Source organism: Plectrocnemia conspersa, unplaced genomic scaffold (genome assembly GCF_051122295.1).
Source record: "Plectrocnemia conspersa isolate PC_06_02 unplaced genomic scaffold, ASM5112229v1 ptg000007l, whole genome shotgun sequence".
In the NCBI taxonomy this organism is placed as follows: domain Eukaryota; kingdom Metazoa; phylum Arthropoda; class Insecta; order Trichoptera; family Polycentropodidae; genus Plectrocnemia; species Plectrocnemia conspersa.
The window spans coordinates 6,148,063-7,050,210 of NW_028277171.1; the positions used below are offsets into that span (position 1 = coordinate 6,148,063).

Sequence of the window (902,148 nt, forward strand, 5' to 3'; positions counted from 1 at the left end):
GAAGATTTACACAACCCGACTATAACGCAATAAACAAAATAACCAGGATAATCGTCTCCGGGTTTACATAAACTGAAATCTCATTGATTGCCCTAAAAGGGAGTATCGTTCCGGTACTTATTTTTCTAGAGCTACACCATTCACTACACTCCAAAATGCTTACGGTCATTGCGCCCCAAAGAGCAATATTTAACAGAAAAAGCACGTTTACAATTAAACCGGTATTAACATATGTGTGTCTGGTGTCGAGTAACACCAGTAACATTAATTTTACTAACAATGAAGTACATCTGTTCTCTTTTTGCACCGGGGCTACGTTCCAGAGAGTACCATCTAAAAAAAGACGACGATGGGTTCCGGTATGATTTGTTAGAGGATCTATTAAAATTTATTTAAACTTAATTAGGTAATCAAAAACGGCATATTTTAAAACATCATAATGTACAACGCAATAAACAAAGTAACCAGTGAAGTCGTCTCTGGGTTGACATAAACTGAACTTTCATTGATCACCCAAAAGAGGAGTAGCGTTTTTGTATTTCTTTTTTTAGAACTACACCAATGGTTCTATTGATTAAAATCACATCACAATTTATTATTATTAGCTATTTATTATACATAACAATATTTTCATAAGATATATTCATAATAAATTAATAAAAAGACATGGTTTTCGATTTAATTAATTTTTATATTAACATATTTTTTTTTATATATTTATACAGTATGGTTATTTGAAAATAAACATTTTTAGTTTTTTGTAGAAAAATATTTTTTTGGACAGAAAATATTGAAAAAATATATCGTGAGAACATGCTAACCCCTAATATCAAATATCGTTGATTACTAAAAATCAAACTCAAATTTAAATATAAACATAAAATGCCCAAGCACCTCTTACCTTAGGTTATCAAACTTTAATCGCAAACCCGAAACGTTTGAACACATATAAACTAACATTCGCCAAATTATTTTAGTACGACTGATATTTACAAAATTATTTTGTGATATAATGAGTTCCTATATTTTCTATATGACTTCTTCTATTAATGTTTTTACATTTTAGTATTTCTTTGATAAACTTAAAATTTATATAGCCTAAAAAAGTAATTTATTTACTAAAATAATATATTTCTATCCTAAAATTATGCTTATATTTAATTCGTCAGCATTGTTTTTTAACTCAATATTTTATGTTTTGATTGTGCCAATATATAATTAAATGGCTTTTAAAATTTTTGAGGTACTCTCATTTGTCGTTGCAAAATTTTGCTAATCTTTGGTCTAAAAGAATGTTATATTACTAACACATTTTTACTAAGCGAGTTTATTTGAATGAATTTGTTTTTAGATAACTGGTAAAATTAGTTAAAAGGGGAAAACTGAATATGTTTTTAATAGATAAAATTAAATTAATATATTTATTATTCTCTAAACTAAATTACTTATTAGCTGGCTTACAACAGTAACGCTACCGCTGAGAGAGCGCTCAAAACAATAAGTTAAACTCAGACTTTGTAATAAATTTATATTGTAGTTGTTATTGTTTTAAATATATTTTATATAATATTTTGCGTATGCGGTCGCTCGGTGTATTTTTCGCACTGGCAATCTGTTTTGTGCTAACGGCGAGCGCCGTCGCCGGTCAGGTCGTCAGTCCGTTGTGGCAACCCCGGCGCGGGGTGCGGGCTGCGGGCGTGGACGGCAGAATGGCGGCCGCGGCGTATGCCCTCGCGCCAGATCAGGAGACGGTTAGTCGCCATCGTCCGTAGCGACCAAACTTATTTCGCGTTCGACGGTGTTATTGGTCGCGCTAACTTCCGGTGTTTCCGCCGACGGCTGACCGCCGCGATTCGTCGGCGGAAGCGCCGGATCCGCTCCGTAGACTTCCGTCGCGCACTCGGTTCCCTTTGTCTTTATTCAAACCCAAGATAGGGTTTCTGCTCTTTTCCTTTCATCAGACGACTTGTGATGTGTCATTCGATAGACGATGAACGACGAACGACGAATGATGAACGGTGGATAAGATATGATGGACGGGGTTGCGTGTGGGAAAAATAAATAAATAAACTTTTTTTGTATGCAACACTTTTATTTGAAATGTCCATTTTGAAAAGGAATTTGTTGTCGAATATCACTGAAGAAATACGATTCATTTTTAAAGTTTACTCTGCCGTTTTATTGTAGATTTTATTAATTCAAACTATTAAAACAATAATATCACGTAACCTACAAGAGTTGACAATCTGAAAAATATGTATTTCACTTATAACTAGAAGCGAATTTTAAACCAAAAATTTTCTTATTGTATAAAAGCTCTAAAACGTTTATTCCTAACTGGACTTATTACACTGGAACATTATTTAGTTTAAAAACTTACGTAGTTATTATGTCTTGTTTTGGACAATATTTTTTCATATTTATTTTTAAGTTCTAATATACAAACCCAATTTTAAATAATTTTCAATTATAATACAATCTTTTCAATTAAATTAAATTACCTAAAAATGTTGAAATTTAATCATTTTGTATGTCATATATTGAAACTTGTTTCATTGGCAAAGGTTATGTTTACAATACAGAAATATCAGTCCGCAATATATCTTGTTCAAATAGATTAAAACCTCAGACAAAGGTCATATTTACAATCCATTTCACGATTCGATCTATCATTCATGAAATAAAGATAAATATCGTTTGTAATAAAATCGACTATTACTAAATACACATGTATTAATATAAGCGTTAATCTTTTCAGGCAACGAAAGTATTTTTGGAGAAAGTAAACTCCCGACGCAGTTCGGCATCAGGATGTCAAGCGAATCCGATCGACTGGGCGACAGCCGTTCGTTTTTTACTAGCCCGTAAATTCGATATAGCCAGAGCTGCCGCTCTTTTTGAGCAGCATGAGCTCACTAGATATCGGGAAGGCCTTTTACACTTTGATCCGACGTCCGATCCGCTGCGCTCAGAATTGTCAACGGGAAAATTCACCATTTTGGTTAATAAAAATCTTGAACAAACATACAATATATCCACGAAATCCATTATAATTATATAAATATTGTTTTATTTCAGCCTAGCAGAGATGCTACAGGAGCTGCTATTGCAGTTTTCACAGCAAATTTGCATTCTCCACAATCTTCCACCCATCAAACTACTCTTCAGGTTGCTATTTCTACCACCTAAAATAATATTTCTTTAAAATTATAAAAAAATCTTAACAATTTTTTTTTTTAGGGTATTGTATACCAATTAGATGTAGCTCTACAATCTTTAGATACACAGAGAGCAGGACTGGTTTTTATATATGATATGTCAGATTCTAAATATTCAAATTTCGATTTCGATTTGTCGCAAAAAATTCTAATGCTGCTGAAGGTAAGATTTTACTTTTAATATTTTATTTTATATATACTCCTTTGGTACAGTTTAAAATATTTGCACGTGTGCAGTCATATCTTGTTATCAGTGAATAAATCAACATGTCACGATAACTGAATTTAAGATGACTGTCCTGAGTGACAAATAGACGTCAGATACTTCAAGGTTTAATTTTATCTAAATGAATTGCTTTGTCACAAACTATTCCATTAGTAAACAAAAACAAAATAAATATTAACCCATACTGAATTTGCAATTCGCTTGAATTCATAAAACTATTTTATTTACTGATATTTTGTATTTATCCATCTTCAAATATTTAACATTTATTTAAAAAATACAATACACCTAAATATTTTTTTTCAAAAAACCAATAAATTGGCTTCCTGTTTGTGTTACTCCAACTAAAACAAATTATTTGGCTTTTCGTCAGTGCTTTTTTGTTTACTAGAAAATCCAAAAATTATTTTTTCTTTTACATTTTTGTATTCCTCGGGTGATGAAAAAACACAAATGCAAAGATGGAAAATTTTGATAAAAATGTCAGTTACTTGGCTCTGCCTTGGAACAGCGAGTTTGTGGTACATTCCGAATATTGTAGTCATTACATTATTTAAAAATCATTATTGCGATTATAACAAAAAACTATCCAGCGATGAGTTTCTTTATTTGATCTCAAAGCAGATATTGTTCCAGAAAAAGAATTTGTTTATGATTTTCAGTTTACGTTTTGAGCTAATTTTAATTTAATAATCACTAATTTGGCAACATTTCAATAGTCTTAGAAATCATAACACGCCTGTTGTTTTTATTATTTTGACCAAATCCATTAAATGCAAATGTTAAAACTACTTTTTACATCAATATTGTTTTGTTTAACATTTATAATATTAGATTAAGTTATGGTTATGCTGTTTTTTCTATGGGAATAGTAACATTGAAAGATAACAAACCGTCAATATGGTTATCCGCAATCGTAATCAGTTGACAGCTAACCGTAAGTGTATGTCAATATCAGCTGATTCCACCTTTAATAATTTATTTCATTTTAAAATTCATATGCTTTATGTAATTCACGTAGCGGTAATAATAATTTCGAATCAGTTAATATTGTATTTATAAATATAATATATGTATGATAAAATCTGATAGGCCTTTATTAAACGCGAGTTACCCGGAGACAGCGTGACCTATTTGAAAGTTAATCAAATGGGGATAGAGGTCTCAATGTCGTTTAATTGGATCAATCTTTTATGCATTGAATTTTATTGTCATGCCCTAATTTAAATCAGTGATGTATATAAGTAAAATTGCATATGTCTATAGCAGAAGAAAATGCAATTACGCAAACTCTTGTTTAAAAACACAGCCGAGATTGATACTTAATTGAAAGAATTCGACAAGCTATCAATAAATCACAGTGTTCCAAGAAGACGTTGCTGTTTCTTTTTAACTCTTTAGTTACGGCACCGTTTACATTGGTATAGATATGTTTTAGAACTATTTTGTGTGTCGAAAAAAATAATGATTTTTATCATTAGATTTAGACACAGTGATTTTTCTTTTTTGCATATAATATTAAATGCAATATATCTCTGTATTCAAAGGGTTTTTAGAAAAAAATGTAGTAATATTATATTTTTATAAATGAATGAAAGAATTCTTATTTTATGATCAAATATTCCAAAAATAGTATGAACGATTGTTGAAAAAAATATCACATTCCAAAAAAACTATTTATTCAAATTTATTACAGATTTTTTTTGTAGAATTCTTAATGAACTAGTGTTTTTCAACTTTTCTATTATGTCAACGAGATCAGTGCTAGTGATTATTATATCATTTTAATTCTGACCAATCATCTCATTGATGAAAAATTCAAATCCAGCTGGGTTTGTGCATATATGTTCTAAACTGCAAATGTAATAAAATAAAATTAAGTTCATTCAACCACTGCAGTGTGTAATTTTTGGATATTTTACTTTTAACTGCCATTTTCCACAAAAAATAACAAGAGACATTCACGTGTATTTCTTGCAGTGAGTGTATTTTTATAGATTAAATTCACAACAGTTTTGAAATTCGACGTACAATTTTTGCGTACTGCATCACATAGTCTCCGTGTCGTCTTCAAAGATAGTCTGATAGTTGGTAGAGAAAGATGGCTGTTTTCCTGGATTTCTAAGGGTCATCTCGGTCGATAATTTGGCTTAATTCTCGTTTATTCCAAGTTGGAAGCGAAGTGGTAGATGTGTCTTTTTTAGAAACAGATTATTTGTTATTGTTTGATAAAAATCTGGTTAAACTATATGTGTACGATTATAAAAAAAAATATGGTAGAATTGGCAATGATGTAATCTCTAATCTCGGATGTATATATCAATCAGCGGTGATACACAACAGCCGTATACTTTGTATTTGACACCGACTGTATCCTTTCCACTAGTGCTTTTAAATAGATGTTCGCTTAGGACGTGTTTGTATAATGCTGATGAGAAAATATCATTGTACAAATAAATAACACAGTTTTATAGAATTTTAGCAAGTCCTTTCGACAAATTTCATCGCAACTTTCAAGGGTGGTCCCGACGCAAATGTTTAACTAACGCTTTTTTTCATTAAATAAAGTGTAAAGGATATAGGCCGCGTAGTGTATACAATTGCCTTTTTACTGAATAAAAAAAATAACTTCTATTGGTTCAACATATGCCGAAACATACAAATTTGCGCACTACACCGCTATTTAAACATTCACACTTTCTTTTATCAGATTATTAGTAAAATATTATACTTTTTATTGATATGTAATTGGCTTACCATAAAGTTAATTTTAGACGATAGAGTACGCTCGGGATAAGAATGCCGGTTTGTTATTGTGTGCGTGACATGTATATGAGAGGGAGAAGCGATGTAGCGTGTACTTCGTTGTCTCGCTTTCTCTTTTAATGACAGTCGCTGATTCGTCAACGCTGGTATTCGTCATTAAAGTGCAGCGTGTCACAGAAGTTCGATCTTCTCTAGTGATTTATTTTAAATAATTTTGTGTTGATATTGGTTTAAAACCCAGATATGCCCACTGTCCCATGGGTAGGTCACTAAACTCGTGCCACTGGTTTTTATTTATAAATGAAATTTTAAGAGAACAAAATTTCTTGGACATATCTAGGTTAATTGATATCAAGACTTCAAATATACACTGTAAGTTATTCGTTCTCTTACCCGTGGATTAAAATATTTTAATTATTTTTCCATTAATCCGTATGTTGTTGGTTTTTTCACACTATTCTCTGTAAGGCTTAAAAAAGTTATTATTCTTATCGTTGCGCCAATGATAATTTTTTAATTTATTCAATGGATTCTAATAATTTAATAGAGTTGCCGAGCCATTAAACAATCTGCGAATAATTTCTTTCCCCATTTTATATCTTTTTGCTTTTGAAGAATAGCTAAAGACTTCATTATTTTTTTGACTAGTGAAAGATTTTGAATTTTGCAAATATTTAATTAATGACATCAATGTCTGGTTTCTTCGATTATATAATATATTTTTAATTGTCCGTTGAAATTTCCAACTTAGCTCAGATGTACGTATGTTAAATAAACATATATTTTCTTTTAAAATAAAAAAATTAAATATTCTGAGCGAAATTGTTTTGAGCCACACAGTTCACGCACACAATAACAAACCGGAATCCTTATCCCGAGCGTACTCTACAAGTGTAACATGGAGGCAGTAGAATATGTTTTGTTTTCTTTGAGCGCTTGATTTAGTGCAGGGGTCCACATTCAGTTTTAGTTTTATTTACCAGACCGCATGGGGTTTTAACCAGAGTCGATCGCGATTTTTTATTACTATTTTTAACTAAATAAATCCAGGATTTTCCCGTTAAAAGCCACTAATTTTGCTCAAAAAATTAGTCGCGAAGCAAACATTTCCCTTCTTTTCAAAATCTGCTAATTTTGCTCAAAACAATACGCCGCGAATTGAAAATTTTTCCCTCAATAACCATTAATTTTGCACAAGAAAAATTAACCACTAATTTATATTTTTTTAGTTGACTTTTTAATCCAGCGACATAATTTTCACTCTTACGAAAATCCTCAAAAATTCATATTGTAAGTCTTTAATAATTCTAATAAAGGGTTGTCTTTTGTGTTTGCCAACTAATTGCAGATACATATTTACAACACGTAAAATGATATACATTTTCTTCATTATATGCTTCTTCAACAAACGTATTTACGATTCAAAAGCCTTTAATTCAGAATACATATCAACCAGTAATTATCTTCATACTGCAGCGCCAAATTAAAATATGTTGTAATATCTGCTATGTTTGCCAGTTTGATAATCCATTCTTTGTGCGAAAATTGTGAGATAGAATTTTTATGCTCCGTCATGAAAATATCGATTTCTAAATTTAAAAAATCTTGTTAAAAGTGCATCTCTACTTAACCATCTAACAGCTGATTAATAAATAAAATTAGCTCCGATTCTATTTCTTGTAAAGTTGTACAATATATTTTTAATAAAATATAGATGTGATTTATAAAATACATTTAATTTTTATGTTTATAAAAAAATATATAAGTAATTTGTAAATGGGCCGCAGGTTGCCGACCCCTGCTCTAGTGTGTAACATATATTTACCACCGGTTGTTTGTACGTCGGTTTGGCTCTCTTCCTTGCCCAAAACCGCAAACGATTCATCACTCGTCATTGTTCGCGACTCTGCGCGCCCACCGACGTTTGTTACGCGCGCACCGCCGGCGGAAGTGTTGGAAGCCCCTGGCCTTTGTGAGCGCGCGCGGTGAATCACCCGCCGATCCTTGGCAACGCGCAAAGTCGTCCGAGCGCCGCAGAAGACGACCGTTTTCCCGTCCGTACTCAGTCGGCCGCGCTTTCCTCTGCGAGAGGTACTTGCTCTGATGTACCGCGCCGCGACGCCGAATCGCCTCTTTGGCGACGAACCGCTCGACTCGACGCCTTCGTATTTCGCTCCGCGAAGGCCGAATCGGTCCAATAAAAATATATCGATCGCGATTACGCATCTTGGCCGTTTCGGAAGTGGCTCTCTATTATTATGCACGGCGCGTGCCCGCCGTGTCGTCGTCGTCGTCGTTGCCGTTTCTTTTTGCGTCACAATTTTGGCAGATTTCGCCGAAGTGTTTTCGACCGATTCGCCGAACCTTTGGCAGCGCGTCCGCCGATTCCGGATAATGTTCGCACTTTTCGAGCGATCGATACGGAAATAAATATACAGGTTGCTGTTATCGCTATCGCGGTGTTGCGATTTGGAACGTTGCGCAAACGTCAGGTTGACAGGTAGCGTGACGTCACCGTCGCTCGCTTTCCGCGCAGTTTCGGCGGTGCAGCTGTGCAGAAATGCTTCTCATTCTTAAATACTGGATCATATAATAATTTTAATATTATAGCACTGTATGCGGGAGAAGATAATCTTCGTTTCGGGTCTCTCATTGGTTAAAATCGGGAGACGAGGATGAACCTTTTATTTACTGCGATGTTATTTTTATTATGAAGTGGTTTTGAATTAATCCCTATTATTTGCTTTCTAAGCCATCTGAAACGGTTACTTTTCAAATTATATCTATTCGAATGTGAATTCCCTCTGATTTGGAATCTGACTATTCAATAGTCAAAGAATAAATTGATTTGATGATCAATATATTATTTGGAGTATAAGTTATTTTTATGAATTTTAAATTAGCTGTCAACTCCGTGCGTAATCACGACTGTATCGACCCGCATACGATGTGTTAATAAAACGTGTTTGTAGCGAGATATTTTAAGTTTTCATTAAAAATAAAAAGTCGCAGCTCATTTAGCCGCCTAGCGAGAAATTCTAATATTTTTGTGAAAAGCTGATAATTGAATAAAAATAATTGCCGAATACATTAGTTTGAAAAGTGACATTTACTTTTTTCACAATAACTTGATCTTCTGTTTAACGTTTGACATATATTGTCATAGTAAAAATGCGAAGACATTGTGATTAAATTTTTTTAATTATGAAACATATTCGTCAGTGAGATTAGGCATATCTAAGAAAACTGAATCTGATGATCGATAGGAATTATAATATGATCGCGAAACTTGACACGTAATAAAGTTATGATATGCATTTTTTGCGGCCTACAGCGATTGTAAGTTGCTAATTATTTAAATAATACATTTAATATAAATAGATATGCATTGGTAATGAATGAAAGTACATACTAACATAACAGATACTGCACAATTAATAACATTTATTCGAGGCGTTGACAGTGACTTTAATGCTTATAAAAATGGCTATTTTATGTAGCTTAAAGGGCACTACAACCGAATGGATGAAAAAAACATTTTACGTGTTGTATCTGCGTTATTGGAACTATTGAAAATTTGCAATGTGAATTTTCGATAATATTTAAGAATTTTCCTAAAAACTAAATTGAAATAAAAAAAATAGCAGTGGGAACGCGGTCGTTGCCGAGCGCCGACACGATTTTATTGCTTTTGACGTGAATTTTTGAATTCTGAGAAGTGATAATTGTTTTTGCGCCCTTCTATTGACCAAAATTCGGTTTGAATTCACTTTGAGCAACACTCTCATATCAAAAGTCCGTAGTAATATCGGTAAAGATAGCTATCAAATTTTTAAAACTGTAATATCCAAGTGCAGACAAACTATGGAGCAATATGCAAAACGCGACGTATGACTATACTTTTTCTTCAGCTTATTTTCCCATGAGAATTTGTTATTTGGACTTAACATGATGAAAGTTCTCAGATCATAATTAGTTTTAGAACTTTCATTATTTATCTCAAGTTGTGTTTGGTTAATTCATGTAGGTTAGGTTTGGGTTTGAACAGCAAATGGATGCGTTTCACAACTGTCAAATTAAGTTTTATTGACATATTAGAGCAGCATATGAATTCAATAGCGCCTAATAGTTAAATTATATTTTCGATAGTAGAAATATATGTACATCTACTGGTTAAAATATATTTGGACTTCACTAATGAAATATATAATTTTACTGAAAAATACATATCCACTGTAACATTTATACATCGCAGGTAAATAAGCATGTAAATGTATATATATTACTACATATGGAAAAGTTAAAATCATATAATTTTACTGGCACCAGCCAGATAAATTATATTTTCCCCGAGTGTATATATATCGGGGAAAATGTATTCCGATATGATTTCACTGAAATGATATTTTTTTTAGATATTCTCGGGATAGATTCGATACTTTTTTTTTAGATTTTTTTTGAGAGACAACCCCGTGAATTTTTGAATTCAGAATCGACAATTCAGCCTTTTCTAGCTTTTTTTAATATTTCGATTTCATTAAGATTCATAGTATTTAAATGCATTTCTCTGACCAAATTCAAGAGGGGGAAAATGCCCCTACTTTTGCCCCTCCCCCCCCCCAATACTCATTTAGTTTACTCTTTTATATATAATTTTTAATGTTTTATTTGTTCTTAAGAATTTTTGTATTTTTAAATATACCCTTATATATAATATACACTCCCTATGTTACGGTGGGTCTTTCAAAAATAGTTTTCTACGGGGTTACCGGATCAAAAGTAAACTAAAAATTGTAAATGAGTGGTTTTAAAAATTTTTTTATTTCGTAGCTAATTTTATTATGATAAATTGGCGGTTTTTTTTAAATTGTGCAAAATTAATAGTTATCAAGCTTTTTTTTACTTTGCGACTAAAAGTACACACTTTATAAGGTAAAAATCACTCAATGAAATTTTATGATTTTATCTTGTAATAAACTGAAATAAATTGTTATGAATCCATATCCTTTTAAAAACTTGCGGCTCGGTAAATAAAACTAAAAACTGATTGTGGCCCACGACTGAAAAGGTTGCCCATCACTGTTATAGATTATTTTGTTTGCGTAAACAAAGTTTCAATATTTTTTTAGATTCGTCGAAATCTGGAAGGCGTCAAATTTCGGTGGAGAGTTAGTTAGATCAGGGTTAAACTCAAATATAGGTACATATTTCATATGGCTGAAAATCATGTCGTTCTATTGTCGATTTTTACTAATAATTTATGTATTTATGCAGTTGACTTGAGAGCTAAATATAAAACGAACGCGGGTGGTTTGAGCCCGATCATTTTCGTGAAAAGCGGCCCACCAACACACAAGTGTCGGTAACATTTAATCTAATTCTAAATCATAAAATATAGGTAAAAAAACATCGCCCATTGAACACTAGTTACAATTGTAACGAATGCCATTCGGCCCATAACGGTCTCTGTCCCAAGGCTTTCTAGGCGCGCGCATGAACAGTATGCAAATAAATCAAATTAAAAAATGCACTTAAATCTTATTTTTTTCTGTAGTAAGACGATTGACTTATTTAACCATGTAACCATTATTTTATTGTGAAATAAAAAATCTTATTTGATGCTTATGTACGTAATTTATTGTTATTCAGTGTTTGTCAAACACTAGGTAGACCAGAGCGCGACAAATATAATATAAATTTGACGAACTTGATATAAGTCGAAATATGAATAGCATTATGTGTATAACACGTGTAGGCCGAGCTTAATAGTGCATCGTTATGTTCTATAAAAATAAAGCCATCGCTTCTATTTATTTTTGTCGTGCTAGTTGATAAGTACTGTGAAGGTAAAAGCAGCTACACGATATTTTTACTGTGCTAGTATAAAAAATTCAATAATAATTTACTATCCAGATTACCAATAGATGCGTTTCAAGAAAAGAGTCGTGTCGCTCCAGATTTGCATGTTTGCTCACAAACTAACTACCCACTGATTTATTTATAGCTGCAAAGTAAAGCAGTGAGGTTGATAGAGAGCAATATTTTAATTTAAAAAGTTGATACCTAGTATATATGTATGTGTTAAAAGAATTTCATTATCGTCCCTATAGTGATTCTCAAAGTCAATTAATAGACGATATTCTGATGTATCTTATCATTCGATAGGTAATTGAATAGATACATTATTATAGATATTGAGCTTTAGCGTGCCGGAGCGCGACCTTCGAAGATGACAGTTCTGCGGCCTTTTCCGCGCCAGCGATTCGTACGACCTCGCCGCCGCGATCATTGTGTCCCATCGTAGCGTCTTAGTACTACAATTAGTGCGAAATAATAGACACAAAAATATGAACCAGATTCCGCATCTCGGGTGACCCAGTGCAACGCGCACGTCCGACCTCTTCGAAAGCGGGTCCTTACCTAACCGGGTCGCCGTAGCGGCACCGAGCGGATCGATGCGAGATAGGTCAGTCGCGCTACGTCGTAGCTGGCAAATTTTCCTGCAGCGCCTTCGCGCGTGCGTCATCGGGGCTACAGCACCTTCAGTCAATCGGGTCCATAAATTTCTCTCTGCTCGGTTACACGTTTATTAAAAAATCGATCCCATGCTATATCGTGTTATCAACCGAGCTTATATCGTTTCTATTCAATCTTTACATGTAACTAAGATGACATCACCGTATCCACACTACCATATTTAAGCATCGCTTAGATTCCAATCGATCGTCTCAAATTAGCCGAGGTGATTGATCGGATTTCTAGTGTTTATTAATAGCATGCATGCACTTCGAGATGAGTTTTTTTTGTTGTGCATGTAAAGTGTTCTAAGACACAATGCACAGCTGTAGCCAATTGAAAGTTTCATAGGCAATGTTTCACGAATTCTATTATTAAAATGTATTCTTTCATTAAAACTTGTTCTATTGTATTTTTTATGATCAAGTGCATCTGTGGATATTTTAACTTTTAAAGCCTCCACAGTTGCACGTTAGCTTCGATTATGTAAAGACAAACCCAAAATCATGGACAGTTCTAAACAAATGTCGATCACGGTAAAATCTAAAATAATAGCATATCTCGAAGAAAATTTTCAATTCTAGAGATATAGCGAAGAGTGGGGTTTAGTGGTTCTGTTATTCTTAAATTTATTAAAAAAATATTGTGAAACAGGAATTTTAGAGAGGGTGTAAGGGGGTGGTCATAAGCGTATGGCGTCTGCTCGAGAAGACCGCAGAATAAAAATGTAAAGGAAAAAATTAATTTAATTATAATAATTTAATTAAACAAATGTGATCCTACTTCAGTTATCGAACTTTTATGTATTTCATTAATTATGAAAAATAATATCAATTAAATGGCCGCCTCTGGACCTTTTGCTTACCATACGCCAAGAGGTGGAAATATGCATCAGAAAAAAAATCTGAAAAATCAGTATCAACTAAATTATTCGCTGTCCGTAGTCTCTGCTTCAGGAACAAGAATTATGAGTGGATTTGTTTTCTTTAATCGTAGTATTTCTTATTTTTCGAATTTTTCAACTTTTTTATTTGTTAAAATCGGATTTCGAAGTTGTCGATAGATTTTCAGTAGACTCCCCACGGTCCTGGTGTTGACGAAGAGTTCGTGCACGCAGACACAGACCGAAGTGCGAAATAAAACATTTCATCAAAGAATAGTGTTAAAAAAATGTCTACCACAAGGTTGTGATTGTCCAAGATGTAGAGTGAGGCTGGTTATATAAACAAGTTGTTGTTGACATCCAGGGGCTCCAAACATTTTATACTACTAATTATAAAAAAATAAAAACTGATATAACAAAACCATTTTGCGTGTACTTATGTGTTCTTTTATTTTAAAAGGAACAGTATTTGCATATAAATAAAATCATTTTACCAAGGAAGGGGGGGGGGCAAAAGTGAAGACAGCGGTCATTTTTTAATATTTCCATTTCATTAAGATTCATAGTATTTGATAGAATGACATGTATTTTTTGGCCAAATTCAAGAGGGTCAAAAGCAATAAAATCGTGCCGCCGCAGTGGAAACGCTCGGTTATCTAGCGTTCGTATTAAGACTTTTTAAAACAATATTACGACTAATAATAAGTGAGAATCGAATGAAGCGCATCTAAACCGAATTTTGACCAAGCGCAAAAATAATTATCAGTTCTCAGAAGTCAAAAATTCACGTCAGAAGCAATAAAATCGTGTCAACGCCGTCGCAGTGGGAACGCTAGTTACCGAGCGTTGACTCGATTTTATTGCTTTTGACGTGAATTTTTGACTTCTGAGAAGTGATAATTGTTTTTGCGTCCTCCTATTGACCAAAATTCGATTTAAATATAGTTTGACCAATACTCTCATATCAGAAATCTATACTTAGTTTTAGAACTTTCATTAGGTTAGGTTTGGGTTTGAACAGCAAATGGACGTTTCGCAACTGTCAAATTGAGCTTCATAGACATTTTAGCGCAGTATATTAGCGCCAATCAGTTAAATACTATTTTAGATAGAATAAATATATATTTACTGGTGAAAATGTATTTGAACATCACAACTGAAAATATAACTTCACTGAAAAATACACATTCTATATGGAAAAGTTGAAATCATATCATTTTACTAGTACCTGCTAGATAAATTATACTTTTACTGTTCTCAAAAATTAAGTTGCCGTTGAAGGGAAACCGTTTTGACACCATTGTTGACATCCTAAAGGGTTCGATCGAGGCATGTCCGGAAAATTTATTCGAAAGATATTTCGATTTTTTTATGATTGTCTCCAGCGCTGTATTGACTCAGAGGGGGAGGGGTGTATATTGAATAAATTAATTTACTATTGCAGAGTAAAATTTGAGACAGACGGTGCATATCTACCGGTGAAAATGTATTCCGATGTGATTTCACTGAAATGACATATTTTTGGTATAGATTGAGACTGTTCTTTATAGATGGACAACCAGAAAATTTATGGTTTAGAATCAGGGACGTGATTTCAGCGTTTTCAGGAGGGGGGGGGAGCGAAAATTTGTCCGATCATAGTATTTTATTACTTATATGACATGCCTTTTTCTTACCAAATTCAAGCGGTGGAGGGGGAAATGCCTTCACTTGCCCCCCCCCCCAAATTACGTCCTCGGTGCATTTTAGAATAACTATTGTCGGCTCCCGATGTTTTGTATTTTTTTTTATTATTTAAAATGTATCTAATGCAATTTTGATATGCCAAATTAATTTTAAAAATATATTATATATATTATAATAATATTAATTTCTTATCTTTACCGATATAGAATGAAGCACACAGGCATCATCGGTTTTTAACGATAATTTTATAAATGACGCATATATGCGTCAATGGCTTTTAACATTTTTTTTACAAATAACGTATAGTGCTATATAACATCAGCATGTAAAGTGACACCGATACGTAGCAGATTTTTATACCATTAATTCCAAGACTTCTGGTGTCACAATTTGGTCATAAGTGTTGTTGTTATCTCTTGTGACGCATTGGGTTAGTTCATGTCATGTTACAACGGAAGATTTGCAATAAAATAATTGAGTAATTTTCGTATTTGCGCCTCCGTTGAGCATCGCTACGAAGCATATCGGTTCGACGCGAAGTTGCCGTCGCGCTTCTACGGTCGCGGTAATAGAAAACGCAGTCGTAGTCGTCGGCGTAGCGGCCGCGGATTTCCCTCTGCGGCTTTCCGCGCGTGCGCTTTCGGCGTCGCCAGGGCCGCCGCACCTTGGGCCCGCCGCGGCATCGATCGGCCGCGACCCGAGCGCCGCGCGACCTCGACCGCTATTTATAAAAGGTTGCCGGCGCTCCTCCTTCGCGCGCGACTCGCGACACATAACCTCGCGCTGCTCGTTTACGTAATCGCGCGCGCGCCGCGTCCCCACCTCTCGACGGTAGCGCGCGGCAGCTGGCGCGCGGCAGGTGCGCCCCTCACCTGGCGGCTCGCGAGGGGTCGCGCTATCGATTTTCGTTCCCCCTTCAGTCTTCGGTGCGCTTCTTCCAGGGCGGGTATCCGGCCAAGCTGAAGAAGGTGCTGATCGTCACAGCGCCCCTGTGGTTCAAGGCGCCGTTCAAGATCCTGCGCCTCTTCGTCAAGGAGAAGCTCAGGGAGAGAGTGTTCACGGTGAGCGTGCCACAGTTGCCGTCGCACGTGCCTCGGTCATCTTTGCCCTCCGGTCTAGGAGGACCCCTGCGGATCGATCATGCTGCTTGGTAATTATACTGTGCTAATTACATAATTGCAGCTCATTTACAAACAATATACTACGTCCTTTCTACCTTCTACTATTTGTTTTCTTAAAAACAATCAATCTTTACAGCACGTTACATCACTAAAATAAAAACTAAGGAATGCATTTTCAAAGCATGGTATTCTTAGGTGCATAATAGCGTTTTGGTATATATTCGAGTTCTAAATGTCACTAATTAAATATGTTAAGGAAGGTGACGCATGATTGCAAATACTAGATAAGATAGTAAATGACATAGCTTTGATATATCTATGATAACTTTCATCTACAATCATGTGTAACGTTATTATTATAAGTGCTGGCCGATTTGACTTCAATATTTTAATATAAGTTGCCAGTCCGACTCAGGAGCTACTAGAAGTAGAAGTCCTAGTAACTTATTTTTTTACATAAGTAGCAGTATGGGAACATAAGCTAATGCTTTTGAAATCAATTTCAAATTGATTGAATCTCAGTATAGATATTAGCAAAAACCTTTCGGTATGATCGGCGGATGTGATCTCCTTTTTATCTCAAAATCATTGAGAATGTATATAGTTTGGAAAAATAACCATAGACATTTACAAGCTAAAATTAGTATTGACTATACAATAAGTATGTTTATAAAGTTATAGGAATTTTATTCTGCTATTAAATCGGCATGCGTCTGCAAACAAGTTTTGATACGCTCGTTGTTGATTAGGGACATGGATCATTTAGATTGCTATATATAATTTTTAACATAGTTTATTAAGAGCAATCATTTTCTTATGGAATGAGCTCACAAATCATTCAGCATTTTGTAGGCTGTTGAATCGAAAAGTACCGATTGACCGATTTTTTTACGGACTATATAAGCGCAGCAATTAATCAAATACTGCTGTTCACAAAGAATATATCGCTGCTGCAAATAAAAAAATAACATTTGTCTGTGACTGATGACTAATCTGGAAACAAAGATTGGTAACGTCCAGAAGAAAGTTCGTTTAAGCCTATGCCATGCCTTCCATCGGGAAAGTGATTCTTGTGGATTATCTTTCAATAAAGGCTACAATAAAAAACAAATACTATTGATCAAGAAGTAACTAGCAAAGCTGTACGCTCAAACTTACTCGACTTAAATGCAATTTCTTTTACATCCATGTTCGCTTCATTTAGCGCCTATTGCCACCTATTCGGATAAATAAATGAGTAGCTCTTTGAGGAAAAGTGCATAGCTCTTAATTATAGATATATTGATTTTGAATTAATATAAATAAATTTTAAAATTACTGTAGCTTTGTATACATCCCTCATACTTTAATGAATTTTGTTTGTTAGAAAAGCTTTGATCATAACAATAATTTCGTCCTTAATTCCAGGTTGTTATACTGCTTCAAATCGTTAACCGACTGCAATGGAACAATCGGTGATTCTCCCGTGCGCGACGTCGCTGATCGTTTTCCGCCGACGTCCGATGCGGTTCGTTTGGCAAACGGCAACGTCGTCAAAAGCAAGATTATTATGAATTTGGACGACGAGAGTCCCAACCTGGCCAACGGTAACGACGCTAAGATGCACATAATCGGTCGCGGCGATTCCAAACGCGAGAGAAAAAACAACAACGATTCCGATCTAGACGACGACAAGTTGAACGCGGACGGAAGCTCCGGCGACGAAGACGACTCCAAGTTATCTCGTGAGTGTTTGACTGTGATGAGTGAAATTAAACGAAGGTTCGACAGTGATGATAATGACGTGTCATCGTTTGCAGCAAACAATCACATGTTGTGGTGTCCATACGCGACCAAGCGGGGCGAAGCCGACTTTTCCGACGACGACAGTCTGGCGGCTGGGGACGGAGCGCTAACTCCGATCGCCTTCTATGAGAAGGTCAATCGCCTGGGGCGAGACGGCTTGATCGGGGAGTATAACGACATCAGAAATTGTCCTCCCGATGGAACGTTCGTGCATGCTAGGTTTGTTTTATTATTATTATTATTATTATATATGTGACTTATATCAATCTCAGACGTGTTTAATTATCTAAAAGCATTGTTTAAATGTAAAATGCGTATTTCCAAAACAACTGTGTATCTCTAATCTTAGCTGTAGATGAAAAGATCTAGAAGCTAGAAAAATAGATGTTTAATTTGATTTAACTCGACATTCATTACTTGTTCCATCAAGTAAAAATCAAAGGATTAAGAATCTCTTAGTTCAGTTTTTAATAAATGTGCCGTGTCTACAAATTTTACACTTATAGATAATGGTTTTAAGTAATTATAATGTAAATGCTCTGGGGCTTAAGAAAAAAATGTCCACAGTTCGTTCGCATGAGATGAAAAAAATCAGATCAGAATAGAATATGGCAATTTTCAAGATTTGTCAAACCATAAAAATTTAAGGGATGTGATTTTTTGATTAGTAATATTATGTATGTACGTAATGATAATTAAAATTACTAGAACAGAAATTCATTAGCTTATAATTTTAATTGAAACCTAATTTAAGTACATACATAATGGCTTAAAAAACAAGCAGAACTTATGTCAATGAATTTAAAAGTTGATGAAATCATTTTCTCGGTTCGAGAAGTGATGTCAGTTGAAGCGCATTTATTTTATTGAATCGACTAAATGATAGCATGAAAAAGAAGCTGCTAGCTGTATCCAAGTGGATTATCACATCGCAAACTAACTCAATGTTGGTAGCCCTGTTCTGCTGCTGAGGAATTTAGGTCCGACGAAACTGCAATGAACAAATTGTTTTTTCGAATCTCCTCAAATTTATGTCGCAATTTCAAGAGTGGATCATTTTTGTATTCATCCCACTTAGAATATAACATAGACGTCTGAAATTGATTGTAGTAAAATATTTATTTCAGTAAAATAATTTATTTATGATGTTTTCAGCGATAAATGTAATTTTCCAAAAAATCGTTATAACGACGTTCTGTGCTACGATCATTCGCGCGTTTGCTTGACGAGATTGGACGAAAAAGACTCATATAGCGATTACATCAATGCTAATTTCGTCGATGGATATAAAGAGAAAAATGCATTCATATCAACTCAAGGTTTGTCTCAATTTCGTTTATTTTTAAAATTTCGTAATATAACCTTTTTTGCTTGTATTATTTCAGGACCTTTGCCTAACACGTTTGCCGATTTTTGGCGAATGGTTTGGGAAGTAAATTCTATGATAATTGTAATGACTACGCGAACAATTGAGCAGGGTAGGCCGAAATGCGGCCAATATTGGCAGACGGAACCAGGCCAACAGTGTCAATATGGAAACTTTAATATTTTGACTGAATCAGTAGAAGCCAATTCCGATTATGTTGTAACCGAGCTTGTATTGACCAATTTGCAGGTGTGTATTGAGATTTGTTTAATGATGGATTAATAAGTGTACAGTTTCATTGAGATTGATTATCATTTACAGACTAACAAGTCGCGGCAAGTGTCCCATTGGCAGTTTATCAGTTGGCCCGATTATGGAGTTCCAGGTAGCGCTGGAGCCGTACTGCGATTTATAGCCAACGTGCGTGCCAGGCAAGCCCAGGATCTGTTAGAACGTGACTGCAGGCATTGTAGGCCTCCCATCGTCGTTCACTGCTCTGCTGGCATTGGCCGAACTGGTAATAAAACATTTGTATTTTTTGACAAGGTTCCAATATTATCGATATGTAATAATATGACCAATGAGTTGACCCTCATCCATAAAAATATGAAGCCACTAGGAAAGATAAATATTAGTATTGGAGCATAGTTGCAATAAACGAATTTCTTCTGAAATCTCTGGGTTCTACAAAATTCTTACAAGCAGCTTAAAATAGTGTTTGCTTTTAGCATTTGTATTCCTTATTATATTATACAAATATGTGAAATATCTTTTGAATTTTTTTTTTATCACAAGAGAATCAGTTGCAATTGACGGAATTTATAATCAGCTTAAAATAGAACACCCGATTTGGTCATTAAATTCGTAATATTGTGAAGTAAATTATTATCTATTTCATAATCAAAACGAAGTACGGTACTTGACTTTGAGTATATCGTAGAATGACCCTTAACGTAGAACGGCAATCGATTGATTGGTGACAATGTATCAATTTAAAGTTCATAATAACACTCACTCTTTTTCTTGATGCCACATGGGGGGTCACTTACCTGTGAATCCTGACTAATATTTTATTTTTGGGATTTAAATTGATCCTAGAAAAAAATAATTAATCCCATCTATTGTATTAAGTGCTACACTAGAGTGATAAAATAATTTGTTTGGCTTTGGCTTCATTATTTTTCAAGCTGAAGACTGCTGCTGCTTTTCTCAGATTGCACCCCTTGTGTGAATTTTTAAATTTAATTTTTTGCTGGGCAATATTGAACCCTTTGTGCATTTTAGTCTGACATATTTTACACGGATTCCTAATGCCTTCAGACACTAGAGTATTATCTCTATTCACATGTCTCTTTGATGTCGATAAATAAGTGATGAAATTTCATATTGTATTTATACACTTTCCAAGCTTTGTCTAATAATGTGTGTGCAGTGGCGTAGCTATGGGGGGAGGGGCGGAGGGGGCGGGCCGCCCCGGGCGGCACTTGCTTGGGGGTGGCATATTCGCGATGGAATCGTCTAGTGTGGTTCTTAACCCTGAATAAACTAAAATTTATGTAAATCTATGAATACCAAGAGCTTAACAATAATCAATTTATTATTTTAATAAATGTTGATTTTATGACCCTGCAAAAAATTGTATGGGGGGGGGGGTGGCAATTTTAAGGATTGCTCCGGGCGGCACATACCCTAGCTACGCCACTGTGTGTGTGTAATTTTGATGAATCTGTTTGGCCAGAAAACATGATTCTCACTCGTTATCTCATTGTATCTTATGTTATATAGTACAATTGAGAAGACTGGTAATAAACCCAATCAGATATATTTTCAATGTGATTTGGGGCAGGTACATCATTGTCACTCTAGAAAAAGGTGAAATAACATCCCTGATTCTAAACCAAAAATTTTAGGGTTGTCCCTCAAAGAAAATCTAGAAAAACAGTTGAATCTATCCTGAAAATAATTTTAAAAATGCCAATTCAGCGAAATCATATTGGAATTCATTTCACTGGTAGATTTATCTGGTGAAGGTGTTGGTAAAATCATATGATTTCAACTTTTATATGTATACAGGCGGCCCTCGACTTTCGCACAATTCGCTATTTCGCACATTTAAAAAAAAAAACATTTTTTTAAATTTTTTTTTTTTTTTAAAAAACGTTCTGATAGCGGTGAATCTTTTGCTTCAATCGGACGTTCGTATGATACAAACAGGTCTGCGATATGTTCAATTTTGCAAAATAAAAATATAATTAAAGAATACGCTCAAAGTTGTGGAAAATAAAGATATATTTCCACAATATTTAATGATATGTTTCCAAAAACACAGAAAATAAACGGATGAAATGGAAAATCTTTGTCATCGTAGATCGATGACCAACATCAAAAAGATGTCCTTCTGAGTATTTCAATTATTCAAGCAAAAGCTCTTAGTTTTCACAAAGATTGGAAGGATAGATTAAAAAAATATTTTAACACGGTTTTTCAAGCAAGTAACGGTTGGTTTTACAATTTTAAAATGAGGTATTCTTCTCATAATATTAAATTTACTGGAGAATCGGCTGATGCGGATAAAGATGCTGCAAAAGAATTTATTTCCTAATTATCCAAAATGATTGAAGATGTAGAATATTCCTCTAGCCAAATATTTAATGTAGTTGAGACAGGTTTATTTTGGAAAACTATTTAACAATTAAAAATATGAATGAAGCCTTCACGCACCTTGACAAATTTTTAAATATTATGGAAGATTGTGATCCCAATGGAGAACACATATCTCAAGTGCATGGGGTGATCAATAAAAATATAGCATGTTATAAAATACTATATGAAGAAAAGAAAAAGAATAGTGGATTACAGTTAACTCTTGATAACTTTTCAAAGGAAGCACCCGCAAACCCCACTTAAACGGCTCTTAAACATCTTATATTTACTTGATAAATAAATATTTTTTAAAATACACACAATTTCAATTTTTTTTACTTTCCTCGACTTTGGTACATTCAACATTCGCACACATTTTCAGGAACAAATTATGTGCGAAAGTCGAGGGCCGCCTGTATTAACATACTTATCATTATTTATTTACATGCGATGTATAAATGTTACAGTGAATGTGTATTTTTCAGTGAAGTTATATTTTCACTACTGAAATCAAAATTAATTTTCACCAGTAGATTTATAATAGCAAAAATATCATTTATTTGATGTGCACTAATATGCTGCTCTAAAATATCTTTGAAACTCAATTTAACAGTTGCGAAACGTCCATTTGCCGTTCAAACCCAAACCTAACCTAGTGATAGCTCTGACACTAATTATAGTTTTAGATCTTTTATTAGGTCAAGTCCAAAATATTTCTCTCAGGGGGAAATAAGCAGGAAAAAAAGTACCAACAGACGTCGCATCTTGCATATAGCTCCATAGTTTATCTGCATTTCGATATTATACTATGCTTTAAAAATATGATAGCTATCCTTACCGATATAACTTCTGAGATAAGAGTGTTAGTCAAAGTATATTCAAACTGAATTTTTTTCAATAGGAGGGCACAAAAACAATTATCACTTCTCAGAAGTAAAAAATTCACGTCAAAAGCAATAAAATCGTGTCAGCGCCGAACGAGTGTTCTCACTGACGACATTGACACGATTTTATTGTTTTTGACGTGGATTTTTGCCTTCTGAGTAGGGATAATTGTTTTTTGCGCTCTCCTATTGGTCAAAATTCGGTTTAGATATGCTTCGCTCACTGTAAATCGTAATATAAAAGTAACACTTGACCGACTGTAGTTTTTTCGGGACACGGTCAATTGGGCGACGGCGATTGGGCGACGGTCAAATGGGCGATTCAAAATGGGCGACGGACAAATGGGCGATGGTCTTTTGGGCGACGGTCTTTTGGGCGATACAATAATAATGCATTACAAATAAATGTGATGCAAATCATGATCTTATAATTAATTAAATAATTAACATAATTTAATATATATTAAAAAAAAAAATATATATATATATATATATATATATATATATATATATATATATATATATATATATATATATATATATATATATATATATATATATATATATATATATATATATATATATATATATATATATATATATATATATATATATATATATATATATATATATATATATATATATATATATATATATATATATATATATATATATATATATATATATATATATATATATATATATATATATATATATATATATATATATATATATATATATATATATATATATATATATATATATATATATATATATATATATATATATATATATATATATATATATATATATATATATATATATATATATATATATATATATATATATATATATATATATATATATATATATATATATATATATATATATATATATATATATATATATATATATATATATATATATATATATATATATATATATATATATATATATATATATATATATATATATATATATATATATATATATATATATATATATATATATATATATATATATGTATATTATATATATACGTACATACGAAAATATAAGTAATATTTTTTAGAATATAATTAAAAGATGAAAACATTATTTGGTCTAAACAAAATATAATATACCTACATAAGATATAGTATGTATATATTTACTTATCATTTGTGCTTATTTAATCATAAAATATCACTTAAACAGTGATTTTTTTATTCAAGAATTTAAGAGAATTACCCGATATCATAAAACACACGGCTTAAGTCGGTAATTTTATTATAAGTATACTACCTGATAAATGTTTATAGTGGGCCCTTACGCGAATTTTTTTTATGTTTTGAGCCTTGGAAACTACTCTGAGAACAAACCTTTGGAATTTCCAAGAATCGCATATTTTATAGTTATCTATTTTAAATTAGATAGGATAGTTATATATAAATATAAAAACACATAACTAACGCTGATAAGTGTTAATCGTGGATTTTGCCCTTTACGCGATTTTTGTATGTTTTGAGACTTATAAATTACTGTGAGAACAATCTTTTGGAATTTCCAAAAATTGCATATTTTACCGTTATCTATTTTAAACTGAATAGGGTAGTTATATATAAATATAATAACCTAGAACTAGCGCTGATAAATGTTTATCGTGGGTTTTGCCCTTAACGCGAATTTTTTTTATGTTTTACGCCTTGGAAATTAGTGTGAGAATAAACTTTGGGAATTCACAAAAATCGCATATTTTACAGTTATCTATTTAAAACTAGATAGGTTAGTTATATATAAATATAAAAACCCATAACTAGCGCTCAGCATACTTTTGAATTTTGACTGAAAATGTTCGCAAAAAGTTTCGTTGCGTCTTTGAAAATTATTTTTGTCGTGGTTTTAAAACACTTTGTCACAGTGTCATTGTGTTTTTGGTAAAAAATTCAGTACAGCAAGAAAATAAGTATGTATCTTTTTATTCAAATGTGGGTTATATTTTATGTGCTATTTATAGATAATTGGTTTTTATAGATCATTGTTAAGAACGACTTATTTGAGTTACCACAGTTTATATTCTTCATAAATGGATAATTCAGGCATAATAAGTCAAAAAGACAAGGAAAAATATCTTTGGAATGGATATCTTTATAAAAAGAATAGACCAAAGATTTTTTATAAAAGTTTTGAGGTAAAATAGAAAAAATATCATAGAATATTTACATGGTATTGCATATAATTATAATATGAGTTAATAATTTGAAAATAAAATTGTTTTTAGCATTTAATATACTTTTTCGTTTTAATGTATATTTTATTAATATTTATAATAAAGCAAAGCGTGCAAGTTTTTTCTGTCGCCCATATGACCGTCGCCCAAATAACCATCGCCCAATTGACCGTCGCCCAATTGACCGGAATCGCCCATTTGTCCGTCGCCCAATTGTCGCGTACCGGTTTTTTCGCCGCGTGATGTGCAGAGATATAACAAAAATAGATGATAATTTTTGAATTAAAAAACAAAAAATTATCAAATGTTTTAAATTGTTTTAGTACATATGTTAAAATTATTTTATCAGTGGGTCACATAAGATCAAAATTAAAATCATGAAATTTGTTTTATTCTACTTTGTTTTATTTCTAGTTTAAAAAAATATTTTCAAAGAAACTAAAAATATCTTAAACTCATTATAAATAAAATAAAAGAATATATGCTGGTGTTGAGCATTAGTTGATGAAATGCGTTGATTTTGTTTCCATGAAAAATTTGGTTAGAACACTAAGGGGCACCACCAAACTATGTAAATTATCATATATAAAATTATATTTCAGTCTCCCATTGGTTAAAATTTTGCTGTTTATAGCTTTGTCACGTTTTAAGACTAATTATGGATCCTTAAAAAATAATTTACGATCAAATTATACTAGCAACTCATGTTTAACCCAGATATGCCCACTGTCCTATGGGTAGGACACTAAAATCGTGCCACTGTTTTTTACAATTGTGACGTTTTTATTACTTTTACATGAGTCAAAACGTGAATGAACTCATTAAAAGGGTTTAGTAATAACTCCTAAACAATAAAAACCGGAATATTGTTAAGTCTAGTGTTGTTTGTCGTCTGGTGAAGCTGTGCGGTTTTTTTTAAATTTGAAAATAGCAAAATTTCTTGGGCATATCTGGGTTAAACAAAGAGCTCTTTGGTCCCTCACATGGAAAGTCTGTGGCAGCAATAAAAGTAATTATCCATTGAAATATTTTCTTTCCTAAAGTATAAACATTGATTTATGGCAGCACAAAACGCTTTAGTTTTTGTAGATAGATACTACCAAACCCATCATTAAACATCAGAAGTCGTAAAAGGTAGTCACTACCTGTCCCGTGGATTACCAGCAGCAGACAAAGCCAGTAGATATTACTCAACCCGTTGGTGGAGTGTTAATATGAACTCTAGATAACCCAAGCGTTTCCACTGTGATGACACGATTTTATAGCTTTTGATGTGGATTTTAAATGAACCTCATTGGGAGAAGGGGGGTGGACTTTGCCCTCACTTGACTATCCAGAAAAATATATGTTATTTATTGAAATACTATGAATCCTAATGAAATCGAAATATTAAAAAAAAGACCACTGACTAGCCAACTTCTGCTCCCCACCCTGGAAATAACTGATTTGAGGCATACGACGATTTGCCGATCATATTTATGATAATCTTTTGAGACATTCTCAAAACAAATCAACCCTTTGTGTGCATGCATCAGCTAAATCATGCGTGATCAAGATAGTGAGTGATTATAAATTAATGTAAATAAAAACAAGTCACTGATAAAATGTAATCTGAACCGAGATTCTGACCCCAAATTAGAAATGAGATCCCATCATCAATAAGTCACAAATTATTTTACATGGTGAGCCAAAATTAGATGTAAATTGTACGTATAAGGGTTCAGTTTTTCAGTACAAAATCACTGATTCTGGGGCTTACGAACTATGAAGCTCTACAACTTGTTGGTCGACGAGAGATTAATATTCTCGTTGACCGACCTAGAGTAACATTAAAATACAATTGGAACATTGTTAAACGAAATAATATTGATTCTTTCAATTCCTTCGACTAATCTTCTTGTTTCATTTCAGGAACCTTCTGCGCTTTAGACATTTCGATATCGAGGTTAGAGGACACGGGTCTAATAGATGTCAAAGGAACTGTGGAAAAAATTAGGTCTCAAAGAGCGCATTCTATACAAATGCCCGATCAGTATATCTTCTGTCATCTGGCCTTGATAGAGTACGCCTTCACGCAGGGACATCTTCCGTCTGCTTGTTTAGTAGGCTTTAGTGATAAGGACGACGATTCAGACTGAACAGTAAATAGAGTAATATATTTTTTTTAAATACTAAGTGATCTTTTTTAATAACCATTAATTAAATATATATATATATATACACATACGTATGTGTATGCCGGATGGTCCATAAGTTGTTTTGATATTTGAAAAACTAATGACTTTTTACTATAAAATAAATTTAATTTTGTAGCTCTCACTACTAATAATACGCATACAAGACCAGTGATATTTGGTTGGATATTGTCAGTTACATCACCAGTGATTTCTAACGACCATGCTCAAAACACTAGTAAAGAAATTTTATATGCCCTTCTTTTGTTCCAAGTTAAAGTTTTTTTGTTAAATTATTTTCGTCAACCACATGCATGTGCTTTGGATGTTCTGTTTGTGAGACTGCGACATAAATTCGAAATTGAAAGAAGCATTCATCGATTAAATCTTGCCACAAGAAGTGACCTATTTACTGTCATGGTGAAGGCAAGGCGAAACGATAATCAAGATGGCTTGAAGCAAAAATGTAATTTTGGGAATAAACATTCTTTATGATGATCTAACCTTGAGGGTTGGTTTGTGCTTTGGTGATCCACTTGGATTTATGATATTTAAAAATTCAACATAATATATATCGTGGGTACTTGAATAATTGTTCTATTGAATAAGAAAGATTTTAATTATTTAAATGTCAAAGCATCTTCTGGACCATTCTGTATATAAAAGAAAAAATTAGCTCTCTTAGAAAATATCTGTCCATTATATAATTTATTTTTGCAAATATTTAATGATATAGTAATATAATTTTTATTTTTAGCACAATTTTACTTGTTTTCTATCTGTTGTTTATTCTGCGATTTATATATTTATATAACTGTAAGATTTTTTGTATTTTGTTATATTTATGTATCTTGGAAACTGTGTTGAAGAATCTTTTTTAATATATGCATATTAATTTATTTCACATAGCGTTTAATGAGTCACCTGTTGAGTGTTTTCGAATCAAAAGTTCCTCTATTCTATGTGGTATATATGACGTACGCTTCTGTAATAACCTTACCCCGTTCGCGAATACGCATACAGTCATAGTGAATTGTGTTAATAATATTATTTATATAAATATGATATGTACCTTTTTATCAACATGATCCGCGCTCGATGTCAGTATAAATGTTTGCTGTGTTTCATTGTCGAAAAGTATCTATTTAGCTTCTGTACGCTTAGAAAATGTTTTGTCATTATACTCCGACGTGTGTATTTAATATATTGAGTGTAACGAGAGTCGACCCTCGCATGCTTCAACTTTGAATATTATACAATTACCTCCATGTATGTTTATAAACGAGGTTCAAATAAAAAAGTAAAGGCAATTATTATCAAATGTTACAATAGAACCAGTGCCTCATATGAAATAATATCGAGAATGATCGATTTGAATATACTTTTGCCTTTACTTTTTTCTTGTATATCCTCGTACAATTGTTATTATAAATTATATAATAGTAAATTATAATCCGATATTGTAACAGTTTATAAAAAGAAGTTAATCCATTTTCAAAACTAGTACCATTTGAGCTTCCGGCTTACGATTCGCAAAGTTGTATTTGCTGATAATAGGTTGAGTATTAAGTCGTCGCATTTTACTGGCCGAAAATTGATATTGTGGAAGAGTTTTAAAATTAGGTGTAAAGGTCCTAGAAAGAAATCTTACGCAAATAATAAGTACCGGTGGATCATTCAATTGCCGAATAAATGCTATGACTTATTACTCGACCCAATATTTGAGACTTTGTCCAAGTTACACTTTCAAGATTTGCCATGGTGTTTGATGTTATCGTTTTGAAGAATTCGCATTGTTTCCATTCACAGATTTATTTTTCACTTTGTTTTTGCTCGGTTGAGAATCTGCACATTGCGAAAGATATTTATTTTTATAATATTTATGAAAGATGTGTATAGATAATCAAACTTTACGAAAGAATATGATTTAGCATTGTGTATTCGGTAAAATTTCATATATTTATATACGTACATATATTTTAAATCTGTTAACGTTTGCTATTTAATAAAATTATTCAATATACAAAGACTATGTGAAGAATGCAATTTTTTTTAATATGCACCAGTTTTGCCCGTGTATTTTTCAACTGTGTTTTGTCATGTGTGTTTTATTTATTTTAAATTTATTGCTTCTTCATAGATATTTTTGATATGCGTAAAATTTTAACCTTTCCAGTCAAAGGTCAAACACTTGATTGATTTTTATCGTGTTCATAATTAAAAATACCATATGTCTATTTTATCGTGTTTAAAAAGATATCATTGTACGAGTGCACGAGTAAGGAGTGATCGTTGAAAGAAATTCACTATCGTTCTTCCACTATTTTTTGCAAACTGTATACATTATAAATATACTGAAAGTGCATTAATTTCGATTTATTATTGCGTGTTGTGTATTATTATCATAAATAAATTTGTGAAGTGAAATGAATGCTATAAAATAATAACCTGAATATTTATAGTCATTGACGTTCGATTAAGAAAATTAAATTATTACTTATAATGTTTATACAAGTGTTTTAAACTCTAGTTAAGAATTTTTATACATGAACTTACTATTAAGTAGTCAAATTAAAAAAACGAAAAAATGGAAAGAATACCGTATTAATATTTATGCACATCGTCGATATTTTTTCCTTTATTTAATATCAAGTGACCATATAATTATTAATGAAATAGTGAATCTTGAACAAATTGTAAAATAAATTTTTATTAACAACTATGTGATTTTTTATTATTAACAAAAAGAAACAATTTAAACGTTTTGAAATGAAACTATTTCTTACAAAGATAAGATGTAATATAACATGTTTATTCTCAGCTGTATCTTTTTTTTGTAAAACCAATACATTGACTTTCGTCGGGTTAATCCAACTACAGGCGGCCCTCGACTTTCGCACATAATTGGTTCATGAAATGTGTGCGAATGTTGAATGTACGAAAGTCGAGGGAAGTAAAAAAAATTGAAATTGTGTGTATTTTAAAATATTTATTTATCAAGTAAATATAAGGTATTTAAGAGGCGTTTAAGTGGGGTTTGCGGGTGTTTCCTTTGAAAAGTTATCAAGAGTTAACTGTTTATCACTATTCTTTTTCTTTTCTTCATATAGTATTTTATAACATGCTATGTTTTTATTGATCGCCCCACGCACTTGAGATATGCGTTCTCCATTGGGATCACAATCTTCCATAATATTTAAAAATTTGTCAAGGTGCGTGAAGGCTTCATTCATATTTTTCATTGTTAGAGTTTTCCAAAATAAACCTGTCTCATCTACATTAAATATTTGGCTAGAGGAATATTCTACATCTTCAATAATTTTGGATAATTAGGAAATAAATTCTTTTGCAGCATCTTTATCCGCATCAGCCGATTCTCCAGTAAATTTAATATTATGAAAAGAATACCTCATTTTAAAATTGTAAAACCAACCGCTACTTGCTTGAAAAACCGTGTTAAAATATTTTTTTTAATCTATCCTTCCAATCTTTGTGCAAACTAAGAGCTTTTGCTTGAATAATTGAAATATTCAGAGGGACATCTTTTTGATGTTGGTCATCGATCTACGATGAAAAAGATTTTCCATTTCATCCATGTTTTTTTTGCTGTGTTTTTTTGGAAATACCATTAAAGATTGTGGAAATATATCTTTATTTTCCACAATTTTGAATGTATTCTTTAATTATATTTTTATTTTGCAAAATTAAACATATCGTAGACCTGTTTGTATCATACGAACGTTTGATTGAAGCAAAAGATTCACCGCTATCAAAACGTTTTTTAAAAAAAATTAAATTTAAGAAAATTTTTTTTTTAAATGTGCGAAATAGCGAATTGTGCGAAAGTCGAGGACCGCCTGTAATGTGTCGGTAACGAAAAATATTAAGAATTTTATATCAAAAATTTAATCCAAAACTATATCAAAAAATAAATTAAATATAAAAATATAATTGTCGAACGACAAATTTGAATTGATGAACTCGTATAAATGTTGATTTTGTCCAGTAAATTGTAGTTTAACATTGACAGCATCTCTGATACAGCTATAATATAGTGTCACCGAACATTTGTGGAATTTGAATAGAATTTTTCGCTAGACTTATTCATAGAAAAAACTCAGTTTTTAATTAATATTTTTTAATTGAAATAATTGGATATATATTATAATACATTCTTTTAAATTAATTATATTATATATTTATCATATATACACAAGTTCCGTTTAATGTGTTATTTATACAATAACATTAACAAACAAATTAAACATGTATAAGGTATTTGACAAACACTCTTGATTATGATGTATGAAAGTCTTGATCTTATTTAGGGTTTATAAATAAAATATAACGCAGAGAGCGAATTAGGGACGGCACAAAATAGTATCATAATATATCAAATTTAATAAATGGATTCAAAATAAAAAATTAAATCATCCAACAACGGTAGCGTCGACTATTTAGTCAAATCTGTAAAATATATAACTTATAAATATATTGCAACACTGAGCGCATACTATCACATAAATGCATAAATTAACATTTCATAGAGAAATTCAAATTAACAATCGATTTTTATTTTTATATATATCAAATTATTACATAACAGGACGTTGCTAAAATACTGATATATATATATTACAACGTGAATTTAAACATTTTTATATGTGTGATAGCGACAAATAAATATATATCACTATAGTTTAATTAACAAATTATTTAAGTCACTTCTGTATATTTTAAATAAATTAAAAATTCACTATAATGTATATATTTCTATACATATTATGTACGCCAACACATACACATAGTATATATTTAAATAATTTCACTCACAGATCTATACTGAGTATCTGCTATAAATATATTTAATTTAATAATTTCACTTCATATCGATCGATTCTCGAAATGGCATCAAATTTATCAAAGTTTATTTTGTAACTATCAAAGCTTAGGTGCGAAGATTAATTAAACAAAACGTTTGATAAATATCTAAATTATATATACTTTAAATGCAAAATTTTATTCAAAAAAATTCAGATCTAATTAATATACGTTTCAACTTATGTGCAAATGCTGAGTTTGGCGAATACAAAGGATAGCTAAAACACTCGGATCCTTTGATCTATTTTAGTTTTATTTCACCCTTTAACCTAAATATATTTATGTATTCAATAGTTTTAAAAAAAGCTCATCATTATGTTAATACAGTTTTTAGATGTATTTTTTATATATTTATTTTTAGTGATTAATTAAAATAATTCCAAAAAAATGTAGATTGATATGTCGTTGGCTATAAACTGAGAAATAACAGCAGTGAAATAACTAAACTCTTCTTATGAATACAACGTTTCTCATCGTCGCCAAATAACTACAATATTATATAATTTGAAATTTTCTATAACATTTAAAATATCTACTAATTACATATAAATTTAACTATACACAATTATGAAATCAAAGCGATGCTAAGTCGCAAGAAAAATCTGATTAAAAAATAAAGGTAATAAAGAAGATGGAATGTGGATTGCAAGTAATAATAGTGAATAGTAAAATTTTAAATAATATAATACAAACTAGGAAATAAGTTAAATCACAATAAGAGTATACACATAATATATATGCTTGCTGTCAAAATTATATTAAAAAATCAAGAAGGATCTGTCAATGCATTTTGACAAACGACGGCTTTTGTTCGTAGTTTTAAGGTTGGTCTCTCGTTCAAATCTTGAGTTAAACATTTACTATTATTCACCGGTGTCTACCCAGTTTGCCTCTTCCGCTATCCTATCCAGGCAGTCTGACAAATATTGAAACTAGAACACATTTAACACAAATAGGGTAAAATCTGCTCTGTGAAATTTAGTTTTGGAGTGATCTCAATTAAATAAATACTTACATAGGGGGTGAAAATGTTTAGACAGCGAGCCGGACGATCCGGTCGTTGACAGTGCAATCTCAAAGTTCCGGCTGTAAGGTCAGTTTCCCAGCGCCTCAACGTGTTCAGGGGGAAATCGACGACTTGAGACTCCAAACAGCCGTCAGCTCGGCAAGCATGCAACGCCAGAGAATCGTATCCTAAAGAAGAACATATATATAAAATAGATCCAATATGTTGCACAATCCTCTTTAAATAAAAATATGACTCACCGACAATGGGCATAACCTTTCCTTCTTTACGAGAATCCGTCTGACAATGTGGAAAGTGAACGCGGCCGTAGCCCGGCAGTGTGTGAGCTAGCGCGAGGTATTCACTACAGCGGGAGAGGTCCTGCAACGCTTTGAGCTGGTAGAGTCGTTCGCCGGCGACGCAGTTTCCTCGGTTCACTTCTTCCACAGCCTATGATGTAATACATACAATGACTCACAAATCTATCAATTAATCTAAATTGAATTTAATGCGTAATATATTGATATTTATTCATATAATTGCTCATGACTGAATACTGGTTCCTGTGGCTGGAATTAAGTTCTTATAAAAGACAACCATCTTATCTTTTATTTAACCATACTTAAATAAATAGCATTAAGTATCTTTGATAGTGACAAGTGTTCTGGGATTAAGATTATTTTGGGTCAGTTTTGTTACACAATATTTACATAGATCAGAAAGAGTACACAAATATCATATAAGTATACATAATGTAAACAGCAGTATTATTCAACCATAAAAAAACACAGGTGCTATTTAACAGGGAATTATTTTGAGAGATATGTGCATTAAAATAAATACTTTGTTCCATAAAACGAATTGTTTGTGTAAGGTAAATCTTTGGTTTTTTTTCTACTATAAGCAAAGGCTGGTCAGTGTTTTTACAGATACAGAGGAATATTATCGTGTTGGCAAGTGGCAACAATCGGTGGAATTTGCTAGGTGGATTACAAGTGCTCCATTACAGAGTTGTCAAATCTCCAGCTATTTAAACTACGACCGTTACGTAAAGCCTTTATATAAAGTAACAGACAATAACAAATCTGTTTCCACCCTCCCAAATCATCGCATTAGTCCAAACGTCGAGAGTAAGCAAAACAAAAAATCTTCCATATCTCGATCAGTCTATATATATATGTGTACATTAGACACTTTTATCATGATATTTCAATTGAACCTTCCAGCAATTTATCTGAACTCGCACAAGTGAAGTTATGCTGAACATAGAACAAAACCTAGAAGATCGAGGAAACAGTAGTTCAGCTTTGAAGTCCGAAATCCAGAGTTCAACCCGATCTAGATGCAGACAAGGCTATGAGAACATCATGTATCTATAGTAATTACGCAACGTAAATTCAAAAATTGTTGCGAATTTAGTAATAATTTATAATATACATAACTTTTCTTTCAATGTAAAATTTAATGGGGGGGGGGGGGGGAGGTTGCTTCATATATTTTCTCCATGGTCCTATAGTGCAACTGAGCATAATTTGGATTGGATGATATTCAATATGTTGCTTCCAGAATATGCAAATCGTTTTTTTATTTCATAATATTATTTAGCAAATCTAGTAGTCGATTCCAGAATATATCTAAATAATCTTATAGTCAAATGGATAATATGGAATGCAAAAAATGGTAAACTTTCCACTAAACTTTTTAATTTTTTATATTCCAACCGCTCAGTAACTCAATTTCAATGAATGGTGATTCAGATGGCCATTAATATTTTAAAACATTTTCAAAAACTTTGCAGTCAATTATTTCTAAACACGCATTATATATATTTTCACAGGGTCCTAAAGTGCAACTGAGAAAAAGTTGGAACAGACATTACCGTCAGCTTTGGCTTTACGTTTAATTTTATTTGAGTGTACTGCATTTTTATTTTAAATATTAAAACGCATATACTAGTATAATAGATATCCATTAAAAAATTATAAATACCACTGATTAAACTGTGTGAGCAATACAAGGCTAAATAATGGGAGTTTATTTATGAATACTGTATTGAAATCGAAGCTCTTTCAGACAGCCATAAATCAGATAGTGCGTCATAAAAAGTAATTAGGCAAAATTTGATTTTATTTTATATACGTATGTATAAATATTACTACATACAGAGAATTTATACACTATTATGTTGATTTATGTGATAAATTAACAACAATACTGATTGCTTCAAAAACATAACATAATGAATCATTACTATATCATGTTTATCAAATATTTGATAATTATGTAAGATACTTACATTTTTGGGTGATTTAATGTGACGTCATCATTGAATGAAGAATAGGATATATTTTTAATGTGGTGTAAGGTATTTGTTTCAGAGGAAATTAATATTTTTTAATATGTACTACATCGATATTTAAATAATATGCCCAAAAGAATTGGCAGCTAAAGGGTTAATAGAAGCAAAACAGTCATCCATAATCATAGTTTCCAGTCAATATATTTATATTATTACCAGCCCGAAACTATAGGTTTATCATTAAAGTATTTATATATCTTCATATTAAAACAAATAAGCCCATGATTTGATAACTACCAATACTAATATGCTTATAAATAACATTTTCATACCTGCCAAAACACAAACGTAACAGCCAAAGGATCCTTCCAGATAATTTCAGACTCAATCTTCAGATTAAATAACCATTTTCTGATGGTCAAACAGCTACTAGATGCCGTAGAATAATTTTGTATGTACAAAGCGTGCGGGCATTCTTCAGGCTGTAGTTTCCTCTCTACAATAAAATTACAATTGTAACCGAATCAACCACAACTCGCCCACCCAGAAAATATCTATAGCTCACCAAAGTTGTATTCGACAATTTCAAATAGATAGAAGTACTTGGCGACGTTCTTCGACAGACCGACTTTTTCGACGACGGCTCGGTATACGTCGTCGGCGCTAGTGGACTTCTTCACCGAAACAGTGACCACTTCCTTGTCGGGTAATAATATTTTCAGATCGACTGGCGACGCGTTGAGGGAGTCTTCGGCGTCGGTAAGGAACTCTTGAATGGCGTCAGATTCGGCGATCACTCGAACTGCGCAAACCTGAATTGTCGATTGTAAATTATAAATAAAATTAAAACAGATAAATTGACATTGAATATAAAAAAAAACATACTTTTTCTAGATACTGTTCTAGCCCTCGCCGCCTTGCGTCCAACTGCTGCTCGCTTAAAGCGAACGGCCATTTACCAGGTAGTTTTGGAAAAGTGAAACCTGTATTTATAGAAAAGGCATGATAAATTCTTAAATTAACATTAAAATAACTTTTAGATCCAAGTAGTATATACTATATAATTAACAATGTACAAGAAGATTATAAAAAATAATGACAGATGAAATCATCATGTAATTTATAATCGTATAGTAAGTTATATAATGTTTGAGTGTAAAATTGTTGTATAATGCTTGTGTGTACTTTAAAATGAATATATATTCACTCACCGACAAATTCTTTTCTCAATTGAGCATGCAAGTTGGCGAACTCTCTATATCTCCGGGAGCACAAGTGCCGTCCAGCCATGTATATATTGAAAGCGACATATTTCTGTCCGGCTCGTTCTATGCATTGGTAGTCCGGAACTGAGATGGGCAGTGATCTTTTTTCGCTGTAATCGACGTAACTGTAGCCTGGTCCATCATCGCAAGGTTCCAAACGTTCCGCTTCCTAGTGACAAAGATAACATTCAACAAAATGATAAATAACATTGGTAAACGAGGACATTAAAGCTTATCAGCAATGGAACGTTAATATGACTGTTGCTGCTTTGATAACGCGGATTCAAATAAACTGCTTTAAGTATAATATATTATCACTTTCTAATAACTATGTTTCCCTATTAAATAATTAATTATATAAAATATCTTGAAAGATTTTTTAAACTTCGTAATTTTTATTTGCATTGGATCTGAATTCCATAAAAATCACTTAGTCATTGTTCACTTTGTAATTGCTTCCATTAGGGGTTGCAGTATTAACAATAATATTTAATTTTACTCATTTCTATTCCGCAAAATAATAATCTAAATAACTTTCCGCCAAGGATACCATATTATGTGTGCTATTCCATCTATTCAGATAATCCAAAACTAATCTTTTAATATTAACATCTTTACATTTCAACAGAAGAGATGGAATTCGCTACTTTTTTACTTATTCCCTAGCATCAAATATGAATTCATTTAAATTGGCGTTTTTAATAGTGTTTAATTGCTGGTTTTACAGCACATCTAAACCCGATAAGATTATTAAAAGCAAAGTTATTATCGAAAAATAAGTGATCCCTAGTTTTATTTTAAATTTCAATAACTGAATATTTGTATTCTATTTCGGTTTTAAATAAGTTCATATTGGCTCCATTGTCTGTAGTAATGGAATAAATTTTAAGTTTAAGTTTTTCAATAATGGTTTTAACCTTCGCAAGACCGAGCAAAGGTTATTTCTACTTCGTATTATTTCAACCATTTTTTAAATATTAATAATGCCTACCTGATATTTATTGTAATCTATAAAGATATCTCAATTAATGGAACGCGATCAAAATAATTAAAATATGTTAAAAAATAATAATGATATCGAAGTTTTGAGATTATAAATAACTTGTATTTACTTTGATTTTTATTACGTTTCGGTATTTATCTTTGATAATTAATTTTAATTTGTATCTTGATTCGAGTATAAAATATAATATTATAAAAAAATTGTATTATTTTGCATGGTAATATTAAATTTATTTTTAAATATTCTATTTATTTATTTTCATGTAAATAACAACAAAAAATAATTAATAATTATTGGTATACAATTCGCGTAATTTTTCTATACATATTGGAAATGTTGTTGAGTTCTGAATTGTTATGACAGGATGTGAGTCAGACGATGTGTTAGCGATTTAGGTGTTTTTTTAAGTGCATACTAACTTTTGTTTACTTCATATTACCAAGTTAAAACACATGGCGAATGACGAACAATTAAAAAAATATTGGTCGAGGTGGAAGGGGTTAAAAAGGAGTCGGAGTCGGTCGATTTTTACAACTCCAACTCGGCTTAAAAGCTCCGACTTCAACTCCACAGCCCTGGTTTCAATAATGATGAAATTGAATACTTATTGTAAATATTTCGTTGCAACTTGACAGGATGCGTTAAAACTATTAAGTGGCGAGACACAAACAATTATTACAATTTATAATTATTCATCACAATATTTATCCGTTAGATTAGAAAAATGTTGAAATACCTAATCTGGGATAATTATATAATAATAATAACGTAGGGCAAATTTATTCTAAAAAATATTTATTAATTTTAATTATATATTATAAAATTAAATATTTTTCATTAAAAATAAACGTTTTGAAACTGCCTCGTACCGAAACAGAAGCCTTACAATTTCTGAAAGAAGCTGTTTTGTTGTGTTCATGGGAGTGATGACTCTTGCCGCTTTTTTGCACCTAACCTATTGTATTTATGTAGCAATACAACAAAAGTGGCAGAGAATGAGTGTTGGTCAGAGTTAGTCACTATACAGTGAATACCCCCATTAATAACTGTCTGCAACGAATCTACTTAAAAATGTAATTTATAATTGAATAACATGAAAGTTTAATAGTAAATATAGATCTGTCGATAGATGAAGGTATGTCAAAACATTGCATTCATTTTAACGTGTCATTAAAAATATTGAAATTTCCGGTATTACTTTTGTCAATCTCAGTCAATAGAAATACTCGTTTGTTATTAGATTATACTGGACGGAAGGTACTATGGAGACATACAAGTTAAAGTATTAGGGATATATTTACCTGCGGAGTGACGGAGATGACGGTGAGCGCCAGACAGTCTCCGCCCGACTTGATCAGATCTACGACCTGTTTGTGGGTGGCGCCCTCTACGTTGACTCCGTTGACTTGGAGGATACGGTCGCCGGTGCGCAGGCCGGCCCGGTCGGCGGCCCCGCGGGGCAGCACCGCCGAAACGTGCTGCAAGGGCGCGTATAGCACGCCGGCTATGGAGCGCAGTTGTCCCCCTTCGGACACCTGACCGCGAACGTTGAACCCAAACCCTGTTTCCGATTTCCGCACGTGCACGACGCGCGGGGCTCCGCCCTCCGACATTTCGACGACGGCCCCAGCCCCGCGCACTGGCAACACTGAGTCCTACTGACGTTTACGCTACGCACAGGCTACAAGAGTTTCTGCGCATGCGCGACGCGCATCTGTCGGCGAAACGCGCAACTCGACTCACTCCAAGTGCGCATGCGCCGCCGTCGCTTTTATTCAAACAACGCAATCAATTGCTTATGAATGAATTTCGACTACTGGTTTATTACGTGCTAGCCATGTCAGCAAAAGGCTAAATAAAAAAAACAAATAGTATAGTTGCACAAAAATTAAATACATATTGATTTAAATTACTAATCTATTACTCAAAAGACTTAATAATCAAATGCTTTATGGCTAATGACCCAAGGTCTCACCAGACATTCGTTGCAAAAATGACGTGCGGGTGCAATTTAACAACGTTTTTTTTTTTAAAAAAATACAAAGACATAAACGTTTTAAAATACTTTGTGATCTCGATAACTATATAAAAGTGTTGCAAGGATGTTCAAAAGTAGACGAAAAGTAATATATTCGGTAAGTGCCCAAATAAAGGTGATCTAACTTTAGTTTCCAAACTTTTTTTAAAAAAAGACAAATTTAAAGACACATCCTGAGAGGAACTTCACCACACAAGCACCGCACCTTAGAGGGATCAACCTCCGCAATACTGTCGCTGCCACACCAACCAGAAATCTAAGGACACCATCACTACGCCGGCTTCTTCACTATTGCTCGGAGAAAACATCTTACCCATCATAGTCTGTCGCAATATGTAATATAATCTAATCAAATTCTCAGTAATTTCACCGGCATATATACACTTTAATAAAATATCAATACATCAACTTTTGAGACGAACCTCGTATCATCATTCAAAATTTACAAAGTTCTCTTTACTACACGAGCAATTAAATCTCAAATTTGACAGTTTATTTTTATTTGGCAACAGGTTTGTCGTTCAGAATGAATTTAGAAATCACGCACAAGAACAATTATTTCAAACAATGAAAGAGAGAGGTTTCACACGACAAAAGGCTTAACGACAAAAATGAACCAACGAATCGCGCAGAACACAGTAATGCACAATAACCACAAACCTAAAAAAGTCATTAATAATCACATATTACCGCACCATAAAGACTCAACATTTGTAATAAGAGGCAATATTTTTGACCTCGCGTCGAATGCCATTGTTGTTCAGAATTCCCGGTTGGCGATCACCATAATAAGCCATCTGGAGTCCGTTTTTCCTCTGATGGGCGTCAACTATTGCGTAGCTAATTACATCTCTGCTCTTTCTAAGTAAAATAACAATTTATAAAAAAGTTTTGCGATATTTTGATTAAGGAAAATTATACATTTTATACATAAGAGTGATATCAAATTGTTGATCCTGGTCTGTGATAACTCTTTCCGGTGCCCCAAATCTCGCAACCTAACGTTCACACTATGTAGAATGAAATTATATCACTCTGCATTTTCAGGTAAATTTTATTATTAAATAAAATGTAAGGGAGTCTACGTACTTCCGCTTTATTAATAAATCCTCAAGAAAAATAGCCATACTAAAATACTTAGGAATTTAAAGACACGAACAAAAAACAGCACTCTCGAAAACTATTGTTGTAAATATATATATATATTTCATATATATCGAAAATTATAGTATTGTGCTGTCAAGAAACAGTTTTTGACATTGTTCCGTTCGACAAAGTTATTTTTATTCAGTCGCCTAAAAGGACGATAAAGCCACTACAATATATGCAATTTTGGATGGCCAAACTGGAGAAATACTTACGCTTACTTTTAGATAGGCGGAATTTTATCATATGGCTCAACTGATTTAAATGAGCGTTTTCCCAATTCGACTAAGCTGTTCGGAGAAAATATATAAAGGGGTTCGTAAGAACGACTACATACTCACATTTCAACGGGTATCAATACCTCCTTTCAAATTTTTAAAAAAAGCTCATCTTCTCCAGATCCAAATAACAGATATAATATAAATTAACTTAAAAAAAGCAGCAGCTTAATGTAACTTCACATTAAGTTTTCGTAAAAAAAATCCAAAATGTTCATGCTCTGTGGCCAATGGATTCTTGATGTAGGAATTAAAAATGCAGCCAAAAATATATTAGTCTTGTTGATTAATCAAATGTACTTTTATGTATAGTTTCTTATTTCACTATATAATTCTCATATTTGAGTAAAATTTACATAAATGCCTGACTTGACAATAGTACTCAGTAGCTTGCCATATAATTTAAATCTTAAAAGTAGTCCATATCTAAAATTAATTTGCTGGCTTAGTAAAATTATTATTATTGTCTATACCTCCATTAAATCGGACAGCAATTTTAAGTACTTTTTATTGATGCAAAAAAATTATCATTAATAGAAAGTTTATTTCAAGTTCCTTTACAATCATAATCAATTCATTAAATATAAATTTTTATTAATAGAAAGCATCCATTTTAATGACTTTATTTTTGATAAAAATTACAATGTGATATATAGACACATATATTCGATATCATTTAACACACATATAAATACATTATTATTAATATAAGCATTGAATACAAGTAAAGCTCCAACGTTTGGTCCTGCATAATATTGTATGCATTATAAAACCCTTGCATTTTGCAAATTTTGGAATCACATAATTTGGAATTAGAAAAAATATCATTACATAAAAATAATTATTAACACAGCATGTATTAAAAAATATTATTTATACTGATTAATCGTGATACAAAAATACTCATTCTGTCTCTCGGGTGCATCTACAATCCGATTAACGATTCAACCTTTATCGTACAATAAAACGTAATACATTCACAAATATAATTGACAATGTAAACAGTGATTATATTTTAAAGTAAATGCGTACAAAATGAGTTCATAAAAACGCTTCAGAAAATTCTAAAAATAATCTAAGAAACAAACTCAGACTTTTGATGTTTGTCTTCTTTTTTATACTTCTTATTCTTGTCGTGTTTTAAGTTGAAATTCTTTTCAACGTCCGCATACTTCTTGCCTTTGCGAGCTTCGCCAAAATACTTATTTTTTCTCTCTTGCCATTCGCGACTTTCAAATTTTCGGTTTTTCTTGTGTTTCGCATCTTTTTCATTGCGGATCTTCAAATTATCATCGAAACTATATTTACTATCTTTCATAGTGTTTTTATTATTGGCCTTCGAAAGATTTCCTTTTGGAGCCGATGAATATTTACCGTTATTTTTGAAGAATTTCTTACGACTGCCTTCCAATTGATCTTTGTAAGTTTTGGGACCGATGAACGAGTTATGAACTGTACTCTCGATCGATCGTTTCTTCCGCAATAGTGTTTCGTCTTCGTCGTCGATTTGAACATCTTCAATACTGTCGTCTAAAATCGTAGATTTTTCATTTGCCGTTAAAAAGTCATATTCAACGGGACTCTTATTTTCACTGTTTTGGATACACTGGCAGTTATTACTTTCCAGAATCTGCATAGCATTTTTTATAACACTTTTGTAGTGATTGTCTTCAGAATCTTCAAGGTTGTTTTGTAATTTATCAATTCCAAGAGTGGAATGGACCAACTCCAATTTTTTTATCTGCAACTTGAGAACAAAGTTTTCGTACTCTAATTTATCCGTGTTATAGAGGAACTCGGTCAACGAGCGCGTCATCTCTGTCGAGCAATTGTCCATGGTGCCCCACACGTGACCGATGGCTAAGCAACCCGTCACAATGAGCGCGCCAAACAAAATCATGTTCAGCATGCGGCTCACTTTATTGTTCCTCTTGTGAATGTACGATCTAACTTTGGTGCCGGAAGTGATGTATTCGTCGTTCAACTCTTCTCCTTTCAAGCCATAGGAATAGAAGTCAAAGTCACCGAGAGAAGGGTTCTTCTTGAGTGTCGGCTGAGCTTCGGGCGAGCCTTGTTGTGTTTCTTGAGCTTTAGGCGGCTCTTGTTGCTGCTCCGATTCGATAGTTATGTTTGTTTGTTCGTCGCTCTCCGTCGTATCGCTTTCTTCATCGGTGATTACCATAATGCCGTCGGCGTCCAAGTCGTCGTCTTGCCTTTGCTCTTTGCTGAAAATAAACAAGCAACAATATAGCACTCGACACTGCAAATGTTTGACATTAAAAATATACATTTTTGGAACTGTTAAGAATGCGTGACCAAAATAAATTCCTTTGTGTACTAAAATAAAATGTTATTGTTGTTAACTAGCATCATAATCTACAGCAAATTAAACATTAATAAAGTTGTCTAAATAAATAGATTTGCCAAGTTAACTAATAAATAACGCGAAATAATTTATAAATAACCTATAAGTTAATTTATATAAATACAATTGAAAAGTTTGAGCAAAATGGTTCTATTTATAAATATATTATATAAAGAGATGATTATTGGAGTGACATCGTCATATTTTTATCATTGTATGAGGGTGCACAGTTTTATTTATTTTTTAATCTAAATCCATATACTCAGTTAGTTTGTTTCGCTGAGAAATATTAAAATAAAATTATGTAGATAGATTCATAAGCTAAACTTAGAAATGTGATTTTTATTGTTTTTAGTTTTTAATATTTTTTTGAAAGGCAATGTTGAATAGCTTTAAAAACAAACAAAAGTTCAGTAGCCCTATAATACTGATTTAGATTCACCAAAACTGGGCAATGGGAAGCAGTTTTTGACTAGCACATATCAAAGCAAGAATGTTTTTATTTTGAAAATCACATTGATTTTTAGTGATTGGCTTTTTTATGTTGAGTGACTTCAATTCCGTATCAATAAATAAGTAACAATAACAGTCGCTTAATATGATAACGAATTAACTTGGTGAATGGATGCTTCTCTCGTGGTCAATTTGAAATCTCAATATCCTTAACGGGCATCCAAAACAATTTCGTTTTCTAAATGTCTCACTACTAAATAAATATAGTGATTTAACTGTATAAAAATGATTTTTAAAATTAGTTTATTTTAATTTTGTGCAATGCTATAAACACTTCTTCAAAAATAGATAAAAAACCATTCCAGAGGAGTCAGACTGTAAATTTACATACATACAATTTGCTTTTATAAACGAAAGTTGGAACGTTTCCATTGTTGGTTGCTACCGTCCTTATTATATTTTTATAAACTTATACTGTAACTCATTTTAATATTTAAAACCCCAACTATATTTTTATTTCTTCAGTAATTTTATTCTAGACGTTTAGATTTGAGCCCAGTTATCTAATCTTTCGGATCAGATTCAAAGGACTTGCTAATATAAACATTTATGATTTACATAAACATCAAATAAACATATCTCTTGCTCCATGAGCAATATCAAAACATAGACGCTCATAATCCATCCCGCACAAGAAGATAGCATCATGATGTCATTGAGTAATAATAATCTAGAGGCACTGAGTAACTCCTCGTTATATTCTACACATTTATTTTTAATAAAATTAATGTCATGTTTTTATATTATTTAAAAATTGCTCATAAGAAATTTTTCTCATTAAGAAATGTTAATCCCCATTTGTGCAACATTTTAAATTGTCTCTTATATTTTCACTAGCTTTTGAATTTGGCTTTGACTGTATTTTATTTTTATTTACATTGTGTCTTGATGAATTTTTTTTGATAAAAAGATATAAGTATATGAAAAAAGCTATATACACAAATTGAATGGTTAAATATGTCTGTAAATAACAAGGGTGCTTTGTGAATAAACCCTTGAGAGAAATCGTCAGATTAGAACATCCAAGAGTCTGAAGTAATCAATGACTTTACAGACTTTCAAAAACCATAAGCAATTATCACCATACCCAGAGCTTCTATAACCGTTTTTACCACTAAGCAATATATTGTACTCGTCAATAATTGGTTGATTTAATTCGGGATTTAAACAGCCACAATGGTATAGTTTATAGAGGGTCAACCATGAAACATACATATTCTTTATTAAAAAAAAACTTAAAGGGGGGAGGCTGAGTTAAAATGAGTGTTTAAAAAAGCCTTTTTCTATATTGGTCTGTGCTTACGTGGGAGAACGTATAAAAGGCTCGGCAACTGCCTATTTCAACGACTCTTTAGCGTCTATTCTATATCGAGCTCGACAGGCAGCTACAACTTTTACTTTTTGATTGACAATGAGTTTTCTGCATTCAACACCGTCGCCCGATACTGACACCTGAATTATATCTGTGTATGGGCATACAGTTAAAATATATTTTATATATATATATGAAATATAATTTGTATATTTATAATAAATAATTATGTTATAAAATGTAAAATTTATTCATTTATATGTATCATTATAAGTATGTTTAATTTGAGTCCAAATGAAGAATTTTTTGTTTGTTAAATAAAGCTTTCGAAGAATAAAATTTTCTGAACATATCTGGATTAAATACTAACAATGAGATATGGGAATTTTTAAAGAACAATCTTTGAGTTGGCAAACATATTCATTTAAAGCAGTGCGAACATATTCTTTTTATATCTGCAGCCCGGCGAAAATGGGAAAAATGTTTCGCGGACCGACATCAACCCAAAATAAAAACCAATGTTAAATAGAATATTACCAGGTTGAAGACCACTGATTTAAAGCATATTATAAATACTTGATATCTTGTAAGTGCAAATTTTTTTAATTTTTTAAATATATTCGATCCGATAAATTAAGATAATGATACTTGAATCAATCTTTAATTAACTTTTAGATACTATAGAAGAAATAGTCAATATACAAAACTCTTAAATAAATTACACGCGTGGAGGGATTAAAGTATTATGCAGATGTTTTTTAAAAGTGACTCTTATCTATCTGTAATAAAAATAAAAAGTATTTAAATTGCAGAAGTTAAGTTAAAGCGAACGCTTATAATGCATCCATTGAAGAGACGCCATTGTACGAAGTTCCCGAATGTAATTACTAAGTGTTGTTTATTTTTAGAAAAGGGCAGAAAATACCTCTGAAACGCAATGGCGCCTTTGTCTTCGCCGTCCTCGCGGTGAGAGTTGTTCATGACCAGAGTCCAGGTGTCCTTGTCGCCGAACTTCTCCATGTGTTCATCCAAGCTCATCCTTTCGCGGAGAAGCGCCGGCGAAGAATGGAACCAGAGTTGCTTATTTACACAGCAACAACAAAGCGAAGTTGTCACCCGCACGCCCGATTTTATCGGTGCTGCCAGTGACAAAAATACAAATCGGCTCTTAGGGTTCTTTTTAATATGAACTGACAACGTAATTTACAATATATAATATATCTGTTTCTCTATTTTTGCTGTTTGTTTCCCTCCCTTTCTCCTTAAATCAATTTTATTTTTTTTCAAAAAAATCTCTGCTAGTTGCTTTTATCACTCGGTTTTACAATTTTAAGAGCTAATTAAAAGTCTTTCAATTTCAGGGCCACTGAGAGAAAAATCGGGCCCCGGTGCTTATTATTGCCGCATAAATATAATATTTAAGCGTTTTTTGTATAAACGAAAACGAAAAACAAAAATGTAATTGAAACCATTTCATATTTTTTCTCTGTGACTTAGGTGACTTACATAAATTATGTCACAATTGAGGAGGGGGGGGGGGGTCTACGAAATTGTGACAGTATGAAACAAAAAGAAGTTTAGCTCAATGAAATATTGTGACAAATGAGAAGGGGAGGGAGAGTAAAAAAACTTCATGAAAAACCTGTGACATCATTTATTGAAGCCAACCTATGGAGAATTGTAAAGTCATAAACGAATAGGTAAAGAAACGGAGATCCGATTCACGGAAACTTAGATTCTGCAATAAATCAGTGTATACCTCTTTGTCTTAATATTTATTTTATTTTTATAAAAATTAAAAATATATCAATCGATATGATCCGGGCCTTGATGATTTATATCGGCTGATTTATACCCCCTTTCTCGTCGGGCATGGATACATTAATAAATGACGTTGATGACAATATACAATTGGAGTTAATTGATCTTTAGGTTAATTGGAGCTAATTCTCTTCTCATGGCAACTCTGGCGGGCTCACACGCCGGTGCGGGCGACAACAAAGATGAGCTTACTATTATTAACAAATTCAAATTACTTTTAGGGTAGATGCAGAATATATCATATAGGTTTACTATTTTTCGGTGAAGATCGAAGCTTAAGTGGTGCTTACAGCTAAAACCCGAATCTAATCCCCAGTTTCAAGTGATTATCTTGGGCTGACGTGTAGACTTTTATTTAAAACATATCCGCATGAAAGGGAACTTTTTGTTTGGGAACCGCTGTTACTTATTTTAAGTCATCCAATAAGGGTTGATGTACAATAAATTGCTACGGTGCGGTTGAATGTGATCTTTCGTTGCTTTGTATCACAAATTTATAATTAAATTTAAAATTGTCAGGACCTACCGGTTAGGAACCCGAGTAATTGCCTAATGAAAGGTGCTCCTGATATTGTATATCTTCAAAACAAAAGCATGTTTTTGATTAATCAATAATACGCATTAAGCTATAGATATGATCTAAAATATCTTACATCTTGGAAAATCCAAATGAGCGGAAATGTAATATTTATTTAGATAAAAGACTTAATAGATGCGGTAGTATGAGATAATGTTTTATATTCTCAGATTGTATCGTATTTTATAAATTATCATTTGATCTATATAATATGTACATACATATGCACTTAAAATTAAAATAAGAACAACTAAGGTTACACGAATCTATGATATTTTTAATTTAATTTAATTTAATAACGTTAATGTAAATAAATATATTACACAGTTACAGTTAAAATCTATGAGTAGAACGTCAATACTGAAGTTTGATTTCCTCTGACGAGCAAGAACGGTGGCATATCTTTAGTCAAAATTTCCAACCATGCCATATACAGAGGAGCAGAAACAGTGCCCTTTCTTGGCATTGGAAGTGACATCACAATCATCGAAGATTCTCTAGAATTCTCTAAAAGCAGTTCCCTTAATCTCAGTTGACGATTGGTCTTCTCTTGCAAAGTCAACAGTTCAGTTTCTGGAATACAGCATTCTGAAAAATAAAAAGATTATTACCGAGAGAAAAACAGTCAATACCGGTATGTCAATAATTGCCCGAAAAGATACCGCTCTCATAATTCACTATGTTTATTGATTAGCAAAACCAAATTATTCGAATACCCGAACTAATGTTTTGATATAATAAGCATTTGAATTGCAAATTATTTTAATTTCACGCTTTCATTACTTATAAAAATTATATTTACAAATATGTCTGAATGGAGATAAAAATGTAGAAAGAATTTCGTGTATGCAATAGCTGGTTTTGTTTTCACTTCGCCAGCCACCCCTATCATAAAAAAGGGGCCGGCAGGGCTACTGGGAACTGCTAGGTACCGTTAGACTTGCTTGAGATAAAGCAAATGTATTCCTTTTATATTGACATGTCGCGCATATCGTATTAAAATATCGATCTAAAAAATTAAAAAATATTTTCGGTAATACCGGTATTTCATTTTGTAATACCGGTAGTACCAAATGTTGCACTGTTTTATATATCCGGTATTGTGCTATAGTTGCAACGCTTGTACTATACTACAAACATGTATATTGTTATACAAAAATATGGGTAAAATAAAAAAATAGACATTTAGAAGAGTAATAAATGGACCGATGAAAGTGTAGGAGACCTTCAACCATTCAAATTAAACCCATTGAGGAGATCTGCAGATAGTCACTAACATCATAAAAAAATATTTAGAAACTGTTTAATTACCTGATGATGCTGCATAAGATTCTTTAAATCCTGATATTAAATTTTCAAACATTCGAGTCGTATCTTCTTTAGGTTTTTCTGTTATGTCTTGAACCATAGTCAAGCTTGAATAATCTATACGGAACTTAGAAAGTAAGTTTGCCATGCTGTGAACATATTTAATGGTTATAAAATATGTAGTAAAATCGATAAAGAAACAATAAATAGGTATACGTACTTTCGTTCTTCCATCTCCATCTCGTTCTTCCGGTTGGTCAAAGCAAATATTCTAAGCTTACACCCTGACCAATTGCTTCTGGTCGATATGATATACGGAAGTAGCATTGTTAGACCACCGTCGTCGTACAACCACCACACGTCGATCATTCCTTTCTTTTGCTTATTCTGGAAAATGCTCATTCTGTCCAAAACTTCTTTGGATAGTTGCACTCCGTTGCGAGACTGATAGATGATTTGCTTCTGCAACGCTTTTTTCTTTGGCTTCAATTCGTTCATAGTGAAGCTCTTCGCAGACGTAGCTAAAATTTAACTCAATCATAACTCTGATTTATACAAATTCATATATACAAAATACTTACGTGTAGGCGTCGATGAGTATGTCAGAGACATTTCATTTTGTGACGTGTGTGATATGTCGAGATTCGAATCTGCGTGCATCATTTGACTAGTGTTGACTCTATTGCTTATTGTTAGATCTCCAGTTGAAGTTCCACTAGTTAATGCACCGGCAGGAGTTGCAACGTCATCGTCTCCCATGACTTTGGAAAAGTCGAGTCCTCCGTGGAGTCTCAATATCACAACTGCCAATCTGCTATCGAACGCGTTACTAAAAAGGCACAATATGTTATAGTACATCCAGTTTAGTGTTAAGTTGAGTAAATAATTATTCTTACTGCAAAACATTGAAATATGCGTTAAGTTCCTCAGGATGACAACTTCTCCAGTCTTGTTTGAAACCCATCATCAACACATTTGGTGACATTTTCCCGATACCAGAAGCTTGCAACAATGCTCTAGCCCCACTCTCGAATCCAAACCCATCAATGGCTGAGATGAAAGCTTTGATTTTTCTTTGGATGAGCCATTCGTTGGACATTTTATAGTTCAGCGCCTTCTTGCGATGTGACACTTTTATCTATGAATGGATTAAATTAAGAACTCGGTTTTATAATCGTATCGTATCGCATAACATTACAATTAAAAAACTTATTTTAGCAAAGCAAGGTTCGTCTCTCCATTTATCGTTTAACATTTCCCTCGTATTATTAACCGCATAAATCATGTAGGAATGTACGCGTTTTTAAATTGTACAGACTGTTATACAAACGACAAAATTCCGTCTCTTAACGGCAGGTACTTACAAATTCCATTGCTGCCCGATTTAAGCAAATCAGGACGAAAGCCCCGATTAAAACAGCCTAAATAGCACAATAAGATATTTAAAAGATTAAAACAGATTTCAATACCGTCCCAAATTACACAAACATTTTCAAAGAATGTGGTTAATCTCCTCCCAATTCCCCGGGCATGATGTATAGATTATATTATCTTAATATTTTTAAATAAATGCTAAAATAATTTAATCTAAGGTTATGGAGGAAGGGGTGTATATTATTTAATATTTGTTATTGTATGTATCCGAAGACTACTTACTTGTGATATGTCCCCAGCGATCAAGAGCGAATTGTGCTTCGTGATGAGATTCGCGAGATCCAATAGTGGAGGTCTAGCTTGTACTTTTCCCGAAAGAACCAAAATCTGTGGACGATAGTTCTTTACGTGCTCGGTAGTGCTGGTTATTCTATAAACCGATATCAAAGCTGATTTATAGGTTTGTGCTTGCGTGGATGATCCCCAATTTACGTCTAAAAAAACGTTTATTAATCATACTATAATATATGTAACATTAACTTGGAATTAATCATTGCTTACCTGGTTTTCTGTAAACCACAATCAAGTATAGAGCGAATATGATGATAAACGTAATCAAAGATGTTGTCCAGTCGATCAAGAACATAATAACGACACAAAGAACAAATCCAGCCAAACTCAGCCATACATTATAGAACTAAAATAAAAAATGTCTTTAGATATGCTTAAAAGAAAAGATAATGAATTCAATAATTATGTATAGTTACTCTGAATGTAGGTCTCCATCCAAGAGGTTTGATCAAAGCAGCGTGAAATGTACAAAAGTTGATAAGTGCATAAGATGCTAGATAGAAGTTGGAAATCAGTGGAGCGATAACGTTGAGTTCAGCTGGAAAAAAGTATGGTTAATTTATTTATTAAAGGCTTGGTACATCCTTTTCTTATTTTTTTGTCACTTTGTTCCAAAACTGTATTATAAAAAAATGCTAAGCACCTCTTGAATGAGGTCGCTGATTACTTATAAGTACTCTAACGCGTTATAAAAATGGTTTAATAGTCTCAAAGGAAGCGCTATGAAAAGCCAAGAGCAAAAAGGACGTCAAGTTTGGTCGAATGTCAAGGTTCTCCATACTTTTAATATATTTGACAGTAAATGTGTCCAACTTTAAGTAATATATTATATGTATACCAATCAGCAAGAAGACCACTGCCACTATTAAAGTCAGAACGTATCCTCTGTACGGCTCTCCATGTTTGCCGTATCCTTTGGAGAAGAATATGAGTCCGGGGTATATCTTGTCAATTCCTAGTGCTTGTATTAATCTTGGCACTGATAGAAGATTGGTTAGAGCTGTACTTAAAGTTGCAGCGAAGCATCCAGCGTATATGAAAGGACCCCACGAAGACATCAATTGCATGACCTTTAAAGAAAAACCAATTCAAAGTCAAATATAAATGTGGAGATAATTGAGTTAATACTTACACTGTAGCTGTTATGCAATCCGTATTGGCAGTTTGGAGCGCAGCTTGAAATAGTTCCATTGATCAAGTCCGTCACGTTTCCAGAAGCGTCTCTTAAAGCTGCTCCACCGGCGAATACCACGAAAAGGGCATAGCTAAACATGGAGAGTATCAAAGCAAGCATTGTCCCTTTGGGAATCGAAGATGCTGGATCCTATGAAAATACATTGGAATTAATTACATTAGATTTAGTTGAAGCTGCTTTGAAACATACCTTCAAATCTCCTGATATGTTTGCGCCTGCTTGTATTCCAGTCACGGAAGGGAAGAATATGGAGAATACTGAGAAAAATGTTTGATTTACTTTTTCGCTATAGCGATAATTGGGTCCCCAATTTTGAGCAAAAACATCAACTGAAAAGTGGCATATTATGCGTAAGACGATTTAATTTACAGAACAAGATGATAAAAAGAAGGAAAATTACGGTCAAATCCAGAGAAACCCTTTGCTCTTTGCTCGTCATCCAACGGCCCAATTCCAGTACCCACCAAGAAGTCTATTATAGCACCAACGATTATGGCTATCAAGAAGTTCTAAAATTAAGTTTAAAATTTATGCAACTCTAGCCATAAAAAACTGGTCAGCTAATGTAAATAAATATAAGTTTAACTTACTTGTGCTTTGCTCTCCCATTCCATACCAACAGCACAAATAAGTATCATCACTACAATAGCAACCGATCCTATTATTCTGACGTCATTGTTACCACCGTCGATGATCTTTATGTCATATTGACTCAATAGGTCATTGAGAGAATTGCAGAAACCTATGGTGTTCATACTAGCAGCGACTGCATTGGCAAATGCAAAGACGACTCCAACAGAAGCTCCAAATTCAGGCCCCAATGATCGAGATATAATGTAATATATACCGCCTGTGGAATATAATAGTTAAATACTATATATGTAGATTTATAAGATATATCAAGAATAAACATTACCTCCTTTGACTTCTCCATTTGTGCTGATGGCAGATAGTGATAGTGTAGTGATGATGCAGACGACGGCAGATATGGCAATGATGACCAAAGTTAGACCTATACCTGATTGCGCCACGACCCAAGATAGACGCAAAAAGAGCATCACTCCCCAAATGTTGAGAAGACATGGTATCAGTACACCCTACAAATAATATAATATTTATCTAAATATGCTTTGAAAGCATAATACAAGTATATACATATATGTTCATAATCCTACCTGAATCCATCCTAATTTGATTCCTACGTGTTCATGTGCAGCATCACCAGCTTTTAGATCAACTTCCACAGTTTCATCCTGAAATTAAAATTATCTTTGATTTTATCCGTGTAATATTATTTCCTTGTGATCGTGAAATACGATTTTAAGATACGAGTAAGTTATCGTATCGTATAGATATAGATATGTAATCTTCATAAACAACAATAAATTTCACTTTAAATTACGTCACTGGCAACCTTATATTAGATTAATAGTTTTATGTTGATATTGATTGAGAAATCTACGCATTAGTGAGACTGATAAAATACCTTATATTATTGTTTTATTATTTGTGTAGTACTAAGAATTTCTTATCTGAAGCTGCTTGGAAAAGCAATCAATTAATTTTGTAAAAGTGTAAAAAGGAAAATGCTTTATTCATTATTACAACGTCAAGTAATTATTTACCGATTATCTGTGTAAATATAAATATTATTAATTTTTTTCTATTTTTTTTTAGGTATTTATAATTTAATCTTGTTACCGACCGTTCCCACTGCAACGGCACCGACACGAATTTATTGCTTTTGACGTGGATTTTTGACTTCTAAGAAGTGATCATTGTTTTTGCGCCCTCCTATTAACCAAAATTCGGTTTGAATATACTTTGGCCAAGACTCTTATATCAGAAGTCCGTAATAATATTTGTAAGGATAGCTTTCATATTTTTAAAACAGTGTATCATTTGAACTTTCATTAGGTTGGGTTTGGGTTTGAACAAAAAATGAAATATAGTACATACATCTATTTGTGAAAATGTATTTGGACTTCACTAGTTAAATATAACTTTATAGAAAAATACACATTCATTAACATTTCTACATCGTATGTAAATAAATACTGATAATATGTATGTAAATGTATATATTACTACGTAAGGAAAAGTTCAAATCATATAATTTTACTGGCACCTGCCAGATAAATTATAATTTCATTAGTAAAAATATATATCTACCGAGGTAAATGTATTTTGATATGATTTTTTGCGGAGAAAATGCTCCCACCTGCCTCGCCCCCCCCCTCCCCTGTGTGCGGTCCATAGTGTATTTTTATTTTTGGTTTCGGCCTAGTTAACCATTTTGGTTGGACACCACTGGCTTAAACGGTGTTATTTTTTAAATTTCGCTGCACTCGGAAGCCAGTTTGGTAAATGCATACAGTTTAAGAAAATTGTGGCGTTGAGAGTAACATTATTGGTATGCATCAAATGATTGGCTAAGAAGTCAAAGAACCGTTAATAATAAATTTATGTTATTTTTATACACGACTTTGACAATCTTTTATTTATTTATTTAAATTAAATTAAGACCATCGTAACCCACCGTAACAGGTTACCCCAATGCGGCACGATGGTCGAAAACAATAATTGTATTCTTTCAATGCACAAAAAATGTATATGTATAAAATAATACACATAAAGAAGCAAACAAAAAAAGCATAAAATATCAAAATTAAATGATACGAACCGGACCAGCTCCTCGTAGCTGACATTAAACAAATCATTGTGCAATGCCAGCGTATTAAGGAGCCGGATGGTGACAGCCATAGGCGAGTCGGAAAGTGCTGATGTCTTAGCCCTAACGAATATCAAAAAAGACGATCTCAAAGACGTTCTGGAATCCAAAACTGGAATTCCTCGGGAATATGTCAGAGATTGTCGACAGCACCCTTCAGTAAAATATATTTTTTAAAGAAATGCTTAGCGATATACAACTTTCTGCGCTAATCGTATCCCAACGCTCCTAAAAGAAAAGCGCTGGACATAAGAACGAATGATAACCAAATATCCTTTTATAAAGGTATCTTAAAAATCATGGTTTTAAGCTGAGCTAAGCTTATTTACTCTGTTTTGTTGCTCATAGATGTCTATATTATATAAAAATGACTTATAATTATATGTGTGCTTATATATGTTTTTATTATATTATGTATTATGAATAAATTATATTTTCAGTGTATAGTAAATTTCGGTTAGTTTATAATTCTCTCTGTAGTATAAATTATTATCTATGAAAGTATATGCATATATATTAAAGTCTTTAAATATAAAAATAAATAATCGCTATATTGTTTCAGCGATTTGCTATTGGAAAATATTATTAACTAATGTCTAACGCAAAATATAAATCCATTAAATATATCGGTTTTATAAATACAAAAAAAAATATAGAACCAATGAACGATAAAAATACTTTTAGAAATCGTATGAAAAATTACCATTATTTATCAAAATGGTAAGTCAATACCGCAAATTGAAAAGTCAATGGATATTGTTCAATAAAAAAAATAAAAATCAAGAACGATTTTCTGCAATTTATTTGCACAACTTAACGGCCTAATAGTTGGAGTTTTCTAAGAATGGTTTTTATCGTTTTTTTATAATAAATTGACCATTCAGCAATAAAAAAGTAAGTATTTTACTGTTAAAACCGTGAATAAAAAACACTTATTTATCATAAATATATGTATATTATGTTATGTAAGTTTAGCGTTCTAAATCTGAAGTGCTGTTTGATTTATCAAGTTATATAGTATTATGACAATCGCTTTATGCAATAATTTAAGTCTTAGGATTTCCTCGGCAACAAGAGTTTCACTTGTGATAATCAGTATATCGTGCTTAAACCAAAATCATTGAAAAGTGTTAATGTAATACACTTTAGTTTCACACAACAATGACAAAATGTCAAAACGTATTAGTAAAAACGAGGTCAAAAAATAAAAATTCCGATAGTGTCCTTATTGATAAGTACTATAAAATTACGATTAAATTGTCTAGAATCTAATATTTTTATATAATTTGTTTTATTTTATTAACTGACCTTAAATTATGTACAATTTGGTGTTAATTAACAAGTTCTTTTCTGAGCAAATATTTGTTCAGCGTTTTGTATAATTCACACAATGGTAATAATATCAAAAAAAATGGCATGAATTTGATAATAGGAAAAATGTGCCGAGGTAAGATTACGATTTTTTTTCAATATAATATAATTGTTTAAATGAGATTAAAATACAAAGTCTTATTTATTTATACGGTACACATATTAGCTATTTTTAGAGCTGCTAATTAGTTATATTGGTAGATGAACTGCGAAACAGTTAAATTGAAAACATATATTTAAAGAATATATTTAAACTTAAGGTGATATATTTATATATTTATCAATATTGTAGTATATTTATGTATCTAGACATACATCCATATATGGGTTTGCTTGTATATATTTAAATATGACATACATACATATATATTTTTAAATAAAATCGTAAACATTAACCTGTTTTTCATTAGAAAACAATTTTAAAATTTGTCATTTATTCCACTAAGAAAATGCGCTTATCGTAAATAATGTAATCGTATAGCTTTTTATTTAAATATTTTAAACAAATAAGCAATTAATTTAAAAATAAATAAAAGTATCATCACGCTTCGTTTATGTGGCGTGATGATGTTACTCTCAACCATCAGAAAAATATATATTATAATAATTAGACGGTATTTAAACATATATAATAATATTTTTTTTTAAATATTATTTTGATGCTAAAACTTACATTAAGCTTATCGAAAAAATGAATTATCTTGTCTCACCTATTCTTAAACGTAGATTCCTATTTTAGATTATACACGGTAAAAAGTGTATATATATTATATTTTTCCATTAATATATATTCGAACTATTTATTGTCGTATATTTTTATTGATAATTAAATTGAAATTTTAACGCGTAAAAAATAATAATGGAAAATTTATAAAATATAAATAAAGTATTTATATAAAAATAATATATGTGTTCATTAAAAATATTAACTAATGCCTGATCAGTGAACTGATTTTATTTTATTAATAAAAATACAATAGTTTATCGCGTTTTTTTATGTCAATCACTCTTTCTAACGTTTCGAATACCGATTTAGGATTGGGAGTCAATTGTAATGTTTCAAAGCAATGATTTATATTAGGTTGATATATGTTATTTTTGTGCATCTATGTAGATACATTTTTATATTTAATTAATATACATATATATTTGTAAGTATTTTAAATAATCACTGCAAGTTTTTAATTATAGCTTATGATTTAGTAGTATTAAAATTAATAATTTGCGGATTTTAAAAAATGTGTGGTTTTAATGGGTTTTTATGTTCTTTAACTCTGAGAATTTCTACACTAAACATATACTTTATTTCAATTACTACAGGAAATATGTTTTATTCCTTGGGATTCGTTGGAAAATTCTTACACTATTACCAAAAAAAATATAAAGAAAATACCCATTAAAGAGCAAATGTGTAAATAACATTTGTTTTATAACTAAGCTAAATTTTAGCAAAACATAAAAAAAACTTTTAACCAAGAAATTTTTGTATATATAATATGTTAGAGTGAATGTGTATTACTAATAAAAATATATTTTTAGCCAGCTCAATAAGAGCGCCAAAAAATAAAAAAGGCGTAACATTTCTTTCAAAAATTTTCAAACATTTTAAAAATTTATATTTTAAAATAACCTTTACATTTATTTAAGCTTATAAATGCTATAATACACCTATCTTTCTTTTCTTGTACTTATTATAAATTATTTTCGACAACATGTCAATTGCACTGAGATACTAAAAACGGCATTTTTATTCATGTTTAAAACTGTAAAATATATTTTATTTTATATTTAAATAAATATAGATAATAATTTTACGTTAATTAAAAAGAGATTGCACTAAAATTTAATGTTAAAAGGTTAAATTTTATTTGTAGCTCCCACTCAATAATAGTCTCATGGTAACCTTATATTTTACTCTCTACTTCTCGCTTTTCTATGCACACTTTGGTGAGCTACTATTATATTCTTTGTTCTGTGGTTACCATACAGCTGTTTTCGCCGCTGCTTTTTAGCGTTTATTTACTATTTTAGGTCTTAAGTGCGTACATTTGATAAATAATTATAATACAATAAACAATAAATACATTTTAAAATGCTTGCATTTAATTTGAATTACTACAAATTTTAAAATTATTTGCGAAAGATAATTGCTGGTAAAGTAGTATTAACGTATGATATTTGAATGTATATAAGTTCATGTTTTAAATGTAATGTATTGATTATATATCGAGGGGGAACAATTTAGTTTTTGCCCGGGGGCGTTAAAATTTATGTTTTTAGTATGGAAAATTTCATTTATCTGACAGGTACTAAGGAAATTATATTCTACTATAAATTTAAAAGGCGTAAAACATGTAAAAAAGTGATATAAACTGAAGTCTTTAACTGACAGTTGTGAACGCCACTTGTTAAATCCTGCACGCCACATGCAAATTTTGTGTCAAAAGTAGTTGTAGGGCGACACATACATATGTTAAGGCCAAAATACTTAAAGCCAAACCTAACCTTAACGAATTAATCAACCCCAATTTTATCTAATGATACTTCTAAAACTAACTTTATATTTTAAGCATTCGTTTGCTCAAGTTGAGTTTAGTTTGAACAGCAAATGGAATATCTCCATATTCTTTGAATAAGAGAGATGACGGAAGTATCTGAATATCAATCATAGCTAAATAAAAGTCAAATACACAAGTATTCATCTACTCCTTGATATTTCTTCTTTATCTAGTTACAAAAAGAACTGCGTGAATATAAATGTCTATGAAATACTTTCTCGAAATGTTCTTTCTATCATATTTAACTCAATGGTCAAAGTACTGTAAACAGTCCATCTAGTCATAATTGCTCTACGTCTAACACCTCGTGATTATTTGTTACTACACACGTTACACATCACACATTTCAATAAATTTGCATCTAGAGCGGCCGTCAACACGATCAATCGCCTTTTATATCTTTTTACGTCATTTAATGCACATTTTTATGTTCTCGCCATCAGGTTAATTGTTTTGCGGCCCGTCACGCCACAAATCTGCTAAACAAACATCTCAGCTCGGCGAGGTTCTAATAGAATTTCGATCGAACCGGATAGCACCGCTGAAAAGCGCCGATTCTCATATCCGCCAATCGACAACGATTTAAACAAGATATCTCTTGAGCTCAACGATATAGTCCGATGGCAATGTCTAGATCACTATGGCCATTGACGAGCTTAAAGATTTGTAGAACATGAAACCTCACTAAACAAAAAAATCTGATTCAACAGACACGGAAGCACTTGTGCACATAAGAAGAACCGACCTACAAATTTAACGTGTGTTTCTAACAAATTATAAAAGTGTAATTTATAAGTACGTTAGAGTTAGCAAAACTGGGCAAAAGTGTTATATGTATATGAATAAGTTTATTATATGAAAATATAACAACATACATAAACGTGAATTATAGTAATAAGTGTAGTTAAATGTAATGAACATTTATCAGTAAGTTGAATAATAATGCCTGACCAGATTATCTAGACTAAAAATGTAGTTGCAATGAACAATAAAATAGTGTTTATTTCTTCACTTTACATTTTTGATATTAATACTATCTATTAATTTTAAATTTTGACTTTCAGAAAGCCAAAGAAATTTTTATTTTTTCTCTCACGGAGGATGGAGATATGAACACTGATATACAATATAATTTTTCTTGGGAAACGGATAGATTTACTGATTCCCAGTTGCTTTTTACGCAAAGTTTATTGACGGAATATATTGAAAAAGAAAGCATATGTGCAATATACTATTTGCGTTAACACAGTCAGCAGTATATAATAGAGTGTTTGATAACATTAAATGTTTTAAATTTAAAATAAGTACGAAATTTCATTTGAATTATTCCTGCTGCTGAAATGACTCATTTAGCTGATGTTGACGTGGGCTTTATTATCAACAATGGGTTGTAGCAGTTACAACCCAGTACGCTTAAAAGCATATTACGATTATAAATTATTTTAGACAGACTAAAATTAAACATTATTCGTATTGATTTATGAGATTATGAGTCATTTTCAAAATATCGGCAACTACAAAGTGTTTTTTCAATAATTTGACACATCATTTTTTGAACACATAATTTGACTAACACTTTCTGAATAATTTAACAAATATACAAATAACAGTATTTGAGTCTCTAATTTATCTTATTTGCGTAAAACATTGTTCAAGATGATCCTTCACTTATTATTATTTAGCTTAATCGAATTATATTTTTTAAGTCTCTCATTTTTATTTATAAAATCTATAATTGCAAGCCTAAAACGGTTTCTTATTCGTGATGGTAAAGATAATAAATCATATTTGTTATTTTTTGCCTTTCATACCAAAAAACTTTTACTACTAATACAATGTGATTCTTGAATTTAGTTACAAGTGTTATAATTAATTACATTGGCGCAGCATCAAAATTTTTCAATAAATATTTTCTAAACTTAAATGAGGACACTTTAAAAGTATACCATTCGAAAAATCTTGTAAATAATATTATATATAAACATATTACGTGAATGTGTCAAGAAGTATTGATCAATATTAGATCTAATAAATAAAGTACTATCGAATTTTCAAAGCATAATCATTATTAGTAATTAAATTAAACATTTTTAAATAGAGACTTTGTAGCTAACTCTGCGAATAAACGTAGCAAACTTTGCTATGTAAATATATGCACTGAATTTACTACATTTTATTTTTACTATTTTATATTAGATATAGTACTCTTCAAAAAATATGAAGCTATATTACTTGGGACGAAATATGAAAAAGTTTAAATAGTACTTTTCTATTGCACTCGACAGTCATTATAGGTAGTTATAATTATAATGACAGTTTCATAACGTACAGGTAATAGCATGTCTCACAATTAGTTCCCAAATAAACCACGAAATTATGGTTAATTTTTGAAACATAAATTATTTAAAAAAATATATATATATATTTATATTAAGCATATGGTAACATTACGATGGACTCACCTTTTCCTGGACATCGTCATGCAGCTCTCCGAGACTCGGCCTCTTCAGAGCCCTCTTTGAGATACGGTAGTTATCCAGACGGGGCAGAGCCTCCCTGGTCAGCTGAGCCAAAGATTTTTTTCTAGCTCCCCCGACCTCCACTTGGGACCTCCGCCGATCGTTGTCTACCGGTGGATCCACCTTGGACACGTTGAAACGGCCGTCCATGGCGCGAGGCTCTCTGAATTTGGAAATAGGTAAGTGAGATTTTTATCAATAATTTGACGTCAACGATAAATTAACGAGATGTATTTAAATCGATAAGATTACAGCTACAAAATAAATATATCGTCTTATCGTATATTCGTAACCTAATAGATGTAACCTGAATTACAGGCAACAACTTGCACAGCTTTAATTTTTGTAAAGCCCCTATAATTTATTTCGTCATTCTAATATATCCTATACTATTATCTTTACAAGCTTACCGTGCATCTGGAAATTTTCAATATGCTTTTTCCCTTTGGAATATTTTGTCCACACGTATTAGACATTTTTTTTTACTGGCACCCACTGGCATGTATATAAAATCTATACATTTTTCTCAAGTTATTTAAAATTAATAATGTTATAAATAAAACGCATTTTAAATATTTCATTTGATATATAAATACCTTTATATAATATAATAAAAGAATAAATGAATAAAACAATTATTTTAAATAAAAAACTCACATATTCTAATACGATTAATATTATTATAATTTTTTAAATTAATTGCAATTAAATTATATTAAATTTCAATAAAAAATAACTAAATAAATTGGTAATTATAATTAAAAAAATAAAAAAAAATATATAATATAATTTAACTTCTAAAGTTAATTCTGCAAAAAAATCTATTCCATATATATAAACATAGAAAAATAGCTATTTTTATTATTTTATTTACCAGTCATTTCATTATGTAAATAAATATATTCATTCAAAATGATAAGACTATATATTTATAAGTAAAGTACACATTTTTGAGAGCTGTATATATGTACATATATTACTTTAGTATGTACATATATACTTCATTTACTGACCATAAGTATAAACGCGATTCATTCGACAACTATACGACTCTTATTTTTGTATTTTAAAATAATATATTTTTAGACTCTAGCAAAAAGAGAATTTTCTAAATTGATAACTAATGCTGATAGATCAAAGTAAAAGAGGAGAAAAACTGGTTCACTCCACCCTCATTCATGGGTACGATTTAATGAGCGTGAAAATAACGAGGTTTATGTTGCTAGAGTAGGAGCTATAGAAAAAAGTGCTCTGAAAGTATTGGAAGTTGTTACTTTGGCAGTGTTCGATATATCGTCTATGCTCCACGCTCGTTACCGAGCGTTCCCACTGCAATGGCACCAACACGATTTTATTGCTTTTGACGTTAATTTTTGACTTCTGAAAAGTGATAATTGTTTTTGTGCTCTCCTATTGACCAAAATTTGGTTTGAATATACTTTGACCCATTTTCTCATATCAGAAGTCCGTATTATTATCAGTAAGAATAGCTATATTGTTTTTGAAACATTGTGTAATTAAACCTATGCAGATAAATTAAGAAGTAATATGCGAGATGCGACGTCTGTCGGTACTTCTTCTTCCGCTGATTTCCCCCTGAGAGAAATATTTTGGACTGGCCTATAATTAGTTTTAGAACTTTGATTAGTTTTTAGTTTGAACAGCAAATGTACGTTTCGTAAATGTCAAATTCAGTTTCATAGACATTTTAAAGCAGCATATAATTTTACTAACGTCTATCAGTTAAATTATATTTTCACTAGTAGAAATATATATCTATTGGTAAAAGTGTACTTGCACTTCACTATTAAAAATACAACATTTATAGATCGCATAAGTATGTACATGTATATAATATATTACTTCGTATGTAAAAGTTATTAAATTATATTTTCACTAGTAAAAATATATATTTAACGGAAAAAATGTATTCCGATATGATTTCACTGAAATGACATATTCAAAAAAATATTTTCGGGAAAGATTTGAGATTTTTTTTTTAGATTTTATTTTAGAGATAACCAGAGAATTTCTGGTTTAGAATCAGGGAAGATATTTCAGTTTTTTCTAGGGGGGGAGGGACAAAAGTTTGACAGTCAATTATAGTTATTTTTAATACTTAGATTTCATTAAAATTCATAGGCATGCATTTTTCTGACCAAATTCAAGGGGAGGGGGCAAATACTCTCCCCCCCCCCTCCACTTCAAATGATGTCGCTGAGTATTGATGGTCTCCCGTTTTCACTATCTATGTTGGAAACGAAAATAGACAAAAGACTGACTGGCTTAGAAGCTGATTCGGATACTGACCGGCTTACCAAAGTGTTTAGCTCCTAAAAGGTAAAATAATACATGCTATTTTAACAGGGAGACCCCAAAGTATTATTGAAAATTATTATAATTTTTGACAAAAAATAAATATGTATTTATATATATATAATTATAATATATCTATGAAGTGCATATATAAAGTTTTTTTCTGGATCGACCATACTATGTAAATGCACCAACAGGTTTTGTTCTATACCTGCTTTAATTATATTTCAAAATATATACAAAAATGCAGATGACACGCTTGCTAGAAGCAACTAAAAACCAGTACAATATATAAAATTAAATAATATTAGTAATTAAATATATATGACAAAAAAAATGAAATGGTGTACTATCGTCCCCCTCTTCGTCTAGGCTGGGTTAAAGCGGTACAGGATAATAAATTTTCTACTATTCAATGGAATTTGTATAGTAGCGTATTTAAGAATTTTTCTACTGCATTAAAATACTGTTTTTAACTGATTTTCGCATATATTTCGTTTCAGCAGGTAATCAAAATCTGCGATTAAAATAAAAACATTGTTATCATGTAAAATAGATTATCCATAAAGTATGTCAATAGTATAAATAATATCTAGATAATAATGATTTTATTAATACAGTATTAATAAAATTGGGATCACCTGTGATCGTTGCAACAAAATATATTTTTATTAATTTGTCCTCAACAGTTACAGGATTACTACATTAATCTTTTAAAAAAGTATAAAGAAAGGTGAAAATAAATACTTTTCACCAATCGAACTAAGATTGACTTCGAAACACGTAGGTTGTTTACGCGCCGATTTATTATAATAACTGGCAGGTTTAATTTGACAAACTGTATTCGTCGTGACTTGACGCTTAAACTCAAATTGTTAGTTCAAACGAAAATATAAATTGCACGTTTAAAATTAAAACCATAAATGAGACATTTAAACACCTGACAGAATTCATTCGCATACTATTGCCAGATACATATTTACATATGTTGTCCAGTAAAATATCGATATTAATTGTCTTAATTACATTCAAGGCGATTTCCCGGTTTTGTGAAAAACAACTGCAAGACCGTTTTAGTCAAATAAGGTAAATTAGGTAAACTTAAGCTAATAGGTTAATATCAAAAGTTTTCATAATTGCTCAATCAAACAAATCACACAATTAAATAAGTTTGACGTTTCGATGTTGAGCGACAAAACTATAATGTAAATTAAAATCACGGAAAGAATGAATATTGACTCAATAAACGATCGATTATTATCTAGTATATGTATATAATAAATTTATATACTTACAATAATTCCCATTAAAAATAATTGTATTACATTTATTAATGCAATATTATATAGATTATTTAGAATAAACATTAATTATAGTAAGAATATTGCTTAGCTTTTATTATGTCTGAAATCTTAAATTCCTATCTAAAGTATTATTTTCTGATATACATACCTTTGACGTTAAGTGTGATTCACAACTATATACTTCATATACATACATATATATTGACTTTTTAAAACTTAAAACATACTTTTTACATTTTAAGCTCTGTATTTGATTTTAAAATTGCCACAAACAATTACAGTAATAATTTTTGCTAGCTTTAAATCAATGTTAAAAATACATTGTATTTATTTTAGCTACTATTATAAAAACGAATCTTTTACAAATTAATTGAGTTACATAGTATGTTAGGTATGTAAGATAATAATAAAATATGGCAAAAAATTATCAATAAATAATTTAATTTACATAAATGACAATAATGTTGTTCACATGAATAACTCGATTTATATGTAGAATTATTGTTTCTTTAATTTTGGTATTTGAGGTCGTTGCAAAAATAATATTTTTTATATAAAATTATATTGCTAAAATCATTTTTTGTTAGTATATATGTATATGTATATATATATTTCTAAAATTTGTAGGACTACGTGTAATGGTTGGTTATTATGTATGATATATTTTCGTTAATTGGTGATGGATTTAAAATCAATATAAAACCTATTTCTTACATAATTTATCAAATTAAAAAAAAATATTATTTATAAATTAAGGATCGGCTTGTTGTTGTTAAATACATACAAGAAATTCTCTATGAGCTGATATAGTTTTATCGATTAGCTGATCGATTTTAAGTAATCATCACGATATTTATCCGCGAGATTAAGAAATATTATGAAAACTTAATTTATGATGATCGATCGGAGTTCTAATTATAACTATTTCCGATCTCCCAGAAATATCTTTTTTTAAATTTCCGTCGAACTTTAAAAAGAGTAAATTAAAAAATATTTTCATATGGAATTTGAACCCAGTTTTCAGGTTAATAGTTAAATATTTATACCACCCGTCTATCAAAATTATGTTCAATTCGTAACGGATATAATTTTTGCAATATAGTCTATAAAAAAATCTTGGCAAAAGATGAAAGACAATAAAAAATATTTAAAAGTAAAGATTAGTCGCAATAAATTTTAATTTAATTCAGTAAGATATAATATATGGTTTTCTTTTAAATGTAATAAACTTCCAATTTGATCTAAGGAAATTTTGAAACTGTAACTTTGGTAAAAGATAAGTCAGAAAATAAAAAAAATATAAAAGCCTAATATACTGAGTGAAAATAATAAACTTAATTATATAATAAAAACTTTTAATTTATATTTAAGCTCTCGAGATAAAATTAATTTTCGTAAATGCACTTTGTGTATAGAGATAATTTTATGGTGCGGTTTTCTATAAAAAAATATTTGGTTACGATTTTCAAGATCTGAGAATAATATTTAAATACACAAATAAATTATATATCACAGGAAATTCCAAAATGCCTTATTTCTTTATTAAGAATTGTATATAAAACACCAAAAGATCTCAGTACATACATTTCAAATATGAATATCTTAATTTTAGGTCTAAGGTTTTCTATAAAAAAATATTCTGTCATGATTTTTAAGATCTGGGAATATTCTTTGAATACTCAATTATGTATTACAAGAAATTCTAATATGCCTTATTTATCTATTCAACATCAAAAAACTTATATATATATCTTAAAATAAATAATACATTTTTTAAATATGATTGAAGCAAATTCCCTAAAATATGTACTATTGATTTTGATGATTTTTAAAGTACTGTTACATCAATATATTATTATGTTTTTAGTTATTTACATGTGTTTTAATTGAAAAAATAATTAACAATGCTGTAAAAAATATATATTTTAATCAACGAAAATAATCAAAAAATAAAAACTTTTTCCCTTTACTTTTATTTATTAAATTCCTCTAATATATTTATAAATATAAATATATTAAAGAAATTTTAAAATCATATAATTCACTTTATCAACAAATATTAAAATGTGTGAAACGTCAGAAAGATTAGTCATATTCCGACTAACCAACCAATCATCGTTTCGAACGTTTAGCGTTAATTTACCTTAACAATATAATGTATAATAGACGTTTGATTAGAAAACGACAATTAGTAGATAACACGTGTTAACAAATGGCTAAATTGCGATTCTCGAACTATACAATAAAAATAGTTTTTTATCGTTCCTTTGATGGTTATTGATTTTATAGTAGCTATTTATTTTATTCAAGAAGCAGTTATTGTCATACGATACAATTCTCATCTATTCACTATTTGCTTACCTTAATGTGTAAAAAATCCCAAAATTGAATGCGAGTCGATGTGCGTTCTCTTCGAATGACGAGACCTCGAATGGACCTCTGAACGTTTGCGTCGCTCTAATAAGCGTTCATCCCTGGACACCTCTCTTCTTGGTCGACAATGTAACTCTCAAATTGTCAAGTGAAAATTAGTTAACTAACTCGCGGTTATGCCTGAAAGCCCTCAAACTGTTTTTGCGATGTAATTATTTTCAAAATAAAGCAAGTTATATGTTTATCGAACGGCATTTTATACATGCATTTTCCGATTCAACGTTCGACTTCAAGGTGCTACCATAGTCAACTGAAAAAAACTATATTGTTGTGCATATGTCAATAGATAAGAAAACTCGTATATAGTAATAGAGGTGAAATATCAAGTAAATGCATTCGTTATAGTGCACTTAAATATTTTAAATAATACGATTGCTGTAATGATACGTAATACAATTGACAAACATACACTCAATTTTTAATTGAGATAATATTAATTATTGTACAAGCAAATAATATTTTTAATTTACAATTAAACACAGAGCATTTTGTTAAAGCGAACAGTAAAAAATTTGCAAATAAGTTAAAAAAAATATATTTTAAATTCATAATTACATACGCTTGCTTGTGCATCTACAAATGCACTTATTTTTAAACGGCACTACATTAAAACATGTTGCGTAATGGTCTAATAAGATCTATAGTACACAATAACAAAGAGTCAGATTCCACCCTGAATCATTAACATTCATCAGATAATCGAGGACTGGAAGGGATGTTGGACTTTTTCTATTTTCTCAATGGTAGATAAATATTATAGGCCAGCACAATGCCGTAGATCCTTTAGTGACATATCAAGAACTTCATCCAGAACCAAGGCTCTGGCAACACAATGTTTCTGAGCAAATATTACATGTGAGCATTAAAAATTTATTAAACATATCTACTCATAATATTTACCTGATGATTAATCGTGTTTTATTTGCTGCTCAGTGTTGCCATATAGTAAATTTATTTACTGCACGTAACATTTTTTATAATAAAGTTTTTTTATTGTTTGTGTTTGATCTCCAATTTTATCTGAAACTGCTGTAACACAATACATATGGTAGGCAACTAAATTTAAAAAATTGAATATAATTTAAAAATACTTTTATTTATTTCACAGGCGTTATTATCCTTTTGCCTGATATTCATATTTCGAGTAATTTAATTGTTTTTAAAATAAACATATCACTATATTTGGGGTTCTAAGTTTAAAACAAGTGATAATGTAATGTTGCATTCTCATAGAAATAGTCTCTTAATCCTCACATATCAATCTGTTTATCATTTTTAGAAAAAATAATTTCAATAATATAAAAAGTCATTTCTGATAAAATAAATAATTTAAAAAAAACACTAGCACGGGTGAATCTATTAATTTTTTCATTGAATTCCTTAAAGTGATAAAAAATTCGGCAATTTCTCGCTTTTGACATGTGGCAACACTGATTCGCGAAGTTTGTATGCGAGCATCGTGACGAAAATAAAAACCAACCTATAAAACCCAAATCTTATATTTCATTTTTTTTACTTTTCTCCAGAGACAGCAATATCTTTTTTTCACATATTTTGGCGACGGGATGATGACGGGTGGCAATTAGACACAGATTGAGCCGCTGCAGTAATGTTTTATTGAATTTTAATGGTTGTTTACACCCGGAAGAACAAGACTGTCACGCCAGTGCTACTCAAATGCCGCCATGTTTTGGCCATAACAAATCTAGGCTCTCACACATATTTTTTAATATGACCACCCTAAATCTCATAAGACGCTCAGAAAATGGTTGACGGCAAAATTGGGTTAATATGCTTTTCGGAATATCAAGCGATATTTGAAATATCATTTTCTAAAACAGTTTACCTTTTTCCATTGTATTCTAAGCCGGTACTAATTAAAGCAGCAAAAAGAGATTTTCTAACATTAACTAATTACATCTAAAATCCTATAAATATACAGTTTTATAAACATTTAGAATATTGTCATGTAATGTAGAGCATGAAAGAATTATTTATGGAAAACGCATTTTTACTTTCTCCCCCTTTATTTTTTCATTTTTTTATGATTTTAGCTAGAAAAGATGGAGGTTCTGTTTTCCCTGTTTTATTTTGCATATTCTTGAATATCTTGAAACATACACAAAATTATTTCATATGATAAATGAAATGTGGCTATTACTTGATCCAGAAATATAATATAAATGTTGATTATCAAATTGCAATCTATCAAGCTTTTCGTACGGTGTTTCCACAAGCTAACAATTTTCTTTTTTCATACTTTGATTACTTACGCTCTTTAACCTATGTAGCTTTGGCAATCGTAGCCAAGAATAGTAGAATAACAACTTTATTTAGAGACTGCATTTTCACGCTGTTAGCACAATAGTCAAAACTTAACTGATCATTTTTTTTAAACTTATTACTTTTTTTTAAGCTACACGTGTTTATCGGTTTTCATACACATACAAAAAAATAATATTTTGGTGCAGGTGTTTTTAGCTGTTAATCTATGTGATAATCAAATGTGTACAAGTATTAACGATTCTCAAATTGCGAATATTACACAGAACAGGGAATTAACTAAAACGGCCGTTCCGTACAAATATGCATATAAAAATTAAAGCCGTTTGGAGCGCCAATTTGACCCAGGCGTCGAAAGCTTGAACTATTACTCGACAGGACCGTACTCGTATCATCAAACACATACATTTTTTTAAGAAAAAATATTTTAAATATGGTTTTTGTCATTATTGTAATTATTTTAAAATCAAAATATACAAATGTAGCTTACATAATAAATAACATTGAATTCCGAATTATGGATTTTAATACCATATTGACAATTTGGTACAAACAAATACGGATAATATCTTCTTATGGGTGTATTAAACCTCCCTTATTTTTTAAGTCGATTAATGAAGAACTAAGAAAACTATTGTTTTTACAAAATAAAACATCACAGCAAGTTTTACATTACATATATTATTTTAACTATTGATTTTTAAGATTTTTGCGAAGCACTAAGTAGCTATGTTTTAGGTAGATTTTTATTTAAGTATAAAGTTTCAGTAAAACCAGTTTTCAACCACTTGCAAAATTAATTTAGAATGCATTCTAACGACCATTTTAAACAAATGAAAATAAATACCGACTCGTCTCGAAAGTAAGGTCTAACAACGAAAGAGAGATCTTGCGAATACACAATTGCGCTATTAATTGTTAATATTTACCGGATCATATCCTGAGATTTTTATCACTCGTAATCGCCTATAAGTACCGGAAAAACTACACTTTTGTGTTAAAATAATGCGCGATAGACGATGCGTTCTACCCTGCGCAAAATTTTTCTTCCCCTTTGTTAACGATCAGCAAAAGTGTGTCCAAGAAGCGATGCAATTGGCCTGTCAACATCCTCATCTTCTATTCGTTTGAGCTGTTTCAAACCAACAATATAATATACGTGACACTTAGTCGCAGAGAGGCAGTCGGGCCGGCAGAGAGAGAAAGAAAGAGACAAATGGAGAAAGACTCTTCAGTGCAATGAACACCGAAATATTTATTTTTATAACCGGGTGTGACACATATGAAAATCCTTGAAATGAGCATTGCCGCTTCAAAAAGAACAAGCGAGACAACGAATATTCTTACGCGCGTGTATTGCTTCTTTCTCGGATACATCTGTATACGTAGACAATGAATTCATAAAATTACACAGTACGATTTTTGACGTATCAGTTACACCAAACTGTCTTTGGATTCGGTACTCTCGCAATCTTTAATAGTGATTTTTCAAAAATTGAAAGAGAACTACCAATCTTCTTCTACAATCAGTGGCGTAGCTGTGTCGGGGCGAGGGGGGCGGGCCGCCCCGGGCGGCACTTGCTTGGGGGCTGCATATTTGCGATGGGATCGTCTAGTGTGGTACTTAACCCTAAATGCACTAAAATATATATCCACGAATAGCAAGAGCTTAATAATAACCAATTAATTATTTTAAGAAATGCTGATTTTATGACCATGCAAAAATGTATAGGAGGGGGGGGGCAATTTTAAGGATCGCCCCGGGCACCACATACCCTAGCTACGCCACTGTCTACAATGTAGAAGAAGATTGGTTGTTCATTTTCACTTTTTAATGATGTAGAATCTATATAATTAGAAAGTGATAGTATTATTGGAATGAAACCAAGGAAAACTGATTTTCAAGTATATTTTTTTAAATGTAAGTAATTGTATTTTAAAATATGTATATTTTCTGTAAATATATTTTCTATGCATGAAAATTTATATTTATTATATGTATGTAATTTGTATCAGTATATAACAAAACTATTTTATTATTTTTTGAAATGTTTTTAATTGCATTTTTTAAATAATATATCATATGTGTAAAATTTTTATCGATCTCTTCTAAACCATCCAAAGTATGCAGATACGCTGCAGTTTCCCGATAATAACCGTAATTGCAACGCAGGTAGAAACAAAAACAGCACACAGTCGTATTTTCGTGCGACGCATACGACTTTATTCTTGTGACTCGGCTCTAGCACGCGCGAATGTATGTGTGTAAAAATTGGGTAGTGAGACGTTCACTGCTCCAAGAGCTCAAAAGAGTCACGGCACGATATTCACAAGACACGACCGATTACAGACGACAATTATTCCGACTCCACCTAATACTCCTACTGAGATATATTTAGATATATGTAGATATATTTCCATATATTTTTGCTATTTTATACATATATTTTGAGACGCAATAACAAAGTATTATATTTAGGGTGGTACGTTAAGTAGGGTATTATACAACTTGAATATCAACCCTGAAACAAGTTATTGCCGTTTTATTATCATCTTGTAGAGTAAACTTGAGCTCAACGCCGATCTGAAACGTGAAATAATTGATAATTAATTTTCAGCGCATAATAATTAATTTGTTAATGTAAATATACTTTTATAAAATATTACCTTTGGAAAGCCAGAAATGGGCAGCACAAAATGGTATACCAAAATTTCGTCTTTGTCTATTGGACAAGAACCGTTAGTAAGTTGTTTGCAGCCATCCTCAAACAATGGAAAAGGTATTATTTGCCCGACAACTTTCAGCTCTACTTTTGGAGTAAGTTTTGTGCTATAATTAACTGTAAAATAAATATTTTTAAAATAGTAAGTTAGAGATAGAAATTATAAAAAATCTATGTATTTAACACGAAGTACAATGAAATTTTTGCCACGAAAATAAATAGTATTTCATAGATTGTTATTGTATGATGAAATATAGCATTGACTTTACGAATATGCCTTGTTAATGACAAATGGTTTAAAGAGTATATTTTTTTATTATTTAATCGTTATCTTTTTGTTTGCCTTACGTTAAAACCAGTGAGCCAATTTAGTAATATTTAAGTCGACATCGGATTACTAAAGCTACCCTTGTGCATCATGAGGTCGAAGTTCCAAAGTTACAAATCAGTTGCGTGGCCTGGTGGGCAAAAAATTAAGCATTTGCCGACCGACCAGTGACACAAAACATATCGCTCTTGATCGGTCAATATCGCAGTTTTTAATAATTTTCAAACTGTTTAAGAATCTAATGTCTCAAATGTAGTCGTAAAATATAATAAAACTATAAATACTAGCAAAAATTCTCCGTTTTTATTATGAAAACTGTTCTGAAATGCTGCAATTCAAATTTGTCACTCAACACACAAAAGTATATGCATGTATATCAAAAACCCTTTTAAGCGAATTGTAGTGGAAACACAACGCAAGGAAAACTCCATAAATATAAAAATAAAAATCTGTTGCCGTTTATTGAATAGTATAAATTATTCAGATAAATACTTACGAACATGAAAAGTTATATCCATTATGGCGCTAGTGCCTAAGGGCAGTTGACAAGGTGGTTTTAAACATCCTTCGATAGCAACGAATAATGGTTTTGCAATATTATCACCTGAAAACAGTAACATTAATATAAAAAAATTATTAAACATATCGATCATTTAGCTAAATGAAATTTAGCTGAGTAAATTGCAAATATTTGCAATTTACTCAGTATTTTAGTGTAAAATAATTATTGACAGATTTTCAACGATTATTTTTACAAATATATTTTTTTTATTTATTTTAATTTTACTAAAATATGTTTTAAAATTTATAGTCTAAAACATTTACATACTTTGCTATTGAAGCGATTAAGTTTTAATAAAATATCCAAAAACTAATTAACACATTTTGTAAATTGATTTTTTTCTTACATTCTTTAACTTCTGTAGCTTTGGCAATCGTAGCCAAGAATAGTAGAAGAACGATTTTATTTAGACACTGCATTTTGACGCTGTTGTTCTAACAGTCAATACTTTACTGGTTCATTTTATTTTTTACTTATCGTTTTTATATCATCTACACGTGTTTATCTGTTTTCATACACATACAAAAAATAAGATTTTTGTGCAGGTGTTTTTAGCTGCTTATCTATATGATATTCAAATGTGTAACAAATATTAACGATTCTTAAATTGCGTTTTCTAGGAATTACTTCGTTTATATATTTTAAGTACATTTTTATTTTAGTACAAAGGTTCAGTATAAATCAAATGCTTGTGTATTATATCTGTATTTTATAAAATATACTTTAATCGATTAGCATCTAAAACTAAGCGTTCCTTTCAAATTTATTACTAGTTTTTAAATCAACATGTATGTATTTATTTGCTCTATTCAATTTTTATTTTAATAATAAATGTACTGTGGAGGTTTTATACACCAGTACAAGTAATTTAGAGTTCATTCTAACAGCAATTTAAAACAAATAAAAATAATTACTAACTCGTCTGGAAAATAAGGCATAACAATTGAAAAGAGATATAGGGACCAAACAGTTACGTTAATAATTGTTATTGTATTAAGGACCACCTTGAAACGTTAATTACTTGTAAATGTCCATAAGTGCAATGCGTTCTACCACACGCAAAAAATATTATTGTTCTCTAATCATTTGTTAATGATCACCGAAAGTGGCCATCTGGAAGGTCGTTTTTAAGGCGTAAACACATTCTGAGAGTGTGTCCAAGAAGTGATGCAACTAGTCCGCCAACATCGTCTTATAATCTGTATCGAACCAGCAATATAAAATATGTGCCACTTTGAAAAAATGGGCAGATTGGCAGACGGCAGGCAGAGAGAGAGAGAGGTAGACGGAGAAAGGCGTTTCAGAGAATCAACTCCAATGAATCACAGCACGAAGCGCATCAACGGCAGACCTTCATCCGTTTTTTTTGCAGAAATATTTTTACCGCGCTTTATATATTTTATTTTAAAACATATTTTTTGGCATTTTTAAAAAGTATAAACAGTATTTTATAAAAAAATAAAATGTATTAATAATAAAAAAGACAATATTTTCGAAAGTCTGGTTAAAATTTGTAATTTTAGTGCTTCTACAATTACTCTCAAATGTTGATTCCAAAAGTGCCTTTGTTAAATTCCTGTCTTCTAAGGTGAATTATGTAAGATCCGGCACCCCGACAAAGCCGCGCAGGACAATCCCGCGCCGACTAAGCCGCGCCGTCATAGCCGCGCAAAGTCAAAACAAAATTCATTTTATAACATGGTTTTTATTTATTAATAATTACAAATACATATAGGAAAAGGGAGGCGTCTCGCTACCGCTCACGCCAACTTTCACTGTAGAACCAAACAACCTAACCTATTTTAATGATATTGTATTGGTTTATTTTCATTTCGGTATATTTTGTAACTGTCCAGCATCATCCAATCTATGACTAACTGTTCAAAAAGCGAATCACTAGTGATAGAGCTGTCCATAAAACAAAATAATTAGAATTAAAAAAATCATTTTCTTTCATTTTATTCAGTTTTATAATTTTGATTTGCGCGGCAATGTAGGCGCGGCTTTATCGTCGCGGCAATGTCGGGGTTGTATTGCGCGGGATTGTCTTGCGCGGCTATGTCGGGGCGGCTTAGTCGGCGCGGGATTGTCCGGCGCGGCTTTGTCGGGTCCCCGTAAGATCCCCATATATAATAGTTCTTCATTAAATTACTATGTACTACATTTTTTTCTTTCGTTATATTATTATTTTTCCTTCATATAATGTACATAGTATATGTACAATATGTAAATGTTTAGAGTGCGACAACGAAAAGTTAGAACTGTAATCTTCATCAGTTTTATTTTTTATTGGGTCACAATGTATACAAATATATTATACCAAAAGAAAGACAATTTATATATTTTTTTAAATACATTTTAACATTTTGTATATAAGCATTGCAAAATATTTGATGAAGTGGATAATGTAATTATAAATCGAGGGTTTTCATTTTTTAATAATAAACAACATCATTTCAGTTTTAGTGAATAAAAATAAAATTATAAATAATGGCAAAAAACTATGATTTTTTTACGTAATAATCAATGAAAAATATTTAGGCAGCTGTGATGATTAGAGCCTGAATTCCAAGAAACTAAATATTTATATACTATTATACAGACATTTATTTTACATATGTATTTAATGCAATAAAAATGATTTACAAATACTTATTATTTCTCAGATATAGGATTTTATGATCTAAATTAACGAATGTTTTTAAATAAATGTGTCAATTTTCAAGTTGAACCATTTGATAACGCTAAAAATGCATTTATTCTGAGACGCAGTAGCAAAATATTAAATTTGAGATGGTTGGTTAAGTAGGGTATTATACGACTTCAATATCAACTTTGAAACAAGTTATTGCTTTTTTCTTATCATCTTGTAATGTAAACTTGACTTCAACGCCGATCTGAAACGTGTAATAAATGATAATTAATTTTCAGCGCATAATACTAAATTTATTAATGCAGTTATACTTATATAAAATATTACCTTTGGAAAGTTAGAAATGGGCAGCTTAAAATGATAAACTAAAATTTCGTCTTTGACTATTGGACAATAACCGTTAGTAAGTTGTTTGCAGCCATCCTCAAACAATGGATAAGGTACTGATAAACCGTTAACTTTTGCTGTTACTTTTGGAGTAAGTTTTGAGCTATAGCTAGCTGTAAATTTAATATGAACATAGTTACATAGAAATAAAAATTATAAAATTGGTATATAAATAACATAAATTAAAATCAGATTATTGCCGTGAAAGTAAATAGTATTTCATAAGTTGTACCTGTATAATGAAATATAGCGTTGACTTTACGAACATGTCCTCTTAATGACAAATGTTTTAAAGAGTATATTTTTTATTTAATCGTTATCTCTTTGTTTGCCTTACGTTAAAACCAGTGAGCCAATTTCGTAATATTTAAGTCGACTTCGAATCATTAAAGCTACCCTTGTGCATCATGAGGTCGACGCTCCAAAGTTGGAAATCAGTTGCGTGGACTGGTGGGCAAAAAATTAAGCATTTGCCGACCGACCAGTAACACAAAACATATCGCTCTTGATCGGTCAATATCACTGTTTTTAATAATTTTCAAGCTGTTTAAGAATCTAATCTCTCAAATGTAGTCGTAAAATAAAATAAAACTATAAATACTAGCAAAAATTCTCCGATTTTATTATGAAAACTGTTCTGAAATGCAGCAAGTCAAACGTGTCACTCAACACAAAAAAGCATATGCATGTGTATCAAAAAACATTTTAAGCGAATTGTAGTGGAAACACAACGCAAGAAAAGCTTCATAAATATAAAAATAAAAATCTGTTGCCGTTTATTGAATAGTATAAATCAGGGTTTCCCAAACTTTTTCAGCGACGGAACACTTGGCAAATCCGAAAATTTTGACGGAACACTTAACTTATTTTTTAGGCTGGGTAATTCATAATAAAATAAAACATGTTATTAAAGAAATGTTATTAAATTTATTTAATAAACATAAAAATACAAATAAATAAAACTCCTAATGACTGATGATTTTGGGTTCTTAAATAACATTTTTTTTATATCAGGCACAATTTTGGTTAGTTGTATTTTCATATCTGCCGTGGCGTGGAGTCTATTTCTGTATTTTGTTTTTGTTGCAATATACTTAAAAAATCCCACTTCGCATAAATACGTCGTGGAAAACGGAAGTAGAAAAACCAGAGCTTGTTTTGACACCTTGGGGAACTCTTCAGTCAGACTCGCCCAGAAATCATTTAATGGCTGATATTTTTGTTTCAAATCAGAGTCATTAATTAAATTCTCATAATCCCTTAAGCCCACTGGTTTTACTGTCACGGAAAATGGATTCCGAACCCAGGAATCGTCCTTACTAGTTTTCGGAAAATATTCCGAAAGAGGTATTTTCAAGTAATATAGGTGTTCTAAAAATACTTGTGAAACTTTTTTATCTACTTGAAAATTCAATTAATTTAAACATTCATATCCAAGACAGGAAAACAATCAAAATTATTAGATTCAACCGATAAAATCTGAAATTGTAATTTTTTATCAAAAGATTCAATTTTATCTCTCATATTAAAAATTGTAATACTTTTTTCTTGTAATTATAAGTTAACATCATTTCACTTTGTAAAAATATCCACCAGATATGCAGATGTATCAACCAGGAAGGATTTGTTAAAAAAATTATAAAATGATGTTGCAAATTATTTTGTGCTTTCAAGAAGACTAATAATTCATTTCGAAGTTCATAAAGTCTTAATAGTACTTTTCCTCTGGATAGCCATCTCACTTTAAGAAGCACTAATATCGTGTGATTAATTATCAAAAAAAATATTGTTTAAATAGGATAAAATTTTAAAGTTAAAAAAAAACAACACCGACTTATGAAACTTTTCCCTCCAGATTTTATACACATCAATGTTGAATATTTAACACATATTTTCAAGCTTTTTTATCAGATTTATGAACAATTTTTATGTATTAGCAAGACTAACAATTTTTTTAATCTACTCTAAATTTTTGTGAAATATCTATTTAGGCTCCGCGGAACACCTATTTTGGATCCGCGGAACACCAGTGTTCCGCGGAACATAGTTTGGGAAACCATGGTATAAATTATTCAGATAAATACTTACGAACATGAAAAGTTATATCCATTATGGCGCTAGTGCCTAAGGGCAGTTGACAAGGTGGTTTTAAACATCCTTCGACAGCAACGAATAAAGGTTTTGCAATATTATCACCTGAAAACAGTAGCATTAATAAAAAAAGAATACATATCGATTCCTTTATTTTAAGTGTACTGGTTAAAGCTAAAAGAAATATCAATCGATTTAATCTGTTCATCATATTTATAGATTTGTTTTATCTGAGTATTGTAAACCGTTGTTATACATTGAATCTGTTAAATTTTAGCGAGAAATTATAATAAAAAATGATTTCGTTTATGTGTAATTTACTCATTATTTCAATTTAAAATAATTATTTACATATTTTTAACGATTATTTTGACAAATATAAGCACTTTTATTTATTTTAAATTTATATATGTATGTTTTACAATTTATTTTCTAAAAGAATTACATAGTTTGATATTGAAGTGATTACATTTTAATAAATTATCCAAAATCTGGTTAGCTAATTTTGTAGGTTGATCAAAAGCTTTTCTTACATTCTTTAACTTCTGTAGCTTTGGCAATCGTAGCCAAGAATAGCAGAAGAACAATTTTATTTAGACACTGCATTTTCACGTTGTTGTTCTTACAGTCAAGCCTTTACTAGTTAATTTTATTTTTCACTTATTGTTTTTTATATCAGCTACACGTGTTTATCTGTTTTCATACACATACATTTTTGTGCAGGTGTTTTAGCTGCTTATCTATATGATAATCAAATGTTTAACAAATATTAACGATTCTCAAATTTCGTATACTAGAAATTCAGTATTAGCGCTTGTATATAATATAAATATAATTTTATATGAAAATTTAATGTATTTTATAAGATATTTTTTATTCGATTAGTGTATAAAACTAAGCGTTTCTTTAAAATTTATTATTAGTTTTTAAATGAACATGCACATATTTATTTGCTCTAATCAATTTTTATTTTTCAATTGCAAGCTGCTGGTATGTGGTAGATAAAGACTATTGTCTGATAGCAATTCTATTTTTTTATGTGTCATTTTTATAAAAATAATCTATACTTAATGACTTTTATCAGTATAGATACGATTTATTCTACCATACAATTATTATCTTTCAAAAATTAGTAACCTTTAAAATGGATTAGTGTATTATAATAATTACGTTTAATTTCATTATATTAATTTATAAAAGTTTTTGTTATAAAATGTATTCTAACATGTAAATATTTTTCAAAAATTACTTTAATTAATTGTATTAAATGGATTTTCATTGAAAATTGCTCAAAAATATGGTGTTACGTGTTAATTTGTGTTTACACGTGAAAAGTTAATATTTAATACACAACCGAATTAAAAAAAAAATGAACGTGGAGATCGACAAGGCTATCTGACGTCATTGGATAGAGTTTGTATAGTTTTAGAGAGTTTTTATATATTCTCTGTTCTGTGTTGTTGACATTTGACGATGTGGTCGGTAAACGCGCTGTTAAGGCCGTCGGTTGGCAGCAGTGGATGCGGGGTAGGGTGCGCGGTGTGCACTGCCGATGGTCGAGATGGGCGCCGGCGTCGAGTTGCGCCTCGACCGCGTTTGTCGCGTGTGCCTGCAGGAGAAGAAGGACATGCGCCCGCTCTTCCAGCAGCTGGTGGCCGACATGCTCATGGCGTGCGCCGCGGTTCAGGTCTCCGCCCGCTTTGTTTACCTACCGTTTGACACCTATATTGAAAACACACCTCGCATATCGAACGTGATCAATTACAAAACAAAGTTACATTTATGGGGGCCAATATAGATTTGTTATGGCCAAAACTGGTCGGCGCAGAAATAGCGGTGTTGTGACGGCTCCCTCTCTTCCGGCAAGCTTGTAAGGGTTCGGACGCGTGCCGTCGCGCGTCCGCCCCATTTTTGTAATGTAATCACCGTCAATCTTCAATAAATATTACTGCAGCGGCTCAATCTGTGTCTCATTGCCACCCGCCATCATCACAGCTCCTAAACTGGTAACCTGCGACGTGATCCTGAGCACGTACATGGAGTCAGATTCAAAATGGCAGACACAGACGCCGCTGCAGTACAAAAGCCGAGCCGCTGCTGAGCTGTTTGCTGCCATCCCGCCGGTGCTTCCCTGGACCCGGACTCGAGCTGGCGGACCACCAAGACGATGGGCCTGCGCCCCCGACCATGTGCCGCCATCGTCAGCCACCGTCGCCACTGACAGACGCCGCCACCGACCACGTGACCCAGGAAGCACCCGGCGCCGCCACGCGCCTTCAGCGGGAAGCCACCGAAGTGCTGCCGTAGACCAGGCTCGAGTGGACCACGCGTGACCCGTCACGCACCCGTAGGGCTACGCCCCCGCGACTCCGAGCTCGAACCACATGTTCGGGGCCCGTCACGCGCGCGCCCTGTGTAGCTGCACCGACGCACCACAGGGCCCCGAAAGGTGCTCCCGGACATGCCCGTTCTTCTCGCGCCCCCTGGAGCCCTACGCGCCGCCCGGGTCTACGCGTGTTCCACTCGGCTTGGAGCGAAGCACGCCGCGCGTCACTGGAGGCCGCGCCGCCACACCATACGTCACGACTTTGCTACTTTTGCGCCGCCAGCATTTAATCAACAGCAGCGCCAAGGCCCCCATACCTCCCCCTGGTTATAGTTCGCAATTGTAAATTGCTAGGGCCGGAGCCGTATGGGGGCCAATATAGATTTGTTATGGCCAAAACTGGTCGGCGCAGAAATAGCGGTGTTGTGACGGCTCCCTCTCTTCCGGCAAGCTTGTAAGGGTTCGGACGCGTGCCGTCGCGCGTCCGCCCCATTCTAACCATGTAAACACCGTTAACCGTTAAATAAATATTACTGCAGCGGCTCAATCTGTGTCTCATTGCCACCCGCCATCATCACCACCCCTAAACATTGTTACATTGTTCAAAATAAAAATACAATTTATCTATTTAAATTCAATTATCACTTTAAACCATATTTTGAAAACACTATACACAACATATTGAAAATTCATACTAATTTATATTTGGAATAACAGCAACTTTTCAGCATTTCACTTTAATAAATTATTATACGTTCAATAAATCATTGCTCCATAATATAAATAAAACAATATAAATATTAATATAATCACATTTCTTGCAAATAAATTTTCCGATATTTTGTCTTTTAAGTGAACAATGAAATTTTAGTTTATGTGAACTTTTTTTCTTGTTGTTTCGAGTTATAATTGGGTTGGACAGTGTGCTGTTAACTTTTAACTGTCAAATTTTAACAGTCGTGGAAAATCATACCACTACACCGCTCTTTATTTTCATTTAATTTTAGTGTTCAGCTATTGTGAAGATTGCTTTTTGTTCTTGTTAATAATACACTTTTTTGTTGCACGTTATAATACGGTCGAGAAATGTATTGTTTTCGTTGCTTAAGAGAAATTTTGCAATTTTTTCAATGACACGCGTGTACTCCAGAAAGCAACTCAAGACACATGGCATGAGCAGTGGAAGAGGTTTCAGATGTAGGTCAGGTGCTAGAAGTGGGAGTAAATGTTTGTACATCGCCTCGCTACACGTGTGGAACCAAATATGTATGGTTTGGAGTATCAAAAATATGTTTTTCTCAACCACGTAAATCTAGGGATTCTATCTATTGTATATATCGAGTTATTTATATCAGTGGTCTTCAACCTGGTGGTCCGCAGACCGGCGCCGGTCCATGCAAACTTTCACGCGATTCGGGAAATTCCCTACTGATGCGACACAGCCTTGGTAGTTTTTTTAACTTCATGTTTGTGTGAAAAGACTGTTTCATCTATGTCAGCCATGTATTTTTCCCATTTTCGCCGGGCCGCAGATGTAAAAAGGTTGAAGAGCACTGATTTATATCATTCTTTACTATTAAATGTAACACATATTTAATTCATTGACTATAAATTGTCATTATTTTTTCTCTAACGAAATATTTTTTTTTGGTGTTTCACCATGACTTAAAAATATAATTTAGGTATTGAATGAAGTATATTCAAATCGAATTTTGGTCAATAGAAGAGCGCAAAAAACAATTATAACTTTTCAGAAGTCAAAAATCAACGTCAAAAGCAATAAAATTGTGCATTCGCAGTTCGCTCGATACCGAGCGTTCCCACTTTTGACTTCCGACAAGTGATAATTGTTTTTTGCAATAGGCTATCATCACCATTGTAGTGTGGTTGATCAAGCATTCCCACTACGACGGCACGATTTTAGTACTTTTAATATAGATTATTTAAAAAAATAATTCATGCAAGGCGGTTGCCTTCCTCGGCTTGCCCTAACGCCGGGCCTGTCGAGATCATTAGCAATCAAGTAGATGTAATGAAAATGCTTTTGATACAATTCTTAAGAAATGGATAGGTTTGGGTTTTCCCATAATTATTTTTAATTTTTTCAATCATACTTTTCATATCATTAAATATGTTAATCCGCAGGTTCATATCGATTAATTAGGCCAAAGAAGTCCACCCCTTTGGCACGCCCCTGGTGTAGAAACTAATTTCTTGTGCGAGTTCTATTTTGTTATCATGAGAGTATAAGTCATATCATCGTCAATATATTTAATGTGGACTACACAAGTTGTATAATTACATTGCCATATCAGGAATTCCTCAAAGTTCTAATCTCGGCTCATTAATGTTTTTTCTATTTGTTAATGCTATTAATCAATTTAAACAACAATCCTTGTTAGCTCATTGATGATGTCATAATGCTCCAATATGAAAACTTTCTGTGTGTCAGTGCATCAGTGGTTTAAAACATTTTTTTATGAATTTTAGTTAATTGTGTAAAATAGGCATGGATATGTGACTAGGCAGGCTTATGAATTTCATTTACTGCACTTTATAATTCAGTTAAGATTTTTATAATATGAAAACTTGAAACAAATTACATAAAAAAAATTACATTATATATACGAAAAAAAAAATTAAAAGCCTAACAAATAACATTAAAGAACAAAAAAAATTTAAAATTATAAGCTACAAAAAAAAGGTAAACCTTACAAATCACATAACAAAATAAAAAACTAACAAAAACATTTTACAAAAAAAATTATTTGCAATATTTTAAATATTCTGTTAACCACGTACTTACAAAATTTTCTTGCACAGACCCACCTTTTCCTATGCAGCGGTATAAAAATATGTAGCCTTTGTAAAACATTAAAAATATTCGTACAAATTTAATTTTTAACAAAAAAATTTCTTTGATAAATTTGATGATTTTTTAGATAAGAATTTACAAAATACAAATTTCCGGGTTAACTCGGGCATGACCGGGAAGGGGTTAACCGTTTTTGTGCCGCAGTGTGTATTATATATCTATCAAAGCTGCGTATTTTTAGATTTAAAAAAAATGGTCATAAACATCCGGAAAATACGTGTTGACCCTCTTCACATCCCTAAAACGCCTCAATGTCGTAATATTCTTGATATTTATTTTATTTGCTAACGAAATATTATGTATGAACGTAGTGAAATTTCATAAAAAGTCAGGAAATGTGTCAACTGTCCACTAAAAAAAAAGTTAAAGATATAACTGTGATTTTTCATGTTTATAGTCATTCTCTGCTTCATCTTTATTCACATTCAGAATTTAATTTAAAAAAGTAAAAAGGGATTAAAAGAGGAGAAAAGGATAAAAATAGATAAATGTTTTTGACAATCATTGAATAAAAATGAATTATTAAAAAACATGAAAAGTCTGGAAATGTTTCAGATATAATTATATTATAGTTTTTCTGCAGTTAATTTCATATACATATTCATACATTATTTATTACAATTTGCCGAAGTACAAATAGTGGCTACAGACTCGTTTATAATAATGTCCACCAAATTTAATCAATTTGATGGATCCGCCGGTAAATTTCTTGCAGAAAATTTAATTTTTGAAAAGACTCCTTCAATTTGATTCATCATTGGTAGAAAAGTTAGAGTATGCTTTGTGTGTTCAATAAGCTCACACACTTCCTAGGTATGGTGAATGCTTGCGCTGTCAAAAACTAACCATACTTTTTAGAGGATTTTTTCTGTTAAAATCTGCAATAATCTTTCAAAAAGTCGCAAAAACTATTTTAATTAACCGAGGAGTGCACAATTGTTTAATTTGAAATGAAAAAACTGTAAAATATAAGAGTTTTAAATCATTTTTGATATTATGCAGAACACGTTTTCCTAATATTTTACAGATCTTCATTCAGCCATGCGTCTACACCACCCATGCCATTATTTCACTCATCGTTTTCACTGTCCGTTATCATTATGAAGGGTTAAAATAAATTTAATAATTTTCCAAAAATAATAGTAAAACCTTTTCAATCGAGACTATGATTGAAATAATATAATAATTTATGCAACCACCAAATGTTCTTTATTACTGCTTAAAATAAATCACAAGGTCAAAAATGCATCTTGCTCACACGCTCGCGCGATTAAGTAGGATAGAAAGAGATAGCAAACAAACTTTAGTTCCATGAGTATGCACATAAAGTATCACAATAAAGTATGTAAATAAATAATGTATAATTTTTTTCATAAATAAATAAAAGTGGTAGCATTTCTCGCTAGGATTTTGAAAAACATTGTAGCAGTCAAAAGGGTTAAACATGCATATGCATTGTACTGAAGCAGCAGGTATATCATTTCCCCACAAGTCTTATCTTAGATTAAGCATTTCTATTGTCTATTTGTAAAGGTGTAACATTCTACAAGCGGCTTAACATTCCAAACATTTTTGCTGGCTTCTATTATTAGGAAAAGCGGAAAGTAATTATAATTTTTTTTTCACATACAAAAAAATGTATTAAAAAAAATATATTTACAAGTTTAATCAGTAAAATAATTTCCATTGTTTTCTATTACTTTTCTCCAACGATCAGGCAGATTTTTAATCCCTTTCTTATAGAACTCTGCAGGTTTTTCGTTAAAGAATGATTCTATATGATTTTCGATATTGTTAAATGAATTAAAATTTTTATTTTTAAGGGAATGCTGTAAAGATCTGAAAAGATGGTAGTCAGAGGGTGCGATATCGGGGGAATATGGGGGATGCTGTAAAACTTCAAAATCAAGCTCCCTGATTTTTTCCTGCGTGATCCGTGCCGCGTGTGGTCTGGCATTGTCGTGCTGCAAAATTCGCCTTTGATTGTTGACCAAAACTGAACGTTTTTTCAACAGCTCCGCTTTCATTCTGACTAATTGACCACAATATACTTCTGCGGTAATTGTTTGACCAGGTTTTAATAACTCGTAATGGATGACGCCGATCATGTCCCACCAAACACAAAGAAGGACCTTTTTTAAGGTCAATGAGGGTTTAGGGGTAGGTATGGGTACTTCGCTTTTAGAAAGCCATTGATTTTTTTTCTTTGGATTGTTGTATAGGACCCACTTCTCATCGCTTGTAACGATCCTTCTCAGAAATGATGCCGTTTCGTGCCTAGACAATAGCGACGAACATATGGTAATTCGCTGCTCAATGGCCGTTTGTGAAAGTTCGTACGGAACCCAAATTCCTTGCCTCTGTTTTTTTCCAATGCGCTTGAGATGGTCTTTAACGGTCGTCCAAGGGTAGCCAAGCTCCTCTGACAATTCTTTGATGGTTTTTCGGGGATCCGCTTCCACTGCTGATTTTAACACGTCATCGTCTAATTTTGTAGGTCTACCCGATTTAGGGGCGTTTTTCAACCCCCTATCACCACTTTTAAATTTTCTAAACCACCTGTGACCTTTTTGAAGATGCAATACGTCTCCATAAATTTCACAGATGATCTGAGTGGCTTCTTTTGCTTTCTTTCCTTGATCGAACAAAAATAGCATATAATAACGCAAATGGGTCTCCTCGATTTCTGGCCTTGACATTTTTTTCTATAGGGTAAAAAAAAACCTTCTGAGTATTAACAAAAGTAGACTAACAGAGCTACAAAATAAGATCAAATCTTACGTGCTAACTCGACGACAGCCGGCGGCAAACTAATTTCAAAATCGTCCCTTTAAAAATTATCATTACTTTCCGCTTTACCTAATATAATAACCGAGGTATTTACAATCATTTTATAAAAATAATCTTTGTAATATTTACAGATCTCCGACTCAGATGGTCTCCCAACTCAGCTCTGCCTACAATGCGTACATCAAGTATCTCGGTGCTACTCTTTCAAACAAAAGGTCGAACAATCCGACGCTCAATTGCGTACATACATAGAACAAAATTCCGATAAGGTAACAATTTGTTATCAACTCTTAAAACATACATCAACTTGAATATAAATGTATATATCAACGATGTTATAAATATTTTCAGGCTAAAACAACAGAGGTTGAAGTAGAAAAGCCACTAGAAAACCACGAAATTAAGTTTCAATACACCTTAGATAGTTGTAAGTGTTATATGTGCATATAATCTATATGTACTAATTCGATTTGAATTTTTGTTTATTGAAAATTATTTCAGCACAAACCCAAGATCAAAACGACAATGTATCAAGATCGACTGTAGTAGAAACATTTTTTATAACTTCAGAGCCAACGGGTGATCCCAATGTAACTGCTACTAGTAATACCACTACTACAACTACTGCACCGGTTAGTTTATTTTAGCTTTTCTAAAGTTGAGGGTCTATTTCTCTTCTTTTTCCCTGAGCGTTCTTCTCCAACACGTTTTTAATATGTTTTATTCAGTTTTGAATGTTTATTTCCAGCAAGAAGTGGAGATTTCAACACAAGATCCTCCCATCGAAGTTGACAAATCTGATACAAATAACACAGAATCTAAAGAAGATGGAACTAACGAAGACTTGGCAGTGGAAAACTATTTAGGTGAATAAATTGTATTACATAAAAAATTGCGATGAAAATTTATCTTAAGATTTAATACTTATTTTTATTATTTATTTATTAGAACTCGCTACCTTTCAAGCTACCGTGTCTGTGAATCCCGGTAGACACATTTGTAATTTATGTCATAGAGAATTCAAACACGCCCGATGGTTAAAAATGCACATGCGCATGCATTCAAACTGGATCAAGGTATGCTAAGCCATCACAGATCTTGGTTTTATTCAAGATTCGATCTAATCAAATTTTTTTAAATAGGAAAATTGCAAGAAACCTCCGATGTGTAACATTTGTCAACGAACGTTCAAAGGCCCCGGAATGTTGAAATTGCATATGAAAACTCACGAGGAACGACCTCAACGTCCGCCTACCTGTACTATATGCCAAAGTGTCTTCAAAACCAAAACTATTTTATACCGCCACCGACAGACGCATTTCGAAGTAAGCACATTTTTTTTTGTTTTGATGCAAATTTATTCAACCATTTCTGGAAAAACTGTTATTGTATAATTTTTGATACTGTCAGTATCGAATGAGAAAGAGCTCGATTGATTCAAAAACAGACGGTGGTAGAGTAGTTAATGGTAGAAGTTCACATAGTCAGCTCGAATGTCTTGAATATGTTTCGGAGTCGAGTGCTTATGTAAATGAATTCAGGTCTTTCATACATTTCCTTGGACGTATCAGAGAAAAGGCTTATTTAGACCAAAGGCCATATTGTTTAACCCCGCATATTAACACATTGAATACTGTGTGAACAAATTTGAGCGTTTTGTCATTTCAACTTCGTATAACAAAAACTCGCGTAACATATTTATTTAGTGCTTTATCAAAAGATGTTACTAATATTATATTAACACTTAACCGGCGGGTCGTTCTTTTCCCGCATGATCTGTAAAAATGGGTTGTTTAGCGAGAACTTTACGCAACACAGATATATAACAAAAATATATGATAACTTTTGAATTAAACGGAATTAAAAAACAAAAATTTATCAAATGTTCTGCATTGTATTGGTTCATATGTTAAAATTATTTTATCAATGGTTTTCAATCTGTGGGTTGCATAAAATAATAATTGATATCATAAAATTTGCTTTATTTTACTTTATTATATCTCTAGTTTAAAAATATATAATAGTTAATTATGTAAATAAAATGAACTATATGAATTATCATATGTAAATTATATTTCGGTCTTCCATGGGCTAAATTTGTTATGCCAAGCTTTGTCACAATACATCATGACACAGACTATTGTATCAAGCATCTGCTGCATCTCCACAGCAATCCTAGGCAGACCATTTTTTATTAATTCCAGATGATCGATGAATATGTATTTGGTCATAAAATGAGAAATTTTCTCTTTTTAAACCGTTACCTGATGTTTCTGAATTTAAAAAATATCAAAATAGATCTAAACTATTTAAAAAACATCTTAAAAAAATGTTCAAAGCTTTAAAAAAATTAATAGTTAATATTCCAAAAGTGAATAGGTGTCAATCCACAGGTTTCATACTGAATATCTAACATATTGTATCTGTTATAGGAAAAAACACACCGGTGCACGATATGCGACAGAAGTTTTATCAGTAATTACGCATTAAAAGCCCATTACGCCCGTCACAGAGGAGAGAAGCCTCACACTTGTGCCACTTGCGGCAAATCATTCTATAACACTACAGATCTGAAGGTAAGATACTCATCATTGTGTAATAAAGATATTTGATTTACAGTATAAACATTTATGTTTAAAGGTACATATTCGACTGCACACCGGAGAAAAACCATTAACTTGCGGAGAATGCGGTAAGACGTTCCGAAGACACTCAACTCTCTGTCAACACATCAAAAAGCATAAAGGAATCCGCGATCATGTGTGTCCTGTTTGTAACAAGGCATTCTTTGAGGTCTCTAAGCTGACGGCTCATATGAGAGTCCATACTGGTAGTTACGCTTTAAATAAATTATAATCGTTTCTTATTTAAAATTAAACGGCGTTTGACAGGAGAGAAACCGTTTGAATGCAGCTATTGCGTGCGTCGTTTCGCACAACAGTCTGCGTTAATATACCATCAAAGGACTCACACGGGGGAGAAGCCGTATCCTTGCAAATTGTGCGACGCTCGGTTCACAACGTCTTCTGCTCGGAAAAATCATTTAGCCGTTCACACCGGAATAAAAAAGTATTATTTGTCATTTAGTTAAATGATGTATGACTTTGTTGACGATTGATTGGTTGTAGGTATCCTTGTACGATATGCAATAAGGGATGCACAAATCGTTCCGAGCTTCGAATACATATGACGAAACACACTGGTGAGAAATTGTTTCCATGCAACGAATGCGATCAGCGCTTCTCGACGGCGTCATATTTGGCTGTTCATAAGAGGAATCATAGTGGAGAAAATAAAAAATTATTAGTTTGCTCTGTTTGTTCCAAAGGTATATTATTATTATCAATACATAGTTTATATTTAGTTAATTTTAAGTAGAAAAGTAAAGTTTTCGTGTTTCAAATTGTTGAAAATTTACAGTATATTTTTTTAATACTTTTCTAATACAGTATATTTTTTTAATACTTAATACGAGTCTAACGATTGTAATTTTGTTTGCACAAAAATAAGTAAAACCAGGAGTGTACTTCATTGCAATAATGATTTCATTGATTTGTTATTTAAAAATAAAAAAAAATTTGACAACACTCAAACATAATTAGACTTTTATGTTTAGTTGCGATCGACTATGATATATCGTACCTATTAAAATAATTTTAACTGAGTGAGCTCTGAATTATAATTTTTAAAAGTAAAAAAAGTTTAAAATTTTTTTTTAAATCACTAAAAACTTCCTATTTAATAAAAATGTTCTTGCTATTACAGAGTAATTCTGAAGATAAGATAGTAGAACTAAGAATTAACAAAGTCTAATTTTTTAATTTATTGTTTTTAAAAGTTTTTAGTAAAATTAATTGTGATAGATTATAATAAATGGTTTACATGAAATATATTTATAGTTGAGATTTTTGCTTTAATATAACAATTATGATTATTTTTAAAACAGAAACACTAAATATTTTTTTATGTAATACAATCAATTATAAAAATGAAAATAATTTTATTTTTAGTATTTTATCAACAAAAAAGTGTTGAAAATTTTCTGGCATTAAAAAAATTAGAAATTATTGAAATAAACATAAACTTTGTCTTGCTTTTTGTGCAGAAATTGTCATGCTATTTTAAATTAATTAAAGCTGAAGATCGTAAAAAGGAGATCTTTATGTACAAAAATATCTGCCACCTGTCTTTGAATTTACAATCTTTCGTGTCACTTTTGTCAGTTGCAATTCCTGATAGTACTTCTCTCCACGTGAACTTTCTCCTGGAATACTTAGCATGTATTAAAAATTAGATATGACAAATTTTATTGGATATTTTTAGCTTATTCAGACTCCGCATCGTACAAAAGACACATTCGAACTCATTCGGCTGCCGAAAACGAAGCCAGTCAAGCAAACTCGAACAGCATGAGAGACGTGAACATAAAAATAGAAAAGGCTCCGGTATCCGGCGCTAAAAACTACGCTTGCACGCTATGTTCGAAATCGTATACGCAAGGCCAAAACTTGAAGAAGCACATGATAACACATGGAGTACTGAACACGGTAATTTTCATTATTAAGTTATTTGAAAGTAAAATTTATGAAAAAAAATATTTTAGACAATGCTCCAGGTGTCCTGAGCATTGTCTAAGATTAATAATGCTTTAAATTGTACATTTTTATCATTACGAAATTGCTTAACTGCCGGCACGAAATGAAAAGTGAACCAATCTTTAAATATTAACCCTTTCTGCTCGTAAGGTGCGTGAGACGCACCAGTGCTTGGCTCTGTATTACTCGTAGGGTGCGTTAGTCGCACCATTTCAATTAATAAAATATAAAGTCGATTTTTGGGTATTTCCTGTGCATGTTTTGAATGGCGTTTGTTGCAGACAAGAGTTTCAAGAAGCATATCTTATCAAAAAAATATCATTTTTACTTGAATCAAGCTGGGGAGAGCTCATTTATCGCGATAAGTCGGGGTTTTTTGATGACTAAATTTAAATGCAGATGTGCCGTAGATTTCTCCCGAAGGCAATGGTTGGCGATCGTCCTTTGGTAGACACGCGTCAGTGACGTTTTTATTGCCTATTGGGTTTTCGACAGTCTTGGGTGTCCATAATTTGTGTCTAAGTAAGACTATAGTAATTAATAAATTTGTTTTAATTACTTATTTTTTAATTTTTTTAAATTTTATTGTGAAATTATTTAAAAAAAAATATCAGTGCTATCGCTGAATTTAGTGATTGTAATGATAATATGTTTTGTAATGATAGTGATGGGGAGGATTTCATGTTTGATTTTTCATCTTCCAATGATGATATTAAAGAAAGTAACGTCGAAATTAGGCCTGTTGCCTTGAATCGAAGATGGAATACAGGCAATTAAAACAATAGCGAGGAAGAAACGCTACCTCAAACAAATCGCATCACATCAGAAAATTGGAAAATAATAACTAGTAATGACAAAGTACCTTATAAATAGCAATATTTCCACCAAGTGATAAATGTACTGGGCCCCAAGTTCCCGCAAACTGTACAACCTATTGATTATTTTTAATTGTTTTACACTGATGAGTTGGTATACTAATAGAAATTGGGGATTTACGAAAAATTAATAAATAAAATTTTTCCATATTTGTTTCTTTATATAATAAATCAACATCCCACATATTATTAAACGTAGTGCCCTTTTTCGTGCATCACTTTGTTTATTTTTATATAAAAATACGCTATTTAAGCATTATTAGCTCGAATATATAAAATCACAAACAAATATGTACCATAAAGCTACTGAAAAGCTAAAGTTTTGTCTATTTTTAATTAAGAAATATATAAAATAATATGACATTAACTGCAACGTTTCATTTGACCTTTTATGGGACGTATTTTAGTTTTTAAAAATATACCTAACATCAGTTTATATAAACATAGATATACCTTGTGGGTTTTTTAATTGTTGTAAAACGGTACAATTTTGTACTTCTGCAAGCGATGTCAGCTTTCTTCGTTCGCAGGTCTAAAACTGAGCGGCATGTCTTTGTTATTTGTGTTAATTTATTTATTTATGGTTAAAACATTTTTTGGTCCCATAAATATTTTAAAATGGGTAGTCGCCTTATTGTGTTAATTTATTGTTATGGATTATCAACCAATGGTACTTTGAAGTACAAAAAAAATTAAAATGTAAATTAGAGAAATGCAAGTATTTGTTCTGATTTCTTCGTTTTTAGTATTAGTTTATTAATATTTATGCTTTACATATATAATTTTAATTTTTAAAAAGAATTTAACATTTTTCATTTTTCTCGAGCTGGCGACATACCTAGTACGAAAACGATTACGAGTGCAAAGGGTTAATACAATAAGCTAGGCTTTTTTATTTGATTTCCAAATGACTGGAAGCAATTCTTTTCCTTTCAATGCTCTGGGAATTTCTGCTTGATAAACATTGGCTTAAATTTTAAATCACCAGCTAAGTTTCCACTAAGAACAATGTCAATCGGTTTTAGAAGGTTTATGTCCAGGGGCAATTGATTCTTCCTTCGATTAAAATGTACGCTTAGGCATTTTTTTCTAAAATAAACCCATCTCATTTACATTGAATATTTGGCTAGGAGAATATTTTCCATCTATAATAATTTTTGACAATAAGGAAATAAATTCTTTTTCAGCATCTTTATCTACGTCACCCGATTTTCCAGTGAATTTAATATTATGTAAAGAATACCTTATTTTAAATTTGTTGAACCAACTATTACTTGCTTGAAACACCGTGTTAGAATCTTGAGTCTTCCAATCTTCATTCAAACTAAGTCTTATGATTACTATGCAATGTCTTTTGGAAACAATCTTTAAAGATATATTCCCACAATTTATAACATATTCCTTAATTTTATTATTGTTTTTCAAAATTAACATATGCATGGAAGCGAACAATTTTTGCATTATCGACAAAATGATTTTTCAAAAATGTGCGAAATAGTGAATTGTGCAAAATCAAGGACCACTTCTATTACTGTGGACTTATAATATGAAAGTATTGGGCAATGTATAATCAAACCGAATTTTTGTCAATAGGAGGGCGCAAAAACAATTATCACTTCTCAGAAGTCAAAAATTCACATCAAAAGCAATAAAATCGTGCCATTGCCATCGCAGTAGGAACGCTCTGTAACGAGCGTTCCCGCTGTGTCTTGTATAAACAATTAACTATATTAACTAAATAAATAAATAATAATCTACAAGACAATCTGATCGTTTTTAATGTTTTAATAAATTTCTAGATTCCGGTGGAAGGTGTTAGTTCACCGAATATCCAGCAACAGATAAGACAGTCTCAACAGTCTCAGACTCAACAAGTACAGACTCAACAAGTGCAGACTCAACAAGTACAGACTCAACAAGTACAGCAGCAACAGCAGCAGCAGCAACAATCGCAACAGATCGCTCAGCAACAGCAGCATCACCACCAGCATCAGATAGTACAGCAACCGCAGCAGCTACAAGTTCAGACTATACAGATACACCCACAGCATGTTTCCGCACATCACGGTCAACCGATACAGATACACGTACGTTTTATTGCCTTAAAGATGCATCATTATGAATAAATTATATTTATTTAACTGATCTGCTTAGACTGTTGGGGTTCATCAAGTGCAACAGCAGCAGGTGCATGTTTCTTCGTCAGGTTGTCAGCCGGTCCAAATACCAAATATTGTCCAGGTATACTCACACTTCAAAATTATTTGATTATTATACACAGTACCCGGTCTAATTGGAATATAAATATTATACTTTTATATCCCACAAAATATCTACAAGGGATGCTGGGATATGATTCCCTTGAGTCGCATTGACGAGTATACTTGGGAAGACTGGAAGAATTTCGTTTTTGTGTGCCACTTAATTACCAGCGCTTGGGTTCTAGAGTATTATTTGAAGTATTAGATAACTCCCCGTTAAGTACAGCTTTTTTCTTCTTTTTCTAAGCATTTTTCTGTGTAAGGTTTACTTAGGTTTTTTATGGTGCAAGAACTTAAAACTGTTATGCCCTGAATATGTATTTAAATAATTAAAAGAGACTTCCTCCACGCGCCTCTATTGATTAGGTCTACTTTTTTATAGCAATCACGTTATTGCTTTTCATCTATCTATTATTTCGAACACTGTCAATAAAAGGGTTCGAAATTCTTGTACGCTTTCCGTTATTTTTACATTTAAAAGTTTTCCAATGGCCGATTTATTTTGGGAGCCTTGTCAGTTAATGTTATGTTTTTCAAAGATATATATAATATTAAGGTCTTCAATATTGATTTTTTTTGAGATCTTTCAACATTTTTTTTATATAAGAATATTTAAACATGCATATTTTCTTATATAGTGTTTTATTGTTTGTTCAGGTTCCTCCAGACACATCATGTTTGGGTCAACAGATCACCATGAGTCAAATTCACGATCAGACGGAGAGGTTACAATTTCAAAACTATCCCCTCCAAGCGGTCACAAACGTGTTGAGCGTTCCTCAAGGGCAGCCCGCGTATTACATCGTCGTCAACAACTCGAGTATAAAGAAAGATCCGCTCAGCACGGAGGGCGAAATGTAAACTAGTGCTTTATTACAAATTAATTCTAAAACTCATCTCGTATCCGACATAGATCTGATTAGAGTATTAGTCGTAAATATACAACGGAAATAAATTCACGCAAAGTCAATTTGGCAAATCATATAAATTATAATGTATGTGCAAGTTTATTGTTATTAAATATTTAAGTAGCTATGAGTTTTCGGTTATTTTGTGTCTACGCATGTACATAATATATGTAATTTTTATATATTTTAATAGCAAAAGTATTCCTTTTTCGACTATATGTGTATATTTGAATTAATATTAAATAATTTATTTAATACTAATGGTTAAATAGTAAGACTTTTCATAATAAAGCAATAATGTTCTAAATATACATATAAATGCACAATCAACTGTTTTCCATTGCTAACATATACTTCAAATGAATATTCTAAAATGACTGATGCTATATTTTACATTATTATATTATATTAACAATATATACACTACATAGCTGTGATAGATATATCGGTGATATTTAAAGCTCCTTCGATTGATTTTTACAAATGTTTAAATAAAAATGCACATTTTTGTTGCTTAGACTATCGTATTGTGTATTACTACATATATATATTTCATTTTGTATATTTGAATATTGTTTATAATAGATATACTTATATTTATCATTTGTAAAGAGCAGATTTTTTGCCTTAAATCAATGATGTCCCAAATCTCTTTTGTCTTTATTAGATGTTATATAACAATCTGGTTAATTATTCGTCCATAAAACTGAAAGACCATATAAACATGTTGTAACGTTGTAAGTAACAAATGTCAGAATTCATAATAAAAAATAGTTGAATTGAAATAATACTCTTTTTGTTACTGTGTTTTTTTTTCATAAGATTTCATAAATGCCCTGATTCTGCATTTATACAAATAGCGAATATATTGCTGCTTGTTATCGGTTTATTGTACAAAATGTGTATTGGCAATATTAAATGAAGAAGAACTGTAGAACCTTGCAGTTATGAAAATTAAATGGCTCTGATCTTGATCGAATAGTGATCAAGCTCGAGAGTGATTGGTGGTAAGTAAATTCGTCATGGTCATCAAATGCTGGATGATGTCACATCCAGGCCTGCCGAGAGGCGGGGGGGGGGGAGAGGACAAATTCCTGGGGCCCTACTCTCGAAAAAATCATAGCAAGAATATAGTTACAAAAAAAATAAAAATCGACCTCAAATAATGAATCTAAGCTAAAGTACAGCTGTTTGAGATGTATGTACTGATGTATTTCAGATATAAGTTTCTTCAGTCCTTTTTATTTATACAATAAATAAAAGGTGCGGAACATTGCCTTCAATTGCACCCACTTTATAGGTAGTACTTTCACAATAAACATTATTATTCAAAGGGACAGATGGTAGTTTTTGACGCGGTTCCGATTGTGTTAAAACTTTATTGTAAATTATTATTGACATTATTGCTTTTGAACGTTTAAAAATATTATGCCTGCACTACACTCTCTGGAAGTCCGGACGGCGGCCGTGAATGACGTCTGGAATCAATTTACGCAAAATCTTAGTCGGCTTTTGCAAAATGCCATAAGGCATAAAAATGATACTTCAGAATACGAACACCACATCTGTGACTATCCTAGAATTTGTCGCCATCGATTCTAAATAAGAATTCGTTATGGTGTGACATTTATATAAACCGATCTAGGAAAATACATAAGGATATTCGAAACGATTTTTTTTAACAAAATCAAGTACCACTAATATTTTTTAATTATTTAATTTTATATGAAAAAAAATATAATAACGATATCTGTTAGAAGAATATACTATCAAAAATATAATTAATCCCTTTTGGTGCCCTAAAATATTCAATGACGTCAGTAAGAGTCTGTTGAAATCCCCGATAAGCTTGTGGTATTATAACTTGACTACGTGACCACAATGCAGCGCTCAACATGCGTGTTTACCATAGGATGCCTACGCGCATACTGAAATTGAACCAAGTTACTCGTTCTATCTCAGTTTGTGAAACACCATATCATTATCTCTCTCACTTTCGTCACTTAGCACGCGAGAGAGCGAAAGCGCTCTTAAGAGCAGCTCCGACTTCGGTCCCTTTGACTCGGAAATAACGCCAACAATGTTTATTACCCCCACTTTACCTCCCGTTCTCGGTAACCTCGGACAACTTCCAAGAGATTTTAGAGCGGGCAGAACCGAAGTAACCCACTATATTCTCCGTCCTTGGCCAACCTTGGCAAACTTCCAGAGAGTGTAGTGCAGGCATTAGTCATGAGAGAAAATATTCAAGAATTTAAATAAGTAACAGTAAATTTAGGTATTCGATCTGAATTTTCAGATCGAATACCTAAGGAAGAACTACTATTTATTACATATATTTTTTATTTATCAAAATATAAATGATTACCCCAGTTGTTTTATTGTGTGTCAACATAAAAAACCAGCTGTGCTGTACCTTTTTTCATCTATGTTTTTATTAATTAATTAGCTGAATAGTTCAACAAGTTCCTTAACCATGATATGTTTTTATGCAGTAATGATTTAAACAGTAATATATTATCACAGTTTGAGAAATTTGTTTACTCTAATGTGTACTATTTCAATAATGAATCAGTAAGTAAATATAAGAACTTAACACACAAATATTGATATTATATTTCGCTTTTGATAAAAAAAGAAGCATTATTGTTCCGAGTGTATATTCTGAACATTTTTTTTGTGTATGTATCAAAGATTGACATAATCAGATTTTAATATTAAATTACAGTTTCAATGAAACAAAGTGACATAACAACGCAAAATGATAACTCATATCTATCATAAAAAATGAGACTATTATTGATTAGCTCAAAATAAGCATCAAAGTATGAATATGTTGAGTTTGTCATTTAGCTGCCATGGCAACTTGACCAACACAAACATGATGAACTAGATTTTTATTCTGCAGCACAGTCCTTGTCACGTTTTAACGGTGACCAGTAGTGGAGTGAAAAATACATGTACTTATTTACACTTTACATAATATTTCATAAGTTTGCAATATACTTATTAATAAATTATTCTCTGTGAAAGATGGCACTATGAAGAAACGACAAAATGATACCGATGCTCAGCTTCCGTTTTATATATCATCACATAAATATAAAACAAGCTCTGAAATAATTACTGAAGCTAGAGCTGGAATATGTCAAGGTTATATTTATACATAATTTTTATTAAACATTCTTCTACCTCATCTGATTTTTTGCCAAATGGACTTGATTTGGTTGTGTATCCCTCATTTATGACAATATATCACACACCTAAAATAATTTATTGAATAAAAAATCAACAAAAGAAGATAATTTTTCTATATACTCTTCATAGACGTCGTTACAATTTTTTTACAGTATGGGGCCAAGTATTGTTATTAAGCAATATAATATATATACTTACAAGTCCATGTCTCTGATTCAATTTCAGGTTTTAGATGATTCTCGAGATTAGATATATTGTTCTGGTAAGTGTTTTTTCTAGGCATGTGCCCCAAAATTACCCGAAAGAGAGTCAGCATAATCTTTCTTGGAGATGATTGTTTATGGAATTTATAGTACCATTCCTTGCTCGCTCTCATAGTTACCAGTTGATACTGATGCACCTAGGTTTCATTTCTAGTATCCACATTGAAGACACTTTGTGGAACGGCAAGCACTAATACTAATGGTACTTTCTAGATTATTGTACAGTTGCCGGAGTGACAGACATGCATCACCATACTGAACCTTTATTCATCGATGAATTTCATTGGGTTTCAACTCTATAAAGCTCAAAAAACGAATAACAGAGTGCTGCTCCTCATTGGCGCAAGTTGCAAGTGCGACAGCGATTGAAACATACTGTTGAACCTTTGTGTTTTTACTTTCTACTTGATTCGCACTCTACAAACTATATGCAAAACAGCTGCCAATTTACAAGACAACAGAGCAGTGTTTTGAATTTTTATAGCTTTCAGATATTCACTTTCTGTTCTGAGGTTAAAACTCGGCTAACAACCAAGGAACAGAGTGAGAATGCAGAGATGCTTTGTCTATTTCATTTGCGCACATTACAAAAGCAATTTCTACGCCTACAGTTATGAGTATCGTGTCTAATCCGTTTTATGAAGTTGATTCTCTATGCTGTCTAAGATGTAGTGAATTCTTCTCAACGGCATTGATTCGTCACTGTTTCAAATCCATAAAGGAATATAGAGAAAATTCATAGTCTAGAATTCAGTTTCATCTTAAGTATTATTATATTCTATTCCAGCTTATTCATTTTCCTTTAACAAAACTTCTTTACTCTAGTTAAAATTGTGGCTCAAGTATCATTTGAGCTTTTTATTACGTATGAAGTATGACTATGCTTCTATTGTGTAATTATTATTATTTTTTATATTATACATAGGTAGTGTTGTATTTATTTTATAATTATTTTTTATTGAATTGTAGGAAACATGAACGATAGCTTAAATGTTATTGGCGGTTCAGGAGTGCCTCGTGCATTGGGGACTCAACGACCTTTCACTCCTCGTGAAAGACAACGGACGCTATTTGGAAAATTAGGAAGATCCAGTAGACCACCAAGCGCTGTAAAGTAAGTATTCAATAAATAAAATATATTATACTCAATAATAATCGAATCAATCAGTTTGAAGTATCTACAACATCAGAGCAACGAGTCTATAAGGAATTCGGTGATTGGCAGCAAGAAACCGCAAGGAAGTTCAAGTTTTGATGATCGTACTTTGGACAACATTGATGAAAAACCAGAGTTATCATCTGGTCGAAAGAAGAAAGAGGATTTATATTTAAAGGTCAAGAGTTTGAATGTAGAATTGGATCAAGATGTGGAGAATCAGTTCAATTCCGGATCGAAATTAAAGTTGCCGTCGTTGAATGGTCTTCCTAAGCCTCTGCATCACAGAAAGAACGGAAATCAACGTTCGTCAATCTTCCTTCAAAGCTGTAAGTTCAAGTTCAATATAAGAAACACTAAAAAATTTTAAAATGTGGTTTTAAAGTTTTTTAGTAAAATTATGATTTCTTGTTGTAGCAAATATTTAAAAAATATATTACATACATTAACATTATTTTCATTAACCAGTATCTGAAGATAAAGAAGATCAGCATGCTCCTCATAATTTATTCTACACTTCAGTTATATCAAAGTCCTCAGAGTTGACATCCAGAGACGACGAAGATGTAATCTCAGGCCAAAACAATACAATCTCTTTGGATGTTTTCAATAAAAGGAGACTATTTGGTGATTTTCAATCAAAAAGCGAAGATCCGAACGAATTGTTCTATCGCTCTGAAGACGATTTATCAAAGAACGATGATCAAGATTGTATGAAATAATAATATGAATTTTGTTACATCAATTTGTATAAAACTGTTTTTATTATCATTAAAAATTGTCAATAATAAAATTTCAGATGTGACAAATACAAATACTCTATCGGTTGCTGTACAAATTCCTCCACCGAAAGCCGTTAAACCTGATCGTCTGAACCGGGATTCTTTGCAATTCAAGAAGACTATCAAATCTCCGTCTATTTGTAACTTGTTAGACAATTTATCAAATAAAGATTCTCAGTTGTTAACCGAAGAGGATATCATAGAAATGATGTCCATACTTTATAACGAACTGGAAAAAGAAATACCATGGCAGAATATCAACGGAGACGAAAAAGCTACAATACTGAAAGTTCTTTATAAATATGTGGAAAATTCCAACGAACGACTGCTGATAGCAATGGCTCGTATAATTCTTGCTGTGAGGAATATTTTTTATATTTTCAGAACAAATATATTAGTTCAGGTGTTTATAAATAAATTTAATATTTCAGTTACGAGTCACAGGAAGCAATCTCTCTGGCGTGTGCAAATTAATATTTAAAGTATCTCGTAACGCTAAGAATGATCACTTATTCTTAAATGATAACTTATTAGGTATGTATTTTGATTTAGATTTAGTCAAGAAGGAAAGTTTTTGAAAATATAGTTTTAAAATGGTTTGATAATTACTTAAAAAAGAGAAAGCAAAAAATTTAAATAAATTATACTTATTCCAAAGAGAAAATAACATTTCACGGTATACCACAGGGGTCCACATTAGGACCACTGTTGTTTATAATATATATTATTGATATAATTAATAATATAGAAAAATGTAAAATACATCTTACATTTAAAATTGGTTAAAAATAATGTATTTTAAACTACATTTATGTTTATTTATTACAAAGATATATTAGATAATAATATAAAAATGGTTATATATAACTATTACAGAAATTGTTAATAATATAAAATATTTAGGAGTACTTGTAGATAAAAAAAATAATTTTAAGGAAAATTATTAATTTTCAGAACTATTTATAATCGGACTGGGGAGAGCAGAACCATTGAACGACGCTGAATGTCTGATTTACGGATACGGAGCGCTCAAATTTTTAGGAATGAATTCTATCATATTGGAAAAGATGCGACCACTCGGTATTCTACAGTTAATGACACTTCATTTAAAGATGTTTAACGAAGCTGTAATACATATAATTATGGTAATATCATACAAGAGCTGCAGTTGGAGGCTCTCAGTATTATTTGTTTATAGAGATCGGAAAACCTACGAGCAGTCGGTGAACAAGGATGCCACTGTCTTTATCAATTAACCGGAGCCCTTCGTAACATGGCCGGTGGTGATGCAATTTGGAACGGTATTCCGATTGATCACTCTTCGGGCGAATCTTCACCATGTAACGCTCTGTTGGATTTTGTTACTGAGGGAACGTTAACAGAGCTCTGCAAGACTATTAGTCTATTCATTGATGACTTAGACGTGGAGACTAATGCGTCAAGAACTTTGAGGTACATAATAATTATTATTACAATCTTAGGGAAATTTTTACATTACGTATTTGTTTCAGTGTTTTATCTGCTGATTATGAATGCTGTGCTAATTTGTGCGAGCAAAATGGAATATTGCAATCGATTGTGAAGTTGTTACAAACTTATGCGGAAAAACCACCTTTAATTGTTCGTCTCAATTACATATTGGGTAATATGGTGGCTTGCAACAACGAAATAAGATTGGACGTTAGTATTATTTATACAATAATCATTTAGATCTGTGTGTAACGCTTGTAGTTAGTTGCTAATGAAATTATAATTTATTTTATTATGCTAGATTTATATCTCATCTTCTGAATTATTAATGAACTATTTCAAATGCTGAAATATTTTGTAAATTCCTGATGTATAGTATTAAACTAAAGATTACTATGTGTTCCAATATTAATACTTTTGCTTTATATAAAACCAACCTACCCAAAAGTACAGGAGTCACTGATATTGATATATATTTAAAACAAGATTGCTGCTAATTTGTTGATCGTTTTTAGTTGTATAATGAACCAGGAGCAATAAATGCTTTGATGAAAGTGTTGGATACTTATCTAAAGCAAAGCTGGCCTTGTAGAAAAATGGAGAGTGCGGAGAATATTATTATAGGGAGTGATTTAGACGGATCGAATGGCTCCGACGAAGATGTGATGGTTAAAGTGAGTGAAGCGGTATTCGAGAGTCAATATCAATTATGTTTGATATAAAATTAATGTAATTTTAGACGATAAGAGTCATCGCAAACATGTGCATGAATCCTACAGTAGGTACCAGAGTGATTGAAGGCGATGGTTACGGTGAACGCATTCTTTCGTGGATTTTGTCAAGCTTGAGACAGTATGCTCCTACGGACAGCGTGGAATTAACAGTGAGCACTTTGGCCGCGTTGAATAACATTTCTTACTATCATATTGGAGAGCAAGTCACAACGACAGCATTCAGCGGATTACAAATTCATTTCTGTGAAGGTGAGTTGAATCGATTATACATAAACACAATGAGACACGATAAAAGAGTGCTATGTCTTATATTTTTAGCGTTGTGTCGACTTTTATCACGCAATGTAAGCCCTTGGGTTACGGAAGCTATTCGAGTTTTGGGGAATATGTCACGCAATAAATTAACGAGAGATTATATCGTCGAAACTGGCGCTCTGACGAATATTGTTAAATTGACTGAAAGCGGTTCGTTTGCTTCGTAAATATTTATGAACAACGGATTTGTTTATGTATAATTTCATTTTCAGATGATGTTGAAGCTTCTTTGGCTGCGGCAGGTGTTTTGGTAAATATGGCGGCCGATGAGAATGCTCGACAGCTGTGGATGAACGCGGGAGGTATAAAAGAAGCCACTAATGCTTTGCAAAACGCAGCAGAAAATCACCATTGGCAAGTGGCACATTTGCTGTGTCAAGCTCTTTGGAACGCCACACCTTTACCAAATTCAGATGTATCTGTTTTAACCCCATTATTACTGGATATATTAGGTAATTGTAGATTATAATAGTTAAATTCAGCGGTATCACAGCTTTATTTTTCAAAATTTTCTAATTGTATTTTTCTTATTAGCACTTTCTTTATGAGAAAAAAAAATTGTAGACCTTCCTTGAACATCCTTTGTAGAGTTGTGTGTACTATTTTAACTTTGTTAAGAGACAATGAAATATTTTCCTAAATCAAACCAATAATAAGAAAGTGGTAGTAATTCTAATTGCAGATCTACTAAAATTTCATTTGATACATGGACTGTTTATTGTTTTGTGTTCTCATACTGCAGTAAATGTTTAGCGTATACCTTTTGCCAACTCTTACTTAAAGTTTAACGTAGTGATCCACATAGTAATTGTTACATATGAGGCCACTAGAAGCAAAATGAGCAATCTCTATATTTCGTAATTTTATAGTACGGCGCATTTCCTGATTTGAGTATTTTTTCAACTAATACACAATTAATTATTTTTTGTGTTATTATTCTGACTAATATTTAGTGATCCACAAAGTATCGTGTAGAATCCATGAGCAGTTATTTTTCAAAATTATAGTTTAAAGGTTGGAGACTGCTCTTTTTGATACAAACCTATAAGGATATTGCCCGTTTTGTTACAAGATTTCCATTGAAGGTCATTCGCGCAGTTCACCTAAATCAGGGGTCGTAAAATTCGGGTAAATAAAAACTTAAGCAAAAAAGAAAAACTTATTCGCATACATGAGACCACATCAGCCTTTAAAAAACTATTTTATATCAATCAGTAATAGTTGTTTTATTTAATAAGATTTAAATTGAAGAAAGATCATTTACGTTTCATTTTGTTACGTTTATATTTTAAATTTTTACTTTTAGATGAACAACAAGTCTTTGGAAATATCGACGCAATCAATACATCATTTTTAGATGTTCATTCGACCAATGGAAAGTCATTAATGAACGATTATACTATGACACATCTAGCATGGGAGGAATTTGCAGCAGTTGCAGTCAATCTTCTCGATAAGATTGATCCGGAAATTGATTATTCATATGACGACGAAAATATCGAGAGTATGTTTTTGACGAAATCGCCAGTAAATGCCGATCTTATACCGATTTAATACGTAGAACACAAAAATGTATTAGAAAATTATAGAAAGTAAATAAAATTATTTAATAAAACATGTTTTTTTAGTTAAACTCAAATTTATTAATTGTATTTTGCAATATTAGAGTGCCATTTTTGCTTTTCTTGTACTCAAAAGTCTTTTGCTTCCTTTTACTCTTCCAATGTTTCAATTCTTCTTTACTACTTACATACTCGGGTGAGAGTACTGCCATCTTTACTCGATCTTTTTCCCTGATCTGATCCTCATCAATATTCCGTTTCTTTATCTTCTTCCTAGGCTTTTGTATATAGTTTTCCTCTATAAGTTCATGATCAATATAATTTTCTGAATCAGCAAATAGTTTTATACCGCCCTCTATTTCAGAAACTTCTAGACGCTGTTTTTGCTCGATAAATTCTATCTGGCTGTTTATTATTTTGGAAACTTTATCACCGACTCTCTTTTGCATATCCGCACTAACGCGTATATCCGTATGCTTTTCTTCATTTTCTAAATAACGGTTGGATTTTTTTGGTTTTTCAACTTCTTTAACTAAAACATAAAAAGTATATAATAAAGCTATCTATATAATAATAAATAAAGTATATTATAATTATTTACCGCTATTTTTATTATATAAATTATTGCTAAATAAGGTAGTATCAATAGCTTCCTTTATTAGAACGTCACATTCATCTTCTGATGAATCGTTAGCCATACTATCAATATTTTGATTAACTTAACTTAACCTCATCGAGCTCCGCCTGTCAATTATAATGTTGCCATATCTAAAGTATAATTTAAAAATTAATCACTACATAATAATTTTATTTGCTTATTATTAAATTTTAGTCCCAAAAGATTTTCTCCAAAATCAGTAACACTTAAAAAAATCTGGTTTGAAAACCATAGTATGAAATTTACCCCATTTATTAAGATCATCGTAACCTAGCAGGTTACCCCAATGCGCCACGATGGTTGAAAATAGTAATTGTATTATTTTAATACACAAAAAATATATAATTAAAATAATACATATGAAGAAGTTATTAAATGATAAGAACCGGACCAGCTCCTCGTGCTGATATTAAACAGGTCAATGTACAATGTGATCAAATTAAGGAGACGAATGGCGAGTCATAGACGAGTCGACAAGTGCAGAAGTCCTAGCCCTAACGGTCATCAAAAGATGACGCGATTGTAATTCTCGAAGACGTTCTGGAACCCAAAACATGAATTTCTCGAGAATAGCTAGATTTTCGACAGCACGTTTTAGAAGTTTGAAGAAATGCTCAGCGATATACAACTTTCTGCGAGAACTCAGCGAATCGTATTCTAACGCACCTAAAAGAAAGGCGCTGGGATATAAGAACGGATAATAATCAAATATCCTGTGGCGGTGTTCTGACAGTTCCCAGTGCTGCCACACCACCGCTCAACTTATGAAACAGATGGTTTTTAACAACTGGAACTGAGGACGCGAATAACTGTCGGATCGCAAAGTGAAAGGCGTTCCTTATAACAAAGCTGAACATCTTGGAAGATTTATCACAGACGTCGTGTATGTGCAAAGAGAACCTCGACTTGCTCTCAAAAGTGATTCCAAGATCTTTAGTGAAAGTTTCTCTAGTCAAAATGTTCCCACCGAGATTTTAGGAATAAACTGACGTGCGAAAAAGATCGGGCAAGAATGGCATTTTCCAACATTAAAGGGCAGACGGTTAACGGAAGCCCATCTCCATAGTCTAAATCACTCTGTAGAACAAGGAATCCGCAATAGATCGAATGCATTTCTATAATTTTAAATTATCTACATACAGAAGAAAACTTGAAGTTGTAACTGCCTTATTTATGGCATTAATAAATAACATAAAGAGCATAGAGAGCCCAGGTTGGACCCTTGAGGAACCCCCGAGTGGTGAAATATTCTTTCGACAATTGGCTGCCATAGGTTACAAACTGTCAGCAATCGCTCAAATAACTCGAGAATAACCGAGTAAAATCATTCGAGCAACCGAGTTTCAACAATTTTTTAATAATAATCCACGTCAAACCTTACCGAAGGTTTTCTTTAAATCTGTATATACGACGTCTACCTGAATTCTCACATTGAAAGATTTTGTCACCGTTTTAGTGAAAGACAGAAGGTTAGTAACAGTGGAACGGGTGGCAATAAGACACAGATTGAGCCGCTGCAGTAGTATTTTATTGAAAGCTTACAATTTAGTTACATGTTTAACGATATGAGTGATCGGCGGACGTTTTCTTCGTTTCTTACTTATTGAATTTTTCAATTTTTTAAAAATAAAATATGCGTAGCCTTATTTTGCCGTATAGTGTAGAAATTTAGGATTTTTTTAATGTATTGCAATTTTACTTGAAACGATTTGAAACTGCAAGCATTACGGGTGCAAAAATATTTTTTTACTGATATTTATCTTTAAATTTTAAAAGTAAATTGTTATATAATTTACGTAATTTAGAAACAAAATATTTTTTACTCTGGTAACATTGTAGTACAAAATGTCAAATTGACAGCTCGTGCGTCAATTATGTCACTGATTAAATTTAATTCGAGACTTATAAAATATGCCTTCAAAAATTACAGAAAACTATCTGATATATCATATGTTCCCAAATATACCCCTGTCAGTGGTGAAGATTGCCAAACTTTGACGAGATACATTTTAGATCATGAAAAAATTGTAGTAATAACAGGAGCTGGTGTTTCAACCGAATCGGGTATTTATATTTATATAAAGATGGCCCGAATATGATAAAATAGTAATACAACGATAGCTTTCAGGAATTCCTGACTACCGCTCGAAAGACGTTGGATTATACGCTAGAACTAACCATAAGCCTGTACAATACAACGAGTTTTTGAAATCGAGCCAAATTAGGCAGAGATATTGGGCTAGAAATTTTATCGGCTGGACAAGATTTTCTGAGTGCAAACCAAATATTGTTCACAAATCACTAGCTCATTTAGAAGAGGTATGTAATATGTTATAAATTAACTTACCGTGAATAAATGATTTGATTTTAATTCGAGGTTGGTAAAATCTCATGCATCATAACCCAAAACGTCGATCGTCTTCATAGTAAAGCTGGTTCAAAAAACGTTATAGAACTTCACGGGACGTCTTATAGAGTGATTTGTCTGAATTGTGACAATCTGATACCAAGACATATCTTTCAAGAAACTTTGGTCGATTTAAATCCTGGTATTAGATTTGAAACGAAAATGATTCGTCCCGATGGCGACGTTGAAATATCAGAGGTATTTATTTATTGAATAAAATATTTTATAAATTATATTTATATTTATTTTTATGTTAGGATCAAATTCAGCACTTTATTGTTCCTGCTTGTGATAAATGTCAAGGAATATTAAAGCCGGATATAATATTCTTTGGTGACAATGTTCCTAAGAATAGGGTGAAACAAGTTCAAGATGAAGTTTCTAAGTCCGATTCGTTATTAGTGCTCGGTTCTAGCTTATCTACGTTTTCGGGTTATCGAATTATTTTACAAGCTAAAGATGAAAATAAACAAATAGCTATAGTGAATATCGGACAGACGAGAGCCGATGAAGATACCGATATTAAAATATCAACTAAATGTGGTGATATTTTATCAAGAGTAATGAAATTATTGAAACTATACAACTAACGTTTGTAAATAAGCATATTAGATCATTCTCCCTTAAAAGGCCGTACCGAGATTTGGAAACCATTATTAAAAATGTAAAAGTGCTTTCTGGTATATCGATTAAATTTAGATAATTATTATTTTTGTAGAATGTTTTAAAATCATTATCTTTACCATAAATTAATCGTGAACAGTTATTCCTTGATAACGTATTATTTTTTATAAAAAGCATAAAAAGGGCAATATATTATAATAAGCATTAAAAAATTAATTTTGTGTAAGTTTCTTTTATATAAAAATATATAATTATTTTTAACGAATTGACAAAATAAATACATGTGTACTGTAATTTTTTGCAAGTCTTCAAATAATTATATGTATATATGCCGGTACATTAAAATAACACTGAAAGTTGAGGTTACGATTTCATAATTGTTAAAAAAAAATACAATAACAGTCAATTAGAAAGACGTACATGGGTAACCATTGCTTATATTATATTTGTACATAATTGTTAAGTCAAATAAAAGGATGAATGTGGTCCTCGCTTTTATTTCAAAACTCAGTTTCAATAACTTAATCATATAAATTGCTACTAAACTAAAATCGAAGAACAAATTTTGAATCATAAATAAGTTTACACGATAAATAAAAAGAATCATACAATTTGTTCTTGGTAGTACTTTAACAAATACCAGTGTTGATTAAAATTATTTATGATTGGACGAAGGACGTTAAAGAAACATATGTATGCGTCACGATTATCACGAGTCAACTTTTTTATATTATATATAGAATGATATCTCATTCTGCGTTCAAAAAATTTATAAAACCTCACTCACATCGTTGTTTTAGATGCTTTGGATTCAAGCAACGAGAATAATATTGCCGGACGATTTCAAAGCACTTTTGTATACGTCTATTTTGATGAAAAATATACCAAAGCGTAAAAAGAAATGTAAACGATACGTATCAACACAATCTCACAAGTATTCATAATCACCGTGTATAAAAATACTAAACGGCTGCACTTTTATTAGCTTAACACGTTATTTCGGTAATATTATAAAAAGTAGTCGGCTTGAGGCTTCTTCGATGGAATGTTTCTGGATTCTTGAGGAGCGGCTTCGAATATGGTGAAATTCCTCGAAAGGTTTTCGTTCAATTCCAATATAGCCGCAACGTTTCCGCATCTGAAAAGATGAATATTATTTTATAAATGTTAAATTCATACGTTAACAAAGATGCAATATTTACCTATAGCAGTAGTTGGGAGCGGACCACACAGTTAACACAGTCTCGTCGAAGTGCCATTTATAGCCTTCCATTACCAACTGATGGGCGCGGCAAATCATATCTATATCATTCGCTTGGTTAAACTGAGCCACAACGTCTGAACCGAAAAGAAAACCAGCACCTCTAGGAGAAACTCCCCAACCCATCGTATCTGCAATTTTAAAGTTGTATTACGTACAGATAAATATTTTTAAGACATTATCGGCACTGTTAAGATGCATAATTATTTTTTCTTCATGAAACCTTATATTTTTTATACTAATTTTCAGCAAAATTATTTTGTTGAAATATTAAAAAACAGTTTTAATTACTATGATTACAATATACTATGATACATTGTATATTTTAAGATCTACAACTAAGTTTTAATAGATTTTATAACTACAAAAAGACTTGTATTAATCATTTCTCATACTGTAGTAATATGGTCTACTGTAGCTAATTTTTTAATAAATAATATTTTTGTTATAATCGTTTTTATCACTTTATAGTTAATTGTGTCACAGTATCATTTCCATAATTTTTTTTCTATCTCGTTTCCTAATTGTTCAAATTTTATATCTCGCTGTCAGACATAACATAATAATTGATATTATGTATTTCCATTATAAATTTATTTTTGATTTGTTTTGCATACATTGAAAAATATTAATGGATCTCAAGGACTTGCTTTAAAAGTTATAGCAATTTTGTATTGTCAAAGACTTTTGCACAGTACTATACATAGTATGTACCACGCATCACAACATACTATAACAAAACTTTACATGCTAAAAAACAGCAATTTAAAATAAATGTATACAAATACACATCATAGAGAAATTAATTTTTTATAATTTAAGGCAATAAAGCTCAGCTTTTGAATGAATTTAATATATACTATAACGTCACATTCTACTATAATCAATCACAAAAATGTAGTTAAAATGATTTTTCAATTTTTTGTCAAAGCGTATGTTGAAGAAACATGAAAATTAATTTCATCTATGTGGCAAAAAAGTGCACAATTGTTATAAAATAAGTAACGAACCTTCAGGATCGCTCCATAGCAAATCGCACATGGGTCCATCATGCGGCACTTCTTGTTTTCTGTCAATTGTCCTAATTTGATCAAGTGTGTGAATGGAGGGGCTGAGGCCACCGTGCACGCAAAATATTTTACCGTCAATTATCGCCGAAAGCGATAAATAATCAAATATTTCAGTACAGTATCTGTAAAAATATGTCAGTGTATTACATATGTGGAATATCTTGCCGAGATTTATTTAATAATGTAAGATAGCACTCTTCGGCGGTCGCATTAACTGGTTGTCCGAGCAGCGTTAATAGGCAAGTCAATATTATCTACATTTATGAAACTGAATAAATGATAAAGTAAGCATATTCATTTGAATCGATACCCGTTTATATTCAAAATTCATTGCAAGTCTTACATGTATATATATATATTTATCCCTCGATTTACATAGTTGAAGAAACATATTTTTAAAAAATACTTCAAATTAAATATATTCATAGGTTAATGATTTACTCCCATTTCTTGCACTTGACCTAAGGCTGGAACCTCTCCCACTGGCCATGCAGCATGTAATGAGTTACTTTTTGGAGTGCATGCGTGTCGCTAAAGATTTTGCTCATTTACTTTATGATTTAAAGAAATGTTAAAAAATACACATGAATACTATTTGATCGTTTTATTACAAATTTTGTGCTAAGCGTCGATTTACACTATATTTTCAGGAATGTATCTACTGCGTAAATCGTGGGATAAGCGTAGTTTGTCTCAGGAACGAAACACTACAACGATAGTAATTTTTTACAGAACATTCTGCAGAGAATTTCTAGGTAAATGCAAACAAAAACCACCCTTACAGACTTATATAAAGATAAAGTGACTCCGTTGGGCCAGATATTTATTCAATGTGTACTACTCGAAGCCTGCAAAGTGGTTAACTTTTAATGAGCCTGAGGTTTTTTCTTCCCCAGAATGTAATTATATACATATTTGAATATTAGATCATTCCACAAGTTATGAACACGTGCATTTATAATGCGTTGTGCAAATAAGAAAATGTCAAGTATATATATATATATATATAATTTTATATTGCAATGTCACGAGCATCTATATCACCTACAAGTGTTGGCAGTTTAAAGTAAGTGAAGAATAGGTTAGGATATTACTGGGAACAAAACATGGACATTCAGGTGCATAAGCTAGTGCATATTTTATTTAATATAATTAAACAAAGCCTATCACTGACCTCCAAACGGTGATGGAACTGTATTTTCGTAAGCATTCATCGTAAAAACCGTAAACTTGGGTGATTTGCCTCGATTCGTGGTTGCCGCGAATCAATGTGATGCGATCAGGATATCGAACCTAAATAAATAATCAATATTTAAAACTACATAAACAATGTGAATCGTTTAATTTCAAATAATTATATCACCTTTAATGCTAAGAGTAATAAAAATGTTTCTACGGAGTAAAATCCTCGGTCTACAAAATCTCCCATGAAGAGATAGTTAGTCTCGGGAACGTCGCCGCCTACTTTGAATAATTCTTTAAGGTCATAAAATTGACCGTGGATGTCGCCGCATACCTGTAAAAGTCAGTTTCAGATTAAGCTCGGGTAAAATGAGTAATATGGTGATGCTATCGAATGTTATAGTTTACTGTGACGGGCGAATCCACACGCTGCACGTTGCTCTCCTCGACTAATATCTCCCTCGCTTTCGTGCATAGCGCTTTCACTTCGGCTTCTTTTATAATCTCGCACCTCTTCAACTGTTCAATCTGGCGGTCCAAATCGCTGTTACTAGACATTTTTCCACTGCGCTGATACAGCTAGAGATATCTGTTAACATAAAATAAATTATCAATAGTTGTGAAAGCGCGTGCTGGATTTGTGTACATCAGTTTAAACATGACATATATGACAGCAGTAGTTTTCCCATTGGGTACAAAATGACAAACTTGTGTATTAAAAAATGTTGACAAACATTTCTCAAGTTTTTACTTGAAATAGGTATAAAACTAAAGGAGAGCGTAATTTAATTTATTTTATCCTAATATTGCTATGTATTTTTTTTATTGTTATATTTTTATTAAACTCTTCTAGACCTTTTCTGTTATGTTCAATAAGTAATACTCTGATTTCTGCAAATAATAGATTATAAAACATAATATGAATAAAGATAGTGGTTATGAAATGTATAGTAGCGATAAAGAGTTTTACGTTTATATTGGAATGTATTTGTTAGAGATTACTGATTATTGTTAAAATATTGGGCATTGTGGTTAATTTAAAACTTGAAGAAATTATTCATCAGCAGTGAATAATTGTTCTCATATTTTTAAAAAATATAATTAGTTAAATACATATTAAATGAAAATTAGGCAGTGAAATTCAGGAGACAACCGATAATATGTAACTTCCTGTGTGTTGTTCAGCTCTTTACATCCAAAAGTCAAATGAGATTTAAGTTAGTATTTTTTTTGTATATTCACCACTTGGATGCATTAATACATAAAGTAGTAAATCTACCTTTACTTTGGATTTTGGGTTGAGTTTCAATTTTAATCACTAAGTGATCCTAAAAACTTGTTGGAAAACATGAAATAATGCATCGAAAAAAGGTGTGAAATTGTCGTCTCAAGATTGAACGGAGTATATTTGTTTACAAAATATAGTTGTTCACAGTTCGTCGCATATTCTAACTTGAATTTACCAACTTTGGTGTAATTTTTGTGCACATTTTAGACGTAAGTACATAAAAAATAAGTATATTTATACTTATTCTTATAATCGTTTCTTTTTAAATTTTAGTTTTAGTCCAAAATGTTTGTAGCAGATTGCGAGTGACTAGGAAATATTGATAAGGGAATCAGAGAATGATAGTGATTTTTCAGAATTACTTGACGATGATATTGATTCGGAAAACGACGATGTCGTTTTATTGAGAATTTGAATTTGATATAAATATAATATATAAAATCCAGCACCCGCCCCTCCAAGGTTTCTATACAGCAATACAGCTGGTGTAAATTTGCAGTTTGATGATGATACAGAGGCAACAATTTTACACAATATTGAATATTTTTGGAATACGGAAATCCTGGACTTGATTATGACCGAGACTAACCGATATACAGTTCAGTGCCCGAGTTATAGAATTTTGCAAAGAAGATTACGAAAACATGTAATGCAAGGTATTATCAGTAAGCCCATACGCGAATTTTATTCAAACACTGATAATTCAACATACAATGCCAAAACTCATCCAAATCTAATCTAAATAAAAAGTTTTCTTCTGCAATTACACATGAGAGAGATGTGACAATGGCTATATTTGGTAACTTACATTTTATACAGGAATAAAAAATTGTACAATAATCAAATTTTGTGCAAAAAGATATCATTTAGAAAAGAGGAAAAAGAATATCTTTTTCAGAGATAAACCATTCTACGTTTGTAAAAAGATGAGACGTTGCAATATAAGTCATCTTATTCGTTTCATTTCTGTGTTACTTAGAACAAATTTTAGGTTTTCATTAGTCATCAAATATAAAGTATGAATCATAGGAGCTTCATAGCTTCGATCATAACCTGCAATAACAAATAAAATGTTGTAACAACGATAGCAAATATCGGTTCGGGACGTTAATATAAGCCGATGGAACATTATTTTGTGCAACAAAATGCGTCGAGCGTTTTTTGTAATGTAGAATACGAACCGATAGGGTAAGTGTAAAAGGGGCGATCGGGGATGGCGACGGTCGGACTTTTTCACTTCTGCAGTCGCGTGAACTTCATGGCGATCTAGTTTGGACCGATAGGTTCGAACCGAAGGCGGCACGACAGCGAAAAGCAGGCCCGAACAAGCGAGACGACCGCGAAGGGACGACGCTGCCCGCCGCTCTCGGTCGTAACGTCTCGCGTCGCGGCCATCGCCGAAACCGTTGTACAAATATTAAACTTTAATTCATATTACAATACAATAATTCAATGTAATTAATAATATTGAAATTGTACAATAAATCAAATTGTTAATCACTTTTGAGGTGGTTTGTATTTTTTTATTCGTTCATTATGGCCAAAACTTATTTGCGAGTCTTGTGAGTCTTGGCCGCAGTGGCGTAGCTATGGCGGGCCGCCCCGGCATATTCGCGATGGGATCGTCTAGTGTGGTTCTTAACCCTGAATGCACTAAAACATATATAAATCCACGAATAACAAGAGCTTAATAATAACCAATTTATTATTTTAAGAAATGCTGACTTTATGACCCTGAAAAAAATGTATGGGGGGGGGGCTGCAATTTTAAGGATCGCCCTGGGTGGCCCATACCCTAGCTACGCCACTGCTTGGCCGCAGCAAAAATTATCTTTTAAGGCTGATTTACACATTCGAGGCTGAAAGTCACTGGATGCCAGCGACTAGTACCGTGTAAACGCTTAACGCCAGTCACTGGAGAAGCCAGTGCGGCACTGGCATGCCAGCAGCTGGCAGCGCCAGCAGAACAAATATTTTTGTTTTGCTGGCACGCCAGCTTCCCCTTCCACCCCACTACGCGAGTGTTGTTACGTACTACCGTACTGGCGCAAGGTGAGTAGCGCTTTTTCGCAACAATAATTCTTTCAATTGCTGACACTGTGTAAACGGTAAGGCACCAGTGGACTGGAATGCCAGTGACCCGCCAGCAACTGACAGCGTGTAAATCAGCCTTTACTCATTTCAATCTTTTGCTTACCCATGCCAGTCATTCACATCCATAAATTAGCGAGGATTCCATCCAGCTATCTATGCTTTGATCTTCCTATACTCCGCTCTCCATCTGGCTGCGTCAATGTCAGCCGTTTAATTGGGGCCGCGTCGTCCATGCAAGAAAAATGTCAAACCCATTTAAAACGTTTGAATTTAATTATATATTTTGTTTTCTGTGTCTTGACCTTCAATCCCATTTCTAATACATACTGGTTGCAGGTCAGTAACTGCTTTCATATCGGCTTGCTTGCACCGGGCTATGATGTTATTATCGTCTGTATACGCAAGAATTTAAACTGACCTGGTATAAATGGTCCCATATAGGTATATTTTCGAGTCCCGAACCACCTTTTCGAGAGCGATGTTGAAGAGCGAACAAGAAAGTGCGTCTCCCTGTCTCAGTCCATTGTTAGTATTGAATACTTCCGAGATATAATTTTGTTTTCGGAATCTGCACTATACCTAGTTTATCGTGAGTTTCGTGAGCCTGGTGAGGTTACCCGGGATGGAAAATTCTGCTATTTTCTCGCAAAGCTTTTCTATATTTACCGTGCTACAAGCCATCAAATCCACAAAGATGAGATGTTTTTATGTTGTACTCGTATATCACTCGTTGAGCGTTCCCTTTAGCGAAGCTACATTGGTAATTCTCTATTACGAAATTGGAATATAGGATATTCCTCTTATACACTATTTTTGAGAGTATTTTTTATCCCAAATTTAAAAAGGGGATCTCTGTGTAGCTTAAATATTTAATGAGATCACCTTTTATGTGGATTGGATTGGATCGTTTAATATATTCCTGCTATCATTTCGGCAACAGGTTACTTGTATCTAATAGCTTTTCCTCGATATAGTTATGTGATTGGTAGAATAGTCTACTCTCATTTATGTTATTTAATATTTCTAATTGTTCGAACTGTTCTTTTTCAAAAATCTTCTTTTTACTTTTATGAACTAGCTTTTTTCTCTTCTTTTTGCGCGATATTCTTCTCATAGCATTATCGAACAGTTTCTTTGTTGCATATTTTGATATACTTGCTTTTTATTCATGGTTACTTATTAGCACTCTTGATCATATCATTCTGATATTTTTTGTGGTTCAAATGTCCCAAATTGATTTTCTGCTGCTTTGTGCATAGCACCTCTGAGTTTTATCCGAGTGGAATTGATATCTAAAGTCACTGATAGAATTGATATCTAAATCTGATACATACTTGTTTCTTTTTTGTCTAAGATTTTTAGGTTTTTTGTATTATATTTATGACATTTTCAATTGTTCGCTTTTTGGGTGCTTGAGACTGAGAAATTTATTATCACTGATACATTGATTAATATGAAAGAGTCCCAGAAAATAGCCGTGCTTCAAAAAATATTAGAAAAAATGTCACATAAGATAAATATATTTTTTTGTACTTTGTGCTTTTTCATACTTTGAATAAAATTTTAATTTTAATTAAAAATATTATTTTAAGCAAATTGAAAAAAAATGATGTCTAATTACATAAAAAGAAATGGTAATTTTTTAATCAAATACATATTTTTACCATCATAATACCTAAGCAATTGTACATATTGACAAAAATATGTTAATTCGTATGTGTGTATACATATTCTTATTTAGGGCCTAGTTTTTATCTTATGTGAGATTATGAATACAAAATTATTTTCAATTGTTTGTAAATCATATTTAATGTTGTAATTGTTAATATAAAATTATTATTATTTTTTGTTTCATATATTTTTTAATAAATTATTTATTTTTGTTAGATCTTTTTTATTCATGTAAAAAAATTGGAATAAGTCTTCAGGAACGCATTTTCTCCGTAAAGCGAGAGATAAAAGAGTATTTGTGTGCTGTATATTTTTCGGCATCGCCACCCTGATATTTCGGAAGTGTCGGCGCGGCGGCCTAAACAGCGTCGAATCCGGGTATGCCTCGCGCTCGCTGACAGCCGAGGTACGAGCGGTGTCGGTGTTTGATATCTGTTCGCCGGTTTTAGCCGCTTGAATTCGCTGCTTCTTCGAGTGCTACCGTTACTCACCATGGGCAACGTTCACACCGTCGGCCCCAACGAGGCTCTCGTCGTTTCAGGTTTGTGTGATTGTGACGCCATGCGTCAGTCGCAGGAGGAGACGCCCGGATCGAATTACTAATTGACTTTGTAATTCGGCCGGGCGCCGTTCGCCGCTCGCTCGACTCATTGTATCGTTATTCCGCCTCTGACCTTATTTTGCTTTTGTTTCAGGTACGCCCCTATATATATATAACATGCTACAGCATCGTCTCATCTCATCTGCCAACGATGAGGTTTGTAAATCAGTGTCGTTTGTGTGGCATGTTTATTTCTTATTTTTTGTTTTTCTTTTCTTTTTGTATCTATAGCCAATAAACTTACCATTGATTTAATTTACCATATCATTTTTATTGCACCCCTTAATACACGCATATTCCAAAAAAAATCTATTACAAACTGGAATCAACGTAATTATCATAGTAAATAAAGCAATTTAATTCTTTACTTTCATAGGGAAACCAAAAACATTTCGAAACCTTTATTCCCTCAACAATTGTTAATAATGAATATATCTTACATTTCATACCACAAAAAATGTAAGACTGACGCCTGAAAAAATTGTCATTTTTTGGTATTTATCGTGTTGCTTTTTGTCTTAGCACCCATAAATTATTCTGAATTGACAAACCAATTTAGTGTTTCTATAGAAATCTTTCTAAAATTCTGTCCTCGTATTTTTACAATAATTTTAATTTTTGAATTGTAACAAGATGGCCGGTCACACCAGCTAATGAGCTTAATCGATATATTTTACAGTGTATATTTTTTAGGAAAGTTTTATAAAAAAATGATTGAAACAACTCAAAAAAGTGTTAATTATAAATACTGCTGAGTGAACGATTAATTTCGATGCATTTCATTCAGGTCGGTCAAAAGCTACTTTTCCATTCGAAAATTATATAACTTTTTGTAATTTTTGTTATATATTTTATTTATTGCATGATATTATTTTTACTTATACATGAAAAATAATAAAATGTAAATGAGCCCCAAAAATGGGGGGGGGGGGGAGGAATGTTAGCTAGTAAGTGGTCGTTTTTTTTTAATATTTCCATTTCATTAACCCTTTGGATGTGTTAATCAAAAATAATATTTAATTGTTATTTTTTGAAAAATGCAGATTTTACCTTGATACTGTATTTAAATATTCTGATTTTTTAATTAATATTTATTTAAAATGATATTTTATGTTTATTCACAAAAAAGTATTTTCTTGAAAAGCATTTTTTACTGATTTTTGCCTAAAGAGATAAAAAATCAATTGGGCGACTTTAGTCGGTTTCCGCGTTCAAAGGATTAAGATTGATTCATTAAATGATATGCATTATTCTGTTGAATTCAAGTGAGAGTAAATGCCGCCTCGGCCCCACCCCAAATGACAAATGACCTTGCTTAAAATCCACGTCAAAAGCAATAAAATCGTACCGTCGCCGTAACAGTGGACACTCGGTTATCTAGCGTTAATATTAAGACTTTCATTACAATATTACGACTTACAATGAGTAAAAATCGAATGACGCATATCTAAACCGAATAGACGCTCGTTATCGAGCGTTCCCACTGGGACGGCGCCGATACGATTTTATTGCTTTTGACGTGAATTTTTGACTTCTGAGAAGTGAGTTTTTGCACTGTCCTATTGACCAAAATTAGATTTTAATACACTTTGCTCTTATAGTAGAAGTCCGTAGTAAATTGGTAAGAATAGTTTAATTATTTTTTTTTATAACGTAGTGTAATATCCAAGTGCAGATAAACTATAAAGCAATATGCGAGATGTGACGTCTGTCTGTACTTCCTCTTCCGCGTATTTCTCCCTGAAAGATGAGTTGGCTCAGATTATATTTTAACTTGACCTAATAAAAGCTCTAAAACTATTTAGTTTTAGGACTTTCATTATGTAAGGTTTTGGGTTGAACAGCAAAAGGACGTTTCGCAACTGTCAAATTGAGTTTCATAGACATTTTAGAGTGGCATATATTTTCATTAGCGCCTATTAGTTAAATTATATTTTCGCTAGTAGAAATGTATTTGGACTTTACTAGTAAAAATAAAGCTTTGCTAAAAAATTCATTGTATGTAAATAAAGTTATAATCATATGATTTTACTTGACTCGACAAAATTATTCGATTTTCAGGAAAAGTGTTTCAAAATTTACATAATAATAAAACATCCACATCTTGACCTGGATAAATAATAGGCGCAAGCGTCTCTTTGCATAGTTATTTTTATATACATATATTAAAAAGTTATACTAGTTATGAGATGATTTCGTTCCATTTTTTAAATATATTTTTTATACAGAATATATGTTGCAAGATTCCAAAATATTAAGGGCGAACTCAACAAGGATTATTTTTTTTAAATATACAATAAAATCTCTAATCTCGAAGAATAACAGTTCATATAAAAATATCTCATAAGCGGTAGTACTCGAGTAATACGGCAAACCATGAATGCCGTCACTATAGCGGAATTCGTAGAGTTAAAAATAAAAGGCAAAAATTCGATTTCCGATACTCACATTCTGGTGATTAGACTTGATAAGCTTAGATTGCCCTTAATATTTTAGAACATCTATAATATTTCTAGTCGATTATCTCAAAACTTGCATTTAGCAAGTTCGCTCTTAATATTCTGAACACTAAAACAGTATTCAGAATATTAAGAACGAAACAGAATTAATGCCATAAATGCGTGCCGGTCTTGAGGAAAAACTGAGTTGTTTTTATATTTTATCCGTAAGATAATGCGCATCTAAAAATTGTCTTGGAACGGGAAAGCGCTATCTATGTAGCAATAATCCTTAAAAACTATAAATTATCCATTTCTTAACCCACGTAACTAAATGCTTTGAAAAATTCGCATTAGAATAACCCGTGTTAGTTGGTGCGGCACCCATATTTAAACACTTTTCAGATCGCCAAAAAATGTCGATATATCTTTCAAGTCTCACTGGTATTGCATTAACAGTGTGGTCATTTAGCTCTTGATCTGGCACGAAGTTTGATAAACAACTTTTTGCGAATTCGTTTGGTAGATATTACATATTCGCTAGTACAAAATTGTGCCGAATATTTGGTTGATTCACTCGATTGGAATTTGTGCATGAAGGCGTTAAAACATGCCTAATGAACAATTAATGGATGTTTCAAAACCTAGAGATTTTTTTTTGTTAAGCAATAGTGTAAAAACGGCACTTCCCGGGAATATTGTAGAACTATTTTTATCGAATAAGAAGAGTATCTATATATACATATAGTATATTTGACCTGCACATACATACATATATTTTTTCTACAAGCTTTTAAATTTGTAATTATACTCATATTGAGACACAGTTTATTTAAATCGAATAAGTTTTCGTAGCACATTTCTTACTTTTTATAGAACATGATATTAAAATTATAATCATTATTAATAATTTAAAATAATGACTATTTTTATACTTATCTACTGTTCAGGGACGTAGATAGGCGAATATTTCTACAATTTGTTGATATGATTTTCAATTACTAAATAGAAACTATAGCCGTCATTCTGCGATTATGAGATATCCTATTAGTTATTGTTTATATAATATTATATTGTATTATTCTGCGATTATGAGATATTTATTAGTTATGTTTAGATTATATGTTTCATATAATATCAGATATAGCCAAACCCAAGAATTGTTTTCCTTGTCTTTGTTGAAAACATTAAATTTTGATACACAAGTTGTTGGACATAACATTATTTGTATATCACAAATGGCAACTTTTTCATATAAAACTCCCATAAATTAATGTTTTTAAGTTGTGACAGTCTTCTTCCAAGCTTACGTTATTATATATGTACATTTTTTTTAATTTTTGTTTATTACATAATTAAATAATACATTTTTATAAACATATATATTTACATTTCATTGGTTGCTGGTTAATTACCATTATCACAATTTACGATTGATTAGCTAAATTAAGAGGAATTACAAAAATAAGAATAATAAAAGAACATAAAATACGTTAAGTTTAGGTCAAAGTACAAAAACACCTTTAACAAAAAAAAAAAAATTATAAATTATAAATATATATTTTTAATATAAAACTCGTGGACCTGGTGCTGTTAAATTAATAGATAAAATTTATGCGTCAGAGCAAGATGTGCTTTGGCATTTTGTGTTTATATTTAAATTTGAGTTTGTTTTTGTCGTAATCACCGATTCTTGAGATTAACGGGTTAGTATGATTTCGCGGTATTTTTTTATAATAATTATTAGTATGGTAGTGAACATGTTCTTTAATAGTTGGAATTAAATATTTATTATGAAGTTTTTTGAGGTTAGTATAAAAAGGTGTATTATAAATTATTTTTATAGCTTTATTTTGAACAACTTGTAGTTTAGAAAAGTTAGTATTACACGTATTACTCCACACTGGGCACGCGTAAGTCATTGCCGGTCTGATTAATTGCTTATATAATAGAATTTTATTTTTAGTAGTTAGCGCACTTTTTCGATTAAAAATTGGTATTAACGCCGCAATGGCTGAGAGCCCTTTAGATTTAAGTTCGGTTATATGTTTATTAAATTTAAGCTTGGAGTCCAGGTGAATTCCGAGGTATTTAACGCTCGCCTTCCATTCTATACACTTTTCCTGCTCGCTTATAATAGTCGGGGGCAAAGGTTGTCTTCGAGTTGTATATATATATATATGTACATGTTCTTCGCTATATGGACCGCCATCGACTAAATCGTAATACATTTTTGTATCATCTATTAAAATCAATTAATGTTTGCGGCTCGCGTCCACTTAATTGTATTTAGGCTCGTATTTTTCTGGTCAGAATTTTAATACGGTTGTGGTCATAATTTATATTAAAATATAAGCGACCAGAATAAATATTAGATAGTCAAAAATTTATATTAATTAGTCGGAATTCATATTAAATGGTTACAATTTAAATTGGACTGGTCAGAATTTATATTAAATGGTAACAATTATTTTGACAGATGGTCAGAAGATGTTTATTCAGTCAGTATTTTATTTATTACAATTCATTGGTCAATATTTATAAAGAATAGCCAGTATTTATAGTAAATTATCTGTATTTTCAACATAATAATACATGGTCATTATCAAGGTGTTTTAGAGCCAACTTGTTTGATTGGGTTCGCAACATTGTCAAATATCAACACATCAATCCAAGCGTGCTCTCTCGTTATTCCCGCTTCGTTCGTCGCTCTGAATACCTTCATGTCCTACATACAATTAAATAGATTCGTTGCACGGGGTGTTCAATTTATGACCAACGCTTGCACATAACCTATCCAACAGGGTTGGTGCGAGCGAGATATTTTAAGATATTTTTAAAATTAATAATTTATTCCCCATTTATGTTTATAAATGTTATAATATTTTTTAGTTCACATGATCGTCCTATATTTTAATTCTGATCATATTGTTATTAAGATCGTATGCTATTTTTATTCTAACCATCTGATATTTATCATGACCCTGAAAATTATATTTATGTGCTAATAAAATTCTGATCGAGATTTAATTTGTATTCTGACCCAACATTGATTTAAATTCTGACCATTTTTTTTGCCATCGTATTATAGTAAAAGATAACGCCACTGCCAGTCAACATTTTTCGCTTTTAATTTGTATCCGCTAGTCAATTTAAAAAAAATGTTTGTCAAATTTTTATGTTATTGACGGGTATATTTGATTCCAGGCGAAAGTTGTGAAAACGCTATGTTCGCGCTTATATACTTTTTGGACTTAAGGGAAAGGTATTCGCTATTTCCTACTCTCTACCGGTTGGCCAATGCGATGCATTGGGTCAGAACTAGAACATAGTATTGCTTGTTCCTTTCCTTGTAATAATTCAACGGTCATAATTCAAACAGCTGGATATTTGGCAACACTGTCATTGGACACTTTTAATTCGGGTACCAGAAAAAATAATCTAAGTACAGACTTTGCCAGCACTTGAATGGATAGTGCATTTCTTTGTATTAGATAATACATTTGAAAAGCATTTATTTGCAAGTAGGCCTAATCCGCATAAAATATCTGATCAACACGTAAGCTTGTATGACACCGACATGAATAATCAACTTGTTCATAGTAAGTCGTAAATACTGATAGTAACGATTTTTATTACGCTCTTAGGAAGTAAGTTTAGGTCCCGACAATGTTTTTAAAAACAAGAAAATATATATTGTTTTATGTATTCATTCAAATATACTAATAGATAGATGAAAACAACTAACTTTTTGGGACCAGTGTCAGTAGATTTTTACATATACTTATATATAATATTGAAGAGCTTGACAGGTTTTATGATATTACTAGATTAAATACAAATTATATAGACAAAATCTTTATAAAATGCGATTTTCTAACAATAAAATATGTGCGTGAAAAGACGTTCTTGATTTCTAATTCCTCATATATGATTATACATATAATACATACCTATTTTTAAACGAAGTTTATTAATATTAGATCTAGACTGCTTTAATTTTAGTCTGATGTAAACAACTCAGTCATGAGTGAAATTATTGCTTATTTTATCTGGCAAGATCGTCCTTGAATAATTAAATAAATTCTTAAGTATTAATAATAAAAAAATCCCCAATTGAGTTTAATTGCTTCTTATTACAAATTATCCTATTCTTTATTCAACGTCATAATCACACTATATTTCAATGTCGTTACATTTCATGGCTTGTCTCAATATAATGATGATAATGACCATCGCGCATTATGTGAAACAGTAATGATTCTATACATCAAGGGCTCCCAATCTTTTCGAGGTTGGGAGCTACTTTTTATCTTAATTTTAATGGCGATCGATTTCTAACAAGAATCTTATTAGAATTTTTGTTGTTGCTTTTTTAGTTTTTCCGAGCTAAAAATATCCATTTATAAAAGCAAACTATCATTAAATATCTGCAATTACAAAATAATTTTAATGTATTTGTAATTTGTTATAAATTCGGGAAAGGAAAAAGAAATAAAAAAACCTTTTTATTAACTCCAATATATTTTATAAATATATAGCTAATGAGATATTTGACACAGTAAATCATTAGCAATCTTCAAATAATTCGGCTTTAAATATGAATATATTTATGGATTCAGTACTTTCCATGAAAGAAGATTTCAGTGGTGTCAACGTAACGTCATTTTGCAATTCAATCAACTATTATTCAAAATTCCTCAGATCATTGAAAAAATCATTGCTTTGAATATTATTTTTATTCATGTGATGATAAGAAACTGAAATTTTTATTAAGCTCATGAAAATCAGTAACCCTTTTGTTAAATTGCTTATATGTTACTTGTAGTAAATTGATGTACTCATCGTAAATATAAGAATTTAATTCACCAATCTCATTTTTCTCACCAGTCTTTTCTTCGTAGTTTTGATATCCATAGTAAATTTAAAAAAAATACTATCCTTTCTCTCAATTAAAATCGTTATCATTTCAGGCAATAACATTTAATTTTTAAACTGCTAATAATATTTATTTTAATTATTACATATAAACAATATCAGAAAATAAATCAGGGTAATAATAGAACAGACGGTGATAAAGATCTTATACCAGTCGTTGGAATTTCATTTTGGATGACAACGAGAGTGATTGTTGATTGCTTTATACTTGTTGCGTTTTTTCTGAATTAATTGTTCTTCTAAATGTTATACATTTTTCGGTACTCTTCCGTTTTATGTCAGCCACTTGTGAAGAGTACCAATTTTTCCTTTGTATAATAAATAAATATGGAAATAAAAAAGTCTCGTTTGTTTAAAAGTAAAATAAAAATAATATATTGACTAACATCCTTTTTATTTATCGCAATAAAAGGTAATATAAGTACAGTATTTACGAAAATATCTCAGGTAAAAATGTAAATATATTATATGTATGTATGTGTATAAATATAAAAGTTATTGAGTTTTGCTTCCTTGCCTAAGCTGAGATATGCAAATGTAAAATATGTGAGCACTTAATATATTTCCATTATTTATTGCAAAAAATTGTATGAGCTAGTAATTTATATTAATTTTTTTCCGTAACAACTTCTTGACATAATTTTTGTTGATTTTGTACATCCAATTTTGTATTTTCTAATCCCCGAGTACACGCTCCTATACCGTGTTGTCGGGGATTCTACAGTTTATCACTGGAACACGTACTGTGGATTAGCAATGTCGAAGAAAGTGTGCTGTAATAAAACCGATGTTTAAAGTTTTTAAGAAGTCGAATCTAGCAAAATAAATTTAGCCTACGACTGGTATATTATTTTTTTCATCCATGGTTGTAAATTTAAATAAATCATTTTTCAAAAGATTTTGCTTTGGGATTATATTTTCGGAATCCTTGCTATACATTAATAAAATGCCTAAGAATTTACATAATTTATACAGTGTATACATTTTTGCTCTGTTATAAGCTATAACCAAAATTCTCACATACAGCTTAGTAAATATTATATTAGTTCTACAATATTAAGGCATTGTAAGAAACTATTAGTAAATGTTTGCTAATTTATTGAATTTGATCTAAAAACATTACTATGTAGGAAATAAACTATTTATAATGAATATAAATAGTTTATTGAATTGCGAGGTTTTTGATTATTATACGATATATAAACTACATATCCAGCTTAAATGATTTAATTTACAGATTAGCAATGGAATTTTATTTACTTAAGCAATTTTATATTTTATCTTTACCGTGATTCATCACATTATTATGTTATCTAGATTTAGATTATCCGTAATCATGCTATCTAAATATAATAATGTATCACATCAATGTTTGCTTTATTATATCTGATATTTTTTCTGCTATCATGATAGTTGGAGCATTCGTATGAGCTCCTAAAGCTATCGGAATGACACTTGCATCCACTACACGCAATCCTTTTACGCCGTAAACTCTACACTCTGCATCTACTACTGCATCTGGATCAGAACGAGGACCCATTTTGCACGTCCCCATATGGTGATGAATGGTCGTTCCTAAATTTTTAACAGCACACTTCCAATAATCGTCAGATCCGAAGGCATGAGTTTTGCAATTGGGATGCGATTTGGAATATAAAGTAGTATTGAATTTTTCAAATGCTCTTGCATTTCCCACTTTGATGGCATACTTGATACCTGCCACCATGGTTTCTAAATCATCATCATTGGAAAAGTAATTCAAATATATTTTCGGATGAGCGTATGGGTTTTTACTATTGAGTTCTAACCATCCTTTGGATTTCGGACGCAACAGCATAGGAAATATGGTCCAGCCCTGTTTTCCTACGACATCTCTGTAGGCATCGTTAAAGAATTGATCCGAAATTTTCATTCCCCGACGCACGGCGCCACTGACGTCAGATGTAATTGCCCCGGCGCCCAATATTAATTCTACGTCTGCCTCTTCTGCGTTATTTGCTTTTATATAGGCCAGACCCTCTATTCCGCCCGCTATAGTCAAAGGACCTTTCCCATTAGCGAACCATCCGATTGCATTATTTATGCTAAGTATATCGAACTCGTCCAAAGCCACACCGCTGCCGTTAATCAAAAACGTGAGACCCACGAATATGGGATGGTCGTACATGGTCCTTCCTACGTTTAGATCCTGTACTAATTTTATACTGAATTTTTCCAAATGTTCCCTGGGACCAATGCCAGATAGCATCAAAAGCTGAGGCGATCCAAAAGCTCCCGCCGACAAAATGATTTCCTTTTTCGCTCTAACGATATAACTCAATCTGTTGCGCGTGTATTCGACAGACTGAGCTATTTTCGTTTCTCGACTAATGTTTATTTTTGTAACCCTACTATGTGGAAAAACGCGGAGGTTTGTTCTGTTTTTAAATGGTCGTAAAAATGCTCTAGCCGCGCTGTGTCTCCTTCCGCGTTTAGTGTTTGCTTGCAAATATCCAAAACCTCTTTGATGTCCATCGTTGTAGTCCTCCGCTACACCGTCTCCTAACTCCCTGCCAGCTTGGAGGAAAGCATCCACTAAAGGCGTTCTGGAAAAATGTACAAATATTAGGGGTATCGAAAGAAAGGACGTTTTTATAATGAATAACTTCAGTTGTGACTTATTTATCGTTCGGGTCGCATGAATTTCTTTCGGTAGTGTTTGGATTAACATCTGGAGAGTGCGTTACGAACATAACAACAAAAAAACACTACAAGTTTAAATGAAAGATTTCGTTCCGAGTAAGGTGTTTTTACGCACTTGTATGCTGTATGAATTTCACAGAAAAAAATCGGCAATCACACGAACCAAATGCATTTGTGCCGTCTATAGTTATAGTTCAGTTTTACTGGATCGTCAATAATTTAAAAATGGTTCAAAAGATTTAATTCTGAAAATTTTTGTTTGGAACACAAGTCTAGAAGTGGAACACTAAAAATCCGCATGATGATGCCCGCATATCTGCAGAAATTGTAGACAATACAGAGATGTCGATTCAGGTGTTAACAGACAAGACAGGATATTCATGGTCTAGTATTTAAAAAAGCTTAAAAATATTGAAAAGACGTGGAAACAAGGCGTGTGGGCTTCACACGTACTAAGCGACGAGAACAAGGCGACGCGCCTGCCTCATACGGCGAGAATCACACAAAATAATGCTCTCGGATGGAAAAATGTTGCTCACCCTCCATATTATTCCAATATAGAACCATCAGATTATTGTTTATTTAAATCTTTACAGCATAATTTAGACGGTAAAAAATTTAATAATGTTAGTGAAATAAAATTTTTTGTATCTGTCGATGTAGATTATTTTGTAGAATAATATTGTAAAATAAATTTGTTATTGGAAAAATACTTTTCATTAAAAAAAACCGTCCTTTTTTGGGTAACTCTAATATAATTTTTTCACAGTGTATTTTCTAAGCGCCGTACTTACCTATACGCAACGTCCTCGATGTTCATGAGTCCTTTCCTTCCGTGGTTAGGAGAAGTCCTCAGATCTTTCAGATTAGCATTCTCTGACTTGATGAAATATGGCAAGACTTCATCATATGACCTAATATATATATACACTAGTATTAGCATTCAATTTATATTATTAAACGATTAGAATTAGGACTCACCATCCTGAATTTCCAGCAGCTGCTATGTTATTCCAATCTGTTATACTTCCACGCGTATACATCATGTAATTAATGACACTAGACCCTCCAATAGCTCTCCCTTTGGGACAGGCACACCTCTTGTCCTCCATCGCTAATTAGATAGACGTAAACGTTATTCATATACCATACATATATAATAATTAATATAATTACCTTCGCAAAACCCATATTGTTTCTCGGCTCTATAACCCCAATTATATTTTCCGTGTTGGAGGTAAGCTGCAGATAAAGGTATATCAGAGAGGAGAGACTCTTCGCCGCCAGCTTCTAAAAGTAGCACAGTCCACTCTTTCACTTCGCTTAACCTACTCGCCAAGACGCTACCTGCTGAACCAGCGCCAATTATGATAAAATCGTACTCTTCTTGTATGGGTATTCCGTCCGAGCCTTTAATGGATTGATAAATGTTCGCTGTTTTTCGAAAAACTGATAAAATAGGCGATACTGTGCAATGCGGTATAATACATAATAACCAAACAAGTTTAAAAAATATGAATGAAACCATGTCCTGAAAATTAATAAAATTACATTAGAACACGTTTGTCCAACAGTAAATCTCGGACGTACTAGTTTTTACATTTTTATATTATTATTAATATAGTACAGCATATTCTAGGCCAGCGATCGGCTAACTCAATAAAAAAGGCATGGGAGGTTCTTTCAAGGTTTAATTCACTAGCGGAATCTCTTGACCATTTCAAATATCTTAAACATTGAAACTTTTAAATCGATATTAACTAAAGAAAACTGTTGTTTTACTAAAATGTCAAGAGTCAATTCAATTTTCCCCTTTTGTGCGAAATTTATCTAATTATCTCTATGTTATATATGTAACAGCTTTGGCTATAAATAATATTATGATGAAAAAACACTTTGTAATTGCCGAAATTCCGTAAATTACTCATATTTCCGAGATAATATTGTGCAGTTGTGGACTTCCTCAATAGCTGGTTTCGAATTTTTCATCTCTTTTAAATAAATACAAATAATGTTTAATTTTTTAGTCTGTTTAAAGTTATCTATTATGGTAGTACTTTTTAGCATACCGAGTTCTAGTATTTACGGCATCAGGTATAATAAAAATTGAACTTTAAACTTAACAAAGGTTTGAAACACTCAATACCTTTACGAATATAATCAAATATTTAAATTACTGGTTCTAACTATTCGATATTCGAATAGTTGAAAAAAACAAATATTCGGAAACTCCGGAATATTACCGTTCAATTAAATAACATGCCGCTAAATACAGTAAAGCAGTAGTGTTATCTTAAATATTTTTAGAATATATTGTGCCATTCATATATTTACAACCTAAAAAAAATTATAACGCTTATCGCAAATATAAAACGTTTGATTAACGAACTCACATTCACTAAATGAAAATGTAATATTAAAAAAAAAAACAGATTGCATTAAAAAATACAATTTAATCAGTCCATTTGGTTGATGTAATTACTTTTTTATAAGTATAAAAGATAGTTACTTTATGGTTTCTAACCCTAAGGGGTGTGACTTCGCAGTCAGAAAGACGCCGGAAACTGATATTAATGTATTGTATAATATTACATATATTGGAACAAACTATGGTGGGCGAGTATTGTTTTTCTCCAAGCGCTGGTGGAGAAGCTGGCGGAGGGATGATGTCTAGTGGATGGTCCTCTGTGGTCTCGTAGTCGATGTATGTCTCGTAGTCTGGCGATGTTCCTCCCTTTGTAGCACGTTCCTGTCTCGCCGTCTGCCATTCGTCCATTGGATACCGTCCTTAAGTACCATAGATATAGAAAACTAGCGAATCATAACCATGCAGCGACCATTCAGCCAATTGATGCACTCGTTTATTTGACTAATGAAATATGTCCACGCCTCTAGAAAGTGACATTTGGTTGATAAACATCCTTCAGAGGTCGAATGGTGCAACAGGAATATTGCTACATTACGGTGGTTTTTGTCGTCCGGTGATGTATTGTTTCCGTACCCGTTACGCAACAAAGAAATATCTTTTCTCTGCATCGGAGGGTAATTATGACGTGTTATTTATTTGTTACCCTTTTTTTCCCTTGGACATAACGAGAGCTATTGTGGTGATCCGTTCAGCTACAGTCTTTTGTCACATACATCCTTACAATTACCTTGGTTACGGTGATTTAGTGCGCGAGTTTCAAGAAGAACCCTCACATTACAATAAATTATATTGTGACTATCAAATAGTATCTATTTGGAATTTCGTTAATTACATTTACACCCCATCAACGCTCAAGAGTTTAATAATACCTCGTAATTTGTTTTAAATATAATAGCAATATTTGAAAAATTATCCAAAAATAGTTTTTTAATTACGCTTATTTGATCAAAATTATCTAATCTCTGTTAAGTAAATATTTTATTCATAGTGTAATTTTTGTAAAAAATGTTTATTTAGCCGTGCAGCACGAATTTTATGTACTTTATTTTTGAACTGTATATTTTAAGCAATGGAGAAGTATTTGGCAGTAATAACGCAACGAATAATTTGATAAAAGCAGACTATCGGTAGCTCGCGTATTGACCGTTGGCGACCACTGTCATAGATTACGTAATAAATGCGGATATTTTTTACTGTAGTAATTCTCCTTGATTACACTCGTTTATTACTGAGTGGTGCTGGACGAAAATGTGCCTTATGTATTACTGATTCCTATAATTTTGGCACAGTTGCCAACAGTTAGAAATTAAACTTTCAGATGTAAAAAATGTTACCTTGATTTTTTTATTCAGCTAACACATGATGGATATTTGTATGATAAACATAGATCACAAAAGGTCGAATTAAAACCTTAGTAACTGTTTTTTTTATGTATATATTTACTTCTATAATAAAATGTTTTCCGCATATTTTATCAGGTTACTAGCTTTTATTATCCCAGTTCTAAGTTTAATTATTTTCATCTGATAAAACATACCTCTTGGAGATTTAAAGGTGAATACAAGGTAGGCATTTAACTCTCAAATCAAGTCCTAACATTAAGCAGTTTGAATTGGGAATTATAGTCTAAAAGTTAAATTGCTAGAAATCACTTTCAAATGTACCAGTCAATTCATTGCCAAATGTTCAAATACGTTCCACTGCACAATTTTGGTTGGTACAAATTTTTCAGCAGCATAATAGGCATGGCGTAGCTAGGGTATGTGCCGCCCAGGATGATCCTTAAAATTGCCGCCCGCCCCCCATACATTTTTTTTCAGGGTCATTAAATCAGCATTTCTTAAAATAATAAATTGGTTATTATTAAGATCTTGTTATTCGTGAATTTATATATGTTTTAGTGCATAGACGATCCCATCGCGAATATGCCGCCCCCAAGCAAGTGCCTCCTGGGGCGGCCCGCCCCCTCCGCCCCACCAGGGTTAGTTTAAGCTATGATAATTTACTTGGATTTTAATGAACGCACTACTAAAAAATATTATTAAAAACAAAATAACAAAGTCGTGTATTCGGAGAGTTTATGACTGAATCTACTGTACTATATTGTTATATATTATATTCTTTGCTTTGTGAGATCATCGCCCTTTGTACGAGTTTTGATCCAGCATGACTATTTTTAGACTGATTACCCCTTTTCTAACTTCTAATTAGCCTAATTATATAAATATGGGAATCTTCTTTGTTCGTCAGAATTCCGACAAATAACTTTAAACCATACGATCAGTCGTCTGACCGATAAATACCGATTTTCATTGAGTACCCGAGAATATATAACAATATAATTAAAATAATTACAATATTTAATTTATTCAATATTTTTCTCTACGTGGTCAACTTAAAAAAAACACTTACTCTATTATTCCATTACATTAACCATTCTACCCATTTTACTGAATAAATTAGTACTCTTTTTAAGTGTATTTTAAATCAATATTATTATAACAATTACAATACATTATATAAATTTATGATTTTTTTCTTCGCCCCCCAAAATTGTTTTTGTATTTTTCCGCAATATTAATCTATACATGTATATGTACTACGTAGTCCTTGGATTAGTGCCAACAATTTGTTTGAATACCAAATATGTACTGTGTACATACACATGTATATAATATGTAAAACATGCAAAAATGTTGCCGTGCGACAAGAATATATTTAATTATATATTTCAGTACATTTAAATTACAGCGTGTTCTATTTTTATATACATATAATGATATTTGTATCTATAAGCAATCATTACAGCTCTATTTTGATACACATAACTTTTAACGCACTTGTTGAATGACGCCTCTGTTATCGATTTTTGTTCGGACTAAATACATATTTAATAATATGTATAAGCGCAAGGTGCGAGTCGATCGATAAAAGTGAAACTTAATGAGATTTTGTTTTAAAAGCAGAACACACGAGTGACACGTCATAATGGCGCCAGTATGACAGTTTTCAGTTAAATTTTTGTATTGAAAACATGATATGCTTATTTCGTATAAACAGCTTGGCTCTTGAAGAAGTGCTGATTTGCGCAATGTTTACAACTATACAATACAATCTATTTTTTTTAAATAATTACAGACGTAGAATCAGAACATAAGTATGTACTCTTATCCCTCGATTCATGCGGTATTCGTGTTAAAACATTTTTTTAAATACTCCATATTTAAAAAAATCAATTCAAACATATTTTGCACCACACGTGTAGCGCTGCGATGTACAAACGCATATTTTAACGGCTTATTCCTACTTATTGCACTTTATCTACATCTTGAACTTTTCCCGCTGCCTATGCAGTGTGTCTTGAGTTGCCTTTTGGAGTACACACGCGTCGCTGAAGATTTTACTTTATGCGTTAAAAAGTACACGTGAATACTATTTGTTCGTTTAATTAAAAATTTCGTTCTATGCCTCAATTCACGACATATTCACTGAAACGCATTTATCGTGCAATTGCTGGATGAGTATATATACGGAATAGCATAGTCCTTAATGTCTCGGACTAGTAACGCTGAGATTGCGGGTTCGAGCCCCAGCAGCGGGACTCAAATTTTTATTTATAGAAAATGCGCTATTATTAAAAAAAAACAGCTGCAGTGACTTATATTGTTTATAATTGTATAGCGAATAATAATTTATAATTAATAATATATATGTCACTGATTCAGTCTGGTGGTTAATATCTACTTGTATGGATTCATTATATCTGATTGACTTACTCAGTTGGTACATATTTGCCCGTTGTAACGCACTGGGCTTACGCCTGTCAGGTTACAACAGAAGATTTAATCAAAATCAAAATATAGAAACTGTCAATTTAATATAGTTGTGCTACTATATAGATATTTTTATAACCTTATATTTTACTCAATGATACAATCAATAGGTCTGCTTTCGATAGGTTATTGTCTTAAAACCAGCAGTTAATTAATTATTAGTATTTATTCAGTTACCAAAGTTAGTTAGGATTTTAATGGTTGTTCGGTCCATGACACACATGTTAGATCACCAGAATTTATAAATATTAGATCTACACATATATCAACAAACTATCAGACTAAGAATGCAACAATATATTCGAGCTGTGTTTTTAAATTAATAAATAATTCATCGTTTTTAAATTTCAAATAAAAAAATCTTGTTGTTAATCTATTGATGCAATATAACAGGCGTTATTTTGAAGTTTCACAGTAAACATGTTTTAATTAATTGTTTACTATTTATTATATAATTTCAATAATTATAATCCAAATTCTAATAATGAATTTGCGCTTCAAACTTAACTTTTTTAGGTTGTTTTAAAATTTTGATGTCAATATAATTATAAGAAATCGATTTTGTGTATATTTTTAGTAGCACTTATAAATAAATTATATTTATTTGAAATGTTGCATTCAATTTATAAATACTTTTGTGTATTTTATTTTGAAGATTTTTGTATAAACGCTAGATGTTAGTAAAATAAATAATCTTATCTCCATTCACAAGTTTTTATTAAAATCACAATAAAAAACACATTACATAGTCATCATCATTTTTACCATTGCGTAACGTGTACTGTATAAGCTATAAATAAATAATAATAAATTGCAAAATTCATAAAATAAAATAAATGAATTTATATATTTTCTACAGCCAAAACCATCTCACAGTCATTTTCGAAATTATTAAAGAATTCTCGAATATATTTCTATGTTCGAAGATAGATGTCTCTGTTATAATTATTGTATTTTTTCTTGTGAGATCTATGTATATACTATTTTTTCTTTTAATTTTAAACATTTTTCTTCAATGTATTTTAAATATTTATATTTTAGCATAGTTTTGAACCATTTATAAAAATTGTGCTTAGTATCAAGTCATAACATTTAAATCTAAACTGAAACCTCAATTTCAATCTGATTTGTGATAATGTTTTGAACACATAATATCAAGCACTTCAAATATATTTTATTGTATAATATTTCAATAACCTATTTCGTTGGTTCGTTCGTAAATTGCAACCAAAATTGTACATTCACAATAAATATTAGTAACGAAATTTAATACGAATCATAAATACTAATATCACAATACAGACAGTTCTCTTCTTGATATCATGGCAATACTCAATATTTGACATCTTTCCTTATGAAAAACCCAATTTTTTACGCGAATCGTCAACAATTTGAATTAATCAGAAAACAATATTAAACTTTTCATCTTGGTTTTTTTCTCCTATAGATTGTTAATAATAATTTAATTTCCTATTTTTTTTAAACGATACTGTACGTACATTTGTTGTAGCTGATCGTTTTTGTTCAAAGTTCGACGTAAATTGTTGATTAATTTATTTACAATTTACCCCAATCTTCTTTTATCATATCGGCACCCTTTTCAGCGATCATGTACGTCGGCGCATTTGTGTGTGCCGCTGGGATCTCGGGCATGATGCTCGCGTCTATCACTCTCAAGCCTTTTACTCCATGAACTTTCAACCTGGAATCGACGACGCTAGTAGCGTCTTCTTTGGGTCCCATTTTGCAAGTACCAGACGCGTGATAAATCGTGAACGTGAAATGTTTAGCATGACATGCCCAATAGGAATCTGAACCAAAGCCAAGATGGGCGCACCCAGGTATCGGTACACTGTACAATTTCGATCCCATTTTTTTCAGGGTACTTTGCTCGGCGATTTTGATCGCTTCCTTTATTGCCGTCACCATTGTCGCAACATCGTATTTGTGCGCAAAGTAATTGGGGTATATCGACGGATGCGTTAACGGGTCGGCGTTTTTCAACATTACTCTGCCCTTCGACTTCGGCCGCAGAAGCATAGGAAACACCATGAAGGACTGCTGGTCGCCGAGTTCGGAGTAGACCTTCTCGTAAAGATCCGATCTGAATCCGAAGTTGCTTTTGAACGCAGAGTCTCCGTTCATAGAACCTCCTACGAACAGCAACTCGATGTCGGGCCATCCGTCGTCGTCCTGGGGGTTCTCCGTATCCGCGAAAACGACAGCTTCGCAACCTCCGGGTATCGACAAAGGACCATTGTGATAATTTAACCAATCGTATATCATCTCGTTGTTAGCAAAAATTTCGTCCAATGTCAGCGAAAAATTCTGTCGATTCAACGTAAACGATAACCCACCGGCCGCAATGTGATCCATCAGATTATAACCAACCCTTAAATCTTTGATCACGTTAATTCCTAGATCTCTCAAGTGCTTCTTAGGTCCGATGCCCGATAGCATTAGCAACTGTGGAGAATTTACAGCGCCGGCCGATACGATCACTTCTTTTCTCGCCATAATTCTGTACGTTTTATTGTCTCGTAAAAATTCGACACCGATAATTTTACTGCCTTCGTTGAGCAACTTGGTGACCATGCTTCTCTTAACCACGTGAAGGTTCTGTCGATTTTTGATCGGATGGAGATACGCTCTACTGGCACTGTGCCTCGTTCCGTTGCTCAAAGACACTTGAAGGAAGTCGACGCCAGTTGCCCGTTTTCCGTTCATATCCCTGATTTTATAACCCATCTCTCGAGCCGAGTTAACCCATGCCTGTGCCGTTTTCGTCCTATAAGGTATATAAGACACGTCCAGATACCCATTCTGGCTATGATAATCGACATCGTTATACTTATCGATTCTGAAATTTTCTACTTTTTTAAAATACGGCAGAATGTCTCTCCAACTCCAACCCTTGTTACCCATCTTCTCCCATAGATCGTAATCGTTTCTATGTCCTCTAGTGTAGATCATGTAGTTGAGGACGCTCGAACCGCCCATCACTTTACCCCTAGGCCAGTTGCACTGGTTGTTGTTGAAGCCTACGCAGGCGCGCTTAGAAGGCATCGTCTTGTATTCCCAGTCAGCGGGTGAATGTTGCAGAAAATGAGCGGCGAGTGGTATATCCATCAGGAAATTTTCCCTGTTTCCCGCCTCTATCAGCAGCACTTTCCATCCCTCGATTTCAGTGAGCCTGTTTGCTAGCGTGCACCCTGCAGTACCGGCTCCCACGATTATGAAGTCGTAGCGCTTCAGAATGTCACTCCTGTCTATCGGCTCATCTACTATCTGTCTAGCTCCATCCCGCAGAAACGTTATTACGGATTCTATCATTGTCTCAGTCCTACTGCACTCAGTCCTTTGCAGAGACTGAACCAGCAAGATGAAGGCTATCGTCTGTATCCAGCGAAAACCTTCCATGGCTGCCTCTGTTGACCTGCATAAATAAAACATACATTAAAACGATTGCATTATTATTATAAAGTGTGTGTCACATGTACCAACTTTTAACCCTTAGCTTCTACAGAAGTCATCAAGAAAATCGCCAACACTTATTGGACACATAGAGGTCCTATAAATCTTTGAGCCTAATATGTGGTTATTTATTATATGACGTGAATAGGTGCCCCCAACATAAATATTAACACAAATATCAGTCGCAGTGAATGGATTAAATTCCTTCACATGCAAATGCGTTATTATAAACAAGTTTAAACGCTCTGAATTATTCAGCAGCATAATAGGGCTACCAACCTTAAGGGTAACTTTGCGCTGTGTAATATAATTTCAACTAAAAAATTACCTCTGCAATTCAAACTGATATTTATATTGTATTTGTAAATTTATGTATAAAAAACAAATCAGTACATATTGGTTTTTGGGTATGTCAGTAGTTCAAATTAATATAGTAATTTTAAATTGCAACGTACTCTATTGAGTTTGAGTCCGGACTATGTATAAATATTATACTATTATGAATACATATTTATCAAAATAACGTTAAAAGTAAAGATTTCCTAATAACGATTTATGTGAAAGTCTTGATAACAGTTTTAATACAGAAGTGCAGATAGTTTTAATACAGTCATAGCAAATAAAAAGGAGACGAAAGTCTAAAACAAAATGACCTATGATTAAATCATGGAATTCTTATGGGTATGAAGAATTTACAGGGTTTACATTTATACTGTGTTCAGAAAGTTAAACTCTGTTCAAATACAATAGGCGACATTTAACAAAGTCTTTATATTTTTGCAGTGGTTCTAGTGGGTCTTTTATTTATTTTTTTAAGTTCTCAATTCCCAGGATTCACATTTCAAAAACCAGGACGAGAAAATGTCAGTGATGTTTTATGTTCTTTCTTATAAAAACAAAGTCAAGCTTCAAATTTTAATGATGCCTATCCAAATCCTCTGTAGAATGTACAAAAATTAAAAAAAAAATTTAATCTTAAAAATAGTTCAACTCCGATGTAAAAAGAATTAATTTCATTATACCAAATGTTGACGTTATATGAAACGAAACGGATCTCATATATACTAGGTGTGTCACATTTTTGCAAAAAATTATACAAATTATGAAATTAAATTACAAATCTGCGAATCAAACGGATCGGTGATTATTGCGCAAACGAAAATAGCGCACAGCGAAAATTCGTCAATATATGTGTATTTAGCTATCGCCACGAGAAAATACGCACATGCATAATAGTAGTAAAGCCAAAAGCCATAATATTATTAAAGGCGCCGTCGCATTGGGAACGCTCATACTGCGACGGCGACGGCACGATTTTATTGCTTATGACGTGGATTTTTGACTTTTGTGAAGGAATAATTGCTTTTTGCGCTCTTTGCGTTTAGATGTAGTACTTTATTCGATTCTCACTCGTAATACTGATATAAAAAGTTTTAATATCGAGCGTTTTCACCGCGAAGGCACGATTTTATTGCTTTTGATCTGGACTGAAATTTTATTATATGGCAACAATGAGCAGTAAAGAAAACACCACTAATTATCAGATAAATATTATGAGTATATATTTTTAATGCTTAATTGAAATATTTTGCATAAAATATGTCGATACGGTGGCTATTTTTCATATTTATTTGTAGCGTAGAAAGGGTTATTCTTGCCTATTATTATTTATTCAAAAAAATATTTTATAATGTTAAAAATATATATAAAAAGCCATTTTTGTCATGAGGCCCGGAATCATCGTTTTCCCAGGGCAAGGGTTCGCTCTCGGCGGCCCTGTAAAATAAAATGTGTTTATATCACAGATGTCAATATGATTTCAATTTGATAATATCATGTTTTGAAATATTAATAATTTACATTGGTATGTATGTATGTTCAAAATTTTCGCTGTGTGGAACTTTCGTGTGCGCAATTTTCGTTTGCGCAATAATCCGGTCACCAAATCAAACACAATTCGACAAAAAATTTTAAGCCAGGTTTAATGTTTAAATTTTTTTTATTATTGCTACAAAATATTTGTATTTTGTTATTATTTTTTTCAATAAAAATACTTGAAATTTTCTATTCCCGGGATTACCTGGGATTCTACGAATTTTCAATTCCGATTCCCGGGAACAGCACCCACTATTGTTTACCGATACTAATCGACACACTGTAGATTTTTACATATACAATGATGATAAATATAATTATTCTTAATTGTTAAAGTTTTTTCATAAATAAAAAATAACAATTATGTGGATTCTAATAATTTTAAATATTATATATTATTTCATAATATGAGTCATGACAATAATATCGATTGTAAGTACGTGTCTTGACTTGTAATGTAAATTATAGGGATGTAACACAAATATTGCCACCTTTGTGCTCTACTGACTGTGATTTCTGAATCAAATAGTTTAAAATCTTTTTTTGTATTCTAATAGAAACAAGAGTTAAAAATTAAAATTTAGTTACTTTGAAGGACATATTTTATTAACTCTTTTATTAGAATGCATTTTATTGCATGTGGTTTTAGGTAAAAAAATATTTAATTAAATTATAATACATAAAGGTATTTATTTCTCGTGTATAAATAAATATAAAATTAGCACATGATCCATAAGGTAATACATATAATACACTAATACTACATTTAAAAATATACGACATACATATATGTATGTATATTAATATGTTACTTTACTTGTAACTGCTTTAATAATCATTCATGTTTCTGGCTAACCCTGTATTACCATAGTAACCAATGTGATTCGCATTGAATATGTAAATATATGTATGTACGTGTATTTGATCATTTTTCTACGTTGATATTATCTTTATCCTTTATATTATTAATTTTGTGCAATATTTAGAATGCGGATTTTACTAGGCTTAAAAATCATGAATTTCTTCATAGAATATTTGCCATTTTGTGTGTTTATGTTGACATTTTATGAGTATAATATATAAATGTTAATTCGATTAGCATAACCATAGTTATGTTATATAATGTGTGACAGGTTTTTTTTATTTGAATCGTATGTTAATAAATGTTACAGTACAGGATTTTTGTAATTCAGAATTTAATAATATTAAAAATAACATTTTGCAATATTTTTGTATTTATAACCTTGCAAGTTTCATTATATGTTTTTTTATCGATCAATGATGTATTCGTAACTAGGAAATAGATACGGAACTTAATTATGGCCGTGAATTTAAATTGATGTTACGTTATCGTAATAGGTACATTTTTGCTTATTTTTAATTATTTAGTGCTAAGATAAGAGGTGTTTGCCTCGGAAATGGATTAAAAAAAATATTCTGCTTGCCCGCGTGTGAGAAAGGAAAGGCTTTTATGAACAAAAAATAATAGACATACAGGTTTTAGTTTTAGCCTGGTTTACACTAATTAAACATGTCAATATGCCACTTTTTGGTCATCCTTAACCTGGAAAATATAAATCGAGCTTATGGTGCGCGTTAGTTTTATCCAGCATGTGATATTGTGACCTCTGCGGTACGATATCACGTCTCAAAGCCCGTTTAAAGATATTACGAAATCATTATCAAAAAGTCGTTGACAATGAACCTTGTTTTGAAATTTCTTATTTTTTTAATTAAATAAGCATTTGCGCGTATGTGCGCTCGTTGTAATTTTCGTCAAAATGTTACGATACGATGACGAAATTAGAGCTTGAGACCGTTTAATCGGCGTTTTATTTAAATTTATGATCGCAAAAATGTAAACCTTCTAAGAATCGGAGCTTACTGAATTTTGTATAAAATAATGTTTTCATAGCTTTGACTGCAAGTAGTGATTCCACCCCTATTTTGGAACAATAAGTGCCATAACATTTATTCAAAATTTGAACCATAAACCGATTTCTTCCGTCTTCGCATCGCTGCCGTGATATTTTGTAAACGTTTATTTTATGGTAGTTTCGAAAATGAAATATCAAGTTGCAAATCTTTGATCTCTAGAAATTTAACATATAATTATGATTTTACAAAAAAAAAGTATTTTTATGTTCCTTTTTATGTAACAATATTTTTTGTTAAATATAATTCTCACTGCATATACATAATATAACCTTATAATACTTTTAGTACACAAAAAAGCAGTATAATATTGAATAAATTACTCTGCCTGTGCAATTAATTAAAACCTTAAAAAAATAATTAATAAATTCAATTCTAAATAAATATAATTTTACCTCATCAGTATTACATATAAATTTCTCTTTCACAAGTTTTTAATTATTTTTCAATATTTTTTAATTAAGAATGTTGTAATAACTGCCAATTATATAAAAGTAAACATTATTTATTGTAGTGTCTTTTTTGTATCTCCTCTAACATTGATTAGGATTTAGAAGTATCGCATTTAAATATGTTCAAGTAATACCTATTAATATATAATGTTTCTATGTCATAATTTGCATTAATATCATTAGGTTATTGCGTTTAATTATTACATTATAATTTAAAATATATTACGCCAATTCGATTTGCATACATGGACGTTTTGTATACGGAAGCAATTGGTACTAAAGTTAACCAATTTTTAAATTATGGCTTTTTTAAATCCAATGACGTCGAAATTTGCGATAAAATTTAAATAAATATTTATAGCATAAAATGCTCAATCTGTTTCAATTCTAAATACTGTTAAATAAAAAATGTGTTATGAAGAACAATCTGTTATTTATTATGATGATGAGCAAAAAATGCAATTAATATTAATCTTTAATATATACATATGTATGTTTATAATAATATATTCCTAGGAAAAACACCGCTGGCATAATTGTTTGCTTCTGTTCTGTTCATATATCATATAATAATTTATTTTTAATACTCGCGGAATACACAAAAACTTAAGAAAAAGATTTTTAATCTTGATTCGTTGTTAACGATATTAGGATCAGATTCATCTTATGATTCACAAGCAATTAAAAAACATTACTAGGATCAATCGATCGTCGATTGTTGTTTTTTTTTAATGTAACAATTAACATAATTGCTGTAATATTGTCGGGCATGACCGAGCTCATAATTGAACGCCTAGACCTTATAGTCTAATTGTTGGTTATGTAGCTATTTGCATCTAGGACGCGTCTTTGTGCATGCACGTGAAATTATTATTAATTTGAAACGTTTGACAATCGCTGGCTTTGCCGTCGGCGCCCTTGACAGCGTTCCATTTTTCAGCGATTTTTAATCTGCGCCGATTACATTACACGTTAATTGAACGCACATAATTAAAAAGGAAAAAATCGGTGGCACGCTTATCGAATTTTTGCATAAAATCATTATCGACATGAGCTTTTACCGAGTAAAGCTCGCACCTAATTTTTGGCAAAACTTTCGGAATAGAAAATTAGCTTACTGCGATTAAAAAATGCCGAATTAGAAAATTATTATTGCAATATTAGTTTCGAAAGGACTTTTTGTTGAAATTTTTTAAGTCTGTTTTTGCATTGTATATAAATGTAAATGCACGCGGATTCTATTGATTGTATCATATGTAAAATATACTATCTTGTTATTTTAGAAAATATACTAAAAAGCTCAAGGTTCAATTGAACATTTTTGTTATAATGCACGTAGGCATTGAACGATTTTTAATCATATATATTTTTTTTAATTGGGAGATGCTAGTTTAACCTTGTTGTTTTTGTAATAAAAAAAATTTTATGATGTTATTTATAGTTTTAAAAATAAATACCTTTATAATTCAATTAGAGTAGGCGAGTAACTTATATTTTATAATCAGAAAAAAAGTTTAGCAATAAAATAAAAATTATTTAAAATCTGGTATATGTAAAAAAGCTAAAATATTATGTATTTTATCCAAGCAACGTGCTCTTCCTAAATTATTTAATAAATTATTATATTTACAATTAAGGTTATCATTACTTACGTTTAATGTTTGTTCTTGAATAAAAACACTGATTTTGATAAACTTCACATCGATTATTTTAAATCGTTCATTCCACAATAATCACTGAATATACCATACATATATTATGTTAACTGTGCCGAACTAAAATCTATCAAGATACAATGTGTCATTCACGAATACGCGCTGCGTCTGACGCGCCCGCGCTCGGTGGTTCGACTCTGTGTGACCGAGTCATCCCTGATTTCAGCCTTTATAAATGTGCTGCCGATCAACCTTCAAAACGCTTCACTTTGCTAAGGTCTAGGTCCGTCCATTTCAAAACCGGCGATACGTGAGAGTAGGCGCGGATAAGGGAGCGATCGCTCAATCTGGTTTTGCCGGTTCGCTTAAAAAAATTTTTTCGCATCCACGCTCAGCAAATTTGTCCGGTTTAGGTGGATGATATGAAATAATTAGCCATTAGTATACAAATTCCTGAACCGATATGAATATTTTCAGTTAGATATGTAAATATGTTGTGTTATGCATAAAATTGTTATTTTGCATTTTTCCAAAGCAAATTGGAGGATATTTTATTCTTATGACGTGATCCTTACAGCGTAGTAGTGGTGAATATATTCAATATAGATGTTCAATGTATATTTTATTATAATAAAGTTTTAAATACTATCTTGATAGTCGAATAACGTAAGTCTATTCGAGGAATGCTTTAAAAAGTACTCTTTAGTATTCAGTGCAGTCTATTGTTGTAGTGATCTATACTTTGTGTGGAAATTATAGGCACTATAATATGTATACACGATCGCAACTTCAGATGCAAATATGTTTACATGATATGTTTCTCCAATGTCCATCGATTGCTAAATTGTATGTATTTCACCGATAAAAGATCTTAAAATTACCGTATTAATTAATTTTTAATGTAATTATAAAAATTATACAAATTTTTTACTCTTCAATTTTTTAATTTAATTATTTATTTCAATGTCATTTACAAAAATGAATATAAAAAATAATACAAAAACACTTCTGTTATTGATTTTTAATTTAAAATTATCACATTTATATTCAAATAATGTCTATGTAAATTTTAACTATTCATCATTATTCAAAAACTGTTTTGCCTCACGAATAAAATCTTATTTTTTACTTTTGCGGATTATCTTAGGAATTGTAATTATAAGCCAAAAAATCTGTTTGCTGAAGCAGCAAAAACTCTCTTACAGTGAACACGGGTGTCGGGTAAAACTTCACAGATTGTCAACGCAACTATTTTCAGCTCAAAACGTCATTTGCATCACGAGTTCTAGAGATTTTAAATATGAGCTATGAAGCTTTAAAAGTACACCCATATCTCGATTTACGCGGTAAAAAAAAACATTTTTTAAATATATATTGCAATTGTATGTATTCGACGTTTATGAGTTCAATGACATACCCACCCCTCCACTTATTAATTCCAATAATGGAGTTTATTAACTGCATTGAGAGAAGGATTTGCCAACATTAACGAGTTATTCGTTGACTAAGAAATAGACGAGAAATTATTAATTACTATGCTAACTGAAACCAATCAATCGTATCATAAATATTATATCAGTGTTATTGATGATTCTGATGAATCAAATTAATTAACTTTGTAAAATAAGTTCTACAACTGGCCAATAAATTAGTAAATTCGGTTTTTACTATGGCATCCAAATACACAACCAACTTTATTACACGGTTCTCGTGTATTTTTATAAAGGAACCGGGTACCCGGTTTGGTTCCGGGTAAATATGTCTGCACTACACTCTCTGGAAGTTGGCCAAGGTTGGCCAAGGACGGAGAATATAGTGGGTTACTTCGATCGAGTCCGATTCTGCCCGCTCTAAAATCTCTCGGAAGTTGTCCGAGGTTACCGAGAACGGGAGGTAAAGTGGGGGTAATTCAGTCGACTTGGCCAGCTTCGAGCGCTTCCGAACATTGTCGGCAAAAGGACCGAAGTCGGAGCTGCTCTTTCGAGTGCGAGCGGTGAGATACTTCCCCTGTCGCTCTCTCGCGTGTTAAGTGACGAGAGTGAGAGAGATAATGATATGGTGTTTCGCAAACTGAGATAGAACGAGTAACTCGCTTCAATTTCAGTATGCGCGTAGGCGTTCTATGGTTAACACGCATGACGAGCTCTGCATCGTGGTCACGTGGTCAAGTAATAATACCACAAGCTTATCGGGGACTTCAACAGACTCTTACTGACGTCTTTGAATATTTTAAGGCACCTAAAGGAATTAATTATATTTTTGATAGTATATTCTTCCAACAGATATCGTTATTATATTTTTTTTCATATAAAATTAAATAATTAAAAAATAATTAGTGGTACTTGATTTTGTTAAAAAAATCCTTTCAAATATTCTTGTGTATTTTCCTAGATCGGTTTATATAAATGTCACACCATAACGAATTCTTATTTAGAATCGATGCCGACATATTCTAGGATAGTCACAGATGTGTTGTTCGTATTCTGAAGTATCATTTTTATGTCTTATGGCATTTTGCAAAAGCCGACAAATATTTTGCGTAAATTGAATATTTACGACCGAAAAGTTTTCACTGATATTGTATTGGTGAGTGCCCACACAAACTTTTATAATTATTAGTAGCGTAATTTTAATAATATGACAATTTAAAAATTGCGATTATTTGGCACATTTTTCGATCGCGCGCAAATATACAGAAGCCGCCGTCCTGACGTCATTCACGGCTGCCGTCCGGACGTAGGTCTCGGCCGACTTTAGTTGTAACTTCCAGAGAGTGTAGGGCAGGCATTATATAGTGACCCGGAGTTCAAATTTACAAATATTGGATTCTTGGATTATCTTGGATTTTTAATTGTACCTTGAATTTTATACTATGTATACAGCTGTGATTTTAACGGACTTTTTGGAAGCACCGAATATCGTTGCCCGGAAAGGTTTAACTAATCTGTAAATCGGTTTTGCAAAATAGAAAAAAAATGTGTTGTTAAATATCAGCGAGGTTTAAAAATCAGTTTCGCGCAGTATAATTAAATTACACTGGTCAACACAATTTTAAGTTAATTTGCATAGTTTTATCATATAGTACTTGCCATACTATGAAACAATTGTTACAGAACTTTGTAAAATATTTAAAAAACCTGACCTCTAGCACAAAAAATCAAAATTTGTCGACCAGTGTTATCAAGGATTTAAAAAAAAACAACCTAAAAATTAGTAATATTTTATTTCATTAGAGTAAATCCAGAAGAATCTGCTGCTAGATATTACTGATAATAAAGATTTTGAACCAATTCTAAGGAAACAACAGTATAGATTAGAATACAACAGCAACAAAGAGGAATATTAATTATTTTTCCGTCTTAAATTATAAATTGTAGGGTGTATATTGTTATTGTAATCTCGTAATATCGTATATCAATACATTTTTTGTATTGATATACGAGAATGTACATTATGTATATGTATAATTGTATGTGTTCGCTTTACGTGATTTTTCGTAACTTATCTTCTAAATTTGTATGGAGTTATAAATCTTGATTTATCTATCTTCCATTTTTGTATGTGTTCTATGCCTCGATTTACACAAAATTTTGTGGAACCTATCTACCGCGTAAATTGAGGTTTGATCGTACTAGTACTATTATATAAACCCTTATCTCTACAATAATAATTTTGTCTTATGCTTAGATATTTTTAAATTTTATCGTTAAATACTTACCGGTCACATATAATTTTCTAGCTTGCATACAATTATTTAGTTTTAATATTTCTCCAATCTACCATTTCTAATTTTAAAGCTATTTTTTAATTCAGGCGTGGTGCTCGAGAGACGTCTTTTTGACCGCAATCCCTAGAAGCCGTGTCAACAGATGACCTGCGGCCCCTCTGATACTGCGCCTACCGCTGGCTAGCAGCATAATTAATTCTGTTTCTTATTATATGTACATACGCATATTTATTTTTTAAATAAAATCTGACCATTATGAAAGAAAGCATAAATGTTTTTGGTTGCTGTGATTGCCGATTTTTTTTGCCACACACAAGTGAGTAAAAACACCTTACTCGGTACGAAATTTTCCATTGAAACTTGCGGTGTTTTTTTGTTATTATGTTCGTAACGCACTCTCAAGATGTTAATTCAAACACTACCGAAAGAAAGACATGCTACCCAAACGACAAATAAGTCACAACTGACCGTTAAAGTTGTCCTTTCTTTTGGGTTTCCCTAATATATATGTATATTTGTTTATTATCACAATTTGGCTTAGACATTAGTAAATATTTTCATATAATCCAACATTTTGCTACTTTAGATATTACTTTTCTTGTATTGGAGTGAGTCATTATCATAATGAACAAATTAAGCAAAGTTATTTATTTTTTAATCGAATTCAACTGTATAAGTAATTTCCAAGTTTATGTTGGCACATTATAATAATACGTATTTAGTTTGGTTGTTGTTTCGGTTTCCGTAATTCTTTTAAATAAAATTTTATTATTCTAGGTATGCAAGATATTTATTCATGTGTGCAATTTCAATCACACCCTCAATTCTGCCTGTTTACGAATCCAGTTTTAAGTGGCAATGAACTAATATGTATTTCATACGGATTCAAGGGACACGCCATAAAAATCAGAATTCCTTCATGTCAAAAAAAGTTTTCATCCCGCTCAAGAACGTGGAATTAGGGTTTGCAATATCGGTAATACTAGTATTAGGGCAAAAATCTGTATTACAAAATAAAATACTTGTAGTACTGGAAAAATATTTATTTTAAAATGTTTACCTAGACTTATTGTTCCTAACCTTACCAGTATTGATTTTTTTCTCAGTAATATCGGTATTACTGCAATCCCTACGTAGAAATGATTGTTTCTCTTATGGATGGATACCAGAGTTCATACAACTTTTTACAAAATAATAATAAAAGGCTTTAACTTTCAATGCCAACAAGAATTTCAGGGTTCTGATTATTTTTTTTTGCATAAATAAGTGTACGTGTATACGTTTTAATAAAACAGCAACGTTGCAAATAAGCCACGATCGATTTCACGTTTTAAAAGTTTCGAAAACTTTTTAATAATGGTGCTTAATTTTACGTACTTGAAGTTCTGTTTTTCGTTGCAATTCATAATTTCCCGATATTGGCCTTTTTATTATAACTGTGATCACGTAATAAAATGATGACTACTCTCCTCGCTTTCTCGATATCAATTTGCGAACGGCCTTAACTGGACATTGTCGCTCGGTCTGCATAATGAACACAGTTTGACCTATTTATCGAAAAGGAAAATTTGGTAACCTGTTCTCCGAAATTACACGTCTCGGTTAGTGTATCCTTGTGATAGTGATGAATAGTATACGAGCGAAAAATCTTAATTTCATTTCGGTCTTAGCTGCATGTGCGATTTTCCTCAGCTTTATTATGTTTATATAGTTGAGTTGAAAATATAAGGGAAGAATAGATGAGAGTTTTTATTTTGATGTATAATAATGCCCTTACAATACCTGTTGACATTGATGAGTCGAAGATTCATAGAATAACAAGTCATTGACGTCATCATAAAAATGTAATTACTTATAATTTAACCAAAAAAATCTTAGGTCTATGACTCTGATATTAAATGTACTTTTCGCTGTTTGGATCATAATTGAGAGGGTAGAATTGACCTTGCGAATATAATTTGGCATTAACACCATTAAATTAATTGGTTTGTTTTTATTTTTCCGCCGTAATGACATTTTATATCACACTATGTAAACGATTAAAAATTCCAAGAATAACCGATTAAAAAATGATTGCAATTATAAGTAATAACCGAAAATGATTGCGATCGTCATTGAGAGCTTTAATAAGCATGATTGTGATTGAGTCATTTTTGCCAAAGTGGCTTAGTATGCATATAGGTATTTTAAAGTTTCGAAACAGCAATGATTAGTTAGCAATTTCCTCAAACCCTGTTGTGGAAAAACCGAACATTTTTCAGATGATTCAGTGTATTCTAGGTTAATGTATGTTTCTAAATAATTTTTAGTAATTTAATACAAACGTGCATTATTCTTGGCAAGTATTGCACGAATTTTTTACATTATTTCCTTATAACTATATTATTTTGCTAATTATTACGATTGTTATGCACTTAGTTGTATCTATCATATATTTTTTTAGTCACGTTTTATTTATCATTGTTTAATCAAACTGTATGAATAATATACATATACAATTTTTAAGTGTGCATAAAAGAGAAACAATTTATATTTATGTACTATTATAATATTTACAAATATTTTTTTTTATTTTCAGGTAATAACACGGCGTAAATAAAAAAATCAATCAAAGTTCAGTAAGTAAAGTAAGTTTATTATCATATGAACATTTTGACTAATACACGATGATTTATTTTATTATAATATATTTACAAATCATCTATGACACAATTCGTATAACACTAAAAACTACACTCACTATATAGTCCTTCGTCTTTCATACGATTTTAATTGCAACCAATCTTCTTTGATTAAGTCCGCACCCTTTTCACCGATCATCACCACTGGTGCGTTCGTGTTTCCACTCACGATCGTGGGCATTATACTAGCGTCTATCACTCTTAGTCCCTGTATTCCGTACACCCTCAATCGAGGGTCTACCACGGCTTCAGTATCCCAAGAAGGACCCATTTTAGCGGTTCCCACCGGATGGTAAATGGTCATCGATATAGTTCTCATGTGGCACTCAAAATAAGCGTCTGATAAAAATTGATACATTTTACAATTAGGCATGGGCTTCATGTATAGTCTTGAACCGAATTGCTTAAATGAAGAAGCATCTGCAACTTGCAATGCTATTTTGGCACCTTCTACTAACGTTGCGACGTCGAATGGGTTTTCAAAGTATCTTGGATTGATTACTGGCTTACTGTAAGGATTTGAAGATCTCAGTTTAATGTATCCTCTGGTCTTTGGACGCAGAAGAAGCGGCATTATTGTCCAAGCGTCTTTGTTCGTAATGGGCTTCCAAACGTCATTATACACTTCGTCTGATAATCCTAAAACTTTTCTGACTCTGACTCCAGCGTCGGAGCTGTAAGCCGCGGGCGCCATGTGAAATTGCACATCAGGCCAAAGTCCAGATTTATTGGCGTATTTAGTGTTGATGAACGCCAAACCTTCGACACCTCCCAAAGTAGTCATGGGACCTCTTTCTCTGACGACGTATTGCATCGTAACAGGAAAAGCTTGTAGCCTATCCTGAACGATAGCCACAGGCTTATCTACTAGGAAGGTCAATCCACCCATGGCGACGTGATCTTGAAGGTTTTCGCCAACTGGAGCATTTTTCAATATCGGAATGCCCATTTCCATCAAGTGATTCTTGGGTCCGATTCCAGAAAGCATCATCAATGTGGGTGAGTTCACAGCGCCGGCTGATAGAATGACTTCTCTCTTGGCTAAAACGGTTCTTTTTTGCCCGTTTTTGATGAATTCAACACCGTAAGCTCTACGAGTTAGAGGGTTGATCAGAATTCTGCGTGCGAAAGAGTTTAAACTTATGTGAATGTTTTTACGCTTGCGCACCGGTCTCAAAAACGCCTTCGCCGTGCTGCATCTGGACCCTCTTCTTATGGTCCCTTGAGCTATCATAAAACCGGTCTGATACTCTCCGTTTATGTCTCTGTTTTCATATCCGATCTCAGTTCCAGCTTGCACGAACGCGGCCACTAAAGGTGACCTCCAAGGAGCTTCTTGAACCGTCATATAGCCTCCCTTTCCGTGATATTTAGTACCGGTCAAGTAAGGATTTCTGTTGTCTTCGGACTTTTTAAAGTAGTGCAGCACGCTCTCGTAACCCCAACCGGGGTTCCCGAACGACTCCCATTGGTCATAGTCGTTTCTGTTGCCCCTCACGTAAAGCATGTAGTTGAGCACGCTAGAGCCGCCGAGGACCTTGCCTCTGGGCCAATTACATCTGCCGTTCTTCATACCCAAACACGCCATACCAGTAGGTTCCGTCTTGTACTGGTAATCAATTTTGGACAACTGCAGATACGACGCTAACGAAGGCACGTCAGATATTTCATTTTCGTCTGGCCCTGGAATTATTAATATATTGGTATTTTTAGAGAATGTATTTTATTTTAAATTTATGATACCCACCTGCTTCCAAAAGCAGCACATTCCACGAAGGGATTTCGCTCAATCTGCTTGCAATGACGCTTCCGGCTGATCCGCCGCCCACCACTATAAAGTCGTACTCAGTGACAGGATTAACGTCCAATACCCTTCCTTCCGGATCGTGACTTTCGTAATTGCTATAAGTTAAAGCTCCTAAAAGTAAAGGTACCACCCACAGACTCGTGATTCCTATTGTCTTGAGCGCGGTAGACGCCAACAGTATTACTCCCATTATAATATAATTTTACACTAAACGTTCGATCCTAGACTATCTTTGGTAACAATGTCGGGTGGTTCCGGTCTTCTTTGTCTCGTACTGCACTGACGCTTGTATCTTCGCCTGACCATCCTACGCAGGCCGAAATCCTAGCCCAGCGGCGATGTCCACTCATTCGTTCAGAGCTTTCTGAAATAAATAAAGAAAATGGCATGAAAATATTCTGCGTCAATGGAATACATTAACGTCACACAAGGTCGTAAATATTGTTTTTGATTTATTGCTGTTTTTTCGCTTTGGGTATGTATAATAATGAACTTTCTAACTGTTTTTCGTACGTGACGCGCGTTTTCTTTCGCATCGGTAACATTATTTCAGGACGTTCGCATATTGTGCTTGTTTACATCGGCTTCGATTATGGTGTTGTCATGTTCACGTTATTTTTGACATCGTTCGTTGCTAAATGTCGCATGTGAAACTCATCAGTTTTGATGCATTATTTATCGTATTCAAAAGCGTGTTATTCGTGTTCATTACGTTACAAAAATGTACTACGCGTGTGCTAGACGTGAGAGATGTATCGAGTCGGTGCTTTAACGTGTCGACCTTGATATGTGCTTTTACGTAATTTTGATTAACGATATTGGTGAGAAATTTATGTTTTTTTATTTATTTATGAATTATATATTAATATAACCACAGTTGCTACTTTGTCTGTCTCGTTCGCAATGACGTGTAATTTGTGTACATATGCACGTATCAAAGAGAGTTAAAAAATAATAAAGAAACAAGTCATTATTGTATCGCCAAATAGTACAAACATATTTTTTGTTGTATATATTTAAAAAATATATTTGTATTAAATTATGACTCATCATATAAAATAAGTTTATATAATACTTCTTTTTTAACAAAGAGCCTATCGTTTAAATATGGATTGGTTTATTATTCTGTTTTTCTTTATGTCACGTAGGATAAAATTTAATATATTTTCAAAGACGTTCAAATTTAATTATGCGATAATCACGATATGAAATGCCTTATGTGAAAATCACGATAATTTCAACTGCGTTATTGGTTTTTAATTATTAAGTCTCGTTTTTACAAGCTCGTTCCTTTTTCGAGGCAAAAAAGTCGATCTAGATGTCCAAGCAAATAGCTAATGGGTGCGATTAAACAGGGGATTATTTTAAGAATTGTTTGTGCATTTATTTATGATAAATTTTCGGATGTTTTCTTTATAAAAGAGAGTTATTCATGGGGTGTTCACTGTTCTGACCAATGCTTGCTCACCTAATCTGTCCAACAGTAATGTATAAACAATTATTTTTTATTGGGGGCACCCAGTAGAATGTTTTTTTAATGAAAAAATATTTTACAATATTATTCTACATAATAATATTCATAGACAGATACAATCTTGTTCCATCGATCAGGCAAGTTTTTAATCCCACATCTGTAAAAACTGAGTTAAAATATTCAAAAAGAAAAATTTTCATTTCACCAACATTATTAAATTTTTTACCATCTAAATTATGCTGTAAAGATTTAAATAAATGATAATCTGATGATGTTACACCGGGAGAATATGAAGAGTGAGCAATAGTTTTCCATCCGAGAGCGCAATGCCAATTGCCGGTTGCCGATTTTTTTCTGTGAAATTCATACTGCAAGTGCGTAAAAACACCTTATTCGGAACGAAATCTTCCATTAACTCTTGCGGTGTTTTTTTTTGTTGTTATGTTAGTAACGCACTCTCTAGTAGATGTTAATACAAACACCACCGAAAGAAAGACATGCAATTTGAACGACAAATACGTCACAACTAGGGATTCCAATCCCGGGATCCCGGATCCCGGAATCCCGGGATCCCGAACGATTTTCAATACCCGATGAGTCCCGGGATTATAAAACATAATCCCGAATTTTTCGGATTGATTGATTTATCAATCACAATCGAATTATTATTGACAAAATCGTTATATTTCGTGTAGAAACCTGCACGAGTTGCACGTGTCATCTGTGAATCTTTGAGGCTGTAAGTCTGAACGTGCTTTTTCAGCAGCAGGCTGCTTAGGAACCAAAATCAGATCAAGGCTAAATGATTAAACACTTGATGCTTTGATGTTACTTCGTGAGTTTTATTAAAAATAATGTTTTCCATTAATTGTGTCTATGAATATACATATGTCCATACATTGTCAAAAGTTCATTTTTTATCTTCTCAAATAAATATATAAGACCTTCCTATTTTTATTTTTATTATATTATTGTCTATTTTAAGCCCAAGACTAAAATTATATGTACTTTATACATTGTACGTTATAAAAAACAGATGTAAAATATATTGTATTATTCATTTTAAATTATTTTTATCGATAAAATAACATGAAAATTATCCCGGGATTGGTCCCGGGATCCCGGGATCGACTAATTGCAATACCGAAATCCCGGGATCAATATTTTGGCCCGGGATTGGAATCCCTAGTCACAACTGACCGTTAAAGTTTGTCAGTATAAAAACGTCCTTTCTTTTGGGTAGCCCTAATATATTGCTCATTTAAATTGTCCTCATAGCTTATTATTAATAATTTTAATAACTTTAAATTTATTAAATATGGACTAATGGACTAATGCCAATTGTACAATATCTTAAAAATTATCTTGTTTTTATGGAAAAAAATTAGTATTGATGCATTGTTGAAATAAACTAAAAGTGTCTTTCACAATTAGGTATTGAATTGAATTTCAAGATTTGGAAGATTACATCTCGTTTAATAATTGTGTAAAATGATAAATGTATATTTATTATTTACATATAAAAAATATATTTGTAATTTTAATTTTTCATCTAATGATCAAATAAGGCGTATAAAAAGTTGATTTTTTAATAATTAAAAAAAAGTAATTCTGTGGAAAATTGTTACTCTTTAGAGTAAGATTGTTCACCAATCTAGCAGTGAAAATAGCAGGGCTTTGGAGTCGAAGTCATAAAAAATGGAACGACTCAGACTCATTCTTGATTTCATAAATATTATTTTTAAATGTATCGCACACAAATAAAAAATATATTTTCAATATAAAAAATAATTATAAATTTTGAAAAAATCTTAGAAGCCCGAGTTGATTGTTTTAGTGATTTAAAAAAATCGTTGTCATTATTTTTATTGCTATCAATTTTATACGCTGGCAAAAGAGGTTGATTTTAATAATATTGCTGAAGTCTGAGTCAGATCATAAGAAAAACGTGTTTTTGATTTAATTAAAAAGCCTAATTTTATATTAAAATAAGGTTGAATTACTGCTTTCGTTCCTATTGCGTGAGAATAAAATCACAAAAAAAATAATTTATAAAAATATTCTTAATACGTAGTTTCTATTAAATAAATTGTCAATGTGAATAAAATATTTAAATGAATTATAGCTACTCATTCCCTCTTTCTACTATAAAAATGTTTAAAACTTCGCGTCAAATTAATTTTTGACGTTTTCCCTAAATACACAGAATATAAGCAAAACATATTAACTTTACTCGCTACGCGGTGAAAAAAAACTATTTGCTTTAAAAAAACTAGCAGTTTAATAAGAAGTTGGTTATCTCTGTTCTTTACACAAGCAAAATTTTCATGCACATCACTTTCTTTTCTGACAGATCAGTAAATTTATTTTTTAGACAATCTGCAATGTTTCTTTTTGTAAAATATTTTCTTTATAACTATTTGTTATTTTGCAGATGTAATAATTTTATAGCAAATATATATAAAGCATTAATAACCAATTTTTACCCTAGAGTGAAATTAGCTAATTTACACTTAATGCTAACGATATCATTACTCAGATACGCCAAAAGTTCCACGAGACCAAATTCATCTACCATTCTATCGCAAAGAATTATTTCTCGCATATTTTTGGTATTAGATATTGTTGAAGCACCTGACATCTGAGCAAGTGTCATATAATGATCAAATATGTCAATCAGTCTGTCTGTGCACTTGCGTGTGTATACATCACAAACGTCTGTCTCGTTTATATCAAAACTACTCGATCTATTTTCAGTATGATGTAGAAAAATCTGAAGTAGATTATTTTGGTAGAAATCCAGCCAGAACTACTCGAACTTATTGTATTATATACATAAGTATGTATATGTTTACGCTGACGTATTTCAATCGTGCGTAGAAAGACTTAATTAAGAAAATACACTTTCAAGGGCGATTGGTTTCGAGCTTTAACGGTCACGCTGAAAAGCATCCAAACAATGGAGATTTTTTTAATACAATGTAACCATGACCGCCGATATAAATATTTTGCGTTAACGATATTCACGTGGCGTACGTGAGTGATCGCTCGCGCCTTTTCTTCCTCGGAGCACGTGGCCACTAATAGTACGTATGTACTACGGTGAAAGCTTTTCGGTTCAACGTCTGTATATGTGTGCTACATTCGACGATCGTGTTGTTATTATTACCTCATCGTTGATGCATTTCACCGACACGAAATTTCTCCGGACAGCGAATTGCGTAATACAATTTACGGATTGGGTGCGACCATACCGAGAGTCGCGAATAATGAAGGCCGTGGGCGATTTGTTCCATATATGGCACGTAGCATATTTTATATGCTTACGGTTATGCACCATATTATCGATTTCTACCCATACTACTCTGGTTGTTCTAAGAATGTATCACTAGCCGCACACAGTAACGTCTTTCATACATTCTAGTAATTAATTCATTTTCGTCTCATACAATGCATTTTAAAATTATACTTGGTTATATTTATTTTTTCGATATTTATTTTTAAATAGTGTGTGCTACTATAATTACTTTAAATATTTGCCAATTTGAAAAAATTTATTTATAAATGAATAAAATCTTATACATTTAAAAAATAAATGTTTTACCACACCCCAAAAATTGACCAGAATTAATGCATTATTTATTATGTACCTATAAATCAGATTACTAAATCTTAGAAAAAAAATATAAAAACAGCTCTTACAAAAATACATTATATTAATAAAAATACTAAATCCCAGAGTAATTTTATATATTGTTTTTGATAAAAATATAATTTAAATTTATAATCTAGAACCAAATACTATAGTATACCAAATAGTATTTTATCAAAATTGTTAACGATGTATTAAATATAAAATTTATTAATTTAACTGTAATTTATTCTACGATATTGTTTGTATTTATTATATAATATTATAAGTTTGATAAGTTACGGCCATAATTTACAAAATACAACAATAATATTTTCGAGCATTTTGCTAGTGATTTAAATATTAACATATTTTTATTTTAAATGTTACTATTTTTACATATATAAAATTGTTAATTTAATTTAAGCTACTTAGTTCAAATGCTTTCACACTATAATAGATACTTGAAATATTTTCATAATAATGAATATTAAATAAAACGGTACATTTGGAGAGAGAATTAATCTAACTGGTTTTTACAATAACCGTCGTTACAGGTTGTAGGCGAAAGTTGATTTTTCATCATCGCTTTTCTTCGTTCTTTTACCGAGACAAAATATTTGACCTTTATTCAAACTCGAATAATAGACAAGTCCAATGTCCAACTGTCTAGTCGGTAAAATGTGTATTAACATACTGTGTGGTCGTTTAATATTTATGTAAATCGCGACTTTCCATTGGATTTTCTTTTGCGAGAGATAATAAAATTTAAACGAGCAATTAGGTACCCTAGTAGGCGAATACATAAATATGTTCTTGTAATTATTTAATTAAACCATAGACAAAGTAATATCTTGTTGAGTTTTAGTGTATATATTATTAATATTTATATTTTATTTTAATAATGATATTATGATTAATTTCAAATATATTATATCATAGGTTGTTTATTATTATAATGATTTAAGCATTGCTAATATCAATTTTATGGGAAGAACATAAACATATTTGCAGTATTCAGTAACTATATGTTTTGGATATGTGAAAATGGTATGAGAAAAGTAGCAATATTGTAAGTGATGACAGTCATTGTATATTGATATTAACTCACAGTGGCGTAAGTAGAATATGTGCCGCCTGGGGCGATCCTTAAAACTGCCCTCCCCCTCCATACATTTTTGCAGGGTAATAAAATCAGCATTTCTTAAAATAATTAATTGGTTATTGTTAAGCTCGTGCTATTCGTAGACGATCCCATCGCGAATATGCCGCCCCCAAGTAAGTGCCGCCCGGGGCGGTCCGCCCCCTTATAGCTACGCCACTGCTCTAATATAATAATTTAAATATGCATGTTTAATAAACTTTAGGTTTTCTTGTTTACCGTTCGTCGATGTCTATTTAGATGCGCGACGAATTAAGCTCGCGGATGTTCGCGTTTTTGTACATATTGTTGTTGTTATTAATTAATACCTCTCTAGTGTTTCCGTTTCAATTAAAATAATTAAATAAATCGTTAATGTGTATTAAGCACGGAAAATGGTACGAATGTGCTCAAATTATGATGTATTTAAAAGCATGGCGAAATGAGCTAGATACTGTTTGTACCATTTTATGATAATATTAAATATAGATTTCAACACACAACCTTATTTCGAATATAAATTTATTTTAATTTGCCCTTGTCCGATTTTCATAAATTCCGATCGGTTGGATGGCGCTACAAACAATGATGTTTATATGCGTTTTGCTCGAATCTTATTATATTTAACCTCAAACCCTAGATTTGAAAAATACATAAGTTTCACTATATATTCTGAAATCTGAACTTAACTCTAAATTACAGTAAAACCTATAAATACATTTTTTTCTGTATTATTAAATATTAACAGTCGCGAAAAAATGTATTCAATCATAAAACATTGTTAATGTCACTTTAAAAAAAACTAAACATTAATTAAAGATTAGACAGGTGTACTAAAAATAGATCTGTTTTTTAACAATAGGATGCTTAATATTTTCAAAAGAAATAATGTTTACTCAAATGCAATTTTTGCAGGGATCAGAATAAGTAAAAATCGTTAGGCGTCAAATCTTAATATTCACTAAATGAAGTATTTTTAAAATTAATGCCTTATTCCAATTGTCTGATTACTCATTTATACTAAACGATACTTATTATTTCGTTCGATTTTAGATGTTTGTAATACATTTTATTTAAATGTCTCCAATGTTCATATTTTCTAGTGATTTGATTAAACCACACAAAAACGACACACTATTCATGACGACACATATATTTTATGCTCCTATAAAAGTTAAAATCATATAGATAGATCTATCTATTGGTCTTAACAAATGTTTTTTATGCTACGTTTTTTCGCAATGAAAGAAAATAAACTCAAATTAAAATGGATTTACAAATCGCTAGATTGCCAAAATACGGCAAAATCATTCAGATTAGTGAATTTTTTTATGCAACATTGTTATACACGGCCCACTTCTCATCACTTGTGACAAGGCGATCTAGATTTGGTTCCCAATTATGTTTGACACCGGACGATTCGCAGCTTACCAATAAAATTTGTGGCAAAAATCACGTGGCACCTAAATCATGAACTTTGAAACTATTTATGTAAGTGTATTTGATTGATACATTTAAAAATTTTGAAGTCTACTTAGTCACTAGGATCTGGTCCGCCATACATTCCATATATTTTTAGTCGCGGTAGTTGCATTACTTCCTTTTTAATTTTTTTAATATGACATGCAATATTAAATATACATTTATGGTTAGGGATAGCGACAAGAAGCTGACGAGCAAAACATAATATACATAATTTATATACCACAAATCGACAATTGTTTACCCATTAACTTAATAGATTTAGATAAGGAACTGAACACTTTAATAAATTGTACTTACACAGAGTGTACGTGAATATATGCTAATCGTTTTTATGCCAATGATGAAATAATATACGATAACCAATTACGCTTTACTCTCATTCCGGTGTGCGTGGTTGCGTCAAACTTTCACCCAATTCGCAACGATATACCATCATGTCAGTCGATATTGAGTAACGATAGCGATTGCGCAACCTCTTTCTTATGCCTCATCGATGACTAGATATTTTTCCGGTGCGTATGTGACGATTTGCGTGCTAACGCACATCTAGTGTGCAGTTCACGTTGCGCAATCTGGCCTTTTGTATTGTATATGGGTTTGTGAGCTCTGCGCTCACTTTCCCGGTCACTGTGTTAAAACGGAGGCTGCTTTCTTCGGCGAATTTCCGGCTAGCGGACCGACGAGTTGCGCAACCAAGATGCAACTTCCTCTCTGCGCGAGTCGCAGAACAGGTCTAGCATAGCTAGATCGCAAAATTTTGCTAAATCAAAACAAATAAGAATCTAATGTACTTTTAGTTTCCTCAAAGTTTTCAACCTAACCTAATTATTCACTAAAAGTTATGCTTAAAAACATGTAAATTAATTCCCTATCTTTGAACTACTACCACGACGACGATAGGCGGCACGCACAAGCACTTATTCACCACAATGAGATAGATCGCATATACCTAACGACTTGTAGATAAATAGATTAGAAGTAAAAAAGTTATTACACAATAGTTTTAATTATTAAAAAATTACGAAAATTATTTCGTATGAGCAGTTTGAGAATTTGCATTTGAACGATCTTTATGTAAAAAAAAACTAGCATAAGTAAGTTCGTATGTTCTGAGTAAAGCATCGATTATATTAACTTAATATTGGAGACTAGGTAAAAGCCATGATCATGATTTTATTTTAATTTATAATTCAAGCTAAGAAATATTTTTTTAATTTTTCCGTGAGACTATTTTTAAAGTAAATATTTTTGCCAATAGAACACAAGGCTATTCTATCTTATTTTTCATGTTCTAAACACGTAATTTCGAAATATGTTAAAGCATCGTGAAAATATGTAAAATGGCGTGCTTTCACTTTAACACCCGAAAAGTTGATTTACGATGTTTTTGTGACCAACATTATATTTATTGGCGGATCGTTGGTTATATAATTATCGTTCACGGAAGTTAATGGCAAGGACAAATCACGATCGCTCATCTATTACATAATCGCTATTAATTATCTCAAATGAATATATTATGGTAATATGACTCGTTTGATTTACCTTAGTTATCGCTCTTATGATAATATCCATTTCTTTTATGTTTTTTTGTTGTAAATTTAAACAAACACTGAATTTGTCACTCTAGCACAGTTCACATCTGAAATCACACACTAGGTTAAGATTTTTGGTGATAAAAAAAAATGGGGATCGCCGTACTATTTTTTTGTATAATATGTACCAAACGCACGGTTTACTTTCACTCTGAATGTCGCTTTCAAACTGAACTCCCAGCTCGGTGAGCACCTGTATTTAACATTTCTGCACCTATACACAGGTGGGGTGAGAGCTTTGTGTACAAACTTTCAAATGTGCCTATTTTTTATACCAAATGTTTGTTTATACACCGCGCGGCTAAACCTTTCAAAGATGGAGATGTACTAGATGTCACTGTAAATCATCTTGGATCATATTGGTCGCAAAGTACTTAACATTTATTATTAATGTTGTTGAAAGTTATGTTAATCATTATTTTTTTAATTTGTTGATAGTTTGTTAAATTAATATGGTTTCTGATACAGATGCTAAAAGTATGCGATATTCTGTCATCTCTATGATTGTTATGTTATGCTTATAAAATTAATTGTTTGCATATATAATATGTTATAATATTGTTTATAGCAGTACTATAAATATATTTTATGTACAAGATTTAATATATAAAATGTAATTTATTATATCAAATTTGTGGTGGCCATCCAGATAAGGGGTGACTTATCGATTAATGAGTCACGGCCAACATTAACATCTAAAAAATTAAATGTAACACTAGTCGTACACGGCAATGATTCTCATAGTTGCATTATAAAACTGGCTGTATAATTTTATTACGAACTTAAAATGACTTGTAGTCCGAATCATTAAAATGATATCAATGTTTTCATCAGAGGCATTAACTTAATAGTTAGAGCAAAGTCGATTTTATAGAAGAAAATTATAAGATAAATACATAAATGCCTTATTTTCACTTATTGCTTGCAAGTATGTATGTACAAAATGTAACTAGTATTTAATCGTGACAGTATATGTTTATCAATAATTACAGGACTGTGATCTTAATGATCAATTTTTATTATTAATATGTATGATTAATAAACAGGTTGATGTATGCTAAATAAAATATTTACGGATATATACATTATTACATACCTATGTATTTTTATAGCTGACCAAATAAATTTATTTATTTTAAAAAAGTAGTGCTAAAAATAATTTATAAGGGTTCATTTATTTTTTGTTACCAAACACATGTCCTGTTTATGAAATACAAGTTGAAAAGCCATAAATGTTAATTATTAGTGGTAATTTTTTTTTTTAGTTTTTTAATAGACATGGCTCAAGATGATTGCTGGGTTTCGCAAAATTATCCGTGTGAACAAATGCACAATGCAATTTTCTGTATGCATTTCGAAATTAAATCGCGACTATTGTTCGTGAAGTTGTGTATTTTTTTATCCCAAATCGCCGGTATTGCATTACTTATGCTACTACTAACAGTAACACACACCTTTCATCCTTCGAATCCACTTGCTATTATTAAGACGAAACCGTAATGCGAACATTTAGAGTTTAATCGATTCTTTAAACGTTAACTTTCTAAACGAATGCTCATTACTTTCGTCGCGATGCACAGACAAAGGCCGAATAAAGGTCTTTTTGTGGTGAAAAAAATCAAATAATTTTTAATGCCGGTGAAAGCGACCTTTATACGTTTGCAAATGTCGCAGAGAACATTTTGAACTATCCCTCTATGTACATACATACTGAAGCACGTGCTTTTGATATCGTTTCTGATTCGCCTGTTATGATGACTCGACTGTGCAATAATGAAAGTGCTATACTCTTTGTTGCGTAAGCTTGTGCATGAAATACGCTTTTTTATTTTTAATAAATAAAAAAAGTTTTACTCAGGTGTGCTGTCATTGACAACAATTTACAATGCCTTTCAAACGAGGAAGTTTTATCGTCAAGCGATAATTAACCGTCGTCTGCGGTATGATTAAATCACTTAATGTCGGAATTTCTCTAAAAAATACTTATTTTCTAATAAAACTGTTAAAATTATACTTTTAGGCTTTAAAGAAGCATCATCTATCTCTTATATCTAACTATTATACACGCATAAAAACTACTGAAATTATTGATGTCGGTTAAAGTTGCTTGATACAAATATAATTAATTAATCATTCTCTAGTTTGTGATAATTCAATCCTGAACTATTATTTTTTTAAATTTTAATCATATTTTTGTACGAGATATGATCTATATCATACTAAAATGCGGGCGATCATAAATAGCTTCGCGGTCGACTGGTCGTTCGCGATTGACACACTAGCGACTCATGTGTTATTTTAAATAAATCACATGGAAAACAGATTAATCAAATATTTAAAACCAGCAAGTAAATAACATTTCTAACCTAAATTATTATTAAAAGCTGATTTTTGTCACAATGTAGAATTCTTAAGCACCCTGTATATGTTCGCTAGCAAAATCCAATGTGTCAATATTTTTCAAAATAGCGACAAGTTTAAAAACTTAAACACTTGTAACTCAGTAGGTTTAAATTTTAACGAAAATATCTCTATTTATGAAACGTTTAGAAGCCTAAACTTCATCTAAATAAAATATAAAAAAAATAGTTTTTTGCTTCAAAACAAGCGATGTCTCAGATCAATCGGACCCCCATACGAGCTATTTTGAGACTTGCAGAAAAGTTAACGCTCTTCATTGCTTGGTTTTGAATATTTAGAACTCAATTTTTAGTATCGTATAGAACTATTGAGCACCCCCTATACATTCTGTATGAAAAAATAATATAATTTTTTTTACATAATGGCGGCCAATGTAAAAATTAAAAGTGTCATAACTTCGCGAAATCAAATCCTACTGAAAAATGTCGTATGCAAAAGGTGTTCAGAAGCATTTAAAATTTTTTTTTTATTTTTGTCTTAAAAACAAGTTTTATGGTAAATTGACTGGGCCCCCATCATAAAAATCATAAAAACTGATTCGCTACCACAGTTAATATACACAAATGCTTTATCATATATTTAAAAAATGTGTTTATATTGCTCGTAAACATGTAGATAAAATTAGCAGATATTTGCATTAACATATCTCACGTTTATGATTTATATGAGTACAGTATTTATATGTAGATAATTTAATGAATCCGCTTAATGCTATAATAATATAATATATTTATGTGTATTGTTTATAATTTTCACATTATTACTATATTAAATTCCTCTATGTTTTTGTAAAAGATTTCTAATGAGCGAATTAATTAATTATTATCATTTATGTCAATAATAAGTATTATTGCATATAATGAATTTGATTGCAGAACATATAATTGTATATTTATGTTTGATTTTAAAGCATGTATAATGCATTAGTTCTATGTTTTTTTTAAAGATAGAGACTTGTATGTTTCATTGTCAATATCGCGTAATGATTTTTTAAGTATCGTCATTACTGCAGTGTAGTGTACGATAATATCGATCTTTCCTCAACTACCAAAAAAACGAAAAAAATAATAATGAGTGGCGTTGTTAGTTTTATGGAAGGTCGTTCCACCTTATGCTGTGAGTTGTGATGAAATCGCTACTTTCGTTATGTTAACCAAAGTAGATTAAGTCCAAATTAACGTGTAAAAAGTAATAGTACGAACAACACATTCGTTATAGTGACACTGTATCATGAATATGTAAATTTATTACAAATTCATGCTCGAGAACTTACATTTATATAATTCAGTTTTACACTTTTATGTAAATGCTTATGAATTATTTATTGTAAAATAATTAAAATCTATAAACTACATAAATCTAAAATAATTATTATCATTTATAAATAATACATATATGTATTTTAAATGATACGATATAAATCTTTCCTATTTATAAAACAAACAATGTAGAATATAGTATGTAGACGATTAAAGTGTAAAATTTTGTAATATTAGTTCTTGAGATATTTCGTATATTAATTTTACTGTGCTTTTTAATTTGGGCCAGAAAGTAAATTAAATTGCATTTGTTAAAAGTCTAGTAAAAACCTCATCATTTTTATATTGACTCGATCTTGATGCGTCATTTAATTTATTAGAATCTGTACCCAATTATATTTTGTAGATATCTTATTCAGGAACATATCAATAAATTTACATAGTATTTTTTTTTTTATAATCTTTAAATAGTGTTATATGTTTATCAAATTCAATAAAACCATGACTGCGTATTTATGTTATTCCTTTCATATAAAATATCTCAAAGATTAGCTGTTTAAGGAATCCGAAAAAGTCTTTTTTATATCTTAAAAAAACATCGATCATAATGCGTATTGATAGAGCTTGTATTCAGAGTTAAGGTATTGGTCTTGATTTAACGGGTATTTTTTACTAGAAGCGTTAGGATACAATTCATTGCATTCTTGGTGTAGCGTCTCCTCAACGAACCACTTTTTAATGTTGCTAAAGGGTGCTGTCGGCAACCCGCAAATGCTCGGCGACTTTCAGTTGCAAGTTTAAAGTGCCATAGAGAGTCGTGATCGTGTCCCTTATTCTTACCGTTGCGGTCAGGACGTCAGCGCTCGAGAACGCTCCGCTTGCCAAACACAAATATGTTTCGGCTATTGAGACCGAAGGGATGTGACTTTGAATGCTGATTATTAATTATTAGATATTTTTACAATTTACCCAAATGAGTTGTAAATATTGTCGTAGACTGAGTGCTAGTGGGGAAGTGATGTCCTTGGGATGATCCGCAGGTTTCTCGTGTTTCGTCTGGTTGTCTGCCGTTTCAAATCGCGTGTTCTTCTGCTCTCGATGTGTGTGCTTGTCTCTGATTCTCTCGTCTTGAATTGCAAGATCATCTGTTGATGCGACAAAATGTTAGATTTTTTATATTCTTGATTAGAGACGTCTATGATGAATTACAGAAATGCAGAAATTGCTTGGCTAATTGTATCGCTTGTATATTCGACAAGCGAAATATATTTGTACCTTTAATAGGTAAAATTTTCAATATGAATACATTTTAAAGATCGATAATGCAAAGGGGTATATCACAATGGTGGTTATTACGATATTAGACACATTGTCTTTTGTGACATTTATGTACAAAATGGTAGTCTTTCGAGTCATACGTTACGCAATTGTGTTATTAAATAATATTCTCTTGTTAGTTAGACCTTTTTGTACAAACGAGTTGTTATTTTCTTTTCTTACGTTCGAAAGTGTCGTTTAAATGACCTTGGCGTTAACTGCACAACTGGCGGACCCTCACATATTTATACATTCCAAAGGTCAATAATGCAAAGGGATATATTACAATGGTGGTTATTACGCTGTGGATGCACTGTCTATTGTACCATTTTGTACAAAAGGGTAGTTTTTATAGTCATAACAAGCGCTTAACGAGCGTTAAAGTGTATTTTAAATGACCTTGGCGTGAACTGCGCAATTGGTGGACCCTCACATATTTTCGGCGATAGCTATTAAAAACTTTAAAATATATGTGGGATAGTGCTCATCTATTTTAGGTGTTCGCTATAACTTTTTTTTATTTATTTTTTAAATGTTTAATTTTATAATTACTGTGAGTGCAACGGCTATTACGATATATTGTAAAAACTTCATGATGGTCAGATTTGTAGTAAAAAATAATAAATTATAATAAATTTCCAAAGTACAGTTTCAAAATGATTTATAATTTGTAACGTATCGGAAAATTTCGTTTTTCCGATACGTTATATCTACTCAATATGCTAACCGACTACAATACAGGTATTAGATTCATGATAAAGGTTGAAAATAAAAATATACATTTTCTAAATTTCGTACATAATTTCTCTGGCGAAAAACACGCGTCATACAAGTCACGCATAGATGACATTTTAGCCATTCATAACAGCTTGCAAATTACATATAATCAATCACGAGTTCTATTTTTGTCAAAACTCATTAATTTATGGTTTTATTATGTTTCTTTATAAAGCTCAACTGACTATTGCTTAGATTAAAAAAATTAAATAATTGCAATTGAAATATGTACCTCTGTTCTTGGTCGGAAAATGGTCGAAAATGTCACGAATGATTTTACTATAGTAATACGTTTGCTACAGCAGCCGTTAAAGACCAGTATTTGTATCAATTTATCAATGAAGTTACTTTGCTAGGCGATATATTTATAAAAAACTTAATGAATTTGTAACCTTGATAAACATGTATTTTGCATCCTAGAATGATCGAATCTGAATATTTAACGTTTTTAATGACGTTGTTTGTTTTTGATGAATTTGTTTTCATGTCTCGTAATCATATAGATAATCTATTATATATTTTGAGACATTAATGTTTTTCCAGAATACCAACATAAAAAGCACAAATAAAATTTGTACAAGTGTGTGTGTGAGATATGTCTAATTAAAATATAAAAATCTTACGTCTCAGGTTTTAATTGATATAAAAAATAAAGCCGTCTTGTAGTTTAAAAGTTTATTATGCCAAATAGTTGTTATGCATATTAAAAATATATTTAGAGAAACTTGTTGAAATCTCAGTGTGCTATTTTCAAGTTTTATTCTATAGTCTTGAATTAATTCATTGATATGACTCAACATATTAATCGAGGTATTGACAACCATTATATATTACCGAAGACCAGTGCTCCTGGTTTCACAGAAGAGTAATATTAAGAAGCTTTATTTTAACCACCAACAACATGTCTGATATAATAAACATAAAAACGACTTTTTCTACTAATTATGTATACTTTTATGGAGAGTTTTCAATTCGCATATTAATATCATGCATAAATTACACTAACGATTGAATTTGCAAATAATAAAAAAAATTTGCAATTAATTAGCAAACCAAAACACATACTACATTATCATATATATTGTTTATTTTCAATTTTAACAAAATATAAATACAAAATCATGATTAAATAGTATCTTAGTAAGATGATTGGCATTCATATTTCCTTTAATTTTTGGTGAGTAACTAATCGAGCTTCCTAATATTAGTTAATTTTAAATATTTGAATATCGAATAGTTAACGATGAATTGTTCGAATATAATCATGTAATTTTTAGATGTAAATTTTCTTAAAAAGAACTAGAAAAATTTGCGAAACCAACCAAGTTCAAAAAAACGTCACTCAAGTGGTATTAGTAAATCTTGAAGTTTTAATTCATTGTAGGTTTTGTAAGACTGATCGATTCATTTTTATTTTTTTTTCACAAGGCAAATGTTTAAGTTCTTTTTTTCTCAATATATTCTCACATAATTTAATATTGTGTAATATATTTGAGTTTCTCTCTGATGTTCTAAGAAAGGCAAAACTCTGCTGTCATCTTCAAGTTTCAGTCACTCACTTTCAGTGGAAAGCTTAAAGTACTAATAAAACTTGTAAATATCGACACAAAAATATATCACAGCATCACAAATAATAGAAAAAACGTAGGCATCGACATAATAGATATTAAAAGATAATGAATTAACAGCTAATTTCAAAAGTTTCTGAATGCTTTAGAAACTAGCTATGGATACGAAGTCGTGGTAAAATATTTGAATGATTTGAGAAATTAAATAAAGTGTTCATGGACACAAGAAAACCTGAACTTGATTTTGAAAATGAGAACTGGTTGGCTGATTTAGCATTTTTAGTGGATACTGCTTATTTAAATGACCTGAACATGCGCCTCCAAGGTGAAAATCAACTAATAAATATAAATACAAACAGTGACGGCATTCGAAATTAAACTGATGTTTATCAATTTCAGTTAACCTTTACCGGACAAAAACTTTTTTCTTATTGAATCGACTGCGGTCCAATTTATTTAATTACAAAAATAATGCTTATTATTATTTATAAATTTCCACTACTTGAAAAAAATCATCCAAGAATTCAATGACATAAGAAAGAATGTTCGCTCTGTAATTCACACAACACCAATGATTCTCAACATATTTTTGATCGCGCGCTTGTTGTTTTTTTTATTAATTTAAAAATATGTAGGTAAAAGTAAAAACAAAAATTTCTTTACCAGCACTAGTAAAAAAAACAGGCTCAGTATTTTTATTAAAAATTATTATAAATTGAGTTACATTTTAGTCATAAATAAATATTATTTTTTTGTTGGACGATGCGGCCCAAGATATCTAAAAGATTGGACATACATGCTTAAATGTATAATGCATATAATCTTATATATTTTTGCATAGATTTTTTCATTCGTTTAGATGGTTTATGGTAAATACTGAGAATTTAACAATATTTTATGAACCTTTTTAAAAGGTCATGCGCAGAAACTAACCGACCGGATTTTTGAATTAATTATTTTATTCACAACCGTTTGATATTCAGGAATGCTGAATTTTTATAGAAGGTTAGATACTTAAGTTTATTCTCACAATTATTACCGTCGATTATTGGTTTTATTGCGCGAAATAACATACATAATCAGTTTATTAGTATCCACAATGCCTGCGTTTCGTGTCCGTTTAAGTACATAATATATTTACTTCCGACATAATTACTTATATTATTTTTTTCAACCGAATTCAAATGAATCCGTTACGTGTCAAGGTCACGGCGCGTACATTGCGCAATCTTGAATATCGCATGCGATTTCTTTGTGTCGGTTACTTCCACTTTGTTATGCGAATGCGGAACTCGGCCGGTTACGCTCGGACGATCACCGGTCAGAAATCGAAAGTTTTTACTCTGCGAGAGGAAGAGTGGTAAAAGCAAAAAACATTCGCGGCACACAGACGCCTATCTTTTCGCCATATTACTCAATAGAACGTAATGCAGAAAACGTAACGCACAAAAAGCTCGCGAGACACGCGATTCGGTCCAAATAACTGAATAATGACTCGATTCCGATTTGCATCGGACGTTTTGTTTATGGGGCGCTTAATTAAAAGTAGGACTTGGTTGATTAATCATTTATGAAAAAAATGTTTAAACAAATGCCTTCGATTAATAGATTAAAATGGGGTGAAAATATTTACTTAATTTTAAACCGAGATTCTGATGTACCTCATAGTAGTTGTTTTGTAGCTCAGTGTAGTTCGATGTTAACGAATCGTTACAAGCCTTCTAAAATTCTTAAAAAATATTATTATGTACTCATTTTGACTGTTTACCTCTGAGGGTCAGTTATCTTATATATAATTGTTCTAGGACATCGCTTCCGGACGCGCTCGCTTTGTTACTACGTTCGATTTGTTACTCCGTAAATCGTATCGCTCTATATGAACGGTTTATAATAATAATACACGTAAACAAAGGAAATATATTTAATTATAATTAATAAAAACAAAAATTGAGTTTAATCGATTAATTTCCGTGCCCCCGGTATTGTATTCTTTTGTTTTTGATCGGAGACCAATGAAAAATCAGCATTTAAATATAAAACAAGATGGCCGGCGGCAACGTGTCAGTTGTTTATAAAAATAGTTTTCATTATTTTTTCATGTTCTGAAAAATAATTAAAATTAATATTGTATAAACAATAATTAATAACATTACGAAACATTATATTCTTATATATAATTGACGCAAGATGTTAGTCGTAAGGATATGACTTTCTCGACTGCACTTCTCAAATTTTGTTGAATAAAAAAATGTTTGTAATCCAGTAAAGTATTGCAGTTATCTTTATTAGATTAATATTGATCACCAGACTAGCAGTGAAAATAGCAGGGCTGTGAAGATCGATTCACTTATTTTTAACGTTGTCGCACACAAATAAAAAATATATTTTCAATATGAAAAATAATTATAAATTTTGAAAAAAATCTTAGAATCCCGAGTTGATTGTTTTTAGTCATTTAAAAAAATCGTTGTCATTATTTTTATTGCTATCAATTTTATACGCTGGCAAAAAAGGTTGATTTTAATGAAATTGCTGAAGTCTGAGTCGGTGCATAAGAAAAACACGGAGTCAGGGTCGTCGGTATATTTTGAAAATACTGTAAATGTTTTTATTTAATTGGAGATATTAATTTTATATTAAAATAAGGTTGGAATACTGTTCTCGTTGCTATTGCGTGAGAATTAAATCTCAAAAAAATGTCATTTATAAAAATATTCTTTATAGTTTATATTAAATTGTAGCTACTCATTCCCTCTTTCTACTACAGGCGGCCCTCGACTTTCGCACATAATTGGTTTCTGAAAATGTGTGCGAATGTTGAATGTACGAAAGTCGAGGAAAGTAAAAAAAATTGAAATTGTGTGTATTTTAAAATATTTATTTATCAAGTAAATATGAGATGTTTAAGAGGCGTTTAAGTGGGGTTTGCGGGTGTTTCCTTTGAAAAGTTATCAAGAGTTAACTGTTTTCCACTATTCATTTTCTTTTCTTCATATAGTATTTTATAACATGCTATGTTTTTATTGATCGCCCCACGCACTTGAGATATGCGTTCTCCATTGGGATCACAATCTTCCATAATATTTAAAAATTTGTCAAGGTGCGTGAAGGCTTCATTCATATTTTTCAATGTTAAAGAGTTTTCCAAAATAAACCTGTCTCATCTACATTAAATATTTGGCTAGAGGAATATTCTACATCTTTAATAGTTTTGGATAATTAGGAAATAAATTATTTTGCAGCATCTTTATCCGCATCAGCCGATTCTCCAGTATATTTAATATTATGAAAAGAATACCTCATTTTAAAATTGTAAAACCAACCGTTACTTGCTTGAAAAACTGTGTTAAAATATTTTTTAATCTATCCTTCCAATCTTTGTGCAAACTAAGAGCTTTTGCTTGAATAATTGAAATACTCAGAGGGACATCTTTTTGATGTTGGTCATCGATCTACGATGACAAAGATTTTCCATTTCATCCGTGTTTTTTTGGAAACATATCATTAAAGATTGTGGAAATATATCTTTATTTTCCACAATTTTGAACGTATTCTTTAATTATATTTTTATTTTGCAAAATTGAACATATCGTAGACTTGTTTGTATCATACTATATTTTGTACGGGAAAATATTTAAGAATCTTCACAATTTTTCTAATGCCGTTTATCGCTTGTAATTCGTAGAAATTAAATTTTATATAATATAAAATGCTTTATATATTTTTTTAATTTCTCGCGATAAAATGTGCCTTTAGTGATAAAGTGTTGTAAGCAAATAATATACAAGTAGGTAAAAGTCATAAGAAAATGGTATACAATTGCATACATAATTTAAATTCATAAAGCCCAATATCGTGTCAAAAAAATTCATTCCAAGAGTGTCTAAATAACATATCTACTTTGCGGAGTTTTAATTATACATTGTGAAAATTGATTAAGTAGCACATTTTTTTGGGTGTTTTTTCATTATCAAACAGATAAATTAATAATTGTATTTTATTTATATACATAACATGCCAAAGGAAATAGTATTTTTTTAAATTTTTAAATTAAAAGTAATAGAGTATATATAATAGTTAGTTAAAACATCAGTTTAAATAAACTTTATTAGGACATATCGAGTGATTTATGCTATTATTTTGTCTCATTCTTTTGCGCATTATTGCTTCGTAGAATTTTAACTTCCATATATTTTATAACTTTTTATTACCAAATTGAAAAAATACAAAATAGAATTTTTAAAATATGTATGGAGACTATGCTAGCGGCATAAATCAAGAGTTTGTAAATATAGGGGACTTTTTGTTTTGCAATTTTCATTAGCATTATAACTTTAATATATCTTATGTAAATTTTAAAATAACTAAAAGAACAACTTTTTTGTTAGCTTATGATTTCTTGTAGCTAACCGACAATATATTTTTTTATTAAAAAATTAATTTGTATTTTGTTTAATTATATGTATATTTTAATGTGTATATCTTTTAAATTTTTTGTTATTTACAGCCGCTTCCGCTTATAGAACCTTTGATTTCCCCAGATGATTTTTCATTAAATTTTTTCCGCTCAGATAAGCTTACTGTATGAATTTTTAACAGGCATTATAGAAATAGCAATGTCTTTGAAAATAATTAATGTATTTAGTCAATGTCAGTGTAATAAGAAGATAGTGTTGGTTGTAATAAACATCAGAAGAGACATTCCGGAACTTAAGATTGGAATTCCTCCAGAAGGGTTGGATTGTCAACAGCACTTTTCAGTAGTTGAAAGAAATTATTAGCAACATACAACTATCTGCGAGAACTCAGCGAATCGTATCCTAACGCTAAAATATGTAAGAACGATTAAAACCAAATATCATTTTATAATGGAAGAACCTTTTCCACTAAAAGGTAGTATTTGGTTATTCAGGGATTTAAAATTATAGATCTAGATTCAATAATGATACGAATTAAGGTGTCATAGAGGACGCGAATAACTGACGGATCGTCAAAGTGAAAGGCGTTCCTCATAACAAAGTCGAGCATCTTAGAATATTTATCGCAGACGTCGTTTACGTGTAGAGAAAACCTCCACTTGCTCTCAAAAATGATTTCGAGATCTTTTGTGAAAGTTTCTCTATCCAAAATGTTCCCTACGAAATCGTAAGAATAATCTGATAATGCGAACGTGATCGAGAAAATGACACAGAATAACAGTCGACGGAAGCCTATCTTCATATAGAATCTAAATCACTCTAAAGAGGAGTCCACAATGGATCGAATGAAGTTGAACGATTTTAAATCATCTGCATACAGAAGAAAACTTGAATTTATTACTGGCGTATTTGTCATTAATAAATAACGCGAAGAGCAGAGGGCCCAGAACCCACGAAGGTGTGAAATACTCTATCTGCACTGCGATTAGTCTATAGTTCTTTATGCACAATTTGCCACTCTTTTTATGGATATGGGTGACTTTTGTGTATTTCCTGTTCTTTGGAAAATATGACGTCTTAAGAATCAGATCAAAAATTCGTTTTAGAGAAATAGCAAGATTGATTTCGCAACCTTTCAAAATTAAATCGGGAACAAATTCAGGCTCAGAACAAAATCGTGTACTGACAATCGAATAATTAGTTTACTGATTAATATATATTTAGAATTAAAAATTTATTAACTCATTGGCATCCTTAACTCTTAGAGGTCGAACAACGTTATTGGTTTTTTCTTTGCGGTCTGACGACAAGGGTATACGACAAACCAAAACTTAACCTTTAATTGCAATTTCGTAATAATAATCGATCCAAATCTTGTAATTTTATTCAGTATTTTACTCACGCGAATCTTTAACAATATACGTTTATAAAAAAAGCTTATTATTTATTCACCATTCTACCCGAAAATGGTAAACAAACTATATGTTTGCGTGGAAACCTATATCTTAGTTTTAAACATTAATGCAAACATTCTGCAGTTTGACAGTTTAGGGCACGGGATCACAGATGTGTACTCTTTTATTTTATTGCCATTTTCCATAGCAATATTTTATCTTTTATGTGGAACTTGCTTTATCGTCTTTCCCAATATGTAAGTGTGAGCAAATATATGTATTTTAATATGTAAATTAAATTGAATAATTGACCATCGTGAGAATAAATAATATATAATATTTGTTGTAGTTCAGAAGAAAAATAATATAGTAAGAACCAGAAAAATGTATTTAAATAATAAAAATGCAGCTCTATCTTGCTCTTTTATATTACCAGATAATACAGAAGTTAAATTGTAAAGAACTATTGTATACATAATAAAAAAATTATAGTGAAACTTTTCGCCATTGTAACTCTCAGTCTGAATACAAATGATATTTTTACGAAGTTCATTGATCAGTGGTATTTTAATACACGATAGATTGAAGGTTAATAAAAGGATTAACCTTCAGGTAACATTTCGCATATCCATCTTTATTGCGTAAGTGTGGTAGCTTTTTATGCGATGTTTCTGTGTACATTGTTCATTTTACAACGTTGCAAAAAATACTTTTTTTCAATTCGCTTTTTGGTCACGTCGATTGAAAATGATCATTCGCTGAGTGCTTTATTGAGTTAACTATAAAAACAAATTAATTTATATGCTTCGTCATTGTATGTAGTTACGTGCTATATACATTGATTTTGATTTAACAAGTGATTTATATGGATATTCTACACGACCACAAAGGTCATCGACAAGTAATATAATAATCGTTCGTGTATAAGTGATTTTAACTGACGATTTGGTTTTTACTATTTTATATGACGCGCCTGTCGTGTTCTGCGATTATTATATTTGTATCATTGTATTTTACTACAATATATAATTTCGATGAACAACAATTGCTTTAATTGATTAACTTGACAGTTTAATGAGTGTATATATTTAAATCACAAACCATTTGTTATGTAAATCTATATACATATAATCCATTGCTTCTTAACCAAGTCAATGAGTATATAAAAATAATTAACATTCTAATTATTTATCGTTTTTTTTTTAATAATATTATAGATATAATATGATGGCATGGCCTTTATTTTTTTGTTGAATAGTTATTACCGATAGATATATAAGGATGAATTTAAAAAATGCGGAAAATATTTTCTTAAAAAACAACCTTGTTATAAGACATTAAAAAATTCAAAATATTTATTATATGCTAGTATGACCTCTTTGAAAAAACATTGTGATACAAACAAGTAACTAACTGTTTGCAGAAGCCTCTATAAATGTGTATTAATTGTTACTGTTTTTACCTTCACATTTAATTTTACAAAATACTTTATATTATGTGAGGCTTTGTTATCTAATTGGCTATTGATGTTACTCACAATGTGCTCAATCTTTATGTTAACTGCTGTCGCCAAAATACTGATATGTTAAAATAAATCTATTTTTCCGGAAACATTTCTTCGGCTTTAAATTCGGTTTAATACTTTTTATTATGTATTTCTGTAATTTGTGAATATTGGTTTGGTAATGACGACGTTTATTGTATTGATCATCGCACAATGAATATAACGCTTTGTCATCTAATTTGATAAACAAATAATTAATACTCCACTCTGCTTTAAAATAATAATTGGCATTCAAAGTCCACTAGTTACTTATTTTTTGCCTTTGATAGTGACACGGTGAATATCCATGGGTAATAAAATGATAACGAAATATAACATAAAGCGTTATGCCTACACTACACTCTCTGGAAATTCGGGATTACTTCGGTCGAGTTCAGTTCTGCCCGCTCTAAAATCTCTCGGAAGTTGTCCGAGGTTACCGAGGACGGGAGGTAAAGTGGGGGTAATTCAGTCGACTTGGCCAGCTTCGAGCGCTTCCGAACATTGTCGGCAAACGGACCGAAGTCAAAGGATACGAAGTCGGAGCTGATCTTTCGAGCGCGAGCGGTGAGATACTTCCCCTTTCGCTGAGTGACGAGAGTGAGAGAGATAATGATAAGGTGTTTCGCAAACTGAGATAGAACGAGTAACGCGGTTCAATTTCAGTATGCGCGTAGGCGTCTTATGGTCAACACGTATGTCGAGCGCTGTATCGTGATCACGTGGTCAAGTTATAATACCACATGCTTATTGGGGACTTCAACAGACTCTTACTGACATCTTTGAATATTTTAAGGCACCAAAAGGAATTAATTATATTTTTGATAATATATTTTTTTAACAGATATCGTTATTATTTTTTTTCATATAAAATTAAATAATTAAAAAATAATTAGTGGTACTTGATTTTGTCAAAAAAATCGTTTCGAATATCCTTATGTATTTTCCTAGATCGGTTTATATAAATGTCACACCATAACGAATTCTTATTTAGAATCGATGGTGACAAATTCTAGGATAGTCACAGATGTTGTGTTCGTATTCTGAAGTATAATTTTTATGCTTTATGGCATTTTGACAAAGATTTTGCGTAAATTGAATATTTACGACTGAAAAGTTTTCATTGATATTGTATTGGTGAGTGCCCACACAAATTTTTATAATTATCAGTAGCGTAATTTTAATAATATGACAATTTAAAAATTGTGATTATTTGGCACATTTTTCGATCGCGCGCAAATATGCCAGCTGTACGTGACTGCAGCCGCCGTCATTCACGGCCGCCATCCGGACGGCATATGAAATTTGTGGCAGTGTGGCCGCTACTCGGAAGTTGGCGACCTCGGCCGACTTCAGTTAAACTTCGGTTCGGACAACTTCCAGAGAGTCTAGTGCAAGCATTACACTTGGCACTAAAGACGCTGTCGAATTATAATTGCGTAACTTCACAATGAAATGCGATACAATATGTTTTAGTTTGCGGGGAAGATTTAAATAGGTAGCAGGCCGGATTTGTCTCACAGAGAGTCGCGATTACGTCCCTTCAGGAAGTCAGCGCTCGATAATGCTCCACTGACACGAATCATCTAGCTTCTCAAACACAATAATGTTTTCAAAATTAAATACGATAGCTATTAGAAGATGGAACAATTTATGTGTGCGCCACAATAATTTTAAAAATATTTATTGGTATAACCCAACATTTCGTACAATATATATGAGTGAATGTTTAGTATATGTGTATGAAATATTAATTTAAACTTTTTTGTATAAAGACTAGCATGACGTATTGGGAAAACCTGTCAAGTTAATATGATCAGATTAGTAATACGTAAATACGTACATTGTAGAACTCGAAGTTTTTTTTATTGTTAGGAATTAGGTTGATCGAATAATAATATTATTAAATGCGTTGCATGTAGCACGGCTAATTTATTATTAAATATGGCTTTTAATTGCTTGCTTCGTTTTTAATCGGTAGCTTCAACAAGATTATGATTAAATAGTACCAGTTCTATCGAAGCCATCGATCTGCAATTATTTACTAGAAATTATTAGTGCTTTTTTTTATAAAAAAACAAATAAAAATAAATGATTGAATATTTAATATCTATTCATATATAAAGAGCACAACGAAGCTATGTATATTAATTTATACAACGTATCATACCTGTATTATGTATAAACACATACGATTGTATTATTCTATTATCATTCTTAAATAACAGAAAAATTGCAAAGCGTAACACAATTCCGTATCATAATAAATTATTATCATCAGTATTTATTCTTATGTCTTTTTCTCATTCCCACTGCTGTAATACTTTCTCCGTGATTCGTAACGTATGAAATTTTCGCATTCGAAGGAATGCTATTTTTTTAAACTATTATGTATCTCGTTTTTTGCTTGAAGGCTGATTTTTTCATTCGAATTGCGGTCGCTTCGATCTTTCGTCTTTCATCTTAAACTTTCTCTTTTCGCCATAATCTAAATTTATTACGATCTGACAATTAAGTTGTTTCACTGTGGTTCTAAACGAAATTCTCGCAATTTTCAAGGTGTGTTATTATTTTTGGATTCCGTTCACAGATAAGTAGTTTTTACGAGCAATTGCGTAAAATTGTCTCGATCTTTATTGTGTTTTTTTCCTTTGTGATACTGATGATTAATTACCTATATAAAACGTTTTACATAAAAAAATGCTTTAAATAATCTATCTAAACTATCTCTCACTCGTATGGTAGTCGTTTATATCTCTGCATTCTTCCGTTACGAAACGTTTGGTCAAACGGTCCGAACATTTTTGGTAAACGTTAGAAATCAATCTCGAACTTTCATCTCGTGTATAATCAAAATGTTTGCAGATCTTGTAACGTGATCCATTCGAAATTCTTAACATTGAACTTCTGCGTTTGCTTAATCATTCTCAAAGTAAGATTTATCTTTAGACAAAATTTATACTGACAGAGAGAAATAAGGAAACGAATTAATAATAATGTAATAACTTGTTTTTGTGGAGAATCAATAAATATCAGAAGTGCATATAATAAATATTTAAATTTTAGACTAGCAAAACAAGTATAAAACATGCTTATTTAAATATTGGGTGTTCGTGCTTTATTTTTCTTTTGTATCAAAGACTTATAGTTTAGACATTAAAGATTTGTTCAATCTTGGCTTTCCTTCAGGTTAATGGTTTTGAATTTTGATGAGGATGGTGCACGGAAGAGACGAGACAATGTCTTGCACTGAGTAACTTTATTATGACATTAACATTTGCGGCTTTGAACCGACGCTTTTTCCGCAAAGGAAGTCTACGGTTTGAAAGGTACTCATTGGAAAAGTCACGTAGTGTATTTTCTTTTCTCATCGTAACGCAGGAAAGTAAACACAGTGTTTACATAGACGGTTGTACGAATTAGAAAAGAAAAATCTTGCACAATCGATATGTGAATTTAATCATATTTACGTGCGTTTTTCATATAATTCATAATGAAATTCTCTATCCTTTGGCTCTTTATTCAAGATACTCAAGTTATTTTTTTTTACAAAGACAAAGCTTTATTTTATATACATATGTATGTATGTATATACAAGAAAGCTTTGAAAGTAGTCGAATTTGTATAATCTGATAGCAATGGTTATGCTCTGTAATATATAATATTAATAGCACATTCCTTAGTGTCGGTACTATTAATCTCATACATTGTTTTCGCTTTAGCATTCTTAGGTAGTAAATTTACACTACAGATTCATTAGTTTTACGACGCTTTTAACAGGTTTTGCACGACTAATTATATGTCTAAAAAATACCCTTAATATTGTGAGATAAAAACTATACAATTTAAGTGTACTTTTTCTGATACATTATTTATAACTAATAAGCGAAAACAGTATTCACGGAAAAAACAATACATTTTGCACACACTTAATATGTTTTTCAGGTGCAATTGCAACAGGTCAACAGGCAACAGTTGTTCATAGCAAAACCTATTATTAGTATTAGTTATTATCGTTAAGTAATATGATAATATTTATTTTTTTGTTATTTAAATTTGAATAATTGTTTTTTTTCAATTTTAGTTTTGTTAAAAAATAGGTATTATTAGTAATGTTTTTTTGCTTTAATTACATTATTTATTATCTTAGGTAAAATATTAAAATACATATTATGGCACGTTTTATAATTTTTCTGAAAGTAAATATTTATTATTTTTAAGTTGGTTAAATAACAATATTTTATATTGCCATCTATGTGTTTGTGCTTACAGTTTCAGTAAGTATTTTATTTATTAATACTCATAATCTTATATTTATTTTATATTAATATTAAAAATTTACTGTATCATATTAACTTATTATTATTTATTATATGTTTAGATATATTATTTGATTGTGTAATTTTATTTATTTTAAAGCAATATTATTGTATTAAAATATTTTTTTTTAAATCAAGATATATTTTTTAATGTTCATTTTATATTAAAATAATATATTTTATTTAATTACAAATTTAATTAATATTTAATAAGAAAATGTATAAAATTATTTTACTCTTTTGGTTTGATACTTGGATATTAAAATTCATTTTTATTTTAATGTTTTATATTTGTATTTTATTTTAATTGTAATTAAACCGCTTATTTATTTACATTGTTGCATAATATAATATATAGAATCAGCTAATTATATTAGCTGCGTTTATTGATTATATTTTATTATATACAATATTTTATAAAACATGTATGAATTAAATATTGTTATGAACATGGGTGATAAATTAATAATAATATTGTAAAAAAATCTTATTATTTTTTCATTTAAATCAAAACACATAAATATTTATACAAAAAACTTATACAATAAATATAATACTTTTTTTTAAATATTATTAGTAAAAATATGATAATAATATATTTATTTACATATTAAAAAATCTTGAGAGTTGTATCTAATTTAGGAATCTATTTCTACACTCTGACTGTTTTGCGTCATAACCAATCTTCTTTGATCATGTCGCTCGCCTTCTCTCCGATCATAATAACCGGAGCGTTCGGATTGCCGCTTATTATTGTCGGCATTATGCTAGCATCCACCACCCGCAAATTACTAACTCCGTACACTTTTAGTCTTGGATCGACCACGGCGTCTGTGTCCTCCGAAGGACCCATTTTACACGTTCCCGAAGGGTGGTATATGGTAAACGTAAAATGTCTCATACTACACTCCCAGTATTCGTCACTGAACAAAGTCAAATGTTTGCATCCCGGCATCGGAATGGTTAACGGCCTAGAGCCGTAACGCTGAAATGCTGAAGTGTTCGAAATTGACATCGCTATATTGATACCTTCTATTAACACTTGAACGTCTTCTTTATACGCGAAGTAATTCGGCTCAATGATGGGGTAATGTAGAGGGTTTTTACTTTTGAGTCTCACCCATCCAGTGCTCCTCGGTCTCAAGAGTAGCGGTAAAATAGTCCATGTTTCAGAATTCAACAACGGTTTATACACAGTGTTAAACACAGAGTCTCTTAAATTAACAATTTTTCTAATGTGATCACCGCCGTCTGAATTCACTGAACTAGGTCCGAAATGAAACTGAACATCAGGCCAAAGACCTGACTTTGGCGCATATTTCGAGTTGACGAAAGCGAGACCTTCTATTCCCGGCGTTGTCATCGGTCCTCTTTCGTTGATGATGTATTCTAAAGCGACGGATGCGCTTTGAAACCTCTTCTTGGTAAAACTGATCGGATCGTTTATGATGAACGTCAAACCGCCGAGGCCTACGTGGTCTTGCAAGTTGTGACCTACTTTTAAATCTGCGACGACCGGTATTCCGAGGTCTGAAAGGTGATCGGCCGGTCCGACGCCGCTGAGCATCAGCAGCTGTGGGCTGTTGATGGAACCTGCCGAGAGTATCACTTCTTTCTTGGCTCTCACTCGATATTTTCTTCCGTTGCGGATGAACTCGACTCCGTAGGCTCTCTTGTTATTGTTGATCATTATTTTTGTCACCTGAGAGTTTATAGCCACGTGTAAGTTTTTCCTCAGCCTGACCGGTCTCAAGAATGCCTTCGCTGTGCTGCATCTACTTCCTCTTCTGATAGTAGCCTGCGTTAACATAAACCCAGTTTGTATCTCGCCGTTTATGTCTCTGTTCTCATATCCTAGTTCTTCGCCTGCTTTTAAAAAAGCGATCGATAAGGGACTCCGCCACGGCGCTTCTTGGACTGTCAAATAACCACCGCTGCCGTGATATGGTGTATTTGCTAAGTAAGGGTTTCTGTTGTCTTCCGATTTGATGAAGTAAGGCAAAATTTTATCGTATGACCATCCAGGGTTTCCCAAGGTTTCCCAGAGATCGTAATCGTTCTTGTTGCCTCTCACGTATATCATCGCGTTTAAAACGCTACAACCTCCAAGAACTTTTCCTCTCGGCCAGTTACACCTATCTCCCGTCATCGCTTGGCAATAACCTCTATCTCTTGGGGGCAAGGTTTGATATTTCCAATCGATTTCGGAAAGCTGCGTGTAACCGGCCAGCGCCGGGATATCCGATATCTCGTTCTCGTGACCGCCCGCTTCTAGTAATAATACTGTCCAGTTGCTTATTTCTGAAAGTCTCGAAGCCACTACAGCGCCAGCTGACCCGCCTCCGACTACGATAAAATCGTAATACGGCAATATCTGAAGCAAAAATACATCTCACATTAAAATCATAGTTTTGTAATCAATTTGATTTAAAAATGCATACTCACATTGTTAGCTTCAATAGGATGCGATTCTGGATCTATTGATTGGTATCTAAAATACGTAATTCCAACGGCTAACAAGGGTAGTAATGATATGACAGTCATCGGCGATGGCGCCAATCCTCCGAGAGCTAATGAACCTAGTAATGCTGGTGCCATTTTGATCACTTTATTATAATAAATTACAAAGTACACTTATATACACACGGTAAATTCCTATTGTATGTACAATTAGCTCGGTAACATTTTACATTAAACTAAACTTGCAAACATCATATCCAATGTTCAATGTCTTTTTGCGTGTTCTTTTCACTTAATATTTTCGGAGTATAGTTTCTGATTCCCGATCTTTTAAGCATGGGTTCGGGTAAAGGCGGCGCTCCGCTGTTGCTCTTGTTAGACTCGTCTTCTTTCTCCAGATACGACTTGATCGACAAATGTTTCTCCAAGTATATGGCCGTATCTTTATCGGCGTTTAATATCTTCAGCTTGTGCAGGTTGTTCTTGTTGATCTTCAGCGGTTTGTAGATGTCGTTGTTGTTGACGTCCCTGTAGTGTGCGTTGGTGTAGATGGGCAGGTGTTGCGAACCGGAGAGGGTAGAAGCCGACGATTTGGTCCTCGTGGTAGAACTGACGTAGCCGCTGGAATATGCCGTACTCTTGGACAGTGACGGATCCGGAAAGGCTGACGTGCTAGATTCTCTGTGACGAGTGTGAGGTGCTCGAGGGGCACCTCTTTTCTGACGCTCTCTGCTAGAAGTCGTCGAATGCTCTTGGCCCATTTCAGAAGGACTTCAGGCAGCCGAGCTGCTTGGTTACCTAGTCTGAAAGTAAAAACGAAAAAATTAACGTTTTTATAACATGAGTTGCACAACGAAAGTGATTGGAACACGTCGTTGATTTCTATGTTATCTAAAGTCGGTAATAATATATATCGAGTCCGTCGAGAAAAAACTTGAATTGTGTCCCATCAAAGTGGAATGTTGTATTGCTGCATTTAGATATCATTCTATTCCTGTTTGTTTAATATATATATATATATCATAACAACACTTTTTGTTAGATATTAAAGATTGAAAATTGAGTGTTTATTTCCATTTATAAATTTCTCTCGCTGATTCTAAAAGCGTTACGTACCATTAAAAAAATGCGAATTCTATTAGAAAGGTGTAAATTTCAATGATTAATTAAATATATTTGATCTCCATAATTTCACATTTCACCTAATCTTAAATTTGCATAGTATAGAATGAACTATATTTACTTTACTATTAAAATAAGGTCATTGCGACCTCAACGCGTCATAATCGCCGAGTTGTACATATTATGCAAAATATGTCACAAATTTTCAACGTTCACAGGTTATATAATATTTGAACGAAAGAAACTATGTATGTCGTGACCTTCGTTAGATATGTTTGCTTAGATATTTGTTAATGAAAAACATGTGAATGATGTACTTTGGTTTCTAACATTGCATGGAAATGATTTTTACTTATCTAATATGTATATTGTGTTAGTCGAAATAGTGACGCCATAAAGTTACAGTGAAAACAGTTATTAAGATTTGTTTATGGTTCTAAATTATATAATCGATGCCGGCGGATATATTCTAGACAGGTCTTCATTTACTAAGGATTTAGATGTGACTTTCGAAGAACGTTGGAAATTTAGCCTTATAGCAGATCATTAAAAATGCACGGTTTTATCTTAAGAAATGCGCACTTCTTCAGGAAGTATTGCGCACTCTTTATGATGCTCTAGTCTGCAGCATACTAGAAACTAGCTATATTATTTGGTTTCCAGGCGTAATGAGTCAATGTAATAAATTGAAGCTAGAAAAAGTACAGCATAAATTCCTTTGATATTAATACTTGAAGAAATACGGGTATTATCCGTTTTTGTTTCCCAGTGCTTTTATTTTAGGAGCACTGGAATACGTTTCTTTGTCTTGCATACGTGTTTATATAATTAAACACTTCTGGAAATTGCTCAAAGGCATCGTAGACAACCCTTCGGTGCTCGAGTAGCTCCAAATGTGGGCTTCGAAAGATGGTTATAGTTCTCGATCGCGTCCACTGTTCTTAACTGTAAAGTCTAGAACTGGAGCACTTGCCAACTCTTCTATGGAAAGGCCGTTCGTCTGCTCGATACTGTGCGTCGAGATATTGACATTTTCTCGTGCACATATGGGGTTTTGGTTTATGTCTGTTATTTTATCTGCGTATTGTTCGTATATGAATTTGTATGTATTTTATAATTGAAATATTTTTCATACTTTTGCCAGTCGTGACGCATTAGGTTAACCTGTCAGGTCACGATGTTCATAATTTTAATAAATAAAATATAAAATGAATGATCTGTATTTATATTAAATGGTCGGTATTTTAAAAAGTATTTGGATGATTTTGGACTAATTTAATGATTAGTAACGTTGTCGTTGTTTTCAAACTTAATGTTTTGTTAAATAAAAACATTGTTTAAATTATATTATCAAAAAAGTGATATTTATTTGCATTACTTTAGATCATATTCACTTTGATAAAAAACAATTTGCACTAATAACAAATATATTGCACGAAAAATAATTTATACCACTATAATGCACACAAATATAAAAAATATTGACAGTTGCGAAACGTTCATTTACTGTTCAAACCAAAACTGACCAATTATATATTATAGTCTAGTAAAAATAGTAAATATGATGCAATCGTGTGAACAAATTTAATAAGCAAAACATAACTGCCCCCCCCTCCGCTTAGATTTACGGTCGTTCAAGATATTTTTTAATGTGTCAGAATAACATTTGAAATCGTTTGAAAAGTTGTGAATACATTGATTGAAACGTGAGTTTCCGACATTGGTCATATTTATTTATTTCTTCGGTACTGCATAAATTTTGTGTATCTTTAGAGGTGAAAAAATATTTAAAAATTAACAAATAGTAAATTTACTGTATGGTTTTAAAACAAATAAACAAATAATATATAGTCAAAAACATTGAAAAAAGTGACGACGATTGAGTAAATTGTTTATGTTTGCATTTACTTTCATCATTAGTCCCAAGAAGAGTGTACTTTTTCAAGACTATAATATGTCACAATTGCTTCTCGCAATAACTTATCTAATCATTAGATATATAATTATTTGTTTTAATTAAATTATTCTGTATTTTTTTAAATATATTTTTCTTAAAACATTAATTTGATTTAAATAAATCGTCGAGAAACGATGGATTGTCGACACCACCTTTATTTTTTTCATATGTGCTTCTTTTAATTCACGTTACGGCAAGAAAGCCATGAATTTATCACAATATTCCTAGCGAAAAGGCATTAGATTAGAATATAAAGTAGTACTTCGATCCAAAAAAATATTCCGGAACGATGATTACCGTAGCAGACATACTGATGGCGTCAATTAAAAGTAAATAATAATAGATAATAGAATAGATGCATTAGACTAAACATAATTTATTACTTTAAAAATACCCCTGATTAAAATATTTATAAAAGTGAAAGTTGAAACTTGATTTTAATCAGTAAATAATTATTAAACATAACTAAGTTAAATACTTATGTTGTGAAAAACATCTATCAGTATTCTCCAATATGATATTTTTACAGTTGTGATATAAAAGAGCATTCAACCGCAATATGATCTATATTTTTTCTGCACAATGCAATAAATAATTATTATAGAGACCAATAACATTGTGAAATTTGATGCTTGTTATTAAAAAATGTATGTCAACGTCCATATTGTTTAATGCACATATCAGAGTATACGTTAATATTCGTGTGCGAAAAACTGTGTCGCAAGTCGATAACTACTCAGGTATGCGGTCGCCAGACGTAACATCATATTATACTATTGCAGCATCGAATAATGTATCATTTGCGAGATACGATAACCTCGTTTTTGCCACACCACCAACCAATAAGAGTTATGTATTGGTTGATCCGCCGAAAATCCGCTCACTTTACGCATTGTATAATAAGCTGAGAGAGCTTTACGAGAGCTTTCACTCTCGATGTATATACTCATTGCATTATGTCTGACTACGCTTAGCTTCTCTTATGTTAATTTTTCGCATCACTCGTCTTGCGTAATGTTGAGCGTTAGTCGGCAATTTACTGCGAATCGCCATTACATAAACGAGTGAGTGCATTTTGTGTCAAGGAAAGGCGAATTTGCGCTCATGCGTCTGATCGCTTCCGTTGTCGAGTTTCACCGGGTTTCGTATGCGAAGGTGGTCAGGTTTGCTATAAAATATTGCTATATGGGAGACGCGTGAATAATGAAAATTGCAAGAGGTGGGCATAAAGAAAGTCTTGGGCGCGACAAATGTAGAACGAATTTTTTTTAACATCATGACTATTGTTGCTTATATGTAAATTATGTGTGTGTGTGCCTCATCAAAACTATTGGGAGTCATTAATGATGTATGGACTTATTCAGCGACATTGGAATGTTGATTGGATTGAAATATATGTATATGCACGCACCTGTGTACATACATATATATCTAAATTACGGTGAAATTAAAGAGAAACAGTCGTAAATACGATGAATTATCTATAACGCACATATAATTTTTTTATGAGGAGTGGTCGAAAAAAGCGGGGACTGTGGTATAGATTAAAAATATTAAAAAAGCAATATATTCGGTAGTTGTAACACATTTTAATCAATTGTTGGGGTAAAGAAAGTTGAGTTATACATTTATAAGTTCAGGGGATTATTTAGCAGCGAAAATTTTTTTAAATATTTGTGCATTTATTTCAAATAAATTGCACAGCAAATTTGGTTGCACAGCACAAAACTATTGCCAAATGATTCCAGAAAAAGAGAGAAATTGATTCGATTTTGAACAGGTGTATTGATTGTTTTAGCATAACTGTTGTACAAGGCGTAATGGATCCTGAGTGTTTACATAATTTCTATTCATCTTTTTAATTAAATTTATAGTTGAGAAACCATTTTTAATACGATAATGTCAATTGCATTTCAAGTGCAATTTCAAATGGCTCCGGTAATTTTTTTCTATTGATTCAAAAAGAGCTAGAAAAAGTTGAACTTTAAAATATGTTTTCACTTTTGATTAATAGCCAAGCCACAAAGATTTTTCTTATAAGTGTATGTTTGTATGAAATATTGCGATTTATATCGCCTCTTCAGTATTTTATATTACTGTATTTATTTATGTTTTATTACATATATTTTATTTAAATCATCCGTTGTAAGTTACAACGGATGATGCGCCTGGTATGTTACAACTTGTAACATAAGACGCAAGCTCAATGCAAGTCAATCATATATAATAGATATATATTAAATACCTGCATTTTACTAAAGAAAAGTATATTCAATTACGGTAAATTTTTTATCAGCGTTTGCTATGCTACGAACCGCATAAAAAATAAACAAAATGTTTATGAGAAATTTATTTATTTTTGCTTTTGAAGAATAACTACAAAACAATATTTTTTTATATAACCACTTAACATGCGGGTGTTTTTTTGCAGTGTTCCAAAAAAATCATATTTTTTTATTAGAAATTATAATAGTAAATAATTATATATACATTGGAATAAGAATTTATATAATAAATCTTCCGTTGCAACGGGACAGACGTTAGCCCAATGCGTTACAACGCGATAAACACAATCAAAACTATTAAGTAAGCAGTGAAACACTTGACTGAAATCAAAGTCTCTAAATCAGTGACATATATTTCATTAATTATAAACAATTATAGCTTATAATTTTATATTAAATTATTATCACGATAATCATCCGCGAGCTTAGGAAAATCTAGGAAAACCTTTTAAAAATTATAGTTATATCACTAATTATTTGATTACGATATAAATTGTAAATCACTAGGGTCCATATAGGATTTGAATAAAGTTCTTTCAAGTCTCCGATTCGCCGATTTATGTGATATAATTCAGTAAAATATGCACGAGCAATAAAAACCTTTGTTTAAAATTCAATTTACATTGTATTAGTATAGAGCTCTATCGATAATTAATTTTAACTTATACAGTAAATATAGGATATATATTAAATTAATTCTTAAATTTTTATCAGACTATGAGAAGAACAAAATTACATTCGATTTTAAACAAAAATAGTAATTGATTATGTTATTTTATCTATGTTCCATAATATTAGGGGTTCCCAAAAGTAATGAAGTTCTTATGGATAAAATTCAGATAGCATTTTACAGTATTTTTGATTTTTTTTTGTATAATATTATTTTCATCGGTTTATAATATTTGTTTGTTTTAGAAATAAAATTGTCTAAAAGAGACAATTTCACTTCTACTTAATTATTTTTTTTTCTTTGAAAAATTTGAGGGACCAAGTCCGGTGAATATGGAAGCTGCAATAAAATTTCATAACCAAGATTGCTGCTTTTATCCTGTGTTGCTATGTTACAGAATATTTTACTATACACTTCTGTCATCACTGTTTTACCTTGATTAAAAACATTAAAATAAACATTCCTTCGAAATCCAACCATACACAAAGAAAAGCATTTTTAGGTGCAATCTGGATTTAGGGATTGGAATTGCCCTTTTCAGAACATCTTTGGGTACCACTAATATGCTTTGAAACTCTGATTTGTGCTTAAGGATTTTTCTTTGCATTCATAGAAAAGTAACTGTCTAGTTAATTGGTAGAAAGAAAGTGTATATAAATATAAAAATATTATATGTCTGATACGTTGTACAATGTATATCATTGAGCAATATGGATTTAATTAAAAAGTATGTATGAAGGTGATGTGTAAATTATTTCATCAATGATGAAGAAGCATGTGTGTTGCGATATAATTGCATATTTGGACAGTCTAGGAATTTTCTGATCATCAAATACACATTACACTCGGTGCTCGATAACGCCATAAGGCAATCAATCGAATGATAAAGCTCAAAGTAGTTTTTATTGGACGTAAAGACGCGGTTACGAAACTGCTTCTGAATTAATTCACTTTTATGGCTATGATAACGTCGCCCATTTCAGTTTTTCTTTCAAATTACTCTAAATCGTGCCCTTGCCCTTTGGCGGGCTTTCACTCTCCGCCGCTGCGATGAAGTGAAATTATTATTGTTACACAAAACGTGGCGAAGCTTTTGCAATCGCCTGATGATCTACGGCGTACGTGCTGGCGGTCATGATCCCAAAGCGGAAAACGCGTGCAACGTGTCGATCATAGTTGCATGTAATAGCATTTTGTCTAATTGCGATGGCTCATCTCTCAGGGTTCGACGAACCGGGAAACTTATTCCATCCTTTTGCTCTCAGTTATCGATCCTAGGTTAATCGACGATCCACTAATGTATCTTTGAGTGGACCAAACAAGATTTGTTCGACAGGAAATGAGTGGATGCTTGAAAATAAATTTACCGGCAAAATAATTTACGTGTATTATGCTAAAAGTTTTCGATATATTATATCCACTCTAAAAATAACTTATTTGCTTTAAAAATAAAGTATATCAATCATCACTGACTAACAACTTCAAACACCAGAGTGCTTTCGTTAGAAACACAAACATAGCTTATACTTATTGACTCGCCCTTGTACGTATGACAAATGTTTCATTATGTATTTGGATAAACTACAGTTGGCTCCAAAATATGAATACTATTCTAAATAATGTCTTCTTGTGAACTTTTATCGTAAATACTATAAAAAAGTTTAATTCAATATATGTCTATCGAAGTCTGGTTTTAAGGCCATATTTTAAGTTATAAATGAAAGCTCGTTAAATGTAAGCAATTTGCATTGATACATATTTAACGGGGCTCATGAGAAATCAAACACTCTCTTTCGTTGTAGTAAATTTTTTTACTGTTAGTCGCAGTGCTTTTACTCCAAATATCATTAAACGCTGGAATACATTTCAGTAATGGCTTTTTTTACAGTACCAGTTACATGTTAAATCTTACAAAGGCATTACGACAAATTAAAGTTTGCTAGTATTTGTTTAAACTAATGGTATGGCTAGAACTATCCGTGGGTTGTTAAGTACGAAAGTAATTATATATGTGCATACATATAGTATATAGTTAAAAAATAATTGTCAACTTCAACGCCATAACAATTATGCAAAAAGTTCAAAGATAACCTAATAATCGACTGTATCCGTAGACCTTCAAATATTGCTGTTTGTTCGTTTAACGAAACTGAGCAAATACGTGAATATTTGGTTATTAGAATTTTCTGTCCGTTCCTTATCGGCGTGTTTGCTTGACATGCTTGACTTTCCTAATTCTTTTTTTAAAGCTAATCGTTGTACAACCCGTAGGTAAGTGTTAATTGTTGTGCTCACACTTGCATAACTTGTCTACACTTAGAGCTCTGCAGGACGACATACAGCACAGTGTTTTCTTCTCCATAAATATTCGGTAACATTGTGTTACGCAACAAAGATGCCTCTCGTGATGATGGCATGGATTGCTTTTGCCGAAATGACTGAGTCGTGATCTTGGAGCGTCGTTAAATCATTTCACTCTCAGCTTCCTGACTATTTTGCCACCAGATTATAATCCAATAAAACAGTCTAGACTAATTTTAACCGAGGAATTCTCGAATGATTGATGTTACGTAAATAATTCTCGATAATGCCATGTCTAGTGTGGAATGGACGACAGGTGATTGATGAATGCACTTCTCAAATTAAGACCGTATGATGATATCTGACCTCTTGGTGAAGCGAGAGTACGCCGGAAAGATGGGTTTCATCACCTACCGCCCCCATTTTTTTAAATGTTTCTCAATATATATTTCATATTATATGTTACTTAAAATGTGCAGTTTCCGCATTGTTCATACAGCGTGCGCCAGTGTGCGTGTTCTTTTTTCTTAGTTTTATTATTTATGATGGTAAGTGATCGTTAAAAAAGTATGAATGGTCAACGATTCTATTCGCATTGAATTTATCGTCGGAAGAACTTTCGATTTGGTTGAGTCATAAATAACGCTTTTAACCTAACGTCGTGTGCGATTAACCCGTCTTGGATTACGTGACGGGCGATTTGTTGAGCTAAGTGCGCTTTTGCGGCGAAAGGTTATACGCCTTATTAGTTCAAAATCGATACTAATCTTCTGAATATAATTTTGAACGTTCAGCAGTATCTTATGAGGCTTATCTGAAAATATTAGGATAAAATTTTCTGTTGAATATGAGCCAGATAGATTTACTGAAATTATGTGAATATCACGAATCGCGTTACATTGACATTGACAGTGACTAACCGCATACCTCTAGTTGCCTATAATTTTGAAGCTGATTTTATCGAATCATTCTTAACGCTTTATCTAATAGTTAACATTTATGCCAAGTTGTTTTTTTTGTGATTGTCGAGGGTCACCAATGCACTGTAATTGCTTTCATGGAAACGACAGAACTGCGGCCTTACAACACTCCATGGGTTAACGATAGAAAAATACGTTTTTTTAAATAAGTTTATATTTTAATTCAGAATAAACGATTTTATTAGCTACACTAAAATGTCTTCGTATCTTCTCCATGTTTTATAGACAAAATACTTGTTTTCCTCTCTCATTAAAACTTGATAATTCTTTTGGGCTGATGATAATATGTCTGCGATGTTAAATTGCTATAAATTTTAATAGCTTAATATGCGGAAGATAAAAAGCCAATAAATTGCAGGTCAAAACTTTTGACTATAACAAAAAACAAAAAAAATGTTTACAAAGCGACATGGGTTTGAACTACAAAAACAGGATATACATATATTTTTTTAAATTTTCGTTGTAACATGACAGGCGTTAGCCCAATGTATTACAGCGGGTTTTTACGTATACATCATTTTAATCCGAATATTTAAATATCGAATAAACTCTGTTTTTTAAACTATTTATTATTCGAATATTTGTTCATATTTGTAGTGGAATATTAATTTTTTTTATAAAAATCGAGTAACTGTAAAACACGGTATTTGTATATTTTAACAACGCATGTAGTCCATTTTACGATTTACCGCTATCTACAGCCTAATTGTGCCCCTTTTTGCGAAAGAAAAAACACGTTTTAATTGCCGAAATTATATAAATTACTCATATTTCCGAGTAAATACTGTGCATTTTCTTAATGTATTATATTTTTTTTTATCTTTTTTAAATTAATATGAATAATGTTTAAAAGTCGGAAGTATTTTTTATATTCATATTTTTGGTTTAACAGTTTGTAGTCTTTTCAGCAGAATAAATAATTACAATAAAACGTTGTTTAAATTTAAAGCCTGAAACACTAAATGCTCTATTATTTATTAACAGCTTACCGCCCGGGATGTTTTTGCCGAACTTTGCTTGGTGGCCGGGCGATTTCGCAGAATAATGACAAACGATTATTTTTCTTAGTAAATTCCCTAAAACTTATAAACCAATTAAGATATTTTACTAAAATTTAATATCCTTATGATTTTTCGCATAAATATATTGAGATTTTTCGCATAAATATACCTTTTGAAAATCAATCTATTAGAGTAATTCGGGAATTACACACATTTTATAATCGAAGGAATGCAGTACATTTAGTCTCTTCTGAATTATCGACCGAAACGTATCGCAAAAATTGCTCTTTCCTCAGTGATCTTTAGTGATTGTGATTTTAATTTAAAAAAAATATTTTCAATCACCACAAAATGGACGAAGAAGATGTCAAAAATATAAAATTAAAGCACCTACAGATGAAACATGGCAGAAAAGTATTATCCAAATTTGGAAAACAAATAAGAAAAGAGGTTTCAAAAATATATCTACTTTTCATAACAGCCAGATGAGACACGGGAAAAAACCAGAACGACCGGCTTACAATATATAAGCCTCAATCTATAAATATATGAAGTGTTGATCACGCCGATCAATACATAGTTACCTAATATTTAAAAAATAACAACGGAATAAACAAACAAATGTTTTTTTATTAATTTTAATGCGCATTGTTTTATTCGTTCAGTGTCTATCGAAATTTGAATCGTAACAGCAAAATTAAATTCAAAGATTTTCTTTTGAGTAAGGCTAAAGGATGGATGCAGAATTCAGTAGAATCTATCGATTCTGAAGACATTTCACCAGTTTCTACCACATCTTACCGTGCTAAAAAAATATTTAAATAAATAAAAAAGTGTAAATAATAAAAATAAATGGTGATATAGTGTGGTTTATAAGTGTAATGGTGAAAATAAATGTGTCCGTGACAGTTGTAAGCAGAAAAAGGACGTCGAAAAATTTGGTGAGTGCAAATTACTATATTATATTATAAACGGATATTTTTCATAAATCGTTTACACAAAAAATATAGAAGTATTTTAACATACATATTATTAAATAATAAACAACTAATTTGTAAATATTGCAACCATTTTCAATTTACACAAAATATTAGGAATGGAAAATACATATTTATTCGTTCAAGATTTTATTCCTCAGAGATTCTTTTAAGTGCAATAATACTTTTTTTCAATTATTTTACAATAAATTAATACGGCGATAATTTACCCGAATTGTAGCTTTTTTCTCATGATTTTTTAATTTATTAATCTTTGCGGTTTTCTAAATGGTGAGGAAATTTCAAAATTACGAACATCGGGAAAAATGTTTTTTGGAAGTTCCTTGATTACTGTGTTATTTAATTTATCTACATATAGCGTAACGATTTTACTTTTTAATTTTACAATAACATACAGAATTTTAGATTGAAAAACTTTGTTAATTGATGTTTCGATTTTATGTTTACCTAGCCAGACATTTTGACCCTAAAATTTATTTCTGTTAGAAGTTTAACATAAAATATTTTTTTTTTTATATAGAATAAATAATTATTGCTCATATATTGCATAAAAAATTCTTTTTACAAAAATTTTAAGTAAAATGTAATTTATTTTTCTTTTGATAGTACGTAGAAATAGTATACTAGCATCTTTGATTATCATATAGAGACAAACTTAGTAGTACCCCAGTATTTTTTTAAAGAAAGAAAACGCGGACTCGTATACGAGTCCGCGGGCGTTAAGCTGTTAATGTGAATGTCTCGATTGAGTGAAAACAATAGTTGTATTAAAAACCTGACCAGTGTGATGCGTATTAAAAACATAACCAGTTTAAGAGAGTACACCTGCAAAATATCCTTTTCTTTTCCGTATACATGCCTAGATAATGGTAGAACTATCGTAGCTCGTTATGCTATTATTGTGATTAATTCCTAAAAAAATGTTTATATATCTTTTTCGAAAGGTAAAATAGAAAACACCTACATTGAAATCCACTTATTTCTATTGCTAAAAAATAATTCAAGAAAAAATGTTTATTTTAAGGGTTGTAAATATATGTGGTATAACTAAAGAATTCTATGTATCAATCTGTTATTTTTCTCTATGACCTATTAAGATCTTGATATGAATGTCTGATTTACATCCGCTCTATGATCATTATGGTGGCGATTTACCTCGGTCCAAAAGTAGCGAAGAAGCGGCAGCAATAGCTCGCAGACTTAATTGGGCTCCGGCTGAGAAAGTTATTCGGACGCATTGATTTCACCTTTCCCCGAAAGCCGCCGCTTCAATTAATTCATAACGCATCGCACAAAGGTGTGCTGCTCGCCGGTGGACACTCTGATATCCACAATGTCCATTCGGAGAAATTCGACAAAGACAAACGGCGCCTAGATATGGGCGCCAAGGCGGCTTTCTCTGCCAGGACGAAAATTCCTCATCTTTTGTGTCGAGTGGCGTTTTCTATTTGTACGGAAGCCGTCGTCGCGAATTATTCCAAATGCATCGCCTCGGATTGGTACAGCAAACATATTTGTAAAAGTAAACGCGCGATTGAGTGTCGTTTAACAGTTTAGCTCACGCGATATGTTTAATTATGATGTTTTTTTTATATTACGTACATGACACCCTCGATTTCGAAAGAAAGCGAACAAAACAAAGCGTTTAAGGTATTGAAATAGCGCGTGACACAGTATGACCTTTAATGATAGAACAACCGATTATGGGATAACGCTTAATAACCGCCCACTGTATTCTCAAAGTCTTGAGTGAGCGTAAAAAGTCTATTGCTTGATATGTACACTCTTATCGTTAAGAATGATGACATTTTCGGTTTAAATATCAATGGAGATTATTTTAATTTAACAGATATCTTGAACGACAATTTTTATTTTAATATATTATAAAGGGTGTTTTTTTTTATTTATTTTTCGAATTAACAACACTTTTTCCAGCGACAGCCAATTTGACATCTGATAGCTGATTTGTGCTCAGTTTGGTTTGCCATTTCATCATGAATAGACTTGAGCCAGAACAACGCTTGCAAATTGTGCAATTTTTTTTCGAAAATCGTGGTTCAGTTCGAAAAACTTAACGTGCGCTATGTCCATTTTACGATCGACATAAACGTTCATCGTTCATCAAATAACCATGAATCGCTTTCGTACCACGCGTACTCTTATTGATAATACGCATCCGCAGAGACGTCGTACAATGCGCACCGAAGAAGTTGTTTCTGATGTGAAGCGTAGTATTGAGGAGGACCCGAATGAGTGCACAGCAATTGAAGCTGTGTCCATCAACTTTGTGAATAAAATTCACAAGCCACTATTGAGACGCCGTTACATCCACAAAAAATCATTGTTTAGTGTGCTTTCATTGGTCCATATTTTTTCAAAAATTATACCGGACAGAACCTTACAGTCAATGGAAAGGCTATCGATCCATGATTACCAACTTTTTTGTTCCCCAATTGAATGGCATTAATGTGGAAGAGCTTTGTTTTCAACAAGAAAGCGCAACATGGCACACGGCGCGCGCCACAATTTATTGAAGGAAACAGTCAATGAGCGCATAATTTCGCGTAATGGACATGTGAATTGCCCTAAAAAATCGTGTGATTTAATACCTCTGGATTATTTTCTGTGAGGATATTTGAAGTCGCTAGTCTATGCCGATAAACCAAAGACAATGGACGACTTGGAAGCCAACATTCGCCGCGTTATTTTCTGCTCGAAAAACTGGTGGAAAATTCCAGATTGCGCTTTATTCGAACCCATATACCGTGGATCATATAACACTAGTGGCATAAAAGTATCTTTCCATTAAACCCTAATAATATTTTATTTAATTTTAAAGTTCAATAACCCTAAACATTATGTATAAAAAACGACTTTCACAGCAACAGATTTTTTACAGAACTTGACCATTGGGTCATTTTTAATCCGCCATTGTAACCATAACATTTTAATATAAAATGTATTTATTGTAAATTTTTCGTTACAATATGACAGGTGTAGCCCAATGTGTTACAACGGGGTGAACATAATCAATAACTACTAAGTGAGACACCAGACTAAAAGCTGTAAATCAGACGTTTAGTTTATCAAATATAAACTATTATTATAGCTTACATTTAATATATGTCACGTTGCACGATCTAACTTGGTTTTGTTTTTATTATTCATCAGTCAGATAAGGAAAATCTAATCTGTGATGATCGACTGGAATTATTGTATTAATCAATTATAATGACATATTCCGATATCACAGAAACGATAGGAATGAATGAATGGTCCATATGGAGTTGTCATGAGAAGTCATTCAAAACAAAGAGATAAATATAATATATATAATTTAAGAACGCTGTTATAATCATACTGACAAATACAAATAATTAAACTTAAATTTAAATATAGAAATATAAATCTTCAATAAAATTTCCAAATAAAATATTGTGTTATAAGCACGAATTTTAGGTCTCTAGTTAAAGAAATTAAACCTTATAACATAAGATAATAACTATTTTCTCTTAGTATTAATTACCTCTTGTAAAATAGAAAATTGTTATAAACAAGAAACTTGTCTTTATAATAGGTATATATTTTTCTGTATTGTTTGTAATAAACTTATTCATCAACGATTAATTATATATAATATAATAATTGCACTAGGAAAAAATTCTTACCTAATCTAAATAATATAGTACAACAATTATGTTTATGGCACGGCAAATGCGTTGACTCAGCGTGTGTTCCCGAGCGTGTGTGTACATATATATACGCTATAAAAATAATATAAATTAACCAAAAGTTTAATTTTTATTTTTAGTTGAAAACGTTATTTATTCATGATATATAAATAAACTAAACTGTGCAAAATATTGTTGTATTTTATAAAATTGTACTTGATTCGTTGCCCATACTCATATTATTATGCGCCCGATTCATGATAATAGTTAGTTACTGAAGGAACGTAATTTATAATTTATCATCAAAAAATACTTGTATGTTATGCCAAAGACTGGTCATTAAATTCCAGACTTCATATGTAGCAATACATTTATAAAATTATTTAAAAATTATAGATTATTCAAATGGAATTTTAATTATGGTAACTTGCTTAAAGAGCTGGCGATAGTGCATTGATACAAGTGACAAAAATACATTTTAAGATTTTTTCTTCAAATTTAATTCATTGTCAAGCCGTAAGTAAATTTTATGGTTTAGTTTTAACGCACTGTTTTATGTTTTATTTTTTAGAGGCGTGCGAGTATTTTTATTTGAATGCCTGGATTTATCGCGATTGAGACTTCGTGATCATGACAGGTACATTACTGTCGAAATATTGAAAAAAATGCTTATGATAACTATATGTTAAAGTATAATTTACTCAATGTTATTTTTTATTATCTATTTCTATATAAAACGTGTTATCTCACTTATAATCTGTCCTTGAATTTGGCATACATTTGATAAAATGATAACGCAATATACGCTAATAGTTTTGTAAATCAATTATCGATTGAAAAATATTTTGTTACGTGATTCGCACGTTTTAAAATTTAATAATGTGCTATGAGAAGTGAGAGGCGGAACAAAGCATCGCCGTTGCAAACCATATATTGTTAAATGCTATTGCGGATATGAAAATATCGATGGATCGAGTTCGCCGCTTTACCGAGAGTCGGCATCGCCATAAGAGATGCGAGCTTTTTTCAGATAATCAGACAGGTACTACGCGAGAGTTGTCACATACACTAGAATGTGTCATAACATCATAATAACATAACAACCTACGCGTTGTTGCATTATATGCACCGGCGTTATGTAACTTAGTTGATTATGGAAAAGCGTACGAAATTAATTTCCGCAGATTCGCGCGCGAGCCTAAGTATACCGAAAAAATCGTCACTTTCCATTTTGGCAGTCAAGTTTAAGGCTAGCGAAAATTGTCGTTATCTAACAACACTTCGCGGTTGTTATAAACGCCATTCATACAAAGAGCTCATGCAATATTCATGATGCGTTGTATTGTTCGATTATGCATTATGTACCATTTTTTGTGTAAGTGTAAGAACTCTGAGATAAACGAGAGCATTACAACATTATTCGTTCGATTATGGTCATGCATTGAAAATCTGCGGAAACAACTAAATAACACTTTCACGTCGCCGCGGATAACCGATACTTATTCGTGTAAGATTGTCACTCGATCGTGACAAATAATACGCGCTTTCGTTATATGTATTATATTAAATTAATAAAATTATTAAACCATTACCTCGCTAGGTATCCGATCGTTCGCCATTTTGTATAGAATCATTTTAGCACTTCACTTGGTCGATACACTGAACTTATTGTCGCTTCGGGGTGTCACTTGTTATATTTTTTTTTACAATTTTCGCTATGGACGGTCGAACGTAAACTGCCGCCGTTGGCACCGAACGTCGAATACTTTTACCAGCTGGTATTACCAGTGTTGCACTGTTCACAAGTAACTTTCGTTTTCGCTTGACAGACACTGCCGACCGAGAGGGGGCAAAATAATTCAAAGGCGGGTCGCGCGAAAGAGAGAGGTGGAATATTATGGTGGTGGGTGCGAGGGAAAAGCGTCGGTTTTTCTTATCGCGCCCATGTCTAGGAAACCATTGTGCTATGGATGTAGGATGGGGAACGTCGCCTCTGCCTTCGAGCTTTGGCGATAATGTGGCGATGTCGCAGAAATTCGAGTATGCGCCGATAAGAGGGGGCAGACCTTATCGTTAGGTTAAATCGGGTTGTGCTATATACAATTTCGCGACGCGTTTCATATCGATCTGAGCCGTTTTAGAGACGATTACCTACAGCGTTGAAGGAAAATAATAAAAAAAAACGATTAAATGTGTCATTAAAACATAATTATTCGTTTGCTCTAAATTTCAGGGTGAGAACTCATTCTTAAGTTTTTCGCTTTTGTGGCGAATATGGTGTCAAATACAGTGAAATCTCTTTGTAACGAATACCGTAATAACAAAATTCCCAGTATAGCGAATCTTCAATTGATCCCCGAAAAACTTTCATACAAAATGTTTTCATTGTACGAAGACTGATCTCAGTGTAACGAAATATTTTAATCCGAATTTCGTTACAACTTGTACAATATGTCTCTGAATTCAGTTTGTCTTTGACTTGGCGTATGCCGGATGCAACATTCAAGGTGTTTCGCCGACCCTCAAACATTTTTTAACAAGTTTTATTGTTTTGATTACAGTATCCTTAAAAATGGACAAAAAACGATCTGTCAATCTTGTAAGAGGTTATTTTGATGCTGTAGTAATATGGTAATCAAAAATGATGAAATAAAATTTGCTTCGCTATACTGAGATTTCACTGTCCAAGACATAAAACATGATATATTGCCTTTATTTTTAAGAAGTGAATTTAAATCATGCATCTTGTTTTTTTTAAACACAAAATAAATAGTCCAATGTAATCCTCAAACGTGTTTTTTTCTTCATTATAATTTGCTTATCAACATTATTAAAATAAATTAATAATATAGGGTAAATTGTCAGTGTACGTTATATTTAGTATGTTTAGTAGTGGAATATTTTGAACTTTTTTCTATTGCACTAATTCTGGAATTTTTTTCAGCCATTGTACCACTACATATCTATATCCCGTAAAATTTATTTACTTAACATGAACTTATTTATAACAGCCAAGTCCATAGCAGTCCCATACAAACGGTGAAATACTTCCCCTTTCGCTCTCTCGCTTGTTAAGTGACGAGAGTGAGAGTGATAATGATATGGTGTTTCACCAACTGAGATAGAACCAGTAATACGGTTCAATTTCAGTATGTGCGTAGGCGTCGTATGGTTAACACGCATGTCGAGCGCTGCATCGTGGTCACGTGGTCAAGTTATAATACCACATGCTTATCGGGGACTTCAACAGACTCTTACTCACATCTTTGAATATTTTAGGGCACAAAAAGGGATTAATTATATTTTTGATAGTATATTCTTCTAACAGATATCGTTATTATATTTTTTTTTTATATAAAATTAAATAATTAAAAACTAATTAGTGGTACTTGCTTTTGTTAAAAAAAATCGTTTCGAATATCCTTATGTATTTTCCTAGATCGGTTTATATACATATCACACCATAACGAATTCTTATTTAGGATTGTCACAGATGTGGTGTTTGTATTCTGAAGTATCATTTTTATGCCTTATGGCATTTTGCAAAAGCTGACAAAGATTTTGCGTAAATTTAATATTTACATTGCATTGGTGAGTGCCAACATAAACTTTTATAATTATCAGTAGCGTAATTTTAATAATATGACAATTGAAAAATTACGATTATTTGGCACATTTTTCGATCGCGCGCAAATATGCCAGCTGTACGTGAAAGAAGCCGCCGTCCGAACGTCATTCACGGCCGCCGTCCGGACAGCATATGAAATTTGCGACAGTGGTCGCTTACTCGAAGTCGTAGATCTCGGCCGACTGCAGTTATAACTTCGGTTCGGGCAACTTCCAGAGAGTGTAGTGCAGGCATTAGATTATAGTGACTTTCTAGTGTTACTAGCTGTTTTATGGGTCAACTCGGTCGACACTCAGCGTGGCTCTGCTTATTGAAAATTCGATTAAACTCTCGTTTTATCTAAGTGAAGTCAGGAGCGAAATGGTAGAAGTGTTGGACTTATAAACGCGAATTTAGTACACTTTGTTCGCTAATATACCCTTCCTATTTCAAACGTCTGACCAATGCGATGATTCGGACGGAAAAGACTATAGTAGAACCTTTGATTGCGAGCATAATTTGTTCTAGAAACGTGCTTGTAATCCAAAACACTCGAAAATATCGAAGCGATTAGTTCCACTAATCAAAAATATTCATATAAAAATAAATAATACAAAATACTATTTTCATTATAAAGGAGACGAGAGAGGAAAATCACTTCTATATGTTAATTTAATGAAATCTTTGTATTTTTGTCCTTATCTACTGGTCATTCACTATCTACCATGAACCTTCATTTATCAATAAATTATAATAGTTACGATATTTAAATTTGCGACTATGTTATTACTTAAAAGATAATATAAAAAAAGGCTGATTATTCTTATAGAAACATATTGTACATATGTACATCAATAGACTTTCTTAAATACTGAAATAAACGGTTTCCATGATATAGGTGTTTAATATATATTGTTACGTTTTTTGTGTCAAGTATTTATTTTTCCTGGTTACTAAATATTTAAATTACACTGCAATGCATAATCGCCAAACGCTGTGAATGTGAATATTGCGCAATAATTGTTTAATTGTTTCATATTGAAAAATCTCCATCTCTGCTATGTTGTTGTTATTTTTACCCAACACTCATTGTCGTCTCGTTAATTAAATTATGCAACAGACACACAATCGGTTGCACACGTGAATGTCACAAGCGCCAACGAAACACGATCGTCGTGTCTCAATTGCCGGAAAATAACTCGCTATCGCAAAATATGTTATTTCACACGCCGCCGATCGATCAGTTTCGTTTCTTTCGACTTTCGAGCTAATACTGTTATTTTCTCTGGAAAATCTCACATATTAACGCCGCGAAATTGCAGGCTTTATGACAGACGGTATCAGTCTTAGCGACGATCGTAAATTAAGTGTCAGCCGTCTTATCGAGACCAGATTCGTCATTTTATCTAAGCACTTAACCCGTCTTCTACCTCTTGCTTATCCAGTTGCATGTCAATGATTCTCAATTGTTACATTATTAATATGTTTAATACTGATATTAAAAAAATGTATTTTAGAATTGATATTTCAAAGATTTATTTTTGTGATTTGGCAATATTACGAAAATATTGTTATCAAACATGATGTTCGCCTTCGTAAATCTTATGCAATTGTCATTTTTTTGCCTGTCGGGAATTTTTATAATGATTTTTGCGTCCTTTAAGAACGGTGGATATAAAATCCATTTGTAATTTCGACTTAAATTAATGGATTTACTAATTGCAAAATATGATTTGCTGCTTAAATGTCTGTCTAAACAAAGAGAGAGTTTTCTTTTCAATATACTGCCGGAAGTTCTTCATCTTTTGGGTTCTCTTCTTCCTTGTATCCTGCCTTAGATAATGTGCAATGTTTGGAGATGAGGCATCTTTTTACCGAAGTAAAAATTTTGTCTTATTTGTTTCGATCTTCTCAATCTTTCTTCATCCTTGCGTGAACATATTTTTAATACACAGCTCATTAAATTTATATCTTTCACACTGATAAAAAGCTTTGTATTATATTATGGAAATATGTGTTATTTTCAGAAAGGTTATAAATAAAGATGGAATTAATGATATTTATTCGTTGTAAATCGTTATCTGTAACATAACGAGCTCCAGCCCAATGCGTTACAACAGGGTTGAAATCAAAATATAACAATGTTAAGCTTTTATTTATATTATAAAGGCTTATGAATTATTTTAAAGCTAAAACAATTGATATATAAAAATATAATTTGTAGAATGAATATATTTGTTAAAATAATTGACTAAATATGACGATCAAAATTAAAGCGGCTGTTTTTCTCTAGACTTTAAATGGATCGTCCGAGTCAATTCGGTGTAGGCTCCGCTGTATACGAGTTTATTGCCAAAATTTATTGTATTCCAAATCGGTATATGATTTTTAATATTTTTGTTTATCGTGAAAATATGAAGAGATAACAAATTATATTTTTCCAATTCTAGGTGAAAGTTTTAGCTGTTTTAATGCGTATTTATCGTGTATTGCATAAATCCTACAACGATTGTATGGATCTATGTTGTGGGTCACGATAAAATATATTTAATAACGGAGCGTGGTCCATTGGGCTATATTTTTTTGAGCAAGGCCGCTAAAACGCTGCTTTTAAAATAAATAATTGCAAGGCGACGATTATGGATGTTCCTCTCATATTATACAGCTACAGTTAAATTATTATTAAACACTGCGTTCGTTCAAGTAAAACGCCGACAAAGCATTCAAATCGATTTGTTTAGTTCTTGGTAAACGTGCTGTATTTCCACAACACATTAAATATTGATTTTAGTCGTCTTAAGCACGGTAAATTCAATGTCAGTGACCAGCCACGCTCTGGAGTGCCACGTAAAAATAAATTTAGAATTAATTCACTATTTGCATAATATGATAAAAACTTATAACGTTTATTGGATAGAATGTTTTATTATTAATATCAGTATACGTTTTTTAAATACTCTTTGCGAATCACTGATCTATGTATATATTGACGGTGGTAGTAAACCGGCTGTGCTTTTAATGGGTTAGGCCGGTTAAGAAACGTGCTTCATTAATTAAATTTGTGTATTAGTGGTTGTTACAATATTATTGTAGATCGAGCGTTGATCTTAGAAATCGATGCATTTGATACGAAGAGTTCAAAATTTTAACATATATTTTACTATGCAAATCATATATATTTTTACTTTAATTTCAAAACACTTGTCATTAATATTCATAAGATACATTCTGCTTTTACTATATTACATACTTAAAATGGATTATTACATAATTTGGAACTTTTGGTCGAGTTAACGAATAAAGTTACATACAAATATTTATAGAAGCTGTTATCGTATATCGAAACCTTATAAATTAACATTAATTTAAAATACTATTTAGGTTATTGAAAACTATTTTACGCCATTGCGACGATAGTTCGCTTTAGTGAAAGGAATAGCCTCTTGCCACTTTGCAGTATTAAAATTATTCTAACTTAGGTATAACTATTCTAAGATGCAGTAAAACAACTCACATAACAAACTTAATTTTAGATTACTTGAAATTAGAAAACGAAATGCATCAGCAGCTGTTATATAAATACTAATTGCAATCTCACAACATATGACCGTTGAGCTCATTATAGCAAACAATTTACCATAGAGAGTGATAAACTTTACAGTAACAAAAGACAACGAAAGTTTTTACCGTTAGACGCAATAAAATCGATGCGGTTGAATTTTCCATTATTTTTCCCATTTTAACCGCACACGACGCATCCTCAGTGACTTTAATCTAAGCGCGAAAAGCGTATTTTACGGTCGTAACGTTTTCACGACCGCGCTTTTACCGCGGCTATTAGCAGTGAGCGGTTAACTCTTAAATAACTTATGAGTGTGTATGCATACCGAGAGGTTTTTCAATGAAGCCGGCGCGGCGGATGAATATTCATGTAGTGCTCGCCATGCATATAACTATAACCCTGATGGATTGTGTGTGCATAGTTTGAGTGCGACCTTGCACTTTTGAAAAGATGTGTGTAGATTATGTGAGAATGGGGCGGCAATTAGTTTCGAAAACGCTAGGTAGTTTATCATAATAAACGAGCACTTGACCGACCTTCGTTTTGAAGCGACATGAGACATGGACGTAAGGTTATAATCAATCAACAGTCTTCAAAACATGGAAATAATATGAATAAATTATCGTGTACTAACTATATTCTTGGTTATCTTTCTCACATGTATTGAGTGCGATCTTGTCATTTTTAGGAACACTTCCTTCCAAAAAAAAACAATCTTGCTAAAGGGTTACTTCCCGTTCTGCAACATGTCTACTTTCCATGATAAAAAGAGAGTAGAGGTCTAGAAATATAACTGCAATTTGTAATGATAACATATTCTGTCATTATCTTATTATCGATTAGGCGTCTATATGAACACTAAACATGTGTTACATCTCAATGTTTTTGATTGAAATCTTTGGATCATTTCGATGCTGAATTTGCTTCTGTACTTTGAATTTCAAAAGCATATATTGGCTTTAAATTAATTTGGTTCAGTTTTGTTTCCTATTTTTTTTACATTTTACTAAGTATTATATATATCCCATATATAAATGTACGTTTTTTTGCCTGCACTACACTCTGGAAGTTGGCCAAGGCTGGCCAGGGACGGAGAATATAGTGGCTTACTTCGCTCGAGTTCGGTTCTGCCCGCTCTAAAATCTCTCGGAGGTTGTCCGATGTTATCGAGAACGGGATATAAAGTGAGTCGACTGGGCAGCTTCGAGCGATTCTGAACATTGTCGGCAAACGAACCGAAGTCGGAGCTGCTCTTTCGAGCGCAAGCTGTGATATACTTCCCCTTATAGATATAATATGATGGCATGGCCTTTATTTTTTTGTTGAATAGTTATTACCGATAGATATATAAGGATGCATTTAAAAAATGCGGAAAATATTTTCTTTAAAAACAACCTTGTTATAAGACATTTAAAAATTCAAAATATTTATTATATGCTAGTATGACCTTTTTGAAAAAACATTGTGATGCAAACCAGTAACTAACTGTTTGCAGAAGCCTCTATAAATGTGTATTTATTGTTACTGTTTTTACCTTCACCTTTAATTTTACAAAATACTTTATATTATGTGAGGCTTTTTTATCTAATTGGCTATTGATGTTACTCACAATGTGCTCAATCTTTATGTTAACTGCTGTCGCCAAAATACTGATATGTTAAAATAAATATATTTTTCCGGAAACATTTCTTCGGCTTTATGTATTTATGTATTTTTTTTTATATATTTCTGTAAGTTGTGAATATTGGTTTGGTAATGATGACGTATATTGTATTGATCATCGCACAATGAAAATAACGCTTTGTCATCTAATTTGATAAACAAATAATTAATACTCCACTCTGCTTTAAAATAATAATTGGCATTCAAAGTCCACTAGTTACTTATTTTTTGCCTTTGATAGTGACACGATGAATATCCATGGGTAATAGAATGATAACGAAATATAACATAAAGCGTTATGCCTACACTACACTCTGGAAATTCGGGATTACTTCGGTCAAGTTCGGTTCTGCCCGCTCTAAAACCTCTCGGAAGTTGTCCGAGGCTACCGAGAACGGGAGGTAAAGTGGGGGTAATTCAGTCGACTTGGTCAGCTTCGAACGCTTCCGAACATTGTCGGCAAACGGACCGAAGTCGGAGCTGCGCTTTCGAGCGCGAGCGGTGAGATATTTCCCCTTTCGCTCTCTCGCGTGTTAAGTGACGAGAGTGAGAGAGTTAATGATATGGTGTTTCGCAAACTGAGATAGAACGAGTAACTCACTTCAATTGCGCGTAGGCGTCCCATGGTCAACATGCATATCGAGCGCTGCATCGTAGTCACGTAGTCAAGTTATAATACCACATGCTTATCGGGGAATTCAACAGACTTACTGACATCTTTGAATATTTTAGGGCACCAAAAGGGATTAATTATATTTTTGATAGTATATTCTTCTAACAGATATCGTTATAATATTTTTTTCATATAAAATTAAATAATTAAAAAATAATTAGTGGTACTTGATTTTGTTAAAAAAAAACGTTTCGAATATCCATATGTATTTTCCTAGATCGGTTTATATAAATGTCACACCATAACGAATTCTTGTTTAGAATCGATGGCGTCAAATTCTAGGATAGTCACAGATGTGGTGTTCGTATTCTGAAGTATCATTTTTATGCCTTATGGCATTTTGCAAAAGCCGACAAAAAATTTTGCGTAAATTGAATATTTACGACCGAAAAGTTTTCACTGATATTGTATTGGTGAGTGCCCACACAAACTTTTATAATTATCAGTAGTGTAATTTTAATAAAATGACAATTTAAAAATTGCAATTATTTGGCACATTTTTCGATCCCGCGCAAATATACGAGCTGTACGTGACAGCAGCCGCCGTGCGGACGTCATTCGCGGCCGCCGTCTGGACGGCATATGAAATTTGTGGCAGTGTGGTCGTTACTTCGGTTCGGACAACTTCCAGAGAGTGTAGTCAAGCATTACATATCAATGTTTTTGATTGAAAGCTTTGGATGATTTCTATGCTGGATTTGTTTCTGTACTTTGAATTTCAAATGCATATATTGGCTTTAAATTAATTTGGTTCAGTTTTGGTAATCAGCAAAATTTGTTTCATGAAATTTGCAGCACCTTGATTTTTTTTCTGTTCTGTTCTTTGACTCTGTTGAACCAAGTATATGAGGTGTATGACATATTAAATGTGAACTTTTAATTGTGAGGTAGTAAAATATTGCCCAAATAAGACGTCTCGTTCACCTGTCGTGAATTTATGTGTCGTTTACCAAAAGTCAAATAATGCAGGTGCTCGAATGAGTAGCAAGTGAATGATCCAAATTATAGTATGAAGTTGCGAAGTGTAGGATATGGGCCGTAGAGTTATCTTTAGGGGTGGGCAGCTATAGTGGCCCAGTGGCCATAACTAATCATATTGCTTCTCGGTAGTAATGAGTTGTTTTACGTCTACTTGTTTTTTTTAATGTGTATTGTCTCAAAAATAGAGAGCTTGGTATATGATGATTTTCAAAGCAATTTCATTTATCATTTTTAATAAGCCACCAAAAAATAGCTCAACTAAAATATGTTTACATTTCAAAATCAATTTTTAATCAATCAATCAAAATCGATTATTTTAGGTTAAAATTTCATATGAGCTCTACTAATTTAAAATTTCTATCGTGTCTGGAAGATCAGAATCTGTGATATTATATAATTATAATTCCTATCATCACATGTAAGGTTTTCCTGTTTTGTTTATATTATATATAACGGAAAGAAATTGTAATATTTAATTAAAATCGAAAAGGCTGTGCATGCATGTATGGGTATAAATAATTATTTAATGATTAACTAAATTCTGCTCATATCTACACATGTAATGAGCGATCTTTGAAACCATAAACTAGCATTCCATCTGTGTTCCAAAAATATATATTATGATATCTATGAGTCACAAAATAATATGTTTATGGTCAAATCAAGGTATAATAAATGATGTTTTCCTGTTATGAAAGTTTATTTTGCTTGTGCGTCGTAATTAGAGAAACTGGTTGCGTACCGAAATCAATATTCGCATTTATAATTTATTGGAATAAACCAATTTTTTATATATAAGTTTAAACTTACTCATTTTAATAAAAAGTATGTACTTTCTATGACGGTTTTACCAAGCATTTATTTTGCTTCACTACTAAAAAAACCGCTTCTTGTACAATAAATTGTTCATTTAAGCAGGTTTTGAGAAAAATTTTTGTTATTAGATTAAATTGTCATTTCTTAATTAAAATAACATACGTTTTTAGTTTGTACATAAATAGTGTTTAATTTGATAGTGGCTCATATAAATGATATACAATAGTAGTAAAAGAGATTTTGAATTTTAAAAAATCAGTAACAGGAATGTACTACCTACCTACGTACTAAAATAGTAAACCTCTACCGTTTGTGTTTTAACATGCACTCAAAGATACATAGAAATAATTGAGATGTTTTCAGTGATAGTCATAAGGAGCTGTATGTTTTAAAATCAATTAATAACCAAGTAAATGTGATATTGAGTGTGCGTATAAAAGGACAGATAATAGGATGACATTTACTTTAAAAAAATATTTTCTTTTTGATATTGTGCTCAACTCTGTAATTATTCTGATTGACTGGCAAATATTCAATTATACAAATAAATATAGTAAAATCGACAATGCTACGTTGATCTATTAGGGAAAATTCATGATTTATTACATTGAAATTCTGCGTACATGCAACGTTACCTCTTATGCAAACTGTACGTGTGTTTTCGAGATTCGAACACCGAGTGAAAACACGGTAATGACATTGAACGATTTCTTACGAGCGACTTGATCGTCGTTCTCGGAGGATAAGTATAATCAGCGATTTCCTTCGTCGACTGTTTAAAAAAATAATTACAATTTCGTCAAAAAAATAAATACTTTCTTATGAATTTAAGTTTAAAGGTCACGATAATTGATATGTGAAAATCGACAGTGAAATCGAGAGTACCGGCTTTTTCTGGTAATTATTATGTTTTCGATATGCGTAAGACTAATTGATGCGTGTACTAATTGCATATGATAAAAAAACAGTTACATTGGTGAATTGGTAATCTCTTAATTGTTATACAACAGCGCGCAATTACGACGAGCGCGTAATAAAACTTTCATCGTTTGCTCGAGTGAGTTATTCAGTTGTTGCCGTTTTGTTTGTTGTATGTCTATTATTTTTTCCACTAGAGATGTGCAAATTACAGCGCAGTTAATTAGGGAAACAAGTGTTGAAATCAAATGTGTATGTATAACGTTTCTGAATTATTTTAAACTATTTGTTAGTAATTGTTTAATCATTTAACTTATTATTTAAGGGTTGAATAAAAGTAATAAATTTATAATAATATTAAGACATAACATAAGAGGCAGTGCAATGAGAAATTTATGTGTATAAATATTTCTGGATTATTTTTACTCTTACCTTGTTCTTCACTGTAGCTTGATTGGTAGATTTTTATATTTACAAACATACCACTCGATTGAAACGTCAGTTATATTCGCAAATTGTAATCTCACGTTTATTGCGTGATTAAGTGCGTTTTGATGCTTCACGGTCGGTTTGCATGCGATATGTCTTGATTAAAATTCAACACTAGTCACAGTTTTTTTGTATATGCAGTTACTCTTAGTTATCTTTTTAATTTAGTTTTATGATAAAAATGTGTTATGGTCTGAATAAAATTTAGAAAGTCATGTCAGAATATATTTGCAAAATATTGAAATGAACTATGTAATATAAAATAACTATCAAATAAAAATTGGCGTTATACAAAGCAGCATTGTAGGACCGACCATGTATTTAAAATACACTTTATATTCCCAGTACAGAGGACTAAGAAGAAATGCTAAGAATTATAGTCAATGAAACCAAATCATCTCAAATACTCGCCACTAAGAGATGAAACTACCCGTAAATTTAAACAACGAAGGAACAAAATTTCATTCCACAAAGTTATTCCACGTCACTGCCACGTCCCAGTTTTAGGAATGCGTAACGAGATTATTTATTATTAAAAATTAGCTAGGAAACCCACTAAAACTACTGCTTAACCGTGGGGTATTATTGAATCAATAATTGATAACTGAGAGTACACTGTATACGTTCGATATCACAAAAAACTTTTTTTATCCACTAATTCACATTATATTATATTAAACACTACGATGGCAGTAAACGGTAGTGTTGTGCACTCCGCGCGTCTAGCGTTACTGGGTTAAATCCGAGCCTTGTGTGTGTATGTGTGTCCGTAACTAACTCGATCGACAATTACAATGAAAGTGTTGGCCGGTTCACGTTCGCTTTTATTTTATTCAATTTTACATTTTCCGCTGGCCATACGGGATGAGCTCTCTGAGAGCGACGAAAGTGGGGAAACGCACGGCGAATAGAGATCCCTACCACGGCCGCCGAGAGTTCTGGACCTCGGCCACTTTAACTTTCGTCTTCTTCTGTGAACTTGAATCTTAAGCACTAGCCATATTTGAGTCCGACGTGGATGTTGCGAACTATGATGCAAGCGTTGTTGTTATTGGTTGTAAATTTCGCCTCGATGCTATATCTGTTTGTAATTTTATGGCGTCGTTTGTGTTAAAAGCGATGCCATTTCGATAAAGCATACCATAATTTAATACGATAATATTATAATTTTATGTGTATTTTAAAGTAATATAACTTAAAACTTAAGTTTAACATGGTTTTACATACACAAAATTTAATTAACACTAGAAACTGCGCGTGCGCGGTATCGCCGTACATGTACGGTGGCTGATCTTTCACTGTTTTGGGGTAATTATATATTTACATATATTACTAAAAAAATAAAAAATATATATGTTTGTGTAACAATCTTTTTGTGACAATGACCATAGTATTGGCTTTATTGGAAAGATAATTTTATGCCATTAGTGTTTAAATATGATTTCGGGCATATTGCGACCGCGTTGCTCGAATAAAGCGCAATTTGGAAGTCCAATTTCCGAACACTTTTTCGAACAGCTGGGGCTGTATATCGGCAATAACGCGGCGAATGTTGGCTTCCAAGTCTAGCGTCACATGATATTAGTCCAATTCACTGGTCCATTACGCGAAATTATGCGCTTATGAATGTTTCTTTGAATTAATTGATTGTGGTGTGCGCTGTGTCATGTTGCGCCGTCTTGTTGAAACCAAAGTTCTTCCACATTAATGCCATTCAATTAAGAAACAAAAAAGTCAGTAATCATGGATCTATAGTACTCAGCATTGACTGTAACGTTCCACCAGCCCATAAAGCACACCAAAAGGTGAATTATTGTGGATGTAACGGTGTCTCAATTATTTTCACTCCAAAAGAGCCTCATTACTGAACAAAATTTTGTATTGAAAATGAGGATCATCCTCAATTACAAATTCTTGAAGATTTCCGATATTTATATAAAAAAAAACCGTTAGTTATTTATTTATTTTATTAATTTATTTAGCTTAATAGCTAATCTTTACATCTAACAAATTTAGTAAACATATATAAAAATATATAAAAAATATATAACAGAAATAAAAAATAAAAATATACAATAATAAAGTCTTTATATTATAATTTATTTCTATATGTACGAAGGTGTTTTTTTATTCCATTTATGAAACCCGTTATATTTTTGCTGTTTCGGATTTCTCTTGGAAGACTATTATATAAATCAAAACCTCCGTACATAATTCCCCTAGCCGTACTCGTTTTCTTATACTTAATTATCTTTAAATTTTCTTTATTTCTAGTATTATATTTATGTACATCTTTATTTCCTATTAAATACTTATTAAAATATTTTGGTAACATATTATTTTCTAACTTATATATAAATACTAAAACATTCATACTCAATATTTCTTGAACATTCAACCATTCTAATCTATCAATCATACTTTTACAATTAGTTAATCTATTTTTATTTAAGATTACTCTCATTGCCCTATTTTGTAATTTTTGCAACATTTGTTTATCTAATTTATTTAACATATTTAATAGTGTTGCACAATAATTAAAATGGGGCAATATTATACTATTGTAAATTATTTTTTTGGATTTTTACTTAATATATTTCTTAATCTAGATAATAAACCTATTTTTCTACTAATTTTTTTTAATATGTAATTACAATGTTCTTTAAAATTTAATTTTGTATCAACAATTACTCCTAAATATTTTATATTATCCACTATTTCTATACTAGAGTTATTTATTACTATTTTGGTACTATTATCTAACACATTTTTATAATTAATAAACATACATTTAGTTTTATTCTCATTTAATTTAAGTACATTATTCTTTAACCATATTTCTAATATACTTAATTCATTATTTAAATTATTTACAATTTCTTTAATGTTATCACCTATGCAATACATTAATGTGTCATCCGCAAATAGATGAATTTTACATTTTTTCACGTTATTAACTATATCATTAATATACAAAACAAATAACAATGGTCCCAATTTAGACCCTTGTGGTACTCTATAAGACACTAATTTCTCTTCAGAATATACATTATTTATTTTAACTTTTTGTTTTCTTTTATATAAGTAATTATTAAACCATCTTAAAACTATATCACTTATACCTATACTCTCCAATTTCTTTAACATTATTTTTCTGTCTATTGTTTCGAAGGCTCTCTTGAAATCCAAGAAAACTGCTCCAATGATTTTGTTTGTATCTTTAGCCAACAGCCAATCATTTATCACTACTTGTAATGCAGTTTCAGTCGAATGCTTTTCTCTGAATCCCGATTGTTGTTCACATATTATGTTTTGAGAAGTAATAAATTCCTTTAATTGTTTGATTACTACTTTTTCTATTATTTTTTCTATACACGGTAGCATGTTGATTGGTCTCATTTCTTCAACTTTTTTACTATTTTTTATTTTAGGTATAGGTACAATAGTAGCAATCTTTAAATTTTCAGGCATTTCTCCTAAGGAGAGTGCTTTATTTATTAAATAATTTAATTTAGTTCCTATTATTTCCCATGTTTCTTTAATTATATTTATATCTAGTTCATCAGTACTAGTTCCTTTTTTAAATTTACATATTATGTTATGAATTTCATCTAATGATACTGATTTAAATTGACTAAATTTTACAATTATTGCTTTATTATTATATTGTACTAAATTACTAATCCTTGGTATTGAATTCACAATTTCTTCTATGCTCTCAATGTAATATGTATTCATTTTTTCTGCTATTATATATGGATCTTGATATATATTTCCATTAATTTCCATTTTTATTATGTCGTTTTGCTGAGTTGGACATATATTCATATATAGACATATATTCTTCATAAAAATAAGATACAAGTATATAGAAAAGTATACTGTATACAACGTTTAGGATGTTGAGTGACGGATAGCTAGGTTCCGAGTATTGTAGTCGAATGTACGTGAATACAAAAAGGGATGTGGATAAAGAAGAACCGTTCACTTTTGAGGTATGCATATAAAAACGAAGAACATATTATTACATTTAATTATAATTAAAAATAAGCACTATGATGCCACTCTCACCCTCTTGGCAACCCTGCTCACATATACAAACATATTTTGGAATATTATAATAGTACTTCTTACACGATCATTCCGTTCTACATATTAAGGATTATATATGATTGTAATAAAGAGTTGCCTCACGTCACATGTCTGGAATCCAGAGTTTAGCCCTCGTCTAATACGATTGAATTCTTCGGGCACAAACACGGCTACTAGGATTTCGAGTGTATATAAACATGATTATACAAACCATACATGGACGTGACTAAAATGTTACACAAATATCGCTTATATATAACTATACAAAATAAATTCCATTGACACTTAAGTTGAATGTTATTGTTTATAACGTCTATATTTTTGTCCTTCATTTCAAAACCCTTATTGTGTTTTTGCTTTCTCTATTGTGTTGACAGTTCTCTGAAAAGATTTAAAATAATAAAGCCGTATGATGCCAAGCAATTGAAGTAAGTGCAACAACTTGTGCGTGTTGTGATGCAATTAAATAATGCAATACCTTCGCATAAAACTTGTTAGACCTATATTAATCATTTAGAAATACTGCTTTTTCTTTAATTAAGTATATTATTACAAAAACTTAAAAATACGAACAATTTTTGTATTTGTTAATTATATTAACGCGCAATACATTTTGTGATGTATAATTCAAAATATCTGACATCACAAATATGTTTTTTGCACAATTTTCTGGGTCTTAATTTATTTGTTGAATTATCTAACTTTAATATTAATAACAGTTTAAAACTTTAATAAGCATAAGTAAAAGCAACTTACGATCATTAACTCGATACGTTATACCACAATTATATTGTATATTTTAATTTATGTTCTAGTAATAAACTACACTCGCAAACATTTTGTTATCACGTAATGTAATCGCGTTAAGATTTATGTTTTGGCTTTTGCTAAATTATTGAGTTGACGTTAGTGTTAATTTATTTGTCTTCGTTTCTCAGATTTGAACTGAAGCTAATTACCGTTACTGGAAGCTTTCCGCTTTAATTATACATTACTAATACGAGGAAACCTGATTGTCAATTTTGCGGTAAGAAAGCAACGCCGTTTAATTTGCAGTATGAAACAAGCGTTTTGTGCAACATTGTTGCTCATGGAAGAAGTGAAAACTGCCATTGAAACGTAAAATCATAATCTCGATAATTCATTTGGAATCTTCTCGTCGTTATATTGGCAATAATACCGGCGACATTAAATTTCACCATTATAGCAATAATGACACTATTCTTTCATTATTTGCATAATTAATGGCAAAAGTGTTTAATGGCTCAATGTGAAGTGTAATATAATGCTACTGCAGTGTGAGTTATTCATGTTAGTCGATTTTTTACGTCAGGCGTAATAAATCAAAATAATTAAAAAATATAAAATTACATTCACTCATCATTTTAATACTTTTTTGTACATAGGCGTACATGTGTATGAATGTACGTACATGCGTTTACTTTTATGATAATGCGTTTTTTACGTACATATTGTTTAGAAACGATTTTCTCGTAGTGCGGTTGCAACATAAATGTCTTAATACTTTTAAATTACGTTGTTTGAATTTTTGTATTGTACCTATGTGATTTTTAAGTATTTCTTAAGGTATTATTTAATTTGTTTGGTTTGTGTTATAGCAACAGTTGCAGCTTAATCACTAGAAATTTATTTAAATTCAAAATTCATTATGCATTAGTTTACAAAATCACATACTTATATTCAATGTACCATAAGAAATATGAAGAATATGTGTATCTGAAAATCGTGTAAAATTCAGATTGCTCTTATGAGTACCTGTCCTTCCATTGGTTGAATTATGTGCGAGATCACAAATGACAAATATTTTACAGAGTTTTTCTTTGACTATGCCGCACCTTATTTTAGTTCCATTTCAAATGCAAGATAAAAGGTATGAAAAATAATGAATAAAATACGTAAAAATTATTTAGAATAGACCATTATATTCAGTTGACCTTTTTATTTGAAAAAGTTGAATATCTTTAATGTATCTGTCTTTATTTAATCAATGATATAATTTCCATAATTAAATATATGCTCTCCTTCCTATTAGTAAATTTAATATTCTCATCACTCTCATATAAGAATTTAAATTGTTACCATTAATATGGAATAAATGTGCTTGGAGTATGGAGTATAATGTGAAAATTTATTTTTGTGTAATAAATGATATGTGGTCTGGGGTTATCGTGGTGGAAAAATATTCACTTTTTTTGCCATTTAAAAATATACGCTTTTCAATCAATGCCAGGTTCAAATAATTCAATTGTTAACTGTACTTATCAGCATTTATTCAAATATATACCACACACAAACCCTTCAATTACCATTATGGGTTAGAAAAGGGTGCTGTTTTAGTAGTTGATCAGTGTCATTTACATGAAATATTATTATTCACAACCCTCTTATGTTAAAATGCGATTCGTTTTTTTCGAGCTACGATATACGCACGTATAAATTATTATTTAACATATGATGCGGCACCCAAACGTTGATTGGTTAATATTAATTCCTTCTGGGATGTATTTTTTTCATTTTGCTGAGGTTCTGCAGCATATAAAGCGAACCCCGGGCCTTGGAAAAATAATGATTCTGGGCCCCATGACAAAAAAGCATTTTATGTATTTTTTACCTTCGTAATATAATTTTTGTGTACTAGTTATTTAAAAGGCTGTGTGGTCGTTTTTTTTAATATTTCTATTTCTTGGTCTCTATTAAGAATCTACGTCAAAAGCAATACAATCCTGCAGTGCAAACGCTCGGTTATTAAGCGTTTATATTAATACCTTTTATAACAAAATTACGGCTTACAATAAGTGAGAATCGAATGAAGCATATCTAAACCGAATTTTGACCAATAGGAGGGCGCAAAAAATAATCATCCCTTCTCAGAAGTAAAAAATTCACGTCAAAAGCAATAAAATCGGGCCGTCGCAGTGGGAATGCTCGTTACCGAGCGTTCCCACTGCGACGGCGCCGTATAGCATCTGTTTTATTTTTGTTAAAATGATATTTGAGCCTGCATAAACGATGTTATTTATTGTCAGTAAATTTACTGCACACGAGGAATATATATGTACAGGCGGCCCTCGACTTTCGCACATAATTGGTTCCTGAAAATGTGTGCTAATGTTGAATGTACGAAAGTCGAGGGAAGTAAAAAAATTGAAATTGTGTGTATTTTAAAATATGTATTTATCAAGTTAATATAATATGTTTAAGAGGCGTTTAAGTGGGGTTTGCGGGCGTTTCCTTTGAAAAGTTATCAAGAGTTAACTGTTTTCCACTATTCTTTTTCTTTTCTTCATATAGTATTTTATAACATGCTATGTTTTTATTGATCGCCCCACGCACTTGAGATATGCGTTCTTCATTGGGATCACAATCTTCCATAATATTTAAAAATTTGTCAAGGTGCGTGAAGGCTTCATTCATATTTTTCATTGTTAAAGAGTTTTCCAAAATAAACCTGTCTCATCTACATTAAATATTTGTCTAGAGGAATATTCCACATCTTCAATAATTTTGGATAATTAGGAAATAAATTCTTTTGCAGCATCTTGATCCGCATCAGCCGATTCTCCAGTAAATTTAATATTATGAAAAGAATACCTCATTTTAAAATTGTAAAACCAACCGTTACTTGCTTGAAAAACCGTGTTAAAATATTTTTTTAATCTATCCTTCCAATCTGTGTGCAAATTAAGAGCTTTTGTTTGAATAGTTGAAATACTCAGAGGGACATCTTTTTGGTGTTGGTCATCGATCTACGATGACAAAGATTTTCCATTTCATCCATGTTTTAAGTTTTTGCTGTGTTTTTTTTGGAAACATATCATTAAAGATTGTGGAAATATATCTTTATTTTCCACAATTTTGAACGAATTCTTTAATTATATTTTTATTTTGCAAAATTTAACATACCGTAGACCTGTTTGTATCATACGAACGTCCGATTGAAGCAAAAGATTCACCGTTATCAGAACGTTTTTTAAAAAAAAAATTAAAAAAAATTGTTTTTTTTAAATGTGCGAAATAGCGAATTGTGTGAAAGTCGAGGGCCGTCTGTATGTATATAAATGACAATTCAGGAAATCGTATATTTTTATATATAAGCTATCTTGACTTAAAATCACGAGAAATCTATCCGAGATGAAAGCGCTTTCTTCATAACATGTGCCGTTGTATCGTCATCGTAACAACGACGTTCGTTTGAACCGTTGAACTTATACGATTTTAATTAATTAACGGCGTTTTCTAAAATATTTATAATTGCTCACACTTTACGATCGATCGTCAAATCGTTTATTAGTAAATTTAACGAGCGTTTTCAGCAAAATTAACTAGTGTATACATATATAATATAGTACGACCTTTCATCATACGCAAGTCAGCGACAGTCGTAATCCGCAACACAGTTGTTATATTGCAGTCGTTAAACGACCGTTAAAAGTCTCAACGCGTTTTCTATTCGGTTAGTGACCAGTCGCGTGCCTGTAACCGATGACTTTTACCTTCTAGACCGGTCGATGTAATGCACCGTATGTTCAATAAATACGCACCTATTTATTTACATGTAAATATTTCAATATGCATACGTTGAGCTTGGTCACGGTTAAGCTCGGTCTGGGTCACCGTAAATCTCTCGTCTAGGTGGATATTATAAATCTCAGGCAGTGTTATGCGCCTTTCTACAACGCATAGAATAATATAATCCCGAGATCAGAGATAGTCAGTAGAACGTTTTCGATTATGTAAAGCCCGCAATATATTCACGTTAATTGCCGTGCTACTGTTATTGTCCATGGTGTTCGATTATGTATATGTTTATTTTATGCTAAGCTATAAAATTGTCCAATTACTTTAGTCGATATTAATGAATACAACTTTTTTTATGTATAAATTAAATTTTAAATTTAAATTTTGTTGTGAGTCAAATCAACAAAAAATATTGCGAAAGTCAATCTCAGGCCAAGCTCTTAAAAGTAATAGTTAATAATATTAAGCTGCGCACTTTTTTCTGAATTCGGCGATTTTTCATTATCTGGATCATATTATAATATTGTATTCCTTAATTTACTTTAATGTAAAAATATTAATATTGAAATAATATTTACAACAGCAAAAATTATAATATTTTTTTTCATCAACAAATTAATTAATCAGTGCTTTGAAGAATAAATTTGTCATAGACGGTCATTAACTATTTGATAAACGGTCAGTAAAGCTCCGATTGCGGCTATTATCCGTCATAGCGACAATGCAAAACTAATTTATTTTTCCATACAATATTATGGAAGGATTTATGTGATTTTTGTGTAAAAATTATTTATTTATTCGATTTTTAGTCATTTAATTTCTTGTTTTAAAAACTAATTTATTTTTCCATACAATATTATGTGACTTTTGAGTAAAAATTATTTATTTCTTGTTTTGTAACTTTGTTGTTTTTCCTTGTAAAAATTTGATTAAAATATAATAATTCATAAACTAATTTAGAAATTAGTAATATTTATTATTAAAAACAAATCTTTTATTAATGATAATTTACCAACAATTTAATAATGTGAACTTTCTAATTCCTAAGCTTTAAAATACTGACTATTTATTTAATTTACTGCCTATCAATGAACACTATTGACGATTTAATTAAATTACTGACCAATAAATATAAGGGTACATACAACTCTGGGTTTCAAGTTCTCATAGTCTGACTAGTAAGATCCTCCAAATCATTATTAATAAGTTTATTTTCTGTATGAACTTTGAGATTCATTTTTTGACAAAGCTATAAGATTAATTTTGTAATGTCAGAAAGAGCAATTATTTTTTGAAATTTTATCGAGCTTTTACATATTATGTACACACATACATATGAGTATAATACTCTGAGGTTGCGGGTTCGAGCCCCGGGAGCAGCAATCAAATTTAAAAAAATGCGCTATTATATAAATATAAATAAATATCTAGTCGCTACTGGACGCGCTCATTTTAAAATTAAACATTCATTGCTCAATTTTATGTTCTAAATCGTATCGTTTTGTATGAACGATGTATTTAATAATACACGTAAACAAAGGAAATATATTTAATTATAATAATAATAAAAATAAAAATTTAATTTGCTTGTTTGATTTTCGAGCCCTCGGTAATAAATTCTATTGTTTCGACCAATGAAAAATAAGCATTCAAATGTAAAACAAGATGGACGACAGTTTTCAATAATTTTGCTACGCGACAATATTTGTTATGTGCGTTATTCGATTTGACTGAATTGCAAATTAACTAAGTGGGTTATAGTGTGTAAGGATTATAATAATACGTTGATTAAACTATATAAATAATCATAAAAATCGCAGTGAAATCTCCAAATTTTGAGTTCCGAGGGCTTCGAGGCCGAAAAGTGAGTTTTTCCTTTTACAATACATACAAATTATCATTGTTTCTGATTTAATGCACACATTCGTTAGATTTGACTGAATATAATCACTCGAATTGCAAATATTGGATTGAGGTCAATGTCGATCAAACCATATAATTGCTAATATCAAAAAAACGTATTTTTTTATCTATCGATATTTGGGGATACTATCTTTCAATGATTGTGATGCAGTCATTGCGTAGAAATCTTATTACTCGCTAATGGCTTCTAAAAAATACTTATAAACAATAAAAAAATAATTAAAATCTTAACACAGTGATATGACAGTAATTTGGCGTGGGTGCAAATATTTGAATTTTTAAATACATTTAATAATTAGTGATAATGTTTATAGGTTTTTATTATATCTGATTGACTTACACAGTTGATACGGACTTACCCGGTTGTAACGCATTGGGCTTTCGCCTGTCAGATTGCAACGGAAGATTTAATAAAAAGTAAATAAAATAAATAAATAATACAACAACAATATTATTTTACTTGGATTTAAATAAATTCGGGTATTGGTTGTATAAACCAATAATGTCTTTTGTAATGTATTGCTTCCTTTGATGATTTTAGTTTATTTTAAATACAATTTCTGCCCAATAAAATCATTAAATGCCATTAAAACTGACATATTATGAACACTCGAGCATCACATTTTCATAAATTTTGAAAAATATTTGTATTTTTGCCTTTTTTATGCACCATGCATGACTTGCAATAAAGGTTTGGTTATAATTGTTATGCTAGTTTGTAAAACAAAAACACGCAAACACTATCACGAACCTACATAAATGCTCAAGACAAAGGCGCTAAAATATTTTATATATGTACATATTTTCTAATTTAACATCTGTATATAATACACGATAACAAAAGTATAGTGATGATAAAATAATAAAAACAATTCCTATGTTTTTAATTTTAAGCTGTTCGTTAGTGTTGTAATGAGTATTGTAAAAAATATTATTATTTAGTATAATTATTTATATATTTAATTAGGTGCTAAACAGAGTTGTGCTGTGCGAATCGACATAAATACGCTTTTGTCATGAGCATTTATGTCGGTTTGCGATTTTGTATGCGTGCTTTTGTCCGTTCAGTTTTGCGCTTTTGAAGAGACAAAACTGTTACAAACAATCAAATCAAATTTATTTTTGCTTCATTTCGTGGATATGATTATTTTTTGCTATTATTAAATAATCTATTTAAAAATTGTGAACAATATAAAAAAACAAATGTCGTGAAATACCTGTATAAGTATGACGCTTTAGATTCACCTAGACTTTACGGTTAAAATAACAATTCCCATATTAATGATTCTGCTCTGCCAGTGATAAAAGAACATTATTCTTTATGATCGTTCTCTGCATGCACAGAAAATATTGATTTAATAGGAAACTAATTAGTGCAGTGGTTTCCTGTAGCCGTTTACTGCGGATTTGTTGATCGAATAGACAGTAAGAGAATGTGTAAATAATATTTTTTATACAAAGCCTCATTCACATTGCAATTATTTTATTTAAAAATATTATAATTGCTATATAATTATATTGAGCAAAAAGTTGTTACAATTAAAGTATTTTATTTAGTAGTGACCGTACTTTTAATTAACACCGCAATTTATTTTTCGATTTCACAACCGATGGGAATCGAACCGAAAACTTCTTGTATATTTAACAAGCGTATTTACCGACCCTTATAAATGATATAATATATAAATTGTATCCTTTTAAGCTATATATCAATATGTGATATACATACTTTTAAATAAATGATTAAATTCGTGTACGAATTTTTTTTATGTACGGCTTGATATCATACTTCATGATAACCTTACACGATCGATCAAATTGCCACCACTTAGGAATGACATTATCCCCTCTTTATATCGTCATTATTATTTTTACCTTTTTGTTATTTGTATTCATTATTTTTGCTCCTATATTATCATGTTTATGGTTTAGTTCTTTTCTGTAGCGATGAAGGAATGGCTGATAAACTTTTTGTTGAAAATAACTTCATCGTTAGAAGTGAAATTAAATGTTAATGAATGACACTCTGTAACGACTTTACACGTTCAATTGATGACAATCTGATCCGAGTTGAATCGTAGCGATAAAGTACACTGGAAGGGAAGTATTTTATAATAAAAAAAAACATAGTTAGGTTTTAACAATTATCGAACTCTTTGTCGGTGTTTCGTAAGAACACACAGATATTTTCTAACTAAGCGTATCTGTTACGAAATCTATTAAGCCGATTAGAGAACAAGTAAAAAAATAGAAATTACACGCACGTTTCCAACAATTAAACGGTCAATATCGATCGATCGCCGGGTTCCTTCACCCGGTTTTACGTAACGCGCATTTTCGGGTTCGAATTCGGGCGTGTAACAAACAACACTATACATCTCCATCGATCGATACGTCGATATTATTATAATATACTGTTGTTGCTATTCGCTTTGATACTTTCACTGTCGGAACGGAACGAGAAGCCGGATAATATAATAAAAAAACAACAAAGCCGTAGTTTACGACCTCCAAGGTCGTCAAATTAGGATTTCTCCGATGATTTTGCGAACAGGTGAAAACGCGAAAATCGACGGCCTCGCCTTTTCGTCGTGTTTTCGACTAATGCCCACATGTCATTGTTCTCGGACCTCGTTTCGAAAATTGTCATCATTATGGCGACTATTGTTTGTTTTTGGTTGGCTCCAATCTGCATTAATGACATTGGCCGTGAAGGCTCGTTAACCTGTTGTGCGTCAATCGATTCGGTGAAAGCGAGTCCGTTTTTATTGTCTCAATCGATTGGCTCTGTTTTTGAAAAATATATCTTAGTTGCTAATGAGATTTTTCATTATAACTGTTATTATAATTACCAAAGGCCGCGTTTTGTATTGTGTTGCATATATCCGAGAGGACTTTCTCTAATGCGTCATTATTATTTATGAACGATTGTTAGTGTGCTATTATTTATTATTGGCTTTGTGTGCGTATTTAATTTAGGACGGAGTAGTTTCAAATGTAACGTTTTCAGTTATTTCCATCACGATTCATATTTTATGGGAAATTATATTGAATGGATACTACAGGTTCGTAGCTACAAGGCGTAATGTTTAATATTAAGCCGCCGGTCTTTAATTATAGACTATTATTTTACATCATCTATACTTTGAAATGTATCTTGAGCATTTTGCTTTGTATGAATTATATAACGCGATGATAAAGGTGAGCAAGAATGACATAAAAAGTTTCATTTATGCGATCGGAGACAATTCTTATTCATGAAATGCAGCGACTCAGTATCACGATGGACAGTGAAAGTATTATTTAAAAAATATATATAATATTAACATCTGACATTGCTTTCACTCTATATTTGAAATGTCGCATAGTTTGATAGTCAGAAAATTGTAATATTCGAGTTATAATAAGAGCGACTAAACAACAATATTATTAGTTCTTGCTCTCTTTTCTAAATGGTACAATCTCATACTCAACGGTGATATGCCATGATCGTTTGGCTCATTAACAGTGCATGCATAATTATTCAATTAACGAATTATGATATGTAACGTACACAAGTTTTGTTGTACATTACGTTAAATAGTATATTTTTTCATAAAACACAATTGATCAAAAAATGTAAAAAATGAAGAAAACATATTAGATTGGCATTTTCTTTTGTAACAATCGTGCATTGTTTCCAATCGTGATGCACTTTGCCAGTGTCATATTGAAGAAGTGCGGCGATCAGTGAAAGTTGCTTCAAGTGACTATCTATATCTCAAGAGTAACTTTTGCTATCCGCTCACTCAAAATGTGAGAAAGATGAAAAATAGCATACGGTGGCGAATTACGTGGCGCTTCGCACGAACTTCACGTTTCGTGAATAACGTGCCAATTTTGAAAAGTCACGCGATGTGCGAATACATACACAAAGTTGCTTAAAAATATTTACCCTTTTTATTTGCAACGAATTATCTGAAAGTTATTTCGACTGCGGTTGCGCTTGGGAAATGTCGACGTTGAGAAATTTGCTAAAAAGCGAAATTTTTCAAGGTTGTTTCATATTTTTTTGTACATAAAGAACAAATTGTATTAGTGGAAAGTTGCCCGGGTGACATTTTTTCTTGTGAGTTTCATTTATATGTTGTTGAATACTATCAGTTAATCCAATTAGCCGATGACTCATGATGCATTTGTGTTGTGACAACTAAGTGATTCATACGTTTGTACAAAATATTAGAAATCATTACATTTTTTATACGTGCCCAAAAAGTTTATGTACTATTTTTTTACATTTTTTTTACCATCGTAGCTACGTATAAATGAAAAGAAAAACTAATGGATGCTACGGTGTTTTTAAAAATTGCCGTAAGGACGCCGGTGTCGGCTTACGAATGACGACATGAATGTCGCTAGGACGCGGGTGTCCGTTTCTAGTTTTGTAAAATTATTAAATATTTTTTTCTATACTTTTTGTGTATTTACTTGTATAGACTGGATTTAATTAGTTCACACAAAAAAATGAAAATTTTCAAAAAAATATTCATAAAATCTTCTATATATGCCAAAAAAAATGCTTGGCTATTCATTCAAAAACTGTTTCATGCTGTTGTCATAACGTTGCTAACGGTGTAAAAAGTTCATAAATTTTCGGGCATCATGAATCAACACCGTTCGTTTTAGCGACAAACAACGATATATCGTTGTTTAGCATCCAAATGGTTAAGGTAATATTTATCTAAAATCTCTTACTGAAAATCAGGCAGTATCAATTTAAAATTACATGAAAACCTAATTGTTTTTAAATAATGGTAGAACAGGATTTTTATGCGTTATGTTCTGCATCGTTTTTTATCAATAGCAGCTCTTGAATTTTTCAAAGACGCACCGTAATCACCACTTTTCTGGATGTCAGTAGCGTGGTTTTCTGAAGAGTCTTAACCTTTAACCATATGCACAATTAATTTAGATGTCATTTTAACGACATTTCTAACAAAAAAAAAAAAAATACCAACTCGATGGTATTTCTCTTTTGTCCAACAATGGACGAGAGATCTTGGGACTAAATAATTGTTAATATTTCGCAAACCATATGTTATCAGTCCAAAAATGTTAAGCACTCGTAAGCACCCATACGTATAGAAAAAAACTACACTTAGTTTGAAAAGGATGCGCTACCTTGCGCAAAAAAGTATTTTTTAGCCCTTTGATAACGATCGCCGATAGTGACATCAGACGTAATCACATCTCGTGAGTGTGTTCAAGTGATGCAATTGGCGCACCGACATCCTCATGTGATACGCCAGAGCTATCTCGAACCAGTATTCGGTCGAAACGAGTTGCATAATTTAAATCAATTTTCTTTGTAACCTCAGAAAAAGTAAAAAAAATGAAAGTTATAAAACTAATTATAGTTTTAGAACTTTTATTAGGGTAAGTCCGAAATATTTCTCTAAGGGAAAAATAAGCGGAAGAAGAAGTACAGACAGATGTTGCATCTCGCATATTGCAACATAGTTTGTCTGCACTTTGATGTTACAGTATGTTTTAAAAATATGATAGTTATTCTTACTGATATTACTATAAACTTTTGATATAAAAGGGCTGATTAAAGTATATTCAAACTGAAGTTTGGTCAATAAAAGGGTGCAAAAAAATATCAATTCTCAGAAGTAAAAAATTCACGTCAAAAGCAACAAAATCGTGTCGGCGCCGTCGCAGTGGGAACGCTCGGTAACGATAATATACTTTTACCAGACTACAACACTGTCACTTCTACAAACATTTTGAAACACTGAAACATATTCTGTAGATCTGAAACACTATTTTTTTCCTAATTTATGTTTTTAGGAATCGATTTGCGATTTTTCTTGATTTTTCAATCGTGTTATTAAAAACAGATTCATGCGCTTGTTTTTATTATTTTAAAATCATATATACAATTATCCTAATTAACATAAATAAAATTTGAACCAGTATCTTACTATAATATACCCTATCACCGACAACGACGTGCGGCGGTACGGACATATGTAAATATACGATTTTATTGTATTATTGTTACTGATATATTTTTTCACAGTACTTAAAGTTATTTTTACTTCTCATAACCGGTTTGTTAAGTTTTACTTACAATTTTTGTGTTTACATGCCATCGTGAAACTCAACAATCTCTAAAATCACTATACACACACAAATAAAATAAATGTGCAGCGCAATAGAATGACGCGATTAACAATAGGGAACCCTTCAAAATCCTATTATCTTTGAGAAAACGAGGTTATTCGTAAGTGAAAGGATATTGTTTTCGATGTAGAGAAGTTTAAAAAGTCAAATTCTTAATCGCTCACGGTTATATTTTATCGGCAATCGTTAATTAAAAACCTTCGCCATTATCGTTGGTTACCTGTTTGGTAAACACGTTAATAAAATAATACGATTATGTGTTTAGAAAGATTTTAGTATCATTTAATTATACTATTTTATATATTTATTATGTGTTAGAACGCTGCATTTTCTCTTTTGATGTTTGAACGTTTTTTTTCTGCAACGATTAAATTTGCACTTTTTGTGATGCAACAAGGATGCAAATAGAAATCGTTTATATAAGAGGATAAGGTGAAATTTTAAATTGCACTATAATATATTTTCTAATATATATTTTTATTTTTGTTACAGGTATTTGTCGCTGTATTTTGACATACGGTACCTCCGGAGAGCTTTTCGTTTTCTCCTCGTTTCTGATCCAGATGTCGTCGCACATCAAGCAACGGTGAAGTACACATTATTTAATTTTTTTTATCGCGATAATCGCTATCATATATCTACTCACTACACAAAAGCTTTATCGCCGCTCTTCAAAACATTGTGCAATCCGCTAATTATTCCGTAACACTCCGCGATTTCGGCGCGCAAAACAACTGGACTGTTGGCAATTAGCGCCGTTTTGTAACTCGAGTGCATTATTCGGTAACTGCCTAGCGAATTGCTTTCACTTTGATTAATATGTTTTTTTTTAATCTGTCTAATTGTATCACACGCGTATAAAATTCAACGATTAATTTCGCTTAATCTTCAACGCTTCAATGTTTTGATTTCTCGAGTGATGTTTTGTTTAAGGTTTACGCTTGAGCCCTTTTCGTTCGTTTTGTAATCGCTCATAGAAGCGCACTTGACCGTGGATTGTTTTTAACGTTGTGTGTCAAGTGTACGTGTTTACAAGAGTGAATAATTGCTTTTTGATTTTCCGTGAAGGGCGAAGTACGATGGGTGTTGACCCTTTTCACTCTCGTTTCTTATTCTCAGAGCTGTTTCATTGTTGTCTTATGACGAAACGTTTAAAAACGATACTTGTTTAAAGTGAGTACACATATTGATGAAATATGCTCATAATTTATATATAATATGTAAATTATAAAATTTATATTTATATTATTTTTATTTATCATAGATTTTCTTAGGTAATTATTAAATAAAATCCGCCATCTATTAATGAGCGTATTTATTATTTATTTTTATGAGAATGTATTTATATGTAGCGCCATCTTTCTATTATTAAATTAACGTTAAATTGGTTTAGAACAATAATATTATAATATTTTTTTGAATTTTTAGTCTTTCCATTTGTAAGTAATTTTTTTATATATTTAATTTAATATTTAGGATAATTAGTTAAATATTTACGTTTATTTGTCATCAATAATTATTATTTGAATTATTTAAATTATTAGAAAATGTCAATAAACACTTTAATAATTTTATAAATAAAATTAAAAGTTGATATAATATAAAAGATTATTTCTATCTGCTCAAATACAAATTAACCTTGATGATAATATAAACACTAATATGACTCAAATATGACTCAAGTTAATATATATTTTATTTTCACCAAATTAAATTAGAAGTAGTCATAAGATATACAAACAAATTATAAAATAACTTAGCGCCTGGTACAGATCAATTAAGTCTATTTGCTTCTATCTTAACAAAATTATTCGTTAAATGTTTAAAAAATGAAATATATCCCAATTACTTAAAAATTGCCAAAATAACTCTTTTGTTCAAAGCTGATAAGTGGATCACAAATAAATATCGCCCTTTATCTATTTTACCAATTCTAACAAAAACAAATTTAATAAATTATAACCAATAGAATAAATACATTTTTACATACGGAATAGCGTAGTCTAATGTCTCAAACTAGTAACTCTGAGGTTGCGGGTTCGAAACCCGGCAACGGCACTCGAATTTTTATTTATGAAAAATGTGCTATTATAAAATAATCAGCAATAGTTGCAGTGAGATCTATTGATTATAAATTATATTGCACCTAATAATTTATTATTATTAATATAGATATCACCGATTCCCAGATGTTTAAGTCTGGTGGTATACTTACTTGTAGATATACATTATATCTGATTGACTTACTCAGTTGGTACAGATTTACCCCGTTGTAACGCATTGGTCTTACGCCTGTCAGGTTACAACGGAAAATTTAATAAAAAAATTTATCACATTTTCTGAAACAAATTTACATTTGTAGTGTAACTTTGCAGCCAGTAAGACGCATGTAGAAACTAGTGAGAGTATTCTTGGATTATATTACATATTGCGATAGACTATGATGGGCGAGCTCGTTATTTTCCGAGAGTCGGATGATGTTCTTGGAAGTTTCTTAGAGTTCTGATTGGCGTGGCAGCGACAATGTAGCAGAAGTTGATCCCTCTCTGTTGTGGTGCTCGCACGGTGGAGCTCCTCTCAAGATGTGAGCGTCCATCACCGTATGTTATCTGCAGGCGGGCGAGCGTCTGCTAGTCTCTTCGAGTGTCGGTGTTTTCCTTCTCCTCATTGGAGACGAGCCTTAAGTATTCAGGGCTGCAAAGCTTGCTGATTAATCACAATCCTGCAGCGATAGCCAGTCGTTACACTCGTTTCTTAGAACAACTAAATATGCATACGCCTTTAGAAAGTGACATTTGCTTGATGGACATCACCGAGGTCGAATTGTGCAACGGGAAGGTTGTGGCCTTCCAGTTATATATTGTTTCCCGTGACCGTTTCTTAACAAAGAAAAATTTATTTTATTCTACTTTTAGATAAAAATTAAAATTTTTATTAACATACTATTTTTTTACTTCTATAATTATACTATTAAAATATGAACTAATAATGATAATTAAAAATATGCTAGAGAGAGCTACATATTATAATTATTTAATTAGATCTGCTGATGTTTAACACATCCCTCAGCATTTTCTGTGAAGTTTGGCACAAATTCTTCGAATTATTTTGCATTTATAACATTTTTTTAATGAATTCATGCAACTTTAATCAAGTTAATAAATAATTCACATATCATATCATTCTATAATTGTTATTTTGGTTTTCCATTTTGTTTGCTTCTTATTTTTTTATTTGTTCCTTTAAAGTTTAATAATAAATATTTTTAGTGTACTTATTATACTTTTCTAAATGTATACCTATTATATTTATAATTGTAATGTATCAAATTAGAATGAAGCTTAACTTAACTAAATAAATTCTTATAAAAAATTACTTACATATATGGATATTAAATAAAAGACTGATCTTTGTTTATATTTTATTTTATTGCCTAAAATAAATAATAGTTTATCCAGGCTTTAAATAAAACGTCAACATACTCATAGTTACGTATTTGGTTTGATTAGTTTCCCCTTATAAAATATATTTTTTAAATAAAAATAATATTGCATTATTTTCCTAAACAAATCGTTTGAATCTTTTTAATGCGGTATGTTCATTCCATACATTTGTATGTACATATTTACTTACAAGCTAAATTACTAGTAATTTATTATAATATATAATACATATATACATTTACATATATGCATGACCACCAATTGTTTCATAATAATGGTCAGTTAGCACTTAATTATGTACACTACGTTATTATTTATCAGTCGACGATATTTTTTAAATATGCTCTGTAAATGTCCCTTGCATCCGAGTACTCTTCTTTAAATTCGCTCACGGTTGAATTGTAGTCGGTCATTCTTCTCCTTCGCTTTTTGGCACTTTTATTCCACAATTCCTTCACCAAATCAGCGCCTTTTTCGCCGATCATTATCACAGGCGCGTTTATGTTTCCGCTCGTGATTGTAGGCATTATACTGGCATCTATCACTCGCAGTCCTTGAATTCCATACACTCTCAATTGAGGATCTACGACCGCCATGGGATCCGAAGACGGACCCATTTTCGCCGATCCAGACATGTGATAAATTGTCATGGTGTATTGCCTGATTGCGCAATCCCAGTATTCGTCGGTGAAGTGCGGCAGATGTTTGCAATTCGGTAGCGGCTTACTGTGGAATCGCGCTCCTAATCTTTTCATCGCGGCTGTTTCACCCACTGCGAGAGCAGCTTTCACTCCTTCTCTAAGAACGCCCACATCATCAGGATGCGTCAGGTAGTTGTGATATAACAAAGGATACCGCAGCGGATTTTTCGACTTCAACTTCATGTAACCTCTGCTCTTTGGCCTGAGCATCATGGGGAAGATTCCAAACACGTCTTTGTAGTTAATCTCTTTGAACACTTCATCGTAGAAATCGTCCGCTAACCCGTGTGCCTTTTTCACCTGACTGCCTCCGTCGGAACTGGTCGAAGCAGACGTCATCATGAACTCGATGTCCGGCCAGTCGTCTGACTGATTAGCGTACTTGGTAGAAATGAACCCTGCCACTTCTAATCCGATGCTGGACGTCAGCGGTCCGTTTTCTAAAACGGCATACCTCAAAGCTGTGTTGATATTTACCAAACGGCTCATAATCAGACTTACCGGATGATCTATCAAAAACACCAAACCACCCACAGCGATGTGATCTTGTATATTCTGTCCCACACCAGGAGCGTCGCGGATAACGTCGATGCCAAGGTCTTGCAAGTGGTCTTTGGGACCCACACCCGAGACCATCAGCAATTGTGGACTGCTAATAGCTCCAGCGGATAAAATCACTTCTCTCCTAGCGTACACTACTTGTTTTACGCCATCTCTGATGAATTCCACTCCGTATGCCCTCTTCGTACTTTTGTCTATCAAAACCTTGGTTACGTGAGAGAAGAGCGAGATGTGTAAGTTGGTTCTCAATCTGATCGGACGGAGGAAAGCTTTAGAAGTCGAAACCCGAGAACCTCTCCTAATGTTGAATTGATAGAAAGCAAATCCAGTCTGCTGTGCGCCGTTTACATCTACAATGTCGTATCCCATTTCTTGAGCCGCTTGGAGAAACGCGAGACCGATGGGTGTGTTGTAAGGAGAGTCTTGCACAGTCAAGTATCCACCTGAAAATAACGACACAATCATTAATCCCATACTATGTTTGAAACATGTTTATAATGAATAAACAATGTAATCGCCCTATTAATAACACATATAAATGATAGTTGAAAACGTTGCAATATTGGAAATATTTTAATCATAAACACTTTCATCAATAAGGCATTCTCATAAAATTAATTGATTCAATAAAGTAGTATAATAAAAATGGAAAAGTATTAATAGATTCGACAAAAAAAAGACACCATTATTTTTTCTGATACTGTTTTAAGACATGTGTGACATTTTACACTACACATGTAATTATAACACAAACTTATAAGTACACATTCGCTTTGCAACAGGTTTTTTATTTTGTTTAAAGCGAATCTTTTTATTTGAGTGTTGTATTATTTAATTGCTTCTTTGCATAAAACATACGGTTTTTACAACTTTCCGTTTTGATTTATTGTTTCTCGAAAATTTAAATAATTTTAATATATTATCATAATATTTAATTGTGAATACATATTACTTTAAGTAATGAATAATATTGGCATTTTTATATAATAATTATTGTCCAATGTTAGAACAGATAATTTTTTTAATGAGAATGCTGATTTTTATTACATTCTTAAAAACCCATATAATAATTAAGATAGCGTGCAAAAAACGCATCTCTTCTCGAAATCATAAAAATTTAAGATATACTCGTAATCTTCAGTTGAATTACTTTTTATTACTCATTTATGTAGTTGAGCGATTAAATAGTCGATCGACTCAGATTTCGTGGTGAAAATATGTATAAAAATTATGCCGCTGAATCTTTCGCAATTGAGCTTGAAAAATATGATATTATGGTATTGCTCACTCAAAACAAAAACGGACGATGTAATTGGCACAGGCCCGTTTCTAGTATTTTGAAAAATTTTCACTAAGAAGCGAATTGTTCGCTCAGCAAGACAATGTAATTGACCATAATCTTCCTGTAAATTTCGATGCACAGTTCGTACAGAATTAGTTATTTCTGTAGAACAACTGAACAATTTTATTGCGTTAAGCTGTGATGTAAATGTGTTGTAAACATTTGACACTTTGAATACGCGTGCTTATTGACAGCTGTCTGATTTTCAGTGCTGTTAACATAGGCAACTCGAATTGGATCAATCTGTATCTAGAGACTATATTCGAATATTTGAATACCGAATATATTTTCGCCCTTAAAAATATTCCTCGACATTAATAATCAAAAGCCACGACGAATTACACCATCACGAACTTGTTAAATAGATGATTAATTTTATGCCTTTAAATTCTAAAATGACCAAAATATTTATATGTAAATATTATATTTATAGTATTTTCTCGAGGATATATATTGTTCAATAATATATTTTTTTTAAATAAAATTAGTTGAGAAATCATTGTATCGTAAGACAGTCATACAGAAAGTAGTTTTCTTTAATTTAAATTGAGATTATATTGAGTGATTTTTTACCTGTTTTGTGATATTTCGTCTTGGCTAAGTACGGATTCCTTTGGTCCTCTGATTTCATAAAGTACTTCAAGGCTTCGTCCGAGCCCCATCCCGGGTTTCCAAACGCCTCCCATTGATCGAAGTCCCTTTTGTTGCCTCTTATGTAGAGCATGGTGTTCAACACGCTTGACCCTCCCAGAACTTTCCCTCTCGTCCAACAGCACCTCTGGTCCACCATGGCCTGGCACGCTGTCTTCTGCGGTTGGGTTCTGTAAGAGACATAGATGACACTGTAGCAATATAATATACAAAATACTACCGCCGTTATCTAACGCGACAGGGACGCTGTACAAAATATACGGGCGCAATCTAATGTAAATCGTCGAACCGTTGCCCACGCAAACGAAACTTTCTTGTAAATCGATTTCATTCTTTCGATATCTTGAATATGTGAAACTTTATTATGTCTATATTTATTTTATTATTATTATAAAACACACGCGTCTCTATCGATTTTATGGTTTTATCGATGCGCGTTGAGCAATTTTTATTATTGCTTTTGAGTGACTTTTTATTGTGCGATTGCTTTATTTATTTTTAACGAGATATTCGCCAGTGCTTAGGCAATCGCTATCAAAAAGCACTGAGCGTTTTATTTGACGCTATTGGAACAAAAGACTTTAATGCGCGAGCAGTCTCGAAACTCGCACTTGACATTGCCTTTTCGTTTTATTTATTTTGTGTCAAGGTTATGGCTATGTTATATGATTACATGAGAATGCATGTTTTTTACACAAACTAGCAATGTTTATTTTGAGTGCTTATGAATTTAAGTAGTCTAAATAAACAAGATTTGTATTGCAAATATAATATAATACAGCTGTGGCCAATTGAAAGTTTCATAGACAATATTTCACGAATTCCATTAAAAAATATGTATACTTTCCTTAAAACTTGTTATATTGTATTTTTTATGATCAAGTGCATCTGCGGTAATAATTTGAAAGATATTTTAACTTATAAAGAATCCTCAGTTGTACGTTAGCCTCTGTTATGTATAAAAAAACCCAAAATTATGGAGAGATCTAAACAAATCGATCACGGTAAAATCTAAAATAATAGCATATCTCGAAGAAATGGTTTTAATTCTAGGAGTTTAGTGGTTCAGTTATTCGAAAATGTATTAAAAAATATCGCGAAACAGGAATTCTAGAGTGGGTGCAAGGAGGTGGTCGGAAGCGTATGACGTTTTCTCGAGAAGACCACAGAAAAAAAATATCGATTCAAAACTGCTGCTGAAATACAAATAGAATTGCAATATACTTCAAACTCGAATATTTCGAGACGAACAGTGAATAGATGTTTGGTTGAAGCTATCCAGCTTAAAGCGCGAAACCCAGCAAAAAAAAAACACTAGTTACTGAGAAAATAAAAAAGAATCGCCTTGAATGGCCAAAAGCTCATTGCCATTGAACCGTCTAAAATTGGAGAAAAGTGTCTTTCTCCGTCGAATCCAAATTTAAGAAAGCCGTAGAAAAAGTGAAAAACTTGATCCCTTATGTATTAATCGATTCATCAAGCACTAGCCCTATGTGATTCTCTAGGGATGCATGACAGCTTATGGATTATGCTCTGTAACTCTCGTCCAGGACACCATGAAGGCAAAAGTATATAAATTAGTTGTATAAATCGACTTTATTTCAACCCTTGAAGAACTTTACCAACTGAACCCATTTTGCATGACGATGAGCCATGCCATCGAGCTCGTTCTGTGAGTCCAGTTATAGTTTTTACATTCAAATTTTCACTAAATTAATCCTCTATCTATAGATTACACAATTCAAAAAGATAATGGTTATCAAACCATCAACATAGCCAGGAAACAGCCCCGACCTTAACCCAATTGAAAATTTACGGGCATAGAACAAAAAAAGGGTCGCGCGCACGTGTTGAGTTAAAGGCTCGCCATTATGCACATGGGACGACGAAAAAAATGCACCTTTCCCAGAATTGATGCAATTATACCTTCCTAATATTACAATACTTGTATTTTTTAACAGTATTAACGGAAAATGAAAGTTAACAATTATAATTATATATTATAAATTCAATTAAAAATGCATCAAAATTGTTAAAATAATCAAAATACGTATAAGAACCGCCATGCCAACTTTCAATTGGCCACAGCTGTATATACAATATATAGCGATTAGTACTACGAATCAACAATGTTCCCTTAAAATAATTAGTGATTCGACTCTTAGTTAACTACTTTACTTCCCGGATTGTTTATTTATCAAAGCTCTATAGCTAAAGATGGAAATGACGTTGTGAACTGTGAAAATTTTATGATGCCATAGCTGCTTTGGAAAATAGATTATATAAATTTATTAGGTTAGGTTTAAATTATAAATACCCGTTAATATATGTTTGTATATAAATATACAGTTACGAAATATTCATATCACACAAATCAGTCGTAATCTTATTCACATCTACATTCGTGTTTCGCGCTCATCTTTCACGCCGCAGCGCTAACGATTGCATTCCAGTAAGATTGAGATATGACATTATATCTACAGTTTTGTATCAGATTTTACAGATAACAGCTAAAGCACGTTATTCGTGCTCGCTTTTCTTTTGTGTCATCTGATGGAAACCGCCCATGTTTCATAATCAAAATTTTGTAATAACTCCACCTCGCGATGTTTTTGTATACGATTTCGAAAAAGTTGAATTAATGCCTATATTTTATAATAAATACGCACCTGTATTTCCAATCAAGCTTGCTTTTGTGTAAATACAATGACAGCAAAGGGACGTCAGATATCTCAGTCTCATGTCCTCCGGCTTCCAACAATAGCACTTTATATCCTTGCACTTCACTCAACCTATTGGCCATCACTGATCCGGCGGAGCCTCCGCCCACCACTACGAAGTCGTACTCTTCCCATAGTTGCTTTTGGTTGAAAGGCCTGTTCTCTGGATCGAACAGGTCGTATTGGTAGAAGGCTAGAGCTGCCAGGAGCACTGGCACAATCGCCAATTTCGCCAATCCCGCTATTCCAAGAGCGGACTTTATGGCGCCGCCCAACAGCGCGAGCACAGCCATTTTTAACTAATTCGAATTAAGTTTAAAAGTCTTTATGTACACTCTCTCATTAGCTAACAACGTCAACACAGTCGGCGCTGATCTGTAAATATAATGCAAAATCTAAAGACACGTTTCTTCTGATGCAACATCCTGGAGAATTGTTACTCACGTTGCTTATGTCATATCCTGACCGCATCTTTGACCGTCTTGGCAAAGTGTCTGAACCTCGAGGTGCTAGTCATGTCCGTCCATATTGCTGCGACGTGGTTGAGCCTCTGCGATACCACCGTCGGTATCATCTCTTTATAATAGCGATTTTTCTGACTTGCTCAAAGTCGACGTCGTGATACCGTTCAGTGAGCTTGCGGTCATTACGCGCGAATGGCTGTTTTTGCACCTGAAACGATACATTTGAGTTGTTAATTAAGATTTTTTGTTGTCATGCATGCAATTTGGATTATTATATAATGATGCAATTCACTCGATAAATGCATATAGAAAGATAATCGACTTAAAATTTTGAGAATATTAAGGGCCAACTAAACGCCACCGTCAAGGTCGGGTTATTAAGTGATCGCGTTGCATTTTGGAACTGCATTTAATACTACCTAGTAATGTTTTGTCATTGTCATAGTAAAATTATAATCAAGGCTCATTTATTTTTTAAGCCTTCAAGAATATATTCTTGAATCGACTTTTTACTGTGTAGTTCTTAGATAAATATGAAAATAACACTTTTCTGCCCCTGATATTCTCAACGCCTCATATGAGTTTATTTGTAAAACTAATTATGTCTAGGATATGTAAGAAACATTTAAAGCAATAAAGTTTTCTAAGCCTTTGACCATTCTTCCATATATACTCGTTTATAAAGCTCATTTTCGTTTACATATCAGGAATGTTAAACAAACAAATAGTTTAATGACTGCATTTTAGTTAATAACACACTTATTATAAAAAATGCGTATACTTATATGCTATTATTTATAATTTGTATAGCCAAATTTAAAATAGTAGCTTAGCTTAGTTTTTTAAGTATCAGAATAATTTAATTTTCACATTAAAACATATCTAGATATTTTTCGATATATTTGTTTTGACAATTTGATTTATGGATTCAATTAAGACATTGTTTATTTTTTATGATATGTTTGTTACAGTTGACAAACGTTTTATAAAAGTTATAAATTTATTAGTTGCTTTTTAGATTTTAGACGTTGCACGGTTGACAACGAAATATTTTCAATAGCACTATTTTTCAAATTCCTGTTGCTGTAATATTTCTTATACTATATTATTTTATGCTGATCTTGTTTTTTTGAAGATATCTTTGGTCTTCCTGGATGATTTATATCAAGATTTAGTCCTGTACTTTGAAATTTTTTAATCGCTTTTAAAATTTCTTGAGCAATGTGACGTTGAGTTTTGCTCTCCATATGAAGAGTTATGATTGAAGCTCTTTTTTCAAATGTCAGATTATTTTTCCACCCCATTATAGCAAGTAAATTTAAACTTGAATGTCAGCAAAAGCAATGCGTGTAAAAGGTCCAATAGTTTGAATGAAACTAAATTAAAACCGAATTATGGCTTTTACTAGTTTTAAATGCATGTCAATAAATGTGCAGAGAAAAAAATTAAACCAGTCGTTATTAAACCTTCCCTGACAAGTAATTAACATATGAACCGCTTTAGTAATGCTTGTCCGCATTTACGACTCTCTTTAATTTCGGAATTAAATTTCATAAAAAGTCACGAAATGAGTCAATTGTCTAATAAAAAATGAAGTTGAATATTTAATTACGATTTTTTTATTTGTATATAGTTATTCCTTTATGCATCTATATTTACCTTCGAAATTAAAAAAAAAAAAATATCTATTTTAAAAATTAAAAGTCTGCCTCCTTCTGCAAATTCCTATCCCCTTTTTATTGCATGATGAGGGCATGATACTGCACACTTATAATTGCGTTGGTATTTTTTGTCCTCATACTTCGTCGGAAAATGCTAGCCTATCAATATTCGACTTTTAGTTGGGTCCTTTATCTTTCTTCCTCTTCTGATAATAGTTTTTTTTTTATAAATTCTAAAATTGTAAACAGTGTAATTCGAGGCACACCAATACTCTTCGACTTCAGAATTAAACTGAATGCTAACTATATAATATATTATTTATATTCAAACATATATTACACATGTGGAATTCATTGGAATGACAGATCTTTAACTAAAAAAATTGGGTCATTCCCCCAGAGCTCTTGTGATGTACAAAAAAAAAACATGTGTTCTGATTCTTGGTAATAAAAGTAATTAAATGAGGGTAGAAAGCCATTGAAACATAACATCATAAAAACATCATTATACATCTTATTCATCGTAAAAATATATGTGTTAAATTTGAGACAAAGACCTGCTTTATAATATTCCGATATATACGCTCCTCGCACTTAAGAGATGCGTTTTTTCTTGACTGTGAGATATATCCGCTTCTCGCACTTACGGGACATGCGATGTGAAGCGGATTTATCCGCTCCTCGCACGTAAAGGGTTAAAATAAGAAATAGCGATTAAAAAAATGTTATAAAATATTATTATAGTAAATAATAATAATAGTTTATTCTTTAATTTAGTATATATATTTGCATTATTTAAAATAAATAAGGGTGAAATCGTGACTTGAACAACATTGCATTTTTTACCGGCAGTGTACATAGTGTGTTATGACAATTCGATTCAGGGATTTAATTAAAACATTGTTTATTTTTTTTCATGCTATGTTCGTTAGTTGAAAAACATAGTTAACCTGAGTAGGTGTTTGAAGTAGATTTTATTAAATAAAAATGATTTTGTTTTGTAGCTATATGTTTTAATTTCTAAAATATAGTGTAGGACTGCATGTATAATATTATTTTTTAAATGTGATTCAACTTAGTTGTATGAAATATGGCAACCAAATGTGAATTTGTAATGAATAATCGAGGTATGTGTGGTTAAAACTAAATAGACAATTTATATCATAATATTTGAATCACGTAGCACATGTGATTTAACGAAGCTAATCACCCATCAGTGACGTGTTTGCAATCATTTGTATTTGTAACAAAAAACGTTATGCAATAAAATAATACATGAATTCTCGATGGTAATTTTCACACAATTCAGATTTATATAACATGTATTTAAAAAAAATATATATTGGTTTATTATATTCAGTATTCAATAAGTCATTAAAAATAACGACAGTGAATGCGCCCTAAAGCTCCGTTACAATAGAATATTCAAATCTAGATAATACAACGATTGCTACTAATGCATATAATTATCAGGCACTCGTTACATAAGAGTAAAATAAACCGCGATATTATAAAGGGTCGCCAGAATCGTGCTCTTGGGTAATCGTAACAAACAGACACCGCAATGAATCAGATTTGGAAATATAGATAAAAGAAATGCCTTTTTATTATGATGCATCACAATGCGGATGAGAAACGACGCCCTTTTTTAGTCACAACAATGGGATAGTAATTATTACAATATGAAAATATAATATAATAGAAAACCGATGCAATTACACGCATCTGCGTGTGATACAATTAAGATTTATTGTATATGATGGCTACAGAGCTGAAATTGCATTATTACCTCACCGTAACCTGTTCGGTGCCGGTTAAATTACATAGTGTTTTACGTCGTTAAATAATATTATTAGTATAATCAAAGTTTTCATATTGGCTCCTATCATTAAGTTAAGTTTATGTAGTAAGTGTTGCTCTGGGTCAGGGCTAGAGGGGAGATGAGTAGACGTCTAGACTACGAGTCGTAAAACGGAGATCGGGCTTACCTTGATTTTAACCGCAAATACCAGATTGAAAACCACACTAACTATTATACGTTTCGATGATGAATGTCATTTAGTTTCATTTTACTGCTTTTCAATTTCAATTTTACTCCTTTAATTTTCGTTTATTATGTACCGCTGAAAAACATCAGAGACTAGTCCAGTGTTTCAATTCACATTATTTTTTTATAAATATACGGTAAAATTTTATTCTACTGTGTAAAATGAACTTTGGATTTATAGTTTATGATTATAACATATATTATATCATATTTTCTTACAGTCAATGTTCAATGAGTAGATCTTTGGACTTATCGAGATGGCAACAATAGTATCGAGAGTACATAATAAGTTGTCTATATATATATTGTATGTATATTACCCATGGAAACACAATTTATAATAATACAAAATTGAATCAAAAGTAGTACATACACATAATAAAAAATATTTGTGTGTTCTCTGATGCCCAGTTTCATATTGTAATTTTGCGTGTCATTGAGGATTATTGTGACTGTGAATGTTTCGAAGAGGATGATTCACGGTAATTCTTCTCAACTTCCAAGTTTAAGTTGAAGTTGACCGCGGAATGTTTCAATTTTTTGCTGTATTCTATTATTGATAAACTTATAGACACGATATAAATAAATTATTATACCTTTGAGATAGTTCCAACTTGGGTGAATATCAATATTATAGTGTCTTGACGGACCGTATGATACGGAATGCTATGCAGCAAATTACAATCAATAGGGTCAATTATATTTAAATAACTTCATGGTTTAATTTGCAATACAATTTTGAAATCGACTGATACTTCATTAAATTGAAGCTTAAAAAACTGATATTGCGTATATACGGAACCGCAAACGACATTCACTTTTTAAAATTATACACCTAGAGTCCATCTAGACTTTTTCCGCTCTTGCCACATCCAGGTGAATCAATCACTCGCATTTGATACACCCATGACTCTCTCTCTTTCTCCCATTCATAGTTTCAGTCGCATCTAACCCCTTCCCGTCCGGCTGCCGGTCACCGCGATTACTATTACCGATCGCGATTGCGTCGGTGTGATTGATCGATCGAGTCGGCTCTCGGATCGGATTTCGGAGATAGCCGATGTGGAGGAATTCCTCGGGTTGTTGGTAGATTTTGGTCGTACATTACGGGCCGACCTTTCGTAAATTAACCGGTCGACGGCGGTTAATGTGTTTGTTTTATCTGTTAACGCGCCGCTCGTAATTTACGACAATTAGCCGGCGAGGAGGGTTTGATTTTAATTAGCGGACGCCATTTGTCAGGTTGTTGAAGTAGAAAAAATACAGTCGCATCGTTGGCGTAGCTTTTGAGCCGCGATGAGACTAAATTAACTGATTATATCTATGTCGTCAAATATTTGCCATTATTTTAATATTTACAAATAATAACGTATCACAGATCTTTCCCGGATATTTTTTGAAACATGCCTGTAATTAGAGATTGTCTGTCATTTTTAAACAAAAATAAATAAAATGATAAATGAGGTGTGCCATAACGAAAACGTGGCACAGGGGTTGTGTCACCGGATAGTAACTGCTGTCGGAAACATAGTCCGAGCCGTGACACACATGTTGTGTCATCGGCCTGTATTGTGGATTTGAACCAAGATTAGTTTTTATTTTATTCACAAACTAAAATAGGTCATCGATCTATAGAAGCTATAAAATATAGAATAATCTGGCATTGAAAATTGCAATGATAGGGAATTTTTATTAAGTTTAGAATCAAAATTTTGGGGGAAATGAAGATACTTAGGATGGAATACTTCAAAATTTAACAAATAACTTTATTAAATCTTCTCATAGATCTTAAAACAAGTTGGAATTTCATGACTCAGATTATGTAAGCACAAGTAAAACTTTAATTATTTTTGATGTATATTTTTTGAATTTTTAAACGTATTGATATTCTCAGTTCTCACAGTGAAAATAGCTATCGAAGTACTAAGTCGTAAATATGTGACAATGATCTCTGATGAAGTAATTGTTAACATTTTAATAACAATGTTATATAAAATAAATTCTCAACTTCAGTGATAATGTTTTAAAAGCTTAATTTTTTAAATAAAGAATATATAAATACAATTTTTTTCAAATCAATCTAATAGATTTTTAAGCAATGCTTTATTCATTAATCATATGATGAAAAGTTCATTAAAAAAAGATTTTTCTTAGGAGATATATAATGCAATTTCGTAGAAAACATTACTACGAAAAACAATAAAAAACTACAAGGGAAGAATTCCACATAAATAGTTTTGATGAAAGCATTTATTATTAAATGCAAAATTAATTTTCGACAATTTAAAAAAATATATAGGTATATTGGTTTCTAATTGCTTTCTAAACTGGATTTTTTTGATATGATATATGGGAAGGATGTACATTTATAGGCAATTTTTTTTGTAATTTCTCTATAGATCCTCACTAATTTTACCGAAAGTTCATCATAACGTAAACTAAATGATTTGCGACGATCCTCGCCAAATCTATTCGAGTGCGAAATTAAAAAATCGACCTTGCCGTTGAAATCAATTTTGACCCACTTTTGCTAGTTTCGGCATTGATCATCGTGATTGGTTTTTTTACTGTTTCATATCGCGCCACTAATCTACCATCGACGTCCTTGGCGACAAATTCTTTCAATTTAGGCAATCGATCGAAGTTCATAAAAGTGTGCCACCTAAAAAAATACAAGCTTAATTCGAAAGAATCTTTATCGATTGTCACTTCAAACGTAGTTTTCACTTTCTCGCGTGCGTTTACACAATTCAAAGGTAAACTCTATTTTTTTTATTTTTTTTTTATAAATTATAATAATATTAATACACTCACAATAAGGTGGATATTTGAATAATGTGTCACATTGACAACAAATTCGCCACGATTGAGTTGCGTAACGTTTAGTTCCGTTACGCACGTTCGATCTTTGAAAGTGAATCAAATACACGTATTTGGCATTATCCCATTAACCATATAATGTATATATTCATGTACAGTTGTACAAAACACATACATTTAAATACATTACATGGCCCTAAAAGCGTATGTTTAGAATATAACCTTTTCATATATAGTTACGCTATTATTTAAAATAATCGAGCTTAAAATGTGATTTGTAGATTAGACTCAACAATTATTTAAACTATAGATCTCTTTAATTGCCATAATACAGTTTGTTTCAGATGACACATTTATTTTAGTTCAAAGCTGATTTTCAACAAAATATTTTAAGTTCGTTTTCTAATCAGTTTACCTGCTATACATTTAGATATAAGACGTTGAGAATATCAAGGGCGAGATAATTTACTATGTAGTTAATTAACTGTCTTAACATATTAATGGAAAACTAAACTTCTGATTTTGAGTTCATCTAAGATACGTTTTAGTAAGCTTAATATTTTGAATATCTATAAGAATCATGTAATCCCCTTGTTATATTTTTTGCTAAAATTCGCGCGTTGCGAATGGTGTCTATTTTCCACAAAAGACTTTTAGATACGCTTGACCACGCTTATATTAGATAACAGTGACTACTTCGAAAATTTAGAAATTATATTCTAAATAGTATGTAACTATGAGTTTTACTTTCCAGTGACTATGAATTTTGTCCAGCATCAATAGTATATATATAAAATAAATTTGAGTGTTTTGCTATTCGATAGTTTGGATTATTTCTCTTTTCTAATTCTAATCTTCCAGTGGGAAGAATAGACCCATACATGTCCACTGTGAGACTAGGCACGCAGCGAGTGTTAATTAATAGTTTATCGCGCACGAAATCACACATCGATAAATTGATCACGCGTCAGAGAGAAGTGAAAATAAAGCCCGGGTAATTATCGATTGGTTATGAGTTACAATAAGCCATAATTCGTGGGGGCCAACGCGGCAGCGTGTGATATTAAATTTAATCGACGCAATCGAATAGTTTATTCGATATGATTACGATCGTATTTGAAGTAAAATGCACTATAACAGCATCAGTCACGTAACGATAATTTTATAATTCACCTTTGCACACCAAAGTGTAATACATCAATCCAAAAATGTGTTTTAAAACGTGACCCACCTGGATGGGCTAATTCACTTTTGGTAGTTGCTCGATATTACGATTGTGTAATTAATGTAATGTGTTTACATGATCGACAATAAAAACATGTGGAACATATCGTTGCGTTGCATAAATAAACGCCTCCTCAAAAAAAACGACTAAATTAGAACGCTTGTATTATATGGATATGATGACTCAATAATTGTAATATATTATTCATAAGGCTTTTGCGAGTTTCACAACTGAAACCGAAAACTGGACAATCCTGATTGCTAATTATATAAAACCAAAAAATAAATATGCAGTGAGATATATCTGATTTTTCATTATTAATTATTTGAGTGAATATTCTGAAATCTAGAAATATAAAAAAATAAAAAAATGTCCGGTAAATTGCACTTTTCTAATCGTCTGCCATATTTTCAGTCATATTCTTTGGGTTTTGAGGCTGAAGGAGTGTGACTTTTCAGCCAAATAAACGCCGGAAAAACTGACTACATTTTATTTTATAAACATATAAATTAAAACATATTTAAAGAAATCTAGACGCCACTATCAAGCGGTGGAATTGTAATGACGCTTCTTTGAAATCGGAGTCTTTATGACGTGTCGAGTTGAATTATTGTCGGCTGTGTTTTCGTGATGCTATCTGGACGGTTCGCTAATGTCTTTCGCATAAATGCATCTGAGACCGAGTTTAACATATTTTATAATGCTGGTTAGTTATTTACGAACTGTCTTAAGAGAAACATCTAGATAGCCACTCCGGCGATCGGTAATTTAAGAGTAGAATAACAAAAGTAATGTGCGCAGCATTGTCTAGCGCGCGTACTTTTCTACAGATGTGCTCTTATATTAAGTGGTCCGTTCAATATTTCTAATTATTAACACAATTGTTTGGTCACGAGATCTCACTTCCATTATTGTGTGAATATATGTACTCTGTGTCGCACATTGTAGCTTATTCAAATGATCTATAAATTATAACAAATTGTGCAGCTGGTTGAAACCCCAACAGTACAATGTTGTTTATTTTTACACTGTCGATGTGGTTAAAATAATTTTGATGGATTTGCAGTCCTAACTTTACTTTTTTACAAATTTTAGTTGTAATCGGATATGAACAAGAAAAGCCCGTTGATTGATTGATTCTTATAATAAAGATAAAGTTTTATTAATAGAGAAAAAAATCATACCATAATGAATTTCTCAGTAAATATTTCGTTATCCGATAAAAATTGCACTTCACCTTGGATTTTTAATCTTATGTTGTTCTGTTAACTTTTACCGAGACCCTTTTAAATATATTATCACTGATTGCTTGAAATTGACTATCTTTCAGCAGAGGTGGAAAATTCCGAGCACAATATCTGAAGAATATTAAAGACAAAAGCATTTTTCATCTGAAGTTCTTGACCCTATGTATACCTTTATTTTTACCAGTCATATCATATGTTTGGTCGCGACAATTTAAACTATAGTGTTAAATTTTTTTTTAATTTACGAAGTGTAAAGAATAACTATCAAAACATTTGTACGTAATATAATCTAAATGGATCCTTGTTCCTTATTAAGTTTATCATTTTTACCCCAAGTAATGGTATTTTTTCCATTGTTTTTCATACGCCTTAAATATCCAGACATTCTAACATTTTTCTCTCAATAAAACGTTATTTTGTTTTGCCAAAAACTATTCTTCAAAGCACGTAAAGCTTTTTTTTAGCGTTTTTTTGGCGTTCTTAGATTTTAAATACAGTAACCAGTTTCGAATGATTAATGTACAATTTATTAGTGATCTTGCTAAGAATAAATCTTAATTAATTTCGTCGACGGGAAAATCAAATATTTGTTTTTTTTATTTAATTTTTTTTAGCAAGAAACTTTCTCATACTGTAAAAAATTCACCGGCAAATTTCTAGTAATCTTGAAGACGAAAAGATAGCAAAAAAATGTTTACATGATAACTGTACAATAATTCCCATTCCGAGAGCTTCTCAAGTTGTCTTCATATATTTATATTCTTGCCTGTAGAAGCAGAACCATTATGGTTTTCAGAATTGTTAATTTTAGATGCAGGTTATTGAGAAGTTTTTATTATCTTTTTTATTATTATTCATATTATAATATATTATTATTTGTGTCTGTGTAAGCAATACAATTCATAGTAAAATACAAAGGTAAATGTTTGAGTAAGCATTTTCGATCATTTGTTACTGATTTTTTATATTTTTAATACATTGTAATATCGCTATGCATTTTTACAATGATGAACACTAACAAGCTCGTGTTCAATTACCCGGAAGCGAACCTCTACATGCCGTCATATCAAGCGGTGTCCGCGCTGTCGCTCATATTTGATACGTTTTCAATTTAGGACAAAATTGTGTCGTCACAATCTCGAGTGACGCAACACAGAAGGACACGTTTGGAATTCTATACGATGCTCTTTCGTCTGTTGTCTGCCCTCTGGCTAACCCCGCATTGTGACTCAAGTTTTCACTCCGTCGGTCATGACTCTGTGGATCGGTCAGATTCCGTCGGAGGCGAAAGCGAGGAGGATGTTTGTATTCAATGCGCCCCATTGTTGCGCGCTGTTGTTTCGGTTACTGTAATATGCGTTACGTCAATTTACGTAATTGCAGCACCTACCAATGAATTTCCTCCGCCACATGTCTGGAAGCCTTAAATAATCATTCAACTACACAACATATATTAATTTTGTGTGTAAGTTGCGACCATCATGTATAGATACACAATTAAATTGTACAATATGTGACAATAAAGTCATCATAACGAATAGATTGCGTTTAAGACTAGCGATATGACGCTATAATTTCCTCTCCGGCGCAATTTACTGTTATAATGAAACATGTTCATTAAAAAAAAACAGTCGAAAACAGAGAAAAACTGAACCAAATTTACCACCGATCGTTACTTAATGATTGTGTGCAAACATTCGTGGCAAGCGATCTTATAAATCTTTGGTTATTTGAACTTCTCCCATTTCTTTGATCATATAAAACTGAAGGTCGGAACAGCGTAGTCCGTACGGTATTGTCTGTAAAATTGGAGGCGGCGGGCTCGACACATTGCAACAGACTCGAATTTGTAATTATAAAAATGCGTTATTATTAAATTCCAACCCCAACTAATAAGTGACATCTATTGATTATAAATTATATAAGTCTTTGACTATTGACCTGAAAGACCTGGGTTCGAATCCCGTACGGACCTTAGCGTCTGGGAGATCGTAATTCATGATTACTTTAAAAATATAATTCCGATCGATCCTCACAGATTAGGTTTATCTCACGGATGAATATCGTGATGATTACTTAAAATCGAGCCAGGTCGTACATATCTGGTATTGAAAATTCTCTAATAATGAGCTAATACAGCTCATAGAATCTTATATGTATTAAAAAAATAATAATAATTCACAAAATAATTTATAATTAATCACTGATTTCTAGACTTTTGGTCTGCTGGTTTTAATATATACTTATTTGTAGGCAATCATAATGTCTGATTGACTTACCATGTTTGTACAGATTTACCCAGTTGTAACGCATTGGGCTAATGTCTGTCAAATTACAGTGAAATATTAAAAAATATAATAAAATCTGAAGCGCGTCTCAGATAAATTACTTTCCACATCACATCACTTCGAAGCTCTTTATCGTGTTTGATCTGTGCTTTATTGCTTTTGAAATTCGATGAAAACAATAAAATATTGTACACGTTAATAGAACCAGTAAAAAATAATATATCCTGGCTCTAATTATCAATGTCAGGACTGCTCAGAAATGGTTAAATACATTTATAATTTAATATTCAGTAACAATAACATATTTTATTATTGAACGAATTTATTGAAAAAAATATATCTCATTTTATAGGGGATGAAATGTGCATTAGAATTTTAATGTAAAGGTTAACAAACATTTACATACATGAATGACTCATGCGCGATATCGTTTAAAGCGTGTTATATACACTTTATTTATTATATACTTAATGGTCAGTCATTCAGTACGTTAACCGGTATTTTAACTAGTAATTCGAACCAGACTACTTTGATTACTTTCGTCAAACAAATTCGAGTTTTGTAACTAGCGTATGCAACCGTACTTATTTATAAAATGATAATAAAAAATATATCACAAACATGTGTGGAAAATGCGTTGAGTGAATGTGGTTTTAAGTATGTGATAATCGAGTTGGAAATTTTGGGTCAATACATATTTTAGTAGGGTCATAATAATCGGCGTTGTAATGATCAAATAAATCATGTTATATAAGTTTAATGCTTTAACGCCGGACTCTTTGCAAATATTTAACTAATTTGTAATATAATTGTATTTTACCTTATGTAATTTAATTAATATTCAGTATTATCACTTTCAGCACCTTTGACCTTTACGAACAACCTGTGATTATATCGCGGAACATACTATTATCATTATAAAATCATCTGTTTAGAAAGTTCGCAAAATGAAGCTGGTAAACACGGGCAAATTACACATTATGCATAATTTATCTATTGTTTTTGAAAAGCGTTTTTTATTGTTTTATATTCGTGCTTGTTAGATTATAGATTATAGACAATTATCAGCGTTACTTTTCATTGCAAATTTGTTGCTTATAAACTTGTCTTAACTTGTTCCTTTATTTGTAAGTATGTCTTTAAGGAATTCATTGTAATAATTAAAAGTACTCAAACGTTACGCTTCATAGACTTTCACCTTCAGATTTTTTTGATACTGAAAAAAATGATCGGTCCGGTGATTCGGCGTTGGCCAATGCCGATAAAAAAGTATATTCAAAACTTTGTAATTATATAATCGAAATGTTCAAATTGTGCAACGAACGAATCGACCTAGAACTTAAATGTTAAATTTTATCCGTGTTGTAATGGGTTGATCATATGTGCATCAATCACGATATTAACTTATTACATGCGACAAGAAGACGTTTTTCACTTTCGTTTATATTAATAAGCGTAATGTGTTTATGCAGTCGTTTATTAGTTCCTCCTTTTTAAGTGTGATTGTTTTGTGCTAATCGTTTCTATGAAGCGTGATATATTCCTGTATCGTTTTTGTTCGTAGTGAAATTCTTCCACTTTCGCAATATATATTATATTTAATTGATTGGAAGAAAGTTGCGGATGGAATTGCTCGAACCAAAGAACGTTGGAAAATTATAGTAATTGAATAAATAAACAGTGAGCATTAGTTATTAGCAACTAATACACGAATCTAGTGTTCAAGCGGTTTTTTACGTCTAAAAGATTATATAGGGTCTATACACAAATTACAAAATCACTTTACCAAATTTGTCTTTTAGAAAAGTCATTGTAAAGTATTATCTTAATTATCATCCAATAATCCAGAGCAAATAGAGCACTTGAACAAGCAAAATTGCATCGAAATGTAATTTATGCATATGTATGGGCTGAAGTAGATCATTATTAGAGCTTTTATACATAATATGTATAATACTATCTAGCTCACAATATTCATCCGTAAGATTAGGAAAATCTGGGAAAACCTGATCTGTAGAATTATAAATATAAAATAATAACAAATACCGATCTTCCAGACAAAGTTACAAAGATGGGAATCGATCTGGTATTTTGTGCTGCTTTTTGAAATGATATTCTAACTTATGAAGTTACAACAAAACTTCACATCAATTTTCTAACATCTAAAATTTATAATATTTCATAGAAATACGTAGTATATATTAGTATTCTACTATTTTTAGTAGGAAAAATTCGTTGCAATGAATATTATTGCAATTTAATAATAATAAAAATATTTACTCCTTTATATTTTATTTTATTTTTAGCGTGTAAATATGTTTTAACTGCAGGTTCTTGCAAAAGATTATTTTCAAAATTTAAACATATTGTAGTTGGACTTAGAATAATCAATGCCGCTAGGAAGCATTTATGCTTACGTCATTAGAAAATTGCATATTAATGAGACGATAAAATTAAGCAACTTTGAATGAAATGAGCAAAAAAGTAATATACTGAAATGTATGTCAAGTTGCTTTTTACTCGGCATTATACAAGCGCGTCTAAAGCTTTGCAAAAGGACCTAAACAATTGATACAGTCGGTGCCAATACAAATTCGAAGGGTCGGAGGAATGTAACTGAATACATTATTGCCAAATCATCGCTGTTACGCAAATAAACCTATAATTATTTAAGTAAACAATCACAACTAATCTGTTTCCGCCCTCCGAATCATCGTATTAGCCAGATTGAGAGGCCTTTCGTAAAAAAATTCAGTTTCATTAAAAACATCCAGTTAGAACTTCGTTTCTGACTTGAAACGAACGAGAGCTTAGATGAACATTCAATAAGCGGAGCTACGCCGAGTATCGACTGATACAACCCGTAAAGACCGAGAAACATGAAACTTTACGCTTTCATATATATTTTATGAACTAAGAATCGAATGATTTTTTTTTAAATATTATATTTCTTTTATATAGTAAAAAAAATACATTTAATACTATTTTTAATGAAACATTTTTATTTTCAATGACTATATGAGTTACATATAAGACAGTATTTCACTGAGGATGCGATATATGGGTTAATCGGATAATATAATATATAAACTTTACTATTTTTATTATGATTATACATATAATATATTTCAACGGATATTGCTTGAACCAACGATTTTTCAAAAGCATACTGTGAAACGTGTAACACTGTATTATATTATATAGAATAGATTGATTCTCACTTTGCTGTTTATTTGCGCATCATACATACATGGCAGATTATGCAACACTATTGTTTAGAAAGTTTATATTATAATGATATGTATTTAGTTGGAATATATGTATATTATAATAGTGTTATGGAAGCAAAAATATATTCAATAAAAGGTTCATTTATATATTTTGATATTATTGAAGTGTGCAATATTATAATATTACACAAAATATTGTCAATATACTATTGTTTATAAATACCCAATAATTAATTTACGTGTGAATTCTGTTCATTTTATTAAATATGGAATTTCATACACGCTCTTATTAAAATTGTCGTGAAACAATACTTTAGCGTGCAGTAGCGGCCCTGTGATATTATTGCCCAATCAAGTCAAATTTGTCACGCCTCAATAGTGTAAAAGGTTGAGAAGAAGTTCTCTCGGTCTATCGACACCTGAAACAATTTAACTGCAGTTTCGAAACGTTGATAGTTGGTACAACCATGTTGTCCAATCTACGTGGACATTTAATTTGTTTGTTTGATTTGGGAAGCTGAGATCAAACTGACCGCCTGTGTTAAAAGAGCTTTTTATTTATTATTATTACAAGTAGTGCTATACGTATATGCGGACATAATGGGCATGATGTGCTTTTCTTCTTAGTGACGCAATGGATTTTTAAACGTTTGTTAATAATAGAGCCCTTTTGATGGGATGTGTCGTAACTTTGGCGGTAGTATAATTTTTAGGACAATTTAACGTTAATAAATGTGGTTAACTTTAATCGACCGTCAGTTTATGCGTATGAAGAAAATATTTTCATTTAACTTACAAACTTAATTCCTGTGGAATGATTTATTTAGTTTGAGTAAATGTTTTTTTTTTATAATAAATCATTTAAAATTAATTTGTTTATGTCATTAACTCATTATATTGTGTCGCATTCTTAGCTTTGATCGATGACTTTAATGATGACTTTCTTTTTGTTTGAATGGTTTAGTTCAACTTCTTTTATATTGCATTGTTTTAAAAACTAGTGTGCGAGAATGGCAAGCGTTAACTATTATTTTACAACAAAGTTTTGTTATCATGTGCTCTAAATCATTTAGATAATAAATGCATTCTTGCTATAAAAAATATTTTTTTTATCGATGACCGATTATATTACCGCATATTTATTAAGAATATCATTTGAGAGATTTTATTGTATACAATTTTATAGCTCTGTATATAGTTAAACTGCTAAAGACGATTGTCTTCGTTGTAAGCAAGTAAAAAAATGTCCAAAATTTGCAGCATTAAAATTAAGTCATATATTTAATTATATAAATTAAAGAACCATCGCTTTGGTATTAAATTCAAGTTATTAATTACCAAATATTCCAAAAAACATATTACAATGAATGCAAAAAATGCATGATTTTGTTTATCTTTTGAGGTTCGCTATAATAGCACGATGTGCGCCTTAACAAACTATGGAAAGATTCATTAGGCTGTTTTTTAGGCTCAGTTGGAGATGGACTGTGATATGAACAATCCGTTCGAAATAAATAACTGTATTTTTTATTTGTCTGTGTTCCTTATTATTATTATTTATTTGCATTCAAACATACTTTTTTGGGCTCCTATACATTATGGTGTCGAAAAGATTTGCTGGTTCAAAGTGAAACATAATGCAGGCCGCTAGAAAAATAGGATTTAGGAAGGGTTCTGTTAGTGAGAGAACTGGAAAACGTTGGTTGATGAGCCCCGTGAAAGACCTATACTATATTTGCGTTAACACAGTCAGTTCGAGGGCTATTCATTTCATCATTATTCATAATTGAGAAAGAGATTATTACTATTAGCTCTAAAGCACACGATACGGATATACGTTCGATATAATTATCATTACTCCTGTGTATGTTTTGAACAAATTTATAGAAATTAAAATCGTTACTATGACTAATGATGAGTATATCAAACGTATATCCGTATCGTATGCTTTAGAGATAATAGCAGGGACGTAAACCTAAACTTGTCATCTCTTTCTAAATTATGAATAATGATGAAATAGATAGCTCTTGAACTGACTGTGTTAACGCAAATATAGTATATATCTGATGGTATCAGATGTTTCATGACATCTGTATGCCATAGGAATGGTAAAACAATAGACAAATGGGTACCGCACGAAATTAGCAAAAGGCAAAAACAGCTACCTTTCGAAGTCTTTATTAGTTCTCAAAGACAAGAAATGGATTCTCAACGATAACCAGAAACAAAAAGCTCGAAAACAGAGTTTGCACCAAAAAAATATGGTGAATTATTCATCGATCGTTTCTTAAACCAGGTGTGACTGTTACATTGCATATCGTATTCTGGGGAAATTAAAATCGTGCATATAAAATTAATTATTATATAAAACATCCGATGTTAGTAAAGAGACCTGGAGCGATATTGCTCCATGATAAACTTCACTAATTACTGTTATAAAATTAAATGAATTTTTCCCTTCCCTCTTATTTTCTTACAATTTATCACGTTAATAATTATTTCTTCAAAATATTGATGCGATAATATAAAAATCTTTGACGACTTTACAGCCTCTAAAAATAAAGATTTTTGTAAATATGGATTCATTCATCATTTTTGTAAATGGTGACTGAATTAAAATGAATAAAACTGTAGTTAAAAAATATAATGTTTCAAACATTACTAAATAAATCGGCCACTTCACATCTTGTCACACAAGTGTAAAGGAACAGATTTTTGACTAGATGTTTGCAGCGGTTCTTTGACACGTTGTACTGATATGAACAGCAACAGGGTTGTTTGAGGTGGCATCAAAGAGTCGTGGATCAAATAGGAAATTCCGATACCTGATTACAATTGCCCAGTCAAACGGTTCAATCATTATCACGATTTTATACGAGTAGTAAATAATTGCACATAACTTTGATAAACGCATTAAACTGCAACAAGGTCACTGCCACCAAACACTTGCACTTTCTATTCGATTCGCGCGCCTACTCACCGCTTTTCCGTTCCATGGCCGTTCAAGTCTCGGTTAAGAGTTTCCTCCGACGCGATAACGATGACCGGTCGGAATACGTACAAAAAGAAGCTCTAGCGAGCGAGTGGTGCTCGACGCGCGCACACTTGACAGCGACTGGCTCCTTTCAGGCCGGTCTGAGCGCCCAAGTCGTCAACGTTTACCTCTTTCACAAGAAAGCGAGTCTCTTTCCACCGCGGACCGGCGAGGCTGACTGTCTTGCACCTCCAGGCATCGTACGAGTACGTACGGTCGACATGGTGTACGTGATCGTTGGAAAGTAGTATTGTACGTTTGCGAAACTATGCGCCGAATCAATCGGTGAGGTATGTGCGCAAGTCGATGCAACGATTTTCTTTCAGCGTTCTTGAAAGGAAATTCCGTATTTGTTTGCATTCCTACACTTCTTATTTAAGCGCTGTCTCCTATTCGAAGATTGGTGCTGACTAGTACGATATATGTATGTATGTGCATATATCTTCAAATGATTGACATCGTTTATTAGAGATAGTTTAAAAATAAGTCATTTTCCGTGTCTGGATCCGCGTACATTAGATAGTTTCACGCCTTCCAAATGTTTTGGAAATTGTTCATATACATATAATAATCAGCTACCTGAGCAGTTCATCTATATGACAAATGCTTATATGTAACTGTTAGATATACAATTTTTTTGATGTTAGCTGTTTGGATACAACAGGATCTGTCTCTTCATCAAATGCCGGTTCTGCTTGCAACTGAATGAGTTCCTAATATGAAAGGGGTTCCCTATCAGCTTTAAGTAGATCAAGCACATCACGTTCGTTCAAACCTTCAAAGCCGAGATCATGTGCTAGATCCAAAATGTTTTGCCTAATTTCAGGAAGGCAATTAACTTCTGCATCAGTACTTTTTACACATTCTGGCCATATTTTTTTCCAAACATGGTTCATTGTTGTTAATTTTAATTCCTTCTATGATTCACTGATGCTGTCAATAGCATCCTTGATGTTATAGTTTTTCCAAAATGTTTTAATTGAAGATTTACCATCGGTTTCCCTTATAAGTTGTCGGAAAGTTCGGCGTAGGTAATATGCCTTAAAAGTGGCTATTGCACCCTGATCCATTGGTTGGATCAGAGCTGTTGTATTTTTCGGAAGGTACTCAATCATGACATCTTCAAATAGTTCGGAATAATTAGTAGGATGCCCTGGTGCATTATCCAAAATTAGCAAAGCCTTGTTGCTTAAGTTATTGTCTCGCAAATATTTTTTCACTTCTGTACAAAAGTGATTTTTGAACCAATCCTCAAAAGAAGCTTTAGTCATCCAAGCTTTCTTGTTGGATCTCCAAATGACGGGTAATTGATTTTTATTTAGTCCTTTAAGTGGCCTTGGATTTTCGGACAAATATATTAAAAGTGGTTTTAGCTTAAAATCACCAGGCGCAGATTTTTCGGTTTTTGAAATCTACGTGCGATCAGGCATTCGCTTCCAATAAAGCCCTGTTTCGTCTACGTTAAACACTTGTTCAGGTTTATAACCACCTCTTTCAATAATTCCCTTTAAAATGTTGGGATATTCCTTAGATGCGGCCTCATCGGCGCTAGCTGCTTCGCCTTTCATTTTCAAATTATGCAAATTAAATATATTTTTAAATTTAAAAAAATCGACATCGAAAAAACGTTTTTTTGCCGTTATAGCGAAACATTTTAGGCCGTAAATCGAAAACGTGCCTTAATTGAAGAGGACCGTTATAGCGAAATGCCGTACAAAGAGCGGCCGTAAAGCGAGGTATGGGTGTATTCAAAATACTCTTGAATTAAATAAAATTTAATTAAAAACATTTCTGTCCATCTACCGCTGCCATACAGAATGGTTTTGTATTAGGAGCGTAGAACTGTGAGGCGATCGCTCACAACTAGGGATTCCAATCCCGGGCCAAAATTTTGATCCCGGGATTTCGGTATTGCAATTAGTCGATCCCGGGATCCCGGGACCAGTCCCGGGATAATTTTCATGTTATTTTATCGACAAAAATAATTTAAAATGAATAATACAATATATTTTTACATCTGTTTTAATACAATATATTTATACATTTTTACAATGTGTAAAGTACGTATAATTTTAGTCTTGAGCTTAAAATAGAAAATAATATAATAAAAATAAAAAAGGGAAGGTCTTATATATTTATTTGAGAAGAAAAAAATGAACTTTTGACAATGTATGCACATACCTATGTACATTCATAGACACAATTAATTGAAAACATTATTTTGAATAAAACTCACGAAGTAACATCATAGCATCAAGTGTTTTATCATTTAGCCTTGATCTGATTTTGGTTCCTAAGCAGCCTGCTGCTGAAAAAGCACGATCAGACTCACAGCCTCAAGTTTGTACAGACTCACAGCCTCAAGTTTGTACTCTCGCGCAAGTTTGTACACGAAATATAACGATGTTGTCAATAATAATTCGATTGTGCTTGATAAATCAACCAATCCGAAAAATTCGGGATTATGTTTAATAATCCCGGGACTCATCGGGTATTGAAAATCGTTCGGGATCCCGGGATCCCGGGATTGGAATCCCTACTCACAACATATTGCTCGTAAGCTTTAGCCGTTTTTAATTTATTCAAAAACATCTTTGATTTATTTACTTTTTTCTCTAGGATTTCACCGAATTATTTAGGGCTATTTTTATAACAAATTTCATCTACTATATATAATTAAAACATCAACAGTCATCGTGTTTTAATATTAGGTCACATTCCACATTAATGACAAAAAAATGTTCCTTAAATTAAACAATTTCTAAAAGTTATTATATTGTTAATTATTAATATCCGTCGACTTATGACGGTCGCATGCTTATTCAAAAATAAAAATATTCCTCCCCATCCGCCATACAGCGTGGTTCTGTATTAGGAGCGCAGAATTGTAAGGAGATCGAGCTCACTATATAATTTATTATATGAATTGCTTAATTTCTGTTGAAAATATTCTTGATTTTCAACTTATTTTCTCAAAGATTTCACCGAAATGATGAGAGGTATTTTTTAGAATAAGTTTAGTGCATTATTAAAACTGCAATTTCTAAAATTTATTATATTGTTAATTGATTATCAATATCCGTCGACTTATGAAGGTCGCTAGCCATTGTAGTGCTTATCAGATCAATAGTTTTTTAAAGTATTCAAAATTCATTTGAAGTTATTTTAATAAAATTTAATTAGAAATATTCCTCCCCATCTGCAATACAGAAAAGTTCTGTATTAGGTGCTCAGAGTTGTAAGGCTAATTGTAGGTAATTTCAATATTAAAATCAATATTAAAAATCCTCTTAAAGCTATTTTAATAAAATATTCCTCCACATCTGCCATACAGAATGGTTCTGTATTAGAAGCGCAGAGTTGTGAGGCGATCGCGCTCGCAATATATTACGGGTTGCAATGACCGCATTTAATTTTTATTTTCTCTACTTTTTTTCTTTATGATTTCACCGAAACGATGGTGGCTATTTTTAGAACAAGTTTCATGTATATAATTAAACTACTACAGTTATCATCGTGTTTTCAAATTTCGTTACATCCTAAATTAATGACAAAAAAATGTCCCATAATTCAAACATATTCAAATTTATTTTTTTCGTCGCTGTTATTGTAGTGCTTATCAGTTCAATAGTTTAGAAAAGCATTCAAAATCATCTTAATTTAATAAATTTGATTAAAAATGTTCTTCCCCATCTGCCGCTGCCATACAGAATGGTTCTGTATTGGGAGCGCAGAGCGTGAGGCGGTCGCTCACAATATATTATGCGTTTTCTGACAGTTTTTAATTTCTATTAACATTTTAGATTTCTTTACTCTCTAGAATCTCACTGAACTCAGAGCTATTTTTAGAGTAAGTTTCATGTATATATACGTATACAAAAAATACGGCAGTTATCAGTAAACAATTTCTAAAAGTTTATTATATTGATAAAAACCAATATCTGTCGATTTATGAAAGTCGCTAATCCCGAATCAATAGTTTTGAGATAGTAGTCAAAAGTAGTCAAAATCTGCCGCTGCCATACAGAATGGTTCTGTATTAGGAGTGCAGGACTGTGAGGTGATCGTGTACGCAATTCATCACGTGTTTGCTGTGACCGCTTAAGCCGCTTTTTTATGCAATTGCTATTGCGACCGACTCACTTTTCTGGGCTTCTAATACAAAACCATTCTGTATGGCAGATGGGGAGGAATATTTTAAATTACATTTTATTAAAATAGCTTCAAGAGGATTTTGAATATAGATAACACAACAATAAGTTTTAAGAACACAAATCAATTAGGTTAATGATTTTTTAAGGGAGTTTGTGTTGGAAGAAGATAAATTCAATACTATTGTAAATTATGTATTGATAATGTTCTTAATTTGCTGAATCTATTCATTTTAAATAAAGCAATAACAGCACCCATCTAGTGGATATTATGATTCATTTTCCTCAAAAGTGACCAAAAAGTTTTTGCTAAAGTTGTCGATTTAATTATTAGTGTTTAATTCATAAAAAAAGTTGCACAATCTTTTTAATAATAAAATAGTAAAAGTTTATATTTTTTAATATATTATATATGCAATGTAGTTTGAGAAATATTTTTTTATTTAGAACAATACAATTTAAGTAAATAGATATATTTATATATATAATATATATAATAGGTATGTTTTAATATTATTTCCATAATAGCTAATTTGCAGGTAATTTATAATCTGTTTATAAAAATAAGTAGTATGATCTTCTAGACTAAGTTTTTTTATCAAATTGTCTACTTACGCTCTTTTCTAATAGGTCATTGAACAAAATGAAGGAGTTATTTAAAGACTCATTGCAGTGCTACTATCACTGACAATGAAGATCTTTTGATACATTTTTAATGAATACTTGTTATTTTAAAGTTGTAAGGTTTTTTATAACTTGTTGGAGTTAAAATAATTTTAAAGCCAAAAGTGTAAAAAATTTACATTTGAAACTATCTAATGCGGTGAAGAATCGGGGTATGAACATCAATCGGTATGAATTGCTCGATTCAGCATTTAAGTAACTTATTTACTTATTATTAATGCGTTTATATTTGATACCGAGTAATTAAAATTCCAACATTTCCATACATTAATTATTATTATTGTAAATCTAGTGCTGTAACATAAGAGGCGCGAGCCCAAGGCGTTAACAGCGCGTGTGTCACAATACGCAGACAGTTAATCATTATATTATACATCTCTATTGGAAATATAAATTTTATCAACTGAATCGTTTATAGTATAGTTTATTTTTTTAAATTTGTATTTTTATTAATAGCCTAAATTTTAAAATAGTAAAATGTAATTCTGCTGCAATAATTAAATCTGTTTTTTTTAAGGAATATTCACGAGTAATTAAATTAAACATCGTTTGCAGTCGGATTATATGAAAAATCATGCATTTTGTATTTTATTTGTGGAATGCAAGATTATTTTTTTATTTTATAAGACTATTTATATACAGTAATATAATTTCCACTATGTAGCTGTTACGTTTAATGTAACAGTTACACAGTTACATCTGTCGAAAACGTCAGATTATAAACTGACGTAATGTGAGAGTTGGTGTGTAATAAAAATATTTTGTATTTTTACACATATTATACAACCAATAATTAACGCAAAACAATTTTAATGAAATACCCATTTTAAAAAGTTAATAGTATATAAATATATGGAGTTATATTAATATTATGTGTCCAGAATAATAAGGGCAGACATGTGTCAATATTTTTTCAAACTCAAAGAGTAGCATAGTCTACACACCAACTCTCAAATTACGTCAGTTCATAATCTCCAGTTTTCTACAGACATAATGTAATTATTATGCTTCGTGCGAATCATTTTTATCATATATCTATAACTGAGTTTTTTCGAAAGCATTTGAATGTATGCAAAGACAGAACACATACGTGGAGTAATTTAGTATTTATTAATGTGACGTTCCATTGTTTTGTCACTGATGTCACATGTCATTTAATACTGGATAATTAGAAACATACGTTCCGGTCTTAAAAACATAAATAAATATTAATTTTAATATTTTAATTTTAAAGAAAAAAGAACAATGGTTGTTATCAATAAAAACTCAATATGTTATTCTTAATTATAACCAATAACTTTTTTATGCCTTTATGAAGAAATTTTTTATGGAATATACATTATTTCCTTATGGTATTGATGTCAAAAATAATTTGCATCGTTAATTTAGAAAATTATTCATTTTTTTTTAAACAATGAACAAATAAATTAAAGAAACGACATTTACGTAATGTGTATTGCAATTTTTAGGGTCGTTTTTCTTTTATTTTTTATTGTTACTTAAGCAACTAATAAATTGCATAACTTGGCCCTTTTCTCATCGTCTCATGAATTATATAATAATGACTGTCGCGCGGAAATGAAAGTTACTTTGATCGACATATGCACTCCACGAAAAGTCCATCGTACAGATGCTGCATGTCTTTTTCCGCTTTCGTCTGATGAAAACTCAAAGGGCAGATGGCGTTAAAGAAAAACCAGTTTTTATTAAAATTATACAATTTGCTAAGGGCCCGACGGGTCGGTAGTTTCAAAAGTCGACCCCGATCGCTTAGATTAATGAATAGCGTTTTACTTACTTAACTATGCGGTAGGTGCAATGCAGCAGTTGCGAAACTTTTTCTTCCGCGCCGCAACCTTATGTGTTAACCTTGATATCATGTTCGGTGTTGTTATTGAGACGCAAACTTGCGCTTTTGTTGCTATTGCGTGTCGATTCTATTAATGCATAATTTAACGGTGCGTTTAACGCCTATCACTCGGCGGTCAAAGCGGGAAAGTCGAAGCATCGCTAAAAACTTTTATTATTACCTAACCGGTTTCGTGAGTTAAAAATGTTTATTTTTTATTGTGAACCATATAAGAGGTGGCGAAAAAAAATGAAATTTTGCTTACGTAAAAGATTATTGTAACTCATCATCACTAGCATGGTTTTCAAAAGGTTAAAATATTTGTTTTTCATGTTTTATTATGATATGGATTTTTTTCATCAACGCGTGCCTAATGCGCCTAATTATATTCTGATCGATCGATTTACATTTAAACGAAAGGAAGCCAGTAAGTTTGAAAAGCAAGTGCGTCAAATCATTCATAGTGTAAATAAATTCCGATCGATCATTACAGATTAGGTATCACTAGATTTCCTTATTCTCACAGGTGAATATCATAATGATAAATTAAAATCGAGGTAGGTCGTACATATTGGGTTTAAAAAATCTATAATGAGCTACTTCAGCTAATGATAAATATCCTATTTAAGGTTTCTAACCCTAGGGGGCGTGATTTTGCAGCTAGAAAGACGCCGTTTTAAATTGGTACTCATGTATAATATATTATTACATATATTGCGACAAACTATGGTGGGCGAGTATTGTTTTTCTCCGAGCGCTGGAGGAGAAGCTGGCGGAGGTATGATGTACAGTGAATGGTCCAATGAGGTCTCGTAATCTGGCGATTCCTCTTGCTGTTCGCCGATGTCGGTTCCTTTCTCGCTGCTGTTCTGTTATTTTTATTATATTTTCATAGCTAATGAAAACTCTGGCGAATCATAACCATGCAGCGACCATTCAGCTAATTGTTGCACTTATATATTCGATCAACGAAACATATCTACGGCTCTAGAAAGTGACATTTGCTTGATGGACATCTTTTGCAGGTCGAATTGTGCAACGGGATAATGTGACTTTACGGTGCTTTTTGTCGCCTGTTAATGCAACAAAGAAATATGTTTTCTATGCATCAGAAGCTAATTCCAACGTATTATTTAAATGTTACCCATTTTCCTGAACGTAACGAGGGCTTTTGTGTGGTCCGTTCAGTTACACTCTTGTCACGTTCAACCTAAGTGCGCGAGTTTCAATAAGAACCCCAACACATATAAGCATAAAAAAATTTAAATACCTATTGAAAAGCAAATATTGTTATTAAAATAATATATTTTTAATATATTAATATCCAATAAAAATATATATTGTTACTCAAGCCATATGTATAGAAACTTTTCAGTATGTTAATACAAATCTTACCTAGATTTTAAATGATAGATTTTAGAATTAATAAAATATATTTATTTATTTGCCAATTTTAGTTTATTAATTTAAAGTACATACGTATCTTCAAGAGCTGCTCTATTATTTTAAATTATATAATCATGCCTTAAACACTAAAAAGTATGATATGTTATAACATAAGTTGTGGTATATGGTTTAATTTTCATGGCCGCCATAAATCGAACGAGAATATGTCGATCGGTCTCTTTTGTACAATTACGTTGGGAAATTACGGTATAGGCTAATAAAATCGTTTACAACTTGTGCGACCGGTAATACTACCCTATGTTTATTTATTTATTTATTAACAAAAAAACACACACACGGAAACACTGTAATAATTTACTTTCACTGTTCGAATTGAAATTCGCAATAACAATGATTACCATTGCACGTATACTCTAGCCTTCAATATCTAAATGTTTTTTGTAATACTACTACGTTATATAATTATGATATTTACCGCTAATTTAATGTGTATCAACTCATCGGTAATACAACAATAATTGTTATAATAAGAATTCGCGATACTTTCACCTTGTTTGTCAGCGGTTCTCAATGTGTTTTACCGATGCGCTCGCTCAATATTTTTTAATACATAATACATATTATTGTGGTGAAATATATGAGAGATTCTGCAAAACCCATTTTAACACCTTTTTGAATCATAGATACATTTTTTTTATCTTGCTTATAATAAAATAATATTTAATCCGGCCTAGTGTACCTATTGGAGATGTAATGAAATCTAATAATTAACGAGCTTGTAGTAGCCCAATCCGAAGGAAGGGATTTTTTGCGATTCGTCCTCGCTCTAGTAATACATATAAAACATGTCGTTTTTGAATTTCGTGTCTGCCTGTGGAATGCGATTGGAATTAATTTCAGAAAATTTATAGCATCGAAATCAAAGCTAAAGTAGTACTTAAATTATTTATAAAAAACGTTACGTTATTTTTATTATTGTGTTATAAATACATCTACCGTCTTTTTCCGAAAATAAGACACTGTCTTACTTTCTTTTTTGGTCCAAAATACGTGCTAGGGCTTATTTTCGGGGGAGGGCAAAAGTAAAAGTATTTATATATTTTTATTTAATATTTATTTATTTTACACAGAATACAGAAATTTAAATTTATTCAATTACAGTCATGTCATCTTCTTCTGGAACATCGTCATAAATGATCAAATTCTGAATTCTGTTCTGATTTTCCTCCAAATTCATTTCCTGTTGAATCATTGGTCCGAATCTCTCATGTCTTGCAATATAGCTATCGTTAAATGAATACTTCTTATCTAAGTAGAGCAAACTTTTGAATATCAGCCCTGCGCACAACCAAAGCCATTGCTCTCCTGTCGGCAATCCATTCCCAGATGCATTCTTCCAACTCAGAAAATAACGGCTGCCGACCTGATCCAACTCTGCGTTTTTTCTCATTTCCTTGGCCCACCAGTTGACACAGGTTATCGTAGTCTGCACGCCATTTGCGAACCATACGGAGGTCCAGCATCTTCTCTTTACAGAAGGTTACAAGATTTCCACCCCTGGAGTCTTCCATTTTAAGGTGACCAGATTATTGCGCACATGAAAATTTCACACAGCAAAACTTCTGAGCGTTGATAATCGTTTGATTGTCAAATATATTTTACTTTTAATTCCAACTGTACGTTCTTCTCTATTTTTAAGTAAAAAATTAAGAAATGTATTTGTATCATAACAATGTAAAATATTTTAAATTAAAATCATAATGCAATCTGTGATATAACCAGACTTTATTTTATAGGTTTATTGATGTCTTCTTAAATATATGTATATATTAATCATATATGATTGGAATTTTTTCGGTTTGAAATTTTCGCTGTGCGCAATTTTCGTTTGCGCAATAATCACCTTATATTTTAGAACAGCACATTTTCTAGTTAAATATATGCTATCTTAATAACACAACTTTTTGTCTGTGCTAACCATTATCGCGGCTCGTTTTACTTAAAACCGTTAGGTATCGGGTCAACTGACTTTTTCTTATGTGACGTTTTAATAAATATGTGCTCTTTTTATGTTTACCTAAAAATAAGATTCTAAAAATATATACCCTTTTAAATGTATCTAATTAATTTGAATTATTTACAAAATTACAAGATTACGTGTATCTTTAATATTAATAAAACATTTACATTCAAACATTTATTGTACATGCAAATGTATATATATATATATATCAAACAATGTATTGTACATACATACATATATACATATGTATGTATATGTATCAAACAACGTTTGCTAAAATCGAGTGCAAACCCCATAAATATACCATAGCTCATGCGTATTATGGCGAAATCAATATTAAAGTGAGACTATATAGTGAATATGTGAGTATTCGCATAAATTCGGATTCGCTCTCTTTACAGGTGGTCGATCAACAATCGATTACGTTTTAGCATCGCCAAGTGTCATGTTGTCACATTTTCCCTTGCCTTTTAATTATTTTACAGTTTATGCTGAAGTGTTTTTGTCGATAATTTGGGAGTGACATTCGAGCAGGAATGAAGATTTTTATCCACATCGCCATAGTTTTCGATACAGTGTCATAGATACTCGGCTTCGTTATACGGAGCGCGTGCACTTCAATAATTTATTGCGATTCGCATTCTGTACGATACGCTAGCTCGTAGCGTCCTCGAATATGCCTCCATTTTATGGAATCAGAATGAAGCGAAGTATTCATTCTTGTTGGAGAGAATTCAAAGAAAAATTCTGAGATATCTCTACAAGAGGGAGTACTTATGTATATCCTAATGCAGAGGTCCCTAAACTTTTTTGTCTCGTAGACCACTTGCCATGTTTTTCGGTTTTAGGTAGACCCCCTGCTTGGTTGATATTGATTTTTTGCAAATTCATCGACTTCAAATGTGTTTTTGACAGCTGGTATCGTGCTACTCACTTTGAAAGATTTCTACTATCTGTGTATGTGGATTATTTCATTCATTGAAAGCCAAAAATAAAGTCACCCACATTTACATCAGATGTAAATGTGGGTGTGGGATCCCCAATTTTATTTTTCACTGACATGGACCCCTTGCAGGTCGTCGTCGACCCCTAGGGGTCGATATAGACCACTTTGAGAATCACGGTGGTATATCATTATGTGCAGGTTTTTACAAGTTCAAAATGTATTGCGACCACAAAGCGAATACCTACATCCTACAACTTACACAATTTTATAAACATATATAATACATTTTTTACTTCATAGGTACTTTTATAAATAATGTATATGTCTTTATTTTATAAGATTATAATGTAAGTAGATAGGTACTATCAGTGGTTGTTGAGATCCACTTCAGTGGACCCCCATTTTTATTTCATGGACCCCCAAATTTTTTTTCGCTGACGTAGACCCCTTGCAGGTTATCATAGACCCCTGGGGGTCGATATAGACCACTTTGGGAATCACTGTCCTAATGCCTTTCTGATAGGAGCGTTGGGATACAATTCATTGCATTTTTGCCGTATCGTATATTCAATGAAGCACAAGTGCTAAAGGAAAGTGTCGGTAACTGATATATACATACATATGTATGTTTTAATTTTTATTGGATATAAAATACAATACATAGGAATAAATGTATTTTTTTACGTTTGCACGACTTTGTCGGCGCAACAATGTCGTGCACGTTTATGTCGGCGCGGCATTGTCTTGCGCGGTTTTGTCAGGGTGCCATTGTAGGTATTGAAGTTACGCTTCCACAGGGTCGCGTCGCGGTGGTGTAACATTTCTTACGTACGTATTTTTTTATAAGTTTATAAAACGTTTTTGACGGTGCCGCTGTTCTATACATTAAAATAAAATTTAAAAAATCGTCACTTAACTAATTGTTAACGCATCGCACTGGTGGTCTCATGTCTTAATTGTGCTACAATACTGAAATGCACTGGTAGTATAAAACAATGCTCAATTAAAATCGTTCTCGAATTTTTTTATTTACAAATACTGGATTAACTAGAATACCCACAAATCATCTAATACATAAAAAAAGTCGTTATTTTGTATACAAAAAATATCTTTCTTCATACCTTTAAATGCTAAGTTAAATAGTATATATCATAGCTTTATGAACCGATTAAGTAGTAATATTTACAATATATTTTCATGTTTTATAGTTAAAATGCTGTGAGAATTACATGCGTGATTGCTTCAGTGATTTTCCAACTAAAAAGACACCCCAAAGTTCATTCGAATGAAAAATCTTGTTATATATTTAGAAACATGTATTCATCTGCTTCTATTACACAACTTCTATTCAACATTCGCACGATAAACATTTTTGTATGACAGATCAAATAACGCATGAGAAAAGCATCGAGGAAAATTATTATTAACACAGCACAATTGCGTTTTTTTATGTAACTGTTGGAGAAACCTCGGTTGTGGATGATCGATGATTTGTTTGACGCTTAACGGACGATCGACTTTGTTGCGTTAACATCATAATGCTTTACGAGCTCAAAATGCTTAATAACACGTTATAAAATTATATTTGCTACGTATATTATCGATTGTTTTAGAGGTGAATGTTTATGATCTGTCACATTTTTGTCTAGTTTCATTCATTCATTCCGGGGTTGCCACATCGCCCGTATCACTATTTTTTATCGTCGGGCGATAAAGATTACAGTTCAATCATAGTCCGATTGACGATCGGTCGTAATTTTTAAACGCATCGAAAGCTCACTATATGAACATTTACGATGTCCTTATGCAATGAACCATTCCCTTAACGTTACTTTAACATTGTATTATTATTTGAAAGAGTTTTCTGTCGAAGCTGTATAGGCAACACTTAGGATTTTTTATTAGCTTAAAATTATGCTAAAATATTTCGTAAATGCTATAAAAGAAACACTATGTGGTTGTGAAGAGTTGAGGTGAAAGCGCCTTTTGACTTAAGTGAATAAAAAACCATTGTGTAATCTTGTAAAAATCGATTACTTGAACAGTGTTATTAATAGTAAATATTTTGTTATAATATACTATTATTATTATTATCCTACCGCTGTAATAATGAAACAGACGTTAGCCTAAATTGTTACAGCATCTATATTATTTCTTAATATACTTTTTTATTTATTTTTACTATACGTATATTCTTAGTAAAATCATTAAATATGAAACTCTATAATCTAAAAACAAATATTTTTACGCGTCACTAAACACGTACGCCAAAATTTGTGAAACAACTGTGAATTTTCATCACGGTCATGTCTCAAATACCAAGTGCTGGTACACAATGACACCTTTTCCTGTAAAAGTCGCGTTTACTGCAGTTTTGACTTTCCGCGTATTGAGCGTCAATTAACCGGTCAGTTAGTAGATAAATGCAAGGAAATCTTTACACAATTGATTAGTTTAATGCATGTGTATTTTTTCGTGTCCATTTGCAATATACATTAAACGATTAAATACGGACATTTGACCGCATTTACTTGCAATTCTTCCTTTCCCTTTCTAGCTTCTTTCTTCATTAAACCAGTTTTGCGTAAGTTGACGTAATTTTCGCACAAAATACGTGCCCTGACACGCGTTCCGTTGTTGTTAAAAAAATTCCATTCTCATGTACACATATATTATTTCAAATAATAAGTCAAATATTTACTAATTAATTTAATTTACTATTTTACATTATATAAACATTAAAACATATATTTGTATAGTAAAATATTGCATCGTTACAACGCCATCTGTCGATACTTTTTAAAATAATTTTCCATCGATCCACAATATAATAGTATAATTTTTAGTAGATTTATAGCTAAAATAATAATAATTAATAAATTAAAAATATGTAAAAATACTTTAATTATTTAAAGTTACAAACCTCATTTCTATAGTTAGCCTTGGGCATTTGTTCCCCTACAGGCGATTTTTCATTCCAGTCTTCTTTTATCATATCTGCTCCTTTTTCGCCTATCATTATGGTGGGCACGTTAGTATTTCCTCTAACCACATTTGGCATTATACTTGCGTCTATAACTCGGAGACCTTTTAAACCATGCACCCTCAGTCTATGATCTACCACAGCTTTATTATCACTAGAAGGTCCCATCTTAGTGGTTCCCGCTGGGTGGTACAATGTCGTTGTTAAACCCTTGATCACACAGTACCAATAATCATCCGATCTGAATTGCAGACTTTCGCACTCCTCGGGACTAAAATCGATAATTTCCATGTTCATTCCTTTCAGCGATTCGTCTAACTTTTCAACAAATCTGATACCTCGTAGGACAGTGTCTATATCGGAGCTGTCTTCGAAATAGTTAGCATATATTAATGGCGCTTCTATCGGATTTTTGCTCTTCAGAAGAATCTTTCCCGATGATTTCGGCCTCAGAAGAGTGACGTAAATTTGAAGCAGATCATTTTCCTTATTAAAGTTTCTCATTTTTTGTGATACGTATTCGTTGAAGTTCATTCCCGACGTAACGCCTTGTATAAAAAGACTGCCATTTTTAGGATAATGAAAGTGGACTAATTGAATATCGGGAATTTGAGAGCTCCTGTCTAACGTGTTGATAAATCCAGAAAGATCGATCGTTCCCAGTCCCGACAGTGGTCCATCGTTTGCTAGTATGTATTTGAGTATCATTTCGAATGCCTTCTCTGGAGAGACTTCTTCTTCGCTTCCTTTGAATGTCACTGGTGTTACTGCATGATCTTGCAAATTCTCTCCAACTGCCAAATCAAGAATCGGTTCAATTCCGACGCTTTTTAGATGCCCCTTGGGACCGATTCCAGATAGCATTAACAATTGCGGTGAATTGACAGCACCAGCCGATACTATTACTTCCTTTTTAGTTAAAAACGATACCTCTTTATTTTTATGTATTAAGTTAACACCAATAGCTTTCATATTGCTCGAATCTATAAGGATTTCCGTAACCTGCGCATTGTATAGGACGTGCAAATTTTTTCTGTCCTTCACTGGAGCCAGAAACGATTTCGCTGCGCTTGTTCTTCTGCCTTTATGCAAGGTTCCGTGTAATATACCGACTCCTATCTGGCTTTCTCCGTTAATGTCTATCGAAGTATTGTAACCCAATTTCTTCCAAGACTCCATTAGAGCGTTTTTCAACTCTACATCATCAGTATAATAGTTACCGACTTTTAAAGGACCTTCGAAACCATGATACTTTTTAAGCTTTTCGTCCCGGACGATGCGATCGTCGTGTAGGTTCTCGCTCTTTTTAAAATACTCCAACACGTTCTCGTATCCCCATCCGAGATTTCCCATTCTTTCCCATTCGTTATAATCTTCCTTATTTCCTCTCACGTAAAGCATACCGTTAATGGCACTGCAACCTCCCAGTACTTTACCCCTCGGCCAACTGCAACGACCTTCCTTCATGCCTTGACAACAGTTTTTATTATTTTCAGATTTATATTGCCAATCTGCTTCTGTTTTTTGTACTTTAAAAAACATTGATGGAACCTAAATAAATGAAAAATAATTAATTGAAATATAATATTATAAATGTTACTCATTTACTTCTGTGTCTGCAGTTGGAAATCCTCCAGCCTCTATCAATAAAACATTCCAGTTCTCAATTTCAGAGAGTCTATTGGCAACTACGGATCCTGCCGATCCAGAGCCAACCACAATAAAATCATATTCCATGACTGAAAAATAATATAAGCATATGTATATATTTATCAGGCGCGTACGGTGATATACTTTCCCTTTCGCTCGCTCGCGTGCTAAGTGACCCTTATCTCTCACTCACTCTTGTCACTTAACACGCAAGCGAGCGAAAAGGAAAGTAACGCGCTTGATATTTAGTATAGATAGACGAATATTACATATACGTCTTAATAGAAATAGTGTTGAAATCGGTAAATTTACCGCTAAATTCTTAATATATTTGATTTCTAAATCACCTGATAAGTAATGTAATTAAGAAATATGTTGGAGGTCAAATCTTATTATGTAAATATGCACTAATTATATTGTTACCATTATTGTTTAATCCGTTTGCTCCTATATCGACTGGCCATTGACTAGGATCCGATAGGGCGCAAAACATTCCAAGAATTGTGTTTATAAAAATATTAGTCAAAGATAGGGAAGCCCCTCCAGCGGAGGGACACATTTGTTGTATTATATTCTCCATTCTGAAAAATATAAATTCATGATTAATCATTATATTATTATTTTATACTATATCCATTATGCTTAGGGTAACCATATTTACCAGGACTTTTTTTCAGAAAGTACAATTCTTGTGTACAAAGAAAAAATAATGAAACATGAAGATTAAAAAAAATAGTTATAACGCCGTAGGCCTATAATTATAAAAATGGGACGAATAGTAATACGGGACTGAGTAGTGAAATGCAGTGAGAGTCCCGTATATACGGGACGTATGGCAATCCTAATTATCCTATATTATTTTTAATTCAGGACGTCACTATTCTATCACTCGACAATCCCAAATTCCATAACGATTCTCTACAACCAATTACCAAATTGTAACAACCTCTAAACGCACTTTTTTTAACCTTGGAATGCATAAAACAATGTTCCCATTCCCTAGAAAAAGACCTATCTATATATGCTGCTCTTTCTTTTTAAACCTGTTTAAAACTTGCTCACGATATGTTACTTTATTATCCTGTTTTATAATAACCAAACAGATTTAAATAATAATAATAAAAAATAGTAAAATATGTATTTATCTTATACATATATATAAAAAGTGCCCAATTCACAGTAGAACATCTGGAAAGTACTGAATCTGTAATATACATATATGTATATTTAAATTTTTGTATGGAATGTTATAGTTCAAAGATGTTTTGTGTAAGTTTAGGTAATCATACTCACGTTTTTTTGCGCCACTGGCCAGTTTGACTTGTTTGCTCGAAATTTATTTACGCATGAACCGTCTCGTGCCTCGATTACGACCGAACTGACTTTAGTTGTGTTCGTGTTGTGTTGAGTTGATCTGCTCAAGAGTGCATCGGTCTCCAAAGTGTGTTCCGTGGAACCCTTGCTATGCGCGACTAAATATTTGTTAGTATTTCTTTAAAATAAAAATTAATTTTATAAACACTTTTTGTATGTGACCAGGCTGAAAATGTTGACGCCTTTTTCGACAGAATGACCTTTTAAATCGCTCTGATTTTTCTAATCTCTCCACTTTTTAACCTTACCTCGACCGTTAGGCCGTTTATTTATCGTCAAAGATAATTTTGTCACCAATTTGATATATTATTTAATATTTGCCAGATAAACAAATATTACGAACCGATAGGCGCTAATGAAATTATATGTTGCTCTAAAATGTCTATGAAACTCAAAATTTTGGGAAAATATTTTAATGATTTCTATATGTGCAATTATGCTCTATCATAATTTATCTTTATTTTTATTATTATATTTGAAATAATTTTTTTTTATAATCAACGAGATGGGACCCAAAAGTAACAAGAATCGGTCTGTGGAGAGGAGGGACGTTAGGCGAACGAGTTCTGGGTGGTGGGGTGTAGTAATATGAGTCAGTATGCTGTGAGCTCGTAGCATTTTCTTACCAAAACAACTTTTTGCTGAAAAAAACCTGAGATGGCTGACGCTCGAGACCAACGCGCGGCGTTATATTTTCTTTTCTGTTGTGATAAACGACCGCAGAAACCCTTGTAATGCTTCAATTAGTTTACAAGGATGATGTTATGAGTAAAACCCTGTAACTTATTTCTGTTCACTCAACCTTTTGAGTGAACAGAAATATGTACCTTTACATGAAAGCAAAACGTTTTGGGAGGTAAAACAAAAATCGCTGGAGAGAATGAAAGACATCCCATTATGTGAGTTCCAAAACTGTTTTTAATAATAGAAAAAACGTTTAGACAAGTGCATCAAAATTTGATATAAAAATATTGCAAATTAAAAAGTTATAAAGAAAGTCTCGTTATTTTTAAGTCCCCTTCATATATACTGAAAAACAGTAAAAACAATTTTGATTTGAAATTCTCAGAAAGACATTTATAAATAATCTAATTTAAAAAAATATATACTTATTGTTGTTATCGGAGGTCAAATTTATTCTAAAAAAAAATATTTATTCATTTGTTTATACACTTTATTTACTTAGATACAATTATATTTTCGTTAAAAATGAACGAGTTCAAACTGAGTTGTACCGAAAAAGAAGCTGCACCAACCTGTTTTGTTGTGCTCACTGGGGTTTACTAACGCTCGCTCGCTGCCGCTCGTTTACACCAAACCCGTTTTAAATCTTAAGACGTATATACGTACAATATTTCTGTGAGTAAATTTTATGTATGACTTTTGAGTGCACCGCAAATGATAAAAACAACTTGTTATTATCATTGGGGAAGGGGGGGAGCATTTCCCAACCTTTAAATTTGCATGTCATTTTTTGAATTTTAATAAAACCTAAATATTAAAAATACGACCACTGACTGGATAATTTTTGCCTCTTTCCTTATCTAATTTCAGTGAAATCATATTAAAATACATTTTTACCGATAGCTATACTATATATTTTTACCAGTAAAAATATAATTTATGTAGCAGGTGCTAGTAAAAATATATTATTTCAACTTTTCCATACGTAGTGATATATATATTTACATACTTATTTATTTATAAGCGGTGTATTTTGTATGTATTTTTCGGTGAAGTTATATTTTCACTAGTGAAGTCCAAATACATTTTTAACATTAGATATATATATTTCTATTAGCGAAAATATAATATAACTGATTGAAATTATATGTTGCTCTATGAAACTCAATTTGACAGTTGCAAAGCATACATTTGATGTTCAAACCCATATTCTCGCATATTGCTCCATAGCACTTTGATATTACTTACCTAGCTATCCTTACCGATATTACTACGGACGGTCAAAGAGTATTCAAACCGAATTTTGGTCAATAGGAGGGCGCAAAAACAATTATCACTTCTCAGAAGTCAAAAATTCACGTCAAAAGCAATAAAATCGCGACGGCGACGGCACGATTTTATTGCTTTTGACGTGGATTTTTGACTTCTGCGAAGGGATATTTGTTTTTCGCGCTCTCCTATTGGTCAAAATTCGGGCTAGATATGCTTCATATGATTTTCACTTTTTTTAAGTCGTAATATTTTTATAAAAAGTCAACACTAGATAGCCGAGCGTTTCTACTGCTACGGCACGATTTTATTGCTTTTGAAGTCAATACTAAACAGGGACGTCATTTGGGAGGGGGGCATTTGGGAGGTGTTCAATAAGTCAACTGCATTTGAATAATTTATGGATGATGTTTATCGAAAATGACGCCGTTCAAACGTTAGATTATGAATGTATTGTCGATCAATTCTCTAAATTTAATGCGAGAAAAGTTCTTCTTAGGTCTAAATTTTTACACGTTGTGTTATTGTTATTGAATTCCGTATTTTTTGTTGAATAAATAATTAATGTAATGTATAATAATAACGAGATATTTGTGATTAGCAGAAATTAGACATAGAGACAATTTTTTTATGTACTTAAATCTAAATCTCTAATAAATTTTGTGGCGCTTTTTTGTCATTCAAAAAAAAGGACTTCCAAACTTATGTTGCGCCTGGAATCTCCCAAGCGCCTAAGTGCAATAGCGTATATTATTCTTGACAGTTCTCGAGAACGAAAGATGTTTTCGGCGATAGCAACGAGGAGCTGGAACTATTTATATTATTTGTAAAATTACATGACACCTACAGAGTATTTGATCATGTATTCTGTAACATTAGACTTATTTATAGTTATATTAAAGTTTATTTTAGCGTTAATGATTATCTACGAATATATCTAGCTATAGATTACCGCAAAAAATAATTATTAGACATTCGGTAAAATTTTTATTTTATTATCATTATGTTTAAAAAGTTTAATTAACAATATAGCGTATTACTACAAAATTAAAATGATAGGTTAATTTATAGCTTACAGCGTTTTGAGTTAAGAGTGTAAAATACGCATGTCACATATACTTACAAAAATGGAAAGTTTAGAAAACTGCATTAAATGATTAAAAACGATCAAACCAGTTTCTTATTAGTTAACTCAACATTTTCACAAAACACATACTCTTACACCCATATCATTTTATGTAAAAAAATATTATTTAAAAATAAAACCACTCATATATTTACTAATTAATTTAATTAATTATTTAACATTTATATAAATATTATATATTTGTATAATAAAACATTATTTATTTACAACGCCATCTGTTGAAACTCGTCGAAACAGCTTACCATCGATTTACAAAATAATATAATTATTTAGTAAATTCATAGCTATAACAATAATATAATATTTAGTAAATTCATATCTATAACAATAATATGTATTAAGTTATAATTTAATTATTCAATGTTACAAACCTCATTTTTATCATCAAAGCTTAGCATTTGTGAGTCTGCATTCCAGTCTTCTTTAATCATATCAGCTCCTTTTTCTCCTATCATGATGGTAGGCGCGTTAGTATTGCCTCTAACCACGTGTGGCATTATACTAGCATCTATAACCCGGAGACCTTTCAAACCGTGCACCCTCAGTCTAGGATCGACCACAGCTTTTTTGTCACTAGAAGGTCCCATCTTAGCAGTGCCCACTGGATGGTACAAAGTCGTAGTTAGACCCCTGATCACGCAGTACCAATACTCATCCGACTTGAATTTCAGACTTTCACACTCCTCTGGACTAAAATCGGCAATTTCCATATTCGAGCCTTTCAGCAATTCGCCTATTTTTTCCACAAATCTGATACCTCTCAGTGTTGTTTCCATATCAGAGCTGTCTTCGAAATAGTTAGTGTATATCAAAGGCGCATCTGTCGGATTTTTGCTCTTCAAAAGAATCTTCCCGGATGATTCCGGCCTCAGAAGAGTGACGAAAAATTGAACCAAAGCACTTTCCTTGTTGAGTGTAGCCATTTTTTTAGCTACGTATTCGTTGAAGTTCATTCCCGACATAATACCGGGTGCGAGCAGGGCATCTCTCTTGGGATAGTGTAAATGTAAGAATTGAATATCGGGAACTTGTGAGCTCTTGTCCAAAGTGTTGATAAATCCAGATAGTTCGGTTGCTCCTAATCCCGACAGCGGTCCATCGTTTGTAAGCATGTATTTGAGTAAAATTTCAAATACCATTTCTGGGGGAACTTCTATTGAGCTTCCTTTATTAAGCGTATACGTCACTGGTGTAACTGCGTGATCTTTTAAATTTTCTCCTACTGCCAAATCAAGAAGCGGTTCAATACCGACGCTTTTTAGATGCTCCTTTGGACCAATTCCAGATAACATTAACAATTGTGGCGAATTGACCGCTCCAGCCGATAGTATTACTTCCTTTTTGCTTAAGAACGCTACTTCTTTATTTTCATGCATCAAGTTAACTCCAATAGCTTTCATATTGCTTGGGTCTATTAGGATTTTCGTAACTTGCGCGTTGTACAAGACGTGCAAATTTTTTCTGTCCTTCACTGAAGCCAGGAACGATTTCGCTGCGCTTGTTCTTCTGCCTTCGTGCAAGGTTCCGTGTATTACACCGATTCCGATCTGGCTTTCTCCATTGACGTCTATCGAAGTTTTGTAACCCATTTCCTTCCAAGACTCCATTATTGCTTTTTCCAACTCTACATCGTCAGAATAATAGCTACCGACTTTTAAAGGACCTTCGAAACCGTGATACTTTTTAAGATTTTCGTCCTGGGCGATGCGATCGTCGTAAAGATGCTCGCTCTTTTTAAAATACTCCAAAACGTTCTGGTATCCCCATCCGAGATTTCCCATTCTCTCCCATTCGTTATAATCTTCTTTGTTGCCTCTCACGTAAAGCATAGCGTTAATGGCACTGCATCCTCCGAGCACTTTACCCCTAGGCCAACTGCAACGACCTTCCTTCATGCCTTGGCAACTATTTTCATTTTTTTCAGGCTTATATTGCCAATCTGCTTCGGTGTTTTGAACGTTAAAGAACATCGAAGGAATCTATATAATAAAAATAATAATGTAATTAAAATATATTATTAGAAATGCGCATTTTACTCTATACTTCTGTATCTGCCGTTGGATATCCTCCAGCTTCTATCAACAATACATTCCAATTCTTAATTTCTGTGAGCCTGCTAGCCACCGCAGCTCCTGCCGACCCCGAACCAATTACAATAAAATCATACTCCCTAACAACTGAAAAATAATACAAGAAATGTCACTCGAAACAAACATAATTAAGTTCAAAATATCTAAATATTACTACCATTATTTAATCCGTTTTCTCCTATGTCGACTGGCCACTGACTAGGATCCGATAGGGTGCAAAACATTCCAAGAATTGTATTTATAACTATGCCAACCAGAGATAGAGACGCTCCTCCAGCAGATGGACACATTTGTTGTATTATGCTCTCCATTCTGAAAAATAGTAGTAAATGACTAATAAAATTGTTCTGGTATGTACATATGTAAGTTAAATAATTTATAAAAAATATATATCTATTTATAATGTGCTGATAAATATATTATTAATCTGTTATTTGATCACTGTTTTACGTAATCATTATTTTATTTTATCTTGCTGTCTTAATATAATCAATAAACAGTGTATATAAGCGATAATATTGTAAATATATAAGTATAAAAAATATGTTACATAATAGTGATTTTCCTTGAATCGCTTAAGTTGTTTTAGTTCTCCTTCAACAAAATGATTTAATTATGTTTTTTAGAATTGTATTATTATTGTTATAATAACACATTATAAAAAAATAGCATTACATATCTGAACTCATCATTTTTTAGATTTTTTACAAATCATAGATATTTTTTAATTTGCAAAAGCAAAGATAATAATTATGTCCGAACAAATTCAAGTAATCATACTTACTTTGGGTTTTTTCGGTACTGGCCCAAGTTTGGTTTGTTTATTAGAAACTTATTTGTGAACTACCTCGTACCTCGATTACTACCGAACTGACAGTGATGGAAGGTTGAAGACATTCTATAAACAGCGCTGTGTTTATCTGTCTCTCAGCTAGGGTTCACAAAACAATTAAAAATACTAGCCAGGGTTGCCAGTTGTTCTGGTCGAAATTCCACTAAATCTTCATTTAAAATTTTCATATGAAAAATGTTTTCTTTTATGAAATATTTTTATGAATACACATAACAAACTTGCCCATATTGATAGATTTTCTGTGCTGAATTTTCGTTATCACTAACTGGTTAATGGAACATCAAGTCAATGAGTCAATCCCGCATGAACCCTAATTTGTATCGTATCTGGAAATTTAAAATAATGTTCATCACAGATTATGTTTATCTAACTTCTCTTACTGTTGAATCCTATATTATATATAATTGTCCTAATCTTATGTAATAAAAACACAGTAACATAACGTTCTCACTGCGCGACAAATTTATTAGTTTTTGATAAAAAGGTAGAATATTAAAATATCTGTTTTTTAAATGCATGTACTAGTCGTGCTTATTAACATTTTTATAATTTTGTATTAACGTAACTACTTATTTATTAAAAAAATAAATAAAAGGCTATCGGTGTTTATTTAACATTACTAATATTTACGGTGAAGGTTTTAACACGAATCTTAACATTTTCGATATACAATTCAGTGTTAAGGGTCAAGAAAATATTATATTACATAAACATAAAATACAGGCTTGACCATAATAATGGGGCAGTTCAATAAATGTGTTTTATCTTAAAAAATCGTAAAAATATAAATAAAAAACCGATCGAGGTTGTTTAAAGTGTTTATTTAAAGCTTATTTTTATTATTTAGTAGGCCCGCCCATGGGTTTTATTACAGCTACAACCTCTTTTGGCATAATATAAATTAATGACTGTGGATGGAGACAATTTTCTCCATTCCATCAGAAATTTTTCTCGCAGCTCAATATTGAATTTGCAATTGTGTTGGGCAACCTTTGTTTTAATTTTGCTCATAAATGCTGTATAGAATTTAAGTCTGGTGATTGTGCAGGCCATTCTAAAAGCGTCAAACTTTTTTTCGTGAAATATGACACCGGAGCGTTGTCTTGCTGGAATCGGATGGTAGCGTGATCTGTGCTTATAAATATTTTCCTGTAAAAATTCATTAAAGTGGATTCCAACATTAAAATATAAATGTCACTATTCATACTACCATCGCAAGTGTACAGGTTTCCTACCTCTGCTGCTGTCATACAACCCTAGACCATAACACTTCCGCCACAATATTTGACTTTGAGTACTACGCAATCAGCTACACCAAGTGTCTCAAAAACATAAAAATATATTGAAAAAGTATGTTTATCTTAAAAAAATATTGCTTAAGAAATTTTATAACAAATTAAGTCTCAAATATTTATTTATATCTACCAATATTAGTTTAAAATTACCTCTAAGTTGGATTCATCGGACCAAATGACTTCTCCCTTTTGTGACAAAACTGAGACATCCTCACCTGCACACCATCATCGCAATACACGTCACGCCGTAATCGTCTATAGTCAACATTGTAATTATAACTTAATAAACAATCTTATAGGATTCACCAAAGCGTCTCATTGGCTGCGAGGTCAACCACCCCTAGGGCTACGCCCCCGTAAACTAGTTGATTAAAAAACTCATATCCTCTTAATTACTGCGGCTCAGTAAATAAAACTAAATACTGAATGTGGCCCATGATTAAAACTTGTAACCGAAAGTCACCGAACATTACCGGATTGTCGACACCGCCCCTAAGCAATTTTAAAAAGTACTTTATAATATAGAGTTTAAATGTAGTGTGATAAAATTAATTTTGTGTTTTTTAAATAGCGTGGATAAATAATGTTTTTTTTTTGTAAACATAATTCAGTTCTATATTTTAGTTATATACATGCATACATATGTATAGTAAACCCCCCAATAGCACGGTAAATTGGGGCGTGCCATTTGGGTGCGTGTAGCTGGGGGACTAGAAAATACTTTTTTTGCAATACGTACGTATGAATCAGGCGCGTGTTGTGAGATATCTTTCCTAAAGTAACGGGCGTCCAAATAGCACGTCCCCAATTTACCGTGTTATTGGGGGGTCTACCTTTTATTATTTTTTGTCTTTTTATTTCCGTATTAATATTTTTAATATTGTTTTGATTCTTATTAGATTTTAAAATGTACTTGTGTTAAAAAATTGTTCTTTATTTAAAAATTAAAATCAAATACTAAAACGTACATATGCTTAGATAGAATCTTTATTAATATATTATTAATTAATTACGATTAAATAACTCTTTATAAATATAATATGTATTAAATGGAAGACTTCGTTTAACAATATTTATAAAAGCAAAACTTACTTTATACTGTAAATAAATCATAAAAGTCAACAAATGGTTTTAATAAATCTTTACAATACATAAATTTATAAATATGTATTTACACATTTTGTACATAGTAGAACTAATATTTTTTTTTATTATAGTAGATTTTTATTTCCGTTCGGTGTTCGGATGTAGTGACCTCGGTTTGTTGTATAAAGTTTTGATCTTTGCTTGTTAAATATATCTCATTCTACAATTCGGTCTCCATTCAAAACAGACCAATCCTCTTTAATCATATCGGATCCTTTTTCTCCAATCATGATCGTCGGAGCATTTGTGTTACCGCTGGTTATTTCTGGCATGATACTGGCGTCTATAACCCGTAAACCTTTGACACCGTGAACCTTTAGTCTGGCGTCTACCACAGCTGTTTGATCTGTCACTTTACCCATTTTCACAGTTCCTACAGGATGATATAGTGTGTAAGTTGTGTGCTTAGATAAACACTTCCAATAATCGCGACTTCTAAACATATACATATCGCATTGAGGTAGTTCGATTTGATCCAATTTAAAATGCTTTTTCTGGAACGCGTTCGTTTTCTCTAACTTCATAACTTCATTTATACCCTTCAGCAACGTCTCGCGATCTTTTTCGTTTTCAAAATATTTTAAATCTATCACGGGAGCTTCTTCCGGGTTGGTCGTATTCAAAAGGATCTTACCTCTAGACTTTGGCTTAAGCAAAACTACTAACGTATCGATCAAGTCTTTCTTCGCATATAGCTTTTGATAACTTTCAAGTAATTGAACGCTAAACTTAGATAAGCCGCCTATTCCTTTCGATTTAGGATCACTTAAGAAATTAAACATCAGTTGAATGTCGGGATCACCGGTACGGTCAAGATTTGTATTAATGAATGCATTTATATCGGGCACGTAAGATAGTAGTCCTTTCCGGAATTGTAAAAAATCGTTCACTACTGTTGGAAGATTGAAAGTTAGTCTCTTATCGCCGGCTCCAGTAAAATACACGGAAGTGATGTGATGATCTTGTAGATTTTCTCCTACGGGTAAATCAGCTATAACTTCAATGCTCATTTCGACCAAGTGTTTCTGTGGACCTATTCCAGATAACATCAGCAGTTGAGGGGAGTTGACAGCCCCTGATGATAGTATGACCTCTTTCGTCGTTCTGATTTTTCTAATCTCTCCGTTTTTCAACTTGACCTCGACACCGTTTGCCGTTTTGCTATCGTCAAAGATAATCCTCGTCGCTAAAGCATCTTTGATAACGTGGAGATTCGACCTGTCTTTGGCCGGTTGCAAAAACGCTTTGGCGCTCGAGTGCCTTATGCCATCCTTCAGCGTACCCTGTATCCTAAAAATTCCGACCTTATCATCCGCATTGACATCATCGTAATAGTTGTAGTTGAGTTCTTTTCCGGCATTCTTGATTATTTTAGCATATGGATGGTTGAACCTGTACTTGTCTATGTTCATATAACCACCTTCGCCGTGATATGCAGACGTTATTGACTGCTTGATCTTTCTGTCTACTAAGTTTTCACTTTTTTTGAAGTATCTTAAAACGCTGCTATAACCCCAACCGGGATTGCCTGCAGCTTCCCAATCGTCGAAGTCCTTTCTAGTCCCTCGCACGTAGAGCATAGCATTTATAGCGCCCGATCCACCCAAAGCTTTACCCCTGGGGTAGAAACATTTTTTGTCCTGCATGCCCTGGAACAGATTTGGATCCGGTTTGGCATTATAAAACCAATCCATCTGTGTGCCCACAATTTTCGGGAACAATCCTGGGATCTGTAAAACAACATAATCGAATCAATATTTTTCATTTCGTTGCCAAGTAAAATCGAACCGTTACGACAACTCGAAGGTCAGATTTCCTTTACTTCCAATTTGAAATACATATATGAGTCATGCCAATTATTGTTGTAATACATTATAATCGGTTTAATTAACATTTACAATGATTCCATATATAGTAAGTCAAATATTTTTTTTATGAATTCCAACTGATAATGCTGCTTTAATTTACTGAAGTACACTTCAGTACTTGATGAATTTTAAAATCATTTGGTAATTTATTATAATTCATAGGTCAAAGTCAGCATATTAAATTAAGTTTATGCACGTATTACATAGAGTATTTTTTATTATTATCATTATTATACATATTTAGAGCACCGTCATGTTAGGATTATGTTTTTATCAGCCTTTAGAACTATCAGTCTTTCGATTATGTTATTATTCATTACACCTGGTTGCTAAATTGGTCAAGTATAAAAAATCACTTTACGTAACTTGTTGCTTAAATAACATCATGTGCACAGCTGTAATTTAGTTAAAAAAAAACGATTCAAAACAAGTTATAGTGCGGACTTAGATTTTAGTAAATTTTAAAGATTTGTAGCTGAGTGATGTGATTTTTACAGCCAGTTTAATGCCCAAAAATATGATTATAAAATATATAATTTTCCGCAAACGTCCGTTAGGAGTTCGTTGATTGATAGCCAGTGATTGGTTAGAAGATTAGACCGGATGTCACATATTTAAAAGAAATGTATTTGATTGAATATGAGATGAGGCTAATTAAGAGCAAATTGTATTATAATCTAACTCCACCTCTGAATCATCATTTGTGAAATATTGTTTTAATGCCCCGCGTTAAGCGACCGTCCAATAATTGCAAACAATGCTTATTCGATGTAATAAATAATAGTTTTTTTTATTGACGAGTTTTAAATATTATGAAAAAAGGGTTAAATTATGTTTTCTTTTTCGTAAGTCTGCGTGGCTATTGTGCAATTCTGGGTTCTTTGTCAATTTCAAATACTAAAGAAAACCACCGTTATTTTGCAAGAGTTATATTATTATTAATTGCTTATACTATACGTACACTGTAAAGAAATATTTATCTGTCACATATTCGCAAGAATATTATTTTAAAATCTAAGTTAGTTTTTTCTTATAATTTCGACAGTTAATTTTTGAATATATGCTAGTTGAACAAAACTGAGTTGATTTAAAGCATGACTGTTATTTATGCCTTCCTAATAAAACTATGCAGTTTATGAAGTGAATAATTTACTAGAAAAACGTGAATGTGACGTTCTGTTTCATTGTCAACACTTGAAGACACTTCATTTTGATTTAAAAATTAATTTGAACTTTAAACTTTACTCTTGAAATATATTAACAAAAAGGATCGTATCTGTGTTGGCTTAACTGGCCGATCTTTTTACCATATAAATATGTTCATACAAATTCGCAAAATCGTCATTATGATTATAAGTTTTCATTACTAAGCTTTTAATAAATCTTTACAATAAATAAATTGATAAATATGTATTTACACATTTTGTACATAGTTGAACTAGTATTTTTTTTTATTATAGTAGATTTTCATTTGCGTTCAGTGTTCGGATGTAGTGACCTCGGTTTGTTGTATAAAGTTTTGACCTTTGCTTGTTAAATATATCTCATTCTACAATTCGGTCTTAATATTCAAAACAGACCAATCCTCTTTGATCATATCGGATCCTTTTTCTCCAATCATGATCGTCGGAGCATTTGTGTTACCGCTGGTTATTTCTGGCATGATACTGGCGTCTATAACCCGTAAACCTTTGACACCGTGAACCTTTAGTCTGGTGTCTACCACAGCTGTTTGATCTGTCACTTTACCCATTTTCACAGTTCCTACAGGATGATATAGTGTGTAAGTTGTGTGCTTAGATAAACACTTCCAATAATCGCGACTTCTAAACATATACATATCGCATTGAGGTAGTTCGATTTGATCCAATTTAAACTGCTTTTTCTGGAACGCGTTCGTTTTTTCTAACTTCATAACTTCATTTATACCCTTCAGCAACGTCTCGCGATCTTCTTCGTTTTTAAAATAGTTTAAATCTATCACGGGAGCATCTTCCGGGTTGGTCGTATTCAAAAGGATCTTACCTCTAGACTTTGGCTTAAGCAAAACTACTAACGTATCGATCAAGTCTTTCTCCGCATATAGCTTTTGATAACTTTCAAGTAATTGAACGCTAAACTTAGATAAGCCGCCCATTCCTTTCGATTTTGGATCACTTAAGAAATGAAACATCAGTTGTATGTCGGGATTACCGGTACGGTCAAGATTCGTATTGATGAATCCATTTATGTCGGGTACGTAAGATAGTAGTCCTTTCCGGAATTGTAAAAAATCGTTCACGATTGTTGGAAGATTGAAAGTTAGTCTCTCATCGCCGGCTCCAGTAAAATACACGGAAGTGGTGTGGTGATCTTGTAGATTTTCTCCTACGGGTAAATCAGCTATAACTTCAATGCCCATTTCGACCAAGTGTTTCTTTGGACCTATTCCAGATAACATCAGCAGTTGAGGGGAGTTGACAGCGCCTGCTGATAGTATGACCTCTTTCGTCGTTCTGATTTTTCTAATCTCTCCGTTTTTCAACTTGACCTCAACACCGTTTGCCGTTTGGCTGTCGTCAAAGATAATCCTCGTCGCTAAAGCATCTTTGATAACGTGGAGATTCGACCTGTCTTTGGCCGGTTGCAAAAACGCTTTGGCGCTCGAGTGCCTTATGCCATCCTTCAGCGTACCCTGTATCCTAAAAATTCCGACCTTATCATCCGCATTGACATCATCGTAATAGTTGTAGTTGAGTTCTTTTCCGGCATTCTTGATTATTTTAGCATATGGATGGTTGAACCTGTACTTGTCTATGTTCATATAACCACCTTCGCCGTGATATGCAGACGTTATTGACTGCTTGATCTTTCTGTCTACTAAGTTTTCACTTTTTTTGAAGTATCTTAAAACGCTGCTATAACCCCAACCGGGATTGCCTGCAGCTTCCCAATCGTCGAAGTCCTTTCTAGTCCCTCGCACGTAGAGCATAGCATTTATAGCGCCCGATCCACCCAAAGCTTTACCCCTGGGGTAGAAACATTTTTTGTCCTGCATGCCCTGGAACAGATTTGGATCCGGTTTGGCATTATAAAACCAATCCATCTGTGTGCCCACAATTTTCGGGAACAATCCTGGGATCTGTAAAACAACATAATCGAATCAATATTTTTCATTTCGTTGCCAAGTAAAATCGAACCGTTACGACAACTCGAAGGTCAGATTGCCTTTACTTCCATTTTGAAATACATATATGAGTCATGCCAATTATTGTTGTGATACATTATAATCGTTTTAATTAACATTTACAATGATTCCATAAATAGTAAGTCAAATATTTTTTTTATGAATTCCAACTGATAATGCTGCTTTAATTTACTGAAGTACACTTCAGTACTTGATGAATTTTAAAATCATTTGGTAATTTATTATAATTCATAGGTCAAAGTCAGCATTAAGTTTAAAGGAACAAACGTTAGTGGTTTTGATTGTTCAAATATGTGTTATCATGTGTGTTGTTGATAAATTATGTATTTGCTTTATATTTATGTATTGTATTAAATAATTCGTTATCTGTGATGCTACTTGTCACTAATCTAACTAGGTATTCAGTTGCTGTTTACATTAGTAAAATAATATGTCCTTAACATATACTTATTTTTCTTTTATTAAGGTTCTTATTGTGCATCACTTAAACATAGACCATTGATAATAATACAAAATATTGAATATGTTTTGTATTCTGAAATAAAATATGTGGTAGTGTTCTAGAAAACTATTATTAGAAAGCAGCGCGATACGGGCAATAGATATATAATCGTCAAATACTAGGTTAAATTCAACGTTGTAATGCTATTTTTAAAAATCTTTCAAAAACAATGTTTTGATTTGATTATGCGACACAAATTGATAACATTTTGAATTTAATAACGCGGACTGATAATGGATTAATCAACCTGATTTACATCATTTTTAAACGTTATACGTGTTTGTATGCACATATTACATAGAGTATTTTTTATTATTATCAATATTATACATATTTAGAGCACCGTCATGTTAGGATTATGTTTTTATCAGCCTTTAGATCTATCGAGTCTTTCGATTATGTTACTATTCATTACACCTTGTTGCTAAATTGGTAAAATATAAAAAATCACATTACGTAACTTGTTGCTTAAATAACATCATGTGCACAGCTGTAATTTAGTTAAAAAACGATTCAAAACAAGTTATAGTGCGAACTTAGATTTTAATAAATTTTCAAGATTTGTAGCTGAGTGATGTGATTTTTACAGCCAGTTTAATGCCCAAAAATATTATTATAAAATATATGATTTTCCACAAACGTACGTTAGGAGTCTGTTGATTGATAGCCAGTGATTGGTTAGATGATTAGACCGGATGTCACATATTTAAAAAAATGTATTTTATTGAATAGGAGATGAGGCTAATTGAGAGAAAATTGTATTATAATCTAACTCCATCATTTGTGAAATCTTGTTTTAAGGCTCCGCGTTAAGCGACTGTCCAATAATTGCAAACAATGCTTATTCGATGTAGTAAATAATAGTTTTTTTATTGACGTGTTTTAAATATTATGAAAAAAAGGGTTAAATTATGTTTTGTTTTTCGAAAGTCTGCGTGGTTATTGTGCAATTCTGGGTTCTCTCTAAAATTTTAATGATAAGAAAAACTTCTGTCATTTTGCAAGAGTTATATTATTATTAATCCCTTAAAACAATAACGACATACAAAAAAAGCCAACAAACTTTAATTCATTTTTAAATATTTTTTTTTTTTGAATAGTTTAATACAAATTAAAACATATCTATCTTTAATTAAATTTAAAGTTTTAGTTTATAACCAATTTTAAACTTTAAACAAAACTTTATAAAATACAAAAACAAATAATGTTTTAAAGTTTAATTATATCTGCTAATTAACTTGAGATCTTAAGCTATTATTACGATTGCTGTCGAAGATTTTTTTTTAAATAAAGCAAAATTCACTTTTTATTACACATATTCAAAATAATTATTTTTATACTACGCGTGCTAAGAGAGAAGAAGTGAGCGTGCGGAACGCATGTAACGTACGCCCTTATCTCTCACTCACTCTCATCACTTAACACACGAGCGAGCGAAATAGAATATATCTAACCTTACGCGCCTGGCGGCAGTAACCCGGGGAAAGCAATACTCCAGAAAATGGAAATAGAGCGGCTTTGAAGATCGAGACAATAAAACAATTCTAAAAAAATACTGACATATACATAGTTTTTTCGGTTTTGCAAAAAACAAAAAAGCCGACATTTTTACCATATGAATATGTTCATTCAAATTCGCAAAATCGCCATTATTGTAAGTTTTCATTGTTAAGTAACTAGCATTTTTGAAAACTTCCTAATGTTAAAGTAAGAGGCTGCAAAAAATAAAAATTTTATTAAAAATATATATGTGCAAACACTTGAAAATATTACATAACTTATTTTAAAGTTATTTCTATATTAATGAGATGAAATCTGAACCACATATACTGACTAAGCGCGTGCGGTGAGAAACTTTACCTTTCGCTCGCTCGCGTTTTAAGTGACGAGAGTGAGTGAGAGATAAGGGCATGCGGTCCGCATTCTCTTATCTCTCACTCACTCTCATTACTTAACACGCGAGCAAGCGAAAGTACCGGGGCCTGAAACTGACATAATCAATGATGATCTTAGTTGAATACATTTACTATAATTTATTGCCATATTTGTGTTATGATTGGGAAATAGATCTTAAAAAACAGAATCGAAATTATAAGAGAAAATGACAAATATATTGAAGAGTATAAGCAGTTCTGATTCTGAGCTGTATAAAAATATTGAATTTCCGGTTTAGTTGATTGTGAATTGAAATGGTTACAGATTTTTTAACTAAAAAAACAACAAACAAACAATTCATCGTGGAGATTTATTGCTACTGCTGATATAAACAGTGCCTAATATTAACAAATGTTGATTTGATTGGCGTTAATTACTAATAATATTGAAAAAACTAGTGTGTCTAAAAACTAATCATTTCGACGTATCAATTTGCTTTTTCTCTTATAATTATTTTGTGTAACTTCAAATAGTGCTAGATTTTAGAAGCAGTTAATTTAATTTAACATTAATTAAATAGCTGTATAATTTTAGTTCTAATCTACCTTTTTAAAATTGTATCAATATTTTTTTTAAATTAAAAAAATAAAGCATTCACATACAATTTATTATTAGTTATGATATACTTTTTTCTATAAAAGAGACATCTATAAGAATACTTGATTCTTCTCAAATATAATATAATTTTTAAATATATAAGGTACTGCAGCCTTTTTCACTTTAAAACTCCACTTCATACACTATTGATTACTTAATTTAATTTTGTAATTTTTGCACGTTCTCGCGAAATACACAATTATGGCATTAGACATTTATGATTATATTACTTTAAATTGTGAAAGATTCCACGTACTTCACTATCAGTCGACGGGTCATTTCCAGCTTCCACTAAAAGCACCTTCCAATTTTCAATTTCTGACAATCGACTAGCCACCACCGATCCAGCCGATCCCGAGCCCACCACTATGAAATCATAGTCCGGAAATCCTATTGATAATATAACCGCATTGATAAGTTAGGTGTGTTAATCATTGCATATTTAAAGGTGCATACTTACCATTTTGCAGCAGCTCGTCAGTTCTGTCTTGTGGCCAATTTGTGTCTTTGAGGGCACAATTCGCCAACATGAGCATTTGTATACTCGCAGTCAGTAAATTTCCTAACGGGCCGGTCGTTTCACAAGAAACGTTCATTTTGCTGCAGTATTAAAAAAAATACTACACTGTACAACTTTGCGTTTTATTGTATGTGAGACGATTTAGAGAAAGACTCACGATTTTATCTCGATTCTCTGGCGCTATTTTTATTCACTGTTTACCACAAACATGTATTTAATTTGTTTATATAACGTTTAAAGGCAGCGACATATTTATTTGGAGATCAAAATGAAAAATAACAGTCTGCAACAGTGTGATAAGTACATTATTGTTGCAACTTTGCTTTAATTGATATTCAATACTGTACTATATATACCAATGATCCTATTTACTTTTTAACTAATCTATTTTTGATTGCTAATAAGTAATGTAAGACATGACTTATGCACCATATACTATTATATATGAAATCCGTCGTAACGTCTCAGTGAATTAAACTCGACTGTGGTCATTATTTGATTAACATATAAAAATAGAATCAAACGGTCGTATTTGTACAGAGAAGGTTATCGTATTCATTGACTTTGTAAACTGATAAAAATCATGCTGCTCTTACTTGCATAATATATTTTATAATTGTATCCTTTGATTGCATTATATATTCAGAAACCGACTGTACTTTAATACAATATTTTATAATGCTTGTAAAAACAAGCAATGTTAATATTTTAAATCAACAGTCATTCACTATCACTTTATCCAAAAACATATAAAGTGAACTTGTTTTAGTTAAAAATATATTTTACATGAAGAAACCACATTAAAAAATATGTATCTAAAACCATGCATATACTATATGTATATATGAAGTCAGACACCGGTAAATGCGATTATAATAAAAATGTTTTAAAAAATATTTCATCTAATATCGGGCAGATTTAATACGTTTTTCAATAAAACTTCCTATATATGTTATTAAAATGGAACAAACCTGATTCTACAAAAGAACAGTTCATTCAAAGCAGTTAACACTGAACGCAATTCACCGACTAGGTGGTAACACAGACTAGTAGTTGTTTTATAACATAAATTGATAGGAGAAAATATTTAATAAATTTTGCCTTTTTAACGTTTACAGTAAAGATATCTAATGAAATGTCTATTCTATTCACATATTTTATAAATAATGGCAGCTTATGTAATAAATATGGTAATTAATTCTAAACTATGATATTTTAAGTGTCATATAAAAATATTATATAACATCATATTTTATAAAAAAAATACATCAAAACTTCTCTGTTTATAAATCATTTGCTCTACAGTATCTATAACCATATAAAATTGACATTCAGCAGTGCTTATTTGTTTTATAATTACCTAAAATGAACTTAGTTATGAATATAGAGTTTCTATATGATCGTTATTTTCAACTATTCAAATATGTTTTCGTGTACTATGCTATTAAGTTATAAAAAAGTGAATAATGTAGTTTAAATAATGAACTTAGGTTCATACACTCAATTTTATGTTTTATAAAAAAGCAATAAATGTATCAAGACACTTTGAATTAATAAAACTAGGTGAAACAGTTACTGTAAAAGTGTGTTGTCAACAATTATAGGGCTAAACCTAAGAAAAAGAATAATTTTAGTTAACCAAAAATGAGTAATTTTTTACTATGATAACGCACGAATGCGATAAACTGTATCCGACAGTCTTTGCTCCTTTAAATTATCATATTGTATGTTTTATGATTATCATAAGTGTACTCCTTAAGAGATACAAATTTTAAAGTTTGAGAGTCCTAGTGGGCATACACCTGCGTGATGGGCATTGTCCAAGGTCGTATACTGCAACGGGAATCTTGTGGATCCGGTGATTTATTATATCCGTAACCGTTTCGCGACAAAGAAATATTCTTTCAATGACGAAGAATATTTACAGTAAGAACACTTTTAATTTTTCTGGTCGTAACGAGGACTTTTGTGTGTGGTCTATCTTTTACGCTATTGTCTTGCTTCCTTGTTGTTGAATGCTCATTTTGGTCACAGTAAATTAACGCGAGGTTTTAAGAATAAGACCCCACAAAATGTAGACAATCGCCTAATTAGCTACTTCAATTCAAAACCAGCAAGTTTTACAAAAAGAGCATTAAAAAATAATAGGAAAAAATAGTTAATATCGACGAAAATTATGCTGGTTTTCTTTCCAGTAAAAAATAATTCAAACTTTCAATCAGCATAAATTTTCATTTTAATTATTTTCGTTGCCGAAAAGACTACAATTCGGTATGGTCAAAATCTATTACTTTAATACTCGACGTACTGCACAATATCAACACGGAAATATGAATAATTTCTGGAATTTCGGCAATTACAGTGTGTCTTTTCTACATTATTTTGTTTATTGACTATTAGTTGATATGGTCATGCATGTTAAAAATAACGTAACTGTGAGAAGATTTATTCCGGAAAACAAAGGGTACAATTGATAAATGTACATAAGGAAAAAAATATTTATTAAAAAAATCAATTGTTGAATTTTTAACATCAACCTGAATTCAATCTAATGAATCAATATTTTTACTTCGTGAAAAAGCGCAAAAAAACGACAATCTCGAGTTCGTCCTTAGTATTTTTACACTTATCGAAAACTATTTTTAACTAAATCCGTTCAAAAGTATCTTTATAGAACATAATAGTAGTGACATATAATATAATAAAATTATCCTGCCTAAATGGCATATTTTCATTACTACATAGTTTTACGTTACTTTTATGAAATTTGCCATTCATTTTCATAAAGGCCACCACCAAAAAGTCTCAATCAATTTTTATTTATCATTTAATTGACCGTTTTTACGTCAACTAGTTAAAAATGTAAATAAAAATGCAACGGATATTTTTAAAAACTGATAAAAAGTTTTTTACAAAGTAAAAACACTGATTTGTTTTATTTCAAATTTATTGCTACATTGAACTCCGTAGTTAAAAATTTAAAAATCTAAATGTTTATCTTAATTATTTTTTATATGGTATTAAAAATATTTTTTGGTCCGGAATAATCAGTGTCTGGAAAATTTCAGCACCAAAAATATCATTATTAAACTTTTTTTAAAAGAATATCATTAACAAACACCTTCAGTTAATGTTTATGTCATTGCTTGTTCTCGTATCAAGTCACAGATGTACATATATAGAGGATTTTTTTTGTATATCCGTATGGTTGGACAAAAAACATCCGTTGTATATTAGTCACAACTATGGATGTTTTTTGTCCAATAATAACTGCAAAACACGATCTCATCTGAAGTTAGATATGAATGAGTGTTTAATGACATTGTTGCATAACAAAACCGATTCGTGTATTATATTATATATAGCATTAGTAGAATTTTAGAAATTAATTGTATTAATGTTGTTGATATTATGTCAATAGTACACATACAATTAGAGATACCAGACAGCTTTCAATTAGAGTTAAATAAACGTTAAAGAGCTTTAAAGAAATTGCGAAAATTTAATTAAATAACAAACAGTAATGTGGTTTTTATTTATTTTAAAACCCTGTATACATTTTTAATCATATTAATAATGCGTAAATATATTTTTTTTATAATAATTTCAATATATATTAATTTTAATATTATGTATACTTAATATGTATAACATACAAACATGCACTGATACTTTTAGTTTTAGTCATTGATTGATTCACTACTAACTCTTAATACTCTTTAGGCTTTAATTAAAATATTTGGATTATTGATCATCGCATTATTATCATGCATTTTATAATTGTTGATTTGTTTCTAGCTCCTCAAAATTTTGATTAAATATATTATGTGGTTCCCGATTATGATTAACCAATTCTAGTTGTTGGGGATGCGCTTCGTTGTTGTGATACGTCATCGTGTAAGTCCCTTTCGTGTTTTCTAAGGGATGTTTTTCCATGTGTACGGACGGCACTACGAATTTCAATCCTCCTATCCAGTCTTCCTTGATGTAATCTGATGCCTTTTCGGCTATCATTATAGTAGGTGCGTTCGTATTTCCACTCACAATGAGCGGCATTATGCTGGCGTCTACTACTCGTAGTCCTTGAACTCCGTACACCTATAACAACAATGTTTTTAATCACTGCGTAAATTATGTAATTATACCGGAAATTTCCATACCTGTAATCTAGGATTAACTACCGCGTTCTTATCGTAATATGGTCCCATTTTGCAAGTTCCCACAGGGTGGTATATGGTCAGGGTGTGGTGCCGAGCATGGCACATCAAATGTTCGTCGGATAAAAATGTATAGTCCTCGCAGCCGGGAGTTTTTCTATGAAGCAATCTGGTTTTTAACTTACGCATCACCGGAGTCTGCGAGAACGCATGTCCAACTTTAGCTCCTTCTATCTGTATTGTAAAAATATATACATATGTTTTGCATTTTAGATGTTAAATTTAATAATGATCTTACCAAAACTTTTATATCGTCAGGATGATCGAAGTAGTTCGGATAAATAAGTGGTTTCCTCTGAGGGTCGTTGCTGTATAAAGCGATGTACCCTCTGCTCTTGGGGCGAAGTAACAGCGGCATTATCTGATATGACGGTTTATATAAGACGTTTTCGTATAGTTTGGCGTACGTATCGTCTTTGAGTCTCATGTCTCTCTTACTGAAGAGTCCTCCGTCCGTGTTATCAGCGAACGCTCCCACAAACAGCTGTATGTCTGGATAATCGTCCGAGTAATTCGCGTACTTCGTATTCACGAAACCCATCAATTCGCATTCAGGTAAATTGTACAGAGGCCCCTCATGGTGCTTTGCGAATCGATGTATTGCATCTTGGTTGAAGACGTTTCCTATATTCAAACCTAAATTTTTACCATACCCTGCTTCGTAAAAATAAGGATTGCCTCCCATGGCTACGTGGTCTTGCATGTTTTGTCCAACCCCCGGAAGGTGAACTATCGTTTTGATATGTTTTTCTTCGAGATGCTTGTAATCGCCTATTCCGGACAACATCAACAGTTGTGGACTTTGAATGGCGCCAGCCGATAGGATTATTTCTTTCGAAGCGAATACTTCACGAGCAACGCCATCTTTGCTGTATCTGACTCCGTATGCATGCTTTGTGTATTCGTCTATTAGTATTTTTTCTACGTAAGAATGCAAGCTCACGTGGAGATTTTTTCTCTTTGAAGCTGGCCTTAAAAACGCTTTTGCCGTACTACATCTCAGTCCATTTCTGAGCGTACCGTGCGGAACGAAGAAACCAGTTTGATATTTTCCGTTTATATCGGTTATATCGTATCCTAGCTCTACAGCTGCTTTCATGAAATGTTTCCAAATCGGCTGTCTGTATCTGTAATGCTCGACCGACAAATACCCGCCGGTGCCGTGGTACGGATCATATTTGTACTCGGGTATCCTCATGTCTTCTGACTTCTTAAAATACGGCAGCACATGCTCATAGCTCCATCCCGGATTACCCAGCTCTTCCCAATAGTCGTAATCCTTCTTGTTTCCTCTCACGTATAGCATGGCGTTGATGGCGCTCGAACCTCCCAGAGATTTCCCCCTGGGCCAGTTGCAAATTCCATCCTTCATTGCCTGACAAAATCTCGTATCGGGCACAGTGGTGAACTTCCAATCTACCTGCGAAAGCATCAGTCCGGGCAGCATCATCGGCACATCTCCCAAAGTGTGCTCGTCTCCTCCTGCTTCTAGGAGCAACACTTTCCAGTCTGGGTTTTCAGATAGTCTGCTGGCCATCACAGCTCCAGCGGATCCACCGCCGATCACTATAAAGTCGTAGACAGGAAGGAGATACTTAGCGTCTTGTACTCTATGCTTCGAATCTACGATGTCTGGTCTGTGATCCATAATAGCGTAATGTAACGCCATTAAAAATCCGAATCCAGGCAATAGAGATAACATTATCCTGGCGCTGGACAATAATCCAGGAAGATACACTTGATAATCCATCTTATAATATTTAATTAAACACTGCTCCCGGGGATAGTTGACCGACCACTGAACACAATGCACTAATGTTGCAATGACATATTATAAAGTACCGCTATGATTTAGCAATAGACAATGTAAAAATAATTCATTCAAAAAACATTCGACAGCAGATAATTAACGATCACAATCTGTGCAACTTTACATTTTTAGGGTTGTTGTTACATTGCGTACGAATTCTATGAAGCTATTAAATTATGCAAACAACAAGGCAGCGATAAAACGCAATAAATAAATTGTTATGTACGTTATATTTATTATTAAAATAAAAACCAGTTATTAATTATTATTATTATTATCATAGCAATAACTGCTAATTAAATGGTAAAATTATTCATTGATTTCCTGTACCACTATATTTAGAATTCCTATATATTTTTTTAATGTTTTATCAACTATAACTTTTAGTCAGGTTTAGAACCATTAAAAAAGATGTCGTTCGTCTTTGTATGTCATGTTTTAAAAATATAATAAATATATTTATTTACTAGCATATTTTCAATTTTATTATAAAATAAAATATATATATGATTAATAATACAAGACATAGAAAGAGCATTCGACACTCTGGTTCGACGGCTTAATCTACAAATAATTTAAATACAAAGACCCCAATATTAATACGCCCACGAAAATTCTGAATATAGGTGATTGCTTGAGTGTCAAATATATTTTACTTTTAATTCAGTAAAAATTTGTGTTATTATAGGAAATGTAAATGTATCATACCAATGTAAATTACTAATATAATAACTTAATAAGGTTAGGTTTGGGTTTGAACAGCAAATGGACGTTTCGCAATTGTCAAATTGAGCTTCATAGACATTTTAGAGTAGCAGTTAAATTATATTTTCGCTAGTAGAAATATATATCTACTGGTGAAAATATATTTTTACCAAAAAATACACATTCACTGTAACATCTATACATCGGATGTAAATAAATAAAGATCAGTACTATGTAAATATATATATTACTACATAAAGAAAAGTTGAAATCATATATTTGTATAATACTAGCACCTGCCAGATAATTTATATTTCGACTGGTAAAAATACTGGTGAAAATGTATTCCGATATGATTTTACTGAAATGACATGAAAAACGATGAAACATTCAAGAATAAATAAAGTCAACAATAATTTGCAAACAAATTTTAACACAATCGGAGCCGCGTCAAAAAACCATAATCTGTCCCTTTGAATAATAATGTTTATTGTGAAAGTACTACCTAGAAAGTATGTGCTTTTGAAGGCAATGTTCCGCTTTTTTTATTTTTTGTATGTATAAAAAAGGCTGAAGGTACTGAACCTGAAATACATCAGTACATACATCTCAAACATCTGTAGTTTAGTTCAGATTCATTATTTGAGGTCGGTTTTTACTTTTTTCGTACTTATATTCTTGCTATGATATTTTCCAGAGGCCGGCCCTGAGAATTTGTCTTCTCCCCCCCTTCTCACGGCAGGCTTGCCTCTACCACTTATAAGATAACAATGAAAGCGGATAAAATGGAGGTCGAGCGAGATTACTAAATTTACTAAATATATCGCGGAAGTCTAGTCCAAAAGGCCTTATGCCAGTGCGTTCCTAAAAACATATTAAACAGAAAAAGTGTATTATGAAGGAAAAAATGTTTTACTATATAAACCGCTAAATATATCGATAATAACACACGCTTGCTAGGTGTGGAGTAACACTTATATTTTTTTTATTAACTCAATCATTTAAAATAAATAATAATATACCTTTCTATGGTAAACTTTAAAAATCACCATAGTAGATTTTTAATACCATTGATTAAATGTCATAATATAGACCATATAAATCCACCAATTCCCATAATTGTTAAGACCAAACTTAAATTTAAGTATACACATCAAATGCCTGAACACATTTTGCTTTAGAGTCATAAAGTCCTTCCATAAGTTATAGTTATAAATAGGCTTAATCTTAATAATTTAAATAATGCATTAGTGTATATTTATTTTATTTTTTACCTGAACGTTTTTGTATTTTTCTGTGATTTATCTTATTATTCATAGTTTTATTTTTGTTCTTGTTAACTAGATAAGGGTTATAAACTAACAACTTAAATTATATATTTTCATGTTTTCTTATATTTGTAAAAAAAAATATAATAATAATAATATATTTATTTCTTGTACTTAAAAATAAAAATAGTTCATATGTACAATAATTACAAAATACACTTATTTGTGAAAAGTTTTTTATATACTATTCACACAAAACTAATTTAAAATAAATAGTTATAACATAAATAATCACATGTTTTATATATTTAAAAATACAGTCTGTCGCTTTCAATTTAATGTTACACTCTTAATACTGATGTATAGAATCATTATTTTTTTCATAGGTATGTTATTTAAACGATGTAAATCACATTGCCTACTTATACAATTGAACTACTATTTAGTTCACTGCATTTGGTTACCCAACCAAAATTCCTTTATCATATCGCTGGCTTTCTCCGCTACCATCATCACCGGTGCATTTGTATTTCCGCTTACTAAATTCGGCATGATACTCGCGTCTATCACCCTCAAACCCCTGATCCCATAAACTCTCAGCTGCGGATCCACCACCGCTCCTTTGTCCCAATAAGGACCCATTTTACACGTTCCTACTGGATGGTAAACGGTAGCCGAATATTGCCTAATCATGCATTCGTAATGAGCATCAGTAAATTGCTGAAACTGCATACACGGTGGAAACAAGTGTGTCGACATCTGTGAGCTAAATCTCTGCATGGCTTTGGTTCTGGACAGAGCCACGGCTATTTTAGCACCTTCCCTGAGCGTATGCAAATCCCTTTCATCTTGGAAGTAGTTCGGATATATATAGGGATAATCGAACGGATTCTTGCTTCGCAATTTTATGTTACCTTTACTCTTCGGTCGCAACAGCATGGGCAGAATACTCCAAGAATCCATGTTGTTGATTGGGCGAAATACGGCGTTATAAAATTTATCCGTCAGTCCATGAGCTTTTTTTACTTGGTTACCGCCGTCTGAATTTGTCGATCCAGATATGAAATGAAACTCTACATCGGGAAAGTCGTCGGAAGCGTTAGCGTATTTCGTGTTTACAAATGCAAGACCTTCCACTCCTCCTAATATAGTCAAAGGACCTTCTCCGAACACTGCGTATTGCATGAGCGTAGTCATGGTGTGCATTCTATTCTCCACTATGGCTACGGGCTGATTTATCATGAACGTCAAACCGCCGAGAGCTATGTGATCTTGTAGATTCTCTCCGACTTGCAAATCTTGTATCAGCGGTATTCCATGCTTGGCTAACTCCGCTTTAGGTCCTATACCGGAGAGCATGAGCAGTTGGGGCGAGTTGACCGAGCCGCCGGATACCAGCACTTCTTTCCTGGCTTTTATTCTGTGAACCAGTTTGTCTCTGACGAATTCCACACCGTACGCCACCTTAGTAACGGGATCTATCAGTACCTTAGTGGCGAACGCGTTCATAGCCACGTGAAGGTTCTTCCTGAGGCGCGCCGGTCTAATGAAGGCTTTGGCGCTAGAGCACCGACTCCCCCTTCTCGTAGTGCCTTGGGCAACCATGAATCCCGTCTGCTTCTCGCCGTTGATGTCTCTATTTTCATAGCCCATTTCAACACCGGCCTGTACAAAAGCAGCCGCTAAAGGCGTGTGGAATGGCGCTTCTCCAATCGACAAATAACCATTTTGGGAATGATACGGAGTCTCGGTCAAATAAGGATTGCGGTTATCTTCAGACTTTTTGAAATAGTACAAAGCTTCTTTAGAACCCCAACCCGGATTTCCCTGCGCTTCCCAGATATCGTAATCTTTATGATTTCCTCTCAAATACAGCATGTAATTCAACACTGAAGAACCACCCAACACTTTTCCTCTGGGCCAATTACATCTTCCACCTTCCATAGCTAAAAAGATATTAATTTATAATTTAAAAACATATTTTATAATTATACATGTTATTCATAATACATACCTAAGCATGCAGTGCCTTGAGGCTCAGTCTTATACTTCCAATCGAGCTTACTTAATTGCAGATAAGCAGCTAATAATGGCACGTCGCTTATTTCAGTTTCATCGCCCCCTGCCTCCAAAAGTAAAACGTTCCAGTCTTCGATTTCAGTTAATCTATTCGCCAAAACTGCGCCTAAAAAATAATACATGCTTGTGTTACACATGTGAAAACCATATTTTTAATATTAATACATACCTGCAGAACCGGCTCCTATGACTATAAAATCATATTCAGTCAGCATGTCATCCATCTCGATGTCTGCGACCCTCGATTCTGGGTCCATTATCTCGTACTGGAAGAAAGCTATGGCAGCCACTAGCATAGGTATGAACCATGCCACTTGAGTTGTCGCACTAGCAGCAGCACCCCCCAAAGCCGTCGCCGCACCCACAATTGCACTCATCTTTCAGCTTTCTTTTTACAATTGTTAGACTAACATCCCTCAAACTGAGCCAATCTGCAATCAACATGTTTCTGTTATGTCTCTTCGCTAATTTGAGAATTTTCTATGCGTTCTTAGAAAAGAAAAGTAGAGTCACGCACGTGGCGAAACCATATGGTAATATTTGCGTTTTGTAAGCGAATAATTCAGACGGACGTGCCAGCGTTGTAGATTTATTTATTGTTTTGTCTTACATAATTTTGGATGTGTTCCGTGACAAATGTTAATGTTTGTAAAGTGTATACATAAATATATCATAATATAGAACATAACATAAACCATAAAGTGACGATTTCTATAAAAAAAAAATATATATAGACATATTTTTGAAGAAGCTTTGCGGTGGCATTAGTGAGCTATTCCAAAATTTTACACCGTTTTAACAGTCACTTTGAAATCTATCCATTTCGTCATTATTCATAAGTGAAAATAAGATTTTTTTGCTCTAAAGTACAAGATGCGGATATACGTTCGATATACTTATCATTACTCCTTTATATTTTTTTAAATATTTTTTATGTTGAAATAGTTAAAGTTATAAGCTATCAAAATCAATCATTATCATTTACGTGTGTATAGCGATAACAATTTTAAGACGTCCGTGCGTTGCGAGTGTCGGAATAATAATGAAGTAATTGGAACGTATATGACAACTTTGCTCGGCGTAAGCGGACCAATAAAATACGAGATGAGCCTTAAAGTGACTCTGTTAAATGAAACGAAGTATAGAACACATTTTTATTAAACAAAGTATAGTAGACGATTTGTATTTAGACATTGCAAATGTCAAAATACAAATCGTTCTGAGGTAAAATCTCCAATTAAAAATGAAATAATCTTGTTTTTTTTTGCTCGCCTGTTACTTATTCCAGGCTCATATTAACCCTTTGCTACCTAGCTTTTTGGGATCACTATTAAAATGTAAAAAAAATAGGTGATGTACCTCCTGAAACAAATACCCTACAGCCCATTAAATATGTATCTGATTCTCTCCCTAATGATGTCGTCTAATCCAGAAGTTATTGTCAAAGTAGCAAAAGCTGACATGTAAGATTTCAGCAACCAAATGGTTAGTTTTGATTATTTTTCACTGATCACTTATTTACGTTACACAGTGTTCTGCGGGATATATTTTGCGAATCCCTACTCTATACAATGCCTCCTCAAAATCTTTTAGTTTTATGTATATTTGCTGTCGATAGAATTATAATGTATTCACAATAAGTAATTAAATTCAGAAAGTGTTTATAATTACTGAATGAGGAGAAGTTAAATGAGCAATAATTAAATTATTTTTCCATTAAAATAATTATTTGTGCATTACTGTTAGACAGCGAGTATTGATCAGAACAGTGAACACCCCATGAATAACTCTTCGAAGATTTATCTTACTTAAATGCACAACGAATTAACTATATGGAACAAGGTATTAATTTAAATGCACATATATCTTAAAATAATTAACACTAAAAACCGATCAAATCTAAAAACAGTTGTGTGTTATTTCTCTGTAAATTACACAACGCATGTATTCATTTTTGCTTTAATGTACCGCTGCATTTACTATATTCCATGTGTGCTCTTTTATATTTTGCAGAATATGTTTATGTAAATTATAATAATCATGGCCATAATAACAAATAGTCGAAAAAAATTAATGTAATGCCTGCACTACACTCTCTGGAAGTTGTCCGAACCGAAGTTACAACTGAAGTCGGCCAAGATCTACGACTTCGAGTAAGCAACCACACTGTCGCTAATTTCATATGCCGTCCGGACGGCGGCCGCGAGTGACGTCCGAACAGCGGCATCTGTCACATACAGCCGGCATATTTGCGCGCGATCGAAAAAAGTTCCAAATAATCTCAATTTTTAAATTGTCATATTATTAAAATTACGCTACTGATAATTATAAAAGTTTGTGTGGGCACTCACCAATACAATATCAATGAAAACTTTTCGGTCATAAATATTCAATTTACGCAAAATCTTTGTCGGCTTTTGCAAAATGCCATAAGGCATAAAAATGATACTTCAGAATACGAATACCACATCTGTGTAGCAAATCACTTTAAAAAAATCAAAGATAAACATTATTTGTATTGACTTAAAAGCTGCATAATATGAACTAGAAAATATGGGTAATTTTTGGAACTTCGGCAATTACAAAGTGTTTTTTCTACTATTTTTTGTTATGGCCATGACTTTTAAATTACATACAAATATTTATCAAAACAAAAAAGAGCACACATATAATATAGTAAATGCAGCGGTACGTTAAAGAAAAAATGACTACCTGCGTTTTGTAATTCGCAATTTTAAAAATATCAAATAAACGTTAATGAAAATAAATAGTAATACACATTCACTGTAACATATGCACTTTTATAATATATTTATTTTAATTTGAAGAAACTGTTTCTTAAATCACTGTTAAAATATCGAACAACAAGGTTTAATTGTGATGACTTAACCGGACTTTATTATAATAACATAAATAGATATAATAAAAATGTTTTTATTTCATATTGAAATCAAGTTTAAGTCTTACTAATAAAACATACGTTAAATATTTTAGTTAGATATTCATCGATATTATTATACTAGATGTTAGTATTGAAAGTCAAGTTGCAAATACCTGAAAACCGTGACCTTTAGTTTTAAAGCTGCTTGCTCCAATGATGTCCAGACGCTTCTGTTCAATAACTGTCTGAACCGTAATGAAAAGCAAAATTGTTTGGTAACTGTTTTTCGGTGGGGCTAACGCTGTGTAACGAATTTAGACTAATTATACGCGCGTTAAGTCTTGTCACGTATTTTGTATCGTAACGTTTTCATCGAAGGGCACGGTGACATGTAATATTGAAGCTATATGAGACCGATTGCATTTTGATGAAAATTTTTGCATCATATTGCAGAAATATTCATTTATATCAAGTCATTGTATTTGTGTTCAGGCAATAGATAAGACGTATGAGCTTAAGTACTGGGTGTCGCACTAGCAATGAATTTAAAATTGAAACAATAAATTAGACTGCTTTCAAATTATATTATAAAATAATAAATGTTGTTTTTGTCAAACTTATTCATTATTGATTTACATAATTAACTGTGTCAATTGGAAATTAATCACTAATTTAATTTGCAAAAAATCAATCACGAGCCGCCAATGATCTATCTTCATATTCAAGTCGCGCCGATTCGCGATGGACACTTTCTATTATGAGACGTTAGGGTCAGCACGTTAAGCTATATAATAATAAGAAAATAAAATAAACTACCTAGAATGTAACATAAACAGGTCATTGTTCCCAAGGCGCGCTTCCAATTATAGTAATTGTCTGAAAAACACGCTCTTAAAAAGCAGCGACCTACGGTCTAACCTCATCGCGTGTGGCTCTGGGATGCATCTCAATCATAAATACTGGGTGTGTATGGAGTGGATGTTCTTCTAGAAGAGCGTACGTGACTCGTACATCGTACTTTGGAAATTTCTCCATGCTCGATGGCCGATGAGTGTTCGATGAAGCTCAAAGTCACAATACCTTTTTCAGATTGTTAAAGCGAAGTATGCGTATGTATTGCGCAAGTAATAAGAAACGAACGAAGTTATGAAGAAATTAATATGATATTTTCAGGTTCACTTGAAATAAATATGCTGTAAAAGCGTCTCAAAAATTTATAAAAAGATATAAGTGAGACTGATAAATTTAGTTTTTTATGTTGTTTCTGTAAAGTTTTAACATTAGATATATAAAAAAATACTGATTATAATAAAAATTTTAGTTTGATAAAAATTAAATTATTCTACAAATTTTCTTTATTGGTTTCTGATGATGTTTACGTTTATATAGTTTTTTTCGGGCTTCTAGTATTGCAAATTAAAACGCGATTTAATGTACCAGCAAGTGAAAAAACCTGTTATTCGCTTTATAACTCTCTATCCGTCGTTTTAGCAAAGTATACCGTAAATGCTTTCTTATACATTTATTTATAATGTTAAAAATCTTGTATATGTATTGTGAAGCGATTGTACAATTTTATTGATTTAAATTTTTGTCACTTGATGTTTTGTTTACATAACATAAACACATGGTGTACGTATATATAAGCTTATACAAAAGGGTTATTTATGTTATACAAATCATTTTAATTTTTATCGTTATTTTTTTCTTGTTTTCTTATCTCACATTGATGATTAAAAATCGATCGTGGTTCACGATCATCGCATATTGTTTTTGCTCGCGGGCTTAGTGAAATTCTAACAAAATAACAACTTTCAACATAGTATAACTTTCGCCGGTAACCTATGAGACATTCTATGTATATTATCCTTGATGATCGTCTTGATTCCGTTATATAAGATTAAAAAAAGATCGTCGAGGCTTACTCAGCGCGTTCGATTATGCATGCGAAAGTTCCGTTATTAACAAAGAATATGTGTAGTGCGTATCTTATACGGTTAAAAACATTGTTAAATGAATACAAAAAAATAATTGAATAAATTCAAATGCAAATAGAAAAACCTAAACTCATACATTGATATATTATAGACAAATGAACGAGAAATTAAAAAACAATATGTATTTTTATTTATTTTAATATGCTTTGTTTTGTTTATCCTGTTTCAAAATTATAGACTAATAAAGTGTTCGTCTTTCAAATGAAAGTGGTCGTGTGTGAAAGTGTTAAGTAATTATAGTGTGTGGTTTTGCACGTGTCAGAAAATTAATAAAAAATTAATATAGGTACTGAAACAACTTACAGTTTTCCCTTGCTCCGTATCAAAGTCGGCTTATCCGAAAGCTTTTCGCGCTTTTCCGCAATTTATATACCGGTAAGGTTGAACACGCAGCACTGACGTTTCTTGTCGGTCGTCCCTGAAAGACTGACGCCCAAGTCTTCTCACTTGCCTTGGCTGACATAGTTTTGTCGGGCCTTGACCGTCGATCGGTGTTTTCACTCGGGTGTAAGTCTTTCTCTCTCTCTTACAACACCGCTATGTCTCTCAATGACGCTTCCCAATCGTCCAAAAATCGAGGAAAAATCAGTCAAATTCCAAATCGATCGGGGTCGAGAGAATTGCGCGTGTCGTCGACTCGTTGCGGTAGTCTAATTGTGTCTTTTGTTTATTTTTTAGGAGGATGCTGCGGATCAATGAAAAAACGAACGATCGTCGGAGGATGGGCTTGGGCTTGGTGGCTAGTCACCGATGTTCAGCGACTCTCTTTAGAGGTTAGTTTAACAATCGATATGATTAAATCACTCTATAAAATAATATGTAATATATCAATAGGTCATGACTCTGAATCCGATGTGCGATGGCGTCGAGACCGCTCAGGGTGTACCTCTAACTGTGACAGGAGTGGCGCAGTGCAAAATCATGAAGGCTGATGAACTGCTGGGTACTGCCTCCGAACAATTCCTCGGAAAGAGCGTCAAAGAGATCAAGATGACGATCCTCCAGACCCTCGAAGGACACCTGAGAGCTATCCTCGGTGAGTACAATAGAATATTTTTATTTTTATTGCATTTACCGATTTATAAAGTATTATATATACTATAGTCGAAACAAATTAGCTCTATCGTTATCTGAAAATAAGTATAAAAATAAGCACAAACCTTGTTTTCTCATAGTTTTTTGTGACATATTCATAACTTTGTTTTTGTTATCAATTAAGATTATTAAGTTTACATTGTGCTTATATGAAGTAGGTCATCTGGTGACATGCTTTTTTTTATTTATATCTAAAAGTAATGAAAATGTGCTAAATACAGTATCGAAAAAATATACGCAAAGAAGTAAAAATCATTTGATCTAAAAAAATAAATAAATGATTAGAATATATTATATAAGACCACTACTCTTATTCGTTTCAGACGAAAAAATGTTTACCTTAATATTTTAGAAAAATAATTAATACAAAATTCAACTCCATAAAAATATTATTTTAACAAAAATAGTCACGAATAAAAATTTCACTATGGTTTAAATACTTGATAGAAAAACTTTTAATAGTGCTCATAGATGTCTCTTAGACTTAATTATTATATTCCTTTTAAACACATTATATGTAAGCAGTATAAAACACACTACTTTTTGTAAATTTATATTTATTAAACATAAATACATATTTTAACTATTTTTATATTTTTTAAGATATCACTTTTTTACCTTTAAAAGCTACAAATAATATACATGCTTCATACATATATACTATCAAAGTTTACATCCTTTTATTTTACCGTCTTCGTTGTTTTTGTTATTTTTAATTAAATTCAAAATTCAAAACATATCAATGCTTCGATATTATATTTTTTTTTGTATATGCAGTTGAGATAATTTCTAAAAGTCTTCAAGATTGAAATATATTTTAAATACTATCCAAGGGCGAAGCCCCAGAGTTTGCTGTGGGAGCCTTCTATGCAAGCCTGACAAGCCAAGGGCGAAGCCCCGGCGTCGATCCCGAGTCACTGCCTAACTCGAATCCATTATTTGGCATTTAGCAGAAGGAAGGGGTTTCACATAATCAAAACTTACAACTGCATGTTGCTCATTAGAAGCAGATTTGGAATTCATTATAGGTACTCAATAATTACAAAATTTTAATTCACTATAAATTATTTCTATTAATGCAAAAAAAAAATGTTAATCGGAATTTTTGCAAAATTATATTATTGTTTCTCTATTTAATTTTACTGCTGCTATAATAGTGTTATATTTTTACATATATTATAAAATATAGTTTACATGGAATAAATCTTAAGCTTTACAGTCATTGATATTTTAATAATAATATTTTGTTTGAATGTTATATGTATATGCGATTACATTCTGAAATTCTGGTGTGCTTGTTATAAATTAAACTTATCTCTTTGTATTTGTACTTTCTTTGAAACCAACACAATTTCTTCAAAAGTTATGTTGGAATTTTCGGCTTTACTGATTCTAATAACTGATAACGGATATATCAAAATAAATATACCTGTAATTTTGATTTCAATTAATTGTTCAAGATATAAAATAGAGTGATTAAAATCACATTGCCTGTATATATGTATGTGTCTTGATTTACAAAGTTAATTACAGGAATATAACGTAAATATTGACATATCAAAATGAACTGCTTGAACGCGTTAATAATATTTAAATTTTAGATTTAGATGTTCGTATTATGTTACGTAGTTGTGAAACATAACCTCGGGAGTTATTTAGATATTGTTTTCTGTAAATTTATACTTTCCAGTATTTTTAGTCAAATTAATTAGCTTATTTTTTAATGGTGTAATTTTTAGATTAGCAAATAAAACTATCTGCTGGTATTTATTATGCCTGTACTACACTCTCTGGAAGTTGGCCAAGGTTGGCCAAGGACGGAGAATATAGTGGGTTACTTCGGTCGAGTTCTGCCCGCTCTAAAATCTCTCGGAGGTTGTCCGAGGTTACCGAGAACGGGAGGTAAAGTGAATCGACTGGGCAGCTTCGAGCGCTTCCGAACATTGTCGGCAAACGAACCGAAGTCGGAGCTGCTCTTTCGAGCGCGAGCTGTGATATACTTCCCCTTTCGCTCTCTCGCGTGTTAAGTGACGAAAGTGAGAGAGATAATGATATGGTTTTTCGCAAACAGATAGAACGAGTAACTTGGTTCAATTTCAGTATGCGCGTAGGCGTTCTATAGTCAACACGCATGTCGAGCGCTGCATTGTAGTCACGTGGTCAAGTTATAATACCACATGCTTATCGGGGACTTCAACAGACTCTTACTGACATCTTTGAATATTTTAGGGCATCAAAAGGGATTAATTATATTTTTGATAGTATATTCTTCTAACAGATATCGTTATTATATATTTTTTTCATATCAAATTAAATAATTAAAAAATAATTATTGCTACTTGATTTTGTTAAAAAAAATCGTTTCGAATATCCTTATGTATTTTCCTAGATCGGTTTATAAAAATGTCACACCATAACGAATTCTTATTAAGAATCGATAGTGATAAATTCTAGGATAGTCACAAATGTGGTGTTCGTATTCTGAAGTATCATTTTTATGCCTTATGGCATTTTGCAAAAGCCGACAAAGATTTTGCATAAATTGAATATTTACGACCGAAATTTTTCACTGATATTGTATTGGTGAGTGCCCACACAAACTTAATTAAATGACAATTTAAAAATTGCGATTATTTGGTACATTTTTCGATTGCGCGCAAATATGCCAGCTGTACGTGACAGAAGCCGCTGTCCGGACGTCATTCACGACCGCGGTCCGGACGCATATGAAATTTGTGGCAGTGTGGTCGCTTACTCGAAGTCGTAGGTCTCGGTCGACTTCAGTTGTAACTTCGGTTCGGACAACTTCCAGAGAGTGTAGTGCAGGCATTAGGGTTTGTTTGTAGATCTTTTGCTGTTCATAATTTGAGTGAATGATTTTACAATTAGTTTTTATAATAATCCCAATCGAGCAGTAGATAAATTCAAAATAAAATAAAATTACAGAAAAATAGTTTGACACTAGAATAATCGCTGCAAATTCGACCAAAAACTTAACAGTAATGTTTTCTCGTACAAAAAAATAAATATGGCGAAAAGAATTTCTGTTTAAATATCAATCAAACATAGTTTAATGTGTTAAAGTTAAAATATAACTTAAATTGTATGTATATAAAACTCAATTTGCTGTTTAAATCCAAACATAACATTAACGAATTAAACAAACCCATCTGGACTTAAAGAATTGTAGTTAGTTTCAGAACTGTCTTTGAGGCAAGTTGGGTTTGGTTAATTCGTTCAGGTTATGTTTGGGTTTGAACGTCGAATTGATGTTTCGCAATTGTTATAGTGAAGTTATATTTTCATTTTGGCATTAACAGGTGATGTTATGTTTTGTAACAAAAGTCGCTTTTTACACGTTTCTTACCTGTCAAAAACAGTTTAAAGCAGCAAATAATTTAACTAGCACCTGACAGATAAATTATATTTTCACTGATAGAAATACTACTGGTGAAAATGTATTCAGATATGATTTCACTGAAATTCTATTGAAAATTTGTTTTCACTGGTAATACACACATCAATATTAATAATAAAGTGATTCTTATTATATATAATTTTATTATAAACTCCGAATAAAAAACTCTTTTATCATACGATATATACACATTAATAATTTAAAAAGTAAATAAAATAAACACCAATGTCAATCACTTCCAATGTTTAAAAAATACTTGCCATGATTCATTATTTTTTTCCAAACAACGTAAACTTTTATTATCGCCTGGTCTTTCAAGTAATTTCAAAGCAAAAAGTTAAGTGTCTTAAAATCGAGCGAAGGTCAGTTTGAATATCACGAAATTATTCAATCTTAAAAAATGCTTTATATTTAATATGCATTGCCTTTTATATGATATGATTCAGCTTTTATATATCAAGTTTAAGATTTTTTCAGCATTTGATATATCTAGCTAGCGATTATTTCCTTGTTTGTACTATTTTTGATTTCATGAATTTCTTATCTGGATATAACGCATAATATCAGTTTTTTAGTTGCTTTTAAAATCAACACGATATTGCTTTAAAACTTTTTTAATGGCGTCCATTATAGAAATATCATTAGGCGATGATAATATACATTTCCAACGTCCTCCCCTTTGTTTGCTTTCCAAAGTCGACCGCTCGTTTCTAACGATTATAATACGCCTTCAGCGTTCTTGCTACCGTTTCAGAATTACCCACATGTATAAACGCATGTACTTCTGGACGACCTTACCACATACGTCCGGAAGTGGCGATAATTCTTACCTTTTCCACGACGAAGGCCTTTCCTTTCTGCCACTTGCACAAGCCGACCATTGTCTTTGCCGATGGACAATGTTTTTTTCGAACCCTATTCAATTATCGCATCGTCGAAGGGGCGTCGAACCGACCTCGGTTCGGCCGAACGTTTTCGGTTCATTCGCATTTCGACCTCGGTTCGCTCTGGTTCGATATACGATCGCCATTTTCAACACCACCGGAGCAAATGTCCTCAAACATTTTTTCATACTTGAATCATATCCAGTCGATCGGATGTGTGCGTATGTTTTATGATGTTTTTGAGATGTTATTATCAAGGAGCTTGTAAACTGTAGTTTGATTTATCGGCTTTGTTGATTCTTCTACTTCCTATACGTCATTATTTTTGGATGCATATTATGATTGTACTAAATATGGCACGCGCTGAGAAATTCAATGGGGCAATAACTATTTCCGTAAAGCTACTTTATATCCGCAGTGATTGGTAAATCATACGTGCGACGTTCGTTTTGCGTTTTGATTTTAGATGATACTGTGCCTTATCGATGCTTGATTTAAACATAATTTAATACATTAATATTATATAATAAAAATAATTAGAATATTTAAAATAAGAAGGATTTTACATAAAAACAATTATAATATATATAGTGATATATGTATTATTTATTAACTTAAATTTATTTGATTAAAATTGCATGAATTTATTAAAAAAATATTTTTTAATTTCCATGCAACTACACCCATACCTCGCTTTACGGCCTAGATACGTTCCACGAAACTTGGCCGCTAAGCGAAAAGCCGTATAACGAATCAATTATTCTAATACAAATTCATACAAATTCAATATGATCGGTTCCATATTTGTTAAAAATGTAACATAGTTTATCATTTAAAATGAATTTTATCTTTATATTTCATTTAAATCAAAAATACATACATAACAAGTACATACATTTGTACATAAAATAATAACAGACTCCAAAAACCAACAATAATCCATAAACAAAAATGAAACAACTTCATGTTACATAAAGTATGTGTATGAATACATACATAATTTTTTTTAAAATGGCTTTAATCTGAAGACGATAAAGAAATGGTAACCTTCAGATCACTGTCGTTCTCGTTTTTCGCTGGTAAGGATGGGCCTGGCTTAAAAAAATTGCCCAACGATGTTTGTCTTGCCTTTTTGGCTCTTTCAGTGATTAATAACAGCTAATGGCTGAGTTAATTCCTCGAAAAACTTTAGCACTACGTTCGACGTCAGGATCGTTTTCAAGGAAGATGTGTATTCCTTGTTCGAAATAGGAAAAAGCCTTTGACAATTTTTTTGATGTTAGCTGTTTGAATACAACAGGCTCTGTCTCTTCATCAAATGCCGGTTCTGCTTGCAATTGAATGAATTCCTTATATGAAATGGTTCCCTATCAGCTTCAAGTAGATCAAGCACATCACGTTCGTTCAAACCTTTAAAGCCGAGATCATGTGCTAGATCCAAAATGTTTTGCCTAATTTCAGGAAGGCAATTAACTTCCGCATCAGTACTTTTTACATATTCTGGCCATATTTTTTTCCAAACATGGTTCATTGTTGTTATTTTAATTCCTTCCATGATTCACTGATGCTGTCAACAGCATCCTTGATGTTATAGTTTTTCCAAAATGTTTTAATTGAAGATTTACCATCGGTTTCCCTTATAAGTTGTCGGAAAGTTCGGCGTAGGTAATATGCCTTAAAAGTGGCTATTGCACCCTGATCCATTGGTTGGATCAGAGCTGTTGTATTTTTCGGAAGGTACTCAATCATGACATCTTCAGATAGTTCGGATAAATTAGTAGGATGCCCTGGTACATTATCCAAAATTAGCCAAGTCTTGTTGCTTAAGTTATTGTCTCGCAAATATTTTTTCACTTCTGTGCAAAAGTGATTTTTGAACCAATCCTCTAAAGTAGCTTTAGTCATCCAAGCTTTCTTGTTGGATCTCCATATGACGGGTAATTGATTTTTATTTAGTCCTTTAAGAGGCCTTGGATTTTCGGACAAATATATTAAAAGTGGTTTTAGCTTAAAATCACCCGCGGCATTTGCACCAAGTAGCAAAGTTAATCGTTCTTTAGACACCTTATAACCAGGCGCAGATTTTTCGGTTTTTGAAATGTACGTGCAATCAGGCATTCGCTTTCAATAAAGCCCTGTTTCGTCTACGTTAAACACTTGTTCAGGTTTATGACCCCTCTTTCAAAAATTCCCTTTAAAATGTTGGGATATTCCTTAGATGCGGCCTCATCGGCGCTAGCTGCTTCACCTTTCATTTTAAAATTATGCAAATTAAATCTATTTTTTAAATTTTTTTTAAAAATCGACATCGAAAAAAAGTTTTTTTTGCCGTTATAGCGAAACATTTTAGGCCGTATATCGAAAACGTGCCTTAATTGAAGAGGGCCGTTATAGCGAAAGGCCGTATAAAGAGCGGCCGTATAGCGAGGTATGGGTGTATTCCTAGTTGATTTTGGTAAAGCGTTAAATGTTTTAAATGCAATAGATTTTCACAGAAAATGTTTGAGGGATGTGTAAATCATCAGCATATCTAATTTCATAATAGCTATGTAGCTCTTTTATAAATTTATATTTATTTCTCTATAAGTGGTTATTTTATGACTTTTAAGCATTGAAAATATATATATATATATATATATATATATATATATATATATATATATATATATATATATATATATAATTATATATGATATTTGGCCATCGCAAGGTGAATGGTTAAGGTTTTTTATGAAGACGTTTTGATACAATGTCGTAATTAATAAGGTATTATATATTGACAATAAAATGTCAATCTTTAAAACCTAATACATGTATAGATGTGTAAATGCACGTTTTTGCTATGTCAATATAAATAATATTTCTGTTTAATTTGTTCAATAATCATGATTTTTTACTGCTATTTAAATAAAGAGCAAAGATAATTTGAAGAGTATTTAAATAATATGCAGCAAAAATAAATGTAATATGTATTTAGTTTTAGTTAAAAATGCTTAATTTATACATATATGTTGATTAAATGTTCAACGGTATACCTGATAAATGGAAAAATAATGTGATGTAGCGATGATATTTTAAATTTTTTTAATACCACTATAATTCAAATTTTGTGTACCTTAACCCAGATATGAAATTGTTACAGTATATAATATACTCAATGTACATGGTGTCCATAAAGTTTCAATATATTTTTGTAAAATACAAGCAAGTATATGACCACAGTGTCTAAGAACGTAAATTAATACAAAGCAAAAGTGTGGCAATAACTTTTTTGGATCGATTCGAGGGTTTATTCTTGGAAAATGAGATCCGCTTACCTATTAAAATTGATGACAAAAATTTGAATATTGACCAATCGAATGTCCATAACATCCTTCACTCTCTCTGGACTCTACACCTAGCAATTATTATTTATTTTTATGTAAAAAATCTGTAGAAGAATGTAAAACATCCCTAGATAAGTTTATGCCTAAAACCTAAATATGTTTATAAGAATGGGATTAATAAAGTAACTAATAAGATATAATGTGAATTATAATTGATTAAATTCATAATTCCACATTTAAAATAATTAAATGTTTTATTATTAAAAAAGAGCAACTACTTTTGTAACAACTCAATATATTCACAGCGGAAAAACCAGTCTCTTAAATGTATCAAGTTGAGGCATATGTATTTTGATTCCACTTTGATCTATGAAGAGCCAAGACACGTTGCAATTCAAAATAATTTTTAACTTTTGATTAACAGACAGTTCTCGCTGGTTATCTTCACAAACAACATTGACAGGCAGCTTTTTCTTCAATGTTATAAATGGATTTTAAAAAAATATCCGAGAAGTGGGGGCAGGATAAAGAACGTTTTCTAATCATAGTCGTATAAATTTTATACGTTCTTTGTCTGTAAATTGTTTGATTTTCATTATGAATAAATGGATTAGACTATTTTCCGAGGTGTTGTTACGTATCGCTCTTATCTATTGGAATGTTTGTAATAATCGTCAGCGTCAATTACTATTGTCTACGCTTTGACAGGTGCTATTTTGTCGTGAGTCATAAAGGGGATTCCTCGAGATTAACCACCATACGAACAACTTTCGTCTCATTGGCCGTGTTCTAATTTCATGATATTCTAACCAGCATTTGTGGACCAAGGCGATCTCGCGAGACTCGGCATTCGCCCGCCTCCCAGGTGATTCATTGTCTGTCGTTTTTTTCATCTGGAAAGGACTTTTCGCGGATGACGCAATCGATCTCGACACGTAGTTCTTCGATCTTCCTATCGTACCTCAAGATAGTGATTTCAATATATATAATAATAAGGGTACATGTTTTTAAAATTATTATTGAAACGATAATAAGCCAAATACCTTTCATTCCACAAAATATCAACATGTTTGTATACGAAGAATTTTTAAATTTGTTTACGACATCCAGTTCGCATTCCAGAAATTATTTTGCGCCCTTTATTTTTTAATCATTCTTTAAAATAATCTAGCTTTTAAGAAATATACAGTTCTATCTTTGCTTCGATAGATTGCTTACATAACCGTGACATTGAACATGGAGCATGAAGATTACTAGTTCAGTCAAGGTTGCATCGATTTTGGAATCGTCCCTAATTCAGTTTTTCTTTTTGGCTGCAATAGTCGTGGTTTTAAATTTTATGAAATTGGTAGATTGCCAGTGTCGCATCTCGTATTTTTGACATATCTTGGTCAAGCGAAATTTAGAGCTTTATAAACAGTATCTCAGGGATTTTGTTGTAATTAACTGAATAAAAATACTTTTAATAATACTTCGCGAATGAATTCTTTCGATATTAAAAATACAATTATGGCAAAACTTATGAATAACTAGTTCATTATTTATTTAATTGCAGTAGTTAAAGAATTTCTAGAATATTGCTGACATTCTGACCTCAGTGCGAGATTATACTGTAACTAGGGCTCTCAATACTGATATCTCAGTATTTCTACAAAATTTGCAATATCGAAATACCAGTAATTTGGTATTAATAATTAATTTAAAATCTACATGGGATGCATTTATATAATATTCAAAGAACGGTGGATGTATAATCCATAATAAATTTGAATCTACTTGATGATAATAAAAATGTATCGTGCTGTGCTCAAAAAGTAAATATAAACGCGATAATATGATGACATTGAGCTGTTATCTGAAAGTTGATTGATAGTTGTAAACCATACGTTAAATCGTCTTTATAGAAACTTAGATGTAGCCTACAGACATTTGACTGAAATTAGTCAGTAAATTAATTACATATATTTTATTTATTATTAAGTATTATTACAACTTACAATCACTGTGTGTATTATCATTCGTAAGATGAGGAAGATCTGTGATAATCGATCGGAATTATAATTATATATCACTGGTCTATTTTTTTTATTATTTTTCTTCTTTGGTCTGACTTTTCAGCCAGTTAGATGACGAAAGAGCTGTTTGATACAGTTTATTGCACAATGATATATACTTTATACCGATATATGTAAAATACAAGTGATGATGATGAATTATATATTAGTATATGACACTTTATCAATATATTGCTTCTTCGATGACGCTTTATCGATTGGGAGAGAAAAAAATGTATAACCAATCGAGTTATTGTTTTGCTCCGCCTACAGTGCATCCCTAAGTGAAAACGTAATTTGCAATGTGGCTATTTTTAGGCGACCGTCCGATAATTACAAAGGATATGTACAACAAAAAATGCGAGGCCATGTATATTTTTTCTAGACTTTTGTCTCAAAGCTTATGTAAAATTTATGTTGTGTTTCTATTGTGCGATAATTTTTGTTGGAACTTCCCACAATTTTAAACATTTAAGTAAAGTTCATATATATTTTTATTATTTGCTTAAAGTATTGAGCAATATCGATATAACAATAACTAAAAATATACTATTTAAAATATATTAATATTGTGGTAATAATACAATTATGTAATACATTCTGAAAAAATTCCAAATCACATTAAAGGGACCCTATATTTATATTTTTCAACGTACCCGTTGAAAAATCAACAGAAGATATACAAAAATATTATTAATATATTTTATTTTGTATATTACTTATTAAAAGTAATACTGGTGCATTTCATGAAAACACACTTTTTAAAATCTGTCTTATCGTTCATGCCGCGTGGAAATAATTTTGTTGTATTTTATAAAATTAGATAATATAAAATACACATATGTTACTTACGCTCACCTGGGTTTCATATATACATACATACATTCGATTTAAAGCAGATTTCATGTATGTATGTACATATTATATATAGATTTGTATCCGGAAAGGGATAATATATTATATTATAGTATGTATGTATGCAACTTCGTAAAGTGATGCTTCAACACTGATTTTTATTTTCAAGGAAAGTGAATAAAAAATATTTGATAAATATTTCTTCAGTTTTCTATAATTGTATTACACAAAATATGTAGATTAAATCGGCCTTCATATCACGGCCAAAATTCAGACCTTTGTTCCTGTCACATCCACTCATAATTAATGCACGAGATGAAGTAAAATATTACTATTGTAAGCACGCATCGTAAGTAAACAAAAACTTATATTTTTGTCAATACGAATAATAAGAGCAAATACATTACCTATTCATCAATAAGAGTTGCTCTTCCGGAACTTAAACTATTCACTTCCACATATTTCGCAAACAATGTATCGTATACTAATTTATGGTCACATATTTTCAGTTCAACGATGTGTTTGAATGACTCTAATGAATAGTTATCAAAATATGCGATTCGAAAAATTGAAAGAAAGAAATACAGTGAATAACTAAACAAAGGTGGTGACACACTTTGCTAATTAGTTTTAAAATGTTTTAGTCACCTCGCTGTTCTAGTTAATTGATCGATTCCCAACGCGTTTCAGCGTTTGTTCAGTTGGTTTCGGTTATTAAAAATTAGCTCGAATACTATTAAAGAGCTCTTACGCCAATATGCTTTAAATTCTGAACGAGTTAAATACAAATTATCATTAACTATGATTGTCAACAATAAACAAATTAATTGAAACGAGTCCATTTCATAACAACCTAAATAAACTGTCTCTTCCGTGTTGACGTTCTATCCTAAGACTTCGCTAACATATTGATATTGCCAAGGAAGTCAAAATATGGTCATCCATAATTAGAATTTGACTCAAGACTTCCGAGGATAAGTTATATATATATATATATATAAATTTTCCGATTTGTTTATCTGGCGAATTATTCGAGAATAAATAAATATCATTCGTTCAGTTTAGGCTTAGGAATTAAAAGCTTATGGAACATCAATAATTGCTTAGGCTTTAGTAAAATACTATAAAATAAAATTTAAATGTAAATGAGACTTAATTATAAGAATTTGTTCCTAGCTCCAATATTTTATTAGAGTTAATCATTAATGATTGGTTAAATTGCTGTTAATGAATAACTACTATTGTCCTTATGCCCTTGAAATGCTGTAGTGTTATCGTATGTATTGTAAGTAACGCTTCGTGTACATGATTATATAATAAAAATGTTTATTGCTTAATTAGCTATTATAAAAGCACGAATAGCAGTAAGTCGTAGAATTTACAATAACAACAAACATGGATTTTTTACAGTAATATTCAGTGTCATTTGCCACTTTTGTTGATTTGTCGCACAATCAGTTTATTGATGGTGTTGATCTCAAACAATTTATTCTTTGTTGACCAATTTTCATGTGCGCACGCAGATTACATATTATATAGGGTAAAATAGAGACACTTGAACCTGTAGTATCTATGTATTATAATATATACACATGACATATCTTAGAACAGTTAAATAACTGTCAAAATGGCTAATAAAAAAAATAATTAAACTTTATACTATCCTACTATTAGATACAATGAATAAATTTGGGATAAAACATACACAACAAAAAATAGAATATCTTACGAAAGAGTTATTTTTATTTAAATATACGTGGTTTACTTAAATGAAAAATTTATATGTGATTAGATAATACCGGATACCTCTAGAAAAGCATTGTCATGTTGCAACATTCACGTCGTTCTAAATCGATTACAGGTCTAATGTGATTATTGATAAGATCTGCGTAAGTCAAGTTACAAGTAATGCTACAATTGCATCACTAGTAAGACTTATGCATTATTTTACATGTATTGCTGCAAAATTACCTCTTGTTCATCCAGCAGTTTGTTGTGTGCCAGAACAGATCTCACGCCGTATCTTTCTAATCCACTAGTACATTTTCTAGAGTGACAGACATGCATAACCAAACTGAACTCGATAATTTTCAAAGTTTTCACCCTTCCACTACTTTAAAAATACTGCTGAGTCTGTGTTGTATACCTGATTTATACTGCAACTCCTCATGCTGCCAATTTACAAAATACTAGAGTTTTTAATTTTTATAACACTTTATTGCCATATAATTATATTATCTCAGACGCTTTCTCATTTGGTCTGGACAGAATTATTGACCAAAATTGGGTTTGAAATATCAGAAGTCTATCGGTAAGGATTGCTATCATATTATTAAAACATACTGTAATGTTCAAGTGCAAACAAATCGTGGAACAATATAGGAGATGTGACGTTTGTTTGTACTTTTTTCCGCTTATTTCTCCCTGAGAGAAATATTTCGGACTTGACCTAATGAAAGTTTTAAAATTATAATTAGTTTTATAACTTTCACTAGATTAGGTTTGGGTTTGAACAGCAAATGAACGTTTCCCAACTGTAAAATTGAGTTTTATAAATATTTTAGTACAGCATATAATTTCACTGTAATTATATTTTTGCTAGTAGAAAAAATTATCTACTGGTGAAAATGTATTTGGATTTTTAAAGTACAAAATATAGCTTTACTAAAAAATATACATTCACTACATCGCATGTAAATAAATAATAAGTATGTAAATGTATATATTACTACATATGGAAAAGTTGGAATCATGTACTTTTACTAGCACCAGATAAATTATATTTTTACTGGTTAAAATATATATCTACCGGTGAAAATGTATTTCGATATGATTTTACTGAAATGACATATTTAAAAAATATTTTCAGGATAGGTTCTAGACTTGTTTTTTTTAGATGATTTGAAAAATTCTGGTTTAGAATCAGGGTCGTAATTTCAGTTTTTACTAGGGTTGGAGCAAACGTTGGCTACTTAGTGGTTATTTTATATTTAGATTTCATTAAAATTCATAGTATTTCATTAAATGACATGCATTTTTTTGATCAAATTCAAGGAAGGGCAAATGCCCCCACTTGCCTCCCACCTAAATGCATCCTCCCCCTCTCCAAATACCGTCTCTGTAGTTAGTCAGACATAATGTCTTAGTGGTTATAAGTTGACATATTTTTTGTCAGTCAGTAATAATGAGAACTTTCAAACGTTTGATATATAAGGTCTGGTATGCTTTTTCTGCTAGTTGGCGTGACAATTGGTCCTCAAAAATAGCTCAGCACTCCTTCAGAATTAAAGATTTTATTGAAAAATCTAACATTTAGCTTTTAGAATCCAGTATCACATATTCTTTGTGTGAAATCATTTTTTTAGTACGCTTAATTTTAATTAATTTGATGTAACTGTGTAAGTTAATCAAGTAAATAACCTTTCAGTTTTTGTTCTCAAAAGGTTATAACTCAGCTAAAATAGACCCCTGAAAATCTGATTTAATTTTTGTAAGCATATATTATTTACCCCATATATATATACATACATGCTGCAATCCGGAGGTTGAGTTGAAATTCCAGGTCTTGAAAATCAGGAAGTTTTCGCTGGAGTATTGATAGACTGTAATCTGTCGTAGTGTGCCACACCTTTATATTGCTAGTTCGAGATAGCTCTGGCGTATCGCATATAAGGATGTTGGCGTGCCAATTGCATCGCTTCTTGGACATTCCCACGAAATAAGTTTACGAATTAAAAGTGCAACTTCCAGACGGTAAAAATAAATTGTTTTGAAATGAACGCACTGTCTATCGCGTATCATTTCATAACAATCATTATTTTTTCCGGGTACGCGACGGGTGTGCTAATAGGTGGTCCATAAAGTATTTTGTCCCGAGGTCTCTTCGCGATCTCTCTCCCATTATGACGAGTGGGTATTTATTTGTATTTGTTCGAAATGGTCACTAGAATGCCCTCTAAATTAATAGTACAGTTGATTAAAACCCCCCACACACCTATCAATACTAGATGGCCACCTAAAAATAATAGTATATTCTCCCCCAGTTCCCCTCAGATCAAGAGCGTAGCAATTGGTCACATCAATAAGCTAATCGTCACTTGTTGAACGTCAGGTTGGTTGATCTTCGGTCGCGACGTCATTTGTGGGCTTGTTTGTTCTGCCTCCATAGCTTGTGACGTCAAAGCCAGTTTGCCCAGATTCGTACAGCACACTTATCAAACACATAATAGCGTAATGATGTAAATAACAAAATAATGCTTGTTTGGGGGAATGCGAATCATATGACGTCAACGCTGCCGTAGTTCATATATTGCGAAATTCCGAATCGACTCATTTGCGATTTCGCAGATCGTAAATCCGCATTTGGCCACAGTTGCAATTTCATCACATTAATTACGTGCACAATGATTGAGTATAATATTTGGCAATACAGCATAGTATTTTCATTTTTCTGCTGCTAATATCTATATTTTTTCATATGCTTCCATTATGGTGTGGTTGAATATGCAATGACTGGATTATGTAACGTGGCTCTTAAAAGTATGCATGTATAATCAACATCTTCATTATTAAATAAAAAATAGCCGTATTAAAAAATTGTTGTTATCCAAAATGCTTTAATGCTTAGACAGCAAGATGTCGAAGAATCAGTCTATACATCATATGTTCCAATGGGGTATTTCATGATTAATATATAACAAGTGGTCTTATATGTAAAAAAAACACTAAGGAATGTTTATCCGTTTTGTTGATTATTTGACCATCTTGTTGATAAACAGTTTGTTATTGTTAGTATCATAACGTTATAGCGTGAAGTCGTCACGTTTAAAAAGGATTACGAAAACGGCAATACGACATCAAAGATAACCTCATCGAGATGAACGATTTAATCTAACATCGGTGTATACTAGTGACGCAAGTTTCTATTTAGATAAAACATACTTATCGGTTTGTTTAGAATGCTGTGATATGCTAACATTTTTATTTATAACTGAACGTGGTGGTAGATATACGTAAGGAAAATGCGTTAATAAATGAATGGTTGCGTCCTCGTAGTATTGTGGAATTTGAAGGAAAATATCTACATATGTTTAAAAAAAATATTGTTTCTGCGGTTGGTTATTTATACAATGGTTTGTGTTTATATTTTCTGTTAATTAATGTGAAGCGGTCAAGTCATAGATTGTCGCTTCAATATATAGTTTTCACATTAGCTTATTTTTATACAAATAAATTATCAAGCCGTGCAGTAGGGATTTTTTTTTTTAAATGAACCAGTTAATGCAAATGAACTAGTCTTGTATCTCATATACACAAATGATATATCAGCAACCAAAAGCGTAATAATGGCTTCCATTTAAGAGAGCTTTCGAAACAATAGACATAAGTATAATGTTAAAGACATTAGAGCTTATAAGTATAAGTAAAATAGTTTGATAATTATTTAAAAAATATGTTATATTAAATTATGCTTATTCCAAAGAGAAAATAATATCTCACGGTGTACCACAGCGGTCCAAATTAGGACAATTGTTGTTTATAATATATATCAATGATATAATTAATCATATAGAAAAAAGGTAAAATACATATTTTTTCAAATGACACTTTAATTTATTGCTTACGTGACAATGTTAAGGAAATTGTAGATAAATAACGAATTAAGTATAATAGAAAGATAGTTAAAAAATAATGTACTAAATGTATGTTTATTTATTATAAAGATATGTTAGACAATAATATAAAAATAGTTGATAATATAAAATAACTCTATTGTAGAAATAGTTGATAATATAAAATATTTAGGAGTAATTTTAGATAAAAAATAAATTTAAGGAACATTGTAATTACATAATCAAAAAAAATAGAAAAATATGTATATTATCTAGGATGAGAAATATGTCAAGTACAAACACAAAAAATAATCTACTATAGTATTATATTGCTCCACTTCAATTATTGTGCAACAATATTATGTATGCTTAATAAATTAGACAAGACGATGCTGCAAAAATTAGAAAATATGGCAATGAGAGTAGTTTTGAATAAAAATAGATTTACTAGTTGTAGTGGTATGATTGAAAGATTTAAATGGTTGGATGTTATTGTCTGCCGATTCCCATGCGTAATTTATTTTTATTGCAGCGGGTTCTTAGATCACCAAATCAAAGATAAAACCGCCGGCCGGTTAGAGTAATATAAAATTCAAATACTTTCGATCTTCTGAGAAAGTATGCATATTTTCAAACATCTGGCACAAACACTTTGAAAGGTATCTTTTATTATTTAAGCAAAAATAAGGCAAGTTCGAGTGTTAAAATTTTTTAAACATTTTTTGTCATTCTCAGACCACTATTAAAACCTTCCGAGAAATAGGCATGAACCCGCCTTTACTTATGCAACGTTATAAAAAGGCCAGTGGTTGTAAACCTTTTTTAAATATTTGTACGAATTTAATTTTATATACTAAAAAATGCTTTATAAAATTTCTCGAGAAATGAGAATTCTTTATTTGACATTTTTCTCGAGAAATTTTCGAGAAATAATTCTTAATAAGAAACACTAGTTGACTTTACCAATATGTGAAATAATGTGACCTGAGAACTTTTCAATATTGCACCCGATGTGTGGCAAGTTGCGCCGTCTTGATGGAATCACATGTCTTCCTCATCAATAGCTTCGATTTCGTGATAAACATAATCGGTTATCATGCGCCTATAGTGCTCACCATTGACTGTTGCAATCCGACATTAAAAAAGTAAGGTCTAATGACGCCGCCTGGCCATAATGCGCACCGAACAGTAAATTTTTGGCCATTTAATGGTCTCTCGTGAATCTCACAAGGATTTTTCTTGCCCTATATTCGCCAATTTTGCTTATTAACATACCCAGAGAGGTGGAAATGTGCCTCATCAGAAAAGATTTTCTTTGAAAAGTCAGCATCAACTTCCTGCTTTTTTAACACCCAATCCGCGTAAATTCTTCGCTGTCCAGTCTTGGCTAAATAAGTAGCATATAAATTCTATAAAAGATACAAGAAACGTTAATTCACTTGCATCAGAGATGATGACAACCAGTGAGACTGGGGCTCGAAAAGGGGCTGAATTTATCAATGGATGATTCGGACCACAAGACGACGACAGCTGTAATGACTATTGGACCGACGTAAATAGTTAAAAAAATTTTGCTTCTTGTGTCGCATTTTTTTATAACAATTATGAACCTTTTTGGTTCCTGTACATACCAGATTTATAAAACCTGTACCAAAAACCTACACCGTGTACATGCTGAAGACATGATTTAATTTTAATAAATGAAATAAAATTAATCTAAATATAATTTCACTTTGGAAACCGCCAATCTTTCTATTACATCTTGGATTTTGCACAACCGCTTTGGGTATAACCAAGAAAACCTTTACAAGAAGAGTGTATTCCGCGAAGCACAGACGGGGAAAACCACCTGATCGGGGATAAACTAAGGCTTCTCGGCGCAACCAGCTGATCGAAATGCCGCGTGACGTATTCCGGTTTCGACGAACCAGTAAAATTCGAACCTTGGACCTCTGGTGGGAGTCGCGCCACCGATAAAACCAACTCTCCGACCCATCACGGCCATAGTTCTTTGCGAACGGACAAACGCGATCGACGCGCTCACCGCTAACTTTCACCAATACCGTTATTACCGAAGAAAAACGCAATCGAAGATACTGCACTTTCGCTCTCGATATCAAAAACTCACTCTCGTGCTTTCCGAACCGCCATGTCGTTCTTGTGGATGGGAGCCATAAACCTGGGACTGACCGTCGGTGCTACCTTCGTCGTTGTCAAGAGGTGAGAGTGCTGTCAATCAAAGACACAAGAAGTCGTATCTTGAGATGTTCCTATCTCCAAATAAAAATATTGAATAGTATACGATATACAGTATAATATTATATATCTATCTATCTATGACCTAAATGCGCAACCTCCGAACGTCTCGGATTCTAGCGCTTATTTCACTTGACCTTAATTTATACTTTTCTTTCGTGGCGGCGCTGCTGCATTTCGCGTGCAGTCTTTTCAGTTCCGGATATGGATTTCGTGCAGAGAAATGTGGAACTTTGCGCTGAATGTCACGGTTAAAATGTTTGACGATAACATGTGCTGACTTTTTGCAATAATATTGTGCAAATATACGAGATAACTCTTAATCCTAAAGTACATAAAACTTCAGTCAAATATTTTTTCATCTTAGCATTCTAAGCTATCTTTTTCATATATTTTATTAAAATATTTACATTATTTAATCAAAGTGTATAGTGACAATATATGTATACTATTCATGGTCGTGTAATGAAATAAAATAATCTAAAATATTTTTTTCATTTTTATTATTAATTTATTTAGCTAATTGTTTATACACTAAACAAATTTAATCACAAAATACGTATAAAATATAATATAAACATAAACTGAATATAATTCCCCTGGCCGTACTCGTTTTTGTATACCTTACTATCCTTAAATTGTGTTTATTTCTTATTTATTATTAAATACTTTAAAAATACTCTGGTAGCATATTATTTTTTTTTATTTTCAATTACTCCTAAATATTTTATAATATCAAATATTTATATAATAGAGTTATTTATAATTATTATCTAACATATCTGTATAACTAATAAACATACATTTACTTGTATTCTCATTTAGTGTAAGTATATTATTTTGAACCATATTTCTATTAAATGTAATTCATTATTTAAAAACTAACTCAATTTAAATTAATTAAATGATTAAAGAGTAACATAGTAAAAAATCGATTCCAGAATATAACTCTAATTAATATATGATCTTTTACTGCGATTAAAATGTGCAATATATATAATTTGAAACATTAATAAAAAATAGAAAACTTTTACAAAGATTTTCCATACTTTACCAATTCATTGGTTATTTATGATCATATATGAGTTTAGTTATTTGTTACTATTCCAAAACACTTGAATAACTTAGTAGTCAAATACATCGAAAAGTCCAATGTTTTCTAATTATGTTTTTAAAACTTGCTCTAAATAAATTTCATGCGACTTTCTCCATCTAATTGTATAGTTTTTTTTTTATTACAATAATCAAGATTCCAGTCGTGAAAATATCTGTGTTACGCAATAACGCAGTTAAATGATGCAATATATTAATTAATTTATATTAGTTATAGATAAATAATTTATAGCTTTCCTGGCTTGAAAATAATATGTTTATGAATCATGTTATTGAAATCAATAACTGTGAAGAATGGAAAAAATGGTAATTATATATACAGAAAATTTTTATTTTAATCATTGTCCATGTAATTCATTAGAGCGTGAGCCCTAAAACTTTCATTTTGTATCATCATCATCATCATTTTTGTGACAAGCAATTAAGAGTAGAAACTTTTTAACGATGTTAAACATGATTAAGGTTTTTTATTTTCATTCGTTATGTGAATTGATTATAATAAAACAACTAATTTTTTAATTCTTGAAAAATACATTTAATGTAAAAATAATATTACATACAGTTAAACTCGGCTATATATTTAATTAAATCAATTACTGCAGAAAATCATAAAGAATATGATTTATAAAATAATAATAAAATATAATTAAAAAGAAGTAACTCTTTTTTGACCATGCTATGCGATGATAAATGAACTTAATTATATTTTATTCGTTTAACTTCTGATCGAAAGGTCAATTGTTGAAATTAGTAATTTTGTGGTCCATTGCGGTTGAATCTTAAATAATTTACATAGTTTAAATTTGTGCTTATTCGCGCGACACTTCCTTGTGCACAATTAAATTACAGCATGATGCCAAGGTTGTACAATAACCGCATACTTCATACACAAGACTAATTCAGTTACAGTTACGTGTCTACACTCGAACGAACCTATATAGATCGCGTTAAAATTGTTTAGTTACGGTCTGAACTTTGAAATTGTGCGCGATGGATGTTTATATTAAATTTTTACTATCTTGTTAATATAAGATAACGCGTCACGTTCGCCAAAATTGCAAAATGTTATCATAGTCACAATAAAAAATAATCGCCATTGCAGATGTAATGCAGTGTATTTAAATCTATATTAAAATCTGGATGTGTTTTATCGTGACATTCTAACATGAGCTACGTTGCAATATATGCCATTCCTCTGGGAATGATGTTGGGAATTACTGTGTTTAATATTAAAAGGTTTTATGGGATGTTGTTGGATTATGTTGTTGAGAATGATTTTAATAATGCTTTATTTTGATTGTTACAGGAACGCTTACAGTAGAAGAGGTGTACAGGGATCGAGACCAGTTCGCGGCGCTAGTGCGCGAAGTGGCAGCACCAGACGTGGGCCGCATGGGAATCGAGATCCTCTCGTTCACTATCAAGGACGTGGTTGATGAGGTTCAGTATTTGACGTCGTTGGGTAAGGCTCAGACGGCCAACGTGAAAAGAGACGCCGACACCGGTGTCGCTGAAGCCAACAGGGACGCTGGTATCCGAGTGAGTACACTTCCTTATTATATACTGATCGATAACGTTCAATTGCAAATTAATGCTAATACATTGTGTTACAATTCAGGAAGCCGAATGCGAAAAAGCAGCTATGGACGTGAAATATTCGACCGACACCAAGATCGAGGACAACTCTAGAATGTTCAAGCTGCAAAAGGCTCATTTCGATCAGGAGATCAATACGGCGGTTAGCTAAATTTCCATCTTAAACGCACACCTATGTGAGATCTGTTATTTAGTGTCACGCTTGATTATTATAGAAAGCCGAAGCTCAGATGGCTTACGAACTGCAGGCCGCTAAGATTCGACAACGCATCCGAAACGAAGAAATTCAGATTGAAATTGTGGAGAGACGCAAGCGCATCGAAGTTGAGCAGCAAGAAGTCCAACGTCGCACCGCTGAACTCACCGCCACCGTCCGTCTGCCGGCCGAGGCCGAAGCTTACAGGGTGCACTGCATAGCTGATGGCAAAAAGTATGTATCAAATTAAATGTTATCGGTAGATAACGAATGAACGTGGTCTAATGTTTTTAATTATTTTAGAACTCAAACGATTAAGGCAGCTCAAGCCAACACCGAAAAGGTCAAACTCCTCGGTACCGCCGAAGCCGAAGCTATTGTTGCCGTTGGAAACGCTGAAGCTGAAAGAATGATGATGAAGGCCGAAGTTTATAAGAAGTACGGTCAAGCCGCTACTGTTTCCATGATTCTCGAAGCACTACCCAAGGTCAGTTTATTTAATACTTATAAGACTAACTATACTCTGGTTGTTATAATAATAAATTACTAGTCGCACACAGTTAGTACGTTCTTTATCTGTAAATACATTGCTTTTAACGCCATAATTACTCATATCCATTTAGTTTTGGGAACAGAGTGTATGTGTCAAGCGATCACAATAATGTATTTTACAAATCTTTCCCTTTTGTTGTTTTATATTTATAAGAATCACCGTAAACTTAATATTTTAGCCTATTCTTGTATTATAACCAAATACCACAATAACTTTTCGGAAGTTTTCTTAATACTTTACGAATAGTTTATCGTTTACTATTCTGATAACAAAGTTCTTGGAAAAAAAATCTGGAAGATTTTTCTCAGACGTTTATGAGTAAAGAGAACCTCCACTTGTTCTTAAAAGTTATTCCGAGTTCTTTAGTGAAAGTATCTCTAGCCAAAACGTTCTTACTGAGATTGTGGAAATATTTTGATGGTGAAAATATATAATATAACATTTTTCGACACTAAAATCTCCACAAAGAATCTAAATCACTGTAGAGAAATATAGTCCGCAACAGATAGAATTCATTTAAATAGTTTTAAATTATCGGCATACAAAAGAAAACTGGAATTTGTAACTACCGTATTTATGTTATTAATAAAGAACATGAAATCAGGTTGGACTCTTGAACTTCCGAAGGGGTAAAATATTCTTTTGACAATCGGCCGTTAGAGGTTACGACCTGTTAATCGAGTTAGATCATCTGAGCAAATTTAGTTTTAATTTTTTACTGATAACTCATGACAAATTGTCGAAGGCTTTATCTAAATCAATATATGCAATGTCTACTTGTATTCCTGCATCAAGATATTTCGTCACTATTATGGAGGAAGACCGTGCAACGAGTTATATAAAAACCATGCTATTGATCCGGCAAAACTTATTGAAAGTGATTGAAAATGTAACACTGGATAATTTTTTTGAATAATTTATGCAGAGCTGAAAAATTTAGTTTTTTTATAAATTTGGTTATTTCCAAAAATCAAAAGTACGCTAATGAATAAAAGTATGTCATCTGTGTGACGTTTTATAAGCGATACCATTGTAGTCGCTTCCCGATGATGACAATGGATACGTATAACAATACTATTCGGTGCAGAAGATACTGAATATGGATAACTGTAGTCCATTCCATAGTATATGTATATGTATTATAAATATATCTGAAAATTCTTTTTTCTGCAATAGCCCACCTTAAGTTTGTGGGGGGGGGGGGCATAGCATAAAAATTTGATATCATATCATTAATGATCTTTGTTCAACACTTTAAGATTTCTGTTTAATTATATTTTTTCAAGTGCCATAAGGCGGCTTCCATAAACAATATCACTGATTTTTGTGAATTTTTACCGCTAACCCCCCCCCCCCCTAAACCAGTGACATATTTTTTGGAAGCTGACTAACTGATCTTTAAAATTTTCAATATAAAAATATTATATTTCACTAAAAATATTTCTATATGTATGTGTCTACATAAGTATGTTTTGTATGTGTGCTCTAAATCAGGTCTTTTTATAATGGTGTACTGTGGATATTAGTAATATGTGGGGGTCCCAAATATTAAAAAAAGTTACATTTTAAAGCGACGTTTTTTTTATGTACTCTCCATTATTTTTTATGTTACTATTTATAGTTTTTCTATGTTCAATCAGATGACACTTGTTTATTTTTAATTACAGATTGCTGCTGAAGTATCGGCACCATTGGCCAAGATTGACGAGATCGTCATAATCGGCAGCGGACCAACCGACGGAGCAGCCGCTGAAATCACCAAGCTCGTTGGACAGCTGCCGCCGGCTATCAGCGCCCTTACCGGCGTCGACGTCACCAAAGTGCTGAGCAAAATACCCGGAGCTAGACTCAGCCACTCTTCGCCGCCCCCAATGGCCGCCGCTAAGTCGTAAAAGACTCGCGTGTGACCATTCGAACCGATTCCCAAGAATCCAAATGCTTGAATCTGCTCAGATTTTCAGCGCCTTGCGAACAATTTGCGAATAAGTTACTGTTATCATTTCTATTATATTATTTTTGCAAGGCGCTCTTATGGCGTGATCAAATATGTACTTCTGTAATGTGTGTAAAATTAACCTTGATGTTAATTTTAACGTTCACTGTTCCGCCCTCCTTTGACCTGACAAATTTGATTTGTGACAATGATTGAGGTGGAATAAATTTATTACGAAGCTGTTGTTTTGCCAGTAATTTAATGTGTCATATTTGAGATGTTACCATTTTCTCAGTTTTAAATATTTTAAGCTCAAACATTTTCATTTTAGTGCACAATGGAAGATTATATGGATAATATATATTTTTGGATTCAATAGTATTTTTCTATGCGCGTAGCTTTCTAAAGTAAATTTTATATTTTTCTCATTTTATTCCATAACAATCATTGTAAAGTATATGAATGTTAAAGAAAATGATATATTTACTACGTATAGTAATCTCTTATTTTGTCACATTAGTATATGACGAGGCCTTCTGAAAGAAAAATACAGATAAGGTTTTTTTCGTTTGTTGAACATATTATGTTTTTTAATAATTTTATTTTGAATTCTTAATAATATGACGATCAATATTTTTGTTGTTAATTTTAAATAATGTGTAATTAACGTGTTTTTTTTTATTTTATTTCATTTCTAAGCATTTTCGATTCATAGTTATAAAACAATGTGTCCTTCTAAATTGATTATAGATTATAAAGAAGAAAATGTGTAGCGAAAATTTAGCGATTAAACATTGAAATTGATTCTAACACAAAATACAATTTATTATACATAAATATATTTTCTAAATAAATATTAACACGTACATGTATATTATTAAAAAATATTATTTCATAAGTGTTAATACGTATATGAAAAAAATGCTTCTTTTTATTACTTTTTAAACTATACTATATGATAAGCTTTGTTAGAAGCAATGTGTTCATCATGTACAAGTACATTTTATTTTTTTATTTTTATTCTTCTCGCAACAAATAATACTCTAATATAATTCCAAATGATACTTATGCGTAAACGCATCTTTTATTTTATATTTTATTTTTTTAATAATTAATACACACCGTAATGATATGACTTGTTTTAATTTACTAACAGTTCGACAATATACTAACTATTTCGCCGAATAGCTTTGCGGGCTACATTCAATCTCTCCGCCTTTTACTCTTTAAATTTAAACGAGCAACCAAACAGGGTCGCTGAATCTCTCTGGGTTTATATATATGTATATATATATATATATACATATATATATACATATATATATATATATATATATATATATATATATATATATATATATATATATATATATATATATATATATATATAAATTATATAAATCACCGTTATGTGTACGTAAATAAATGCACATTTGAATAGGTGTTATCGATTTTGTGAGTCGCGTTAAATAGGTGTTGGATTGACTCCTTTGTTTGTGATTCCCTCTCAGTGTTTTTACCTTGAAACTACGTTAAACTAAGCAAAACCTCCGTTATTTAATGTGTAATAATAATGTTCACACTTCCAGTTTGTGTGCGTGATGTTAATACGCCGTTCACTCCCATAGCCTTTAAGATAATTATGATTGTTTCGACAAGTAATGAATGATTAAAAATAATAATTCAGGTTAAGATGCAATTGGTTCATGATTGTATTATTTTTCAGTAATTAAAGTACTTATTTGTTAATTTATATGATAAGAGAAAGTGTCTTTGATTCTTATACCATTAAGAGATATCAAAGATAATGATTCACATTTGACTAAAAATATAAGACACCTTCCCATATACATAGATTAAAAATATTAAATGTTGTATTTATTTTTAATTTATGGTAATGCAAACAACATATTATTTATTAATTATTTTTAACGGTCAACTGTAGATGTCTCATTGTTGATCAAAACAATCATAATTTTTCATGATATTTTGACCCATGGTCCGATTAGGTGTTTAAGTTATATGAATTACAATAAATATATTTATTGCATTTCAACTCTCAAAGGGTTCGATGTAAGATATCGTTTAATAAATTACCTTTTGTATGTTCTGTAACGGCGACTTTAACTGTATGTTGTAGTGTGTGTAATCCGAGTTTGTACAATGTATTTTTAAAGTAAATAAATTAAAAACTTTAATGGATCAAGAAATATACAAATGTGTTCAATTAGACGAAAATATGAAACTTTTTAGATTATTGAAAATCGCCTGGGACTGTATATCTATTATTGTAATACTAAGTTGTGTGAGCAGCTTTCAATGTACATGTAAAAAAAAAAAAAAAAGATAATTTTTTTTATGTATTAAATTAAAAATATTAGCAAAAATATTTATTAAAAAAAATACTCTACACCTTTAACGTGTTATATAAATATACCCAGTTTTACTTATTGTATTTTTTTATTATATCCATTTATGAATAATTATATGCATTTGAAAATCACAAGTTTTTTATAAGTAACAATCCTGTGTGTTAGTCGTTGCATATTGAATATGATGTGATTAATTCGACATGATTAAAAAATTAAGAAAAAGATGCTACAAGACTTTCTATGCATAAACAAACCAATATTATTTATAAACAAAAGAATCGAGCGAAAATTTTTTTGCCATTGCAAACTTGAACTGTAAAAAAGCGAATTTTAAATGATACACATAAGAAAATTTTTTTGCAAGATAATTATTTTTTTAAATCAGTCAAAGTCATCAGTAAATATTTGCGTCTTGAAACAACAAACACAAATAACTTCACAAAAATTTTCGACGCACGCCTGTTTTTGAGATAAGCGTTAAACAATAGTAATATCTATCAACGAATAAATTCTACGAATTCGGTCATAATAAACACACCACAAACATTCTATTCACAAATGTTTTTCGAAAGCATTTAAAAGTCTTTTTTGGAATGAGTTTGAAACAGGTAGTTCTTACCCTCGGTAGCCAGGAGAGTGGATATGAAATGCTTCAGTTACAGTCACTCTTTGAGATGACACAGGTAGTTCTTACCCTCGGTAGCCAGGAGAGTGGATATGAAATGCTTCAGTTACAGTCACTCTTTGAGATGACACAGGCTGCCCAATGTGAACATAAACGGCAAGTCTTGGAGCATATGTTGTGGAAGTGCAACTACTGAACGAGAGCTGGCTGCCCAGGACCTTAGACTCTTTTGTGTCTTTAGTTTTCAGTCCAAAGAAACACCTGTTGTCAATTTTGACGCTGACATTGTTTTGCATTAATCTTAGATTAAAAAACTTCCCCTGATTATACCCAAATAACCATGCAGCATTAAAGCTCTTCAAAGTTGATTAGGTAATAGTGGATCCTACTTCATAGATTACTTTTTTGCTATCTCAGAATGTAGGCTATGTCACATTTTTATTATTAATGTGCAGTAACAATATTAATATAACAAAACCTTATACACTTAAAAAGCCTAAATGTTTATATGTATAAATCGGACAAAGCTGTTTTCCGAATAAACAAAACCATGAACAGCTAACTACTTATATTTTCCATGTTTGCGACAACTGTTTCCATGATTTCGTAATGTTTCAATATCGACTATTATAACGAAATAAATATAATATATATATACATACATGTTGATAAAATAAGTGGAAGGTCATAATTAATCAAATGTACGCGTTTAAAAATGACTCGAATATACAGAAAGGTGACCTATACAAATATAATTTTTCATCCAAAAAATCAGTATAATAAAAACACTATTAATTAAACAAAAATATCAATCCAATAAATACTTGAAGAACGCTATATTTAACTGTTATATTTAATACCGTTCATGCTAAATGAAGAAGACTTAGAAGTTGTTCCTAAAAAATATATTAACTTATTTAGAAAAATATTAATATCATTAAATGCAAAGGATATGCCCTAGTTACTGGAAAAGTTCTTAAAAATCGTTTTGTTAAATTATTTTTTAATGCTGTACTTAGACTGTGATGTTTTATCTTAGTGGAAGATAGCTCAAATAATTATCACATATACATTTAGAACACCTTCAAAAATGCTATATTTTAGCAACCAAGAAGAACGAACATTAATCTATATAATACATTTCGGTGTTCGACAAGGCAGCGTCGTGAAATCAACACCATATTTAATATACACTGCTGATTTTTCCACTATCAAAAACACCACATTGGTATAATTTATAAATAATACAATATGATTTTATAGTTATGCTAAAATATCAGCAGGAGAGCCTAAACAATTTCTAGAACAATATCTATACTATTTACAGTATATATAGTTTAAACTTTTAAGGAACTTCATATTAATTTTTAACTAAAATTTGAGTCATTTTATTATAACTGTGAAATAAAATTTAATTATAGGCATTAAAAGTATTATGTTTACTTATTTATTATGTATATATGAATTAGTACCATGTATAATATAATACATTTTAATCGTTCACGATGACTTGTAAAATTATAATATAATGGTTACATTAGCTATTTATTTTCTATTGACGGCAAAAAACTTTTAATCTTATCATATACATATATGATAACATATTCCATGACATATTCAACGACATTATTACCTATTGTTTTTTTTTACATGATTTTGCTTTATAAATCATGTACAAATTCCTATTGTGGGATTGTATTCAAAATCTGATTAATACTTTTATTATTATTATTATGTCTTGTTGTTATACAAATAATGCGTAAGTACTGAGGGAATGCAATCGAAATGAATGATGAAATACGTGTATGTATCATATATAACAATGAAAAACTAAATTATATTTTATTAAAAAAAAGAGCTACGCACGGGTGTTGATTATATAATTATACGGCCGCGGTGAAAGGGTTAAGAGCATTCTCTAATTATTATTGAGTACAATATTTAACTAGTAATTGTGAACGAAGAATGGGAACACTAATATTTTTTAATATGATGTCAACTGTGGCGATTGCAAAAAAAGGAAATGCTGTATGACATTTTCAGACAACGCACTCTAAATTTGAAACAGAATACCCAAGAAATACTGAAATACGTAAAACATAAATTGAAGATATAAAAGTTAATTTATCGTTGCAGCAAAACATGTTTATTAAAGCTATTAATAAACTGCTTGGAGTAACCATTGCATCTTTGAGTGGTAAATATTAATGAAAAAAAAATACTTTTTTAACAAATAAAGAATGCTAAATAAACAAAAAATATTATTTACTATTTATTTTATTGGTAGATTGCGATGAATTTTTTATAGGAAGAAGTAGATCACCACTACTAAAAGGTTGGGCAGCCCTGTCATTGACTATTGAACACACCGACTATGGAACACAATCTGCAAAAAAGTTTGAAATGGTATGAATAAAATAAATTATAAAGCATTCGTATTGTATAATCTTGTGATATCAGAGATTTTGTGGTAAATGTAAATGTTTGTTACTCTCAGAAATAATATTGAATTATTTTTTCAATATACAATTTTGCCGACGGGAAGTGACGGGTGGCAATTAGACACAGATTGAGCCACTGCAATAGTATTTTTATTAAATTGTATTACAGTTTATATGGTGCAAGGGCGTGCGAGCCCGCCAGAGTTTGCCAGTCGAAAGGAAGTCACCAGAGTGCAGCCGAGTTTTGGTCATAATGAAATCTAAATAAATAAGTTTATAAATAGCCCCCCCCCCCCCATACAATCATGATTATTAAATTATCCTCATTATTTGATAAAATGAATTATTATTTAGTCACTAGTGAGTATTATTAAATATGCAATTAGTGTGTTTTTTAATTAATTCCTAAATGTAATTATTAACTATTTGCGTGCAATTAAACTATAAATACAGTATCACTTGAATCAAATTCAAGTCTAGACTGTTCTTGGCATTAATCCATGACTAAAATTTTGCGAGAGAAATTTATTATATAATCAAGTCACTGGAAAAGAATTTCACTGCCATTGTATCATAAATAATATCTACAAGGAAAATATATGCATAACTCAATTGCAAATACAGACTTTATTATTTAATCATAATCATATTTTATTACTCAGTACAACCATTAAAAACATTTTATTTAATTAACTAATAGATCGTTGAACATGTATTTTAAAAACAAGTTTTTTACCCCTGTAAGTCGATGTTTATATATAGAAATAACTCGGTTATAATGCTGTCAGTTGATTTTTGTTGTCACTCAAGCTTCATTGTCCATTGTTGCGTATCAATATAATTCTAAAAATGAACGCTGCTTGTTTCTTAGTGTTGATATCATTGTTTTCTTGTTCTGAGAGTAAATTATTGGTGAGTGATTAATTAATTAATTACAAACAATATTTAAATTATCTTTTTATGTATAATACATATGTATATAATGTATAAATTAGTCTTTAGATTCTCCTACGTACAAAGCGGCCGTTGTTGAATATCACCAACAAAGAAATGGAACACTACGAGAAATAGTACAACACGCTTTAGAAGAGTATGTAGATTACATCTCTAAAGCATCCAAAGAGGTTTACTTTTAATATACATTCCAGGTCAGTCCATAAATTCGTGCGTATTTACACAATACAATATATAAATACTTTCCTGAAAATTTAGATAAAGCTTTATCTGTATGTACTGTTGAATCTGACAACTCTCGTAGAAGCTGAGGCAGAACTGGCGGTGGATGTTTTTCTACCTTGTGATTTGTTCTTCGATGTAAGCATGTAAGGGATAACTAACGCAGGATTGGATTGTTTTGTTCTAGTGATTAACAATAATAAAAGGAGAAATACTATATTATAACCTCGAAAACGACAAGCCAATACTAGCATGTGTAAGGCGGGTTCAGCGCGTTCTAGGAACCCGGCCTCGCGTTTAAAAAGCCCCGTGGTTCACAACGACTTTTTAACTCGCTTCGAGCGGTTGAATAATGCGAAATGAAAAAAAATTGTTTCGTCATCACAGCTGGGATTCCCCATTACCTACAGCAGCTACAAATTTTTACTATTATTATTATTTTATTAATTTATTTAGCTAATATAGCTCATTTTTACACTAAACATATATATTATACACATGAATAGAAAAAAAGACTAAATAATATATTGTAATTTATTTCTTAATGCACGAAGGTGTTTCTTTATTCTATTTAGGAAACCCGCTACATTTTTATTTATGTAGATTATCCTAGGAATATTATTATACAAATTCACACTTCCGTACATTAATCCTTTGGCCATACTCGTATTTTTATACCTAACTATCCTTAAATTGTTTCTATTTCTAGTATTAATTATCTATGTACATCTTTATTTTTTATTAAATACTTATTAAAATACTCAGGTAACATATTTTCTAACTTATATATAAATACTAAAATATTCATCTGCAATATTTCTTGAACATTTAACCATTCCAATCTATCAATCATACTTCTACAACTAGTAAATCTATTTTTATTTAAAACTACTCTCATTGGCAATTTTTTGTAATTTTTGCAACATAATTTAATATAATTGATTAAACATGTCTAATGTTGTTGCACAATAATTAAATTGGGGCAATATAATACTATTGTATTTTTTTGTGTTTATACTTAACATATTTTTCTACTATTTTTTGTAATATGTAATTACAATGTTCCTTTAAGTTTAATATTTTATCTACAATTACTCATAAATATTTAATATTACCAATTATCTCTATATTAGAATTATCTATTAAAATTTTTATATTAATATCTAATATATTTTTATAATTAATAAACATATATTTAGTTTTATTCTCATTTAGTATAAGTATTACATTATTTTTTAACCATATTTATATTATACTTAATTCATTATTTAAATTATTTAGAACTTCTTTAACATTATCACCTATAATTAAAGGCAAAATGATGCCTGTAAATGAAAAAAATACAATTGATGAATTAACAGGCTGCATTAAATTACCAACCGATTTATCATACACTTAAACGAAAAATTGATTCAATACGTATTTCAAAATATCACACATTACAAGTCAATAATGGTTAAGTGTACGTGCAATATTAGCTGCAAAAACATGTATATATATGTTATTAACATCATCATTCAACATGTGTTATCAGGTGAAACATATACTTATAAATCAGTAGATACTGTTATGAATCAAGATGAAGCAGTAAATTATCCAACTGAATACTTGAATTCAGTTGATTTAGCTGGATTGTCACTACACGTCATAAATTTGAAGTTTGGTGTTCCTATCATTTTTCTTAGAAAGGTTGATCCACCCCGTATTTGCAATTATACCAGATTGGCAGTCAATAAACTTTAACTGGCAAATTGAAAGGAAAATATGTGCTGCTATCACGCATACCAATAATTCCAATTCAAACGATTGCAATTTTCAATTAAACTGGCTTTTGTAATAACGATAAACAAATCACAAGGTCAATCATAACAAGTATGTGGATTGAATTTAGAGAATCCATGTTTTTCTCATAGTCAATTATGTGTTGCATGCTCCCGTGTAGGAAAATCAAGCGATTTGTTTGTATATGCGCGAAATGGAATCACCAAAAACATCATATATCCCAGAGCATTGCAATGATCTTGAAGGTAAATAATTCATTAATTAAAATAAAATTATATCATTATGTATTTACATGCGATGTGTAAATTTTAAAGTGAATGTGTATTTTTGAGTGAAGTTATATTTTCACTAGTGAAGTCCAAACACATTTTCACCAGTAGATACATATTATATTTATATCAGCGGAAGAAAAAGTACAGACAGCCGTCGTATCTCGCATATTGTTCTGTTCCACAGTGTTTTTTAAAGTATAATTAATAAATAAATGGGAGATCGCAAAAAGCAATTATCGATTTTACTGCTATTGACGGGAATTTTTGACTTCTAAAAAGTGATAATTGTTTTTGCGTCAAAGCCCTATTGACCAAAATTTGGTTTGAATATACTTTGATCAGAAGTGCATATAGGTAATAATATTGTGACGGCGTTTTGACAGTTCCCAGTGTTGCCACACCGCCGCTCAACTGGAGAAGAGGGTGTTTTTAACAACTGGCAATACACACAAGGGTTAGCACCAGGTTCACAATTATAATCATTTTGATAAACAGTACACTAGAGTAAGACCTGATGCACGCATTTTTTTCTAATCTACAGATAATAATTAATCATTATACACGTATTACAATATACACCAGAAATGAGTTAATCAAAACGACATAAATCTATAAATAAATATACAGAAATGCTATTGTAACATTCGACACTCCGTTACGACACCTTGCAGACTGAGCTGATGTTTTACGCCACTCAGATAACATTTATTAAAATAATACAGAGTTTTTAAAAACATGCACGCATTTATGAACTGATATAATTATAGCGTCTATAACTTACAATTTATTATATTTTTTATTTGTTATTTTAGTCGGTGGATATTATAGTGTTTCCCGAAGCAACGCTTAATCGAGTTTGGGATGATTTACCCAACGAATTTATAACTAAAGTGCCTTCCGAAAACGATCATGTCATTCCATGCAATGAAAACACAGCAAACAACGAGGATATTAATGTAAGCTATTATACAATAGTATGTTTTAGTGTAGTTTTGTTGATCAACACAAAAGCAGATTATATTTAACAATTTATAGAATTTTTTCAAGCATATTTTTAATATTTATTTTGCTTTCTTGATATCATTTACAGTTGAAAATTTTGTCATACTATCAACTCAGAGATTCATTAGTAATATTTTCCGCAGTTTAATTTAGCAGTAATACTAATTATTCGACCCTCCCGCATGAACACAATTCCTAAGGCGGAATCATTTATTTATCGTTGACAAACTTTACACATTTACAATCATTCCGTTATTTTCTAATGTACTTATGGACTTAACAATATAAAAATTTACAATATTTTTATGAGTACGAAAATCACCGTGAGTATATTAGTATATAAAGATTAAGTATTTTTTTTGTTCTTAGGTTATTTTACGAGTATAATACTCAATTTAAACCAATTCGATTTACAAAAAGAATTTGCTTAATGTATTCTTACAGGTTTTAAAAGAACTATCGTGCGCTGCCAGGGATGGAGAAATCTATGTCGTTGTAAATGTAGCCGAATACATTGATTGCAAAGAAACCGAAAGAACTGATTGTAATAAAGACAATAAGATGCAATTTAATACAAACGTGGTGTTTGATAGAAATGGAAAAATAATATCAGTGTAAGTTATTTTATTATTATGCATAAACAAAGATTATTTTTACGATTATATAATATCAATCTTATGTGTTTAGATATCGAAAGATACATTTGTACGGAGAAGAAGGTTACACGGAATCGTTGGATAAAGCGTTGGGAATATTTGATACAGATTTCCATGTAAAGTTTGGACACATGATCTGTTTTGATATTTTATATCAAGAGCCGACTTTGCAGTTAATCGAACGGGAAAAGATTCAAAATTTCGCATATCCAACGATGTGGTTTTCAGAAATCCCAGCTCTATCAGGTAAGTGTTTAGTTATGAAATGATTTACAATGTAACTTTTATTAATTACAAATTTATCATTAAGCTGTGCAAGTTCAGCAATCTTTGGCGTACACATATAATGTCAACTTATTGGCAGCTAATGCTAACAATCCGGTTGTAGGAAGTTATGGTTAGTTTCCTATTTTTATGTTTTTTCATACTTTATTATAAAAAAAATTGATGTGTTTTTTAGGTAGCGGAATATTTTTGGGCAAAAAAGGAGCAGCTACACTAATAATAACAGCTGGAAATAAAACAACTATGCGAATAGCAGATGTACCCAAATCGCCAGATAGTATCACATCATATTTTCCGCCTAAAAACACAGAAATTATAGATCCTAATCAACAAGATCATATTGCGACACTTATGGAAAACATGACAATTCACACTTCAGCTTTGATAAATGAAAATGAGACTGTGCAAAAACACAAATTAACGTTTGGAGACAGCGAGTGCGAATTTGAACTGGAATTAAATCCAAATTTTGATTCAGAAAAGGTATGTAACAGAAAAAGTATATTATTAGTTACCAAGCTTAATAAACTGACATCGAACAGGCAGACAATATTTGGTTCTCCTATTCTTAAATAAAGGGTTTACGTGTATCTGCAATACAAAACAAACATCTGTTTGCTAAAGCAGCAAAATCTGGCGTCATGAAATTTACACAGCTTATTATGTCTGAAATGCTTGGGTCAAAGCAACTATTTTTAACTTGCATTGTAAGTTTTGGAATTTTTAGCTGTCAAAGTCAAGACACCATTTTGAATTTTATAATATTCCAATCTCTGGCAGCATCAGGTAATAGTGATGTATAAATACAAATACTTATATAAATCGCGATATTTAAAAGTACACAATATTGATGATAAGCCATGTATGTTTATCTTACACTTTTCAGTTTGATTTTATCCGAAACAAATTTACATTTTGAAAGTATTAGTTTCGTGTAATTTTTCTGTGACTAGGATATTAATAAGGTGTTAAAAATGATCTTGAAATTCGGCTTCACTTACTTCTGTTTGAATTAATGTAAAAGTTTCACAGTTTCTTGTACTATATGTTATTTCACTTAAAACTCGATTATTATTTGCTCCAATTAATCTTTATGAGACAGATTTCTCTACCATATATGCCACTACCAGTTTCTAATTGCATTTTTTCTAATGTATGCAATAATAAGTTAAAGCAAGTTAAAAAAATACAATATATGTACATATCTATTTTGTGTGTACCTTGCGGTCGCACGTTGATCTTATAGGATACATAATTGTTGATGTTGTGACGACCGTTTGCCACGCCATCGAAAATAACATCACTTTTCAGAGCCTTGACAAGAATTGTTTATCAAAAAACAGTAGAAAGTATACCTTGTCGAAAGAAATTTTAGTATAATTTCACTTCTCTGATTGATTTTTGGTTCCGAGAAATCATCTCTTCCAACAGACACCATGTGTATCATTGGATTTTTCACTACGCCTCAGCCAATCTCGAAAGTGTAATAAATTATAATTATTTTTCGCAATCGCATATGATTTGTGTAATTATAATAGATATGTTGTTGTTATTTGCATCACATTGTCTCTTGAATTCTTGGATTTTTCGTGGCTGGACCAATTTTAACATGCATTAAGACATGCAGTGTCCGAGAAAGCGGCTGCTTTCTTGATTTTTTAAGTTACGGTCGATATTCGGCGTAGTTTCGCTAGGTGTCAATTCAGATCACTTCCATGTCGAAAACAAAGTAGTAAAAAGTAATTTTCGGACTACTTCGTTCAAGATGGAAAACGTGTATTCAGAAAAGAAGTGTACACTATGTTCGCGCTTATAGCCTACCCTATCCTACCCTCTACCATCTGGCCAATGCGACGACTTGGGGTGGGAAAAGTCTACGTAATATTTTTTTTACAAACAGCTAGCGATTTGGCAACGATGTTATGGGGTACTTATATTCTGATACCAGTAAACCACATCCCACCGATTTAAAAAATATTTTTTTAATAGAAAATCATGTTTCACTTTTTTCTCTCCTTTTTACTAATACTGAAAATTTTTTACCCACTTCACGATAAAGTCTGAGTAGAATTACTATATATTACTTCATACTTTTAATGTTTTCGAGTGCAGCAATATCGCAGATGAGTTTCAGTTTGTTACAGCTTCGTTCGTCACTGTTACAGAAACTATCAAGTGAATTAGCATTATGTAAATAGTTCTTAAGGCAAATGCTCTTGATATGTCTCATTATTCAATTTGACTCTGCTCTGTTAAATTATTCTAATCTTTTATATTTTATATGTGTGTGCAAATGCGCACTGTCACCGCTTTACCATTCGCCCATCATACAATTTACGTTTATTGAGTAACTTCTCCCTTCCTGATTTTTCTTCTTGACGTATTATCGGGTTGAAGAACCAACAAAACCACTTGAGATTGGTTTTAATCATTTTATATCTGGCTTTTATAAAACATAATACGTAGGTTCAATACCCCCGCATCCGCACGTTAAGGAGATTAGTGGTATAAAACCGAGCGGAAGTTTTCCACTCGGATAGGTCCAAGCATCTCTTGGCCATTACGACATTTTTATTCCGTCTCCAAAAAAGATAGTGATGCCGGAGACCATCAGTAGCTAAATCGCGATGGTCTACCCGTCCAGGTCGTATCTCGTGATGACCTAGGAAGGAGGCCTGACCTAGCGTCTGTATGCGCAGTATGCAGGCGCGAAAGCCAGGCTAGGTAATATCCGGTCGCTCATGGGCCGAAACTCATGAGCCTGATGCGACCGCGGAAGGAGGGCGTGGGCCCAAGGACCTTCCACGACATTTTTACAGGAAAACAGATTTTAAGTGTATATATATCCAATCTAACGTTAGTTTTATATAAATTAGGTAATATATTAAAGTTAAATTCAAACTGTTTCCTTTACAGTGCCGCTGTCGACACAATAACCAAACAGCTGATACAGTTCTAAATGTACTCGCTCAAAACACGGCCATTTTTTAATCTTTGACCTAAATTAGCAGAACACTCTTCAAATGCTATATTATAATATTGGGATACATTTCTTCTAATGAAAAAATGTTCTATTGTATTTAGTTTATGTATTTCATTCATATTTATTTGATAAAATTGCAATTTGTTAATTTAATAAAATATTTGTAACTTAAAAATATAGAATATTTAAATAATAAGAGTGCAAGTATGTTTATGTCACTTGACAATATTAGACTGAAATCGGAAACAGAATTCATTTAACACTTAATCAACGGGTCATTTTTAGCCGCGTGATTTTCGCATAGCACAGAGTTACTTCAACAAAATTATTTTATCAGTGGCTTGCTTCTTACATAAATATTCATTTTCGGTCATCTGCACTTTTAAAATCAGAAGAGGCGAGAATAATACCAGTATAAGATATGTTTTATTGCTTTTCTTCGCGCTTGAATAAAATTTCCGGTGACATTTTACAATCTCTATGTATAAATCACACAAAGTAATAATTATATTTCCATACCAACAAAACTACATCGTCAAGCGAGTAACTGTCATACTCCTAATCCTAGTCGTCAAATATGAAAACCAGTTTGTCAGCTTTTTAATGCTATATGTATCTTTTTGCATACTTGTAATAGCAGTCATAATTAAATAATAAATAAAATAAAACATAATTAACGTGTTTGAAAATACTTTTCAGACTGGTACGAAGCATTACGTTTATAGAGCAGTGATGTTTAATGGAGTTCGATCTTTCAGCTACGTTACAGGAGGTTTTATAGAATGTGTGATTGTTGCATGTACAACCACAGATTTATCATCGTGCGGTTTGAGGTAATATTATATATTATATTAACAACACACCCTAATATTAATATCCTAATGAAAAAACATTAATTTTACAGATTCGACAAGTATAAAGATATTAAACCGACTGTTGAAATATCAAAAATCACAATCAAAGCGACAGCTCCAAAGCCAGTCTTTAACACTACACTGAACTGCCACAATATAGTTTATCATCCGATTTCCCTTCTGTACAATTTAGCGCCTCTAGACGTTGATCATTTCGATTATCAAATTGAAGATCTTAATGAAGAGCGAGTAAAAATTCAAACATCAATGATTAAACCACAGTCAGAACTATTGGCGTTTGGAATCTTTGGTAGAACGTTCAACAAAGACAACATGCCGTTGACAAATTCAACTAGTAACACGTTCTCAACAACAAATTATTATGTAATTATTTTATGTTCTATGGTTTGCATTTTGTTTATAAAATCATACTAAATTATTTGTTGTAAATATTATTATTTTTGTATATTTCTCATTGTATAAATTTACATTAGCATGAAGCATGAATCATAAACATGAATCGAAGGAATGGTATATTACATATATAATACAAAAACAAACAAAATGAATCCTACATATAATAATACAAATTTAATCAATATAAAACAGGAAACACATAAGAACATTACTCGGACTCGGAAAGTTTTAAAAAAGAAAATAAGCCCATTCAAAGCACTTGGATTGGCTCGGCGCAAGTCAATACATGTTGAGGAAGACTAAGAATTAAACCCAATCAGGCCTATACTACGCTAAAGTCGAGTTTTGTTAATATAAAATTATTGCTGTGAATTGTTATTTTGTAAGCTTTTAGTTTTATTTTCTTATTAAATATGTAAAGAATATTGAATTGTTTTATTACAATATGCAACTGTGACACTTATCCAAGCGTGCTTTCACTTCAGTAAACCGCACGGACTTAGTTAGGCCCAACCTCCTACCTGGGCTGTCTGCGGTTAGATAAACCGGCTCGAAACCATTAAATAAGAGATATCAGTGTTGGGAGAAAGAATGAAAGTATGTACGAACTTTGTAACATAGATTTTGTGGATCAATATTCCTCAGCAGCCTTATAATGCTAACAAGTGATAGGTTATGCTGTGATAATCCACAATGGTAATTTAAAAACATATCTGAATAATCTTGTCATTTTAATGTGTACATATTTACATATTTAAATTAACTGATAAATCGTTGATATTGATTCTACGATTATTTAAAAAATAAGTTTATTACCCCTGTAAGTCCAAGTTTATATATAGAAGTAATTTGATAGTATTGCTGTCAGTTGATTTTTGTTGTCATAGAAGCTTCTTTGTTCGTTGTTGCGTATCAATATGATAATTCAAAAAACAAACGCTGTTTATTTCTTAGTGTTGATATCATTGTTTTCTTGTTCTGAGAGTAAATTATTGGTGAGTGATTAATTGATTAAAAATTAATTTTGAACAATGTTTAAGTTATATTTTTACGTAGTATATAATGCATTAGTATGTATGTATGTATATATCAGGTTGTTCTATAAGTCTGCTTTTTTAAGTGCGGGTTAAATGAGTTAAAAATTAAAACGTGTAATACTTTTAGTAAATTACATATTCTCTTTTTTTTTCTACAATTATTTTGAACATGTTAATCAATATTTTTATATCTGACTTAAAAAAAATATATTTTTGGTAGCTACAAATTATTTAATGTCGTTTTTGTAAAAATTTTCACCTAAAGACTGTTACAGAGATTTAAATATATGATATTCGTTTAGAGCAATGTCTTAAGGAATACGGTGAGTGAGAAAAGAATTCCAAAGAAAATCCATTGATTTTTTCTATCGGCTTCTTGGATACATAAGGGCAAACGCTGTCTTGGTGTAAAATTCTTTAATTCATAAGGAAAGGTTTTTATTATGATTTGAGTAGCTATTAAACGAATTAGCTGAGCATACTATGTGTCTGTCGTAATTGTCTGCTTATTACATTATCTTATTGGGGTATAATCCTGTTCTCGGGGTTGGAATTGGGGGTTGATTGGCATCTAACTACTGCTTTTTACGTCGCGTCGTGTTTCATCTTTAATAACAATTTCACTCAAAAATAAGTATTTTCGTTTTAGAATCATATTTTATTGGCATATTGAAATTCGCTGTGCGAGTTTTGTTAAAAAATTAAAACTGCTTTTATCTTTTTAAATATCTGAACTGATGTAAACGACACGTTGAGCTTTTGTGCTAGTGTTATAAATATACAGATAATGTTATCACTTAAATATCCTTTTATATATATTATTATATTATTGTTTATGTTATCGTAGGATATTTCTCAATTTTTATGTAACCGTATAAATAGGCCCGACCCACTGGTAAGAAGGAGAATCAGAGTGGGATTTGTGAACGGAGGCCGAACGCTAGACGTTGCTTCGACTGTAAATAATTAATTCAAATATTTATTAGAGACAACAAATGAAAAAAATAAAATAATTACAATAAGTGAATTAGAACATTATTTTTGCTCCTTTATGACACTAGTTCTGTATTATTAATCTTGGACCTACTTTGATGGCAGCCCTAATATCCTCACTAACAACTCTCCATTACGTAGATATTCAATAGCAAAATTCCTGGAACGAAATTTTTAGAACCACATTTGACATTTTTTAAATTTAATGGCATCCCTAACCATTACATATGTTTTTTTACTGCTATGACCTAAGTGAAACTCATAAAGCATAGTATAGCTAAACTGAGAGTATTTATCTCCATTTCGATTGTTAATTTAAGGTTGAAAATATCTAAACAAAAAATATATCGTTACTTAAAAGCATCATTGATACAAATACTGTTAAAAAACAGTAAAATTATCGTTATTTTATAAAAATTTACAGATTTTTAAATGTAAGATAAAAAACGCTAATGGAACAACATGGTATATGAATGTATTACTATATTAACATTGTTAAATACAAACATAATTATCTTTATTATTATAATTGTTTTTAGTCATTAGATTCTCCTACATACAAAGCGGCCGTTGTTGAATATCACCAACAAAGAAATGGAACAGTACGAGAAACAGTACAACATGCTTTAGATGAGTATGTAGATTATATCGCTAAGGCATCCAAAAAGGTTTACTTTTAATATATGTACATTGCAAGTCAGTCCATAAATTCGTACGTATTTAGACCATATTATCTTATTTTCTGAAGTAACGCGTTGGTATAAATAGGTACGTTCATAAATATTTAGCTTGGTAGATTAGGCTCAATCATTAATCTGACAACACGTTTGTATAAGCTGAGCCAAAACTGACGGTAAATCAGGTTACATAAAGGACATTAGCAGACGAGAGCAATGATATGCTTTTAAATTTCAGCCTTGTTATTGGTTCCTCGATGTACGGGATACGTCGACGTAGGGCTGTAGAACTTTGTTTTGGTGATCTGGTGTTTGGTGTTCACAATAGTGAAAGGGTAAATAATATATTAAAATAGACAGACCAATACTGTCCTGTGTATCTCTCCACAAACCGGTTCTGCATTTGAAGGCGACCGACTGATCACAAAAAATACTTGATTTTTTTTCTTCAAATTTTTTTTTTCTTAAGAAAATAACAAGAAATATCTATTTTTTTCTTTGTTCACAGTATATCATAACAACTTACTTTTTTGAACTGATATTAAAAACATGGTCTTGATCCACTGTTGTAAAAATGTGTGGCAAGGTCAAAGTTCGCATGAACTTTGATTATGTACAGTAGGATGTAATAAAGAGTTTTTATTGTTGCTTAAAAGTGATTACATCAAAAATTAGATAAATTGTATGACATTGAACTCAAAGACACATATTCTTAGTTAGCATTTGTAAGGAAAATAAAGAGTATTTTTTTAGAAGTTTGATTTCCAATTGACAACACTTTTCTAGCGACAGCCATTTCACTATGAATAGACTTACGCCAGAAGAACGCTGGCAAATTGTGTAAATTAATTTCGAAAATCGTGGTTCAGTTCACGAAACTTACCGTATGCTACGTTTATTTTACGGTCGACATAAACGTCCATCTGAGCAAGATATTCGAATAACCATGGATCGTTTTCGCACCACTCATACTCTAATTGGTAATACGCGTCCCCAGAGACGTCGTATATAATTTTTTAACCATTTATTTTGTTTATCTATTTTGCAAAGAAAAATAATTAATGTATTTACATATTAGGTAATCCCGGAATTAATGTCGTTTTTTATTAAAACTCAAACTTATTTTTTTTTTCAATTATTTAATATTTTTTTAATACAAAGTAATTTCTAGTGTTATCTACGACTCTTTGCCATCTTGTTACTAGATCTAAAATTCCTTATTCATAAAAGGCTTTTGGTTTAGATTCGAAGAACTCCGAAAGACCCGATTTCAGTTTTTGTCGAATTGTCGAATTTTTTGTTCCCTAATTGCGTTTCTAAAAAGCGAAATAAGTGAAAGTTGCTCGGTACCAAGTCCAGAGAATAGGGTGGATGCAATAAAACATCCCAGCTAAGGTCCTGGATTTTTTTACGGGTAATATCGGCAACATGCGGCTGGGCGTTATCATGTTGAAGAATGACATTACTTTTATTCACAAGAGCAGGTCTAATTTTTTGTAACGTCGTATTTAATTTGTCCATCTGTTCACAATAGAGGGCTGCAGTAACAGTTTGCCCTTGTTTTAAAACATCATAATAAATTACACCTTTCGAATCCCACCACACACACAATAATGCTTTCCGAGGATGTAGTCCTGGTTTTGGTGTTGGAATTGGGGTTTGACCTCGATTTAACCATTGTTTCTATTTTTTTATATCATGATAAAGAACCCATTTTTCGTCTCTGGTGATAAAGTCATGGAGAAACGGGGTAAAATGTTGCTTTTCTTGCAGTATTTTGCATGTGTTGAGGCGTTGAGCTTTGTTGCGTCGGTGAGCGCGTGAGGAACCGAGATACCTTATTTTTTAACTTTTCGCAGTTTCTCAAGATAACGATGGGTGTTCGACCGTGATGTGCCGACTTTCTTCGATAATTCATCAATGGTCATAATCGGATTTGCTTCGATTTCCGCCTTTAGAGCTGGACTATCCACTAGACTGGGCCGTCCACTTCGAAGCTCGTCCTTCAAATCGAGATTGCCCGTTGGAAATTTTTTGAACCCACTTTGGCACTTTCTTTTGTCCAGTATATCATCGTAAATGTCATAAATGCATTCTGTTGCTTCTGTCGCAGTTTTTTTTGAATGAAACGAAAACAGCATACAGTTTCTTAAATGTGTTTCCGAAGGACACGTCTCTGCCATTGTTTGTAAATGGGGTAGAAAAGTTTTTTTTGTTTAAAAGAAAGGCAAAGGATCACAGAAAAGAAAAAAATTACAACGCACGTATTCACTGCTCATCGGACCCAAAAATACTAAGCCAAAGTTGCCTATTAAAAAAACGACATTAATTCCGGGATTACCTAATATATTCTCAAATATAAAACATACTTTTTTTTGCATTTCATTATCTATTTCTGAATATTTTACCATGAATACTATATTTATAAGGAGCGAAATTATTATTTTTTGCATAATTTAATACAAATACATATTTATTAGCATACGAAATATCTTAATTTTTCGAGGACGAATTGCTTTGTAAAAAAACAAAAACCGATTTTTTTTCGGTCGGTTATTTAGAAGCCCTATACCCTACTATTTCACAATTATCTCAGATAACATTGAATAAAATAATACAAAGCTTAAAAATATACGTACGCATTTATGAACTGGCTTAATTATAGTATACATAAGCAACAATGTATGTAGTACATATTTTATTTTTTATTTTAGATGGTGGATATTATAGTGTTTCCTGAAGCAACGCTTAATAGAATTTGGGACGGTACTTCACATGATTTTAAAACTAAAGTGCCTTCCGAAAAAGATCATGTCATTCCGTGCAATGAAAACACATTAAACAGAGAGGATATTAATGTAAGCTAATGTAAAATATTATAATATAGTTTTGTTGATCAATAGAGAAGCAGATTTTTTTCAGCGATAATAATTTATTAAAGAATATTTTTAATATTTATTTTGCTCTTTTGATATAAATTACAGCAGCAAACTATGTTTATCGTACTATGAACTATCAACTTACAGATTCATTAGTAACATTTACAATTGTGCCGAGAAATCTTCTTGCTTAAAATGCATTGGATTTAAGACTTTACTTCGTTTCATTTAACAGAGTCACTTTGAGGCATATCTTGTACTTCACAACGGCATTTCATTGGTCCGCTTGCGCCGGGTAAAGTTGTCATATACGTTCCAACTATTTCATTGTTATTCCGACACTCGCAGCGCACGGACGTCTTCAAATTATTATCGCTATACATACGTGAATAATAACGATTGATAATTTATTGATTTTGATAGCTTATAACTTTTACTATTTCAACATAAACAAATTTAGTAACTAATTTGTTTAAAGTATAGAAAGGAATAATATAAGTATGTACAGTGAACGTATATCAGCATCTTGTACTTTAGAGCAAATTGGTGGGGCGTACACCCAAAGTTGTCATCTCTTTTTCACTTATGAATAATGATAAAATGAATCGACTTAAAGTGACTCTGTTTGAAGAAACGTAGTATAGTGAATATTTTTCAGAAGGAATTTATCAGAGTTGATATAAAAGTAATAATCATATGACTCTCGCGCATGAACACAATTCCTACCCCTACTACTGACATACAACCTTACCCCCCCCTTATTGTTTGCGTTAAATAAGCCACTGAATCGATGAGAACAAATCTTATCAATCTAGATTATGTCAAAAAGCCTACATTCATTTAAGTGAATTAAGTGGAAAGTGAACAACACTCCTCTTTTTCTCATCCATACTGATCTTTACCAATCACAGGCCTAATGAGCGTGAATAGACTTATATTTATAAAAAAAAACTTGTTTTGTTAAGAATAATAATTTATCTAGCAAAGCTAACGCTTTGTTTTTCTATCAAACTTATTAAAAATAAATAAACGGAATGTGTACGAATTCTGTACGTTGAAATCTAAATTGCCGAATGTTTATTAAGATGGCAAAATTCCTTAATTATTAATGGAGGTTTTTCAATGTTGCGGCTGCACTCCGGAATTCATTATAAAATGTACTCTAAGTTGGGCAATTTTTTATAACAAACTCTGTACATTTACAATCTTTCCGTTATTCTGATTTATGTGATTTTAATTAATCTTTCCAACGAACTTAGTATATTTTGTAAGATGAAGTATTTTTGGAAGTGCAATACTCAATTTAAATAAATTCGATCGATAAAAATTACTTGCCTAATATATTCTTACAGATATTAAAAGAACTATCGTGCGCTGCCAGGGACGAACAAATTTATGTCGTTGTAAATGTTGCCGAATACATTGATTGTAACGAAACCGTACACACTAATTGTAATAAAGATAACGAGCTTTATTTTAATACAAACGTCGTGTTTGATAGAAAAGGAGAAATAATATCAGTGTAAGTAATTTTAAAACATGAACAAAGTTTATTTTTAAGATTATATAATATCTGTTTAGGTATCGAAAGATACATTTGTTCGGAGAAAAAGATTACACTGAATCGTTGGATAAAGCTTTGGGAATTTTTGATACAGATTTCAATGTAAAGTTTGGACACATGATCTGTTTTGATATTTTATATCAAGAGCCGACTTTGCAGTTAATCGAACGGGAAAAGATTAAAAATTTCGCATATCCAACGATGTGGTTTTCAGAAATCCCAGCTTTATCTGGTAAGTGTTTAGTTATGAAATAATTTACGATGATACTTTGCTTTATTACTAATTTATCTTTAAGCTGTGCAAGTTCAGCAAACTTTGGCGTACACGCATAATGTCAATTTATTGGCAGCTAATGCTAACAATCCGGTTGTAGGAAGTTATGGTTAGTTTTTCTATTTTTATGTACTTATTTCAGACTTTTTTAAATAATTTTGATGTGGATTTTAGGTAGCGGAATATATTTAGGCAAAAGAGGAGCAGCTACACTAATAATAACCGCGGAAAAGAAAACAACTATGCGAATAGTAGACGTACCTAAATCCCCAGATAGTATCACGCCATATTTTCCGAGTAAAATCATGGACGATATAGATCCTAATCAACAAGATGGTATAAATACACTTGCGGAAAACATGGCAATTCACGTTTCAGCGGTGATATATGAGAATGCAACTGTGCAAAAGCACACATTAACGTTTGAAAACAGCGAGTGCGTATTTGAACTCCAATTAAATCCTAATTTCGATTCAAAAAAGGTATGTACATATATAAAAAAAATGTATTTGTGATTCCCAACATCCCAAACTTATTAAACTGACGTTGAACTAGTGGAAAATAATTGACGTGTAGTTTCAAAACGAAAAAAACTGTTCATTGTCATGAACATCTCGGACAGAACCGGGTAGTAGAATAGTAATGTATAAATACAAATACTAATATAAATCACTGTATACAAAGAATACAACATTAATTATAAAGCGCTGCCTATTCCTACCACACGTTCCACTTTGATTTTATCTGAAACCCATTTATCTTTTGAAAGTATTAATTTAGCAACTGTAGGAAGCTAGTAAGTGTGCGCTGTTACTTCCTTATCACTCGCTTACCGTACACGCTTGATTGTATATAACCACTCCTCTCACAATTTTTTTCTTGAGACCATGACCCTTGTGGTAAGACCGTCTTATCGGGATGAAGGACCAGCGAAAACATTAGAGGTTGATTTGAATAAATTTATTTCCATTTTCTACAAAACATTATATGTAGGCTCAATAACCCACGTCAACACATTAAAGAAACCAACGGTTTAAGAGCAGGCGGAATTAATTAATTATTTAATTTAATTAATGAAATATTAAATATAATGTTTGATTAATAAAAGCTTTTTTTTTTAAAAAAGTTGGATTACCCTTTACAAATATGTATCATACTACATATTTGTGTAATGACAAAATTTGAAGTACTATAGTATTTTAAATTTTGTCATAAGAAACTGTTAGTAGTAAAAAATAATTACAGAATTACTATGGATAAATTATAACTCATTGAACTAAATCCACTGATTTTTGTAAATTAAAACATAATCAAAAAACTTTTCATCAGACCGGTACGAAGCATTACGTTTATAGAGCAGTTATGTTTAATGGTGTTCGATCTTTCCGCTACGTTACAGGAGGTTTTATGGAATGTGCGATTGTTGCATGTACAACCACAGATTTATCATCGTGCGGTTTGAGGTAATATCATATATTGACAACACATCCTTACATATATCATAATGAAAAAATTCTTAAATTTTACAGATTCCACAAATATAAAGATATTAAGCCGACCATTGAAATATCAAAAATCTCAATCATAGCGACAGCTCCAAAGCCAGTCTTTAACACTACTCTGAACTGCCACAATATAGTTTATCATCCGATTTCCCTTCTGTACAATTTAGCGCCTCTAGACGTAGATCAATTTGATTATCAAATTGAAGATCTTGATGATACTGAGGAAGTAAAAATTCAAACGTCAATGATCAAACCACAGTCGGAACTATTAGCGTTTGGAATCTTTGGTAGAACGTTCAACAAAGACAACATGCCATTGACAAATTCAACTATCAACTCATTCTCAACATCAATATATTATGTAAATATTTTATGTTTTATGGTTTGCATTTGGTTTTTATAAAATCACACTAAATTCATTATTATATTTGTATATATTATTATTTTTGTATATTTCTCATTGTATATTTACATAAAAGCATGAAGCATGAATCATATACATGAATTAAAGGAATGGTATAGTTAATATAGAATATAAGACAAAATGAATCTTATATAATAAAAATAATTCAATATTAAACAGGAACAAGGTCTAAACACGACTCCGACACGCATTAGGACTATTAAAAAGAGAGTAAGCCCATTCAAATCACTCAGATTGGCTCGACGCAAATCAACATAGGTGGTTCAGGAAAGCTTAGAATTGAATTTGACCAGGCCTATACTACGCTAATGTTAGGATTTGTTAATATAAAAGTATTGTTGTTAAATGTAATTTTATTAATTCGCAGTTATATTTCCTAATAAATATGTGAATAATATGAACTGTTTTATTACAATTTATGAGTAAAAAAATATAAACCATAGAGAGTAATTGCATGAGATTCAACCTATACGCAACTGTTTTCCTTAACCAATCTTAGAACCCTATGAAGACTGGGCTACGCCCGACCTCCTACTTTTTTGTTAGAGGGGAAATCTTCAAAGTGAAGAATCAGAACAGTGAACATCCCATGAATAACTTTCTGCAACGAATCTAAAGTTGATGATAGAAAAACTCTAAAATATTGGAAAAAGTAATATTCAACATTTTCCCCAGTATGATCCTAAATGCTTATATCATTTATGAAATAAACGTGGGTAGTAAATATATGCAAGGTTTTTAATTTACATAAAGTATAATTGAAAAAATATGAGGAGGGATGGTTACAAATAAAATATTAACCACCTATTCCAACTACAAATGCTACCCCAAGAGAATTAAGAGGGTTGGAAAAATTACCTTGTCGTAATATGAGAAGATGTATTGTATGCAGTTCCTAAAATGAAGAACCTATAAAAAGATCTAGCTTAATTTGTGTGTACATGAAATATGTGTAGGCCAGCACAAATGTAAAGAAGAGGTAAAAAAACTTTATTTTTTTTATAACGTAAATATTACCTTTTTATTTACCAAAAACTTTTTTGCATATGCAGCTACTAACATCTAAGAAATGATAAGAAAAAATGTTATGTGTAAAGGAAAAATGTAAAATTTAATGTTCAACTTGTTTTTATTTATTATTGAAAGCCATATATTATTTTTTAATATACTAAAAAATATTTTAAGGTTTTTCCATATACATACGTTTAGCAACTGTTATATTTTTGTTATAGTGTATAAAAATTTTACGATTGCTTCTCATTTAAAAAGATGTTGATTTTTTTATATTCCTTTTTTTTAGTTAAAAAAAGATGTTGATTTTTTTGAAAATTGTTGGCAATTCTTATATAATATGAAAAAATGTGTGGCACTATTATTATATTGTTTCTCATGACCGTTTCATAACAAAAAAATATTTATTCAATGCACCGGAGAGTCCTTGTGTGTTATTTATGAGAGAACCCTTTAGTTCTAGTCGTAACAAGAACCTTTGTGTAATCGCACGCGAGTTTCAAGAATAACGTCATTTACAAACGAGATCCTGTATGGTCCTACATCATTTCTGTCTCAATCGTATAAAGTTTATGATTCCTCAGTTTCTTTTTGCTCGTATTAATACTGCAGTTTCTCCTTTAAAAAATTGAATTTTTAAAAATGTGCGAAATAGCGAATTGTGCAAAAATAGAATGTGGGAAAATTGAGGGTCGCCTGTATTTTAAACTAGACCTGTAGATCGAAGGCGTATTTTGATTTTAAGCTAAATTCTACACCCAAAAGTAAAACATATTTGTATTTATGTAAATAGTTTCGAAAATGGTTCTTTTTTGGTTTACTTCACACGTGCCGCCATAGTTGGCCACACAAGCAGGGATCTGTCCGAGACAGGTGTACGGCGGACAAATCCGATCGTGTGTGGTGTGAAAAAACACAGATGTGGCTGTCCGCTGCCCGCGCTCAAACGAACGGATCGGAGAGTGCGTGCGAAAACGACTTTTACGCATGCGACAAATTTCTTAATTATCAAGTGCTCCTATATGTGTACAAGCCCCGCTTTTGGCCCGAATAAAATCGACCAGTACCATTACTTTTTTTCACGTTAGCTTTCAATTTATATTTTTAATCAATATTTAAAATAAAATTGTAAAATTCAATTATTATAGAAATAATTTGCCATTGAAAGGGTTAACGTGCTATTATATACAATATTGGTTGGATACTTAGCTGTATTTTTTATTAAAAATATAATATACTTAATACCTAATACGGATTATTAAATACTCTTAACAAATATAAAAATGTGATCTGAAATGAATATGCAAGTAAAATAATATATTTACCACAAAAATAATTATTTCAATTTATCACTAAATATAGATTTTGTACTAAATGATATACATCAATGTTATTTATACAACATAAACTATTATATAATTGCAGTAACTATTTTGATAATGGTTTTATACTTGGCTAAATTGAATAACTAATGTTTGTACATATATTATATAAGATTATAGTTGTCTATTTTGTTTTATATAAAACATAATTTATTGTTCTAAGACAACATAATAGAATTTGTGGATTATAAATTGTCTTTATAAAATACTTCACAATAGCAGTTTTTAAATAATACCCATATTAATTAGTGTGTTATCTAATTAACACTGGATGTAAATAAGATCTTCAGCAGAAAAGGCAATGTTTCACATAGATAGAAAATACCAATAGTAAAATCACTAGATATTATAACACATTTGAGTCGCAAAATACGTACATAAAAGGACCGTATCTAAACCACAATATCATTTGAACCGAAATAAAAGGCATTTCGCTATGAATATAAATAAACATTCAATGATTCATAAGCTTTTGAGGAAATAATTTTGAATGAAAAGTACAAGCAACATTTTACAGAAAATATGGTATAGTGAGTGAAACTTTATTTTTTTAAAATCAAATTGAATTATTCGAAGAATCAGCTTCATTTTGTATTGTTGAAAAAAAAATCATTGCATATTTAAAATTTAAAAATGTTTTCATATGACAAACATTATTTATACTCACTACTACAATAGTTTATTAATATAATCGTATATGTTAAATGTTTATAACACAATAATTGTAAATAATATATGAAAGTTTAACATACTTATATGTATATTATCTTTATGAATGAAATAGAGGCCAACGTGAATTTGCTATCAACCTGTTTCTTAATCGCATACAATTTTCGTTACGTGGCCAAATATATTGCACATTAAAAAGTATCAAAATATGATTTTGAAAAGATTCATACTGCATCGGAAAATGTCTATTGTACATATATGTAAGAAAACAAACTTTTGTACATTAAAATATTCAATATTTTCGGAGTGAAACTCTCATAAAAAAGTATAATGATTCACATTTATTTCTTAAAAACAGATTATACACAGAATGAAAAAATATAAGGTCATAATTGATAACATATTCATAGCTAGAATTAACTTGATTTTATTTACAATTAAATTTTTCCACTCAAAATTGTTTGATTACGATTATTAATTGTCTATAAAAATAAAATTGATAACCATTGTGAAAGAAAACACTAGTTTTGTATGAAAAACTGTTTGCGAATAATAAACATTATTGAATAAATTAATATTTAATGTGTCTTTTCACAGAATCCAGTCTAAACCAGATTGTTAAAAAAACGCATTAACAATTTGAACCGGTTCAATGTGGTTAATGTTTTTTTGTGTAAATAATATTTACCCTATGGCAATGTTGATAAAATTGAATATATTAAAAACGATTTCTGCTTCAAACATTAATTATCGATATTTTAATAATGTAGGTCATTGCATCATATTTTTTTATGTAGGTATAAAATCTTAAATGTTTGTAAATAAGGTTTGAGTCATATATGGCAAATATTTAAATTGATAAAATGTGATGAATATGTTATAAGCAAATTACAACTCTGTTTTTTAAGTATGAATTCAAGAATAGATTACACAAAAATATGATATGATAATATTATAATTATAGATAAAGCTTTAACTCATAAATAAATTATATTATATAAACTCTTGAAAGTAACGATTAAAAAATAATCTGTTATTGTATTTTTATTAAGTTATTTATTTACACAAAATTTGATTTTTTTATGTATGTAATCTACACGTTTATTTGGATATATCCTTGGATTTAATAGATCTTTATTATACAATGAAATAAATTTAAATTAAAATATAATTATATTCCATAATCTGAAATATGTACATGCAAACGAATAATATGTAGAATTGTATAATAAAAAGTTAAATTAAGTATAATTATTAATACCGAAAATTTTAAGGTTTTTTTAATAATTAGTTTATGTTAAAGTTTTAATTATTTTCTTTTAAAAAAACTAATCATTACAGAGTAAAAACAATCATACGAACCTTAAGGTTTTTTAATTTGGTAGATCGGAATTAGTGATTATTACATCACAGATTAGGTTTACCTACAGGTGTTTATTCAGCCGCGCAATGAGAAAGTGTTCACTTAAAAATACTTCTTATTTTTAACTATTTCGTAGCCTGTAGTTTATTTACATATATAAAATAAATATTTATACAAAATTTATATTTTAAAAGCGTATTTATTTGTTTATTATACAATAAACATTAAAGGGTTTCAATTGATCCCATATTTAAAATTAAATTAAACTCCTTCAATAAAGATGAAATGCTTAATAAAATCTTAAATAAAACATCATATAACACAACCATAAACTATGTTTTTTATTGAATTAGTTTTATCTGTTAGCTTTTGACGGTTTGTTCCTGACATTGCAATATAAAACTGAACACGAGAGAAGCATTCATCTCTAAACAAAAATTTTGTAACAATATGCGACTGTCATAGTATATTTTTACGGCACAGCTAATTAATATATAGTAGATTAGGCATTCAAGCTAATTAAAACGAAAAACGATTCTGGTAATGAACACATTTTCGCTTTTAAATCACTGCTACTGTATTCATACAAAACTCAGAAATCATAATTGTTAACTCGCTAAGAATAACTTAGAGATTTCGAATATTTTTGTAAACCGATAATAATATATAACAGACGTCATTACTTATGGCTACTACGCGATTAGTTATGTCACCTGATTTTACACTACAAAAGCATGTGTTGTACAACTAACATAAAAATCTTGTTTAACCCTTTCACCGCAGATGGCTTCTATAGGTGTCAACAAGAAAATCGCGAGCACTTATTTGGCACCCAAAGGTGGCATAAACCTTTGAGTAAATTTATTAAATAATTATAATACAATAAACAATTATTGTAGTTATTTTGATTTACTATAAATTTTAAAATTATTCGCATAATTTAATTTATGGTAAATTGGTGTATGATATTTAAATATATATGAGCTCATGCTTTAAATGTAATGTGATGATAATATGGGGGGAACAACTTAGTTTTTGCCTGGGGCGCTAAATAAGCTAGGGCTGGCCATGACCTTAATTTGCAGAACAATAATAACTACATTCGTAGTAGGCTTTTTATAGTAAAACATATGAACTGAAAGATAAATGTTGAGAATTATAATATAAATTATTTACTTTCAATTTTGCTACATTGAATCAATGAGTAGCAAAATAAGCATTACAAGGACATGATTTACTGTTCCGTTCTGGCAAATAAGTTTTTAAAGTGATTAGATCATATTGTGTCACATGTTGTTAAAAGGTTTATTAATGACTCAATTTGATCATATTTTAAAGAATTTAGATTAAATACCTAGATTTTTTTATATTGTAAATCAATAAATAAGTATTGCACTTTCTAAATCGATAGTTAATTAAAAACAAGTCTAGACGGTTATCATGTTGGTTTATGCTTTATGGTATTTTATGACTAATATTTTGGTACACAAGCAATTTATTATTTTATGGTGCAATTTTAATTTCAATTTATCAGATTTAAGCAGAGACATTAGTAAAGAGAAATTTCCTACTGCTATTTATGTCATAGATAATATAAGGAAAATACAAACATACAAAAGAAAAGAAACCCATAACATAGTTTATCTTGTGCTCGTAGTAAAACTATACAGTTTTTATTATTCTGTTATCAATGTATAATATTAAAATGAATATTTGTGTGAGCTTATTTACCTTCTTAAGTCGTTTTTAGTTAGAGACAAATTTAAAAAATTGTATCATATATTGTTTATATGCTCAATCTAATTCTGGTAATATATTTAATAAACTATAATATAAAAACAGTTCATATATATTATAATATAATTAATAATACAAGATATAATATAATATCGTTTTCAAAGCATTCGGTGAAAAGATGATTTTTCACAGTGGCAACACCGAAACAAATGTTCTACAAAACTTTGATCAGAGATAGAAAGTAAACATTCAGTTATAGTCTGCGCTCTCGCTCGGGTCACATCTAAACAGAATAGTACTCGAATACAAATCTTACAATTACCGGATTGTTTTCGTTTTTATTTTATTTATTTATGTGGTTCGTTTGGTTCTAAGTATTTAAAATGCCGCCAGTTTCTATTTCGGAAGAGGTATATTTGTTATTCTTACACTTTCTTAAGTTTACTAACAAAATATCTTGTGTTTAATAATTGCATAATACGTACATTTTGACATATGTCAATTCTAGGCGCCAAACCGCTCACTCCGCCTAGCACTAATTGGCCAAAGCAGCTTCGCCGCTGAGCTATTTAAATTGCTGACCAAAGATGGACACCAAATTGTTGGAGTGTTTACGGTGCCAGACAAAGGCAACAGAGAGGATCCTCTTGGTATGAACACTATATTAATTATTTAATAATAACATTAAACCGAAAAATCTTATTTAAAAATATTTTATCTCTCCCCTTATAGCAACCGTTGCGAGTCTAAATGGAGTGCCGGTCTTCAAGATTAAAGCCTGGCGAAGCAAAGGAGTGGCAATTGAAAACATCGTGAATCAATATAAATCGGTTAGTGTTTTTATTTGATTGTAACTAGTTAATTTCGAAATAATTATTGCTATATTTTTAAGAATAAAATATCACAATATATAAAATTATGTCAGCTCTCTCCATTGATATTAAACTATGGATAAATTAAGAACAATGAGACAAATATACGTATGAAGCGTTAAGAATATTAAGGACAAAATATAAATACACGAGTTTTGAAAATCACAAATTTTATGTTAATTTTTTTTTGTATTTTGGCCAATATTACATATACATCTAGCATAGTGAAACTATAATTCAATATTGCTTTTTTTTATAATATAAACCTATTCCTAAAAAGATTTTAATTTAAATTTGAACAATATTATTATGAAATAATAAATATATAAAATAACCAACCTAAAATTCCGGATGTTTCATATGTTATATTTTTTATATAAATCGATTTTACTTTCGTATTTATAATTAAAATTCCCCATTTAAAATTAAATAATTATAAATAATACCCACATTTTACTAATGTATTTAATACAAAATACATTTTTTAGCTGGAATTATATATGTATATGTATATTTTACATTATACATTCTAATCATAATTCTTTAACTTAAACTTTTGTTTGGATAATAATCTAATTATTAATAATAAGAATTGAGTGAACATATGAGAATTAGGTAGAATCTACAATGTAATAAATATTTTTGATGATAGATATTAAAATGTATAAACATATTATGGGAGTAGTAGATTGCTTTAGATATGGAATATTGGCCAAAATTCAAAAAGTTCTAACATAAAATTTGTGATTTTCCATACCTTTGTGTTAATTGAGTTCGTCCTTTATAGCTATGTTTTTTGTTGTATAAAATCCTAATAGTATGGTAGAAATAATACATTATTATTTTATATGTATTAACTTTTTTATATACTTTACTGTCAAAACATATATTTTATTAAAATTTAAGCTGCAATTACAATTTAAAAATTGTAGTTTTCTTATTGTTCTTACAATATAGCATGATGGCAAAAAGGGGGGAGGGGGGAGTTGTACGATGAACTATGTTTTTAGGTAAAATTATTTTAACTGCAAAATATCCGTATTTTAAATTTAAAATTGAAAAATACAGAAGTGTTGGAAAACAATTATCCAAGTAAAAAAATCCTCTGTTGTATACAGTAATCATCGATTTTTTTATTAATTCAATTTATTATATTTTTATATGAATAATTCCATTTATAAAAAGTAAAAAATAAATAAAAATACTTTTATTTATTTTTAATGAATAAAATTTATTTATTTCTCAATGAAATGTGACATTGTAACACATTGATTTAAAAAAGGTTTACCTAAAAAAAATTTACCTAAAATAAATCAGCCTCAAGAATTTTAATATTTTTGTACAAAAAATACATACATTTACGAATTCAGCAATAGAATACACTTGACTCGATGACCAGCAAGTGTTGCTAAATAAATATTCCAGGAAGACAGATTAATTTTAATATTCTTCACCCATTTTTTAACTTTTTTGTAACACAATCAAATATAATTTCACTATTAATTAATACAATAATGCTACTGTTGTAGTTTTCGTATAACGGCTTCACGAGTTCACTACTAATTCCAAAATGCATTCTGTTTATATGACTACTTAAGGCGACATGATGGAATGCGCTCAATTGATTTGGGTTCTAGAGATGTACCTTTTATATCCATCTTTTGCGACTTTTTCGTATTTTTTGAATAATTTCTGCTCCTGATTTTATGAGATTTCTTTACCCGTTAACACAATATTTTATATCTGTATTTGACTTCAATCAATGACACCCATTGTTCTTTGTTCGAGTTAATTTTAACTTTGTAACATATATATTTTTACGAGTTGTGATTTTGCAGAACCGAATAGCTGATTATTTAATTAATTAGTACATCTAGTCAATTATATAAATACTGTTTTTTTGCATATTTATAGCTAATATTTTTTCACAAAATGATACAGAAAAATTAAAAACTATAAATGAACTATAGATTGCGAGTATAATAAATCACTATGTGATATTTATTACAAAACTCAGCATTATAAAATATAATTGGTATTTGTAAAAAAATAAGAAAGCAATTTGCCATGTGTTATGTAATTTAATTCCCATATATCATGCTATTATCTTTTTGTTTTTCTACATGATTGGTTTATCTTATTTTTTTAAAAATATTATCGTTTTTAATAATGGTAAATTTCTCAATCTCAAACCAGTGTCATGAGAATACTGATATAAAAGTTGGAAGGTTAAATTGATATATAAAAATTTGACCACCGAGCAAAACAACATTATCGTTATTTGTGTATTCTATTTTTATTTTATATATGAATCATTAGAATCATTAAAATTATGAATAATAGATGGAAGTGAAATGTGTTTAAACTGCATTTTTTATCAATTCCCCAAATACTTTCTACATTTTCGCCAGCAATTTTAACATAATTTCTATGTAAAATTAACATCAGAAAATTCTGTCATAGCCAACATAAATAGAAAGAGGCAGTATTTTTAATAAAAAGTTTTACTTTCTTGAAATAAAAAATATGTCTTAAGTGTTAAAAAATTATCAGGTCGACGCTGAACTCAATGTGTTGCCGTTTTGTACACAATTTATTCCGATGGAAGTTATAAATTATCCGGCATACAAGAGCATATGCTATCATCCGTCACTGTTGCCGAGGCATAGAGGTGCTTCATCAATATCATGGTTGATAAAATTTACTATTTGTTTATTTAATAAATTTATTTTTATGTTGAAATAATATTTTTATGCTATATTTTAGGACACTAATCGAAGGAGACACTGTTGGCGGCTTAAGTGTTTTTTGGGCCGATGATGGATTAGACACTGGTCCAATTTTGCTTCAAAAATCTTGTCCTGTATATTTTGATGACACTGTTGATACACTATATAACAGATTTTTATATCCAGAAGGTATTTTTGTCAAATTTTTTATTTCATGTAACATTAAAATAAAAATAACATTGTTTTAAGGCATAAAAGCATTATCACAATCGGTCAACATGATTGCCAATGGCAATGCTCCAGAAATACCGCAAACTGAAGAAGGTGCTACTTATGACGTTGCTTTGTTCAAACCTGAAACACATTTAGTAATAATATTTAATATTAACGAGTGGTGGTTTATAATTAATTTATTAAGCTCCACCAAAATTTATTATGCAATTATGTTCTTGTGTTAGCATATGTTTTTTTGTTTAGATTGATTGGTCTAAAGGCGGAATAGATCTACATAATTTTATTCGTGGAATGGATTCATCTCCTGGCGCTACAGCTCGTATTCGTTTACCCTCACAGAACGAAGAGGATTTCACTGATGTAAAATTATTCGGTTCTTCTATTTGGAAGATTAGTATACCTGTGGGAGAAACATTAAATTTTATCGGATTGAAAAAGTCTGCAATTGTCCATGATGACGGTTTATTAATAACAGCCAATGATGGTGTTATGGTAAATATATTAGAGCTGTTTAAAAGGTTCCTCTGATATATTATAACAAAAGACAAAACCTTATTTTTTAGAAAAAAGGTTATGATAATTTTCTCGAAAAATTTGCTGATTTTTGAAATTAGGTTTGAAGGTGTTAAAATAATCCATAGCGTTTCTTTCATGTTTATCATCATCATCGCAAATAAATAAATATTTACTATTTAAATTCATAAGCAAAATCTCAGTAGATATTATCACTTTCACTATCGTAAGTTTCTTGCTTATATTCATTAACAGAAATATTATTTTAATAATAACGCAAATGTTTTTTTTGTCAGATGAGTTATCATCGTCAGTCATATTATAATTGTAAAATAATAACTTTTCCTCATCACTACTATTGATTTTATAATTTTCTTTATTAGCACAGTTGGCTGTAGTTAAAAACAGCTATTAATTAAATTAAAGAAAATATATACGTTAATTTAAAAACAAAACTTTTTAGATTAAGAACCATAGATAACAATTTACACGTCTGGGGTTTAACAAAAGACGGGTATTTGCCGAGCGGTTGGCACAGACTGATCAAGAAATTGTTTCCAAAATCCATCGATGGATCAACATATTTTATGACGAATTTTAGTAATTTGATAATTCCAGGTATAATGGTTGGGAGTTACCTAATCTTTTTACTGTAATATATTAATAGATGTAACTATAATAAATACTGAAAATTTTATCATCAAGTTACTCAAAAATTTAAATTTTTGGACTGTAATGGTAAAATCATTTTGGGCAAGACATACATGCCTTTAGATTTTTAAGGGTTAAGGCTAATTGTTTTCAGAAATCTGAGTAGCGATTATATGTTTATTCGCTCTACAATTCTTGGTAGTTCCGAAATAACGATTTCTCTCGTTTATTTGTTTGCTAAAGTATCTATGTTCGATTGTAACTTTCTACCGAACAATTATGTAGGAACACCTACAGAATAAATAATAAAAAAAATTATGGCAAATAAAAACTTATAAAAATATACATATGCAACACTTTTAAAAGTGTCTTACTATTATAGTTAAGTCTGGTTTTCCAATTACAGGAGCTTTTCTAACAGCAATAGTACATAATTGAATATAATTACTGAACAATATTGTAATTTTAATGTATTTATAGATTAATATTCAAAGGATGAAAGTCAACGGTAAAATGATGCCCGCTAAAAACTTTTATAAAGGATCTGCATCCAGCGTCGAAATTCAATTCACTTTTGAAGAAATTTCGGTAGTTAATAGCATTAAAAATATTTGGAATGCTATTTTAAGGATAGATATAGACGAAGAAACGGACTTTTTCTTTTGTGGCGGCGGCTCAATGGACGTAGTCAGATTAGTCGAGGAAATTAGAGAAGAACTGACCTTAGAATTACAAAACGAAGACTTATTCATGAACACAACATTCGGCGAATTTACTAAATGTGCTGTATTAAAATCCAGAGGAGGATCTCAAAACAACGAGATAGTTTACGATGCGTGCGAAATGAACATAAACAAAATGAACGTTAAATTCCCAACTCAGCTGTTCATCGACGGAAAGTTTGTAAACTCAGATAATGGAAAAACGCTGACAATAATAAATCCCTCAGATGAGATGGAAATTTGTAAAGTTCAGAGCGCATCGGCTAATGATGTAAATCGTGCGATGCGTGCTGCTAAAATTGCTTTCGAAGAAGGAGAATGGTCGAAAATTAGCGCTCGAGAACGAGGACAGATTATGTTTAGATTAGCTGATCTTATGGAACAGCATAAAGAAGAATTGGCCACTATTGAATCGATCGATTCCGGAGCTGTTTATACGCTGGCTCTGAAGACTCATGTCGGTATGTCGATTGATACGTGGAGATATTTTGCTGGATGGGCTGATAAGATTCAAGGGTCTACGATACCGATTAATCACGCTCGTCCAAATAGAAATTTCTCTTTTACCCGAAAAGAACCGATCGGAGTTTGTGGTATCATAACTCCATGGAATTATCCGTTGATGATGCTCTCGTGGAAAATGGCAGCGTGCTTAGCTGCTGGAAATACTGTTGTAATGAAACCTGCTCAGGTAAGAATATTGAATCTTGTTTATATCAATCAGATATTTTAAAGTAATAATTGTATAGGTTTCGCCTTTGACTGCACTTAAATTTGCTGAATTGACTGTAAAAGCTGGTTTTCCATCTGGAGTTGTAAACATTCTACCAGGAAGTGGTTCAGTTTGCGGACAAGCTATAGCTGATCATCCGTTTTGCAGAAAGTTAGGATTCACCGGCAGTACTGAAATTGGTAATACTATTAATTATTATTTTATTGAATAAACAATTCATGATGTTCAATTCAATTAATGACTTATTTATCATGAACTATGAAGCATCTCAATGTGTTTTATTGAAATCTTTAGGTTATTTCGATGTTTTGTTTTTTTGGACATTTCCATCTACTTTTACATAAACTTTGAGAATAATAATTTCCTTTCATGCTACAGGTCAAGTCATTATGAAATCATGTGCACAGTCAAACATGAAAAAGGTATCACTAGAACTTGGAGGAAAATCTCCCTTAGTGATATTTGAAGATTGTGATCTTGACAAAGCTGTTCGAGTTGTAAGTTCATCGAAACATACTTTAGTACTAATAAATAAAATGCAATCTATTAATATCACTATCAATTTTAAGGGTATGGCGTCTGTGTTCTTTAACAAAGGAGAAAATTGCATTGCAGCTGGCCGTCTATTCGTCGAAACGACTATTCATGACGAATTCATCAGAAGAGTAAAAGAAGAAACGAAAAAAATAGTCATCGGTGATCCCTTGAATAGAAGCACAGCCCACGGTCCTCAAAATCACAAGGCTCATTTAGAAAAGTTATTAGAGGTGTGAATCTATTCTATATTAAATTTATTAATCGGTGCCTAATTGTAATGAATATTCCAGTATGTAGAAATTGGTCTTAAAGAAGGTGCAAAATTAGAAATGGGCGGAAAGAGAGTTAACCGAAAAGGATTTTTCTTTGAACCGACAATATTCTCTGGAGTGGAAGATCACATGTTCATTGCCAAGGAAGAATCTTTTGGACCGATTATGATCATATCCAAATTTGATGGATCGTATGTTTGCTTTATGTCTAATTAAAACATTTGTGATTTTGTATTAATAAAAATAAATTGTTTCACAGAGATTTCGATAGAGTAGTAAAAAGAGCCAATAATACAGAGTTTGGTTTAGCTAGTGGAGTATTCACGAAAGATATATCCAAAGCCATGAATTTTGCTGAGAAAATTGATGCTGGTACTGTTTTTGTGAATACTTATAACAAAACAGATGTGGCAGCTCCGTTTGGTGGATTTAAACAATCTGGGTTTGGAAAAGACTTAGGTATGCTTGTGAAATATATGTTTTCTTTTCAAAATAGTTCACAATAATAATTATCCTATTTTTTCAGGTCAAGATGCATTAAATGAATATTTGAAGACGAAATGTGTAACATTAGAATATTAATTATTAAAAAGTTGATGTTTTATTTACAACATAATATGTAATATATACATATAATTTTAATGTGTGAATGCCAATCTATATTTTTATTATCGCTTATTGATTAATTGACTATAATTTTCTCAATCTCAAAGAAAAATGAAATGTATTGTCAGACAAATTTTTTCGCTGTAATTTTAATGTTTATAAACGAAAATGTATAATAAATATAATTTGCTAAATTTACCAATATATTTGGTAGTAAAATAAACTTATAGTGATATAATAAACCAAAAGTTTATGTTCTAGTGATATTTCTATATTTTTCTTAAAGATTTATGAATATTTTTTGTATTTTAAAGTAATAAAATTAATATATAATATATAGATTTATAACGGGAATTTTACAACGAGTTAGAATGCCAGTCAAAACCAACATTATTATGGCTAGATTATATTCCAAGCATTTTAATAGAACAACTTAGCCTATTTTTACATATTTTTTTAATGACTTTTAGCTACCAAACCAATGTGTTTTTTAAATGCTATCGTTTTGAAAAAAACGATATAGACATTTTCTATGTAATTATAATACAAGTTCATTGTTCTTAATATTTGAAACATGGCAAACGGCTGAGGCTAATTAGCAGCGTCTTGTGACGCCAGAGCCATAGTCTGATAATCGTAGCGACTAGTTGTGGAGCTGCGATTTCTCTCGATGATAATTATTGTGTAAATAAACGTGTTTTAAGCTAAACTTTGACTTTCACTGGTCCTTCGAAACCCCGCTAAACGACTCTCTTAAGAGTGCAATGCCATTGGTAAACAAGAAGAAAGGCAACTTCTCAAGGGGATAAGTTAAAACATTCGTATTAACTAGAATTTTAACTCTCATAATAGAGTAATATTTAAAAAAACTTGACCGAATATATTTTTTGTAGAAAAGGGGTATTATTAAAAAATATGGAAATTAATGGGCGCTTCGAAACTTTTTTATATAGCACTATATCCCTTTCTTTCATTATTTAACTAATATAGCTAATTTTGTATGTACTAAGCAAATATAATCAAAATATACATATAAAATACATTATAAACATAAACAGAATATAAAAAAAATTTTGCTCTTATAATTTATTTCTAAATGCACGAAGGCGTTTCTATATTACATTGAGGAAGCCCACTACATTTTTATTTGTGCGAATTGTCCTAAAATAGTATTATAAATCTATTTTTATACTATTTTTTTATGTAATTACAATCTTCCTTAAATTTTATTTTTTATCTATAATTACTCCTAAATATTTAATAATGTTGTCTTTAACTATTTTCATGTTATTATTAAGCATGTCCTTATAATTAATAAACATACATTAAATTATCTACAACTTCCTAATTTAGACACATGTGATACACCGTGATATATTTCTTTTTCTTTGCAATAAGCATAATTTATTATAACTTTTTTTTAACTTATATTAGAATATAACAAACTAAACTAGGAGACGACTCGTTGCATTGCGACACAGTGGGATAAAACGACTCTTTACGAAAAATTAAAGTAAAATATATTTTATTTTATATTTTATATTAGGTAGAAATAGTATACTACCATCTCGCATTATAATATAGAGGTAAACTGTATTGTATCATAGTGTATTTTTAATAAAAGAAGACGTATGACGCAGGACGCATGGGTGAGTCCTCGGCCACTACAGAAGGTTCTCTCAGGACTCGTGGGTGAGTCCTCGGTCGTTAAGCTGTTAATACACCATTTTAAAAGTATTTCACTTACACATATATTCTTTAATTTATTTAACATTATACTTCTGTCTATTGTTTCAAAAGCTCTCTTAAAATTCAAGTAAGCTGCTCCAATAATTTTATTCGTATTCTTAATTACCAAACAATCATTTATCATTACTTGTAATGCAGCTCAAAATTGACAGTTATAAAATATTCATTTGCTGTTGAAACCCAAACCTAGCATAAACGAATATAATAATGATATAATGGTTAATTTGTTTAGGTTAGGTTTGGGTTTGAACGCCATAGAAAACGCAGTGGAGAGTAACAATTGGTTGTTTTTGAGCGTGGCACAATGCTAACTAGCAAGTATCCAATTAATTTATTTAAAAATGCATATTTTATAAGAGTAATGTCGATAATATGAATATTTTTGTGCAATTTTATCAATTTATATAAAAAATATCATGGTCGTATTTTTTAAGGTTAAGCCCGAAAAGTGTCATTTGACGTTTGTCGAACTAAATACGTTCATTCGCGTCAACATGTCGAAAAAAGTTCCTTTGAGGGACGTATCTCCAATATTACAGCACATAAGAGCGCTTCTCTTAGGCGTATGTTACCATATGCGTTTATGACGTTCTTTTCGAGTGTTATGTAATTTTAACGATAAGGTTATGTTGTTGAATTTTCTCGCAGGGATGGCGTCGAACTGCGTTTCGTTATGAAGAAAATCAATCTGCGCGAACTCAGCCGCAACCAGTTCTTCCCGAGGGACCGGCCCATAAGTAATATTTTGAAAATCAATGATACTTTATTCTGGTTCATTTATTTTGTTTATTTTTAACGACGAATGTAGGTTGGCGGCCAATTATTACTATGCTAGAGATGGTAGGCGAGAGGTAAAACCACCGATTGATATAGGCACTCTTAGCTTGGAAGCGTCTGGCAAGAAAGGGTATGTTTAATTTATTAATCACTATATCATATTTCTGTCTCTCTCCAACGCTTGAAAGTTGGAATAGTAACATTAAACCTTGCAGATAATTGATGTATCTGTTTTCACTACAGCTTTCATCATAATCCTATATAATTAAAGTGAACAGAAGTATTTTCTCCTTTAACAATTTTTTTAACTCTCGTAGCAATTTCTCCAACAAAAGAATTCGGAGATGGCCTTTGAAAAAATATCATTTTAGCCCCCGCAACAATCTGTCCTCGGACAAAATATTCCGTGATGACCTTTTTTTTAGGTTCAATAACAATTTGTCTTTGTTCATCAACAAAAAATCCGAAATGACCTTTTTATTTTTAGTGTTCTTGATATTTTCAAAATTAAAATTACTGAAATGGAAAATCTCATATATTTAATGTTTATAACTTGTGTTATATTTATCTCTGGTCAATTTAAGTGGTTGGTCCATTAACTTATTATTCAAAATATATGTTTAAAAAATTATATTACTTTCCTCTAAAGCAAATATACTACAGCCTATTAAAAATGTATCAGATTGTTTTTTCTACGATAATGTTAAATCCGGAAATTCTCGCCAGTCGATATATTGGATTTCAGTTTTAAGTATAATATATGAGAGCCAAAAGTAACATGTTTGCCATCATGACCTTATTGTATGATTCTATATTTTTAATTATCATTTTTTTTACAGAGAAGCAGCAAAAGTGGGTCAAAGGCATATAACTCCTGGTCAAGTATTCCAGTGGGATAAACATTATTAAACGCTTAGTGATTTTCTTATTCAAATCTTTTATTTAACTTTAATAGCAAATAGTTTTATTAAATATGTGTACATAATAAATTTCGTTGCAAGTTGAAACAATGTTTTTTTAATTATAAAGTTAACATGTATAAAAAAATACTCAAAAACTCTTATCAGTCTCGTATGAGCTAAAAATAAATTATTCTAATAATCTCTCTTTGATCCAATCAAGAAATTGTGCAACATCCGTAAACACGACGTAGTGATATGGATCGCAACGATATTCATACTGCTTTGCGACTCCTATAGACACTAAACCTCTTAATCGCCATATAGGCGAATAGCTGTTTTCGTTATCTGGAAATACCATTCCGCCGCCTGAATCTCCATTGCAAACGGACGTACCTACAAATAATTGTAAAGCAAATTAATAATTTATTATTATTATGTTATTCTTTCAAGATGTACCATTTTCATATCCGGCACAGTACGACTGCTCTGAAGTAAAGTGCGTATAAAATTCTTTAAAAGACCAAAGACACGTCGACTGCTTAACGACTGGCATTTTAACTAATGTTAGATCTTCCGTCACTCGTCCGTCTTCATCGAATCCCCATCCGACTACCTAAAAACCACATTTAATAATAAAACCAAACATGGAATTGTTCAAACGACTCTTTGAATACTCACAGTTCCTTCCCTGTCTATAATATTCGACAGATCAGTTTCGGTATCTTTCCAAAGGCACACAGGACGTACATGCAGTGTATAATCACTCGGCTTAGTAAACTTCAATACTGCCAAATCAGCGTAGAAGTTTGAAGAGTTGTATTGAGGATGTGTAAAGATTCTTCGCACCAGCATTATTTGAACGGAATCCGTCGATCTTCGTAGATTATATTTTCCCAAATATACCGTAAGCGTTTGAGGATTGACTTTACGGGAAGTGCTTTTTCTGGTTACGCAATGCGCTGCGGTTATCACGTGTGATGTGGAGATTAAAGATCCGCCGCATATATATTTGCTGTCTACGGTCTATAAAATAAAGTTGTTCATATACATCTTATAAAAATAAAAAGAATATGTTTCATACCTGAGTCTGATAGATAGCAACGTGCCACGGCCACTGACCTCCTGATGTCGCTATACCGCCAACAATGAGCGGTGTTGGTTGAGCAGCGACAACTCCACATTTCTATAACATTTTTAAATAATATAACTATAAAATTATTCAGAAAATTGAATTGTCAAGTATATTATATTTACTTCTTCATAGTTATCGTTGATCGGCAAAGGAGTTGGACTTATCTTTGCATTTGTCGGCAATCCAAAATCACTCTCATAATAATCATTGTTTTTGCTGTCATCCTTATTAGAATCTGAGCTACAAATCAAGTAATACGGTAATGTATAATATAACGAACATGTCTCAAGTAATTTACTCACTCGGTATAGTCGTCATCTCTTCTGTCGAATGTAAATCTTTTAGTAGTCGGTTTACGCGTAGTGCTAGTCTGTCTATCGTTGAAATTGTTTGGACGGCTATAAATATCTCGAATGATCGGTCTCACTCTTCCGTCTGAATTTGAAGGACTGAAAAACGATTTATTAAAAATTATCTTGTTTGAATCTACATAAAATACAATACATACTTTGAATAGTCGTAATTTGAAGTCTGCGTTTCTCTATTGCTCTGAGACAGATAGATACGTTTCGTTGTTGATTCAAAATCTGCAGTCGAATACTGCGTATTAGCATCTTGTGAAGTTCGCCTATCGTTTTTGTGCTGACTTTAATGTTTAAAAATCATTAAAAGTGTTATCTTAATATCACAATATATTTTAATGACTCACTTATTATTAGTTGATGTATCACGATTTGGAGTTTGATTAGATACGTGAGTATTTCTGTTTTGATTGTTTGTTTGAAAATTGGGCTGTTCTCGACTGAAATATTATGAAAAATAGTGTAAAATAAAATATGAATATATTGAACAATTATAAAAAAAATAAATAATATACTTGCTTATTTTCACTGCTGACGTCGGTGTTGGTATTGTAGTTTATAAACGAAGTTTCTCTATTTCTTGTCTCACTACTAGACGGTTTGCTTTGAGTTCGATAATTGTTTGTGTTATTAATGTGTGCTTCAACTTCTCTACTTCAATAATAAATTAAAAAAATTAGATACAACCATATAAATGTACATGTTACAGTTAAAATGCTAAATTTTTATAAAGTATGCAATGCCTAGACAAAGTATGAACTAACTATGAGCTTAAGTTAAAGCTTACAATTTAAATTTTGTGTATTGTTTTACTAGATAATGTATGCTTTAGGTCAGTGATTCCCAAACTTTTTTGGCCCACGACACAGTAAAAGAAATCAAGAATTTTCGCGACACACCTGTTTACACCAACGTATGAATTTCTAAGAAATGACGAAAAAATTGAATCAGAAATCAAATTTATTTTTCAAAATAACTCTTATTATCAATATAAATTAATTTTTAAAACACAAAAAGATATTCTTTATCAATAAGTTGGATGTGCTTGCTTCCGTGAGCAAATCAATTCGAATCGTGGTTCAAAATTTGATAAGCATGTACGCATTTCATCATCGATTCTCAGTAGCCTTTCTCTTTTTTTTGACAGAATTTCAGTCAATGCTGAAAATCCAAACTAGCATAGCATAAGAAAATGGTAAAAGGATTTTAACTGCTCTTAAGCTTATCAAAGGATGTGATTTCTGTGAGGAAAGCCAAAATTGATCTAACTTCAGTTCGTTAAATTTCGATTTCAAAAAATATCGTTGCGCAAATCAATCAGCTGCTCCTCCTCATCACTTGTTAAATTGGTTGTTTTATTGTTTGCGAATGGATTTATTATCCACTCATATTCGTCGAGAGAGAGTGATGGAAAGTAATGCTGGAAAGCTTTTTGCAGTTCAGTGAGAGAAGCGAGAATTTGTGGGATTCGTTGACGGTTGGAAAGAAATCGAAATCCCGTTTCAAGATCTTGGCCTTCCACATTGCTAGTTTTCCATCAAACGATTTCAATTTTGATATTGTTGTGATGATATTCTCGACTGGTCCTTGCAGACTTGAATTGAGGGCGTTTAATTTGTCGAACAAATCCGAAAGAAATTGAACTTTCAACCACCAAATCACGTCATGGATATCAAATTCAAATCTGTGTTCTGCAACCTCAAGAAACGAAATAACTTCAACTCTGAGATGCACAAGCCGTTTCAAAACTTTTCCTTTCGACAGCCATCGAACTTCCGTATGGAAGAGCAGACATTTGTATTCGGAATCCATCGCATCGCATAGTTGACTGAAAATTCGGGACTGAAGTGGACGAATTAACAACCTGGACGACTTGATTCAAAACAATTTGAAGATCTTGAGGCAAGGACTTTGATACGAGCGCTTCTCTATGAATTATACAGTGAACATCAATTATATTCAAATTTTTTTGACGTGCCAGAGTTACAAATCCTCTTCTTTTTCCCAACATTGATGAGCATCCATCGGTGCAGATACTCACGCAGTTATTCCTATTTAATTTGAACAGCTCTACGTTTTCATCCACTAACTCAAACATATCTTGTCCTCTCATCGTACCTTTCAAATCTTTGCAAAATAGAAATTCGTTGACAAATCTATTCTCTCTGATGTACCGAATAAAGGCGAGGACTTGAGCTTTTCCACTGATGTCAGTTGATTCATCCACTTGAAGAGACCAAAGTTTGTCAGATATTTCGAAATCCTCTCGAATTTGGTTTTGCAAGTCTGCTGACAAGTCTTCGATTCTCCGCGATATTGTGTTATTAGAAAATGTAACAGATTTGAGTTTAGCTGCAGCTTCAGCTCCAAGCATGGTTTCTACAACTATCGCCAGTGCTGGGGCGATGACTTTTTCGGCTGTTGTGTGAGCTTTTTTATGCTATGCGAGCAAATGTGCAACTTTGTAACTGACAATGAGTCCTTTTTCCGGAAGCTTGATGAACGATGGCAACTTTTTTGATTGCCTGGTTTTTTGAGCCTCTAGATTTTCAAAGTAACTTCGCGGTTTATGCTTGAAAGAGTGATGATTCAATTCTAAATGTCTCTTAAGTTTGCTTGGGACAAGACTCATTGGATAACTTTGCGTTGCAAATCAAACAAAACGTAATGTCACCAGCTTCAGACTCTTGTCTTATAAAACCGAATTCAATGTAACTTTCGTGACACTTTTTTTAAATTTAAATATTTTTTGAAAATCTCGCGACACACTTTGGAATCTCTCGCGGCACACTTGTGTGTCGCAGCACATAGTTTGGGAATCACTGCTTTAGGTAGTGAGTGTGTGAACTCTCCAACGTAAGCTAGTTACATCGTCAACGAACAACCTAATCGCGAGCGACAAATCGTAGAGTCAGAATAGGGATCACTCCATGAATAACTCTATGCAACGAATCTACTTAAAAGGAGTCAAGATTTACCTTACACAAATAGTTAAAAATACCTTTTAATATATAAATAATTTAATTTTGAATACTTTGGCAAACACAGAATAGTGAGAGTATACAATACCTAGTTACATTGTTCATAAATTATTTTATGTATACTGTAACTAAAGTGATTTGACAGTGCACACATTGACTAAGCAAAGTATGCAATTTTTAAATTTGCATATTGCTACATACATGAGAGGCGTTGAAAAAATTAGGACAGACTCAATAATGTATTATTTTTTATTTAATAAAAATATTCTTTAAAGAGTAACACAGTTAAAAGTCGATTATATAATTAATTTCTAAATAATGTTGCATTGCAGATCTCTCATATTCTCACCACTCTTTCACCCAACTGTGAGGATTGTGGTGACTAGACCTATGTATTTACCCTAGACGGTTTGGAACAGGGATGTTATTTGAAGGGCGGGGGCAAGTAGGGCTTTGCCATGAAATGCATGAAATATTATGAATCTTAAATTTAATGAAATACTATAAATATTTAAAAAAAACGACAACTAATTAGCCAACTTTTGCCTCCCCCCCCCCCCGATAAAAGCTGAAATTATTTCCCTGATTCTAAACCACAAAATTCTCGGATTATCCCTAAAAAAAATCTAAAAAATATAGTCTCGTATCTATTCCAAAAATATTTTTTAAGATATGTTATTTCAGTGAAATCATATCGGAATGCGTAGGGTTAAAAAATATTTCCTATATAATTATGAAGAATTATATTACAATAAATTAAAGTAATTAAAAAATAAGAGTGTAAATAATTAATTTGTATCTATGCGTAATTAAATAAATAATTTTCATAAATTTATAAATAAAATGTAGGGGGCCTATTTATATATATATTTATTTATGTTTATTATGGTCAAAACTTGGCAGCACTCAGGTTAATGAGGGAGATTTATTTTGACTTTGACAAAGAGACTGAATAAGTTTTTTGTAGTCTTCACAGATGGTAGCATATTGTCTTTTTTGCTTATAAAAAAATATGGAATATACTTACTTATTTTCTTTGCTGACGTCATTATTGGTGTTGGTGTTGTAAGTGTTTGTAAACGAATTAGAAGTTTCTCTATTTCTTGTATCACTGCTAGATGGATTGCTCTGAGTTCTATAGTTGTTTGTGTTATTATTGTGTGATTCATCTTCCCTATTTTAAAATAAAATAAATATTAAATATTCATAAAAATTCATATATGCACATATCAAACAGGTCAGTCCAAAATTTTGAGTATTATAAGCAGTGACGTAGCTAAGGTATGTGCCGCCCGGGGCAATCCTTAAAATTGCCGCCCCCCCATACATTTTTTACAGGGTCATAAAATCAGCATTTCTTAAAATAATAAATTGATTAGTGTTAAGCTCTTGGTATTCGTAGATTTACATAAATTTAAGTTTATTCAGGGTTAAGAACTACACTAGACGATTCCATCGCGAATATGCCGCCCCCAAGCAAGTTCCGCCTGGGGCGGCCCGCCCCCTCTGCCCCACCATAACTACGCCACTGATTATAAGACAATATTTCAAAGATTTGATGCCCATAGCTTCAATTGTAACATTTTCAGATATTGTTTCGCTTCTCTAATATACTTTACCTCCATCAGGAGATGATAATATTATTCAAGCTTAGAAAGTGAATTTCTTCACAAATTTTTTCAGCCGTTTTGTGACTGCATTGTAACTTGTGGTGAAAAATTGCCACTATTAAGAGGTAGTCAATGTATGACTATTTAAAAAAAATACTACAGCGTGAGGGTGCAGTTTACTCTGTAGTAAGAATAAGTAAAGATATATGCTGTTGATTAACATTTGAAGTAAATGTAAAGATGAAAACGGCAGATAAGAAGACAAACAATTTCTTGGAATATATACATATTGTTCTAAAATTTCTTAAATATGCACACAAATCTTTGGACTCACATAATAATTACACACTAACCTAGTTATTCTGGGTGTTACTATATCGTGAACCCTTTTGTTTGTATTATCATTGTAATTGTTGCTATTTTTTTGATTGTTCAACGATAAAGCTTCAACGTGTGACGTCATTGTGGTCGGATAGCGTCCATTATTTCGCTGGTTTGAAGTTCTTCTAACGGGCGTTGAAGACGTGCTTATTTGAGTGGTCGCTTCGGTGTTTGTAGAAGAGCATATTTGCTGACCGTTAAGCCTTATGTACTTTACTCTCGGTGTAGAATATAAAGGATTATATTTGACAAAGAATCTGACGGACGTGGACGAGAAAGGGTTTATCACATGTCTCTTATTCTCAATCTTGAAATGCATGTTGTTCGTTGTTGAAACATCTCCTATCCAGTTCTACAAAAAAATAAAAAATATAAATAAACGCTCAAACTTTTAGCTGCCAAGTTCTCAAACATTACCCCAATTGATTCTGCTTCTCCGTCCAATATAATATCTATCCAAAATCCATACAAAGTCACTTGACTGCTTATCAATATCGTTCCGTACCACTTTCCATATTCGGACGTGGAAGCCTCATAGTTAAAGATTTGAGGACACGGAGATTCGATATTGTCGATTTGAGAATTTACATTGCATACGCATAGTATTCCAATAAGTATGCATATTGATTTATAATTATTCATTATGGATCTGTAAACAATATATTAATCACTCATTGTGTGGAATGTCATATTGATATTACGTTTTTTGCTTTCCATGAACGTTGAAATGAATACGTTAATATAACACTTCATAACTGTATTTCTGAGAATGTCGGTAAAATGCGGTGATGTCTTAAAACATCCTGGTTGCTTAATGGCTAGATTAATTAATTATTTGTACACACTGCTGTGATTAGCATTTCCTTTTATTTATGAAATATTACTTGACTAGTGTTTTAATTTACTCGGAGAAGATATGATTGAGGTAATTACAATATTTATTATGGATAATGTTCTATAGGTGTGATTTACATAGATGCCTATGTCATGCGATCATTTTTTTATATATCACTATTTCTTTATAAAGGAGTTTCTAAAGTAACTTTAATATTATTATAATATGCTCAGTGTAAATCTAATTATTGTAAGATATGTAAAAATACGAATAAGGGGTTTCACTGGTCCTTCGATGTCAAGGTAAAATGGTTTTCTCACGAGGGTCAAGGTCGCACGCGAACGAGACGACACTTCGATAGAAGTAGCCAAAATAAGCACAAGTAACCCCATTAATTATTAATATTCATAATTAATAAAGATGATCCAATTTCGGTTTCCAAGCTTTTTAAAAATCAAATGTTCGATTAATTAAACAAAATTAATTTTTTTTTTTTTTTAAAAAGATCGGATTATATTTTACATATAAATATTAAAAAAATACAAATAAAGGATATCTTCGGAATTTTTTATAAACTTAACATTTGATTATAAAAAAATTCGGAAACTCAAGTTGGATCACCTTATTTCGAAGGTATGCGGCTTGCTTATGATCGCCAGAGTTGAAAGTGTTACAGTGAACGTGTATTATTAGTGAAGTTATATTTTCACTACTATAAATATAATTTTACTAACTCAGAAGGTTAAAATGTTTCAAACAAATAATTTACAATATCACTGCTTAGTATCAGTAAAACTACATTGGCATTCAATTGAAATTATATTGATATTTGTCTTTACACAAACGAGTAACACGGTTCGCACTTTTAAAAAATATTTTCGTGTGGTTTTGAAACAGATTTTACATATAAAGGTAGTTTGTGAAAATATAACTGCCACTCTTATGAACACAGATTTATAAAATTTACTAATAGAGTGCCTAATAAGGTTTCGGAACTGCGGGGATCAATACAGATATTAACCCTGGAGCTACACTGGCAACACCGGGGTTGAGCGACAGCGAGGGACTCGGATCATTGAGAAGAAGATAAGAAGTAACAATATTATGATTTACAATAAGTAAGAATCGAATGAAGCATATCTAAACCGAATTTTGACCAATAGAAGAACGCAAAAAACAATTATCACTTCTCAGAAGTCAAAAATTCACGTCAAAAGCAATAAAATCATGTCGGCGCCGACACGATTTTATTGCTTTTGACGTGAATTTTTTACTTCTGAGAAGTGATAATTGTTTTTGCGCCCTCCTATTGATCAAAATTAGGTTTGAATACACTTTGACCAATACTCGTAATATCGGTAAGGATGGCTATCATATTTTTAAAACAGCATAATATCGAAGTGTAAATAAACCATGGAGCAATATGCGATATGCGACTTTTGGCTGTACTTCTTCCGCTTATTTTCCACTGAGACTTGGCCTAATGAAAGGTCTAAAACTATAATTAGTTTTAGAACTTTCATTATGGTAGCTGGGTTTACTTAATTCGTGTAATTTAACTTTCGATTTAAATAGAAAATGAACGTTTCGCAACTGTCAAATTGCGCTTCATATATATTTTAAAGCAACATATAATTTCAAAAGCGACTATCAATTAAAATCTATTTTCGCTAGTAGAAATATATATCTACTGGCAATTATATTATACATCCTATAAGTGTGTAAATGTATATATTACTACGTATGTAAAAGTTGAAATCATATAATTTTACTAGCACCAGCCAGATAAATTATATTTTCACTAGTAAAAATATTTAATCTACCAGTGAAAATGTATTTCGAAATGATTTCACTTAAATGACACATTTTATAAAATAAGGATAACCTGAGAATTTATGGTATAGAATCAGGGACGTCATTTCTGATTATTTCAGGGGGGGGGGGGAAGTTCAAAAGTTAGCCAATGAGTTTTCGTTTATTTTAATATTTCGTTAAGATTAATAGTATTTCATTAAATGACATGCATTTTTCTGCCCAAATTAAAGGATGGGGGGGGACTTACCCCTCACTGTCATACATACAATATGAATATTTCGCAATTTTAAAATATAAAATTGTTTCACAAAGACAGTAGATGGACAGATTTTCCTAATGAAAATTGGCAATGTAAAATAAAATACCATACAACATATTATTTTTTTTAATTAAAGCTTTATTAGATTTACTACTTACGATTTTAAAAAGTTGGTAAAAAAAGTTTTTTATCAAATTTTAATAGTAGGATTTGTATTTTAGTGCAAGAGGACATATATGTTTTCATAATTTAGCAATATGGTTACGTCCTTGCGCGATATAAAGAGCATAAATGTAAGTTGTTTTTAATAGTTTTATTTGGGATAAAAAAAATAATGACTATTTATATTAATAGTTTTGATGCTTTTTTCAAAATAAAATATATTAGAAACAAAACTCGTCTTTCACAAATTTAGATTTAAAGCTACCAATAGCCATTTCATCGAGCTTAATCGACTTTAGGTTAAATTTCAACAGTTTTTCGAAATAACAGATTTCCACACAACGCAATAGTGGCATTATGCATCGCGATACGCATTACGCTTCACATAAAAATGCATAAATAATAAAGGAAATACGCACCAATGTCATAGGTTTATCGTATATATTGCAGATCGAACCTTGAATTTTCTCCTCTGGGAAATTGTCTTTTCTCCAAGACAAGAGGAAGGGCCTCCGAATCGAAAATTTTTCCGACGGATATGAGCGGCGATCGGATCTAGAGTAGAATCGTAGGTCAATTACGTGATAAGGGGGTAATTATAATGCACAAACACAAAACACGCACTCACGACGGCGATCTATGACGAACTCAGATCAAGCAGTACTCAAACACGCGACCAGTTCGACCCTGGCGGTAAGTATTGGTTGGTACGCGGGTTTTCCCTCTCCTACTAAATCTCAAAAAGGCGGAAAAGCCCTGTGATGCACTAGTTGCCCACTCAATGGAAGGGATAGGGCGAAAATATGTTTAAATATTAAGCTGAAAGCTTAACAAAAATGTGATCATATTTTGAAAATATCAAAGGACTCTAAAAATAAAAAGGTCATTATTGCTGCGGGAGCTATAAAAAAAGGCCGTTTCAAAAATTGTTGTTCTAAATATTAGAAAGACAAGTTAGGAAGACAATTGCCGCGAGGGCTAAAAAAAAGTTCAGTTCGAAAATTTAGAGCTCAATAAAAAGCTCTTGGTAATTTTTATTCAAGAAGGACAAAGGAGGAAATCTGGTCACCTCAGTTATAGTATAACAAGAAATGTTATAACGAACACAGCGTATGACTCATCAACAGCGGCTTATTCATTAGTATTATATAAAATCATTTGAAACGTTACACAAAACCTGATTAAACGTTATTGTACACATTTCATCATTAGCCTGGTTTAGACTTGTGCGGAATTATTTTTAAAGACTGCCAATTCAATATTAAAAAATGTACAGGAATATTAATGCTAGATATAGAAAAAGCATTCGACACTGCAAACGGTGATACTTTATAAGTTAGGCCGTCATGCCACAGCATGACGACTTAACCTAAACATTATCTAAATATAAACCACTAATTATCTTATACACATAATACTTTCATATCCGAAAAATCGAAGCTATGTTGTATTGCTAAATAATAAATATTGCCAATAAGCACTATCGATACCGCGTAAAATTTTAGTTGGAGTTCCGTAGGGTAGTCTGCTGGGGCCATTCCTCCTCATTATATATACTAATGACATTCATATTTAAAAAAATACTAACCAAAGCCGTAATAACCAGTTCTTATGGTCTTAAACCAATTAAGTTACTAAAATCTTTACACAACTATAATAATGAAAAATTAAAATAAACCATGACAAAACTTAAGCAATTATATTTTCAACGCACAAACGTTCCTTGCCTTTACATGATAGAACTACATTAAATGGAGAGTGAGTATCAAATACCTAGATATATATCTGGATTTCAAGCTTAAATTCACTAAACATTTTTCGCAACTCAGGTTCAAAGGGTTCTCCGCCATTGCGGCCACAAAACCGGTTATAACACACTTGCCCGGTGTGGAGTAGCACTAGTGATTCATTTTAGTTGCTTCAGGTCTACAGTTAAGTAAATAATTATAAATGTCATTAGCCTAATGATTTAAAAAAATATGTATTTTTAATTTTACTTTGTAAAAGGGTCATGTATTTTTCCTTAATTATTTTTTTTAAAAAGCACAAATTTAAGTACATCTTCGACTTTTTCTTATCAATCGAACATTTGATGTATTTCATTAATAATGAAATAATATAAATTTCTGGCGGTAATATATTTGATTTCGTGGCAAAAATAGTCGATTATCATGCGCCTATAGTGCTTACCATTGACTGTTACAGTCCGATTATAATCGTTTTTAAAAAAGTAAGGCCCAATGACGCCACCTGACCACAATGCGTACCAAACAATTACTTTTTGGTCATGTAATGGTCTTTTGTGAATCACATGAGAATTTTCCTAGTCCCATATGCGGCAACTATGCTTATTAAGATATCCAAAGAAGCGAAAATGTGCCTCATTAGAGAAACTTTTTGCTGCTGTAACACGCAATCTGCGTAAATTATTAGCTGTTCATTTTCTTATGTTATCTGAATTTTATACGGGTGTAGGTGCGAGTGCAGAAACAAAAGGCGTCAAAGGGAGCCGTAATAAACGTCCAAAAGTTGCGAACGCCGACAAAAAGTATTTGAGAAAAAAGGAAGATAAAATTAAAGCCTCAATTTAAAGAATAAAATTAACAAATGTTTCTACCCGAAACGTTAAAAATTGTATATCTATATATTTATTGTAGAACTTCTGTTGAAACATGACAAGCGTTATCCCAATGCGTTACAACGGGGTAAACACAATCAGCAACTACTAATTAGTGGTACATCAGACTCGAACCAGTGATTATATAAATCAGTGACACCTATTTTATTAATTATAAACTATTATTACAGTTTATAATTCATATATGCCACGATCATATAATTATTCATCACAATAGTCATCCGTGAGATTAGAAAAATCTAAGAAAACCTAATCTATACTATACTATATATTGTGTTAGTATATAAAATAAATCTTTTTTTAAATTTATGTACTCGAAAATAATTTGGTATGATTTACTTTTATGATAACGCTATTTAAAATGTTTTAAAACCCAAAAATAAACCATGTTATTGATATAGAAACAGTTGTAAGTATATTAAAAAGTATAAACAAATACAAAAAAAATATTATGCGGTAATTTTGTTATAAAAAATAAAAGTTATGTTACTTACTTACTCTTAGAAGTGGCGCTTAAGCCTCCATCAGGGTCAAATTTACTTGATCCTCTCTAGCAGTCACAGTTTTACGAGCAGCCATAGGCAATTATTCTTTCTTCATTCTGGTTATATTGCCTATCCACTTTAAGCCTTTTGTGTCCTATGTATAATATAATATATAATATCCTCGCACATATTAATATTTTAATTTTATTTATATCATTTCAATATGGTTTGGATATCTTTCTATTCTATGGGATATTTAGATTCTTTTGAAGTTTAAATATGCATTTCCACGAAAAAACTGAGAAGTTTCCTTGGATAATCTGCATTTCTAATATAGGTATATGAAAAGTAAATGTCACTTGATGACCCTCGAGCATCGCTTTTATTACAACAGTGCTTTTCAAACAAGGGGCCGCGAATTATTTCAGTATTTGAAAAAATACTAATATTTAAAAAATTCTCTTTTAATTTTAATGATGAAAAATATGTTTTATAACATAATTGGCATATTTATTAACAAAAGATAGACATTTTTATTTTTAGAGAAATGATCGGTATTTGAATTCTCAATACTAAACTTCATTCTTAAGTTTTTTTACAACTATCAGTTTCAATTAAAGGTGTTGTACATTGCAGTCATACCGATTTTACTATCTAAAAATATGATTGTATTATTTGTAATTAAAAATTGATTTGGAATTTAATAAAGGGCTTACAGAAAATTGTATTATATATAAGAATTCTCAAAAATAGCAACGGTAATCATAATTCCTTTTACTATACCAAACATTATTTTTGTATCATTTTTAATAATAAAAAATCGTACCATTGAATCTAGCCATGTGAATAAGTATACATTATTTTTTTTTGCGATATGAAAAAAATTGAGAAGTACTGAATTACACAACAAATTATGAAATACATGCGCTTTTTTAATCAATAAAGAATATCAAAACGTTTACTTGGGCAGTGGTCCAAGTGGCTCAAATCCAGAATCAATATTAGTACATAATAAAACATACATAATAAGTAAATGTTGTTGAATGCGTACTATGCGTCACATATAAATCCATAACTTTAATGATTCTTTAGATCTGATTCGCAATGACACTAAAATTGGTCTAACTAAAGAGGATTGAATTTAAAGTGAAATAAACAGTGTTAAAAAGAAGGTATACAGGCAGCAATATTCAATGAAACTCTTCAATTATAAATAAATTATGCACACGCATATTTTATTGATGGTAAGTAATTACATCAATGTCCTAGAATGTGGTAACTTACATTATCAATTTATTGTTTTGCTAAGTTGAGCATAGCTCTCATGATCACGATACATTCGACTAAATATAATAAAGGATTTTGAGGTAAAGTATAACAAAAAAAATAAAAATAATAAAATTTAATACAATACACACATATGTACACAACTCATTAAATAAAAAAATAATATAATAGGGCATGCATTTTTTCATACCCTATTTTTAACATTTCTTTAATCGCTGATGAATAATGAAAAAAAAAACATACAATCAATATTTTTTGATTTCAATTTGTCTCGTGATAAAAATAAAAGAAAATGATACAGATCTTTTGTAAAATTAAAATGATTATGTTGGTCGGAAAAGAATGGCAGATTTTCATCAGTTCATTCATAGGACTAAAAATTTAAGTTGAACTAAAAAATCGGTCATTGCTTTCCAAACAATTCAGACTATATAAATAGATTTTAAGTCAGTTCACTCAACAACATTTACATGTAATGTTTGTTCGATAGAAAGCATGTCTTTCATGCATTTGATGTAGCGCCACCGTTTGGCAAAAAGTCACACATGAAACCTAATTATATATATAGTATATAAAATGACACCGTCAAATGCTTAAGAAAAAAAAACATTTGCTATTAAATGCATATTTCAAAAGAAACTTAGGAACTAGTATATTGTAAGACAACATAAAGTAGTAGTTCGGAGGGTCTATCACATTTTGTTATAACCCCTGGGCTTTCTAGCAAAATTTCCCCTGTTGTCTGGCCGATTCTTCGGTATAAAGCTTCGATCGTAATTGGGATTCATTGGAGAAACATCTACGGGCGGTCCGAAAGCATATTGAGGCGCAGAATACGGACGGTTATAGGGCCAGTGACCTAACATAGCGAATAAAAAAAAAACTATATTTATGAACACTAGCGATAAATACAGTCATACCCCATAACTAGACCTAAAATACTGATATCAAGAAGTAATAAATACCATAAAAAAATTGCCTAGTATAAAAAAAAACACTAAAAAAAAACAAAAAAAATGATAATCACAACTTCTTTCTGAAAATGACGCTTAAAGGGTGTGACTGTATACTATAAATATATATAGATTAAATAAAAAACTAATAGCATTGCAGCCTTATTATAAGGCCTGATAACCATTAAAAAAATAATAAATACGCGCAAACAATAAATAACATAAAAATATCCAATTTTTAACTGCCATTATTTTTATTGAAACGGTGTCTATTATTACCAAACATATCGTTTCCCTTTGGCCTAGCTCTTCTATCTTGTCCGTTCATAAATTGAGGAGGAGGAGGAGCTCCGCATCCCATCATGAGATTGTAGTTTCTTTGGTGGATGCAGTCTTCTCGGATCACGCACGGACACATACCGAAATTTCCATACGGTGGATTACCTAATAAAAATAAAAAAAATAAAAAATGAAGCAGAAACAGAGCAACTTAAAAAAAACACTGGGAAATTGTGCTAACTCTACATTTAAAAAATTGTTAGGATTGTAGTTGAAAATATTTATTTCTCAAAGCAAACAAATCCAAACATCAATAGTTTTGTGATTCTCGTCACGTATTGATTTTGAACAAAAATGAATCGCTATATATACACACACAGGACAGTCATAAAAACTATATTTTTGCCCGTCCTGCATACATACATATATACACATATTTAATAAAATATTCATAATAATTCTGAAAGAACTGTTAGATTACAATAATATATATATATATATATATTTATATATATCGTTACAAAATATAACAACGTTAAACTCTAAGTGAATACACAATTTTCAAGGCTAAATAATTTATTTTATTTCAAGTTATTTCTATGCTGCGGTTTTATATGGAATTAATAAAATATAATTTGAGAAAAATAAAATAATATCTCTATTGTATCACAGCCTCGTTAAAGGAATTTAAGAAAGATCCACCACTTAATAAACATATAATCAACTTAATTCTGAACCCAATATTTTGTACATGTAAACAGAGACAATCCTTAAGTCGGAACTCGAATTTAGCTACTATAAATTATTTCACATAGTCGTGTAGAAAATAATTTAAAAAAATCCTGCATAATGCAATTATATTGAATCGCTTCATGTAATTAAAAATATTAAAATAAATATTTATCTCAACCTCAGTCTATTTGATCAAAAATTATTTTGGATAGTCAAACGATAAAAATTATCCTGAAAATGGCAGCACTGTTACATATAATTTGAAGAGTGGCGGTATCGCAGTAAAGTAGCGCTCTGTCGTTCATTTTTTAAATGACAGTAAGGTGATGCACGTCTATCACTGCAGCAAGTGTATGAGTGGACTAAAAAGTTCCGAAACAGTGTGAGTTCTATAGCACTCTTGTCGACCAGGTCAGGTACATTAAATAGGTACAACATTGTCCATTGCAGAAGTTTAAGGCATCATTAAGGAAAATCTCTGAATATAGGTGAATGAAATAAACTCACTTCTACACCGCATCATCCATGATGTTCTGCAATGTGGGAACTGTATTAGCTTAGTTCAGAATTGAAAGAACAACTTGATCGTAGATAATAAACAGTGCGAGTTCTATTGCACTATTCCTAAGCAGTGACACAGATAATCTTGGTTCATTTACATCACCCATGAACGAGTTTTATGTATACATATGTCTTTTTAGGCCTTTCAAAAAATTACGCGATAATAAATATTTAACTCATACATATACAAATGAATTAATAAAAAAAATAGTCACATTGGGTTAGAACTTGGTCGATAACATGTTTAATTCAGAACAACTTCGGAGCTATGTTAAGGGTTAAGGGATTTATATCTATTGAAAAATGTTCATAGTTTATAAATATCAAATTACGAACAGTCTTAAATTGTCTCACAGTAACTCATAAACGTTGAACATAAAAGGTGAGTTAAAGGTTAATCGTTGTTAAAAACCGCATATTATATTAAAATGCAGTGTATCGTATAATACAGGATTAAATTATCACTAATAAAAAAAAGAGAGCTGCAATATGAGCGAATAAAGTCGTTGCAAAGTAAAAACGAGGAACTATTGATCGTCATCATTATCAATTATTATTGAATGCACATGAAACCGACAGCCTTAGAAAAATATTTGTATTATATATTATTACAATCATTGTACATAGCACACTATATAAGTCCTTTCAACTACAAACACACTCAAATTTGTTTTTATTTTTTTGACACTATAAGGACACCTTAATATTTTGAACAATTGACTTTAGATTATTAAATGTAATATTTGCTTTTCAGTTTTATATTTATATATGTATATAATATATATAATAATAATATTATGCGTAAATACATCGTTAGATGGAACTCTTTTACTCATATACATATATCAATCGATCAAGGTAAGAAATTTGCGTATCTATCTTTCATCCCTTACTTATCAATTGGACTTGAATTTGCGATACTCGTTCTATACAATATACATATAAATATATTCAATGTCGATGTATTACATATCCACTAAAAGGCCACATACACTTTACAATTGCGATAGGCCTAACAGCTATCACGGTGTGTATGAGTATATACGTATCAATCTATACAAATCGATTGATAAACTTAAACCGAAAAAATTGCACCACTCGGAACTGACTAAAAAGAGTTAAACTCGCTCACTGATCGAAATATTCAAACGCACAAAATAGTTATATAATTATACGTTATAATAAATTAGCTAATTACACATTACACTGTATGATCGCCGATGTAAAACAAATTTGTTTTATTAAATATGTATATAAGACTTGCAGAATTTACATGAATTGAGCAACGTTGTTATCACTATGCAATCATCTGATCTGAGTCCGAATATTCGTAGAAGATTAAAGTTTCGCTTAACAAACGTTTTAACAATAGCGTAGGTTTTAAAAGTAAGATTATTAGCTAAACGTTAAGATTAGGGGTTGTAGCTAACGATGGACGATAACTACCTCGAAACGATTACATATATTCAATATTAAATATATCGTGAAAATAATTTGGATTCGTATGTTTGATAAAATTAGCGATGATTTATTTTAAACTTTATAAGATCGAAACAAGCTTATTGTCGTAAATCTTCAAGCTTGATGCCGAAAAACGCAATCAAACAACTTCTACAACAATGCGTCTCGTAGAAGATGTTTAAAAACATTTTTAAACGTCGAATAATCCAAAAAAGTAACGATACAAATCGAATATATAATATAAATATGTGTTATATAAAACAGCGATTATTTTTAACAATTTTTTCAACAGGTTTTTTTGTAAGCTTATTAGGGAATTGTTTAATAAGTATTTTTTTAGCATTTTTCTCTTTATTAAATCACAGATCAATCTCTTTGTATAATATTAAGTGTAAAACACAGAGCGATTGTAGAAGGATAAAAATAATATAACATAGTTCAGTGGTTAGAAATGCTTAAATAAATATAACAGTATAGTAAATACACACACGCATACACATTACACTTTTTTATTAACTTGTTCCGTTGTTAAACATTAGAGTATTTTAACCGTCGTACGAATGGAAGACAGTAGTTGGCTAAAACAGTTGACATTATCTTGGTATGTTTTATTTACATTGAAGAAATAATTAGCTAAATCGGTTTTTGCGATGTTTACGCCAATTTCGATGCTGTTATGTCATCATATATACACATTTCGAATGACATCACGCAATGCTAAGATAAAAGCTTGGTCTCATCGACTAAACAACGCACACATCTATAGTTAATGAAATACAAATCATAAATAAATTCGATATTAGATATATAAAAAACGTTCACGTGGAGATTGTATCTTAAAAAGACAAGGTGACTTTTGTGCTCGTTAATTAGTTTAAGTGTTACAAAATTCTGTTCAACTGTATAACCATTTTTATTAATATTTATATTATAAACCCGTATAATTTTCATAATTTCCAGTCTAGTATAAGGACAATCTACTGCTATCATTTAATATGCATTTCACTAAAATACGTATATATATATATATATATCATATATACACTTTATATATACATGTAATATAATTACCGTAATAATGCTTGTGTCTGTGTGTGTGTAATATACGCGTGTATGTGTTTGTACAATTTCGCCTTACGCCTCCTGCCCCTCGAACAATAAACGACCTCTCAATATTTTAACAAATTACACTTTTGTTCTATGCTATGTTCAATCAACGTCGAAAGTTTGAGCCTAAATAAAAATATACATACATACGGACATTCTGCATCTATTATCATACTAAATAATTAAGACACTTTTCAGCGGGTACAGGCCGACCTCTGTAGATGTTGTAGTTGTTGGGAAACATGTACCGCGATCAGAAGTGTTGGTAGAGCGGGGCGCGACGGTAATATCGACTACTGCTGCCCGGTAGCGAGTAGTAGTTGTTGCCGAGTCCAACGGTAGACATGTTTTCGTGACTGAACCCCATGTGATAATGCTGAGGCGGGTTGTAATGTCCTAACGTGTTTTTTTTAAATATGGTAACGATTCCAGATAAGCAAAATTCAAAAGAAATTATTCGGATTAATCACACAATCGATTATAAATACATACTATGTAGATACCTAGTCCTGTCATAGATGCTGTCATTTTACAGGTATATTCCTTATGTAATCTAACACTGGGTCGAACGGGTGAGGTGATAAATACTTAAATATAAAAATCGAGATGGTTATGTATTAAGCTTTACACTAATTTATTAATGGGAATGATTTTGAATTATTTAATTATATATTAGCAAATAAATTAATTAAAAGCTAACCTATTCGATAATTAGTCATGTATATAAAAATAAACTTTATAGTCAACCTAACCTAGCTATCCAGTGTAACTAATATATTCATATTAGATACAGTATAATAAAACAATTATATATAAAATAAGTTTTCATTGTTTAAAACTTTACAGGCTGCTTACACACTTGTGTCATTTATAAAACATCATTAAGAGCCACCGACTCACTTATGCGTCATCACTACATTGAAACATTTAGTTATTAGAATGCCAATAATAGTTAAAGCCATGTTATACAATAAGGGTAGTTTTTATTAATGAAAAAGCATTTAAACTTTTTTCAAAAATATTTTTTATGATTGTATTTATTGATAAATGTGTATTTAATCTTTCATATATTGTTTTTTTTTATATAATTTATTCAATTTATATTAACCCTTTGATTAGTGAGTTATTTTTTCAGGATACACATTGTGAGAGTGAATTAATTTTTACGTTTTTTTTTAAATTTGTTTAGTTTAATTTTACCGTGTTATTGGGGGTCTTCTGTATATATTGATGAAGCAAATTCAGTGGTTCTCAACATTTTATTTGAGCCTAATTTATTTACATTTATCAACTAAGGGGTATGACTATTTTATTTACTTAAATATTAGAGTAAATTTTGATTTATTGATAAATTAAATTCAGTGGTTCTCAACATTTTATTGTATTTTTTTTATTTACGCCTTATTTTTATCAACTTATGATTATTTTATTTACGCCCTATTTTTATCAAATTAGGATTATTTTATTCACGCATATATTAAAGTAAATGTTGCTTTATCGATAAAAACAATTGAGTGGTTCTCAACATTTTATTGTAAGTTTTTTATTTGTCGTAATTTTGTCAATTTATAAATATTTCATTTGAGTGTATATTAGATTAAGTAATGCTTAAATTTTTTATGTGGCTATGATTAGATAATATACATATATTATACGTATTTCTCACTAAAAACGATAAATATATGTTATGGCAAAATAAATAAATAATTAATCGAAATTAGACATTTACTAAAAGATATGAATAAAATAATAGTACACGCGTTTTATTCCCAATTTTTACGATTTTTTCTCGTCACTAAATACAAATAATATTTTTATTATACTATTGATAATGATACCTGTCGTCGGAATAATAATACATAAATCAAATTTACAAACATAAAATAATAAAAAAACTGAGTAAAATAGTCGCGGACGGGTATGCGCAGCGATACTCGATCTGGATCCATTGAATGTCGCCTCATGCGTGCAACCATGCTGCTTAAAGGGTTGAGAATAAAAAAAAAATAGTTTTGTCTAAAACTTTTGACCGGTAGTGTATTTATGTATTATTTATATTAATTTAGTTAATATATGAATGATGTCATCAAAGATAGACCCTTTTTCTAGTTTTTGTTCCTTAATCCTTTCATCACGGCTGATATTTTAGCGCGCCATTTTGAATTTTTTTAATATTACCTATTAGTGCCGTATTAAAAAAATATTATGGTTCAATAAATTCAAGGGATTTACAGCTTTAAATTATATTATTAGGCTCAAAAGTTTATGGCATCTTTGGGTGCCCAATGAGCACTGGCGATTTTCTTGATAACTTCTATAGAAGCCATCCGCAGTGAAAGGGTTAATCATAAAAGTTTTGTCTCGTCAAATTGTTACACATATGAAGGAATTTTATGCCAGTGTTTAATTGAAAAATATTAATATGATTTTTAATTAAAAAAAACGGCAGCTATTCATGCAGCCTGTATAGTGTTAATTTTACCGGTGAACATTTTTCTGTTATAACAGTGAATATTAATCTATATTGCTGGTCAAGAATTTGTTTGTTTTTATATCGTCTACTCAAGATACATTTTTTAGATTTCTTGAAATATTGGTAGTAAGAAAATAAGTATAAACATAAATTTTGAGATTTACCAATGATGAGGACTATTTCAGCTAAACATTGCAGCATTTTTAGGAAGTTCTTTCAGAATTCTTCCAGTAATTTGTCAAATATTTTTTTATTTAAAATCACTGCTAAATAAAATAATACAAATATATTTACTATGTATTAGTTATATGTATATAGTTCTAAATGATCATAAGGGAAGCATTCATATCTCAAGTATATTCCTTTCCCATTGATGACTTTTTTATGGCCATATACATACATGGGAGATGGACAAACAGAAGAGCAAAATTGAAGATTAAATTATAGAAAAATATTCAAATTCACATAAAAAACAGGCCATAAAATTATTCGTGATTAATTACATATAGTTTTAGTAACATTTAGTGAGGTATTTGAATTTTAAAAATTTTGAGAAAAACCTCACAGGTAGCATACATTGATTATGTTTTGACAGTAGTGTTTATGACAGGACTAAATATATAACACACAAAAAGAGCTAAAATAAGTGTAGTATAAATAAGTAATAAACGGCATATCTAACCTCTATTATGATTGTGATTCGCGTTTTGGTTCCATCCCGTAAACACAGCCGCTTTTAATTTTCCGTGCTCTTCCGCCACTTTGACGCTGAGTGGTTTTTTTCCACCTTCGGGAATCACATTGTTTAATGCGCTAATTGCTTCTTGAGCTTCTTCTCTTCTGTCAAATCTATAAATTTAATTACGATTGTGATTAGTGATACTTAATAAAAAGTAACGAAACATGAATATAAATATCAAATCACCTAACAAACGCGACCCCCCTGCATATTCCCATTTTGTCTCTCAATATGTTTTTCTGAACGATTCGTCCATATTTACCAAAAATTACTTCTAATTGATATTCTGTGATCTCATGAGGAAGATTGGATACGTATAGGTTTGTGCCCTTGATAGCGTCACTGGAAGGCCTCGCAAATGATACCTAAAATTAAAAACAACGTTGAATTTAATATCGAAATTAAGCTTATTCTTACACTTATTACAACTTGCCTTCAATCTTTTATTCTGAACAGCGAAGCCATCTCTTCCGCCTATTGCTGTTAAGGCGTCTTCTTCTCTAACATATTTTACAAAGCCGAATCCGTAACTATATCCGGACTGAATGAGATAAATTAATTATTAAACACACGTTCGAATTATAAGCACAAATATAATTTAAAAAATACCTTATAATCTCTCATTACTCTACAGCTCTCCAAAGGGCCGAACGGGGAGAATAACGAATAGAGATCCTTATCAGTCATGTTTTGCGGTAAATAGTTTACAATGAGGTTGTTGCGCGGCGAGTTGTCCGCGTTCATCATGTTATCGCCCCCGTCAAACGATGCCCCTGCTAGCCCGCTGCTGCTGCCGTAAAAATTATCAGGTCCCGACATACTGTAAAACTTGCCACTCGGAGCGCTACCTCGACGATTGAAATTGTAGTTGGGTTGCTGAAAGAGTAAACGAGACAAATGTATTTTCCATCAATGGCAAAATTAAGATCTAGCGGTTGTAAACTCACGGAAAAGTAATCGTAGGCCGATGTCGAAAATCGGTGATCCAAACTGTTACTGTAACAGTCGCGAGCGTTGGAAGAAAAATTTCAATAGATTAATATCAAGCTTTACTGCCTGAAAAAATAAATGCTAATGTTGAACGAAACTGAAAATAATGCTGTAAATGAAAATTAAAAGTACATTACATAAATCAGACTGTATACGGAGTGGCATAAAAGTCGTAACAATTAAATTTTCTCTTGTTAACCTGAAAAATATATGATTAAATATTTATGAATTATTCGAATATTGTTGTATTTTTTAAAACCAGACAATGAAAATAACTGGTTAATAAATTCAGCATATAAAATATGTATCATTTAACACATGAATATTTTCATGCGTTATACATGGTGTTTATTATATTAATTGTACCATCAAAGTAGCGATTTTTTTTAAAACTAATATGCCACTCTGTATAAATATTTATGTATATATACAGAAAGTGATTCGTAGTTTTCTGTGACTATGACGAGGGACGAACATTTTATGTGCAGTGTTCCGATAAGAATACGGTGCAGACCGTGAATATTTATTTTTGTAAGGTTGTCATCGAAATTAGTTACGGTGCATTTGATACCAATCTAAGAATACATTTTACCATCTTACCATCAAAAAAAGGAGCCGACATTCATCAGTCTGCCGTATTACACTCAAGTATTTATAGCACCGATGAAGTTCAAAAACTGCACAGAATATTGCAAAAAATCATATTTTTTTCATCACCATATTTCGAAGTGTGTTGAACTAAAATATGAGATTAATTAAAAATATGGCGTTTGAAATTTATTTTATACACTTAGTGTGATTTAGGTTAGAAGTCATAATTTGTGTCATTATAAAATATACAAAATATATCTACTAATGAGATTATCACACACTTTTAGGCAGTGAATTTGCAATATAAAGAAACACGCATCGACAACTAGAAAGGTAATATTTCGAACATAATACAATAATATAGATAAACAAACTGACGATTTTCATATCATATAGAAAAAACTTGTTTTGGCAATATCGTCTTGTAGCAATTTAATAAGGCTTGTATCTTTCAGGTCAGAATTTATATTAAAAGGTCAGAATAAATACTAGATGGTCAGAATTTACATTGAACGGTAACAATTATTTTGACAATGGTCAGAATTATTTTTTTCAGTTGACAATAGTGTTATTGTATATTGTTATTGCTGTAACACTGAAAATTGGCACAACTGGTCGATCTGTCATTTGCATGTCGGCAGTTTATCATTATCAAGGTGTTTTAGGGCCAACTTATTCAGTTAGGCTCGCAACATTGTCAGATGTCAACACAATACACCAAGCGTGCTCTCTGTCGTTATCCCCGCTTCGTTTATCGCTCTGAATACCATCGTATCCTACATACAATTAAATAGATTCTTTGAGTTATTAATGGGGTGTTCACTATTTTGTCCAATATTTTATAAGATATTAATAAAATAAATAATTTATTGCTCATTTATATTTATATATGTATTTTTTAATATTTTTTTGATTCACAGGATCATCTTATATTTTTATTCTGACTGTATGCTATTTTTACTCTAACTATTTGATATTTATTCTGACCCTGAATAATATAATTTTTTAAAAGATTCGATTTTTATTCTGACCCAAAGTAGATTTAAATTTCTACCATTTAATAATATACATACGATATATGTAAAATTATTTCGTATAGTTAAGTAAAAATGCATTCTATCCCCTTTGATGTTCAGAACGTACATATATCAAAATAATAACGAGCACCGCTGGTTGGGAGGATTGTGATATATATCAATAAGTGGTAAGCTTATATCTAATCTCTGATTTGTGAATAATCAACCCTATTGGCAAATAGTGAGAGATAACACTGATGAAATAGATTAATGGTACGGGATTAATTACTCAAATTAAAGTGCATCTATTTTTTATTACATAAACAGAATATTTTTCAAAAGTTGTTCAAAAAACCGATATTATTTTCTTCTCTATTTTTAGGTAAATAATAAATATACAACAGAATTTTTTTTAGAACGTCAATTCGTAAAAACACGATTTTTTTATAATATAATATAATAATAAAATTGAGCAATAGAAATAAGGATTCATAATATATAATTCCATCTTTGCCGGATTGTTTTAAATTCTGAGAAATAAAACAAAATAATGATTAGAATAAATAAATTAGTAAACGCAAAGGAAAACCTAAAACAAAAAACATCTAATGGGTGTAACGCCAAAAGAAAACCCGCACAAGTACGGAACTCGTCCTTAAGCGGTTAAGGATAAATTCTGGGAATAAACTAAAAAGTCTCCCACTTGCTGGTTTTTGTGATAGTGTTCAAGAAATTCAGTGGATTTAAAAATGATAACGTTACGTCAATTCTGGCAAGATTAATCAACGATGCAATAAACAACGTAAATGTAGAAAATCTGATCTAATATTATGAATCTGAAGTGTTGGGACCACCGTTGATTGTTGTGACAAAATTTGTAAAACTAATTGCTATATTAGGATTTTTTCATCAGCGATTTATGAACAATCACATCAAAAGCATAGTTGAAAATCAATTGAAATATATTATTTCAATAATTATTAGATAATAAAAAATGGCCTAGTTTCAGCCCCAAATTATCGCATTGGCCAGACGATCGAGAACTGTAACCAAAGATAAAAACATATTTGTCCAACTGATTTTGTTCGCTCCTTCTAATAAACGTGTTCACGTTGCTTGTAAATCACTAGAACAAATTAGGTATTTCCTAGGAATTACGTTCGCTGATGAACTGACGAAAATTTACCTAATATTTATAAGTAGCACTACACATATTGCTAATTTCACTGCTATGGATTGTGTGGCATATTATCTTTCAGCTAGCGTTACGTGAAGCAAGATAATATTGACTAGATTATAAACACAATGTCAAGATGTAACAGTAGAATTTTGTCTGAAAAATAATCTATGGCTGGATTTAGTAAAACACATTTTTAAAAAGCAACTGTTACTATTTGGATCAAAGATTTAACACCAAATGTAATCAGAGGACATTAAACATGAAATACAATCATTGACTTGTATATAAATGCAGTCATCAAATACCGAATAGTTAATTTAATTATGATTTACGAGAGAATATTGCTATTGCTAGCTTTTGTACTCTTATAATAAAAATGTTTATAATATCTTTGGCAAATTGCATATAAATAATAAATAGATGACAGTTGAATTAATCCGAGATGTTCGGTTTTGCTTTTTAGAACTGTCATTTAAGTGTTACCAGTAAAAATAAGTATTTGAATTATGAATCGAACTGCTTAAGAATACTATCGTTTTGGCCAAATGCATATTCATTGCGCATAAGTAAATTGAAAATAAAATGGCCGAAAAAAAGATGACCGTGGCCAAATGAAAATATGGCCGTTTCGGCCGAGCGCTTGGAAAGTAACATTTGAAAAAGGTGTCGATTTATGAATGAAATTTTTTTTCTTATATGATTCCGATCGTCTGGGTGGCGATTTATTATTTTCGGTTACGATTCTCGAACGTTTCGGAGCAGGGTGTATCTGTATGCGGAAGTGGCGCAATACCTGAAATCGCGCCGCCTGCGTCCAAAGTCGTCCATGTTGAGCGCACGTCGACGGAAGGAGGAAGATCGTCCGCTAGCAGACGAGCTCCGCACGCCCCGCACGCGGCTCGAGCTCGCCCCGCACCGCGCCGATCACCTTGACGTCTGTACGCGGGTTCGCGAACGCGCGGTGTTGCCACTGCTCAAAATCTCTGACGCACGCTTTAATTTTCAAACCGTATTTTAATTAGTGATAGACAAAATTGTGAATATTTGAGGGAAAATACAGGGAATTTATATGTAAAAATATTGTTTTTTTTAGCGGCTAGAAAATGATAAAACAATATTATAGATCATTTAGTTCAGCATGGAACAGAATACGCAAATTTCAACGTATTTTAAACATAAAAGTTTTTATAAAAATATTTGTTTAAAATCTATCTATATAATACAATACATTAACACAAATCAAAATGCATATATGTAAATTAACAACAGTGCAATTAAAAACTTAGTAAAATATATTTTAATCAATTTACAAAGGTTATTGTATAAATTGTGGCTGTGGCTGTAATTACCCAATTTAACCTAAAGCCCAACATAACGATGTTGACAGTATTCCCACTAAGCGAAACAATTTACATTCAATCAGGTGTTGCAATATTTGTATCCAAAAATGTGTATCAGTTTTTTGTATTTTTTTAATCTCCAAATTTTTCAATTTTCTCATCGCCGTTTATTCCCATCCAAGGAAACGGGGTTTCTTCCGCCGGCACACCCCTAACTTTAATTAATACTAATCATTCAATTGCGTTGATATAGACGTAAATATAATTTTAACATAAAGTGAATATTTATTTACAGTTATTTTTATTATTTTAATCGATGTGTTGCTATTTTTTAATAAAATTTCGATAAATATTTATTTATTAATTAGTCAATGCATCCTGCAAATAAAATATTAGCTTATAACTAAATATACAAATATACGTGTTTAACTTAAAAATTTAAGAGTTTTAGCTCTACTTTCAAAATCATACCCTTATTGTAAAAGCTGATTTTAAGGTGGCTGAACTATAATGACAAAGGATAACTCTAACATAAGTGCTTTTCAAGACGAGCTTCGAAGCTTATAAATAAAAGGGCTTAAAGAGTTTTCAAAAGTGTGGCTATTGTGCAATTATGTGTGTTCTGTTAAAAAAATTATTGTCGTTCTCAGATTTTTTATGGTTATTATTAAAATCCCTTCAAAAGCAATAAAAATGCAGTTACAAAGTATTTTTAGGCGTTTTTTTAAACGTGTGTCGAAAATTGGATTCTTTACGGCAACATAAAGTGGTATGCACAATTTAAAATTTTAAATCATTTTGCGAAACCGAAATTACAATAAAATAAAATTATCGCACTCGGTATAATACACTACAATCTTCTGAATATTAACGACGTTACTATCAAGAATTATAACGTCTAGTTTCCGTACTAGTCAATCGAAAAGGTCCAATTCTATTGCACGACAATGTGTTACAACACCAGCACGATTAATCGTAAAAGTATCATTACTTTCATCCAATGCAATTGCAATTGAATGACACATTCCCGAATCAATCTTACAGGGTGGGGCAGCAACCAAGCTGCTGCAAGCAATGCAATCCAGAATTTATTTATTTTTTAACATATTCAGTATTAATTTTAATGGTTATTACATTTTATCTAAAAACGAATTTCTATATATTTTCTATCATCCTTATAGTTTAGTAACCGTTTCATAGATAACATTTCTGAGTACTTCAGGATATTGTTCATAAAGTTCGCCTATCAAATTTGTTCCATAACTCTTTTGATCTTTAACGTTTCTTTTTCTATTTTGTCACATTTAATCTGTTTATAACGACATTGCTAAATTATCAAGATGGGAATGAGTTTCAGAAAATAGAAATTATGAATTGATGCGGGCATATTTAACACAGCCTTGCTACGAGTGCGGCTTGCTACTGATTAGCCATGTTCTCCTTGCTAGGGTTTTCAACCATATATTTTTAGTTTGTAAATTGATTGAAATGATGATACTGTAAGTAAAAAATGAACAAATAAAAATACAACAAACATTCTCAAAAATATCACTTTAATTATTCACTTTAACAAAATGGTTAATGAATTATATAAAAAAATATAATTAATTAAAAAACGTAGGCAGTAATCATTTTAGTTTCATATTTAATATTGTTAATTATCGAACGATTTTCTAAAATAAATCGAGTTTTTCCTCAAATTGCACATAAACTACTTTCGTTTACTTGCTGTAATAGCGAAAGTATCTAGAGGTCGCATAATTTCTCTTTAGGTTGCAGTTGACGAGAGCGTCGCCCAGGGTGCCGTCGGGGCAGGTGCAGACGGCGATGTGGCGACGAGGGGTGCATTCGGCACCGGCGCCGCATTGACCTCTGCAGGGGTTTATACAAGCGTACCCTATGCACGCTTTGTGCTGAGGACACTCTTCGTCGTATTCGCATTCGCCCTAGATACGCAGAAAAAAAACACCGCATTAGCGACTCCGTAACTTTGGCCAGATTTTAACTGGGTCACGCTCGATATCCCCATAAAAATGAATATCAGCACCACAAAGGACTAAATATTGTTATAATTATTACTATTATTTAAAATACATATGTAGATTGTTAAAATGTTTATCTTAGAATTCAGGCAGTTGATAATTAAAAAATGGGTTCAACAATTATACTATATAATGCTATCTTAGGTAAAAAATACCTAGTACAAAAGGTATGGTGTTGTAAAATATCGACGCATCATCACTAGGAGACCCCAAAATCACCCACAGACAAAATGTATCCCTCTCTATACATATATATTATGCGCTTAGTGTTATCTTCCCTAGTAGTTAAGAGTAATTCCATATAAATATAAGACAACCTATAGTACAGGTTGATCCAATTCGTGCTTTCTATGTTGGCAGCACTGTAAATCAGATAGCTGTCAAGAATCACGCGTGTTCAAAGAGTCAAATGTTAGTTTGAAGTCCTTACAGAAAAATGAACATTGAATTTTTTTTTAACTAAATCGAATTGACCGTTTCACAATTTCATGGATGTATTTATTTTTCGAGATCCATTGCGTTTGATTGGTTGTTCTATTTTTACAAAGTTTCTAATTTGGATAATTAATTAGATTTTTCGAAAGGTTGTCTTATATTTTTTTATGTTTTGAACGAAACTTGATTATATTGCTGATTTTAAGTAAAATCCATAGGACAAGTTTATTCTATTCTGTGGTTAAACCATTCATAAACACAGAATAATAAAAATGGACTTAAATTATATGAAGAAAGGCAAACTCAACACGCAACGCGAGATCTCCCATATTTCCACAAATTGATAACCCGATTTTAATAGTAACAATAACGGTCGCTAGATACATGCGTTTACTTTTCTCTTAATCTCAAACACTTTATAGTCGATTATCTTGGAGCATCCTAGGTTATTTTCAACTGTACTTTTATACCTTTGCGCAGCTCGTCAGAGCATTTCCAAAATGTCCAGGCAGGCAAGTGCACACTGGTCGCTCCCTGTTATTGTTGTCGAATCCTGGCTGGCACCTAGCATTCGCTCCGCACGGATTGGGATCGCAAAGGTCTCCTAAATATACACAAGCGTCAGTAGAATACTAACAGTAATCATTAAAAAAGGCACAAACTGAAATAAATTACGTTTCTCGAAAGGTCTGCATCTCACGAATGGATCTCCAGTCATATTTCTAGGACAGGAGCACACCGGTGTGGCGCCTCTCAGTTCACAATTGGCCAAGACTCCGCAGGATCCTACGCAAGGATCCAAGCACTTGTTGCTCTGGCAAGATGGCTTGTGCCTGGGACAATCGGCACTGGTGACGCATTCAGCTGTGCATGCCCTGTAAGCATCTCCAAAGTATCCCTACAATTGGAAAATCGTCAAACAAAGATTTGTGATTGAAAGCTACGATTTTTGGTACCTTGATACACTTGCATGATATGACGTGACTCCTGACCACTTCGCACTCGGCGTTCAAGCCACATGCCGTGCAAGGGTTGACGCATTTAAAATTTTGGCACTGTTGCTGATGATTGCAATCGTCGTTCGTATCGCATTCGTGTCTACATCCTGATATGGGGTTTCCCTGAAAATTTCAAAAAAATTATATGAAGTGATTTGCTGCATTGACTATTAAAACTTTGAAACATAATATGGCAATAAGTTTAAATAATGTACAAAATGGTGTACGACAAGGATTACTAATTTATGCCAAATCCACGAAAGGCTCTCCTATAGATAAAGAACGCTCGAAAGATATTTCAGTTATTTAGACAATTTAGGTCTGACCAAATCAAAGTCTTTAATGACGCGCACAGAGAAGATTATCAATGTAAAAAAGTGTTTTATACAAATAATAAATAGTAAGAATAATACTTGATAAGACGGAAGACAAGTGCACGTTGGTACTTCATTGATTACATCACATTTGGTATTTGGTCCGCATGGTGATGGGTGACAAGCCTCATCTGAAAAAATGTTTCTGCATTAGTATCATAATAATAATTAATTGGTAATATAAATTATTAAATTATATCACCTGGATTCATGTATCTGCAACTAATGAAAGGATTTCCAGTGTGACGAGTAGGACACGAACATACTGGAATATGGTTCTTAACCTGTAATGGAATATAATTAGTCACATGTTTTCACTGAATTAGAGAATTTTAATTTAAAATTAATACATCATTTTTTGAACTATTGCCATTATATTTCGATTTTCGATGCCCAATTTAATATATTTTTTTCCTAAAAATTAGAAAAAAAAATATATATATATTATCTATAAAAGTCTAGATGGTTATATACGTGGGTATGCGTCAGACACGTATGCTGCGTTCCTCAACCCACGTGTCATTGATACGCAATTCAGATCGATGCGTCAGAGCCAACGCATTCGCCAGTTTCTCAAACTGTGTGAATAATATGTATATGCAAACTATATATTTTTGCAAAAGAAATGCTACATTATAGACAAGAAGCGATTAACCTGTTAACTTTAATAGTTCTATGACTAAGTTCATAACCTAGCATGATACCACTAAGGTATCGTGCTAATAAATATCCGATAAAAACGAAATATAACGCAACAAATATAATACACAGTAGATAATATATAATTTTATTATTTGGTACTAACATCGCATTGCGCATTGGTTCCGCATAATCCTTCGCAAGGATTAACGCATTTGTTATTTGTGCAGGCTAGATGTGGTCTGCAATCGCTATGATCTAATAAAATATATTATTATAATAAATGTTGTTATTACATAGAAGTGAAAATTATATTAGATAGATATACAAACCTGTGCATTCGACTTTCTTGCAGACGCCCAAAGGATCTCCTTCGTGTCCTGAAAGACAGGAGCAAACAGGACGATCTCCACTTACAGTACATTGGGCATTTACTCCACAAGTGTTTCCAGAACAAGCTGCGCTATATCCAGTGTAGGATAAACCTATGAAATAATCAATAATATTAAAAAAATATTATTATATAACATTCAGACGTGAGTAGGATGAGCAATGTTAATGATGGATACATCGAATATAAAATAGAACCTTAGCATATCTAAAAAAAACATAGTGGGCGACATGGCGATAGGTCAAAATTTAAATGAGGTAATTTATATGTATTTTTTCTACATTTTATTTGGGAATATAATATTAATATTAAATTATGTATGCTATTAAATCGAAATACATAAATTCTTCAGACGACTGCAGTCTAGTTCGAGTTCATTATTTAAATACGGAAATTTATGTAATTATTAGATAATTACCTTTGATTTGACATTGGGATTACCTTGTATTGTGGGTGGCAGGAGAACCAAAATGGGAATCACCCACAGAACCACGCCTTTCAGGGCCATCTATAACAAACAGATAATCATTGATAAATCATCTCGAGTCAATAGATTTATATCATAACGATGCTGTAGTGTAGATATACATAGATATATTGATTAAAAATAATTAATACATTTCCTAATATATTAATAATGATGTGAGTTATATTTAACAAATATGTATACTTATAAGGCATTCCAAATCTAATATTAGCATTTCATTTTTAGTATAAAATGCATAAGTTAATTTAAATCACACTGATAAGATTATATGCAAAATATATGAGCAAATAATTATGAATTATATTATTTAGTATTATTAGGTTATAAATTGTCTGCCAGTAATTTATATCTTTAATTGCGATTTTCCAGACATGATAGTAGTTAAAAGATACTATGTGTTAGTCATTGACTATAATCATTGATACATCATGCTGATTAATAATTTCTATATAATAAGAAGAAAGTGGTTATTATAACTTATTTTATAAATTTAAAAAAAAATTGCCTTAATGCTGATTGTATTAATATTCATTAATTTAGATTCCTGACTTTTTATTAAGTACAATTCTAGTGAAATAACAATAAAAATAGTTATCAACAAAGTATGTTTTTAAATTAAGCTGAAATGTGTTTTATCATATAACCTATCGTTATCATATAACCTATCACATTAACATACATAACGTACGAGTAATATTCGGAATATATAAAATACATGAAAAAATAAAAGCAGATTTATTAGGCCTCAGTCACAGCAATGTTGTGTTTGAGTATGTGATTAACACGGCCTTGCCAATTTTTTAATGCCTACCAAATGCAGTTTTTTTTTCTGCACGTAATTAGTTCTAAAATTCATTGCTCTTTATGGCAATGACGTTATGAAAAATAAACTATAGTATCGCAAATTTAAAATGGCAATAAATTACGATTTAACATTATACGATTAATACGATTAACAAATCTATGGTTTTCATAAACAATGTTAAGTAGTTTTCAGAACTTTTTTGTAAAAAAAACAGTTACCGAAGTATTTAACCATTGACATTTCTGCGCGCGTTGGGTGTCGCATAAGATTAATGTGACGCTAGAAGCAATTCCCATGGTAAATAGATACATTGAGGCTCATTAACAATATGTTGAAACATTAATCATAAAAATTTAATGTCTTTCAAATATTTTTTGGACTTACCTTTGGGAAAAGGATATAAATAAAATAGGATCTGATTACTTTTTAACTATATAAAAGTTATGTTAACTCTTTAAATAATAAGTAATTTATATCGTTTCATTCTAAAATTATTTTTATCTGTTACACACTTATCTTTTAGACGCTAGTGACATTGCACCATAAAATTGATATTGAGAAAAGCGTGCATTTAATAAGTTAAGTCCTGACATATAGAGTGATTTGATGTGAAAAAGATTCTGTTGTGATTAGTCATGGTAGCAAATGTAATATTTTATAAGTAATTACCGTCCTCCCATATCTATTTACTATATTTGTCTTCTGAGAAATTCTAATAAAGATAAGGTACAAGTAGTTAATTTAACAATAAATGTGTATAGCGAATCGTCATTGAAGATTCTTAGGAAAAATAATTAAAGATAGTTTAATCTATATTATTTACTGTAATTTTCATATTAGTTTTTAACATCACATTTTACTGCGAATTTTTAGTTAACGCAACTTTTTTTATTAAATAATAATGCTATGTAGATAGATTCAAAGTCATAAAATATTCATTATTTTTTTTCGATATTTTTAGGCTCATTTCCTACAAAAGATAATACTTGCTCCAATCTATGTCGATGAAAGCAATTTATTGATTCAATAAATAATGCTACTTCCAGCACGTTTATTTCACTTAATTGATAATATATTGCACAAAGAAGATACTAGTTAGTTGTAATTCTTAATATTCCTTTTAAATCAATGTGCACAACACAAATTATGCTGCTGAAGAATTAGTTCATTAAAACTGTGCAATGAAAAGCCATTGTTGTGATTGCATTTTTTATTCACTTTATGACCGATCATGGTCATTGCGACCAATGAACAGCACTGAAGATTCTGCAACACTTCCATTTGTCATGATCAAGGCTACTAACGCCTCCGACGTTGATTTAATTGAAGGATAAAGTTTTGAGCCACATGTGATTAAGGTGTTGATCCTGACTGGCATTTGAAGTCAAATGTATGTTTATTCTAAGAATCTTTTTCAATGCAAGTCACTTATTAAATGAATGCTTGACTCAATATCAATTTTATGGTGCAATGTCACTAACGTAATGCATAAATATAATTGTGGAATGAAATGATATAAATATTTGAAGAGCTAACATAACTTTTATATAGTTAAAAAGTGGTCAGATCCTATTTTATTTATGTATATCCTATTTCTGCATATAGAGCTACAACCTCGCAATATCCAGTGGGTAGTAAATGGCACAAAGGACATCTAACACACTTAACCATAAACGTATTGTTCGCTTTGCCTACTTGATTTTTCACATAATATATCGTCATTTAATGCAAATCTCGAATGATACTAATAATTCTTTGCGAATGTTGGCGGAAAATTGCTTAGCTTTTGATTTAATTCGCAATGTCATCATAGTCAGATCGTAAATTTGAATATGTATGATTTTATTTTAGGATGACATAATATATTATATAGGATTAAAAAACGAAAGTTCATTGTTGTTTTGTCTCGAAAGATTTGCTTTGGGTCAACGCCTACATACAAGGTTATTCGCTTAATTTATGTATAGATAATTCATCTTGTACATGACCTACGGCGAATAGTTTATATTATGTATGTAAAAAACTAAGTATCATAGAGCACTTCCTATTAAACGTAATTTATTTTAGCGATAAATTGTGCGTGATCTCAATGTAGACATGTTCAGTGAATAGGTTCAGTTTTAAAATATACGGAGTATGACAAAGAAACTTTGGCTTCCTATTTTAATGAGGACTGATCTAATATAGCATTTTTTAGAACAGGTATATAAACATAATCATTGTCTTTGAAACGCTAAATCCAATATTTGCAATTGTTTCAAGACACGGTATAAATTTGTAACGAATGCAGAGTCGAATCGCTCCGTCATGTCATATGACGTTTCGAATACTTTAATGGCAATACTATGTTTTCAGATCAAATAAAAATAATACCAAAACTTAATACGCCTATTTTACATGTATTAATAAAATGTTACAGTACTTTATTCTTTTAAAAAAAAATCCATATCTTAGATATTATGGGAAAATCCAATCTAAAAAGCAATTAAGACATAATTATAACAATACGTTTTAGGAAGTACATATATAATATTTAAACGCCTACTATACAATAAACGTGATACTATTTATATAATATAATAATGTAAATTGTTTCATAATAGTTTCATAACATTTTGAAAGGATTAAATAAAAGATATTTATGATACAAGCACTCCAATAATTTTATCTAATAATTGTGATTTCTGCTGTTAATTACTTATCGCTTATTAGAAAATGATAATAGTAAAAAAAATTGTTATAAAAAAATTAGTAACCCTTAGCAATTAAAAATAACTTAAATTTAAAATTAGTTAATTGTTATTTATATATTTATATTAATTTAAAACTATATTTTAATCTATTTATTTTTTTATTCATATGTGCATAAGTGAAAATTATTGAATTTTAGATATATAGTAATTATATGTATTGAATCTATATATAACAATACAGTATGTTTTTTTTATAAAATACAACATTATTAGAATAGTTTGTAGATACTTATTAATAATTATATATTGTCATAACACATATGTATACAATAATATTCATAGTAAAACTTTAGTTTAAATATTATTTTTAATTTTACTGTTAATTAAATTTTATAGCGATAGTAAATATTTATATATATTCGAGTAGCTTATACATATTGAGGAGTAGAGCAATACTTAAATATAATTGTGCATTATTTTTTTTAAATCAACTAATTTTGCGGTTACAATTGATACATTCAAATTATGCATACAATTAATTTTTTAAAGGACAGATTAGAAAAATAAGAAGCACAGTAAAAGAAAAATAACTATAGTATAATGATATGATATATGTATGTATTTTTATTGACTTAATTTAATTTAAAGTTACATAAAAAATTTTTTTAATTCATAGTAATTATTCCGAGTAACAAAAAATATATAATATTCATTGATAAACTTTTGTTAATTAATACCACGTTTATTTACATACTGTTGATCATTTAAAAGATACGATACTATACTACGTTACATATACATACATTAAATAAGTGGAAGACTATTAAGCATATCATTTAAAAAATATTAGCTTAAAATTAATAAGAGATACGTTAAAAAAAAGTTATAATAACCTTGATTATATGTATTTGAAGAAGACAACCGTCGAAGTCAAGTTAAAGATGGATACTGAGTAGAGTTTTCTTTCGTCGTTCTTTAAAGGCAGCAACGTATTAAAACGCCTACGGAATTTTAAAATGATTCCTTTTCGTCGTTACTCTATAGTTTATATATTATATTATATGATGTAAATGTAATATCATATATAATATTTTTTTAAATAATTATTGTTTATTAGGCAACGAAAACTTATAGTTAAAAAATGTAATGGGATCACTTACGTAAAAATCAAAATAGGTCCTAGAATCAAGATAATCTTATGTTGTATACGTATGTATATTATATTATATAACATAGTTTGATATAGTAACCATTATTGATTAATATAAAAGGCAATTGCTTATATATAATAAAAAAAAAAACATATGCGAGTTAAAGCAGTTTTTAAAAATAAATAATAAGGTAAATATATTTTAGAGACCTTTGACATTTACCTCTTCTCCGTAGGCGAGAAGTAAATATATTTAAACAAAATGTATATTGGAAGTTGAAGGACATCATTAGTAATTTTCGTGTTCCCATGGCCAATTACAATTACTACATTATATTCAGGTAAATCCTAAACTTCCTGATGAATTTCATGAGCAAGCATAAATTGGATTTTTAAGAAATTAAGACTTTGATTTGTCAACGGTTTGCTTAATATTTTATCTTCAATAAACAACTGCATCAGGATTATCAGTATTTTACGTTTCTTCTGATTAAAAAAATTATAACTTGCTTTAGATGAAAAATTATAACAATTCATATGAAAAGTCAAAAAGTGGATTTAAACAGACACATTTTTGACCATATAATATTTCTGAATTATTTCGTTTGAACGCAAATAGCTGAATATTTGTGTTAAGATAATTATTCATCCAAAACATAATCTTAATTTTAAAAAATCATAAAAAATATTTTTTTTTAAGAAAAATCAGAAAAACCTACATAAAAAGCTGAAAGTTAGTCGAATTGTTTTTTTAAGAAAGATTACTTAGGCTGTTTATATGTTTTAGGCTCAAAACAAAGCCCTCTGAAATCTGATTTTTTTAAAATTTAAAATAGTCTGTTTTAGATAGAAAGATTTTTGAGGTCTTTACAGATGTTTTAAAACCAAAACCCATGTAAAAATCTATAATTTGAGTGCTGATTTTTAATTTTAAAAATGATAGCATTTTTAATGTCCTTATTTTGAGATTTTTGATCTATTTTTAAATTTTTATAAGGTCTCATATAATAATCAGAAATCTTCAATTTGTATGATTTTACTTCTAAGGCTTTAAATTTACAAAAAATTAAAAACAGAATTTTTCCATTCTTTGTTTTAAGCTGCTCTTTTTTTTAAAATATTTTTCAGATTTGCTCTTTTATATTTTTTCTAAAATTTCCAGTTTGTTTTAGATGAAACATCAGAAAAATAAAGTTTTTTTTTGTATTTTTCAGATATTTTGAAGTCAAAAACTAAATTTTCAGTTTTTTATGAGACCTCAAAAATCTTCTCTTTTCTGATTTTTCTTTTACAACTTTCTTAAAATTTCTGAAATAGCATAAAAAGAGCGTATTTTCGAGGTTTTTATTACGATCTACTCTTTTATTAGTCTGTTTTAGGTCAAAAACCTAGACAAAGTGGATTTATAAGGTGCAGATGTTTTAACGCCATAAACTAATATAAAAAGTTAGATGAAAAATCAAAGTCTAAAGCTTTCAGCTTTTAATATGATTTTCAGAAATCTATAGAAGACTAGATGAAAAATAAAATAAACTAATATAATAAAAAAACATAAATTTTTAGTCTTTTATATTATTTTTAACCATACATAATAGTGCAACGTATTGAGTTAGAGCACTATGTAATATCTTGGTACATGTAATTTTGTACCTCATTCGAAATTACGATGATATTATATTTATTCATAACTTTATTTACTTGACCTGAACTAAAAAAATTGGTCTTCTTATAATTGTGTATGAGTGTTTGTTTTGTATTGATCACAGCGGCCATGTTCTTCAATTTATTATATAAAGAGACACAACGTCTCACAAGTGGAATCTGAACCATTCAATACATATGAAGGTCTTTGGTATTTATTTTTATTAAAATTATAAAGCTACAAGTTAATCATAATATGCACTTTTACTGGTCTGCCAAAAAGGGAATACACGTGTTTGCTACTTTGTTACTCATTTGTATGAGATAAAAATTAATCAAAAAATGCTAGTAAATAGTTTTTATTTTATTTTATCATAATTCCAAATGGCGCATGATGTTTATATTTACTCTTAAGATTCCGGAAATGTTGTTTACGTTGACAGTTTATACACCGGTGGTAAATTATAATCAATATCAACAAACCGCATTTTGCCAATATGCCATTTTAATAAACATGGTTACATCATTGTGTTTCTCGACGAAATCGCACTTGGTTCGATGCCATCTGTTGAGTGTATTTATAATTTCTGCATCATTCATAAACAAATATCAGGTAAAACGCAATGTTTTGTATGAAAAATTGATACGCAATATTAGTATTGCAAAATATTTACTTACACAGCAGATCTCCGCATTTGGCCATTTTAAGATTTTAAACATAAGTAACATTTATTTATATATACAAATTTGAAAAGAATAATAATCATCAAAATAGTAAATAAACATTAATTTTTAATAGTGCAATAAATTAGTATTTTATTTTATAAATAGACATTTATTCGTTTACTATTTTACTAGCCTCGCAGCTAAATCTCAAAAAGAAGCATTCCTTTGTTGTTTGCATTTAAACGCGAGTCAGGTCAACAATAAATATATTTTTTACAAGAATTAGTTGCGCAGGAAAATACATTTTAGCGTCATAGCACTAGTTTATTGCATACGAATCAGAGTGTGGTGAGTTTTAAAGCATGTGCGTAATCAAATATGAAGAAGCTTTTAAAATTTTTGCATATTTGTATACGCACTCTTGTACAATTTAGTTATGAGTAAACCATCACCAAAAATTATATACTTGTTTGTGGGAGGGGAAGTAAATATGTTTATAGAAGGCGAGAGAAAATTTATATAGATGACCTTTAATATTGATATTAAAATGTTTCATAAAATAATGATGCAAATTACAATGATGCTTGCTTGTTTTTAACCGACTGTTTTTAAGCCAGCCGCAGTTATTGCAGGGAAAGTTTTGGGCATATTCGTTTACATTTTTTAAAAAGATAAGTCATGACAAACGTATTTGATTAAATACAAAAGTTTATGATTAATAAATGTTTTTTATCTTTGTCATAACAAAAACAATGTCTTATCTCAGTGTATTATTTCAATTATTATGGCATAGTAACAAAGTTGGAGTAAATTTATACTGAGCATATTTGACAGAGAAGAAAGTGGTTGGCAATTAATAAAAAAAATCTTTTAAATAACATTTTTTGCATTATAATATATTTATTTGTGTTAATTTTTTATTTTTCATATTAACCTTAAATAAAAAGCAGTTGCTTTGGTCGGTAATCGTTTGGCGCGAGTTCAACTAAACTATCGTTTGTCGTTGAATGCGAAATGGTAGTGTCGTTGAGTAAGTTATGTTTGAGCTCACACATATTCCCTATGTTTTTTCCTACTCTCGATAGTTTAGCCAATACGATGCCTCGGGGGCGGAAACATACTGTTATTGTCTGTTGACGCTAGATGCGCATGCCTTGCGTGTTCGCGAACGCCGATTTTCGGCGGGGCGTACAGGCAGCTGAATCTGGCGTTTGGTGACGGTCGATCCCAACCGTTGTTAAGCTTTGAGCGGTATCGCCATAAATGTACGGTGGTCGATCTTTCACTGTTTTGAGGTACCCTAAACAGTAAATCTTTACATATATAACTAAAGAAATATATTTATATAATATATTTTTAAAATTTGATTTAATATAATATTTTTTATAGAAAATAATGCCAATAAATAGTACGAAATCTATGAACATAATTAAAAATATTTTATATTAATTTTATAAAAAATATTGAGAGCCTCTGAATTAATATAAAAAAATCTACAAAGTCGAATAATATATTAAAAATATGTAAAATAATTTAAGGGAATTTAATAATAGAGAAGTTTTAAAAAAAATAATAAAACAAACTAATGCAAAAAAATAATAAAATAAACCAAAGCAATAAAATGTATATTTTTCCCTATAATTTACTAATAATGCAATATTAAATAAAAAAACCACAGAAATAATTATAGAAAAATACATAAAATTGACAAATGTGTATATATTATATATATACATTAACTCACCACTCAAAGGGTTAAGAAGGTAGTCGAAATACACCAATCTCATACAATTAAATATTCAATAACGGCCATGATTCAAACAGCTGTAGGTTTAGCAACGCTATGTCACTGTCACTTGTAATTCGGGTACCTGCTAAGCAACAACGTCGGCATTCTTTTGTATAGACACAGCCTTTGTTGAATGTCCATTTTAAAGGTTCATTTGCAAATGGTCCTAATCCACCCAAATAGAGGATCGGCAGGCGCGCTCGTAAAAAGCCGACGAAAACCAAAAGCTTCTTTTTTTAGCAAGTTATATCGAAAAATAAAGCCTCACGCTCTCCATACATGTAATAAATTATTCATATTTTTTCGCAGACAGTCATATGTGATATTTATGATGCAGAGTCGTATTCGTTAATAAATTTAAAATATTTTCTTAGTCTTATTATGTTTAATATCAGGGTAGCTCTTGATATTTATCGAATATTGATTATTATTAATCGATCGATTTACAAGTTGTGAACAATGATCGATATATTTACAATCGAAGTAAGAGTTTGTATAGCAAACTATTTACATGCCCAAATTTTGTGATATGTTGCTGAAATTATCGTTTTATATTTTATCCTTAAATTAGGATTTTTAATAAGATTTTATTATCACAAATATTATGAATTTTTAATTCATCAGATAACCGCTGCATTAGATTGAATGTTAGAAATAGAGAGATAACTATGTAATTTAAATAAAAGAATGAAAATAAGATATATACATAGTGTAATAATCATAAACGATTTATAAACGAGTCAATTATTAGCTGATAAGTTTGTGACTATAAGATAAGCTGATAAAATCTAAAAATATACATTTATTTATTTAAATTAAGACCATCGTGACCAAACAGGTTACCACAATGCGTCACGATGGTCAAAAATAAGACTTAATATTAATAACACACAAAAAATTATGCATAGTAAGATAAAAATGATACATAATACGAAAGAAAAAACTATAGTAATTAAATTATTTAAATATTAATTAGAGAAATGAAATAGTGAAAACGGTGCTCCCACAGATTATATGGACGCACAGCCACTGGTAAGTATATCTTTGTATTAATGTTTATAAAAATTATATTGATTATTTTATACAATTGTTTAGCACTGTTGACAAACATACAAATAGTTCTACGCACATGTATTCGATTATTGGCGTTTGATTTGAATTCGAATTTTGTAAAAATAGACTAGTGGCGAGATGGGCGCGGTCGTATGACGTTGCCATGACGACGTACAATGACGTACGGGGATCAACAAACAAATTTTTCGCGACGAATGTATTTTTGCCAAATACCAATTATGTTTACAATGCTACCGGGTTCATTGAAAAATAAGCGTTCGGGAATGCAAAGTCGCACTTGCACTGTTTATGCTAAAGTTTAGAGATGAGAAACGTTTTATTATATAAGAAATTAAAATAAAGTCATATAAAATAAATATTTTTTTGTTGTAATTTAAATTTGATTTGAAATATTTTTCACATATAATATGTATAAACATATGTAGGGTATTATCGACTTGTATAATGAAATTAAATAGTATGCGGTATTGATGTTGAATAATTTAGATTACAATATGTTCACCTTCAAACAGTGCGATAGAATCGAGTCGCACTTTTGATATTGGCAATGATTTATTTACTTTGGTTATTGCCATCTAATGAATTGACACTGACTAAGAACTTGAACTTGAACTAAATGTCTGAGAATTTGCGCCACGACACACCCATTTTTGCCTATAGATAATTTTAATGTTTATGTATTTGATTAAATACACGTTATTAATTAAACTCTGCAGAAAGATTTTTATTAAAATAATAATTGTGCATTAGATATATACTTGTTTCAATATAATAGTAACAAAGATAATTCTTCGCGGTATAATTTTCTTTCAAACAGCAAACCTAATTTGCTTATAATATTGTTAATAAATGTTTGTTCTAAATATATCACTAAAGGTATTCTTTCATCGAATAAGGTTAATTAAATAATTATTATAAGGCTTATTAAATAATTATTCTTCATTTGGCGATAAACGGGTATATGTACATGCCACATATCCGATGAAAGGGGATGGTTTTGTGATTTGTCCACGAAGTCCTAATCGTAGCCGGAGACCTGAATGTAAAGATGTGACTTCAAAAACTGTGTGTCAGTTGTAAACTGTGTTCTAAAGGAGGAATAGAGTGTTGTAACTCTTATATATGTTTGATTTTCAGCAGCTTCGAAAAATTACTAGTAGATTACTACCAACTAATAAAGGCAAATAAGAAATTTATATTCTCCGCCACACCCCTGGGACCATAACTGTTTTGCGAACGTTTTCTATAACTTTGTATGCAATTCTACTTTTACGATAATTATTATTAAGGTTTGTTTGTTTTAATGGCTCAGTGGCAATCATATTGTTTGTCAGTAATAATAAGTCATTCCACGCGTCACTATGACGAATGTCTATTTTGCCTTTTCTCGTGTTTGGCATGACAATGCGTATTGTTATGACTGTGTAAAGGGTCAAAAAATCTTGTTCGTTAATAGCAGCTGTGCCTTTTCCCGAGGGTTTCATTTATATATTAGTGGATAGATTATTATATGACGAATTGCTAAGAGTCGGTGTCGACAATTTGTATGTTTGTAAACTTTCTGTAAGCCATCCAGCTTCTCAACGAACTATCCAGACACGATAATGTGCACAAGATTCTAAAATTATAATAAAATACTAATTACATATCAATTAAAAATTTAAAAAATAATAAAATATCTTTTGTATACAGAAACATAGCAAATTCTTGCGTGCATATAACGTCTAAGAATTTAGATGTGCACAATATGTATAAAATAATTTAATAAATGATAATAAGTAAATAAAAAATTAGCAAAAGAAGCTCTCGTTTCTGATCGAAAAAAGGTTTAGAGCAGCTGACATTGCGCGCGGTTCAAAATAGAGTGGCGTGACACTGCGTTGTTGTGGTGCGGCTCTCAAAGTGTTCGCGTGCGAGCCCCCCCTGCTCACGTACGCGACCGCCCCCGCGTAGCGCGCGCCTCACCTTGACGGTAGCGCTATCAGTCCGTGTTTACACGTCGGGCTTCACGTACGCCGTCCTCCATATAAGAGGCGTCAGGGCGGATTTACCCCCAAGTACCGCCATGAGCGCTAGCAAGTTGGACGCCGTTTACAGAAGCATCCTCATCACCAAGTTTTTCACCAAGGGCTGGGGGAAGCCCGACAATCTACGCAGGTACGTTTTAGGTTATGCTCCATCTTGGCACCGAAGACGGCCATGTACGCAATTGGTTACGGCCGATTATAACTCTTGGTGATATCAGTTACTTTTTTTACACCTAACCTCTGGAACATCCCTATTTTTAAATTTATATTCATGTTTGACATTTCACAAATCACCCATACAATGGTAGAGTTGCAGAATTACAGAAATTATCTAATATAAATATCTTTACTTTTTTTAATTGTCCGATTGGTTTCCAACAAGTTTCAATTGCAAATAATTATTAATTAACACAAATTTAAACTAATAACAGCATATTCATTAAGTTTACTGTGAGGAAAAAATATATTTATGTGAATCTAATTCACTTATAAGAGAATAAGAGGTTGAAAATGTTTGCTCCACAATAGTTTTTTAATTTTTTCGATTATGTGTATTTTTTATGATGCTGTTTGTGTTCTCAAACAAATTTGGTTGCTACGCATTTTATGCCCTTAAACATCAATCAAAATTGCTTTCAATGGACCATATGAGATACCAACATTTTCAGCAACCTTCCTAATAGTGATTCAGCGATTACTAAGCATAACATCCTTATTTTTTTCATATTTCCATCAGTAGTCGATTTGATAAAATGCTTATGTTTAATGTCTTCACAGCTCTTTTGGAAACGTCTGTACCATTCATAAACACATCATTTTGACAGTGTCTTCGCCAAAAACATATTTCAGCAAAATTTGATAACGCATATCTTGCCTTCAAAATTGATAGTTTGTAGAATTGTGCGTTAATACATTAGGATTCATACAACCATTTGCTTGACATCCTACTTTTTGTATCGCTTTTGTTATACACTTAATACATTGTCTACAATGGGTGGTAAAATTTTAATCTTAAAAAGTTTTGCGCTGCTGTATACTCATTATGTGGTGTGATAGATGATATTTAGCAAATACACAAAATTGTGTCGAAATTGTTAATTCATTCTCCCCTTTTTGTAATATTTATATATATAATATAAAGGCAAAATGGTCGAAAATACCACACTTGTTAGGGACGTCATTTTAGCTTTTTCTAAGAGGGGGGGGGGGGCAAATTTGCCATCGCAGTGAAACCTCTCAGCTATCTAGCGTTCATATCTAGACTTTTTATAACAATATTATGACTTACAATAAGTAAGTAAAGCATGTCTAAACCGAATTTTGATCAATAGGAGAATAATAATAGTAATAGAAATAAATATAGAAATAACCGTGCCGTCACTGTCACGATTTTATTACTTTTGACGTGAATCCTTGACTTCTGAGAAGTGATAATTGTTTTTGCGCCCTTTTGGCCAAAATTCAGTTTGAATATATTTTGACCGATACTCTCATATCAAAGTCTGTAGTAATATCAGTCTGTAGTAATATCATATTTTTAAAACATGTGTAATATCCAAGTGCAGACAAACCATGGAGCAATATGCGAGATGCGGCTTCTGTCTGTACATCTTTTTACGCATATTTTTACCGTAGAGATAAGTTGGCTTAGTTTGTATTTTAGACTTGACCTAATAAAAGTTTTAAAATTTTCATTCGCAACTGTCAAATTGAGTTCATATACATTTTAGAGCAGCAAATAATTTTACTAGTGCCTATCAATTAAATTATATTGTCGTTAGTAGTAATATATATCTACAGGTGAAAATATATTTGGACTTCACTAGTGAAAATACAATTACTGAAATATATCACATTCATTTTAACATTTATACATACATCGCATGTAAATAAATAATGTTAAGTATGTACATGTATATATTACTATGAATAAAAAAGTTGAAATCATATAATTTTACTAGCACCTACCAGATAAATTATATTTTCACTAGTAAAAATATATATCTACCCGTGAAAATGTATTCCGATATGATTTCACTGAAATGTCATTTTTAAAAAAATACTTTCGCGATAAATTCGAGACTGTTCTTTAGATTTTCTTTGAGGGATAACCCGAGAATTTTTTTTAACTTATTACTCAAGCTAAAATATTAGAATTATTATTTAAATAAAAATGTTAATATTTTTTGGCTTGTAACCACTTTTATGAAAATGACTGGGGAGGATTTCTTAAATTATTTTTTGACCACAAAGCATTAGTTTCTTAAATTAAAAGAATTTGTGATATTTTTAAAAAGTCTTCAGAACTATGTAAAACAAAAAAGAGGAAAGAGCTAAGTGTAATCTCTATTGCCAAATGCGATGGAATATCTTAGAAATCACAATCGAAAAGATTTTAACATAAAAAGAGTATATTATTTTAAATTTAAATGATTTTCGTGCTTCTCCCTCGTGGATCCTAATATCGTGGAACTTTGTAAAGCAGTGGTACTAGTACGCCTAGCGACCAAGGTCTTGGGACATTGAGATGCAAATTTATTAAAAAGTGTATATTTCTTGAAAAATGTAAATTAACTGATAAATTTAAAAAGTGAGATCAATTCTAAGTTAATAAATACTATAAAGTCGATAGTGCGTAATAGGCCTAAAATCCTTCCTTTATTTTTATCAGGGCTCTGAAAACTTTGCAACTCCATTATTGAATATACAATATATAATACTTATGACATTGTTAATATACTCGATACTAACTGGATGCAAATAGCTTATTACAGCACTATGCTAATCAACTAACAATTGATGTGTTATCATTATCAGTCTTTTTTAACATTAAAATATCACACTATATTTATTTATCAGCATCACTGACCATTTAGTGTAATATTTATACAGTGCTTATGTAATGTACTCATTCGGTATTTGCCGCTTGCTATTTTGCATGTGGTTATTAAGAATATCGTCAGTATTCACTATATACTTTTTTGTGCAATGATATTTTAAACAGAATTAAGTGTTGTAAAATAAGGAGAGACACATAATTGTATATCTTGTATTTCAGGATATTTGAGTTTAGAAAGGTCTTATCGAATAGGGAAGAATGTTACAAATTGATACCGGCAGATTATCCTGTCACAATTACAAAGGCAAGCTTTGCTTTTTATCGTTTGATTTGCAATACTAATGTGAATGTAATGATTAATTGCGATTTTTCGATGGCGATTTATAGGAGGAGAAACACAAAGACTTTCATTTTTTGGAAGGGCATTTTTTGACACCATTGGAGACTTATTTGCCAGGAGTGGTGCCACCATGCGCTCAAAAAGCGCATTTTCAAGTAAGTAACTACATATTAAGGAAAAGTTTATTATTATAATATAATGATTTTTGTGAAATAATTTAAAAAATATTAATTATATGAATTATAATAATTTTAGGTGGTTATGCCGACTTCGTGGGCTCAATCCGACTACAAACCAATGTGTGTTCATCTTGCCGGAACCGGTGATCATGTGAGACTATATTAATTACAGGTCGGCAAACTTTTCAGCCTCGTGAGCAGAATTAACTATTTGTATTGAGCCAAGTTACGAAGTTGCAAGAGAATGGCCGAACCTCGATAAAAAATGATTTAAATTTCCTAAGTAAATAATAAAACTCGTGTCTCTTTACAATTTCAGTATTTTTGGAGAAGAAGAAATTTGATGGCTAAGCCACTGCTGAAAGATGCAGGAATCGGTGCAATTATATTAGAAAATCCATTTTATGGGTTGAGGAAACCTCAGGATCAAGTGTAAGTGTAGTGAATTTGTGTGCTTATAAGAGGTATGGCGATTTAATTTCCAGATTGGCCTAATGAATAGTACTAAAAAAATATCGAAAACATTTGATAAAGGTGTCTTTTAAGCTAAAATGATTTTAATTATGCAATTAGATTTTCCTTAATATCATACCTTTTGAAAGAAGGAAACACTTTTATGAAAAATGATTCTCTTGATCTTTTAATTTTGGTGTAATTCTATGTGACTCCAGTGATGCAGTGTCAATCTGAGAATTAAATTGCCTTATCATATATATGTAGAGAATTTCTTGCGTGTAGTCCGATTCGCCAATTATAAACTAATTCATTTCAATTATGAAATGGATAGCAACGTACTTCATTGCACAGATTTCATAACTAATTTGGGTGTTTTAGTAATTAATTGGCTTTCACACCCTGCTTCACCCATGTATTGTTCTCAGTTATGTTAAATCTTTAAACATTTGACCATAAACAATGTTTTTATGAGAACATTAAATTGATCATGAAAGGATCATTCATCTCTCAAATCAATTTCTGTTGAATGGAGTGACTGTGATTTATTTATTGTCTGAGCTTAAGAACTAAATAACTTTTACGTGCATTACTTTCTCAAATGAGTAAAATAAACGTTCTACATTGATTTTCAAAAAATCACAATGATAGTTTAAAAAAAATTGTAAAATTATAAAATATTGTTATACAGACGGTCATCGTTGCATAACGTATCTGATATATTCGTTATGGGAGGATGTTTGATCCTTGAAACTATGGTCTTACTTCACTGGTGCGAGAGAAATGGACTTGGACCCTTAGGAGTGACGGGTCTTTCTATGGGTGGACACGTTAGTCAATTGGCTTATTGTCAAATTATCATTTATAAGTGTTTTGTTTATATTTTTCTCATTACAGATGGCTTCTTTAGCAGCTACAAACTGGCCGAAGCCTTTGGTATTGGTGCCGTGTTTATCTTGGTCTACAGCTTCAGCTGTATTTACGACTGTAAATATAATTTTATATACTTAGATTATAATATTCTAGGTAATTTATATTTAGATTTACTTTAGGGTGTCATGTCACAATCGATCAATTGGGAGTTGCTAGAAACGCAGTTCTTCTCAGACGGAGAGTACAGAGATAAGCTCGCAAAAATGGTGACGATAGTCGACGAGGCCTTCCTCGCCGGTAGAAAGTTTGCCCAGCGCTTCTCCGGAGCTCCATCGAACTCTTCCTTCGTTGACTTTCACACTGTAAACTTACCGACGATCTTAAATAACAATGAGCATTATAACAAATTTGACATTACCAATCCGAACAGTGTTTCTAGTTGTCAGGGTTTCGAGCCTGAAAAACATCAAAAGTATTGCATAATTGACAAAGACAACAGATCTGATCTTATGCTGAATAGTATGACGACGTTGAGCGATCTTAAAAAGGACTTTTACATTAGTGCGGGTTTATATAATAAGATAACGTCCAAGCAGAAATTTGAACTGAACCATACCGAGATCGGCGAGCTGAACGAGTTGGCTTTTAAATCTGTGAACAATAAGTTGAGTAAGCCGAAGATCGGCAGCAAGACGAAGAAAGTGAAAGTTGATCAGTGCCAACCGAACGATACTGTCAAGAGTGTTGTGTTGTGGAGTGATACTAACAAACAATGCGAAGTGGTGAAGAGTGACTGTAAAAATGAATTAGTCGAAGTTAAGAATGAAAATAATGGCAGTAATGATAAAAATGCTTTTAACAGCATTACAAAGAATCTACTGTCAAGTATACCATTTTTGATGAAGTCTAAAGAAGATTCAAGTCTGCAATTGAGGAAAAGGGAAGCCCTTCAGTTCATGAGGGGCGTTATGGATGAATGCACGCATTTAGGAAACTTCACCGTTCCTTTTGATACATCTCTAATCATTGGTAATTTTTTATTTAAAAATTTATTGTTTTAATGCTTTGGTTTTATTTTACTATGTATTTTTTTTATAGCCGTTTGTGCAAAACATGATGCTTACGTGCCAAGAGGTAACAGCGGGGCCTTGGAAGATTTATGGCCAGGAGCTGAAATACGCTACATTGACGCTGGTCATGTGTCTGCTTATGTGTTGCATCAAAGTCACTTTAGGTATGATTGATTCGTATGAGTCATGTAGAAAGTTTTTTGATATAGACAAATTAATCAGAATTCAATCAAAAATTGGGTTTGCACAAAATAATCTAAATTTTTTTTTCTAATAAATAAGAATATCACGGCCATAATCAACGTCTGAAGTAATTTTATTGCTCACTAATGCTTCACTACAATGCACCGGCTCACACCACAGCACCTGTGTATTTTTTTTGTTTCTAATTTGTGTCATTCTTATTTACCACATATGACCTCAGCAATTTCTTTCTGCTTCCTAAAGTGAAAAAAACATGTTATAAAACTGATTGTATTTGTTAATCAAATATATCTAAAGAATTTCAGCATTACATATATACATTTATTTGTAGGTTGGATATAAACATTACTTATTTTGATGCTTGTTTCAGATCCTGCATAATAGAAGCATTCGAGAAGTCGAAGAAAAAGTGGCAAGAACATCAAAACAAATAAAACCAAAAACTGTATTACTATATTATAGTTACCTAAAGAATGTTGGTTATTATAGGCTGTGTGTGCTTTGACACAAATACACACAAATGCAATATTAATTGTATTCTGCATTTGTAATCATGTGTTTGTATTAGATATAAACATATTATTTGGTCTGTTAAATTAAATTGGTTCAAACCTATCAGTTGTATACAAAGATTTATTAAATCTAGGAAATGTGATATAAATGTTTAGACAATAATATACTCTATAGAAATGAAATTTTATAGAAAATCATATCTTTAGTTATGATAAAGGGATATTATATGGAGTGCTGGACCAGTGTTAATAAAATGTGAATGTCAATCTGCTCAACGTCCTTCAAACATACAAATCGACCTAACGAGCACAATCTTATGGTAGTTGTAAATGTAGATAGGCACAATATAAAATATTCGCAGTAATATTTTAATACATCAGTTGTACAAGTTATGTTAATGTAAATTAATAGTCAGAAGTGCTTGTAAATAAGTCATTGTTGTGATAAGTTATAGATTTAAAGAAGTTGATTTTTGATGAATTTTATATAAATTGAACTTGATTGTTAACCGGCAGTTCAAATCAATATTTTTTTTAAAGTTTTTTTCTACTTCAAAGATAGTTATATTAATGCTTGTTCCTTCGTTAATTGTTGCCAATAGTGTAGACATGTAATATAATCTAATTATAAATGTACTTTTAAACTGCCATTTTATATTTTTGTACACTATGTGTAATAATATTTATGTAAAGAAAAATATGTGATATTGATAAATTAACAATTTAAAAAGTAATATGTATTATATTTTTAATTATACTTAGTTGGATTTCTTCTTAAATGTTATACTTTGACATTGAATAACAAACGTTAACTACTGTCTTATTATATTTATTTCAGTGTGTTTTCTAAAGATAAACGATTCGGATAAATTTGTGATATTTTATAAGGAAATTATTTATATCAAAATAATTTCATTGCTGAATTATATATTGTACGCTTTAAGAGTGGCTTTGTGAGCTAAATTCATTCAATGATTTGCAATCAGACAAACACATTAAGCAATATGTTAAATTTCGGTTTAATTGTTAATAAATGATTATTAAAAATGTTTATTTTTAATTTTACTATGTTTTCTATACTCGCCTTTTAATGAAGCTGATAATCTTTGTTTATCTAGATAACAGTCAATAAAAAGTCGATATTATATTCATACTTATTAAACTAAATAAACTCTTGGGCAAATAAATATGTCATGTTTCAGAATGTTTTTAAGTTGGCTCTCCAGAACCAAAGCATCGAGTTTACAACAATTTACCTCTGATTATTTGGCTTTGAAAACACTTTGATTAAAGTTGTTTTTGAGTTATATTATTATTTGTATATCTACATAAATAAAGGTAATCGAGCCGAGAATCTACAGCTTGGCCAAATAAACAATATAAAAATACTACTAAATTTTTTTTTGTCATAATCAATATGAATGAACGCTTTCAAACATTTTTACATTTTGTGTAAGGTCTTTTATATTATGAACGTCGGTGATTGTTTGATTGTCAGATATATTCTACTTTTAATTTCAGCTGCTTTATATATATTTTTGAGTAAAAAATTGTGTAGTCAAAGGAAATGTAAGTAAAAAATTATTATAATATATGTTTCTCCCCCAGAGAAGTCAGCGTTTTTTTCTTCATGTGACATTAATCAACGTGGGATGATCCGAAGGATCGATTAAACACTTGAGATGGTTATACTGGTTGTATTTTATTCATACTTAATATTATACGCATGCTCACCACCTCATCCGTGCAGTATGGAAGTCAGTGGTATAAGAACTACCGAGTGATTGTTTTTCGCTCGGCTTAGGCCAAGCAACTCTTGGCCATGACGGCGTTTGTAACGGGCGTGATCCAAATAAATCAGAATAATATGTTTGTGTATATATGACATTAAAATAAGAAGTAAAATAATTCTTCGCGCACAAAAAAATATCTGATACTAGTATACAATAAAAGAAGAAATTATACACTTAACTATACTATACTACCCCAATTTCGAAGAAACCAGACATAATCGAGAATGACGTCACGGGACAATAGCTCCCTTCCGCTATTCACCTCAGAGGAGCTGATCGCTGCAGCAAAGAGGCTCAGTGTGAGAAAGGCTTCGGGTCCGGACTGCGTGACCAACGCCATTGTTAGCAGAATAGTCGCAAAGGATCCGGAGCTGCTACTCGCGATCTACAACACGTGCCTAAACGAAGGCACGTTTTCTAGGACGTGGAAGAGGCAGAAACTCGTGCGTATCGCTCCCCTGTGCATGCTGGACGAAACTGGCAAACTCCTCGAGGTTTTGCAGACGCTGTCTGAAAGGCAGCGTGGTTTCATAAAAGCCATTGACAGAGCCGTTACGAGGGTTAGAGAAGCGTGGATAGGCAGCATCAAAGCTTGCAGCCACGCTGTGCGTATAGCTCTCAACGTCCAAAACGCATTCAACTCGGCTAACTGGCAACTAACACTGAAGGCGTTGAAGGACAAGAAAACTCCAGCATTCCTGATGAGGCTCGTCGAGAGCTACTTCATGGACAGGCTGCTGGTGTAAGAGAACGGAGAAGACAAGCGCCTCCGTCGAGTGACGGCGGGCGTTCCACAGGCGTTGGTGCTCGGACCATCGCTCTGGCACGCGATGTACGACGAGCTGCCATGAGTGGCCATGCCGGACGGCGTCAAATTCATCGCTTTCGCGGATGACGTCGTGATGATGGCTACCGGTAAGACGAGCTTGCAGCTTAAGCAGGTCTGGATGGATCACGCTGGGCTAGTGGTGTCTTTCGAAGATTTCCTCTCCTCACAAAAAACTACCGCAATTGTTGTTCAAACCAAAACCTAACCTAAACGAATATAATGGTATAATGGCTAATTTGTTTAAGTTAGGTTTTAGTATAAAGATAATGCATTTAGAAACGCTAGAATTTTGTGGTCCCACTGCATGCGCGCACGCACACATTCACACCGGTAGAGTGGCACGCAATAGGGTATAAAATCAGTGGTTTTTGAGCGTTGCGCCCAGCTAATTATTGTGCATGTTGTATAGGACTTCTAAGGTTTGCTAATATAATTGGACTTGACATAATTGCGTTGATTTCTGCTTCAACGCCTTTTATCTACTGATTCTTTTGCACTTGTCGGGACTATGCATAAACGTTGCGACGAAATTAGTTGTGAATGACTCACTAAAAGGGTACTGAATCATATCCGTAAAACACTCCGATTAGAAATTTACTTTGTTTTCTCGTTCAGAACTTTCACTTCGCTTTCAACTTGGAATAAACGATAATTCAACTGAACTTAAATTAAATAAAACTACGCCGAATCGATCATGATGACTTTTAGAAAACAAAGGAAAGCATCCCCTTTTATGTGTTATCGTGTGTACACTGTGCATTTCAATTCAAAAATATTCACAATATAAATTATATTTATTTGCAATATAAATAATTTCCAAAAATCATATGAATATTTATACATTCAAAATTTATAAAACATTTTTTCCACAAATACATAGAATATTTATAACATGTGTATTTTATTACAAATCATAAAATATATCATATAAACAGAGATGATATTCAACTAATACTTACAAAGTTTTCTGTATTTTTAATTAAATATGTTTTTAAATACAAATTTACATTCAAAATTTATGGTTCGTCTGTTTTGCTCTTAAACTCACGTTCTTAATCTTGCACTCTGCGCTCGTAATCTCACGTATTGTTTTTTTAGTGTAGCTCACAACTCATTATTTAACTTGATTATTTTTATTTATTGTTATCTTATTCGTTCATAATTTATTGGCAATTGATTTAATAGGAAAGTCTATACCTACAATAATATGACTATATTCCTGTTACAAGGACTTCAAAGTATGCTACGAATTTGTAAAGTACAATAGATTTTCTAGTATTATTATATACATGAGATGCAAATAAATAGTTATACGTGAAATATATAATTGTCTATAATACTTTGTTGAATATTTTGAATATCACCACTGCATATACAAATATAATATATAATTTAATCATATATACCATATTTCAGAGAACATAAAAAATGTTTAATTAAAATATGTATTTACAAATAACACATTAATTCCTAATTACATACATACATGTATAGATACATCAGTTATTTTAAATAGAGTGACAATTGACTCAATCAAAACCGTTATAATGTGTTAAACTTATATATTATACATTAGCAAATAAAGTTATAAAATCGTCACATTTAGGTAACATTTATAATCCCCCTACCCTAAATATATATTATATATTGTTATGTACTTATACACTATTTATATGTAAGCTCAATGGGTTTGTTTACAAAAATTTACATTGAATTTATATATTTATCTACAAAAATACCTAAAAATTAAACACGTTCATACACATAAACACATATATGAAATATATTGTGTATATCAATTTGTCTTTGGTTTATAAACGATATGGTTTTAATACCACAGTTTTATTTTACAAAAAAAGACGAGCTTGATAACGTCGCCTATATAATATAATATTTAATAAATAAATTTATAAATGATCTCCACATTAATAGCTTAACACGAAATATATAAATATATGTATATAATATCATATTTGGAAAATTATCGAATTCAGGGCTCAATGAATTCGAGAAGTACACTGTGCGACTGTATAAGATATCCAAATATGTCATCTATCTTACATATATACATATACATATATAAAATACATAATTGGATGTCTTATATATTATTTAATATAATAATAAAATCGCACATGTACACTTATGTAATTTTCGAAATATGATATGAATATTTTTTAATAAATTTATAAAAGGCTCTATATTAGTATTATAAATAACAAAATATTACACACCAATTATAACGAAATTTAGTCACATAATTGTGTAAGCAATAGTGCTAAACGTTAACAAATAAATATATTATATATAATGATAATAACACCTATTAAACATTTGTATATATGTGCAACGCAATTTTAATTTAAAATTATTTAGTTATGTAATAAAAAAATTCAATATACCATTATATGTATGTAACTAGAGTGGCACATAAGTTATACCTATTTAGCTTGATCAATCTCTCAATAATGAATTTGTTTCTTGGATGTTTTGATTTAATAAGTTCAAAAGTTGGGATCTTCTTTAATATTCAATAAATATATATTTGGCCGCATTCTATAGACATTTTTAAATGCTGATTTTCTTTGAATTTATATTTATATTAATACAGAAACTTGTGATAAATCAATGGGTTGAGATTAGATATTTTTATGGACTGTCAGATTGAGATATTTTAAGTTGTATCATATTTCTAATTGGTTACCGCATCTTTTGCAATTATATATTATCTAAAAATTTAATTAACTGTTTTAATTTCTTTTGTATCGTTGAGAGTTCACGAGATATCAGCATTCGATGTTTAGTGCTATAAATACATAGAATTTATTGACGTGAGAAATCTAAAATAGAATAGTACAATCAGCGGTTGAAGCCAGTGAAGTATCTATTGTAGAGCAAGAATAAACAATGACTAAATAATTGATATATTGAATATTAATAGAAACTAATTGCGGCTCGTGAAAAAATAAATGATCCAAAATTTTATGTTGTGGTTCATTCAATTCAGTATTTGCTAATTTTCGAATCGTCAAATGGCGTAACCATAGGAAATGAAAAACATTAACACTTACATCTCAGGGTTTATACAAAAGCAAGTAGTGTATATTTCTGATCCTAGAAATCTAAATAAATATTACTACTATTTTTTTTTATACGAGTATTACCATTAAAATATTATAGTAAACATAAATTTCAATTCTAACTACTGTAAAAACCAAAACACATCTATCTAAAATGCTTCTGGGAAAAAAGAAGTAAGTAAATATTAACATTTTATTGATTTTATGCTGTTCTTGATTTATATATTAGGGATATTTGGAAAGTATAAATGCGTCGTTTTTACTAATTTTCCAGATCTAGTTGCGTTTATTTTTCATCCCACTAAATACGAGTTTCATTCAGTGATCCATTTATTATATTTGGAAGAGAAATTTCTACAAAATCGCACTTAAAACATAAAAAATCACTTTTAAACTCATTAAAAAATTAAAAAAAAAATAGTTTACCAGGCGTTGTTTTGAAGTTTGTTAACCTTTATAAGCAATGAAATATCAAAAATTGTTGCTTTGAAACTTCTGTAATTATTATTGTGTATTATGTTGTATTATGTCTATGTTAAATTTTTTTTGATAAATATAATATCAGTTAAAATAAAATATTTTTTTGACTTGGCTCTACTTTACAAATATCTCTTGTATAAATATGTTTCGAACTGAATTTATTATTAATGATTGTTTTTATTTTAATTAAATTAAAACGTCGCTAAAGTTATATATGCAAAATAACTGCGCTACGGCAGAAATCTATCGCGAGTGCTGCGGTGTGAGTCGGTGCATTATCATGGTGAAGCAGCTGCCGTTTTAAATCAGTTGTCCATACTAAAATTTATATTGAAAAGTCATATTCAAAATAGAATATTTATAAATAAGCAAATGTGCTTCATTATTTTATAAGACACACAGTAAAATATCCGGCAAAGCTCTATGCGCTATTATAATATACAAAAGGCCACTATTTAATTTTTATATGAGGTTCAATGATTTGTAATAGGTATAACGTATTTGTGCACACTCTATACTTTTTATATAGACTCTGTCGGACTTTCAGAGCGCTATATAAAATCCGCTTTGAGAGTTTTGTATGGTTATTTTTATTTATAAAAAAGTTGATTCGTCTACCGAATAATTTTATTATAGTATGGTCTCGTTAGTGCATGTTCTCGGACCATTCACCAGCGAGTAACGACTGGAGCCGCCATTTTTCCTCGTCGTGACGGCACCTCTCACGAACAGTTCTTTGAACGTTTCCCTAAACTGTCTGGACATGCCGCAGTAAATCGCGAAGTTAATCGGGTACGAAACGATAATAAAGAAGTTTGTGACTATCACGAGCATATTGGCTATGCTGTAGTCGAGTATTTCCTTGATCAAACTGGAGAACACGTGCAAGAGGGTAACAACGGCCACAGGTATCTCCACAAGGAGGAACACTGTCACCACGACTATTAACATGAGCGTCGTGCAGTTTGAATCTCTCAACTTTTTGCATTCGGACTTGCGGTTCTCCTTGAATAATTTCCTCCGTTTTAGCTGAGCTTCTCTCATGGCTTTGAAGAGTAGCACATTCAGGACCACTAGCGACACGCACGGTATCAGGTGGACGAAGATGACCCTGAACATGAAGTAGGTGGTGTAGTATATGTTCGGTGTGAGGTAGTATTTGACCCAGTCGGCGGTCTGAGGCTGGCACACATCTTCCCATCTTCCGTTCCAATAGACGGTAGTCGGTTCGTAGACCCTGTCGAAGAATCGAGTTGACTGGTGTAGGAATGCCATCAGACCGATGTAAATGAGGCACTTGTTGACTCTGGGCATTGTACACCTGAAAAAATAAGATATATATTAATCAAAAATAATGTTTTTTATAATCATAATAAGGACCTTACACGATATTTTAGGATTTATACGTACTCAGTGCAAGATATAATCTGAAATCTACAACTGAATTCAGATTATTAATAACCTTTTAACTTAATTATAATTATTATATTCTTCCTCGCATACATCTGTAAACAATGTAAACAATGCATTCACAAAAAGAATGCCGATGCACTATTGCAGTACGAATTTTTAATGTATCAGTTAACAGTAATCTGTCCTTGGATTCGGTACTCTCACAATTTATCATAGTGACTTATAAAAATTGAAAATTAACTACCAATCTCCTTCTTATACATCATTAGAAGGTGATAGTCTTGATGGAACAAAACCGAAGAAAACTGACCAAAGGAGGTTTGTTTGTTATATAATTTTATTTTATTTTCAAGCTAAATATAAAAAATATGACAATTAGGAAACGGCACAATGGCAACTTTGTCCAGCGAAAATTTTGTGCAAATTTATTGATTTTATTGATGTTTACTAGTCCTGGAATACATAGGTATCGTAGATCCCGGGATAAATTCCTTATTCTGGACGAGTCGCCTAATTTTGTCGCAATAATTATGGGTAACCAATTGTCGGTTCTTCACTATCGTGAGGTACCGTAGCTAACAAGTGTACGAACACCGGAACCTCAACTTTTGGGTTTTAAATATTATTTTTGATTTGTTTTGATTTTTTAGATTTAGTTTTTAAATTTAATTATTAAATAGGATTTTAAAACCATTGTGTAGCTGTGACTATATAGTATAAATGTGATGAGATTGCACGCGGCGACTGAGAGATATGCGGTTGTTCCTAGTGCATTTTTACTGTTATCGCGTTACTGCGTGAAGTTCTGCACTACATAAATATTTATTTAAGTATTGCTTAATATGGTTCCATCTATGAAAAAGTACTTTTTTTAACTCATTTGTAGAAGCGCTGGACTATATAAGCCAGAACATTGCTGTAGTAAATCACTTCATTCAGAAACTTCAGTCATACAGATCTACCACTTCATTTATGACTCAGAATAAACGATTGTTTAGCTGAACTCACATCAAGCGGAGCTACGCCGAATCGACCGAGACGACACATAGCACAATAAAGCAGCCGCTTTTCACGTTGACCGTCCGATCAGACCACACTAAATTAGTTAACTGAATACCAAGTATTTAACTTGACATTTGAAATAATTTCTAAGAAACTACGTAATGCGAGAACAGAAACGTAAATATATTTTCATTATCGCATAAATTAAGTATTATATAGTTATAAAATAGACAAACAAAGTCATAAATTAGGACTGCTTAAAGTCGTAGCAAATCGTTAGAAATCTAATGGATTCTGGAAATAAACACATTTTCGCATTTGAATTTGCCAACTGAATATCAAATAAAAATAAGCCATAATTAATAATTTTCGTTGAATGTCTTTACCACTATTCCTATGGTTCATAATAAGACTTCCAACCTTTGGAATTAGATTGTGCTTATATAAATTACTTAGCTGGCCAATTAGTCTATTGTGTTAAATTAACGTGGTGCAACTCGCATCATGTCTTAAATAGAAAAAAAATATTTAATTTACTTTTACATTGTATTTAAATACTTATTTACATTTCGTTTAAAAAACATCGTAAAAAAATAATATATCGAGTATGATAAAGCGTTAGACTAAGTAAATGTTGTATCGTAAGATATAAGTGATGAGGTATTTAACGCAATTGTTTTTTTTTTTAACTTGAGTCTACATATTATGATGATAGAAAGGGCACAAGAAGTGACATAATGCGTCATACTTTATCGCTCTTTTCACAAGCTGCGTTGGTTTCTGAAAAGCACTCATGAAATAGTATTAATCATCGCACTCTCGCTGACATATTGTCATTAGATATTCTGAAAAACTCCATTTATTTGGACGACGTGTGCGCTCTAGTCGATATTATGGACATATTTCATTTTCTAGTAGACGGAGGTCCTTGCGAAAATGGACCTTTGGGAGATCTTAAAGTGACTTTTTCTATTTTTGCGTGATGAGGGTGAGCAGCGGTAATTGCCGTGAAAAGTCATTGTCTTTCAGGTATTTTATTATTGCTAGTATCGTACGTGTTAAAATGACAAATATATTTACCAATAAGAATATAATTTATTATTCAGACGTTGATCAAATCAGAAATTAATAATATTATCAAATATATTTATAAGCTGCTCAAAAATATTGTTGTATTTCACGAACAAGAACTACTGTTTTAAAACCGCTAAATAGATTATGATACGTAGGAATATTATTGTTGTATCTTATAAAATCAGACCGGATGCTATTATATTTAAAATCTCTTATGAGGAAAATAAATATATGTAAAAAATATACAACACTAAGAAATATTTTTTTATTGCTATTTAATCAACTACGAATTGATATTTTTAAACTTATTTTCCTATATATTCATATTTTAGGAATTTAAGGACGAAGGGGTGCGACTTTGTAGGCAAATAGGTGGTAACAATAGGTAAGCAAATATAACAGCTGGTAAACAATTATAAAATATTGTATGTATAGATAAATGCCTATATCATTTGGTGGAGTTGAAATAGGAGGACTTGAAAGCCAGGGAATCTTCGCTGGCGGGTAGAGTTGTATTATTATCAGCTGTGATTTTGGTGGAGCAGGTGGGGCTTGTCGTAAAGTGCTCTCATATTGCTCTCTGAACGATAAATGCGGTCTCATGGTTTGCCTCTTTTTGTCTTTGCTGTTGTGAATCTATGGCGTCTTCTAGTCTGTATTCTACGCCTCTTATCACATCTCTGCTGCTATGACTTTGTGGCGTTTCCCTTCCGCGTCTGTCACCACATTTCTGCCTCTGTGACCATGTGTCACATATTTTATAATACTTGTTTGAGGCAGTTCTGGCGAATCGCAGATTAGAATGTTTGCTAACCAATTGCATCGCTTCTTGGACACACCCACTCCGGCGATCAGTTAGCAAAGGGTAAAATAACAATAATATAATGCGCAGGGTGAAATTTATTGCTTTACAGCGCTCGTCTTTTCCAAATAAAGAGTAGTTTTTTGGCGGTACTTTGCTTGATACATTATATATAATTGGTCACGTAATTTCTCTTCCACTGTTGTGAATATACGGTGTGTACTTACAAGACGTTTGGGCTTTCTTTCGTTTGTGACCTCTGAATTAAAATATATTGTACAGGTGGTTAATACTCCTACAATACTATGAATGGTATGACTATAAATATACCGACCCTTATGAGCCAAAATTGCTTCCGATGCATACCCCTATTTCATAGTTTTATGTTTCGAACATATCTCTAGTTTCCTTTGTCATGCAGTATTTTCATACTTTACGGCAAAGCTGTCCAATTTTAAATATATTAGATAGGATTAAAAATGTTCGTAATTATTTTTGGGAAATAGTACAGTTTTATTTTGAATTTAGTGAATCATATGAATATAAGAATATATATAATATATTTGTTTTTTAGAGAATCAAATGAATATATTAATATATTCATTTGATTCATTAAAAACCAAAAATAATTAGTTAATATAGAAATTCTCTCCACGCTGTGATGGGCAGGCCTGCTTTACAATATCATTGTCTGAAAAATAAATCAAAGCAGTAAAACGTTGAGTATCACTGTTTTCTGAAATTTATTATAAATGCAATATAAAATAATAATAAATAAATAACAACAGAAATATTTATGAAAAAATATGTTAAATTAACTCACTCCCTTGTGTATACTAATAAATAATGTGTATAAACTCACTACTAAAGGTTAAGCTCTAAACACGTTTCGGGGGTGTGTCCAAGAAGCGACACAATTGCCATGCCAACATTCTTATTTGAGATGCGCCAGAACTGTCTCAAACTAGCGATATAAAATATGTGATATTTCGTTTGCAGACGCACACAGAGAAGCACAGCATAATCACAAGGACATATCACGACAGATCTCAGCCGACAATAATTCACTCGACATTCCAGCATTCTGCAACTCACAAGACCTGCTATTTCGACTCCATTACCGGATAGTGACAACTACATTTTTATTTATATGTATGATATTTTATATATGATTAATAAATTCATAGATTCCAGCGTCTATTTTGGATACAAAGTCATATCATTTTTGGCCTCTAAGCTCAAACTTTGTTTATAGTTCTATATACTGACATTTGTACTTGTCGATTTAGCGATTTGTGCACATCTATCTAATGACATATTTAAAATATCAATGACTGACTATCTAATGCATCATTTTTTATTTATATCCACTGTCTGGACTTCCAGCAATAATATTATGTTATTGACACATATGGGTCACGTCTTTTATTGTCACACCATACAATGAACTGATTGTAGCGCAGAGACTCGAGGTTAAAATATTTACATTTATTTCTATATAGTATATGTATATACATAACATTTTCAGCCTCAGGTGCTATATTTACAACCGAGCAAATATTTCTCAAAAAAATATATTTTTATTACTTTTATAAATAATAAATAATTGGTTTGATACTTATACCTCTAACGGTTAAATGAACTATCTCGTTATATTGCTGCCCATTATTAGCTATAATTCCATAAAATAGACTAAACATAATGGCGCCATACATCACATTTAACTAGGACGTTTTAATAAGATTTTATTAAAAGGGATGCCTTTGAATAGGAAAAATACCATTATTGTGCAAAAGTTATTAAATTACGCGAAAACTAAGTTCGACTTTTCTTTCCGACATTTATGATGATTCAATTATTAACTCGACAATTAAACTTCGAGATAATTTCGTTATGGTGAACTTTCAGCGCCCATTATTGGTGATAAATTTTTTAAGTACAATTTGTGGAAAGAATTAATATTTTATATTACAAAGATTTTTTGAATAACCCATAAAATACCAAGGGTTTAAAATATATATACGTATATAATGCGTTAAACCATGTTGTAGAATATTTAATTTTTTTAATTGTGTATTAAATATTATTTTTAATGTCTGCGGATAATCGAATTTAAAGTAAAACAAAGATAATATAAATTAATTTGCGTGGTTTGGTATACACGTTAATTAAAGGTCAAATTATTAATTATAAATTATTATTATATTCGTTACTTCGTCCGTATAAAATTTATACAATAATTTATAGAACGATTGTGTTGTGATTTTGCGTCGTAGAATTTTCAAATGGTCTCAATAGTCGACCTAACTCTTAGCTGTTTGAAGGTGACGGTTGAACTAGAGCAAAATCTGACCATAGAAATGAAAAGGCAGCTTGTATTGGATCGCAGATGTATATTTTTGTGAGCTTCACTGGAAACGTAGTTCCTGAGAATGGAAGTACCTATGCTGAGGTGATGTTTTGACTAATATTTAAAAAAAATTTCGCAAGAGAGAGATGGGGTTTATATCGGTCGGTGAATATATTCCATTTTCTCTTGCACGGATCGCTTGTACGTGTGCGAGCGATATACACAAGTGCGTGTGACTGAGTGAGAAAGCTAGGGCAAGGTGCCTCACGCTCTGATTCGCTCTGACGCACGCATCAGACGGCGTTTCAACCGTGCGTCAGTATTTGTTTGCCTGTCGTCGGAAGATTTATGTCAAAGCGCAGAATATTCCTGCGCTTCTTAATTATTTTTCGACTTAGCAAATATATATTTAATATTTTTACTGCGTTAAATAATTTAAATATGAACTAATTTTAGTTTAAATAATATTAAATATAATGATTTCGATGAATCGGATCTCGAATTTGAAGGTGTAACGAAGACGTGATTGAATTTATTATTATTATTATTATTCAAATTTTCATTATTCATAGTTCATATCAAATACGTCAGATTCGTCGAAGTGTATTGAAAGCACGGAACATCCGTATAATGTAAGTATGATATACAAATTTTGTTATGCTAAAATTATATGAAAGTTCTAATCATGAGCATGCATGAAATGTGACTTTTAAAAATGTAATTGTAATTTTCAAGTGATTTTTTTATTATTATGTCTGTAAAAAAACAACAAATAGGTTAACATACGTGTTTTATTTTGTGGTGTTATTCAGATTCATTCCAGTGCGTCTTATTAAAATTCTAAGATATTTTTAAAAAAATTTTCACGCTTTCATTCAGAGCAGTTTCTGGAAAATTAAAGTCGTTACCGACATGCAGCAACAAATTACTTTCTTTATTATAGTTGCGAAATTTATTTCTCAGCAGAAAGGAGTATTCTGCAATATCTTAATCTCTCGGTTATATTATACAAATGCGCGAACGAAGCACATGCGCTTTCAAACATTTTAATTTTGCATTCATCGAAATAAACAATTTATCTCGGCTTGAAATTTTATTTAGATTGGAATCTCTCCGGAAACTCAATTAATAAACATAGCAGCATCCGACGCGGAATGAATGCATTTTGTATTATACCATTCTACACTTACTTAAGCAAATAAACAAATATAGATACACAGAAATAATTTCTTTTCAACTTTGATTGTATATTTTTGACTTCAACACTAGTTTATTTAATAATTATAGATTTAGTTGCTGATATAAAATATTAATGCTTACATATTACAAACAAGTTATATATGATCTATTTATACCACCATCTTCAGTCACAATGTTCGATAAATATGACTTCACAAAATTTAATATAGCTAGATTAACGATTTTTTAAATGTTTATAAGACATAAAATTACAAGTTATTCTCTTTAAAGGTGGGAAGGAAAATGGTAGTTCCAACGTTTTTTCTCGAATGTTCGCAGTACTGAAAGTTATTTTCTATTCTTCAGTTACAATTTGTAGGATGTTTCGTAATGACCATTTAACTTACATTTCAATTTGAAAAGAGGTATAAGTACTTATTTTGAGCTAGGCAGTGAGATTTAAAAGCGCTTTTAGGCGCGGATGCGTTGTCGTGGTGTAGCCAAATTAAAAATATATTTTAAGATATCTTTGTAAAAGTTTATCGATTGTCTGCGTTGTAGGTACAATATTTATTTGTTTAATTCAACTCCTATCAAATAAATAATTAAATCATAATAATCGTGGGCCTTCCCCAACTATATCATTTTATAATAATTAACTTTTCTTATCCAGGTTTAAAATCATTTAAAAGTATACATAATTGATCATATACTGAGATCAGGAATGAAAACTAATTTTGTTCTGGAATCTGGAGATTAACAAAAATAATAATATTGTTTTAAAATATATTTAAAAATAGACAATAATCACAATTTTGAGCGGCCAATCGCTGAAAGCGTGAAACTGTATTCATGCGCATACTGTGCGTTAACACAATACCTACTATTATACAAAGCCAGATAGCTCAAGCGTGACGTCATCAGAGAAAGAAATAAATTTATTTTTAGTAGCGTATACTATTTTTTTAATAGATAAAAATGTTATATCTATGCTTTATATAAAAAACTAATACAGCTTATATATAATTTAAAAATATAATTAATGTTTTCAAGGTTTATACATATATGTATATCATAATAAAGGTTTACAATTATAAAATATTTTGATAACATAAATTAAAACAGTAAAATAATGTTTAAAATTTATTATTTTGTATATAGCAGCAGTAAAAAAATTGTTTTGCCATTGTGAAAAATACACATATGCATTCTTTCGAAGTACTATAAGTTCAGTGATTATTGTATTTTTACTGATTTCTCCCTTTATTTTTAAAGTTTATTGCGATGTAATGCTCATTGTTAGACATTTTGCCCTACCACTTGTGACGTCACACTAGATTGAAGCTAAGTTGTTGGACTTTATAAAGATGGTATTGGTTAACAGCGAGTATACACCAAAGTTAACTATTTCAATACAATGTCGATATTTAAGACGCATTTGCATACAATATATAATTTTTTCTACTTGTAAAATTCATAAACATAATATAGAGCTAAAAATTATTTAAAAAAACTATGCTATTTCTAATAAATATGCGAAGAAAAAAAAAATAAAAATAATAAAAATATATTAATATTGTATTTTAAATCAAGTCGTCTTATTATAATTAAATGTATGTTACAAGAGTTTAATAAAAACAACCTTGTTAAGGGGTGGTTATGGGTTGCGATATTCATCAATGAGGAAACGACGAAGATGACACATTTACCAGTATATCTTTTGTATGTAAGTTGTTTGGCATTTTACTTGTTAGTATCGGTTGACATAGGTATAAGATTATTCAGCTCATATTGTATTGTACATTTTAGCACTGTGATTGACGTCATGGTAACCACACGAAGGGATTTTTTGCTAAAGCTTAACACGTTTCGAATCGGATTTGACCCGAAGTTATCGGAAACGATCCTTTGAAGCGACGATTCCCGACAGGTAAGAGCTGGATTACTCCGACGCGGCGCTGGGGTTTACTACCCGTCGGATAAAATATGGGGACAAAGGACTCCCTGGGAAATATCATAAACAACGAACCGGTTTAATAATATTTCACCACCAACGAACGAGCAAAAACTACACAACTTAACGGCACAGATTCGCCGAAACACACCCCAAAGTTCAATTCATCCCTTTTATTTTTTTAATGTATAAAAAAGGCTGAAGGAACTTATACCTGAAATACATCTCAAACAACCGTAGTTTAGTTCAGATTCATTATTTACGGTCGGTTTTTACTTTTTTTATGAATATATTTTTGTTATTTTTCTCCAGAGTCGGGCCCCTGGAATTTGTCACTTTTTTCCCTCCCTCTTGGCAGGCCTGATCAGCGTTATCCACAATACATTAGCGCCTGTAAGAATGCTCATCTTTATATTAAATTAGCGTCTCCGAATAAAAAAAAAATCAGCTGCAGATTTCACTATTATATAAATATGTTAGAGCATCGACTTAAATACAAAACATTATATAATAATTCTGCTTGATAGAACATTGGAAGAATTGAGTCATCCGAACTTTAATTTTGCTCTTAAACCTTGCGAGAGAAGTTTTAGCAAGTTCAAATTAATTAAAATCGACTATCGGACAAAGACGATACTCCAAACTTTCTATAATTTCGATTATATATAATGCCGTTAAGGATATTAATTATGATGTTGTAATACGAGAAAATTTGATGAAATTAGAGCCTTTAACGCAATTAAAATATTTATTCATGTAAACAGTCTTATATTAGTATACATATTTTTTGTGTATACAAAAATATTTATAAAGAATTGTTTTATTATTAATTTTGCCATAAAAAAAGAAAGCTATGGTATTGATTTTTCTATGTTTCAAACCACACATATTATTTTTATTTATTTAATTCAAATCTTGCTTTAATTTTGGGACACTCTTTATATTATATATACAATACAATAAGATTGGTATGTTAAATATTATAACAAGGTTGATTTAGATTTTCACTTATATATAATTTTATGATTTACATATTTTATTAAGATTTACTTATATATACATATTTCATATGTAGATGGTTCTTAAATTTTATATTTTTGTTGTGAATTTTGAGTTTTTATTAATAAAATCACTACAAAAAATGATTAGGAACGAGCAATCATAGTTGTGAAAAAAATACTATGAACTATCAGTCATTTTTTTCGTCGATGTAAACAAACAACATTGCGTATCCGAGCGAACGAATCTATCTTTCCATTAATAGTTGCAAAGTATTTGAAACATGTTCAAAGTGTACAACTACACCAAAAATTCTCAGATTACACCTTTCATAGAATGACGACGTTGCCAATTTTTTTACTAATTTAGAATCTATCTACCTAGGCCGTCATATAAGCTAACGAATTTAATAAGACATGTAGTTGTGATAAAATAATGTTTGCAGATTGTTATTTTGTTGTTAACGGCACATTTCTTGCAATTTAATAAAGTTTAAAAGCAATTAAACACAATGCCTTTCAAAAATTAAGTTGTATTGAATAGAAAAAAGCTTTACTTTTTTCAACAAAAAAATAGTCTTCAGTATTTTTTTCATGAAACGCTATTTTGCTGTATATTTTGCCTTTTAATGCAAATATATTATGATTTTTTTAAATTGTATTAATTTAATAATCAATAGCCGTGTGTTTGGACACCAAAGCTTTAAAGCATGACTACCAGTGGTTCCTTGTCTGAGTATTAAAGTTATAAAGAGATATCATTGAAGGTTATTCTTTTTCAAATAATATTCACGATTTAAAAGCGTTATATAAGATAATGCGTTGTCGTGGTGTAGCTCTGTTTTTAAGGTTGTTCTAAAAAATATTTCAAGAATGTCGTAATTTTTTTATTCATTTACCATTATTTACTGTGCGGTTTTCGATTTGTCTCCATTTGCTTCGTTCTTACAAAATCCTGATAAATTTCCAATCGTTTGTTTTTTTGCTCCACAGATAAGTTCTTAGGCGCCAGTTTTGGATATGCAAAACGTTTGTTAAATCCTTTGAATTGCAAATGAATTGCGCTTTTATCTAAGCCCGTTTGTTATGTCATCATGACTTTACGTCACACATTTTGAGGTTCGTTTTTCATTTTCTCTACCCCCTTTGAATATTTTAAGCTAGCTAAAAACATATGTATCGATAGAGCAGCATCTCTAGCAATTAACGAGGTTGTCGAAAATTTTTATTTTCTTTGTAACGTATTATTTATTTTAAGTGATCAAATTTTAAATTAAACAAGTTCTTAATAATTTAATTCTAAAATTACTAAAATAAAGTGTACATTTACAAATGTTTAAATAAAAAAATATCCCCTAATGTTCATATACAATATGAACAATGCTCTTATGAGTTTTCAGTTAAGGGGATTTCTAATATAAAAGACCATTCAAAGTGTATAAAGCATATACCGAGTTAGATTTTTCTTTTAGTTTTAATAAATTAAATCATTAATACATATACAGTTTCTTCTTATAGACATTAACGAGAGAATACGCTCTATAACAGTACTTTAATAGTTGATGTGAATATAATTATATATTTAGTGACATCATTTTGTATAAGTATTAAATATTGTATTTTTAGGTCATTATACTTTAATACTAGAATCTTTCTTTTCTTTTGATTGTTTTAAAAATCGATTGGGTGTTAGAAAGGCATGATATTTTTGTTCTATTGTTCTTTGAGTGGCAATCCACAAACTTTTATGTCACACTTCTGCGCGGAATGCACTCAAAAGATGTGGAAAATATTCAGAATTTATAACGCTTTTAAGCGAAATTGTACGGAAAAAATGTTTTTCACGAAACAACAAAGGTCGGACGCTTTCTAGCATAGGAAATGTGTGTTGTTTCAGAAAAAAAGTATTTGTGTGTTGATTTCGAAACAAAGGTGCACATTGTTTACCTAACGCTCGGAGATAGAACGGGAAGGAATTATCTTCCACCTTTCAAAGGAGATAATATTGGTGCAATAAAAGACGGCCATTACGTATATAAAACTTAATCACGCCACTATTCCTGAAATGACAAAAGCAAAAGCGATTCTAAGATAAAAAGCAAGACAGAAGGAAAAACTTTGCGGAGCAACGAACTGTCAAGTGGGACTGTTGGCGTTTTTCAACTCCCCCTAGCATTAATTGCTATGGCTCATAATAATACAGTCTTTATCTAACTTAGTCACGAGAGAATACATTTAAGGAAAAATACGTATACAGTGTAAGATAAGAAACATTATCAAAAAAATTAAAACAACAAAAGTGTAAATAGTAGTTTTTATTGATGAGTTAGTGAATCATTATAAATAACATAAAATATAGTAAATCGGATGTATAGCAAGTCTTTGAGGGTAGCATATGCGATATATTAAAAATACTATTTATCGGACAATTACATATATAAAGGTCGAATGAATTCTGAAGGATTTAGGCACAAAGTTACAAATTAATCGCCTGGAAACGATACGGTAACTCGTTATCAAACAAAAATTCGACATATACGTAAGTAATAAATTATTAATCATTTAGACTGAAACTAATTATTAAAAATAAAAATTTAAATGATATTTAAGCTAGTGATTTTAATTTAAAGGATGTTAATGAATGCCTCAAAACTATTTTGCGAATTAGGAAAAATATGTTCAAATATATTATAATCAATTACTGGTGAGAGTATTGATTTCAGAGTTCCATTTATCAACACAATAAACTAGTGGTTTAGTCGATATTTAATACTTAGGCACTTTTAGGCGAGAGCTATGAGGGCTGGAAAAAAATATGTGAGATGGAACTAATATATTTTAGGAGTACATCATGACTGTTTTTATACTTATTTTTTAAATATTAATTATTGTTTGTATAATGGCCATCATGAATTGGGAAATTTATCAAGTCATGATGGTCAGATTTATAATAAAAATAAAATAAAATTGTCACCCCTTTTGTCATTCAAAGGCGATAACGATGTTTCTCGGAATCACTTTAAAGATCGTGATTAGACCTTTCTAAGAAATTTAGTAATCTTATTGAAAGTTGATCTTGCGCTGTTGAAAGCGCTGATTATGCTTATGCTGTAAGTATAAAAATCGGTACAAAAAACGTCGTACTATGTATAATAAAAATACATTTTTTTAATAATAATTAAAAAGTAAATAATAATTTAAAATATACAAAAATTATATTAATAAATAATTATTTCAGCTGCTTTTATGACACCATAGTTCAATAGCATGGGAATAAAATATATTTATAAAACTCTTAATAATAAGCTTTTATAAATTTCTTAACAAGATTTTAAGCACTACTTTTACAGTTAGCAATGTCGTATCTTTTCTACTTAAAGTTAATTTTAACAGGCTTATGATATAGCTAATAATATTTTAGCGAAATCACAAAGTTATTTAATCTTAATTATCCTTCTTGTTTTAAAATTAATAAATATTATTTTTAATGTACTTATTTTTAGAGATTAAATTTGGTTTTAATTTAATTCTACATGGATGAAATTATCCGACTTACATGTAAAATTATACACCATTTAATTTTTATTATTATTAATAATAATTTTTGGTACAAAGTTTTACACTTCTTTAAATAGAGAAAACGCAACACATCTTTAAAGTTCCTTTTAACTATAATTTCTATAATTTAATAATGTTTGCATTCTTCTGCTTTGTAATTTTTAATATATATTTACACTTAAAATAAAATAGTTACTAATATTATTACTAATAATTTATATATTATTTAAGTTTGCTAAATATACTAATTTCTATAAAATTATCGAATAATAATAATTTTAATATGAAATATATAATTCTTTTAAAAGGATTTTAACGGTTTGAATATTCATTTTATATTATGATTTCGAGTGGGTATTTGCGTCAATTTTTTTTAACTGTGTTTTAAATATTTTAGCCCTTTGTATGTAATCATAAAGTTTATTTAAATTTTCGGTACTCACTCAACTCAGCTTTCGTTATTAAAATTTATATTTTTGGAATGTCAGATTGCTGACAGTGTATAAAATGAACAAAGCTTTCACGCATTTTAAACAGTTTATAAGCTCAATAGATGAAGTATTCCAATTCAAAGAGAAGTTATTTATGAGTGGCCGTCACAAGGTTTATAGACTCTCATTGTTGGGAATTTTCCTATAATTGTGTTAAACGATATTTTATTAATAGACAAATGTATTTTTCTATATTCATAAAAAAATTATATACACGTAATAAAAATGACTTGAATTAAGATTGAAATGTTTACTTGATCCATGTTACGGTATTCATGAATTTTTTGTAATATTTTACTCTCAGGAGACGCAATCAATGGAAAAAGTTTCACTCTTTGTTGTGAGTTTACTTAAAGTTTGTATTCAAGTCGTACGAATATAACACAAGAAAATCTTAGGATATTGTGTAAAATAATATTTTACGTGATGTTTGCGTATTGGCTGCTTATGTGCACAGTTATCAATCATCTGGAAAATATTACTTTTTTTGATGTTAAAAATATTTGCTGAAGCATAATATATGTACATATATAATGTAATATTGTAAATTCGGATGTAAAATTAGATTTGCTTCAATTATTTTCAATCAATAATACCGAATTTATGACATATTGGAGTCGTTGTTGTGAAAATTATTCAATATTGCAGACTTATTTCATTATTATATCCTTTGCTAAACCAAAAATATGTATAGCTTCGTTATTGCTTCGAAAATGATATTTAAAGATGAAAATGTGTCTTCTACGTCTCATTCGAATATTTCGACAGTCAAAATTAAAAATGAATTCTTTTCTGTATGGAGCGTTTATTTATTATCAAATTCTTTCGCGTGACTTACGACAATATAAAGCAATTTTGTTTTATGGTAAGAGTGAATAATAATATTAAGGATAATAAGCAAATTGAGGTAAAAATAATCAGATTGGAATACAAATGATTATTTAATAGAATATAAATAGGTATACTTATTTAACATTTTAAGGATTAAGTGATAGGTTAATAGGTGTTTTTGAATCTCAAGAATTATAAAAACTATTTTAACCATGGGAGTAACATTATTTAAAAAATAAATAATAAAAATGTACTTTATTGCGTTTAATTGTAGGCGAATAAGATAAAACTACAAGGGATATAATAAAGTAATTCATATTTAAATAATGTTTATTTTTTTATTAATATATATGATAAATAAAGTGTGTAGTATTTAGTATCAAATTTTCTGCCTCTAAGCTAATTGTTAAGACCAAGTTGTATGCATGATTGTTAAGGACAAGAAAGCAAGTTAACATCCAACGAACGCGAGGTTGGCAGCACTGCTTTTGATTTCGCTGTACTTGAAACAACTCTAAGAATATTTAAGAAGTCAGCAGAATCTAAATGTTTAACGCCACCTACAAAGCCTCTGAGGATCTTTCACTGACATCATCCCTCCGCCAGAATCTCCACCACTGTTCGGATAAAACATCACGCCATTTATCGTCTATCGCAATAATAAATATAATCTAATAAAATTCTCACTAGTTTCCACCTGCGTTTTACTGACTCACTGTGTTACCAAATCTTAAAGTAATAATTATTAAATAATGTGGTAATGGTTTTACGGTTATAAATAACGAATATTATTTTGTTAAAATCAATTTAGTTTTAATATGTCTGATTTATTTTATGTTGTTATAAATAATATAGTGGAAATGTAAATTTCAGAAATTACATTATGATTGCTCAGAGTTTACCAAGTTTCAAAGATTGTCAGTAGTTTAACGTTGGCATTAAATATGGCACAAAGAAGGTAAACAAGTCTATATCGAGTCGCAAACTTTTCACCGCAATTATTCAGAATTATTGCAGCGGTTTTAAGGATTCAGCCACCGCGTCAGATATAATTCAATACAGTTCCACGTAAAAACATTTTATTGCTCAAAGGACGACGGACTAGAATCCTGTAATTACATCCGTGCTTTATGGACCAAGTTTTGAAGAATGGTCGTAGTTTTGTGGGCGAGGTAAAGCAGTATTCTGATCGCAGAGGCACAACTTTGAAAGCTGAGAAAAGAAATACTAGGACTTGATAAAGTTAATATTGGCATTTTATACATGTTAGCTTTAAAAATAGAACGATACTTCAAACTTCGTCTTTCTTTCTTTTAAAATATATATTTATCAAAATACTACATAACTAAATTATTCTCTAACGTATATTATATATAAAAAATAATACACTCACAATCCATCATTCCCTAACATATATCTACTCAAATTTATCTTTCATGCTTATTTTACTTGTATATTTATTTAACCAGAAAATGCTCTCATATCTAAATTATTATATTATCTTATGCTAATATGTTTTTATTCCTTACTAGTGTATAGTTTTATCATCTTAATTATTTCCTAACGTTTTCGTTTGAAATACATTTATTATTTATCAGTATTTAAAATAATTTTTAATAAAACATTGTATGTTATTTATACTTGTATAATATATCAATACCATGTAAATAATATTAATTCTAGTTTTATATAAAAATATGTTTTTTCCTATCTATTTTTTCAACCTTTTGATTAACAAAATTCGATATATCGGGTTTTTTACTTTGCCGAAAATTTCCGGATTCGACGCTATTCTTAAAAAAATATTCGGATACATATTTATTAGACTTCGGAGTATTTTCTTTAGACAAAAATAAGATTTTTTTTCTGAATAAATCTTTATTAATTCTAATTGCAAAATAATTTTATAGTTAGGCGAGAAGATATATTCCTATACTGAGCTTGAGAAAATTTAATTGTATTGGGACATTTAAACTACTCTATACCAGATTATGAAAAAAACCTAAACGTCACATTTACAGATGATACTGCAATAGTAGCTGTTGGTGATAATAACATAGAATCAATCACAAACCAAATAAAAATATCTTCAACATTTATAATATATACCAGCGTACCTAAATAGACAAATCAATTATTTCTTTAATCAGGCAAAGTATCTGGGAATGACACTTGATGCTAAATTACACTGTAAGAAATACGTTAAAAAAGGAGATAAATTTAGTATACAATTCAGAAAATTGTATTGGCTAATAAAAAGAAACTCATCGCTTTCAATCCAAAACAAGATAATGCTATATAAACAGGTCCTAAATCTTGTATGTACCCACAGTATCTAGCTCAGGGGATGTACCAAGCCGTCAAATCAAGAGTTTATACAAAGTTTCAGTATAATGTACTTCTGTGTGCTGTTAACGCACAATGGTACTTATGAAACGTTGATCTCCATCGAGACCTTTGGCAAAGACTGAAGGATCACGTCAACGCTGAGGCTTTCATCTCTTTAACATAGAAGATCTAATCGTAGTTATGCTAAGCCAAATTGCACATGTATCTCAGATTTAAAAAAAAATAATAAGCTAATTTGTATAATAATTTGCTAATAACAATATTGCAGTGTTACATAAAAACACTGCTTCAATAAAATTTTTTTTTTCTTGTTCAATGGCGTTCATGCAGTTCAGTTGCATCACCAATTGTAGAACCATATCAGAATACAAGATGTATTTTTTTGATCCTCTTGTATACAAACAAATATTATATAATTAACAATTTCAGAGGGCGTTGAGTAAAACTTTGCTCTTTCCAAATATCATCTGACCTTTTAGTTAGATTACAGTTGTACATATTTCCTTTGACCGCATACTTATATAATATAATTTCCATGTGTAATGTTATTACTGTGTTTATGACAAGTTTTAAGCGTATTATGGGATTATCGTATACAAAAGTATATATCACGATTCCTGTATTTTTCAATACAAAGAATGTAACAAATATTTAAAAATGTATTTTTTAATTTACTATTAAGATAGTGTTATGCTGCGTAGCGATAAAAATAATCACACAATGCATTCTAGATTATATATTTAAAAGTATACTATATTATCTGAAATTTTTCTATAAATACAATGATTATTTATATCAAAATTTGATATAAATATAGGAAGATAAAACACAATAAATGAGTTTTCTTATCTTTCGTGGGCCTTATGTTGCATAGCTATGATCTAATAAAACGATGTCTAGCCCGAGGCTCGCGGGCCGCATACGGCCCAGTCACTGTTTTTGTGCGGTTCACTTTACACACGGCACAAAATAAATATTCAAAGAAAGATAAGGCCACAGTGAAATCATATGAAAGAATGCCGCCTGTGGAGATGAAGTGAATTATCAGGAGCGTGCATTTTTTCGTTCAGATGAAAGGCAAAGCTTCATGTTTAATTTATCGTGACTACTACAATATTAAAGTCATACAATTTAAGAAGATATTATGAACAGAAATATGATGATTGAGGATGGAATGTGAAATTATAGATACTTAAGCTAAGTCTGTCTGCAGAACAAAAATTATTTCATAAACTAATAATTTAATCGAACGCCATCGTCAATGGAAGATCACATATTTTTGGGGAAAAAATTATAAAAAAATTGAAGTTTTTTCACTGGCTTTGAATGAAACAACATATGTTAAGGACTCAACCTGCCATTTTTTCGAGGCGTGGATAGTGAAATGAACGTGGCTAAATAATTTCTCAATGTTATGAGTTTGAATAAAAACTACCGGAAAAAATATAATAGAAGCTATCATAAAATGCATGCATGACCATAGACTGCAATTGGCGCAGCTTTAATGATCGGAAAGAAGATTAGAGCTGATAAATTAATTCTTGAGTATGAAGTTACTATAACAGAAAACTTCGGAGCTTCTCATGCATTGTTTTTTTCGCATTGAAAAATTCAATATTTTTTTGTCATTACAATGTTGTGGAATCAGTGTCAACAAATTTGCAGATAAAGTTATTAGACCTTTATTCATTAGGCCTGCCGAGAGGAGACAAATTCTCCTTGAGAGGTCCGACTCTGGAAAAAGTCATAGCAAGAATAAATGTATAAAAGAGTAAAAACCGACGTCAAATAATGAATCTAAACTAAACTACAGTTGTTTGAGATGTATGTACCAATGTATTTTAGGTATAAGTTCCTTCAGCCCTTTTTATACATATAAGAAACAAAAGGAGCGGAACATTGCCTTCAAAAGTAGTACTTTCACAATAAACATTTTTATTCAAAGGGACAGATTGTGGTAATTTAAACGCGGCTCCGTGTGTGTTAAAATTTGTTTGAACATTATTGTTGGCCCACAGTGTATTTTTATAGTAGGTTTTGGTCCGTAAATCATTTCGGTTGGACACCACTGATCTATTATATAACTAAATATTGAAAAATGGTTGTTATTTTATTAGTGATATAAACAATCTTATATTTACAAAATCATCTCCCGTATGGTCTAGTGGCTAGGATACCTGGCTTTCACCCAGGAGGCTCGGGTTCGATTCCCGGTACGGGAAAAATCTTTTTATTGAGATTATTAATATATTATGTATTATATTACAAATATTAAATATCGATGGTTTAAATTATTAAGTTATATAACTAGCAACTTCACATAAGAAACAAACCACTGTCTGGTTTATTTTTAATTTATTGAAACGAAATAACTGTAAGTTTATCTGGTCCTTCATTTCCTAATCGTTTCACAATCATTTTTTTATCAGTTCATCAACGTAATCTGCTATTTTGTTAGATCCACCAACAAAACAATGATAATGGAATTTCCATATTTTTTGAGATGCTTTTTATGAAAAGTTGCTATTTTCAAAATGTGAGGTTTTTGTAGCTTATGCATCAAAATGGTAGACGCGAGGTTAAATCATGCTTCTCTTCAGTATCTCCCGTATGGTCTAGTGGCTAGGATACCTGGCTCTCACCCAGGAGGCTCGGGTTCGATTCCCGGTACGGGAAGTATCTTTTTGTTTAAAAATGACATATTTATTAAATATTGTTAGCCATGAAAGTAGATTGTCTATCTAAATTACTGTCAACTTTATAACTCTCTGGCTTAAATTTAATTCCTATATTAAGATCTAGTTTCAAGATATTTATCTGATTTTTTCTATGACATATTCTTTTCGCAATATAATATGATCGAGAAATAGATAATCTGTTACGCAGAAAAATCACAAAAGAAACTTGGCAACGGCGATTTATTTTTCAGTTCGTGCGGCACTCAAATGAAAAGCTTTTTAAATAATTCAGAACTGTTGAATAGCTTATGGTTTACTTTAATCTTTTTTAATTTGTACAATATGTAGTAGTAATGAATAAGATACAATTTTTTTTTGTCAACTTGTTAAGAAAATTATGACTTCTTAACAGTATGAGCATTTAAAAAAAAGATATATTTAACATTTATAAAAATATAAGTAAAAAATATTTTTCTATTCGCATTCTGAAAAGCGTTTCTTAAAAAAAAGCAAAACTACTTAATTTAGGCATTATGTAAAACGATGCAGAAAAAATCGGAAGCTTGCACAAAAGTAAGGTGTAAGTAATCTAAGAGTTCTGGACTAAAAAAAAAACTCTGCAAATGAGTGCCACATGAACTGAAAAAAAACAAAAGTTTATTTTGAGATTTTTCCACGAAACGGATAAAATATTTCTCGACCTTGCAGTATTGTAAATAGATCAGGAAATAAAAGGTCGGATAAATAACTACATTTTAATATTAAAATACAGAAAAGACAAATAAATCAGTGATTTTTCTTTTCTGCGAAGTCGATAGTTTTATAAATATATTTTTTACACTTATGAACAATAATGTTATTATTATACATGAAATTTAAACAAAAAGATATTTCCCGTACCGGGAATCGAACCCGAGCCTCCTGGGTGAGAGCCAGGTATCCTAGCCACTAGACCATGCGGGAGATATTGGGAAAAGTATGATTTAACTTCACTTCTACTATTTTAATACATATGTTACAAATTCTTCACACTTCGAATATAGCAATTCAATTCCTAAAAGAGCGCCTCAAGAAAATATGACAATTCCACTGTCACCTTAATTGTTTAAAAAGAACTCCATTATTTTGTAAGCAAATCTAAAATATTACGTTGATGAACTGATAAAAAAAAAATCTGTGAAACGATTGGGTAATGGAGAAGAACCAGTTAAATATAGACGTAACTATTATTTCATTTCAATGAATTAAAAATAAACCACTTGTTTGAACTTCATGTAAAGTAGGCAGATATAGAGCTTGAAAATTTACACACAAGAGTGTCGACTTTTTTTTTTATTTAAATTAAATTATAATGTATGTAAACAATTTAAATAAAAAGATATTTCCCGTACCGGGAATCGAACCCGAGCCTCCTGGGTGAAAGCCAGGTATCCTAGCCACTAGACCATACGGGAGATAATGTGATAAATATAAGATTATGTATGTGAGAACTAAAATAACAACAGTGATTTTAACATACATTTGATCATGGCTATTCAACACAAGGCCAACGAAATAATTTTAGATTGTTATATTATTTTTTTTAAGACCCATTGCTATAATATTTTATTGCAAAAACACTAAATAAATGGACGATATTTGACAATGTTTTCTGGTGCCACCTGTAGAACTTTCTAAATATCTGTACTGTACTTTTAATTTAAGATCCGGTTATCGGATTATCCAAGGTTAGAACGTTGGACAGTTTTGCATTAAAAAATACAATATTTATTAAAAAAAAAAGATTTCCCGTACCGGGAATCGAACCCGAGCCTCCTGGGTGAAAGCCAGGTATCCTAGCCACTAGACCATACGGGATTTATTTTTAAGATGCATTTCAAGAGATAAGTTTTAACTAATTATACAATATATTAAAATAACTCGGTATCGCGTGATTCATTGATTAGTCATGATCTTATAAGGTCACGAGAATTCAGCACACGAAATAAAAAAGATAAGATACGCAGTTAAAATATTATTTATCATGTGTGTTGATAGTAAAAACACAATCGATACTAACTAACCTAATAGATACTAACAGTCATATATTATGATAATACATAAAACATTGTTAAACAGTAGTCAAAGTAGGTGTTTTAGTAAGGTGACGAGACGTCCTCCCTTGTCCTTATTTGTTTTCCTTTGTCCTCCTTGACGTAATGGCAGAGAAATCGTAAATAAATTTTAATACGCGGACGCCATTGCTATAATGCTATCATTGTATAAAGTGTCAGAAATCAAGGCCTTAGCGGTCATTACAGAATCAGAGGTATTAAAGCACGTTGCGATCGAGCGTTTAATTTTATAAAATACAAAAGAAACTATTAATTAATATTAAATTCTGTAGCTAGGTCAAGTTTGACGTGAAGTGTGTATTCTAAATGTTCCAGTCAAAAGCGAAGTAGTAGAAGAGTCTAACTTGTGAAAATTTCACATGGAATATTCAGATTCGTGTGTGAGAATAGGTGCTTGTCTTTTTCCTACTCTTGACCGTCTAGCCAATGCGACGTTTTAGGGGGGAGAACAGACAATGTTGTTGTCCGTTACATTACTCATAAAAATGCGTGAAAAATTAATTTATTATACATATTGTGTAAGCAAATTTAATTCGATTCTTATTAAGGTAAGAAATACTACCGCTCTTAATATGGCTCACTAAATAAAAATAAAAAAAGAATGAAAAGGTTGCCGACCTATGTAATAGCGCTTTTCAAAGTCAGGGTTCCCAGAAAAATATAATCAGCTCCAAGCGTTACGAAAGCCGCGGGAGGTTAATAACCACTAGTATAGTACAAACTCAATATACAAACAGCGAAAGGTTCAAATATTGAACAAGTGGCGTTAAAAATACATAAATAAATTACGTAAATTTAGAGTTGCTTAAAATAAATAGTTCAAATATGTACTGCACAACTACGAAATTTATTATAGTTATTAATATCATCAATAAGTGTCTCATCTTTTACTACATGCTCTGAATACAGCTATAAATTTAGCGAATTTCATTATTTATAAAATTGAAGCAGTTGTAAACTATTTAAAAATACTCGTGTAAATTATGTGAATTAAAAATAAAAATCAACATTTTCCTATGTAAGAAACATTAGTCAATGTTGTTGCAAATACAAAGGTAGGCGCTGTTTAAAATGATGTGATGTACTTGGACATTTACGTTGATGTAAAGCGAATTATTATTTAATATTTAGAAGATAATAACGAATATTGGCCATGACATCAATAGCAAGAAAGGCGAAGGCCCTACCTTAACTCTGAAGGGTACATAAAAGCGAAAACAGCGTACTAAACTCATTTATATCTGAAACTTGCAATCAGAACTTGACTTTTCCACCACTTTAGCTCTGACTTGAAACAAACAAGTTTAGCCTAATACGTACCAAGCGGAGCTACGACAAATATTCACCGAGAAAGCAGCCGTTTTCCACTTCCGTAGGATCAGGTTAAACTAACCAGTCACCGGAATTAAAGAGTTCAAACAAATCTTCCAGACTACGTGATGAAATGCGTTGAAAATAAAGACGTAAATATACTAATGTTTGTACAAATTGTAGGAAAATTAAAAATTTAAACTGATCAAAATAAATATTTATTTTGAAAACGCTGTTCTTTTATCACTTAAACGCCAGCGACTCACCAGTGCGTCCCTTGATGATTATTTTTTTAAACAAATTCATTTTTTAAAATAATTTTATAAATTATTAAAATTTTTTTTTTATTAATTATTAAACATTATTGTACTAACTTTATTATTTAGTAAACCAAGTATTTTATTTTTATTTAAAGAAAGAGATATAGACGCGCGAAGAGAAATAACTGGTGACTCACTAAAAAGTCGCTGGCGTTTAAAGGGTTAATATATATCTTAATAATTTGAATCACCTACTCGATTCGTCGCTTACTTCTGAAATTTCGCAAAAAAATTAATCATGATATAAATGAAGAAAATTAATCTTTAATAAAATTTTTGCAGGACATTTTTTCCTTTCATTTAATATTAAAGTAGCGTAGATCATGATTTAATACTGAGGCAAGCATAAAAAATGCTTGAAGGGTCAAAAGCTAGGCACTACTCAATAAAACTAAAACTCGGTTTAATTGAGTATAACATTTATGTATTTTCTGGTTTTGGAGTCAAAGGTGTTTATTTTGTAAACACAAAGATTGTAGTTATTTATTAAATAGGTTACGCAACAATTAATAAATGTCCGTGGGTGTCTTCAACGCGGGTTGAACTCTGAATTTCAGACGTCAAGCTGAACTAGTGGTTGCGAAGAGAGAAGCGGCGGTTTATGCAATTTTCACTGCTTTGAATGTAAGTCGGTCTCTTCTTGGTTAAAGTCCAAGTTGAGGGTTTTTTGAAGATCCTCGAACTCCGAAACGGATGTTAAAGTGTCAATGCTAGTAAAAGTGTATCTGAAAAATTCTCAGAGGAGTCCTCACACGAAGTGTCTGAGGAAAAGTGAATTTTGGTTGCCCGCGTTTTCGTATTTATATCCATGGAAGATTTTTTTGTCTGCTTTTTTTCGATGGGACGATCAATTAGAGAAGGGTGACAAATCTTTTTATGCTATGTCAATATCATTGTTAAAACCAAAGCGGACTTTGGCAATAAAACATATATAATTATGACAAGCAAATGCAATTACGTATGGCTCTGTAAGAACTGAGTAATTGCATAGCAGAGATCTTTGTATGCAACCAAAATTTCTTGATCGTACCATCGTGAATTGACTTTTTTCTAACACAATGATCGAAACTACTAAAGATATATGATGTCATGTTTTTGGAAGATATTTTTTGAGTGAGACCATCGAGTCATATCGCTAATGCAGACTTCATACTTTGATCTCAGACTCCTGAACTAGCTTGCCTCTCAAAATCCAACAGATCTATTAAGCTTTTTCATTATAGTTTTATATAAAGACAATAAAATACATATGTGAGTACCTACAAATACCCCAATACCATTGCATAACATATGAAGAAAAACCTATCTATATTTAATTCTTTAAAAAAGCCTTCCCACGTGCGAAATTCGGTTCAAGAGAGATTTCTTTATACGCGTGTAGAGAAAATACTTTAGTGCGCATTCGAGTGGTAACTCACTTAGGCGCTCCACTGGTAAGTGCATTTGCATATTAAATAAAAATTGCGACCACAGTATTGTTCGTTTTCACGTGCTGAAGCTATAAATTACAAGTTTGAGGCTGTACATAAGAACGAACGAAAGTGGGGCACGGCCAATACGAGATCGCCGAGTGCACACAGTGAATAACCTTTCGAGGGGTACATTTCACCATTGCTTTTGCACTGCACGTGAAATCCGCGGATTAAGCATTTCTCGATTCGCAAACGTAGAATTCGAACATTTGTATGTATATTTTATTGTTTGCGTCAATATCGACGAGGCAAATTATTTTCGAATGGTTCGACTCTTTGTACATTTTAGTTCGATATAATCCTCGGTATTGTCAAATAAAACTGTACACGAAAATTGTACTTTTTTACAAAGGTAAAATATCTATTTAACACTTTATTTTTCACACGAATGCTTTATAAATTATTTTTTCATAAATTGTTTTTTTGTGGTAACACTTTTGCTTTCCAAAAACAATTAAAAACATAATTTATCATAACGATAAATTTTGGATATACATTCGGGTTATGCAGAATTGACACTATTACAACAAATGTAAATATGTATTTTTAATATTTTAATTACGCAAGGTAAAATACATGAACTTTTCAAGACAAGATTAAATTACAAAAAACAAATAATTTTATGATGGCATAAGCAAAATATGTATGTTTAGTGTGTGTAGAGTACGCTCGGGATAAGGATTCCGGTTTGTTATTGTGTGCGTGAACTGTGTGGCTCAAAACAATTTCGCTCAGAATATTTAATTTTTTTATTTTAAAAGAAAATATATGTTTATTTAACATACATAGATCTGAGCTAAGTTGGAAATTTCAACGGACAATTAAAAATATATCATATAATCGAAGAAAGCAGACATTGATGTCATTAATTAAATATTTGCAAAATTCAAAATCTTTCACTAGGCAAAAAAATAATGAAGTCTTTAGCTATTCTTCAAAAGCAAAAAGATATAAAATGGGGAAAAAAAAATTCGCAGATTGTTTAATGGCTCGACGACTCTATTAAATCATTAAAATTCATTGAATAAATTAAAAAATTATCATTGGCGCAACGATAAGAATAATAACTTTTTTAAGCCTTACAGAGAATAGTGTAAAAAAACCAACAACGTACGGATTAATGGAAAAATAATTAAAATATGTTAATCCACGGGTAAGAGAACGAATAACTTACAGTGTATATTTGAAGCCTTGATATCAATTAACCCAGAAATGCCCAAGAAATTTTGTTCTCTTAAAATTTCATTTATAAATAAAAAACAGAGGCACGAGTTTAGTGACCTACCCATGGGACAGTGGGCATATCTGGATTAAACCAATATAAACACAAAATTATTTAAAATAAATCACTAGAGAAGATCGAACTTCTGTGCCACACTGCACTTTAATGACGAATACCAGCGTTGACGAATCAGCGACTGTCCTTAAAAAAGAAAGCGAGACAACGAAGTACACGCTACATCGCTTCTCCCTCTCATATAGATGTACACGCACACAATAACAAACCGGCATCCTTATCCCGAGCGTACTCTACTTGAGTATTGTACAAAGTAATAGTGCAGTAATAGGATTTTTAACAATATGAATATTTTATTAATTATTAAAATATTCGTTTATACTATTTTGAATGAGATTTTAAAAAAATCTTAAAATGCAGCAAATTGTATACTTGAGTCGTTTTTTCTCAATATACCCGAATGACTAGTTTCACTGAAAAATTCATGATTTTTTTGTGAAAACGCGTCTTCTCAACAATAAAAAAATGCGTTTACGCCTTCGAAAAACATTTGTGAAAAAAATATTTATCGGTTGTGTCTACTATGACCGAAATTCGCAGAGTTAATTCGGTGAACGAAACAAAATGTTGGAAAGGCCCATCCTTTATTATCGTTTAACGCTTATCTCAAAAGCAGGTGTGCGTCACAAATTTTTGTTAAGTTTTAAGTTATATATATTTGTTGTTATAAGACGCAAAGATGTTATTTAAATCAGTTTAAAAATATGATCGCGGTTAATTTATTTCTAGTCATTTAATTTATATGAAACGCCGATACAGATCCGATTTTTTTGTATATCAAATCGTTTCAAGCATTATAAGCTATTGTATATACAATAAATTCGATAAAATCATGTTTTTAAAATTTTGCTAAATTAATTCAATCGCAGCTAATTTTAATTCTGGTGATTTAAAAAAGCTGAAATGACGTTCCTGGTCAAAAAGTATATGATATTAAATCAAGAAGTTTCATTTTCACTGATCAATAATTTACACAACATTGTATTATGCACATTTTATAAAAATCATCAAGTATAACGACTATTAAAGTGATTAAAGAATATTTTACAGCTAAATAATTTTTTTTTCAACAATTGGTTTAATAAATTAATATCGATAAAAATAGTTCTGAAACTACGAATAATTGAGAGCACGAAGTACAATCCCTAATTAAAATATCGATTATTTAGTTTAAAAAATTGATTTAAGCTTTATAGAAAAATCAGATAACTAATTATGGAAACAATTTCCTTACACTTTAATCAATTATTTAGCAAGAAGATTTGTTTTTGTTGTTATTGTAACAGGAATAATTAATATTATATTATAATATAAAACATAAATAGAATCCTTTACTAACATCAAAAGCGGAGATTAATTCTAAAAAGTTACGCTTGTCTGTATGGTGTTATTTATTAAAAAAAATCAAACAATAAATGGAAATATCTGTTAAAATTTTTTTGTTAATGACTAAAATATACACAGGTTTATTGTCATTTGCAGCGCATTAATGCTGCTATTAATATTTCATTCAAACAACGCTTTTGTACAGTTACAATAGAGCTTAAATGCGGTTTTTTATTCACTCTTATAGAAAAATACAAAACGGGTTTACTTACGCCTTTGTAATATTACATACATATAAGCTATATACCAATTCACACAATTTAATTACATGTACTTATATTTAATAATTTTATTTTATTAAAATTAAAATTTTCACATCATAAAATTGAGTAAAATTATGTAAAGATATTTTAAAAACGGAAACCAATGAAATTTATACAAATATGTGTATTGTAGTGACCAACAAACATGTTGTATAATACATTGTTTGTATATAATATATTGATTTTTCGACCGAGGTGGATATCGATTCTGCTGATATATTAAAGATAGATTGATTGTCAAAAAATCTTTGTTTAAATTAATGAGAGGCGTTGTTTCACAAAGGTTGGGTCGCAGAAAACATCGATCCTTGGTCAGGACGCGCCTGTCGGCGTCGGCGTATTAATTTTCTCTCAGATCGAAAGTCTTACGCTTTGGTCAGTGGACCGATACCGGAAAAGTTACGTCTATATTGGCGTAATAAATACGTACGGTCATAGGTTCAGAGCGGATATTAGCTAGCTAGGTCAGTGCGCAGTGTGGCACAATTACAATTGTCTCTGTTGTAGGGTTTACGTTTCGTTAACTTAGGATTGAATTTCTCTCACAATTTTGTGGGTTAAAAATAAAAAAATAAATGTGAGAAATGTATCATAGATTCCGCAACATACTGCAGCTTACGATGATTGTGAGGAATATTATAAACAGGCGACAAGAATTCTGATTCTCGTTAGTCAGCCTCTAGGGTGTCTACAAGTGGATTTCACTAAGAAATGCCGATTCTAATAATAAATAACTTATGAGTTTAAAAACTTATTAGACGTATTTATATTTTATACGTATTGTTATTTATTTGTAGTAGATACGAATGTAAAAATTATTTAAAAAAAATATGTTAAGCCATTTTTTATTACTTGTACCTTGATTTTAAGGTGAATATTTTGGTATTGTATATAAGCTATCTAGGATTATTTTGGCTTAAATATAAATTTATTAAAAATTAAAGATCATATTTACCAAGTTCTTGCAACTGGAGCGTGGCAAACGTAGATGTACCTTTGAACCGCCAGTGCCAAAGTTAGCCATATACTAGCCGTGTGAAACATGGCCGGAATGACCTGAAATAATACATAAAAAAATAATATTATACAAAGTTCTCGAACTGTAATACTAAGGATTTCAATTTATATCCGGTTTGATGGTAAAACTTTACCCCTCTGTGTAACTTTTGGTGTCTGGTTTTCGCGCGAACTTCTGACAGTCGTTTTGTTCGATGGCTCATTAAAGCACGATTTTTTTACCCAGGATATTATTTTTTTATTAGTGTCACTCGAATGTCGTCATAAAAGTAAACTTATATTCACCAAGCATTTGATTTTACTTATCAAAGCAAGAATTTTGCTCATTACATAGTATATATTTATATTCAAATTTGCTTCGAGATTGACGTAAATATAATTAGAAATGTATATGACGTTAAAAGATTATTGACATTTTATTAATAAAAACAGTTATAAATTATTAATATTAAACTCAGTTTTACCGGTAATGCTTAGAAATTTCTGTGAGATGATTTCACAAAGCGTAATTAACTAGATGAAGCTGAATTGCGATTTCAGTGCAGGTCGTGCAACTATGCATTGTATCTTATACAATACACATACATACATAAACTTAAGATAATAGGTACAAATATGATTTTGAGGATGTCTCCTCTCGACCGTAAGTTGTTGGACTTTGATAGCAAAGTGGTCGTTGGAATAATGCCAAGTATAATACATGGTATTTAAGAGCATTATTACGATAATATTGAAGCGATTTCTAAGAGTGGCACTTGTAGATATTTTCCTTGAATACATTTCTTCAAAAGAAATGTCTTTCTCGCAAAATTTTCTAAAAAAAAATAAGCGTGAATATAATTACAAATAACACAACTTCTGGATGTGAATCATTTAATGGTCGTGACTTTCGCACACTTCCTGCAATTATTTTTAATGTTATGGTTCCCTTTTGGAATATAATGTATTTTTCGGGTCGTTGAATTAGATGGCGCTTCATTTATTGTCAAAAGATGCGAACACGAATACAGAGTGGTCAAAATATGTCTGTTAACACCGAAACTTAATGATGGTAATATATTTCAACTGCTAACAGCGGTAATTTAGATTATATATGATAAAGCGCGGACTTAAATATTTTTCTTGCACAATAATATAAATATAATATTTGTACACAACAACATAGCAGGAATAAGAGTAAATAAATTGTTTATTACTGTACCACAGTATGTAAAAGAGAATTTAAAAAAATCTAATATATTAATTCTATATTAATTAATAGATTTCTTAATATAATAAGTGCTTTAAGTAAATATAGGTTTTTGCATTGCTTTTTTGTAAAAAAAAGGTGCTGAAACTCACAACATGCTAATATTTTATTTAAAAAATCATATATTCAGTTCATAATATAAAATATTATTAATTCTAAATATATAAATTAAAATTTTGATTGAATTCTAAAAATATATATTTATTATTAACTCTAAAAATTTGTCCAATTCTCGTCTGACAAATTTTCTTGTTGTATCTGTGGCTGAATAACCACAAAGTACGTACTGGAATTGAAAAATCGACATTTTCCTTAAAACATTTAATGTATTATAATTAAAAATTATTCATAAATAAATATAAATCTTTATAAGTATGTGTGAAAAAAATATATAATGCAAATGTTTGCAACGATTTTTGACAAAATCGGGTTTCAGTCAATTTTTACGAATTTCCGTTTAGACTGCCTCCGGAAATTAGAAAGAAAATGTTTTCCTTATGCCAGAAGTTCTCGATTCTTCTTATGTGGGTAATTTTTTTTGTCGGTAAAGTATCTCTCATTGTATTGCACGTTTCATGTTTTTTTTGTCAAAAATACATAAGTTTGAATAACATAATTGATATGATGTACGATATCCAATTTCAATTTAATCATAATCGAATGTTGAAATTCAATTAAGCTCATATGCGGATTCCGCTATGACTCGAAATTGACGCCTTCACTGGATAAGGAGTTTGGTCAAGTAATTGGATCTACTGCAAATTTAATTAACATTTGGAGTGATGTGGTCTACGAGATTATTCAAGTAACATAGATATTATTTTCTTTTATAATATAAACGGCAAATGTTTACTACTTCTGAGTTTGAGTATTGAGTTTGATTTAGAATTAAAAGATAAATTAAAAGGGTAGCTCGTCATTTTAATAACAAATAAAGAGCTGACTCAAAAAACATATGTATCAATATTTAATAATGTACAAGAGTTTTTCTTTAGATATAAATATAATTTGTGTTCTAACTATATTTTGTCTAGCAGTATAGGATATTATTATTATAAATTGTATGTCAAATTAAGCTTACAATTGGTTGCAAAAGCTCATTGATATAATTATCAAACGCGATAAAAAAAGCCAGTGGAAAAAAGCATAATAAGCCTGTAGCAACACAAAAGAGATATTAAAGGCACTCAATATACCATTGACTGTTTGATGGGATAAGTCGCCCACAATTCATTTTATCGCTTTCATACCTTGTTGACGTCTCATTTTTTCGATACACGAGAGTAATACATAAATTTTGTGAATGTTTTGAGCATTCAGTAATTTGCTAATGTAAATATGTATATGTACTTTAATTTATAGTCAATAAATATCACTGCACAACTGTTGTCGGTTTATAATAAAAGCGCATTTTTATTTGTTTGCTGCTGTGGCTTGAGCCCGCAGCTTCTGGGTTACCAGTTTAGACCTAACAGACTACTCTATTCTGATCTTATACCTTTATCCTTATCTCCAAAATGTAGGTTTATATAACCCATATTATAGTTTTTGTGCTGGGAACATAAAATAAAATAAAAATTTTAGTCACGGTGAGATAAGAGCAGTGGCGTACGGTAGGTGTTAATATTGGGTGTGCTATAAAAAAAAAAAAAAACGTACATTTTTTCATTTTTATTAGCCGAGGTTTTGGCATGCCTAAACTGCCTTACAGCTTTTTCCCATATATAAATAAATAAATAAACATCAAACCTAATCTAAAATATTATTATATAAAAATATCAAATTTCCAATAAACATAAAATTATAATTATTTATATATAAAATCTAATCTTCTTTCTTTAATCATAAATTTTTCTATCACGCTGTCATAAAAAGTGCTCTTCTTTTTAATGTCCATAAGGATCCCTTTTTCTATTGAAATCAAGCTAAGGCCACATAGCCTTTCTTGGCCTTGGGTACTTCGATAACAATTATTAATTCGCTTCAGAGCAGAAAATGAACGTTCTGCTGAAGCAGTACTGCTTGGAAGAGTTAATATTAGTTTGCCTAATTTATCTATTTCCTGAAAACCTGACTCAAGACTATTTGTGTTCATAAATTGTACAAGCTCATGAACAGATTTCTCTGCAAATTCAGGCAAATGATAAAGAACAGCAAGCTCATTTTTTAAACTTATATAATCAAATAATGTTCCATAGAAGTGTTGCAGTTTGGTAATTAATTCATTTGGAAATTTTCCTTTATATTGCTCATATTTTTCTTTCCCCAGAAGGTGAAAATATTCCAATTTGGACATTGAAGAAAAACGGTATTCAATTTGCTTACATATATTATCAACTATTGTATTAAATAGTTGGCTAAACGCGTGCTTTTCTTCAACAAGCAAATCATTACTCAGTCTTGGATAATTTTTTTCCGTTACATAAGAATCCCATAATGTTTCATAATTATTTTCCTGTTCATGTCTGAGTTGTTGCAAAATTTCGGTAACTTTCTTACAGTAATATAATATGTCAAAAGATTTGTATTGTAAAATGTTGTATAACACATCAGTTTTTCCAAAAAGGTTTGAAAATATGTGGAGAAGTTTTCTTGTTTCAAAATCTTCCAAAAAGCTAAGAAAACCTCGTGCTTTTATTACAGTGTCGGGGTCCCATAGTTCACAATTTTTCACGACGTCTCGAAAAAAGTCCGTAAATTCATTTCTGTATTTTTGCACTGTGTTACTTAACCGTGATGTGTAATTCCATCTTGTAGGTGTAACAGAAGGAAGTCTTCTACCTACAAACTCTTGTAAAGCATTTATTCGTTCGGAAGATTTCGAAAAGAATGCAGACAATCCATTTAAAATTTGAAAGAATGATTTGCACACTTTTATATTGGAAAGACCTTGTTGTAATGTTAAATTCAACATATGAGCATAGCAGTGTGTAAAAATGGCGAATGGATAAACTTCGAGTACTTTGGCTTGCAAACCATAAATAAATTGGGAAGAGGTGGACGTGGTTTGCCAATTTTGATTATCTTCAATTTAATTTCATAACTTCTTTTTGAAAATGGATTATTCAAAATATCTTCAACAGTATTCTTTATCATTATTGGGGTAAATAAAAAAATATAATCTAGAATAGAAAATTAAATATTGATCATATGTAAATAAGATAATAAACTATTTTACGGCAAAATATAAAAAATGAGTGACCTGTTATTGTGATATAATGTAATAAAAAAGTAGCGACGGACGCAAGAGTTTTTGAAGTACGCGCACCAAATTCGAGACCAATTTTACTACTGAGCGCTGCCAGGCGACAGATCGACTTCAGCCGTTAAATCTCGGAACAATTTACTTTAGTCAGCCGCCGCACTCAAGGTCGGCGCGCTACATGTGTAATACATAGCGTGTCGGTCACGCGGAAACTTTCAGAGCGAATGACAAATACCAATGCATACTATACACTGCATATTAAAATTTTATAATTTTGCATACTACTGTATGCAAAATGATGTCGCTTTATGCCCTAAATTTTTTAAATTTCTAAATTTATATTTTAGATGGTTTTGCGGGTGTGCGCCGCACACCTAGCACACCCTGAATATACGCCCCTGGATAAGAGGTGACTCATGACAGCCATTATACAAACGATATTTATATAACTAAACAAGTTAAAAATAAAATAAATAAAAACAGTTACAGTGAACACCTAAAATAGGTGAGCACCATCCCACATATTTTTTCGAAAAATTCTTGTGTTTGGAAACTCATTGAAAAATTAAAGGTTTCCACGGAAGGTTGAGTTTCCTTCCGTGGCTCGAGCCTGTGGCCTCAAAGTTACTAGTCTGAGACGTTACAGACTTCGCTATTTTGACCCGTATAATTTATTATGAGAACGGACGACTTATTAGATCGAGAGGTCTGATTGTCTCCTGAAGAAGACGAAGTGAAAATGCTGTCAGCTTGGATTATGCGTAACGCTTAAAGTCGACAAATAGTATTTTAAAACAGAGAAAGAAAAAAATAATATCTGCGCAACCAATGGCAGGCACAAAGTTTTATTAATATTATTTTTATGCTTTTGAGAAAAAATATATTTGAAGCATATCGGTCCAATGAACTTTACTTAACTTTTACTGAACATTTTTCTGAACTTTATTAGTTGCATTAATTTTTTTTTAAGTAAATAAAATTGAGCTGAAATTAGTCTAAATTTCATGTTTGTGACATGATTAAAAACATATTTTTAGTTCAATTACATGATATTGGTAATTTATGCTATTTAAAACGTGGACGCAATACTTGATTGACAACTTTATGGTTAATACATTACACAGTTCACTATTTTACTGTTTTCAAAAGAAATATTTTTATTTTATGGTTAGCATCTAATTAAAATTGAATTTTGATATATAATATGTAGATTATTTCTATAGAAGCTTCAAAGAAAATTGAACGAAATAGGTAAATATATAACTGTAGGTGTTTATCCTTTGACAAATTGCAGGAAAGTCACTGTAGTGGTTGTCGGTTTTCACCGGAAAGCCTTGTAAAGAAAGGAGTCAATTTAAACGAAGGCGGTTTCGCCGACAGGAAAAGCCAGGAAGTTTGATATTCATTTTGACCGGAAATTTACAACACAAAGAGTTGCACTCGCAGGTAATTAAAGCGAATTTCGCTTGAGTAATTTGCTGATGATAGTCTTGTATGCGTAGAATCTTTTCCGCATGTATGTGTGTCCATAAATAAAATTTAATATAAATGCAAATTAAGTATTTCGTTTGGTGGGCGTTTAGGTAAGAGAGGCCTTTGATTTTCAACTAAATCGATGGCAATGAATATCGTATGGAGGGTTTACGTCTAAATTGGAAATATATAGAAAAATAACATGTTAACGTAAAATGAAAAATCTTTAAAAAACGAATTAGATGTAGTGGTATAGAATCGCGTTCAATATATTATAAATTAAGGATAACTTTGTAAAGCTAAAATGTTAAAGTATATTTTTAAAGATCAACTACTTAAGCAATTAAAAAAATATTAATATGTACCACTAGAAAATATAAGTATTAATAAAATTGAACAACAATATATTTATCATAAATAATATATAATAGGTATATATTAATTTATTGATTAATTGACCGAGAAAGTTTATTATTTTAATTTATTATTATACGCAAATACAGGTAAAATATTTTTTCACTCGTGTGTTTTTCTGCAAAATGAGAGTTGCTTAAAATAAAATTATCAGTATATAATTATCAATTAACATAGATTAAAAATTAAAAGCGCTGTGTTTGAGAAAATATATGATCCATATCAAATTGAATAATTTATTAAAAAATATTTTTTATAATTTTTGAGCCATTCATTCTGACAGTTCGCTTGCGCTTTCAGTTTATTTTTTAACTGCAAAATAAACTTAAACTCGGGTATGTACCATTTTGTCATATTGATAAGTTATAGGATGTTCGGTTAAAAGGTCCTTCGAGGATCGACTTCGATAAGTATCAGTTTTGTTGGAGCAAAAGTCGCGTCGAATATTCATACGACGATGTAATAATATTTTATTTACTTTCATATATATATTAAAGAATAAATGTGCGCGGTTGTGTGTGTGTAATGAACGATATGAAATTGTTGTGTATACAGCTCTTTTTATGTACAAAATCGGGAAATTTCCCGAACACGATTTGTATAATATCGAACGCTGGTTCAGGATTTACACCCTTGACATTTTGCTCCCTTGTTGGGAAATCCTGCTTTTCCTCGTTGGAGAAAAACGGTCGTCTGTCAGTTACATTTCCGATATACAAAATCAGAGTTGTTTATCGACTTTACGTGATAAGGTCAACATCTTTTCGCAGAAGGGAAATATGTAAATAGCGTCTGTGTACAGAAAACGTTAAAATACACATAGAGAAAAACTAATAAATAATAAATAGTTCAAGACATGGAAATATTGTAAGATATTACGTTTTTTGAGCAAAACTTGCTATTTATACACACCATTAAATTTATGCACATATAGCCTTGCTCATCTAGCTTTGCCTTATATCAGTAAAAATAAATTAAATGTGTATATAATAATACAGTAGCTGGTTATTTTTTATTTTTTAATAATAAAAAAGAACATTTTTTCAATGAAATAATTGCTTGCTGTAATAATATTTTATTTTTGGAAGTAAAAAGTAACCATTAGGCTTACTGATAAACCGATTTTTAAAAATTGACTGCTTCACATTATATTTAAAAAATATATTATATAAGCATCTAGGTATGAATCTTATCTAATGATATTGAACATACGATAAGTTCTATATTGCTTTAACATAGGTTGTTCGAAAAGTTTCTGAATTATTTAGACAGCATGGTACCACAAAATCGCATCACAGCGAAGGTATATTCATATGTAAGTTCTATGCCATTTTAACGGCCTCATCAGATATTTGTTTTAAATCATACCTGTCGTTAAGTTAAGCAAGTCTTAGGTTGGTTCTAGGCATTGTCACTGGAAGGGGAGGTTAAGAAATGCATGCGACTGTAATAAGTCGCTGCATAGGGTTAAGTGTTACAGACTACGACGACTGCAGAGATTCGCCACAGGATGACGTTGAGGATCCGCCCTCGCACCACAGTTTACGACAATGGCGGTTACGAATCCTACTAGTAAGTGACCTTATTCACCTAGTTGTACCCAGTTGCTAATGTTAAAAGTTCTCACAACTATTTTTAAATAGTTTTATATGCAATAATTATTATTATATGAAGAAATCCAAGTAAAAATATATTAATCTAATAATTTGATAAGTACTTGCTAAAAGCTCGTAATTTTCTCATTTTAATTTCATATCTAAGCGTAGTTTCAAAAGCGTAAATACAGGACTATACGTAGGTACAGCCAAAAAAGTCAGTGACAAATATAGGGTGTCCTAAAATTATTTTATAAGAAATCGAGTCGGTTTAAAATATCGCCAGCAAATAAAAATAATAAAACAGAAACAAAGCATTTCTGGACCTATTTTTGTATTATCGTTATGCAGATACTGTCAACCAAGATTTTATTAGACAATAATTAATAGTATGTTACGACCCAAAATCGTCGTCATAATAAATTATTTCCTTTAGTTATATAATTTGCACTAAGCGAAACTATATCGAATCGACCAATACTACGATTAGAAACAGTAAAAATCAGACGATTTTCGATTAGATCATCTAATTTGAAACCTATGGTAAAAACGAGCAATAGCTCAATCCTAAGGGTTCAATTTCAAAATTGTATTATCTATATAAAAAAAACTTCTAACAGTGTTTGAAATGGCTTAAATATACATGAGTAAACTAAACGAGTCATCGATTAATTACAGGGATATTGTAAATATTGTGCGATTAATAGAAACAGATGTTTCCAATTTTCAGACGTGACTATTATTACGCTCGAATGCTTTGGGATAACGCATGTCATGTTTCAGCAGTATATTTATGATACAATAATTACAATAAAATTATTACATTACAACTATATAAAATAAAGAAATTATTTATATAGATATAACTTGGATAAAAGTTATGGACAGTTGTACGATCAAAAATATAATATTACTGAAATTTGTTGCTAAAAATTAATTATAAAAAAAACCCTCTATTAAATCTTATTAAATAAAAATCCTTTGATTTAATTAATAATTTTGGGAACTATGTAGATTATTTAAAATTAAATTTATATGTGATTGTTCATTAAGTACAAAAGCCTTTTGCATATTTGCTCGTACCATTTTAAGCTCTAAAAGGGAAAGTCTATTTAAATAGGAAATTGCTACTATGTATTTGTTGTGTGATATCAAATCTAGTATTGATATTATTTTTATACCCTAGAGAAGGCAATTTTTAAAATATTTTTATTAAAAGCAATATATTGTGTTTATTAATTCATATTATTATTTGGAATGCTTGTGTTTATTTGCTTAGCTTTGTCATTTTTGTTGATTCAATATAAAACATGTATAAAGGTATGATTCATAAATATTTATTATATTATACGTACACGTGTTTTTTTTTTAGTAAGAGTGTATAAATATAATATTTACCTTCTTACAGCAACTTAGTTAACCACCAAACGCTAGTAAAGCTGTACAGTAAATTCCTGTAAAACTTTAAATAATAAACGAAGGGTTCGAACCCCGCAATATTTCGTATTTACAACTCCACTGATGCCAGTTTACACGAGTTATATGTTCGTTTGACTTTGTATATGTGTAGGGTAAACCTGTAGCAAATATGTGGAGACGCATATGTATTTTATAAGATTACTAAATGTATGTGTAAGCTTAGCAATTCATTTTCTTGAATGTATATATTTACAACAAGACAATGGATAATATTATATTAATATAATTAAAATATTTATGAATAACAAATTTATTGATTATTTCGATTAATCTGATTTTTGATTATTAAATAAATTACTAAATTTCTAATTACTAAACTTTTCTTTAAAAAATAAGAAAGGTGGAAGAATTTTGTTTTAAATCAATAAAAAATATAGAGGAAACGAATTTAATTTTTCTTATCTTTTAGATATTATTGCGTTTATCGCTTGGTTTTAAAAATATAGGATTATATTTTTTTTGTTACAAAGTAATTAAATATATATAATGGAAAATATTTTTCAATTAAGTTAAAAGCAAAACAATATTAACATTTATTCTTATTTGATGCTGATGCATTTAAAGAAGAAAATTGTTTATTAAGGGTTGCATGTAATAGTTCATTTTTTTAGGTAAGTAATATATAGCGAGATAAAAACATCTTCTTTCACATAAATCTAGTTATTTGAAAACATTTTGTCAAAATATATTTGATTTTGCCTAAAAATATAAGTATTTTTCGTTTCAAATTGATAATCAAAATAAATAATTATTTTTATTAAAAATAGCATTTTTTCTATATTTTAATAAATCTCAATTAATTTATATTAAAAATATAATGAATACAAATAAAAGGCCAGGCACTGATTTTTTACAAAATTTACTGCAAATCCAACTTAAAATTTCATGAAAATCCCACATAAATAAATTATTTATAAGCCTCAGAGTTACTAAAGCTAGATTATAATTAATTAAGTAATAAATTATTAATTTATAAACCGACAAAAATACACTCGATACATAATTAATACTCGTAAATTACCAATAAAGCTATAAGCCTAGTTAAATATTTTAGCAAAGGCTCCATTATATTTTTGCAATTCTATTGTATATTTCGTTTATTGTTTCGATAAATTCAATATATAAAAAAATATAAGGAAATAGTTATAAGGTGTATTATACATTATAGTCCAAAAACTTTTTTATATAATAAATAATAGCTATAAATAATAATGACTTGCGAAATAAGTTTATTCGTCACACCGTTATATAAGCGTGCGTGAAAATTGGGAAATTGGACAGATTAAGGCTAATTGAAAATAGACCTTAACAAAATATAATTACTGTTTTTATAAATATAAGTGCTTACAAATCCTTCTAATGTAACTAGCAGAAAATAAAATTTTAACTGTGAATTAAATTATGATTGTTAAAAGTCTGTCTCGGTTCCAAATAGTCGAGTTAAGCAAACAGACAAAATGGGAAAGAACTAAATAGACTCACTATCTCATAAAATATATACATTAGCGTTAAAATAATGTATTCACAATACAATATATATGGATATACTTTCATCAGGATATTTTATCTGGAACATCATTAAGTCTAAAGCTTTTTAGTACATTTTAGGAACAAACAAAAATTTAACTGATTTGTACCAAGCAGAGCTACGCCAAGTATCGACTGAGACTTAAAAAGACCAAGAAAGCAGCTATTTTCCACTTATATTTTTATTTTTGTTTCGCTTTCAATCTAGGACATACGAGAGATCAGATGACAAGCACCAAGTGGAGCTACGCCGAGTATCAACCAAACTTGTTAAGCATGGTTTAGCAACGAAGTGTAAAACCCAAGAATTCAACTCGATTTTCGGAAATGATAATTAAATATGACATGCCACAGACAATACTTCAAAAAGGAATATGTAGTTTTCAATATTATTGAACAAATATTAAGTAAATAAATATGCAATTAAAATAATAATTGTATAACCGTTGTATTCTATAAAAATAAACGCACCACCGCAAGGTTTCCACCGCAATTAATGTGACTGAAACTTCTATAACCGTTTGTCACCACTAAACAATGTATCGTACTCACTGAAACGCGCGGTAAACAGAATTTTTCTTATACATTAGTGTTAAAAGACCCATGAGTTACTACAAAAAAATTGTTTATGGTATAAGTTATTGTTTATTCAATTAAAAAACGTACCTTTAAAAATTGAATTTATTATTTTGTATCAGGTCTGAATATAAATTATTATAAAAATAATTTGATCAGTCACATAATATTATATTATCCTAATATTTTTTTTTTAAATATAATGTATACTACAAATATTCTAAAACACATGAGAGTATAGTATTAAATTATTTTTAAACGTGCTGTGTGTCCTTAAATTATGGAAATCAAATATGCACGGATAAGGACCAAATTCGATGATACTAGAAATAGCAATCGAAGGTCGAAAAGGGGGAGCCGTGAACTACGTGCCATCACTGTCATCTTGTGTCACATTTTGACATGTCACAAGGGAAGAAAAATGACAGCTCTTCGAACGCACCCTCGAAAGCCCGAAAATTCCGCATGCTCGCATCTACACATGTCGTTATCGAACGTTTCCCACTTTAATTGACGGCCAGAGTATATGAAAAAAATTCACTATATTCAGCACAGCGAGTTTTTTTGCCAAGTAGTATGCCAAAACGTTGCAATAATGAAATCACGTAAACGTAAAATAAAATACGCGCGATTTGAAAAGCTATATTTCGACACGATATTTCCATTTATTCTGCTGCTCACTTAATGTCACGAAGTTTTTTCGTGAAAAAAATATAATAATGTATTATGGAGAGAACTGAAGACACCTGAACAATTTGAACACTACTGCGCCTTGCATACTAACAAATATTATAGCAAGAATAATAAAAATAAAATAAAGCAATAAAAAAATCGTTTGGAACTGGCTGTAGGTATCGGGAAAATTTATGTATGCGAAAGAAAAAAACTTTAAAATCGTTAAAACCGTTTTTATTACATTACTACTTAAATACCCTTTGTGGTAAAATTTAATTATTCCATTTTAAAACTTGTGGTTCATATAATTTTGAATCTCTGAATTTAATTTTTACTGAATTTAATAGGCAATAATTAGACTATTCGAATATTAACTACGATGGTGATTTATAATTTTTAATGCTTGTTATAAAGAAACATATCAAAAATATTTTTCATATCAAGGCTTAGGTAAAATAAGCAAAATGAGATGGTCCGCTTGTGGTTTTAGAGGATTGTAGCTGATCCTGGTTTTATATTTAGAAACTTATTCTTCAATCACAATTTATTGATTCTAAATGAATATTTAAAATATAATCCTCTAAATATATATATCTTTATAAAAATAGAATGAGGTAAGACACGATAGAAATTTTGTTATTAGATTAATTTTTGAGACATTGCAAATGCTATATTAAAAATAAGTATATTGAGTGAAAACAATATTCTAAATTATTTTAATTTTAAATATTTTATTGCATTTTTAAAAAATGTCTTATTCATGATATTTTTAAGCTCCTTTTGATGAAAGTTATAGCAAGATTATTATTTAATGCAACTTTAAAAATTACAGTAAGCGTTTCTGCTCTATATAAACTCATTTCAGCTAGTAAAATACTATAAAAAATATTTTATTTGCTTTTAAATATTTTTAAGTATTTTTGGTTTTAATCTTTCATTGATTAATTGGACGAGATAATATTTTTTTATATGTATTATTTTTTTCAACTTATTTTGATCATGATTATAATCAGAAAATATATTTTATTTTCTATAGACACTTATTAACGTTTGTAAAAAATATAATAATTCATTTTATCGCTCTGGTATTTTTTGTTTAAATTTTTCACTGTTTGCTCATTAAACGTGCTAATATTTTTCAAAATGTATAGTTTTTTTTCAACTTTATATATTTTAAACAAAACTCAAAATTTCAGTTAACTTGTCTACTCAACAAACACTCATTAAAGTATATTTGCTATGTATTAAAATAACATATTAAAACTTAATTAACATATTGATATATAATAGTATCGTTTTCCAAAGAATTGAGTTTTCGCAAAACTTTTTATATTATCCCTACGCGCAGCTTGGACGAATAAGTAAAATGTTTATTTAGTACGTGGCTTAATATTAAGTCACACTCCTTTAATTTATATAAATATACCTTCTTTATCTCTTTATATGCTCTTATTAAGCGCGAGTATTTATCTAAGGTGAGCATTTATAAATTAAATTTTGTGTTTATAAAAAAAAAATATTTGTCTTGTATAACAATTCTATTAATCGCACGATACATTGCTTAGTGGTGACAAACGGTTATAGAAGTTTTGACCACATTCATTAATTTGTATTGTTTTGTGCGAACATTGCGGAGGTGCGTTTATTTGTATATAATACAAAGTTATTGACATAATAACCTAAGATTTGTACAAAAGTGTAGATATATTTATTTTTTAATTTTTAATTATTTATTAAAATTATGACCATCGTGACCTGACAGGTTCACCTCGATAGTGCGTCACGATTGCCAAAAGTATAAAATATATTACAATTTTAAAATACATACAAATATACGTATGCAACCATACAAATTCAAATACGCACACACACACATGCATATAAGTAAAAACACGAAAACAAGATAAGAGACAGACACAAATCACCTCAACAGGTGTGCACTGTCCCACGCGAATTGAACCAAAACCCCATATGTGCACGAGTAAATGTTAATATCTTTATTTACAGTATTGAGCAGACGAACGGCTTTTGCCAGAGAAAAGTTGGCAAGTACTCCAGATCTAGACTTTAGAACAATGGACGCGATCGAGAACTATAACCACCTACCGGAGCCCACATTTGAAGCTGTCCATGATGCCTTTGAGCAATTTCCAGAAGTGTTTAAACACTTCTGCGAGTAGACAAAGAAACGTATCCCAGTGCTCCCAGAATAAAAGCACTGGAAAACAAAATATATTGTCTGTGGAATATTATCTCCAATTGTCATTTCCGTAGAGCAAGTTTTAATCTTGCGTATTGCACTTCGTTACTGAACCATGATTGACGCGAAGTAAAAGTTGCTGTTTCCTGTTTTTTTTTTAAGTTTGCTAATACCGTTTAGTGCGAGACGATTGAACTATAGTGTGTTCTAGATAGAAAGCTAAATTTAGATAAAATATCTTGAGAAAAACTAGGATTAATGTGATGTGAAAAGTGGCTGCTTCCTCGGTCTTTTAAGTCTCGGTCGATACTAGGCGTAGCTCTACTTGGTGCAAGTCGGTCTCTACCTTAATTAAAATAGGAAGAATTCGGTATGCAGGCAAGTTGCACAAATATAATATAATATCCAACGTTTTTCAATCAGTTATTTGTTGTGAAAAAAAACTTCTCAAAATGATAAAATTTATCACAAGCCCCCAAACATTATTTAAACATACAGTTATGTATAAGAATTTAGTTATTAAATATTATATATTTATTTGGAAAATAATTTAAAAATCAATAAATAAATAATTAGTAGTTAAATATGCAAATAATTAAATTTTGTATTATGTTCGAAAACACGTAAACAAGCTTTAATATATTATTACATTCAACTTCAGCGAATTGGTTTATAACATTGATGTTTTTACGATAAAATCGTCAGCCAAAATATTAACATATTATCCCAAAAATATTCTACGAAAACATTTTGCTTGCGGTAATAATCAATTTTAATAATATGTACTTGAAATTTACATAATATACTTGAAAAAGTAATATTTGACTTAATGATTGAGTAATATATAAAATAACCAGAGGCAAATTCGATAATTGTTTTATATCCGTTTTATGTTACGTTAAATTTTTTTACTGAAACACGGTCGTTAATTAAAAGAAACGTGGGCGGTTAAAAGCTGATGATTGAGTTATTACATCTCCGTTTTAATATTGTTTCAAGGGATGGAAAAATACACAAATATTAATAAAACCGCTGAACTCCGCTAATGAGAGTGAAATGATGAAATAAAGCAAACGGTAAGGTTCGACCTTAATTCGCTTTTCATTCGCTTATTGGTTTAAAGAGAACTCGGATCGCGGTAATCTTTCTTAAGGGCTCACCGAAGAATTATTGTCATTAAATTCGATTTAGTCTGAAAGAGATAATACAATATAAAAACGAATATACGATATGATATTTCATTTCATATATGTCTTGGGTTCCATATTGATTTGGTTTGACCTATTTGTGCGAATCAAATTTTTTTTTATAACATTACTTTTTTTAAACTTTTAATTGTATATGCATTTAAAAATAACAAAGGACACAATGACGCGATATTGGCATTTTTTTTGTATACTATTAGAAGAGAAACATTGGTCATAATTAAGAAAGAGATTAACTGCAGCATAGTAACATCATGACAAAGGTACTGTATATTGTTTCATTTAAGATGACCTTCACATTGTAAAGTTAGTGCTAGTTTTAAAGCTCTTTATTGGGAATAAGAAAATACTTTAATAATATATTGTAATGGCAGAAGAAGGAATATGAATAATTATTTTTATAAGAGTTAACCACTTATATGAAAGGTAATGGTCTCAAAAAACACGATATCAGTTAATATAAATTCTGAAGGGATTGGGTTGGATTTAAATAAAGCCGTAAATTACGCATAACTTATATGCAACAATTAGGAAAAAAATATACTGAAAACATACCATTGATTCTCTTATCTTTTTGACAATTTAATCAATAAATAAAAATATTCAGTAATAAAAATATTTTATTGATTGTATTTGGAATCACTCTTGATATATGGATTCGTATTTTATGGTTATTTCACATATTTGAAATGCGAAAATTGTGCTAACAAACGTACTATACTTGTGATACGTACATTATAATCAAGTTGCACTTTAATTAAACTGGCAAGCGAAATTTATGTTATTCACACAAAATAAATTGTAAAAGAAATCCTAGCAAATTTAACACAATGCCTAAATAACGCGTTGTATGTTTACTGATCAAATTTCAGTTGTGGGAATAGTAATGACAAGGTTTTCGCATAAAATAGAGGTCTATAGGCTCGTTAGCTACTGCGTAGTGTTTCAGGAATATATTTATTCAAGTAATGTTGTTCAAATAAAAAAATATATATGTATAAAAGTACATATTATATCGCATGTTTTTGACCATATTTTTGCGATTAAATTATTACGATATAAATATTATTGTAATTAGAGCTAATTTTAATACCGCTTTTTCGATATCTTATAGATAGAATATTAAAATATCAGTACTGAAATTTTAATAGTAATAATAATAATAATAATTAAAACGCTGTCAACAATATTTCTCTATTATATAAAAATATGGACTGCAAATTTTATTATTGAAAATTAATTTATAAAATCATTAGCAGTAAAATATTATGTTGGGCATTCAATATCTATATAAATCTAAATTTTTGTGAGCTTAATTAATTTCCAACCCAAAATATCTCATAGTTGAAGTTCTTTGGAAAATATTCGAATCGACGCAATTTACCGAAACATATATATATACATACATACATACGCCCAACTTTAAATTGAATTTCATCAAGCACATCCCCGACGAATTCGGTTTGAACGTTGAAAGACAAATATATGGAAAAGTCGAAACAGCACACACACACATGTGTATTTTATATATTTATGTATAAAAGTATTTGCGCCTGGTATCAATTATGTCCCAAGCATCTTTGTTTCTTTTTAAGAATAGCCTTTGGAATTTGAGTGCCTGTGGATATTATTGTTTATGTGTTATGGTGATGCGAAAAAGGGCAATATTATTTTTCGTGACCAAAATATAAAAAAAGCTAGCTGGAAAAAATAATAATAATATAATATATTTCTATACTAGCGCTACGTGTTGTGAAATTGCATTTTTTGCCTAAGTAAACGAATAACCTAAAGATTCTCTTGTAAAAATATTTTTATAATATATATATATGTATATATACATATAAAAAAATCATATCTCTATATCAAATTGGGAAAATCTATATTCAATTAAACAATGATAAACCTAATACATATTTTACCATAGTAAAAATCAATTTAAATAACAGTATATTATCATATATATATATTATTTATACAATATTATCATTTAAACTATTTTTTTTTTGATTTGATGCAGAAACGAAATCAACTGATGTTTTGATTAGGCGGATGATGGAGAAAGCTGAATATGATTGTGTCTCATATTAAATTGTACATATATAATATACTTATCACAGAAAACTATTTTTTATTTTTTTTAAAAGTTAATTAGCTGCTAAAATTGTTTATTGACTGACGGTATAAAAATAAACTTTTTGTCTAAGTTACGGCAAAAATATAAACTTAATCTTTTTGTTTGTACTACTAGCATGAAAAGTATGCAAAAAACAAATATTTCGTACTATAAAGTTAAACATTAAATCAAAGCTATACAATCTGTCTGTTTATGCAAGGCTTTGTATTATAAGAAGTTTTATCTACAACCCCCTCGTGGTACCATAAACCTTTTATGAGTTCTGTTTATGAATTTTGCCCACCAGTTGAAAACTAATCGTCACCGTCAAGTTTATAGGAGGACCATAATGTTTATTATGAAAGGTTTTAGTATTTTTAAAAATTAATTTTATATTATTTCAATTGAAAAATTTTAACCGCCCCTTGTATACTAGAAAATTGTTAACTTGGACCTTATTTTAAGGTATTTATTAATCTATATTCTTCAAATAATTTTAACTGTTTATAAGAAGCTTGCCAGGTAAAAATTTAGACTTCACAGTTATGAATTGTGTTACATATTCCCTATACACGATGCTATTTTTATTCAAGTAAATATTAAGATGGTTATAGAAATATAGAAAAGCCACATTTTGAATGTAGTGAGTGTACAATTTATATTTATACAAGGGCTAAAATATTTATTCCTTAGTTTAAAATGAAATAGTATTTATCTTATACTAGAAATTATTCTTTAAATCTCTACAGTGGGATTAAGTAGATATATAGTTAATTTAGAGGAAGATTTAGTATGTAGTAGTAAAAATTTGCCAGTTTAAATTAAAAATAAATTTAAAAATAATACAGCATGAATCGCAATACAAGTAATAAACTATACATTAAAGGTTTTCATGCTACTAATATTTTCTAATATAGATTCACTTTTAAAGTTTATATTATAATAAATATACAGAAGTAAATATGCGTTTTTTTACTTTAAAAACATTATGTAAAAACACAGTTTTAAATAAAAAAATGGTGTTGTAATAAATTTTATAAAAGGTTAAAAAAATATGACGTGCTTCGTCATATTAAAATAAATCCTTTTTTAGATTCATCTCAAATTATGTTCTACGAATTGATGTTACATAATTGATAGCTTTCAAAATAATTTTAAATATATATAATATTAATAAATTATTTTATGCTGCCTCTTAAACTATTATCTGGATATTGCTGTCGTAAAAAAGTTTTAACATAAATGGCTATTACTTAACAATTGTAATTTTTTTGTAAATTTTATGTAATTGAGGGGATTTAAAGTTTATCAATTTTCTTTAATATGAAATATTGTTGTTTTTAAAATCATTCAATAAATAATTTATTGACCTAAATTAGTATTAGATTTTCATAAATATTTTATTGTGATATATGTATAGTTTTATTTTTTATATTCATAATACTTTTTGTCACTAATTTCAGTTGATATGCTACTTATGTTATTTAAATAGCAGTGTATGTCGTTAATGTGCTTATCTTTTTTTAACAGCAAAGGTGGGTCATTTTATATTTAAAAGTGTCTCCCTGCATAAGCTAGATATATGAGGCGTCATTTATTATGTTTTTATTAAATTATTTTATTGCAAATAAATAATATTTTTTAAGTTTTATACAAATTATTATTATATGTATAATATATAATTGCATTTACGTCTGTCTTGCCAAATATTTATAGCTTTTAACGGTCATAATTCATGTGAAATATATGTTAAAGATCGTATTGCACAATAGCCACAATTTAAATAAATCATTATTAACTGGCAATTACCACAGTATAAAAAACTCCTTGCATAAAATTGTTGTTGCACCAATATTTACATATTTTTTGACTTCGTTACTGTTATTGTTTTGGACTTTTTTTTAGTGGGACCGGCGATTAAGAAGTAATTAAAATTTTCTTTTATTTATAAAATTTGGGTTAAACTTTTACACTTGAACATGACGTCATATTGACGTAAAAATAAAGAAATAAAATGTTTCGCAGATTGTTAACCGCTACGCATGTGTATTCAGTAACAATTGCTTTTGCAACTGTAATGGCTGAACTACACTCTCTGGAAGATGTCCGAACCGAAGTTACAACTGAAGTCGGCCGAGACCTACGACTTCGAGTAAGCGACCACACTGCCGCAAATTTCATATGCCGTCCGGACAGCGGCTTCTGTCACGTACAGCTGGCATATTTGCGCGCGATCGAAAAATGTGCCAAATATTCGCAATTTTTAAATTGTCATTTTATTAAAATTACGCTACTGATAATTATAAAAGTTTGTGTGGGCACTCACCAATACAATATCAGTGAAAACTTTTCGGTCGTAAATATTCAATTTACGCAAAATGCCATAAGGCATAAAAATGATACTTCAGAATACGAACACCACATCTATGACTATCCTAGAATTTGTGACCATCGATTCTAAATAAGAATTCTTTATAGTGTGACATTTATATAAACCGATCTAGGAAAATACATAAGGATATTTGAAACGATTTTTTTAACAAAATCAAGTACCATGAATTATTTAATTTTATATGAAAAAAATATTATAACGATATCTGTTAGAAGAATATACTATTAAAAATATAATTAATCCCTTTTGGTGCCCTAAATTATTTAAACATATCAGTAAGAGTCTGTTAAAGTCCCCGATTAACATGTGGTATTATAACTTGAACACGTGACCACGATGCAGCGCTCGACATGCGTGTTAACCATAGGACGCCTACGCGCATACTGAAATTGAACCGAATTACTCGTTCTATCTCAGTTTGCGAAACACCATATCATTATCTCTCTCACTCTCGTCACTTAACAGGCGAGAGAGCGAAAGGGGAAGTATCTCACCGCTCGCGCTCGAAAGAACAGCTCTGACTTCGGTCTTTTTGCCGACAATGTTCGGAAGCGCTTGAAGCTGGCCAAGTCGACTGAATTACCCCCATTTTACTTCCTGTCCCGGTAACCTCGGACAACTTCTGAGAGATTTTAGAGATTTTAGACTCGACCGAAGTAGGCCACTATATTCTCTGTCCTTGGCCAACCTTTGCCAACTTCCAGAGAGTGTAGTGCAGGCATAAAATTATCGTAAAAAAGGTGCCGGAACGCTGTTCCACCGCGTTACATGACAAAAAACTTTGCTTATTAATATTACATTTAAAAAAAATATAACAGATCACAATTAGCTAAGTAATTATTAACGCTACTGACCAGTGTCGTTTGTGAGCAATTGCTTTGTGTAGTTGGATTGACTATGTGGATAGACTATCAAGGGCAAAACGTGGAAAACAATTTTAGTCGATCTGATGTTTTCTTTTGGCTTCTATATCAACTTTAGGTCATCAATCAGTGAAACAAGAGCTTTTTAAAAAAAAACACGCGTTAATACACCAGCAATTTCCATAGGTGATCTCAATGGCGTCACTTTATTGACCTACCATAAATTACGAAATTGGTATTGTAATCCTTATCATCAGCTTCAAAAGACCAATCGAGCCATGTTTTATCAGTCAATTAAAACCTCCATATCAAATCAAAAATCAGAAATTAGGTTTCAAATTTTTTATAGACTTTTTATCTAAAATTTTGCATGCAGAAATTTATTTATTTTTTAAAAAACACTATATTTTTGTATTGATTTTCAAAAATTTAATTATTTGCTGGTTAAGGTAAAACGGAATAAAGTGAAAAGTTACTGTACAAGTAATGGAAAAGTTACTGTACAATATATAGAAAAAATAAAAATTAGCAATCCTGATGGCAATATCATGCAAAAAATTTTTTGATTACATGTCCAATTTTTTCTCACTATTTTTATCAAATTAACGCGGTATGTTTACTAGCTACAGTTGTATAGAGAACTTGATAATTAACTTACTCATTATGGTTTTCATTGTAATTTAATAAAATATATTTTCATCTACGAAAAAAGCAATTAAAAGCCATAATTACTAACGCTGACGCAATCGTTTATAAATCTACTTTGTTATAATTTAAATTCGCGAAAATCTGGTGAAAATTTTACCCGGACTTGTTGTTGTAACTAAATGCGTAATATATCAAACAGCATTAGTTAATTATTATAAGCGCGTGGCATTATATCGTTGAATATGAATTATTATATACAACACACGCGGAGTTGAATCGTTTAATTTAACTAATTGGAATTTCAAAACGATTGTTGATACCGTATAGAAGTCTGTCGTCTATGGGCAAAAGGATATAATTGAGTCATTGTATCTTCGCTCAAGACAGTCCAAGATGGATTGTCTGACGTGCAATTTAAATTGAATTTGATTAATCTCAGTGAAACATATTCCGGGTAAATGTTTGTGTCCCAGAGTGTATTTAGAGCAAGAGTTATTTATGGTTTTGGAATCTTGGGCGAAATGTCTTATCTAGCGAATTTTAGCGTATGGAAAAAAGTGCGTCGGTAAAGTATGGCAGTTGCTATCTACGGTTCGAATTATTACGGCAATTCCCATATTTTACCCGGTGGGATAATATGAAACCCTAAAGGAATATATATTTGAAATTTTTGTCAACGCCAGCACGGAACAGAGGGAGGCTTTATGCGAAATTAATTCGCATCGAAAAATGTTTTTCAAAAGTGAACTTAATGAAGCAGTGTATAAAATCGCTTTAAGGTCAAACAAATATTTGTGTAAATTTTTATTGAAGGAATATCGTTTCGTTTTATTATTTGTATTGTATATCTGAAGAAAAATGGTTTTAAGACATATTTTTAATGTTTTAATGCACTGTTCTGCCGTTTCAAACCACATTTAAAACTTATAGTTGTATAAAAATATTGTCCGTTCCTTTAATAAATAAATCCAAAATATAAGTAAAATATTGACCAATCAAAAATGCATTTATTTAAGTGAAGATCTAAAATCCACGTGACGTACATATGAGCCGTCGATTTTGAAAGTGAATCATGTCCATTTTGTTAAAAAAGAGTTTGAATTTAATTCAGAATCATATATATAAATAACACTTGTGTACTTTTTTTACTGGTGATTTATTTTGGTCAATGATATTAATTGTTTGTTGATTTTGAAAGTGAGGCAAGTCCACTCAAAATATTTTTTTTAATAAAAATTGAAAAGCGTGCTATGTTAGTTAGTTTCCAGAGTTACAATGAAACAAAATTTTTGAAAATTTTGAAGTCTTACAGACATGGTTTTACACAGAAGTGTGCTAAGAAAGGAATGCTACCGAGAATTTACAGGGAACGCAAAGGACTTGCAGTTTCAAATATTATTTAGTTACTAAAAAATCATAAATTTTAGTATGCAAAATATTTTTTTTGGACTCATTTATTATATCTAAAGGAAGAGTAAACCATGCTTTCAATGCAACAACATTTTGAAGAAGATTTTCGTGGTAGAATGTAAGATTTCTTCAGGAAAACCAATGAGGAAGAAGTAAAACGCGTGAAGAAACACATTGAGAGTTTTCCTCAATCATAAAACCAATATACAAGGTCTCACAATCCACACAAAGTATTTAAAATTTGTGTGGATTTGTGAGACTACACAAAGTATTTAAACTTTGAATTGAATATAATAAAAATGCACAATTAATACGTTGATAAATATAACACCTGCACTACACTCTCTGGAAGTTGGCCAAGGTTGGCCACGGACGGAGAATATAGTGGGTTACTTCGGTCGATTTCGGTTCTGCCCGCTCTAAAATCTCTCGGAAGTTGTCCGAGGTTACCGAAAACGGGAGCTAAAGTGGGGGTAATTCGGTCGACTTGGCAAGCTTCGAGCATTGTCGGCAAACGAACCGAAGTCAAAGGAACTGAAGTCGGAGCTGCTCTTTCGAGCGCGAGCGGTGAGATACTTCCCCTTTCGCTCTCTCGCGTGTTAAGTGACGAGAGTGAGAGAGATAATGATATGGTGTTTTGCAATCTGAGATACAACGAGTAACTCGGTTCAATTTCAGTATGCGCGTAGGCGTCCTATGATTAACACGCATGTCGAGCGCTGCTTCATTCTCGCTAGATGTTCGCGATTTTAGTGTTCTAGAAATGGCTATTCTAAAAACATTTTTCTGTACATTCCCCACGATTATTGAAAATTAATACAAACATGGCGCAAAAAAATCATTTTTACTACACGGAATGAAAAGTGAAGACTTTTGTTCAACCAAATCTCTGGAGATGACAATTTTGAAAAGTACATAAAATATTGATGGCGAAACTGTCAACGGGTTGAAAATCTTCTGGATGCAAATTTGTGGCGACCACACAAATAGGTCCAGATTTAAAAGGGTAATTTTCTCATTGTTGATGACCGTGATTCAAACGTTCATTCATTAACAATGAGACTAATATCATGGCACAAGAGGGATTTCTTTTGACCACACAACACGAGTCGTTAAAAGAATCCCTTTTGTTTTAAAACGGTACGGAAGAATTCGAAAATCTGGACAAAAAAAAAATTGCCTTCGAAAATGCAACATCAGATTTCTCGAGTTCTAAGAAGCGACTGCAGGGATTGGCTAGAAGATCGTTGCACAATCGCGATTGGCCAGCTAGCGTGCACCCCCCCAAAGGATATAAGCCCGGACTCCGATGAGGAGAGAGAAAACAGGTGGAGGCAACATACGCAACGGCTGAGGCACCAGACAAAAGACGGCCCAGACAACAGAACCAGCGACGCAGACGACCAGAGCCAAGATCTAGCAGCAGCCATCCGGAGGAACCAGCTACACGCCCTCACCGACAGACCTGAAGATCACACCTGACACTCGCCGCACGCAGCCACAAGAACCCTAAGAATCATCTACCGGCATCACCACCTACGCCACCTTCACCGCAGTCGCGAGAAATGTTACGCCGTAATCGTCCATTTGTCACATGTAAATATCACTTAATAAAAAAAGCGAGGTCAACCACCCCTAGGTCTACGCCTCCTAAAAATTAAATTATAAAACATCGATCGAAAGTGCTTCAAAATTTAAAACTATTGATTTATCGATAAAAAGAGGTAGGCGAAAGATTTTCGACAGAATAACATTGCCATTTCTAAATGGAAAAATAAGGCATATTTATGAAGAAAAATAAAGAGATATAATAGATTTATTGCACTTATAAGCTACTCATACATCATGGGTACTTAAAAAATTGCACAACCTTATTTAAAAAAAATAATGGTAATATTTCCTATAAATATTTTGTTATGTTGTATTTATGTTGTTGTGTGTTACGTATATAATTATTATATTTTTCCTTTTTGTTGTTCTTTATTTTCTATAAAATAATATTAAGCTTTTTATTAAATGCACCTATTCGAAAAAAGTATAAGCTGCTAAAATAGAATATTCTATTTTTTTCTTAAAACCAGCAACTATTGAAAACAGGAAATCAACATTTTCATAAAATCAATGCTTTTGAAAGTGAGGTAAGTCCATTCGGCCCTATTAAAAACATATTATTTTGTTTAAATAACGCGAATATAATTATTGCATATGAAATTTTTATTAAAAAAGACCGTAAAAAATATATAAAAGTCTATTGTTGTTTACTAATATTTTTAAATCACTTCAAACGCAAACCATTAATTATCCAACAATAACATAACATGAGCTTGCCCTACTTTCAAAATCAACGGCTCATATATTGATGGATTTGAGTTGGGTGAAGATTACTTAATAATGATAATTTTCTCCCTCCTTTATCATATATAATATAATATGATCTCACATTTGCAAATTATAGTCCTAAAATACCTCAGTAATTAGATTAAACTACTTTCCAACCCAATAGAAGGTCGCTTAAATTATAATTTCCCTGAAACCATTAAAATAATCAGAAGATATTGTTTGCTACAGACATAGTTATATAAAAATATTAGAAACAATACTATTTAAAATGATCAAACCACTAATAAAGAAACTTAATCTCTTACTAAGTGTATTAATTTGCCTTTAGAAATAAACTACTCAGTCGTATTCTTAGATGTAACACAAGCTTGGCACCCTGGTGCCGCAAATATTAAAACCTCAACCCAACATACTGGTATTTAATTTGTTAAAAGACAATGTTGTAACTAAATGTGCACTTGCACGCAGCATGCAAATATGTTAAAGCTAACAAATATATTTAAGTAACATAAGTAATTGTACTACCAACTAACCTTTAATAATACAGATATAAGTCCATAATTTAACTTAATTAAATATACTAAAATTTCATGTTAATTATTTAAATGAAGATTTCAATGGAAAACTTTATACTTGTTATTTTTTTCCTTCGCCAAGTTGCTTGGAGAAAGGAGAAAGATGAAAACAGATATTATTAATAAACATTGTTCAAATAGACATATTACATTTTATTCATAAAAAAAATATATAAGAGTAAAATAATAAGCGATCAAAAATGTGTTTATTTAATTAAATATATAAAAATTCACGCGACGTACATTTGTACATCTATAGATGGCTTTGAATTGGTTATAAATAAAATTTTAATACTTGTTTTCTCCCTTAATTCTCATACATAATATGATCTTACATCTGCAAAATTTCAAGTAGTTCTAAAAAAGTTTAAGGATCTACATTATTGCCATTGAAAGTAACACGGTAAGACATGTTATCCCATCATATTTTACTGATCTATCAGAAAATAAAATGTACATAGGTGGACCTGCTAAAATATTGTCTATTAAATATGGAGAGCAACTATGGAGTTTGGAAATTTGGCAATACGTTTAATTGCAATACATTTATTGATACAAATAATTATCCCATATTTTAAAAATATAAACTGTGAATTTATAAATAAATTTATTTAGGTTATCACATATAAAAGTATATGGAAAATATTTTGTATACAGTATTTTCATATGAATATCAGCTCTTTTATATCACGTAGGCGCACGAGAAATATTAAAAATAATGAAATTTTCACGCCTTAATTAGAAACTTTGAATATAAAGTGCAAATAGAGCTTTACTCTTCTAAACTAGTCGGGTTAATTGGATTGTGTCACATATATAAACGTATACGTTATAGAGAGCATATATTTTATTTAATTATAAAGTGCAAATTATTATATCGACCCAAATATTATATTAATTAAAAACTATTTTTATTTATATTTTTTTACGTAAAAGATGAAAGTTTCGCAACTGAAATGCTTTGTTTTCCTGTAGTGCAAGTTTAATCATGCGAACGCTAGAAACTTTCTTCAATGTTTACAGTTAGTTTAAAATTATGTGTTGAATTTAGAAGCGTATAGGATTACAGAAAATTTTTGAACAAAGTGTCGTAAATATAAAATACGTTGTGTGATATTTTTCTTTACAAAGCTGTGTACATTTTTTTAAGGTGAAACACCTAAACGAGTCATTATTGTTTATTATAGAATACACTCGAGCGACAATGAGTACAAACATACATATATGAATATTATATTACAAAGGAAATTCTCAGAAGGTTGCGAAAATTAATATTTATTTTTACAAAAGAGACTCGAGAAAAACGTTTGAGTGTGGGTGAAAATATTTTTAATTTACGTTAAAGCACCAAGTTGAAGTTTATTCTCGATAGTATAATGTACAACTATTTACAATGTCAATGGATAAATATTGTAATTCCAAATTTAACTATTCGCACAAAATAAATTGCCAATCACGCGCGCAATTACTCAACGACGAAAAGTTTTGATAGTCAGATAGTTAGTTCCTACGCGGATCGAGGATATATATATTTATAGTTGATGTGAAAAGTTTTTCTGCTGGAGCTTTTTCAGAGCCAAAGTTGATGTATCGTATCTCGTTGAGTGTGAAATCAGAAAAAATCAGAGCATTTCTGACAATGAATATATTTATTTTATTGTTCAGTATTTATTAACAATAGTTGGTATATGAATCGTTTCAACATAGAGAAAAGCACATGATTGATTGTTTAACAATATTTTTGACAAAATATAACGTTAATTTTTCATTAAATATATATTATAGAAAGCGTGTGAAATAAATTATATTTTGTAACGTAGCTTTTTATGATTTTTTTTTGTATGCTACGTAATTATTTGTCCGTGAATGAGTAATTATAGAGTAGTATAAATTATTATGTAGTATAAGCAAAATTATATTTTTTGTGAAAAATATAATTTAAAATCACTTTAAATCATATTAGAGCCCTTACCATGCTAAAAAGTATTTTAAACTTGTTTAGTAAATCTGTAATTTTAGAGTTTAAAAGTTTTTAGGATTGTTTAAGCACTAGAATATTTAAAAATAGGGCAAAATTTAATATTAATGGGTCAGATATAAAAACATTTATTTAGAGATAAATATACTATTGCGATTTTTAGAAGAGGTATTAACGTATCGCATAAATACTAATTACATCAATTAGTATAAAATAAGTAACTAAAATAATTTGTAAGATTGAATATATATTTAATAGAAAATATTAGTATAAAATAAAAAATAAAATATTTATAAAAAAATAGAGCGTGAGATATAAAAGCCACTAAACGTTACTTTGAATGAAAACTAATATAATTTTTTAATTATATGCAGCAATACGGTATATATTTGTAAATATTGTGTTATAATAACATGCTAATATATTTTAATAAAAAAACTTAAGATTGCCTTTGGTTAGTAAAAAACCCTTATGTAGAAATATGATTAAGAAAAGTTAATTTGATGCAAACCCAAGTTAAAAAAGTGTAATTTTGTAGGCCTGTGTTATATATGTACATACATATATTAAAAGCCTTAAAAACTTTTCTTTCAGACTCTTAAATACACATACATATGTTATTATATAAATACAATATATGGTAATTTTGGCATATAAAATACTTAAATCCGATAAGATAAAAAGTTTAGAATATAAGGAATATGGAAAGATAATAGAAATGTAAAATAAATGTTTTATTTTAACTCAAATTATTTTTAATATATACTCTGCAGTGGTTTCAAACACTTGCATAATTAATTAAGAGGTTAACCAAACAGCCAGTTTGTTGACCTCTTTGTCCAGAATCAGTACAACAGATCGCATCCAATGATAATTAAACTCGACACTCCAGGGAAGACTCTTTTTTAAGACCAACTTTTTCGACCACCTGATAGAGTCAGCTACATTTCAGCTGTAAAGTTTCACACCCTTTCGGCCTTAAAACCTATTTTTTTACAACTTTTCTTTTGTTTTAACAATGTTATTAATCTCTTGAATTTTAGTGATATAAAAAAATAATACAATAAAATTAAGCCTTTTCTTGTGATATTGGTTTTCAATGCATTTAGCTTAAAGTGGACATAGGTTAGATGTACATTGATAAACATATTAGATTTGTTTATATTTTTAGGCAAAAGATAAGCTATTGTGGCAACCACACAAATAGGGCAATTGTCTCATTGTTGATGACCGTAACCAAAAACGTTAATTCATTGACAATGAGACAAATATCATGGCACAAGAGGGATTTCTTTTGACCACACAACACGAGTCGTTAAGAGAATCCCTTTTGTGGCAAAACGGTACGGTTGCAATCAATCACCACGAACCCTTTCCGAAGAATTCGAAAGTCTGGACAAGCAAAAAACTCATTTTCGAAAAGGCAACATCCGATTTCTCGAGTTCTACGAAGCGACTGCAGCGATTGGCTAGGAGATCAATGCACAATCGCGATTGGCCAGCAAGCGTGCAACCACTAAAGATGAGGAGGGCAGACGGTCCACGGCACTTAAGGCAGACGATCGGAGGCACTATACGAGACGGTCCACGGCACTTGAGACAGACGGCCAGAGACTTGTAGACGACTGAGGCACCAGACAAGAGACTGCCCAGACAGCAGAGCCAGCGACGCAGACGACCAGAGAGCCAAGATCTACCAGCAGCCATCCGGAGGAACCAGTTACGCACCCTCACCGACATATTTGAATATCACACCTGACACTCACCGCACGCAGCCACAAGAGCCCAGAGCATCATCTACGTCCATAACCACCTGCGCCACGTTCACCTTCATCGCGAGAAACGTCACGCCGTAATCGTCTATTTGTCACATGTAAATATCACATCCATCTAGATTCACACAAGTCTCATTAGTCACGAGGTCAACCACCACTAGGGCTACGCCCCCTAAGCTATACTATTTTATGTTTTAATTATTAAATCATTAGGCAATCGATACAAACTATATAATTTATATTTATTATTTGTTGATTTATTGTGTTTTTAATTTAATTATATTGTTGTATGGATCCTTATATTTTTTTATCCCCATACATTTCCTTATAAGATTTATAGTAATAATTATATATTATCTTTGACACACTAAATAACTTTAAATTAGCTTATTCAACGCGGAATTTAATTCATGAACCAGCATTTTCAAGTCGCATCTGTTGTTAAGCGATAACGCCACTCACATTTTACGTTCCATTTTTTATATTAAAAAATACCAAAACGTACTTTTAAGCAATCGCAAAACCAATTACTTTACGAATCTCATTATTCCAACGACAAAGTAATCCCCCCGTATTATATTCGAATAAGTAGTTTTGTGTGCTCTCCTTTATATTATACAATATATTTGCATAAATGTTTTAAGCAGGTTTTAATTAATTACTGTCGGGGCGTCGAGACAAAACTTTGCGTCTCTCATCAGTTTTTAGGTAAGAACATAATTAATTAATTCCTTCCTCGACAGCGTGAAATCAAGCATGCATTTCAATTAATAAAAGCTAAGTTGACCAGCCACGTATAAAATTCCTACGAAACAAAGCGCGGCTATTCGCGAAACGAGGGAGCGTTTCGATTGTGTTGTCTACGAGATTAGCATAAAATTCAGTTAGGAGTTTGATGCGAGAGCAGACTATACAAATTATGTAGTAAAAGTTTTCAAGAAGCAATCCCGCAATCATTTTTTTTTCATATTCTTTCCGAACGACCGCAGATTAATTACGAACTTAAACCCCGGGAGTGAAAAGTTGGAGGCGCTAAAGCATTCTTTAATCGCTGGTGAGCGATCAAGGGTAGGAATTAAAACGCCTGGTATAATTAAAATACAGTTGTCAGGGTCGATATTATGTCGAGCATAAATTTAAGCTAAATGAACATGATTCGGTTCTATTTATAACTGTATTTTTAGATCTTATAATTGGGTATTCATTATCTAGAGGTGAATACTAATTTTAACTCTTTGCTCCAAATAAGACATTTATTTATTTATTTTAAATAAATTAAGACAAACGTGATCAAAAGAATATCTCAATGCGTCGAAAAACACAGTACATAGTATTAATACAATATACAAAAAATAAAATATTAATATGTATATATTAACCCTTTGCACTCGTATTTTTTTTTTGGTTGGGGTAGTGCCAGCTCGTATTTAATTTCAAGATTTTTTTTAAGTTCAATTTTTGGAAGTAAAAATGAAATAAAACATGTTTTGATTAATCTTTTTACAAATTAAAATTAACACAGCGAAAGATTAATAGTTTGTCAGTATTTTAGTTAAAAAAAAAAATTAAATATTAAAAATATATTATAATTTAAATACTTTAATCGGAAAATAACTTTTTTTATTGTACTTTTTTAAATAATTTGTAGATCGTTAATCATGAAACTTAGAAAAGAATAATTTATTGAAATGTGTTCACGAAGAATTGTACTTACTATTTACAAAAAAATAAATGACATATTATTAGGTATACATAGTATAGGAAGGTAAATGTAATGATGTTTTTAGATGATTTTTCGTCCATCGCAATCAAATGCGCGGTAAAACAAATAAATAAATTATTTAAAAAACAGCTGAGTGATGTAGCGGCAGGGGTTTATAACCATTAAGAAATTTGTAAATAGCTAGATGTCATATGAATTCTGAATAATTAAAATATTGGACTGCTTGTATTTTTTTTGCACCTATCGTTTATTATCTTGCGCAATGCGCTTATTATCTTGCGCATCGCGCTCGTTCTATAGCGTTTAGCGCTCATAACATCGATCAACAATTTGCGTTCATACAAAAAAATAATGGTTACAATATAATTTAATCTAGATTAAAATTACAAAAAGCACAAGTTTTTACTTGTTTTTTTTTTCTTAGTAAAACCTTAGTTTTTAGTTTTTTTAATTGTTGTTTTTTCTTGGTGAATAGTTAATATATTCCCATTAACAAGTTTTAGACTTTTTATAAAATCAAATTAAAACTATTATAAAAGATAAAAAATCTACTGTTAGTTAAATAAAACATATAATAACATAATAAAGTTTTAAAACATAGATAATACGAAAAATTGTTATGAACCTTACAATAAATAAAACACAAACAATATGCACATCAGCACATATGTTTTAAGCAAAAGGATACATTTTGACGATTTAACCAATGATTTTTAAAAGAAAATTTAACACTTTTGACGCTAAGTTGCCGATAATGAGATTCCGAATAAAGTAAAGCGAAGGTCCATATATAAAGGAGAATGTAGATTAATAAATATGGTTTTAGGACACTAACCGCCTGGAAATATACTTCTTGGACAATAACCCCCCGTCAAAACCCCCCTGGACATTGACCCCCTGTGCAAATAACCCCCTGACAATTAACCCACCATGCAAATAACCCCCTGACAATTAACCCCCGCCACGTATAAAGATAAGTATTTTATATAAGTTAGTATTTATAATAAATGGTCATTATTTTAATAAAATAATGTTTAATACGAATAATCAGTATCAATACTAATTATTTGCACAGGGGATTATTTGTACGGGGGGTTAATGTCCAGGGGAGTTTTGATGGGGGATATATGTCCAGGGGGTATTTGTCCTGCGTTTACGTGCACTTAGGATAGGAATATTTAAAATACGAAAAAAAAGGCCAAATTAAATTAGATATTTTTTTAATATATTCACTGTCTATGGCAGAGGTCAGAAAATTACGGTCAAATCCAGCCCTCTGCTTATTTTAATCCGGCCTGCAATTAATTGTTAAATTTTACATTTAAAAAAATCAATGTATGTGAGCGGCCAACCGTCGAGTTAAGGAGCTAGCTAGGTATCACCTTATAAGGTGCTCCTATTGCTTTGGATTTCACTGTGACGTTATGCAGTTTAAATTTGACAGCATCTTCAGTGCCCACGTAATGCCTTTTGCAATAGATTTGTTCGTTTACCAGTTTTTCGGCGAGAACAGTTGCTAAAAGATAAGCACATTGTGTGTAACATCAATAGACAACTAAATAGCAGTTTTTTTAACTCAATTCGGTGGATTTAAATTATTTTCGACTCTTAACACCTTTGCTGCAGATATCATGAGATTTCTTAACAGAAAAACAGTGCTTATATTTAAAATTTACACCACATTTGAATATTTGAGAGAAATGATGAAGCTCATTTTAATTTTGCTTCCTGGCCAGCTGAGCTTAAAATATTTACAATCTGGTCCTGGTCTGGTCTATGGTATTAGACGAGTAAAATAACCTTGTCTATATTCTTCAGTCATATGTTTTACAGAGAGACTTTCAAAGTGCGTCATGGCGATTTTACAACTTTATATTTAGATTGTCTTGTATAACCGAAATGTCGCAGTCCTTAAAACGTTGAATTGATATCCAAGAGGCTATCGGTTCAAGTCCCCGCAGCAAACTAAACATTTTAATAATAGGAATGCGCTATTATTAAAATTAGGCCCTAGCTGCTAAGCGACATTTATTGATTGTAAGCTTTAATTATAGTTAACAATATATAATAGATATCACTTATTTACAAACTGTGTTTTAAATCTTATCCAAATAAATGTGTAAGTGTTGATTATGTTGTGCATAAACGGCTTTTAACAATAGTTTTTCAATGACGCATATTTGAGTCATCCACCTGTAGAGTGTTAAATATAGATAAATTTATATAAGTACAATACAATCCTAAAACTCACTGAAAAAATAAGTCTTACAAGACTTTTAACGCTTTCACCGCGGATGACTTCTATGGGTGTCATCAATAAAATCGCTAGTACTCATTAGACATTTAAAGGTGCCGTACACATTTGAGCCTAATAACATGGCTTTTTAGTATAATTTAAGGTTGTAAATCACTAGAATTATTGGAACCATTATATTTTTTAAAATATGGCATGAATAGGTGCCCCCACATATTAACAAATTTCGAAATGGCGCTCAAAAATATCAGCTGTGGTGATATTCTAAATGCAATCGGGGCCAGGCCCCACCCAATTTTTTTGTACATGAAAAATATTAGGTGGGACCGGTAAAGTTTTATTATATTTTATGAAAATGATCAAATTTTCTATTTAGACAAATATTCTACAAGTTTTTTGTATGTATTTGCCCAATTGAGGCAGAAATGATAAATATTACATTGTTTTTTTGTGGGGATCTGTTTTGGATTGGCAGGCGTTCTTACACCTAGAGCGAATCAGCGTAGCTTGGCCTCGTGGATTTATTTTTGAATTTCTAAGTTTTGAATTGATTAAAACAGTTTTTAATAATATAAATAAATTGATCATAAAAAAATATTACTTTAAAAGATTATCCTAAAACTTGAAACTTTAAATACTTGTACAAGATTTAAAATTGGTAGAAATAGTCTTAGCATTAACGCATACTATTACTGTCACAGTAATAATATCACGGTTAATATCAAATTCATCGTCACGTCCTTAAAAATCCATTATTATATCGTCATTCGTAATTATATGTATAATTTTTAAAATAAAATCAATATATGTATTTATAAATAATTAAAACACAGATTACTAATTCTGTTTTACATAATTTAGTAATTTACTAGCTCGAAAATAAATTAAATGTGTCGAGACCAATATTATCATTTGAGTTGAGTACCCAGGTCGATAGTTGTCAATCGCTCATTTTATTAGTGCGAGCAAGTAAGCGAGCTCTGCTATCATAACGGCATCTCGCTCTTTTTTCCGTCTTAAAATTTTTATTTTTATTTCATAACAGACACACAATATAAAGTAATAATTATGCACAATTAGAGCATATGATCCCGTTTCATCTCATATCATAAAAATATAGATGCCCTTAGAAGGAAAAAATCAGTTTTAAAGCAATAATTGACAACCTAAATCTGTCAAGTCTAGCGCGATGCCGTCCTAACAGCGCGCGCTTTGACCATGTTCCGATGAAAAATTTTACAATAAACTTACACTTGTAAATTTAAAATTATTGAGTTATTTGCATAAGTTAAAAATTCAATATTACTGAAATGTGTTTAACAGAAGTCTTTTTACTATTATTACATTTAAATTTTCAAAATTTGCTTGAACACAAAGCCAATAAATGCATTCAAAGTTTTGTCGACATATTGTCGACGTTCGAGTACAACGCTTGAAATACGATGTCGACACATAGTCGACTTACGAGCGCAAAGGGTTAATATAATAATATACCAGACCAGCTTGTCGTAGTTGACATTACACAGACCAACGTACAATGCCAGCGTATTAAGGAGCCGGATGACGACCGCCATAGGCGAGTTGGCTAGTGCGGACGTTCTGGCTCTTACTGGCATCAAAAGAAGATGACTTACTATGTTTTGGCGAAATTTGTATTTTAGACTTGACTTAATATAAGTTCTAAAATTGTAATAAGTTTTAGAACAAGATGGGTTTGGTTAATTCGTGTAGGTTAGGTTTGGGTTTGAACAGCAAATTTACATGAGTTTCAGAAATATTTTAGAACAGCATATAATTTTACTAGCGCGTATCAGTTAAATTATATTTTCGCTAGTATAAATATATATATATATCTACTGGTGAAAATGTATTTGGGCTTCATTAGTGAAAATGTAACTTCACTGAAAAATAAAACTATTTATACATCGCATGTAAATAAATAATTAAAAAATATGTAAATGTATATATTATTACGTATAGAAAAGTTTAAATCATATAATTTCACTAGCACCTGCCAGATCAATTATATTTTTACTGGTGAAAATGTGTTCCGATATGATTTCGCTGAAATGACATATTTAAAAAAATAGATTCGAGATTATTTTTTTAGATTGTTTTTGAGAGATTATTTGAGAATTTTGGTTTGGAATTAGGGACGTCATTTATGTTTTTTCAAGGGAGAGGGACGCAAAAGTTAGCCAATCAGTGATAATTTAAAAAAAAAATATTTTGCTTTTAAAAAAATTCATAGTGTATAATTAAAATAAAATTATTTTGCTAGCCAAATTCAAGGGACGTCAAGTGTCTTCTTCTAAATGACGTTCCTGATTTTGGATCCTATTATAAATTTGCTGCAGCTGCTGTACATTTTACACAACAAAATTTAAAAAAACTTTATCCTTCTATTGATTAGAAAGCATTTTATTCTACATTGAAAGAAAAATAATTCAATATCTTCAGGCCAATATCTTTACTAAAAATATTAGTAGAGATGGAATTTGGGAACATGTCAACTATTGTATAAATTTATATATATAAATTTATATATAAATTTTACTTATAATCTAAATTTATGAATATATTCGTATATTGCATCGTTTACTATTCGATATTCGAATAATTGAAAAACGGATATTAAGAGATATTAAGAGACTTTCTTTGAAACTCTAACAACCACAGAATTCATCAACGATACACGCAAAATGATTGTACACAGTAGAATCAGTGGCATCAATAAAAATCATGGAGTACCAGCAATTTATAGCACTAATAATAAATCTGGAGGCTAAGAAGAGTTACTGTAATTTATCATAACTATGTTTATGTCAGTAAAGTCTTAAAAAGAAACAAAAACTATTTTTATATGTCCTTTTACACATATTTTTTTTAAACATACATTTGTACTTCAAACATAGCGAATGGTATTAGCAAAAGAGTGGTCTATTTTTATCTCCATATATTATTCGTCACGAAAACATCCAGAACAAACTAAATTTACATAAAATATTCTATTATCGACCGATTTTAAAAGCAAATTTAAGATTTAATGCTGATTTAATTTAAGATTCTCTCAGCGAGATTAATTATCTATCTAAAATCTAGAAACTTTTAAGAGCATTAAAAAGTTCAATGAAGGAAAATTAAGATATTTTAATTATGATATGAAGAGTGAGGTATACCTTTTCATAAATTATTATTAGTGATCAAAATATAAGTGCTTAACTATACTTATACTTTGGTGTGTATAATATAAATAACATATTTAATACAAATGTATATATATTGTATAAAAGACTACTAGCACACACGTGTCTTAACTAATATGTCAAATTTAGAATAGAAAACTTTTGGAATACACATGAATTCAAACATGCTAAAAAAGTTGCAAAAAAGATTAGGCGAAAGCTGTGAAAAGAAAAAGTTTCAATTGAATCTCTTGTGCGTGGTTTTTCCCTTTTTTTCCGTTTGAACCCCTTGACAATCCACTCATAAATACATTTCACAGTAAAACAGATTCGTTATTTGATACATATCTACATGTTTTAGCGAATATTATAAATTTCAGCTAAATATAATCATTAAAGTGTACAATATTGAAAGCTTAATATAATTTTAACTTATTTCACTCGATCAGCTTAACAATTTGTGCGCATATCATAAATTATAACATAATACGAGCATCGGATTTATGATTAGATTTAATAATAGGCCAATCTGAAAAATTGTAAAGGCTTTTGTTGCCCTCCTCGAGATTCTTCCATCAACAAAGAACAGATATTTTGAATTCTACCCAGTAACTTGGAAACGGCACGTCCCTTTTCAGATTACACGTGGAACATTATACATATAATATATACGGCACAATATCGAAACAACCTTTCAACAATGTATACACAATAAGCCTGAAATATAAAATATACATGAAAAAATATTTTTAAATTAATTGGGTAAACACGTGGGTGAGGAACATATACTTTATATAAAATATAACTTCATTGACAGTAAGTAATTTAAAGGTTCAACCTATATTTATTAAACATTCCATAACTAATTAATTAAATTTATATAAAATAGTGTGTGCGCTGCTGTGGCTAATCAAATTATACTTGACCCTTTTTAGCTTACTCTCAATAAGTCGCATACACTGTAATTATGTTAATTTGACTGCCATTCTATGCAGGTGTGGTTGCTTTCCATTATTTGATATTGTTGATCTAATCAATTAACTGTGCGAATAACCACACCTCTGTTCGTCCGGTTTTACATCAATTATGCAAGTAACGTCACAAGACTCGACTGTGTTGCTCTTTATGTAACGCTAGGGATGGTATTTGAAACAAAGTTATTGCTTTTAGAAAAGTAAACTGTATTGCCTTTTGTATTTAATATATGTAAAATTTAAGAGAATTCTATTTTGGATCACATTGTTTAACAATGCTTAATAAAAATAGGATAATAAAATACATATTAAAAAAAATAAAATTAACAATATTAACATAGAACATTATATTTTATAAATAGCTTATAAAACCAATAAACGACGATGTATGTATGTAAATTTTATTCGTGCGAAAAAGGTTCTAGGTTCAATCCCCAGTGGGATAAATCTATACTATTCTTTTAGTTCATGTGACATTATAGATAATAATAATTTATGTACATTTTCAATTTAAACCCATCTACCTGACGTAAATCTAAGCTTAAACTAATTCAATTTTAAGGGAAGCATTATGCTTATAGATTTTATAATAAAAATATATTAAATTATGTTTAATAAAATTGTGCAATTTTCTATTGAAAAGTAGCGTTAGTAATAGTTTTTTTATTTTCATAAAAAATATTATATTAAAAGATAAATATAATATTTATATATTTAAATATAAACTATCGAAAATGTTTCATATAAATTTGGTTTAAATTATTAACGGATTAATTCAACACGTCACTTAGCTTTTTGGATGTGAAGGTTTGGGAATCGTTCTTTTCTTACTCTCATCTCGTTTGATGACGTTTTGACCATTGATGTTGGGTCATCTTGTGCGGCGTAATCTTGACCTTATTTTAGCTGTCGCAGTCTTTTCAGCTGCGTCGTCTTTGATTCGATCTTGTGTTTTGATATTTTTTCGTTTGGTTGTTGCTAAGGAACAAGTGAATTTAAATTTGTATGAATTTAATTCAGCTTGGATAAAAACCGGTAACCAAGTATCGGAAATTGCTCTCGAATCGTCTCTTTTATTCAGTGCTATTTTTTTAAATTTCGATTGAAATTCCTTATCTACAATTTTTTACAATTGGGTTTTTAATTTTGCCTAAAGTTTTGTTTGTATCAAAATTGATATGATGATTGTGGTTTGCTAAAGTTGATTTTTTATCAAAGCATTTTATCGCGCTTCTATGTTCAATTTTTCTTTGTGAAATCCTATGGTTTGCCTGACCATTATCATTTTTTCACAATTGTCACGAAAAATTGATTTATATTCAATTTTGTCTTTTCCATTTAGTAGAATGGTTCCTATTTTATTATAAAATTTAAAATTAGTTCTAACACCCTCATTGAAAAGTACTCTTCCTAACTTTTCTAAGTACTTTCCAAAGATGGTGATTTTTACAATAAATATAAAAAATTCCAATATATATACGTTTAAAATAAAACAATATATATATATATATATATATATATATATATATATATATATATATATATATATATATATATATATATATATATATATATATATATATATATATATATATATATATATATATATATATATATATATATATATATATATATATATATATATATATATATATATATATATATATATATATATATATAAAAATATTCGTTTAAGTAATATTATTAATTATTCTCTTTCATGTATTATAAATATTTCAAAAGAAAATATATCTCATTAAGGATTTAGTGAATTACTTGCCAATAAAGGCTTATTTTTTTATAACTTTTTTTCTAAAGATTTATATTAATATATATATATATATATATATATATATATATATATATATATATATATATATATATATATATATATATATATATATATATTAATATAAATCTTTAGAAAAAAAGTTATAAAAAAATAAGCCTTTATTGGCAAGTAATTCACTAAATCCTTAATGAGATATATTTTCTTTTGAAATATTTATAATACATGAAAGAGAATAATTAATAATATTACTTAAACGAATATTTTTATGACGTACATATATATGTATTCATTACTATTATGACGTATATATGTATATGGTTGATTAAATGTCGCATTAGGGCATTGCATTTGAAAAAGTATGACTCAACAATAATATATATGTATTTTAATATATATTTGTCTTTATTTATAAAATTATAAAATAAATAGATTTAGTATAGTTACTTTTCTAAATCCTGTTTAAAACTTAAGATTTATTATATTAAATGCCGTTTATTCAGCGTAAAAACCACAATTGTAATATAACCTTTTGCGACCTTCGGAATATGTCATTTTGAAAATTTCACTTATTCAAGGTATGAACAGATTTCGTGAGTCGAATATACAATGCGATGCAATTGGTCAACTGATTTTTTCATTTTTGTAACTCGACGGAGTAGTTTCGAATCAAAAATATAAAAGGTCTGATACTTTGTCACACAGCAGACGATTTGAGATTCAAGAAAATAGGATCAGACACTCATCAAGAGAAAGTGACAATACGTACCACAAGATTTGCAAAAACAGTGTTATTGCATAACTTGTATTTTTAACAAAATATATTGATGTTTTTGTACAATCTTCTTAAGAATAAATTGGCTTTTCATGATTTATTTATGCTAATGAATCATTAAAAGGCATTTTCGTTAAAATGGAACACCACCGTAATAATATTTTTAACAGCTCAAATCATAAGGTACCTGTCATGAATCGGAAAGAATTAAAATATTTGTCACTTTGAGAAAAAATAACGCGTGCGTTCGGTTTTGTCCTGTTTCTAATCTGCTTTAGCGGCCAACCGCAATTCGTAAAAAAAGTCCCCAAATTTCTGTAATTGGCCGTTTTACAGAAAAGGGGTGGTCAACAAAATACCTTATGTAGGGGGGCAATAATATTATATTACGTCATCGTCATTGGACTCCTCTGAGGCATTCACACTCGAACATTTACTTTAGTTTGAAAAATCAATAAAATGCAACCAAGAAAAGGCCGAGTCAAACTTCAGACCAGCAGAGTTCGCAGAAGCTGCCGCTTCTCTCTTTGCATCGCCTGGTCCTGGTTGCACAAATAATTAATAATAACGATGACGAAAGCAAAACTTAGTCTTAAAAAATATCCACCACTGACACCAAGACCAGGACAACATACTTGACAAATACTATTCTAATTTTCTAAGTGAACATCTAGAACAAATATTCATCAAGAAGCGATAAAGAAAGGACCATATAAAAGTTTTTTAAAAAAAAATAAAAGTTTAAAATATAGTAGTTATCTGAAATGTAGAAAATTTTTGAAAATAGCTCACCTCATTCATAAGATTCCAAGCGTAGCAAGCTTCAACAGGATACAGCGGTTTGTAGTGGTTTCCAAATGTGTACATGTAAAAAAGCCACGGAGCTGGCACCAACAGAGTAAACATGTCGCATAGAGCCATGGCCATCAGAACTGCATTTGTCGGAGTTCGCATGTGCCTTCGACTGAGCACCACAACGATCAGCGTGTTGGCCACCGTGGTGGTGGCTAAGAGGAAAGGAGCTATGTAGCCATACATTGGTCTGGCCAAGTTAATGGGGATCTCGCAGGTTATGTTCAGGTATTCGGTCGTGGAGCAGTTTAGCATCGACGCGTTCATCTCTCGATCCATCGTGTTTTCGTAGTAGCCGGTCGGTGGAAAAGTGGTGGCGTTGGACACCATCATGGATTGAAGCTCGTTGTCGATACCGGTGTTGAACATGGATTCAAAGGATTCGTAGTTGTTTTTGGCATTGTAGTTTTGCTTGAAGAGTTCCTTTGATATGTCGTCCGTGTCGAGGTACAACGACGAAGAGTTGTTGTCGTCGGCCGATGGGAACATGCCAGCATTATACGCTTCCATTGCGGATTTTTATATTAGCATGACGTTAAAATTGTTCTTCAAAAAATACACTATCTAGTTGGTCGTTAAATATTGTTAGAGAGTGTTTGAATTGACGTTTTATACGCATTTTCACGTTGTGAACGAGTGTCTTTTGCTATGCACAAGCGTCGTCATTGTAGAACTTACGGAACACTTATCTGCAAAAAATAAATAAAATACAATTAGAATATTATATTATTAAACAGGTACAACAGAATTAATAATTCTTAAGCAAATTTTCAATGTAATGGTAAATTAATTTAGACTGGAATATATAGTACATACATACTAAGTGTCCTAAAACTTATGCGTGTTTTGAAGCACCTTTATTAGAAAAGCCGAAAATGTTATTAGCATTACCCATCCCGTACGGAAGGTAGAAAAATCGCGAGCGTTCCGAACCGGGGTCCATTTTGTCCCCCAGACTATTCTCGAAATTATGATACTTTTTCAACAGAAAATTGTTTACCTAATCATCTAACACGTGTTTCCATACATATTTACTTTCATAAAACGAATAAAATATCTTTTTATTAACATTTTTTGCAAATTATAGTCATATTTTTCGGCGACATTTCTGGCCAAAGAACGATCGGCGATTGAGGGGCGTCTACAGCGTTTACTTGTCGATGCATGTTGCAGCGTTTCTCAAACACTGACTAATAAAATTATTATTATTTAATTATTTTTAAATCGATTAAATTTTTAACAAATTAAATCAATTAAAAAATTAGTAAAACATTATATTATTTATATATAACTAATTATTGTTAAAAATAATAATTGCACAAGAAATAAAAATAATTCACATTTTTTTAAAATAATGTATTTATAATATAAAATACAAAATAACAAAAATAATATATTTATATTTAGGATAATAATATAAATATTTCATTTATTCTACGCTTGAATCTTGTAAACAATTTGGACATGACAATATTTTCAACTGGTGTTTGTGAACTGTACATATCGCTTTTTTTGCAGGTGGTGCAAAAAATCGAGTCTTTCTGTCCTAATTTCTAGGGCAAAAGCTGCACCTATTTCTCCTAACCTGTTCAACGCGATTTTCAGGGAGTATTGTCAGTGGAGTAACAGTTTCAACGTTAGTTGCTTGATCATAAAGTGTGAAACCATATTAAATATGTTTATGAAACGATATCCCACTATTTTTTGAAAATGTATGTTCTCCTTGGCAAGTTCCATGGCTAACTCTGTTTACAACAGTGTGACCGATTGTTTTTTTTTTCGGAACATATGAAACCAATGAGATGTCATCGGTAAAGTCAAAACGACTAAATAATTCCTCTCGCTAGCGTGAACGCAAAAATTCTTGCGGTATTTCACGCTTATTTTTTCTAATTGTTCCTGTTAATGTTGTCTTTCAAAAGTCTTTGAGCAAGGGGCACTGACGAAAATAAGTTGTCAGTAATGACACCACGTCCAGTTCCAATATAAGGACTAATTAGATCAGTCACTACCCTTTCACCTTGGTTTCTCCCTCGTACTTGCTGCTTTCCCGTGTATGGTTGTATATTTAAAATATATGACGACTCTACATCAGCAGCAACCCATATTTTTATTCCATATCTGCCGGGCTGACTTTTGATAAAAGCGCGAAATTTATCTTGCGATTGTTGAAATCGTAATTGTCTGGTGTTTCTGTCATCAAAGCGAATTTTACTGTATAAATATACGAATGTGTCCCTTGAAATGACCGTAGAAAAAAAGAATTACTTAAAAAGCTGGTTAGATGTCCATATTTCCTTTAGTGGTAGTCTACAGCCATTGCATCTTCTAAACTATTAATACGCTGATGAATGCGTCTATTTCCGGTTGGTTGTTGTGGTCTTGATTGTCATTTCTAGAGACCCGATTAGTCTCCACTACTACTTATTTCTTTAATCATCGCTGCAGTCATAAAGAGAGCAAAGGTTTCCTTTATTGTAGTCACATTGCTAGCCTCTGTTCCAAGTCCTGAAGAATATGTTACGATATTCTGGATTCGCGTTCTGGAATTGTATCGTGGAGTTGAATGCCATTCTAGACCAGATCTTGACATGAACGTGGTGTCTTCTGGTGTAAATTCATCATCTTCGGTTTCTTCATTTTTGATGAAGAATCGTCAGCTTCGTTATCGATTACATCATTTACGTCGGTGGCATCTGAATCCAACTCTTCAAAGTCGATATCACTGTCAAAAGATTCATCGACATTGACATCATCTTCACATTCGTCTAAAAGTCTTTCTGTGTCTTGTCTGGACGACATATCCCAGTATTTTATCACAATTCATACCGCAAAAAAATCACCAAATACGTATAATACAATATACAGAAAATAACAAAGTATATAATAATACTTCCTACATGAAATAAAAGGTATAGGATGATGGAATTACAAAAATAAAAATAATAAATCAGCTTTGAAAACAACGAAACACGGCAAAAGATAGGGAAACACTGATTTGCCAGCACGTGGCTTTCTCCAGACAATGATTCTTCTGAGAAGGTGATGGTATACCAACAGCATATAGCTTTCTCGTTCTAACTCTTTATGGAAACCGACCGTCAACACATTCATAACTTTCGAGTGCGAATGAGTCCAAATGTTATCCTCTATACCTGCCCTTCTTGGAATTGCAAAACTGACGGTCACTCACAAATAATAGATATTTTACCGCAAATTTATATTTTAAGCCGTTATACGATTTCGAAATTTACTCGAAACAAATTTTACCTATGTATAATCCTAAATTACAGGATTACATAAAATGTGGGTCTATTAAAGGTAGTAATTAAAAAGTTACAGTGAAAAACAAATTCTTGGGGTACTTTTTGGCCCCCTTTTCGCCCAGGAAGGGTTAAATACCGCACCCAATTTTTAGACTATTTTATTTAAATTCATTAATCAAAAATATTGAAAAAGTCGCAAAAGCTTCGAGAAAGAATAACATGTAAATTTAGGATTGTCATCCAAATGGCCGTTTATAATCTGATCTAACGGTAAACGGCAATCTGTGCCAAAAACTCGTAAGCACTTTGTTATTGGCCGTTCTACCGAAAGGGTAAAAAACCGCATCTCCTCAAATATCGCTAGTTACCCACGTTCTTGTATCTAAACATATTTATAAACATATAGGGGCCATAGGTATAAATACTGAAACGTGGGCAGCAAACGATCACTTCCTCAGAAACTTCTTCAAAGACTTTTTCTGATAATTTTACTGACACCCATACGTGAACGTATATTTTGGACTTCAACGCATCAGAACTTAAAAAACGCTCAAATTTAGGTTGTGCGAACATTAATCAAGAGAAGGCCGACAGGCCGCTTCTCTCTTCGCATCACTTGGTCCAACTATACGTCCGGAATCCAGAATTGACCCCGCTTTAGAGACGCCTCAAGTCCAAAGAACGCACCCAAAGAAGGCTTCACATATAGCTAACATATACAAATTGTATGTGACAATTTTATAAAAATTATCATTCGATATAAATAGTGAAATAATGAATTTTATTAATTGTCTTTACAAGGATCTTAAGCATTTGGATATCATAATTATTATAAAAAAAAATAGGGCGCTTGAAAAAATTTTATTTTATGGTTTTGTTCCATCTTGTAAAATATATATAATATATATAGGCATACGTATTCCAGTTTATATAAATCGACTAAACTTACGTACAGGTGTTCTTGAAGTGTAACTGAAAATCATCTACGGTCTCGCGCCAATGACTTAAACATATTGGCAATTTCTGTGTAAACGCTTGTTTCAAAACTTAGTCAATAATCTGTTTTCTTTGGAAACCAAGAGTTAGAGTTGACTTTCGCCCTTTAACCGCGAAGTTAAACCAAAATAGACACGCATTTTCTTATGCATGTTTAACATTATATTTATGTTGTTAACTTAAGCATAACCACATTTAATCTCGTCAACCCTGAACTATCATTTATGCTTCTTGTTTTATATGTGTAATATAAAATGTCACATACATAAAGTGTACTATTAAGATTTTGACATTAATATTTTTATCTTCTAATTAGTCACTACAAACCTGACAATGTATTAATGTGGTAACTGTAAGATTATTAGCTAATATTAGTGTTAATCAATGCTATTAACGGTTTGCCAATGTACAATAACGTGAAAAATAACAAGATGTTTTAAATCACTATAAAAGTATAATAATCAGTGCTATAGAATAAAAAATAAATGGGCCATTTAAAACGATAGTTAAATAGTTAGTTTAAAGATCATAAATTAAAATTAAATTTAAGCAATTAAGCTGATCTTTTTAAAAGGTAAATTTGGATGAAAAAACTACTTTTACAATAATTATATGGTATTTATTTAAAAAAAATATTATATATTTCGGTCCTGCATTTGTAAGCTTGAAGTAAAATGTTTACAAAATTATAGCTAAATAAAGATATATCGTAACTTTTTTTGTAGGTTACGAAAAAAATAAAACAAACATAAACATCGATCAAGTAATGACGATAAAGTGATGGACAATTTGGTATCTTATCAGCGTTTATACGTAACAGCCGCTTAGTACCAAATGCTAACAATATATTTCCGATAGGAATTGCATGGTTAGGGAAATATGGCGACTTTTATGGCTCCAGCCAACAGGGTTGCTTATTGGCCAACACTCGTAAATTATCCACTTGAGTAAATTATGTTTTTTTTTTATGTTTACTCGGTAGAATTTCAATATAGCAATAAGCTCTCGGCTACGGTTTTACGAGAAAATAAATTGAATTCAATGTTACATAAATTATTTATTCATTATCGAACACTATGTATAATATAAATAAACGACATTTGAATAAAAAGCATTGAAACTTATAAAATGGCTGTAATTGTTTGTTAAAACTATAATGGATGATATGAAAATATCAAGTTTATGTATGGCTCAAAAATAGTTGAAATACGCTACTTATGTGTGTCTGAAAACTACAAATGCAAGACTATTATATGAATGATTGAACGAAAATTATTTGTATGATATGTTAATAATGATTAATGAAAAACATAACAGCTAAATTACACTCATTAAAGTAGCTATATTATGCATACGATTCATAATTATGGTTCTTTTGTGTCACAATTTTTACTGGTAGATTATTTTACAATCTTCACATAATTCTATACATCAAATTGTATTTCGATACGCTTCTCAAAGCGATAATGATGAACGTGACTCATGTTTTCACACGACATTCGCTCATAAAGTTATTTTTATATTTTTATATTATGTTTCTATATTGAACACATTTTCTGAGCATTGTCAAAAATACGTACAAGTGTTAATATAACTGGAGAGAATAAACAACTCGAAAAGTATCTGGAAACGTTAGTGAAAAGTACATTGAAAAGTTCTGGCCACTCGCGTGTAAGTGTATCGGTTTTTGACGTTATAACGAGAATGTGTATAGTTGTGTGTCATTTTTGCGGAGCGTGTCCGACAAGGTAATAAATAAGGTTTTGTTATCTGGGAAATAGAAAATATAAGAAGCCATCATGTTCACACGAGTCAACCGTCGGTAAAAACTTTTCGAAACAACGATGAGAGATACCAGATGGCTCATAAATTATTATTATTATTTATATTAAATCAGCAATTATATTCTAATGTATATATTGATTAAATATTAAAAAATTATATACAGACAAATGATATGAAACAAAATCGATGTATGTTTTACTAGCAATAATAAAAATTTTGATGAAAGTGGATTTCAATTCAGAGTAAAAATATATATTTGAGAGCAATACTAAATTATCTACAAAATAACTAAAATAGTATAATATAACAGACTACAGACATTCAATTTTAAAAGATTTTTGTTATTGATAAGATTATTTTTTTAATTTATAGAACTAGTATGCAAAAAATAAAATAAAAGATCGCAATAACGGTAGTACTGATATCGGTAATACCGGTATTGAGACAAAAATCGACCTTTGATAATAACGGTATTTTATTTTTAAAACCGTATATTTAATTTGTTGAAAACAAAATCTCCATGGCTTTGCCTCCATGACAATGCCTATATTGCTTGAAAGCAGAAGCGGAGAACAAAATAATGCTCATTGTAGGGGATTAACATAAGTAGTGTGACCGGCGTAGGTTAAAGTAAAATAATATGCAGTATTTTTTATTCTTTAATATTTACATATTCATTTATAACATAAATTAAATTTATACTGTTAAAAAAAAGTACACGAAAGATAAATCTTTTGAATATAAATATTACTGAGAATTTTAAAAATAAATTAAAATTATATTATATAAATAAATTACATAGCAATAAACATAGCAATCATTAATTACATAATTATTTGTTTTTAATATAAAATATGTCGCATTTTAAATAAACAGATTTATATTTTTCTACGCACTCCTTTATCATAGAGTTCTCTTATCCAAGAGTAACTGACTAAAATAATGAGTAATAGGAATATATTTTATTGGAATAAATTGGCGAGTGGTGCTCTGGCCTCTAGTATAAGAATTAAAGAGTCATCCAGAAACGATGTTTTTCTATATTTATTGCTTCAATAAAAGAAAAATTAAGCACCTGTATTCTCAAAAATATTTTTTCCGACACTGTAATAAATTAATTAAAGTAAAAAAAATAAACAAACACGGTTAACCTAATGATTTGCATTATAACTCATAGACATCACAATAAAGGATCAGCATATAAAATATTTTTAGAATAGCCTGAATGTAAGGAAGATTATTTAAAAGCTTTCTATTTAACCTGGCAAAGTAGATAACATACCAATTAACTACTGCCCGATAAGTTTACTGCCCTCATTTAGCAAATTATTTGAAAAAATTATATTATCTCGATTAAAGGAATCTCTTAATAGCAAACTCATTAATGAGCAATTTGGTTTCCGCGAAAATCACTCGACTACGCATCAACTTAATAGATTAACAGAGCACATATCTGCCGATTTTAATAGGAAAAAAGTTCCGGTCTTTTATTATTAGATATGGAAAAGGCTTTTGATACAGTATGGCATGATGGATTAATGTATAAACTTCTAAAATATGGAACTCCCTATTACATTATTCACATGTTACGGTCTTACCTGAAGAATCGAAGCTATGTTGTTTCGCTAAATAATACATTTTCGACGCCGCGTAAAATACCAGCTGGTGTTCCTCAAGGAAGTATACTTGGCCCGTTTCTCTTCATTCTATATACTAATGATATTCCAATGTTAAAAATTACTAAACTCTCAATGTACGCTGACGACACCGCAATCCTTACTAGTTCTTATGGTCTTAAACCTATTGCAGTCAAACTTCAAATATCCCTTGAAAACTTAAAATTTTTTTTTATGAAATGGAGAATTAAAATTAATCAAGACAAAACAAAAGCTATAATATTCACTAAACGTAGACAACCCTTGCCTGCACCCATTAAAAGTGAACAAGGGCATAACATTGAATGGAGAGCGAGCGTTAAATACCTGGGTATACACCTGGACTCCAGACTAAAATTCAATAAACATATAACTGAACTCCGGTCGAAAGGGCTCGGCGCCATTGCGGCTCTAAAATCAATATTTAATAGAAAAAGTGCGCTTACAATAAAAAATAAAATTCTAGTCTATAGACAATTAATCAGACCTGTTTTAACTTACGATTGTTCAGTGTGGAGTAACGCGAGTAATAGTAATTTTAATAAGCTTCAAGTAATCTAAAATAAAGCCATAAAAATAATTTATAATACACCGTTTTATACTAACCTTAAAAAACTCCACACCAAACATTTAATTCCTACCATTAAAGAATACTGTTATTATCAAACCGAAAAATACTATAAAAAAATCTCGCGAGACCACGCAAACCCACTAATTTCAAGAATCGGTGATTACGACAAAGCAAAACTTAAATTTAAATACAAACATAAAATGCCTAAGCACATATTGCTTTGATGCAGTTAAGCTCATCGCAGTGTCATCAGTTTCAGGTCTACAGGGCTAGGTTTATTTACCTTTGTATGTGTTTTATTTTGTATATGTATAATTTATTTTTTTCATCTGCTTCATTCTTTTCCAAAATTTTTTTTTTTTGGATTTTTTTTTAAAAGCTTTCTATTATTTGAAACACGAAATATGTATAATTGGTTATCAATTTTGGCAACTTAATTTGAAATTTGACTTTCCTTCTCAAAAAAAGCCACGAAGATGGCAATAGTTTTTTTTTAATATTTCTGAAGAAAATATTTTCGCAAAACTCTTTATTTATTAAACATTAGACAAAGCAACATTTAAAGATGCTAAGCTCAGTTGACAATTAGGTATAGTTGAAATTTAATAAATAACAATTTATAATTGAACAAAATTATTTTGCAAAATATAATTTCTTATGCTGGATTGTACTAAACATTGAAAGGGATAATGATGTAATAAGAATATAGGATATTTTGAAATATTAATTGCTGGGGTGATCGAATGTTTAAGTTTTGTTAATCATTAAACATGGTATGCAGTAATCAGATTATTTTTTCACAAATTAATTAAAATTAAAATTATAATGTCAATACCGGTATTGCCTGTTTTATTTCTCGGTAATACTGGTATTATTGCAATCCCAAATCAAATTATTTATAATTTATAAATACAACATTTTAATAAAAATAAAAATATTCAAGTTTAATTTTTATTTTATTATTTATTTATATTTTATTATAAATCTGACTTGTTAGTTTCCTCAATGCGTCATAATGACTATTTATGAAAACAATAATTATGCAATTAAACACATAAAAAATATGATCACAATCCAACAAAACTTTTTTCAGCTCCTCACAGCAATCACGAAAACATCCTTGTATGAGAAAAGAATATCGAAAAGATACATATTAATTAATTTTATTTGTTACCATTCTTTTGAAACTAATTTCGTTACAACGATTACGGGTTATCCTGATACTTTTGATATAAAATTATATATATGGTTAATATATTTGATTTATTTATGTTAATTCATATTAACTTTATGTATTTTCCGTTCACGGGTCAGTATGTATTTTTTGAAAACTATATACATTTATATTACAAAGTTTAGTATTTCGTTTCAATGCTTTTATCTCTAATGGATGTATTATATATACACATTTTATTTGCAATACTGTATTTTAATGTAAATATGTAAACAAATATCTCGAATTAAAACATACGTATATTGAATTAATGTAACATTTTTATGTGCTGTTCAATTAGCATTTAATTAATTTAGTTTATAGATATATAAAAGTAATTTGATTTTAAAATTTGTTGTTTTAATGGTTATTAAATATAGACTCTGATGTTTAACCATATAATAGGGATAAAATAACACAATATATTAAGCAAAACAATTCTGAGAGGGGTACACGGTATAATTTATAATATTATACTAAAGTAAAATATCTTTATGATTATTGTTAATTTATTTTGTATATCTTGAATATTAATCAAAATGTTCAAAGACGCTTATTATTGTATGTTATATTATATTTTTGGTTTCTAGTAGAAACATTATTTAATTTATTTAATTTACTTTGTCTACGATTAATAAGTACCATTTGAATGGCCGTTGTGTTATAAACTGTCACATAAATGTACTTGAAGCAACTAGTCAATATTTAATGATGACTTTGAAATTTCGAGGTCAATGTTATATCACAAGGGCAAAGTAAATTAGTTGGCGAAGTGAATGTTTTATCCAACAATTTTTAAAACTCCCTTGTGCATAATGGGCTAGCTAGTAGTTTGTAAGGTGGTTTTGGTTAAAAACGCCCTGAACGTCGTTCGAGAAGGTAAGGGGTGGAATAAATGGAGGACATTACACACATGCCCCGCAGGGAGTTTTAGGGTTGGTTTTAGGAAAACAAACCTAGCTGTTTATAAGTTGTGTTTCGGCAACGATTCATCCGTTCACAGGGTTAAATCCAAACAAGGATTAATTATTGGGGGTAAATTTACAAGCGTAAAAAGAATCGTTGACCGATCAAGCATGCAACGAAATTGTGTCACGTAAATATACACAAAACATTCGAAATTAAATTCGTCCTATAAAGGACCTCGCCACAGACGGTTAAGTATAAACATAGTTAAACTTTATTGCGCGATAGAAAATTTGTAAAGATTTTAATGTGTAAAATTTTTATAGCTTTCTATTGAATTCTATGAACAAAAAATCGTATTCATTCGGAACATTGTTTTGAAACGAAGCAATGTATGCTTTTCTGCGATATTTAACAACGACTTTAATAGAGAAAGTTATGTGATAAATTTCACTATTGTGTCGAAACAAAAGGGTGTAATAGTTTAGAATAAATATATTTTTAAGATAAATATTATGCAATTTAAATAAAATAAACTAATCCATTACAATCGTGAGCTCAAATTTTTAATATTAATCATATTTGCTAAATATTATTAAAACTTATTTTTACACATTTATATTAAATATAACAATAAATGTTAAAAAATGCATAGTTTTACTATTTCTTTTGCTGATCCAAAAAAAAAAAATTAAGTATATCTGAAATTATCGATAATATTTTGTCTGTGAAAATTACTGGTAATAGGAATCGATAAATACAATTACTTTATTTTAATGTATTGAGGTAAACCATACAGTCTTCTGTCTTTCCCAGTCGTTGTCAATTATAGACTAAGTCAATTTAAACTTGATGCTATCGAAGCGTTAAACCATGTTTGAAAAGACGTCTTTCATTTTGTAATAAGTAATGGCATTTTATTTAAAATAGTATATACAAAATTATTATACTATATTTTGTAAATTTATAAAAATCTAATATAAAAGACAACAAAAAATATTATAATATATTTTTTATACAAGAAGAAAAGCTGCTTCAAATATATTCTATACACCTCTTAAAGTATTTTGATTTTGCTTAACCCCACGTCGTTTAGTTTTATTATTTTATATGCTGTATCATGCAAATATATAACACATATATCCTAATTTGTAGTTAAAAAAATATTTATTATCTCACTAGAAAAATCGGCCACTTCATTCAATTATCAATAATAATTGTTATATATAATAATACACCCATACCTCGCTTTACGGCCTAGATACGTTCCACGAAACTTGGCCGCTAAGCGAAAAGCCGTATAACGAATCAATTATTCTAATACAAATTCATACAAATTCAATATGATCGGTTCCATATTTGTTAAAAATGTAACATGGTTTATCATTTAAAATGAATTTTATCTTTTTATTTCATTTAAATCAAAAATACATACAACAAGTACATACATTTGTACATAAAATAATAACAGACTCCAAAAACCAACAATAATCCATAAACAAAAATGAAACAACTTCAGGTTACATAAAATATGTGTATGAATACATACATATTTTTTTTTAAAATGGCTTTAATCTGAAGACGATAAAGAAATGGTAACCTTCAGATCACTGTCGTTCTCATTTTTCGCTGGTAAGGATGGGCCTGGCTTGAAAAAATTGCCCAACGATGTTTGTCTTGCCTTTTTGTCTCTTTCGTTCTTCAGTGATTAATAACAGCTAATGGCTGAGTTAATTCCTCGAGAAACTTTAGCACTACGTTTGACGTCAGGATCGTTTTCAAGGAAGATGTGTATTCCTTGTTCGAAATAGGAAAAAGCTTTTGACAATTTTTTTGATGTTAGCTGTTTGAATACAACAGGCTCTGTCTCTTCATCAAATGCCGGTTCTGCTTGCAATTGAATGGGTTCCTTATATGAAAGGGTTTCCCTATCAGCTTCAAGTAGATCAAGCACATCACGTTCGTTCAAACCTTCAAAGCCGAGATCATGTGCTAGATCCAAAATGTTTTGCCTAATTTCAGGAAGGCAATTAACTTCCGCATCAGTACTTTTTACACATTTTGGCCATATTTTTTTCCAAACATGGTTCATTGTTGTTAATTTTAATTCCTTCCATGATTCACTGATGCTGTCAACAGCATCATTGATGTTATAGTTTTTCCAAAATGTTTTAATTGAAGATTTACCATCGGTTTCCCTTATAAGTTGTCGGAAAGTTCGGCGTAGGTAATATGCCTTAAAAGTGGCTATTGCACCCTGATCCATTGGTTGGATCAGAGCTGTTGTATTTTTCGGAAGGTACTCAATCATGACATCTTCAGATAGTTCGGATAAATTAGTAGGATGCCCTGGTGCATTATCCAAAATTAGCCAAGCCTTGTTGCTTAAGTTATTGTCTCGCAAATATTTTTTCACTTCTGTGCAAAAGTGATTTTTGAACCAATCCTCTAAAGTAGCTTTAGTCATACAAGCTTTCTTGTTGGATCTCCATATGAGGGGTAATTGATTTTTATTTAGTCCTTTAAGAGGCCTTGGATCTTCGGACAAATATATTAAAAGTGGTTTTAGCTTAAAATCACCCGCGGCATTTGCACCAAGTAGCAAAGTTAATCGTTCTTTAGACACCTTATAACCAGGCGCAGATTTTTCGGTTTTTGAAATGTACGTGCAATCAGGCATTCGCTTTCAATAAAGCCCTGTTTCGTCTACGTTAAGCACTTGTTCAGGTTTATGACCCCTCTTTCAAAAATTCCCTTTAAAATGTTGGGATATTCCTTAGATGCGGCCTCATCGGCGCTAGCTGCTTCACCTTTCATTTTAAAATTATGCAAATTAAATCTATTTTTAAATTTCTTTAAAAATCGACATCGAAAAAAAGTTTTTTTGCCGTTATAGCGAAACATTTTAGGCCGTATATCGAAAACGTGCCTTAATTGAAGAGGGCCGTTATAGCGAAAAGCCGTAAAAAGAGCGGCCGTATAGCGAGGTATGGGTGTAGTACTATTTAAAAACCGAAATAAAAAAAACCTACGTTCTCTCAAAAAGCATTCATACATTTCACTGTCAAATAACATTTATAATATATAATAAATTTTCTAATTTATTAATATATATATTTTTTTTAATATACTATTTAATTTTTTAATAATAATATTTCATAACAAATAATTATTAAACCCATCTAAATCAATAAAATAAACCATAACCTACTTTTATTCAAAGTAATTTAACTTGATATTTACGTTTATCACAATATCTATATTTTACTGTAAGTAAACCAATTAAACGAGATTAAAAGACGTAGAGGGTGAAATATTCCAATATAAAAAACTTTGCTGTTTTATTTCTTTCGATTTATTGTTCGCAAAGTATGTTTATTGGATTAATATTGATAAAAAGTTTTTCAAGACCTTTTGACTTTGCCTCGTATGTCGGACATTAATCAGCTTTCAACTTTTAAAACTTTGACTTTGTTCTAGCGAGTTGTGCGTCGTTCAATTAACTGAAACCTGTCAATAATGTTCAAGGACTCAATTACAATATCTTCACTTGCAAGTCTAGCTTACGCTAAATTGAAAATTAAAAGTTGCCACTTAAATTTATTATAAGCATTCTGTTTTTTATTTATTAAATTATTATCCCAAAATCATTTGTCGCAAATAAACTGTTTTACAATTTAATATAAATATAATCTTAGATAAAAACTAGCCTTGTGTATTTCATTTCAGTTTTGCCTTTCTACAAAGAGTGACGCAAAACTTTTACATTAATACTTGGATGACGAAGGATAGTTGTTTTTTTTCCATTCGAGTAGCTAGTTTATTAACCACCCAAAGGACTTTTATTAAATTTCTCCCATGTCCTATCTGCGTTGTTGTGTCAAAGTGAAAAACATTGCCGCTTCGCCTATTTACTAGGTCAAAAATAACGGTTTTGTGCGAAAAAAAGTTACTTTGATAGAAAACTTTTATTCAGCGAACGTCGATAGGAAAAGTAGTTTTGTCGTTAAAGTCGTTGCGTTTATTACACGAAAAATATAAATAAATTTGTCGTGTATTTCGGCACTTTTGAAACACATCTTTGCTTGTTTTTATTACTTATTTAAAAACAAAAAAATAAGTTTGCTGGCTCATGCGAGATTATATGAAAAAATAGCTGATATCTCAGAAATGTAAAAAATGCTTATAAATTATTAAAGTATAATATGTATAAAAGTTAAAGACCACAGGTTGTTTTTAACTTACAAATTAACTTACTCCATCATTACAAAATATTTTTTCAACCGTATACGATCAATAATACTTTGCTTTAATTAATGTACTTTCCCTGGAGAATATATTAATTTTGTCTTCAATTAGTGTATTCTAACAAAAGATTACTTAAATTTTGTCTATTGAACGACCAACAAAATATGTTTATTATATCAAAGCTTAATTTTTAAAATTTTACTTTTACTTCTACTTCCATTTCTGTATTGATTATTTAAGTGTATACACATGTGTATTATATACAGCATTAGTCCGTAGGGAGTAAAATTATTAATGAGAAGTTCGGTTTCCGCGAAAACCACTCGACGACACATCAGCTTAATAGTTTGACGAAGCATTTTTGAGCTAAATTTGATGGAAAAAGTGGGGCATGACAGTTTTATTTATAAACTATACAAATATCAGATCTACAGTTCCTGCTACACTTATTAAACTTATAAATCGAATTAAAAATATTAGTTTTTACCATAAATAATAAACACATGTAATAGAATAAAATCACTACAAGAGTAAAATTAAACTTAGCTGGTTAAAATTACGTATAGTAGTAGTATAGTATGAACTTTGAATGGTAATAAGCAGTATGATAGATCAGTGGTATAAGTTGATGACTAATACCTAAAAAGTTCTAGGCTCGAATCGTATTTTTTAAATTTATATTATCTCCAGGAGATTGGAATTAAAGCATTATATAAAAATATATATTTTTAACTCTAATAATAATATTTTTCTAGATTTTTTTAATCACACAGGTTTCTTTAATCTCGTAATTGAGCTAGATTTACAGACTTTGTTTTCAGTCTGGTGTCCCACTACTAACTTAGTGGTTGTTAATTGTATTTATTTTATTATAACACACTGAGCTAATGTTTATCATGTGGAAATTAACATTTATATTAAATACATACAGAAAAAATATTGAGCATTAAATTCTTTGGTATACACTTGACTCATAAATAAAATACTACATTTAATAAACACATTAAAAACTTCTCAAGCTTTTTATCCTATCCTAGCAATAGAAAAATATTTAATACAAAATTTACGTTAACTTATAAATAATCAGAGCTTGCTTTGTACATGAAAAAGATAAGATCAAGACCAGAAAACTATAAAAAATATATGCAAACTCCTTTGAGAGTCATTCGGAGACTGATGCATTTCATTGCAATCGTAAGTGTAAAAGCAAAGAAAGTGAGACTTAGGGGTTGCAAAGCTTTATATAAATTGTGCTTTCGGATAAAAATAAAAAGAGAAGGCTGGAATGTGCTCGACAATGTCGAGAATAGACCCTTGAAGAATGGACAAAAGTCATTTAAGAATTTAATTTATCATTATGGTGGAGTCTTGACATTTTTATAATTATTTTTTATGTATGTGAGTGAAAGAGTCTGAGGATTATTCAGTTAATTATGGTTTTATCGACTACATGGTAAAAATTTGTTAATGCTGGATATTAAGTGTTTTTTGCGACAATTATTAAACTTTGAGTTAATAAAGCATTTTGATATATTATAGAGAACAAGGTTTCTGAACATAACTGCTAGTCCCAAATTGTGTAGCGAGGTGAAGATAGGTTTTTTATACGAGTCTTTGAGAGGATGCACTTAAGGAATTATAAACGATTAGTCTGTAGATTAAGAGCATAACTATCAACTGAAAAACCTGGGTTCGAATCTTATATAAATCCTAGCAGTTTTTAATTTTTATCGAGTATAAGAAATAAGTGATTTTATATTTAGTATTCTGATCACAGATTTGGGTTTAATAGATTTTTCTATGTATAAAAATTGTTATGAATAATTATAAACCATGATCAGTAGTGCATAATAAAATATATCACATATTGAACAATTTCATTGTTAGTCAATAGCAAAGGAATTCGGCCATAACTGGAGACTGTTTTTTACAAGAAAAAAAGTATAAATAACAAAAATATTGTACGAAAATGATATTATTTACGCGTACATTTGTTTATATTACAAAAAAATACCTTTAACCTTTAAGAGTATAACTCAATCTTTAAATCGACTTGGAGACTAAAATCGCGGAAACCATTAACATAATTTTATTTTATTTATAACATAATTTTTTGCTTTTGCACATATTATAAGGCCACATTGTGAATTTTTAACTTAAAATAAAATATAAACACGTTTAATAAAAAAATATAAAGTAAAAACTGTACTGAGTAGAGTATTAACATAATGTTTAATTTTAATTTTAACTTATAGTTTGAAATTTATTAAACGTGTATAATATGAATTGGTATCGAGCAGTTCAAATGTCTTTACCTTTCATAAAATATTACATAACAAAGAATAGTATAGCTCTTAAAGTCAAGATTGTATTTTTGTTATAAAATACATCAATGCTGGTCAACCTGTAAATGTCTATTTTTATAATGTAAACAATCCAATATGAGGAAAAAAAAACACTAATTTATTATTGACTACTGATTGTAAATATGGTATTCAATATATTGATTACGTAACACATGTTTAACGTTTGGGCTCATATATATTTTATATTATATTTCCGAGATTCAAACTATCGATCAGCAACTTTCTGGTCTGATTGTTGAAAAATTTAATCTGTGCTATATATAAAGCCGATATTTGCCATCAGAGGTCGGCATCACGTTTTCAAACAATAATTACGACCACGCCGTAACGACGTCCTGGCAACGCTGGAATGGGAAAAGGGAAGTTTAACTCGGAATTGACGCAATTTCATGGGAAATTGCGCCAACGCAGGCCGAATTGCCCGAGGTGCATTAACGAAAAATGTTTTACGACAGCAATTGGATTCAGAATCGTTTTTATTTAAACCATATTTATTCATAAATAAAAAATATTGACCAAGAAAGTAAAAGATAAAACAGAAAAAGCTTTTCAGTAAATTTACGGAAAAGAACGATATTATACGTCAAGTGGCTCGTTTCGCAATGGGACATCGCGAATGTCGTTATGTACGGAAAAAAAGTTTAATACGTTAAAGTTTCTTTATCTGTTAAACAACACAAGTCTTTTCAAAGAAAATGCTTTTAAACTGATATTAAAATGTATTCCAAAAACATATACTTTTTTGTTAACATTACAAAGTATTAGTTGAAAATGTAAAAAGTAAAATTATTTTTAACTAATACTTGTTTTAATGGCGTAAATAAATACAATTATTTTAGGAGAGCTAATAATATAGGCATACAAAATAACATTATTCATAATTTAATATTTGTAAAACTCATTGTTTTTAACTGCAAAATATTTTAATTTTTAAAGCTGTTGTTTTGGCTTTAATTACAAATAAAATATTAATATTATAAATAAATATTAATTACAAATAAAATATGTTTTGCCTTTAATTACAAATAAATTAAGCTGATGCTTTTTCTTTAATTGCAAATAAAAATTGAAATATAAATTTCACTTCCCAAATATCATTGATTTCGAAAAATTTCGAAATTTTTTATGATATCGTTTAAAAAATATTTTATTACCCTTATGATATTGTTTAAAAAAATTGTTTTTAAACAATATCATCAGGGTATTCGAAAGCTCTATTTTGTATCAAAAATTCAAGTCTATATCTTTAAAAGGAACCAAATATTAGCGTCAACTATATGAAAAGTTGCATAAAAGCTCGTATTGGGGCCCGATCAATTTACCATAAAAATTGTTCTTAAGATTTTTTTTTTTTAATGCAAATTAAGCTTCTTAACACTTTTAGTGTAAGTCATTTTTCAGTAAAATTTGAATTCGCAAAGTTATGACACTTTTAATTTTTACATTGGCCGGCATTTTGTAAGAAAAATTATATTTTTTTTCATACATAATGTATAGGGGGTGCTCAGTAGTTCTATACGATATTAAAAATTGAGTTTTAATTTTTAAAACTAGGCCAATAAGAGCGTTAACTCTTCTGCAAATTTGAAAATGGCTCGTATGGGGTCCGATCGAACTGATACATCGCTTGTTTTGAAGCAAAAAACTATTTTTTTTATATTTTATTTAGATGAAGTTTAGGCTTATAAGCGTTTCATATATAGCGATCTTTATGTTAAAATTTAAACCTACTGAGTTACGAGTGTATAAGTTTTTAGACTTGTCACCATTTTGCAATAAATTGACACATTGAATTTTGCTAGCAAAATTACAGGGTGCTTAAGAATTCTACTCTGTCACTAAAATTCAACTTTAAATCTGTATAAATAAGCTTTTAAACTCCCTAATACAAAAAAATAAACACTGCACACAAAAACCTGATAACTTGTATTAATTAAATTACTGTAAGTTTTGAGACTAAAACCCTTTAAAAATGTATAATTATACCTTTTAGTGTAACTCCCATATTTAAATAAGACAAACATATATTACGTACTTTTATTTTTTCACAAAATATTTTTTTTAATATGTATAAAATCTACAGTTGTACAATAGTGATTTTAATGGTAACTGGTATGTTTATTTTTGTTTTGATACCATTTTGTTCAATATTTTTAATGGCTGCGTTTGCGTTATGCAAAAACAAAGCATATGTATTATTTCGCAAAAAATAACAATTTTTTTCGGGTCATCACGTCATTTTTATTTGAATGCCGCCTAGTTTTGTGAACAAATTAATCAGTTTCTCACGGTATTCCTCCTCTAGCAATCTATATTTGTGAAATTTAACTAGAAAGATAGAGACCTTGACATCACGTTAGTGTTGCCAGAGTTCTGCCTAGTTTTGCGGCCAAATAAATTCCCACAAAATAAAAAATACAGTAAGAGAAAACATTATTTACTGAGTCACGCGTCAAATGATAAAAGCTATAAATAATAGCAGAACAATTTAGCAGAATACCAGACTAAATTAAAAGTTTGGCTATATTTTTTAAATTTAAAATCTAAACAACTATAAAGATTCGTACTCTATCTTTCGGTTGGATAATAATGACTGTTATTTCCGAGTTGATTGTACTAAATTTAAATAAATCATCCATAGAGAACATTTGCTTGGCTATTCATGCTTGTTTGTGCGTGTACCCACCATATAAGTATTAGAATTATTAGATGATATCCATAATATTATTATCGAAGCTTAGCGAAGCGTCAATGCGAAAGTTATAGCCCAAGAGGAAAATAAACAAACACATCTATCTAATAGAGCGAAGGCGATAAAAAGAGGATTATGGAGGATTCAATGGCGAAAGGCAATCCGAACGAAATAATTTATATAAAAGAGCTTTATCTTCGGAAAGCGTGTGTACGATACGAGTGTCTTTTTTGTGCCAATTCGTCGAAAATCAAACGGAGAGAGGGAGAGAGAATTAGAGAATTTTGACATCGGTCCTACGTTTCCAGTCACGTGGTGGGATCACGTGACCCTTAGGGGATTTTGTGTGCAATTAGCGGGTTTCTCCAATTTCCTGCCGCTGGAGCTAAAAGACATCGGCGCATTTCGTGTTCGGAAGTCTATCTATGCTTGTGTAGTACGTGTTTATGTTAGGTATAAAAAAGGGTTTCCCAAACCTTTTAAGGCTGAGAAACTTGTTTTCTGTTAAATAATTCCGTGATATACACATATTACATAGCAAAATGTGGGTTACAAAAGGTTCAGCTTGATAGTTTCACTCGACACTGCAAAGCAATTATTTAAAAGTCTCTCGAGTGTCAATTAAGATGGTCATTAATAATGCTGCGAATATACATACATTTATATAAATTTGCATTATAATGATTCTATGAATATGTTAGCATATATTTTTAATAAATTACACTATATAACGATGTTTTTACATATGTAAATATGTTTCGAAAAGGCTTGTTTTCTTATTTATATTAATTAACTTAATATGAATGATACTATTAAAAGCAATAAATAGTTTTTAAATAAACCAATCTTAAGGAATTGCTGGTATAAAAATATACATTTGGGTGTGGTTCTTTTGATAGGGTTGTACAATAAAGAAATTATTTTATGATTACTCTTGAGAAAACTCTGAGGTAAAATCAATTACTTGTGGCGCGGTAAAGGAGTTATAGTAAATGAGGTAAGCATATTGGTTGCTCAAGCAATCATTCGAATAAATTGGTAATAACAGTCAACAAAAGTGTTGACAATGTACACATGATTAACACTTTACCATAATATCGAAATAGTTTAATGAAATAATATGTTCGATAAATATATAAACGTACGCTTTGGTAAGGTGTAATAAATCATAAAAGATGAAACTGATATCATACAGTTTTTGTGATATAAAATATTACCTTATTTATTGGTACAAACATGAAAATTACGATAGGGATCCTTGTTAGTTTTAGGCAATTTATTGGAATTTATGTGGGCCAAGAAGATTTTTTCATTCGTCGACGAAATAACTTTTGATACAACCCTTATAATCCGACATATAACATCTAATGGACGATACAATATCGTTTGAAGTATAATTTGCAAGGCAATGTGATAAACACATTATGTAATACAAATGGACGATATGATACAAGGTGCACTGTAAAAATATTAACTTTTAAAATTTATATTGGAAAAATTCTATATGGACGACATTAAAACATTGTACGAGGGGTAAGAAATAGTATAAGGCTATTAAAATGAAATGACGTAGCAATAGCAGCAAAATGATCGTAAATTCATAATAGGATACATGAGCAATGAAAAACGAACAGGCTTAAAACTTAATAACCAATACAAAGAAATGTGCATAGCTGTTATTTATTAAACAGTTACTATGCTATGTAGGTACAAAAAATGTGACTTAACGGAAAATAAAAAAACGTGTTAAAATCAATCTCTAAATAGTATGTTTAATAAATATTTTGATAGTGCTATAATGCAAAAGGCAAACATATGATTTTTTGAGTGCAGAAATATTACGAACATAAAAGGTAAAGATTCTGAAATAAATCAGAACCGTTTGCTCAAATATAGAGCCTCGTAAATATCTCAGGAAGCCATTAGCTACGTTGAAGGTTGTTATGGATGAATATTATTGGCTTTTAAAACTGAAAAAATACAGTTAATAATCTCACGTACCATTAACAAGATTGTACTATTCTTTATTACTATGTAAATGTTTTAAAAATAAATAATTACAGACTAGTACTACATATAACTTTTTTGCTCACCCTATTATCCACACGTATGGCTTAAAGATTACAGCCGTGACCACCGGCGATTAATCAAAGTTGAAATGTCAGCATTGAAAGCCATTTATAGCAAATGGTAGATATTGAAGCTTTTCAAATCACAGCATGTGAATGGTGATATGTATTAATACACGTGTATATAAAACATGCCATTAGTAACACGTATTTCCTGATGTGTAATTTTCTTTTCAAATTTGAAGTATAAATCTTTGCTAACGATATGCCTAAGTTAAATATTTTGACTGTTGAAATAAATATTAAATAAGTCGGTGTATGTAGATGTAAACCAGAAGTGGTTATTTTATATATATTTATTTTATTATATATAGATAAAAGATATAAATTTTATTTAAGCTTTTCATTACAAAACAATGATTATAATATGATTAATGATCATTGAATTAAAATTTATTGCACCAGTTCACTTTGATTATTGTCCACCAAATTAATATGGTATTTAAAAATATTTGTTTTCATCATTTTTAAGATTGATTAAATAAAAAAAAATAAAAAATTGTACAGATATTATCGATTGCATCAAGAAATTATCGAAACCACAACGGTTTGTTTAACATAACACCAGAGATCCACAGATTGATTAAACAACTATGGCTAGGCATATGTATAATATATAGGATATAATATTGTAACTACCGAGATTTCTCAGCATCAATTAACTATTAGTGACATTCGATATTCATGAGGATGCAATTTAAATTTAATATGGATCAGTTTGCTAAAATTATACACAGGGTAGTTTACTAAATTTTAATAACTTATGATATCCCGACTTATTAATATACTTTGATGACATAGCAGTTTTCTAAATAAAATAAAAGTGAAAATAAAAAATAAGCTACAGTATTTCCGACTACATTAATATGATTTTCATCCCTAAAAGTAAATAATATAACTGCTAAAATGGTTTACAAACGATAAAAATTTAGTTTAACATATGGACTCCAAGTGAAAATGTACTAAATAATATATATGTATATAATGGAAATGGGTTGTTACTGGCTTATTGATGATTTAACGAAAAAAGAGTTATCAAAAAAAATTTGGATTTAACGAAAAAAGAGTTATCAAAAAAAATAATACATTAATATAAAATACAATTATTTAGTAAGTAATAATATATATGAACTAGATATAGAGTAACACAACTATTACATTTAAAAAAATTAAAGTCATACAAAGTAATAATAAATATTTATATAATTCTCCTTAAACAATTTCATAGTATCACAGATCAATCGACAGCAACAATGTAACATTTGCTCTTTTTTTATAATTAGAAGATCAGTATATTCATTGTCAATGAAAAATTATTTGTTTTGAGACAATATCAAAAGAAGACGGCGGTAGAAAATAATAATAAAAATCTTTTATCACAAGGAGAGGGCAATCTATGTGCAGCTATACCTAACGTATTCAAAGGCACCGATCGATTGATTGAGCCATCACGGCTGAGCAAATTTAGGATGAGCCCCACGAACACTAGAACGAATACGCCGAGATTTCTCTGCAGCTCTCGGTTAGTTTACAGCCTCAATGGAAAATTTTCTATTCGCAAAAGCTTAGTTCGCTTGTGTAACACCCGAACTTCGGCGAGATTCTAAAGATCGTCCTTGGAATACATTATAATATAGATTTTGACTCTTCTGATACCTGTTTAGATGTTTGTAGAATATTGCGGTATAACTATAATTTCCTGTTTCAACATCTAACGTGTTGATAAGTGTTGATAACGTGAGAATAAGCTATTGCTGATTGAGGAATTCTGGTTTGAGTTTTGAAATCACTATACCACTAAAACAAACATTTTGCATTTAACAATTTTTATAAGAAAACAATATAAAGGTTAAGATAAACCTGTTATAACGCAGGTTCAATAGGCTTGCTTACATTGCGAGCCTTAAACCGATATTTAATAGAAATAAATAAGAAAAAAAAAATACAATATTAACAGTTGATTTGAACGGAAATATTATGCTTGCTTGGTATGGAGTAACACTAGTAATTGAAATGTTTTTAAACTCCAAGTCATTTAAGTAAAGCAATAACAATAACATTATGTAATCCTGTAGTGAATGTTGTTTTTTTAAATTTGCGTCAGTTGTACTTTGTCCATTGATACCCATGTATGTCTTTCATTATATACCATTATATATGTATTTAGATGTTTACTAATACATGGCGATAATTTACGATGGCAGAATTTTTACCAAGTGAACAATTTATACAAAATTGCACGTATATATGAATTTCTTTAAAAAAATAGCAACTACGGCTACTATTGAAATTTGTGAAATGTACCAGCAATATTTTATTGTGATCAGCTGAATTGTTTGCATTAGGAAGTAAAAAAAGCATGCAATCGAAATCGAGTCTCGATTAAATCAAGGAACTTGTTCTCCAGAACTTGCTCCTTTTGGCTATAATTTTTTAATACATGCAAAACTTCCTAGACGATGTAAAAATGGGTCTATCAAAATATTTTTTGTCAAACCTCTAACATTTTATGATAAAGTAATTATAAAATTGACCAAGAGGTGAAAGAAGGTAATATCTTTATAAGGAAATAATATTTTAAATCACAAAAAATAGAATTTTAAGTGATTTTTTATTTAATTATAAATACATTATTTTAAAGATAATAATAGATATATAACACACATTACTACATTATTCTTAAAAAAATAATAGTGATTTTTTAATTTTAACAATTAAAGGACGTTTCTATATTTATACTGAAAAATATTAGAAAAATGTTCGGTGAGACCATATTAACAAATAATCTCTAAGAACAGTGACTATAAAAAGATCAAACTTAAATTGAAGTATAAACATAAAATGCTTGCAAAGCACATATTGTTTAGAGGCATAAATTTAGTAAATAGTTTTTTTATTTTTAAGCTCAATAACTGTAATATTTTATTATAGGAAAGTTTGTAAAATGTCTTTTAATTTTTTTAAAAATTAATTTGCTGTTTCTATTACTATTTGTCATATTTTTACTTTTTTATTTCCTCTTATAAAATATAAAATAGTTATTAAACAACAACTTATACTCAATTTAAACTTATAAATTTATTTTTCTGTATTTTTAATCTTGTAATAGACATGTAAAATATATATAAAAAGTGTAAGCAGGCAAAAATTACCTCACGTAAACAGAATGAAGAATACTGTTTACGTGTGGTAATATTTTATAAAATACCAGTAACTAAAGATTTAAGTTTTAATATAATTGTATTTATATTATATTATATATTTTACATGTATGTATGTTTCGATATTTAAATCACTTTTCATTTACTTACGGTAGCATAAGTGAGCAAGCAAAAATATAATGACTAATTAGTCATTGATAAACATTTTTTGAGATTTTTTTTAATTACAATAAGATAATACTAAACCAAATTTAAATTGTTATTTATTACTCCAAAGGTATTGCAAAATTAGAAAAGACTTACTGTTCAATATAGTAAATCAGCTCTAATATCTATTTAAAATTAAACGAATTTAGATTTGCATTAAACCCTTTACATATACATATGTAGATAGTTATATTAAACCGATTAGATCTGTTTGGGCAAAGCCATTACTGAACTGTACTGGGAATATATTAGCTCATATGCGGTATATGTAAAATTACAAATGAGAATACAATTTTAATGATTTGAGCCTAGGTGAAATGTGCTATTTCTATTTATCAATATTAACTTTAAATTAAAATAATTTAATTAATATTATTTATTACACGTATGCTTCACTGTATTAAAATAAAAAATATAAATTTATCAAAAACATTTAAAATATTAGTACAAGAATGTCAGATCTCTTAGAAGAACAGATCAAATGTATAATAATGGTAATAAATAACATTTAATTTTATATTATATGAAAATTTATTATTTATTTAATTAATGAAAATATTTGATGTATACTGATTATACTTAATATTATACAAGCATAGTATATTAACTAAATCACAGTTTTTAGTCCGACGAATTTAATTAAAATATTTATTTTAATTTATGAATAAAACATTTTCCGCCATGATATTAAAATAGTATCTACATTATATTTTAAGAGAACATTTTCATATTCTATAATTTTTGAAATATTGTAGGGGTATATAGAAAATTATTGTGTAAATATCATGAAGTAAGTCTACAATATTGTAACATTTCATCCACAAGGTTCTCTATATTATTACAACTAAACATAAAACCTCTAGTTCTGAGTAATACATTTAAAATAAATTACCATTTAATTTCACTATCTTTTTTAAAAATTAAGTAATTTAATTTGGGCAATAAGCAAATCTTATAATATATATTTTTATTTTCATTCAGAAAATAGGCACTTTGGGAAGGAAAAAAAAAGATTACATGCATGAAGTATTTTATTAGGTATGTTTATTTAGTCATGATAATGTTTAAGTTAATTAGATTAAAACATATTTACACGTTTAAGTCTGTATTTAGTTATAACACTGTATTTTAAGAGATTAATCTGTTTAAATATTTTTTACTTATATTTTTGATTGTTTCTTTTTTATCAACACAGTTGTAGTAACTCAATATATAAAACAAAGAAGGACTGGTCATCAACCTGAAGAATTTATTCTGGAATCTCTCAAGAATGTTAATATTACATATAGAGGACACACCAAATCTAAGCTCCACAAGAGCTACATATATTTTATTATTTATTCATCCAATGATAATACTGAATTTGGTCTTGTATTCCATTAAAGCTGCAAAGTCTGAAATTTTGTTCCAAATATGAGTTTGTTAGATCAGATTTCTGTTGATAAGAATTTTAAAATATTTACGTGAGATATTTATTTCCCAATAAGTATCTTTGTTCAGCGTAAATTTAACATGAATTTCATTAGCTCTGATTCGCCATTTAAATAGCCAAGCTTGGATTTTTGAGAGATGATCTTGCAGTCTCTTTGATGCTATTTTTGGGTCAGTACAAGACGCTACTATTGTAGTGTCGTCGGTTAATTTAGCAATTCTGAGAAAGATCTATTGTGTATAATAAATACAGTACGATGCTCTCTAAGGATCAAAGGCACACTAGATAGTATTTGGTACATTTTTGTGTTTACTTCTCCGTATTTTGGTAATAAAAAATATTTTTTATATTATGTAAGAGTTCAAATATAATAATTCATCTCACAAAAGATAGATATTTATATATATTTGTTGCGGATTCTGCGGCAAATGGGCAATGGGTAAAATTTATTAAAAGGTACGGAAATTAAAATCTACTTTTCGTTAGCCATATATAATTAATAACGTCTGGTGCTTTCATCTCATGCTTAATTTTTTGCAAGCCATAGCGAAAATTTTAGATTCAGCACAAAAGGATGAAAACCAAAGAGAGTTAGTGAGAGAGAGAGGGAGAATTTATTTCCATTGACTGAACTTTGCTGAAGCTTCGGGTTAATGTGGTATTGTTAAAGGCGCATTAATATTGTAATTTGTAATACAATATAAAGAGCTCAGATACTTTACGATAAAATATCGATAAATCATTATTGGTAGACGAATAACAGCATATCGTTAAGATAAAATGGATAAAATTATGAAACGAGGCAAGATAGGCGTAGATGTTTTTCATATCAGCTGATAATTAAAATTGTTTGCGGTTAACTTGACCTATTTTTTACATAGAACTCAATTTTAAATTTTAATAGTTTAATTAAAAATATTATTGGTATAGTAAAATTGTAATTTAAATATAATAAAAGTTCTAATTTGTAGTATATTGTTGCCACTAAATATTTATAAATATCTACGCCTATTTATTATTATTAGAACAATTATATATAAGATTATTTGAAAAAAGTTGCATTGGCGTAAAAAAACACTGCTGAAAGTTTTGTGAATTATTTATACTTGCTAGTGTTTTATTCGTGAGTGAATATTGTGCCAGATAAACAAAAATAAATACTTATTATGTTGTATGAACGATAAGAGTTTAGTGAAACTGTTTCGTGTAATTGGCAAATGTATATAAAATACGAGCATCTTGATATTACGGCGCAATAAAAGTTTTGACTATGAACCCAAGTAAAAATATAAACTTCAAGTTAAAATATATTGCTTTGAAAAAATATTACGTAAAGTTTCATTTTGATAAAGCGTTTAACTTTTAAGCTTATTAGTCCCGTCCTTAGTTGATTTTTCTTTATTGTACGCGTTGAATTCTTTCATTGTTTACACATTAGGTTTAAATTACAAAAAACATTTTTTACAACAAATTAATTTTACTGGATATAATATCTTTATTTTTTTCCCGTAAATTCATTAGGCTATCATGAATTTTCACAGTTTGACCTTGTCCCCGCTCACTCTATGGGGGGTAAAAATTAAGCCTTTGGCAAAAATTAATTGCATCGTGTACATTTTTGATTAAAGCGCCTGTTTTTAATTACAAACATTTTATTAAGTGTCAAAACGTAAATTTCAAAAACGTCGACAAAATAAGACTGATAAGCCAAAAAAACGTTTTTTACATTCGTTCGTTCGGTGCCCCTAAAAGAAATGGCCAAGACGTGTTTCACGTGTTTTTATGGTTTCGCAAGAGGCGCGGAGAGACCTCAATTTGATTTATGTGTTAAAAGAGAACTCTGCCGAGGACCAAGTCACTGATTTTTATAAAATATTTATTGCCCCGCTCGAGTGTTCTCGTAAAAGTTAAGTCTGTAAATTTTACCTTTTATAATAATAATAATAAAATTAAATGAATTCACTTAGCTTGCCAGAGACAAGATAAATTTTATTGCTTTCGAAAACTTGATTTTAAACGTATAGCAAAGTATTCAACTTTTAGGAAAAAATAAAATCTATACATTATTTAATAATATCACTGAACAAAAAGTTCTTTAAGATTATGTAATTTTAAAGGTTTTAAAACTTCTATAATTTCTGCAATTTTTATTGAATGTTACCGATAAATTGTCTAAAGTCATTTTTTGTATATGTACTTGTTTTTAAAAAACTAAATCGCTCCAGCATATCTTTAAGACTATTCCATCTGGTTTTACGGTCTAATATAAGTGAAAGATCAGTAATGTATTTTGTTTATTTTTTTTATATTTCATAATTCAAACAAAAATACAATATTCACAAATATATTAAACACTTTTTTTTATGCATTTCACTATTTATTTTTAGTTCTTTCACCATGAATATTATATTTATAAGCAATAAAATTAGATTTTTTTTATAGTTTTCAACAAATATTTGTATATTCATTTTTTAAAATAAAAATTTAGAAAAAATATATTAATTTACCGTGGACGGTTAAAACCGGTTTGCGATTTGTAAAAAAATCTAAAAAGTTGCTTTAAAGTGGTTTCAAGAACTATTAAAATGCAGCTCAAATAAAATTCCAAGAAACGTAGTTATCTCATTTGTGGTAGCAAACGGTCAACAAAATATATAAGGTACATAAAACAATATTTTTATATGAACATTTGACTCTAAAATAGACTTATTGATTTTACGTTTCGAATAATGTATTTATTCTTTACATAACCATAGAAATGTATTTTTTTTATTTGTAAAGGCAAAAGCAGCTGTAAAAAGGTTTAGAATATAGCTAAAATTAGTTTATTATGACTGAAAACACAAGAGAAAACTGCACTCCTCTTATTATTGATAAGCAATGTAGATTATTACAATTCGTTGAAACCCTGGTAGAAAGCATATCTTTTCACACATTATGAATTAAAATCCAGTCGCATTAATAGTAATTAAAACCACAGACGTTAACTACAATCCACTAAATAAAATATTGGAGAATTACAAAGGGAAAAAAATCGATCCAAAGAGGCAATCGATTAATCTGTCATCGGCAGGAAAAATAAGATTAAAAGGTTTAAGACATTGAAATAAGAACTACAACAAGAGAAATATATTGGCTTATAAAAATACCAACAATCTGAAGAGATAAATAAACGAAGCGTAAAACCTGGATGTGATCATTCAGGCAGAGAAACGGTTTAAATAAACGTTTGACTGCTTAGTAATTTAAATTGATCATAAAACGTGTAAAACGTTGTGTGGATTTTGAATATAAAAACGATTTATACTTTGGGGATATATAGTGACAAGATATCTCTATAGGAATATGAATCAATATTGTTTAAGAGAAATTATGACAGTAAAAAAAATATATAGATAGCCAGAAAAAGCCACTTTTCACTAGACTTGAAAACTTCTTGGGTCAACGGTTTGAAAATATTGACATAAAAAATATAATTTATAATATTGATTATTCACATTTTTGACACTATTTTTTGGTATATAATTAAATACAAAATATAAATGATACTATTTTACAGTTTGGTTAAATATGTAATATTAAAAAGTAGCCTGTTTTTCTAACTGAAATTTAATTTAATAACTAAGGAATAATCCTACATATTGAAAGTTACAAAATAAATAAATTTGCACAACGCTATGCTTGTGCTTTTGGAAACACGTATGTTTGAAACAAGCTTTTTCATATATGATGCCACTACAATAATACTTGCACCTCCTATTTAACTATTAAGTGGCACTTTATATATTAAACATTGGCAAAGTGGCCTTTGGTTTACTAATGGCGTTCACAAATGGTACATAATGCACTTTAAATTAGTTTTTTTGTTTGAAATTACCTTGTAAATTTTTAAAAAATAAATTTATAGGTATTATATAAAAATAGATAATAAACAAAAATGGTTCTTTTGAGAAAGATAATTATATAATTTAATTATTTTAGTTAATAAAATAGACAATTGCTATTCTTATTTTTTTAATTTTATAAAATATTTATTTGATAGAAAAAAATATATAATGAGTTTCTTGAAGTAGTAAGTGATCAGTAACTTTTAAATAAAATTATAAGTTATTTCTGTATTTAAAAAAAAATAAATAAAACAATTCATTGCTATTATACACAAAAAAATGTTACAATGCCTTATTTTAATTAAATAATCAAACAGCTAAATTAAAATATATTATATCAAAAAAGTTATAGCTCATAGAACTACGCAATGAAACATTATATTATTATATTGATTTACTTCCAACTCAAACTCCACTTTGAGGAAGAAAATACTCCTTAGCGCTAGTTTTCTCCAGCTATATTTATTTATAAGCAAATTATAAAAATAGTACATCTAAAAAACATAAAGTAATCCTAAAAACGCACTGAAACCCGTATTATTCGCTATCTTATTATATACTAATTAGTCTAGAATTATGCTAATTTAAACCTATACTTTTTGCTTGATGTATATATGTATTTTTTTAGTAAAATGACAAATAACACAATATTAAATAGACCATAAGAAAGGAAGTTATACGAAATGCCTACCGAGCTAATAAGATTACTAAAAGTGTGTTAACGAATCAATAAGTTTTGGGATGCTACGTGCCTACTCCCAACTTTATCAATGGTGAAGGGAGAATAACAACCAAGATGGGTATGTTACGTAAGTTTCGTGGCCTAAATCATTTTATTACATTGTAATAAATCAATCGTAAAGCACACGTGTCACAAAAGGGAAATTAATTACGTTGCCTTTGTAAAGTTCAACGGTAGCATTATTTATTTGGAACGAAATGAAAGAATGTCACCGAAAGCTTTCGACACAGCCGGGCGACTAGATTGAATTTCTGCTTTGAAGAAATTCGGGTTAAGGCTGGGAAATAATTTCAAATTCGACATCTTCAATCGAATCTTGCAAACTTTAAGGTTTTCAGGCGCTTTCGAGACCGATGACCACACTGTGCGTTTTAACTTTCCGATATAATTGCTCGCAAACTTTCAGTTAAATTATAAATTTAGCGTTTAATGAAAATACATAGTGTGCAAGCTCAGCTCGATGTTATGTATGTATTTTAAAATAATTTACAATTTCATACTAATACGTGACAGCTAAACTAAGATGGTACGCAAATCTCATGAGATCAAACAAAACTCTCTGTATTCCAGTGAAAGAGAGAAAATCGAAAACTTTGAGCTTGAACAAATCGGAACTTTTTAAAAGATACTTGTAAAAGAAAACGATGAAATATTCAAAGTGCCCGTTGTTTATTATTTATTATATTGAACATAGCTGTTGTGCTTTGAAGTGTCACTAAATATAAAGCTGCAATTATTTTTATCTTACCATGTATACCAAGAAAAAAATAATAGTATCTTAACAGAAAAAAATCCTGAGATATATAATTGAACAGTGTTATTATTATAGCATTTTTCAGAAAAAAATTGAAGAGAAACATAATTTAATTGGCTGTTATTTCAGAAATTTCCCGTATGAAACATTAGGCCTTTCACTTTTTAGTTTGACATACTGTATATTTGTACTATTCAACTCGCTCTGCAAATATACATTGCAAGATAAAGCTCGGTACGATGGTTTTAAAAATATGAAGTTAAATATTGAAATATTATATAAGACGACTGAGAGTTAACGTATTTGATTCGTTTAACGCCCGTTACCTCAAATCGTGGCGGTTGTTCGTTATCGTTACGGAAAATTTGCATATTGCACTTTTGTGCAAAATGCATTGTAAGGATTTTTACTCCGTTATTAATGTGTGTAACACGTATAAATTTTCCGCTAGACAAATGTTGCGATTCTTTATTTTTGCTGAAAGTACACCGAAGGCACAACGCCAAGTAGAATAATGATATAGTATAACTCGAAAAAAGTAGTTTAAATCTATGGTCTTGAACTATAAGTGCTCTTATAAACTTTTAAAAGCAATGATTATGTTACTCTATTTTCTATGAAATTTTTAACATTGAATTTTTATTTTCTGATTAAAGTAAATAGTTACCATACGAGTAGTGGTAATTTATGATCGTAAATTGCAAATTATTAATGGTAACTCATTATAATAATAATTTAAATAATACATTTATTGTAACGTTTTAAATACTGTTGGCAAAGGCGTTCTAAAAAACTTCTCGTAGATCAGCGATTACATTTTTCTTAGTACCATTTGAGGCTTGAAATAAAAATCAAGAAAAAGTTTACTGATTTAATAAAATATGAAACGTAGTGTTTCATAAAAATAGCTTTACAGTGCAAAAATTAATAATCAAATTTGACAAATTGTCTAAGCATTTCTGTCATATTTTGCCGAAAATTCACAACATGAATCGATAAAATAAAAGGTTAGTGACCTTATTAATTAAAGAGCACATCATATAATTTTTTGAATGCTGTCAATCATTTTTATAACTTTTTGTATGCTGTCAATTTCTTCATATACAAACTATGAGCAATATGATATACAAATTGAAAATAATGTATTGTTTGAATAGCTCTTCACAAAAAATATATATATATTTTAATGACTTTCAAGCAAAATTTTGTAAAAAGCAAATATTTTAAGGATAAAAAGTGTTATTTTATAGTCATAATTAATTATTATTTATTTCGTAAATATTCACATTAAATTATTTGTTATTTAAACTAGAAGATGTCCCATCGGTAGCTGTAGTAACAGATTTTTAATTATTAGGGTATTTTTTTATGTCAATATACATAACGAGATCCTGAGAATTTTTTATACACTTGTTGCTGTTAGTGACTTATTTAAAATAACCTCGAAGGTGATTTAAATTAGGAATTTAAGTTGCTTAAAGGTAAAAGGCAAATCGCTATAAATCAATAGGATTTTGAGAAGAAACACTTAGTGTTTAAAGGAATCAAATCAAAATATCCTTCCTAAGAAAATATAAAAAGCGTTTGAGAAAAACTTCTCTAATTAGTATTTTTTTTAAGAAATTTTTAAGAATGAATTCTCGAAAAAAAATCACTACTTACATACAAACATTAACCTAATTATTAATTTTTTTTATGCAAATACTATTTTTGAAAAAATTGATAGTTCCCAAAAAAGTTAGTTTATTACTATCCACTGATAATATATGTTTTGTAAGCAATGTCTGTTTTCTAGTTTTCGAAAGTATATAAAAATCATTATACTTTGCAAAATTTGTCAAGCGGGCAAATAAATATTTATTACCACACAATACTATAAGTAAGTAGTCTAAAAGTAATGTAAAAGTTTGCCTACAAGTAAAAACGAGTGAAAATATTTTTGCAGCGTCATGGAAAAATATGTTTCGCTCTGTTAATTAAAAATAAAATTCTCAAAGGGTTTGTACCTGTTTAGATGGTAGGTGATACAGTGTAACAGTAGCAGTTGCACAGTATGCATAACTTAATTATTTTATATGATAATTACTTAAAATAATAGATATTTTTATTTAAGCTTAGTTGAAACTAAATTTTTTCCATGTGGTGTAATTAGTTTTGTAATAGACATTAAATTGGTAATAAAAACTTACGGATAAGTTCTTCCAGTATTTATAAAAAATATGAATGACTTTCGGTCTTCTCATACAAAACGTAGTGCAATATAACACCCGCCGTGCCGAAAACAATAATGTGCATTTTATACCGTACACCACAAATATCGTCTCTGAGCGAGCATGTAGTGCATATATCCGAAGCACAGCTCATAACTAAAATCATTCAAGGAGATTAAGAACGTTAAACTCTTACATTTCTTTTGAACTTTATGATTATGAATCAGTATAAATACGCTATTAGAAAATACTTAACTTTCAACCTAGGATATTTTTGAGTTTTTTTTTTAATTAGGTATTAAATTGTTATTTGCTTGTTATGAAAAAAATTTTACACTATTTTATTATTTATATCTAATTCTGTTGTTTAAAAATTGAATTTTAAAATTATTGTATAAAAATATTCTCTTGTTCTTAAAACACTAACAAATACAAATAAACAATAGAACACTTTATGATAATTATCTATTTAAATAGTTTATGCTTAGTGGTTCTTCTGTTAATTTGATATTTAATTATATGTACAACTTATGTGTTTAAACAAAATCTCTCATGAATAGATTGTTTGTATACATTTATAATTATACTATATGAAATAAAGTTGAATATAATTTATGAGCTTTCTATTCATTAAGTATATTTTATTTTAGCACCATCGCAAATTGTATTACATTACATATTAATATATTCAAAAGATTTATTGCTATGATATTATTAATGAAAATTTATAAGTGTATAAACTAAAGAAGAGCAATATTTTAAAACTAAAGTGTTGCTATATTAAATTTTCAAATAGCTATGTTATTTAACATAACTTCAAGACTACTTAAGGATAATAAATGTCACTTTGTTATAAACCATATTTTATTAGAAATTCGACAAATAATAACATTGCAACGTATGGTTAAATCAACGTTTTGTGTTATTTTATACGTTATTATTTTTATGTACCGAATTTTTCCCTGAAACAATTTCTTTCGACAAGATTTTACTCCCGTTTAATAGCAACGTCCGCGCTATAAAAATAATACACAACGCAGCCGATACGCTCGTTTTTGAATTTTACGACGCGAAACTTTTACTTTTCGAGTACAAAAAATAACGAAAAATACACAGGATAGTAAAAAAGCTAAAACTGAGCCATGCTCGGAAAAAAGTGGCTCGTAAATCCCTAGCGGGATGAGATGTGGTCCTCTAGTTTCCGACATAACTGTGTGCTGCGATGGATTTAACATTCAGTAGACGTTGGATTATGCACATACACTATATACTTTTAAGATTAAAGTTGGATCACTACTTTATGTTATTGCGTATTAAAAATGGACGTGTAACTTACACTCCGAATTTTTTATTATAAGCATATAATTGCACAGAACATTATTAAAAAAATATTACAGTATATTATAAGCTAAAAAATAGTATAAAAGAAAGTCAGTTATATCTAAGTTTAAATACAAAATTGGCTACTGGTCCCAGCTTAAGTGGCTCGTAAGTTTACCACTGAATACTCTGTCGTACGCCAAGCTTCCTACATCAATATTATTTGCACCGATGGCTCCGGGAGACAACGGAATGGACGATTATCATTTCAGGTTAATGGGATATCGACCAGATGAGTAATCCTTGATTGAATGTCAGACAGGATTACCGTCAAAACGTTTACTCTCACGATAATTAAACTAAAAACAACTTAACCGTAAACAGTCTGATGCGCAGTAATTAATCAACGTGATTTTTTATCTATAATATATGGGACATTCTAAAAGAATCAATGTTCCGATACAATAGGTAAATTAGGATACAATTAATTCATGGCATCGAAGAATTAAATGATTAAGAAAACGAATACCAAATTAATGTATTTTGTTGTGCTTTTAAACTATGTTGCTCTAACCATCCGTAAAGAGGTATTATAAATTACACGTACATAATTTATCAATAATTGTTTCCAATCTAACTTTTATATTAAATTTTACGACACATGAGTTTTAAAAAAATGGCCAATTACTGCATTTAAAAACATTTGTAAAGTGATATTTGATTCATTAGATACCCGCAAATGGCAAGATAATTTAAAAAAATTGAAAGGGAAATTACGAAATTGAGAATAGTCCTGGACGTGGAAAATAAGCAAAGAGAGACGACGATGTCCTGGTTGCAGAAATGAAAGTCAATTCTACTCAAACTATTCATCAGCCGGCCGAGAAACTAAATCAGTACGAATAAACAGCTCATAGACATATTAAAAAGATTGGAAAAATAGAGACAAGGTATATGTTTTCCCCACGAAGTGAGAAAAAAAAACAAAAGCTTCTTAATTTTAAAGCTGAGTCACCTTTTCTTGAACTTTTGTTAACCTAAGACGAGAAATGAGAGTTGTACGACAGAAATCGTCGTTAAAGACAATGGTTATTTTTAGATCAAGTAACAAAACCTATCTAGAGCCCAGGACTCAACGTAAGAAAACTATTTTGGGTGTATGGTGTAATTGCAAAATAATTGTACATTACGAAACTCTTACACCTGGTTAAACACTATCAACAAGCTGCTGTTGTGACTAGCTGGATCGTTTGTAAAGGTAATTAAAAAAAGCCTGCACTTGTCAACATAAGTCGAATAGAAGAATCCCTGTGAAGAAATTGCTTTTCGATAAAATTGATTTTTTCTACTAACTAAAACTTTTTCTACTAAACGGAAAAAAATAAAAATGCAGACGACGTAAAAATACGGCTACCAGAATATTTTAAATCAAAGTCTCCAATATTTATGGTAATGCAATAAAAAATTAATAAGAAGTGGAAAAATGTAAGGTATTAGATGCTTTAAATCATTTAAATAAAAATAAACATTAATAAAATAACATTTATTTAGGGATTGTCTAATATACATATTAGGAGATGCCATAAGTAGGGATTGCAATACCGGTAGTACCGATACCAGTATTACAAAATGAAATACCGGTATTACCAAACAATTTTTTTTTAAATATGTACATCTTATTTGCTAAAAAGAATATATTTTATGCCTTAAAATTGCATAAACGACGATGCCCTTGTTTGTTGAAAACAAAACCATAGATTTTTTTTTAATAAAGGTTATTTCAAAGGCCCAAGTATTCCTCCTAGAGGTAAACCAGCTAATATTATACGTGGTATCAAAAATGTATTATTTATCGAAACAGCACTGCTTCAATTATTGAGGCATGACTGTAAAATATGAATAATATTATGCTAGTTGTAGGAGATTAACTTAAGTAGTTTTATTGAGATAAGGTATTAAAGTAGAATATTATTATCCCGTTTTTCCAAGAAGGTCAAAATATCGGCCCACTAGATATTTCAGTGCAAATTAAAAAAAAAATTGAACATGTGTGATATATTTTTTTAAATTTTTGTATATGCGTGATGTGTTAACATAAAAATATGTATGCTTAATATCAGGAAAATCTAATATATCTTAATAATTCTGTTACGTAACAGAGAAATGACCTAGCTCTTTTTTATGATAGGGATGGCTGGTGAAGTAAAAACAAATTCTTTTTATTTGTTAATTTTTCACTTCATTCAGACATATTTTTACCTAATTAGTCCACGGAATATACTTTGCTAAGCACTTGTGTTAAATAATAGCAATAATTTTTAAAATACACATGTATAACATCAATTATTTAAAAATGCAAATCAATGATTTAAAAAAAAAAAAAAATTCGCATATGCTATGGAAAATTGTCTGGGACTAAAATTAATATTCATTAATCATTAATATTAATATAAATAATTATAATTTAAATTTAATTAATGTTACTTTGCTTGCAATTCACAGATGGATATACAAACAATTACGTATAAAAGTAAAGTGTAGATTTTACTTGTTTCAGTGAAAGGAGTAATAAAAATATTCCTTTACCAATATGTATTCAAAAATTACGATTGCTTTTATAAAGTATTTTTTTTATAACGATGAAACGTTAAATCGCAACAGAAAAAAATACTATTGTTGTTTACGTCATGCCGTTCGCTTTGCACCCTTTGAAGTTGAATTCATTCGCTAAATACTATTCATAAAAAATAAAAACACTCTAAAGCAACTTAGTATTATAAGTAAAAGAAGTATGAGTTTCATTTTCCGCATTCATTTTATATTCAAGGACGATTTGAGGCAGTGGTTTATAAAGAAAATTCAACAGTAAAAGTTTACCTTTTAAGTTTAATTTATTACGGTAGATTCAATTTTATTTTAAAATGTTTATAAAGTATTAAAATTTATTTAAATACATTTTAATAGAAAATATGCATTTAATATAATAATAATAAACAGCACACATGTAATATTATAATATATATATATGTAAATTAGAATAAGCAATCAATATATATATGTATATATTAAATTAAGGTTTACCTTACTAGCCATTATGCTTCTGTTTGTCTAATAAATCTCTTGATTTACTAGTAGATATGCAGTACTAAAGCAATATATTGTAAGATTTAATTAATCATGATCATATATCATGTACTGACATAATTCTAAATTCTATTAATGTTTTAATATATTACGTAATAATACGATGTCAAGTAAAAATACATTATTCGTTCAAGATGCATATGATCAGTCGTAAAAATGTCGCATAAAACACAGAAGATTTGTGTTGCTCATATTACGTAATATGATTTTATAGTAATTTATTATTGCGAAAATATTGTACAGTACTTTGAAGTTACATTGCACGTATTTTATTGCAAAATAAAGTTTCTTGGTCATTCGAAATCGTCACCTGTGAGTTTAGGTCGTCTTTGACTTTTTATTGCCTTGAAAATATATTACTTACAAGTTTGCGATGTATCAACACATACATTTAGCGATCTGAAAACTCGAGAGTTTACAACTAGTTTGGATTACACTGTACGAGATTCGGTTAGTAAACTTGACCGATTTTCAACTTCACTCGTTTTCCAATTAGTAAATTAGATTAGCTTTTTAAGTGATCCTTATTGAAACGGATATACATGGTTAACTTGTTGCGTTGATCCTCCAAAATTAGAGATGTAATTTTGATTAAGCTTATAATGAGCTTTTCATTGCGTAAAAGCTTATTGTTGCACTATTTTAAACCGGTGGACATAATCGGTTTTAAAAATCATATTGTAAATGCAATAATTTTTATTCGTCCTCCTAAAATCTTCACGATGTAATAAATACGACTTAATCTTATTTTTCGACGACGTTTGCTTGGGTTGACTGAGTAGATTCAACGATTCGTGAAATTCGGTTACGTCCAAGCGTCGAATTGAAATGGATGAAAAAAATAAATGATAGATATGTAAAGCGGTGTTTTTACTACTATTTTATAGTATATATCAAAAATAAATTATATTTAATCAGACGTTTCAATAAATTATCTTAAATTATAAAATATTGATAAAAACTACAATGAACATATCAACCCGTTTTAATTTACAAAAATATTAATAATAAATATTTAGTTTTAAATACATTTATTATTTACTATTGCTATTATAATACAAAAACATTAATTTGTGTGAGAAACAATAAGAGATGAATTGACATTTTGAAAAGGTTTCAAACATAACCATATTTTTTAATAATTCGATATTTAAAGGATACGATTTTTGGGGCTAAGAAGATAAATATTCTTACCAGTAAATTTAAAATATATTTATTAAAGCTTGTAAAAGTTAGTATTTTATTGATAATGTATTTGTTTGGGACTTCGCTTTTTACTAAAACAATAATGCGTTTAAAAGGTTATTTTGGTATCAAAAATTTCGTTTGAAATTAATGTAAGTTAAATGAAAGCCTTTTCAAAGAAAATGTACACCCAACAAAAATAAAATAAGTTAAGATCGAAGCTTTGAAAAGTTTCGAGCTTGATAAAGCTTTATTGAATCTAAAATATAAAATCAAGTGCTTTTGGTTTATAAAATTTAATTTAAAATTAGTAATATAATTAAAAACAGAATGTATAATATATGAAATTTTAAGTTTTAGTAAAATATAATGCTGATAATATCGCTAAATACAAGATAAACAATATACAAATATACCTACATCAGTGGCGTGCGGTGACTTTTGAAACCGGTCATGCGGTAAAAGGGGGGGGGGAAACATTTTTAAATTTATTTTCTTTATTTGATAAACATATTTGTATTTATTTTTAAAAACTAATTTTATTCGACGCACTTTCTTACAAAAGTCATCAATAACCGCATCATATAATATATTGTATTTCATTAATTTGTCTAAAAGTTTTTTTCCGATTGATATTAATGCAAGAGTATCTATTCTCACTTTGACTATTTTTAGTGAATGTATTTTTTATTCTATTTAGTGAGCATATAAGCTAACTTTATAAGCTCTAATATGTAAGTTCTTGGTCAATAAAAGCTCAATACGAATTAAGAGCAACATACATTTTCTAAACACTACTTTTTTATTATAATAATAAAAAACTCAGAAAGCCTTTTGTCAGTAGTAGGCCTTCTTGTATTTGTAATATTGTATAGTCGTTCCAGTTGCTAGGTTTTTGTGTTTACGAACGTAGTATACAGCTTCAGTTATTATGCGAGTGATGCTTTTATACGAAGAGAGTAGAGTAGATATGTGTATCGCACGCGCAATATGTGTGTTAAATTACATACGTCACAATGGAAACTTTATATTACAACAATTTTATATCGTAATATCATCCTTAGCCCATTGCGCCCTCCTGTCGTATTATATGATCGCACAGATAAGTTTGCTGGTAATGAAACGCTGGGGTACGAGTCAGATATAATAATACTAAACGTGAATAAAAGTAATGTGAAAATAAAAATCGAGCATAATAAAAAAACTTGAGTGCCCCTGATTTGGGTAAGGGTATGAACTCGAGATGCTCAAAATATTTAACTGAATTTATACATAAATATTATATATTATTTTGTAAATTTAAAATGCTTTCAAATTTATCATAATTCGATTTCTATAAAAACCTTTTTCGAAGATTGATTTAAAATATATGACCCCAATTTAAAAAAAAGTCAAGTCACACGACATCACATATTTCAAAATCGATTCTTATAGGCATCAGCTTTTTAAAAAATCTGAAACGCTGAGGTGTTTGGGTTACGATAAAAAAAATCGGAAATAAAAGCCGATTTTTAACAATGACTTGCTATAAACGGTTTTTTTTCCTTCTCGTTTAACGAAAGAAGATTATTAATTCTTTCTGCTGAAGCTTTCCATCTTCATGTCGCATCTGTTTAACGTTATTACTTTTTCCTGTTATTTCATTAGCATATATAATGAAATTTATCCGAAGCGATTGTTGAATATTATAGTTTTTACATACACATAGAATCCAACAGCATAAAAAAATATGATCTAATCTTAATTAATATTAAAAGCTATTTATATACAGAAACAATCGAATCGTTATTAATAAATTACCTCTTAATTAAAAGAAGGATTATATTCCACAGTAATATTGAAACTTATGTAATGATTTTTCATTGACAGTGGATATATTATTTTTTTTTTATTAAATAAGAAGTTTTATTTATTTTAAATTATAATGTATTCTAAACTAAGAGTCTAAAATATTTAGTAATAATTATTTAGCTAATTTTACTCATGTGAGAAGTGAAGTAGGTTTGTTTAGAATTATAAAGCATCCAGACGTTGTAGTTAAAATAGAAAATGTAAGTGCTATTAAAAAATACTGATTGAATTATTAATTATTTTTCAGTTATATATGTAAATATTTAGCAATTATATTATATGTCAATATATAACTATCTGGGGTACCTCAATACAGTGAAATATCGATCGCCGTACATGTACGGCGGTACCCCTCAGAGGGTTAAACTATATATTTTTAGAAAAATTGCATTTAAACTACAATCAAGGTCTCCTGGAAATCTATTTTATGCAAGTTAAAAACACAGAAAGATGTGACAATTTTTTTACGTTTTTTACATATTTTTTTAAATACATACATATATAGTAAAGAAAAATTTTGTTATGCTTTGATGTGAAATATTTTTCAAAATACTATAGTAATATTCGCATTAAACATGATACATGAAGATACTGAAATATACTTGATTACATTGGAAATAATAATAAGCATTTTTTTAATAAACATGATAATGAAAATGCAATTCATTTTTTTTGCTATAATTCATAATCTAAGATAAAGTATATATAACTACTTTTAAAGCCATAACTTTTTTAATCTGAATTTAATTTCCCATTTATTGCTACTTTATAATTTATTTTGGTAACTTTTGAAATTCTGTTGAATTTGGAAAATGGTCTCAAACCTAATAGGGTATTTTTATTTCGTGAATATGATAGAATCGTTTAGTATCAAAGTTAGTATAAAGTCTTTAAGTACTGTCATATATGATTCAGTCAAACATTAACAATACTATTCTACTGCTAATCAATTTAAAAACTCGAGGAATTCTTCACGTACTAAATTCAGTTTGTACGAAAATTTTGCTATAAACCCAGAAATGTTTTTGTTTTTATATTTAGCTCATCGCTCCCAAAAAAGAGTTTTTTTTTTTTTTTTTTTTTATAAATGTTTATTTCAAAAATAATTTAGTTTTATACAAGTTATAAATTACATGTTTCTGGCTTTTAGCCATTATCATGTTTACAAGCGAAATTACAATAGTTTAAATAAAAATAGAGGCAACAATATGCAATATTTAATAAGTAAAATTTAAGGAGAAAATACTAAAACCTTTATACAATAAGAAAAAGAAAATAAAATAAATAAAATATAAGATACATAATTAAAAATAACACTTACGAACTGGGGCTATTGAAGTCGTGGTTACAGATTTGCTATCAAAGCATTATGTGCTTAGGCATTTTATGTTTATACTTGAAATTTAGTGTGACTTTGTCATAGTTACCAATTTTTGCAATTAATTTATTATTATGTTCACGCGAGATATTTTTGTAATAATTTATCGTATTAGTAATAATGTGATTTTTAATTGTAGGTATAGAATATCGAGTGTGGAGTTTCTTTAAATTAGTATAATATGGGGTGTTATAAATTATTTTTACAGCTTTATTTTGCATTACTTGTAACTTATTAAAATTATTTTTACACGTATTACTCCACACTGGGCAAGCGTATGTTAATATCGGTCGTATTAATTGTTTATATAATAAAATTTTGTTTTTAATCGTTAACGCGCTTTTTCTGTTAAAAATGGGTCTCAGAGCCGAAATGGCGGCAAGCCCTTTAGACCGTACTTCTTTTATATGCTTTGTATATTTTAATTTAGAATCTAAGTGAAGACCCAGATACCTAACACTCGTTTTCCATTCAATGTTTTTGCCCTGCTCGGTTTTTAAAGGCGGAGGCAACGGTTGCCGGCGCATCGTAAAAATGATTGCCTCAGTTTTATCATCGTTTATTTTTATTTTCCACTTTTTTAAATGTTTATTTAAGTTATGCAAAGATTTTTGTAGTTTTGTTGCTATTGGTTTAAGACCATATGAACTAGTTAAAACGGCCGTATCGTCCGCGTAAATAGAGAGACTGGTGTTTTTTAAAATTGGAATATCGTTTGTATATATTATATAAAGATACGGCCCAAGTATGCTCCCCTGAGGAACCCCGGCTGGTATTTTACGCGGTGTCGAATTATCGTTATTTAAGGAGACGACATAGCTTCGATCTTGAAGGTATGATCGGATAATTTGTATCAGATAGTGTGGGGTTTTGTACTTATCTAGTTTGTATACTAGCCCTTCATGCCACACAGTATCAAATGCCTTCTCTACGTCTAACATTAAAAATCCTGTGCTTTTTTTCCTATTAAAATTCGCAGAAATGTGCTCCGTGAGTCTATTAAGTTGATGCGTTGTTGAGTGTCCTTCGCGGAAGCCAAATTGTTCGTCAATGATTTTACCATTTAGACACTCTTTTAAACGTGATAAGATAATCTTTTCAAATAATTTACTTAGGGACGGTAGTAAGCTAATCGGTCGGTAATTTAATGGGATGCTATCAGCTTTACCGGGTTTTTTTATCGGAATTATTTTTGCAACTTTCCAAATACCTGGAAAATACCCAATAGATAAGCAAAAGTTAAATATGCTAGTTAGGAAATGAAAGCATTTAAATGGAAAGTTTTTTATTAAGATGTTATCTAATCGGTCAATTCCCGGAGCTTTATTATTTTTAAGTGATTTTGCAATGTTATAAATTTCGAACGGGGTAATTTCGTTAATAGTTTTCTTATCTATTCTAGTTTTATCAAGTCTTTGAATTGAACGATCAACTTTATTCTGGGTTTTTAGATGCGTATAATTTTGCGTTAGCACATAGGATGTAGAGAATGCATTAGCTAATACCTCAGTTTTTTGTATGTTCGAGGTTACTATGTCGTCTCCATTTTTTAACGGCGGAATGTCTGAATATTTATTTTTAATTGATTTAGCGATTTTCCATAATGAGTTATCTGCTGGATTTAGTTTTTTCAGTTTACGCGACCATGAATCATTTTTAATTATTTGGATTTTTACGCGGATATCACTGGCTAATTTATTTAATAAAGTTTTAAGCTGGGGTGATCTATTTTTTTGCCATTGCTTTTTAATTCTGTTTTTGATTTTTATATATTCGATAATTTCTGGAGTTAATTTTACTTTATTTGGTATATTTTTACGCGTCGGTATAAATGATAATTTACCCTGCTCGATTAAATTTGTAAAAAAATTAATATCATCGTCAATTTGCCTGGTGTTTTGTAAAGTGTATATCTGTGGAGCGCCGTGTAGACGACATTCAATGAAACTTCTAAAACCTTTCCAGTCAGCTCTTCCGTAGTCAAAAAATATTTCAGGGATGACCTCAACATCGCCTTCCAGAGCAAAAAACACAGGAAGATGATCCGAAGATAGAGCTTGGATGCAGTGCATCCCCGAAATTGGCGTAAAACCTTTGACTAATGCGAAATCAAGAGTTGATGGAGACATGTTATTAAAAGGATAGTGTGTGTGTGAATTTGGAAAGTGAATATCCGTGTCAGTATCGTGCAAGTAGTTAAAGAGCATGGTACCGGATCGATTGGTACTAGAACAATTCCAGTGCGAGTGCCCGGCGTTGAAATCTCCGCTTAATATAACAGAGCTTCCAAGTCCAAGCACAGCATCTAGATCACTCTGCAACAATTCGTCTCCGGGTGAGTTGTATGCGGCAGCAATTGTGATGATTTTATTATTATTATTAATTTGGATCGCGACAGATTCTAAGTTAATTACGTCGGGATTTATACGCGCGTGTTTTATAGATTTTTTAATAAAAATCGCAACCCCGCCACCTGGCCTTGAGAGTCGGTCTCTCCGGAGGCAAACAAAGTTCGGCAAAGATATTTTAACGTGAGGTTTAAGATACGTCTCGGTAACTATGACAATGTCAATTTTATACTCACTGATCAATAGCTCCAGCTCACCAGTTTTGTGTCGAATTCCACGTGAATTCCACGTCAGCAAATTCAATTTCTTCTTAGAAGAGGACATCAAGGTACTCTACCATCATGATGGCTATCTCCATTTTGCTCGCACACTTGCCAGCTTTGACCCGAATCTCCTGAAGTACGAGGAGCATCTTCCGTAGATCCGAGGACGACATGGGGGCATCCTCTGCGCCGGTGTTTGGTGCTGCTGTCGGCTCTGGTTGTGATCTTTGAGCCTGTTTGAGATTAGCAACCGCAGCTGAGAAGTTCTTAGCCGGTTGGGATGGTCGGAGTGCGGGAAAATGCTCCTGAACTAAGTTAAATGTCGGGCCAGGTGCAGCCGGGGCGACAGCCGCGACAGTAGCTGGCCTTTGATGTCTCCTCTGAGTCTGGACAAGATACTCCTTCCTGCGAGGGCAGTCCTTGAAGTTGGCCGGATGATCTCCTTCGCATCCGATGCATTTCGCTGGTGTCTCACGATCCGTTTTCGAGCAGTCAGCGGTTGCGTGGCTGCCGGTACATTTGACGCATCGTGGGGTTCGGTGGCAGTTTTTGGCTGCGTGTCCATAAAGCTGACATCTGAAACATTGGGTTAAATGTCCATTGTTACGCTTATACCTTTCCAGAATGGCCTTGGCGAAACAAACGTACCGGATGTTTTTGATTGCAGCTGTCTTGGTATCCGAAGAGAACTGAACCAGGTAGAGGCGAGAACCTCCTAGTACCTCCGTCTTTGTCTTCATTGTCGTCACTTTGACGACATTGAGTCCTTGCCTTTGGAGGTCAGCAGCTATGTCTTGAGTTGGAACTTCTGGTAGTCCTTTCAGGACAGACTTTACTGTCTTGTCCTCGTCAGTGGTGAAGGTATGAAATGGGCGTTGCCCCCTCAATCCTTCCATTAGTAAGGCTCGTTGCTCGAGCGAAGAACACTGGACGGACACGTTGCCCTTTCCAGTGTAACGCAACGTGAAGTTGCTGGATTTGGTGACGGATTTAATAAGGTCCGTCGTTTGAAGATGTGAGCCCGTGACCTCCATGATCACAGGCGGAACTCTGCTTGATTTGCTTCCTAATACCTCAGGAAGCTTTTCAAACCTGTTTTGGCTCGGGGTTGGTCCGGGGCTCCTGGACTCAGTGGATGGTCTGGCAGTTTTTTTCGGAAGTTGCCATTCCGAATCTTGACTGGGGTTAAGGAACGCCTTAATCGTCCCCACAGAACGCTTACGCGTCTGCGCCTTTTTCATGGCGCTGTTGTTTGGTAGGCAGTGAGCAAAATTGTTCAGCGGCGCAGCTGGCAGGTCCGAGTGTGTACAGCAGCGCGGTCTACGCACAGAGCACGAGGTGCGTCCGTACACCGCGAAGGCACAAAGCGGAATGACAAAAAAGAGTTGATTCACTAAATTCACATAATAAGTCTGTAAAATAAAGAATATAATATTTGGAACCAATCAATTTGGCTTGTACAGCACGATCTTTATTTTCTAGGAACTCTAGCATCGAGTCAAAGAGCTTATAAAACTGATTCAAACATATACTTTTTGATTGTCAACAAACCATGGGAATAAATTCTTGATCGTTTTCAATGTATTTAAAAAAAATCATTATTGCTTAGGGATTTTAGAGCAATTTTTAACTGTTATTCTTATGTAATATTATTAAATTAAGAAAATAAAGTGTTTTAAAAATACAGTTCATACCAATCAACAAGTCTATGTTCACATTTAATTATTTTAAAATAAAATTGTGTCCCTCATATATTATTTATAGTTTTCATTATATTCTTATCAATGTATGTTTTTTATCCATGTATTATCGATTTTTCTGTTTATTGAAATAGTAAAGAATCGATTATTGATTGATAAAATATGATAGATAGCATATATATACATACAAAAATATATTTAAGAATCCTCAAATTAGTTTTTGCCAAAGTATGATAGCAATTTAAAAAACATTATTTATTTACAATTAGGACAAAAAACTTATAATTATAGTATTTATGAGCTTTAAAATATAAATGGACTCGCATCAAATAAGCATTGGCAGACACTATTGCGATTGTATCTGATTTAGCTTTATTCCTCGAAAGACGATTATGAAATATGTAATGTATATAAATATGTATGCTCAACATTTGGACTTAGTTGATAGACAAAACAGACTAGAGCTACTTAATTTTGTTAACTGCAAGACTCCTTCTTGTTCGACACTACCGTTTGTAAATTATATATTTTGGATAATAAATTATTATCAAACAGCTCTTTTAGCGTATATTATTACTATAGTATTTAAAAAAATATTTTACATTAAAGCATAACAAAATTTTTCTTTAATATATATTTAAAAAAATATAGAAAAAACGTAAAAAAAATTGTCACAACATCTTTCTGTGTTTTTAGATTGCATAAAATAGATTTCCAGGAGGCCTTGATTGTAGTTTTATTGTATTTTTTTTAAAAAGGTGATAGTGAGCCAAATAAGTTTGAAAATATATGTTTTAACCCTTTGAGGGATACCGCCGTACATGTACGGCGATCAATATTTTACTGTTTTGAGGTACCATAGATAGTTATATATTTACATATAATATAATTGCTATATATATAAAATAATAAATAAAAATATTAGTTATATATTATATAAATTTTTTTTTAAATAATTTATAATTATAATTTAAATAAACTAAAAAAATCGCTTTTTTTAATAAATAATAAATTGATGCTATGTCAAAATTATTCTTGAATTATAATTTTTCTTAGAAATAGAAATTTTAATAAGCACCTTTTTTAAATTATTATTACAACGCAATGACGAGAGGGAAATGAGACTTTCGATTTTAAAGGCTTCGTCGTGTCGCCATGGAAACAAGTTATATGAGCTTTGAACGGAAGGAGATGCGATGGAACATAGAAAGCGGTTGAAACTCAATACCATTTCTCTTCTTTCTCAGCTATATGAATTCAAGTAAAATATAGTTTGAGGAAGTGTGAATTGGTATATTAAACGACAGAAAAGATGTGAAAAAAAAACGACAATAAAAACACATAAATACCTATTAAATAGATAATAATTTCTAAAGCACATATATACATATATTTAAAGAATCTCAAGACATATTGATAACATGATACTTTAACTGAATGATAATATGCTTATTTTCATTTTAGTTTATAAATTACATATTTGTATTATACTATTCCTTCTAAGTGATCGTAAACATGCCTTATTATATAATTATGCGTTTCAGATATGTTTATTATACTATACAAATTTACTCAAAATTATTATTACACATACTGCGATGTGGGAAAACTTCGTTAAATTCACAAAATGGGATTATAATATTTCAACCAGTGAAGTGTGTTTAAACCGCATAATGCCAATAACGTAACCGACGTTAATTTCGATTATGGGTAATGCCGTATAATATTCGAACGCGATTATAACCGTAAAATCTCATTTGGTACTACAAATTCAGAGTATATTAAATACTTTATAATGCGCACAAATGTTGTAGGTATATATGCTATACATATGTGTGCTGTTTTGACTTTGACCTGATTCACATTGTAAGCGTGCAAGTGCTTTATAGACAATTAAATATATCAATCAATGTCGTTCGATCGGAAAATTGTAGAGCCTTCGACGGATAAGCCGCTAATAAGCTTTAGTGGAGTGGAGTGTTATCTAAGACATACCTTATATACTCACATTCGGAATGTAATTAAATCAATAAGTCAATATATAGTAAATGGTTGAGAGTAGTTCTTACTATATAAAATTACTATAAAAACATAAGCTTTTTTGGAAACGGTTTTTTAATTAAATCTTATTCTTTCCATGTAAATATACAATATATATTTTTAAAGTTTATTTTAATAAAGAATTATTATGAGCATGAAATAAATCGTAAATATTTGTTATATATAAGTAATAACACTGATTGATTTAATCTCTTAGAGGCCGTCTCTTTAAAGCAATAACATCTCTGTTCGTTTTTAAGCTCATTGAACCGTTTATATCTTTGAGCATAACATATATACATTAATATTAAATAAATACGTTTTTCTAACCGATCGATCGATGTTTACTCAAGCTTCAAAAGAGATTTATTGCGCTTTGAAGCATACCTATACCTACAGAATTAAATTAATTGCATTGATTTTGATACTTTATAATAAAGGCTTATTATTGAGAACCTAAAAATGGTAATAATTTCGTAATAAGCTTTAAATTTAAATTTATCACTCAATGGCAGTATTATGCATACACGTTTTTATACACTAAATCTGGCGATATATTTATATATGATTTTACATATATAAGAACTAATATTTTTTTATATTCAACTATCATGACAACAACTAAAAATATTATAAAAATATATCGCGCGATAAAATTAAATTACTGGTCTTATTTTAAAGCCATAAAATCAACTTTTAGTTACTTCATGTTTTCAGATATGAATATCTTAAGCTAAAAATAATTATTCATGTAGATTTTGTTTCTATATCATAAATAATTGTATTTTGCAAAATTTTCATTTAAGTGAGTGTATAAATTTTCGTAGCTTAAATGTTTCGTGTACCATTATGAGAGTAGCCTTTGAGATATTTAATATTATTTATTCTACGGTAGTTTGACCTTTTGAAAACAGGGTTAAAACTTCTGTTAATTAAAACTTTCTGTTGCATTATTTGCTTTGATTTTATTTTATTTATTTATTTTACCCGTACGGAGCAATTAGCTCGATGATGCGAAAAAATCGAAGCAGAAAAAAACAGTATCAACAAAGAATTGCTCTTAAAAGCTTTGCGCCACATTAGTCACGTGAATTAAGTTATAAATGTTTTACTGCGACACAATTAGATTTTTTTATGCGTCACACAATGGCACATGATTCCAATTTATATGCGAAAGTCTATAAAAAATATACACTTGCTAGAAGAAAAGGGTCGAATTCGTTCGATTGGCTAATAAAAAGAGTTTTTCGCAATATGTAACTTGAGATTTACATCGTCGCCCGAGTGGATTTGATTGAACCGGCAAATTGACCTTAATCAGTTTATCCCTGGCTCCTAATTGGCGTAGACGTACATATGTAAAGTTGTATACGATCGGATATAAATTTAATCTGACGCCGTTTCGGCGTGCCGACTGTATTCGCTGCTATTAATCCTGTTCGTTAATTAATTTTACACAGTAAACGCACTTGATGGGGTCCGTTAGCCGTTAACAAATTAACTTAGCAAGACATTAAATAGTTAGTCGGCATTGAGATATTTGTATTAGCAGAACTAGAACGGTATCTGTTATAATCTTTAAACTATGAATGCCAAGATTCGTATCCATAGTTACATAGGCATTTGAAACCGATCGAACATTTGGTTTTAGTGTTGCGGTAAATGTTCGAATATATTTTTTGTAAGTTTATATTATGATCCAAAGCTTGATAAATAGATGCATAAATTAGACATTAGATATTCACCTAACAATTTGAGACAATGACAGTCATTACAGACTTCACTGTTATGAGTTGTGTGACAAATATTCTTTAGCAATGCGATACAGCAGTTAACGATGTTCTATATTTTTGATCGTTTAAAAAAAGTGTTGCTGCAAGTTCAAGTCATTTTGAATGAATATAATAAATTTATTAATTCAATGGATCAATAAATAAAATAATAAAAAAAACTATTTATTTTATATTATATCTTTATAGGTGTATATTAAATTAAATAAATTTTATTGAAGAAGAATTAACTTTTGAAGTTAAATAATATATGTATATTATAAATTACATATTTTAAAAAAATATAAAATATATTTTTTAAATTATATTAATTATATTTGGATTTTTTTTATAAAAAAATAATATTTAATCGATAATAATTTAATAAATGCACTAATATTAATTTATAAAAATTATTTTATTAACTTTTTCTTTATTATATTTAATATACAGAGATATTTCTATAATGAATTATATATTTCAAATACGTTTTATTTTATTTATCATATTATTAACTTTAAGATATAATTTTAAATAACTTAAGAATAAAATATAAAGGTCCAGACGTTATGGATATAGAAGCTGCCAGTAAAACACAGATGTCTAATACGTGTGGACAAAGGACTCTAAAGGGTAAAGTCAGTAGTAAGGGCGTTTTTACAGTATAAAATAATTAATTTATTTGTGACTTTCTAAGACCAAAGTTTTTTCTTATCGGCGTTACACAATCGTATCTGAGTAGAAATAGATTAAGCCGTTCAAAAGCATTTATAAAATTAACCTGTATAATGTCGAATGGTTTGTGCCAAATAAAAATGAATGCGTTGTATAGCTTTGTCACAAATATCTTAATTAAAATTATACACACATACTACATAAATTAAATTATCGCTAATTCTAACATTTTTTAAATCATGGCATACTAAATATTTATTTGCCAAAAACAAATAATCTGTTTCTATCCATAAATAATCGTTTTAGTGATACCAGAACCACCACTAAACTTTTATATACCACTAAAATCTAAAAGATTTTAACTGAATTTGCACCAAGAGAAGTTGCGCCGAGATCGACAGTGTCTACCCTTAGAAGCACAATGAAATATAAATTTTCATTATATATACCCGTAATTTGAAAAATTATACGTAAAAATTTCAAAACTATTTATTCAGCAAGTTGTATTATTCCTTTCTGAGAATATTTTTCTTGCACATTCATTATGGAGAAAACATGTGATTTATTGGTAAGATTGGTTCGTAGTTGTAATGTAGTTTATGATATTAACACTATAAGCACAAGATGCAGATTGGTACGACTCCGTGGCAAGCATTATGGTTTGAGATGCTTTTTTACAGCGAGTTCTTTTTTTATTACAACTATTTCAATAAAATGAATAATTTTACAAACATACTATTAAATTTTGTTTTTAATTTAATGTAACAATTTTTTAATTTATTAATATTATTTTTTATGAAAATCATGTGCATCAAAATATATTAAAAAAAATATTATATAAATATTATGGTTTTTAAATATTATTTATTCAGTTATATTTGTAAATATATAACTATATGGGGTACCTTAAAACAGTGAAAGATTGACCGCCGTACATGTACGGCGAAGCCGCTCTCGGGGTTAATCTAATCTGTGAAGATCAATCGGATTTATAAATATATAATAATCATTAATTCTGATCTCACAGACACGATAGTAATTATAGAGCAATAAAGTCCATTTGGGATTTGAACATTTAGGTATTTTTATTATATTGGCTATACATTAACTTTTAAAACATTATATAGCTCTCCATGTTTGATAATTGGTTGTTGAATAATTTTTTATATATCCTTCTCTCGTGCTATCGCTAAATGCACTGACTTACTATATATATTTTCACTGGCCATTATTTAAATACATGTTTCGTGATTAAGTATTAAAAATAATATTAATTATTAGACTCGTTAAATTAATTTAAAAGATAATCTTTGTATAAGTGATAATACAGAGCTTGATTTTAAAGAAAGTGAGGCAATTAAAAAGCAGTGAGCAAACCAATATATATTTATTCTAGTGCCAAGATACCTGAACTTTATTAAGCCATTATCTTATATAAGCACAATGGTGTAATACGTAACTTAAGCTAAATAAAATTAAAAGTAGAAAATAAATCTCTACAATGTGAAAAGAGGCGAGAAGGATCGCTAAATAATCAATTAGATTTAGTAAGTAATTTAAAATATATGTTTTCAACATTAGATTTATCTATCAATGATTTATATTTATTTCGTAACTCGTGTTTTATATTATTATTATAAATATGGTTTTAATATTAATTATTATTTTGTCTTACAAGTTTTTGTATGAAAAACGGCAATTAATTATCAAAAACGCTAGAGTGTTCAAACTTTCAAGTTCAACGCAAAAACTTTCCAGAGATTTATTTTCGCGTATCAAACGGCGTCAGAGGCTTTCAAGAAATTTCACAGAATTTCAATTCGAACATTCACTAATAAATCCTTCGCAAGATGCCGAAACTTGATATCTTAATCTGCGAAAGTGTTTTTCAACATCTCCTTTAAAAAAAATAGTGCGGCGAGAGAGGGAGAGAAAGATGAAAAAAAAACTAAAAAAAGATTAATCATCATTGCACACTTGGGAACCCACTGCCCATTACCGAGAGACTGAGATAAAGTTTCGAGCAAAGCACGGAGGTCAAAGTCAAAATGTTGACCCAGACCCTCGTTCGGTGCTGGGAAAACACGCCTTTCGCTAGTACACCCCGTTGACCGTTACTGTTGGAAACTCGTGGAAAGTATCAGTCAACGCGTCTCTTTGGAGTAGCAAATTTTGAGAGGTGGATTGCGCTTATTGCTTATTTCTACATAGGATTATAGAGGGTGATCTACTAAAAAGTTCATATTTAATAGAAAAATCTAGTTCATATGTTTTTGTATATAAATATTTATTATAATTAAATGTAAAAATGTTGTTAAAATATCAATATGACGCTTTTACAAATATATTACTAAATATCAGTAATTTTAATTCACGATCAAGCGATATATTTCTATCGGATTTATCAGTAAAAAGTGAGTATTTTCAATAAGACCAAGAATAATTTAAATTGTCTTTTTAATGTTTCGTAGTTCATTTTATAAAATTAAGAAAAATCCTGTCATATAAATTTACAAGACTCAAGTACACACCGGAAAAGCAAAGGCACCTACTGCACTTAATCCAGATTTTTAGATTTAATAAAGCTTTATTAAGCTCGAAACTTTTTAAAGCTCCGGTCTGAACTCATTTCATTTTTGTTGAATATACATTTTATTCGAAAATACTCTCAGTTAACTTATATTAATTTTAAAAGATTTTTTTCAAGATACTGAAATATCTTTATTAAAGTATTATTGTGCCAATGGAAGGCAAACATAATCAATAAAATACTACTTAATTCATGTGCTAAATTTACATCCTTTTAACATATCAGCAATACATCAACTGATAAAATCCCCAGAGACACGTCGTGTGGGATTCATCAAAGTATGCAATGTCACATAATGGATGTTGAACGTGATAATAATATTAAATTATCGATTTTGTACAGAGTAAATGTACGTTATTTTCTCGAGAAATCTTAAACTGAAATAATGACATAGAACAAACGTTGATATTTGAGTAAAGAATGTGAAGGAAGAGGAGACCCAATTTCAAGCTAACGAGGGTCCTGACCCGTAATAAGCTGCAATTCCGTATGCGTATTGGGATTCAATTGGTATAAAAGCTTTTTCTGATCAGTTTACACCGTTAGCTATCTATAACGACCTGTAACAATTGAAAGTTTATGAATGGTTCTACGATACTTCTTGACGTCTTTATAACAGTTAAATAAACATAAATGTATAAAGGGTTTGTAATTATATATACTAGATATGTCTTAATGTTATAAGCTTATTTCAAATACGGCTTTATAACGTAACTCTAATAGAAAAAATAAAACACTAATTGTAACAAATTTTCACACTCAAGCCTCTTAAAAATATTTGCTTACTAATTTTGTTGACATGCCATTTTTATTTTGGTATACAATATTGGGTAGCTATAATTTTAAAAAGCTGATAGAATAATATTTATAAAAAAATAGCCACAAATATTTTATTGAAAAAAAGTTTTATATTAACAGTATCGATTAATTAATTATTAGGATTAACTGTGTAATTAATTAAATATTAACCTTATAATTTAATACGTTTTTAATTGCTTAGTAAATAATTATGGCTGATTAGTTTAAGGCAAAATTTCATATATAATATATTTTATTAATTTATGTTGTACTCGTTCTAGTAATTTACGTTAAATATAATGATTTGGTGACCATTAAATTCCATTTGCCTTTTAATAAAGACTAATATGCGGTACCTGTGTTCAACCTACGCGTTTATTTTAAGGTTTTTACAAAGGTTTATGAATTATTTAAATTTTAAAATACAGCCATACAATAAATATTATGATATGCTGTGTCGCTCGTTATCATTGAGTTGTCCCTGAGATTGGCTCATGAATATCAAAGATAACTACTCGGTTGAATTGATTTTATGTTTTTCTTTATTGTCTGTGTTAATTCAGCGTGAGCTTCGCTGAATGCATATTCAGGCTAATTAAAAAAAATATAAGTAAAAATGCTTTATGTATAGTGGGTATTGTAAACATTGAATTTTTTAATACAAAAAAACAACTACCATGATTGTGACAATCAGATAAAAATAAACAGGTATTAAAAAAACATAAAAATTATTGTGGATTCAGCAAGATGCCACTTTATGTCACACAGCAGGAGTCACAATCGAAAATTAGGGGAAATATAATCTGCAGAAGTGGTGACAGAGATTTGCTGCCAAGATTTAAGCATTCTAGATTTTTTCTATTAAGTTAACTTAAAGGGCGTGTCTATGGCAGGACGCCAAATCGATTGATCAATTAAATACCATTTTATAATCATTAATAGTTTCAATATCAGTCCAAAATTGTGTTAGTTATAAAATACATTTATGTCGCTTGATACAAGAACAACTAAAATCGTTATTTTAAATTATGTATACAATAAAGCAACTATTCTGTGTATTAAGCAAAGCCAAGATCAGTTTATTATCCCTAGAAACGTCTTGAGAAAACATGTTCTGATTTTCACATTGGACAGAATCAAAATATTATTCTGTTTTATGAAATCTCAAAATACTATAAACATGTTTATTTCCATAAATAAAAAGAAAATATAACAAAACCAACTCATCAAAGTAAATTGACTAATTTTGTGTCAATATATTTAAGTTTTAAGACGTTTTTAATTAATTATGGTTATTTAAAGCAAATATATTTGTATTATACACATATTTATAATTAAGGTAAGACTATATCCGTGTTAGAGTTTTTTGTCGTAATTTATTACCCATTGATTCTTATTGTCGAGAAGCCATGAAAAATACGAGCAAACAGGATGCTTTCGCTCTCGGCCAACTCCAGAAATTAAAGGATTAAAAGGAAGAAATTGCGAATTCCAGCGCAGGGTAGACAATTGAACTCGGCCGCGGTGTCTGCTCTAATTAAACTATGTTACGGAACAAAAGTAACGACGAACAAAGCAGCAGGTATTATCGACAAAGGCACTGGTAATTTGCACTGAAGTATTTCGGTGCTTTTGATGACCTTTTCAGTAGCTCTCGTTTCGTTCCGTGTAATTTTGTGAATTTTTTTCTCGACAATCCTACTGAAAATGCGAACACAACAAGAAGAAACTCAATTTTATTCTGAACCCTCATAGCGTAATGAAAAATATCATATCATATGTGTGTGAGGTTTCCTTTTATTGTCTAAAAATAGATATATGCTTATATGTGGTTAGGTTATCATAAGTATTCATACGAAATTTAATTTAAAACACTACGTGGAATTCTATTATTTCTGTAGCCGATATTGGTAATTTTTAGGCGTGTTATTATATTGAGATAAGCACAATTTTTCAATATACATACAAACGCGTATATTGCTGGTCTCTTTTTAGTCCTTAAGTTTTGGATTCTAAAATAAATAAATTATAAAAAAATCAAGGATCAAGGAAAAAATAAATTTGATGTATTTAATACTAAGATATTATATATTTTATTTATTATTTTTGCTTTAATGTTTAAAAATAACTTACCCATAAACAGTATAATTTATTTAAGTTATATTTCACACATTGCCTTGAACTTAATAAAATCAAATTCAATAAAAACAAATATCAAGAAAAATATAATTACAGCAATGTAATAAAGATTGTTTATTATATAAAGTATTTATTATATTTTTTTATAAAATAATATTTTCTTAATGAACAATACTCATACTTTTAAAATACACGTAACTAAGTTTTAAATAAATACAATATGCACATATAATAACCCTCTAAATACTTGTTTTGAGTATTTTGTGAAAATGAATGTATTCAAAAAAGAAAAATTTTGCTGAGAGTTTTCAAATAGAAAATTCTCATTATGTTAAGAACTAATGCTATATCAAAGGACTTTTGCATACCAATTATTTATTATTACTAATTTAAATTAAATAAATGTGTGTTTTTTTAATAAGAAAGTACATTATTTCATACAATTACAGTTTTTAACCACTGTAAATATAAAATTATCAATTTAGGCCATTGATATTTAAGTCAGTATTTAATAAAATATTTGTTGTTAAAAGTGGCACTTTCAGAAATGCGTTCTATAAATCAACCGTCAAAAGAAATCGCCATTTAAATTAAACGTCATATGGAAACCCCCAGAAATAGAAATCGTCAACGACGTTCGAAATAATAAACAAATTACAGATACGAAACTTGAAAAATGAAAGCAGCTTGTTTTGCGTTTTAATAAAAGTCTTCGTGGTTTTTGTGAGCTTAGTTAGTTTTTATTAGGCAATTCAATTTAATAATCTAGCTTTTGGCAGAAAATTTATTTTAAAATTCTCACACTTGTTTTAAAAAAATATATAATTTTCATTGTAAGACAACAAAAAATCAATAAAAAAGTACAATAAAAAAAATGATTTCATTCAATTGTATGGTTAATAAATTCATGATCCCGGCGAATAAATTTGTGCTCATTTATTCGGGCAAAATTGCAAAAAATAGGTTAATTTTCAAATTACCATGTAGAAATACACACACGGCGATTGACTATACGGTTTAATTGAACAAAATGAACTCACTAACCACTAGTTAAAGTGGCACACAAGAAACATATAAAAGTTTTCTCAAGAATTTAGATTTACCAGATATACTCTAATTCATCCTCTCGCATTTATTGATGACAAACTAATAATTTATATATTGAAATATAATAGTATATATAATAATTATTACGTAAAAATATATACAACATTAAAACTGTATCTTTTTATATAGTTAATAAGCTGTGGTACGTATTTAAAGGTTGTTATGGGGTTAAATGTTATTAAATACGGTTGAATCTCTAGTTGAAATATTTATTTTTTATTTAGCGTGCGATTTCATTCACAATGTGGCTGCTGATTCACATGAATGTTTTTTTTTAATTGCAGCATCCCTTATTATTATTGCAAAGCGGATCACTCAGATATAACTCAGGCACGGTATATAAAGCCTAAAGCTTAACGCAATCATAAAACAGTGCTAGCTACTTAATTGAATTCACAAAAACTTGATGCTGTTTTTTACGAAAGGTTTATACGTATGTGTATAAATATCTATACTTTTCCCGTATTTTTTAATAATCTCACAGGTAAAAGCCATTATCCGCAGATGTGCCAGGAAAGTCACAGCATTGTCTTTATGCGGTTCACTTTTATAGAGAGACGTAAAGGGCTTATACAAGAAGTTGTATTAATTAATACATTCATAAGTGGTGATGATGTCATTGTAGTCTTCTAATTATTGTTTACATAACTTTTACTTTAAAGTTTATTTTAATATTTATTTTTCAAATATATTAATTATTATTTTAGAAAAATATTTTTTTCATGAATATACTAGTGTATAGACATAAATGAGCATTCAGGGTTTAACGCCATCGAACAAAACGAGAAGGATGGAACGTCTATGCAAAATGGATTTGCGTGGTTTAGGTCGGAAAATTTTGAGGAAATGTAAAAGGGACGTAATCATTGTTTTGCATTAAATCCATTCCGGCTCGCGTGGTAGGATCGTCGCTAAAAACGGTTTATCCAAATTGGCATGAAAGTGAACCATTCGGGATTTAACCGTCGAGTTTATCCGGTACGGGTCGCTTACATTTTATATGAAGTCGGATGTTTTAACGTTGATTTTTTTAAAAATAATCCGTGAAGAAGGTTAACTGAAATAGTGATATGAAAAAATATAGGTATTTATTATTTATCAAAAATTAATATAAAGCATTTAATGCGATCTATGTTTGAAATGTATATATACATACATATATATATATATATATATATATATATATATATATATATATATATATATATATATATATATATATATATATATATATATATATATACATATATATATATATATATATATATATATATATATATATATATATATATATATATATATATATATATATATATATATATATATATATATATATATATATATATATATATATATATATATATATATATATATATATATATATATATATATATATATATATATATATATATATATATAATTTATGGACTGGAAAAATATTTGGAGACATTCTACAAAGTAAGATTATTGATAAATATTTTAAAAGGAGTTTTTTTAATGACATAAATGTACCGTCTAGCGCTTATTATGTATTACCTTTTTACGTAAAAGGTTCAGCTAATTTTAGCTAAAAATATATTTAAAGAGGGCTTTTAAAATTAAATCAATGGTCGTAAAATGAATCATTAACCATTTTTAATTATACTTATATATAAAGTTAGTCCAATCATTTTTAATTAAGGTTAATATGTATAAAAATATCATTTAATTCGATAAATTTATATAAAAATAGTTTATTTTAGATTCACGTTCATATTATATTAAATAAATATTGGTATTACATATATTTTATATTGAGTGAAGGAATATATTTAGTAATACATTTATTGAATCATATATTATATTTTTTTTTCAAATATAAATTTATGGTCACCCAAAAGTAATAAATAAGTTAAATATGTATATATAATTTTAAGATATTTTTTTTTGTAAATTTGAACCCTTAGGTGAATATTTGTACATACGTACATACATTTTATATTATAATCAGAATATTTATTTTTATTTATTATCAATAATGTATTAGAAATAGCACAGTAAATAAATTATATATTTATGGAATGGAAACGAAAAAGTCTAATAAGCTTTTTTCGTTTGCTCACAAAAAGCAGGCAATTCTTTTACAAGTGACACCGTAAAGCTCCCCTCTCCAAAGCTTTGCATGAAAGGGCACGATATGTTTTGACGAAAAATATTTTTATGGCAAAATAAAAACAATAGCGATGTTATCAGTCCCTAATTTATTGAATCAATTGAAACTATTCATGTAACAAATTACATTACTAATTATTCAGACTGTTCTATTGATATAATTTCAGATTCTGATCAAATATATTTATTCATAAAAACATAAAAATAAAAGTGATGTATTGTTTATACTAGATTTGTAAAGGTTTACAAAGAGATTTTTTAAGTTGGGCACTAAAATATAACCCAATAAATGTTTTCAGCTAATTTTAATTGAGTCTGAAAAGTATAACTTATTTATGTTTTTAAATTATGACTACTATAAAAGCATATGCATATATGTATGTGAATAAGTCATTAAACATCTCTAAAACGTTCTATGAAAATGTTTATATTTTTTATATTTAATATATGTATGTAATTAGTTACAAAATTATTAAATTTTACATTCATGAGTAATAAAGATGTAGTGTTATCATTATTCAAATACTCATTAGAAGTTAGAGCCAAAACCTGAATATCAACTGAAACAAATGGCCAGGCATTTCTCTAAGCCTTCGCTTTCATTATTATTCTTGCTTTTCAGTTTTATTTATGTTTATGTATCGATTTTCGCCGGTGATTGAAACCGAGTCCATTCAAAGGCCGTTTTCACAGAGCTCACTCAAAACCCCCCAAAAAAAAATTGACCGCTTCTAATGAATTATCAAACGAGTTCGATCTTTTTATTCATTACACATCGGTCGATGTGTTTTTACGATTGTACAAGAACACGCCAGTTTTATATCGCAATAAAATAGCATAGCGAAACTATGGAAAGCAAAATGGCGGTTAGGTTATTCGGCGAATTGTCCGGCCATTTGGTTAACAACCGAGACGAATCGTAAAAAGTGGATTTATGCTTTAGTTTAATAACCATTCGCGGTTAAACTGACGCAATAACCCCACAACAAGGGTGTTGTGTAACGCTTTAATATGATTCTAGAAGATTGTCTGTTTATCTTTTTCGCTTCTTTAAAGCAGGTTGTGAGAAATAAATGAGGTAATAATATGGTGGTTTGCTTTACGGTTGAATTTGATTGGCGATTTTTATCTAAGATTTTTGAGTAAGATGGTGTGAGTATAATAAATATTTTATGGTGCAAGAGAGTGTAACATTTTAGCGGATGGAAGGAAATGTTAAGAATCGTTCTTTGCCATATAAAGTGTAGATGCATTCTTGATATAAGTTTATAATTTTTTGGCAAAGTTGCACTAGCCTTAAGAAAATTGAAAATAAATTTAGAGGAGAGCTGAAATTAAATTCCTAATTGTTTAAATAACGTCTTTCGTATACTGAAAACATATTTTTATCCCTTACTATGTTATAAGGAATACGTTTAATTTCTAAAAAAAATATATAATATAATATATTTGTTATCAATATACTTTATTTGCAATTTAACGGTAAAAAAATTAAAATAATATTTATTTTCTTATGTACTCTCCGAAATTTGCTGCGAAACTGCGCAACGAAGTATAGATTTTTTCGTTAAAATTACTTATTAAAAATTCACATCATTTGGCCGTTTAATGAAAAATTTCGTGGTCTATATTATATTTTAAAGCAGTTTTCAGTTACGTGCTAATGCAATAATTAATATTTTTTAATACCTACTTACTGGTAAATAAAAAAAAATCAGAATTAAAATGTGGTATATTATAAAGATTATTTTTTATTAAAAAAAATAAATAAATAAGTTTTAAAATATACGTCTATTTTTGTTTCTCAATTTTATTTTGTAAATATAAGTGATTTATATATATATTTTAGAAACAAACAAATCAATAAATACAATAAAAATATTTTTTTCTAAATACTGTCGGGACCATCCTTGATGGCAGCAATAAAATTAGTCGCAATTTTAAAAATATTACCAACACTACTTAAAATTAAAATGGCCATTGAAAAATTGCTGCATTGTAAAAATTACCTATACTTGCTAAATAAATTAATAAAATAATAAATAATAATAATAATAAATACAAAAAAATGCAGTGGGAGTAGCCGACAATAATCGTAACCCGAAATTATGCATTACATCACTGGAAAATCAACTATTTTTATATTCATCTTATTTTAAAAAAAATATTTATTTGACAATAACAATCTGTAAGTTTCCACCCTGAATTATCGCATTAGCTAGATAAATCGACAACTGAATTTTGTTATTTTTTGAAAACGACTAATTAGAAAAAGGTGGCAAGTTTTTTAGAATAAATAGCCGTTGGTTGCTAAAGCAGATTAAAAACGACCGTTTCGATAGCAAGCCCGAATGCACGCATAACATTTTCTCAAAGCAATGGATATTTTAATATTTATGATTTATAAAGGGTACTTTGTGACAAGCTGTTTCCAACAGTGGTGTCTGAATTTTTGCAACGATTTTGCCGAATTTACTTATTTTTTCTTAGACTAAGTTAATCACTCCAATTATAAATAGAAGAGGAGTTCAATTGCTGAAACCTAATATAACCTACATTTGTATTTAAAAATATGTTTTTTATTTAGTCGCTTCTGCAAATAATTTGTAAATACAAAGAATTGCTTTAGCAATATTTTATTTTATTTAAAAAATATTAGGCTTGACATTTTTAATAAAAGTCCATTACATTTAGAACTGTATAAATTGTAAATTTTATAATTACGATAAAACCAACAAAACCTAGATTTTTATCAAAAATTTATTTAATCGCATCTGGAAGTAATTAGTAAAAAAATAATGTTTTACTGATATTTTTCATTGAAATAAGTATATTTTTAACATTTAATACAAACCTCACAATATTTGCGTTAACACAGTCAGTTCGAAAGCTATCCATTTCATCATTATTTATAATTGAGAAAGAGATGGCAAGTTTGGGTTTTCGCTCCTACTATTAGCACTAAAGCACACGATACGGATATACGTTCAATATACTTATCATTACTCTGATTGATTGATAAATATTACAAATATAGTAATAATTTTAATTTCCAATAATTTGTTCAAAATATAAACAGGATTAATGATAAGTATATCGAACGCATATTCATATCGTATGCATTATAAATAATATTGAAATAGATAGCTTTCGAACTGACTGTGTTAACGCAAATATGATATAAGTTAAATATTTGTGGTAGTCCACTACATTTGGAACTGTATATATTGTATATTTTCTAATTACGACCTCTTATTTCTTGAATATCATTTGGGTGCCTAAGCTATAGTGGTTTTAAAACAGTCATTATTGCTGCAAATTAAATAACTATAATAATATATTTATAATAGTTATTAATAAATAACAACTCTATGTTAGATATATTGATTAACTTTATATTTATTTTTAATATATTTTTACTTGTAGTAAGCCAAGGAATTTAAGTTAAAGCTTTGATGTACGCTTTTACGTGTACGTGACCATAAAATACTACTGTTGCATACTGAAGTTCGATAGAGGCAAGATATTAAAATGTCTTTTTGAACTACGATCGGAGCTTTTCCTTTGATATTTAAATTGTGTCTTCGATATGGTTATTATTGGATAGATTAGCATATATAGCTAAAATTAAAACAGAGCGGATGAATTAAATATTTAAAAGGACCGAATTACATAGTTTACTAATGAAAAATACCAAATTTTGCTGTAAACAAATATTAACCGAATAAAATTATTATAATTAAAACAGAGCGCCTTTTTTAAACGTACTTTTGTATTTACCAGAACTGTCTTGAATCATTTGTTAAAAATAGACAATAATAAGGAGAAGACAATTTTTAGAATAAAAGCTTTTATATGACAGAATAAATTTTGAGAAATTTAATTAGTGTAGCAATTTTAATAAATTATATAAAATTTACTAGGGTTTCTATTCATTTTACGGTTTACACAGTGTTTAGCTCTAATGGATCTGAATTGCAATATTTCAGGTGATTAATTTTCTGGTTGCATTTCACGTGGGCGGTGATTATATTATCGACCAGCCAAAAAGCAACTTATCTTGCTCGAGTCACTTGTGTACACCATACTCGGATGCCGCCATAAATTCCGCTAAGGGATGCCTTTACACAGACCCTTAAAAGTCAGGCAGGTACATCTTTATGCTCGGAGTCGAATTAACACAGAGAGCAGATAACACCCTAAGAGGAAAAACGGAAGCAAAATAGCATCGTGAATCTAGGCTGAAGCATTGGGCAATCAAAATAAATACATATCCACTCTGGTAGCAATTAGCCAAATTGGTTTTATCCATTTGCCTGTGATGTGTTGTGCACGCAAGGTGGAAGAGGGAAGCTCGAGATGGCTGTGGTAAATTAGCCGAAACCGAAATTTGTATTATATATTAGACTGAGTTAGGATAATGGAGAAGATGCCCCTTTTATCGTTGGACAAGTGATAATAAATTATTCAAATACTAGTCTGTTTGCCCGTCCAGGGACGGTTGTTTAAGCTTTGGATAAATATATGCGGTTTGTTATAATTATAAGTTTTTATTACATTAGGCAATATTTGCGGTTAGTTATAATGAAAATAAACAAGGCTGTTTCTGTAAAATGTTACAAAATATATTCTATATGGTTAAATTTTAACGACAAAATTATAACAAACAGTTGCTAAGGCGTTAAATATATTAAATAAGTAAATATATTACAAATATATTTAATTATATTAGATTATTATTTATTACACAGTATATATGAAGCAAAACTATTAAAATAATGTTTAATTACAAAAAATGTTTAAACAAAATAAATTAAAATAATGTTTAAACAAAATCATTGGAGCAGTTTTCTTGGATTTCAAGAGAGCCTTCGAAACAATAGACAGAAAAATAATGTTAAAGATATTGGAGAGTATAGGTATAAGTGATATAGTTTTAAGATGGTTTAATAATTACTTATATAAAAGAAAACAAAAAGTTAAAATAAATAATGGAGTACCACAAGGGTCTAAATTGGGACCATTGTTATTTGTTTTGTATATTAATGATATAGTTAATAACGTGAAAAAATGTAAAATTCATCTATTTGCGGATGACACATTAATGTATTGCATAGGTGATAACATTAAAGAAATTGTGAATAATTTAAATAATGAATTAAGTATATTAGAAATATGGTTAAAGAATAATGTACTTAAATTAAATGAGAATAAAACTAAATGTATGTTTATTAATTATAAAAATGTGTTAGATAATAGTACCAAAATAGTAATAAATAACTCTAGTATAGAAATAGTGGATAATATAAAATATTTAGGAGTAATTGTTGATACAAAATTAAATTTGAAAGAACATTGTAATTACATATTAAAAAAAATTAGTAGAAAAATAGGTTTATTATCTAGATTAAGAAATATATTAAGTATAAATACAACATAAATAATTTACAATAGTATAATATTGCCCCATTTTAATTATTGTGCAACACTATTAAATATGTTAAATAAATTAGACAAACAAATGTTGCAATGAGAGTAATCTTAAATAAAAATAGATTAACTAATTGTAAAAGTATGATTGATAGATTAGAATGGTTGAATGTTCAAGAAATATTGAGTATGAATGTTTTAGTATTTATATATAAGTTAGAAAATAATATATTACCAAAATATTTTAATAAGTATTTAATAAGAAATAAAGATGTACATAAATATAATACTAGAAATAAAGAAAATTTAAAGATAATTAAGTATAAGAAAACGAGTACGGCTAGGGGAATTATGTACGGAGGTTTTGATTTATATAATAGTCTTCCAAGAGAAATCCGAAAAAGCAAAAATATAACGGGTTTCATAAATGGAATAAAAAAACACCTTCGTACATATAGAAATAATTTATAATATTAAGACTTTATTATTGTATATTTTTATTTTTTCTTTCTGTTATGTATTTTTTATATATTTTTATATATGTTTACTAAATTTGTTAGATGTAAAGATTAGCTATTAAGCTAAATAAATTAATAAAATAAAAAAAAAAATTATACCTGATAATTTGAAGATTATTATCATACCTATAACTAAAATAAAAAATAGTAAAAATATTGCGGAAATGAGACCATGTTGGCCTGTATAAGAAGAGTAAAGAAAGAAGTATTTTTTAACAATTAAAAGATTTTATTATTTCTTAAAACATTTATGTGAACAATAGTCGGGATTATTGTTTATACTTAACATATTTTTCATTCTAGATAATATACTTATTTTTTTACTATAATATAAATAACAATGGTCTCAATTTAGAAAATTATATAAGGAATATAATAAAGCTTAATAATAATTTTAATATGTGATTATTATCCATCGCTTAAGCGATAGAGCTTAATTCTTCCGTTGGTATGTCGTAATAAGTAATAATACATTTTTCTGTGAGTGTTATTATGGATGTGTGATAAAAAAGGTTATTTGAACGGTCCGGACGTTAGAATTTCACCAAAAAATGCCTCTAATATAAAAGGCAAACTGGGAAATGGTTAAAACTAACCAAACATCGTTCTAATCGAGCTTCTGAGAAAGGTCCTTCGTACGAGTCCGAAAACCTTTGGCACCACTGACACACGCACACAAATGGTATTACGTGATGTGAATTGAAAAAAGATCGTTAACGGCAAAAGTAAAAAAAACGTAATACGTTGTGGAATATAAACCTCAAGAGACATGCGTTAAGAATTCAAATAAGTGGTTAATTAATTTAATTGGAGATTTAGCGGGGCTTTGTGATAAAGAAAAACGATCACAAAAAGGATCATTGTTTTCATTAAATTGTTTGAAAGAGCTAAATAAGCATTTCGCAAATCAATTACCTAATAGCCTACTCAATTATAAATAAGATCAGATTTTTATGGAACAATTAAAAAGATAAAATATATATACATATATAATACGGTTTTTATAAATAAAAACATTATTGACAGATTTACAAGTATGCAAATGAATTCCACCTGTTTCAATAAGCCAAAAAGTAAAATAAGATATGTACTAGCCAAAAACAAAGACTAGTTTCACCATAAATAATCAGTATGGTTCAAGTATTGAGGATAGAAAGTACGTTGAACTCTTTCCCTTTCTCAATGGTATATAAGCCAGAACGCTGCCATACTATATCATTTTTATCCGGAACTTTCACTAGAAATTTGACAATATAAACTGTCGCTTTATTTATAACTTGGAATAAATGAGAGTTCCACGTGTAACAAACGAGCCCAAGAAAATCAGTCGCTTTCTCTTCGATCGTCTGATTTGGTCCAGCCAAACACTAAATCTTCAAGAGTTGAAACTGATCTTAAGAGCGTGATTATTATTGTACACATCGTACAACCTTATTTTTTAAGTCTTGTTATTTAAAATAAGTATAAAAACAAAATCTAATACGTGTGTGGGCGCAAAGCCAATTAGTGAGTCGCTTGCATATATTATAAAGACGCAAAGAAGATCTAGGAATAGAGGTGGAAACTGTATCCTGAGAATAAATTACGATCGATTCAAAATTCTCTGTTGGACATGACTAATTGGAGATAGGAACGGATAGCGTCATGTGGTGAAGAAGGCCAAGGCACAGCGGGTTGTATCGCCGATATAACAAAAACAACTACTCGGGCAGAATATTTTTGGCACTACGGACATACGCAATAAATGGCTCTACGTGATGAGAATTGGAAAAAAAGATCGTTAGCAGCAAAAAACTAATATCTTGAGAGATTCATACGTCGAGAATTGAAATAAATCGTTAATTATCTTAATTGGCGATTTGACGGTGCGTCATAATTAAGAAAAACAATCGCGAAGAAAATCAGCCGATTCACCTTGGCTGTGGAGTGTTTTCTTGAAATTTCCAAGAAGAGGAATTTTATAAATACATTTTTCTTTCGCCTTGATAAATGGCTTCGCTCATTAGTCTCTCATTCTTCGCCTTGCTGCGCAGTTATTGTTCTCTGTGTAATCTTACGCACTCCGTTTCCTTGCAAAAATATTTACATTAAAAAATGATAATTAAGAATATGAATATGAGAGCAAAGAGAGCTGTGTCTGAAATTATTAATGTAGCTATTAATATAATTAGTCACTGCGCTATCAAAAAAATAGGTTTTGTTTGATGTATAAATAAAGGAGTTTGTCGTGTGAATTTATTAAACATAAATACTGCAAATTATCTTTTTAACCCTTTGGACGCGTTAATCAAAAATAAATATAAAATTGTTTTTTTTTTTAAAATGACAATTTTACCTTGATACTGTTTTTAAATGTTCTGATTTTTAAATTTTTATTTATTTAAAATGATATTTTATGTTTATTCACAAAAAAAGTTTTTTCTTAAAAAATATTTTTTTTACTGACTTCTGCGTAAAGAGATTAAAAAATCTATTAAGAGACTTTAGTCGATTTCCACGTCCAAAGGGTTAATTAATAAAAGACTAAACATCTGACTCATTTTATTATTTATTAACAAAATATGTTTTATTGTGTGGCAAAAAATCTCAAATTGTAAGAAATACCTATTCATACATATATAACATGTATATTGACACCATTCATGTTGAAGTTTACCAGAATTTAGTTGTTATTGGAATTTAATTTAAGGGCAAAAAATCTTTCGTTTCAAATGTTGTCGCAAAGCGAAAACTTTGGCAAAGTTGTTAGGAAACAATTAACAATTTAAGTGGTGTTGATTCTTTGGTTGTTTCTGAGGCTTTTCCTTTCATTTGCACGACTACTCGCTGTGCAAACAAGTTTTAGATAAATAAACAGGATTACGTTCAAGAGTGTGTGCGAGTGCAAAGTTCGCTTTATGGCTGTTGACGTGATCATGTTTTCTTTTCATTAGCCGAAATGCACGCTAACGTGTGGTGTATTAAAACCTTTAATGGGATCCGAGAAAATAAAATAAAGTATACGAAAAATCTGTAAATATTTATGTACTTACTTATGTTAGTGTAAGATTAACTAGTGGTGTTAAATTAAATATCGTAATTTAAAAGTTGTCATTATGTTGTACAATAATACTAAACTATATAATTCAGATAATACACCAAGTAAAACGGATGTAGAAAGAATCAGATAAATTATTGATTGCATTGTTTATGTTGATTGAAAAATTGATATAAAATTAAATATCTCTCCGAATCTACAAGCAGAATACGTGACAGTCAAATTATCGAAAAAAATATTGCTATCCATCCAAGTATAATGTGTACATAATAGAAAATTGTATTAGAACATTCGTTCAATAGTCTTTCTTAACATTCATTATGTTCGTATGTACTAAATGTAATGGTTTTACAAAATTTATACTAGTGTAACTATTTTTATCTTAGAATTTAGGTCACGTTTTTATTTTATTTCCCATTGGATTTTTTGGACGGTTTTCAAATCGGAGTCTTTCAGCCTAAAAGTGGATTAAAAGAGAAACTCTTGAAAGTAACGCTTTTAACGCAAATTATATTGCCGCTTGCGAATTGTTTATTACCGAAAAATACTCTCAAAAAGTAATCATGAATAAATGTACAAATGGCAAAGGTAACATTTATATATGTGATTGTAACGTTCAAGTTGCTCCATTGTAAATATACATTTGTTGAACTTTTTCTGATAGTTTAAACTAGGCTAGGCCGTTGATATGGAATTTACTACGAAGTGCCATATAAAATGTTTTATTAGGGCCGATATTAGTTGATAGCATTTAAAAGTTTATTACCAACGCAAAAAACACCCTACGGAATTTAATTAAACACAATATAATTACTTGTTTGCAACAACACTGAAACATTATATACGCCGAACTCTTTGAAGAATTTATTAGCTACATCAAAATGTCGATATTAAAAACAAATATATTCGTTACACAAATTCGTCTAAATTTATAATATATAAATTCATGGGCTGAAAATCTGTCATTTTATTTTCCATTTTCATCAAAATTATTAGTTTTAAACAATTTTGCTTTTATAAAATATGTATCAACAAATATGTTCGAAAACATTTTTACTTATATCCATTTAATTAATTTAAAATCGGGTTTTAGGTTTTGATTTTTTATATATTGTTTTTTGCTTAACAATTACATTTTTTTTCTATTAAATAATTTGATTTACAGCTTTTAATAAAATAAATAATCAAAATAAACATATTTATAATTTAACACAAATGATTTATTTGTATTTAATAATTTTAATGAATCGAAAACCATTTATTGTTAAAATTGACTATATCAATACTATGTATTGTATATAATATAAACATATAAATACTAATATAAATATTGTTGAAGAATTAAAACAAGGATATTTTTGAAGCAAATTTTATACAAAAAAAAATACTTTTCATTTCGTATAATTATAATATAGGATATATGACACTATTTTTTTAATATACTATATTTGATTAAGAAAATAGTAAATTCATTTGAAGTATCAACAAAATATATATTTTTTACATTGTAAATATAACACTAACAAGGTGTATAATAATTCTGAAAGTGTTTTTATTAATTGTAAACTATTTATTTTAGTTTAAAATCTATAAAAAATAGCTATACATCAGAATTACATCAATAAGATATGTTGTATTACTACCATTAATCTATAAATATTATTAAATATATCCTTACTAGAAAGTGCTATTTAAATAAAGAAGCTTTACCAAAAAAACCTTTGAGAGATTGTATAATATTAAAATACACAAGCACCAGGCGTAAACAATGACTACAAGAAACATTAATCAGGATAACCAAAACTTCTATTAACGTTTCTTACCACATTAAAAATATAACGTGATTGACGAGACGCGTGTTTAAACAATATCATTGTTTCTCCAAACAAATAGTAATGTAGTACTACATGTGAAAACTTTTTATGTTCTTTGTATAAAAGGGTTGATATCTGATTACTCAACTAAAGAGAGTGATGAAAATCGACACACATTCTTCAAGAACTCGATTGCCTACCACAACTTAATTAATTGTTTTGCATTAAGCACCGCCGCCTAATACTGACACCTTGTGCATTAAATTGTGTTAATAAAGTCATTGAAATTTAAAAAATTTGCAAACAAATATAATTTTGTAAATATGAATCAATAATATTATAAATACAGCAACAATATCAAAAAATTATACCATATACGTTATGATAGATTTTTAATCAGCTTATTTTTTATGAACGTTAAAATCGTACCCATTATTATTAGTATTTTTATTCATTATCGATTTCTGAAGAACTTAAGTGTAATGTGCCAAGTGTTCTTAAAATAAGAGCAATTTCAATGTTCCATAATAACCAACCTAAAGCAGTCAACTGAAAGATAATATCGTTAAGGAAATCGAGAGGATTCTACCCGATTTTCGAAATTTATGACATTGGTTTGACATTTAATCGACTTATATTTATACTTAATTTTCTCGAATATTTTATAAATATGTTTGCAAATACAATTCACTTAAAATAGATACGAGGGTTATTTGGAAAGCTAAGATACAAAGCCTAAAATATATTTTATGTTTATTTTATTTTTGGATTCTTATAATACCATTAAACAAATAAAAAGATCAATATATTTTTAAAGACAAGAATAAAGTATCTTTATTTTAAGTATCGCGTCTGATTATTAATTTCTTGATTTTAAGTCAAATGATTTGCTTAGAATATTATATATAATTATGTTGCGAGAAAAAATTAAACATTCCTATCCGCCGTCATTCAGATTTAAAGGACCAATTGGAGATTATTTAGGCGGTATTGTAAAAACGAGGGTGTTTTAAAGCCATAATAAGTGTTTGGGTAGAAGAATGCCTGTAGAGAATTTTTTTTTCAGATTTGGTCGAATTCTTTCGTTATTGACAGACTATGAAATAGCTTGTTTGTATACACTTGCTTGACACTAATAACAATTTGTATTAGATGAATTATTAAATAGCATTTTTCCAAACATTATTAGCTATTGTAGAGATAGGTATACAAGCAATTTGACAAAATATTGAATTTAAAATGTTTTTCTGAATTAACTCAATCGCAGCTGATTTTAATACTGATGATTTTAAGAATCTTTAAGCACGCTCCTGTTTAAAAAGTGTGCAAAATAATAAATCAAGTATTTTTCTCTTGACACTGTAATTCGCACTGCATTATGTTATGAATATTTTGCATTATTTAATGTAATTAATGAATAAATAAAATAATTACTACTAATTAATAATTATTTTTTAATAAATAATATTTATAGGCAATTATTTGATCTACAAAAATAATTGGTTACATAAATATATATCGGTAAAAAAAACAATATTCGAACACTATCCATTTTATATTCAATACTGTAATTGAGTACCTTAATAAGGTTTTTTTTTAATTTTTTTAAGGAATAACCTGATAATTTTTGGTTCAGAATAAGGGACGTTATTTTGTCTTTTTTTAATATTTCTATTTCACTTAGATTCGTAGTATTTATTAATATTACATACATTTTTCTGAATAAATTCAAGGGTAGGCAAATGCTTCTATTCGTCTTCTCTCAGGGACACGAGACACATCAGTGGATCATCCCCGAGAACACATCACGACAGATACAGCCGACAGCTATACAACTCGTCATTCCAGTAAAGACGACTTCCATGACGTGTAATTTTAACTCCAATGCTCGATAGCGACATTTACATTTTTTAATATATGTGGTAATTTATATATGGCAATTAAATAAACTTTTCCATTTAGCTGCAAAGTCTGAAAAACTCTATGACCTCAAAACACAAAAGAACTAGCCTTTCCAAATATTCCCCGTAGTTTTATTAGCTGAAATAATTTATAAGAAAACTTACATTTCTATGAAACTATGTCAAAAACATGCAAGAACTAATTTACTGACCTAACGTTTTAATAAAATATACACCTAATAAATCACAGTCAAAGTCATAATGCACCAGAAACTGGCTGAATAATCGTCGCGAGTTATTAATCCCGGCACAGGTGGAAATTTAATTAATAATTAACGCGTCGCGTCGTCTCCGACGGAACCAGTCAAAAGTATAGCCATTAACGATTCTCTGTACTTTGCCGTGCGAAATTATTAATTAATCCTCGAGGTTTATGAAACGCGGGTGTGGATATTAAGGTGGAAGAAACAAACACCCGAGGCGAAGACGGCTGTTTATTACCACAGTAAGGAGCGCTTCTTATTTGCTGGCAAACTTTGACATTAATCCACATTAAACAAACACCTACCATTGGTAAACAACAAATACCGCATAACTGTTGTCTAAGGAATCAGGCGACGTGTTCTAAATTTGCATTCGATATATTTGGACCGATCATTGTTACTCGGATGAGGAATCGTTTGTTTGGAACGATATTTGAATTCCGATGAAATTTCCCATGCAAACGGCATCAGTTGCGAGTTTAGATCAAACCAATCATAAGCGGATAGAATTTCATAAGGGTATCATATTGAAGAATGTACTACGTATGTATATATATATATATACAAATATACAGCTATAAGGTTACAAAAATACTTTAAAAGCTCTCTCATAATATTCGTATAGAGTAAAGCCATCTAAGTTCTTTTTCCGTTTTGCCGCATATAAATGCAATACAAAGCCATTTGTCACTTTAAAATTTCACGAAATATTAAATCACTTAAATTTTTAATATATTTTATTTCATTTAGCAATAGCCGTATAAATAAATCCTACCCTGATTTATTATTCTTTACCTCTCCCGTTCGTAAATCCTTTTTATTGCTGGTTCTGTACTCATTCAAATATAAATCAAAATACTTATATATTAACTAATTCCAATTCACCCTGACTTCTCCTTTATATTTTGCTTTCATTCGTATTTTCTGCAACGTCAGAAATCTTCTTGCATTCAAAATAAAATTATAAAATAGAAAGATAAATAAAGAAGCACTGTTGTAATATTTTATTGTAATTTTAATTCATATTACACCGTATAAAATAATATCGATACAATATTTAGTAAATATTAAAATCTTATAATTTTATTTAAATTCATCACCACTCAACTACTTTTATTATTGTACCATCTAATTTGTGTGAATAATTCATATAATTAATATATATGTATATATATTATAAATTCAATTTTGCTCAATGGGGCAATTGTTTAAGAAGGCGTGCTGGATTAATAATTTAGTCAGAAAATATTCAGGGGGTGGTTGGCTAAATCAGAAACTTATTATTTTTCTTACAAAGGGGGCAAATTAAACAAATAAAAAAAGATGTAAATTTAATTCATAAGTAGAACTAATTTAAAATCAAGAATGTTTCGTTATCATTATATAAAAATAATAATAATGAAGTTAATTAATTTCTCTTAAAAAAATACATAAAAAAATTAACAACTTCCTGTATTTTCCCACTATGATATGTCAGGTTTCCCTAATTCATCATAGTAGTTTAATAAGATAGTATTAAAAAAAGTTTGAGAGAGAAAAACGTTTTAAAAAAACGTTACATTTACACACTAATAGAGTTTAAAGTATTTTATTTAAAAAATATTAATAATAGCACATTTATAAATTTTGGATAACGTATTAAAAAAATATATTTTCCATACAATTAAAATAATAAGAATAAAATTGCGTTGTCAATTTTCAAGCATATCTTTAAAATAAGGATCTTTAAATCTATAAAATCGCTAGATATAGAAAATCTTTAAAATCGCTAGATATATTATAGAAAATCTAGAAAAAAAAAGTCTGGAATCAATCCCGAAAATATTTTTTTGAAAATATGTCATTTTAGTAAAATCATATCACAATACATTTATACCAGTAGATTTATATTTTTACAAGTGAAAATATAAATTATCTGGCAGCTGCTAGTAAAATTATATAATTTTAACTATTCTATATGTAGTAATATATATTTACATATTTCATTATTTATTTACATTCAATGTATAAATGTTATAATAAATGTATATTTTTTAGTAAATTTATATTTTCTCTATTAAAGTTCAAATACATTTTTTTAGTAGATATTTATTTCTATTAGCAAAAATATAATTAAACTAATATGCTGATCTAAAATTTCTACGAAACACAATTTGACAGTTGCGAAACGTCCATTTTATGTTCAAACTCAAACCTAATCTAATGAAAGTTCTGAAATTCTAATTATATTTTTAGAACTTCCATTATGCCAAGGCAAAATACAAACTTAGCCAACTCATTTCTCAGGGGAAAATTAGCTGAGAAATAAGTACAGACAGACATCGCATCTCACATATTACTCTACAGCTTGTCTGCATTTCGATATTACACTATGTTTTAATAGTATGGTAACTATCCTTACCGATATTACTATGGAGTTATAATATAAGAGAGCTGGTCAAAGTATTTTCAAACCGAATTTCGGTCAATACGAGAGCGCAAAGACAATTATCACTTCTCAAAAGGCAAAAATTCACGTCAAAAGCAATAAAACTGTGTCGATGCCGTCACAGTGTGAACGCTCGGTAGCTCGGCAAAAAATTATATTACGATGTTAAAAAATATATATAATGGTATTTTTGTCATGAGGCCCGGAATCATTTATATGCACTATATAAAATCTAAAAACTTATCAACAGCTATTTCTAACCGGCTTTAAAGCTGTATCTATTTAATAGAAAACCCCTAAAAACCCTGCAAACCCTTTAAAAATAAAATGATTTTACTAATCACTCTTACGTTTATACGTAAACAAAAAGCTGCTTTATTTCCATCAAAGGCAACATTATAAAGATTCCTATATTACTTTTTTATTTTATGTTGCTACTATTTTAGATACCTTATAATTTTGTAGTAATTTACTATAATAAAAAACGTAATATTTTAAGTTCATCTATTATGAGCGATTTAAATAAACAAATATATTTGCTAATATATAAATTAGTGTTCCTTTAATTGAGTTATACTCAATTTCTATTAAATTAAAATAGTATAAATAATAGTAAAAATATTAAAATCCTACCTTTTAATTATTATTCAGGATCAGTCTGAACACAGCACAGTCGATCGTCCGGGACGCTGTAAAAATAATAACGTATTTTTAATAAGTAATTAAAAAATGTATAACAAATAAAAAATGTAAATGTACTTAATACATATTAAATGCAAAAAACTAAATGCAATCTGTTTGAAAATCCAGTACAGGCTATACTTTCTAAAACGATACGGTTGCACGCTGGCTGTAAAAGTGGACGAGCCCTAAATCTCCCTCAGACAGAGTGCAAAAAATTGATACAAAAGACTCAAATATAACTTATGTCATGGAATACAAGACATCGCCGAGCTCTCTAATTTGGACTCGCTGAGTTCGTATAAACTCCAGTTGAAGAGAAGGCCGATCAACTTCGGGTTGTAGGGGATCAAAAAAGCAAGTGCTTCTCTCTTCACGTTAAGCCCCAGTCAAGCACGACGTCTTAAATATAGCGTTCAACCTGCTTCGGAAACGACTGGATTCTTTGTACTTAGATACGGAAAGAGGACTTTATGTATACAATAGCAAAAACTGTGCGTTAATTATTGTTACACATCAATTAATGACAAATACTCTTAAACAAAAATAAACACACCTGACACAAATTCCAGGAAAACCACATTTATATATACACATAATATTATTTATATGAAAGGAAAACAAAAATAAACGTTTAAAAATATTTTTAAATGAAGAACGCTTGGATCCAGAAATTTCTTCTGAAAATAAAATACTGTATCAAATATTATGGATGATAAATATATACTTTAATATGTTATGGTTAATTTAAACTATAAAATATACTAGTTATTACAATAAAATAAGATTATTTCTTATTACTATAATTTTATAAAAAACAATTTTTTAAGTGTTTTCTTTAGCATAATATTCGTTGAAAAAAATATCTTCTGTATACTGTGATAAAATTAATAAATACACAAAAAAAAATTCCCATTTTTTTCTTGTGTATAAAATAATTTATTATTAATTATTTTAAATTTTCGTTCATTAGCTCACGGAATGTATTCATTATCAAATAAAGAATTAAATGTCAATTACTAACATATATATATATAGATAAGAATCACAAGCTTTATTTATCACACACGAGATCACAAAATTACAATAAAATAATATACCATTAATCAGTTTTCAATATTTTGTATAAAAAAAATAAACACATAGATTTAACGGCTCTGTTTTAGAATTTAACTTAACTATGTACACCTAATATAATAAATCAATAAAGTAAAATAAACAGTAATTCAATAATGTCAATTATAAAGATAGCACACATTTGTATTTCATTTTTTTAGATTAATAACATAATCAAAATTAAATTTACGTTATAGCTTTTCTACATATAATTATGTAAATCTGTCATGGGTGAATATTATTTCATAGCTTATATTCTACGAACGGAAATCGTTACATCTGTCGCGGAGGAATAAACAAAGAATATAAATCGGAAAAAAATTACGCTTTGACAATCTCGAATTATTTATAGCTTTGTAACATTAAAACTTTCTTGAAATATAAAAATGATAACGAAATAACAATAGTACCTTTGCCACAGAGTTTTCTCGTATTTTTTTTATAATAAAAATAAACGCTTCGAAGTAATAATTTTTAAATCCGTGACGACTTTTGCAATTACGCATTCTCGCAAAAGTAATTTCAACGTAGACGATACCTTTAGAATATAAACCTATGTATGTAAATGTAGTCGTATATATTTTTCTGAATTCTTTCCGAATCATTCAAAAAGGGAGGCTTTGTCTGACGGTATAAATTAAAGGAAAACAAGAAAATCGTTTTGTGTTTTATTATAATGCTCCTAGCGGACGTTTTCGTTTTCGGGTCATTTATTTTCGGAAGATAAAAATTGATGAGATTATAAAAGCGGCAAGTTGAAAAAACGAGACATTGAATTCAATATTAAATGTTTTATCAACAACATCTGCCTGGAAATTTATTAGTGAAAAAAAAACTTATTTTATATAAAACGAAAAACAGCAGCACACGAAAGGTCTCCGCTAACATAAATACATACATAATTGAATGAATAAAACAGAAAAGCCATTCGAACAGTCTGTGCTTAAAATTATGATGAAAGTTTTTCATACTTTTTCGGGTCACAAAATACATAAAAGCACTCTTGACCGTTCCAAAAAGAGCTGCAAATAATGGACCTTCCCAAAGAAGCAGAAAAGCCAACAAGTTATCTATCATCAAGTGTGGTTATCGAACGACAATAAATCATTTTCTGGCAGATGTATGTATAAAAACTTATTTATATAAAAGTTAAATGGGGAAAATATCTTGTGATATTTCTGATTTTGACAGATCTATTAGAAAGAGTTCGCTCTCTGAGGAATGTAATATTTTATCTGCAGGAGAAAAAGTTAATCATACAAGTTGTTTGAAAGGAACGTCTAGGTAATATGTAAAGTATACCCTGGTGTATAGTGTACGTTTAATGTATAGTACATCAGTTGTCAACTGGCTTACTGTTTCTGCAATGTTGACCCAAAACAACTTGACAGGAAGGTGTTAGTCGAGGAGATAAATGATACAGAATTATTAATGTATGTTTTAATAAGAAGTTATAACGGAGATTGAAAATTTGTCATTCAGGATTATTCACGTGTACGTCAAATCTCGATACAAAAGCTACACTAAATATAATGTAATTATTATATAATTTAATTTGACTCGCCTAATTTTTTGATCTTTAAGCAATAGTAACTGTCGGATAATCACGGATTTCGTATGATTTTATCTCTTTAACTTAAAAAAATAATCAGTACATTAATTATTTAAGACTATTAACATATTTAAAATATATTTTAATATTATTTAAAGCCAAGGTATGAGGCATATTTATTGTAATTCAAGGTTTATTCATTAAAATTTAATAATGTATATTAATAAAAAGAATCGTGAACAATCATTTAAAACTGTTGCTCAAATATATTACATTTAATAATTTTTGTGATAAAATATCAGTGATCAATCATATATTATATATTAAATTTATCTATTGTTGAGCATTGAGTTCAAAAATATACTCTATTTTAATAAATAAATTATCAAAGAGTTGAAATATTTACATCAATTCGAAATAATATCAAGGCTATTGCTTTAATTTTCAAAATCCATATTTAAAAAAATAATGAAGTATTAAATGCTATACACTTTTTATACAAATAACAATATACAAATATACAAATCTGACGTGATACAAATTAAACATAACAATAGAACGATAATAATTGTCTCTGGATATGAATTAATCCGTCGCGATCTCGATGCGTTGTTTGGTCTTAGAAATTAAAATTTAAAACAAAGTAAATATACTGATAAAAAAATATGTTAGGATTCAATTCTTAAAATTAGCTCACGGAATATTTATAATACCATTTGAAAGTCCTACAATTAACACGTTGATTAAACACCTTTATAGAATTTGCATTCATTGCTTAGCAAACATCTTTAAAACATGCCTATATTTATTAGATAGGGTAACTTATTGATAAAAAACATATTTATTGGCTTTCACTATCATTTTTTTTATTAATCTGTAGTTTCTTATCAAATTGAAAAATTGTTAGCTCTAATACATAAAAAATAAATTAATGAAACAGTCTATTCACTTAATATTGCCTTTCATTTAATAATCAAGTAAACTTATTTTATCATTCTGATATACGCATATCAATTTGTCAAATATAAAATTGGTACAATTTTGTTCAATTTATAAAAATAAGATCAATCTCAGGGGTCAAAATCGTCGCTTTGGTCTTTTAACCATTAGAGGCTCGTCTTTGGCAAATAAATCAAAATTTGTCAAAGCGAAGATTTTCATTGTCCAAAATCGTTATAACGAGTATTTATTGGGTTTTATTATCATTGCACGAAGACGACAAGAGCTTTATTATGAGCAATTTATCTCGGTGTGTTTTATGGAGAGTCTTTGAACGCTTCAAACGAATGTGGAAACGAATTTTTTATTCAAACAATTTTTATGGTACAATTTTGCAATTCAAATTTGAAACGAGCACAATACTTTAATATGTACGTATAACATTTTTTTCTTTCAATTTTCCCATTCGCGAAATGTCTCAATTTCCAGGCGCCGCCTTCGATATAAAGATACGAGGTTTCAGAATAAATAATAAAAAATAAGAAATCTTATTAGCGATATTTAAATCCAATTGGTATTTTACATGAATATATAATATATTAATCGATTTTTACAGTTAATAATAGTCTGCAGGATAACTAAATCGTGACTGTTCGTTGACAAAAACAAACATCACAATGCGACACGTTATTAAATTATGGATGAGTTTTTTTCGACCGAGGACAAAAACAAGGGATTTGATGGAAAACACATACAAATATTATATATGGTGAGTGCACAATCATACACGCACGTATATATGCGTGTATTCGTTTAGAATTGAACCAATGACAATGTAGACTCCTGGGGTTCGAAAAATTGTTTCCGAAAACCGAATTAAAACCATAGACCGTTTTAACAGGTCAACAAAATTGCGAGGCGAAAAATAAAATCAGTAACTGTAAACTGCGAATTGGACCCACCGCAGTTTATGTGTGTAGACATACGGGAATTTCGTACATCGGACCATTGGGAATACAATTCATTATTTTTGATCTGTATTTTACAGAGTTAATTTAATTCAACGTTTGTTGTGTATTGTAGTGTTTTTTTACAATGTTTTGTGTGCCGCGAAAAAAGACAGAATTTTTTTTTAACATCTATGAAAATTAGTTAACGTCAACTAATAGAAATCACTGTTAGCATATACTTCTAGTTATTTTAAATTTACTTAAGAAACTGCCTATTAAGCTCTTTTAAGTAATACTTAAAGACATTTAGCTAATTCCATCTTAGCATTTAAGACTATGTCTAAAGAGCAAGTTTATGATTAAAAATAAAAATAAAATAAAAAGACAAGCATTAGTGTTTATGATAGAAAATAAAAAGACAAAATTAAATACTTAGCAATATTTATAAATTTGAGTCTTTAAATTTAGCCAAACCATATAGTGCGTTGTTGTATAATAAATATTAAAGAGATACTTAAAAATCACGCAATATTACACATACACATTTTAAATAAATAAATATGTTGAAGTACCTTAATATGATAATATATTTTGGGACAGGTATTAGCTACATTTGCGGAAAAGTAATAGAAAATCTATTGTCTCAGTAATTAGTTACAATTCTATCAACATTTTTTATCTATTTTTTTATAGAAAAAATTCACTAATTATTATATTTTGTATTTGCAACAGTTACACCTTGCTTAATATAAAATTTATTGCAGTGTGGTATCCTTGATAATATTTATTGTGCTTTATTGAATTAAGTTTGGTGTTTAATTAGTGAAGTAGTTGAAAGCGAATATTGAAATTAATTCATTTAATGTTCGAACGAATAGTCTGTTAATTTTAATGAGTCGTTTCACCCCTGCAAGTTTGTATTACAGTGCTACGGTTTTAAGCAAACATGTACGTATTTGTAGATTCAGGTTTGTTAATTGCCAACATGTACTCAGTTAAACGTATGCTACAGTGAATTAAGTCTGGTTTTCATCTAAATAAAAATAAGTAGCTCAATATAACTTTGTTTTCATAATGGTAATAGTTACATAAGCTACTAACAATAGCTATTACCCTTTGTTATTGAACTACGCATATGTAATAACTAGTAAAATTTATAGATATGACACAACAAAGCTAATGTTCATTTAAATAAAAGTATATTGACCACAAATATTGAATAATATTATTATTATTGATATAAAGCATTCCATATTTCTATAAATAAATTTATTATAAAGCCTGTTTGCCAAGTACTACGAATAATAAAGCAACAGACAACGGTAATATTTCTAAAACTCAAGAACACTTTCTCGGTATTTATTTTTGTCTGTAAGATTGAAAGCGCTCTCAGGTCATTATTTATTTAATTAATTAAATCTGTTTTATATAACAAATATATAAAACATAATCACGTTTAAAACCTATACACTGTTGTATACATATATTCATATATCAAAAATAAGAATGTTATTTTGCTGCATACATCAAAGCACGATATTGCATTTTTCAATTAAAAACATTTGATAACTTGTTAGTGTTTGATATATTGTGAAAATACAGTTAAAACGCAAATATTTTTGTTGCAAAAAATATTTCGTACAGTTTATTTATATGTAACTTTTTGTATCGTATTTAAAATAAATTTCGCAGTTCTTTCGCTCTATCTGCTAAGTTGTTTAATATAATTCTTCACAGATATATCCACAAGCACTGTCAGAAGCTCTAGTATACCAACAACGCGGGTTTCGTTCGCGTCGTTTCACGGTCACTAATTTCATGTACTTCGATTTTAAAATCCAGTTCGATGTAGTCTATACGACTTTTGAAAAACATTCGACAACGTTTATCATGAGCTACTTTTTCGGAAGTCAAGCAACTTCAGTTCCTCGAACGATTTTGTTAGCTTGCTTTCGTGTTGCTTAAGTTGCCACTGTCAGTATGTGAGCTATTGAAATCGTCACTTTGATTATTATTTCGCTTATTTTGTAGTACCACAGGGATCCAATCTAGATCATCTTCTCTTTTTTCTCTTAACGGCATATATGCGTCATTTTCAATTTACGTCAATTAATCTAATTGCAAGGAAAATAACACAAATCGATATTTACTTTTCATGATGTGTTCATTAAAATTTTTACTTTATTTTTCTATTATCTGTTTTAAGATATTTGTATATATCGTATATTTTTTATTATTCTGCTTTAATTTTTGAAGTTTTTCAAAAGTGAATCCATGGCTTCAATTAATATTTTAGTAACAATTTTGCTACCTTGCAACTTATTCTTCCATGTTTTATTATTAATTGAAAATTCACATTAAAATTTAACATGTAGCGTGTTGAAATAGCGCTTCAAATTTTCTCTCATATGTATTGTGACAGAAACCCACCATGTAAAAAAATAATATTTCTTTTGAATTATTACGAAAAAATAAACTAATTTCAATTATTCATGTCGTTTTTAAATTACTAATGATATACAACAATTTATTAATAATAAAAAAGCGGTTTAATAAATATTAAATATACTATTTATATTATATTATATATTCAATCGCGACAAAATACATTTAATAACGTGCTTAGATAAATTAAAAACCCAATTATAAATTGCGAATATTTTGATCCATCGATCGAATTGTTGCCCGGTCTAGAGTCGCGATCGCGTCCCTCATTATTATCGTTGCGGCTAGGACATCAGCACTCGAGAACTCTCTTTGTACACGAGATATCAAGCTTCCCACAGAGCTTGCCAAACACAAGGGTGTTTTCGGTGATAGCTATGAGGAGCTGTAAAAAAAGATGTGGGATGGTGCTAATCCTTTTTTTTTGTTTTTACGGTTTAATTGTATAATGCTTATCATGACTCATTGAGAAAACCTGTCAAGTCATAATAGGATAATATAATAATTAAACTTTTTTTAATTTAATAATAAATTATTATAACTTCAGATAAAATTTGAAAATAAATACATTTCATTAATTAAACCACTCGCTTAATTATCACTTGGTAATTAAACGCTATTTAGTTTTAACATTTTCATTAGCAAATCAATAAAACGGATATACAAGAGGTTAATTTTAACGATGTACCTACGTACGTATGAAATTATCTAACCATTACGTTAATAATTATTTTTCATTAATATTGAGGTTTCGTAATATATTTTAGACATAATAATTATAAGAAATTAAATTAATAACGAGTCAGCCATTATAAGTTTTAAATTATATGTTAATATAGATTTTAGAGTTATTAGAAATAATTAAAAAATAAGAACTAATATTACGAAGGCAATAAAGTTTTCTTGGTATTTATATATTTCAGTTTTTGATAAAGATCAAAGTGTACTGAGCTACTAATTATAATTAAATTAATTTAACTAGCAGTCGATTAGTATTTTCAATATAATATTTAAGCATATTAAAATTATTTATTAATTTTTATTTGAATACGTTTAACTAAGTTTAACGATATATGATATGTTTTTGGTACATTATTTAATTTTTTTACAAATTTACACAAGCAAATATTATATTTTTATGAATTCTAAGGCTTGTGTTAAAAAGTATATATACTATATAATCATAAATATAAATAGCAAATACAATTTAAACAACTCTTGTAAATGATAATTTACTGTTGAATTCTGAAACAATGAAAATTTATGTCTCGAGTAGACCTTATGGAATTTTTATTGTTTGTGGCGCACATGCTTGCAAAAAACCGGATGTTATAAAAATTGTATTCAAAAGGTCAAAAATAATATCTCCGGGTATTTTACTAAAATCGCAAAATACATTAATAGTACATAAAAACGACTTTATACAAATTACACGTTTATGAGATTCGTATCGCGCGCAAACTCCATATGTTTCGTGTTGTACATTTGAACCATAGAAACGCTCGAGTGATAAAACGTTTGATTAATTTATTTATTGCATTGCTTTGAAAACCTTTGTTCCGTGAAAAGCATATACACAAACATGCATTATAATTCATGGAACAACGCTGCTCACACCTGTTTTCACGTTGAGACGTCTGAAAACGCAATTTTCTTTCCCCCATACACAAATAACACAAAAAATACGTACGCTTCTTCTCATTCGAGAAGCCGAAAATACCTTAAACGTACACGATGAGATTTTTCTTGTCGAGATATCATACGTGAATGACGAATCGGTGGTGGATTTCGCAAAATTTTACTTTCAGGTGGGAAATATTAATAACTAAGCTCATGGGCGGATGACTTTTTATCTTTTGAATAATATATTACACATATATATATAACTAAAATAAGCCTTTTAATATATCAACGTATTTAATAACGAGTGATATATACTTTAAATAAGTTTTATTTACGTAAGTAACAAACAATAAATTTGAATAAAGGTATAGGCGGTTGAATAGTTAACCGCTTTGGTGTTGTTTTTATAATCAACATAAAAAGAAAAAAACATTGAAAATTTAGTACTACTTCATTCATAATTGCATTTTTGTTATACTGACGTTAATGACGATCGAAAATTCAGGCAAAGTAAATAAATGCATCCGTTAATGGACTATAAGCAATAACTATCAGTGTTATTAAATCTCAAGTTGTTCAAACTACGACGGTCACACAAAGGCGTCCTTATAATAAGATAAGATAATAACAAATACACTATCTTAAAATAATTTATCTAAGCGTCAAGAGTAGGCAAAACAATAAAACTTCTTTAACTTCGACCATCATATATATTATTACACTAGAAGCTTCCATACAAAATACTCTTCCGTCCAGAATTGTTATCACACATAAGAGAGTTTATCTAAGCAAGTAGAGATGCGTTGAGCATCAACCGAGATTTAGAAGACGAGGAAGCAGCACATTTTTACTTAACGTCAATCTGGTCCAGCTACGAAGTTCAAATCAACTAGATTTTTTTAGACACAGACAAAACTATGAGCCCATTATGTATTTATAAATAATTAAAAAGTTAGCGAGATTTAACTGTTGCGAATTAAATAATAAATAATAACATAAATAGCGCTGCGTTCTATAAAAAAATTGTAAAATCCCATTAAAAATCCCATAAAGATTGTATTTTTATGTAAAAATTGCGGTTTTTTTAAATGAAAGCCTTAAATATTTTAAATGATAAAAGTTGATTAAATAAATTTTAATTTTTATAATTCAATATAACTTAAGCTACTTTATTAATCTAATTACAATTAATATCATTAGGTTTTAGGCTAAATAAAGCTTTGGCTTCTTCTGAAGTATTATTTTTATCATTGAAATAAGTATTAATAGTAATTGCTAGGTGCGAAGTCCGAGGAAAATAATAAATGTTATGGTCATATTAGAACTTTCTGAAAGTTAGACGTTTGATTAGTCAATATTAAAACTTTCTGAAAGTTCTCATGAGGTCAGTTGAGGGTTTGTCTCGGGATTTTCGTCATTAACTATAGTTTGGTTTATCTTCCTATGATAAATCTCTAGAATTAAATTTGATGAACTAAAAAAAGACACGTGCAAGTTTTTGACAAACCTTCATTTTAAAATTCATATAACTTGCAAGTCATTTTTTATTATTTTTTAATTAAAGATTGTAACACTAACAAAGACGAAACAAAACTGATCGAAAGCTATTGAAAAATGTTCCTTTTATAGGTGACAAAAAAACGGTTCCAAAACAAGTCACGACCACATTCAACTATCTACAAAAAGCACCATCAAAACAACACAATAGAATGCATCTACATAAGTGCATCAGAGCAATGGTGTTAAAGTTCATTGCTAGAAGATGTTTTTAAGTGATATGACGATAATTTTTTTGGTGAAAATATCTAAAAATATGCAGAAGAAAACGTTGCTTTCAGATCCCATAAGTCAAATACCCATAAAAAATTCATAACAGAGATTTAAAGACAGCTGCCTTAAAGAACAAAGAAGGAAAGGAATATCAATCAATTCCGAGCAACGCTTTTTTATAAGCAGGTAAAAACACCGAACAATCAATATTTATGCAACATTTAAATATCAAAAAAATAACTTATAGTAAAAAAAATACAATTCAACGAGTTAAAAGCTTTCTGGTTTAAGTTAAATTTATTTTAGTAGGAGGTTTAATCTGTGTTATGTTATTTTAAATGGGTGCAGAAATTAATTTAAGATACGATCAATCTCCACTCATAAAATGGCATTCGATGTTACATACTTGAAGGTATTTTTCAAGACTGCTTTTTATCAAATCACAACGTATAAAAATCATTTGATAAAGTTATATCTGATTTTTTCTTAAGTCGGTCTTAAAATATTAATTATTTTTAAATACTTTTTTTTAATGTGAACTTCTTAATATATCATTCTATACGAGAAAGACAGATATATATATTTTTTATTGTATAATATTAGTTTTTTATAGATATTTTTATACATATCCTATATAAATGTCAGTTTACTACCAATAAAAGCAATACTAATAAAAAGTTATCCTTGATTCAATCAAAATATTGCATGTCTATTTCGCATCAATTTCAGAAAAGATACTGCCCTTACATTTAGTTTTGCTTTAGTTCATATAGTTGCGACAACTGTTAAAATATTTAAAGTATTATAAGTACAAAGATGTATATTATTTATATACATACAACTCAATACCATCTGCTTAACTCCGATCAGCTAGTGCGAGGCTTTGTTTTAGAAAAAGTTTTTATCCAGCCTCAAGCCTGTAAAGTTTTCAAGAAAAACACCATGGAGACTTTTTTCAAAGAATTGTGTTTAAGTATTTTAACAACACGAGACAAAAATAAATATATAAGTAGCACTACTGTATATATATATATTAGTGCTTATTTCATTTTTATGGATTGTGTAGCATACTCATCAGCAAGCGATAAGTAATGCTATTTTTAATCAATAAAAATAAATATAAAAATAATTTTAGATGTATTCGGATTATAGGTATTAAAGAATTAAACAACCTGCGTTTTATTTATCGATTTTCTAATTTAGGATATAAAAACTTACGCTAGAATATTTGCCTGAACTAAAAATAATTGGAATATGGTTCAAATTCACATGTATTTCTTAACGAAAAAATGTAAAATGTAAGCGTTTTATTAGTCAATTCGTTAATTACAATGCAAAAATATAAATTTTATTTGGGTCTATGATTTAAGACAAAATATTAAACTGCCGATGAGATTAAAACGAGTTATAATAACAAATGTAGCAGACTCTAAAATCATTTAGAAAGCCAGTTCAATGCATTATTAAAATAATATAATATTAAAAGGAAGAAATACATATATTCTCTAAAAGCTAAATCAAAATTTGCTGCTGACATATATTCGAAATTTAATTAAAGAGTTACTATGCAAAACTGTTTCTAGGTTTATATCATATATGCACATGCATATATTAAGATAATTTTGAATCCACAACGTACTTGGAAAGTCCTGGTTTGGCACCAAATTCATTTTGGTCTCGGTTTTGTATAATAGATCTTTATAAATAATATTCAGTTTTATCTCAAAAGTGAACATAAAATATTTATTGTTAATCGCATTTTACATTTCTCTACCACACCCTGTTTGTGAGTCCTTATTTATAGCCAGTATTTGACTGAATTATAATTTTTCACGTCACGTACGTCATTGACCATACCTGTTACGTTGGAATTTTTCCATCAAATACTAGGATTTTAATGCGAATTTTCCGAATGTAGCGCGGGAGTCGGAGAAAAATCGCTGCGATTCTCATACGAAAGCTGAAAAATCGTCTAACGCCCCACGACGAATGAAAATAAATGCGAAGGTGATAACGTAAAAATATACCTATGTTCGTACGTAGGTGAGGGTGGTCTTTCGCGCCCATCCCTTTTGCATTTCTACCCTGTGTTTTATAAGCTCGCTCCGGGTAATTTAGCGGCTACAACTGTTCGTGCTCTTATCTCGCGCTATATCATTTCCCTTTCGCAGCATCCGGCAGGGTGCGCCGCCTCCAATAACTAGAATGAAATAGTCTATCTCTAGAAGAATATTCTCTTCTAATGAGATGAAGAGTTTCGAGCCTTGGTAAAATATTGTGAGGTTTCGTTTTGTTTATTAAGAGTCACGCGTAGGCGCGTACAATCTATATATATATATATATATATATATATATATATATATATATATTTTTTATTATAATATAGTGCTTTAAAAACAACAAAAACTCAAATTATTATACATACAATGTAAGCAAAACAAAACGAGCGCATTTTAGAATATTTGTATCTCATGAAATGCCACTTTTATTTAGAAATATGAACAAGAATAAATTTAATTCAAGATACTAAACTTTCTAATAACAGTCATGTAATGATACTGTGTATTTGCACTCAATACATATATAAATATAATTAAAGAAAAATCGGTTCTCGAAAAAATTATTTTACTAATATTTTGCTAGCCGCGTAGAAATATATTATTATTATTATTTAATAAACTTGAATAAATACATTTTTCTAAAAAATAATTAAAGTTACGCTGCACTCAAAATTTAATGTTTCAATCATTTTTTTTACCCTAACCTCTCAATAACTTGACCTTAAAGAATAGTAATTATACCTTTGAGAATAGTACGCATGATATTCTAAAACGTCCTATATCACACCCCGTAATTATTATTTATTTTTTAAAATATAAATGACATTTAAAACATGTCAAGAAAATGTAAAATTAATTTATTTACAAATGACGCTTTTATTTATTATTAAGGTGACGGTGTACAAAAAGTACAGGTACTGTAAGAAGTTCAGTACTGAATAATTTATTAGATCTTTCGAACATAATATTGGAGTGTTTTAAGAGTTTTTACAATGATAAAGAAATTGTAAAATTTTCATGAGACCCTTTATATTGATTACTTGTTATTTTGGAAAAATAAGATTTTCATGACATGATTAAGAATTGTTCGCACAAAGTAAAGTGTAAAAATTTACATTTAAAAATATGGTTGAATATTGTTTTTTAGATAATAAATTTAGGCTTATTTAAATATAACTTAAATATTGATATTAAAAGTATGTTTTTTACAAAGATGTATTTTAGGTAAAAATTCTAAAATAATTTTATTGTTAGACTCTGTTATATAATAGAATATTATTTTATTATCTGAAAAGATTCAATAAAGAATTTAAAATGTTTGTATAAATTAGTTATTAATATAATTTATTTATCAAAAAAAGTATGCATAATACGTTTTAAATGATACACTATTAAAGCAAAATATAATGTAAACTTTATAAAGATACTTAAACAAAGTAAATGTCTAGTATTTGTTAATAATTAAGATTAAATTAAGTTATTTATTTTAAAAATTATTGTAATAAGTCCAATGAAAAATACAATTTAATGTACAAACGTACAAAAAAACAATTTTGTGGAACTTGAGGAAGAAAATAATAAATATGAGCTCATGTTAACTCCATGATTTTTTATATTACTTTTAATACGTAAGTTGTTATTACTACAATTTAAGTGTAAGTTAAAAGCACGAAATCATTTTTAGGGCCTTAATTTTAGAAATATTATTTAAATAATTTTTAATAAATTTAGTAATTTTAATTACTGCTCAATTAAATCTTATTTTGTATTATATTTTTATGATTAAATATAGAATATTTTTTTATAACAGGCTAAAAACTATAAATATAAACTTTGTTTCATAGATTGCATAGATTTTTTGTAATATTTTCAATGCATTGTGTTTTTATTGTAAAAGCATTTTTTTTTTAAATAATTAAATACGCAAAACACCGTCATATGAGATTTAAGCTTAAAACAATAATATTTAGCCTAATATATAAGATTTTGTGATCAAAATTACTGTCTAGGCTGAAAATTTGTGGACAGAAAAAGGTCTTAAAAATATAGCCTTTTTCAATTAAGAAATCAGATTTTATACATAAATAAAAACATAATATTTTCAAGTCTTAAGGTTTAAATTACAGTGATTTTTAATACATAGGTTTTTAATTTAATACACATATACAAATAATATTTATGTGAAAATGTATTTATTAATGATAAATCAGATTGGTTTTTGTGAGATTTTGGGATAAAAGTAGCTGAAAAAACTTAATATTTGGGAACTTTAAAAGAACTATAAAATAGATTAATAGAAAGAGCTGAAAATATAAATTTGAACATTCTTTGAGCGATATAGTTTTTTGTATTATTTTTGATACACTGTGATTTAATTGCAAAATATAAAATATCTAAAAAAATCTATTTTTTTAATTTTAAAATCAGAATTTTTTCTAAATAAATAAAAACTCAAAATACGTATTTTAAGTTATTAATAAAGTTTTTTGGCTTTATACATTAATGTTAAGCCTAATATTTCAAACATCTAATTGATCATAAGCAAACAATTATTTGAGTTAAGTTTTGGGCAAAATATCATAAATACTTATTGGACAAAAAAAATATAATTTATCACAAATTTAAATGAAAAAAAATCATATTTATATCTAAATAAATAATTTAATAATAGTTTCAAGTAATTTTTATGAGTTATCAGGCGCAAAACATAACATTTTAGCCTTTATATAAGTTTAAGTGCTCGGAACACATAAAATAGGGTAATAATTTGTGGACATAAACAATCTTATTTAATTCAAAACGATATGTTTCTATTGTTTATGGTAGATTATTGGCTGAAAACAGCCGAAATGTCCTTTCAACTGAAATTTAAAAAAAGAGTTTTTTACAAATCAATAGCTTGTTTTAGATTTAAAAATCTACAAGTTTTAGTCTTAAAACACATTTCTTAAAAATTAAGCTATCCCTAAAAATTGGGGTGTCTAAGTACACATATAGTATTTTTTTTATAATAACTATTTAAAATTTATATACCATAATTAGACACAAAACAAATAAGTACATATTACCATTTTACTGATTAACATTTTTTCTATAGTAAAAAAAGCATTAAGCTTAATAGGTTATTAAACACTGGTATTTGTTTAATCAATTGCAAAACGGTTAAATTATTAATAACTCCAAGCTAAACGAATATTTATAAATGCTTCAATATGGTTTTATTGACTGAAAAATAATTAAAATACAAGCTCGAGGAGTAAATGTACTGAAATAAACGAACGTTACGATCAAAATGAACATAAAATGTGAATATTCAAGCAATGAAACATCGAAATATTTATCATTTAACTGAGATTTGTATATTGCGTGCTTGATAATACGTATACTAACTGCTATAATATAGAATACTGACATTTAGATTCACTTAGTGATAGTGACACAGCTTATTTATAAATCATTTAACAAATAATATGTACAAACATTTTTTAAAATCTATCTATCAAATTTTAAAGTTCATCAATAAACAAATATTTAATCAATCTATAATATTTATATAAAGTATATATACACCTATAACTATATTATAATATAATTTTTTTTTTAAATTCAAAGCTTCAAATTAATGTATTTTATACGGTATACCAAACTAAACAATAAAAAATGCCACTTTTGTTAAAGCATAATTATTATAAAACGATAATATGTAACTATGAATCAAAAACAAGTTTATTATCTATGTCTATTCTCAAATAAAATAAATATTAGAACCAATTAAAAATATTTTTTTATAATAAATTATCTTATCACTTTCGTTATTACTTTTCAAGCAATCGATATTCATTGTATGATACATATTTTTAGGCAAATGCAATTACAATTGTGTTGGCAAGTAATCAACTAATATACAAACATACATACATGCAAGTAAAAGTCTACAAGTTAATAGTTATTATTTTTTTTTCTTTTCTTTTTAATCAAAAAAGTTATTTTATAAGAAATATATGAACTTTTACATAATAATAACTTGATTATTAGAAATTCAAAAGAAATGTTACCTAATAATAATTCGATTATGCTGTTCCTTACTAATCAAATTCTGATTTTATTTAATTAAATCTAAAATATATTTATTTAATACAATTTATTTATTGTATGTATGTAGTCGTACTAAATTTATAACACAATTTTCGTAGTTCGTGTAGTATAAAACACTATCCATTTATCATAGATATGTGGCGCGTATCTGGGAGCATTTATCTAAGAAAAATTGAAGATTTCTCAGTGTATTTCTTGAAAAATTGCCACCAATTTAGCGAAGCAAATCTACGACATGGTAGCTCCTCGCCCTCTCGTTTTAGCACTATGCTTTGATGTACTATCCGCAGGACAGCGGTATAGAATAGTACACCCCAACGGTTAGCCCATTTGTAACGTCTACTAACTTAAGATTTAAAAATACAACCTCCCGCTTCGTCGTACATAAACCTTGATGTATGTAGATCGTTTCGATACAATAATACAATAGTTTGAATGTTTTTTTCATGTATGATTCAAGGTCAATTTTTTGTATTATATTTGTTGTCAATTTATCGAGTGATATGTACATTAAACACTATACATAAAAATGTCAAAAATGGCTGTCATGTTACATAGATAATTTTTTTTATTATATATAAAAATGTTTCAAATTGATTTGGCATTCAGAATTAAGCTATATATGACACATTCAACACAAAAAAATAGCTTAAATTCAACAAGTCGATAAACATAGACATAATAGGCGTCGCAAACGCCAACAATACTGCGATAGATACTGTACTGACTTCACTGATATAGGCCGAGTGGCACATACCTCTTAGCCGGAAATATATGATTTTATTTTATTTATTTAAAGAAAATTTGAAGTCGATTAAAAAAATACAATATTTTCAACTTGGTAATAAATATATATTTATCTAAGTGGCAAAATATATGCATTTTACTACATCCTTATGTAAAATACAGACACGCTATGTAATACAACGTACTACTATATATTTTCAAGAATTTTTGTAATAAATTTTATATTCAATATTAACCAGTTAATTTGTAAAAATATGAAGAAATAAGGCGTATCATAATAAATCAACCAAAATTATTAAAATAAAGGATTAATGGCATTAGATCCGGATTATAATCAATTAAATATGTTAATTGCAATAATATTTCAACGAAATACATATTTTTAAGTCCATGACTAATTTGGATCGGACAATGTGTTGAATACACACTTCATTTAAGTTCGTTTAAAAGTTCTCTAATTTCGGACTTGAACCGGAAACAACGAAACGTGGTCAACTGGAACAGTAAACTTTCAAATGAATAAGCACACAATTTGAACACAAAATATATGTGATTCAAAGCAAAAAATATATATTTTATCGATTAAATTTAAATATTTTACAATACAGCTTTTCCATGTCAAACTTAAACGACAGCAGTACAATGCAAAATATGTATTTGAAATCAGCCCCGTGTCAAGTTATAATAATATAAAAATAGTGTAAGTCTGGCCTTTTTTAAACTGTAATCTGCGAGACCCTTTTAACGTGAAATTGTTTTTATAACTAACTTATGATAACGTAAGCTTTTTGGTGAGCAATACATTTAATACTAGTAGTTTTATTTAAAATATGATATTAAAAAAAGCTGAAATGATTTTTAGCCAAAAATTCCTTCAAATAAAACCTTAAAAAAAACAATATGGTATTTTAGTGAAATCATATCGAAGTACATTTTCATCAGTAGATATATATTTTAATAGCTAAAAAATAATTTATTTGGAATGCGCAAGTAAAATAATATGTTTTCAACTTTTCCATTTGTAGTAATATACAGTAACGGTCAATGAAAGATGTCTACCTTGAAAAATATATATTTCTTTGTATTACTAATTATAATAGTAATACAATTTTGTGATACTTGCGAAAGCTATAAGCAGTAAGCAAATTACTGAAGTTTTACGAAATCAGTGATATTTGTGAAAATTTAGTAGTGCAATGAAAAATTTTTTTACCGTAAAACTAGTTAAGAAATACAAAAACTAAAACTTTATATATGTAAAACTCAAACCGTACTGTGGTATTGTCGCTCAGGCGAGACCGTCCTTCTTCGCGCGTAATCTGTCGGCCCTAAGCCCCCCGTTGTTGTCCCGCTCCGTTGGCCCAAAACGCACTCTTGTCAGGCCTGTCCTCACATGCCCTCCTGATCTAAAGACCATATAGGACGTAGTCATTAAGCCTCTCTGGTCGTCTAGTGGCTCAGGAGGCCGATCGTCTTCTTTCGATTCTTTCGCTACGCGTCGTTCATCAAGCCTGGAGCCAAGCTGCAGCTCCGCAGAGGGTTCGTCGCCTGACTGCAATTCGGGTCGAGCTGCTGACTCTGATCACCTCTGCTCGATCCAGGAAGCGCCCTCAGGTCTAGAACGTGCCTGTTCATCCTGTCCACTGCAACCGTGTTTGGCGAGATGATCGCTGTGACTCGCCTCGTGCGCCATTCGCTCGAACAGCTGACTGGACTCGGCGTCACTAATATCCGGTCTCCCGGATGGAATCTCGACGCTCGGCCCGCTTCCTCTCTGTGTGCTGGACTCTTTAGGGGATGCCGCCGCCGCCGCCGCCGCCGCCGCCGCCGCCGGAGACCCCGTCTCTGCGTTTGTACCAGAACACGGCCATCAGTGGGGAGATCTCCGGCACTTCGTCGTCGTAAGTTCTTCGAGCGCACGGATCCCTCTCAGCGCCGCCTTTATCCTTTTAACGTCGGTCTTCTCTTCGGCGCTCAGTTCGGCATATCGACGCATCGCGATCCCCGATAAAAAACATCGCAAGCGTCGACGCTCGATTCTTAATGTCACAGAGGATCTCGAACCTCTGCAACCAGTCTTCGACGCAGCACTTGCAATCAAACCTCTCGAAGTAACGTCCGCCATCGCGCCGAAATAGCTTGTGGTATTGTCGCTCAGGCGACACCGACCGCTTCCGTCTTATGTCGCGCGTAATTTATTGGTCCTAAGCCCCCCGTTGTTGTCCCACTCCGTTGGCCCAAAGCGCACTCTCGTCAGCCATGTCCTCACGCGTACGTACACGAATTACCAATATCCAAATTGACCTCATAAAAATTCTTAAGCTAATTGTAGTTTTAGAGCTGTTATTAGATCTAGTACAAAATTCAAACTGGGAACAGGGAAAAAATAAGCAAAAAAGAAACTACAGACAGACGTCACATCTCGCATATTGCACCTTAGTTTGTCTGCATTTGGATAGTACACTATATGTAAAAAATATGATAGCTATCTTTACCGATAATAAAATGAACTTCAAAAGTAAAAGGCTAGTCAAAGTATATTCAAACCGAATCATGGTCAATAGGAGGGCGCAAAAATAATTATCACTTCTCAGAAGTCAAAAATCCTCGGCAAAAGCAATAAAATCGTGTCGGCGCCGTTGCAATTGGAACGCTCGGTAACACTCGAAGAGGTTGAATATTACGTGAAACCTTTTCTCAATCGCGATCGATCTTCAGCTGACTGAAAATCGGCAAGTTCGTGTAGTACAACTATAATATCTATGTATAATATATGTATACTGACCATTTCATCTCGTTTTATTTGTTACAAGGGCGGTTATGAATTTAAATACTAACTGTTTAATTAAAATTTCATTTAGGAATTCTAATATAATATATAAAACCGGGTTTAAAAAAAAATGCTTTTCGTATTAATTACCCGGTTCTAAAAAACCGTCAAGTCCTAATCATCACGTACGAAAGCACTTATTGACAAGTCGTTTGGCTTGTGTTAACAATCCGTATATACAACAAGTCTTTGTCGCATTGTCAATACGTCAATCTCAATAAGTGCTTTATACGTTTTTGGGTGGTGGTTACATGAATAAATATTTTATTTTTCGTTTGAACCTACATATAATAAATAAAGTCATTATTTGACTGTACAATGACAAAATGTGTATTTTAAATCATTGGAAAAAACTAACATCAAAAAAGCTTCTAGTATGAATACTAAACGGGTACATTTTCAAAAGACATTTTAATAAACAGTCTTTTGAAAATGTACCATTATAGCATATCACAGGATGTAAATTGTATTAATAATAGCAAAATATAGTAAACTGGCATTAAAAGCACTTTTAATGCATTATTTTAAAGCGTAACTAATACACAAATATTCAATTTGAGCCCATTAAATATATCTTGTGTTTTCGATAAAGCATTTGCCCGTTTAGTGTCCGATATTTTATAATTAGCATATTTTAATTTATAATTCAAAAAGCCTCGTTCTATATGCATGCATTATATAACATTTTAATAACCGCGGTGCGCCATTAAATTTTAATAATGCACATTTTACGAGGTGCGCCGGCCTTGTTGTTTAACAGGTTAACAAATGACGTCCGCACGCGAGATTAAATCCAAGTCAAATTTGAATACTGTACAACGTACACAAGAAAATGTTTACGAATTCACGCGGCAGGTTTTCGTGTACGTATATAACATCGTAATGTTGTTGTACGTTATGAGCCTCGATTAAATTGTAAACAACGGTTTCGCGTGGCTCATACACACCCCCATTTGTCAGGGGCGTATTACGCAAATATTATTATTGTTATTAATATTATACGGAGGGGGGAGGTGTCGCTGGGGCGCTTTTAACCCTCCGTCGGCCGCAATGTTGTACTAAAGAGCCAACATCCTTTAGGATACACAAGTTCAAAAGCTCTGCATTTGAATGGTGACAATCCAATAAGCGGCTAGTTTGTGAAACAAACTTAAGTTTTACTTAGTTGCTATTTTATCATGTTTGAAATAAATAAGAGTTTTCGTATTTTATTATGATAAAGTTGCAAATATACAAAAGGCAAACTGTTTAGTATAGCTTTTTTAATCCTGGGATTCGCTACTATGACTTTTATGAACCCTAGAAATTCCCGAGATGCAAGAAATTTAAATTCCAAATTTAACGATATTTTTTAAATAATTTTATTGTATATTTTATATCAACATAATTATGAATTTCAATTGATTTCGTAAGCGAAAACAACATAAATTCATAAATAAAAAAATCGTTAAATTTGGGATTTAAATTTCTTGCATCTTAGGAATTTCTAGGGTTTACAAAAGTTATACTAGCGAATCCCAGTATTAAAAAACTATACTTAACAATTTGCCAGTGTCTTAACACTGGATATTTTTAAAAAAATCTGGGGTTCTGTCAAAACATACTTTACCATCTATCAAAGATAAAAAAAAAAAATATTTTACACCTGCCACTTTATCTTCTCAAAATTCTAACATTAAAATATTAGATATCTTGCTCACTAGCAATAAAATCATTTCTCTTGTTTGAGTTCCAGTTTTTTAGTGAAATAAAATTTTACGGTACTATATATGAATTATATCTATAGGTACACTTTCTAAAGATTCAATTTAATTATAATTTAACTATCCTGGCAAGCCGCCATATTCCTATTTTACAAATAATTATTTTTTCTACGTAACATAAATTAATTAAATTAACTTTTATAATTAATAATATTTTGCTTTAGTAATAAATTCAGGGTAACAGCCGTATTTTTCTATAGATAATGGGGTTTCTTTCATTTATCGCGTATTTTAACCGATAAAACAGACTTGTTGATAGTCGGTAACTAATACATGAAATAACTGGATTTAAACTTATCATCACAGCTAAGCTTTATCAGACTTTTTTAAATTTAACGTATAAATATTATAAAAATTAATTTAAGTCTATCTAAGTCATATATATATAAGGTGTAAAAAATCCCTAATATTTAGCTACTAAAGCTCATATATGTATAGAATAATAAAAAAACCCCATTGATTTTTTTTATGGTAAATATAAATTGATATATGCTGTTTAAATTATATCTCATTAATTTGGATAAAAATGATCTAATTTTTTTAATAATAATTTCGTTACTTGTAAGTAATATATGTATCCTACGCTAGAATAAATAATCAATCGGATCACTTTCCAAAAAGTTCTAACAATATATGAATGTATAGGTAATTGGCAAATCTTTGATTCTAGTTTGCCCAAAATGTTCTATGTATCAAACGCTGTTAAACATCTTCACTTTTATTCACTAAATGGCCACAAAACTCCTAATCAAAATTTCTTAATACTTTCGTAAAATATTTCTCTTACTAAATGACAAAAAAATATTAGTTTTGCTTTACCAAAAATTCATTTAAATACATGTGCAGGGCACAACAGTTTCACGCCAATGCACTAAACAGAAAAAAACAATGCACAGTCTTAAAACATAGAAAAATATATACATATTTACATAACAATAATAGTTACAACACAATGCGTCAATACTTTGATCAGAACAAGTTAATATAATATTATCAATCAGATAGTAAAAAAGTCTAATAGCTGTACTTATTGCAAGTAAAAATCTATTTTATGTAACTAGAACGTGTAAATGCGAAGAAAGAAGCGGTGGTCTAAGATTATGTAGGCCTCCTCTTGTTCAAGCTAGAGAGCTCTTAAAACCACGATGACTTGATTTCTGGAGTGAAAGTTCAAGTGTAAATACAGTTGAATAAGTCTCAGAGAAGATTCAGATATTTTTAGATACAGTGTGTGAGGAAAATTGGTAATTGTTTGCCCGCGTCCTTATATTTATATCCATAGTCACTTTTATGTGAGATTTTGTTGTCCACCCCTTTTTGGTGGGACGTCTAATTACAGAAAGATGATGAGTTTATTTGAAACAAACTGCTGTTTGCCGCTAAAGTAGTTTACGAACGGTATATTTTTAATCTATATTATCATTTAATTAACGATACTTTGCAACTTAATCTGGTAAAATGTTTCCCACGGTGGTGTACTAACTTAAATAAGAAACCCGTTTTTTATTCGAAATATGGAACGTTTTATCACAAGCCGAAGTGGCACTTTTATAATTTAATAGCATGAGTTAACATTTTTAATTAAGAATAGAAGAGTGATTTAATTTATGAAACTGACAGTTATTATATTCTAATATAATTATTTAGACATTTATTAATATGATATCATTCATTTCGAACTAAAAAGAAGCACATGTTTTAATATTTTGTATAGTATCATAATAATGTCTTCAATTTTTTTCGTAGCTGATCCTAAAAATAGAACGTATTTATAAAATTATTTAGTAATATTATTAATATTATTTAGTAAATTAGAACTTCAAGCCAATGTATGTTCGTAAATGGGAAATTCATATAATTAAATAGCTAAGAATTAAATCTGATTTATGCTAGTATAATATTATATATGTATGTAAGGATTAATTTGAAGGCGTTCTATGTAGTAATTAATGATGAATATTATAATTTAGTAACCAGATAGGATAATTATATTCCATTTGACTTCTAACAAGTACTATATACAGTGATTCAAGTGTGTGTATTGATTTTAATTTTTAATCAGTGCAAATGTCAAGGTTACGAGAATTTTTTTTTAAATACAATTTAATATATTTAAAAGTAATTTTATTTTCATATATTATGTTAGTACTTGCATAAACTTTAAAAATAAAACTATAAATAATTTAAAAAATGAAATCTAAACAAATCCGACTTGTGTGTCAGGATAATTAACTTTGTCTTCTATATAAAAAATATAAATGATTATTGTACAGCTATTTCTAGTGAGAGTGTATAATTTTAGTTTTATATACATGCTATTTTAGTAGTTTTGTCTGTATCTAAATGATCCAGTCGTATCCGAAGATCGAACTGAAATCTGTATTCCGGAAATTGGAGCTAGACCAGGGTTGACGTGAAAAGAGAAGCGGCTGCTTTCTCGGTCTTTTCCGTCTTAATGGTCGGCGAGGCTCTACATGGTTTCGAGTTAAAATAATTTTTCTTGTGATTAAATTGAAGTAAAAGTTTTTTATGATGGTATTGTTAGAAGTGAGTTTCGAATAGAAGTGTAACATGCCCACTTTTCAATGCAACAGTTAATTGCGAATATTTGAGGGTGTAATTTAATATGTTATTATACTAGATTTTTTTATGTATAGCTTCATTAGTAAAGTATAAAAAATAATCGTAATGTGCTGTCCTTTGTTAATATATAGAATTAAAAAAAAAATTGTGCCGTTTTCCACTAATGACATTGGTTTACGGCGCTTTTAACAGTTTTTTCTTGGAGTCCATTTCAAAAATGCCGATGGTTTACTCGTTGATTCCCACTAGAGTCTCCAATTACTCGAACCATCAACTACTCGAGTACTCGAGTACTTTCGAGTATTTACCAAATGTACCAAAATAGCTAGTATTCAAATTCGTGCACATATAAATAAATAAATAAAATACTTGATATGGTAATTTTTACAATTATTTTAACTTCACGAACATACTTTTTAAAAACAATAATGCAAAAAGTGTCTCGAATTTAATATTACTGCTAACCTTTGGTTTTATTATTCCCGTTATGGAAAAAACCCTTTCCGTTGCTGTTGATGTTAGTCTTATTGTCATTAACGCGTTGGATAAGGCTTCTAATTTATATCTGTTTGCTTTTTATAGATATAAAATTTTTTGAACTCTCTTTTTATGTTCTCTTCTTTCATTCCCTTCTCTGCTTTTCTCTTATTTCCTTCGACTATTGACAAAATAGCATTTTGTAATTCTTCTTGAATAGATTTTTTTTTTTAACAATATACAATATTCTACTCCATCTGATTAATGCAAAGAATTTAAATCTATATCCTTCGAAGATGTATTTGGGTGAATCCCTTTCACTCTAGAGCTAAACGGTTCGCAAAGAACTGACTTTACTTTAAATGCCTTTAAAACACACAATTGTTTTGATTTATATTTTAAGCTGAGGGATCAGTATAAACAATTTACAACACTTTACGCTACAACTGTATAGTCATAAAACCTAAAATTTTTTTTTGTTGATATTTCATATTGTTCATTGCCATAAATTAGATAAGTCGGGACTGTCAAACAGAAAACACAAAAGAAATTTCTCCGTCGTACCCACTAACATAGCCGACGACCGGAACTATGCAACTATGGAACTATGAAAAAATTATACCTGATAGTAACCGCTCTAACTCGGGACTTCGGGCATAAACGCCAAATAAAAGCAAGACGTTAACCTTTACCGGACCGAGTTAAAGTTATTTTTGTTTCTGATATATTTCAAAATTTTTTAATTTCGAGTAATAATCGAGTAATTTTCAAAATACTCGATTATCAAGTACTTGAAAAATAGACAAAAATACTCGAGTATCGAGTACTCGATTACTCGAATTGGTGACTCTAATTCCCACGATATATAAGTTGACATATTTTTATGTAAATTTTTGATTTTGTTAGGGTTATACGTAAAATATAGAAATGATTAAGGGATTAAACCGATCAATATAGTTTTACACATTATTCAAAGATCTAAAAACACAATATCACACTAATAGGTATGCTAAAAACTGTTCAATACAGTAAAAAAACAGTGATGGATACAAACATTATATACATCAAAGAACAGATACTCAACTTTACTATAAAGATTTTTTTATATTATTTCAATACAAAGTGAATCTTTCATGTATATCGTGACTATTGAATGTCGAAGTGAATAGAGGGTTAAATTCGCATTTCACGCACGAGTTTGGTGACCGGCGACGTGACAATTTGTCAATTCGGACAACCGGTGGGCAAAAAATATTTAAAAATATTCGCGTGTTGTAAAAAATATGGCACCGTTAAATCTAGCCCGACAGCGCTCGATGAGCATGTCAAATTGGGCATTAAATCGAATTATCCGAGAGATGAAACCAGGATGCGAGCGGATTTTCATTGTTTGCGGATTGGGAGAATATTTTTTTTAATTAATCCTTTTGTGTAAAAATTCGACAATGGACTCGATTCGATTTAGGTATATTCCTATTTTTCATTAAAATAATATTTAAAATAAGTTGACAATGATGCTTATGGCAATATTTTATAATAAATATATTAACATATTTCTGTAGGTTAAAAAAGTATACTAATATTGTGCTAGAAACCTTAATTTACAGCACAAATAAATCTAAATTGTTGGTTGATATATTATGTTCCTTAAAATATTAAATCCAATAATAGTACAGTAGAACGCTTAAAAATCTGCAAAACAGAATCGTTAAATTTAAATCATTTTGTTTCAGTTCCACAAGACAATAAATAAGTCACAAAAATACTTGCTTAATATAGCAAAAATATTTTTAAAATTAAACGCTTCTTCCACGATCAATATTATGTAGCATCTAAAATATTTTATCGTAAAACAGAAAAGAAATTTGATAATATCATCAATATAACTTAAGCTATTTAAGTAAGCTAGTATTATATAAATAAATCATACATAAATTGGAAATACATAAATAGATTATTTAATATATCGTGATATAATTGTAATAGTTTCATTATATGTCGTCATACTTAGTCTAGATACCTTTGTAACTACTAGTGATTTGTCAAAATATGAATGACTATAACTATTGGCGATTTATAATAGAATATCTATGTTATAGAACCCTTGTCATACTCAAACGTGACACAATTAATTATAATATTATTTTATTTAATATAATATAATATTAAGGACGGACGTCTTAAGATTTTATCTTATTTCATCATGTTTTATCACGCTTTACATCATAATGGTGATACTTTGCTTTAAATATTAATATTAGAGAGATGCTTAAAATAGATTCTAATTCAACATTAGGTAGTACAAATTTGAACTTTTATTAATTAGGCAGTTAAATATTATTGCTCACGTACACATACTATTTAAAATATTTTAATAATACGCACAAATAAATTTTTTATACTTTATATATGTAGGTATATCCATTACCACAGATTAGCTGTCGAAATATCACGTTTCAGACCCAAACTGAAGATACAAAGTTTTAGGCAATTTATTTACCCGCTTAGTCAAACATTTAAGGTATATTTTCAATTTAACCAATATAAAATAGAACTCTCAAGCTTGTTTACTCAATATATATCAGAACATCAAAGTAGAGTAAATTAACTGAACGCTTTATAAATATATTATCAATGGAAAATATAATTTATTAAATTTAATGAAAGCAATAAAAAAATCTATGGTGTTTAATGCCAGTTTTTCAGAAATATATCTAAAGGAATATAGTTAAATGTGTAGCCACTTGTGCACCGTCTACTGCATATTTTTGACAGACCTGAACCCTTTCCCTTTTATCGCTAAAAAATAACTAAGTGTTGATCTCGTGAATATGGATGATATTTAAGACAGCAAACGCGTTGGCATCGTCGCGTCGTTCTCAAGAGGATTAAGTGGCGCAGACTTCTGGATAATACTCTAAGGAGGTAAAGTGTTTCCAAGAAACGTTAAAAAGCAGTTTGAAATTTGGTTTTATGAAATGTTCATGCATAAGTGTCATACAAACATTGCTATATATATTTGTATTAATGTTGGTACATTTTTTCTAGCGCTCTTTGAAAGGAGCGTTAAAATACAATTAATTGTATTTTAGACAAAGCAATATTTAAAATTTCTCAGGGGTGGTGTCGGCAATTCGTCGAAGCTCTGCGATTTTAAGCTACAGGCTATTGAATGCCCTCATAGAGTGGCGATTGCGTCCCTTATTCTCACTTGCCGCAATCAAGGTGACTGCGCTCAAAAACACATTTACCGTCTGAATAAGCTTGCTAGACACAATGATATTTTCAGTGATTTTGAAAAGTTTAAACTGTACCCGTGTCGTCCTAAATTGATTCACGACGAAACAAGTCTAATGCACGAAATCATCGGTTAAAATCACTGAATTTCCAAGACCAACAACATCATCGTGATCGCGACGGGTCAATTTACATCCTGGTAACTATACCCTGCAACAATTATTATTAATAAAAAATTTATTGCGACAATTTCGACAACAATGTTAATTGCTTTAGTGCTACATTTTTTTGAGTGAATTAAATAATTTTTAATTTTTACAAAAAAATGATGTATTGCATATAAGCCTATATATAAACAACATGGCGATAGCATATATATTGAATAATAATCTAAATTTTGTTCTATTTATATTCTTAACTAAGGATTTTAATTTCCTTAATATTCATTAATGCAAGCTTTGACAAAAACATTGGTAATGGTAGGCATTAATTTGCTCTACGTAATTTATTTTGTAGCTGCTTTGATAAATGTTTTTAGCTTGCCCTTACTGAGTAGCCTAATGACATTTGTAATTTCAGAGCAGTGAGATCTTGCGATCTTCATTCATTAATAGATTGTTATTTTTACATATGTTTCTTAAAACCTTTTAACATGACTAAAGTTAAATTGGTATGTGAACTCGACTCGAATCTCTACGGAAACTAATTCTTGTATAAAATATTTAAAATATTCCATTAAGTGAGAATTGTGTTTAGTGAAGTACATACACAATATTTAAATCGTACCAAAATTCGCATATATTTTATCGACTAGTATTTACATTTTTGTAGCAACATTTTTGTGATTTATTAATGGTTCGTGAAAAAGCTCAACGTATAGGAAACGTATCTTCTTTTGGCTTTGAAAAGCGTATCTGACACGTTATGAACAGAAACGCTATATATCTAAAAGATTTATATACATATGTATATACTTACATATATAAAACGAAATGCGTTTCTTATGTAGATGATAAATCATAAAAATGCATCCCGAGAAACGTTATACGTGTTTGGGTCTATTTATAACGCTTTAGAAATGGGTCTTCGGTGGAATATTAAAGGACGCGTTCTTTCTCGAATATTTCTCATGACACAAACGTAATATTTTGAATATTTTTATTCCGAGTTCAGTCTCAAGGTGTCCTATATAGGTTAACTTGAAACACATATAATTTATGGGTCAAATGTTTAAATATTATTTAGTTTGAATTGATAATATACAGGTTAAATATTGAATAAGACAATAAACTTATATTATCGTATACACTTATATACCAAATAACTTCGGATAGTATTTTAATTATTTAAAATCAATTGTATGTCATTGAATACGAAGATATCTGAGATATTACACATAGGTGTTCTTTTGCTGCAGGCTTATCCAATGCACTGTATAAATGTAGTACGTTGAGCTACTCGACGCCGGAACATGTTAAAATATGCAAATCTTTTGATTGCAACGTCAAGTGCAGTACAGTGCATTCGAGCGTGAAGATACAGAGGTAGGTGTGTATCGAACTCATGCTGAAGTCAAAATGAAAGCTAGTATCAAAAACCTTATTCTTTCAAGTCGTATATCTCAAGGATGCATTGGGAATTTTGAATACTTTTGAATGTAAAAATGAGAAATATGCAGTTAGTCAAAAAGTGTTTGGGTCAATTTAAAAACAATTTATTTCAAAATATTTATATCTTTTAAATAAATTATAAATAATAAATCTATTAAATTAATACTTACAATGTATGAAAAATAAAAAAACCGAGAACAAACTATCAAATAAAAGCATTTTTTATGTTTTCTATTCAATCAGAACCATTATTATTTGTATTATATATGAATGACATAAAGTGTTTCATTAATAATTCTTGTTATATGCAAATATTTGCTCACGATTTATTCATGTACTGTGTGGGTGACAGTATAAATACAAAAATATATTTAGTAAAGAACATTTTATTAATGTAAATGGATATTTAATCAAAGAAAATATTAATCTAAAATTCATAGATTTAAAATGTTCAATAGAATACTGTTAAAAAACTTATTTTATCGAGATGTATGTTATGTAGATATAGTTCTAGATTGATAATATTTCGTTGCTCTAAGATGTGAGTGCAACGATTGGCTGGATAATCACTGGTTGATTGTGGTTGGTCAGCAAGCTTTGCAGCCCTGAATACATAATGCTGGTCTTCAATGAGGCTAGATTCTAGAGAATCTCGAATACGATCATCGCAACAAGAGGAACTGACCACCAGAAACAGTATCTGCCATCTAGAAGACCGCGGACATCATCCCTGCGCCAGCTTCTCCACCACTGCTCGGAGAAAACGATATTCGCCCATCATATTAACCCGCAATATATGTATATGTAGTATAAACTAATAAATTATTACTAATTTCCACCTTCGTCATTCTGGCTGCTAAGTCACACCCCTAAGGGTTAAAGTAATGTTTTGCGTGTGGCGTGTTCAAATCAAGTCAGAAACTCATAGTTGATCAATGATCATTTTTGAGTTTCAAGAATAAGATCCTCACATAATCAATAAACGCCACTGCAGCTGGGGCCAGTGTTTATTAATGGCGAATTTTTTATCAAGAAAAACTCGAATATCGCCGCTAAGCCTTGAACTCGCTACTTTGGAGTTATTAGTCTGAGACATAAAAGACTGTGCTATTTCGTCCTCAAAAAAAATATAAAGTCTAATAAACGTCTTTGTATAAAATATTACTTTAAAGTGGGTAATCTTGTGAGATTCTCTATAGTCCTTAGAAACATGGGAGACAACGGATTCTATATAAATTCAGACTGTGCTTCAGTTTAAATATGAAGACTTACTAAAATTGCAAAAATTGATCAAGTATGAATCGAGAAATACAGGCCATTGAATCTGGATTTTTTATTTTAATCGTCAAATGCTGGTTAAGCCCATCCGCCACTTTCAATACATAAGTCCCAATACGAAGATGTCTCACAACAAAGAGCTATGGCGTGAACTATTCATCAACGTATGTATGTACATATATACATTTCATATTTATATAAATTATCGCACAATTTGTACGGCTAAAATAATATTAATTTGTACTTAAAATAACGTATAAATCACGAATCGGTATTGCACAATTATTTATCAAAGCTATTTGCATTATATCTAAAATTTGTTTAAGCATTTAATAAAATACGGCAATTTATGATAAAAATAAGTAAATGTTTGATATTTTTTTATATATATATTCAAAGGCGCGAAGATGTTTCACATATAAAATAAATTTGAATTTAAGACATGACGAAACCGTGAATGGATTTAATGTAGTGCAAACAGGGCGCAATATATTAACTGTAACGATTATATAACGACCTGAGGGCAACGTAAAAGACCTGTAACTTTCTTTTATGGCCGTCTTGTAACTGCCGGTTTAATGCTGATAAATTGAGATTATTTTTTTAGCACACATAATATAATACACACATCGGAGACGTATATTGAATAAGAAAAAATCTCACTGACCTCACTGGAAGCGGCTGGTTGGCGTTCAAACGATCATAGCTTTTTGATGAGCTTTCTGAAACGGAAAAACACAAGTCAGATATGGCAAAAGTGTTTGAGTAGAAAATAATGCGTTCGGCATGTGAAAATAGTTTCGATATACAGTGTTTTATTGGGAAGAAAAAAGTATCGCGGTTAAAATATAATTACAATATAACTTATTGTTTATATTAAGCGCCTCAATATAATATATAATAATATATACAATAGAGTTGAAACATTGTATGTTTGACATGTGTGGACAATATGTTGCTAAAACTTTAGATTAATTACGCCTATGAGTCAAGTTGAGTGATGGATGGATTTTTTCTGACTAAATTAAAAGTTTGACCTTTATATTTATACATACACATATACTGAATATAAAACATATAATATTTAATTAAATAATATTTTTATTTACAAATAAAAGTATTAAATTTTAATTATTACTTTATTATTACAATGGGCTAATATATGTGCGATTTTTTTAGGTTGTTGAAATTGAGAATTTATATTATAATATACGTATTTATACATTTATGTATATTTTCAGGACGATATCTGCGAATTTAAGAAATTAAATATTTTGTTTATTGATTCCGAGGACAAAAGCAATAATAATATTCTAAGAAAAATATTTGAGAAGATTTTGGATTATTGAAAAATATCCCTAAGTTAATTTCAAAAATAGAAATATGATTATTGACCTAAAAATAAAATGTATATTTATTTATTATAAAATATATATGTATATGAAAACAATATTTGAACACTTATACAAAAAGTGTTTAATACACAAATTTAACTTATGGTAAAATTTCATATTTTACTATTGTTTGAATTTTTAACTACGAGAAAATAAAAATAAAATATTTTTAGCTCGTTTATTTTAACTATATAATTATGTAACAATGTTTCGTATTTTTAATTGCATAGATAATATCTTGGAATTGAAAATTATATGTATTTACACATATATAGGTGGTTTTCACATACTTTCTCGATGAAAAAGTGTAATTTTAAAAGCAGTACTTTGAGAATTATTATTCTAGATAAATCGTTATCTTTGCATATTAAATATTTATTGGGTAACATATATATATACAAACATATATAACTGAAACAATTTCATTTTTTTTATTATGTTACTGATAATATATTAAATATTTAACCATTTGAGTGCCAAGCAGCGCATTCGCACTCGTTGGTGCACATGTCAAAATTACTAGAAGCATGTTACGTCAGTATCTAATGACAGTTTTAGGCTAAAAATATATTTAACTACGGATATATATTGTTTTTTACTTAAATTTTAATTTACAATGCTAGCAATAAATAATTAAAATGTACTTTTTTTTTTATCCAAGATAACAAAACGACTGAAACATTTAAAAATGATGAAGATTTGCTGAAAGATTTTGCGAATGGAATATGAATCTAAAGATAGTTTTATTGCTACTATTCGTAATAGACCTAGAGTTTTAGATCTCATCGAAAGTTCAGAAAGAAAAGAAATTGCCACATTTGCAACTTCCGGGTTCAATGAAGTTCAGGAAATTTCGATATATATCATTAGCCACCCTCTTTATTTTTTGAATCACCTGGTATAAAACACTAATCGATATGCAAATCTATTTTTGGTGAGGGAGGTGAAATGTATTTGATATAATTCTCTATACTCACTAAAATATTGGAAAAAGTAACCGTCAACATTTTTTCCCGTATGATCCTAAATGCATATATCATTTATAAATACATGTATGATACTTCTTTAATTTACATTAAGTATAATTGAAAAAATTAAGCAAGAATGATTACAAATTAATAATCTACCACCTATTCCAACTATAAATTAAGAGGGTTGGAAACATTACCATATCGTATTTTGCGAAGATGTTTTGTATGCGGTTCCTAAAATAAAGAACCTATAAAAAGATGTAACCTTAGTTGTATCAGATGTAAAAAAAGGTATGTACGGAATATGTGTAAGGCCAGCATAAATATGAAGAATAGGTAAAATAAACTTTTTTTTTATGACGTAATTATTATATTTCTATGTACAAAAAAATGTTTGCATATGCAATCTAATACTAAAGTCTAAGAAATAATAAGAAAAAATGTAACATAGTGAAGAAATTGTTGGCAAAAAAATGTATGGCACTCAAATGGTTATTATTTTTACATTTATATAATTAGAATTTATATTTTTATTTAAACAAATATAAGTGTGATTATGCACGTTTATAATTTTTTTATGATACATGATAGAAAAATTAAGTTAATTATAGTATAAGTATAGTTGTGTTTTTGATTGCATTTCTATTATTTATCTTATGCCAAAATATGATATGTACTAACTGTTTATTTCATTACTGATAAGTATGTTTTATACAGAATATACATAGTTTGCTCTAAAATAAATAACTTAAATTTAGCCATTCTTAAGAAAAAATGATCGCATAGAACAAAAGTTAGTATAAATACTTTAATGTATGTATATACAATAGATAAGATATTTTCACACTCGCAATGAAACGACTTTAATGATGATATTTTGATACGATGTTGAGCTTTATTTATTTAAATTAAATACGCAATTATATACTATTTTTTTTACGGCTTTTACCCACTTGTATACTATTTTTTTACGACGCTTTGTCACCATGAATACATACGATGTTAGTATGAGAAAGTCAAACGCGCATGTCCAACATCACGGGACAATTACATATTTATTACAATATAATGGTTAATTATATTAGTAACTATCGCATAAAGCTCCTTTTCTTTTAAATTATTTCTCAAAACCAATAATAATTTTCATGTATAGGAATTAAATATTTCTGAGCCTGTATGAAAATTAAAACTTGAAGATTTCATTACGAAAATTATGTTTATATTTTCCTTTACAGATAATTTAATTTATACTACTGATCCTCACATAAATTATGTATATATTATATTATTATAAATAAAACTTACCCAAGTTATTTGCAATTCGAATATTAATGTATAGTCAAATCGAACAAACCCACATGTAAAATTAACAAAAAATATTTTTATTAACAACAGTCACACTTTGTTTTTTCACTTAATTCCATTGGTTACCAGAATCAATAAACAAAATAATGCATTCATTTTCATTTTTTAAATATTTTTTAGAAAAACAATCTTTACGTAGGGTTTCAATTAGGAAAATTATATATAATAAATCCTTATTCTAATCAAGTGCATCTAATGATAATTTAATGCTGAAATGTTAACATTATTAGAAACATTTTATTTAATATAATAATTATTATTATTAACGCAGTTCTCATATTACATTAATGCCTTGTATATTTTTTTAAATTAAAATATAATGATTTATGTAATCGCTAGTTAAATAAAATACTTTTTTGACATTGCATAAAGCAACATACACTAATAAATAAAAATGAAAATCAATTCATGTTTTTGTTGATTCTAATTTCCATCTAAATCGAAACCTTTTCTCGGATCCTTCATAGAAGCGGGAGAAAAAAGGCACCAGCGCAAAAAGCCCATCGATTCTCAGAGCATCGACATGTACGTTTTTGAACCAAAAATAAAACTAAGTCGAAAAACACCTGAAAGAGAGGGATAAGGCAAAATTATTCAAATGAAGCCAGAGTCTGAGCTCGGAATTGAAACCGGGAGCCCTGCTAATTGAAAACTGGAATAACATCTTACACTTTTTTACCTTGGTTGCCTTGTAAAATTTCATAACCGTTTAAGTGCCGGAGGGGCAAAATGGCGTGCACCCACCGTATTATATAAAGGCAAAACACGGCGGTTTGCGCAGATTACAAATCAGCTCATCACCGCTTAATTGGAGCAGGAAATTCATGTGGAAACCAGTGGCAGCCAAACGGTTGCTCGCAGCAACTTAAAAGATAAATGTCTCATTGATAATTCATATGAACTTTTTATTGGAGGAAAACACGGAGCTATTGATTAAATATGCATGAAATGATTTATGCGCTTGATAAAAAAAACTCCGCGTTGTGCGTAATTTTATATGAGTAAAGTACGCTACCTGGATATAAAAATATAAAAACTAGGGAGCATGAAAAAATCAGGTAATTTCGAACTTATTTGTAAAATGCTATTTCTTATAGAAGGATTCTATATGTTTTGAAAATAAATATATTATGTTGTCAGAAAAGTTTATGTGGCCAATATATTTGTGGTGTATAAATAAATTCGGTGAAACGTATATTTAATCCTAGAATCGAATACTAAATCAGGCCTAAAAATAGTTTGATCGATTAAATTCAATGTGGAATGTTACATAAATTAGAAAATAGTACATAACTAACCATTATACATATATTAGGATATGTTAAAATAAAGAATATATTTTCCACGATGCATTTTAAATGTCAAAATACTAATTATCCTCGCCAATCCTGTGTATCGTCCTATGTGCAATAACAGCTGTCAGAAAATCGTGATTGTTATTTTTTTGTACATCATATAACAGATTTATTCGTAAGCATATCTACCTATTTGTAATTATTAACCCTTTTAAATTATTAGTTCAAGTGCAATTTACGTTTAAACTCGGATCAGAGGCTGCAGTAACACATCATAAAATATGCATAACATTTGTAGAATATATGATAATGCAAAACAAATAATGTATTTCAGAATAAGAAATCCTTATTGAACCTTTATATTTTAATTTTTAATACTAACAGCACCTGGGAATAAGAAAATAAAAATAGGTATTGAAGCAAAAGTCTATAGATTTTTCCATTCGAAAAACACAAAAAATTATATACATAAAACAGTATTTTCACCTTTTATTCTCTAAGATAATGGAAGTTGATTATTATATTTAATATAACTGTTTCGTAAGAATCAATATTTCACGCCACTTGTGTTTTTACAACCGAGTCGAAAAACAAGTATTGTCTAGCGCGTCCTTTCCAAACAAAAAGTAGTTTTATGCCAAATATTTGATATATTATACAATTTATAATACTGTCCAGGTCATAGATTTCAAAGTCTTTATTTTGTTAATGATAAATTGTTTGTTGAGCAACGATTGAACAGTGTTGTCTGTGGGTGCGTAAGTGGGCTGCAGGCGTCTCCAAAGTGGGTCGCCCTGGATTTCGGATCTCGAGCTGGACCAGTATATGCGAAGAGAGAGTTGGAGGGCTCTTGAAGTTCAGATGCCTTGAAATCTGATATGTATGTTCAAGTATAGATGCCAGCAGTTTCTCGGACTAAGTATCGGTGGGTAGGTCCTCAGACGAACTGTGTAAGAGGAAGTAATTACTGGTAGCCAGGGCCTGGATTCAGTTGATGTACCCGACAGTAGCAAACTTTAAAAATCAACTATAACACTTATATTTATATGTAAAACTAGTCATTGTTTTTTTATTACAAACTTCAAAATATAAATTAAGTTATTGAATCGGTAAGCCAAGAAAAGTATGTAGCAGAAGTTGCAAAAGTTTTATACTACCGAAACTAATGTTAACGGTCTATCGGAATTTTAAATTTTAACCTATAAAACTCAATATTCAGTAAAGTTTTATTTTATGTAAATTAAGCACTGACCTTAAATCACCTTCCTGAGTTTTACACACTGAAATGTGAGGCCGAGGTTGACCCTGAGATCGTCTTTGACTATGAGAGAGCCGATTAGAAGGGTTTCAAGAGTGTAGTCGAGTTCGGTTTAACGATTAGATGACGAAATTATACCCTATCTAATAATGAAACAATTAAGAAGGATATTAATTATTTACTCACCGTAACCGAGAAGGCTTACATATAATAACGTTGCTCAAAAACTTTTTCTACAACTTATTTAATTAATTCAAAGTAAATATTAAAAAAAGCAGTGGCGAAAAAATAAATCACCGCAATTACAAACTTGACTAATCGTCTGATACGAACCAAAGTTTTTGAACTGATTTATCATTGTAAAATATATGTTCAATAAATAAAAAAAAATGTGAATAATATGAAAAACAATCAGACAGTTATGTTCTTCAATTTTAATTTAATAAAAATTCAAGTGTCATCTTTAAGCTGCAATTTTACGTGGTTTAAATAACAAGATTAAATGATTCATACATAGTGAGCATCTAAAATAGTGACAAGAAAGATTTATTGTAAAGAAAATTCAATAAATAAATAACTGATATCAATAAAACAAAACCTAATTGAAAAAACTAATGATAAAGATCAAAGCATGCTATTTATTATAACTGTTTATTACTATAATAAAAATAAGTTCATTCAATTTAATAAACATATTTTAGTTTACAAAAAAAGGTTAATAAAAGCATAAGATAAATTAAGGCACGATCACAAAAACTTTATTTCAAAGTGAAATAAAAAAGTACATAATCTAAATATTCAAACTATTTACTTAGCTAGAATCTGGAGTTAATAAGAAAATAAATTCATGCCTCTACAGCAAGATGTGCTTGAGCATTTTCATAACAAGAAAATATTATAAAATGTTTTTTTTTATATTTTAATAAAATTTAATTTTTCAATTCAATATCTTCAGTCAGCTTTGACAATTGATAACTTACATTTGAAGGCATATTTTAAATAAAGTTATTTATACTTAATATATTGAATCTAATTTAAAAATATATATTCACCATAAAAAAATGTTTACTAAATTAATTTGATTATTAATACACCATGACATATTTGCATAATGTATTCGTTATGGAAAAATGTAACATTTTTTCTTCTCAATTTCAGGTGAACCGTGTAAGCTGTAAATTTAATATGCACAGCGATACCGCCTATCCAGTTTATCATATAACACACACAAATATACAGGGTGAAGTTAAAATTGTAATTGCCACTTTTATTCCCTTCGTGGATAAATCATCGTGACCGCACACTGTGATTAAAAAATGCGATAAATACAGATTAAGCCGTCAATGTTCTGCTAGTATAGCATGTAAATTAAAATTATTATACATAATAACACTACACACGCTTTTAATCTTTTGAATTATTTATGTGACATGTTTCAATTCCTATACGTATTTTTAAGATGTTTGTATAACGCACATTTCGTTGACATATAATATCTACATTGGTATACCTTAATTATATAAAGTTTATCTGTATTATCATTAAAAGTATATTATTATATTATAAAACAGTAATTTATTATTTTTCGCATTTCCTAAGCTTAAATACCAAAGTGTACTTAATGATTTCTTGTAGTGGTTTCCTTTTGCATTCTGGCTTAATTTTTTTGAATATGTGTAACATTTCTAACCACAATTATTCATAGTATTTTTTTAAATTTGTGTAGGAAGTTCAACCTCCTGACCATTTAAAATATATTAAAAAATAACTCTTTTTTCCAAACTAACAATAAGAGCATACAACCCGATATTGTCTATTTAAACCATCCCTTGCATTGACGATTTTCAAAGTCACTTTAAGGCATAAACATAATTATATTGCTGGTTGAATAATTAAATGATGCAATTGGCCAACCAATATCCGCATCTGTGATTCACAAGGGATGTCTCGAATCAACACTTAAAATGATCTGAAGCTTTGTTTAATTGTAAAACAATCACACGATTTGAAAACAGACGATTGTATTGAAAGAAGAACTATAAAGATACTCTATGGTAAATTGTACTTAACAATGAACTATTACTAACTTTTTCAGTGTTTATTTTAGCTGCAAAATCACACTCTTTCGAGCTCAAAACCTTATTCTTTGTATTCTATAACAAGTGCAAGATTTCAATTAAATATATTTATTAGCCATTTATATGAGAGATATAAAGAAAGAAGGTTGCAGTTTTGACAATAAAATTAAGAATAGTAGAATAAGTTTCTGCATAGAACCATGAAATAATTAAAATAAAATTTATTTGCTATACATCTGATACTAAAACGATCGATTATGATATTTAGTTTTTCACAACCGTAATCTAACAAGATAATATATTATCAGTACCCAAGCTTAAAAACATACATAATTATATTGAATAAAAAACAAAATGAAAATGCAGTGAAAAAAAAGAAATCTACACAATTAAGAACTATAATAAGGAAACTGATCAGATCATTAAAAACGTAAACTTAAAAAACTAAAACACGCAAATAATTCATTATGGAAAATAACATTTATCGCCCTAAAACTTTCACCGTTAAAAACTGACGCTTTTTATATACGAACTAATTAAGAATTTTAAACATTATAAATCTAAAAATAGTCAATAGATGGATAATAAAAATAAATATCGATTAAAAAAATCGCAAAGTTAGCTAAAATTAAATTTTAAGCGTAACTGAAATTTAAAAAAATTAAAAAGTATTGTAATTGACAGATTAGATAACTAAGTAATTAAGCAATCTCTTAATTATTTTTTTATTATCTAACAAATATCTTTAAGGCTTACTTATTTTTTAGTAAATCGCTAAAAATCATTAGATAACTATCCTACAAATCTGATTAGCTATCGCCTTATTTATTTATTTTTGTCATTTATTGATAATATTTGAAAAAATATGTGTTCAAAAGAATCTTTAGGAAACAGTACAACTACCGTAAAAATCACTCGACAACACATTAAGCAATTAGTTTGACGAAACACATATGCGCTAATTTTAATATTAAAATGAGTACGGATCTTTTAATGTTAGATATATAAAAAGCTTTCGACACGGTATGAAATGACAGTTTGATAATAAAATTTACAAATACAAAACCCCCGACTATCTGCTACGTTCAATTCGCTTATACCAGAAATGTAGAAACTATGCTGTTACACTAAATAAGGAACCGAGTAAAATTCCACCTAGAATTCCTCAGGAAAGTTTGCTCGTGCCGTTTCTCTTTGTCTTGTATACAAAAAATATAAAAAACGTGCTTGTCAATGTACGCTGACAATACAGATAAGAGTGCTTAGGCTCAAACCAATTTAATAACTTATTAACTCAAGTAAATATTTCAAAAGGCAAATATTAAAATAAACGAAAATAAAACAGGCAAATATATTTACAAATTGTAGACAAAGCTTATCATCATTTCTTAAAAGTAATGTAAAATAGAAATATGTGTTAAATACCTGACTCCAAATTTCCTGACAACACATTTTTTAATCTAAGTGGCTAGCTGCTATTGCGACATAAAAGAAATAAATAAAATCTTAATATTAAAACAATTATTCAGACCCATCTAAACATTTGCCAGTCCAGTGTGGAGTTACGCTTGTAATAAATGTTTTTTTCTAAATTACAAGTCATCTAAAATATAGCTATAAAATTAATATATAATAAATATTTTTATACTAACATTAAAAAACAAGTATTTTAATATTACTTGAATTTTTATAACTATTTAATTTACCACCCTGTACTTTTTAATTCAATTTTTCCATTCGGAAATTCAGTTTTTCGATAACTACTGGAACGACACATGGAAATGATTTATGTTAGGTGTTATCTAAAAATTGGTGAAATAGGTAATATGTTTTTTCATATGAGATAGTTTTTAATGGCGTTATTGATTTTTCTCACACGCATATGTATTATAATTAATAATTCTGCGTGCGTTGGTCGAACATTGGAACGTATAATTATATTATTTACAATAACGCACATTTCCTAGATATTCAATAACACGTTAGCGTAATTAATGTAAATCTTCATCAAGGCAAAATAATTCTACGAACGTTATTAACGTTCGTTGCCGAACTTGTTAGGGCGTGTTGCAAATTTTGACATGAAACTCGGTTTTGATTTTCACAATACGATTTGTAATACGCGGCGCGCACCGTAATTAATTATTAAATAGTAACATATCAAGTAGGTAGCGGGTGTAAGCGAATAATAACTGAATTGAAATTGTTAACAATACACGTACCGTAACATCGAATTGCAAACAGGCAGACAATGCCGAAAATATGTGTACAATAATATAATAGTTTATTCTGGACCCTTTACGGTTAATCGCCTGTGAGGTGGTGGAGTTAATCGCCTTATGACGTAATTGTAAGTGAATGGAAATATATGGATAAACACAGAAGGGTTTTAACTTATTCATGTGAAATAAAAATTCAGGATAGGATTAGGATAATAACATGATAATAAAATATGGATAAGTATGTGTATAATAAAATTAAATCAGAATTATTGAAATTACATATTCATCCGCATCAAGAAAAAATAACTTTCATATTACTATTTTTGTGCGTTATTAAGATTATCCTATAGAATTATAGTAGAGTACGCTCGAGATAAGGATGCCGGTTTGTTATTGTGTGCGTGTACATGTATATGAGAGGGAGAAGCGATATAGCGTGTACTTCGTTGTCTCGCTTTCTCTTTTAAGGACAGTCGCTGATTCGTCAACGCTGGTATTCGTCATTAAAGTGCAGTGTGGCACAGAAGTTCGATCTTTTCTAGTGATTTATTTTAAATAATTTTGTGTTGATATTGGTTTAAAACCCAGATATGCCCACTGTCCCATGGGTAGGTCACTAAACTCGTGCCACTGTTTTTTTATTTATAAATGAAATTTCTTGGGCATATCTGGGTTAATTGATATCAAGGATTCAAATATTCGTTCTCTTACCCGTGGATTAAAATATTTTAATTATTTTTCCATTAATCTGTACATTGTGTTTTTTTTTTACACTATTCTCTGTAAGGCTTAAAAAAGTTATTATTCTTATCGTTGCGCCAATGATAATTTTTTAATTTATTCAATGGACTCTAATGATTTAATAGAATCGTCCAGCCATTAAACAATCTGCGAATAATTTCTTTCCCCATTTTACATCCTTTTGTTTTTGAAGAATAGCTAAAGACTTCATTATTTTTTTGACTAGTGAAAGATTTTGAATTTTGCAAATAATAAATTAATGACATCAATGTCTGGTTTCTTCGATTATATAATATATTTTTAATTGTCCGTTGAAATTTCCAACTTAGCTCAGATATATGTATGTTGAATAAACATATATTTTCATTTAAAATAAAAAAAAAAAATATTCTGAGCGAAATTGTTCCTTATCCCGAGCGTACTTCTAACAATAAATTATTTCGTAAATACATAAATAAAATATTTTCAATTTTCTACTAGTATTCTTCAGATAACACTGAACCATTAAATTAACTTCTAAAAAGTGGGTTTTTATAACCATCGTATGTTTTATTATGAATAGATATTTTTATTCTGCTGCAAAAATCGAAGATTTTACAATAAATTTTTAGTCCACTATATTTACAGATTATGCTATTTCAACTCTTATTTATTATAAATCTTTCATTGGATCATAACAGACGTGATCCTCGTTACGACGAGGTAAACACAATCAATGACTATTTAGTGAGACTCCAAACTGAAATCAGTGATATCCCTTTTATTAATTAAACTTGTGGAAGAAATAATCAGCTGCACCAATAACTCTGAGATCATTGAAATTACTATTTGAATATTTAAAATAATAAATAAACATCTCGCCAGACAAAAAAATTCATGAACGGGTTGTTTCCCACGTCATCTGGACGAAGTACCGTAACACGAAATCTCTTTCTTTGTTGCATGCAAAACCCAGTGGCGTAGCTATGGGGGGACGGGCTTGGGGGCGGCATTTTCGCGATGGGATCGTCTAGTGTGGTTCTTAACCCTGAATGCACTAAAACATGTATAAATCCACAAATAACAAGAGCTTAATAATAAACAATTTATTATCTAAAGAAATGCTGATTTTATGACCCTGCAAAAAATGTATGGAGGGAGCGGCAATTTTAAGGATCGCCCTGGGCGGCACATACTCTAGCTACGCCACTGGCGACACCACTCCCACTTTTATTTCTAGGAGATTGGCGTCAGTCCTGGATTTTTAAATCAATAAATTTAATTAACCTACAATACCACTAACTTCATTTCATAATTTTGATATTTATGTCATTGATTTTTTTAATTTTGCGCAGAATTTTAAGGATCTTTTAAATAAATATAATTATCATTGCTAAATGTGTTCCTACTATTGTTGTTTCCAAAAGCAAATAAATATTTATATTTGTTATAAGAAAAGAGCATTAGTATATAATAAAAAAAAAAAAAAAAATATTTTTTAGAAGCGAAGGGTAACACCCCCATGGTGTATGGCTGAGAGACAAATAGTAGTGGATTCTAATTAGAATGTAACGGTAAACCGTCGAGCTCGATAGGGAATCATATGCAAAAGTATAAGTATGCTATAAATTAGCAACCTATATAACGACTTAATAAATGATTTTTGATTTTACAATATTATTTTTGTCTTTAATTAATAGAATACTATAAATACGAATAAATAAAAAAACTATTATTTTTGACGAACTGACGATATTTAGTCGTACTATTTAGAGAACATTTCTCGAAAAAAAACAAAGAATGAATAATAATAAAATAGTTTATCATACTATAATATTATATAAATACAGTAGTTGCTCACTCTTTTTATCAATAATCGCACATTAATTTAATTTCTTGATTTCAATTGTGTTAGATAATTTTAACTTAATTAAGATGCGCTTTGGTAAATAGTTAACCATTGCGCATTGATAATTGTCGTAAAAGCTAGAGCCTGCGAGATTTTTTACGATCTCGGAAAAAATTTTCCCACGAAGGAAAATTATGAAAAATCATTTTATTTAAATGGGTAATATTTTTAATGGCGCATGCCATTATGGATCGATAATATCAAATCTAGGTACAATATGTTTTGTCTTAATAATAAGAATAATTTTAAGATATTTACATATACGAATTATTTCTGTCTGAATATCACGGTAAGTTTATTTTAGGAGCACTTCGATATGATTCGCTGGGTTTCCGTATAAATGTTTATGTAATCAAACATTTACACAAGTAAGGGTAAGGTACTTGACAAACTCCAGTTTTTTTACGCAGAAATATGTTCGTGCGAAATCAAACACATGTTAAATTTACCTTTAGCAAGAGAAATCCGATTCCTGAACAAAATATCGACAAAGAAAGAAATCTTTGTATACAACACAAATAAAGTATATTCCAACCGTATAGAAATATCGATTTCACTTAGGTATTAGGATACTGTTTTTATAAACAGGGCGCACTTGCGATATGTATAAATACTGAAGCTGGAGTTCCTCAGGGATTTTGCTCACACTGTTTCTTTTTATTGTATGTATATAAAATACCGTAAAATCTAAGACAGTAACGAATATGTACGGGTCTTAAGCCAAGCGTAAGTAATTTAATAAATTTAATAAAATATTCTGAGATTCAGAAAATTATAAAAGTGCTAGTATATAACATTTTTCTATTGCGGATGTTTTTAAATTTCTAATTGCTTCGGTTTAGGTTTTTTTAAGTGCAATTTAAGTAAGATTTCTGCTGGTTTGTATTGGTTATATTTCTGTTTTTAGTGTCATTGTATTGATTAATTATTGTGACGAGTTGATGTAAATATCAAAATTATATTTATTACTTTGGAATGTTACATTTTTAGTTGCAATATTTTCTCACATGCTTTTTAGAATATTGCCTGTGGAATGGGTAATATAATAAAAATATCGCTATTTTAACTACGTCAATGTTGTTTTCTTTTGCGTAATACTCAGAAGAGATTTACGCAAATGTACATATTCTAACAGTAAAATGAAAAACAATATTGATAAAAGGTGTTTGAATACGCGTTCTCCGTGTTATTTTCATCTCGTCCGCTTATGTATATTTTAAATCACGGTCTGTGATGAATAATTAGGACGCTGCGACGAGATTGTCTCGTCCAATTCTGATGGAAGAACGCTGTAGGGCTAATTCAACCAGGCCGGGTTCTAATCCGTTTCCGGTTTGCAAAAAAATGAGACGCAAGTGGGTTGATCAATCCGCGTTAAGGGTTGGGGTGAGATGAATGGTCCTTTAAGGGAATTCCTGACCGGCATCGATAATCAAAGGAGGGTCGCCAAATCACGTCCGCAATTAAGATGGAGATTGCTATTGGGTTTAATTATAAGGCTCCTGTGTGTATTAATACAGAATTAAATAATTGTGAAATTAACAAAAATTCCACATAATTTTATAGGTCATATCTTGGTTGAATTGCTAAAAACTAAATAACTAATACACAATCAAAAAATATACAATATATACATACTACAATAGAATCTATGTGTGAATCTCACATTTTTCAAACTCAATCTTGTCTGGGAGATTGGAATTTGTGATTATCATCGATCACCTCAGATTAGGTTTCCCTAGCTTTTCTTAATCTTATAGATAAATATCAAGGTGATAAAATAAATTAAAGCTAGGTCGCTAATTTAATAATAAATATTTAATTAATATTAAAATTAAATACAATAATATTATAAAAATCCATTGCATTGACGATAGATAACATATATTTTAATTTAATTTCTACTGAAATTTATTATTTACAACGTTGCAATAAATTTAATAGCTTATTGAGTATGGGAATAGCATTAAAATAATAAATAATTATGAGTCAGCTATAAAATTACTTATCTTTATTGTTATTTTTCTCATTAAAAGTGAAAGCTGTATGTAATTATTTTTATTTATTATTTGGACAGTATATAAAATCGAAATCTCACTATTTCTCTACATCTCTCGACGATTACAACTCGTCCCTATAGGCAATGCGTTTAAAAACTAGAGTTTGAGACATATTTACGATAGTCAAGAGCACTTTTCTCACAGCACATAAAAGCATCCTTTCTTATAGTATGTGTTTGAACTTTATAATGAAATAAACATAACAGCATACTAGCACGAAAGCTCTGATAGCTGAAAGACCTAAATTTTAATCCGATATGAATCTTCTATTGTGGTTGGTAGATTGTAAATATTATTTATTATAATTAAAAATCCGATCGATCATCACAGATTATTATTTCATGGATGATTCTTATCTTACGGATAAATATTGTGTAAAGAAATACAATATATAAACAAGATAAATTATATATGGGTACATTTAATAATTGTAAGCTGTAAAACTGACTTATAAAATTTGATTATATCTGGTATCTCACTACTGTAAGTAGTTGTTGATTGTGTTTACATCATTAAAATGCATAGTTCTAACGGCTATCATGTTTCACTGTGAGATTTAAAATAAATTTTAAAATCTGACATTCAACTGTATATACAGATATTGAACAGGAACAATTTTTTTGTACTTTCACACAACTCTGCTTTTTTGTTTAATAAACATCTCAAATCTGTTTTGGTATGAGTGCTAAGATTTTTAAGAAAGAATTATTATATAAATATTTTATATTAACAGATTTACAAATTTTGATAGTAACAAACTGCTCTCAATTTTTCATAGAACAAACTATACAATTTTTTTAGTAAAACAAGACTAATTTTCATTATTTGTATTGAACTAGTAAGTTTATAAAAAAATTAAGTTTTTACTAAATTAATTTATTCTATTTATGTTTTTTTAGAAACCGATTAATACCTATTTTTGAATTTTGCACAACAATAAAAAAAACAGTAAAAAATATTTATTTCATTAAATTGCTTTAAGGTTATTGTAACTGCACTTATCGTAGCAACGATTGTTTAATAAAAATAAACTAAAATTACTACAGTATGTTTACCATAAAATGCGCTTCAAATGATTACTTAGGCCGGTTTCACACGTGCCGGATGGATTCACCCGGCACCGGGCCGGCGCCGTTTACAAATCTTTCACACGTAGCCGGTCTCTGGCCGGTTTCTGGCCGGTTTCTTCCCAACCCGACCTATACCCCGTCAACTGGTGCCAGTAATTTAGGATTAACGGCTTCACATAAGTCCTTCCACACATTTCGCGTTATTTTTTTATTTTTGTATGTATTCTACTAAGATAATTAAAAGAGATTACATTAATATAATTAAAATTTCGAGGTCTATTTCTTCCGCTATTGCCTAAACACGAGGAATATATATTATATTTTATTACAAGATACCACAATCACTGTCAACGGCCCGGTTCATGTTTGAGTTTTACCCCCACCACACTCAATTCGGTACCCGGCGCCGGACAGTTTAGTGAGCGCGGCCGGCGACAACCCGGCAGTCAGCGCCGAGCCGGCGCCGGGTAGATTTGTCCGGCACGTCTGAAATGATAGTACTAGCCCATACAACACCATCCCCACTACACGGCGCCGGCCCGGTGCCGGGCAAATCCACCCGGCACGTGTGAAACCGGCCTTAATCTCTAAAATTGTATTTTAATAGTTGCTTTAAATATTAAAAAAATAATTTTAAGTGTCCTTGGATTTCATTTTATTACTTTAAGCTTTTCTAATATAATGTTCTGTGAATAAGAATATGTACAATACATATTTTAAAAAACATGTTTTAATAATTTGATATGCCGGATGAATAAATTAAATTTAGTAATAAAATATTTATTTTTCTAAAATATTTTTAGCATTTATCTGACAGATTCAATAAAAAAAGCGGTTATTAACCCTTTCACCACGAATGGCTTCTAAATAAGTCATCAGTAAAATCGCCAGCACTCATTAGGCACCTAAAGGTGCCATAAACCATTAAGTCTAATTATATGGTTATTTCTTATAATTTAAAGCTGTAAATCACTTTATTATTTATTTTTATTAATCCATAATATTTTTAAAAATATGGCACGAATAGGTTCCCCCCATATATTTACAAATTTCGAAATGCGCGCCAAAATATCAGCCGCGATAATAAGGTTGAAAAGCAACATACTTTAGAATCTGTTTTTAATAACTGAACTTTTGTTTTTTTTTAAAATTAATTTAGGTTTTTTTAAAATCGGTATTTCATAGATTTTTTTTCTAAATAATTTTATTGCATTCACATCAATATCCTAATATTTAAATTTATTTTAAAATAAAAATAAATACTGTTAGGTGCTTAAAGTATCTGCAATAAAATAAATTATAATATAATAAAGATATTCTCATAAAAAAAGTAAATTTCAGGCATAATATTTCTGGTATGTGTAAAATCCTAACTAAGCACAATAAAAAATATAATAATTGAGTTAATAGATGTTCCAACAAAGATTAATAAAAGTGATAAAATAAAAGTGTATATATTTTAAAGATATATCAATGCTTAAATGATAATAAATGTTCAGAAGCAAAAATAAGAAAATTTGCAAAATTTTACTTTTTGCTAAGCTTGTTATTGAAAAACTGATTTTTTATTCAGCTCTGTATAAGCTTTCGTGAAAAATCATTATATTAGAACAACCGATAGCTATTCATAAAGAAAACCACTACAGAATTTCGAGAAACACAAATAATAATTACCGACATACTTATATTTTACTTAATTAGAGAAGACATACATTAGAAAGGCGGAGTTTGACTAATCAAATATAAGGTTTGACATTTGAACTTTATTTAAGAGCACGACAACTCACCGTTTTACCGTTTTAAAAACATTACAAAGCATATATTTCGTATATATTCCACCCTTAAAACATATTTAGAGCAGCTGTTTACTTTTTATATAAATAAAATAAAAATGGAAAATTTCTGTATCATCGTTTCTTTGGATCTTAAAAATGAGCCACACCGTATTTTCACAACAATGGTAAAGAGATATCGTGATTTCGTAGAATAATTGTGGAATAATAATGGAACATTCGTCCCGAAACGTTAATTACCATAGGTGTCGCTGAAAATACTACTATTTATTTGGAAAGGATGCGCGCTAGATAATACATTTTAATAATACTATTATTTAACAAAAAAATTATTGCGCATAATACTATTGTTATTGTACCCTTTGGTTAACAATTGCTAGAGTGGCCATCTAGACCATTTATTTTTAAGGCATGAACACATTTTGTGGACGTGTTTAAAAAGCAATGTCATTGGGTCGCATACAAAATTATCTAAGATATATTTAAAAATGTGCTTTTTATATATATATATATATGATTTTTAAAATAAATTCTTACAAGTTTTTCTAGTGTATATTTGTCTGAAAAGTCACACCCCTTCGACTTTAAAACCCGAAAGATATAAAAAAGGCATTTTACGTACGGATAGTCCAAATTATATTTATAGATTATTTTTATCGCTTTAAATGGCTTCTGCTTTGAATTTTTTGCAATATTTAATTATTTAAGAGAGTAATGCAGTAACTTTAAGTTAATTTACATCGCAATTTTACGAGTGAGCATCGAAAATAATTGAATAAAGAACATAAGTGTTTAATTGGAAACAACATAAGGGTTTTAAAAAAAGTTACGCTATTCACTCTTTGCTTGACACACTGTATACGAGTTTTTTTTTACATAGTAATCCAATATAATGGCCCGCTTCAGGAAAGTTTGCTTTCAGACACGTTTGCTTGTGTGGGCTGTCGTTGTTTGTTTTATTTAGTCTTTACTATCGCTGCTATTAGTCAACGCCTGCAATGGTTAAGTTCAAAGGGAAAAGCATAATGCACCGTCGGTGCATTAGATAAAAGCAAAGTGGCCATTAAGCGCAAACGAAAATCTGCATGCTTAAATTGCAAATTGGAATCTTAACGGCGATCGAAAAGTTTGATTGTTCGGTAGTGCCGTAACGAACAACAACTACTTTATAGTATGATAGTTTTCAAAGGCAGAAGAGTGGATTTCAGAAATGGTAGATCGTTTGAATTTTAACGAGACACTATAACCGGTTTTATACACTTATATTTTCATACGAAACATTATATATGGGGTATGAAAATAAATAAGAGTATGTCTATCAAAATTAATGTTTTTCTATCTCAGTTATTTTTATGTTCAAAAATCTTAAGAGAAAAAATCTATTAATATAGTGGCGTTGGTATTTTAATGTATTCAATCCGAAAACACCTTAGAAACTCAAGCTATGTGAATTAGTCAATGACAGGCAAGATTGATGCAGCAGATTAAACAACATCTTTTAGGTGGAACTGGATCGTTATGATAATTTATGGTACAATTCCAGTTAATTTACTAATTAATTATTATGAAATTAATGCGATACAAAGTCAAGTGTATTGTTTCATTGTAGTCTTATCATTTGTTACCGTTTTGTTTGAATGTAGTGGCGTTAAGAGCAAAGTACCTATTAGTAAACGTATTTTCCACGTGAAAATAACTTTAATACACCATATAATTGTGTTGTTTAACTGCAAAATATTATACATTATTCTTGCCCGTAAAAATAAATTTAACAGAACAGGCACAAACATCTACATATATTAATTTTTTCCACTTTAAATCTTACATATATTGCAACACAAATATGAATTACCAAAGTACTTTAATTATGTAGTTAAAGTAATTGTCAAGTAAACATCACATTTATTTTGTTATAAAATCATCAAAAGTTGTTGAAATTAAACAATATTTTTTTAGTTACACTTTAGCTAAAGTCAAATCATAATAAGCATAAGATACTATAATATATTATTTTATGTTAACCAGTACAATAGATGAGTGTTAAAGGAAAAGATATGGGTTTGAATCACATACGGACCTTAGTGTATTTAAATTTCTATCGTATCTGGAAGATCAGAATTAGTGATTATTATATAATTTTAATTCCAATCGATCATCAAAGATTAGGTTAACCTAGATTTTTAGTATCAGAATGTGGAGTTTAAATTTGCGCTAACACATATATTGTAATCATTTAATGAAAAACTTTAATGAAAAAACCGACATTCATTCCGAAATTACCTAATATATATTATACATCTCCCGAATACCTTGAATTATTATTCACATAAGAACGTATGTAAAAATATTAATAATAATTTATTATTAAATTATAAATCTTCTGACTACCACATTTTTTTAAATAAAAAAAACACACTCAAAAAGAAACGGAAATTTAAGTACAATACTTACAAAAATGCTAAAAATTAGAACTAAAATGATAAAGTGCATTTTTTAATACTACTACACCTTTTATTATATTTTACAATCATAAAAGGTTAAAATTATTTTTAAAAGGATTTTTTTTAACCTTACCTAACCTAATATAAACATTGAATTATTAAAATAGTAAAAGTTCTATTCACAGTATAATATTTAATTGAAAATTAAATTACATCAAAAAATAAACCATCACACTTTTTAATTAATAAAACAAATATCTTACTCTTATATATGTTTTTATAGTTGTCATACCATTTGGATTTTTAAACTTATAAAGTTTTTATAGGAATATAAATGTATCAATTACTACATAGTTGTAGCAAATAAATATATAAACTAGTAAGTTGGAGAGAAAGATAACAATGCCCATTAAATAATAACCACAACTTTCACAAAGGTATGCTACGAAAAACAATAACACAAAAATACTAATTACATCTACAATTGAATGATAACAATCAAAAAGTTTTATGTTCAATAAATAATTAACAACTTTCTATTGCTTTTTGTATAATTATGTATTCGAAACAGTCTCCAAGGCGATACAGTAATTACAATGTAAGTACAAGCCTTGAAATTACAAAAGGTACACATTTAAACGGATGGCAGTTTACCCGCAAGAGCCATGTTGACCACGATGACCATGGACATGGGCAAAATGACCGGAGGGATCGATGCGTTTTGGACTGAAATTGAAATAAAATTTTATCACCGGTGTTATACTCCAGAGCGCATGCAATAAAGGCTCGGCGAGTATACGATATGACCCTGGGGTCGTGACATTTGCCAAAGTTTCGGTACCCCTGACGATTTGCCAGGTCATAGTTGACACACACATACACGTGCACAAAGGCTGTATGTAATGCTCCGTGCAAAGCTTTCAAAAGTTTCCTCAGCACCCAGCTCATCAGCAGACTTATGGATTCTTGAACGTCCGTTCTTGAAACGTCTGAGAGCTGCCGCCAACAGGTGTTTAGAAACTTATTATGGCTTTCTATATGAAAAGTTTTATAGAAAAAAGTATTACGTATGACGTCTGAAGTTTCACGTGATGATAATGATTAAGGGATTGAAGCATTCTCGTGGGATCGTTTCTGAAAGTTCTAAACCTTGTTATTATGTAATAGCTAAACTAGCGGTGATACGGAGTTAATCGCCAACAATAAGGATAATATGGCGAAACTTCTAGGGAGAGTGGAGGGCGAGGGATTAAAATTAGATCTGTAATTAATATGAACAATGCCAAAACTAGAAATGGGTAAGTATTTTATGAAAAAAAAATTAGATTTTGCTCTAAAAACGCTAAGAGTTTAATTTTAAATAAGTAAAAAAATATTTTAAATAATTAATTTGGCGATGAAGTGTTATTTTCTACATTTAACCTTCAGCGATCAAATTGAGTAATTCCATAATATATAATTATTAGACATGTGTATTAACTGTAACGATCTAAACGTTTAGTCCAAATCATACGATATAAATACAAACTCCATTTATTTGTACCAATGCTACTCGATCCACAAAGTTTTAACATTATTTTAAATACAAATATAAATATTAACTACAATCATGATTTATATTTTTATAAATACTGATTTGTTATGTGACTCTGTAGAAAATTTTCCATGTAATGTTAAAGTCAAATGAGCCAAATCAGATAACCCATTTTTGTAATTTTAACAATAGTAACAAATATTGCTTTTATAAATTGCAATTTCTTTATTTACTAGATATGTATTGCTTATGTTTTTTTGTTAACCCTTTAAAATATTAATGTAAAATAATAATTTTTGATTAAGTTTATCGCAAAATCATTTTTAAATGTAAAAATCGTATTGTTTAAATGTGATTCACAGAATACTTCTTCATAATTTAAATTTTGGCTAAATGTTTCAACCCATATTGATAATATTTAAAATTATCACAGTATTTTTTTATTTTTTTATAATAAGCTATAAGTAGATATAAAAAATAATATATATTAATCGCTGTAATCAAATGAGTCATATCGCTATTGTTTTTACTATAATCAAGTTAATAATATCGTTTTGTATTTTCATGAGTATAATTATAAATACATTTCTGATATTTTTGTTAAAAGGTATTAAAAAATTGCTTGCAAATGTGATTTTTTTTCATGTATCAAATGTCGTATATAGTATATTATATATATATATATATATTTATTAGTTAATGTGATTCAAGTAACTAATTATGAGACGCATAATACTCTAATTTAAAATGTTAGTTCTAGTAAATATGATCATCTCGTTGCAACATTTTTTACCTAATTATAATATAATATAACCAATAAATCAAACATAAAAAAATATTAAAACCGTAAAACATAAATCGCAAATAGAGAAGGAAGTAAAAAATTCACAATGCATTGAGCACCGGATACAATTAATTAATTCGAATTGCTTTAAATCAGGGAAATACATACTCGCTTAAATATAATTCAATTTACATAGTTAACGGATGTGAGTCATAAAATCAATATATTAGAGTAAATCAACACTTGAAGAGTCAATGGCTACAAATAGGAATGAGAATATCGTTCTAAATAATGTCGAGGCCACTCGACCGTAAATAAATAGTTGTCGCAAATACTTGTTAAATTGTATTTGCGGCTTTATTATAAAGCATGTACCAAATAAGTTTATTAGGTGACGTATGCTAACGCTCGTGACGATCGGAGACTTAAATAAACGGATGGTTTCTTTACAAATAAAAATAAATACTATGGTATTCGTACCGTAACAAGTACCGACAGACAGTGAAATTTTGCAATCCGGATTAAAAAAGCTTGATAACCGTTATATAACAGCTTATTTATTAGAAAGGTAACAGACAAAAATGAAACTGTTTCTAAATCGTCAAATTAGCAGAGAAAATCCCCTAAATTTAACGGCTAATCAACTCCCCTATCTCTACATCAAACACTTTCATTCAATATACACTTTCTACTATTCTATCTGAAACTTTCACTAGACACACAAAAGTTCATTTGAACTGGCACCAAGCGAAGCTACGCCGAGCATCGACCAAGGCTGGACCAGAGTTGACTTTTCACGTCAGCCCTAGTCCAGCTACTATAGACAAATTAATTCTACAAATCACAGATAAGGCGACGAGAGAAACAGGTATCTATAGAAATTATACGAATTGTTTGGTTTTCAAAAAAGGTTGATGGTTTTATAATAATTTAAAGTATTAATAACTATACAAAAAAATCTAAGGTTAAAATATATGAAAGATCACGATTCTCAAAGAATATGGGTAATAAAAGACCCAGACATTTAAAATCTTAGAAAAAGATACACACGTATGTAGATATTTTTATATACTTCAGACAGTCTTGTAAAAATGTGTAATTCTCATTATAAAACAATCCTTAATTTACAAAAATTAATAATATTTACTACAGTATCAATATATATTTTATTATTAATTATATAAAACGTTGTTACGAAGTAGAAATAACTTATTTGTACAAGTATCAAAATGTCAAATTTCAAATTTTATTTTTATAAATTCTGGCAATAGCATCAATCATTAATAAATGTATCTAAATTGTATTTAAAAAGCAATATTGCTATACTATGAATATTTAATTTGCTGTATGGTTTATTTTCGGCGGTATTTTGATAAACATATAACAACGTGTTTACGACACGATAATGTTACCCCCAACACAGTTTCAAAAAAATTGTCTGTACATTATATCATATTTTACTTTATTATTATTATTTATATTGTAACTATAGTAGACCCCTGAATAGCACGGTAAATTAACGACGTGCTATTTGGATGCATGTAGTTGGGGGACTGAAACATACTCATACATTTTTTGTATAGTGAGATATCCTTCCTTTGGTTTGATGACACAAAGTACTCAAATAGTATATATATGTACTGTATATTTTAAATTATTCGTAAGTTATATTCATATAAATAGCATATGCCTTTGTTTTCATTAGATATTTTATTAACACCAGCTACTATTAAATTATTAAAAAAATATTTTCAACTAACAATTAATAATTAACAAAATAAATTATGGTACATATTTTTTTCTGTCACGTATACTTTTTTTAAAAGTATTCTGATGGACCAATAAATAGGAAACATATATTTCACATTATTTAAAAATATATATAGTGAGAAATTAAAAAACTTAAGCTCAATAAGTCTGTTTAATACTCGTAAAATATAAATTAATTTATGCTAATGTTTTAACGTTAATGCATCAAAGGTACGAAGTTTTTTATAAAACGAATAAATTAATGCAAATTTTCTTCCTTTTAAATATAATTTTAGCTTAGAGCATTAAGGAGTATATTCGAAATATGTTTTTAATTACTTTAAAATGTTATAAAATAGAAAAAACTAGTTTAATGGCAAATTGTTTACAATATCGCTAAATTAAATTTTATTATATATGTATGTAAAGGATATAGTTATAAAGTTTCTTTGACACACTTAGTAAAAAATGTGGCACTTTACTTTGAGTTTCTAATTACGATTATATAAAAGGGTACTGCATAGTAACAAGACACTTATTTCATATAATATATTAGGAATATAATTTGCCTATTTGTATGCTGATAACATAGAAATACCATGTACATATATTTATTATACATTGTAATTTTTATACTAAATAAAAACATGACATGTTATTTTATAGGGCAATGCGTCTGACTACACGTGGAAGACATTATGAATATACATAAAATATATTATTATATACAGATAAATAAAATATAAACATCACTCACAATATACTGCTTCTAGAAGCATTGAAAAGCTTCGCGAGTTGAAAACGTTTATAATTATCATACAATGGATAAAATTGTGTTTAATATTATATTATTTGATAACTTAAAACGAAAACGATGTTTATTTTGTATTTCTGAAGCATTGTATTTTTTTGTGTATTTTAATATTTTATGTTTAATTCTAGGAATATATATATATGCTAAATAGTAAGCAAACGAATTATATAGTGAGCGTGTAATCGATGGGAATTAAAAAAATAAGAAATTATTTTAATGATGTATCTGATCGATCATCGAAAAATCAGAAGATGAGGAACGTGTTTCACATTGACGATCCATAAGTTATTTGTGTTTTCTATGATACTTTAGTTTGAAACGGGGTCAATAATTTGTAATTTACAAATAATAAATACATATTATTAATCGAAAAAGTACTTGAGATACCGTTATGAGAGAATTTTTGGTTTTTAACTGTTCTTGTATACTAGTCCCTTCCTATTAATACCGTTGATTTGCTGAGTTCTCACATAAAGATGTGTGCCTAATCGTTTTTTTCAAACTACTAAATGGTGCTGTCTTTAATAAACTATTCTTGAAGAATTTGAGTACCTTAACGTCTTCGAGAATCACGATCGCATCCTTTTCAGATGCTTGTTAGAGCCAGGACGTCCGCACTGGCCGACTCGCTTATGACTGTCGCCACCGGCTTTTTAATAAGCGTGCATTTAATGTCAGCTATAGAGTCTCCAATTCGAGTAATCGAGTACTCGATACTCGAGTATTTTTGTCTATTTTTCAAGTACTTGATAATCGAGTATTTTGAAAATTACTATTAATACTCGAAATTAAAAAATTTTGAAATATTTCAGAAACAAAAATAACTTTAACTCGGTCCGGTAAAGGTTAACGTCTTGCTTTTATTTGGCGTTTATGCGCGAAGTCCCGAGTTAGAGCGGTTACTATCAGTTATAATTTTTTCATAGTTCCATAGTTGCATAGTTCCGGTCGTCGGCTATGTTAGTGGGTACGACGGAGAAATTTCTTTTGTGTTTTCTGTTCGACAGTCCCGACTTATCTAATTTATGGCAATGAACAATATGAAATATCAACAAAAAAAAATTGTAGGTTTTATGACTATGCAGTTGTAAATTGTTTATACTGATCCCTCAGCTTAAAATATAAATCAAAACAATTGTGTGTTTTAAAGGCATTTAAAGTAAAGTCAGTTCTTTGCGAACCGTTTAGCTCTAGAGTGAAAGGGATTCACCCAAATACATCTTCGAAGGATATAGATTTAAAGTCTTCGCATTAATCAAAAGGAGTAGAATATTGTATATTGTTAAGAAAAAAATCTATTCAAGAAGAATTACAAAATGCAATTTTGTCAATAGTCGAAGGAAGTAAGAGAAAAGCAGAGAAGAGAATGAAAGAAGAGAACATAAAAAGAGAGTTCAAAAAATTTTATATCTATAAAAAGCGAACAGATATAAATTAGAAGCCTTATCCAACGCGTTAATGACAATAAGACCAACATCAACAGCAACGGAAAGGGTTTTTTCCATAACGGGAATAATAAAACCAAAGGTTAGCAGTAATATTAAATTCGAGACACTTTTTGCATTATTGTTTTTAAAAAGTATGTTCGTGAAGTTAAAATAATTGTAAAAATTAACATACTAAGTATTTTATTTATTTATTTATATGTACACGAATTTGAATAATAGCTATTTTGGTACATTTTGTAAATACTCGAAAGTACTCGAGTACTCGAGTATTTTAAAATTTTAATATTCGATACTCGAGTAGTTGATGGTTCGAGTAATTGGAGACTCTAGCCAGGACGTCCGCACTGGCCGACTCGCCTATGGCTGTCGCCACCGGCTTTTTAATAAGCGTGCATTTAATGTCAGCTATGAAGAGCTGGTCCGGCTTTTATTATTTTATATTTTTTTACTACATATTTTTTTGTGTATTGTAATAATACAATGTATAGTTTATTTCTTGGAGAATCTGAATGAATTGAGTCACGATTATCTGTATTTAATGTAAATAAATCTCTAAGCCTCAGGCATGAGCGATTAGTACCGCGTGATTCAAGATAATCTTGGATGAAAGCAAGACCTACCCTTTACCTCAACAGGAGCTTATAAATGTAACTAGTTTTAATTCCATGATCTTATAGACATGTTTTTGTTGTAATATTACTATTAATAATTTGAATTGCGCCTAATATAGACAAAATACTTTGAAGTACCACATGCGTCTCGTTTTCACAGACACGTCTTCAACATGATTCCAGCTTAAAATCTAAACTTTGGGGAGGCGTAAAAACATTCACCCGTACAATTAGTTTAAGCTTTTGATGTGTGCTATACTGTTTATACGGGCTTGTATATCATATTATGATAAAATAAAGTTAAGTCTCCATTGAGTATAAATACTCATACTTAACCTTTTAATTAATAATAATTAGTATTCGATATTTTGATATTTGCTTCTCTTTGCCGAGGTTTGTTTGTATTATAAATAATAACAGAATGTAGTTGATGAAACATACGTTTGCAATATTAATTATAATTTGCAGTTATATATACGTTTGTATAAAAAATATAAGTTAATCATAAAATGCATTTCGAATTATAACAACTGTGTTAGCTGAAGTTTGATATTTTCGAATGAATCGTTATTGTGAGTTCTATATTTGATTTAATATCAAATGTGACGGTACTTTATCTAGTATCAATACTATATGTTCTATTTAATTTATTAAAACAATACATTTGCTGTATGTGATATTATTGTTTCATATATTACACAGATAAAATTACGATTTTGTGATTCGAAAGTGTCCGTCTAATACAAGAACATTGCAAATCGATCATTTATGGTGATTTTTATATTTCAATTAACTGTGATTCATACGAATGTTCGCCATATAACCGATCATAAACGAATTTGCGTAATGATGGCACACTGTTCGGCACAGTGCCAATTCGATTTATATTAAAGAGAACCATGCACGTTTTCGACGTCGTAAAATCCGAAGAACCTCGCCGTATCTGAGATGAGAAAAATTCTAATAATTGAAGACATGTCAAGAGAGAAGAATCGAATTGATCTGACTTTACGGCGTGGATTTAGAGAGTTAATTGAATGAACGTGCATTAGTTGGAAAAAATCGTTCGAAGGAGACGAGAGGCACATATTAAATTATCCTATAATTTAAGTTGTATCTTATTATGCATACTAAAATAAAATGAAACGTGTTTAATATAATACGCTAAGAAAATCACACAAAAATTTAGTTAGTGTACTGTACTTTAAATGCTGATAAAAGTAATTAAAATTTATGATTAATATGTAAAAAGTAAATTATATGCACTTAATAATATATTCTATTTTCACTATTTTTGGTGCTCTTTTTTTTAAATAGTATTATAAATTAAAATAAATACATATTATACTGAAATTATTTTTTATCGAGTTCAAAATAGCTTGATATAAGCATATTTTATGATATTAATACCATTTGAGAACATAAATAAAATAGTAATATGTAATTTTTATGCGTTTGAGTTTTGCATATATTATTATATAAAAATGTATTTATAATATTAGCACACATAAATAAAAGTACGATACGTATAAATTGTATATACATATATAATTATTATGCAAATTTGCATATACAATTATCATAAAAGGCAGTGCCTTAACTATAAAAAAAATGACTTATCAAAGGTATTTTGCTACCGCAGAAATTAAAAATGATATGTCTAATAATTTCAGAAGCTAAATGGAATGCATCAAATATGCTGTTACGATTTATCTATACTCTTTTAGCTTATAACAAAATAATAGAGTGCCTAGAATGAACAAATAAGACGATGTATCAATAGAAAATTCAACAAGATTGATATTAAGACTACGTGATACTTTACAAGGACTACTAGAAATTTGAGCAAGACTCGAATGAAATTTCCTGGAAGAAAGAATTGGCTTTAGATTGGATTTCGCAGTAAAAGAAAAAGAAAATTGAATAAAACAAGAATATATGAAATACTGATCGTAGGAGTGAAATCGCACACAAAGAATGAATTTAGGGGTTTTGACCCTATTTTCCCATAAACATTGTTAATATAAGCAGATTTTGTATTATTCATTTCTCGTTGTTTAGAATCTATAAAAGTCGAACTTTACTTCATAATTTTATTAAAATATATTTCACACCTATGTGAAAAAAAGTTATGATTAATTAAGAATTATTTAATACCATAAAAATCTTTAGATTAATGCGATTGATAATATTATAGTTAATAACTATTGAAGTACAATTAGGTTTTTTATTATCAATGGCAAAAAATAGTGTATTAGAATAAAAAGTTAATTTAAAGTGTTACTGATAATAATAATGAATGGAATAAGCATTATTAAGATGTGAATGTGAGATCCTTCAGCCATTTAAACCCAAGATAAATTTAAAAAACTATATATTTTGTATATGGCTCATGTATGTTTCACAGCTAGATTCGAACGAAACAATCTGAAAGAAAACTTTGAAGGTATTGTTGGCAATGCATTAGGAATACATTATAGACGTGTATGTCTTCGGGATTAACTTTTAGGATTCCATCCAAGTTTTAATCCCCGACTTGATTTTATGTGCTTTCGAAGGTAAGAAACCCTTTCGTTATGTGAGCAATAAAAACAAACACACACCACTAAGTATAAAAGTTAACCGTTTTTTTTTGTTCTATAGATACGCGCTCTTGTTAAAATGACAATAAAGCGTATCGAACATAATACCGTGGCAAATCATTGGGAGCTGAAAGACTAATTTATATCTGTATACAATATTGAAGCTTTCATTTCATATTTCAATATTGATTGCGACGTGGGCGTCTTTGTGGTTTGTTTTGCGATATTGCAAAATTAACATGTTCTTGTGTGCTCGTCCGGTTTAGATTTTCGACAAAAATGAATTATTTCCACCGTGTGGTTGTTAATACGATTTTACGTATCGTTCCACGCAAAATCGTATTTTCGCAGAGTCAATACGCATAAAAAAGTAATGGAATATCAACCGATGGTGTGCGAACCCTTCAAGGTTGGTGATAAAATTTAATAAAGGTTGCTAGATAGAATTTACAAAGCTATATATTTACGCTAAGTACAATTTCTTCGAATATATTACTATTTAAATAACCTGCTACCAGATTTCACTACAAAAAATCAAATGTGAATATAAATATTTATTTTAAGCTTTAAGTAGATAAAAAGTGTTTTGCGATTTGAATACCCTAGCTAGAATAAAACTTTGAGTTCAAATAACGTTCCATTTCTAAAAAGTATTGTTTTTAAAAATTTTACTGTTTTTAAAAAAAAGCAGTAGTGCTTTGAATAAAAAATTATAATAATTGCTTATTTTGGTCTGTCCTCTTAAAAAGTGGTATATATATTTTTTTATTGTTAACAATAAATTTTAACTAAAATTATTTTGCTGGATTTTTAAATTATTCGTAATCTCGCGAATAAAAAGCCTTTTTGGTAGATTTGTTCTTTTAACGTGTTAGAATTATTATTATTTTTATACCAATTGATTATAAACCACATATGATTTTTATCGGTCTAACACAATCCAATCCATCTTGGTTATTAAATAGACTAAAGAAAACATTATCTATCAAGTCCATCGATGGGGTTAATGTTTTTAATATACTCATTGGAAAAATATATATACTATTATATATATCTTTATTCATTATTATTTAAAATATTTTCATAATCCTATTCAAATAACATAACTTTGGAGAATGTATTTTATTTTTATACATACGTAAAAAAAATCTACATACATAACTAGAATGATATTTATTTAGTAAAAACTAATTTTATAAATGCTTTTATTTATCAATCTGTATAGTAAAAGCATGTTAAAGTTAATAACTTTATGCTTTGAACTTTAACCGTAAAAGAGAAATATAATATAATATATAGCAGTTTTTCTATTTAACTTCTGAACTTCAAATTTATACACCTATTGAGTTCATTAAAGTTTGTACAAGCTTGGTACACGTTTTGCTTAGAAAGTTAATTTTAAGGTATCTATGTTTAATACAATACGATATAATAGATTAAGGCACAATTACAATTAAATCCTTGACAATTTACAAGATATGAATAAAGTCAATTTAATTTGAACTTGAAGTTTTCTTTATATTAACATATATAATTTTAATATTTGTTTTATAAAATGTTGTATAGAATTTTTTCTATGATAAATATTTCGATTTAAAACAACAAAAAATATTTGTGCAACAAATTTGATTGTCAGCACCTGAAATGGAATGATATGTTTCATTTTTACACTATAAAAAATATCTCTTCAACCTGTTTAACGATTATTAAAAAACCTTTTGCTACAGTATGATGGCAATTGTATTACTATTCAGTGCACGGGCATTTCACGAAGAAACCACCCTCGGATAGATATTTCCAACATGTGTCGCCAACCTTTTCCGAATTCAATATGCCATATCACCTCGGCGGGTGTTCCTTATTACCCAGTGTGTTTTCTCAATGATTCTTGCACAGCACGTGCTAAAAAATGCAACGTGACGAGAAAAACTAATTTGTTTTCCCGAAGCGCATAAATCCGCAAAACACGAATGTGTGTTTAATCTGGAAAAAGACTGCCGCGGTAGAATATTAAACGGAAAAGTGGATTGGAAAACAAACTTTGAAAATGGTTTCGTTTCCAAAGTTGCAACCGAGTTGCAACCAACGAGATCAATCTTACTTTTCGATGTGTTGTTAAACAAAGCGAACGATTCAGAACATATACGCTCGCTAGATTCTTAAACTTTCTGTCGAAGATTAAGTATTGTTTTGCAATCTTTAAAATAAAGATAAATAAAATATTTTTTAAATGCTTCATTTATTAAGAGCAATCTTTCCAATAGATTTAGTATAAAAAATGGCAAATAGTAGCATCTTCATTTATCTTAGAAATAAGGCAAATTAAGTTGATAAGCATTTTAAATTTTTTGCTTATCACTAAATATTGTTTCAGAATAATATATAATTGTGTAAAACATTTAATAATTTAGCTAGCAAGATATACAAGTGGTATAGGGCTAATACCTGAAATAATTTAATTCGAATCTTATAGTAACGTTAAAGTTTTTCAATTTTTATCGTTTCTAAGAGATCACAAATAGTGATTATTTTATTATTTTAATTTCAATGGATCATCACAGATAAAGTTAACCTAGATTTTCCTAATCTCACGGATGATTATCGTGATGATAATTTAAATATAAAGACGATTTAAGCTGTGCGTAGCAACATTTATTAATAATAAAATATGTGTGATTTATTTCAGTCTACTTGAAAATGATAATTATTTTAATTGTGCCTGTCATTTAACAACAAATTTTTTTGTAATAATTAAGTTGATACTATAGATCTATTTTTAAGGTCAAAAATTATTATCAAAGTATACGCGTTACTGATTTGGGACAAAAAGTATTTATATTTGTAGCTTAATATAAAAAAACTAGCAATATTTATGCGCTAAGAAAATAAGCAGTTATATGCATAGGATATTTTATAAATAAAATATTGTCCTTTATACTCTGTAATCAACCTTAATTTATGTTTCATGTCAAAATATTAATACTAATACCAAAAAATAATCATAAAAAGCACGCAATAACAAGCAATGTCAATATTGGTTTCAATATTTGTTTATTATTTATTTATTAGCTTTTTCTCCGGAAACATTTAAAGTAAATATATGTTTCTGATTCTTGCAGTGGTAATCATAGAAACACATATTTATAAACAGTGATATTACATTTATAAAAAATATTATTATATGGACAATAAACTATTTTAAGGCATTATTTTTAATAATTAGTTTATATACATAAATTCATACAAACTTATGCAAAATTTATTTATTTTGTTACTGTATAAGGCATTGCAAATATTGCTATTTAAATAATATACTTTGAGTTTCAATAAATAAAAGTGTGAAATTTCAGTTGAGTGCAAAATATTTTAAAATATAAAACAGCAAATATGCTTTATAAATCTACGTCAATTTTTAAATACACTGGTTGCTTAAAAAAAAAAAAAAATAATTCTTAAACAATCAGTTATAAGATAATATTCTAAAATGTTCAACTAAACTCAATCTTTAATCGATCAAAATATTAAATATATTTTTGTAAGGTTTGGTTCATTTTGAAATTATAGATATAGATTTAGTTACATATACACATACATCATGGTTAAACCATTTATTATTTTTAACTATATATTTAAATATGTATTGTATTCTATTAGTTTAATTAATTAGTGATTTTTATTGTAAAACATTACTTATATGTTTACTTTGTTAATTTATATTTTATTACATATACTAAATATTTAAAATATAGAGGATGCATAAAAAATATTTTTCCTTATATAAACTAGATAATTTAATCTAATAGTATATACATATTATTATATATTATTAAGTCCCTGCTGTGTGAGAAAAGTTAATAGAAATTATTTGCACAGTTGAATCTTATGTATGTGTATTTAATAATGCGAATTTGGAAACGTTTCAAAATGTACGTCTGAGATAAAATAATTACAAATAAAAAATTGTTATAAAAATTTTGATACTGAGCATTCTGAAAAAATACCATTCGACATCGTAAACCGTTTATTTTACTAATAAAAATTTGCTTTGATCTACTGAGTTCGGTTCATTATTTTAGAACTGTGTTTAAAACTTTATGTAAACTATGTAGCTATAAGATTTCTCTTGTACGAGAATATATACAAATAAGGACACACTTTGTTATATACGCTTATCTATGATCTATGTATGAATAAAAGCATCCTATACATTTATATATGGCATATACATATATTTAAATAGGTTTCGTGCTAGCAAATTTGACCCAAGATGATAAGGCTGTCGAAACTACACAGGATCTGAATCCCGACAGATAACACAAAACCTAGTCGGATAGAAAAAAATATAAGAATTTCCAGATGTCTGCCTGTCAATCTACTTTGGGATTGTCCCACAGGAAATCTGCGTGTCTCTATATCACCTTTTTTTAATCCTTGATCTTTCTCTCCGAAATAAAATATAAAAGACTATGATTTTAGAGATGGCATATTTAAAAATCTGATATGCTTTATACAAAAATGTTTTCATAAAATATGAAGAAGAGAAATGCTATCTAAAGGAATGATACTTTTGGTTAAGTAAAGTTAAAAATAAATTTATTAAAGCTCAATTAAACCCCAATACGTATAATATGTTTCAGTTAGTAATTTAAAAATATATACTATTGCGTAACCATGATGGATTTAATTATCATTCCAATTCATTACTTCCGTGCTTGAAGTGCAACTATAAAGAAAACCTTTTTTCCCTGGTTTACATCTCTGAGTTGGTTACACTACGTTTATTCCATATTCTCCATTATTCTTAGTCGTAAATTTACGAAACATTATCACTTTCAGTTAGTGAAGAATGTTCTCTAGCTCATCTTTTATATACGCAAGGGAAAAGTAAACCTTTCTTATATATGTTTATTGCGTGCGGCAGCAAGATTTTCAAAAATCAATTACGTTTGACTTTTTAACTTAATGTTCAATCAAGTATGTAAGCTTTATGAAAGGATTTTTATTAACAAATATGTATATAAAAATGTGGTTACGCATACATAAAGCTTTAATCTTGTTACGGCTTTAAAAAGTCGCGGTAACCCTTTTATGTGACATGTTAAACATTTAACTTTGCATCCCTCTATTTTATATATGTACATGTGGCATATGTGAGTTTTTAATTCGCACGTTAAAACAACAGCTTTTCTATGTTAAAAATTATATGAACATCCTTGTTTTAAAAATGATATGAAAGTATACTGTAACTGAAATTTTTAGCTCTAATTAAAAGCGAATGTGTCGTAAATGAAAATATATTACCAAAGTTTTTTATAGTAAATATTTTAAACGGAAATTTAAACGAGTTTTGTATAATAAATTAGTATATTTATCTGATACTTTAAGCAAGTGTATATTTCAATTTTATATTTTGAATTATATATTATAACTAGGGATTCCAATCCCGGGATCCCGGGATCCCGAACGATTTTCAATACCCGATGAGTCCCGGGATTATAAAACATAATCCCGAATTTTTCGGATTGGTTGATTTATCAAGCACAATCGAATTATTATTGACAACATCGTTATATTTCGTGTACAAACTTGCGCGAGTTGCACGTGTCATCTGTGAATCTTTGAGGCTGTGAGTCTGAACGTGCTTTTTCAGCAGCAGGCTGCTTAGGAACCAAAATCAGATCAAGGCTAAATGATAAAACACTTGATGCTTTGATGTTACTTCGTGAGTTTTATTCAAAATAATGTTTTCAATTAATTGTCTATGAATGTACATAGGTATGTACATACATTGTCAAAAGCTCATTTTTTTCTTCTCAAATAAATATATAAGACCTTCCCTTTTTTATTTTTATTATATTATTTTTTATTTTAAGTCCAAGACTAAAATTATACGTACTTTATACATTGTACGTAATAAAAAACAGATGTAAAAATATATTGTATTATTCATTTTAAATTATTTTTATCGATAAAATAACATGAAAATTATTCCGGGACTGGTCCCGGGATCCCGGGATCGACTAAATTTTGGCCCGGGATTGGAATCTCTAATTATAACCAATTGTAAGATTTGGGAGAAAAACATAATCAAAAGATTTGCGTTTAAGTATGAGTGGAAAAATTTAAGTAGGCATTGAAGTAAGTTCTCCGAGAAAATGGGTATGCTCATTATAATTATGATAATATACCTATTTTTATATTGAAGTTTTTAATAATAAGATTTTCGAATATTTTTCGTTAAAATTTCAACATTATACAAAAATATTCTGGCAGTAATTACATTACATGACAATTTCAGATGTGGATTCTGTTGAGATTATTTTATCTTAGATTAATCATTTAAAACTACTAAATTTGTATTATTGCTTATGTTAGATTACAATTTACATTTTTATTTAAGGCTCTACGTACATAAAAAACTGTATTATACTAATATATTTTTCTATGACAAAATACTCATAAAAATCATTTTTAATTGGTTTTTATACTTCATTTATGATAATGTTTATATAGAAAATAGTACCTATTGATTCAAATAGTTGCATTAAAACAATGACATATTTTGAATCAATGCATAATAGTATGTAAATTATAATCATAAATATTTTAGAAAGAAATAAATGTATTGTATTATTATTCAAAATAAATTTACTACAACAAAAATTATTACCGTGAGATGAATATATTACATATTTTATAATATATGCTAAAATATTTTTTCTACTCATAATAAATTATAAAAATACAAAAGTATTTATGGACTTTAATTCAATTATGAGGGTTAATATTTTTATTTAAGACTCAATTGCATTACGTGAAAGTTAAAACTCTCAATTGGTTTCGAAACTCCTCTCTACTTAAATACGAAAGCTAAAATATATGAAAATTAATTCAATTCGAATTGATCGCTGGAACGTTCTCTTAATCTAATCAACGTCTTCATTGAAGTTATAAATATGAGATTAAAGTACACCTCGAGGGCTGATCAAAGTGCCCGAAACTTCCAAAGTCGACCCGAGACAATCGTTCCGATTCGATATTCGCAGGGACCGTTTTTAATTACCAGAATTTTCACGAGACGAGCTTTTGATTTTCCGGCACGGATGAGAAAAGTTTTCCACGAAAGGAAGAATAATTATTAAGACGAGTATGCGCGAGATAAGAGATAGTCATTTTCTGAATTATGGCGTTGCGTTAGAGAATTGTGTACAAATTCAACAGGAATGAAACGCAAATTGAGAAAGTTTTAACGATTGACACCGTTCAGGACAAGGAGGTTAACGTGTTATAAGTTTATAAATATAAACGTGGAGTAAAGATGCTGTCTCGTAATTTCTTGATCGAGACTTAATGTACTTACTGTATTAAATTGTACCTAATTAAAAGAACTATCAGTGGCTTTATATCGTTTGTTTTAGCTGCAGCTATTTGGATAAAAAACGTGGTTAAATCTTTGTTGAATGCTATTTTTAGGCGTATGAGACGAAACCATTACTTGAAAATAATCAGCAACAGGTTGGTTTCCAGTAAGAAAACTTTACTGTAAATCAAGTCCATTGTATTATAAGTGTTATTGATAAAACAAATATGAAAATATAAATATATCCTCACTTATATTATGTAATATTTTTAAACTACCTCGAAGCAATTTATTTGATCTAATAAAATTACCCAAATATGATAAAGAGATACTTTGGAGTCAAGCAAGAATAGATAAAACAATGTTCTGAAACCAATACTTATTATGTTTTATGGCAATACTTTCAACCGAATGAAGCAAAATTCTACAATACCAATTAAGTAGTCAACAAGTGGACGATAATGTAAACAAATTTTAGCATTGCAATTTTACAAAAAGAAAAATTGTTACATTACCAATTATGATTAACCAAGAATTCCTTATAATTCCGTAGAGTACAATAGCATAAGCGCGAAGTTGCGATAAAGCAAACAACTAAACTTATATATTAATATCAATATACCCATATATGTATATTTAAGAATACGGGAATATATATAAAAAATAATGTTTTGCAATTATATTAGTAATTTACATTGGTATGATACACTTAAATTTTCTCTAATTACACATTTTTTTATTAAAAATAGAGAAAAATATTACTAATTATAATTAATTGTAGATCAATCAATCACCTATGTTCAGAATTTTTGTGTGCGCAATTTTTAAGCAATAATCCGGCCACAACGAAACATATGGAGATGACCAAAAAATATATACACTAAATCCATCCAATTTTTTTCGACTCGTTTTTATAGAACCGATTAATATATAATATTTTTTATTCATTACCCAATTGTGGAACGCGAAAATTAAACCTCTTAATTAAGTTTTGAAAGACCGTTCTACTGAAAACTGTTAATATTGTTTATAAATAATAACAAATATTGCAAAAAAAAACATTTAGTTCGTCAATACAAAAATATTAGCTAGCTCTACAATAATTTTGCAACTGCATATACAAGTTATTTACATATAATTTTTTGTTAAAACTAAAGTTAATTTAAATAATTTTTTAGGGTCAAGACATTTAAATTTTTTTAATTTTAATTATATGGAAACTGTTGCTCCTAAATTAATTTTCTAGAATTAAAGTCTTATGATTTGTATTAAGAAAGAAAACATACTAATGTCAGAACATTATGATATAAAAAAATTATCCCAATACAAAAAATTGTAAATAATATGCATACAAATAATGATTTTTAAGCAAAAAATGAAAATAATGTTATAGCGAAACCAGAGGTCGAAACAATGAACTATTAGTTGCATTAACTATAAAGTAACTGGTCTGCAATTTCACATCATTATCCATAATGATATTAAGGTATACCTTTATGTTTGGCACAAAGCTAACGAGGTTGTATATTCTAATGAGTTCAGTTAACATAGTTTATCTTAAGAATAACCCAAATAATTTTAAAGATGGATCTGTACCTTTAGTGATTCTGCGAAAAAAATGATGATATATGCATTAATTACATATTTTGTACAAATGCATATAAAACATCAATAGAAACCATATTACTTAAATTTATCACTTTTCTTTGAAATGTAATTTTAAATAAAATTGGCAAAGCAAGAGAAAGATTTTTAAGATTAAAAATCTATAAGTAGATAATGAAATAATATTTCACATAAAATTTAAGTTAATATCAAGTGTATTTAAACATGAAAATAATAATGTTTATCATAATAAAAAAAATCAAAGAAAAGGTTTAAAATTCAGATATTAAAAAATACTATCATATATTTTACTATGCTTTTCTCTGTTAAGTAAAAAATAAATAAGCACTTGAATCACAGTAGTTTCTTAGAACAGTTTTATTTAAATGCCTGTATGTATTTCAATACAAATACATGTGATTTTGTAAAAAACATAAAATTACGTGAAAGTTGTTTATATTAATAACATAAATTGTTTTTATCTAGTTTTAAAAATATTTCACTTTTTTAAACTAATAGCTTTTAACGATCTGATAAATGACGATTATAATTATGAAGCAATTTGTGGACATGACATTTTATATTTTTTACTTTTTAAATCTATAATCAAGATCTAGAATTCATAATATGTTTATCAGCAATTAAAAAACTATTGGTAAAGTAGAAATAAAAATAAATATTCGACAATAGTTTATATCATATTTACCAATACATTTTACATCAATCTAGATAAAACAAGCTTCACAGATATTCATAGGCTATTATATATATATATAATATAAAAACTAGCTGTGAATAATGATGTTCGATGCTAGTTAAAAATAAAATGTATAAGTCATAAACATGATTGAAAATCCATAATTTTGCACAATGGAAATCTGATTAAGCTCGCAATTACTCCCATAATAATATTTTAATGGTGTTTGCTATGAAAATTTAACTATACAACAGGAATGCGTATTAAGGCATAATTAACTCAATGGCTTCCACAAAACATTCGATGGCCTCAAGCCAAGGTTGGTAGCGTTTACACAACAATCACCAATGTACGCCTTTAATGGACAGTTAACGTTCCAATTATAAGAATAGATTAGAAGACAGCCCCTACGGAAGCAAACAATATTATATACATATATAAATATACCATATAAATAAGTATAATATTAAACAGATTATTTCGCATATTTTGCTTAGATCTATTGAATGATATACGGAAATGTTTACTATTTGTTTCATATGTTGGCGTTTAATAAACTATATTACATCTCAGTGCTCGCCTGTCTAGAACAAAAATAAGATTAGAAACTCAATCTTTAGTTATTGGATGTTTATTAAATTTATCTCTTGCGAAGTATATTTTGATGAGTTATTATAAACGTTCGTATATAAGCCGGTTTGTATATAAAAGTCTATGTATTTATATATATATTTATTTTTTAATAAAATAATACATTCAACATTTTTTTGGTGGTATTATTAATATAAATATTAAGAATCTCATCAATAGTATTTAAGTAATCTATATAAAGTATATGTTTCATTTTCTTGTTTATGTGATAAAAATAATCACACTAATGGAATAAGATTTCGTAGCACGATTATAATATTTACGTTCAGTTTAAGATCACTAAGAGACATTTCTCTTGATATTAAGCTGTCAAGATGAATTTGTATGACAGAGCATTATTTTGCGAAATGTGTAATTAAACATAAGTACATTCGCACACATTTATAGATTGACCTGAATATGGACAGTTAAATGTTACAAAAATAAACTCTCTGATCTACATTATTATTAATAATATTCTAATCTATTACTGAAATAGTTAAGGCATCCCTAGTTTTGATTGTTAGTTAGTATTGATTTTTGAACACTGAATTCGTTATTGAGGAAACTCCTAAATTATTAATATGAAGCAAAATAGGGTAATTCGCTTCATGGGATTATCGCTTAAGGACTAAACGTCGTATATAAGGATTTATTGGCAACTAAACTCAAGTCTTTCGCTTTAATTAAAATGCCATTTAGACGCCGCTTATAAATAAATATTTATAAGTAAATTTACTGCATATATAAAATAAAGCGGAAACGACAAGCCTATTTGTCTGAAAGACGTTATGTTCGAAGGCTATTAATTTTAGTTTTCGGTAGTGTTTTCATGGTTGTTTACGATATAGCAAGATAAAGAGGGTAGTCTTATTTGATTTACATTCTAATCTTAAACAACATATAAGCTAAATACATTTATCAGCTTTTTATATTTTAAAATGGCATATATATGCTAGTGTTACATTTTTAAAATTGTTAAAAAGTTTTATGTTTCTTTTATGCACGCTGTATAAATATAATACCACATTTTAAAATTTGGTTTTGTCTATTTTATTTATTTAAAAAATTAATTCTGCTGTATCGAATTTTATTTCTCCGAATATATACAAACTAAAACGGCTTATATATTTTGGATTTTCGCGATTTTTTCGACATACGTTTGATCACGATACTCGTAATGCTTTTTGTTTTAGCCGATGATAGACAGAAATAAAATATTTCAAGTATATAGAGAAGATCTGTGGCAGACGAGCACTTCAATTAATATTTAATTATTTTTGTGTACAAAGGGTTTTCGCCAATATAATAAACAATATAAAAGTAATTTATATATACATACAATAATTTTATGTGTTTGCTAGATATACATAATTTTAACAAGACTATATGCAGGTGACAATACCTTATAGAAAATAACCAAATACAATATTTCATTGTTAAAAACCGAAAACAACATAGCGAAAACCAATCTAGAAAAGTATGAGATGCTTACTAATGCTTTCTCGACGTTCTGTACGTTTTCAAAAAAGTATACCTACTCACAAACGCACAATAATTTATAAATCAATAATAGTCAAGACAAAATAATAAAAAAATCTTGGGCTAAGTAGATCAAATATAATTTTAATAAAAATCTCAATAATAAAATTAAGTACCTCACAATCTTAAGACAGTAAAATATTATTCAATCGAAAAACCTGGGTAAGAAAGTATAATTATTATATTTTAAATAGAAAATTATCTGAGCTTAGTAGAATATTTAAAAAATACTCCTAAAATAATCTCTTGGTAGTAAAATTATTTTCGTAATATGTATTTAAAATTAACACATTTCGGCTAATTTTTACATTATTTATGAACAGGATTATTAATGTTAGATATAAAAAAAAAGCATTTGCCACTGTTCGGCATGACATATGAGTAATCTAAATATAAAGAATTCAATTATTGGGTTAAATCTATGTTATTTCATTAAATATTAAGCTCCCGATATCATATAAAATTACAGTTGGAATCCCGCAGCGTAGTTTGCTAGGACCACTCTTCTTAATTTTATATATTAATGATATTGCTATTTAGAAAAATACTGATTTATCGATGTAGGCTATATATGGCAAATCTAGTTCTCACGAGCATAAACAAATTGAAATAATGCTACAAATATCTTCAATAAATAAAAAAAATGATACAAACCAAGAGAAAATTTAACCAATATTTTTTAACACGCAGACAACTTTTTTTCCTAATTTTTTAAAGTAAACGAAGAAACTGCATAAAATATAGTACCTGAATTCCAAGCATATCCTAAAAAATGCTCACTGTGATTGCGACTCTAAGACAGATTTTCAAAAGAAAAAGCATTCACAAAAAAAAAGACTATATAAATAATTAATTATATCAGTATTAACATACATTTGCTTTGTGTGGGGGGTATCAGAAATTTTTTTTTTCAATAATAAAATCATTTAAAATAAAGCGATACAAATGATATATAACACACCTTTCTTGTCACCTTTAAAAAAAATATAGTAGTTCTTTAATACAAAAAATATAAATAAGCAAGAGCATTTTAATAAGAATCGATGAATAAAACAAAACAAAATTAAAATTAAAAATAAAATGTCTAAGCAAATTCTGCTTTAGAGGCGTAAATTGAATTTTTAGTAGCTTCAGGTTCCTAGCAAATTAAATTATTACAAATAGTCCTAAGTTTAGCATTTCTAATAAATTATTATTGTATTCTTTAAAATTATTTTCACTTCCCTAAACAAAAAAAATATGCTGTGACAAATTTATGTTCTTTTCTCTTAAAATACTATTTTAAGAAGAAAGTTTATTTTGTTGCCAGCTGATTTATTGTAATTTAAACAAAATGTATCAATTACTGATAAATTTACCTTAGTTAATACATTAAGCCAGGTTTAAACCATTAATAACATATTTAATACTTTACACTCGAATATTTTCAGAGTATATTAAAGAGAATTAAATGCTAATTATAATAATTGACATATAATATTTACGAAGTATGTGGTCGAATATAGATAACTGACTAACTGTTACTAACTTTTTTGTTTGGACATATACACACATATTTAAAAAAAAGCGTTAATTAAAATCAATTACAATTTACTTAAGAAAAAAATATTTGATTTCAGACTTTTTTAAATTATCACAAAGCTATGTAATATCAGTTTGTCAAATATAAAATTTGATTTTTAGAACGATACTATATTTACTGGAGTACTGCAAGGATCCAAATTAGGTCCAATGCTATTTTAATTGTTAATTAATAACATAGATATGACAGTAAATCACTTATTTTTTTATTGTATATTGAAAAAATATCAAGAGAGTGTAGTTGATTTTGGATTTCTTTGGTCAGCATAAGGATTTCAATTCTTAATTGAAGTGGACTCAATTATCGATTGCATTTTAGTGTCAAGAAATGTCATACAATTTCAATGCACGCGAAATACTCCTAGTATTTCAGTAAATATATTCTAGACAGGCCTTCCTTTACTAATGATCTTGGTGTGACTGAAAATTAAGTCTACACATTGCACAGACACAACAGATCGATAAATATGCTCGTTTTTATTCTAAGAAATGCACGCTATTTTAAGAATACTTTAATATTATGCACTCTTTATGATGCTCCAGCCCGCAACATAATAAATCTGGTTCGATTATATGGATTTAAATGATTCAATTCAATTAATTGCGGCTTGTAAATGTACAAAGTAAATTCCTTTGGTATTTATACTCCAAGAAATACGGGTACTTATTAAGCGATCTATTTACTCATATAATTTTTATTTGTAAAAACAATTGTGTATGATGACATATTTTATCGAGTCCTTGTTTGACAGGGTTAATTGTGTCTTCTCGGGTTTCAATTTGACGATGCTCATTTGCACGCGTCACCATTATTTTTGTCTTTTTTAATAATTGGTTCAGTGGTTCGTCTGTATGTTGAGATTAAATTCCAGCCAACAAATGGAACTGCCAGTAGGCGTAATATTGAACATACTTTGAACTTGAAATTCAATTACCATATGGTATCTACATATGTACTGTTGCTCCTCTAAAAAGCCTTCAAGATCAGACCAATAAAAAGGAAATGGGTATAAAAATGAGTCTTGATAAGTGGTTTTAAATATAAATATTATATCGTCCTACGGCCGTATAGAATAAGCGACATTATTGCAATTGATAAAGCGAGAAACTTAACCTAGCAATGTTAAGAAAATTGTAAGCGATTTTTTAATCGGTTATCATTAACTAATGTTTTACAGATTATTTGTTATATAAAATATGCTCCTAGACCATTTCAATCCATCACATTAAATTAAATAAAAACAGTGTCACAATAATATTATCAATACAAATTTAATAAAATTAATTGTAATATATTTTAAAAAGGGTATGAGAGTTGTAAATCAGAATAGACCTTCTCTCAATATAAGTATCTTTAAACATTTTAACGTTAAATAATCTCTAATAAAATTTCAATTATGGAGACGAAACTTTCGAAGAATTCTAAAAATTATTGCTTTGAATGCCATTGTTTATTTTTTAAGTAAAATGTAATTTTTTGTATTATTAATAATTAAAATCTAAATCGCTAACGTTACCTAAAATATTAATTATTTGATAATAAATTCTAATATATACAGTAAATAAATTCACTACTCAAGTGGAGTATCTCGATTTGATACGTTTAGTTGCTTTATTTATATAATGATTCAAAGCCAAGATATTTAGGTGTAGTAAACAGTAAACGCGATTTACTATGTTCTCGAATCTAAATGTAATTAGAATTTATACGTCGTCCATTGAGTACATTTGCATGATTGATTTACCTATGAGATTTAGGTCGTAAATTTTCTGTGTTCGATAAGGGGGTAATTTGGGAAAGCTCGACGCTAACGATTTGACATTGTATAAATAAGCTCGTTGAATGCTAAATGAAGCTTTTTGTCTCCCTGGCACATTGAGGTAAATTGAGGAATAATCTTCGTGAAAAATGCACACGAATTAATGTTAAGCACCAGCCAACGATTCTGAATTTGGGATTCAAAATATTCTGCAAAAAACGATAAACAATCGATTGAGATAATCAGAAGTTAGTTTGAAAAAATAATTCAGTAGACTTAAATTAACATTAGTTAAAATGGTAATATGTCGAAATAAAAAAATGGGTAAGGATACGTGTTTTCAATTTAAAAAAAAATTAAAAAAAGAGCAGTAAAAATTGCGTTGCATAAAATAAATATGAATTTATTTTTATGCTATTAAATTATGTTTTCATGCAGGTGACAGGAACATTCTTTGCCAACAACTCTTCTCGACCACAATTCTATGCGACCATAATTATTCGCTTGAAAATTATTTTCCACATTACTTGTTAAATAACCGCTTTTATTTAGAGCGCATTTTTTGTGGATTGTTTTAGGTTTAACTAAAGTTTTTACCTATGCTATTGACTTATTTTTAATTATAATAAAAAATATGTAAAATACATAAATATTAAATTTAGAAATGCTTTGTAATTTCATATACAATATAATAATATTTATTAGTGAATAATTACTTTAAATGTATTTATTACAGTAACAAATAATAAAAACAATACAGTTATTTATAAACAATTTCATTGCCTAAATAATTTCTAAGAAATCAAAATACATATTTATATTTTTCTGAATAAAATTTGTAATTACTTCATTTTATGATACGTTTTATCATTTAATTTTTGTGCTTAAAAGAGCATGTTTTAATTCGGTTGAATTTAATTTTTCACCTCTCAAAATATTTATTTGCGATTGGTGTAAGACCGTAAGTACCGGCTAAAACATTACTAACGTTAGCGTAAATGTATAAACGCGTATTTTTTATTTTTGGGATATTGTTCGTATACAAGGTAAAGTGAAACGGCCCGAGCAAATTTCGTTGAGAAACTTCAGGTGGAATTTTACGCGGTACCGAATGTTCATTATTTAGTAAAACAATATAGATTTTACTTGTCATGTATAAGCGTATCAAGAATAACAGATAGTCAGTGGTTTTGTATTTTATAATATGAATTATCATGCCATATTGCGTCGAAAGCTTTTTCTATATCTAACATTAAAAGACTTGTACTCTATATTATATTAAAAATTTAATAATGTACTATGAATTTCAGCGGTTTTATAAATGGTTGGGAAATAACTAAAAGAAAGGCAGGTGCTAAATTTGTTTTTAAAGTAATGAATGCAAATTCCAGGAAGGTGCTTAATTAACGTGTTATCTAACCTGTCAATTCCAGGACTATTTTTATTTTCCAAGTTTGTAATGACATTTAAATTTTTCGTGAATATAAGGCTCAAAGCGTCATCTAGGGACTGTTGTAGGCGGTGTGCGTTCTAGTGTCGTCGTTTTTAGGAGGATGAGGTGGCCGACCCTCTAAAGAGGGTTTTGCTCCATGGAGGCAATTCGAAAGGCTCTTACCTCGGTGGAGGATGCCTTAAATGAGGTGAAGTCTTGAAAACTTGTCGAATTGCAGCCCGCTGTAATGCTGGTCTGCTATGAGGCCGGCAATGACAGCTTGACAAGTCGAGGGCTTAAAGAAACCCGACAAGTAGTGCGCTGTCACTCTACTCTGCTTGACGACCCAAGATCAACTGCCTTACGTGACTTATATCTGTTTATGCCTGACGCATGTCTATTTTTATCAAAACCGGTTTTAAAGTGATTTTGAGAAACGTTGGAAAGATGCTGTTCCAAAAAACGTTATCTTATTTAACGAACGGTCGCCATACTTTTGGGTTTTGGCATGGTTCAGCTCCGACTGATTTTTTAAATGTTTTTATTTGTATTAAAAATTAATTTTTAGCCACATTTTTAAACATTTTACTACTTTATTGCTTATAAGCAAACAATTCTATATTATAAATGTATATTAATTAGAACTATCAGTATATATTTAATATATAGTATGATAACAATATAGTTTATTCAACGATACATATGTAAACAAAGCAAATTCGTATATTCACGGTTGAAGTATTATATAAAGGATTCTAAGATATATAAATAAGTATATATTTATAATAAAAGATTATGAAAGTTTCCTCTAATTAATAATATAACTTCTAATATATTTTTATTTTAATTATTTCGATTGTCTCGCAAAATAAACTTTGAGACAGAGATAGTTCTTTCAACACTTACTTGTGTTGCTGGAGCTTTTAAAACCACCCTTGCAATTTTGTGTAAATAAGGATACGTATTTTTATTTTATTCCTAAAATTCTAAAATACGTTTTTTTTTGTCTCATCTTATTCAATATGAATTTAATATCTACATATTCATGTAGAAATGTGTAATATATGTGTCGCTATTACCTAATCTTTACTTTCTAAAAAATCCTCTAAATCGTCTACCTTTTCATCAAATGTTTCACTAGATGATTGTGATTGAAATTAATTTCTTGTTCCAAATATTGCACAGCTTGCCTTTTTTGTGACTGTTGCTCCGGTTTTCGTTCCGAGAAAAATGATGGTTTTTCCGGATTTATATTGAGGCCCTGATTGAAAGTAATGAGATAAAAAAAATTAGCTCTCACAATACTTTTTGGGATATTTATATAATTGTTAAATATACATTCAATAAATAATTAGTAGTTTGATGAAACAATATATATTAATATTTTAAAAATGTGCTTTACAAATATTATCAGGCTAAATTTTAGGATTTAAATATTAAAAACAATATAAAACATCATTGTACAATAAATTTTTTTGTCGAAAGACAAATGCGTTTTTATACTTTTAATAAATAACATTTATATGAAGCAATATTTTTTAAAAGTATTAGTTTTATAACTGTATATAAGGTCTCATAGTACACCTATCCCTCGATTTAAAAGATTGATGGGTTTCACAAGGTAACAAATATACATAGGTAATAAATATACGAAAATATATATAGTGGAACGCATTATATAATAAATGATAGGATCCAGGAAATAAAATCCGACGAGATCGAGAGTAAAACTCCATTAAGAATATATATAGATAGGTTCTAAAAAATTGCGTAAAACATACTTGTAAGTTAGCACAACATATTTAAAAATTAAATCGTAGCAAGATATTTTTTATTTGTGAATAATAAATATTATATAACTCGTTTTGCTCTATTTTAAATAAAATACTTAAAATTTAAAATAAAAACCGCACAAATATTACGGTAACAAAAGTTAACACAAAAGTTTAGTCACGAAATTTACAGACCATGTCTATGTGTTTATTTGTATACAGTTTCCTAAGATATATTAAAATATGGATAGATATATATTTATTTATATTCAACACCCCAAAATAATAATTTCGTTACAGAAACATTTATGCAATTGCCCTTTGAATCCAATTTATGTTTATATTGAGGTTGTATTTGGCAATTTAGATTCTACGCAATTTATGATATAAGTATACATAATCATACATATATATTTATACACATGAATGTATATTTACCATTGAATGTACAAATTCATGCCGCTATATTATTTAATGACGTTACAAGGAATTTTCGGGTGATTAATGAAGATCGAGGCAATAATCTCCTCGCGAGAGAATATGGGCGAAACGTGACACGGAACGAATAGCGAAATTAAAAAATCCAGAAACATACAATATTTATGATCCATGATTAACGATTCAATATAAAGCCGGTTTGACCTTTGATATTTTTACTAATTTGAAACTGATAAGCTCTTAAGTACCAATATTTTTTCTCTGGATCGATTTTGCTCCGATGCAAAACTGTCTTTCATAAAACAGCACCCACGTCGAAGATAAATTATTAGAAAGTTCAATTTAATTTAATGTTTTATTAAATGTACATATATAAATTGCATTTCATATAGTACTTTGGAAAAAAGTCACGTATATATAATTGGATTTTATTTTATCGAACATATTTTGTGTTTGATGCTCGTAAAAATCATACATATGAATTGATCCTATATTTTATGCATAATATATTTCACTATTCTAATACCAAATATCAATTTATAGCAAGGTTAGTATGGAATAAGATATTTAGTTCTAAGAAAAATGAATGATCTAAAAGTATGACAGCTTAGAGAGTCCCATAAGTGTTAAAAGAGGAGAAGAGTAAACGTGTATTGTATTCTAAGAAGCTATTCTATAATAATCAACCTAAAAACTGTTCTATTACGAGCAATTCATGTTTAAATTATATTATATATATTTAGGGTCACTTTAAATAATCACTAACGATTTTATATTATTTTCAATTTTTAATTATACATAACTTATAATTTTTATTATTTTATAAGAAATATTTTTAGCCAAAAGTTCTGATGAAATTTTTAATGATAACATTAGATATGTTTTTTTATTAGATAATTTTCAAGATCTGTATTAATCATTTTATGTAATGTGTTTTTGTCATGAAGTATGTATTCTATCTCAACTAGTTTCCATTAAGTGTTATTTTGATTTAAGGCATAATAAAACTATAACTGAAAAAAGCTCATAGTTTCAAGTCAAAATATATATAAGAGGAGAAAACAGTGAAGAGCTTTCATCGTATATTTTCACCAGATGATCTTTGTTTTATCTGTCTGATAGTTTAGGCTATACAATATTTGTACCCTGTAAATTATTCCTAATTAAGTCTAACATAATGAACATACAGTAAAAAAACATGTCTTATGACTCTTTATCGTTCGTTATTTGTATTGTCTAATAAAATATAAAAAATAGTATTATTTAGTTATAAATTATGTTTGTGCAATAAATTTGACATTACTGTAGCCGCATACGCGTTTCTGAAAATCAGGTTAAACACTGAATTATAGGCATGGTAGCTGAAACAGGATTCATGAGAAGAGGGAAGCGGTTGCTTTTTCGGACTTTTACGTCTTCGTCTATCATTAAAGTAACTCAACTTAAGAGTTTAAGACGAGAATATCAGGAGGAAGTTCTTGATAAAGTGCTATAAGAGCGAATACCGAATGGAAGTGAGCTTGAAATACATTTTTTGGCGTATGTAAAAACACTGAAAATATATTATTGCATGCTTTTAGCTAATCCCTGTACTTTTTGTTTAGTATAATACAGACCTATCAAATTGCTAGCGCGTTAAAGAGACTTGGTAATTTATGGCACTTTTACCACTTGGGATGCATCGGGTTTTTATTCACGATCAATTTTAATATAACATTTGTACCTGCCTAGTTGATGAATTCCACATTTTTATTTATATATTACTTTCAGGAACATATTCCAATTTTTATTTTAAGAATTCGTGAGTAAGACGATGCTGTCACAAATTTTATTTGAGCTTGGTAGTAAAGAGACTCATGTCTTATTGGTAAATGTTTTTCTCTAAAGCCTGTGGGTCTTATAAAACCATACAGTTTGCGTGTCAGTTGTAAATCTAGAAAAGGGAGCGATTTTCTTGTTTCAATGACGAAGAGAGACATGCTTTTATACATATGTATATTCATATAAATATATTAAACTAAACCTGCAAAAAAAATATAATAAAAAAAATATAAAAATAAGCTTGAAAATAATACTGTTGTATTACATGTAATATATATATTATACTGTATTCATTTTATATATTATATAATATATGTATTATATATACTTATGTATTTAGATCCGGCAATACAAAATTAAATTATTTGTATTAATAATATATGTTATTTATATAGAATAATATTTGATATTTTGCTATATTTTTTTATTTATAATTTGACAGGCGTAATAACCTAACGTACTCAATTACAACTGGAGTTATTCATCCATAATGAATACGTATAAGTAAGTATTAAACACCAGACTAAAAGTCTACGAATCGGTGATATATATAAATAATAATAAATTATTATGCATATTATAATTACAATCAAAATATGTAATTTTGAATCTGCAATCAATTTTTAATAATATCATTTTTATAAATAAAATTTAAATGTGCTGCGGAGACCCGAACCCATGGCCTCTGTGTTACTAGCCTAGGCCTTACGAACTATGCTATTCCAACCTTTTATTTATTACATATAATAATTTTGGATTTCTAGATCTGCATATGTATATGATATATATAATATTTAAATAAAACAGTACGATTTAAAAACAAAGGCAACAGTATTAATTTCAAGTATCGATATCAATTTCGAAGTTGTAGTTGAAATTACATTACATTTTTTAGCAACAGTTATCTCCTGTAATGTTTAAATATACTCTAGTAATAATATCTTATTGAATACTCTACAAATTAATAATATACGTATGTCTTAATTTGTTTAACATTCTTTAAAGATATCTGAAGATATACAAATATTTAATATTAAATTTTATTTCTAGTTTTAGCTATGGTATATAAACACTCTTTTGAATTTTTTTAATATGGAATATGTACTTCGTAATATCACGTAGCCAACACAGAATTGTATCAAATGAGTATGACCTTACGCCGTATAAATAATGTATAAAATACCAGAGCCAGACCGTAAAAATATCTCGAGACGATGGAGTAGCATCTTTCTCACGAGTTAAGATAGAAGTCCAGCGAAAAGAGCAAAGTGCGTGTGTGCAAAATTGAAGTGCATCTTTCAAAGGATCGAGTACTCATGCATAATCTAAGAGAAATTTCCACAAAATTACATTTGTTATTACATTGCATAAATTATAAATACCATAAATAATAATATGTATATTCAGAAAAGCGAACTCAGTGTTTGTCTATTCAGAAGTTGATGCAATTTGAGAATACAACCTTCTAGTGGAACAAAGGATATGTTTACCTTTGAAGCTTTGATGCTACGCAAACAGCGTACAGTTTATTTGGAACTTTCATATTGTATAATGATACGCCAGCGCTTTTCAAAGCAATTCCTGTTGAAATAATTATCTAATAAATCTTGCAAACACTAAATGCATTACTTTGATTAATACTTAACTCGCTTAACATGTAGCAATACACGTTGATATACTGCGATTGTAGTGATTTTAATTAATTTGCTATTTCATAATAACATTTATATATTTTTTTTGTGTAATTTTCAACATTTAATACGCGCATAAATAATATGACAATTATTCTAGACACCGTCGCGATGCAAATTAAATATAAAAATATAATAATAATGACTGTCGCAGAGAATATTTCAAATACACGTCGCGATCTCGATGCAGTGTTTAGATTTGGAAATTCGGTGATTTCAACCGAGTAACTCAACGCTAGATACATGCATTGGAATTGCTTCGGCGTGAATCGATCCAGGACGATGCTTTTAAACTACTTACACGATACAGATACAATTTTAAGCTTTTCAAAATCAAAATTAAAAATTTTACTTAGTTTACTTCCAAAGTGCATAACCGTAATAAGCTTTAATACATTAAATTTATTTATCATAATAAATAATAAAATTTCAGTTGAAAGGTGATTATAACGTAATTTATAAAATCTAAGTAATACAAATAAAACCTAAATTAAAATAAAAGTTTATAATATTAGTGGAAAAATCCTGCTTTAAAGATAAGCATTCTTAGAATACATATTTATAATTTAAAGGTAAAATACTATATTCAAGTGAATTTAACATGTATTATACGTATGTACTTTGTATATATATTTTCCCACGCAAAAGGTGCAAAACGTTGTGATACGTTATTTTAATATTTGCGTGAATTTATTGCAAATATATTCAAATATACATACATGTATGTATAAAAGCTTACATTAAAAACTCTCAGAACTTGACTTTTCCTCATGGGTGAAATTAATGTTTTATCGTCTGCTCTGAGAACGTTTTCTTTAATGATCATCTGGGACGAGACATTAAAACACATGCATGCACTTTATATTACATATAAATATTTAATTCTCTTTTTAGCCCACAACTATAAAAACATAAAAGGACTTCTATTTATTTTATAGTGTATATTGCATATATTAGGTTATCTCGAAATGAATTTCGATTTTTTTAAATTTAAATATTAACAAACAGTCTTGGTTTGGTCGTTAAAACCTAAATACATTTTTTTACAACTGTGTAAATGCACATATCGACTTTATATTTCTATATTTAGGAAAAGATTGCGCTTTAAACTTAACGATAACAGAATTTTTAGCATGTGAACAAATTATACAAAATGCATGTGAACAAATTAAACAAGAATCATTGTAAAGGACAGTGGTTATTCAAAAGTCAAGTAGCAAAACTTATCTCGAAACATGGACTCACTGTAATACAAAATTTTGCATTTTGAAACATTTAAGCTTAGGCAAATAATATCAATGATCAGCTTTATCGCTTGTACTAGGAAATAAAAAATAAGAAATTACAACGCAGTAATGCGTGTGGCAAAATTGATTAGAATCAAAGAACTTTGCAAGCTTTTTTGTAACCACTTTATTATCCAAACCATGCTTTTTATGATTACAATTTGTTTCGGTCGATGCAAAACTTCCTAAACGGACCAAATTTTAAAATGCAGATATATGAAAAGGGGCTATCGAAATATTTTGAATCAAAGCCTTCTACATGCTATGCTAATATAATTAAAAAAATTAAGAGGTAGAAGGGCATTTTTTCACTTTATAATTACCTAATATATATATACTTATTGCCTATTTTTAAAAAACATTATAATTGCAAATTTAAATATTTTTAATTGTAGACATTAATGCCTAATAATTAGAAATTGTAATTAAGACAAGCTTTAAATATGAGGGTCCTTTTTGTATTATGTTGCCGAGGGATTATCAAATTAAGCTAGGTCAAATATACGTGATTTTATATTTTTAATTTCATGAATAACATCATTTAGAAAATATGTGTCGAATTTCGTTTTTATTATGAAATACGCCTGAGCACCCTAGGCATTTAATTATAATTTAGGCAACGTACAAAATGGTATGTTTATTTGTATTCAGCGACTTTAGCGAAATTATAAAAGACTTTATTAAGATTAATTTAATTTTAAATATATTAATTTTCAATATTAAATTACCAAAGTAAAAAAATGCTTTAGGAATATATGTTAGCATCTTTTAATAATAAATTGTTGATTTATTCATTGAAAAATTCGTAAAATTAAATTCGAACTTTCTTTACAAATATCTTTCGCGTGTCAAGGATTCGCATTCTCTGTAATAATAATAATAATAATAATTTTTAACGTATAAGACATATAATAACACGAAGTAATGGGATAACAAAGAAATACATAAATGCGACATTTAAAGCCTGAAACATGATCGTGTAAATAATATTATGAATATTCAAAAATGTTTATATAAAAGCATACTCAGAATTCTCGCTGTAAATATTTACGTAATTCCAGAAAGCGGCTTTATTTCTTTTTAACGTATAATGAATATCATTATTGCTCTTAAATGCCTTAAAAAAGTATTATTTTTCTATGATAAATTTTGTTATAATTATAATTTATATTTTAGTTTTAAATTTATATAAATAATATAATATTTAAAAACATTATTTTACTTTTATACTGTGTCAAATTTATATAACATAGCAAAAAAATATTTTTAAATCATTTTATAGTGAGATTGACTTTTAATACATTAAATTCATTTCCTAAGCTTAAAAACAAACTAGTTTCTTGATTCCTTATTATAATTTTTTTTAGAAAAAACAAGGACAAGTTAAATATAGCTTTTATTTTTACTTAATGTATATAATGTGTATCAAGAAACAATTCTCATTAAAAATATCTCTTAAAAGAAATTTTAATTATACAAATATATCTGGAAAGTTTTAAATCTATTAAAGAAAAGCAATATAATGGTAGTAATGTAATGCGATTGTAAGTCTTCGCTAAACTAATACTAGAAATAAAAATATATTTTATTTGCAATATTACCAAATTTTATATCTTAAGGATAATGGCGAAAACGTGTTTAGGCCATTATATGAAATGATAAAAACGATACCTCTTTGTTTTCTAACGTATGCCTATCTCTGGTATACATACATTTTTAAAGCAGGATCGATATAGGTATGCATGTTACATTTCCGAACTGTGTCACTGGTTAAATACACATTTACATATAAATAAATTATTACTCTCAAAGGAAAAGCTCCTTGGCGGCTCATTTCACTTCTTCGAATATCAAAGCACTTTTGTATGCTGGCATAATGTAATTTATCGTAGCTCTATACGTAGGAAGTTATTAAGATTGTCAAGATTCGTCCAGTGACGTAAATTACGAAATGTGCCTGGCAAGGGGCGGAGTAGTGCTTGTAAATTTTACCAGATATTAAATATTTTTTATCAGGATATAAACATTAGATCATCCGAAAATTCATGTCGTTAATGACAGTATAGTACCTTAAAAATAATATAGAAAGATCAAAGGTAACTTTTATATGCAATATAAACAATATGGAATTTTTAAGTAGTTATAAATCTGTCAAAAGAATGTCGTTTGTATGAATAATTCTCAGAAGTTACACCTGAGTGCGTCATACTAGAAGATCTTGCTATTTTTTGGTTTGATTAGTTCGTCTATTATATAAATTGTTCCTTGCTCTTTTCTCCTAAAAAAATGATCACAACTTGTTGCTCAAGAATCTTAGCTTACTTTGTTTAGTATATGCAAATATTATTTTTCGACAGAAAAAAGTTTTTATTGTAATTCATAACATACTTATTAAAACTTTAAACAAATTTTATATATATATATAGCGTTTATTCAATTAAATACCATATATAGATTTCAGTCCTAATGTATTCTAGATATACATATAGTATATACCTTAACAGGATTTATAAGGTTTATTTTATTTAAGGCACTTTTCTACAAAAAGTGTAAATAGTTTTAACCGCACTATAACATTCTCTGCATTGGTGATATTCGATTTATAATCGATAAAAAATATTATTGGCCAAAGATAAAAATCATTCATGCAATGTTATGTTATATAAATTTAAAAAAAGAAGTAGTACAACTACTGCGACTAAAATCGTTTTTAAGCTATGCGGTAAAAATGTACTAAAATGTATAATTTCATTTATTTTTTTAGTCCCTGTGTTTTTCTTTGTTCGTCCTTATTACTGATACTTCTAGTGAGTAAAAGAGATACTTTAAGATTGGTAAAACTGGAATTCTTTGAGAATATATTTTTTTGCCAAAAGCGCCCTTGAGTATTTTAAAGAAATACATAGTAATGTACAACTTACTGCAATAGCTCCCAAAATAGGCGCTGGAATGCAAAAATCTCTTATAAATGTAATTCAAGTTTTTGGATTAGGAGGGAGTGTCTGGTTACCAGAGGATTGCAAATTATAAATATCGATTCTATAACGCTGCAAACTAAGTTTTACAAAGGACACCAATAACTGACGAATCGGCAATGTGAAATACGTTCCTCATAACAAAGCCGAGCATCTTGGAAACTTTATCGCAGGCGTCGCAGAAGTGTTTCCGAAATCTTGAGTGAAAGTTTTTCTAGCCAAAATGTTCCCACTGAGATCGTAAAAATATCTGGTGGCGAACGGGATCGAGAAAATGACACAGTATGGCACTTTCCGACACTAAAGGTCAGACGATTGACGGAAAACAAATAGAGAATCTTAGTCACTCTGTAGAGAGAATGAGTCCGTAACAGATCGAATGCATTAAAACAATTTTAAATCATCTGCATACAAGAAGTAGGGGGCAAGGTTGGACTGTTGAGGAACTTCCGAAGAGGTTAAATATTTTTTCGGTTTTGATTTGTCTACGATCAATAAGCTAAGCAACAGAGGTCTGACAATTTTTTTAAATATTAACTCATAAAAAACCTTATCGAAAGCCTTCTCAAAATCTGTATATACAATGTCTATTTGTATTTGCGTATTGCAGTTTTTAGGTTATTAATGAATAGCGAGAAAATCAAAGGAACACGGTTGGAGTTGTTAAGAATCCCTGAAAAGGTGATATATAACTTTTATCAATCGGCTGTCATAGGTTACAAATAATTTATGAATAATCAAGTTAATTTACCTTATAACCCATGACAAACTTTGTCGAATGCGCTATCAAAATCAGTATAAGCGATATCTGCTTGTATTTCCGGATCACTGTTTTGGTGAAAGTATGTAACAAAAGTGATGATTATTATGAATAATTTATCAAAAGCTGACAAAAATTGTTAATAGTTGTTGATGCACAATAAACCACCTATTTTGTACAAAGGTGTGACTATTGTGCATTTATAAAAATCATAAAATAATGACGTTTTGAAAATCAGATAAAAAATATACATTAAAAGAGAAATGAGAAATGTTTTTGCATCGAAAAGCAAAAAAGGTTCATAAAAATAATTTGCAAAATAAAAAATAAAACAATTTTGTATCATATAATATTTATATGCTTTCCAATAAAATTAAATGTTTTTAATAAACATACTCAGTAATCATAAGCCATGTTTGAGAAAAACTTAATCAAAAATCAACAACTTATTCAGGTTTCATCATTTTCGAAATTTACTAACGCAAAATAATATGAAAATACTTTCCTAAAACATGTTGCAAGGAATGGGGGTTGTTTATATTTATTTTGACATTTCAAATAGTTCTGTATCCACCGGTATCTTTATAATAAAAATAGTTCTTTTGGAATAAAATAAAACCATTTCTGTTTTCCGATATATTGTAATTTATCGAAGCTCTTTATGCAGGAAGTTAGCGAAATTGGGTAGACTTGTCCGGTGACGTAAATCACGAAATGTGCCGGACAAGGGGTGGAGTGGCTAGAAACTTTTCCAGACATCCCGGGACGTCACGTTAAAATCCGGAAAGTGTACCGGAATTTCCGGCATGCTAGTTTCGCCCAGTTCTTTCAGCGGTAAGGATCGCCGGTTGCTTACGATATACATAGGAATTATTATAGTTGTTTGGTAACTGGGTGGTGTCGCATGATAACGACGAACGTTGTACGGATGTTGAGCCGTGGTTAAAAGCAGAGACTTGTAATATGAGGAATATGGCTCGGATCCCGAACGCTAACAGATCGCTGTGGTTCTCAGATTATTAATTGTTCGCGAGCGACATACAAGCTTTAGAGCAAGGCAAAGTTTCGAATAGAAATCACAAACAATCATGCAACATATGGTCGATTATATCAATGAAATGACTAAATATAATCAATTTAATATGCTTTGATACCAGACGGTAGTTTAGAGTTATTAAAAAAATAACACGTATAATTTATTTCTTAATATTTTTTAATAACAAATTATTAGCGCCAATAATTGCAGTCAAAAAAACAATTTTTCACTTCAATAGATGCTGCTCTTGATTCACAAGATACTGGTCAAAGAATAAGTCATTAGTTAGCAATTTAAAATGTGAGTCAAAAATATATGTACTTCTAAAGATTTTTGATTATTTTATTTCTTACAGTTATATTAAACGTCATGAATAAAATCGAGGATTTGATTTATTGAAACGATAAGACTGAAATATAATTTATTTTTAATTTACTACAGTTGATATTCTGTCCAAAAAGAAATTGTGCAATATTTTTTTTATTTGTATATTATGGTCGTTCGTAAAAATCGTCTTAAAGCTAAATATTAGGAACAAATCCAACGATTGTAGTAAAAAGAGTGATCTAGGCTTGTAATGAGCTGTCTGTGTCAATTTTCTGTGAGCTCCACTGGTGAGAATCTCAGGGTTTAAACTTATATTTTGCGAAAAAAATAAATAAATTGCTTCCCTGCCTGCCTTGGTATTTTAAAAGAAAATGGATTTAAATAAATAATTAGATGTTAAATTTATCCAGTTTTTTTTTTTTATATATTTATAAAATTCAGATCGTAACTGTAATCGCCATTTTTCATTACATTACAAATAATAAAACGATCTTTTTTGTAGGCTTTTTTACCCGCTCAAAAATAATAATATTCGCTGGCAGTTTGATTTTATCTCTCATAAATTATATTTTATTTGCAACTGTGCCTAGATAATAACTAGTATCCCTTTCAAAAACATTAATGGCGCAAAAAAAATTGTATTATATCGCTAGTTCATTACTATTGAAATATATTTTTAGAGATAAGATGGCAGGTCGTTGCTATTATTGTATATACGTTTGCGGTCCACTAATTTATTGATGCATCTTGTACAATATAATAAGGGAAATTTATGACAGTTATATAAATAATAAAGTGAGAAAGCTAAAGTGAAAACAAAATAACAGAATTTTCTAAATTCTGTTTCTATACTAATGCATGAAATAACTGAAAATATACATATATAATTATTTATTCACAAACGTCTATTGAGCATAATATTTTCACACATATAATACAAATACTAAAAATAACATATTTGCATAAGAAAATCAATCGCTATACCACAATGCATCTAACATCTGTGAGTACTTGGATGAAAACAAATTAGTATTATGTGACAAATGGTTAAAATTGCGAATATTTGTGCTTTATACTACGATAATGTATATATTTCTAACCATCAGATTAAAAATGTAACAATTCATATGGAAAATAAGTACACACAAAGATGTATTTTAGTCAGCTTAGAAATTGCAAGTTATAGAATAAATAATCTGACAGCGCAAAAAAGTACGAGAATTTTATTGAAAAACAATTACCTTTTCAATACAAAAAAAAACGTAGAATTGGGTAGTTTAGGATAAATCAGATGGCACTCAAAAATACTATAGCACAATATGCTTGTCCCAAAATATAAGGAAGAATTTTCAATATCAAATACGTATTTATGAGAAATTTAAGTGACAATTTTTTTAAGAATATTCTTTCAAACATAATGCACTGACGTGGTGAAAAAGTTATAGCTATGCATAAAAATGATTTATATTTCTATCAATATCAACTAAAACTGCCACCATTAAAAGCAGTTTATCTAGTCCTAGAGACTAAATATCAGGTTAGTTAACGGTACAATGTTAAGATCAATATAGCTAAAAAAAAACATAGCAGAAATATACCGATTAAATCAGTTAATTATAATTAAAAATATTGGATTTAATTTAGATTTATATTTGTTTTAAAGCAATACTAATTTTATGTTATTATGTATTGCTATTGGTTAAAATTGAATTTATAATTTTTACATTATAACATTTTTATTTAAAATAATATATAAAAACATTTAAAATATCCTGATACATCAAAGTTTCAAGAATATTACTTTTCAATAGCACAATAAAAGGCAAGAATGCGTTTATACTCTAAATTCCTTGAGATTTTCCCTTGCGCTTCAAGTGGCTTTGAATCCACCTTGCCTTTGCCATGACATTGGCGTTGTATATGGTGAAGCTTGAAATCGAAATTTAACAAACGTACTTTAAATATATGCTACATATTATTATAATAGTAAACCGTTATTTTTATTAATAAAAAATGTTTGTTTGTTCCATTATCAATTTAATATACTATATTGATATTAAAAAATAATACAACACATTATCTTGACTACAATTATTCAAAAATACCTAAAAACGATTTACTGGCTAGTGTAACTTAGCTCTAATGCCTAAAATTAATAACAACTATTTTTATGATATTTCTGTTTTACTTTTTCTTTGAATCCACAGCTAAATATCGACATTTTTTATTTGCATGAACTTATTTTGCTGTAGACGTAGCTAGTCAATTAGGGCAATTATGTACAAAGTTAGATTAATTGCTTGTAAAGAAGTTTATAAACACAACTTTATAAAATGATCGTTATATTACAATGTTAACATCATGTTTATTACTCACAGTTAATTTTTAATATGTTATTTAATTTACATAACAATAATTAAACATCAGAGGATTTCACAAACAAATTAAGCATGGAAACGCTTTGATGAAAAATCAACTTTAACAAACCACACTTTCGATGAAAATCACTATTTAAAGTTCGATACAACCAATACTTTTAAGGAAATTTGACCCAATTGTAAAAAAATATAGAAAATCAATTGAAATTAAAATAACAATAAAAATAGCAGTGAATAAAATAAACTACGCGAAAACCAAGGTAAATTAAATTTCAATAAAATTCTCACAAACATACAAAAACCAATGATTCGAAAGTTAATACACTTGTTACAACATACAAACAAAAAAAAAATAAGTCATGAGATCAAATCAACCACGACGCAGCTGAAGTCTGCGGCGAGCAAGACGATGAACCCAACATCGGAGATCGAAACGTTGGCAATGGAGATGTAAGAAAGATAGGGTGCGAAATAAGGAATTGAATAATTACGGTACAAATTTAAACAAATATACATATAATAATTGCTTTGACCCTTTTAGTATTACTCTTCACTCGATCGATATCTATTGTATAATTTTTTACCATGCAATTAAAATTGTGTTGGCAAGTCTTCAAGTCATATGCATACATAAATATGTATGTAAAGAAAGAGATCTATATTTTATTTGTATTTTATATACTAAAATAATAATATACACATACGTATATTTATAGTACAAAACATCTTTATAAATTAAAGGCAAGTTAGTTTATAATAAAATGATATAAACCATATGTGTAATATATGCGTTTAACTTTTTTATATTCAACTTCTTTTGACCTTTCGAAAATCGCATGTAGATTTAGTATGCTAATTTTAATTTACTCAACATAAACCAAAATACAAGCCAGACGCCTAAGCTAATAATCGAACTAGCCCCGTTTACTATAACTCTCATTTTATTTATATAGATAGATATAAGCTATTTCACGTCAACAGTCTGCAATAAAGACGAACCTGCTTCGCTAGTTATATATTACAACGAGTCGTTATTGGAAAATACGTTAGTGTAGTAACGGAATAACGGCGACAGGATAGAAGGACGTGAAAAACACATGGCTCATACACCGGAAGCCAGCGATGGTTGACGGAAGTGAGCCGGAAAATATAAAACGGTGAAAAAACACTCGTCTGCAACGGCCGTTAAACGGCGTTAAGTGTTTACGCACACATCGAAGCTTCTAACGATAAATTTATCGTTAACCGACCCGAGAGATAATTTGTTTGTTGGTTGAGCGTTAATCAATGACGGAGAGTTATGAATATATGGTAAGGTACATTTAATAAAAAATATACTTAATGGAACATATATTTTGAATACCATATAAATTATCTAAGTAATAAATTCAATGTCTGTTCAAAACAGTGAAATATGAGATATATAATTGAAAAAAATGTTACACGTGTATCTTTCGTGCTTCCGTAAATAATATAATTATTATTTTATATTATTAATTACAATAAAAAATTTTGTTGTCTTTCATTTTCTACCTAATTACAAATGTGTTTTAAATCAAAGCTCAAAAAACTTTTGATTTTTTTATAATAAAATATATTAAACACATAAATGTATTCAAAGCTTAAAAAACTCTCTTTGACTAATCATAGAAATTTAAAAAGTTTAAATACTAAGCTCAATTAAGAAATGATCTTCCAATTATGTCGTTTCATTCTTAATTCGACTATCAACGATTCTGATACCGTCAAGTGATGGCGTTAATATAATTTTCTTAAAAACTCTCGGCTAAGATATTTGCTATTTTTAATATTTTTGTGGGTTTATCAATCTTTTGCAGCTGCGATCCAATTTTAAAAAATTCACAACTTTAAATGTATTGTTTTATATTGAAATTTAAAAGCTCGCAATATTTTTATTTAAGCAGCAGGCGCTATGGTATTATTCATAGTCTAACGCATTTTAAATCTGAAAGGATTCGACCAATGTGCTATGTCACTGTTATATGTACATATGTACAGAAAAGGGTTAATTGCACTGAATTGTTTACTTTTGCTCCAACGAGCAAGGTGTTAACCCAAAGTGAAACGTCGGACGCTGTTAGAATTACCCTTGAATAATTACAAGTAGTTCCATTTCCTGTCCTATTTAAGATCTCTATAAAAGGAATGTAATATGCAACGTGGATAGAATGAAAAATACATATCGCCTCAAAGATGAAATGCAACGATGTCAATTTTGCCTCGTGGTTCAAAGAAGGGCGAATATTATAACGATGCTTTCAGAGTAAAAGGTGACGTTAGCAAAATAAAATATACGAAAGAGGCAAAAGTAAATATGAGAAAGCTTCGTAAAAAATTTGCATGCATAATTGATAACCTGAATATGGTGACGAAAAAATTGGATGTTGGATGCATTATAATACTCCCTGTCGTATATTTTGCGTAAATTGTAATTATTTTTTGTTTTCGAATCGTAATATTTCCAAATTTAACTGATGTTTGATTTACATTCCATCCACTTGTATAAATTGCATAAAAGTTAATCAAAAAACCATTACGCTGTCATTCATTTTATATTAGCCATTTAATGTACAATTTATTGCCTGGCAAATGCCTGTCAAATATTTTGCATTTCATTATCACGGAGATAATAAAATGCATTAAAAATTTAACATTTGTTGTGGATAATGATTATATTACATATTGCTTTAAATCTAAGAATAGTTTTAGGCTTTATTACTTTGATACGTATTATAAAATATTTGGTTTTGTTTAAAAAAATATCAGTATAATCAGAAAATATTTGTTCATGTTATAAAATTGAAGCTCAAGTATTTAATTATACTATTTTTTATATATTCCATTTCTAGCATATGTGGCGTCAGCTTTTAACCGTAGGAAATTGTATAATATGTGCAAGTAATAAACACTCATAGATATAATATTCTTAGTTTATATGATCAGAGCAAATTATTTGTACACTCATATAAGAGCCAAAATCCTGACAATGTCCGAAGTACTATACAGTTCAAAATAATATACTCGCTTGGGGGAGCAAAATCGTGATAAAGAGATGAAATTATAGTTCAAATTTAACGCAAAAAATCACCTTTTCCAGGTTTAACACTTCTATATTTTTTGCCTGCAAAATACGCTTGACTTTGGATCAGGACAAAAGTTCCAAAACTAGTCGGTTGACGAGAGAATAATTTTCTCGTAGACCGACCTCAGTCAACGTTCAACGATAATTTTTTGTGAATGCTAACCTTTTATTTAGCATATGTAGTAATATATATATATTGTTTATATATGATGTTATAGTTTACAATATTTCCATTAAAAAAATTTAATACCACAGCTATGTAAATTATATATTAGAATAAAACAAACATGTGGATACAAACAGTAAACTCCCCTAGAGTGAAGTTTTCTATAGCGTATGCGGCAGTCCCTCCTATAGCGTTCCCCCATATAGCATAGTTTTTGTTACTATTTGTCCCATGACTAGACTTATTCTGTGACAGGCATTCCAGAAATATTAATCATAATACAGTAATAAAATCTGTTTTGTATACATATGAAAAAAAATATGATCAAGCAAATCAATTAACACGTTTTTTAATGCATTATGTATACACTTTTTGTGGAGTTTTAACCATCCTATTTTTTATAAATAAACTATTATTAGGTAATACATTTTATTACAGATTTAAAAACGTATTAATGAATCGTAAAATATATTTAGATGTATGATATAAGACACTTTATATTCAACATTAAAATTTGACTGCATTTAAAATAATACGTAATCTTTCTAAACTGGAAAACCATTTAAATTTTGAAAAAGATTGATAATTTATATTTACTTTTTATTATTTATTCATTGTAGGCTTACGCATTTTTAAAAATAACTTAAGAATGGTTTGCGTTTGACTCCCTTGGCACTCGCAAAATCAAGAACATTCTTCGCGCGCGTGTAGCAATAAGCACATGCTCTAGCTTACAAACTGAATACAAAATCATTTAATACATAAAAATGGGAAAAAAGTTTGATTTACTAATTTCGTTAAACTCACAAAATACAGTCAAAAGAACCTAATCTCAAATTTTGTATCGGTGCCTAGTCCCCTATAACGTACTATTTATTGGAGTTCATATATAAAATACATAGAAAACAGATATTTTAAAACAATCTGTCAATTATTAAAATATATTTCAATCAAACACAAAAATATATTTATGAAGAATTTCGTAAAAGCAAAAGTGCTGATAAAATAACGAATATTTCAATTTGTATAAAAGCCAAATAATTATATTTTAATCGACTTAATATTTGTGTGTAAATATTATAGAATTTTATCTTTTGACACTTGTACTCACTGACTCTAATCACATCATTGTTCATTTGACCACTAATAGCAAACGAAGTATTCATAAACATTAATGCATACCGAACATTCTCTATGATTAACACTTCAAAACAAACAAATTTACATATGCGGTCCGATCCATGCATAAATCGGTGCGGAACAAATACGAGCCGACTGTGATGCCAATTTCAAAATGTGCAACGCCATTTACACTCGTTCTCGGTAATATCTTTCAACATTGAAACGGATGGGTGCACACGACGAATAGATGCGAAACTGCAGGATAATACTTTATTTTATGATGCACAGTAGTTTGAAAAGTTCGCGGAAGAACGTCGGAGTTAACATTAATGTATCATAGTTTGCGACATAGCTTATTTATCTTTCTTTAGCATAAAATATACAAAACCCACAATACAACACGATAAACTAGACTTGAAGGAACAATACAGAACTGAGCAAAACCATTGTTTCCTCAAGAAGCACCGAAATGTACAATAGGTACAATAAGAAATAAGCAAAAAAATTTGAGGATTTTTTTGCCTTATTTGTTAATAATATAATAACTACAACCAAATATTTCTAGTGAATAATATATGCCCTGTTAGTTTTTGCTTTGATCCAAGTGTATATAATATATGTATGTGTATATAATTTTTTTAATTAACTTTTTAAACGACCCTCTGTATATTATATATACCATGTTTAATTTATATTATTTTGCTGCTTGCGCTCATTTTGCAGTTTCGCACCGTCGATATAAATACATCAAACGTTTTACACTACGCATACATATGGCTTATATCCTGATATATACCACATATACATATTTGTGTATATAACAATAAAAACATGGTATGTGTTATTGGATGGAGTATAATGCAAACGGCGCTCAAGTGGAGAAGAGGATAAATAAGATCATAATCTATATCGGTTATGGATCGATAACGATGTGTTTGTTGTTTCGGTGCGATGATTGATTTTGTGTAATTATCCCGTGTTGATTTACGACCCTTGTGTAATAATAATGTAAATTAAGGGGTTCATTATATTCACCCAAATAAACTTTTACGAAGATAGTTGTACTGGTGGAGAGCGACGAAAGACACTTTAGATTATGGAGATTGATTGAAATTGAAACTGCGAAGACATTTATAATTATATTTGATAATGTTTGGCGAAAACTTTTAGTTCTATGTTTATGGCTAGCTAGAAATATAAAAAGTTAAAAGGGACTTAATGGTTTGTGCTGTAATATAAGAAAAGAAATGTAAGAAATATTAATGATGTTTATAATAAAAAAATATATTGGTTTATAAAAAAAATACATTTCAAGCAATAAAAATGTTTTTCCGACACCGCATTTCTACACAATTCATTACAGCAATAAATTGTCTTCATTGACGTGATTGTCAAAACATGGGTAGTAAAATAATTAATTATGATCCCAGTGTCACATGCAGATAAGGTATATGTGTATTATTTTATTTTATTAGTTTGCTAGAACAGCAATCTCGGTTTACATTTCCATTTTTTTAATGAAATTTATAAAATAAAATCGTATATATGTTTATAGGATTATAAGTGCATTTCTCGGTTTACACTTTGAAAAGTGAATTAGAGTTAATTTTTTCATTCTTCGGATTATGAATTGTTTTAAATATGGAAAAGAGAGAAATAAGAGATTTTTTGTACAAGCTGCTGGTAATCAGCAGGCAATACAATGATAGTTAAAAAATGTATTGTAGACGAAAGGCTTGAATATAGAACAAGTCGTGGTCGTTCCACTTTGATTGATTATTAGCTGAAGATGTTAGTACAATTAAGCTAACGTACAATCGCAACTTGCAGAAAAGTTAGGGATTGGTAATTCAGCACATTTAGACCATTTAAACAGCTTAAGGAATCATAAAATCCTAATAAATGGGTGTCGTACAAACCAAATTAAAAGCAAAAATTTCGCCACTACGAAGTAACATGAGAGTAACGATCCATTTCTGAATGGTAATTTAACGACTGATTTGCGCAGTAAATTCAACAAAGACGAAAGCTCTAAGCATTTAAAAAAATAAAATTGTCATAAAAATACTATAAAATACTGTAATACTGTTACACTACACTTTTTTAAGTCCTTCCGAAATACTAGCTAGAGTTATATTTAAGAGCTCTAATAACTTCAACGTCTGGTTTCTGCACTGGTCAAAAAGAAGGTTCAATTCTCATGCACGATAATGCGCCACCACACTACTCGAGATTTATTCTATAAAAAATAAATGATTTGGACTATGAAAAAATAAATCACTTAAAATATATCGCAAGTAAAGCTGATGGGGCAATGTTCAAATGTATAGTCATTGAGACTGACCGCCACCCTTCCTTTTGACATTTTGAAAAAATTAGGTGAAGCAACTTAATAAAATTGTACGTTATAAATTACATACATTTAAAGTGTATATTGATTATTTGGTACAACATAAAAAATAAATTTAGTTATTTTTTTTAAATATGTGTACCAAGTAAATTCAAGTTACTATGATCCATATTTATATGTTGCCGTAAAATGAGTTATTTGCTTATAAATAAGAAATTTTTGGCATAGAAAAATTATAAAAAAAGTAATCTACAATTAAAAACCACAGAGGAATTTTATTTGTGGTACATTTAAAATATATATTTACTTTATGAGGTTACTCTCCGATCGTCACGTACGTTAGCCTAACAAATATATTTGTTCTGTAAGTCACAAATATTAATAAAAAAATGCTGTTTTGCGCTTGTGGTAACTATTTGTGAAAAATACGATAAAGTCAACTAATTAAAAGATGTTATAAATTATATAAATGAAAAGTGTATATTGATTATGTGGAACAATGTAAAAAATAAAATTGCTTATTTTTTTTAAATATGTGTACTAAGTAAATTTAAATTATTGTGATACTTATATAGATGCCTTTAATAAAGCAGCTATTAAAATAAGGTATTTGTTTGAAGTTATGAAACTTTGTAAATAGAAAAATTATAAAAAAAATATTCCATCGTTAAAAACTACATAGGATAAAAAACAGAAATATTATTTATAACTATTTAAAAAATGCAATAAGGCGTTTAACTAAGATACCAATTTTAATTAATGATCATTGTAAGATACATTTATTTAAACACACAACATTAATATACTATGTGGTTATATAAATAATGTAATGTCATTTGATGAAGACAAAGAAATCTCATTAAATCAAAGTAAAACGTACTAAAGATAACGTAAAACCTGCAAAATAAACTATAAATACGTTAATGGTATAAAATAGTAAAAATAATATATATAATTACTAGTATTAAAAACATCAAAAATTAAATTACTAGTATAGGAGAAATGTTTATTAAATAAAATAAAATATATATTAGTATGCAATTATAATAAAAATACACAAAAGTTAAACCTTATTTATCTCACTGTAAAAATATTTTATTTTTACTAAAAACATTGCATTACAAAAAAAATAAACAGTTTATCAGCATAGGTTTTAAACGGTATTGCTATGATTTTGGTTTAGCAGAACATTAGAAATCAGCAGAATACATAGAATTGCACAATAAAGCCTCAAAAACTTTCGACGGTTTTCAATTACCAGAAAAGCTACAGTTAACTATTTTTTAAGCTTTGAAACTAAGCTTTAACTTTTTGGGTTTTAAAAACAAAGCACATTTTTTAAACTTTAACAATTGCACAATAGGGCCATAAAAACTATCGGCTATTTTAAATAACCAGAAAAACCGCTTTTAAAATTTTATAAGCTTTAAAACTAGGCCTAAACTTTTTGAGTTTTAAAAACAAAAAATATTTTTTTCAACTTAACAGTTAACGCCCGTGGACTCGTATATGAGTCTTGAAAGAACATTGTATAGTGGACGTGAACTCAGGCTTGAGTCCTGCATCATGTGTTTTTTTTTAACTAAAAAATACTAGGATCAAGTTTGCCTCTACACGATAAATAAAAATGGTAGTATACTATTTCCACAAAAAATCAAATAAAAAAAAATATATTTTTATTCTAATTTTAGTAAAATAAGTCGTTTAATACCATTGCGTCGCAATGCAATGAGTCGTCGCCTTTTTCGGGCACTCGAATTATTTTATGAAATGTATGAATCACAATTATTTATTTCATCTAAAAAATAATATTTTATGTTACACTCCTTGGACAGAAATAAACTTTAGGGTCAAAACTTTTTGGCTAGGTAAGCATAAAGTCAATCCAATTAAAAGAAATCGAAACATCCGCGATTGATAGCACATCAATTAACAAAATTCTGTATATTATTTCAAAATTAAAAAGTAAAAACGTTACGATATTTGAAAATAAATTAGATAGCACAATAATCTAAGAACTTTTCAGAAATAGGATTCATTAACTTAAGAACATTTTTACTGGATGTTTGTTACTTTGATATTATATATATTTGAAAACCGCAATAATTTACAGATTAGGAAACTAGAGAAAAAAGCTACAATCCAGATAAATAAACACCGTATTTATTTATTACCGTCATTAAGTAAAATAATTAAAAAAAATATTACTGTGCTTAAAAGAACCTTTGTTGAATAAAGTCATGAACGACTAAATATGTTTTTTTCATTCCTAACATTTCGTTTTAATTGAAAATGGTTGCGATGGTTTAAAAACAGTTTTTTTATAGTTGAATAATATCATATGTATGGTTAATAGCTTAAATATGTTTTTGTCAAAAACGATTTATAAGAAATATCCAATAATAATATAATATAATTTGCACTCACCAAATTTTTCGGTGTCCATTTTCCGCGTACAACTTTCACAAACACATTTATTTTTATAATTACACTTATAAACCACACTATATCCTTATTTTTATTTATTTTTATTATTAACACTTTTTTTTATCTATTTTAATTTATATTTTTTGAGCGATATGTATAAAAACATTCGTCAATATGAAAAGGAATATCACAAATTTTGCAAATTTTTGCTACACAGAACAAACACTACACTTTATTCTCACATATTTCTTTCCACTTTTTATTATTATTGTCTAATGATTTTTTAGCATATCCGAAAGCCTTTCTGATCGATCGATAATACGGGCACGGCAAGATGTGATAGAAACCAATGAAATGTTTTCAGAATCGATAGATTTTACCGAATTCTGCAATTATGCTTTAGCCTCACTTAAAATAAAATCTTTAAATTTAATTTTTCACTCAGAACTAAGATTTTGATAGACACGGAACGAATTAAACAACGCGCACGGAAATACATGAAAAACTGCCATTTTTATCTATTCCATTGTTTTTTATTTTAATATTGGGTAATTAGGAACGAAACATAAGAAAGTTACATATTAAATTTGAATAAAATATCTTATTTGATTTTTCAGTTATATGAAATTTACTATGAAGATAATTGTTGCAATTATTCCGTGAAATCGTCCGACCACCATCATATCAATATTCACAATGATATATACTTTTCATGGCATCCAGAAGATAGAAACGGGAAAAAGCAGGAACGACCAGTTTTAAAATATATAATGGACTATAATAAATATATGAAAGGTGTTTATCGCGCCAAACAATATTTAAAAAAAAACAATGGAATAGATGAAAAAATGCAGTTTTTTATTGATTTCCGTGCGCATTGTTCAATTCGTTCCGTGTTTATCAAAATCTGAATCGTAAAATTATTAAAGATCGGTTTCTATCACATCTTGCCGTGCCCATACCGTCTATTCATTAGAAAGGCTTTCAGATAAGTTAAAAAATCATCAGACAATAAAAATAAAAAGTGGAGAGAAATATGTTAGAAAAAATGTGTTTGTTCTGTATGTGGAATAAGGAAAGGTACTGCATAAATTTGCAGTAGTTGTGAAATTCCTCTTTATATTAACAAATGTTTTTATACATATCACTCAAAAAATATATATTTAAATAGATAAAAAAGTGTTAATAATAAGAATAAATAAAAATAATGATATAGTGTGGTTTATACGTGTAATTATAAAAATAAATGTGTTTGTGACAGTTGTATGCGGAAAACGGACGCCGAAAAATTTGGTGAGTGTAAATTATGTTAATATTAATATTAAAATTCACGTGCCCGAAAAAGTTGACGATTGATTGCATTGCGACGTAATGGGATAAAATAACTCTATTTACAATAATTTAAAAAAAAAAAAAAAAAATTTTATTTGATATTATCTAGAAATAGTATACTACTCTTTTTCATTACCGTATAGAAGCAAACTTGTTATATCCTAATATTTTTTTAGATGCAAGACTCAAGACTGAGTCCACGTCCACTATACAATGTTCTTTCAAGACTCGTATACGAGTCCACGGACGTTAACTATTTAGTTTAAAAAAATGTTTTTTTATTTTTAAAACTCAAAAAGTTTAGGCTTAGTTTTAAAGCTTCAAAAATGGTTAAAGTGTTTTTTTTTGGTAATTTAAAACAGCCGATAGTCTTTGTGGCCCTATTGTGCAATTCTATATATTCTGCTGATTTCTAATAATCTGCTAAACCAAAATTATAGCAGTACAGTTTAAAAACTTGTGTTATTATGATGATAAACTGCTTAATATTTTGTCGCTTAGTTAAAATAAAATATTTTTACAGTGAGATAAATAAGGTGAAACTTTTTTTTTTATTTTTAATATAATTGCATACTAATATTTATTTAATATTACTTAATAAACATTTTTAAGCTCGTTTACAAAAATTCCATTTTTAATGTTAGTAATACTAGCAACTGTATGTAGTCTTAAAACTATTTTATACCATTTACGTATGTATAGTTTATTTTGCAGATTTTACGTTGTCTTTTGCACGTTACACTTTGATTCAATGTTATTTTCTAGTCTTAGTTAAATGACTTTACTATATTATTAATTTAATCACATAGTATATTAATGTTGTGTTTTTATATAAACGTATCTTACAATGATTAATAATTCAAATCGGTATCTAAGTTGAACGCATAATTGCATTTTTCAAATAGTTATAAATAATTTTTCTGTTGTAATGTAATTTTTGTAATCACAAAGTTTCTTAACTTTAAGCAAATTTTTTCTTAATTAAAGGCAATATCTATATAAGTATCAGAATAACTGGAATTTATTTAGTACACATATTTACAACAAAAAAAATAAGCAATTTTATTTTTTAAATTGTACTAATAATGACAAAGACTAAAAAGGCCGAGAAATCAGCCGCTTCCCTCTTCTTCTCAATCCTTGTCTTGCTGCAGCGTCTGGAATCTAGAGTTTAACCTCACATAGAGGACATTATGTATATATAACAATAATTACAAACACTTTAGTGGACTGTCTCAATACAATTAATGCACAAAAATAAGTTGTAACTAAATAACATTGCATTTTTTGCAGGACAAAGAGAATACGACTTATGTGCTTTTACACTATGTCTGAGTCTGAGTCTCTGAAAAAGTGAGAATATCAATTAATCGTTTGTTTTCTACCCTATAACAAACACCTAATTTTGAATGATTCACATGAGTATCTATTCAATATTATAGCAATCTACAAAAAAGCTTAAATGGCAGAATTTGCTTTCATAAACCTGCTATAATCGACATGGGATACAACAGAGATTATCTGATATCTTTATAAATGGAGCAACGTCAACCATCGACAGAAACTCTTAAGGTCTGGGAAATCCGCAGCTTCCCTTTTTATGTAAATTCTGGTCCAGCTACAATGTCTGGAATACAAAGTTCAATCCAATCTTCATAGGCGACTGGATTCTTTAGACGCAGACAAGATGTATATATAATATACAATAATAACTTTGCGTAGTCAAAAAAAACGTAAAAAAATATCATTTTCTACTATTTAATTCTTCTAGTTGTCTTTTTGTATAAATTAATGATCATTTAATATGTTGTTGATGTGAGATTTTATTAATTTAAGGATGGAGTTAGAAACTTCAAGCCTTGCGGTGAAGAATCGTGGTTAAATTTTGTTTCAGACACCCATTTTCCCATTAATTCTAAGCCAAAATAAATTTAATGTTAGCTTAATCTGGGCTATGCAAATTATGCATAATTATTTTTTTGTTATTATTTATAGTACCTGTTATATAAATAATTTTAAATTTTTAAGGAACATAAGATAAAATATAATCTTGCAAAGCAATATGTTTTAGAAATGAAAGTGAGATCAATATTGATATTTGTCTTTATAAATGTAAATAATTAATCAATAGTGGATTTAGACAATTTACATTTAAACTTATCAAAATGATAATCCAATGCCAAGATAAACACACAAGTGTTTTAAATTTTCAGATATATATTTATGATTCACGTTCATAATTTAAGAACAAATACAACACAAGATAAATATTATTGCGAATTAATGTATATATTCATATCATACATTTTCATCTCCGACGCAATATATCTCAAATATTACCTCTACCCCTTGTTAATACCACGTTTACGGATAACGTATTATTATATACAATAACGTGAGGTCATACTAGGAAAAATCATAAACTAAGAGCTTACAGCAAAAGGAAACTTTCCTCTTTTCTGTCGAAAATTCCAAACATTTCTCTCATTGTTACACCGCCTGGGGGCGTTTAATTGGCGAATCGGTTCCTAGCACAATGCCCATTGTGTGCCCTCATTAATTTCGCTCGGATTAAATCTGACCCTGTTTTCTCCTTGTTTTTGTTGGCTTATTAAGATTTAAAATTTGCACTACGGCCGATTGATATTTAATGGCATCGGAGTAGAATTGAATCGAATTCCAAGAAAAATAACAATAATGCCTATTATTTGGACCGTTTTTATATTTTCTTAAATTTATTTCTTAGACTTTGAAAGGCGTTATTTAAATAAATTAATTTAATTTTTTATACTTAAAATAAAAAAAAAAGTATATATTTTATAGATATTTAGGAGCAATGTATGTATTTAAAATATATTTTCATTTGAAAATAAATTATGTAAAGCGTTTGGATCAATTTCAGTCTAAACTTGTATGATAAAGTGTTGTTATTCGCCAACTGACTGAGAAATAATAATTAGCGACTGTATAAGATGGCTTTGTTTGCTACTCAAAGTTTTTCAGGCCCTGCTTTGTTAATATTTTGAGTGAAAGTTAGGCTTTTGTCACTAGTTTTGAATCATATTTTTTATTACAGATACAAACACAATTTTTATAAAAAAATATTATTTCCTACGTATTTCTTATATAAAGCAAAGTAACATATCGCTATGTAAGTCAATATTTATTTTATGTATAAAATTTCCGCCTTAAATGCAAAATACGAGCTAAATAACAATATATTTTTCTTGTATCAGATAAAGTATCAGTGTGATGGAAATTTATTAACAATATTGAAAGGGTATATAAAAATAGAAAATACTGTAAATAATATAATACAAAAGAATGTAAAATCTATATTGAGAAAGGTGCCTTACATTTGACCATGAATATAATAAAAAATATATTAATAAATTATATGACATTAATGTAGGCAATATTTTATATATCTATGAATATATTATATATAGAAATACTATCTGTCTATATGTTCTCCTAATAATTCTTTGACAAATCTAAATACAAAATCATTCGTAAGACTTTCTCATCTCTCTTTGGCATCCCTTATATATTTTTTCTTATGTGTATTTTATGACACCGAAGTAAATACATATCTTACGTGACACTTATTTAAAATTGTATTTAGTTAATATCGCTTCTTTACTTGAACTAAACTTCGCAGACTAAGATTTTTAAAAGCATTTAAAAACTAGGACACTTTTCTATAATTGAAAACAATATGTAATTTGTTGAAATTAAAAAAATAAATATTGTGTTGTGGCAACCTAGCATCTTGCCGTTTCGAAACCCGAATTTCTATTCTTTGTTACATTACAATAGCACTTGTAGAAAGTCTCTTGAACGGTGACATTGTAGTACATATAGTTAATATTCTGTATGCAAAATAAACATGCATGCCGTGTTGTACAAACTAATGCCATTGGTTTATGACGCTTTTAACGCGTTAATTTTTTTTCATGTTTATTTTATTAAAAACTAACTATAAAACAGACAAAACTATTAAATATTAAATTTTATTAAGAGTATAGCTAAGAAATTATTTAAATACTTAATTACTAGTCAAAATGCTAAATATTAATATAATAATAACTAATAAGGAATATAGTATTATATATTTTTCTAAGCAAATATAATTTTTTTTTATTTATTTAATGTATATGTAAGTAATTAAATTTATTCGAAACATCTTAAAATAAATAAATCGAAAGTGCATTTTTAATTCGACCCGTGTTAAATGTTTCCTCATTATTGTTAACAAAAATACGTATTATACACATTATACAAATTAGGAATGATGGGTTGAACAAACGGCCATTGTGTTTATCATGATATAATACGTAGGTGAATTAATTAGGAACAAAGGTTAAAATTCCCTCTTTGTATTTTAAGGTAACCCATAAACTGTTATAATTTAATTTTACAGTCATGAAAATCTACGGTGGCGCGAAAAGAGCGAGCTGAGACCGTTTTCGTGTTTTGTGTTAAACCTATTCAAAAGATTTTTTTTTTGTACATTGAATTTATAAAGTATAACCTTTAGCTTTATGTGATACTAAATATATCACGGCTTTAAAATTTTATTACATTGTGAAACTTGTCCATTAGTAAAATTGCGTGACTTTAACAATAAGCAAGTGAATTTGATAAGATCAATTTTAGATTTGTATGATGGCAATCTTGACATTAATCGTATACAGTGTGCCAAGAAAGAGAGTGTCTAAATTTATTTCAAAACCATTAATTAAATTAGATTGCTAGAATAATAATTGCGGTATATCATACACTTGAAATTTTAATACATTTCTCTACGCAAATAATTATTATTTTTTAAGTGCCATTGTTGTCAATAATTTATTTGCAAATAAAATACATATTTTATTGCTTTTTTAAAATTGTATTTATTAATTTTATTGTTTGCTTGTTAAGGTTTCTAAAAGATACTCCACGAAAAATGGCTTCTGGTGCTTTGATGAGATATATTTATCTATGACCTTTTTCTCTCCTCCTACTCTAGGTGTATATACTTTGATTTGCCCTTAACGCATTTATAGACCAAGATTCTTAGTAAACATCTTCATTGTTTCTTTGTCTTCTTTATCATATTTCCTGCTGTTACGCGTTTGAGTAAGGCTTCGACGATTCTCGCCTTTTTTAACCGAAGCAATTTATATACTTTGAAGTAGTTTTTGGATAAAAGTTACGCCGTAAGTCACTTTTTTTAACCTCAATGTTATCAACACATTTCCATGTACCCTAAATAATAAATAAACATGTAAACATATATATTATTAATGTGTGTATATTATAAATCCCATGGAACGTGTTTTCGGTTCAAATTAGAACTGAAAATGTGATTAGGGTTAACCGCAGCGTTGCGTTCCGCTATCCAGAATCCGAATCTGGTGTTTCGGTGAATATCTTTTTATATTAACTCTGGCAGAAAATGAATAATGAATGTTTTTTGTTGTATTTTCGTATCACATGTGCTTTCTCACATAAGAAGAAAAGTCCCCTTTGGGGCTCTATAGTGCTGCAAGGAGTTTTTCAAGCATTTATCTTCCAAGTCGAAACGGGAGCCATAAATGCTCTGCTATACCTATAACTGCAAATCAGGATTATGAGGATTGCATGTCGGTTTTATGTGAGTGCATGCTCGATTGTACAAACATACATATTTTGCAAAACGTGCTCAGTGCGTTAAACATGCGATGTGAAATAAGAACTTGGACACGTATGCTATTTAAACCGTAATAACATTTTTTTTGTATGCAATATCACGTCTCATTTAATTAATCTTTAAAATAGATGAAATATTTTAAGACATTATATCTTAGACTACCTGGCATATTTATAAAAAACTATGTTTTTGTACTATGCTAATATTTGTATAAATCTTAATAAACAATTAAAATAGCTTCTATTAAAAACGGGTGAAATATAATCTGAGGTTTTTTAAAAGAATATAATCTTGAGCGGCGCTTGGTAATAAAGACCAACTATTAAAAACCCATTAATCTAATAAATCAACGGACTTTTATTTGACGTTAAATCATATCCTTCATATTTAACCATGAAAGTCGATAATTGGGTAGATCTCAAACTGTAAGATAAAATAATTAAATTATATAATTGATTGTCACATGAGATAAATCTATGCTATTTGATAAAATAAATCTTACTTAAATTCTTTGAGTTTAATATTTTACAACTTTTGTGGTAAATTTTGATGCTGTTCAAAATTAAGCAATACTTGTACTGATCAATGAATAAGTTCAAATAAATTAATTTTCAATTCAAAAGATTATACACCAGTTACAGCTAGTTTGTAAATTTCATTCAATTGCCAAATTAATGTACAAGGACATACTAAACAGTTTTCTATTTAAGACCTAAAATGTACTAATTCATATATATTTTTTTATTGTGTTACGCAAAAATTTAAAAATGCTAGTTTTTCGTATGTGCATTAAGCTTCAGGCGTTTCCGATGTGGATTAAAGTTGGCCTGAACCAGTGAATGCGAAGAGAGAAGCGGCAGGTTCTTCAAACATCGCTTGAGTTGAATCGGTCTTCTCTTGATTAAAGTCTCGTGGTTCGGATGCCTTAAGTTCCAAAATAAATGTCAGTAAAATAGTCTCTGAGGAGTTTCTAGATAAACTGTCTAGTGGGAAGTGTTTGAGGAAAGTGATTTTTGCATGCATTTATTATATATTGTATTTATATCCATATCCATTTTTAGCCCCTTTTTGTGAAACGACCATTTACAAAAGAGTAGCGAGTTTTCTTAAATTAAAATTTCGCAGTTCACTAGAACAGATAAGAGTCGGCCGTTTCGAGGGCAAACCCGAATGTACGCGTTTTTTTTTCTCAAGGTGACGAATATCTTAATTTTTTTATATTAATGGCGGATAATTTGTTACTTACATTTTTTTAATAAAAATCTGATCATTATGACTTGAAAGATTCTCCCAATAATGGCCACTATATAAACAATAATCAGTATTTAAAAAAATAAAAATAAAACAGTTAGCAGCATTCCACATATTTTTTTTCCAGTTGCTCATAACAATCATAGAAAATATCCAAATGTTTGGTAAGCTCATAGCTCCGATGAGTCACAGCAGCAACAGAAAATGCTTTTAAAACTGTTCCTAAAAATGAGGTGCATAATTTTTAAAGAAATATCTCATGACAAATTTCATAGAATATTTTTTAAAAGTCAGTATTAACTACATTGACCTGAATTTTTAAGTTGCAGTATTTTTTCACAGCTTTCAAAAGCCACAAAAATTTGGTGACCAGGAACGACGCGGACAAAATCTGTGTTGTTGTTCTACTAGCGCTTGTTGTTGTTCTACAGTGTTTGTGGATATATCTGTGAATAACTATATTAGGCAACTTAAAAGGTGCCCAAAGAACGGTGACTGGTCTGAAGATTTTGATACATGCGTTATCATCCTTTATGTTGATCGGGGTTTATATATTTAAATGTTTCTCACGGTGGTCTCCCATTTTACTAAATAAATACATTTTTTCTTAGACTTTTAAAATGCTTTATCGCAAAACAAACTGGTATTTTTATTATTTGATATCATGAGTTTATTCCTATAGTTTTAAATAAAAGGTTTGTTCAATAAATGGTGAAAACATTAATGTGATAATCTAGTAGCATAGTCGGTGATTGATACCTGAAATACCTAATTTTGCTTATTATTAAATTATGATTTTGAGAAATTTTCTCAGATTGTGTTTTTTCAATTTTGTCTAATTTTTATTTCGGATAAATATCGTGATAAATATTTAAAATAAAACGAGCTAAATAGTGCATATTAACATATATTGATTGTAAGCTGTAACTATAGTTTATATATTTTAAAATATATATTATTAATTTACGGATTGATTTGTATTGTTTCTCACTTCTTAATTAGTAAGTGTTGATTGTGTGTACCTGGTTGTAACACAACGGATTAACTAAATAAATATATAAATTTACAGGATGATTTTTGCATTCAGAAGAAAAAAATATGAATTCGCCTTGTCTTTAGTAATAAATAAGTCATTCCGTCATTCAATATTGCAGGAATTGACCTGAAAGATTATATGTCAAGTGTTGTTATGTCACGAGTGGTAGACAAAAATAAACAGAAAAAATATTCATATGGTCAGGTGTTGAAGGATACTATTGTATATAACTGAAAACAAACTTGGATGAAGCTGAGAACAAAAGTTAGCGTTGTATAAAACTTTTGAGTGTCTTCGTATATATTTTAAATAGTTGAATATCACAGTAAAAGAAAAATATTACAGCAATTTTAAAATGCTCATAATATAATTTAAAAAGATCGTTAATACAGAAAATACCGCATTTCTTAAAAAAATATATATCATAAAGCTCAGTATATCTATTGTATATTATGTTTTAAAAAAACAATTTTTGAAACATAAGATACAACTTATTGAAGGGTATAGAAACTAATCGATATTTTTTATTTAACCGTGCCTTGTATCATATACGTTTACGTTGTAATTTTACGGTGGATTTAACTCGATATATTCAAAGCTGGTATTCGACTAGCGGCCATTAATTATCTTTTAATATAATTATACCTACTGAAAAATGAGCTTTGCCGTCGAACGTGTGTTTTTAATTAAAATTTGATTACCCTACACATAATTAACAGCTCTTAAGCTTTTATTCATTTTTGGATTTGAATTAACACTTTATATAATATAAATAATATTACAGAACGAGTAATAATTATCAAATTAATCTTTTTATCTAATAAAAATAAATCCAGAAGGAAAAAGCTGAATATGGCAATGATATATGAACATTTAAATTAAATTTTCGAAATATATTACGTATCGATGAAATTGAATTAACATACGTTAAAATTGCCGATGTGTTAACTCGGGTATGTATTATTAAATCAAGTAATTTCAAACATGTGTAATCTGTCGAATATAATAAGTCGTACGAATTTTTCGTATCTCTATTTTTGGAATTGAATTTATTCTTGGGGGTGTCTGGATTATAACAATTTGAATAATCTTGAGTATATACAGAATAAAGAGAATAGCTATATATTTTTTTTATTTCAAAAGCATTGGCGGTTTAACATATATTGGCATATTCTACTTTTTTCAACCAAAATAAAAATATCATGTCTACGAAACTAATATGTTTATTAATATCCTCGAAACCAAATCGAATCAAAAACATAACAAAGTTTAATATACAATATCACAGTATTAATATTGTTTTATCATTGTATTGAAAAGCTACACATTACACTATACGAATTCAATTATAAAAAACAACTAAAAAAATTGTACGTGCTCGTAGAAAATAAATTACAACAATAGATTCCCGACAACACTAGCAAAAATAATTATTTGCTGAATAAATATTATATATAGGTATATTTATTTATAAAAAAACTATTTTTAGCTCAATTTTAAATTAATAAAATGCAATGTTTATTTATTATTTGTTTTAAAATATTAGCTTTTTATTGAATTTTCTGTTCTTATTTTATATTTTTATGTGTAATTGCGACATAAAGTTAACTTAGATAGAAGCAGTCTTGTATTAAATTACACAACTGTCCTCATGATGTATTTATTATTAATGCAGAGGCAAGGTAAATTGAAAATTGTAGTTGCTGTAGATTAATAAGAATTAATGCGATTTATAAATATTGCCTGTACGTTATAGTAACAGAATTGAATCTTTGCACTAATAATATTTATAAATACATTGGTCATTGAAAAATAGTTCATATTTTTACCCATGCGCGTTTGAGCTCACCATAAAAAAATCAACTTTCGAGGAAAATAGTCTAGCGCTATGACACTAAAATCTCATTTCTGGTGCAATTTACGCGTTTATATCAGATTTTTATTATTGGCAAGATATGTGTCCAAATAAAAAATAAATAAATGCATCCTTTTGTGATACAAATTCTTATTAAAACGATCGTTATAAAGGAAACGCAAACAGAGCTTAATACATATACAGGTGCTGGAGCTGGTTTTATAAAAAAATATAAGGTAATTCCTATTATTACATAAATCATCTATTATTTGTGAAAGAAGCGCTAAAAAGGCTTCAAAAAAGAAGCTTTACCAAGGTTTAGATCTTGACCTTACGGTAAATCTATTTTAAATTTCAGACTTAGTTCAACCCAGTCACTACTTTGAGTCGCCAGCTTGAGCTACATAAAAATCACAAAATAAATGTCGCTTTTTTATGAAATATAAAAATCAATTGTATATTTATTTAAAATATCATTGCCTTCTTAAGATTCCACTTTTAGTATATTTTTTAACTCGATTAGCATAAAATGTTTAAATTTTTCAGTCTAGGAAATATTATTGAAATAAATAATATTCAGATGAGCAAGGTCTTTAAAATAAAGTGGATGAAATAAAACCTTTTGGTCAAGTTCTTTGATTTTACTGAGAATGAATTGCGCCACATAAGGACAGGCAGTGTCGTGTTGTAAAGCAGGCTTTTTTTTCTTCTTGGTTTAAACGATTCAGCTCATTACAATTAAAGGTCTCTTGGGATATGCAAATACGCGCAGAATTATTTCCTTTATTTAATTCGTGTGTGTCCAAGCCTTCCCAATCTTCTTAATGTGTCTAAGCACTATTGAATCGAACTGGTGTAATTTTATTTTATTTCTGCAGACAAGACATCGTCTTCTATCTTTGCTGATCTCTCACGTAGTAGTTTTTTATTCGTACTTGTTTAAGCCATATTTAACACTTTAACATATCTTATGAATCAACTACTAATTCACTAATGGTTTAGTAGCCGTGGTTACCGAATTTTTTTCAAGAAATTCGTGTAGCATGTAATTTTGTATAAATTGTTTGCTTGATATAATTTTTTTAAGCCCTTTTTCTTTTAATATCTAAATGTAAAACACATATAACATATGTACTCAGGTGCATTTTAATAATTAAATTAATTTGACAGTGTACAGCTTCAAATACAAATACATACTTCTTTCTGAAACATGATTTTCTACAATAATTATTAAAGAGGTACTAATGTATTTATGTTATAGAGTAAAAAACGTTTATTTTTCAACTTTCTCCTAAAAAATATATAATTATTTATAAACTGATGCTAATTTTGAAATTATGTTGTTTTTAATAAAACTCGATATTAAAAGTCTAGATGTTATTTAAATAAATATGGTTACCTGATATTTGTTCTTAATTGCGTAGAGCAAAGAAAATATTCGATATCCATTAGAAAATAATTACGGTTCAACCGTTTAGCAAATAGGTACTACTTTAAGTATTTAAAGATCAGCTTTCAGAAATGCGATATGCTGAAAATTTTCCGAAGTGAATAATCTTTCTGATCTACATTTTAAAATTTAAATAAAATCTCTACTGAAAATTATCATAATTTTATTATAATTATTTAATTATCTTGTATAATAGTGGCATAACGACCACATTGCTGCACTGAAATCTCAGATAACATAATCATGATCTCTAACAAATGGAAAGCCATTAAGAACATACAGTAAGATTGATTATTATTTCCTTAGCAAGTAATGTATGTAATAGCGGAAGATTTGTACAGCGAGTCTCGTTTAAGTAACACATTTAGCATGCATCAACGTGAATTTTAGAATTGAAAATGTGTACAGATTATTATGATAATTTTATACAAAAGTATGACAAATGCTTTGTATCATCATCATACTTTATAAACACTATAAAATAGGATTGATGAGATGATTCTTAGAATTGCCTGCGCTTCAATTGTTGGTGTTTTAAATTGCATGCGTCCTACTAATTCAATGGTCCTTCATTGTTAATCATAAATAAACAATGCTTTGTGCATTTGCCCAGGGCCGAATTGAAAAGAAAAATAAACACATTATTGAAAAGACATGTCATTAGAAATATAAATAACATATTTTACTTAAATTTTCGTGCTTGTGTAAATAAGTTCTAAGCAAAATATTTCTAAGAAGACACTTTTCCTTATTATTAACTTAAAAGCTAGATTATATTATAATATTAAAACAAATTAATATAAACAGATTTTAATATAATATTAATTAAATATAAATCGTTCATAAAACGTATTTTTTTAAAATAAAAAATAAAACTATTTTATGACTGTATATATTTTATATTGATATATATCTATAAATATATAATAAGATACAGTTTGTATTTTATTATATATTATAATGTACAACAATACAATCACACGATAAATACAGTTCGATACTATTATATATAATTTAAATTATTGAACGAACTAATTAATAAATAAGGGGTAGTAATTTTTTGTGTTTTTAATATTAAATTTTAATTCACTACAAATATTTTAAAGCGTGATAAAAAAATTGATAGCATATTGCTAATTAAGGTTGAGTTACCCATTTTTAATAATTTATTTAAGGTACATAAATATTAATATTAATATTTCACAGATTCTATAAAACAATAAATACAATTCTTTCTGTATATTATATTTACTTTCATGGTCCAATATTCATCAAATACAGTATACAATAAACCTTTAAAATATTTTATATTGTGCAAAAGCACATTTGTATTCTTCTTCCATATTGCAACTTACTGAAAACGTAATTTTAGGTTAAATAAATATTTCATTATTTGTCACAAGAAATCCTTATCGTTAAAAATTTATTTTACATTCCAATTCCGCGTATAGCAGTACAATAAAAGATAAATTTGCTTATCAAAAAGAGTAATTTACTTTTGATCATATTGAAATACGCGTAATGTCAAAGAAAATATTTTTTGGTGTATGTATTTGTATGATTTTATTATATTTGTATGTAAATATATTTATATAAATACACATATATGTACATATGTATATAAGATCTTACTATAACATATAAATAAAACGCTTTTTGAATTTATTAAATAAAAGTTGTACTCACCTATTTTAATATTAATAAAACGGGAGATAAAAAACAGTTTTTTTTATCTCAATTTACACAGATGCTGTAACCTTGTTAGTTCTGCCTTCACGTGCTAAAAGTCATATCTCTTATCAGTAGTTCTTGACTCGAGTGCAAGAAAGAGGGTTTACACTCGCGCGGAAAAGTTCATGGTTTTAATAATATTTTCTAAATGATTCTCGACAGTGTGATATATTTACGATTAGTCCGAAAGATGAGGAAAATCTGATATTTCCGTCTTCCGGTCAAGTTTTGGTTCCGGTCAAATTTTCCGGCGCGTACAACCCGACCGACGAACGGGATCGCACTGGATATAATATAAAATAGAGGTCCGGGTTCTAACAGGAGGGGGTGGTGCGGGGGGCGCCACGTTTTAGCGCCTTTAGCGCCGCCGAGCGGAATCTGACCGAGTTAATATCTGACGAACCGTCAGTGAAATGCACTGGCGGATGCTATAAGTTTTCAGACGTCATATAAAAAAATATACGACGCTCTCTCAACCGTCTGCCCCCACAATTTATATATTGCAAGGATAGCCAAGACGTCGGTTGAGGTCAAGACGGCGAAGCCATTTTAAGTAGTCCGCGGAGTAAGACTGAAAGTCTTACTCCGCGTAATAATAGTGAAGAGACAAAAAACAATGTACAGCATTTCTGTGCATTTAATTACTTAATTTTTTTAATATATATTATTTTAATGACAGCATTGATTACCATATAAAGCTAATACTAATCAGGATAATACTGAAGTGTTGGCCAGTGCCTTTTGACGTTCCACATTACTCAAATTATATTCTTAAACGCATAACAAAATCTGACGTGTGGCAGTTAAGGTAGTAAGACTACTAAATAATATTTAGTGAAACTCCAATTTAAGAGCATAATTTGTTCCAAAAATTTACTGGTATTTTAAAATACTTGTTCGTTCCAAAAATATTTATATAAAAAATGTTTAATACAAAATATACGTATATTGTAATATAAAATTATTTAATTTATTAAATATTTATACTAAACTATTTGTACTAAACACTTGTTTTTGCTTCCTTTTAAGGATCAAGTGAAAATTTTACATTGCATTGTCATTAAATAGATTTATAGCTCGCACTGCTACAGATTTAATAGTGTGATGCTTTTCCACATATTTTTGCACTCATTTTAAATGAAGGATTTCTTAGCCTCTTTCTCCTCCTCAGAGAAGACAAGCTCTCCTTTGATGATAAGCTTGTCCTTATTTAACTCCAGTCCTATGTACTTCCCCAAGAGCACGATTTCATTGACAATTAACGGCTCCCTTTCATGAATAAACCCGTCAATGTAATAATGTTACAATTTTCTCTGAGCAGAATTGAGGGTTTTATAGGTATCTCAACTCCATGCTTTACCGATGATCTTGAGGCAACTCATGATGTTAAAATGTTTTTATTGAAAAATCTGAGTGTAAATTTGTTCCTTTTGTCACTTCGAAGCATCGCTAAAGTAATAATTTGGTGTATAGCTTTTTCAACTACAAAATTACTTGCGCGATGTTGAGAAAAAAAATTGACACTAAAGTCGTCTTCAAAATTAAAAGAAAAATTAAGAACATTATCCAGAACCAATAAAGCTTTGAGTGATAAAAGTCAAATAAAATCATCAGAATTCGTAAAGTTCACTGACCGGTATAGATGTCGAATAGAAAATTCAACGATTCTACAAGTTCTCGCTGATGATGTATTTATTAAAAACCATAAAACGTCAGTTAAAGTATTTAATTTTATTATATGTCATTTTAACAATCAAATACACATATTTTTTCTAATATTTCTATAACTATTGATTTAATTTCAAAGGAAATTAAAATGGCGTAATAAAATAAATTAGTTCATCATCGGCAAATAAATTATTTTTAACATCGCCTTTATTTTATTAAGCATTAAAAAACATTTTTTTAAACATTGTTTTATATATAAAATTGTGTAATAAAAATATTACTAGAAATATTATTAAGTTTATTTTATTAATTTATTTAGATACCATAGCTAATAGTTTATACAATAAGCAAATGTAATCAAAACATAAAAAATACTGATTTTATAATTAATTCCTTAATGTACAATTGCGTTTCTTTATGTCCTTCAGAAAATTATTCCCCTGGCCTTACTCATTTTTTTATGAAAATAGTTGATATTAAAATATAACTATAAAACTATTTTTAATCGTTATTATAATTAGGAATTAATTCAATTTTAAATATTGAGGCTTAAAAAGATATGAAATATTAATAACGAACTCGGAAATTTATTTATAATTATCACTTATTTTAACTCTTTGACTACTACCTTTTAAATATTCATCAATTAATGCTACACAACTAAAATTTAAATATAGTATAAAAAACTATTTTATGTAATTGCTCGAGCTACTGATTTTTAAAATAATAAAATTAGCAATGATCATCGTTATTGCTTTATTCGATATTTATTTGTTATCATAACGAAGATCGATAAAATTCATACTTTTATGAGTTACTTGTCAGCATTTAAGTATAATTCAATTGAATAAACTAGTAGTACTAATAAAAAAAATATGACATATTTTTATAGTTGCTTGAAAAAATATTTTACGTTTCTAATATTTTTAATTAAAAAACACTGACATAATTTTGCAGAAAAAAATACATGAGCCTATATTTATACACTATTCAAATTCAGTAAGTACTACAGAACATCATTAAAATTTAAAAATACATTAAAATGCTTAAACACAACATTTTTAACTACTTAAGTAGATATCTGTATTAAAGATTTCTATTAATACTATTACTTTTTAAAATAATAAACATACTTTTCGATTTTCATTTCTTCCTAATTATATTACTATTACTTTAATTTTATTTCAGTAATATCTTTTTCTAAGGATAGCTACAAGCTTATGTTATATTATTTATGTTGCTATATAAATACATTAAGAATGATACTTTTGTAAAACATTTATACTCTATATGAAAGTTGGGTTGATTCCATATTTTTTATAAATAAAGGTATTATACTTATTGGTCTCATATTTTATATTACATATAAATTTTATTCTATATTTTTATATATGTTTAATTATTGTTAAATATAGATAAGGATAGATATGTAGTTTTATGCAACACATAACATAATATTATATAAACAAAGATCAAAAGCAGACTTTGATATTTTAATTTTGTATCCAAAGTTCGTGTATATATATTTTTTATAACGGTAATAAAGATTGTTATGATTAGATTTTATTCGCTTTTCGAATGTTTTTGAGGCGCACAATTATTAATGTATACTTTATTTATGATTCCGATTTTGTTTTGATACTTAAAAATACATACATATTAGAGACATTCTAATAAAACTATAATAATATAAATATACGTCTTTTGATATTATATAATATATAAATACATGTCAATATTATTTAATAGCTTTAAAGCTTAACCTTTCTACAATGCATATGGATGCAAATCAAGTTTGGTAAATTTCGTAGCAAATTTTAAAAATATTATCAAACACACTAAAGATTATATATGTAAATCATATAGATCTTAATCAATAATCAACTTATTATTTAATTTAATATAAATATATTTTTAAAGCTACAGCAGATCTATAAATATTTTTACATTAATCGCTGACTAAGGGTAAATTACACTTTCAGCAATCGATGTAAAAATATTTATAGCTAGCATGTCAGCAAGAATATGGACACCAGAAATAAATAAAAAATGTAATACTCTGTATTTGATTAAATATTAAATATTTAAATATATACTAATTAACAAAAAAGGAATCACCAACGATATATTAAAGATCTTGCTCTGAGTTGTATTTATTTAAGTCATAAATAAATTTTCTAAATAAGAAAAATATGATTTAAATCAACAAAAATATAAATAGGCTTCCATAAAATTAAGACACAATGTCTGATTTTAAAAATAAATACGACAATATTAAATTTTATTTCTTAATAAATATGGCAAAAGATATTATATTTTATTAAAAATAAAGTATATTTCAGTTCCGTGTGACAATTTGATGCAAATGTAATATCGCATTGTGTTGGTTGGACATTTATATGTTCGTAAAAGTTTCACTAGATAAAACTTTAAATTGAATACAAAGCTTTATGGATAAACTACAGAAAATATTTAAATATAAAATACTTTTAAATTATTTATGATACACAAAGGTATTATAATTTATATCAATATAATTAAACTATGTAATATATACATAGTTCATTGTTTAATATGCTGTATTGCTCATTCAACTTCAAATCAAATTTACACTTTAAACGTTAGCTACTGACCAAAGATAGGTGTAAAAAATAATATATCATTACTATTCTTAACAAATCTAGGTTAACGACAATCATGAGTCACTGAGAATTTCTATTCAAAAACTTCCTTCTTTTACTATTCATCAAAGTTATAACCATTTCCTTTTCAGTACTTCCATTAGCGCTTTTATGTCTTTTTTACATACGGTTTCATTCATAAAATATTATTTTCTTCGCGCACATACATTTTTTTTACTGTTTATAAAAGTACATAAATATATAATTAGCATCTGGAAAAAGATCCTCGCAGGCCAATATATCAATATTTGATACAATACGCGCCTGCTCTGTGAGTAAATATTTTGTAAAATAAACATCGAAGTTATATATTATATATAATATATAAAAGGCATATAATAGTGGTTTAGATATAAAATGTCATAGACAAATTTATATTTGTATAATCTATCAAAATACAGAAGGCCTATTCAGGTTGACGGATTACTAGACGTGTTTGCGAGGTGAAAATAAATAGCAAATTCACTATCGCATCACCGGAAAAATACGTAGAAGTTCGCTGATGTGATTTATTAAGTCTATCAAGGAGATTTCCTGTGGGAAGACCACAGGGTGACCAGTATCTGGAACGAGCTTTCCGAGACAATGCAAGACAATGGAGTACTACTTGACAGACGCCAGCCACAATTAATTCAGCTCCATAGAAAACGTTTTAGAACCTCAGACGGCTTTCAGTATGAACACACGTAAGATACACATACACGTTCACGTGTATGTGACGAAAATGTTTTTGAGATAGAAATTCACATAAAAGTATTTTGCATTTTATTGCAGGTTTTGCATTTACACGATTTATCAAAACCTTTTACTACGATTAAACTCTTGTTAAAGTTTTCAATCGTTTAAAAATACTTTTCAGCTTGACCGATCTTCTAAATGTGTCGAGTTTCAATTCTGTGTATAATCTGATCGTACCGAAATCGTATTAAATTATTATCGATTCTAATTTAAGGTAAATGGATAGCGGTAATTTAAAGGATCACTTTATAGTAATGGTGATTATCGTTAATTTCATTGAACAACTTCAAGCCGTATAACTTTTAGGGCCTCCACCATTCAGATTAAACCTAAACTTATTACTACGCTCAATGCATTAAATATAGTTGTAATTTGGTGTGATTAAACAATCAATGTTATTACGTATATACATCATAAATATACGAAGTACTTTCTTAGTGAGCATTTTATACATAGACGATTTTTTAATATACGATTTTACAATAATTTACAGCTTAATCATAAATGTATACTAACAAAAATGTCATCTCAGGAGCTTAAACTTGAAATGGATATTATGTAATCGTACTACTATATCATCAATGAAACTCTGCATTGGAACAAGATGAATAATTACGTCTCTACAAATCTACATAGCAGAAACTCGGATAATATATGGATTGAATTTAACATTTGCTCTTAAACTGCGCATACATATAAATCCATATGGCATTACACAAATACACTGATTGAAATAAAATAATAAATATACAAACTAACTAATTAATTAATAACTGTCATTCTTAGAATAATAAAAGCAATACAAAAAATATAAGATATTTAAGATTTCTACTGATGCATTGTTTTGAACTGTTAAACTGTTTAAAAAACAGCACGATATTAATCGTCAACCATTAAAGTTACAGGTTCAAAACTCTACATTTTAGATCATTTAAAACCCATATAATTTGTGTATTAAACATATTAGTCGATTTAGCATATGCGAAATTAAAGATTTTTTATGTAAAGAAGAAAAATGTTTTTAATTCAAAGAATAATTTTATTACAATAAATTAGATTATTTTAGTTAATATGCTATACTAATTACACTTAATTAATAATAATGGTAAATGTTAAATCAATAAATTACCCAATAATAATTAAAACTAAACATTACATCGACAATTGGTTATGCTTTTTAGGCTATTAAAAAGTAATTAACTTATGCTATAAATTTATTTTGTGTACTAGATTAAGATTAAGAATTTCTTAAAGTTCCATTTTATTGTTACATTTAGGAAAAATATATAATTGTTCTAAGTTCATTACTTAAATATATATAGAGAAATCAATTCATTTAAATAATTTTAGTATATTATTTTAGCAATATAATTTTAAACTTTCAGCAATAATAAAAATGATTAAAACAAGTATAAAAATATATTAATAATATATTAAAAATCTAATTTAAGCAAATAATTTTAAGCACATCCCTACAAAAGATAAAAGTACAAATTTGTCTAAAGTATCGATTTTTTTTAAATGTTAATTTTGTACTATATTTTTTAATTACCTGTAAATAAATTAAATTAAATAAGTACTTTGTTATTAACTTTGAAATAAGTAAAATATTTTATAATTAATAAAATATTCATAGACGATTCTCTCGGAAGTTTTTCAAAATTAAATAAACAATATTGCAAAAAGCTTTTTACATTTATGGGCTACCGTTCGCCAAAAAAGATGAAAACGTTTATTGGATCTAAATTTTAGCTGGTTTAAACGTTTTTAAGAATCACTTTATGAGAAAGATTTACTTTAAGAGTCACTTTATCTTATTGAGGACGATGACCTCATCCACGCGTTTATGGTCTGTGCCCCCGGATAATGTACTCCGTAAACTGTCTCCCTGGTTGTAATTATTTTCAGTGTTCTATAAATATTTTAATGTTACTCTAAAGTAAAAAAATGCGTAAAATTGCGTTTAGCTGAAATCAATGTTTAATTTTACGTTTTTAATAAGTGGCAAAAATTGTACGACAGGCGCACAGTACAAAAATATTTTGCTATATAAATTAAGATACAACAGCATTTGAGAGAACAACCAGAAAGCAATTCCAATGTCAGTGGATTTCCGATATGACGCTAATATTTCTTTACTTGCACAATTAACGATTTTATGCAAAATTTATATTGAATAAATTGGTTAATAATATCGAAAAAATCTTCAAATTTAAAATAAAAACCAGTGAAACACATTTTGTGGTTCTGGTAAAAAAAACACTGTTTCTGGTTTTATGCAAATATTCTAAAGCAGTGCAAGAACTGGTCATACGCAAAACTTGTTAATCTTATTTGATAATTATTTATCTGGAACAATGTTGTAGAAAAATTACTTATCACTACATTTATGATTTAAATTTTTTTTATTAATGTACATATAAAATATTTTATATAGAGAACTTTCAATAACCTAGATCGATTTTAATAATTCATCACAATGTTCATCTACGAGATTTGGAAAATATAGGTAAACCTAATCTGTGATGATCGTCTGGAATTATAATTATGAATTAATCTTAAGTTTGGATCATATAGACACAATAGAAATTAAAAAAAACTAGTTTTTTAGGTCAAAAGTCAGTGACTTATACCACTCGTCTATCGTGCTAGTTAAGTCTGCTGGTTCAATTCTGAGATTGAAAAGCTCACGCCAAATTGACACAAGCAACCTATGTATAATAGTACAATTTTTAATTCAGCTAAAAAAAGGCAGCCTTTTCACTTCGATAGTCAGATTTGGTTCAATTGCATTGAATTTTCAGGAGCTAATCAGTGGCTTTCAAACAACGCCAAAATACATATATTTGAGTATTATTTGATTGCGCAATTATTTTTTTTATAAAAATATATTTTTTTAAGCAAAATTACAGTCATCACATATCAACTATATATGTTCAGCAAATATAATATATGCAAGGGCTTAGTTAAACATCGAGTGTTGTTTTAATTTTAGAAAGTGGTGCTCTATTTTACATTTTAAATACATCAAAACACTACTCTTACTCTACCGTATTATTGTACAATTTATTGGTTAAAACTATTATTTAATACAATTTTATTTATTTGCAGTTCACGTCTAATAAAAATAATTGGTGATTTTAGAATTATTAAATATATATATATATAATACGTCTCTGACGTATTATAATTATTCATATTTTACATAAACCTAATCTATATAATGGAATTAATAATTATTAGCTAAGAGTTAATCTTCCCACTTCAGTTGGCTTAATGTGTTACAAATACCAGTCTCCCGAGGACTGAAATCCAGATTATAATATCAAAGGTCACTGTTCGTGACTGTTGATAAGTCAACACTCACCGACCGAGAAGCAAATACGATTTTATCATACATTTGAAGCGAAGCATGAGAAGGTTAATGTTTCGGGATTAATGAAAAACCCGCCATTTCCATATTAAATTAGCGTGTAGACCCTGACAATGTTCGTTGACCCATGTGCGTGTAACTCGATACGTTCCTTATCATCCTTTTTGCACCGAAGTCGCTGTGTGCTTTGACGAGCTTTTAGCCGAAAGCTCTTCTCAAAGTGGATATATCCCATTCTTATGTCGATCCGCCGATATATATGTAGTACGTAAATATACACATGTTCAAGTGTATACAATGTTTATACATAGTTCATACATACATATGTATTGCATATTGTTAAAGTTTTTTGTACCTGAGGCATGACACAAATGATGATTAAATTTGATTGTTTTTGTATATAATACATATCTATGAATATTTAAAGCAAAGTGTTACAATATTTTTTTAACTATAATAACTCAAATATATAACATAACTACTTTCTAAATGCTGATTTTAAAAATAATAATTTAAACATAGTTTATCGATTTATGATTTTAGTGGTAATATGCCATTTAAAAATAAAGATTTACTATTTATACTCATAAACATTGCGCTACAGGAAAAAAAGAAGCATTAAAACCTCAATTCAGGCCATACGTGTTATACATCAATGGAAAGCGCTTGAAATTGCCTTTTATACGAGAGAGCGTGAAAATGTTTATTACCTCAGCATGAAACAATAAACAAAGATTTACTCTATAATTTCATTTCTTTGATATTAAAATGATAATTAAATACAATACACATTAACATAAAAGTTATTATTTAAATACTAATAATTATTGTACACACATTGGTGACATAATTTTGTATATGTTACAAAAATAAAAAAAATTGTTCAATAAATTGATATTTAGATAAACATTAATGACTGTTGTTGTTGTTTGGACCAAATCTGATGTTTGAAGTGAAAGGACTGCTTTGCTATTTTTCTTTGGACCAATATTATGCCTAGTCTTTTCTCTGCATTTATCTTCCAATCGTATTTCATATTAAAACGCAATAATAATAACATTGTTTTGGGTATTGCAGGTGCATTACGCCATCATATATGTCTTAATATGTAATAGTCGCTTTTCATAGGTTTCGCTAATAGGTTTATGCCGGAAATTTCCGCACATTATAGTTAATTGCCCATATGCTGATTTATTGTATGTAAGCCGGCTCTCTTAAGGGTTCTAGTCTCCGTGAATGTAATTCCAGGGGGAGCCTGTTTAGCTATATACCGAGCCCTGACGTCAGATTATATGTAAGGTTAAAAAAAGTTGAGGTTACCTTTTGTAGAGAAGGTCCAACCGGCTAGGAACAAATATCCACTGCTGTAGAATTTTCTGTGCATAACAAAATGGATAAGGGCGAAGCCCTGGAGTCAGGCGTTGATCAAATCCAAAATTCTTATTATTCACTAACTTCTTAGATTTAGATAAACTTTTCATCAAGCAGTCACCCCTAAACTTTTCTCTTCTGTAAGTGATTTAGGAATTCATCTGGAAAGACAAAAAACAAGATGTATTGCGAATAACGTTATTGCTCCATATTGTATTTAAAATAAAATGCATTGTCCCAAAGTAATTATGGGGCAATCAAAATGTTTTCAGTCTTTCTAAGAAACATTTAAAAACACGATTTTCTGTCTTAAATGGATAGAATATTTTAAAACAAATACTATTGAGTTTCATTTAAGAAATTGTTAATTTTTTTCAATACCTGATCAAAATGACAATGTAGAAATAATATTTTATATGTCAGTGGACAGTGGACCAAAGAAAGAAATAAGTATAAATAAATATTTTTAACGTAGTATATAATTACAAAAGTATTTAATGTTAGGAATTTTATAAATAAATATAAAAAAACAATAAAATTTTGCACCTGTGTAGATAAATATAGCAACAAACATGAAGCAATTGAAAATGAGGAAATTTAACAATTAATTTTTAAGCGATTGTTCATATTCTTAACTATTATTATGTATGTGCCAGTTTTTATGAAAGTGGAATAAGTCATATAATATTTCATTTGAGATAACAGGACTTTTGCGTTAATATGTTTTAAAAAATAGTTTGCTACTACATGAAAACATATGATTTTTAACCTTATAGATATAATCTTTCCTGACTGGTGGAATTTCCTGATTATCCTGTAAAATACTGGTGTTTTTGTTATCTTTGCTGACTTATTTTACTTTAATAATAATTGGCATAATTAAAAAGAAAATTATACAAGATAAACATATTTTTGTTAAATGTTCTCTTTTTTGTCCATAGCACTTAACAACCCTAGCCATTGATCAATTTAAATAATTCATAGCATATTCTAAATTATATTGCATATTCTTTTCCATAATCAATTTTGAAAACATTTTTGGTGTCAATTAATCTATCAATACTTTCACTATATAGATTCAAATTATCTTTTAAAAAGCTAAACCAGTAAAAATTTGGTTTATGTTCGTTTTTTTGTTTTCACAAAACTCTCAAAATTTGTAAGATTAGTTTTATTATTTATTTTAATGATTAGGATCATAAATAAAAAAAATCTGCATCAAAAATATTTCATAAAAAAAGAATTGTTAGACCTCTCTTTCGGTATCTAAAATGCTTTCTTTGTTTCGATGTCAACCCTTGGACCCATTTTAAATTGGTTTGACCAATCTATTAGATTACAAAATCCGAAGGGAGAGTTTTAACATTTACTATCATTACTAGAAAGGTTTTCGGCGTGTCACCTTCTTTAGTAAGAAACTTAGATAATAGATTGCTCCTACTTCTCAAAATTTGCGGTAATTCGTTTTCAAAAACTATATTAGGCATTGAATTATAAATATAAACTAGTTTATATATGGTCTCTAAATATGAAATGATGTTTAGTTAGATACAAATTAAATCCTGAAAATAATAACATCAATATAATATATTTTTTTATTATATGCTTTTTTAAAACATAATTAGATTTAAAGTACGATAAAAAAATCATGTTTTTTTTTCAAATATAATAGAAGTTATTTGTATTAATAATTTTTATTAACTGTCCATAGATCAAAGTTTTGGTCGACACTCGGCGTAGCTCCATTTAGTGCAAAAATATCAAAATACATACTCAGGTATCAACGGATAAGGCATGACTGTTACAATTTAAATTAAAAAAAAAGCGACATTCATTTCAGGATTACCTAATATGTGTTTAAGGTTGGATAAGATATCGATAAATATACTTTCAACTTAAAACTATTTTACAACTGATACTTAAAGTGTAAAACGGCTTATCAATGCGATTTATAAAAGAATTGAGTTTCCCATTGAAGCTTACTGGATCGACAAAAGCGAACCGAGATATGAAGCGCTATTAAGACACTCATAAATTTGCAAGTTTTAATTTAAAAATGAACAAAGAGTTACCCACCAGCGCATTTACTATTTTTTTTCAGCTATATATCACGGTTAAGTCGTTCGGCTTAGACAATGTAATAAACGAACCAGTTAAAGCTTTCTTTACGTTTTGAGCGTTTTAATTCTGTAATAATAATCAAGTTATTTATTTTAAACAAATAAAAATTGCATTAGGCGTAATTATAATACATGTTTTAATAAGAAGTTTTAAGTACAACATTTGTATGGGAATATTGTTGAGTGTTGATCTTAAAAAATAAAAATTTAAACGCGCTAGTTTCGTCTGAATAAATGAAAGATGTTTGTAAAAAATAAGGCTAACTTAACTTTAAATAATAAATTTAAACGCTTTTAATGTGTACTTACTATATAATACATTGAAATTAATTAGAGTTAATAAAAAAAATATATGTTACTCTTATTTTTACATTTTATTTTCAGTATTCATAACAAAATAAAAGATACAATAAACTATGTATGTCGCAGATTTGTGAAATAAATTGTATGTAAAAACTCGTTAAATTTGGAATGAAAAGGTTATGAATATATTTCAGCATCATTTCAAAACGAAACCCAACGCATTGTATCTATCATATGAAAAAAATAAAATGTATATTTATTCAGTAAGCTGCGTTGTCAAAACAAAAGTTGATCCACACAGTCGTAGCTGGAAGGATAAAGTAGGCTAAAGGAAGTGAAACAACTTCATCATCAACTAAGTTCGTATTCAGCGAAATTTAATCAATGAGAACAAATTGACTAGGAGCGTGACTCTGAACAATTTTAATTTAAAATAAATACTATTGGAAGTCGATATGCCGTCGGAAAATGAATTTCCAACATTATAGATGTTGATACAGCACCGTGGCTCTTTGGGTAGGGCAATATCCGCAGGCCAATCGCGAAAAGGTCATAAAAGAAATGAAAAAATAATGTTGATATAACTTAAAATGCACGAATTTTACACTGTGTATCCTTAGAAAGCTTAATAATAATTTAAATCACGTGTGCATCTAATGAAATATATATTTTAGTTCACGCAATTGACAAAGTTTATCATAAGTTATAATTAAAAAAATGTTGAACCTCGGTTGCTCAGATAATTTTAATCGATTAATATATTTGTGCGATCGTAGGCAGCTTGTTATCTATCGCGGCCGATTGTTGAAAAACATATTACATCCCTTTGAGGGTTCCTCAGGAGTCTAATCTGCAACCTCTGCTTTTCATTTTATATCAAGGACTATGAAAAATCGTTAATTTTAGATCTAAAAAAATTCTGTGAATTTGTTTACTCTTTGATTTATATTTAATTTATTTTGAGATCCTCCTGTTTTCCAGAGTCGTGAAAATGCCCCGATTCATAAAAAGAATGTCAAGTCTTACATATAAATTTACAGGTCAATAACGTTGCTTTCAGCATCTGCAAAATTATTTGAAATTATATCACATAAATACATTTTAAATCGTTGCATGCTTCTCGAGCAGCAACATTATTTCCGTTAATCTCGATCCACTGTCACTATTCTTATGGTGTGTACTAAATTTACTTTAAAAATCATTGGGGTACAAGTGGACGTTATATACACAAATTTTGAAATAGCATTTGATAAAGTTTATCATGCTTTACTTAAAAATATATAATTTCGGGTTTTCTGAAGGTCTTATAAATCAATTCTCAAATTACTTGACGAATAGATTTCAGTTCGTCAAGTATAGTTTCAGAATGATATAAGACCTCGACTGGAGTACCTCAAGGATGCAACTAAGGTCCATTTCTGTTTCTATTGTAATTAATGACGTAGAAACATCAATGCATCATTCAATTTTTTTTATTTTATGCAAATGACTTAAAAAATTTTAAGAAAATACAATCGATTTCGGTATTATTTTTTGTGTGAATTGTAATATTATCATACTATATTTTTTATTTTTTTATCAACGTAACGCATTGAAGTAACCTTTTAGGTATTAATGGTTTTAATACAATTTAAATAAATAAATAAAAATAGGTAGTTTTGAAGACTACTTATAAAATTATATATATATATATATATATTTTCAGATACAATATTTTTGAGCAATTGAAAAATATTTAGGAATACTTCATTATAGTTTCAAGTAAGTCAATATATTTTCAATAAATATTACTATTATTGACTTTTTTTACCTTACGTTATTTTATCGATTTAAAAACATTTATCACAAATTTGTCTTAAAAATAAGATTTATTCTAATTAACAAGAATTTTGTATAAAAATATATTCCGGTTTTCAATCAAATTAAACATTTAAAAGTCGGTCAGAGTATTTAAACTTTTTCGTTTTAATAAATAAATACATTACTTGTGAAATTATTTATTCATATATTCATAGAAATCTTATTGATCTCTTTGAGGGGCGTTCGACGCAAATACCCTTTTAACGTAATCGAAATGTGGAATTTATTTTACTCCCCATTTTCTGCCACTTTTCAAATCTAACTTATTGAAGTCGCAATAGACGAACTGCATGATGCTTGACTATTTATTTCTAAAAAATCCGTATTTCCGTTTATTCTATCCATGTATGTACATATATTTACTATGTCAGCTTCCGGCAAAATAGAAAAGACGCTTTAACCTATGAACTAAATGGTTTCACTGAAATATGAGATTTCGCCGAGTTTTCATTCGCTATGAAAATCTTAGAATACACGTTGTAAAGATGCCTTAAGACATCGCAATATAATAATTTTGTTGTATTAATAAACTAGAAATATATTATAATTTATATTTACTTGAAAAACTTTTATTTTAGATTGATCTTTAATTTGAAGAACTTGCTTAACAACTGTATAAAACGTTTCTTTTGGTAATAAATATAATTTCCAATTTAGAATGATTTTTATAATGTAATCTAGTGCACCCGAATCAGAGCTTTCACACGGTGAATTGTTGATATAACCTAATAACTTATGAAAGGTCTTATTAGCAATTATGTATTCTTCGGCGAGGCCCTAATGTCGAATAACTTTCTTGTAAGAGTGAACGTGTATAAGGTCAAAGGGGCAAAGACCTTTCAGGAATATAAATTTTCTGTTTCTGAACTATGGTCATGATAAGAGAGCAAATAAATTAAAATTCGCATTAGCAATGTTAATTCTTCCATCAAAAGTAAAAATCAAGTCAATCCCTAAATTCAACTTTATTGGGAATTTAATATGTATTGCATTAAATGCAAGTTATTCAATAGACATTTTTAGGATGACAATAGTTTTTTACTATGACATTTTTCATGAATCTGTATTTAAAATTATTAGCAATATAAATCTGATTTATGTAACAGAAATGTTAATGAACGCTTTTAATCAACAGAAACCTTCGTTGTCTAATAAATGATAAATACAAAAGAAACATATAAGACAGTATATATATACATAATATATATATTGTCAACATAAAATGTATCAGACAAAGAGCAATGGCATAACTTTTATCCGGAAACAAACGATTTATTTTTACAAAGGTGGGTCGTGTAATTAGTTTTCTACGTCACGTTATATATTTTTTTCCAGTCGTTGTTAAACTTCTGTAAAAAATTACGCTTATTTTTTGTTGAGCACACAAGATATTCTTTGAGCTATATGAAACGTACGACTTATCTAGATTTTAATCAATCATCACGATATTCAACCGTGAGATTAAGAAAGCCTAGATAAACATAATCTAAGATGGATCGGAATTTAAATTATATAATAAGACACGATAGAAATTAAAATAAAAACAGTTTTATATAGGATTCGAACCTTTGTCTTTAAGGTTAATATTCACTCTATCGTTTATCGCGTTTGTAATATTTATTTTATTTTTCATGATCAAGTGTCGATATTTTATAATTCTGTGCATTTTTTTTAAAGGGCAATATTATTCTAAATTGTAAATATGTCAATCCAAGCAATTTTAATTGAAAAAAATGTTGATGATCTGTGTTACAATTTTATATATTACTATGAAAAAAATATTTATAAATTTCACATATATTGAACGAACCTTAAGATATTTTTTTTATATCTAATTTTAATATTTTAATTTAGAGATTCATTGAATATTAAGATAAAAATATAAATGATATCATTGATTTATTGGTAATCTTTTTTTATAACATAACATATTTATGTTAACCCAATGCATTACAATACTACTAATTTTTAGTATATTTTTATTAACCTATGTACCGAATCAATTGCTATTAATATTTTAATGTTGCTTATTTGAAAGTTCACCATTTTTATTGCTATATTAAATATTTTACTAGCATAAAATACCCTAATTTATAATTATATATCAATTTCCAAATATTTTGTTATTACAAATTTTAATATATTAAATTAATTTCTTCCTTTCTCACCAAAAGAGTAAAAAAAGTTTTTGGGTATTTTAAAAAAAAAAATGTTAAGCACGAAATAAAATCAATTGCAATGATTTATTTTGTGAAAAAACTTATGCTCTTAAAGAACATAAATAGAATTGCACTTTGGAATCAAATTAATTTATATTAATAAATACATATTGTAACATATTTCATAATAAAAAGTGATGTTTATTTTTTCAAAATAAACTGATTTTAATTTAGTGCTTATTTTAATAGCATAATTATAAACGCTTCTTTATTTTATAAATTTTAAAACATTTTATTAGTACTCTTACATTTTATTTAAATAAAAATTCATACTAAATTTACCTAAAAAATTTATATGGATTTAATATAATAATTTCTAGCGTAAAAATCACGTTAGCAAAACAAATACGTTATTGAGATAATACCTTAGCAATCGCGTTGCAATTAACAAAGAACTACCATATGGCAAACTGGCTTAAGAAAAAAATAAAACAATAGGCCAGCGATGTATCTCATTTCCGGCGCAATTAACGCTGAAAGAAAATCTATTGTAAATGATACAAATAAACAAATAAAAAAATATAAAATAAAGAAATAAGGGAAACTTATATAAACACCAGATTTATGCATACAGCCCAAATACTCATAAAACATTCAAATATATTAGATGAAAACAGAGATTCCAGTTTCTTTCAACCCACAAATGACTGTTCAAGACGTCGAAGAAAATGAGAGTAATTGCCCTTCTCTTATTTTCCAGGTTGTATATTAACCAGAACGCTGCGATAGAAAAAAAATCAGGTTTTCACTTGAAAACACTCACTGGAAACTTGAATTTTGCTTTGAACTTGGAATATACTAAAGTTCATCAAGACATACGATACTTTAAAATTCAAAGAAAAGCCGCTGCTTTCACTTGGATCGTCAAAACTGGTCCAGTTAGATTTTAATTCATTTGAGAAGTGGGGGATATTTTTAGATGCAGCGAATAATTCGGTCGTTTTAACTGTTGTAATTTAAAAATATTTAAAAACATACTTTTGTAATTTTAACAAAATTAAAGTATTCATATTTATATAAATATACTTGTGTTATACTTTTTAAATTAATAAAAAATGTTAAAAGTTATATTAATGATTTGAGTTTCACTGATCTATGATCAATAAAAAAATATTGAGAAGCGTCGATCGATACAAAACATACGAGATGTTACAGGACAACTTAACGACCCAAACCGTACAAATATTTTTAACTTCGCGCATCAGTAAAATATTCGTGTTTTTCCAGAACGTATGTATCTACATAAAAAAGGAAATCCCGCAAACATAAAAATATGTTACAAAGGATACTGGAAAATTAATATGCTAACGTGACCATAACGTATGCACACATACATACTGTACATACGTACGAATTCTGCAGTGACCATAGTATGCATAACTATGTGTCATGCAAATTTATAACAGCATATGTGTTTGAAAGCAAGCATGGATATGGTGTTATTGAAGACGCATGCCGATTTGTTCTACAATTGTAAACACATAAATTTGCAAGTCTAAGGGAGAGCGTTCAACAATTTTCTCCGAGGGAGTTGTAAAGTACTTTTTTTTTAATTTCATGCTCGAACGCGTCATGCATAACGTAATATGTCACCGTACGTACTTTCATAAAAACGAGTAAAAGCTTTTGATAAAAAAATATAAATAGAAGGAAAAAGAGAAAATATAAACATAATTGGATGATGGAAAAATAATGCAATTTTTAAATATATAATATATTTAAAGCGTAATTATTTATAAGTTACATGTTCATTGTTCAATTTATTTTAAGACAATCTAATAATGTATGTTTTTGACAATATTTTTATGTCTGGCATTTCTTGACATAAGAATTAAAGTCTAATTCGATTCAGAAAGTTCGTTATTGACAACCGCTCATTAGGCATTGTACAAAAGTAGCTAAAATAAATATTTACTTATTGTTAGCAGTTAAGTAAGAAGCAAGTTTCATTAACTTTTAATTGTATATATAAACACGCATGTATGTAGGGAAAAGTGAGGTACGACAAAACAAAGGGTGATATTGGTACGAGAAGATCTTCTTTGAACAATAGGACTGAATCAAAATAGCTGCAATATTATCAATAAAAAAAATACTAGTGATATATCTATTAAAAATCCCCAAAGAGTAATCAAAAATTACAAATAAACAGAAAATATTAATTTAATTTATATAGTATTATTATTTTTTTTATAAATATGAAATATTCAATTTTAAAGTACTCTATTTTAGAGTCAATATCTCAAACATATCATTTTTGTTTTTTTAATTTTTTAAATATTCAACAATCACATTCAATTTCATTCAATTTAAAAATTCAGATTGAATAACTAAGGAAGAAGCAAAGAAGTAACGAATAATCAACAACAGTACCAGCTGAATTATATAATTTTAATGTTTTTATAGATTGTATTATCAGTAAATTGATAACTGGATTTAATGCAGGCTCGAAACTACCCCGAAAATATTATTTTTAATATGTCATTCCAGTAAAATTATATCAGTATACATTTTCACCAGTAGATATATATTTTTACCAGTATAAATATAAATTATTATCTGGCCGGTACTAGTATAATTACATGATTTTAATTTTGAAAAACCTCCTGATGATGCTGAGAAAATCTTCGGCGAAATATTGAGAGACATCCAAAAAAAGATAACGCTAGAAAACACGTAAATACAATTTTTTTAAATATATATATATATATATATATATATATATATATATATATATATATATATATATATATATATATATATATATATATATATATATATATATATATATATATATATATATATATATATATATATATATATATATATATATATATATATATATATATATATATATATATATATATATATATATATATATATATATATATATATGACAGTTGCGAAACGTCCATTTGCTGTTCAAACCCAAACCTAATCTAATGAAAGTTCTAAAACTAATTATAGTTTTAGAACTTTTATTAAGTCCGAAATATAAAACTAAGCCAACTCATCTCTCAGGGTAAAATAAGCGAAAATAATAAAATAATCTCTAATATTGCTCCAAAATTTGTCTGCATTTCGATAGTACACTATGTTTTAAAAATATTATTCTTACCGTTCTTTACTATAGACTTTTAATATAAAAGAGCTAATCAATGTATATTTAAATCGAATTTTGACCAATAGAAGAACGCAAAAAACAATTATCACTTATCAGAAGGCAAAAATTCACGTCAAAGGCAATAAAATCGTGTTGGCGCCGTCGCAGTGGGAACGCTCGGTAACGAGCGTTCCCACTGCGACGGCGACGGCACGATTTTATTGCTTTTGATGTGAATTTTTGCCTTCTGATAAGGGATAATTGTTTTTTGCGTTCTTCTATTAGTCGAAATTCGGTTTAGATGTACATACTTTATTTGATTCCCACTCATAATATTGATATAAAAAGTAATAATATAAACGCCTGATAATCGAGCGATGGCACGTTTTTATTGCTTTTGACTTTGACTGGAAATTTACTATATGGCAACACTGAGCAGCATAAAAACAGACTAATTATCAAATAAATATTATGGTTAGATTTTTTAATAATTTTTTAATGCCTAATTAAAATATTTCACATAAACGGGTGCTAACTTTTATATTTATTTGTAGCATAGAAAGGGTTAACTCGAACCTGTTATTATTTATTTAAGAAATTATATTACGATGTAAAAAAATATAAAAATGCCATTTTTGTCACGAGACCCGGTTACGCATTCGGCGGCACTGTTTATATATAATGTAGCAACTTTGTCTAACACGTGATTTATTAATATAGAGGCTTCAAATCACAATTATTTATTGTTTATGGTTCAATAATTACTTACATAAAAGAAAACAAAAAGTTAAAATATATTATGTATATTCTGAAGAGAAATTAGTGTCATATGGAGTACCACAAGGGTCTAAATTGGGACCATTGTTATTTGTATTGTATATTAATGATATAGTTAATAACGTGAAAAAGTGTAAAATTCATCTATTTGCGGATGACACATTAATGTATTACATAAGTGATAATATTAAAGAAATTGTAAATAATTTAAATAATGAATTAAGTATATTATAAATATGCTTAAATTAAATGAGAATAAAACTAAATGTATGTTTATTAATTATAAAAATGTGTTAGATAATAATATCAAAATAGTAATAAATAACTCTAGTATAGAAATAGTGGATAGTATAAAATATTTAGGAGTAATTGTTGATACAAAATTAAATTTTAAAGAACATTGTAATTACATATTAAAAAAAATTAGTAGAAAAATATGTTTATTATCTAGAATAAGAAATATATTAAGTATAAATACAAAAAAAAAAATTTACAATAGTATAATATTGCCCCATTTTAATTATTGTGCAACAATATTAAATATGTTAAATAAATTAGACAAAAAAATGTTGAAAAATTACCAAATAGGGCAATGAGAGTAATCTTAAATAAAAATAGATTAACTAATTGTAAAAGTATGATTGATAGATTAGAATGGTTGAATGTTCAAGAAATATTGAGTATGAATGTTTTAGTATTTATATATAAGTTAGAAAATAATATGTTACCAGAATATTTTAATAAGTATTTAAGAAGAAATAGAGATGTACATAAATATAATACTAGAAATAGAGAAAATTTAAAGATAGATAAGTATAAGAAAACGAGTACGGCTAGGGGAGTTATGTACGGAAGTTTTGATTTGTATATTAGTGTTCCAAGAATAATCCGAAAAAGCAAAAATATAACGGGATTGCTAAATAGAATTAAAAAACACCTTCGTACATATAGAAATAAATTATATTATTAAGTCTTATTAGTGTATATTTTTATTTTTTGTTGTGTATTTTTTATATATTTTTTATATATGTTTATAAACTTTAAGTTGTTTGATGTAAAGATTAGATATTAAGCTAAATAAATTAATAAATAATAATAAAAGTAACTTCAACTCGTCTTAAACATACTTAACCTATTTACAAAGTGTAACTGCTGTTTGTAATCTATAAAAGCTACAAGTACATAAGCCTTTTTTTTTCTATTATTTATTTTACGTATTTTCTCACCACATGAATTTGATCGTAATCAAATTATCCTCTAGCCGAGTTTGTCCATTTTTGGACCTCAAGGGTCTTCTGTGCTCTATAAAAAGCTTCGAATCTACGGCTGAGAATAATAATTAAACTTTAAATTATTATTCTATGCGAATACACGATAAACCAAATGCTTGATTTAAAATTATAATGAAATAAACATAAAAAACTCGACGCGTCCAGCATAATTTTGTTAAACAACGCTGATAAGCTTTACATGCATAACAATGGTGTGTTAACGAATCCGGGCCAACTTTGTAATTAATTTAATAGCGGAACCAGTAAATGTTTGGTTTTAAATAAACAAAATTATTTATGCATTTTCAACTAACAGTTTATATCCAACAACTCTAAATTTATTTGTTTGTATATTATAAAGCTCTCAAATGAAACCAGAATTCCAAAATTCTTTATGTTTAGTATATATAATTTGTTGCTTGATATAATGGATTATTCTACCTACGAAACGAAGCTTAAAATACTAACTTGTACTGTTTATATAAATATTTTTTCAGTAGCCCACTGTATCAAGGCCTAAGCTTTAAATCTGGTTAATATTCTGATTTTTCGGTTTACAAAAGCTTCAAGCGGTTGTGTGAGCAAATAAATAAGATGACATATTTTCATTACACCACATTATTCATCCAAAACATAAACATCCGATCAAATTAACATAACATAAAACGCACTTCACATCTGACAAAAATAAATTCAGCGAGAACTTTTAAATGGCACGTAGTCGATATTTTTCCCATACCCTACGAACCGTTTGACTTTTCCACCCCATAAATTACTTTTTATATTTGGAATCTTCACACCGTCTTTTGTCGCACACAGCTGCTTTTCTTAAAAGTGTGCCTTGTCAAGTGCGCGTTAAACTTTTTCCATAGCTAGTTTTTTTCATATATTTCGGGTGTTTCGAAAATTCAATCTAGCGAAACTGTGACGCTATCGATTCCATGTATAATGTAACGCTTACAACTTTGTGAGCCTTTCTTCTCTGAATTGTGCATTCAAAATATTTCACGCGAATTCGGTTTTGATATAAACACAGAGATGAAATAAAGTATGTATATACATACATAAAAGAGACTGACATCGGGTATTCAATCATTAGACTGGTACTAGAGATTAAATACCAAAGTTCGCTGCTCATGTTGTAAGGTGAAACAATCTAAACATTGTCGATTCCAGTCGATGATAATATGACATAGGAAAGCTTCTAGTAAACTTAAATATAGAATATTTTACGTTTATGTATACAAGATTTTACCAAAATAGATAGAGTACGCTCGGGATAAGGATGCCGGCTTGTTATTGTGTGCGTGTACATGTATATGAGAGGGAGAAGCAATGTAGCGTGTACTTCGTTGTCTCGCTTTCTCTTTTAAGGACAGTCGCTGATTCGTCAACGCTGGTATTCGTCATTAAATGCAGTGTGGCACAGAAGTTCGATCTTCTCTAGTGATTTATTTTAAATAATTTTGTGTTGATATTGATTTAACCCAGATATGCCCACTGTCCCATGGGTAGGTCACTAAACTCGTGCCACTGTTTTTTATTTATAAATGAAATTTGAAGAGAAGAAAATTTCTTGGGCATATCTGAGTTAATGATATCAAGGCTTCAAATATACACTGTAAGTTATTCATTCTCTTACCCGTGGATTAAAATATTTTAATTATTTTTCCATTAATCCGTACGTTGTTGTTTTTTTTACAATATTCTCTGTAAGGCTTAAAAAAGTTATTATTCTTATCGTTGCGCCAATGATAATTTTTTAATTTATTTAATGAATTCTAATGATTAAATAGAGTCGTCGAGCCATTAAACAATCTGCGAATAATTTCTTTCTCCGTTTTATATCTTTTTGCTTTTGAAGAATAGCTAAAGACTTCATTATTGTTTTGACTAGTGAAGGATTTTGAATTTTGCATATATTTAATTAATGGCATCAATGTCGGGTTTCTTAGATTATATAATATATTTTTAATTGTCCGTTGAAATTTCCAACTAAGCTCAGATGTATGTATGTTAAATAAACATATATTTTCTTTTAAAATAAAAAAAATAAATATTCTGAGCGAAATTGTATTGAGCCATACAGTTCACGCACACAATAACAAACCGGAATCCTTATCCCGAGCGTACTCTAATATTATAATAAATGAAATTGCATTTGAATATAAAAATATATTTTACATTTTAACTGTACATACATTTTAACTGCTTTTTTTCACTAAATATGTATTAAAATAATACTATAAATGTTGATTTAAATAACTTAAAATAATATTTATTATTTTTTAATTAAATAAAAGAAACAGAGACAACGTTTATTATTGCCTTTTTCAGGTGAACAGAATAGAAGTATAGATTTTTAATATCTCGGTAAAATCATATTTATTAAATATAATAAACAGTCTGAAATGCTTCCCAGTATTGCGTTTTTTTTTTATTTAAGTTTTAATAGTCAGTCGTGCTTTGCTCGTTAAAACTTGAATACGTATTTTTTATATACATATATGTTGGTGCACATCTGAACTCTATATTCTAATAGGTTCTATTATAAAAAAATTCACGATGGCAGAATTTTCATCATATAAACAATTTATACAGAATTACATAGCATATGAGTTTCCTTAAAAATATTACATATGTCCAATAAAGTGATTCATTAGATATCCATTAAACTCTAAGATAGTTAAACAAAAAATTACAATATAAAAATAATACTGGATGTGAAAGACCAGCAAAAATAGACGATGGCATTGGATTTGAATGCAAATCAGATTGTCGATAAACTAAACCACTCCGATTCAACAGGTAGACACATTAAGAAGATTGGGAAGGAAAGCTTTAGAAACAAGGTGTATGGACTCCACATGAATTAAGCGAAGAAAACAAGTCCCATATCCCAACAACTTCTGGATCGTAAAGCTGGTTGAATTTTCTTGATCATTTGATTTCCAGAGATGAGAAGTGAGTGCTGTAGGTTAACAATCATCGTAGAACACAGTTGCTATTTAAAATTCAAGTAGCAAAACATACGTCGATGCCTGGGCTTACTGTAAAAAAATATTTTGTATGTTTGGTGGGATTGTGCATTAAGAAACTTCTAAATCTACCCAAACAATAACAGCAAACTTTTATTAGATCTGCACTTGTTATTAGAAATCGAATATTTATGCAACATAACCTTGCGCTTCCCAATATGACGAAAATGACTCATCTTATTCTTAAGAATATGGTTTTTTGAACTACTATTTATTTAAATCAATGGAACACTTGTGAGACGAAAAAATATGGAAAAAGAGCTATCGAAATATTTTGCAACAAAGCCTTCAACATTTTTTTAATGAAATAAAAAAATAATGTTATATCATTAAAAATAGATTTAATCATTTAAATTAAAATAAACATTTAAAAGTAATTTTTTGATTGATTAAAAAAACGCATTTATTTTTGTATTACCAAATATTTTTAACAGCGAATATACGAAACCAAAAATAATAAAAAAATGTTTGCTTATCTGTTATAAATTAAAACGTTTTTTTAATCATAACATAATATCAAATAGACTACTCGTCTACTCGTGCATCTGCTAAAACATATATTTATTATTTATTTATTTTATTAATTTATTTAGTTTAATAGCTAATCTTTACATCTAACAAATTTAGTAAACATATATAAAAATATATAAAAAATACATAACAGAAAGAAAAAATAAAAATATACAATAATAAAGTCTTAATATTATAATTTATTTCTATATGTACGAAGGTGTTTTTTTATTCCATTTATGAAACCCGTTATATTTTTGCTGTTTCGGATTTCTCTTGGAAGACTATTATATAAATCAAAACCTCCGTACATAATTCCCCTAGCCGTACTCGTTTTCTTATACTTAATTATCTTTAAATTTTCTTTATTTCTAGTATTATATTTATGTACATCTTTATTTCTTATTAAATACTTATTAAAATATTCTGGTAACATATTATTTTCTAACTTATTTATAAATACTAAAACATTCATACTCAATATTTCTTGAACATTCAACCATTCTAATCTATCAATCATACTTTTACAATTAGTTAATCTATTTTTATTTAAGATTACTCTCATTGCCCTATTTTGTAATTTTTGCAACATTTGTTTATCTAATTTATTTAACATATTTAATAGTGTTGCACAATAATTAAAATGGGGCAATATTATACTATTGTAAATTATTTTTTTTGTATTTATACTTAATATATTTCTTAATCTAGATAATATACCTATTTTTCTACTAATTTTTTTTAATATGTAATAACAATGTTCTTTAAAATTTAATTTTGTATCAACAATTACTCCTAAATATTTTATATTATCCACTATTTCTATACTAGAGTTATTTATTACTATTTTGGTACTATTATCTAACACATTTTTATAATTAATAAACATACATTTAGTTTTATTCTCATTTAATTTAAGTACATTATTCTTTAACCATATTTCTAATATACTTAATTCATTATTTAAATTATTTACAATTTCTTTAATGTTATCACCTATGCAATACATTAATGTGTCATCCGCAAATAGATGAATTTTACATTTTTTCACGTAATTAACTATATCATTAATATACAAAACAAATAACAATGGTCCCAATTTAGACCCTTGTGGTACTCCATAAGACACTAATTTCTCTTCAGAATATACATTATTTATTTTAACTTTTTGTTTTCTTTTATATAAGTAATTATTAAACCATCTTAAAACTATATCACTTATACCTATACTCTTCAATTTCTTTAACATTATTTTTCTGTCTATTGTTTCGAAGGCTCTCTTGAAATCCAAGAAAACTGCTCCAATGATTTTGTTCGTATCCTTAGCCAACAGCCAATCATTTATCACTACTTGTAATGCAGTTTCAGTGGAATGCTTTTCTCTGAATCCCGATTGTTGTTCACATATTATGTTTTGAGAAGTAATAAATTCCTTTAATTGTTTATAATAACCAAAAAGGGTGTAATTAAATAAAGCAAACTATTAATTGGCCAAAGCTAATCTGAACTGAAAATATTACAGAAAAAGGCAAATGAAATATTGTATTGTACTAATAAGTCATGGATTATTTTATTATAATGTTTGATAGGTTAAATATGTTAAATATTTCACCCACAGGGAAGCTAAATGATGATATTGCGCAATAATATTTCTGAAAGACTACTACCTATATAGTGGATTTCTTATATAAGATTATTTGGGGGCTCACGAACAGTAAAATTTACTTTTTCTTGAATTCAAAGATTTGAGCTACACTACTACTATTTTATTTAAATCAGTATAAAATCCACTACCAGTTGATTGACGAGAGATTAATTTTCTTGTTGATCAACCTCAGCTGATCCAACTGTCCTTTCATAGCTATCTATATAGACTGTCTAAGAATGCTACGTTTACGCTTGCTGCTATAATAATGTAAAACTATTTTAATTGAAAATAAATTTTATTATAATAATATTAGGTCAGTCAATAAATTGAGATGCAATTAAAAATAAATAAAAAAATGTACATCAAACTCGAATATGGTGAACATATGCATGAATTTAATGGATAACCTAGCTCTATTTTGTATAAGTAAAAATACAATATTCAAATAAGATTCATACGTAATACATATGTATGCGGTTCATAAGTTTGCCTCCCCTGGCATATAACATAATCATGTGATCCCATTTGGCACCCTGCGGAGAGAAGCTCTTGGCACTCCTGCCTTATTGTATCTCTAGGAGCAGTGAGCTTGCAAGTTAAAAAATTGCGTAATTTACATTGTGCAATTTAACAGAATGCAATGAAATGAGTAAATTGCATATATTATATTATGAATACATACATACATACATATAACACTAAAAAATTAGAGAGATAATATGTTTTCCGAGAAAATTACAATACACAAGCACTTAGTCACATCCGACGACATATAAAAATAGGATTAATAAAAAGCATCTGCGTCATAATATACATATCTAAAAAAAATTAGACTTCTCTCAACATACTTATGAAAGTTTTTATGTGCAATTTCATATCAAATCATAAGCTGCTTGAGCCGCATCAAGCCTTTCAACAGTTTATTCGCTTTAAGGTATTAAAATCTCGCGCTTCACAATTTCGTTTATAAGAAGCAATTTATAATAATGTCTAAATTACAATTATAAAAATATTTAACTATGGTGAAGGGCTAATCCTGACTAATATTTGTTTTAAATGCTTAATACATGACAAATTTGATACGTGATCGCGATTCTTAATTTTCTGTTAACAAGCTTATATTTTCAGAATCCTAAATAAAGAGATGCTTGCATATTTACTTATGCCAATCAAGTGTAACAGTTTGCGTTATATTGACATTTTCTCGTACACATATGGGGTTTTGGTTCAATTCGTGTGGGACAATGCACACCTGTTAAGGTGATTTGTGTCTGTTCGTTTTATCTTGTTTTCGTGTTTTTATTTATATGTGTATATGCGTATATGTATTTTAAAATTGTAATAAATCATATACTTTTGGCAATCGTGACGCATTAAGTCAACCTGTCAAGTCACGATGCTCATAATTTTAATAAATAAATATCTATCGATATACATTCTTTCCTACATACGTAACTTTTTTTATTCAATAATTTTAATGTTAAAACATATTATAAGATTACTAATTTTTTGGTATTAGATTGGATTTGAATGCTCTTAAGTTAAGCATGAGATAAAATTAATATTAATTATATCTTGATGTTTCATCTCCATCGACGGATATTGTTTCTTTTTCCATCCCCAAGAATTAAACGCGCTAAAAAGGAGGCGGCGGCAATCAGTATAGGGGCGGACTAACTGTCATTGTATGCCACGATGTTGGGTTCAAATCCCACGGGGCGAATATAGTTGAACGCCTGACAGAGTACAAGGGTCACTTACCCGCTCGACGGGAACACTTTCGCAATTTTCCACCGATGCTCAACGTTTTTTGAAACGCGGTACCCACACGTCAACGGCGGAACTCTCAGATTGCATTATGTGCTCCGAATTCAATGAGATAAGCGACGCTCGTTGAATCGGAACATTTGTACATTTCATCGATAAGAACAGCGAATTGTCGGTAATTAAATTCAGATAAACTATTTACTTAAATTCTGATTTTTTATTTATAAATTGTATATAGATGCTGTCTATCTGTATACTACATATGAATTCAAGATGATTAAAACAGATTGTAATACATCTTTTGATGTTATTTCATTAGGGTGCAACATCCGGATTCAGTTATTTTTAATATTGTTTAATAATATCGTTTTAAAAAAATTGAGATAATTTTAAGCAAATGTATATATAGAAGATGTTCCTTTAATTAAAAATGTAATATTACTATCATAGATTATTTTAAACATATTTATTTCTAGAAAATTACGTTTCTTAAATATATTTATCAAAATAATTTTAGATTTTTTTATTGCATTTTTATAATCCTACATACTTTTGCATTAAAGTCAACTCAGAGTGCACGGAGCTAAAAGAAATCAACTCAGGAGCTCTACAGGGATGTGTATTGCGACCGGCGGCCGATCAAAAAGCGTGCGTCAAATGAGCGCCGTCATATGAGCGCTACATTATAAGCGCTGCGTCATAAAAGCGTTTACCAAAGTAGCGCTATAACAAAATAGCGTGCGTCAAATGGGCAGACAGTCATATGAGCGTTTGACAAAAGAGAGGACGTCATAAGAGCGCAAAAATATTTTAGGAATTAGGTATACAAAATATAAGTAAATTGTGAGAAATTTACAAAGAATAAAAATTCACGAGAAATAGGCGGTAAAATTATTATTTTATGTGCCAGAGCGTAATGACGATTAAAATGATTAGTCAATGAAAACATTATTATTTATTAATTATTACGTACATACGAAAGTATGGCTCCCTATCCCCATACGTATGATATATATATATATATATATATATATATATATATATATATATATATATATATATATATATATATATATATATATATATATATATATATATATTTACTAAAATGAAACGCAGATTTCGAATTTATCATTAGATTTGTTCTGTAATGTTTCATTAAATTGACAAATAATTATCGACTTGACTTGCAATGCATGCGTACAGTTATAGGACAGGTATATGACCCGCCAAACCTTTTTTTTTCATTTATTTTAGACTACTACACTTTATCGTGAATAGCGAAAACAAGCGCAATATAAATTTTAAGCGCAAAATCATCTGAAAAATAAATGTGATTGCAATGGGTTAAAACATTAATTTTGCCGAATTCATTTTAATCATATTGTATAATTACCAAAAAGGGAGTTACCTATGATTTTTTAAATACCTAATTGTAACCCTTTACAAAAAAATTCACCGCTGTCTTGGTGCATACCAATGCATGACATTGGTGAATGACACGGACGATACGCACTTGTTTAAAATTATTTTTACGACATTAAGACTTAAAGTAGTAATTGGTAAATCTGTATGATTTTTTTTAAATACTTTTTTTATTAGTCTGATATTTAGTTTTAATGTATACTAGAAACCTAATTTTTTTGCGATTACGATGAAAGTATTTATTTTTGAATTTCGTGCTTTGTGCATTCCAAAAAGGGTAAAATATATACAAATAGAACAGTTAGAAAAAAATAGTAATCTGTCTAATATTCTAAAAGTTTGTCCAGTTCCTTGGTATGGCCTATTTACCTGGTTATCGATGGCATATTATTTACCCCTTATCTTACATATTTGCTAAACTCCAAAAACTATTCGGCGTTACTCACATTGAAAACTGTTATTAATTAAATTGTTATCTATTAAGAAGATTAATCCTTATAGATAGTTGTAAGTGATTCATGGTATTTTATGTGAACAATGAAAGGGTTTGAAGTAGGTTAATTAAATTATCAAATAAACGTGTTATTAAATTAAGTATATAATATAGATTTGTTTCATCATCGACACCTTGTACATGTAAAAGGTTATTTTCTCACGTGTGCCCGCCTTTTGGGATGATCAGATTTTCGTGGCATCTTCGTGTAGTAACGAGTAGAAAATATACCAATAAAATGTTCTAAAAATTCCTTAAACCGAAGGAACCCAAAATCAACCACGATGCTATGAAAATAAAATATTATATTTTATTTATTCCATATAGTTAAAAAAATGTTTTCGAAAAAAGTTGAACGAAATTTTTATTTGCTATTTGCTTATCTGCAAATATGGACTTTGTAAAATTCAAGTAAAATAGCTAGATCATCAGATGAAGTAGATCCATTACGACTAATAGGTACATATGTATATGTATATTAAACACAATAATTGATTAAAATACTAAATTAACCCAACATCTTGGCTCACTTCTGACCATAGATATAAAAATTTTCGATATAAAAACATATATCATATGTGTGGGCTTAATAATACATTAATTTTCTTACAGATTAAGCGATTAAAACAATTATTGTTTAATTAACAAAAATATATTATATAATATTCTTACTCAGCTAACATTCGCGATAAAGTTTAGTTGTCTAAAATACATGATAAAAAACATCTGACGAGCCATATACCTGCCCTATAACTATACGTATTTATTGCAAGTCGAGTAAATAATTATTTGTTAATTTAATGAAACATTACAGGAGAAATCTTATAATAAATTTAAAAATAGCGTTTCATTTTAGTAAAAATATATGTATATCGCACGTATGGGGATGGGGAGCTATACTTTCGTATGTACGTAATAATTAATAAATAATAATGTTTTCATTGGCTAAGCATTTTAATCGGCACATAAAATACTAATTTTACCGCCTATATCTCGTGAATTTTTATTCTTTGTAAATTTCTCACAATTAACTTATATTGTGTATACCTAATTCCTAAAATATTCATTACTTGATTTACTCTTATGACGTGCTCTTTTTTATCAAATGCTCATATGACTGTCTGCGCATTTGACGCACGCTATTTTGTAACAGCTCTATTTTGGTAAACGCTCTTATGACGCAGCGCTGTTTTGACGCACGCCTATTTGTCCGTGCTCATTTGTGACGTTGCCCCTGTCATGGTGCAGTGATTGATATGTAATCTGAACTAAAAGACATTGTTATCTTTTGTTCTAATTTATAATGATATCTATAAATCAACTTTAAAATTATTAAGGGGGCGCCTCAAATACATTTAATATTAGAAATAAGAAGAACGGATATTTTTATCTCTAAATTGTTACCCTTATGAACTAATTGGTGTATGTTCATTGTGATCATAATTTGTGTATCTGATTATATAATATTTATAAAAAAAATTGAATATTAAATAAAAATATTATTATATAAATAAATAAAATAAGATAAAATACAAGATGTTATTAGTTAACCGTACCTATTAAATGTGATGGAATAAAATCCTATCATTTTAGCATGAAGAACCGTTTATATAATAATCGATCTCGCTAAACATTCTCATCGTGAAAAATCCTTTGCGCTCGAATACAAGGCACGTACTATCGAATCCTAGGATGAAGTTCATAAATAAAATATAAAACACGTAGATAAGTGAAACTATTCGCTTGGAAATAGAACCTAATAATTGTTTTCCGCCCTCGGTCGTGTCGGTTTTCCGCAAAGTTCCCTAGAATTTGGGTCATTCGAATATAGTACGTTCGTTAATAACTTAACTAGAATACTTTTTTTATTTCACGGGATTTCGTTTTTTTTTTATTGGCCCTGCACCGGAAATAACCGAAATAAATAATAGTGAATATAAAAATTCGCAAAAGCATATGTACATTATTTTATATGCTAATATGCAATATATAAAAATATTATATGTTGCACGAACGAGAGGGTGGCGAGGCAAGAAAAAAATTAAGGAAAAATATATCTGAAGGAAACCTTTGTGGCACGGAATTGAAAAAAAATGACGTGCCCTGAAAGTTTACGCGAACTCACCACCACCCGCTTATACTAAAATCATAAACCCCGAATAAAAAAAAACTTGAACACTTTTGAAATATCCATTAGATTAACAATATAATAAATATATTTATATATATATATTTTAAATAATAAGTGTATTAAGTAAAATAAAAAAATTATAATCGTCGCATACACTAATAGATCTGTATCTCTTGAATCAAATTAAGAAATAGTGCGGTAGTTGACCATTAGAAACGGAAAACTGACCATTAGAGCAGATATGTATCACTACACAAAGAAATATTAGCCGATTTAACAATACCGAAAAATATGGATGTAAACCGTTGGACCGTACGCAAACTAGAAAAACATTCAACCTTGGATATCAACACGGAGCTAACATGTGAAGTATAGGTATAAAATATAATGAATTCTACTTGTAACAATGAGCCAAAATGTATAATAAGGTGTGTACTAGATAAAAACAAGGATTTTAGTTCTAGGTCAAGGGATCAAAAACTTGTAGAGGCGATGAATTTATTCTTTTAATCTTCAGTACATAAGCTGAATACCAAAAAGAACATTTTCACTTGGACTACTACTTAGTTTGTGAATTGGAATATGCGAGTTAGGCTTAATTTGTAAATTTACTAAGCGGAGCTATGCCGAATCGACCAAGAAAACAACTTAGGAGAAATATCTACAAGTATAACTTGATCTTTGAAATGACTTAAAGACAGCGATAAGAACATAGTACTATATAAAAATATCATTAATAAATAATGTATATGGCCATATTTCAGACTGCTATACATATAAAGTAAGAAGTAAATAAAGACAACTATAATTCTAATAAAAAAGTATGCCATAAGGTTCATAACTGAGGCCGTTACTGTTTACATTGAAACATATTTAACCATTAAATTAAAATATATATAAAAAGCATTGATTTTTTAACAAAATAGTGATATATATTCTTTGTGATTGACAATATAAATATTATATTGCAGTCAATAAATAAACACTTTAATGATAAAAATGGATTATATAATATTTATATAATTGTTAAATAGTATCGATGATAGACTTATAATATGTATATTTAATACCAGAAAAAAATATAATACTAATGAAAAGAAAACTATGTATTTAATACTTTAATATTATATATTTAACGTGAATAATTAAAAAAAAATAAAGCTTTTGTACAGGAGTCTTGTATATTATATTTAGCTTAGGCCAATAATGAGGTGAACACACACTCAATAATTAAGGTCAATATTTTAATAATTATAAACTACTATTACAGCTTATAATCAATGTATACCACTATAAACTAAACGCTTGATTTAAACTTTCCCAATCCCAATATTAATTCGTGAAAATAATAAAATCCAGGATCACCGAAACAATTGAAATTTTAATTTCGATTTCCCAGACAGGATTAAAATTAAAAAAATATTGTAATGTCCATATAAGATTTGAACCCATGTCTTGAAGGTATTAGTCACCAACTTAAGCCACTGTTCAATATATTACCTAATTAAGTAAAACATTATACAATTTATAAACATAATAAACGAATAGATTAAATAAATCTGTATAATGTGACTTCTTTAAATATTTTAATAGTTTAAAAATAGTTTCTGTATTTTCTATTTTAATCTGAACTCTGTGTCAAAGTTCAATTAAACCCACTACCCTTTCATGCTTTAACCTAGCTCATTCAGCCCCTGTTTAGAGAGACTAGCTACACCGCAAAATGTTAAACATTTCTCAGAATATTGCCTACCGTCAGTTTTGTGTTAAAATCTGGATCTACGGTCGTGTTAGAATATCTAATATTTTATGTGATAAATAAAGCTTCTTCTAAATTTAATAATAACCCTAAAGTCTTATTTTGTGAATATTTGAATAAAATACAAGTTTAATATATTTATCTTTACAACTACATTAAAATTAAGCAAATTAATTACACTCATAAATTATGTAGGAAATTAAATGGCTACATTATATTACAGGAAGTTTTTAAAGTATTTTTTTTTAGCATAATCCCTTTGTATCTTGACGTAAAAACGGGTGTTTCGTACGTGGACATTAGGGCATTATATAAGAAAGGGTTCATTAATTAAATTGTCTACAATTTCGACCTTTCTGGTAACACAATAAACTAAGAAAGCTTACGGTTGTACTTGTTTTTAACTTATTTACGTTTTATTTCTATTTCACTATAACATTGTAAACTTCAAGTGATAAAAGAAAAACTTCGATCTATTAATAGCACATTTAAAATAAATATTCGTTCATAAAAATATTATTATGTACGATATCTTTAGCGTAGAAGTTTATTAAATAAATAAACATTAACATTATAAGCATATGGCAAAAAATTATTACGTTTGTGATTATATTTTTTATATGGTTCCTTTGATGTGAATTCATATATAAAAATTAAATAAGCATTTTATATATAGTACTTTAAAATGCGTCCTTAAACCCAGACAATAATCAAATTCTAACGCGATTGGTTGTTTTCATACCATTAAGCAATTATTTTTTATTATATGGTGTCATTTATTTTTAGATGGTAGATACCTTATGATAGGGTCTATATAACAATCACAGCTGCATATATATTGTGTCAAATACAAATAAATCTTGTTTAAGTCCTAGATTGTTAAAAAATAGTAAATTTAATCATCTTAAATATTTTAATCATGTGTAACGTATTTATTACAGAAAGTTACACAGATTTATAAAAACAGTGTTGTAAGAAAACTAAAAAATATATTTTATGTGAATAATAAGTAATGTAAATTTTAAACTAATTTAAGAAGAGTACTTTTTTATATTTATATTTTGATATATAAAAAAACTCAATTGAAGGAACAATACAAATTATTGAACACAACTTTTTTAATACTAGGATCTATGAATTAAGTTGTTTTATATCGAGTGAATTGGAATAAGACTATTTTTGTTTTGATTTTACAAGAATTTTGTGCTATTTATTTATTTATTTTATTCACAGTAAGTGTAGTTTTATTAGATTCGATACAAGTTTAAATTGAAACACAATGTTGCGCAAGTCACGGGAAATATGAGACTGGGATTTGGTGAGTGTACTGTTAGTCAAAGAACTGAATGATGTTAGTTCAAGAAATTTTTCACCAGCGATATTGATACCACACAAAAGATCTGCATCTGCTTTCAAATAAAAAATAATAAGAAACACTATTGTAGCTAATCTAAAACAACTTTTCGAACAACCGCATATGATTTAATTAAAATTAAAATTGAAATAGATTCTCTACAATAACAAAAAAAATCACGACAGGGTTTATACAGCAAAGAGAATTATTGATCGATCGTTTTTTAAACGAAGTTTTTTAACCATACATAAAAAATAACCATTGATCCATTATAATGCAAAACCTCATACCTGATATATAAATTCATAAACTTAGTCACGAGTGATAAAAAAGATATGTTTTTATAACTATTTAATTAGGTTTTTAATATTATTCCACTGATAAAATGCAACCATATTATTTTTACGACTTCTCGAAATTAATTGGATGGAAATATATTAATTAGGTGGATTATAAAATACAGCAATATATACCTAAAAAGGATTAAATAAATATATATTGTTCCAATATAATAAGTCTAATATATTAACGAAAAAACAGCATCTAATTATTTTTATATTTTTACTGTCGAGAAACAAGAATCTTTAAGCTTACTGAAATAAATAATTTAAAATAATATTGCTTTTCGTGCTCACCTGAATATTCATATACTTTTAAAGTAACCGCTGTTGCTCAGGTGTATTTTACACTGCAAATGGCTTTACTTTTCCCACCAAGACAATTACGTGTAAATTTACTTAATATAAGCTAATACAATTTATTTCTTTTGGAATAATAAACTTTATGATTAAATAATAAATGGGCAATGACGTAAACAGTGCTATGATATAACATTAAATCACACGTTAAACGCGAAACAACAATATGTATAAACGGTTAACCTTGTCGCACAAACTATAATATAAGTAAAACGATTTCATTTTATTGTTTAACACCATTATTGTAGTAATTCGTGGCTGCGCACATGATCAACGAATTCACGCTGAGAAGGAAATTGGATCAATGGTCCATTATGCGCGCTATGACGACGTTTTCTTAATTGAATTGTGTTTGTCTAGTCGCATCATCGTGTCTATAGATTAATCCGACGTCTAATATTAACCAGCGGTTGCCAACATTTTGTCTAGGGAGCTCTCAACTGAAGTAAGAAAAATATTAGCAAAAAATATTAAAATAATTGGAGTATTATCGCACAGTGTGGCCAAACGTTCCATATATGTATATATACTGGAATAAAACACATGATAGAAAGCACCTTTAAAACAAAATCAGACATGAGAGCCTCCAGGAATAAAAATCTCTACAGACAATCGCAAACGTAAACAAAAGTAATTTACCAGACACTTAAACATGAATTATTTCAGTCAATATTTAATTAATCGTTAATCGCTTCCAAATAATATTATTATCTTCATTCAAAAAAGCAGCTTAAAAATTGTATAGCTTTGTGATGCTCGAGACAAAGACTTTTGTTCTTATTCATTATCGAAAAATAGCTGTAACGCCACAATATAATAACTTGTAGAAACCGGCTATAATTTATCAATTGGACCACCCTTCAATCGGATACAATTTATTTAACAAAACAGACCCCAAAACAAAGAAACGAAGCTTAGCTAAAATATTAAAAAAATTAACTATTAATCTTATATATTAAAAAAACATGAAAATCTAAATTTTACGTTATTAGGTTATAAACGTCGGCATGTCGGTAGACTTTTTGTCATACCAGCCAATCAAACTTTCAGATTACCTGCAATAAAAATGAGAACTAAGCGTGCGTGACAATAAAATAAACATTATAGTAGCTTTTCGAATTTTTTTTAAGAGAATATCGGTATAAGTAAAATACTTTTAAAATGGTTTAATAAATATTTAAATAAAAGAAAACAAAAAGTTAAGATAAATTATGCATATTCCAAAGAGAAATTATTATCTCACGGTGTGTCACAGGGGTCTAAATTAGGACCATTGTTATTCAAATTACAGGCGGGCCTCGACTTTCGAACGTTCGACTTTCGCACAATTCACTATTTCGCACATTTAAAAAAACATTTTTTTTAAATTAATTTTTTTAAAAAAAAAACGTTTTATTAGCGGTGAATCTTTTGCTTTAATCATACGTTCGTATGATACAAACAGATCTACGATATGTGCAATTTTGCAAATTAAAAATATAATTAAAGAATAAGTTCAAAATTATTGAAAATAAAGATATATTTCTACAATCTTTAATGATATGTTTCCAAAAAACACAGCAAAAAAAACATGGATGAAATGGAAAATCTTTGTTATCGTAGATCGATGACCAACATCAAAAATATGTCCCTCTGAGTATTTCAATTATTCAAGCAAAAGCTCTTAGTTTGCACAAAGATTGGAAGGATAGATTAAACAAATATTTTAACACGGTTTTTCAAGCAAGTAACGGTTGGTTTTACAATTTTAAAATGAGGTATTCTTTTCATAATATTAAATTTACTGGAGAATCGGCTGATGCGGATAAAGATGCTGCAAAAGAATTTATTTCCTAATTATCCAAAATTTTTGAAGATGTAGAATATTCCTCTAGCCAAATATTTAATGTAGATGAGACAGGTTTATTTTGGAAAACTCTTTAACAATGAAAAATATGAATGAAGCCTTCACGCACCTTGACAAATTTTTAAATATTATGGAAGATTGTGATCGCAATGGAGAACGCATATCTCAAGTGCGTGGGGCGATCAATAAAAACATAGCATGTTATAAAATACTATATGAAGAAAATAAAAAGAATAGTGAAAAACTGTTAACTCTTGATAACTTTTCAAAAGAAGCACCCGCAAACCCCACTTAAACGCCTTTTAAACATCTTATATTTACTTGATAAATAAATATATTAAAATACACACAATTTCATTTTTTTTTACTTCCCTCGACTTTCGTACATTCAACATTCGCACACATTTTCAGGAACCAATTATGTGCGAAAGTCAAGGGCCGCCTGTATATAATAATGATATACTAGTTAATAATGTAAAAAATGTAAAATACATCTGTTTACAGACGACAAGTTAATGTATTTCATAAGTGATAATATTAAAGAAGTTATTGATAATTTATATAGTAAATTAACTTTAATAGAAATATCGTTAAAAAATAATGTATGTAAACTAAACGTATGTTTATTAATTATAAAAATATGTAAGATAATAATATAAAATATTTAGGAGTAATTATAGACACAAAATTAAATTTTAAGGAACATTGTAATTACATACTAAAAAATATTAGTAGAAAAATAGGAATTTTATTAAGAATGAAAAATTATAAACACAAAAAAATATCATATTGCCCCATTTTACTTATTGTTCGACAATATTAGATATGTTTATTAAATTAGTTAAACAAATATTGAAAAAATAACAAAATAGGGCAATGAGAGTAGTCTTAAATAAAAATTCGCCGAAAATTGTCCTAGCATCATCAGGAGTTTTCACATTTTTTTTAGAGTACACTTTTTTTACATTGCGCAGGGAAGGATTTTTTATTCGCACCTTTTTTATTGGTTCCTAACATTAAAACCAATAAAAAAAGATCAAATAAGAAATCCTTCCCTGCGCGATGTAAAAAAGAGTGTACTCCAAAAAATGTGGAAACTCCTGATGATGCTGGGACAATCTTCGGCGAAATATATTTTATTCAAAAAACAAGATGAACGCGAACTTTTAAGCACAGTAAAACATTAATTAGATAGTCAGAAAAAATAAAGCCGATCCTGGATACGCGCTTGTTGGCCGTTAGCTCATTTTCTTAGTCTTAACAACAAACTAATTTGCGAACCAATAATAACTATTATTATTTCTATTCACATTTGAATTGATATTTTTTGCTTTAATATAAAATGAATTACGTTTTTTAAAAAATAATAATAATATTAAAAAAGTATTGTGTAATTAATTAATATTGATATAATTCATGCAACTAATTACAATATTCAAAAAACTAAAAATAGCACGATATTGGACGATTGGTCACACTGTGTGACGTCGCGGTCTGTTAGACAAAATAACCTTTATTAGCCCTTTGTGTCTGGTGAAAGTATGAATTATAAAGTTTCGTTACACAAGGAAAGGGATAATGAGCACGCGGGGATATTCCGCGTTTTGTAATTACGCTCATTACATTAGCACAAAGAAGATTTCGCACACACGTACTGAACTTCTTACTGCATGCCTATGGTATATATGTATAATAAACGGCAAGCGTTTGCTGTTATTCGAATGTAAATTTTGCGCACTCCAAAACGAGCTTTGGTTAACTGTGAACGGTTACGACAAATTTTCACAGTAATGTCACAGTTAATTATTTTGTTTGTATGTACAGACACTCGCTATTTAAACAAGGGTTTTTTGTATTGAAATTGTCTGATTATATTATGTATACAATATAAAAATATTTACTGTTTATTAAAACACACTATTGAAATCTATTAACAAATCCATGTATACAAGTTTTGTTTTAATCTTGCACTGACAATTTTGTTTTAGACTACTAGTCTCTCTTTAAGAACAAAACATTATTCATTTTTAAGTGCATAGCTTATTTATTAAACATTGGCATTAAAAATATATGGTCTTGAGAAGTGTTAATATTTATTAAAAAAAATATAGAATTATTTTAATTTTGATAACAACATAGTTTTGATTTTTAAAAGTTGATTGAACCAAATTAAAACTATCACAAATTTTAATTTATTAATGCTCAAGAGTATAATTTTATATTTTTATCAAAAAAAAATTAAGGAATAAATTCTACTTTTATCTGGCTCGCGTCCTCTATTTTATGTTATCAAAACCTTTAAATTATATTTTATTATCCCTCTATACATCTTCAAGAGAAACATACAATAATCTAGTTTGAAGCGTACTAAGATATTTTTCTCTCCCTTTGTCAGTTCACATATGGTTCATAAGTTATATTTAGAGCTATTAGGTATATATTAAAGTGTATATGTATGTATTTTTTATTACATTTAAAATATACTAAAACACATAATAAAACTTTTAATATATTAGTTTTTCATTGCACGTAAAAAATGCATCGCTAAATGTATTCAATTTATTTTTATCGCTTCCAATAATCCCACAATAATAATCCAGTAATAAGATTGAATATCCTAATAGATATCAAAACCAAGGAGTCCGTTAAGTTTTAACTTGTCTAATAGAGTTTAAACCCTTGAAAAAAATGTATTAAAATTTCAACTGTAGTGCCGTTCTTTTTAATTAAAATTTGCTGTCGTAATCGAAAACTTCGATTTCAGCTCAATTATATTATATTTCTTGTATTTACAGCAACAACGACGACAAAAAATATACGTAGGCCATTTTTTAATTACTGTCGGACATTTTTAAAGTGTGCTTTCGACCGTAAGATTGGCGGGTTTAATTAAACTGGATTTGTACGATCCACCCACAGAAGTTAAATTCGAGCTAAAACTTATTTATTATTCTTTGGAAAATATATTTTTAATACACATATAGAGAGTTCACACATACATACGTTTAAAGAGAACCTTTTCATATTTAATATGCTAATGTATTGCGTGAAACCGTAACAAATGCTTTGTATAAGTCAAGATAAAGGCTTTTAATACGCAGGTCGAGTGATTCATAGGAAAATTCCTTATGTGCATAATAAATATCAGGAATCGGCAACCTACCTATGTAAAGAGTAAAAGATTTATTTGTTTGAAAGAGGAATCATGAGACAGGAAACAAATAATTAAATAAGGATAAAATAAAATAATTAATTTATAATTTTTATATATAGTTCAAAATGTTGATGATCCCTTGTTATATTATCAATGAATATAAAACAACTTAATCACCATTTAATTAATGCTTAGAAGTAAATTACTTAATTAATTCATTGAAATAAAAACATTTTTTATCGCATTTATTTAGAATGTAATCAAATCCTTCGTGAGCAACACAAATTTAATTATAGAAATTGGTTTTGTGTTCTTAATTTATATTTTTTACTCATATTACAATTTTATTGACGTCATTATTATATGAAAAATTTTATTTTCAATAATTTTTTATTTTTCTTGACGTCATCATTGTATTATTATTATTTTAATAAAAAGTAATTTAGATGTGTTTTTATTATTAAATGTCAAATAATTGTTATTTCAAATTAAATTATACAATAAGTAAATTGCTTTACTTAAATTTGATCTTAGCACTTTAATTTATGTAATTGTTGTATAATATATAAGTATATTATATAACGTAAAAGACGATGAAAATAAAATAGGTGCCAAGGGCTAACTTAAAAAGATAAACGCGTATTTTTTAATAAATATTTTTATGTTCAATTTTATTTAAAATAATTTTTGGGTACATTTCAACCGAATAATAAAATAAAGTAAAATAATTTAAAGTAAAATAAATTAAATTTTAATTTTAATATAAAAAAAACTAATTTTTTTAATTTTATAATAATTTTTATAATAGTTTATAATTTATTATGATACATAATGCAAATTAAAAAAAGACTTAAGCGACCACTTACAAGCATAAAAATGAATTTAAGCATATTCAGAAATTTTCTAAAAGAAAACGTTAAAGTAAATATTTCCCTAAAACATATAGACCTAACTCGCCATAATAAACCTTTAATTTAAAAAAATTAAATTGTAAAACGTGGTGTCGGAATCATTCATATTTGTCAAGTTGTGATTTGTATTTTTAAAGAAATAGAGTTACTTTTTTTAAAGAAGCAAAAAACAATAGAACACCATTTCTATATATGCCGAAAGAATGAGTGACAAGCGAGCAGGTAGCGAAACAACTCTTGCCGCACTTGTTACAATCCCAAATAAAAGCACCAGTTCAAAATCTGATCAATACAAATACTATAGTTACCGCACCAAATAATATTGATTAGTCAAGGGATTGAAGAAAAATTAAGTTATTGATCTCCTCCCATTTCCCTATATTGTATATAGCGCTGCCATATAAAATCACGTTTATAAGAACCATAATTTGTCACTTTTACTTGCTCTACCACTTTGCTTCCTCTTAGGAATACACAAGTGTTCACCCTAAGCTCATATAAAATAATTTGTCAATAAATTGAAACGAATAGTTAATTCAAAAAAAATTGCCATTTCGATCGTGTGATCTAATACAGCAAAGGAATTTTTAATAGCTCTATCTATAAGGGTTTAACTTGAACTTCATATATTTACTTCACAAATTGTACTATTTTAACTCAAAAATATTATCATTTTGGTTTTCATTTGTTAATTTTAGTCAAAATAAACCAATTCACCATTTGACAAAGATGCTATATAATTTTTACTATATAACTTCATATAATTTTAAATTATGCTATTTATTTTTATTTAACAATGAAGTAAGCTATTGCCATATAAATCTAAAACATCAAATCAGATGCACACTAATAACAATTTTCAATTATATACGTGTGTATACATATACTGAAAAAATGTAGACTTTTTATATAATAAAAATATTTGAGTATTCGGTTTCATCATATTAATATTTACAACCAAATAATCCGTAAATAATAAACTAGGTGATTATGTCACAATTAAAAACGCTCAAAAAGTAAAATTAACTTTAACCGGATCCTTTATTACCTAGCCCAAACGACTTAATTGTGATATATAGCGGAAGAAAAATTTACAAAATTCGCTCGTTAGTGCTTCTTTTTACATTTTCACATTTAAACCTGCATATTTATGAGTACCTTAATCGCGTTTCAAAATTCGGTCTGTCGATCAGGAAGGTTTCGAGGTAAAATTGTTCACAAAATCAAATGTTTAGCATATGATAGTTTTAAAATTTACCTTGAAGACATGGTTTAATTCTATGTACATGTGACATTACCGACAGTCTAAAGTAACGTATCATTTTTTTATATTTTAGCAAACGATCACGAAAAAGCGCTTCGTTGAGAACGTGCTAGTATTTTGCAATATTCTTTTTAGAAAAAAATATCACGTACAATACATTCAAATTGGAATAAATGTACGTACACTATTATTGCTTTTTTATAAATATATATTTATATTAAAATATAAATACATATATGTATGAATTTTAAACGGTGACTGCAAATATGGTAAACTATGTTATACATTGTTTCTTAAGGGTCGAACATGAAGACGCTATTTATCATATTTTTTAATGATTTGACAAAACAATTACTTTACGCTTATGATTTTAAATGTTAAATTGCGTACTTGATTGTGTAATTTATATTGAGAAATTATTAGAAATATTAAGATCAATGTTTGCATCTGTGCAAGGAGTATAAGAAGGCCAAGGTACATGAGAAGCGCTCTTCTATTACATGCAGACTCAACTTAAAAGTTGCTACGAAGTTCGCTTCATAGATTTTGTGAAAGCATTCTTTAAGTTCGAAAATATATATTGAAATTAATCATCAGTAATAAGTAGTGAGAGAGATTAAAACAAATATATTTTAAAATAGGGGTGTCAGACGGTGATGTTTTATTTCTTCTAATTTTTAATTAATATTCCGAAACCATATTCAAAGAAGCACTCTAGGACAAAAATAAATAAAAATCAGCGGGAAGAGAATTGAAATATTATTTTAAACCGTTCATGACCTTCAAAGATCCTTGGATAATATAAATAAATAATGTATAAAAAGAGCATACGAATAAACATCGATAAAACTAAATTTATGGTTATAAGCAAGCCTCTCAAGGGCGCAGTAAGCTTAACATTAGACGACGATAGAATTGAAAGGGTGAAGCATATCAAATATCTGGATAGTTGGATAAATAACGAAAATAACGCATCAAAATTTCTAAAAAAATTAAAAAAACTAAACCTAATGTCATAAACAAGCACGTATAACTTTAGGGCAAGAAGGTTAGCACACGAACGAGAACTTTTTTCAATTATTAGCAAACGGAGGAGATGGAGTATTTCGGATACGTGATTCGATGTCCAAAATTTGAGCTTCTTCATACCTCAATAACAGTAAAAATAGATCAGAAAAAATAATATGTTTTGGTTGTAAAACATATGGACAAGGATGACCAATTAATGAGTGTTTTGAGCAGGCAACACCAGGAGAGATAATTTGAACTTATCAACAAGGTCGTCACTAACGTGTTATATTAATAACCTTTTATTATAATTCTTGGAAATTGTTTATAATTTTTAATATTCGCCTAATTTATAAACAATACATAAGCAGTCCTAGAAGACATGCTCCAACCAGAGAGGACCTGCATGCATTACAGTGCCTACGCCTCCCAGAAGACCGGCGCTATTAGAACGTCCCCAGAAACTAGATGCAGTTTTAATACCATTAAATTGAATAAATATGTATGTTCGGATACGAAATACAATGTTTATTTTTACTTAAATTCTGTGTGGCAACCACACAAATAGGTCCAGATTTAAAAGGGTAATTGTCTCATTGTTGATGACCGTGACCAAAAACGTTCATTCATTAAAATGAGATAAATATCGTGGCACAAGAGGGATTTCTTTTGACCACGCTACACGGGTCGTTAAGAGTGACAAAACAGTACGGAAGCAATCAATCACGACATCGCAAACCCTTTCCGAAGAATTTGAAAGTCTGGACAAGCAAAGAACTCGCTTTCGAAAATATAACATCTGATTCGTCTGCAGCGATTGGCTAAAAGATCGATGCACAATCGCGATTGGCCAGCAAGCGTACAACCCCTAAAGGATATAAGCCCGGACTTCGATGAGGAGAAGGCAGACGGTCCACGGCACTGAGACACTAGACAAGAGAGACGGCCCAGACAGCAGAGCCAGCGACGCAGACGACCAGAGAGCCAAAATCTACCAGCAGCCATCCGGAGGAACCAGCTACGCGTCCTCACCGACAGACCTAAAGATCACACCTGACACTCGCCACACGCAGCCACAAGAACCCTGAGAATCATCTACCAGCATCACCACCTGCGCCAGTTTCACCTTCATCGCGAGAAACATCACGCCGTATTCGTCCATTTGTCACATGTAAATATCACTTAATAAAAAAGCCCATTTAGATTCGCACAAGAGTCTCATTGGCCGCAGAAATAGCAATCTGTTACATGACCTCTTGGTTCTATCCATACCATTGCAACACCAAACGACATCGTTCTTTCTTTTCCATGTAACCACTGAGTTATGTTTACCATACAGGATGTGCAGTAAACACGAGAAGCCCATGATTTATCTTGATCACTAATATGGCACCCAAAGTAGAGAAAAGATACAGTTTTAATTTTTGGAGCTATAATATGTTTCTGTTTGACAGATATATATGTTCCACATATGTAACAAAAACAGTGTCTTGAGCTGCCCTTGAACATTTTACTAATTTTACGTATTATTTTGAGGATTTTTAAGTGCACTTTCTCACTAAAATTGACAATCGAGCACAAGATATCTGTCAGTTGACAGCAGTGTTGCCAGTATTAAAAAAGTGTCTCAAACACAAATAATAAATAATTGATAAAAAAAATTTGCATGATAAGTGCAAAAATTAAAAAAAATATATTCCCGGCGCGGGCGGTGAGATAATTTCTCTCTCGATCGCTCGCATGGTAAGTAACGAGAGTGAATGAGAGATAAGGGCATGCTGATCGCAATAATTGAAAGGGAAAGTATTTCACCGCTCTCCCCTAATATATACCTATTTTGTACTGAAAAATTGTTTGTTTTAGAATTTAAATCTACCTCTGCTTAATACATTAATATCATGTATTGTTATGCAAGCTACAAAAAAATGTTGAGAAACGTTGTAATTAATTGATAATTTATTATTATTAAAATATATAAGCATACGTTACTAATCAAGGAAACGTATTTCTCGAGAAAATTAAATCACAATAGCTTTTGCGTTTCGGTGTGCTTTGCAATTGAATCACGGAAAATTAGTTAGCCCGTGGCTCGAATTGGAAGATGTATTTAAACATCTCTGAAAGCTGAGATATTTCGCATTGTTAATCAGTAATATATAATGTATAGGTTCATACATTAATATATTTATAAACAGACTCAACTTATAGTTACCGCAGCGTATTTATCGACGTCGAACGAAAGAAGAAAGGCAAGGGTTAAAATTTCATATTACTCAACGCCCACCACAGGCTCGTAAATTTAACCAAAAAATAACCCCAATATGTATCGTGATCGGTTATTTATTAAACATATAAAAAGTATGTAAATTTTTATAAAAATTTTCTTTGCATTATGTTTTAACTTTGTAGTACTAATGTATACCATAGAAGAAAATGGTATATAATAAATCATAACGTGAATTAATTAAGGTTGTGAGTGTAATTAAAATTCATAAGTTTTACGTTTTGTACGCTTGGAAATATTTACACAATTTTCAACGTTTTCCTCGACGATTATCGGACAAATGTTTGCTAAGGTAATGAGGCGTGACGTATTGAAAATGTTTGAAACCTAATTAATAATTCGGGAGGATAATTTTTTAATTTTAATTTTAATTAAATTTGTAAGTTTGAAAAACAAACATAAAAAAAATACAAACTTTATAATATATAGTCCAAATTTAATGATTTTTATTTGTTTAGTAAAACTGTTTCTCATGCACTTTATTAGTCACTAATGTACGTCTAAAATGTTTAAATTTGCTTCTTCTTAACATAAAAATATACTGATTATATAAACAGCATTTAGTTAAATACAGCTGTATTTATTATACTGAAATTATATACAAAATAATAATTACATATACATATATTCGTAGCTTGTGGCAGATCTTAATAATTTTGCGTGTAGTTGAAATGTAACATTGAGATATATTATTTAATACAAAGACTGATACCACTACCTAATTAAAATTTAAAGTTAAATTGTATAATTTTACATGTCAATTATTAAAAAATAAAGATATGCATTGTGCTTCCTCTGTCATGTAGGTATTACTAAACATAAATGTGTGTTTTAATATTTTTTTAATAAATAAGGGAGAAAATTAATTTTAGATAGTTGCACTATTGCACGCCTGGGTACTGGCGAAATACATGTGTCATGGAAATGAATGACAAAAGTGCAAAAATGCAAGTTTTATCCCACTGAAGAACACACAGTAATAAGCGCTGTTTGATTCGTACTAAGTAACATCTGACTTTTATGTTATCTAGTGGTACATAACTGCTGTTTATGCTACGTTTTTAATCATACATTTACATTTGTGTTTACTTTATTTTTATATATCAAAAAATGCCTAAGGAATTACATACTTGAGTCCTTAAAAATATATAAAAAAAATACTTTAGAGAAACAAAGTTTTGTGGAATCTACTAAAAGTTTTTTAAAATAAAATATAAAAATGCAAAGCTAATTTATTAGTTATCAATATTTGCCGTTCCTTCGGCATCAGCTAAGCTGTTTGATATATATTTTTAACTGATACAACCACGATCATTATCAGCAAGCGCTAGTAGATCAAGAACGCGGGTTTCGTCAGCGTCGTTTCATGGTCAGTAACCATTTGTGCTTTTCGAAGGCGGTGACAAAATCCCTCGATCTATGTAATCTATGTAATGTAACAAACAAAACTTAAAATATAATATAAAATACCTAATAAAAAACGTATTTAATTTCATTTACAAAATATGTTTTTGTTACTAAAATAATTTGAAATAGTATGCTGTAACTCAGTAGTATTAACATATTATTCATGCACATATCCTAAGCTAATAATAAACTGTATTTTATATCTATTTGCCGCCATCGTTTTTATCTAATAGCCTATATAATTATTTTGTATAAAACTATACATAAAAACGAACAGGAATAAAAACAAATTGCACTGGAAATACTTTGTCACAAAGCCAAACTTTTAACAAAATTCCTATATGCATTATATTATATTACACCCATAAAACTCTCTTTTCACATGTTCAACTTCATGCGGTCATACAAAGTGAGAAGTTTTAATTCTATTGGAGTTTAAGCTGAACATATAAATTCTAATCTCATATTGCTTTAACTATTAGGTTAATACACCTACATATACATATAATAAACATTTTTGTGTATTAGAATTTTTTGCCAAAGAAGCTAAAACATCCATAAAAATATAGTTTACAAATTAAAGAGAATCAGAAACATAAAAAAATCAGCAACATAAAACACATTTAATACTTTAAAATAGACAGCATTGTTTCAGAATAATTTTTCGCTTGAATAAAAGTCAAAACGTCTATTTTTAATTTTTACAAAGTTAACTAGTTTATAGCACAGAATCTACCACCGCTGTATTTTTTGATACAACATGTAATGTAGTTATTGCAATAAAAAACTCATTACCTTAATAACAAATATGAAATCTTACGACCATAATTATTATTATATATGTATAAGATATACTAAGCGCGATAGAGCAGGGGTGAAAGTCTTATAAATTGAAGGTCGTGAGTTGGAATCTCACATGAACCCACAATTTTTCTCAATTTTCTATCGTGTCTGAAAGATTGGAGTTAGTGATTATTATTATTTATAATTCCGATAGAATACTTAATATGAGATTTTCTTAGCTTTTCTTATCTCAAGGATGAACATTAAAGTAATTTTTAATGCTCGAGTTAGATTATTACTTTTACGTATGATATCAAGTCCCTAACAAAATTCCTTAAAAAAATCATAAGTGTTTTGTTTTTTAAGTTCTATATTGATATAAAAATCATTTTAAGGTTATAAAGATACAATAAAGTAAATCACGCATTTATTGAGATATATTTACATTTAAAACTTCATGAATGTGTAAATAAAAACATTTACTAAAGAGCTAATGAACTTTCGAGTTTTAGTCTAAAAGTGTCTTTTAGACTCAAAACTCGTCCTTTCCAAATAAATAGTAGCTTTTCCAGCAGTACTAATGATTAATTAATTTTTCGGAACGGACGTGCTATTAGGTGATTCATAAATTATTTTTAATTAAAAACGTAAGAGTGTTTGTATATATTTATATATTTTTTCCATTGTTAGCCTTACTTTTAAGACGTGATGGTTTGCTTAAAATGTTCTTAGAATTACTTCTAAATTATATCAAATTGTGTAGATGTTTTTAACGAATTATTAGTGTATGGTAAATACAGTAAAATAAAGAGAGAATCGTCTCAATAAAAGCGCCTTAAAGTGCCAATTAAGATAATCTTCCAGTTTTAACACCATAATTGGGGGCAAGCAACTCCTGGATTTTGTACTATGATAACAACTAAATAACGACACCGACGTGATTCTGCAATTAAGTATGTTATATTATATTTTTTCCTATCCTAAAATCATGCCTTTAATAATTTCAGCGGTTACTAGTTATTTTAAATAGCGTCCAATTTTGCATATAAATTGAGTTATCCTTTATTTGTGGTGAAGTGTAGATTATGAATTATTTTATATTTTCAGTTCATCGCCTGTTTGTAACAACATTGATGCATGCAAATTAAAAGGGTATTAAAATAGGGGCTGTGATTCAAAGAGATGGTTTGATGCGAATAATGGCAAATTATTAAACCGAATTCAAGCCAATGATGAATAATGTATGAGCCCGTTGCGTCAATTCATCGGATTATTTTGTTTACAATTTGTATTTAACAAACTTATTCTGTGATACGCTAGGCGTGTGTGTATTGCCCGCATTATGTGATATTATATATTATATATACGTACGCATTTATTATCAATTACATAATAAAGCTTTTATACACCTAAAGCTCTCTACGGTGGAACGATCCGGGGATCGAAAACGACACGTTCCCAAGAGATACAAGAGCACAGCATCAAACCTTGAGTAATGGAGCAAAACGTATATGGTACTCAGTAAACATATGTATTTTATGTTTATTTTAACTGAATTGTGTGGGCACTCGACGTCGTTGAAAATTCGCCTTTTTGAGCTAAGCTTTTAATTTAATTGTTTTGCGGTGTTTTTTTATAGTAAATTAATAAAAATACGCCTACTATCTATTGTTTGTTAATAATAAAAAAGATACTTATTTTCGCAAATTAGTATTATAACGGTTAAAATTCTTATGTTGTGGTTGGCAACATAAATACTTATTAAATTGAAAAAATATTGTGAGCACCTCTCACATTTTGAAGTGGAGCAAAAAAATAACGAAGGTCTCTTAAAAAAATGTATTTATTTTAATAAGTTAAAATAAAACCATTTATTGCCAAACACATCGCCAAAAACTTATTTTAAAAATAGAAGTTCTTCATTACTCTCTAGGTCATCTTAGGCAGAATAACATCGATTTAATGTCTGATTCTTTCCTTCGAGGACTATGTTTAAAAACTTTTATTTTTAGAATCCCCAAATAAATTTTACATGAGCTCTACTAATATAAAAATAAGTCTCATTGCTACCAAATAGTCGCAGAAAGAACTTATTTAAGAATTTTCGCCCTTTACTTGAGCTCTGCGGTTGCTATGATATTCCTTTATTTTATAATGGTGTGAGGTTTCCAACCAGCTGCACCACTCATTTGGAAGGCATTCAAACGACCATTTCAAATATTATTAAAAGGAAATATCAACTCGTCTCAGCAAAAATATTATGAATAGAAGAGATAAATCAGTGTTGAACAATTGCATAATAATTGCCAAGATTTAACGAAAAACCGTCTTAAAGATTTAATCACTCGTAAGCACCAGAAAAAATTACCCTTCTCTGCGTAAAATATGCGCGATAAACAATGCATGTAACTATTTTCATCTACCCCTTTATGAATGACCTCGAAAGTTGTTACATTGCAGTTTCCCTTTAAGGCACAAACATATTGCGTTGGTGGGTCCAAAAAGGAATGCAATTGGCCTATCAACATCCTGGTCTGTAATCCGCCAGAGCTGTCTCGAATAAAAAAATACAATACTCAATACTCGGACAAACAAATCAGAGGATCGTCCAAAGAGCATCACGAAAATACGACATAACAACTGTTATCAGCTTTACCAGCGTCTATTTTGACTGCAAAGTCACACCCCTTCTGCCCTAAAACTCAGAATCAGCATTCATAATCTCTTTCAGATTTTAACTTGATATGCTCAGTACCATCTGCCAAATTATTTTATTTTTAGTGTAGATCCAGTTTTATAAATATTTAAAATAAATCAAAATTGCTTTCTAATCTGGTACAAATACATTTCGATCGAACGCAAAGCATTTACAGAACGCTCTCTGTATACTCCGTATTTAAGAAGTATTTATAATGATAAAAAGGAATGCTATAATGCTTGCACTACACTCTCTGGAAGTTGTCCGAACCGAAGTTCAACTGAAGTCGGGCGAGGTCACCGACTTCCGAATAGTGGCCACACTGCCACAAATTTCATATGCCGTCCGAACGGCGGGCGTGAATGACGTCCGCACGGCGGCTGCTGTCATGTACATCTGGCATATTTGCGCGCGATCGAAAAATGTGCCAAATAATCGCAATTTTTAAATTGTCATTTAATTAAGTTTGTATGGGCACTCACCATTACAATATCAGTGAAAACTTTTCGGTTGTAAATATTCAATTTACGCATAATCTTTGTCGGCTTTTGCAAAATGCCATAAGGCATAAAAATGATACTTCAGAATACGAACACCACATCTGTAACTATCCTAGAATTGTCGCCATCGATTCTAAATAAGAATTCGTTATGGTGTCACATTTATATAAGCCGATTTAGGAAAATACATAAGGATATTCGAAACGATTTTTTTTTAACAAAAGCAAGTACCACTTATTAAATAATTTTATATGAAAAAAAATATAATAACGATATATGTTAAAAGAATATACTATCAAAAATATAATTGCTCCTTTTTGGTGCCCTATAATATTCAAAGATATCAGTAAGAGTCTGTTGAAGTTCCCGATAAACATGTGGTATTATAACTTGACCACGTGACCACGATACAGCGCTCGACATGCGTGTTAACCATAGATCGCCTACGCGCATACTGAAATTGAACCAAGTTACTCGTTCAATCTCAGTTTGCGAAACACTGTATCATTATCTCTCTCACTCTCGTCACTTAACACGCGAGAGAGCTCACCGCTCGCGCTCGAAAGAGCAGCTCTGACTTCTGTCTCTTTGACTCGGAAATAATGCTGACAATGTTCGGAAGCGATCGAAGCTGGCCAGTCGACTGAATTACCTTCACTTTACCTCCCGTTCTCGGTAACCTCTGACAACTTCCGAGAGATTTTAGAGCGGCAGAACCGAACTCGACCGAAGTAGCCCACTATATTTTCCGTCCTTGGCCAACCTTGGCCTACTTCCAGAGAGTGTAGTGCAGGCATAAGATTTTATTTCATATATGTTATAAATTGGATGTATATTAAAAAAATACTATTTCTATTGTTATTGACAAGCTAATATATAATAATAATATAAGCACATATATTTATTTAATAGTGAAAATATATATACATATATATTATACACCAAACGTTGTTTTATTATAACGAGCATTATACAAGCGATTATTGTAGATAAATGAAATGTAGTCGTTGAAGTACGCCACTTAATTATATAAACAGTTAATTCAGTATTTAATTGAAAAGCAATTCAGTCGATTTGAACAGCCAGATGATTAAGATAATTCGTTAGTATATCAGTTGAAATATAATGCGAAACTGAACCACGAAGTACAAACATTGTGCTTAACTTATCTACAGCCTGGTCAAAATGACTTAATTTCTTTTATCTTAAATAAAATATTTTTTAAAAACAAACGAATGAAGTTTTTTATATATTTTTAAGAAGTGGCATGACTTGTGCAATTTAGATGCCAGAAGAGTTGTTTGATTATTTGCACAAATATAAATTTTGAACATATACATATATAAACACAATCAGTATCAGTATTAAGCGGCGGTGTTGCAAAAAAAGCTTTTAATCTCTAGTTGAAATTGTGTTAAAATATCTCAACTTAATATTTATAATTAACTGTTAGATTTAAATAAATTAATTTGATCGTTGTTGTATATTTTTGGATACGATATTTTGCGTTATGCATATTTATATAAATGACAACTGTCAAGTTTTCACATATATTTTACCGTTACATTTTGCCAACAACTGCAATAAAGAGTTATATTATGAATAACGTGAAATGTCAAAGGAATAGCTTATTTTAAACTACTAGATCCAAGCAAAGCGTGTATAGAATGGAAGGGTGAAAGTTTGCAATAAATTTATAATTATTTATATGAACGGTACATTCGTAAATCTGAGCATATCTGAAGAATAACGTAGTTGATTGCTGTCAAATGATATTACAACCGTTTAGAAGAATTAAAATCGTGAGGTTCAAATATTTCATTGATTATTATATGGTATGATGTAAAATTATGCAAAGCTTAAATTACATGGATTTGACTATAAGTCTCAAGCTCAAAATTAAATTTATAATTTTTTAAGTAGAAAAAATAATATTTTCAAAATGGCTATAATAAATTAAATGGTTTTTGATATTTTAGTAATGTAAAGAGATTATTTATATTTTATAATTTATGATAACATGCATGGCCTCACAAGGATGAGCTGTCGGGACCCTAGCCCCGAGACTCGAGGTCGCGAAAATGCCCGAAAAAAATCAGATTAGTTTTGTTCCAGATATGACCGAAATTCATAGAATTCGTTTGTTGCAATCTCGGAAAAGCTTCACAACATTAATATTTTAACGCTTATCTTAAAAACATGTGTACATTCCCAATTTTGTAAAGATTTCATTTATTATTTTGAACCGCGAGTATGTATTATATTGGTATTGTATAATTAAAAATGGTTATTTTAACTTAAATTTAAGAACTTTGTAAAATTAGCGAATACAAATGTGCGCTTTCGGTGAAAATTAACAATGGGAATGATTTATAATTTTTCTTTACTAATTTCAGAATACATGCATATTTTTTTCTTGCGTTTATTAATTTTTCTTATTATTCATTTAGAGACGTGAATAGAACTGAAACGAAAATTATCAAGAAATGCTATTTTTCAATTTGCAAAATCAAAATGTACATCACAAAAAATTTTATTCGCGTCAAGTAAATTTTATCTAAATCAAAATTTTGTATTATTCCTTCTCATTTTGCTTATATATTTTGAAATAATTATCACATATATTGAGAATATTATTTATATGAACATAGTTCGATTTCGCATTGAAGTCGTTACGACACACAATTATTATTTTATTCACAGCAGTGGATTAAACTAAAGGCGCAATAAACGCGAGCTTACTGTTCATTATAAATTCACATTCATTTCATACAAATTCATGATATCGATTGAGATATGATTTGCCAAATAAAATATTGTCTAAAATGTAATGGAAACAAAATTGTTCCGTTAGTATTTTTTTGTGGATTATTCTTGTTTTCTTTCAGAATAAAAATTAAATTTCGATCACCGTGTCTGATTTAAATTACAAACGTAAATTCGGCGCATTTCAGTGAAAAAAGTTAAAAGAATCGCAAGGGCGTCAATCCATAACAATTTTTTTCAGATTTGCAAATAAATATAACTTACACTTGAGGTGCAATTTTAAAATAAGTGTCAAGCGGATTTGCAAGCTTAAAATTCAGTTAAAGTAGAAGCATATGTAGACCTGGTATTACTGAAGAGCAAAATATAAGTGAAACACCTAAAAAAGGAATGACTGTAGGATCATGAAGCAATCGATGATTTAGATAACTCAATATAAAATATGATGACCCTTGTACGTGACCGCAAGTAATCTCAAATAAGTTGCAACAAAATGCATATATAAATATACTAAATATTTATAAGGATTTACGAAAATATATAAATCGAAGAGAATTTCAAGATTCGATAATAGCCCGAACATGCATGATGAATATTTTAGGTCTTACAAAAATCTGTTCATGACGTTTTTTTTATTAAATATTTAGTTCTAGCGATACAACATTTACGTAACTCATTAGCTTAAGACAAAATTTGTTTTCGATATCTCAGAAAAATAAATAGTCACAGAAAATAGAGACAAAGCTTTTAAAAGCGAAGAACACTTCAGAATTAATATATTTTTTTTGCTTTAGATTTTATTAATAACGATTTGAAGCAGCAAATGAAATAAACGAATCATTTTCGCCAATTTTCGATATTCAAAATTTAGGCGATAACTAAATTTCAACGTTGCTCAATTTTTTTTACAAAATTATTGAACAATTTAATAGAATAAAATTCGGTACAACTTTTAAATTAAATTTTAGAGAAAAATTGCAGGGTTTATTTGTAAATATTATATATGTATCGCCACAAAATTATTTTGCCCAATTCCAGTCAAAAATATCTTTTAGTAGATTAGAGAATTTTCTGAAAACATAGCAGATAAATTTAATAACACAATAACAACTCAATGACTTATCGATCTTGTGAATCGAAAATGAAAAGTTTGCATAAAAAAATCAGGAAAATGTATTTTGAAATAATTTATATACATATATGTATATATAATACGTAATTAAAAATACAATAATTGTGTTGATAGATATTTAAGTAATTATGTACATAAAATGAAAAAGTAAATAATTGTTTGAATAAATATGTAAATATTTATGTAAATTAATATGTTAATAAAAAATTAATAATCATGTAAAATGTATTAAGCCTTTTCATTTTATTACTTGCGTATCATCAGGTAGTTCTTAAACCAATTACTCTCAAATATGTATTAAAAAAAATATAATTGAATGATTTTTTCTGTTTTAATTTTAATTGTATTAAAATATTTATTTTAAATTATTTTTTTAATCAAAAAAAATATCATAACTATTTAATAAATAAAACGGAATTACAGTAAGAAGAAGGGGCCCGATCTTGGCCATCTTAGGGGCCTGATTCAGGATGTGGGTGCCATTATAATATATATAATAGTATTCGGGTATAATAATTATTTCGCTGGAAATTTTATTTCGGTCATAGCGATTTAATTAAGCTAATTCCAGTTTATTATTTCATTTTTTATATATAAGAGCTTTGTCTATATCATTACAAATAAAACATTAGCGTTGGTTAATTTAAAAAATATAATGTAATGCTCCATAGCAGAAATCTTAAAATGTTCTAATTCAATCTCATATGGACGCTTTTATCTAAGCATCCTTTGCTTCGAGAGTTTCCAGAAAGACGATATACCTACACAAACGCAATACACAGAATCTGCATAGACGTTATAGATACATTTACATTCAAGCAGCGGCATTCTGCTTTGAAGCCAGCAACCGTCGAACATCAGATTACCACAAACAGTGCAAGGTCTGAATGGGATCAAGCGATGAAATTTGCTGCATAATTGCATGATTCTGTTTAGCAACACGCGCTGCGGATGCACATTTGCATCACATTAAGCCTCGGGGGTTTCAGGGCCGGCATAGGACAAATGGGCAGACTTAATACGTACCGTGAAGGGAAAACTCTAAGTTATTACCGTCGTTTCTCACGTGTCAGCCCCTTTGAGCAGGGTAAATGTGCGACGGTGGTTTACTGACACACCGGCGTGTCCATTGGACTATACAGAACAAATATGGGCTTTACGAACCATTTAGTGTAGCCAAAAATTTGTTACAATAATAACATTTGATGTAGGTATACACAATGTAGATACAATTCGATCATTGATATATTTAAGGCATTGAATGACATCTGAAAAATGCGAAAGAATTACACCATCTTAAATATGAATATGATTAATCAAGTTTTTACAAAAGTAATTTTACAAAGAACTTACTGTAGCTTTATTAAAAAAAAAAAAATTAAAACTTCAGTGCTCATCTGGAAACAGCAAGGGTTATATTATTAAGCATTGCCTATTTTCCTAAATAAAACAATCGTTTTATTTTATATTACATATTACCGGTGTAAATATTAATTATTGTATCAATATACTTGAAATTAAATTATGTATTATAATTTCAATATATATTTATCTTGAATAATAAATGTATAGCAAGCTTTCGGTTAATTCATATTACTTTTATGTACAATACTAGCTACGCAATAATGAGATAAAGTAAGATTATTCTTCACCTGTAACCGAGTGGTAGATTAGGCGTCTTACTTTATAGCTAATGGTTAAGCGTACTTTATCGTATTAGTTTCGCCTTCTACTTTAAGAAAATATGTACTTTTTCCACATACATATTATACAAGGTCTTTTAATATAACAATTGCGTGTACGTTCAGTTTTAAGGCGTTGAATATTTTAAATTAGGCTTGCTTGGTAATTACCCTCTCTTAAATTAGTGCAAGACTTTGCGGGAAAGTAACCAAATTTTCCTCCACTAAGCATCTACTTGAATATAAAATGATATTTAAACAATTACTAGCTATGTATTGATATTAATACGTCCAACAATCAAGCAAAAATTTATTTCAGCTTAGATTGAGGCGGAAGCTAAAACATGTGTAAAGTTCGTTACAACAGTTGATATAAATTGCATGCAATAGATATGTCATAAATGCAGTGACATTGCATTATAAAATTAATTCCTGGCGGCTCGTAGATGACTGGACCAAAAATCTATTGAGCGAAATGGAAAGGCTGCTTCGCTGTCTTTCTCCACACTTCAATTGTGTCAGTATAAATGTATATATTCCTATTAATTTGCATGTGTAAATTTGACGCGAACTCCACTGGTAGCGAGCTCAGGGTATAAGTCGGTTACTAACACCTAAAAGGTCTGGGTCCTAATCCTTGAGCTTTATTATATTTTTTATTTTTCATTGTGTCCAGGATATTGAAATGTAAATATAATTTTAATCGATCATCACAGATTATGTTTTCTTAAGCTTTCCTAATCTCACGGGTTAGTATTGTCTTTTGATTTACATACTTTGATTTTTAACGCATTGATCAAAATTTTTTTAGCTGATTACGATGGCAATAAGCAAACCATAACAAACAGGACATATTGTGCACAGATATTAACAATGATCTAGTATATAATCTTACTGCTTTATTTCACCAATTAAATCTAAATTGGGCAGTAACTGAAATTATTATATTTTTTTTCATTAAATTTAGTCTAGCACATTAAAATAGTTTTTCCCAATATTTAAATTTGTATTTACATTGCGACAACTAATGTAATTTTGTAGGTTAGCTACCTACTTTTGGGTCGATATTTTTTTTGTTTACGTCTGTCATTGTTTGAAAAATTACGTATGAAGACTACTTTTTCATTTTTCAGTTAGTCCAATATATCTACGCTTTGAGTGACAGTTGCTATTTAGCCTATAAGAGAACCAACATATTACTTATTTGATAGAGAAGCTTATTTAACTGACACAAAAATTCGGCTTCTGAGACAGTGATTCACTGTTATGAGCTGTGTGGTATATATCATTCAGCTAGTTATAGAAAATATTAGGCAAGGTAAAAATGCAAATAAATTATTTTTTCTAAACATTGTAACATGCAAATAAAATAATGCAAATGCTAAAAAGCTTTTATGTTCGAATTTTCTTTTGATCAGATTGGCAAATTAAAGTCAGAGCAGTTTTGATAGTTTTCATTGAAATAAGCATAGAAATACCTAGCATCTGTGGCGTTAAAAGCACCTTAATTAATTTTTACGTTCATCTGAAACTATCGATTAATTCAAAGCAAAACAGATCTAAAACTATACCGTACGTACAATAAATAAAGTAGTCGATTGTTAGTGCCTGTAATATGACACCCGTGCGAGTATACGTCGGGAATGCCTTAACAAAGAACAGTACGTGAGATTGCTACCTCACAAATTGCTCAAATATTTAACGACCTTTCACAATCTAAACAAATGATCTGTTAAAATCTGTTAGATTAGTCACATTTATATCGTCGTATTTGGTGTGGCACTAAAATTGGGCGAGCACTAGAGCTCTCTCAGACTGACCATTTGTTTAAAAACAAATAACTTTTGTTTGAGGTTCGCTCCCAAAATCATCAAATACTTTAACCATGTTCTGTAATAATTTTCTCTCTAAATTATTCATTCTAAACGATGAAGCAAGCAAATGTATATTAATTCAACTACCAAGATACCTGCGCTTTACCTATCTATTTCCTGATTTGAGATATATAAATGTAATAAAATAGTACGTACCCAATTCTAAAACAATTTACTAACATAATTATGCTAGATATCAATACAAAAAAGCTAACTTATTATTCTGCATTAACATCAACTACCGCTCCTCAGACTACTATTTCAAAAGCATTGCCTGATCAGTACCTTATTATTTATATAAAAAGGTCTAAATTTAAATATGCTATTGCTATTCTTATTAGCATTCTAATTCATACATTTATGATATTCACACAAATCTTATTGTTCAAGTGAAATAAAAAAAATTGTGGAATTTTTTAATAACAAAAAAGAAGATTTTGACTCAATATGGGACAAAGTCAGGATTGAAGAGTTACATAGAGAAAGAAACCACGATGATAATATGAGGTCTGAAATTGAGGTTTAAAGCTCGATATTCCGAAATACTTGAAACAATTTCCACGAATACTACCGATCGATTTAAAGATATTGATAATTTAAAATCTATGGCACTTGACTAAATTTAAGGAATAAGATTTTTTTCCAGAAACACTTTTTATAGCATTTCAACGCTCGTATGGAACTTTTTTTAATTTTATGACGCTGAAAAGTCAACTTTTTTATATATATTCGTCACAAGAAGTTCATTTAAAATCTATAAATTGTATTAATAATGTGATTCTTTAAAATTAACTAAAATAAATATTAACGGAAGTTTTTAATTTAATAAAATAATTTTTACCATAGCGGCGATAAGTACTTCTGTAGAAATATCATTTTCGACAATTAAAAATTTAAAACATTCAATAGAAATATTAGTGAAAGTGAGAGATTGTCAGCTCATTAATATCAATCGAAAAAATCTTTAAGACAAATTAAAGAAAGACAATATATTATATGACTATTGTAAGAAGGAGCGTCGAATAAAATAATTTTAGAAAAAATAAATACATAATATGTTTATAAAATAAAGAAAATAAATTTACAAATATAGTTTTTATTTCCCCCCCCCCTCTCACCGCATGCCCTGTTTTAAAGTCACCGCACGCCACTGATATATATACCTATAATATATATATATTATGATAAAATATTATTTAATTAAATCATTATATCTCGTTAATGCCGTATATTATGAAAGCCATAAAAAGTTATATGTAATGCATGAGATGTAAAACATACTACAATGCTTTATTGTTCATCCCTTTTCGAGTGAAATCAGATTTCAATTCGCAAACAACACGATTCTGCTTTTACTTTAACTATGATGAAACGAAACCTTATATGCGTATATTCATACATGGGTATTATTTAAATCGTTATATATAATGATATAATACATATGTGCACTGAGTTGTATTCTCTCTAGAATTAATCAAAGGAAATGATTCTAGGCGAGAAACTCGAGCTGGCAAAAATATTTTATATATATATGAAACATACATTATTAAATAATTATATGCGATTTTAAACATGCAATAGTTTCATTGTCTCTTACCAAGTTTTACAAGAAATTATATAGTTATATCAAGGCTGATTTTGCTTTCTCTAACTTTGTTTAAAAGCTTTATTTCCCCCGAGAGTTTAAATTCCAATTTAAAGTTATCAAATATGTACAGTGTGTCTTGAAATTAGCTTTAAGGCATAATTTAATTTTTATGATTAGATGAAATAATTAATTCTATTCATGAATCATATAACATTTTGATGCTAAATCATCATTATATATAATTAATGCTAAATTAATAAATTAATTAATTAACTTGTAAGTCCGTTTGTATGATAATGACATAAAACAGTTTTTAAATACGTTTAATTTTAATAATGTATAGAAAGACCCGATGAATATGTGAAAAAAAAACTAAAAACACCGTAGTATCCAAAAGGTTAATTAGATTAAATTTATGTGATATATGGGCTAATAAAATACAATGTTTTCTATTTTTTCTTGTCTTTCGTATTTCGAATTTCCTGGTTAATAATTTATAGCTTTATATAATTCAAGAATTAATTTTTTTTTTAATTTATAGCAAAACAATGTATAATATATATACCGAAACAAAGACATACTATAAAATAATTTAATCAAAATAATATATAAAAAAATTTATACATTACAGCATATAATATATAAAAAAGATTGTTACATGTTTAAACAAGTTAGAAATATACAATGCATATTATATCATGAAAGTTTGGTTAAAAATATTATCGATGATATCTAAAAAGCGTGATCTTATAGAAAAACAACGAATTCAAGCGTGTATTTAGAAAAAAAGTATTGTACAAGGTAATAATAATATGAAAATTTGCAGCAGCTACTTGCTATAATTTTCGTTTATTTTTATTTGCGCAAAGGAACAATGCCTTAAAACGTTATGTGTGTGCGACCTTCAAGTTTTTCACAAAAGTTCAACAACAATTGAACCCTTTTCTGCAATATTACACGTCAAGGATAATTAATTATGCTATTCTATATTTCATAATTTTGCCACGTTTCATATAAAAATGTTATGCCGTTGATTTTTTGCGTGACACATTTATGTATTGTATGTATGGAGACATGCTGATTTTTCCAGCCGTTCTCTCTCCTGCTTTAAATTAGTGACCACAACGAAATCGACAAGGAGTTATTATACCCCACTTGACATTAAGCACAACAGTAAAACATTTCCATCTACCACACGTATTTGATCCCTCGTTTGATATTTCTCATTAAAACGAGCAAAGTGGAGCAGCCGCTGTAAATCGCGACTCAGAAATAGAAATGTACAATAAACAAGGTGGCGCTTGATAAACATCCGACTGTGCATTATTATGAAATTGGTTTGTTTAACGCAACCGAGGGGCGGACTCAAAACAAAGTGAGAATTAATTAGAAAAGTAATATCTGAAATCGAGACTCGATCGTGGTGTTGAAGAGAAAGATGCCCAGGGCTAGTAATCACGTGAAATTTCCATTGAGCACGTTCAGAGTGGAGTGTCGAACACGTGTATACTAGTTTATGTACATTTATATTTTTGCAGTACTGAATAGAATACCCAATGTGATATAATAAGCATTTCACTTTAAAGTCTCACAGCGACAATCAAATATTGTGTTTTGGGTTATTTTAAGAACTGAGAAACAATAAAATTAAACATTTTATGTGTAATGCATAAGCCGACTCGATTACAATTTTATGACTTAAAATTAATAAATTATTAAATTAATTAAATAGCTGCAGAATTGTAATGGTATTCAAGTGTAAATGGAGATGAAATATCGCAATACAAAAATGTGAATAATATAAAATAAAATAAACAATTACAGATATTTAATAGGTTGTATATGAATATTGAAAGTATCCAGTTAGAAAAAATGTATTAAAAAAAGAATACAAGAACAAAATAAGTCAAGATAAAATACGTTGGATACAATAATTAACGATTTTAAATAACGTAAATATTATCACATTGTAGAATTATAAATTCGTTATGCATGAACTACACTATCTGGAAGTTGTCCGAGGTTACCGAGAACGGGAGGTAATTCAGTCGACTTGGCCAGCTTCGAGCGCTTCCGAACATTGTCAGCAAACGGACCGAAGTCAAAGAAACCAAAGTCGGAGCTGCTCTTTCGACCGCGAGCGGTGAGATACTTCCCCTTTCGCTCTCTCGCGTGTTAAATAGAGTAGCTCGGTTTAATTTCAATATGCGCATAGGCGTCTTATAGTTAACACGCACGTCAAGTGCTGCATCGTGCTCACGTAGCCAAGTTATAATATTACATGCTTATCGGGAACTTCAACGGACAACTCTTACTGACATTTTTGAATATTTTAGGGCACCAAAAGGGATTAATTATATTTTTGATAGTATATTCTTCTAACAAATATCGTTATTATATTATTTTTTCATACAAAATTAAATAATTAGTGGTACCTGATTTTGTTAAAAAAAATCGTTTCGAATATCCTTATATATTTTCATAGATCAGCTTATATAAATGTCACACCATAACGAAGTTTTACTTAGAATCGATAGCGACAAATTCTAGGATAGTCACAGATGTGGTGTTTGTATTTTAAAGTATAATTTTTATGTCTTATGGCATTTTGCAAAAGCCGACAAAGATTTTGCGTAAATTGAATATTTACGACCGAAAAGTTTTCACTGATATTGTATTGGTGAGTGCCCACACAAACTTTTATAATTATCAGTAGCGTAATTTGAATAATATGACAATTTAAAAATTGCGATTATTTGGCGCATCGCGCGCAAATATGACAGCAGCCGCCGTGCGTACGTCATTCACGCCCGCCGTCCAGACGGCATATGAAATTTGTGACAGTGTGGCCGCTACTTGAAAGTCAGCTACCTTGGCCGACTTCAGTTGAACTTCGGTTCAGACAACTTCCAGAGAGTGTAGTGCAAGCATTACAATCGCTAAAATATTATTGGTAACATCAAAGACGTTAGAATAACTGTCATTTTTTTAGCAGACAAAATTCAACATTGTTGCTTAAAGGAGAGTTGAAATAAGTTTTTATCGATATTGAAAATAAAATAATTAAAACCCGCTTTATTATTTTCTTCTAAGCTTATTACAAGAAATCAAATGTTTTTAATAGTTTTTTAAAAAAAGATTCAACAGAATCTTTAAATGTCTACCATTTCAAATCGTGTGATCGTTTGTTGATATGACAAAATGTCAGATCTTTTAAACTCTTGATTTGAGACGTATCTCGCAAACCACAGAGGCAGATATTAACCGATTCAATCGCTTGCATATCCGACGAGCGAAATATACTTACGATTTGAATAAGTGAAACTGCAAGGTAAAATTCGAATGTCAATAATGCAAGAGGTAGATTACAATAGCGGTTTTTACGCCGGTAAGATGCATTGTATATTCTATCCTTTAAGCACAAAAGTCGATTTTATGGTTCTTAACGATCGTTTAACGAGTATTAGTGTCTGTTTAGATACGTAATTGTAGTATTTACTATTCTGCTATTATTATAAGGTCTTTTGTCAAAACAAGTTATTATTTTATTAATTCCAGTTGCACTAATAGTTAATGAGATATCCAATTTTTCAAAAGATTTCCAATGAAAAGTGTGAATATTGTGAAAATGTTTTTATACTATTTTTATTTATTGTGAATTGTCTAAAAATATTTTAGATAATTACAATAGAGCTACTTACATAAATATTTTATCAAACATTATTTAATATGTACAAACTTTATTATAAATAATTATATTCTCCGCATAAATTTAGACTGTTAAAAATCAGTTTCACTTTATAACCCCTACTGAAAGTTAATATAGGTATAGAGTTCCAGGAACCGCTTATTATGCCTGGATATAATACGACATACGTTCAGTAATAATGCTTTATCTATAATACATATGTACATACATTGGGTTTCATACGTTTGATATGGTGCTTAATTAAATTAACCCAACCTTTGACTTTCCTAGAGTTGCCTTGAGTTTTACGCCAGTTAAGTCATATCGCAGCTCGAATATAGAGCTAAACACGAGTCATCAGACTCGAAAGCATTTTCCTTTTACCTTTGATGTAATACATAAATTAACCATCTTAAGCCCCAAATGTGAAGTGGTTGGCTTCGTGTGTGTTTGCATATGAATGACATATATGTATAATATATGTATATACATAATTTAAATTTTAACTTTTTTTATACAAAAATCAAAGTGAACCATATTACGTTTTACCTATAATTCGAATACGAACTGGAAAGATATAATATGTAGTATAAAAATATAAATGTAAAATTTCATATGCGGTTCATGTAATGAATACGGCCGTTAAAGTTGAAACGGGGTTTTAATCTAATATTAAACAGCAGTTCATGAATTTTTGTCGCGCAAACTAGCAATGTTTCAGCTGAATATATCTTTCCGAGTTTTCTGCCAGCGCATGATGAAATATGCAAAAGGTCGAATAATATTTTCTGATATGTGAAGCAAACCGCAATATTCTCGGATCGATTTAGCAGTTGTTAAAAAAGTACCTTGATTTTATACATAAATTAAAATTACGGTAATATATTTAAAATAATTTTTATATTTTTTAATAAGAAATTAATGTAATTAAATTTATAAAAATGCTGTAATTAATTTTCAATTTAATTAATCGTGAGCCTTATAACGGTTTTAATATTATTTTTATGATACCCTTGGCGATCTATAACAATGAAAAGGTTATTAGGTTTAAAAAAGGTTTAAGGGTGACAAAGCAGTGGAAAAAAAAAAGCTGTTAAATGTATTAAATTAAAAAGATTCTTGTAACAATAATTTATATGCCAATAATAAATAACTAACACATACAATTGTTCTCTCTAATAACACATTAGTTTATATATCTAAATGTGTATAATACATGTATCTAAATAAATATATAATTAAAATGTCGTTAGTTTTAAAATATTTAATGAGAGAATAGAGAAATTATTTATAAACTTCATAGATTGCTAAATATTATTTACTATTTTTTTTTTTTTTTTTGTTATATATTTGTAAAAAATCATCTGTGGCCCACAACTCTTTACTTGATTAAAAACGTTATTTCTTTCTTTAATAAATCCACTACACTACAGAAGCAATATTATTTATTATAAACAATTATATTTTTTATATTACATAGGTAAAATAAAATATAATTCATTATTAATTCTGCTTAAACACATTTACAAATTTAATACAATTTTAACCGGTTAAGAAAAAAATGTTTTTTTACTTAAAATGTGGCTACCTTTTAACAAAGGGTTACCCGCAATAAAGATAACACAATAAACCGACACTGAACGGGTCACCCAGGTAAACATTTGTATTGACCAGAAGAAAAAAATGTTTGGAAATAAAAAACTAATATATAAAAAAAATAATATAAACCAGAAAGGATTAAAATATCCATCGCCTTAAAAAAGATGATGCACGTAATCGTTTATAATCTGACTTATCGGTTAATTCAACTAGCTTTAAAAAAACCACTGAAGAAAGGGCGGACAACAAAACCTCCATGGATACAAGACAAGCAAGAACACTTCAACTCAGCACTTCCCTTCAAACATTTTGCATGCGGACATCCCCGCAGACACTTTGTCCGAGACATTTTTACTGGCATCTATACTTAAATATGTCTACTTTAGAGCTTAAATAATCAGATCTTCACAAGCCAAGAGGAGGCAAACTTCAGACCAGTAAAGCAATCGCTCTTCTCTCCCCGCATCCATTGATCCAGCTCTACGTCCAGAATCTAGATGCACCTACTTTATCTTAGCAAGTAACTACAAACTTTGCTTTAACAAATAATTAGAACAACATAAAAATACTGTGCTAAGTAAAATAATAAATATGTGTGTTCAAAATACAATTATGTTATATGGGTGTTTTAACTATGTGCAAAATTGTTATAATTTAGAGGTCAATTCAACGACCATTTGAACAAACGAAAAGATAAGATCAAAAGTTCTGAAATTCAGGCCACACTTAGTGTATTCATATAAAAATTAGAGAAAGATAAAAAGAAAAAGAACTTGTGACCAAAACTTGCGTTAATGATTGTGAATATTGCATGGACCACTTAATAGTACATCCACTTCAAAACGTTTATCATCCATAATTCCATCGAAAATTCTCTTCTTTGTTTATTAAAACGCGCACTTGTACCTTGCGCATAATACTATTGTTTTTTCTACCCTTTGGCTACCGATCGCCGAAGTGACAATCTAGACCGTTTTTTAAGGATAAAAACGCTTCGTGAATGTGTCCAAGAAGCAATGCAATTGGTTTGCAAACATCCTCATCTGTGATTCGTCAGAGCTGTCTCGTCTCAACCAGTATTATAAAATAAAACACAGCAACAGACGAACATATACGAGCCAAGGGACCAGATAGACACAAGAGAAACCAGTCGCATCTCAATAGCATAAATTACGTTCGTATTTAAATGATTTTTTTTTCATATATGTAGTGTATTTAACTATTTTTCATGTTAATTATATTAATTTAAAGCCTATAGCTACAAATGCTTATTCTCATTTATCCTCTGATAATCAGCTAATGAGATCAATAGTCGATGAGGCTCCATTAACTAAGCGGATATTGACCGGAAGATCCGATACGGATCGCACGCTGATGCTACAAGCATAAACGGAACACCCCTTCGAAATTATATTCTTCGTACAGAGAAATATCCGAGGATAATAATGACGTTCCGAAAAGGGTGAAATTCAATTTCCATCCTCTTTCGAATATGTGGCGTTTATCTGCGAAACGGATCTTGGTAAAGGTTTGAGAGCTCCCAGACAATTATGCTGACTATGAAACACTTTAAAAAAATAAGACATCAATCACGTATTCTATTACATTTATTATTTATAGGGAAAATGTCCTTCAATGAAGGGCAAATAAAAACTTGAAAAATATAATAAAATACGCCTTCTATATTATATTTTTATCCCTAAAAAGTAATCAAACAAGAATAGAGTGTAGAGTAAATTTATATTATATAAGAAAGACAGATAATGCTTGTAGATGTAAATATACAATTGTACTTTTTATTGTAATATGAATTTACTATTATATAACTTATTTATTCAGGATTTTTCCCATTTTCTATACAAATATTTGTATCGACACAGAGATTTGTGGAACCACTTTGAGTATAAATCTAGGTGTTATAGCACGTCAGAAATATTTTTATATCGAATAACTTTCCAGTGGAGTTTTTGTTTCATCTTACTAGAAAAAAATTGTCACACCTACATACTAGATTGATATGCATCGAAAAACAACATTAAATATATTACATATATTAAAAATATATTTATAAAAAAATTGAAATAAGATAAATTGATTTGCTACAGCTTTTTAAAATAATCTTGTATTAATTATGTTAATTCAAAGTTTTACCGATGGCATTAGAAATGCAACGTCAATGTTTTTTATAATAAAACAATATAAATTGACAAAGCACCCAGAATCGCACAATAACCACACATATTTTGAAAAACAAACAATGGCCACAAAAACTTTTTAAGCCATTTTTTCAAAAGCAGTTTTTAAACTATCCTTTGTAATAATTATATGGTAACCTAACATTGGGCTATGAAAATATGGCTTTTGAAAGTGAAATTTGACCCTAATGCCAATGACTTTTAATCGTTCTCGCTCCTATTTCTCTAAGCTTTCTCGAAAGACTATGGTAAAAGATGTAACACTGCGTCTAATAAGCAATCGTTGGAAATCACTCAATGGACGGCTCAACGGACTCGTTTACGACGAAGACGCTGAATTTGACAACAACTGACTCCTGATACAGACATTTATATTTTTCTGTACACATTTTGAAAAGTTATATATATTTTGTACAATAAACTGATATCCGCTGTAGAAGTCACATCACTCAGCGATCAATCCCGAAAAGATGTTTATTAAATACAGGAGAATCAAATGTTATGCTTATCTACATACTAAAAAATCATTCAGCCATTATCATTTTACAACTTTCTTCCTAATAAATATACTAAAATTATGCCACGATAATTTTTTCCTATATTATTTTACTAATGAACCACAAATTTTCACACTCAAATGTAATTAAAAACGCGCAAAATAAACAGCGGATATAACCCCAGCGTAAAAAGATACAATCTTCTTATATCAACTTCTGATAAAATAAGACTTTATATCAAGATTTTTGCTATAAATATGGTTTTATATAGATTATTTTTACATCATGACAATTTAAAAAGCGACTCAAGTTTTACCGGATTAATTGAACACGTCATTTACCTTTTTGAGATGTGAAGACTTTCGTATCGCGCCTTTTCATACTCGTTTACCGACGTTTCGACCATCGATGTTGGGGTCATCATCTTGGGCGTAATTTTGACCTTATCTTGAGCACACTCCACAAACACTTGAGCTGCGTCGCTCTTGACTCGAACTTGTGTTTTATTATTTTTCCGTTTGATTGTTACTAAGGGAACAGCAATAATGTTTGTTACTATTCATTTATTTAAATGAATTTATATTTGTATGAATTTTGTTCAAATTTAATTTAAAATTTAATTTAAAAACCAAGTATCTCGTCGTCTCTTTTATTTAGTGCTATTTTTCTTTTTTTGGAATTTACAATTGGGTTTTTAATTATGCATAAATTTTTAGTTGTATCAAAGTTTATAAGTGTAGTTTGTCAAAGTTAATTCTTCATCAAAGCATTTTATCGCATTTCTAAGTCCTTATTTTTTTTGTGAAATCCTACGGTTTATAAATGTAAATACAAATGTACAATAATTTTTATTATGTATATGATTTTTCGCATATGAATATTTTCTTATACTAAATTGTATCATATTTTACAGCTTAGTTTTACACGGATTTATATTCATTATTTCGTTGAAATCAAACGATATTTGCCATAAAGATTTATTAATTTGCTGTATAATATATGATAAATTTTGCGCTGAAATCTGTTAAATTGTGTAATTTATATGTGTATATTATGTACTTACATAAATACATTTTCTTTGATTGATTCTTTCGTTGAATTTCGGTTTACGAAGCATACAATCATTTACAAATACGCCACATTTCAATCATTCGTTGAATTTCGATTCACAAAATCATATACAGTAATTTAAATAATGAATTTGTAATGTTATGTTAATCATATCCAAAGCATTACTACAAAATTTATTATGGAATTGTAAGTTTTATATGTCTATGCTGAAAGTATTTTTTAGGAAATAAATAACTCTTTAAACTATTTACTTTTTAAGTATGCTAGCATCGCAAAAACACACTGAATTTAATTTCTTAATTAACCCTTTTCTCGTTACATATAAATATAATTAATAGCGCAAACTGTGAAACAGTATTTTAATTGCAAACTCAACTTTAGTATAGTGCAACACTGAAATGTAAATAATAAGAAAGAAAATTAAACACGATACTTTCAATATTACATTTCGTAAAATTGGATTTGCAATTCTCTCGAGATTAAGCCTGTAACCTGTAACTTATAGGTTTACTAATTAAGTGTGTTACTGTGTAATTCAATGACTTGTGTAATTAGTTAAACATTTCAATTTGCCATTATACCAAGAAAACGAACGCAATTCGATATAGTATGTACATATCAGATACAAAAGATGTATGTATATATATTCTACATCTATAATACATATAAAGGAATAACGTCTTCAGATTATTTCTATTCTGTCTTGTATATGTATTTATGTATATTATGTCACAAGATTCACTCTGATATTTCCATTTGATAAAAGCTCAATAAAATAAAAAAATACTGGCAATTCTATTATTTTAAGGTCATATTATCACACGCTATATTTCGCTAAAACAAACAAGCTTAACGACATATCTTAGTTTGATGTTGCATAGGCGATTTCGTAAAATATATAATACAAGTTTAAAATAAAAGTTTGCATAAACCCAAAAACGACTGAAAGTAAGCACATATTTTTCATTAACTCGATGCTTTAAAAAAATACCCATCTATTGTATATATATAAATATACCTAAATATATGTTCTTCCGAGATTAATATTAAAAGGATGTGAAATATTAGGGTCAGATAAAAAGAACAGAGCGATTATAATTTAGCAACGTAGCAACATTCATGCTTCATGAAACACGTAATATTTTTTCTCCCACATTTTTTTTAATAAAGTAATAGTCGATTTTTCTTATAAAATATTTTGATGTTTTATTATATTTTTATCGCCGTATTTATTATTATCTAGCTTCTTAAATTTTAATAAGATTTATTATATTATATACATACATATGTTATATATTGTGAGAAATATGGCATTCGAAATTTTGTTAGCGTAATTTCCCAAAATTAGAATGATGCAAATTGGATATTCTGCGCTGCAGGCTAACATTGATTGTCTTGTCATTCAATATGAAAGCTTTGGCATAAACATGACATTCGATTTAATTTTTGTATAAATATAACGATATATCGTTTGCTAGATTTTTTTACGAAGAATTTTCGCTAGAGCTTTGTTTACTGCAAATATATTATATATACTTGATACTCTCATAATCTTCTTCCAAGATCATATTGAACTCTAAATCTCGAATATCCAAGCTGGACGATGATTGACGTTAAGAGGGAAGCGGCTTTCTCAAGTACGACTTTGGAACTACGTGGCGCTTAACTACAGAAAGAACAGACACGTATATGTTTATGTTAATCATTTGATAAATTGTACAGGCAACTGTTGTAATTAAACATAATTTAAATATAAAAGTTGTACTAATAAACGCGTGCTCCGACAGAAACTACAAAAAACCTGTCCAAATTCAAACAACAGTATTTCAAGTAGACTATCTAAACTTTTTGTACAGCTACATATTTCACTGATACTTTTTTTTAACTTTTTATCAAAACGAACATTTACGATACTGCTTGGTCCATTTGAATATTTTGTTTTATTTCGCATAACGTCTAAAGAAGCCTATAAAGTTTTATTTACTTTGTTCTCGTTCGTAGCGTTGTCTCAAGACAAATCGAATCTAAAATAACAATCGAAAAGACACGTTTTGACATATTGTATAGATTTTATAATATTATATACATAGTTATTATTATATACGCGTAGGAACAAAATAATTCAATACGTCAATTGTTACTAAAAACATAATACATTTGTATAGCCTATATATTAGTTGTATTTCAAAGAGTTTATAAGTAATTTACAGTCGATGATGTATACATATTATAGTAACCTGAATTTAAATTTCACAGTCTATAATATCACATATATTATATTATAATATGCATTTTAATTAAATAAATAAATTCGAGAGTAAGTCAATAAGTCCTTAGAAAATCTAAAATATGACGATAGTAGTATCGAAACAAGTTTGTTTCTGAAAAGTACTATCTGTCAATAGACTTTGTCAGCCATTTAATTTTTACAATCACTTGAAGCAAACATTTGTTATTTTCGAACAATGGAAAGAAACGGGCTTCGTGTAGTGATTTAACACAGGAAAAACAATCAAAGAAATCAAAGCCGAGCTGGATACAGCTCATGGCATATCTAAACCAGCGTTTGGAACTGTTTACAATTTAGTGAATGAGTTTAAATGTGGTCGTACATTGTTCGGGACGTCGACTTGAGGTGACTACGCCAGAAATGATCGACAAAATTCTCGTTGCGGTCTTGAGTGATCGACGAGTCAAAGTACACGAAGTTGTTAATGCCACGGGCATATCACATAGCTCAACGGTTGTAATTTTACATGAAAATTTGGATATGAAAAAGATTTCGATGACACGTCTAACGAGGAGGCCATCGCCGAAACAGAAGCCCATTTTATGGTCGCTCCGAAATTTTACTTTTTGAATGGCTTGAAAAAGTTGGAAAAATCTGGACGTAGCGTATCGATTTAAAAGAAGTCTATATTGAGAAATAAAAATGAATCAACCCAAAATAATGTTTGTAGGGACTTATTGAACTACCCTCGTATTACACATGTTCATGTATTATTTTTACATCGAGTAACTAAAATACATACACATTTCTAAAATGGATCACATAAATTCATCGACAAAACGAGCTTATAAATTAAACGAAAATATCGAGGCTGATCCAAAACCAACATGCGATTTCGCTAAATGATGAATATGAATCAGAATTAGCAAATAAATATAAATTTTACGATTGTATTACTTCGGGGAATCGTTTATGCGCATAAATCAAATATGGACATTAAAATATATCATTATTATATATGACATCTCATACTAATGTTATCAAGTGAGTTGAAGACTAGCATGTGAAATCGGATATATTTAATCTAGCGTTTAATTTTTTTAATACTGTAGATATTATTTCAGATTTACACAATTCTATTTCAAACAACCTGTAAATATTCGTATGCAAAAAGTATTGTGATACTCATAATGAATTGTACAAAAAAGTTCGTAAACAGTAAGCAAAAAATTTTGTAACAGAAATTTAACTTCAATAACCTTCATTCGATCGTAACCAACTGAACAACACCTGTAACCTTCTTCATTTTGAATGCCTGCACTACACTCTCTGGAAGTTGTCCGAACCGAAGTTACAACTGAAGTCGGCCGAGACCTACGACTTCGAGTAAGTGACCACACTATCGCAAATTTCATATGCCGTCCGGACAGCCGCTTCTGTCACCTACAGCCGGCATATTTGCGCGCGATCGAAAAATGTGCCAAATAATCGCAATTTTTAAATTGTCATATTATTAAAATTACGCTACTGATAATTATAAAAGTTTGTGTGAACACTCACCAATACAATATCAGTGAAAACTTTTCGGTCGTAAATATTCAATTTACGCAAAATCTTTGTAGGCACTTGCAAAATGCCATAAGGCATAAAAATGATACTTCAGAATACGAACACCACATCTGTTACTATCCTACAATTTGTCGCCATCGATTCTAAATAAGAATTCGTTATGGTGTGACATTTATATAAACCGATCTAGGAAAATACATAAGGATATTCGAAACGATTTTTTTAATAAAAGCAAGTACCACTAATTAAATAATTTTATATGAAAAAAAATATAATAACGATATATGTTAAAAGAATATACTATCAAAAATATAATTGATCCCTTTTGGTGCCCTAAAATATTCAAATATGTCAGTAAGAGTCTGTTGAAGTCCCCGATAAGCATGTGGTATTATAACTTGACCATGTGACCACGATGCAGCGCTCGACGTGCGTGTTAACAATAGGACGCCTACGTGCATACTGAAATTGAACCGAGTTACTTGTTGCATCTCAGTTTGCGAAACACCATATCATTATCTCTCCACTCTCGTCACTTAACACGCGAGAGAGTGAAAGGGGAAGTATCTCACCGCTCGCGCTCGAAAGAGCTGCTCCGATTTCGGTCCTCTTGACTCGGAAATAATGCCGACAATGTTCAGAAGCGCTCGAAGCTGGCCAAGTCAACTGAATTAACCCCACTTTACCTCCCGTTCTCGGTAACCTCGGACAACTTCCGAGAGATTTTAGAGCGGGTAGAACCGAAGTAACCCACTATATTTTCCGTCCTTGGCCAACTTCCAGAAAGTGTAGTGCAGGCATAAAGCTATCCAATTAAAAATATTTGGAAGTGTGACTGTATTTTTTTTTTGTTAGAGCATCTTACGTTTGCGTGTCCCTTTGGATCCGTTGGAGATTCGACAACCCCACACTTATTGTTTATGTAATACATTTTTTTGTACATGTATGTCGATACTTTTAGCTAATCCCTCTATTGTTATGTATAATTGCAGCTAGTTAAAGAAAAATGGCATCTAGTTTATGCGCGCGCGAAATACGACAAATTCTATCCACACCATCAATATTAATAAAAACTTTGTACCTGGTAATGGTCGATCAACATATACATGACATTAATCTAATTTGAAAACATACAGCATTAAAATAATAAAATATCACTTACCGGCACTTTTTATGTCACTAAAATAATCATAATATAATTTTAAAGTGAAACAAATGAAAAAAATATCAATCAAGCTATTTATGTATAAGTTTTATAATAAAATTATCCTTACTTCATTTTTAAACAGGTTTAAATCTAGTTTCCATGCAGGATATTTACAATTTTATTACTGTATGTTTTTTCTAGTCTGTTAAGAATTGTTATTCTAATTTGAATAATTATTCACCAAAGTGTTTTACATGCTGAATAACGAACATTGACGCGTCCACTGTGACCAACAAAAGACTAAAAAAATGAATGTTTTTTTGTAAAACACGCCCTCAGGGAATGTCCTTTTGTTTGCGATTCGTTGCCGTTTCACAATGTTTCCGTTTGGATGTCAAATGAAACGTAGGCGAACAATGGGCAAGTACCAAATCAGCCTACAAGAAAGACAATAATTCCTGACAATTGTTCTTTTTAATCATTGTCGCCGGACTCTAATTAAAAAGCTTGATAATTACAACGAATAACTGTGCCTCACTGTACACCATATTTTAAAAAGGAATACTCAAAATATATATAATACCGGAGGTGCATGGAGCTTCTAGGTGTATTTCTTTTTGCGAACAACAGCAATTTTAATTACTTGAATTCGTAAACTGTTCCAATAGTTGAGTTTTCAATACTAATGAATCATTGAAAGGCATTTCGCTATACTTTTAAATAAAATTGACGAAGCCTTTAATTAAACATTAAGAGGACCTCTGTCAGCACATACTAGTACAAAGCTTTACCGTCTCTGGACCTGTTCAGCTAGCTTATATCAAAGAATTTGAAAAAATGAGTTAGAGATATATGTACTTCCCATTGCACTTTGAATAAATCAAAATTGTCTCCACAAGCCCAACTTACTTACCGTTAATCTTTTTAGGATTAACTATTTTTATATGACGATGCTATCATACCCCTGAAAAAAATCTGTAATATTTTATCTATATTAGATCTACACATTGATTATGCATCAATTAGCATCAATAATTTATATTAGGTAATGCAATCTATGATAAAATTAAAATACTCAAAATATTATTCAGTTCAAATTTTAATTATCACATCAAGTTTTCTTATAATTATCGTTTACTATATGTTTAATGAAATAACAAATAATAAATAATTATTAGCAAAATAATCAACATAATACACGGTGCGGAAATTTTATTTCTAGATTGACAATATACACGTAATACATCATAGTTGGTTAAGGGATGTTCAAATACAATAAGTTCAATTAAAGAAATACATGTTGAGAAGAAGAAAATTTTTAGAGAATAATTAAATATATTCTACTAGAGTCTAGCATTGTTAAGATCAAAGACTATTATATTTCTTAATTTAAATGTTTCAAAAATAAACCATTTTAGGACTAAAAAAAATATGTAGTCATTAAATTGAATGCTGTGTTTTTAAATACTGACATTATTAAGTAAAGTAAATTTCGCATTACATTGAATCAATCCATGAATTAAATTGCCGCACCCCATAAATAAAAAATATAATCAACAATATAAAATCAGCACACGTCTGCTAAAACTTTTTAAATAAAATAAATACATGTATGACACGTCAAAACTTATAATAAATTAATATAAAATCACAGACATTTTCTAAAGAAATTTTTATGACTAATATCTTAGAGATTCATAAATTAGACCAAATTGGTTATAATTATTATTTTTAAATATAATAAACACCTATAACATCCGAGCTTATGATAAAATGAGTGAATAGCATATGTTTTCTGAATACTTATATATCTAACTCCACTGACTCTACGAGATCAGAATTCGGCGTTCGAACGTGATTCTTTTGGCACCGTGGACTCTTCTCCAAATGCAGCTCCAATTTTGTCTCATTGGAATATCTCCGGTTGCACACCGTGCAGACTATACTATTTTTCTCCGAATGAACTGTGGTTAAGTGTCTCTTAAGCAAATTCATCTCGGAAAATCTGACTCCGCACATTTCGCATTTGAACGGTTTTATCTTTAAATGACTGCGCGAAATGTGTCTTTTCAATTGACTTTTGAGAACAAAGTTTTTGCTGCAATAATCGCATAAGAAATCTCCCTCGCGAGTGTGAGTTGCAACGTGATTCTTCAGTCCCGTCCTTTGAGAAAACGTTTTATCACAATACGAGCAGACAAATGGCTTAATACCTAAATGGAGCTTGCTATGAACGAATAAAGTTTTTTGATATGCAAATGACTTATCGCATTTTGTGCATTTGAATGGCTTTGCTCCGTCGTGAGCCGTGATGTGTTGCTTCAAATAAGTTATGTTTCTGAAACTCTTTGAGCATAGTGTGCATTGGTGGTATTTTTCTCTGTGTGTTGACATGTGCATATTTAAGATTCTGAAATTAAAAAAAAGTTGTTGTTAACTTCATATTTTTTAATTGACAGGCTAAAATATTATCAAAAATTAATTATATGAAAAAAATATAGTAAAGGTAGTAATTGAAATGTGTATCATTTTAAATCAACTTCTAGAAAAATGCAGCTGAGCATTAGCAAATAAAAATATATATACATATATGTTATGACTCAATGAATACAGAATCCTGTCAACATAAAAAAACACTACTCATCCCTCAATTTATTTGATAAGGTTTCAGGAAATATCGCATAAATCAAAGCATAGAACCAAATTTGTAATAAAACATTGAATTTACTTTTTAATGTTTCTTGAACTTATAAGATAAGCAATCAAAATCTTAAGGGAAACGCATGCACTCCAAAAAGCAACTCTGGTTAAACTGCATGGGCAGTGAGAGAGGTTCCAGATGTAGGTCATCACCATTTATACATCGCTACGTTATACGTTTGATTTTGAATATTTAAAATAAAATAAGTCTTAACTAAGTAAATTGATGGTTAAGTGTACTTTAGAATTTTCGGAATCTTAGCAACAATATTTTGATTTAATTTAAGTGAAGAAATCAAAATATAATAAGCGTATTCTGATCTAACAAATTAGAAAATGTAGGTATTTGATTGTATATAATTTATGGGGCAAAAAATCAAAATAAAGGCATAACATTTCCTTCAAAAATTTTCAAACAATGTAGGTAAAAAAAATCTAAAACACTAAAAAATATTTCGTAGAGCTGCGGTTGATATTTAAAAATAACCTTTATTTATTTAAGCTTATAAATACTGTACCATGTCTACTATTTTAAGTTCAACTTACTTACTAAGGCTGTAACTGAACGAACCGCCACAATAGACCTCGTAATGTCTAGATGAAAAAAAAGATCCTTTGGACATAAAAGAACAAGTAAACAATGCGTCGTAATTACCCTCGAAGTGCAGAGAAAAATATTTCTTTTGATGCATAACAGTTGCGCAAACAATACGCCATTGGGCGACAAAAAGCACCGTTAACATTCAACCTGTTGTATGATTTGACCTTGGAAAAGGTCCATCAAGCATATTTCACACTACAGGCGTGGACATATTTCGTTGGTCGAATAAACAAGCGCAACAATTGGTTGAATGATTGCATTGTTATGATTCGTCAGAGAACTTTTCAACCTTCGATACATAAGGTTGGTCTACAAAGGATGATCAGACAGAGGCGGATTACGAGACACACATTGAGTGACTACGATATAGAGTTCGAGAGACATCCACAGACTGCAGATTGATCACGTTCTGCTACCAGACGCCTTAGAGGACCATCCCAAGGATATTATTTTTCCACCAACTTCTCCATCAGCACTCGGAGAAAAGCAATACTTTCCCACAATAGTTTGTTGTAACATATGTAATATGAAATAAATTGTAACCAGCTTTCCAGTGTTAATTTCTGGCTGCAAAGTCACATTCCCCTCAGGCCCAAGATTTCCGAAAATTCTAAAAACTTTTTTAGCTATATATATAGATAATAATTTTACATTCCTTAAAAAGGAATTGCACTGAAATTTTATGGTTATTTTAAATGTTAGCATAGCAAAGGGTTAAAAAAAACATTATTTTAGCTTCCTTTATATTAGAGCGACTCGGTGATAGTCTCATGGTAACCATATACTTTACTCTCTCTATGTCGTCGCTCTTCTATGCACACTTTGGTTAGTTACTATTATATTCTTTGTTCTGTGGTTACCATACAGTTGTTTACACCGCTGTTTTTCAGCAATGATCTACTGTTTTTTAGGTCTTAAATGGGTAATTGTAGTGACTTCAGTTTACATTGGATTCAAATGATATTTTTCTATTCATCCTTTACTGGAGAATCTGCATATGTATTGATCTACTCCAAAAATCAAAAATGTTCTTTATAAAACTAAACTTAAAATTTAATTATTATTTTTTATACACTTCGTTAGGAAAAAAGAGAAAAGGAAAAAAAATAGGAATTATGGGCAACGATAGTTATACCGACGCAGCAAATAGAACTAATTCGCAGGTCGAAATTTTAGACGAAAAAAATATTTTTATGCAAAAATGTCTGAAATTTGACCACATGTAATGATTAAGTGTTAAAAAATAAAAATAAAATAAAAATGTATTCCATAATATATACCTTTGTGATGTAAAAGACAGATTACAATATTTGCAAATAACATCCTTGTTCAGATTGTGCATCTCTATGTGCAGCGTTAATTTCGACTTATATTTAAAAGTCTTTTGGCAAATATCACATTTATGAGGATTCTCGACTTCCTTTAAGAACTTGCTCGCATTATCATATTTTGCCTTAATAGATTCATCGTCGAAAGTTTCAGTTTTCATTTCCAGGAACTGGCCTACGTCCTCAATCCCCAACAGCGAATCTTCCGACCCTGTATTATCGTTTTCCGGTTCCTTATCTTCATCGTCTACAGCTTCAACATCATTGTCGGCATCGCTGTTCACAGTCATGTTAAGATTAAATTCGTTAATAACAATAGGATCGTTATCTTCAAAGGGCGTGTTATTAATGTTATAATCAAAATCTTGCCACATCATATCAGCAGTGGACATATGAACTTCTTTGATATGATTCATCAAGCCTTGTTTGCTCATATAAACACTATCGCATAGCTTGCAGGGAATTCCTGGCCTTTCCGAATGAGCTTTATAATGGCGTTGCAAATTAGTCTTTGTGCTTACGAACTTCTTGCAAATATCGCATTTCAACCCGCCGGTTTTTTCGTGTTGCTTCAAATGAGAATCGAGATGAAATTTGAAGTAATACGTCTTCTTGCATAAATGACACTTGAACGGTCTATCGTTATCGTGAGTTTTGATATGGCACTGAAAGTGGAACCGGTTCTTGAACTTCATGTCGCAATGTTCGCATTGCATTTCTTCGGTGAAATGTCTCTTGACGTGGCGGTCCAAATGCGACTTTTGCCCAAAGTAACGCTTGCATATGTCGCATTGATACGGAGTCGTCGAAGAATGCGAGCTAATTACGTGGCGTTTCACCATGTACTTGAATTCGAAAGATTTGCCGCAAATGTGGCAGGAATGTGGGTTTTGCACAGCCAAGTTCATGTGACTCATTCGATGTTTAATGAAAGGCCCATGTTTTGGGTATATTTTATAGCAATCCTGACACCTAAGACAAAGATTACCATTAAAAAAATATTAATCATAACTTAACCAATTAAATAAATAAAATAGTATACCTATACATTATAGTATCGCCGGTTGGAATTCGCTTGCCTTTGTGTGTTTTATGAATATGATGCATCAACGTACTCAAACGATTACTCCTCTCTTTGCAATAACGACATTTGAACGGTGTTACGTTCACCGTAGTGTCGATAACGTACGGCAAATCTTTCTCTTGCAAAAAATCAACATCTTTGGTTTGTATTATTTGTTTAACAGACACTCTCTTCTTTCTCTTTTTAAAGAATTTTAATTTAGATATGGGTATACTATCATCACTATCAAAATCTGACTTAGTTTGATGATCACTCTCAGAAGCGCATTCCTACAAAAAATAAAAATAAATAAATGATCAATAATAACGAAAATATTGAACGTTACGCACTTGTTCGATATCTTGTGCATCAATGTATTCGATTTGCACTTCATTAATTTCTTCATTGTTTTCTATGATTTCGTATACATCTTCTGAGCTAATTATTAGCTCCGTTATAAAATCTGGCCCGCCATCAACGGTTGATATTTCCATGGCACTTCTGTAAATGAATCATATTTATTTTTTCATTGCTGATAAACTGTACAATATATTTATAAAACTATTTGATTACTTCAGCGACAATTAAATCAATAAGTAAACACATAGATAAAAAGAAACTTTATAATGCATTTAATGAAACGATAGAATACTTAATTTAATACCTTATTATAGAATGGCGCGAACATTGGACAACAATAAACGATATCAAAAATCGATCGGCTACTAAACGTCACTTGATTGTTGCCAATGTAAAAAATCATCAGTTTAATATAAAATTAAAAAAATATTTTACATTTTACATTCAAAATCATAAATATCGCTATTTTAAAGAGCAATCTTTACAACAATTAAAACGTTTTGTATTTTAATAAATATTTATAAAATTTTATTGTACTTTTCATAATTCGATTTTTTATTTTTTACTTCTTACTACCTTACAAAATAATGGTGATTTAAATTTAAATCTACATTTTTTTAGCATTTACAATCAATTGCATTTTATTTACCCTAAAAATATAAAAGCATAGAGCTCGCGAACATTTTTTACTGTTTTTTAATTTTATGTTAATTTTTACGATTTTTAGAATATGTAATAGATTGCACCAAAATATCAAATAAAACGTAATAAATTTACCTATAGAATAAGAGAAATCAAAGTATTTTCAACTAGCTAGTTAACCAATGTATGCAAACATTAAATAAAATAGATAATGTGTTGCTAACGATTAGCTAAATCTAACTTAAATAAAAACAGCAAAATAATAACAAACCTATTTTAACACTTTGCATGCAGATGATTAAAAAATATTATAAAAACAATTTATTGTTCAATAAATCTATTTTTTTTCATGTAATAAATATTTTGATTTTAAATCAGCCATAATTTAAATCAGCCATAATAACATTACGTAAATGAAATAAATCCCAACATCGCAGTACAAAAATAGTTTCGTATTCGGCTCTCACTTTTAACCAACAAACATTGCAAAACAAAGACTCTCGTACACCTACAAAGTATCAACCTTTTGAGTAGTAGGTTAGTTTATACACATTTGCTAATTTGCTAGTATATACTTGAAAGGGAGCTAATTTTATGTACTTTCCATAATTATTTAAGGTGTTATTTATTTATTAATATTTTATATTGTATTTACAGTATATTAAAGAAAAATATTAGTAATGATTCTTAATGTTTTATTGCTTTGCTTTATTTTACATCTTTTTGTGTTAGTATGGCTTAATAATTTATTGTAACACTTTTGTATTACTAAATTTTAATTTATTTTACATATTATTTGGCTTTTATGGATTTTTGTGTGTCAATTTAAAGGCTTGTGTATTCTTTAATTAATTGGTATTATTTTCTACAGAAAACATTTATGATAAATTAAATTTAAAATATATAATATTTTTATTTATTATTTTTCAAAGTGTTTTTTTTATATAAATATATTGTATAAATATTATATTTTAGACATTTGTTGTTTTTGTATGAACTATATATTTAATTTATTATGTTTTTCTGTTCGTTCGATATTACCCCACTAGTATGTTACGAACATGTTTATTTTGTATAGCAACATTTGCAGACTGACAGTTCATTCAAAAGCTGATCAATTGTCATTTATAGACGTTAGTTGTTAACAAATATAATTTCAACGATTATGGCTGAAAATATGTGTGAAAATAGACATGGTTAATTTATTTTCAATAAGTGTTTGTTCGATTTTTGCCTGAATCATAATTCATTTTAGATTATTATTTACTCATATCTATGCATGTCGTACTGTAAGTGAAAATATATTATAAATTCATACATTTTTTTCTCTTTAGAACTGAGGAAAGAGTTGAAACTCTTAAAAATTGAAAACATGAAAAGGAAAAAGCATCTCAGATTAGCTATGCGAGTGAGGTTCTTAAATCGAAACAGATTAGAGGGAGAAATAACAGACTTGAATCTGATACTATCTAAATTGAAAACAAAAGTATTGGGAAGTTCAAAAGAGGTATTAATATTGTTATTTTATCAATTTTAACTGCATAAATTACTAATGTATTTTAATTTCAGAATGAAAAAGAAGCAAACTTATTTAAAAATCCCAATTCTTTAGTATACGATGATGAGACGAGTGTCAAATTTGATAAAAACGACGAATTAATCTGCGCAGTACCAAAGAGGAAAAATAAAACGGTAAATTTTAAGTACTTTTGCGATCGTTGCGAATTTAAATCGATCCAAAAAACTGCCTTTGATATTCACGTAAGAAGACACGAAGGCGTTAAGCCTTTTATGTGTGATGTTTGTAAGAAAACGTTCACCACCAAATTTGAGAGGAAACTACACAAGATAACGCATTTTCATAAAGTTGTATGTGAAGAATGTGGTTTTTTGTTAGTAAAATATATAACATATGTACTCATTTATTTTATTTTATAAATAATGATTTTTATAATATATAATATTTATAGGAATAATTTCTCCGACATTCTTATGAATAGCAAAGAAGACGTTTTAATTAAAGGTCAACCGTGTAAAATGTGTGGACACATAAATATAGAAAAGTATGTGTATTGTAAAGGTATTTGATATAAATTGTATGTATTATATTTAATCTAACTTATATCCATTGTTACAGACATGAACCAATAGTTGATAATGATTTATCAAAGGTTATAAATAATGAATCTCAACTGAAATCGGAAATGGGCGATAAAGGTGTATATAAATTGCTAAAGTACATACCATATAGCTTGGTCAAAATAATGGGGCACCTTAATAAATGTGTTAAATCCCAATATTTCGATGGATAATAAAAATAGAGCTTAAGCTAGTACTATTCGTTGAATCTTGGAACAAATTCTGCGAAACAATTCCTTTTCCTCGGTATGCCATGAGATAAAAGTTTAACAGACAATGTTTTAAGGGGTACTCCACTATTATGACCAATACTATCCATGGTGAGCGTAAATAAGTTGTAAACTCAACATACATAAAATTTAAGACTATCCGTTTTTCGCGTTTTTATGTTGATATGTCTATACGTTGAGAATAATTAATTATCTGGATATAATTTCTATAGATTCACAGTATCGACATAGAACATAAAAAAGGCTAGCTTCAAATTTCATACTTGTCATGTTGTCAATTTATTCACACCCGTCGCAGATATAATTGTATATGTAAATGTAACATAACAAATATTTTTTAAAAGATAAATCATCAAATACGGATAAGCTCAGACCGATTGGAAAGAATGTATGGATTTGTGATTTCTGCAAAGTAGTGTATGTATTATTATTTATGTTTGTGAAAAAATAGTTTATGTCTATATTTTAATGCAAATTCATAATTACAGGTTTAAACAGAAAAAAGTACTAACCAAACACATGAGAACTCATACAGGTGAAAGGCCTTTCTCATGCGACAGTTGTGAATATGCCGCAGCATCTAAAAATACACTTGTGATACATAAAAGGAAACATACAGGTATTGTACCAATATAAAAAAAACACCCAGATCCTTGCATAACGTATAAAATATATTATTAATGGTTTTAAACTTGGTTAAATTTGTTTATGATTTATTTTAATATATTTTTTCCTAAGCAAATAATTTAATTTAATTTAATATTGATAGATCTATGAGTATATCTATATATATAAATATATAACATTTTAATAAATTATGAAAACTACACAATTTTAAATTGAGTTATGTATTATAAATTAATTAATTTATTTGTACAATTTTTATTTACACTCTCCGTTGATGTTTAATAATAAGTTGTATTTTATATCAGGTGAAAAACCATATGTGTGCACATACTGCTCTTTTAGATGTGCTACCAGAGGCTATTTAACCATACATTTAAATAAGCATCTCGGAATTAAGCCTTTTGCTTGTGATCAATGTGACTATAGGTAATTTATATATATTTTTATTATATACATAGTTCAGTTCATTGTTATAATATGTTTGCTTTTTAAGATCTGTCGATTCTTGTAAATTGACAACTCATCGAAAAGTTCATCACAGTAATGAAAAGCCTTTTGTATGCGATATGTGCTCATTTCAAACAAAACTTAAATCTAGACTCAAGAAGCATATGATTGTTCACGGTCCTAGACCATTTGTGTGTCATTATTGTGCTAAAACTTTTACTATCAAACGAGCTTTGCAAGAACATGAAGGAATCCATACAGGTATGTATAAAAGTTCTCTATAAAAAAATCAAGTAGAGTAATTTATTTATTTTTAAATTGCAGGCAATCAACAATTTCAGTGTAAAATATGCAAAGTGGAGAAGAAATTCACTCTAGAAGTCACATTTAAAAACCATCTGGCAAGGCATCAATTGAAATACAGTTGTAAATTGTGCGATTATAAAACAGACCGTAAAAAGAGCTACAACCGCCACGAAGAGGTACACCGAAAAGGACCATATAATCCCAGAAAAAGATTTGTTAAATCTTATCAATGTAAAATATGCAAATATAGGTAAGTTTATATAAATCCTTACAATGTATTATGAACATCTTATTTTATCTAATCATTTTATTTTGTAGTTGCTCACAATTATCAACGCTAATGAAGCATGGTGATACCAAACATCCAAATCATCATTCCATTGAGCCAGAATTACAAGAAAAACCTCAATCGATTGTCCAAAATACAGTTTATAACGAACCGAAAATAAACATTCCGTCAGTAGCTATTGCAAATCCGGCTTATAATCCGTTGATATTAAACATACCCAATACTCAAAACATGCAAATCGATCCTAACTATCAGAATGTCAATCATTATCCGTTGGCTGTTAATTACGTGATGCCTTTAGCACCGACCATAGGCAATATAATTGATTTCAGAAGTATATCTCAACCGTTTACATCGACCAATTTTATTTACTCTTGTGATCAGTGTGAGTTTAAAGTTACTGATTACAACGAATTGACTGTGCATAAAAATACAGCACACTTGAAAGAATCAGATTATATAAATTACTTTAGAGAGGCTTTATAAACTTGTATTATATATGAATTTATGTAATTGTTTGTTAACGTTATTATTATGCTCCTCATATGATATTGAAACTGAAGTGCGTTGTATATTAAAGTAAAAATAAATGACAATTTTTTAAACTATTATTTTTTCCATTATTTTCTATGACATTTCTACACAAGTTGTATCATTTTTGTGGTGGTTTTTCATTAAGAATAATTCTGTGTGAATTTGGACATGTTCAATTGACATGAGATTTTTATTACGATATACATGTTTAAACGACTTAAGAAAGCGATAGTTCGATGAAGCATTATCAGGTTAATACATTAGATGCTGCAAATCTTCTAAGTCCCATTCCTTGATTTTTATCCTGTTGCAGAATTCATCGTTAATTATTTATTAGAACTGATCGTTTCTTTCTCATATCTGCCTTCAATCTTGCTATTGGGCAAAATACACATCTGCTGTAATTGCATGGCCAGGATTTTACAATTTAAATGATCATAATAAATTACTCCCAAAAAATTCAAAATGAATATTTTTTAGAGACTGATGGTGGTAGGGTAGATATAAATACTTAGTTTGGAAAAAGCTTTTTTCACAAACAATCCCTTTCGAAACTGACTCACAAAATTGTTTTTATCCCTAAGGCTTGGCGGAGGAAAAGGGTTTCTCGGAACCAAAATTATTTTAGAATAATGTGAGACAAAAAATCAATACTGAAAAATCATAATTTCTTTCATGGAAAGCATTTCTTATCTGGTTCAAAAAAGAAGCGTTATCTCAAATACCTATTTAAGTGTATTGTGTAATATGCAGGGCTGTGGAGTCGTTAAAAAAAAACACGACTCCGACTCCGACTCCGATTCCGATATTTACCAACTACACGACTCCGACTCCGACTCAAAAAAGTTTAATTTTATCAGGTTGTTTTCCTACTTTTGCAAATAGGCAAATTTTTCATGTATGGCATAAAAATAAAACAAAATCAAACTTTATTAATTATTTATTTGAATTTATTCTTAAAAACAACATAGCTTCTATTAAGTCTGTATTCGTAGAAGCTCTCAAATCAGAATTAAGGATTTTAAGAGCGGAAAATAACCGCTCTACGGATACTTGGGTTGGCGGCAATGCTGTAACGGTCAACGCTGAATCTTTTACTATTTCTGGATACCGCTGTATTGCCATTTTAACGTTTAAATTATAACCTCGGTCAAATTTTTCCACCATTTTTAGTGCATCGTAAAATTCATTTTTAAATTTTGAAATAGAGTCTCCTTCCTGTAGTATATTGGGACTCAAACGAGGACGTTTAATTTTCTCTTGTTCATTGAGATATTTCTCAAAATCGTCTTCAGATTCAGCGGTTTCGAATGAAGATGATGATAATTCAAGTATTGATTGCTCAAAACTGCCTGATGTCGTCTCGTTTCCTACTCGAAGGCCTTTCATACGAATGGTTAATTCAAACAGAGCGTTCTTAGCTCTATTTATTTGTTCTTCCGTCAATATGGATCGAACCATGGGGTCAACATAAATTCCAGCCAATAGAATATCATTGTCCAGTAAATGTTTTTCTCTGCGTAGCATGGCGTTTTTTATTCCATCAGCAATAGTATTACTCTGAATTTTAGACAAATGAAAAATAATGCTCTTCCACTCCTTGAAAAATTTACCAGGAGTCAAGTCTTCTGCTTGCAACACTTTTGTAACGATATAAGGATAGCGAAGCAAAACTTCAAGTTCCTCTACTTCTTTCCATTGCAACTCAGTCATAGTCACGTTCGGGTTGGCCATGTCCTCGAGGTAAAATTTCAGCTCAATAAGTCGCTGAATCATTAAATATGTACTACCCCATCTAGTAGCTTGATCCAAAATCGCCCCCTTTCTAGCTCTTCGCTTTATTATGGCATGTATTTTTGGTGTTCTGGCGGCTATTGCGACGTTTCGTACATTTTCACAGATACTTGTCGCTTGCACATCTCTCAAGCCGTCATGGATTGCTAATTGCAACGTATGTACTGCACATCGCATGTGATGGATCTTAAAAAGTTCAGAAGCGGCATCACTAAATATATCACCCAAAATGCAATAATCATCCATAATACCATATTCATCGATATCGTCTTCCACTTCCGACTCAATTGTACTTAGTTTTTCGACAGTACTTAGCATATTGCGAGCATTGTCTGTCACAATTGATAAAACTTGTTTTATTTTAATATTAAACTCTTGCAGAACATCCATCATAAGTTTTTTTAAATAATCGCTTGAGTGGTTAGATTTAGTGTCCTTGACTGCCAATGTACGTGTTATAATTTCTTTTTGATCATCAACGAATTGAGCATTAATGCCCAAGTAATTTACCCGATGACGTGTGCATGTGTCCATTTTTAAATAAATGAACTTTCCGTGTAATTGATTTTTTAGTTCATTTTTCTGTTTTTTAGCGTCCTCCATTACTATATTTCGTACACTGCTTCTTTCTAAGGATATCCCAACTTTACGAGCCATTTCACCGTTCAATTTAATGAAAGCTGGACTGGAGAAAAAAGTGAGAGGCAAAGAATTTTTAAACACCATTTCACTGATGCAGTTCTTAAATTTGTCGGCCGTCATAGACACGGTAACATTTTCACTTGTAAAATACTTAGTTACTAACACTTGACGATTCGGATTAACACTTGCTTTTAAACTAGCGTTGTCTTTCTCACAAATGATCCTATATAAATTAGGGTGATGGCGTTGAATATGACGTTTCATATTCGATACCCTACTGGGCGCACTAGATCCTTTCCCACCGAAAGCACTGATTTTTATGCCACAGATTTGGTTTTCAGAGTCTTCCTCAGCTTGACATACAAAAAATAGATCGTCTTCAGTTTTCTCAAAATATTCGTTAACCGTGGATTTTTTTCTCGATTCCAGAGACATCTAAAACAAAGGGGATTTTAAATTTTTTATTTACTATAACTATAATAAAAAATTAAATATGTTGTTATTATAAAGAAAATGTACCTCTGATCCTTGGAATTAAAACACAGAAATGGAAAGTAATTTGTAGCGCGCAGACGTGATTGCACGCAGACGTGATTGATGCAAAACAATGACTAAACAAAGAAAAAATGCTCGAATTTTACCGAGCAAATAAATGTATGCAATTCGAGTAACAGATTAAACAAATATATCGGATCTCGCTTTTCGACATAAGAAAGAAAGAGACCAAAAATTTTTGCGTTGACTTGTATGCATTGGATGTTGGTGACTCACTGTCTCGGTGCAACTCATGGCACCTACACGTTTAATATTCATACGCTATACACATTCATTATTACGCAATTAAAATTTCATAAATTTCGTAATTAAAAAAATGCATTTTATAAAAAAATGGTCGGAGTCGCTCATTTTTCACGACTCCGACTCCGACTCCGACTCCGGCCAAAACCCCACGACTCCACGACTCCGACTCCGACTCCACAGCCCTGGTAATATGTATATATACAAAAGTGTATTTTTAACATCATAACCATAAATAAAATGTAATACATTAACTCTTAAGGAATAAAATAATAAATCATGTTTTTTTATAAATTGTTTATATTTTCATACATTTACTTAAAACTATTAACTTTGTACGATATAATACTATGAACTTAACTTCAACAGAAATATATACAACTAGAAATTTTATTGACGACAATTAAAATTATAATTCGTATAAATTGGAATACAGATATTTCTTCGTATTTTTCAAGTATGAATAAGATGTTTATTGTAAAGTTTTAAAGATTATACAAAATTATTTTTTATTCATATTTTTTCTAGGAATGTTTTTTTTTTGGATTGAGATCCTTGATAGTTTAGAGCAGCATATAATTTCACTAGCACCTATCAGATAAATAATATTTTCACCAATAGAAATATATATCCATCAGTTAAAATCTATTCCAATATGATTCCATGAAATTCCAGGTAAAATATACTTTCATTGGTAATACACATCCACTGTAACATATATATCAGCAAACCTGAAGGTTTTCATATTGCAAGACCCAAAATATGTTCTTTTTGATTACTAGAAGCTATTATTCAATATATATTTTATTTGGTTTATAGTGACGAGTCTTAATTAATGGCTTTCGGCTTGAACTTTCTCCCTACTATGATGTGTAACTAGTACACGTTGCTTTTATAATTTAAATATCTTTAAATAAATAATAAAGAGATATTTTGTCAAAAGTCACCTTTTGCAATTTCGATAAAATCACTTAAATAAATATTTATAATAGGATTTTCATATTTTTTTGGACATTTTGTTTATTTATATAATTTACTTGTTTATTATTTTAATATATTATTTGTGTTTATTTACTATCTTTTTATTTCATGTAAAAAATATTATAAGGGCTGAAACACCCTGGTGACACGGATCGGATGACCTTGAAGATAAATGTCAGATATGCAAGTGAAGGTCAGTAGCTTTCAAGCATCTGTTTGAAGCAATCTCCTCCGCCACTTGTGGTTATCGGTTCATATTTTTTTTATTTTCAGCAATTAAATTTAAATTAATTATTTAAGTTCGATGTCTATGAATATTCTTAATTTACCGATTTTAATCACTTAATTTGGTATGCGTATAAAATACACAGCACAGTAACATGCGAACTTTTTTGGCACAGTGAGAGAAAGATTAAGTTCTCGAAAATACAGCTGCAGCTTTAAGTTAAGTATTATAAATCATTTTAAACTAAGCTCTAAAATAAGCTGCATCATTCTTCAGTTTAATGTCTGCAGAATTTTGTAAATATTTGACCTTTAAAAATCAGCCATAATTCATTATTTTAGGATAAATCTTTATAGAAGACCTAGGTTGATCATCCTCTTGAAATGGCACGGATCTAAAGAAAACTTCAGTGTCTTTATGGTTTTGTTCTCTGACAATTCTTCTATATTATGCAAATAATTTGCTCATCTATGTTGATAGTGTATTATCCTTTTTGTGCTTCTTTGGTTCCTTCATATGTACCAAAGTGTGCTTGTTTAAATCGCTGCGAAGATAAAATTTAGATGGACAATATTGGCAATGTTCAGTTCTTTCGCCATGTTTACTTTTCTGATGAGCCTGTCTTCTGCTGCTGGATAAGAATCGTTCTCCACAAATATCGCAACCGTACGGCCTCTCACCAGTATGGAGCCGACTGTGTAAAAGCAATGCCTTTTTATTAACCAATAATCTTCCGCAAACATTACACTTCTCCATCTTTTTCCGATTGTGAACGGCTATGTGTTCATTCAAACTGCCTTTACTGAAGAATCCTTTATTGCACGTGCAGCAAATATACCTCCGTTCATTCAAGTGTTTGCTCAAAATGTGTAATTGTAAAGAAATTTTCAAACTTCTATTTTCTCCGCAATAATCGCATATGAAAGATTTTTTTTGAACTGTGTTTCCGCTATGCGTTTTAAGATGTTCTTTATAACAACGCGTGTTTTTATAGTTCTTTCCACAAATCGGACAAGATGTTTTATTATGGCTTTCTTTATGAATAGTGAGTAGTCTTGTTGAGCTACAAAGCTTACCGCAAACCTCACACATAAATTTATATCTTTCGTCCGAATGGCAAATCCTGATATGCTCTTGCAGCATATTACGCATGTGAAACTTTTTATTGCAAAATCTGCATTCGTGTTTCTTATCATTGTGGTACACCATGTGAGCTTTCAATACGTTTTTATAATAAAAAGATTTACCACAAACGGTACATAAATATGTCTTCTTGCCCGTGTGAACCACAATGTGTCTTTTCAAATTGCTGAGCTCTAAATATGTCTTTCCGCATATCTTACACAAGTGCTTTGTACCATCAGGATGATATTTTCTATGTTCTCTCAACTCCTCGTTGTTTGAAAACACTTTATTACACATTGTGCAATCAAAGTTTTTAGCATCTTCCTCAAACTCTTTTACTGAATCATTATCTAGCTTTTTCTCTTCGTTAAAAATCATATGTTGCTTTTGAAGATGCTCGATAAGCAAATGTCCAAAGAAGAATTTACCATCGCACAAAGAACAAACAAATTTTTTCTCTCCATGATAAATCATGTGAGTATTCAAGGCATTCGCATGATGAAACATCCGATTACAATGTGGACACTTATATTTTTTTTGTTCAGTGTGAGTAATATAATGTCTCTTTAATATACTGACTTTTCTATAAGTCCTAGAACATATTTTACAGATATGTTTGGTGCCTATCGGATGCGTTCTCATATGTAATTTCAACTCTCCTTTGCTAATGAAACTTTGATCACACATAGTACATTCGTGCGCTAACTTCTTAATTTTATTATCACAGTTTTCTTTATCTACTAATTGATTTGATACTTCACATTGTAATAAATTGAATTCGCTATCACATTCTTGGTCGTTATGTTTCAATAAAATCCCAACTAAATTATCTTTGACTTTTTTGATTGAATGATTTTGAATATCACTGATTTCTGTTTTATTTTTGTGACCATCTAATAGCTTTGATTCAGGAAGAACTACAAGTATAGTATCATCGTCATTAATACTATCTTTGGGAAACATATTGCCGATTTTGTGAGACAAGCTATCGACACACTGTTTAAGAACTGCTTCTGATTTTTGATATTGTATTTTTAGTTCATATGCGATAATGATTCTTTCAAGGCAAGTTGAACAAACAGCTTCTGGTAATCCATCATTGTTTAATATCTGAAATTTTTAATATAACAAATTTGTGCATGTTAATTAAATAAACATATTTTATTATTATTGATTTTTTTCTAGTACACAATTTCTTTTGAGACTTATAAAAATGGTTATACAACAAAATTTACCTCTTGGTTTACGACTTCCGAGAGCATAAACGCAACAGTTAATGAAGTATCCGATTGTGGTAAATTTGTAAAAACATTCTGCATAGAATCGCTGGTCTCCAAGCAAACTCTACACGGCCCCATGTTTGTATGACATATCTATGTTCGCGAACACAGAACTGTCAAATTCAAGTGTTCGCAAATCAGTTGAAACGCTTCAACTATAAATTAAATATAAAAAACACAGTCCAATAAATAATCATATATTTATTTTATCAAACAAACTAAGCAATTTAAAAATTTATAAATAAAATACATTTTTACTATTAATGGGGTAATACCGAACAACGCTTTTTATTTGTGATTATTTTTAATCTAAAGTACATTTGTTACTTTAATATTTTGGTGGAGCGTAGACCTAACTAAAATTATGTTTCTTTAGCACTAAATAAAAACAAATTGCAGACATTTTTTAGGACTCAGCTAAAGATAAATAACTTATATTTTTTTAATTGACTTAATTATTGTATTGGAACGTTGAGTCACCAATAGTAAAATTCCAAGTAATTTATTAAAATGAACTTGCATCTACAAATAAGGATGAGCATTAAAAAGAAGCACTCACGTAAACTTGAAATTGTGATATTAAAGTTTGAACTGTGTTTAATATGTAAAATATCGTCTTAAGAAAATTCAATTTAAACAAGATAATGCATAATATTTTAAAACACTTACAGACTTGTTATTGTCGCGTTCTTGAAATATAAAATTAAATATTTATCTAAAGATACAATTAGAATTGAATAAGACGAGTTAATAATCACAACGACTATAAAAAGCCTTAAAGGAACGAGCGAAAATAATTGCATAAAAATGTGCTATTGCTTTTTTCTCAAAAAAATCGATTACGTACATTGTTTTGCTATACTATTTTGATATAATAATAATATTGTAAGTAAGTTTTGTCCGACATAAAATAAATAATATTAATGAAGCATATACCAGACCAAACAAAAATTTAAGGTAGGTATGGTAATCAGCGTCATTGCCCTCATTGGATAAGAAACATACTGATGCTCAATAAATAGGCTTGGGGGTGTCATGGTGTAATATATAAATGTGACTACTGCTGCTGGAGACAATAAAGCAAGTGCAATGACTTTTGAATGCAGCGGGTAAGTCGCCCGTTACAGTCAAATAATAAACCGCCGGTTGATTCGAAACATGCGAATAATTCACGCGTTCGAAAATAGAGCATCGCCGATGAATGTTAAATGTATCAACGTAATATAAGTAAATTCATAATATATACTTAAATTACTTCTCTTACACTAAATTACATTAGTTGTTTTATATATTTAACCACGACAGATAACTAGTAGTATTGCTCAATAGACGGATTAAGAACTCACTTACATCCCTATTATTTGCTCTTCTTATTTGAGGATAGGCGATGATAGATTTTTGGCTTTCTATTAAATAAATGCCTACTCATAGTATTTATGTCGACTCATCTTTTCAACTATAAAATTACCTAAAATATGTTCGACTTGCTTGTATATTAATATATATTATTTATTTTCTAAGAAGTATATTATAAAGGATCCAAAAATAATTATTTTTTGCCTTTATATATATATAGATATACCTGACTATTATTCGTGGGGGTTTTCATGTTCAAAAGGCGAATTATAAGGATAACTCTATTCGACTCAGGGTCCTCGATCATAGATATGACACGTAATTAAAGAACCCTAGCGTCGCATTTTATATGGATCCTATTTCCTTGGTTCGCTTTTCCGAGCGCCCATAATATTTGAATGGATATTCGACCGCACTAAGAAGGGTGATTTCACGCCCTTGCCTTCGTGGCCATTAAAATGATTACCTGTCTGATAAACGCGACCTCGACTTTTTCAAATACGCTATATCCTATAGACTTTTTCTGCTCATAGATTGTAAAAATTGAAGAAAACAGAACTAAAAAAGAGACGACCGATTTTTTAAATATTATTTTTATAATAAAAATCGATTTATATTTAATAAATAGCACCATGATAAGACTTTATTTTCTCTTGCTTGACACTCTGTTTATAACATCCATTAATCATGCAAAATGCTGCATCCACCGATCAATCATTTTTGCGGTGTTTAGCTACACCTACATGTATTTATTTTTAAATAAGTAAATCACTTTTACATTTTTTTGACGCAGGCTGGGTACATCTCGTATAGCAGCGTTTTCCAACTTTTTCAATTAATTATTAAAAATACCGGACTACAGAAGTAATATTTTATTGAATTATATTATAAAAATGTATCGTATATTTTAACCACTGACTCAGTCTTTGTCTTGGGGGCTTTAAAATAAAAAAGAATAAAAAAGTGAAGGATGGGTCTGACAGCACCGAGACTGAACATATAAAAATTGGGTGAAAACTATTTGTCCTGACAAATTAAAATTTTAGGTAATGTAAAAATTAATCCTTGTTTTAATATAAACTGTAAAAAATTGAATATATTTGTATGATTACTTTTGTAAGAATGCCAAAAATTGTATCGCTCATACGCTAAATATTGTGATGGAAGTATTATAGTTTAAGGTTTAGCGTCAGCACTAAGGGTAGGAATAATGTTCATGTGCAACGTATGCGTGCAGGGCCGGCTTTTTGCATATGCAACCGATTCATTCGCGTAGGGCCAGCGCTCAAAGTAAAAATTTATTAAAAACATACGTTAATATTATTTTTATTACAAAATATAAAATTAAAATATATATAGCGTTATTTCATTCTTCTTAAAAACACAATGAAAAAAAATTGTGTGAATTTTGGGGGTCGGATTTGCCTTCATAGACTTTGTGTATCTTCGTAAACTTCATATACATAGATAGAGCCGGCTTCGCGCTTATCAAAACTCCAACGTTTATTTTTCTGCTCTCTTGCAACCCTTTGTGTAAAAGAAACAAAGGATAGAACAACTTGAATGTTTCGTTTCTATGAATCATTCAGCAAGGTTTGTCACAAAAAACTATGGCCTATTAAGACGCACATGTTCGATCCAGTGTTTTTTTTGACAGTCCATATATCAGAAATAATAAGGGTTTCAAAATTCAACATACGTTGAATGTTAGCACTGATTCGAAAACATTTAATGTCAAATCCATTTTTTAAGTTAGCAATATTTTTACCAAGGAATATATTTATTAAGATTTATTAATGTTAGGATTCCTCAGTCGCTAAATAATATATAGTTCTCCAATTCGAGTTTTTTATGTTAGCAGTACTGTAAATCAGACAGCTGTCTATAATCACCCGTGTTCAAAGTATTAATTTACGGGAAAGTTATGGTCAATATCATCGTCCAAAAAGTGACTGTTTGGTGCGCATTGTGGCAGGCGGCGTCATTGGGCATTCATTTTTTGAAAACAATGATGGTCGGACTGTAACAGGCAATGGTGAGCACTATGGCCGGTTTCACACGTGCCGGATGGATTCACCCGGCACCGGGCCGGCGCCGTTTACAAAGCTTTCACGCGTGGCCGGTCTCTGGCCGGTTTCTGGCCGGTTTCTTCCCAACCCGACCTATACCCCGTCAACTGGTGCCAGTAATTTAGGATTAACGGCTTCACATAAGTCCTTCCACACATTTCGCGTTATTTTTTTATTTTTGTATGTATTCTACTAAGATAATTAAAAGAGATTACATTAATATAATTAAAATTTCGAGGTCTATTTCTTCCGCTATTGCCTAAACACGAGGAATATATTTAATAATTTTATTACAAGATACCACAATCACTGTCAACGGCCCGGTTCATGTTTGAGTTTTACCTTCACCACACTCAACTCGGTACCCGGCGCCGGACAGTTTAGTGAGCGCGGCCGGCGACAACCCGGCAGTCAGTGTCGGGCCGGCGCCGGGTAGATTTGTCCGGCACGTCTGAAATGATAGGTACTAGCCCATACAACACCATCCCCACTACACGGCGCCGGCCCGGTGCCGGGCAAATCCACCCGGCACGTGTGAAACCGGCCTTAAAGTATGATAACCAATTATTTTTGGCACAAAATTGAAAATATTGATGTGAAAGACAGCGCATTTTGCCACACATCGGGTGCAACGTTGGATGTTTCGCTTGAAAAGTTTCTAGAACGCATTATTTCACGTTGACCAACGCTCACTCTTTGCTGCTTGATCCATACTTGTTTATATTTTAAAACGTATTTATGTAGCAAAATATTGTTGGCCGTTTTTGTAGCCATTGGGGCCAAACCAGCAATAGAGTTGGCATGATTTTCGAACCTTCGTTAATGTATTCTTTTGTTGTCGACCAATGAAAAATAAGCATTCAAATATAAAACAAGATGGCCGACATCAACGTGACAACAGTTTTATTTTTTTTTGCTACGCAACAATAATTTTCATTAATTCTTCATGTGCGTTGTTCGATTTGACTGAATACAAATATTCGGATTGCAAATTAACTAGGTATGTTATAACTATAAAAATGATATATATACATAATGTGTGTAAGGCTTATAAGAATACATTTATTATACTAGATAAACAATCTTCGTAGTAAAATCTTCAAATTTTGAACTCCCGTCGACGAACAAATTTTGAACTCCCGAAAAGTGAGTTTTTCCTTTTATAATACATAAACATTATCATTGCTTCCATTTTGATACACATATATGTTAGATTTGATTGAACCGGGTATGTTTTAAACGTGAGAATGTAATATATACTTAGTACGTTAATGTCGATCAAACCTTATAAATGCTAATAAATCGTACTTAATTGTCTATTCATATTTGGGGATATTATCTTTCATGACGATCGTGATGCAGTCGGTTATTTAGCTGAAGCAGTTTGGTTACAGCAAAATAAATTAAAACAATTATTGCAGAAAAAAAAATCCACCTAGATCGTTCCATTCCGAGCGACGACTCGCAATATACATATGTGTAGTTTCTTGGATGTTATCTAATAGACGACATTTTACAATGATTATAAATATGTGATTTCATAACTGGAATAATCGATAGTCAAAATATCTAAGAGTGGCTTATTTTTAATTCTGACGTGGCAAAATACGCCATGGTTTTTAATCAATTTTTGTTCTGTATTTATTGTAATACACATATCTCTCAAAATAATTCCATGTTAAATAGCATCATTCTGATTATATGCTATAAATAAATTAATTATAGCAATTTTTTACTACACGTATATATGTATATTTTCTCAAATTATTACATTATTGCATTTAATATTAAGGCGTCCGTTTGCTTGGGTAAAAGATATTTAATATGTACATATAAAAGGTATTTCCTTTTATAAGATCAATCCAATTTTAAAAATTATACCTAGAATACGGTTTAATATTCTTTGTCTGCTATCTCTATACTCTCCACAGTGCTCCGTGAGAAAATAACATCTTTTCACAACAATATAAAGGTATAAAGTACCATCACTTCCGGTCGCTTTCGTTTACGACCTCTGAGGAAGGCTTTTCTGGATATTGAAGGCGACGCTATCGCTACTTCATTTTCAGCAGGTCGTCCAGGGACGTTTCCGGCGGTTTTGTGGATTTCCGATGGACATTATCAGACTTTCCAGAGATAACTTTAATGACGAGACGACGTTTAATTCAATAGCCTTCTGGATCAGAACTAGTAGGTATCACACAAAAAAAACAAGAGGAGAAAAATCGAGATTTCATTTATAGATATATTTTTTTCATCATTGATTCTATTGTAATTGCATTTTAGATAACAACCTTTTATTGTCGAATCGCAATTGCTCTATCAGATCTTGTTTAATGTGTATACTCGTATAATATACATAGGTATTTTTTCGTGAATTCTACGCTGTATAATCTAAATGGCGTTCGTGCTCGACGCACTTATCGTTTATTATTCTTTGAAAACTTATATATGCGAAATTTCGAGAGTTACTCTTATCGACCCCACTGATCTGACCTGGACCTCTGGATTCGCGTAGAAGTAATCCCGGTGCCCATTAGACCTACAATTTCTACCGTAAGTTTGTCGTATTATTGAATTCATAAAGTTTCCTTTCGAACCTATTTAGACAGTTGAAATGATCACGTTGGCAGTTAACCCAGCGCGATAGGACAATGTCAGCTACTCCTTGAGAATAATACTTAAGGTGAACTCACACAGTAGTATAATATTTAAAATTAATTGTTTGCACAAATAGTTAAGGAAAGTTACTAATTTTACACACGTTACGATGTTTATCTTTGGATGCATACGATGTAAAATTTGTAATATAATTCATAGTTAAAGTCAGTGGTGTAGTTCTAAAAAAATAAATCTTTCGAAAATTTGGCTGAAGAACTGAAACATCTTCTCCAAGCATATTTTCAAAAACTAGAAAGCCAATATGATAAACATATTTATAAGCTGTATGCTGTCCAAGACATTGAGTGCATTCTTATATTATTTTTCTCATTTGCATATATCGTTTTTATTGCTTGGTCGATGAGCTTTTTTATAATTTTATTGTGGCTTCACACATGTGTCACACAGACGGGAAAAGTAACCGAATTCCAATGGATTAATAAATAACGACGAAGCAAAGGGAATTTTGAAAAGTCATCCAAATAACCTAATTTCATTTTAAAACCCTCCAGAACACAAATGTCAGAACAGAGAGCTCGAACCAACACAGAAGGATAGATTTAAGAGTCAGCCAAGACTTAACAATTTGACCGATTGGACTTTTACCAAAGATTCCATAAAAGGACTACGCCACAGCACTACGCCTCCCCAGAGAACCAGCGCTATTAGAGTGCTCTGATGCTGCGCCACCATAAGACATGTGCTTTTCAAATTCTGCATATTTCTCAATGGTAGCACATATATATTTTTTAGGGTGTAGCTTGAAGCGTAAATCCTTAAATTACGTCCAAATTGGCACCATTATATAGTTTTATTTTTATTTACGTTTCACAAACACCGTTATTAATTTATTTTATAAATCTGAACTCTACAGTTATAAATTGATTAAGAAAATTGTATTTTCTAATAGGTGGTGCCACTAAAATCTGTTAATTTAACATCCTTAACCAACCATTAAAACTTGTATATTTATGATTCTAAAAAAATTCATTCGATGTTTATTTTTGTCAATGTCAATTAATTTAATTCGCTAAATATAATATTTGTGATATATTTACATATATAGATTAGTTTTTCATATTGGGATTTTCATACGAATACACGCGTTATTTTTATGTGCCTTTTTAACTTGTACGATGCCACTTATATATTACAAAACTAATTTTGTCAAAGACATAGTTACAGATTCGGTTCAATGGCAGTTCAGATTAATTAGGAATTTAATTAATAAGTGGAAACCAATCATAGCACGCTGGTGTAAGTCTAGCTTTAGCTTTCTCGTTTGAGGGAGGTAAAGGCACAATTTATTCTCCATGGGGGCGTAATTAGAATCCTTAGGAGACCGCAGGACCATGCGGCAGCCACTATACCCGCCCGGCGAATGTTCTCATATTGCACTAGCTGTACAGATTAGACGGGTATCGATTCGGATATTACAGGTAATTGTTTTCGTGCACTTCGCATAGCTGGTCTCGTGCACGCTTCCCCATTTATGTACCGCCTATACCTCTGGAATATCCGAGATTAGCGATAGCGCTCGTGGGTTTTGTGCGAGAGTTTTCGACGAGGCTTGTGTACGAAATAATGGTGATTTAATTAATCTTGGACCAGGTGGTGTACATACTTTTATAATTAAATCGATGAGATATGTCCAGACCGAGGATTTATTGTATATATATTGCAGATTGGATCATATTGATATTTGCATCATATTGTCTTTTGTAACGAGCCTTTGTGTTAGTTTGTTTTGTCTTGTTAAAGAATTTTACTTCACTAAAACTGCAATGAACCGCAGTTGATTGAAATACATATGCGATTGAGGCAAAATCCTGACTAGAACAATTAAAGGCGAGAGCATATTTATTTTCCGAATCTAATTGATTCCTAGCGATTTACATTTTCGCTTCGAGTAGCTTCCATTTCAATTCACCCACATAATAAATAGGTATTATGCTATAAATTACTCTCAACTGACTCAATAGATTTTAAGTCGCAACCATAAAACATTTATTAGCAGGTTAAAATAATTCAACATCATATATAGTTAGGTGTAAAATGATTCGATATAACTGAAACAAACGCAGGTGAAGCTGAGTACGAAAGCAAATACTATGTATAAAGTTTAAGTTAATAATAGTTAATTCAGCTTTCCACGAAAGGGATATATAGTGCAGTGGAAGGATGAATATCTAGACCGGGGGAGATTTGCCATATGATAAGCAACATTTCACAAAGTAAGATGCGATTCTAAGCTCTCGAGAAAGTCTTTGTGTACAAGTTTCTGGTTATTTGAACTAGTGTCAAATCAGTCTGGAATTCTGATGCTTGAAACATATTATTGTATATATGTATAACGAAGTCAAATATCACTAATTTCGTGGGATGATTCCTGCATGTGCTGAATGATGAATCAATTTAAACGATTTAGCACGATAAAATAAATGGAGGTCCTTATTATTAATTTCATTCAACGCAAACTTATGCAAGTGGCATCCAATTAGTGACAGAAAATATTTGCAGGCTGGTGCAGATGCGAGCTGCACTCGGATGGAAGTTGGCAATACGTGCCAGTTTCTCTGCGGCCATCGTGGTGTCAGTTGTAAACAAACTTTGCCTAATTACACCTGGTTTGTTGTACGTTGCTATTTTGGAACGCTTCATGTGAAGCGCCCGCAATCACTTGGCAGCAATATTTATTTTTAATACCTTAAAAAATAATATGTATTTATTAAAAAAGTATATGTAATTACAATGTTGCAAAATAAAACTTGATAATGACTTCATTATAAAGTTTTTAGTTTCAATTATTTTTAAATGACAACGGTTTTGAAATGTGCTTAAAATTCATGCAATAATGTATATATTTGATTTATTTTTATAATTAATTTTTATTACATATCTGATCGTGTCATGATTGCAATTTCACATAATTAAACAAACAGGAATAATTCCATTCATTATCAAAATATGTAAAAAAATAAGTATGATGCCGAGGATTATACCGTGTAAAAAGATGTCCTAACCGCGACGGGCAAGAATAAGGGACGCGATAGTGACTCTCTAGGACACTCTAAAGCCCGCAGCTAAAAGTCAAATTGACAGATTGTTGACGTTGCCCCTTAGCAATTTTAAAAAGTGCTTTATGCTATGTCTAGTTATAGACGCTACGCCAAAAATGAATCGCTCCTGTAAAAATACACTGAGATACAAATATGGATACGACCCATACTTCCGCTTGTGAAAATCTCTTGAAAATTTTCTTTAAATTCTCTCCATAAACAAGAACTTTGCTTCTCTTGGATTCTAGACAATAGAACCGTATTTATATTTATATAGAACGCTACGAACTAGCGTATCGTACAGAACACGAATCGGCAATAAAATATCAAAATTAACCCGCGCTTCATATAGCGCATTCTATAGCATTATTGACGCTTTATTGCAATCTTTGGCGACGTGCATATAAAATTTCCATCTATGCTTAGACGTCATCGATAGAAATATTTCTGCCTAAAACACTTCCGTCTAAGCTGTAAGAGAATTCCGCTGGGCAAGATGATTTGGAAAATGTAATATCATGAAACTCGAGAAAGGTAGTCGATTGCCTATCGACTACGAAAGCAAAAGCAGCTTCTTTTTTTACTTAAAAATATGCTTGGTCATGCAATTTAGTTAAAGCTCTGCTTTGATTTAAATTCAGGCTGAACTCTCGCTAATTCCAATGCGAAAGCGAAGTGATAGTTTAAGTGGACATTTATCTATGACGAGCTTATAAAGGGTTCACTTGAATTCAATGTTTAGGCCAAACTTTTGTATATTTAAAAGCAAGTGATGTGGTATACAAAGTAAAAATGCCAAACGAAAGTTCTAGTGAAATTGATTTTCTGCGGTAGCAATCTGGATTTCATACAATAGGGGAAAGAGAAGAAGATCGATGTCTCTACTCAATTCTTCTCAATCTTCTCAATCTCTACTCTCCCTCAATTCTTTGATTTATCTAGATAATTTGAGGGAGATTAAGTTTTAAGTCTTTGTTTTTAGCTTATCAATCAAATTAGTCAAATTTGGCAATGTGGATCTGAGGATGCTGAGTTTGGTACGCCTTCAGCGCAGATATGCACATCATTTTACTGCATTTGTTCAAGCTATCTCCCGATTTTTTTTTAAAAGTGTCTTTGGATGTCTGCTCAAAAAGGAATGACGATTGAAAGACTAAGAAAATAAATATAACGATAGGTTTAATATGAGTTTTTTACGACTTATATCGTTTTAGTATTATCCTCTTATTTTATATTTAATAAATAACAGGAAGCTATGTAGCATATAGTGCAGGCATGGCGAACCTAGGGCACGCGTGCCCGAGGTGGCACGTTTGCGAATTTGGATTGCACGCGAACGATTTCCAAGTTCAAAAATATTTTTTAATTTTAAATTTAAAAAATTAAAATCTTGATTAAATAATCTGTGAATAATTAATTTATTTCATTTTATTAATTATCAAATGTTTTCTAAGATAAACGACAATCGTTTTACAAAAATAATTAATTATTTATTTTTTCTATCTTAGTAATTTTTTTACTCCTTGGGCACGCCACACAATCGAGGAATAATATTTGAGGATTTTTGGCACGCGACCCCAAAAAGGTTAGCCATGCCTGATATAGTGTATACTAAATAAATCATCAAAACATTTTTGACAAGATGAACCACAAAGTTAGTAATGCCATAAATATATAATATTGGGTTAATGCAAAAGTTTTGACGTAATTTACATACGTTTTTTTTTTTTAGTATTTTTTATACAATTTAGATCCGATTTTTATTAATTTAATCAAATAAATAATTTCCATGGGCAAATATAACTATTTTTTATCTTTCAATAAGATTATTAATGCAATAAAATGAAATAATTATAACTTCGATCCAAAGAAATGAATTAAGAGATTTTTAGCTTCTACTTACCTTCTGGATAAAATTTTTACTATTTAATATATTACTGCACATCGTCGTTGGACGACGACGAGCGCAACATAGAGATGTAGAGAGTCTTCTACGCATACCTTTTATTTATAATATTTATTTTGAAATTAGTAATTTCACAATTTAATGTCTTTAACGTCTAAGTAACATTATAATAAGGCAATAAAATTAAAATATGGTGTATTATTATTTCTTTATTTATTGTTATATTCCATTGCAAAATGACAGGTGTTATTCCAATGTGTTACAACGGGGTAAAGAGGATAATTTATTTTATTTATTATGAGCTATTATTATACCCAATAATCAATAGATGTCAAATTGCATGATTGAGCTAAAATATATATATATATATTAATTTATTAGTATTCACCGCGATATTTATTCGTTAAATTAAGAAAATCTAGGAAAACCCTATCTAGGATGATTGGTCGGAATTATAATTATATAATTAATATTCACTAATTTTGTTCTTTCTGATATGACTTAAATATGGAATTTGTACCCTAGGATTTAATTATCTATATCATTGGTATATTATTGATTTTTTTCTTAATATGAAACGAGGTTTATTACATTCTGTATTTACTATATGGAAATTTTAGAAATTATTGTATAGTTTAGGATTTATTTTACTTTGAAAGCAATTCTTGTATTGCGCTGTTGCATCTCACAGGAAGGCGGTATTGAAAATTAAATATTAACAATCTAAACGTCGGGCCAAGACTTTTGTATTTTCGTATTTTTATATTTATTCAACATAAAATAAATATATAAATCAGTATATTTTAGGGTACAAGGTGGCATGTGCCTTCATTTGTATCAATGATATTTATACAGTGCGCATGCTAAATAATTTATTACAATATATTAACAAGTACAGAAAATAAAAATATAACTTATTTGTGATTAGAAAATAAAAAAAGGTAATATTCCAATTTAAGATTCTTTTAGATTCTATAGACGATAGTAAAATATTTTTAATCTCATATGCTTTCATTACTACTTTTAGCTTTTCAGCTGCAATTTAATAATATATCTCAGTCTGTATTATTAAATATAGGCATACAAAAAGTTGGTTTATTATCTGCTTTCCAGGATAAATTAACATAGGCTTGGTTAGTAATGCTCCCAAACTTTTTTCGCCTGCTCTATTTTTGCATTTTTTTACGATTCATAAAAGCACATTAATATTTTTTCTCGATTGAGACGAATTACCATATTTTTTAAATTTATAATGATAATAAATGCCACGTGATTACGACCACATTACTTTTGGTGTCGATACAGCATAAAACCACGGACACAACATGTGTTTGAACCTGTGATTAGCAACGAGCGCAATTTTGCTCTAATATAATATATGTGGAATATGTATAAATAAAATATTTACATGTATTTAAAATATATTTTAATTTAAAAAAATAGTTATATTCTATATTTATACTATCGTATGTGTATAAAAGTTGATTTTCCAGCATTTTCCGCCGACGTGCCACTGGAACTAAAACTTCTCGGAACATTAAACTTTTATTGGATATTGGACGACTACAGGTAGTCGACGGGGAATATGACACATCCTCAAACCCACACCGAAGCGAGAGAAAATTGGCATTTTTAAGCGAAAACACATCTCATATAGTATTCTCAAAAGATGATTGTTTGTTCTGGTGTATATTTTTACTTTAATGAAATTCTGACCATAATTATATTATATTAGTTACTCCAATTATATGTTATATATTTTTTGATATATAATTATAAACATATTAATGCTTATAAAAATAATTTTAAAAGCAAATTTTTGCAGAAAAGTGAAAAATAATGGTATATTTAAATTAATTTATATCAGACAATTTATGTGCATTTTCCTGACTAATTCTCAAACAAAATTGCTTAGTTATATTATTTTTTAGATATTTTACACTGTTGCTTTCAGCGACAATTAAGTTAAAGAAATGATTTTATAGAATATGTATCAGAATGATTGGTACAAAGTAGTATTATTAAGTCAAGTCCAGTTATCTCTTTATACACTCAATGCCACTGATGTTTAGAAATGAAAAAAATAAATGTATAGCCTTTCTGATAGTTTAAATTTTATATTATATAAAAAACACTAAATATAAACGAATCGAATCACAGCCAATCGTACGATATAAACAATTTAACATATATCACAGCAGTAAAAGTCTCCAACAAAAGTTGAGAAAGGGGCAACCGTCTGCCACCGCCGAGTAACAATCCGAAGAATTGTGAATATTCTATTGTAACTTTCCTTTATATTTGCCCCACGAGCAGAAGGGATTACGGTCGTAGGGATGAAGATTTATTTATACAGGGCGGATTTTTTCCCTCTTCGACTTTATCGTAAACTCTGACTCGCGAAAGCCTTCCGCGTTTCGTTCTGCTTGACTTTGTCCAAATTTTCTACGGCAGTTGAAAATCTTACGTGCAATTTTATTATATTTTACTTAATATAAATACAAGAGTTTCTTAATATTTAGAAAACATAATATAAAAATATATTTATTGACAGTATAAATATTTACTTTCTCATGTCACATGAAGTATATCACTAACCGAAAAAATATATTTTCATAAGACTCAAAATAATTAATATAATGCGCCCCGACACATCAACAATAGTTCCAAATAGTCATTTAAACGGTCAAATTTTCTCCCCAAAGAGAAGTTAGGTCAACCGCCGGGGCTCTATCCTTGTCTATTTTGACGCCCAAAGTCTTTCAAAAAACCAACGCCACCACTGAAGCCATGCTTTTAATTAAAAAAATATTACCACCTCATTAGTGGCCCCAAAGATGGCTGTAAAATTATTGTATAATGTTTCTTAAAAAGTCATGTGCTTAATAGAAAATATTTTTATAATATATTTTAGAAAGTACTATTAATACAATCGTATCTTAAAAAATATTTAAAGGATATTTTAGAACACATCCTAGTGATTTTCTACATAATATTAAGATCTCTCTTGGTCTCATTTATATTTGATTGTAATTTCGCAAAGTCGACGTTAATTCGCATAATGATTGTCGAAAACAGATCTCGCCCCGCGGCAAGGTAATCTTAAAGGATGTCGGTTCGATTATTAAGAAACGCGAAAGGGGAAACTTTTCCCGGGAATGTTTAATTATTGGCGTGGCACGCCGTATCCGGATCACAATGGTGGCATCCTCGAAAATATCGCCTCCAATGGACCAGATATTCTGGGGCACAATAGAGCCGGCTATTTACTTAACGAAATAATACGATTCCCAAGGCGCATTTGATCTCGGCGAAGAGAGACGCACAAAAGGTCTCGATTTGCATAATAGGTCACTTGTTTCGAAACGAAAGGCGAAAATTGGGAATGTAGGGGGCATTGGGGAAATTCCGAATTTCTTCTTTAGCGGGTCAAAAATCGCACGGCAAAACACTTTTCAGCGACGTCTTATTGTCAGTCTGGAAGGAACTTAGTGATTCAGTGAGTATTACTATTTATTAAAAGTACATATATACATATGTAGTAGATGCAGTGCCGTAAGCAAACTGTCAATGTGCACAGGACAATGTTTAATTTTTAGGCCATTTTATTTTTATTATTATTATTAATAATAATAATGATAAATGTAATAAAACATATATACGCATATTAAATGTGTTGATTAAATCGTAATAATTTTGGCTAACAAGGTCAGGACTCATCCATGGGCGTCAGCGTATCGGTACGTTATCATTGTATCTTATGTCAGAAAAATTTTAATACAAGACAAAGATATATGATACAACGTCATTTCTATATTTAACTGTCTCTATTTAAAGCAATAGCTAAAATTGAATGAGGCTCTTTGGGTCAATCAGCGAGGGATTATTTAACTTCATCGTGTATTTTTAAGTGATGTCTTTTTTAACATTATATTGGTCTGCTCTAAAACCGTGGTTTTTATATTTGACTAATCATATTTTTGACCAATCAGGTGTGATTGAAATTTATTTGCTTTTGCATTTGTGTTGTTAGCTATATAGCAAAAGCGCAATTCTGTGGGCCAGGTTCAATTAATAGAACGATCTTAGGGACACAAAGCCATTGTTAGCAACCCATGGACCTTTGTGTAATTATCTATATTGTGATTCGATAGTAGTCTCTAGTACAAATTTATTTTCTTAAAATCTCAATACAATAATCAATGTTTCTTTTATTTCCCTTGTATTAATTATGTTAGTTATATTATTAGATTGTTCTATATATGTATATATATTAGCCGATTTTTACTGAAATATTTGTAGAGAATATTTATATTTTTTATTTATGTCACGAGATGTGTTTTATCCTTCATTTTTTTCTCATGTGCAGTCAATATTTTTTTTGGCTTTTATGCAATATGGTATCAGGAAAAGCACTGCGTATCCTTTTTTTTTGTATGAGTTTAAATTGAAACACAAACTGCGGCGCAGGCTACGAGAAATATCAATTAGGGATTTGGCGAGGGTACTATTAGTCAGAAAACTGTTGACAGAATGACGTTGTTTTAAGAATTTTTTTGCTGATATTGATCGATATTCTTCCGAAATTGTTTTACAGCATCTTGATGCAATAGAAAAAGTGCAATAATGTCAAATGGGTACCGCAAGAACTGATTAATAAGCAAAACAGCAAGTCTGTTCTTTGTTAGTTCTCTAAAATAATAGGGATCACTATTAAAGAAATAGATTCTCTATGATAACTAAGAGAGCGTAGGATAATTGTTAGATGGCAAAGTGTGGTAGTATTCTGGGGTTTCTTAGACCAGGCAGTGATTTGATAAAGTTATATATTGAGATCGGCGGTTTATAGACCCATTCAAAAGCATCCTAATTATTATATGTATATGATATAAATTATGGAAATTTAGAATAACACTTTATGTCTAAAATATTTGGATTTTATTTTGTATTTTGTATTAGTGCCAAGGCAACTTAACGTTTTGAATTTATTATTTGAGCTTGTTATATATAATTCTTTTTAATACTTTATTTCTAGCATGCAGTCGGGTTTTATTATATAAGTAAGGCTAATACATTCTAAAGACGAGCTTTAGAGAAAATAAAAATTAATATAGACAGGCAAAATAAAATATATTAAAAATTAATATATGCACAATGGAAATGTATTTGTAACAAGTGTCAAAAGCGCTGTCAATTTGTATTAAAACTATTTATACAAATGTCATGCTATTTACTTTATAAAGTACTTTTTCTATTTTCATTTTATAAATCTTTGCGTTTATGTCCATACAATGTGTACCATAAATATATATTATGACATGTGCCATTGTAAAGTCATAAAGTAATCTTAAATATAGAATTGAAGTATTGTAGGTTCAATGTAACTGCATGCCTAGGCCAAACAGAACCATCGAAGTGAAAGTGACTGCTTTTTGTATTTGAGTTCGGGCAGTGTTTTTTTATTACATAGTTATGCTTTATATACAATCAAGGAAGTGAGAAGAGTTTAACGATTCTACTTCCCCTTGATTTCCTAATCAATTTAAATAATTTGGGTTAGAGCTGGAGTCTATATTTTAATCTGATATAAGACAATTCTAGATGTTGAGCATTTGTTCTAGTTTGCATAAATCCGGCAGCAATGGATTTTTTTACTGTCTGATCGCTTAAAACATATACGTGTTTGTATTCGCAATATAACACGTTTTCGGCATATTTAACTTAGTTTTTTACACAATCAACTAAAACGCTGTTTCTTTGAAAATGCAAAAGAGATGAAATCAATTTTTTTATTGGTAATTATGGAATGTGATTACAATGTGGCAATTATTGGAGATTAAATATAAATTGGACGATTTTAAACATTACAAGTTCAGTTCCATCTGGGTATATTTATATTAGTAATATAATATTTAGATATTTGATATGTGAAATCATATTATATATAAAATTCGGCGCTTAGGTCCGAAGTGCTTCATATGAGAAGGGTAATTCGTTTTATGTAACAATAGTCGAATTAATATCGATAACAAAGTTGCCAACACAAAGAGTGTGTTGTTAAGCAAATATATATTACATAATATCATACATGTATGTATATATTGCTTGAAATAATGTAAAGGCAAAGGGTTAACGCCAAATCGATTTGCTAACCGTATAATCTTTGAATTTACATTTATACGATTGAATTATTTTTAGTTCTAGCTCGCATTACGTTTTACGATTCGTCTTCTAATTTCGAGTCAAATTTTATTGTTTTTCTTTTTGACAAAAGGCGTAATAATTTTATGTGTACATACGTATGTATATTGAAGACGTTTTTGGAGTGGATTTTAATTAAACACGGCCGTGGACCAAGTTTGAAAAAGAGAGTAATGAAGCAAATGTAGACGTCGCGCTACCGGTGAGTTTAAATTAAACTTTTGTCATAAAAGATAAAACTGAAACGAGAGAATAAGTCTCGGATGTTATTTTTTCATCTTTTATTCTTTCTTTCTTTCTTTATAGATATATCTTTCTCTTCACACTCTCCAACCCATTTGCTACGTTTTTGCCAAGGGAAGTTGAACTTCTGGCAGATTTATAATAATAAATATATTGGATGTAATAATGGAAATATTTTTATGGGATCCTCACGACAGCATAGACTTATTATCAATAATTTGCATTTATTGCGAGTTTATTTTACTGATTAACTTAATGCTAATTTTTATGACAGCAATCGTGTATGATAAACATTTATCGTGCATGTCTGAAAAATATTTTATACAAAATATTAATTATGTGCAAATAAAAAAACTCTTTAACATATAAAAATGTTTCATTTATAAAAAGACGATATCATTTTAATTAAATTCTTAAGTGAATCCTTAAATCTGTCGTAAAAAAGGAATTTAATTTTGAGTTGTTGATTGTCAATATCGAGTCCAATACAGATTTTTTAATCGCTACTTAGCCCATTTTAATGATGCTATGATATTAAATCATATATCGATAAAAGGGATTTAAAGGAACGTTGCCTTATATCATCCTGTGTATAAAATAGTAAACAAACTATTATTTAATAGCATCATACACATTCGAAGTTGTCGCTATTATAATATATCGTTGTATGCCAAAGAACTAACTTGAATGTAAACGCCTCGAGGATTTCTAACTTTGTCTTTCTGGTTAACTTTATTCCCTAGTTATTGGTCACACACGATATTCCAGCACTAATATTAATAAATTGAACTAATAATGCTTATCTTGTCACATATATGTATGTATTATATATGTATATTCACATCATATGTGAATATACAGATGAAATTAGCCCGGTGTTATTTTTTATACTATTTAATATTAATCAAACTTTGTATCGTAACACAGTAAAAGTCAAATTAAAAGGGTAATAGAAAACTTAACATGAAATGTTTAATTTATCTTACTCCAAATATTCAATAATCTGACTTTAGTTTATTTATCCTTAAAGTTATAAAGCGCTTTTATAATTTTTTGAGTTGAGGGAAACGGTTCTAGGACACTAACCCCCTGGACATTTACCCCCCGGACAATAACCCCCCGTCAAAACCCCCCTGGACATCAACCCCCCGTACCAAAAACCCCTCAAACAATTAACCCCCCGTCAATTAACCCCCCGACAATTAACCCCCCGTGCCAATAACCCCCCTAACAATTAACCCCCGCCACGTATAAAGATAAAACAGATATTACTTTACACGTTTCGTGATGCTCTGTTATACTTAATAAAAAATATAATAACGCCATTACCGAATTTTAGCTGTATTATACACACATATGTATCTAGTCAAGGGCTTCCTAAACTTTTTTCATTCACGACCCCATTTATGATTGTGAGCTTCTTCGCGACCCCAGATAAATATAAAATAAAGATATATAAATAATTTGTGTTAATTTATTGATTATGTAACAACATACATACATATGAAAAAATATAGTTTTAGAATTTGCTTAGAAACATACAAAAATATAAAATTAAAAATTGCACAAAAAGTTGTGAAATTGTATTTATTATAGTTACAAAAATTATATGCCTTATTTATCATCAAAACTGCATTTTTTGCAATAACATAAATAAAAAAAATATTGAGCAATATATGTTGTTGCTGGAATATATTATAAGTATACAAAAATTAAAGGGAAAAATCGTTTTTTAATGAGACGGATGTGCTTGTTTTTTACTGCATAACAAATTAAATTTTGGTGCAATATTTGACACTGCTGGACGTAAAATCTCTGTAACATTTTTTAGCGATGAACGATATTAGGATTTATTATGGGTTAAAACTGAAAAAGTAATTTCACATAAAGGTGTTGAATGGCAGAATAACACTTGATGCCATATTATATGGCATTTGATCAATCTAACTCAAGCCATCAAAAATGGTTTTTGAATACAAGGTAACATTTTTAAATCAATATTTGATATAAAATATTTACTAAACTGTGTTTCTAGCGCTTTTAAGTGACCTATAATAATTTTTGCGATAAAAATTTTACAATGATTTTTCTCGATTATAAAATTGTTGATACTGAAAAACATTTCGAACGAATCCTTTTCCACTCTACTTCTCCAAGTGTTGATCTTTTTAATAAAACTTTCAATTTTATCATTTGAAGAAAATATATCGCAATTGGTTCTTTGAAGAGTAAGTTGATATCGTTTAATTTCTCAAAAATATCTGACAGATAACGCAGTTTGAATAGCCATAGGTCATTTTGAAAAAAAAGCCACAAGATCACATTTTTATTCAGTTGAAAATATTTGATACTGCCCATTCATATTAAACGCTATTTAATTAAAATAATGACCATTTATTATAAATAGTAACAACTTGTATAAAATACTTATCTTTATACGTGGCGGGGGCTAATTGTCAGGGGGGTTATTGGCACGGGGGGTTAATTGCTCGGGGGGTTTTTTGTACGGGGGGTTAATGTCCAGGGGGGTTTTGACAGGGGGTTAATGTCCGGGGGTAAATGTCCAGGGGGTTAGTGTCCTGATACCGAGGGGAAACACCCTTACTATTCTCAACGCTAATATTTCTTATTATTTATCTTTTTCAATATAAAATAAAATATTAACAGTGGTTATTGAGAAACAATCTATTGATTCCTTTAATGTACCGAATTTTCTGTTGATTAATAATATATTTTCTATGGGTCTCAAGAAGTTGTTCAGGCATTGGTAAAAGTAATTTATGTGAATTTTAAGGAGGCAAAAAATAATTATTTAATTTTTGCACTAATTGCAAAAAATTATAGTTTTAATAATCTTAAGTGGATCTACACGGCGGATTATTAAAAAAAAAAATTATTTTAAGAGTGGTTATATCGTTTGTAATTAATATCAATTGATACATAATTGAATTACGATGATGAGTCAGTAAAAGTTATTTAATTTTAGTTTTATAATATATTTAATAGTAATCAAAAAACATATAAGAAGGTAAAAGATTTTAGTACAGTATAAGGATGTAAAATTGCAGCTTTTTAACGTCTTCTATTTTGTTTGGCTTTTAAGGATCTTTTTAGGAGATATACAAGTTATAACTTCTTTAATACTCTTCTGACATGGGATACACAAAAGTCAATAGAACTTGCACCAAACGAAACTACTCTGAGTGGATCTAGGAAAATTTATTCCCAACAATTCCTCGTCGACAATTTACCACCGACAATTGATCGCAAGCAGTTTATCGCCGCGTCAATTATTCGTAAAACAATTTATAGCTAACAATTGATCGCTAGCATATTTTATCGCCTAGAAGCAATGATATGTTTTTTACTTGTTTTTAAATTCGTTTAATTTTTTTTATTAATCGTAATTTTAATTCATTGTATTAAATTAATTGATGAGGCAAATTCAGTGCTTCTAAACATTTTATTAAAAAAAATTATTTACATCTTACTTTAATTTATTGTATAATATTTAATTATTATATAATATTTATTGCTGAAGTACATTCTTAACATTTTATTAAGTCTTTTATTTTAATTTATTTAAGAAGTAAATTTATCGGTTCTAAATATTTTATTATAAGCTTTTTTTATTTATCTTATTTTTATCAACTTATGATTATTTTATATACCTCCAACATTTATCATTATTTTAATTAATTGTATTCTTTTTTATTGAATCTATATTTATTGATAAAGCAAATTCAGTGGTTCTACACATTTTATTATAAGCTTTTCTAATTTACGTCTTATTTTTATAAACTTATGATTATTTTATTCACGTATATATTAAAGTAAATGTTACTTTTTTAATAAAGTAAGCTATTTATTAGCATGTCTTTAGAATTTTATTAACTATGAGGGAATAGTACGAAAATTACAAAATACGTGAATTTTAATAGTTACATCTATCATAAAAATAGTTAAAAATAATTATTTAAGCAAGTATTAAGTAATACAATATTACAATGAGTAAATTTTAAATTAAACTAATTATAAAATTAGGTATGTCATAGTACATTACATTACAAATACTTCAGTTTCAATTAAATGTGAGCATCTCTGCGAATTAATTGCATAAAGGTGCACTTACACCTTACAAACAGAATGCATATGGTAAACGAATTAATATTAAGGAAAAAAATAAAGGTGGTTAGTCATATAATTAATCATAAAAAAAGCTAGTTCGACTAGTGATGAAGCGTTTTAACCGTTAAAGAAAAAAATGGTTTGCTTTGATTCAGAAAGGATAATATTTGCCGCCTTCAAAGGAGATAACCCATGAATTCGGGCTTATCTTCAAAACGACAATTTTTGACCGTGTGTTGTTTTATAGTATTACATATTTCAATTAATATTAGGATATTTTTTGTTCTATCTGGAATAACGGATTGAAACAACGTTATTGTTGTATTTATGTATTATCCCTTCACAGTTCATAGAATTCAAAAAATATGCTAATCATAGCTTAGGGCAGAAATTTAAATAAAAAATACAATATTGGGAATCAATATTTTAATAAAGCAACATTTACTCTAATATATAAAATTAATAAAATATTGATAAGTTGATAAAAGTGAGATGTACATAAAAAAATTTAATGAAATAATGAGAACCATTGTATTTGTTTTAATAATAAATATAATTTTGTGATTAAATATAATAAAAATAATAATAATTGTGAGATGTGGCGAACACACATATAGGCACATTTAAAAGGGCGATTGTCTCATTGTTAATGACCGTGACCAAAAACGTTTATTCATTAACAATGAGACAAACATCATGGTACAAGAGGGATTTCTTTTGACCACACACAACACGGGTCGTTAAGAGAATCCATTGTGTGACAAAACGGTACGGACGCAATCAATAATTACAATTTAAAATATAATTTATTTATTTATTTTATTTTATTAATTTATTTAGCTTAATAGCTAATCTTTACATCTAACAAATTTAGTAAACATATATAAAAATATATAAAAAATACATAACAGAAAGAAAAAATATACAATAATAAAGACTTAATATTATAATATTTTATTTCTATATGTACGAAGGTGTTTTTTTATTCCATTTATAAAACCCGTTATATTTTTGCTGTTTCGGATTTCTCTTGGAAGACTATTATATAAATTAAAACCTCCGTACATAATTCCCCTAGCCGTACTCGTTTTCTTATACTTAATTATCTTTAAATTTTCTCTATTTCTAGTATTATATTTATGTACATCTTTATTTCTTATTAAATACTTATTAAAATAGTGTGGTAACATATTATTTTCTAACTTATATATAAATACTAAAACATTCATACTCAATATTTCTTGAACATTCAACCATTCTAATCTATCAATCATACTTTTACAATTAGTTAATCTATTTTTATTTAAGATTACTCTCATTGCCCTATTTTGTAATTTTTGCAACATTTGTTTATCTAATTTATTCAACATATTTAATAGTGTTGCACAATAATTAAAATGGGGCAATATTATACTATTGTAAATTAATTTTTTTGTATTTATACTTAATATATTTCTTAATCTAGATAATAAACCTATTTTTCTACTAATTTTTTTTAATATGTAATTACAATGTTCTTTAAAGTTTAATTTTGTATCAACAATTACTCCTAAATATTTTATATTATCCACTATTTCTATATTAGAGTTATTTATTACTATTTTGGTACTATCATCTAACACATTTTTATAATTAATAAACATACATTTAGTTTTATTCTCATTTAACTTAAGTACATTATTCTTTAACCATATCTCTAACACACCTAATTCATCATTCAAATTACTCACAACTTCTTCAATGTTATCACCCATGCAATAGATCAATGTGTCATCCGCAAATAGATGAACTTTACATTTTCTTACGTTATTAACTATATCATTCATATATAAAACAAACAACAATGGTCCCAATTTAGACCCTTGTGGTACTCCATAATACACTAACCTCTCTTCAGAACATACATTATTTATCTTAACTTTTTGTTTTCTTTTATATAAGTAATTATTAAACCATCTCAAAACTATATCACTTATACCTAAACTCTCCAATTTCTTCAACATTATTTCTCTGTCTATTGTTTCGAAGGCTCTCTTGAAATCCAAGAAAACTGCTCCAATGATTTTGTTTGTATCCTTAGCCAACAGCCAATCATTTATCACTACTTGTAATGCAGTTTCAGTGGAATGCTTTTCTCTGAATCCCGATTGTTGTTCACATATTATGTTTTGAGAAGTAATAAATTCCTTTAATTGTTTGATTACTACTTCTTCTATTATTTTTTCTATACACGGTAGCATGTTGATTGGTCTCATTTCTTCAACTTTTTTACTATTTTTTATTTTAGGTATAGGTACAATAGTAGCAATCTTTAAATTTTCAGGCATTTCTCCTAAGGAGAGTGCTTTATTTATTAAATAATTTAATTTAGTTCCTATTATTTCCCATGTTTCTTTAATTATATTTATATCTAGTTCATCAGTACTAGTTCCTTTTTTAAATTTACATATTATGTTATGAATTTCATCTAATGATACTGATTTAAATTTACTAAATTTTACAATTAATGTTTTATTATTATATTGTACTAAATTACTAATCCTTGGTATTGAATTTACAATTTCTTCTATGCTCTCAATGTAATATGTATTCATTTTTTCTGCCATTATATAAGGATCTTGATATATATTTCCATTAATTTCCATTTTTATTATGTCGTTTTTCTGAGTTGGATTAATTAATTGTTTTATTGATTTCCACATCTTATTTGGATCATTTTGTATTTCATCTATCAATTTTTCATACCATTTCTTTTTAGCCATTCTTAATACTTTGACTGCCATATTTCTACATTGTGTGTATGTTTTCCATTTTTCATTAAAGACTTTATATTCTATTTGTTCTGTTTTTAATATTTGAAAAATTTTGTATGACTCATCTCTTTTCTTTATAGCATTTTTAACATCATCATTAAACCACGGTTTTGGGTTGTAACGATATTCCTTTTTAAAATTATATTGACTTTTTGTTTTACAATCTACTATATTCTTATAAATTTTGTTCCATATCCTATTAACATCCATATTATCTACATTCCAGTCACATTTTTGTAATTCTAATCTTAATTTATTAAAATTAATTTTTTTAATTATATCAATTTTTTTTGTTTTTTTAAACTTAAGTTCATTATGTTTTTCTATATAAATATATACAATTGAATGGTCAGTTATTCTTGGAGTTGATTTTACTTCACAATAATTTTTTTTGTTGTTGGTAAATACTAAATCTATTAATGTGCTCGATCTATTATTAGTCCTTGTATTTTCTTTGACACATTGTCTTAAACCAAATATATTTGATATTTTTTCTAATTTTGCTGTGTAAAAATCTTCACATTTGTTCCAATTAAAATTCCAATCTCCAATTAAAACAGTATCCAAAATTTGATCAAAACTCCATTCTGCAATATTATTTATAAATTCTATGAATTCTATAATAATAATCCCAGTACCACAGGGGTTTGCACAGAATTAATTTGAACTATATTTTATTTTGCATTTTTTGCAACAATACTCCTATTAATATCTGATATAATGCTAGAATATATCAACAGCTGTTGTACTTAAGAATTATGTTTTTTTTTTGAGATATGGAAAGGAAAGATAATGCAATATGCATGAGATTCAATGGCAAGACATATGCTAAAAAAAGGGTGGGTCTCCATTCGCTTGTCGATTAGTTCAAGAAGGAGCTCATGTCCTGAATTTGGGTCTCTTTTCGCACGAAACAGTAAACCGTGGTTCTTAATAGATACCCAAGGGCTAACCGTGGGAATCCCTTGATACACGAAACGATAAAACAACTAACCTGAACTTAAAATCCACCACTATTTTTTTTTTCAATATACATAATAATGGACTTTGCTCGTTTTTGCACGATGTGATTCGTTTACGATTTACGCTATTAATACAATACAATATTGCTCTGAACTCCAATCAATAGTAGTTCCAAACAGCAGTAGATTTATAATATTTATATTATTAACATTATTTATATTATTAAAATATATTATAAATTATATTATCGTCAATAATAAATATAATTTAAGTCTGAAATAAGTTTAAAATAGTGTCCAGTAAGCAAACTTATGGACTGACCCAATACGTATAATATTTTACCACACACAAGTGATGCGGTACAGGATGGTACAAAATATCGACCGTTTTCCAGTGGCCACCACCTGAATACGCTCACAGTGTATTATATATATATATATATATATATATATATATATATATATATTTACATTTTGTGCGTTTATACAGACAAGATTTATGCTCAATTTATCCACAAATGAAACTCGGAATTAATACGCGCGCTTGTTTCGGTTTTTCTTCTCCTCGTGCGCCGCTTTTCCATTTTCAATGCAAATGAGCCGATTTTCCCGCGGTGTACATTTTTTCCTGCTGTTGGTTCTTCTTGTGACGCACTTTTTGTTGTGGTCGCTTTATTTATTGCGTTATTTCGTACCAAACTCTGTATTGTTTGTTTCGGGCAGGATTTGCGTTCCAATTTCATTTTTCTCAATTATGTTGAAATTGAATAAACTCTGCGACGTTTTATATTATTATGCCGACGACGCGTGTATCATAATTTATGAGCCTATAAAAAGGCAACTGACAATGTAACAACAGAATTGAATGATGAAAATTATTTTTTTGTATTCATTACGAGCAGTTATAACAATGAGTATTCATATATCCCCTGAACGACGACGACGGCGATATACGGCTCGCACAGTAATTTGAAAGAAAAACAAATAATTTTTAAATTGGTACAAGCGCTAAAAATATTTTTTGCGTTGTTTTATTTTATTATTTTGATCAATAGGTTCCGTATCACGACTTTGAGAATCATTGCTTTACAGTTCATAATAAAAAAATGTTGGCATTATTGGTTTCGCTACACTAGAAACAATTCTAAGGAAGAAGCGATCAAATGAAATTCCAGTATTTATTTTATTGGTTTCTTATGGGAGCTCTTTTACTTTTGTCAGGAGACCACTATTAAACATTTCATGTTGTTTGTCTCGACTCAAAGGTTCTAGATTTATGAGATTTTCCAATTTTTTTTTTCTTAGACTGGCACTATAAACATAGCTTTCGAGCAATAAAAATTGAAGTTCATTTCAGTTAGTTACTCTCTATTTTATCACATTATCATCCCGTGTATAGTACCTAATATAAAGCAATAAAAAGCGAACATTTTTATATACACCATGAGCATCGTAAAAATGTGCTATTTTTTCAATGGAATATTTTTTAAATGGAAGACAAAAGGTCATTATCGTTGTATCCCGTTCTACTCCCGTGGGATTCGACCGGTTCGCTTTCGTATAAATCGTTACAAAACAATCGGTTCACCCGACGGGCTTACGCGATTTCGATACTTTGTACACTGAATTGGATTTTTTATATTTGCAAAGACATGTGCCCACGCGAAACACACGAGTCCTAAAGGATTAGATCGAGTTTATACTATAAATATAAACGTTTGCTTGCATATTAGTACCCGAAATAAAGATATTTTTATATAAAATAATAAGTTAATTATATGTACATAGACTAAACCGCTATCATTATATGTACATATGTACATACTATACATATTATAAACAAGGATTGGTCAAATAAAATAATCAAAATTCATTTTAATCCAAAATTATTATTTTTTAACTACTTTAGAACATCATCTAAAGAAACTGTTTTCAATTCAGCGAATACATTTTTTAATATGAAAGTAAGATTGAGTTTTAAATTTTTTTTCATTAGCAACTCAGGTAAAAGTGATGGTTTTTATGGAGATTAGGCTTGTTTAATAACACTGTTTCACAAAAAAATTCACTGCAATATTAAGTTAATTTGATTATACGTCATATTTTTTCATACAATGTTTCGTTTTTTAGATGCATTTATTTTTTTCAAATCAAATTTTCTTTGACATAAGAATTATAATTTATTATTTAAAGGTATTATAAAAAATTAATAATAAAAAAAGTGTAATTTGTGTTTTAATTACTATATTTATTATGTTTACAAGTATAACTTTGTCTAATAAAATTGATACATAAAATATCCTGTGTTTATGTCAATGCTAATTATTTTAGAATTGCATTATCTAAAGTTACACTAGTCACAATGATACATTCACAAGCAACTAGTAATTTATTTAAAATGATGTATTTATATCGTAATTATATAAAACTTTTAAAATAAAAATATATTTTTACGGTTTCTCTGATGCGAATAAACCATTTCGGAGCGTAATCAAATTTCGCGCTGAATGATGGTGTATATCGTAAATAATTATGATATTATACGGCTCCTTCGGTTATATTACCTCGTCAATATTTTCTTTTATTATACCACGGTGGGCGTATTGGAAATGAAAGCTTACCAATTTCAGCGAATTTTATATATAGAATTACGTATGTATCATATTATAGGGGTATTCGGAAGGTAGAGATACAAGATCCAGAAAATTGTTTTTAATTTTATTTTGGGATTGCCCTATAGTCCTTTAAGAACAGTGCTCTGAAGCTTGAACCAAAATATAATATAATATAAAAATAGAGGATATATGCAAATATATTTAAATGCCAGAATTCAACGCGATTAGAACTTATAATATGATATTTCGGCAGTGATGGTTTTCATTAATAAATATATACATACGTTACAAGCAAAGTGTGAATTTCGAAAATGCATACATTAACTAGGCAATGTATGGACTGACTAATTTTTAATAATCATAAGTTATTTTAATTATTTAGAAATAATATTTTCCCTTTGTGCGATTTAGTAGCTTTATGTAAATCATGATCGTTGATCAAGCTTGGTATAGTTACTGCTTTATTGCGACTATAGGTGCTTAATTGCGATTAAGGCAAACTTTACGATTCGTTAAATAAAATTCACGATACATAAAACGAAATTATATCACTTGTTTAAAAAATGAAACGTCGTAATGTCCCTTCTGTAATTAATGGCAGAAAAAGGGTAAGGTGGTTTTATTATATTTATGATGAGTTCTTCTCTCGTTTATTTTGCTGGATTCGAAAGTGGAACCCTTTTCTTTCATGTCAAATAATCATTTTTATTTGAGAGAGACGTATGAAATTTTTATAACATGACGTTTTTATACACATGAGTGTGTAATATGTATATATATATTAAAAGCTTAAAATTTATTATTTATGCGTGTATATTTAAAGATTTAACGCGTGCAATATTTTTATTAATTTTTTTACACATGATATAGTAATCAAATTAATAAAAATTATTTATGAGTCAGACCCTTCAATATCATAAATATTTTTATGAATTATGTCGCTTGTTTATGGGAGTTTTTAGTATCTACATATTAAAAATATCGAGTTCTTATATAGCAAATAAAAGGACGAATTTCATAATCGATTAAAAATACAATAATACAGGATACTGTTACCTTTCACATTTAATATATGTTTATTTCTTCTTAGTTTCCAGTTTTAAAATGGTAACATAATTTATTTAGAATTACGGGAGGCGCAATGGCGTGACGAGACATCTGTATAAAAATGGTTAAGGCTTGCACAACCCAGCAAACCCTTTGGGTGGCAATAAATTCAAACCCTCCGGGAACTAGATCGGGGTGGGTGGTGCCGTGTCGTAATTTCTTCAAAGTTTCTCTTAAGCGTAAGCACGCTTCTTGCTAAATGAAAAACTTGTCGTTGTGTATTTACATTGTGGTTGTGCCTGAATTTTCAATTATTACATTCTTGTATTGGTTGTGGTTAACTGTATCTTGTCGGAATAAATCCATAGGGTGTTGTATTTACACGAATGTTAATTTAAATTGGGTTTACAGTATTATTATATTAACAGATTCCCAATGAGAAGATTTTAATATACATATTAAAAAATATAACTTATTACAAATAATAAAAAATCATGCTAAATATTGTATATTATACAAATTACACAGTATAAAGCAACTAATTTAACCGTGCTGCATTTTTTTCAGTTCTAATGCTAGTACTTAACCCTGTGATTAGTGAGTTAATTTATACACGTTTGATACTTTGTTATTATACACCTGACGGTTATTATCAACGTTTTATTGTTTCGATTTATTTTATTATTTTTTTGTATTTTTTTATAATTTATTATTATTACTTTTCTATTATTAATTCACGTTAATTTATTTTACATATTTATTATTTATTATTCGGCTTTGTGGATTTTTTTTATTAATACAAAGGCTTTCATTCTTTTTTTATGAAATTATTAAAAAACATTTTTTTGTTATGTTAGTTTATTTGGTATTAATTTGTATTATTTTCTATAGAAATCATTTACAATAATTCATATTAAAAAAATAAATATAGTTATAATATTTTTTTTTTTCAGGTATATTATATATGTACAGAAATCTGGGATACCTCAAAACAGTTAAGATCGACCGCCGTACATGTACGGCGATACTCCTCAAAGGGTTAAGGGAGGTAATGAAAATTTATGGAAATTATAATAATAGTTTTGAGGTATTTATATATGTGTGTTTATATACTCATATTTGTAAAAATAATTTTAATTAATTTTAATGAATTTATCAACATACAGTCTGATTTTATAAAATACAACAATAATATGAATACGCTCGTCGATTGGACGAGCGGTACGAACATTAGGATTTAGGATTATTTCATAAATCATACAATTTTAATGTTAGAACATTTGAGAGAAATTGCGAGATCACCCAGAAATAGAAATCGCCACAAATTTTTAAAAATGTAAGCTAAGGATATTATATCACAGTGTAAGCGCAAAACGTATTTAAAAAAAAAATATTTCTACAATATATATTGTTTGCTCGCCCGAATATTAAAATTATTTTCGTTTAAAAATATAGTTATTTATTATTAAAATATATAAACAAGACATAACAGCTTTGCAATTTTTACCCTACACCGACACCAATAAAACATATTATTAAAATATGTTTAAAAGCAATAACAGAATAAATAGATAAATTTATATTTTTAATGTTTGCTATTTTCATTTTTTGTCATTAATCTGACATTTTTGTCTAATACGTCATGAAGGGCATTATATAAAAAAATATTATACAATTGAACAGTAATTTTTAATTAAATATTAAATTAATTTATTTTTTCCAGCTCCTCACAACTATCGCCAAAAACATCCTTGTGTTTGCGAAGCTCGTTGAGAAGCTGGATAGTTCTTGCAAAGGGCGCGTTCTCAAGTGTCTTGGCCACAATGGGCAAGAATAAAGGACGCAATCGTGACTTTCATAGCAAAAAAGACTAAAACACAATAGTCCACTAACTGCGAGTACTAGAATTAGAACAAAAGAATATTATTGGACAGCTGTGATTATTTGGGAGTTGTCAAATGTTGTAGTTCTTGAATAAATATTACACGAGAACGCTGAATTGCTGGTAATTATGTGGCACACAAAAATTAAGTTCTTCTCAGTTAGAAACTTGAATAAGTATTTTCCAAAGTATACTCGTTGATGCGACTTAAAGAATTCATATAACATTTTTATATCGCAAAAATTTAAAGCTTACCTTGATTTTTTTGGGATATATTCAATATTATTTTTTGCTTCTTTTCTATTAAAAATGGATCAGTATTATTATTTGACAACCAGACAAATAAAGCATACTTGAGAGTACTGCGCACTAGGTGATTATACAAGGGACACAGTGCTCTCGAGCTACTCCATTGATGGTCGTATCACAATATATATTTGAGGCATATGCTTTCTTAATGCTGATGGAGTCTGTAGTTTTCTTTATATTGGACATCCAAAGGCGTTACATCTTATGTGCGATGCGGCACATTGATTTCCATTTTATAATGTAATGAAATTATATGGAATTTTCAAGCTCATTCATTTGCATAAAAGGAATGTAGATTCACCAGATAATTTTATCATTTATGGTATGTTACCTGTAAAAATACACACTTTAGAATACCAAAGAATACAAAAGAGAGTGGCGATTTACTATACGACGAGCAACGTTATTTTATTACGAAAAAAATGATATTGATGCTCATATTCAGTAAATTTACATTTAAAGCTTTGAATGCACTATTTGTATTATATCTTGTTAGATAAAACGTGTTTGGTACTACATAATGTTTATTCATAAAAAAATTACATAGACAAAACATCAGGCAAAATAAATATATTCAACCACATATATTTATTTAAAGCTTAACATTCGTACTTGGAAGAGCTTAAGATTAAATAAGCAACTGTCAGCTTTCATGAATGATAAATCTATTGAAAGTAGCTTCAGTTTATTAAAGGAGCGAACGAACGTCGAGTTATTTTATGCCGAGAACTATTTTTGTATTATTGTTCAGGCGTCAAAGGAAAATTTGCGGAATTCGCGAAACGGGCGCTCACTCAAAGGACTGCCTAATGCGAAGCGTCATAAAGGGACCTTAATGCTCAAATCGCACATACATATTTTTTTAAAAAAAAAGCAATCCGCCTAAAGGGAGAGAGGTGTGTATGATTTCATTTGGCCGCCGAATGTGATGTGGAGAAATGTGCTCGTATGTTACACCATCAGACGCTCAAGGGGTGGATTCGTCGGGGGTGGTGAAAGTGCTTTTTCTGATTCTTCATTCGTCCCCGAGGAAAGGTACCGACGCATGTTCCAACCCTCCAGAGAAAGCCTGGAGGGATCTCTTTGTTTCAAAATGACGAATGACTTATGTGTCGCGAAAGCTCGCAACACCGCACCAAAGCTCGTTCGGTGCGATTTCAATTGAAATATGTATTCTATACGACGTCTCATGCGTTGCAATAAATCGTTTTCGTGCAAAGTGGTGCAAAACTATACTTATGTATTTACAGAAATTTAAAATGTATTTTTTCGAAAGCCTAACGCATTTGAAGTCGTTATGAATTTTTGCATTTACAGGTAGTATCTAATCCTGTAAATCAACCGTGAAGAATTTGTGCTTAAATGACGTGAGCTTAACGCTTAAAAAGAATATCCGAATTCATGGTTTGTAAATTATATTAAAAAGGGAAAAAATACAGATCCTGGAATTTTAATAAAAATACTATTATTTTAACATTTTTTTTATTATTTATTTTAATATTTTAGTGATTAAGTTAAGTGTACAAATCGTAGTCGTTTCGATAGAAGGTCTTTGGTTTCATCAGTAGGTATTTTACATAAAGTAATCAATACTTGTGGTCTCGAGTTCGTGTCCTGGAGGTGACGCTCAATAGGAAGCGAAGGCAAATTTTGTGGTCGAAGAAGTATTTAGATCGAAGTCTAGTTAATTAAGTGTGTTAGGTTTGGTTTTAGTACAGTGTTATTAACACGGTCATGTGGGCTCACCATATCCCCACTAAGTACGTTCGTAGGGATCAGAAGCGGACGCTCGTGTGTTGTGTAAGTGCGCGGGTCTTTATTTTATTATGTTTTTAGTACGAGATGTGGAGATATTTTCCTTAACATTCTCTTACGTATCAGCTAGGGCTTGGCGGTTTTTAAAAACCGTATTTTTTTCACTAAATTTTCATAAATTAGAGACAGATTTCATAAGCTTTGTAACCCGTTTTTCAATATTATAAATAATATTCAAAATTTTATTTAAACGATTCATATGTTGGTTTGAAACCACCTTAGTTACAAGTAAACAAGATAAAATATTTTAATAGTTAGTATACATATACTACAACTGCATACACATTATAATTGAGTTCGTTTTGAAAATTTGTTGTGCGTTTTGTCTTCAATACCTCTCGAGTAAGGATCAGGTGATGTCCGAGATTCTTTAGTTCTGCAACATTGTTTTAACGTTGAAGATATTGCCTCTTGTCATTGTCAATTGACATTGTCAAAACAATGTGACAGATAGTTTGGGGTAGAAAAATCTTAGATGAAGCTCGAATGCCATTCAGTCTGCCAGATACGCGTCTCAATTGATAGTAATGAATAATATTTTTTTCTGTGAATTGATCCAATAAAATATGCACCTCGGCCCTTCACATTTAATAAAAAAATGAAGTTTTTTGGTAAGCACTAATTAAAAAAATGCGTTTTCTTGTAGCCTTTAATAATTTTATTGCTCACTTAACAAAGTCGATGGCAAGGCATCTCTTTTACAAATTAAATATTTTTTTAATACCCATCATCGACTTCAATGCTCTTTTTGATATAAACAGATCCCCAACATTGTACACCTGAATGAATTTAATAAATATAATAATAATAATAATAATAATAGGATTACCGTTCCACGTGAACAATGTTGCGGCCTAATTGAAAATTTTCGCTTGTGCGAAACCCTCGCAAATCGCCGTGATCCCATCGCGCGAAATGGAAATAAATGTTCGACCGTGTAAATTGTGACGTTTCGGGGGTTCCTTCTTTCTTATTCCGCACTATCAAAAAGGCAATATTTCAAGTCGAATTCCACAGCCTTCGTCACATCGGCCTTATGGGGTCGCGTTATCCGCCGGTGGGGGCGGATTAAGCTGTCACTCCGTCACGGACGGCGTGAGCTTCCGAGAGCTTTCGCTAAATAAGCTTTCCTACTTTTGTACGCTCGGCAAAAAGTACACTTCCGCGGCTCGGACTGACGCTGATGCGATTTTTTTAATCGGCTGACCCTCCGGGGCGTTTATCCTTTTCAATTTCTGGAATGACCGACACCGCCTACTGACACGGTTTTATAAAAGGTCAAATGTGATGTGAAACATACGACATTAAAAATTAATTGAAATTTATTGTCATAATCGTAGCTCAAGAAGAACTTTCAAAACAATTAAGGATGCAATTAAGAAGACGGCAAGATCTTACTTTTGCGTCCACGTATTATTATTTGAAATAATAAAAATATTAAAATTATAACTATATATTAAAAAAGACAGGTGTAAAAATTGAAATTATTAATGGCAAACCGAAAATATTACAATACAGAGAGGTGTCAGACAATGATGTGTTTTTTCCAAGAAAAATTGACCTAGTTATATTTTATCATTAAAATTTAACTTTATTTTAAGTCTAATAATCTAAGAATGTTACCGCACACTAGACCGAAGTAAACCAATTTTAACAAATAAACAAAAAATGACCTGGACGACTATTTCTGTTTTCAGTTTATTTTTACGTTTTTCGGTTTTCCTAGGTCACTAACTAGAATATATTTATATGTAAAGTAAAACAAGTTGACTCACTTTTATTATATTACGTTTCATAAGTTATCTAAAAATGTGCTTTGTGATTCACATTCAAATTTTAGTTAGGGTTAGTTATAGTTAGTTATTTTTAATTAATATGAGGATATTTGTTATTGTTTGTTCCTGTTTGCGAGATTTATTATTAAGTATATGGTCGAGGTACGCTATTTTAACTTTTGGAAATTGGCACGCTTGCGGAAATTTAGAAAAAAAGCTTATTTTTATAATAGGACGAATTTTAAAATAAGCGTACATCAATATTTTAAAATGCATATTCGATCGTAAATATTTAAAAAATTTGGACATTAATCGTAAAATGAAATTTAACAAATCTTTAATTACATTTATAATGGTGTGTAATTACAAAAAATATTTAGTCATTCCATTACTATCATTTTTTATCCATAGTTATCGTAAAATTATTACACATTTCCTCTTTTTTAAAGCAAAACTGAATTTTAAGGATGCTGTAAGTGAAAAAAGAAAATAAAAAACTACATAAATGTATTTTCTGGTTGCTTAAAATATAGTACATTCAATATGTGCATTAAAATAATGGTGTATATTTAAAATAAATATCCAAGACTTTTCATGAAATATAAATGGTTGTTCTTTTTATTCATTTTATGGTCCTATTTCATGTGTATTATATTAAAGGTAAAAGGTATTTTTATTTATCAAAAGAAATAATTAAACCTGAATGCTGAACCAAATTATATTATTAAACATCTCTTTACATTATTCGTCAGAATTCGTAGATCGCTTCAAAAAATATTTTTATCGTTATACGTGTCTGTTGGAATTTTATTTAGAGAAGGGTTGAACTCGACCAATCACACGTATAAAAATATGACATAACGTGACGCGTTTGACTTGTTTACGAAATAGCAAAAATCCAAAAACCCTTCACGTTTCATCTCCACTTTGGAGGTATCATTGGGATGGGACGTACAGGTGAAAGGTGAACGGGACGGGCGTGTTTCGGATGAGATGAGGGATGCTGCGGATCTATTTACGTTGATGACACGCCATAAAACTTATCCGCGAATGTTGGGAAATACAAGAAGGAAAGAAAAAAATATATATTTATATAGGGGACAGACCGGCGATCATTTTGTCGGCGTTTTCGCCGCGAAAAAAACACACCCAGGACAATGGGAAAAAAGGAAAATGGCCATTTGGTATCAAAGGACGCACGTGCGTATTTATATATAATATAATAGAAGGGAAATACTCGAGTGTGTCCTGGAAAATCCAGGTCCTAAATATACAACTCTTACGTTTTACGCGTTTCGAGGGAGTGTGTTTTTCATGAAATATGATACACAATTATGCCTTTATTTTCAAAGTGGTCGTCCAGCATATCATGAAGAATTTTAGAACAGCTTTATATGAACCTATGCTCTTTCATGAGATAAAATTTTAAATTTACAGTAAATTATGGTATATATATATTTATGAAAAACTAATGTGATTTTTTTAACAATGTATAACTAAGATCAGATTACTATTTATTTGGCTGATGCTACATTGCTTTTATATAACATTAGTTTTTTTATTATTCAATCAATTTAATCAAATGACATTTTCAGTTGTTGAATAACGCAGGGTCATCCCTTTCGGGTTTTGATGTCGAAGGGGTGTGACTTTGTAGTCAAATAGACGCCGAAAAATCTAGTAATGGTTAATTTTATAAAAACATTTTAATTATCACATATATAAAAAATGGAGATGTCACTATCAGGCGGTGGAGTTGAAATGCCGAGTCTTGGAAGTCAGAGAGTCTTTGTTGGCGTGTTGAGTTGTATTATTGTCGGCTGTGATGTGTGTGAAACAGCTATAATTCATCGTGATGTGTTCTCGTGATGCTCTCTAGACGATCCGTTGATGTCTTTTTGTCGCACAATAAGTAAAATAGGGCAATATGATACTATTGTAAATTTTTATTTTTGTGTTTTTATTTTTCTACTATTTTTTTAATATGTAATTACAATGTTCCTTAAAATTTAATTTTGTATCCACAATTACTGCTAAATGTTTTATATTATTAACTATTTCTATAATAGAGTTATCTATAACTATTTTGATATTACTATCTAACATATTTTTATAATTAATAAACATACACTTAGTTTAATCACATTCTTTTTCAACCATATTTCGATTATACTTAATTTATTATTTAAATTATCTACAACTTCTTTAATATTATCACCTATGCAATACATTAACGTGACGTCCGCAAACAGATGTAATTAGCATTTTTTACATTATTAACTATATCATTAATATATAATATAAATAACAATGGTCCAAATTTAGACCCCTGTGGTACACCGTGAGATATTAATTTTTCTTTGGAATAAACAATAAAATTCTGTTAAATATCTGTCTTAAAGTCGCAATGGCAGCAAACCATTTTGACTTAATTTTCGCGAAATGCTTTTTGAACGAAACCAGGTATTTGACCATCGCTTTCCATTTAATGCAAGGGTTGTCTGCGTATTGTTAAAAAATATTGCTTCAGTTTTCTCTTAATTTTTTTAATTTTGTATTTATTATAATAATAATTGCAATTGGATTAATACCGTAAAAACTAGCTATAAGGGTTGTATCGTCAGCATATTATTATTCCTTATTTGCTATCTTCTGTTTCCAGATGCTGTGTAACTACAATGTAAATAGTAGTAACACAATAAGCTCACTAGATAATATATTGCAACATATTGGTTTCCCAATCACCTTTTACGAGGGTAAGACTGTTTAATGGAAATTTTAAGTAATTCAAATGATATTGTTTAGCTCTAAACGTATACTTGGACTATTCATTTATATTTATATCACCCAACTGTATTATAGTATAATATATATGTATAAATACTACGATATGTTATAATCAAAGGAACTGTTTTTCTCCTTCGGTGGTACCCGATCCATTTTTGATTTTCATACTTTAACTTTCAGATATAACGTTTTATTGTTCCTTTATGCTTGACTCTTGTTCCGCGAGTATTTGGATACGACTTTTATGAGGAACGTTTCTATTTACGACTCCTTGTTTCACTCCGCGGATTTTCGTCAAAGTATATATGTACTTATGTATAACATGTGCTGAAAATAAAAATGAGAAAAAATACGTTTGCGAACGTAAAAAAGCGTATTGCAACGCCAGTAAAAATATCGTAAATAATGATAGATTGGAAAAATATATAAAAATATGTTTTTACAAAAATACATAATTTATAACAGTAGATATATTTTTATTGGTTTATTGTTCATCCATTCTTACAGTTTCAATAGTATATGGTACATACATACAATATTGTAAATTTAAATAAAATTTAACAAGGGTTTTTCAAAGACATGAAATACAGAATCATAAACACAATATGCTGAAATTGAATCGCCGATGCAGTAAGACGGAAGGTTTTATATTATTTGGCAAAAGTCCCTGAATACCCGGGAACAAAGACAATTTTAGCAAAAGTGTCGCGAATTTTCCGACGTTACGGCGTGAAAAATTTAACAAATTCATCTATGTATAATAACGTAATGATATAGCGTACAAGAAAAAAACTTGATTGACGCAAGTGGAAAGGAAATCCTTACGGGATTATACGACTTTTGTCATGTCGTTATGGATAACGTCGCCTGTCGCGTTTGTTATATTAAAGAAATTATAAAAATGCTGGAGGAAATATCTTATGATGGTATTCAACTAAAAAAAGTATTAAACTTCTGAGTTGATTGATTTGTTATAAAATTTATGCTCACATCATATAAAAAAAAATTCTTACGAGATTCGAAAACTTATTATAAGAATAATCTGTGCTATCTATATATTATATAATACATTTAACGACAATCTTTTAAATTTTATGCTATAATAACTTTGTGCCTCAAAGATTGGATTGAACTTTTCGAATTTAGATATTTGGTTAGCAACGAGACCAATTTAGCACAATAATATATGATAGATATATTGATAGCTTTATTATGAGTATAAGATAATAATATTATTGAGATTTTAATTTTATTTAATTATTAGCTATTTATATTTTTAGTCGACAATTTAATATAATTTTATGAGATTTGTAAAAGGTATGAGGCAAACTAATTATAAAATACATCGTACTTTGTATTTTTACTTTTCGAATATTATTTAAAATTGCTACTAATTTAATTAAATAGCTATAAAAAGACACACCTTGATCTAAGGCGGGCAAATTGAATTAAAAATGCTTTAAACTTATTCCCACCTGTCAATTTCCATTATAATTTATAATTGGACACGTTAATAAAATTAAAATGAGTCCATTGTGTCTGACGTTGTTGTTCGTCACGCTTGTTTCACTTTCAGCTCATTAATTACAATACGTGTAATTTTTTTTGATCTGATTGGTTCTACGCTCTCGGGAAGACTCGTGGGAAAAAATGTTTTATATCATCTTTTAGATTGAGTAATCATGCATAATTGCCATTTTTTATTTTATAAAATATTTTTTCATTTACAATATATTTCCGTTTACCTATATAAATGTGTGCGTTTGAAATATAAAAATATGAAGGCGAGTCGAAAGGGGAGCATATAAAAATATGACTCCTGGCGGGAATTGAAAACCATTCCATATCTCGAAAGTAAAATAAATATAAGTTATGTGGATAAATATGGAGAAAAGGGAATTGAAATTCAGTCGCACCGAAGGTAATTCCTGATATTGACTACTAGACGGTTACCGTATGATAATTGAAATTTTTCAAACTCGAAATTGGAATACATACTTAGATATATCGGTAATATATTTGTTGTGTTGTTGTTCAGGAATATGTTATAGATCAAAATCTATATATGTATGTCTATTCTCAAAGGTATAATTTAATATTGTATGTATAGAAACATGATAGGGACAAATTATGCAGGTTCAGAAAGATTACATCTTTCAATTAACGCCGAACACGTTCACAAAAGGGCAAAACAGACACTCAGAATGATTTATTATCGAAAGGTAACCGAATGATTTGTTTTAAAATTATAAGGGAAATTTTCAAATAATCTGGAAATTGCAAATGGATTTGTCAAAACTATAATGTTATTATTCTACGCCTATTATATGTATACATAATACAAAATCGAAGTATGTTTTGAAATATTTGATAATTTTTCACTTAATATATTTTTTAATTAATTTTTAATTTTTATGATCAAAACTAACATTTTTTTATAGATATTAACTAATATATTAGGTAACATTGTATTTGTTTATCAAGGTTTGAGGAGGAAGTGATGTGAATAGATGCTGGAAAAGTTAGTAACTAATTTACCGCAGAGAAATAGCGTCGAGTTCTATTTTGTAATCTGGTGGATTCTTTATTCCCATCTGCTGATATCTTTCGGTTTGCTTTGGATGCCATCTCTCTTTATGAGCTTATCTCTGATCGTCTGTCGAATCGTCTAGAATTGCGTGAACATCTGCTGATGTGACAAAGTGTCATATCTTTTATACTCTTGACTCTAGACAGCTCTATCAAATCACAGATGCGGATGTTGGTGAGTCAATTGCATCGCTGAAACTCTCGTGAAACTCTCAAAGATCATTATTGGAAGAAGTAAATGGCAAAAAAAACGCAAACGAAAGCTCGAATTATTACGCAATTGTGATATTAAGCATTATTTTATTGTTATTTAAACTTTTGTCAAAACGAGTTACTATTTCCTTTGCATACAATTTAAATGGTTGTTTGAATAACCTCAGCATTAATGATGTAGCTGATTGTACCCCCCCCCCCACATGTTGAATTCTTTTAATGTCGAGCTATAGGGCAAATAGGTATTATCACAAGTCATGATTTTTTGAGTTTTCAGTTTATTATTGATGACGTATATGATAATTATTTTTTTATCACATCCATATTATTCTATGGGAAAATATGGGTGTGATAAAATTGTGGCGACTGTCGACCACCATGAATAGCAACGGACAAAAAAAGGGCAATTGTCTCATTGTTAATGCCCGTAACCAAAGAATGTTCACTGTTAATAATGAGACAAACATCAGGGATTTCTTTTGACCACACAACACGGGTCGTTAAGAGTATCCCTTTTGTGACTAAACGGTGCGGATGCAATTAATCATCACAACAGCAAACCCTTTCCGTAGAATTCGAAAGTCGGAGCAAGCAAAAACTCGCTTCCAAATATGCAACATCCGATTTCTCGAATTCTACGAAGCGACTCCAGCGATTGGCTAGGAGATCGACGTACAAGCGTGATTGGCCAGCAAGGGTGCATCCCCTGAAAGAATATAAGCCCGGACTCCGACGAGGAGACGGCAGTTGATCCGCAGTTGGTACACAAGACCTTGGTAGAGGGCCCAACGACAATCCACGAGAGTGAAGCGAGAGACGAAACGCTGAGGCACGAGACAAGAGAGCGGAATCAGCGGCAGTCGAGCTACCAGCAGCCTTCCTGAGGAACCAGCCACGCGCCTCCACCTGACACTCCTGGCACCTGTCGAATGCAGCTTGAGCCATCCTGAGCATCATCAACTGCACGAACTCCGACATCACGAGAAACGTCACGCCGTATTCGTCCATTAACAAACTTGTAAATATAAAATAATAAACAGTCTAATAGGATTCGACCAGGAGTCTCATTGGCCGCGAGGTCAACCACCCCTAGGGTTACGCTCCCTAAAAAATAATATACAAAATATTTATTTTTGATTTGTACATTAGCTATTTTAATAATTTACAACCACTGATAAAGTACACTTAAACTTGATATCCCCGACATAGAACACAATAGAGCTACGCATACCAGTGAAGACAGAATAAGCAGCAGCTTCCCTCTTCAAGTCCATTCTTGTCCAGCTAGAACCAGAATCCAGAGCATAACTCAGAGACGACAGAATCTTTCAGACGCAGACAAGGCTACGAAAACTAAAACTATACAAACTGTATGTAATTAATAATTGCTGCACAATAATAATAATTTGCGACTAAATATCTTTGTCTTATATAAAAAAATTAGCGCATTTAGAACAGTATCATAATAAATGATTATTATAAACATTGTATTTATTTGTATTAATATTATTGATTATAAAAACAATAATAAATGCCATTATAAATCCAAAGTGGGAATAGAATGTTAATTAAATGATTAATAAATGTGTATTTTGATTGTTAATGAAATGCTCTTAAAACGTTTTATGAGTTTTACCATCATTCGATGGAACATACTGTCAGCTTCGTTCGCTTCCTCACATTGATAAAACGCAGGTTCGTTTTGCTAACCATTTCGTTAAACGTCACTGCTCGTAAGCTTTCGCACGATCTCGTGTGCCAGCGAGGTCCGGTTAGTCACAGCTTCTCAAAGGGCGGGTGCAGGCAAAACAATGCGAAATATATGAGTATACAATTTATGTAATTAAAAATATAAATGTAATGATTAATTCATTTTTTGTTTTTGTTCTTATGTACTATGTATCATTTTTGACTATAATGAAGCATTGGGGTAACCTGTTAGATCACTTTTAAATTTAAATAAATAAATAAACACATATTTGTTTTTTTTTTTTATATATATACGTAAAGCATTGAAGTTTTTGAAGTGCGTCAGTTGTAATGTCAAATTGCTACGTGTTTAAACATAATTTTGTCGTTAATTGTGTAGGAGATACACTATGTCCATACAATTCTAGGCTTTGTGATTGATTTTAAATTAATTAAAATATTCGACTTTCCCACAACAATAAACTGTTTACGAGCATATATTGAAATTCCTTTTAACAAAAGTTTAACAAAATTCCTTCAAGATCCTGATGATTCATTTTTTTAATTAAAATTTACCATCAGAATAATTTACACTGGAATACATTCAAATATATAGTGAAGGTGTCTCGAGTGATGAAGATTAATACTAATTTTTTTACTTGTTATTATTTTCTAATAATTTTCTGTTAATTTTTTTCTTCTTATTTGACATATTTAAAAAAAAATTGCATATATATATTTATTAGTGTTATGCTTAAGCGATATATATGAGCAAATTGTAAATACATATAATAATAAAATAAATTTTATTTTTAATAAAAATTTATTATTTTTTAATTATTAAATAAAGTTTTTTCTCGTCATTAAAAAAGTAAGTTAGTTTTTACTCTTTCTTGTAAAAAATAATTTTTGTGACAATGGTTGTTCTTCAAATTACGTTTTTAATTGTATTGTATTAAAATTTTCTCATCTTTATTATCACCACCGAGCCACCACAGTAGTTTTAGTAAGCGCTATTAAATATTATTTATATACAGCAGGGCTCGGTAACTTATGACCCGCGGATCACCAAGTGACCCATTTCAGTCTGCAAATATAATTTTTTTAACGTGTTACGATGTCACGACTAGACCACATATACGGTTGTTAGGACCAAAAAAAAAAAACTGCCCCGAATAGTCTTTTTAATATTAACATTTTAATTATTTTGCCCGCAGCCAAAAAAGGTTACAGAGGCCTGATATACAGTGATATGGTTAATATTATAAAATATGAAATTATTTTGCAAAACGAAATATATTAGCCATCCGCAGTTTGAGTGGCGCTGGCGGCATGTTTATGTCTGCGCCAGTGCGGGGCCGCCGCGCAGTCGCGTTCAGTCATCGCCCGTTTGCTTCTAACTGGGTGTAATTTCGGTTTTGATTTACACTTCTGACTAAAACGACAGGTGACAATGCTGCAAAAGCATTAGTGATCTCACGGATTGTCAATCGGTGGGAACAAATCGCGTCCGCGGCGTCTATAGACGACTCCAGCCGACCTAACCTCAAAACAGCACCAACAAACGTCAAACGGCTCGACTGTGAATCCCTGTCATATTCACAGCTGTGACAACCCTGAGACCCTGTCGGAGTAACCTGAGATCACCTAGAAAGGAGAAGAACCATCTACTGGATTCTAGAACAATCTCTAGAAGGAGGAGCTAGATCGATTTTTCACTTTTGGAGTCACTGGAATATCCAAGGTATAATTTATTCAAGGCGTTATGTAATACATTTGAGAAGCTGGGATCGTATGCATTTTAATGATTTATATTATAACCGGCGAATGCCATTGTTCTAGTTCTAGTTGCATAATGGTACGTACTGCTGTCACGTTTGTTGGGTGTAACAGTGTAACAGTGTAGTCATTCATAAGTTATTTGATGGAAAAAATCGATTGCACGAACGTAACGAGTACAATTAGAATTACCCCATAGCTAATGTTATTTTAGAATTATTTTATAAAATAATTTTATGATTAATTTATAAATAATATAATAAACTCTCAGATCCATGTACAGCAAACAAATTTAGTTCGCACGTAATGAAGCGTATTATTGGGTTTAAACTTTGCTAAATTTATTTCTCAATTATTTTTTATGTTCATAGATGTCAATCATCCTGTGAAAAATATTAAATAAATCAATTTTATATTGAGAGTAGATCTATATATTATATAATAATATACATACTAAAATAAAATATTGTAGTATATATTATATATATGGTATATGTATTTCATATTTAAAAAAATCATATTCACATCCTATTTTATGAGGACAATTTAAAGGAGTAATTTATAAAATAATTGTTCCATAAAACGAATTGCTTGTGCATTACTGTTAGACAGATTAGGTGCGAGCGAGTATTGGTCAGAATAGTGAACACCTTATAAATAGGTTTTTCGAAGTAAAAATCCGAATTTATATCTTACATAAATGCATAAACAATTCGTTTAATGCAACAAAGTATTTATTTTAAATGCACATATCTCTCAAAATAATTCTCTGTTAAATAACATCCATTTTTTTTATTAGAGTCCAACTATTCGATGGAAATCGTAGTTCAAATTACTTTTTTCAAACAAATTCGTTTCAGTACACAAATTAAAAATGCAACAATAGTAAAAATAAGTTGAAATTTATGCAAATAAAATTTTAACGTAAGCATGTTAATACAATTTGTGATTTTTTTTTTACTTTTGTAGATAATTTTCTCCTATGCCCATTTATGCAGCAAAGTTAGTAAATGCGTAGTATTGAGATTTACATGAATGGTATTTTCTCAATATCTTTTTCAAACAATTGATGAAAAATAAAAATATAATTGTTTCAGTATTCCTAAATCAAATGCCACAAAAAGTATGAAAACTAAAATCATATTTAGATTTACATAAATTATACAAAGTTGTTTGTAATATCATTTTTTGACTTTAACTATGCATAGGCATAGGTAAATTGAATTTATCAAAAAAAATATTATAAAACTGACGGTTCATTATTATAAATTTATTTAATAATTATATAAAATATACTTATTTCTATATTTACATAAGTCTAGATGATTATATATAAAAACATACCGAAGTAATTATTAAATATATTTAAGTTTAAATCTATAATCTAATAAAAAATATTGATTGTATCATTCGCAACTAACTTTATGAGTTACACAAGGATTTGGGTGTTTCTTGTAATATTAATATCGATTATTATTACACCATTTTAAATTGCAATGGAGCTTTTTTTACACATTAAAATGGCTCTATTGTAAGGCGCAGAATAGAGGTCCAACGAATGATATATTAATACGAATTGCAACAAGGATAAATTATTTATTGCGGACGCTTAATCCGTATCCTGTTATTATCTCAGACGAGCGACAATTTTTTTATGGCTATTGTGTCTTCAGACTGACGAAAGCAAATTAGTGCTTCTCAACATTGAATTTAACGACCTATAAATAATCAATTTCTATTCTACTAAATAATACATTTTAGTACTCACAAGTCCAATTTGAACACATTTACCATGAATGACCATGAATTTATCCCATACCCATTGTCATTGATTACTATTTTCAATTGAAACACATGCACAATGCAAACTGATAAGTAATATAACAATATTATTTAAAATATCTGCTGTATACATTTGAATATTAATATATTAAATTAATAAAAAAAGCAAAAATATTGATTTACAGAAAGAGATCTCTTTTAATTGTTAAAAATATATTTGCCATTTTAAAAATTATATTACGTAATCCATTTTTTTTAATCTAAGCTTAAACAGACAGTCGTGCTTTGATGGTTGAAACATGAGTACGTATTTTGATATATCTGTTTTGGTGTACACTTGATTCTGATATTTAAGAAAATGGGTTTCAAAATTTTTACCAAATAGACAATTTATACAAAATTGCCACACCAATCAGAACTCTGAAGATCGTTCACTGACATCATCTCTCCGCCAGCTTTTCCACCACCGCTCGGAGAAAACATCTCGCCATTTATCGTCTGTCGCAACATATGTAAATATAATGTAATAATACTACTACTAGATTCCACCCTGAGTCTCACTGGCTACGAAGTTATCATCCCCTAGGATTTCCAAAGCTTAAATAGTAAAATAAATCAAAGCAATAAAACTAATAGAATCATTGATTTTTTTTTATTATTTACTATAAATGCAATATTAAATAATAATAAATAAATAACAACAGAAATAATTATGGGAATATACGTAAAATTAACTCACTCCCAGATGTCTTCCAACAAATTAACAAATGTTTATAAATTAACTCACTACTCATAGGGTTAAAAATTAATAGGCTTGCACTTATCAATAGAAATCAAACAGTTTTACGATTCTAGATAAAGTTAAAGAACTTGGCTGGAAGGTTTTATCTCATCCACCTTATTCTCCAGACCATGCTCCTTACGGATTATTTATTTCGATCGATCGCCTTTTAAACGAAAAAAATAAAATGTAGACAATGTAAAAAAAGGACTATCCGAATATGTTGCATCACATATTTTAAGCTAATGGAATTAAAAAATAAACGAAAGATAGGAGAAATTTATATCTTTAGAAAGAAATTATATTTTTAATCATTAAAATAAATTTAAACACTAAAAAGTGATTTTCTTAGATTTATTAAAAAAATTACATTCTATTCCAAGTATTCCATTTTTTAATTCAGTAATTTTAAAAAGTTTATACAACGAAATTTTTAGGGTTGTCTTTGTTTGAAGTGATATAAGAATTGTCGAGGACTTTCAAGATCCATATGGGTCATGTGGAGTTCGCTTATATGCGATTCTACCCTTACCGATTTCAGCATCTCTATTTGAATCCCCGGGCAGTAACCTTTGAACCCTTGCCTTACTTTGTACAGTTCAGGGTCACATAAATTTTCTCATAAATACTTTAGGTAAAAAATATGATTTTTTTACTTTTCAGTGAAGTTCTAAAGGGCATGCGAAAAATCTAATAGCCACGTTTACTTAAAATATTTATATTAAATAAAAGTAAGAGGTATTACATAATATTATGTCACAAAAATTAAAGCATCTTATTTTAAACAAGCTTACATTTTAAACAGATACACAATTTATTAACCAAAGTCTAGAAAATATTCGATATATTAATCGGAATCTACATAACTTACTTAGAAATTAAATATAATGTAGTAGTATTTAGTTTTGATTAAAATGTTTATTTTTTATTTTATATACTTAATATATATTGGCCTTAGAAAGCGGTACCCCTAAGTTTTCTCTATGTTTGTAAGCATTATTTTCAAGGGTTTATTCTCAAAACGTTTCGTGAATTAACGAGTATCATTACGTGACCCAAATTTGGGTCGCGATTTAAGAGTTTAAAACTTATGGTCAGGATTTGTACAATACTTAAAAGGTTAAGAAATCGAAAAAACAAATGGATTCTTAATCCTTACATAATTTAAATATCAATAATAATATTAAAAAAGCTGTAAGATATGATATTTCAATCATTTAAATATTACAAGATTTTATTAAAAATTTTCAGTATTATTTTATAATAAATATTTATATATTAATGTAGCCTGTATTCATAAGTTAACTTAGTTCAAAAATAGATAGAAGTCTTTCCGGTTGCTTTAATATCTTTATTTTTTTATGCTGAGATATTACTTCCTCTTTAGCTTTATTGATTGTGTAAGCATCCAATGCCTATTTTATTTACTTTTACATCGTTTCGATAAAGTTTATACATCGTATTTTTTTTCCTACTCAGCAAACGTTAGGTACCCATGTATACATATATACCTACTAGTTCTTATGTGTATCGTTGATCACCAAAGTTGTGCACCTTTTTGCGAATTCGCGTCACACGCTCGCATCTTTGGGTCATTAGTTTCACGACCTATGGATACCTCCGAAACACACAGTTACCGTATAGTTTTAACGGTAAACACCGTGATATTGACCCGCTCGTGTATTCGCATGGCAATTATCGTGTGATATATCCATTTATGTACTGTGTATTCCGGGTATGTCATTCGTAAAAAAATCAACGTGATAAAATGACAAATTGATGGAGCCGGTTCGAAGGAACGCGCGACAATAACATTTTTTTATGAAAGAGGATCATATGATAAGTAACCATAATCAATAACGAAATTATTAATGTCAAAATGTATTTTTCATATTGCTTTTTCTCATAATAGTAAAAATGAGATTGCCTATGCTGTTTTGAGTTGGATTTCTCTCAATTTGGAACGATTTCTATTATAGAATTATTGATTACATTTTCTTGATCGTTGTCCTTGATATGTCGATGTGCTTTCATTTTTATGGTTTGTTTGTATTTCCTGTTCTGCTAATTCTTCTTGTATATCATATTATAATATTTAGAAATTTAAAACATTAAAAATTTATAAAGATGCAATTAGCAGGACCAACCATAATCGTTGCGTCACAATTAGTTATAAAAAATCTGGAAAAATAGCCATAAAATTATTAAATGTGTGTTTTTAAAAATTAAAGCGGTCTTCAACCTTCTCAAATGAAAAACGCAAAAAGCTATTTAAACGTCCGGACGGCGGCTTCTGTCATATACAGCCGGCATATTTGCGCGCGATCGAAAAATGTGCCAAATAATCGCAATTCTTAAATTGTCATATTATTAAAATTACGCTACTGATAATTACAAAAGTTTGTGTGGGCACTCACCAATACAATATCAGTGAAAACTTTTCGGTCGTAAATATTCAATTTACGCAAAATCTTTGTCGGCTTTTGCAAATGGCATAAAAATTATACTTCAGAATACGAACACCACATGTGTGGCTATTCTAGAATTTGTTGCCATCAATTCTAAATGAGAATTCGTTATGGTGTGACATTTATATAAACGATTTAGGAAAATACATAAGGATATTTGAAACGTTTTTAAAAAAAAAATCAAGTACCACTAATTATTTAAAAAAATTTAATTTTGTATGAAAAAAATATAATAACGATATCTTTTAGAAGAACATACTATCAAAAATATAATTAATCCCTTTTGGTGCCCTAAAATATTCAAAGATGTCAGTAAAAGTCTGTTGAAGTCCCTGATAAGCATGTGGTATTATAACTTGACTACGTGACCACGATGCAGCGCTCGACATGCGTGTTAACCATAGGACGCCTACGCGCATACTGAAATTGATCCGAGTTACTCGTTCTTTCTGTTTGCGAAACACAATATCATTATCTCTCTCACTGTCGTCACACAACACGCGAGAGAGCGAAAGGTGAAGTATCTCACCGCTCGCGCTCGAAAGAGCAGCTCCGACTTCGGTCCTTTTGCCGACAATGTTCGGAAGCGCTCTAAGCTGGCCAAGTCGACTGAATTACCCCCCCCCCTTTACCTCCCGTTCTCGGTATCCTCGGACAACTTCCGAGAGATTTTAGAGCGGACAGAACCGAATTCGACCTAAGTAACCCACTATATTCTCCATCCTTGGCCAACCTTGGCCAACTTACAGAGAGTGTAGTGCAGGCAAATCAGGTTGTGCGATACGATTCGATGCGATGATTAATTTATATTCAAGTGGTATGTAATTTAGACGATGATATTATTATTTTTTCCGTACTTTTGCACAGCCTTAACTTCAAAAAACCTGTCAATTGAATGACAAAAGTATCGTACGTATCAGTGGTTAGAAATATATAATATCAAAAACAGAAAAATATTAAAAAACCTTCACTAAAATAAGAAAAGTTTGCGTGATTAGATACGACCCGATAATTTCCTTCCGACGCTGTCAACGAAATTACCAAACTTTTCCACCCGTCGAAAAACCTTTTGAGCGGATTGAGAACTTTTGACATCTCATCAAATTGATACCTTTATTATAATATTAATAAAAATATGGACCATTATCGAAGTCATCTGTGAGTAATCATGGACTCTCGACCGCAAAGTGGGAACGTACCGTATAAACCATATAAACCGTCAAACCGAGGTTAAACCAGCACTTTGGAAGATCCACGTATACTAGCATGGCGCATCGATAATTTTCCAAAGTTGGATGATTTAGTATGCTCCTAAGTGCTCTGGCTAACCGCGCACTTAGTCAATCGGTACTAATGCCCCCGCCGGAGCCAAATTGCTCAGACCTCTCGTAATTCAACCAACGTCGGTACCGCTGATGGTTATCGGCTATCATAATATTTAATTCTGCGATGCCATAGCTCATCCAGAGCCATCTACGAGCGATTAGATTGTCGATCTGGACCATTAATGGGGATAGCTGTCCTAGTCAGTGCAAAATCCGATCACTCTCTTGAGAACTATTCAAGTTATTGAAGGGATATATACTATAGATGAACGACAAAGAGTTGCCATTTTCACAATGATCTCCAGATTTAAAAAAGCATACGATATTGTAATGTATTACACCTTAGAAATTTCCGGGTGAATGATTGCAAAATAATGCATAGATTAGCTTGACTGTCCTAAATAAAAAATTCAATAGGACAGAAGATCACGTAAATTGTTAAACTATGGTTTGATACGTACTAAAAAAATAAAATATTTATATTCAGTAATAGCATAGCAACCAAGAGTTTATATCCACTTTTCATCATTCTGATGTAATATGTTGACTTCTTGCAAACTATATTTCATAACTAAATACAAACTCGTTTCTAGCGTGTGTATCTTGATATATTATATTAGGATAACTAAGAAACTGTCTCATGGGTCAAAAGTTCGCATATCACGATACGTTGAGACAAAAGTTCGCACGTAAACTTACCCCACCGCGAACCTAGCGTTTAAGGTCTGAGTCGAGTGTAAAGCCATCTGCACTGCTTTATCAAAATTATTTAGATCCTTATTTAGATTATGAACGTAATATATTTTCCCGAGTAGTAAAACAAGTAACATCCTTTAAGCTAGGGCAAAGGTTTTGTATAATTTAAAGTTCATGAAGACAAAGCCGAAAAAATATGTTATCACATCTTTTCACATGTAAAGTTATCATTTTATTTACGCCTTATGTTCGAAAACGCACATATTAACCGAGAATTTTAAGTGAAAGTTTCTTTAAGATTTTTTCTCTCCAAAAATAATCTAATTTGCACCAGCGCTGCATCGTTCATCTTCTAATTTCGAAAGTGTGAAGATCACTTTCGAAGCACACATTCAGAATTATCATATTATACATTGGTGTGTGTGTGTATTATACAAACATAATAATGTTCTTATGATTCGTTCCAACTCGCTTTTCGTTGCCGTTAAAAGCAATCAAATACGAGAGGAAGACTCGCTTTCAGTACCCGGCAAAAAATCTCCTCTTAATACGTAATGAATATTTCATGACGAGTCGCATAATTTAGTGCTGGGGATTATACGAATTTATTATGTGGAATTATAAAATTTCGCCGTTTAAAACGACACTGTGAACATTCCGAGAATATGGAAATGCTCGTATAAAAGCTAATGACGTGAAAGACGCGCTTCTTCGAGGCGAGATAATGGCGATGATTGCGGATTGCTTGTTTGTTTTGGTTTAAAAAGTTAATGTCTGTATACATAAATAAATACTAACTAAGCTTAGGCAAGCTAGGCTAAGATAATAATATCTAAAATTAATCAAGCAATTGCCACTGATAATTAAACTCATTTTTAGGTATGCTACACTACATAGTTCTAACTAAATTTTTTTTTAATTGTAATGCATACGTATATCTAAAAATAAAAGTAAAACTATTAAGCTTGTTCTATTTAGATAAAACTAATATATAAAACAATCGAAAAATCAACCAGTGGTGCCATAAAAATAATTAAACACTACAAAATAATAGCGGATCACGTAGCCAATTGCTGCGCTGATCTCTGGTTGTTTGTTATTTGTTATAATTTTCAGCTAAAAAAATTGCAACTAAAGTACCCAATAATTTAAATGCGTTTATTTTAATAAGACTAAAAAATATTTGTTTCGTGACCATAAGTGCCGGTAGATTAGCTACAATTTAAGCCGTTCAAATTTGAGCGAAACACTTATATAATATAAAGCACACAAAAAAAAGAAACAGTAATTTAACATAGAAAAATACGGCTTAGAGAGCACATTATCTGAGGGTACAGACCCTAAGCGACACGCCAACTAGGAGCTGTTAGTCAGTGAGGCGCGTAGATGAGGATGGAGTAGCGTAGACTCCAACCTAATCTTGTGATATGTAAATATTAATGAGACAAACTATTCATTCGCCTATTTTTTAAAGCAAAATTACAATTAAATTTATCCTTTTCTCTCTAGACAAATTATATAGTTGTATATATATAATTCATATATGCCTTATGGTTCAGGTAAAAGGATCGGAATAGAGAAATCGGTTTATTGTTCAGCCATGCCTACGCACGATTGAGGCGTAACATCTCTTGTCATGTCCTAAGATGTCACATTAATCACGGTTGACATCTCGAATTTGCAACTGCTCTCGACCGTGACCACCACGGAGCCTTGGGATCGAGGCAACACCCGTTGCGGAGTCCGAATATCCTGACACGATCCTCGATGTTTGACGTACATCATTTGTCAGGCATGGAACCTGCCCGAGTTTGACAAATCAAAGTCTTGGATCTTTGCTGCAACTTTGTAACCGCGTCAGGATCCAGACAGCAGAATTAAGCGTCTAATAAATCAGGTTCCTAATTGCGAGTGTGCCAGTTTCCCGTAGCTGTGTGATAAATGCGAAACGTCTTCCGGGCGGGTTCAATTTCGCGAGAAACGCGAATTTGGACTTGTCAAAAATTAACGTCGAGGTGATTTAACGGTCACTGGAAAGTTCCGAATTAGTATTAATCAAGCTACATTAGATTGGTCATATTTAATGATTAATATTTAAAAAAAAGGGGACATGTTTTTTTTTACAAATTTATTATTTTTAATTATTTATAATAATTATTATTAAAATAAAAGGCAAAACTGGGCCATGGTAGAATCCTTGTATATGACAAACTATTCGAATATCGATAAGTAAATCTATATTTTGCTTTTATAAAAATATACACATGTACATTGAAATTTATAAGAAAACAAGTTGATTTATAATAAGCTGCATATTTATTGTAATTTTAAAAATAACGCATTGAAAGTTTCGTATTTTAAATAATCAGTATAATAGACCAGTGACTCATACTCAAAAGATCTGTGTTCGAATCTCATATGAACCTTTGTGTTTTTCAATTTTTATCGTTTCTAGGAGATTATAATTAGTAATTATCAAATAATTACAATTTATATCAATCATCACAGATTATGTTTTCCAGATTTTTCTAATCTCAAAGGTGAATATCGTAATGATTAATTATAATCGAGCTAGGTTAAATATATTAGGTATAAAAATTCTATTAATGAGCTTTTTTGGATCATATATGTATAAAATAAATAAAACTGGTTCTTAACTCTTTGTTTTGATTATTCCTGCCATTGAAAACACCCGCTTAGTAGCAGTTAATGCTGGCTTAATCATTATGCCTGCACTACACTCTCTGGAAGTTGGCCAAGGTTGGCTAAGGAGGGAGAATATAGTGGGTTACATCGGTCGAGTTCGGTTCTGTCCGCTCTAAAATCTCTCGGAAGTTGTCCGAGGATACCGAGAACAGGAAGTAAAGTGGGGGTAATTCAGTCGACTTGGCCAGCTTAGAGCGCTTCCGAACATTGTCGGCAAAAGGACCGAAGTCAGGGCTGCTCTTTCGAGCGCGAGCGGTGAGATACTTCACCTTTCACTCTCTCGCGTGTTAAGTCACGAGAGGGAGAGAGATAATGATATGGTGTTTCGAAAACTGAGATAGAACGGGTAGCTCGGTTCAATTTCAGTATGCGCGTAGGCGTCCTATGGTCAACACGCATGTCGAGCGCTGCATCGTAGTCACGTGGTCAAGTTATAATACCACATGCTTATCGGGGACTTCAACAGACTCTTACTGACATCTTTAAATATTTTATGGCACCAAAAGGGATTAATTATATTTTTGATAGTATATTCTTCTAGCAGATATCGTTATTATATTTTTTTTCATATAAAATTAAATAATTAAAAAACAATTAGTGGTACTTGATTTTGTTAAAAAAATCGTTTCTAATATCCTTATGTATTTTCCTAGATCGTTTTATATAAATGTCACACCATAACGAATTCTTATTTGGAATCGATGGCGACAAATTCTAGGATAGTCACAGATGTGGTGTTCGTAATCTGATGTATCATTTTTATGCCTTATGCATTTTGCAAAAGCCGACAAAGATTTTGCGTAAATTGAATATTTACGATTGAAAAGTTTTCACTGATATTGTATTGGTGAGTGCCCACACAAACTTAATAAAATGACAATTTAAAAATTGCGATTATTTGGTACATTTTTCGATCGCGCGCAAATATGCCAGCTGTACGTGACAGAAGCCGCCGTCCGGACGACATATTAAATTTGTGGCAGTATGGTCGCTTACTCGTCGTAATGTCTTAAGTCTCGGCCGACTTTAGTTGTAACTTCGGTTCGGACAACTTCCAGAGAGTGTAGTGTAGGCATTAGGAATGCTTTAAGCGGTGCGTCGAACGTTTTTTTTTATTTTGAGAAATTATCTAGTTATCTAAAATATTTTTTCATGTTATTTAGACACAAGTCATTTATAATAAAATCATGCTATGCGTTTGAAATCCTTGTAAAAGCAGATTTATAGTCAAATCCAATTTATTACATTTAAACGTATTTAAAATTCTACTCTTAAAAGATTAACTTATAAACATCGTCTTGCATAACATATTTTAACTGTGATATAATTTGTCAAATATTATATTGAAAATTAATATGAATACTATTTGAATATTTGCCTAAATATTTAACTCTCGAAGAGTAGAAAAATCCGAATATCGAATATTTTGGTTGGAATCTTAACGCCGAAGTTTCGCCGAAGTATTCGTCAGTTTCTGAAACTGCGTGTCTAGTATTTTCTTTTTGTTATAAAATATTTTTCCTAAACAAATTTGACCACAATAGTACAATTTTAACCATATAATAAGTTTTGCCCAAGTAGCAATAACAATAATTAAAAAATATGAAATATATATCAATATTTTCTTTTCCATATAATATCAATCCTAATAGTAAATATATATATTTTTAAAATTACATATTTTTATAATTACAAAAGTCAACTCAACTATTTTAATAATTAATTATCCTTGTGTGATGATGTCACTCTTAACATTCAGGAAAACATATATCTATATTTGACTAAACTTTTATGGGTGTAAGTAAAACTGTATGTGCTTTTTATATGAATATTAACTCAATAGTATACAAATTTATTGTATATTACCTTTTTAGAATATCTATAAAACAAAATAATATTTTAAATGTCGGGCGCAGGCCCTCTAATGACGCAAAATCTAGGGTTGCGCTAAACTCTTTTTTGCTCTTTAAATTATGATTTTTCTAAATAGTCGTCAAAAAAATTTTATTTTTACATATTGTCAATTTGGTTTTAAAGTTAATTAACTTGAGTATAATTATTCAGTGCATGTTAAAATATACAGATAATACTATGTAAATGCCGTTGAAGTGATGCTGAATTGCAGCTACATCAGAGTACTGCTTTTTTTTTTTGAAAGAAATATGTATATAATACATTTTGTTAATTAGCATGCTATTTTTAAATTAAAAAAATAAATACTTAACGACTATAAAAAATATAATAAACATGTATGTTATCAATAGAAATAATTGACTAAATACCGTCAACGATTGATTCTCAAACCTTTCCCCCATGATTCGCCGCTAACATTCCATTCCGTGACTAAATTCCCTTCGAACCCATATAGCACACATAGTCGGAGATTTTGTGGGGTCGTTCTAATTGACATCGATCGATCAGATTCACGAATTTGAATAGGAACACATTACAATGTTATAGAATAAGCCGTTCTGATTTATGTCGTTCATGAATGTCAAAATAATTACATCGAATTTAAATTGCTGAAATTAACTCTGCCGCTGATAAATATTACAAATTAGTGCTAATTATGCAAAGCGTACAAAGGAGCTCTTCGTTTCGCATGCCGAAATATGTAAATATAATGGCTTTTAAGCCAAGTCGAAATTGTGAGATTCCAGATCCGTTCCATATTTGGAGTTGAGAGTGAAAATAGTTGTTAATACATATGTAACACTATCGATAGTTATATTTTTGATTAAATGATTAATAAACAATTTATTTGACATACATTTAGTACGTAACATCAGGATGTACCATTTACATTTCAATGATGATTAGCACATATCCGGTTTATTGAATAACAAAAAAATATACTACTTTCATATGAATGAATATTAAGATAAAGAACCGGATTCACTGCAAGCTGAAGATGGTGTTAAATTATTTTTCGTTGTAGCTAATCTTATATGCGCTTGATAATATGAACCAGTTATTATATTATTTTATTCTGGAAATGTGTCAAAAGAACTGGAATATCCTCCTCGCGCATATTTGTTAACAGTCTGTTCTCGATCTCAAGCTCTTTAATGATTGACATATTGGTTACCTTTGCTGCCTAAGGTATTAGGAGCATTCATGTTAAAGCCATATACTATTCACCTCAGTAATTTTTTATATATTCCATGTTTCATCATCAATACATTGTGCTTATGTTTTGGTTTTATATAATGTCAGGGGTGTATAATTTTTGTGAACAATTGCGATTTTCATGTACAGTTTGAACATTTTAGTGGGTGCGTCCGTAGGCTTCAGGCGTCTCTGAAGAAGGTTCGACTCTGGATTCCTAACGCAGCGGCATTTTCTACGATCTTTAATGGTCTAAAGTTAGTTCATACGAGCTTAATGAGTCCAAGTTGGAGAGCTAATAAAGTTCTGATGCCTTGAATTCCGAAGTAAATGTATATAGAGATGCTAGGGAAAGTCTTTGAGGAAGTTTCTGAGAAAGTGATCGTTGGTTGTTCGTGTTCCTGTATTTCTACCTATATGAGATTTATTTTTCCGCTCCTTTCGGTGGAACGGCCAATTATAAAAGGGTGAAGAATTTTTGGCGATCCTGAATGCATGAGTTAAGCCTTTTTAACAGGTACTTTGACTTAATCTACGAAAATGTTTTCTCACGGTGGTTTCCTATTTTACTAAAGAAGTCTTGTACGTTCTAAACTCGTCTTCGTATTTTTACACATGGTGAGTAACTTTATTAGAAGAGCTTATGATTTAATATCATAATTATTTCAATTCTCACGCCTGTATATTTTGATAAAAGCTTTTATTTTTTAGACTTATAGTTTATTTATTTTATCCATAAATTAATCCATTCACACATTCGTGTAAATGAGAACTATACTTTTGTCAAGTTCATCAATCGAACCACTTCTCTATTCACAGTTAGAAGGATTAACGTTTAATAATAATCATAAAAAGCCAGTTCGACTTGTGATACAGCGTTTTAATAGTTTGAGAAAAAATGAGTGTTTGTTAAAATTAAACACCGTGAGAAGGTACGCGCCATAAATAAGCCTTTCATCAACACCTTTATACATAATTCATTTTATTGTTGTTATCTATACAAAACATTTTAGTTCTCAACTTAGGAAAATGAGTATTTTACTGACCTAACGCATGATTTGACCCTTTGAGGAGTATCGCCGTACATGTACGGTGGTCAATCTATCACTGTTTTGAGGTACCCCAGCTAGCTATATATTTACATATACATATAATTAAAAAAATATTATTTAATTTAAATTAATATTAATAATTTCTATAGAAAATAATACCAATTAATTAAAGAGTACGAAATAAATTAGCGTAAAAAAATTATTTTGTATTAATTTTATAAAAAATATTGATAACCTCTGTGTTAACATTAAAAAAGCACAAAATAAATATTTAAAATAAATTAACGAAATTTATTATTAGATCAGTAATAAAATAAATTATTAAAACACACTAATACAAAAAATGTAGTAAAATATCAAAGCAATAAAACGTCGAGAATCGCTGTTTTTTTCTATAATTTACCATAAATGAAATATAAAATAATAATAAATATATAAAAACATACATGATAATGTAATAATGTGTATAAATTAACTCACTACTCAAAGGGTTAAAATACTAATTAAAAATATATTTTGCCATTAAGTTTGTTTTCCTAATTTATCATAGTAAAAATGCATTTTTTTCCGTATATATTCAAAAATAAAATTGACTAAAAAATAATGATCCAGTTAGAAAAAACGTTTAAATTTACATACAAATTGGTTTATATTATCTTTGTGAAAAAATTATTTATCTCATCTTTGTAGAAAACTTAATAAAAAATAATTAAAATATTTAATAAAAATACACCATTCGTTTTTTCCGTATATTTTTAAAAATAAATCGACGATATATTATTGAATAAAAAATAATGATACAGTTAAAAATATATTTAAGTTGATTTATCTTATCTTTGTGGCAAACATATATTAAGGATTTATATGGTTTATTAATTAATAGTTATTTGAAAAAATTCTACTTGCGTAAAATAAAATTTACCAAAATGTTATAATTATCAAAATAACCAGGTGTGACGGCTGACACGCAGTGTTTCCGTTACTAAAAATATTCTTTCATACATTAACTATTAAGGTTTTCATATCTAACGACGTAATATGTTCGTTTCGTTGCGTTTGAGTTCAGACCGTCTTCGTCATATATTCTCGACGAGAATGCTTTAACGGAAACTGAATGTGTCTGAACTTAAACGAACCAGACAAGATGTACCATATAAACGTGCAGTTACGTTCAGAATGGATTAGGATAAATTAATTGAACTCGTTACAGAAAGTGTACTTGTATATATATATATATGTATATATATATATATATATATATATATATATATATATATATATATATATATATATATATATATATATATATATATATATATATATATTTGTATATAAAACAATCAAATTTGTAGTAGCTGTTTTTACTGTCATTAAATTTGTTTTGATAATTATATTTTTTTTCAATAAATGGATCAACTATGTTTTAGAACCATTCTTACCATGTAAATAGTTACGTGTGAATGTAGAGTGTCTGAAGCATACTAGGTACTGAAGATGTGTGGCGAAAAAAAAATTATATGCTGAGAATATTAAATATATGATAATGAAAATGAGGCCTTATCGTCAACGCTGTTGATTAAAGCCCCGGCTCCACTGTGACAGTAAGCGACATGAAACAGCTACGAGGGAAGTGGGAAGTCGCTTTCCATGTGTTGCTGTCCTTACGTCACTTAATAATAAAATCACGATCTTTCCCCTATGCATGCGAACAATTCAATCCTTTTTAATATGCAACAATGACGCGAGAAGTAATAAATCGACATTTGACTGTATTCATCAAATAATATATTAACGTTTTTCGATTCTCACGATTGACTTTCTATTTGCATTAATGTCACATCACGTTCGCGTTTTTAATAGTCATAATAATTTAACGCGAATGTCACGTTCAAGTTTCGCTTATTTTTTACGCTCTAGTCATGCATTCATATGCGTTTTTTTCGATTTGATCAACAGATTCGTGCAAATTTCCTCACGAAGCAATCCGATACGTTTTCATTGATGTTCTCTTTTTATTATATAATTTTCCATGAGAACCGCTGCACAGACTAGTAACATACGTAACTCGATATGACATGTCGTTGACCGGTCGTAGTGTTAGTTTTACCTTTTATATAAGGTATTACAGGAATTTTATAATTAACGTCAGGATCATCGCGTTGTAAAAATGCACCGGCGGGTCGCTTTTTTTTACGTTGACCCAATTTTATGCAATTTTTTGCGGTGTTCTGCCAAGGCAATGTAGCTTTTTTGCATTAAAATTTTAGTGGGACAGTCATGACAGTAGCATCACGGAATGTGACGACACGGTATTGTAAAATTTCACTTTTTCGCGTTTTTGCCGAAATTAAACGTAATGCGGAATTTGAGGCATGACATTTTTGCGCTTTTATGGTATTCGGTGGCATTTTATGGTGTAGAATTGCTACTAGAGATTCTAATTCTCAGTGCATTATGAAATACTGTAAATAGAGGAATAAAGAATATGTATGTTTTTATTTATTTAATATATAATTAAAAGAAAAAAGCAAATGCTTTTCTTAAATTTATTTATAAACATTTAAAAAATATGTATATTATGATAATATGTTCATATATATGTTATACATATCAACTAAAATATAACAATCATATTTTGATTTTATTTACTATGTATTTATGCGACAAAAACCCTTGCAAAAAAATAATTAATTTAGCGACATATTTGAGAACTTTTATGTAGTTTTTGCAATAAATATCTATATTTCATTCTGTAAATATTGGTTTAAATAATTGTGCAATCTATTTGTTTTCAATATTTGGAATATTTTCAACTATGAATTTCCTTCTCTTTCGGTAAAGTTAATATTTGCTTAATAAAATCATTCTTTAACTCTTCTGCAATGGTTGTATATTTCTCATTAATGTCTAAAGAATTTGTTCATATGATGGTTTTGGTGAAAGAAGTCATTACCTATGATACATCTAAGAAAAATCTCTTATGAGACTAGTTTATCCTTGTTATTTAATTTATACCTCAAACTCTTTAAGTATATATGTATAATATATAATACGTATTAAGGAAAATATTTTATTTAACATTTTTTAAACTAAATTAATAAATACTTTCGCTAAATGAGTCGTAGCATTTTAACTTCCTTCTCTAGCAATATATCCTAAAATATAAATTTCCATGATTTTTTTATCTTCCAGAAAATATTGTTCGAAAACTCCCATGATTCAATTTTAACTACTACTTCAATGAATAATAACTATTAGTTTAAAAAAATTAAATAATATTTTTAAAATGAAATTTCAATTCTCTACTACCTACATACAAGCTTAAGATCCATATTAACTGTTGAACCATATTAACCCTTAAAAATTTAAAAATAAATTAAATTAAAATATCAGATACACAAATTCTTTATAGTTTGTACAGTTATTATACAACAATAATTAAGATCAAATATATGTTTATGTTTCCGTTGTAAAACATTGGAAATTAAGCAAATTAAGTAAAACATTGGAAATTAAACAAATTACAAATTAAGCCTTTCTATGAATAAATATACTATAATAACATACTATCTAGTTTTATAGGACATACCAATTCTTAATTGTTTATACAGTTATTACACAACAATAATTAATTAATTGGATCAAATATTTGTTTATGTTTCCGTTGTAACGCATTGGGCTAATGTCTGTCATAATATAACGAATGCCTTTCTATGAATAAATATACTATAGTAACTTTTATAAGATACACCAATTCTTAATTATTTGTACAGTTATTACAAAACAATAATTAATTTCAAGCATTTCATAAGAAATTGGATTAAATATTTTTTAATGTTTCCGTTGTAACGCATTAAGCTAACGCCTGTTACGCTACAACTAAAAACTTACTGTAAATAAATATACTATAATAACATACCATCTGATTTTATAGAATACATAAATTATCAGCCGTTTATATAGTTTTTATATAACAATAATTAATTTAGAGCATTTCATAAGAAGTGGATTTAATATTATATTTTATTACTCCGTTGTAACATATTGGGCTAACGCCTGCCATATTACAACAAAAGACTTACTGTAAATAAATATATATATATATACATGGTTTTGTAGAATACACAAATTCTCAATCGTTTATACCCTTATTTTACAACAATAATTAATTTCAAACAATTCATAAAAAAATATTTTTTAATGTTAAATTATATTTAATGAATATATTATATATAAAAAAATGAGTTTGTTTCTCATAATTTATGCGCTGAGTTATCTTATAATTAAACATATTGCGACAAAGTCAACCCGTTCTCCTGTTTCTCACTTTTTATTAGTATTTTTATATCTTTAGTTTAGTAGATTGATGTAGATTTTATATTTATTATTATGCAGTAGGACTGAATTATCTCGCACACTAACATAAACTAGATATTTTCACAATTTTTATATAATTTTCCATGTCATTTGAAAAGCGATTTTTTAAGAAAATCAAAAGCTCACAAAAGTTAACATTTTTAGTCTCAAAATTTTTAAGCACTTACAATAATTAAATTATTGTAACATATTATTTATTACCTATTAATTCAATGCAAAACATATATAATTATATTTGACATAGTTTAAAAATAAGGCCAAATATTTATATATAAAAAATATCTATACACATGTACGACTATTATCATAACCATTCATGTTATTTTGCATGCTTTTTTAATTTTCGCATAATTATAGATGCGTCGTGAGAATTTCCTGTGCAACGTTCACTTATTTTAATATTAGTCGTATATGTACATTATTATATTTGTGTGTATGGCAACATTATATATTTGCAAATCATACATTATTATATCGACGGCGGTGATGGCAATTATGCTAATGGCGCGATGGGTCGTTGGATTGTCGCCATAAAACTGGTTACGTAACATGCATAGGTCTTTTGACGACCTTGCGGTGAGTGACTCGAAACCTTTTTTGTTACGAAACTAAGGTCGTTGTTCTAAAGGGGACTGGCCGCCTTCAACCCGTTTTGATTCCAAATTGTCTGTTTTGCATTGAAAAGCATAAATATCGACGGTTGGTTTAACTAACTGTATTTTACATAAAATAGCCGTAACTTGCGTAGCATACGTCACAAGCGGTATATGTTGAAGGTAACTAAATAGTATAAAATAAAAACTATAGTTAACAATATATTTATATATAAAAACATTAATTGTTTACAAAATAGATTTTAAAAGGGTCAATATTGCATTTTATTATTCGGTTAAAAAATTATAGCTTTAAAAATAAATGTTAACTGATCATTTTATGCGTAAATTAATTTTAATTGTTATTTCACCTATCAAATTTATATAAACATCTAGATGTTTTAAGTCTTCTCTAGGTTAAACCCAACCCAGAGAAGACAATTAAATAAATATTATCTAAGGTTAATTTAGTTCTAACGAGATCTTTTATTTAATATGTATAGGTGTTTAGTAAAATTTATTTCCGGAATATATGCATTAGATTTTTCTAATTACGATAGAAAATATGAATATATTTAAACTTCACATAACTACACTTATAAGAACAATACAATACACAAAAATAAATTCCTATTAGAATAAATATAATGTGTTACAATCAAAGTGTATACTTAATCAGTGTATGCATTTACTAGTCAATTTATGCATTGTCTAAATTAATTAATCACGCTATTTACGAGGGAATGTATGTATACTTTAACTAGTTAACGTATGCACTGAATACACAAATCATGCGTAACATATACAAAAAAGGTTTAAAATATTGTGTTGTAATGCATTTAATTGAGTCAATACCGGTATTTTGGTAGTCTGAATTATAATTTCGCTAAAAAATAAAGATAAAGTCGGAGATGGAATTAATAAGAATCGAAGAATGAATAGGTTTTATTGTAAAACAGAATCAAATTTGCTCTATCTTCTATCTTTGATCATAGACAAGTTTTTAATGTTTATTAATATCGAGTTACATTGTCATAAACATATAGAAATATTCATTACATATGTTGACTTTAGATTTAAGTGATTAAGTATTAACAAAATATTGAAACCAATATTTAATTTTATTTTCATTGGTGTAATAACACATATTTGCTGGTCGAGTTAGTTTTTATTGCAAATATAACATTATAAATAATCTTCTTTAAGAAATGAGTAGTTTTCATAGAAATAATTTAATAAAAATGTGTTTAAATCACATTATGTGTTAGATGAGTAGAAAAAAGTGGAAGCACGTTTTAGAATATTTTAGAACATATTGTATATGTTGGTATATTTACGACAGATTGTGGTTTTAATATAGGATTTAATACAAACATAATGATATCGCTCAAGGGGTGTTTTTGTGTTATAATGCTTCCTGGAAAGGCCTTGTGTATTTTTAACATTTCCTTGAAAATCATAAACAATTGTTTATCACAAATATTATATTAAAATTACCTAATAGTTATGTTTTTATATTCATAATAGTTTGTTTATAGTGTTTTATTTTTGTATTCACATTTAATTTACTCTTCAGCATGCACGACATCGAGCTGAAGAGCGTTCAGCTTCACCAGCCTGTGGACCGCTGCTTGGGCGCGTCTGGCGTGGAGATGCCGGGAGAGCACGTGATCACGGACAAGGGCCAGATCTACGTGGCTATCCAAGGCGCTAGGAACAAACCTGCCATCATAACCTACCACGACCTAGGCCTAAATCACATCTCGGCTTTCCAAGCGTTCTTTAACTATGTAGACATGAGAAAAATCCTAGACCACTTTTGCGTTTACTACGTGAACGCTCCGGGTCAGGAGGATGGATCTCCCGCTCTGCCCCTGGACTACACCTATCCCACCATGGACGAGCTAGCAGCACAGCTTGAATTCGTATTGACCCACTTCAAAATCAAAGCGTTCATCGGCTTTGGTTCGGGAGCCGGGGCCAACATTTTGGCTCGGTTCGGCCTGGTTCATCCCGATAAGGTCACGGCCCTCTGCTTGATCAATTGCGTCTCCACCCAAGCGGGTTGGATAGAATGGGGCTATCAGAAACTAAACGCTAGCTACCTGCGCTCAAAAGGCATGACTCAAGGGGTCATCGATTATTTGCTGTGGTACCACTTCGGCAACAACACCGAAGAGCGCAACCACGACCTGGTGCAAGTGTACAAGTCCTATTTCATGCAACACGTAAACCCCTCCAATTTGGCTATGTTCATCGACTCCTATATTTATAGGACCGATTTGAACATAAGCCGCGGGGACGCCGATGGTGGCAGCAGGACTCCAGGGGAAAAGCTGCCTACTTTGAGGATGCCGGTGATAAATATCACCAGCGCTTTAAATCCCCATGTCGAGGATACCGTAACGTTCAATGGCCGCTTAGATCCGACTAATTCCACATGGATGAAAATATCCGATTGCGGCATGGTGTTGGAAGAGCAGCCCGGCAAGGTAGCCGAAGCTTTCAAGCTATTTTTGCAAAGCGAGGGATACTGCACTCAGTGCAAATGAACAAAGCGAAAGCCTGCGATGGGATTTACTAGATGCTTGGATTGTTTTTCAATTCCGTTTGGTTTCCAAATCGATTTTTTAATTAATAGAGCGGCGAATTAGATGTCCAAGATCGGACGTTAGAATCTCGTTAGTTAAAACAATGTGACTGATAATTTTGACCATCGTTTTACGTTGTTCAGTAATATTTATATTTATTTAACTAATTTTATCTAGTAAAAAATTAGCATACACGTCACGAACACCCTGTAGCCGCTTCTGCCTATAACGACATTAACATAATTTTCTCTTCACTTGCATCTGGCGCTGTCTCCGTGTAATGTAATTTTCCTAATTTTATACCCAAGTACCACGTATTTAACATTTACTATGTGCAAAATTTTAACTACTCTCAAAATCGAATTATTGCACTTAGTCCATGACTAAATCGACCTCTGTTCCAAGTTAATTCAATTACGACCCTCTTCCGCCTTTACCTTTATTTATTTTTTAACCTAAAACTCAAATTGTGTTTTGTTCTGATCATATCACAACTCACAATTAAATTTCTATATACGCATTAACATACTATAATCAAGCACAATATATAATTATTGTATTAATTTTTTATTATTATTAATTCAACGCATTGTAATTTATTTTGTGATTATAAAATATATTTAAAATAAATTTACATTGTTTGTATTATAAATTTTGTATACATTCTATGTGATTGTTTTATAAAATCTGACTGTTGAATGTACTTAATTGTTTTTTTGATGAGTAAACGTTGAGAAAATTAATTGTGTGTTTGTTTTCTTTGTTAATTTATACCCTTCCTTGTTTCCATCATATATAAAAATATATATTTTAAAAATAGCTATAGATGTATTGTAGAATAGTCAATATTTACTCTTTGAAACATAACTTTTTATATAGCATAAATTTTCATTCGTAGTTGAATAAATATAATACAATAGTTTGACAATATTAAAGTTAGTTTTCCACATATCGTGCTTTGGAGAGTTTCATTTGGGAAACAGACCACGTATTTTACAATTAGGGCACGGAATATGTTTCACAAAGTTTCAAATCTAGATGCCAATTGAGAATTTCGTTAAAAGCTGCGTGTAAAATATATTATAATACAAGAGGTAATACAGAAATATTTTATAGATGAAGAACAATTTTTCGACCATCTGCTAGAAGTAAGTATATATTATCTGAGCTTAGAAGAGTGCTGATCACAATATTATAAGGTATGGTTGTATTGAATTTAAATAAAATTATTAAGTGGGGTGAGTATTCAAAAAAGTTTCTTTATCGATTGTTTCATAAAAAATAATTATATTGTATATAAAAAAATCCTTTAAATAGCTTTTAAATAAATACTATAGACTATATGTATTATAAAACATTTTTAAATATACCAGCTCTTAAATATTTATAAGCATAAAATATTTTTGCACCATAAGGTCAAATACAATCGTAACATTTAGTTTCAGCAGGTCTCAGATTTTTCTTTAAAAAAACTAAATATTACATTCATACCAAAATAAGAAAAAAATACTCCATCAATTAAAAAAATTGAGGAGTAAAATACTACATATGTACGAGTATTATATTTGTTGCGCTGATCACTGCCTGCTTAGTTAAATAATAAAGGGAGCAGAATACATCCTTGTCATACACCAATTCGAAATAATAATTTTAAGGTCACTATACTCTGTTCAGAAATTATGCTCAGTAGGTAGTTTTTAGCTAATAAGCCGACTTTTAACTTTATATATTTTTGATCTAATAATGCATTATTTCTGAAACTTTTTAACCACTGTAAACTATAAATATTTGTACTGATGAAAATTTTTAAAATGCTGCATATTTTTAGAATAGTAGTAGTTTTTTTTATAAACATATCAAGTACATCTGCTTTTATCATTTGGTATATATTTATTTGTATTTAGATTTTATATTTCATGTACATATTTAATAAGTATTGCTCTGATAATAAAACATTTTACTTAATAATACAAATACATAAAAGGTTTTTGAAGAAACTATTTTTACTATACGCAAACTTTGATCTGAAACTTTTTTCAAAATAAAATATATCAATCAAATACATTCTGAGAACTAATATCTTTCACCATATTTACATACATGTATATATAAATTATATTAATAACTCAAATTTTATATAAATTGTTTAGAATATAAATAGTTGTGATGACAATCATATACATAGATTGTACATACGTGTCTTGACTTATAAGGGTGTTTCACACTTTCTTGTTTATGAATATTGACGAAAATTATATAACTCCACTGAGATTTCTGAATCGAGTATAAAAAAATATGTGCGTTATTTTGAACTATTTAAATAGTGAATAAAACTTTATGGTGCAAACATATCTGATGCTATAAAAATATCTATGAATCCAAGAAATTCATTACTTTATTATAAAAACATAAAATATTTGGTATCCGGAAAGATCACCGGCTGCAATTCACTGATGGAAAATTCTATGACAAAAATTCATAAAATTGATTATATATTAAAAACAATGAAACATTAGTTACTGTATTTAATTTCTTAGTTTTTTATTTTATCAGTTACATACATTTTTTTAAATATTTTCGTAACTATTGATCCAATTTCAATGAAATTTAAAATGGAGCGATAAATGGGGGTTTCTTTTTCAGCCAGTTCATCGCCGGCCTAATAATTTTCATTATTAACTATTTTCATCTTTTTTTGTTTGAGCAAATTTTATTTATCGAGCTGTTTGGAAAAATCAAAGCTTATATTTAATTGTTCTAAGCCGTCGCTTTCATTTCCGGACGTGCATAATTTAAAACGAAACATTCTATGCTCAATTTTCTACTTTGTAAATCGTATCGATTTGTATGAACGGTGTATAAATAATACACGTAAACAAAGGAAATATATTTAATTATAATTAATAAAAATAAAAATAGAGTTGGCACAATAATATTCTATTGTTGTCGACCAATGAAAAATAAGCATTCAAATATAAAACAAAATGGCCGACAGTAACGTGATAACAGTTTTAAATAATTATTATTAATAAACAAAATTTTGCTACGCGACAATAATTTTCATTAATTCGTCATGTGCGTTGTTCCATTTGAATGAATATAAATATTCGGATTGCAAATTAACTAGGTATGTTATAACTATGAAAATGAAATATATACATAATGTGTGTAAGGATTATAAGATTACATTAATTAAACTAGATGAACAATCTTCGTAATGAAATCTTCAAATTTCGAACTCCCGTCGACGGGCTCCGAAGCCGAAAAGTGAGTTTTTCCTTTTATAATACATAAACATTTTTATTGCTTCCGTTTTAATGCACATATATGTTAGATTTGACTGAACCCGGTATGTTTTAAACGTGAGCATGTAATATATACTTGGTACGTATAAAGATTGAGGTTAATGTCGATCAAAACATATAAATGCTAATAAAACGTATTTTTATATCTATTGATATTTGTGGATACTGTATTTCACGACGATCGCGTGACAATGATTGTGATGCAGTCGGTTACTTAGCTGAATAAGTTTGATTACAGCAAAATAAATTAAAACCATTATTGCAGCAAAGCAAAATCAATATTAATTTTTATGCTGAAAACATTTTGGTATTTTTTGCTTTATTAATATTTAGTTGAGTTGCATATTTTACGGAGAAATATCTTTGTAACGAATACTGAAATAACAAAATTCTCAGTATAACGAATCTTCAATTTGTCCCTGGAAAACTTTTATACATAATGTTTTCATTATAACGAAGACTGATCGCAGTATAACGAAATTTTTTGAAGCTGCTTTTTAAAAAAAAATATAATATAGTTTATAGTTTATAGTATTTTAAACTATTCGAATATCGAAAAGTTACCGATCAAATACTCAATTATAAAGAATAAAAAAATATAGTTTAAATAATAAATACATACATATTTTCCTGTTAACAATTATTAGTTTCAAAGCAATTAATACTATATACAAGACAAAAACCATATCTTTTGTATTCAGTTTCGCATTCATATGTATGATATATTATTAAAAATGACAATTAGATGATACTATCGCTAAATAAAAATAACCAGGAAAAAACTTCTTAAGTTAATACCTGTTTTATTGAGCGACAATCTTGTTTATTTATTGTCATGGGAAAGGCAAAGTGAATTGGGAATGGAAGCCGTTTGAAGTGAAATAGGAAATTTCTTAGAATTGATGGGATTCTAGAGTTGTACAAATTCGCTCCTTTAAATGTCAGGATCGTTTCCTCAATTTCATATAACGTGTTCAATGACTTTACATTTACAAACATCCGCTTTTCGTTTAATTATTCAACAGCATAATACAGCTAGGGTTAGTTTGTGCTTTGAATGTATTTACTCATCTGGATAATTGGTAGCTTATTCTTGGTCAATTGAATAAAATGAACGTGCAACAACTGGCTTCATATCTATGTAAAATTAAAAAAATAATTGCATCGATTTTTATATTGATTAAAAGATGCAGCTTAAAAAATTATTAAAACACAAAATTTTAAATACATATATTATTAACTATCTATAAATTATTTTCTAAAAAAGTTTTGTGGAGCAAATCATATTTTTTTTTATAAATTATTTCTGAATTCCATTGCTTTAAAATATGACTATATAAATTGTGTAATATTTATATATGTACATATGGTACAGTGAATGTGTATTACAGGTGAAGTTATATTTTCACTAGGGTAAATTAAATTTTACAAAAACAGATTGTGATAATATACCAAAAAATACTGTATCAGTAAAACTGTAATTTGATACGCGTATTTTTACGTGATCAGATTCACATAATTATGACGTCATATGGTTTGCTAAAATATAACAATCTTTAAAATGAGTCAAACATACCATAACCTAAAGAAAAAAACCTAATGAAAGCTCAAAAAATAATTGCCAAAATTATGGACGTTTCGCAACTGACAAAATTAGTTTCATAAGGTATAAAGAATAATGCAAAAAAAAAAATATTAGAAAATTCTAATTTTTTACTTTAATTGATAAAAGTCCTTGTTCTTTTGCAAATGCTTTAATTCGAAACTAGAATATTTTTTGTCTAAAAAATATTTTCTTAAACTTTTTGGCTTAATAAATTAGGTGAATTTCATTAAAATTATTATATAGAAATCAATAAAAAGTGCATAGCTGATCTTTTGTTGAGAGATCTTTTTCAACGCGACGATTGTGTGTGGTCCCGACAGAACATTCTGTAAAAATATGTTTTTAATATTAAAATAACGGAGGATAATTGTTATAGTTCAATCTAGGATAAGACCGGATGTGCCTTGAACTATGATAATATTTAACTACTTCGAATGAGTTTTATTGTTGATATTTAACCGGAAATAAAAATAGCAAAATTTTAACCCATATCGCAATATACGTAATACGAATCCACGTGATAGGACATTGGCATATGGCGTCTGTGGGTGACCCTACTGTATTCGTACATACGCAATCTATCCACAAAACGGTAATGCGATCACACAGCAACACTTCCTATTTAGAATGGCCTATTATGGTAGTTACATATATTAATTTGCCGTCGTCATCATTCACGCCATTGTCGCTCGCAGCTGCGATAATTTTTGATAATTTAACCGCTAACTGTCGAGTTGGCAGCGCTGGTATTATTTTATTTTCATTATTCGGTTTAGTTATTCTCCTCGCGTGATGAACGTAATATAAACATATAGTACCCATCTCGGAGATGCCCAGAAGCCTAATGTTGATTTAAGACGAGAAACGCGGTACAGTACAAGCGATTCGCGTGTTTGTACGTAGCGACTAGGAAAAGGGTTATTTGATGGAAAACGGAGTCGTTAAAGCGGCAGTTATCTTTTGACCGTTACGTAAAAGCAGAGACAAAAAGTAAATAACAATTTTGCTTCTTAGCTTTTAGGGTTTTAGTTAAAAATAATACTTATTTAATACAATAAATATTAATATCAGATTGACAGAACATGTATATAAAAAAACTACACGTGTTAGACAAAAAAAATGACCGATTATAAATCAGATCATTGCATGTATTATACATATATAGCAACATATTTTTTACTAGTACTTAGTATCTTAAAAATAAAATTTTAATTATCATAATTATTTTTAAATGGGACTGGAATCAAATATGTAACAATTTTATAAAATATAATTCAGTGTAATTTCTTAATTAGATTTTATTAATGAAAATTCAATGTTTCCCAATTTTAAATAAATTTAAGCTGCGTATTGCTTAATTTTTTACTGATATTTTTAACTGCGGTATACTTTTACATGTTGATAAATAGCTCGCGTTCCTAATGCACGCTGGCCGTATCGATTCAATAATTTGGACAACCAAACATCCATTGGCCTCATTTCTGGTGATCGATAACTATAATAAAAAATAAATACTATGTATACTATACACATACAACTATTTCAATTGCGTATCACATAATTGGTGTTAATGACGGTGGATGTCCGCAATTGATAAACGTTATACGTCCGATGTTATGTTTCATACGCTTATATTACCATATTACCATAATTGTGTAAATGTTGCTCCACATTTTCCTTCCGTAACAGATTCGTTATAACTTATAACATAATACAATGTCGCGGTCGAATAACGTTATGTGGGTATTGATTTGTGAATAATTTAAAGTTTTATTTTGATTGAAGCTCAGAAGTAAAGATAAAGTTGCTTTCATATCGTAACCCTAAAAAAGTCTTGATAATATATTAGACGATACATGGCTTAATATTAATGCTAGAGTGAGAATTGTGAATATTGCGATTTATAGTATAATATTTGGATTCACATTTAATAATTGGGCGTCGGAATTCTAGGCAATTAAAATGACAAATGTAGAGCCTTTACTACTCACGCTTGGACTGTCAATTCTGGCAGACAGTTTAAAAACGAAGTTTGGCTGTTTGGATGTTTCATAAAAAAATTCAATAATATGAATTTTTACTGTCCGCGTGACACATGTCGGCCGCTACATTTACATTAAAAATATTTCATACAACTTAGATCATGCAAAACTATTCGATCTGCTAACGAGTTTAAATTTATTTTTTAAGTAAAAAATGTTCACCATTTTTTTAATAATAAACAATAATGAATATAATAAATTCTAAATAGCGATGTATATTTAAAAGATTTATAATTATATTATTAGGTTATCTCTACACGTAAATTATGTTAATGAAAATTTTCCAATATGCTCGGCATTGTTATCAGAAAAGCGTTTCATTTTTAAGATCCGTATTTTTTATGCCACTGAAATTTGCAGTATTTTTAAATCGAAATCTATAATTAAAATTATTAAATTTTTTTAGATAAGGTTCTTGTGAGTATATTTAATTATTTTCCATCAAACTTCTTAATTTTGTATACTATGTATTTTGTTTGACCATCGTTATGTATTGGGGGTAAAATCTTAGGTTATAATTTATTTAAAATAAATTATTAAATAATAAATAAATACACCTGAGACTACATGCTATTTTAAAGATATGAGATGTCCATAACTTACTTATCAGAATGATGGGAGTAAAGCATTAATATTAAGACAACAAATATATTTTCACTAAAATTAATTCTACTAGACCTTGAGAAACTTAAAAACAATATTGATATCAATATAAACCCGCATTGTTATATTCTACGAATCATTCATTATACCTAAGATTAGCCTACCGCGCAAATCCTTACAAGTGCTCGGATAATGTACATATAACGCAAAGCTATAGTATAAAGATAATATATTCCCAAAGGAACGGAACAATAATATATTCATGTAGTTGCCCCGTGGCTCGAAACCTTTTATTCCTCCACCTGGGTATACTAAATCTATCCAGCTTATCATCGCCGTATTCTATTATTATCATCGCGAGTGCGATAAATGTTTTATTCACGATTTTCGATTTGTTAACAACGCATTACTTCTGCGGTTGTGGGATGTTGCGGAAATGTTTCGAAAACGTTGTACAGCTTCGACATTCCTCGGCGTCACCATGGAAAGTATCCATCTATCTATGTAGGTACTGACCTAGTGATCTAGAGTGTATCTGTGTATATTCAGGTTTGTTGTGACAGTGCGTTTAATTACGTTCCGATACACCTGTGACGTTTAATCTTTGTTTATTATTGTCTCGGGTTGGTTTGGGTACTAATGTAATTGCTTGTTTTGGGTTTGATTAATTGCTATCAGTAACATATGTTTAGCTTAATTTTGTAAGGACGTTTCACATACAACTATTTAAATATTTAATACACGAATATTTCATCTATGATAGGTATATAGAAGCGTGCAAAAAACACATTACCTTTAAAATTGTAAAAATAATAGACATATTTATTGGAAAAAATTTTGAATTGCAAATATTTTTTTTGTGAGCCAATTGCATCGCTTCTTAGGCACACATATGAAACGTGCTTACGCCTTAAAATATATCTTTATGCGGATGGCCACTCCGGCCTACGGTAACTAAAAGATCGCAGGGTAGAATTTATTAGCTTGCTATCTCACGTCTTTTCCTAACAAAGAGTAGTATTATGGGTAATTATTGTTTGGAACAGGTGTGGTCCGTGCAATATTTGATGCAATTATTTGGTCAAAAGATATTTCTCCGCTTGTTATGTGAATTTACTGAGTGTGTCCCGAATTGTTTTTGTTTGTTTAAATGGTCGTTAAAGTGATAAATTATCTAAATTATAACAAAATATGTAGATGGGTAAAACTCCCATAATTTACTAAAAATAAAATAAAAACTATAATATACATAGAAAGTAAAATTAATGATAAAAAAGTAAAGTTCTTCTGAAAACGTATATTTCTTAAGATTCGCTCTTTGACTTTTGCATTTTTTCTAATTATTAATAAAACATAATCTATCGGTTCAAAAAGATTTTTTCAGGGCCAGTATTATTTTATTACTATTTTTTTACATTCTAAAATATTTAAAATACAGTTTCTTATCTTTACTGCGGTGATAAAATTAATAAGAAACATTACTGATGATAGGGAACAAAGAAATCCATAAAGTTGCCGTCCACATATGAACCCACGTGATTTTCCATTAAATATATTAAAAAGTTTCAGGAGAGTTTTAAAATTTACTGTTTAAATTCAAGATTCAAGAGTTGAAAAATATTAGTGCCGATCATGACCGCGCGCTTTTCTTAGCCTTGAAAAAAATTTATTGTAACCTGTTTTATTATTTTATAATTATAAATATATATCACTGGCTTTGATCTGTTTCTAGTATCTCATTACATTATTATTTTAAAGTGTATGTTCTACAATAAATGTGTATTTTTCAGTGAAGTTATATTTTCACTAGTATATATATAATTTCATTAACTTTCGGTAACTGCTTAAGAACATTCCCTGATTCAGTTGACACTTTTATTGATTACTTTGTATTTGTACATATGTTATAATTAATGTGTATAACAAGTAAAATTTTATGCTGTTCTAAAATATATATATAAAATTCAATTTAAAAGTTGTGAAATGTCCATATGTTGTTTAGACGCCAACCGAATCTAAGCGAACGAGAAAAATTGTTTTTATACTGGTTAAATATAACTTTTCTGAAAAGTATACATTTACATATATAATATATTTATTATTGCTTTGAATATTACGCATATAACTAGTCGTAATAAATACATTAAATGTGCGTTATTTTAAATGTAGTGTATATTAATAATAATTAGATAAAATGTGATATTGTATGTTTCGTTAGTATTACTGTATTAAGCTTTAAATAAAAAATAAAATACCACACTAAAAAACTGACTTAAATTTATATCATGTTAACGTGAATTAATGGCAGAAGCAATTTAACTAAATTTATTCTAGCAAAATATTGATAACATTGGTGAAAAACTAAAAATATATATTTTATAATATCACTCGTTATATGAGACTGAAATCCAGCAGTTAAAACGTTATATTATATCAACGAACTCACTAGATTTGCTCAACCAAATTAACGATATAATATTAAATGCGCTATCAATTAAAACCACAAATCGACTACTATTTGATTTTAAATCAAATTGTAAAACAGCGAACGATTCGTTTTGCGCTAACGAATTGCAAATTTAGTATTCATAATGCGTGTTTCGGTGGGCTTATAATGTTTGAAATATATGGTTGGATTGTGAAGAATTATTATTAAAAAAATTGATGTGGGCTTACATTTCAAATTAAGCTTAACCTGACTTTTAAAAGCTACATGCAACAACATAATCAACGCGTCGTTAACGTTTGGAGTTAAAAGTAAATATATGTACGTTAACTTTTTAATTATTTCTTACTGTTCGTGACCTAGAACCACCACGTATTTTGCGCTGTTGGCACTGATAGAGCTTGGCTTAATTTAGTTCTCTTCATATATTTTCTTTGACTTTTTTGATCCGCTGATTTTTCTTTAATTTTGCTTTAATAAATATAAATTTTCTTAGCCATTAAGAAAATGTTTAAACCAACGATTAAACGAAGCTCATTTTATTCGAGGTATTTATTTTTGTATCCAAATCTTTAATTCGAGTTTATAAGTAGGTGTATTTAAACACAAGTACAGATTATTCCTAGAAACGTAGTGTTTATTTTTAATTTCGAAACAGCTATAAATATGTTGTTCTTGTAGCCTTGTCTTTGTCGGGTAGTCTCCAATCGTATTTTCTGAAGATAGGGTTGAAATCGTGGATTACGGACTACGTAGATAGACGAGAGTTGACATAAAATGTTAAGCGACTGCTTCGTCGGTTTTGGTCGATACTCGGCATGGCTTTACTTGGCGTTTTGTAAAGCTATGTTTTCACAAATATAAAAATAATTTAACAAGTTACGTTCACAATTGTCAGTTAAAGACCATTACACGTCACTTTTTTACACATTTCATGCCTGTTACATAAAAGTTTAGAGCAGCAGAATATTTCACTAGTATCTCAAGTTAAGATACATACGTAAACGTGTATACATATATATGTATTATACATATATTTTTTTACTGGTAATACATATTTGCCGTAATTATCTAACAATAAAAACCTTGATTAAAAAATATAAAAAATTAGACCTTAATCCCATTTTAAAATCATAAATATTTTTAAAAAATATTTCTACAATTTATAAATAATATTTTAGTTTAGTCTACAAAATATGACAATTTTAATATTAATTAGAACCATATAATTTTTAGGATTTTATTTTAATTTTCATAATATATCTTAAATATAAAGTAGAACAAAAAATCAGAAATACTTTTTTAATAATAATATATCACAATCTATATACTATGTCATAGATAATACAATAAAAGTTATAGCTAACTTGAAAATATTTTTGTCATGCCAATAATTTTAGATCACTAATTCATTATTTACATATAATGGTGTGTATTATTTATTTATATAATATATAACATATAAAAAACATGTATCTGCCTGTCCGTCACAAAAATTCCTCCTAAATGGTGAAGAGTAGCGACGTGACATTTGTACATGTCATTTTAGGTCAACTGTGCTATTTTCAACTTTGAACTTTGATTTATTAAAACCGATTGATGCTTCTGCAATACGTATCAACGAAACTCTGAAGAAACAGTAACCGAATACGTGCTACTGCATTGGAGTATTAAATATATTTCAGAAGCAACTAAAATTGAAATAAATGTAAAAATTTAATGAAATATATTAAATACAACAATTTACAATATACATAAACTATACGAAACACAATAATATTTTATCTAGAAAAAATATTATTGAAATTAAAATAATTTTTAATTCAAACTTTGTACTCTTAAAATGTGTAAAATATCATAGAATCCAAAAAAAGTCCGACATAGCTTATCAATGGATTGCCAGTTTGTAATCTTTTGGTTATGTAAATAAACTTTCGCTGGTTTTCATTGTTACATCCACAATTCGACGAGAGTCGAACGAATAATTAATAGTTATGGTGAAAAAGTTACTTGCTAACAATATACGATTGATGAATTTCCCATGTCGACCCGATTCGCCTGGGGCTATGTTTTTTCGTGGTATTGCTACTCTGCAACCTTTGAACCTTTCAATATTGAATAAAAAAACATGTTTGAAAACTATATGAATTTAAATAACATACAACTAATTTTATATTAAAAAAATAAACTAATTAAAACCAAGTTTATTTTTTGCAGGTATACGTTTCTCTTCTCTTCTATACGATTTTTCCTCTCAGTGCTTCGACTCTCGCGTCAGAGTCATCTTCTTCAACATGTCTGTATAGAGTCGATTGATTTTAGCCTGTTCCATTTTTTTATAATATTTACTGGAATATTTGATTCTTTGTACGCTTTTCTAACTGGCTTCGATACAGTCCGTGGTGAGATGCGTCATTTTTATCGTTTTTAATAAACTGAAAATGGCCCCTTAGGGTCCCGCTACACGGTCCATACGCAGGTAATAACTCATTAGCCGTAAAGTGATAAAAAATGTACATCGCATCCGCAAATCCCTAGCCGTTTCTCGTCGTAAACAAATTTAATTTCCGCAACGGCAGTATCTCTACTCTCTCCCTTCAGGCTAATAGCCCGTTCGCTTTTAGACCTCCTCACTTCATGAAAATGCCATTTTTCATAGCTCTTGCTCACCTACAGCCCGTCCTACAATTGCGGGGGCAAGTTTGTTGCAAAGTTGGGCGATGTTTATTTGTAAAATATTCCGTAGGCACCTTTTCGGCCCGAATTTATAGCCCGCTTCACACGTGCGCCTAAAGTGTACGCGTTGTTGCGGTCGGATATAAACAAAAAGGAGTTGGTAAGAATAAAAAATATGTCTAGAAAGCACTTTCTCCTCGAAAATACTAGAAATCCAGATACATATGAATTATTGTCGATTTGTTAGAGATTTTGATGCTACAAAATCAAAATCAAAAAAGTTTTCAAAATAAGTTTTCAGTATAAACCTTTATATCTTAATATTTACTGCATATATTTTTTTATAATATCTTATGTGTACATATTTAATTTTCCTTACATTATCATTTAGTAAATGTTAATTTTTTTTACTTAAATTTTAATTCTAGAAACTAAAACAAACATATCTGTCCTATCAAGGCTTTTAAAAATGTATGGAATTAAACAAGGTCTTCATATTATTTAGAAGAATATCCTAATTATGTGCTAATATTGTTTAAATTCACTTAAAAAGAATACATTTTTTCCCAAATACGTGTTAAAAACTATAAATCTCATAATCTATTTTTGTATTTTTGCCCTACTGTTTTCAGACATTTTTTTACAAAATTTATTATGTGCTTCAGATTTTTATATATTTTTCTTTAAATGTAGATGTAATTTTTATGAGACTTACATTAAGGATTTATTTTATCAGGTTATTTCTTATTCATTAAGTAATAAAAAATGGAAGCATATAATTTCATAAATTATTACAGGTTAATACACAAAAAAAATTGTTATGGAAAACGAAAAAGTGCATCAACTGTTTTTAACTTTTAATCGATACGAAGTTTCATTTCAATTAATCCTGCTGCTAAAACCCCATCTCTGTATGCTAAAAAATATTTTAGAAAGACTACAAATTTAACGTTACTTGTATTGAGTTTAAAGCGATAAAAAATATTACATACCACTGATAAAGTAGAGAGCTGCACATGTTCAATGACTTTTTCTGGACATGTTAAAATAATATCAATGCTTTATAAAATAGTACACATTTTTCGCAGCGCAAAAAATCCATGCAGTAAGAGTAAATAATTAAATGTGTTAAAAAATAACGTTTGAATATTTATTTAAAATAATTCATATGTTTTACGATTTATTTTTATTTTTATTTTTTTTTCAAATACTCATTGATATATTTATTTGTTAGTTTATCAAACCTTTAGATATTACTGGCTTGCTTGAATAGCATTCTTATTAAATTAACGGATTAGTGAGATTATTTTGTACTTTTTTATGTCTTGTTATGTGGAAATTTCAATATTTTTTGTGAGTGATATTATCTTCTATTAAATAGAAGCGGATTAGTGAATTTTATTAATATCTGATCAGTGAAATTAAATTAGTGCTTTTTTTTACAATGTGAGAATTTCTGGCGTGATGCAAATACAACATGAGAGAAAAAATCGCACATTGGTGAGTCAACATTCTATTCTAAGTTCTTAGTGTTAAAATATTATTTGTGGATTGTAAAGATAACACTAATATCACGTAAACGTATTTTTTTTAAATATTTTTAATCAATAATTTAACTGTTTATCTAATATTTGTTTACAAATATACATACCTACATTGAAATATGTTTTCTTATGGATATAAAATTCTTTATTTTTTATTTGCTTGCCATCCGAGTATATTATTACCATGCGTAAAATTGTTAATTTCAATAATTTTTAAGTAAAGATAAATGATTTAAAAATCCAAAAATTATTTAATCCATAATTTAATTTCTATTTTGAACGAAGTTATTAAAAATCAATGCATTGATAAAATATTATATTAACATGTCATGAAAAATCATATTATTTACATTCTATCAATAGATACACACATATGTAAAAATGTTAAATTCGCGCATATTTGCGATGAAGTATTTGGCGTACAGACAACACGTAAACCTCCCGCCAATAAAGTGTTAATATCATAGCGGTCTTTCGAATGTCTATTTTTGTGAAATTCCAGTCGCCTGTGCGGCAAACAAACATTTACTCGAGACTAGCTTAGTAATTCTCTGAAGTATAAAAATGGGTAGTTAGTTGTCTTTCGTTTTCTTCTCGTTTTTTACTTTGATTTGTAAGAACCACATTTGTTAAACTGTTGCAAATCATTTTAGATAGTGTTTCATGAACAAATAATGTGTATTAATTTTCTGGCTGTATATTGTATCGCACATTTTACTAATCTATGCAGCTAAGTTTTCTTTTATATTTAAAAAATGTTATATTAGAATTTTCATAAGATAAATCAATAAATAATACTAGAATCGTACGATTTTAAAATAAACAGAGAGTATTTACAAGCACTATAAATTAAGCCAAATATAATTTGTTCAAAATTCATAATTTAATTGCAAAAGTCATAACCTGATCTTAAATATTTATGAATTCCTCGAATTTTATTGTATATTATGAAAATATAAATGTTTAATCTCGACCTAATTATGTATAATAATAATATTGTTGTATTGTATTAATCAGACAGTATAATAATAAATATATATATAATTATTATTTATTTATTTTTATTTTATTAATTTATTTAGCTTAATAGCTAATCTTTACATCTAACAAATTTAGTAAACATATATAAAAATATATAAAAAATACATAACAGAAAGAAAAAATAAAAATATACAATAATAAAGACTTAATATTATAATTTATTTCTATATATACGAAGGTGTTTTTTATTCCATTTATGAAACCCGTTATATTTTTGCTGTTTCGGATTTCTCTTAGAAGACTTATATAAATCAAAACCTCCGTACATAATTCCCCTAGATGTACTCGTTTTCTTATACTTAATTATCTTTAAATTTTCTTTATTTCTAGTATTATATTTATGTACATCTTTATTTCTTATTAAATACTTATTAAAATATTCTGGTAACATATTATTTTCTAACTTATATATAAATACTAAAACATTCATACTCAATATTTCTTGAACATTCAACCATTCTAATCTATCAATCATACTTTTACAATTAGTTAATCTATTTTTATTTAAGATTACTCTCATTGCCCTATTTTGTAATTTTTGCAACATTTGTTTATCTAATTTATTTAACATATTTAATAGTGTTGCACAATAATTAAAATAGGGCAATATTATACTATTGTAAATTATTTTTTTTTGTATTTATACTTAATATATTTCTTAATCTAGATAATAAACCAATTTTTTTACTAATTTTTTTTAATATGTAATTAAAATGTTCTTTAAAAAATAAAAATAAAATATTTAAATATGTGTACATACATATGTACACATATCTCTAAACAACTAAATAATGAATTAGCTTAACCAAGCATTTATTTATAAAAAGCTTAATGTGTTAAACACAGATCTAATAATTTATATTATCTTAGTAACAAATAATATTATAGAGCGATATTTCAGTCTGATTTTCCATGAATTTTCAATTAAATTAATTTAAAACATTTTATTACAAGGGAGCATCCTAAAATAAGTTCGATTTTATTTAATTTACATAAAAATCTAGTTATCCATATTATAATATAGTCTGATATTTTATATACTTGATCTTAAAAATACAGCAATAACTTGCTTGATCCGTTTATTTAATAAATTTTCCACCATCGCAGATTAATCTCAGATGCACCTTGGGTGGCAGCATCTAACCAGCCGTGGATCACACATCCCGCCACCCTCTTCGCATTCAATTTAGCTGAGACGCCGAGAGGGAGCATATATTTTAAGCGTTTTTTAGCGCTTGTTTAAAGAACGCTCGGGACACCATAAATTGTGTCTCAGTACCCCTGCGAGTTGCTACCACTTTGCAACTCGCAGGCTTTACGGCGTCTTCGATAATAGCGAAAGCACGCCGGCGATCGTAAAATGTTCACGTGTTATGCGATAAAGCATACTCTTAGGGAATAGCACGCATGCCGTATTGCAAATGAGAAGAGCACAGCATCCCACCACTGTGCAGATTAATAGCCACCCCGAAGAAACTTTGTAATTGTGTCGTTGCTCCCTTCGCCTATTCTGGTGAGTTAGATCAAAACGTTGATGGATTAGTCAATTAAGACTTTGGGGATGCTTAAAATAGTTGTCTTCATAGTCTACTCGTTGTAAATATAAATCTTCATCTACATATTGCTTAAGAAGATCCCGGGAGAGTTTCCGTTGCTCGAAAATTGAAACAGCTGCTTAACTGTGTAGATTTTCACTCGAGTTTCCAATATACTTAAAACAAAAAAAGTTCCCTTTTCTAAATCTACGAATTCTTTTATTTTGCCCTCAATATATTGATTGTATATGAAGTGTACAAAATATTTTTATTCCTATATTATCAGCATAAGGTTTATAGTAAATAAAAAAGTCTTATTGTTCATAAGGTTAATCCATTATATCCAACGATAGCACTACAGTTCAAACACTTGTATAACCTTATATTATAACGGAATATAATAAAATAAAAAATGTAGCAATATTGCACAATAAATTGCATCTATAGTTCCAAATCCTTTATGTATTTTTCCAGTAGTGTTATTGTGAATTGTGGATCTTCTGTATTTATTCTTCCAATGTAATGATCTTTAAAATAGATAACATTAAAGAAATTGTAAATAATTTAAATAATGAATTAAGTATATTAGAAATATGGTTAAAGAATAATGTACTTAAATTAAATGAGATTAAAACTAAATGTATGTTTATTAATTATAAAAATGTGTTAGATAATAGTACCAAAATAGTAATAAATAACTCTAGTATAGAAATAGTGGATAATATAAAATATTTAGGAGTAATTGTTGATACAAAATTAAATTTTAAAGAACATTGTAATTACATATTAAAAAAAATTAGTAGAAAAATAGGTTTATTATCTAGATTAAGAAATATATTAAGTATAAATACAAAAAAAAAAAATTTACAATAGTATAATATTGCCCCATTTTAATTATTGTGTAACACTATTAAATATGTTAAATAAATTAGATAAACAAATGTTGCAAAAATTACAAAATAGGGCAATGAGAGTAATCTTAAATAAAAATAGATTAACTAATTGTAAAAGTATGATTGATAGATTAGAATGGTTGAATGTTCAAGAAATATTGAGTATGAATGTTTTAGTATTTATATATAAGTTAGAAAATAATATGTTACCAAAATATTTTAATAAGTATTTAATAAGAAATAAAGATGTACATAAATATAATACTAGAAATAAAGAAAATTTAAAGATAATTAAGTATAAGAAAACGAGTACGGCTAGGGGAATTATGTACGGAGGTTTTGATTTATATAATAGTCTTCCAAGAGAAATCCGAAACAGCAAAAATATAACGGGTTTCATAAATTGAATAAAAAAACACCTTCGTTCATATAGAAATAAATTATAATATTAAGACTTTATTATTGTATATTTTTATTTTTTCTTTCTGTTATGTATTTTTTATATATTTTTATATATGTTTGCTAAATTTGTTAGATGTAAAGATTAGCTATTAAGCTAAGTAAATTAATAAAATAAAAATAAAATAAAATAATAATAACTGTGACTCGAATACAATCACACTTCTTTCTGGATGGGAATTTTCTTTGACTCGCAAGTCTGGATGCATTAAAAAACATGTAGTCAGAAGACTCGGTTTAATTATTTCCCAGTAAAAAATTGCTATTCAAATCAAAGTACATCAAAAGGAATTTCATAAAGATAGAGTTAGTGATACAAGTCCAAAAGTTGTTTAGTGTAGTAGTCCATATAAAAAAAAAATCAGATGTAAATCTCCAATGACAAAATTTATATTAAGGAACTGGCTTGCGGAAATTGTAGTCTGTTTAGATGCTAATATTATATATTAATTAAGCTCATCACACATGTACAATTTTTTTTATTAAATGCTATAATTCATCATTTAGAAAAAGATTTTGGTTAAGAATAGTAAAAAAATTATACTGCTTATTACCATTAACTTAATACAAAATTTTATAAATATGATACTGTGATAAATTTTAAATGGCAAATTTCTTAGCTTGTTAGTGTCTTAAACGAGTTTATTATCTAATTAATGTATACATAAATGTATCTAATTGCAATGTTTACTTTCTCACAACATATCATATTATATTTATTTATATACAAAGTTATGGGCTTGTTGGGTATTATATTATATTCGTTAATGAAGTAAAGGGTCCCTCGATAATAACGATCCCTTATTGTTCCACCAATGTTCGAATTACACGCGGATAAAGTTTGGGCCCATGCCACTGACGCAAAAAAAGAAGATATCAATGAACATTTTCGGCACGATGAAGGGTCGAAAAATTTTCCCTTATGCGAAAAGTTTGCTCATTGATCGCAGTATTAGCAATAGACTCTCAACCCCTCCATGCCGGATTCCACGTAGGAGCTTCAAAAAGTTCTGTAAACACCTTAAGCTCTGGCGAATTTTTGGCGAACTTTCTGAAATTTGACCACTAGTCCTTTCCGAAACGATCCGAAGTTTTTTTTTGTTTCGGGAAACTTTAAAAAAAATCCAAATTTCGTCCAATCTCTAAAGCTCGGCGCCGAGCTCGGGTCATTATTTTTTATTTATTAATTAAACTCATTTTTGCATGGTCGAGCTCTAAGCCACTAAATTATTATTTGATGCTTTTAAACTGAACCCTCGCTCGAAGTTTGTTTCGCAGAAATTTTCGCATAATTTAATCTGCGCTCGTGGAGAGTGCGGATATTGGATTTAAGCCACACGACCTGTGTTAAATTGTGACACAGTATTATGTGTGTTTTCACAGTCCGGTTAATTTATATGTAATGTTTGCTTTGTTGTAAATTTTCATCAAAGAAGTATAACAAGATAAATCTGACCTACTAACAGTTTGCACACAGACATGAAAATAAACACGATAAAAAACATCAAAAGATGTATTCAAACGTGATGTTAACAATATACTTGTAATATCAACACTTACATAACAAACCATAACGTATTTAGTAAAAAAATTTAGGTGGCTAAATTAAGTTAAATGTCTGTATTTTTAATAGGCTTATAAAAAAACTGCATATAAAAATTAACATATATACATTTAAAAATATATACTAGTGGTTTTCCAAAGGTAAATATACAAAAATTTGTACAACTATAACTGCAGAAATTACGAAACCTTACACTGTCAGTGTACGTTTAAAATTACTGTCAAATCCTAATCTCGCTAAAAAAAGAGCTGATTTTGTAATCTGTTTATTCTGTATGAAACTTGTTTTTATTTAAAGTAAATATTTAATGAACAGTCTAATTTGTGTCTTAAATAAAATGCAGTTTATATAAAAGCAAATAGTTCAATGCTATTCGATTTTATTGATAAGCTCATTTAAAATATTATTATAAAAATCGTATTCATTGGCGTTTATCCATTGATGAAGGCTAAAATTATTTTATAATTAAAGCAATTACCGTGTTTAAGTGCCAAAAATAAGAGCAGACAAGAAGCTTTTGTGTCGTTGGATTTAAAAAAAATGTTTTCAAGCTAATTTAAAGCATAAGCGCATAATAAATGTATTTAAATATAAACAGAATAATGTTTTGAAACTACTGCAGTGAGTCATACATAACACGAGACAAAATACACGGCACACGCGCATCTGAAGTCTCGCGAGTGGTGCCCGCGGACCTAGCAGTCATCGAGAAATACGTCCGCATTCATACGATCCCCTCCAACGTACGAAGATGTATATGACGCGGCACAAAACCAGGCTAGACACTTTATTTGAAGTTTGGACTACTACTTTGATACCAAGGATTACTTCACTTCAACGACCACGTTGTCTCCGTATTGAGCATCTCCTTCAGAACACACGCTTGAGAACAAATACCGACGACAAGAGCATACCGATGCAACCGATCTACTATTGAAGTGATTACGTATGACCTGCACGTTTCACTACATAAAAACAAATTTATGGCTTAAAAATATTTTCTCGTCTACAATTGTCTCTTGTATATAAATTATATAAAAATTGTATACAAAAAGCAATTTTAATATAAGAATAGCAATATATTTTATTTTCTGATCTGATTTTCGTATTTCGTCTTAAATATATTTTTGGTATCTCTTACAAAAAACTTTATTTTTAAATTTGAGAGCATTTAAAAAACAAGCCATACTGAATAAATGTTTTGCTGTTTATTATTATATAAATTTTTAATCCTTATAAAAATATTCTAAATAGTATACGAGGGGTCATAAAAATAGCAAGGAATTTTATTTATTTCAAAAAGTATTTATTTATTGTTAAATATTAATTCTGTCCACTTAAAAATAGTCCTCATTAAATACAATACATTTATATTTACTAGCGTTTTTTTTTAATCATTTGCGAAAAATTTATGAAATACAATATTTGCAATATATCACCATTAAATTAATTTTATTATAGGGACAATATAGATACACTCGCGCTTAGTTTAATTAAAGTTATTTCACTAAACAAACAAAATCAGCGCTTTGGTCTAAATATCCCCATTCAATCTCTGAAAGTGTTTTCTCATTTCACAGCAGTCTAGCGTTTCTGTTAATGTTCATGACTAGCACACGTTTTGTGCTTATATAATACACATGTATGTATATACTCGTATGTATATACATACATACATAAATATATCTTTGGAGCGTTCTTGAATATCACCCTGTGGAAAACGTTTCGCGGGGTTCGTCATTAATTCAATATTGTATATGTAAGTACATCATATGGGATGTATTTACCTATTGTATTTAATTGCAACGAAGACAAATAACTGTCTATGCAGTTTCAGAAAGGTTTATGTGTAAATGGATGCTTATAGAATTGTTAAATGCTGCTTTTGTGCTATTTAAATGTCTGTTTATGAATTGCGAAACAATAAAAGACTCATTGCGCAAAAGCTATTTATATCATACCAAACATTTTATTAGCTTTCAGAGACATGTAATTGTATAATAGGTATAATATACTATATAAATATCCCTTTTGATATTTGTTATACAATGTTTTGTATGATGGCATTGTAGCGTGTGAACGGCTTAGGCTGTCACGTACGTATAGTAAATATACTCCAGTTAATATAAGACTGTATCTTCTGATATAAAAATATATTGTTTTGCGCATGATTCCGTATACCGATTAAAGCAATACAAATCATGATATATTGATTGTAAAAATATAAGAGGCATCACCGTTTATAGCTTGTAATACATTCTTAAATTAATTAGATTATTAAGACTTTTTATTATTAGGAAGCACCACACATCCAGTAGAGTATGACATATATTTAAAGTCTCAATCGTTCTTATCGATTCAGTTATCATACATTAATTCATCTCGATCATACCTATAATTTCCTTAATTGCTGAATCCATCTTATAGTCCTTTACCCTTAACACAACCAGCTTGTGCTAAAAATATGTAAGTATTATTTCACAGCATATTGTTGAAAGTTTTTTTGGTGACTTTTTTTATTGAATTTTCGTTTACACGTAATATTTTTATTATTTGATTTTGTAGTATTAATTATGTAATACATTATTAATATTTTACTGACAGGAACGCCACTAGCTTAATTCTTAACACCACCAGCGAATTTCGTTTTAACTAGGGCATCCAAATACCCGGCCTAATTCATTACCCGGTTATACAGGTATTTTCCGGGACAGAACCGGGTACCCGGTTTGGTTCCGGGTAATTTTTGGAAGCCGTTAAGAGTCCAATTTTTATTATATTTGAATCTTTATTGAATATGACGTGATAAATTTAATTTTACTTTAATAATTAATATCATTATTAAAAAAAATAAGGTATTGAAATAAAATCAATATATTATGTAATTATAAATATTTTACTCAATCGAAATATTTTTACATTCCATCGGTAGGTACATATATACATATACTTACATACAACATACATGTGTAACAGTACAAAACCGAAATATTTATTTTAACACATATTTGGCAATAATAATACAAATTGCACATGAAAAATACTGAGGAAATAAATTTTATTAAAATTATAAAAGAAATTAGATAATTGTATTTATTATATGTATTATATGTAGGTAGAGAAACAAAGTTTTAGTGATGTTCTTTTTGTAAAAAGTTATTTTTTAAAAACACTAACGAATCTAATGTGTTATATTTTCACCCTACAACGCATTAAAATTTATTTTTATTTACAACTGCATCCTTTCAAAATAATCCTTATCTATGCATTCGCTTATCTCGAAATCTATAGGTTGCTAAGTGCTGTACCTTTTTTTGCCGTTCAAAGACGTTAGTCGTTTAAGAACGCCGATTCGGCTCTTCCATTTAATTTGAAATAATGGAAAAAATTATTTAAATGAAATTAACCGGATACCCGAAGAAATTTACCCGGTTTTCGGTTCCATGAAAAATATGGCGGGTAACCGGGTACCCGGTTTCAGTTATACCCGGTTCGAATGCCCTAGTTTTAACCCTTTAAACGCCAGTAGGTCACCTGTTATTTCTCTAAATGCGTCTGTATCTCTTTCTTTAAATACATATTAAATACTTGGTTTACTGGTAAATAAAGCTAGTACAATAATCTTTATTACTTATTAAAAATATTTATTAAATAATTCGTTAACTTGCTTTAAAAAAATAATTGTCAAATGACGCACCAGTCAGTTGCTGACGTTTAAGTGGTTGAAACATGAGCAAAACGTTTCGAAAGTACGTGTATTAGATCATTTATACAGTGAATAAATACAGTCGACCAGTAAAAATATATATCAATTTTAACGGGCCTGTTAATTAAAATGACATTTTTTTTAGTAGAAATATAATTTCACTGAAAAATGCATATTCACTGTAATTTAAAAACGTTTATTTGCTGTTTAAAATCAAAACCAACTTAAACGAATTAATTAAATCCATCTTGACCTGAAAAAAAGTGCAAAACATACCTATAATCTTTCAACCTTCATTGTGTTAATTCGTTTAGGTTACGTTTAGGCTAAAACATCAAATAAACGTTATGCAAATGGCAAATTAAGTTTTATGGGCATATTAGAGTAGAATATATTTTTACTAGCGCCTATCAGTCTAATTAATTTTTTTATAGTAGAATCTTTAGCATGTCTTTTTATAATAGTTTCCTAAAAGGTAGGGAAATATCCAAAATTAAGTTTAATAGCTTTCATATACTTAAAATTTTACTTAAGTTCATATAATGTATAAAATTCGATGGCTAGCATCTTTTCGTGATCTGCATTAGCTACGAAGCTTCTAATTTTTAACTGCGTACTCTGTGTATATTTAAGAATTATCTGTTAATTTTTGCTTTATTTATTTACGAGAATACAATTGGTGTTTAATAATCGAAATTCTATGGCTACTATAATTAGTAAATTCAATTTTAACTGTAATGATTTAGTTTTTGGTCACTGCTTTAATAATTGATAGAGTAAGTTACTAATATTTATATATTTTTACCTATAGATAGTGTTTTTATTTTAATTTGCTCGATTGGGGTTGTTAAATATTATATAGCATATTATTGATTACTTTAGTGTCAGATATGACGTGCTAGTTTTGACGTCTTATTTATGGACAAAACTTGACAATATCCTTAAAACTCTTCCATTCAGCATTATTATAGTCAAAGAAAATTTAGTGTAAAAAGCACAGGAAGGTGATCTGATGACTTAATTGTACATATACACAATTTAGATTTATCAAACTCATCCTAATTAATCTCCAAAGGATAGAATCACAGAAAGCTAAAATTATATATTTTTTTCTATTACAAAAATAATTTAATTTACGACTTTATACGTCATTTTTTTTTAAATAGTATAAAATAGTCTTAAAATTTATTTATTTATATAAAGTGTGAGATTTTCTTAACAATAATACATGTATACTTCAGCATAAATGACATATTGGTATTATTAAATAATTTTTAATATAATTAAACAGCCATCGATATTTAATATTACACCCCTCTTTGTCTTAAGATTTTTACTACTTGAGTTTTTGGATTACTTGTATAGCTTTCAATGAGTTGCATATATTTCTATTGATAATTATAAACTTTTAACTGTGATATTCACTATATTATTTATTATAATAATAATATTTGTGTATACAATGTTTATATTTTTAAAATATTATTACTATATGTAATATTATATTATTAAATGTATGAATTCGTATGTATCTATTATATATGTTCTATGCCTCTTAATCTTCGAGAGCATTTTTCTTGTGATTTTACGCGCTTATTTGAAGCTTCCGAGCGAAAGTATATAATCCGGTTATGAAAAAGTATATAACGGGATTAACATGGAATCTTGGGAGGCAAAACTGGTTCACGATAATTATAGTAGGGATAAGCTGAGCTTGGTTTGCACCGAGCTTTTTAGCGCTTTTCCTTCGTAATAGACATATATATGTATATATATTTATATTAAACACAATACAAACTGTTTCACCTTTATTAGCAAAGTGCTACAGCTGAAAATCGTCTGGAAAGTTTTATGCGACTTTAACTTGTCATTGTTACATATTGCTCAAGTTTACCATTGTACGGGTTCTGTTTCAAATTTGTCTTCGCACCTTTTCGTCGCTGTTTCAATTTTTAAAATGAAATGTTAGCACCTGTGTGTTTTATTGAATTTCAACATGCGATAGAAAAGTATTTATTAATAGTCAAAGAAATTAGTTACCCATTTGCTTTTGAGTTTAGTTTTATTTCACCAAGCTAACAAGTCGTCACCGGTTGCATATTATAGTTGTACAAGTTGTATATGTCGAATTTGCAAGCGTATTAACTCGACTGAATGTGTACTTAGTTTGTATTGCTATGCAAATATGCATTAGTCTACAAAAGCACTAATTGTATGGTGCGTTACAGTCGTCCATAATAATAAATTATAAATAGTTTTAGAATATATCTGTATAATATAAATATAAATGTGAATATTTACGTTTTTTTGAATAGATTTATTGAATATTATAACTTAAAATAATTTTTATTTTGATGAAAATATATAATTCTAGAATAAAATGCAGGTTTTATGTGCCTGTTGTGAAAATCGAGTAACTCAGGTCTTTGCTTCCGATTTAATGTGTAAGTTTAGTAGTGATTTTAATTTACTGATGTTGAGCAATACGTGATATTGGTCCTTCGAAGGAACTTGCCGCGTAGGAGATAAGGAAAATCGAGAAGCAATTGCATTAGTGTATATTTTAACTTCCAATCCATCCTTTTAGTAAATGACTAGATAGTCAAAACAATGGTTAATCGAGTCTCAGAGCTTTAAAAAACGGGTTTAAAGAGTTTTTGTAGCAATTGGATAATTAATATTAAATTTGTGTGGTTATTGTGCAATCCACGGGTATTCTGATATGGCAATTTCTATTGTTAAATGTTAAAGCCATTTATATAAAAATCAGTCGTTTTATAAATATTGTTTTAAAAATTACTTAAGCAAACTTTTATCAGAATCCGACCCGATTAAAAATAATTTTAATTTTAAAGATTTTTGTATAATTGCTGAATTATATTAAAACTTTTATTTATATAATATAAAATGATTTAATTTACCGCAATTCAATCGTAAGCATGCCAGTTTATATTTCTGTAGTGTAATTAAACTTTTATATTCGTGCATAAAGTTGAATTAATTTACCGTTAGTTTTATTATATATTTATTATCAATAAAATTTATAATTATTTTATAAGAATATTAAATAATCAAATATGTTTTTCGCTTCTTAGTAATCTTGAACATTGAAATACATTATTCATATGGAATTACTGCTTAATCAGATCAGTCTTGTTATTTATTATTTTTTCTATTCTAGACCATAATACTGATTGTATTCAATATATCTTTTATGTAAATATTTGATGATGAAAAATACGATTGACATTAATTTTAGGCAAAATATACTTTGTTTCGCCGTGATTGATTACACCTGATTGTGGCTCAAAACAAACCATAGCTATTTTGCATCATTAGTACGACGCAAATTATGATGACAATAATTTGTCATTCGGCTCTGTTATTGGACAAATAAAGCAAATAACGCCTCAATATTTACGTTTTGAGACTGTCGACTCTACAGTTAATTCAAATAAATAGCTTATTAAAATTATTATATATATACATATAATATTACAGTAATTTTAATTAAAATTTATTGAACAATAACTGTCATCGGATTGTCAAGATATCTGGTGCTGTCATATTTTAAATTAATTACGTCAACTTTTGAAAGCCTCATTTTATTTAACAAATTTATTTGTCAACTATTAAATATATTATATTTACAAAATGACTTTCGTCTTTTGAAGTGTTACGGTATTAGCAGTTTTTATTTAGCGCGAGCAAGTGTTTCGCTCCAGCGGTCAAGAGCATGGGTGGTAGGGACAGTATTATAGAGTAGTTTATTAAGTAGGATCATAAACCTATTGTGCTGAAGATTAATACATTCTAAACACCAGTAGTTCAAATTTGATAAAAATTATATTTCATTTAAATTTACTCTCATATGTCAGCTGTTGTACAAAACTTTTTGATTTTAAAAGTTTTGTAATTATTATCACTTTATTATTTAGTTTTTGTGCAAATATTATTTATTTTAAATTAAGAAGCTTTACTTTTTCATTCAGCAAAAAAAAATATTTGAGTAAGTCACTAGCTTTTCTTTGCAATAAAATAAAAATTAATATCTTACACTAATAAAAATTCAATAAAAGTTTGTCGCAAAATAGTTTCACTTAAGCTTAATTTAATTTTAAATTTTGTCACCGAAAATAAAACACTGTTTGATTCAAGTAAAAGAAGTATTTTATGATAAGGCATCATTCTTGAAAATTTTATCCACAACATTGAAAAAATCAAAATTTAATTACATATGTAATTTTATCACTAATTTCGCTGTGTAATTTTATTACTAATTGTGTAATTTCCTCTTGCGTAATTTCATCATTTAACCCAGGAAAACACATAAAATCGACGTTACATCCTAAAGCACCATACAAGCTATACCAACCATATAGCTAGTGCGTCAGACGCACATTACGAGTGCAAAGAGTTTTTCGGTGTTTTGCTCACGTAGGAAGAATACAACTTTCGAGTTTAGTGTCACGTCAAAACGAAAGGGTGTGTTTTGCAGCTAAATAGACGCTGAAAAATCTACTATCAGTTTATTTTTTAAACATATATAAATCACCATATATATATAGAGATATGAAAATGCCGCTATAAGGCGATAGTCTTCGCTGGCGTGTCGAGGTAAATTATTGTCGCCTGTGTTTCGGTAGACCGGCTGAGATTGTCGTGATACGTCTTAGTGATGTTCTCTAAACGATTTTCTGATGTCTTTCATATCGATGCTGTCTTTGGTGCTTTTACCCTGTGATCAAATGTCACATTTTTTATAATGCAAGTTTGAGAAAGCCCTGGCGAATCGCAGATAATAATGTTTTAAATCTATTGCATCGCTTCTAGTACACCAAAAAATTTGTTCACGTCTAAAAAGAAACGGTCTAAACGGCCACAAAGGCAATTGGTGATGAATAGTTATGTGCAGAGTAAAATGTATTGTCTAACACGGGTCCTTTCCAAACAAAGTGTAGTTTTTTTTGGCAGTACTTATAGGTGATAAACGTCTCGGGACAGATGTGCAATATTTCCAATTATTAACGCAGTTATTTAAATACAAGATCTCACTTCCATTGTTGTGTGAAATACTGTGTATGGGCCCCACTTTCAAGAAGAGTTGATCTATTTTTTCATTTGCTCCAAATAGCCGTTATATTATAATGACCTTTAAATTATATAAAATTGTTCAGGTAGTAGAAAACCCTATAAGTTAATGATTAACATTATATAATCACTATTTATATTTTGATTAGTATTTAAAAACTGAAAAAGACGAATGTTTTGATTAGGATTTAAAAACTGAAGTTTTGCTTAAAAAAATAAACAATTTAAATCTGCAGATCACCTAAAATTGCACAATAGCCACACAGCTGTCAATTACCACAAAAATATTTTAAGCATTTTTCTTTATACGCTTCGAAACTAATATAGAAAAAAAATAAATAGGGTCGTATCAAGAATACACTGTTTAATAATTGTCGCCAAAGTAATTATGATTCAGGAAGGTTGGTATTTTTTTTATATTTATTGCTTTGCAAATATTATTGTAAATATTTTTTTATGTGATTTTTTAATGAATTACTCAAAAATATCTCTACTGTTAAGCAATTGTACATTGGAGTTGTTGCTTTATAAGTAAACACGAGTTTAGAAATATAAATTTTGAGAAATCCCATTTATGGAGTACATATAACAACAGTACCAGTATATGCGTAGCGTTCTTGAAACGCCTGCTTATCCTGAGTAAACGTAACGTAGCGCGATATTGTTTGCTCTTTCTGTAACTAAACTTTGCTCGAAAGCTTCCCATACGTTTTAGATACATTACAAAGAGATAAGTTTACGAATGTGCTCGAATTACATTCGAAATTTAATTACAGCTGCGTAAAGATTAACAATCTTATCTCATTTAAAATTAAAAAGTGGAATCACCGCTTGGTTAAATAAAGTGGTAAATCATTAAAAGCATATTTAAAATAAAAAGATTTAAATTTTTGTATGATCTTAAATCATATAACGATAATCAATGATAAAGTAACGATTTTATTTTTTTAACTGTAGATATATCAATGTATATAGACATATGTTGTAAATATGCGCGATTTATGGACTGACTCAATATTAAGAAAACCACAATGATATCAAAATCTCATTATTGCTAGGTGCCATGGGAATGGCAAGTGTCCGCTCGAATTTGGCATGGCTAGATGAAATTCTTGCGGAAATCGGACGTGAAATTATTCAAGTTCAGCCGAGTGTAACGAACCAAATTCATGGGCGAATCCTATATCAAATTGACAAATACGTATATATTCGGTGAAATTATATATAGCCTATTTATGATTACACTCTATATTTTTGTGTATATTGCTATTATGTGAAAATCTTATTATAGTATCATACACTGGCGTTGAAGAGAAAATTGCAAGTTTTCTTCCATCTCACAGCTCTCTGCCGCTTGATATATTTCCGTAATCTTCTCTATGGAATAACATAACAGCAACTTGAAAGTGCGATTTTTCATACTCAATCATATGCGCATATAAAACTGTAAATGTAACATTTGTAATATTAAAAATGTAATAGAACACTTTTAGTTATGACTTTTAGACTTGTAGTAAGAGTAAGAGTTTGAATGGTATTGAGAGTGGTGTTTTGTATCTTGCAAAGTCATTTAATATTATATTTTATTTAGATTATCATTCCATTTACTGTGCATTATATTACTACTTAAATTTTGTATCAATATACATATTTTAAATTATTTTTAAATACAGCTACAGCCTAATATAGAATTTTCTTAGAATAGCATTGACTCAAATCTACCTGGCTCACTTGTTAATTGACATTCGCAACGAGTCTCGCCAGAGATTAAAATCAGCGCAGCAAAAACCCTTAAAGCGCTCGCGACGAGCTTTCAACAATGGTCGACCGAGCTTTGGAACTTTTGTTTCGGCCAAAGTTTACGCAGGCCGACAATTATTTACGGGAAACAAAAACGCGAAGGCTTCTATTGTCGTCGTGAATTTATCCGCGTCGATTTATGGCCGGCCATTTTTCTTACGCCATTACCAAATCCTTAAAAGCTTTCGTTCACTTGGTAATTCTAGAGCAAAACTAGCAGGTGGTATTTATAGTGTCGCGGCACCTAAACGCTTGTGCTGTAATAGATATCGACTGGATATGGGTAGCTTTAGGCTTTAAAAGCACAAATAAGGGACTGTCTAATGATATTTTAAATAACACTAAAAATATATGTGTAACTTTAATTATAAGCTATTTTTGTTTTGTAAATGCTCTTTATTTAATTTATAATATTTTACATATGTTTGATATCAAAATACTCACGAAATAAGTTATTTATAAAATAAACTAATCCATTTAAAATTCCCATTACTATGCAACTTAGGTTTATAAAATGTTTTGGAAATTGATTCCAAAACCCAAAAATATTTATATAAAAATGATTAATACAAAATATATGTATATTTCTTATTTTTTTATAATAAAGATGTATTTATCATTTATATTGGAATCACTGAGAAAATGAAATTTTATTATTTTTGTGGAACATTAACTAGTAACCTATTCAATGATATTTTCTTTAAGCTCCTTTTGAGGATTTGGATAAAATGTGACAGCATTATCATTGTACTCGGGTGGTGCTTTCCCATGATGCAATGTTTCCAACATTGTACAGATATCCCTCATCTCATTTGGTATAAGTGGTTTCTCAATCTCTTTTTCCTCCTCCTCGGACATCTCCTCTACGCGCTGTTCCTAGCGATGGTCAGCTCCTAGCCACATTTCTACACCAACTCTTGTATATTTTACTCATTCACCTTTAGTCCCATGGGCTCCCGTTCATGAGCAAACCCGTCAACGCAATTAGACCACAGTTTTCTCTAAGCAGGATTAAAGGTTCTCTTGGTAATCCTACCCTATGTTTTATCGATGATATTGAAACAGCTCAAGATGTGGAAGTGATTTTTTCAAATTTGTTCTTTCGGTCACATCGAAGCATTGCTAAATTAATAATTTGGTTTAAAGCTTTTTAAAGTTCGAAATGATTTAATGATCCATAGCTGGAGTAATGAAGTGGTGTTGGAAGGAAGAAACTTGAAACTTTATCTTAATGGGGTCGAATTCTTCTAGTAAATCGTTTTTTAGATCTGGAAGGCGGGCAGAGGCTTTATCTATAACCAGCAAATTAATATACAAAATGTTAGTTGGGAAGCTAGTGTCGAAATACGTACTGTTTGTATTGCCAAACCAAGATAAAATTCATAGATACAATTTTCGTATTGTGAAACAGGTTACTCTTAGGTTTCACTGTACTTTAAAATACATACTAACATCTCTTAGTGTTTTTTTTTTATTTATATACATACATAGAACTACTCCTACTCTAAGGTTCTGAAATTTTAATATTTTTACATAAATATTATTAAATAAAAATAAAATAGTTTTATCATAAGATAAGTGGATAAATATATTTTTCCTATACTCTGTGATTCAATTAACTTTATAAAAGTATTTAAAACGCCATTTATCATAAATAATTGTAGCAATCAGAATTACAATCTAGAATTAATACTATAGGTCTTTTACGCTTTACTTAAATTTATGTTGAATAAACCCATATTTTATTGTCATAATCTCACAGTGACTGTGAGATTATGACAACTATAAATCTATTTTCACTTTTTAATTCTCAAAGTTTGTCAATCTGTGCTCGGTTTTATACAATTTTTTTTATTAATTATAAATATAAAATATTATATATTTCGATTTGTTATGTCTTAAATAGTTCTGAAATTCTTATTTATAATATCATTGTTAATAATTATTAATTATTAATTTTGATATTCATGTCTATTGATATGCTATTTTGATGTTTGAGGCATGTAAATATTAATTTTCTTTATATTGGTAAACATACTTCAAACATATTCGCGCAAATTAGCTCAATGTAATTACACGCTGCCAATATAATCAAGAGTGGTTTACATAAATTCCTCAATACAATACATAACTTCTGCTATTATTAGTCAGCAAAATAAACATGTTTTTTCTAATTAAATGGTTTATATTAATATTTAGATATTTCCGATATTACAACTTGACGTAAAGAAAAAGCGTAAGCGTTGATAGTAAACTAGAAAAACACGCAGCTCTTGACCGGTATTAATTTTAATTTAAAGTATTAAGTAACGTTTTAATGTATGTATTATGAAGCGATTAGTTAAAATTTGACTTTTTAATGGCTTTCAGTCGAACAACTGAAATTGAAATATGGCTTTTTTCAGCAACAAGTACTTTAACGTGATAAGTGGGTGATTTTTTTTGGCTGGAATTAAGAATATATTTTTACGAAAATTTAATTCTATGCCTATATACAAATGAATAAGGCCTACCCTTTTTGATGAAAAATGTGGAGCCGTCTCCGGCGAGAGATGCTCATTATCAAGAAAAAAAGGTCCTGGACCAGCTCGCGATTCTTGGGAGCCTGAATAAAATATCACGGTAAACTGAAAGAGGCAGCAACAAAAAAAAACTTTTATTTTTTCCGTAATTCCCGCAGGAGTGGTAACTTTTATCGCAGCATAAAGAACGCCAGAAAGTGGAAATTCGGCGTATACTTTTTTCGTTTCCCGATCCGCCGTGGAAGTAAAATAAATATGGCTTGTCAACGTCACCCCGAAACATCCTGTATTTTGCTTGTGTGTATTTGTGTATTTTTTTGTCAAATAAAAAAATTACATATTACTCTTACGACTAGAATGCCTCAGTACGGATATAACTAAAAGTATCTAGCTTACATATGATAAAAGCGTCGAGTCGGATACTTTTGGACTAAAGAAAGTATCTACATTTTGTCAAATTGTTATTATAGTATTTTATATGCATCATTTTAACGATATATTACTTGCATGATATATCTTGACATTTACATAGGTACCTACTACACATTCCATTCACACGATTTCCTTTGAGGAAAGAGTCGAGTGTGAGCTCGTATTGTTTAAGGTTAGTGAATAGCTAAGCTTGACTGAATGAGCTTTAGAATTGGAGTTGAATATGAAAAAGCACAAATGTGTTTCATGTTATAATTTTCGATATTAATCATGAATAAGATAATTTGATGTTTTATACTAGTCAGCATGATTTAGAAAGTCTGTAAATTTGACAATTAATTAAATGTATTTTTACCACTTAATTTTCTTAAGCAACTAAAAGTATTAAGCGAATAAAATATACCATAATATTTAATATAGATATTTTTCATATGTCCGTGTTTTGTGTCAAAGATGTCGTCCCAAGAGTTGCTCGTAGGTTCTAACCAAATTTGATTGAAATTGGCTGCTCGGCTGTCAGGGTCCTCACTCTCACTGTATTTGCCTAAAGGTCTGAACTGGACTTAATTTAATTGGTTAACTGCATTAATAATGCAAAATCCTGACTTTCATGTTGTTCTCGTAGATATGAAAGCAAAATTTAGCAACCTTGTTTTTTTCGCTCAATTAGTGTGGAATCCTTACACCTTGTCTACCATTGCCATAAGAGCTAATTATAAATATAATAGATGTGAATTTAAAATGCCAGACATTTTAACATATATAAACAGTTTCACTACATATTGCGTAAATATGTATACCAATGAGGTATTCTATTTTTAAAAAAATGTTGATTTGGTATTTACGCGCTTATTTCTTTGTTGTTTAATTATTTTTGCTAACAAACTTATTTTTTATATACAGACAATAATGACTCTAGAAATATTTTTAAATTGCGGCAAATGTCTTAGGGAGAAAAAATATATGAACTACGTCAGCGGGCTTTTTAATGTTGTACGCGTTTTCGTTTCAGAAATTTGTTTTTTGGTTGAGAGGTAATTTTTTGCTTAACACAATTTAAGTGCGTATATTTTTATTTCGATATGTTAAATTCTTATTGTGAACTTCTCATTTATTTTTGTATTTAATTATACGTATACATTTTATGCCATTGCTAACGTTTTTGCCTGAATTCAACACGGAGAGATAAAAGGGTTTGGATATTGCAACTGTTCTCTTCGACGATTCGACTTTAGATTTAGGGAGGATATAAACTACAAAACTTCGGATTTAAGATTGAAAATAATTAAGGCCAGAATAGCGTAGTCCTTAATGCATGGACTGATATCCAAAGTCACGGGTTCAGGTCTCCGCAGCAGACTCAATTTTTCATTTAGAAAATGCGCTATTATTAAAAATTGACCTTAGCTGAAAAGTAACATCTATTGATTGTATATATAAAATTTATGTAGTCTAGTGGTTACGCATTGGGCTTGGGAAGATTAAAAAATCAAATCATATTTAAAAACATACCGTTTTTGAGCAATAAGGTACTTTATTTATATTTGATGAATTCAACTCATTTTAATTTAATGATATGTAATCAAATTTTTTTTACAAATTTAAAATATATACATATGAATATGTATATATATTACCACTTATGTGTACTGTATTTATATTAGATAAAACGTATACAATTAACAGATCAAATTTTGACAGAAATTATAACATAATATTCCATCTCTTTTTTACTGACGAACGTTACCAAATCTGATTCATACAGATTCTGTGTAAAAAAATGAATCGTTGGTGTGTAGAAATACAAATTTCCGCTCTATTTAATAATACAATTTTATGTCAGTTGCAGCACATTTATGTAGCTCAATTAAAAATAAAATAAGTGTAGCAGATGCTACTCCTTATCTTTAAAAATATATTGGTAGCACTATTAAGCTGCTGGTAAAAATATATTCACTAAAATTGTGATACATAATGTACTTGGTTGAAAGGATATTAAATAGGTATAAAATATTATTATTGATTGTAAGTCTTTCTTTATAATATGGCAGAAGTAAGCTTAATGCATCACAACGGGGTAAACACAAAAAATAATAAGTAACGGGACTCCAGAATAAATCAGTGACTTATATTTAATAATTATAAGCTATTATTTCAGCTTACAAATAATATATGTCTCTAATTATGTATCACGATTTTCATACTTAAGATATGGAACATTTAAAAAACACAATCTGTAATCATCAATCAAAGCTTTATTTATATAATAACTCATTTATAAAAACTACAGTTTATATAGAATTCGAACCCAGGTCTTTTAGGTATTGGTCATCGTCTATACCACTGGTCTATTGTGCTGCTTTGTAATAATATATTCATTTATAGAAACCGATTCTTAGCTAATATACTTTTTGATTATTGCTGCTTATATTTTATTTCGCGTTGCTAAGAAATAAGTCCAACAGATAATTACTTAAAGCGAATGAAAGGATGGATATTTCTATCATGGTTAATTTTATGTATAATATATATACATGTGCTAGCGGACTAAAATAATTAAAAAAAAACATCTGCTATGGGAAAAGCTGGAAGCTTAAAAGCTTTTAGATCTTCTTAGAGCATAATATCAAAAAGTTAAGTAGGCAATTATCTCATTTTTTCACTCTTTTATATTTGAATAACTATTTTCCTTACAATATATAAATATAGAAATAATTATACGCTAAAGTGCTTGTTATCATTGAAGAGCAAAGGGTTATTTATATATATATATATATTTACAAAGTTTAAATGTAATTTATCAATAAGCAATAAACCAAAACTATAATTTGAATTTAAATCCTATTTTACATTAACTAAATAATCTTTTAAAAAGGTACTTGACATATGCACGTTTTTTTAACTTATATGAAATATTATATATATTATGAATAAGATAAAAATAAATGTTTTAACCATAGATTATTATTGACTAAATATGCTGGTAAAGTAAATACAGCCCGATATAATTGAAAATCACAAAGAAAATATTTAGTGAGCCGAAAAACACAATTTTTGAATAATTAAGATTATTTCTGCGATAAGTAAAAATTTCCGCAGGGTCGAGCTGACAAAAAATAAACGATCCGATACTCTTTTGCAGCGAGAATTCGTAATTACGAAGGGCGTGGCTCGAGGGGTGATTTTGATGACTTCGATTTTTCTCTTTTTTGAAATTAAAATTTTCCATTATACTTCAAAGTTAATTAAGACTACGCTGACACGCTTAATGTACTAAAGTTCGGAGCATAACTCAAAAATGGTGAAATATTTGCACACCACCTGGTTCCAAAATTATTTAGTTATTTATCATGTTCGAATTTTAATTAAAACGCATTCTAGAACTCTGCCACTAGTCAATTATGCTTTCATTCCACGATGACTTTATTACATGTTTTTTTACCTTTGTTATGGTACAACATGATTCTAGTGTTGCATTGTTTATCTGAGAATTTAGTAGCTGTAATTTATACAGCAGGGAAAGTCATGTTTTTGAGGGGTGTGAACTGATCGTGAACTGTTTTCAAATTTATCTCAATAATAATATACAAAAAAATCTTAAATAACGAACACAAAATGTTTAAATTACATTTAATCTCGTCGATATATATGATATTATTTCCTTTGAATTTCTATAAATGTAATTCGATATTCAGACACAGCAATTGACGACATAATTTTAACATCTGGTTTATTTTAAAAAATATTGTAGTTTTTACCTAAAAATTAGCTATACCACACTACTTTTCTGATCGAATAGATAACAACAATATACTTAAATAAACAATCAGATATTTTAAAATTTAATAATATATTAGGCAAAGAGTTAAAAAAAAAAAAAAATTGAACAGGTATATTGCGTGAATATTGTGAGGGCTTCGGACCGTGCGCATAAATTCTCTTCCGTTCACCGTATTGTGATCCGTCTTGTAATCCCCAGCAAAGCGGTCCATTGTAATTGGATGTAGTAGTTCGCCGGTAATCAGATTTAATCTGGTCCGGTCTGTTGTGGATGCTGTATGTGGCCACGTAGTTTCGGTTGTAGATTGGCTGTGGAAAATTTTGATACGGTTCGAGGATCACACCAGAGAGAGATTAATGGCAGATCTGAAACATGTACACAGATTGAAAAAAATATGAACACTCGTTTAGTATTCAAATATCTGTACATTTTTCTGTTTGTTTGACAAAACGGACCGAAACTCGTCGGTTTTGCGAGTGGTTATTTTTATTTACGATATTAAACGTTTCCTTCGCTTAATACCTTTTTTAGCAGTTCCAGTGGATATTTTCAGAAATGAATTTTTATTAATTTATTTTAATAAAAATTGTAGGTTATTATTATAAAATTCGCATTTTGCCATCATTGTGCAGCATAGGTACTCACTTCGATAGTAGTCGGTAGGTCCTTCTTAAAATTTATTGGTATTGGTCATGGAGGTGATGGTGATAGAAAGCAAGGCGAAGAAATTTGTTGAGCGAAGTAGCTTATGAACCGAAGTAGTAGTCCGAGTTCCAAAACGTAGTGAAGTCAAGTGTGTCTGGTCCGATTTTGTGCCACGTTATATACACCATCATACGAATAAGCCGTACGTTGAAAGAGCCTTCAATGTATGTGGCCCGCATAAGAAGCTTACTTCTTGACAGCTGTTAGGTTCGCATGCACCGCTCGCAGTACTTAAGTGGCGCATTTACCAGTGTTATGTATTAATTTCTACAGTTCTAATAATAAAATTCTATATCGTTTTATATACTATTTTTATGTAGTATTTTAAAAATTATTTTTTAAATAAGTCTTAATTTGGATTAGACATTTAATTAAATACATTTAGTTAATTTTAATACTTCGTTAGTAAATAAACAACATTATGTACTAAGGACATAAAAATATATTTCTTGTTTTTTTTGTAGATTCGTCATGGTTCAATGTATGAAGAGTTTCCCAGAATGGCTGGGCGATTTTGTGGGTTTTGCAGTACCGTAAGGTAAGATATTTATAATTTAAATCTATAACGTTATATAATATTTATTTTGTACCCAATTAAATTTTATTTAAAATAATAATGGTTTGATAAAAATATTGACTGTATATAGAATTCTCTAGGTTTTTGTCAAATATTTTTATTAGTTGTTCAGTATACTATTTTTTATTAACTTGTAATTCAAAGAGGTTAGATTTTTTCCAATAATTGTAAAATCCAAGCAGGACTCTTAGGTACAACATATTTTACAATACCAATTTGCTTTATACCATTCTAAAACATATCCTATTAAATTTTCAAAACTGTAAAATATCAAAAGAGCCCAAATCCATAATTACTAGAAACAACATTAAACAGTTTTTAGTTAAATATTGTATCTTGTAAGTGAATTGTTTAATCAAAATATAAACTGTAAATAAAATCCTACAAGTACATCTAAAAGGATTTAGAGAAAAAAAAATCGTCGATTAATATCTTGTTAATAAATCAAATATCATTAATAACGTGTTACAAATTTGAGTGAAATAGTTTATCGATAAGTAATATCTGTATATATTATCACAACCCAGTTTACTGAATTTCTAAAATTATTAAAATGTATGAATATGTTTATCTTTGAACACATCGTTATTGAATGAAGCTTTTCTATGTCACGGTAATGTAATTTTCAACAGAATTCTGTTTTTTATGAACTGTGATTTTATCCATGAAATCACATTTGAGAAACTTTGTTATACAAAATTAAATTAAAACGTCATGAATATTGTATTTATTTCTTTGAAGTTTATTTAAATAATATAAAAAGGAAAAATTTTAAACAAAAATATACATTTCATTTACAATGCTACAATCATAATTAGTACTAAAAATATTTTTGTTCCTAATAGATAAAATATAAATTAGGGTATAGTAATTTAGTCTTACGTATAATATATAAAAACCGTCGATTTGTAATTTATTTTATTAATATCAGAATTTACTTATCAAATCGATTAATTCGGCTCTAATTTCAATAATTCTCAACGGTCCTGAAAACTTGTGTTAAATTAATTCAGCCCCGCGGCTGTCAGGAAGATTTCCAAAGTTTTCTTAAGGTTTGGTGCTCAGTTTTAAATAGCGCCGTTTAATCGGAGGTTAACCCTTTGAACCCCCGGACGGTTAACCGTCGAATCTCGTTGCTTAACCGTCGCATTATTTAAAAGGGATCACCTTACTATGGTCCACTATTAATTATGTTAAATTCCAGCTAGAGAGAGAACCGCAAATAGTTTATTGATATTTATATCTAAAATACTAATAATTTTCAAAGATAAAAAATCATTTATTCCAAATTTAAAAATGAGTTTTATGATGAAGTAATTTTTTTAGATACAACGAAATCTTAAAAAGAGATGGGCTTAGTATGATGTTATTAGTATATGATTATATTACATGCGGGATTCTGTGATAGTTCACTGTAAGTTAATATTTGTGTTAATTATGCATGGCTTGTTAAAACTTTGGTTTTACGAAGCAGTTATAATAGTAAATGGTCAGGATATTATTAGTCAAATAAATTATAATACAGGTTAGTTAAAACTAATAAAATAATATATTATTAGCTCCATAAAAACAAACAATAGACTTCATGCATTACTTCATTAACAAAACATATTTTGTAGAAAATACTGAGCATTTTTTGTAGAATATTATTGTATCATAATTTTATATTATTACAATAAAACCAATTTTTTAGTATTTTTTAATTTAATAAAAACGAAATCTTGGTAAAAAATAATATGAATAAATCTTTATATCAAAAATATTATTTTATAGTGTAAATAAGTATTTTTGGTAGCTTTTATTAAATCAAATAAACCTTAATTTAATTTATTAAATTAAAATATGTATTATACTTATATTATAAGCTAGTAACATTATGCTTAGTTTATCTTAGTAAAAGCCCTCAAGGTATTTGAATAAGTTATTTATCTTACTACTGCTAGCTATTTCGCTCATTTTCTCAAATGAATTATTTCCATCGTATTAATTTTTCATCACTAACCAACAAGATTTACCCTTCCAGCTACGCTTAGTAAATATGCAGTATAGACTTAAAATTAAACAACATTCGATTAATTTAGTCACACGTTTCCGTCTTGTTATACACGCGCTTCCGGCGTTTCCCATTTGCGCCCAACAAATAAACTTCAAACAAGTCTCTGAATTCGAGGAATACTCAATAAGTAAAATTTATTTACATATTTAAACTAACATCATACTATTTCACAATTAAGATATTCAACATATCGATTGCCGAAATGATATTATTCATTCACTACATTTTAAAAAAAATTGCGTTTTATGTGTTTTTTTTGCTTATAACCCATAATTTTAAATATGTTGTAAAATGCAATTTTAATATAAATTAAATGTTTTTTTGATTCGAGACGTATTTTACTATACTACAAGTATATTAAATACATTCATTGATTTAAGATACGATGCCAGGAATAGCGCGTTTGTGCAATATCATTGTAGATAAAAATTCTTTGAATCCATATATTCCTTGCTAAGAATTGTAAAAGAAGACTTTATTTATGTCGGAAAATTTGTTAATAAGTTATTTTAATAACTGTTCTTCATAATAACGTATTATATTATCTAGATTCTCAGGATCAGATAATTATAGACATTAAAATATTCACTGTTTATCACGCGCCCCTCGCTCGCACTACATCAGTCGACGAAATTAATTACGGAAATATCCATCCAGCACTCGCGTCTCGTTTAGATACACATTACTGGAAAATTTAATTACCGAAGGTCGGTCTCTGTGTGTCGGTGATAGAAGAAGACTCAGCGAAGCGAAGCGCGGCAAATCTCACAGTCTGCAAACCGCGAAATCGACGCTGAGGGAGATGGTATCGCCTGTGGCATTACCCATGTAAATTGCCCCCTTCTCGTAACAAGTGTCCGAGCCTGGTGGTAGAGAAAGGAGGTGAAATGTAGAGGAAGGAAGGCTTTTGGGCAGGACGACCGACCGTGAAATTGACCGACAGCCATAACCGGGCACCTACTGGTGGTATAATGGGTCATACTAGATACCGGCAGGATTCTCGGATTATGGTTTTGAAGTTTTTCAGTTTTAAAATAAAGTGCAGAATACACGGCCAAAACAAACTAGGAACTTGATTTAGAAATTTAAAACTGTATTGTTCGTAACTTGATAATTTGACCCTAGTCTTAGTTATACATAAAGTCCTGTTCGTGTCTGCGTTCGAAGGATCCAGTCGTCTCCGAAGCAGATGCAACTATGGATTCTGGAAATTAAGCTTAGACATTCTGATTTCTCGATGATTTTCATTTCTTGAAAAATGAGAATTTTCGGCTTCACTTCTCAAATTTGTTGAGAATTAATAATAATACAGTAAAGTATTGCAGATACATTATTATATTTATGTCATTCTTAAAATAACCCTTTAAAACACAATCAAACAAAGTACAATCAAACTTCCTCGTTCTTTTTTTTTGTTAAAAAAATTTTGGCCGTGGAAAAATTCCTCTTGTTTTGTGTTGATGTTGGTTTAATCCACACAAAAGGCTTCAAATAGACACTGTAAATTATTTGTGCTCATACCCGTCGATTAAACTATTCTGAATTATTTCTCCATTAATCTGTAACATGTTGGTTTTCTTATGCCTGCACTACACTCTCTGGAAGTTGGCCAAGGTTGTCCAAGGACGGAGAATATAACGGGTTACTTCGGTCGAGTTCGGTTTTGTCCGCTCTAAAATGTCTCGGAAGTTGTCCAAGGTTACCGAGAACGGGAGGTAAAGTAGGGGTAATTCAGTCAACATTGTCGGCAAAAGGACCGAAGGCACCCTATGGTTAACACGCATCGTGGTCACGTGGTCAAGTTATAATACCACATGCTTATCGGGGCATCTTTGAATATTTTAGGGCACCAAAAGGGATTAATTATATTTTTAATAGTATATTCCTCAAATAATCGATGTATCGTTAAAGTGAAACGCGTTCATCAAAAATCCGAGCATCTTAATAGATTTTTTGTATAAATCGTTTAAGTGTAGAGAGAATCTCCACTTGCTCTCAAAAGTGATTCTGAGATCTTTAGTGGAAATTTATCTAGCTATAATGTTCCCACCGAGATCGTACGAATAATCTAATGGCGATCGAGAAAGAGAAAATGCCACAATATGGCACTTTACGACAATAAAGGGCAGACGGTTGACTGAAGCCCTCTTCCATGGAGAGTCTAAATTAGTATGTAGAAAGAAATAGTATGCAACAGATTTAATGCATCTTAACAATTTTAAATCATCCGCAAATTATAATTTGTAGCTACCGTCATTGATGAATAACGATAAAAGCAGATGGCTCAGGTTTGACCGCTTAGGAACCCCCAAAGGAGTAAAATATACTTTTAATAATCGGCTGCTATATAATCGCTTAAATAAGCACCCGAGTTTCACTTTTTTTTTATTGATATATTTTTTTATTAATATGATACAAGGTTTTTTTTAAATATACAACGTCTACTTGTATACTTGCTTTAAAAGATTTTGCATTGTTAAGAAGCGGAAGCATTAAGACGCTCATAAAGCACGAAGGCCTCTGGGACTTAAATAAAAGTACCGCTTTTTGTTTTAGAGACTCACGTGTACTAATAGATGCTGGGGGAAGCTTGGTGTAAAATACTTTTCAGAGGATGTTATCAGGATTCTATATTTGAACCAAAGCTCTGGAACATTCATTTAGCGAATTAATAGCTTGAGGTTTCTGATCTCTTACTGCTGATCGGAGCCAGCTTCACGATTTTTTGTTATTTATGGCAAGCATATTCTTACTATAGCATACCTCCCAGGTATTGACATATTAAGTTTAGCAAACAAGAAAATATATTTAAATAGTTTTCTAATCAAACCGTCTGGCCACAACGTGTAAACATTTACGTTGTATATAATTCAAAATATTTGGAAAACCATGTTAACAAAATATTGACACGTATAAAGCACACGTGGATTAAACGTAAAACATTTAAATATAATTTACGAATACAAAATTGGTTAATATGTGAAAACTTAACACTTTAGTTAACAATATACAAAGAATAGTTCGTTTAAAAATTATCTTAAATATGGTATGGACGTATTGTCTACAACTATGAGATTTAACTAGCAACTCAAATATCAAAATTATACTGTGGCGACCGAAGTTCTAGGAAGGAAAATCAAGCTTTATGGAATTTTTCCTTCGCTGGTGTTCTAACTCTGCAGATAGTACAATGTCGGGGCTTCGCCCTTAACCGCTTAAACCCATCACATTCCTTCGTGGTCGCCTTTAGAGCTGCATCTGCAGAGACTACGCCTCTCTAAGGCCAGCTTACATACATAGAGCATGTGCTACTACATCTTTCAGAAGGTTGACGGTGCTAAAGCAGTGACCGCAGCACATAGATGCCGCGTCACAAGAGAGCCTGCGCCCTTCGTATGCTACGCCTTGCAGTAGCTTCACTATCAATAAAAAAAATATAATCATATATTTTGCTAGTAATTTAAAAATTAAAATGCCTTTATTTTAGCACCACACAAAATATCCCAAAAAGATTTAAAAAAATTAATAAACTTTATATTGAACCCACATGGTCAGTCCTAAATACAATATTTTAATAATATGCTATATTAAGAATATAGTGATTCTATTAATGATGTGAAGCGGCGATGGGCTTTTCCCCTATTTATGTCAATAAATCATCTTCTTACTTAATCATCCAATTTTTATTTTTATAGGGTCGTAATGCTTCCTACAAGAATGTTCCCTGACTTTTTTTATAATATTTTAAATTTTCTTCAATATTATTCATAAATTAAATTAATTATATTAAACATATAATTTTATTATATGTAGATAAAGATATAAATGTAATAATAGAAAGGATTATAAGCATACTATATATAGTAAGGACGCTTTTATTATAAAATCATTAACGCGAAATTGACCATAACTGTAAACCTCCCGATGATATAATGACCCTTTGCTCCCATTAAACGTCTTGTAGACGTCTACATAGGTCAGTGGGTTTTTTATGGTTCAAAATAGGTACTCAATAACAAAACTGGATCATCTTCTTCGCTTCTTTGAAGCTATCGATCTATTTGAATTTCAGCGCTGTTAAAACAGTACAAAGAAAATGTCTGGAGCAGCAATAAAGAAAACGCGTTGACATGAACATTGTCCAATTGAAAACAATCAATAAAACACGCACTGTGATTATTAAAATGGCAATAAAATAAAAGTTTAAGTTATGAATGTGCAACTATGATCTTTATGATTATTTTCAATAAACATTTATTTCCATTAAATTCACTTGCATATAATTCGATCTGTACTGTGTTTCTTGACTCTTCTCTGTACTACACTGTGTTTCTGCCTAATCAAAATTCTGATTGTGTAATACGCCTCATAGACGTATTACGCTTAAACAATGAGTAATTTCGCGTCGTTTTAACGCTTCCAGTATTAATGAAAGTTTAATTGCGATTGCGCCTGCTCTGACATTTTGATTTATCTGCTTTTCGCTGCCATTTGGCAAAAGGTCATACACAACAGGCGTTTCTGAAAAGCACCACGACTCACAGGCTTTGGGATTTTTTCCGAAAATGTCTCGCTATTTCGCCCGAACGTATCGAATATAACTGCTGGCAGTTTTGCATGCAACATTAAAGTTTACTACGTACGATCGTAATAAAATATCAATATGATGTTATTACGGTCTTGCTTGGAATATGCGAGTTTGTGTATTATTTTTTAACTGTCTGTAAAATCTGAAATAGCTTGGAACCATTTGTGGTATTTATTAAAAATATGAAGGAATATAAAGAACGCTTGTTAGGATTTATTGTTATGTACATAAATCGGTTCTTCATGATCGATCATTTAATATCATTTATACACGCAATCTCAATTTTTTTAGATACAATACTTGGGTCATTGCTATCTGGTTATTTAGTAACTCAGTGCATAAATAACAGTTTTGAATGTATTTGTAAATTCTTTCTTAAAGTTGGACGAATTGAATATTTAATAAATGTATGTCAGTAGAGGTGTATCCGTTTAAGCTATACTTTCTCCACATAAGAATATTTTTTTAAGTGTAAAAGTATATATAATAAACATTATTTTTTTGATAATTCAATACCGCTAGAAAATGTTTTTTTTTCATGTGAGCGACTTTGCTTCAGCAGTCGGGAGTAGGGCACGTGATTAAATAATGGTGAATACTGCCAAAGTATCTTTTACCACAGCGTTTGAAAAATTATATTATTTACAACAGTAGCCCCAATTTAATACATATTTTATCTGACTTTTTAGCTGTTGTATTATTTTTGTATCTTTTGAAAGTTTCGACTGATTTTACGTTCGCTAAGATTGTTGCCATTTATGAGTGCTTAAATTAAAATTTAACTAAATTTTGTTATTTGACGTAAGTTTAATCTACGTGAAGTTAAAAATAAATGTTGCGATTGTTTTATGTAACAAAAAGATATTAGTGGTTTGAACAATGTTTTATTTAGGGGCAATCTTATTAATGTAATCAACATTATTGCTCTTTAAAATTTATAACATGACTCAGATCACTCTTTGCGTGGCATGCGATCCTTATATCTACAATGTCTTGCGTTATTGTTTTTCATGCATTTTAGAATATTATGAGATTGTACTGAATATATTTTTAATAGCATGCTTGTTTAAGATGCATGATACAATATTTTTCACATAAGGTTGAATGAGCGTATCTTTAATTGCTTAAGCTTTATCTTTAAATAAAAAAAATGCCTTTGTTATCTTTTTAGTTTTAGCTGTATTAATCTTAGTGAGTCGAATAGTCTTAAAAACTGTAATATATATTTTTATTTATAATTAATGTGTATCGTTTGCTAGTACTTTTTCTTATTAGATAAAACTAACATTTCACCAAAAGCACATGTATTTACAATAAACATAAAATTCAAAATTTTACTAGTTTTCGATATACTTTTATTTTGGTCTTTTCTAATGTAACACAGATTTAAAAAAAGCAGTTTGTAAATCCACACCTTTATCGATCATAGATGTTTCATAAATAGTACTTGCCTCTTCTCGTGTTAAAAATCTTGTCTTATAGCCACGATATACAATATATTGATTTTTAGCTGTAATAATAGTTTAAAATTAATAAAATATATATCATTGATTCACATACTGCTTACTTAGTAGTTGTTGATTGTGTTTATTTTCATGCTAACGCTTTTTATTTTTTGCTATAAATAAATAAATGTACAAAATATTGGTATTCATTAAAACGCGCAGTTAGGAATCATGCTAAATTCAACGACTATGTGCAAATGTCACGTCGCTACTGTTCACCGCTTAGGAGGAGTTCTTGTGACAGACAGACAGGCATGTGTATTTTCTGTTTTATGGTATAGATTTGTACGTACGTGCGTAGAAATCGTGCAGCACAAATATATACCAGACAGATCAACCTAGCGTCTCACTGTCTGACAAAATCAAACCACTCGGTCCTGTATTTCGAAAATACACAAAATAATTTAACAGTTTTCTTAAAATTGTTTAGGAGTACAAAAAATCCCATTGTACAACACTTTATGGATATCTTCGATTAACTTTATTTTACTTAAAATTAAAATCACTCAGAATTGATATTCAAAGTATTAAATATGTTATATGAATGGTATTATTAATATCGTATATAAAAATGTAATTAAATATATTTTTTGAGAATTATGATACTTTTAAAAAGACAATAAACTGTGTATGTATGTATCTAGATTACGATTCTGATAAATATTTTTACTGTGCAAATATTATTTTTATATATACAAATATGGTCAATATTGCAAAATTGACAATCAAATGTTTAATTAACTAAAATGCGTTAGATAAGATATTTTTGGCGGTATAGATTTAACTGTTGTATATTTTTTAATCATCGCGACTATGAGTGAGAATAAATTGTATTCTTATGCGATGATAAAATAATGTACAACAATTAAATCTATACCGCCAAAAATATCATATCTAACGCATTTTAGTTAATTAAATATTTTTCACTCAATTAATGCTAATCGCAGATTTATCTTTAACTTTTTCCTGTGTTTCGTGATTGTGTCGAGAAAACACTTTTCATGTCGTGATTGTCGGCGTGAATCGAAGTCAAGGTTAGTTCTAGTAAATTAGACGATATCAGAAAATCTTCCGAGCAGATTAGGAATTGACATTCTAATTAAATTTAATTAATTTTTCACAAATTCGTGATGAAACTATATAATTTTTATGTATCCAGCATGGTCACAGTGGCAATAATGCACGCGTTCCACTTTTACTTTTTTTATTATTAGATAATCGATTGATGAAGATCGCGACTTTGACCTATTGCTGTTTAGATGTAGTAATTCAGAGTTGATCTAAAGGTTAGTGTTATACGATGCTAAGGCAATTGTATAAATTCAATTTAACATAAATCGATAAGATTATCTAATAATAATATTCATAAATGACATTTAAATTTAATTTTATCTATATTATAACTCTTGTAGAATAATAAATTTCTCTGGGATTCAATTAGACTATTGGAACTGATCATCCGATTAAGCTCTTTCTTGAACTTAGGTTATTGTAATATCCATGTGCTTTTATAATATATATATATATATATATATATATATTAAAATAATAATTCATTAGATACTATACATGTATGTGTATAAAATAATACGATACGTGTACGTATTTCATACTTGTCAATATAACGGATTGAAACGTCAATTTCCAATCTACGTTCAACAACAGTGACATATAGCCCCATCCTTTACTTGACCTATTCGAAATATTTGATAATATCAAACATATCGAATGAATGAATTTCATGAATGTAAATATTATCAAAAGACCACAAAAAAATTGTTATGGAAAAATTATTACGATTGACTCAAAATTAATACATATACCATGATAATCTTAAAATAAAGATTCTATTTCAATGTATCAAATTAAATACAGTATAAGAAATAAATAAAAAATATTATAGTATATTAACAATACTAACCTTCTGAATAATCAAAAAAATATGCTTAATCTAATACTATAATATTACAAATCAGTTATGTAAAAACATACATATACATTTATTTATTAAAAATATAAGTAATAATATTTTAAGCTCAAAAGCTATAAAACATATAACCATGAAATCAATGATACAATAGAATCAAATTCGTATTTTAAAAACGCAACAGTTGTGTTAAGTTTTCTGCCACACGAATGTAATTTTTTCCCATAAAAACCCCTAAAGCACACAACAAAAACGTTTTATTATGCAATAATTGCACCCAAACGCATATAACAATAACCATTCGGGGGTAGTTTTACATAACTCGGAATATATATTTCTTCCTTGCGCCGCAGGGATTGTGTCAGGAAATGCCTCTGTTGCACGCAAGCGCTAAATTATGTTGAAACATACGCGCACCAGGAATTCCTGATGGTAGATTCATGTCCTGGCTGATTGTGGATCGCTGGAAACCGACAAAACCAACAAGTTTGAAATATGAATAATCCATATAGATAACTAAAAATAATTTATCAAATCGCATTCCTGTGGTTAACGCACAACCGAAACCTTGTCTACTACATTCTCGACGTATGCGAGTTATCTACGGATTCCCGAAATACCCAAGATCTACCCTTAACTTGCCCTAGCCCTTTCCGCTCGCCTATATTCCCGACTTTGATCCCTAATTGTAATATAATTACACTTTGTATTACCACAACAAATCGCAAATATTGGGGCATCGGGAAGCTCTCAAAGGACTTATATTGGCAATAATATTACGGTTAAATTATACGAACATATCTATCTGTATATGTTAATAGTTTCCTTGACCTTTGCTGCTGTTATTTATAGAGATTAGCAATATTAATTTATTATATAATATTATGTTAAATGCATTTTTTTTACACTTAAAGATAACAACTTGCACATTGAAGTGCTTCCAAAAATATATAGAGAACAACTTTAAGAGCAGGCAAATACAAATGAAAAAAATCATTATTATATTTATATATTCATTGCTAATATAGTTAACATATTGATAGTTAAATTTTAAATTACCTGAAAATAATGTGTGCTTAAGAAAAACGGTGCAGATAACCACTTCGGCAATCGGTGACCAAGGAGTCAAAGAACAATAATAATGTGCGCCGCGTAAAATGTAATGTTAACAAATAGTATTTTTTGCCGGTACTCTTGGGGGATGTACTAGGTAGTCCGTGCAATTAATACGATTATTGTGATCTCTCCCCTATAATGTGTAGACTTGCTTTGTTTAAACGGTCATAGAGTGACCTTTAAATTGTAACAAATTATGCAAGTGGTTAAACCTCCAACAATATCTTATCAAAATGCGGCTCACAGTACAAATTGATTTTGTACTGTGAGAGATTTCTCTTTTCGTTATTCAAGTGGTCGTTATAGTGGCTAAATGCGCAGGTGATTCAAATTAAATAAAAGTTGAGAAATACATAATGTAATAATTTTAAATCGAATATTTTAGTGTCATATATTAGAATAAGCGAAAAATCTTATATGTCCTAAAAATATAATGTAAAAAAATCGAGAATTATCTTAGCACTACAATGAAATAAATATAATTGTAAGTAAAGATTTAGGATGCCATTTATGATGTTTATGGAACCGAAAATATTCAGTCAAAAACGAGTATTTATAACCAAAATGGCAACAGATTTGGAATGCAGTCGTTTTCTTGTTCGCGCATCAGGCATTTTTTTATCTTTCGTTCAATAGGAGTAGCAATAACACGGTGCTAAGATCAGATCTTTGCAGTACTTTATTATAACGGTAAAAATAAAATAGAATTAGGATGCATCCAAAAATAATAAAAAACGTAATAATTGATTTTGTGGCAGCATGTTATATAAAACGAAAAAAAATATTGAGGTGGCGAGATAAGAGATGACTCATTGGTATCAATTGTTAATTCTTCTATTTTTAAACACTTCAGACCTAGATAATTTTGTAAGGAATAGTAAAAAAAGTATAGATAAATACAACAAAAAAATTCACAACTTTTTCATTTTTTAAATATATCATAAACATGTGATTTCGTATGTATATGTACACTTATAATATATCTAGTCTAATATAATAAAACATGTTGTACATATAAATATTAAAACTGTTATATGTACCCATGACTTTAAAACCGATACATTATATAGCAATGATAAAAAAACTATTATGAATCACTATTATTGATTCAAAACAAAAATACAAATGTTTATGTATAATTAATTTGAGAGGGTATTACGTAGTTATGTATTGTTTAGTGTAACATGTCATTCCTTCATTTATAATGCTAAATTATTTACTTAACTTTGACCAAACTAAATAAAATTTTGCATACATACTATTCATGACCCTGCTCAAAATAAAGTCACCCCAACGCATTCCTTAATATATCTCCCCTTTTCCTGATATAAATGTATATTTTTGTATATTAATTGCTATTCGTTTTATAATTTTGTTCAGTTGCATTCTACGAAATATAATAACTAATATTTATCAACAACTTTATCTGATTAAAATATGTGTTTTATTTCAGATCTTTTTTTAGATAGGCAATACTAATGGTAATTGACCTTAATATTGAATAAATAATCTAGGTGTATGGTATGTAAAAATCGAAAGGATTGTTACACGTGTAAATTATGACTGTATTTGTCTAAGTACGTATATTGTACATACATATCATTATTTATATTTGATTGAATAGATTTAAGATTTATTAGACATTTTTTCTATAAATAAAAAAAAACACTACCCATTTTTCACCATACATCAAGTGTCATCTGCGAGTTCCTTATGGTATTTCCCGAGAGTACCCCAGGGTACACGCATCACCGGTGGAAACACATCTTATCCTAGTCACATGGATGTAATATATGTAATATGTCACGACGTCATAAATTTTTCATCGTTGCACGTATGTACATATATTTTGTTACATAAAACTGCTCGGATCGTATTCCCAAGTCGGTTCTTACGTTTTTACATCAAACAATGGCCGCTAGCTGATTGAAACGAAAAGTAATCCTAGAACTTTGCCATGTTTATTTTTATCATTGGTATAAAGTTATATATATACCTATATGTATGAACAACAATGCCAATTGGAAAAAAGTTTATTTCTTCTTTTCGGGGGAACGGTACGTGTTTTGGAAAGGTCACGAAAATGCCTTATCTCGATCGCGCTGGATAATCTTGCCGATTTCTTCTTTTGCGGTCAGTAGTGTTTGCGAGAGGAAATCACGTATTGGCTTGATGGGTACTGAAGAATCCCCCCAGCATCTCTCTGGTCTTAATCGCGCAATCGCCGTGTGAGAATCGAGAAGAAATTCTTAAAACTTCGAGACCGTTTCTCGACTAAATTGCCGAATTAGTCTGATTGAAAAGGTGGTGGAATTCCAAATGGGAGGGTGGCGGCCACACCTCTGAGATCAAATTGCTGATTAAGATATGCAGAATCCGACGAGATAATATTTACATTCGGCAGCCGTGAGCTGATTATGCAAATCGGTCGAGATTCGCAAAGCGCCGCACGCTTATGAATGCGAAGTGAAATGAAAAAAAGTGAATCAAAGAAAATCGCAGGAATAACGATGTTATACAAGAAGAAACATAATATATAACTACGATTTATATTTTATATATTATTTCTGCCATTTATCCTTAGTCTGCAACTTGATTTCAATTCTGATTCTCAATCGTTTTCCTCAACATTCTGAGAAAGTGTTCACTTGCCTCACTGACTCTTTAAAATAAAAAAAAACGAAAACTGTTCAAGAATAAAGGGAGCAATTTGAGTTCGAAAATATCGTTAATGTCCATCTTGTTTAATGTGATAATTTCATACTTGTCGGTATCACCTAACGTCATTTGGTCATATTTTCTAAATATATATTATACTTTCCATATACGTATACATTTAGTTTAAGTGTGAGTGCCTAAAGTAGAAAAAGTGTCATCCTACACTATATTCGAGGTGATAACCTTTTATTATCACCACGCACATACACTACTTATTTTAGCGATCAATATAGTATGTACTATATGCCGCATATGCGAAGAACGATTATTTGATCGGTGATTCATATTTACATTCATTGGTCACTGCTTTAAAACTAATGCAAAGAACGTTGCTTTTAAGGCGATTCAAATTGTACCAAATTTTGCAAATATTTTAATGTTGCTTCCAGAACCATCGTTTTGTTCAGGTTATTATTTACAAATAACCCTGGATTTATCCTCAATTTCTATGGCTTCTCACCCTAAATTTTGATTTTTTTAAAATAGCCAAAGCTAAAATATGACAATCAAACAGATTTAAAGTCGCGAATCTGTCCGTAAAATCTCAGATTAGTTACTCTGAGGTTGCGGGTTCGAGCTCCGGGAGCGGTACTCGAATTTTATTTATAAAAATGCGCTATTATTAAAAAAAATCGGCTCCAGCTGCAGTGACATCTATTGATTATAAATTGTAT

The 902,148-nt window shown here is 30.0% G+C and overlaps 34 protein-coding genes, 1 long non-coding RNA gene, 5 other non-coding genes and 3 pseudogenes across 63 annotated transcripts; 14 read left to right on the forward strand and 29 right to left on the reverse strand.

The window, feature by feature from the left end:
* The first annotated feature begins 1,593 nt into the window (after positions 1–1,593).
* On the forward strand, positions 1,594–30,199 carry Ptpmeg2 (Protein tyrosine phosphatase Meg2). 2 transcript variants are annotated; one of them, XM_088188749.1, is made up of 11 exons: positions 1,594–1,751; positions 2,759–3,001; positions 3,079–3,168; positions 3,241–3,381; positions 16,237–16,445; positions 17,824–18,140; positions 18,216–18,420; positions 19,357–19,520; positions 19,587–19,816; positions 19,889–20,084; positions 27,215–30,199. In XM_088188749.1, exons 1-11 carry the CDS (start codon positions 1,710–1,712, stop codon positions 27,439–27,441), a joined length of 2,064 nt encoding a protein of 687 aa, XP_088044875.1. In that variant the 5' UTR covers positions 1,594–1,709; the 3' UTR covers positions 27,442–30,199. The 2 variants fall into 2 exon arrangements, with proteins under 2 accessions (XP_088044875.1, XP_088044876.1); XM_088188750.1 differs by lacking the exons at positions 1,594–1,751; positions 2,759–3,001; positions 3,079–3,168; positions 3,241–3,381 and adding an exon at positions 9,392–9,549.
* Positions 5,137–5,614, reverse strand: LOC148233729 (uncharacterized). The gene is made up of 2 exons (XR_015810240.1): positions 5,476–5,614; positions 5,137–5,298 (listed from the first exon to the last, which is right to left on the reverse strand). It is a non-coding gene; the product is annotated as an uncharacterized LOC148233729 (long non-coding RNA).
* Positions 30,200–33,026: 2,827 nt separating the features above from the next.
* On the reverse strand, positions 33,027–39,619 carry Snx27 (sorting nexin 27). The gene is made up of 8 exons (XM_088188751.1): positions 39,233–39,619; positions 36,875–37,097; positions 36,549–36,646; positions 36,229–36,475; positions 35,996–36,159; positions 33,625–33,814; positions 33,374–33,552; positions 33,027–33,290 (listed from the first exon to the last, which is right to left on the reverse strand). The coding sequence occupies exons 1-8, from the start codon at positions 39,542–39,544 to the stop codon at positions 33,222–33,224; spliced, it is 1,482 nt and encodes a 493-aa protein (XP_088044877.1). The 5' UTR covers positions 39,545–39,619; the 3' UTR covers positions 33,027–33,221.
* Positions 39,620–42,000: 2,381 nt separating this feature from the next.
* On the reverse strand, positions 42,001–46,705 carry LOC148233731 (uncharacterized). The gene is made up of 2 exons (XM_088188752.1): positions 46,509–46,705; positions 42,001–43,618 (listed from the first exon to the last, which is right to left on the reverse strand). Exons 1-2 carry the CDS (start codon positions 46,619–46,621, stop codon positions 42,469–42,471), a joined length of 1,263 nt encoding a protein of 420 aa, XP_088044878.1. The 5' UTR covers positions 46,622–46,705; the 3' UTR covers positions 42,001–42,468.
* A 1,535-nt stretch (positions 46,706–48,240) lies between these two features.
* NKCC (sodium potassium chloride cotransporter) lies at positions 48,241–67,509 on the reverse strand. The gene is made up of 17 exons (XM_088188913.1): positions 67,370–67,509; positions 61,332–61,551; positions 53,385–53,462; positions 53,126–53,306; positions 52,800–53,059; positions 52,610–52,718; positions 52,399–52,538; positions 52,147–52,338; positions 51,853–52,084; positions 51,431–51,552; positions 51,225–51,360; positions 50,946–51,157; positions 50,186–50,427; positions 49,871–50,118; positions 49,510–49,810; positions 49,293–49,438; positions 48,241–48,569 (listed from the first exon to the last, which is right to left on the reverse strand). Exons 2-17 carry the CDS (start codon positions 61,536–61,538, stop codon positions 48,322–48,324), a joined length of 3,054 nt encoding a protein of 1,017 aa, XP_088045039.1. The 5' UTR covers positions 61,539–61,551; positions 67,370–67,509; the 3' UTR covers positions 48,241–48,321.
* Positions 67,510–71,817: 4,308 nt separating this feature from the next.
* LOC148233733 (NPC intracellular cholesterol transporter 2-like) lies at positions 71,818–73,885 on the reverse strand. Its single transcript, XM_088188878.1, has 4 exons — positions 73,684–73,885; positions 73,272–73,379; positions 72,392–72,564; positions 71,818–72,308 (listed from the first exon to the last, which is right to left on the reverse strand). Exons 1-4 carry the CDS (start codon positions 73,754–73,756, stop codon positions 72,225–72,227), a joined length of 438 nt encoding a protein of 145 aa, XP_088045004.1. The 5' UTR covers positions 73,757–73,885; the 3' UTR covers positions 71,818–72,224.
* A 1,156-nt stretch (positions 73,886–75,041) lies between these two features.
* Positions 75,042–79,158, reverse strand: LOC148233734 (NPC intracellular cholesterol transporter 2-like). Its single transcript, XM_088188683.1, has 4 exons — positions 79,002–79,158; positions 78,466–78,573; positions 76,318–76,490; positions 75,042–76,234 (listed from the first exon to the last, which is right to left on the reverse strand). Exons 1-4 carry the CDS (start codon positions 79,072–79,074, stop codon positions 76,151–76,153), a joined length of 438 nt encoding a protein of 145 aa, XP_088044809.1. The 5' UTR covers positions 79,075–79,158; the 3' UTR covers positions 75,042–76,150.
* An 825-nt stretch (positions 79,159–79,983) lies between these two features.
* LOC148233735 (uncharacterized) lies at positions 79,984–95,883 on the forward strand. Its single transcript, XM_088188638.1, has 15 exons — positions 79,984–80,155; positions 86,591–86,728; positions 86,811–86,886; positions 86,961–87,091; positions 87,208–87,325; positions 87,408–87,535; positions 87,602–87,784; positions 88,892–89,035; positions 89,100–89,289; positions 89,351–89,528; positions 89,588–89,787; positions 90,783–91,006; positions 93,729–94,016; positions 94,084–94,170; positions 94,848–95,883. Exons 1-15 carry the CDS (start codon positions 80,021–80,023, stop codon positions 95,049–95,051), a joined length of 2,424 nt encoding a protein of 807 aa, XP_088044764.1. The 5' UTR covers positions 79,984–80,020; the 3' UTR covers positions 95,052–95,883.
* A 2,075-nt stretch (positions 95,884–97,958) lies between these two features.
* On the forward strand, positions 97,959–104,631 carry LOC148233736 (armadillo repeat-containing protein 2). The gene is made up of 15 exons (XM_088188615.1): positions 97,959–98,058; positions 98,132–98,251; positions 99,529–99,673; positions 99,728–100,044; positions 100,184–100,426; positions 100,515–100,855; positions 100,929–101,031; positions 101,452–101,624; positions 101,696–101,949; positions 102,009–102,177; positions 102,483–102,641; positions 102,707–102,950; positions 103,020–103,166; positions 103,229–103,468; positions 104,323–104,631. The coding sequence occupies exons 2-15, from the start codon at positions 98,140–98,142 to the stop codon at positions 104,568–104,570; spliced, it is 2,895 nt and encodes a 964-aa protein (XP_088044741.1). The 5' UTR covers positions 97,959–98,058; positions 98,132–98,139; the 3' UTR covers positions 104,571–104,631.
* A 4-nt stretch (positions 104,632–104,635) lies between these two features.
* Positions 104,636–105,353, reverse strand: LOC148233737 (uncharacterized). Its single transcript, XM_088188617.1, has 2 exons — positions 105,180–105,353; positions 104,636–105,110 (listed from the first exon to the last, which is right to left on the reverse strand). The coding sequence occupies exons 1-2, from the start codon at positions 105,274–105,276 to the stop codon at positions 104,641–104,643; spliced, it is 567 nt and encodes a 188-aa protein (XP_088044743.1). The 5' UTR covers positions 105,277–105,353; the 3' UTR covers positions 104,636–104,640.
* A 1,702-nt stretch (positions 105,354–107,055) lies between these two features.
* Positions 107,056–108,752, forward strand: LOC148233738 (NAD-dependent protein deacylase Sirt4-like). Its single transcript, XM_088188525.1, has 4 exons — positions 107,056–107,300; positions 107,365–107,555; positions 107,614–107,841; positions 107,901–108,752. Exons 1-4 carry the CDS (start codon positions 107,111–107,113, stop codon positions 108,231–108,233), a joined length of 942 nt encoding a protein of 313 aa, XP_088044651.1. The 5' UTR covers positions 107,056–107,110; the 3' UTR covers positions 108,234–108,752.
* Positions 108,749–114,442, reverse strand: Pp4-19C (protein phosphatase 19C). Its single transcript, XM_088188526.1, has 7 exons — positions 114,250–114,442; positions 112,189–112,369; positions 111,962–112,114; positions 111,773–111,891; positions 110,539–110,720; positions 109,470–109,659; positions 108,749–109,405 (listed from the first exon to the last, which is right to left on the reverse strand). Exons 2-7 carry the CDS (start codon positions 112,336–112,338, stop codon positions 109,276–109,278), a joined length of 924 nt encoding a protein of 307 aa, XP_088044652.1. The 5' UTR covers positions 112,339–112,369; positions 114,250–114,442; the 3' UTR covers positions 108,749–109,275.
* A 2,761-nt stretch (positions 114,443–117,203) lies between these two features.
* Positions 117,204–329,150, forward strand: Flo2 (flotillin-2). Of its 2 annotated transcripts, XM_088188760.1 has the most exons (8): positions 117,204–117,374; positions 303,806–303,900; positions 303,962–304,163; positions 325,047–325,279; positions 325,359–325,478; positions 325,552–325,766; positions 325,836–326,019; positions 327,753–329,150. In XM_088188760.1, exons 1-8 carry the CDS (start codon positions 117,326–117,328, stop codon positions 327,975–327,977), a joined length of 1,323 nt encoding a protein of 440 aa, XP_088044886.1. In that variant the 5' UTR covers positions 117,204–117,325; the 3' UTR covers positions 327,978–329,150. The 2 variants fall into 2 exon arrangements, with proteins under 2 accessions (XP_088044886.1, XP_088044887.1); XM_088188761.1 differs by lacking the exons at positions 117,204–117,374; positions 303,806–303,900; positions 303,962–304,163 and adding an exon at positions 322,375–322,591.
* On the reverse strand, positions 125,960–129,020 carry LOC148233741 (glucose dehydrogenase [FAD, quinone]-like). Its single transcript, XM_088188759.1, has 4 exons — positions 128,669–129,020; positions 128,474–128,606; positions 128,287–128,406; positions 125,960–127,395 (listed from the first exon to the last, which is right to left on the reverse strand). Exons 1-4 carry the CDS (start codon positions 129,018–129,020, stop codon positions 126,171–126,173), a joined length of 1,830 nt encoding a protein of 609 aa, XP_088044885.1. The 3' UTR covers positions 125,960–126,170.
* Positions 134,454–143,351, reverse strand: LOC148233742 (glucose dehydrogenase [FAD, quinone] pseudogene; annotated as a pseudogene). Its single transcript, XR_015810241.1, has 2 exons — positions 143,142–143,351; positions 134,454–137,189 (listed from the first exon to the last, which is right to left on the reverse strand). The product of XR_015810241.1 is annotated as a glucose dehydrogenase [FAD, quinone] pseudogene (transcript).
* Positions 149,480–160,897, reverse strand: LOC148233743 (glucose dehydrogenase [FAD, quinone]). 2 transcript variants are annotated; one of them, XM_088188757.1, is made up of 4 exons: positions 160,823–160,897; positions 160,636–160,732; positions 151,300–151,723; positions 149,480–151,235 (listed from the first exon to the last, which is right to left on the reverse strand). In XM_088188757.1, exons 3-4 carry the CDS (start codon positions 151,547–151,549, stop codon positions 149,611–149,613), a joined length of 1,875 nt encoding a protein of 624 aa, XP_088044883.1. In that variant the 5' UTR covers positions 151,550–151,723; positions 160,636–160,732; positions 160,823–160,897; the 3' UTR covers positions 149,480–149,610. The 2 variants fall into 2 exon arrangements, with proteins under 2 accessions (XP_088044883.1, XP_088044882.1); XM_088188756.1 differs by having other exon boundaries at positions 160,814–160,872.
* On the reverse strand, positions 180,250–182,299 carry LOC148233744 (glucose dehydrogenase [FAD, quinone]). Its single transcript, XM_088188777.1, has 2 exons — positions 182,147–182,299; positions 180,250–182,075 (listed from the first exon to the last, which is right to left on the reverse strand). The coding sequence occupies exons 1-2, from the start codon at positions 182,297–182,299 to the stop codon at positions 180,375–180,377; spliced, it is 1,854 nt and encodes a 617-aa protein (XP_088044903.1). The 3' UTR covers positions 180,250–180,374.
* Positions 182,288–182,922, reverse strand: LOC148233745 (uncharacterized). Its single transcript, XM_088188778.1, has one exon. It carries the CDS (start codon positions 182,920–182,922, stop codon positions 182,413–182,415), a length of 510 nt encoding a protein of 169 aa, XP_088044904.1. The 3' UTR covers positions 182,288–182,412.
* Positions 229,986–254,099, reverse strand: LOC148233746 (glucose dehydrogenase [FAD, quinone]). Of its 3 annotated transcripts, XM_088189062.1 has the most exons (5): positions 253,957–254,099; positions 236,439–236,666; positions 235,944–236,369; positions 233,197–233,444; positions 229,986–231,724 (listed from the first exon to the last, which is right to left on the reverse strand). In XM_088189062.1, the coding sequence occupies exons 3-5, from the start codon at positions 236,285–236,287 to the stop codon at positions 230,337–230,339; spliced, it is 1,980 nt and encodes a 659-aa protein (XP_088045188.1). In that variant the 5' UTR covers positions 236,288–236,369; positions 236,439–236,666; positions 253,957–254,099; the 3' UTR covers positions 229,986–230,336. The 3 variants fall into 3 exon arrangements, with proteins under 3 accessions (XP_088045188.1, XP_088045189.1, XP_088045190.1); XM_088189063.1 differs by lacking the exon at positions 253,957–254,099 and having other exon boundaries at positions 236,439–236,678; XM_088189064.1 differs by lacking the exon at positions 253,957–254,099 and having other exon boundaries at positions 235,944–238,134.
* On the reverse strand, positions 267,767–271,148 carry LOC148233747 (glucose dehydrogenase [FAD, quinone]-like). Its single transcript, XM_088188916.1, has 5 exons — positions 270,997–271,148; positions 270,127–270,284; positions 269,662–269,792; positions 267,994–269,604; positions 267,767–267,927 (listed from the first exon to the last, which is right to left on the reverse strand). The coding sequence occupies exons 2-5, from the start codon at positions 270,281–270,283 to the stop codon at positions 267,922–267,924; spliced, it is 1,905 nt and encodes a 634-aa protein (XP_088045042.1). The 5' UTR covers position 270,284; positions 270,997–271,148; the 3' UTR covers positions 267,767–267,921.
* LOC148233748 (glucose dehydrogenase [FAD, quinone]-like) lies at positions 274,305–277,390 on the reverse strand. The gene is made up of 5 exons (XM_088189065.1): positions 277,052–277,390; positions 276,425–276,579; positions 276,221–276,354; positions 274,549–276,156; positions 274,305–274,461 (listed from the first exon to the last, which is right to left on the reverse strand). Exons 2-5 carry the CDS (start codon positions 276,576–276,578, stop codon positions 274,456–274,458), a joined length of 1,902 nt encoding a protein of 633 aa, XP_088045191.1. The 5' UTR covers position 276,579; positions 277,052–277,390; the 3' UTR covers positions 274,305–274,455.
* LOC148233749 (glucose dehydrogenase [FAD, quinone] pseudogene) lies at positions 279,530–282,203 on the reverse strand (annotated as a pseudogene). The gene has a single exon (XR_015810293.1). The product of XR_015810293.1 is annotated as a glucose dehydrogenase [FAD, quinone] pseudogene (transcript).
* LOC148233750 (glucose dehydrogenase [FAD, quinone]-like) lies at positions 282,343–288,656 on the reverse strand. 2 transcript variants are annotated; one of them, XM_088189066.1, is made up of 5 exons: positions 288,527–288,656; positions 288,328–288,453; positions 288,111–288,250; positions 287,907–288,040; positions 282,343–284,550 (listed from the first exon to the last, which is right to left on the reverse strand). In XM_088189066.1, exons 3-5 carry the CDS (start codon positions 288,244–288,246, stop codon positions 282,979–282,981), a joined length of 1,842 nt encoding a protein of 613 aa, XP_088045192.1. In that variant the 5' UTR covers positions 288,247–288,250; positions 288,328–288,453; positions 288,527–288,656; the 3' UTR covers positions 282,343–282,978. The 2 variants fall into 2 exon arrangements, with proteins under 2 accessions (XP_088045192.1, XP_088045193.1); XM_088189067.1 differs by having other exon boundaries at positions 282,774–284,550; positions 288,543–288,656.
* On the reverse strand, positions 291,817–294,137 carry LOC148233751 (glucose dehydrogenase [FAD, quinone] pseudogene; annotated as a pseudogene). Its single transcript, XR_015810280.1, has 3 exons — positions 292,626–294,137; positions 292,331–292,561; positions 291,817–292,268 (listed from the first exon to the last, which is right to left on the reverse strand). The product of XR_015810280.1 is annotated as a glucose dehydrogenase [FAD, quinone] pseudogene (transcript).
* On the reverse strand, positions 296,331–303,585 carry LOC148233752 (glucose dehydrogenase [FAD, quinone]). Of its 3 annotated transcripts, none has more exons than XM_088188754.1 (4): positions 303,431–303,585; positions 298,419–298,680; positions 298,185–298,355; positions 296,331–298,116 (listed from the first exon to the last, which is right to left on the reverse strand). In XM_088188754.1, the coding sequence occupies exons 2-4, from the start codon at positions 298,624–298,626 to the stop codon at positions 296,618–296,620; spliced, it is 1,878 nt and encodes a 625-aa protein (XP_088044880.1). In that variant the 5' UTR covers positions 298,627–298,680; positions 303,431–303,585; the 3' UTR covers positions 296,331–296,617. The 3 variants fall into 3 exon arrangements, with proteins under 3 accessions (XP_088044880.1, XP_088044879.1, XP_088044881.1); XM_088188753.1 differs by lacking the exon at positions 303,431–303,585 and adding an exon at positions 301,304–301,374; XM_088188755.1 differs by lacking the exon at positions 303,431–303,585 and having other exon boundaries at positions 298,419–298,755.
* A 5,089-nt stretch (positions 329,151–334,239) lies between the features above and the next one.
* LOC148233753 (uncharacterized) lies at positions 334,240–352,631 on the forward strand. Its single transcript, XM_088188954.1, has 20 exons — positions 334,240–334,368; positions 334,452–334,580; positions 337,499–337,642; positions 338,133–338,302; positions 338,376–338,590; positions 338,655–338,741; positions 338,805–339,112; positions 342,312–342,445; positions 342,517–342,850; positions 343,076–343,184; positions 343,838–343,878; positions 345,453–345,581; positions 348,305–348,448; positions 349,822–349,991; positions 350,051–350,265; positions 350,330–350,416; positions 350,482–350,789; positions 351,637–351,770; positions 351,837–352,173; positions 352,396–352,631. The coding sequence occupies exons 1-20, from the start codon at positions 334,306–334,308 to the stop codon at positions 352,492–352,494; spliced, it is 3,357 nt and encodes a 1,118-aa protein (XP_088045080.1). The 5' UTR covers positions 334,240–334,305; the 3' UTR covers positions 352,495–352,631.
* Positions 352,632–358,641: 6,010 nt separating this feature from the next.
* Positions 358,642–366,976, forward strand: LOC148233754 (cytosolic 10-formyltetrahydrofolate dehydrogenase). Its single transcript, XM_088188732.1, has 14 exons — positions 358,642–358,808; positions 358,907–359,048; positions 359,131–359,228; positions 361,824–361,960; positions 362,037–362,188; positions 362,249–362,367; positions 362,477–362,725; positions 363,878–364,810; positions 364,869–365,031; positions 365,231–365,349; positions 365,422–365,619; positions 365,680–365,852; positions 365,921–366,120; positions 366,188–366,976. Exons 1-14 carry the CDS (start codon positions 358,782–358,784, stop codon positions 366,241–366,243), a joined length of 2,766 nt encoding a protein of 921 aa, XP_088044858.1. The 5' UTR covers positions 358,642–358,781; the 3' UTR covers positions 366,244–366,976.
* Positions 366,977–368,256: 1,280 nt separating this feature from the next.
* On the forward strand, positions 368,257–369,800 carry LOC148233755 (NADH dehydrogenase [ubiquinone] 1 alpha subcomplex subunit 7-like). Its single transcript, XM_088189032.1, has 5 exons — positions 368,257–368,330; positions 368,451–368,579; positions 368,665–368,753; positions 368,825–368,923; positions 369,633–369,800. The coding sequence occupies exons 2-5, from the start codon at positions 368,511–368,513 to the stop codon at positions 369,700–369,702; spliced, it is 327 nt and encodes a 108-aa protein (XP_088045158.1). The 5' UTR covers positions 368,257–368,330; positions 368,451–368,510; the 3' UTR covers positions 369,703–369,800.
* Positions 369,714–381,408, reverse strand: LOC148233756 (chymotrypsin-C-like). 6 transcript variants are annotated; one of them, XM_088189023.1, is made up of 14 exons: positions 379,857–381,408; positions 379,652–379,787; positions 376,579–376,810; positions 376,134–376,513; positions 375,198–375,344; positions 371,709–371,840; positions 371,537–371,629; positions 371,336–371,473; positions 371,130–371,276; positions 370,950–371,067; positions 370,777–370,878; positions 370,374–370,718; positions 370,152–370,308; positions 369,714–370,088 (listed from the first exon to the last, which is right to left on the reverse strand). In XM_088189023.1, the coding sequence occupies exons 3-14, from the start codon at positions 376,801–376,803 to the stop codon at positions 369,883–369,885; spliced, it is 2,190 nt and encodes a 729-aa protein (XP_088045149.1). In that variant the 5' UTR covers positions 376,804–376,810; positions 379,652–379,787; positions 379,857–381,408; the 3' UTR covers positions 369,714–369,882. The 6 variants fall into 6 exon arrangements, with proteins under 6 accessions (XP_088045149.1, XP_088045146.1, XP_088045148.1 ...); XM_088189020.1 differs by having other exon boundaries at positions 371,709–371,843; XM_088189022.1 differs by having other exon boundaries at positions 371,709–371,843; positions 379,861–380,051.
* A 920-nt stretch (positions 381,409–382,328) lies between these two features.
* LOC148233757 (sex-lethal homolog) lies at positions 382,329–396,690 on the reverse strand. 4 transcript variants are annotated; one of them, XM_088189030.1, is made up of 9 exons: positions 396,518–396,690; positions 393,075–393,136; positions 392,895–393,003; positions 392,557–392,823; positions 392,381–392,488; positions 392,134–392,312; positions 391,891–392,057; positions 384,875–385,039; positions 383,563–384,501 (listed from the first exon to the last, which is right to left on the reverse strand). In XM_088189030.1, exons 4-9 carry the CDS (start codon positions 392,764–392,766, stop codon positions 384,335–384,337), a joined length of 996 nt encoding a protein of 331 aa, XP_088045156.1. In that variant the 5' UTR covers positions 392,767–392,823; positions 392,895–393,003; positions 393,075–393,136; positions 396,518–396,690; the 3' UTR covers positions 383,563–384,334. The 4 variants fall into 4 exon arrangements, with proteins under 4 accessions (XP_088045154.1, XP_088045156.1, XP_088045153.1 ...); XM_088189028.1 differs by lacking the exons at positions 383,563–384,501; positions 393,075–393,136 and adding an exon at positions 382,329–382,509 and having other exon boundaries at positions 392,895–392,943; XM_088189027.1 differs by lacking the exon at positions 393,075–393,136 and having other exon boundaries at positions 392,895–392,943.
* A 1,906-nt stretch (positions 396,691–398,596) lies between these two features.
* Positions 398,597–406,909, reverse strand: aspr (asperous). The gene is made up of 10 exons (XM_088188917.1): positions 406,822–406,909; positions 402,385–402,451; positions 401,885–402,037; positions 401,719–401,810; positions 401,116–401,197; positions 400,953–401,044; positions 400,498–400,662; positions 400,217–400,439; positions 400,012–400,145; positions 398,597–399,010 (listed from the first exon to the last, which is right to left on the reverse strand). The coding sequence occupies exons 2-10, from the start codon at positions 402,449–402,451 to the stop codon at positions 398,786–398,788; spliced, it is 1,233 nt and encodes a 410-aa protein (XP_088045043.1). The 5' UTR covers positions 406,822–406,909; the 3' UTR covers positions 398,597–398,785.
* Positions 406,910–414,132: 7,223 nt separating this feature from the next.
* Positions 414,133–421,792, forward strand: LOC148233759 (cardiolipin-specific deacylase, mitochondrial). Of its 3 annotated transcripts, XM_088188763.1 has the most exons (10): positions 414,133–414,405; positions 417,334–417,418; positions 417,502–417,609; positions 417,710–417,784; positions 417,953–418,065; positions 418,778–418,916; positions 418,984–419,073; positions 419,139–419,988; positions 420,058–420,193; positions 420,604–421,792. In XM_088188763.1, the coding sequence occupies exons 1-10, from the start codon at positions 414,314–414,316 to the stop codon at positions 420,665–420,667; spliced, it is 1,752 nt and encodes a 583-aa protein (XP_088044889.1). In that variant the 5' UTR covers positions 414,133–414,313; the 3' UTR covers positions 420,668–421,792. The 3 variants fall into 3 exon arrangements, 2 of the variants coding, with proteins under 2 accessions (XP_088044889.1, XP_088044890.1); XR_015810243.1 differs by lacking the exon at positions 418,778–418,916 and having other exon boundaries at positions 414,134–414,405; XM_088188764.1 differs by lacking the exons at positions 414,133–414,405; positions 417,334–417,418; positions 417,502–417,609; positions 417,710–417,784; positions 418,778–418,916.
* A 970-nt stretch (positions 421,793–422,762) lies between these two features.
* On the forward strand, positions 422,763–423,284 carry LOC148233760 (uncharacterized). The gene has a single exon (XM_088188955.1). It carries the CDS (start codon positions 422,763–422,765, stop codon positions 423,282–423,284), a length of 522 nt encoding a protein of 173 aa, XP_088045081.1.
* A 3,817-nt stretch (positions 423,285–427,101) lies between these two features.
* On the reverse strand, positions 427,102–690,832 carry SPR (G protein-coupled sex peptide receptor). Its single transcript, XM_088188918.1, has 6 exons — positions 690,503–690,832; positions 606,526–606,580; positions 574,736–574,791; positions 497,974–498,722; positions 456,725–456,825; positions 427,102–428,248 (listed from the first exon to the last, which is right to left on the reverse strand). The coding sequence occupies exons 4-6, from the start codon at positions 498,541–498,543 to the stop codon at positions 427,558–427,560; spliced, it is 1,362 nt and encodes a 453-aa protein (XP_088045044.1). The 5' UTR covers positions 498,544–498,722; positions 574,736–574,791; positions 606,526–606,580; positions 690,503–690,832; the 3' UTR covers positions 427,102–427,557.
* On the forward strand, positions 447,079–447,150 carry TRNAE-UUC (transfer RNA glutamic acid (anticodon UUC)). The gene has a single exon. It is a non-coding gene; the product is annotated as a tRNA-Glu (tRNA).
* Positions 447,533–447,604, forward strand: TRNAE-CUC (transfer RNA glutamic acid (anticodon CUC)). The gene has a single exon. It is a non-coding gene; the product is annotated as a tRNA-Glu (tRNA).
* On the reverse strand, positions 448,498–448,569 carry TRNAE-CUC (transfer RNA glutamic acid (anticodon CUC)). The gene has a single exon. It is a non-coding gene; the product is annotated as a tRNA-Glu (tRNA).
* Positions 448,989–449,060, reverse strand: TRNAE-UUC (transfer RNA glutamic acid (anticodon UUC)). The gene has a single exon. It is a non-coding gene; the product is annotated as a tRNA-Glu (tRNA).
* On the reverse strand, positions 449,392–449,463 carry TRNAE-UUC (transfer RNA glutamic acid (anticodon UUC)). Its single transcript has one exon. It is a non-coding gene; the product is annotated as a tRNA-Glu (tRNA).
* On the reverse strand, positions 542,936–544,789 carry LOC148233767 (uncharacterized). Its single transcript, XM_088188842.1, has 2 exons — positions 544,391–544,789; positions 542,936–544,318 (listed from the first exon to the last, which is right to left on the reverse strand). Exons 1-2 carry the CDS (start codon positions 544,774–544,776, stop codon positions 543,790–543,792), a joined length of 915 nt encoding a protein of 304 aa, XP_088044968.1. The 5' UTR covers positions 544,777–544,789; the 3' UTR covers positions 542,936–543,789.
* Positions 690,833–766,944: 76,112 nt separating the features above from the next.
* LOC148233768 (uncharacterized) lies at positions 766,945–783,955 on the reverse strand. Its single transcript, XM_088188956.1, has 7 exons — positions 783,815–783,955; positions 781,935–783,689; positions 772,104–772,171; positions 771,790–771,940; positions 771,419–771,729; positions 770,329–771,348; positions 766,945–768,157 (listed from the first exon to the last, which is right to left on the reverse strand). Exons 1-7 carry the CDS (start codon positions 783,935–783,937, stop codon positions 767,551–767,553), a joined length of 4,035 nt encoding a protein of 1,344 aa, XP_088045082.1. The 5' UTR covers positions 783,938–783,955; the 3' UTR covers positions 766,945–767,550.
* LOC148233769 (uncharacterized) lies at positions 773,505–777,088 on the forward strand. 3 transcript variants are annotated; one of them, XM_088188578.1, is made up of 11 exons: positions 773,505–773,574; positions 773,776–773,948; positions 774,011–774,333; positions 774,412–774,504; positions 774,579–774,658; positions 775,155–775,227; positions 775,299–775,429; positions 775,743–775,863; positions 775,931–776,145; positions 776,209–776,440; positions 776,509–777,088. In XM_088188578.1, the coding sequence occupies exons 2-11, from the start codon at positions 773,814–773,816 to the stop codon at positions 776,963–776,965; spliced, it is 1,860 nt and encodes a 619-aa protein (XP_088044704.1). In that variant the 5' UTR covers positions 773,505–773,574; positions 773,776–773,813; the 3' UTR covers positions 776,966–777,088. The 3 variants fall into 3 exon arrangements, with proteins under 3 accessions (XP_088044704.1, XP_088044703.1, XP_088044705.1); XM_088188577.1 differs by having other exon boundaries at positions 773,514–773,637; XM_088188579.1 differs by having other exon boundaries at positions 773,525–773,658.
* A 43,332-nt stretch (positions 783,956–827,287) lies between the features above and the next one.
* Positions 827,288–849,979, forward strand: LOC148233770 (protein NDRG3-like). The gene is made up of 2 exons (XM_088188921.1): positions 827,288–827,722; positions 848,222–849,979. The coding sequence occupies exon 2, from the start codon at positions 848,223–848,225 to the stop codon at positions 849,195–849,197; it is 975 nt and encodes a 324-aa protein (XP_088045047.1). The 5' UTR covers positions 827,288–827,722; position 848,222; the 3' UTR covers positions 849,198–849,979.
* The last annotated feature ends 52,169 nt before the right edge of the window (positions 849,980–902,148 follow it).

Coding starts and splice junctions, on each gene's coding strand:
- LOC148233770 (XM_088188921.1), top strand. CDS start 848,223: ATGCACGACATCGAGCTGAAGAGCGTTCAGCTTCACCAGCCTGTGGAC.
- LOC148233756 (XM_088189020.1), bottom strand. CDS start 376,803: ATGAATAATTATAAATCAATATGCATACTTATTGGAATACTATGCGTA. Junction 371,068..371,129: donor AGAGATGACGACTATACCGA/GTGAGTAAATTA, acceptor CTTGATTTGTAG/CTCAGATTCTAATAAGGATG. Junction 370,089..370,151: donor CTGTGCCGGATATGAAAATG/GTACATCTTGAA, acceptor AATTATTTGTAG/GTACGTCCGTTTGCAATGGA.
- Ptpmeg2 (XM_088188749.1), top strand. CDS start 1,710: ATGGCGGCCGCGGCGTATGCCCTCGCGCCAGATCAGGAGACG. Junction 1,752..2,758: donor TCGCGCCAGATCAGGAGACG/GTTAGTCGCCAT, acceptor TAATCTTTTCAG/GCAACGAAAGTATTTTTGGA. Junction 19,521..19,586: donor TGCATTCATATCAACTCAAG/GTTTGTCTCAAT, acceptor GTATTATTTCAG/GACCTTTGCCTAACACGTTT.
- LOC148233757 (XM_088189027.1), bottom strand. CDS start 396,552: ATGGACGACTTTGGACGCAGGCGGCGCGATTTCAG. Junction 392,944..396,517: donor CGCAGGCGGCGCGATTTCAG/GTATTGCGCCAC, acceptor CGACTGTTACAG/TAACAGTTTGGATCACCGAT. Junction 392,489..392,556: donor GAGTAATGAGAGATTATAAG/GTATTTTTTAAA, acceptor TATCTCATTCAG/TCCGGATATAGTTACGGATT.
- LOC148233736 (XM_088188615.1), top strand. CDS start 98,140: ATGAAGAAACGACAAAATGATACCGATGCTCAGCTTCCGTTTTATATA. Junction 101,625..101,695: donor TAAAGATGTTTAACGAAGCT/GTAATACATATA, acceptor ATTTGTTTATAG/AGATCGGAAAACCTACGAGC. Junction 102,951..103,019: donor ACAAATTCATTTCTGTGAAG/GTGAGTTGAATC, acceptor TTATATTTTTAG/CGTTGTGTCGACTTTTATCA.
- LOC148233752 (XM_088188754.1), bottom strand. CDS start 298,626: ATGAGTGCAATTGTGGGTGCGGCGACGGCTTTGGGGGGTGCTGCTGCT. Junction 298,356..298,418: donor CATAGGAGCCGGTTCTGCAG/GTATGTATTAAT, acceptor ATTATTTTTTAG/GCGCAGTTTTGGCGAATAGA. Junction 298,117..298,184: donor TCAAGGCACTGCATGCTTAG/GTATGTATTATG, acceptor ATATCTTTTTAG/CTATGGAAGGTGGAAGATGT.
- LOC148233767 (XM_088188842.1), bottom strand. CDS start 544,776: ATGGAGGTCACGGGCTCACATCTTCAAACGACGGACCTTATTAAATCC. Junction 544,319..544,390: donor GCTGCAATCAAAAACATCCG/GTACGTTTGTTT, acceptor CCAATGTTTCAG/ATGTCAGCTTTATGGACACG.
- LOC148233769 (XM_088188577.1), top strand. CDS start 773,607: ATGGCTGAAAATATGTGTGAAAATAGACATG. Junction 775,864..775,930: donor TGTGATCAATGTGACTATAG/GTAATTTATATA, acceptor TTGCTTTTTAAG/ATCTGTCGATTCTTGTAAAT. Junction 776,146..776,208: donor ACATGAAGGAATCCATACAG/GTATGTATAAAA, acceptor TTTAAATTGCAG/GCAATCAACAATTTCAGTGT.
- LOC148233754 (XM_088188732.1), top strand. CDS start 358,782: ATGCCGCCAGTTTCTATTTCGGAAGAG. Junction 361,961..362,036: donor GGTGCTTCATCAATATCATG/GTTGATAAAATT, acceptor GCTATATTTTAG/GACACTAATCGAAGGAGACA. Junction 365,853..365,920: donor ATATCCAAATTTGATGGATC/GTATGTTTGCTT, acceptor ATTGTTTCACAG/AGATTTCGATAGAGTAGTAA.
- LOC148233737 (XM_088188617.1), bottom strand. CDS start 105,276: ATGGCTAACGATTCATCAGAAGATGAATGTGACGTTCTAATAAAGGAA. Junction 105,111..105,179: donor TTTATATAATAAAAATAGCG/GTAAATAATTAT, acceptor TTTATGTTTTAG/TTAAAGAAGTTGAAAAACCA.
- SPR (XM_088188918.1), bottom strand. CDS start 498,543: ATGGAAGCGTATAATGCTGGCATGTTCCCATCGGCCGACGACAACAAC. Junction 456,826..497,973: donor CTTGGAATCTTATGAATGAG/GTGAGCTATTTT, acceptor GTATTATTTCAG/GTCATTCCGGCCATGTTTCA. Junction 428,249..456,724: donor GCTCCAGTTGCAAGAACTTG/GTAAATATGATC, acceptor TTATTTTTTCAG/GTGTACAATGCCCAGAGTCA.
- LOC148233747 (XM_088188916.1), bottom strand. CDS start 270,283: ATGGAGAATATAATACAACAAATGTGTCCCTCCGCTGGAGGGGCTTCC. Junction 269,793..270,126: donor AAACGGATTAAACAATAATG/GTAACAATATAA, acceptor ATTATTTTTCAG/TCATGGAATATGATTTTATT. Junction 269,605..269,661: donor TTCCAACTGCAGACACAGAA/GTAAATGAGTAA, acceptor TCATTTATTTAG/GTTCCATCAATGTTTTTTAA.
- LOC148233741 (XM_088188759.1), bottom strand. CDS start 129,020: ATGGTTTCATTCATATTTTTTAAACTTGTTTGGTTATTATGTATTATA. Junction 128,607..128,668: donor ACAATATGGGTTTTGCGAAG/GTAATTATATTA, acceptor CTATCTAATTAG/CGATGGAGGACAAGAGGTGT. Junction 127,396..128,286: donor ATCGAGGACGTTGCGTATAG/GTAAGTACGGCG, acceptor ACATTTTTCCAG/AACGCCTTTAGTGGATGCTT.
- LOC148233768 (XM_088188956.1), bottom strand. CDS start 783,937: ATGGGGCCGTGTAGAGTTTGCTTGGAGACCAGCGATTCTATGCAGAAT. Junction 771,941..772,103: donor TCGCGCCATTCTATAATAAG/GTATTAAATTAA, acceptor ATTCATTTACAG/AAGTGCCATGGAAATATCAA. Junction 768,158..770,328: donor CTGTCTTTTACATCACAAAG/GTATATATTATG, acceptor TTTTAATTTCAG/AATCTTAAATATGCACATGT.
- LOC148233750 (XM_088189066.1), bottom strand. CDS start 288,246: ATGAACGTTTCTTGTGAAACGACCGGCCCGTTAGGAAATTTACTGACT. Junction 288,041..288,110: donor TGACGAGCTGCTGCAAAATG/GTAAGTATGCAC, acceptor TATTATCAATAG/GATTTCCGGACTATGATTTC. Junction 284,551..287,906: donor ACCCGTCGACTGATAGTGAA/GTACGTGGAATC, acceptor GTTGTTTTACAG/ATCCCAGGATTGTTCCCGAA.
- LOC148233735 (XM_088188638.1), top strand. CDS start 80,021: ATGGTCGAGATGGGCGCCGGCGTCGAGTTGCGCCTCGACCGCGTTTGT. Junction 80,156..86,590: donor TGGCGTGCGCCGCGGTTCAG/GTCTCCGCCCGC, acceptor TAATATTTACAG/ATCTCCGACTCAGATGGTCT. Junction 94,017..94,083: donor GTCAACCGATACAGATACAC/GTACGTTTTATT, acceptor TGATCTGCTTAG/ACTGTTGGGGTTCATCAAGT.
- LOC148233753 (XM_088188954.1), top strand. CDS start 334,306: ATGAACGCTGCTTGTTTCTTAGTGTTGATATCATTGTTTTCTTGTTCT. Junction 345,582..348,304: donor TCGCTAAGGCATCCAAAAAG/GTTTACTTTTAA, acceptor TTTTTATTTTAG/ATGGTGGATATTATAGTGTT. Junction 348,449..349,821: donor TAAACAGAGAGGATATTAAT/GTAAGCTAATGT, acceptor ATATTCTTACAG/ATATTAAAAGAACTATCGTG.
- LOC148233745 (XM_088188778.1), bottom strand. CDS start 182,922: ATGGGCCAAGAGCATTCGACGACTTCTAGCAGAGAGCGTCAGAAAAGA.
- LOC148233738 (XM_088188525.1), top strand. CDS start 107,111: ATGTCACTGATTAAATTTAATTCGAGACTTATAAAATATGCCTTCAAA. Junction 107,301..107,364: donor TGGTGTTTCAACCGAATCGG/GTATTTATATTT, acceptor GATAGCTTTCAG/GAATTCCTGACTACCGCTCG. Junction 107,842..107,900: donor GCGACGTTGAAATATCAGAG/GTATTTATTTAT, acceptor TTTTTATGTTAG/GATCAAATTCAGCACTTTAT.
- LOC148233760 (XM_088188955.1), top strand. CDS start 422,763: ATGACGTCACGGGACAATAGCTCCCTTCCGCTATTCACCTCAGAGGAG.
- NKCC (XM_088188913.1), bottom strand. CDS start 61,538: ATGGACGGCCGTTTCAACGTGTCCAAGGTGGATCCACCGGTAGACAAC. Junction 53,307..53,384: donor TCAAATTAGGATGGATTCAG/GTAGGATTATGA, acceptor TATTATTTGTAG/GGTGTACTGATACCATGTCT. Junction 51,361..51,430: donor GATGGAGACCTACATTCAGA/GTAACTATACAT, acceptor TTTTTATTTTAG/TTCTATAATGTATGGCTGAG.
- aspr (XM_088188917.1), bottom strand. CDS start 402,451: ATGGCCCTGAAAGGCGTGGTTCTGTGGGTGATTCCCATTTTGGTTCTC. Junction 400,440..400,497: donor TATCATGCAAGTGTATCAAG/GTACCAAAAATC, acceptor TTCCAATTGTAG/GGATACTTTGGAGATGCTTA. Junction 399,011..400,011: donor CTCTGACGAGCTGCGCAAAG/GTATAAAAGTAC, acceptor CTGCGTATCTAG/GGCGAATGCGAATACGACGA.
- LOC148233731 (XM_088188752.1), bottom strand. CDS start 46,621: ATGAGCTTGGATGAACACATGGAGAAGTTCGGCGACAAGGACACCTGG. Junction 43,619..46,508: donor GGCGCCATTGCGTTTCAGAG/GTATTTTCTGCC, acceptor GTTTATTTTCAG/CAAAGAGCAAAGGCAAGACG.
- LOC148233759 (XM_088188763.1), top strand. CDS start 414,314: ATGAGCGCTAGCAAGTTGGACGCCGTTTACAGAAGCATCCTCATCACC. Junction 419,074..419,138: donor CTTCAGCTGTATTTACGACT/GTAAATATAATT, acceptor GATTTACTTTAG/GGTGTCATGTCACAATCGAT. Junction 419,989..420,057: donor TGATACATCTCTAATCATTG/GTAATTTTTTAT, acceptor TTTTTTTTATAG/CCGTTTGTGCAAAACATGAT.
- LOC148233733 (XM_088188878.1), bottom strand. CDS start 73,756: ATGCAGTGTCTAAATAAAATCGTTCTTCTACTATTCTTGGCTACGATT. Junction 72,565..73,271: donor GGATATAACTTTTCATGTTC/GTAAGTATTTAT, acceptor TTTATTTTACAG/TTAATTATAGCACAAAACTT. Junction 72,309..72,391: donor CCATTTCTGGCTTTCCAAAG/GTAATATTTTAT, acceptor TTCACGTTTCAG/ATCGGCGTTGAGCTCAAGTT.
- LOC148233748 (XM_088189065.1), bottom strand. CDS start 276,578: ATGGAGAGCATAATACAACAAATGTGTCCATCTGCTGGAGGAGCGTCT. Junction 276,355..276,424: donor AGAAAACGGATTAAATAATG/GTAGTAATATTT, acceptor ATTATTTTTCAG/TTGTTAGGGAGTATGATTTT. Junction 276,157..276,220: donor ATCCAACGGCAGATACAGAA/GTATAGAGTAAA, acceptor TTTATTATATAG/ATTCCTTCGATGTTCTTTAA.
- LOC148233734 (XM_088188683.1), bottom strand. CDS start 79,074: ATGCAGTGTCTAAATAAAATTGTTCTTCTGCTATTCTTGGCTACGATT. Junction 78,574..79,001: donor AGCTACAGAAGTTAAAGAAT/GTAAGAAAAGCT, acceptor TACTGTTTTCAG/GTGATAATATTGCAAAACCT. Junction 76,235..76,317: donor CCATTTCTAACTTTCCAAAG/GTAATATTTTAT, acceptor TACACGTTTCAG/ATCGGCGTTGAAGTCAAGTT.
- Pp4-19C (XM_088188526.1), bottom strand. CDS start 112,338: ATGTCTAGTAACAGCGATTTGGACCGCCAGATTGAACAGTTGAAGAGG. Junction 111,892..111,961: donor TATTACTCTTAGCATTAAAG/GTGATATAATTA, acceptor TTATTTATTTAG/GTTCGATATCCTGATCGCAT. Junction 110,721..111,772: donor AGTTCCATCACCGTTTGGAG/GTCAGTGATAGG, acceptor ATATTTTTACAG/ATACTGTACTGAAATATTTG.
- LOC148233744 (XM_088188777.1), bottom strand. CDS start 182,299: ATGGCACCAGCATTACTAGGTTCATTAGCTCTCGGAGGATTGGCGCCA. Junction 182,076..182,146: donor ATCCTATTGAAGCTAACAAT/GTGAGTATGCAT, acceptor TTTTTGCTTCAG/ATATTGCCGTATTACGATTT.
- Flo2 (XM_088188760.1), top strand. CDS start 117,326: ATGGGCAACGTTCACACCGTCGGCCCCAACGAGGCTCTCGTCGTTTCA. Junction 325,479..325,551: donor ATCAGGAGATCAATACGGCG/GTTAGCTAAATT, acceptor TGATTATTATAG/AAAGCCGAAGCTCAGATGGC. Junction 326,020..327,752: donor TTCTCGAAGCACTACCCAAG/GTCAGTTTATTT, acceptor TTTTAATTACAG/ATTGCTGCTGAAGTATCGGC.
- LOC148233755 (XM_088189032.1), top strand. CDS start 368,511: ATGTCGAAAAAAGTTCCTTTGAGGGACGTATCTCCAATATTACAGCAC. Junction 368,580..368,664: donor TAAGAGCGCTTCTCTTAGGC/GTATGTTACCAT, acceptor ATTTTCTCGCAG/GGATGGCGTCGAACTGCGTT. Junction 368,754..368,824: donor CCCGAGGGACCGGCCCATAA/GTAATATTTTGA, acceptor CGACGAATGTAG/GTTGGCGGCCAATTATTACT.
- Snx27 (XM_088188751.1), bottom strand. CDS start 39,544: ATGTCGGAGGGCGGAGCCCCGCGCGTCGTGCACGTGCGGAAATCGGAA. Junction 36,160..36,228: donor AATTGTCGAATACAACTTTG/GTGAGCTATAGA, acceptor ATTTTATTGTAG/AGAGGAAACTACAGCCTGAA. Junction 33,291..33,373: donor TAAACATTTTCACCCCCTAT/GTAAGTATTTAT, acceptor AATGTGTTCTAG/TTTCAATATTTGTCAGACTG.
- LOC148233743 (XM_088188757.1), bottom strand. CDS start 151,549: ATGGGAGTAATACTGTTGGCGTCTACCGCGCTCAAGACAATAGGAATC. Junction 151,236..151,299: donor TGTGCTGCTTTTGGAAGCAG/GTGGGTATCATA, acceptor TAATAATTCCAG/GGCCAGACGAAAATGAAATA.
- LOC148233746 (XM_088189062.1), bottom strand. CDS start 236,287: ATGGCTGTGCTCGCGCTGTTGGGCGGCGCCATAAAGTCCGCTCTTGGA. Junction 233,445..235,943: donor AAGCTTGATTGGAAATACAG/GTGCGTATTTAT, acceptor TGTCTCTTACAG/AACCCAACCGCAGAAGACAG. Junction 231,725..233,196: donor GACGAAATATCACAAAACAG/GTAAAAAATCAC, acceptor CGTTATTTTCAG/GTGGATACTTGACTGTGCAA.